This window comes from Peromyscus eremicus, chromosome 13 (assembly GCF_949786415.1).
Source record: "Peromyscus eremicus chromosome 13, PerEre_H2_v1, whole genome shotgun sequence".
Classification (NCBI taxonomy): domain Eukaryota; kingdom Metazoa; phylum Chordata; class Mammalia; order Rodentia; family Cricetidae; genus Peromyscus; species Peromyscus eremicus.
In genome coordinates this window covers 42,309,120-43,462,552 of record NC_081429.1, presented here as the reverse complement: position 1 = coordinate 43,462,552, position 1,153,433 = coordinate 42,309,120, and the positions used below count along the sequence as shown (strand labels likewise).

Sequence of the window (1,153,433 nt, the reverse complement as noted above, 5' to 3'; positions counted from 1 at the left end):
TTATTATTGCTAGTAGTAGTAGTAGTAGTAGTAGTAGTAGTAGTTAGATAGTGGTTTGTTTTCTAAATAGTAAGAGAATGAAAGGATGTGAATTTGAATGGAAAGGGTGATGGGAGAATCTGGGAGGATTCAGGGAAGAAAAATCCCAATCAGAATATATTGTATGAGAAAATACATTTTCAATAAAAAATGAAAAGCAAATTGTAGCTTGAGTTTTCCTGCCTGGCCCACAGTCAGGGCAAATCTCTCTCACCTGCCAGTCCCACAGCCTCTCAGACCCGACCAAGTGAACACACACAGAGACTTATATTGCTTTCATATTGTATGGCTGTGGCAGGCTTCTTGCTAACTGTTCTTATAGCTTAAATTAATCCATTTCCTTTAATCTATACCTTGCCACATGGCTCGTGGCTTACCGGCATCTTCACAAGCTGTTTCTCATCGTGGCGGCTGGCAGTGTCTCTCTGACTCAGCCTTCCACTTCCCAGCTTTATTCTCCTCCTTGCCCCGCCTATACTTCCTGCCTAGCCAACGGCCAATCAGTGTTTTATTGATTAATTAGCAACACATTTGCCATACATCCCACAGCACTTCCCCCTTTTTTTTCCAAAAGGAAGGTTTTAACATTAACAAAGTAAAATTACATATAATTTGGGAATTTGGGCGTAGCTTCTCTTACTACTTCCTGCTGGAAGGGGGCGCTGTATCTTATGGGGAAACAAAGAAAATTTTGGAATTATGGAGTAGTCCGTGAGGCTGTATCATCTGAGCCAGATGCCTTCAAACCATTCTGGATGTTGGATCATCTGGGCCATGGTGTCATCGGAGACCTTTCAGGGGGTCTTGGCTGGTCAAACCTGATGTATCTTAATCTTGAACAAATCCATAGCCTCTGGCTTTCTGTGGGAACAAAAGCAGAGTCTCCTTTCCAAAGTAACATATCCTTACATCCAAATTTTGAAGTCAAGGAACCTTTAAAATATACATTTTGGCATAACTCAACAGCTTTTACAATCAAATGTTTTTCTGCAGTTAAAAATCCCAAAGACAACACAATCCAGATTCTCTGTGTAATATCCATTTTTACGTGGCTTATTTTTTAAACTACCTTTACTGTCTCTTTAAAGACTTTATTTTTAAAAACTATTTATTTCTTTATTTAACTTCATATATCACCTTTTTTGTCTCTTTCAAGCCTATGTATTTTCTACACACATTGTAAACTATTACACCTGAATCTGTTTTATTGTGAATCTATTGCTTTAAACTGCAGCAGCTGTGGCTGCTGGCTCTGTCCACCTCAGCTTCCCAACATGGCTACGTTTACCACCAGCTCTGGAAGCTATCATGGGTCTATGCTTTTATCCAAGCAGCATGTAGCCCAAAAATCTCTTTTTTTGTTTTGTACCTGCAAAGGCTAAATCCACCATGCAGCTTAATGTGCCACTTGCAGAGGCCTCATTCCCGCCATAAGCTCAAACTGGCAGCTGCCGCTCATTTGAGAGAGACAATTAGGAAGCTGGTTTTAGCTCCGTTTTAGAATCTTTTTTCTCAGTTTTTAGGTGGAAACTCTTGCCACCACGTTGGACGCCATTTGTAGCTTGAGTTTTCCTGCCTGGCCCACAGTCAGGGCAAATCTCTCTCACCTGCCAGTCCCACAGCCTCTCAGACCCGACCAAGTGAACACACACAGAGACTTATATTGCTTTCATACTGTATGGCCGTGGCAGGCTTCTTGCTAACTGTTCTTATAGCTTAAATTAATCCATTTCCTTTAATCTATACCTTGCCACATGGCTCGTGGCTTACCGGCATCTTCACAAGCTGTTTCTTATCGTGGCGGCTGGCAGTGTCTCTCTCACTCAGCCTTCCACTTCCCAGCTTTATTCTCCTCCTTGCCCCGCCTATACTTCCTGCCTAGCCAACGGCCAATCAGTGTTTTATTGATTAATTAGCAACACATTTGCCATACATCCCACAGCAAGCAAATATATCTAAAACACACACACACACACACACACACACACACACACACACACCAAAAAAACCTTAGAGCATAAAACTTCTGTAGGCCATAAGGCAGATGAAAACAATACAGAAACTTATATATATTCTTTCCCAAATAACATCTGTTTTCATTCTCATATATTCAAAGGAACCATTTCAGGGTCCTGCACACAGTTTGCAAACGGTTCATATCCCAGTAGGTGGGCCACTCATCTAGAGGATGGTCTTGGTGTATTTATTGATCATTGCTTTGGCCAGCCATGTTTCCTTTCACCTTCAGTTCTGTGTTGAACTCTTCCAAGGTAGGTTCCAATCTGAATGCAAACACTATCCAATGATATAAACACTATCGAGTAATAAACTATTTAAATTATACATAATATCTTTGCTTTTTTGCTATTTTAAATATTGCTGCTGATAATACCAATAACAAGAAGGCAGCATTATCCGTTTTTAATAATAAATTAAGTGGACATGGGGCTGCTAAAATTTTGCTTTAAAAACATTTACAGCAAATAGTAGACATTGAGATTACGGTGTGTCGGTACATGTTCTAAATCCTGACCTCTTTACTACTACAGTCATAAAAACATGAAACTATTACAAAAGTGGTTTCAGGAGCTCACAGCATACAAACCTAGAAATTCTTTAAATGAAAATGCACAATAAGCCTGGAACTCAAGAGAGTTAGCACATTACTTGAACATGTTAGTTCAACAGGTTTTCTCAGTGGAAGGATTCCCATTTAAAATCATTAGCAAGCATCCAGATCTGAAATGCCCAGTTATAATTGAAATCTTTTTCTTGAATCTTCTTGAAGTCACTTGGAATTAATCCCTTTCCCCCACCCTCCATCTCCTCCTTCTATCTACTCTGCGTCTTCCTATTTTTCTATTATTATCTCTACTACGTTATGTTAACATTATGACTATTAAAAGGTACATTGCAAAAACATCAACTAAAAGTAAGGGGAATCTGTTACACAGCAATTTTCTCCGGGATGGAGCTTGGAGGCTCATGGGACTCAGGAAGTAAACAAGGTAACCATTTCTGCGAGAGCTGTAATTGACAAGATTCCAGGGGCCCTTTCCCAAGGTGTTAAAAAGAGTGAGGGAGGAGCCCCTGGGTTGAGCTGCCCTGAAGTCTCTGAGCAATACAGCTCTCTGTAAGTAGCTCAGGTTTAGTGAGTCAGCATTCACCGTGGGTGTGTTTTTCGGTGATGTGGCAATCACCTCCACCAATGCATTCATTTACGCAGTTGGATTTTAGTATAATCTTCACTTTGTTTTGCCTTAGGTTCCCTGCCCAGAGTCAATAAATGTGCTGTGTTTCCCCCAGGGAAAGCCTCTTACAGCAATGTACACCTGCATTAATAAGGTCCTTGCCTTTATTTTGCTTTCATTTGATAAATATTCCCTCAGATCTCTAAGAAATGTAATAAAATTATGTTAAAATGCTTGAGTGTTTGTAAGAAGGTAAGGTTAGAATTCTGCTGCTGTTCAGGCCACAATACCTGCACCAACCTTCCCCTCTCGCACATTCACACTGGCACTGAGACATTGTCTGTGCGTCCCTAGTGAAGGGACTTTCACGTGACAGGATCTCCCACCTGAGGAAGTGAGTTTACATCAAAGGAGGTATTGGAGCCACATGTCCTGCTCCCTTCCAGCTTCCTACATCTTGCCTGGGAGTCAGAGAGCCTGGCTACAGGGTTATGCCTTGAAACTGTCCCTATCTTCATAGAGGAATACGAAGAGACACCCACTTCTACCACATGGGCTCTGATCTCTCTCTTCGGATATCCTGTCATGATGTCTGTGTGTCTTATGCTTGGGTCTGAACCCTCCTCAGAGTACCCACCATGCTATTGTTTGTCTTTCTGTCTACGGTGTTAATAACTCTTCTCATAAACTCCTTACCACCACTGTCTATTTCAACATCCCTCTTGAACCTCGCTGAGACCTTTCACTTCTGAATGAAGAGTTGACCTAAGTGAAAATAATTTAAGTTTCATTTCCAGTGAAAGAGAGTAAACTTATGCAAGAGGAATTCAAGTGTTCAGGTCTTGTGCAATGTTTACAGTGTCAAAATTAAAACAATACCAAAAAGTTCTGAAAAGCACTGACACATTCTCTGAGGACACTTCTGTGGAAATGCGTGGGTGTACTTCCTACTATTTTATTATAAAAGTCACAAAATAATAGAAAACTAGAAAGCAATCCACAGAGATACCACATACACATCACTCAGATTCTATAATCAATGTTTTTCTTCTATTCCTGTCCAGCGGGGTTTCTATTGCTGTGAAGAGAAACTATGACCAGGGAAACACTTACACAGGAAAATATTCAACTGGGACTGTCTTACAGTTCAGAGGTTTAGTCTATTATCATCATGGAGGGAAGTATGGCAATATGCAGGCAGACATGGTGCTGGAGAGGTAGCTGAGAGTTCTACATGTGGATCTGCAAGCATCAGGAAGTGACAGTGAGCCACTGAGCCTGGGCTTGAGCATTTGAGACCTCGAAGCCTACCCTCCCTAGTAATAAACCTCTTTCAACAAAACCACACCTACTCCAACAAGGCCACACCTCCTAAGAGTGCCACTACCTATGGGCCAACCATTCAAACACATGAGTCTATGGTGGCTGTTCCTATTCAAACCACCACAGGAACCAAATAGAGTTTGTCTTAAGGATACAATATTGGGTTCAATTTTTGAAATTCTAGCAATGTAATTCATCACACTAACAAAATAAAAGAAAACACCATACGATCATTTTAATAAATGCAGAAAGGGATTGTACAAGACCTAGGAGTTCATGCTTTCCAAAAAGCAATCCTAGTAATGAGGAACATAAAGGAGGCTTATAAATCTGTTCAAAAACAGATATGGAAAATGTACACCTCACTCATATTTGTGGTAGCATATTAAATGCTCTTTCTAAGCTATAGTATGGATCTGGTACATCTGGAATATCCCCCAAAGCCACAGATACTGTGGTCTGAATCTGATATGTCCCTAAGATAGAGTGTGGTGTTATTGAAAGGTTGTAGAAACTTTAAGAGATGGAAACTGATGGGATATTTTGGGTCATCTGGACTCTGCCTTTGGCGGGTATGTAGGACTGTTACGTCTAGTGATTTTTTTTTCTTTTTCTTTGCTCTTTGGCTGCTCTGAAGTGAGAAACTTCTGTCACATGCTCCCCATGATAGATCATCTCTCTTTCCATAGGCCGCAAAGCAGCAAGTCCATGTAGTTTAACCATGGGATGAAACTTCTAAGACCCTGAGACAAAACAAATCTTCCCTCATTTAAAATTTATTATCTTGGGCATTCTTTACTTATTATTGTTATTATTATTATCATTATTGTAATACAAAGCTAACTAATACAGCTTCTACTATACATTAATAATTTTATGTTATTATGTATAAAGGCATCATGATAGCCTAAATATTTCCTGGGATTTTTTTTTGATATTGTTATTCTCAAAATTACTTATAAGTAAATCAAGAGAAAATCTGTGAGACGACAAAAGAAAACTCAAAGCCATTTTGATTCTAAACTTAATAGTGCAGGGAGTCAGCCCAGGCGAGTGTGGTAGTTGTCATTGTCTACTTGACTGGATTTACAGTCATCTAGCAGAATGAAACACATCAGATATGTTCACTAGAGTGATTCCAGAGAATATTTATTGAAGGGAAAGACCTATTTCCTACATGTGGGGAACATTATCACGTGGGATAAGGTAAAGATGGAATAAAAACAAGGGACGAAGTTTAGCCAACTGTCACCATTCTCATTTCCATTGTTCCCAGATCCACCATCTTGTCAACGCTCTGCTCTACCATAGTCTCCTGCCACAAGTGAGGGATGATCCTGGAAGCATGAGTCAAAATGAGTCCTTCCTCCCTTAAATGGTTATTCTCTCAATTACTTTGATTACGTTGGTAGAAACTAAATGATTCAGGGAGGTAGGGTCTTTGGTGAAGGTCATTTATAAAGGTCACTTTCTAACCCCTCATAATGAATAGTAGAAGAGATTTGACAGTAGGAAACAAAAATGTTTGTAAGTACATAGAAACTTAAATAACACAATTTCCATGTTGCTATTATTGGAAAAACATTCATTTTAAGCATATACAGTATTGTACAACTTAGCAGTATGGATAATATACAAGTTTATAAGTTTAAAAGAATAAGCCCCCTGTAGACCTCATTGCCTGTTAGAACATATTTAATTATAAATGAAAATCAAGTAGTTTAAAAGAACAAATATTTAAGAATTAAACAAATGTAAAGATGTCATTAATCAAAGTATAATTTATATTAAAATTAGAAATACAGAATAATGACAACACTATATTTTACAAGTGTCAAGCAATTATTACATGAGAAAATTTGGAACTTCAAATAAATTTCTGGTAAATAAAAAAATATTGAGTGGTAATGAATTACACTTAAATTTAGAAAAAAAAACTAAGAGTTCTATTAACTTGAAACATTAAAAAAAAAAACTTTAAATATACATCACAAGTAATATAAATTGAGCCTTACAAAGCCAAAACTTGATTGGCTGAAATGACTAAAATGTTTGACAAACCTCTGAAAAGGCTATTCAAAACTTTTTCAAAGTGTAGATAAATTATATTAGAAATGAAAAGAACTGGTAAGTATAGATGTTTAAAAAATCAAGTAAAATGTGTGCCAGTAACACTGAGCGATGTTATATATAATATTCTGAAACCAACATAAGGAAAAAGAAAGAGGAGTTTCAAATATTCTATAATAATTCAGAAACAAAATTAGCGATTAAAATCTGCAATCTCGTCACATCCATCACTAATACAATCACGAAACCCTGTAACCAATTTCCTGAGTATGACTGTATCACACAGCATAAACCTGGTGCTTTCTTTGATATCCTTTGATAACTCTACTCCTAAATATGTACTCTCCCAAATTAAAACAAACCACAAAACGCATGCGAAGTGTTTATAGAGTTTTACTAACAATAGGAAAAATTTCGAAGCAATATAAATATCCATCATCAGATGAAAAGATGTATGCCGACTACATAAAAAAATTTACTTAGCAATAAAAAAGAATAAACTTCAGAAAGCATCTTTGTTGAATCCAAGGACACTAAGCTGAGTTTAAAGACATTTAACACAATAAAGCATGTTCTATAGGAATCCATTCATATGAATTTTCTTTTATTATTATTATTATTATTATTATTATTGAAAATAGATTCTTCTCTCACACAATACCATCAAGCCACAGTTTCCCCTCTCTCCACTCCTCCTAGCTACTCCCATGTCCCCTCTTCCCAGGATCCACTCGCCATCCATCTCCCTTTAGAAAAGAGCAGGCCTCCAAGAAACAACAACCAAATACAGCAAAACAAAATACAATGAAAAGAGGGAAAAGTCCTCACACTGAAGCTGATTAAGGTGACTCTTTTACCTGCTTATGGGACTCTTTTTCTCATGAAGTTTCAAGACAGACAAAATGAATTTATAAATTAAGACATGAAGGTCACATTCCAAATATTAAAGACTTTGGTATGGCAAATGCATCTGATACAGTACTCAAGAGGCAAGGCCAATTATTGTGAGGTCAAGCTTAATCTGTCTTACAGAGTAAGAACATGCAAAGAACTGAGAAAGGAGTGGAAGATGTAGGTCATTGGTGTAGCACATGCTCAGCTGGTCTAGTTCTCAGCATCAAAAAATATCAATTCTCTCCTCCTCTCAGCTTAATTCTTAAAGAAATTTTTAGTAGATTATAACTAAAAGGAACTTCTTTGAACTGATAGGAATTGTAGGAGTACCCTTTAAATTTCACAGAAAAAAAACTAACAATGAATAGTTAGACGTATAATTTTAAAATAAGAGCTAAGACATGAAGGATTATTGCCATTGATTTTTTTAAAACAGTGTAGCCAAAGTCTCAACAATATAGAAAGCAAACAAGTAAAAAGTAAAGAATTAATATTAACATATGCCTGGTAATTCTAAAATACTCTATAGGTAAATTTTTGGAATTCAGCAAGAGTATAGAAATGAGAACATAAATGAATATGTAAAGTACAACTGTATATTTATAAGATAGCAATAAAATTTAAGATAATAATTTCTGAATGCAAGTTAGAAACTAACAAAAATATAACACAATTAGCAAGAAATCCAACAAAACATGTAATTTATTTATGTAAATACACTACTTTATTAAAATACTATTTAAATAATGATTATTGAAACATATTCATAGAAAATGAGATGAAATAAAATAAGATTCAAAATTCACTCAAATGGGATTTGTGGTTTGCATGCACCTCCAATGAAAAACCAGCATGACTTTTTTGTAAGAACCCAGGAAAAAATTTTAAAAATAATAAAATTACTCTTTTTAAAAAAGAAGATTTTTTTTTAAAAAAGATGACATAAAGAAGGCCCATAGTCTTTTTGCTCCAGTGGAGTTTAAGCCTAATCATAAATCTATGATATTTACTAAATATACCCACTGAGCCTCAGAACACATTCATATTGATAGGCTTCCCAAATCACAAGAAAGGGGAGTCATAAAGAGATGGTATAAGATTGGCTATTCACTAAAGATACTGGTTTAGTTGTTTATTTATTAGGGAAAAATAGAAGTTGAAACTGTATTCTACACATACTATAAGCAAAATTAGTTCAAGATAGATTGCACACAAATCTGTAAACAAGGCTTTATTTTTAAAGGAGAAAAAGCTTATCTTTATAAGTTTGGTATAGGAAAAACATTTCTTATATCAAGCAAAAATAAGCATAAAGAAATTGATTTAATTGCATTCAAGTTAATAATTTGAACTAAAGATAAATCGGGTCATCAGATCTTTGCTTAAAAAATATGATGCTGTAAGGTCTCAACCCACTGAAAAGCATTTGTCAAGAGTTCCCTGAAGAGGTAGAAAAGATGGCAAAATTATAAGCACCAGGGATGGGGGGTCTTTCTCTAGAACTGGGAGAGCCAGACTACTTGATGATGTCCTAAGCTAAAACACAACTGATGCTAACAGTTAATTCTTGCAGTAGGTAAGAAAAAAGGCATGGAGTCACTTGCATAAATATTAGGAAGAACCAGCAAGAGAGGTAGGAGTCAGGCTAGGGCTCTCTTCCCAGCAACTGACAGGAAACATCTGATAGTCCCTGCTTGGAGATTGTGGCCTTTGCTGAAATGAAGCATGCTAGTTGGATCTCCGACCCTGGCAATGGTGGACTGGCACTTTGTATATTAGTAGTTTGTACAGCAAGCCAATGAAAGTGGAGAAGACTGAAGATTTTCTTCAACCTTTAAACCAAATATAATTGTTTCTTAAATACTTTCATTTATTTGTTTGTTCTCTATTTTATTTTGTCTGTCTTCTTTATTTTTTCTGTGGGTTAACGTGAGCCACACCAATGTTGCTAATAGGATTGTAGAGATGAATAATGAGAATGCACAAAATGCAGTTAATACATTATTGGGAAATAAAAAAAAGATAATTATTATTAGTGGTGTTTATTATACTCAGGATACTTTCTCAGTTCTTATTTCTGTATCAAGATTGTCTAAAACATACCATGAAACAGATTACTTTAATTTGAATTTGTTTTAAATTTCTATTATGCAATAGATTTAAATATATGTCTCCTAGTTAGCTTTAATTGTGAACCTGACACAGCTTAGAGTCATCTAGAGGAACACCATGCTTGAGGAATTACCTGGATCAGATTGGCCTGTGGGCCTGTGTGTGGAGAATTATCCTGATTATTAATTAATGCAAGAGAGCCAAGCCCGCTGTGGTTATCACAATCTCTTGGCAGATATTCCTAGGCTATATAATGAAGCTGACCGAATATGAGCCTAAGCATAAACTAGAGAGTGAATTAGTAAATAGTATTTCCATAAGGGTCCTGACTCTAGTTTTCTGCTTTGAGAACAGAAATCAGAGAAAAGGTGCTAAATCAACTTAAAAATAAAATCAATAGGACTTTAAAAAAATTGTAGATCATTATTTCCTTTAGACATATTATGTAAATTGTAAGTTCAATTGATATTTTATAGAAAAATCCCATATATTCTAGGCATGTGGGTATACTATGCTACTTTATATTTTTATACCCACAGTCCATGCATTATTTTGTTAATAAAGTGTTACTGTGTTTAACATTTCTTATATATTCAGATAGGATAGCCTAGGAAACATATCCCTGGAGTGGAAAATCATTTCAATAGTACATCCTTATCAATGATGTATTTAGAGTGACTACTGAAGTTACTACATACCACCACCACAATGAGGTAAAAAAAAAAATCCAGTCTGGATATAGACTCTGAACACACCGAGAATTAACTATCATATCAATAATATTTATAAAATAATCAGACACATCTAACATGGAAGGTATTCTATGTTTTCTTCATGATTTATATCCTGGTTGAATTTACGTAAAGCCATTAACTTGGGAGATTAAAAACATCATGGGTAGTGAACTATGAAATGTGATTCTTATGAAGGCAACAGCATCAGAAAACTTTATTGAACTGAAATTGCCTCTCCTTGGAAGTACACCATAAGATTTTCAAATGAATGAGCCATGTTGATAACAAAGTACAATTATCAACTCTGTCTTGAAAGACCTAGTTTAGCACACAAATGAAAACAAACAAGAGGAGGTTATTTGTCTGGTATTGCTGTTGTTATATTCTTAGTAGGTCTCTGGAAACATAGGCACATTATGTAGAAACTGGTCAAACATAGTGTTTCCAAAGACCTTCACCATCTAAACTCTTAATTTCTCACCATTTTATTTGTCTATCTATGTTAAAATTTTCATGTATATTCAGTTTCCTCACCAGCCCTTCTTTCTTGTGGTTTTTTTTTTTTTTTCATTGAAAATGATGACGGAAAATTATTTACATGGCTTAATTCTGGGACAGGCTTGAACTTAAACATATTCAACTATCTTATTTAATTCCCTCCAAAAAGGGTAAAATATAATTTATTAATATCCTATTTTACAGGTAAAGAAGCTTGAGTTTAAAATACATTTATTATGTAATTTGACCAAGATCACATAGTTGGTGTGTGTGTAGATGGCACAAACATAGTTTTTATTTACTTTTACTTAATGTATTTTAACGACAATTTATCTCATCTAACTACCCAGTGCTCATTCTTCAATAGCTCGGGTCCATTTTGTGTCTCATACAACGCTGTTTCTCTTTCCTTTCCAAGACTGCTTAAAACAATTGGCAGCCACCTCATTATTTATTTGCATAGTCTTGAATATACTACTAAAATATAAGGAACTTTCATAAACATAACAACAATGTCATCACCAAAGTCAGGATGTTATAATCATTTCTCAGGATCTCAGCGCTATTTGCATGTCCATGGTTGCCACCCAGAAAAACTGTCCCCAAACTGGGAGTGAAAGCAGAATCCTTTTCAACACAATACTTGAGGCAGCTATTATCGAAAGTAATGGATTTGGCACCTGGGATGATTCCTGAGGCTGAATCTGGACTCAGCAAGAAAGAGTGTCATGATTGATTAACCATGTCTGCCATTAGCTCAAAACTGGGGACAGATCCTGCCAGATACTTGCTGACAACAGCTTAGAAGTTTCTCTTGTCCATGTGAACCTTCTTAAAGGACTGGCTTGTTGATACTCAGATAAGAGTAAGTTTTATTTAAAACTGCTTTATGCCTTAAATCCTAGTTATACTTAGCATGCATGTATTTCTGATGCAAAGGCTATCTTTTATATTTCATTTACATTTTTTTTATATTTCAGCAGCATAATTGTAGGGAGTTTTCATGATTTATTATTGTATTTTAAAATTCTTTAAATCTACATAGTGGTTGAGACATTTGCAAACAATAGTTCTGTTAATGTTAACTTTTTGGTCTTAATTTCTAAATGTTCATCAGTGGCATAAATATATTTCTTCTTGGAAAACAGCTGATTAAATCAATTCATGTTTGCTCCAGTTTTAAAAACATTATTTATTCTTTGAGAATAACACACACACACACACACACACACACACACACACAAACATGTACATATCATATACATATATACAGCCCCAATTCTCCCTCTCCAACTTGTCCCTGGACCTCCCCAGCACACCTCCCTCCTCATTTCATGTTCTCTTTAACATACTTGTGTGTTCCACTGATCCAATTTGTGTTGCCTGTATGTGCATGGGTGTGGGGTCGTCCACTGTAGCATGAGCAACCCATAAGTGGTCATAACCCTCAAGTAAAAATGAGTAGCCTTTCTCTAGTGACCATCAGCTGCCAAAAGTTCCTCAGCTAAGGCTGGAGGACAACATGAGCCCCTCAACCCTCCATGCCAGAATTTTGGTTGACTTAATCTTATATGTCGTGTGCAGATAAACCATAGCTGCTAAAATTTCAGGAGAACAAGAGCCATGTCATTTTCTGAAGATAGCCTTACCCAGCCCTCCTGCCTCCTCCAGCTCTTACATTCTGTCCACTCTGTCTTGTGCAGTGTGTCCTGAGCAATGCAGTGAGAGGACTTGGTACAGATGGCTCACTTAAGGCTGAGCATGCACAGTCACTTATTCTTACCCATTTTTTTTTTCAGTTATGAATCAACCATTTACACACTGCACAAAGAAGCATCTCTAACCAAGACTGAAAGCGGCTCAGATCTATAGGTATAAACAAATGTTTAGGAGGTAGTTTGACAACACATTCATTTATCAAAATGGCAACAATAGACTGCCCCTGAAGCTTGTGACCTCCCCAGCCATAGGTGTTAGATGAAGTTCATAGTACCTGGCATGAATTCTCTTGAGTGGAGCAGGCCTCAATTCCAATCAGAAAACAAGTGGTTACCTCATAACAGTCATGGCATTGTTGCGCCATTTTTTGCCTTACATGTCAGTATTTTGGCATGCATGACACAGAACTGGGTGAGACTATTGATGAGATGACATTTGTCCCCTAGTAGTCTGCGTAGCACATTGCAGAGAGAGTTGCCTGGTCAGTTGTGGATTGATTCCATGTCCTGAAATGAAAGGATGTCGTATCTTCATCAGTAGATACTTGCCAGATAGTTATGGTGGGTCACCCAGAACAATGACAATGGTATGTATTGTTCTGCAGACCTTCCTAAGTGATAACTGGTAGAAAACTACCCCATGTCTGGCTGGCACTGTGGTTTTTGTTGAATAACCCATTTCTTTGGAGAGCATTATTAACCACACATGCAGAGTTCCCAAGCTCCATATATATAATATTATATATATGTATAATATTATATTAACCCACTCCCTTGCCCCTACTCCTAATCCAATCCCTGCTTAAATGCTAGCCCAAATATTACCCTCTTCTTTTTCATTACATCTTTTACTATCCCCTTCAATTATGTTTTCATTGGATTTCAAGGTAATAGGTTTCTGTATGTTTTTTTCCACACCTCCTTACAATTTAGTTAAGATTTGCATGTGAATACACACTTGCCTAAACTAGATGGGAACTACCTCACTGCCAGTGCTGCACAGGGGTCTGAGTGCCTGGGTTTTATTTCTCCATCGGTGAAGAAATGTGGCTGCAAAAGAAAAGCACTAGAAGAATAAGGAAAGCATCAATTTTGAGACAATGCATTCAACTGCAGGGTGAAGTCTGAAAAGACAGGGCAGTAAAGAAGGGAAAGATTTAGGGAGGAATTCCAGGCTATCAATTATTTGGGTTGGAATTTTCCTTTGTCTTGAAATGGCAGACATACCCCAGGGGTCATGTTCAATCACCCCAAGAACACTCCAGCTGGAGTTCATTGGCAAGATGACTAATAGACAATTAGGGCACAATGGAGGCCATTTATTTTCTAAACATGTCTCTAATTTGCCAGTCAGTCGAAGCTTTGGAGCAATAAACTCGCTGTTTAGTGGGTGTTTCTGGTAGCTGGGCTGAGGCATCTGAGGGTGTGCCCTCCATGATAATGCTTCAGACATCAAAAACAGAATATGGGGACAACTAGGTATTTTTAACAGACTTAATTTTAAATGTACTAGAACAAAAATAGCTTCTCAATTAATTCATTTGAATGCTGCTAAGACATTATCATAAATGCTTGTCACTCTTGGTAAGGTTTTGGTTGCCATTCCATTTTCTAAAAGCATATTCTTTTTTGCTTTGGTTGGGAATTTTTTAAATGTGCATTGAATAACATGAAACTATAATTTAAATATGTATATACACTAAATCAAAGTTCCTTGAAAAAAAAAAAAAGGATCATCACATTCATGAAAACACAAAAACCTGAAAAATTTCACTGGAATTTGAAGGAACCAGTCTTTTCAAAAGATATTATTGTCTGAATACAAGCCCAAGTCAACTGATTTTATTCATAGTCTGCCACTGGTATTTTAATTATTGGCTTCAAAGTCACAGTCATGATGATAAACCATACCTTGAGTCCCCTGAGCCGAGCAAAGGAATAGAAACCTATAAAACACGGTGTTCATAATGGCTTCTGTCTGCACATAACTATTGGGTTCGAGATCAATGCACTTTCTTTTACCACATTCGCAAGTCATTTGCCACCACTGGGAAACATTTTACTAAAGATGATCAATATTTCCATGCAAGGTGAGAGACACCCAGGTTAATGCAGGAAAAGGAAATAATGTTGAGATAGCAATGCTCTTAGGAGAAACCCAATGGCCATCTAAATGGATGTGAAGAAATGTATCAAAGCATTATTTTTAAGTCTGGGAAGATAACTGCCCAGTAGAGAATACTACTCAAAAATGTTTTACCAAAGAAGAAATTCTGAGCATGCTCTCCTAAGTGCCTGCATATATCAAGACACTCACTTTTCCTATGAGTAAGAGAATGAACACAATCATCACTGTGAAGAACCTATCATGCAGATATAATTGTTTTGTCAAATAAAAGGAATGTCTCTTAGAACAGTTTAATGTCTTATGTGTATTTTAGTTGTGAAGACAGTCAAATTATCAAATCTCAGAAATACACTATTAATCTTTACATTTGGTATGTTTAATTCCTTTATCTGAAAAAAAATATGTAATTTACATCCTTTTTCATTCAGCATTAAATTGAATTCAGTAGCATATAGAAAGAATGTCTATTCTTGATTCATTAGCAAAAAGAGATGAAAATGAGTTTCTCTGTCTTAAAATCCAGTCCTAGAACAATTATTATATTATATAATATAGCAAGACCACTAACCAAGTGCGACACAGATCAGTCCAGTGATTTCTGTAATTAACACGTTTTATATTCATTCTATCACAACAAAATATCTATAAACAATGATTTTTTTAAACATGAAAACATCCTTCTACATAAAAATGACAGGAATGTCTTTGAATTTTAAAACAAGAAACAATTTTAAATCAAATCAAGAAAAATAAAGAGATGAAATTACAAGTGGTTTTTGACTTTTAAAGTAAGTCAAGTTTGGTTCTGTTTAGTTCAGCAGTAATTATCTATCTCTAGCATTATGGCATCGCTCATGGCACCCCCATGAAAGAAAGTTATCAATGCCATTTTCTTCATAAGATGATTCAGGAAGATGTGAGTGCTGAAATCTGATAATAATGCTATTCTTGAGTTTTCTCCCCTAGGGATTACCTCATGTTAAAAAAAAATACAACAATGCTCAAAGTATAAAAATAACTTCTCAAAATGCATGGAGCCAGAGGTGACCCACTAAATGTAAACCCAAACCATAACACATCAAGGGTCTTTGTTTTATCTCACTCTAAAAAGTCTAGTTGTATTCATGCCCACATGCCCCGAATATGCTGCCTTGCAGTTAATATTTCAGCCCATATGGTGGTAAAGAGGGACAGGCTCAAAATACCCAAAGGAGTTTTAAGAAATCGTGGCAAGAGGGAAAAAATGTGAAGCAAATTCTAGAATAAACAATATGTGAGCTTATGAAATGGAGCTGTCCAATTCTCCCATTGGCTTTAGCTTTGTTTTTAAAATGATTTTTTGAGATTCCTAACTCTGGCTTTCCCCATCCTGGTGCTTCTACATTTCAGTTTTAAAGGAGAAATGACTTTCAGAGAAGCAGTAGGGATAAACTAGATTGAGACTGAGGTAGTGCTACCACCACAAAAGCTCTCAGGTAAGACTTGTTGGTTTTTTTTCCACTCTGTGTCAATAGTGAGTTGTGACAGCGCTCTGCACTGCAACTTAAAGACAACTTCAGGAAGCAGGAGAGCAAGGGAAGTAACAACAAACGAACCAAACTTCGTTTCATTAATCTTGTGTTCGGATGGAAAATGCCATTACTTTTAGTTCTTACAAATTTGTGAATCTTTAAGCTATTTGAAAATTAAATAGAAAAAGAAAGTATATAGTTTCCCTTTAAAAGAAGAAGAAACTAATTTTGTCTTCTATTCTCTTTCCTAACATCCTCATTCTCAAACTGACTCAGGTTTGAATTCGGCATGTCTCTCATCTTCTCTTACTTGATTTCATAAATTTAAAATCTTATTTGTTTTTAAATATGGAATGATTCCTGAGGCAGAATCTGATGTGTTTCAAGCATTTACTAAGTGAAGATTTTGATGGATTACAAGTTATGTCTGTCTTTTCCCCATATAGAGTCAATTTTTGCTTTTGTAAGCTTACAAGTTGGAAGCCAGCATCTAAGAGAATTTCTGAAATGTACTAGCCCCCTAGACATAAGACTGGATAGAGAGGACCTTCTGGCTTAGGAGGGTGACACTCTCCCAAAACTGCGCAGTGGAAAAATCATAGTAAATTGCTCTTTCTTTACTGGGCAGAAGCACATTTCAAGCCTGGCCACTGACAAGGGTCAAACCTGGAGTAGGCTGCTGCTATGTCCATATGAGGGATCAGAAGTCAGCCCACCTGGCTTTGGGTAAGCTTGAGGATGCCTCTGGTTACAAATGAGAACACAGGACAGCAGGGAGCATTGGACTGAGTGCAGCTGGATGCCTGGTACCATGCAGCTGGTTGTTACTCTTTTCCAGGTGAAATATTCTGATCCAGAAACTTTTAAAAATACCTTCCAGGCTCTAAAATTATAACCACATTGCTTAAATGGCATGCTTCGAGACAGGCACACACTAATTATACAACTCTAATATTAGATTCAAAATGAAATAGGTAAAAAAAAAAATGGGAGAAATGAGTGAATTTCGTTTGAATGTTTGAATTCTGATCTTCAAAAATGTAGGAAAGAATAAAACCTCATTCAAAACTTTTAAGAAAAACAGTGGTTGATATTGGATGTTTTCTTTTATCAAGTACATTTTATAAAACATCCTGGAAAAGTGAATTTGAGAAAAAGCTACAAAGTGAGCTCATTCTGGAAATACATACCTGCAAATAGAAAAAGGATATTTATATGAATCAAATTGCTTTTCATTTTGAGACTAAAGTACAAAGCTCATTTTTTCTTATTAGTTGAAAGATAACAGAAGCAAATGTATCAAATCAATTTCATGAAACTCAATAAAATGGCATTTTATGTTTCATGTAGGAATGTTTATGAAACAAGACACTCCATCTCGGAAGAAGAGTTTGTTATGCAAATAAAAAATAAAGATCGTGAAAAAATAAAGATTGTGTTGTGGAGGCTTATGGGTTAATGTAGACATTAGCCTTTTTGGAAAAATAAAATAATATTTAAATTGTAGAATGAAAAGGAAAGACATGGTATTATCATGAAGAAGAAAAGGCATTTAAGAAAATTAGAGGGCTCTAAGGTAGTAATGTAAGTGTAATAGTCTACATTCCACTGATAATAAGCTAATTTACAAATATGCAATTTTATGGAGAATATTTCTCAGGTTAGCATGATATATATATATCTATATATATATAGATAGATATATAGATATATCATATATATATATATATATAAAATCCCTCACTTGTTATGTTGGGCTACAAATCTTGACTAAAAGAGATGTCTAAAAATTTATTTAAGATTTAAAATATTTTTATTTATATGTATGTATACCAGTCTAGAAGTGGGTCTGTACACATGAGTGGAGTGCCCCAGGAGGCCAAAGTAAGGTGTCTCAGAGTGGAGATACTCTTACTGGCATTTGTAAGACATAGGACATGGAGGCTGAGAACCAAACTTGGGTCCTCTTTAATAGTGGTGTAGTCCTGTTAACTGCTGAGCCATCCTTTCAGTCCCCATTAAAACTCCGTACAAAATTATCACTAAAAAATGTAAGAACTGATTTCCAACAACTTTGATGAATTCAGATTCTTATATATTAGAAGGATACTATTCTTAAATCTTATTTTATTCCTATACATACATTTCTAAAATTTTAGTTCCAGACTTTCTGAGGTCATTGACATATTTGCAAACTCTTTTCTCTAGAAGCATGCAGAGAGATTCAGTGAGAGATGTGGGGGCACCAAAGGTTCTTAAACCCTGAAGTTTGGAATCTCTTAGGACCTAATTTAAGAAGGAAAATTTACCAAGTGGGAGGTAGTGTTACTCTTTCTTATGTTGCTGTCTCCTAAGACATTTTGATGACAAGAAAGGACAGCAGTACCTTCTGTTGACCAGCATGATTAATCCATGAGATTATGCAGGTCACACTTCATACAGAGCCATTCAGCAGAGTGTAGAGATCTGGGAAGAAGAAGGAATAAACTACAACCAACCTGCAGAAAGATCCCCCTTTACCATCACTTCTCCAGAAAGGGAACTCAGTAAATATGGTCCAAAAATTAGGCGTTCCTGTAGCTGAAGGTTTTCCTGTGTCCTGCCTGGTCCTCAGCTGCTCAGACCCAAGTAAACACACAGAGGCTTATGTTAAGTAAAACTGCTCAGCCATTAACTCACGCTAACTACTGACTAGCTCTTACACTTAAACTCGGCCCATTTCTGTTAATCTATATGTCACCATGTTTTCTGTGGCTTTACCTGTATGCCATTACATGCTGCTCCCTAGACGGCAGGCTGGTGTCTCCTCACTCAGCCTTCCTCTTCCCAGAATTCTCCCTGTCTGCTTATCCCGTCTATTCTTCCTGCCTGGCTACTAGCCAATCAGCATTTTATTAAACCAGTGTACAAAAGCATTATCCCACAGCACTTTCCAACATGTCTGTTTCTGTACAAAGGGTAAAAAGAGTGAATGTGGCTACACACACACACACACACACACACACACACACACACTAACACATACACACACACACACACACACACACACACACACACACACACAAACATCCAATCAATAGGTTCTGAAAATCCATACTAAATAGTAAAAACCTATTATTACAGAACTAGTTTTCATTCATTTCTTTTAATATTATTTCCATACTTGTGGGTTTTTTTGTTCGTATTTGCTAGCAGTGATCAAAATATGATGAAAAATGTTTACTAAAGAAATTTTCTGCGAGTGTCTTTACTGTGAGTATAGTCTTATAGTGAAAGGACAGTTTCAGTTCACGGGAAAAAATATTTCATCTTCTGTACAGCTCTAGAAACAACTACTATTTAAAACCTGAAAAGGGACTTGAGACCCCCAGAGAAATGAAGAGGAGGTTCATTTTATTCTTTGCCGGTATGGATGGCAGTGGGCCTTCCTTTGAGCCTGGGGAGTTTAGATAATCAGTGTGGCTTTTACTCTTCAGCTTGATTAGCTGTCCTAGATCAGTGCTTGTGGAAATAAGGTCCTACATCAAAGAAGCCAAGTCTTTCCCACATAATACAGGCACATCTGTTCCTCTCACTCCCATGCCTACACTACCAACTATTACTGGAATAAACCTTAGGCTGATGTGATGACACATGCCTGTTATCTCAGAACTAAGGAGATGGATCAGAAGCTCAATGCCTATTTCAGCTACATGGGGAGTTTGAGGCCAGCCTCGACTACACTAGATTCTGTCTTCAAAACAAACAAACAAACAAACAAACAAAAAACAACAAAGATCTTTATGAGGCCAAATACTACCAGTTGGCCGCCTTAGTTAAACAGAACCCATGGTGACCAGCACAACATTGCTTGACTTACATCAGACCCCAAAATCCTCACAGGAAAAAAAATCCTTTCTGGGCATCAATAAGTTTTTCTCTGAAAGCATATAATCCTAGATGCAGACCTGGCTCAAAAGCATTTAATTGTATAAGCAGGAACTTGTTATTTTTAAAAGGAATAATTCTGTCACATGTCTTTAGATGCATTGTCTAAAACAAAAAACATTTTATAAATTTATAAATTTAGTTCAGACTCAATTTTGTTGCCATGGTCTCCCTAAATATGCAATAAATATTTATTGCGGATGACAAGATCGGGAATTAGAATTTGCTGGAGCCCTCTGTGATGGACAGCTGCAGAAGAATTGGATGGAGTTGTTGCCTAGCGCAAGCCCTCCTATGCTGCAAAAGCCCAGAGAGGCTATCAGAAAGTCTAGTGTGTGGCTCTCTGCCCTCCTTGCCAGGTGTCGCGGGTTAAGCCTCCCTTGGTTCCGTCCAGCCCAAACTGTATGAGGTAGAGTTAAAGTTGTCGCAGATGCTCTTGATTCAAATGCATGCTGAGCGCTCCCCGATCGGCTTGTTCCTTTGGGCAATATCACCATTTCATCTTGTTCAAGCTGTCTGCGTTCCTGTTGACTCAGGTTTGCAAACAGAACTTTAGCACCCAAATTAGTCCTGACAGAACAACCTGCAAGGGTTCTAAATCCTCATTTGCCTTCATTCCAGGGGACAGCGCTCTATTTTCAGAGCAATATTGTTTTATATCAAAATTGCTCGCGTGACATGAAAACAAAGCGATGGTGAAAACATGCACAGCATGAAAGCCCTGCGTTCCCAATTTTAAATGTGGTGGTCTGGGTGTGAAAGTCAACCCTCAAGGATACCTCACTCCTCGGCCAACCTTGTTTTTTCTTTTGTGCTGTCTATCTCATGGGACATGGAGGTGTGTGCGAATAAGAGAAAAAAATATTTTTAGGATTGTAATTCAATAGTACATGGAAGTGATGCTTCTTAGGGTCCTTAAGATCTGGACAATTGACTATAAAATCCCCTCCTGTTGGGGTTCTGGTTGACCTTTTTGAGTCTGAGTCATAGTTAGGTGGGAATAAGTCACACTGCCTCGAATAGGCAGGATTGCATGCAGAAGTGTCAGAGAAATGAAAGGGTCAGCTGCTTCCCACGCCTCTATCCTGTTAGATGTCTTAGTTAAGCCCATCTCACTTTCTCAAAAGTGGTCAATACGTTTGATAACAGTAGTCCTTTCCTCTGATTACAACAGAATCTTCTTGGGGTTTTTCACAAAATCTGTGTGCTTGGATGCTATTCAAGCTAAGTGAAATAAGCATTTCTAGGCTCAGGGCCTGGACACTAGTATGATTTCTGTGTGTCCCAGGCTTCTGCAGCAAACTGTCTAAAGACGTGAGAAGACCTTCTCTGTGGAGACAGAAACAACCTCCTTTTTCAAATGCCACACTTCAGAGGGAATGCTGGAGATAAAGAATGTCTCAAGTTCTTGAGGCTTTCTTGAGAGTCACATCATGACTAACTTTGCTTCTCACTGGAGCTCTCCAAATGTTCCCGTGCTGTCCAGTTTTCCTCTCTGCAAATCACTGTCCACTTTCTTGCTGTCCCCTAGTGCCATCTCCTCATTCTGATGGACCACCACCATCTTTCTCCTTTCCTAGCATCCTAATGGGAGTCTGGCAAAAGAAAACAGATCTATGTGTTTTGTCCACAGTATTCACCCACGCATGTCCCTGTTTGAACTTCTCATTATCTCTAGAGTGGCTTGGCAAAGGGTCCCACTTGCCATGCTAGCAAGCACTCTGTGCTGGACTCCAAAGCTCCATTGTCTCCTGTCTCCATGAAGTGTCCCCAGTCAAACCTCATGTCCCTAGGATTTCAGACTCACCTGTTCCACATTCATAGTTTCTTCTGCAGTTGTGGAGAAGAGAAAGTGTAAGCATTATTCCAGACACGTTTGTCTCTCATAGACCTCTGTTCCACCTTCCTAAACCTGTCACCATGCCTGCCTGTGAGTGTTGCCCTTCACAAATTCTACTCTTATTCAAACTACCTGTGCATCACTTAATCTACATCTGATTTACAGGAAAAAAATAATTTAAAAATATTTAGGAAAATGATTAGAATGTTTTAGAGGAAAAGCATCAATTGAAAAGAAATATTTTAAATATTAAAACCAAGAATGACTTGAAAATATTGTTTACTTCTCAAAAACGAAAGTGATGAGACATATAGTCAAAACATTCACCATATAGAGTATGCATAAGTTTGACAGATTTCCATTTCCTTTCATAAACTCCCACCCTGAGGTTAACATCTTTTCACTGAAATGTAGTATTTTGTTCCTTGATATAGTTGTGTATAGAGAAATATGCAGCCCTGTGTGTCTGTGCCACTAGCATATCAAATTGTTCTGCTTAAAAAGAATTGTACTACTCTACTTCAAAGTCTCACTTTTCATTTAACATGGAATTTGGAAATAACTCAAGCCTCCACATTCAACTAAGTGACTTTGCAGATGTCTATAGAAGGCAAGCTTTAGGAGGAAATGTACAATACATAGCCAAGAGTGTTTCCTCTCCAAAAATCCAGAAAGTCACTAAAAGGAAAGTTTTTGAGTAAAATTATAACCTTTTTCTATTTCAAGTTACTTCTTAGTGTTGATGTAATTACAATTTTAATTACTCTTGTCTTACTCTTTCTTCAGTTAGCAGTAATGGGAAATTCCGATGGATTACTGATGCCACCCCTGGAGAGGTCCCTAAATTCTGCTCAACACAAAATCATCATGATCAGTAAACACTTTAATAAGCTCACTGAAGCTTAATGACTTCAATTGTTTCCATCAGCACATATGTCCCTAAAAGCACTCTAATTTCATAACTTTTACAATCGAAACAAAAAATAATTATTGTCAACTTCAAGATTGTGAAGCTCTCCTGGAAGCAAAAAATATGAGTGGACCAAACACATTCTACCTGCCTACCAGTATTTTAAAAGAGTTAAAACTCTTCTCTATAGTTAGAAGCATATTGTTATTGGTGTATGTGTGTGTGTGTGTGTGTGTGTGTGTGTGTGTGTGTGTGCGTGTGTGTGTTCTCCAGATAAACAGAGACAATAAAATTGGGTCATATAAATGATAGTGACTGAGAATTCCCACAGCCTGCTTTGGACAAACAAGAAACCGAAGAGAGCTGATGATATAGGACCATCCTGACGCCAAGGCCCACGATTGAGCATATCTGTCGGTATAAGTATCTGTCAATGTTATAGTCCAGCAATAGGAGAAACTGATGATCAGCTCATAGACACTCAGGCCAAGAATAGAGGATTCTTTTGTTTATTTAAGTTTTTAGCAGATGGGATGATGTCCACCCACATGGGTAAGGGGAATATGTTTCACTCAACTATAGATTCAAATGTTAATCTCACCCATGAACATTTCCAAGATATACTCAGAACAATACTCAACAAGGCATCTCAACATCCTGTGGACACATAAAATCCATCCTCATAATGTTTATGTATAGTTTAATAAAGTTATATATACAAATAGATGTATCATAATATTTTCCATTCTGTATACTCACATACTTTTCATACCTATACTTTTTTTTTCAAGTTGTCTTTAGAGAAATAAAAGTGGAGATCATCAGAAGTATTCTGGATACAATCATGTAATTTTACCTACTGTTTTGAATTTAATTATGATTGTGTAAAGACAGTGAATTAAAGAGCTCTGCATAAACCCAGCATGAATAGATACCTTCCAAACATCTCACAATGGTGGATGTGAGGTTCCTCTCAGATGCTTCTCATGTATGACTACCTCACACGTAAAAATACATTAAGCCTATTTGGCTGCCACATCCAATCAAGTACATAATGAGGCAGCTTTGACAAGATGAGTCTAGCTAAGCCGTTTTCATGTAGGCTTTAATGGAAATTGTGAAAACTGTTAGGCACTGAGGAATACAGAAGGACTTAGTCCTACAAATCAGAACTGGGTTGTAGTAACTCAGAAACAAAAAGATATATTAGTAGTGATTACGTTACAAATGTATCTGTGAGGCTAATTAGCTTGAAAACAGTGAGACAGCTCAGTTTACCCACCTGCTCTTGAACACTCACAGCATGTGTATAACATAGTAGGATAAATGACAGAGATGATTTCCTGTAATCCACAATATGACCTGGTTTCAGAAATTAGATACAAAACATGAATTAACTTACAAAGTAAGAAGCATTTGATTTTGAACAGTAGAACTGCATGATGCTGTGCATCTCATAATTTCACCTTCTCTTCCTGGTTCAGGTTGGAGCCATTTGTTTACTTCTTGTACTCTTTCCGTCTGCCCACAGCATTGCCCCATTTTATGCAGATCCATCCTTTAAAGTCACGAAGGAGACCATCAAACATGCCATCACACAGCTTTATACATGTAGAAGTAGCCTAATATAGAGCGTATTTGTAAGCTACTTTTTCCTTTGTCTTTCCTAAACTCTGTTTCGATGTTGTATGTGTCTATGGTAGAAACACTCCAAGTTCCTCTGAAAACAGATCTATGTTTCCAGATCATGTGTTGCAGGTCATGTGCACGTAGGTAAGAATTTTGAAAAGCAGAGCTGTGGGTTTTTTTTAGCTTCTCAAAGCAAGTCTAAGAAAATAATAAAAATATGTGATGACTTCGGAATTGTTAAATAAATTAATCTGAAAATAAAGAAGCCAATACAATAAATGAGTGTCTAACTGTATTGCAAAACAACATATTAACAGATTAAGGATTAAAGGAGGGGGAAAGCCTCTGCTCCATCACTAAATATGTAGGAGTGATGCGCCTTGATTTCCATTTATGCTGTGGCTGCGTCGTTTTTGGTTGGTGCTGTGCTTGCAACGAAATCAGTTGTGATTAATTAACTCCATTAGGAAACTCAAGTATGAAATATTTCAAATCAACTCAAAGTGCATATTTGAAAGTTATAAATGGTTCTAAACTTTAAAGCCAATCCATCATCCTCCCTCGAACCCTGTTTTCCCCGGTATTAATGCTGCCTCCAATTATGCACATTTTTGCACATGACTATTAACTACAGATTTTACAGGGTAAAGACTCAGGCTCAAGTTTGCAATTTTAAGGTGGGTTATCCATCATTCTTATTCATAGAAAAATTATGAGTATAGTATGTATAACATCCTCTCTATGGCTCTGGTGCCAGCACTCCTTCTGGGAACTCTCATATAAGATGTGCCTTTCAAAGGGTGGCTTCAAAGAGAGACAACTGATAGTTTTACCTGTCATACTATTGCACTGACCACTGCCTGTGGATCAAGTCCTCACTCTGCTCAGCATGCTCTCCAGTTAATGTAGGCTTTGCTCAGGGACTTGCCTAGGCATTTGTGAGAAGCACCCTGCCGTATGAGTATACACCAACCCACCCAGCCCTTCTTCCTTTTCCCTTTCATAGTTTGGGGTTCATATTTTGTACATCTTTCCCCTAGAAATCCTTCTTATTTTCCCTTTTACCCTTTATAAATGTCTGCCTCTCCCACACATGCCAATAAAATGCTCATATGTAATCTATTTTTTTTTCATAGAGGATCTAAAACATTGTCATCTTCATAAAAAGTTCTGAATTATCCTTAAAATGTTCATGTTCTCATATTCCCATCTTCTCTCCTTTTTACTTTATCCCATCATTTGTTTAAGTTACTCACATACATCCAATGCAGCATCCATTTCTTTATGCATCGATCTTAGTTACTTTTCTGTTGCCTTGGCAAAACACCGTGACCAAGGCAGTTTATAAAAGAATAAATTTAATTGGGTCTCAGTGTCCATGACCATCATGGCTGTGAGCATGGCAGCAGGCAGGCAGGTATACTGCTGGAGCAAGAGATGAGGGCTTCCATGTTGAGACAACAATAATGAGGCAGTGAGAGGGGAGAGTAGAATGGCATGGGTTTTTGGAACCTCAAAGCCCACACCTCAGTGACATACCTTTTCCAATAAAGTCACACCTCACAATCCTTATACAGCCCACTTACTGAATACCAAGCATTCAAGTATATGAGCCAATGGATACCATTCTCATTCAAAACACCACGGCGTCCATTTCTAGTATAAATCACTTTCTCAACAACCCAAGAATGACCCACTATTTGACAAATTAACTGATAAAATCTACAAGTACTACAAAGTCAAGAAAGTCCACACTCTACACATCACTGCTTTGAACCCACAAACTCCACTGTCTGTCTAGTATTTCCCAGAACAGTAAATTCCAACACCAAACACTAACTGAAACTCATTTACCCAGGTGAGAAAGCTGGTGTTCACCTCTGATTTCTTTATTTCTACAGCCCATCACCCAGTCATCAAAGTCTGTCTGTTTCCCCTTCTTTATACCTTGTATATTTGTTCTCATGCCATGTCTCAGCTAGCTATGCAGACTGCAGGGAAATTATGAAGACTGCAGGAAAAATATAGATGAATGTTGAATAGCAAAGAGGACTCCAGTAGAGGTGGAGACATTTCAGGATATCTTCAGAGCATCTTCTAAAAATCTCAAATCCAGAAGTACCATTGGCCTCTGATATCCATATAACTCTGAGCAGAGGGGTTGTTTAAATGTCTTTACAAGGATCTTTAGACTCTGCATATCCAGCCAATTCTTAGAGGCTGGAAATTTCTTCTGTGGATGAAATGAAACACGTTTTCAGATATTAGCAGACGTGGTCTGGATAGTTTGTTAAAACACAGTTTTCCAGGCCCATTCTCAGTATGTCTCTGGTAAGACCCTAGAATTGGTGTTTTCAGCACTTGGGTAGGGGATGCTGCTGGTTGGAGTTGGAGCTCACACGCTGGAGGGCACACCACCTGCCGTGCTAGATGGACTGGTCCTTTCCTTATAGCTAGACTTACTTTCGATAGCTCTTCCACAAAGACACTTGGGACATTTCATTTTTAAAAGTGGAGGAATCTCAGTTTTCCCTCTTCCACTCTCCCACCAAAGAGAAGGCTGCATTTACCTTCTCCCTCCCTCGCAATCTCTCCAAAGGAATTCTTGCCTAATGAAGAGTCTCAGTCAATCTACCTTGGAAGAATTAGCCTTGGGTCTACCATAAAAAGAAGTAGCAGATGCTTTAGCCTGCAAGTGCTTGGATACACGAAATGGGAGAAACTAATTCTGCTTTTGGATACAGGATAATAGAACATTGGAAGACGTGTGTAAGAATATCCTCCAAACTCTTAACGTTTTCTTAATGAGTTACAAGTGAGTATATGGGGAAATCCTACTTTCGTGAGTCATCCAACAGATGCCAAGAATAAACAACAAAGAATTCTGAAGTGGTAAAAGAAGCTTTATCCCACTGTACTAGAAGAGAGTTGGAACTATTACCTAGGGGTAAGAAGTCAGAACTGAGTACGGAGGCAAATAAGAAGGACTCTGAGTTAATTCCTCTGTAATTGATCCCTGAGCCGCCAGCAACTGTCTTAGACCACTCAGCCAGATACAAATAGAATTAGTCTATATTAATCTCTGCCCTCCAAAGGGGAAAATATCATTCTTAAGTATCCCAAACTTAAAAACAAAAAGTCACTGAAAAATAAATTTAGGTAATCCTATCAACATGCGGTAATTCCTCAGTATAATACTCCATTCCAAGTCATGCACATCCCAGCAATCCTAGTCAGTGCTTCAGTATGCTGCTACCAGATTCTACACACACACACAAAAGGAACCTTTGAGGAATTGGGCACGGGGCGGGGGTAACGTGGGGAGGAGGTCTTCCCATCATAAGCCTTCACATTTTCTAGTGTTTTATCTACTTCTGCAAAGCACTTTCCCATCTGTTGTTCCTATAATTTTAGTTTTGCAGCTGAAAAGAAATGCCTAGTTTGGGTTTCTTGAGGGAATCCCTGACTTACTATATTTCCTAAAGTAGTACACATTTGTCGAAGGATAAATCTCTAGCCCTTCTTCCCATCTAATTGCTGAAGCACAGACATTAAGGCTAATCTCCTATACTACCTGGTTCTCCCCTACGGCAACTTTGCATGAGTAGGGAGATCAACAGGTCCAAATCTCCTCATTTGCAGAAGTGGAATAATTGGCAGCCTTCTTCCCCCACTTCTGCCTGCTAGAGAAGGGGCTCAGTGCGACCTTTGTGGATGATGATTCAAAACACTGTAGAAACAATTGCCCAGATGCTCATTATGTCTCCAAGGAGCAACTCCTTTTGTAGATACACCTTGAGGAACTACTTCTCTAAGAGTGTAAGCAAATGTCCTAAGCTAGTGGGAAGTGGTAGACTGAACTATCCCATTTCCAAATTTACATTTGTATGCAGTTCTTTTTAAATTTAAATTTTTGAGAGTTCTATATACAAATATTTTATTTTCAATCTGTCCCCCATCTCTCCACCCAAATTCTTCCATGTCCCTTGACTTTTTCTCAATTGTGCGACCTTATCTTTATTATAGTTATATATATATACACTTCACACACACACACACACACACACACACACACACACACACATTTTACTGAGTCGTTTTAGTGTTGCTTTTATGTACAAGTATTTAGGGCTGATTCTTTTGAATTGAATAACCTATCAGGGGGCTCATACCTGGAGAAAAATGATTCTCCCTCTCTCAGCAGCCATTGACTGCCTCTAGTTCTTCATCCAGCCTTGTGAAATTTCTCCCATCCACATTGGCATGTTCATTGGTGATGTCATTAAGTAGGTTTTGATTGGGCAATCATACTGCAGAGATTTCATGGATGCAGCTTCACTGCCGTGTCATGAAGACACTATCAGCATCTGGTCTACTTCTCTGGCTCCTACATTCTTTCTGCCCCACTTCCATTAGGTTTCTTGGGGTTTAGGTGTGGTAACTGTGTTGTGGATCTATCAGTTGGGGTTGGATATGCTATAGTTACTTATTCTCTGACTTTCACCAGTTGCCGATCTCTGTCATCATCTCCATCTATTGCAAACAGAAGCTATTTTGATAAGGGGGTAAGAACTACTTTTATCTGTGGATACACATATAAGTATTTAGGATACAGTTAGGAAATAAAATTGGTTTAGAAAAACGATTGTAGTTTGTTTTCCTCTAGCCTCTAGGATTACTCCAGCTACTTATAGTATGCTAGGTTTTCAGCACCAGGCATGAATTCCCTCCTATTGATCAGGCCTTAATGACAATTAAACAGTTGCTGGTTACCCCCAAGATAAAATTGCCACTATTGCACTACTGGGGATATTTTGATGGTCCAGTCATTCTCGTGGTTCATAGACTTTCCAGCTCAGAGAGACAATTGATTTCTTTTCCCTCTTGGCAGTTTTTGCAGCACCTTCGGATACAGTGAGAGCCATTGCTCAGGGAGGAGGCTTGCAGGTGCTCAGTTTCCAGTTTTTCCAACTATACATATGAAACAATAATGTCTGTCTTACCCTTTTCACAGAATAAGAAAGCTAGATGTGCATCACGTGTTTTCTTTTAAACACTGCAAGAAGAGGAGCACTATACTTACATGTTTCTCTGGAGAAATAATCCTTTTTACATGACCGCATTAGAATAGTCTTGGCAGTATATTCCACCCAGTTGATCCCAGTCCCTTCACCAAGGAGAAGACATACAACACTGTAACACTCCTGTGAATTCTGGAAGTAGTTACACAAGGGCTGCAAATGTGTGTGCTGGGTTCATTCTAAAAACAATGATCCATTTGTAATGACCTCAACATTCTTTTACTTACAGGATTAAAGATAAGAACTGGCAATCAATGGACATTACAGTGAGTTTTTTTTTTATTATTTTAATCTTGGATAATTTCGTAGGTATAGATAGATCTAAAGTCTCCCTGATAGAATGTGTACCTGAGTGGAAGAAGACGCAGAATAGCATCTTCTTTTTTCAACTTGGATGCTAGGACGCCTTGAAAGACGCAGCTTCCCATCAGTACTCATTTGTAGCATCACTGGATGAATCAGAAGAAATGACTGAGGGAGGTAGGGACCAGATTTTATGGTACATTGTAGACCACGAAGAAATAATGAGTTCTATTGCTTCTAAACACTAGGTGGTTTCAGTAGGGGTTGTGGTGATCATCACTGAAAATTACACTGAATGTCTATTTCTCATAATTTTCATGTCCCACATTTGACTTTTATAGAAGCCACAAAATAAAATTAAGTAACTAAAATAACATCTAAAATTAGGTTATGAAGATTGTAGAGAGAGAGGAAAATAGTATGAACTAAAACTTTAAATATAGTACAAATTTCATGTGTTCATGTCAAATATCATATGATTTGCAAAAATGTTATTAATAATGAGTTTTTTATTAAATCACATGAGGAAGATGAGGTATCTCATCTCACAGAATATCAATTACTTATAGTTTATTACCAACATTTCCTGGATTGATCTCATCTTATGGTTTCCTTTCCTGATGAAAGGAAGATACCATTTCCCGAAGTGAATTAACATCACCCATTCCCTCTTCCTGATATCTATGGAGAAATAAAGTTACAAGGTCTCTGAAATTAGAAGTACTCACATCCATCCAGCATCTATAAGAATAAGAGGGCAATATTTGAGAGTTTAAATTCTCCTTCCTCAAATAACCTATCAATGTAATGTAATGATATTAAAAATGACATTTATAGAACTTTTCAAAATAATTTTAATACTCATTTTAAGCAATGTGAATATTGTCTACATATTTTTACAAGTAGCAGTAAGGATGAGGTACTTGCTCACCAAAAATTAAAATAAGGCTATATTTTTTGCTGGTTAACTTAAAATCTTTTTAGAATCACCAGAATTTTCAAGGAGAGTAGGGAATTTAAAGGTATATTAATGTCAGCTAAAGTAGATGGCACAGCAAAGTAAACAACTCAAGACAAATAGATATTATACATTAAAGGACACAACCTACCGAGAAGTCACAGTAAATGGAAATATGCAGGCACCAAAAAGCCTCAAAACCTATAAAGAAAAACTCAGTAGACATAAAAGGTTAACTAAGCAAATGCACAATATAAATATATCTGAGGAAATCATAGAAACTTTAGATATAAAATAGGCAAGCCTTGTCTGAGTAACACAATCAGTTTATAGGATATACTTGGCACATAGACATACTATTCTAGCCAATAGCAACAGAATGCATATTTTGTGTCTATAGAACATTCCCACAAATAGACCCCATGTTACTCAATAAGCACTGATAAATTTGAAATAATTCAAATCATGCACTGTATTATTTAATCACAATGCAATTGAGGTAGGCTTCCTTAACAGAAAGATAGAGGGAAACTTTCTAAATACTAAAGAATTTTTTTAAAAAATGCATTTCCAAGCTACCCTACAGTTAAAGACAATGCCTCAAAACAAATAAAACATTCGCAGAAAAAAAAGGGAAATGAAAATAAAGCCTTGATGTATATGGGATGCAGGTAAAGTTTTTCTGAGATGCTTCCTTTAAATGTCTATGTTTAAAAAAAATAAAAAATCTGTAACATAAGATAAATTATAAAATATTACTTATTAATGTGAATTAGCTTTTTAAAAAACTCCTAACATCCCAGGCCCAGGATTACACCAAGGAAGTTTTCAATTATAGTTTTTAAGTGCATCAAATTTATACCAAATCTCAACAAAATATATAAGAGGAAGAAGTATTTCCTCACTTACATCATAGAACTAGATTTACCCCAAATTAAAAACCCGAAAAAGAGAGGAGGCAGGAGAGCAAATAAAACAAAAGGAAACACTATAGAGAAGTGAAACAACAAAATTAATCTGGCAATGTGTTATCATAAATATACATCTTAATGGGTCAACCTCTTACAGGTATTCAAGGCTAGTTCAATATTCAAAAGTCAAAAATAACAGACAGTGTTAATGGTTTACAAAGGAAATGTCCTGAACTCACCAACCTATGCAGACAAATCATGGGATAAAAATCCACAGCCACACATGAAAGGTGTGGGCATATTACAAATAGAGAATTATATGGGCATGGTTAAAAAAAAAATCTACAAAAGCCGACAGCTCACATTATGCTTCGATGAGAAAGACTGGGTGCTTTCTCCCTAAAATTGATAAGACTAGGGCAGCCACTATCATCACGTCTGTTCAACATGGTGCTGGTGCCCGAACAAGGCAATGCAGAGAACTAAACATACAAAGATAAGAAAAAAAATGAAAAAATAAACTGTCCTAATATGCAGATAACTGTCACCAACAAGGAATTTTTAGCACTCTGTAAAGTTACAAAAGACCAAAATCAACATACAAAAATAAAATTTCCAGTCTGAGAGTGGGAGAGCTAGCCCCACCATCTGTCTGTCACTCATTAGTGTGCGTAAGGGAGAAATGTCCCCCTTGCCCCTCACCACCTACTGCAGGTAGCAAAGCTGGTCTCTGGGGTGCAAGAGTGGGAGAGCTGACCCTGCCTCTCACCAGCTGCAGGACACAGGAGAGTGGCCCTATACTTAGCCTAGAAAGCACAATAGACTTGGCCCCATTGAGAGGATACAGGTGATCTGACCCGGCGAAAGTGTGTGAGGGATCTGGCTCCACCTCTCATTTGTCATATAGTGGACTGGGCAAGGGAGAGATGTCCTCCTCTCCCCTCCACCTGTTGCCACCTGTGGTGGGTGGGAGAGCTGACCCTGCATCTCACGTGGGTAGCACAGTACAGCTGATCCCATTGGCAGGGGTGAAGGTGAGCCAGCCCTGAGGGCATGAGAGCAGGAGAGCTAACCCTGCCTTGTCTGGCCCCCTTGTCTGCCATGTGGTAGCACTGGTGAGGAAAAGATGCCCTCCCTGGTTCCTTGCCCCTTGTTGTCTGTGGTAGGCTAGAGAGCTGGCTTTGCAGACACAAGAGTGGGAGATCTGGCCCTGCATCTCACCAACTGCAGTGCTTGGGAGAGCAGGCCCTGCACCTCACCTGGGCAAAACAGTAAAGTTGGTCCTGGTGGTGGGGTTGTGGGTGAGTTGGCCCCCAAGGGCATGAGAGCAGGAAAATTAGCCCTACTCCTTGCTGGCTGCTGCAGTGGGTGAGCTAGCTGGAGCAATGCTGGAGAGCTCACCCTGGTGGTGTCCATGAGGAAAAACTGGCTGGCTGACCAACCCAACTACCACCCAGGCCCAGAACCAGGACTATGAGTTGGCCCACCCCAACATCCACCTCATCTATGAGATGCTGTAGCATGTGAAGGGCTAGGCCTACAGATACAAAGCTACAGGATCTCCATGAACTAGGGTAACAACAGGATATCCAAGAGGAGTCCTAATGGGAGCCCCATATCAAGGGTGAAGCAGAAGCCAGAGGCCTCTCACCAGACCAATGACTCATTGCAATGAACACTTACAATAAAGATGTATGGACTAAAGGGTACACTGTGTAGCTCACTGTGTCACACTACAGCTTTCACACCAAGACTTTTCTTGTTTGTTTGTTTGTTGTATATTAGTTTGTTTGCTTTGGTTATTTTTGTTTTTCTTTTAAGTTTTATTTTATTTTGAGTGGAGGTGGCAAGGACAGAGGGCGGATATGAAGGGAGGAGAGGATGAATGGGATTGGAATGCATGTTGTGAAATCCACAAAGAATCAATAAAACTCTTAAAAAAATAGAATTTCCACACACTAACAGTGAACACATAAAAAACAAAATTAAAGACTCCATACATAACTAAATTTTTCAGTTACCATTCTTTGTACCCTCTTCCCAACCAGCCATCCACCTTGGCCTATGGTCAGCAAAGGATTTAGCCAATTCTGTTGAACAAACATATTTAATATTTAATCAATCTTCCAATCTGATTAAGTTCCTTACTTTCCATCTTTGATGTGAAAGTCCATAGTCGGCCTTCAGCAGGAGTCACTGCGCATTCAATGCCTTAAGTTTCTAGCTACTGGTCCCCTCACTCTGCTGCTTAGCTATAAATCCCCCCCATTCACTGTATTTGGAGTTGAGCTCAATTGCCCCCTCCCCACCATTGACCCATTTCAAGTCTTTAGAGTCTTCACTGTTTTAACACATATTTGCATAACTTTCCTTAGGACAGGGGAGATGATTCAACGGGTAAAGTACCTGTCACCCCATGTGAGGCCATGAGTTCAGATCCATAGAACCCATGTAAAGCCAGAGGTGGCAACACACATCCATAATCTCAGCTCTTCTATAGCAAGGTGGGAGGCAGAAGGACCCAGAAACTCATGAGCTGTCTAGCCCAGTGTCTTAGTTATGGTTGTTATTGTGGTGAAGAGACACCATAACCATGGCAACTCTTATAAGGAAAACATTTAATTGATGAGACTAGCTTACAAGTTCAGAGTTTCAGTCCATTATCTTCATGGCAAGGAGCATGGAGGCATGCAGGTAGACGTGGTGCTGAAGGAATATCTGTGAGTCCTACATCTTGCAAACAACAGGAAGTCAACTGACAATGACACTGAGAGAAGCTTGAGCAAAAGAGACTTCAAAGCCCACCCCCACAGTGACACACTTCCTCTAACAAGGCCCCACCTCCTCATAGTGCCACTCCCTTTGGGGGCCATTTTCCTCCAAACCACAACACCTAGTTTACATTAGAATAAAAAGACACTGATAGAAACAAGGTGCTTCTGACTTCCACATATTTACCATGGCATGTGTGAATTTGCACTCACACACATGAGTAATTTTGCAGATGCATCTAAAGGTTATTTTAAAGAATAAATTTTCTTTTATGTAATGTGTTCATTACTTTTCTGTTGCTGTAATAAAATATCATGACAAAAAGCAAATTAGGAAACAACATGGTTTATTTCTGTTTACCTTTCCAAAGGGCAATAGCCCATCTTGGTGGATAAGGTATGATAACAGGCAGGGAAAGTATGGCAGTAGGATGATGACTATCACATTTTATCAGCACACAGGAAGCAAAGACAGAGAGCAAGCAAAGTGAGGCCAGGCTATGAAACCTCAACGCCCACCCCTAGGGATGTACTTCCTCTAGCAAGGCTCCACCTCCTGAAGGTTCCTTAACCTTCCCAAGCAGTGCCACCAACTGGAGACCAAGTGTTCAAATGAATCTGAGGGACATCTCTCATTCAAACTACCACACAATGATGTCAAAGTAAATAAAATATTTAAGTATACACCTAATGAAACACAGATCAGATCTGTCTTTTTTTTGTCTTGACTCTAAAGACAAGAATAAAGCTGGCTTTATTATCTGACTTCATTGTTTTGCCAGCTCTCTGTGTATTTCTTGGAGAAGAAATACAGACAGAGTTGTAAAGGGAAGACTTCTAAGTTAACTATAATAATAATGTGCTCTGGAAATATGCTTTACAAACATGGGGAGGGTATCCAATTATTCTGCTATCTTACGTGTCCTCTCACCCAACAGTTGAATTTTTAAGAAGTTGAAAGGCTGGGTGTGGCTCCAGCATTTAGACAAAGCTGTCGTTCTTATGGGTTTGAGACTGAATGGAGTCACTGCCATTATGCACAAAATAAAAACAAACAGCAAAGACAATGAAATTCCACTGACCATGTCATCACAAACCTGCAATTACAGTAAACTCGAACGATTAGCATGCTCCCAAATATGTTCATGTGCAAGACACACTGTGCTGTCTAACTCTACTTGAATGAATCTTTTTCTTTTACTGTTAAACAGAAATCTTTGCCATCTTGAATCGTGAAAAGCATAGAAAGAAAATACAGAAACATAAATTCTAAATTATTTCTTAGTACTGCTACCCAATAAACCTGAACTTTAACGTAGTATTAAGAATATACAATACCATGGAGGGGAAAGGGGTTTTGGATTCCTATTAAGGAGCTGTGGTGAGTTGGCAGCTTCTAGGGGAAAGAGGGTAAGTTTTCCTTAAAGGTGCATTTTCTGACATGTCAACCATGCTCTAGTGGGTGAGCCTACATCTGAGAGTATATGGACAAAACAAAGTTGGGGAGGGTAGATCTGGGAGTAGTTAGGGGAGTAATTAGGGTGTACATGATCAAATTGTGTTGTATAAAATTCTTCAAAGAATAAATTTTTATAAATACATTACCAACAGACTGAGTTCAGTAAAAGAGACATGGAATAATCGATTCTTAGTCCAGCTGTGGTGATGTAGGCCTTTCATCCCAGCACTCAGGAGGCAGAGACAGGAGGATCTCTGTGAGTTTGAGGCCAACCTGGTCTACAGAGAGAGTTCCAGGACAGACTCCAAAGCTAAAGAGAAACTCTGTCTTGAAAAACCAAAATAATAGTGGTGATTATAATAGTTAGCATTGATTATTGCTTTCTTCTAAATATTTTTCTTCTGTGTCTAAATACTTTGCATGCCACAGTGCACATGTGGAAGTCAGAATACAACTTTGTGGAGTTAGCTCAATTTTTCCTTCACGTAGGTCTAAAATTTGAATTCCAGTCAAGAGGCTCGACAACATGTCCCTTAACCCGATGAGCCATCCCACTGGCCTCTCTTGCTTTCTTTATGCAGTTACTTGACAATTTGATATGTCTTACAACAGAAGTTTGGACGTAACCAAGTCTTCTTTAATACTGCATATTAACACTCACAAATTATATAAAAATACAATTTTCAATATTCTGAGAAAATAAAATTCAGGACAGTAGTTTTTCCAAGGCCATACGAATTAAGTAAATTCGGGATTATGTCTTTTATTAATTAATTCTGTATTATTACTGTTTTCAGCTACCAACAAAGTGATGAATTTCACTATAACATTTCATGTGCGTGTTCCATTATGCTCTGTTCCTATTTGTATGCCTCCCTCCCTCACTTCCTCTGCCCAGACCAAGCTGCCCCAATCTCTACCTCCCCTCTGCTAGTCTACTTCCTCTCAACAAAGAATTTTCCCTGTGTCTTTCATATCATGTATCCCATTATCCTCTTCTTCCCTCACTCTCCCTTAAGATCTCTTTCTCCCTCTAATGGAGTGTTCTCTACCACCATGACTTATACACTACACACACACACACACACACACACACACACACACACACACACACAAACACTTAAAGCCACAATTAACATATAAGTGAAAGAAATGAAACATCTTTACACATTTGGCTTATTTCATTTAACATAATGGTCTCTAGTTTATATGGTCATAATTTCTATGAAAATATCATGATTTCATTTTCTTTATGAATAACTGAAATTCAAAGGTGTGCACATACTACATTTTCTTTATCCATTCATTTGTTGGTAGACACATAGGCTGGTTCCATTTCTTACCTATTGTGTGTTACATGGCAATCAACATGGTGTACATATATCACTGTAGAATGGTGACTTACAGTCCTTCAGGTTAATATCCAAAAGTGGTATAACTAGGTCTTTCATAGCGGCCACACTAAATTAGTTACTTCCGATGCTATATTAGGGTGCTACATCCTCACCAACATTTCTTGTCATCTGCTTTGATAATAGCCAATCTGACTGAAATTATATAGATTCTCAAATCACTTTTAACTTGTATTTTACTTATAGCTAAAAATGTTGAACACTTTTCAATCATGTATTGGCTGTTGATATTTCTTCTTTTTGAGAACTGTCTACCTAATTAATCCATTTACTGAATAGATTATTTCTTTTTTAAATTTATTTTATGCATGTGAATGTTGTATGTGTCTGTTTAATTTTTCTATTCTAGATATTATTCCCTTGTAAAAGAAATAATCACCATACTGAAGAGAAGATAGTTTACATATTTTGGGGGGAAAATCTTTGCCAGCTATACATACAGATTTTCTCTTAAGGACTAACTTACGTAAAAATAATTCATAGGGTATGATACTTAAGATTGTCTTGATTGGCATTAAAGTTATGCTGACCATATCAAATGCATTCTCAGTGTCACTGATAATTTTCTTGTCTTGTCTTTCCCACTCAGCCTTCATCCCTCATCCCACACCTCATAAATGAATGTTGACTACTTAGTATGCTGGCTTTCTCCAACATGAATCGTCCCATGATGCACGAGCCATCTCAGAAGAAAGGGAGAGATAGATGTTGAGAGGTTGAAAAGGATGTGGCAAAGCAGTGCCATCTGGGCATGAAAAGAAAATTGCACTTATGAACTCAGAGTGGCTGTGGTCGCCTATGTAAGACCTGCATAAAAAGCCAGCCATTCAGTTTTCCAGCATGAAGGTGAAGGAGGCTCCCAAGCCCCCACCACCTTTAGCTGAGGAGAAAAAGTCAAGTATTTTTTTAAATGATGTAGCCCTTGGTAGGTCACATTTGGCCCACTGAATGGCCAAACACATGTGAAATTATAGGCAGCACAATTCAGATCCTTTGGGTTTTGTAGAAAAAGAAAGAAAGAGGTCATGAAGTAAAGAGTGGGAATAGAGTACAAGTATTGATCTGGGAGTGAGTAGGGTGAAGAATATGCATAAATATTATCAAAATGCAGTGTTTGCATGTAAGAACGTCTCAAAAAACTTACTTAAAAGTTATATTAAATTAAAAGACTATACTGACTCAGTTTAGTGAAATCTAAAGCCCTCACCAGGAGGAAAGGATTTCATATTTTACCTTATGTACCACTCTGTTTGCAAGATTCAGTCAGCATTCACAAAAAGCTCAGCGTGTCCAGTGGACTTACTTTCTCTTTCCTGGGTAGTAAGATGGTTTTTTTTCAATGCTTTATCTGTCTACCCAAACACAAGAATAGAAAAGACCGGGGGAAAAAGTCCTAACAAAAATAAATACAAGGCAACATAGAAGGCCTGGGGTTCATTTTTCTTGTAAATAGAATAGGATCCTGCCAGGAAGATTGTGGTTTCTAGAATTCTCCCAAGAAGTTATTCTCATTTGATGCACTATAATATGATTAAGTGTCTAACAGCTGATAGCATGTTGATAAGCAGGGTAGCTAGCCATCCTTGCAGTTCCTTGGGGGATTTCCCCATCCTTCTTCCCATTATTAGGTCTGTATGGAACAATCAATATTTTTAGTACTTTACAATCTGTGGTTTTCACTTATTGACACTAAAGTTATTTGCAAGAAGCATGTGCTTAAAGCAGTCATATTCCAGAAATCTTTGGAAAGAAGGAATAATTTCATTTAACTTCCTAGTGACACACAAAACTAGCATGAAGATCTGATGTCTATTTGGCTTTAAACAAGTCAGAAGGCATTGCCAGCATTGATTGCTATGATGGCTAGTCTTGGTTGTCAGCTTGAATATATCTGTAATTAAATAAAATTCAAATGTCTAGATACACTTGAGAGGAACTTTTCTTGATTGAATTATTTGGAATGAGAAGACCCTCCCTAAATCATGATCTTTTAAGGTGGAAAGATCCACCTTAAATCTGGGCCATACCTCTGGTAATAGCCTATGTAAAGGACATGCAAGAGGAAAGTCATTGCTCTTTGCCTGCTTGCCTTCACTCTTATTGGCAAGCTCATTCCTTCACTGGTATTAAAGTCTACTTCTTCAGGATTCCAATGAACACTGGAAACTAGTTGCAACATTCAGCCTCCTAAACTGAACAACTACTAGATTCTTAAAAAAAAAATTTAAAAAAACGTATGTATATACATATTCATTCTAATAGTTCTGCTCCTTTAGAAAATACTAATACAATCTCCTTCTCTTGCTCAGAAATATAAGTAGCATATGAGTAGTAAGAGAAATTTAAGTAGAATAAAGTAGAGAAGACCAGTTATTAGATACTGACTTATTGATTTTTTCAAGTGATTTACTTAAAGCACTGCTAGTACTGTCTTTTGCCAAGCATGCCTTGGAACATAATGACCTGTAGGAACAGCTAAAACAGTGGTCCATAGCCCTTAACTACCCACTGGCTACCATGCACCCTCTGAAAATCTTGCTTGCTTGTCCGCTGATCTTGTGTATCAGAGTATAAAATGAAAATACAAACTAGACCTGGCATCAAAGCCTTTCAGGAGCTGTCCTGGTTTCAATCCACTGCTGACATCTCCTCTCTTCCACTCTTATTGCTGGCAAGTGTCCAGAAAGAGTTCTTCAACATTTCCAAAAATCCCAGAGAGATCTCCTTCACTATTGCCCCAGTTTAGCAAAAAAAGGATTCAGGGCCTTTCAGGCCACTCAACATCTCTAGAACTGGGAAACAAGACCTTAGATGGGATTCTGGGATCCCCTTCCAGTTCCCAAAAGGATTGTGAGGCCCTGGACCAGAGAATCTGAGTAGAGTGTGGTGATGCATTGTGTCCCCCCAATATACTGTGTGCCTCAATAAAACTTGCCTGGGGATCAGAGGAAAAAGCCAGCCACTATTTAGAAGTCAGGCAATGATAACACATGCGTTTAATCCTATCACTTGGGAGGCATGGATCTGTCTGGATCTCTGTGAGTTCAAGGCCACACTGGGAACAGAGCCAGGCATGGTAATACATACCTTTAATCCCAGCACTAACCATAGAGGTCTGGAGGTCTGTACAGACAGATGGGAAGTGATAGAGCTGGACAGGAAGAGGAAGTGATGTAGCTGAGCTGGGAGAGCAAATGAGAGAATAGAACAGAAAGGCATATAGGTGTGGGTAGACAGGAAGTAGCTCGCTTTGGAAGCAGTGGAGTTGGTGAGGTGAGGTTAGCTGTGGCTTTTCCTATTCCTCTGATCTCTCTCAGGCTTTAACCTCAATTTCTGGCCCTGAGTTTTTTATTGATAAGACCGTTTAGTAATTCGTCTACATAGAAGAGGAGATTAGGTCTAGGTCGGACATCGAGACTCCTGGAGAGATAGGCAGGAAGAGCTAGCCAGCATGGGCTTGATTACCCTGCAGGAGATTGCTTCAAAAGCCTCAAAAGGATAACCAGGTGGCATAGATCTCCAAGGAAAAGGTAGATTGGTCTCCAGAGAAACGGACAGGCTAGGAATTTTAAGTATTAATGTGTAAGTTATAAATGAATGGTGAATGAATCTGTGAATACTTGTAATGGTCCCACAGCTCTGTGGCTGCAGGATTTGATTGGGCTCCAAACTGTGGCTCCTCTGAGATCCTTTCACCTGAACAGCACTCACCTTCCATAATAAAAGGTGACTGAGCAAGGAGATATAAGTGTGGCCCTAAGATAAGGCCTCTTATGTCACTGTCAGTTGACCGGCCAGGCCAATACCTGCTTGAGGAAGAAGCTGGTCTTTCTTCACCTGCACTCCAGTCCACACCAGGATAGGCTCGTAGAAGCTCCCCCAACTCCTGGTTAGGGAATTCACCTTGTCATGAAGTATGCACAATCCAGTGTGAGACACGCACCATGCACCATCCTACAAACAATAATTGACAACTTTAAAAGAAGATTTACCACTGGCAACAGAATAAAGATGAAGCCCTCAAAACTGAAAACTCTCTGTGAAATTGAAAGTCTTTCTTTGATGTCAGCTGGCCACCAGAAAGAACTCTAGATTTGACTCTAATTAACAGAGTCCGAGAGTTCTGTATGGGACCACCCAGACTGGTTTTCATGTACTGAGTCTTGGTGTCTGTCGCTCCCAGACCCTCTGAACTGACTTTGCTACCAGATAAGGGAATACTCCCAACCCAGATTATACTGGCTGCAAAGACTGTTAAGCCTGAAGACACCAAAGAAGCACCTCCATAGTCTCCCCAGAGGATGAAATTTTGTCCATGATGCAGCCTCCCTTCTGGCTCCAATTGCCAGCACCACACAGCTTGGAGGGAGTAGCAAGACCACCCTATCTTGTCTGTCCAATAACATCAACGTTGACAAAATGCTCACCAACCTTGGCAGGCCAGCCGGCTCAGCCAATCTCAACAGTTACATGGGTGTGGTCACCAGGCTGTGATTTGCCTAGTCCTGGGGAAGAGTCCTTTACAATGTGCCACTGAGAAAAATACCAGGCCTTCCTCTCATCCAAAAAATGACAGCTATATTTTTGGACCCTAAATCCAGCCACATACTCCCCTGAAGAGGAGAGAGAGGCCCTCCATGATTGTGGAGAAATTATGAGATTTTTTTTTCCTTTCCTAAAGGACAAGATGCTCCCCAATTCAGATATGGAACCTTTTACTGATGGGAGGTGAAGCCTGCAGTAAGGGAATAGGCTCTCATATCAAGAGACTCAAACTAACAGTATATAAAGAAATGAGACTGATTATCTCAGGAAGCAAAGACATTAAAAACAGAAACAAGTCCTCCAGATGCTAAGAGCTGTCTGGGCCCCTGTGTGTGGCAGTGGTGTACTGCCATGCTCATACAATGAGTCAAGGTCAAGGGAGTCGTGAAACCAGCTAGCAGACAGGCAGCCAAACAAGCTGCTCACCTTGGAGACACAGCCTTTCAGTCCCCTCCAATGTCCCTTGGAGGGTATGTTTACACTCCTTCTGCTCCCAACACAATCTCATAGAAGCCAGAAGAAAGAAAAGGAGCAACCAATGAAGAGTCTACTGAAAATCAGAAAGGCTGGCTGATATCCACAGACAGGGAAGTAATAATTCCAGATATGACAGCTCCCAGCCTAATTCAGCAAGCTCATGAAGCACCTCACCTGGCAAAATTATCCTATATGAATTGTTGTGAAGATATTTGATGTTTCTGGGGTTGCCAATACTGACCCAGTAAGTTGGCAAAGCCTATCTACAATGTGCTTAAAATGATCTCAAACAGAGACCCAAGCCCCACAATGACACAAAAACACCCCCATTAGGTGTCCAATCATTTGAAAATGAAGATGTGGACTTTACTGATGTGCCATCCAGCAGAGGGTACTGATACTTGCAGGGTATGGTGTGCTGTAGTGGGTAGCCATTCCAGCTTTGATCTGGAAGTTCCAACCTCCATTGAGACTTCAGCAACTGTCACGCCTACAAGGTGGGGCCAAGGGAGGCGCCTGGGGACCTGAGATCTGGATCGGCGGACACTCACTTGGTTCCAGGACCCTGAATGGTGGAGGTGGACAAAGCAGAGCTCCAGAGAACACTGCTGGACTGTGATACACCTTCCCCAGACCCCGAGACCTACCTATCCCTTAATTTGTAAGTTACGTCATTAAATAAATATCCTTTTAACTATGTGGAGTGGCCTTAATAATTTCACCAATATCTGGCGCCCAACGTGGGGCTCGAACCCATGACCCTGGGATTAAGAGTCCCATGCTCTACCGACTGAGCTGACAGTACAAATGCAATGCTATCCTTTCTGGACAAGCGGGACACAAGGAAAGCGACCACTGTACTCTGCCAAGACAGGGTAAGATGGTCTTTCAGAATTCCTGCTTCTGAAAATGGTCTGTCAGATACTTTAGGCCTGTAGCCAATTTGAATGCACCAACAATGCTGAGAAACATTAGGTGACTGTCCAGGCTGCCAGCTGTCTCGGTCTACTCTCGCTAGATTCCCAAAAGCTGCTTACATCCATCTACCATTTCTCAGGTACCATTATATTCCTTCTCACGTCTTTGATGAGATTGAAGACTAGCAGTTATAGTTACAACTTAGTAGATAGAACATATTAAGTATTAGATTCAGGTTCTTTAGGATAGCACACCTTTTGGAATGATCTTTGTAACATGCCATTTACCTATGCTCTATACTTCTCTGGATTTTAGTATGTGTTTCTTGCTTGATATTGTTTGCATTGGTTGTAGTTCCATCTTATCTAGGTCATTACCACTCATTATTCCTGGACAATATTTGATAACCATTCCTTTGTATATAGTCTTGTATTAGGTTAGAACTTTCTTATTTAGACAAAAAGGGGGAGATGTAGTGAGTAGCCATTCCAGCTTTGATCTGGAAGTTCCAACCTCCACTGAGACTTCAGCAACTGTCACGCCTACAAGGCGGGGCCAAGGGAGGTGCCTGGGGACCCAAGATCTGGATCGGCGGACACTCGCTCGGTTCCAGGACCCTGGATGGTGGAGGTGGACAAAGCAGAGCTCCAGAGAACACCGCTGGACTGTGATACACCTTCCCCAGACCCCGCGACCTACCTATCCCTTAATTTGTAAGTTACGCCATTAAATAAATCTCCTTTTAACTATGTGGAGTGGCCTTAATAATTTCACCAATAGTGTGCTCCTTTTCAGATTGAATAGAAGCATTTTCTACCGGCACAGAGAATTAACTTGGAACTTGGACACTTACTTGGTAACACCTTCAATATTCAGGCCAACTTAAAAGAATGGATAGGACTTTTTTAAATGACACTGGCCAAATATTGCCAAGAAACAGATCTCCCTTGGCCAGAAATTCTGCTACTTGTGCTGTTTAAGGTTCATTCCAGGCCTTACAAATGTGTTCACCCACCTCCACTACTCTCAAAGGACTCAGATGACCTTGAAGTGTGTGGACACACTCACCTCCAATGGTTCTTAAAAGTCTTCGGTGGCAGTGCATAATGAATTTACCAAGAAGTCCAAATCCCCACCATTCCCTCTGCTCTTAGAGTTGCAGGTGCCAAGCTGTGGATACACCACACCATACCAAAGTTGCTGTAGACTCTAGTCAGAAATGGACTGTGAGAGCCAACTCAGGCCAACCTCTGAAACTGACCTTCTTCAAACAACCTTGGAACGGAGACAATGGCTCAGCTCCTACTCTGCCTCCTGACGTCCTTCCAGATCCAAGGAGTGTGCATCTGAGCCATCCCTACTCAGTCTCTGATCTTGTCACATAAATTAATCCAGAGGGCAAACTTGTTCCGGGTTAACTCAAATTTCTAGACACTCGTCAATATAACTAAGTGTCACCCCCAGAGGGGTTCTGCCTTATGCCCTTTGGATGATGCTACTTGGAATTGGCCAGCCATCATCCCTCAAACTTCATCATGCTGTGATGGAACTGCCCACACCAGAAAAACAGTGATTTGTTTTGGAGATGTCTCAGCTAGTGGCAGCCTATAGACAAGTGGCCCAAGGACAAAATAATAGTTGTGTGGGGAACCTATTGGTCTTATCTTAAGTACTGGTCCTGCATGGATTTTACCACAAAAGGGGCCTGGAAAAGGAGCTCCCACAGAGGGGGAAAAAGTTAAGGCTACAACGGGCTTTAAAGGGGAAACCTGGGAGGAATAATATTAGAACTGAATATAGAAAGCTCCTCCATGTGAGAAAACCATGATCTCAGGATGGGTTGGTTTGGCACAGGGATGAGATTCCCCCCTACACACACACACACACACACACACACACACACACACACACACAATGATCCTACAGTTGGTTATTATACCCAGGGTCCCCACACCAGCCGCTGAACTGGTCCACAAACAGGACAAAAGAAAATAAGACAATGCTAACCAATTTGATCCTGAAGTTCTTCTCAAAATGCTGGCTTTAAAAAACACCAGCCATGAATTCCTTAACATAAGTTGGGACTGGTGAATATGTTTACATGGAAGCCAGGTTACTTACACTGGTGTAGGAATCAATAGCCAAAATCTGACTATAGGAAGGGGACATGTTTAACTGGGCCATCTGATCAAGTCAGAGGAGAAGCCTGATGTGTGGGAAAAGGAAGGGGCTGCAAAAGACTAGTTGGAAGAATAATACCTCCAAATGCTACATATTGCGCCTGCCCCAAGGGTATTTACACTTGCCACCCAGAAGACAATTGCAGACTGGTAATCTTGGCCTCTGACATAGATGTGCTTCCAGGAAATGAGATCCAGCAACACTACATCCCTTAGATTCAAGAAATACAAGAACTCCTGTACTTTTACCAGCCCTGCTGGAAATGGCCCTAACAGGGTCCGTGACCACCAGTGCCTCTGTAATAGGCACCCAATAAGGTCAATATAACCAACTCTCTATCAGATCAAGAAAGATGTACCTATTGTTCAGGAAAACATAGTCACTCTTCGTAATGAAATAGATTCATTGACAGCAATGGCCCTCCAAAATCCTAGAGGATTAGATTTCATTACTACTGAAAAGAAAGGCATATGCATGGCTTCAAATGAAAAGAGAAATTCTGTTTTATACTAACAAATCAGGAATAATGCAAAAAATGTCAAAAATGTTATTTACAAGGGTTAAGGCTAGAGGTACAAATGAGAGTCAATAAAGCAGTACTAACCCATTTCTCGAAGATAAATTTATAGGGTGTTATGTATGACAGTCAAGAAAAGTAGAATAGGGTAGAAAAGACAAATTATTAGATACTGACTTATGGGTTTGATTAGTGATTTACTGAAAGCATTGCTTATCCTGTCTATTTGCCAAGCATGACTTTCACTTGCTACCTGGAACAGAATAACCTGGAGGAATAGCTGAAACAGTAGATTGCTGCACTTAACAATTTGCTGACTGCTGTGCTGTGTATGTACCCTTCTATAGAATCTTGCTTGCTTGTCCAACGACCTTGGGGTAGTAGAGTATAAAATGAAAACAGAAATTGGACTCAGCATCAAAGCCTTTCAGGAGCTGTCCCAGCTTCGGTCTACCAGTGACATCTCCTCTCTTCTGCTCTCATTGGTGTCTGAATGCTTATTCCAGAAGAATTCTCACAACAGAGCAAGTAACCACTACTTTTCTTTCCAGAGCAGGCAATCCCTTGCCTTATCTGATGTCACTCAGGTGAGTACTCTTTCATCTCAGCTGCACTGGAGCTTCAGCAAGACAGAACTATCAACACGTACATGAGAACATATCATCCCTCTAAATTGTCCTTTTAAGGATTTAAGTTAAGTTGTTATAACTAAAATTGCGATGACACATGACACATATACAAATGCTTTCTTACAAGTGGCTTTGGAACTTAGGCTATATCATTCTGATCTCAGTATTACACAGGGTCATGGTTCTTGGGAGAAAACAATAACATTCATTCAAATAAACCAAAGAGGAAAAAATGGCAGGCTGACTCTCTTTGAAAAAACATGGCTGTTGTAGATGTGTTTACGTTTTTATTTTTCAATTAAATTATAAGTATCCTTCCAGGTTTCTAGCACAATTTTAAAGAGTGAAGATGTTAGACAAAAATTCAAATGTTTTGATCTTCAACTTAATAGTGTATGGCTCTGGAAAATTTTGTTAATCTAACAGAAAATCCATTTCCTCATCAGCAGAATTAGAATAATTACTTTAAAGTGCTTATCACAGCAACTGTACAAATTTAGCAATCAATAGATGGTAGCTATCATTTTTATATGAAATTAACTCAGTGGGATATTGACCTGCTGGTCAATATATAAGTAAATATGCATCTTACTCAAGAGGAAACTGTTGAATTAATTATGAAGTTAATTCAAGATAAAATATACATAGATACTTATCATTGAGATCTTTGGTAATCATTTACAGATTATTCTGGATTTGCTGCTAATGAAAGATTAAATGACAACAATTAATTTTGATCGAATAACAAATTTCCTTTTACATTTTAACACACCATTATGAGATACATAAAGAATGCAAAACGTCACTTCTGCCCTTCAAGAACATATAATTTATTTCAATAATTGCCTTTAAACCTATTTGATTTGTATTTGTAGTTTTAGGGCTTAAACTTGTCAGATGCAATGGGAGTTGAATTACAACTACTCTTTGGCCCAACAACTGAAGTCTGTGAAAGGTTAACTTATTTCATAGAAAAAAAAAACAAATTATTCTCACAGGCTAAAGTTGGACGAAGAGAAATTAAAGAGCCGATTTGACAAAATATGTGGAAAATATAAAGCTGACTGTATCTTTGAAGAATGCTGTTGCCATCCTCTCTTTATGCTGGCTGTTTCAGAAACACAAACTAGAAAGAAAGAGAAAAGGTATATGCCTGCTTATTGTCCACCACGGAATATTAAACAGAGACTGAAATCGTGAGTGCTCCCTGGGACAGAGAATTTCCATCCTTATCCTCAAATCACTCCGAAAACTCAATTTGCTTCCAGCAGTTTAGCTGAATCCAGATTGAGGAAGGAAAATGTATATATTTTATGAGAACATTTCATTTTTTCTGCTTGAAAAAACCCTCAGAATAACCATCCAGAGGAACTGATGGTCTACAGGGCATGTTTTATTTGGAGTGTCTTTACTTTTGAATCAATTTCTGAAACAGTGGTAGGCAGAGAAACATCATCTTTTACTGTGCTTCTGCTTATGAAGTGATGGAACGTGAAATAAGCACATGGATACTACATGTGTGTGGGTATGATCAATAACAATATCAAAACAGAGCTAAAGTCAGGAGTCTCCTGTTATTAGTGTTATTACATAGGTGAAATAATGCAAGAAGACCACACCTGTGCAGATGAAAGGGAGGAGCTAAATTTCTTAACTCTTTTTAGATCTCATACTAATTTTTAAAAAAATTATTAATAACCAGAGAGAATAACATAGTCAAGAAATAGTGAGATTCAAAACTCTGGGGTTGAATTAGTTTTATTTGAGGTATTCCCTAGATGACTTAAGCAGTCAGACATGTGGAGAGAGAGTCTAAACTGGAGATCAGGGAACCCTGAGTAAGAGGGGGAAGAAAGAATATAAGAGTCAGAGCAGATGGAACATGGCCCACAGAATCAACTAATCAGGGATCACATGAGCTCATAGAGACTGAAACAGCAACACTAGGCCACACGGGTCTGTACCAGGTCCTCTGCTTATGTTAAGGTTGTTAGCTTGGTGTTTTTTGTGACACTCCTACCAGTGGAAGCAGGTGTCTCTGACTCTGTTGCCTGCTCTTAGGACTCTTTTCCTCCTATTGAGTTGCCTTGTCCAGCCTGTATATGAGGGCTTTCACTTTGTTTTATTGGATATTGTTTTGTCTTGCTTGGCTGTCATCCCTTGGAGCCCTGCTCTTTTCAGAACAGAAAATGGAAGGGGGTGGATCTGGGGGAGAGAGGAGTTTGTACAGAGAGCTAGGAGGAGTAGAGGGAAGGGAAACTGTGGTTGGGATGTACTTTATGAGAAAAGAATCTGTTTTCAACTTAAAAAAAGAAAAAGAAACACACGATGTTATTTTAATTATTTTTTCTCATTCTTGTGAAAAATCGCATATGATGTCTCTCACTAATTTTCCTTCATAGATGACTCTGGTATTAACAATATTTTGAGACAAGGAAGCTGATCAGTTAGCATAGAGAATGAATTCGAAAGTTTAGCTGAGACACAGCAACATCAAGTTTAAAAGGAACCCATCCTCTCAAACACAAACAATCCCAATCATGTGCTCCCTTGATTTGGACTTCAGCTTTCCATGGCTACATTTCCCAATAACTACCTGCCTCAAATTCAGAGAAAGAATGGCTTGAACTAGAATTCTAGAAACCTGGGAGTCTTTCCTTGTTTACCAACACAGCCCTGGACTTGGTGAAGAGGCATGGCTTCGTCAACCATCACATGATTTTAATATCAGATGTGTGGGCTGTGGCAGGAATTGCAAAGTGGACATTTGAAAACAGTCGATGTCTCAGCCGGGCTCTGTAACAAAAGCTAACTAAGTTCTGTTTTTTCTTTGGATTCCATAGGTTTCATTTCCACTTCCTTTGCACATAAACTTTTCCGTAGCACCCCAAAATGGCTCTAACTTAAAAATATCCAGAGCAGATGGCTTCACAGCTTACATTTTGCTGTGTCAGCCACGCGGCTGCATTATTACAGCTTTCCCCCCCCGCTAAGTAAAGAAAGTCATTCTTAAATTGTAGTTGTGTCATGACTTGATCTCAAGACATCCACGTGCATTGGCAGTGCTTGGACACACAGAGAAAGGTCAATGAATAGCTCTGTGTAGGAGAGTAGCTTCTGTCGTAAGATCAAAAGCAATGGTCACCTCTGTTTATATTAGATCTGCAAAACTATGATATTCTTTCGTGTGTATCCCTTTTCTCATCAGTAAAAGAAGCACCCACCATTATATCTTCTGAGCATTGGCCTGTTGTTAAGTTCTTATTGCTGTCTCTCTCAGTGTTCACTGCTACTGTTTTTTTCATTGAAAGTCTTTTGAACTTCTTATAGCAATGGTCCTTGCCCATGTCCCCCACGCTCAGGTGCTCCCATCATTATCCTGAGAATTCAATGTATCCCAGTCAGCTTTTTCTTAACAATAACTAAGTGTCAGCTTTTCCCTACTTTCCCCTAGACAACAAGACAGTAACAGCTCTGTTAGTATGTTTATTGTTGGTATTATTACTCAGAATGAACTGGGCGAATATTACTAAGTCATTTGTAGAAGACAAATATTTCTGACGATCTGCACAGTATGTACTACCATCTCCATGGCTAAAGAACACTAACCATACTGTCCAGCAAGAACAAAGGCAGATACTGGTCCTTAGGAGAAATGTTGCCCCTCAAGCAGAAGATGTTATGAGAAAAAGGGAGAGAAATCCCAATGTTCAGGGAAACCCAAAGAAGAACCAGAACCCACTTCTTCAAGTACCAGATTAAGTTCATTAGTAAGTAAGAGTCACTTTTATCTATCTCTGTCATGTGAGTTGTCTATCTAACCTTTGTTCGCAGATTCATTTTGAGGAGAGTATCCCAAGGATTTTCATTAATTCTTTGTATGACTTGCTTTGTTTCTCAGCAACCAGCTTATTCTTCTGAGAACATGGACTAATATTTAAACCATATTTTAAAATGTGGTGTTAGGATTTAAAAACAAATTTAAATACAGAGCAGATACTTTCTCAGCATAATTATTTATTTTTCTGCTGCTTTTTTTTTAAATGGTTACATTACAATAGATTTTTACTGCATTCTGGTGTTGCTCAAAAGTGACATATTATCATGATAATGAAAGTGTGTAACTACTAGTGACACAACTTGTAGCATGGACAGGCTGATAGGTACATAGATGTATAGATGATACAAGGAAATATCACAGGAGATTGTTTTAAGTTACAGTGGGCTGGCCAGGTAAGTCTGAAATCCATATGTCAGTTAATGGAGGTGGTCTGATTTTTTTGATTGGCACAGTCCCAATGTGGAATTTCTTTTTAGAAAAATCTGAATTCTGTTCATCATGCCTTCATTGGGTAGATTCAGATCTTCAGATTATCTAAAATAATTTTGTTTACATAAAGTCAATTTAATATAAATACTAATCACATTGTCACAGTACCCTCACAAGAATGCTTAGTGTTACATTGGATAACTTAGTACCTTAGCTGAGCCAGGATCATACGTAAAACTGACCAATGGAGAGATACAGAAATGATTATGTTCAGGGGGATTCTGATGTTGTTTCTATCCTCAGCAATACAAGTGCTTAAAATCATCTATAAAGGATAAAGAGAAGTAGAAGGGCCATAACCAAGTATTTTCTATTCCTAATCTAGCAACAGAAAATGATGAATGTAAATACTAATTATTTATGGCCAGATGCGAATACTACCATAGCAAAGTCTCAAAATATGACACTGTCAAGAAAAATGGAGCAGTATATCCTAATAAAAGCTTAGTGTCTCTAGGATGATATAATAAATGCCTAGAATGTTTTCTAGTAGCTACTTTTTGAAAGTAGAATATATAATTTTGTAAAGTGATAAAATAATATATAAAGATGTCTAAAATATATTTATATTTTCCATCTTAGTACTTTATGCCACTCAAGTGTTTGTAATATGCATCTAGCATATCACAGATAACATAACATGATGAGAGAATGCCTGTTTATTATCAGTGGATAATGTCTGAAGTCAAAGAGAGATTTCACTGTGATACCACTTTATTTAAAGATCTAGGAAAGCATTTGAAATACAATAAACATTTTTATTCTTTACTTTTGAAGTGAATTGCTTTTGATATATTAACTATAATACTTAATCCATGATTCAGCTTCAATTCTCAATTGATTCCAAATCTTTAACTTACCCATATATTTGAAGTCCATATTTTTCTCTTCCAAATATGTGCTGTTTCTCTTCTTCCTTTTTAATGCAATGCAAATGTAACATGTTATTGGAGGTGAAATAATAACTAGTATATTATCATAATTCATGTAGAAGGGCAATGAAACTTTGTAAATCAACCATAGTTGCAAATTTTCAGAATTTTTTTAAAAATACAAAGGCAGATAAAATGTTATTTCTCTATATAAAGAGGGATAGTGAAATATGTAATTATAGGAAGGGTAAACAGTATTGGGATTAGGACTGTTTCATTCTTTATGCTTAACTTGTCCAGAAAACACTTGTGAAGCTCTTTCCAGAACAATATCCTATGAAGAAAAAGTTCAAGAAGGATGCTCTGTGCTATAAACACTGCTCCGTGAGATACCTAGCAAGAGAGATGCCGTTGGCTTGTGCAACATTCTCCCAAATCTGTGTGCACATGCCTGACATTTCACTTTCCCTGACCTGAGGCATCCCAACAATCCTCATCTTCAAGACCTAGTATAGAAACTGCATTGTTTAGCTTCCTTTGTTGCTTTTACCAACATGCCTGAGGGATATAACTTAAGGGAGGAAAGATTTATTTGGGCTCGTTTGGATTTGAGAGGGTACAGTCTATCATAGAGGGGAATACGTGATTGCCATGAACCCATTCATTGAGGCAGGTGTTGCTTGCTGTATAGACCTGACCAAGAAGCGACGATGAAAGCCACCACAGCTGGCTATAACATATCCTAACCACTCCATTCTTTATGGGCCTTCTGACAGCTAGGTCTTACCTCTTATAATACTGATTTTCTATATTATTTTGCTCTCCTCATCACTTCAAACACTAGACAGACAACTTAAGGAAAGAAGGATTTCTTTTGGTCTCTGGTCTGAGAGCATGGGGCTATCACGGCAAGGAAGGCACCGTGACCAACTATCTGATGGGGATCTGATGGAGCCTGGATATCACCCTAGGTATGCTCCCAATGGCTTACTTCCCATAACCAGGCCTCACCTCTTAAAAGTTCTACAACTTCCCCAAACAGTACAAAAGCCTTGGGAAAATTCCATTAGTGGACCACCCCCTTTTTCCCCTCTGCTAAAGTACCAAGCCTCTGTAATAACAGGAACTAGTTCAGTTTATATGGGTATCATTCTAAACTCCACCTATTAGCTCTATTCTGCCTGTTTCAGAATAGAAACCATTGTTATGGTGGTTTATAGCAGTTCCAGTTTTCTTCTATAATTCTCCCAGATCTCTTTATCCTCATATACTAGAAATTTCCAAGCTTGGAAGCTCATTAATTGTTACTTTACCAATTTGTCATATACATTCAATGTCTAGTATGTGTATCTACAGAGAAAATAATAGGAAAATGCTTTGTTTCATATTTTCTGGTCACTAGCATCTTCTCTATTCCATCTCTATTATCCATGAATTCCTCAAAGACCCTATCTTGAATTTACCTTGTGATTTGTAATCTAAAAGGAAAGAAAGGCATTCATATAGTTAACTGCAGTGTAACACAGAAAGAAGTTTAGTTTCCTGAAATGTAGCAAGTATCAGAATTATCAATATGAGGCACAATTAGAACCTGTTCAATTTTATTAATTGAGTAGCCACAAGCTTTACACCAACTTGCTTGAATCCAAGAAAAGCTTGAAAATAAGAGCCAGTGGCTCTCCACATAAGCCACTTAGCTACAAGTAGATGGGTGATGTCTTGACATATATGACATTATCATAACCAAGTGGCCCCCTATTGGGTAGAGGCCAGGGATGCTGTGAAATGTCTTAAAAAACACAGAACAGACTCCAGTAAGTAAAGAAGTGTCCAGTTCCAAAAGCCAAGAGTGGTGAAGTTGAAAATCCCCAAGACAGCCAAAGAATTAAAGCTATGAGGAAGTGACTCAGGGGTGGAACACTTTCATAACATGCAAAAGACCCCAGGATCAATCTGCAGTGCCTCCAAAGGAGAACAAATGTGAGAGGGGGGTATAATAGATAATTAATAAATATGTAAATCTACAGCTGAATTATTAATTTTCAAGTTTCTTCTAAAGAGAAAATAAGTTCAAATTCCTGAGGTAAACCACTAGGCTAAAAATTATTTGATACAAAAGTGTCCCAATAAATATTCAGAGTATGTTGAAATTTTCCCTAAATGTTTTCAGTATATCCCTGCCTAAAGGTAGTACAGAAATGTGAGAATGATTCAGAGTTGCTATAATATCCTTAGAATTCTGAGAACAGATATCAGTTCACCAAATGAATGAACAAAACTATAAATGCATGTTGCTGTCTGGATTTATTCTTGGTTGTCTTTTGTTACTGTGGATTATGACATTATCATCTTCATACATCAATGTAATGGCTCTAGTGCCCTCATAGCAGGTTATGGTATTGGGTATTACCAATGAAATAGCCTAATGATTGACATAAAACCTTGTCTTCTCAAGGTCTACATCTGTGTTACCTCGATGTAAATAGTTGCAATTGCCATACTCTTTGGAGTTCATTTACACTCAACTATTTGGAGCTGATTTGTGCTCTTAAACACGTGGACAATAAATTGTTCTTTCAATTGATAGCTATTTTTAACACAATACAGACAGAACTGTGGTTTCATAATAGTGTGAATGCCTGCAGGCATCTTTCTATTTTTGAAAACTAAGAGCTCATTCTAAGGACTGTGTATTCCCTTCCTGTCCTTGCTTGCTTTGATTGAAAGCAATTAAAACACTTTTAAGTAGAAAGTTCAGGTAATGTATGCATGATGAAAATGAAGAATTTTTTTCACAATTATGAAGTACAACATTTTAAGATATAGAATGTTACTGCATCAAACAGTATATGAGACTCATGGATTATTTGGCACAATCATTATGGGGGATTTTAACAGTTTCTATTTTCCCCTCATATTAGTAGCTTCTGCCTTTACTACTAGCTATATTTCAGGAAATTATGTCTCTTTCTGTCTTATAATAACCTACATACATGTATGCCTTTGCTTTCCCATTGGATAACAAACCATAATGAAGAAATATATCCCCTTCTCAAATTTCTATCTCTTGGTCAAATGTCTATAAATTAGAAGTGCATGTATAAAGTATGAGTCTTCTAAATGCATAATAAAATAAAAAGAATCATGCTCTAATAGAGAAAAATCCGAAGTAAAATCCAGAGTTTTATAGGACTTTGTATTAATGAGCTATATGACCTTAGGCAAGTTGCAAGATCTCTTCAGGCATCTGTGTGTGGTTTTTTTCACAATGCATCTACCACAAAATGAGCAACGATTTCTGTCCTACTTTCTCTCAGAGATGAGTAAAAATGGAGATTCTATATTGAATCAAAACTACCTGCTGCTGTCAGCTTTAATCAGATAGGATTAACATCACAGTCTAGCAGCTTCCAGTGTAAGTAGAAGATCTGACCCAGGACAGCATCCAGCCTTGGAAGCCACCGGCAGTTACAGCTTAACAGGTCTTTTCAGAATTTTCTTCTGTATGTTCAACATAGACTATTGACTGGGGCTCACTACCAGGAAAACACCAGGTGGCCAAGGGAAGTCCAGGCTCTTCGTTTAGAAGAGTCGGCAGCAGAAACTTTCAAAGGGTAAAAACTGGTAGTGGAACTCCTTACCAGTCAGAGTGATTTGTCTTGAAAAGGAGTCCCTCTTTGCTGTTTCTACAGAAACTCTAGAGATGAATCACCAGGTATAAGAATCATAGACTCTGCACCGTAGCTTTCACAGTGAAATCTCAGGATCAGAATCACCAGCATACTGGGAACTGGTAGAAATGTTAAGTATTTTCTTTCTTCCTCTGCCTTTGAGTCAGAAACTCTGGCAATAGGGCTCACTCAGCAGCCTATGCTTTACCATGGCCCCCAGAAGATGCCTTTCCATGTCACAGATTAAGAGCCATTAGCATTGTGTAACCAAGGATCTCTCTCTTCGTTTGGTTCATTGCACCAATTTTCTTTCACTGTGCAGTCATGTTTAAGAGATGTTACTGAGAAACAGAGTTGTGTGTTTTCACCATAGATAGAAACCTGAGACCAGCTTTTTGGATACCATCAAGTGTTGTGGAATATTACTTTAACTAGGCAAAGATATGTTACATTTGTTTATGTTGCATTTGTTTAGTTATATAAAGATGTGTTACATTTTTTTTCACCTTGCCTGCCTAAGGTGCCTGATTGGTCTAATAAAAAATTTAATGTCTAATAGCTAGGCATAGAAAGAACAGATGGGGCTTGCAGGTGCAGGGAATAAATAGGAGAATGAGAGAAGAGAAAAAGAAAAAAGAGAAGGAGGAAAAGAGAACGAAGGAGAAAGAGAGGGACATGCCCTGGGCCAGAAGCCAGGCAGCTGCCAGCTAGCCAGCCAAGCAGTGAAAGTAAGATACACAGAAGGATAAAAAAAAAAACCCAAGGCAAAAGGTAGACAAAGAGAAACCGGTTAAGTTAAAAGAGCTAGCCAGAAACGAGCCTAAGCTAGGTCAAGCATTCATAACTAATAGGTCTCTATCATGATTGGGAGCTGGTTGGTGGCTCAAAAAACAAAAGCCTGCTACAGTCAAGCAACTGAATAGTGTCTGTAGCTCTTCTATGTTCTGTAAGCCATTAGAGTGCAGAAGGCCAATACTTTCATTCATTTCCAATCTATGTTCTGAAACAAATGAGATATGTTCATAAAACAGAAAGATAGGAACAAAAATTCTGTCTTTAGAGGCTAGAGAGATGGTGCTGTAGTTGACATTGAGAGTGAGTGCTGCTCTTTCGGAGAACCAGAGTTCAGTTCCCAGCTCTGACATCAGGTACCTACCAACCACCTGTAACTCTAGCTCCAGGAGATCCAATGTCCTTTTGCTTGATCTGCTGGCAGCTGTACTCACATGTACATAACCTCCATACAAACACACATGCAATCACACATTTAAAATTAAAACTACAATCTCTATAATTAGAAACTCAAACCTGTTTCTAAAAACTAAGGCAATGGAACTTGTCAATTAACAGATTTCCTCTAACTTTCCCTGGTCAAAGAGTTGCTAGACAAGAGTAGGTCTTCCCATAGAGCAGCAGTTCTCAACCTATGGGAAATTTTTAGGGGTTTCATATCAGATATTGTATATATCAGATAGTTACATTACAATTCATAATAGTAGCAAAATTGCAGGTATTTATGAAGTAGTAGTGAAATAATTTAATGATTGGGGTTACAACAACCCAAGGTACTGTATTAAAGGGTTGCAGCATTAGGAAGATTGAAAACCATTTCCCTAGAGGGAAAAGTGGCTGCTGTGGATGGGATATCGACTTCTGACACAAGAACAATCAAAGAGGAGTGGAGGAAGCTGCTGAAAATAATGTTTCCAGCTTCTTCATCTGATATTGTAGAAAGGTAAGTTCTCCCTCGTCTTCTGAGGAAGAAGCCTGAAGAGACAGTCAACAAGAACGGAAGCCTAAGGGACTTTCCCAAAATGCACTATGATCAAATTAGTATCACAAATCTTGAATGTTTTCCACTCTGTTCCAACTTACTGGGCACTTAATAGTTCAAGAATTATGTATGGATGAAAAAGAGCACAAGAAATGGTATTAGAATTGTGATAGCTTTGTGTAAGTTTACTCATGGCCAAGGTCGGTCTTTTGCAACCAAACTGTAGATTTTACTTTCTATTCAAAAGTTCTATTTAGTGTTTTTGTTTGTTTGTTTGTTTGTTTTTTAGTGTTAAGAAGTTAGTGTACTGTGGTTATGTAACTAACACAGACATTTCAGATGCCTTTCTGAATCAAAACATGATAGCAAGTATTCCATTAATACATAGTTAACTCAGGTTTAATCATAATCGTCAACCTCTTATACCTTTCTTTCGTACTCTGCCTTTTAAGTCCAAATACCTCCAAGTAATCTCTAACAGAAAATTCCTGTCAGGATCCTATCAAAGAGCAACTTGTAAATGAAAGGAATTGTTGTTAGAAGTCTGAGGAAGGTAAATCAGAAGAGCAGACTCCATGTGCAAATCCAAACAAGTTCAACATCTTTGCAAATCCTAAAAATATTCATACAGAGGAAAATAAATGTTAATTCAAAAATAAGCTTTGCACACTGACAATAAATCACTTGCTATTTATAGTAAAGGCAGGAGATTTCAAAGCTAAAAAGAAAATTGCTCTTCCAGCACTAAAAGATGTTTATCAGGATGTGACAGGATAGGGGTTAGACATTCAAATGCAACAAGATTAGCCTGTGGATTCTCAAAGTGGAAAGGACGTGTTCAGCAGAAACAGCCTTTGCGTTGGCTGTTTAACGGTTTGAGAATCAATTCTGTGTATCTTTAGCATCAGCTGTGGTTTATGCCACTGATGATTTCCAGTTGGAAAAAAAGAAACTAAATTCTTGTTGGTAAAGTGTGATACAATGGGTTTTTATCACGCTCATGCTTGACCTAATGACTTTCACTACATAATGATATTTGAAATAAAATGTACCATGTGTGTGCTTGCATGTGCATGTGGTGTATGTATGTGTAGGAGTGTGCATGTTTGTGGGTCCTTGCTTCTGCATGAGTAATCGCAGAAGCCGTCGATGGAAGTGTTCCTCTACCGTTCTCCACATTACGTCATGAGTCAGGGTCCCTACCTGAACTTGAAGCTCACCATTATGGTTAGACCGGCTGACCCACACGCAACTGGAATCTGCCTGTCCCCACTCTCCTCCACACCCACACTGGGGTTGCAAGCCATGCCTAACACTTTTATGTAGGTGTTAAGCATTCAAATTCAGGTCTTCATGCTTATAATTTTCCTCAGCAAAAATTTATCAACCAAGCCATCTCCCCAGCTCAAACATGTGATTTTGAAACTTGATTTTTTTTAAATAATTGTTTAAGATTATTTATTTTATGTATGTGGTGCTCTATCTGTATGTATACCTGCATGCCAGAAGATGGCATCAGATGGCATTATACACAACTATGAGTCACCATTTGGTTGCTGGGAGTTGAAGAGGGCATCAGATAGCATTATAGACAATTGTGAGTCACCATGTGGTTACTGGGAGTTGAACTTGGGACCTATGGAATAACAGCCAGTGCTCTGAGCCATCTCTTCAGCCCCCTTAAACTTGATTTTTTATGTTTGTACTAAATGTAAAAACTTCACAAATAATGTGAACATGAATGTAAAAGATGTTTATTATTGAAGGGGTATGTATTTTATTGTCCATTCATATCTTACTATGCAATGTTTAATTATTGTTTAGTGAAAGAAACTTTAGGAAAACTTTAAAATTTGGTTTGTCCCTTTTGTAAATGATTTGCTGTGTAAAATAAAATTTGATGGCATTTTTATTCTGCAATTTTATAATGGAAAGCATGAAGGCACAAAGTGCATATGAGCCAGCACCTTAGGGCCATATGATTTTTAGATGACTTTGACCAGCATTCCAATCACCAAAAATACTCCCTACACTTTGCTTAAAAGTACGTACCATCCCTCCAATCAACATTTCATTAAAGGGTGCTCAGAAAATACTTCTGTCAACAAGCACATTCATGTGTTTTGTTTCTTATTTGTTTGTTGGTTGGTTGTTTCTTTTTTCCAGACAGGGTTTCTCTGTGTAGCTTTGGTGCCTTTCCTGGTACTCACTCTGTAGACCAGGCTGGCCTCAAACTCATAGGGATCCGTCTGACTCTGCCTCCCAAGTGCTGGGATTAAAGGTGTGTGCCACCACCACCTGGCTTTCATGTGTGTTTTAACAGCATTGGGTTGAAATAGATGCTATCAGACAAAACCACAGTAATGAAACAACTTTGTGTGATGGACACGGTATTAAGACCTCTTCATGAACAATCCTAGAAGATTCAAAATATAGCAGCTAACAATGCCAGAACCTCAGTAACAGATTTGGCTGAAAACTGACTGAAACAATGTCAGCAGTGGTGAAGATAAAAATTAGTGTGAAATCACATGGTGTTTGTCTCTTGTGGCTGGCTTCTTTCACTCAGCATGATGCTGTCAGGTTCATCCACATCAATACAGCTATCCAAGCTCTCTTCCTTTTTATGGTTGGATAATACTTTGCAGCATGTATATCTACATTCTGATTGTCCCTTGTCCTGTTGAAGGACATAGGATTTGTTTCTACTTTTTGGCATTTATGAATGATTCTTTGGAGAACACTGATGTACTGTTATCGGTCTGTCTTCCCATTTGGGTGTTATGTTGAATGTGAAATGCCCCCTCCCCCCGAAAGGCTCATGTATTTGAACACTTAATCTTTAGTTGGTGGTACTGTTAGGAAAGGTTGTGGAATCTTTAGGAGGCGGTGCTTTGCTATGGGAAGTACACCACGGCGGGGGGGTGGGGGGGGGCGAGCCTTGAGATTTTAAGGTAGTTTCAGGTCCCGTTCTCTGCTTCTGAACTACCAATGTAATGTGACCAGCTAGTCTCTTGCTCCTACTGGCTTGCCTCCACACTGTAGTGGACTGTATCTCTTCAAGTTGTAATAAAAAATACACTGTTTTCCCCTTAATTTTGTCATGTATTTAAGAAAAATAACTACTATACCAGATTACATGATCATTTCAAACTTGGCATTTATAACTTTGAAACTGTTTCCATGCCGTTTTACACTGCTATTAAGAAAGTACCAAGGCTCCAATTATTCTACATTAATCCTGTTATCTTATTCATTTTCATTCACTATGGCTATATGTTTAGATTTTCTACTTGTATGATTAAAAAAAATCCTAAATCTAGAGAGTGGTGATGGTTGTGCATCACTGTCAATCAAATACTTTAACTCTTATGTCAACATCACCAACTCAATTCTAACTGTATACCTAAAATAACGTATATGTACATACACACACAAACATATTAAAAATCACTGTGAAGGGGTTGGAAAGATGGCTCAGCAGTTAAGAGCACTGTCTTTTCTTCCAGAGGACTGGGGTCTGATTCACAGCATCCACATGATAGCTCACAACCACCTGTAACCAGTCTCACGAGACCTAATACCCTCTTCTGACCTCTGCAGGCACTGCACACATGTGGTGTACAAACATACATACAGGAAAAACACCCATTAAAAAAAATAATTTAAAAAATTTAAATGACTTTGAAAAAAACAGAATAGCATGGGTTATTGGTCAAACTTTTTTTTTATTATACTGAGTGTTACATAAGGCCACTTTCATATAAGTAAACTGTACATTGAGCACACCCCAGACCATGCTACACTCACTTTCCTCTCCCCTCCCATTAATTCCCTTTGTTCCTTTGACAGTTTAGTTTCTATTTTCATACCATCTGTACATATATGATTGTATGTGTATATATTAATCTGGGTTCCACATGTGAGGGAAAAACTCTCTGAGGCTGCCTTAATTTGCCTAATGTCATTATTTCCAGTTGCACTCATTTTGATGGCATTGGAGAAATTAGACTGATGAATTACTGGATGACCTTTTATCCACAATATTTCTAAAGCTAAATAAAACAACTGAAAATTTTATAGTATATTGCTTTTAGGAAATGAAGGATAATACACAAACCAAGACAGGAGTAATTGGCTATTAGCCACATATTCAGTGAATTCCAAAACAGTGAAAAGTTCTAGATGCCAGAAACTGCAACATGATCTCTTGTTGTCTAAACTGTATTCTAAAGTCAAATAAAGATTTCAACATCATAATCTCACAAATGTATCTGAAATGTAATAGTGAAGAATATTCAGTCTAAGTAGGAAAAGACTTTTTACCTCCTTTGTCCAAAAGGGAAAATAATATAATCTATCCCATACAAAACCTTGAAGTACTGAAGCTCAGTAAACACAAAGTCCCTTTGGACAGGACTTTGTTAGAAATTTCTGTGATGTCTCTGTTGTTGTTGGTCCCTTTAATAGTATTACAACTGGGGCCAGAGAGATGGCTCAGCAGTTAAGAGCACTTGTTCTTGCAGAGGACCAGAGTTCAGTTCCCAGCACTCACATGATGGCTCACAACCATCAGTGACTCCAGTTTCAGGTCCTCTCCTGACCTCTGTAGCCACCAGACATGCACACGGTGCCCACATATAAACTACAATAAATCTACACATAATTATTTTTAAAAGAATTTTAAAATCAAGTGACGTCTGTTGACATAGGCCTAGAATTCCAGGCTGAGGTGAGAAGATTTGATGTTCAAAGATGTCTTGGGTACAGGATGAATTTGAGGCCAGCTTTGGCAACTTAGCAATAGTTGCCTCAAGATTAAAGTGAAAGAAGAGGGAGGAGGAGGAGGAGGAAAAGAAGAAGAGGAAGAAGAAGAAGAAGAAGAAGAAGAAGAAGAAGAAGAAGAAGAAGAAGAAGAAGAAGAAGAAGAAGAAGAAGAAGAAGGACATTAGGCTTGGCGACATAGCTCAGTGGGGGGAGGGAGAGAGGGAGAGAGAGAATTAAAAGCATTAGTGTTATGCTAATAAAAACTATTGCTGGGATGACCTTGCCATCCCTCTGCACTCAGTTCTCAATATCAGTGCCTAAATCCCTTCCTCTACTCTGAGCTGTGGTACCATAGTTCTCTGTGATTGAATGAGACATACTTTCTAAGACACCATCACTTTGTTGCCTTTTTCTCTGTAACCCTTCATTCCTAAAATATTATGTGATATTAACAACCTCAGATTCCTTTCCCCCATGTTACTAGGTGTTCTCCTTACACCCTATCATTACATTTAAAGTATTTGCCTCTGTGTAATATTACTGTATTTGTTAAACTTGTTGATCTCCCTGGGCATCAGTTTTTAATAAGTTATAAGACACTATGCATTTCTAGGCATGACTCTTGTGATGTGCTGTGATTAAGTGAGTAATTTCATTTTATCTAAGCTGCCAAGCTATGATTTCAATATGAGTCTGTTTTGTCCAAAAGTCCATTATTTTTTCCCACTCTATTATGCCACCTGGTGAATGAATGGATAAACAATTGACAAAGTACATAAAACAAAATATAACAAAAATGTGCAACATAGATATTATATTTCTATAATATCATAGAACAGAATATTTGAATAACATATTTGTTAGACTAGCCTCCAAATGCATTAAAATTATTATAATATATCCTCACACTTGCAGAATACACATTGCTCTCCAAATGAGTCCCGTTATCAGGCTCTTACTTTTGACAAGTAGAGATAGAGACAGAGTTACTTTTTTCTAGTAAAAGATACCATATTTTTAAGTATGTCAAAAATAAACTTAACATGAAAAAAAGCAAGTATCTCAAAGGCTAACTCAATCACCCTTGCAATAAGGAGACCCAAGAACATGTGGTTTCTAACCTGCCTCTTCCATTGTTTTTCAGTTTGAGAACCTACAATTTGTAGTTCTTAATGTCCATCAATCGTGAAATCAAAGAGATGGGAGACATTAATAGTTCACAGGCAACTTCAGAATCTGATAGTATGGGAAAATGGTATTTACTAAAATTTACTTTTTATTGTCATCATACTTATATAATTATATATATATATATATATATATATATATATATATATATATAATTATATATAATCATATATCAGCTTGACTAGAAACTGCTTGGTATCCTATATTCTTTGAAAATGTCCAGCCCCACAATCAACCTTAGGTTCTGGTTTCAAAGGAAAAGTCTCAAATCGCTTCATCTCCAATTAAAGCTCTCTATATGGGTAATGGCACCTGCTCTGCCACATCACAAGAGTCATAATGAAGATCCCCATGGAGAGGCTGCTGAGGGGATGACACCAATAGGATGGAGCTGCTGTGAGACAGCAGTGGGGGGCAAAGACACAGAAGGGACCAGAAGCAGAATGCTGCTGACTCGTTTCCCAATCTATATTGGATCAGATGATCCCCCCAGGGCAAATCAGCAGAGTGGCTGTCTGTTCATGCTGAATTTAGGAGAGGAGGAGGCCAGGAAATTTCAGTTTTCTAAAGGAGAAATTGATAAAGTGGGAGGATTATTATCTATCTTCTTCCGAAGCAGCACTAGGGGATTGAGGCTTGATTGTGCTAATCATCCTTGATTTTTTTTTCTGGCTTTGAATTGAATTTAGAAATAACGCAGAGTGTGATTTGTGCATTCGTCACTTTGCAGTTCTTACTCAATCCCTCAATAATCTTGTGAAAGTCTATGTTTGGCTTGGATCTCTTACGGCTCCTGGTCCACAGACTTTCCTCTCCAATGCTGGTTTACTTGATGCAACTCAAAGCTGTCTTCTCAGGACGGCACCCAGAATTAACATCTTATTCCAAGCTCATACAAGCCCACCCATCCTTCAGTGTGAAAACAACAGATCATTGCTGTACAGTGTCTGACCCAGAGCAAGGGCCCAATAAATATTTGTTGAATAAATGAATTTTTATGGGCTAGGTCGTTTTTTTGGAGTTAAGTTTTATTAGACTCATTAAGTCTAAAATATGGAGAATAGTCACAGGCATCATAGTCTCAGGAGACCTCTTCACTTTAAGAATCAAGACATAATATTTTATTAAAGGAATTTCATCAAAGCTTCCTCATATACTAATTTCCCACGTAATAATCTTTTTTTCTGAGATAGGGCTTCAGAGATGTAAACAAGTTTATTCCAAGGAAGAAAAAAAAAAGAAAAGCATTACTGATGGGGGAGATTTTCTAACTTGCAAGAAGTCCAAGCCTATTTAATTTAGATTTGATGTTGCAGGGAACTATATGATAGGGACACAAACCTAATATGTGCCACCTCAAAGGTATGTGACACCAGCAACTGACTCAAATGGTTCTGAAATTTCTTTGTCACCTACTAGATTTAGATATTGTGGATCTTATAAAAGATTGTTATTAGTATTCACCAAATTATGTTAGTAAGATTGTGTAGCACATTGACTAACATGTAATATACATTAAGTAAATGTCTGTGGCTTCTATTCTCTGTGGGCATAGAGTAAAATATCTGACGGACACATTATAATATAGTAACATAATAATATATCTTTAATGTTTAAAATACATATTTTCAAAGGATGTGAGGATTATGTAATCTAACAACTTTATTTTATACATTAAAATGACTCAGAGAAGTAGCAAAAGATTAATAATCATCTATTGCAATACTTTATTCCATTTTTATTGTATCTTTCATTGCTTATTCAAAAACCACATACATGGAATTTTTGACTTGGAGTAAGCCTTGCTAAATGTTTAAAGAAATACGGAAATATTAAGTTAAACAGTCTTTAGTGTTTGACTAAAAGCTGAGTAGGTAGTTTCAGATCTTATCAGTACTGAACATGAAATGTAAGTTATGGCTTAACACAGGAACATAGCATAATAGTATCTCTAGCTATCAGTAAATATGGGAAGGAGAGTTTACTGGGAAAAAATAAGGCAAGTATAGTGGATGTTGGCGAATTTGATTGATTACTGTCCAGGGTTTTAAATTTTTTACAGCACAACTCAGGTGTAAATGGAATGGAATTTAAAGGTTTGTCTAGTTAAAACTTCTGATAACAGAACTTTCCTATCACACCTTAAAGGCCAAAGCCATTGGGATTATGGCTAGCCCAGAGAAGATAGATCAATATGCTTTGTGGAATCTTAAGAGATTTATTGATCTCCTATAACCCTAAGCCTTAATGTAACAGGTTTTGGAAATTTTGAATGTAGCTCAGATGGACACATTTGGAACAGAGTTTATGCATGTTAAAGATATGAGTCAATTACAGTAACTGCAATGATTAATGTATGTTTTTTTCCTTGTGACTTCAGTTATTTTATTTAAACCTCACATAGTGGACATTACCATTCCTGTCACAGATAAAGAAACATAGGCTTGGATCTTTAATTGTCCAACTCATATCGTTAATGAGAGGTTGGAACTGGGACCAGACCTGAAGCTCTTGATTCCAGAACTTAGCTAAGCTCAGCAGTTTCACTAGACTGAACCAAGTCATGTGATGCTACCTTCTCAGTTACTATAGCAACTCATGTCACATGATAAACAACTGGGTGCACAAGCAGGGAAGTGCTGAGCTCTGCCTCTGCCTGTGCATTATTTGGTCCATCATAATCTGAAGAAGTATCTCAGAAGTCTCCTTTTATCTTTTTGTGTCATAAGCATCTGCCCATCAGTACTAGGTAGATGTATGAATGCTAGTACCAAGAATATCACTGGTAATTTCCACTCACCTCTACTGCAACAGCTAAGGAAAACACTACCATCATACTGTGATAGAAGAATTGAGAGAAGAGGATTTTGAGGAGAGAAAGGGGCATACAGTAGGGTAAGTGAGTAATAGATTATCAAAAGATGATTCTATATAGCATTTAGGAAATTGCAGATGAGAATCATATAAACTTTGCAAGATGATCTACAAATCTTCTTGGCTAACTTAGCTCTTCTTCCTCTTCCTGCTTATAGCTGTGAGAATAACTTTAGAATGTGCTGGGAATATAACATCCTGAGATGAGAAGGAACTGTCAGGAACAGCTGAGACTCTCTTCTGGTCCCTCTGAGAATAAGATCATCCTATAACATTTTAGCCTAGAGCAGTATGCTGTGCTTGATGGATAAAACTAGATCAACTAGTTCAGGCCCCTCCATGTCACATGGAGCATGGGCAGATGAGAGTCTACCCTCTCTGGGCAGCTTCCCCTGAATCCTAAGTTTCTGTCATTCCTTGCTTCTGATATGCAAGTAAAAAACTTTTCTTGTTGCATGTTATAAGACTTATGCAAGTGTACTGATATTGTTACATATCATCAACTGGCAGTGTTCATTGTCCTCCCTTGAAATTGGCATCAATCCACACTAAACCTTTATACAAGCAAGTAGAACAAATTATCAGAGACCCCTCTTCATGATTGGGAGCTCATGGAAGCAATCCTAATTCCAGCTGAAATCTATCCATAGCATGAGGTCAGTAAAGGTCTATAAACAATAGAATAAAGCACATAGAGTGGGAAAGATAAATCTGGAAAGATAGATTCCCAAAAATGAATAGGAAGTCATCTTCTAATCATGTAAGATAGAAGGGATGCCATATGATGCTGCCAACCTGCTATAGAAAAGGAGAATGGCCTTAAAGTTACTTAGATGATATCCTGTAAGTATTTTCCAAAGGAAGAGATCAGCTTTCAAATTCTTTAAATAGTTCAGTATTAGATTTCCTGGCACCATATACAACTATAAGTGGTAGAGTTGAGGGGAAAAGTAAACACTCACATAGACAGAATTGGTGATGAAATTACTCCATTGTACATAGTAGGTGGTAAGAGTAACTTGGTAGTCCATAATAGACATCCCAACATCCCAATGGTAAAATTTGTTTTTTTGTGGTTCATGAAGACATTATCATGCATACACAGAAGTCTCTATCCAGTGTCTTGTTGAATTATTCTATGTCCCAGGTGACAAGCTGTTAGTCTAATGTGGGATGTGAGTTATGATTATAGATTGTTTTCATTTATATTCAACCTCTAGCCATAACTAAGAAATATGTGGAACAGAAAACAGAAGCCAGGGACTGTATTTACTTACAAGTGAGTTTTTGTAGTTTACAGATATGCCTGTTTTATGGTTTAAAAGATGAGCCATATACATTATAATATAGTGCTTGTGTTCAATATCTAGGATAAGACACCATAGGTTCAAACTCTCATTGCTTCATGGGTCATTGGATTAACCATGGTAGTTATTTTCCTCATTTCCAGAACATAGGTAATTCTGGTGTCTATCACAAGTTATTATGAAAGTTGTGAAAATGATTGCATATAAAGTTATCAAAACTATTTCTTCTATAAAATATATCAACTATCATTATTGTTCTTTCTGGTTTAAGCTAACCTTGTCATATATAGATGGAAGAAAGATTATAACCCTCTGGGAAAATACTCAACAGTTGGAATACTCTTTGATTTCCATGAGTGATGACAGAAATCTGAGTTCCCTTACCACACTGTAGACAAACATGAGATGTCCCTTTCTGCTGCATGACCTTTCAGAAACTGGAGTTAAGTTTTCTACTATCATTTTTACTTCCCAATCTGTTCGCCCCAATTATTGTTACAAGAATCCTTTGCAAAATCATCTGAGTATATTAACCTTTTGGTGGTTTGTTATTTGATTTTTATAATAACGACCAAAGGCACAATATTGTCCATAAGTAGGTATCCTAGTTAGGGTTGCTGTGGCTGTAAAGAGACAGCATGACCACAGCAACTCTTATAAAGGAAAACATTTAATTGGGACTGGCTTACAGTTTCAGAGGTTCAGTCCATTATCATCATGGCATGGAGTCAGACAAGGTACTGGAGAGGTAGCTCAGAGTTCTACATCCAGATCAGCAGGCAGAAGGAAGAGAGACATTGGGCCTGACTTGGACTTATGAAACCCTAAAGCCCTCCCCTTAGTGACACATTTCTGCCGACAAGGCCACCTAATCCAACAAGGTCACACCTACTCCTAAAAAAAAAATCACACCTACTCCACCAAGGCCTCCACTCCCAATAGTACCCCTCCCTATGAGTCTATGGAGGCCCTTTTTACTCAAACCGCCATAGTAGGTGATCATGTAATTGGTCATTCAAAGCAAGGTACTTTACGAATAAAGAGTGCAGTTTTTACTTATTACAGAACAACTGTAAACCAGGACCATGCAAAACAAAGAGGGTCATCTCTTCACTGTGTCACTTGACTCTTGAATTTTTTTGTGTCAATCCCATTTCATGACACTTCCTTTAGTGAGTCTTCAGGCCAGCCGTGAAGTTCATCACTTTTTTTTTCCTTCAGTATATTCTCCCTGACGCAGGGCCTTTGCACATAGTTGTCTATCTAATCCAACTACATCCTTTCTCTTAATTAATTTGTTTCTCCTTTCAAATTTCTGCTCACCTACCTTGGCTAGAGCTTTACAAGATTCTCAGGCTGATCCAATACCCCTGACCAATGCCCCCTTTATTTCCTTTCTTAAGCAGACTTTAAAGGCATGCTTATACTTTAAGTAGTTGTTTCCTAGCTAAGCTTTGAGCTCTATGAGAGTGGGGAACTCTTGTCTGATTTGCTCACTGTGGTGGTTTGAAAGAAAATGGTCCCCAAGAGAGGGGCACTATTAGGAAGTGTGGCCTTGTTGGAGTAGGTATGGCCATGTTGGAGGCAGTGTGTCACTGTGGGGGCAGGCTTTGAGGTCTTCTGCTCAAGCTTCACTCACTGTTACAATCAACTGACTTCCTATTGCCTGCAAGATGTAGCATTCTCAGCTTCAGCACCACATCAGCCTGCATACCACCATGCTCCCCACCATGATGATAATGGAATGTACTTTTGAAACTGTAAGAGAGGCACCCAATTAAATGTTTTTCATTATGAGAGTTGCCATGGTCATAGTGTCTCTTCACAGCAGTGAAAACCCTAACTAAGACACTCCCTCTCCTTTATACCTCAGCCTGGTGTCTAGCACAACATAAGTGACCAGTGGAAGTGTATAATATTTGCCCCTGTAACTGGAGTATTCCAGAACTGGGATATGACTCAATCTTACCTGCTACTTATAGACCAAGAAGAACAGTAACAATCATAATTAAAGTAGTGACTTTGTCAACTGTAAAGTGAGGATAATGTCAATTACTTGTCCTGTTAAAACATGATGGGGGCTGATGGTTATGGAATAAGACTTGATAGGATTAAATAAATACCATATCAATGTTTTTAGAACATTGCCACTACTCAGCATAAGATTTAATTAAGTTATTTAGAAATTTTCAGTCTGTTTTTTCATGTGTAAAGTAATTATGATAATACTTTATAATATTTTTGTGAAGATTATATGGAATTTTCTATGCAATGAGCTTAGCAAAATGGCCTAAGCACTCCAGGAGTCATAATTATTATAACTAATAGTCATAATAATGATAGTGATCATGGTGGTGGTAGGAACAGTGTTTACCTGAATTTAAGGACAATAAGTTTCTCTTCTCATTCTTGACTAAAGTAATATGCTTCAAGGGAGCAAGTAGGCAATCTTCATTCTTCCTCCTCTCCTCCAAATCTAGTCTCCCGGGCTCATCACCAGCTCTGTAGCAGACCACCATCAATGGCCTCTCCTTTTCTCTGTCACATCTCCAGCAGATGATGGAGTTCTTCTACAAACTTCCCTGTGACTCCATCCCTTTGTCTTCATTGCCAAATCTAGCAGGCATTCTCTTGGAACCAGCTGATCATACTGGCCAGGGAAGTGGGTAGCTGATCTTCACTCTCCCTTCTCTACTCCAAATCCAATGTCTCACCTCATCCCCAGCTCTGTAAAAGAATGCCTGCTGTGGCCTCTTCTCCTTCTCTGCCCCCATTCCTGGGGAATAAGCAGATATTGCACACCATGCTTTTGTCCCACTGTGGAGCCCCTCAGTCCCCTTGTCTAGCCCATCCCCATTCCTAGCTGTCAGTACACAATACTCAGAAACACATTCTACCCAGAATCCCCAGTGGCCACAGCTGTCAGGATCTCAGAAGCATTCCTTATCAGACAACCCACAGCCACCACACTCTCCTAAGAACCGGGGAGGGCAAACAAAGAACAAAACACCTACTCAAAAAAGATAAGACCAGATATCAGCACCTAGAATTAGAATCACCCCAAACCCATGTGTCTACCATCATAAAAATAAAATCAAAAACAGCAAGGACAATATGCCTCCACCAGAGCCCAGAAACTACTGCAATAGGCCCTGCAAATTGCAACATAGCTGAATCACAAGAAAAAAAAATTGAAATACCCTTTGTGAATTTCTTAGAGGTACCTAAAAGGATATGAATAAATCCCTTAAGGAACTCTATGAAAACACAAACAAACAGTGGAAGGAAATGAAAAAGACAGTTCAAGACATGAAAGTAGAAGCAGAACCCATAAAGGAAACCCTAGCTGGGGAAATCTGCAAATGAAAAATTTAGGAATTTGAACAGGAAACTCAGAGGCAAGCCATACCAATAGAATAGAGTTGGAAGCAAGAATCTCAGGCATTAAGACATGAGAGAAGATAAATCTGAAATAATACAGCCACATAACATCCAGGAAATCTGACTAAGAAAAGACCAAATCTGTGAATAAAATAAATAGAGCAAGAAGAAACCCAGATCAAAGGACAGAAAATATTTTCAACAGGAACAAAAGAAGGAAATTTCTGTAACCCAAAGAAGGAGATGCCTATCAAGATACAAGAAGCATATAGAGCACCAAATAGACAGGACCAGAAAAGAAAGTCTCCTAAGCACATAAAAATCAAAACACTAAACCTACAGAACAAAGAAAGAATATTAAAATCTGCAAAGGAAAATGACCAAATGACATATTAAGTCATACCTATTAGAATAACACCTGACTTTCCAATGGAGAATCTAAAATCCAGAAGAGCCTGGGAAGGTGCTCTACAAATTCTTAGAAACCACAGATGCTGTTCCAGACTACTATACCCAGCGAAACTTTCAGTCACAGCAGAAGAAAATCAAGCCTTTCATAGCTAATACATTACTTAAGCAATATCTGTTGACAATTCCAGCCCTATAGAAAGCACTAGAAGAAAAACTTCAACCTAAAGAGGTTAGCTGCATTGAAGAAAACACAAGGAATAAATAATCAAAATAGGACACACACAATCACACCACCATCACCGCTGCCGCCACTGCCACCACCACCACCACAACCACCACCGACTCCACCACCACCACCACCAACGCCACCGCCACCACCACCACAACAACAACAGCAGAAAATAACAGGAATCAAACACTGCTCACTGATAACTCTCAACATCAATGGTCTCAATTCCTTGATAAAAAGGCCCAGACTAAGAGAATGGATATAATAATAGGATCCATCCTTCTGCCAGCATAAAATGAACTCAACAGACTCTTTGAATGTTCTTTGTCTCTCTATGTTGTGTAGGGACATTTATATATATAAATAATCTACAGGTTCTTTGCATAGGTATTGAGGCTTCCAGCTTTGTGTTTTTATGGATTCCTGTGTGTGAATATGTGTGTCTCTGTGTCTATATGTATTTCTTGGGTTCTTTTTTTTTCTGTTTGTTGTTTTGTCACATCTCAAAATTTGTATGTTTTGTTTTATCTTATTTTATTTGAATATCATTTAATATCATTTTATTATTCCCTAGATACCTGTTTGTTTTCTAAAGAAACAGAAAGGATGGGGATCTGGATGAGAGAGGAGGTAAGGAGAACTTAGGAGGAGTCAGAGGAGAGTTAATTATAATCAGAACATATTGTATGAAAAAAATCTATTTTCAACAAAACAATATATATGTGTGCGTGTGTGTATATATATATATATATATATATATATATATATATATATGCATATAGTATACACACACACTTATTTGTCTCATCTAGCATTCATTCCAGCTCAAGGGCCTAGAGCTAAACCTTCCTTGTCTCCCATGACTTTCTGAATGAACAGATATTTAGCGCTCACTACAACCATTCTTACTAGAGTAAGATTTTACAATTTTCAGAAATATTAAGCTTTGTAGCATGAATCTTAAAAGTTCTTATTAATAAAATCAAACCCGAGGCCAGTTATTGGGGTCAATGCTGGTAGATCAGAGAGACAGAACAAGTCACAGCTAACCTCACCTGGCCAACTTCTCAGCTGGTCTTGTTTCCTCAGACTGAAAGCTTCTGTGTCCTCACCCCAATGACTCTCAGCTGAACTGCTGCTCCAAAGCCTGAAAGCTTAACCAGCCAAATGCCTAACCAGCCAAATGCTTCTAGTTTCTGGTCCTCACCACTCCCTGGGATTAAAGGCTTGCTTTCTAGGATTAAAGGCGTGATGAGTCACCATGCCTGTCTGTATCCTTGAACACATGGATTTCTGCCTCTGGAATGCTAGGATTAAAGGCGGGTCCTACCACTGCCTATCCTTTATGTTTAATATTGTGGCTGCTCTGTCTCTGACCCCAGATAAGTTTATTAGCATGCCCAATATTTGGGGGAACACAATACCACAGAGCTTCCTTCCTGTTCTTCTTCAAGCACCTACAACTCTATCTACTCTCTTGTATGTTGTTGTTAAATTTTGCAATTTTACTCTTTTGGGGGCCCCACTACCCAACTCCCAAATAAATCACACATGGAGGCTTATTCTTACTTGTAAATGCCCAGCCTTAGCTTGGCTTGTTTCTAGCCAGCTTTTCTTTACTTTAAATTATCATGTCTATCTTTGGTCTCGGGGCTTTTATCTTTCTCTATTCCTGTATATCTTTTCTTTCCTTCTTACTCTGTGTCTGGCTGTTTAGCTGGGTGGCTGGGTGACTGGGTGGCTGGGTGGATATCCCCTGAAGTCCTCTTTCTTTCTCTGTTGTTCCTAGATCTCTTCTCCTAGACTTCTCCTTCTATTTATCCTCCCTGCCTGCCAGTCCCACTTATTTCTCTCTCCTGCCTATTGGCTGTTCAGCTCGTTTTTTAGACTATCAGGTGTCTTAGACAGGCACAGTAACATAGCTTCACAGAGTTAAGAAAATGCAACATAAACAAAAGTAACACACCTTAAAATGATATTCTATAACCTTTGTACCCTTCTTCTTTTCAAAAAATTTGTGTCCTTGCCTACACTGATTTTTTTTTTCTGTCTTCCTCTTAAAGGATCACAGTCCTCTTATCTTTTTAATCTAATGAATATAATGGCTGATATGAATGCTGCCATACTGTGTCTCAGTAGAAAATGTGAACTCATAATACAGGTGCTTCATCTGAGTGGGCAGAGATACATTTCCAGGCAAGATAAGGACAAAACTAATAGATCAACTTCTACTAAGATAATTTAAGTCCTTTTACAGTTCCAGGATTTGGGACAGTTTGTTTCCAATGGAAATGGAAAAAGAAGGAGGAAGTGTCCTTGAGCAGGAGGAATAAGTATGGGAGAGATAATTCTTCTGAATTAACCTGTTAAACTTACAGAGAAAAGCAGGAGTCATATGGCCTGCGCATGTCCTGCCACACAGGCAACCGTCAGTCTCTCCTCAGAAGCCCATGAAGAACAAACATTCTATCTGGGGAAGACTTGAGAACCTTATTTGAAATGTTGATCTCCATGAACCTGAGTTGCATTCAAGCAATCTTAGTATTTAAAACCCCCCACGAACATTTTAACAGTGTTGACTATTCCATAAAAGACAAGTACAAAATAAATAGGTTCAGTTGCAAAGCAAGTAATGTATATTCAGGAAATAGGTGCTATTTAAAAAATATCCATAGTTCATTTTACACAAATGATTAAGATTAAAAGGCTCAGATTGTATGAGGGGGTGTAGTAACATGGTATATGCCATTGTATTACACTTTCCAATACCCACATGAACTGTCTCCTAAGAAACTTGAGTGTATAATAGAAAAAGGTGGCATAGACTGTACATTGTTACCCTTCCCCATCATTAAAATGCCCTTCCTCCTGTGTTGCGGCTTGTCTGTTTTTCTGGTGCAATTCATTGTTGAGAAGCCAGTTGGTGCTGATGAATGCTTCCCCATGGTGAAATTGCAAGTGAAGTCATTACAGGGAAACTTTTGTACACCAACCTAAAATTATTTCATATTTTAAGGAAATTGAGCCCTAAAATTATTAGTGTTTGCTTTGTGATGACTGCAGGAATACTTTTCATTTAATTCCATCTTAAGTGGAAATTTGTTCATTGAACTCTAATATCATTCTTGCAAATGGAAAAAAAAAAACACAATTCCAGCACTGTTTCTTCCCAGAAAGCCTCTATATTTTACTGAGAAATCAAACCAAGATAATTACTTCAAATTTTTTGTTGATAAAAAAAGTACATGCTTTAAAAAAGTGAATGCTGGAATGGGTTATTTCTTCTAAGTCTTCTGAGAGTTATTTGCAAAAGACTTACCTTGATTTCTAGGAGACTAATTCCTCTATTAATTATTCTCGCTTATTACACCACGAGCTTCCTCAGAGAAGAGCAGCTGAATGACAAGTTGCCTTTAAAAGCACTGTGTAAGCAGAATATGTAGATGGAAAAAAAGAAGAGGAGGAGGAGGAAGAACAGGAGGAGGGAAAAATCTACCATTTTGCTAAGGCATCAAGATATTTCAAAGGGTGAAAGAAACCCTATAAAAGTTCAACATTCATTTAATTGATGCCTAGCTATTCCTGGAGGATGAGAGTCATCAGCTGGGCTTCAGGTTCCATGGTGACTCTTCTTCTTTATTACAGATTTGATTGTATCATCTCGGTGTGACTCCACCATTTGCTAGAGCTACCTACCGCTCAGATTACACAAATCTTATTTCAAGTTGTAGCTGCCATTTTATGATGTACTTTTTAAATGCCTGTAAATAATTGGATGTGGATTCATTTTTAAAATACATCTGAATCTTCCAGCATCTTAGAAGCACACAGCTCTACCATAGAGCCTGTACGGGACAGCTATGTTAGTCAACTATTTAAAAAAAATGGTAGATAAAATAAATGTATAAAGTGAAAGAGGTTGATTGTAGCTCATGGTTTTAGAAGTTCTAGTCTATGGCCAGGACACAAATGACTTTGCTATCTGTACTGCAGTGCTGTATAGCAATGGTAAGGAGTGCATGGTGAGAAACTGTTGCTTAAGGGCCAGGAAGCAACAAAAGGGAAGGCAAGGGCTGAGCATCCACAATCCCCATAGGGTTATACCCCAATGAGCTAAGGACCTCCATAAATTCCACCTCCCAACAAACATTCCTACCATCTTCCAGTACAGCATTCATCCACCGTCCTTTCTAGTAAACTCAACAGATCTGAGTTCGTCATTCTAAACTGTTCTTTGGGTTCTGATCCAGTTTGTCCCTTCATCCCTTGATTGTTAGTCAAGGTTCCTTATAGACAACACTGTAAACTGTTATGCCCAAATCATCCCCAGAGAGACCACCAAAGACCAAGGATATCCAGAATGCAACAGCAAGGTTTATTGTAGGCACACAGTACAAGCCGGTCAGGGAACTCCTCCATAAGCACTTGCTGCAGCAAGACAGGGAAGAGTTCCTCTTTCTTTGTGAGGCTAGCTTTTTAAAGGCAAAAACCACAGGCCCTTCAGGGCAGTTGGGGATTGGCACGGGGGCAACTTGGATTGGTTTATTTTTAATTTTGGAGGTCTCTGTTCTTTTTTTCATCCTTATTTGTCTTGCTTTGTTTTGTCTGAAGTTATGTAGTCTACCCTATGAACCAGGTCATGCTGTCCTTGAGTCAGGACATCTCATGATTTATCAATCATCACTAGATGGTCAGTCATTTTGACTTTGTGCTTTGGAATTTTCCCAGAAAGGGAGGGGGGGTTGGACCACCATCAGCTCTGGGAATGTGAAACTGGCCTGAGTTTTACTGTCAAAGAGTCCCCTTAAAAACAAATATGGAGAGGGGTAGTTAGAGTCTCACATAAACCACTCTATCACCTCTGTGATTATAACATCCTTTCTCTTATTTACATAAAGTCCAGACCACTAATAAAAATCCTAATCATTTCTTTTCTATATACTTCTAGAGTCCCCTCCCATTATTATTATTATTATTATTATTTATTATGTCCTCCAAATACAATGTTTGCCACTCTCTTTCTTCATAGAAGTGCTTGTTCCTTGAAATTACATCATTTTAAATAGTGGTAGAGTTGTGTATCTAACTAGACTAGTGGTTCTCAACCTGTGGGTCTTGACCCCCTCAGGGGTTGAACAACCCTTTCACAGAGGTTGCCTAAGACCATCCATCATATCAGGTATTTAGATTATGATTCACAACAACAGCAAAATTATAGTTATGAAGTAGCAATGAAAATAATTTTATGGCTGGGGGTCATGCCAACATGAGGAACTGCATTACAGGGTCATAGCATTAGAAAGTAGAGAAACACTGAACTAGACTAAGTAAAAAAAAGCTAGTATAGAGAGTCTTTTCGAAGTCCTTAAAGAAAAATTCAGTGAAACACCATAGAAATTATAACAACCTCTACGTCATACCACAATTGTTTACAATCTTTAATATTCATAAGCCTCATGTATCATCTTGCTAATAATACAGGCTTCTCGGCTCTAACCCAGACATTCTGATTCACTAGATATGGAAATAAATTCACAAGATGCATATTTTAAGTATCTCCTCAGCTTTCTCCTATTCACACAGCCTTGAATCCTACTTAAAAATTAGCCATGTGCTATTAAACAAATTATTCAATCTATTTGAACTTTGGTGTCACATATGATTGACTTTTAAATGTCAACTCTAGCTCTGTTTTTTGTGATTGTATAAATATCTAATCACTCAACATAAACAGAACACAAAATGAAAGTATTTTACATGAATATAGGAAAATAAAAATGGTATGGGACCAAGGGGAAAATCCTAGAGCAAATAAAGGAAAAGATGATGGAGGGATATAGAATCTCTCTTATTCATTAGCTAAGGTTAAATGTAGTATATTGAAAAACGAATGTGCCGGGCGGTGGTGGCACACGCCTTTAATCCCAGCACTCGGGAGGCAGAGGCAGGCGGATCTCTGTGAGTTCAAGGCCAGCCTGGGCTACCAAGGGAGTTCCAGGAAAGGCGCAAGGCGACACAGAGAAACCCTGTCTCAAAAAACAAAACAAAACAAAACAAAACAAAACAAAACAAAACAAAAAAAAAAAAACAAAAAACGAATGTGTCTGGTTCTTGCAACTCCATCTTATAAAACTGAGTTATCAAATGTTTTTAAGACTTTGGTAGCATTTTACCCAGGTTGCTCCTAAACCTAGGAACCAGCATGGAATGTGAGAATATGTCTTCATCACTGTTCGCTTGCTGTGAAGAGACACCATGACGAAGGCAATTTATAAAGAATCTAACTGGGAACTTGCTTACAGTGTCAGAGGGTGAGATCATGACCATCATGGCACAGCCCGTGGTGGGAGGCATGGCAGTGGACAGGCAGGCAAGGCCCTGGGCATGGAAGCAGTAACTAAGAACTTACATCTTATCCACCAGCAGCAGGCAGAGAATGTGAGACTGGGACTGGTGTGAGCTTCTGAAACCTCAAGGCCCACCTTCAGTGACATGCCTCCTCTGATAAAGCCACACTTCCTTCAACAAGGACACATTTCCTCCAATAAGACCACACCTTCTAATTCTTCCTAAACTATCCACCAAGTGGGAACCAAATATTCAAATATATGAGCCTATGGGGGCCATTCTCATTAAAACTATCTGAATTAGTCAAGGTTCTCTAGAGTCACAGAATTTGTGGAATGAATCTCTCGCTCTCGCTCTCTCTGTATATACATATGTATGTCTAAAGAGAATTTATTGAAATAACTTACAGGCTGTAGTCCAACTAATCCAACAATTGCTAGCTGTGAAAAGCAAGTCCAAGAATGTAGTAGTTGCTCAGTCCCATGAGGTTGGGTGTTTCAGCAGGTCTTCTGTATATGCTGGAATCCTGAAGAAGTAGGCTCCTATGTATGTGCTAGCAAAGTGAGGGCAGGCAGAGAGGAACAAACTCCTCCTTTTTCCATTGTCTTTACATAGGCTTCTAGCATAAGGTGTGGCCCAGATTAAAGGCGTGCCTTCCCACCTCAGAAATCAGAAACAAAAGCCTGTTTCTTCCAGCCTCAAGATCCAGATCAAAGGCACCTTGTCTTCCTGCTTCAAGATCTGGATCAGAGGTGTACCCTCCATTTTGGGATTGTAGTTCATTCCAGAGAGTCAAGTTGACAACCAACAATGGCTATCACAGTATCACAGAAAAACATCCTGAAATGTGGCAGTAGGGTCTGGTCATTCAGAATGGGCTTTAGAAAAAGGCAAAAGTTAGGACTGCTGTTTCAGGATGACAGATTTCTTTGTGAAAATGGGCCACGTTTGCCTGTCTTTTTGAACAAGGACAGAAAAAGAATGCTTTCTTCATTGAGGCTTCTTCCTAGATAACTTTCACAGCGTGTAGACATCTCCTCTGAATTATGATGATGAGTTATGACCTCCCGCCCCGAATCACACACACACAGCTTCTCTTGTGTTCAGTGCAGCTGCTTGCATACAGTGGAAATGAGAAAATTTTATGAAATAATTATCTTCAAAATAACTTTGAAAATTTATGAAATTAAATGCTATTTATTCATTAACATTTGAAAAACCAGAAATATCTTTCCATCTGCCTTTGATGAAATCAGTCTTTATTCAGTTCGGTATTACCACAAATTAGCCTGCTTGCTTTCACAGCTTTTTCATGCTCTCCATTTCCTTTAACTCTTAAAAGTGGTGTGTGTTATAGCTTAAAGACAATGGTCTGTGCTGAAACAACCACAGAATTACAGATAGACAATACTGGATCCTTAATACGCTGAATAGAGGTATTTACAATGCGCATCTATGCATGGCTGTCTGAACACTTTGCTTACATTTCATATTTTCTTTCTATGGATGGTTTGATAGAGGTCTTAAGAGAATAATACCGTTTTGTAGCTCTTCATGATTACTATTGTACTCAGTTATAAATTGCATATTATTCATTTAGATATGCTAAACAGTTGTTTCTCTTTTAATAACGTGGAAAATATCTTTTTATACAATACTCAGAATGAAAATTAATATTAATATTGTTCTCCTCTGGGTTATTAAAATGAATTTCAATAACTTCAACCAACTGTGAAGGAGAAAAGATGTTGGAATAAACGGACAAGACTGGGTTGTAAATTCTGAGAGTGTTTAGCTGATAATGATCTGCAGCAAATGATGTTTTCCTTAATCTGCAAACATAAAGGGCTTTCATAGGAAATCCAAATGTATAAGGTAAGAGAATTCAGATGGTTAGATTCAAATAGGCATCGCTGGCATAATACTGGAGCCCATTTTGAAATAGAAAGGATCTTTAGACAGGCAGTTCTCCATGAGACATAGGGTGATTTCATTTCCTAGGGTTTGTTTCTCTTTTTTAACAAATTAATGTCAAAACTCCTACAGCTACAGATGTGCCTTTCATAGTTTGCTTCTTTCTTTTTCCCTATTTGCTGGCTATCAGATATATATTATAGATATAAATATATATATCTATATATTTGCCACACTCCCATTTAAATGTGAGTCCTTAAGCAATCATAGTGGATGATAGCTCTCTGTCATAACTAAAAGTTAGGAATAAGAAAAGTATTGGTCACACTGCAACTATGCATTCTTTTTCTGTCCAATATTTTGTTTGTTTGTTTGTTTGTTTGTTTGTTTTTTGAGACAGGGTTTCTCTGTGTAGCTTTGCGCCTTTTCTGGAACTCCCTCTGTAGCCCAGGCTGGCCTCAAACTCACAGAGATCCGCCTGGCTCTGCCTCCCGAGTGCTGGGATTAAAGGTGTGCACCACCACCGCCTGGCTCTGTCCAAGACTTTTAACATATATTGTTACAAATGTCATTCTAATTTTGCTGAAAATATCTACTACATTCCTTTATTTTCACAAGCTTTGTCTTATAATATGTACCTGCAACCAGCAATAAAAGTGAATGCCATAGTCATATAATCTCTAAGAATGTGAACCAATAAGCAGGCTGGCAAAAACATTGTGCATTAACAAATGAAGTCCAAAGGAAAAGCAGATCCCATACTTTAATGTAATTTGGCATATTTATTTACTTGTCTTAAAAACTGAGACAATTGTTAGTCTTTCACTGCCTTTAGATAAGAGCTTAATTAAGTACATTATGGAATGGATGTTGATATTCTCAAGATAATATTAATAGAACCTTAATCATTGACCTATTTGTTGGCATAATCTCTGAGTATGAACTAAAATGTATCATATATCCTTTGAAATATTTTGAGTAAAGTTTATATAAACTAACATAGGCTAAACTGCAAAAATATAGGCATCTTATAAAACCACATAAAAAAGTACAAAACTTAGTTGCTTAATTTCAGGTTCTGGGAGATACTATTTTATAGATCTAGAACAGATGGGAAGGATTGCACTCACCTACTAGATGTTAAGAGTAGAATCTCAGAGTAAAACTTTGCTCATAAGCCCATCTATGCCATTGAGAAATGAAGCAGCAGGCCACTCACTTGCAATAAAACAGAAACTCTGGGAACTGTCTACTTTCTTCTGTTTGTAGGGTTGTTACACTTCTCAGGTTCCATTTCTAGTCATCATTTAACCGTTGAGAATCCATCCCCTCATGGTTACAGTTCATCCCGGGGTCAAGATGTAGTACAGTCATGCTGTCAAACTCAGAAAGACCAGAGCAGCAAAAGGGAGGGACCACCATAACATAGGCCAAGGGACTCTCTTCTTCCAAGAAAGCTCCAACTTCTACAGTTCCAGCATTTTCCAATAGTCTTTCCAGAATTTAAATTCATTAATGAAGTGAGCCATTCACCAGATAAGAGCCATCACGATATTATTGTTTCTGAAGGAGCTTTCAAGAGTCACCCAGGTTGTTCTTTACTAATCTACCAGATATATAACAATTCAGTTAACTTGAAAATCAAAAATTACCATCAAAACAAGTAATGTTAGTGCCAGGAAAACCATATTTCAGTTATCTGTGAAACTATATGACACTTAAGTTCTAAAGATTATTTCATGTAAGAAAGATACAACATATACATACATACATACATACATACTATATATATATTAATTTATTTGGTTTGAAATCCCATAGCATTGTTGTGAGAAAAAAGTTAAAGTCCTTTTTAGTATATTAGATAGAATCACATAAGTACACAGCAAGCTTTCTTAACCCTAACATACGACTTTTGACTTGAATGCATTCGAGGGACTATTGTTCCAAACAATGTACTGTACCAAGCTCAAATTAGATGCTTGTACATTTGGAAAGCATGAGAGCTTAAGTTAGGACTTTCTATACCTCACTACCACTGATATTTTAGACCAGGTAACTCTTCATTATGGGAGCTAAGAACTGTAGATTTTTTTTCAAAGCATCTATGACCTCTACTTACTGGCTGCCAGTTACCATACCCCCAAATGTCTAAGTCATTGTCAAACACTGGCATGGGGGAGCATAGCAAACTCTCTCCTATTGACTTCAGAGGATGTTAGTTCATTATTTAGGTGAGAGTTGAAAAAAAAAAAAAAAACCTGAATTATAATGGTCTCTTATAATGAAAGACTGTAAAACTAAGAAACAAAACAAAGCAGTTGGTTCTTCATTCTGCCAAAGCACAAAGAAGTGAAGAGGGGCCTGAGACAATGACTCAGTAGTTAAGAGCCCTGGCTACTCTTCCAGAGGACCCAGGTTCAATTCCCAGCACCCACAGCTCACAACTATCTGAAACTCTAGTTTCAGGCTCTGTAGGCAGCAGACTTAACATGTAAATATAACTCCCATACATATAAAACAAAATTTTAAAAAGTACACCAGAAAAGAATTCAAACAGGACAGGAAATATATATTTTAAAGTATATGTTTCTAAATAGCCATCCATGCAAAGTACAATTCTAAGCAGGTACTATAGCTGGAAAGTTTCTCCAGCCCTGCCAGGCACCTGCGGTCCCATGGCCTGTATATAAAACGATCACTCAGAAGCTTATATTAATTATAACTGCTCGGCCATTAGCTCAGACTTATTACTGACTAGCTCCTACACTTAAATTAACCCATAATTCTTATCTATGTTTAGCCACATGGCTTGGTACCTTTTTTCAGTTCTGCCTTGCCATCTTGCTTCGTCTGTGTCTAGCTGGTAACTCTTGACTCTGTCCTTCCTCTTCCCAGAATTCTCCTCGTCTCTCACCCTGACTATACTTCCTGCTAGGCTACTGGCCAGTCAGCGTTTTATTTATCAACCAATCAGAGCAACACACATATCACAGCATACAAAATGACATCCCTCAGCAAAGTACCAGAATTTGTTTTAAATGTTGACAAGTTTATAATATTTTTGTCATTTGATTCTTATAGAATATGAAATAATACTTCATATATATACTCTAAAATTAGTCAGAAACTATGTACCATACATGTACTACTCACCTAAATTTAAAAATATTTAACCCTATTTGTTTCAATGTTTATTTCTTTTTTGCCCTTCTTTTCTTCTTTACTCCCTCACTTTGTCCCTTCATGCCTTGCTTCCTTCATCCTTTTTTTCCCCTTCATTCTGCCCTCCCTCTCTTTTTAAAATATTGTATTTACCTCTCCGTGTTATGTTGCCCAATTCTTCTATGGGCCCTTTCTATGAAGGGCTAATAAAATTACTTACATTGTTTTTTGTTTTTTGGTTTTTTTTTTTTAGCTCATAGCCCAGGATAGCCTATACTTACTTCATAGCGAAGGTTGACCTAGGACTTGTGAGTCCTTTGCTTTTGCCTCCTGAGTGCTGACATTATAGGCACAGATCACCATATCCAGATCCTATGCCTGCTTTTATTTTACATTTTGACTGTGTACTGTATCCAAGCCATAGGGTTGTGTTCCTGCTGTTATGTGTGTGTTTTTGCATAAATTGCTTCTCTCTGTGAGTATCATTTTATGTTTTCTTTTTCATTTGATTTTAAATTTGCAGGATTTATCCATCTTAGCACATATAGATGTTTGCACAGCAGGTACAATGAAGTACTGTGAAGCAATTAGAATGAATGAACTAGTTTAATCATTGATAAATAGTGCAGCTACGGACAAAGTAAGGGAAGTGTATGGGGCTGTGCAGTGTCTTTATATCCTAAATTTAGCAACTACATGAAGGCATGGGCATTTCAGAGGGGAAAGTATTTGGTTGGTTTGATGGTAACGTGTGGAGAAAGAAGGATTGAAACACAGAAAAAAAAATACCTGCCCTGCTTTTTCATTTGTTATTCCAGGGGAACTCCATTGGCTTTGCAGACCCACAGGACAAACAGGAAACAGTCATAGGGCCTGGATGGATGAGAAAACTTAACTCCTTTGAGGAAATAAGACCCGAGTGCCTATACAATGACCTCACTAGATTTGAAAAAGAAACATATTGGAGGAGCCATTTGGAAAGAACCCCCAAGTCAGTAGCAGCCTAGGAGTATCTGCTCAGTCCTGAACTGGTCTGTCTTCATGGTTCAGAGTGCAAAGCCCTGAGACAGCAAGCATTTCAGGACATCTGAGTGCTAGAGATCTGGAGGTGGAAGAGTCAGTTTCCAGGCCTTGTTCCAGGAGAGACTGAACGTAGCAACAAAAACTTCAGGGACAGGAATACTGCAAGAGACTGAAGTTACCCTAATGAGGAGGAAACAGCCTATGCTATGATTGACAGCAGGAAACAGCATATGGCCATGACTGACAGTTGTACTAACTTAGGTCAGGGATGCAGCCCCAGGAGTTGCTTTGGAATACTCCTCAATGTGAATGATGCCTGAAGGAGGCTAAGGAGCCCCTTCATCCACTAGGGAAAGGCTATACTTTAATTGCCATTATTTTATTCAGTTGTAAACACACGTGTAGGAGGGTGTGTGTGTGTGTGTGTGTGCGTGTGTGTGTTTGTGTGTGTGTGTGTGTGTGTGTGTGTGTTTAATGAATTTTGGAAATTGAATTCAGATCCTTGGACTTATGAGACAGGTGCTAGACTGGATAAACATCTCCCCAGCCTCTGTCCTTCTCTGAATCAACTTTTTAAGTTGACCTATATGTAGTGGGTTTTATTTTGGCGTTTTATGCATATGTGCCATGGTACTTTGTTCTAAGTCTTCCCACACAGCCTGCATTCCCTCCCTCTTCCCTCTTACCTGTCTATTTCTTCTTCCCAAACCGGGCCCTCTTCTCCTTCCATATTCTGTCCCCTTTCCCCTCCCTTGAAATCCCATCCCTTCTCATGAGCATTCACACACACACATACACACACACACACACACACACACACACACGTTCATACACATGCACACACTTAAATATATAGATATATTTATTTATGTCTATATTTATGTTCTGCATATACAATGTTTGATTTTCTGAGACTCTGGAGACTCAGGTTTTATTTGCACCACGTTGGTTCATGCACTAATTTAATGCCTCCTGGTCCACAGGACCCTGGAGAACATATAAGATTCTCTAAAACAAGGAGCATTATTTTCAGACTGGGTGACCATTTTATTTTAAGTTTGGTAACTTAGGAATTCCAACATTCATTAATATTTTTTGAAAATAAACCTTCGATCTTCAGCTCAGTATAACTGATATACCCTAGAATATTCCAACTGTAATTTGTCTGTGTTTATTATATAGCCTTTTTAAAATATTTTAGTAGCAAGAAGGAACGTGATCTCCTATCAAATTTAAGACTTGTATTTTCTTTTCTAAAATGAAATTAGGAAGCTGCATTAGTTTGGGTTCACCCCAGTAGAAGAGTAGGAAACAGTAGCTTTCATTCTGGTGATTTCCTTACAAAGGGTGGCCTGGGAGAGTGGAAAAGGAAAGGCATTTTCAACATGTATGTTATGAAATTGAGCAGGCATCAATGTTGCCTCCTCCTAGGAATGTGTATTATATCACTGCCCTGAAATAGATGAACATTCCCCATGAAAGAAGGGTGTTGAGGTCTGCCTTGCACCCCAGTTGTGTATGCCTAAGCTCTGAGGAAGGTGCCCCAAGAGCTCCAGGCATCAAGGAAGATGCCATTAGGAAGCTAAAGACCTCTGATCCATTGAAGTGAGCTCTCCTATAGCACAGCCAACAAGCATGAAGAAGGCACGGTGAGAACAGAAGGAAATTATTGGTGCAATTATTAAGGCCACTCCACGTAGTTAAAAGGGAGGTTTATTTAGTGGCGTAACTTACAAGTGAAGGGATAAGTAGGTTTGCAGGGTCTGGGAAAGACATATCGCAGTCCGGTGGTGTTCTCTGGAGAATTCTGCTCGGTCTACCTCCAGCATCCAGGGTCCAGGAACGAATAGAGGCGGCACATCTAGATCTCGGGTCTTCAGGGTCCTCTCTTGGCTCCACCTTGTAGGCGTGACAGTTACTGAAGCCTCAATGGGGGTTGGAACTTCCAGATCAAAGCTGGAATGGCTACCCACTACAGGAAATGGTCCAATGATGAGATGAGAGAATGTAAGAGGCATTGAGATACAGATCTGTCATTTTCAAAATCAGGTTTGCAGACCAACTCCAAGTTATTAAAATGTGATCATTTCAGTCAAAGACCAGAAATGAATATGTCTCATCAAGTTTTCAATTGGAAAAGCAATTTATCTTGGAGATAGATAGTCTGTGTTTATCTTATTTAGTCTAAAATACTCAGTGCAAAGAGATTGGCAACAGATAACTCTGGCTGAGACATATTCTTAAGTTGCTGTGATTTAAGTTTTGGCGGAAGCATAGGGTTGCATTAATATTAAGTTAACCAAAGGAACTTACAGAACAGCATTTTATAGGGAAGTTTTGAAAAGGCTTATCAGTAATAATTTTTGCATGCTCGGCAATCAGATTCCAGAAGAAAAGTGAAGATTTTTTATCTTGAACCAAGTGCATTCACAGGCAGAAAGCCACCAAATTGTCATCAGGAGTGCGACACATGGGGTGGAAACCTGCAACTGAGGGAAAAAAAAAATCTTACAATTCTGTTCTGAAAGTTCAGCTTTCAACAAGCAGAGTGACAGAATCACACTAAACGTTTTATCCCACTGTCCATCCACCTACAATTCAAGCGACAGCGCTGAGGATCACAAAATGCAGAAGGAGATCACCCAGTGCCCCACCCAAAGTCCTTACTAATTTAAAAGTGGTCTAGTGGATTTCAGTGAGAAGGGGAAGAGAAAACAAGAAAACAAGTAAGATGAGCTCCATCGGCTCCATGTAAATAATGCTGAATAACGAGCCCGGAGTTTTGTTGCTAACGCAGCAAGTACACTGATCAATATGGCACGAAAAAAAAAAAAAAAAAAAAAAAAGAACCCAGAGGTAGAAAACTGCAAGTCAAATGCTATTTTAGACTATTTCATCATTTTTGCAAACTTTGTGCATTGCTCAAAAACAGAAAAGTTTCGTATGGTCCGAGCTGTAGCAAACTTCTTGAACCTTAAATGTTACTAAGAACTCCAAGACAAATTGTCAAAAAGCCTGGGAAATTCATCCTAAATTTAGCATGATAAAAGACAAAAGGGAGTATTTTGTTTTTCTTGTGTAACTACAGTGTTTCTAGTAAGATAGAAATCAAGCCAATGTTTATATTACTTCTGTGTTTTGGGTTGGTTTTAAAGCAATAGTCACGTATGATTTAGTCACCCATTAAAACTTCAGTTGATGAGTGAGAGAGATGGCCTAGTGATTAAGAGCAATTACTGCTTTTCCAGAATTACTAGGACTCAGAGTGGGCAGCTCACAACTGCCTGTAACTCCACCTCTAGGGAATTCAGTGCCTTATTCTCCCATCACCAGGCACCTGAACACAGACACATAAGCTATTATTAAAAATAAATCTTGAGACTGGAGAAATGTCTCAGTGGTTAAAAGCAATGGCTGTTCTTCCCAGGGACCTGGATTTGATTCCCAGCGCCTACCTGATGAGTTAGAACCATCTGTAACTACAGTTGCAAGGGATCTGGCCTCCACAGGCACCAGGCATACACATAAAGCACAGACATAAATGCACATAGACTCCAATACACATAAAAGTAAGTAAATTAAGAGATAAAGCAAATCTTCAAAACAATTTCAATGGGAAATCTTACTGTAAACTTTAATCAGCTGCTAACATTTAAATGGACTTTTAACTATGCTTGTTAAGTCTTTGGTAGTCAAAATGCCAGTAAATTGGTGAATAGATGATAGAGTTAAACATATACTAATATCTAAATGTTAAGTAATGATAGATTGAAATTAAACCATATAATGATAGCTAATAGATCGCTTTCTATGCTATATCAGTCTGCAGAGAAGTGTTATGAAGCTAATATAATAACAGTGACTATAATCTATAAAAATTCTCCCGTTTCCATTAATGCTTCCCAACTACTGGACTCCAATGGCCCCCAAGATCCAAGATCCAATTCTAAAAGTACATAAAGTGTTATGGGTTGGAGAACATTTTAGATTTCAAGTTTAACTCCTCTGATAATTTCCAAAAATACTCATCACTAATATTTGATGGAATTAAAGGTATATTTTCTTAATATATGATACCTGAGTAGTGCAAAACCAAAATGTCAAACAATTTGAAAGCATGTTCTATGTCAAAAAGGCATGTTCTGGTATATAATCAAAACCTTCTGAAGCATGGAATACAAAGTGATGGAGAAAATACTGATGCATTATAGATACTCCTTTCAAATTATCACTGTAAAATATTTTCAAATTAGTGTCAATTCTACACACAGTTGTAGGACTAGTAAAGCTATCCAATTGGAAATCCATGCCAAGAAGTATCACAAAACAAATGACACATTGCAAAAACACTTGACTTTCTTAGCCAAGAGTGTCATCTCTATGAGAGTAATGAAGCAAAGCCTGTATGTAATATATGTAATAACATGATCAACAATGACACAATGGGTGAATTAGGAGTGTCCACAGAGAGAAAAAAAAATGACCATTGTTATTTTGATTGCTTAGAAACACAGAAGAAGACCTCAAAGCTTAGTGCATTTGCCAAATTCATTGGCTAGATAGGATTTTCCGATGTGTGCCGCCTGTACTAGCTCCCTGGCAGCCCCACTGGCCGAGCGTGTAATGTTCAGTGCTACTGTTAAAAAGCAAGGGAGGAGTCTTGCTCAACTCTCACCTCTTTGAAGCTAATGTAAACCATCTCAAAAATGTAGGTTATCAAACACTCTGATTTTAACAACCTGCTCCACTTTCATGTACGTGCAGAGGACAGGACAAACCTGTAGTCTCGTTCAGACAGAATAACTAGCAAATCATCAAGCGTCCCTCAAGTGCCTGTTTGATTCTAAGAAATTAGTGTGACTAAAGCATTTATTTGATTGTTCTCTATTCTTTTGTCCAACTGAGTGGCAGGCCTTTCACTTTTGTTCATTTGAATAACTTCAACATACACAATGAATATTGTACTCTGAATGTATATTTTTTCTACAACCCTGAGTTTTATATTTAACCATAGCTAATTATTTTGCCTGCAAATGCTTGTAGATGGTGCAATTTGTTCTGAATGTCTTAGCTTTCCTTTTCGTTCACACAGCTGGGTGGAATGTGTAGACTCCATGGAGCACGCCTCTCTGGGTGAACACTTAAAAAAAAATCACAACTAGTAGGCAAAAAGCCATTTCCTCTAGTCAGGCTGTGGTTATCTTGATCTAGCATGACAAATTGGTGTTCCCAGAGTGGCTGCAAAGTAATCAGACTGTGACAAATGGTTTACTTATAGCAATTTGTTTCCATTTTACTGAAAATTTCCACAGTGTTAAAAAAAATAAAAAGATTTTTTTAATGGTATTTGAACATGGGTGAGACTGAACTGCTTGAAAGAGTCAAAGCTGCAATCTAGAGACATTGTGCTCACCTGTGAGATGTGACCAGAAATGTGACCTCCTGGGTCAGGGATTACCAGAAGACAGTCACACATCAGCCCACTGAGGACAAGACTCTGAACAACAATTCCTCCTGGTTTCACTGAGAAAACTTATGGGCACTTCAAGGTTCTGTTTACATTCTGGACTGGAGGGTCAATGGTCTTTTCGTTTGATACAATTTGTCTTCTTTAACATGCCTAAAGCCTTCAGGATCCACCCCTGTTGTACTAAAGGACTGTCCTCGTGAGACTGGATTTCTACCCTTCTTAGGGAATGACCTTCAGGTATCATTGCTGCCCCTTGTTGGTCTTTGAGGGATTCCTTTGCTTCTTCTCCACTGTGACTCACAACTGGTGTTTTCTCTCCTCTGGTACACTGGCTCCTCTGTCTGTTCTGGCTTTTCCCTTTCACTGCATGGACTCTGTGCACCACCTGAAAGTCTTTGGAGAAGAACTTGCCTGTTTTACCCACTTCAATGCCGGAAGGTAGAGGTGGAACATGCAAAGGACGAGGTGCAGTGTGACTACTGTGTCTGTGCTAGGTGGACAAGTAAATTGGTGTGACAAAGTTGGGCAATCTTACCCTGTGAAGTCAATCCCTTCGCCCTGCACTTTATAAAGGAAATGGTCTGGAAATCTGAAACAATGATAGTAGGTGAGATATCTGCAAGGTCTCCTTTCTTCTTTCTCAAAAACACGGCTCATTTTCACCTCTCAGTTCAGAGGTAGAATGTGGCAATTGCCCTTTCCCATTGGTCTGTGTTGTGAGGTTCCACAGCTACCACACTCCGAAAGTGTGAGAATATATCAACGTATTAGTAGAAAAACGTGTAATAACCCAGATATTGAGTAAGGAAGAAAAGAAATGAATCCTTTAAGCAATTACACTGTTCCCTCTCACACACATCGTATGTTAAGCCACTTGTACCCATTCAATACCCACTTGCGACTCTCACATTACATTTTACATTATCTCTTTAGTTTTATGTTCTGAAAAAGGAAAGCCTCTAAATAAGAAATGTAATTTTTATTTTTCATAGTGTCTCTTCATGGGCCTATTTAGAATATTTACATGGTAATTTTCATATGTCAGTAGTTTTTCCTAGTAATTATTTCAAATTCTTTGTATTATCATAGGATTTCTAGTAACTGAAAAAATAACTAAGTCACAATTCATGATTGCCTTTACAAGTTATGCTTCATTTTAGTCTTCTTTTCAAACTATTATTTTTATTGTTCATGATCTGATTATTCTTTAGGCATAATACGTGTGAATCATTTTATATATTATATATATTTGCTTTAAGTTCTAAGAAAGGCCTCTGAAGTACAAAACAATCTGCAACAAAATGCTGTCAGCACCAGCAAGAAATAAGAGTCTTTGGTCTTATTTATGAGAGAAAAGATAGTTTATATTTCTGTTCTTTTGAAATGAAGTATCAGACATAAAAATTTTGTACACATGTGGTTGCAACAACGGTGGTCTGTTCAGCCATAAATTCCATTGCTTACTTGATTAAAATTGTTTTCTTGCTCAGTATAAAGATAGTCTTCCTAATTTAAAATAATGAATATGTATTTTAATTATATCAAGAAATCAGGAAAAGAGCACCAGGGAGGGAGAGGCAGAGGCACAGAGGGAGGGGGATCTATGAGTTCCAAGGCAGCCTGGTCTACATGGTGAATTTCAGGCCAGGTAAGGGCTATAAAGAAAAAAGAAAAACAAACAAAAAAGAAAAAGAGAGAGAAAGAGAAAGAAAGAAAAGAAAGGAAGGAAGAAAGAAGAGAAGAGAACAGAAGAGAAGAGAGGGAGGGAGGGAAGAAGGGAAGGAGGGAGGGGGAAATAGAATAGTCATGGGTGTAATGTACACAATATAAAAAATCTAATGGCTGCTGCAGGTTCAATAATGATTCAGAGTCTGCGGGGACTGACTGCTTCCAAATTTTAATGTCGCTATCAGATGTGGGTCTTGTATTTATCATCAGATGCACATGTACAGTTTGCTCCCACTGTCACTTATTCTTTTCTATCAAATGGCCGTTGTATTATGTTACATGCCTGTATTTTGGAGATTTTTTTTTTTCTGATTGTTCAAAGGTTAGGAAACTTCTGCTTTTATAGATTTCTGTTCTTCACTGATTTGATGTGTGCTGTGACTGACTGTGCTCTCCACAACTCATGTTGAAAATTAATCATCATAGGAAGATACTACAGAGTAGAGCTTCCGAAGCTGGGGCTACAGTGAGAGCAGTTGATCATTACCGTTCAGTCTACTTTTCATGAGATTCTTCACGAAGTGTTCCTTACCCTGCATTGGTCATGTACTAGGTATAATTTTCTGGTTTAAAAAAATAAAGAATTCAGTGTTCCACGCATTTCTTAATTTTGATAATGTGGTCTAAGATCCTGAACACAGTGGTGAGAAATGAAATGCCTCACTTCCCACCTCTTCCTGTAGCATGTCTGTTGAACCAAATTTAGACAAAAAAATAAATATCACAGTTTACAGAGTAACTTGATTTTCCCAACTTTATTCTGTCTTCAAACCTCAGACCAAGTTGTCTTTCTTTGCACTGTTATACTGTAATAGAATACCACAGACTAGGCATTTTTTTTAAAAAAATTATGAATGCTTGGCCAATAGCTTAGCCTTGTTTCTAATTAGCTCTTATAATTTAAATTAACCCATTTCTATTAATTCACTTGCTGCCACAGCTCATGGCTGGTTGCCTCATCTCCTACATGTCATGCTTCCTCCATGTTCAGCTGGCAACACTCCCTTCTTCTTCCCAGGATTTTCTCTGCCCCCCAAATCCTGCCTAGCTATTGGCTCTTTGGCTTTTTATTAAACCAATCACAGTGACATATCTTCACACAGTGTAAAGGAATATTCCACAACAATTCTCCTCTTTCGTTCAAATAAAAAGGAAATGTTTAACTCTAACATAATAAAACTATAAACAATCAGAACAATTATCAGGTAAGAATTACATTTATAATGTCCATTCCATTTGTATTTAACATATTTGGAGAAAATACTCCATTATTTATTCTATCTTCATGAGTCCAAAACAATTTACCTTTTATCATACCTAAGGAAAACTGCAACTATAACTACCTAGTCTTCAACTCCATCAAAGACCCAGAAGGATATAATATTACCTGAGTAAACAGGAAGTACAGTATACACCACTTCCAAACATAGAGAAAAGACAGACACCTGGCTGCCTGGAGAGTCACCCAAGGTTCCTCTGCAATGTTGGGGCATCCATCTTTGGCCTGCAGTTCTAGAGTATCTGGCAGACTCTTTTATGAAGCAGGAGTTTTGACAAACTGCCCACCTAGTCTTAGCAAAGTTCAGTGATTGATTTCTTTTATGTCCTGCAGAATGTCTGGCAGATTTTTTTAAATTTTATTTTGTATTAAATTTTTATTTATTTTATATAACAACCACAGTTTCTCCTCCCTCCTCTCATATTGTTCCCTTCCTCCACCTCCTTTCTACCCCTCCATCCTCATCTCAGAAAGGGTAAGGCCTCCCTTGGGAGTCAAAAAAGCATGGCATACTAAGTTGAGGCACGACTAAGCCCCTGCCCCTCATACCAAGGCTGAAGAAGGCATCCCACCATAGAGAATAGGCTCCAAAAAGCCAGCTCATGTGCCAGGTACAGATTTTGGTCCCACTGCTAGGGGTCACAAACAGACCAAGCTACATAAATGTCATCCACATGCAGAGAGCTTAGGTCAGCCCCATGCAGTCTTCCTAGCTGTCAGTCTAGAGTCTGTGTACTCCCATGAGCTCAGGTCAGCTGTCTCTGTGGGTTTCCTCATCATGATCTTGACCGCCCCCTACCCACCCCCCCACCATCCACCCCCCCACCCCTGACCCCCCACCCCCCACTCATAAGATTCCTTCTCCCTCTCTTCAACTTGATTCCCAGAGCTTGGCCCAGTGCTTAGCTGTGGATCTCTGCATCTGCTTCCATCAGTTACTGGATGAAGGTTCTATGATGACAATCAGGGTAGTCACCAATCTGATTACAGGAGAAGGCCAGTTCAGGAACCCTCTCCACTATTGCAAGGGGTCATTCTTGTGGATTCCTGGGTGTTTCCCTGGCACCAGGCTTCTCCCTAACCCCATAATGGCTCCCTCTATCAAGATATCTCTTTCATTGCTCTCCCTCTCCATCCCTTCTCCAATTGGGTCATCCTGATCCCTCATGTTCCCATCCCCCACCCTCTCTCCTATATGCCCCACTCCCAGTTTACCCAGGAGATCTCATATACCACAAACTAGGCAATTTGTTATGCATAGAAATTCAGGGACTCCTAGTTCAAAAAGTCCGATATCTTTATGATTATAGTAACCATGATGATAATACATTCAAATATGGTTCTTTCCTTCTCATGATTTGCTATGAACCCAATTCAAGGTCCTTTGGTCAATTATCTTCTAGCTTAAAAACACATTATGTAATTATCCTCTCAAGTCCTTTTCTCTCTTTCACAATTGGCTTTGTCCCTTTTTACAACTAGAGAGCACATGCTTTCCCCACACCGCTGCCTATCCTTAGTCATTTCGCTGAACAATCCTTCCCACCCATTTATTTATTTGAAAGCTGGATTTTCTCTGAAAAATACTTCTTTTCATCAACCCCACATGAGGGATGCTTTTTATTCTTCTGGTTCCGGGAAGATGGCTTAGAGAGGGATGCTGGTAATTTTCTGGCTCCTAAATATTTTTTCTATTCTAAAGTGAAGTCCATGCTTTCACTATGTTTCATCAGAACTGGGTAAGCTATCATTTCCTGGTCTTTATGGATGTCCTCCTCTGTAATCTTGACCACCTTTATTCACTAACCACGGACCTGGAGATGTGGCTTTCAGACTTCTTTCTTTACTCTGACGATAAAGTCAGTCATCATCCGCTGGGCAATTTCAACATGTAGATGACCTTTCCCACACACACACAAAAAAAAACCTTAAAACAACTTGATGTTAATGTCACCATCTTCACCACCATTTTCCATTTTCTGAACCACAGCCACAAAAATACTGTGTCTTATACTTGAACTACTTTACATGAAATATTAAAATTAAAAATATAAGTGTCCTGCTGTAATTGCTACTCAGAGATTAGGGGATGCCATGCTGAGACTGAAGAGGAAAATCCCAAAAGCTTTGGCCTCTGGCAATAGGCAAAAGATCTGCCTCCTCGTTCTGGTAACTTGAGCCCTCTGCTATAGTGTGTGCCTATTTCCTATCTTTATTTCATTTTCCCATCAATTATAACACTGCTCTAGGCAAGGTGGAAACAGACAGAGGATTTTCTTCTCCCCACTTCTAACACAAATTGCAATTAAATCTAATTTTCTTCCACCAACATCTGTCTCCACATCTTTCAGTAGATCACGATGCATCATGAACCTTAATTTCAGGGACACCACCAGGTCCCCTGCTCTTTGGGATCTTTTACTCCTGTTCTTCTCATTCATGGAAAATTGTTGATTACTCTTCCCTCCTCTTATTCACAGTCCCAGGTTCAACACCCTCATGGTTTCATTTTATTTCCTCCCTTTGCTTGACACCTTAATATCTCAATTCAACATTTTGGTTAGGGTCCTAAAGCTCTCGTTCCTTCCCCTTACAATCAAAATGCTTTTGGATCATCTGTTCTCTTCACAACCAACCATTTCATCATTAGATGTGTCCAGAATTCTGAATTTAGAGACAATAAAGCAGTTTTATGAATTGGTGCCAATTATTTAGTCTCCAGATGGTGCCCAGCAGAGACCAGCAAATTTTTTTCAAGGCCCTGGTTCTGTTCTCTCCAATTTCCTCTAGTTGTCATTTCTAAATGAACTAATAACTTTGTACTTCCCATAATGCCACCATTTCCCTTGCTATTAGGCAGATAACTTTTTTCTTGTTTGGAAGCATTTGAGCATTATTTGGTATGACATTTTCTTTGCATATCCATAGTCATAAACCTGTGAGATTATCACAGCCTATGGAAAATGGACTTGCACTTTCTTTTATTTTCTAAACATGTTCTATTATGGCAATAATCTCTTTTCAAACTCTCAGCTCAAGAATGATTCTGTTTGGTGGAGTGGGGGAATAAAAGGAGTTGACTTTTTCCTGTTACTGTTTGATTTTTAAAATTAAGATGAACAAAGAGATTGTTGTAAATGTTTTTGAACACAATAACTTTTCTTAGAAAATAAAAGCACATCTATACCTAGAAAGTATCTTTCAAAGTAAAGAGTAAATAAGATGAAGACATTTTTGCCATCAAAAGATTTATCTTTCCATGAATGGTAAAGGATATAAAAAATGAGCACAAGAGAAGCACAAACCTGAAAGATGGAATGAAAAACTTAAGAAATGCCAGACGTGGCCACTAAATAGAACTAATTAGTGACTGTTTAAAATGATGACCATAATACAAATGGCTGGTGGGATTGCTATGTAGTTATAAAAACAAAAACAGTACAGCAGGCAGGCTTAAATCTATTAAAACTACTATAAAATTTTACTGAAATAGACTACTGAATGCTGTAATTTCTGGGGAAAATGTCAAGGAAAGGTAGAAAATTTAGTTCATAACTAAGAAAGGAATGAGAATAATATAAATAATAATAAAAGGAACAAAAGCAAAAAGTGATGAATAAAGAAGACAGAAAATAGTAAATTTTACCTCTATTAATAACATTTCATAGACTAAGTATTCCAATGAAAAGATTAGATACAAAACAAATTAATATAGATTGAAAGATATCAAGATATGTTACCCAAACTTTTCTACTTTGACATGGAACCTTTGGAGCTGACAGCAATTGAGAAGCTGGTACAAGCAAAACTTTTTGCCTTTGAAACATCCAATAAAAAAGTAGACAAATTTACAAAGATGTATCTCAGGCACTCTACAGGAAAGATGAAAGTTAATCAACAGAAATGCTTATCAGCTTAAAGAAGGATAACAAGTTTTATTAACCAGTCCTTATCTATTATTAGTTTCCCATATATTTTCACTTCCACAATTGGCTAACCTCAAAAACTCATTGCTGTGGGATGGCCTTTCTGTATGCTGTGAGTATATGTTGCTATGCTGGGTTAATAAAGAAGCTGCTCTGGCCTATGGGAAGTGAGGTTATAGCCAGGCAGGAAATCCAAGAGAGAGACAGGAAGAAGACAGGCAGAGGTGCGAGAGATGCCAGACTGCCATCCTAGGAGCAACATGTAATGGGATGCAGGTAAAGCCATGGAACACGTGGCAATACATAGATTAATAGTCATGGGTTGAGTTAAACTATAAGAGCTAGATAGCAAGAGGCCTGCCATAGGCCATACAATTGCTAAATAATATAAGCCTCTGAGTGATTATTTTATAAGTGGCTGTAGGACCTCGGGGCCAGGTGGGACACAGGAAAAATTCCAGTTACAACTCATGATCATTTTCTTTTGTACTGTCACTTCTTTAAAATTCTATTGTTCTTTGTTGGAGATGGTATACAATCTAGAGTATTAATCCAATTCTTTATGATTTGCCCATCTCCCAAGAGATATGAGTATGTATACAGAACACTGATTGTTTTTCTTTTATATCTGTGTTGTTGCTGTTCTTAATTGGTTACCCAACTGAGAATGTGGAAGAGTACAGGGAATTTTTTTCTTCCATAGCAACTATGTGGTTTTTACAGCACATAATTTGAAACAAGTAAACATAAAGAAAAGAAAAAAATAGTGTATCTCAAACCACTAACATTTAAGGTAAGAAGCCTATTAAAGACTTATAGGGGGTTCCAAATTATCAAAGAAAATTCACTAGAAGCATACGTTCTAAAATTTTGATATATTATAAATAATGGTTATCAAGATGACTTTAAAATATATGACAATTCCAATGTCTATTTGATAGTAGAATAAGTTTTTAAAAAGTGACGTATTTCTACAATAGAAGAAAATGAACATCAAAGTGAATGACCTACTGTTGGTTACAAAATATAAAGTTCACAGACACAATGTGCCAAACCCAGAGCTCATAGGTACAAAGATGAAAACAAGCAAAATTAATCTGTAATGGTGGAAATCAGAAGCGTCTCTGCCCATGGGGAGGAGTATTGCCTTCCTGGGTCATCAGTGGGGCTTCTGGTTGCTTCTAATATCTGTCTCCTGATGTGGACTGTGCACTCTTATTATAAAGACTTTTTTCAAATATAGAGTTGGAATTAGATTTAAGAAGATAATTCAGAGTACCTGTAGAATCCAGGAAACTAAAAAGGGACCATTGGTAGGGAAGGGGAAGAAACATTTTAAAGGGTAGAAGAACAGATGATATGAAGGAGAAGGGGGAATAATGGGGAGCAGAGTGGGAGAGTGAGGCAGAGGAGAGAGTTGGAAGAAAAAGCCATATAGAAACATACTATTTTATAAGCATTATTTTTATGCATGCATGTGTGTGTGTGTGTCTGTGTGTGTATGTGTTTGTGTGTGTGTGTGTGTCTGTGTCTGTGTCTGTGTCTCTGTGTGTGTATTCATATAAATGAGTTTTTCTGGAGTTATCCACTTTATGGTATTATGTTCATCCCAGGAACCATAGGTCACCAAATAAAAAGCCCAGTATCAGGTATGCAATCTCTCCCCTTGAATTGTTGGTCAGAAGTGTCTCAGGACGCCCCAAACAGTACAGCTTATTGATATTGCTCTTGCTTGCACACTGTAATATGATGGTAAGACACTATTGCTGAACACATCATACACACTGATCATAGCACATGGAAAAATCAAGGTGATATTGACCAGGAAGCTTACCCCCTGATAACTACTTTTCATGTACTGGCAGGTACTATGTATGCAGCTGGCACAAGAAAAGTCACCAATACTCTTACCTAGTCAGTTTTCGTTAAGGGTGTGGCCCCTGGCAGGTCAACCATGCTCCAGTGGATGGTCCCACACCCAGGAGTTTATGAATTAGACTTGAGGAGTTATTTGGTTTAAAAGGGAAAAAGGAAGACACCAGGAAGGGTAAGAAGGTGGGAGTAAATCTGGAGGAGTTGGGGTAAATATGATCAAAGTACATTGCATGAAGTTCTCAAGGAATTGATAAAAATATTATTTTAAGGAAGATAACTGGGAGGATAACAGAGGAGGAAGAGATTGATGCATGCTTTATATGGCAACATAGTTAAATACAATTGAGCTCTTACTGTGTGTGCTGTGTGTGTGTGTGTGTGTGAGAGAGAGAGAGAGAGAGAGAGAGAGAGAGAGAGAGAGAGAGAGAGAGAGAGAGAGAGAGATATTGAGATCTTCATTGTATCACCATTTCAGGTTCAAATCTTTGTGGCTTTCCATTCTAAGAGACTTTAAAAACAATATTCTCTCAGGAATATTTTCTTGTCTCTATTGCAACTGTAGAGAAGCTCAGATACACAAATGTTTTGTAGGAGTTACCCAGGAAGAAAAAAGCAGCTCTCTATTTGACTTCTTCAGCATAATGAATCTAATTCTCTTCTACTGAGCACAATACCTTACTTTTCTATTTTACTATCAACCAAACAGAAACAAGTTTAAAATAGCCTCACAATCCTGGTTAACCACAGCAACAGCAGCAGATGTAAAACCCAATAGATGAAACACCCAGGAGGAATTGAACAGCAGTAGAGATGGCCCTACTGAGGTGGGTACAGCAGTCAATATCTTGATTAGCATAAAAAAGCATTATAAAATTTTACTTTAAGAAAGGTCAAGAATAACCAGCAGGCAATTCTAAGTATTCAGGAATCTTCAAATTACTGTGTGCACTAATTCCCCACACTAACGTTTAATCTTGCCCAGTTCCTAATTCTAGGCCATATTTAGAGTTTCAGGTATTGTAAAGATAGTTCTAACTCCACAAGCATTGGCAGAAAAAAAAAAGATTTAACTAAAAACTGGAAATCAGAAGAAGTTAGCATACGATAATAAACACAGAAAATGACTCAAATTTCCTATAGACATTTCCATTTTCATCAAAAATGTTCCCCTCCCTCTGGTTTTCCCATCTTTCTATTTGTTTTCCTGCCTTCTTTTCTTGCTTGCACAAGTGATAAAATTCCCACCAGCAATTCCATTGTATGTTCAACTCAGCACATCAGGCTCCATAGTCGGCTGAGCAATGTGTTTTAGATGTTCTTGTAATAGCTCTAAGTTCATACAAACTACTTGGTCATTTCCATTACAGTTTATGGTTTGAGTCTTCATGGTTTTAAATAAACAGCTAAGCCATGATGATGTGAAATGACTTTCTCAAATCCTATATTAAATAATTAGGTTTGAAATTAAATCTTTGATCTAGTTCCTCTGAATTTACCATTTTTGTCACTCACTAGGTTCTTTATATAAGGCAGTGTTATCAATGTCAAGATGAAAGCAAAATACTAATCATATGATATCATTTATGTGTTTAGAGAGTATAACAATGGTTATCAGAGAAGAAAGAATGAGAGAATAGGCAGTTACTGGTCAAAAGGAGCAGAATTTCAGACAGAAGGGATGTATTTTCAGATCTTTTGCATAGTATTTTGTATTTACCAAATTATGAATATATTCAACAAAATAACTAAGAGAGTATATTTCAAATAATATCTTATCACAAGAAAGAGATATATAATCAAGATGATATATTAATTAGATTGGTCTACTCATTCTATATTGCTTACACACTTCAAAAAATCACATTACACTCTATAAAAACATAGAATTATGATTTATAATTTAAAATGATTCTAATATAAAATTGAGTTAATAAAATAATAATCTATTTTCAAATGGTTTTTAAATCTCGGGGAAAAGTATGACAAATGTAGAAAGTACTATAATCTAATGAATTATATGGAATATTATATAACAGATATGAGATGTAATTGAATAAGAGAAAAAAGAAATAATAAATCTAGAAGTAAGAAATGGTGGATACGAAGAAGAAGATATTTCATGTGATGAACAGATGGTGTTGTATGACTGTCAACAACTCATATTGCTTTCTAAAATAATGTTTATCACTGTTTAATGATGTATACATTCTGTTCTTATTTTCTTTCTGATAAATAATTAAATCACAGAAAGTTTCCCAAAATTTTTCATTTCATTTAGTATCTAAAAATATCCTGTCACTCTTCAGAGTCACACTGTTTCCAGAGCATGTATTGTCATACAACTTTCTGGAATTTGTGTGAGTGTGTGTGTGTGTGTGTGTGTGTGTGTGTGTGTGTGTATCGTATCCTGAAATTAAACATTTTATTTTAATTTGCTTTATGTGTCATCTGGCTGACTACCACTTATTACTGTCACCAATCCAGTGGAGAAGTATTAATGTTAAATATTCAGAAAAATATATAATATATACATAGGATGTTTTCATTTCTATCTTTGAGGTCTAATAGCCACACTATTATGAGTCAGATATAATTGTCAAATTTATTTTATAGACTCCATTGGTATGCAACTTTTTCTATAAAACACCAGAAAAACATAAACAAATAATCAAAAATAAACCCTTTGTTAACATGTTCCTTCTTGTGAGCTAAAGACTAAGTCCTTTAATTCTTCCTGTTATGGTCATTCAAATGCTACTAGTTTCCACTTGCTATATGTATTATCTTCCAACTATTACTATGGTAACCTACTACATATTTTTAACCCAGAACATATGTAGTCTTTGTAGTTCTAGAGGTCAGAAGTGCAACAAGAATATCACTTAATCACAGCCCAAGTCTTGGCATGGCTGTGTTCTTTCTGGAATTGTTGGAGATGTAACTATTTGCCTTTGCCAGCTTCTAGAAGCTTTCAGCATCCCTTAGCTCATAGCCTGTTTTCTTCATTTTCAAAGCAAACAATACAGCATCTTCAAGTCCAATTCAGATCTCCCCTTCTACTTTTCTCCATTTTAAATAATCCTGTTGATGAAATGGACCCCACCCAGATAATACAGAATAATCTCCTAATTAGGAGCCTTAATTCCATGTACAACTGAAATTTCATTTGCCATATGTCTTAGTTCATTTGTTTATGTTAGTAATACCTCATGTTATAAAACACACACACACACACACACACACACACACACATAAAGTGGGTTTATTTCAACTAAAAGTTCTAGGGCAATGTTGAGAATGGGAGTCTAGTGATAGAAGCCATGCAAGGTATCATACACAGCAAGAATAGTTGGGAAAAAGTTTTTTCTCTCACAATCTCTCTTTCTCCTTTTAAGTCAGCTAGTATTCATTCATTGTGGCCCCATCTGGTGATCATATCTCAATTAACTTACCTTTCAAAGATTCTGGATGGTTAGATTGAATTGCCACAAGAAGTACCAAATTCAACATGAATTTTGAAGGAGAAAACCACATCTCCACCATAGAACAATGTCACATATTTTGTTCATGTGTACATTTTGGGTAGAGAGCATTCCCTGCACATTAACTATCCACCCTCTTTTGGATCTCTAGACAGTTTTTAACTAGTCCCTACACTGGTGTTTCTCCTTTAATCCTTTTAATACACTCCATCTGAACAGTCTTTACATAATACTAATAATCTCCATGCCACTAGACCTGTCATGGTCATCAAGGTCAAGAGAAGAAAGGAACTGAGAAGATTAATACAAAGTAAGATGCAGATGGTGAGGAAATAAGTCTAGAAGAAAATACAATAAACTTATGGACAAGATCTCTCTGTGTAAGCTGTGATGTATAAATAGTGGTCATATAAAAAAAGGGAGTGGCAGAGTCCTCTACTCCAGTCTTCTATTTACTATTTTAATGAACTTTGAGTAAACTAAATTAGATTTATACAGGCCCTGAATTCATTTTCAAAATAGGAATCAAATACCATATTGTGGGATATCATTCTCTTAATGTGCATGTAAAAGATATTGAGTTAGTACTGTAGTCTTCTTATGCAAGTATTGGTATCCATGTGGTCTGAAAGAAAATGACCCCCCAAAGAGAGTGGCTGTACTAGCAGGTGTGTCCTTGTTGGAATAGGTGTGTTCTTTTTGGAGGAAGTGTGTCACTGTGAAGGTGGGCTTTGAGCTCTCCTAAATGCTCAAGCCACACACAGTGAGACAGACTACTTCTTGTTGCTTTCTGATCAAAATGTAGCCAGCACTATGTCTGCCTGTACGCTGCCATTTCCCGCCATGATGATAATGGACTAAACCCCAGAGACTGAAAGCCGCCCCAATTAAATGTTTGTTTGTTTTTTTTATAAGAGTTGCTGTGGTCATGGTGTCTCTTCACAACAATAGAAATCGTAACTAAGACAGTATATTTATTGGTAATTCATGGGAAACAATTGGGTTGTTCGGTGAGGTTTGACAGAAATCACGTCTGAGAGCATTCTGGGAATCATACTTGCACAGGGACTGAGTTGAAAAGTGGGAGCAACTTTTGTCACAGTTCAGACTGAAATACATAAAGCATATTTCCTGTGGATAGCTGGACCAGCAGGACATGAAGTAAACTATATAAATTAATTAGGTAGTCAAAAGACTGGTAGAGAGGACAGACCAGGCGATAGCAGCCTATGCATTAAAGAGAGTAGTGATTCTGTGCACCTGCTGGGATTCTTTCTCTCTGACTCTGTGTCCAGCAGGTCCTCTGCTCTCCTTTGTCCACCCACAAGCTTCTCAGGAAGAAAAGATCTGTCACTTGGAGCCTGGCATTGGAGATAGGGTAGTCATCAAAGGCATTCCCGGCCAGTCAAGCAAGAACTTAACTTCAGAGACTAGAGTCTGGCAGGGTGAGCCCTGACTGCTGACAGACACCCACAGACATCATGAAGGTCAGTGGTCTGAGGATTGACAATGGAGTAGGAGGACAAAACTCAAAAGATGAAAAGAAACGTGACAGATAGGACATTAGGTCAGGATGACCACAACCATCACAGGGCTGTGAATATAGGACTCATAGTAAAGTTCTCCCCTGTCTTCTGATTTTGCCTCCCACATAAAATGCTCAAGGAGCCAGAGACTTCTAAAGGAATACTCAGGAAAGCAACAATAATAATAGAAATAATGACTAAAAACCTCTATCTAGTGTTTAATAATGCTCTCTTGTGAGCACCTTCCAGCAAGCCCATAAGGTTAAAACTAATACTATGGCGCTCATTTTTATGAGGCGAATAATACTTCAATTTGGAAATTGAAGACTAGAAACCACCCCAAAGTAAATAAAGACAGAGAAGTGGGATCCAAGATTTGCTCCAATTCCCTCTTTCATTCACAGATATGCACTAGAAATGTAAAGTGAATAAACGGGGTTTTTCGCCTTCATGTCTCATTAGTGAGTTCACGTACTGTGTTTGTGCGTGGGCAAACATGTAAGTGATCTGAAAAAGATAGAATAGGGGGTGCCCCCATGTTATTATCATTGGAGGAGGTGGGGGCTTGAGAACTGTTTTGGCTTTAGTATTCTAGCAATCCAAAGTACATGGCTAGGAAAAGATACACACACACACACACACACACACACACACACACACACACACACACTGCATTTTCATGCTTGTAGAAATAAAATCTATAGTGAGAAATTCCCTTGGACTCTTGAGTAGTAAGTAGTCTGTGTGTGCACATGGTCCATCAGATTTCGATACCTGTTGTTACAAGAGAACTCCACTGCTCAGGCCCCTCTAATGAGCAGTCGGGGTCTTCTCACCACATGTATATCTGTACTGAGGAGATCAGTACGTACCAGTTCTCCAGCTCAGAGTCCCATGGACTTTGCCTATAAGAAAGGCATTGCCCCTCTCCTGGGGCTCTGAAGTTATTCTCTCAATGTAGAAATGCAACCTTGAGATCTCTAGACTAGCTCATTTCTCATGTGATTTTCACATTTCCAAAGTAGCCACAGGCTGACTGACACACAGCCTGGAAGCTGAATTTCCTTTCTTTGGGCCTGCCTTGCTTTTGCCTTTGAAGTGGAAACCTGGGAGCAGTTATCTGCCAGGCAAGATAAGTCCTCCCAGGGCTTTCACAGGGAGGCCCATCCTAACAAAGGAAGGATCAGACCTCCTGAGTGTGCTTTTCCATCCACCAACTCACAGTGGAGAAGAGAGTAATCAGGCCTCTTTCCGCAGAGTGCTCCAAGAGTGAAGCCAATCAAATTAAGAGAAAGTCAAAGGGGGGAAAAAATGAAATCGCTTCAAAAGAGAACCCACAGCTGTAGACTTGCCTGTCAATCAGCAGGAGCCACAAGCCAATCAGAGGTGAAGCATATAAAAAAAAAATGTTTCAAAGAAAATGCATTTGAATCAGTTGCATTCCCCAGGAGTAGAGCAAAGAAAACGGGCCAATTGGCACAGGGTGCTGAAGGAGGCTGGTCATAAACTGGCACATCTAAGCATGCCATTAAAGATTGCGTATGCCCATCGCAATCACAGGACTTCCAAGCATTTTCACAGTCCATGCTGTCACAGATGTAACTAAGATAATAAGTGTGCAGGCCTATGATAGGCACATTAAGTTTAGTTATTTGTTTGCGTTTTTCCCTTCCGTAGTATAGGAACATATTTGCCCATCTAAAACAGGTAGTTAAATTTCCATATTTCTAAATATAAGGCATGTTTATGTTAGTTTTAAAAAACCAGAACCCCAAATAGTCTTCGCAGACAACACCATTATAGGCTGTATTCAGTAGGGACTGGGCTCACTTAGAGCAAGGGAGGCAGGTAACCTGCAGTCTGGAGGAAACTAGAAGATTTAGAGGAGTCAAGTATGGCCATATTAGACAAATCTGCTGAAATGGGATCATGGTGAAAATTGGGGCATTCGTGTAGTGACCTCCAGGCATGCAGGATCATTTGTGGGAGACGCTAGTGGGAAAGACGCTTAGGAAAAGAGTGGGGGCCTCAACAAGACTTCAAGGAGTTGCTGCTTGACTGCAGTCAGTGAAGTGTACTGCCCAGCAGAGAATCTTGTGTCCTCTTGGAATTGCAGAACCTGCCCTGCAGCACAGTAATAAGGATGATGGCCATCAGGTATCCAAGGCAGGACCATCTTGTTTATTTTCCAGTGTTTCAATAAGGCAGAAACATGTCCTTTGATGGTTACCCACACTCTCATATCAAGGATCTGTGAGTCGTGTGTTTACGTAAAGGTTGCTTTAAAGCACAGATCAAGAGAAGGGTCAAATGGAGCTTCTAGCCTGGATTATGTAAGACGGAGACATGAGTGTCAGAATCAGAAATGGTGATAAAACTGGCAGATCCAAGCAGATAGATAGATAGATAGATAGATAGATAGATAGATAGATAGATAGATAGATAAGTAGGTAGGTAGATAGATAGATAGATAGATAGATAGATAGATAGATAGATAGATAGATAGATAGATAGGCAGATACATACATACATACATACATACATACATACATACATACATACAGTGCCAAAGTTGGTCATTGACAACTTAAAAAATGAACGAAGAAGAAAGCACATGGCAAAAATACAGTTGGCTTCTAAAAACTAAATGTGAAGAGACCAATTCTGCTGGCTTTCTGATTTTGAACTCCAGAAATGTGAAAGAAAATGGGTGCTATAGAAAAGCAAAAGTGTGGCTCTTTGTTACAGCAGCATTAGAAACTAATACAGGCAACTCTAAAAAATTGATTCATGGATAAGTTGAGATCTCATTTATATCATAAGCTCACCTTAGATTAAACATTATTATAGACACATAATGAAAATTATGGTTTGTTTGGGCAATTAGAGAATATTTGCTTTTACAGAGATAGCATACTCCATATGACTAAATAAGAATACATCTAGTGCCAGAGATACCATTATTTAATTCAGGAATAGCATGCAGTTTTATATTGATATGAAAATATGCTCTGTGTTTTCATCAGTAAGAAAACATATACTCACTAAAACAATATTCCAGGAAAGATTCTCAGCAAGGTGTATATACCTGTAGTCACAAGCCTGGAATACATGCAACTTTTTCAATGAGTATTCTTATCTAAAGTATAAGAATATATATGACATTAGAAAACTCTTATTACTTTTAAAAGTAACAAACTGAGCATGCACAGAGAGCCATGACCTTAAACAACCCAGTGCTAGTGGATGCTGTAGCAAGAACAAGCCTGGAGCAGCACATCTATTACAAAACAGGACTATGTGTTCTAAATACATGTAGATCTAAAATGCCAGTGGGCTGACTGTTGGCCTAGGGACACAGAAATGGGAGTAAGGAGGACACTGATTAATCATGAATGCAATTATCTCCACTTTTTTTTTGTCTTGGTTTCAAAATTCTTTAAAAAACAAAGAGAACACTAGCAGGAAAGCATACTATTGGACCACTGTATTTTACGATGGGAATTACAGCTACCATTGCAGCACTGGACAGAGAGACCTTAAGCCAAATGCAAAACTAAGAAGAAACTGTGATTGGCAGTGGTAAGCAGACTACCCAAGGGAAGCTACCACAGATGAGCAATTTGATCCTTTTTTTTTTTTTTTTTTTTTTTTTTTTTGTGAGGCAATTCATCTTTAGTAGAGAACAAAACCAACTTGTGTTGGGAAGCTAATTTGCTTTTCTACAAAGCAATTTGATTCTATGAAGAGCTGAAAAGAATCTCTTACCCTCCACCAAGAATCCAGAGTTATGCAAAGCTAACCAGATATCAGCTTGCCACACGGGGATGTTGCTCATCTTTAGCAGTCATCATTTGGGCCATCACTGTTGGGAAGAATGCCCTGCTCTCCACTGTCTCATAGCCTTCCATTTGCTTTCTAGAAATGAAATTGCAAAAGTAAGTTACTCAGCAAGAGACATCTGGCCTTAGTCTCCATGTGCTCTAGATTCCTAGGAAGGTGGCCAATCTGAAACTTGGGCTCTAACTATTTCTGAATTGCCCAACAGCCTGATAACAATTAGTAGGTATTTTCTGAATATTCTTGCAAGTAGGACCTGCAATGGCCCTAAGACTAGGAGAGAAGAAGAAAAAGAGGAGGGAGGGAGGGAAGAAGGGAGAGAGAAAAGGAATTTTTGCAATGTCAGCAATAATCACAATGATAAATACCTCAAAGATCTTACATATCTTGGAATTGTTAAGTATAAAACCTAAAGAAAGTCTGAATTATTCAGGAAAAAAGAGCATCTCCTAGATTTTGAAAATCTTTTCTTTAAGTAGTAGTTGCAATTTTATAATGAGGTAAACCAGGTGAAATGCTGGATATCTGAATTTGAGAGTAATCAATTTGGTCTTTATCTTTATTTGACTTATATAAAAACATCTATGTTTGTATCTATGTGATCATATCGATTTTTGCTGATTACAAGAGGATCCTTAAAGGAACTATTGTTGGATTTGCAAAGGAAAAGTCCCTTTTATTTAAATGCAGCATGAACATTGTAGATGGCACAAATAAATTTTCATTAATTGTTTATGTAATTTCCCTAGAAAGATATGCTGACTTCAGGTTTCTTGTTGGGCATTAGGACATTTTAAACTTAAATTGGATCTGTATATTGATCTCACTAATCAAAGAGTTAAAGAGGCCATGCTGGTTTTCCATCTCCTGTAGCAGAGATGGTCTCCTCTATCCCAGAGGTATCTAATGGGCAGTTCACCCATGAAAGACTTTGAATATATAAAGACTAGACTTTTTCCAACTGAGGAATGACTCCTTAGGTTGAGTAGAGATTTCTCTGCAGGAAGAATAAATTTTTTATAGCTTATTGTCATTTTAGAACTTCCTAAGCATCTAAAACTTAGTTTTATAATGTTGATTGGCACTGAAAAGAGGTAACTCCAGGGAGAGCAATGGATATATTGTACTCCAGACTGGGCCTTTTGATTCTCTGTAAGGAGCAGTAATTCCTTCCAGCTTTCCATGGGACCTGACTGCTTTCTAGAAAAGCAAATTAACCTCCCAACACAAGTTGGTTTTGTTCTCTGCTGAAGTTGACTCTCCTCACAAAAATGAATCAAATTGCTCAAAACCTTACTAAAACTACCGCCAAGTCCTGTTTGACCTGTGGAATGGTTCTGAAGTGGGGAGTGTGGAATTTAGAAATGATAGCTGTGAATATAAACGTAGATGGAGAAAAAGACAGAAACACAGGAGGGCTCAGGGTCAATACCACAGACGTCTGAGTTTATTACTCACAGCCTTTATATACCCAAAGCGGGGGTCGGGGGGAGACCTCCGCCTTTCAAGGATATCACGGTTCAAGGTATAAAATACAGTCAAGTGCAAGCACCTCCTTAGTAAACAAAACTTCTGGCAACCATGCCTTACAGCAAAGCATCCTGTAATTAGGCCTTGAGATATAAGATATCTGGTAATCACACCACGCTTTTGGCCAAAACATCCTATTATGCAGCCTTACAGGGGAAAACAAGCTCGGACTCTCTGACCTTGAGTCAAGGCGAAAACAAGTCACAAGCTGGGGTCTCTGTGGGTCCCCACAAACTACACACAAAACATCCCCCCCAAAAGACAAATAAGTTACAAATATTACTAGCCCCTCCTTTGTCCAAGGAAATGACCTCAAATATGATTAAGAATGAACTAAAAGAGAAAATCCTTTGAAATGCTTATTATTTAAAAAAAAATAGATAATAGGCTGCTTTCTTTATTGGACTCTCTTCCAAATGAGTGTCCTTTTCTGCTGTACAGAGTCTGTATTTGAAGTCATCCCCCAATGGTGGCCTTCTTCAATAGGGAATCCACACACGATAGTGTGGACACATGCTTGACTTATTTTCCAGAATGTAACCAAATGACACTAATTAATAGTTTGATTGAATGTGGGCTTCTTTGACATTTAAAACTCTTAACTTGTTGACAGTAATAAACTATTGTATTTCAATTGTTTAAATTTTTTCCAATTTTTTCCATTATTTGTGTGTGTGTGTGTGTGTGTGTGTGTGTGTGTGTGTGTGTGTACTCAGGAAAAAGGACAGCTTTCCCAGGTCCATTCTCTTTTTCCACCATGTAGCCTCCAAGGAGGAAACTCAGGTTGTCAGACTTGCCAAGAAGCACCTTCCCTGATGAGGCACCTCACCAGCCCTCATACTTTACCTCTATTGGACATATCTTGAGTAAAGCTTAATAAGTGTTTTTTTTTTTTAATGTCGGAGAATTATACTGTACATTTCACAAAATGATGTGTGTAGTGGTAGCCATTCCAGCTTTGATCTGGAAGTTCCAACCCCCATTGAGACTTCGGCAACAGTCACGCCTATCAAAGCTGGAATGGCTACCACTACAGATGTGAAAAGGAGTTTTAATGATTTTGTTTTCAAATGATTATTTTATCTAGGTCAGACAACAGATTTTAACAATGTGTGTGATTTAAATGATAGGACTGTTTTGCTGGTTGGGAACTTGAATGCCCTATATCTGCTGAGGAATTAAGCCCAGGGAAAGGGGAGAAGGCACCACATCTCTTGTTTGGCCTTTCACTTGGGTTAACTGGTTCAAAAAACAATAAGCAGAGGATAATGATTCATCATCTTACAAATCATAAAATCCTGGGTAATGCTACAGAATGTCAGGAAGCATCAATACTTTCCTCTCTCATTGTCTATTCAAATCTATTGTTTCTGGATGCTTCCGTCTGTGCTTAACTGACCAAGCTGACAGGACTCTCTGCTTTTCAAGTTGTATTTATGTCACAATACAGCCAAGTATCAATGAGTAAACAGTTCTTCAATCTCCAAATGTAATCAAAGTCAAAGCTTCAATTTTATCTTAAAGTTTGGCTTTCTGTCCATTGTCCAGCTCTGCCCTGTGCAGTATAAAATCTTCCTTCTCTGGCCTGCTTCATTGTCTTAAAAACTCTCAAACCTCCAGCTCCACTATTGACTTTTGTATATTCAAAACTGTGACCATTTATTTCTTTACTCATGTTTTCATATGAGAAATATTCTTTTCTATTTCCTTCAAATAGGATTACTAGACTTTACAAAGTTTGAACACTTGGTTTGCTGTTTTATTTTGTTTCTGTTTTCATTTATTTCAGGTGCTATTGATCTTTTAAAGAATGGATTGTTTGGAAGAACACAAGAAAGTTACGACAGAGGATATATCCTCAGCATTTGGTTGAATAGTCTCTCCATTACCTCTTAACTTGGTATTACTGCCCAAGTCTATATACTTTCTCTTTGATTCATTTTAAGCTCTCATGTTGCATTTATTAATTAAGATGAACTTATCAGATCTTTGTTTGACTCTGGTATCTCTCTCTGTCTCTCTCTGTCTCTCTCTGTCTCTCTCTCTGTCTCTCTCTTTCTTTCTCTCTCTCTCTCTCTCTCTCTCTCTCTCTCTCTCTCTCTCTCTCTCTCTCTCACACACACACACACACACACACACACACACACACACACACACACACAAACACACATAGATTTTTTAGATAGGTTCTCCTGGCTGGCCTGGAACTCTGAATAATCCAGACTGGTTTCAAACTCACAGAGATCTCCTGCCTCTCAAGTACAGGAATTAAAGATGTGTGCCACTACAGTTGGTTGATTCTCATTTGTCCATGCTTGATGCTTTTTTTTTGGGGGGGGGGTTTCAAGACAGGGTTTCTCTGTGTAGTTTTGGTGCCTGTCCTGGATCTCGCTCTGTAGACCAGGCTGGCCTTGAACTCACAGAGATTCGCCTGCCTCTGCCTCTCAATTAAAGGTGTGGGATTAAAGGCGTGCACCACCACCACCTGTCCCATGCTTGCATTTTATCAGTTTTATAAATAACACAATCCTCAAGCACAAGAATTTGCCTAACCATAATCTGCCTTTAGATGTATCTATAGGTTCTTAATATGACCAATTTTTCCCATTGTGAATAGAGCAAAGTATAGAAATGAAGGTGAAACTTGAGGACAGAAGCTATTGTTGTTTCTTCCTATGTACTGACAAAACTAGTCTTCTGAACTACCTGCAAGTTCTTCTCAATCACTACCATATATCTCTGCTCATTTCTACCACTCTAGGTTAGCTCTGTTGCCTAATGTCTTCCACCTGCCACCGGCAGCTAAGTTCTGTGATGTTACCTAGAACTTACCTAGAACCACCAGTGTGAGAAATCTAGCACTGGTAAAACTAACAGCTGTCAAACCCTGTGCTCTACTGAACTTCACAGAGAAGTGCTCTTCCAGTCTTTGTGACTGAGACAATCTCTGATACAGCTTCCTTATTTCACTCAAATTCAGTGCTGAGCATGAAGTCCACTTTGGCCTTTGGCCTTCATTTGATAGTGTGTTGGTCATTCTTTCCAGGCCTTATCAAAGTATTCTCTGCTATTGGAAGAGGACCCTAGCCTTGTACCCTTTAAAATTAACTAAAATCTCACTCCTAGCAAGATGGGCTATTATGAGCTGTCAAGAAACTCCTTCCCTAACCAGAGTGATTGGTAATATGTCTGAATAGGGGTTTTACACCAATTGTGTCTTTCAACAATTTAGGTGGGGCTTAGCTAAGCCATTGTTTGGTTCTTTGCTGGTGACTATATATCATCATTCAATTGCAATTCAGGTTCTGGGAAGGGTACATCTATACCAGCAGGTCAACTTGGTTTCATTCTAATGGAAGATGAAAAAAATTCAAGAGAAAGGACAATTCAAAGCCTTTTGAAAGGGAGAATCACTAAAAGCAACAACAACAAACAAACAAAACCAATTTTTACTGTTTAGTCTAAACTGGCCTAAAACTCTCTATGTAGATAAGGTTGGCTTTGAACTTGAGTTTTGAGATGACAGACATGTGTTACCGTGACTGATAAGAATCATTACTGATACATCACAAATTCAGTCACACTGTTTTTGAGAAAATGAAATGACTTGGGATTACTATTGCTGTGATGAAATACTACGATGAAAAGTAACTTGGGGAGAAAAGGTTTTATTTGGCTTCTGTATCCTGAATCAGAGTTCACTGAGGGAAGCCAAGGCAGAAGCTCAAAGCAGGCAAGAATCTGGGGCAGGAGCTGATGCAGAAGCCATGGATGGGTGCTACTCACTGGCTTGCTCCTCATGGCTTGCTCAGCCTGCTTTCTTACAGCACCCAGAACCACCAGTCCAGGAGTGGCACCATTCACAATGGGCTATTCCCTCCCACATCAATCACTCGTTAGATAATACCCTAGAGGATTGCCTACAGTCCAATCTTATGGAGACAATTTCTCAGTTCAGGTTCTCTCTTCTCAGATAATCTTAGTATGTGTCAAATGGACGTAAAACTAGCCAGCACATCAAGTGACAAAGCCCTCCAACTTAAAAAAAAAATAGGGAAATAAATGCTATTTCTTCATGGGAGGAAATACAAGGCCACATTGAAAATTGTATCCAAAGAATTAAGCTGAAGAAAAGTGGACTTTTTAATAATGAATATACTACAGTTTTACTCAGAAATACCACTGAATCTTTACTAATTAAGGACTACTAGAACTGGTGGGATATCACCGCATTTCACAATATACTGACTTGTGGCTTCTAGGGAGAGAGAATGAAAGGCAGCCACATCTCTGATTTATCCATCTACATTCCTAATCTTACTCACTTCTCAACTTGTTATTTTCCCCAATGAATCTTTCCTAGCGTAATGCCTCTAGTTGGCTGTCAAGCAGTAATTAAACATGCTTATATTAATATTTTGGAAGGTTCTCCCACCTCTTTGGATCATCACCCTGGGGAAATAAGATCAGAAGTGCTCATGAAAACCTGAGTCAATCAAGACAGCTATTTGCCACAATTTAAGACCTTAAGTAATTAGAATAATAGTCTTCTAGGCCATCCAAAGCATTCTGGTGTTCTATTCCCTCTGCTCCAGGAACACTTCTGAGATTCTTTTGGCAACTGTCATATCTGTATAGTCAAGATCAAGGTAAGGAGTCAATAATGGGCCTCTATCTTTGAAAAGACACAAAAATAAAACTGTGAACTTTCTATGCACTTGGAACAAAATTCTTAATATGAATAAACAAAATTAAAAGCTATTTTACCATCTCTGATATTATTTGGCATATGATTAATCATCTAATTATATGGCCACAGAATTAAATGAATGATAGAATGTATGAGAACACATCTAAAGCAAGAAAGAATTAATTCAAAATAAGTTAACTGTTTTACTATATTAGCAACTGTCTGTTTGAGCATCAGTTTGAACATTTCTTGTAATTTTTCAAATTTAATCTTTATAATTCACAAGTATCATCATTAACCATTTATAGACAATAAAACGGTGCTTGCAGTAGCTTAAGCAATTGCAGAAAAATTATACAGTTGATTATTTAAACTTAACTTCTCAGATTTGAATTCCAGGCTACTGTCCCCTTAAGCCTGTGTTCCTTATCATTGTGTTATAACAGTTAAGTTATGTGTAGCACTTTTTAAAAAATGAAAGTCGGGGCTGGAGAGATGGCTAAGTGGTTAAGAGTGCCTTCTACTCATTTCAGAGGACCTTAATTCGGTTCCCAGCATCCCTGTCAGGCATATCACAGCCACATATAATCAAGTCCCAGGATCATACACCTTCTTTAGGCTTGCAATGGCACCTGAAAATATGTACTTACATGTATAATACACATATATAAGAAATAAAATAAAGTTGAAACACTAAACACCTTAGACACAAGTAGGCTATTTAGCTTTCAATTTAATTGAAATGGAGACTCCTTGTTCTAAAATCTGTAAACACCCATCTCAATTAACCTAAAACCCTGTATTTCAAAGAAACTCCTGAGGTGATAGCAGACAGGTTCTCAGACATAAATGTGAATGAATTCTCTTACCTAAACTTTTCACTTTCAAAACTTTTGTTTCCAATATTTTGTTCCAATACTAGTTCTAGCCAGTCTTGTTTCAAAGTTTGTATTGAGGTTTCCTGAAGGAGCTTAAAATGTCTGCAAAGCAATCCATGGAAGCAGGTAGGCTAACTACAGATCTTTACCTCTCCCTCCTCTCCTCCAAACTCCCCCAAACTCACTCCCAGCTCAGTAGCAGAACACCTACTAAAGCCTCCTCTTCATTTCTGCCCTACTTTCCAGCAGATCATGCAGCTTTTCTCCTCCAAACTTGCTTATCACTCATCCTGTTAACCCAGCCCCCAACTCCAGCAGGCATTCCCTGGGAACCTGCCAGCCAGATCTGCCAGAGAAGCAAGTAGACCAGAGGAGCATGTAGGCAAGCTTCAGAGCTTGACTCTCGCTCCTCTCATCCAAATCCAATCCCCAGTCTCATCTCCAACTTTGTAGCAGACCACCTGTTGTGTCCTGTCCTCACACTCTACTCTAGTCCATTCTCAGTGGACTAAGCAGATCCTGGTGGAACACTCTGCCTTTCTCTCTCCTGTGGACCTGGTCATCCCCATTCCTAGACCATCCCCATTTCTAAGTGTCAGCTTCCGATACCTAGAACCATATTTTACCCAGAACCCCCAGTGGCCACACCTATCAAGATCTCAGAATAGTTCCCTATCAGGCAATGCACAGCCACTGTATCCTCCTAAGGACAAAAAAAAAAAAAAAAAAAAAAAAAAAAAAAAAAAAAAAAAAAGAAAAAGAAAAGAAAACAAAAACCAAGGAATAAAACACCCACCCAACACAGGAGACCAGATATCAGCACCTAGAATTACAATCTTTCCAAACCCAGAAGCTTGAACAGCAGCACAAAAACACAATCAATAACAACCAGAACAACATGTGTCTACAAGAGCTCAGAAATCCTGTTACAGTACTGTGGTGATTTGAAAGAAAATGGCCCCCAAAGGGAGTGGCACAATTAGGAGGTGTGGCCTTGTTGGAGTAGGTGTGGTCTCATTGGAGGAAGTCTGTTGCTTGTGGGGGAAGACTTTGAGGTTTCTTTTTCTCAAGCTTTCCTTGGTGTGGCTGTCAGTCGACTTCCTGTTACCTGCAAAATGCTTTCAGCTCCAGCCTTATGTCTGCTTTCATGCTGCCTTGCTCCCCTTCATGGTCATGATGGACTGAACCTCTGAGACTGTAAGCGAGCCCCCTTCAATTAAATGTTTACTTTAAAGGAGTTGCTGTGGTCATGGTGTCTCTTCACAACAATAGTAAACACTAACTGAGACAAGTATGCCATAAGCATTGCAAAAAGTAGGAGACAAAGACCTTAATGTAGCCTTTATGAATAGGACAGAGGTCCTTAAAGAGGAAAGGAATACAATGTTTTAAATAAGTCTATGAAAACACAAACAGTTGAAGGAAATGAATAAAAGAGTTCAAGATGTAAAAGTGGAAATAGAATCAATAAAAGAAACAAAAACCAAGAGAAATCTGGAGGTGAAAAATCTAGGAAATTAAATAAAAACCTAGGAGGAAAGTGTCACCAAGAGAATGCAGGAGATGGAAGAAGGAATCTCAGGCATTGAGGACAAGATAGAAGAAATGGACACATTAGTCAAAGAAAATGCTAAATGTAGAAAATTCCAGGCACAAAACAAATAGGAAATATGGGACACTATGAAAATACTAAATCTAAGAATAATAGGAAGAGAAGAAGAAGAAACCCAGGTAAAAGGCACAGAAAATACTTTCAACAAAATCAAAGGAGAAAATTTCCCTAGCCTAACGAAGGAGATGCCTATCGAGGTACAATATGCATACAGAGCACCAAATAGACTGAACCAGAAAAGATATTCCCTTGGTACTTCATAAACAAAACACTAAACATACAGAATAGCAAAAGAATATTAAAATCTGGAAGGAAAAAGAGATCAAGGAACACACAAAGGCAGACTTATTAGACTAATACTTTTCTGGAGACTCTAAAATCCACAAGAACCTGGACAGATGTTCTATAGAACATAAGAGGTCACAGATGTCAAACCAGACTGCTATATATAGAAAAACTTTCAATTACAATAGATGGAGGAAATAGGGCACTCCATGATGAAACCAAATTTAAGCAATACCTATCTATTAATCCAGCCCTATAAAGGTTCTAAAAGGAAAGTCCAGCCTTAAGAGGTAAGCCACATCCAAAAAAAACACAAGGAGTGAGTAATCCCAAACCAGCAAATCAGAAAGAGGGAAAATATGCACATACTACCACCACAACAACAAAATAACAGGAATCATTCAACATCAATGGTGTCAATTTCCTAATAAAAGACACCAACAAAGAGAAGAGGTGTGAAAACAGGATCCATCCTTCTGCTGCATCTACGCAACACACTTTAACGGATAAAAGTATAGAAAAAGACATCCCAAGCAAATAGCTCTAAGAAGTAAGTTGATGTCCTCATTTTAATACCTGACAGAATATACTACAATCAAAACTAATCAGAAGAGATAGGGAAGGACACTACATAGTCATCAATGGAAAAATCCACCAAGAAGACTTTACAGTTCTTAACATCTATGCACCAGACATCAGAACACCCAGCTGTGGGATAGTCTTTCCATATGCTGTGAATATGTGTTGCTACCATTGATTAATAAAGAAGCTGTTGCAACTGTAATTCTTTCTTGATAACTGTTTTGTTATATATAATTTTACTATGTTGAAGTTAAAACCTTCCTTTTTGATTAGACAGAAAAGAGGAAGTGCTGTGGGTTGTTTTTCTGTACGTTGTGAATATGTGTTGCTACCATTGGTTAATAAAGAAGCCGGTATGGCCTATGGCAAAGCAGAATAGGGCTAGATGAGGAATCCAAAAAGAGAGACAAGAAGAAGGCAGAGTCAGAAGAGATGCTGAACTCTGCTGGGGGAGCAAGATGTAATAGAACACAGGAAATGCCACGAAGCCAGGTGGCAAACCATCGATTAATAGAAATGGGTTGAATTAAGTTCTAAGCTATTTAATGATAAGCCTGAGCCATAAGCCAAATTTCTTTAATTATAATAATTACAGTCTGTAATTAATACAAGCCTCTGTGTGTTTACTTGGGACTGAGTGGCTGCAGGACATAGGAAAACTTCCAACTACAGCACCCAGGTTCATAAACCAGTACTACAGCTAAAGTCACACATTGATCCTCACACAATGATAGTGGGAGAATTCAATATGCCACCCTGTCAATAGACAGATCATACAGACAAAACCTAAGCAGAGAAATGCTGGAGCTAAGTGACATGATAAACCAAATAGATCCAACAAATATTTACACTCAAACAGGAAAGAATATATCTTCTTATGAATACTTCATAGAATTTCTGCAAAATTGACCATATACTCCGGCCAAAAGTAAGTCTCAACAGATACAAGAAATTTGAAATAACATCTTATCTGACTACCACAATTAAAGCAAGATATTGTTTGAATCTTAAGTGGTCTTTTAATAAAACCCAGAGCCAGATATCAGGGTGAAAGCTGAAAGATCAGAGAAGCAGAGCAGCCAGCCACTAGTTCTTACCTTGATAAAAACCTAAGCCTAAAGAAAGTGAGTTCCTATTTCCTCACACCTTATATATCATTCTCTGCCCAGACATCACGTCTTAGGATTAAAGGAGTGTGCTTCCCAGTACTTGGATTAAAGGTATGAGCCACCACTGCTTGGCTCTGTTTCCAGAGTGGCCTTGAACTCACAAAGATCCAGATGGGTCTCTGCCTCACAAATGATAGAATTAAGGGTGTGTGCCACCACTGCCTGACCCATGTCTCATCTAGTGGCTAGCTCTGTCCTCTGATCCTCAGGCAAGTTTATTAGGGTACACAATATATCACCACAGCAAGATATCCACACAAAAAGCTTACAATCTAATTACTGAATGAAAAATGGGTGAATACAGGAGTTAGGAAAGAAATGAAAGTCTTTCTAGAATTGGATGAAAATGAATACACAGCATACCCACACTAATAGGGCCCAATGAAGATGGTTCTCAGAAGCAGGTTCAAAGCACTAAGTGCCTATATAAAAAAATTCAATTAAAAAAAAAGGAGAGATATCATACAAGTAACTTAACACCACATTTTAAAGTGACTAATCATACTCAAAAGGAGTAGATGGGAAACCCCAGGCTGAAATCAATAAAATAAAAACAAATAAACAAACAAAAATACAAAGAATCAATGAAACAAATAGTTGGGGGTGTTTTGTTTTGATTTTTTTTTTTTTAGAAAATCAATAAGATTGACAATTGTCATTCAAATCAACTAAAAGGAGGAGAAAGAATATTCAAACTAACAATGTCAGAAGTGCAAAAGAGGACATAACAACAGACATCAAGGAAATCCAGTGAATCCTAAGGACATATTTTGAAAACCTGTACTCCAACAAGTTGAAAAATCTAAAAATCTAATGGATAATTTTCTTGATACGTACAACTTACTAAAGTTAAATCAAGATCAGATAAGCAATTTAAACAGATCTATAACCCTAAGTTTAAAAAAAAAAAACTTCACTAAAGATCTTCAAGCCAAAATAAGCCAGTGATAGATGCTTTAATGGAGAATTATACTAGAATTTCAAAGAAAAGTTAATGTCTATAATCCTCAAATTATTCCACAAAATAGAAACAGAAGGAGCATTGCTCAGTTCATTTTAAGAGTCCACAGTTATCCTGATATGCAAACCACATAATGACCTAATAAAAAAAGATAATTATAAATCAATTTCTCTTCTAAACATGATTGTAAAAATTCTCAATAAAATATTTTCAAATTGAATCCAAGAACACATCTAAAAGATCATCCACCTTAATCAAGTAGGCTTCATTCCAGAGATGCAAAGATGGGTCAACATACGTATATCGATAAATGTAATCCACCCTGTAAACAAACTGAAAGACAAAACCACATGATCATCTCATTAGATGCAGAGAAGGCCTTTGACAAAATCCAATGCCACCCCATGATAAAAGTCCTGAAGTGAATAGGGATACAAGGGGCATATCCCAACATAATAAAGGCAGTTTATAGCAAACCATAGCCAACATTAACTTAAATGGAGAGAAACTCAAAGCAGTTCCACTAGAATCAGAAGCAAGACAAGGCTTTCCACTTTCTCCATACCTATTCAGTATAGTACTTGAAGTCTTAGCTACAGCTATAAGAAAACAGAAGGAGATCCAGGGGATACAAATTGGAAGGGAAGAAGTCAAAGTATCTATTTACAGATGACATAATAATATATATAAGTTACCCTAGAAATTTCACTGCTAATAAACATTTTCAACAAAGTAGCAGGAGAAAAATGTTAACACCCAAAAATCAGTAGGCTTCTTATATGAAAATGACAAATTAATTGAGAAATAAATCAGAGAAACAACAGCTCCCACAATAATCAACCTTCAATGATATAAAATACCTTTGTCTAACTCTAACCAAGCAAGTGAAAGACTTCCTAATGAGAGACAGAAATGGTGTGGATTTGGATGGGAGTCGAATGGAGAGGAACTGGGAGGAGTAGAGGGAATAAAAACTCTAATCAGATTATATTATTGGAGAAAAAAATCTATTTTTAATAAAAGGAAAACAGTTCTGGAAAACAGCATCTTGCATGATGTTCAGCCCTACAACTCACAGAAAGTAATATTCTTACATAGTATATACATTCATGTTAAAATAATTACAGGCATGAATTAAGAATGAAATATTTATGCTTGACTCTCATTTCTTTCTGACATTCTAGAATAACCAAATATTATTTTAATTATGGTAGAAATAGATCAAAGATGTGCTTGTTACCAAGTTGTACAATTATCATTTGGATTTTTTAAAAAATTGGTCTCTCTGTGTGTATGTCATGTGTGTATATCTGTGTATATATTCATGTCTTCTGTGTGTGTGTGTGTGTGTGTGTGTGTGTGTGTGTCTATCTGTCTGTGTAGGCCAGAAGAGGAGCTGGAGTTAGCAGCAGTTTTGAGCTGCCCAATACAAGTGCTGGGAATTGAACTTGGGTCTCCTGGAAGATCAGGAAACTGTTCTTAACCCCTGAGATATCTCTGTAGCTCTTGATCCATTAGAATTAGAAATTAATTTCAGCTTCCTGATAAATCTAGCTATCTAGAGGTCCGTTCTTCCGTGTTTAAAGGCTCCCATTTGTGAAGTGTGGCAAAGAAAATGTATTTGACCTAGAAACAAACTATAACCCAAACCAGAAATGCTCTCTTAATTAACACTGAAACACTATAAACTAGTAGACATAGCACCCAGGTAGTAGCATTTCAGGGGAATCTCCTTTTTTAAGAGGCTAATTTACATTTATTCAAGTGAATTATTATGAAATTTTAATTGAAAATGGACCCACTGGACTCATTTACTCTCTTTAAAAAAATAGAGAGAAAGAACATTTTAATTAACTCCATTGTTTTGGTGCCTTACTCAGCTGCTAGAAAAACACACCAGTACCTCAACATAACAGTGAATTTTAGACTATATTTCTTTTAGGTGTTTTCCATTTCATTAAAAAACAAAATAAACAAAATTCTATTTTATTAAGCATAGATACATATTATTGAAATCCTTTGTCTAGAGACAATTACTATTAACAAATTATTAAGAACTTATTTTAGAAACAATCTATAAATCTCTCATACAAGTATGCTTATTTTTTTAAGCAAATAGGTTTTTTTATTTTTGATATTGTTTTTCATATTCAGTGATTTATGAATAGGTATTCTTTTTTACAACAGAAAATGTTTCTTCATTCATATATTTGGCTCCATAGGATTCCTTTGCATAAATGGATTTATGTATTTTAAACATTGAATGCATTTTTTCTCATTCAGTCTTTATTACCCCACAAATAATGTTATTGATAACAACACATAAAAAGAAACTAGGTTGTAAGAAGTCTAGCAATTTTCACAAAAAATTATACAGCTAACAAGTGGTTGAAATTTGTAGGCAGAATTTTTTGTCAGGACCACTGGTCAGCTCTGTCCCATCAGCTGCTCCAAATAACCACACAGAGACTTAATATTAATTATAAATGGCTGATAGCTTAGGCTTGTTACTAGCTAGCTCTTACACCTTAAATTAACCCATTTTTTTAACCTATGCTCTACAATGTGGCAGTACTGGTATCTTTTTTCAGCATACCATGTTTATCTCCTGCTTCCTCTGTCTGCTAGAAACTTCTCTGACTCCATCCTTCTCAATTTCCTCCTAGTCTGGCTCTCCCACCCAATCTCTTCCTGCCCAGCTATAGACCAGTGAGCTCTTCATTAACCAATGAGAGTAATACATATTTACAGTGTACAAAGATTCTTCCACAGCAGATATTATTTGAATTCAATTCTTTATTTGTAGACTTGTAGCCTGCTTCTGAATTTTCATGTACCTACAACACACAGACACACAGCCTCATAGTGGTCTTTAGTGTATAGTGTACCTCAGCTGTCATTTGTTGACCACTTATTTTTATATTTTTCTTGTATTGTAGTTTATTAGGCCTTTGTAGATTCTTTGGTGGCAGTTCATACAAATAAGGTAAAAATTTCCTATACAATATTTTAAGGAGTAATTAGGAGTTGCTGTTTTGACTAATAATAATTTCCTTTTTAAATGTATTGCTTTCATCTTGACTTTAACTTCGCCACAGATAAATGAAAAAAAAAAAAACCTGTTAATCTAATAATATTGTCTCTACCTTCCTCATTCCTAACCTATAACATAGGCACAGTAATCATCTGAAAATTTCATCTTTTTGTGTTGTCCTTTTTTTCACTTCTTTGTTCTGCTTAGCTCTCCTACTTTCTAGAGCCTGCTTGAGTAAAGCCAGCCCTAAATATTCAGTTCCTTTGTATTCAGGCAAAGCATTGTTTCTTGTGGCAGGACATGTGCTCCAGTTTGGTGAACTGCAGTTTCTATGCTTCTTTTCATGATCTGTACCTGTAACCAATTTCACTCTACACTGTCCAGGTCCCCGCCATACCTCTATATTGTATGGAGGGATATTGCTTTAGTTTTTCCACCTACTATAAGCAATGATGGAATCCACATTTCTTTTCCTTATCCCCGCTGTGCTTGGTTCATTAAAAAGTGCTAACTAAAATAAAATATAAAGAAAGCAAAATAAAAGCATGTTAGAACTTGTCATTTAAATAGCATTTGTCCTTTGATACCGTCTGTTTCTTAAATATTGACATAATATAATAAAGAAAAGAAAGGCAATAATGGTTGATTTTTGTTTTCTCATAACTATTACTGCTGAAACTCACACTAATAGCTCTGTGCCTGTTAGTACAGTTGTCAGGATCCTAAGAGTAAAATATCTTTGGAATTCCTAAGCACTATCACTAATTTGAAAATTCTGTGTAAGCTTCGTGGTGGTTTAAATGAGAATGGTTCCCATAGGTGGGTATATTCGAATGATTCATCCCCACTTGGTGAAACTGTTTAGGAAGGATTAGGAGGTGTGGCTTTGTTGCAGGAGATGTGTGACTGGGAGTGGGCATGGTGTTTTGAGCAAGAATGTCCTCCATAGTTTCATATATTTGAATGCTTGGTCATTAGAGAGCGGTGCCACTTGAGATGAATTAGGAGGTGTGGCCTTGTTGGAGGAGCTATGTCACCGGGAGCAGGCTTTGTGATTTCAAAAGCTCACAAGTCCAATGTCCTTTTCTCTTCCTGATGCCTTTGGATCCAGATGTAGAACTCTCAGCTCCTTCTCCAGCACCATGTCTGCCTGTGTGCCACCATGCTTCCAGCCATGCTGATAATGGACTAAACCTCTGAAACTTTAAGTAAGCCCCGATTAAATTATTTCTTTTATAAGAGTTGACTTTGCCATGGTGTCTCTTCACAGCAATAGAACACTGACTAAGACAGTGGGCTTAAAGGTTTCACGTTAGTTCTCTGTCTAGGCCTTGTGATTGTTACCTAAACATATAAGCTCTTTGCTACTGCCCTAGCACCATGTCTACCTGCCTGCTGCCATGCTCCCTGCCGTGATGGTCATAGACTCACCGCACCCCCAGAAACTGTAAGCTAGAACCCAGTTACATGCTTTCTTTTATAAATTTCCTGTTTATGGTGTCACTTCACAGCAATAAAACAGGAACTAAGACAAGCCCAATAATAAAACAACTATTGAGAAATTATTTGAAAGCAAATAATTATTAAGGCTGTTGGGCTTTTAAATAATCTTGCACAGATTCTTACCATGAAATAAAGAAAGAAGCTATGAAGGAAATGACTGAGAATGGGTTAATAATATACAAAACGAATGTACTCAACAAAATGTAAAGGAAAAGAAAGAGCTATAAATTCTGATTTTTTAATATTTGTGATAAATTAACTGTATATAATTTAATATATAAATGGTTCTAAAAGTCAATATTAGAAAGACCAACTCAATATAAAAATATCAAAGCAATATTTATCAAGCATACTGATCATGACAAATTATGTATTTAGCCCAACTATTTCTTATGGTTCTATAGTGTTTTATCTGACATTGTTGTGTTTTTAGGGAAGCTGTATCAAAATGAGAATATGATGCCATCTTGACAAGAAGAAATTCACTCGGCTATTGCATTAGTTTTTTTGTCTCTGTGACAAGTACCTGAGAAAATCAAGTTAATGCAGAGAAATTAATTTACTAGGCTCCTGACTTCAGAAGTCTCAGTCCCTGGTCATTTTGGTGAGGCTCAAAATCATGGCAGGATGAACTACAGAAAAAAACAAGAAGGAACAAGAGCTGATGTTTGACTTTCAAAAGCACTGTTCAATGACCCTGCCTTTTCCATCCAGGCCCTGCCTTCTAAAGTTTAATCTTTTCTCACAACAACACCCTCCACTGGGGAATCACACCTGGAACCCATGAGCCTGTGGGGACACTTCCTTTTAAACTATAGAGCTAGTAAACACGGGCATATTCGAGTTCATTGTAGCAACAGAAATAAAGAGTAAAGCAATTAACTTATGTTCTTGTATTAAATTGGTAATGTTACAGAGGAAGTCAATGAATGGTCATATCAAAGGAAGGGATTTTCTCATGAGTTGTAAGTCAAAACATTAAGTTGTTTGGCTAGACATTTCCTCTTTAGAGACTATCTGCTCCTGACTACTCTACTAGTTTCTGATACAGTTTCAAGTTTTATGTTAGCCTGAAACAAGCTAGCCTCATTTGATAAGAAACATCACTTGAGAAAATGTCCCACTATCTTGGCCTTGGGCAAGCCTGTAGCACATTTTCTCACATAGTGGTTGATGTGGAAGGGTTCCAACCATTGTAGGAGGTGCCATCTTCAGGCTAGTATTCCCTGAAGCCAAAAGGAAGCTGAGCTAGCCAGTAAGAGATGTTCCTCTGTGGCCTCTGCATCAGTTCCTGCCTCTGGGTTCCTGCCTTCAGTTTCTTCCCTGACTTCCCTCAGTGATGGAGTATGAAGTAGAACTAAACTAAAATAAACTCCTTCTGCCCCAAGTTTTTTTTGGTCACAGTGTTTTATCACAGAAATAAAAAAAACCCCGAGTAAGAAAGGTACCAGATCAGTGACAAGAAAGGACTCAAAATGTAAGTAAACCTCTATTATATTATACATCAACTTAATGGATTTTTTTTGTTTTTGTTTTTGTAATAACCTACTTCTTTCAGGCTATTTCTAGAAGCCTAACATTTTGCAATTAAAACGTTTTTCATAAAACGAGCCATTCTCTCCCTGAAAGAAATTACTACTGAACTCACAGGGCACCAAACACAAAAGACAATATGTTTTCAAAGCAGCTTTTAATCTTCTCTAAGACAAACCAGATAGTCACAGAAATATATAAACACTTCTCTGTGTGTACAAGTGTAGACTGAAAGGATACATTTCAAAATGTTATGAAACGGTTCTCTGGTAGAGGAGTTGGGGGTTTGGGGGAAGTAGTCGTGTGATACTTGGTTTTAAATTTACCTGAATATGTGTTAATAAGCAATAGGCCCTGAATAACTTTTAAGAAGCTTAAGTATGTATAATTCAACATTAAATTTAGTGACACCTCAGATAAACTGAAATGGATTCCACAGACTTTCAAAGAAGCATGTGTCCAGAGGTGAAACAGAATCTCATTCACCATCTCTTGATACTTTGCACTTTGATTCCAGGTGAGGACACAGAAAGAAATTGGTGTCAGTTCTCGAGAGATCTTCCCTGTGTGTGAAGGGAAGATACCAGCTGCCTTCTTCAGTACTACAGTATACACAACTCTTCTCCTTTGGAACATGCTGAGGTGCTGTAGAACCCTAGGGCTGTTCATCGAGTGGAGTCAAAATGTCACCTAGCTATGGAAGGCTTCAAACATGACTATCTCAGATAAGAAGTTGAATACTCTATATCGGTTTATTTTAATGTTTTTCAGTCTTACTTCTAAAACTTGTTTGCAATTTAGTCAATGAAAAATTCTTAAGGGACTTTAGAATACAATGAATGCAATTTTTCAACTTTAAGTTTTGTGAATTCTTCTTTCAGGGAAACCATTTCTTATAAAAGCATAGTCTCCTAATTAATAGGTATTTGTAAATATAAAATACACATGTTTCTAGAATGTGTATAAGACTAGTATAAAACACCTTGTAAATGATTTTGTATTGATTGTACATTCATAATATATTTTGGGTAAACTGAATAAAAGAAAATACATGAATTATATTCATTTCCCTCATTGTGATTTTACTTTATAAAAATAAACATGAGCACTAGAAATCTTAAAATTACATGAGGATTACACCCAAGTTTTATGAACAGTGCTACATTAGAGGGTGAAAAAAAATCATAAACACATTGAAGCCACTGAGTAGTACAAAGTACTTAGCTTGTTGACTCTTGTTTTTCATTTGTGCAAACTTTTATAATTATGTATAATAATTTCAATAATTTACATTGAGAATTGTATATTTAATTTCTGAGAAATCTTAATATCTAGCTTCCCCCAAAACAGTTAAAAAACGGGACAAAACTATAGGTTCTTTGCACGGTGACAATTTGGTGGAATGGGCAGTGTTTGTCCCCACTATGTGGCCCAAAGCTCTTTCTTTTTCACAGTGTACCCTGTCAAGAAAGAAATACACCACTCTGAAAGACCTCTAAAGACACTTGAGTTTGAAAATCCTTGAGGCAAGTGGCAGGGTGATGTAGAAGTAGCCTTTTTACCCACTACATTTTTTTTTTTTTTAAGCAGGAGGTCCCTGTCTTGGGTAGTTTTGCAGATTTTTTTTTTGTTTCCTTCTGTGTTTCAGCCACAAAAATTGATCAGCATTTTACAAGGTGAAAATCCCACTGAGCATTTTCACAGCTGCCGATAAATCAAGTAACAAAATCCCAGCAAAGCAACATCTTGCATTGTGCTGTAGAAAACCTTAGATATAATTAAATCTGAGTCGGTTCCTTTAAATCCTGGGAAGCTCACGGGTCCTTTCTGCACTGTTGGCCTATATGACAGGCTTTAATTAGCACAGATTTTTCACGTTCATGGATAGATTAGAAATTTGGAAGTGCTTAATGAAAAAGGTCTGTTACCTTGACCAGGCTGAATTGTAGTTAGAGGACATTCTCCAGCTCCAGAGGCCGACTGCATACAAATAGATGAATATTTACAATATGCGCACAAAAGTATAGTTTTTAGATTTTTTCACTAAAGCAATATTCCCTCTGATTTACTTTTAATACCCTGAAAATGTGGACTCTATCTTTAATAACTTTGAACTAGATGTACCTAGATTTTCTCTGCCTGTTCAAGCATCTTAACTTTCCCTTTGCCCACTGAATTAAAGTAGACATGAAAATAGTCCTAGTTATGGTTCAGTATTGCTCATTCTCCATATGTGGTTTACTGTCTAATAAGATACTGAATTAATGATAGACAAGTAAATACAGGAAAATTCATGCATCTATACGAAGTTAATATGTGCAATAACAACCACTTATTTTTAAGTTCAATAATGAACTAGGAAGTCAGATAGGGGAATGTGTAGCATTGATGGTCAGTGTCACAAGCACAGGGATCACCTAGGAGATAAGCCAACAGGCACAACATGAGAAATGGTGTATAATGAGGTCATCCTCTGGGCATGCCTGTGTTTGGGAGAATAGATAGAGCCAGACATATCTGAAAGAAGGGTGGCATCCGTCCTAGGCAGAATATAAAGGAGGAAGTTAGCTAAGCATGAGGCACCATCATTCCTTGCTTACCGACTATGAAGGCAAAGTGAGCAGCTACATCAAAACCCTCCTGTGGTGATTTCCCCACCAATGCAGACCTTACTTAGAGCCAACATAAAGCCCTTCTTTCCTTAAGCTGTCTCGTGTGTCAGGATATTTTATCATAGCAACAGGAAAAGTAACTATGGCAGAGATGGTTGGAGAAGATGTCTTTGAAGTTCTGAATCTGAAGTGAAAACCTAGAAGTAAAGAGCTATGGGAAGAACAGAAGAAGGTTCCAGGCAGAGGGAAGGACATGCACAAAGTTTTAAGGGCATGTGCATAACAGAAAGGCAACTGGTATAGCAACTGGTATAAGGAGTTGGGGGCTGTGAAACATGCCTGGCTGGATGCCACCAACTTGACTCTAGCAAGACATCCTTGGAATTGAACATAACCAGATGCCACCTGCTAGATGAGCCCACTCATGGTAAATTATGTCAGGGCCAGAATTCACCTAAGCCCAGGAGGTTAATATTCTGACACGCCCCTTGAAATCCGGCCCCTTGGGGTTGCCCTGTGTGAAAGGATGAACAGCGCTGGTCGGTCGGTAGACGCATGGAACAGTTACGAGCCACGGCTATGATTATCAGAGTTAGAAAGAGATTTATTAGAAAGAAACCAGGCCTGGAGAGACAGAAAGATGGCGGGAAACAAAAGAAGAGCCCAGAAAGAGAGCTTGGGGATCCCTGTGTGTGGCCTTTTAAGGCGGGGTCGCAGTTAATGATGTAAGATGTTAGACCTGGGAGAGTGAGGGCAGGATCCTAACACTGTGTCCTGACATAAAGGAAAAACCCCTCCCCTTCCTCTCTGTCTTCCACTCTCCCTTTTTCTCCATTCCCGTGATGTGTGCAAACTTCCGCTTTCTCTCCCCTCTCTTTCTTCCTTGTCTCGCTCTTTCCTATCTTTCTAGTCTCTATTATAATAATCTCTCCATGTGGATGTAGCGCCTGGATGTGAATGACTTTCCGCTGCATCTGCCCAGCATGATTTCCCTGCATTGGTGGGATACCCTGGCCCAGCCAGCTGGGGGTTCCCCACTCATACAAATTCATAACACAAGAGCTTAGCTTTCACCACGCATTCCAGAGCTGGTTTTTGTTTCGTGTGGGGGACTGTTCGTTTGCCTTTCAGGAAACTCTTCCTACCCTCTTAGCTAATTTTCCCACCTAGAGCCAATGCTCTATGCTACGTTGTGTGTGTGTGTGTGTGTGTGTGTGTTTTGCTGGAAGTGGAAAGTTATGCACACCAGGATCATTCTTTGTTCACCGAGCCCTTATTTTTCTCTTTAATATTTGAATAGAAGAACCTAGGGAGGATGTGCTCTCTCTGTGAATTGTGAAGGCAGTCGCTACAGAACAGGAAAAAGTGTTTTGTTTTGTTTTTTCCCCAACCCGCATAAGTTCTCGGTTGCAATAAAAACTGTTGCAAAAGTCTAATCAATCAACCGTAGGAAAGAAAGTAGACGTTGAGAGCCGGTATATTCCCTGCATGTGTGGGACACAGAGGATAGCCGTGCTCACACAGGTGGCTTTGGATTCCAGCTGGTAGGAGAGCCTCGACAAAGAGTGACAAATGACTGGAGAAGTGACAAGAAGGAATCTGAGTGAGAAAACAGTAAGAGCAGGCTAGAGGCCAGTTAGCGCAGCTTTGTTAATGGAGACTCTGCTGGTTCCATCTTCAGGCCAGGCAGGGCCTAAGATGCCCTTCGGTAGCAACCTTCTTTTTCCCTGGCAGGAGGTAAGATAAGGATGATTGTGTCTTCTAAACCTATGTCCTGATTTTAGGCAAATAGAGGAAGAGCAGAGAGCTCTGTTCATCTACTTCTAAATCCCTTTCATTTCTACAACCATTACAGCAAGGAGGACCATTTGAAGGTAGCCAGCCATTAGGTCCATATACCACCCCCATCCCCCACCCTCCCACCTCCCACCCCACCCCAAAAGGCAGTGCTGGCAACATTATCCTAAACAGGACTTCCTTTGGGTAGACAAAAGGATTGTTATCACAAACCAGCCTAGAGACAAGTTCCTCTTTGCCAGAAACCATCCTTAACTCTTCAGGAACCTCCCTCAACCTTCCCCTAAAGGTCAGCCACCTTGGGCAAAGGTTCTTAGTTCCTAAGCAATCCCCAAGCCTACATCAGCTCAGATCCCCAATCTGCTCAGTGGCATTTAAAATCTGCTTGTTTTCCACTGCCATTTGCTCTTCTTTCTGCCCCTTCCCCCAGGAGGTAGCCTTGGTGGTTTGATTGCCAATAAATCTTTTTTCCTGCCCACAGAGGGGTCTAGTTTGGTCGTTTGTCTGCATCATCACATACAGTGGCACAGTATAGTCTTCCAAAGTCATCAAGACATGTGACTATGAGTGAGCCAGAGAGATTAGCTCTGTGGCTAAGAGTGTTTACTGTTCAACCAGGCCTAGTAGGGTGTGCCTTTAATCCCAGCACTCAGGTAGTTAAGGCAGGCAGATTATTTTAAATTCAAGGCCAGCCTGCCTTGGTCTACAGAATTAGTTCCAGGTCAACCAGAGGTACATACTGAGACCCTACTTGAATAACAAACAAAAACAATGACAAAAAAAAAGAATGCTTGCTGTACAATCATCAGGACCAGAGTTTAGATCCTAGCACCTGTGTTAAGTATCCTGAGCGTGTCTGTAATCTCGTCCTCACAGGACAAAGAAAAGAGTGAGCAGTAGGAGAAAAGCCAGTGCTTTCTGCTGGCCTGTGAACAGTCACAGACACCTGTCCATCGCCCATCCCATCACACATACTTATACACAGCCATGCTCATATACACACACATAACAAATGAATTAATTAATCTAAAAATAGTTTGGCTTTAACTGTCCACTCAGCTTATTGAAGGATAATAAGAAAAAGTATAATCAATTCTGTTTACATTGTTCCCACTGAAATGTAAACAAAATGTTTGAGAATGAAAAGAAGTGGAACGGGCACCAGAGAGGAAGTGGCATGGATCTGGTGCAAGGAGTTAGTTGAATAAGGGAAGATCAACATGTCAAATTAGTGAAATCATGCAAACAATAAATGTTAGCAACTTCAACCATTGATGACAAGGGAAAAAAATCAATATTTATTGAGTGCAAGCTGCTTTATATGTCTCCTACATCGAACCTTATTCAAGTTTATGGGTGTGTTTGATTGAGCTTATTTTTCACAGTTAGGAATATTTGCACTGGAACCCTACCTAAAGTCACACAGCAAGTTGATGAGCTCGAAACCAGACTGCTCCATCACTGAGTTCCCACTCTTACATATAGAAACTTAATTACCAAACATTGTTGAGAATCTACTGTTCACACAGTAATGCACTGTTACTAATGAAGATGAGAAAAGTCCTAACAGGTTTTTGTTTACCATTATTCAATGAAAACATAAATAAGATTTATTTTTTGTGAAAATGAAGGAATATAGACTTATAATTCAAATGCTCCTCTTTTATTTTCTCTTATTATCCATGATACATTGCAACCTTACATCTAAATGATAGCTTTGAAATTCTATGTGAAGGTAATTAAGGAAGCCACATAAATCTAGCATGTGTCACCTTTGAAAATCCCCCACCCATGAGATTTGGGCCTCTCTAAAAGCTAAGGATGGTTAAGAGATAGTGGAGGAAATCAAGGCATGATCTAAATAAAGTGCTATTGATTTGCTAGTATCTCCGCTCAAACTTGTCCTGTTGGGTGACTACACATCCCAGGCACTCGTCAGGAAGACTAATGACCATTTTTGTGGTTACTCAAACAAGTCACCTCTTGGTCCAAATCAGAAATGTGCACTTGTTCCTCAACTCCTCACTTTGTTGTTCAGTGATGTTCACAGTCTGATCTGGTGTGAATGTGGTAGGACTCATTTGATGTTCCAGTCACACTCACAAGTACCTAGTCACATGTTGTTAGCATTCAACTTGGAAGTCATGAAGGATGGACACCGCCTCATAATCAGCTTTGAGCCCCAACCCTATGTCCCTGTCAGAACATTAATTTTAAATAAGAGGAGAGTATCTCAATTACCCCTCTTTAGAATGTGAAATACTGTACAGGCCACGGAATGGAACCTGAGCAAACAAGCTGTGGCTCGTTACCCTAATTAACACATAGCCTTTTAATTTACTTTGAACTATCTGTGCACGCTCCTGCCACACATCCCATATTTTTAAACATAGGTATTCTCTGTCACGCATATGCACATAGTGGTAAATGGAGGTTGTTGTGTTTTTTTCCTCCCACCAGGTCATTTCAATTACCAGTACCCATTGCTAGTCTCAGCCTGCCTTTTAAAACTTTCCTTCTACCAGGATGTGCCTACAAGAGGGGAGGTGATGAAAAGGGCTGAAAAGGCTGGTTTTTCAAAATAAGGGCCAGTATGCGGGTAACTGCGCTGTTCCTGTGCTCATCTGCTGCCCCGGCCAGTGGGGTCTTCAACGGGGACCTAAAGGGATGGCCGGCGAATGAGAGGGACAAGAGACACAAAGAATGAGAGCAATACAGGACGTCTGATCAAGCTCCAAAATTTTATTTTTCTCTCAAGGCATATATAGGTAGGCAAAGGGGGTTGCAAGCAGGAAGGGACTTAATTATGGGGGTTGCAAGCAGGAAGGGACTTAATTATGGGGGTTGCAAGCAGGAAGGGACTTAGTAATGGGAGTTGCAAGCAGGAAGGGACTTAATTATGGGCTGTTCAGCCAGCAGGAAATGTTGCTCCGAAAGTTATCTATCTACTCTTGTCTAACTGCCTAATTGCTTAACTGCAGCTCATTCACCTGATATCTGAGAAGAGGTTCTGGTATCTGTGGGAAGAGGTTATGGTGCTATGGAGACTTAAGCAAGGCCTAGATCTAAGAAAAGAGGAGAGAAGCCCAAATATGGTGGCATGTGTGTCAAGGATCACTTAGGCTTATGGCTCCCATCAATCTGTCTTCCCCTCATTGGAACGTCTTTTATTTCATGCATCCCAATTTGTTTGCCCACTTACCCAACTTTTAATCTCAAGTTACAAGAGTTGATCTGTACCATTTTAGTACATTTACTAAGGCAAATGTTTGTGACCACTGGAACCAAGATGTAAGTGTATTTTGCTTTCTAAGATCTTCTATGGGACACTCATGTCTGGGTTGGCTATCCTATCATCCATGCTTTGGGCTGTTGGCTGTAAGAATGCCACTGTCCCAGATGGTACAGTGCAGAACAAAACTCCCAGCTTATACATACAGTTTTCAGCAACTCTGGAGTTCCTCCTTCCCTTCTGCCCCTGCTTCAAAGCCCATCTTGGAGGACAGGCCCAGTGGAAATGTTTTCTTTCTGCCTCAACCCCACCATCCAGGAAATTAATTAAATGATGTCATGCTTCATTTTATCTGATTTGGAAGCAATTCATCCCCTTTTGCTCGTTGTATTAGTCCAAGCGATCAGCGCATTAATTCATTTGTGAGTGTAAGCTCAAGGGTAATTACAGTGAGGAGGTTTAATGCCTAAATGTGTTAATGTCTGCAATCAGAAGTACTTTCTCAGTGTGAACAATTGTTAGACAATTACTGTTAGATATGATTGCCCCGTAGACAACAGACGTGTGTCAAGAGGGAAATAGAAACAGCTTGCTTTGCAAGTTTTGTATTATCAGCAAGTTCTCACACACACACACACACACACACACACACACACACACACACACACACACGCTACTTTCTAAGATGTTCAGCTCATGTAGATCCATCCTTTTGCTTACTCTTCACATTGTGGATTAAGTAAAAAACAGGTTGTATTTCTTTTGGTTCAGTTTTTTGTTTGTTTGTTTGTTTGTTTGTTTGTTTTTCCAAGACAAGATTTCTCTGTGTAGCCCTGACTGTTCTGGAACTGTCTCTGGCTGGCCTCAAACTCATAGAGATCAGGCTGCCTCTGCCTCTCCAGTGCTGGGATTAAAGGCGTGCACACTATCACTCAGATTAAATTGTATTTCTTATATACAAGGTTTACAAGAGAGAACTTGGCATTTGTGAAAGCCTTAAACTTTTCTTATCCTTTCTTTTCAGCGCATTGTTCTGTTTATCTTCAGAAGTTTCCAACTTAACTGTGTCCCTTTATTTCCCAATATACACCATAATCTCTATTTCCTGATGATTTTTTTTTCTGTAATAAAAAGGTCTTCTCATCACAAAACGCAAAATGCCTTAACAAAGGCCCATCTGAATTAATAAATTGCAGTGAATTGGATAAACGGTGGAAAAGTGACTATTGCTTCTTTCTCTGAAAAGGTGATTTTGAATGTGAATTTAAATTTAATCTCTGCTGTTTTTAGTTTTACCTTTCTCCTCTTCTTTTTTTTTTTTTTTTCTTCTGAGACAGGGTTTTTCTGTGTAGTTTTGGTGCCTGTCCTGGATCTCGCTCTGTATGTAGACCAGCCTGGCCTTGAACTCACAGAGATCCACCTGGCTCTGCCTCCCTAGTGCTTGTGCCACCACCGCCCAGCCTAGTTTTACCTTTCTCAAAGCTCTGTGATAAGTTTCAAATGGGAATGGGATGCAGTTGTAGTTTTCTTTCCACGCAGCATTGGTTTTAATATGTACAGGAATGTACTAGTCAAATGAAAAGAAGAATTGACTCAAATAGTCAATAATCTACGAAAAGGATACATTGCTTTACATAGTTAGTGAGTCTGAGCTAGAGAAGGTTTAAACACATGATAGTTGCAGATTCTTTTTACCTATAATTCTCAACACTTGAACACCATCAATACTTTTTTCAACAAACTGTTTTACCATTTGCTCCCAAATGGCCATAACATCCCTGGCCCTCTGATCTGCATGCTGCCTTTCTGTGTACAATTTCCAAGATCAAGCAGTGCTATCAGCAATTTGGGAGAGTCTTACCTTTCGTACCTACCACACGCTACCAGGGAAACTGGGTTCTCTCTTGGGGGTTCACGGCCTTTTTAATAAAAAGAAAAGTCTCAGAAAGAAACTAAAGGACAATTTTATTAAAATTTGAAAGAAAAACCCCAGGGCAAGCAAGCTACAAATCTCAGCATCTACCTGGGGAGGAGGGTGCAGGAGAGGAAGAAAGCCAGGCCTTTGCATTAGGCCAGCAGGTTCAACAATGGAGGTTAGCAAGCAGCACCATGGCAGGCAAGCCATGCAGGCATGGCCAAAAGGAGGTGCGTGCGGGCACTTTAGAGAAAAAGCTCCAAGTGAGGAAGCCCCAAGTGTTAGAGGAAAGCTGTGTAGAAAAGAGCTAGAAAGAAGAAAAGCAAAAGGTGTGTTTTTCTAAATATTAAAAAAAAAAAAAAAAGAAAAAAGGCAGACAGACTTAAAGCTGTGTGGGCGCAGCTCCTTAAACTATACACAGAAGACGAGAATTAAGAGTAAGGAAAGTACTGTTTCATATTAAAGAGTTCAATTATCGCCAGCCAACGGTGATGCACACCTTTGATCTCAGCACTCAGGAGACAGAGGCAGGTGGATCTCTGAGTTCGAGGCCAGCTTGTTCTACAGAGAGAGTTCCAGGACAGCCAGGGCTACACAGAGAAACCCTGTCTGAAGGTTTTAATTATTCTTCCTCCCATCTCTTTAGGACAGTGATAGGTGAATCTGTCTTCCTGAGGGCTAGGCCCGTCGCCAAGGGATCAGTCACCCCAACTGAACTGAGTCTTACATTTCAGGTAGCTTGCAATGTGAAATTTCCATTGAGGCCAGAGAGATTCCAGTCTCTTGGCAAGACTTCCCTCAGTGGCCTTCCAGTCCTACTCTAACAGTAGTTTAGGTTACTTGGATTAAATATGAATCCATATCTCTCAATACCATTTTACCATTATTCTCTTAAACATGAGTTTAAATAACAATCAAAGTCACTAAAACAAATGATTTTTATTGTTTTCCTTCTGTATTTTGGGTTGTCTAGACACATTATCTGAATGGAACCCTTACAATAATGTGGTCTTCTATGGGTAGGGTCTTCCATTTACCATATGCCCTTTCCGTTTCAATCATGCTGTGGTATGTATCAGTGTCCTGTTTTGTTTTGAACACTATCCCATTTCACCTCTATACCACTTTTTGGTTATTATTTATAGTACGCTTTTTTAAGACAGGGTCTCACTGTGTAGCTCTGACTGTCCTGGGACTCACATTGTAGACCAGGCTGGCCTCTAACTAGCAGAGATCTGCTTGCCTTGCTTCCTAGGATTCTTCCTGATTGCGGCAAGATTGCAAGTTCCTCGACTCTGTTTTACTTAAGTCACTTTTCAGGATTGTTCATGGAGCTGACTTGCTTTCCTATTTGCTATAAAATCAGGGGGTTCCCTCAACTCCTGAGTTATGTCTGCTGCAGCCCAGACTAAGCATCTGCCATGGGGCACTTGGGTAGATGAAGCTGTGTTGATGCACACACTGCTTGTAATGCTGGGAGTAATCAGCCAAGGTGGTCAGCCTCACTGTCTATGGTCAGTGCTTGTGGAAAGTGGCATATTCACTATGTGTCATATTTTATAGGGTTATGGGCATTAATAATGTCATATAAAACTTATTTAAGAGTCTCAAAGTAAGTCTCTAAGACAGAACAGTGTGTGGTAAGGAAGTCAGGTCATTTGCCTTTGGTCACAAAACTAATTAGGTTACAAACTAATTACAAATAATGGTCACCCCTCACCTGTACCCAGTGCTTCTTTCGTGCTTTCCTTAATTAGAAACAGGTAAGAAGCACAAAAAAAAGTAGGTCCCAGGTAACAGAACTGGAGAATAGCTTTTGCCTAAACAGGAGGTAAAGAAGACCCAAGAGGAGAAAAATCCACCTCAAAACTAGAGCATCTTGATGTTATCTTGATGTTTGGTTATGTAGGGGATTCCTGGTTTTCCAAGCTTGGTCTATGTCTTTTCTACTTCTCAGTAGGAAATATTGTCTACTTTTGTGCAGAGTAAATGTATGAGCCCCTGAACTTTGCCTAGATCTTCCAACTTCTAAACTTCATACTTTTAATTGTCCTCAAAACACACCAACCTTTCCTGGCCTGGTAGAATGCTGTCCTGACTCAGATATGATCATCCAACTCATAAAGCACTGATGTTAAGGATGTATCTGTTAGTGTATCAAGGTCTTTTAACTAGACAGAAACTTTTATATGAAAAACACTAATTGAAGAGTCTTCTTTTTTTATGTTGAGTTCGGCAAACCTTCAGGATTTGTGTTGTGCATCATCCACCCCAGTTAGCTGTGTGATAGTGTTCCACACCCCTGCTAATACAATAATTCAGCTTTGATTTAGAATTCTTAATGTGAAAAAATGTTTGCAAAGAAGGACATGGTACATACAAAATGAAAACGAAGAATTAATGGGCTGAGGTTTAAAGCTGGAAGCCTTAAATGGCTTATACTCAGATACCTGGAAAAATAATAAATCTTCCTGGAGTTCTAGGAACGTATACCTGTGTTCCGTGCTACAGTGAGCTTTTTACAAAGGTCCCAGAAGCCCATTGCCTTCTTTTACAACTTCACTGGGCTTGGTGAATCAATCTGATCATCCTATGGGTTCAGTTTTCTATCCACTGACTGGAGGTTTATTACTTCTTTCAGTACATATCTATTCAAATTGGTAGGGGCAGGCTTTGTTGAGTTGATGAAGACCACAGCAGGCAAGGGAAAGTTTGGCGTAAGTCCACTTTCTAATAGGAAGTATTATAAATGAATATTTCAGTACACCCTAATAAGAGGAACTGGTGTATAGAAAATAAAAAACAAAAAACAAAAAACAAAACAAACGAGTAACTGGAATGAAAGTGAGATCAGAAACACTCAAGATGGCACAGAAAGTTTGGTTTCAAATTCAGAGGACGAAAATGGGATCTGCAAAGAGCTATTGAAATGGAAATAGCCCACAAATATGTTAATGTTCTCAGGACTTTAAAATTTAAACAAATTAACGCAAACAAAACACGGTTATCTGTCCATACGGATTAGGCTTGAATGTGATTTGTGCTGGAATGGCTCAGTAAATAAAGCACTTGCTGTGAAAGTCTGAAGACGCAGGAGTTCCAATCCCTTGGATTGTGTAACAGCTGAGCAGGTGTTGGGGGCTCACCTATAACTGCAGTTTCTGAGAGGCAGAGACAGGACTTGTCTAGGGTAAGCTGGCTGACTGGAGTAGCTGGAATTGGTGAGCCTCAGGTTTGTTAGAAGACGCTGCCCCACTATGTAAAGTAGAGAGTGATTGAGGAAGACATACGACATAAACCTCTGGCCTCTACACAAATGTACACACAAGTGCATGTACCACCAGAGTTGTGCATGCCCATGCATGTAAAGATTCATAATACACCACACACACATAGACACACACATGCACACACACCAAAAAAAAATGTATGATTTATAACTTTATCATCATTCTCAACACTGGCTTCTGGAATAAGTCATTTCATACTAAGGAGTTTTTCAATAATTACTCAAATTATTTAAATAAGTAATTAATAAACTTGAATATGATTGAGCTCTTACAGTGTTCCAGAAACATTAAAGGCTGGAGTTTAACTTAATTTTTAAAGGTGTATTTTATTTTTAATCATGTATATACGTATGTGGGTTTATGCACGTAAGTTTAGGTGCCCAAGGAGACCAGAGGCATAAAATCCCTGGAGTTAGATTTACAGGTAGTTGTGAGCTGACGTGGTGCTGGGAACCCAACTTGGGTTATATAAAGTGTCATGTGCTATTAACTACTGAGCCATCTCTCCAGCATGGACATTTTTTTTTTTTGGTTCATACCTATTTGGTAAGGTATATCATATAAATAATAAACACCAAAGTGGTAAGAGCTAAAACGATAATAAATCATGTGAAGTAAATACAATAAGTCATGCAAATAATGAAAGACGAAATCATACTAAGGGGTAGAGTCATCCTCTTATAAAATGATGTTAGAGATTGCAATGAGATGAAGTTATTGACAAGCTCAATGGTTTTGAAAAATACTGGTTCAGCAAATAGTAATTCTTCAGTGTTTGTCAGTATCTGCAATTTCCTGTTTCCCATTACCCCCTAGTTGCCAGGCTCCAGCCTTCAGTTATTCTAGTAACTGGGGCTTATTAGTAGAACAGAGTTCTACTAATAGAATTGGAATCTCTAACTCTTGGCCAGAATTAGAGAATATCTTGCTGCCAAGAGTATGACTCTCCTACCACTACTAGTTCAGTCTTCTTCCGTTCACTTAGAGCCTAGACACAGTGCAGCACCCCTTCTAATGTCCACAGTCAGAGTTCTCCAGCCTTCCATAGCTGCCCCAAGTCTTCCCTACACTGAGCCACTTTGAGATCATTTTCTTCGTCTTCCTTCCTTTCCAAAGTGGGCTAGTCTCTATCGGAGACTATAAGAATATCTAGGTAGTTACTCCTGTATATTACTGTCGAATCCCAATGACATGCTACTGTTTACAGCAGAACTTTCCTAATTACCACCTCTTTATAATAGAAAATACATTTCCAGTCCAATGGGGTGACACTCACCTTGATGCCCAGCAATGAGGAGGCAGAGGCAGCTGGATCTCTGTGAGTTCAAGGCCAGCCTGGCCTACACAGTGATTCCAAGGTCAACCAGCACTACATAGTGAGACTCTGTAACATAACAAAACAATCATCAAAAATGCATTTCTTTTCTAGTGTCAGCTTATTCGTTCATGTTGATTGATCAGGAGGTTCACTCATACCTGCCACTTTCTCCTCTTTATTGGCTTTTCCTATTGACATGTAAACAAGCCTCATACTTTATATGTTATAAACTATTTCCCGTTTGCATTGTATTTTTCTGTCTAGCCTTTTATTCACCATTATTTTAAGTTAATTTAGTAAAATAAATCAGTTTATGTAATTGTACCAGACTCTGGAGAGGCATTAGTAAGAAAATATAAAGTAAAGTAACGACGTGGTATATACTAAACAAATGAAGGCCTTCTAAAGTGGTAACACTCTAAAGTGATGAAGTTAGAGGTACAGGTTTTCAGAAAGATGGGTTAATATGAACAAATCACATTGTCTAGAAAATTCCCCTTACTTTTCAGAAGTCCCCCAGAGTTTTCTAAGTCACAAATGCTATTTGGAAAAGGCAAGTGTGAAAAACATGCATTTAGTTTCTAAGTTATGATTTATATTATAATGTAATATAATATAAATTATTCTTCACTTATGATTGTCAAAAGTGTGTGTGTTTTTAACAATTTTTCAAAAGAAAGTTTTGTCATTTAGGCTTGTTCTTTTGTTTTTCCTGAACAATTATGTTGAGTGTTGATGAGATTAAAAGTTCCCCTTATTTTATTTCCATTTATAACTCCATTTGATGTATTGTGGTTTTTCTTTTCTCATCCCTCATTGCTCACATTTGTGAAAGAAATAATAAAATAACTCCAACAGGCTTCAAACAAATTCTTGTTGAAAAAATGCTTTTAAAAAAAAAAAATAAGGTATTTAATGTCCTACAAAGAAAGAAAAAAAATGTCATCAAGAAGAGAATTCAGAGGTGACTAAGGAATTCTTGTTCCCACTGTGACAACTACATTTTCATTACTTCTTTAAAGAAAGACTTCTTATTTTGATTTACAAAGTTGAAAATATTTCTAGCGTGGTACGTGAAATTACTAAACACCACCCCATTGTTGTCTCCTGCGAGCAATCAAAGGAATGCTAAGCTATCTTTTGTAAGATTCTGACTTGATATGTTTTTATTCAATGTGGCATCATGAAAAGAAAACGTCCTGGAACGTTTTAAGAAACGATAACATTTCCTACAACACAGAAAGTCATTGCTGTGTTTTGATCATTCCTCACACTCAGGTTTCGTTGTCAGTGTAACAGGAGTCGAGGTGGTTGGATACCGGGTAGGTGGGGCCTTTAGGAGGCTTAAGGGGCTGCAGGGATGGTTCAGTGGTTAGGATCACTTGCTGCTCTTGCAGAGGCTCCTGCAGTTTCCAGCACACACCTCATGGCTCAGAAATGTCTGCAACTCCAGTTCCAGGCTATCCCACCCCTCTTATGGCCTCCCTGGTCTTTTGCACAAACAGAGAGCACATACATATACACGCAGGCACACACACATACAATAGTAAAACAAAGCCACCATCATGAATTGATTCATAAAGTAGACCCTTGTCCAACACCAGCATTGAATTTAAATTCGACCTATCTACAATACGCAAGTATAATGTATATAATCATGCAATGGCTAACCTGAACCCGATTGTACTTGCCAGTCTCTTTTACTGCAAGCCTAACAACTTCTGCCTATGATGTCACTCATCCTGTGTTATTGCAACACGAAATGGAAAACAAAATATTCATAAAAAGATAATTGCCTTCGTATATAAACGTTTATTTTAAAATAATTTCCTAAATAATGATATCTTTAAACATGTGATCTAAATTATTTCCCCGAATTTTATTTTTCTCATGACAATACATAATATTATTTAGGTCATACTATGATTTACTAGACAGACTGAGAATGTAGCTTGTGACAGAGTACTTGTCTAGCATGTGAAAGGTTCTGAGTCTAGTCCCAATAATACAAAGAAAAAAAAACCACATTGCTTTTGAATTAAAATGTACAAAAAATAATATTAAAAGAAATGTTTGTGTTAAACAAATCTTAAAAATTGAAACAAAACAAAAACTGAAAAAGTTTAAAAGAAATTAAATATTATTTAATGATAATAAAATAACAAAAATAAGCTTAAGTACCATTATGCTTAGGTAAATTCTTTATTCAAAACCAATCTTTTGAGAATAAATTGTAGTGATAAGAATTCTCAACTATAGAGTCATTTATTCAATAGAGAAATGGTTTATTTTATTGGTATATAAATTATTTCTTAAAAACACAAAAACTATATAACTACATGACCATCACAGTAAAATAAATCTTTCTAATTCATTATTTTAATATAAACAAGCTCCAAGGAAAGAATTCCTGATACACAGTCACATTCCTTAAATAATTTCCAGATCATATCTACTTCTAGTGTTTTGTTTCTATTTTTTATGAAGACCAAACAGCTTTAAGTTATATTTTAATTTTTCATAAAATTGCCTCTTTTCCTGTCCTATTTGATGCACTGAAAAGGTGGACTCCTTGATTCAGTCTTCTTTCTAGGTCATGATGTCTTCAATTAAAAAGACAATCTCTCTATAGTTAAGAGGCAAAGGTAATGGAATTTCTATTTTTTGCCATATTAAAGTGTGTAAATATTTCAACCAAGATGATTTTCACATGTATTGCTTGGCCCCTTGGCACTGTAGTGACCCTTAATGAATATTTACCACACAATACTTGTTGAATAAGTTGAGTCTATTTCTACTGTCTAAAAATGCCTCCAAATTTAGATGGTATGTAGCCATGTGTCCTCAATGTTAGTTGACATAAAATATATCCGGTTAAATACTGTGAAGATATTCCAAAGCCTGGCTTGTCTAATGCATGCCTTCTATAACATTGAGCTCTTGTGATTTTCTACTTTATTTCCCCTTGCTGCTTTCAAAAAATAATATATTAATGAATTTCACTTTAGTAGCTCTCCTCTCATGGGCCAAAGTAGATGACTGTGATGCTACCACTGACCAGCAGGGGAGTAACAATGAGTAGTTCCATCACCATCAGGGCTAGTATAGTGGCTGTAATAAGAAGAGTATGCTTGGCTATGAGCACTTCATTTGATGAAAGGTACCATGACTTGTACAGAAAAAAAAAAAGGTACAAAATGAGTATTCCTAGTTTTTTTCACATTTATTCCCATATTAAGAAGTAACTTCATTGAACAGTAATCTCATATACCACTCAGTGATACCATGAAGGAAACTGGAAACCCAAAGCAGAGGCTGTCATGTATTCTTGGCTTAATATGACTATTGGTAATAACGTAATGTTCTTATAAGTCACAGGTTATATAACACATTGGGATCGAAGGTATTAATGGGCAATGTCCCAACTAAACCAAGCTTTAGAAATATTAATTGATAGCATGTATCTTCTAAACCAAAAGCATCTTTATTTAAATTATCTAGGTTGGAGAGATGGCTCGTTGGATAAGCATTTTTGCTGCACAAGCATGAGATACTTAGATCCTAGACACAGACAGGAGGAGAACAAATCTCTCTGGCCACCAGCCCAGCTCCAGGTTTACTGGGAGACCTTGTCTCAAATGAATAAAGCAAAAAATTCTCCTCTGCCTTTTGCATACATATCAATATTCATGCACACAAGTACACACACCACACAGAAATGTACCAGTCTCTCACATACACTAACACACAGTCACACACTATATGTATATATATATATATATATATATATATATATATGTGTGTGTGTGTGTGTGTGTGTGTGTGTGTGTGTATACATATGTCTTGAATATATGTGTATATACATATATATTGAATAATAAATAGATTTTACTTGCTGCCCTGGACTGAATGTTTGCATTCCCTTAAAAATTCACACCTTGAAAGCCAATCCTGAGTATGATGGTAATTCTGGGTATTTGGATGTGGAGTCTTTGGCAGGTAATTGGGGAGGAGGATGAAACACTTGTGAATGGACCTGTGTACAACACAAAACCATAATCCCAACACTAGGATGCTGAGCTGAGGCAGGAGGATCACAAATTCAAGGCTAGCCTAGACTACATAATAGGACACTGTCATGACAAAGAGTGAGGAGAGAGAGAGAGAGACAGAGAGAGAGAGAGACAGAGAGAGACAGAGAGAGAGAGAGATTGAGAAATGACAACTCTCTGCAGACCAAGAAACCACTGTCAGTCCATGCCATAACTACCCATGCATTGATTTTGGATTTTTTTATCCTTCATAACTAGTGGAAGGAAATTTCTTTTCACACAATTGAGTTAACAAAAAGAAAAATAAATAAATAAAAACTTTCCTGATCTTTCATGTACATATCCACCAGATAGGTGAGGTGTCCTTAAACCCAAATCTGACATGTTAGTGTTTGTGACCAAGACTTCTTACTTTGAAAAGCTGAATTTATGGCTGGGCTTTGAAACCGCTTCCCAGTGGCTCACAGAAGCAATCTCCATTACCACATTATTTCTGAACTTTTCATTTTCTCCCACGGGCTGTTCACATTTTCTCCATCCATTTAATTTCCCCCAGACAGTTTACTTCAGTAAATTGAAGGAATTGTATAAAAAACATTTCTCTAGCCAGAATAACTCACTTTGCTGTTCTCTGAAATTTTCTGGGAAGCTAGGCAAATAAGAAAACAATATAGAGTTTTCTTTAAGAATGACATTGAGGATACAGGCTGCCTTTTCCACACTAGCTAGCCAGTATATTCATGTGTCTGTGGTGGGCTGTCAAATACATTGACCAGAGAGATGCTGGAAACTCAGATACTAGACAAATTGACCTTTAAAATTCTCTACTTTATATGAGGTGTAATGACTCATGCATACAATTTAAGCACTTGTGAGGTAGAGACAAAAGGATCACAAATTTCACACCAACCTGAGTTATATGAACAAAATAAAATAAATATTAAAAAATCAAATCTTCTTCTTTATTCGTTTATTCCCTAGCCATGGTCAGAATCGTAATCCAGTCAAACAATTCAATGCCCTTTGCAAGATGTGTAAAGTACTCTTCCTCTCGAAAGCAACCAGAGAATTATTATGTTTTCAAATGTGTATCTATTTTCCTCTCTGTATTCTCTGCCTTCAAATTTGTCTCTCCTATCTTTGAGTTTATGGTCATCATTTTAGTACATCTTTTGCTAATGTAACCCTCTTCTTACTTCAGGATAGTCTCTAACTTTCATGCAATGAAAGACACCTTTGAACAGATCCAGCAATCCTTCTGGAAACAGGTCAGTACAATCCTGCTATGAATTAGTCATTCCTCCACTGTCCTGAGCCGCATAGATCTCATTCTTGAGCTCTGTACCCCTCTGATTCTTTAACTTCTCACCAGGTAATTCCACGTCTGACATCTATAATAGATTCTCCTTACATTTATCTTTCTTGTTCAGACTTGTCCGTAGAGTCCTGAACAAGCTTGTAGAACTGCTTGAGGTGTCGTCCCAAAAAAGCATCATGTATGCAATTGAACTCAGTGTTATTCCTCCCAATCAATAAAGCCATTGGTTTCTCCTTATTTCAACAAAGAGGACACCACCTGTTCAGTTATAATAATGATCAATTTAGAAGTCTTGATATCTCAGTTGAGAGAGAGATTAACAGAGAGAAGAAACTTAAAGATGTGTGTGTTTCTATATGTAGTGGGCTTCTGTTATGACATCCTCTAAATAGCCTTCCTGAACACAGAATAACAGTTTCCAAACAGAAACCCAACCATTTTATTTTCCTGTAGCAACTCCTTCAGTGACTTGCCATTGCTACAATAGGAAGGTTGGAATCACCGCCTGATCTTGAATACTCTGTGTGGTCTGAGTTTTATTTTTCCAGCATCATTAAGACTGCTTATGACTTCTCATTAGCCCAGACCTACATGTTTGTTAGCACCCTGTTGATCTGACCTTTATGCACTCTGCCCTCTGCTTGGTGCCCCTTTCTCCCCTTCTTTACCTCTTCACACAGATAATTGCAGTGTGTCTCTACTCTAGCTCAACTTATCAGTTCCTGGAGAGATTTTACCCAGCTACCTCAGCTGTCTTTTACTCCATCACAAACTTCTACAGCACCAGACACTTCTCTTTATCACTTTCGTAAATTAATATTTGTCTGCTTCTCCAAATGATGAGCTCCAGAGTATAAGGAAATACAACTGTCTGGATATAGTTACTAATTTATCTGTAGTTGCTAATAAGAAATATTAGTTAAGATATCTGAAAGTCATGAGTGAATGTGGTGTGTGTGTGTGTGTGTGTGTGTGTGTGTGTGTGTGTGTGTCTGTGTGTGTGTCTATCTGTCTGTTCATCTGTGTCTGTGTGACTGTGTGGTAGTAAGGGAAGAAATTGTTAACAGAAGAAATAGAATAAGAACCCATCTAGTCTTTGAAATGATGTTCTAAAATTTGCAGAATGCTTGTCATATATCCAACATTAGCTTCAGGATTTTCTGTGTATTAATTAATCTCTTTTTCATTTGCTCCATTTTTTTTTCTAGGAGAAACTGATTCTTCAGTCAACGTGGGGTAAGCAGTTTAAATTCAACTGTTATACTTAAAATGTGCTGTGTTCACAACAGGATCTTACATTATGAGCCTGATTGTCATCTAATGAACTTTTGAGAAGTGAGTAGCTCTTGAGAGCTTTAGTCCACTAATTGGATGAATGCCTTGATGGATTCCTAATATGGTGTTTTGGGAATGTAACAAAAAGGAGGCAAAGCCTAGTTGGAGGAGGTAAGTCACTGGTGTCATGTCCCCAAAAGTCCAAAAGAAGTATCTTGTCCTCTGGTACCTCCTCTTTTCACCTCTGCTTTCTGCCCACCATGATGTGAGCAACTTTGCCCTTGGCACTCTAGCCTCTATGATGTTCTTTCTTACCTAACATCCTCGGCAACTGAGCAAACCCACCATGGGGCTAAAATTTCCTCAACTGTTAACCCATTTAACCCAAATAAATCATCTTTCCTTGAACAGTTTCCTAGGTATTTGTCAGGAGAATGAAAATCTTACCAGGATATCACTACTGCCTGACTCATGTTGCTGTTCACACTCTCAGGCCTTGCTGAATGTGACTTAAACCAGAAAGCATTTTTTTTTTTAATTTTGCCAATAAGAATAAGTCAACACTGGGCCATTACTCTGATAGCACATGCTATCATTTGGACGGCATTCATTTATTTTTCATTAACTAAGACTCATTGTTTATACTTCCCATCTTCACAAAACAGTTGACAAGGCTTACCCCTCTCTGCATTCCTAAACAATGCCTAGAATAATGGTTTAGTAAACAGGGCAAAAAAAATTGTTATAGAGCAATTTTTATTCAATTGAGGTTAACTATGAAAGAATCATGATAATTAAAGAAATTGGTATTCCTGGGCTCATTAACAAGAGAATTGCTACTCAATTGTAATGAGAAATGATCCCAGTGTTTGTTTTGCAGTGTCTGGGACCAGTCTAAGCATGGTATGTTTCAGGGACTTATTGTAACTTAAGACTAATCCAGTCCTGAGAGTTGGAGTCCAGAGCATGAGGCTACTGAGTCAAAATGTTCTTGGTCACTAGACTAGAGACTAGAATACAGGCAGAGAGGCAGTGAGACAAATCCTCCTGTGGTTGGAGCTTTCTTTCCTGCTATTTAATGTACCAAGTCTGATATAAATTAAGAATTCTTACTTTAATCCAGAAACAGATTGAAAAATAACATGAAAATTTCATTAATATAATCTATTTCCCTAAAGTGGAGCTACCTTAAAAGCAATAACTGTATCTTCATTCTTGTTTTAAAATAATGTCTTTTTGAGCCGGGCAGTGGTGGTAGCACGCCTTTAATTCCAGCACTCGGGAGGCAGAGGCAAGCGGATCTCTGTGAGTTTGAGGCCAGCCTGGGCTAGAGAGTGAGTTCCAGGAAAGGCACCAAAGCTACACAGAGAAACCCTGTCTCGAAAAACCAAAAAAATAAAATGTTTTTTTTAAAATTCAAATGCTAAGTTGCACCAATTAACACTTATTTGGAGTGGGGAGTGGAGGGAGATCCTCATAGAGAACTCATAGAGATCCTCCTGTCTCTACCTCCTGAGTGTTGACAATAAAGGCCTGGCCCAAATTAACACTTATGATTCTGACACTGAGTAATAATTCTGCCCCATCTCATTCAGTTGGAACAGTCACTGTCTCTTTTACCAGAGTCTGTTATTTTTATTAAGATCTGTTCTTCTGCAATGTTCATATTCTGTTAGTATATGAAAATACGAAATTATCCTAAAGTTTACAGTACAACATGAGTAACGTAATACTTTTCTATTACTGTTGTAAAGATCACTACAAACTAGCTTTTAACAAGCACATATTTTCTATCTTCAAATTCTGGAGGCAAGAAGTACAGAAACAAGTCTTATCTTGGATTAAAATGAGGATGCTGGTAGGATTGTTCCTGTGGGAGGATCTAGGGAGAATGTGTCTTGACCTTTCCATTTTCTACAGGCTACCCACCTTCCCTGACTCATGACCCTCTTTCAGAATGGCATCATTCTGACTCTTGATACTGTCATCTTTTTCTCTAATTTTAAGTTCCCCTTTCCATCCTCTTTTAAAAGCCTTTGAAATCCAGGTGTGGTGATGCATACCTTGAGTCCCAGCATTCAGGAGGCAGAAGTACATGGATCTCTGTGAGTTCTGGACCATCCTGGTCTACATGACAAGTTCCAGGACATGCAAGGCTACACAGAGAGATCCTATCTCAAAATACACACAAGCAAACAGGAAGAACCTTTGTGAGCCAGGTATGGTAGAGTCAGGAGGATTAGTTATCCTTAGCTATATTGTGAGTTCAAGGCCAGCCTGAACTAGAGAGAGTCTGTGTGAGAAAGAAGGACCAAACAAGGAGTAACATAGGAATGTTTGGGATTACACTGAAATCTTGTGAAAAACCTTGGGAAAATGGCACCATCTGAAAATCTTGCAACACATCCACAGGTCAGTTTTACCTTTAAGATAACATAGTTACAGATTTCTGGGAATTGGGACAGAGACATCATTGAAGGCCATATTCTTTTTCTTCCCACAAATACTCTCAATTATAGTCTGCTTGATGTCCAAGGCATCAAATGAAACATTGAAAATGGTGGCTTCAGTTCACCTCAGTCAACCATCTTTGTAAGAACATGTATGCTGCATATTGTGCAGGTAGGAAACTGATAGGAAGGAGTGCATGTGCGTGTAAATGCATAAACATTCACACATGAATATACATACACACACAGAATTAACAATATTTTAAAATCCTCTTGAGTATGGAGCTAGACATATCTCAACTGAGATGACCATAAGAAGCAACTGAAACCCAGAAACACAGGGAAAGCTTCTCCTGTAAACGTTGAATTTCCTTTCATAGAACAGGGATTCCAAATTCCATATACTTACAGTTTAATTTCATGAAATTAAGAAAATTACTTCTTTTTACCTTTTTAAAGGAACCTAATGCAGAGTTTTGTTATGCACAGGTGTGGAGGAGCAACACACCTCCTTAATTTCTCAAGCAACTAAAGATCATTCAAAAGAAATCAGGAGTCATTGAGAAAAGGTTGGGTTTTTTTTTTTTCTTTGCCTTCTCCATTGGTCATCATTAAAAGTTTAGAGTTAACTGGGTAAGTTTTGGGAAACTTTTCAATGTCTAAATTCCAATAATTTCTGCAGGTTTTTCTTCTTCCCTAAAGTCTCTGAGTCCAGTGCCAAATGGTTAGCCTGGAAAACATATAGACAACATTATATAGACTGAACAGGTTATAATTAGAAATATATAGGTATATGTGTATGTATACATATATGTATGTAATAACACTCAGTGAAAAAAGAGACCATGAGTTTGAAGGAGAATGGGGAGGGGTATGTGGAAGGGTTTGGATGGAGGAAAAGGAAGGGAGAAATGTTGCAATTAAATTATAACTCAAAAATAAAGTAAAAATAAAGAATTACTTATCTTCCCCTCAGAGTTACCCTCTGCTCCTGAAACTCATCTGAATGGACTTGAGATTTTTCAACAAATCTTTAATGACTTGAAACAGACTTGCCTAATGCTGGAGCGCTCCTGGACCTTGACTTGATTTAACAAAAATAAGAGATTGTATTCACTTGATTACCTACTTAGCTTGTTGTGAGATACTGGGATTGAGGGCTTTTTTTGGTTTTGTTGTTTTGTTTCTGTTTCCTTGTTTGTTCGTTTCCCCCTGCTTTTTCACAGCACAGGAGGAACCTGCCTGCCTCCGTTTTGAAGGCGGGAGCCCTTATGTCGTAATATTAAAAAAAAATAAGTTTTCATTTCCTGTAAGAGCTGAGTTTCTGTTTTTAAGTCTGTTTCCTGGAACCTACCCTGCCCCAATCCATGCCCTTGACTTGTTTTTAAGAGCACCCAAATATTCCCTAACTGGGCTATAGGGCAATTGGCTATTGGGGTTTTGTTGTGGTTATGTTTTTCTGTCTGTTTGTTTTGAGATTTTCTGTACTTTATTGCCCCATTGTCTCTTTTCTGTTAATCGGCTTCGCAACTACTGGTGATTTTACTTCTTAAAAGGGCCCTAAGAAACACGACTGCTTTCTCTCTAACCTGACTAAGGAGGCAGTTGCTGGCCACATCTCCAGTGCATCACAATTAAAAAAAAAAAATCAAACTTGCCTCAAATTTGTCTCAAAAGTTTTGGTAGTGGTCTCATTTTCGCCCAGTGGGATTAACATACGCTGTGAAAATTTACAAAAATGCCCCTGAGGAGCCGAGTATCCATCATTCCGACAAGTTCTAACCCATGTTTGTTTTCTAGGGAACACTTAAAGATCATCCTCCCTGGACTAATTCTAGGTCTCTTGCTAAAAGGTTATACTCATTGGGTTTATAACAAAGAGTAATCAAGTCTTAACCAACTTACTGATTTCCTTTCCAGGCTTTATCAGATACCTGTCCCTCCCCAGCCCCATCGATGGGTCTCTAGCCCCACTAAACAGGGAACCCCACCCGTCCATACTTACAAACCTTGGTCCAGCAAGATTGGTTTTAACTGGTACCTAGATTTTACCCTTTGGGCTACAGAAAATGTAAATTGAACCACATACTTCAACAAACTAATAACTGCATCACATATATGTGTGTGTGCCTGTTGGTATGCATAGGGGTGTGTATGCATTTTTGTGCATGAGAGTATGTGTGTGTGTGTGTGTTTATGTGTGCATACATTTATGTGTGGATGAGTGTGTGTGTGTGTGTGTGTGAGAGAGAGAGAGAGGAGAGAGAGAGAGAGAGAGAGAGAGAGAGAGAGAGAGAGAGAGAGAGAGAGAGACAGTCTACCTTCAGAATCTCCTTTATTGAAAAACTATACATTTGGAGACTGAGGCTTCAAGGATAGAGAACCTTATAATGAATTGCATTAGAGTCATTGCTTCTGTCTGACATTTATCCAGCAAAATTTATAGAAAAAAATCATCTAAAGTGGTTCTCTGCCTGGCGTGTCTTTCTAGCTGATCGGTTAGGAGCTGTTTTTCTTTCAAACCACCACTTTCCTTTTAAAGTGCTACTGTAATATTTTGAAAGAACCAATACATCTTTTCTTCCCCTTGTTAGGACAACAAAAACAAATCTTGTCCAGCCATAATTCCAGAAATTATAAATATATGCTAAAATAAATTCATGGTACGTTACCTTAAAGCATAGTGGCCTTTGGAAAATATCTTTTTCCCCCCTTAGAAGAAATACATTAATAACACACGACTTAAAATTGAACAATGCCAACTTCATAATTTCCATATTTGTATCTATAAATTTCCCTATAAGCCGTGGAAAGACTAACTAGAAAAAGGGCCTGAGGTGTCTGTCAATGAACAGGTCCCTTGACCTCCTAACACCTGCAAAGGAGAGTTACTGCAGAGCTAACGGTGTGGCTGTTGGGACAAGTTCACCAGAACTAAGGAGAAATCAGTTTTCACAGAGAATCACATGCTATTAAAAACTTAGGAATCATATACAATGGGACGATGGGGAAGTATGCCACTGAAGGCAGATAATTTCTTAAGTCCTCATCCCTGGAGGCAAACAAGAACACAGGACGCAAAATGCTTCCTGTCATGTTAAGCTTTGCAGCCTTTGTCATTGGGCAGATTATTGTTACAAGAGATAAAGGTTTTGGGGTTTTTGTTTTGTTTTGTTTTTCAAAATAAGAAATCGGTCCCATTTATTTACAGTGTTGTGTTCTAGGACTTACACTTGGAAAGCCATGCTGTGGGATGTTCTGTATGTTAAATGTGTTGTTCTGATTGGTTAATAAATAAAACACTGATTGACCAGTAGCCAGGCAGGAAGTATAGGCAGAACAAGGAGAGAGGAGAATTCTGGGAAATGGAAGGCTGAGTGAGAGAGGCGCTGCCAGCCGCTGCCACGACAAGCAAGATGTAAGGTACTGGTAAGCCACAAGCCATCTGGCAAGGTATAGATTTATAGAAACGGGTTAATTTAAGATGTAAGAACTAAATAGCTAGAAACCTGATCCATTAGGCCAAACAGTTTAAATAATATAAGCATCTGTGTGTTTATTTTATAAGTGGGCTGTCGGACTGCTGGGGCTTGGTGGGACCCGCTACAAAGCCAGGCATAACTGTGGCTGAATATTAAACAGTCATGAAATATTTTCATGATTTTTCAGTATTTTCCAAAATAACATGCAGCCTCCTATTGTTTCTGCTAAGTTTTAGTAGTTTGTTTTGTTCTAGAGCTTTGAGGTTGCTTTTTCTACAAATATATTAACAAAAATTAATCCTAGGATTATTGGTTAAGTTAGGTTTGTGTAAAGATGGCATTGAAATTTGACAATGATCTATGTGGTATCCAGGACTGTTACAAACAGAACTCGTTCCTCAACACTTTTTTTTCCCAAAATAACTTAACTACTTAACCTATATGTGCATATAGATGTCTCATGCTTGTGTACATATACATAGATACATGTATGCTCTTATGCTCATGTTTGAGGATTTTCTACCTCAGTGAATAAGAATGTAAATGCTAGCCCTCAGCACAAAAACTGTATACATCTTATGGAAGTTTGATAAGAACACATGCCCATATTTTATTTTTATCACTTAATTTTGTGTGTATGGGGAGGATGTTTTCCTGTGTGTACGCCTGTGCACCATGTGCATGTAGTACCCTCAGAGGCCAGATGGGGGTGTCAGATGCCCTGTGACTGGAGACAGTCATGAGATTCCACTTGGATGCTGGGAATTGAACCCAGGTCCTCTGAAAGAGCTGCCAGTGCTTGTAACTTCCATGTTGTTGCTCCAGCTCCAATGTGCTCATATTTTTTAGAAGTAGTATTCTTTAGCTCTGTAAAGAACACTCCCTTAGCTTCCTAAAACTTGGCAGCTATTCAAATATTTCCCCATCTTTATTAAATATGGATTAGTCAGGAGCATCATTCCTAATCATTATTCACAGAGAGTAGTTTTAGCTTAGAGTGTGATTTCCTGAGTATTATAGGAGGAAAATTGGTGATAATGTTACCAAAAGACAGAATCCAATCATGAGTCAATAACAACAAAAACTATTATAATGTGAATTCATACTTTTGACCTTTCAGTTTTATGAAATACCAATGCTTGGCTTCAAATGCTCCACAAAGAGCAAAGACTGAAAGCTCCTCTCCTCCAAACCCAACACCCCAGTCTCATCCCCAACTCCATATCAGACTACATATGGTGGCCTCTCCTTACTGTCTGCCCCCATTCCCAGGGGATCAATCAGATCCTGGTGGAACACTTGGCTTTTCTTCCCACTGTGAACTTCTTCAGTGCCCTTCCCCCATCCCATCCCAACTCTCAAGTGTTGGTTCCCAATGCCTAGGAATATATTTTATCCAGAAACCCTAGTCACCACACCCATCATGACCCTAGAAGAGTTTTCTACTGGGCAACACACAGTTACCAGACTTTCTTAAGAACTGGAGAGGGAAACAGAAATCAGCACCTAAAATTATGCTCTTTCCAAACCCAGAAGCCTAGGCAACCACATAAAAACAATGTATCTCCACTAGAGCACAGAAATCCTACCAGAGTAAGACATGAGCAATACTGTTCAGGCACAAGACAAAGACCTTAAATTAGTCTTTATGAATATGATAGAGGAAATGAATAAGTCCCTTAAAGAAATCTATGAAAACATAAACCATTGAAGGAAATGAATAAAACAGTTCAAGACCTGAAAGAGGATATTAAATAAAGAAGGAAAACACAAAATGAGGGAAATCTGGAAGTGAAAAATTTAGGGGCTCCAACAAGAATCTCAGAGGCAAGCCTCACCAGTAGACTACAAGAGATGAAAGAGGCACCCAAAACACGAAAGAAGCAATGAATACCTCTATCAAAGAAAATGTTAAATATAGAAAACTCCCACCACAAAATATCCAGGAAATTTGGGCCATATGGGTGTGGATGAATGTGGAGGAGTCTGGAATGGGAGGATAAAGCAGGGAGGAAAAGGAAGAAGGGAAAGATGAAAAGAATACAGGGAGAGGTAGGAAAATTTAAGGGACATTTGAGCAGTATTGGAACCTAATACAGTAGAAGCTTCCTAAAATCTACATATACATGAAGGTGAACTAAACGAAATCACCAAATAATGGGGAAGACAGAGCCCCAACTGGACATCTCTTGTCACCAAGTGAAGCTTCTCGTGTCTGGACTGGGTTTTCTATCATTGAGTTGTTGGCAAAAGGGGTTCCATAGGAATACCCAAACAATCCAGGCTGTTGCCAAGTAATACATTGCTCTCCCAGCTGATGGCAAAGCCCCATTATTGAAGACAACACCTACATAAATCATTAAACATGTAGGAGTTGAGCTAGTACCTATACAGAGCCTTCACCCCTATTATATTCTAGCATCTTCAATTTAGGGAGGTACTGTGTAGACAACCAAAGTACAAACCTAAACACCAAAACCAATACAAACCCTTTGATCTACAATGGTGTCCTGCCTACACAAAGTTTTCCAGAGTAACCAACTAATATCTGATTTGACTGAAGGACTTCTCCCCAACTTGCAACCCATTCCCGACACTGCTTAAGTGACCATAAACCTAAGACTAGATAGCCCAGGGACCTAGGGTAAAACCAAATGCTACTGGTCTTAAAAAAATAAATAAATAAAGCAATGTAGCAATAAAGTAACTCCTAATGACATTCTGCTATCTATACTCATAGATCAATGCCTTGCTCAGTCATCATCAGAGAGGCTTCCTCCTGCAGTAGATGGGAGCAAATACCAAGACTCACATCCTGACATTATGCAGAGAGTGAGAGACCATGGAACAATCAGTCCTAAATAGGATGTTTCCATCAAATCTCTTCCCTCAGGGTTCAGGGATCCCTGTGGAAGAGGAGGCAGAAAGAGTGTAAGAGCCATAAGGGATGAAGGACACCAGAGAACAAGCTCCTCTGAATCAACATGACCAAAACTCATATGAACTCACAGAGTCTGAGGCAGCATGCAAAAGGCCTTCGTGGTAATTCAGCAATTGGGGTCTTAGAGCTGAAAGAAGTGGACACATGCTTCTATCCCTAACCCAGAAGCTATCTCCAATTGATAACTACTTGCAAATTAATATTTAGTTTCCTCCAAGAAACTATCAATGGGAAAACATATATCATACTCTTAAGGGTAGGTTGCATGCCCAGCAGTAGATCACCAACAGAACATGAACTCAAAGGCATCTCTGGAGGATCCTTGCCTCATAATGTTGTGTCAGGGTTCTTCTTCTTTTTTTTTTTTTAATTTTTGCTTATTATTTTTATTTATATATTTTTCTTCTCTCTTTTTATCCTCCAATTTCTTTGTGTTTATATTATGGCTTGCAGTTTAGAGTTTTATTGGACTCCTGTGTGTGTGTGAACATGTATCTGTTTCTTGTGTCTTCTCTTGGGCTCTTTTTTTTCCCCTATTGGTTTGTTTTGTCCAACTCTGATTTGTTAGTTTTTGTTTTATCTTATTACATTTTATTTTGTTATATGTTATATTTTATTATTATTCCTCAGAATTCTGTTTGTTTTCTAATGAGAGACAGAAAGGGAGGGGAGGTGGGTGGGGAGCTGGGAGTGGGGAGGGCATCATCAGAGTGTATTATATGAGAAAAAAAATCTGTTTCCAATCAAAGGAAAAGAGGTCCATGGAGTTTACTATTTTCAGGAATTTGAGTTGAGGGTGACCATGACAATCCCTTGGAATTGTTTTTTTTTTTTCTTTTGGCTTTTGAAGACAGGGTTTCTCTGTGTAGCCCTGGCCTTCCTAGAACTCACAACTCACTTTATAAACCAGGCTGGCCTTGAACTCACAGAGATCTGCCTGCCTCTGCCTTCCAGGGTGCTGGGATTAAAGGCATGTGCCACCATGCCTGATAGAATTAGCTTCTTATTCACAAATTAAAGAGTTCATTCTTATCAGTGATGTTTGCTAAAAGAACTACAGCATCCGAGTTTACCTGTGGAAGCTACACCTTTCCTTTCAGTGCCCCAAATACAAAGGTTTTCTATGGGTATGATAGTAATTGCTGCAGAGGTGAAACAGTATCTTTTTCAGTATGTCATCAATTCATATTCTTTCAAATCAAAAAGAGAACCCACCTTTAAAAAGGTTCTCTTGGAAAATGTAATAGCTGCAGGCAGTATTCAATAATAGAACTGAGAGATTGTTCGAGAAATTAGCTCTGTAACTTTCAAATGAAAAACTACATGAACATGGACAAAATTAAAGAAACAGGGAACACTTTATTCTAGGCTCTTAAAATATCATATATATATATATATATATATATATATATATATATATATATATATAGAGAGAGAGAGAGAGAGAGAGAGAATATATATGTAGAGAGATAGATATATGTGATATATATATATACATACATATATATATGAAATTATGACAGTAATATCCCCAAGATCCACAGGATATCTAACAAAACCTCCAGTATTAGACATGAAAAACTATTTTTCCAGTTGTTGGTCAGGGGCATTCAAGAAACTCCCAAGCAATATAGCCTGTCACTATTGTATTTGTTTGCCTCCCAGAAGTTGAAGGTAAGTCCCTATTACTGAACGAACCACTCATCTTTGGACATGGACTCAGAAGATGTGAGCTGACACTGACTCAAAAGCCTTCTTCATGAGGAATAGTATAAAAGCTATAGAAAAGGTATAGGAAGGTTATAAGCAAGCTGCCAAACAAGGGAGGGATTTAATCAATAGTCCTGCCTGGCTGTAATGCTTAGCATCCACAATGACCAGCTTGGCAAAACATCCCTAAAGGTGCAATAGCAGCACTTACATCTTGGCTATGACCAACAGCTGTCTAATTGGCCACAAGGCCCATTAAACAGGAGAGAACTTATGCCTGGTACTGTACACGTAGCCAACTACACACGGCTACTGAGGTCATTAGAGGAGAACCTATCATGGGGTACCTGAATAAAAAAACTCCCGAGAGGCCTGAATAAGTTGAATGGCATCTTTATTAACTGTTGGTGAGTCTGTCCCAAGCAGATTAGTGGGAGGCAGCCCTAACCTCCAGTTGGTTCAGTTTTGTGACATATACAGAAAGACAGCTCTGGACATCTATAACAAGAAAGCATTGCTTACAGAAAAGGAGAGATATCAGTTAAATGGCCAGGCAGTTAACCTTAAGCTCAGGTTCATACTGTATAGGAATTTTGAGCTTGTCCAGAGACCAGTTTACTGTAGGAATTTATGGCTGGTTCAGAGACTAGTTTTACCCAAGATAGTTCTAGCACTTAAAGTATTTTTAGGAGTACTTTCATGGGATGGCATAACTATATATAGTTCAGTAGACTACTACAAGCCAACTATGGGCAATTTCCTAAGCCAGTATAATTCCAAACTGCATTCTTAAGCTTCTACACACAGATAAGTGTAGATTCCAGTCCTAAGAGATGCATATACAACACAAATCCTTCACCGGAGGCTCAGGGAACAGTGTCAAAGGGGGCTGGGAGATTACAGGAGCCAAAGCCCAGGAATACTGCTGTAAAATTGTGCCTTCTGTCTATGACAGAGAAGCCACATGTCCATAAAATTTTAACAATATGGCTGCCTAAACAAGACCCAAACAATTTCAAAAATGGGTGATGCCCAAAGCAGATGGAGGAATTCTTATGGGACAGCATTCTGATAGGAACAGCTACAAGCAATTAGCAATTACAGAAAGAGATGAGATCCCTGACTTGTTATCTTAATGTGGCCACGTGGTCAGCTGTTGAAATATATTCATGGAGGCAACATTGAATGAACTTACCTCATTACATTTATATGCCTATTTCTTTATACGTATATGTAACAAGAGAGGTTAAAGAAAAGGAGGCCTTGATTTTGGAAGGGAGGAGCAGACATTGGAGGAATAGAACAGAGGGGAGAGAGATGGAAAATCATATCTTATTATTTATTATTAATTAATTTATTCATTAGACAGTGCCCCTCTATATAATCCTTGATGTCTTGGATCTTGATATGTAGACCAGGCTGGCCTTGAACTCACAGAGATCCACCTGTCTTTGCCTACCAAGTGCTGGGATTAAAGTTGTGTGCCACTACACCCAGCTAATATTTTAATTAAATTTTAAAATGAATAAAAAAACTAAAGACATAAGGAAGTCAACTGCCTTATCTATTGGTTTTAACTAAAGGAAAGCAAACATACCCCTGTCTTCCTAAGATAATACAAGTTGGAGCAAGCAAAACATCCTTCCTGCCTTCCCACTGAGACTGTAAGGTGAAGTGAGGAGACCAGGTTTGCTGTCTCCCTAGGTGACCACATTCAATGGGCTACTTTCCAGTCTTCCAGGAAGACAGTTTAGTCTTAGGCAGCAAAACCAACAAGAGGCTTTTAAAAAACTTTTTTCATATCAAAGAGGCAGAAAAAAGCATTTGCAAAGGTGAGGTTTCTAAAGAAAACACTCAAGGAAAGGGAAGTCAAGGGCTCAGGTTATAAAGACTGAAGGAAGTCTGCAAACCCTGGCCAAGCTGAGGGACCTAGCTAATGTCACTTTTCACAGAGAGTGCCATTAGTCTGCCCATAGAAAAACAACAAAGGGTTTCATAATTTTAGCTAAAATAAAGCCGAAAGAATCTACCTAACAGAATATGTTATCATCTTACAGTGTTTTGAAAAACATTGATGACTAAATCAATCCCTCCCCAACTTTTGCTTACACTGGCTTGTGCTTTGTGATGATGTATTAACTTGTGTTTCCATGAACTCAGGAACTAGTGTAAAAGACAGCCAGCAGTGGGAATGAAGGTCATTAGATATTCTTTAATCCTATCAATTTAATTAACTGAAGAATAAACTTGTTCCCCACCCTGTGCCCTACAAGAGTAACTGTTAATGATGGCAAGAATTGGAATGATCTATGTTGTTATTTCTACTTTAAAATGACTTACTTGGAGATAGTTTTTGTTTCTTACCTGCTTGATAAAACGTTATAAATAAAATAAGAGTATGTATAATAAAGGAGGAATAGAAAAGAGGGAGACGCAGGGAGCATTGTGAGCCTCGGGCAAATTGAAATAGAATACCACAGTCAAAACATAGACTTGCCTCCGGGTGGGAAGCAAGAATTAGAAGGTCAGAGAGAAACAGTGAGAAGAAAATAGGAAGAGAGAAGGTGTGATTGTGTTTATTCCAGACCTAGCTCTTCTTTTAATCAAATTTACAAAAGATTTACAAGGAAATAATACATCTGTATTCAATGTGATTCTGTATGTGTAAACATGGAGGTTATGTCACTAAAGGTAAAAGAAAATGAATTAATAATTTACTGTAAAACAAAAAGAATCATTGTAAAATTATACTATTTCAATGAGTATAACAAGCAGTTAAAGCAGCTTAAAAATGGAATAATGAAAAACTGGAAAAAAAAAATGGAATACTGTTCTATTTAAATTTAATCAAAAGTATGTTTACCTGTCCCTACGTACTTATTTGATGTTATTTATTTTGAGATAGGGTCTCACTTAGCTGGGGCTGCCCTTGAACTCTCGATCCTTCTGCTTGCACCTCCCAAGTGCAGCTATTACGTTTGGAATTTACAGAACATCATCTTTTAGGAGCATCGAATATGTTTTTCTGCTGAATGTTTTCCTGGTGAGATGTGTGTTTATAGGGATCACATTGGCTTCCAGGTGATAGAAATACAATTTGACCATCATGAAGGACAAGCAAGGAAAACGCATGTACCCGGTGAGCATCGGGAAACACAACGTGATTTGGGTACGGCGATCAAGGTGATATGAAAGTAATTTTTAATTTTCTCAATAATTTTGTAAATGAAATGAAAATAATCTGTGGAGTTGAGTAAATTTTGGAGGGAAGAGCTCGGGGCGGGTGTTGCTAATTTAGTCATTACAGGGCATAGAACTGGTATTAGAATTGAACCATAAGACAGCAGGCTGCTTCTAAACCAGGTTTCCTGGGCCCCGGGAGATGTTATAAACACCCTGGAAAGTGACTGCACCAAAATTAGCCAGCAGCTAGAACTCTGCAAGGGTTCCATTCACGCTTCACAGGGGTAACAGGATCAGCAAGTTCAGGAATAAAAGGTGGTTGTTTGCGCATGTGTGGATTTTTCAGTCTTGTCCTAATGTAAGGAGAGCACAATCTGTTTTTTCTCTTGGCCTCTATAGCACAGAACGTCACATAGCTGACTGAATTGATTTAGCCTTCACATGGCATTTTCTAAACTAGAAGTGAAAAAAAAATCTTAAATTCTTTGGAATGGCTGGCAGACCCTAACTCCTTGCTTATTGATTTTTATGTTATTGCTCCTGGTTATGAATTATGGATTAAAAACCTTTTATGATGGGTAATAAAAGAGAAAGCCAGGAGAAAAAATCCACCCCTCATCATCCCACACCACACCATTAGTTTCTTTTTCTTTTTTATATTAATCTATAAGCAGAATGGGAGAAGGGGGGGAGTCATAACAATCCAATTTGTGTCGCAGAAAGGCATGAAGAGCTTCTAAGTCATAAGGACACTGTATGAAAAAGTAAATGAGAAATGCGCTGTCTCTCCTGTAGTCAGCAGCAGGTGAGCGAAGCCCCTAATCTCTTCCTTCCTGAAACATGTCTGATGGTCAAGAGCAAGGCTCTTTGCATATGCTACTCAGATTTCTTTTATCCGGGAAGGGATACGTGATGTGATGCTTCACATTTAAAATGCACAACTGTAAGGCAGACAATAAAGTTCTTGGATGCCATGCAGCTGCTAAGTGGCAAAACTGCCAAGAAATGAGTTTGTCAGACTCCAGCACCCGTGAGCGCCATTCCTTTCACGAGGTTGCTGCTCAGTTTGTAAGACTACAAAAGAAAGACAGATTAGACAAATGAAATTCGAGCTTTCTTCTTCTTCTTCTTTTTTTTTTAAAGCATTCTTCTGCAGTTTTCACTATCTGGTATAATTCTTTATGTTTCTCTTTTATACACACACACACACACACACACACACACACACACACCCCTACCTTTTGGGGCATAACCTTTTCTTTCCCTTCTCTCATTTTCCTTTCAAATAACTAGTTCCTTGACATATTCCCTCAGGTTCATTTTTCCTCCTGGATGACACAGATAATATAAATTCTTGACCTCTGTGTAATTAAATTTTGTTACAAATTCCTCCCTTCTCATATTCAATAACCTGTGCACTATATCTCCATATCGATTTACCCAGAACATCTTTAATTACTCCTTTATAATCCAGTCAGCTAAATGCTACTGAGACTCACACTCTGCTTTTGCAGACACTACGGTCGGTGTTCATAAAGACAAAGGACTTGAGGCTGATTTTGGAAGGTGAGCAGAATTGTAGGAAGTCCCGAGGCTGGAGGTGGAGTTATTGGTATTTCTACTATGTCTCCATCAGGAAGCGCATCTTCATGCCTGGAAAAAAAGGACAAGTCAAAATCCAACTCCAGCTTCTGCTTATTTTCTATCTTGTGGCTACTGACTTCGGTAAGGGTTTTGACTTATAAATGTGAGATTTGTGTTTATCTCCCTTGTCTCATTCTCTTCCATTCATGTTTTTCTGCTGATTTACTCTTAGACAAGTCTTCTGATCCCCATTTTGTGCTGGAAACAGTTCAAGAACTTGGTTGTCTCTGGTCCAGTCTCCTTCTGGTTTGTAGTCACTCCCCAAGATGTTCCTCTATGATCTCTATTTTCCTGATCACAGCATTGTGTTGCCTTCCTGTATGGTAACAGTGTTGGTGGACACTGGGGTATGCTACCCTTAAAATCTGATTATAAAAAGATGCCATGACTTCTGTTCTGATCACTATCCTTCTCCTTCTAAGTTCATTCATTGTCAAGAAAGCCAATGGTTACACCACAAAGACATCATCATATGGAGAGGCCCATGTATTGAGACCTCTCATCAACACATACTTGAATCCTCCACCCAATCAAACCTTCAGATGGTTGTAGTCACAGTCCATTTCTCAACCGAAACATTGAATTAGCAACATCCACCTTTCTGATTCTAGAACTACATGAGAAAGTTGATATTACTTGTTTTAAATTTCTAAGTTTCAGAATAAATTGTTGCACAGCAATAAATAAATAATCAGCACATTCCAGCTCGTATTCTTCCAAGCTGAGACATGAACTATTTTGTTAAGAACTGTCCCTTATCCAGGATTCTAGAACTTAAAACTTCTTATGTGCTGGGGAGGTTTGTAGAGTGCTTGCCTACTATGCACTAGGCCCAGGTTTGAACCATAGTGTTGCATGAACCCTGTGTATTTGCAAAAATGTAAAAAGGTAGAACCTCACACTTTTTTTTATTGCATTTTGGTGATGTCAGTAATGCATGTATTCATCACATGTGCAGCAAGGCTCAGGCAGAGGGATGTGGTCTATGCTTGTTGTTAATTATCCACATGTACCGTCTTCTAAACTTTCTCTAACCAAATTTGTCTTCAGGATTTTCTTTTTTTCAAAATAAGCCACAAGTCTTAAATGGGGCTATCCTCTTAAACGAATAAAAATCATTCACATGGCTTGAGTAGTAACCAGGTGAAAACTGAACACAAACATGTTATGTAGCACCAGATAAGAGCAGTCTGGTTTTTTTCTTTTCTTGTTCGCTATTTTTAAAGAAAGATGCTTTCCTCCATCCCCAGTGCGCCATCCATCACCTTGGTATGGAGAGGCAAGTATTGTCGTTGACCTCCGAAAAGTATTTTCAGTTCAGAAGCAGTTTTCTGTCTGAGCAGAGCCTGGCCCCTAGCCAGCTTTGACCTTTCCTGTGGTCTAAAAACCTGAGTGTGTGCTTCTTTCTACTCACATCAGTGTTGCTTGAATAATTGGGCTACATCTATTTTCTCCTAGCTATTGTTCACAAAGCTGAGTAATCTACGTTCAGGATAGCATCTCCTTAGGGAGCTTCATCTGTGTAATGATTCTGGATGAAGACAGACTTTTTCTGCTACTGTACAGAGAAATCAGATTCTATTAAGAATGGAGAAATCAGGATTGGAGGACAAGTTGATCTCCATCCTCTTCTCAACCACCATCATCCTAGTTTTTTTGAAGTCTTCTGCCATAGTATAGTCATTTATATTTAATTAATTAATTATTTATTTGTTTGTTTGTTTATTTATTTATTTATTTATTTATTTATTTATTTATTTATTTATTTATTTATTTATTGAAGGAGGGAGGTGGTCTTGAATACAGGCTTTCAACAAAATGGGAAAACCCTGGAGGGCAGAAGTTCGCTACAGATGTTTTACAGTCTTGCATCTAATCTGTTAACGCCCATTATGCAGGATACATAGACAAGGAACTTCCTTTAAGCATTCAGGAGGGTGAAACCCAGGAGGGAATTAGCATAAGGAGGATATCAAGGTCAAGGTCAGCAAGCAAGGCAACAGTTATCCAAAACAGGGGCCAGGGCCCTACAGGTCCCCCTTTTACTAATAAATGAGCTTCTGACTTAGGTTGCATGGGACGTCAGCAGGTCACCTTACCTAGAGATGCCTGCCCAGGTCACACAGGCACTCTGTCTTAGGTTGGTGAGCGTCCCCCAGGAATTACCCGTCTCTGAATACTCATTATCATACAGGCTCAATCCTGTGTAAGCTGCAGAGTTAACTGCTGCCAAAAATCTCAAAGTGGCACTGGGCTTTCAATCTGTGTGTTCAACACAGAAAAGACCAACAAAAGTCCTAACCCACCCATAGCCAGTAGGTTAAAGGCAACTGAGCCATTCCCTTCCTTAACGAGCCTTACTGCAAATTGGAGTCCTTGTAAGATAGTATCCCAAAGGCAAATGGAACTTGAGTTAATAAATTTATAATTTTAAAAGCCAATCAAAATGTATATCACTATTGAATTAAATTTATCATGCCCAATAGAATGAAAAATTAATTAACTGTGGTAGCTACTTTTGCTGCCAGGTTCTTCACTGTGCTAGCTGTAGTAAGCAATTATGAAATGGTAATCCCAGAAACAGTTGCAGTGGTGGCCACCTCTGCTATAACAGCAACAACAATGTCAAATTCTCGTCTGGAGTGTGTGGGCATCCACTGACATGGATACAGCTCCAGAAACACGAACCGCCAAGGTCCAGCTCTGCAAATGAACAACTAAGAACCATAAAGAAAAAACAGGCAGCTCACAAGGGGCATAAATAATTGTCTTATAATGGCTACATTTAAGCTGAAATTTTTTGTTTTTGTTTTTCGAGACAGGGTTTCTCTGTGTAGTTTTGCGCTTTTCCTAAAGCTCACTTGGTAGCCCAGGCTGGCCTCCAACTCACAGAGATCCGCCTGGCTCTGCCTCCCAAGTGCTGGGATTAAAATCATGCACCACCAATGCCCAGCTGGGCTGATAAATTTTAAGGTATCTTCAAAAGGGGCTGTAGAACTAACCAACCGTCTTATTAAATAAGAAACACAGAACCAATGTAAAGATAAAAGCCCAAGAGGTCAGAGCTAAGAGCCTTACCCTTCCTGCTTCAATGATCCTCTTCAGCTAAGACAGGCCTACTTCCTGTGTGTTTGTCTTTATATAGACTTTCTGTTCTGCCTTCTCATTGGTTGTAAACCCAACCACATGACCACCTCATCACTGCCTGTCTGTACAAACTTCCAGGTCTTCTATGGTTGATATTGAGATTAAAGGCATGTGTATCCAATGCTGGCTGTATCCCTGAACACACAGAGACTTACCTAGCTCTGCCTACCAAGTGCTGGGATTAAAGGCATGCGCCACCACCGCCTGGCTTTCCTATGGCTTGCTAATAGCTCTGACACCCGGGCAACTTTATTTATTAACATACAAATAACATTTTAGTACAAATAAAATATCACCATAGGGGGCTAAATGAATTTCAGGAGGCCAATAAATGTTGCACAGAGCCACTCCTGAAAAGTATGTATTACACCAGCTTGAAGAGGATTTTGAAAATGAAAAGGCTTAGCTGGCATGCAACTGTTAACAAATAGAGGTCAGTGACCTTCAGGGTTATCCTTAATCTCCAAGGTGTCTGGGTGACACGTTCTCAAACATACTTGAAAAAGCAGTTACCATACATTACCTTCTGGAGAATCCAACGACATGATTACAGTTTCTAGGCTTACATTAATGCTTGCCAAAGTTGGCCATATTGGGCTCTCAATCCCCATTAGCATCAGAAGGGGAGAGTTTTTCACGAAGGCCCAATAAGTCTCTGCCATGTTGGGCTTCAGCAGTAGCCACAGGGTGCACTCAGCCTTCAGGAATCAAAAGAGGAACCTCATTGTCCTGAGGAAAGACATAAACAGAACCCGGGGCCACACCAATACCAGATCAGGTCTCCTCCAGGTGCCAGTAGAAAGATCCTTCCATCACTCCAGAGGGTGATCTGCAACAGGAGCCCTCCAGTGCTTATCTGCAGTGGATACTCCGGCAGAATCCACTGATAAAAAATTTAAAATATATAAAACAAGGGAAAGAATAGAATGTGGAGAGCAATGATGAGTCCCTAGTTCCCCCTTTTTACTTTAGCAAAATATGTTTGTTTGGTTTTTTTTAATAGTTTAAATTTTTCTTTTTCTTTTTCTTTTTTGTTTTTTTAATTAATTAATTAATTAATTTTTTATTAGCAGCTTGGTATAGTTTAAATTCTTATCTTAATAGTAAAATGTTTCATTGAGGTTTGCTCAGTAATTGAATAAAACCAAAACTTATTATAAACCATAGTCATCCTAGGATCCCCCATGCTATATATATATATATATATATATATATCCTCCATGGTTCTGTGGGTTATAGTTTGATTGTTCTTTACTTTATATCTAGAATCCACTTATGAGTGAGTACACACCATGTTTGTCCTTCTGGGTTTGAGTTACCTCACTCAGGATGATTTTTTTCTAGTTCCATCCATTTGCCTGCATATATTTAATTCTTATTAATGATGGCATTTTTATTTTTATAAGCAAATGTGGAATGTACTACCTTTTACTCAGCTCAGTGTCTTACATGGTGTTTGAAATACAAACAAGCAAAGGTTAGGAATGAACTTAAAAGAAAGTGTGGTGATTGAATGAGAGTGACTCTGATAGGCTTATGTGTTTCAGTTCTTGGCCCCCAGTTAATAGACTGTTTAGGAGGGATTAGAAGGCATGGCCTTGTTGGAGAAGATATGTCACTGGGAGGTGGGCTTTGAGGTTTCAAAAGCCAATAACAGGCCTAGTCTCTTCTCTCTATGCTTCCAACTTGAAGGATCAAGATGTGAGCTCTCAGGTACTGCTCCAGCACCATGCCTGCCTGTCTGCTACCCTCTTCTCCATCATGATGGTTATGAACTCACCCTCTGCAACTGTAACCAAGCCCCCAATTAAAAGCTCTCATTTATAAGTTGCCTTTGTCATTGTGGTGGTTTGAAGGAAAAAGACCCCCAAAGGGAGTAGTGCTATTAGGAGGTATGGTGTTGTTGGAGTAGGTATGGCTCTGTTGGAGGAAGTATGTCACTGTGGAGGTGGACTTTCCAGTCTCATATATGTTCAAGCTACACCCAGTGAGACAGACCACTTCCTGTTGCCTGAGAGTAAAGATGTGGGACTCTGAGCTATTTCTCTAGCACCATGTCTTCCTGCACACCACCATGATGCACCATGATAATAATGGACTAAACTTCTGAAAGTTTAAGCTACCCCAAGTAAATGTTTTTCCTTTATAAAAGTTGCTATGGTCATAGTATCTCTTTACAGCAATAAAATCCCTAAGACAGTCATGGTGGGTTTTTTTTCCTTTTCCTTTTTTTTTTTTAAGCGAGAGGAAAGTAACTGAGTTAATTTCTTATTTGCTAATGTTCTTTATCATTAAGCAAATAGATTTATTCTGCATGTCACCACTGAAGGAAGTAGATAACTTGATGGATGCATACTTTGCAGTAATAAATCAAATGTCTAAATCTGCTCTACAGTTTACTTTTCTTTTAACTAAGCACAAAGTGAATGTGATTATTTTACCTGTATATTTAAATATGGATTTAAGTGTAAACTGGTAGCATTATTGTGATACTAAAACAGGAAAAAATATACCTTGTGTGTTGACTTTTGTTTGTAATTAAGAATAAGTTACTGTTTGTTCTATGTTTTTTGACCCATCAGCACAGGATGTGCTTGAGCACATGTGGGCAGGAAGTATATGACCAGTAAATATATCAGGATATATGCTTACTCCTGATTGGATATAAGCAGGAGGTACACGGCCAGGATTTATGTCAGGATGTATGCTTACCTCTGATTGGATGTAGGCAGAAGGTACACAAGCAGGAAGTATGTCAGGATATATGCTTGCTCCTGATTGGACCAGATGGAAAATGTGGTTGCCCTTTATAAGCCTCTGCAAAATGTGACTCATGGTCATTTCCTGGGAACCTTGAAATGGACCTGGCCATAGTCCATCAACCTGGCTAGTATTTAATTAAAACTTGCTTCAAATTTGGCTCAAAATTGTGGAAGCAGTCTTATTCTCAACCAGTAGGATTAACATTATCAAAAATTAATAGATGGTTATAACTTTAGGCTAATAGGTTGACAAAATGATACCATGATTATATATGTATGGGTATCAACGTGTATATGTTACTGCATACTCACGTATAGATGCACACATATAGACTTTGCCATTCTTATGCATTTACGTCTTCAGTCCTCTGTAATATATTATTAATACATATCTTGCCCTGTATTTTCTTTCTTTCCTTTCTGTCCTCATCATAGCTGATAGCAACTTTATAGCACAAGATCATAATGATGACTACCAAAGCTGCCAATCACCTTCCTTTCTTGAAATAACATTGATAATTTTTTTTGTGCTGGATGGGTGCAAATACTTTTTAGTAATAATTATCATTATATATTTGAAGGAATTATTGAAATCCCTAAAGCACTCATTTGGAGAGAATTTCACAGGTGAAAAATAGAACCACTGAGAGCTCGGTGAAAAACAGGAAAGGAAATGGTGATTAAATCACAATTGAGATATATTGCTTTTTTCTGTATTCCAAAAAGAATTCAACATCCACACAGAGTCAGGGATTTTGTTCAGACTTTTGTCCCACCTTCAAATGGTACACTTTCTGTTATTATGCCTCTTTGAATGCTTGAGGGAAAAAATAAAGATCAATATAAATTAAAATTTCATAAATATTTGCTAAAGTTCACCAGTTTATATATGGCTTAATTTCTCAACTCACTGAAAATTTCATGTAAATGATTAAGTACAAATATCAGCTGATCCATGAGGGTGTCAAAACGAACAACAAAAACAGAAATAGAGAAGAAAGTGGATTTAGACATAAATAGAACTGATGGTAGAGAGTCCATTGCAACATACGTACAAAACTATTGTAATAGGGTATTTCTGACAATGGAGGGGGGGGGCTATCATATAGTGATAGGAGCTACTCCAGTAGAGAGTAGTCATACAAATTGTATGACTGCTATGTATGACTATGTATACCAACAGAGGTCATACCAACTCTATGACTACTATGTATGACTATGTATACCAACAGAAATCATAACAACTGTATGACTGCTATGTATGACTATGTATTGCAACAGAGGCCATACCAACTGTACATCTATAAATGACTCGGGGACATAAAGAGAAAGCATTTCTTTTAAAGTGAAATAAACTATTGGAAAACAACAAACAAACAAAAATAGATATGGGAAATGAATGAACAAGTGTTGAAATCACACAATTGAGAAAATTCTTTCTCTTCAGAAGCGGTGATTAGCAAGAGGACTGTGATATAATACTTAGGTTCAAGAGAGGGCTAGAGTTCAGGGTCTTTGAGAGGGAGACAAATTATATTCGGTAATAGGTTGTTTTGTGAAGATAAATCAGTGCAAACAAATGGGGGAACTAAACATTCATGAGATACAGTAGGAATTTGACTGGTAGGTATCTGGTCTTTTCATAGGCAATAAGAAGGCTCTTCTGTGAGTTTTATCTGTTAGTCCTTTTTTTTCTTTCCAGCAGCCATGACAGAATATTGTAGACTAGGGAATTTATAACAAAGGAATTTTGCTTCAAATCGGTAGAGAAATCCTCTATCTGATCAGGTCATGATTGACAAGGGGATCATCCAGTGAGAGGTGGAAGCAGACTCAGGTTTCTCCTTATCTTCTTATAAAGCCAGTTATCTCATCCTGAGAGCCCTGTCTTCATGATGTAATCAAACGCAAATCACCTTCCCAATCTGGATATCATTGTGGTAGTTTAAATAAGAATGGCCCCCATAGAATTCGTCAATTAACTTTTCAACAAATGGACTTTTAAAGAACACATTCAAAATATAGTTTTAAGTAATGTGGCAAAAAATAGTTCTCAGCAGGAAACCATTTCCCATAATGAAAAAAAAAATAAGTGAGATGTCTATTTTGTTGTTTGTTTGTTTTCTAAAACCAACAGGCTCAGGTAATCTTTAGTATTATTGGGGTCTGCTTGGTTTAAGAAACAGACGTTTTATTTTTTCCATCTAAGAATTGTATTTTATTTGACACATTTTCATAATTGCAAGAAGTAAATGTTGTCAACCAAAGTTCCCAGGATGAAATCTCACACCTGTGATAAACATCCAGCAAGGCTGATTAACTGTTAGAATGTCAATGATGACAGAGAGCTGGAGTGTTACTGATCAGGAGCCAAATTATCTTGGGGTATATCAGCCTCTTAAACAACCACTCGTTGCCCACTTCTGTGTGAAACATAGACCCCAAGCTTCTACCAACCCCAAGGCTCAGAATGCTATGGAATGGCATCTGAAGACTATAGCAGAGGTTTACAGGCTCTGCTGTAATCCAGCTGATGTTTCCAGTGTATTTGAAAGGTGTCTTCATTTATGATTTTCTGTGCTCTGTTATTGTAAAAATTTCATGAAATGATTACCACATTGGGACATGTATTTGAGGCAGTTTAAATCTGTGTTCCTGGGGCAGGGTCACTCACAATCAACTCTAGGGTAAATTATCTCTTTGAGGTGAACTGCTTTTGTTGTTGTTGTTGCCTTGACAATCTCTTGTAATTATAAATCAGACTGTTTAAGTCAGTGGTTCTCAACCTTCCTAATGCTGTGGCTCTTTAATACAGTTCCTCATATTGCAATGACCCCCAAACATAAAATTACTTCATTGTTACTTCATAACTGTACTTTTGCTACTGTTATGAATTGTAATGTAGAGATCTGACATGCAACTCCAAAGGAGTCATGATCCACAGGTTAAGAACTGCTGGTTTAAGTGATGAATTCTTATTTTTCCTTTTCCAATCACTGCAATCTGTAAGAAAAACATTACAGCATTCAATTATGCCTTTGTTCATTTGTTTATCTGTTCAACAAATGAACCAAGGAGACCAAGGAAAAAAAAGAGTATGTGTGGATCACACTGACTGCATTGTGGTATAAACAGGAGATGGGAAGACTTTTCAAAGGCGATCTGAGGTTTCATTAATAAAAGCAGGTGTTGGCTTCCCCACTGTCCTTGAAGTCACTTCTTAAGCCTCAGCTGCTAAGGACCTTGCTTCACTTTCTCCCACCACCCACTGGTGTGAGCTTTGGTCCTGAGGAAGAGAAGAAGATCAAAGAGGAGCCTGCCAAGTTCTCAACAGTCTAGGACAGCACCTGCTGCTCTCTCTTGGGGCACAGATACTTGTCATGAGAAGTAATAATGGAATGCTATGGGCCCAGGTTCACCTTGGGTTTTATCAGCTAATAAGGACATCATCCTTCTTGCTTTTACTTACTGCATGATAATCTAGAGTTTTATCATATAACAGTGTTTCCTTTAAAGTTATTGTGCAATGTAACTGCTTCCTCTACATTAAAGGTATTGTGTGTGTGTGTGTGTTATTGTTGTTTGAAAGAATTCTGCATAGCATTCATTCAGAAACAATTTTACCTTATACAGTTATAATTTTGAATAATTGCAGCCATGCTAGCTGCATTTTTGGAATCGAGGAACACCAATGTGAAGGTTAGCTACAGTGGGAGTTGTCGGCTTGTTCTGTTGCCCACTCTCTAAGTTGTCTACTTGGAGATGAATGACAGAGAGGAAACTATTGAAGTTTTTTTTTTAAATATGTATAAGGACCATGAAATGCAACCACCCCCAGTAGTACTAAGGTTATGCCAGCACTGGCTTCAGGGACTGTATGAGCAAAGCATTTAGATCATATGGTGCCAGTATACACTTTGCAGAAAATGGGAAGTAAGTCCCCTGAAAGCCTTGGGGGTGTTAATATAGGGTAGTAGAGATGAACTTGCATCTATATGTAGAAGCACATGGCACATTTCACATCTGCTTCTTGTTGCTCTGATATTTTCCATCTGTCTTTGAAGATGATCTCAAGTGATAATGATGTTTCTATAGAGCAATTTATTCATAACTCCAGTTATAGCCTACACATACAGATAGCTACTCTGTTATAGTTTATACATAAGGCCTTGTGGGCTCATTACTCAAACCTATATGTGTCTTTAATGTCTAGTATTCAGTGGTTCCCTTAATTCTATACTGTTATTTGATAGTGGGACCTGCCATGGTGTGAGCCAAGGCCCAGCCACTCTGAGACTCATGTGTGTGCACTCTCTCTAGATATCTTGCTATTTCTCTAACTCCTAGTGAGAGCATTCATGGTCTTCAAACACTATTCAATGCTTAGCCTCAAACATGATCCATCTCCCTGCTGTTTTGTTCCACTAAAGGAGAAGGCCTTCTATTTCCCTACCACAAATACAAGTTGAATGCAGACTTTCACAAAACCGAAGAAGAAAGTTGGGTGCAAAAGCCCTTGAGACTACAACGTACAAAAACCCTTCCTGAATGCAGAAGTAAAATCATTGATCACACAAATAGCTCTGAGTCCTTCCACAGCAAAGAAAGCAATACATGAATGACCACACTAATGCATGTCCCCACCACCTTGGAGCTAATCTACTACAAAGGCCTCACTTCAATGAGGTCCCAGCACAAGGAATTTCCAACATGAATCAGGGGGTGGGGGGAGGTGGGAAATCACATAACTAGATTCCTACTTGGGTTACTGATTTAGTGTTTTATTTATAGAAAAGTAGGCTAGAGAGGCAGAAGCTAAGAGTTAGCACAGTCCACACATAAAACAATTTGGCCTAGAATCCAAACACAGTTCAATTCAGATTTGAGCATCTTGCTATATGAAATTAAATGTTTTCTAAATAGCTGGAAATGTACTTTATATTGGGAAGTCTGTGTAATAGTTAGAATCTAACTCTTTTCCTTTTCTGAAGCCAAATGAGAACTCTCCAACAGAAATAAGACAAACACAATATATTTCCTGTGGGAAGCTCCAGGAGCAGTCCGGAGACATTAGTTGTATCCATAACACTTTAACCTGGGGACACAATTGATGGCTTAAGAGTCTGGTCTCTCATGCTATAAACTCTAAGTTAAAGGCCACATTAGTTGTTTATGAGCCTTCCTTATGCTTTTCTCTAAAGTTTGGACCTTCAAGGTGTTAGAAAACAGAAACTACCACCAGCAGAAAAAACTTCTAAGAAGGCAGCCTGCAGGGAGGGTGGAGATGACAGTGATGGATATCCGGAAGAGAAACCTCGCATCCTGGTCGACCAGTCGACTGCCTTTGTTTGGCTCTTCTAGCCTTGGTCTCTCTCAGTGTCTAAGAAATGGTGTTGCCTATTATCTCCAGTCAAGTGAAATTTAGTTGCTCACATTCTGACAGCTTAGCTCATTCTATTTCTCCTGCAAGTGAGCCATAACCCCTTGAGGCAAGATGAATAACAGAAGGACAGGAAGTTGAGCAAGGACCTGAAAAGCCCATCCTGTTTTTGCACAGTGATGATTTTTGAAGTTGTACCGTTACTTAGCATTTCTGTGATCCACTTATCTCCTTGCACGTAGTATTAGTAGGTCTACTGAATGAATAACGTTCATAAAACATTATATTCATTAATTGCTGTATAGCGTGTACTTGATGAAGTAATATATGAACAAAATAACTGTAGTATTAAAACAAGATATATATATATATATATATATATATATATATATATATGTATAGGGGTATATACACTTAGATTTCTGTCCCTTAGCATTTCAAAGTCCCTAGCCAAAGTAACTTTGAAAAGATGAAACCCAGAGAAACAGTTTTGAAGAACACCTTGATCAAATGTTACCAGAGTTAATCTGATAGAGGTGGTGACAGTATTGTTTTCCATGTTTGTTTGGGTTTATCTTCCAGACTTACCTTTTCTTATTTAAGCAGATGGAATGTTCTCTTACCTCAGGACCACCTGCAGAGCAACCTTCAAATGTCATTCATTTTGTATTTCAAAACCTGAATTCACAAAGGGTTTTTTTTTTTTTTTTTTTTTTTTTTTTTCTGGCTTAACATTAAGATTCTCTGAAGAGCTCCTATCTCTGAGGGGATCATTTTAATTCTTCTTAGGGATTCCTGGAAGCCAGGACAATGGTGAAATGGTGGAATGGGAAAGCAGAAGATGGACTTAAGGGTTCCGGTATCTCATTGGGAGTCTTACACGGATAAATGGTTATAACAGGTTTCTAGGTCATTGTGGTTTTAGTCTTCCTTCACCATCAGCAACTTGTAAAAGCAGAAACTAAAGTTGCAGGCTTTTGATTACTGCTCAATAGAATGAGGTGTGAGTCCTGTCTCTGGCTCTAAGAGCCAGGATATCCTCAGCTGCCTAAAGGATTTTCTTCCTTCCTGTGGGAGGCCAGCTGGGAGACCAGCTCCCACATTTTACCTCAGGGTACTCTTGAGGAGAGAGGGATAAGAGATTTAGATAGAAGGAGAGAGGGGAGAGAAACAGATAGAAAACACAGGATAGCCTTGGGAGGGCCTGGATCCTAATCCACTGGCCCCTCCTGTCTCTTTTGAAGAGCTATTTATAGGAATGCCAAGGGGTGGAGCAAAAGACCTCCACGTAGCACAGTCAAGTATAGACCCTTCCAATCATCTAGTAACCATGCACATGGTCAACCAATCCTCTAATGCAGCTCTGCTGGGAAAAGTAAGCTCAGCTCTCACTAGGAAACCTTTGTGGGCCTCCACACCTTCCTTCTTTCCTTCCTTCTTCCTTCCTTCCTTTTTTTTTTCTAGACAAGTTTTCTCTATGTAGCCCTGGCTGACCTGGAACTCACTCTGCAGACCAGGCGGGCCTTGAACTCAGAGATCCATCTGCCTCTGCCTCCTCAGTGCTGTGATTAAAGGTGTGTGCTATCACTGTCCAGCTTGCCTAAAGGGTCTTTAGGTGACTGTCTAGCCAAAGCTTTCTGGTAAACAACGAACTCCTGTCCCTGTCTGCTCCCTTAAGAGTTAATCTGAATGGGTCTGTCAGATCCATCCTCTTTAACCAGGAAAATATTCTTCCAGAAGCTGATGCTATAGAAGCATTAGGAAAATATTTAATGTCTACTTAAACAGGTAGCTTGGCACAATGACCCACCCTCACCCCATGAGAATGTTTTCCTTCACGATGATCCCATATTGTCACTGTCCATTCTCATCTGTGAGAAAACCTTATATTATTCTGTAATAAATTGTTTCCCATAACATATTCTATATATACATATTTATTCAAGTGAAATCATAAGGATGGGGAGTTGGAAGGAAGCCAGAGGGAGATGTGGGTACACGAAATAGCAGAAACCAGATGCTCAGCTTTTCTAAGTCTAAAGAGGCTACTTCCTCTGGTGTGTGCAAAAAATCGAGTCAGGATCCTGAAGGAATCACTTGAACTGGGCCCATCCATGCCTTGGTGATAGGTGTAGACTGTTTAATAGCCCAAAAGTCGTACCTAAGTCTAACACTGAGAACTGTCTACTTTCCTAGGTAGAGACAGCCCCAATTGGATTCATTTGTTCATTTGACAACCATAATCAGCAGTTGCTGTCAACATTAGATTGACTATAAGAAATGTGCTGTTTGTTCTCCACCTGAATTATGAGATCTTCTAAAGAACAAGTTAAGTAATAAGACAGAAGCCAATTCAATTGGCAAATAAAGCTCTTATTCTTGCCAAAACTAAACTGCACCCCGTTCAATTACTATAGAGTATTTCATCGTGATTAATTGGTCAATCAAACCTACTTGAGCCATCTAGCCAGTCATTCACTTAATATTTATTGAACATTCTCCATGAACATAGCACTGAGCATGGGAATAATTTACTTATTACATGGTGACTGAATTAATTTCATAAATAGTTTTTATTCTGCATGCCTCTCCACCATTGTGGTAATTATATGCTTGAATAAAGTAAATCTCTAAACTGCACTTGAATCAATCAAAATTCCCCAAACAACATTTTATTCACAACTGTTAATAATTAACAATGAGAATTACATTGAATCTGTTCTTTTCTTGTAAAATAATAATATTTCAAAGCAGAAAATGACTGCCAAGACCACCTATGTCTAACTATTAACTGATTCTCCTATTTGACAAATATGGGTAAATTAATAATTTAAGACATCTCCAGAATTGCAGAATTGAAGTATTGGCAGAGGATGTTGCTCAGGACTTCTGACTCCTTACTTTTCTTCTTCTTTGAGATCATAAACTTTTCTTTTTTGCTAATACAAGGAGGACTGTATCCAAGATATATATACCTTGGTTAGGTCTATCCTTATCTCATATATTATATAATTAAATATTCCAATAATCAATTTTGTTGTTTTTTTTGTGTGTGTTTGTCCTTTGAGATGGGGTGTTGTGTAGCCCTCACTGGCCTTGAGTTCACTATATAGTCACGGATAGATGACCATCTCTGAGCTTCCCCCGACTATCTCTCTAGGGCTGAGATTACAGGTATGTGACACCATACTACTTTTCTATGGTATAGTGCTGGAGATCAAACCTAGGCTTCATGCATGCTAGAAAAATAGTCTACCTATTAAACTAGCCTACTTGTGGAGTTTTTACTGAATGAAGTTTAGCATCTAATTTTGAAAACACCCTGAGAAATGGGTAGTGTTAATGCTTCTAGACTCTTAAGGAATAAAGTCACATGCATAGTAAGTGGAGGAGCTCTTATTTAGACATGTAGTCAGGTTTCTGGAATCCCGCCTAATAGGATTCAGGTCCCAAATGATGGAAAATTGACCAAATGTATATGTTATTCATCCACCTGAAAAATGGGAAAGTAAAGTGTTCGCTTTTCCAATACTGAAAGAGGTTCTAGTGATAAATTGGTAAATGAGAGAGATTCTAGGGAGCTATAAACTTTATATTCAAATATTTGACAGGTGTTTTGGAGTACAAGGAACAAAGTCATAATGGTGTCCTCAGTTGTTAGGAGATTCATTTAAATGCTGTTGGGAAGAATATAAAACATCAGGAAACAGGTTCCACTGATGCACACTCAGGCATGCTGAGTGTTCTCGCTACAGGAATAGCTTTCAAATCCTCAACACCTCCAGTAACTTCATATGTTTTCCTTAAATTAGTATCTTCTAAGAGATCTTAGGTCAAGAGAGAAATCAGGACCACTGGTCACACCTTCTCACTAGTTATTCCCTTCTTGTTTTGTTCCCTATGAAGTCAACTCTAGTTTCTCTTGTTCAGTCAAAAGGAGAAATAGGGCTGTCATAACTGATGAAATGGTTCATCAGTAAAGGTGCTGGCTACAACACCTGGCAATCTGGCTTGGATTTCTGGAACCCACCTGATAGAAGGAAAAAAGGACCCCCTGCAAACTTGTTCTTTGACTTGTACACATGCAACACAACACCTTCTCTCTTGAGTTTTCTATTGCTGTGAAGAGACCCTATGACCATGGCAACCCTTATCAAGGAAAACATGTAATTGGGGCTGGCTTACAGTTCAGAGGTTTAGTCCATTATTATCATGGTGGAAAGTATGGTGACACACAGGCAGAGATGGTGCTGAAGAGATAGCTGAGAGTTCTACATTTGGATCCACAGGCAGCACGAAAAGATTGCCACAATGGGTGTAGCATGAGCATCTGAGACCTCAAAGCCCACCCTCTAGTGATATACCTCCTCCAACAAAACCATACCTGTTCCAATAAAGCCACATCTCCTAGTAGTGCCACTCCCTATGGGCCTATGAGGGCTATTTTTTATTCAAACCTTCACATTACTTACTGCCTCTCATAGGCTTGTAGCCATAACATAATATAGAATGCATTTGGTCCAATTCAAAAGTCTCCATAGTCTATAATAGTCTCAACCTTGTTTAAAAGGCCAAAGTCTCTTCTGAGACTCGTGAACTCTCTTTACTGTAACGCCTGTAAAATCAAAATGAAAAAGCAGATCACATACTTCTAACAAACAATGGGACAGGATATACATCACCATTCCAAAGGGGAGCATAGTGAAGAAATACTGAGCAAACTGAAAATCAGCTGGGCAAACTCCAAAGTCTGTATCTCCATGTCTGATGTCAGAATGCTCTTGAGATCTCCAACTTCTTTTATCTTTGTTGACAGTAACACACTTCTTTCTCTTGGGCTGGTTCCATTGCCCCTTAGTAGCTTTCCTTGGCAGGTATCCCATGGCTCTGGCATCTCCAACATCTTGGAGTCTCCATGGCAATCCAGGCTTCACCTTCACAGCTTCATACAGTGGCCTCTCTAGGCCTCTATTCAAGGACACCCTTGACATATCCCTGGCCTCAGCAGCTTTCTTTACTCTCAGAGAGAGATTCCATAACCCCTTTCTTCTACCTTTGGCTAAAATTGCCAAATTCCACAGCTTGCTGAGCCTGAAACACGCCCTTCTCACTCAGTTACATCTTCATTAACTTTCTGTTCTCGATAGACAGTTTCCTTTACTGCCTAAGCTTGGCTGTCTTGGAACTCACTCTGTAGATCAAGCTGCCTTGACTTCATAGATACACCTGTCTCTGCCTCTGGAGTGCTGGCATTAAAGATGTGTGCCACCATATCCATCTCCAAGCTTTGCTTTAATTCCTTTTCATAAGTTGGATGCTTAGGTGGCTGGGGTCTTGCCCTGAGGTCACCACTCCCTTCTTTCCATTTAACATTAAGATTTTCTTTAATCTGTTTATTTTCTTGAACACAGAACTGAGGTCCATTCTACTTCCTAGTGCCCCTTTTCTCCTCAAATTGGACGTGTTCCATTTTTCCTTGTTCAGCTTGCTCCTTTTCATTATAGGTCTGCGTAAGAGTAAACATGAATAACCACATGACAGAGTTGATACCAGGCTGTTTTGAGATTTCCTCTGCCAACACAATCTAAAACTCTTCATTTTAGCCTCAGGCAGACTTTTGGGGCAAAGGCAGAAAGCAGCCACATTCTTAGCCAACATATCACAAGAACATGGACAGAAAGGAACCTGTGATTGACCTCCCCTACAGCTTTACTGTGCAGGAGAATCAGTCTAGTCCTTTTTCTGCTCTGAGTCATATTTGTGTTGTTCATAATATTCCCATAAGAGACCATGACCAGATCATCTGTCGCTGTGTGACACACAGTAGGCCTTTCCAGCACAGCTGCTTGTCCTTGTCAGGACAGCAGCCAGCTACTAGATGACTTCATGGTAGAAAAATGTTGATTCTTAAGGAGTCATCTTTTCCAGGGCACAGGACCACAACAGACAGAGCCTATGAGAACCTTGCTCTGCACAATTGCAGTAGTCAAATTATAAACATTACAAAGACTTGATCACAATTACTATAACCATGTAAATCACTCACTCATTATTTAAAATAAACATGTATTGAGGATTAGCTGAGACCATATAGACAGAACTGTTGAACCAACACATTATTTGCACTCAATCTTACTTATCTTGATCCTATTTATTTACTTGTCAGATAAAATACAGTTTAACACAAATGCTTGGTTTTTTATTACTTTAATGGAGTCATATCGGATACCTTTTGTTTCCTATATATAATACATTTTTAAACTTTTTTGAAGATGAGGATTCAAAGATTAAAAGAAGGTCATAGTCCTCATTTCATGAGTTTCCGAGGGTGTCAGGAAAGAAAATAAACAAGAATAATTGAAAAGATAAAGATGCAGTTTAGAAATTGTGGGCTGGGCCAGGGATGGGTAGAGATTATGTGCCAGAGAGAGCAATGTCTGAACTGCATGTAACCAGAGAAAGCAAGGCAGAGGAGCATCCTACACTTTAGAGTAGGTAAACTCAGATGTGGTGCTATGTGCCCACAATAGCTGTCACTCTGATGATTGCCAGCTGAGAAGGTATACACAGCAGCAGCAGGGGAAAAAAAAAAGCATCTATGGGTCAGATGAAGTCATTTGAAATATCAACCATGTTGGGTAGTTTTATGTCAACTTGACACAACTAGAGTCATTGGAGAGGAGGGAGCCTATTAGAAACAATGTCTCCATAAGATCAGGCTGAAGGCAAGCCTATAGGGCATTTTCTTAATTAGTGATTGATATAGGAGGACCCAGCCCACTGTGGGTAGGGATGCCCTTGGGCTGGTGGTCCTGGATTCTATAAGAAAGCAGGCTGAGCAAGCCATGAAGAGCAAGCCAGCAAGCAGCACTTTTCCATGGCTTCTGCATCCGTTTGTGCCTCCAGACTCCTGGCCTGTTTAAGTTCCTATCCTGACTTCTTGGATGATGAACAGTGCCGTGGAAGTGTAAGCCAAATAAAGCCTTTCCTCCCTGTATTACCTCCTGTGTAACTTAACCATGATTCTGGTTGTGTTTTCATCACAGCAATAGTAACCCTGACTAAGACATCTACCATGTTGAGTTTGTAGACAAAGAAGATTCGTAGAGAAAAGAGGGTAGAACCCTGATTCCCACAAATTCTTTTATGTTCTCCTGAGGACTTTGTAAAGATTTTAAAGAATCGATAGAATTCTCAGCAAGGAAATTTTGAACTTTAAAAATTGTTCCAGTAGGGCACGGGAAACAATTCAGGGCTTCGAAACATGTGCTGCTCTTCCAAAGAAACCCAGTTTAGTCACCAGCACCCATGTGTCAGGTCACAAGCATGGAGAACCCCAGCTCCAGGTGAGTCTGTGGCCTCTTTTGGCTTCTGAGGGCACTAGGTATGCATATGGTTCACATATATACATGCAGGTAAAACATTCATACACAAAAGATAAAGATAAATAAATCAACTTAAAATTGTTTTAGTAGGTAGTGTGTAGAGACCAATAGAAGGATTCCAAATGTAAGCTAAGGGTGTCTGTGACAGACATGGAAAGGTTACCACAGGATACTAAATTGCCTTTTTCTCTTTCCATTTTCATCCCTGTAACCAGACCTACTTTTCCCTGTTGTTTTTTTTTTGTTTTGTTTTTTTTTTTTTGAGAGCCCTTTAAGAACTCCCAACACAACTTGCCTTCAATGACTTGTAGTTTCTTAAATTCATAGATTCATGAGGAACATTGCTTAGGGCCTTTGAAATATTTTTAAGAACAATAGAACAAAAGGAAGCATTTCTTGGAGCACTAGAATGGCTTGTCTTTGTGGGCAGGCTGCTGTGTCTCTGATGGACATATAATAAATACACTTGAAAACAGTCTGCTACAGCGAAGATTCACATTTGCTGAAAGGACTGGAATCACACACAACACCCCAAGACCAAGTTCTCGTCACAAAGGAGATTTATTTGTCCCAGAGGGACAAAGGGCAGGGAATAAGAGACAAAGACAGGACATTAGAGGACAAAGAAGAAAGGAAAAGGAACAAGGGAGAGGAGGCAGGGATATTTGCCCAGGATGAGGTGTTTAATTTTAATTGGGCATGTTAGTTAGGTGAGCCAGGGAGAGCTTTTGACTGCTGGACTTCAATACTCTGATAGCTGGACCTTGGTGGCCAGCCTTTAGAGGAGGAAGTGGCCAAATAAGTGATTAGACATTGGTGGTTAGCTTTCGGAATATAATCTAAGAGGTTTTAGCAAGGGAGAAGGAATGGGAGAGAAGGGCAAGGCCTGCCAGAGTCATGTTTGCCATGCTCAGGCCTCCTAGAGCCCTTCACTTGTGCCATGCTGAAAGGTGCCACTGTGCCTTTACCTGGAATATGTCAGAATAATTATATTTGACTGGAATTCAGGGATATTTGTTCCATTTTGGGGTCATATCATAAAATGATTGCATTTGAAATTACTTGTTGCCCTAAAACTAGGATATTTTCTTAGAGTTACAATGTTAATTTACTCTATGATGAAGGACAAATGAAAGCTTGAAATCAGACTTATTTAAAATAATAACCAACAATGATAGTGCCAGCAACTTTATTAATTTGTAGGCTATTATTCTTATTGCCACAAGTGGCTATGAAGTATCTAAAAGATAAACTAATATGGATCCAAACTAACAAAAGAGAGGAGGCAATATAGATAGATTCAAGAGTTATTAGGACAGATACTAAAACTCAGTGATTAGTTGGTCACAGAATTATAGCCACCATAGGCAGCACCTTCTCTTTCTCTTCTGGGTCTATTCTAGAGGTCACCTGTAACAGCGGCATAGGCTCTTGAGCAGGGCAGACCAGAAGAGTCAGAGAGTGAGTGCCCCTTGTACAGTCCATCTAAGGATAAAGGGCATGGATAGGGTACTTATAATATCACGAGCTATGGAATCCATGTTCTTGAAGTACAGGTGTCTTAATGCAGATGCAGGATCAGAATACTTTAGCTGTCTTTTTCTGAGGAAATCAGTCACCTTTGTTGAAAGTGTACAATAAGATTCTGATTCTTGACCATTTTACTAATTTAACCACTCTGGGAGGAATCTTTTAATTAAGCATTGAATTAGGTCCTAAGAACTAAAAGCTGAACAAATCAGTAGCCTGTGGTGTGATGCATGTGATGCTATGCAGAGATAGAACTATAAATACATAATTCCAGAGGCAAGAACTGTAGCTGGAGAGTTTCTCTTTGGGTCCCACAGTCCCACAGTCCCACAGTCCACTTATAAAATAATAACTCAGATGCTTATATTACTTATAAACTGTATGGCCGTGGCAGGCTTCTTGTTATCTAGTTTTCCTATCTTAAATTAACCCATTTCTATTAATCTATATCTTGCCACGTGGCTCGTGGCTTACCGGTGGTACTTTACATCCTGCTGCAGCATCTCTCTGCCTCAGCCTTCCACTTCCCAGACATCTCCTCTCTCTTTGTCCCGCCTATACTTCCTGTCTGGCTAGTGGCCAATCAGCGTTGTGTTTATCAATCAATCATCCAAAGCAAAGAACACTTGTTCCAAGTGCTGAGTAGGAAGCTGGGGACAACAGGCAGAGTCAGATGATCAAACAGACTTAGTATCTACAGAGGAGCTCATACTCTGTCCTGGGCATGTTGGTGAGCACTGACAGAGCAGGAAAATAAAAGCAAAGACAACAGCGTGTCTTCTCCTCCTTCCATAGAATCTCTGTTACCTGCAATGCCATGCATTCCCATGTCTGGTCCCATGGTGCTGCTGCTCATAACTAAGTTCTCCCTGACCCCTCTTTCACATGCACACAAAATATGATGCCCTATGGATGTTTGCGGTTCATATTAAAAAAAATATATTCCATGGCATAAGGGATAAGAATCACTTTGACAGTTATTTATCCGTTGGATTTGGAATGAAATCACTCAGCTGACCCAGGATAAATGTTATGGCTTCCCCTCCTTCAGTTGGGAACTAGTGGACCTCCACTGAACCATGCATGGCAGCCTTCACTGACAGCCTCAGACATGATCATTTTAGCATCCTTAAATTTAGAAAGGCAGTTTCCATGGATAGTTCGGGTTGATTGTGAAAATTACCATCTTCCGAGGACCTAAGAGAAATCAGGCACAGCATTACATAATGAGCAAGACCTTGAAATGATTTTACTCCTTAAAATGCATTTTTAAGGATGTAAGAATGTGTTTTTCCCTTGGATAGTGAAACAATTCATAGACTTCAGAGTCAGAGCTATTTGGGTTAAAATCCTAGCTTTTCCATTTCCTTGGTGGCTATTTTTATAAAATGCATCTTACGGCCTTAAGTCATGTGTCTCCACAGGCAAAGCTGTGGGAATAATAGCCTCATAATAATTTCAATGGCTATTTAATAAGCTAATGTATGTAAATAGCAAATGTTATGATAATCTATAGCAGTGTAATAAACAACCCCACAATTTATTGGCTTAAAGCATTGCTTTATTATGTTTCAGTTTTCTGAGGGTCAGGGATTTAGGCAGTACAGATAATTTGTGTCTCTCCTTCATATCAGAGTCTCAGGTGGGAAAACTTAAAGACTGGGGGTAATGGAGAGCTGAAGGTGAGTTCATCATGTAAAAACATTGCCATGTAGGTCACATGAATCAGCATCTCATGTCTGCTAGGTGATCTGTTGGCAGGGACCTCAGACAGGGCTGCCAGCTGCAAATCTCAAGTGGCCCTCCACATGTTCTTAATATTTTCACAGCAAATTGTCCTCATATTTTTTATGTGGTAGCTTTCCAAAGGTAGGTTTCCAAAGATGAGAACCCCAGTAGGATAACTGTCACTATGTTTGATCTGACCTAGGAAGCTAAATATAGCCTTACTCTGCTCTGGGCACAAGCCCACACAGTTGAACAGGTGGGGAACCTAGGACCCATCTCTCTAAAGGGATAATTGTCAAAGTCCCATCATCTGAAAAGCACACAAACAGCAGACATTGTCAGCACTAATTTAAGGAAACCCAGTCTGCAGAGTGGCCAACATGGGTTACTCTTAGCAGTTTTCACACCTTTTTCTTCTTGGGCTCAAATTTTGGTTCAAAGTCAATATGCATAATTCATTCTTTAATTCATCTAATAATCTATCAGCCTTTAGATATTTCTACTGGGATCTTAGTTTTTTTTTTACTGATTATTCAGCCTACACTTTACTGGCACTGCTCGATTTAGTTTCAAGACACACATACCACGTGAGTTTTCAATGACCCCAACTTAGAAAAGGGCTAACTCAAGTACTAAGAAATTGAATAACTTTTCTTTGCAACGGGGCTAGGTCAGGATTTGAATCTGGTAGCAAGGCCCTGGGGAACATTTGTAACCATTCACTGGACTGTGTCTTGTTTTCACTAATGTCCAAGTTAATATTGTGAAACATGGCTTTATTGATTTGTGACATTACTGTAAAATGTCTAAAAGATGGAAATTATATTGCATAATGAATAGATCGATTTTGTTTAAAACACTAAAACTGCTTTAAATTCAAGCTCTACCAGAAAGTCTCAGGAGTATGGACATCTGATTCATACATTATTATTGTGAAAAGCGGAACTAGTAATTGTTGACCTTTAATGTTCACCAAACTGTGCTCGATCTCTGTGAGAAATAACAATACATATGATGCATACTGCTACTCTCACTTCATTGGTTGTAATTTTTCTCTCTCTCCTTTCCACCTCTTTTCATGCAATCATTGTCCTATTTACTATTTGTCCTCTTCTATATTTAATAAAGATTCCTGGTACCCTTTGCTCAGTGCCTACTCCTGAGTCCTAACATATATATGGACCCTGCCTTCCAGGATCTTACAAAGGAGATAGACAAAGAGGTTATCATAATAAAGCGTGTGAAAATGATACGATGCTCTTTTAGTAAAAACAAATGTGTGAGTTCAAATTAATGTTAGAGTGAAGAGGAGAAGCTGGGCACACTAGGGACGAGAAATAAAAGCATGTGCAGCTCAGGTATGAGATAGTGAAGCTGACTAGATAAAAGGAAGAGTAGGGGTCTAGGGAACATTGGTTTTGAAGGGCTCCAGCTGGCTACCATGAAGCACTATCCCCTAGCCAGGAACACATGCAGGGCACTTTGTCCTCTCGCGTAGTCTGCATCTCTGCATCTAATTACTATAGACTGAATTGTAACCATGGCCTCCAAGAAAGCCTACAGTGGTTAACTTTTTGCTCTAAGAAGTTTCTGTGTTCTCACATGATCAGCATGTGAGATTGGGGCTATTGTGCTAAGAGTCACAGAGATGAAAGACAGAAGACTAGGGCTGATTAATGTGTGTCTGTAATTCCAGTATTTCATATCTAAGCAGGTAAGGGCTGATCTTGCCTACAGTTCTCTGGATGCTCTCACAGTGACCCCAAACATATTCATAAAAATTTCTTTAAAATTTACCCTCTATGCAATTTCCCACCTTGCTGCAGCCACACTGCTCTCTCTTTGGAGCACATGCTTTGCTCAGCTTTGCTTCTCTTGTTTTGCTAAATAAACATCCTCTCGAACTGCTTATGCTTTGACTGAATTCATTTCTTCAAGAAGACAGGAATTGAGAGATCCTTGTGTAAGACAAATTGCTAAACGGTCTTATCAATAATAATAATAATAATAATAATAAAAAAACCCAAAGCCAAATATTGGGGTAAAAACTGAGATCAGAGGAATAGGACCAACCACAGCCAGCCTCACCTTACCAACTCCAACTCCTCAGCCTCCAGAGAGAGCTATTTCCTGTACACTCATGCCTATGTCCTTTCTGTGCCCTGCCATCTCACTTTATCTCTCTGCTCAGCTAGATCACTTCCTTTTTCTGCCCAGCTCTATCACTTCCTGTTTGTCTGTACAGACCTCCAGATCTCTATGGTTAACTAGTGCTGGGAATTAAAGGTGTATGCCACCATGCCTGGCTCTGTTCCCAGTGCGGCCTTGAATTCACAGAGATCTGGATGAATCTCTGCCTCCCGAATACTACGATTAAAGGCGTGGTGTGCTACCTTTGCCTGACTTCTATGTTTAATATAGTGGCTGGCTTTTTCCTCTGATCTCCAAGTGAGCTTTATTTATTAGAGCCCAAATAAAATATCACCACACCCTTGCAATATCTGCAACATCAAGAGAATTGCTGGGAACCAGGGCGCGGAGTGAGAGCTGCTCTTGTTCTAGTTCATCATTAAGGCAGCCTAGTGGACTTGATAGTAAAGCTTCAATCTAAGGAAAGATAGTGAATGAATAGCAAATAAATCATTATATAAACTGTCGTGTGTTTCTTTCCCAATGTCTTTATTTCATCAGTAAAATGGTAGATATGGAAACGAAAAGCAGGTTTTGCACGGTTGTCTTAATATAGTAAGGAAACTCAGATCTCAAACCCAGTTGGCACCAAATGAATCTGAATAAGTATATTAATAGGAAGAAAGAGACTAGGAAAAAATTGTGTGTGTTTATTTCAGTCTTTACTACTTTTTTAATTGCCTGAGAATTTTTTACATTAACATTGTGTAGTTTGATAAAATCCACTGCACACTCCAACCCTTCAAATTCTTCCCCTATCCCCAACTACCACTTTTCCCTCCTGATTTCATGTGCTCTTTTTTTTTTAACCCACTGAGTCCACATAGTTCTGCTATATATGTGCCTGCGTGTAAGGCCATCTAAGGAAGGACTGGTAGCTGTCAGAGGCCACATGCTTGAAGAAAACTTACCCTCCTCAACAACAATTAACTGCCAATAGCTTCTCAGGTAGGGGTGGGACTTCGTGCATCACTTCCTTTCCATGCTGTCATTTTTTTTTTTTTTTGGTTTTTCGAGACAGGGTTTCTCTGTGTAGCTTTGCGCCTTTCCTGGGACTCACTTGGTAGCCCAGGCTGGCCTCGAACTCACAGAGATCCGCCTGGCTCTGCCTCCCGAGTGCTGGGATTAAAGGCGTGCGCCACCACCGCCCGGCCCATGCTGTCATTTTTATCTAGCTTGTTCTTGACATGTAGCCAAAGCTGCTATGATCTCATAAGTGTGATGACCTTGTCATGTCCAAAAAATACTGTTTGGCTGCAAACACCCACTACTTCTATCTTTTGCAATCTTTCCACTCCCTTTAGATTATCAAAATCAAACAAGGCCTCCTCAGGAAGAAGATGGCAATGAATGCTATTTGATGGCTAGAATGGCTCTTGATAGAGCTGAAAGAAGGCTCATCCCCAAGGATATCAAGTGATTTAGAGAAGGGGGTCCCTGAGTTATCTGGGACTAGTGTCTTTAATCAGGAAAAACAAGTCAGGAAGAAGTGGTCTAGCAATGTCACAGATTTTAGAAATATCATTGCTGTGGAAAGGCATTTTAGAGGAACAAATCTGACTTTATCCTACTTTTTAAAATAACAAACATTGAAACTATAAATATAGATGGGATTGGTAAGACGGCTGAGTAGGTAGAGTGTTGTGCAAGGGCAAGCAAGCATCTGAGTTCAGATTCTGAGTGCCCATGTGCAAGCATGGTGGAGTGGTGCTCTCCTGGAACCCCAGTGCTGGGGTAGTGGAGGCAAGTAAACCGGAGACCCCTAGATCTCATTGGCCACTAGCTGAATCCCTCGAGTTTCAGGTTCAATGAGAGACCCCTAAAGTGAGTTAGAGGAAGACACCAAATTTTGACCTCTGGCTTCCAAATGCGTGTCATATACGTCACTGAACACATGAATACATCATACACACACGGCATAGGTACTTTAAGAAGTAAAATCTTGCACTGATTTTTTTTTTCTCATCCTCAAATGCTAAGGTATGGAATTCATGGAGGTTGTTTGGTTTGGTGTGTAAGCTCAGGAGTTCAACATCCAAGGGCAGAAGACAAAGTTTCAAAAAACGGGAATGAAGTACAAATGTGTGCAAGCATGGCTGTAAGCTTCCTCCAACATCATTTCACTCAGAACTGTTCTCCTGTGTGAGCTCCCACCTCTCTCTCTCTCTCTCTCTCTCTCTCTCTCTCTCTCTCTCTCTCTTTCATACATTGTATGAAAGTTAACACATCTTAGATATCAAATAAATGTTGAGAAACATAGACACTTCCAGTTAAGGGAATTAAATTTCTAGGAAATGACCTTTCCAGGCTAGTGAATGTAAAATATCGGGGTTGTTCAAGAAAAAACAAATAGTTGGCACCTCGGGAAATTGGAATATTTAAAAATATGCCTGGAAGAGCTAAATGACCTTTACTTTTTCCTCACTAAATATAAAATGCTCACCTGCGTCCAGATTGCACATTTGTGGAGAGTTTTATTCACGGTGCACAAGCATTTAGACTTAGGGCTTTTGATTTGCCAAAACTCACAGCATTAAAACAAAGGGAAGTTTGCCATGCTCTGATTTTTATCTGTCTACTAATACCTGAAGATGGAAAAAAAAAGTAGAAAAACAAAACCTTGATGTAAGATACAAAGCACAAAGCAGCCATGACTTTTCACGTGCAGTCAGTGGGATACACCTCCTACAGTATCCGGATTTGGCCATGAACTCAGGGATTATGTCAAATTAAAGAGCCATGCGTGTATTTCCATACCATTAGAACAATCATATAATTAGTGGTACTTATTTCCATTCGTGAGCCTTACAGAGTAGGAGAAACGTGTATTTTCTCCCTTCTCTTAAATTCAGTGCCTGAATCCCTTCAATGAAACACACAAAAACCAGATTAACAGGTGAGAGAAGTGCACAGATACTCCGTAACTGAGTAGCATGCTAGTTTAGTGATGTAAGTCACAAACATACATACTTATACATTAAACAGGAGAAACAGAGTTGAGAACGGTTTCTATGGAAGAACAAATAATCTTCTTTAAGAAAGACAAAAGAAGGGCTGGGGAGATGGCTCAGAGGTTGGGAGCACTGGCTGTCCTTCTGGAGGACCTGGGTTCAATTCCCAGCACCCACATGGCAGCTCGTGACTGTCTGTAGCTCCAGTTCCAGGAGATCTGACACCCTCATACAGATACATATACAGGCAAAACATTCATGTATGTACATAAAATGGGTAAATAAATCTTAAGAAAGAAAGAAAGAAAGAAAGAAAGAAAGAAAGAAAGAAAGAAAGAAAGAAAGGAAGGAAGGAAGGAAGGAAAAAAGGAAGGAAGAAAAATGAAGCTAGGTGTGGAGGTTCATGCTTTTTTAAAATAATGTAATTTATTTATTTTACATCTCTATTGAAGTTTCCCCTCCTTCCTCTCATCCCACCCCACATCCCCCATCCACTCCTCTTCTGTTTCTGTTCCAAAAGTGTCAGGCCTCCTGTGGGTGTCAACAAAGCATGGCATATCAAGTTGTGGTAGAACTAAGCACCTCCCTTGTATTAAGGATGGGCAAGGCAACCCAGTATGGGGAATAGGTTCCCAAGAGCCAGTCAAAGTTTTAGGGACTGCTCCTGCTCCCATTGTTAGGAGTCCCACAAGGAGACCAAGCTACACAACTGTCACATATATGTAGAGGACTTAGGCTGGTCTCATGCAGGCTCCCTGGTTATTGGTTCAGACACTGTGAGCTCCTATGAGTCAGGTTAGTTGTTTCTGTGGGGTTTTCTTATGATGTCCTTAATCCCTCTGCCTCCTATAACCCTTCCTCCCTCTCTTCAGCAGGATTTTCCGAGCTTGGCCTAATGTTTGGCTGTGGGTCCTGTATTTGTTTCTATCAGTTACTAGATGAAGCTCTCTGATGACAATTGGGGTTGTCACCAATCAGATTACAGGAGGTGGCCAGTTCAGGCTACCTATCCACTATTGCTAGGAGTCTTAGCTGGGGTCATCCTTGTAGATTTGTGGGGTTTTCCCTTGTATCAGGTTTCTACCTGACTTTGAAATGCCCCACTTTTCCAGTCATCTCTTTCAGTACTTTCCCCCTCTCTCCACCTCCCGCAACCTGATCCCTCATGTTCCCATCCCCACACACCCACAGTTTACCCAGGAGATCTCCTCTATTTCCTCTTTCCAGGGATATCCATGTGACCTGCCCCCCCACCCTTTGGTCCTCCTTGTTACCTAGTCTCTCTGGGTCTGTGGATTATAGCATGGTTATCCTTTACTTTACAGCTAATATCCACTTATGAGTGAGTACATACCATGTTTGTCTTTCTGGGTCTGGGTTTCCTCACTCAGGATGATTTTTTCTAGTTCCATCCATTTGTCTTCAAATTTCCTGATTTCACTGTTTTTTAACAGCTGAGTAATACTCCACTGTGTAAATGTACCACATTTTCTTTATCTATTCTTCGGTTGAGGGGCATCTAGGTTCAAGACTCGGCTATACCACTCTTAGGCATGTACCTTTAATCCCAGTACTTGGGAGGCAAAAGCAGGGAGATCTCTGTGAGTAAGAAGCCAGACTTGTCTACAGAGTGAGTTCCAGGACAGTGATGGCTACATGAAGAAACTCTGTCTCAGAATTAAAAACAAAACAGAAAGACAAATGGAATTGTGGGGAGGTCGTGGGAAGGAAGAAAGTTTGTCATGTTTGAGTGTACTTTGTGAGAATGAGTGATCTCTGCTCTCTCCATTTTCTTTGGGGATGTAAAACCCCCAGAGGAAGATTTGTGTAAGGTCTTTTCCCATTTTCTGTCCTGAGGAGAAGCCTCCCCTAAGAAGGAGTTATGACAGTCCTCCTTTCTTTGTTTAGTCAGAGAAGAGAAGCTATGGAAAGCTATCCTCTCACATCTATTGAATTGCAAACGTCTTTGAGTTTAAAATAATCTCCATGCCGACTCTGAACTCCGTGTGGACTGCAGAATCTCAGGCTGTGTCTCAAGCATTTACTTGCCAATATTATAAAATTAATATTCTTCATTTCTATCCTGAAAATAAATAATACCTATTGAATATCTAGAAAATAATTTGAAAATCATTTCATTCAAATTAGCGTTTCTGCCATACCAGAAGGGCCATACCAGAAGTTAAATAGACCCCAATTTTTCAGGACCTTGCTCTTCCTCATATATCATTTCAAGGCTTTTGGGGGGAGTGGTTATTTGATGATTTCAGAATTTTTCTGCTTTAATATTTTGATATGTCTTCCTTCCTTCCTTCCTTCCTTTCTTTCTTTCTTTTTCTTTCTTTCTTTCTTTCTTTCTTTCTTTCTTTCTTTCTTTCTTTCTTTCTTTCTTTCTTTCTTTCTACTCTTGAGACAGGGTCTCACTATGTAGTCTTGGCTGGTTTAAAACTCACTAAGTAGACCAGACTCCTTTGAACTCATACATATCTGAGTGTTGGGATTAAAGGCCTATACCCTCACCCTGGGACAATTTATGTGTCTTTTATACTATTAAATAATAGATGTCAGTGTGACAAAATAAGTATAAAAATAATGATGTTATTGGAAAAGGGTAGATAAAAGCAGGAAAGCATACTTAATGATCATTTGTGAGGTTGTTAGATTCCATCCTTTAAAGTGAATAGCAAAATCTTATTGGTATTTTAAATATACATGAACATTTATAAATTTTATTTCTGTAAGGTTTCATGTGGATTTCATATGCTGCTGTTAACTAACTATACTGCTTTTCAAAGAATTCTAACCCATTAGGATTATTTCTTAGGGAAAAAAATTAAGATATTTTCATAATCTGTATTGGTTTTTTTTTCCTTCTTTCTGATTCCTTTCTTTCTTTCTTTTCCTTTTGGTTCTGAAAATTGACCCTACTATGGCTTCTGTTGATAAAAATTCCTTCTCACAGGGAGACATAAACAACGTCTGCCCTTCCTTGTGAGGTCCCAGTGACAAACCTGAGCAGGAATCCACAAGTGTTCCATCTGGGATCCAATGACTTTTTTGAGCTGCCTTAGGGAGCACAGACGAGCTGTTACTTACTGGTTTGTGTGGTTTTTCCCAGAAGGAAACACCAGAAAGTCTGTCCAGCAGAGATGATGGAATTCCCATACCTGCATAGATGGAACCTCCCTCCCTTAGTCTTCCTGGATCTATACATTCTAACCTCTCTCCGATGTCACATGCAGTAAGGGCAGCACTACATACAAGAAGAGGAAGGGACACTGGACACTGAGGTGAGGCTCTGTGACCCTTTTCACATCTCGATGAGGGGATATAAACAGCTGGGATGACCTTTTGCTATTAGGCACAGATGAGTGTCCCATGATGGGAGGTGTTTAGTTTGGAGGATAGTTCTGTACAACACCCTCACATCTACTGAATATATTTTCTGCTGGGGATCTAACTCTCCAGCCCTAAGAGTAGAACTTTAAGCCAAGTTCACAACAGTTATCTTTCTCCTCTTAAGCTGTCCTTTGTTTGTTTAATTAAAAGGATTCAGGCACGTGATATATCAATAAAGAAAAAGGAATTAAGAGTCAAATTTGTGCGTGGTGTGTGTGTATGCGTGTGTGTGTATGTGCGTTTATTCTGGAGACTGAATCAAGTGTCTCACACAGGATAAACATTCAATCTACTGTTAAGCTGTACACACCCCACTTCCTTACATAGTTTCATATTTAAACTATGTAAACAAATGTAAGGAAATATTTTTGGTCATCACAGTGTAGTTATTAAATATGCACGTTCTTTAGATTAGGAAAAGGATGGAATCTCTTATTCTTTCTGACATACAGAAGTTGCAATTCTTCATCAGCATAATATTTTCAAAAAGGGGACATTGATTACAAAAAGAACAAATCCTAGAGCACAATAGTACCATCATCCTTCAGCTTCTTAAAGAGACATTGTGTGTGTGTGTGTGTGGGGGGGGGGGGGGCTCAAAACAGCTTGACCACACAGCTGCCATGACAGACTTAGAAGCCCAGGCACAGCTTCTGACAGGCAATACCTGAACCCAGGAAAAGCCATAAGCTGACCTCACCCAGGGAAGCCAGTATCTAAGGGGAAATACCTGACATTTTAAACATTCCCTATATCCCTAGACAAATGTCAACCAAACAGGGTCCTGGAAATCCCCCACCCCAACCTCTGCTATGATAAAAACTCCACCCTCCCTGGGCTCGGGGCTCTTGCTTTCACCGCTGCGTCAGACAAAGAGTCCAAGCTCTGAGAGCCTGAAAATAAAGGCTCTTTGTTTTTACATATGGGATTCAGTCTCCGTGGTGGTCTTTTAGGGGGTCCCCACAATCTGGGCACAACAATATGAAAAGAATTATGGGGGAAGGAAGGCGTTTCAAGTCTTCCAAGGGACAATCACAAGGCCCTAATACAAACCTGGAGTTATCATTTATAGTTGAGGATGAAGTAATTCAAATCAGGACACGATATTTATGCAGTCATTGGGATCTCTATCTGCCCTCTCTTAGTTCTCTAGTCCTTCTAAACTCCATTGAAATAGTTCAATGACAGAGTGCAGACTTTATTACAAAGTAAGATGGGACCTTCTCATGAGGTAGGAGTAGACTAGAGCCAAGAGCCCTTGCCCTAATCTTAATTTGAAATGAGCCATATGTTATTTTTAAGCTCTCTTATATGGAGGCAACTTCCTTTGAAGTCTATTTTTCCTATGCAGAAGACTGACAATCCCATTTGGATTAATACTTACAATAGGGATCAATGGGCTGTCTTTGTTATTTACCAGAAAGCCTCTGGCTAGATTGTAGTTACGATTTCTCCTTCTGACAAAATACTTTACCAAAGCAACCAAGGAAGTGAAAGCTTATCTATCTGGGGTCATAGTACACAGGTACAGTCCATTGCAATGGAGATTGCAGGGCAAGAGTGTGGGGCAACTGGTCACATCACATCTACAGTCAGGAAGCAAAGAGAGATGAACACTGGTGTTTCCACATTCTTACTCCTTGTCATTCAGACTGAGACCCCAGACTATGGAATGGTGCTCACAATCAGAGTGAATCTTCCCTTCTTTATTCAGTGTTCTATGGAAAGGCCCTCACCGACATGCTCCAAAGTTTGTTTCCAATGTTTTTCTAAAGCCAGTCAACAGTGAATATTGACCATCACAGTAATCCTGCACAATGCCAGGTATTTTACAATGACCTGTTCTCCACCCAGGGCCAGAAACAAGACTCAAATCCCATTTTCTTTTTTTAAATCAGTACTCAGTCCTGTAGTTGCAGTTTCTGTTTTTAAAAGCTGCTGAAGGAAGGATTCATCCCAATAAATTTCAATCCTCTACTATGGTCTTAGTTACTTTTCTGTTGCTTTGATAAGATACCATGACTGTGGGAACTTATAAAACAAACCATTTAATGTAGGGTTTACGGTTTCAAAGGGTTAGAATCCATGGTGACTGAGCAAAGGCATGATGGCAGAAACAGCTGAGAACTCACATCTAGTTGCAAGTTGGAGGCATAGAGCACTGGGAATGGTGCTAGTCTTTTGGAACATCAAAGCCTGCCACCCAATGACACACCTCCTCATCCTTCCCAAACAGTTCCACCCACTGGGGACCAAGTATTCAAAAATGAGCCCATGGGGCCATTGTCATCCAAACCACTACAAGTATCTAACTAGCTACCTGATAATGCAGCCCTATCCTATAATACATTAATACATATATTACTCAGTAAGCTTCTGCCTTAAGGACAACTTTACATTCAATAACATCTTAACTTTAGGCCTCATGTTAATTTTATCCTGACTTAAGATTTGATTCTGTTGTGCAAGGAAGGAAAACTGTAAAAAGATTAAAATCAGTGTCAGTAGAGAAAAATGCCGCTAAGTTAGAATGAGAAAGTGGTCATTTACAGGGAAAGTCTCCAAGTTTCACTTGAAATCAAGACAGAATGCATAGAGAGTTCAGATCTATATTCTTCACAACACTTGCACTCTGAGTTCTGAGAACAGGACTGCCAATCTGGCCTCCTGCAGGTTTTTAGTTAGTTAGTTCTAAATGACGCTGTTTTTTTTTTTTTTTTTTTTCCCAAAAGATGTTTCAAGGCAACATGTAAACTAAAGCAAATGAAATATTCTTGTATAGTTCCTTAAACATTTAAACACTGATAGACTCCCAAATTTTATTTCTGAGAATTTATGTTGAGAAGGTATGATTGACATGAAAGGGTTGAGAACCACAGCTGTTCTTGAAACAAAACTTCAGGGCAAAAGCCTTGGCTCCTGCAGACCCAATAAACTAGATTACACCACTAGTCCCAGTTGACAATTAAGAGATGACTAATGGATGATAAAAACATAAAGAAGTGATTCAATACATGTATTCCATGGGGAAAAAGAAAAAAACTGGATCTTGTAACACCAAGTCCATCTTCAAGGTGTTGACAAAAGTGTTTATTTTAAGTCAAGAAAAAATTAGGAGAAAGAATAAGAGGTATGCATACTTAAACAGACTTAGCTGAAAATATGTCAGGTTGAACATGGTCTCTGTTTTTGTTCTTCAAGGTCATCTGAAGTAGTTAACCCTGTTGTTGCTGGAGAGGACCAATCTGACTCCTTCAAAATGGTTTCTTTGATTTACATTTTCACCTTCGTTGATAACTGCCTCCATCTGGGGTTAACAGTGGGGTGGGCTTGTCCTCTTGTGCTTAAAAAACTGAGGAATGTAAAGTGATAGCAAGTTTGAACAATGACTTATCTTTGGACCTACTGCCTTAAAAGAGATGAGAGTGGATATTTAGACAAACATTCTATAGTGTTTGTCATGCTTGTGAAGAGTCAAGGAATCTGAGTGGGAAAAAAAGGGGACAGACAAAGAGAAGACTTGATCCTGATTTTAATCACCTTGTGGGCCCAAGTGAAGGGTCAATGCTTCTTAGCATATTCAAGTGCTTGTTGTATTTCAAGTTTTAAAAAGTGACTAAAAAATATATTTCCACACAATATGAGAATCTTGAACTATTAAAAGTAAACCTTGCTGGGTGGTGGTATATGCCTGTAATCCCAACGCTTGAAAAAAAAAAATCAAGGTAATCCTTAGTGACTCAGTGAATTTGAGGCAAGCCTGGACTACATGAGATACTGTCTCAAATAACAGAAATAAAAATAAATAAATAAATAAATAAATAAATAGATAAATAAATAAATAAATAAAATGTAACAAATAAATAAGAAACTGAAAGTAATGCATATGTATCTGCATCCTTCTTCCACACATTCAGAGCAGGAGTTCAGGAATAAATTAGTGTTGCTGGAGTTTCTAGAGTCTCTGCTTTGGTAGCCTTAATGAGCCAGGCTCAGCCACAAGTCCTCAAGACACAATTAAAAGACAAAATTAAGTTGTATTAGCTTTCTGCTGCTGTTATAAACCACCGTGACGAAGACAACTTTTGAAAGGGAGAGTTTGGGCTTAAGGCTGGAGAGGGATGAGTCTACCCTAATAGAGAAGGGCAGTAGGTAGACACGTGAGCCAGAGCGGGAAGCTGAAAGCTCATCTCCTCAGCTGCAAGCCGGAACCAGAGGGAGCCAACTAGACATGGCTGGAGGCTTTTTCCCTCAGTGCCCTCTCTGGGTGATGTTCTTTCTCTGGCAAGGTGTCAACATATAAATGTCCCCCAAAAGCCCAACTGACAGGGGCCCAAGGTTTGTTTGTTGTTTGTTTGTTTGTTTTGAGTCAGGATTTCTCTGTGTAGCCCTGGCTGTAGCCCAGGCTGGCCTTGAATTCACAGAGATCCACCTGCCTCTGCCTCCTGAGTTCTGGGAATAAAGGCAAGTGCCACATTATCTGGCAGGGACCAAATTTTTAAATGTCAGAGACTGAAAGACAGTTCTTACAAACCACCATAATAGCAAAAGGCAGAAAAGGGAGACTCATTCAATGTGGCTAGTTTGGGAAGAGAGACGATGAGATCTTACAACAGCCAAAGACAGTCTTCAGGATCCTGATATGAAGTTTTGGTTTGAATAGGTGCTGGAGGGATTCATAGCTAAGAAGTCTAGGACAGGTGAACCTTTAATTCCAGTCATCATTGATCCATCACTATGTAGGCTCCGGTCTCTCCTACAAGATAGTCTGTCAATGTGTCAGAACTGAGTGAAATCTCTCTCTAAGAGACAAATTCCTCCTGTAGCTGGCAAAAGACACCATCCTTCTTCTCTCAGCCTGAGAGCCCTAGGATAATCCAACTTCTTGGGGACCATCGTCTCAAAAGTTTGATAGTCAAAAGAAGAGTGAATAAATCTCTCTTTAGAGTATCATAATTCTTGCCAGATGGTTCCATTAGCACACAAGGTTTGGTTGTTCAGTGGTGACATGTCTCCAGGGGAGCAGTTACCCATGGATAACTGCTGGTGATACATCAGAAGGCACTTTGTGATACTCTTATGGACGTTGTTATGTACACCTGAAGCAATTCAGCATATTTTATCAACTTGACAGGACTTGTAAGAATTAATTTACAAAAACATCAAGATTGATGTTCTTGGCTTCATGGGTAAGGTTATGAATTTGTTACTGTGGTTATTTGCATAGCAGGATGTTCCTACATGATCAGTCCTCCATAGAAACTTTGGATCCTGACATTCCAGCAGGCTTCCCTGGGTATAGATTATTTAGATTAGCTCTGATATTCCACACGGAGGGAGAGACAGATCTTAGGAGAGTATAGAAAGGTGAGAACTCAGTAGCTGCCATATGAATTCTCTAGCCTAATTTAGTGCATATCCTCTTCCTGGTCCTCTTACCCTACTACTGTATTAAACCTTAGCATGGAATATAACCTGTTACTGAGTTTTGTGAGTCCTTCCAGTTGATGAAGCAACAAAGATGTTAGGCAGACTTAGTAAAGCATAAACCAACAGTTCCACCCTAACTCCTGGGCCATTTAGTCACTTCACGTTGCCATTTTTATTTTCTACCAAAATGACTGCTGGCCTTTTTCTGTACTCATGTATTTAATAATATTGCTGAATGGTTAAAGCTAAAAGGCTCACTTGAAAGGCCTCATTTCTATCTGGAGCTGTGACTTTGTGCTTCTCCACCTCCAGCCAAAGGACTCACAAAGCAAAAGCTTACCGTTGTGAACCACAGAATGCCACAACCAGTGCTGAGATGTCCGTTCTGAGTTCAAGTGGTAACACCAGAGAAAGCCCCAGGCTAAGAGCGGTGATTATGGGCACCGCCACGAACACGGACAGCCAGAGGACACGAATAGATAGAAGCCACTGTGTGGGTGCTGCTGCTGCTGCTGGTGGTGGCTGTACCGCTTCTTTTGGTCTTTGCTGTCAATTGAGTCGGACAATTATTTAGGAGGCGTGGTCACCAGTGCTCACTCCACTTAACCAATAGCTCCTCTTGCCTGGGAAGTTAATGTTTTCCTCAGCGTTTGCTTCTGACTCTACATCTGGTTCCTTCCTCTTTTCCTCCAAGGAAAGAATTTGCCAACCAGAATCACTCGTTGAGCTTTTCTGAGTTGTTTTGAAATTTCATGCACTACTCTCAGATTGCATTCTCAACCTAGACCCACATCCCTAATTGAGAGAACAATTTCTTAAAGAGGATTTTAGGCAGGATGTATAAACAGTGCACTCTGTTTTGAGGGCACTATGAACTTGGAATCTATGAATCTGACCGTTAAAATCGTAAAGGTGATGGATCATCCCTGTTCTTAAATACATTTAATACTTTAAAAGATATTAAAATATATTAAAGTTAACATGTTCTAGCCTGTGTGGTTTTAAGAACATAAATTAATTTGTAGCTGTTTTAGTAGCCTTTAACATTAGCAGGTAGTCAATCCTCCTCATTTCAAGAAAATTCAAATTTTAGTTCTCTGGTTGAAAGCCAGATTCTTTCATTAAAACTCAACCTGACCATCTTAGTTGTCAGCAAACCATAGAAAACCTGCTTGGTACAAAGCCGTGTGCTCTTTGGTGAGAGGAGCAAACTATTTCTAAACGTAGTGAGAATTCTAGTTCAGTCTACATCAATGTTACATTTTTTTCTGCAATGTTCCTTCTAAGCTTGACAGAAAGATGTCAATATCTTTTTTTATATGTTCTTCAGCTTACACAATTTTGAAGTAGCTAAAGAAATTAGATAATACTTGAAGAAAGTCTGGATTTTTTTGCAGAATATTAAAGTTGACCCAACAGAATGTTGGAGTAAAGAATGCCTTAGGATACTTACTCATTGACCTGTCATTCACTAAGGCTTGGGAGAATTCAGCATGAACTAGGAGTGAGATGAAGCATTTTCTACAGAAAGTTAAGAAGTTAAATTCTCAACACGAGCAGCAAAATACTTAAAATTTGTTCAAGGGCTTATAAGATAGCTCAGGAGATAAAGGCACCTGCTAATAAGCCAAAAAAAAAAAAAAAAAAAAAAAAAAAGAGTTCAAACTGTAGCTGCAACATAGAAGAAGAGAATTGAATCCTAAAAGATTTCCTCTGATATCCACATCACACCATGGCATGGGCCCTCCCTTCATTAATTAATTAATCAATCAATCAACTAATTAAATTAGTTAATTAAAATTTGTTCTATAAGGTTGCACATCACATTTCTTACATTGGGTGTGAAAATTCTTTTACCAGATGTATAACCATATGATGATAGTACCTTTTTAAGATTTGATTTTTATCATTTTTAATTGGGTATATGTGTGTGTGAATATGCACACACACGGGCAGCTGCCCTCAGAGGTCAGCGGCACTAGATTCTCCTTGAGCAGGAGTTACAGGCAGTTTAGGCCACCAAGTACAGGTTCTTGGAAACACACTTGAGTTCTCTTCAAAGACAATATGCATTTTTATTTGCCTGCCATTTCTTTCATCCTGTAATTATATTATTAATATAAGGGTTTAAAAGGTCTGTATCTTCCATTTGTTTTTCTTCTCCTTTTCTTTTTTATTAAGAGACTTTTCTATTCATTCTACATATCAACCACAGATTCCCCTGTCCTCCCTCCTCCCACCCCCCAGCCTTCCACCCCACCCCATCCTCCATCCCCCCTCCTCCAAGGCAAGGTTTTCCATGGGGAATCAGCAGAGCCTGGTACATTCAGTAGAGGCAGGTCCAAGCCCCTCCTCCCTGCACCAAGGCTGCGCAAAGTGTTTCACCATAGGCACTAGGCTCCAAAAAGCCGGCTCATGCACTAGGGACAGGGCCCGCTCCCACTGCCTGGGAGCCCCCTAAACAGTTCAAGCTGTCTCACTTATCCAGAGGGCCTAGTCCAGTACCATGGGGGCTCCCCAGCTATTGGTTCACAGTTCATGTGTTTCCACTAGTTTGGATAGTTGTCTCTGCTTTTTCTAATCATGGTCTTGATATCCCTTGCTCATAGAATCCTTTCTGTCTCTCATCGATTGGACTCCTGGAGCTTGGCCTGCATCTGCTTCCATCAGTCACTGGATGAGGGTTCTATGATGACAGCTAGGGTACTCAGCCATCCAATCACCAGAGGAGGTCAGCTCAGGCACACTCTCGACCATTGCCAGCAGTCCCTGGTGGAGTCACCATTTGTTTCTACATAAGCAGTTATTCTCTTTTCTCTCCTTCCTGTATTTCTTCCTCATTCCCAAGACTCCAGGGAACAAATGGTGGCCAATCACCTAGAGTTTAAAAAGCTGAATGGGCCAAAAAGCCCAAATGAATGCCTGAGAGGGGAGTGCCCAGAAACTCAGCACACACTGACTCCTAGTCAGCGTGCAAACAGCACGGTGAATAAGACGGCAGAAAGCAAAGGTCTCAAGCAAGGAGTGAAAAGAAAACTGACTACAGTACTACAACCAGGAGTATGAGAGAAGAGTCCCATTTCCAGGCTCCGAGCTAGAATCCAGGCAGGTAGGTATTGGTTGAGATCCAACCTCGGTTTACCTTCAGTTGGGATTCCCCCTCCGGGCTGACTACCTATGGTACTTTGGTTAAGTTATTTCATAAATTTGAGCTACTTTATGAAAAAAAAGGAGAAACCACATGAGCTTATAGTATGTCTTGCAAGCATTGTCGTGACACGGACTTGAGGTCATTCCTGGGGCCTCTCAGGGCATCTTCAAAATGTGCTTGCCAAGTCTATATCACAGTCCTTCCTTCAATGGCGTTCATATGCTCCAGGCTTACAGGATATACACCTCAATTGCCAGAGGCCTTAGCTGCCAAATATCCAGGGATAGATGGGCTACTTCGTCAATGAGACACCCGTGAAATGCAACGGTCTCTACCCTGATTGCTATGTAAAAGCTGCCATTGGCCATTCAGGCTTCTCACAAATCTTCTCAAAGCAGCGTAACCTCTTGTCCTGCACAGCATTTTCTTCAGAGTTTTATTATAGAATAACAATAATTCTGCCTTTCGTCCACCCAGGTCAACCTACTGGTTTGTTTTTACAGTGGTCAGAGTGGGATGCATGTTAAATGACAGCTCTTTCCTCACTATTTGTAAAGATTGGATTGGGTAACTAAACCCAGGCCTTATGAATAGCTGTTCTCCCCCTCTCCCAACTTCTCTTCATCTTCCTGTGAAAGAATCTTGCTGATTCTTATTCCCTACCTTCCATTGGAACTTCGAGATATAGCCTCAGGAAGTCCATCTGGTCTTGCACTGGAATGAGGCTGGTAAGGAGTCACCTGATCAAGTTTTCTGAATCCAGAAGCATTACAAGTGGACAATTTTTATCGTGTCCTCTAGAAATGACTAGGATCTGGCAGGATGCCTTGAGTACCACAATCCTATAATGAATATATGAGAGTGGAAGGTACATTAGATCAAATGGCGGGTAGTCAGATGTGGTTTTCAATATCCCAGAGGAATACAGACTAGGGCAGTGATAATCACCAGTGTGCAGGGCTGTTGTGTGGGTTCTAATAGATGGTATCTTTAGCTACCTGCAAAGTCTAGATTTTCCCTTCATTGTCATTTCTGCAACAGCCACATGTCAGGCAAATTCATGTTCACTCAGCATCTAGCTGCTCCCAGGACTTTAAACCTGAACAGTACCAGGTGGTTAGTTTCAACTAAGAGAACGTGAGCAGAGTGAAGTGTCGTTCCTTGACAGTGACAGTGAGAAAACCCACTTGGAGCTCCCAGAATTCTTCTCTTTATTATGGTTATCATTTGGTCCTGTTCAGATGTGTGAGCTGCAAGATGAAGCACCCTGGCTTCCTCAGGTAAGTTTAGAACTGTGAGGCTGTAGAGAAAATAAGCCAATGATGCTTCAACGTTAATTTATCAACACTGCAGAGCCTTTTAAGTCCTTGAAAAAACAGGCCCCAGAATCTACAGTTCTGAGACAGTGAGGAGAAGGATGCCTTAAAGTTGCCTGCATACAACCCAAAAAAAACTTCTATTTTTTCAGCTCATGTTTTCTACTTCTAACTAATCTGGTAATTTACAAAATTTTTTTTTCTTTTTCAGAAACATGTGCACTTATATTTATTGTATACTTGAACTTAAATGTGTGAAGAAAAAGCACATCCTAGCAGCTGTTCAATATTAATATGTAGGATTGCTATATTATTCCATAAGGGATAAAGTACTAGCACTAATAAAATACACAAGAGGGTAAAGTGGATCTTAGCTATGACACTTCTCACGTGTCATAAATACTTTTTTAGCTTCCTTCATTTGTGACAAGGGACAAGCACTAGTACATAACAGGTAGGATTGTAGGACACGTTGAAAAAGACAACACATATGAGGACTTTAACAGACAGCCATCTTACAGGAGCACACAACCCGTTTCTGTTATTTTTATGTTGGCATGGTGGCAGCTCCTGCAAATCCACACGAGCATAATAATTTCACACTAAGTAACGGCAGGGCAATTCTCTAAGTCCTGGAATAAATAGAAGATAACATTAAAATGCCATGTAAGGTGACTAGGATAAAATATGAAGTCTTACTCTTCAGGATATCTTTGATATGTATGTGCCTCTTGTAACAGGACTTGGTGGGCAGCTAATAGAATGTAATTTTCATGCTTGGAAGATTTGGTGTCAAAGAGGCAGGGACCTTTGATCATCTTCTGTTGTAGAACTCTACTTATCTTGGAGTGATAAGGAAGTAGAAAAGGGTCAACCTGTTTTCAAGATGGCTGTTTTTATTTTAAAATCCTACGGGTAACTTGCTAGAGCAGATACAGGCATCATCACACATCCCCTGTGTGCTGTTTGGTTCAGTCTTCTGATTGCTGTCTTGTGGTGAATGGTTCTGTTTATAGCTTTAAAACTGCTATCTGGGTGACAGGCTTCTGTTTCTAATCTTAAGATGGCTGTCTAGTGGCTTTGCTCCCCATGGCTTATCATGCAGCTTGATGGTACTTGGGAGAGAAATACAATTAACTAACTGTTCACCTGCTCGGCGTACAGTTTTATAACTTGAAGTATGATATGTATCTCGAGGCTTGTGGTGAGAGAGCTTGAGAATAAAGATTTTACGTGATGTCTTATACTATAAAAATATACCTTTAAATACTTTATATAGTTTATTATCTCTATATTTTTTTACATATGTGTGTATGCATATTGTGCATGTACCTCACCATAGATCTTTAAAGTTAAACAGGTATAAATCCAAGATTTTTAAGTTTAAAGTGCATAAGAACAATGGGACTTTGAATTTTAACATGAACTATGACCTCTATGACCTCTAACTTCCAGTATATTCCCAATACCTTACAATTTATCTATGGTTTTTCTCCCCTATAACATCACCATAATTCTTTTCTACTGACTGTTTTGAGGCAAAGCCTCAGTTTGGACCCTGAATGGCTTGGGAATTCTTACATAGCCCAGGCTGGTTTTCAAGTCATGATTCTCCTCAAAATTCCCAGTTCTGGGACTATGGTTCTGAACCTCCAACTTCCATTATCATGCTTTTAAATGATCGGCATCTTAGGCTACATTCTAGAAGTTTCCAGTGACCATTTTACAAGTTGTAAACCCTAGAAAATGCATCAATCTCTTTATAAATTAGGGAGTTTTGTGCAGTATATCTCTGTTATTATTGATTTATGTACTAACTCTGCTAGGAAAAAATGTGGTTATTTGCAGTATTCTTTGATACATGAGATGACACAGGTAGTACCTTGACCAGTTAAGTTCGTGCAGATAGTAGGCTCTCCACATGGTGATGTTTTATACACTTTTTACATAGGCCTACATGACATTTGCTTCTTGAGTGAAGAGAATCTAATTTTCTATTATAAATAAGATGATTCGAAATATTTTGAGGAGCTAAAACACTTAGTTGCATTTGAAGAGCAGTTGTTAAGGAACTAAGGAAACCATTGGTAGCTGGAGTCAGTGCATGGTAAAGCAGGGTCCCACTAGAATGAAGTTCTTATTGAGCAGGAGTATAGGGGTGGATGGAGCCTAAGATAAGTGGTTCACCAACAAAGGAAAGATACATAGGACAGAAAATGTGACTTCCAAGGTAGCACCTGTCTATAATAGTTGCATGACTCTAGGTTTTCTTTTTGGTTTTGCTTTTAATTTTATTTTCCTTATATAAATGGCTACGACTGTCTCAGTAATATTTATTTAAAGAGTATGGCAAGCCAAGTGAGTCAATATATGCAGAATAAAGTTATACATCATAAAATGCTTAATAATTTGGTAAAAGGTAGAAGTGAAATAAACTAGCATGATACTACTAGAAATTTCAACTATCCCTTAAAGCATAAGGAAGAAGTTGTTCCCTTCTTTTCTTCAGTCTATCCATGACCGAAATGCATGGTGTCTTGACATATTTCACCCTGAATACAGTTAATTGACAGTGATTGATTCAGATGAAAAGGTCAAAACATCCGAGCGTGGAGAATGAGGGTATATATGTAGGTCCACACAAACAGAAAAAGGCATTACTTAAATAATATCCAAAGAGCCATAACTGAACACGTTCAAGTGAAATTTCTGTAATATATTGTGTTAAAAGGCTTTTTTTTCTGTTGTTGCTCCTGGTTTTAGTTGAGATAATGTATAATCACCTAAGTACAGTAGTTTGAAAGAATAATAGACTTCTAATGAGAAATTATTGGAACTGTGACATTTTTACACTTTGTAGTCAAGAAGTAGTAATATTAAAACTTAAATGGAAAAGAGGTAATAAAGAGTTGTGTCTGATATCACTCTCCCAGAGTTCCAAGGTATTGACTCCATAGTTAGTTCCCAACTGAAGGCCCCATGCCTCCTTCCCTTCTGCAAACACGGTTTTGCCATTTGAAGTCTTTGTTTAAAAAAAAAATATTGCCATGAACTGCATTGAAGGCAGGAAGAAACAAAATGTTACTTGGATTCCACCTACAAAATATTTTATAATTATTTTATTCCCAATGAAACAAACCCACCACAGTTAATTAAGCAAAGCCTGTGCAGACAAGTCAATAGGCATATGCCTGGATGGTGAAAGCATAGGGAAATGGAACCCAATCCAACTGACTGAAGGCTTCTGAAGAATAATCAATGAGAGTTCTAAACATGGACAGACATGAAGCCATTTTCACATCTTCAGGTTATTAAATGCAGAACAAACCTTTCTCTTCCCCAACTGATTTTTTTCTTATTAAAAAGTTCCAGCACAGAAAGAACATTTGTTTCATATTTTATTGAATTTCATTTATATTAAATTAAAAATATATTTCTGACAGATTCATGTAACAAAAAGGCAGAACAGTTTTCAAATTGTTCAGCTGGGATGATCAGTATGGAATGAGGCAAAGCAGTCGCATTCTATACGTGCCTTGGGCAGGCACAATTCTTTCCCAAGAGTCAGAAGAGGATCCTTGAGAACTAACTCAAAAAGCCTAATTACATCAATTTAAAATACAGTTTCTCCCTTGTCCTCAATAACAACAGAAAGTAGGGGCAGGAGGGAGAAGAGGTTGAAGGGTTGGAGGAGAAGAAAGAATAGGAAAATTATACTAAAAATATACCTAACATTAAAAAAGTTAGTATGTGTTAAGTGCACAATCCTTCATAGATAACATAGAAAAAAATGAAAATAACATTTCACCACACACAATCGGCATATCCTATTGTGTAAGCGAGTGCAGAGGTTGGACACATCACAATAGTGCTGAACACAGAATCACAGGTAATGTCAAAATGATAACTTCCAACCAAAAAAGAAACAATCACAAGCCAATTACTTATATACAAATGAACCCTAAAGACAATTATGTTCCAAATAAAGATGTTCACAGAAGAAAATCAAAGCAACATTATCCTTATTTACAAATGCAGCTAGCCATGTCTTTAACAAGCTATAAAAATACTATTCACATTTTCAAACATACAGTAGTATTTTTTGTTTGTTTATTTCAAAAAGGCAGCTAACTTTGAATGCTGGGTTTGAAATGAAATATCGATGGCTACCAGCGAGTTATTTTTTTTTCGGCCCTGTCCTTTGATGATACTTCAGAGGAAAGAGGACTCGTTTTCTGTTTACAAGTCAAAAAATAAGGAAATGAGCGCAACTCTGCCTTTTCTGCAAATTGTCTCCCTTTCTCACCCAAACCCTCTTATTTAACTACTGTGATGCGTGCATGAGATGAATTTTGAGAGATTTAATGTGACCTAGTTTTGTGTGTGTGCCATGAATTGTCTTGCACATGAATCTCATTTATATTTGATCCTATTCTAGTGATACTCAGAAATGAGACTGATCAAGCAGCCAGAGCATGGGAAAATGCACTGTCAGTGTGCGGCCATGCAGGCCTTGATGTTCCCATGCTGAGGTGGATGCAAGCCGGCCAGTAAGGTGAGCATTCAAAGTTAGCTGCCCTTGCACAGCTGCTCAGTTTAAGAGTCGACCCATTTAACAGCAGTACCAGTTTATGCTACATATTTCAAAGTACCTTACTTTAAAAGAACGGCTTACATGTATCTATCTACATTTAGAAAATTACTTTCATAGCTGATTACTGGAATAATTCCAAAAGGGTTCTTGGAGTGTTGTGGGTGTTACTGTCACTCCCCACTCCCAGCCCCTGAGAGATCCAGAACTATACAGGGATATGACTCTCACATTAAGGAAAATGGTACAACCCCTCCATTAACTGAAAAACACAGGAAATGAAACTTGAAAGTCAGGTTTCTGTAAATCGATAGAAGGTAGGGTTTGCTAGTCTTCAACGAGGCAACAGGCCAGGGGAAACATCAACACATTAGGGATAAAAATAGCAAGAAAGTCGAAGTGGTTTGGACAAACTGGACTATTGTCTACAGGTATGAAATCTTGTTTTCCTGTATTTGTATATTTATACAAATATAAACACTTCTCATGACATAGGGGAGAGCACACTAAAGCATTAACAGAAAAATTTCCTTGTAGAGAAAGTAGAATTCTGTCAGTCGACGTGGGCTTTCATTACAGTGACATGGTGCTTGTTATAACTGTGTTAGATGGATGGATGTTCAACCAAACTCAGAGAAGGTTCTTAAAGGTGAATTGCCTCTACTTTTGTGGTAATAACACTCCTCATCTGGGAAAGAAAAATCTAGCAGCTGTAAAATATTTATAATCAGGAATAAAATAAAGTGATCAAAGTAAATAAGTTAGTCGGCTGCAATAACTTAGTTTTATATATATATATATACACATAAAACTATATCTACACATACACAGTTTTCATGGAAAGAGTAAAGGTAAGATCTAGAGGTACATGTACATACAACATGAGTTTCGAGACTCATTACAGAGCTAACTTATCTCAAATTCCTACAGAGAAGTCCACAGTGAGAGAATCAATTGTCATGGAAAAACAATTTTAGCTTCTTAAATAATTTTTTTGTGCTGTCTTTTATTTGAGAAGTAGTTTACTACCATCTAGAGTGGTTGAATATTTTAATGGAAAAAAATCAGGCATTTGAGGGCAAAGGCTAGGTCAGTATTTCACAGAAGAGGATGTGGGTCTTCATAGATCCACTATGGCTTGAGAAAGCGACAGCCTTAGGAGAGCCACTTTGAATTAGTGACAGAAAATCAAACAGAAAAAGGCATTGTGCAAGTGGGGGACGGAAAAGCAAAGGTGCCACTTTCCTCTAAGACTCAGAGGCAAATAAAATTTTCTGTGTCTCTGATAAGGTGATCACTCACTTGCAAAGCTGACTTTCAAGGAATTTCCTTCCAGGGGAGACATGTGAACGCTCCTTGAAATTGGGGCTTATATAGTCTTTTCAGCCTATGACTCTAGAAGCATTTTCTTCTACCTAAACCATCTCTTGGCCAGGAGTGAGGTGAGACAGGGGTCTGCAAGGGAAACATCCTATCTATTGTACATTTAATCATTGGGACTTGATGAGCAAGAATCTGAAATTCTTATTATTTTATGATGCTTTCACTTAAAGAAAGGAACAAAGCAACCCCTGATGTTAGAAGGTTTTATAGATACAAATGCAAGGGCACCTGATCCCATACAATGTCCACAGTGTCTTTGTGTTCATAACAGCGGAGAGAAATCCTTCAAAGGCATCTCTAAGTTTAGAAAAATTGTGTTGATTCTATCCAGACACGTGAATGTTGGCCTCATCTTAGTGTCAACAAAAAAGTCTCAACTGCCTTTTAAAATTATGCCTGATTCACATTCATATTCACATGTCATTTTTTTTCTTGAGCAGATGGTCAGCAGGAGACCACCAAATACCTTGACATGTCTACAGAAGGACAAGACTGTCCTGCAGCCCCAGAGAGGCACAGCCAGACTCTCTGCCCATGTTATATGCAGTAGAAGTTGGTTTGTCTGACTTTTTAACTGTTAGTAGCTGTGTTTTTGGATTTCTCATTTGCCTCGTAATGAACCAACAGTTAAAAAACAAGAGTCCAAAAGAACACCTATTTAATAGTTTAGAATTTTTGCTTCAGCATCTACTTATCAAAAACAAACCAAAAAAAAAACCAAACAAAAAAAAGGTAATGGGTTCCATATTGGTTACGTAGGCAAGAAGGTATGATGAGAAAAGAAAAGACATGTCACAAATTAAATATGTTGTGTTTGCTTTCTAAATGATAACACTCATTTTGTTTTGCATCTATAAAAGGTAATATAGACCCTTTTCATTTCCTTTACTCATTTGGAAGATCTTTTAACCTCACATGTGGTTTATCTGCCTGTTAAAGCACTTCAAATTGATGTCTGCAAAGCAATTCCTTTCTGCATCCTCTTTGTACGTAATACATTTTAAATGTAATGAAAGAATAGGAGAACAAGAGAAAAATCGTCTGTAGTGCTCTAAAGCAAGTTTTCACAATTGAAACCACACTATGTCTACTATCTGCTAAACCCAACCAACAACCAACCATTTTAAATGGCAAACTTATTTTTTATTTTCTATGCAAAACCCACCCTACATTTTCATAGTCTGAATTTTACTGTGTTGTTTATATTTCATGATTAATTTTCTAGTTTGATTTCTTTTTAATATTAAAAGCATTTAACGTTTGATAACCTAACTAATTCTACGTCTTACGGCATTGGCATGATTTGTGTCCAGTTATACACATGCTTTCATGGTCACTTTTTTTCTTTTTTCTTTTTTTTACCTTGTGAACTACATGTACTAGTTAAATAATCAACAATTACAGATGGACAAAGAATTCCAGTTTTTAAATAAAGGTTAGACTGTTCAAAAGAATCTTATATTTACATCCTTCTGTGTCAGGCATAAAAACTTGTTTTTTATTTCTAGTTTGACATCTCAGAAAACACACCGATCATCCACCAACCCCATGTATCAGCCAAGCCTCATCTCTTTCTACTATCCTTTCCCCGCCATTGCCAATATGCGCCATTATCAAAAGGTGTAACACATGAAAATGACATACTTATCAGCTACCCCCCCTCCAATTTCGTCTTTTAAGTTAGAGCTAGTCAGCCATTCTTCCTGACTTACAAAAATCAGACTTTTACTAAGTCTTTGATCTTCCATTTTGTGTTTTTAATAGTTTGAAATGTGCATTGTTTTTCACAGTTTCAAGAATGCTTCTCGAGAGAAAGAACCACATCCTAACCTGTGCTACCAATGTAATTCAGAAAACCAGGACTAGCTTCTTGCTTGAGCTGCAGCGTTTTGGTGACTCTGAACCTCTCCCGACTTAGAGGATATTTTTTTTCTCATCTATTTAAGAATAGCTTCTTTAAATAAGTATTTCACCAAAAAAGAAAAAAAAATTACCCTGCCTGAAAATTAGATTCCCCAAACTTTAGCATGATTGTTACAATTTGACGATTTAAAAAAATATATATAGTAAGCTTAATTTTAACATTAATTTTACTGAGTCTTTCAAATTGATTCTGCATATTCTGATTGGTACTGCTGATGACTAGCACCTGATATTCCACAGCAATCTGTAGGCTTTAACTAGCATCTTACAATTTGAGTTTACCAGGTTAAACAGGTTATTCTCTTAAGTAAATGAAAGTCCTCCTCACAATCCCTGTTTGCTGTCCCTTTAGTCCACTCTTGAATAATTTCCCCCTTAGGTAGTCAAAACTAAAACAAACGCCAAATACCAGAACAACAAGCATATATTAGAAAGTCATAAAAAGGAATGATAAAATGGCATTTAGGGGTCATTCTCAATTTCTCCGGCATCTATCTCCAGGGGGAGATGTGTAGAACTGCAAATCTTGTGCTTCTAAGAAGGAAAGAGACAGCATTCACTGACTATGTTTCCATGGCTTTAACAGTTAAGAGATTATCTTCTTTCTTTTACAAAAAAAAAAAAAAAAAAAAAAAAAGTCTGCTTTCTTATTCCCACTAGAAGCCATATGAACATAGTAAACGAAGAGAAAGGTCGGAATAACTTTCCAAAGGTGCTGCCAGCAATGGGTAGGCATAGATTTATCTAATAGCAAAGGCTTACATTTCAACTCTTCATGCTTAATAGGGACCTATACAAGGTCCCTTTTCTTGTAGATGCCTCTGAATTGGGTTGGGGAGCTTTGGGTTTTAAAGCTGCGGCCCTTGGATCATGCTATGTCTTTATCTCTAGTAAATTTAGGGTTAGACTTCACTAGACAAGATCTCACAAACCCTCCTCCTGTCTCTAGCTCCCATTTTCAATTTGCTTCACTTCTCTTAGCATAAGAAGAGACCAAACCCAACACATTTAAGAGGTTTGGCCAAAGATCACCATTTGCTGCTGCTTTCATAGTAAGACTGTCACTTTGCCAGAGATACCATATTTTTCTGGTCAAGTTTGTGTCTGGATAAGAACATAGAAGTGATTGTATTTGTCATCTTCGGTAGTTTGAAGGATGTTTAACTTACATCCCAATGAGTTTTCAGAACTTTTACTAAAAACCTGTTCTGTGAAGCCTTTCACAAATAGTTAATGTGACCTGGTTCCTTGGACTCATGGAGAAATAAGAATGTCACAGGAAATAAATTTAGATTGTTAACATTTGAAGTCAGAGATGATATCTCATTTATCTGACTGCTCCCCCACATACTTTTAGTAGACTTTAAACAAATATCAATTGAATAAATCTAGATTTGGATGGATGGATTTACTTTTTCAAAATAGGTAGAAACATAAACGTCCTTGAAAAAATTTCTCCCTTAAGCACTCTGTTTTAACAAGAAAATGTTTAATCTAATTGATTTTTTTTTTTTAGGCTAGTGAGTCTAATTGTCTCTTAACAAAATAACAGTAGAAAGAAATGTTTAAAAATCTAAATGACTCAGAGAAGAGTTTTGTAGAAAAGAGCGAAGTACTAGGTTTCCTTATTTCCTAGAGATTCATCTGTCATTGTTCCCATCAGCCATCTTAACCCCATAGGTGTTCTTTTCAAATGAAAGCTACAAGAGATGGTTCTACAACCGGGACATAGTATGGTAGTAGATGAAGAGTCATTACATAAATTATTACAAGATTAATGTATTGGATGATAAAATGATTGCATGAGAAGGGTTTTCATGTTTATTTACAACTTTTAACTTAATCATGGACCTGTTCATATGCTCCAAATGTTTGTGATCTACTTTTAATTATAGCAACTTAGGTATGAAGAGTTAAGCTACCTTCTACTCCATATAAACAGAGTCTCATTCTAGAAATTCCATGGATTTCAAGCCAGTCCTCAACTTGCATTCCTTCACACAGAGAGTACAAACTTAACATACTTCCTTACACAGCAAATGTCACAGAGTATGAAGATAATGTGCTGGCCCTCTCACCGCAATCCCTGGGTACTGTTCCAAAGTCCTAGTTGGCTTGGTTTGGCATTTCCACAGTCTGTATTTATCTTAGATCCTTTAAAAAAATGTACTTAAATCTGCTGGTTGCTTCCATATTGCTTCATTCAAAATCCAAAGTAGAGTTCAGAAAAAGAGCAAATAAAATTAGAGCTTAAGTGCAAACTACATTTCTGAGTACCTTCCATGTAGACGTACCCAATCCAGTGTTTCTTCCACTGCATGGATCCCCCATGGGACCACCCCTGAAAGTATCAGTAGTTTTTTTGAACCACACAGAACTGTTTCTTAGCATCCCTTCTACTCTGAAGATTACCACTGCCCATCAAAGACAGTCATTTATGGCGAAAAATAAAATGCTAAAGAATGAAAATGACTGGGAAGAATAAATTCAGTAGTGCAAAACATGAAATCTGGATTTGATGCTATTTTTACTAGTATCTTGGCTTTCTCTTCTAATTTAAATGACTGCATGATTTAAAATAATGGCCTCTACATCATATAATTTTTTGTGTGTGTGTGTGTGTTTCAACTGTGTCAAGAAGCTTTTATGTAAATATCTTCGTAACTAGAAACTACAGCCCCAAATAGGAGAGGAACTAATATAAAGGAACAGGCCAAAACAAACCAAAATGGGAACACCAGAGAGGCCTTCTATGCATAATTACTAGTTATAACTATAATGGAGATTTAAAAATTATAAAAGCTGGGTTGGCCATTCTTACTTGCCAGGAAAGAAACTATTGGAGAAAGAAATTGGCTTCTCAATATCAGTTACTATCAAATGGGATCCAAATGTTCATCTTTTTGTTCTAATGAAAGCTTTCGTATGATTTTAGGGATGCTGAATATGCACAAGTCTATGGATGCAGATGAGAATGGAGTCTGGGTTTTCAATCACCTGCATTGATAGGAGAAAGGGAAGGAATGAAGGAGGGAGAGAGAATGTAAAAGTTAATGCTGGGACTCTGACAGCAGGCAGTACTACCTTATATGCCCTAGGCCTTCTCTAGCTCTGACACTGTTGACCAACCCATATGAAGAAACGAAGAAACAGCGTGTGTCTTCCTGTCTTTCTCCTTCAGTCTTTCCTTCTAATGTTCAAGTTAGGTAAGCACAGAACTATCATTGCGTCTCTACACCTTCCATTAGGAAGTGTCAAAACTACTGGCCTTGGGAGAAGGAAGGCCACCAGAGAAAGAGCAGGGGTGTGTGGGGGGAGGGAATGGAGTGGGCATGTCTCTTCACCTAACACCCCAGCTGAGCTCACACCACAGTATTCCGGTGTCTGTAGGGCGGAGGGGGCAGCATAGTGCCTGGCTTCAGTGAGAACTCAGAGAGGTACTCAGGATTCTCTGCCACAATAGGGCGGATCCGTCCGTTCTGTTTATAAAAATACTTTGTGCTGTATTCCTGCAGGTAGTCTGGGTGCTGAAGGGTGCTCCGGGGTGGCAGGCTGTGGTTCCAGTAGTCGGGGTTGTCGAATGCTTTCTTGGCTTTCTCGGGCACAGACAGTACGCTGTTCTTCAGGTACTCGGCGTTCCCCAAGGCGTTGGCGAAGGTGTTGAGATAGAGTGGTTCATTCACATACTCATCCTCCGCCTTGGGCGGACCGCTGGAAGCGCTGTGATATTCCGGGTTATCTAAAGCTTGAAGGTCTCCATTTTTTCTCCGTGACACAAAAGGGTTTTCTTCCACAGGATTCAGATATTCTGAAAGAACATATATATTTATATATACAAAAATGACATCTAATAGAGATCTACGTTCAGATATCGTTAATCTGACTAAAGTTAAGAACAACAGTTAGGTTTGTTTAGAACAAGAGAGCCACAAATTCGTTTTCTTTTCTCAAAACAAAACAAAGCCTGCATGTAGATTGGGACAGGAAGGAGAAAAACGAAAACAAAACAAAACGGTAACAAAAAAAATGTTAGCAAAGCAGGGCATGGACAAGGACATGGGTCGGAATCCCAGTCTTCTAGATTTTTTTCTCTTCTAAAGGCACCTACATATGGTGCCAGCTCTGTACAGGCTTCTGTTTATGGGGCTGTCAGGGTTAAACACCCTTTGTGGGGCTGGAGAAATGGTCCAATGGTTAAGCGCTTGCAGATTTTACAAAACGGCCAGAGCTGGCTTCCCAGGATCCATGTTCGGCGCTCACAAGCTCCTCGAACTCCAGCTCCAGGAAATTTAATGCCCTCTTCTGGACTCCATGGGCTCCAGCACACATGTGAACACAGACACACAGACACACACTACACACACACACACACACACACACACACACACACACACAAGCACACACATACATTTAATATCAAATTAAAATTTTTCCAAAAATATATCCTTTGTACAAAATTCTTCACCTCTCTCTCTCTCTCTCTCTCTCTCTCTCTCTCTCTCTCTCTCTCTCTCTCTCTCTCTCGTCTATCCACCATCATTCTATCTACCTTCTCTCTCTCTCTCTCTCTCTCTCTCTCTCTCTCTCTCTCTCTCTATCTATCATCCATCTCTCTTCCTAATTTATTCTGGACTATAGTCATCAAAATTCTCATCATATTATGCTAGGTAATTTACATTATGTATTGAAGGATCAGTAGCCTGTGTTTCACATACAGTGACCAAAGCCATATAAAGATGATATAATGGGATTTCACAGTCTTAACATCTGGCCTGCTGCTGATACTGACAGACATCATCATGATCACTATTTTCAATAACAATTATTCATTATCTCTGTTTTGTGGCACTGCTACCATAGAGAGAAAGAGGTTTTTTTTTTTTTTTTTTTTTTTACTTCAAAACTAAAGTGTTACTTAATGTGGGTGTTTAACCTTTCTATGTTTAACATTTACAAAGCCATTAATTCACAAACTATCTTCAAGACGGTGGTGTATGTAAGTCCATACAGAATCAAATTGCATTTTTGAAGAATCACTCACAAAATTCATAGTTTCCTGTGATAAACTTTGTTATTTTTGGTGATACTGGGGTTGGTCTAAATCTAAGTTCTCATGTGTGATAAGAAAGCACTCTATGATGATTCAAAACCCTAACCCTAAGCTAGGTTAGTGAGATTGTATGTTTTAAATAAATCAGCTCTTTTATTGTTGACATCAGAAGGTCTGATCCTTTGCCAGTAACACCGGTCTTTACAACCTCCATGGTAACTTCAACACAGCAATTGTTCTGAAGTCCTGTAGTATCATACTACTTTGTTCAACTATTGCAATAAAGGTGGGTTTAAGTTGGTGTTTGTCGGGCTTTGTTGTGCTTATACGTCACTTGAGGATTTCATTAAAAATCCAATTTCGTGTTCAGGTGGAGCTTGAAATTCTGACTATTTAAAGAAGTACTTAGGTACATAGATGCCACTGATTCAGAAAACTATTCTCTAATAGTCATAGCCTGGGCCTTTTCTATTATAGATCACAAATGTCAGACCCTCCAGCTGTCTGGAAACTTGGCTTCCATCCCCTGTTTGTTTGATGGAGGGGATCATTGAGCACAATCACTTCTGAATGTTCAGTTTGTACCTTGTTTGGGTTTGTCACGCATGGGAGTCATGTAGCCTTCTTCATCCAGTTCACCTCGTGGGTTCCGTTCTGGGGCAAACACCGTGGGGTCAGCACTATACCTCTGTGTGCTACTGTCTTCTTGGACATGGGGTGCCACTGTCTTGCGTAGGGTGCCATTACAGCAGGAGTCATCAAACATCTCAGCTGTTGCACCCTGAGCGACTGGAGCTTCTGGTATGGTGTTGGTTGTGGCTCTGTAGGGCATGGCTATTCCTTGTTGTGTAGCAAAGCCCCCATCCTGGTACACAAACTGATTCTGTTAAAATAGCAGAAACATATTGGGAGAATCAGCGGTTAGGAAAAATTGTAAAAGGATCCTGAATGTTATTAGCCAAAAAGGTACCAAACACATTGTCTTTCAAGTTTAGTAATTCATGACTTATTTTCCTAGGAGGCTAATGAATTTGAGGTAAAGACTAGACACATTTAAAATTCTACTTTTTTCTGTGTGCATATATATATGTATATATATATATACACACACACATTCATATTCATGTACGTGTGAGTGTAGGTATACATGCATGTGGAGGTCAGAGGTCAATGTTGGGTGTCTTCCTTTATATCCCTGTACCTTAATTCTTGAGACAGAATTTCGCACTTAACCTGGAACTCATCAATTTGCCTATATTGGTTGGTCAGGAAGGCCTAGAGATCGTCTTTCAGCACCTTCCTTGTGCTGGAATTCGAATGTCCAGCTCTTTGTGTAGATGTGGGGATCCAACTCAGACCATTATGCTTGTGGAGCAAGCAATTTTCTGACTGAGCCATCTTCTCAGCCCCTTCCAACCCTGACTTTTTCTTAATAGGTAAAAAAAAAAAAAATCATGTGGAAATAATTTAAATTTTCAATTTTTAAATTTACTAAGTGTGATCTAATAAAAAAGATTTTTGTGTTCTTTTTCTACAATTGCCTAATTTTGTTATGAAACTCAAAGTAAATTTTCATGGCAAATGGTCTTAAGTGCAGAAGTACAGTGAAATATTATGAATGGCAAGGCGCCAATACTACCTCCCATTCTGCGGTTACTATGACGTTGGTGTCCAGTACCTAACAAAAGGACAGTCACTGAGACTCAGACTTTACAGCACATGACCTGCAGTCATGAGACTGAAGATAAAATCTTCACCCAGAAGCATAATTCATGGACTGGTAAATCCTTCCAATAACCATTGAAAGCTCCTATTGGTGTATGATGTCTCAGTTGCAGATTATCACCTGACATACAGACATCTACACAGGCAGCTACAGGATCTATAGCCAATTCTTGACTCACTGTTGGCAAAGGCAAAAATGAGGAAATAATATGGAGACAAGAGAAGAGACGTGGTTAAGAGAAGACCAAAAATCCTAAAAGATGAAGGCTGATCGTGAAATACTTACTCCCGACATGGGGGTGTAGGCAGGAGGAGGGCTGTGTCCAATTTCACTCTAATAGGAAAGAAAAATGGAATGATGGATATAATAAGAGGCAACATGGATGAAAAACTAAAAAAAAAAAAAAGAAAAGATAAAGAAAAGATACGATTTGCATGAGCCAAAGAAGGAAGTGCACAAGAGTGATTTTTCCTAGTCAAATTGTGTTCATTCTCACTACAAACAAGCAAATTTAAACACTAATTCTGCCCCAGACAAAGAAAATCACATTGACAAAGTAAAATTTTTAATGATTTAAAAGAAAATAAGACTGACATAAGAATTATAATTTTTCAGACTAACTGTAGAAGACGGAGGGAGGGTGGGGAGCCAGAAATAATGAAACTGTGTTTTAAAATAAAGGATAGTTGGTTTTTCACATATCAAAAGACCCAAACAGCTTCATGCTATTTAGGATCATTACAAAATACCAGTTTGTTCTCTTACAAGAAAAAAAAAGGGGGGGGGGATGTTCAGAAGGAAAAAGAAAGTGGATTTAAACTCATCTAAAATATTTTCTATTAAGCTACATTTATTTTCACCACTTCAGCAAAGGCCACTCAGTCTTTCCTTATTAATAAAAAGGCCACATACTATTGTATCTTCCATTCTACTTCTTTTTTTTTTCTCTCTCTTTTTTTTTTTTTTTTGGTTTTTTCGAGACAGGGTTTCTCTGTGTAGCTTTGCGCCTTTCCTGGAACTCGCTTTGGAGACCAGGCTGGCCTCGAACTCACAGAGATCCGCCTGGCTCTGCCTCCCAAGTGCTGGGATTAAAGGCGTGAGCCACCACCGCCCGGCCCATTCTACTTCTTAAAAAGGGAAGAAACAGAAGAAAACTTGAAAAATAAATTTGTTACTAGAAACATAATTCCTATTCCTTTTATATAGTTACACAACCAGGTTTTGGCTTCAAAAAGTCTATATTGTTATGGCTTAATATTCTATCCTTTGGGCTATATGAAGGTGAAGGTAAAATATGATAAAATGTTAAGGATACTGTTCCTTCAGAAGAGAGAAGTGGGGCTGTGTGAATCCCAAGTCTGTTCCTTAATATAAAAATACACACATCTATATTCACTCATTATTAAACACACTGACTAAGAACAGCTTTCTCTGTGAGAATTTCTCTGCTTTTCTGGTATTGAGGATAATGAATAAAGCTGGCAGAAGTTGCTGCGTCTATGACGCATCTCTGTACATCTGATCTCAAGTCAACAGAGATGACTAAAGATCCTTCCAGCAACTTATGTCATGTGTATGAAACACCGAAATATCATCTCACATCAGTGTTCCTACAATTTAGAGATTCATTCATAAGGCAATCCCAAAAGATTGTTCTATGAATAGCAACTATTTAATGTAAATCAATCGCCATTGAACAATGCAATTTCACTTAACAAATGCTATTTGCCAGACTGACCAAAGAACAAGTCCTGTAATGAATTTATACTGCATCCCACCCTACAGTTATGACAGATCATTTCCCTCTCTAATTACACAGGGGTGAGTGAGGCTGTGAAGTATTTGTCAAATTATGCCTGCCCATTTCACTTAGAATAACATTTCTATCTGTGTCTTTTCCAATGATAAGCTCTCACCTATTTTTATAGTTAAACAGTATTCAATTTTGTATATGCTTCATATTTCCTGCTCCATTCAGCAGCTTATGGGCATTATTTTTATAGATATATTTAAGATTCAATGCACAGGAGTTGATATTATACTATGCACATTTATTTTGTCCTGTTAGAAATTTTAGACCTTAGGTCTAATCAATCACACATGTTCAATTGTAAAATATATCAGACCCCCCACTTTCATCCTTGGTCTCTATTCTTTGGAATGACAAATTATGCTCTGCACTATAATATAAATGTAGACTATATATAATGTGTAAGTATATGTGTCAGCTAATCAGAGTTCTTAAGTCAAGGAATCATGTCAAAGGTATCCATCAAAGATACATTTTTAATGCTTATCTGTTATCTGATCATCATAAATATAGGCAGATTTTGCTGTCCTTTATAAAAACAGAAAATCAATTCTATTTGTTCATAATATTTGAGAAAGGAATATTTTATATAGTTCAGTGACTTGTAAAATTGAGGAGTGGCACAAATAAAACATGATAACTGCCTGAATTAATGTTATAACATTTCAAACTCCAGACTTATCATCAAGCCCTGATTAATTAGCAAGTATTTAACACATTTTAATTAAATCTTAATGATAAAATCACTGGTCACTGTTATAGATGTTAGAAACACTAAGGCATACTAGAAGAGATATAGACACTGACTGACCTTTGGGGATTTATACTGAACCGTCAGACATTGCCTGAGATTATGGAAGTAGAATCAAACAGACAAACACAACAAGGCACAAAAGAATGATGCTGTTGGAGTGAATTCATTCCACGCCTGCAATTACATATCAGAGGATAAAGTATTCCAAAACAATAGTAATTACCTGTGTTCCTTGACCTCTCACTTGGCAAAAATGTTCATTCTGTATAATGCTCAATTTGAGTCAAAGCTACAGCTAGCATTGATGGTGCATTTTGTATTTTTTTTTTCAATCTTGAAAGATGAGTGATCAAAGGACTAACTCACAAGCCATTCTCAGTGAGGAAACAGTTCGTTATCTATCTTCATTCTCCAGGATAGAATGCCTTCGGTTGTAAAGGTGGTGTACCGTAAATAGCTGGACTTTGCAGTTAGCTTGCTCTGGGACATGAAGCAAGGCTCTCTGTCTGATAGAATGCATCCACTGTCCCTGCTCTGACAAGTCTTTCCATCATCAACCTGCCAGCTCCCTCTCTGGACACACTGCCAAGCAGCATCACAGTAATAGAGTGTCTTCACACACTTTTTTTCCACTTCTTTTCATTTTCACCATTAAAATGAAAACAAATTCTACACAAAACTCTTAGCATTCATTGTTTTTAGGGGTACTGGCTGCTTTTTACATTTCTGTTTCCATTTTTCTTTCAGTTTGCTTTTTTATCTGGTTCCTATGATAAAAAGCACATCATTCATTTCCCCATGGAAGGGTAATGCAGCTCCAAGGGAACATCTGTGAGGCCAATTAGCTGGGCTGGAAATGTGATATAATTGTTGTTTAAATATATTTAAATTACATGTTAATCACTATGTCATAATTTACGGGCTTTGAAAATAACTTTTTGTACTTCCGAGCCAAGCCAGATTTGACTTGCCTTTTCTGTTTTTGGTTTGCAACAAGCACTTTACTTTCCCTTCTTTCTTAATTCCTCACACTCGAGGAGCTGAACTTTTAATACTGGAAAGAATGACAGGTGCAAGTAAATCGGATGAGTGAAAATTAAGATCCCCACCACAGCCAGAATGGGCTGGAGTGACCTTGAAGTCCTTCTCAGGACAAAGCATTGCTCTCAGCTAAAAGGCTTTGTTTTCACGTTGTGCCTCTTTCTGCTGTCCATCAAAGTCTGGCTTTGTGGATCTTTGGGAAGCAGCGCCAGGTGCACTCATTCAATTAGCTGGCGAGAGGATTTACTGCCAGCAGGACAGAGATAGAAAGAGGTGGGTTAGGAACTGGCGAGTGATGAGGAGTGTGTTCCTGGTGGGGCGATTAGTAAGGGTGATGGATAGAGGAAGTTTAATGTTGTGGCCCTATCACTGGGACATTGTATGATTGACTTGAACCCAAATGTCATAGGGTATCGAGAAGGCAAGTCTTAGCAAACGTAAAAAAATGAAAAAAATGTAGTGTTAAATGCACTTTTAAATGCCTTAAAATTAACCTTACAGTTGAATAGTGCATATTTGAACCTCTGTATGATTACATGCACAGTATTGATGTTTATATTATTTAATATTGATCCTGAGAAATTTTAAATAAAAAACCAGTTAAACTGTGATTTGTGGTCCAAAAATTATCATATCAATGTATGTTCTTAGAAAACAAAAATAACACATGTTTAAATGCTTAGTATGTATCTAAACATGTGCTTAATGAGTTTTTAATCTCTAAATAATTATAGTTTTTGATAGCAAATACAACAAAACTACAGCCATTTCAAGCACGAAGAACATAAATTCTGCCATCAGAAACAGAATGTGTCTGTAAGACATGGCTAATCCATCCATCAGCACTAACTTATTACCTAGACACGTCCACATAGTAACTATAATGGATTTTCAACCCTTTGTCCTCCCAGGCATGTATGCTTAACAGTCTGATGGGCATTTTCACTTGGTCACAGGTCAGACATCAACTCAGAGAAGGTGTTTTGGCATGATGTGCAGTTCCCGACAGGCAACTGCAATGTTCCTTCTTCCTCACAAGTTCATATACTACTATCTTGAAAACCTTCATATTTCAGAGGGCAGATGGAAGAAAACTGACAAAATGTGCCCATGTGGGAGAGGCCTATTGAGATTTCAAAATGCTGATGTTAATCCATCCATCTATGATTTTACATGTACTTACATATATAAAATCTATTATCACCTATCAATATATCTATTTATTATTTACTATTCACTTACTTATTATCTATATAGTATCCATGTATCTTATCTATGATCTATAAATCATCTATTTACGATCATCTTTTTATCTATTATCTATATATTACTTGTTTATCATCTGTCTCTTATATATGATATAAATATACATCATGTGTCTTTGTCTATTTATACCACATCTAATAGCTTTCATCTACTTATGTGTTTATTTACTAATGTCCTCACTTGCTTGTCTCATTTGAGTGAGTAGGACTGTTCAAGCACTTTTGCTCCATTCACCACATACAAAGTTAGCAAGTATCCTGTGATCCAGCAAAGGGACCATTTACTTGTGCTCTTGTTCTTTATTAACTTTTCAGTAATCGTAGAACTTTTAATCTTTCACGTGTCTTATCTATCCAACTGGTGGAAAGAGTTTTAACAAAAGGAAACTGTGAGTGATATCAGTAAGTATGAGTGATGTATGCACACAGTGTAGGCAATATGTAGTTTTCATTCTTCACTCAAAGTTCTTTCTTGATGTGAAATCATGTTGCATACAAATGCATTTACCTACCGTTCCCAAAGTCAGTCTTGAAGCAGGCAGAGACCACAAGGTCTTGCCATAACAGCACTTCTGTTTACTGATTTACTGTTCTAGTACAGGCCTTAGTAAGTTCCTCTTGCTGATTGACTTTGGGTAAATAATCCATTGTATCCCACATAGCAATTACTATAGTCTCTCCACATATTGCTCGATTAGAAGATATTTAACCTTAAAATCTTCATCACTAGATGAATCAGTCCAGTGAAGCTGAAAATCTCCCAACACCCTTTTTTGATTTAAGTCATTGCTTCAAAGAGTATTGTATGATGCAATAAAAAAAATGTTATTAGCATAGTCAAAAATGAAAGGGCATAAAGAAACAGTTGTATGATGGTGTTAACATTAAGATAAGGTATTAGTCACCTCTCTTAAGATTACTAACAATAAGATATTAGCCACTTCTCTTAAGATTAGTAACAATAAGATATTAGCTACCTCTCTTAAGATTAGTAATCATTTGAAAAAATGATTGAGGAAAAATTCTTCACACATGAGCACTACATTGGGCAACCTTTGAAGACAAAGGTTACACAGACTCAAAACAGATGGCTGCATAACATCCTTCCAGCTCTGGGATCCCATTCTTAGAGGTTATCATGCAGCATTTAATAAATTCCTTAACCCCTTGGACCTTTGGTTTAATTGACTCTGTGACAAGGGTAAAACTTTATGATAAGTGATGGGAAAACTCACCTTCAGCCTTCAAATTACTGGAATATAAAGTGAATATTCTCTCTTAAACTCAAGGGATTAATAGTTAACTACTACAAAGGTGACTAGCACAAAAGCAAAGTCTCTTGTAAAATTGTCTCATAAATATTTCCCAAGCATGTTTAGCACCTTTCTTTTTGTCTCAATAAAGTATCTACACACATCACTGATCCTCTGTGCAGCACATGATTCTAGGTTCTAGGGAAAAAATACTACATTTGGATGGTGATCAATGAAGACATAATTTTGAAAAAAATTAATTTAAACTTTTCATTTAATAAATGGAGACTTCATTTAATTTTTTAAAATTTATCTTATCTATCTATTTATTTATTATGACAGAAAGGGTGCGTACATGAAGATAAGATAACAACATGCAGGGAGCTTGATCTCTTAGTCCACTCTGTGGGTCCCAGAGCTCGAACTCATGTTATGCTTGGCAGCAAGCTCTTTTACCTGCTGAGCCATCTCAACCACCTGAGACTTGATGATGTTTTAAGATGTTAATTTTGGAAGTCATACAACTAGTTAGCAATAGTTCTAGAAATAAGAGCCCCTGATTCTCATTTACAATACATTATTTCATAACTTATGGTTTCAAATAGGCATTTCACAAATAATTTTAGAAAACAATTTTAGGTATGTATTTTTAAAAGGCTTCTAAAAAGGAACCTAATTTTCTCTATGATATAAGTGAAAGCATTTGCCTTACTGGTAGAAAATGACATTGTATTCGTTCTAACTTGAAATATATTGGAATAGTTGGTTATTTTAATAAAGAGTAAATTTTCAGATAAATATCAGTCTTTCTTATTCAATAGGCTATGGCTTTATAAGATAATAGTAACAATCTTGGAATAGCAAATACTGTAGAAAAAAAGCTGTCTGTAAATATACTAATTAAAAGTATTTATTACAGCCAGATGGTAATGGCTCATGCCTTTAGTCCCAGCACTCAGGAGGCAGAGGCAGGTGGATCTCTGAGTTTGAGTTCAGCCTGGTCTACAGAGCAAGTTCCAGGAAAGCCAGGGTTACACAAAGAAACCCTGTCTCGAAAAACAAAAACAAACAAACAAATAAACAAAAAATATTTCTTAGAATGATGGCTTATTTATAAAACAGCTTGCCTTCCACAAAGAGGGGGTATGCTTTTTGAACATTCTAGCTACATTGTTAGTTATTGATATCAGTACACACATACATGCTTATGATCAGTTAATATACTTTTACTTCAATAATGTTTTAATTCATGTGATACAAATAAACACACTATATAATTTATACAATTATAAAAATGGTTTAAAAATAAATAATCTGTAGAACTGCTGTGAGCTAAGAATGGAAAAAAACTGTCCTATAAATATTCTAAATTTGAATATCATTATTTTAAAAATTAGCTAGTCAGGACATGAGCTAGATATAATAATTTTTTTAGTGTTATTAGTAAAGGCTTATCTAAAACAATTCCTCCCAGTGTGCTCCTGCACACGTGTTCATGTGGCAAGGTACACCAATGATATTGTCAGTTTACATAGTAACAGAGGCTGACGGAACCATTGAACCATATTCGCTTTCTCTTACATGCTGTTAGCTTGGTTCTTTTGCTTTATTTTCACATATATTTATCAGCAAATCTTGTTCTTTAAACCACATATGAGCTCCACTTAAAAATATTTATTTATGGTTTTTAAAGTTATCTTATTTGCTTGCAAACAACAGGGACTCTAAAATGTTCAGCCTTCTCTTTGGCTACAGTTGAAACTCGGAAAGTTTTACTTCTATATAGTCAAAGGGACAACTGAAGTAGTCACATAAATGTATGTTGAAGAATGTAAAAACATATGAAACTAGACTTGGGTTGTCTAGTGAGCAGAATAGGGTAAGTAATATAGTTATTAGAACTGTAAATTCTATACAGCTTATTTTGGCAAGTAGATTTTATTCAGTGTTATAAATAATAGGTGTTGGCAACACATAAACATTCTTTCTTTTTTTTTTAATCAAACATAAGTTTATATAAAATAGTTTTTTTCTTCATAAAGCTTAAAAGTGGATTTTTTTCTTTTCTTTGTATATTTTTTCTCACATATTACACTCTAGTTGTGGTTTCCCCTCCCTTCACTCCTCCCAGTCCCCCCACCCCCACCCCCAGATCCACTTCTCCATTTCCCTTCAGAGAAGAGCAGGCTTAGGGTTTGTGCCCAGTCTTATTGTAACTTGTTATGCTGTGTTCGGTTGATATCCCTGGGAGGCCGTTTCACTCGGCATAGACAATGCCTTCCTTTCTGTGTTCACATCATTTCAACGTGGACCAGATTGGAAATACCTTCTGTTATTCTGGCTTCTGCAAACAGTTTACCAGATAAAAAGTGAAATCGTAACAATGGTTCATTCACGCAACTCCTGCTCTCGAAGCGACCAGGTGGCACAGCTGTCCTGTGAGTGAAATGGTTTCTCTCCATCCACCTGGGACGAGGACAGCTGGATCCTGTGAGCCGATCTGAATAAGGTACAGCGGCTACTCCAGCAGAGCTCCTCACAGAGCAAACAGCACATGGCTGTCCCACCAGCCCAGAGCAAACATCACTTACATTTCACAGAAACAGCCTGGTATTTACAACTGATCTGAGCAAAATGAATATCAGATTGAAGGCAGCATCCCAAGAGAAAAATGTTCTCCCCAAGACCAACATGTTCACTGAAGTCCAAACAGCTCTTACTGTTTTTATTTTTCTCAAAGTCTGATTTTGCTGCATACGAAAAGTGAGAGGGAAAAAAATATTCAAAGCATTCCTGAATCTATTCATATGCCACTCTGGAATTTCCTGGAATTCAGGGGGTTAGGGGAGTAGACTAATACTGCTTAGTTTCCTATTTATACTAGTTGTTGCCAAAGTCAACTAAATTAGTCAGGATCAGGGCTACAACAATTTCCTTTCAAGTTCTAAAGCAGTTAACATTGTACTTCAAGAAGAAACAGAAATAAGCCCCAAATAAAATAGATCTAAAATACACTAGACAGTATAATTTGAATCTGACACACATACCAAGAAGACCTCCTCACAGTATTTTCTGCCAGGGTCATAGAGATAGTGATTTTCCTCGAGATCACATGGCTACAAGCAGATCTCAACAAGCCTGATGAGAAAAACAACTTTTATGACTTAATTTGGGATAACAGACAATCTACTTGGGTTCCTTAGATCATGTCTGAGTCAGGAGTGGCCTAGTTGGGACTCCAAAGATGATGAAGTCCAGTATCTGTTTCCTTGCCAAGGTTGATTTCTGAATTCCGGGCTTATGAAATCCTTATTCTCTGAATGACTTCTAAGCTCATGTTTCTGTTCTGCTTCTGTAGGAGATAGGACTGTATCATCCACCTATTCCAGGTACACCATTATGGGCCTCTCATAGTTGTAAACATTTTGTTTGCACGGTCTGGTGACTTGGCCTCTATGTAGAAAAGAATCTATTTGCTCTCTCAGTGAATTCATGAGTCTCTCTCAAATTGGTGTTCAGAGTTCATGGTGGACCTACTTTCAGGTAACACTGGAATATGGATTGCTAATTCCCACATATTTAACTGCTACTGACTTGCATCTCCATTGAAATGTTACATGACATTTCCAAAATTATAATCCCCAGCAGAAATAACCATACACTTCCCTCATAAATCAAATCTAATTTGTCTCCTCATTTAGTGATCAACATTAATAATAGCTCATCCACTTATGCAAATCAAATATCTCAGTGCTTCCTTAGATGTCTTCTCTACTTTCCTCCTTAGATCTGAGCACCTAAGACCTACTCCTTAAAATGTCTTCTAATCACTAAATCCAAACACTTTCTTCATCCTTCTGTTTGTAGTTAAGAACCATATAATTTACCATCTTAATCCTTACTTTGGGGGTAAAGGAATGCATTATTACTTATGTCAGGGTAACTGGGTAAGCCAGAATTCACTGGAGATGCATGGTGTTTGTGATCATCTTAATTATGATCTCTTTTGCTGACTAGGGCATTGTAGATTCTTGCTGATCTCCTTGATTTTAGGCATTCCTTTCACATCAGTTACTTCCTCTGTTTGCAAAAGTAGAATCACTCCTCTTGACCTCAGATTAAGTGAAATTCCATTGCTTTGGCATAGAATGCTATTGGTAACTACAGTTACCTTGCCAATTTCTGCAGCCTCACCTCCACGCAAGCCTCCTTCTAAATAAATTAGCTTATCAGCAGGTCAATATAGATCATTTCTTCTTTTACCCTCAAGTGTCTGCTATGGTTATTTTCTCTTTATACTTCTTGCTGGCTTCTTTGCCATGATTTCAAATTGAACATGTGGTAAACAATCTTTATCCTGATTACATTAATTTTTTTGATTCATCAAATATTTACCAAGAAGTTATTATTTGTCTCGGATGAATAATTTATTAACTTTATCCCAGTTTATTTCATTACTATTTCTTCTTTTTTAAGGCAATGTGATGGTTGGCTTTAATTGTTGACTCAAGAAAACTCCAGAATCACCCAGGAAGTAAGTCTCAGGGAGGGACTGTCCAGATTAGCTTATCCTATGGAAATGTCTTGGAATTGGGAGAGTCTGCTCCTTATGGGCTGTACCATTCCCTAGACTGGGATTCTAGATTGTATAAAAGCAGGGAAAAAATGAACTGAGAACTATCATGCATATATTAACTCATCACCCTGTGCTCTTGACTGCAGATGTGATAGGATCAGTGGTTTCAAGTCCCTGCCACCTTGGCTTCCACACAATGATCAACTGTAACACAGAACTGTGAGCCAAGAAGGCACTTTCTCCCTTAAGTAGCTTTTGCCAAGGCATTTTATCAACAGCAATTGGAAGGAAACTAAGATAAGCTTTAAGTTCATTGAGAAGTGGACTTGCTCTACCGTCGCATTAGTAACAGTGGTACTCAGCACAGAGCCAGGAGCATGGGTAGAGAAAGATATGCTAGATGTCAAATAACTACATTGTAACAGGTGGATAAAAAGGAAGATACCTAAACTCAAATGCATCCATGGCTCTGGTGGATCAGATTCTCAAGGATGCTGTCATAGTTGAATGAGAATGGATGGACCCCCTAGGCTCATGTTGCTCATATGTTTGAATGTTTGATCCCCCAGTTGGTAGAACTGTTTGGGAAGGATTAGAACAGGTTGGAACAGGTGTGCCACTTAGGCCAGGCTTTGAGGTTTCTAAACCATTCCCAGTTAGTTTTCTTTGTCTTTGTCCGTGTGTCAAATGAAAGCTCTCAGCTACTGCTCCAGCACCTTGGCTGCCTGCTATTGCCGTGCTCCCCACCATGATGGTCATGGACTCTAATTCTCTGGAACCATGGGGCCCCAAATTAAGTGCTGTCTTTTATAAATTGCCTTAGTTACGGTGTTTTGTCACAGCAATAGAAAAAGATAACTAACATAGATACTATTTATTAAGTCAGGTGTGACTGAAAACATTTTTCAAATTAGATGTTGCACAAATGCGATAGTTCATTCTAAATAGCAAATTGAACCCAATGGCAAATCATGGTCATATCTCATTCAGTGCATTCACTGTTCCTAAGATCATTGTTTAAAACCTTCACGCTAATGGCAAAAACAAAATATTCTTGTTACGAGGCAAGTGGTTCCAAATGCAATGACATTTCACATCTAGTAATAAAACCCCAGGATTCTACCACTAGGATAATACTTCCTGAAGCATCTATATATTTCTGAATGATTTGGAGGCAAAGGAAACTTGGGTTTTATTGCTGAAGAATATAAATTGTTAACTAAGAATAACAGGAAAACATGACCATCTTTTTAGATGCTGAAAAAGCTTTTTGACAAAATCCAACACCTGTTTACGATGAAAGTGTTTGAGAGATCATGAATATAAGGAACATACCTAAACATAATAAAAGCATATAAAGGCAACATACAGCAAGCTGATTGCCAACATCAAATTAGATGGAGAGAAACTTAAAGCAATTCCACTAAAATCAGAGACAAAACAAGGATATCCACTCTCTCCATATCTATTCAATATAGTAATTGAAGTTTTAACTAGAGCAAAAAGACAATTAAAGGAGACCAAGAGGATACAAATTGGAAAGGAAGATGTCAAAGAGTTGATATTTGCAGATGATATGATAGTATACATAAGTGACCCCAGAAATTCTACAGGGAACTCCTCCTACAGATGATAAACACCTTCAGTAAAGTGGCAGGATACAAGATTAACCCCCCAAAATCGGTAGCCCTCCTATATACAAATGATAAATGGGTTGAGAAAGAAATCAGGGAATCAACACACTTCACAATAGTCACAAATAATATAAAATATCTTGGTCCAACTCTAACCAAGCGAGTGAAAGGCCTGTATGGCAAGAACTACAAGTTTTTGAAGAAAGAAGTTGAGGAAGATATCAGAAGATGGAAAGATCTCTCATGCTCTTAGACAGGTAGGATTAACACGGTAACAATAGCCATCTTGCCAAAAGCAATCTACAGATTCAACTCAATTCCCATCAAAATTCCAACACAATTCTTTATAGACCTTGAAAGAACAACACTCAACTTCATATGGAAAAAAAATCCCATGACAGCTAAAACAATCCTGTAAAATAAAAGGACTTCCAGAGGTGTCACTGGCCCTGATTTCAAGCTCTACTACAGAGCTATAGTAATAAAAACAGTATGGTATTGTATATGTCCCACTAAAAGAGTATAAAAGAGACAGGTGAATGATCGGAATCAAATTGACCCAGACATAAATCTCCACACCTATGGAACTTATTTTTGACAAAGAAGCCAAAATTACACAATGGAAAAAAAGAAAGCATCTTCAACAAATGGTGCTGACATAACTGGATGTCAGTATATAGAAGAATGCAAACAGATCCATACCTATCACCCTGCACAAAACTGAAATCCAAGTGGATAAAAGTCCTCAACATAAATCCAGTTATATTTGACCTCACAGATGAGAAAATGGGAAATAGCCTTGAACACATTGGCAAAGGAGGCAACTTCTTGAATAGAACACCAGTAGCACAGACAGACACTGAGATGGACAATTAATAAATGGGACCTCATGAAACTGAAAATTCTGTAAAGCAAAGAACACTGTCAATAATACAAAATGACATCCTACAAAGTTGGAAAAGATCTTCACTAACCCCATATCCAACATAGGATTGATTTCCAAAATACATAGAAAAAAAAAAACCTCAAGAAACTAGATATCAAAAAACAAATAATCCAATTACAAATGGGGTACAGACCTAAACAGAGAATTCTCAACAGGAGAATCTCAAATGGCCAAGAAACACTTAAATCAACAAATGTTCAACATCATCAACCATCGGGGAAATGCAAACCAAAATGACTCTGAGATTTCATCTTACACCTGCCAGAGTGGTTAAGACCAAAATCACAAATGACAACTTATGCTGGAGAAGATGTGGAGCAAAGGGAACACTCCTCCATTGCTGATAAGAGTACAAACTTGTACAGCCACTTTGCAAATTAATACGGCAGTTTCTCAGAAAATTGGGAACTAATCTACCTCAAGAACCAGCTATACCACTCCTGGGCATATACTCAAAGGACATTCTACCGTACCACAAGGACATTTGCTAAACCTTGTTCATAGCAGCTTTATTCATAATAGTCATAAACTGCGAATAACCTAAATGTCCATTTATCAAAGAATGGATAAAGAAAACGTGGCACATTTACACAATGGATTTTTATTCAGCTGTTAAAAACAATAGCATTATGAAATTTGCTGGCAAATGGATGGAACTAGAAAAGATTATCCTGAGTGAGGTAACTCAGACCCAGAAAGACAAACATGTTATATACTCACTTATAAATGGATATAAGCTGTAAAGGATAATTCTATAATCTATAGACCCAAAGAAGCTAAGAATGGCTCAAAGGGGGAAACATGAATCTCTCTGTGAAGAGGAAATAGAATAGACATCACGGGTGGATGAGGGAGGGGTCTGGAAGGGGGTGGGCATGAGAACAGGAGGGATCAGGTCGGGGAGGTTGGAGGGAGAACGCACTGGGAGAGACATCTGGAATCAGGGGGCATCTCTGGAATGAGCTAGAAACCTAGTGCATTGAAAACTGCCAGGAATCTATGAGGGTGAGTCTAGCTAAGACTCTTAGCAATGGGGGATACAGAACCTGAACCAACCATCTCCTGTAACCAGGCAAAATTTCCAGCAAAGGAATTGGGACCCCTACCCACCATCAAAACCTTTGACCTATGATTTGCCCTGCCTACAAGATGTGCTGGGGTAAAGGTGGAGCAGAAGTTATGGGAGTGGTCAACCAATGACTGGTCCAGCTTGAGACCCATACCATGAGAGGGAGCCCATCCCTGACACTTCCTGGAGGACCAGAACCCAGGGACTGGATAGCCCAGAGACCTAGAATAGAACCAAACATGACTGGCAATTAAAAAAAAAAAGAGGGTTGGGGATTTAGCTCAGTGGTAGAGTGCTTGCTTAGCAAGCACAAGGCCCTGTGTTCGATCCTCAGCTCAAAAAAAAAAAAAAGTCAATGAAATGATCCCTAATGCTATTCTGCTATACTCATGGATTGTTGCCTAGCCTAATTGCCATCAGAGAGGCTTCCCCCAACAAATGATGCAGAGACTCACAGCCAAACATTAGACAGAGCTCAGGGAATTCTGTGGAAGAGGGGGAAAAAGGATTGTAGGGGCAAGTGGGGTCAAGGAAACCACAAGAAAATCCACAGAATCAACTAACTTGGGCTCATAGGAGCTCACAGAGACTGAACCAGGAGCCTGTATGGGAATGACCTAGGCCCTTTGTATATATGTTACAGTGGTGTATCTTGGTCTTTTTGTGGGACTCCTAACAGTGGGAGCAGAGGCTGTCTCTGATTCTGTTACTTGTTTCTGGGACCCTTCCCTTCTATTGGGTTGCCTCAGCCTTAATAGGAGAGGAGGTGTCTAGACCTACTGCAACTTGATATGCCATGGCTGGCGGATATCAATGGGAGGCTTGCACTTTTCTGAAGAGAAAGGAGGAGTGGATGGGGGAAAGACTGGGAGGAGAGACTGGGAGGAGGGGGGGGAGGGGAAACTGTGATCAGGATAGAAAAAAAATAATTAATTAAGAAAAATAATAACAGGAAAGACAGACTTTGAGGATAAAGAGGTTTACAGTAGATATAAAATTAATCCTTTCTCTGTTAGTTCCACATGTCATCTAGCTTAGATTTCCACACTATGGTGTATATCTTACATTTTAAGTTACACACACACACACACACACAAAACATGGTTGATTAGTGTATATAATAATAGATGCAGGACAATGAAATTCTAAATAGGATTATAGTGTGTGCTTCAAGTAAGGGGCATAAGCAGCTGCCGAAGAGTCCTTAATTATGGAAAGCATTGCTGCTTAACAACCCCACCACCAGCCGGGTGGTGGTGGCTCACGCCTTTAATCCCAGCACTTGGGAGGCAGAGCCAGGTGGATCTCTGTGAGTTGGAGGCCAGCCTGGGCTACCAAGTGAGTTCCAGGAAAGGCGCAAAGCTACACAGAGAAACCCTGTCTCAAAAAACAAAAACAAAAAAAAAAACAAAACAAAAACAAAACAAAACAAACAAACAAACAAAAAAACAAAAAAAACAACCCCACCACCAACCAAGGGCCTTAGGCAAAGCTTAGTGTGCTTATCTGTGCAATGGGCTTAATAATGTCTTTCCTAGTTGGTTAGTTTTCTTTATTCATGTGTGTCTCAAATATCTCTGACCAAGTTAATTGAGAGCATGTAAGAGTGCAAAAAGTGTGCTTTTTTTTTTCTTAAGTAATAGAAAATAGAACTGAGTGCTGGATTTTTTAAGTGTCACTCATACAAAGTCATACTAGGTGATGCAGGCAAGATGAATATACATTTTTGTAGATGAGAATGAAAGTTTATACTGCTACAAGGATATGTGATAGTGGTGGCTATTATTATTGTCATTATTATTATTGTGGTTCTTTTGGGTGGGGGAAACATTTGTATTATATTTCTCAATTCTATTTTTCATTTTTATATTTTTGATAGTTGTTTCATATATAGATATAATGAGCTTCGGTAATGTTCATGCCTTCATAGTTTCATATATTTATAAAATGAATTTTGGTAATATTCACTCCTTCATTCCCCTCTCTCAACCCTCTCCCACTTTCACTGGAACTCTTTTTCTCCACAAGGCCCCCATTGACTCTCATGTCTTTTTGTGTGTGCAGCTGAATGAGTGTAGAGCTTGTCACATAAACATGGATGGTGGGGGGTGATTTACTGGTGTAAAGACAACTATCAGTGGCTGTACCATTGAAGAAAATGACACCCAATAACTCCAATAGCTGTTAACTTCCAATAGTCTATCAGGTAGGGGTGGGGCCTTATGGTTTCCTCTCCCATCTAAGATGAAATGTGAAGGGGCCTGATTTTGTGCACATCTTGTGCAGATGACCACAGCTGCCATATGTTTAGGAGTGGTAAAGATTATTTTCCAAAAAAATTTCAATCACAAATGTCACATGAAACAACTTTCAAAATGGTTGGAATCATTGATGTAAATAAAGTCGTGATAAGTAACTGAAGTTGAATGCATATTGAGTAATCCATCATTTAATGTCATTTCAAAATATTTACTTAAAAACTAATAATGCAGTGCTTCTTATAGTCCAACAGTAGTTGAAAGACATCGCAGAATAGTTTTTGGTTGGTAATACAAGTTAGACTAGAAAGCAAATTAGGTTCATTTTGGACTCACCAAAATAGGATAGATAATGGAGTATTTTCTCTGAATTTGTCAAATGTAAATGGACTAGACATTGCTGATGTATTTATTGCCTGTATATATTGTATATAGTTATTGTACTTATTGTATATAGCTTTTCTTATATTAGCTGTAACTTTTTTATTTTAGATTAAAAAAGAGAAAATGTGGTGATATTTTATTTGTGCTCTAACAAATAAAGCTTGCCTGGGAATCAGAGAACAAAGCCAGCGGTTATATTAAACATAGAGGTAAGGCAGTGTTAGAACTCGCCTTTAATCCTAGCATTTGGGAGGCAGAGATCCATCTGATCTCCGGGAGTTCAAGGTCACACTGGAAACAGAGCCAGGAAGTGGTGGCATACACCTTTAATCCCAGGACTTGAGATCTCGTGTCTTTGCTTGGGAAGGACACATGCCTTTAATTCCAGGAAGTAGTATGGCAAGACACAGAAAGCTATATAAGGCATGAGGAAACAGGAACTCGCTCTCTTTTGGCAGAGGATTTTGTAGGGGTTAGAACTAGGGGCTTGCTCTCTGCCTCTCTGATCTTTCAGCTTTCACTCCAATATTTGGCTCTGTTTTTTTTTTTTATTAATAAGATCATTTAGCAATTCGTATTACAGGAAGGTCTACTAAAATATCTTGGACTTTGGGCTGCAGAGATGTCTCTGCTATTAAAGGCTAGACTCACCATCAAAAATTTCCTTACCATTTGACCACAGAAAAGTGTTTATCAATGCCTGACACTAACATGCTTAACCAACTAAAATAACTTAATTGGAAGACTCAGAGTCAGTAGAACCCAAACAATAGAAATTCCCACTTCTGTAGAGAGCACATTGACTTTGATTTTCTTGACTTACTTCTACTGAACAGCTGAAAGTGTGCAGACAGAATTCTAATGAAATACATCTCAGCATTCACAGTGAAGCATTGCCAACAGGCCAAGGAGAAGTCTGCAGCACTGCCCAGATGTTTAGATCAAATTTTTCTTCCCTGTGAGCACTGATATTTTCATAGAATTACACACACACACACACACAGAGAGAGACAGACAGACAGACAGACGAGAGACAGAGAGAAAGAGAGAGAGACAGAGAGACAGAGAGACACACAGAGAGAGACAGAGACAGAGACAGAGAGACAGAGACAGAGAGAGACAGAAAGAGAGAGACAGAGACAGAGACAGAAAGACAGAGAGAGAAAAAAAAAAACTAGTAGGGATAATTTACACTCCCATACAGAGTCTAGTAGAAAGAGAATTCTTTTTTTTTTTTTTTTTTTTTTTTCTGAGACAGGGTTTCTCTGTGTAGCTTTGCACCTTTCCTGGGACTCACTTGGTAGCCCAGGCTGACCTTGAACTCACAGAGATCCGCCTGGCTCTGCCTCCCGAGTGCTGGGATTAAAGGCGTGTACCACCACCGCCCAGCGGGCTGAAAGAGAATTCTTTTTTTTGTTTTGTTTTGTTTTTTCGAGACAGGGTTTCTCTGTGTAGCTTTGCGCCTTTCCTGGAACTCACTTGGTAGCCCAGGCCGGCCTCGAACTCACAGAGATCCGCCTGGCTCTGCCTCCCGAGTGCTGGGATTAAAGGCGTGCGCCACCACCGCCCGGCCTGAAAGAGAATTCTTAAGGGCTACCTTTATAATAAAATTAAGATTTGAAACATTTAAAAATTACAATTAAGATTTTTAAGAAAGCTAAATCTTAAAAAGAAAGTAGCCAATTTATAGAACAACACTTATACTTGTGACATTAATATAATCTCATAAAAAATTGGAGTTGAGAAAAATAGAAAAGAGATGAGGTATTTTCATACATACATCTGTATTCCATTCTTTCTAGCAATGATTAGGAAAGAAATATCGAAAAGTGCCTGCCAGATAAGGTAAGCTTCTGGAATATTTGCCAGGTCACTTTCTTCTTTAGTAAATAGTTATTGCAAATATTATTTATAATTTGTATTTTCCTGTTACTGTTGTTTTTCAGAGGGGGTCTCTCTCTGTAGCCCAGGTTATCCTGTAAACTGCTTTATAGCCCAGACTGGCCTTGAACTTGTGATTCTCTTGCCTCAGTCTCTTAAGTTCTGGGATTATAGTCATATGCCACCATACTTGGTTTTATTTATCACTATTTTTTTGTTTTTTTGAGACAGGATTTCTCTGTGTAGTTTTGGTGCCTGTCCTGGATCTCACTCTGTAGACCAGGCTGGCCTCAAACTCACAGAGATCCACCTGGCTCTGCCCCCTGAGTGCTGGGATTAAAGGTGTGTGCCACCACCATGCAGCTTTTATGTATCATTTTTAAAGGAAGATTTAAGGCAGGGTAGAGATATTTTTAGAAAAAGGAAATATTAACACTTAGTCATACAAATAAAATCACAAAACAGATTATCACTGTTGTTCTTGCCAAGATATTTAAGACATTTAAATACTGTATCCACCTCATCAGCATTAGATTTGTGGGAAGAGTTCCTTAAATAGATTAACCAACCAGTTTTAACAGTATCTCACCTATCCAATTGCTTCAAATGTTACTTATCTAAACATTAATGATAAATAAAAATACCAAGTTGCTCAGATTGGGGTGGATACATTTAGATGTCCTTACCCAATGTAACAAATGCAAAGAGGGGATTTTGATCATTTCTGTGACTTATCTATGAAATGCCTATTAAATGATGACCTAAGATCAAGTGGAAGCAATTAGAAGTAATCTTAGCAACAGGCCACAGTTCTGGAGTCCCTACTGCCTGTGGTCCTCCAGAAGCATACTAGATGCCAATTACTCAGGAGAAGACCTGTCTGAGAGAGCCTGACACAAACCCAGGCTTTAAATTATTTGCTCCTGCCTGGAAATTCTGACCCAGAGAAGAGCAAAAGCAAGCAGCAAGCTCATCCTAAACACAGAGTCAGGTGAGCACTCATAAAATGTTTATCAGCCCACAAATAAAATTTTAAAATGTGCAGGACCATTCTGTCTCCAGAAGGGAGGAAGGAAATGTTATAAATAAAGGGTTTGTATTATGATATTAAACTTCCAGGGTCCATGCCATTCATCTTGAGCTTCTAAATATCAGAAGTCCCAAAGGAAGCGCTCACTAACATGTGATTTGAAAATAGATGCACATGAATCCTCTCTAGGCCTTTTCTCTTGTTTGTTTTCACATCTTTTTGACCCACAGTGGTTTCCCCTGAAGCAGTGGAACTGAAGCTTTCAGCTCTTCCATGACAGGTTCTTTCCAGGGCTCTGTAGTAACTGTGTCATGGGTTCATATGACTATGATTTCATGCATTTTAGAACAGAAAAAAAATGTTCATTTTGTATTCTTTTGTTTTTTAAATACATTAATTTTTTGTGTGTATATGTCCATGTGTCCTACATTCACAAGCCACATGTATGTGGTAGCCTGAGGAAGCCAAAAGAGGATGTCTGATTCCCGAAGAGAGAGTTACTGGCTGTTGTGAGCTACTCCATGTAGATGCTGTGAACTAAACTCATGTCCTCTGAAAGACTAGCAAGTATTCTTACCCACTGAACTATCTCTCCAGTCCCATCTCCTTTTCCTTAGACTCTACTCCAACACACAATAGAATCCATCTTCACAAAACCTAGATTTGTGTCTTCCCTCTTTATGAAAATATTTCCTGCATTGATGCCTTAGCAACCACACACACCCTCCAGTAGTCCCCTGCACACACAGGGTCTTCCTTAACAGTTCTCTCTAGTGGAACATACTCATTCCACAATTTGTCTGAGCCAGGATCAATATTCTACAATATTCTGGATCACAGCTTTCCAAAATTCAGTCTATTCCTTCCCTTTTTCAGGATGATTTTAATTGCTTCTACCACAGGTCCTTACCCATTTGAGTATTTTCTAGAGTCATTGGAGGCACTGTCCAATACTTAGATTGCTCATGTCTAGTCATGTCACTTGGATTGCACAGTCATTTCTGGATAAGTGCCAGTCAGTGCCCAAGCATTATAGTTTCAGAGTGTCCTTCTTGGCTGTGATCTTACCTCAATTGCTCTTTAAGCATCACATGCTTATACCTGAACACTACAAAAACTGCCATTATGAACTCTAAAAGAATGATTCCTTTCTTTGCCCACAGCCTTTTGTTTCTTCCTTATTCCTTTTTATAAGTCAGCTATTTCTCTTGCCTCCTTTCCATAGATCAATTTTTAGATACTTTCTATTTTTCTAGTATGTACCTTGAAGCAAGCTGAATCTGGATTTCCATCTTGAGTTACTTACTAGATATTACTAGATATGTCACAAGCTATTCAAAACCTGAATCTTAATTTTTTTTAGTCTGTAGAAATGCGTATATACAACCTAGCCCAATATTCTGGCCCTAACAGGAACACAGTGCTCATATTTATGTAATTACATATCATAGGTAGTTAGACTAAATGAAAGAACTTAGCTATAAGCCCTAATTAATTACTGCACTGATCCTCCAGGTAGTGTTTACATCCCACTGCTTCTATACTGGTTTTGGAACGGCTCTACATTCTCACCTCTTCCTATCTCTTGTCTCCTCTCCTTTGTTCACAGTTCGCTTGGTGGGGCAGAAGCATCACACATCCAAGTGGATACTTCTAAAAAGCCATATCTTGCATCTTGAGGAGTCCCTAAATTTACTGGATCTTCATTCATCTTTGACTCTCTCAAAACAGCACTCACTGAAACCTTATTCAGCCTTTCTCCTAGTAACATACCCGTGCCCTTTGTTCCTTTCATAGCCTTGCTCTATGCTATGTGTCTATAGCCTGGCAGTCTCCTAGTGTCTCTCAATTTAATCGGAAAATTATAATAAAACAGAAAACTTGTTATTATCAGTAGAATAAAACCATTCCTGAGAGACAATTAACTTCTTTGTTAAAACATTTTAAATCCTAAGTGTTTGACCAGTTAGTGAAAAATTTAATATATGGGTGCAAGCCCTCAGATGAGAAGGAAAATTGTAATATAGGAGACAAAGGAAAAGTTGAATCTCTAAGGAAATAGAGTTGGCACAGGCAGGCAATGAAGAAAAAGAGTTGAATAGGAGCATGTACTCTCTATAATGTGATCCTTCAACCAAGTCCATCCTTTCTGTTTCCAATCATATCTATCAATTCACAAATTCTTAGTGTGAATTACTTTTGTTATTGGAGAGATGGAAGAGGGATTGAGAGGTAAGTCAAAGAAGAGGTGGGAAAAAATAGAGTGCAGAGGAGCCCCATGTAGGGAAATTGGAGTGTAGGAAGAGAAAGGGCAAACAGTTACTGAGTTGTTAGGTCGAAGTGTTCTGTAAATATAATTGCTCTGAGTCCCCACATATCCCCTGGTACATATGGTCTTATGCACAGTTTGGAGAATAATAAACTGAGTAGTTAAAAGGCCAAGCTTATGCAAGCTAGCCAGTACTGGAGCCATGTTTAAATGCAGACAGTCAGACATCTTATCCCATTGTGTAGTAAAACAAAGTAAGCCTAAATAAAAACACGTCTACTAAATTGCTTTTATAAACATTTTCTCACCAGTATACTCTCTATCCTTACGTCCATTTGTATGAGAGAAAATTTCAAAGAGAATTTCACTTCCTGACCTTGCTCATTATTCAGTTGCTCTCCACTAGCTCTATGCCATGCTGAAACTACTAAAAAGGACTAGGAATGTAAATGCCATGAAACAATGTAAAAATGGCTTCCAAATCATGACAACTTCATTGGCCTTCTAGGCATACATTCTGAAAGTCTAGTGCTGATGTCTACTTAAGTTCCAAAACATCAATTAATTTTCTTATTCTGCTCTTCTTACTTTATACAATAATCCATAAGGCTAACATCTGCTCACTTGCAGTTAGAGAACTTGGCATCTCCTTCTCATTATGTATTATTCAATGGATATCCAGATCCCATTGTTCTATTTCAAAACCATTACCCTTATCAAAGTCCTCATGCTATTCCTCTGATTCCTTCCATCTCTACTTTAGTTAACATATCAAAATGCTGTCAGATTTTTTTTTTATCAGAAGCCAAAGTGACCTTGTTGTGTCCCTTATAATAAAGCTCACCTTACTCAACAGTTCCTTATGTACTCTCCTTGTCCCTATTATAACACTTGCTCATTAAATTTTATTGGCTGCTTTCTTATATGTCAATTGTTTTGAAGGCAAGTTCAGATGCATTTCTAGAAGAACTAGATACATAGCAGATTCCTTAATGATTGTTAGATAAATATATTACCAACAGAAGATGATTTTGTTGTTCTTATTTGCCTGAAATCGTCATAATTTAAGACAGGCAAGGGGATGTTTCTTTCTGTATTGATAGATAAACAGCTCTTACTAAGATAGTCCTTTGAAGACCACACCAACGTGAGGATCTGGTGATTCAAAGGTTCAAGAAGTCAAAATGTTTTGCTGAAGAGTTGAAGAGATGACTCAGTGCTTATTCTCCCAGGGTACCCATTTATGATTCCCAGCACACACATGATAGCTCATGAACATCTATAACTCTAGACCCAGGGGATCTTATGCCCCTTCTGTCCTCCAGGGACCTGCACAAATGTGATGGTAAGACATACATGTAGTCAAAACAGCCATACACATAACAATAAATAAATAATCAAACTCTTCATTTATATATTCATCTTTACTATGCTGAGTACTGTCTGTAGAGGTGGCTCAGTGGTAGATGACTCATTTAGAATGTTCAAGGGCCTGGGATTGATCTCCAGCACCCATAAAGAGGACTAAGAGTTGACTTTGTAGCAGCAATAAAGTAATAATGGAATCTCAGAGGCAGCACGAGAAGTAATGCACCACTGTGGTGAGTCACAGCCCCCTTTGAGGCAGCTGCTAGGTCCTATCATTTTATAGTTTTGCCTCAGTTTGCACACACACAAAATAGATGAGAAAATACAGAATAGTGGATATCTAAGAACAATAAAAATTAGGAAAACAGGCAGGAAAGAAGTGGTAAAAGGATAAAAACTAAGGCAAAGTTTTCGGGAGATTAAATATAGTAAGTACAAGGCATTTATATAGTACTCGAGACAAGTGAATTATAATCAATCTGTATATGTATTATTATTCACTCTTTGCATAATGTCACACTCTTATAAATCTATGCAATTACTAAGAGTAAAAGAATGAATTAGTCATTTCAACTAGGGAATAACCAATAGCCTATCTCTCTAATACAGAACCACAGCACCTGGCTCCAACTGAAAATAGGCTAGAGCAGGCACGCAGTGAATATGAATTATGTACATCTCAATATTTCAATATGTTGAGAATATTAAGTATTTTTTTTCTTCTAGAGAGAGAAACAATTCAGTATGTTATTAAACAATGGCTATGATTATTTTTGGAAAGTGCAAAACAAATCGGTGGTGGGTTGAACTTCCAATTTCTTCCCCTATGTGATTTTCTGTACTTATTTCACACAATCTAGAATATTTTGAAACAAGAACTACGGTCTTTGTGTTTGGAAATTTTCCCACAGTGGTATAGCGGTCTCTTAATTCAGCTTTTGCTTGAGTATAATGAAAGGCTGGTCCACAGCCATTCAGCTACAGTGAAAGCTACAGAGTAAAATTAGTCCCTCTTTAGAACATTCTGGTATGTCAGAATTTTGAACTGAGAAGGGAACTTTCCATTTACACCAGTGAGTAAGGGAAGAGACGCGTGTGATTGGGGGTGCAGTCAAGTGCAGAAAGCTCACAAAGGAAGCCTGATGAGCAAGCCCACCCCCTACTACCCACAGCCATCTTCTCTGTTCCATTTCATGGAGTAATCAAAGAATACTCTGAACCTCTCAAAATGCCATCAATACTTATTGAGAAACGAAATAGAACAACACTTTCTCAAGCCTTTGCAGAAGCAATCAGCATAGCAGGCCAGCCCAGACAGGGAGCTCTGGCAGAAAAAGATAGATTTGTAAAATAAATAAATAAATAAAAATTAAATAACCTTCCAAAAATCTGAATAAGAAGTTGATGATAATGTCCTGATTCCATTATGTAAGAAATGAAGAAATTGATAATGGTGCTCGCTTATGCGCTGTGCCATGAAGAAAAGACTACTTAATGAGATGTGTCCAATAATTTAGCACAGGGCTTTGAATCTGGTGGCAATCACCGAAAACATAACCATCTAAATGGCTTAGAGGAAACATTCATTAATGTCATCAGTCTACATAGCATGTCTGGCTGTCTCTCCGTTCTCTTTGTTTCCCTTTTGGACTCTGATTTTCTTTAGTCCTATTTAACAACGAAGAGAAGAAATCTTTTTGGTTGTTCATGGACTTTTTGTGCCTGTTAACAGTTGCTAAGTGTAAAGCAGCTTCATAAATACCACTGAAATGTGCTTTTAAAGCCAGATTCTCACAGAAAACCAGTGCGTCTACTGCATGTGTGGACTCTGTTGGAGGAGTGTGTTTGGTAGTGCCCCCAGTCCCATTCTGAAAGTTGCTACCAGTGGCTAGTGTCAGGTGCTCATGAGGTGAAACTTGCTATCTCATAGGCAGTTCACATGACACATTGGGTGTCATGGGATGTAACAGTGGTTGGGTTTTTGAATAGCTAAACTCTCAACAAAGTTACCAAGTCATCTAGTTGATTAGGAGTTTCAACTATTGAACGATGAAGGTTCTTTTGAAACAGTAAAATGCCCTGTATGACAACAACCTTTAGAACACTAATCAACCATCACTTACTTGGGCGATTGTGACAAGATGAGCAACTCTATGATTTTATCATTACACTGCCTCTCGCAGTATGGAGAAAAGGAGACAGCATTTTTCAAAATACCACTTTGTAGGCTGTGAAAATGTTTTCATAAAAATTACAACAACTATTTTTAAAAATTGAAGAAACTTATAGTCTGTACTAACTTTCAAATAATTTCATTTGAATAACATTTAGGCTAGTACTTATAATTTACTCATTACCTATTGGTGATGATGATTTGACTTCCCTTTTCTTTTACCAATGAAGAATAAGAATTAAAAACATGAACAAATCAGACAGGTTCAAATCTCACTATTTACCATCGCAGTTGGCAGCTTTTCTGTTGTGTTTTCTACTTTGGCCAAAAAGGGAACAGTATCACTTTCTACTTGTGTTGTGCAGGTAGAGGGTAATCTATGTATATATAGCTTGGAGTAGAGTTTCGAATAGAAATAAGTGATCAACAAGTAGTAGCTATATTTAGGTTTGCACTGGTAAATTTCCATACACCTGCTAAACTTGTAAAGATCACTTTGTTGCCGAGAATGTCATTACTGAGTTCAAATGCAGACACCATTGCCCTGCTTTTGTGCTTCGATTTTGGCTCTATCAATTCCATTTGATCTTCCTAAACCATTAACTCTTGATTACAGGGAGTCTCTCAGAAGCATAAACAAAGGAGGCAAGCAGCAGCAGGGGCTCTGGCTTCTCATTGCACTCCCAGCAGGAGCCTTTTAAGCCAGTTGATAATAAATCTCATTAGACTGGAAGTAAAATCAAGACTTCCATGGCTTTCACCAGCAAAAACAAACCAACAGAACCAATGAAAAGAAAGAAGACTAGATTAAGACCCAAGAGATTGGAGCAAGGGCTCTGCATCCTTCTCTTAGAAGCAAGGACACTGGGGTGTGAATCTTGGCTCTTCCCAGTATTAGTTTCCACACCATAAAGATGAGGAAGTCTTTTAGGTCTCTTAGAGATCTGACCATTCATGAACACACAATTGCTGATGCATATACCTCATAATACGGGTGTGTGATTCCTGTGCTTAGAGTTCTTTATACCAGCATTAAGGGCTAACAACATTGCTTACATTTCTGTTCAAAGGATTTCTAGGTAAACTAACTTTCTAGAGAAAAACATACACTTGAAGATGAAGAGAGGGTGTGGAAGCAGAACACGAGAGGAAAGGAAAGGTTATGGTAAAAGAGCATGCTGGTGTTATGTAATGAGAATATTGCTATGTAAGTGAAAATATGGAATTTTATAGGCAAGAACTAATGTATTTTAACTTATTCTTAAAATATTTTTGATATTAACTAGGAATATCTTTCCGTCCTCAAGTTTGTGAATGAAATGTCTCAGTTCTAATATATAGTTAATATAAAATCAGACAAATCAAGAATTCTTAATCTCTCCATAGTTCCCCCAAGTTTGAAAAGAAAATGAATGCAATTTTATATTACATTATTTTCAAAGAGAAAAATCGATCATCTATAGGAGAGGTGGCATTTCTAAAGAACAAATCATCCAAACTTCCCAACAGAGACAGAAAAATTTCAACAGATAAATACTTTGAGAGACGTGTTAAAATAATGCTTGCAGTTCGGGGCAGTTTTTTTGCATGTGAGATGTAGAGTGGAGAAAAGTAAATTGCAGTGACCATTCAACTGAAACGAGGAAGGTACTTCCTAGGACAAATGTTCAATCATTATTAAACTGATAATGACAATAGGATTATATACCATATAAAGAGAGATCTAATAAAATACACCATTGAAGTTTTTCCCATTCATGAAAAGAATACAAAAGTGTACTGTAAACGTGAAGGAGAAGAAAGAGGAGGAGGAGGAGGAAGAGGATGAGAATGAAAAAGAAAGGAATGAAGGAAGGAAAGAAAAGAAGAGGCAGAAATTGGTGTCTCAGATACTGAGACAAATCATTAATACTGTTGTTTTTGCTACAATGCAAAGGGCCATATTAAATTTTGTTTGTTTGTTTGTTTTTATTTTTCGAGACAGGGTTTCTCTCTATAGCTTTGCGCCTTTCCTGGAACTCACTCTGTAGTCCAGGCTGGCCTTGAACTCACTGAGATCCACCTGCCTCTGCCTCCTGAGTGCTGGGATTAAAGGTGTGTGCCACCACCATCTGGCTCCATATTAAAATTTTTAAGGAAAAAGCTAAGCATAAAAGGATAAGCATAAAAAGATATCATTGGCTGTGGGTGTAGCTCAGTGGTCAAACTGGTCTAAGATGCATGAGGTCCTGAGTTTGATCCCTAGCACTAGATTGAAGGAAGGTACAAAGGAACGAAGGAACAAAGGGAAGAGAAGAAAGAAATATTGAGCTCCCTTGAAATAATTAAAAAACAAAAAACAAATACTAGACATGTGTACTTAGGGAGAGATCGCAATAGGTTCTGTGAAGTGATGACGTAGAGTTGTGCCAAGATGAAGAAAGGAATTCCTAAAGTGTTTTGCAGAGAGGATGAAAAGTTCTTTGCTTGGAATTGGAACATTTAGAAATAGGGAAGGAGCCTTTAAGACCAAGATTAACATTGGCAAGAAAACAAGAAAAAGGGAAGACTTTCTATTTCCTCCTCTGATAATACAGTTCTCAAACTTGCACAATATAAAAATGTTATAAAAACTAAGATGATAAAAATAACTAGTTTGCATATGCCTAATCTGATGTTAGGCTTTGTTTGGTTTGGTTCATTTCCCAACTGACCCTACTCTGAGCCTGAGTCTCTTTCTTCACAAAGACATGGCTAAAATGCCTTCCTCTAGCCTTATATCTTGATTTGGATTGCCTTTCCTTTTCCCTACAATGCCTGATGTTTCTCTCATAATATAATGTTCTCAACTAGAACGAGACTCTCTGAAAACAGAACATCCTTTCCCAACCCTATTCTCACTGTCCAACATAGTGCCAATCCCACAAGAAATATTCAAATGTACTAATTTATTTACTCTGATTCAAATACATCAATTTGTTTACTCTATCTATAATATACTGAGCAAGTCAAAAAGATTAGCTGTTGAGTAAAGACTACTTAAGACAAAAAGGTAGCTAGTAATATGAAATTTAATAAAAACAGAGCTACTACTTCAGGTTTAATAGATTTAAAACAAAAAACCTCAAGTATCTTGTCAAGGATAAACTGCAGGAAACCTTTATAGATCTAGGACAAAATGTAAAACCAATACCCAGACACTACAATCATTTATCATCAAGAAGTAGCTGTTGTTAGAATTAATATTGATCCTTGGTAAATTGCAACAAGAGTAACCTTGCTATATCATTTAGCACCTTCCTCCTACATTACCTACAAGATGCTACGAGATGCTTCCTTAACTTTTGTCTTTAGGATCTTCTCTTCTATATCCAGTCACTTAAGGACAATGGTTGTATACTGAGGTAACTCAAAATGCTTTGGGCCATTCTCTATCTAAATATTCCTAAGGATAAAATACATGCATATGTCTGGAATATAATTTCTCAAAATACCAATTATTATAAAGTAATTTTAATATGAGAAGATTACACATGATCCACCTGAACATCCTTATGACTAAAGAAAATGACAGGAGCCTGATTAAATGACATGCCCTGGATTGGTTCTAGAATGTCATGTCTCATTTCCAATTTACTTTAATTAATGTATTTGTTTTATTATTTTGAATTATGTAGGGATGCGTGTGTGTGTGTGTGTGTGTGTGTGTGTGTGTGTGTGTTGTGCACATGTTTATGTGCACACAAGTGCAAGTTTCTGAGGAAGCCAGAGGCATCAAATCCTTTGGAACTGCAATTCCAGAAGGTTAAAGGGAGACACCTGATGTAGATGTCAGAAACTGAACTCGGGTTCTCCAGTAAAGCAGCAAGTGCTCTTAACTACTGAGCCATCCCTCCAGCCCACAGTCTAGTTTCTTTTGATGGTATTATAGTATATGGTGAGGGAAACAAAGTAGAAGCTCAGCCAGAGGTAAGGAGTGAGTAACTCCACCCTTAGGTCCTCTGCTTTATGTATGTAGAGAACCAAGGTTTGCTACTCAGGTTCTCCTGTTTACATAATGTTAGAGTAGATGCTGTGGGCACATTATTTTGATGAAAATATTTAAGACCATTGTACATCTACGGCTAATAATGATAGCATCAGCTATGGGTTAGATGAGAATATTTTAGTGTTTCTAAAATTTATTTCTACCAGTGTTCTGGAAAAACATCAGCATTGTATTGTTAATTTACTCATTGTCTTAAAGTTACAATTTACGAAAATACATATGGAATTAAAAATTCACATTTCATTTATTTACTCATCTTGTCTATGCTTACATATGTGGGCCACAGTGTATGTGTGGGGGTTAAAGGACAACTTGTGAGAACTGGCTCTCTCTTTCTACCATGTATGCAAGTTCAGGAATCCGACTCAGGTAATCAGGCCTGATGGCAAAGGCCTTACCCTGCCGTAACATCTTGCTGGCCCACTCATGAAATTTAAAACAATTTGACGTGATACAGAAGAGATTGCTTTGGTATTTTGTTTGATGTTAGGAAACATAGACAGAATCAGAGAGTAAACACATGAACATGCTTGTCATGAGTAGCAAACCTGAGAAGAAAGTACGAGTGTTTATGTTATTGACCAATAAAAAAGTAAAAAATAAAAACTGTGTCACTCTAAAAGAGATGTCTACTTTCCTGTTACTAGAGAAAATGTAACTCTTAATTGTCTATCACGCATATAGATGGGTAGGGTTGTGTTAATTTAAAAATGAGAAAATACTTCTGTAGAAAGAACCAAAACATTACTGAATTATCTATATAGAAAACTGTATTTTGCATTTAAAAACTGAGTACTTACTTGGTACTAAAGGTTTATTAAATATATTTATAAACATTCCATCCTTATTTGCTTTAACACAGTCCCTTCTTATATAACTTGACCATAGTATCTAAAATTGAAGTAACTATGAAATAAAGTAACAGCATTATAGACAAGGATGGAAATAATATTTATACATGTTAGAAGTTATAAATAAGAGTTATATAAAGCCAGAGTTTTATAATTATGGCAATATAAACAACCAAGGTTTTTAATGAACTGGAGAAATTGCTCAGTGGGCAAAACACTTACTGTGAAAGCATGGGGGTCTGAGCTGGGTCCCAGAACCAATGTAAAGCCAGGTACACTAGCACATGTTTATAATCCTAGCACTCCTATAGTGAGATGTGAGCTGGAGACAGGAGAATCACAGCCCCATGAGCTTTGCATACACATTAGTGGATGAAAGAGCCTGTCTGAAATAAGGTGGACTGTGAAGATGCCACCTGAGGGCATTCTTGCACTCCCACAGGTACAACACAGAGCACATGTGCACACACCCACACACACCCACACAATTTTTTAAAAATGGTTTTTTTTTCGAATGTTCCAAGGTAAGTGTCATTAAGCACAATTCCTTTTCCAAACACTGAAAAAGGAAATATGAGTTTGCAGGTAGCAAATTAAAATGCAGAAGAGAAAAAGACTAAAGGTCAAGGATTTCCCCATGTGATTTCTCCTTTGTCTAGTTCTGTTTAGTTAGCTTAAGTTGTCATTAAGAATTCCTTGCATTAAGCGTTATAAATTAAAGTGAACAAAAACTTGGAATTTCAGGATTCTTATAAAAAGAAAAGGAATCAAGTCTTAGTCTTGATATCTTGATAGCATTTCACTTTAAGAAATAAAATTCTTTCCTTGAAAATTGATTATTGAAATGAAAAGTGATGAATTTGTCTTTTAGAACAATAAATACAATAGTGAAATTTGGTCATTTTTGCTCTATAGAGAGAGCAGGGAAAGTGCCCCCCTCTTTTACCTAAAGACTTCCCTACCTCCCACAAAGACTGCGAGTCACACTCTCTATATAAGCTAAATTTATATACTTATTTGTTTGTTTGTTTGTTTTTTCAAGACAGGGTTTCTATGTGTAGCCCTGGCTGTCCTGGAATTTGTTCTGTGGACCAGGCTGGCCTGGAACTCAGAACTCCACTTGCCTCTGCCTCCCGAGTGCTGGGATTCTTAGGCATGTGCCACCATGCCCGGCTTATGGACCAAAATTTCAAACTATTAAGTTATCTACTCCTACTGTGACCATGAAAAAATCTTCAGTTTGGGTTGTAATTACATTTTTTTTTTCATAGAAAAGTAAACTGAGGTCTTGATGTTTGCCCCCTCTGTCCATCCCTCCCTCTATCCACCCCTTCCTTCTACCTCCCTCCCTCTGTCCATCCCTCCCTTCTTTTCTTCTTTCCTATGTGTTTTTCCTTTGTTTACTTTTTAAGAAAAGATCTCACTATCCAGGCAGGGACTGAAATCACTACTAATCTTGATTAGCATTGAATTCACAAAATGCCCCTGCCTCAGCCTCCCCAGTGCTGAGATTACAGGTGTGCCTACAAGCCTCACTTCACTTTGCCTTTGTGCATCAAATCTTTCCAATGGAGGAAGAAGTTTAAAAAATGTAAACCAGATGAGTTGAATTTTATGAGAAAATTACTAGGGATATTTACTGACAAGTCCCAGACACTGAGGTTGATGCCAAGAATAACAAACATATCATGAAAATAAATTTGTATATTTAACGATGAGGCATACTGTTGTAGAGACAAAAGGCCTATTTAAGAACTCTGATCTGCTGGCGAGGCATGTGAATTCATTCTAATCACCTCACTTCTGTGTGACAGATTTCTTCTTTGTAAGACATGATAATAATACAATAACATCATTGGGTTGTCATAGGGACTAAAAGTCGTTAACATACATGTCTTGAAGAGTAAAATCTAGGCACTATTTCATTATTGCTATCAGTCTGAAATAGTTACTTTCATCTTAGGGAATGACCAGAAATTTGAAATTTCTCTTAAGCTTGTGTCCAAGAGAGCTAGTACACTCTGTTCTACTACAGTGACAATGTTTTGAGATGGAGACACTAAGGGGGAAAGTTACTTCCCAGAAAACAATCAAGAATCATGTTTATGTCTTGTAAGTGGAAGACACGGTATCTAGACCTAAACTCATTGTATCTCCACACTCACAATGGTCAAGAAATAGTTTATTGTAGCACTCGCCAAGCTGCATGCTGATTCTATGGCTCTGTGGCTCTTCCTTTAATCCAGACACAATAAAAAATTAATCAAATCATACACTTCTAATTTACTCACAAGCAAAACCACCATACAGCTGTTCTAAGGAACCTCCTCACACAGTAGGCCAGTTCCAGACTTCAGACGTCTCCATCAGCTGCTACATAGTTAGAATGGCCATTCTGAAGCATTACTGCTTCATTTAGGGTTTTACACTTTTGTGATCAATTTATTTATTTATTTATCTATCCATTTGTGTATTTATGGTTCTTGTTACTTCAATATCCAGAAAGTTGAATTCACTTATCCACCATAAAAAGAAGAAAACTATGAAGCTAGAAAAAAGAAATAATGTAGCTCGTTAATGGCATATGTCCTTTTATCAATATCCTGTTCTTCCTTGTCACCTAATATTACCCTCTCTTAATTTCTTGTCTAAATTTTATTCTATACTCACACTTACATATTTTTAATACATGCATGTATGCATTATAGGTTAGGATCCACATGTAAGAGAAAGCATGCAGGTTTTTCTTTATTTTTTTTCTCTGAGTTTGGTTACTTCCTTTAATATTAGAATTTTCAAGTGCATCGTTTTCCTGAAAATTTAGTGATTTTATTTTTCATTATAGCTGGTTACTATTCCATTTTTTATAGGTACCACATTTTCATTATCCACTCATCTGTTGATGGGCATTGAGGTTGGTTCATTTCCTTGCTATCAGGGTGCCTGGATATTTTCTGAAATCATGAGTTACACAGCAATTTCTTGACTCTCTAGTGTGTGGTAACATCTCATGTGCAGAGGCACTCATAAGTTGAGTGATTTTTAAAAAAAAAATTTAAATAAGATTTATTTTATATTAAATGAATGTATTTGTGTGTGTTTGCACATAAATGCAGCTCCCCACAGAGACCAGAAGAGGGCACAGGATTCCTGAAAGCTGGACTTTACAACTGCCTGACACAGATTCTGGGATCTGAACTCTTCTGCAAAAGCAGTGCACACTTGTAAGTGCCATTTCTTTAGTCCCAACAAGTGAATCTTTAAAAATAAACAGATAGATTGACAGCATTTAGTGAAAAACTGGTATTCACGGACAGTTTGAAATGTAAATTCTTCTCAGAAGCATCTGCTGAAACTTAGGTCTATGTCTTAGTAAAGGTTCACTTGGATTGTAAATATGATCGATTGTGGTTTAAAAACTCACACACTTTTCAGTGTTTGTATTTCACTTGGCAGAAAAGTGAATGTTTCTTCAATGAGTAAAAGAGTTGTACTTGTTAATTAATTATCATGCTATAATATTTTAAACAAAGAACAGTAAAAGACTAATTGGTAAGAATTTTCATTACTGTATGAAGTTTTATTAGTTTGGTTCTTAGCAATTAAAATTTGTTTAAATTTAGATGACTTCTTTTGAAATGGTGATATCTCAGAGTACGTATTACATTATCCATGCATAATTTTCAGTTAACTATATCTATTTTGAGCTTGGCATATAATTTGTGGGTACAGTGTACTTTTAATGTAGAAATTGCAATAGTTAGATGTATAGTTATTTGGAAATTTTAATGCTTACAATACAAAATTATTTCTCAGAAATAGCATGGTACTTGTGTATAATTACTTCTTACCCTATTGGAGTCAATTCTTGCTCTGGACGTGTAGATTGGAGGAGGGATGTTGAAAGCCTGGGGGACCAAATATTCCTCAGCATCCATCATATCTTCCAAATCCTCTTCATCCAAAAGATTCTGGAAGAATTTGCTGTCATTTGGACTGGGAAGCTTCATACGATCATCACCCTGAAAGATTGCCCATAAGATATGCACAGATCATGATTCTTTCCTTCATAACATGGGGTTTCGATAGTAAGTTTATATAATAGAAAAAGAAACAGCTAGAGAATCCATGTGATCCTTAAAAAAATATCTGTAGCTTAACTACCAGTGAAAAAGAATCCCATACTGTGGTTAGATATTAAAAGGTAAGAATTGGAATACAAGAAGAATGTGATAAATATAACAACTACAATAAAAAAGAATGAGGGCAGGTCATGTGTATGCTTCAAAGGTGGCAAAATCCACTTCAGATTTGAGAATAACAGTTCACTGCTAAGGAGGTGCCTGGTTAAGAATAGACAGTAAGAGGCCATTGACATTAGCTTTTTTAATATGGTTGCACTGATGCTACAGAGTCAGGACATAGACACTCATGGTTTGTCTTACAGTATAACGTCAGTCTAGTCAAAGTGATGGCATTGAAAAATTGTACAATGACATGGAGAACATGTGAGTTTGGAAGAGATATGAAACCTCTGCTAAACTCTGTTCAGCTTATCATTTCTTAAGTACTTTTCGCCTTTCCAAAAGTTTGTCATATTTGGTAAACAATTTCAGTTTGTGAAAGTTAACTTCTGGGGAAAATGACTGAAAATTACTATCTCCTAAAGTCTGGCTTTTGTCTTCATGGTAGTCTACTTGAAGGTAAAGGTTCCTTTCAGTGAAGAAAGATAATCGAGATTATTCAAGGTATAACTGCATAGGCTTTAGGTGAAAATAACAACAGGGAAATTATTATAATAATTAAATGATCCAATCTATTTGATTCCTAGTGTTGATTGGAAGAATGTTCTTTTGGTCTGTTCTTTCATTTAAATAATCATCAATTCATTTGAATTGAGTTATCGCTTGAATACTATATACTCCCCAATAAAAGAATCCATATATAATTCTAAAATGAGCATATAAATTAATAGACTTGTTATGGCATTTGCATTCATACTTTGCTTTTGTGTATAATCCTCTTCACCCCTCTCACCTGGATGCTCATACCCTTCCTTTTCCAAGTAGTCTTTCTACTTCTATGTCATATGTATTCTATTACCTTCCTGTCCCCAATTACCTTTCCCTTAAGACATTTTTTCCTTTCTCCTGGTTCCTTTCTAGTTTTGTGACCTATACCATATATACATACATCCATATATACATATGTTTACATATATATGTATCTACATATATATACACACATATATGTAGGATATGCATATGAGAGAGAACATGTAGTATTTGCCTCTTCCAGACTGCTTTGTCTCAGTGAATAGAACCATGTTCAGATCCACTAGTTCCTAAGTTGTTTCACGTGGTCACGTGATGATTGGATGTTTTCAGCAAAGTCAAAACGACTAACCTGAATGACCAGGTATCTTTGAGGGTCTCTAGCCATCCTTGAAAACTCAGCAGCCAGTTCCTTGAATTTAGGCCTGCTGTCAGCATCGATCATCCAACCTGTCAATTAACACAGAGAAAAATTTTAGTGTACCCATGCTTGGAGAAAGTGACATTGAAATTTTGAAAAAGTACAGGCAAAATGCAAAAGGTATCGTTTTAACAATAATCTGCCAAAAATTCAGTGAAAGAAGCAAGACAATTAGGTAAGGCTCTACCTCAGTAAATTGTCATTCATCACAGAATGCAATATACTATAACAGTAAAGGCAAAATTTTAAAAATTTAGTTCATTTTTAATTATGTGTCTATGTCTAGATATGTGCATATGAGTGCAGGCCTCCATAGAAGCCAGGAAAGGGCATCGGATCAACCTGGATCATTAGCTGCCCGACTTAGGTGCTGACAGTCCAAACTTGAGTCCTGTGCAAGAGCAGCACAAGCTCTTAACTGCTGAACCTTCTCTATGGGATCCCCAATTTTCATTTTATTGATCCGATTCAAACTTAATTCTTGTCCTTGAAAAATAGATCCCAAGCTAACTATGGGAAATGTTAGACCCTCAGATTCTGTTGTTCTTGTTTTGGAATGTAGAGATAATGTTTTTAATACATTCTTTGATGGTTATAGACAAGGTAATTGAGATAGAATGTGAAGGTTTATGTAGAGAATATATGGTAGAGGGGCTGGAAGGATAGCTTAGTGGTTAAGAGCACTGATGGCTCTTCCAGAGGACCCAGGTTCAATTCTCAGCAGCCATATGGCAGCTTACAACTGTCTGTAACTCCAAGATCTGACACCCTCACACAGATATACATGTGGGTAAACACCAATGCAAATAAAAATAAATAGACTGAAAAAAAAAAAAAGAATATATGGTAGAAAATATTTGGCTGTCCTTATAATACTGTGGCACAAAAAGTTGAAAGGGAAATGGAAAGCAACTGCTTTTTGCCAGTTTGCTCCTGGTTAGAAGGAAAATGCAAAATGATTTGTAATGTGTGTTCAGCAACACCCATTAGCTTATCTTAATATTAGCTTTCCCAGAATAAAAATACCAGTTTTCAGGTTGGTAGTATTCTTTAGCGAGGAGTTTAGATAAAGCAGATCTTAACTGTCTATCCTCCGTTTAGCTGATGAGATGACTAGAATAGCAACAGCACCAAGCTTTGTCTAATTTCCTTGCCAAATGATCCCTTTTTAAAGCATAAAATCTCCAGGGGAAAGGGTAAAACTCTCAATATGGTTTGCCTAATAAGGCAAAAACACTTGCCTGTCTTTCCGTCATCACATTGTGGTACTCAAATCACATCTGATGCTGGTTATGGTATCAAATTATCATACAAGACATGAATGTTTTTAAGCTCTCTTCAGGACATTGAGTAAACAAGGCCCGATCCAGTATAGCTAGGGCTCTTTTTTTATTTTGATTTTTTGGCTATTTCTAAAGAGTTAATTCTTGTTCCTGTTCTGGAGATCCTTTGGGTATCATCTTATGCATCTTTTGTGTCACCTCTCCTAAGCTCAGACACTCTGCATCTTATGGGTATTCATAGCCAAAAATGCTTGTTAATGCCAAGATGCTAATGACGAAGCTGCTGGAGCCAAAAAAGGTTAACTTCACAGTGAGATATTTGTTTCTCTCTAACTAAATATTGAGTAAATAGGACTGTGCTTAGAGAAAAGGGCATGCTGACCCGCACTGCAAGGAACATTTTTTATTTCTTCCCTTCCTGTCAGAATGGATCACACATGTCATGAATATAAATATGAGAAGACCTGGGCCCAGAGTCTCCGAGTCTCTTATTAATAAAATGCTTATTCACCTTCACCACATTGCGTCTTTCTTTAACTCTGTGTAAATCAAAACTGGAAAAACCTAAGATTATACAAGAGAGATGGCTGCCTCTTAATCTCACTTAAATTAAGTCAGGAACCCCAGGGACTTATTTAATTCTATTAAAATTAAGGGTCTAGGCTTCCAAAACACATTTATAATACATATGTGTCTGGGGTATAGGAGTGGAAAGAAAAGTAAGAACATTTGATGTAAACAAATGATCAAATTGAAAAAGGTAAACACTATAATCTTTACTCCAATGCAGATTTGTCCCTTCTGATTCCTGACCTGCTTTGGTAATTTATTTTTGATTAAACCTATATCCAATTAATTCAGTTTTAGACTATCAGTGATGTTGAGCTATTTTCCCATAAAGATTAACATTAGTATTATTACTAACATTCTTATGAATAATTATCTCTCTTTATGACAAACTTTGATGGGCATGGAAATTATAAAAATTTTTACTTTGTAGCTTGGAAGCATGCTATTATTTCATAATAATAATAATCACAACAAACAGGTACTTATACTCTGCATTCATAAGTATTCTCGCTGCTGTGTTTTTCAATGTAGAGAAACATTTTGCACCTAAAACAATCTAAACTGTTATTGTATTAAGAATGATGATGCAGGTGGTAAAATTATTTTCCAGCCTTACATTTGACCATGACCATGTAAACGTCAATAGTACAGATGGGAGGTTGAGGCAAACGCTCTCCTTTCTCTAATAAATCCGGGATTTCTCGGGTTGGAATTCCATCGTAGGGTTTTCCTCCAAAGGTCATCAGTTCCCATATTGTGACGCCTAATTGGAAATAAAATTCATATATAAGCAAATCACCATTACAAATTTGAATGAGCACATATAAAACTACTCTTTAAAAAGCAAATAATAGAAACTTAAAGGAAACTCCTTTACAATCTTTCACTAACTTCAAGAATTCCAATGCTAAACCCTCCTGGGGCAATTCACAGTAAGAATTCTCTTACGATTGTCTTGAAGTTTTAATCCATCGCAGGAAAATTTTAGAACAGATACCAGAAATTAAAATAAGCTCCTCCTTTGTACCTACAGGTAATGCTAAATGCTTACTGATGAAAATTGCTTCACCTACATTAAAATCCAAAATGCAATTCCTTTATTGTGTATATGTATTCAATATAAAATAAATATGATCTCAGGAAAAGTCAGACATGGATAAATTTTTAAATTAGCCTTTTGGTGGGAAAAGCCATCAAAGGCTGAGCTGGTAGCTTCAGAATATTGCAAGTGTATGTTGTTACTGCCAAGCCTGTGGCTCACTGTTCAGCTAACACAAAGAAAACAAGGGGAATAAAAATTTACTTAGCACATACAAGAGTCTGCACGAGGATCAATCCATATGGAAGACAGAATAACATAGGAATGGGTAACCATAGAAATGAGAAATGAAGAAAAAATGAACAGCTTATTTCTAAGCTAATGATATATCATTTTTGAACCACTAGAACACTGACAGAGAAAATAAAATCAGAGGCGAAACCAAGGAAAAAAACAGCCATATACTAAAGATTACTTCTTTACTATACTAGGTAAATTCTCTATCATTGAGCCTTATCCTTAGGGCACAACACTTTTAGAATAGAAATAGCTATGTAAGCATGATAGTGTTACAATATGAGTCCTGATTGATGCATATATAGATTTATTTTAGTATAAGATCCATTAATTGGGGCTATGTTTTCTGAATATCTCTGTAATGCTCATTTTTTTTAATCTGTTGTATGTCAGTCATCACTGCCTGAAAAAAAAAACATATATATGTAAACTTCAAACTGCCCTTCAGAATAGAATCACTAACACTTATTGGATTATTTTAATATTTGCATCCTATAATTTTTATTGTCACATGCATGTCCAACTAGTGACACATTTCAGCAGTTTGACATTTCCTAAATCCTTATTTTTTTTATATCAAGAGCTGGTTGCTCAAGAGAGCCATTGTTTACACTTCATTGGAAGGCTAGCAAAAATGGTGATCACTCTTTTTAAGCAAGTCAACCACAGTATTATATACATACATACATTTATATACATACATACATACATTCTCACACACACAGGACATGCACACAAAGGAAACATTTTATTGAACCCATATTTGTTGTTGCTAAAGACAACATAGGTATTTTTAAATTTCTATCAAAGCTTCCAAAATAAGCAAATCTAAAAACCATTACATATTAAAACAATAAAATATTATGAAATGCAATGTTGATAAATACAAAACCAAAGGGTAAAATGCCCAAATTCCTGCTTCTAATAATGTAATTACTCTTTCTGGAATGGTGGCACAGGATAGCTTTAGGTATAAAGAGCAATCTCAGACAGACTATATGAGAAACATAAGAAAACTTACATTGCAATTTCATCATCTTTAAGATATATTAGAACTGATGCATATTCTGTACACATAAAAATGCAGCCAGTGATAATTTTCATCATAAACCTATTATAAGCAAGGATATGTAGCATTTTCTGCCACTCATGCCTCTTGCAATCAACTATGGTATATCATAACAATATCAAGTTGCCTTATGAAAAGATCCTGAGACCAAGGCTGTGCCTCAAAACAGCGTTATGTATCAATTTGTTAATTGCTGTGGATATCACTCTGTATAAATCAAACGCTGATTGGCCAGTAGCCAGACAGGAAATATAGGCAGGACCAGCAGGGAAGAGAATTCTGCAAAGTGGAGGCTGAGGCGGAGAGACACTGCCAGCCACCGTGAGGAGAAGCAACTTGTTAAGATACTGGTAAGCCACAAGCCACGTGGCAACTTATAGATTAATAGAAATGGGTTAATTTAAGATATAAGAACAGTTAGCAAGAAGCCTGCTATGGCCATACAGTTTGTAAGCAATATAAGCATCTGTGTGTTTATTTTATAAGTGGGCTGTCAGAATGCCGGGGCTTGGCGGGACCTGAAGAGAAAACTCTAGCTACAGTTAATGTCTACTGAACAGCCTGTGGAAGTTTCAACTCATCAGTAGCAGGAGCTGGTAGCAGCTGGCTACACCACATCCACAATTTGGCGATAGAGAGGAACGAATGTATATGCGCAGTAATGCTCAGGCTGCTCTCTCCACTTCATACAGTCCAAGAGACCTTGTCTATGGAATAGTCCATCTCTCAGTGGGTCAGTCTTCCCACTTCAAATCATATACTCAAGATAGTTCCCATAGCCATGCCCAGAAGTTCATCTCCCAGGCAATTCTATATTCTGTTAGGTTGACTAGAAACACTAACCATCACAACTCCACCCTTTGTCAATTTGAAACTTGAACACATCAATTTTAAGCCGTAACTTTTCACTCTTTGTCCTTATGTCCTCTTGACGATTTTATAAAGTAAAATGTATTCGGTTCAACCTTAAAGTCCCTATAGTCTTCAACAATTCCAAAACTTTAAAAGTTCAAAAGTTTCTTAACTGTGAAACTGTGAGCTCTTACTAAAAATCAAAAGTTTGTATACTTCCAACATATAATGGCACAGAGTAAATATGCTTAATCCAAAATGGAAGAATTGGAGCACAGCATGAAAAAACAAACAAACAAAAAACTATACCAAAGCAAAACAAGAAACATGAAATCCTGAAGCTCCATATCTGGCATCTAGATCTGATCATGTAATCAACTTGGTTTCAAAAGGCTTGAGTAGCCCCACCCCTCACAACTTCCTTTCTGCAGACTTCAGCATAGATTCTGTCCTGAGCCGGATCCATTCCATGTCTGTACCCCACACTGGTACTTGTCCCATGGTCCTGGCATCTTGGATACACCAGAGTCACCATAGCAATTGAGGTATCACCTTCACAGCTTTGCCTCTCTTGGACTCTAACTCTGCTATACATCTCTGAGCCTTGGCTGTTCTCCATGGCCTCCTCAATTCTGTTGCCATCATGCCTTTAAAACCGTACCATGTAGGTGACACTGCCAAGCTCTGTCATCAGCTTGAGATAGAGCTTGGACTTACAGAAACACAGCTTCATCTACTTCTGTGTGCTGACCCTGGGGGAACTTTCCTAGTCAGACACTTCCAAGAAATAGGGAACCCCTCCAGTTTAGGCTTTTTTCCTTGAAATAAATTTGGATCCTCTCTAGTTGGAATCTCTGATGAGTGGGGTTTCACTCTCAGGACACCCCAACCATTGTTCTAAGTCAACGCAGGTGTCTTCTCTTCAGTGGTACCTGGATGTTTAACAATCACAGTAACATCCTGAATGATCCCCTGTCCTAAAATTTTCTCTGCCAAATAAAGTACTCCATCATCTCTCAAGTCAACGTCACTCAATTTCTCAAAAAACAGGCAGAATAAAGAGAAATTCTTGGTCTAAGCAGCATGTGAATGGCTTCTCTCCCATTCATTGTTCCCTTCTGCAACAGTCTTGATGCAGGCTTCAGCCATCTACGTTCTTGTCATCATTACTGTCTTCCAGGCTCCTACCAGAATGGCCCATCAATCTCTTAGAGCATTCAAGAACTTTTCTAGCCCAAATTTCTAAACTCTTCCACAATCCTCCCCACAAAAAAACAAAACAAAACAAAACAAAATAACAACAACAGAACCAGTTCCAAAGGCCTAAGAACCATGAGGTCAACAAAAGCTCCATTTCTTGGCACCAATTACTGTCTTAGTTTCATTTCCTATTTCTGTGATAAAATACTCTGACTAAAGAAACTTATGGGGAGGAGGGTTATTTTGGCCCACAGTTCAGGCAATAATTTACAGTAGTGAAAAGGTCAGGACAGCAAGAGCTTGAAGCAGTTGATCATGCCACATCCACAATCAGGAAACAAGGAGGTATGAATGCATGAATACTAATTTAGCTCACTTTGTCCACTTTATGTAGTGTAGAATTTTTCACCTGGAGAATGATTCTACCCACATCAGGCAGGGCTTCCTGTCTCAATTTTCATGTTCAAAATGGTATCCCGTAGTGATAGTGATGCCTACAGCAAATCTCCCAGGTGATTCTAGACACTATCAAGTTGAAAATTAACACTAATCATCATATCAGGGATTGCATTGTTTTTCTATTTTCTTCTTTTACATCAATTTATTTATTGTGTGTGTGTGTGTAATGTGGGGATCTGCACAATAGGATATGAGTGGAAAGCTGAGGACGACTTGAAAGACTTGGTGTTCTCCTGCCACCACGTGTGGGTTCTGTGGATGGAACTCACACCATAAGGCTTGGAAGTAAGCTCCTTTACTTTCAGAGCCATCTTACAGACCCAGAGGCATTGTGCTTTTATTAGCGATTAATACTAGTTGTATGTGCTATATTTAAATATAGACACAAAATTGATCCCTTTTAATTAAGTTGTAAGTGGACAAAGTTGTAAGCACAGACAAGTTGCTAACTAGCTCACTTCCACAACTGAGTTCAATGTAATGAAAACAATATTCTAATCACAAATGTTAATCCCTCTCTGTCATTCTAAATGTAGTTTGTAAATGAAAATCAAATCTACATGTAGCTAGAGTTTTCCTGCCTGGCCCACAGTCAGGACAAATCTCTCTCACCCGCCAGTCCCACAGCCGCTCAGACCCGACCAAGTAAGCACAGAGACTTATATTGCTTACAAACTGTATGGCCGTGGCAGGCTCCTTGCTAACTGTTCTTATATCTTAAATTAACCCATTTCTATTAATCTATACCTTGCCACGTGGCTTGTGGCTTACCGGCATCTTCACATGATGCTTGTCATCATGGCTGCTGGCAGTGTCTCTCTGACTCAGCCTTCCACTTCCCAGCTTTATTCTCCTCCTTGTCCCGCCTATACTTCCTACCTGGCCACTGGCCAATCAGTGATTTATTTATTGACCAATCAGCAACATCTACAATTAGCAGTGTTCTCTCATCACCACTTTCACAGTCACTTGACTGTATTTATTAGTTGCTCGTTTTTGCCCCAGTAACCACTGTGTTTTCTACCATAGAACACATATTCTTTTAAGCAAAAAAAAAACCAAACAAACAGACAAACAAAAATATGGTTTTGTTTTGCTTTACCCTTTAACATTTATCACTTTCAAAGTTATATGACCAAAGAGTTGTTGAAAATTAAGGCCATGAGAGTCTAAGAAATTGTTTCTAACATTGGCCAGTTATTGTGTTTATGCTTGAATAAATCAGGAGACAAATTGTGTCAAACCAAAGCTTATAGCAAAAAACCTAGCAGTGATATTATATATTTTACATTTAAAAGAGCAGAAAAAAAAATCACAAGAAGATAGATAAAATTGTGATTTGGGCTATTTAGCTTTTTAAATTAAAGACCAAAGAGTTAAATCCTTTAGGGAGTCAAGCTTATAAGTAAGCACTTCCAATACTGCCAAAATATGACCATATATGAAGCAAACACATTTTTCTTTAAAAGGCCAAATGTATAAAGATTTATTTACCATAGCTCCAAACATCACTTTGATGAGTGAATTTCCTATAATGTATACATTCCAGAGCCATCCATTTAATTGGCATCTATAGAAAAATAAAAAGTGAATTATTAAAAATCATACAAGAAATCATTTTTATATTTTCTAAATGCTAGCCTCTGTACTGACCTCAATTATATTTTTTGATGGTGTGTATATAGCTATAAACCAGTTGTTTTTCAAGATAGGGAACAAATGAAGTAAAATTCATAAAATCTACAAAGTAAATTAACCAAAGAATATATTTTAAAGCTTCATAAACACAAAGAAAATTAAACATCTCAACAGCTTTATACATTTCTTAATGTCTAGCATCTAAATTATGAGCTAGTATTATGACTGACAATATCAAATGTAAAAATGTTTGTATATTATGTTTTCTCAGAGTCCTCCATTCTCAGTGATTTCATTTCTTCCTCAGATATATTTTTGACCACAGAAGTAATGAATTTCTTCTTCAGCTGCCCTCACTTCCTCTTCTGGTCACTAAATTGTCTAAAATCATGAATTCCATAGTTAGATTTGCTTTGTCTCCTAGCTGCAAATGATCTCCCTTGCCTGGGCTAGCCAGAATTGAAAATATGTACCGTTTTCAAAATAGGAGCTAGGACTATAAAAGAATGTGAGAGGATCAGCACAAATCCATCATCACTACAAGAAAAACAACTCAACCCACATAGCCTGTGGATGATGGGTCAGCAGAATGTGTTTCAACTCAAAGGGCAGCATTATGGAGCTTGGGATATAATTAGATTCTATGGAATAAAGATAAACATTTCTACTTTGCAGTTGAAAGCTTAAAACTAAATAGGCATTTGAAATCATGAGGTTGGCTGCTCACCAAGGTGACACCAAGGTAACTCTATGACAGAATCATGGGATTCAGTGAAAAGGAACAGAAGACACATTGAAAGTAATTTCCCTATGGGCAAGGAGTTAGCAGGCTTTATGGACTATGGACACCGTGTTAGAGAAGTGAGTTTAAATCATAGGTGACTTGATAAAGACTTAATGGTGACCAGGCGTTTAAAGCTATAATGAATCTTGCTTTAGACAAACCTTACAGTTGTATGTTCTTAAGACAGGTGAAGTCATGTGATTTATGGACTGCTATTTCTGAGAAATCTTGTTGAGAACTTTAGAGCTGTGACTTTAAACCACTGTAGTTTGGTAGTAAACAGACGAAATAGGCTGGTAAGATCGGGAAAAGATCAGATAATTTCTCAAAACTGAAATTTTTTATTTTATAAAATTATGTTATCTTACTTTGTGGTAGGATTTAAATATAAATATATGTAAAGGTAGATATATTAATATAGAATATGAAAAGGTCTAGGGTGAATCAATGTTAGTGTTTAGAAGCCTATTATTGCAAATATTTACTTGTGATCAAAAAATAAGGTATATAATTAACAGATTCATGTATGTAAACAACCTTTCTTTATCAGAGCTTCATAGGTCACTAGAGGTTAAGATTTCATGGGTTTGCATCATTGACCTGCTCTGACATAGGTTTCTTCAAGTCAAGCAAGATAGATATTCACATACAAATTTCCCTAATTAATTAGTCAAGAATATGGATTAATCAGTAAAAAAAAAGTCTTGTAACTACAATATGGGTGAACCATATAGTGATGGTGACGTGCAGAAACACATTTGTCAGGCAGAACACGAGTTTGGGGGTTAGAAAAAGTAGCTAACTATACTTGGTAATTGCCAGGTATCATTTTTGGTGCTAGGGAGATTAGAAATGAAAATGGTCAGATTTCAAATATATTATGATTGTTGGTAGTACCGAAGCTTCTCAGTACATAAAAAAAAAATCTGTCATTACGTAGTAGTTCTGTAATCTCAGAATCAATGGGACAATTTTTACAGCCCTCTGTTAAAGGCTCATATTCTGAGTCTCTAAGAATCATCACATCGCCAGGTGGCGGTGGCACGCGCCTTTAATCCTAGCACTCAGGAGGCAGAGCCAGACGGATCTCTGTGATTTTTGAGGCCAGCCTGGTCTACAGAGCAAGATCCAGGAAAGGCACCAAAATTTCATGGAGAAACCCTGTCTTGAAAAACAAAACAAAACAAAAACAAAAACAGAAGACGTATCATACCATTGTTAGAGATAAAAAAGTATCACACCATTGTTATTATTAGAGATAAAGAATTATCTTACTACATTTTCAAGAGATATTGCTCTCAGCTCCACCTACCTTACCACCATCAGCACTGTATTCCTTTTCATCTCCTTCCAAGAGTCGGGCTAGTCCAAAATCTGTGATTTTCACATGGTTTGGGGATTTTACTAAGACATTACGGGCTGCCAGATCCCGATGAACAAGTCGTCTTTCTTCCAGGTACATCATTCCCTGAAAAATAAACCAAGTTCCACAAAGGGAGTCACTCGGTGTTGAAGTTCTTCATGTTATAAAAAGGGATACTTCATTTCTCAAAGCGAAGGCAGAATCCTAGAACACGTTTAAAAATATAAAAAATTGTTGTGGGGCGGTGGCAAACCACAGATAAGTTTTGGGCTTTTACTCCTGAGTTCCTCTAAAGAAGAATGAATTACCTGAAAATGGGCTAAATGTTTGCCTGGTTTTGTCGGGGACTTGATATCCTTTTGCAAACATTTTCATTAGTGAGGTGTGCAGGTGTCCTAGAAGATAAGCTAACACATCCTTGGACTGGCCTACATACCCCTCATCATTTTCTTCTCTCTGGTTTTTGCTTAGTGTCATCTTGATCCTACACAGTCACTCCAAACAAACACAGCTCCCCATAACTAAAAAGTCTTTCATTCATGGTTTGACGGCACCAAAGTAATTTGCATAGATTCTCTCAAGGCTGAAGAATTATATTATTTTTACTCATTATGCACAGAATAAAGGATACCCTAGGGGTTCATGAGAGTCTAATTTTAAATAAAGGGCTGCTATGACATTAGTTGTCATTATAGGAACTCACAAGTGAGAGTACATAGTTTATAATGACCCACAAATTAGCCTTTAATATGTTATCTTCATAAAACCACACAGAGAAATTAAAAATAAAATTTATTGCTGATTGCTAATGAGGTGGGGTTTTGGGAGAGAAAGGTTGTTATTTTTCATCATACAAAAAAGGTTAATCTCTATACAAATTTATAAGACTGTTGATCCACAGAAATAATAATTTTTATTGTTAAATTTTAGCAAGGAGGAAGATAAGTGTTGGTATACCTTATATACAAAGTTTACCTAAAGGCAAGGTAAGAAAACTCAGGTAAGAGTGAACATGTTTTTTTACTGAGGAATTCAGGTAAATAGTATATTTGATTTTTTTTCAGCTGTAAAATGTGGTCATTCAAAAGCATATCAGAATTATAATAAAAGGGCTGAAGCACGTTCTCATTCCAATTACAAATCATTGCTCTTGGCAGTTAGCATTACAACTGCACAGTTGTGAAGGATTAATGGCTCCTGATATCAAAACAAAAGCTGTGGAAAACAGACACATAAATCATATAGGTCAAAACATTATGAACTATATACCCGGTGTAGTGTAAAGAGAAGATTGCTTCACTCAGCTTCCGGAGCCAGCCTCCACAGAAATGCCTCCCAAATACAACCGGTGGAGATACCGTCTGATATGGTCCAATCAGTCAACAGCTAGGTGACACCACATTTATTGGTGCTTTCTGAAATCAACTCACAAATGGTATTTATGGGATTTTTGCCCTCTTTTCCAAATAGTGCTGTTTTAGGACATAAGGTATTCCAAAATATATTCCAAAAATAAGGTAAATCTGAGAACATATGATTCTTTCAGGACTTAGAGGATCAGAATTAAATAAGCTTATTGCCTTGGAAATGATGTATTTTCACATCCTTCCAAATAAGTCCAAACTTTTAAGAAATGTTCATAAAAAATCATTTCTTTTATTACTGCCTTCAGATCAGGACATAGCAAACATTTTGTCAATATGCTGATACTTAGAACTACACAAAGCACACATTATGTTCTGTACACTGTGCTAGATGCTGGGGAGGTAAAAAAAAGAAGCAAATTAAGGTCTGCACATTAAAAGAAGACAAGGTGAATTACTAAAGTGGGAATAAATAAATAAAAATAGATGCATATGGCAAAGAGCATGTAGGGCATTTAAGAAAGCTGTATCCTGAGGAACAGTCTGGCAAGTAAGTATACATGAGGGGAGAAAACTGAGAGAGGTACCCAGAGCTGGCTAAGGCTTGGAGAGAAAGACTGTGGGCAAAGACAAGAAGTAATTGAGACTAATTAACATGTGCACTTGGCCAGAGGCAGGCCATTCTGTATCTCTGAAGAGTAACACACGGGGAGGGCCAGTGGTGAGCAGTGAGACTGAAATAGAAAGAAGAGATCCAAGAAGCACATGTATATGTCATGGACTTAATGTGAGTTTTGACTTCTGTATTTTACAGTCTACAAGGCAGTGATTTGGTCAGAGCGTCGTCTTTTAAAAGGGATGGTCGTCCAAATTTTACTGCACTCCTGGAAACACCATTCTGGTGCCAATACAGAAAATGGATTTGGATTGCACACACATGGAGCCGAAGGCAGGAACCATTGGCATGGTATGTAAACAGTGACAAAGCAGGAAACGATGGCTGTGAATTCAGAGTCTGCAAGTTTCACCCGTTTCCATTTGTTTTCTTAGTTCCATGCAAGGCAGGGCTACTCTTCTTCACAGTTACGCCATGCTGAGGACACCTGACCTCCAGTCATTCAAGATTCTACCATCCTCTGCTTTCGCCATTTCTCTGGATCCTACGTAAGTAATGGACTGATTCTACTACTGAATGAGGCCAAAGGATGACTGAGGAGAGGATAATCTCAAGGTACAGTTATGGACTGAAAGATTCATCCGTGGTAGCTGAATAATGGAAAAGGAGAGAGATTTTTGGTTCATGTTTATGCTTGGCAATTCACTCAACTAAAATTAACCTGGAAACAGATTATTTTAAATATATATTTCTTAAAGGACTTTTTATGTTTATTTATTTAATTTATATGTTTGAGAATTTTGCCTTTAACTATGTTTGTGCTCCAAATGCAGTGCTTGCAGAGGCTTGCAGAGGAAAAAGGATATATATATAAAGGAGATATATATATATATATATATATCCAGAGACAATTAGCAATGAGCAACACATTAAAAATCAGCAATTGTGTGAATGTTTTGTCTCTTCCTAATTCATATGTCGAAACTCTAAACTCTGCAGTTATGGTATTAAGGTAAGTTGGCCTCAGTGATGATTAGGTAATAAAGGAGGTGCCTTCAGGAAACTTAGTGCTCCTATAAAAGAGACTCCAGAGAAATCCTGCTCTTCTCTGAGTGCAATCATATGACTATGGTTAGAATAAGGTAGAAGGTCAGCCGGACCAAATTTGCTTGACAGCCTTGAGTACCATTATGCATAAACCACTTGATTTGTAATATATGTGTTATAGCAATCAGATTGACTAAATACCTTTCATTTTATCTTTTTAATTAAGAAAATTTTTATTCATTTTATATGCCAACCACAGATCTCCCTCTCTTGCTTCCTCCCACCCCACCCCCAGCCTTTCCTACCTCAACCCACTCCCCATTCCCTCCTCTGAGGTACAAGGTAAGGCCTCCCATGGGGAGTCAGCAGAGCCTGGTACATTCAGTTGAGGCAGGTCCAAGCCCCTCCCGCTGCATCAAGGCTATGCAAGGTGTCTCACCATGGCTAGTGGGCTCTGAAAAGCCAGATCATACCTTTGATTTTAAAGATTAGTTTCATTTTTAATTATGTGTATGTGCACATGAGTGCAGCTGCTCATGAAGGTCAGAAGAGGGCACCAGATCACATGGAGCTGGAGATATAGTTGGTTGTGAACTGCCCAATGAAGGTGCTGGGAATCAAACTCTAGTCTTCAATAAGAGCAGTGTGGATTCTTAACTGCTGAGCTTTGCTTCTAATCCCTGAGACATTTTTGAAATGACATATTCTACGAGAGAAAAGTTCAAAAGTTCTAAAAGTTCCTTAACTTTCTCTATTAAAAATTCACTACATAACAGAGAGTCTTGAACCTTGTTACCACTTGTCAAGAAAAAACAATGTTTTCATCAAAATATTGAGGACTCAATTCAGAAAACCAACTGACAACTTATATAGTTTCCTCTGCCTCGTCTGCTTGACCAAATTAGTACTACTAATAACAGAAGCATGTGTTATTGCTAAATTATCAAAATGCATTTGTATGGTTCCTTTGTCACTATGAGGCACCACCGTGTAGGGACATAAGTTATTAGGTACAGCTGCCACCTTCATCATGCTTTCACACCCAGAATTAAAGTGTTGAATTGTCTTCGGCTTGCTTATAAAAGGTTTTCCACAATACAGTCATTAAGCAGGATTTTTCTGACTTGAAGAGCTCATTAGAGTCAAAATTTCTGTTAAATTCTTTCAAAATAAAATTATTCTTTGAAATAGTGGGATGCAACTAAGAAGACAGATAATTATTAGAAGTAAGAGTGACAAAAATAAGCTGCATGAAGTCCCTGGAAGTGGAAGATGAATAAAAAGAGTTTGTTCATTGTAAGAGGACATAACAGTGGTTGGAAATGTCCTGTCCTCTGACTTGTGGCTCCTGCCATGATCCAGGCTGAACATCTCTGGACAGAGCCTGATGCAGACATGTATACCACAGCTCCTACTAACTCAGCACACTTTGAACACAGCAGGTGCTAAATGAAATGCTTCTATATCTGTGGGACAACTTAACCCTGCGAACTATGCACTGTTTCTCTTCTACTATAAATATGAGAAAACCAAGGTTACCTGAGGTCATGTTATTAGTTCCAAGTCATCTAACTAATGAGCAACAGATAGAAGAAGGATTTGATCCCTTTTACTAGGATCCTAAAACCTACGGATTTAAATTTGGGCACACAGAAATTAACAAATGTAGGTAAGACAGCTTTATAAAATATTCTTTTGCAGTAAAAAATATTATTAAGGGTTTAATGTGAATTTCTGGGCATAATGGAGTTGATTGGCTTTTTAAGAAAAAGTATATTTAACATTTAACTAAATCATAAAGTTGTTTACAATTTAGCCACTTTCAGGTATATAAATTTGAGTTTCTCAGTTTGCTTAGGCTACATGGTATAGAAAATGGAGGGTTAGGTCTGATTATGAATACTAAAGGCAATTGTCTGGTTCAGATCTCAGCTCTACAAAGTTCTAGACAAGTGATGTGGGCAAGCTGTTTAACCTCTCTATCATCATGTCGCTCCTCTTTAAAGGGCCATAGCAGCACCTATTACCCAGCTTATTGTGGAGATTAAGTACAATAGTACATATAAAGCCCTTGGAAAGTGGCTTGTTATAACTGTAGAATGCACAAACTTCCATCAGTGTTCCACAGAGAAGTATCAACAATGCTCACCTAGACAAACATTGCTCTTAGTAAGTTCCCCTGCCTATTTCATTGAAATATATGAGCACCAGTGGGCATTTGAAAAACATTTGCAGTGATACAAAGCATCCTAAAGCCTACCCGCCATGATTAATGTGTGGGTACAAATTTCAGAACTATTGCTATTCAAAGACTCATTTCAATAATGACTCACCCTCAATGTTGTTACGTAAGGATAAAAAATTATTAGGGAATTTATTAAAGATTTGGCGTTCTTCATAAATAGATCACAGTTTTCAGGAACTTACCGAAGATAAAGGCTACAAATAAGATAGCTATAAAAGTCTTTGATGCTGACAAATGTTCTCCATGAGTTAATAAAGTGATCAAACTGTTCACCCCTTACCACACAGCGTGGAGGAGAATTTTAAGGAACTGTGATTTAGGAATTTGACTTCATGACCTAAATCTTACAAATCTGATTTTAGCCAAACTTTTAGCAGTTGTATCATTTCCCATGTTCCTCTGCTTGCTCCCGTTAGAACACTGACTTATCCCAAGCTTCCTCACACCTCTTAAAATACACATCACAGGAAGCATAAGCTAGCTGGGAAAAACTAAAATTTTCCTTTTGGTTTTCAAAATTACACTTTGATACAAAAATCCAAGGGAAAATTTTCTCACAGTTAATTTAAGTTTTAATGTCTGGTTTGTAATCAATTCACATGAACTGTTCTCTGAAAATAAAATCAATGGAAGACTTAATTTTAGAATTCCTAGCATGGATGAACACCTGGTAGTGACCTTCTTTTCCATCTAACCACATCTGAGTTATAGACTTCTAGCTAAAATGGATGATTATTATGTTTTTATTAGTTGTAAAAATGCATTCTGCCCAGCTGCAGAAAGTGGAAGGAAGTCAGCAGGGACGGGACTATTTGTGACAATAAATATTTGCTTCTCTCATATTTTCCATGCGACAATTTCATCAAACATGTGTGGAGCTAAAAATTACGGGCTGTAGTCAGCTCTTGGGCATTAATCTCTGGAGCGAGCAAAAGCACATTTAAAAACAAACAAACAAACAAAAAACAAAACTCTTTACATTCTAGTTATCCAAAACTTTCTAAATAGCAGGAAACTTAGGGAAATCCAACTTCCAATGAAAATCTCTCTTTTCTAAAAGCAATTCTTAGCAGGAAAACTCCAGATATAATGCCTACTGCTATTAGGGCTAAAGGTATGAGCACGTTTAAGAGAAGAAAGGGAGGTTTTTTTGTGTGTGTAGTCACTTAATTTATCTGAATTGGGCATAAAGGAAAACTATGGAGGCTCTGTGAATGAGCCAAGTAGGGAGTCTTTTATCCACTGGAGTTGGTGGTAGAAAGAATATAGAATGGAAGGTAGTTAGGGAGAATTACTTGGAGTATTGCTAAGCAGCGTATAGTCACAGGTACTCATTTCAGATAAGCTATAAAAGTGACAGAATGTTTTAAATGACCTCTGAGGTTACCTCTAGCTTTTTTTTCATTACACGATAAAAAGAAATATAAAAATATATCTATTCTTCAATACTACCTTTTAGCCCAATATTAGAAAAAGAGAGTAGTGAAGAGATAGAATATATGTTTCTCTTCACTTGGTACTTGAATATGTTTTCATAAAAGTAAGTTGGACTCACCCTAAACTTAAGACACCAGACTACGGAAATAAATGGTGGCTGCTCACCAGATAAATGAATTCAGTCACTTTTCCTTTCTTACCTACACGACATAACAAAAATACCTAGAACATTCAATATACTAAGATGAACCTGTTCAACAAATATATAACTTCAAATTCATTCTTTTTATTGAAAATATAACTAACCCCTATAAAGAAAAGAGCCAATTAAAATCTATCTGTTACTCAGCGTTGTTGGGAGGTGATTTAAGTTTCCCATTCTATTTCTCCCTGTAAATTCTCTCACATGAACCAGGCAGGTCACATGGTTGTCTTGGCCAATGCATAATTAGTTCTCATGGTTAATTCTAATATTTCCTATTGTAGTTATGCTCCTACAGATTGTGTTAGGCTGTGAACTTTAGAACATTTTTACTTATCAAGAACACCAGTTTTCAGCCATTTTAATAAAAAGTAATAAAATACTTTATGATTCAATTTCTTTTTCTATAACTAGTCCAAGTAATGTAGTCTCAGTACTTGTCTGTAGCAGGTCCAACTGTGTGCTTCCTTAAACCAGTTCAGAACCATATACACACTGATTTACCTTCATCTCATGGTGTTGGCTTCATCAGTCCTGGGACACTGATAACCCAGCCTAAGCACCATGGAGCTGTTTGCTTGTGTGCTCTTCCTTTCACAAAAGAAAGAAAACCATACCGATTTGGACCATTTTGAAGAGTTGTTCCAGTTCCAGGGCCTTCCATGGGATTGGAACAAGATACAATTTTATCAGAAGCCCACTGTTTTCTCTGTCCAATGCTGCTTTTCTCACTAAAGCAGATGCTTTTCCTAAGAACCCTTGACAAAAATCCTTCCTGCATACAAACCTGTCTTAGAGATTGCTTTCTATTTTAAAAAAAATGTGTATAATATCCCCATGTCTTTTATCAGGGTCTCTAACAGATGGGATTTTTGCTAAAGCTTACTGTGCTCTATAATTCATGAAACTACCATCATGGTTTCCCTATATTCTCCACTCAGAGTCCATTCCAATACACATTGTAACAATCCATGATATTGTTTTTAATGTGTATCCCTGCAATCTCCCCTTCATATAATCATTTGTTGTTAACTATATTGTCTTAAGTGGAGTTTCGGGGTACTTCTAGTACACAGTGCATGAATAAAGCATCTAGTGTACACTGTCATGCTTTATTCATGCTGCTTTATATTCAAATATATTTTGATAATTGATCTAGCTTATTCCTTTTCAGTGCTGTATTATATGTTCTCATAAGGCCAGATATATAGACAAATATTTGACAAAAATTTGCCAGATATATAGACAAATATAGAAAAATTCATATCCTTAATTTACTTATTGTCCATTTTTTATCAGTCAGCATTAAATTTCTCTCTCTCTCTCTCTCTCTCTCTCTCTCTCTCTCTCTCTCTCTCTCTCTCTCTGAGACAGGGTTTCTCTGTGTAACAGCTCTGGCAGTCTTGGAATTCACTTTGAATACCAGGCTGGCTCGAACTCCCAGAGATCTGCCTGCCTCTGCCTCCTGAGTGCTGGGATTAAAGGCGTGCTCTACCGCCACCTGGCAAATTTCCTGTATCTCTTTAACATTAAGGCATCAATGAACTACTCAACTTGTATAATTACGTAAATTTACTTAACAATACAACCTGTTGGTTCTACTATGAGATGCTTTAAGCAAATTTTAATAGTAGAACAACAATTTAGAGAGGTTTTTAGTTAACATTGGACACTGAGGTCATGTGGAGAAGATAAACGATGATCATGTATGTTTCCATTATGTCAGTTAGAAATATAAAATAGTTAATATATTTCACATGTATTCATGAAGGGTATTCTAAGTGCTCCGTACATATGAAAGCACAAAATCCCAAGGTGATGTGAACATTAGTGTTTTATTACCTTTTTCTGAAGAAGAGACAACTGATGTGTAGAAAGGTAAAAGAACTTGCCCCATGATTGTAATTATGGATTACATAACATAGGTCATAAGACCAAGAGCTGACTATAGACTGTTTGATTCCAAAAACAAAGATCTTAAACCTTTCCAAATATGCTTATATAGAGAAAACTACAGTCAACAGATTATAAAATCATAGAGAACACTAACAAGGCGATGTATTTAGCTAAGTGACTTACTGAGACAAGAAATACTGTAAGAAATAAAAGAGAAAACTTTTGCACAGAGCAAATGCTTGCAGCTTTTATATAAACCTATTCAGTTTTGCTGGGTTCTCTAAAGATGGTGCCTCAGGAACTGCTTTAGAATCCAACTATGCTGGCACATTGTTTAATGACTTGGACACATATATAAATGAGCTCGTCAGGCAATTTAGACAAACATCACAGAGCACACTTTTTCAAACCTAGATGGTGTGATTCAGTTGTGTTACAGAAGGAGAGCTGGCAAATTCAAAATGTACAAGGCTGCTAATCAAAGTAAAATGGCATGGATTTTTCTTTTCCTTTTTTAAATTTATTTTGTTAGATGTGGTGGCTTATGCCTTTAATCTCCGCATTTGGGAAGCAGAGGCAGGCAGATCTCTATGAGTTCAAGGCCAGCCTGGTATACAGAGTGAGTGAGTTTTAGGCCAGTCAGAGTTACACGGTAAGACATTATCTCAAAAAATTAATAAATTATTTTGCAACTGTATATATATGAGAGAGAGAGTATGTGAGAGAGTATGTGTGTGTGTGTGCTTGTGTATGTAGGCATAACTGTGTATGTACAGAGTAACACATGTGTGTGCTTTGTTTGATTATATTCACCAGCCCAAGAAATCTGTTGATAGCATTTCCATTCATTTCCTGTACTTTCTGTAGTAGTTTGATTTAACTACTCTTCCCAAGCTGTTGGAAAGTCACAATTTGAAAACAACCTCCCTGTGACTCTGAAGGAAACAAAAAAAGTGACACCAACAAGGCAAAAGAAAAGTGAGAAAGGTAAATGAAAGAGTACACAGGAGAAGTTTTTGTTTTCTTAATGAATAAATGTCAAGTCAAAAGCTCATCTGCCTGAACCAATAGAATACCCGCCTGGCCACATAAGTTCCCTGCCAGTGACCTCTAGCCAACATGATTACAATGGGAGGAATGAACTGTGGAGCATCCCCACGCAGGCACTCTCGCAGGGAGGTGTGCTTAAAATGGAATGCTTCTGCTCCTTAAGCAGCCGATCAATAAAGATGTGGATTGCAATGAGAAAGGAGATGTTTGTGGGCTGTAGTAGTTATCCTCTGTGTCTCTGCTGAAATTAATTAAAAATCAATGAAGTGTGCAACCTATTAATACAGCAACCTCTAGATTAACCGATAGAGGCTGAACCTCTCTCTGAGCATACATCTTGTGCAAATATACTCAAATACAACCCAGAGAAGGTTGAATGCATGACCCCCTTATAATTGAGCAGAAAGGTTTCATGTGTAATAGTTTGTGGCTTCACAGAATTGGATCCTACTGGTAAAAAAAGATGCAAAACTCAGATTGGAGGCACTGTGGCCAGAACGTTCCTTGTTATGTCAATTATACCAAATTCTACAAGGTATCCTTATTACAAAGCAAAATTCTGACATTGTATAGATCTAAAGAAACTCAAAAATCACTTTCTTAAATGTAAATTATGTATTCATGAATCAGGGAGTTAAGTTTATAACTGACTTTTGAAAAATTTTATTTTTATGTGTATGGATGTTTGGCCTGCATGTATGCCTGTGTACCATGTGCCTGTCTGGTACCTTTAGAGGCTAGAAGAAGATGTTGGATCCCCTGGAACTAGAGTTATGGATCATTGTGAGATATCATGTGGATTCTGGAAATTGAACCTTCATCTTCTGATATAGCAGCCTGTATTCTTAACCACTGAGCCATCTTTCCAGCCTCTGTTGATTATTTCTTAAGTGAGTATGTTCTAATTAAATCCCTTGAATAGTAAAGGCTTTTAGGTGATTTAAGCCAATTTGGTTCCTGCATAAGAAGTTGTAATCTGTGCCAATCAGACTAGTTCTTCCTCTGTCTCCTCTTGGCATCAGTGGATCTACTGCTCATCTGAAAATGCTTACATGGTCATTGTGTGAGAAAGTCCCTCTGGTGATCCTCACATCTTCCCTCTGAAAGTCTCCCAGACATTTCCCAGCTGCCTTCTCTGATCTGTATTCTCCTTGCCCGGGTTCATTCATCCATAAAATATCCTCAGAAAATTCCAAAGCACAGCTTCCATCTCCCATCTTAATCATCCCATCTCATCATTAATGTGGACGTCCATTTTAATGCACATCACTGTTTTAATTTTTGTATATTTGCAGGGACAGAATTCTAGGGCTCTATCACCAATCATGACCTAAAGACTAGGAGAGACTCCTACTTAACACTTTCACTCATTTTTTTCAGCCTAGTATGACCATGGAAGGATCAAATATGACCAACTACTTCCACTAGGGAATAGTCTATTCCATTATTGTAAATATTAAGAAATTGTCATCTGGTGTCCTCACAAGTTTAACTAAGGTCACCTATGGTGTTATAACAATGATACAAATTTATTTGATTTGGGGCTAAATTTACATACAGAGTACCTGTAGGTTCTTATCACTTAAAAGATCTTTGTTTTTTGAAGTCTACTGTTTTCAGACTGCCTCACAGATGTTCATGAAAACTCTAGAGGTTCTCTTCCTGAGGACTGCTGTGGGATGTCTTTCTGTATGCTGTGAATTATGTTGCTCCGATTGGTTGATAAATAAATAAGCTGCTTTGGTCTATGGCAAGACAGCTTAGAGGCGGGTGGGGAATCAAAGGAGAGAGAAAGGAAGGAGAAAGGCAGAGTCTAGAGAGATACCAGTCACCACCAGAAGAAGCAAGATGTGAAAGTACAGTTAAGCCACAGCCACGTAGCAATTTATAGATTAATAGAAATGGGTTAAGTTATAAGAGCTAGCTAGCAAGAAGCTTGAGCCATAGGCCATCCAATTTGTAAATAATATAGGCCTCTATGTGTTTACTTGGGGCCAAGTGGCTGTGGGGCGGGTGGGAGAGATTTGTCCCAACCGCAGAGTCAGACAGGACCGGAGAGACCTTCCAACTACAGAAGACTCTTTGTTAATACCAGCATCTATGAAGCCTGAGTCTGGAGCTAGAAATACTTGTGTCTTTTCCTGGGCTTATTTCTTCATGCTTTACAAGCTGGTGCTTAGAATATTTCACAGTACTGAATGGTGTCCTTCCATCCTACCTCACTGTGCCAGAATGCTGCTGTCTTCCACACAGCCCTGGAGAAGTGCTCCCCTGCTCCTGAACTTTACTCATGTTTTGCCCCTAGTTGCATTAATAGATATTACTCGGGCCCTAAATGACAAGCAGTCCCCTAAAAAGAACTTCTTTGACAACTTTAGCCTCTGACTCTGTTAAGGTTCAGATCTAGTCCAAGAAGTGGGTATGGAAGATTGACACATTCCTCTCTGCTTCTTTTCTCCATTTTGACCCCAAGCACTTGCTGTCATTTCCTAACCCATTTTTCACTCTCCAACACATATGCACATATGCACATACTCTGTGATATGCACATATCAAACCACCTCTCCCTCACAGCCAGAAACATCTTAAAACAACTGAAATAATTATCACTGGAGTTTCACTTGGAATTCTTAACCAGAGCTCAATGGCTAAAGAATACTGAAAAACAAAAACAAAAAAAACCCTCTACTCATTTTGACTTTCTACTTACTGTTTCTTTTATCTGGGATACCTCTCACTATTCATGAAACTGCTACACTCTTCCTGCCAGGATACAGACACTGATTAGACCAAAGCTAAGTCTCTCCTACATGGTAAGTTAGATATCACTTCCTTCACAAAGCCTTCTCTACTCACAAGTAGAATGACTTACTCTAATAATATTTGATGCAAAATATAACTTTGTCATTCTTACCATCTATCATCTGTCTGCCTGTCTGTCTGTCTGTCTGTCTATCATCTATACATCTGTGTTGCTTTGAATGAGAATGGACCCCATAGGCTCATATATTTGAATGCTTAGTCACTAGGGAGTGGCACTATTTAAAAGGATTAGAAGGTGGGGCTTGTTGGAGGAAGTGTGTCACTGGAGGTGGGCTTTGAGCTTTCAAAAGTCTATGCCAAGCCCAGTGTTTCTCTGCCTGGAGGTCAGGATGTAGTTCTCAATTTCTTTCCAACACTGTGCCTGCCATGTCTGCTGTCAATCATGCTCCTCAACCTGATGATGATGATGATGGACTAAACCTCTGAAACTGTAATAAGAGTTTCCTTGGTCACTGGGTCTCTTCACAGCCATAAAACAGTAACTAAGATGCTACCTATCCATCTGCATACCTGGAAAAAAGCTCTGAGATTTTCAAACATCATTAGAAATTCTTTGCATTGTATGGGTAAATAACAGTTATTTTATAAGGCATAAAGGACATATACTTGCATTTTTTTTGTTGGGCTACATCTTCTAAGCATAAACTGCAGAAATGCTATATGGCATATTAATTATTGATATGACTATTGATTCCCTTTCATGGTTTTGCTTTAAAACCTTTTATGCTGTTAACTGCCTGGATCTGTGAATACTTTTCTGTGTAGATGACAGAACTCAGTCTGTCCCTCTTCACACTTAACACATTGATCAAGCCTTGGACAGCCAATAAACAGTAGTCAATTTGATTGGTTTCCCCCTCTCTGTACTCCTTTTATTTCTTCTTCTATTCCCTTTGAGTCATCCAGTTAAGATAGAAGGAATCACAGAAATAATAAGTACTATCAAAGACATATAGTCTAATAACAATTGCAAGTTCAGGAAAAGGAGAGGGGCTGATGTATTTTTGGAATTAAAATTGAAATTAATTTGTATTGCTCATCATATTTTATTTTTCTATTTCCTCTTTAAAAAAAAGCTACTGAACATCTCTTAATTTTCAGGCTCACTTGTATATATATATATATATATATATATATGGTAACTTGTTTTCTGGATATTTTTAATTCCAGAGAACTCAGGGTTTGTTGTTGAGTACTATCTGAATCCCACAAAAGAGGGGGAATGAGAATGTTGTTTATATCCACTGCCAAATGGCATCTGAAAACTGCCCTCTTCCATGGTTTCCTCTCCAGCTTGCTGATTTATGCCATTAATATCTCATATGGAAGAAGGCTGAGAGCACACATTATAACATGATAGACACTGCATGGCAGAGGGTCACTGTCAGACTGTTCTTATTTGTCTCTGTCAGTGAAGAGGGAGGGATCTAATTAAAAGCGCTGGTCAGGGGCAAGACTTCAATATTAGTTCAGCCTCTTGCCATATGCTGCTACGTGGCCTTAGGCATGTTAAGGTTCTCAGCCCAGTATTTCCATCTATTAAATGGTGAAAATAATAATACCCATCTCATGAGGTTATTCTGACAATTAAAAAGCCATTACATGTTAAAAACTCTTAGAATACTGCCTTGTCAAGAGTAAGACTTTGCTGTGGATATCGCTCTGTATAAATAAAATGCTGATTGGCTAGTAGCCAGGCAGGAAGTATAGGCGGAACAAGCAGAGAAGAGAATTCTGGGAACAGGAAGGCTGAATCAGCAGACGCTGCCAGCTACCGCCATGAGTACCAACATGTAAGATACTGGTAAGCCATGAGCCATGTGGCAAGGTATAGATTTATAGAAATGGGTTAATTTAAGATAGAAGAACTAGATAACAAGAAGCCTGCCACAGCCATACAGTTTATAAGAAATATAAGTCTTTGTGTGTTTACTCTGTTGGGTTTGAGCAGCTGCGGGACTGGCAGGTGAGAGAGATTTGTCCCGACTGTGGGCCGGGAAGGACCAGTAAAACTCTAGCTACAAGCCTTCAATACTGCCAATTACTATTGTCACTTCTGTGTCAGAAGACAGTCACTTTTCAGGAATTCAGCTTTCAAATAACTTTCAATTTCCTGAGGCATCAAACACATACTTTTGTACTTAGACTCCCAAAGATCCTGTATGACCTGCTAAGTATGTCTCTCAGTACTGCTCTTTCCTGTGGCACTTAGGTTTCAACAATCTTGCCATCCTTAAACTTTGCTTTTTGCATATACACCTTCATTCCCTGTTCATTCTCTAAGTGACACTTCCTTGGATAGCCCACAAAAAAAAACTAGGTAGAGGATGAGAGTGGGAAGTAAAATGTTCTTGTGAAATGAAGGTGATTAAGACAGAGAAGTCACTGAGAATGCTGAAATCAATCTATCTTTAGCTTCTGTGGTACTCTCATTGAATATGAGCTATGTGGTTACATATTATTAATCTTTAGAGCAAAATTACCTATGTTAAGATCTGTAAATTTATCATTGTGCTTTAGCTTAACAGGAAAAAATGCATAATTGAATCTCATTCATACATGTAGATCTATAGTTCAAATCAAATCAATCATTCATACATGTAGACCTATAGTTCATCTTCTTAAAGATCACATTATATATGAAAATCAAGGACATACAATATTTGTGTGTAGGTATTTGTGTTTTATTAATTTATCAGCTACATGAAGGAACAAGAAGAAAGACTGAGTATCATTTATTTCTTGATAACTTTCTATCTTAGGGTTTATATAATATATAGTATATATATATATATAATGTACTCTTTATATCATCATAAAGAATAAAGAAAAAAATTCTTGTTTCCCTCAGCAATTATTTGCTGAATATCTAATATGTTCTGAGCACTCTAATAATTATTTTAAAGATAAAGATGGCATGATGTTTCTTTAAATTGTTTATATTCTGATGTGTGAGAATACTGTGGTTTGATTGCTCCAATACTCAAGGTGACATCAGGTCTTCAAAGAAACCAATGTTCAAAGATAGTGTGGGACTTTTTAGAAATGACTAGGTTGTCAAAGTGATTTAATGATCCCTTGTTAGGTTAATTATTTCACTTGTTTTTAGACTGAATTGGTTACTACAAGAGCATTGTTACATGATGAAACCATCTCTGACCTTGTCCTTTCCAAATGCCATGTCAATGATGAAGATTGGTTCCCTCACTGGAAGCTGAGCTGACACAGGTGCTATGTTCTACAACTCTCCCAGCCTAATAGGACTTAAATAAACTTCATTCCCTTAAACATTACCCAGCCTATAGTGTTCTATGATAGCACAGGAAAGCAGACTGATACAAAGCCTTACTTAGACACAAGCAGAAGTTGTAAAGGAAGTATTTGAAAAGCACACAAGAGAGAATGGAACGTTTTCTGTGCAGAGAGTCTCCGAAAAGAGGTAGAATTTGAGCTTGATAGTGAATGTATAATCAATATTCAAATTGTGGCTTTTAATACAGTAAGGAAAGTGTGTGTTAGATGTGATTTAAAAAGTGGGGGGACTAGGTGAAAAACATGTAGTCCTAAAAGAACTAGAAAAAAGGTGCAAAACATCTGTTAGAATGGGGCATAAGATGACAAGAGGCAAAAGTTAAAAGTATCACATCAGTGTGACTACTTACGGTGCCATATTAAGTAGGTATTAAATGCAGTGGAAGAACTTCAAGCTGGACATTTAATAGGCACTCTGTCTTGCTATGGAGCTCTGACTGGTCTGCTATCAACTTCAGTCACTGCTGGTGTTAAATAACCCTGGTTTGATCAGCTGGTGGAGGTAGTGTATGTTAGCCTTTTCATCTATAAAGCCTCTGAAGTCTTACTACATGAATAGCAGGGCTGTGTGCACATGTGAATGTATGCGTGCATATGTGCATGTATGCATGTGTGTGTGTGTGTGTGTGTGTGTGTGTGTGTGTGTGTGTGTGCTCAGTAGTTCAAAGGGCCCTGAGCAGACTACAGGCTATGATAAGAGGTGTAGAATTTCTTTGGTACAGACTGTGTTTGGCACATATTTACCAACCAAGAATTCTAAATGAAATGTTCCAGCTTTGACCTGAAGATCATATGCTGGGGGGATAACCACCAGAACCCTCATAAACTGCATACTGTTACCAGAATAATAAGAAGTACCTATACTAGTGTAAAGATCCAATAAAGATGCTTAAGCTACAAAAAGCATATGCTCCTCCAATTCACAAGAATATCCATCATTGAATGCAAAATAAAACGTGTTAAAACTTGAAAAGAATCCAGCCCCTGCAGCTGACACAAGGACTTCCCACAGAAGAGGACATGCCTACCGCGTGCCTCAGGAGCACAGGGGAATTGGTACTTCAGTGACTTCTGAAGCCTGTGGGGCAGGAAGCAACATCTGATGCCACAGCAGCTTCAGATTACAACATGCAAATAATTTTCATTCAAAGGAAGTGTTCTCATTAAAATATGTATTGAGTGCAGTCCAAAAAAAATAAGTAAATAAGGGATGGCAGAACAAACCGACATGATCAAATTTAGCAGCGGCGTGGAGGATAAAGTACTGGCAGAAAGAAGAGAGGCGCTCCATTACTACACTGTGCTATGAGTTCTGACAGCAATGACTACTTAGTATGGCAACAACTTGGAGAATGAAGTTTAGGTAGAGAGCAGCAGACAGAGACGGGGCCTCATCAGTGATTAAAAAGACATGAGAACAAGCAGGATCATGCAGTGTTTTCCAAGTTAAAACTCAAGAAAAACATCACTATCATATAGGTAGGCAATAAAAAAAGAATCTAGTGAAAAATATATGAGTGAAATGGATCCATTTGTAGGATAAGGTGAAGGACAGATTGGTATTGTGGTATTGGAGAAGAAATGAGAAACATTTAAAGCATAAAAATAGTGACTGTGACAAATATTATAGGATCCCAAAGGGAAACTGAAGAGGGAGGACCTTGAATTTGAAATGGTTATGCTGGTGTGGTGTCTAATAGTAGTTGTCAACTTGACACACCACTACTTCCTAAGTGGAAGGAATTGTCTTAATCAGATTGGCCTGTGAGGCAGTTTCTTGTTTACTAATTGATAGAGCAGGGCTCAGCCCGATGTGGCTGGTACTGTCCCTGTGCAGGTAGTCGTGGATTGTCTAAGTATATAGCTGAGTAAGCCAGGTGGAGCAAGTCAGTTAGCAGTGTTCCTTTGCAGAATCTGCTTCAGTTCCTGCCTCCAGTTTCCAGCTGTGAGTTCCTGCCCTGACTTCCCTGGATGGACTATGATGGGGATGTATAAGCCAAATAAAACCTTTCCTCCCTCAAGTTCTTGGCCAGTGTCTTATCACAGCAACAGAAAATCACTAGAACAGCTGGTGACATGGAGAGAATCACTAGATCACAGTGGAATGAGGAGCAAGCAAGGATTTGAAGAGTGGTGGTCCATAAATGTGACTTACTCAAATGAGTAGGCAGCTCAAATGATGAGCAGACTAGTTTGGATTGAACATTTCTTACACCAACAAGCAATTGTTATGTCTATAGGATACAGGAGAATAAGGATGATACAGAGAAGAAACCCTAGGGACAGCTCCAATTAGGAAGTGGTCAGTGTTAGTTTTTATACAGCGCAATGTTATGCAATGTTATTCATTAAGCGGCGCTGTTTACCGTGCAAGAAAAGCCATGAGGTACAATAAAGCCCACTATAAGAGTTTATTAAGAAAAGATGTTCTTAGTCCTATGGAGATTGTGCAAGGAGAGAGAGGAAGAAGAGGAAGGAGCAGGGAGGAGTTTGTCACCTGCTTTTTCCTTTCTTCTTTTGTGTGTGTGTGTGTGTGTGTGTGTGTGTGTGTGTGTGTGTGTGTGCTGTGACCTGCTTTTTATGGATTCCCCTGCACATGGGCGTATGGGCTCTCATAGCTACACCACCCATGCACATAGATTACATGGTCATGCTGTACGCAAATTACGTGATCACACAGCACATGGATTATGCATGACCAAGCCTCTTGCTTAGCTACTGGGCAGTGCATGTGAGGTCATGTCTCAACAGTCAGGATTTCAGGGAAAGTGGCAGGCCTTGTTGAGGAGAAACATTCCTTCCTTCAAGGTGACTAGGGAGGAGAAAATGTTAATTGGAAAAGGACAAAGTCCAGGGAGTTCAGTTCCAATCATCATCATTATTTTCCTCAGTGGATCGGGAGACAGTGATAAGGGGTCCATAACATGTGAGCGGGATAAAGAGAAACAAAAAGGAAAGAGGAGACTTGACATAGTTCAACAGGGGAAACCAGTTCTAATTCCACAGCAAAACAGGCATGGAGTACAGGGGAAGACCACAGATAATGCAGGATGTAGCCCTTCACTGTCACTAGAACTAGAGAAACAGAGAACTTGGGTATTCAGGTGAATTTGCAGAACAGTTGGTGGGACAAGAAGAAAGAGAGGACAACTGGGTAAAAGCAATTGTGTGGAAGCACAATATAATACCAACACTACAAACCGAAACATGCTTCGGACACTGACATGATTTCTGAAGTTTATTCCTTCTTCAGGGGTTTTACTGATGATTACTAACATGGGCCACAAAATACTATTTTCTATTTGAAATAGTTGAAAAATAAAAATCAGTAATTCCAAATCGGTTCTTTAAAAATTGCAAGCCTAAGATGAAGAATTTTTCCTGTATGATTAAGAACCAACAACATTCAGCAGAGGGGTCCTGGATTTAAGAAAATGACAGAGTTTTTAAATGACTAAAAGAGTAGTACAATAAAACAACACATATAAGCCATGGAATTGAATTGATAGATTTAATGAAACCAGCGACTTTGGGTTACAAAAAAAGAAAATCAGGTTTATTTTGCTGTCAGAGTATATTTGAATCATAACATCTATATCCCTTTGCAATTATGATCATGGTTGGCCAAGTTGGACTCCCTTTGTTTGACTGTGCAGTATTCAATTTCATTTTAAAAACATCTAATGCAAATTTAATACTTTTATCTTTTATGACAAGACTTAGCTCACTCTGAAATAATCTCTGTATTAACATTTTTTTTACCCATTCAAATAGTTCAATTCATTATTGCAAAACAGCAAGCATCCCCAGCCTGTCATTAATTCCTACTGTTTTAATTACAAGCAAAAATACTCCACGGAAGACTTTTTGCGGGTAATGGCACCATAAACACAATCTTATGCAAAGATATGAAAATAAAATAGAGAAATTTTTTTGTACATCAGTCTTCTGGTAGAAACACCATATTTTGTGGCAAAAATATGAAGTCTCTCAAAATATGATTCTTTCTTTAAATTAAATAACATACATATAAATAAAACAAAAACAAAAAAAACCCACATTCATTGGAAGTTTCTACTTCCAAGAACATGTTCCTATCTGGAACCAAAAAAAACCCTATTGTCAGAGACAATACTTTCATAAAACAATTTCACTGCTGCTCAGACTACAAAAATTTGTTTCACTTCTCTCTAAACATACTATGTTCTCATTTCTTCACACTATGGTTACATATAAATGAGGGCCACAATGTCAAAAGACTCCCAGCATTTGAATTTGAAAATTAAGTGTTATACAAAAATTTCCCACAAACCAAACCCAATTTCAAGAATGAGTAGAATGTTTACATTATAAGATTTACAATTTGAAGAAGTTACTTAAAATGTATGTTAAGAATGCAGCCTGTAGGTTGGGTTAGTAAGGAAAAGGACATGGCATATTTTTATAGACTCATTATGATTATTACTTTTAATCTAGATAAGAGATTATTGCTAAAGGGAACTCTTAAATTGTTGGAGTTTAAGGGTAGTCAGCATGAGAAAATAATTAGATTAAAGGAAACTACTTGTGCAGATACTTAAAATCTATGACAGACAAGCGATGATATGTTTGTATTTCCACTCACTCTACCCACAGATCATTCACTATGGATGATGAGGAACCATACAGCTGTATAAAGGTGCAAAGGCATGAATTCTGAATGGAGGAATTAGCATTATTTCTTAACAACAGAGGGAGACTCCAATTACATTTTGAAGGATCAATGAAGATTACTTTTACTAGAACTACATAGGTGTGACTAAAAACTATTCATTTTTCCTTTAACATTAACACAAAGGTAGGCACCTTTTTTCTAATAAGGAATTACTTTAACAAAATATCTTAAATATTTATGTCATAGATCTATGATAAACGTCTATTAAGGGTTTTTTTCTGAGTATGAGCACTAAAAGACACAGCACTACAGACTGATTAAATTTGCGAATTGATGGCCCCTTTCCAAATCTTAAAATATTTAAAATATCTTATGAGCAAATGTCATATTCAGTTATAGATAATCAATGAAGCAACATGCTCCCAGGGAAGAGCAATAAATACATTTATTGCTCACTATGTTTTCTACCTTTCAGTACCAACTTTAATCATCTTTACAAACTAAGATTATGTATACATAAAAATGCCCATTATTACCTACTAGTGTAGACCTACATAGACTGTAATGTTCAGAATCTCCAAGGTACTGGTGATATATTTTTTTTGTGTGTGTGTGAATTTCTATCTGATCCATATGGCAGACTTAAGAAATGAATTACATGAAAAATAAGTTGAATTTTCACTTTATTGTTGCTTTATGTTAAAATGTGTTGGTTGGCACAGTATGGATGGTGGAATATTAGAACACCTGTAAAAATAAGATGTTCCCTTGAGGATTTAACTGCTGGACAAAGTGTGATAATTTCTACTTTAGAACTAGTCTAAATTTCAGTTCCTATTTTTACCCATTAACAGTTTTCAATTAAGATATAGACTTTTATTAAATTAGCAGATAGGTATTCATTATAATATTCTTTAATTGATCTTTAATTCATGAATGTGTTAATTGTTTCTGCAGGATAGTAAGTAGCTAATATTCACTATTAAAGCTGAACAGACACCCGTCTCTATACAATTTAGATTAAATCTGTGTATGAAATAGAAAGTGCATATACCATCTGTGGAAAAAATAGCCTCATTCCTAATTAATATGTAACATGTATAACAGCCCACTCCATTACTGAAAACAAGTTATAAAATACAAAGTTAGATTTCATTTAAAAAAGAAAAAGTTAATTTAATGGGAATGAGATGTTTCCTACAGGAATGTATTACAGATATTGGCTACAATATTCTTTGCTAAGGAAAAGATTACATGAATGTAGCAAGGCTCAGAAAGAAATAAGAACAAGTCTCAAAAGATTATTGCTCAGTGAGTATTTAGCATCTACTATATTCTAGGCACATGACATAACAGCAGCATTTACATGGTATAAAAAACTTACATAGTACTTACTTTGTATAAGCATCTTCCTACACACTTTACATAACCCTATAAATTCATTATTATTAGTCCTGTTGTAGCATATTATTTTAAAATGTGTTACATTTGTTCATGCTGTGGGACATTTGTTTCAATGATGCAAAGCTGTTGCATTCTTTCATGTTGCATTTGTTTAACTCTGTGAAGCTGTGTTACTGTGCCTGTCTAAAACACCTGATTGGTCTAATAAAGAGCCAAATGTCCAATAGCAAGGCAAGAGAAATGATAGGTGGGGCTGGCAGGCAGAAAGAATAATTAGAAAAAGAAAAAGAGTATGAAGGAAGAACAAAAGAAGGAGAAGGATTCAAGGGGCCAGACACTCAGCTATACAGCAAACCACAATTAAGAAGTAAAGAAAGATATGCAGAAATAGAGAAAGAGGCAAAAGATAGACGGATAATTTAAGAAAAGCTGGCTAGAAACAAGCCAAACTAAGGCTGGATATTTGTAAGAAATAATAAACCTCAACCCATGCCCCCAACCCCCAGCAATTGCTGCCCCAGTTGCAGGCCAGCAGGGAAGATTTCTGCAGGCAGGCTTCCTCATCAACATTATCCATCGGACACTATAATCTACAAGACCCACTCCCTACCCCAAACCTACATGTCCCCTTGCAACCTCAGTGGCTTCCTGAGACATAGAATCTGCCAGCTCTGATTGGACCAAGAGGTGAGTGACTGTTCTCCCACCCAGAGAGTCCTGCATCTGGGACCTAGGCCCTGAGGCATACCCTGTTCCCGCCAACCCCCACCCATTGCTGCCCCAGTTGCAGGCCAGCAGGGAAGACTCCTGGGAGCAGGCCTCAGCACCAACACCCCCCACTGGACCCTGCAATCTATAAGACCAACTCCCTACCCCAAACCCACCCACCCCCTGGAACCTCAGCAGCCCCCTGAGAAACAGAATCCACTAGCTCTGATTAGAGCAAGAGTTCTGACTGGACCAAGAGTGGCCCCCTGAGACACAGACACAGCAAGCACAGATTGGACCAAGAGTAGCTCCCTCAGACATAGACACCTCTTCCACCTATTGGAGGAAGAAATGGGTAGATGCCAGTGCAAAAATACATACAACAACATAAAGAACAATATGGCACCACTAGAACCTAGCAGTTCTACAACAGCAAGACCTGACCATTACAACATAGAAGAAGCAGAAGAAATTGACATTAAAAATAACTTTATGAAGATGATAGAGGCCTTTAAAGAGGAAATTTCCTTAAAGAAATTGAGGAAAAGACAAAAAAAATTGGAAAAAATCAATAAATACCTTTTTAAAAAAAAACAAGAAAAAGCAATTAAACTGGTGATAGAAACAGTTCAAGACCTGAAATTTGAAATAGAAACAATGAAGAAGATACAAACAGGGAATGCTGGAAATAGAAAATCTGAGTAAAACAGGAACTTCAGATGTAAGCTTAACCAAGAGAATACAAGAGATGGAAGAGAGAATCTCTGGAGTGGAGGATACAAAAGAGGAAATAGATTGGTTCTGTCAAAGAAAACAATAAAGCTAAAAAGTCATAACACAAAATGTCCAGGAAATCTGGAACACCATAAAGAGGCCAAACCTAAGAATAATAGGAATAGAAGAAGGAGGAAAATATCAACTCAAAGGCACAGAAAACCATAGAAGAATACTTTCCAAATGTAAAGAAGGAAATACCTATGAAGATACAAGAAACTTACAGAACACCGAATAGAATAGATCCCCCCCAAAATTCGGGAAGGACAATACATATTTGTCACAGGAAAAATCCATCAACATGAAGTCTCAATTCTGAACATTTATGCCCAAATACAAGGGCACTCACATATGTAAAAGAAAAATTACTAAAGCTTAAATCGCACATCAAACCCCACACACTAGTAGTGGGAGATTTCAACACCCCACTCTCACCAATGGACAGGTCTGCCAGACAGAAACTTAACTGAGAAATAAGGAAGGGATCTAACAGATGTTATGACTCAAATGGAATATATATATATATATATATATATATATATATATATATATATATAACATTTCACCCTAACACAAAAGAATATACCTTCTTCTCAGCACCCCATGGAACCTTCTTTAAAATCTACCATATATTCTGTCACAAAGCTAATCTCAACAGATATAAAAACTGTAAAAACTTTGTGTATTTTACCAGACAACTATGACTTAAAGTTGGATTTCAACAACAACAACAAAAATTTACAGAAAATCTACAGTCTCATGGAAACTGAATAATGCCCAACTGAATCATCAATGGGTCAAGGAAGAAGTAAAGATAAAAAGTAAAGACTTTCTAGAATTCAATGAAAATTAATGTACAATATACCCAAACTTATAGGACACTATGAAAGCAGTGCTAAGAGGAAAATTCATAGCACTAAATGCCCACATAAAGAAGTTAGGAAAGTCTTACCCTAGTGATTTAACAGCACACCTTAAAGCTCTAGAACAAAAAAAAGCAAACTCACCCAGGAGGAATAGACACCAGGTAATAATCAAATTGAGAGCTGAAATCAATAAAAGAAAAACTAGGAGAACAATACAAAGAATCAATAAAACAAAGAGTTGGTTCTTTGAAAAAATCAACAAGATAGACAAGTCCTTATTCAAACTAACCAAAAGGCAGAAAGAGAATATCCAAGTTAACAAAATCAAAAATGAAAAGGAGACATAACAACAGACAACAAGGAAATCCAGAGGATCATCAGGTTGGACTTCAAAAACTTGTACTCCACAGAATTGGAAAATCTAAAAAAAAAAAAAAAAAAAAAAAAAAAGGACAATTTTCTGGATAGGTACCACATAACAAAATTAAATCAAGAGCAGATAAATAATTTAAGTAGACCTATAACCCCTAAGGAAATAGAAACAGTGATTAAAAGTCTCCCAACCAAAAAAAGCCCAGGACCAGATGGTTTCAGTGCAGAATTCTACCAGAATTTCAAAGAAGAACTAATACCAATGCTCTTCATATTGTTCCCCACAATAGAAACAGGACAAACATTCTCAAACTCCTTTTATAAGGCTACACTTACCCTGATACCTAAACCACACAAAGATGCAACAAAGAAAGGAAATTACAGACCAATTTCCCTCATGAATATTGATGCAAAAATCCTCAATAAAATACTAGTAAACTAAATCCAAGAACACATCAAAACAATTATCCACCATGACAAAGTAGGTTTCATCCCAGAGATGCAAAAATGGTTCAACATACAAAAATCTGTCAAAGTAATCCACCATATAAACAAACTGAAAGAAAAAAAAAAAACATATGATCATTTCATTAGATGCTGAGAAAACCTTTGACAAAATCCAACACCCTTTCATGATAAAGGTCTTGGAGATATCACAAATACAAGGAACATACCTAAACAAAATAAAGGCAATGTTTACAGTAAGCCAACAGCCAACATCAAATTAAATGGAGAGAAACTCAAAACAATTCCACTAAAATCAGGAACAAGACTAAGGTTGTCCCATCTCCCCATAGCTATTCAATATAGTCCTCTAATTCTAGCTAGAGCAATAAGATAACAAAAGGAGATCAAGGTGATACAAATTGGAAAGGAAGAAGTCAAACTTTCACTCTTTGCAGATGATATGAGAGTATACATAAGTGACCCCAAAAGTTCTACCAGGGAACTCATACAGCTGACAAACGCCTGCAGAATGTGGCAGGATACAAGATTAACTCAAAAATTCAGTAGCTCTCCTATATACAAATGATAAATGGACCGAGAAAGAAATCAGAGAAACATCACCCTTTACAATAGCCACAAATAATACAAAATACCTTGTGGTAACTCTAACTAAGCAAGTGAAAGACCTGTATGACAAGAACTTTAAGTCTTTGAAGAAAGAAATTGAAGAAGACATCAGAAAACGGAAAGATCTCCCATGCTCATGGATAGGAAGGATTAACCTAGTAAAAATGGCAACCTTACTAAAAGCAATCTACAGATTCAATGCAATACCCTTCAAAATCCCAACACAGTTCTTTATAGACCTGGAAAGAACAATACTCAACTTCATATGGAAAAACAAAAAACCCAGAATAGCTAAAATGATCCCATATAATAAAGCAACCCCTGGAGGCATCACCATCCCTGACCTCAAGCTCTACTATAGAGTTATAGTAATAAAAACACCTTCGTATTGACATAAAAACCAACATGTGGATCAATGAAATCAAATTGAAGACCCTAACATTAATCCACACATCTATTAAAACCCAATTTTTGAAAAAGCAGCCAAAACTGTACAATGGAAAAAAGAAAGCATCTTCAACAAATGGTGCTGACATAACTGGATGTCAACATGTAGAAGATTACAAATAGATCCATATCTACTGCCATGCACAAAACTTAAGTCCCAGTGGATCAAAGACCTCAACATAAATCCAGTCACACTGAACCTAATGGAAGAGAAAGTAGAAAGTAGCCTTGAATGCATAGGCACAGGAGACCACTTCCTAAATATAACACCAGTAGTACAGACTTTGAGAGCAACAATTAATAAATGAGACCTCCTAAAACTGAGAAGCTTTTGTAAGGCAATAAGACAAAATGATAGTCTGCAGAATTGGAAAAGAACCAATCCCACATCCAACAGAAGACTGATCTCCAAAATATATAAAGAATTCAAGAAACTAGATATCAAAGTACCAAACAATCCAATTAAAAAATGAACTACAGTGCTAAACAGAGAATTCTCAACAGAAAACTCTCAAATGATGGAAAGACATTTAAGGAACCATCCAACATCCTTAGCCCCACGTTGGCCACCAGATAATGTGAGAAATTCAGAGTCTGGTCTACAGAGCAAGGTCCAGGACAGGAACCAAAACTACACAGAGAAACCCTGTCTAGAAAAACCAAAAAAAAAAATTCTTAATAAAAAAATGAAAAATAAGCCTCCAGGTGTATTTATTTGGGAACTGGGTGGTGGGCACCTAAAAGAGCGAAGAGTAAAAACAACCAGCAAGTCCCACTGTGCAGATAATGAAACTGGAGCCCAGAGGGAAGAAGTGACCTTTCAACACAACAGCAAACAAAGAATTGGAATTTCTACTGAACTCTTCTGTTCTTGAGGCTAGTGAATATCACATGCAAAACATGCATTAGAGGGCTTATGGAATTAGACAAGTCTACTGGAAAACCCACAGGGATAGACAGGAGAAACACTGGGTGTGAGACCAAGTTAGAGCTGCCTAGGGGTAAACACACAGGATCATGGTGGCCACACTAAGGATTTTGACTTTTAAGGGTAATTAAAGTCATGGAGCTGCAGTACCTGGGCAGTCTGTGAAATACATGACTGGGAGACATGCTGAGAAAATTCCCTTCACCCCAGTATGCCAAACTGATTAGAGATATGAGAAAAGTGAAGATTGGAATATAAGGCTACTTTATAGACCCAGATTCAGCAAAGCTATGGTATGACGGTGAGGATGGAAAGAAGTAGATTGGAAAGAAACTGAAGAGCAAGTATCAGTCATATCTAACACTGGGGAAATAGAAGCCCCAGAATAGAAACAGTGGGAGATATTTTCAGATTTGCAACTGTGTTATTGATGGGAAGATGAACATGCAGGAATTGTTATTATGATCCTTGGGCTTGTGCTTAAATATCATCTACTTAGGCATGCCTTCTTCCAGTACTAAGAACTGAAGTACTATCTTCCCACCTGAATGGTTTTAAATCCTTGTCATGCTTGATTTTCCTCCAGCGTACTGCCTGAACCTACTGTTTACTTGCTTATTGTCTACTGTGCTGACTGCAATGAAAGGCCACCTAGTGTGCACTCATCTGCATGTTGTTTTTTATACACCGTAGTAGAGTCATTTGCAACCAACTTTTATCAGTTAAATACACGAATGGGACTGCCAACAAAATACAGCTGGCCAGTTGGATTAGTAGAGTTGTTCATGGAGCCCAATGTGAGGAGCAAGAGATGTGACTGACAAGCTGGAGACTCAGTTTGGAAAAGACTCAGTTGGGAAAGACAACTGAGGTGAGGAGGTTAAGATTGGCACAAGAGACCTCAGCAAAGAGCAGTGCCGTGTGGATCCAGGAGACACACATTTTGAAGCTGAGATGACGACCAATGTCAAATATTGGAATGCTAATGTAGGGAAAGGACTGAAGAGATATTATTGGTACTGGTCTTTAGAGGGACTGTTGTCAGTGATGGTGACATGAGTTTCGTCTAAGATTTAGGGACATGACAGACTATAGTGGTTTGGGAAGGGAATTAGAGAAGAAAGGGGGTAATAACAGGTATGAGATTTTCTTTTGAGAGCTGTGCATACAGAATTATGAAGGCAAGGCAAATAATTAGGAGGGATGTAACAATAAATATAAGGGTTGATGGAGAACTCAGAACTTTTGATTTTTAATAATTTTTTCTGATGTGTATGTACATATATGTGAGTATGCATGGCCACACACATGTTGACACATAGCTATCTGAGGGTGTGTGTGTGTGTATAGACCCAAGTCTGATGTTGGGACTCTTCCTCAATTGCTTTTGCTGTAGTAACTGAGGTAGTGTCTCTCAGTCAAATGCAGAATTTAGCCAGCTGGCACCAGAGATTACTTACTCCACCTTTCAGATGCTGGATTCCAAGCTGATTGCCAGTCCCAACAAGCATTCTTTGTGAGTTCTGAATCCAATCTCCAATCCCCATGCTTTATTCCATGTGGGGAATGCTTTATTCCCACTGATCCATATCCCTAAATTCTAGAACTGTTCCTGATGGTAGGTCAATATCCTAGTCAAAAAATATCTTTCCCTAAGTATAGAAATAAGTGGAGAGGAAAGTGAAAGGGAAGTACAGGATTCTATTAGTCAGAATTCCATTTATATAACAAGGTACCAAAGGCAGGATAATATATAAACAAAACAGGTTCATTTGTCTCATAGTTTTAGAAGCTAAAAGTCCAAAACCAATGTCCTTATTTCTTTGACCCAAGGTTGGGGGCCAATGGTGGATGGCATCATAACAGGACACATAGGGAAAGGGAGAGATCAGGTAGCCAGACAAGAAGCCTGAGAACAGGAAAGATCAGTCATTGTCTGTTACAAGAGCTCATTCAGGAGAACGAATTAAATCCCATAAGTACTAACTATATCTTCTAATGGTGAGATTTTCATGACCACTCACTAGTCTTCACTTCTGAAGGGTCTCAACATTGCTGCTATGGAGCCAAGCTACTAACACACAAACCTTTGAGTGGCTTATTTAAACTGTAGCCCAACTATAATAGGCAGCTAGGGAGAACCACAGATCCCTACCATGTGATCAAAGTTACATTATATTGGTTTAAACAATAACATCAAAGCAAATGCCAGGTCAGTAAAATTGCATTTTCCTCTTGGTTAACTGAAAGAGTATGTTCTAGACTCAAGTTCTGCTACTGAGTAGTGAGTAAAAGAGACCTTTCTGAAAAGAAGAATTGGGAAGAATTTTCTTAGATTCATGAAGCATGTTCTTACTGTGCAGAATAATGGATAATCAACAGATATCAGATGTTGCAGAATATTAGTTTAAGATGTGTTACATTTGCTTATGGTGTGGAATATTTGTTTAACAATGCAAAGATGTGTTGCATTCTTTTATGTTGTATTTGTTTAACTCTCTAAAGCCTGTCTGAAGCACCTGATTGGTCTAATAAAGAGTTGGACAGCCAATAGCAAGGCAGGAGACATGATTGGTGGGACTGGCAAGCAGAGAAAATAAATGGGAGGAGAAATCTAGACTCAAGGAAGGAGAAGAGGGTGAGCAAGACAAGGGGAAGGAGAAGGAGAGGAGGACACCAGGGACCAGCCACCCAGCCACACAGCCAGCCACACAGTAAGAAAGAAAGAAAGATATATAGAATAAAGAAAGGTAAAAAGCCCAGAATAAAAATGTAGGTAAAGAGAAATGGGATAATTTAAGTTAGAAAAGCTAGCTAGAAACAAGTCAAGCTAAGGCCAGACATTCATAAGTAAAAATAAGTCTTTGTATACTTATTTGGGAGCTGGGTGGTGGGCCCACAAAGAGTAAAAATAATTCAGCTACAATTAGATATTGCAACTATTAAGTTATGAGGGATAAATTTTCATTATCTGTATACGTGTCTTCTTTTGCCTTTACCTGCCTTTACCAGGATATTTGGTTGACATATATGAATCCTATGACATTTCGCTTTCATTTGTACTTACGTAGAAGTAATATTCCTCTCAAGAAACAGCTTAACTTTCATAGAGTTCTCACACATACTCATAACTGATTTAAAGCCAACCAATTATCTCTGTGCCAAAGAGATTTTAATTTGGTGTTGGTGGGTATTGAAATGTGAAGCCTATCCTGGCCTAAATCTCACAGTTCCCCTGCCTCAGCATTCAAACTCCTAGAATTCAAGTCATGTACTCCTATTCCCACATGAAATATTTCAAGTTTTGGTTTATGTCTCATGGAATAAATCTGTAACAAAATATTTAAAGAAGCAAAATTTTATTTATAAATGGAAAAATCATTGTGCTTTCTTCTAATTATGCCCTTTAATGAATCAATGTAATATCTGACCCACACAAAAATGAAATAATACAGTATTCCAGTATTAACATTTCAGCTTTTAGCTGATTATCCATATTAATATTTTTGATACTGGTCCAAGTAAATCATGGTAAGTAGATATCACTAAAACTTCTTTTGAAACTTTCAAGTATCATTATTGCACATCATATAACCTTAAAGACATTTCAAGAATACTGCATTGATAGGGAACGCCAATGGGTTCTACCTGAAATACTATTATGACTAGACGTGTTAAAATAATTCAGCATTGATAATAACAGTTTGTGAATGCCAGATAATGTAAATCAACATAAAATTGCATTGTATAAGAAAATAGATGATGTAATCTCAGGAATAGTGATTAAATATGTCTCCCCATGTTTTAATTTAGTTAGCAGAAGACATTGGAAACCAAATCATTTTCCTCTTTAATATCTTTCCCCTAATACCAGGTTGCAATGAGAAAATTTGTAGTCTAGCTTTGCCATGATTCATTCTTTCTTTATTAATTGTCATATGAGTCTTTTCATTCAAAGTGCTGGCTGATAGTCTCAGCAATGAAATGATAACACTTCCTGAGTTTGATTAAATTAAAAAATTCTTACGGTTCTCACCTAATAAGAATATAATTAAATTCATTCTTTAAAGTTTAAGGGTTTTGCAGCCTTGAACTCAATATCACAAACCACTAGCTGTTACTCAGGACCAGTATATAACATTACTCTTGAGAGCTGTTCACATTACAAATTTTGGATAATTCAGCTTCATGGTGTTTATCACTACTCTTTTAATTTTTCTTGATATTCCAAGTTTTATATGCCAGTGTCATTGAATATCATCACTAAATAATTGCTATTTCAGAGAGAGAGGGGGCAAGAGCAAAAGTGAGTGTGAGAGAGAACATAGCACATGAGAATAAAGTATACATGTTTTTAACGACACAGACTGGATGTATTTCTAAACAAAAAGCACTAACACTTTTCTTAATTTATTTAGTTGCATTAGAGTGCCTTGGCCTTAATTCCATTCACATGTGTGATAAAGCAATTCTATTATCTCATTCACAAGGACACAGTGGAGAAGCAGACACAAATCCCAGGACAATAGGTGTATTTTGTGTTGGATCAGGCTACCATTAAAAATGTGCTATAGCAACCAAGCCATCTGCTCACTTGCTGTTTTGTGGAGCTGTTTATCTGTGTTAATGTACCTCTCCATCTCATTTCACAGTGAACCAGCACTGCTTCGGAAACTGTCTAGGAAAACAGACAAGTCACCAGCATTCTATAGTACTTGTCAGCAGTAGTAAAAACACAGAAACACTATGTATTCTCATAATAGGAAAAGGCCAATAATCAATCAACCTTGTAAATTCTAATTTTCATTAGAGTCCAGAGGTCTACAAATGTCTTTGAGTAAACATCACAAGGGATTCTCTAGACATTCATCTAAAATTGTTGTGTATGGATTCCCAATCTTCTTCAACTGGCAAAATATATCTTATCAGTTTTTATTGATTGGGTTAATACTATGGATTAACATTAGAATACACTGAATATTTTCTCAGTGATACATTTTTTATTGAACACCATATATTAACTACTTTTGTAGAGTATTTGCCTGTAAGGATGGTTGTAATATGAGAATACCTATGTTGAGAATAAGATTAATTTAATGCTTATGAACTTATGGGTAAAAGCTTCAATGGAATAAGCATTAAAGATTTTATATATTTAAATCATTACAAAACTGGAAATGAATTCAGTTCATTCAACATCATCCATTCATCTTCCCTCTTCATATTTAGTAGCATGAACATCAGGTATCCAATCTAGACGTATAATACCGAAAACATTAAGATTTCACAGTGTATGAATTTCTACCTTAACTGGCTTTTTTCTCTTAGTAATTTAAAGAATTTTTAAGGTGGTGTGAATAAATAGAGAAAAGCAGAATTTTAAGGACCTTGTGTGACAAGAGGAAGCCACAGTGGCTGTCAATCAGGGGCTTATTAGTTTAATTTTGAACTTCCCATCTCCTCATCCTGGTTTTAATTGGGATCATTGTAATTGATGTTATTTAGTGTCTAGAAAGAGAGACCCATGAGGGCCCCATTAGCCTTCTTGGGATAACAAGCAAAGGTAATAACTTCTCCTATTAAGCAAACAAAGACCGTGGCCAACTCTCATTTGGCTTGTCAGCACCTTCTCGCTAGGATGGCTCTGCCTCCTTTCTTGTGCATGGGGCTGGCCAGCCAGCACACAGGATGTGCTGTCAATACAGCCTGGCAAGTTGTTAAGCCATTTCCTACATAAAACACTTAAAATTCTAGGAATCATTCTTTCATTGCACATTGTTCCTGAAAGCCAAGAGTGTGCACTGCCCGCCCTCCATGGTGCTTCTCCAAGTTCCTTTTACTTCTGCCTCTAATAAATGCCATTAACACACTGGAACAGAAAGTCACTCTGCTTAACACGATCATTTGTTTTAATAGAGAGTGCTCTGCCACAGACGGCTTACATCTCTCCATAGGACTGGGTTAATCTATCCACGACTGACTAAAAACTGCAGTTCTTTGGTGGACTCAGGGTAATGCTTCCTGATAAGCGATCTGAGATGCTACTTTTGTAGGGAATCTGATGGGCTGGCTATTTGGATATCACCAATACCTCCATATTCATATTCATATTCCATGGTTGTGGGGAGCGCAGATTCCCCACTGTGCTTGGCAGCTCCACAAGCAGTAGGTGGACGCACTGTTCAGCTACCTTCTGCTTTGGTTTTTCTTTTGCCAAGTGCAATCTCTTTATTTACCGTAAGAGCCAGAAAAACACTCATAATAACACAGGAAAAGGCTTGAAATGTTTTCATGCTTACATGTGAAACCCATATGGATTTTTCTTAATTTAGGAATATTAGTTAAAGCCGACTACCTAAGAAACAACTCATAAACAAGTCCACATTAGCATATGTCTTCCTTGACTAGTACTTGTTCACTTCTTAGTCTGACTTGCTTTTAATAATTGAAGTAAAATACAAACAAACATGGGGTATATTCACAAGTGACATTCTCAGTAATTCAGTGCTCATATGTCCTTAAGAGGTGTTTTGTTTTCTAAATATCCTCTCAGAATCTTCGTAATTTACATGTCTTACCAATTCACCTAGTAATAAACTTGCTTTGGTTGGCATTTTTAGAAAATAGCCAGAAGTTTCATTCAGTTCTTAGCATAAAATTTCAACTTCTTGAGAATCCAGGCATTAAGTATATGGAGATTTACACTGGCACACAGCACATATTTTTGTATATGCTTTCAAATGTACGAACTTCTTGCAAATATGTTCATGTATCAGTGTTTGTGAAGCCCTATTCATGATATCTAAGGAATTTGATATAAGATGCATCCATTATTAGATCTAGAAGTTTTTTCATCTGTTAAGAGAGTGACAGGAGCCAGGCAGTGGTGGTGCATGCCTTTAATTCCAGCACTCAGAAGATGGAGGCTAGTGAATCTCTGAGTTCAAGGCTAGCCTGGTCCAGGATGGCCAGCGCTATACAGAGAAATCCTGTCTCAAAAAATAAAAACAAGAACAACAAAAGAGGCAGACACAAAGAGTTACTTCACAGGTTTGATGTGAGGAGTAAATGAGGTAGTAAATAAAGCACTTTGTAGTAGGAATGATTTTACTTCGCTTTCTTTTTTACGCCTGGTTTTTCACTAGGTAATGATCCACCCAACCACTGTAAGACTATTTCATGTTATTTTTGTATTTCTAGGACTTAGCACTGTATCACACAAAGTTTAAGAACTCACTAAACATACTCTTGAAACACTGAACAATGAAAGATTTTGTTTTTTAAAACTTGGATTAAATAAGATGGTTGGTCATAGAAGTATGTACCAATATTCACTCACTCAACAATCAAAGAATTCTTCATAACTTGGAGTTCAAAGTTTTAAATATGCATGTAGTTAAATATATACACAGGACTTATATAAATATATTCCAGTTGTTTACAACCTCAGGTCACCTCACAAAGGAAACTATTTGTGAATGACACTTGGTTATTTAAGAAGATTCTATGAACACATCCATGATATCATTTAGTTCCCAATAACTATTTAATGAAAAACACTTAATACTTAGGAACTAGTGACTTCAGAATTTAAAAAGCTAAATTATCTTTCAACTGGATAAACATGTGAGAAGCACACAGTGACAATTGGCTTCCCTTCAGCTGGCCAGTACATCACTACTACATTAAGCCTACATTTAAGCTATAAACTATTCTAGATTAAATGGTTTGAAATTATTCAGTTAAAGAAAATAGCTTCTCTTTATATCCTATTTTTCAAAGGTATAATTTGTTTGTTGTTGCCTAAAATCCTCTACCTACCTATCTTACAGACTACTTTTAACTAAATGCCATACATGCTAATCATTTTAATAACAGAAAGATGAAATCTTGATGATTCTTATTCCCATTAAGATCTTCATTGAGGAACAACATGGTGGCTTGAACTGTCACTTCTCTTGGATAGGTAGCAATAGATAACATCAATCATGTCAGGTTAGAACTTAGCCTTGAAGATGAGCTAACAGGCCAGGACCATCGTGTGTGTCAAACTACTAATCTTGAAGTTCTCATCGAGAGGTGAAAGTCACAGAGGACTTGGTTTCAGTCAGATGGACTGAACACACAAGATAAAGCTTCATTCACAAGGAAAGTGGTATAGCCTTCTATGGTTGTTGTTCACATCTTCAGTTATGAATATGAGGGAGGGTATTACTGTCAACGTTCTTAAATTGAGACTGTGAGAACAGCCTTAACTCTTCTGCTACAGATCAAAACAATCAGAGGAGATGCTACTCCACTACAGGACTCTTGTCAACGCTCTAAATCTTATACACTTCGGAGACCCAGCCTCATCTCTTCCTGGTCTTTGGTACTTTTTGATTCTAGCCACCAATGACAGTGACCATTCTGCATGGGTTCTAATCAGTTTCTTGAGAAGGGAATCAGACAGTGCCTTCATTCATCCTTCCCCTTCATAACTCTTTTTTTTTTCTTTTTGTGAGATTGTTTACTGTGAGGTTGCATGCTTGCCGACTACCATGCATGTGTAACCCTGCAGAGTAGGGAGTCAACCTTTGATGCACAGGAGACAGGACACTACACAACCTCCTTCATGCTTCTCCTCCAGAGGACCTCTCTGAGCTGCAATGACCCAGATGACATAAAGAGCACACCAAATAGAAGATCAAAGGCTTCTCTGACTACTGCTTTCCTGAAATTGTACTCTCTGAAAAGGAATACGTGAAAGCTTTTGCCTCAAGCTTTGCTTTCTTGGGAACTCAGACTAAAATACACAGTCCTGACAAAAACAAAACAAACAAACAATAACAACAAAAAAACAAAAACAAAAACAGGAAATCCAAACCAAATATACAACAAAATCCCCCAGCCCTCACCAATATTCCTAGAATCTCTTACAAACGTTGAAATGAGCAAAATTATAGTTTTTTGAAACTCAAAGAAAGGTGTAAATAGGTGTGACTGATTTGACCAAATATTGCAGAATACCAGGGCTTCTTTTTTCCTTTCTGTGCAGCATAAAATGGTTAAAATCAAAATATTCTGAAATTGATTATTAATATTCTTTCAACCATAAAAATTAAAAAAATAAAAGCAAATATTACAAAGACATCTAAATTGCATTTCCCAGTGTTCCTGAGTGTTTGTCCTTATTTGAAACTTCAATTCACTTCACAGAAGTGACGGATCAGAGAGCATGCATATCACATGTTAGCACATTTTCATGTTTCAAGAGGGTTGGAAAGAAAGAGATGTTTCTTTTTTAATTTTTAAGTTTGTTTTAATTGACTTGCAGACTAGAAGGTTTTCTGTGGCCCTTATATATACTCCCTGTTCTTTTCTTCACTGTTCCTTCCCCACCTCTGCGCCTCTTTCCCCTCTGTACCCTCTTGCCGCCGCTATTCTCCCATCTACATACTATCCTCATGTGTTCTTTGGTTTTCCCTGATTCCTTCTCTTGACCCATCTTTTCATTACCCGTCTCATGGCCCTTATTTCTTTGTCTAATTTATAATCCGTCTTGTTTCAGGAAAGGATTTAGAATACAGAATTATGAAAAAGGTTTGGTCATTGGACGCCTTCTTGCACAGAGGGCATTTCATTGGAATACCTTCATATTTCATTGGTATTTTTATCTATCAAAAGTGATGAGGATTGGGGCTGGGGAGATTACTCAGTGGTTAATACCATTTTCTACTCTTGCAAAGGATCTTGGTTTGTTTCTAGCACCCACATGGAAACTCTCAACCATCTACAACTCCAGTCCCCAGGGTTCTGACACCTTGTCCAGCCTCTGCAGGTATTGAATGCAGGTGGTATGAAGATGTACATGCAGGCAACAGCACCCATGCACATACACATTGTTTAAAAATCATAATCATGATTTAAAATTAATTAAATTATGATTCTACTACTCTGCATGTAAGAAAGAGTTCAAAATACAATAATCATCTCATCTGACTCTGGGTAGGAAAGTGTAAAATTCTTTTTATATCATTGTTCATATCTACAGAATGGGGCATTGAGCCAAACCACTATGAAAATAATACATGTATATGTGCGTGCAAACCCTTGGTGCACGGTGTCTTGTTAGCATTAGGTAATTAGGTTACAGAGAGGAACAAAAGAAATATAGACTTAATTAGAGCCATTGTAAGAGATTAAAAAAAATGTAAAGATCACTTTTCCCCTAGAAAGCCCCTAGCTCTCAAATCACTACAGTAACAGTCATTTTCACGACGTCCTCACCCATTTACTCCTTAGGCTTTTGGGGATGCTTGAAAATCCCAATACTGCTACTAGAAATCATTTTGCAAACGTTATATTGGTATTCATAATAAAAGTGAGTTGCATATTCTGTATTCACTCCTTTATCTTTTGCTCACAATGATCTTGTTTGACTGAACTGTTACTACCTTGATGTCACTGCCTGACACATTGACCCTTATAACCTCTGCAGGGTCACACATAGCGTTTTGCATATTTGATCAACATTTTGTGGATCATCATTGGATATAAACCAGCTTGTTAATTATAAGAACATTAGTTTCTTAGAATGGATTTATAACCACTTGTGCTGGCTCGTTTTTATGTCAACTTGACACAAGCTAGAGTCCTCTGAGAGGAGGGAACCTCAATTGAGAAAATGCCTCTATAAGATCATTGTATCTCAATGGGCCATATTCACTAGATATCCCTAGGAGGCCTGCTTTTTTTTTTTTTTTTTTTTTAAGGGAAAAAGAGGAATTGATCTGGGAGAGAGGGCAGGTAGGGGGAGGGACTGAGAAGAGTGGAGGGAGGGGTGGGGAAACTGCAGTCAGAATGTAATGTATGAGAGAATAAAAAAAAATCAGGCTGTAGGCCAGCCTGTAGGGCATTTTCTTAATTAGTGATTGATATGGGAGGACCCAGTCCATTGTGGGTGGAGCCACCCATGGATTGGTGGGTCCTGGGTTCTAAAAGAAAGCAGGATAAGCAAGCCAGGGGGAGCAAGACTGTTAAGCAGTTTCTTCATGGCCTCTGCCTTAGCTCCAGCCTCCTTTGCCTTAGCTCCTGCCTCCAGGCTCCTGCTCTGTTTGAGGTTTTTTTTTCCTCAGCTTCCTTCAGTGATGAACAGTACCCTAGGTGCTGTTGGTCATGGTGGTTCATCCAGCAATAGAAACCCTAAGACACAACTTTCAACTCAAAGTTGAACAACTGGGGATAGACCCTGAAAAGCTTAAATGTAATTACTCTCTTAAGGCAGGTTCACTTCCAAATCTCCATAATTTTCAGTAGGTTCATTATCCTGACAAAATCTCACAAAACAAATTCTAATCATGTGCTTGTTTTATGTGTTATAAATAATTTCTTTCCCATTGGGGAACAATATAACCAGAACCTGATCTCCTGGGCAACTGATGAAATCCAGATTCAAAAATATGTTTCTGCCTTGGCTGTTTCCATGTCCTTGCACTCTTCTTTTGTTTCATTGTTGCTAAATCTTTATAAAACTTTAGTAACAAACCAAATTTTATATCAAGAACAGATTTTTTTGATGCTGTCCATTCTAGTTCCAACTTAAAAAAATATGTGAAATTTTCTTGTGAAAACCCAAAAGAAATTAAGTTTCTTATTAATGTATTATGTATGTATTATGTATCTTACTAATGTATTATGTATGTATTGTGTATCTTATTTATGTATGATACAGAGGCTTTCCATTGTCTCCCTTAACCATGGTGTTCCTTTTCTCTTCAGACTGTTCCAGGTTATGGAGTAAGAAGCAAAGAGCCGAAAGTCTCCTTGTGGCAGCATGGCTCACATGAAGGAGCCAGCTCTCATTCTGTGTCCACAGGAGGAGGTCTCTGCTCTTGATAAGAACTCTTTTTGCTTCCTTGTTATCTTAGGTGCTATTTGTCAACTCATGTGCAAGACAGGAAGAGATGGCAACTGTGTTATAGTTTTACAGTTCACTCCAGTAATCATTAGGTTTCCTTAAAGCTCCAAAAAGTAAATATGAAGAAATAGTCACCTTCATGGAGGTATATTTGTATTATTTTCATTACCAAAAAAGATGAAAGAAATGAAAGCCAATATTAGAGTGTAAACAATAATAATATGTCAAAAATAGAAATGTAAGGGAGATTTGATTTATTTACTTTTAAATATGACATTGAATAAAAGAGAAATGAGAGTAACAACTGTCTATTGGAGTAGTTTTCCTTTTTTTAACGTAATATTCCATCTACTAGATATTTAGTCTCTAAGGAATATTTTGGTCTTGTCTTACATTTGAACAATGGTCTTGTGTTGCTTTTGTAAAACAAAACAGATTCAGGTATTAACCAAACAAACCACAATTTTTTTACTAGACCCCTAAAAACATGTTTGTAATTCAGAGTAATGGGAAGGGAGTCAAAAAAACACTATAAACATGAAAGTCTATCTTTATACGAAGAAAGAGAGAGAGAGAGAGAGAGAGAGAGAGAGAGAGAGAGAGAGAGAGAGACTGAAATGTGGGCAGGCATGCAAGACAAAAAAGAAACGAGCTAAGCAGTTACCTAGCAGAAAAGTAGAGACAAAGAAGAAAAATAATAAGCTAAGTGGAAAATTTTGTCAATGAAAAAAATGAAACATGGCAATCTGTAAAACATCCTAGGATGATCGATTTTTGTATTATTTTTAACATACAAATGAAATATAAATAGTATGAGACCAACGATAGTATTGAATGAGTAAAGAGTAAAGGGACCTAACAGAGATCAGCAGCTCACAGGAAGCAAGATTCACATGGTCCAGATGGTGAAGGAGGAGAAGGAGAAGGTTTACTGTTTGCTTGGATTCAGGGAAATGATTGGTGCAGCAAGGCCCCAAGAAGACTCTTCATGCTCTCAAAAATATTGCTCTACCTCTGTGTTTCTGTTTCTTGGTATGAGTGTTTCTATGTGTGTGCTCATGTGTATGCATGAGTGTGCACATGCACATGCCATAGGGCAAAGTGGCAATCAGAGCGCAGTGTCCGATGTGCCTTGTAATTTGTTTGAGACAAGTTTTCCTGATGAGTATACCAGGCTAGCAGGCTTGCTTGTTTCCGGAGATTCCCCTGTCTTCACCTCCCATCTTCTGTTGGAGGGCTAAGATTACTGGCTATATTATTGTTATATACTAATTATATACTATTATATATTATATGCTATTATATATTATATACTAATATATTATTAATATAAATATAATATAATATTACTATAGCATTCAGATTGTATTTGGGTTCTTGGGACTCAAACTCAGGTCTTTATCCTCATACAGCAAGCACTTTTCCCCCTGAGCCATTTCCCCAGACCAGAGGCTTCTCATTTTTAAGCTAGTTTGTTCTAGGTCTTCATTTGTAATGGGATATTTTTTTTCTCAAAATTTCAGAATCCTCAGGGGTGAAAATGATCATTTCTACAGTGTGTATTTGAATTAATATTTTATAAAAGAAAATATTTTGTAACAAATTATTCATATTAAGATGAAAAATCTTATCAAATTTCCCAATGCTTTAATTTAGTCCTTATTTAATTAGCTGGTATTAAATCTGAAGTTCTAACTCCAGAGCTCAAAACCAATATTGGTTTCTCTCTCTCTTCTGTCAGCCTCAAAGTATATTTTGTAGTTCTCTTTTTTTACAAGGAAAAAATTCATTGAAGATTGTACCAAAATTAATTGTTATAAATAACAATTTGATGCTTCTTAGAGATAAACTGACAAAGTATTGTGTAACTTGGAGGGGCCAGCAAGGTTGTAAGAAACGGAGGTGGTCAATAACAATAACATCAAGAAAAGTGTTTTTTAGACATAACAGGGTTGATGCACATATAAAATCCTAACAGTTGGAACAGCATGTACAAGACCTGTGTGAGCGCCACCCAAACAGCATCCTAGCATACGGGGGAAGGTGGACCTGAAATTTCAAAAGGAGCTGAGGAGCTATTAGCATTTGGTAGCAGTTTGGAGAGGGAGAATCAGTTTTCTTTAGCTATGTGATCCTTCTGGTAGGATGGCCACACAGCAAGGCAGGAGGCCTCACACCCAAGAGTGTCTTGGCAACACAAACTGTACTCTATGGGGAAAGAGACAAAAGGAAGATGAAGAAATCTTGTTGGGTGGGAAGGGGTGGGAGAGTGAAGATAGTGGCAAGTGCAGGAGCTAGGGGGCAAGAAATACGTTCAAACATATTGTATGGAATTCTCAAATAACCACTAAAAAATATCACCAAAAATGGGAAAAGTTACCCACCCTAACATTATCATCTGGGAAAGAAACTTCTGCGGGCTTCAGGACTCAGATGGAATAACTCCTCAGCCTCATGCTTTGAAGCCCTGGCTTGGTACTTAACTCCAGTCCTGAAGATTCAGGGTACCTGTGAATATCTGGTTATCTGTATAATTGGTAACTTTCCTTCATCAGCAGAAGCAAAATTAAAAAACCAAGAAACATCACCATGTAGAAACTACAGTCAAATGTCCCTAGCTCAAATTCCAGCAGAAGTTGTCCATATACAGATGATAATGCTACCTATTTGCATGGCAAGGCTAATTTAATGTTACTGTGTACATTCTACACAGCATCTTAGTGATTTTTCAAATATTTTGCCCCTGGAAGACTCTGAAGGTGCTAGATCAGCACTGATTTGCAGAAGTGGACCTGATTTAGCAGTGTCCAGATGGCAAAATTGGGACTGATTATGTCCTCTTTGGGAGCTGAAATGTGCTAATGGGTCAGACAGTAGTTTCCAAAATTATTGGACACAAGAAGCAGCTGGGAGCAATTTAAAATGCAGATTATATGACCCCATTTCCCAAATTCTCACTCTCCAGATTTGAGGAAGCATTAGCATTTTTAAACAAGTATCTTCCTGCCCTGTCCTCTGGTAGACATTTTCAAGAAACTGAAGAGTAGGTTCCACGGTTCTTCTATTAATTGTCATCTCCAGTCTTGATTGAAGCAAAAATTCTCACCCTCTCTGTGGCAGTTAATATTTATTTTTAATTATCAGTGAGGGGGTTTCCAGAGAGGGATGTGAGGTGGGAGGGTTTCAGCTGCACTTTCCCAAGGACTGGGTCTAGTACTGACCAAAAAGGGAAACAGTAGAACTAACTGAGTGCTGAGTTCCTCTCTCTGCTTCCGAATCTGCCCAGATGTGAGTCATTCCTGCCTTCCCTGCCATGATGGACTATAGCCCCCAACTGTGACCTAAAATAAACCCTTCTTGCCTTAACAAGTTTCTTGTCAAGTGTTCTGTCACAGCAGAAGAAAAGTAGCTAATCTTCCCAGTGACATTCAGGACACTAAATAGCCCATCCTCACTGCCTGTCTGTCCTCACTTCTCATGTCTCTCATATCACTCACTTTGCCCCAGCTGCCCTGGCTTCCTTGCCTAGCCCAGAACCCAGAGACTGGCCACTGTAGAGGAGGCATGGTGTTTGCTCCATCTTCTTAATGCTTTTTGTTCAAATATAAGCTCTCATCATCCTTTCACTCTCATTATGTCACTTCCTCAAAACTCTTTTGTCCACACACAGTGGCAAGCCCCCTCCCTACTTTTTCTTCCCTCCTTCTTCTTTTTCTTCTTTTTTTTTTTTTTTTTTTTGCTGGGGGGGGGAGTGTTTTCTAGACAGGGTTTCTCTGTGTTGTTTTGGTGCCTGTCCTGGATCTTGCTCTGTAGACCAGGCTGGCCTCGAACTCACAGAGATCCACCTGGCTCTGCCTCCTGAGTGCTGGGATTAAAGGCGTGCGCCACCACCGACCCATGTCTTCCTACTTCTTCCTAGTTATTTTCCCTTACTGTAGTTCTAGCTGGCCTGAAACTCTCTATGTTGAACAGACTGGCCTTGAATTCACAGAAATCTACCTCTACCACTCAGAGTACTGGGATTAAAGGCATTGGCCACCATGCCCAGCCCCTGGATGCTTCTTAACTCTCTATTGTCTCTGACAGAATATAAGCTAGGCAAAATTAGTTATTTTGATCTTTTTGTTGTTGTTGTTGTTCACCATGTATGCTTGCCATTCAAGATAGCAAGATAGGATTTATCAAAAATATAAGAATTAAAGATTGAATGGAGCTCTGGCTGATGTTCTGCCGTATTAAATCTGTCCAAACATTGAGGGTACAATCTACATAAATTCTTGTATCAGTAGAATACCATTACAACAAATACAATGTGAACACTTCAGTTCCAAACATTGCAGTAGCCCCTTATTAAAGGCTCAAAAAGAATTACAAAAATACCAATGTGATTTCAGAGAACTTTCTAGAAATATGAGACAGATGTTTTGCCAATTTGTGCTGAGGGACTGAATATATTATGTTTAATAAAGAATGATAGAACCAAAAGTGTCTTTCAAGTGTGAAGGACCAGATTCAAACCACAGTCAGCTATTTGTTACCTGTGCTGTGTGGGTTATTCATAGACACAGTTGAAAATGGGAATCACTAATCTCACTGATGCATGTTCTCATCTAGAACACAGACAATAATAGTAGGTACTTCTTCAGTTTATAGTTATCAATCCTCACATTGTCTGTCTTGGCCTAATATGATGGACTCACAGTGATGGCTTCTAATGGGTCATGGTTCACTGTACCTAGAAAGTTCCATGCTGATTTGGAGACTTTTCAAGGTGAGTGCCGTGGTCATATTAGTAAGCATGGTACAAGCAGAGGCTTGACAGGCACATAGATGCTTGCCAAGTTTGGATGAGACTCAAGCCTCACCTCAGTAGGGAGAGACCACGTGGGGGCTTTATGGGTGAATAGGGATCTTGCCTCAGCTAAGATCAGAGTCCAATGTAGGAGCAGCCTCAGTCTCCCTAACTGAAGCAGAAGCAATGCTCAACTAACTCTGAAAGCCACCAAAGAACGAAAAGAAATACATGGTGTCTGTTCATCTAAGTTTTCAGCCAGATTGCCGTGCAACAACAGATAATTAAAATCTCTGCATTTTGAAAAATGATATCACAACCCCACAAAAATACATTCTGTGTTAGGAATTATGTATATATTATGAAATAAGAGGAAAGATTAAAAAAAAGAGAGAGAGAGAATGGCCTTTGAAAACTCTTAGATTAAAATCAGGTGGCACCTACCCCATTTGTATTTGAAGCATAAAGAACAGCTAGTTTAGCTGGGCGGTGGTGGTGCATGCCTTTAATCCCAGCACTTGGGAGGCAGAGGCAGGCGGATCTCTGTGAGTTCGAGGCCAGCCTGGTCTATAAAGCGAGTTCCAGGAAAGGTGCAAAGCTACACAGAGAAACCCTGTCTCGAAAAAAAAAAAAGAACAGCTAGTTCATATGGTACTGTTCATTCCCCTGAGACAAGAGCCCTCGATGGAGCCATTTGTGTAAGTCACTAGATAATTAGAATCTATATTGACCAAGGAGCAGCAGTGATGCAATACTGTACATGTAAACTTTATATGGGTTTCTAAGACTTGCTAGTAGAGAATGGCTCATGTGCAAGCAGAGCAATTCTGCATTTTCATTCTGTAACTTGAGGACTTACCCTTTGGCAGGGGACTATTGTTGGTGATTAGGGCCTCTAAAAGGGAGCAAATCCTCTTGCAACTTCCAGATTTACCAGTGGGGAATCTACCTTGATGAATAAGCTGTATTACCGAAACTGCAGCTGGACTCTTAATCAGTCTCGAAGCTAAGTTCAGAATAATCAAAGGTCAGACTCGCATTGTGCAAGCGTTCAGAAGCATTTTATCTTGCCTTTGGCCAAAGTGGGGAAGTGAGGCAGGGAAGTCCTTGTGAAAGTCCAGTCGCAGGGCATTTTATTACGATTCCGTGGACATGTTCTCAACTCTGAAACAGCCTTGACATTTCTAAAAGAGATGTTGCTAACCTTTTCTATGAAGCCTCTGTGTTCTCTGAGATGGCATTGTTGTTCAACACAATAGCTTTCCCTTCCTAGCAACAAGGTCAGGAAGCTTTTCATTGTAAGGTAAAAGGGATCTTCCGACTACAAGTAAGACAAGGAAGTAATGTGTTTTCATCTTTTTGCAGCTTTACTCTTTTTTTTTTTTTTTAATCAAAAAACATGTTTAAAGGTACGGTGATAGAACAATGAGGTGGTTTTTTTGTTTGTTTATTTGTTTGCTCTTTTGTTTTTCCAAATTTGTGCCTAACATCCTCGTTATTCTTTAGGGATTCAAGACTAAAGATTAATTTTCCTTGAATCTAGGATGGGATGACAAGCTAATTTCTTTAGTAGTTGTTCATAGGCATCCAGAGCCAGGGACGGTGTAGAACCCCAAGGAAACATTGTCTTCCAGACAGGATGGACTGAATACTCACATGAACTCACAGAGATTGTGACAGAATGCTCAGGACCTACATAGGTTCAAACCAGATAAAATTCCAGCACTGAGAAGTGAAAATGGACACAGAGTTCTACCCCTAACCAAGAAACTATTTGTAACTGATACCTTCTGGGAAAGAGAAAATCATTTTTCTCCAATGGAGTGCACTAGGTGTATCAATCACACTTCGGGCAGTCTCCATGCTCAGGAGTGGTTGACTGACACAAAACAGACTCCATTTGTGTGCTTTAGCAAGCACATTTTGTTTTGTTTTGATCTTTTGTTTATTTGTTTTTATTTTCATTTTTTAAGAAAGAGAAAGAACATGAAGTTGGTGGGTGGGTAGAAAGGTAGGAAAGATCTGTGAATAAATTTCAAATGTAGCAGAAATTTTAATGCACTGTTGTTGAAGCATTTTGAAAAAGAAAAAAAAAAGAGAAAGACACAGAGGCAAATGGAGAGAGGGAGAGACAAAGACAGACAGAGAGACAGACAGACAGGATTAGTAAGTTTAGTTGATTCAGCAAATACACAGAAAGTGCTCAATTCACAGAAATAACTTTTAAAAATTATTCAATACTCCCATAAAGCAATCAAATAAGGTTATTCTTAGGATCTGATATCTGTGTGCCTGTACATTATAATGGCCAAATATAAGTACTATATGCACTGAGGGAAATCTCAGATATAGATGTGACAAATGGTTAAATGATTAAATCCTCCCATATTTCTAACTCTCTGTTGGTCTTTCTCTTGCTCTCTCATTCCCCAGTGTTTAATTAAATATTTTCCTCCACAAAGTATTTAATAAATGGCAATAGTATAATTATTTCTAGAATTAAACAAAAATCTGATTCTCAGATACAATGTACGATTTATTATATGTTGCCAGGATCTCCAGCTATGCCATAACCTGGACTCCAACGTCTATGTTGCTTTTAGAAATTGTTCTAAAAGTCATGTCTTTAAATTTACACACACACACACACACACACACACACACACACACACACACACACACCCCAGAAAGTTAAACTTGCTTGTGCTTTTGGAATGGATTCATCAGAAAGTAGCAGAGTTTGTTTTGTAAGACCCACACTTGCTCCAATGAAAGTACAAATCTCTCTGGAAAGAGTGTAAGTTTCTATAGCAGAACAGAGGATAGTTAGTAAAAACTGGAAGTTGGGAGATGCAGACGGAAGCTCACAGTCATGCTTACTATCCTGTTACTTTCTAGTATTGAAGTCAGCAGACACCTGGCTGGGATACATTGGAGGATCAAAGCTACATTCCTATGGGAGTTGTCAACCCCTTCCTGCTTCTGCAATCTACCAAACAGTAAACTATAAATGATACTTTCATCGGAGCAGAAGTCAGTAAGCACAAGGCTTCCCAAAACGCCTGTGGAATTTGGGCTGAAGTAGTTCTTACATTGAGCAGAAAAGCATGCATTTTCTTTGAAGAAGGCTGACAGAGCAATCCCAGGGCTTCTGTGCCCAAATTTGAAGCAGCTGATGAAGACGGCTCAGGAAAAGAGTGTAGAGCCGTCCATCCATTTATGTATTTATGGTTGGCCACTTGCAAATGGGTAACCTATGAGCAGACTTGTCACTGGAGAAAGCTGATTGGCCTTCCCTCTGAAGCCACTGATTCCCTCTAGTTCTTCCTCTGAGGGTGGGACTTGGTAAGATTTCTCCCGTCCTAGTACGGCAGCTGGTATTGCATTATGCAGGTCTTGTTTAGGCAGCCATATTGTTGAGATTTCATGGATGCCACTTCCCTGTCATATCTAGAAGGCACTACATAGTGCCAGACATCCCGGGCCTCTGGCTCTTACAATTTTACAGTCCCATCCTCTATGATATTCCCTGAACCTTGGGGATAGGAGTTGTGCTGTAGATGCATCATCAGTTGGTGTTGGGCATTCTCAAATCATTTATTCTTGCATTTTGACCAGTTTTGGGTCTCTGCAATAGTTTTCATCTATTGTAAAAAGGAAGCTTTTTTTGATGAGGGGCAAAAGCTACAATTATCTGTGGGTATAAGGATAAGTATTTAAAATAGAAATTATTTTGGTTTAGGAAAATGGCAGCAGTATGTTCTCCTCTAAAGTCTATGATCTCTCTACCACAGGTAGTTGGATATACTGGCCGTGACAGGCACAAATTCTCCCTAGGTGAGCAGGACTTAAGTTCAGTTAAATAGCTGTTGGATAACCTCAAGATGAAAGTGCCACCTTTGAATGTATCTTGCCAGGACAGTCATTGTTGTGTTTCACAGGTTTTACAGAATGGGTAACTTGGCAGCTTGCATAGCTTCCAGAGGCTACCAGGTTAGTTCCAGTTCTCTTAATCCAAGTCATATGTACTAAGTATGTGGTGTCTTCAACAATAGGTCTTACCTTTAAGTACTGGGAGGAAGCCAAGGGCATTGGCAATAGCCTGTGTAGTTTGAGAGCTTTATGGAAATGCCCCCATGACTTGAAGGGAGGTTTCCCATGTCCAGTAGGGGGTGTGTGTGTGTGTGTGTGTGTGTGTGTGTGTGTGTGTGTGTGTGTACAATAAATAAAATTGAGGAGACACAGAAAAAGTCAGAGAAGTAGAAACTATATAAATATAGTATTCATGTATGAAATTCTTAAAATAATTTTAAATTAAAAAAATCTAGGAGTGAGTGGTGATGGTACATACCTTTAATCCCAGCACTCAGGGGGCAGAGGCAAGCAGATCTCTATGAGTTCAAGGCCAGCCTGGTCTATAGAGCAAGTTCTGAGACAGCCAAGGCTACACAGAGAAACCATGTCTTGAAAAACAAAAACAAAAACAAAATAATAATAAAATAAAGTCTAGGGGAATGCATGAAACTTTACCTGGATGGATCACATCTACTGAAAAGCGTGTGTTCAGATGGAAATAGATTTTCAGACATACATAAAAATTGTACTATTCTTCTTTCCATATACACTTTTTGGAGGTATTAAGAAAATAAAAATGTAAATGCAAAGAATAAATTTAGATTTTTCCAGTAGAGAAAAACTGCATTCAGGAAAAAAATTAAATAAGATTAAATAATAAAATAAAGGGAAAAAGCAAAGCAGGGTAGGGGGTGGGGACTAAATTATCTGTGAACTTCCATAAACCAGAACTCAGGCAGAGAAAGCCAAGAGAAGAAGAGAACAAGGATGCTTGAGTTGTCCTGCTGAGAGAAGAGAGGATCAAGTGTTGGCCTTTATGAAAGGCCACTGAGGATGGCAGCTCGTGCGAGAGGATGGGCCATGATATATGACATGGGGACTTGTCATGTCACATGAGGAGGTCAGCTGGAAAAAGGCCCGTTGCTTTTAAAGTCTCTATGGAAATTTGTAAGTGGTACATACAGAGAAGACCCCAGGAAGGTCCATATCCTGTGACATATGGAAGTGAAGAAATGTCACTCCAGTCTGTCCATGACTCAGACTGAGTCATTAGTACAAGGGCTAAACAAAAAAGGGCGGTCGACGACATGTGGACCAATGGAATCGAATTGAAGACCCTGATATTAATCCGCACACCTATGAACAAATAATTTTTGACAAAGAAGCCAAAAGTGCACAATGGAAAAAAGAAAGCATCTTCAACAAATGGTGCTGGCAAAACTGGATATCAACATGTAGAAGGCTGCAAATAGATCCATGTCTATCACCGTGCACAAAACTTAAGTCCAAGTGGATCAAGGACCTCAACATAAATCCAGCTACTCTGAACCTGCTAGAAGAGAAAGTAGGAAGTAGTCTTGAACACATTGGCATAGGAGACCACTTTCTAAACAGAACACCAGTAGCACAGACACTGAGAGAAACAATCAATCAATGGGACCTCTTGAAACTGAGAAGCTTTTGTAGGGCAAAGGATACGGTCAACAAAGCAAAGCGACAGCCTACAGAATGGGAAAAGATCTTCACCAATCCCACATCTGACAGAGGACTGATATCCAGAATATATAAGGAACTCAAGAAATTAGACATCAAAATGCCCAACAGTCCAATTAAGAAATGGGCTATAGAACTAAACAGAGAATTCTCAACAGAGGAAACTCAAATGGCTGAAAGACATTTAAGGAATTGCTCAACATCCCTAATCATCAGGGAAATGCAAATCAAAACAACTCTGAGATACCACCTTATGCCTGTCAGAATGGCTAAGATCAAAAACACTGAAGACACCTTATGCTGGAGAGGATGTGGAGCTAGGGGAACTCTCCTCCACTGCTGGTGGGAATGCAAGCTTGTACAACCACTTTGGAAATCAATATGGCGATTTCTTAGAAAATTGGGAATCCATCTCCCCCAAGATCCAGCTATACCACTCTTGGGCATATACCCAAGGAATGCTCAACCACACCACAAGAGCACTTGTTCAGCTATGTTCATATCAGCGTTGTTTGTAATAGCCAGAACATGGAAACAACCTAGATGCCCTTCAACTGAAGAATGGATAAACAAAATGTGGTACATATACACAATGGAATACTACTCAGCAGAGAAAAACAATGACATCATGAGGTTTGCAGACAAATGGATGGATCTAGAAAAAATCATCCTGAGTGAGGTATCCCAGACTCAGAAAGACAAACATGGTATGTTCTCACTCATAACAGGATACTAGATGTGGAACAAGGATGACTGGACTGCTACTCACATCACCAGGCAGGCTACCTGGAAAACAGGACCCCAAGAAAGACACAGGGATTGCCCAACGACAGAGAAATGGAATGAGATCTACATGAACAGCCTGGACATGAGTGGGGGTAGTGAAGGGCGAGGGTCGAGGGAAAGAGAGCTTGGGTGAGTGGGAGATCCCAGCTGGATCAAAAACAGAGAGGGAGAACAAGGAATAGGAGACCATGGTAAATGAAGACCACATGAGAATAGGAAGAAACAAAGTGCTAGAGAGGCCCACAGAAATCCACAAAGATACCCCCACAACAGACTGCTGGCAATGGTCGAGAGACAATCCGAACTGACCTACTCTGGTGATGGGATGGCCAAACACCCTAATTGTCGTGCTAGAAACCTCATCCAACTACTGATGGATCTGGAGGCAGAGATCCATGACTAGGCCCCAGGTGGATCTCTGGGAGTCCAATTAGCGAGAATGAGGAGGGTTTATATGAGAGAGAATTGTTGAGATCAAGGTCGGATAAAGCACAGAGACAAATAGCCAAACAAACGGAAACACATGAAATATGAACCAATGGCTGAGGGGTCACCAACTGGATCAGGCCCTCTGAGTGGGTGAGACAGTTGATTGGCCTGATCTGTTTGGGAGGCATCCAGGCAGTGGGACCGGGTCCTGTGCTCATTGCATGAGTTGGCTGTTTGAAACCTGGGGCCTATGCAGGGTCCCTTGGCTCAGCATGGGAGGAGGGGACTGGACCTACCTGGACTGAGTCCACCAGGTTGATCTCAGTCTGTGGGGAAGGCTTTGCCCTGGAGGAGATTGGAATGGGGGGCGGGCTGGGGGGAAGGTGAGGGGGGCGGGAGGGGGGAGAACAAGGGAATCTGTGGCTGATATGTAGAACTGAATTGTATTGCAAAATAAAAAAATATTAAAAAAAAAAAAAAAAAAAAAAAAAGGGCGGTCGAAGAGAGCAACTACTTCTCACGTTGAAGAGTAAGGACTTATGGAAGGTAAAACGTCAAAGTGGGCTTCGTACTTCACATCCCAGAGTATAAGATAACCACAGAGTAGCACTCTGGCATTTTATTACGAGCCTCAGGAACAGTGTGCCCCTGGGTACTTCAGATTTTGCAGGAAAAAAAAAATAGTATCCAAACAGTCCAAACAGTGGCAATAACTAAAACTCTGTACATACTTCTACAAAATACATATGTATATTTTCTTCTTTTATAAACAAAAACCTTAAAGGTGGAGAGTCTTGTGTTTCATGTACAGCGTTGTCAGCTCGTCTGACAGGGATGAGAAAGCTGACAGCCCTCGAGAGAGAGCTGCAAGCAGAAGTCCGGAACCGCACAGACCTGATCCCGCATGAAATGAGACCAAACAGAGAGGGAGGGAGGCTCCTCTGGCAAAGCCCCTTCAGACAAAGAGTGGAGCGGCAGCTGCCTGCTTGTCATGCTCCAGCCTCCTCACCATGGCTTTCTATCTCAGCAACAGCAGGAGCAACATGAAAAGACTGCCGTGTACTAGAGTAGGTCAGCGGTCATCAGGGCTACTGTGGAAATATATGCATCTATGAAACATTTATCACAAATTGGCCGTATGCCTTTTGGGAGGCAGTGGTAAATAAGACTCACATCCCACCATAGTGTGGAGAGGGAAGCGGAAAAAGGTAAATACATAGCTGTGTGCAAATGATTACCTATGTACATTACAAGCCAGCAAAACTGAATGAATCTTAATACTACAAGTTAAGTTCTTCAACTTTAAAGCTGGAAGAAGCCCTTATAACAGCAGTTCTCAATCTGTGGGTCACGACCCCTCTGGACAGATCGTAGGACTCTTTCACAGGGGTCACATATTAGATGTCTTGCATATCAGATATTTACATTATGACTCTTAACAGTAGCAAAGTTCCATTTATGGAGTAGAAATGAAAATAATTTTATGGTCGGGGGTCCCTATAGCATGATGAACTGTATTAAAGGATCTCAGCATGAGGAAGGTGGAGAACTACTATTTTATAAGGATGCAAAGGTTTTGGCTTTGTGTGCATGGTTGGTTGGGAATCAAATTGTTTCTAAATGAAATAGGGAATAGACAGAGCCTTGACATCAGGGTATGAATTGAAATCTGTCATATCCAGGTCACATCACAGTCATACACGAATCTTTGTTATGAAAGCAGGGATACCCAGCTTTGTGTTCTGAGAGAGGGGAGACTTTTCTTCCTTTCCCCTTCCTGTTTAAGAAGAGGAAAAGGTTTAGTAGAACAAAGACATTGCTCACAGCTTCCCAGTTGGAAGTAGCAGGATGAAATTGTGCTGGAGTGGACCTGGGAAGGAGACTCAACTGTTAAGTTATATAATTTCACTGAGAGCTACACCTGAGAACCTGGGGCATTCTGGTTATAATCATTTGCTTCATAACACGAGAAGGAAAGCATATGTGTTTTCTTTCTTTTTCTTTAAAATATGGAACATTTGTAATTAATAATTAATCCTTCCTTAAGGCACTTAGTAATTACTTAGGAAAAAACAAAACAAAACAAAACCAACTTCACTCATCGAGGTTTGCTGATCAAACATTCATACTAAAAGAGGAAAAAAAAGGCTTATTCCACCAATATGAAAACTGAGCTCTTAATTAGCACTGCTATACTTTAGAGCACCATAGAATTCCTGAAAATGTCCTTGTTAGCGACCCTACCACTTGGGGACTCCGGCCTCTTGGGCTCACTAACATCCCACATACACATTAAGGAATAAAACTAGAAAATATCAGTTTTTCACTTAACATCTGTAAGCAAGCAGTATGCTAAGGAAGAGAAAAACTAACAATTCAGAGCAGTGCAGGGAACAGCAACCACCCAATGAACAGCAGGCTGTATTTCTACTTTCATCTACTGAACTTTGTTTTCCCTATTTTTGAAGTGCTAGGGATTGAACTCAGGGCCTCACACTTATTAGGCAAGCACCCTACCACTGAGCCAACCACTGGTTGTCATTCCAAGCTCTTCCCTCTATTTAAGTAATGGAGTATCAGTGAATTTTACTGAGATGCATGGAGATGACTCTAAGCTTTGGGCAATCTTTGAAGTGCTGGAAAATTTTGAATATAGTTTATTGGGGGAAACCATTATTTTGGTTATTTAATGAAGTTTAATGAGTTTCTACTTTGAACCAAACACTGTAGGACTTCTATCAAATGTATTTCAGATAAATAGATGAAGAGTTCCTGTTTTCATAAAAAAATACCAGATAAAATATATATTTTGATATATGTGATAAAAAATAGTCACCATGTATTGTATCAAATATTCCATAAAATGCTTTACAGTATCTTATTTAGTGCTTAGCTGACTCTAGTGAGATAACTACTGTACTTAGCCATATTTTTCAGATGAAGATCTATTCAGAGGACTTTAGTGTTTGCCAATGACTCTCAGTTTATAAGACATAGAAATAGGATTTGACAAGGAATGTGGCCAGTGCTGGAGAAAGCACAGAGGGCCCTGATGAGACAAGGTTTTAGAAGGTTTTCTGAATGGGGAGATGCTTGAATTGAATCTTGATGGATACTTAGGCATGGGTTCAGTATTTCATCTGCAAGGGCATCTGATGAGAAGGTTGATCAATATACAAGAAAGCCACACTGTGAAAAGCATATTCTCCTGTAAGAAACAATGGTTGCAAAACTATTTTGATAGTAATAGCAAGTGACATCAATAATAATAATAATAATATCAATAATAAACAGAGTTATTATTTTCTACTCTTGGATGTGGTAGTCTAACAGATTCCTATCCCTAAAAGATATGCATGCCTCAATCCCTGAGACCCATGTTGCTACTGAATACTGGAACCCAAAGGGAACTTTGCAAATGCAATTAAGTAAGAAATCAGGACAAAGAAATAATCCTGGATTATTTTAGTTGCCTTTGACTACAACACCTGTTTCCTCCTAAAATGAGACTAAGGAGAAGACAGAGGCAGAGATTGGACTAATAAGGACACAGCCAGAAAGGCTGGCAGCCATCAGAAGCTGGAAGAGAAGCAAGATTGGATTTCCATCCCCAACCACCCACAGCTTCTGGGAGAAGTAAATTCCTGCCAACATTTTTATTTCAACTCAGTGATTCCCATTTTAGATTTCTGGCTTCCAGAACCACGAGAAATTAAATCATTTGTTTTAATCCATCAACTTGTGGCAAATTGTTACAGCCCCCTATAGAAAATTTATACAAGGATAAATTATTATTAAATTTTTCTTGTAAAAGGGCCAGCCTTCTGGTATGTAGACATGTATATGATACAGAGATAGTGCTCGTGTATCTGAATGTCACGTACAACTAATTCTTTTCACATGCTATGAAGATTAGGTCTATCACCATTTACCAGGTTACCTGCTCCATCACAAGGACAATAAGGCTTGGTCTTTCACTCAGTGAAAGCAAAGTATTTATAGCCTGGATTAGGTCTTTGGGTTAATCTCTCCAGAAGTCTGAAGAACTGAAGCTCAATCTCTCTTTATCTTTCAAAGTCAAATGAAGTTTAGGACTTGGCATAGGGAACACCTGATGGATCCTTGAAATAATTCTGAAACGGAACAACCGTGAGGGTGTCAAAGTGTCAAAGGAAAATGAAGGGAGACACCCTAGGTTTTAGCATTCAGAAGTCAAAAGACCATGAGGGTATCTAGATGCTGGAGAAGCTCCTGGATTGGAGTAGGAACCTATGATTCTCTTGACCTTGTCTCGAGAGCACAGCCTTTGTCCTCCTGCTTCAGAAATGGTGATGGGCAGCTGTCTTTCACATATGTGACTAAATGTGCTGTGTCGATTCTACTCTCTTTTATGAAGTATCTGTCAACTGTTGTAAAGGAGTACTTTTATATGGTGTTTAGTATGTTGCCTCAGGGTGAGGATGAAGCAAGAGAGACCAAATTGTTGGTGGTGGTGCATGCCTTTAATCCCAGCACTTGGGAGGAAGAGCCAGGTGGATCTTTATGAGTTTGAGGCCAGCCTGGTCTACAGAGCAAGATCCAGGACAGGTACCAAAATTACACAGAGAAACCCTGTCTCAAAACTCCCCTCTCCCGAGAGAGAGAGAGAGAGAGAGAGAGAGAGAGAGAGAGAGAGAGAGAGAGAGAGAAAGAGAGAGAGAGAGTAACAGTATAACTGTTGTCAGCTTCTGTGCTATAACAAAATACTTGAGATAATCTCCCTTAAAGGTAGAAAGCTTTATTGTGCTTCGTGGTTTCAGTCCATGGTCAAGTGGTCCCATTGACTGTTGAGTGTGTTGTGAGGAAGAACATCATGGCAGTGAACACACAATAAAGCAAAGCTGCTCCCAATACAGTGTCCCAGAAACACAGAAAGAGAGGAGAAATGAATCAGGGTTCCAATACCTCCTCATGGACACACCCTCAATTGCCTAACTTCCACGTACTGACTTCTACTTAAAAATGCCCCTCAATAGCTCAACTCGAGCAGTCTAGGAATATTTAATATCTAAACTGTAGCACTGAAGTTTCTTGTCTAGAATATCATGAATAAAAGTAACAAAGATAAATGCTAAAATTCCAATACCCATGTTCTAAGAATTTTTCAAAACCTATTATCTTTCATATTATACAGATGAGAAAATTGAGCTTTCAAAAATTTAATTAATTTTATCCTAATCACATTAATACTATGTGATGTAGACAGAATTCCTTATAAGATACATTTGACTTCAAATTTTGTGCTGTGAATCCTGATTTTAACGACTGACTTTAGAGGGTGAGGTTGAGCAAGTGTGGTGATGCAGAACCTGTGTCATACAGATGCATAAGGTAGCTCTATTTAACAAGGAATATACAAGAACTCAACACCCTTTGACTAGAAAAAGCCAATACATTCAGTTTCTGTTTTCCATCACCTCGATTTTTTAAATTGTCCAGGTAAAATTTCACATTAACAGACAGGTGAATGGTAAAGGCGCAAACTCCTGAGTCCTTGGCATGTAGGTGACACATGAAGCTTTGATTTAGACAACATTCCAGGGGAATGTGCTGTGAGACGGAAACTGAGAAAGATTATATACATGATGAAAAGAATACTTAGGGAAATGAGTGAGAGAAGTAGGCAAAAAGGCAAGAGACCAAAGCAACATGAACTCCAGGGGAGACAGGTAAGGCAAGGAGAGCTGTAGAGAAACAGAGAAGAGGGCTGTGCTAAGTGAAGTCAGGGTCTGGTGATGAGATGTTGAGAATAGACACAAGACTTGAAAGAATGTATTTTCTGAGGACATTTCCATAGGCTGATGGGTTTGATCAGACAAATACTGAATTTAACTTGGAGGAAAAAGTTCTTATGTAAAATGGTAAATTTCAACTAAGCCTACAGGCATATGTGTTAACCATCAGTAATGCTATCAACATGAGAAAGCCAGTGCTTGTTTCTGGAACTTAATCTCTTTACCAATTTTATGTACATAACACCAACTTTATAATATTTGCATAAAATTTAAATATATATGAATGTGACAATAATTAATGAAAAAGAGGCCAAAAGTTTGAAAGAGAACAAGGAGGGGTGGGTATATGGGAGGGTTTGGAGGGAGGAAAGGGAAGGGAGAAATGATATAATTATATTGTAATCTCAAGAATAAAAGAAAAAAAATAAGTAAATAAAGTACCCAGCAATGACACATATTTATAGGAAATACCTTATCAATGGATCATTTTAATCTTAATCATGATGACATAAAGAAGTGAACTGAATACTACAACAAATTTTACACTAATGTCTATATTGACTCTTTATTAACACCTATTGCTAACATTGTATATCTTATTTGCATTTTTATGGGGCACAAAAGGAGGGAATAATATTATTATCTTCACATATTGGACTAATAATAACAAATGTTAAATTATACTGCTGACAGTTTAAGTTCTATTAAAAAGCAATCATCTGAAAGTAATGAAGATAATAAAATAAAATTATAGTCTTAAATAAAATTTATTCAAATTAAGTTTCAAGACAATAAACAATGAATGAAAATAACAGTTGATGAAAGGAAGACACAGAATAAGAACAAACAGATCCTCCATCCAGAAACTGGGAAGAACTCATCTGATTGACCATTCTAAGGGCTAAGGAGAAAGGAAAGACTATGGATTGTCAGAATTCATAGTATAAAAATACTTGTGGGGGCTGGAGAGATAGCCCAGTGGTTAAGAACACATATTGTTCTTGCAGAGAACTTGAGTTCGATTCCCAGCACCCACATCAGGCAGCTTACAACTGCTTGTAACTCCAGCTCCAGGGGATTGCCCTAACCTCAGGTACATGCACATATACAGATATATACAAATAAATTAATAATAATGAAAATATTGAAAAAAATACTTGTATGAAAAACAATATGATGCATAGATTCAATACAGTCTCCATCAGAATACCAACAATACACTTCACAGAAAGTGGGGAAAATGTTAATTTTCATACAAAAGTACAAAAATCTCCAAGTAGCTCAAGTAGCCTTAAACACAAAGGTGGTTTTATCATCATACCTGATTTCGGGGTGTAATAAAGAGCCAGAGGATGACAGGAAAATGACACTGGCCCAAAAAGGATATGTAAATTGATGTAATGGAATAGAGGATCCATATATGAATCCATGCTGCAAAGCCACTACGTTTTTGACAAATGTTCCAAAAGTACACAATGGAGAAAAGACAGTACCTTCAACATATGGTACCCAGAAAACTGGATCCATATGTAAAAGAAAATCAGCATCTCTCACTGTAAGACAGTCAGCTCCAAATGGACAGAAGATGTTAATAATGAAAGACCTGAAGCTATGAAACTGCTAGAAGAAAAATACTACAGAAGATAGGGACAGCAAGGACATTCTCAGGGGATGCTGGTCACTCAGAAAGTAAGACCCCAGGCTGACCCATGGAATGAGTAAACTTAGCTTCCAAATGGCAAAGGAAATATTGTCAAGAGATAGCCCAAAAAATCAAAGAGAAATCTTTATTAGCTCTATCTTGAGAAGAGGAATAATATCCAGAACATATAAGTAACTAAAAAATAAAACCTAAGAAACAAAACAATTGAATCAATAAATGGGCTAATGAAATGAAAAGGCAGTTATCAAAAGAAGTACAAACGGCCAGTAAACATGAAAGTGTCCAATATCCTTCACCCTCAGAAAAACGAAAATTAAAACTACGCTGAGTTCCTATCTTGTCACAGTCAGAGGAGTTATCAGTAAGAAAACAAGTAGGCTGGGTGGAGGTGGCACACGCCTTTAATCCCAGCACTCAGGGAAGGCAGAGGCAGGAGGATCTCTGAGTTCAAGGCCACCTTGGTCTACAGGATGAGTTCCTGAACAGCCAGGACTACACAGAGAAACCCTGTCTTGAACCCCATTTCCCACCCCTTCAAGAAAAAAAAAAGGGAATGAAAGAAAAAGAAAACAAGTAATAAATTAATAAAATTTTTAAAAAGGATAAGCAGAAGTCTGCTGCAAAATAAAACAACAAAATAAACACGTAATAACAAACACATGCAAAGGTATGGGCAAGGGACTCTTTTATACTGCTGGTAGATATAAATTAGCTATGCAAACAAGTGTAGAGGTCCCTTAAAGACTCAAAATGGAAGTAGCATATGACCTAGCTATAGTATTCCTTGTTATAGACTGATAGAATGCTAAATCAACATGTGAGTCTGTGTGGCTAGACCTAATAAACTAAAACGGACCGTGAATGTGATCACACCTCTATACCCAGCAGTAGAGTGATATGAAAAACTCCCTGATAAACAGGTATCTCTGGGAAATTTCCAAGTGAAATAAAAGCTCTAATTGCTTCAGTCAGGAAATTCCAAGGAAGGGTGACAGAGAGAAGTAAATGTATGTACCTGGAGTTACTAAGTCTATGCCTATTTAGCTAAGATTTTGTGCTCAGGTATTTGGCCATATATCATTGTGAATATTTTCGTCAAGGTGTTGTCAGGATGTGATTTACACAGAAATGAGTAGCCTTCCAGTCAAGTAGAATACCCTCCATGATGGCCCATAGAATGGTTGTATCAACTCAGCCTGTGCTTCAGTAGAATGAAGACTGACTCCTCTCAAACTAGGAGGAATTCTGCCAGCTTTGGGGATTCACCTGCAAATCTACAGAATTTAGACTTAGCATGCCTTCACAATTCCATGAAGTAATCTTTAAAAGGGAAAACAAATCCAAAAACTCTGTTTGGTGGGTGTGATGTCAAACATACCTGTAATCCTAGCATTGGGGGGGCGGGGGGGGGGCGTTGCTGGGCCAGGAGGATTGCTACAATTTTGAAGTCAGCTAGAGCTACATGGCAAGTACCTGGTCAACCAGAGTAAAGATGCTCTCTCAAAATATAAGGAAACAACAAAATTTCACTTCTCTCCCCTTCCTCATTTCTTTTCCTGCCTGTGCTACATATCTCTGGATGTATGTGTATATGTATGTACACACACACACACACACACACACACACACATTCTGATATTTTGTTTCTTTGGAGAATGCTGATTCTGATTAGCAGAAATAGAATATGTCTAAAGGTAATAAAAAAGACAAAAATAAATTACCGTGATTAAAGATTCTTTCATAAAACCCTAAAGAAAAGCAAAATGATTATCATAAAAGTCATATTGGTGGCTACTTATGAGAGCTGGGAAAGAACCACAACCGAGGTAGAGCCATAAGAAGGGACTTTCAGGATATCCTCATTTGAGTGATAGCAACATGGACATTTCCTCTATAAAAATGTATTAAATGGTGCATATGCATTGTGTAGGTTTTTTTTCACACCAGTGCTCAATTTTATAATAAAAAATCAAGGAGGAGGATAATAATAGTCAGTAGCTATTAATAATAGCTACCTCAAAATTCAGAGAATAATTACCTTGGAAACCGTAATTTTGTTCAGGGTTTTTAGCAGTAAAGTTCAAAAGTAACTTTTTATTGCATTTTTCTTCGCCTCCATGGAACAACTGACCTATTATTTATTAAAATAAAATAATGACATGATAACAGCAGAAAGCTGTTCTTCATAATAGTTGTCAGAGAATAAATCCTACAGACAATTCAGGTGGTAGGAGAAGGCAATTCATAGCTGGTAAGATCGAAGCTGTAAATCACTTAGGGAACTATCCCCTGTGCCATGTAAACTAAAATACTTCTGGGCTCATGAATTCTTGGCACCCAAGGCCAACAGGAAGCCATATACTCTGCCAGCCAGTTTCTGCAGTGTGCATTCAGACAAATAAAGAGATGCCAACCATGTGAACAGGATCAGGAGAAACAGTCTATAAAAGCGGTGGGTAAGAGCTGAACAAGGTGCTGTAGAGATGACATTACCTCCTTCACAACCACATTTATAACCAGCATAGACCAGATGCGTGTGGTTCAAAACAAACAGTCAGCTTGTCAAATCGCTAAGGACCACTGATGTCTATGTGAACTGCTGGGAGGTGGTATCCAGCAGAGAGCAATGAGATAATTTAATGTTCCTCTACTGAACATAGACCTGATCTGTAGATATGTGTTGGCTATTCCTGCTTGAATGTGCTGGGACAACGGAAAAGCGTACATGTTTTTTAAAATTTAAGAATTTTTTAAATTTAAAAAAATTTAAAATAATTACATACTCCCCTCACCCCCAACTCTACTCTATCTCTCCTAATGTCCTTAAACATATTTATGGCACATTCTCCAACAGAATTTCCAAAATAAATTTCAAATTTATCATTCATCTTCCTCCTTTATCTCCAGTCAGAGAATTCCAAAATGCCTCTTGAATCTGACCCCTTAAGCAAATAAAACTCGGATGGATTCACTCATTTCCCTCTGTGTCTGCTTTCAACGTCCTAATTTAAGTATTTATAATTGTGTGAGACACTATGAACCCAACTCTTTCATTGTGTTACCTCTATTGCCCATCTTTTTATGAAATATTATTGCACTAACATTTTTCAGACGTACTAATAAAATCACTCCATCTCTCAAACAAAACTGTTATCTTATCGAGGGAAAAAAATTCTCAAATATGTATTATACAGAACACAACATTAAAGGCATTCAAGTTAGCGATTTGAGTTTGCTTTATGCTATCCAAACTACATATTTGGGTTTTTCAGTATAACCTATCATCTTTAATTGTCCTGCAGTCAGTCACAAAAACCCTCTCCTGTATATGGTACATGCCTTATCACCCTGTCCCTTTCTTCTTTACGCTTCCTCTAGCTTAACCTTTTAAGCACGAGTGAGGAACAGAATCACTCCAGAGTTAAAACACAGATTTCTGGGCCTCAGTCTGAGTGCTTCTGATTCATTCAGACACAGTAAAGTTTAAAATTTGTATCTCTAGCATTCTTCCAAGGGGCGATGATGTACTCATTTCATGAGCCTTTAAACTTGAATCTACCCTCCATCTCTTCTGTAATAAAGCCATTACTTGAGGCTTCATGTTGTAGGGTTTTGTTTTGTTTTTCATTTCTGGATAAATCTACCAAGAAAATGTATCTTGTTTGTGGTATCTATGTTGTGAGAGAGCGATCTTTCTTTTAATGTTATAAACAGCCCATTTTTCACATGGACATATGGTAAATTTACAGTTCCCCTATGGTCTCTACAGTCTTTGAGGGTGGCATCCACATTCCAATGCTCTAAGTTATATATCTACAATACAAACTTCTGAATCTACTCTAGGAAACATTAACTATGTGTGCCTACTAAAGAAAGTCGCCAGAAAGAAGATATAAGGAAGGGCTCACTCACAAATAACTACTGTCTCATGTAATCCTGGCGAATGTGAAATAAATTCATCTTTTGGGTAGCATGTTTTGTATGTACTCGGGCTTTGGCAGTGGATCTGGTGCCATGGTTGTGCTTCCATCCACTGCAAAGAGGTGTAAGTTTGGGGCAAAATGTTGCGCTGTTCCATTACTGGATTTCATCAGCTGATGAGGGAAAACAGAACGTGTGGGATGAGCTGTCTAAACCTCCTCTGTAAACTGTTGTCTCCTTTCTTTCAGTGACAGGTGAAACTTAAGAGCAAAATGATGCTCAATAAGAAAGCTTCATGCTCTCCTGGAAAATGCAGAACAAGGCTGCAGGAAATGGCATGGTGAGGCATGGTGAGGCATGGTGAGGCATGATGAGGCATGGTGAGGCATGGTGAGGCATGGTGAGGCATGGTGAGGCGTGGTGAGGCATGGGTTCTTTGCCAAAGTGAACAAACAACTGATCCACACATCAGCATGCTCCATCTCCTGTTTCTCCTTCAGTTTTCTTTCAAGTCACATTACTGTGCAACAACTTGGAAGCATCATTGCTCTGCATACTTCTCTTCCTGTTCCTTTTGGGAAAACAGCATGATTTCCTAAAGAGCTGTCTGGGAAAGGGGAGTCCCATGTTGCAGTTTTTCTGTTCCCTGTATCTAATTAGAACATTTTGCTTTATTATGCTTCAAAGTTGTTTTTCGTCAGATTACAAGGAGGTATGTGTTCTATGTTTCTAATCCTTGATAATTTATTATTTTAGTTTTTTGACAGAATACATAGGATTACAAAAATAACAAACACATCACTGACTTAAAAGAGTTAATGTAATCAGTGAAAGTTACTTTTTACTTGAGTCAGGCCTAGCATGTCCATTACATTCATTATATTGATTTATAGTTAGTTCATAAACTTCCATTTCTCTTTTTCTGTCAGCACAACATCATGACATTACTGCTTAATGCACCTAAGCAGAACTCGCCACTACCAATTGGCTCACCAATTATAATACACTTGTAGCAGTATACATCACTTTTATTTTTAAATAGCATTATTTTCATTCTCGGTGTCCTATTAATAGATCATGGGAACATTAGTGAACAGAGACTGAAAGCTATTTTGAACTTAGAACAAAGCCCAGTAGGAAATTTCAATTGTAACACTAAAGTAATAAGAATAATTGATATAAAGAGATGAAACAAGACAGAGTGAAAAAAAAAACCACATATTCGGAACATACAAATTTGACCCCTAAGACTCCAGTGCTGGTCTATTAGTGTCAGCTTCCAACTGAAACTTTCAAACCTATCCATGTTCTCCTGCCTGAGTTTGTTTCTGAATATTTTGTAGTATCCTGAATAGAGGACAGATTCAATACTGCACGGATGCTTTGAATAATTCTAAATCAAGAAACTGATGTTTTGAAGAAGGGCTTGTTCAAGTCATCCACTCACAGCTGAGAGCTGGAAATGTGCTCATCCCCCAGTACTTCCTCACTAACTGGTATCTAATCTCTAGAAGCATTGATAGGTTTTTAGGCAAAGGTAATGTGTGGTCATGGTTACACATTCCATGAGAAAGGAAGCTGCCCAAGTTTGGAAGGATGGCTCAAAGGTTGAGAATCCTTGCTGCTCCTGCAGAGGACCTGGGTTTCGTTCTCAGCATCCATATGGCTGCTCACAATCATCTACAGCTCCAGTTACCAGGGACCTGACACCTTTTTCTGGCCTCTGAAGACACCAGGAACACACATGGCACATATGCATATGTATGTACATGCAGGCAAAACATTCATACATACAAAATATGAATGAATGAATGAATTAATTAATAAAGCTGCTCATCAAGGGGCCTGAGTCTCTCCTAACTTTCAGCACAGCACTTTTTACAAGATATTTGTGGAAAATTTGTTGGATAAAGGTCACTTTTTTTTCCTTCAGATAAAATTCAGAATTTCATTTTTAGAAATTGAAATCTATATCTCACGTGTGAGTGAAATTTAATTTAGTTTTAGCTTCCTGATCAAGATGGAGGAACAACTTAATTCTCAGGGGGTATAGAAGTTAGGTAGAGTACCTGATTGATAGACTGGGAGCTGGGGGGGGGGGCAACCATGATAATAAAGATGAGGAACATCCAAGATGGTAGGCTTTCTGGCTTTCTTCCCACCATCTCACCTCATCCCTAATAAAAGCCTTCCTTCTCCTGCTGATTTTGTTTTCTGTGTTTGAGATTTTCCCTGCTGCTACCTGTTGCGCTTGAGATGTTTCCTGCCTTATAATTCTTTTACCAGCAGAGCAAACAAATCCAGTCAAGACTCCCAGATGGCAACACAACAGCTAAAAACTCAACAAAAACACACCTAGCACTGCTATTCAAGACACTGACCCTCCATGAGTGATGACGGGAGGTAACCCTCGGGTAATGAACCCTAAATCTGCTCCAGTTCAGTCTTCATAGTAAGTTTCAAGGCTGCCTTGTATGAAGAGAAAACCCAAGTTTTCTATCATCCTATGTCAAGTGGGGTTAGGGGTGAAGGGAGGGTTGTTCAGAGAACTGAGCCTTGGTGTCCCTGCCTCCTTGAGAAGTCATTATCATGCAGATATGTAGATCTCACCCGAGGCCAGGATGTATCCAAATTCCTTAGTGAACAATGCCTGTTTTTACTTGTATTCTGAAGCATTTCTATTCTCAATAGCCGAAGTAGAAAATATCCCAACTAGGACACATCTGTTAAAAACTAAAGAAGGGACTCAATAGGGGGGAAATTAATCCAGATCAAATGCAGTTTAGGTCTGACCTAATGACACTTAAAAGCAAGCCTTGAAATTTATGTTCGAGTAATTTAACAGCATCTTAGAACAATGCTTAAGAATGTTTATGGGAATAAAATTAATCTAGTCCTCAATTATTAACAATTCCCATTTAAACCCCTGACAAAAGATCCAAAGGACGCAAAGAAGTAGAAACATGGAACTAATAGTGAGAAAAAAAAAAAAAGGCCAAAATTGAACCAGAAATGATAAAGTAATGCTATTAGTATATAAAGATATTAAGACATTACGATCAGGCCGGGTGGTGGTGGCGGCGGCGGCGGCGGCGGCGGCGGCGGCGGCGGCGCACGCCTTTAATCCCAGCACTCGGGAGGCAGAGCCAGGTAGATATCTGTGAGTTCGAGGCCAGCCTGGGCTACCAAGTGAGTTCCAGGAAAGGCGCAAAGCTACACAGAGAAACCCTGTCTCAAAAAAAACAAAAAAACAAAACAAAACAAAACAAAAGACATTACGATCATATTCCATACATCAAGAAGCAAAAGGAATAGGAGATGTAAAAAGGCACTAATTTACAAGTGATATGAAAGGAGAAATGGGAAAAATGTGGAGCAGGTGCTGTGCCTGTGTATTGAATCCCCCCAGAGACCACCAAGGAGCATGTTTCCAATGCAAGCACACAAGGGTCTTTTTATTTTCAGGTTTGAAGCCGGACTGCCATGCTATGCTTCGACACAGCAGATGGAGGGAAATGCAGCAGCCCTGGGCTTAGGAGTAATAGAGTTTTTAAAGGGAAAAACCACCAGCCAGGGAATTACATGCCTTGGTGTTTGGGGATTCGGTTAAGATATATGGGGCAGGATGATTTTTTTGAAACTATTAGTCTAGACGTTTGGCACAAAATCACATTTGAAACTAATTGGCTGCTTCTAGGGTATCAATTTGAGTTTGGTTGTCAGGATACATTCCTGAGATTCTTCCTGGATCTGAGTACAGCCTCTGGTCACCAGGTGGTCTAAGATGGTGGCTCTTCCCTGAGATGGAGTCTGTAAAGTTAAGTCTAGGCCTTCATATTGCCTTCACACAGGCTTTTGTTGGAAGGGAGGAGGGATAAATAACACTAAAGATGTTTGGAAAGGTCTTAAGAAAATATTCTTTTATATTTATTTTAAATAAAATATGTATAAATGCCAGGTGGTGGTGGTGCATGCCTTTAATCCCAGCACTCAGGAGGCAGAGCCAGGCGGATCTCTGAGAGTTCAAGGCCAGCCTACTCTACAGAATGAGATCCAGGACAGGCACCAAAACTACACAGAGAAACCCTGTCTCAAAAAAAAAAAAAAAAACCAAAAAACAAATCAAACCAAAACATGTATAAATATATGTCCATATGTACATACATAAACACACACACACACACACACACACACACACACACACACACACACAGGAAGAGAGCTTAAATGAGGTTATGAAGTCATACCCTCTAACAAAATTCCCAGTACCAGGCATGTCTAGCAAGTTCAAGACCTCCTGAAACAATAGAGGCTATAACCATTGCTCTTGGTTTCTTACGTTTTTTGTTTTTGTTTTTTTTTTTTCTCTATAAAAAGAAGGTAAATCCCTATTGTTGAGGACATCATATACTTCGGACAAAAGACTCAGAAGATTAGAGCTAGATCTGACCTGAAAGACTCCTCCCTGAGGACTAGCTTCCAGTGTACCAGGTGGTGCTATGCAAACTCTGAAAGGTAGGAAGAAATCAACAGGCATACCCAGCTGTGATGCCTATGAAACACAACAATGACCCTCATGTCAAGATATCTCTAAAGGTGCAATAGTGGTAATCATATCTTGGTAGTAACCAGTAGCTATCTAATTGGACTTATAGGCTTTTAACAAACATGAGGAAAATCATACCTGGTACTGGAAACCTAGCCAAATACTCATGTCTGGTGAGGCCATGTATCTTAGAGAAGAACTCAACTATTGTCAGTTTACTAGAACAGCTTAATTCCTAAGGACATTCCAAATATTCATCCTTATATCTATTCAGTTGGAAGCTCTACCTCGGCCCCACCCCCACCATTCCAAACCCCGCCCCTCTCAGAAAGCCCACCACGCTGCAGCTCCTCCCCCAGAGCTGTTCAAGACTGTGCCTACAGGGTATTTAAACTGCCTTCTAGAGGGCGGCCACTCGATTTTTTTTTTCCTGTCTCCTCTCCTAGTCTCCTCTCTGGGGGCCCGAAAGGTCACCCAGAAACGTTTTGCCCAATATACCTGGTCTTTTATTTTTAATTCGGCTTGATTTGCCTTAGTGCATCGGGGGAGAGACTTAATATTGGGGTACGGAAACCTTTCAATATCCACAGATCTATTCACCTCTCAACAATGAAGCTCCCCTTTGCAGGAGAAGAAGACAATTGCAGCAAAACACAACTGGTCAAAATGTCTATAAATACTGATTACGGTGTGCCTGACCTGACACATACATCTACAACACAACTTCTAAACCTACGGCTCAGGGAGCATTGTGGACAAGATGACAGAAATTGTTAGAGCCAGGGGACCAGGAACACTGCTGTGGCCTTATGACTCCTAGAAACAATAAAGAAGCTACACTCAATATTCTTCCATATTTGGCTGTCTAAATAAGACCTAAAGAATGATAATGCTAATAATCATTCTACCATGTAAAGGGGGAACCCAAGGGGCTCTATGAGCCATGACAAACAACTGCAGACCAGTCAGGTTAGAGAGAGAGAGAGAGAGAGAGAGAGAGAGAGAGAGAGAGAGAGAGAGAGAGAGAGAGAGAGAGAGAGAACGAACTAGTCTTTTCCAGGGATGAGCTCCAGTTGGTTATCCAATATTAAGTGGTCAGCCCTAAAATCACATCCATACAAGCTACACTACACAAACTCAGTGTGTTGTATTTATATAGTCCTGCATAAATACATACACCAATAATAATCTAAGAAAAAGAGGCTATGAATGTAAAAGAGGAATAGATGAATTTGAGAGGGAGTTACAGAGAGCAGGGGAGACACTGGAGGGAGATGACATGAGTGGGTGTGGGAAGGTGGGAAGGGAGGAAATGATGTAACTATATTTTAACTGCAATGTAAAAAATATCAAGGAGGGGAGGGAAAACAAGAAAGCCAGTTTGGAAAAAATACAAAATTACTGCTAATGAGTCAATATTGGAGAAAAATGAAGTCATGAAAATATTCAGTCAATTTTCAAAAAACAAGAAAAGGGCCCCAAAGAACAAAGAATATAGGATCAGGAGGAGAAAAGGTTTTGATGTTAGAACTCAAATCTGCCATTCCAATGACCACAGTAAATTGCCAACAGAAATTGAAATGAGTGGAACAACTACATTAATAAAAGGCAGAGTAAATTCCAGAGCAAAAATATTATAGTAGGAAAAGAGTATAATTTCATAACAATAAAGGGGTCAGTTTTTAGAGTGAGCATAACAATTCTAATCAGTATTATATCACTATTATTAACATGGTTTCAAAAGTCAAGGCAAAAAACCCACAGCACTACAGGGGTAAAATTGATTTAGTACATAAGGTTAAAGAAATTTAGCATTGTTCATTGATAGAACAACTGCCAAGAAGTCCAATCTAAATACAAAAGACTACTGTTGTTTATCAATTCCATCCAATCCCTAGAAAGATTCCCACTTCTTACCACAAATATCCCCAAGACCTGGGCAAGTTTTCACTTCTGAGGTGGGTACCTCAATTTGCTCAAACTTACATTAAGAATTCTCAGTTTGAATTCTTGACTGAGAAAGAATACAGTCCACAGTTCAAATGCTAAGCGAAGGAAGCTGCTGTCAGCAGCTGTGCTTTGCATTCAGGCTGGAGGACTGTGGGAACCAGAGGAAAGATTTAAAAAGAGGAGAAGAGACCAAAGGAGGTCTTGGGCATGGTGCTTGTTGGCGGTCTTCCTGATGCTGCCCTGGCTCTTTTCTTTTGGATAGCATAGTTTTCAATTTCTAATTGACTTTGTGAAACGGTACAGAACTGCCTCTCCATCCAGCTGCTGGAGCAGCACAGAGTGGTGCAATGAAGTTCAAAACATTGACTCAGTCTCTGATTTCCAGCCTTGTTTGCTGAGTCTTGTTCTTGCTCATTCATGTATTTTTACAACCTGTGGACTAGCAGGAAAGCGTTCTTACTCACATAACTCACCCTATTTAGAATCCACATCTCAGGCTGTCCTCTAGCTTTTCTGGCCCACTTCAACCTCGCTTCTCTTGTAAAACCTCCAAGACTATACCTATTCTCAAGAATTACATTTATTTTTGTCTCGGATATTATAGTTTGTCTTCACTGTTAATTTGATATTCCATCCTATCATACACCTTTAATCTCTTCTTTTCTGCTTGCTTGCTCACTTATTTTTTTCTTTAGTGTCCCATGCTCCCTTTCCCCCTAAGCTGGCCTTGAACTCTCTATTTTGCCAAGGATTCTCACCAATGCCTAACTTTCCCTTCTCTCTCTCTCCAAGTGCTGGGATTACAGGTATGTGCTGCCACAACCAGCTACTGTTACATACCAACTTCTATATGTATATTCCAGTGAAGATTATAAATTCTATGTGGTCACATCATGAGACATACCCTACTCTAAACACAAAGAAATCCTGTAAATACTTGCCATCACATAAATACATATCCATGACACTGGTGATGCATTTGTGGATCTGTTTAGCTAAGCATATATAATTTTATTTATAACCAAGAATGTGTTCTGGTTTGTACCTCATTTATAAATCAAGAATTGAAATTCGCTGGGCGGTGGTGGCGCACGCCTTTAATCCCAGCACTTGGGAGGCAGAGGCAGGCATGCATATCTCTGTGAGTTCGAGGCCAGCCTGGTCTACAGAGCAAGTTCCAGGAAAGGCGCAAAACTACACAGAGAAACCATGTCTCGAAAAACTAAAAAAAAAAAAAAAAAAAAAAGAATTGAAATTCAGAAAGTTCGATTCATGCTTACATTGGAACATTTTGATACCTATATGTAAATGTATTATTTATATGAAGTGTAGAATCTTTATAGTTATATCCATAGCAAGATATCATAATTAGGCACACTGTATGATAATTAAAAGTTTATAGCCATTAGCACACGTTATCTTTCTTAGAACTTTGTATGTGCTGATACCCACAGTTGCAGCAAACAAGAGTACTTTGCCTTTTTCCCTCTCAATTAGTGCTGCTTGATGCCTTTTCATTCCCAGGTGCAAAAAGGATAGTTAATGAATACTATTAATAAATGAGAAATAATATTAAATATTAATGCTTCCTGATTTCTTGGCTCTGGATAGTATAGAAGGGTTTCCCTTAAGCATTCCTTTAAGTGACCTGATTGTTAAGTTCATCTTACTGCATTTAAAATTTTAAAAGACCTTGCAAGTACCTTCAGTTCTACAGTGATGTTGACTCAGAGAAAAGTCTCAACAGGCATGGCAGTAGTAACTTCCATTTCCCTACAGTACGGCACTGTTCAGTTCAAGACAGGAAAATGAGGTTAACCGCTTAACTGCTTCTCTTTTGATAAGCAACAAGCAACTTGGATGTCTGGAACTCAGGCTCAATTTGTGGTCTAATCCCATCTCTGCTATTTACAGTTACTACATATGACTCTGAGGAAGTTACATAATCTCTCATCCATCAGTTTTCCTCCTATAAAAAAAGTGAATGATGACCAGGTGGTGGTTGTGCATGTCTTTAATGCCAGCACGTGGGAGGCAGAGGCAAACAGATCTCTGAGTTTGAGGCCATCCTAGTCTACAGAGCAAGCTGTAGGACAGCCAAGGCTACACAAAGAAACCCTGTCTTGAAAAACCAAAACCAAAACCGAAAAGGGGGGGGGGATGACATTAGCACCCCAGCCACAATAACATTTGTTGAGATTAAATAGATAAAATACCCATTTCATGGTAACTGTTACGTGAAATTTAGAAGGAAATATTTTCAATAATAAAGTTAGTTGATAAGCAGCCTTGGTTCAGATTTTCACTGAAAAACCTAAAAGTTGCATCCATAAACATTCCTAAAGTAATCAATTTATCTTTCTAGAATGTATTTGATGAGGAGTTGAGGATGTAGCTCTGCTGGTAGAGTGCTCACTTCCAAGAACAAAGTCCTGGATTTGATCCCAAATACCCTGTAACTCGCTATTGTAGCGTACACCTGTAACCTGAGCACTTGGGAACTGGAGGCAGGAGGATCCTGAGCTATGTAATATATATGAAATCAGCATGAATGACATGAAACCTTGAATAAATTTGCATGCACATGGACACAAACATGTTTGTTGAATCTTCACCTCTTTTAAGATAGGTGGAATTTTAATACCATCTGTATACATTATGTTAGTCTGATATAAATATATAAATAAATAAAAGCTGGATGTGGTGTCACATGCCTTTAATCCCAGCACTCAGGCGGATCTCTGTAAGTTCCATTCCAGCCTGGTCTACAGAGAGAGATCCAGGACAGTCAGGGCTGTTACACAGAGAAACTCTGTCTCCAAAAGCAAGTAGCAACAACAAAAACCAATAGCCAACCAACCAACTGAACAAACAAACAAACAAAAAACACCCCAAAAACCATTATTGCAGTCCCATGATGCCAAATCATTTTGACCAACTTAAGAAAAAAGATTGGCATTAGTAATCAAATTCTCAAAATATGTACTTTGGCATAGCAACTTGACATTTAAAAATATTCATTCTAAAAGTGAGGATTTCTAGGAAAACAGATGCTCTTTGTTTTCAGAACAAGTGGTACTGTCATGTGTCCCTTAGTCTAGAGCTCAAGCATCAGTCACTCGGTAAGGTGACTCAGAAGCTAAGTACAAGAAAAGGAAGCGGTACCTTTAAATAATTCACAGAGAAGCATGGCTGGGAGACAGTATTATGCTGTTACTGTAAATTTCCCTGACAGTAGAGAGGGCTGCAGGGGTTATGGGAAGGGAGAGGAGCTACACAATAGCCACTGGCCTGAGTAATTAGCTGGGGTAATGAAGAGAGAGGAAAAGTGTGTTGGACACCGGAGCCCTGAACTGTCAGCATTATTGTTCTCCAAGGGTTGGGAAGAACAACGCTCCGTTGAGCCTTTAGTAATCGCTATACATGACTACTCATGAGGAGAGTAATTAAGAAATGTCAGTGCTTCTCTGGAAAAAAAAATTAGCACTCTTACCACACACAGTGTTTGCCTGGAAGAAACACATTTTGTGGTTGCTGCTGCTCTAAAATATTAACAGAACAGCATTTGTGTTTCAAATAGTTCAAAAGACAGAGCTATAAATAACCAAACACAAGACCCAAAGTGCCAAAACACTCCCTCCCCAGCATGCCCCACCTCCGTCCCAAAGAAATGCCTGGTTCATAGTAGAAGCTGTCCTGAGCCCTGTGTTCATTGCAAGTTCCATTCCTCAGACCCTAACAATCCACATTGAATCATCCTGCTTTATATCTACCATATACACTTACTGGAAATTATTTATATAAACATGCATGTGTTTATTAGTTCATTTTATTTCAAGCTTCATGAATGCAAATATACTGTCCTTGCTCATTATTACACAGTGATTGCCTGGAAGACTATTTGGAACTAGTAAATGCTCAATAAATATTTCTTAAAGTCACTCAAGTATAACATTTCATTTAGGAAAAGAATAGTGTGATTCTCATGCGTGCCTTAGGAGGCCAGGTTCTCAGTGAAAAACAACTGATTTTACTTAAAAAGTAAATCTATATAAATGAATCATATTTCTACCCAAAAAGTTTGTTCTCACCTTGAAAATGGAAAGTATCAATACTTTTTTTTTTCCTTGCGGAAATAGAGTGTTAAGGAAATTAAGCTGCAGACATTGCAGAGCAAAGGTGAATGCGCCAATGTTGTACTGATGAGGCTAATCAAATCACTTTCTCCCATTCCATTCCAATGTATTTACTCTGCTCTTTGAATTAAGCAGTTGTGTCTATATGACTAATTGTAGCGTTGATTCTCCAATTTGCTCTCTAATCAGATTCCATTAAAGGTAAATATTTATCTCCCCAAATAGTACTCTATGGCTGGAAAGAAACAAAAGCTAATCTTTAGAATTTCCCAAGTAGAACACAGCTCGATTCAAGACAGAAAGAAGATGATTTCTAAGAACAAACAAGGCGATTTTGCAATTTGAGAGAACTTTATTTGGAAACAGAATTGGTAATGATTTTTGGGCAAGATCCTTTTCAATGTCACTGACTGATTATCATCCATTAATTCTATAATTGGGATAATGACTTTATTTTCCTCATGACAATTTTTTTCATTATGACAATAGCAAAACAGTCTAACACACTGGTAACTGGCTGAATTTGGGGGGGTCAGAGTATTTGAGTTTGAATCTTAGCTCAGTTATTTAATAGCTGGTATATGACATTTGGGCAGGTGATCCCCTATCTCTGTGACTCTGGTTCCTGCACTGCACACTTGAAATTAGAATGATACAAACCCGAAAGCCTTGCTGGGAAAATCATACAGTGCATTCAGGAAGTATGAACAGTGATCAAATATACGAGATCTTGATTTCTAAAGAGGTTAGAGTGAAGGGAAGTTCTGTTCAAGGTATATTTCCTACCTGAACAAGATATGTGCTAGGAGCTGAGTGTGTTCCTTCTAAAATCCTGCTATTGCAAATAAGAAGGTATTACAAGGTGAGAGCTTTAAGAGGTGACCAAGGTCCAGGGCTCCTTCTTAGTGAATGGGATTAAGGCTTTTATAAAAAGAGGTTTTTTAATACTTGGCTCATAGCTAGATTCTTCTCATGCCTGTCTTCATTCTCCTGCTATGTGAGGATATTGTAAGAAGACAATTGCTAAAAGCTGGCATTTCACCTTGGAATTACCAGCCTCCACATCTACGAGAAACTTCTGTTCATCTTAAATTATCCAATCTATAACACTGTGCTATAGCATCACTAAAACACTGACATTAGTCTTCATAATTTTGAAGAAATCAATTCAAACTGGTCTTTCACATCATTTCACTATTAAAATCTAAAACGGTACTTTTTTGTTTTGTTTTGATTTTTTTTTTGCTTTTTGTTTTTCAGGACAGGGTTTCTCTATGTAACAGCTCTGGCTGTCCTGGAACTGATCTTGAACCAGGCTGGCCTTGCACTCACAGAGATCCTCCTACTTCTGCCTTCTGAGTACTGAGATTAAGGGTGTGCTGCACCACTGTCCTGCTTAAAAGGTACCATTTTTGAGAATACTTTCTTTAATATCAAAATTACAGAGTGCTTTCATGTGGGCAGGCTTTGAATCTTTAGAAATCGTCAGCTCTTAGTGAGAACAAATTTGAAGTGGCTTTTGTCTCAGAACAGTGCCAGGCTCAGGGCTGGTAATCAAAATTTAGTAATGGAAACAGGGATCATATGTGTTGAAAATTATTGGTTTATTTACTGCTGTAATTTAAAAGCTAATGTTGGATTTAAAAAAAAAAACTATGAGACTGTTCTGTTTCTCTGTTTCTTGTTTCTAGGATTTCCAACAGGGAAACTTCATTTAAAATATTTTATTTTAAATCCCATACATATCTTTAATAGCGGCATTGCTGTCTACATACAATATCACCTGAAATGTATTGGCACATATCCAAGTAAAAATAACCTTCATTGGCTACCTCTGTGGCGTTTGTCCTTCCTAACACTTCTTAAAGGTGTGTGTGTGTGTGTGTTGAGTATATTGTATATGTATGTATATATGTGAATGGTACACATGTACATGTTTTATGTGTGTATATATAGTGTACATATCATATATATTGTGTATGTCTGTGTATGTGTGTGAGTAGTATGTACATATGTATGTGTGTGTTATATATGAATACGTGTGTGTCATGTAAACTATGTATATGTATGTATGAGAGGTATATAATAGGTTAATAGTGTATGCATGTGTACACATGATTAATAATTAGACTAAGTTTCTCCTTACTATGGAACTACTTCCTCTTCCTTGATTTCCAGTACCATGTAATGTAGTTTCCAGGTCTTCCTTACACTCAGTCTTCTGTCACCTGTTTTTCCTCTGATTTTTTTCTTCCTGTTTCCCTCACAGACTTCTTGTCTTTCCTTGACTTCTCCCTTGCATGTGGTATGTCAGTGCATGGGCACTTGGTACTCTTTCCCTTGTCAATAAATTGCAAATCTGTTTTTACATGTCAGAAACAATGATATATTTTCTGTATCATCAGAAACAAGGTAAGTATCCCTGGTTCATCCTCTTCCTGCAAGCACCTCATCCAATCTGAAGGTTTGTTTTTGAAAACTCAAGTTTCTTGAATCCTTTTCAGTCTCCTTCCCATTGATGAACATACTGAACTTTCCCAGTTCTTGTCTCTTTCATTCTATTCTTCATGGAGTGGTCAAAGTAACAATTTCTATGAAAAGGTGTTGAGTTTAATTATGCCAACTTAATCTTAAAATCCTTCTTAGTAGATTCCCTTCAGGTTGAGTTTTCTTCTCCTCCTCCTTTATACCCGTTCCTCATATTTCAGCTAACTGCTGAAATTTACAGAATTTTCAGGTCCATTTCCCAAACAAGATGATCTTAACTCACTTAACTTCCAATACACTTTACAAATGTATGTTTTTCCTGTCACAACTTCTACCCCAAATCACGATTTGTTTCTCTGTATCATTAAACAGAAACAAGTAAAAGTTCTATATTTATCCATTTGCTCCTCAGTAGTAAGCTTTGCCCCCTGGGCAATTAACTCTATGAAACTGAGTAGTTATCAGTGTCATGGTGAGTGCCAATACCTACTTGGGTAATTCTCTCGGGATCTGAATTATTGAATTAAAAGTAAAACGGTAATTAATTTATTTAGCTCATCTCTTACAAATGGTGGGAAACAAGTGAAAAGCTCATTGCAAGCTGCACTGGGAGGGAGGGGTGAAAGCTGGCTGAAGAATTAACCTGGTTTTAAAATGTAAACCTCAGGCGCCTGAGGTTTGTAGGCAGCAGGTGTATGGCAGAGTCGAAAGTAGACTTGAAAATGTACCTCAGACAATCTTTGCATTTCATTTTCCCTCTCTTACAGTTCTGCACCCTAATTGCCAGTGCAGCTCTGTAAAACACAGGGGAAGAAAAGAGAAATCTTTATGTAAATTGGCTGTTTGTTCTCCGGGAAGCTGTTACATAATCAGCCATGAGAGCTGATTATTTTTGACTACAGTTGTATGTCAATTTCAGAACAAGGAACTGTGTGATGTTTCAGGGGCTGTTCACTTAACATGCCATCTTCTAAAGCTGTGCCTCCTCATTGTAAAACTCCCCACTCCCTGTTGAGATCCTACAGTGCTACTGTCTACTTCAGGATCACCTGAATTTGAGAGGTCCTCTAAACAAATCACCAGGTGATGATGATGATTGCTTTTGTGTCTAGGATACAATGTGTTCACATGAAATCCAAGATCTGTCCAAGACTGATTCTGCAACTAATCTTCATGGCTTAGTAATAACTTGCAGTAGTTCCCCTGTCCCCTTAAAATCATTACGATGAGACCAAGTTATAGAAATAGACCAGCTCTTAAAATATATTTCATGTAGCCTTTTGTCTTATAGATGAAGAAATGAGGTCAAGAGAGATGAAGTGCCTGAACCAGGACTGGAAACTATTTCCTGCCTGAAATTGAGGATTCTTTCATTGAATGTGGATGCAAACAAGAACATCAGAAAACTTGTCAACAAACCCTAATATTCTTTGAAAATGCTCATTAGTAGTTAACATACTTAATAAATCTATAGGTTATTCAATCACTCTCTTTAGAGCACCACTCTGGAAAATTCTGTCATCAAATATTTACTGAATATCTGCTATGAATATCTGCTATGCTAAAGAAACCATTGAATTTGATATTTAAATAAATAATAGACTATGGAGACCTTAAGAAAGTAATCAGAGTATAAATTAAGAATAGAACTAGTCTTTATAAAATAAAGAGGATTTTCATATGTCTTAGAGATTAAAACAATCATAAATGAGATTCATTACCTGCATTATTTTCAAGTCTTTTAGCCATAAATGTACATATAAAGTCCTACTAAATATTTAACAATAATGACATTATAAAACCTTGGGAATCCAGGGAATAGGCTAGTAGAATTGCGGACTATAATACTAATATGTTCATGTGGCCAGTACCAAGGATCTTCTATTCTGTGTTCCACTAAAAAAAATGAACACAAGTATCATACAGTGGTTAATTCAGGATGTAAAAGTCAGCCACATCAAGGATATACAAAGCTATCTTACAAGAAGAAAAGGCTTAAGCAGAACAGAGATTTTTTTTTTTAGTACTTGAGAAGGGAATTTTATAATAGGCAAAGAGGAAAAAGAATCAATAGAGTTGTACTGTTTGGGAATGGAGGGAAAGGGATGTTAGAGAATAGATTCAGTTATTTTGAATCAACTAGGGATATGCAAACATTAAACTGGCACAGAGTACTTTTCAAGTGTTGGTTCCTCTACTTCTAGTAAAACTCTAGATAAAATAGTATATTTATGAGTTTCATTCATTTTGTCTATAAAATTAACTAAGAATCAATAAAGTAATAAGGAATTTGTATGATGAATAAATGAGATAACACAATAATAACCAACCTTCTTTTAAGAAATTTTTCTAAATATGTATATTTATTTGAATTTATGTCTATGTATGTGTGTCTGTGTTGGGGAATATGTTTGTGGGTGCAGTTGCCTGTGAAGGCCAGAGGATGGGAGCACATCCCTGGAGCTGGAATCACAGGGGGTTGTAAGCCACTCTATGTGGAAGCAAACTTGGGTTCTCTGTAAAACAATACAGGCTCTTAACCCCTGAACCATCTCTTTACTTCCCTTTTGAGCATTTGTGTGACTGATAATCTGTCAAGCATTTTGCACAAATGTTTAATTTAGAGCTGCATTTACATCTATACACCTTCTACAACACAGACTTTACCAAGCAGGTTAAATGCAGATACTTAGATCTTTGTAGTCAGTAAAGAACAAACAACTAAAACGATGTAACCAAGAAGGGGGAAATGGTTTAAAATCACACCAGCAGACCTCAAAGTTTAGACTCTTCACTTTTACTCATTCTTCCTAAGAAATTAGGGGTTATTTGCACATAGGTAACTTTTAACACTCAGGAACTATTACTAGTAGCAGAAATATTTGAAAAAAAAGTTCTAATTAGACCAGCTGCTTATTGACAACATCTAGTTGGTTTCTTTGGTTCTGAATCTTGTTCACTAAAGTCACTTTGTGACAGTATTGAATTTCCCAGTAAGTTTACCTTGAGCTGAAGTATTTACTAGTCACACAAACATCTTTGCAATCTAGGCTATGTGAAATTGCAGTTTGTAAGTTAATACGTGGCATTTGGGTATTACACAGGAACAGCTGTTTAGTTTAAGCTGGCCCAGAGATGGGGTCACCTTTGTGAGGATGGAGTCACTGTTGATTACCTATGAGGTCAATAATTTCTTTAGGGTCATGTTGACTCTTCTCATTTCAAAGGTCTACAGACATATAATTTGGATCTCCCCTCAATTATGTGTAACATTTTAAAAGTATCTTTATACTTCTTACTTCTGTACAATGAATACTTGATTTACGTTTCTCTTTTAGATAGGAAGCTAATTGAGGGCAAAAATGTTCAATTTAATATATTGAATAGACAGCATGCTAATATGTATTATTCCTACCATTCCATTCTTTGCTTAACCTTGTAATGTTGCAATTAACATTTAGTCTGTCTAAAATTTACTTTTCACAATATTTGGAGAAAAAGCACACTATTAAATATATTTAAAGAAATAATTGTCTTTCAGCATAAAATGAAAGAGAAAAAGTTTCAGGGATTCTGAGGAACAAAATTATTATAAATGACCAAATTTAAAAATTAAAATATTAACACTGACATGGATGTTTATTATTCTAATATTCTGTTTAATCTGATCTAGATAGTAGTGGAAATTCAGAATTGTATAAATGGTTTGAAATATTTAGTGTGTGTACCATCCACATTGGGGCATAATTATTTTTTATAGAAGCTACACTTTTTGTATGCAAATTATTTATTTTTTTGTTTAATTGAAAATTGATTCTTCTCTCATATTCCAAACACAGTTTCCCCTTCCTCCACTCCTCCTTCATCTGCCCCCCACCTCCCCTCTACTCCAGATCTACTCCCTTTCATTTCCCTTGAAAATGAACAGACTGCCAAAGAACAGCAACCAAACAGGACAAAACAAGATACAATAAGACAAGGCAAAAAAAAAAAAATGCCAAGCTAACAGCTTTAACATATACACAGAGAACCTGATGTAGACCCATACAGATCCTGGGCTTTCTGCTTCAATGTCTGTGAGCCCATAGGAGCCCAGCTTAGTTGATTCAATGGAAAATTTTTCATCTTTATTTATATTTTAGTTTTCACTCTTAAACATTTATCCTATTCTTTTATTGTTTATTCTCTTTTTGAGATTGTAATATAATTACATCCTTTAACCCTTCCTTTCCCTCCCTTCAAATGTCCCATACACCCCACCTTGCTCTCTTTCAAATTTGTGACTTCTTTCTTCATTAATTGTTGTTACATAAATATATGTATGTACATACATACATATTCTTAAATGCATAAATACAACCTGCTCAGTGTCTGTAATGTTACTTGTATGTATATTTTCAGGGCTGGATAATAGGTATTGGATAATCTGAGGAAGACGATTCTCTTGCTTTCAGAATTCTTTAGTTGCCTGTAGTTCTTTGTGTAGGGTTGAGGCCTCCTGGGCTTCTCTCTGTGTCCTCACTGCCCCACCAATCCCACTGTCCACCTTACCATATTATTGTTATCCCTGTTCAGCTCATGTCTAGGCAGTTAAGGTGATAAGATTTTTACGGATGTAGCTTCTGGCATTAGTAGGAGACACAATGTCACTGCTAACTCCCTGATCCTCTAGCTTTTGCAATCTTTCCACTCCGTCTTCAACAATGATATTGGAGCCTTGGGTCCAGAAGTTGCCACTTTTCAAGAGCTTATTAAACTAGGCTTTTAAAAACCTTAATATTGTTAACTAGTTTAAGAAATTAAAGGTGTTTTTGACTGAACAATTTTCATCACGGACTGGTTTTTAGAATGTGGTCTCAACATTAGTAACATCTGAAAACCCACGACAAATGCAAACCTTGCCTATCCTGATCTGTGATATGCTGATAAACCAGGGTTATGAAAATTAAACCAGCATTGGCTGGTTTTCATGCCACAAATAGTCCCAACACAGCCAATTCAAAGCCACTGGCCTCTCTCTCCCTATAGTGTCAGAAGAGGATACTTCATCCATTTCCTTAAGAGATGGCTTTTGCATTTACATCCTGCAATGCTGTATAGTCATAAAGACTGGCATTAGAGTCCATCAACATATTCTTACAAATCCTGCAGCTGAATTTGATACAAGTCAAAGTTGGAGAACCACTGCCCCAGTCTATCTTACTATCTTTTGAACATCCATTTCCCCAGAAGGTCTTATTTATGTGAAACAAAACAAACAAACAAAACCCCCAAAACTATTGTCTACCAATGATCAATAATTCTTACTCTACTCTATGTGCATTAGAGGGAAAAATTTTGATGTTGCTTTTAGTGCCATGGGATTGAGTCATTGCAAAAAATAACTGTAGAATGTAACTGTAGAGGGCGGGGATAGTGCTTAGGACAGTGCAGAGGACAGAATAGAAAGATGTAGGGCTATTTCCAGCAGAAAGGGGCAAAATGATTATAGGAATTTGTAAGATAGGAAAGCTTTCTTTCTTTCTCAGCAAGTGAATGGCAATTCTACCAGGAAGCTCACATTTAGCTGAGGCTGATAGGGTTCATAAGTTCTAGCCTGTAGAAAGCTCTGCTTCTAATAGCACATTTCCAATGGGAATTAATTACTTGGGTAAATACTTAAAATATTACTTACACCATTATCCTAAATTTCTGGATGTCACATTTTCATCTGCACCTATACATGAGACCATTATGTTACAGTGACTCAGAATTTTTTCAAATCATACCTAGCATATCTAGCATCCAGTTGTAAAAAAAATATTACACTGCACATCCTAATATATAACATGCTAAACACAAACTACAATTATTTCATTGTATATTTATAAGGTTTAGCATGTTATAAAGCAATAAGAATAATTCTTGTTTAATTTCAAGGATAAATGTTTTTAAAACTTTTCTTACATTGTATATTTCTTTCCAGAGCATTTAGGAGAGATATTCATTATAATATAATCTTAGAAATACTAACATTTAATTGCTATTAAAATTTATAAATATAAAATATCAATGGACTTAATTTAAGTTCGCTGATGAATTTTAAATTTATTTCACATATACTTATATAAATTAAGCTTTTAAAAGATGCAACTTAACATCAGAAGAAATCCATACAATTCATAGTATTTAATGACGGTGGCCATATGTATTAAGAGTGTAATTTCTGTGTTGGCATTCATGGAACACAGATGCATACATATTATTATTTATAGGTATGTATTGTCATTATAGGTGCATTTGTTATTGCCCTAAATGAGTGTTGGAAATGATGCTAATAAAACCATTAGAAAATAGTTGCTCAGGTTGAAACAAGTCAGATGCAACCTCTAAGACCACAAAGTATCAGAGCCATGAACAAATCTAACAAACAAATTGACTTTTTTTTTTAATCTTTGAAGATCATAGAATGTAGCACTCCCCACTTGGCTCGGCCTGCTTTGATAGTGTACTCTCAGTACATAACACAGAACGAGGCAGCTGCCTTTCTTTGCTCTGTGAAAAGGTGTTTTGAGGAACCTCTGCATTAGGAAGAAAAGTTGGTAGAACTAATTACCTACTTGCCACCTAATGATTCTCTGAATCTGTGACAGCTACCTTCATGACTTCCATTTCAAACACGTTTACTATGACTTTTCAATCACTTGTTTAGATGAGCTGCAATATTTTCGAGTGACAGCTTCAAACTGCTGTGTTATTTAATTGGTTGCATTCAGAGGGCAGCTGTTCATCTGACAGTCCTCTCAGGTACATCAGAATTCACTGTGAATATCCTTGGGAATTGCTTTAGAAAACAAATCATGCCTTCTAATAGGAAACATGCCAACATTTACAGCGTTCTTTTTAAAATCAGAGAACAAACATCTCAAAGCATTGGGATAGAGCTTGTTTTACAGAATTTTAAAATATCATCTTTCTTTAGCACACCTGATGATTATATTCACTGGGGTACATGCTGAGAAAAATGAGCATTTCCTAGTAATTGATATGGAGACTTTAGCCATAGAATATTTTAGCAAAGTAGCAAAAAACAGTGATCAAAGAACACAGCTCAAATATAATTTATTTATAAGAATAACATCCATGGCTTAGTAAGTAATTTGGAATCTGAATTTTTTCTTTGTTTTCTTCTAGGATTACTTGGTAGCCCTGGTCTTGCCTTGAATTGCCTTGAATGTAGCCCAGGCTATCCCCCTTAGCACTGATATTATAGACTTGAGTCATCATGCCTTGTATTAGAACCTGTTTTTATAGATAAAGGGGTGACTAGATAATAACAATAACTCCAGAAATATATCTAATTCAGTAAATTTTTAGATTAAATGCTCAAGCCATTGTTACCTAGAAATGTGCATTAAAATAATTATTAAAGATACATTGAATATGTTGAACATGTTATTCCATACAATGACTGGTGAATGAGAACATAATAATCAATTTTTGTGAGAAAAAGCTACTTCTTCTATGTAAACTGTTAATAACAGATCTGTGTATGTATGTGGAAAAAAAACTATTTCATTTTTCTTTTATTTGTGATGCTAGTGATTCTTCAGATAATTATTATTGTGACAACAGGTTGAATTTGCAATTTACCATCTGCCTAAATAACATTAACCTTCTTGTAACCTCATATTACTACTTCGACTCGCCTGGTATTTGAATCTCTCTAATATAAACCAGCAACAAAAGACATCGGCTGCTCTATTAGGCAAATGTCTGTCCATTGTGGAGTCCAACAAACATAAAGTATCCCATGAAAATGGACACTGAAATCATGACCATTAAAATGAGTTAAACAATCTTAAGTATAATGAAGGGAAAAATAAAAAAAATTGCAAATAATCTTGCAAGAGTAGGTTTTAATTAATACACTATAATACTTATTTTATAGATTTGTGCAGCACCTTACACAGTTTACAAACCCCATATTAACAACCTATTTATAACTTAAAGAGGGACCTATACAATATTTGAAATAAAGACTTTTCTTGTTCAATAGTCCAAAACTCTTTCTATGCAGATACATCTATTGCTTCCTTGGTTAGCTCAGTAAAGCAGGTGTCTTAGCAGTTTTCATCTATATGATCCATTATAAGCAATGAGAGCTAGTTATCTCTCTGTCTTGGTTACTTTTCTATTGTTGTGAAGAGTCACCATGCCCCAAGCAACTTAGAGGAGAAAGGGTTCCAGGGGGTTAGGGTACATGACCATCATGGCAGGGAACAGGGCAGGCAGCAAGGCATAGTTCCGGACCCGTAATTGGGTGCTTCCATCCTTATCAGTGGGTAAGAGGCAGAAAAAGAGCTAACTGGGCCTGGCATGGGCGTTTGAAACCTCATAGCCCACCCCCAGTGTCACACCTCCTCTAACAAGGCCTCTTCTCTTCCTCTCTCCCAAACAGGTTCCCAACCACCAAGCCTTCAAATAGATGAGCCTCTGGGGCCACTCTTTGAAACTACCGCTCTGAATAGTTTGAAAAACTCAGCTAGCTCAGTTTCTCTCCAACCTTCTAGATAACCCTCATTAGTCATTATTTTAGATTTATAAATATGGGATGAATATCTCAGTTGGTAGTTTTTTAGACATTTTCTGGCTCTCTTATTAATTTTGTTATTTGACATTTTCAGACATGTATATATTGTATTCTGGTTTCTTTCTCCCTCCATGCTCTTTCATCTCCCTTGCATCTCTATCGACCCAGCATTACCAATTGTTTTCCCAGACGCATGACTTTTGGTTTTATTTTGTGCCCGGTTTAGTTTAACCAGGGCCATCTGTGTGGTCAGTGGATTGGAACTATTCACTGGGTCCAATCCGCTGGGTCCTGGTGGAGACATCAGTGGGCTCACACATCAGTGAGTTTCCCCTCTGCCTGAACTTGTCAGTAGGGAATCATCTAACAGTGAGGAGTAGGGCTTCCTAAGCACTTCCTCTACCCATGCCTCGCTGTTGAAGGGTCTATTCTTGTGCAGACTCAGTGCAGGCATCCACTGCTGCTAAGAGTTCATGATTTCAATGGCTGTGCCTTGCCCAGGACAGCCATCTTTATCTTCTGGCTCTTACAATCTTTCTATCTCCTCTTTTGCAATGTTTCTTGAGCCTGAGAGGGTAAATGTCTTGTTTAGAGCTGAACATTCATCTGCCAGTGATGGATTAGTATTTAGACTTTCTATCTACCATCACTCCCATATGATTTTACACCAGCTCTTAGTTTTGAATGCCACCCAAATACCTGTCATTCCAGAGCCTATGGTCTCTGTCTGCACCACTCCCAAGAATTCCATAGCTTTATATGCAATTCCCTATCTCTCTCGTGTGACCTCACCACCAAAACCAATATAGAAAACACACACATACAGACACACACACAGGCACACAGGCACACAGACACACATACAACCTAAGGAAAGAAAACTTGATAGGACTTGCTACAAATGATTGAATGATTGACTTTGATATGAGGATTAAAAGAATGAAAAATAGTATATTTCCTACAGGGACCAGGCTCTGATTAAGGAGATTATTTATTTCACACAATGCCTATATATTTGAACAAGTAAATAAAATATACTATCAAATATCACTAAGTAAATCTCTGGGTCTAAAAAGAAGAATAATACCAAGTTGCTTAATTTTTAAAGGACTTTTTTTCCCCCTCAAGGAAAAGTAGGCCAGAACAAACCTCAGAGACAATATGTTCAAGTGATTGGCAACACAGTGAAGCATGTGTGATGAAAGCCATATTATGGGCCTAGTTCTGTTGGTAGCTCACCCATGGGTGGCTGCATTGTGCACCATCAGCAAGAGAGCTGCACTTTAATAGAGACTAGGCTGTTGGGGAATATTATTTTAAGGTGTGTTACTTTTGCTTATGCTTCATTTGTTTAACTCTGTGAAGCTGTGTTACTGTGCCTGTCTAAAACATCTGATGGTCTGATAAAGAACTGAACGGCCAATAGCAAGGCAGGAGAAAGGATAGGTGGGGCTGGCAGGCAGAGAGGATAAACAGAAGGAGAAATCTGGGAGAGGAGAGATCTAGGAGCAGGAGAAGAAGGAAGACATCAGAGGCCAGCCACCCAGCCACATAGCCAGCAATGTAGTAAGAAAGATATAAAAAATAGAGAAAGGTAAAAGCCCAGAGGCAAAAGACAGATAGGATAATTTAGAGTTAAAAAAAGTTGGCAAGAAACAAGCCAAGTTATGGCCTGGAATTCATAATTAAGAATAAGCCTCCATGTGTGATTTATTTGGGAGCTGGGTGGCAGGCCCCCCAAAAGAGCAAAAACAAACAACAATACTGGGCCAGTACTCCATGTTGAAAACCACAAGATACTTCATTCTCCCAGGGAGAGGTGTATATTTCCACTGATTTCCGTAGGTCTGTAAATATACTTAGGTCCTCTCACAATATGCTATGTTGAATTCTGCAATTAGGCTTCTGAGCTCTTTTTAAACTTTTTTTTGATGGGAAAGGCTTCCACACACTCCTTCAGTAGGCAAAATTTGTAACTTATTCTCAGGATCTAAAGAACATGGCATTAAAAATATTATAGTAGAAGAATTTCTTATTTTGTGTCATGAGATTAATTCTTGTTTGTACTTAGTACATTAATATTAATGCATGGGCATAAATATTAATGTATAAATATAATATTACTGAATGTTATTATTAAGATAAGTTTCTCATTATCATTTCTAAATATCATCACCACCAATACATATACTGTTTCACATCTATCAAAATTCAGGCTATCCTTTTAGGACCCATAATGTTACACATACTTTGTACCATTTTTTTTTAACCATCCCAAGCACAAACAGTTGACTCCATTAGGGAAATTCAAAATGCTTCATCACTAAGCTATGCCCTTGGGGCTAAAGAGATTATACAGTGGTTAAGAGCATTGCCTATTCTTCCAAATAACCCAGGTTCAATTCTCAGCACAGATACAGCTGTTTACATTCATCCATAACTCAAGTTATAGGGAATCCGGTGTCCTGGCCTACATAGGTACCAGGAATACAAGTGTTTTACAGACATACATACAAGCAAATGCTCATATGCATAAAAAAATAAAAATCTTAAAAAAAATTCATGCCCATATTTACCAAATTGCTCATTAACAAACTAAAAAAGCTAGTTTTTGCCCCTCAAATCACCCTCAACTTAAGTTATTTTAATGTTACAATTGGATAAGGCACAGCCTTATTAAGATAAGCAAAAAAAAAAATTCACATCCATTAGAAAGGAAATCTGAGAATGATATCAATGATAAAATGCTAATTAAGAAGACATCTGCTGACTAAATGTAAGTGTGGATACTACTAAGGAATACAGATGAGGATAACCCAAGGGATTGACTGACAAAGTCATTTTCATAATTATTTCTAAGTATCACCCCCATACAGGCTTTCTATTTGTAGGCTCTAAGAGGAGAGTGACCTCCCCTGCCATATTTCCACTTGTAAACTCTGGCAATCGTGCAGACCTAGTATGGAGTGGTCATCATTAGCTGACTCAAGGAGTGAACAAGTGGTCACTTCCCTCTTTGTCCCTCCATCAATTCTATTTTTAAAGTTCCTCCTGTGTATTAGTCTCTGCCCCAGTTGCCTCATGTACTTGACCTCCATTTTTAATCGTATGATATTATTTTGGAGATGAAAAAGCTGTGACTCAGAGAGCTTCAGTAATCTGTACACACATCTGAGCAAAAGGATGAGTTGGCTGTTCAACAGATGGACAAGATGTATTTAGAACCTGAGAACTGTAGAATGTGTTGTAAGTTATAAGAAGGCATGCCATTATAAACGTCAGGGCTTCTTCAGTAATTTCAGGGTGACTTCTTTCCCTACTTTTCTTTGACCTCTCTGTTAGTATCAAAACTAAGTTCTATTTCTGAGACGGTGTTGGCCATATCCAAGACAAAAGGTGTTAAATTTGATTTTGAGAAAGATCTTGTTGGCTTTATTTCCAGAATTCCATTGCAGGGAACATTGTAGAAATGTGGGGTATTTTTCAAATGGCCACTATGATGACTCTGCCCACGATAACAAGGGGACAATGAAAAATGCTTAGTGATACATCCCACAGGGAGTGACGTACCTTAAATCTCAAGTCGGAAAGTTGCATTGTCACTACAGGAAAGAACCATGCACATAAACTTCATGCCAGAGAACTGAGTCTTCAGCAACATTTTGGGTTCATTTTCTGCATGTGTTTATGGAATGTCTTTCCTGGCCCTTCAGTTTTAAAATGATGCAATCATAATCTTAATCATACTTTCTTTCTCATGTATAGCCATTTAAAAGGGTATAATTTAGATCACATTACTTATTCAAATATTTGATATGCTATTTCCACTGGTATGTGAATACCAATAAATATATTTTTTTAAATCCACACTGCTTTATGTCTAGAATAGCAATTTTTTTAGAATACTAGATAATAGCCTAAATGTTATTTCCTGGAAAAAAAAAAACTTAAAAATGAACCATTTAATTGAAATTTGTGTTATTTACCATAGCAAGGATGATCTAAATCTTAACTTAATTAACAGGTTTGATTCTATAAAAATATGGGTCCAATGCATTAAAATTATAATTGAAAGCCATTTCTCATTCAATCAAATAAACTATTTCTTCTATTACTAGCTTATTAATGAATTATTGAACATGCAATTTTAGGTCACTTTTAAGACACGGTAACTCAGTAGCCAAATAGTCACAGTTTGTGGAGAATAAGAAGATAAAACAATCTCCATTTCTTTTAGCATTTTAGAAGTATGTTATGGTCATCAGTTCTAAATCAGCTTGTGGATGAATGCTTCTCCTGTTTTTGAATGCTGAATTCTGACAATAGTGTTTGAATACGTCTCCTACTGTGAACACTAGATATGCAGGTCATTCTAATTATTTCATTTTTTTAAAAGAGTGACTAGTTTGGTATAATAGGATTGGCATTAGTGAAATTAAAGGTTAAAACTGAATAACTATAATGGTCCTACGCTTTAAAAATAGATGCTTTTCTTTTGTCTGCAAGTTTATTCCCTCTCATTACTTTAGGAAGATTTGACATATATATTTATTTTCATAGGCCATTATCTGTTTATAATGTGCAATTCCATTAAAGAACATTAGCTAGTTAATTTATAAGAAATAAATGATAAGCACCTTCTAGAAGGTAGGACATAAGGGTGCATTTACATACTTCATTTGAAAGACAATTTATTTAAAAAGTTATCTTCCCATAAAGAAAGAAGATTTATGAACTATGCAGCATAAAAATGAAAATATTTGACTTGTTTATTTTGTGCTTTAAAAAACAATAAGATGCTCTGATCTTTATAGTTCTATTGATCTTTTTGAATGTAATATACATTCACAAGGTTAAGTCAATATATATTATGATGTAATATATTTACCTCATACTATCAAATAATTATTATAATATATAGAGACACATAACTATCATTTCAGTTGATTTTATCTTAATCACACTATTAAAAATGTTGTAAAATGCATTCTACACCTTTATTCATTAAATAAACATACAAATATGACACAATATTTTATGTTATTAACCTACAGTCATCTTTATCAACACCAATTACTTTGCTATAATAAAACAATGCACATAGGGGTTTAAGTAATGTGTGACCACTTTAGATACCTCAGAACATTTATTAACAGCTTGCAACAATTATTACTCTCCCAGGTTCTCCTTTTACTTGAAACATGATGAATGAAACTATTGTTAGTATTGACAACAGCCAGATACCTTACAAGTAAACTTACTTTGCCTTTGCTTAAATTTAATGACATAATCTCCAAATAGCAGAACTCTGGAATATTGTGCAAGCTAATTACAAGACTTTGGAAATAACCATGGCATTACTTTTTCTTCATATCTGTTTTCTTCTCTTCAAATTCTGCCTGTCTATGAAGCATGTACCATCAATAGTCTAGAGGGTTGCTCTACGCTCTAGAGGCTGTATATGCTCACAACATACTGCTATGTGTTATGACAAACACAGTTGTGAAGATGACTTTATCCATAGTTGCAAAGGGAAGCTTGGCTTGACATTTCATGTACTCAAACTAGATAAATGCAACAGAAAGCTCATGATAGATAGGAAATGGGTCCTGTATCGGTCTCAAAGTTATCTGTTATTTAAAAAACAATTCTCTTAATTTTATCAAACTACAACCCCATCAATTAGTCATATGCACACCTAATTAATAAAATTGTAGTACAAAGCATTTTACTCCTTTAAGGATGCATTTCAATGGAACCAATGGAGACCTCCACGAATATGAGTTTTCTATGGAGCTCATATCTTGCCTTATAACATGGACACTTGAAAATTTCCATATGTACAACCCTGTTATACTTTCTGATGTCCTTACACTGGACTTCATAATTAGAGTTTGATGAAGACTTAAAAGCATCAACTATGAGGTGGTAATACAGACTGGAAAAACATATGACGGTTCATCTATGTATATGTCATCTATATTTGAATGCCCCCCCCACAGCTCCAAAACAATGGCACCAGATGACAATGGACTAGAATCTTTGCAGTTGTGAGCCCAAATATACCTCTCTTCCTTCAGAGTTGATTTTATCAACCTTTCTGTAACAGTAACCAAATTGTTGGCTAACACAAAAAAGCATGGTGGTGTTATTTGGTTTTGACTCCACAGATGATTTGCAGTAAAATGTGGAAGAGAAATGAACTCCAGCTCCATGTTTACTTTTCACTCTAACTGTTATAAAACATAACTGGAATTCATGGATATCTGCTGTGGGATGTTCTGTATGGCAAATGTGTTGCTGATTAGTCAATAAATAAAACACTGATTGGCCATTGGTTAGGCAGGAAGTGTAGGCGGGACAAGGAGGAGAATAAAGCTGGGAAGTGGAAGGCTGAGTCAGAGAGACACTGCCAGCCACCACCATGACAAACAGCATGTGAAGATGCTGGTAAGCCACGAGCCATGTGGCAAGGTATAGATTAATGGAAATGGATTAATTTAAGCTGTAAGAACAGTTAGCAAGAAGCCTGCCATGGCCATACAGTTTGTAAGCAATGTAAGTCTCTGTGTTTACTTGGTCAGGTCTGAGTGGCTGGGGGACTGGCAGGTGATAGAGATTTGTCCTGACTGTGGGCCAGGCAGGAAAACTCTAGTTACAAATGGCGTCCAACGTGGTGGCAAGAGTTTCCACCTAAAAACTGAGAAAAAAGATTCTAAAATGGAGCTAAAAACAGCTTCCTAATTGTCTCTCTCAAATGAGCGGCAGCTGCCGGTTTGAGCTACAGGCAGGTTCCTAGTGTGCGAGCTCGACCTGCTGCCGTATGGCGGGAATGAGGCCTCTGCAAGTGGTACATTAAGCTGCATGGTGGATTTAGACTTTGCTAGTACAAAACAAAAAAAAAAAAAAAAAAAGAAGTTTCTGGGCTACATGCTGCTTGGATAAAAGCATAGACCCATGATAGCTCCCAGAGCGGGCAGTAAAGTACCACAGCCATGTTGGGAAGCTGAGGTGGGCGGAGCCAGCAGCCACAGCTGCTGCAGTTTAAAGCAATAGATTCACAATAAGACAGATTCAGATGTAATAGTTTACAATGTGTGTAAAAATGTGCGTAGGCTTGAAAGAGAGAAAAAGGAATATATACAGTTATATAAAGAAATAAATAGTTTTTAAAAATAAAGTCTTTAAAGAGACAGTAAAGGTAGTATAAAAAATAAGCCATGTAAAAATGGATATTACACAGAGAATCTGGATTGTGTTGTGTTTGGGATTTTTAACTGCAGAAAAACATTTGATTGTAAAAGCTGTTGAGTTATGCCAAAATGTATATTTTAAGGGTACGTTGACTTCAAAATTTGGATATAAGGATATGTTGCTTTGGAAAAGAGACTCTGCTTTTGTTCCCACAGAAAGCCAGAGGCTATGGATTTGTTCAAGATTAAGATACATCAGGTTTGACCAGCCAAGACCCCCTGAAAGGTCTCTGATGACACCATGGCCCAGATGATCCAACATCCAGAACCATTTCAAGGCCACTGGCTCAGACGATACTCCCTCACAGACTACTCCATAATCCCAAAATTTTCTTTGTGTCCCCATAAGATACAGCGACCCCCTCCAGCAGGAAGTAGTAAGAGAAGCTACGCCCAAATTCCCAAATTATATGTAATTTTACTTTGTTAAGGTTAAAACCTTCCTTTTGGAAAAAAAAAAGGGGGAAGTGCTGTGGGATGTTCTGTATGGCAAATGTGTTGCTGATTAGTCAATAAATAAAACACTGATTGGCCATTGGCTAGGCAGGAAGTGTAGGCAGGACAAGGAGGAGATTAAAGCTGGGAAGTGGAAGGCTGAGTCAGAGAGACACTGCCAGCCACCACCATGACAAACAGCATGTGAAGATGCCGGTAAGCCACGAGCCATGTGGCAAGGTATAGATTAATAGAAATGGATTAATTTAAGCTGTAAGAACAGTTAGCAAGAAGCCTGCCATGGCCATACAGTTTGTAAGCAATGTAAGTCTCTGTGTTTACTTGGTCGGGTCTGAGTGGCTGGGGGACTGGCAGGTGATAGAGATTTGTCCTGACTGTGGGCCAGGCAGGAAAACTCTAGTTACAGATATCCTTCAAGGGATGCCCTGGAGGTGACAAGGTTCAGTGAGTGTTGTAGAGTGGACAAACATATCAGCAGTCACACATGTTCCAATATAATGTTGAAACTAGAAATATTTTAACTATGTAGCATTTCTGAAAAGCTCTGATTATTTGAAGTCATTTTTGTAGCTATTTAACTTGCTTTATCAGTTCAACTTTGTAGTATTTTTTAATAAGTAGTCTTTGTTTTAGTCATTTGCCATTTTCTATGAGAAATTTCCAAGCTATCCAGGCACCAGGCACCTCTTCTCTCTCTCTCTCTCTCTCTCTCTCTCTCTCTCTCTCTCTCTCTCTCTCTCTCTCTCTCTCCTTTTCTCTCTGACACACACACACACATGCACATACATACATACACACACACACACAATTAAAGTTAATCTTTAAAACCCCCCAGAAAGAAAAAAACAATCTTACTAGACTAGTTATCTACTTGAAAAGCTTCATATCAATTATCTCATCAATGCATTATTAGATTACAACTACTTAATATGAGTCATGCCAAAAGAGAATACATTGTAATTTAAACAAAGCATCAAAAATACCTTAAATGTTGGGAATGGATATAACTCTTTTTGTATTCTCAACACTGTCTAGTATTGTATATTGCGTATAGTAGGAGCTTAAAAAATAATCTAATTAGAGGTGATGTGATCCTAGCGCATTGTGAACATTTTCAATTATTATAATTGCACTACACGACATGATTTTGTACCTGTTTCTTCGATAAACACAGAGAGAAAAGTTATACAAAAGCAGCACTGATACTCTAAGAACTGACACAAAAATGAAAATGGACCGAGTATTACTGAAAAAAGAATAATGTAATGGAAAATTCCTGTGATGTTATACCCCAAGAAAGCCAACCTGGAGTCATATCACTCCTAATAGGAAATGACAAACCTTGAAAAGCTATCTATAAACTTCTTTTAAAGCAGAATGCTTTTCAGATAAGCAAAATTGTTTTACATTGTTACCAACTCCTATAAATGCCAGTTCAATTTCAGAATCCATTGTTTAATTGTGATCATATCAAAGAAGACTTCTTTCTAGAAAGCAAAGGGACTAAAAAAAGGAAAAGATTATGTTAATAAAGCAAATGTATCTTGTTTCCATGGTAACTATGCAACTAAACTATTCAGAAGTCTTTTTCCTGCCTATGCTATTGTTTTGTGAGGGACTGGTTAGTTGATTACTAGCTCATGAAACCATAATCCTTAATACAGTGTCATTTGAAAAGCAGAATGTAAGACATCTGTGGCACCAAAGATCTTAGCCCCAAGCTTTTGAAATAAATTACAGAGACAAAAAATGTCACAGGGCACTCAAAACTATTGGTTAGACATAAGGAACCTACATAAATGCCAGGCTTAGTTTGAAAATCACTACTCAAGTCATTATTTTTAGGATGAAACATATTATGCAAGTCAAATGTAAAATTTGACGATATTCTTTGGAAAAACTGGGAACAATTTTTCTGGAACTTCAACTGGATGTTGTAGTTTCAAATCCAAGAATCAGTGATTTGCCATTTGTCTTATATTCTATGCACAGATTTGAAGAACATTCAAAATATAAACTAAATGTCACAAGTTCCATTCATGTACCATAAGTATGTATTTTTTCTTCTACACCTAATGTCATATTCTATCTTATTCCATCCTTCCTGCAAGTATATCATTGTGACTGTTTACAAGTAAACAATCTAAATTAAAGATTTTGCAACAGTTGCTTTTGAAACTACCCCTGAAGAACTCAAATTCCCTCTAATCAAAATAGTGTGATTTATTTAATAATTAGAAAATATATATTTTCAAAGAGAACCATGCATTTAAAATTTAACAAAAATAATTAACCTCAAAGCATACTTCTTTGAAAAGGCACTTTGTTCCTGGAAAGAACATTCCCAGCAGGTTATGTACTGCCATGTTTGGAGATTTGCATAATAACACAACCAAGCACCTGACCTAGCTCTGCATGTAGAAATTAATAACAAAGATCTTTCTCCCTTCTAGGTGTCCATTGCCATAGTTACCTCACAAGTTTTGAAAATATGCTTAAATAAAGGAAGTCTAGTAGAAATTAATCATTGACTAGAAAATAAGTTTTCATGATGAGGTCAGGCTTTTGTTTCTGGGTCACACTGAAGCATTAGACAGTATTCTGATTCGGGCAGAATGGATCGCTTCTGGTTGGAGATCTGACTCTCACAGACTTTCACAAAACACTGGCTTGCTGACATAAGGAATTATGTTACTTTATTATGCATTTGCTCCTCTAACTGTGAGCCTTGACAGTCTGTGTGTGTGTGTGGTGTGTGTGTATGTGTGTGTGTGCAGAAGGAATAAATAAAGAAGTGGGCTTATGGGAATAAATAACTGCTTGAGTGATTCTCATGAGAGCCCATTCCTTTGCTGGACCATCTGATGAATGAAGAACTTTAGAATGTTTACATGGAAATGAGAGAAGTTCTGCATATGAACCTTTACCTTATGAGGCAAAAACTCAGAAAGAAAAATAGCAAACAGCTCCCAATGAGACAGAGACTCCTGAGCAGAGCTAAGAACAGGATTAGCTTCAGATGTTTTATTACCAAGTGGCTCATGAGTCTGGGGCCTGCCCAGTATTAAAGAGACAGGAGTTCCCACGCCTGTGTGGGAAGAATATAAGCTTACACAAACAAAAAAGGTGATGGTATAAAGAAATTTACAGTATTAAATCTTTTCACTTCGTCACTTCACCCCGAAGAATCTTTACCAAGCAGAAATTTTGTATAAACAAATATTATGCATAGAAATGTCTGGTCCATTTTGACCCACTGGAATTAATCATAACAATGAAAATCATGAGACCTGCCCTCATGTCCTTACATATTTGACCTAGCCACATAATTTGACATTTTCTATTGGGAATCATAATATTACGTGGATAGCAAAAACTTTATTTTCTAATTATGTAACTTCTTTTGTGATATAACTGGATGTATAAGAATATTTATTTATATATTTATTTGTTTGTTAATCTTGAAGGTCTCACAATGTAGCCTCTGCTTGCCTGGAGCTAGCAAACCCCTTGTCTTACCCTCTTGAGGGTTGAAACACCCGGAAAGTCCTACCACATCTATTCCAAAGGAAATTCTTTTTTCTCTTATCAACTCGGGTCTAAAGTCTCTTATGAATTTCCTCACACATATCTTTAAAATTCCCTAGGCATCAATTATGCAACATTTCCTGTTCAGGAAATTAAAGAATATTGTTAGAACATTGTTTCTAGAGGAGATAGGTCAAAGGTTAAAGTCTACCATTTTTATACGAACTAGGTGTGAATTGTAATTGTTTACTTTTATTTAGGCTCTTTCCCTCTCTCTATCAAATCTGTAATTACTTACTTCAGGCTGAACTCCATGCTCAAGGTCTACTAATTCTCCCAAAGGGAACTCTCCTTTGTAAGGTCTCTCAGAGTTAAGCTCAGGGCTCAAGAGCCATGTGAGAAGATACTGCTAATCAAAATTTTCTCTTCAAACCCTAGGGAAGATCTTTACAGAGCCTACAGTTGCTAGAACAGTAGGACTTTGGCAGGTCCCTGGTCCTCATCCATTCTTTGTAGCACACAACAGGAGAGAGCAGCATAGTGCCGAAGGAGGAAATGGGGTTAATAGCCACCCCTGCTTGAGAATGGCATCTTGTGAAACCCATCACAGTTGTTTGGAAAGTGATACTAAGGATGCATTACATTGAAAGGGTTCCAGTTATGGTCAGGAGAATGGGATATTTTGCCTATAATCTGTCTGAGTCCAAATTTATAGTTTAAAATATTATTCATGTTTTAGGCATTTGAAAATTTTCTAATATTCTTTTCTGTTTTTAGTGATAAGCAGCATGACCAAAAGCAATCTAGGGAGGAAAGAGTTTATTTGATCCCACAAGTCCCCACCATGGTCCTTATCACAGTTCATCATCTAGGGTAAGCCAGAACCAGAGCTCAAGTAAAAACAAAATCAGAAATCATGTAGGAACAGTGCCAAATGGTTTGCTCTCAGGTTCACATTCACTCTCCTTTCTTATACATCCCAGGCCCCATGCCGAGGAATGGTGCCACCCACAGTCGACTAGGTCCTCCTACATCAAGTAGCACTCAGGAAAACATCCTGAAGACACACAGGCAAATTTATTAGAGGCAAGTCTTCTGCTGAGGTTCTGTCTCCTCATGCATACCAAGCTGACAACCAAGATTAACCATCACATGAGCATAGGACCAGAAAAACTGTTCTGACTATATTCAGAAGAGTTAAGTTTTCACTGGCTGCCCATTCCCAGGTAAATCAATGACACAGGATAATGCCTAGCAGCACTGACACTGTCTTATTTGCTTTCTATTGCTGTGATAAAACACTGGCTAAAAGCAAAGTGGGGTGGAAAGGTTTTATTTCTTCTCACACTTTCAGGTAACAGTCCATCACTGAGGAAAATCAGGTCAAGAACTCAAGGCAGGAACTGGAGGCAGGAACAGGAGCATAGACCATGGAGGAGGGCTGTGCTTCCTACTGACTTGGTTCCCAAGAGTTGCTCAGCTTGCTTTCTTATACCTACCATGACCACTTGCCCAGGGATGGCATCGATTAGTGGGCAAGATTCTCCAACATCAATCACTAATCAGGAAATGTTCATTAGACTTACCTACCAGAGAATATGATGGAGGAAATCTTCAATTGAGATTCCCTCTTCTTATGTATATTGTTTTGTGTCAAGCTGATGAAACCTCATCACCATACATACTGATTAATATTATCATCAATTCACCCAATGTACAAATATATTACAAATCTCATGTGTTCTAGACTCTGCTCTAAAGATGAAGACACAAAAACATGCCATGCTTATCTCCAATCATCTCACAGTACAGAAAGAAGAGTTCTAAGAAGCAGTACAATAAAGTACGTACAGGGGCTTTGATAGAAATATGTTTAAGTGAGCTAAGGAATGTAGTTAGGGGGTATGTAAAACATAAGAAGCCATGGGTTTGAGCCACAGCAACACACATACACTGAGATGGGGGGGACAGAGGGAGACCATGAGAGAGACAGAGAGACATAGAGACAGAGACACAGAGAGAATATGGGTTACGGCTACTGGTTGCAGACGTGAAGGAAAGGCTCAGTAGAGCAAGACTTAGAGATTTAAATCATAAGTCCCATTTCCATAATAATACAAGTCTAGGGGATTTCAGGCAAATTTGACACAGACAATAAATACGTTCATTGGAGATTAGCAAGAAGTTCCTTAAGACCTAAAATGTGGAGGTTTGGGCAAAGGGTGGATCTCAAGAGCATTGAGAGAATGGAAGATTCCTAAGGATCTTGCCAAGGACTATTGGGAGACCATGCTTCATCATGTAGCCAATTTATTAAGGAGTGTGAGCCTGAAGTTCTGGAAGCAAATCTGGCCACTCTTGACCAAATTCTGGAGCAAGGTTGCAGAATAGAAGTACCATAGTGGAAAGTCTCTAGGTTTTCAGTTTCTCAGCTACAGGATGAGAGAGGAGATTCATGAGTCATTCTATATTTTTTGCTTGCATGTATTGGCGGACAGATGTGTTTGTTGAGTAAGAAAACATGAATCAAATGAGATTGGCTATTAGACTGAAAATTGAAAGAAAAGAAAGAGAGGTCTATGAGTTCAAAGTGGGCATCTTGATTACAAATATCCTAGGGCTATTAGATTTGTAGTTTAACTTGCAGATGATTAGGTCACAAGCTCGTTTCTACACTGTTATGTTAGAATAACACAATAAGGCAGGGCAAAGAACAATTGAAGGCTAGGGCCCTTGCTGCCTGTGCATGTCATATATTTCCTTTTAATTGGTGGATTATGAAATCCCCTGATGGAGGAGGCACTCAGCTAGAGCACAGCAGTGTGAGGATATCTAGGCCTTTTGAGGCAATGACTGCTTACTAACTAGTATGAAAAATATTTTAATATTTCCACAACCATATAGCCGTATCTGTAGAAAACATAATCATTTTCAGGCTTTGCTCTCGGGATCTCTTTTGAGGCACATTATGACTTTATTTGCTCTTAATTAGTTAGCAAAACTGCTAAGAGGAAAAGAAACTTAATAAAAGGAACATAAGGTTTTTCCAAACTCTAGTCAGACTTTATAGAAGGACTATCTTATCCTTCAGGGGACAGATCTTACTGGAGCCTGAAGAACTGGTAGCTCTGTAGCAAACAAAGTAATCCCCACACTGGGCATCACAGAAGAGCCAGCTCTGAACTCTGGTGGCTGGTTGTATAAGCTATGGCCACCCAGGCCAGGCTCATAACAAGTGGATCAGACTCTTCATCATAGGCAATTCTTTGAGGAGAATGACAGCTAGCTGGTAGAAGGTACGCTCTTCCTCCTTGAACTTCTAAGGCAAAGGTTCTTAACCTTTCTAATGCTACAACACTTGAATGTAATTCCTCATGTTATAGTGAGCCCCAATTATGACATTATTTTTGTTGTTTCTTCCTAACTGTAATTTTACTAATGATTGTTATGAATTACAAGGCAAATTTCTGGAATGCAGGATATCTGATATTTGATCCTGTGAAAGGGCCATTCGACCCTCAAAGGGGTTACTACCCACAGCTTGAGAAACACTGTTCTAAGGAAAGTACCTGGGCATAATGCTCCTACTGAAGAAAATGCTATTCCCTTGGAAGAATGAACATGGCAAACTAATTAGGAACTCTCCATTACCACTTAAATTTCCATGGACATTTCTACAAACTTATTGCACAGTTTACTAGAACCCAGACATGTCACACTGGACACCAACAGACCAAATCTACCTTTTGTAATCATAACATTAAGACTGGATGTCTTAGCTTTGATTTCATGTCAACTTTCAGAACGGCACCTTGGGTTGACTGTGTGGAAACAATCTTCCTGCTATTGTGGGTTCCCATTTTCTTATCTGAAATGAGATTTTTTTCCCCTGGAAATTTTCTTGTATCTTTTGAAAATCTAACGTTCTGCAGTGTTACAAGCTGTAAAAGAATATGAGTGGAAATGATGGTTAGAGAGTGGTTTTCACTTTCTGCAGACTCTCTGTGTCTTCAGAAGGGTCTCTGGTCTTTGAAAAGCATAAGGACATTTTCACCTAAGTGAAGAGCACTCGTCTCTGACATGTATAGTATTTCCTGCCTAGCAAACCACTAAGTCTGTATTAATTCTAAGAGTGTAGAGCACTGTGCTTGCACACATGACATAAAGATTCCAAATATGCATCACAGAGACATTTGCAAGCCGTTTGTACTTTTGAAATCCAGAAAATCGTTCACCATTCCCACCAATGCAAACAGTGATACCAAACAGAGGAGGTGGATTATTTTCGATGTCTCCTCTGTTGATAGTCACAGAGAGGGGTGAGATGACAACTTCCTTTCGTATTCAGGCAGTCTTTTCAAATCCTACCTCTTTCAACAGTTTTCCAAGGGATCCCGCACTGTGAGTTTTTTGTTTGTTTTGTTTTCTTGTTTGGGGTGGTAGTGGTGGTTGATTTACACTAATCTCCTTATTTGCCTTCACAAAAGAATGTGTCTGTGAATACAGCTACTGTGAAAGTCAATGCATCTATAACTGTGTGTGCTTTTAGTCTCCACCTTTCCTCCTATTTATCCCTCCCTTACAACCTGTCTGATTCTGTAGTATTGAATCAAGGACTAAGGGCATGAGGTCAGCGGAAAAAATTATGTAACTTCTAGGTGTCTCACTTTTCCAAATCTATAAACTAAGGATGATGGTGTTTCCTAACATGCTGGACCAATACAAAATTAAACAGTCCACATAATGCCTGATACTCAATAATTGCTCAATACATACTAACTACTCTTTATTTTTTAGGGAGGTAACACCAGTTCCTGAGTTTTTCCTTGAATTTGCATCACTCAGTTCAGGCAGCTGAATAAGAAAGAAGGAGGAATGGAGAGAACTACTACTGGGCCTTCATAGAAAGAGGCTTGCTTTACAATTTGACTTGTCTCTCCAGATAATGACATGGAGGTTGATCAACTGTATCCTTTGTTTGAAGTAGCTGATATAATAATATAAACTCTGGTCATAATTACTGAAGGAATTTCAAAATGTTCTCATCATGTTTACATTTTTAAATAGAAACTGGGTGCTATCAATTGTTATTAATTATAGTATATTGTTAAATTACTCATTTTGTAATGAATTTAAATTTGGACAATTCACATTATCATCATCATCATCATCATCATCATCATCAATATCGTTATTATTCTAAGAGTTTAGTCTTTGTTCAACACTCCTCTTGACTTCTTTAAGGGATAATATTGCTTTCCCTTCATCCAAATTCCAGTCTTAGCTGGGTGGTGATAGAACATGCCTTTAATCCCAGCCCTCAGGAGGTAGAGCCAGGCGGATCTCTGTGAGTTCAAGGCCAGCCTGGTCTACAGATTGAGATCCAGGACAGGCACCAAAACTACATGGAGAAACCCTGTCTCGAAAAAAAAAAAAATTCAGTCCTAGTACTATCAGTAGAGATTTGGAAACAGGGAAATATCACTGTTTTCAATTACTATATGGAGTAGAATTCAATTCCTTCCCTTCCTTCCTCTTTTCTCTTCTCTCTCACTCCTTTCTTTGATTTCTTCCTTTTTTGCTTCCTCTTTTCTACTTTTCCTTCCCTCTTTTTAGTCTTCCTCCTCCTTTTCTTTTCTTCATTCCCCACTGCCTCCTAGAGACAGAGTTTTGTTATGTAGTCCAGGGTGGCCTTGTGCTTACCATCTCATAATTTACCAACTCTTGGGATTTCAGGTATGGATCACCGGGTGTGGTTAGAATTAATTAGTTTTAAGGAGCCAAGTTATTTCAATTGGCCTGTGAAAATATCTTGGTGGTAAATGATTCCCTACTCTGTGGAAGAGCACTGTTCACTTAAGACCATCAAATGCAGAAAGAAACACACTATTATATGATTGCACATTGATAACACTTAATGAAATATGTTTCTTTCCTACACAAATACTATATTTGCTTTATGTAATTGAAACCTATTCATTAAAAAATGTTAGCCTTCTTAAAAAAATAATATCACCTTCCTTAATACTTGTATGGCTTAGGTTGTATAACTTACTGTAGTTATTTAATTAAATATTATTAAAATAAATAGGTTTCTAAGACTGCTTTGCAATTTGATTATATTCATTACAATATTCTTCAAAGCAAGGAGGATATCTCACAACAGGAAGCATAAGTAGAAGAAAAGTGTCATATATGACCCTTATGATGAAGAAAAATGAGAAAAATGAATACTTATATATACATACACTTGAAGGGCAGGTTCATTAAGCATTAAAAAAAAGCACACAGAAATTCTAATGTAATTCTGCCTCAAGAACAATACAAAAAAAATTATTTTACCTTACAGATAAAATAATTGTTACAAGAATAAACTGTGGAACGAGGTATTTACTTCTAACATAACAGTCTTGTATTATTTCAATTGAAGAAGAAAAAAAGCAGAGAATGTATTCCTCCTCTCCTAATCTGACCACATAATGTTTTGCTTTTGTGAGTATTCATACATTTAAGATGTGCAGAAGGAACTGATTTCTTGAACCAAGTAAGTGCCAAGTTTGAGTATTTTACCTGAAATTCCCTTCTTTCATATGCTAATTACCAAATGTAGGTAAACTTTTAAAAGTTTTTTTTTCTTTTTAATTTTATTTCTCTGTCTCTCTGTTTCTCTGTCTCCCTCTGTGTGTGTGTATGCACACCAAGTGTGCAAGTGTCTCTAGAGGCCCTCAGAGAGTGTCAGGTCCCTAGAAACTAGAGTTGGAAATGGTTTCAAGCTGCCAAATTTGGGTGCTGGGAACCAGACTCAGCTCTTCTGATAGGACAGGAAACCCTGGTTAACTGCAGAGCCATTTCTTCCCACAACAAATGTTTAAGATGCTTAATGAACGGGAAATTATTGCAAAAATAAATAAGGCCTTGGGGAAAATGGAGTCCAAAGTAGAATCTTAGGCAGTTAGAACCCACTCCATCCCAAATTAATATTAATATGCTCTTAACCGCAGTCCTACTGTCCACACCTGTAATAAAGAGCATCCGATACTTGAGCTAGTTGGTTGAGTGTATCAAGCTAATGCAGGAAATTGGCTGCAGACTTCTCTTTTCTACTTAAAGTTGTGGATCTAATTGACACAGCAGGAGTGACAAGAGCCCTTCCTCAATGGCCTCACCTGTCATGGGTGGCAGAGTATTTCCATCTGGGAGCAGATGGCTCCTGAAGTGATCTCCATTGAGACTAATGTGCAGATCCTGAAGAGCTTCTGGACGACAGTCTAAACCACCTCAGAAATTAACCCCCAAAGTCCTTCAGATTCCCTGGTCTAGGAAAAGATTAACTGTAGGATGTAGAGAGAAAGTTCATTAGTTCTAGAGGGTATAAACTCATGGAACTAAAAAAGCTGAATGTGAATTAAGACGATGTTAAAGAACAGAGGAGAGTAACGGCGTGTGTGTGTGTGTGTGGGTGTGTGTGTGTGTGTGTGTGTGCGCGTGCACGTGTGTGTGTGCGTGTGTGGCACATTTGCATGTATTTGTACCTGAATTTCTGACTGCTCCATGAAGTCAAATAGAATTTCCAGAGAAATATTTTCATATTTATCAATTATTTTTCAAACTCTGACTGGCTTGACTGAACTACAAATATAAAACACTCACGCACAGAACCTCATGATTTCAGTGCAGAACACTTTGCTTACTTAAGGATTCTGTGTGTATCTAGTCTTGTCCCAGTGAGATGCTAGGTATGCTTTTCCAACAACCTCCATGTATCAGTCCCACCTCTCCTGATCAGAAGAGGATGTTCCCCTAATAGTCAGCTGGATTAGCTCACACCTACTCTCCTATTTTCCTACAGAAATGTTTACTCAGACAATCTCTAAAAAAGATAAGAAAAGGACTGAAGGCTGGATTTGCAGTTTTTATTTTGAAGGCATGCAACAATCTTCAAAAATCCATTTTTTTGGATGATAAATATTAAAAAAATGAATCTGTTTTTATTGTATTTTTTGTTTTTCCATATTTTATCAGGTGATATTTTTAATAGTAGGAGATATTTCCAATGAAATTTGCTTTAAAACTGGAAAACATATTTTAAGAATGTTTATAGTCTTTCTATGCTTTCCTAGAGCATATCTGTAATAGAAAGAATGGAAGAGAAGAAGGAACCTCTTCTGTATATTAGATGAAGAGAGTGGCTGTGGGTCAGCAACTTTAGGTTGCAGATGATTTGGTGCCTGCTTTTGTACAGTTTGGAGGCTAGAATTAATTTCACATTTTAAAAGAATAAAGAAGAATAAAAAGAAGGGGGAAGAAGATAATGAGGGAGGAGGAGAACAGAAAAAGTAGGACAAAGAGAAGAAGAAAGAGGAAGAGAAAAAAAAAAAGGAGGAGGAGGCACAATATATGTATGTTACAAATACCATATAACATAGTTGCTATTTAGTCACACCAAAAAGAATGTCTTCTGTAAACATTTCTGTTCCTTTCTTGTTTTCATCCTACATGTTATATGATGGCACATCTTACAGACCTCCTCCGCTTTCGTGTGACGGCATACATTTTAATCACGATTCATACACACTTTTCCTAAGAGCTTTATGTCCTTACAGATTCTAATAATCTGATCTTTATATTGTCTTAAAGTTTAGTTTGGAATTGGAAAACTGGGCAAATAAAATGAGTTAATTGATTAAATACAGGTGTGGGTATTGACAGGAAAGGGACAAACACACAGGCTTCTACCTCATGCTGCTTATCACTGGCAACATTGAAGATGGGTCAGCCTACTTTTTACGCTCATTTCAGAGAACAAAACTCTGAGTGGCTGTTATAATCTAGATAACTTTTAAAATACTTTGAACAAAAAATGTTGCGCTTAATTATTAGCAATGTATAACTTTGCCTTTTCCATGGAATTCGTGTCTATATAACAAAATAACAGTGGCTCGAAAAGTATGGGCTAAAGTCTTTGATAAAATCTATACTTGACAAATGGAGCAAATATGACCAAGTATCTTTATGTTAGTGATTCATAAAGAGCAGGTTCTTTAGTAGATTGCCTTTTCTAGAATTCCATCCAAATTGAATTTAAATATCAATGTTACCTTCCCATAATGATTACTCCAACCTGATTAATTGTTCATTATTTTAGGAAATGTACCTGCAGGAGAGTTTGGTATGGTTTATTACCACTTGCCCCTGCTGTGGGATGGTCTGTATGTCAAGTGTGTTGCTGATTGGTCAGTAAATAAATCACTGATTGGCCATTGGCTAGGCAGGAAGTATAGGCGGGACAAGGAAAAGAATTCTGGGAAGTGGAAGGCTGAGAGAGAGACACTGCCAGCCGCCATGAGGACAAGGAAGATGTAAGGTACCAGTAAGCCATGAGCCATGTGGCAAAGTAAAGATTAATAGAAATGGGCTAAATATAAGAGTAAGAGCTAGACAATAACAGGCCTGAGCTAATGGCCAAGCAGTTTAAATAATGTAAGAGTCTGTGTGTTTATTTTATAAGTGGGCTCTGGGACTGGCGAGACTTGGTGGCGGGAGCTGGAGAGAAATTCTCCAGCAACAAATGGCGTCCAACGTGGTGGCAAGAGTTTCCACCTAAAAACTTAGAAAAAAGATTCTAAAACGGAACTAAAAACAGCTTCCTAATTGTCTCTCTCAAATGAGCGGCAGCTGCCGGTTTGAGCTACTGGCGGGTTCCTAGTGTGCACTCTCGACCTGCAGTATGGTAGGAATGAGGCCTCTGCAAGTAACACATTAAGCTATGTGGTGGATTTAGCCTTTGCTAGTACAAAACAAAGAAAAGAGGTTTCTGGACTACACGCTACTTTGATAGAAGCATAGACCCACTATTTCTGAGAGTTAATGGCTCCCAGAGCTGGCGGAAAATGTACTACCGCCATGTTGGGAAGCTAAAGTGGGCGGAACCAGCAGCCACAGCGCCAGCGCCATTTCAGGCTTAGAAGGCTGCAGTTTAAAGCAATAGGCTCAAGCTAATATAAAAAAATAAGCCACGTAAAGATGGCTACCACACAGAGAATCTGGATTATGTTCTCTTTGATATTTGTAACTAAAGAAAAACATTTGATTACAAAAGCTGTTGAGTTATGCCAAAATGTATATTTTAAAGGTACCTTGACTTCAAAATTTGGATATAAGGATATGTTGCTTTGGAAAAGAGTCTCTGCTTTTGTTTCCACAGAAAGCCAGAGACTATGGATTTGTTCCAGATTAAGATACATCAGGTTTGACCAGCCAAGACCCCCTGAAAGGTCTCCAATGACACCATGGCCCTGATGATCCAACATCCAGAATGGTTTCAAGGCAACTGGCTCAGACGACATACCCTCATGGACTATTCCATAATTCTAAAATTTTCTTTGTATCCCCATAAGATACAGCGCCCCCCTCCAGCAGGAAGTAGTAAGAGAAGCTACGCCCAAATTCCCAAATATACCAAGCTGGCTTTAGAGATGGAATTGGCTCACTCCCCCTCTAAACCCAGACATATTGCTCAAAAAAAAAAAAATGGTTAAGAGATTCTTGTGTCCCAAATCAGAAGAGCCCTCTGGTGTGGGACAGACAAAAACCAATATTTTTATTTAAAGCAGGTTGATTATAAATACAATCTCTTTCTAAAGAAAAAAAGGGGATAGTTTACATATGATAGGAAGAAAGGGTAGATTAATGAACCTACTTTTAAAGAGTAACAACTTGTTTAAAATGTTTTACATCGCTATAGATTTTAGTTTATTGATACAAATTTAAACTTAATTTTGTTATACTGTATATATATTTCTATTCTTGTTTGAGGTATTATGTTTATGTAACTCATTTAAAATTGTAATGGATAATAAAAAAATAGATTAATAGTTAGTCATCTATGATAATATTTGTAGCCATGTTAGTTAAGTCTTCTAGGTATACATAGATATATTTCAGATAGATAGGTAGTCTTCAAACACTTCAAAGACCTACAGAATATGGCATTTAAAATGTTTTAAAAATTTAGACTTTTTGGACAATGAGACATGTCTGCTCCTGACAGCACCGATTTACTTCAGAGAGGAGGATGGGCATCGAAGACACTCCATACGGAGTTTATCTTCACCTTGACAAAAATAGCCATTTGGGCAAGAAACTGTTCTTGCCTGGACTGCCTGATCAACTGGACATGCAGGACCCATACAAAGGTGACCACTGAACTTTGCTTGACAAAATGGTCCTTCAGGTTCCTGCTTTGCAGAGAAAACTGCCAGACATTCTACAGGACACAGAGAAAAGTGAATAAGAGACTCTAGGCCTGTGGGCTGAAGACAGATGCCCCAACTTTACAAGAGAACTTTGAATGACTGTCCAGGCTGCCAGCTGTCTCTGTCTACCCTACAAGACTCCTAAAAGTTGCTTATATCCTTCTCCATTTCTCAGGTAGTAATATATCCTTCTGAGGTCTTTGATGTGGTTAAAGACTAGATACTTACAATTTTCCTTAGTTATAATAAAAGATAAGTTAGATATAAAACCTTAAACTTACAAATAGAAGATAGATAGGATCTCTTCTTTAATATTGTAACTATAATTCTTGCTTGATAATTGTTTTGTTATATGTAATTTTACTATGTTAAAGTTAAAACCTTCCTTTTTAAGAAAAGAAAAGGGGAAGTGCTGTGGGATGGTCTGTATGTCAAGTGTGTTGCTGATTGGTCAGTAAATAAATCACTGATTGGCCATTGGCTAGGCAGGAAGTATAGGCGGGACAAGGAAAAGAATTCTGGGAAGTGGAAGGCTGAGAGAGAGACACTGCCAGCCGTCATGAGGACAAGGAAGATGTAAGGTACCAGTAAGCCATGAGCCATGTGGCAAAGTAAAGATTAATAGAAATGGGCTAAATATAAGAGTAAGAGCTAGACAATAACAGGCCTGAGCTAATGGCCAAGCAGTTTAAATAATGTAAGAGTCTGTGTGTTTATTTTATAAGTGGGCTCTGGGACTGGCGGGACTTGGTGGCGGGAGCTGGAGAGAAATTCTCCAGCCTGAGAGAGAGATTTGCCCTGACCGTGGGCCAGGCAGGAAAACTCCAGCAACATGCCCCTTTGCAAATCATCTTTAAATATTAAATACATCTCAGAATAGGAACTATTTGCTATCAGTGACTTTCATATAAGCAATTATATTTGCTCCTCCCCCATTTTTTGCAATGCAATACTTGTATGGGTTGGGTAATGAATGGTGGGCCTTGTGTTTTTCCTTGTAGCACTGTGACAGATTCACAGATATGTTTGCAATTTGATTTAATTCCAAGAAATAATAGAGATGGGGGCATTCCATATGCTAGTAATTAATTGGACATACACAATAGATTTTTGTCTTTCTCCTCTCCAAAAAGCATCACTATTTTTACACTAGCAACAGCATTTTCTTTAGACATCTCCTTTGACTATTAACTTTGCAGGCAAGCCGCACAAAATTACGTAAGCTTGACATCCTCTTAAAGGGCATCATTACATTTTGGCCTCTGATGATAATCATCATGGTCTGGAATGGCCACTGGCAAGCCATATCTTTGACATTTATTATACAATCCTTAGTGGTCTCTTTACCACAGTCATAAGGGATGCTTTGTAATGGTAGTAATATTAATTGCTGCCATTATCTTGCCTCTCATGTTAAATTTTGGGTCAAATGATTGGTATAAGTCTAAATGAGCAGTCGGGGATGAAAAGGACAAAGGAGTAGGAGGAAAATACATGAGGAGCCCGAGCCCTGCTGCATACTGAGAGGTAATTTACACAAATAGGGCTAGACGAAAACAGATGGGCAGAGGGAGAGTGGGAGAGGGTTGACTAATGACACCTGACTGCCAAATGACCCTGTGGGTTTGAATGCTGGCAGGACACCTCAAACTGTGCCAGCAGCCACTTGGAACTGCCTGGTTTTCACTCACATTGCATTTCACAGACTAACCTTGGTCTTTCTATTGTTACCATCACCAGGGAAATTTACACCATATCTAAGCATGCTCCAGAAAACACACCTTCTCACTGGGCTCTCTTCTTTGAGAGGCCATGTGTTACCGAACAGTTCTCGAGTTTATTGTGCTGGAGCCTTTGCTTCCAGCAAGGAAAATTTGACACATTTGTTCTTTTAAGTGCTTCTTTTGTAAACCTATAGTGTACGGCGCCCTTTGCGGCTTAATAAGAGCAGTGACGGAAAAAAAGAAATTACTTATTCTGAGAATATAACCGTATTATTAAATACTTTGCTCATGGTAAAATATGTTTGATCCTGACAGGTGAGGCATTCTTAGAACTATATAAAGTGGACTCCTACCAGCGTCCCATTCTCCTCCCTCACTCTTAAGCTTTAATCTCTTTACAAATACAAAATTAGTGTCCTCAGCTGCATATTTAAATACACTCTGGGCTTGGAAAAAAAGAAATATAAGCTACTGATTTCATTGCCAAATAACCAATAACAGTAAAAACAAAACAACAAAACAAACAACCTATTCATGCTTTACTTTCCAGTCTGTAAAACGGACTGCTAAAATATAAGGATGTTTTGAGAATTATTCCAGATAAAGTGAAAAAATAAACTAGCAAAGACTGGCATATTTATTCATGAGACCAGGAGACTAAATACTCTTTTTTGGGGCAGCATACATCCATCATGGTAGATCTTGAGGCAGAGAGAGGTTCTTAGATAGGAAAAGAAAACCCTGGTAGTTAAACCCTTGAAGAAGCCTCCCTCTTTGGGCCCAAGGTAGAAGCAATGTGGAAGGTTGTTATGATAACACACGAATTCATGAGCATTTATGGATCTGTGAAGGTCTGCATAAGTTTCTGAAGATGCACATCCCTCATTTTTTTTCTCTTTAAGGAACACCAAGATTATATTGGGACAGTGAGTAGAAAGCACACGCTGCGGTCCAGACTACACTTAATATTTCAGTGGCTTCTTGTCTGGTATTTAGTCAGAGGCAAAAGAAAAGTAACTAATAAAAGCTACATTTCAAATCTCAAAACATTTCCAGTTGCTAGCAAATTCCTAGGAGCCAATCCAGTCAACCTGGTGATAAAATTAGTATTCATCTCCCATTTTAATCATTTCCAGGTCCACATCAAGAAGAAAATCAAGTTTAGTATAATTTTGTCCAAACATGAATGGAGGCCACTGTGCATGGAAACAAACACACTCTAAATTTTGAAAGGTGGTATGGCCTTGCATAGCAGCAGGCATTCCATATTCCAGCTCTTGGGGAAGAGGCAGCTTCCCAGGTTCTCAGAGGACATGCATAACTCCAAGAAGATAAACCCTGGGAGAAGCCCCAGAACTCTCTGCACCCTGGAGTCTAGGGAGGGCTGAGAATATTTCTTGGCCATGGGACATATGGGAAGGAGTAACAAAAGCCATGTGAGACTCCAGAAGGAAAGCAAGAGAAGACAGAACCAATGAAAAGGATTTTACAGTTACTGAAATTAAGAGGGAAGCAGGAGAGAGATAAGGCAAGGAAGAGTCAAACCACCAAACATGGGAGTGAAGGTGCGGAACCAAACAGCCTGGGCTGTAGCTGGAAGTTTTCCTTTGTCCCGCCTGGTCCAGTGGCCACTCAGTCCCAAGTAAACATACAGAGGCTTATATTAATTACAAACTATATGGCCTATGGCTCAGGCTCATTATTAACTAGCTCTTATAACTTAATTCAACCCATTTCTATTAATCTATGTTTCGCCATGTGGTGTCATGGCATTACCTGTTCTCTCACATCTTGGTTCTCCTGGTGGTGGCTCAAAGCTTGTGCCTGACTCCTACCCTTCTTCATCTTCATCTTCAGTTTGAATGTACCACCTAACCTTATTCTGCCTCACCATTGGCAAAATGGCTTTCTTTACTAACCAATGGGAACAACATACATTCACAGCATACAAAAAAATATCCCACAGCCCTGGGCACCTGTCCTCATAGTGTGCCTTGGGTCTGTACCTCTCTATGAGTTCTTGGGGGCTCTCTTGCGTTTCTGACAAGCCTGTGAATGTACTGAGGTTCTCCAGCTTATGTTGTGACATCACATTACTTTCCACTATTCTGCTCACTCAACAAGGGAAAGCAGAGAAAACTCTGTTAAGAATATTCTAAGTTTGGACAAAAGGGTATTAGCCATTACTTGGTGGCAGCAAAAATAATTTTTAACATGAGATACTGTATAACAGTATCATAAAACATCACAAACATTATTATTTATGTGTGTAAGAGGCTGGTGATAGGACCTAGGACCTGTCTATGCTAAGTATGTGCTAGAATTCAAGAGCTCTACTACCATGCTGTATTCTCAGTTCTTGAGTTTGTTGGTTTGAGACAGGACCTCTCTGTATAGCTAAACCTTACCTTGAACTAGTGATTTTCTTGCCTCAGCATCTTCAGCATCAGGATTACAGGTACATACCAAATTTGCTTAGTTTTTTTTTTTTTTAATTTCTCTTGAAATTAGTGTAAGATAAAATAAATGAGCCACTGAATCTTCCAATGGTCTACATCCAACTGTGTAACCTGAGCTAGATATTCTTAAAGATTCAGCATTTTTGGAGTTCCTCAATGGTAAAGGATGTTGTTCAATTTACCACAAGGCTTCTGATGATGTTGTTAAACCACAGAGTAAGATATGCCATATCTCTGAGGTTACTTAGATTAACTTACAAATTTCTTTACTTGCTTGAAATTACCTCTCCCCAAAGTCAAGAAATGAATCTTTTAAAATAGATTTAAGAGGGAACGTGTCTTAGAATCATGTAGTTTGGCAATGAAAGCAATAACACAAAGAACAAGAGAATTTGGAAAGGGTTTATCAGAAGTATGAAATGTTAAATTGTCCACTTTCCTAGAGTAGTCTTCTAAGTTGTAAAAACACTTTCCATCACAAGGAAAGCATTAGAGCCCCGCATGCTTTAACGCTGCTATAATTTCTACCCAGAAGAAAAAGAGAAATTGGCCAAAGAATGTGTGTTGCCCTTAAGTACATTCCTGTGATATTAAGATAAATATAGCTTCCAAATGTAAGATTAAAGTCTAGCTCAACATTAAAAGCACATCAGTGGATTTTAAGTTTCATTCCTCTACCTAGAGAAATAGGGGATGAATTGAGGTGCAGGCCAAAATTAAACTAATGGAAGAAGAAAAGCCAAGACGATTGTCCATTTCCTATTTTATCAACATGTAATGGATTATAATACAAAGACAATTTTTGTGTAAATTTCCCCAATTTTCTTTTTCTATAGTTATTTTAATGACCATTTACATATCAATCTATCTATCTATCTATCTATCTATCTATCTATCTATCTATCTATCTATCTCCCCTGAGTTCCATAAAAATTCAGGCATTATGAATGGAGTTCTGGTGGCACAGCGCATGTTCCTTTTGTGTTGGAATAATAACTGAATAGAGCCTAAGACCAAGTCTTTATGTCCTCACTTGTATGGAGCCTTGGCACCATGTTTAGTGTGCCTCCTTCCACCTTTCATCTGTGCAGATGCCTCTTCTTAAGGGAGATGTGGATGCTGCCATCTATCAACATAAATCTTTGTACCTTTAACTTTAAACTCCATGTGTCAAAGAGAGGAGAAAATTCAGGATACAGATGAAATATCTTAGACAAGATGGGAGGAGAAAGTGAACAGGTGGAATAAAGAAAGGCCACTGCTTTCATGGTATGATTATGACGAGGTGACAGCAAGACCCCAGAGATGAACTGGCCTCGTGGATCATACAGGTGGTGGTTCCGAGAATTAAATCAGTGAACGAAATCCTAGAGAAGAAAATCTCATTCTCTAGAACAGTCACTTGCATGCTATGATTTGAATTTGTCCCCCTAACGCTTATGCGTTCCTGAATCTATGTTGGCATTTGGAGGCAGTGTCTTTGGGAGGAAATGAGGGCTGGATGAGGCTGTGAATATGGCCCTTGGAGGAGACTGGTGGCCTTCGTAAAGGAGATCTGGGTTTGTACAATGCTCCTTCCTCACTGTGCCATGCCCTCTGCTTTGGCATGCTGAAGCAAGGAGGAGCTCAGTGGATCCTCGCCAACAGTGCTGGACTCTCCAGCTTCCACACAAACAAATATATGTACATTGGAAGTGGAAAAGAAAAAAGAGGAAAAACAGGAGAAGATAGATGTGAGGGGTGGTGATCATCCTTACTATAAAAGTGTTGTTAAGTCTTAATGCTCAGAATAGTGGATTTATTCTTCCTTATGCTGAAGATGTTTAAAGTTCCTTGTACAGTTCTTTGGATTTATTACAGCTTCAATTCAGTTCATATTTTATTCTTTGTGATAATTTTACTTTTGATTTTTTTTAGCAGTTTTCACATTTGTCCTTGTTTCTATAGCCTGTTTTTTTTAGTGATCATCTTGATATACCAGCCAGTCATGAAAAGTCCCTATTAAGTTCTTATCTGATACCTATTAGCGATATTTCCCAAATAAAATGTGTTTCCTTTTGTAACAATTCAAGCTCATTTGCTCATCATCAGTTTTTTTCCTTCACTATCATTAGGATGAGTCTATAGGCATAAGTGCTGTCCCATTTACACCACAATACACTCATTATGCACTCATAAGTGGCCTTATATGTGCATTACATAATCACTGTGTACTGATTTCATTCTCTAGTACACATTGTGTTGCCTGATGAAAATGCACACATAACAAATATATGGTGTCTAGCTTTTCAGAGTCATATAGTCACCGGGTGGTAGTGGCGCATGCCTTTAATCCCAGCACTCGGGAGGCAGAAGCAGGTGTATCTCTGTGAGTTCAAGGCCCACCTGGGCTACAGAGTGAGTTCCAGGAAAGGCACAAAGCTACATAGAGAAACCCATCTTGAAAAAACAACAACAAAAAAGTCATATAGTCTACATACAAGTAACATTATACAGAATGAGCAGGTTATATTTATATATTTAGGAATATATATATATATATATATATATATATATATATATATATACATATTTGTATGTAACAACAATCAGTGATGGCAAGAAGCCATGAACTGAAAGAGATCAAGGAGGATTTGGAAGGGGGAAAGGGAGGGGGGAAATGATGTAATTATATTATGATCTTAAAAAAAATCAAAAGAAATATTTTTTTAAAAAGAATCATAGTCTGGTGGAGAAGAGGAACTTATTTAAAGAGGTAGTTTAAATCACATGAAATGTTCCAGGCACAGGCAGATGTCAGATACAGTAGGGGTCTCATAGATGCTGATAGCATTTAAGGTGAATTTAAATCCTGAATACAGTCAATGGAAAAATTAAAAATTGAAAAACTAAGTAACCCATTTATTCTAATTATTCTTTAAATTTATATATAATGAGATAGCTGTATTTTCAGAGGGATATAGAAGTCAATTTTTTCTGTTTTTTTTTTCTTCTGATTATGTGCCAGAGATCATTATCACTTGTCCATGGTAGGGGAGGGATAGTGCACAATGAGGAATTTCTGTTTCTTAAAAACCTCTTGGATAAAGTATGAAAAAATTTCAGGCATATATGTCTCCCACAAGATGTATGCTACCTTCTTACTATGACACTAAAGCTTTGATAGGCCATGGAATAAATATATCAATTGAATTGTTCCTAAGTTTAAAAAATGAATTATTTGCATCTAAATCTTTCTCTCTTTTCAAAATAAGAAGAAATTTCAATATCTTTTTGTCTCCATAGACTATTTACATTTCTTACTCAGAACTTTGAAGATCTGGTCCTAAACATAGTAGCCTAGTATTTTCATAGCATTTGTTTATGATGACCTGTGACTCAATTAGCTTGGTTTAACTGATTTTCTCATTAATCCAACAAATAATCTGTCACTCAATGTTCTAGTCAGTTTTTATAGTGTCTCTCTATCCCTTTGTTTCGGATAAATGGATATCAGAGTCCCTTCTTTGGGAAGAAGTCTCTAACAGGTTGTCTGAATTCTGACTTCATGACAGTACACAGATGCTCTTTGTAAGTTCTTCATGTCAGGGGGGTCACAAGGCAAATGCTTGTAGTTGCTATGGCTTCCTCTCGTGCATGCTCTGTCTTTCTTTCTTTTCTCTGCCAGTTTGTTCATTTTCATCAATGTTCCCATTGTGGTGCTCATGAATTAATTTTTCACTATGTAAAAGAAATCATTAAACACCCACTATGCCTCAGTCAATTACTTTACACTCATTAACTAACACACGTACATTAACATCTACAACTGCACCAGGTAATAGGTAGCATCATCACCATTTTACAAATGAAGAGCCTGGGTTTTACAAAGTGTAATTAGAAAATAACCCCCAAATATATAATGCTTTGTAGAAGAAGCACATTTTTTAAAAACTGGTGATCCTATTACTTCTATACTTTTGATTTTTCTTGGATTCTGCTTAGAATATTGCTTTCATTCCACATAGAATTCTTCGTTCTCTTTAATAAACAGGAGCATAGGAAAGCATCCCTCAAGTCTTTGGCTTTTGCCTATGGAAGGGAGATCTGCGTACATTTATAGCACACATAATTGGCAAATGCCTCAGGCAAAAAGACAAACATAGCTCATGGCCTGCAGGTTTCTGGAACGGCTTCCTCGGTGCTGACTGCTGGAGCATCAGAGCAAGGCACTGCTAGGTGGCTTCTGTGGACAATCTTCCTCTAAAACAGTCCAGAGAAACTCCTGCTCTTTCCCCCTGGCTCTTGATGGTGACTGTAGAGTGTAAGGAAGGGTGCTCTTCTTGGCTTCTGATATAAATGCAAGCAAATTTCAAACCCTCTTTTCTGTGCATCTACTGAGTTCAGTGTAATTGACTAAGATGAATTGTTAGGGTTCTTTTGGTGTCTGTGTCATACTCAGTGCAAATTTAGATCGCTATACTTCTTAATGTTCCAAGGTCAGAAAACCAGCAATGAGGTGTAATGTAGTGCATTGAAATAAGAATGGATGGATAGAGCGAGGAGAAGAGGGAGAGAAAAATGCAGAGGGAGAGGGAGAGGGAGAGGGAGAGGGAGAGGGAGAGGGAGAGGGAGAGGGAGAGGGAGAAAGAGATAGGGAGAGAGAGACTCAGAGAAACACACAGAGACAAAGACAGAGATAGAGAGAAAAGGACAGATGGAGAGAGAGATGAAAAGGGAGATACATATATGTCTTTATATATATATGGAACTTCTAGAGAAAGAGGTGTATTTCATCTTAGAGTTCCACATCACTGTCCATCGGAGGAAATTCAGGGCAGGAACCTGGAGAGAAGAGCTGATGTACAGGCTCTGGAAGGTCATGCTCATAGCTTGCCCCACCTGCTTTCTTATAGCACCCAGGACCACCTGCTTAGGGGGTAGGCATACCCACATTAATCATCAATCAAGAAAATGCATGAGAGTCCTACAGGGCCAACCTTATGCAGACATTTTCTCAATTAAGATTTTTCTCTTCCCAAATATTTCTTTAGCTTCAGTCAAGTTGACATAAAGCTAGCCAACACAACCTGTTTGCTCCTAAGCACAGTGCCCATAGCCAATAATATCATTAATACCACTGTTTATATCTCATAAGAGCTATCAAATAGGCTACTAGGTGTTCTTTCTGCCGTGAAATATTCCATATTATGTGCTCTATGTTCTATATTATGGTTAGAAAAAGAAACAGTAAAAGCATTAAAATTTCCACATCTCATGAACAATTGTCTTCTGAATTTTACTTGTATCCTGGAGCATCATTGATGAGTAATGACTCTAATCTGCTCCCATAATTTCCAATTACAAAGAACCTGAACTTGGCATTAAGACTTGACGATGAAACAGATATCAGTTCACTTCCTTAGGACCTGTATAGAAAACCTTATAGATTTCCTACCCATCTCTCTCTTATATATCTCTCTATTATCTACTTCATTTATACATTGGGAAAGATCGGAATCAAGGCAAAGGATGACCAGATCTTCTGTGTTTTATTCCAGCCACATTGTAGAATTGGGAATATGACGTGACAGTTTCTACCACGTTTGGACAAGGTAGTAACATTTCTTCTGCCAGGTTCCTCCAAATCTCCCGCAATATTTAAAATATATATTCCCTTTTATATATGCAAGAATACATTACTAATGACAAGAACTCCCTCAAGAGTGATCTCCTTTTAGTGCTAAAGTCCAGAGTTTAGTCAAATTTATCCACTGTATCTGACATTGGGTAAATATTTCTAGAATCACATAATCTCAACAGGGAAAAGTATACCCCATGTAGTATTCTCTTGATAAACATCTCTTATTCAGAGTAGTGAGAAAGTAAGCTGGCAGAATAAGGCAATATACATTTCCTGCTCATGTTATACGTGCTTTGAGAATAGGAAAATTTAGAGCTACCAATATAGCAATTTCTGTTGACAAGAAATTCAATTATTACATTGAGGGTTGGTTTACTGATAAAAATCCCTGATAATAATAGTCCAAGTGTTTCCTTGATTTATAAACTGTGTGTCAGGTTCTCCTACTACACTCACCAGCTGGAGAAAACAAATCACCAAAACAAACAAGAAACAAACAAGCAATCCAGGGCTCCATCTTTGATGACAGCAGCATCAGTTGACTGGAGAACATTCTTCACTGAGTTGCATTTTCAGTTGTTGTTATAACTCTCCCTTATCTACAATCCAGCTTCTTTTTAATCTATACGGTGCCAATTTCTCAAAAGCTTATTTTAGGAATATTAAAAATCTCAATCTAAATACCAAATTAGATCCCAAATCATATGGAATAAATCCACATGGATACCCACAATTTCCCCTTCAGGCCTTGATATTCCAGTTATCTCTTTCTTTGTTTCTTGAGAGGAATACATTGTTTTAATATTGCATCTTATAAAGGACATGGAATGCACGGATGTCCCCCAAAGTACTTGCCTTACATGGTATTAAAAAGTAATCTTAAGTTGGAAAAAAATCTCAATATTTGAGCAACAATAATAAAAATTGCTCTGGGCTGAACTTCTGGGTTTTTGTATCATAGTCCACAGCAAAAAATTTACAGCCAAGTAATAAACCTGGGAAATATGGGCTTATAATGGAAATGTTGACAGATTCTAGCAGATGCTACTGTAATATCTTGAATCTTATTTAGAACAAGTTTCCAATAATGTTTTTCTAAGGCGGTCTTCCAGGGAATTTAAGTTAAGAAAAAAAGAGGGGTTTTCTATGACTTCCACCTGAATGATTGATGGAAATGTGAGGTATTTGTGACCAGATGCCTCAGGGCACCTGTAAATAAGATCATGGGTACCTGTAACAGGAGAATAAGTGTGCAGAAACTTCTGTCCTCTAAGAATCCACCCAGATATAAGCCTCATTTCATAGGATGAGAGTTCCCAAGCATTGTGGATTATAATAGTGTATTTTCAAGTTTGGTAGCAAAGTGTCCCCTTACTTAGGAATGTTCTACAGAGGTTTTGCCCAGGAAAACAAAAGCAAAGGCAGGTGCAAGGAAGAAAGTGGTTCTAGAAGTTTCCAAGCCTTTTCATTGATAAGTATAAGCTGTGTTCTTCCTCATTTTCTACATGCCTTTAGTGAAAAATAACTGATGTATGTAGATGCTTATATTTCCAGTTTTACTGATGATGCTAATAAGTAAGTATTATTTCCTGCACCCAAGTCAGATGATGCTGAGAAAGTCTCTGTGGCAAAATCACACAGCCCCATGCTCAATAGTTGTGTGACACTGGACATGGGTTTCTAAAGTCACAGTGTTTTCCTACATAGTGTGAAGAATAACAACAAAGGTAAGAGTGATAGTAACAATAACAAGTGAAATTATTGACTGACAGACTATATGAAGTACTCTGTTAGGCTATATGTCACTTTGTGTTGAGAATTATAAGTGGGTACTCTATGGGTGAAATGTCACACCTAACTTCAAACCAAATATCAGCTAGCTTTATTCAGACATGATTATTCCTGCTTTACAAACCATACTAGGTTACATAGAAATGAGGGTAACTACTTTCTCTTATTGCTAGTGAAAGCCCGTGTTATTGTGGATCTATTAAAACCAGATTACCACAAGACTAACTGCTTCTTAAAAGCCCTGATCAGTATTGGTCAAGGCTGCCTATGCATCAGGGACAAGGAGGACCTCATCCTCGGGACTGGATTGAAATTTTCTCCAAAGAATCTTCAGTTGTCCACTTTTGATTTAGAAATTGTTCACATTCAACATTACCCCTGAATTCTTCTAGTTTATAGAAGAAACAAAGTAGTTGTTCAGGAAAGGTTCTAAATTGACGCACTCATCCTTTAAAGACATGGACATCCAAGTAGAATGTAAGTAGCTAGATTCAGCACATATGTTCAGTATAGGGAAACAGAGGGGATCCCATAACAAGCATACATGTAATTGAAGTGTCATAGAGTATTGCCTTTCCTTTCAGAAGTTCCCAGAGTAAGAAAGTACTGATATCACAGAAGAAGCTCCACACATATGTGTTAGATTTTTAATGGAAATTCTGAGACTTGTGTAGAATAACTGACTTAAAAATATTCTTTCACTTAGCATTTAATGGGTTCTCGGAGAATAAGGTCTAATTCACTTTTAGTAGAAAATGTTGGTAAATGTCAAAACATACCCAATAGGATAAAGAAATATAGGGGAGGGAACATCTTTTTATTTCAAATTCAAAATAATTCTAATTTGAGAACTTAACCCCGTCTGGCATTTAAACTACGGAGGAGTTCGTCAAAAAATCTTTGGCTCCCAAAGACTGCAGTTTTCAACAGAGTGGTCCCATTAGTAAACTGTCCTGTGCTAATGTGCTTGCTTGGGGCAATCATCGTCATAGTTCCCGGATCTAGGCCTTGCCAGTGCATAGGCACCAGGAGTGGGTGATGTAGTATAGTAATTATACAATTAGCCTTGTCAAGGCGTGGAGCATGGGGAATAGCAGGATCTTGAAGCTTGAAATGTGGCGGGCTGATAGATGACTGCCATTAAGCTCATCCTTTTTTTTTCCACTTTGGGATGAGTATACACTGAGCTTAGGCAAAGGTTCCTTAATGAAGGATAAAATCCTTGACCCACAGCAGCACTTCTTCCTGTGCTCATAATCGCTCAGCTCACCCTTCCTTTCTACTACACACATATCCTGCTCATCTCTCACCTTAGCCTGATGAAAAGTAATGAACTGTTGCCAACAAGCTCTTTGTAATCCATCATATTTAGATGATGGAAAAGTGAAATTTTGTACAAACATTGTACAGCCTCTGACTTCCCACCATGATGATAACCACGTTCTTAATATCCTATACTCCTTTTAACATCAAGGAGTTTAATCGGATGTTGTGGAATTTTGAGTGCATATAACTAGCCTATATTCAAAATATAAATTTCTCCGGCATATATTAACATTTAAGCTTTATAATATAGCACACAGGTATGTGTGTGTGTGTGTGTGTGTGTGTGTGTGTGTATGTATTTTCATAGGTATGTATATATGCATGCATGCACATACATATTCTAAAAAATAAACTTGGTCACATGAGATTGAATGGAATTAGTCTAAATTTCTGAGCTTCCACCCAAAAGAAGAAGCCTGGCATTGATACTTAATTGTTCTCACTATCAGACCATCACTGTTATTACTCCAATTTCCTTCCTTGCCCTTTGGGCATCACTGAGCTAGCCTTTTGCAGGCAGGGGTCTGCTAAGCCATATCCTTATGGTCATTAGAGGGTACAGAAAGAATGCAGATGTCCCCGCTACACATATGTAAGAGTCCATTTATTATAACTAGATGGACTGCTGCATTCCTCTTAAGTCACATGATGATACATATCCAGATTCTTCTTCACAGGCACCATTCTGTAACATTTTTGTGTCAATTGATAGAGGATATCTTGTGAAGAAACACAGCCAAATTCCTAATACTACAGTGAAATTTAGAGTCCAGAGTGTCCTATGTCATGTAAATATACAAAGCCCAAGTTCTGAAGATAATTTTTAAAGGTATATTTCTCAAATGTTGATCGTGACAAGACTTGGATGCCATTAAATATAAGGAAGTGGGAGATACATTGAGGCATGCCTGAAATCTAAGCAATGAGAGGGCTGAGGCCAGAGAATTGACATAAGGTCAAAGCCAGCCTGAACTATACAATGAGACCATGTCTCCAAACAAATAAGGAAAGAAAAATTTAAAAGATGCCAGAATGACATGAGGTTACAATATAGCTTTGTTTGCTGAGTAGAGTGATGGTTTTATGAATGTACACATGATCAATCTTCACAAAGCTACATCTGCACCCAACAATTCAAGCAAACTAATGAGATCTGAGTAAGCTCTCATCGGTACACTTTTTCTATTCATAAAAATATTCTATAATTCATCAAGGAACCGACTGAAAAACAAACAGAACTTTATTTTTTGTTACTTCCTGTTAATCTATAATTATTTCAAAATTGAAAAGAAAATATTCACTTAAACTTCACAGAAGAGCTGATTCAGGAGAGACCTAGCCAAGGTCAAGTATGCAAAGAAGAAGAGCTGCGATTCGCCTCTAGTCCCTCTGTAAGTTTTGGTGTCTAGAAAAATCACTGTGTTTTATCCTTTGTCTCTCTTATCTGTGGAAAATGCTAGTCTTGTCTCTCCAAATTACTGTAAGCATCTTGGGAAAGCAGCACTGCATACATACATCTGAATGAACATGAATATATTTCACAACTTACCAAGAGAGCAATGCTGCAACACCCATCTACCTCTTCAACACTGCAAACAAAAACCCCAGGGGGGCAGTAAACTGAATATGCCAGCCCTGCTACTTTGATTCTGCATTTGAGAAAATCACAGTGTTCCTCAAATCTGCCAAGATACGGAGCCTCACATAATCATGACTAATAGATGTAATTGTGAACACTTTACACACATGAAGTGTAATTTAATCCATTTGGATAGGGTAGCTTTCACTTTCTCTCTCTATATATAAACAAAGAAGAAGAAAAAAGAAAGTACATTAAAACTACTAGCTAAAGCATAATAACTTCAGAGAAAGGAAGTTTCTGGATGTGTATAGTGACTAAATGAAAACCTTTGCTGTTTACAGGAAGGAGGAACTTAGAAACTGAATTAGATTCACTCAGCAGGCCCAATAATGCCACAGGCAAAGCAAAGGGGAAGCTTGCCATCCTATAGGCTAGATATGGAAAAGGCCTAAATGACTTCTCTAAGTGAGAGAACTTCATATTTCATGCAAACCTCAGGAAATAATTAAGCCTCCAGTGCAGTTCTGGGACCCGTGCTCCAGAAACTGCCACCATAAACTCTATTTTCATTGGTAGTATTGAGATTCTCTCTCATCCCTTATTGCCCTTCATATATCATCCCCCTTTAAGGCAATGAGAATTCGACACATAAATAAAAAGCAAGCGATTGTTTCAGGGAGGGGATAAACATGATTCAAATCCAGCCAGGAGCTTTATCATCAGCTTGGGAGACTGTAATGTTACTAGACAATCTTATACAAAGACTGAGAGGGGATATTGCTCCTGTGGTGGGGAGGCTTTAAAAAGCATTTGAAAAACAAGAATGAAGCCATCTGCCTCATTTAAAATTCTATAGATGAAAAAGTTCATTTTATATATATATATATATATATATATATATATATATATATATATATATCATACGTATTATCTCAAAAGGCATATGACCTCATACTTTAGACCTCACATTTAATTCTGGTAGTGTAGCAATTATTTCACCTAAGATCCAAGGAGCCCATAGTGTTGCTGAATCTATGCTTGGGTGGGATTGTCTGTCAGATCATCTAAACAAGATGTGTGGGGTGTGGGTAGCAGTGGATTCTCCATCACTAGTTCCATCACCAAGAAGAATGTAGTCTTAAATGGACTCTGTCATCTGCTTGGGCTCCCATCTCCAAAACACGTGAAGCCACAGTTCTTACCATTGGTCTCTGTGAGAAGCCTAGGTAAGGAGACCTCAGCTTCTATGAAGCATCTCAACATCCTCCATGGTGGCAGACAAAATGGACAATTTCTTGAAGCAATATTTCATAGAGAACATACATATCTTAAGAAAATTGCAGATCTCTTCAGTAGATGACCTTCTAAAACTGTTTTCTCTACCAATATTTCGATAGGTTCTGATGTGCCTAGGGCAAAAACTCAAGGGCTCCACTAAGGTCCTTTCTGGACATAATTCTTTGAGTCTTACTTTTCCTTGCATTTCTTTTCTTTACTACACCCAGCAAAATGCTTTAATGACATTTTAGTTAGCACACTGTGTTTTCTGTTGTGGATGGATAGGAAATTTTTCTTGTTTCTAGTCTGAGTTTTACATCTAGAAAGGATTCCTATACTGTTAGTTCCTGGGGGAAGGCACCAAACCCTTCTCCCAGCACTCAGGAGATAAACCTCACTTAAGTTCTGTTGTTTGAAAAACTGAATTTAACTTTAAGCAGCAGTGGTAAAATACTACCCTGGGAAAGGGAGAGTTTGGATTCAACTACGTCAATGAGCTGAAGAGGGTCACTGGTGGCACGTCCCCAAACAGGCTGGAGTGGGGTGAATAGAAAAGACCTTGGCTTCTCACTTCACTCTGAACATCTGTGTCACTGCCCATCGGTGTCATATGTGTGCACACCCAAGCCCAAGTACTCAGTTGCATGCTTCCCATCTCCCAAAAGAGTAAAACAGATCTCACTAATCATGTACTGAGAATGGTAGCCAGGTGAGAGGAAGAACATGCTACTAGACTTAACAGCAATTATTTCACTACATGTTTATCTCTAAGCATCACGCTAAATGGATTAAGTTTTTAATTGTCATTCAGACTTGAATTCAATTGGGACAAATATTCTGGGTGTGTGCATACCTGTGCAAATGGGTCAAAAATTCTGTTTCAATCATTTATTTATTGGGAGGTATTCATGAGGTCTTTCTTTCTTTTACTTTTTTTCTTTTGAGAGAGAGAGACAATGAAGAGTCTGGGTCTATAGAGACGTGGTGAAGAAACGCTCTATTTTTCTGAAGCTTGTAAGAGAAAGGACACAAAGTCAATTGGGAAGTTTCACTCCCCTTCCCCATACACAATGGCCTAAATGAGATGTCCCCAGTAGTCTTGGGCATTTGATTATTTAGTACTTGGTGGAACTGTTTGGGGAGGCTTAGGAGTTGTGGTATTGTTGGAGGAAGTATTTTACCGGAGGTGGGATTTCAGAGTTTTAAGGACTCATGCCAGTCCCTCTGCTTCCTGCTTGCAGTCCAAGATCTGATCTCTCTATTTCTCCTGCTGCCATGTCTGTATCCCACTGCCACTATTCCCTTCCAATAGCAACTCTTCACTCTCTGCAACCGTATGTCCAAATAATCACTTTCTTCTGAAAGTTGCCTTGCTCAATAACTGATACACCCTCCTTCTCTCCCTCCATTCCTCTCCCCTCTCCTCTCCTCCTTCTCCTCTCCCTTTTCCTCCCCTCTCCTCTTCCCTGTTCTCCCTTCCCTTCTGCTCTCCTCTTTTCCTCTCCTTGTCTTCTTTCTCTCCCTCCCTCACGAGTCCCTTAGGTAACTGTGAATTTTCTAGGACCAGGTCACATGTGGGGAGTAATGGCTGTCTGTGAACTGAGCAAGAGTGTCATAACAAGAGTGAAGGGAAAAGGGAGAAATGATTGCTGAAGGATTCATGAATATGACTTTGGATCCATACCCAGATTTTTATTTTATGTGGATAATGTTTCTACTACATTGTGCTGCATTCCTGTAGGGGTCATTATTAAGTTAGTTTTGATGATGTTACATTTTAAATAGCATTGTTTTACTTTATATTATAGTAACATATATTAAGCATGGAAACTCTCTTAGCATGAATATCTGATATATCACATTTTTAGCCATCATAATAGCATTAAAATTTTGTCCATTGAACTATAGAGGAAACAGATTAAAGCCATGTAGAGTTTGTCTAAGTTATTGGAGATGATAGGGGGCAGTAAATTAGAGAGAATAAAAGGTACTTCCTTTTAAAATCTGTCATAACTACTGGGAGGTGTTATCTCTCATTTCTCAATGCTTGAAACAATTTTTTTTTGTTTTCTGTTGTGTCAACCTTCCTTAGTGGAGTAGAAGAAATGTTCCATCATATTTCCGCATGATAGCAAACTGTATATGTCAATATAACTGAGCTAGGAGGTGCTCAGACATTTGGTTAAAAATGATTTCCAATGTGTCTATTAGCAATTCTGGATGAGATTAACATTTGATTGGGTAGACTGAGGAAAGCACTTTGACTGATCTAATTTAAGGGGGAAAACGGTGGGTCTAGTCAGTTACAGATGTGAATAAAATAAAAAGACTGACTTCTGCGAAGGGACAATCTCCTCTTGCATGATTGCCTTTGAGCTAAAGAATTGGTTTTCTCCTGCACCCAGACTTGCATTTAACCCAAAACTTTGACTTTCCTGTGATTTTGATCTTACAGGGTTTGGGTTGGAATGCATGTCCACAATGGGTCTCAGATGTTTGAACTGGGACTAAAGCTGTAGAATTGGATCTCCTGCATTTCCAGAGTTCTCATCATTCCATAATACCACAAATAGATTATTTCTAAAACTTTCAGTATCAATATCTAACCTATTAGTTCTGTTTTTAGGGGAAACCCTGAAAAATATACTTAATGTGTGGTTTTTAATTAATAAAATCATGAATCGTTCCTGACTAGACAAACACTGCAGATAATTACCCACCAAGAGTCAACTCACAAGTCTCTAATTAAGCGATATAAATCTGAGAGATATACAGAGACCAAAAATCACTGCAGTGTAAAAACATATTGAGCAGTGAGTATCTGTGACATAATTGAAGGCATGCATATTTTGAAAATCAGTTTTCACCATCAGTCTAGTTTGTAATGATTCTGAAGCATCCCTGGAGGTATGCACCCTGACCTAAGTTCTCCTGCTGAACGACAATCATACTTTTGATTTTCTTAAAAGATTTGACACTTCACTTGAATATATGTATTCTAATTTAAATAATGTCAGTAAAATAATAAATAATAAGCTGTCATTCTTTTTATGCACAAATGACTATAAAATAAATTTTAATTTCAACTTTTAATAGTGGATTTTCACTATCATGATACAGAGCTTAGTTGTAACACCAATAATATGAATTGTGATTTAACTTTTTGTCTTTTATTCTGCCTTTATGAAATATAAGTTTCTCTGTCACAACACAATGAAAGAACTCACTCAAATTCAAGTGACATTCATAAACTTCTAAATAACCTTAGTTGTCATTTAATATATTAAGTGGATCAGCAAGGCACAATTTTCTGATTTGGTAGTTTATATACAATGAATGTGGTCTTACATGCACATAGTATCTGGTCTTAAATAGAAAGATCTCAGAAATATCAAACACCAGTGTGTGCATTTAACTGGTCTCAGACCTCCAGACTTGAAGTTCACTTTCATTCATATAAAAGCAAATTGTTGGATCAATTAGAAGTTACATTCTCTTGTCACTCTATGTAGTTAGTGTTGGAGAAAAATGGAAAAGAGTAAAGAATTAAAATAAATAAAGTCTTTGCTACTTTATACATTTAATCCTTAGGAAGACAACATCTATGTACAGAGAAGGAATGGATTCTTTCACCCAGAACTCTATTTTCCTTACAATTATTTATTTATTTATTGCTTTTTTTTTTGTTGTTTTTTTGTTTTTGTTTTTTTGAGACAGGGTTTCTCTGTGTAGCTTTGGAGACTTTCCTGGAACTCACTCTGTAGACCAGGCTGGCCTCAAACTCACAGAGTTCCACCTGCCTCTGCCTCTGCCTCCCGAGTGCTGGAATTAAAGGTATGTGCCACCACTGCCCAGCTCCAATCATTTTTTTAAATCAAGAGAGGTATATCTTCTTCCTGTTTTCCCTCTCACCAACTCACTCCACAAACAAAAACAAAGAAAAGCTCAACTACCAGTCTTTATGGAACATAGAAAATCAGATTCCATTAGCTTTAATTAAGAACACGATATGGACATAAAAAGTAATGAGATAAACAAAGAATGGTGAATAAAACAAAAATCAATTGTGTAATTACTAAACTTGTCTAAAAATCATGCAGACTTCTTACGTATGCAAGTTTTCCCGGAAGACATACCTGCTGGAATCAATTATCAGAAAAAATATTATTGAAATCATCTGTCATCAAAAGCAGAATCTAAAGCGCCTGGGTTACATTTTGGCTCGTTTTATGTCAATTTAACACTTGACTAGAGTCATTTGGGAAGAAAGAGGGAATCTCAACGGAGAAAATGTCCTTAGCAGACTGGCTGGTGGAATAGCCTGTGTGATATTTTCTTGATTGATGGTTGATTGGGGAGGGGGGTGCAAAGACCACTGCGGGTGATGTCACCCATGGATAGGTGGTCCTGGGTTGTATAAGAAAGCAAAGTGAACAATCCAGGAGGAGCAACTAAAAAAGTAGACTCATCTATGTCCTCTGCTCCAGTTGCCTGCCTCTAGGTTACCGTCTTTGCATCCCTCAGTGAAGGATGAATAAGCTGTGTTGTGACATAAACCCTTGCTTCCCAAAATTTCTTTTAGTCATAGTGTTTTACACAGCAATGGAAACCATACCTACAACAGTTAAACATATCATGAGTTAATTTAATTATTAAAGGAATCAAATGTCTTTTATTTCTATTGCTCTTCTGAAGAATTTACAATCTAAGAATCACCTTGAAAGATGCTAATTTAGTTTGACTATGAAATGTCCCTTACAGGCTTGTGTGCTGAATACTTGGTCTTCAGCTGGTGGTACTATGTTGAAAGTTGTTGAAACCTAAGGAGGTAAGGTCTACTCAGAGGAAGTAGATCATTCAGTGCAATTTTTTAAAGGTTCTACCTGGTCCCCAGTGCCTTTCTAGCTTTCTGCTTCCTGTCCATCATGAGGCGAACAGCCTCCTCTAACATATGTTCCTACCACCACTCATGTTCTGATTTATAACTGGCACAGAATCAGTGGAGCCAAGGACTGTATAATCTCTGAAACTGTTAATCAAAATATGCTTTTCCTGTTCTCAAGTTGTTTTTTCAAGTATTTTGTTTGCATCTATGCAAAAGTGACTGATAGATACCAGGGACAACTGGCAATATATATGTATACACACATACACACACACACACACACACACACACACACACACACACACACACACACACACACTCTCGTGAGGAGTGGTGGCTCATTTCTTTTTAAATTTTAATCAATTTTTATGTGTCCAAGTATTTTGCCTGCATGTATGTTTGTTCACTATATGCATGCAGTGCTTGCACAGGCCAGAAGAGGGCATTAGATCTCCTAGGACTGGAGTTACAAGCACCAGCAGCCATGTGAATGTTGGGAATGGAACCCAGGTCATTAGAAGAGCCCCCAGGGCTCTTAACTCTTGAGCTGTCTCTCCAGCCCCTCCACTGACAGATACTCTTTGACAATCACCCTTCCACTAACGCCAATGGTTTATAACCTAACATGAAAGAGCAGGGAATTGTCTGCTGATAAAATTACAAACTCATAGAGCACCAGGAAAAAAAACCCCACAATAATGTAGCAGAAGCCCTAGCAGCTCTGAGGACGGTCTCAGGATTATGAAAAATCTTGGCCTATACTCAGTAGTGGGCTTCCCAGATACAGCGACAGCAGCAACAAAGTTTAAAGCTGTGAAGTGGCAGGTGAGACGGCTCGTTTTATGGAGGTACTTACCACTAAACCTATCATAGTTCTATAGACTGTGTTTATAAAACCAAAATAAGACAGAACGATCATGACACTGAATCTCTATTTTCTTGATTTTGTTTGCTAACTTGACTACAGTTTTAAAAAAGTCAAACAAGTCTAGAACAGCAATTACTGCCCTGACTAGTGTGCCATGTGTTTTGGCATCTAGTCCATCTGAGTATGTTGGAAAAAAAATCCACAAGAATATATATATATATATATATATATATATATATATATATATATATATATATATATATGTAGATTATGAGTTCGATCCACAATCTATGTTGAAGTACTTACAATAATATGTCATTTAACATAGCAATAGAATTTACTTATATGAAGAGGTTAAAAGGCACGGCATAATTTCAGTCGTCAGATCTTCCTACATCAGGAGATAACTCCCAAATATCATTTTCATAGCAAATGACAGCACTGACCTTAGCAATCTGGACACACCAGTTCAGCAGCAGCTGTGATCCTATGTTATCCTTGTGTTCATGGACATAGTCCAGCAGGCAGCCATGGGGCATCAGCTGGGTAACCAGCTGGATGGTGGGGCTCAGACACACACCCAGTAAGCGAACTAGGTGTGGGTGATCCATGCTTGCCATGATCAAAGCCTCCTGTAACAACAACAACAAAAACAACAAAACATAATTCAATCATTTCAACTCAGTATTCCTCAGTATTTTAAACACTTACAGTGGATGAAAGGTGTATAATGGATTTTAAAATGGACTCAATGAGCCAGATAGAGTGCTTATGCCTTTCATTCTAGCACTCAGAAAGCAGAGATGGGTGAAGCTCTGTAAGTTTAAGGTCAGCCTATTATACACACTGAGTTCCAGGCCAGCTAGGGCTGTACAGTGAGACCCAGCCTCAAAGAAAGCACTCAGTAGACTCAGTTAACAATGTAAATATATTTATTAAATTATTTCATTCTTAGACTGACATAATTAAATAAAATTAAGCAATAAATGATCTTACCACATGGTGAATGCCACTATAGAATACCTATCTAATAAATCAGAACCTACACTTTATTTTTTATAGCATGAACAATATAATATTTTATTTTCTGCCAATTATGTTAAAAATGAACACTACACCAGATACTTTTAATTTTTAATATTATCTCAAGAAAGTAATAACCATACAAATGTAGTTCTTCCCAAGAACAATTAGGTGACCCTAACTTAATTCATGTAGAATTAGCATATGTAAATGACATATATAAATTCTAAAACTGTAAATAAATAATTACAATCAATATGTCCAATGTTGATTAATAGAGAAGAATGGGGATTTTAAAACACTTTTTGCTCCATCATTTTTATGTTTACTCAAATGTATTTCATTTTTAAAAAAATTAAAGAGATGTCCCACTCATAAACCTATAGAGTTTAAGAGCTAAGTGAAATAACAAAATTTTATCTGGATCAATTTCTTCATTTGATGGAATGAAAACCAAGTCCATGTTTATTTTATATTGATATTCAATTAAAGGAGATGTGAATATAGCCTTATTGTATTATATAGTATATCCTATAATTAGCCTCTAATTTAAAGTTACTATAAATATCAACACTACAATATGAAACATATCACTATACAGAATATTCTTTTGCTTTAATGTTTGATATGTGACTTTATGGAGCAAAGTAAATAAAACAATATTCTACTTCTGTGAAAATTATAATGGACATTTTTTTTTGGTTTTTCGAGACAGGGTTTCTCTGTGTAGCTTTGTGCCTTTCCTGGAACTCACTTGGTAGCCCAGGCTGGCCTCGAACTCACAGAGATCCACCTGGCTCTGCCTCCCGAGTGCTGGGATTAAAGGTGTGCGCCACCACCGCCTGGCTTAATGGACATTTTTTTAAAAAAAGTTTTATGTGGTTTTACAAAGCCACATAATATCAGCAAAAGAATATTCATGCCAGTAATATTTAATAATAAAGAATCCAACAAATTAAGATCTAATACTATCCACATTTTAGGACACAGTGAAACAAAACATGCCTGAAATAATTAAAAACTTCAATATCATGTCAGGTGTGGTGGTGCATGCTTCAACATTTAGGAGGCAGAGACAGGTGGATCCCTGATTTTGAGGCCAGCCTGGTCTACAACTCAAGTTTCAGGACAGCCAGGGCTACACAGGGAAATCCTTTCTCAAACAAACAAACAAACAAATACATAAATACATCAATGTCATGAGAGATATGACAAATTGGTGAGATGGTCAAGCTAAAATTTATTACAGAAATAGATTAAGGCTAGGTCTTTGGTTAATTTTTTATGACAGTTCTTTCACATTAATTATTTGAAGGCACTTTTTGTGCTTTGTGTCATTCTTAGATTAGAAAAAAATGCAATACATAGAATATTATTGAGATAACCAAGTGTTTAAAATATAGGCTATGTATTGCATAATATTATGCTCACCTTAAATATTTCAGAACAGCTTTAGTATACTGTAATGTACAAAAATATTCCTTGATCACTCTTTACAATGTTTTATAGGGGTTGAGAAAGAGGGGGGAGAATATATGTATGCATCTCTTTGTATGCGTGTAATACATACACATACACACATGAAGGAGACATATATGTGACACGTGACCAATTGTCATTAGTTGTTTGGATTCAAATTTACAGAATGTTTATGTTATTATTCTTCAATATTTTCCGTGTCTCTAAAAAACTTCAAACCCCAAAGTTAAAGTGTAAAGTTGTGCTATGTTTTTGTTTATGACGGCATGACAGAACAAGTACGTCAGACCAAATTTCTCAGAAGGAAACGGAGAAACAATGATGTCACCCACCAGCAAATGCCTAGGTAGCAGCCACAAACAGACACTCGTGGAGGGAGGAGTTATTTCAGTGGAACTGTTTCAAGGCTCACTTAGGAACACTGAGGTTACAGATCTTGCTCTACCCTTTGTGGTGGCATCTCAGAAAGGACTGTGGATGTGACTATCAGGACAACAGGCAGAGAAACATTCTAGAAAAGCAGAGGCAGTGATGGAACATGGATCATCCTGTCCCAAACAATTGCTTAGTGTTATACATTTTGTGGCAGCAGCTGAAGTCACTGTTTTACTTCTGTCTTCCAAGAGGAGTAAGCCCTTCAACTAACCCTTCCCTTTTGCCTGCAGGAACCTGGTGAGCCACGGAAAAATTCACGTGGCCCTGTGTGGATCTACAAGGTTGAAACAATTTGGTGCCACTTACTGTGTAGCTCAGCAAATATTTGAAATAAAGCCATGCAGTTATAAATATTTTACAAATATGAAGGTCAGCTGAATTTAAGATTATTATATTAATTTATGTAGTATCAACTGGTTTTATTCATAATATAAACCTGAAGGTTTTTTTCACCAGATTACATACATGTATACATGTCTCAAATATACAACACACCAAAAACTGAGCAAAAATATCTACTCAGATTAAATATAATAATTAATTATACATTAAATTAGATATTTAATTGATATGAAATGCTGGATGGCTAAGTTACATTTATACTGCTTCTTGCTCTCTTGATGGATCCTGTTTTTTCCTATGTGTTAGTATTACTAGGTTTTGTACAGTGTTCCCAGACCCCTAGGTAGGAAATTAAGTCTAGAAGTGTGACTTGTAGGTATGGAAATGTAGCCAGCAGATATATGAAGGTAATGTAGAAAGCAGGAACCTTTGAGATTCCCCCGGCATATTTAAATCAAAGTGAGTCTTTATAATCATTACAAAAGCAACAGTTGCAACCACTGTTTGATCCTAATTTTGACCATGTGATTAGTTAAAAGAAATAGACTTTCTTAGCTAAACAAACAGGAAACTGAGTCTCAACGCTTTATTCTTCCAAGGGATTGGCCTTGTCAGCAGCAGGATCAGTTTTACAACATACTTTGATTACTAGTTCAGTTTTGTTTCAGAGGATGCAAAAATATTGTAAATTTTCCCCTAAAGTTTCATCAGGACTTTACACTGTAGACATTTATCTTGTTAGCAAGACAGCTTCAAACACCTCACATTAGCCATAATGGAATGAATCGAGTCAAATTACACATTAGTTACTGAGGACCAAATAGAATCAAACAATAGATTGGTGCTCATAGGTAAACTACATCCCTGACAATATACTTCAGGGAAGGACAAAGAGAACAAGAGAACGGCTTTCTCTGACTTAGTGCAGCACACATTATAGGCATTTCCTAAGGTGGAAAGATTGCTGATGCCTAAGGAAGAAGAAACAATGTGAGATTATTATTTTCCAAAGGATAAAATATATAAAATGCCTGTTTTTCTTCTATAATTCAAAGAATAATGTTAATGCCATTCTCTATGTACATTTGAAAAGTTTATATTAGATGACTTTTCATGTGAAAATTGAAAGTTCTCTTTAAAAAAAATCTATTAGTAAGTCTTGGCAAAAAAGCTGGGTTTGTATTAAGGAAAATTGCTCATCACACTACAAAGAGTATTTGAAACTAAATTGCAGAGAATTTGCATAATTGTTCTCTCTCTCCTTTTTCATTGCTTTTTGTTTTTTTAGAAAGAAAAGATGAACAAGACACTAATTGTAGGTTTTATTTTTTTCATAAAGGAAATAGCAGATGGCTTTTTGGAGGATAGGGGAATAGATAAAGAAAATGGAATGTGGATTCATTTAAAGCAATAAATAGGCTGGAGAAGCGGGGAGAAATCCCAATATTTTAATCAGGGAGTGTTTGTGTTCAATAGAGTACTCTGTTTTTAAATTAATAATGTCCTCAGTTTCTTATCTCTGCTGGTGACTATAGAAGCAATTTTTGATCTTATCTGATGACACTGGAAAATGCCACCAAAGGGCAGTGGGATAAATATAACTCGACAGGTACATTATCTAGAATTGTTCAAGAAATTAAAAATTATTCTGCCTTTGTTTTTCCTATGGCCTTGTAAATTTTCTTTTTCTTGTGGGTAAAAAGAGTTTTCCCATTGGAAATGAGGGAGACTACCAAAGGTGCATGGTGGGTAATTCTAAAACAGGGATATTTTTCTTGATAACGAGATCTGCTTTGAATAAGAACATTTTTTAAAAACCACCAAGGGACTCTCGGACACACAGAGCTCTGAAGGAAGTGCAGCATTAGTCTGTAGCAATGTTATTTGTATCTCTATTTTTCTCCTGAAGGGAAGATGCTGCTGTTTAACAATAAAGGTGGGCAGTACTGTTTTTCACACTGAGGCACTACTTCCTCAGCCAGCAGATATATGTACTTTGTCACTTGAGCTTGTCTGATTGTATCACACAAACAAAAGAAACACAGAATCACATAGCCAAGTGATACTTCTGGGCTAGTTTGCTCAAAAATGAAACATGTTAACATCAGCCAAACTTTCACCGTTTCATTATGTTTATAGATCATTAATTCAATACCCTCCAGCAGCAAATGGAGAAAAGCGCATTGCCATTAGTGACGAGGAAGATAGAAGGGTACAGAAAAAAAAAAACAGATAGAAAATGTGGATGTGCAATGCGAAGGTCAGCAGGTTTGTGGATGCTGGAGACAGATGATGCCCCGGAAGACCGTAAAAATACCAGGGATGGACAATACTAAGAAATTAAGGTTAGACACAATGAGGAACCTGGAATAAAGTGCCTGATCTACTATAATGTCATACACAGCTATCATGTCACAGATGGTACCCAGGGAATAAAATGTATGAAATCTACACAGGTTCCTTCATGTCTTGAATAAATAAGAATTTATAAGTGTAAGTAAGTGGGCAGCAGTTTGGACAGGCTGAATTAATACATTATCATTTTTAGTTTTCCACATGGCTCACCTTACCTGATGGATCCCATAATCACTTTTGTGAACATAAACAATTAAGTCTAAGGACCTTCCAATCCATGAAGGCAATAGTTTCTGTCTTTGTACTACATCATTCATTCATCCAGAAGCCATTTCTTACATACAGTCAGTATTTACCAATATACCACTTGAAGGTATCAGTGAAGAATTTTACACAATGTAGAATTCTACTTTCTGTTCGTGGTTTCTACATTTTTCTGCCTCACTTGTTACAGTGAATTTCTTCCATCCTTATTTTATCTCTTTAGTCTTTTGGATACACATCACTCAACTAAACATATTTATTGAGGACCCACTATATTTGTATCGTGAGTGACACTGAGTCTACTATGCCATTTACACTTATGAAATTTTTACTCCACTAGAGATACACTCAAAAATCAGGAAAAGAAGAAAATTTGTGGGTCTGGAAAAATGGATCATAGAATAAAAGTACTTGAAGTCTGATGAACCAAGTTCTATCCCTAGAATCCGTATCTGAAAAAAAAAGCAGGAACACAGAACCAGCTCCATAAATTTGTCCTCTGATAGCCTGAAGATTTTGTGACAGGTGTGTGCATGCACATACACTTAATATAAATAACAATTAAAAGTTTCTACTAGATATCCAAATCATTGTAATGTATGACAACGATATAGAGGAAACAGACTACTATACTAGACCAAAAACTGGTGTTTGCTGAGCCCCTTTTAGATGGGGATAGTTAAGGAAATCTGCTCTGAAGACTAAGTCAGATATATTAACACTACAAAAGCAATAATACCAAACAATACCTGAAAGCCTGTCATATTTGGACACTCTGAGGGTCTCACATGCATGGAGTTTGGCAAAGCTCTAAGTAATGGTTTGAGATGAGGGTGAAAATGTAGCTGGGCTTGAGATTGCGTAGGGCTTTGCTATGATGGTAAGACTAGATTTACTCATAAATATGTTTGTGTCCAGCCCCCTTATGCTTCATTTACCTGTATTATATCCTGACTTGACAGCACAATAAATCTTTTGTCTTATCATATCATGTCTCTCTTTGATGTTTTCCTTTGGATATTACTTGGCTGAAGGCCACCCCTTTCTTCTCTGTATGTGAACTTCCAAATATTGCTAGAGAAAAATCAGAGGTTCATGGGGATTTGCCTCAAATCACCTTTAAAAATATTTTGTTTATAATTTATTATTGGTTTGTTGTTTCATTAAATTTAGAATCTACTTCAGTGCAGAAAACAATGTTTTTCTCATCTAAATATTAGAATACAAGCCATATTGAACACCATTATGCTCTGTTCCCTGGAGATATAATTTTATTATTTGTCTGTGGCATGGCTTCATCTTCACTTCTTTTGACCCCTTCACTGTACCTGTAAGCTTGTATAAGTGGCCCGTATTCGAGAATGAAAGCTCCTTCACAGGAGCTTTCTTTGGTTTAGAAGTATTTGATGTTCTCAGTTGTACTACATCACTTTATGTCCCTGCTACTCTGAGAGTACTGGTTTTCATCCTCACATGGTTACCACTAAAATTGCTCTCGGTAAGATCATTAAACATGTCCTTTCACAAAAGTCAAGAGGTCTTTTTTCTTGTTCTTAATTTTTTTTTAACTTGTGTTGCTTTATCTCACTGGTCACTTCTTTCCCTCATTACACCCCTGTAGCTGATCATATCTTTAATTATGTCTTAAGTCTTCACCACAATTATTCTTATTACATATATGGATATCTACTTTTTCCTCTCCTATCTCAAGTTTGGAAATGATACAATGCTTTTTTTCTTTATTATTTTTGGCTTTTATTTTCAATCCTGTGTATTCATAAAGATCTGTACTCCAACCTCTCTGAGACAGAAGTTTAAAAAAGTAAGGACCATCTCAGTTACTTTTTTTTTTAATTGCTGTGAAAAGACACCGTGGCCAAGACAACTTACAAAAGAAATAATTTAATTTGGGGCTTAAAGTTTCATAAAGTTAGAGTCCATGACAGCAGAGTAACGAAATGGTGACAAGATCAGCTGAGAAAGAGAAACACTGGGAATGGAGTGGGTCTTTTGAGACTTAAAAACTTCTCCACCCTCACCCCCATGATATGTCTCCTCCAACAAGACCACACTTCCTTCCCAAACAGTTCCACCAACTAGGGACCAAGTATTCAAACACATGAGCCTACAAGCCATTCTTACCCAGACCACCACAATGACTACGGTGGAATTGTTAAAACACCTGGGACCAATTCAAGTTTCACAAGACTTAATTAATTTGAAGGAATAAAAATCATATCATTTTCTCAAAGAGAGAAAACAAAATGCATCCTCATCATGGTCTAAATATTCACCCTTCTAAATATGAGAATTATGCTGCACCCTTAGCCTGGGTTTTCCCATTCCTATAATTTTAGCTGCCACTCCTGAACAAACACGGACAGGTGTTGATACATGTGCACCTCCATTCAACAAATATCCACTTACTTATAATTATCTGTTAAATGTTTATAATCACCTAGTGTTTCTTGAAAGCAGTAGTATTATCTAATTTTTTTCATTGTTCTATCAAGAAATCCTTTTTTATCATATATGAATTATAATAAAGATATAGTATAATTTGACAAATAAATAAAGAAAATTCTTAGTATTTCCCCTTCCCTACTTACTACATCTCAAAAATCAACCTATATGTCAGATGCCTCTGTCAAATGTAAGGCATAAATAAGTTATTTACAGATAGGGCTTGCTCGATACACTTTACTTCTTTTGTAGATGGCAGAAATATTTTTAAATCTACTTTAATATCTTAGATTCATATTTGGCAATTGGCTTAAAAAATTTGTATTTGGCATTTAAATTTCTATTATTTCCCATTTTACTCTACCTGTACTTTTTTTTTGGGGGGGTAGGGTACAAAAAAAAGTGTAGCTTGTCCCAGTATAGCTTGAATCCACACTCTTCCAATAACTTTTATTTTGACTGGTGCTTGAGTTCAGACTCACATCACTGTTATAAAGATTGTTGTTCAGGTGGAAGGTCCACCTATGCCCCTCCTCCCCCATCTCCCTCTCACCAAACCCTGCTCTGTCTCAGAAAACCACCCAAAAGGAGGCTCCTTCTCCAGAGACGCTCAAGACCACACCCACAGTATGTTTTAACTGTCCCCCAGAGAATGCCCATGTGGTTTTTCAGTTTTTTCTCCCTGTCTTCCCTCTGGGGACCAAAAATTCATCCGGGAGCATTTTACCTGGACTTTTAGTTTTTAATTCAGTTTGATTCAGTTTGATCTGGATTATTGAGTAGGCAGAGAGGCTTAATATTGGGGTATAGAAACCTTTCAATTGTGATTTAATTTCTTTGGTTTTAAAAACCAGTCTATTTTTGTACCCTACCAAAAAAATTCCTTGGCTGTTCTTACAAAGCTACACAGAAAATCTTAATATTCTAGGAACTGAATAACTACTTGTAGAGTTATATTGAACATGGTGAAAGTTGTAATAAACATCAGAATGATGTTGTTTAGGCTGTCCTACCTGCTCTGACACAAATGTTCTGAGAGAATGTCCTCTATATTTCCCTTTGACCATTCAATTCCCTCTCTACCCTTTCCTATTCTTCTATGTGTTCCAAGAGACTGGCCTAATGGATGACAACTGTCTACCATGTTTTCTGCCTTTCATTTTGGTTCAGCCAATGAAAAACAGCAACCCAAGATTGAAGACTTGAGAAGATGTGAGGGGCAATTCTCAAACAAAGGACTCACCTGATGTCATTAGGGCAACCTTCCTCTTGCTCATTCAGGCCTACCTGTGATGTCATAGTCTTGGAGTACTTTAACAAATATTGTTCATGTATCTTAAGCCTTCTCATGCATGTCTCAAAAAATCCCTTGAGTAAATTCTTTTATTTCTCCAATTTACTATGCAAGGTGTGTATGCTGGGATTCTTCTGATAGTCATGTTACACAAATATATTAGAGTAACATTGCTTATTTGTAAAATGAGAAATTAGGGCACTGAGTACAAATATATACCTATATGTGACCAACATCCATCTATTTCCATGGCAGATATTATCATCAAACTTTATAAAAAGGGCTCTCACACTCTAATCCCAGAAATCTGGGAATATTAGTTGATTTGGGAAAAGAGTGAGTAGAAGCGAGACTGTTAGGGTTTTTTTTTTTTAACACTATAGAGATCATCTCATTATAAATGGAGATTCCAAAATCACCACAAATATCCATAGATGAGAGGCAAAGGGATAGGAAAACTCAGAAGCAGAAGACAAATTGAAGAAAAAGAAACAGTTGGAGGGATGTAACCATAAGCTATAGAATACCTTCTGGTGCCCAAAGCCAGAGGAGGCAAGAAGCCGACAGAAGTAAAGTTTTAGGAATGTGGGTAGTCCTAACTACCACCATCATGTGAGGAGTCTAGTCTACAGAACTGTGATAAGCATCAATTTTACTGTTTGAAACCCCTGGGTTTGTGGTCATTTGTAACACAAGACATGAATGCAGTTGCTGCTTTCTTTACTCAGACCTTCAGGAGGAGTAAGAATTGTTCTCCATAGTTCAGATAAAAAACTGAGCTGAGAAGACAAAGTGAGGCTATGTGCTGTTGCCTGGATTTTATACACACTTGTAAAACAGGCATTCCTAATGAATCTTGTTTAACATGGCTGTACTCAGAGTCTAATTTAAATGAGGCAGACACTTTTAATCACTTAGTAATTAACATAGGATATATACTAGCTAAATGATATAGGCAAATAACTTATCACAGTGCACAGTGGACACTTACACTTTTACCTACGATGCAGTATTTTATTAAGCTAACCGCAGCTAAGGGAGTGAAATCGATAAGCAGAAAAGGCCTTGCTGAGCATCTGGCAGAGTCTGAAACCGTTGAGGTGAATGGGCTCTTGATCTTTCAAAGCCTAGCAGGGTAGTTACAAATGCAGACAGAGAAATTCTAAAAACCCTCCACACACAATTTTCTTGTCAGTATGCTAGGCCTATTTAGGCCCAGGGAGAGCTAGTAATATCTCTTTCTATCCCAACCTTAAGCAATCAAGGAAAGTGGGGAGCCAGCCAATGCAGCTCTTGAACTTAAAAGAAAACTTCAAGAACACAGATTTTTCCTTTTCAAAGAACTGTAGTTGTGGCAACAACAGTCAATACCAAGAGAAGTTAAAGAAGAAAATAAAGATCAAGAGATAGTAATACGATCTTGTACTCAGGGCAGAGATATTTCATCGCTTCCTGATTAAACCCAGCCACACTACTGAAGGAACTCACACTCTCACTGGTAACATTTCAAGATGAATGCAGAACCTGGTCAGCAAGCAACAATATGGATCTTATGAAGAGGCTCTGCAGCATGCTGAAAAGAAACAAAATACTTACCTACACTTACTAACCCAGAAACAACTTTGCAGGCTATGGATTCTACTACCAGCGAGGAAGGAATAAAAACTGACATCTAAATAATGCCATTAACATTTAATATTTTTCTTTATACCAAAATGACTTTCTAGTAAGTTATGCAACTCTTTCAATAAACCTGTATTTAGTCCTTTGAAAGCTTTCTCACCCTTAATAAACTTCCATCAGGTGCTAACAGTATCTACTTCTTACTGACTTGTGCCTGGAACAATGCTCTTCAGTGTCCCCAGGAAAACACTGGGTTCCTAGGGTTATTATATTCAACATTAGGGCAATGTAGTAACAGTATGACATGTTTAACAAGGAAAACCATTCACCAGGATTCTGACTCACTGGTAGCCAAGGTAGAATTTGAATTGGCTTCTCACTTCAAGCCCATCCAAAACTTTCTTCCATTATATCTTGGTAGGTATTGCAGTCAGTGAGGGAGGTTGGTAGCCTTAGTGGACCCTGGGTTTATCACTGTGCCCTTTGAGGAATGATCATGAGAAATGAGCTGGTTAATAAAATCCTTAAAAAATGACGTTCTAGATGGCACTGTCCTTTTTTTTGATGAATAAGGTGAGAACAATTTGTATTCAATTACTTGAAATTAGTCCTCCAATAATAAAAATGTAAGAAGTCTTTGTAGGAGGGACTAAGACAATCCATGCTTTCCTCTTCTTATTGTTACAAAGAGAAAATTGATTAGAATGATCAATAATTTTCAAAATCAAATTTGACTTTGACTAGAATATTTAATTTTGGTAATTAATTTTGCCTAATCACTTAGGACTTTGTATGCTATTTTGTAAACTTTGGAGAATTCACATGCTTATATTATTTTCCCCTACAATCTCTCTATCAAAGGAAAATACCTACTATTTTTAATCTGCGGGAATAGTTTCAGTTAATTAGTAACATTTATATTAAAGACATGTAACAATAAGCAAGTGAAAATATTTAAGGAAATCTTGCCTTCACTTTAAATGAGACATCTCAAATATACTTCTGGTAACGAAGTAGGCAGGGCTGGATTATTTATCACTTATCCAAGATAAAAGCATAAATGACTTTAATTAAGTCTTCAACTGTTTATTTACTAGTCTCACATTCATATAGAATAATTCATACATAGAAATATTTTGTCCTACCAGCTGTTTATTTCATCTCTTTTAATTTTGTAGTGAACTTAATTATTAGCATCAGTTGTATTAAATTTGAATCCATGATTTGTATGCATGATCTTAAATATTCATGTCAGTGTTACTTTAATATTTAACACTGATTCTGTTATCAAGGGTATCAGTTAGAGGCAATTATAGTGGACACAAAGCTGTGATTATATGGTTTTCTCTTATGTGTTTAATACAGCACCAGTAAATAATATTACCACCCACACGTACCATAGCAGTCATAATAAACCTAAAAGAAAATATATGGCATAACAAAAGACCCCAATTACTAATGTCTTTCCCTTGTGGGTTCATGAGTCAAAGAGACATGTGTCTCTGTCTGGGTACTAGGTACACACTATGTGTGTAAGAAATGTAGAAGTGGAAGGACTGTGAAAAGAGATTCTTTATTAAATGAAACTCTGCATGAGCTTCCAATTTTGTTTGGATGTTTGAAAACAGCCACTGAAAATTCATCAGTAACTTAGAAACTGCAGATTGTTTACCAATCTTAGAAAATTTTAGCTTCTGCCACACACTTCAGACACAGGACTTGGAGGAAGCCAGCTGGATCTGGCGTGCAAGCCTCTTATCTGAGGACTATCTCTCATAGTCTCTAAAGGTGCTATGCAAGCTTACAAGTGAGAAAAGCAACCAATAGTCCTACCCATCTGTAAAGACTAGGAACAATGGCCAGCACAGCAAGATATACCCAAGGTACAACAGTGGCACTTATATCTTGGGGATAAGCAATCACCATCTATTTGGATTCAAGGACCACTTAATAGGAAGGAATTCATGCCTGGTACTGAAAACCTAGCAAGTTACTCATGGCTGATGAAGTAATGGGCCCTAGAGGAGAATCTATTACTACCATTGACTAATCCAATATACTTCTCAATTGCATTCTAAATCTATTCTTATATTCACAGACAGTATATCTCTCTTCCTTTTGCATCAAAGAGCACTGCAGACATCCACAGCTGGTTAAAATATAGAGACTATCTATTCCAGGGTCCCAAAACTGATACATCTATAACACAACCCAAGGTTCAGGGATCATCACAAAAAGGTTGAAAGTTTGTAAGAGCCAAAAAACCAGGATTCTGCTAAGAGATTGTGTCTTCTTTCTAGAACAAGAAAACTGCCCCCATGAAATCACAATATGGTTGCTTAAACAAGCTCCACATAATGACATCAACAGTTGACACGTTAATGTAGTGGAGAAGAAGTCTCAGCTCTAGATGAAGAGCTACAGACAATTAATGGTTGCTAAGAGAGAAAGAATCAGTCTTCTCCAAGGATGAACTTTCTGATAGATCACCCAAGCACAAGTGGTCAGCCCTAAGCACACATACAGATGATAACACTAAATGAACCCAGCAGCAGCTTGTAGTTGCATATACAATAGGATTCATGTGCATAAGTAACAATCATCATTAAAGAAGAATTAGAAAGAATATGGTGTCTTATATTTCTGTACTCATTGCCCTTGCAAAGATCAAATCATGGCCATTGTATTTATCAGCACCAACTTCAACTAGTTTTCAAATCCCATTAATGTAAGATGTTACCCCATTAGTAAATAGCAGATTTAGTAATAGTTATGGGAAACAGTAATTTTTTCACTCATTTATTAATTTGGTCTTGTTATTGATTGAGAGTTCAATATACTCTACAAAGACATAACCATTAAAAAGACATGTATTTTACCCCTATTTAGGTAATATCCTAGTAGATGTCCTTAAAGTCCACTAAAAGGTCATATGAATTAACAATTATATAACAAATTTTGTTCCAATTTTATATCATTACTTTTGAAGAGACAAACTATATTTTAACTGATAATGAATTCAGGAACAAAAGAAAATCATTGTTGAGAAGAAAATTCTTAATTTATGTATAGGTGGAAGAGCATCATAGGGGAAAAGAATGAGTGAAAACTGCATGGTGGCAGATCGAGGAAGAAGGGATGTAGAAACCGATTCATGAATTATTTCCAGAGCCTGGCCCGTGTTCTTATGTTTTGGTTATAGGAAGCAAGTCATTCTCTTAATTAATACTTAAAACTGTCCAACTGTACAGGTTCTACCAGTCAAGACCATATATGTCAATAATTTGACAAAATATAGGAAAGAAACTAGTATAGAATTGACATGTAACCATCACCTAATAGATAACTTCTAAAATTAAGGAAATGGGAAAGCATGGCATTCCTGGGGAATATAAGTAGATGAGCTCCCATGGGGCACATTGTACCTGAGGGAACATGGTGAGTAGTGAAGGTATATTGGTATCAAGACTTGGTGGAGGTAGGGGTAGGAGGGTAAATCATCCCATGATTTATATGTCTTCTAAGAAATTGGTGATCAATGAAATGTTCTTGATCAAGTAACTAATGTGATCTGGTAAAACAATGCCCAGGATAAATAATAAAGGAAAGGTCTATGTCTTAGTTAGGGTTCCTATTGCTGTGAAAAGACACTATGACCAAGACAACTCTTATAAATGAAAACATTTAATTGGGGCTGGCTTACAGTTTAGAAGTTTAGTCTATTAACATCATGGCAGGAAGCTTGCTGGCATGCAGGCAGACATGGTGCTGGAGAAGTAGCAGAGAATTCTACATCTGGATCAGCAGACAGCAGGAAGAGAAAGTGGCATTGGGCCTGGCTTGAGCATTTGAAACCTCAAAGCCCACCGACAGTGACACACTTCCTCCTACAAGGCCACACTTCCTAATAAGCCTCTCTTATGAGCCTGTGAGGGCCATTTTCATCCAAGCCACCATAGTTCAGGAATCAGAAGTTTGTTTGGGAAGTTGTTGTCCATTAGTGAGAAAATGGGATCTCATCATAGACACTGTATTCGGTGAACTGTCAAAGGATTTTGTATTCTTTTGAAGATCTATGTTTGACACTTCTGGTGGCTGGATGTGTTTTCAACAGAGGACTATGAGTCATATTGTATAAGGATGAAGAAAACTTGATCTTTATGTGAAGATAAAAACTTTTCTACTCTTGGTCAGGCAGTGGTAGTGCATGCCTTTAATCCCAGTACTCAAAAAGCAGAGGCAGACTCTATGATTTCAAGGCCAGCCCGGTCTACATAGTGAGTTCCAGGATTACACACACACACACACACACACACACACACAAAAAAAAAAAAAAAAAAAAAAAAAAAACCAACCAAAAAACCACCCAAAACCCAAAACCCCAAAACCAAAAAAAAAAAAAAAAACCCCAAAACTTTCCTATTCTTTCTGCAAAGTTACCATACAAATCTCCTTTACTGCAGTAAAAAAATGATTTGCGTTTAGTGTGCATAGAGTTTGGATTCTGGGCATCTTTCTTTCCCAACACTTCCCACCACTGTTTTTATTTTTTTCATAGTTTACATCATTTCTGGGACTACATTATTTCCCCCATCAAATCTCATGCTCTCATTGACCAATTGAACCCACTGTTTCGTTCACACATATGCTGTGTTCACTATAGGCATTATATTTGCTTTTAGACCATTATGTTACACAATTCTAAAAAGAATAAGTGAAGTCATGGTATAACCAAAACACTCATCTGCTATTCTCCACAGTTCTGCAAAGACACAATATCATGTTTATTAATGGCCAAGCACCATGTACATGTACAGAGCAAAGCTTTATTTCTTTTAATTAATTTATTTTTATTTTATGTGCATTGACATTTTGCCTGTATGCATGTCTGTGTGAGGCTGTATTATTCTCTGGATTTGGAGTTACAGAGAGTTGTGAGCTGTCCTGTGGGTACTGGGAATTGAACATGAGTCCTTTGGAAGAACAGCCAATGCTCTTAACTGCTGAGTCATATTTCCAGCCCAAGAACAAAGCTTCCTAAGGGAAGAGGCAGTTTCTCTTAGCTGTGGTCTTTCTTGATTGGTGCTGCTTTGATGTCACATCTGCCTCTGTGTGTGTGTGTGTGTGTGTGTGTGTGTGTGTGTGTGTGTGTGTGTGTGTAACAAACTCTGGGGCAATTCTACTTTGCTAGTCCAGGTCCTTTACAGTTATGGCTCCCAGACTTCCAGAAATCCCTGGGAAAATTTTACCAAATTGTAACAATCTCTTAATTAGGATTTGTCTTTCCTTAAAGAAACAGACTGAGCTAAAATAAATGGCTACAAGAAGACAACGATTATTTTAAGACTTAAAATCTTTAAAAATAAGTTATTAGAAAATGTTCATGTTGCTTCTACTTTTAAGAAATCTTTCCTTCAGTTTGTTAGATCAGAGGAAACAGAAAATTATTTATGATAATATACTATCATAAATTATCTAGATGAAAGGTAAAATGATTCATATATTCAGAGTAATCATTCATCAAATCTTCAAGTGGTATGCAAAAACCACTTATAGAAAATAAATTCTTAGTTTTTTGGATTTTTAATTAAAATTTATATGAATTAAAATCCACAGCTGTGTTAAAGTATGTACTGAAACCAGGGAACCTGAAATTTATTTAAAAATTTAAAGAACAGCATAGAGAATGCCAGTATTTGCAAGTTCTTACCAGTTCCAGTGATTTTTAAGTATAAACTAGGCAATTAAATGTGAAGTGTGATTAAAGAAGCAACGTACTTTAGAATATCCATAATATCAGTATGGAATCATGAAGATTTTTAACATTAAGGAGTTTTGCATGATAAATATATTTTCTTTTTGAAAATATGGTGGAAATATTTAAGTACTTCATTTAGCAGGTATTGGCAGATATACATGTCTTTGGAAACAAAACCTTGCATATATTCTGCTTCTGAAATATATCTTTGAAAGTGTTATTTTCAGAGGAATCATGAAATAAAGAACTGCACTGGATCAACGAACATATAGCCATCGGTGGTCTTAATTACTGTTGGACCCTGCATGCTACAACTGACTGACCTGACAGGTATGATGTGCCCATTGGTACAACAGTAGAAGACTGTTAGAACTAAGCAACTGCTTTCTGATTAGGTTCCAGGCCTGCTTCCAAGGATGGAATTCGTGCCTGGTGCTATGAATCTGTCTAGAAGTCTATGGATGGTGGGAGCATAGGGCCTAGGCTACAACCTTCTATTGTTATTTTGTTAAATGATCATGTTGCCATACTGCCTTCTAAGCCTATGGGCCTGTAGTTTTCTCAGCCTTGGTGAGAGAGGCTTCTATTTGCAGTGAGCAGCAGCTAATGTAGAGACTCATTTCAGTCAACGTGCTGAGAAAGTGTAACTATGAATACTCAGTGCTAACTGGGAAATCTTCAGTCATCCCTGTCAAGGTTCAAGAAACTTTGTAAAAGAGGAGAAAGAAAGAATGTAAGGTGCTGGAGTATGGGGAGGAGCAGTGTGAAGTGCTGTCTTTTGGATACGCATGCCTCATGTCCTCACTGTAGCTGTGATTATTTGAACTAACCCTGCACAAAATCAAGCCAGCAAAAATGTCAGGATAGATGGAGGAGGAACTAATGAACAACCTTAGCTGGTAGCTGCTGGGGGAGTATAATCATCTTTCTTCTGGAGTCTGGCCAGAAGGAGGTCGCACATGCCTAGTGAATGTCTCCACACACATGAACACATAGCCAGCACTAAATGGACTTAAGGATTTATTAAGAGAAGGAAGAAGAGGAGGAGGAGGAGGAACAAGAAGGGGAGGAGGAAGAAAGGGACAATGAAGAAGAAGAAGAGCAGAGTAAGGAGGAGGAGGACACAGAGCTGGGAATTGGAAGTTGGGAAGATATTCAGGAGTTGGAGGGGGCAATGTGGGGATGGATACGATCATATTTCACTGTATGCATGTATGACATTCTCAAATAGTTTTTTTTTAAAGTTTTAAAATGAAAAGAATTTAAAATATAAAAAATACAAGTATTTATTTAGCACCGATTATTATCCATCCATATCTTAACCATGGTTAAGTTATATACCACATGACCTCAAAAACATTCAACATAGAACAGAAACATCACTATTCAGTGCTTACTATGAACAAAATATTTTCACAAAGGATCTTCTGGTGGAAGAATGATTGAAAGGAGTGAATTTTGATCATAGATTTCTTAAATCTGAATAAGTTATAGTCAAATATATTAATAAAACCATAAATACTTATGGAAATATAATTTTTAAATTATGTAGATTTTCAAGATTTTGGAAGTTTAGTATAATAAATTGCATCTCCTTTATTACTTTTATATTTTTAATACTGTATTATTATGGTGCATGCACATAATGCATGTGTGTGTGTGTCTGTGTGTGTGTGTGTGTGTGTGTGTGTGTGTGTGTTACCACAAATGTGCAGACAGAAGGTGATGTGGAGTTGGTACTTCTTTTCCAACGTTAAGTGGGCCTTAGGGATTGAACTTAGGAAATCAGCTTGTGTGCCAAGTGCTTTACCCACAGAACCCTCTTGCTAGCCAGCTATTGTATATTTTAGGTAAAGATGTAAAATAGTGTACCTATGAATACATTTATTCTACGCTTTTATAAGCAATCAGAGAATAATCTAGAGTAGTCTTTTCTGTCAATATGACATTAATATAAACCATGTAATTAGTGGACAGAGAGAATATAAAAGTGCCATAGAGGTTAAGTCTTATCAATTATATTAATTATCAATGTTTTCTATTTTTTTGTTAGATTTTAAAAACATGCACCAGAAGAAAGAAATTGGTGCTTTGACTTTGCCTTTTTGGTTTAGTTTTATAGTAGAATTAAAACACTTTAAAAGTCAATTTGAACTTCTACTTTCCATTAATTCTGAGTTTACTAGAAAGAACTGAAAAAAATAGGTATTATGATGTAGGGTGCTAGATATTCTTCTTTCTCCATTAATTTTAACATAATTGCAAAAAGAAAAGTTATGTCCACTGTGCATGTCTGAACTGCCGCAAGGAAGATCCAATTAGAAACTGATATGGTTTAGAAGCACAGCTTGCTATTGAATTTAGGCACACGTCTCAAATAAAATAATGTTTGGTTCCCTTAGCTTCATAATTCACCACCATTGAGCAGTGATTTTCATACACATGGGAATTAATCCCGGGTGCTTCCCTTTTCATTGTTGTGCATATTTCACAAGTGAATAGATAAAATTTGGTATTCCTGATTTCAATACATGGAACAAACATTCAGTCATACATTTAAAATAAGTGTATTTATCAACTCACATGATTTCAGTCTGTGGAATAAAAGAGCACAATTTTAAGAAGATTTTTGGGATCCCTGAGGACATGCGATCTATTGTGACTTAGAACAAGGTCAAAACACAGAATTTGGAGTGTCCAACTCATCTTCTATACTGCTGAATCTTTAATCTGGGGCTTTGGCATACAAGGATCAAAAGTACTTATTAAACTGAAGAAACATAAAAACATAGTTCATGCTTCAGCCTTTCATGTATAAAAAGAAGAAATTGTAACCTGACTTTAAATATGTGTATGTACATAAATATTTTAAATACTGATGTATACATGTATGAATATTTTATGTATCTGTGTATGAATAATACATACTGATATCTACTTATTATAATATACTATGGTTCTTCCTCATTCTAAGATAATATATGCATAGATCCATGTATACTTAATCTCTAAAGGTTTAAAACTGTGTCTTATTTATTTGTTGTCATAAGGCTTATTTTTACTCTATGAAGTAACATTTTTCCATTGCTATATCCCTCATTAAAACAATGCGTCTTTAAAGGATTATAATGATTAGATAGTAAGACAAGCCTGCAAATTTCCATATAATACCTGGACAAAAACAAAACAGCCTTCCACAGGTGTAGAAAGCCAATCAATGATACAAAAATGTGCTATTTAAGGTCACATACATTGACTCTTTAAAATTAAATAAAATTGATTAACAAATCCAATCACTATTAATTTATATATAGTTGATAGTGCAAAGGAAACAGAATTAAATTCTTCCAAAAAATCAGAAATTTAAATGTTACATTTTCTTTACAGGTTAATTATTAACATAAGTGAGACTTTACTATTCACTACTAGAGTTCGAACATAGCATATGTTAGGCATGTGCTGTATGACTGAGTTACATTGCCCAGCCCCCACTCTCTTTCATTTTAAATTATTGCGTACTTTTTTATGAAACAGGTGCAGTTTTAGTAAAGATATTTTAATACAGACTTAAGCAGGAGAGTTAAGAGAAATGCTTGGAAAAAAAATACACCATGGATGTGAGTTTCCAGCAGGAGAGTCACCTATGTCTTAATTCGCCTACAGAGAATAGATTTCATGGTGGCATTTTCACATACACTTAATTTGTTCGATTCTGCCTTGTTTTCTTCATTTCCTCTTCTAATCACCATTCTCTTCTATCTCCAATGGCCCGTTTTTCTCCCAGTCATTTCTCTTCCACATTCATGTTACATATGTTATATTACCCTTTCGAATTTCTCCTTTGAATCTTGAGATTCTACGGCATTTCATCTGCCCTTTTGAGTTTCCTGACCTCTATCGACACCACTCCTACATAAAAAGCATGGGTATAACCATAAAAAGCTCAGATGGACATACAAGAGAGAACTGGCGATTTGTCTGGCTGAGTAGAAGTTACCTTCATTAATACATTTTTTTTTTTACTTCCATCCACTTCCCTGCAAATTCACAGTGTCAATTCTATTTATGGCTGCTTATGATTCCATTGTGAATATGTATCACATTTTAATTATCTAGTTATCTGTTGGTGGACATGCATGCTGATTCTTTTTCATTGCTATTGTGAAAAAAAAAAAGCAGCAAGAGACATGATGAGCAGATAAATATCTGTGGAATCTTTTTGCCAGGAGTGATACAGTTGGGTTAGGCTATACAGAAATGCAATACTATTTTTAGTGTTTTTTTTAAATAAAAATTCCAAGTTATTTTCCTTGATGGCTACACTAGTTTCCACCCCTAACCTCTGTGAATAAAAGTTATTTTTCCCCACGTCCTCTGTACAATTTGTTGTTATTTGTTTCCTTCCCTATAGCCATTCTGACTGGAGTGAGATGGAATCTCAAAGTAGATTTTAATTTTTATTTCTCAGATTCAAAAGTTTTCTTGTAGAGTCTAGATGTCTGCTAAGAAAAGAATCAAATCATTGTGAATACGGATAGCTTAACTTCTTTTCCAGTTTTTATCTCTCATATATTTCTATCTTATTGCTCAAGACTTAGAGACGTTATTAAGCAAGGGTGAAAACAGGAGGCACCTGTGTCTCATTCAGGTTTTACAGGGAATGAATATTTTTTCATCATTTAGTACAACTGAGCCATGTTTGGCATATACAGCCTATTACTTTGACATGCATGCCATTGATTCATGGTTTCTTCAAGGCTCTTATCACAAACATGTGAATTTTAAATCTATCATGATAATCAAGTAATTTAAGTCTATTAAGCTGGTATACTGCATTTATTTAATTTGTGTATTCTCAATGAAGTTGGCATCTTTGGGATGAAACCAATTTGGTTGTGATGAATGAGCTTTTAAATGTGATTTTTGAATTCAGTTTGCAAGAAAGTTGTCAAGAGCTTTTGCTTCTATGTTCTTCAGGGAGAGTGTTCAGTAGCACGGTCTTGTGTGAGCATGCGTGTTCTGTATCTGGTTTGGAGTTATGTTGGCTTCAAAAACTGAATTTAGCCATGTGCCTTCTTTATCTATTTGGTAGAAAAGTTTGAGAAATATTAGTGTTAGATCTTCCTTCAGTGTTCTATAAAATTCAGCAGTAAATCTACCTGGCTCTGGGCCATTCTTTGTGAGAAGACTTAAGTATCATTGTTTAGTAAGAGTCTGTTTCAATACTTATATCTTTGGCCTTTAATTTCTATAAGATTGCATGTATTTATAAAGATATTTTTCTTCTAGATTTTTCTCAACTTGTTGGAATATAAGTTTTTGACATATTTTATAATGATCTTTTGGATTTCAGTGGAGTTAGTTTTAATAGCCCCACTTTCATCTGTGAGAGTCAAAGTTACATTTCAAATTTAATTACTATGCCTAAGAGATTCAGGAAACCAAAATACCTCTCATCTGCAGGGACAGATAATTCCTGAAATGCTGGAGGCTACTGTTTATGGGAATGGAAACATGTGGCTTGTTATCTCCCATAAACAACTATTTGACACATCTGCACCAGATGTGCTTGATCACAAGTGGGCAGGAGGTTCACAGGCAGGAAATACATCAGGATGTAGGCTAGCCCCTGATCGGTTGTAAACTGGAGGTACATCAGGATGTATGGTTGTCCATGACTGGACCTGATGGAAAATACTTAAGCTGCTGCCTGGCCACTTTTTTTTTTTTCTGGGAAACCACAGATGGATCTGGCCATAGCCCATCCACCTGGCAGTATTTAATTAAAGCTTGCTTCAAATTTGACTTTAAACTGTGGTAGTGGGCTTATTCTCAATCTGTTGGATTAACACATCTTTTATTTTTATGAATGTGGGTTTTCTCTTGCTTTTTTAGTTTGTTCAGGGCTTAATCAATCTTGTCCGTGCATATTTCATTAACTTCTGCTCTCATTTCATGAGATCATGTCTCCTGCTGAATTGGGCTTGGCTTCTTATTCTGCTGCTCTTCTTGCTAGCTGCCTGTTTGGTTCTCTTGCACTATCCTAATTTTCTTGCTTATTTTTCCCTCTAGGATTTTAAGTTTTTAAAATCTCTGAGTTACTGATTTTCCCATTCAATTTGTTTTAAATTCTATGTCTTGAACTGATTTGGTAACTTTCTTTCAAATCTTAAATGAACTTCCTTATCTGTTTATGAGTCCCCTATTTGGTTATCATGGATCTTTTTAAGTAGGACTCTGAAATCTTCTTCTTGCATTTAAGCTTATCTTGTCATCTTTGTTTTCCAGGACTAAGAAGCTGTCAGCTTCTGGGGAGTCGTAGTGGAATCTTGTCTCCAGCTATTCTGAGTTTCTTTCTTGTGTACTTTCCGTCTGTAGAAGAGCATGAATCTTCCAGTTTGTAGGGGTGTTTTTTTGTTTGTTTTTCTCCTTTTTTCCACTTTTCTGCTTCTTTGATTTTATATGAGTTCCCCTAGAGGGTTGGACAGAGGTCCTAGTGTTAAATGCAGGAGTTACTGCATGCCTTACCTATGACCTTTTACTCATTTAGACACAGGGTGATAGGGGTTCTAAGCTCTACTCATCAGAACTCTGTACCAAGTTCTATCACAAACTTGCTGTGACCTGTACTGCTTCTGTCTCCTGTGGCTGCATAGAGATCTCACAGCTTCAAACTGTTGCTACACTTCTGCTGCAAAATTCAGTGCAGCTCTGCATCTGTCTCCCCTGTCCAACAAGTTCCATGTTCTTCCATTTTCTTCCAAGGACTTGGCTTGATTTCTTGCTCTATGGGGCTGCAGTGGCATGGGGGAATGATGAGTGTACAAACTAAACAACATTAGGATTCCTCACCCTTTCTCTGGCCCTGTACCTATGGAAGACTGAGCCATTATTCTCTGCTGGTAGATTGAGCTGAATTCAGCTGCTGTGGATCTCTGGGCCTTTCCATCAGACTTCTCGTTCCACAGTTACACTGATTGCTCTTCTAAGTAATGGCAGTGGCAGGGGTGTAGATGAATCTTAAAAGGTCTTATTAATTAAATCAAACCTGAAGACAGGTATTGGGGTGAATGCTGGAAGATCAGAGAAGCAGAACAAGCCACAGCTACCTTGCCTCACCAGTTCCTCAGCTGATCCTAGTTCCTCAGACTAGAAACCTCTGAGTCCTCATCCAGAATGAATCTCAGCTGAACTGCTTCTCGAAAGCCTGAATGCTTAACCAGCCAAAAGCTTCTAGTTTCTAGTCTTCATGTCTTATATATCTTTCTGTTTTTGCCATCACTCCCTGGGATTAAAGGCTCACTTCTTGGGATTAAAGGCGTGTGTCACCATGCCTGGCTGTTTCCAATGTGGCCTTGAACTCACAGAGATCTAGAGGGATTTCTACCTCTGGAATGCTAGGATTAAAGGTGTGAGTGCCACCATTTTCTAGCCTTTGTATCTAGTGGCTGTTCTGTCTCTGAACCCAGATAAGTTTATTAGGGTGCACAATATTTTGGGGAACACAATACCACCACACAGGGGACTGCAAGATTTGAAAATATATTGAGTTTAGATTCCTGTAACCCTCTCCTAGCCCTCACTGAGCTTTGCTGTGATCCAATTTCCTCTTCAGTGGCTAAGTTCAGCTTCCAGTTTGGGTTTCCAGGAGTAACAACTGTTTCTTTGTGGCTTTTACTGCTCTGGGTGCTTGGGTCCTCCAGGCTTCTCCCATTGCAGGTATTCAGTTCCTGGGTCACTGTTGGGTGTAATGATAGCCTTTCTGGCTCCCTTGTGGGAAAATCCCACCTGATCTTATTTCTACTTTCTATCCTGTTGCTTAGTTCGGAAAGGCACTTCCAGATGAAGAGGAGTTACCTGACGTCATACCTTAGCTTCTGTTCCAGTGATGGCACACATTGTTGATAAAAACATGAAATAGGCTGGATTCCTTTGATTGGCAATAGAGTAATATCATCTACAAAAAGTATGGATGTATTTACCCTCTGGCCTAACAATTTGACTCCTGAAAATTTATTGTATAGATTTATCGTCACACACTGAAATGAGGTAGATTCTTCATCCCAGCATTTCTTGCAACAGCAAATAAAGTCTAAAAATCCAAATTTCTTCCTTTTGATAAGTAAGCAGACCATCTCATAATTACACTACAAATGACCACTACAAATTCTTTTCGCACATTCATGTGATTTTCCAAAGAAGTATACAGGGCAAGTGCCCTTATCGCTGTCATTTTAGAGAAAAGAGAACTTAATTCAGAAAGGTTAAATAGCTTAGCCTTTAATTATAGCATTTGATGGACAGAGAAATGTGGATCTATGTATTTGAAGCCAGCCTGGTCTACATATTAAGTTCGCAGCCAGCTAGAGGTATAATAGTGAAACCCTGTTTCAAAGGCAAACAACAAAACCACCACTGCTAACAGGAGCAAAACATTAGCAAAGGCAGAGTAGCTTGGAAGAAGAGAGAACTGAAATTATAATCTTACCTTGTGCCTTTAGGAAGTGGCACCCTAAGAGGTTGGACTACATCCATGGAACCCTGAGGGTAGAACTGAGTTTTGGAAAGATATCTCAGTAAGTAAGTGTTGGTTTTCACAGACCAGGACCTTTGCCTTCACTTACACTTCTGTAAGTGGTGGGGGAAAATTTGAACTGCTTTTATTGTAAAAGGTGTGGGGAAACATATGTGTAACATTTATTATTTAGAGTTGATGTCAAATCTAATTATAAAAAAGGTACATTTGAATCCTGAAGGGCTACAATTGTAATTTCATCTTTGAAATAATCATGGGCAGCTATTGACCTAGGTAAGATCATAAACCAATACAATTTTGACCCAGTCACAAAGGTTTCTGATGTATCAAGTTGTAACATAAACTATTCACAAAATTGTTCATCTTTAAATATTGAAATGTACCAACTCAGAAAAAAATATCTGTGTTCTCTGAACTAACCCAATCAGCTTCCTTTTCTGTTTTTTCCTCCCTTAGGTTTATGTTTTAATTAAAATTCTGTATCCTTATCTAATAAATACACCTATGTAAGGGTGAATTTCTACAGGTATTTTAGAAGAAAAGTTGAAATTACAGTAAGTCTAAAAGCATAACTTTAGCTAACATCCCAAGAACTGAAGTGAATGCCAACATATAATTTTCTCAAATTAGCCCTTGTCCTGCTCAAAGCAAGTTTGTAGCCTTTATGATTTAATACACATCTACCATTTCCTCTTCACAACATCTAGTCTCATACAAAATTAATTTCAGTCACTTCCAAATTCTAATTCCCAAAGGTAGTAATCTGATTATGCATAGATAATTTTGGATGATTTATGATTTAGATTATATATCAAAGTGATCATGTGAATCTTAAATGATAGCATTCAATAATCTGAAAACATCTATTCAGACATATTTGTTCCAGCAGAATTCAAAGTTTATCTTTAAATGGAAACTATCACAAGGTTGATGACTATTTGGGTAGCAACATTTAAACGTTCATTTTAAATTTAATCCTTTTGAAAAAACTTGAGTTCAATTAATGAGAAAGAATACAAGATCAAACTGTAACCATGGTGACTTATAATCATTTTTGAGTTGTAAAAACAAATAACTGGGTCAATAAATAAAAATAAGTATTGATTTATGGCTATGAGATGCTAATGATTCCTTCCTTTCTCCTTTCTCCCTTTATTTTCCTCCTTCCCTGCCTCCCTGCCTTCCTGCTCTCCTGCCTTCTTATCTCCCTGTCTCCTTTTCTTCCTTCCGTCCTTTCTTTTTTCCTTCCCTTCCTGTTTCAGTCTTTTGCTGAGACTTAGGGTTTCATGCATGTTAGGCAAATATGTTTCCACTGAATTATGTCAACAGTTCTGTATGACCCATTTTAATGTATACAAAAAGTCTCTTTCCACAAAAGAAGTGGCTTTTCAAAAGAGGAGATGAATTTATAATTCAAATAGTGTGCAATTAGAATACAGAAATGCTCCCAGGATTATAATAAACACATATTTCAAGTGGTTGGCACCAAAATTACCCTTTGGAAATATTGTTCCTAATAAAGTAAATTTACTGACTAGTTACAGGGCAGGAGGTAAAAGAACCAAGGATGTTTTCAAACTTTTTGTACAGTAATGATAATAATTTTAATATTAGAATTAATTCTCCAAATATGATCACAAATACCTCTGTAATAAAGCTGGTTCCACTTTACTTACAAGGATCACTTCTGAGGTCTGTTATTATGATAGGACAAATCAAAACACTAAAATTCTTTTAGGCTCTTTATCAGATGAGTAAAGACATTGAGCCATCCTATATATAATTGCAGCCCTTCAGGTAATTGGAGCCTCATTATTTATATACTGAAACAAGCTACTTGGTTTTAACCAGAATGATGTGTAAAGTCAGTAGTTTCTGTTTGTGAATTTGACATAAATATTCTCTTATATGTCAAAAGGAAAGAGGGGGTTATGGGATGGAAAACACATAAAAGACCAGAAGAGCTCCATTTTGTTCCCCAACTTATCTCTCCAGCTTTATCTTTTGTCACATTACCTATTAATTATATTTTCAAATTGGCTCTTTGGAACTAGACTGAACCACACCCCTGTTTACATCACCGTGAAGCTGCATATGATTCTCTCCCACCATTACATACTTGATCTCTCAGAAACAAAAACTTATTCATTTGGTGTAGCCTGTGATTTATGAAATGCTTCCGTATCCTCTGGGTAGAATATACCTCTGTTCTTGGGCTCATACAGTAGGTCCTGTGTCAAATAGCATGTCCTATTATTCTATTGCGGCTTTTAACACAGTAGTGTTTCCTGCACATAGCAATGTTTCTCAAAACAAGATCATCTCACAGTTTTGTGAACTTTCATCCAAATGCTGTGACTATCACTTTTGTTAAAAAGTCCAAGGTATTGTGGTTGGATGAGACTCAATGTGAATACTGTCTGAAATGTATAAGCTATGGACCTTTATTTGAGATTATTTAAAACAAACAAAGTGCTTTCATCATTTTTAGGACATAAAGTATAACATCTTTTTTGTTGTGGTTGTACAGAAAGTATGTAAGTTATTAGTATCATGAATCATAATGTCTAGAATATACTGAGCACCAAGGAATAATGTCTGAAGATACACGAATGGAAAAGTTAAAGAGGCAAGGGGGATTGAAGGCTTCTAGAACATTTCAAAGGTTAGAAGTAGTAGCACAGCAGGACTGATGCATACATGAACTCATGGGAATGTGGCAGCGTGAACTATACCAGCACAGGTTCAAGGCAGATGAAGTCCATGAGAGGGAAGGGGGCATAGACACTGATCCCTACTCTTAACCAAGAAGTTATTTGCAATTGATATCTTCTGGGAAAGGAAAAATAATCAGGTTTCCCCAGTGGGTATATCAATCTCATGCCCTGGAATAGTTGGCCAACACAAAATTAAACTACATATTTTTGCTTGTTTAGTTGGTTTTTTGGGGGGTGCTTTTTGTCTCTGTGCAGTTTTTTGTCTTATTGATTTTGCGTTTGTGTTGATTTCCACCGTGTGTGTGTGTGTGTGTGTGTGTGTGTGTGTGTGTGTGTTTGTTTGTTTGTTTTTTGAGAGAGAAAAAACATAAAGTTGGGTGGGTAGGGAGGTGGGGAAGATCTGGGAAGAGTTGAGGGAAGGGACAACATGATGAAAATATATTGTATAAAAATTTTTAGAGAAAAAAATTAAAAGGTTGGATTGCTAACATTAGGGTAGAGAAATGAAAAGATCCCCTGGGATGGTCGTAAGAGATTTGCTGAGCAGTTCAAAGGTCAATAACATTTGTATCTTAATAGCACAATAGAAGTTTTGATACAATGATGGGCTGTGAGGACAGCAACTGGGCCTTGCTTTTTTGGCTTGGATAGCTCCTGGCTAGGGCACTCCTGCAAAAAGTTAACATGACAAATCACAAACCAGGTAATGGGAAAAAAAAAGTATTGACTCTGGCTTAAGAAAGGAAGTCGGGCTGTCACAGCTTACTGACTTGAAAAAAAGACAGGGCTCAGGGGTCCTAAACAAGGGCAACATGACATCTGATGTAGTGTGGAAATAAGATGCACGTAAAAGAGGCAATTATGATTATTAAGAAGAAATACAAAGTGCACTTTCTCAGATGTAAAAAAGAGTTTTAAAAAATCCAAGGCAAACCTACTTTACCTAAGAACATGTGAAGTGTCTAAAAATCTTTCTAAACCTATATATAAAGAATGAGCTCTTAGCCTTTTCTTCTCACATCTCCTGAATTTCCAGTATTTAATAATCATTCTGTTCTCTGAAGCAAAACTACAGCAGTTATATTATTTAATCTTGGATTCTCATAAATTAAAAATAACCTGGCACTTATCTAGCATTATCTGCCTCTATGCAAAGATCTAGTGATGATGCACATAATATATTCTAATTCACTAGTTTTGTCATTTTAAACAATTACAGTAAACAATTTAGTACTCTTAACTTGGCAGAAAGAGACATTTTCAAGTTAAGTCATGGCTTTGAATCCTTTTCTGTCACTTATATGCTGTAGGACCTTGGCCCATTCACAATCTCCCTCCAACCTTCAATCTCTTCATTCTGCAAACCTATTGCACAGATTATTGTGAGCATAAACAAGATAAAATACACAAAGACTCTGGTGGGAGTCCTAAACCACTGTCATTGTTAGAGAACCTAAATGTCTAAGAATAGTCTGAGCGGTCTGGTCTTTTCTGTCTCTGATTCCTTATGAGCTGTGTTAGCAGAGTAACTCTGGTGCTTAGGAAAAGACCAAGTCAGTTTTTCTTAACTGTGTCTACACTTCAGAGGTATTGCATATCTGCCGAGTGATGAAATCATGGTTGAATATTTTTCTGAACAAAGGATCTACAGCTTTCATCGAAAATTTCAAAGGAATCTCTGAACTGAGAAAATGATAAGAAACTTGCCTCGGGCTTTTTTTTTTTATTTGTGCCTACAAAGGAATTAATATTGGCATTAAAACATGACTGGCCATGCTAATTGTGAGTTACCTTCAGCCCAGTATGAGGATCTATTTTTTCCATTACTAAGCTTGCAAAAACCCAAATTCTTTTCCTTTTGTTTTTATTTCAAGTTACATTAGAGCTACCATGTTAACATTTAAATTATTCTGCCAATCAGAAGAGAGATGCTAATTGTCTTCTTCCATTCTTTTGTCTTTATAATCCTATAAAAATGAAAGAAACCAAATAGATTTTGGAATATCTTAATATTAGTGTTGGCCATGCCACTTGCCACACCGAGCAATTTAGATTGGACACACTAATCCCCTTAAATTTTTCTTATATTGAAGTGAAAGAAGATAATTTTTTTTGTTGTTTTTTCGAGACAGGGTTTCTCTGTGTAGCTTTGCGCCTTTCCTGGAACTCACTTGGTAGCCCAGGCTGGCTTCGAACCACAGAGATCCGAGTGGCTCTGCCTCCGGAGTGCTGGGATTAAAGGTGTGCGCTGAAAGAAGATAATTTTGAGATAGCTAGTTTCAGTGTTTTTCTGAGATATTTCTGCTGTTGGTGAACTCCTCACATAGAATGAAAAGCTACTATAGCTCAACATACATTTGATTCGATGAGAGGACATGATTATCAGTGTAAGATCCTTATAGCGTTCAATAAGCAATGAACTTATTGTTTGTCAATTGTCTGATGATATTCTTCCCAAGGGATGCTTTTCCCCAACACTGTGAGAATATTGCATTGTTAAAATTGGAGGACACATCCTTCAATTTGCTTCATAAGTTTTAATAAGAGGAAGACAAAGTATGAAGGAGTTATAGGGTGTTTTTAAATTTTAAGTTTCCTGTAGGCTACACATAAAGATTTTGTCTATTCCTTCCCTAAATCTCAGTAAAATGAGAGTGGAAGTACAAAAAAAGGAAAAAAAAAAGACAAATATGACAGTGATGGAATAGTGAATGACAATATACGGCAGCTAGGCACTGTGGTCTATTCCTGGCATTCCTGTTCCTGGGATGCAGAGGCAGGAGGATGACTCTTATTCAGCCAAAGACTCATAGTAAGATCCTTTCTCTAAAACCAAACCAAAGAATGAACAAATTACAGGACAATGGAAGAAGTAGCCAAAATGAAACCTGAAAGCAAAATGCCAAATGCTGACAAGGAGCTGTCAGAAGTATAAAAAGCTCATTTGATTGAAGAGAAAATATGAAGATAAAACTGAGGACCGTGCTCCCAGTAGTTGAAGTTGAAGATGGAGCCAGGACCAGTAATACTGATTTAAATCCGTCAAGATCCAACTAAGTTGACTTGTTGCCTGCAAGCCCATGGTAGCATGTGATTGGTCCTCTCCATCTTCATAAGAACCTAGTTGAATTTAAATATGGAAACCGAACAAAATAAACACTTTAGTTAGGGATGCCAGGAACGCTGAGATTGAGTGGTATGACATTAACTATAAAAAGATCTTGTTTATTTTTTATTTTTAAAGTAAACAATCATGACCCGAATGACTTGAGGCATTTATAAATGATTTGATAGTTAGGTGTCTAAATTTGCCACCAGACAATAGGTAGATGGTGCTATGAAAAGGTAAGTGACCATGGAAAGTATTTCTCCTTTAACATGAACACTGTGTTCCACTTTTATGTGGAGGGCTCTGCATAGACACCAAAAGAGGAAGGAGTTTCCTACAGGCACTGGGGATGGGAAGGGAGTCTTATCAGTGTGCATGTGTAGACATGTAGAGCAGTCTGCCTAGCACAGGCTCAGGACATGGTTGATTATCCATGATCTTTAAGCCTCAGCATGACAACCTTTATAAATTCCTTTCAAAGAGAAAATTAGAGTCACGCTCGTACATATGCCTGGACTCTCCAAAGCATGCTCAAATACTTGCACTCAATTGCCGACTTAAACTCCACTTAGACCTCTAACATCATTCATATGCTTGGAGTATTCTGGCCATCCAATGCTGGTATCTGCACCCCAGTCAGTAATGAGCTGCTTTTTATGTGCTTAGCCACTCAATACCCTCTGGCTAAACCAACAAACTCTACTCTTACAACTTCCACATCTCAAAGAGAGTCTGAACCTTATTACGTTCATTCTTTTTGATTCATCCTCCCTCGCTTCTTGGTAGAATGTGGAACCCTCATCTATCTTGTAGTTGCTCTAATGCCATATTTAATAATTTTTCAAACTAAACTTCACCTACTTAACCCACAGTGTGGTTCTTTTCTCTTGACTGGACCATTGTAATCACTGGTATACTTCAACTAAAACGAAAGAGTAAACAAGGAATAGGAAAAGAAAAAAAAAAAGGCATCCAGGAAGTAAATGTTTGAATCAGCTGAGAGGCAAATCCCAGTTCTGCATAACAAACAAGGTAGGGTCCTAAAATCATAGGTGGATTTCCAAATTAGGCTCCAATTATAGTGAAAGGGTGGAATTATGAGAGGACAATTCTCCCAGGTAAGAGAACAGAAAAGAGTAACTGATAGATTTCCTGAAGTATCTAATGAAAGAGATTTCCAAAATACAATTTAGAAGAACAAAGATGAAGGGATATAGAACAAATAAACAATTTCTAATGCAACAAATTATCTACAGTGAATAATACTTACATAGCAATATATTGAAAAACAGTTGTCATATAGACTGAAAGTATGATACAAATATTATACATGGAATATAAGTGAAAACTACAGGAAACAAACCAAGAACGCTACATCTTAACTTTGCATAGTTTATTAAAATTAAAATAAATGAATCAGAAATGACAAGGTAAGTATAACTTCAGAAACATAAAGATCATTATCAGAAGTAACAGCTTACAGAGTGATATCTAGGAAGGAAGCCCCAAGAAGAAACTCAGAAGGAAAAGGCTGATTAAAAACAATATTTTGTCTTTTTTTTTTTTTTTCAATTGCGTAGCCTAGGCTGGCCTTGAACTCATGATCCTCCTGCTTCTGCCTTCTTCAGCAAATCCTACCGGTGGGCACCACCACAACCGGCCAATATTATGTCTTATAGTACTATGTATTTTGTATACATTGAGTGAGTCTAAATTTGTATATTTATAAAGTACATCTCTATATTGCTCTGATAAAACAAGGGGAAAAATCTCAATAAAAGTTTCTATTACAAAAGGTGGAAAGTAATCTTTTTTAAAGAATTAGTGGTGACAAACTTGGCTTTTCTTTTTCACACAATGAATTCTATTTTGTTAATTCTGTGCCTCATCTGCACCTAGTCTAATCTCATTGCCACACAGGGGATGTTGTATGGACCAGTCTGTTGCTGTAGTTTGCCACAGCTAGCAATAACTAAATACAAAACAAAACAACAACAATAAAACAAATAAATTAATCAACCAACCTACCAAACAAACCCAAAACACTAGTAATTCTTCAACATATCATTGAAATGTATGGATGTTTATTTATAAATATAAATGGTTTAATTAATACCTTCACATATTAATGTTCACATATTAAACCATGATAATTAAAAAATAAAGGAAAACAAATAAAAGAATGGAAAAGCAAGGGGTTGGGGATTTAGCTCAGTGGTAGAGCACTTGCCTAGCAAGTGCAAGGCCCTGGGTTTGGTCATCAGCTCTGAAAAAAAAAAAAAAAAAGAATGGGAAAGGAGCCATGATAGCAATATCCAGTTTAAGGTGAAATCATAAACATTCTTTGGCCTTTTTTGCCAGATCAGAAATGCTTTTAATAGCCCCTCTTGGGTGCCACTAAACTCTTGATTTGCCCAGTGAATGTCATGATGAAACTGTTGGGCTTTTAGTATCCATTTGTTTAAAAATAGGGCAGTGTCTTTTTATTGGGTGTAGGAATGAGCATAATTGCAATATAGGTCAGAGAATCTTTGCTTCAATCCCTGCTGTGGAGTTACAGGTGAGTGGGGCTCTTTACACAGGCTGGATAGATACTAAAGTGACAGACCTCCACCGAGCTAGAGATTTCCTAGTTCCAGGTCCCACATGAGGCGCAGATATATTCCTGTCATATGAATCCTCTGATTTCTTTAAATTGTTCAACAGAATGTATTTAATGTATTTTTTTTTAAATTCAGCTTTAGAGGGCCTCATATTTTTTAAGTAAATTCTACTCTCTGAAACTATACATCACTTTATGAAATTTCATATTTTCTTTTGACACACTGTAGATCAAGCCTGTGGTCTAATATATAAGGTCAGTTGATGTTGCAATGGCAAATTAAAAATGCCACTTATCAGTGATGGGATGTAAATATATTATTACTTTCTGTAAGGTGTTATCATAGTAATCAACACCCTGAAAGAAATATAATTTGAGAGGCAGCTTATTCAAGCATAGAGGGTCATAGGATTTCTCCCAAGCTTAATTGAGCTTCTAGCTACTTTTTGTTTTGTTTTTGTATTTCTCTTAAAATGATGATACTGATTTTGTTCTTACTTCCAGAAAAACATTACCTTAAAATCATGCTACTGCCCCTTATTAAATAAACATGCATTCTTGAATTTACTTACTTGAGAAGGACAAACCCAAATGATAAATATCTCTCAGTAATCGTTCAATGCTCATCATTTATGAATACTTGATGATCCAATGCTGATTTGTAAGTCAAACAGTTTAGGCATGCCAGTATTTACATTCAGTCTTAACTTCATTACATAAAGCACTTGTAATGTAATATCTCATGACCAGAACAATGGAGAATAACATAGACTCATGGTACATAAAATGTCATAGTTGGCAAATACATATCGTTAAACAGAGTGCTTGGGTGACTTAAATACCAGAACTGTCTTTCATCACATTTTGATTGGCTGACCGTTAACCTTGACCCAACATTGTCTTGTCTGGAATGTATTTCATTTAAGGTGGTGAAAATGTCTTGAGTTGTTAGCAGACATACCTTAAAAGCCTCCCTATTCTATCCATATAATAGCAAATTGGCAAGTGTATTAGCCTTCAAAATGGAAGAACGTCGTATCTATTTGAATTGCTAATTTAAAAAAAGAGACATGCTGAGAAAATTCTGAAATCATAGGAAGTTCCTAAGCAGAGGATTTTATTTTCTTGGCATTAAATATGCAAGTCTCTCTGCTACCTTACACTTTAAAAGCTAGATGGTCTTTGTTGCTTTAGTAACATAATGAATGGAAGTAAACTCATTCAACACACCTGGAGCACAGTGAACAGACATCACAAAACTGTTTCTCTCTTTGTTCCTCTGATTCATTTTAAGAAGTTCAAGTTAATGAAAGTTAAGAAGGGAGATGCAACTTATTGATTAGAAATGAACACTTGTGCATAAGCCTTATAATGAGATATGCATTAAATGGATTAGGGGACTGGTCTGAATATCACATTCACTACTCCTAGGAAATGATGCATTGCCAAGTTATGGGGAGATGATATAGGGATAATGGAGACAAAGGTCTTTTCTAACTGAATGGGGATATTTGAAGGCCCACTTTCATGCAAAATATGCCAAGGTGCAGCCTTTTATTTTCCTTTTCTTTTTCTTTTCTTCAGAGACAGGACTTCTCTGTCTAACCGTCCTGGCTGGCTTGGGACTTGGTTTGCCAACTATGCTGGCCTCGAACTCACAGAGTGCTTGGATTAAAGGTGTGCATCACTATTGCCTGACTATGCAGTCTTAACATCCTGTTCTAATCTTCTTTATGTTGATCTGATAAAATGTTCTGACCAAAAGCAACTTAGGGAAGGGAGAAGTTTATTTGGCTTATACTTCCATGTGAAGTCCCTCAGTGAGGGAAGTAAGGGAAGGAAATGGAGTAGGAGATTGAAGCAGAATCCATGGGGGAACCCTGCTTATTGGCTCTCTCTCCAGCTCCCTCAAGTCCGGTCTCAGCTAGCTTCCTTACACAGCTCAGAACCACCTGCCTAGGTACTGATCATATCCACAATGTACTGGGATACAATTCATCAATTCATAACCCATGCAATCTGCCATAGGACAGTCTGATCTAGGCAATTCCTCTTAGATGTCTTAAGACTAAAGAGGACACCATCTGAAGTCAATCAATCTCATGGGACACATTCTAGAACTAATTTTCTCTTAGGAGCTCTACAGATACTGGAACTGATTTTTATCATACTCAGTTTTATGCCTTGTTTAACAGTGTACCATTTTGAAGGGAACATGATGCAAAATGGAGTTATGAATGGAGAATGAATACATGCTTTTTCCTTGCATTTCAATAGATTGTGGATATATATTTTCAAAGAAATAGTAAATATTATTCAAAATGTTATATAAATAGTATATATACCAGAATATACCAGAATTAGAAAGAAGAGTATTTTATATTCCTGTAACACTTAACATATAAAAACTTACTTTTCATCATAAAAACATTAGCTCAGTGACTTCCTATTATTTTCATTTTTCAAACTGAGATGTGCTGCCAATTGGATTTTTAGAATAAATGTTGCAGAAACAGAGTTTAGATGAAGACATCTAAACATACACTCTCAATTCAGTACCTCTATGCAATGGGTCTTTTATCTGGTACTTACAATACGATCATTGAAAGACTCAAATAGGAAAAAAAAAATGGTTCACTATGAAAAACCCCTACAGATGTCAACAAGATGTTGAATGGAATTAATTAAATTTTAGTCACAGATGGTGGGTGAATATCTCTGGACAATGGATGAAGCATTAAATAATGGAGTGATAATCTATAATAACAATTTTGTTCACTTTAGAAGCAGCACAAAGATGGTATGCCTCATTAGGAAAGTCCGTTACCACATTTCAGTTAGAAAATGCTGCCAGCAGAACTGTATCCAAACTGTTTATAAATATTTCAATTCCCATTTGTAAACAGGAATGCTATTTCCTTAACAGTTGTACATACTCACAAAACACATAAATATAAATGTGCTATGCAGAAAAATTACTAAATATGTAAAGAAGTAACAAGAGACGATAGCTAGCTTGAAAAGAAACAAATTAATGTTTTTGCAAACCACCATTCTTTTCTTATAGGTAGTTATTTTCCATGACAATTAGAAAGCTAAGCGGAGACTCAATTTTTCTCTAATAAACTTGTTGGTAATAGCTACAGGTCTAAAGAATATAGATGAAAGTTATAGTTGTTATTAGAGATAATTATGTATAAAAAAGGAATCAACAGAATCATTAGCATCTTTTCAGTGGTGCTGAGGAGATGACACAGTGCCTAAGGGGCTGGCTGCACAAGTGTAAGGACCAGAGCTTGGATCCCTGAACTCACGTAAGAAGCCAGTAGATGTGGCAGCTACCTAAATTCCTGGCGTTTGAGAGGCAGAGGCAAGGATCTTTAGAGCAAACTGCTTCACCAGACTCACTAGACTTGGCAAGATACGGGTTCAGAGAGAGACCCTGTCTCAATAAACAAAATGGAGAATCATCAAAGAAGACATATGATGTCCATGTTAGCCCTCACCACACACAAGTGCACACACACCGTCAAGTCATGGATACACACAGATGCACCCACATGCATGTAGGCAGGCATAATATTGGTTCCATCCTGATGAATCATGGCTTTGTTATCAGAAATTTACCTTCATTAAAGTTAGAGTTACATCCTACTAACTATCTTCCCAACGCTTTGATTTACATAGACAACAAGGGACTCTGTGTATAGCAGACACTTCATAAAACATGCTGAAAATGAATGAAGTAAAAATATTTTACTTTTCCAAACACAAAACCAATCTTTCCTGAAGATTTACTATGTAGTGTGTGCTATTGTGAAGATTAGAATATATTAAATAGTCAACCCAAAAAGCATTTAACATCTTGCTAAGGATGCAAAAATAACATACCTCCAATTAAAGAATGATAAAATAGTATATTTATACCCTAACAATGCATTATAAATTTAACGGAAAATGAGACAAAAGAGGCACATTGAATGAAATTTACTCTCTTTTTAAGTTAGCATTATGTGAAAATTAGGGAACATAATATTATCCCATTCTAAAGCATCTCAATCCAATAATAAAAAAACCTTTTTCTTTCTTGAGAATATAATGATGTGTTCACTAAATAAATGGATGTTCTACAATTCAAAATGATATTATTTACAGGACCTTGACTCTATTTTAAGTATATGACAATAACAGTTTTCTGATTTTATAAGCAAACTCCTAGTGTCTGCATACCTCCTAATATGCTTGTGTGTTTCCTACAGTTAATTTTCCACATGGTGGCTAGAGCTGACAAAATTTTAACATGCTGCTCTGATTTACTTATTGTTTGTATGGGTTATAGCAAAACTATTCCTGATTCTCTGACATTTTCTTGTAAGGATAAGAGGAAATTACAGTCAACAGAGCTAAGTCAAGTGGACCCTAGATCTTAATTATAAATTGTCAAAAATAATAGAAGAAAAAAAAAAAGGAAAAAGGAAAAAAATATAACTGGCTCCCTTGGCTACTTCCTTACCAGGAAACAAATGCAGAAGGAAAATTCATCTTTGAGATAAATCCCAAATGCTTCATTTTCATTTTCCTGAAGTTAACTTTCTCACCTAGCTAAGCAGCATTTTCAGCTATTATTAGCGATGGGCCAATATCAGCTGACCAATATCCGTCAAACTCTTCCATTCAATGAGCTTAGGGACTCCCAAGGAGCTGCATGTATGCCGACTTCTGCTTATAGCTTCTAATTATCTTCTAGCGGATAATGGAATAGTTAAGTTCAGGGAGGTTAGATTAAACTTGTAAGTGGATCAAAACCCTAGATAAAATTACAGTAGCAAAGCTTGCTACGTGTGCCCTAAGGTTTTTTGTTTTGAGATGAAGGGCCCTCACTGATCACATCTATGAAAAATGGGTTTTCTAATTTTACTGCTTCAGAAATACTTCTTTTTTTTTCTGTTCTTACCATGACTGTTGATATGTGTCAACTCTAGACAGTAGGTGTATGATAGGCTCCTCGGTGATGGTTTCCTGGGGACTGCAATGGCCTTTAGACATATTTTTAAAAATCTTGATGTCTATTCCTTCCTGGACAAGAATATCAAACTATATACTGTATGCAGGCTGAGTTATTGTTTGAACAACTAAAAGAAGTATGGAGTCAATAGTAACTAAGATATGAACAGTGGGTATGATGGAACTGAAATGTCCAGGGAATACTGTGAACCTAATATCATTTTTTAAGGTTATAAGCATTGATTTTTCTCATCTGTGTAGAAGAGTGAGTGACAGAAAATTTCACAAGGAATAATAACTAACAAGAAGGAAGTGACAGACCATCAGCAGGACGTCTAAAGGAAGATTCAGCTCTCCGGCAAAACTTAATTATAAAGATTATATCTTACATTTAAAAATTGGGGAGAAATTAGAATACAAACAGGACTGTATGAAAAATTGTTCTTTTCAGCCTAATATCTAGGTGACAGTCACTTCACATGTGATCCAGGATTACTTACTACTTTTTTTGAAAGTGAAGTTAAGGTCTAACCATTAAGATCCCTGACTACCTGGTCTTCAACTGAATAAATACTTCAGAGACTGTGCCCTATCTTTAAAGATGGCAGCTCTCGAGGAGTCATGAAACCAGAGACTTCTTTGATAAACTCTGTGTAACCAGGTGAAAATCACCCCATTGCCAACTGACTAGGAGTACAACAATCTTTGCTTTGGCAAGAGTGATGTACCTGATAAGACACAGAGATGAAGTGAACTAGAATAGAGAATTATTTTACGAACTTGAGAAAACTATTCCAACAAAAAGTTGAAGACATCCTTGTTAAGTACACACTTTTGTAGTAACAGCAACACCCAAACATGGTCATTCTAGTCAACGAATTCCCCATGATATCTTGATTTGCAAAGGCACATTTACAGAGAATGAGACAGGGTATACAGTTATCACTTATTACATATCACAGTTAAAGTAAACACATATCCACTCCGAGAGGTTGGGTTACATATATATTTACTGTTAATATATGTATGTATATACCATTGCATGTATCACAACATTGTAATTCTTCTTTCTAGGACCAAATTGCTTCCCTATGAACAACTAAGTTAACACTAGGTATGTAACACACACCAAAATATTTGCAAATGGCACTTTCCTCCTGAAATTATTGCATGTTTTTTGAATATATAAACAGATCATCAACAAGGTTTGATATTTCCAAAATTATTTGCTGGAGGTTTTTTTGCCCCATGAGCAAATATTCTCTCTTACTCGCTATCTCTTTTTCTCTCCCTCTCTCCCACCCCTCCCCGTGTGTGTGTGTGTGTGTGTGTGTGTGTGTGTGCATGTGTATGTGCTTGCATGCCTTAATTGAGATGTCAGAGGTTAACCTCAGGGATTTTTCTTCAGGTGTCCTACACCATGCTTTAAGAGGCAGAGTCTTTCATTGGCCTGGAGCAGCTAAGTGGGACCGACTGACTGGCCAGCAAGCCCCAGGCATCTCTCCCCATGTCAGTGCTAGTATTACAAGTATGCCACCAAACTGGCTTGATGTGGGTTCTGTGGACCAAGTTCAAGTCTTCAGAGTTGTTAAGACAAGCCCTTTACTGATGAGCTATTTCCTCAGCCTCTACAGTTGTTATTTATGAGCATAAAGTATTTATTACAAATGGTGTCTCCTGGTGTTACAGTCAAGCTGAATAGCATTCTTTGTTAAGTTATCGTAATTATGAAATACTGTTCAGATTAGACTCAGAAACAGCACATGATCAGTGTAATTCTCTTTCCTCTCTGTATGACAGTAACAATCCTCTTAATCAGATATAAAATTCACCAAGTTATAGAGTTGGGAGAGCTGGAAAATTACACATCCAATAGACTACTGATTTGTAGTTAACAAATTTAAATTCTGATAGAGTAGACTATGAGCTCTTGAGACATTTCCTCTCATTTACACAAATTCAAGAAATGTTTTTGAGAACAAAAAGCTTATGAAGCCACATGTTAAGATTTACAAAGAACAACCTGCTTTGGATTTGGGGAGTCCCTTTCGGGTGATTCAAGAGATAAAATAAGCCAGTTGGAATATAAAACTTGTCAAGTACTTTATCTAGTTTCAAACCCTTGAGTACCCCTTAAGGCAATCTTTAAGGCTCAGGATTTTGGAGCTACTGAATTCAGTTAACTGTTACTGGCAATGATTTATAGTGACTATAATAAATTATATTTTTCCAATTTATTTTTGTCCAAATCTTCAATAATTCATTTTTTTTTCTTTTTTAGCAGGACCCATCCTTGCATGTTTATTGCTGTCAAAATAGAAGGAAACAGACAGGCAAAAAGTAAAATTGTAGTGGGAGAACAAGTATTATGCAAAAATTACTACAGACGACTCTAGTAATTAGGAAGAAGATGTTAAAAAAATGAAACCTATTGAAATAAATGAGGGGAATCTTCATGTAAATCTTTGAGAGGACCCCTAGCCAAGGTCCTCTACTGGAACCATGGTGAGTCGCCAGTGTCCTAGACACATGGGGAAAATTCCATCATTTGTTAGTCCACAAAAAAGCCTTCAGAGAACACATTAGTCCTTTCCACAGGGTCAAGGGTCAAGGGGGAGGGCATTTCTCTGGATCTGTTTTATGCTCTAGATATAAAATTGATTTATAGTAATAGATTAAGGATTAAAATATGAAACTAAGCCGGGTGGCCGTGGCTCACGTCTTTATTCCCAGCATTTGGGAGGCAGAGCCAGGCATATCTCTGTGAGGTCGAGGCCAGCCTGGTGTACAGAGTGAGATCCAGGACAGGCACCAAAACTAACACAAATCAGGAATTATTAAAAATCAATTATGCTTGAACAGAAAGGGCTTATGGGCAGAAAAACATATATTTCTAACATGTAGGAAGAAAACCTTTTGGATAAATCAACTGACAATGATGGCATTTCTTTCTTTCTTTTTTTTTTTTTTTTTCTTTTTTGGTTTTTCGAGACAGGGTTTCTCTGTGTAGCTTTGCACCTTTCCTAGAACTCACTCTGTAGCCTAGGCTGGCCTCGAACTCACAGTTCCACCTGCCCCTGTCTCCCGAGTGCTGGGATTAAAGGCATGTGCCACCACTGCCCGGCATGATGGCATTTCTTAACCATGCTTCTGTTTTGTGCTTTCTGTTCAAAGAATTAGAATCAGCAAACAAAACTCCAGGCTGCTAACACAAAGAGAAATTCTGGGTTGAGAAGTCTTTATAATTTCAAGGGACCCTATTAAAAACATGGATGAGGTCATATTTATAAAGAGGTGAGATAGAGTTTTATCATTTGGGCAGGCAATGTGGAGCAACTATGTATATTGAAAACAGGTCTATATCCAGGCACTGAGAGTTTCTTTTCAGGTTTGCCTATTGCTAAGAAGCAGGGAGGTTGAAGACGGATGTAGGAAGGCCATCAAACTGACAGGTCAGCATGCGTAAGGGTGTAGAGAGAGGTGAGGCTAGGTGGCAGTCATGGCCACTATGATACAGAAAGACACTGCAAAGTAAATGAATGGGCAATAAAATAGACTTCACATGAGGTATTTCTGCTGAACAAACCCAATCAGATAAGCTGTAATGGAACCAGTTTCTTTAGTCACCAGGATGATTCTCTTTTTAACTTTTTTAATAGGGCATCAAAAGATGAAAAATGCTGTTTCAATGGAGTCTTATATTCTCTCTGGAAAGACATCATTTTATTTTTAGAATAAAGAAAATTCCCAGAACTTTAAGAACTATTTATTTTTATTTATTATTTATTACTTATATTTTTTTTCCTAAGGACAATAATAGTTGTTAACTGACTTTGGAAGATCATTCCTGCAATATGGGGCTTTAAAAAATTCTGGAATATTTTCTTCTAAAATTTACAAATTGAATTAATATACAAAAATGACCAAATTTATGTGGACAAATATGTAACAAGATTAAATAATGTGAATTTTTAACATTAAGTTGTTAATATGATGCAGAATCTAAAAGTCATCATTAACAATATGCACTCACACAAAGGAAATTTTGTAATGTGAAAAAACAGAACCAAAATTTTCACATCATTTTGCAAGGTTGCTATAATCAGAATAGATTATATGTTTCTCACCCCACTCACATAATGACATCAATTAGAACTGGAAGAATTGACTCCCACCAAGATCCTGAGGATCACAAATATAATACAGAAAGGATAAACAAAAATCATGTGAATATTACTTCAGTAAAATACCAAGATGGGTAAGATAAATAGAAGTCCTTGTGGTGCAGCAAAAATAAAATGATTTTTCCCTGACAAATGATGCAATTTACACAATAAAGTAAGGTCACATGAAACACCATTTCCAGAATCACCTGACCATGAACTGTATTGTAAATGTAGCATGGGAAAGCTGGACCTGGAGCCAAGCAGATTCACATAAGCTCTGAGCCTGTATTGGAAGACCATCCCTAGAATTTAGCACAATTATACAATTTATTCCATTCCCAGCTTATTTTTTAAGAAAACAAATAACTTTGTTAAAACATTTTAAAGCAATCTCAACAGATAATGAGCTTAGATGTCCTGGAAAAAAACAGAATGCTGGACACTCCAACACAGTAAACCAACAGTCTGACTCATTTTCCAGGACTCTTTTCTTGGGTCTTGAGTGTGTATCTTCTACACAATTTGATGTATTTTTTAAAAATACAAAAAAAAACCAACCCCACAAAAAACAAAATACCAACAACGAAAAACCCCAAAGAAATCTCCTAGTAGCTTGCATTTTCCAAGAGAAATTGCACTACTTGAAACAAAAATTAAGAGTGTCTATAAATGCGGGCATCCTTCTTATGAAGGTAAACCTTTAGAGTCCTTTCCTTAATGTCATTCAATGTGATCTTCCTTTATGGGAATGAAGAATGCACTGGCCATTCAATAGCAGCATGTTATTATTGTCATTATGAATCCATTAGACATGTTCAGGCGAGCTAAGTAGCAGCCCTGTGACCAAATTCTCCTTCCGCTGCTTTTAGTGAAACATTTGATAAAATACTGTCTGCCCCTGATTTACTTTGTGCTTGTGGTAAAAATTTAAAGAGAATAGAAGAGTCTTTTCTTTGTCCTTGGATATCAATAGGGGTGTTAGTTGTTGGTGATGAATTTTGATTATTAAGCTGCAGTGGTTTTTTTTGTAATCTGTTTTAAAAAACAGGAAAACACGTAAATATATATTCATATCATCATTATAAAATGTGTAATATTCTGCTATAGAGGTAAACAGTATTAAATGTAAAGGTGGCTAATGCTTAGTAGGTATTAATAGTTTCCATTTTCTTTGTAAATTTTAGCTTTTTTAAATCCAATGATATATAAAAAATATATACACACATAAAAAGAAATACACGCAGACATTGGTGTGCACAAGATATGCATGGTATGCTTTTGGAGGATCTTATTTTTGTTTAACAGCTCTCCTGGACACTTTATCATGTTGCTACACTAGCTGGTGGCCAGGCACTTCTTGTTGCCAAGTGGTTTTTCTTGCCATTGCAGCCTATTTCTGCCATTCTCAACAGGTCAGTCATGAAGATATTAAGGGTCCCCTTCTCCTTAACCACGAAACAATGGTATAGAGATGGCACAAGGGATCTAATTTTCTCATTCTCCCAGCAACTGTCAAACCAATGCAGTTTAGGAGAATAGCATATGGGCTTAACTCTCCTAACCCTTGAGTAGGATAAGTAGTACTAGACTGTGGAGCTTCTCCAAAAGAGAGAGGCCACAGGCAATACTACGGTAGGTAGTAGTCATCTTGTCTCATTTCCATATTCTGCTAATGATGAGTCAGTCAACTCTAGCATAAATTACTTCTACTCAAATAATTATTTCATGAGTAGCTTGTGCTTCTGGAAGACCCCAGACTAAGACATATACCAAACATACTGCTTTTACTATGACTGGGTGCCTTGTCATTTCTTCTCTGTCCTGTGGCTCAACTTGCATACAGTTTTGCTTACATGGACCTTCCCTTTAGTCTTGAGCTCTTATAAATACTTAAAATGCTCTGCAAACACCGTGGATAATTTACAAATGAAGGTACAAAATGTTTACATGAAAGTTATGCTAACTTACTTAAATACTGCATTCACCATCAATGCTGATGTTAAAATGATTTTATTCAGTGTGATACTATCCTTCCAGTAGTTTAAAACAAGTCACCAAGATAGCAGAAAATATTTCTACCTTGCACTTTTCAAAACAGCCAGCAAGCTGTTAATTCTCTAGCATCTATCCAAAGGTAGGAAAGGCATATCAAAAAAGAAATTCTTATTTTTTATCTTAAAAAGAAAAAACATATATGTATATGTATGTCTGTTAGTTACCAAATCCATCACCCATCTAGGAAAATGACTCCTTTCATGGCTCAATCAGAGTCTCATCTGAAATTCAACAGGAAGCTAAGACTTCAAGCTTCTGCCCTGCTCCTGTTTCCATGGGAATAGGCTTCAGATCAAGAGGGAGGGGAGTGGATGAATGGGGTTAGGAGCTTTCAAATAATCATTCGAAATCATGATGAGGTTTTCAGAGCTTCTTTTTATGTGATTACTTTGTAGCCTCTTAACCCCCTTTGGCCAGACTGTTTCCATGGAAATGTGACTGTCCAAGCCTCCAGCAGAGATTATTAGCACTCTTGTGAATTACAGCTTTGGTTGTAGCTCAAGGTGGCCAAGCTTGATCTTCTATCAGTTTTATATATGAACCTCCACTTTTTATTTACTGTAAGTTTTCTTTGTAATTTCTATTTAATTTGAAAATTTCCTCCCTGAGTTTATAGCTATGATCTGGGTCAACTTGAATGATTAGGGCATCATTGAAAAAGTCATCAATTCTAAATAGTAACATTGGAGGCAGACATTTGGCTGCAGGGAGTGTAATAACCTTTAACTACCTGCAGAAAAAGATTTAGTTATTGTATAAGTAATACTTATTATACAAGTGTTGCTAGTGAGGCCAGAAGGGTGGCATTTTAATTATTTAGCAACTAATACACACAGAGACCATTCTCTTGAGCTGCATGCTTGTATCATTCTCAGTCCTCCTATGTAATAATTAACAAAAAATTAAGCTAAAATAGCATCATAAAAGATGGTTAGAATTATTATCAAGGTTCTCAAGGTCATATACTGAGTTTCTTTAAACCTGCAAAGGACCTTTCCAAAGAGACTGGCTAAGAATATATAGCAATCTGTTTTGAAAAAAATCAAAGTGCATATGCTTCTTACATCCTTTTTCATGTAAAGGTCACTTTAAAATCAAAATCATTCTTATTATTATTGAAGACATTATGCTAAAAGACAGAGAAAGAATGTATATGGATCTATTCCAGAATCCCCAGTAAGATATCTTGTGTTCAATATGAAAAAAATAACAGCAGGCTACACACATAATTTTATTCCACCCTTCTCTCTAAAATTCTAACAGCACAATCTACAACTTTTGCTGAGGGAAATCTTCAAGTTCTGATTGACCTCATCAAGTACTTTCATTCATTCACCTTTTTTTTTTATTCTGTAGTTGAAGCTTTTACCATAGTCCTGTTTGATGAATCTGAATTGAAAAGAGTAAATATCACTTGAGAACTTAAGTTTTAGTTAGGTTCCTGTTGAAATATAGGAAAGACTAACTGGAACACTAACTTGGTTGTTTGTTAGCTCAATAAATTATAAATACAAGAAGTAAAGCATCCTGATTAATTTTTCCAAGCATCCTCAAACTTCCAAAATGCCATTCTTGTGGTTATTGCACTTGTGGTCCTTAGATCTGGGTCTGCTCTTAAAATCAAACACCTTCCCCGTCTTGTTTATTGGATATTTTGTTGGAGTCCCTCAGATTCATTCACAAATTGTTGTGTCTTAATTACCTATGCCTGCTTTCCAACCAGAAAGGGCAAAGCTGAGAAGTTGCCACAGTGAAGACAAGACAGATTAATCTTCATTGTTCTCTGCTTTGTAGGAAAACATTTCTAGTCAGTCTTGGCTGACTGAATTGAAAGTCTCTAGGCATCATCTTTCTACTTTGCAATCTGGGCTAACCTTGGGTTAACTTGGTCTGTTCTGTCATCCAAGTGAGACAAAATATTATTTGTAAGTTATTTAGAACACTGCTGGGAACCTATTGCAGACTTTGTCAATGATATTTAGAACAGTTTTAGTGCTTTATAAGCACTCAATAAGACAGTGCTTATAAAGAATGACTTATAAGAATGACTTACTATTGTCCCCAGCCAGGTGTTTTGATACTGTTGTAACTGCGTTAAATAAATTCATTTCTGTCTGATTATTATCCAAATTATAAATAAAATGAAAATCACATGCTTGATTCACACCAGGAAATTCAGCATGGGAATTATAAATATCTTTGTGTTCCCAAAGCAATCGGAGAGTACAGTTGTAGCAGACAGCTGCAAATTAGGGACGATTTGAAAGGTATAACATAATGTGAAGGGATCTTAAAACTCTAAGTATGAGATTATTACATTTTCAGAGAAGAAGCTTTGAAAGGTGGTTGGTCTTTTTATCACTTTATTTTCAAACCCTCTATTTAATAGTAAACAAAAATACAACTGTGTGTTTGCGTACTTACATCCATGAACTCCACATTGGCTTTGGGGCCAGTTGTCTCATTGAGGATTTTAATAGCCACGGGAATTTTCACTGTTTCACCTTCAGGCACCCAAATACCCTTTAAGGAAAAAATATCAGATTAATTCTATATTGAGATTACATAATATTTTATAGCAGAATGTAATTTGATTTGACCACACAACTTCTAATTTTATATTATTTCATTTTAGAGATTATCATATAATTACAACATTTCTCCCTTCTCTTTCCTCCCATCAAGCCTCCTATATATCCCTCCACACTCTCCTTCAAGTTCATTGGCTACTTTTTCATAACTTGTTATTGCATGCATATATATTTTTTTCTTAAATGTAACCTGTTCAATACAGATAATATTACTTGTATGTACTTTTTCAGACCAGACCATTTGGCACTGGACAACCAATTGGTATGCTCTGAGTTCTAATTTCTTTTAAACAATAAACTTTTCTTCGGCACCTATTATGTGTTGTACGTGTTTGTGATCTAATTTCATAACAGATGAATTATATATGATTTCTATTTTCATAGTGTTCAATGTCTGTTTAAGATTAATTTGTTTGCTTCTTGTAAAAAGCTTTGCACATTGAAGAGAGCATTAACAGAGGATAGAGTATAAGTTATATCTTATTTGGATGACATCACCAACTACAGTTCAAGACAAATTAAGTATTCTTTCACTCTCAAGAGTAGCTATGTTTAGCAACAAAGTATGGAAAACTTCATGTCTAAACAATAACTTATAAAATATGACTAGGTAAAAATGAAATTTCTTTTAAGCTTCAATATTACCTGATTATTCTTTAACTAAAAGAAAAATAACATGTTTCTCAAGTTCAGATGGAATAGGAATTAAATTTCAGAGGTTATTATTTTGAAAATAAGACTCAAGGACAAGTTCTAGGACATATGGAATTCACAGTAATTTATCTATATTATTAAATTCTATATATTAATTATTTTTGTCTCTGGGTGCAACTAAAATACTTATATTGACCATCAACAATTCAGTGGTCTTATCAACTTAATTGCAGAATTTATGGATTAGGACAATATTAAAAATGTAGACTTTCAAGATACAAGATTAAATAAGACTGTTTCTGAGTAAAGTTAAACATCTAAATGAGGACAATAATTTTGATAGGACAGATAAGAATGCTTGGATTAAGGATGACATTTTTTTAAAGCATATAGTCCAAAAAGAATTCAGACGCTCTTATGAACCCATAACAGGGAAGAATCTCAAGACTACTTATGACAGTTTGAACTTTAAGATGAAAGGGGGGAAGCTCTAGGCTGTAGCTCTACCTTCTTTCTCAACATCAGCAGGTGACAGCAATAGGAAGAAAGTTTTCACTTTGGATACATGGCTTAAGTAAATGTGTTTGGATTACCCTAAGGTGGAGTAATAGATGAGACACAAACCCAAGAGCTGTTGAATAGCAATAACAGTGAAGAAAAGTGCTTTAAACCTTGGGATGAGATTTATGGTTATGTTTGACTTAAGCAGGGTCAATAGGGAAATGTATGTGTCAAATGAAAAATAATAACATAAAGTATCTGTGGTATAATTTTGTAAAAGGGTATTGAAGCAGAAGTAGGGGGGTGGGAAACCCAAGAACCCAAAACCCCAGGCTATATTTTATCAGTGATAGTATCTAGGGCAGAGAACATGCTTATCATTATTCAATAAAATAACCACATAGGGAGTTACTTTATAAAGCAACAGCATCAATATTAAAATATTCCTAAAGTGTAGTTTTAAAATAAGAATATAAATTCAGTGTGAATTAATTTGTACCACTTTTGAAAAAAAGTTTAGCCATTACTTTATAGACAAAATACAAGGAATTTAACTATACTTGTGCCCATATTGGTCCTAATATTTTTTGCTGAAATATAGCATAGTTTTAGTTAGGAAGAAATAATGACCAAATAAGTACCCAGGTCATTGGCATTTGTGTGCCCACCAATAGTTTTTTATAGTTTAAGACAATATGTCTTTCAATGAATGATACATTTATTAAAACATAGGGCTGCAACACATATTTCAAGCATACAATTCAAATAAATTTATGAAACGAAGCTGCGGGGGAGCAAGAGGATGGATGAGGGAGGGGTCTTCTGTGCTTGGTATATGGAATGAATAAAAAAAATTCTTAATTAAAAATAAATTTTCTATAAAAACACATTTGTCTACATACCTTCAATTTTGTTAATAAGACATGTAGAAACGATTATCATGAAACATAAGGGAAGGACGTTCTAAGAGCTTTCTTTTGAATTTCCTATAGTTTAGCTAGGAAACCCTCATACATATCTATAGAAATGAAATGTCAAGCAATTATCAGATAGCTTATTGGGCTAGTGGAAGGCAGGGAATCTTTATATAGATGATTGGAAGGCATATATATGGTAATGAAGTGATACCAAGAGATAGGCAGTAGGACAGTAATGATTCAATTAGTTCCTTCCAACATCTTTATTTAAGATAGAATTTAGAATCATGAATGTATTAGTGCAAATAATTTTGTGTATTTTTCATTAAAATATATACAAATTGAAATTATTAAATACTGAGACAAAATTAGATTCAAAATTTAATTATAAAATTACATCATCTGTGCCTTTTTCTCGCATAATTTCAGTATATATAAAGGGTTACTTGTGTTCTTTGAACTTACAAAGAATTTGAAGATCAGAAAGACAAAGTCAGCCTAAAGTAGAATCTGTGCAAATTGGCCCCTCAGTTAATGATTTAACTGGACAAAATATGCACACTAAAATGATAGGGGAACTTTCACAGTTGGATCTTAGAAGGTTTTATAGTGAGGAGAATATTTTCAAACACCTAGGAAAGGAAAATTTAGGTCTGCATTACAGTCATTTATATTGTTCTAATAAATAAATCATTGGTTTTTTTTTTTGTGAGACATTGTTTCACTGATTTGTCACTGTCTCACTAAATGTCTTGAGTGGTCTCAAACTTTTCAACTCAAATAATTTCCCTGGCTTAGACTCCTAAGTTTGGAATTACAGGTATATACCACCACATCAACTTAAATCATCTAACTACAGAAAACACTGAGATCTTGAAATGTAAAATTCTTAAAATCCTATCTACCTTAATCACGTGTTCATAAAAATAAGGATGTGATATATCACTTAGAAATATACAATAAGCTGCAAATGTAAATTTTGTGAATTGACCAATGGCTATTACAAAATAGTCTCACTATTAACCAAGGAGAATTTCTTTATTTCGTTATTTATCATTAAAATAAATTTCACCACAGTTAATGTTGGGCTGGCCTCTGGATTAGACTTGTAATTTAGCTAAGTAAGTAAATATATAGACACCACCAGTTGAATTTTCCCTTTCCAAAAGTAACTCTCATTGAAAATTAATGGTATTATCCTTCTGTCTTCTCTGATCTCAATTTCTCATATAGTTTTTTTTTTTTTTTACAAATATCAAGGTCATCAAAACTACTAACATAAATACTAAATCATATATATATATATATATATATATATATATAATCAGTTAGGCAAAAAATTGTTATAATCGTCTGATCTTACAAATCTGTTAGCACATTCATATGGATTTTAAGTGACCAATTGGTAGGGTACTGACAGAGTTTAGGATAAAAGAGCAGAAAGAACAGCAAAGGATTGTGGGAGGTTGCCCAGAAATTTCTGGAAGATCAGGAACCAATGACTAGGGTGAAGATCAGCAGGTTGTGGCTGAGTATTTGGGAAACAAGTGGAAATTGGCCAAAGAGAAGCCAATATTGAAAGGGTCTCAAAGGGCAATGAGTGAACTCCACTTGAGTAAGTACCTGCAGTTCTTCTCTTTCCTAAACACAGCACTTATCCAAGCTTGTTCAGAAAAATTAATGAATTCATCTGTACAGCAGCTCCTCAATATTACATGATTCTTCTCTTTGAATATTAAAGGGACATGAGGTTGGCTAACCTATTATATTTTAAAAGCTTGAAATAAGACTTAAATAACTGATGGCACGCACTGTGTGTTTACTTACTTTGTAAACGGTTCCAAAAGCTCCCGAGCCAAGGACTTTTACCCTCTTCAGTTCCGTTTCCTTCAAAATGCGTAGTTGAGCTTGATTGGGTGCCGTGCCACTGGGGGTTAAGGGCTCTACCAGCTGCAAAGCAAAGGCGTAGGGTTATGGAGCTTTCATCCATATTCACTTGTGCTTCTTGCCTTCTGTTCTTTTCCAACACTTTTAGGGAAGCACACTAGGATACTTTTCTTAGACAAACTCTACTTCTGTAATATCATCCACAGTGCTATCCTTTCTCTGCACCTGTTCTTTGTCTGGGTGAATTTGAGTTCTGCACATATTCTACTAGAGGCACACTGGTTAGAAGATATGATGTTAATTACAAAGACAAAATAAAAGAAGACAAACTACAACAAAACCAGAAATAGCCCCATATTAGCACTTACAATTATTGAAAAGTTACTATGATCATATCAGAAAGGAATAATAGCTAGCTAGCATGATACTGATTCTACATGCAGTCAGTCATCAGATACCCAAGGTTCTTGTCAAAGCTCAACTCCTGTCTGAAGAGGCCTGAAATTCTGCATAGTTTTTGGACCACCAGGGGGTGTCTATTTATGATGGTGAGTTAGAAAGTCATTTTAAGTAGAAAGATGAGTATACAGTTTGGTTCTAGGCTGTAAATATGTTTTGGAACATAAAGAATGAAATAAAAAGTGGGGATGAAGGCAAAAGAGCTATCTATTAAGGTCAGTCTTGAGGTCATGACACCAGATTGACACTAAGAGGCTGCTTGCAATAGAGTAGAGTTTGGTGTCAGCACCAGGAGAGAAGGATGAAGATATAAAACACACCAGATATAAGATGAATATAAACAGTAAGATTGGAGTAGGAAGCAGCAGGTCAAGAAGAGGGCTGAGTGTGGCCAAAATGCAAAATTAGGCTGAAATTTATAGATGTTGTAGTTAGGATGCCATTCAGCTGAAGAGTTTGAGCGATTGAAGAAAAGATGTGTGAACAAGAGTCATCACTGGGATAGGCGAGGCAGTGTTTACAGTTCTCACCCCTTAACGACAATTGCCCATTTTGAAATCTCAGCTACCTTTGTCCAACTATATTTGGAAAATAATAAATAGAAGTTTTCAGAAAAAAAATTATGTTTGAAATATTTTTATTAAAGTAACTGATTTATTTGATCAATAGTAACTAATTAATTTAATATATTCAATATATTAATCAAACTATCAAAGTTATGTATGTATAGGAATAAACATCGTACATATAAACTTCAGTATTATCCACAGTCTTAGACATCCCTCGGTTTTAGATTGTATCACTAGGATGAAGGGGTCTGCTGTATGGACTTCAGCACCCAAAGCCTACATCCATGGATAACATTTTATGTTATAATTCATGCTCAAATAAGAGAAATAACAAGTTTTTGAAAATACAGTTTTTTAGTTTAAAAGGAACTAAACTTTAAACAACAAACAAACAGCCAGTTTTATTCTCTGCATGAGGAAATCATTGAAGGCTACTACTACTCAAATTGTCTAGACCCACCATGGTATTTCAAAACGTCTGTTTACAAGGTTAACTGTGCTGTGACCCTCCTGCCTGGCCATTATTATCATGTTTCTGTGACTATCATGGCCTGCTAAACTTGTGGAGCAGGCCTGAGTTCAATGGGTACAGACGTAGTAAGGATTTTAGGAAAAAAAACTTAAAAGTTATTAATAAAATTAGTCTGTTTCCTGATAGTTTGATAACAAATCTACTATTCTCTCATTTTCAGATTTTACTTTATAAAAATATAAATTAGGTCATTAAGAATTTCCTTGAAGTCAAGAAAGAGTATCTCAGAAAGAATCACTGAATTTTACATAAAATATATATATATATATATATATATATATATATATATATATATATATATATATATATATATATATATATATATACCCTCTATCAGAGATTTCCTTTCCTTGGAAGGCCACTCTACAGGAGTTTATTGCCAGATTTTTTAGATGCTATGTATGATTTGTAATGTGTGTGTTTGTGTGTGTGTGTGTGTGTGTGTGTGTATGTGTATGTGTGTACATACATATGCATGTATACATGGGGGGTAGTCCAAAGGACAACCTAAGGTTTCATACTTCAGACACTATCCACGTTTTTGGGGGATATTCTATTACAGGCTTGGAATATGTTAAGTAAAAGAAGCTATCTTGCCTGTGATACCACGGGATCCATCTGTACCTGTTTTGGCATTATAAGCACATACCACCACAATTTTAAGTTTTTACATGGGATCTACAGATTGAATTCAAGTCTTCATACTTATAAGGCAAGCACTTTACTGACTGAGCTGTCTTCTGAGCCCTATGATGAATAACTTAAATGAACCTCTACAAACAATTTAATATAAAAATCATTTTAAAACACATGCACAATTGGCGAGGAGGTTTCAGCACTTTGGGCAAGTGATACCTAAGTTTGCATATGAAATATTTGTTGGTATATACCTTGGCATATGCCATGCAACAGTTTTGTGTTTGGAAACTTCTAAAGGAAAAAGAATTAAGATATAACCCATTTCCAATGTGTGTCATTTATGAAAGGATGAGTATCTCCATTCCAGACAGTCTTAAGAGGGAAAGAACAGCCAGATTGCCATTTTGAGAACAAGAAAGAAAATATATTCAGAGTGATACACTGAATTCTTCTGAATTGTTCAGGCAGATTCAGATGTGGGATATAAGGAGAACAAGATAGGATGGAACTCAAAGCTCTGCTTCTGAGAAATCTTCTCTGATAATCCTTCCTTTGTCTCCTATACAATGCAGACTATCAGAGGCATGCTAAAGAACCCAGTGTGACAAAATAATCGAAATGCTGATAATTTATGGATAAATTGTATAACCTCAATATGTAATACAATGCTAAGTTCATCCCACCAACTGTGTCAAAAGTTTCATGTTATTTTAGCTCTAAGCCTCAGCCTTTTACTGCAGGTGTAATTAATAATTGGCCATCAATTTAATAATTATAATTAAAATGCATATATCTTGTACTCTCAATAAAGTAATTTTTATTTATTTGTTTGTGTGTTTGTTTGTTTATTTTGGGTTTTTTGAGACAGAGTTTCTCTGTGTAGCTTTGTGCCTTTCCTGGGACTCACTCTGTAGCCCAGGCTGGCCTCGAACTCACAGAGATCCACCTGGCTCTGCCTCCTTAGTGCTGGGATTAAAGGCATGTACCACCACCGCCTGGCTTGATTTATTTCTAACATATTACTAGTTCTACCACTGAGATGTCTCTCCTCAGGAACATGCTGGCTATGCTGCTAATGAGTTATCTTTTACCCAGAGATGCTCATGGGGTTTCCAAAACCAAAATAAATCTACTTCTAAATTTCAACAGAATAATTTCTTCAGCCCAATGCAATCCATCCTCTTCAAGCTGTAACATTCCTGTCTTAACTATTTTTTATAATGTATTCTATCTTTACTGACTTTGTACAAAAGTGTAACATACAAACTCATCATAAGTTAAGCCGCATTTTCAATGGTCTTAGGAAACAGAGCATCATTCATGTCTGCAAAACTTAAGGAAAATCCCCAAGTTCATGACAAACAGTAGTGGAAATGTTACCTCTGTCTCCAGGAATCTCCTCAAGGCTCGTTTCTTTTTGATGCTCTTCCTCCTGACATAAACTGCAAATGTCAGGGCCATGATGACCAGGATGAAGAGCCCGCCAATAACTCCGGCTGCAATCAGTGGAGTTCTGCCAACCAGAATAAAAAATAAAAATAAAGTATGAAGAGAGAAAGGAAAGAGCAGCTGCGTGAGGCATTTTCCACACTTCATGAATCTAGTCATTTCAAAGAAAAGCAAATAAAAAGCCACCAGGGCTCTAATAAAGCCCTTTCCATTGTAAACTGCAGGTTTGTTTTGTTTTTTGTTTTAATAGTAAACCATGCACATACAATTAATCTTTGCAGAAGAACAACTGTAGCATGCCATTTGGTGAAAACAAATTGGAAAGTTGAATAAGGAATGAGGGACACACACTAAGACAATGGAGTGGGAATATTTAAAATTACTTTTACTAATTTTCACAAGTAAATGAAAAGTGCATTTTAATAAACTACTGTGGAGTATAATTTTATCTCAAGAAGACTAACTTAACAGTGGCACTGTTGACCTTTTGGGCTTTTACGAATGTGTTGTAGAGGTTACTACATTTTCAATATTCAGTAGCATCCCTGGTCTCTGTCCCTAGATAGCAGCAGAATCTCCAGTCTCTGTCCACACAATATCCACAGATGTTGCCAAAGATCTATTGACATCACCTCTGTTTGAGAACCTATTGTCTAAAGTGAAAATGTGTATTCGGGAGAGATACAAACCACCACATCTCCAGAATACAAGGGTATGAGCAATGAGTTGTTTATTACCAAAAGTGCTTTGAAACTTGGTAAGGACAATGTTGGTCAGAGAAAACACTGGGTCAGATGTTGGAGTGATGCTAACAAGGGTATATATGTTATAATTCAAAATATGTCTAAATGCTCCACGCTCATAAATTTTCTATGAAGTAAATATTTCTTAAAACATATAAATGAAGTCAAGAGGAGATTGGAAAGAGTTTCACTAAGTGTTTTTCCAGTGTATTTTAGCAACAACAGAGCTTTGAAGTTGATTATTTCAGACTTTTTCCTAAAATTTCTTTTTCTCTTTGGAAAAATACGTTTCTTACGTAAACCATTATCTATGAACTTTAGGTGGTCATAGTTTTAAAGTGCATTAATTTCATATGGTATAGCAAATAACCCAGACTGAAACAAGATATTGCCTAATAAATATTGGACTATGATGCCATTAGAGGTGGCAAAGAATGATTTCCTTCATGTTCATGTCTTCTATGAAAATCATTTTATATTACATACCCATACCTTCAATATAGCTACATTCCCTAAAAGAATTTTGTATACTTGCAAAATAAACTTTTGCTCAAAGATAGACAAGAAATAATGATAGTGGATGATCATAAATCAGACCTTGAAATTCTAAAGCACTCATGAAAAAAAGCTGTGTAACTACTTCCACAAATGAAATCATGTGTTTTGAAGATTATGACTGCTGTACTGTCATATGAAACTGCAGAAAATCTTAAAAACCTGTCCACTCTAAAGGTTTCTTCCCGCCAGCTCAAACCATACTGAAATGTAGCTATAAAGCTATAATTCAACTAGATTTTCCTAAGTGGGATTTTTCAAAAGATATAAAAGTCTCTGCTGAGAAAATTAAACTATATCAGAGATACAAACTTATCATTGTGATGTGTTTTGTGTGTTTAGTGACATATTTTTAACATGTCAGTTAAATATATATTTTAGGAAATACTTTAGAATTTCAAACCAAAGCATACTTTTCTACTAACTGCTTCACATAGTGGCGAAAAGCCACTCATTATAAAAACTTCTACTTTGTCATTTTTCATTTTAAAAATGCGGAAACCATGGTTTGTTTGTTGACTGTATTTTAAGGATGATATCTTTGCATAGAATAAAAATAGCCCTCTTCTCATCTTATTTTGGTAGAGAGTAACTATAAAGCCGTCTAGTTCAAATGAAACATTCAGACTCAGTGGGATGTATTTTCTGTTTTTCTATGTGATGTTTACTTTTAATATTTTCACACAACAGTTATTTTCCTTGATATGTGTCTCTTTGCTGTTTTCTTCTCTCACCATCTGGCAAGAATGGTACAGAAACAAAAAACCCTGAGAAATGAAGAACTACTTTTTCTACACTAAAAATAACACAGAGAAGTGTGGTTGGCATTGCAGGGGGGCTGTCTCCAGAGAAAAATACCAAACATTAAACACGATCCTATTTACACATGTTTCACCCCTGTCATTCTTGATGACTCCTGGTGATTTGTACAAGAGCAATAGGGGCATTAGTTTAACCAAGAGTTATGCCTTAATAATATTGTTTTTGTTTTTAAGACAAGATCTCACTATGTAGCCTAGGAACTGGTTTGGGACTGATGATTCCCCTGCCCTCGCTTCCTGAGTGCTGAGATCACAGCCGTGCACCACCATCCATGACTGATCTTCACTCTTTATGAGATCCCTTCAAAACAGGAGGGGACTGGCCGAATCACATATTTAAATTACTGTATATTTCTCCCAGATCTATTTCTACTGCAAACCAAGCTGACTCTGAGAGATTTCTTCCTGTGCGTTCCATGAATCTCTAAGTAGCTCACATAAGACGGTTGAGATCAAAAGGGTCAAAAAGTTAGAGCTGCAATTATTCTACAATTCCCTATCCATAACAGTAGTTTTGATGGTTGGTCTATTTTTTTGGGTGCCCACTAGAAACTGTCTAGCATTCTCAAGTGTATAAAAGAGTAATACAGCTGCCAGGAACAAACTTGGAGTATAAGGAAACAATTAATTGATAGCTTCACTTATGCTGTGATTTGGAAATTGTACAATGAAATTGATATTCACCCTACTACTTATGAAACTATCATGAGAATTCTGAACCACAGACCAATTTTGTTAATTTACATAAAAGCTCATAGTTTGATTTTAATAATTTTATTTAAAAGTACAGAAATAATGAAGAGTATTTATTGTTTTAAATGCAATTACCTAATAAGAGGCAGTCTGAAAACTAAGGTACTCCTATTAAAATATACATTATTGTCCAGCTCTATATTTGAATCATAGTATTTCTCTTATTGTATAAGATGTAAGAAGATATATTAAACTCTCTCCTTAAAAATATCCATATGATTTTCTTCATTTATCTATTTCTATAAAGGCATTAAATCATAAAAATACATAGTAATGTCAGTATAACTTATGACTAAAATGCAAGTATTTATGTTTTGTTAAGCTTCTATTTAATATTAATAAATGATTATCCTTCAAAAATGAAAAGTGGTTGTGTTTTGTTTTTTGTTTTCTAATTGGTAAAACTATCAGGGCAAATCATGATTAGATCCATGAGATATTTTTAAGAGCAAAACAAGCTTACTCCTAAATAAAAAGTTAATAAATTTTATAAAATAGGTATATTTTTCTTCATTTTTGAATAAATCATACTCCAAGTTAGGGTAAAACAAATAACCCACAGTCTTATAATATTCATTGATGCTGTAGTTTGCAATTGGTGGCAGGGAGTTCTACTTTTAGAAGCCTAACTAAATAATTTAGAAGTTAAACTAATTAATTGGAAAACAAGTCTTCAGAATGTGTTTTATCAGACTGGAACTGCTTTGCTGTTTATTTATAGTCATTAAAGATTAAAAGAGAAATGATGGGGCCCAGAACATGTTTAAAGAGATAAAAAACACAGGATAGCCTGATAAACTCCACAAGGTGTACTTCTTATATGGGAACATTTTGTTTCACACTTTCAAAGTCTCAAATATAACACAATAGTGTAATTACTGTATGGTGTTAAGCTTTTCATTTTTATGGGATTTTTTTCCTTTTTCTTATCATGATCATGGCAGAAGGTGGGTTTAAAGTTGGGTCAATCCAAGTTCCAGTTAGGTTATCTGCCTCAAACTAGTTGTGTTTAATGTTACAATGAAACACATTAGATTAAATACACAAGCACTTCCATAATTAATAAAAATATTCAGTTGAGAACTACCTTGTCTATTAATTATACAAGGTATACATGCGCAAGATCTGATAAACGTTGTTTATTTAATGTCAAAATAAAATCAATTATATCTAATAAAGTATCTAAAATCAAGGATCTTAGAATATCCTTCTCCATTGTAGTCAGTAGCTTCAAGTTACACAAGTCAAAGTACACATGCATACACCTTCCACTCTCCAAAGTCCCTCTCTGCACACAGTACATGATACATCAAAATATGCAAGTGTGTGCATATATATAATATATATATGCCACTATACATGTATTGTGTGATCAAATATATATATATATATATATATATATATATATATTATATCACACACACACACACACACACACACACACAGCACTAAGGCCAGAGTATCAGTACTATTTCTACAAAGTATTTTTGAGATTTTAGTTTAGTTTTAGCTATACATATGTATGTGTGTATCTATGGGATGTGAACATGTTTTCAGTGCCCACAGAGATCAGAAAAGTGTTCCAAATGCCCTGGTGAAAGAGTGACAGGTGGTTCTGCACTGCCTGATATGGTTTCTGAGAATCAGCGAAGGTCCACTGGAAGAGCAGTGTGCACTCTTAGCCACCAAGCCATGCTATGGGTATCACTCTGTATAAATAAAATGCTGATTGGCCACTAACCAGGCAGGAAGTGTAGGCGGGACAAGCAGAGAAGAGAATTCTGGGAACAGGAAGGCTGAGTCAGGAGATGCTGCCAGCTGCTGCCATGAGTACCAACATGTAAGATACTGGTAAGCCACGAGCCATGTGGCAAAGTATAGATTTATAGAAATGGGCTTATTTAAGATGTAAGAACTAGATAGCTAGAAGTCTGAGCCACAGCCATACAGTTTGTAATCAATATAAGTCTCTGTGTGTTTACTTGGTTGGGTCTGAGTGGCTGAGGGACTGGCGGGTGAGAGAGATTTGTCCTGATCATGGGCCAGGCAGGACTGGAGAAAACTCCAGCTACAAAGCCATATTTCCAGCTCCTCTACCAGGTTATCACCATTATTGTTTCTAGTAAATAAATAAATACAGAAATTAAGTGGATATATCTTACTAATTCAGAAATGTAATCAGTTAGCATTGGAACTCATTGTGGGTCCTTTATGAAAACCTCATAATAATTACAATAATACAGACAATGACATGAAAAGGAGTTTGCAATATTATCATCATGGGTATAGTTTTGTTTCCTAAGTTGACCTTGTTATCAGTAAATGCTTTTGAAAAAAAAAACCTACTTGTTGGCCTCATTAAAACAAAATTCTAAGAATGTATTAAAAATTGCCAACTGAGTCAAAGAGTATAACTTTGGAAATTACAACAGTTTCAACAGTTTGTTATTTAGCTAAGCAGTTTAAATATGGTAAAAATTCTATTCAAATAAGAGAAACACTGGATTTAATAGCCAGTTGATTCTCCTGTGTGCTATAAGGCACACAGTTCATTAACAATTGTTCAATCACAAATAGTCAAATGAAATGAGACTGCAAAAGACTGTCTTCCTGGTATAGAAATAATTTGCTTCCATGAGAATAAGTCAAATGTTAATTTGGTCTTAAGTACAACCTTTAAATTGAAAGAATTTTGATATATTATAAATTTTCCATTTTAAACCCTAAGCTAGAAATATTGTGAAATATTATTTTAACTAGGCAAAGATATGTTAGAGTTGTTTATGCTATGGAATATTATTTTAACTATGTGAAGGTGTGTCAAATGTGTTTCTGCTGCCTTTGTTAAGATGTAAAGCTGCGTTACATTTGTTTATGCTGCATTTGTTTAATTATGTAAAGTTGTGCTGCATTTGTTTCACCTTGCTTGCCTAAGGCACCTGATTGGACTAATGGTATGTTTTCAGATAAAATTTGTACATAGCATTATTTTTTTGTATCTTCATTTTAATTCTTTCAGGATTGATGTTTTTTAAACTTAAGAAAAGGATACTTTTTAAAGAAAGATAAACACATTCAGTGTTATTGTTAATTCCAATTACCAAATTAATTCGATTAGGAAACACCTCAGATATTAGTGACATATACCTTTATGAGTGTCTATAAGGTATTTCCAAAAATGATTAATTGAAGGAGGAAGATTTTCTTTAAATGTAGGCCACACCATCCTGTGGCAGGGATCCTAGATTAAATTAAAAGGAAAAAGGAAGCCAGAAGAACACTGTATCTTCCTTTCTCTGCTCTTTGGTCCATGGAATAGTGAGACATTCTCTTTACAATGCCTTTCTCGTCATATGACCAATACTTTCAAGCTATGAGCTGAAATAAATCCTTCCTTGCTTAAGAGTCCCTTTTGAGGTAACTGGTCACAGCAAAATGAGGAAAGGGGGTAATACAACACAGTGCCTATTGTATCACCACTTCATTCAATCTTTACTACAACAGTTCACATTTGAAACAAGAGACCTTGAAACACTAAAAGGAAACATTCATATCCCCTAGAGACACTTTAAGGGTTACTGCCTAGGGCAAGGAGAGCTACATTAAGACAGCATTTTTTCCTCTCTCTCAAATTATGCTTATTCTGACCTAGAATTCTACCTGCTCTATAAAAATGACATATTTTTTTCTTTTTGAGCAAATGAAAATGATCTGGGTCAAACTGCACAAGGTTGACTTCAGTTGACAGCGACAGTTTGTACTTGATATGATGTAGGTTTTACAGCATGTCTCTGTCCTTTGCTGATCAAGATTTCGTGACTACATTTAAAATATGAAGTAGTACTTAAGCAAAAGCATAATTTCCCTCTTTCTATGCAAGTTTGAATGTTTTTCATCTTGTCTTTACACTGTTGAAATAATTTTCATTTTTCAATATGTAAATGTCATATTTCATTCAGTAGTAGTGTCACAAAAAATGTTTTTGCAATGACTTTTCTATTGAGCCTATATGTAATATAACATGTTCTTACCTTTCTAAGATTCAGTTTCTGAGAAAAATCTCTCATAGTTTCAAAGCAGTTACTTCCTTTTTCTTATAGGCAATATTTATATGTATGTGAGTATGTTTTTCTTTCTCAAACTGAGAAAGAATACATATTCTTGTGTTAGACTCACAAATATAGGATAGATAGGATATCTTCTTTAATTTTGCCAAATACAAATGGACTAGATATTATAAATAGACTAGATATTGTAACTGTAATTCTTGCTTGATAATTGTTTTGTTATATGTAATTTTACTGTTAAAGTTAAAACCTCCCTTTTTGAAAAAAAAAAAAGGAAAGGGGAAGTGCTGTGGATAGCGATTGCTCTGTATGCTGTGACTGTGATGCTCTGATTGGTTAATAAATAAAGTGCTGATTGGCCAGTAGCCAGACAGGAAGTATAGGTAGGACACAGAGAGAGGAGAATTCTGGGAAATGGAAGGCTGAGTCAGGAGACGTTGCCAGCTGCCAATGCCTTGAGACTCAAGATGTGAAAGCAGAACTGGGAAAAGGTACCAACCCACGTGGCTAAACATAAATAAGAACTATGGGTTAATTTAAGTGTAAGTTCTAGCTAGCAAGAAGCCTGAGCCATTAGGCCAAACAGTTTTAGCATATTAGCATCTGTGTGTTTATTTGGGTCTAAGTGGCTGTGAGCCTGGTGGGACCAGGAAAACTCCAGCTACAAAGACCTAACCTTATGTTAATTACATTAGTCATTTCCCCTCCTAAAGAGATTTAAAGATAATCAATCCACATATATATGTTCTGCTGTTCCCCTAAGGATGTCCTTACAAATTTTGAGACAGTAAGGCCATCCATGTTTGGGTGAATTTAGTTTAGTATCAATAATAACTGAGAAAGTACAATATTGAAATTTTGAAAAGGAGATCATTCCAATTTTTATAATAATTTAGCAATTGCTATAGGAACAATATAGGTGCCTGATATAAATGGGCACATATCAATGACTGACTTCCAGTTAATCGCCAGCCCTAGGACCCAATACATTTTTGCCATCATAGTTACAAGAGTGTCCTCCTTAGCACCTATTATATTTTACATACTCCAAGATCAAACTTGTTTTTAAATATTTATAATTCATTATTTAATTTTCTCCTATTTCCATATTATTTTTTAAGTTTCATGAGGGTAGAGACCATCATTTTTCTTTTTTATGAGGAATCTCTATCCTTCTTAGTAACATCACCTTAAGACGGTTGACAGAAATTATTGCTAAATGAATCAAGGGTATAGTTTACCTGATACTGTATTTCTAAAAATTCAATTCTTCCCCTTGGTATAACTGAAGTATTTGGAACAACTGTGAAAACAGGTAACTGAACTCTACATTTTATTTGAATTAATATGACTTAATGTGTTCACTTTACTTCTATCCTGTTGATCCTTGAGCCAATTAGAATCACAATTTTAGGCAATAGTTCCAACAGCTCTGCTCTGATAGAGGCTGTGGGTGCATCTCCCCTGTCAAATTGAGCAGCCCTTATTTAAACAAGTCCTTTCAGTCTTGGAGCAGTTTTTAATGTATGTGGTCACCTCCTCAAAACAGCCTTGAGTTCCACCATATCCCTACTTCCTATGGTCCTCTATTTCCTTAGCTGTTTCCATACATTTTGAAATTTCCCTTTTAATTATTTGATCTCCAGTGTAGAAAGGTGTCAGGACTCAGTCATTACATTTCTTCTCTTGTCTACTGGCACTCCCTAGACAGGATTTGCTTCCCCTATAATGATAAGTATCCATATTCTTAGCTTAAACGAAAATTTTCTGTCTTTTGTAAATTCATCATAAGTGCTGGAATTGTGTCATAGACACCTTTATATTTACCTTAAGGATGGTTTGTTTTTTAATTAAAAAAAATTACTAAATTAGGAACTAGATAGATATCTCAGAGGTTAAGGGCATTTGTTGCTCTTGTGAAGGACTTGAAATTTGGTGCTCAATATCACCATTCCACATGAGCTCACAGCCACCTGTAACTCAGTTCCAGGGCATTTGATGCCCTGTCCAAGCATCCACAGGAACCAGTGGTACACAGACATTCACACAGGCAAACATTCATACACATAAAATAAAAAATAAAAATTTAAGTCCTAAATAGGTAATCATGACATTAATAAAAAACTGAATTAATTCTTTGATAAATATTTAGCAACTTTTTATTCAGATTAATCCACAAATACTCATAGACCTTGCAATATTTTGAGAACTTTCTATATTTTTTTTATTTTAACCAAATATATATAGCATATCACTAATACAAGAAAAGAGTAGAATATTTTAATGGACTGCTTTTCTAAATTGAGATTGATACATTTTTCAATGTTTTCTTATTTCTGATTTACTGGTAATTAAAATATACTTCAAAAAGTTCTGAAATTGTTTACCAGATTATTTTCTTTCTTGTAATGTGGTGTATTCCCCCTTCCTACCCAACCATATAGTGCCAATGCAGCTATTGATCCAACAGTTTTCTTAGTCATCTGTTGGCCAGCACCTTCTATGTGAAATAGATACATTCCTATGTCAGGGCATTTTATTCTGAATATGTATAACAAATTACCAGCCAGTGAAATAAAAGCAAATGTTAGGCATTCAGGAGAAGCGAGGGAGGGCTAATGAAACATTCACTTCTGTCTCGGATGCTGAACATAGAGTGGACTGGCCATCCTACCTCCAGACAGAAAGATCAAGAAAGTATTAGAGGTCATATTCCTGGTTCTACAGAACACAGAACCCTGGCTACAGCTACCTGTGTCTGGGCTTCTCTGTGAGAAAGTAATGCAAAGATACAAACTGAAGCTTAGTGTAGACAAATAAGATCTTAAATAAAGCAGGAATTACATACAGATTTTCAATTTTTCTCTCCTTTTCCTGTATTGAAAATATTACACCTGTCATTCTAAGAGGTTTGGGCCATTGAAAGCAAAACATGAAATCCAGGTCCTTCTCTTTCTAGCTAATGCACGAAAGCCTATGTGCATTTAATTTTATTTTATTTCCAGACTCTCTTGGTCATTGAGCTAGGCATTATCTGTATCTTCCTTTACTCAATGCTTATGGAAAGGAGATAAAAGGGCAACAAATCCTTACACTTTTATAACTAACACTAAACAGAACTTAGCACGACTGTGTGCCGTTCTGAAATGTAGACTCCATCAGGTCACTATCCACTTTAAATGATGATAACATTTAAAAAAAATAGTAAAATGTTTTCTTACCATGCACAACTCAAGAAAAATCTACCCTACGCTTTCAGGACAGAGAGAAGCTGAAGAAAGCAGAGCTATTGGTAAAGTATTCAACTTGGCAAAATATGAATATCCAATTCTTTCTATTGTGTGAGCCCCTAGTGGATTGGAAGTAACTCAAGGGGGAAATGAGAGGGTGTGGATGTCTCTGTCTCATCTATTAAAAAAACTTCCCACAGAGGACTTGGAGCAAAGACAAATAAACCCTCTTTCACAAAAGCTTTTGGTCATTGTACCTCACTTTGAATAATGCTTTCTCTATAAGAATAGATTACTCTTTATATTTTTAGGGGAGGTTTATTATGACTGGCTTCACAAAACACATCTTAAGGCATTTAATAATAATGTTGAGTAATATAACCCACTCTTAAACTTATATAAACATCCACCCACTAATTAGAGCACATTTCTAATTAAGGGGAACTATTTTTTTCAAAAAATGAATGCCTAGAAGATGTTGTTATACCCCAGATGCTCTGAATGCAGATTCACAGCCTCCAGATAATGTAAAAGGAAAAAAATTCTAACCTAAACTAATTTAAACAGCATTGAAATAATATAATATCAAGACAACTTTACACTTTGCCTGAAACCATTTCATTTACATGCAAAAGAAATCATTATTATGAAAGAAAACTCAACATCAACATGAAACATCCTCTTGCTAGCTAGAATATTAATTTTTCAATCTGTTCTTTCTCTATTATTTTTCTATTATTGAAATTATGTGTTCCATTAACATTCAGCTCTGCATAAATGTATGGATGGCTTATGGGCATCCAGAAGAGGATGTTTAAAATCTTTGTTTAGTAAATGGTCATTAAGGAAATAGTCTAAATATAATATGGAGGAAAGTTAGCATTTCCTTTTTAATTTTGTAAGTGATATACATCTCCATGCCGTTTTCGCTGCTTTCTGATTTTTAAAAAGATTGTATGATTTTATGCTTCCATCTGGAACACTATCTGGGCTAGTTGTTCATCTGTACTTATCATGCCATTTGAGACTATGCAGAATTTTAGTCTTTTAAAGAAAATGGGAAAGAGAGTGAGAGAGAAGAGTGGATGGGTTCTAACTTCACTCTCTGTACAAAGTTACTAAGGAACACTAAAAACTCTTCTGGGGTACATTTTAAGATCACTAAGTGTATTCGTACATGAATAGTTGAATATATCCCCAAACAAGCAAATCTAAAGAACACAAGTGTAAATGTCAGATTACCAAAATATGCCATGGGCCTATCTTGAAAAATTTATGCGGTTTTGTTTACTATCAAGTAAGGTTATTGAATGACAATGTCATAATTTACAAGGAGAGAAGAAGAGATCTAAATAGGGAAAGAGAAGGAAGACAGAGAAAGAGAGAGGGAGGTAGGGATGAAAAGGAGAGAGAGAGAGAGAGAGAGAGAGAGAGAGAGAGAGAGAGAGAGAGAGAGAGAGAGAGAGAATGGGATGGAGAGACAAAGAGAGAGATACACACAGAGAGATGGAAATACAGAGAGACAGAAAGACACACACATAGAGAAAGGAGAGAGACAGAGATAGACCAGAGAGAATTTACCCTCCCTAGAAATCTAAATGTTTTATAAAAATCTTAATGTTTTATAAAAAAGGATCAGGTTTTATTATATTATCTATAGATAAACTTGGTTTTTCCTATTATTTCAAAATGCCATAGAAGCAATAGAAATTGCTGTTTCTATTAGATTCTGCAATTAGAAACTGTTGAAATAGAAATGGTAATGATCCTTGTAAGTACATTTCTTCATCCAGGATACCTAAAACCAAATAACAGATCAACAAACTTTGATTTGAGAAGAGAGCAAATCAAAGCTCTTGTCTCCATCAACGCTTCTCTTTATCACATTGAATACCACACACGGAATTATCACTGTTTTAAAATAAATGTCTAAATAATGAAGTCTTGGCAGGATTTTTGGTAAAATTTTGTTTTGTTTTGTTTGCTTTTTGAGACAGCGTTTCTCTATGGAGCTTTTTTGGAGCGTGTCCTGGAACTTGTTCTGTAAAATAGGCTGGCCTCGAACTCACAGAGAGCCACCTGCCTCTACCTCTGGAGTGCTGGGATTAAAGGCATGCGCCACCACCACCCACAGCTTCTGTAAAAAAAAAATTTTGTGTAGCCATTTTTTTTTAATGAGAGGCAAAGAAAATGGTCTACTAAAGAAGCAGAGAATTTACAGTGAGAATGTTTGAAGTCAATGTCATTTCTGCCATTTTTATGCTTTCTATCTGACTTTTTTCACTGATTACTAATTTGAATAATAAAATAGGATGATGCCATGGATCTGATATAGCTAAATATATCTTACATATTTTCATGTGTGTGTGTATATGTATATGTTTGCATGCGCATATTACTTATTTTACCATTTTGGGTAGGATAAAAATAAGAGCAGCTATTCTTCAGTTGTGGATGGGTGATACTAAGAAATGCTCTCCCACAATGCAAGGGGTGGTCACTATTGATCTGCAAGTTTAACAATAATGTACAATTATGTGAGTAAAGAAGCCAAATATGTGAAGTATATCCCTAAATCTGTAAACTATCAAAACATACTACTATACATGCATTTTAGTATATGTTAATGTGTGCAAGGATTTATATCCTAAGTGGATACTGGCATACCCACTTAATGGACTGAGCATGCATTACTCCTAAATTATCACTTACACCAAAGAGTAGAATTACTACTTCAAAACACAAGGCTGAACATGATTAGGGGCCTTTCATCATCATGATAAGGAAGACCCCCTTCATTTGCTTCAATTTTAAAAGAGCAGTCTATAGAAAAGTTGCTCAAACAAGCACTATTGTTAGACTATCAATTTAAATATGCCAGCAAGTCAAAAGCCCAGTAAGTTTTATTTATGAGGGAATTTCTGTTATAATTCGTCATATGTAAGGATTTAAAAAAATAGGAAAAATCCTTTGCAATTTACTGATGTTCTAATACTATTCACTTGCACAATCATACAATTGCTGATTTTCAGGTGGCGGTGCAATTTGGAATAATTGTTATATACCAGCATCTTGCAATTAACGTGACAGGTATTGAAATCTGCTAATTTCTCAGAACACATACAGGGTGCTGCTAGATCCTGATTATATATTTAAGAGCCTTCTAATTTAATGAGTTCAGAGTCAGTGATCATGCAAGCTGTTATTTTCCTTGAGAAAGTAAAATAGATGACCTTCAAGTTGGGTTCGTGATAATTTGTAAATTAATGTCAGAATGATTTAAATACAAAAATAAGCACAGTTTATATTTGAATTTAATTTTCCAGATAATCCCTCCCTCCCTTAGCATGCATGTATGCACCCCCTCAAAAATACCCTCATTCTTTTTTGGTGAGATGGTGGCAGTTATAACATCAGGCAGAATATGGAGCATTAAACTGAAAATCCCAAGGCTTTGTCTACAAATCTCTGTGCTTGCCTGCCCTCTCCCCTCTATTTATCTTCTTCTGAAGAAAGAATGAACGAGAGCATCTTTTCATCTCCAGAGCTAATGCTTTCACATTTGCTTAGCCTCTTAATTCCTGCAGCTTTTTCCATAGATGTTCACGATGCACAACATCCATTGTGTTTTATACTGCAAGACTTTTTGTTTTCAAAAGCACGTTTAAAATTCGAATATATTCAGATGTCTTTTTCCTGGTGATGTTCTTTCTGGAACCACTTCTCTGTCTCTTCCTTCACACTCAAATTTCTCTCAGAAGATAGAGAAAAATTGGTTCTTTTTATTTGTAAGTTTCCTTTTTTATTAAGAATTTTTTAAATTTATTTTACATACCAACCACAGATCCCCCTCTCTTCCCTCTTCCAGCCCCCTGCAGCCTTATCTTCAACCTAGCCCCCATTCCCTCCTCTGAAAAGGTAAGGCCTCTCATGGGGAGTGAGCAGAACCTGGTACATTCAGGTGAGGCAGGTCCAAGCCCCTTCCCCTGCATAAAGGCTGTGCAAGGTGTCCCATCATAGGTAATGGGCTCCAGAAAGCCAGCTCATGCACCAGAGATGGATCCAGATCAAGCTACATAACTGTTTCCATTATGCAGAAGATCTAGTCCAGTCCCATGGAGGCTCCACAGCTGTTGGTCTAAAATTCTTGAGTTCCCACTAGCTTGGTTTGGTTGTCTCTGTAGGTTTTCCCATCATAATCTTGATGTCCCTTGCTCATAGAGTCCCTCTTCCCTCTACTGGGCTGAACTCCAGGAGTCCAGTTGAAGAGAGGGAAGAGAGATTATTTATATATTTCTTATTCACTTGTGTTCCGTGTCTACGTATGGAAAAATGCTCTATCCTTTTCTTATATTTTCTACTTAACATCTCTCGAAGGTGTCAAAGTCACTGAAGATTCAATGTATTTCAAATAAGCTCAGAAACATTAACTTAGCACTCCCAAGTATCCAGCATCTTAGTGAATGCTGCTCCATCCATCAGAAACCCAGAGTTGGTTTGCTGTTGTTGTTCTCTTAATTCTTTCAAATCCCGTGGACTGATAAATCTGGCAATAAGCTTTATGTTGTAAATTCTGGTTGAGTCTCCCCAATTCTCTCCATCCATCACATTCCAGACTTGCCAGGTCCATGCTTCATATGTGCCTATAGACCGATACTGGTAACACTGAAGGAGCACATTGTCCTATCCGTGCTGCTTTTCGAATGCAGGATCCATGGGCTGCACTCTCAGTCCGGCACCTTCTCGACTTGCATGTTTTCCTCTATTAACCCTATCATGCTTTTATTTGTATCTTTCTCCCTTCTTTGCCAACCCCACTCCCATTGTCAACTTCCAGTGATCCTTGCCTCTAATTCATGTCAACACATATCATCTAGTCTATCACATGACCCCTATCTCCCTGCTTACGTTTTCATTTGGCAAACACCAGTCAACCCAAATTTCCAAATGCCCCAGTCTGCATTTAAGCAATCACAATGGGGATGAATGAAACACATTACTTACTGGATCGTTTTCATTTGTGAGTAAACCTCTCAAACAGACTTAGCAATGCACAGTCGTGCAGTTGTAATATTAGTGTAGTGTGTCTTTCTGGATACGTCCAATGGATTTTTTTTTAAATATACACAAGTATTTCTTATATTCTGCTCTAAAGCATTAAACTTAGTTAATACTTCATTCAAGATGAAGTTATGAATTTACCCACTTTCTGTTCACCAAATCCATCATTACTTTTCCTGTACCTTTACCACTTTTATGTGAATTTCTTCAAGTTGAAGTGAATGTATGATCCTTAATCTCTGCCGCCCTACTTTGAAGTGAGCATTGCTCTCCATCAGCTGATTAAGGAAGGTTTTAACAGAAGTTGTTCTTTATCTGTTGAAATAAGTTCCTAATAATTCCTATCAGTCTTCATATGCATTATTATGTTCACCAATTTAACATACACACAGACACACACTGACACACACACACACAGAGACACATACACACATGCACATACACATGCACACACACATACGCACACACACCACACTTTATCTGTTGATTCTCTGTCCTTTGTCACATAGAGCAAACAAGTTGAGTAGTTTTTGCAATACAATCAATCTCAGTTTGTGTCTTCTCTCCTTAATGTGCTTTAATTTTAACTCCATCGCTTTCAAAAGCACCTATTTTTAATTTCTGATCATCTCAAATTTCTCAAATAGGATGCTCAACATCTGTTTCTAAGTCATTAAATTTTGGCTCACTCTCCATCCATAAATATATTCTTTATTCTCTGCTTCCAGGACTTCATCCTTACATGCTTTCTTCTTTGGTTAACCCCATTTTTCTTGTCTCCTTTGCTATACTATATTTTTTTCTTTTCCACGTTAAATGACCCAAAAGCTTAAGGCTAAATTTCTGCATGTGAAATGTCATCTAATGTTATCAATTTAATACAACTAATAACTCATAGCCTCTAATGAGCTCCAGATCATTATAGATAATATTAATACTGAGATTGAGAGACAATAATCAAAACTAGAAGGCTGTAAAAGACCTAGTCACATCCTTCATAAAATAGCCTTTCCATGAGAAGCAGTTCACTAGAGAGGAAGAAGTGGGTGTTTTGAGTCAGACAACTGAACTCTAATCCTTATTCTACTACCTATTAGTCAGGTGAAAATTTGAAAATTGGTTTTCTTATCCTGTTTCCTCATTTATAAAATAGTAGTGGTAGTAGTGATAACTATTATTACATACATCATCTGAAAATTAATGATAATTTATTACACCCAAGACATGTTTTGGCAATGACTTTAGAGTATGAAGGCAAGGTCTGTGTTAAATACCAAGAAGCTTTTGAAACAGAAAGAAGTGGCACCATTCTGAAAGAAAACAATTTTTTTTTTCTCCAATTGGCTCTTTTTTCCCCCGGTGTCTAATTTACTATGGGATTTGAACCTGGGGTTTCAAGTCTAGTATTTTTGTGTCCAGAAGATTAATAAAGATGTAACTTTGAAAAATTTGGTTTGTTCATTAAACTAAAAAGGTTTATTTACCCAAAAGTAAACTTTGTTTGGTAAAAGATCTTTGTTGTTTTATTTCTACTCTGCTGAAAGTATCTATAATTATTCTATAAATGACTCAAGCATATGGAATGCATTATTCTGAGAAGGAAAACAGAATGCCATAAAAATGACAATGACTCCAAGCACTGAGTCTTGAAGAGGTGGGGTTCCCTCTCCTAACACTCATTCTTTAGTGCTGAGATACCGTGAAATTAAACCACTTTGTTCTTGAGTGTGGATAGTAGCTGTGAATAAAATCACTGAGAGGGAATTTCATTGGTAAATCAAACTGCTCCCTGTTAATTAGCTCCTGCTTACATACATAATATGCAAAAATAATTGTATGTTTATAAAAGAATGATTAGTTAGGGAATGTGCTGAGGTAATAAGAAAAAAAGTCATGAGGAGAGCAATTTACTCTAATATCTACACATCATTTTATGTAACCACATCACAGAGGGGGGTCCCAGTTAATTAGATTCCTTTAGTTAAATAGGAAATATGAAAAAAGATATTTTCTTAGGATTTAATACAATGTGTGTCTAAGTTATAAGGGAGAATACTTTGACTCCTTGATTACCATGAAGCAGGCATAAAAACAGAAACTCTGACCTATATGTAAGGAATATTTCTATTTAATTATTGGTTATCTATGGGAATACCAAAATTGAATACTCCATTATCAATATTCTGAATAATGTATAATTTTATAAAGATTCATACAATGTAATTCTAACTAGGGGTAATTTTCTATTTTAAAAGTAGACAAACTGAGACTTATAAATGTGGACCAAAGATATCATACGTTAGTCTTCTTGCAAAATTTTATAAAAGTTTTGTTCACAGACACATATATAGAGATATGTAAGGGGTCCAGAGAAACAGACGTTTTCTCTTGGATCTATTTGATTCATCCCAACTGTAATCTATTGCAGCTGATGAAATAAACAGCCTTTTATGAAAAAGCCTTTCCTCTGCTGTTATTATTTTGAGTATAACTAAGTCTTAAATTCCCACTTCATGATGATTGGTTTAGAGTAGTACACTTATATATATATATATTATATAATTTAAACAAATATTTTTATTGATACAATGTACTGAAAATTAATATTTTAACATGGCTAAATTATTAATGCTGTTTTTACAACCCATTGTTCATAGAATTCTCTTAGAACTAGGGTTCATGGGGATAAGAGAGATTCTCTATTTAATTACTTTCCAAGTACTCACTGAGCACACCTGGCAATGGACTATTCTATGGGACAATGCAGGTTACCAACAATCATAAGGAAGACTTGCAAGTCTGATAACTAAGTAGAAAGATTAGAAACTTGAGCTGAGAGCTCTTTAGTCAGCAGTGTAGACACTGGTCATGGAAGGACTACTCAGTACCTGCAGCCAAGATGGAGATTTTCATCTAACCTATAGAGTATTATTAGACAGAGGTAACCTCAGTTCTAGAAACTATCACAGATTACTCAAGGAAATAAAGTTTAATTTGTGACGGTAGATACAGGACATCAGCAAAGATAGAATATGATGTCCAGGATTAAAGACTCTTTTACAATATATATCATCTGCTATTTGTACAACCAAATACTAATACATGTGTTGATATGAAAGGAACTTACTGATGAAATATCATTTTCACATCCTTCCAGATAGGGAAACAATGTATATGGACTTGACCTAAGTACATGAGTGATGTGAAATAATCCTCTTGTACACTGTAAAATTTTGTCACTCAAATTTGTTTAATAAAATGCTGATTGACCACGAGCCAGGCAGGAAGTATAGGCAGGGCAACCAAACAAAGGATGATGGGAAGGAGAAGGGCAGATTCAGGAGTCATTAGCCAGACACAGAGGGAGCAGGAGATTAATGTGCCATGCTAATAAAAGTACCTCATATGGCAGAGCATGAATAAGGAGTGAATTAACTTAAAATGTAAGAGTTAGCTAGTAATAAGCCTGAGCTATCAGCCAAGCATTTATAATCAATATTCAGCCTCTGTGTGGTAATTTGGGAAGTGGCTTCCAGGTATTTGGAAGTTTCTGGTGGGACAGAAATGTCAACTTACATATGGAAATTGGAATCTGAGTTCCATGAACTGTAATTCCATTCAACCAAGCCTAGCACTGGTTGGGAAAATTAGCTTTCACTCAAGCTGTGAACATTTTTTTGTGAATCTGAAATGGTGATGTCCCATAATCATTCACTTGTGTTTGGAAAAATACATCTCAGAAATATCTTAAGAGTTTTATCTCCAAGAAAATAGACATAATTCCTTTAACTTCAAAGAATTCAGGTCTAAAATAACCTAAGTGGGCTTTAAAGGAAACTGAAAGTTCTATCTGAAAAAAAAAACAAAAAACAAAAACAAAAACAAAAATAAACAAACAAAAAAAACCCCAGATGTTGTCAGCCTGGAGACCACCCAAGTATCAGAACTGTCCAGGACATGCCTGCCATTTTCCCTACAGAATTTTATATTAATCTGCTGAACTGTGGTAATGCATCCAGGAGCAGGAGTCTTACAGTTAATTAGGTACTCCTTTAGTCTACCTGATCACAGTCTTAATTGTCTATCCATTACTACTTTAGTCACTGAATACATAATCCTATTCTGTGGTATTTTAAATAGGCCTAGAAACCACATTATGACAGCAAATATATCAATTCACTAATGTCATTACACTAGCAAAATTTACTTTAGTATGTTTTCTGTTACACAATTATTCTACTTCTTTTCTATACATGTCTCAAGTAATCCTTTACATATAATAAACCTGAATGAAAGTGAGGACATGAAGATGGTAGAAAATCAAAGACATGCATTACATACCTTACAGTCACTTTAGATTATACTTATTTAAAGCCATCCAATTAATTATACTTGGGTAATAATATAAGTAAAAATACCTCAGTACTCAGTAATTTATTAGTAACTGTTTTGTGGCATTTAAATAGGGGCCAGGTAAAGTTTGTTTGATGGTCATTTTTACATATATTTGTGTTTATATATATATATATATATATATATATATTCACTTTTCACATATTTAATTCTTAATCTTCTGAAAAAGTAAGCTCTATTAAGAATTATCTTCATTATTTTGTCATATGTATTATTTTCTACTTTTGTTACATTCTATCAAGGTATTGCTGGCTACCATAGAGTTTCTGTTTCTTGGTGATAATTTTCATTCATCTTACTTGGAATAGTAATTGTTACAAACAAAAAGTCATAGAATATACCAATGTTGATGACACAGTGATTATTCTTGTGTGATTCATGAGAGTATAAACAAAGCAAGTCTTGGAATACCATGGCAATATTATTAATACCATACACAGTCTTCTTTAAGATTCAGGACTTGGGGAACGTTTTCCATTCTTTTGCTTTTGATCTCTGTAATTGAGATCAGGTCATCCATAACAGGTGAAGCTTAAGATATTTGTGGATATGAAGCAGTTCTGGCATCTTTGTGAGTCAGAAATAGATGAGTATAAAACATGACCACTTCTTTACCATAGAAAGACACTCTTAGGAGAGTAAAAGCTGAGTATTCTGGATGCTTCCCTTTACCCATCATAATATTTGATCCTCACTATTTTACTAAATATTTTATCAATTTAATATCTTTAGAGTTTCTACAGTAGTCTCAAAGTCAGTGGCCTAAAGAACCTGTGTTGATTTTTAGTCATGAATACAGATTAACTTAGTCACATTTTTATGCTTGCTAATGTAGAATGCAACAATGTTTTTCTAGTGTCTGGAAACATTTGGTAATGTTATACAAACACTTTGCTATCAATATGAACACCACTTGAGCATTCTGAAGATGTTTGAATTCTCTCTCTTTTTTTTTTAAGTAGCCACTTCAGCTATATGAGCAACAGTTACTAAGTGAGTGTTGAAACTTTGTGAATCCTTGCTAATTCTCAGATCATTTTGACTTTCACAGGTTCTAGGAAGCATAGCATGAATCACCACAAAGGGAGAGCTTCGCACACTCCTCTTCATCTCTTGAACTTGCTTATTTCAAAAGAAAACTTAATGTACAGAATGTGATGGAATGTGGATAGGCTTATAATAAAAAGGCTATGTATTTTTATTTATTGTACTTAGACATCATAATATAACTGCCCTCTTCAAAGGTAACCACTTATGAGTGATTTGGAGTATGTGATCTGGACATAAATTCTGGACTTGCTTCTTTGAGAGGAAAAGAAGAAATTCAATGTGTCATAAGCAAGTGGGGCCCAGACTATCACACCTTATCTTTCTTCTCTATCCCACACAGGTCATTTTGACAAAGGACAAGCTTTATGTGATCTCCTGGGCAAAATCCACTCTACCATGAAATAAAAGTGTGACTATGACCATGGAAACTGGAAATGTTTCAAATAGCTCTACATCAGAGACTTAGAGAAAATAAGTTCAGTTATTGTACTAAGTATTGTGAACTATATAGAATAAATGAATTAGAACAAAGAGCTGGGCCAGAAAATAATACAGGAATAGGTAATATAGTATGTATTTATATATATATTTTGATATTTTTATCCAACAAAGTCAAGTGAATTTTTAGTCAATTTATGTTTGGCTTTGCTAACTAACATGGAGAAATGCCTCAGCAATGGAGTTAATTATTACTGTGATGGAAAAATTCATGCCCTTGTGGTATTTGAGAGTAGGCTCTTTCAGTTTTTCATATATTTGACAAATAATCCAAAAATCGATTAAAATCTAATATTTTTATATCCGGAAAGAATCTATATGAAAGTAGCCTGTGTGCTAGATAAGGCAGATGTCACACACACAAAAATAAGAGTCCTGAAAAATACATTTATCCATGCTGTTCTTGGGAGGAAACCAAAACAATGAATGTGGGAAATTTTGGGAAAACGTTGGTCAAAGTAAATGTAATCTTTGGGTATTAATTAAATTAGAAAATGGGAGAGAGAGAATAAAAACTTACTGTTTTTTTTTTCCTTATAAGTAGGATATTCTACAATACAGAAAGAGAGTCTTAAATTCTTTTCTACCCTATCCCACCAATCTTCCCTGAAGACATTCCAGCAATGGACTGTAGGAAAATGGAGTGTGGATAACCAATTCACAAAATGCAGGTTTGGAAAAAAAATAACACTTCTTTGAACATGAACGTCAATCAGGATCAGAAACATTTTACCTGCTTTCACTTACATCTCCTATCCACTTTTTCCTGCATGTTTAGGGCACAGAACACAGAAACAGAAACAATGGGGCCATGGAGGGAGTACTACCTCTAAATATTTTGAAGGAACCACATTGGCATGCTCAATGTAATTTTCTGTGACTAAAAGAAAACTAGGTATTTGGATAATCTACCAGTTAAAAGGTAGATTATGAAGCTTAAAATATCCATTTCCTATTGTCTTACTTCTGGTCTTCCCACTATGAAATATTTACTTTACTCAATCAAGACAGACATTTATAAAACTATCATGGAATTTAAAAGGTAGAAAAAGTCTTCAAATCTTAATGATAGTTATCCTGCTTCCCAAATGCACATTCATCCCATTATAGAAATATGGGACCAGAACGGGAATCTGCTTAGTCCAAGGTTTCATCCAATGTAAGTCAAAATACTCCAAAGAATTAAATATAAATGTTTATGGACATTCTAAACTATCACATGAGCAGCCCCTGAAAGGTCATGTAATTCTGACAAGTCAACACAATTGAAAAATACTGTCATATTGTTTTAAACTTAAGAATAAACAGCCATTAAGTAGAGACATCTAGAGATTTATATAAGAAATAACTAGCTACCAATTACCAATCACCTATTGAAATCATGGCCCTGAGTAATAGTTTGATGTAAAAAGTAAATGATTAAAATCTGAGAAATTTTAATATGTTGATTCTCTACTCACTAATCTATTGGATTAATGTCCTGCTTATTATGAAATACAAATAGGGAAGCATATGTTAAAATAGTTCCAATGTGGTGTCAATATTTCATTCACAGCCAGTGACTGTTTAGTCCAGGATGGTATCTATGTACTATCTCATTTAATCTTCAAACTACTTTTACACTATCATTCACAATCATGGATAAGAAACATGATATAAGCCATATTCAAACCTATGCTTTCACAATCAAGAAACTCATTCTTTACCTGGGTAGCGGTGCTGCAGGTGACTTAGAAATGATGGACTGCATTTTACTGCTATTTACTATTTCTAGCTTTGCATATTTATTGACAGCATTAAGAATTATTTATGTTGGTCTGAAATCATGGACTATCTCCTGAAAATCCAGGCATGTGATGAGATTGAAATTTTAACTGTTTTTTGTTTAAATTAGTAAAATATTAATTCTATAATTAGACACATTATGATTTTGGGTTGCATGACATCTATTTAAATCATTGACAGGTACAAGTGAACTGTCACTCTGTATCTCAGCCCCAGGACCAAATGTCATCTCTCTGATTCTCAAGGTGCAGTGACAGAAATAACCCCCTTCTCTGAAGAAAGCCATCAGGAAGGCATCAGAACGCATCAATGCTTTCCGGTGTCTTTGAGAGGCTTCTCTCTTTTTCTCCTGAGAGGCATGATTTCACATTCTTGAAGTTGGAAAATCCTGGTTATACAGAAAAATAATGATAATGTTACATAGAAAAAAGGGGGAAAATGGGTGGTTTTTATGTTTGAGGCACTGTCATTAAGTAAACATGCAGTCCCCAGATCAGTTTAGGAAGTACATAAATGCTGTCATTTTGTCACATGAAAGTGTGATCCTTAGATAACTTAAGGACCTTAAAGTCACATATCTAAAAATGGTTAGAGCTTGATTTGAAACTTGAAAATCTGACTTCAAAGACAACATACTTTAACCATCATATGGAACTGTTTCTCACTAAAATATTAAAATACATTATAAGTGAAATCATCAAAATAAATGCAAAGATGTAGTGGGTAGCCACTCCAGTTTTGACCTGGAAGTTCCAACCCCCATTGAGGCTTTGGTAACTGTCACGCCTACAAGGCGGGGCCAAGGGAGGGCCCTGAAGACCCGAGATCTGGATAGGCCAGCTCTCTCTGTTCCTGGACCCTGGATGTTGGAGGGTGACCGAGCAGAGCTCCAGAGAACACTGCTGGACTGCAATACACCTTCCCCAGACCCTGCGACCTACCTATTTCTTCATTTGTAAGTTATGCCACTAATAAACTTTCCTTTTAACTATGTGGAGTGGCCTTAATAATTTCACCAATACAAAATCATTCTTCAAAATGATAGTTCAGTGACCCAATCAATGTCTAAAAGAAGAAAAATTATTTCATGAACATAGCAAGAATCCAAGATGGATCTTGGAGGACAGGGTAGTGCTGTGGATATCTTTCTGTATGCTGTGAATATGTGTTGTTTTGATCAGTTGCTAAATAAAGCTGTTTGGCCTATGGCAAGGCAGCTTAGAGGCAGGCAAGAAATCCAAACAGATAGACAAGAAGAGGAAGGAGAGCAGAGGAGACGCTGCTAGCTGCCGCCAGGAGAAGCAGGATGTAAAAGTACCGGTAAGCCACAAGCCATGTGTCAAAGTATAGATTTATAGAAATGGGTCAGTTTAAGATATAAGAGCTAGCTAGTAAGTAGCCTGAGCCAATAGGCCATATCATTGTAAATAATACAAGCCTCTGTGTGTTTACTTGGGTCTAAGCGGCTGAAGACTAGGTAGGACACAGGAAAACTTTCAGCTACAAGGTAGGATTTAAATTTTGGTCATAACTCTCATGTACTGTTTCTTATTACCTTTTTCTTTCTTTTTTTTTTAATTTTTTCATAGTTTAAAGTTAGCTCAAGATAACTATATAAACCAGTTTTTCAAGCCCACGTATCAATGTGCCACTGCTGTATAAACCAATCTGCTCTAAACACATAATTTACTTTAGAACTTGTCATCACTATTTACTTATTAACAAACAATGTATGAGAATGACATATCAATTATTCAATCACTTTAAAATTTAAAAGCAATTAAATGCAAATGAATGGAAAAGCTGTGAATGGATTCAATGACACAGATGAATCTCATACATGTAATATTTAGTGAAAGTAGCCAGATACATAGAACAAGACTATATTAAGACTGAATTAGATAAGATGGGAACACTAGACTAGACAAACTTAGTTGTTAGAATTTAGGATAATGGCTATTCCTGATAAAGGCAGCCACAGGGATCTATCACTATTGTGATTTTTTTTAATGTGATGGTTATGCCTTATAAATGCTTCATTGTCATATGACAACACAAAAACTTTATTAAAAGCAATACTTAATCTAAAAATGTCATTTTGTTTTTACTTTAACATTACTGTATTTCTTGCAAAAAAGATCAAAGTAATTTGTTTTAGAAAGCTAATGATATTTCTATGTAAAGTTGCAAATTACTACTTTTCTAATTAAAATGTTTCACAAAATATTTTGACAATCATATTTCTTTATGTATAAACAATAAACCACAAATTTATATAATTTGTAATAAAATACATAGCTCAGGGTTTGTATTAAGTATTTTTTATTTGTGCAACTAATACCACAATAAAGGTATAGATTGATCCATTACCTGCAAAATTCCTTCTTACTATTCAGCAGTGAACCTTGCCCCTGAAATTCTAGCTTTTGGCAACTCTGACTGATATTCTGTCCCTGCAGTTTCATCCTTTTCAGAGTTTGATATAAGAAGGAAACCATGCAGTATGTATTTTTAACAGTCTGGCTTCTTTCACTCAGCATAGTGAATTTGGGATCCATCCACGGTATGTGTAGCATCAATTTCTTCCTTTTTATTACTCAGGCATTTTGCAATGCATGGATATATCACAACTGGATAGCTTAAGTTTTTTCCAGGTTTTGTTGACTGTGATTAAAGCTACTGTAAATATTTGTGTCCCGAATTTTGTATAAACATAAATAATATATTCTGTTCTTATAATGCCAATATATGCTTTAACATGCACAAAATACTTTGATTATATGATAATTTTTCCATCTGAAACAGTCAGTTCAAAATAACACAAAAATCAGAGATTAAATTCAAATTAAATAAAGCATTCTATAAGTATCAATCAACATTTTCAAGTTTCTCCTTTATGAACTTTGAGTTTTGAAATTGTGTATAAACTTAAGAATATTCTGTTGAAATTCTAAGATAATTACTAACTTTTTAAGTGTATAAAATTTAAAATCATGGCATTACTAATTAAAACTCTGAAATCATAACAAAGGAAGGTAAAATTAAGAACTGATTTTAAAAGCAAAGTGTTCTCAGTTCTGCTGTAACTCTCATTTAATGTATTAAAACTTCAGTCCAATTGGTTAGTAATTTTGTCTGGTGGTAAGGAAGGAAAGAATTTGAGTGATAAAATGGAAACATGGTTGATGTTACCTAGCATGTTGTGGTAAAGTGGAATGGCCCGTCCATGGGTAGTAAATGCAGTCATGACTAGTGGGACCGTTACACCTGCAAGCAATTACAGAACAGAAACCATCACTCTCCAGTCACAGTGGCATGCACACACATGCACCAGTGCTCACGCATGGAGCCTTGGAGGAAGAAGATGAGAAGTAAGCACACCAAGTACCTATCCATCAGGCCGATGCAATCTTCAATACTTGAGCCTATGCACCTGCAGAGATTCAGATGTCAAAGAGATACAAGGAAAGAGAAATCAGTCATTAAAAAAAAAAAAAAAAAAAAAAAAAACAAGCTAGATAAACACTAAATGTCCCAAATCCTTAATTTTATTATTTGGCAGCATAATTTTAGAGACCGAGAAAAAAATTATTTGTCGGTGGGAACACAGAAGTGAATTGAAATAACCACTCAGGTACAAAGCCAGGAAACATGGAAACAGCAATGGAAATTTTACCTGCTTCTGTGGATAACTTTCATAAAGAGTCATTTCTGAAACCTTCAGTCCTTTTGCATCTTTCATCACTACACACAGCTGGATTACTTACCTGAAAGTTCAGTGACTATGGATTTTTTCAAGTACATCATTTCTCTTAAACCACCGTTAAGTTTAAGCAATATCCAAAAAATCAATAAAAAGGCAATGAACAATTGAATGTAATATAAGAGCCTTATGTTTGATGTTCATTAAATATGGATCTTGGCAGAAAATAAGTTAATATATTTTAATGCAATTCCCATGGATATTTTACATAATCAGATTATTTCAATCCTTGGTTATGAATCTCTTCAATTTTTATCATTAAACATGCATTTATTTAAAAGGCAAATGAACTGATTTGGCCCTCATTGCAGTACATCTTGATGACCACTTTTAAACAGCAAAAACATGACCTGTAAACATAAATATTTAAAATAATATCAAAATATTCAACTCCAACAAAAGCAAGTAGATATTCTGTAGTAAATGAATAAACACACAGAGGTAGCTGAGGAATCTACAAAGATGAAAATTTGATGAATGTATTTAAATGCACAGAATTCTAATATACAGTCCTTAGAATTTCATTTTGGGCCATTATGGAAATGTTTCTTCTATTTTCCAATGTATTTAAGTTGAATTTCTTATTTCTCTTCATCTTCTCCTCAAACATAAACAGCTTCTGGGGGTACGATTTATAGGAGTGCTTAATTTGGGTGGTAATAGAGAGTATACATGTTTTTCTAAACTCTGAGGTTTAAAAACTGGAAAAGGAGCTTTAGATATGTAGAGATGTGGACAGACCATGAGCAGCTTCTGTAACTGACTCCAGTTGCTAGTAAGCTAATAGAACTCATCTGATAACTTAAGTAACCATCTCTCTGCTCATTCATCATCTGCTGTAACATTACTACTATGTAGAAAATCAGTTCACTGTAATTTTTTTTTTGAGGATCAGGTTTGAACAGCAAAAGCAAATTTTAGCCTGAGAAAATGTCATAAAGTTCTATGAAATAAAGAGATAAGATAAGAAACAGCTAAAGCACACATCATTGACTTGGTTCCATACATTAGATCTAATCAGAACAATTTTTAATTGAAAAATTAAAAAATACTAAAAATCCCTACAATAGTCTCATATGATTTTCTTTTATTTTGTTCTAAAGAGCTGTTTTTCATTGTGTTCCTGTGATATCCCCTTCCAAATGCTATATTTATGACAGTACTGCCATTTTGTAAAATTAACAGTCTTACTGTTTACTTTGCCAGAGAGAGTCTGAAAAGCTGTAGTTTGTGTGTAATTGTTATAATGACCCTTGAAAGATAAAAACATTCCATAGTGAAATTCTGTTTGAGGAGAGAGTGTGAATAATGAAATGTCTTCATTCCTTCAATAAGCCCATGTGATGAGTCTACTAAAGTGCTTGTACCCTTCAAGGAGCTGCAGGAGTGAATAAGATGAGTTAGATGCTTTTTTTACTTATTTTCATTGAGCTCACAGTTTGCAGATGAGAAATGTATGAGTACACATGTAGAGTACAGCTCTGTATGTATATTATGGAAGAGGGACACCGGCGCGTCCCGCTTTAAGAGGTAATAATGGTCACCATTCTGGGAGAAAGTCAGCGATCTGTAGTTTGAGATGTTGAGAGCTTTGGCTGGTGCAACAGTGGTTGTTAGGGAGTACAAAATTGTGGCAAAAGCATAGCTCAAAAGCATTACACGCTCTGAACAATATTTCTAAGTCGACAGGGAGAATGATGGCAGGCACAGAGAGGCAAAGAGGATGGAAGAACTTCAGGAGCCAGATGTGGTAGGCTTTAACTTAGTAGATAATGGAAAGCCACTGTGTAGTTTGAAAAAAGCTATGCTTGTCTGAATGAAAAATGTGGTAAATATACACAATGAGAGTGTTTTTCAATCACAGGGAACAAAGTTATATAATTTGCAAGAAAATCTGTGCAACTGGAGATCAATTTATGAAACAATTAAGCCAGCCTCAGAAAAAAACAAATATTGTATTTTTTTCTCATTTGTGTTTCCTAGACCTTAAACAGCAATATAAAATTGTATACATATATACATGACATGGAAGAAGTGAAGCCTAGGGGAACAAAGAGGACTAACAGAATGAGGAGGAGTGAGAAAAAAGAGAATAGAGGAATAAGGACAGATGTGCTCAGTGGACAGTATATACTTGTATGAAAAGCTAAAAACATTAAATTTTGAAGGGCTACCCTGAAAAACCAAGAAAGATTGATAGCAAAAGGAAGCCACTACATTGTTAGATTTGTATCTGAAATCTCTTTGTAATGTGAAGACTAGTTATATGAGAACCAGTTAGGCTATTTAGGCATGGAGAACAGTAAGTCCACATCAGAAACAATGTAATAGTAAAGTTACTAGCTTACAGGCAAATGCAGTCTCAATAAATGCCAGTAAAGTAATGAGTTTGGGAGGAGAGGAGTTGACAGACACAGTCATAATTCTAAGTGAAAAATGATCAAATGATGTAAGTATGTTCTATAATTTATATTTGAGGAGAGTTGTCCCAGCAATGAAAAATCTAAAGGTTGGACATGTTTCCTCATATGTGTACTTTAGGAGGAGGGAGTGATACTTGCATTTTTTGCTTTCTATCTAGAATTTACTGTTTATTGCATGGGTAGTTAGCAATTTTCCTCAACAAGTGCGAAGGAAAGTTTTGAGCCATGGTGGTAGTGAGAAACACTTTTGAAATAGAACACTAGAAAGAGTTGAAATGGTGATAGTGGAAAGATGGCTGACGAACACAAGACATGAAAAAAAAAATCCAATGCCAAAAAGGAAACTCAAGGACCTCTAATGGTAAGGCCATAAGACAGTCTTTTGTATCTAAAGCATGGGAAAGTATAATTGAATAAAATTGGGCTGGACAGATACCTCAACAGGTAAAGGCACATGCTCCACACTCATGAGGACTAGGGGTTGGACTCTAGAACCTCTGGAACTATCTGGGTGTCCTGCAAATGGATGGACACAACTCCAGCTCTAAGGGAATCTGCCAATCTTCTTCTAGCCTCTGGGTGTATATGGGCACTGAAAATCATACAAACTCATATACATACATGTATGTATATAAATAAAACAAATCTTAAAAGTATGCATTGTTACTGTAAAGAATTTAAAAACTAACTAGAAAAATAAATCTAGAGGTTGGCCAACAGACTCAAATTCAGGGAGAACTAGTAAAATTAGAACTTTAAAAATATTGTGTCTACACCAAGGTCTTTATGTTGATATAAGTTGAGAAGCACATTGCAGACAGGACAATGGATTCAAGCAGAAATGATGAGGGATTGATAGAACATGAACATGGGTCAAGAAAAGTTGTTGAGGATATTAAGTAGGGTATTTGAGATTCAAATGTGTTTCTAAAATGAGGGTTATAGAAACAAATGAAGATCAAAAAGGCTGTGGGTCAATGAATGTGGGGATGCTTTTTCAAAGTATAAACCCTCATGATTTAAAGATACAATTGTATTTTAGTTTCTTCATAGATAATACATTATATATATATATATATATAAAATGTATTATATATATATATGTTGCTACTCAAAACACAAAATTTATATTGATTAAGCAAGATCACAGGATAAGAAAAACATCCAATTTTGAAGCATAAAAAATGGCAAGGGGCCAAAAACAGGACCAGGAATAAAACCATTCAAAAATTAGTATTCCAAAGTACAATATTTATAAAATAGCAGAAATTCGCAACATTTTTACACACTCCAAAACCATCTCTAGAACTCTGGATAGTGAGACAAGCTTGACTTACATTGGTTCATGATACATAAATGCCTTGACATACCTACATGACAAGCATAATTCAGATATTTGTGAAAAATCTCCAATTTTTGAAATGAAAATGAAGGTTATTTTTAATTTTATCAATATAAAAGCTACAGACTTAGTTCTACAAGCAGATTTTCTGTCTATCATTGTATCAATGGATATTTTTCAGTATGTAAACTTGAAAATTAGAAAAAAATGAATTCATAAAAGAGACTAAGGTACATGCCAATAAAACTTTAAGTGAGGTTTTTAAAAACAACACTCAATGAAATGAGCATTGCAATCCATGTCTACAATGCAAATTTGGATTAAAATAAAAGGAAATGAAGTAGATGTTAAATTATCACAAATTAAGCAATGCCACTGTAGAGAACAATGTACTCATTGTGCATTATGGAATACATTTAGTTAATAAGTTCTCTTTAAGCCACAGATACTACCAATTATAAATATAAATATTATTATTGCACTTCAAATTCGTTCTTTGTTTTGTTTTGTTGTTCTTTTTATTTGTTGTTTTGTTTTGAGACAGGGTGTTACTGTGGAGCCCTGGCTTGCATAATTACTCATTATGTAGGACAGGCTGGCCTCAAATTTACAGAAATTTTCTTACTTCTACCTCTTAAGCACTGGGATTTAAGGTATGTGTCAACATGACCAAACTTTAATTTTTAAATTTCTTTTATTATTATTTTTTGTTCAAACTCTTAACCATCCTTTCAGCAACATAAATGTGAGTCTTACAGGTCAATGGCTGTGTCTTAATTATAAACATGACTTATGATATAAAGCAGATCTCTTAGGTAGCTTTAATTGTCAACTCGACACAGACTAGAATCATCTGAGAGGAAAGTCTTGATGGAGGATTACCTAGATAGCACTAGCTTGTGGGTATATCAAAGGGGAATTACCTTGATTATTAATGGATGCAAAGGGACTCATCTCCTTGTGGGTGGCACCAACCCTAGGCAGGTGGTCCTGGATTGTATAAGAATGCTAATTAAACAAAGAACTTTTGACCACCCTGTTGGCACTGGTCCTCCATTCTCTTTGTTTTAAACACCAGCTTGAATTTCTGCTCTTATGTCCCTCAATGATGGACTGTGACCTGGAAGTGCAATCTGCAATAGCCTTTTTCCTACTCCTCATTGCTTTTGGTGATGGTATTTGCAACAGAAACTGAAAGAAGACAACTTGATTATCATGCATCCCATAGAAGAGGCTAAAGAATGATTAAGATAAGAACATGTTGATAAAATATGGCCCCTATTCAAGGCAAGAGAAGACAATATATTTTCTTTTTTCTTCCTTTCTTCCTTCCTTCCTTCCTTCCTTCCTTCCTTCCTTCCTTCCTTCCTTCCTTCCTTCCTTTTCTTCTGTCTACTAAGGATACTGGTGAGAGTTTTCTAATCAGGACTAAATGGTTCATCTTTTAAAAAGTTACTTGAATAACTTTTAGAGTCAATTTATTTAATGTACTTTTGGAGTAGTAAGAATACATTTAAGGTATTAGATAATTTTATTTTCAGGAAAATCTTTAAACTTATTCAAACTAAGATCTTATTTCTTAATTGGAAAGAACAGTTCCATTAGCTTGGTTATTGAATGACCTGATAAACATTGACATGCATAAGGGAATCTGCTCCCAGAATTAGAAGTGGCCTGGTGAGAGCTCACACTTACTCATATGGTCAATTAATAGATGAACTGAGGAATAAAAAAAAAGAATCATTCATCCCAGCATTCCCTCTGTTCTGTGATCTGTCACTGGATCATAGCTCTATGTGCTTACACTCAATTTGAAAAGAGGAGATGAGCTGCCCAGGATGTCTCTTTTCTTCAGTACAAGACGCCAAAGCACAGTGGGTATACTGTGATCTAGTTCATACAATGTAAGAATTCCTGAATTCTCCTCAGGAGCTGGAATCAGCAACACTTTCATGAAGTCAGTGAAAGTGAATATGGAGGTTATGAGGAAGGGGAAGCTCAGTGAAAGCAACAATAAGACCTCAGAGCAAAGTCATCCTTGGAGACATATTACCCTGGAAGGTGCTATGAAATACAACATCTTCTGTCTCATTGTTATTCTGTAGCCAGGAGCTGTTGAGAGTATCTTTCTATTTATTTAGAGCTCCCCATTAAACCTCAGCTTTCCTTTTGTAGGAGATCCCAGTTCTGTTGCTATAGTCATTTGAACCCTTTCCATTGGCCTCAACTCCTGCCTCCCTCTACTATATATGCTTTCCTTTATTATACAGCCATGATTTTAAAAGGCTGACGAGGAAGACACTCCAGCCACACATCCAGACTAGGCTCTGTGTCTCACTTTCATTTCCCTAATGGTTTCATTGTAATTAGATTTGCAAAAACAGCAAAAGGTCTCATTTTGAATGGCAACAGCTGTTGACATCGACATTATATTGAATAATTTACTGGTTTAATTTTAGTTGCAAAACAATAAAACCCTCTTGTGGATGATTTTCACAGGCAAAGTTTTTCTCTTACTCTTGCTGACTCTTCTGCTCCAGAAGCACTAGAAGTTTTTTTGTTTTTTAAAATAGTCTCAACTCAAGTGTGCCAACACTCAGAAGGGGAGTTGTTTATTACTTCTGTTTTCCTTGAAGCAAAGTGTGTAGGTGACTGTCTCAGTGCCCTCAACCTGTGTGCTTATGTAGACACCAAGGAGTTGGCAAGCAGCTCTTCTACCTGCATTTGAATCTGTGTGGCAGAATATTGCTTTGCCTTCTAAGGATCTCCCACTTCACAGAGTGACTTAGCTGATTTTGTGACCTGTAGGAATTTATAGCAGCATCCCAAAATTGATGTTTTCTTCACAGAAAATGTTGCTCGCTTCACTTTTTCAGTATCTTCTCACAGCTAGGCCTTAATCTGGCAGGACACTCTTTTCACAGAACCTCTCCTTTCCTCCTGGATATAAAGTGCCCAAGATAACTTCTCAACAAGTGTGTGCACACGTGTGTGCATTCTGTTCCTACACTGAGGGTAAGCACTCACAAGGTAGGTGAGGTTTTATGGTAAGAGGATGGAGTGAGTTAAACTGCTCTCAATTCTAACAATATTGACCTTTTGGAGGAAACAAGGGGAACATTATTACTGAGATAAATTTGTCTTAAGAAATAGATTGGAATTTGTTAGAGGGGACATTATTTCCTTTCATACATAGTGTTATTTCTCTAATGTCTCCATCAATGACAATAACACTGAACAAAACAATCCCCCTGATTTGTGTTTATCCAACTGTTATCAATATCATAGGTTATGCTGCACAACATATCCTCTTGAATGGAAAATATGTATATATCTCTGAATTGTTTCATGACAGTCAGAGAACTCTATGTTATAGGAAAACTACAATAAAACAACTCACACCACTATATTAGTTATGTTGTGAGCACACATATGAGCAGCTTATTTTTTTTTTCTCTGCCATGATTGCCTAGGATCAGATTTCATTGAAGGACTAATCCAAGGCAGGAATTTTTAAAGAGATAGTCTCATTTTAAGTTTTGACAGTAAGAAATAGAAACCATACCTTTAATATAAAAAATTCTCTATAATACAAGTACTGTATTGTCTCTTCTATATACTGAATCTATTATAAGACTGGATGATTTTTAGACTGCATCCAAAGCACACTAGCTTCATGAAGGAGTTAAGAAGGAGGTTATAGGTAAATGATAATTGGAGATATTTCAGTGGTTCACCTAGAAAGAATTTCATTTAAAATCACCGTGAAAATTACAAAGATAAATAGCATTTCCTGAGACTATTTTAATGTAAGTAGACATCATCAGAGATACTGATAACTGTGTTCATCTTTTCAACTGGAAACATGTCCATGGCTTAGTCCTTGACCAGCAAGGATGCTTACCCTTGGGTGCAGTTTGGATGGCATGGGTGGCATTCCCGATCCTGATCTGCATACTTGAAAATGAAACTGTTTGCTCCCTGTAGGCCATCTGGACATTTCTCCACACAGTTTGGACCATCCTTAAAGTGAGAACACTTCGTGCAGTTGTCTGGTCCCTGAAATGTGGAGAAGAAAAACATCTGGAGAAAGAGAAATGCGCTCAATTCCCTCGGAAAGGCATTTATGTGGTTTAGTTCCTTAGAATTTTGTGAATGACAAATAAATCTTCCTGTAGGGAGAGAACATGTCCATCTGTCCATCAATACCAACATGGATGTGGCTATTGAAGCATGAACAGCAATAAGGGAACCTTAAAGGTCTTCTTTGTTATGTTGTATGGTGAGTCATCATACTATCATCATACTAGCAAGTATCTTCTAGAAACACCCTGCTTTTGAAATCAGCTGTTCTCAGTCCATCTCTTCTCCATGTCATTTCTTTAATGAGACTTAATTTGAACTAATATTCCCCAAAGGCTTTTTCAAAAGGGTATCAACATTTTCGTCTTGTGGTTAGTTCCTAATGGTATTATAGTGTAACAGTATGTGTTTATAATAAATTTTCCACAGGTATATTTTATTACCATTACTGGGAATGCATACATCCACAAAATAGTCAATGAGAAATAATGCATGATGGAAATTAGAATACACTGCTCTTCCTGGGTAACAGTCTTTCCTAATGACAATTTGAAAAATAAACTTTAAAATGCACTATGATTGAATTATCAGATATTAGGCATCCTAGACTTATAAAAAAATTCCTTGGTTATTTTTTGCTGATCATCTTATGCTGATACTTAAAAGGAAATGATACACACTTATATGGAGTTTTGCCAACCACAGGACAATCTTTAGAGCCATAAAATGTACATTCTAAAAAGCAAATATTAAAAATTATATAATAAGAATTATAAAATTAAAAAAACTATATGGAGAAATTTATCCAATGATGACAGTAACACAAACATTATTAATTAAAATATAGTGAACCCACTTTACATATTTTCATTTATAATTTACATAATAATTTTAATAAGTATTTAATTTTTTAATGAGTAGATTATACTTATTTAATTTACTAAGTAGATTTAATAAGTAGAAAATTGATATGTAACAATAATATAAAAGCAATAATAAAAGCAATATGTACTTATTTGTATTATTTATTTTTATTTTTAAGACAGTGTTTCCTGGTGAAGCTCATGGTGTTCTCAAACTCATAATTCTTACACATTAGCCTCCAGAATGTTGGCTTATAGCAATGCATCATTATGCCTAGTCTCAAAATTAACATTTTAATATTAGTTTTAACGTCTAAGAATGTTACTATCCTGACAGTAAGCATACAAGAAACAAGTAGTATATTTTGAGATTGAAGAAAGTTGAGAACATTTTGATTAAAAAACTACTTTTCTTAAGAAGGGCCTTAATCTTTGCATATTCTGCTATTTTGATTATGTTTTACTTGATATTATCGTCCCTTCTTCTTAGGCCCTCTCTTTGCTTATAGTTCTATGACAATAATATTCCTTTGACCACTTGTTTGGGAATATGTTTGCTTTCTGATCTATTCTTCCTGTTATCTGAATATGTCTGGAAGCCTCAACAATTATTACAGGACACCTGAAGATAGCTTAGATAAGTAGGATGTAGTAAGTATTCAGAAACACAATTAAACCAAGTTCTTACTTGCAACTGTTGTGAATTTGGAACTAGGTAGGTGCACATTATGTTGAACTGTTACTTAAAGGATGACTGTGTAGTTTTGTTTACTCATGGGGGTGATTTTAACTATATACAAATGACCTCAAACCAGCTAGATATTATAAGTTGGTAATATAAAGTAACACAAAACAAAAGATAAAGATTGAAGCATCTAATGAAAAATAGCAATGTAAAGAAGAAAAAGTAATCATAAAGAAACCAGTGAGCTTAGATCAAGTAGCTATTTATTCCATTATTTGATGTGAAGCTCAGAGCTAAAAATAAAATAAAATAATTTAAATTAACATATGAAACCTAATTCCCATTCTACCTAAAGTATTGCTAATGGTAACTTCTCATTTTCTCTCAAATAAGAATAGTTCACATGCTTCCAATTTTAACACCTGCTCATGGGTACTTAGGCATGTAACACTATCTATTATACGGAATCATTTACTGTGCAAGTATGCTCAGTGGCATGACTTACTCTATAAGACAAGAGACATGCTTATTGTAGAGCACAAAATAAAGCTTACTATAAGTAAATTAAGCAGAATCTGAATTAGGCCTTCTTTTTCTATTAAATTCTTGTAATGTAAAATAATATCCAGGTAAACATCTTAAGATATAAAAGTGTCACAAACTAAAATAAGTTAATAGTTAAGTATATTCTAATACAACCAGTTATATTGTGCTTATTTGTTTCACTGTGATACAACACAAAGTACCCTGAGCTGACATAGTTAAACACATTCTAACAAATCTCTAAGTAGGTGAAGCACTTTCTCCTCTTTCATTTTCATAATGAAAAGAAAAGCATCTAATGCTCACTCTTGTATTGTGCTATCCACTAAGGCTTTTAAAAGTCTCAGTGCAATGAGTGATAAAGTTGTGGAGATGAAGGATGCATTCTTTCTTCTCCTTGGTTCTAAACTGCCTCTGGACCCAATAGTCTAGACAGGCAACAACGTGACGAACTAAATCCTGATGTGCGCATTATGTTATTTTTTCTCAGTGCCAGTTGATTTTCCCAGGTAGCTTCTCCGGAGAACAAAGCTACTATTTACCACGACACAATAATGTTCTTTCATCCCTGTGGGAAGACTGCCATTCACCTGTCAGTGAAGGTAAGATAAAGCTTACTTTGAATAATGAAATGGAAGTAGAAGCCATACATAAGAGAGGGAGGGCTGAACTCTCTAGCCTCCTCTTTCCATGCTTCCACTACCAAATGCTTCATGGAGAAGTGGAGATGCTATGAATTCAGAGCTTATGAGTCATAATAGGGAGATAGCTCCTTTTGAATATTTCCAAGACTTTCAGAGTACCCTATATAAAAGGAATTAAATATTTTTTTCTGAGAGCAAAGAAGGATAAAATTAATATTTAGGCACAACTTTGATGAACCATCCTAACAGCTACTTTATATTTTGTAAAACATGTTTGAAAGCTCATTTTCCTCATCCAATTCCTTTTCTTGTATTGCTGCCTCTTCATCCTCTATGTTGACCTCCTGTAACTGATTCCCATTCCTTCCTTCCCTTTCCACGGTTCTTCCCTTACCTCTCTCATTGGGTCTATTCAGGGAAGTGAAAGTAGGGACAATAATTATAATTACACGTATAATATGTAAATTAAACAAATAAGACCAAGTGAAGGCAGACCAGTACGTGAAAACAAAGGCTTTCCTGCATGTCAAGCCTACTCTGCTGAAGAGACCAAGGATTTCCACTATATTTGCATAGGATAACATCATCCCATTTGCTACACAGCTGCCAGGTTCTTAGCAAGCATTTTACTTGTACAACACTAAAGATACTGCTGTATGGAAGAAAAACTGCAACAACTGGAAGGAAAAATTTGGAATCATAACTTCCACAGTGGAGTTGAAGTTTCACATCTCACTGACTTTTGAAGTAACTCTCTAATCACTATGGGTGAATTTATTTATATTTTAAATGAGGAATGTCATAATGTTCCTCAGATTTAACAGTATTTGATAAACATTAGTAGTTATTGATTTTTACCACTATGTAAACTTTGACAAGCCTATGATGTAAAATACACACAAACACACACACACACACACTCACACACACACACTCACACGCACACACTCACACACAAACAAATAAAAACCAGTTCTCTCTCTCTTTTCTCCCTCCCTCCCTCTTCCACCTTCATTTTTTTTAAATCTTCTTTGCCCCTGTAACTTTCTAGTGTTTTGACTTTGTTCTCTTGACATATCAAGTCTCTATTTTCATGCTGCAGAGTGACCTTAATCATCTGGTCCCATAAGTGCTACAATGATGGAACAAAAATATTTACTATATTTACTTTTCATATCAAATAATTTTGAAGAAAATCAAGACCATTAATTGGTTGGTATTGGGACTCTGATTCTCATACATGTTCAGGAAATGTCATCACAGACTTTTAATTTTTATAAAGATGTCTAAATCTTTTAAAAGTAATTTGTCTCCATTCCTTTGGAGAACATATAAGTCAGGAACTACACAAATATATACATTAAGAGAAATTAATAACCAGGCTACCCATTAATATAAGTTTGTGTATCAGAAGGCAGATAAGCAGAAGCACACGGAGAGATGGTCGTGTGCTCTGAGCTCTAAACATGCAGAGTGGGATTTTAATTCTGCTCATGATAATGAGAAATTCATTAGCACCTTCAGGATTATTTTTTTCATTGGTAGAATGGAGAAAACACCTAGAAGACAAGGAGAGACAATATATAGGGAAAGACAGCACAGAGGTCTCAAAGCATGTTTGATTTCTGTTAAGTCCCACCTAGATATAAAGATGATCTACAGTGAGCTTTGTAATTCTCATTTTTGCTTAGTAAATAACATGATCATTGAAATTTTTTGACATTTGAAAACTAGTTTAATACAATTAGAGGAATGATGGACATATGTTGATATCTTATGCATGAAACATCACTTTTTCTTCTTTTTATGTGCATTTGTGTTTTTTCTGCATGTAAGTCTATATAAGAGCATCAGATCCCCTGGAACTGGAGTTACACAGAGTTGTGAGCTGCTATGTGCATGCTGGGAATTAAACCTGGATCCTCTGGAACAGCAACCAATGATTCTAACCACTGAGCCATCTCTCCAGCCTGTAACATCAAATGTTTTAAAACAAATATCTCCTATGAAATTATTCTAGCAAAATATGGTGCATTGAATAATTACTTAGACTTCACCTAAGCAAATTAATTTCTTACCAGTAGGACTAATTATACTGAAAATATTAATAATCAGTAACATTTGGTTATTTTGAAATATGAAAACTTCGAGAAAGTTTGAAATATTTAAACAAATGAGTTTTAAGATACAAAACACAAAATCATTGAGAGAAGACTAATACGAAATTCATCTCTAATGACTTCTTTGAAAAATATTTTTGAACGAGTGTTAACATACAAAAACCAGCAATGGAGCTTGATACAAAGCAAGGATTAAAACAACGTCAAACACTGAACAAAGTAAGAATGCTTCTTTGAGGTTGTTCAGAATAAGAGCAGGAATGCAAAGGAACAGGAAATTATACATGTTAAGAAAATATTAAGTCACAGAAAGTCGCAGGGAATTCCCAGGAAGCCACGGTGCAGGAGCACCTGCAACAATCAACAAACTAAACAGTGTGCATATGGTCAACCTGGTGAGTCACTTTTTAAGTAGTATTTCCCTAAGCCTATGTTCAGTAGGCATTGACTAGGTCTACAGACATCCGATGCTCCCGGACTTATCAGTTGAAATAGCAAAATATGGTTACTGTAATCATTTATTTTCCAGCTTTTAAACTCCAAAAGTATCCTTGTTTTCATTCAATGACTTATTGCCAAAGAGTCACCTAAATACACAAGCCTTAAGGAACCCATGTAGACACCTCAACTTGCTTTACCAACAGACTAGGGAAACTTCTTCCTTTCCCTTGTGATGGACTATTGGGTTTTTTTTTTTGGAATCTGTAAGTCTCATGTAGGAGGCCAGCTGTGTTTTCATGACTCTTCTCAGTGGAGAAACACAGTGGCTACGGATGCCCATGGACATTCTTTTTTAGAGGCTGAGGAACAGTAATTTGTCCTTTACACTCTCATTCTTTATGTCCCATAACTTCATTTCTGTTTCTTGCAGGCCTGCATTTTCATATGTTTATTGATCTTGTGACAGTCCTTGGAATGCATGAGTTTTCCACATCTTTTAGAGAAGATTCCAGAGTGGCTCACTGAGGCTTGATGGAAGGTTGGAGGACTCAACAATATTTTTTTTTTATAAGTTAGTTAAAGGCTGAGTAAGTGCACGCATAGAAAACGTATGCTCTTTAGATTCTTAAATACATTTTTATGAATCTAGATTTAATTCTTGCTTGTACCCAAATGTTGATCCCCAAGCTAATACTAAGAGATGACTCAGTAATAGAAGAACGAAATATTTGTCTGAAGAAGGATGAATGCATCACTTCTTAATGACAAGCACAGACTGATCTTATTGTTCAGAGAAACTCAAGGGAGAGGGGGTGTTTCCTGAGACTCAGAGCAGTGTTCTCCCTAATAGAACTTTGAATTGTGGAGAAAGCTTCTCAGTCCTTAAGGCTTTCATAATGGACTTCTACTTGTTGGATCCTTCTCTCTAATACAGCATCAAGGCTATTGCTTTAGGTCCTAGTTTAGGGAGCTCAATCAGCTACTCCTCCTTGTATGCTCCATTCTGCCATCAGAGATATTAAATAAGAGTGCTGAACTTTTCACAAGGCAACATAAACTTCCATAATCTTATTTTCTCATTCATCTGTGCTTTTTTAAACTGTCTATACAGATTTTCATTAATTCAGTTATTATCATGTAAGTGGATCACTTGTATATTTCTCTCTCTACAGTATGTCATGTCCCCAAACAACTCTATATCCTTATTCTTCTGTTCTAATACAATATTATGGGAATATATATTTATATAATATTCAATTTCCTAATATTTTATCATTCCTGCTAAACTGTATATTTCTAGATTGAAATATTAAACATGTTTCCCCTCAGTATCCTATAAATACCAATTTAAAAGACAGATAGACCCATAGCAATGACAAAACATTTGTATACATAATACCAAAAAAGCCAACACACCCATTAACACTTTGAGGCTTACCGGTCCATGGCATGTGAGTAGTCCATCTTCCATCTTCTCACATTGGGAGTCACACTCAACACAGACGGAACCATTTTCAAATTCTCGAAATTCCCTGTGAAAATATCAACTGCGTGAGGAGGTGTAAGCAAACAAGCTATCAACCTAACAAATGAGGCAACATCTGCTAAGAGTCCTACTGGCAGTGTAAATTCTTGAGTCTGTTTCGCTAATGTGCCAGGAGCTACAGATGCACTTTCCTATGCATTAAGGAGGACGCTTTCTATGAAAAGAAAAGATATACAGCAGCCATATGGTTCTCCTTGCTCCTGATTGGATTCAACAATTGTCTCATTCTGGAAAGCTCTCTCCTGTCAGAGAGATTCTAGCACTTTCCAAAAATAGAAAATAATCTCTTTTGATGACACAGCAGAATCACTTTTACCTCTTTGAGTAAGACTGTATCTGCTTGTTTCTACATAAATTATTACTCTTGGTTGAAGCTTGCATTTCTAAACCACTATAGTTTTTTAATTGCGGGGCTACATAAATGTTCTCCAACCTTGTCCTTCAAGGTTGCAAGACTATTAAACTTACTTTTGGTTAAACTTCAAAACAGGCTTTGATTTCTTATCTTCTTTTAAAACATCTGCCTTAGAGAATTAGAGAAAAATATCTTTTTATGCTAGATTTTATTTTCTTAGATTATTGATCTAATATCACAAAATTCCTTTTAGTCTAAATTCTTTTTGAAGTAATTCTATAAGGAATAACACAAGAAATAGTTTATTTTAATGTATATGGTGGAAAAACTTTATTATTATAATCTACCATGATTGTGACTGTCTCTTTTTATATCACTACATTTTCTGTCTATTTATGTATTACAGGTTTTAAAGATATAATTATTGCATTCAAAGTCTAATATAAATATTTTACTTTGATAATTGAAAACCAATCATCTATACTATGTTAAAATTACATTGTTTTCACTAAAATAAAAATAAAATATTGGGTAAAATAATTTAGTATCACTTAGAAGTCATTAACAAAGTAGGTCATTAACTAAATTTGTATATCTAATTTATTCATAATTTTTGTCTTTGTTTCCTAACCCATCTTTTTAAACCAATACCAACATGAATAGTGTAATTATAAATCAATTAGATGATAAATTCTGAATTATTTTCTTTCCTTAGGCTATCACTACGTTTTTCTCATTTAAAGACATAAAGTCTTAATAAGCAATGGAATTCCAAAGGGTAAGCTGTATATTCTGTTGGTTAAATTAATTCTAAATCTAGATTTCTATTTTATTAATTTCTAAAATTAGGGTATAATTTATTGGGCTTCCTTAGGAATTTTCACACATATATGCCATTATGCTTTCTTCAAAGGGAAAGGAGTTAAATATGGTTTCAAAAAATAGAGCATTGGTAGATTATCTGTATAAGGCCGACATATTCAGCTGCATTATTTTAGTACTTGTACAGTCAGATATTAATTTGTTTTAGATCAAATCTTTAATGAAATTCTAGTTTGAAACCTTAGTTATAAAAATAAGGCTTCTTTTTATGTTTCATTAACTATGAGAGATAGAAAGTACTTAACTGAGGAAGTCTTTAGAATAAAAAGTGAAAGTGACCCAAAGGGAGGGCACTTAAATCTATGACAAGTTACAAATAATGTATAATGAAATTTTAAGAGAGTTACCAGTTTGAGATAATAGAGTCTTTGGCCATTAAAGGGTTATGGTGGCAAACGAAGGATGTAAGTTGCTTGCTATTAAGGCATAGTCTGTGTTTTTCCCTTTCCTTTACCCAATGTGCACCTCTCCGCATGCCCAGAAAGAGTAAACACAATGCCACAAGAGCAATGGAGAGACCAGCACTTTTCCTTCCTAATTTCATTACATGGCTCCTGACTTCTTGTTGCTTTCATCAGAGCTCCTCCCTGAAGTCTTGGAGAGTTATGAAGCCTTTGATCATTGGTTTTTTTGTTTGTTTGTTTTTGTTTTTTTGCTGATAATTTATTGTCTGGGTGTGTCCAGTTCTAACTGGGGGGTGGAAAGCACCCCTCTGTTATTTATTAAGTGGCACAATGTTATTTTTTATTTATTTTTTTATGCTGAATGCTGTTTATTGAAGGAGGGAAGAGGTCTTAAATACAGGCTTACAGTACAATGGGAGAACCCTGTAGGGCAGAAGTTCCCTATAGATGTTTTACAGTCTTGCCTCTAAGCTGTTAACGCCCATTATGCAGGATACACAGACAAGGAACTTCCCTTAAGCATTCAGGAGGGTGGAACCCAGCAGGGAATTAGCATAGGGAGGATATCAAGATCAAGGTCAGCAAGCAAGACAACAGTTACCCAAAATGGGGGCCAGAGCCCTACAGGTCCCCCTTTTACTAAAAAAATGAACTAAACACAATGCCACAAGAGCAATGGAGAGAGGAGCATCTTTCCTTCCTAATTTCATTACATGGCTCCTGACTTCTTGCTGCTTCATCAGAGCTCCTCCCTGAAGTCCTGGAGAGTTACGAAGCCTTTAACCATTGTTGTAGCCACCATTACTCTTCTTATTTCACATGCCCCAGTGACTCCACCATGGTTTTTGCAGAGTTCCCTTTATGTGGATGAGTCTTAACCAATTACAGTCTATGATACTAATGTGCTAGCATTGTTAGTATTTGGATCCAGAGTGAATGCTATAAAACTGAATCTCTAAAATTGACATCTTACACCAACAGTAGGATTAGAGAATTAAACACTTGACGTTTAGTTTACTAAGTATCTTCTATAAAAGGAAAAACCATGTTTTATTCAGGTATGATTTTTAAATATGTAATTTCTATCAAAGATCATCGACTGGCACACTGATGGTTTTGTGTTAATCTCAAGGACATAGAATGTATGCTCGATAGGAAAAACTTTGGGGTTCCAAGTTTCCATTATAACTACCATCTCTCCAATTTTGATTGTTCACTAATTATTTTCTCACTTGAATTTGGATATAAATTAGACTGAATTATTTGACTTTCTTTTTTGCATATACATGCAAAAATCTTGTATTTATAAATAGACTTGTAATTTTTATACATGTGTATGTATTCGACAGGTTTAATCAGTTTTTAAGATAAAGTATTTTACTCAACCATTTAATAAACTCAGATTAACTGATAAATGGGAAATCATGATAATGATATACACAGCAAGAACTTGAACAAGACTTTATTAACCACCTTTCACATCACATAATCATAAAGTTGGCAACAATATTCCCACTTTTCATGTAAAAATCAGCTTTAGCCAATGAAGTTGCCATGTGTCTCCTAGGCCCAGCCACTGGAGAATTGAGGCAAGAAAATCAGGTGAGACTAGAAGTTTAAACAAGCTTAGGCAACATAACTAGTCCTCAGAGAAGGAAGAAATGGAGGAAGACATGGAGAGAGGGAGGAAGGACGTACAAAAGAATGGATGGCAGGAAGGAAGGAAGGGCAATAAGGATGGAAGAGTAGGTGGGAGACAGAAACAAGAAAAGAAAAAAGGAAAAACTCAGTATAAAGTTAAAAGGCAGATTCATTTTCCTCAAAAACAACCATAACCAGCTACCTAGGTAAGACAAGAGAAATCAGAACACTGGAGATGGGGGAAGGTTTGAGAAATCCTCATGGAGCAGATAAGAACTGAAAACAAACTTTAGTATGCTTTTAAAACAATTATATTTCTTGGGTTTTACTGTAATGAAAAATACTTTAATAATTTAAATTTCTTTGACACATTTTATTTAATGCAGTAAAGCTAGAGGTTGTTAAATCCAAAAATAAAAATAAAAAAAGTCTAGTTGATTGGGCTTCAAGAAGCCACTAGTTTTTGTTGTTGTTGATGTTTGTTTTTGTTTTGCATCCATTAGTCTGTAGAAATGCAACACAGAATTGAACATATAGCTATGTATTTCTATATTTTATATTTCAGACAACAGTAATACTAGAATACTTAAGAAAAAATAACATTCTAGAAAGAATCAGACTGCCTGTACTCTACTCCTCGCTTGATTATCAGTCAATCCATGATTTTAGCTGATACTATATTACATCAGTCCTCATTGTCCATCATGTGCTGCTGATAGAGAAAACGATTTCTCGATACCCATCTCCTAAGAAATACATGCCTGTATGCTAATCTCTTTCTGCAGCTAACTTGAGCTTAGTGAACTAAATTCTGCTAAAATTCACTTTAATAACATCATTTGCTAGACAGGTGTGTATTTTGATTTGAGGTACTTTATTTAGAGGACTATCTTTCCATAGCAATATGAAGAGGCCTGAATACAATCCCATGGGGCAGGATCTATTGATTACAAAGTTCTAAGCTGAACTATTTCCTATTACTAAATTCTTATTTTAAGTTACTTTTAATGTAAAATTTGGTTTTCATCTGTTACCTCATTTCATAGAGAAAATTTTCCTGTGTCATTTTTAAGAATATATGTATATATATTCTTATATACACACATATATACATATATGTGATAAACATATTTTTATAGTACAAACATGAAGTACAACACTAGTGGTATCAGCTATCATGAAATTAGTTGTCAAAATGAGGAAATTCATGAAGAACATAAGAAATGAAACAAAGACCTTCAAAACTGTAGTTTCCAAAGCTGCCAAAAGTACTTTCATTGAGCTATATGAGAAAAAACTGACTTAGGAACACCCTGAGAAATGTATTACCACACTAATGAAGGGCAATTATGATGCATAAAATTGTGCTATGATAGAGTGTTTTTTAGGGGCATGAATGCCACAGGAGAGGATGGATACTAGGTTTTCTTGCAGGCAATGTGATGGTTGAAGAACCAAAGAAAATTAAAAGTACTGATTAAAACACTGCTTTTTAGAAAGTGGCAGAGTACATTTCAAATACTCTTCAATGTAAATCATAGATGTAGTTTTTCTACAACCCTCACCAGTAGGCAAAGACACAGAGACATATGCTGTTTCTGAGGTGGAAATAAGGCCACTCAACCTGGGTGGAGAAAAATCAGGGGCTCTACCATCACTCTAGGTGAAAAGTGGAAGGAAGTTGTAGGAGGAAAAACTGTAGCAGAGTGTCAGGTGTCAGGAAGCAGTTCTCAACCTGTGGGTTGACTCCTTTGACAAACTTTTATCTCCCAAAATATTGACATTATGATTCATAACTAGAAAAATTACAGTTATGAAGTAGCAATGATAGCAATTTTATGGTTAAGGTTGCATGCTGCATATGACAACATGAGGAACTGTATTAAAGGGTTGCAGCTTCAGGAAGGTTGAGAACCACTGGTGTTGGGGGAAAGAAGGTTGTAGCAATCTACCTCATATTGCAAACTAAAAATTGAACAGTTTTGCTAACACGTAAGATGGTAAAAATTCATTGGTATTTATCTGTCTTGGTAAATGTCTTTAAAAATGTGCAAGCTGGTCAGTACCAGACTTCTTATTTCAAGCGAAAATCAGTTTTCCTTGAAACAACTTTGTATCTCTTCTCTTGCATCACAAGTGCTCTTGAAAAATCTTGATAAACTCCTTCTAAATTCTTACCCTTTTTCTAAAGCTCAGATTTTTGCTTTCATCAGTAGCGCATAGCTCATGAGTTTAAGGTGGCATTGTGGTCTCTTACCCATCATATAGGTTACAAGACTCTATGCAGATTTTCCCCCTGCTGAAGCGCCGGCATGATAGGCACTGGTCTGGCCCAGGTCCCCAACAGCCATCATTTGAACACAGGTGATTGCATATCATCCCTTCAGCAGCTGCAAGACACACCAAAATCAACAGGAAATAAGACAAAGGATATGTTAAAACTTATCATCCATTGTAAACAAGCTGAATAGCATTTTTTTATTAAAAAGGATATTTAATTAAAATATAATTACATTTACTTTCCCCTTTCCCTGTCTTCCCTTAAAATCATCCTAAGTTCCTATTTTACCCTCTCAAATTGTGATGGCATTTTTTGATTATTACTGTCACACACACATATATGCATAAAATATGAATACAATGTGCTGAATAGTTTTCAATGAGTTAGTTTAAGAGTTAAGGGTCAAACTATTGTGGGTGCCTGCCCAGTTGCCATCCTCCATTCTTCCTTCAACTTCTTCCACATTGCACAGTTGCTATATAACTACAGCAAAGTAGACTTTTCCACAAGTTTAAACAAAATCCTTTTATCTAGTTAAACACAAAGGGAGAACATGTGGTTGATACAAATTATCCAAAGTAAAGAGCAAATGATGCCTTTTCCAAGCCAAAATTTTGTTTCACTAATACACCAAATACACCTCCTTTCAACTCTATATGAGGGGTTTTAGAAAAAGGTAGAAGAATTATATCATTAGCAAAATAATTTTTTAAAGTAAGGGGCAGTGAGTAAGATATAGAGAATATAGGAAGACATATAGGAAGACATAGAAATTGACCATATGACCTTGCACATACTAAGCAAGCACTCTATTACTGAACTATACCCCCAGTCTTTGACACAGGATGTCAATAAGTTACCTAGGCTGGTCTTGAACTTGCTCTGTAGTTCAAACTGGCCATGATCATGTGATTGCCCTATGTAATACCTGAGAGTTTTATGCCTAGACCATAGTATAGCATTTTTTTTTTGTGGTTTAGATTTTGATTGGAGAAATACCAAAGACTTTGGAGGCCTTGTTTTAGGTTTTGTACTTCAATTTCACCATTGGTGTTCTTATTTAGAATGAACATTTATTCAGTATGGTATTAGTGCATAACAATTTTATTAACAGGATGCAATGTATTGAATAAGAACAAAGACTTCAATTCCTGGTCTACATATCTGAACTTACCTGAGGCACCTGGAGTGCAGCATGACTTTCATGAAAAGTTAAAAATTCTCAAGATAAAAGTGAAAAAAATCTTCCCTATCTTTCCATTAGTCACCAATTTTACCAATATGAAACTGTTGTATGCCAGTTTGTATGTATGTCAAGCTCCAAGGCTACACACAGGGTACATAGAATAAACCACAGCATAGAAAAATCTAATTTAGGACTTTCTTATCTCAGGGGTATTTCTAGAGCATCAAACTTTTTTATCTGTAGGTCTTTATAAATAAGTTTCTATTTATTTGAGGGAAAAAGAGTCATACATGTTCTGTGGGTCAATTTCTTTTACTCTAGTTCTAATTTTTCTCAGCTCTGATTCCCTAGCTCTTCTTTCTACATCGCTATATACACATTTCTAACAGGAGACTCTTGCAATAATGGGAAAAGTTACAAGGCTATCTCTCAAGGTCATTGCACATTTCTTGAAAGATGATAAGGAGCAAAACCATTTACCATGGCAACACGTAGGTGGGAACATGGTGCTTGGCACATTCCCTGGGCAGTGGAATCTTCAGGTAGCTGGACATAAAACTATTTTTCTCTGAACTGGGTTAATTGGTTAGTTATTATTTGGGACCTAAATAATAAACAGTTAGTTAGTTGGAACTTGAGTTTTATATCATCAACTGAGATTAGAAGTTTGTGTAGAGTATTAATTACTATAAGTATACTAGGGAGAGCTGCTGGTCCCATTATCAATTGGACCTGGCAGGGGAAGCTGGCAAGCAATTCAGGTCACTATTGTCTCTGAAGGACTTTGATTCAATAACCCAGAAATTTTGTAATTCCATCCTTGAGTATAATCTGTGAAAGTCCAACTAGCGATCTATCCACAGACACTGTGTCTGGCCAATATGCCCTGTCAGTTTAGCTAATTATAGAGAATAGGCTTCTAAGTCTTACAGTCCAAGAGGAATAATAGATCTAGATATGAAGCATATTCTAGTCTATTTCTATACATCAAAATTATACAGCTTAATGAGAAGTCATCTTCCTGACAATCTATAAGTATATGTGCCCATAAGATTGAGATGCAATCATGAGATTACATATACACTTACATGAAAATACATGGTATCGGGGAGATACCATAGCTGCTTTTGCACAGGTGAAATTACAGAGTGAAGCAACAGTTTTCAGAGTCAGTGGTCCAGAAGCCTTGCTTCACTAGGTTATCCCATTAAAGAATTATTCACCTAGTGGTTTGACATCTGAATTATCAATTGCTGTATGCTGCATTTGCGTCATGGCCTGCAATAGCTCATGACACAAAACATGGGTTTTCAGACAAGAGCATCTGTGATTTGTGTTTGGATAGAGTGAACATGAGCTGCAAGCATACCAGGTATCATGAAAATCAACTCCTCCAGCATATACTTGAGAAAGTAAGCTGCTTATATTTTCTTGTTGAGTGGTTTAAAACCAACAATCTAAACTGTCCAATTCACATCACCTTTGCTCAAAACCTAAGACTAAGGGCTACTTACTTTAATCTATGTAATATATCAAGATTGACAGATTTACCTAGACACATTTATACTTTATACTTGTGTAACAATAATCTTTCCTATAATTGTTAAAGAGAGGAACATTGACCTATATGAACATATGACACTGGTATGGTTCAGATGTAAAGTTTACCTCCCACCAGAGTTGGCCAGCAAAAGCTAGATATCTAGCTGGTGATTTTATTGACAAGTGATTGGATTATAATAGTACAAACTTCATCACTGAGTTAATCCATTGATATCTTTTCCTTTTTTTGTATTCAAGTATTTATGGGAGTATATTCAAAATCGTCAAAACCTGGAATCAACACAAGTATACTACAATGAGTACTCAGATTAACAAATTGTAATATAAAATCTAGAAAAGAAACAAACAAACAAAACCACTCATGAGTAGATTCATAACATGGATATTTCTATAAGCATTATATAATGTGAAAGGACCTTAACATAGAAGATGGCACAATGGAGTGTTCAACTTATAACTTTGACATAATGTCAGCAGATGTCAGTAACTGAGACTGGAAAGGGTAGTGAGTACTGAGGGACAAAAGGAAGTCATCAATGTATTTTTTCACTGGCATTGTATAATTTAACTATACAAATTACAAAATAAAATGCATAGGTATAAAGAAAAAGTCAGAAATTAAAAATTAAAACCATTTTGTGGTGCAAGGATTTAAACTCATGACCTCAGTTAAGTTACACTCTCAGCTGCTTTTAAAACTTGAAAATAAAAAAAAATCTAAAGCAATAACTTTATATCCTTACATATTCTCACAAACACTAATTGTATATTCATTCTTTTTTCAGGCTCTATTTTGTTATTCAATGAGAATGGCCTCTCAAGGCTCATGGCTTGGAATGCTTGGTCACTATAGAGGGGCACTATTTGAAAGGATTAGGAGGTGTGGACTTGTTGGAGGAAGTGTGTGACTGGGGGTGGGCTTTGAGGTTTCAAAAAGCCCATGCCAAGCTCAGTGTCTTTCTCTTCTTTCTGCCTGTGGATCCAGATGTAGAACTCTCAGCTAATTTCCAGCACCATGTCTACCTGCATGCCACCATGTTTCCAACCATGATGACAACGGACTAAACCTCTGACACTGTCAGCAATCCCCAATGAAATGCTTTCCTGCAGGAGAGTTGCCGTGGTCAGCCTGTCTCTTCATAGCAGTAGAAAATTGACTAAGAAAATTGCTGATTAGATTATAAAATTATTTTTAGATCTACCATGAATTTGGTAACAATAGTTAGATAAAATATTTTCTGCCAGTACCTGATTTATTGATTTTATTATTCTTGGGGAGAATCTGTGAACTAAAATTTCCTCAAAGGAAAGATTAAGTGAGTTATACCCACCTGAAGCTATGCACTGGGCCAAAGAAGATGATGTTCCATAAACAGAGAAGGACTGGTTTTCAGTCAAAGGTATACAAGTAGCTGTGCTCCCCTACTAGAACCTCCAAACAAGATCCTATTAATGTCTTAATACTGAATGGGCTAGCTATTAGAAAAGGGGGCTTAGTTGAAGAAAGATGATGTTCACTGATAGTGTACCCTTGGCAGGTATAACTTTTATACAGCCCTTCTCTCTCTCTCTGTCTCTCTGTCTCTCTGTCTCTCTGTCTCTCTCTGTCTCTCTCTCTGTCTCTCTGTCTCTGTCTCTCTCTCTCTCTCTCTCTCTCTCTCTCTCTCTCTCTCTCTCTCTCTCTCTCTTTCTGCTTCCTGGATGCATAGAGGTGAACAGCTTTATTCTGGTACATGCTCCTCTCCCCATGACTTTCTGATCCCCATTGGATCCAATGGTTTATTAAGATTAAGATTTCTGATAGTGTGAGATAAAAATAAATTTTCTCCTTTAATGTGATTTTTCTAGAGTATTTTAACAATGAAAAGGATGACCAGCCCAGATATTATAAAATCTAAAGTTTACAACTTGTTGTGCTACGTATACACAATTACAAACTACTTCCACTGTCCAGAAATAAATGTATTGATCATCTGTAAAAGATTTCATTTCATCTATGGAACCACTCATGCCTGCTCATCTCCTTCAGACAATCCCAGGTTACATCTGTTACTATGGTTATTTGTAGTTCAAAAAATTTTCTATAAATGGAGTTGTATAGTATGCTTGTCTTTTATTACATTTATTTCACTCTATGGAATTACATTCAGAATAGTTCATGATGTTTTATTAATAGTTCACTCATTTTTAGACCTACATGTATTTCATTATGTGTATACATTATATTTTTCCTAATCCACATAGTGGTAGATATTAAGGGAGTTTTTCATTTTTGGCTATTAGATCTTACAATATTATGAATATCTATCCAAGTTATAGACAAAAATTTTGTGTTTCTTGGGTAAATACTTAGATATAAAATGACTGAATATTATGGCAAGCCATCAAAGAAACTGTCAAATTCTCATCCAAAGAAGTTTTTCCATTTATTTTGGTTTATTTATTTAGTATTCATACAATAGCTTGCATATCTATATACTTATTATTTATTTAATATTTAACATATATACATATGTATATATACATACATACACAAACATATATATTTACACACACATAGCTGAAGCCTAATAAAAAATATACCTGTCCATGGTGTATTCTATGCTGGGTTCAAAGACCTTGGATACAAGAAGAACAATGTCAGAGCTGCTTTGTTCAAGTCTAAGCCCAGAGAACAAGCAGTAATGTGGTCCAATTCACATCCCAATGGCAGGAGAAGACCATGTTCTAGTAAAACAGGTAAATACAGAGAAGATCCTTTCCTCCATTTCTTTCTAATCAAATCCTCAAAGGAACAGATATCGCCCCTCCATTGTAAACAGAACAAACTGCTTCTCTCAGTCTACTAGTTCAAACACTAAACTCATCCAAAACCACTCTCACAGACACAGCCAAAATAATGTCTAACAAAATATCTTGCCATTTTAGTGTTAATTAAAGCATACAAGAATTTAACTATTACAGGCTCATGTATAACTAAATGAGTTACAGGACTGTAACAATGAAGTGAGAGCCAGAATAACAACTTGGAGGGAACAGAGTAACAGAAGAAATGGTTTATTTTTGCCCTCGGTTCATTGTTATAGTCTATCACGGTGGGAAAATCACATCAGAGTAAATCTATAGTCAAGAGGCAAAGAAAGATTAAGGGCTGCTGCTACCCAGCATCCTTTCTCCATTTACACAGAAAAGGATCCCAGCCAGAGAATGGTGCTGTTCACAGTGAGTCAGTCAGTCTTTCCATCTCAGTGAAAACAAACAAGAAAATCTCCCAGATCCTTTTTTTCTGAGACTTAATGCAAATGTCTTTCACAGGTGTGCATGGAGGTTTTTCTCCTAGAAGATTCTAGGCTTTCTCAGGTTGATGATGAACACCAACCATCACTGGAGTGTTATAATTACTGATCCTATAAATATTTTGCAGACTTGTTTGTGAGGCTGTACTTTTAACTTTTTTTTAAGGAAAAAAATATTCTTTTCACTTTATTCAGGTCATTTTGGTTATATGGTAGGATCATTTTCAGTAAGATTTTCTTTCTTAAGCTGTCAAAATGTTTTTCTAGAGTTGTTTCATTTTATATTCTCAACAGTAGAGCATTCAATATCCTACTTTTATGAATCTTCCATTCTAATACATATTATGATAGCTCATTGTAATCTAATTTAAATTTCCATGAAAATTTAATAACACTTAACCAGTTAGAAGTACGTGTGTATAATTAATATATATATATATATATACCATCTATCTCTCTGTCCATCTATCTATTATCTATAATCTACTTAAAATCTATCATCTATCTATAATCATCATGTATATACTGTCTAAATTTCCATCCATCCATCCACCTATCTATCTATCTATCTATCTATCTATCTATCTATCTATCTATCTCTTATCTATCATCATCTATGCATCTGATAATCTTTCTTTTCTAATTAGAACTTTTTCTCATAATTTGTAACTTGGACTTTTCTCTTTTTGGTAAGAAAGTTTGTAGAACAACAACAAAAGAAAATTGCCTTCACATTCAGCTCTTTTTCTTTCTATTTTTTCTTTGTTTTCCTTTCCTTAAGGAAAAAAAATCTTTTATTGTTGGTAATCTGGATTGGTGCATTTCACAGTGATTGGTCACTGAACCATATCCCAACTTCTCTTAAGCCATTTACTAGGATGTTGAGGATTCTAGTCATAGATTACTGAGAATGGAAGTAAAACCACTATCTACTACTTTGCCAGTCTGGGTCAGTCAAGTTGGGACTGTGGTTTTTTTGTTTGTTTGTTTGGTTGGTTGGTTGGTTGGATTTTTTTCCCCTGTAGAGTTTAGCCAGAACACAGCCATTATTACCTAAATGGTGTCTATCATGTTAGGTGATTCAGTTTTCTGAGATTTAGAGCAGAAAGAACTGACTTTATGGTAGTATTTTTGGTCTTCAAAAGTTGGAATACTTAAGTTGCCTGTTCCTAGGCATCCATATTTGAGACACATGAAAAAGAAAACTCAGTCAACCCTTAGAATCCAAATTCCCAAATCCATCTGAATCTTCTTTCTGTTTTCAGAGTATTGTGTTGCTTAACATATGGTGCCCATGGTTTGATCATGTATCAAACATGATTGAATGTTTTTGTATGAATCAATGCTCACTATTAATGAGAAGTAATAATATTGTTTTTATGAACATCCATTATATGTGTATTTGTTACTTTCATATTCTAATTTTATCATATATAAAGCTTATAAATACTTTCATGGTATTAACATTTTTATCAGAATTATGAAGAGGAAAATCTCACTTATTAAGAGAACAATTTGTGAAGACAATGGGGAGATTTTAAAAAATAGTGTATAATTGTCATGAATCAGAGTCTTTGTACTCATTCATTATCTTTGGGTATTCCTATTATCACAATCAATATGTCAAATCCATTGTGTATCAAATTCCAAGCCCCTCAGCTGCCTTTTGATTTCCCTCTTTAGGAAGTGGTCAAGCCTGCAGTATCTATTTAACATTGTCTATTTCATGGTGGTTCATCATTTTTTGGTCCATTTTTATCATTCTGCATTTTATTTTTCAGGTTTAATGCTATTTTATCCTTGCACCTAGCTTCCCCTCCTTTCAGAGGTGACAGAACTTTACCATATGTGGAAACATAAAACTGCTGGGATTTTCTGTTGTTCTTTCACATTATTTGACCTGAATGCTTTGGCTTCATCAAGATCCCACATCCTTTCTACTCTCTATTTCTTCTTCGATTATTTATTCTGGTTTCTAATAACATAGAAGCTTTGAATCAAGGCAACAGAACCTCATGAAAGAAAAACAATACTAAACAAACAAACAAAAACCATAATACCTACTTTTGACTCATTCTTTCCAAACAACTAGGTGGGACTGAAGACTGGAAGATTATTTCCTGTAAAGCGAAAGTAAAGTAAGTGCCTCCAAAAGGCATAAAACAAAAGGCCAGGGAAGCTGCTGCTTCTTTGAAATTCTTAAGAGAGAAAAATTTCGATCATCACCAAGAAGTCAACACACATCTGACCGACCTCCCAGAGCAGTCATCATGTGTGGAGCAGAAGACCTGTTCACTGGGTTAGAGTTCATAAGGCCATTGTTAGCCTCTCTAAAGAAACTTTAGCATTGTAGTTAGCAGGAAACCTTTCCCTTTCTCTGTGTTTTCTCTGGAAGCTGTAAAACAGATTTTTCTTGATTTTGTCTGAATTGTACTTGTCTATTAAAAATTTGGAGAGATAATAATGTGCTTAGTATTTCGACCTTTGTAGAGAATATTGAAGCTGCTTCCATTAAAATAGAGATGAGTTTAAAATAATGAATTTTGCTACAGTGCTGCTTGTGTGACAGCAAATGGATTAGCTCAAAAATATTGAAAGTGAGCACCTGTCTACGGGCACAAAGGCAGAAAAGTTTTCTTTCAATGTAGAGCAAATGTAACTACTATGTTGGTATTATTTATCATACACTGAAGCATGGATTTTACTTAGAATGGATTTAGATAGGTAGCATTAATCTTTTTTTTTTAAATGCTGACAACTTTATTTAATATAGAGAAGTTAAGCTTTCCTGATAAGACAGACATAGGTTCAAATCTTTATTGCCTCATGAGCCATGTTGCCACGGGCAATTACTTTCCTGCTACAGCTTTGTAAAATGAATAATATCACCCTTTTAGGATTAAGGTGAATACAATCATAATATTAGTATAGTATTTATTACACAGTTGGGCATTTTAAATAAACAACCAACAAATTAATTGATAAGAAATTTTAAAAAATGAAAATGTATTCACGTACTTACTAGTAAAAGTATTTGTTTAGAAACCCTTTCCATCATGGACACTGTAAATCTGTTACCTCACAGGAGGTATAGCTACTTCTGTGCGTTGATAGTGGATCAATAATCCTGTTTGTATTTGCATAATTTTGATAGGTAACCAACATGACAGTACAGTATAAGGTGGTGATAGATTTTAGCATTATTCTCACTATTGAAGAGATGGCATTTGACAGTGATCAGATTGAGCAACATGTCTGCTGAGATGGTTAAGAAAACTGGAAGAATTCAAGCAGAAGGGTCTGTGGGCAATTATAAATTACAACTTTAGCGAAGAGATTCCAAGGAAGGAACTACAGTAATGTTTTCAGAGACTAGGCCGAACATAGGCAAAGGTTCCTGGGAAGCTCTTGAAGTAGATGGGGCGGGGTTATCAGGTTATCTTGAAAAGCTAAATGAGCTGTGTAAAAGTATTGGCAATTTTTTTTTAAAGCAAGAGACAACAAAAAGAAAACAGAACAAGAATAACAACAAAATCCATCTGATTCACTTAGAAACTCATGCATCCAATCTTATCAATGGGACCAACTTGAGAACATGTTTTGACAGTTGGTGAAATGGACATAATAATGATAATTTAGTTAAGACCTAATCAAAGCATATCAGTTTTATCCATGATACAAAAGCTGGGAGATAGGAGGTGGAACTCTCTTAACTCTAAGGTCTTTTTTAGTAGACCCCCATTAGGATCATCCTTTTAATTTCATAAAGATTGGGAGATGTCTAAGAAAAAAGCAGCCTCGAGCAAATGCAAGTATAAAGTCCCGGTGGGTGATTCTGAACACTTGGTCCAGCAGAACCTAAGAAACTGAGTTGTCTAAAACAACATGAATATAGTCTTGTAGTTCTGGATGTCAAAAATCAGAATGAATCTCATTCAAGGCAACATAAAGACTATTACCTTCTCGAGGCTCCATGAGTTCAGTTTTTCTTTCACTCTTTCCGTTTTTAGAGGCTCTTTTGATATCCCATGGGTTGCAGACACATAATTACATTATCTGCTCCTGTAGTCACAGGATCTTTTTCTTTACTCTAGTCAATTTCACCTCTAACAATGAATGACACATTTGATTGTATTCCTGCCTCATCCTGATAACCTAGGGTAATGGTCATGTCTTTAAATCTACACCATCTGTGGGTCCCCTCTGTCTTTTACGGTAACATGTGGGTTACATGTGTCCATCCTTGGGGGCATTATTTCCTCCAGAGCAGATGCTAAGTTGTACTGCAGTAAGTCTATGATTAAGAAAATTTAAATAGCCGGGCGGTGGTGGCGCACGCCTTTAATCCTAGCATTCGGGAGGCAGAGCCAGGCGGATCTCTGTGAGTTCGAGGCCAGCCTGGACTACCAAGTGAGTTCCAGGAAAGGCGCAAAGCTACACAGAGAAACCCTGTCTCGAAAAACCAAAAAAAAAAAAAAAAAAAAAAAAGAAAGAAAATTTAAATAAATAACAAGGAGGAAGATACTATTGCATTTATACGAATGGAAGTGTCTAAAAATATTAAATGGGTGCTCCATGAACAAACTACGAAAGTAGGATCACCTCAATATGCCACTGGTCAGACTGGGAAGGTGAAACAGATGTTAATCATAGCATGCTCAGCCTCAGGATTCTTAGTAACTCTGGCCTGTCACCTGGCTATGACTTGGGCATGAAACTCTGAAAGTAGGAGTTGAGAGGAATGAAATGTAGCAGAAATTAGACGTTAGAAATTCTTCAAATACTGTTTATATAGTGAATACATTATAAAGTACCACCCAGAAAGAATATTAAACTGTAGAAAGTTAAATAAGTATTTTACTGAAACTCATAAGTGAATAAAAGTTAGTAACACAATACATTCTATATGTGTACTATAAGTACTCAATAAGTAATTATCATTAAATATCCCTTTTACTGAGTGGGAGACTTTTTAGTAATTACAAAATAAAAACACTACTTAAAGGATATTTTTAAAAGTTTGCTGTTTTATGCTGTCTTCTAAATTTGTCCTGAAATGTATTCTAAGTTACTCAACTGCAAATTTTCCTATTCTGAGTCCTTTTTGAGGGAGTGAACCTCCACAATAAGAAATTAATTGTCCAGTCCATATGTTTTTTACGTTTATTTATGTTAACCATCTTAGTGTTTGCGAATTTCATACATGAATATAATATTTACATCATTTTCTTTTCCATTTCATCCACTCCAGTTCCTCCAGGGCTCTCTCGCTGTCTCTTCGTTTGAGACTTCATGTTTAATTATTATTTTTATATGTGTGTACCTGTGTACACACACACACACACACACACACACACACACACACACACATATATATATATATACACACACACACATATATATGTATAAACCTTATGAGTCCATTTAGTTATTACTCCTGTGTATAGGTATAGGTATCTAGAAATGACCGCTTAGAATTTGATAACCTAACTTTGGCTCATACATAGAGATAACTGATTCTTCCCTTTAAAGCAGCCATTTATTACCCATAGCTCTTCATCTCTGGCTTGAGCCCTTGTGAGTTGTCTCCCGTCTACATTGGGATGTCAACTGTCATCATACAGCTCTTGTTTACGTGACCATATTTTTAAGATGTAATGGTCACATCTCATCGTTACATATACTTGTAACTAACACATGATATGGAAAGTAATAGGAGAAGAGACAAAGTAGTGTTTCCCATAGACACCTGTCTCATTATGGTGTGGTACATACAAAGAATGCAGAATTAGGGACCACACAACACAAATGTTTCTGTTAGTTTCCAAGAGTTTTGCTGATAAAACATCACCTGCTGCATGGCTTAACATGACAGAAAAGTGTTGTTTTGTAAACTTCAAAGCCAGAAACATGCAAAAAAAGGTCTTAGGCAGTTATTTCTTTCTTTATTATTATCATTTTTTTTTGAGGCAGATCATGACTCTGACCTAACTTCCTGTGGTGCCAGCCACACTTTGGTTTTATTAGCTTATGACTGTATCACTCCAGTTATGTTCCTCTTCTCTCCAAATTGTCACATGGTGTTTCCTCTAACTGTCATGTTTCTTCTAAGTACACTAGTCACTGATTAATGTCTTAATCGACTTGTGTAACTCCATTTTAACACAATTTGGATCATGTCTACAATTATTTGAAGTCAGATTCCATGATACAGATGGTCAGGATATTCCAAGGTCTTTTGGGGGCGGGCAAGGGGCAACACAAAGCACAGAGCTTCACAGAAGTGTCTCTGGCAATTGAAGCCCAGGCTCCTGTACTTTAATGTTCAACAGCTTCACCTTCAAAGTACTGTGGCCGCTCATCTAGAGGCAGGTCAGGTTACAGCACTGTCCTGTGAAATGGAAACTGAAACCTGCTGCGGGGCTGGCTTTGGTCATTGAGAAGTTCCTGATGCCTTTAGACATTTCAGGTTAAAAATTAGAAGAGATCTCATTTTTTAAACTAATCAGCAACAGTAACTGCTAATTATTTTTGAAAAGAACATAGAGAGCATTTGAGGCATTGTTAGTAATTAGACATTGTGCCGTTTCAAATAAAATAAGGAAAGAATTACAAAAAGCAGTGTACTGATAGTTACTTTGGTAATTTGGGAAGGGAGATCTTAGAAGCATAATTAAGAGTTTCTATCTTCTGATTACTTCAAAGGATATTGTTTACACTGGATCCTGATTTATGCACCTTAAGGTTCACATTGAGCCTGGTTTAATGAAAAGTACAGGAAAGTGCATTAATTTGTACATGAACATAGGTGATCAGATCCCAAGCACAGTTCCTCTACCATCTACTTTGTAAATGCACTGGACTGAGAGGATGTGCCTAGGATAGGATTATGCAAACTAAAGATGGCCATGCAGAACTGTTAGCATGGTAGAGAATCTCCTTTCTTAGCAGGAGTGCCTAAAGGCATAATTTTATATTATGATTAATCATAAATTATACCCAGAGCTTATAATCTGTTGCATACAAAAAATTAGAGCAAGAATGACCTTGATAACAAGTGCATAGGATTTTTATAGGAAACAAATTTCTTATGATATTTTAGAAAGTAAAATATTTATTCTACAGTTGTCATTGTCATGGTTACCAGCACAAATAGGAGAGTGCATGAAGAAAATATTGCTTCCGACCCTGTCTCTGTCATATGCTTTCCTTCCTTATTCACCAACTTCTTCTGAATTACATACAGGAAACAGAGTGACTCACTGAAAAATGGGGTCATTTGGTCATCCAAGGAGTTTAGTGATTAGCAAGTAATTACAGTTTTGCAATTTTTATTTGGTAGATGCATGCTTAGTGAGGTACAGTTCCTATTTCCAAATGTCAGAAACACAAAAACATAGATAAATATAAAATTGCACACAGCCTCTCCTTTGGATCTCTGTATTTGTGGTTTATGTATCTGTAAATGTCATCAACCTCAAATCAAAAGACAAACAGCTGCCTTCATTTTTAACAGGTAAAGATATGTACTCCTTATTATCCCCTATATGCAATACTTTAGCACCTATTTGCACAGTATTTACATTGAATTAATTATAAGCATTCTAGATATAATTTAAAGCATAGTTAAGGATATGACATTTTATAAAAAAGAGAGTGTATGAGTTGTGATGGACTACTGGAGCTGACTTCCATGGACAGCAAGCAATTACTGCATTTCTTTAGTATTTGAAGTAAAAAAAAAAAAAAAAAAACCAAAAATCATTTACTATCACTATACATTTTTCTCCTGATTCATTACCTGAGTTTTATATATTGTGGGTTTTATTTTTTAAGTAGTCTGTCTGTCATCCATCATAATGCCAACCCACTCCATGTCATCTCCAATGGATCACACATATCTTCCCTTCAAACTTTCATCCCCTCACTCCTTACACATCACTTTCCTCCAGCCCCCAACTCCAGCAAGCATTCCCTGTTGGAACTGGAGGCTGGCTGGGAAGGAATGTAGCCTGACTGTAGATTTTCAAATCTTGTTGAGTTTCTTCAAAACCAATCCCCCAGTTCCATCCCCCACTCTGTAGCATACTACCTGTTGTAGACTCTCAACACTCTCTGTCCCCATTCCCAGGGAACTAATTAGATCCTGGTAGAACATCCTGCTCTCCTCCCTCCTGTGGACCCCCTAAGCCCCTCCTAGTCCATCACAATTCCTAAATGTCAGATCCCAATGCCTAGGAACACATTTTACTGGGAATCTCTGTTGACAACAACTATTAGGATCCTAAAAGAATTTCCTACCAGGCAACATACAGCCACCATACTCTCCTAAGAACTAGAAAGGGCAATAGAAGACAAGGAACAAAACACCCACTCAACAAACACAAGAACAAATAACAGCACCTAGAATTAGAAGTTTTCAAAACCCAGATGCCTATATGCCAGCATAAGAAACATAATCAATAATAGTCAGAACAAAATATTTCCATTATAGCTCAGCAACCTTATCATAATAGAACTTGTGTGTTTCAAGATAGCTGAAGTACAAGACATAGACTTCAAAATAGCCTTTATTAATATAATAGAGGTCTTTAAAAGGAAATAAATAAATCCCTTAAAGAAAACACAAAGAGTGAAAGGAAATGAATAAAAGAATTCAAGACCTGAAAATGTAAAGAGAATCAATATAGAAAACCAAACTGAAGGAAATATAAAAATAAAAAAATTAGGAACTTGAACAGGAACTTCAAAGGCAAGCCTCACAAACAGAATACAAGAGATATAAGGTACACTCTCATGCATCAAATATCCAAGAGAAGAAATGGATACCTAAGTCAAGGAAAAAGTAAATCTAAAAAAATTCCTGGAACAAAACAGCCAGGAAATCTGGGATACTAAGAAAAGCTAAGAGTATAATAGGAATAGAGGAAGTAGAAGAAACCCAGGGCTAAGGCACAGAAAATATTTTCAACAAAATAATAGAGTAAAAATTCCCAAACCTAAAAACGAAGATGCCCATCAAAGAACATGAAACATACAGAACATCAAATAGACTAGATGAGAAAATAAACTCCCCTCATCATAATAATCAGAACACTAAACATACGGAACAAAGAAAGAATATTAGAAGCTGCAAGGGAAAAAGATCAAGTAACATCTAATGGGAGACATTATAGAATAACACCTGAGCCGGGTGGTGGTGGTGCACGCCTTTAATCCCAGTACTCTGGAGGCAGAGGTAGGTGGAACTCTGTGAGTTCAAGGCCAGCCTGGTCTCCAAAGCGAGTTCCAGGAAAGGTGCAAAGCTACACAGAGAAACCCTGTCTCGAAAAGCAAAAAAAAAAAAAAAAAAAAAGAATAACACCTGACTTCTCTCAATAGAGACTTTAAAAGACAGAAGAGCCTGGACAGATGTTATGCAGGCTCTAAAGAGACCACAGATGCTAGCACACATAAAACTTTCAATGACAATAGATGGAGAAAATAAGATATTTCATAATAAATCCAATATTAAATAGATCTATTTACTAATCCAGCCATACAGAAGATTTAAGAAAGACAACTCACCTGAAGAGGTTTACCAAAACCATGAAAATACAGAGAATAAATAATCCCAGACAAGCAAATCAAAAGAAGGCAAACACACATACCACCACCACCATACCAACAACAACAACACAACCACCACCACAACAACAACTGAGACAGAGCCCCAATTGGATATCTCATGTCTCAGAGTAAAGCTTTCAGTCTTTTCCAGTACAAGGAAGGAATTACATCTAATTGAGTTGTTGGCCTAAGGGTAATCTGCCAACAACCCTGGTTAGTGCTAAGACATCAAGGCCTTACTGCTGAAGACAACACCTATACACTTCATTGAACATGAAGAACTGGAGCTTATGCCTAAATAGAATCCCCACTCCTGCCCATTCTTTGGTACAGTTAGGTATAGGTATTCCGCATGATATCAAAGAAAAAAAAAATTAAACACCAAACTAGTCATAAATCCTCTAATCTATAATGGTGTTCTGCCTTCAGGGATCAGGAAATCCCTGAAGCTTACAGAGACTGAAGCAGCATGCACAGGGCCTGCAAAGGTCTGCACCAGTTTGAGTCCTAGAACCGAAAGGAGACATGGACACATGTTCCCAGCCCTACTGTGGAATCTGTCTACAATTGATAACCACTTGCAGTTGAAACTTTACTTTCCTTCCAAGGAGTCTCACTGGGGAAACAAACTACTCTCAAGGATCGGCTGCATCCCCAGCAGTAGATGACCAACAGAAAGGAACCCAAAGGCTTATTGGGAGTTTGCTTGACTCATAATGTCATATTAGGGCTCTTTTCCTTCTGTTTGCTTGCTTTTTTTAATCTTCCAATTCTGATGTGCTTTTTTGTTTTTTCCTGTCTTCTCATATTATAATGCCATAGAAGCCTGTTTGTTTTCCAATGACAGACAAAAAGGGGGTAGGTTCAGATGGGAGAAAAGGTGGAGAAGAGATGGGAGAAACAGAGGCAGAAGAAACTGTAATTACAATGTTACTTGAGGAAAAAAAACTATTTTCAATACAAGGGAAAAAATACTTTGTTTAGAAGTGAAAAATTATGTAATGAATACATTTTCAGGATTATACTGTTACTTGATTAGGATCTATGAGGTCACTAAATTCTCTAGTTTCCTATTTATACTTCCATGTCTAGGAATCGTTAATGTGCTCTTTGAAATTTTATTATTTACTATTTTAGTAAAGTAAAACTTATAATGTCAAAAGAAGAAACCTCTAGACATTTTCATCTTCTTTTCTATTCCCCCCAAATAAAAATTTTCATTAAGTCAAAGATTGTGCCACTGTACCATATAGTAACTGCACATAGGAGTATATATAGATATAATTTGTTTTAGTGAGAAATAATTGCATAATAAAAATAATAGCTATAATTACAATATGTATTAATTTCTCTAAGCCAGACTTCTGGAGTATTGCTGTTTTGGGAATGTAGTACAACAACTGGAGTTCATGGCATTAAAGACGAATAGAACTTTAAAGAGATGGAAGGCTGGGACTGGGGATCAGTGATGCTTGTCTAGCATGCAGAAGGCTTGGATCAGCTCATGATTGCCCTCAGGTAATTCCAACACTGTTCTCTAGTAGTTTTGACATTTGACCCAGCAAGGTGTCTTTTCCTATAAGAGGGGGCCTCAATACATGCCCGCCGCCTTTCCTTTCCTGTCTATAACTATGTAAGCTGTGTCTAAGATGCTTTTCATATCTGTTACATATTCCTCATGTCTGGTGCCACTGTCAACACTGTTATGACCCAGCTATAAGGCTTCACTAGAGGATGACCAGAGGACAATACAATGATTGGTTGTTAACCTAACTGTATTTAGAATCAACTAAAACCCAAACACCTGGGCATACCTGTGAGGGCTTCTTTTTTTTTTTTTTTAATATTTTGAGGTGGGAAGACCCAATCTAAATACAGGTCATTTCTGGGCCACACTGGTAGCAGCCAACATAAAGTGATGTAGAAGAAGGAAGCTTTTGCCCTTGGCCAGTTTGTTCTCATCCTCTCTGGCAAGTTCATCTATCCTGCGAGGAAGGCAGGCCTTCCTTCACTGGTGTCAGAACACACTTTCTCAGGATTTTAGTACATCATGAAGATCACAAGAGACATCCAGTCATGAACTGAACAAATAAAGGATTCTTGCCTTTTATAATGGAAGACAGCCATTGTGGGACTAGCTAGACCAGAGTCTGTAAGTCATTATAATAAATCCCCTTCAATATATACAGATTCATTCTATCAGTTCTGTTTCTCTAGAGAACTGTTACTAGTACACCTACCCTATGACTTTAACCTCCATCTGTGAACTAAACAAATCTCTTTACATTATAAAGTATCAATTTTTAATTTTCATATTATTTATTTATTTATTTATTTATTTATTTATTTATTTATGTATGTAGCAACACAGAGCATGGACAAAGACAAATGTGATCTTGAAAGAAGACATATAGACTATATTATAGGAAGCAGGTAGACTTCCTATGATAGTAACCATTATTTTTTGAATGGCTTCATGGTGAAATGAAAATCCACATCTTTGAAATCACGTAGATATTAGTTTAAACACTGGGTATAATTAGTAGCTCAAATGTTGGAGACAGCATTTGTCTTTCTTGATATTGCTATACTGATCTTCTCATGGAGATAGCTACTATTTACAGGGCGGGGGGGGGGGTTGTAGACAAATAAAACCACATAGAAATGGTTAGACATAATCTGACAATTTCTCATCTGATGATTTAGTACAAAATATTGCAACCAACTTCTGTCACTGAAGAGAGACGGATTAGTCAATAAATTATATTGCTTAAAAATTATATGATTGGAGTTTCAAAGGCATTATAAAACCTCCATATTTCTAAAAATTAAAAGTTATTCACGAATCAGAACTTAGAGAAATAAGAACTGTGTAAGACAGAAAAGACGAGAAAAAGCTAACCTTTTAACTTGAAAAAAAATATTTGCTTATTAAATAAGGTAAATTAACATATTCCTTATGTCTGCTGCCATTGTAAACACTATCGTAGCTGAAGGTCTTTTTTTTTTTTTTTTTTTTTTTTGGTTTTGCCCAGCCCCATGTCTTGCTTGATAACTGTTTTGTTATATGTAATTTTACTACGTTAAACTTAAACCCTTCCTTTTTGATTAGACACAAAAGGGGAGGTGTTGTGGCATGCTCTGTATGATGTGAATGTGTTGCTCTGATTAGTTGATAAAGAAAAAGCTGATTGGCCAGTAGCCAGGCAGGAAGTATAAGTAGGATAAACAGACAAGGAGAATTCTGGGAATAAGAAGGCTAAGTCAGGAGAGTCTAGCTCACCATCCAGGAAGCAGCATGTAAGGTCACACAGGTAAAGCCACAGAACACATGGCGACATATAGATTAACAGAAATGGGCTGAGTTTAAATGTACAAGCTAGTCAATGGAAAGCCTGAGCTAATGGCCCAGCAGTTTTATTTAATATAAGCCTCTATGTGTTTATTTAGATCTGAGTGACTGAGGACTGGGTAGGACACAGAAAAACTTCAATTACACACTATGTTACGACAAAGTTATTCACAATACTTATAAGAACAGAAAATCAGTGTATTAAATTTTCAAAGAGCTTTTTCAAATCTAAAAGCAAAAATTACCAACCACCAATATGAATATAGAAAAAAGGCATGAGTTAAATGAAGTACTTTATAAGAGGAAAACATAAGTGATCAATGAGCACTAAATGTGAATCTGTGACCATCCCTGTTACATACATTGAAAAGAATTCATTTTCTTCTTACTGATCAGATATTTAAAGCCATGGATACCCATTACTATAAGGGTGGTGGGAAGTATTCCTGCCACACAGTATTTAGAATAGAGAACTTTTAAGACAATGGAGGAATATATGCCACTATTTTTATACCTTATCTACACAAAAATTATACCTATGTCTGGGTTAAGAAATCATTCCATGATGTAAAGTTCTTGGTGATCTAGAATAAGTATTATGTTAGCAATAGTATTAATACAAAAATGGAAAATAATTTCTTACATTACTGTGGTTTAGCTCTTAAAAAGAGTAAGGCAGACATCCACCCACCAGCAGCTAGCACAGGGGAATCTGATATTATATTAAGTCAAAACACAGGTGATGGAGCAGTATTTAAGTATAGATAGTATGATCCCATTAAATATTAAGATACATTAACAGCTATACATATATTATATTATATATGCACTGAGATGGCTAATTTTATGTCAACTTGACACAAACTACAGTCATTTGAGAGGAAGAAACCTCAATTAAGATATTGCCTTCAGAAGATGGGGCTGTAAGCAACAAGCCTGTGGGACATTTTTTAAAATTAGTCGTTGATGTGGGAGGGGCCAGCCTATTGTAAGTGGTGCCACCCCTGGGTTGGTGGACCTGGGTTCTATAGTAGACTGAGAAAGCTATGAGGAACAGACCAATAAGCCACACTCTTCGGTGCCTTCTGCATCAGCTCTTGACTCCAGATTCCTGCCCTACTTCAGTTCCTGCCTTGGCTTTCCTAAAACAACTGTAATCCAGGATATGTAAGCCAAATAAACACTTTCCTCTCCAAGTTAGTTTTGGCCTTGGTGTTTTATCAAAGAAATAGAAACCCTAATGAAGACAGGCACAAAAATAATACATTCTTTATTGATGTTTCAATGCTTTGCCTATTTAATAATAAAAAAGGTAAAGTTGTAATTTGGAAAGGCTGTTTCCATATTGAAAAATCAATAATGAAATTGTCTAATTATATTTAACTGCATAGTACGATAGTTTCTGAGAAATGAAATGTATGAACTCAGCTATGACCTGGGTTTTTAAGATTTGGTATAATATTTATCTTTGTACTGTTTATATATAATAATGTCTTCTTATCTTTTAAGAAACTTCAAAAGACTTATGAAAAGTCCTCTAGAACTTCTCCCACATGAGACTGTCATCTGGCAAATAGCATCACCATATGGGAGGAAGAGGCAGGAAGTGATACAGTGCTGCAGTTATTTCTCAACCTCATTCTCTTCAAATCATCATGCCTGCTTTGAAATTTTTGACTTAAAAGGGAAGTTTGCTCAAGCCACTGGCACCCTTTTGGGATGAAGTGAAGTCTTTCTTTCTTGTCAGTATTTTTTAAAAATAATTTTGAACTCAAAATCATCTGTTTAAAATGTTGCCTTTTAAATAGACAATCATCCCAGACTTAGATCAGCACATTTACTGTGACTGTGTAGGAGCAGTAGGTATGTATGGATCTAGAAACATGTATGTATTGTATGCTTGTCTCTGAATATGTGTTGAAAGTTCATGCGAATGTACATATACATGCTGTCTCTGTCCATACTTATGTGTTGTAGCAAATATGTGTGCATATACATATATGTATACATATACCCATATATATCTTGTACATGTACAGACACAAAGAATAGATATCTAAAAATACAGTTCCTTTGAAAGTAGAAAAATATTTGGACTCCTCATTTGCAGAGAATACTGTGAGTAATGGGAAGGGTTTAATCACAATGCTTCCCTACGTTAGACTTACTGTGACTATCAATAGAATCAATCCTGAGGTCGTGGTCACAGGACTACAATAATTCAGGAAAAAAATGAATACATGTGATGTTTCTGAAGATTCGATGTGGTTTGTGATTATAGTCCAAATTTTGATAAATAGATTTCATGCAATAAAGAATTTGTTTGAAGCCGTTGGAGATAAAAACTGATATTGTTAATTTGGTACTATAATGCAACAAAACTGTGTCTTCTAACTGCTTCATTTCTTCCCCAAATTAAAAATTAAAAACTAGGTGTTCAGGAAGAAATACATGCATGGTGTAAAAATAGCTGAACTTAGTTAGTCTAATACTGAAATTTGCACAATACTGAAAACTTGAAAATTAGATGTTCAGTGATTTACCGTTATCATTGTAATTTGTAATATGCTTCCCTTTGCATGATACAAAAATTCCTAAGTCTTAGAAGAATAGAAAAACAGTGTACAGTTTACATCAAAACTCTGCTTTATTCCATATTTGTTTTTCCTGTATTTTCCTTCTCATTTGATTTTATATGTCAGGTATGAAAATGATATATAAAACATGAATGTTTTCAGGATTTTGAATTCACCATGTCAAAGAGAACAGATTGTCTCCAATTCTTTCCTATTTTCCTATATGTAGTTACCAAACAATCATAAATGAAAGGTACCAAAATGATTTTATTTTGAATGCATAAAACAAAAAATACAGACTATAACTATAAGTTAGGTAATTATTTATAAATTTGTATTAAAGATTCTATTTTAATGCCATACATCTTCACCTGTGTGGCATGGAGTCACACGCACAGAAGTGTAAAGAAAGAAGATTCTGCTTAGACAGAAAGAAAAAACACAGTCACCTCTCAAGAATCCACAGTGCATAAACAAAGTAAATGTTCCCAGGTGCAGAAAATGAGGATTCATTTAGTATAACCATGCATAGGTTGATACATAAGCAGATCTATTTCTTGATTTTATGTGGCAACACAGAATGTGTAAGGATGGGAGTTCCCCCTAAAGTCAGAGCTTGCTCTTGCTATAGATTGCCCCTCTTTCTATAAAATATATTTTAGGAACAAAAAAATATATTTTAGCACACTTTTAATCCCAGCACTCAGGAGGCAGAGCCAGGTGGATCTCTGTGAGTTCAAGGCCAGCCTGGTCTACAGAGCAAGATCCAGGACAGGCACCAAAACCACACAGAGAACTCTGTCTCAAAAATCAAAACCAACCAACCAACCAAACAAAAACAGCCAAAGTATAAGTGGATTTCTACCAAGTTTCATTTTACAAAAGCTGCTGGCCTAAGATTTTTTAGACTATCGCCAAAACAAGATGGAGTTACCAGCTTAATTTGCCGAGTACTTAATTCAGTAAATGTAAATTCTGTTAGATTCCTAAGACAGTAATTTTAAATCAGCCTTTACTCATCATTTGTTCTCATAAACCAATGAACGTTAGTTTATTTTTATAAATATAGATATTTATAAATATTATTTATATTTGTTTAGTAAATTTGCTAATGACTGGGGCATGTTTGTTTTAGATGGGAATCATGTAGAAGTCTGCCAATGAACACTGTTTACTTCATGTAACAATGAAGTGAAGGAATGGAGCAAAAGTATCAAATGATGTTGAAAGTCAGAAAGTCTATCTGCATATAAGTGCATTTATGAAATTAATTTCCTTCTAAAACAGCCAACTTCTTGACAGCATTTCCCCACATCTCAGAGCACATCCCAGGTTCCTCAGCCCTCCCCAAAATGCCATCACTGGATCCGTGGAATTATCTGACATGTTCACTAAGATTTCCAATGCCCAGATTCTACCAGGATCTATGGAACTTAAATATCCAGACAAGGTTTCCAGATATTGGCCAGGTTGTGAAAACAGACAATATGCTATAAACACCACTGTCTCTCCATTATTGGGTTAAAGGGGAATGAGGTTATTTTCAACTATTTAATGCTGTATAAAACAGAGCAGAAATTCCCGTATCAGTTGTGGATGGTGTACTTACTACAATTTTCAGCTCTTCTGTTATCTCGGATCACTATTCTCTGGTTGATGGTGCTGAAGAGTGTTGTCCAGTTAATGGTGTGATAATAACACAGGTTGCTGTTGTCGGTAATGTAGATGTTGCCTGCACTGATTTCCTTCAGAGACTGGAATTGCAGGGAAGTGATGCCTTGTTGTTTGAGGATAAGCAACGAAAGACCACTAAAGTGGAGAGAGGAGGAATGGAAAATGAATAATTCATGAAATATACTGTAAAGTTCAATAAGGACATAGCATCTCACAACAAAAATAAAAATAATGGAGCATAAACAGTGGATGAACGGACAAACCTGTGCTCAGGTATATACTTGCATAATCATTTAATTTCCTAATTGTCAATGTCCACTTCTTATAATTATGAACACTGACAATATATATTTACCACTGAAATATCAACTTACTGACTTATCTTGTCAGCATAAATTTTGTGTTCCTCAACAATAAAGTTCTATACTAAAAGTAAATATTTATAGAATAAAAAAATATAAATAAGTCTTTATAGTTACCCAGGATAACATGTTAATTCTATCATAACTATGTAAAAATAGACATGCTTTCATAGGGTAAATATTACAGAAAAAGATTGTAGCTTTTTACATGTAGCTTTTTACATTATTGATTCATGTATATCAGAAACAAAAACTGATCAGTTGCAGAATGTACAAAAAAGATTAGAAATACAAAGAGTGAAACAGCTAAAAGTTTAAAATAAAAAACACTGAGGAAGTTTAGATAGTTGGGAAAACCTCTGGAACCCAGTCTACTCAAGACAAAAGAATGATCTTCAGAAAAATTCCTTCTATTGCAACATAGTCAATATTTTGTGATCTCCTTTTTAAAATTCTATTGTTTTTAAATTATAATTTTCACATCCCTGTGTGTCAATCAACTAAATGATATTGATCTTCCTTTGGTAGATACAAGCTCTATTTTTTACTAATAAGTATAAATACCCCTGGCTTTAGTGTCTAGAACTGTTCTCAATAACAAAGAGAGACAATGTTAAATCATGGAGTTGCAATTCTTTTATGTTTTTTTTTCCTTTCCTTCCTAAACAGCTGAATTGTTGACTACTGTGTCCTCATTATTCCTGGAATGATTAATATTTTATCCAATAGATAATAAAACTTGTTTGCACATAGCACTTGAATAAATTTAAGTCCTAATTATCCTTTTTTATTGTTCTTTTCTTTTACTCTTTCTGTGATATGTTTATGGGTTTCATTGTGGCATCGTCATATACATAGAGTGAACTTTTATATTCCCTCAGTTTATTTTCTCCCGTATCCCCTCCACACTCACTGCTCTGTCTCTTCTTCACAAGTAGTCCCTCTTCTTGTCATATTTATCTGTCTGCCTGTCTACCTAACTATCTATCTCTATATCTGTCTCTATCTATCTATCTGTCTGTCTGTCTGTCTGTCTATCTATCTACCTATCTATCTCTGTATCTGTCTCTATCTATCTATCTATCTATCTATCTATCTATCTATCTATCTATCTATCTATCAATCTGTCTGTCTCTGTCTGTGTGTATGTCTGTCTGTCTATATACCATCTATCACTATATCTGCCTCTATCTACCTACCTACCTATCTATCTATCTATCTATCTATCTATCTATCTACCTATCTATCAATCTATCTATTATCTATCTACTATGATTCTATTCTGTATACAGAAAACACATGTTTGCCTTTTGGGGTAGAGTTATTTTCTTTTACATAATCCCCAGTACCATGTATTTCCTGCATATGACAAAATGATTATTTTTTTCATATGGTAGGATTCTGCCCCAGTGTATATGTATGTGTGTGTGTGCCTGAGTGTGTGTGTTTTGTTTTCTGAGAATTTCATACATGAGTATCGTATTTACATAATTTCCACTCTAAACTTCACACTTTTAATTCCTTGATGCCACCCATACTGTATCACCTTATGAATTCTTTTCCTTTAATTATTATTGTTTTATGCATATATAATATACATATTACAAATATTATTGTATGATATTAATATATTATATATAACATACATATATATGTACATATATACACACACATACATATAAAACCTCCCTAGTCTATTTAGTGTTGATCATATGTATACGTGTTTATGGTTGACCACGTTGAATTGGATAACCTATCAAGGTTCATCTCTGCAGAATATTGATTTTCCTTTCTGAGTAGCCATTGTCTAGGGTTGGGCCTAGATTTTCTCTAATCATATTGGAACACTAAACAATGTTGTCTTTAAATTTATCTTATTTAGCCATCCATCTATGACATGCCTGGCTTTTCCCTAACTTGGTTATTGTATATAAATATAGATAAATATAGATGTGGAGGCATCTGTGCCTTCCTTATGCTGACTTTGGGAATATACTTAAGAAGTGTATAACCTAATGATACAGTGGTACTACTGCTGTGGGATGGTCTGTATGTCAAGTGTGTTGCTGATTGGTCAGTAAATAAATCACTGATTGGCCATTGGCTAGGCAGGAAGTATAGGCGGGACAAGGAGAAGAATTCTGGGAAGTGGAAGGCTGAGAGAGAGACACTGCCAGCCACCACCATGACAAGCCGCATGTGAAGATCCCGGTAAGCCACGAGCCATGTGGCAAGGTACAGACTAATAGAAATGGATTAATTTAAGCTGTAAGAACAGTTAGCAAGAAGCCTGCCATGGCCATACAGTTTGTAACCAATATAAGTCTCTGTGCTTACTTGGTTGGGTCTAAGCGGCTGTGGGACTGGCGGGTGAGAGAGATTTGCCCTGACCGTGGGCCAGGCAGGAAAACTCTAGCTACATACTACTTTGATGGTAGAGGAACCCCCACAATGATTTCTGTTGTTGGTAAACTGGCTTACATTTCTACACTTGATGTGTAAGTAAGTTTTCCTCCATCCTTGTTAGCATTGAATATATTTTGTTTTCTCAATAGCATGCATTCTGATGGCACTTACTTCTATCAGATATCTTTTCCATTAGATAAGGATGTTGCACATTTTTTCAAGTATTTATTGTCCATTTTAACTGTTTTTCAGAACTTAGAGCTATATCTGGTTTTGTATAAGTAGTCAACTTTAACTGTTACAATTTAAAACAAACCTTTAAAAAAGGTAGAGACTTAATAGAGGTTCATTTTATCATGTAAATTTAAAATATCAACATTAATATTTGCCAACAATATCATGCTGACCTCTCCATTTATTATTTAACACTAAGGATAGTGGACCTACCCCAATAACATCAACACCAGATGTATAGCACACACAATAGTATCAAAGATACAGCTCTAGCCTCCAAGTACAACAACATTTATTTCCCAAACTCTCAAGTCATTTCTGAGGCATTTAAGTTATCTTTTATTATATTAAAAATTAAAAATAAGGTGCAGTTCTACAGGTCATATCACAGGCTTCATACCTGAAAAATATTATCAGGACAGGCAATAAATCCTTGAAAATCAAACTATGAATTCTATGTGTTTCTCATCACACTGGAAATTACTTCAGGAGTCTAATCTTTGGAATTAATCAATAGATCAGTAAGACTGATTTTTTTAACATTAAAGAACTTGTGATGTCCTTCCCTGTATTTGTGCAGCTTACAGATTGAACATATTTACCAACCTGTAGAGGACTCTCCCTCCAATGGTGACCAGGTTGGAGAAAACACTGAAATCTGTCATATTTGGAGGCCAAGATTGTATGTTCAGAAAACCTATAGGGAGGTAGGAAAGTAAAATAATTGATGATATTATTTTTCAACAACAGTGCTAATTATTGTTCAAACATGAAGGAAAAATTTTGAAAGGTAGGAAGTAAGCAAAAGACAATGAAAACTACTTTTGAAGCAACCATCACATATTTATTCCTTATGATTATGTATAATACTGTTAGCTTCTGGAGTAAACAGTAAATACATAGCTGATATCAAAGTATGGGACGAAGAATCCCTGTTTCTAAGACTCAAGGAATCATAAAGGTGTATGTATCAAATATTGAAAAAATACATTTACTTTATTTTGGTAGATACATATATAGAGAATTGTTGTTCAGTTAAGGGGAAAATATAGTTCCATTTCTGTGAATTTGTTCACCATTTATCTATATAATATCATATCTGTATCGACCTAGAAATCTAAGCTATTTGTGTTTAGCCCTAAACTTTCTCATCAGGTTTTATGTTCAGTGATGTCAAAGTTTGATTCATATTTATAAACCCATAAGGGTTATTATAAAAGATTTTAAAAAGTAAATCTTCAAAAAATACCATGCTAAATGAGTGCAATATATTTCCCATATTGAACTGCAATTCTTACGAGAAAATGAATTGCAAAACCAGTTTCTAAGAATCACAGATCTTTTGGTCTTTGCAAACACAATATTAACAATATTTTAAAGTTTATGTAATTCTATTGGTTTCAAAATACAGAAGTTACTGAATGATCAAAACCATGTGAGTTTTTACAAACTAGAACTCCTCTCAAAAATTGATTTGCTATTATAAATATTGTATAATTATTTCAAGAAAACAGAAGGTCACATAGCTTAGGGCAAAACATACATATACTTTTTAAAGTACCTGTTATTTCTCTGACCGTCCGAAAGACATTCAGTTTCTCTGGGTCTATGGCTTCAATTGCATTGTAAGGGTCCCTAGGAAATCAAGAAGAGACGCAGACAAATTTAAACCGATCATTTTATAACACAGGAAATACTTGCTTCCATCAAAATAATATATATTATTTAAAATATTAACAAATTTCTTAATACAAATCATAAATTTTGAATATTTCTAAAGCACCCTTTCCTTATGAAAAAGGCTTTGAAATTCATGTCTGATAAGTTCTAAAGTTGTTATTTAAAAACAGCTAATAGGTGGTGGCGCACGCCTTTAATCCCAGCACTCTGGAGGCAGAGGCAGGCGGATCTCTATGAGTTCGAGGCCAGCCTGGACTACCAAGTGAGTCCCAGGAAAGGCGCAAAGCTACACAGAGAAACCCTGCCTTGAAAAACAAAAAACAAAAAACAAAAAACAGAAAACAACAACAATAACAAAAAAAAACAGCTAATAAATTATTCTCAGTTTTCTCTTCCAAAAATATTTTAGGTAAATATTGGCCATGCAAAATAATTGCATACTTGAATATTAAGCCCAACGTAACACTGAACAATCTCAGTAAGTAAAGTAATACTTTCAGAAATTTAAGGAACATACAGCATTTTTTTTAATGCTTTATTATTTTAAAAGGCTCTTCAGGATGTATGGAGACTTCATATCTTCAGGGAAATGTTAAATTTTATGCATTGATCACCTTTCAGTGAGATACTGAACTTTCTAAGAAGAATGAACTTAGGCTTTTCTAGAAGTACATAGCAATTAAATGAGTTTTATTCTCCCTATGAACTCTTACCTTTTGTAACAGTTTGTGAGTACTTTCTGGTTTTTTTTTTTTTTTTTTTTTTTTTTTTTTTTTTTTTGGTGGGGAAAAACACAGAATACAGCAATGTTTTTATACAATTTTAATAGGGTTATAAACCGAGATACTTTATAACACCCCAACAAACAGGCAGATATATGGCATAGATGCTGGAAATGAAGTTTGCATCCACAGATAGACGGATTTGAAAGATCATTATTTTCAGCCACTATGAGTTCGAGGTTGATCTCTCAAACCGTCTGACACTGGCTTCCTGAACTCAGTTCATCAGCATATTGCCCCACACTGTGGAACCATCTCAGCTCTTTAAAAAGGGCTTTGCTTGATTAAATCTTTTCAAACTAAGAAATGCAACCAGTGCAAAGTACTACTAGTTTAATGTGCATTGCTGTAGAAAGCTCCGGTGCAAGGTATTGCTGAGACTGAGAAACTACAAACACATTTTTCGATAACTCAAAAAAATACTATTGATTCAGAATATTCTCAGTGTCACATGGATATCTCTTAAAAGTTTAAAGCCTAAATGCAAAGTTCTCAAAAAGTTAAACTCTTGCTCTCTCACAGACTCTCATAAACACGTGATATGTATATATGCACATATATATGTATGTATTTGTGTGTTATATATGAACATTCTTTTAATGTTCACATATACAAAATATATAAAAATGAAGTGTAACATGTGACAAAACTGTTGTATTCATCTTTTAAAATTAATTTGTATTCATTCATTGAAATTTTCATATATATATATACAATGTATCTTCATCATATCCACTCCACTACTTTATTCCACTTTCCTCCCCAACCCATCCAATACATCTCCCTACCAACTTCATGTCTTCTTTTTTTGCTATAAAATATTTGAATATGTCGAATCCAATTAGTGATGCCCATATTCACATGGTTGTGGGATCCTCCACTGCAATATGGGATAAATAACAGTGACCATCCCTCCAAAGAAAAGTAATTCTCCCTGCTCCAGCAACTTTCAATTACCTCCATCATTCCAGCTAAGTCTCCTGTCATACCTCCATGCTAGATTTTTTAACTAGCTTCATATTGTGCAGGTCTTGTGCAGATAATCTCAGCTGTTCATATTAACCTATAGGTTCAGATATGTAACAGTCATGCCATGTCCAGAAAACAACACTTCATATAGCGCCCCTATTTACCCTGCAGTTCTTGAATTATATAGCCATCTTTTAATGTGCAAAACTCTTTTAAACAGAGGAACTATAAGCTCTGAAATCGGGGAATGGACTTTTAACATTGCTCTGCTAGGAAAAACAACATGCAACTCTTCTGGCCATAAATTAAACATCTTGACTTCATAAAAAAATGAATTCAAAATTCAGGGCAAGCACACAATAATGGAGTCAGCCAAAGTCATGACTGAAAACTTCATGGTTTCCAGAAATGGAATTCATTTTGGGCTATTAGCTAGAAGCCCAATAGACCACAGACATTTTATATATTTAATTTTAGAGATTCAAGACTCCTATAAAATAACTTGACAGAATTCCCCTTTTCAATTTCAAAGTACCTATGGGAGTCTCATCCTAAAGCCACTAGAGATCCACACTACCTTAAAAATCTCTTGTCTCCCTAAATACAGAGCCATATAAAAGAACATTATGACTCCCTGTTACTCTGTTTGGTGATCCAAAATAATGTTCAGCATAGAAAGAAAAAAATCAAGGTGTGACTTATATTATCTGCCACTATTGCAACCTGTCATGAAAACCTTTTCTTGTCAGTTCCTTTCTGTGACACAGTTCCAGCACACTTATGAACATCTTGTCACTGTAAGAACATGCACCTGAACAATGTCAAGACAGCAGATGAGAGGAACATTCCTTTGATAACCCTAGACATTTTGCATGCCTGTACTTCTCATTCTAATTAAGGAAATAAGTTGAATTTCCATTCATGGCAAAGACAATTTTATGACATGGTGTGAACATGCCAATTAACTTTCTTTAGCTTTTTTAAAAACAAAAACTAATTGACAAATTGCCAAGACTATATTTTCTGAAAGGAATGTTTCTGAACACAGTATCATTTAATTATGACTTTTGACCTCACCATTAAAGAACTGTGTTATATTGAGAGTAACAGCATTGAAAGTCCATAAAACTTTTTTTTTTTCAAGACAGGGTTTCTTTGTGTAGCTTTGGTGCCTTTCCTGAAACTCGCTTTGTAGACCAGGCTGGCCTCAAACTCACAGAGATCCGCCTGCCTCTGCCTCCCAAGTGCTGGGATTAAAGGTGTGCGCCACCACCGCCCGGCACATAAAACATTTTATTTACTAGAAGTTTATTGTTATAGTATCTATAGTAGTGACTATTAAAATCTACTCTGCCTTCCTTTACTTCTCTCTCTCCCCACAGGTGCACACATGCATGTGCTCACACACACACACACACACACACACACACACACACACACACACACAGACTAAATAAACCACCACCACCACCACAGTCTTAGATCTATTGAATTGGCTTTATAGTTATAGTTTCATGAAATGAATGGGAAGGGCTTCAGAATATATGGACCATTCTAGCATGAGACTGAAAATGAAGGATATATCATACTTCACATTTATTTGTCTTGCAAAAAATGCCCTATTTATTTTCCTCCTGACACAATGGTATCAAACTTTAAATTCAAAGTATTTCAGAGGTCAGTACTATGATTAAGGACAGGTAATCATCTGAAATAAGAAGCATGATGTACCTGAAACAAAATTTTGCCTTGATTTGCTTTCTTTCTAAGACAGTCTATAAAAGACTACAGCTAACCCATAAGGTAAGATTTGTTAACTTTTCTGAGCTATGAATTAGACATAGTCACAGAGGTTTTGTTTTTTTTTTTTTTTTTTTTTACTTCCTTCTTGACCTGTCCTTAGTGCTTTTCCTTTCCTCTGTTGCATTCACCCCTCCACTTTCCTTCCCTTTGTACCGTTCATTAAGATTTCACTGGTATGGGGCTGAACAAATCAAAATACTTTTTGATTTATTCACCAAAACAACCAGAAGAGCTATTTATTATCCATCCATTTCTCAGTTTTTCACTGGAGGAAAGTGAGCATTTGACACGAAAGAGAATCCACCAAGCTCCATTCATGCCATCCATCATGTAGCTGCTATTCAAACTCAATGCTGGTTTGGACCGGGTCACCTACATAAACTGTCCCATTTGTCTTTCGTTGAGTTCATTTTAAAGACAAGGTTTTTCCTTTGGACTTCTAGTCCATGGCGATTTTTCTAGGCAATTCTTTTTCACTTGAATAAATTAGTGATATTATAGTCTGCATAGAATGAGGAATTTAACGTTTCATATTTTGCATGTGGTTCCTAGTTTACAACACATTTGATCCCAGGAGATAGTTGTTTTTATTTGTTTTGTAATTATCTGTTAACTATAACCTCACTCTGAAGGAGATATGAATTTGTAAAATCGTCATAAGTAGCATAACTCCCCCAAAAAGTTCTACAATGAAATAAGACTAAAATACTTATTCTAAGCCTTGCTAAATCATTATTTTTCAAACTTTCACCTCCCAGACATTCTTTCAAAGAATTTTGACCTTATGCATGCCAATTTTTATAATTATTCTGCTACTATAAACCACTTTTGTCCAGTGGTTCTCAATGGGGGTAGTACCACTCCACGAAAGGGAATTTGGGGCATTTACAGGAATATTTTAATTGTAATAGTAATTAGGCTTTTAGTAAGAACCAAAGGGCAATGCTATTAAAATCATATTACAGTAAAGGATTTCCCTGTGTCCCCCAAGATCTTAAAAAAGAACTACCAGAGACAATCTCAGATGTGCTCATTTTACAAAGCCATCGTTAGTGTGTAATTCCCTAGCAATGTTATCCCAACTTCAAAGAAACTTAGTTCCCTCTGAGAGTGAGCGTGTGTGTGTGTGGTGTGTGTGTGTGTGGTGTGTGGTGTGTGTGTGTGTGTGTGTGGTGTGTGTGTGTGTGTGTGTGTGTGTGTGTATGTAATATATATGTTTAGTTATTTTCTATTTCAGGCTCCAGCTATTCATGTGACCTTTATTTTCCTGTATTTTTTTTTTTACAACAGAATGATTTCTAATATCATTTCTCATAAACCTAAGTTTTTAGTTTAGCAGAAGTTGAGGGATTTTCTTGCAACATCAATTTATCACACTAGATATTTTCATATGTTTGTTTTAATTATAACAAGAAATTACAATGATTTTTAAAATGTATGTATTTAACAGGGCACATAATCTGAAAACTTTATTTTGAATTTATTAAGATGTCAAATGCTTTATAAACATATACATATGAATTTATGATGTTAAATCTGACAATGTCAAAAAAGACTTCTCTAAAACAAGTCAATTCATGAGATTATACTTTCAAATTGCCCTGACCACTGAAGGCTTGAAACTGCTACTTTTTATATATCTATGATGGCTAACATCATCAATGTTAGAGGATCTAGTGTCTCATAGGAGGTAAATCTCTAAGTACATCTGTGATTGGTAATCTGGATTAGGTTGCCTTTGGGAATACCTGTGAGTACTTATCTTGACTGAGTCAGTTTAGGTGGAAAGACCAACCTGAAAAGGGCATGGTACTGTGTTAGAGGCTGGAGTTCTGGGTAGAATACCAAGGGGAGAGAGCTATACACACAATGTGTTCTGCTTCCTCCAGGCCCTGGTGCCATGACTTCCTTACCATGTTAGCTGAACTTGGAAACGGTGAACCAATATAAACACGTCCTCTCTTAAATTGCTTTTATCAGGGTATTTTATTATGGTAAGAGGAAAAATAATTAATGTATTTGTCCACGTGGAAAGAAGTAATGAGTGTCAGGTGGCTCCATTTTATTTCTTGGATCCTCAGATAGTATTACTAACAGATGTTCTTTTTGTCAGAGGGATATTTCGTTTTAAAAAGTAATAACTAGTCTATACATAAGTTCTTTTTTGGATACCAAGTACTCATTAAATTATAAAGAAAGGAAGTAAATATTGGTCCAAATCTCCCACCCAATGGGCTAAATATGCTAGGTCAACAATGCAGGTGACATCAGAGGAAATGTGGGGACTTTAGTGAAGTTAATTGAATGGATCCCATCTCAAAACGGTGAGGGTTTCTCATCTATAACACATCACTGTCATATGTCAATGTGGGCTGAGAATTACCAAGTTTTTTTTAAGTGAGAAGTTAGAAATCCTAATTTTAAGAAAAGCTTTGGTTTGTCTAAAAATAACAAACTGGACACAAAATACATGTAAACCTTTACAGAACATGACATGGGGCCATATTAAAAACTACATTTTTAAATCAAGATATTGTATGCAAGAGCATAAATAATAATTTGTTTGAATGAAGATAAATACTTTGTCACATTGCTCATGCTGTTCTTATTTGCGAATACTTATTCATAATGTGTTAAGCTATTTTGCTTCCAGAAATGATGTGATATATGTTCAGTGTAAGAGTTTGAATTAAAATACGTGAGTGATAGTCTTTATTTGTAGCCTGTAGCACTAATATTTAGAGATTAAGTAGTAATATAGACAAATAGATAAAATACAAAGTACAACTATTGACGTTTTTATTACACAAAGAATACAAATTTGGTTATTTCCCCAGTTAAAGCCAGCAGGCGGTTCTGTAATGAAGGACCCCAGATAATGTAAGAATTTTTATTACCAAAATAAAACCCACTTTATAGTTGTGCTAATTTCCTCATATAAGAGAAAGAGAGAGAGAAGAATACATAAGAACAAAGTGAAATTTTTTTTTTTTTGAGACAGGAATTTTTAAAAGCAGCTTAGGAGAATTTCAACTTAATTTTATGTCAGATTCTTTGAGTTGGTTCATGTGTTTTTTTTTTTTTTAAGGGATGTATGTTGTTTTGAACTAATGTGTTGCAAATTCAAAGGGAATTCCTCACTTTATATGTTAGTGGTGTTTCCCTAAAACCTGGGCTTGCTGAGACAGTGGGTTTTCGGAGCTTGCTCTCAATGCACGTTTAAGCTGAATTACAAATTTGCATCGTCATACCTAAATACTGACCAAATTCTGAAGGCAGATGAGTCCCCAGCACTCCTGGAGGGCTATCCACTACTTTGGCTGGAAAGAGTGTTAGGATAAAACTTTTCTAAGTCCAGATGAATCAATGATGCGAGCCTGCAGAGTGAAGGAACACCTTCACTTCCCAAAACAATAGTGTACAAAATTGAATACTCACCCATGAATCCCAGTGACAAGGAAGATGAGATTCCCATTGATCTTTGTGCAGTTTATGAATTTGTCAATGTTACTGGAATCCACAGTCTGAGCTGACATCAATGATCCTGTACCGATGCCATCACACGCTATAGAAGCAAGATTCAGAGTAAACAGCTCAAAAACATATTCTTGGCTAATACATTATTGCGCTTTTCACTATAAAATAATAGCATTTATTTCAAAATTTAAAAATACCTTTCCCTCCTAAAAGATAGTTATTAAATTTTGGTTTTTCAAGACAGGGCTTCTCTATTTTGGCATGGCTGTCCTGGAACTCACTTTGTAGACCAGTCTTCCAGTCTGCCTCCAGAGTGCTAAGATTAAAGGAGTGCTGGGGTTTTAAAGGCATGAAATACCAGGCCCAACTGATTTATTTATTTATCTATATATTCCTTTGGCACTACATATATATATATATATATATATATATATATATATATATATATATATATAAAGCAAATTCACTAGTACTGACCCTACTCCCTTATCAATTTAAAATAATTCTATTTTCTCTCTCAGTTAACCATTCCCCAACAAGCCCCAAACTCAAGAAAATAAAAGTAAAAAGACAAAACCCATTCAAACCTAAAACAAATACCACACACACACACACACACACACACACACACACACACACACACACACATCACACACACATCAAACAAACAACAAAACATGGAGTCTCTTTTGTATTTGCTACCTACTGCTGAGCATGAGGCTGTTTCTAGAGTATGATTGATCTACCCAGTATCACTTTATTGGAGAAAACTGATTTTACCTTTCCCAACAGGTATCAATTACAAATAGCTTCTTGGTTAGAGGAGGGATTGGATTTTGTGCCCACTTCCACTTTTCTGTACTGTATTTTATCTGGCTTGAATTTGTGCATGTCTAGTAAATGTTCACATAGCCTATGTGTGTTCATATTTTCCTCAGCCCATGAAGTTGGGTGTGTAAGGAGGTAGAAAGATATATTGTGCCCCCCAAAAGTACGGTGTCTCCCAATAAAATTTACCTGAGAGATCAGGGAAATAGGGAAAGCCACAGCTAAACTCACCTCACCAACTCCGCACCTTCCAAAGACAAGCTACTTCCTGTCTACCCAAGCCTATATGCCTTGCTGTTCTGCCATGTGATTTGCTCTCTCTGTCCAGCTATACCACTTCCTCTTCTTGCCCAGCTCTGTCACTTCCTGCTGTCTGTACAGACCTCCATACCTCCATGGTTAACTAGTGTTGGAATTTAAGGCATGTGTCACCATGCCTGGCTCTGTTCCCAGTGTGGCCTTGAACTCACATAGATTCAGACAGACCTCTGCCTCCCAAGTGATAGGATTAAAGGCGTGTGCTACCATTATCTGACTTCTATATAGTGGCTGGCTTTTTCCTCTGATCCTCAGGTAAATTTTATTGGGAGACACAGTATATTGGGGGACACAAAACTTTACCACAGCATACTTTCAATCCCAGCACTTGAGAGGCAGGTTCCATTCATTCTTCTAGATATTCTGCTACTAATTCATTATTACATACATTCCACCTTTAAGGTAACTTCCTTCTATTCTCATGACTCTCTTCTCAGTCACATATACACGAACACACACTTTTAAATATGGGTTCCATATGTCAGAGAAAACATATAGCGTTTGTCCTTTCTGAGCCTAGCTTACTCTGCTTAACATAATGATTTTCAGTTGCATCTGTTTTCCAAACATGTCATGATTAATTTTCTTTCTAAAATTTCATAATGCAATATTTTTATTATCTATTCATTTGCTGATAGACAACTAGACTTGTTCTATTTTTTGTTTATTGTAAATAGTACACCTATATACAAGGCAGTGTAAGTGTCTATGGTGTATTGATTTTAGAGCCCTTTGGTTAGAAACAAGAGCTGAATTATATGACAGCTCTACTTCTCAGTCTTTGGAGTAAACTTAAAGCTGTTTTCCAAAGTGGCTGTACCAGTTTACATTCTCAGCAGCAGGGTATGTGTTCCCTTCTCCTGCTAGCATCTGCCATTTAGTTTTGGCAACATTTTGAATGAGACAGGAATTTGAACAGCTTTAATATGCATCTCTCTGATAGTTTAGGGCTCTAAACATTTGACAGCGACTTATTGGCTGTGTGTGTGTATTCCTTCCTTGGAAAACTGTCTACTCCTTTCATTAGCTCATTACTTTTCTTTAAATCTTCATTCGACATTTACTACTGAGACTGAATGGAAATATTTTCTCTGTATCATAATCTAATTATCAAGACTCACTGTAAGAATTTTGTTTAAATTTAAGAGCCAGCACATAGTTACCACCTAGGCCTAACTGAAACAAAACTTTTTTTTTTTAATCCATGAATGCTTTGTATTAACAGATAAAAGTTCTCATTATGAAAATCATTTCAAAACACAACTTTTAATATTTTGAAAATGCTGGTACTTCTGTAAAATAATTCATTGATCTACTAATCATTTACAACCTACAATTTGAATAACACTAGTGTATTAAAATACATATTAAGTAAAGAATATTATGATATGAGTCAGTACTAGTGCCATTCAAATATTTACACTTTTTAAATGTTATCTATGCTTCCTGAAGGCTCTACTTTAAAAAACAATTTGAGTGCATATGCGTTATATATATACATATACAGAGATACAGACAGACATAGAGACAGAGAGGGAGACATTCACACAAAAAAGAGTGTAGTCGGAAAGTATGAGGTTTCCTTTTTCCTAACCTTAGTACTTCAAAAGCTTAACGTTTAAAAGATTTGAACTCTGCTTTCATCCTGTTTAAAGGCTTCCTTCTGATGAAGAATTCGAGCATTCAGGCCTAGATAAGATGTCTTTCTTCACTAAAACTCTACAACACAAATTATTCATTTCATTGATTTAATACTTACAATGCACTTCTTATCACTGCATACATCTGTTAAAATAGAGTTTTAAGACAAGTTAAAGTGAGTGAGTGCTGTGTAGTCCTTCCCTTTGCAGATCTTGTTGTATAGAAATAATTTATGAGATACTAAACACCTAGTGGATCCTTGCTTTGTGCAAAATGTTTAACATTTGCTGCTTCTTGGCAGTGATGTGGTTTGATTGTAGAGTACTTGCCTAGCATGATTAAAGCCATGGGCTCAATTCCTAGCTCTGCCTAAAAGAAAAAAAGGAAATAAATATCCTTTGATTTCTGAGTTCCTGGGTATTTCCTGGGCCAGTCTCTTAGTATAATTCAAAGTCAATCAAAACCACTATTAGCCAGTATTTTTCAGAACAACAACAAAGTGTGTGTGTGTGTGTGTGTGTGTGTGTGTGTGTGTGTGTGTGTGTGTGTTGTCAGTCATTTTTTGTGGGAGGATAACTAGTCCCACTGGCCTACTAAAAGTTATATAAAGCCAGGAGGTGTGTCTTGAACCTTTAATCCCAGCAGCCAGAAGACCGAGGCAGGCAGATCTCTGAGTTCAAAGCCAGCCTGGTCTACAGAGCAAGTTCCAGAACAGCCAGTACTACACAGGGAAACCTTGTCTCAAAAAACAAACAAACAAACAAACAGAACAAAACCAAACTAAACCCACAAAACCAACCAAATAAACAAAAGTACAGGAAGGCCTTTGGTAAGGCTCTGTTATAACCCAATACTCTGAGCATCACTCACCTTTTGGGCAAATATCAGTGCAAGGCTTACACATTTTAATCCCATTTTCCTCTACTTCCATCTTGGAACTTGGACAAGCACGCACACAAGAACTGGAATCTACCACGAAGTTATCTGATTAAAAAAGAAAAAAGTCAAATAAACAATAATGTCAATGTTAAACCATCAAGTATGAAAAAAGATAGTTTACAATTTGAAAATAGTTAGCATCATTGATAATGTATATGTCTCTCTCTCTCTAAAACAAATCCCCTCTAATACCCCAACCCAAAACAGCATCTCCAATGCTCACATTCCATTCCAAGAACAGTGTGTGCTAAGAATGAGTCTCTGCTTGGCTACTGCTCCACATTCCAAATTGCCCCCAAGATAGAGCGATTTCTTTTATAGACTTAGGAAACTACATTACATTTAGTTTGTGTTTCTCAATACTTCCACTTCATTTCATGACATTATGCAAGTTAGAAGTCTAAAATACTTCAAGTTCATGAAGCACAAATGAAGCTTACATTAAACTGCCTTGGATCAAGAGAGTGCACTTCAAATCCAAGAGGAAATGTTAAAAATGTATCCAGTGTTTTATTGGCATGCCACCAAACCTTTCTGATACATAGTGAAAATTTGAAAGATACCACTTTAGCAAAGGTATACATTTAGACAAGGGATAGCTTATTATTTAGACTTGGTGACATTCTTAGGAAACCAGCAATCTGTGAGATGCCAGAACTTTCTCGTCGAAAAACAGAATAAATTACTGCACCCAGAGGTATCAGAGATAGAGGGACAACATGATGTTTGCAAGAACAGTCTGGTTTGGAATGCAGCAACCTCCCCTGAATACTTCTCTGGACCTATATACAATCCTATCAAAGATTCCAAACAGGAAGCCTGTCCAAAGCAGAAGAGACATATTTCATCTATGGTGGGAGCAAATGCTATGGAGAGTTATGAAGTTCTACCTAGAAAAACCTAACAAGACCTCTAAGATAGCCAAGGCATACTGTCTAAGGCACAGGATTGTTTACCAATTAAGAAACAGCTCCTGTGATGGAGTCTGGACCTGAAGGAGACAGAGAACGTAATCATGGGTCAGGGTTGATTTATGCTCAGCATTGCCATAATCAGCAATGCTTGAAGGAGGGCACTCAGACAATGTAGTGGAAGAAATCAAAGCAGATACACAGCAAAGTCTTCTAACGGGACATTTTCTAAGTAGTTACTAACAGCCCAGTCCTTTGTATGGAGAAAAGAGTGACTCAAGAGCACTAGATTGCTCTGTGAGAAGAAAGATTGGAACTTCTGGAAGGCACAGGATGGAAGGTAGAAGAACGGTATGGTTAGTCGTCTGCAATGGTCCCTATAATGTCATATCTTAAACACTAGTCCTCCAGCTTCTGCTTGTGCCTGTGGCCCCTTTCAGAGGCAGGCACTGTGGGTTTGAAGGAGATTATTGTCAGAAGGCTTTGGAAGATCACAAAAGCTCTGGTTCTTACCTGCCTCAGGCCCACTCTCAATGAAAGGGAAGTCTTTGTCACAAGTTACACTACCACGCATTCGATACCTCCCCTGCTTTATGAGGGACTGAAATCTCTGGCGGCATGCCACAAAATTAACCTTTTCCCTCTTATGTTGTTTCTTTTAGGTGTTTTAATCACAGCAACACAAAAGTGACTAACACAAGAGGCATGAGCAATTCACTGGGGTAGACACAGGTAGAAAATGTTTTGGATTGCAAGTTTATATCTGTCACAGAACGCCCACCACAAAGGACTCTGTGTGGGATGCACCAAATCCTGACCCATTTTTCTTTTCTTCAATAGGTTGAGTTTTTAAATTTCAGGATGCTGAACTGGGGAGTGTAGACCTGTGTTTAGAAGCTAAATGACCTTGTTCTCAAAGAGAGTTGTAGTTTGCCAAATTGAGCCCAGTGAGCAGTCCACAGATAGTCTTAGCATTATAACTTAAAAGCAATGAAGTACCTTCAACTGATCAAAAGAAGAATATTCCTGCTGTCATATTTATATTCTATAGATTATAAAGCCTCCACTCAGATGAGTACATAAGTTAATGAAGTTATTAACTTTTAAAAATTTTAAATAAATTACTTAATTAGACTTTTCAATAGGTGAAAATCCCATTGGTCACTAAAAGCAATGAATACCATACGTATATATGATATATATGTGTATATATATGATCACATATAATATTTAATATGTGATCAAAGTAATGGTGGTTTTCTTGAATTGTTAGCATTTGTTATCAGTTTGCTAAATATCACTTAACGATCTTCATACCTGTTCAATTATCCTGGCATATATTCTAGCATAAACAATTACTAATAAATATAGGCATAAACCCAACCATGTCATTATCTGACCTTGTTTATCATACACACTGCTGTCAACAATGATCTCTTCTGAGAAACAGCATCACACATTGAAAACAAAGGTACAGAGAAAATACCAAGTGTTTAAGAATCAGTAAGCCACCACTCTAACCTCAAGCCTGGTATGACCTCATATGACTCCAAAGTAATCACTTAAATATGTTGATCCTTACTTTCCTCTCTTTGTGAAATATAAATGGCAGGACCCACAGACAATGTAAAATAATTTACTACTTTTATTATTCAAGTTTCAAATGAAAATGATCATACATGAAACCTCTCATTTTTTTTTTCAAGTAGAGCTTTGGTTATTTGATGTATCTTAGTGTGTTACTTACGTGGGCATTTTTTAACACAGAATGCTCCATATGTGTACTTTGCATTGAAGTTGTGTTCCAGCTGGAAGGTGGTTGGATTATAGACAAACGTTTGGGGACATTGAGTAACACAGGCTCCACTGTCATTGAAGTTCATGCAAGCCTGCAACACAGCAGATACATTTATAAATAACCTTCCTATAAACTTGTCAATAAAGCACTGCTATCATGGTTTACTGAAAGGTGCTATACTTCATATATTTCAATGTTATGAATTCTGCCAAATTCATAGTTTTGAAGTTGTTCTGTCTTTAAGTTTTCAACCTCTTACCCCCTCTGTGTCAGTAAATTACCATCTCTGATTACTGGTCTTCACATAGAGTAGAACATATCAACACAGTTTTAAAATGAGAATTGGTTAGTAATGTTGAATATAGATGAATTTGATAGATTATTTGAGTTCACACTGATTACACATACTTATGTTTAATCTTTACAGTTGGTTTACGTCTCCAGTTCTATAGATAAAAATTTATTTGGAGAGGGTGACTGGCAAGCTCACGTCTTGTGTGTGTCATGTTAAGTTCAAGTATCTACAGGAGGAACATAATGATGGTCATTTATTTACCAGGACTTAAGGAGAAGCTGGGGCAGGAGACTAACCAAATATCATGGGTATAGGAGTTAAAATATGAAGAGCTGTTGAGCTATTATTAGTCTGTGCTTAAATAAAGTGATATAATTTTTCATAATGGATATGTCATTTACTGTAGCCACCATGTTCAAAAGGCCTTTGATTTTTGTTAACATAAATTTGTTTTCAGATGTGTTTTCATTCATATTTTCAAATTCTCTTGAGAAGAATTGAAAAATGTTTTCCTACCTGAGAATTATGCTTTTGGTATCACAAAAACCACAAATAAACATGTGATAAGCAAACATATGGACAACCTAACTCTTTTAATTAAGAAATGAAGCTTTCCTATGAATAACTGAGGCCTCATAAAAGAGTTCACAAGAATCAAAGCTCTGTTTTACATTTCATTATGAATTGTCATATGGTTATTAATAAGAATTAATTTATTCTGTTTCCTTGCAACATTTGCATCATCAATTGTTGTTTTAGCAAACACTTTATCACAACATGACAATTCTCTGATGATGGTCTACAAGGTACATAATCAGAAAGAGACTCAATGATGGTACATTATTCACTGAGATGACACTTTATCGGAAGACTATTAAAAAGCAATCTAGAAAACTCAGTAAGTTTTAATTTATGACCATGAAACATCGTGTATTCTTATAATTGAATTACTAACACACTTTCTGCACTGATATGCAATGTACATAGGCTGCTTTGGAACGAGGGGATATAAGCCAGAGGAATGGAGCAAATTTACCTTCCAGTTAGCACACAAGCACGATGTAACGTATACCAAAGCCTCAGTCTGGCGTTCGTCAACATTCTGTATTAAACGCCAAAGTAGGATCACTGGAGCATTCCAATATAGTAATGAAATGAGAGCTCTTGAGAGCACCTGGTACTGCTTATCACAATAATACAAGAGAAAAGGCACAGTGCCACATCCTACAGAGAGAGGTTTTCCTACTGTTCCCCACTGTGCTGGCTTTGGAATCATTAATGCAACACCTGCAGAGTGCAGTGTCTTCAAAATCAAGCCTGGTCCTCTCCTGTCTATGCCAATGACAGAAAAGAAAAGGTTCTCAGTTTGGCTGCCAAGGCTCTTCCCTAGATGTGTAACATGTAGAAGCCCCTCTATTCTTTGCTTGGATTCAGTTTCACCAGACTTAGCTTTGTTTCACTGTAGAATCCTAGTAGACACATCAAGCTCCTTAGAATTTTTAAGAGTCAAGCAACAACTAGCTACAGCCTTAGTGCTCTAACTTCTATTTTGTTAATTGGATGAAGATTCAGTTGTTAAAAATTTCCCTTTTAAATATGTGTTTGGTGGAACAAAATACATTTCTAATATGTGTTTGTTGGATTCTTGAGAAGTGGAAAAATAGTTTGTTGTGCTCATTTAAAAAATAAAACAGTGTACTGTTTATTATTTTAGATTAAAATTAGTATTCTGGTTTATGAACTTGAGTAAATTATCATTAAAAAGTTATATATATATATATATATATATATATATATATATATATATATATATATATTCCAAGGAACAAAAATTTACATCAAGAATACAATATCAAATGTAATTTAAAATTTTTCAACAAAGCTATAAATGTTAATTTTATTGAAATAAAAATATCCTCTTCAAAAATACTAGCCATACAGTTTATCATGTAAATAGATTTAGATATGCATTTCTGTATTTTAAATATAGAACAATATTAGTTTGTTAACAGTGCAAACTGGAAAATATTTAAATGCATAAATTTCTCTGACATAACCTTGAAATTGATATTCAGGAAGCAAGCTGTCCTCACTCATGAGACTCAATAATGCAAAAACACAAAGTGGTAAATAAGCACTGAATATGTGCAAATGATTTTCTCAGTTTCTGAAAGATATCCCAGCATGTTCTCATTCATGTTCTTCAATACATTCATGTCACATATAAATTATATAAGAAAGGCAGAATTGATCTAACTGGTACAAATAATTAATTCTGTTTAATCAATAGTCAACTCAATGGTAGAATGCCTTTTACAATAATAATATGATCAAACTTAATCTTAATATAACCCAGTGTTAAATATTCAATGTGACTCTGATTCAGACATAAGGAGAGAGAGAGAGAAAGAGAGAGAGAGGGGAGAGATTCCCAAACATACAAAGCAGTCAGTGTCCTTTGGTCCTGAGCAGCCTCCAGCACATTCTCGATGGCAGCAGTCACTAACGTAGGGTCCATAGCACCTGCCATCACATTGTTCAGCACACACAGTCCTTGTCACTGTAGAAGACAGAGATAGGGCCTCAATTAAAGCCATCCACCCACAGATCTATGTTTGTAACAACAAAGCATGTGTTCTGCAACAACAATTTATTCCATCTAATATTGATTAATTCAGAAAACCTTTAATGAATTAAGTCTGTAATTAGAAGCAAATTACTATACAAAAGCTTCATTTATATGTGTGTATATATACATGTTTATTTATATATAACATTATTTTGTGTCCACCAAATAGGTATAAGGCCTTATAAAAATCATTGCATGTATGTATTAGGTTTGGTAATAATGGAATGAACAATGAAGTTGCTAAACCTGAGTACAGGAAGTCTCTCTGAGAGAAAGTGCCCTCAACACTCCTTTAAGATGTTTAGCACTCAACAGATGGGGAAATAAATTTTTACTTGATTCACATTATATGTTATATGAAAAAAGGCAAGGATGAAAGAAAGGAGGGAAGGAAGAAAGGAGAAAAGGAGGGAGAAAGGGAGGAAGGGAAGGAAGGAAGGAAGGAAAGGAGGGTGAAAACAACCAATCTTTTCACTGGTCTTTTCTTACTTGTCAATCTAATCCACAGCATTGAATCATTGTATAATTTATTCACAGCAATGCACAGATGGGGTATTAAATGTAGTAAAGAGAGACACACTCTGCTTACTTCAATTACTATAGAGACACACTTCCCAAGTACTTTCTCAGTATGCACACTACCAAGTATATGCAGTGTATCACTCCATGGCTCCTTTATTTATAGTTTTGCCTGGTTTCTTGGTTATCATTTCTTGGACTAAGCTGTTTAGACACCACTTCTACCAGAGACTACATTAATTTTCATCACAGTCAATGAAACACTGCTATCTGACCAATAGCTCACCTAGAAAATAAACATGGGTCTCATATTTTTCTTTTCCCTATCCCTTCTGATACCAGTAGAAAATCATCAAGCAATATAAATTCTGTTTCATTAAATTTGTATTACCTTCCTGGATCTATGCTAGTTTATGTATATCTATAAAGTTTTGCATATCCTTCTAAAGAGGGCTTCTTATCGTTCCTTCCAATGAATCCTCAATGTTGCTCTGAAGAAATAGTTTAAAAGGGGAATCTGTAGTTGGTATGTAAAATGAACAGAAAATCCAATAATAATAATAGTAATAATAATAATGTAGAAGCCATTGCTCGGTTCAGTGTTGATTCACAGTATAAAATATTTGCCACCCCTGTACCAGTGGATTAAATCCTTAGCAAAAATGAAGGCTCCTCCATGAATTTATGGAAATTTCTACCTCCTCTGGAGTCACTCACCACTGCCCATCTTTCTCATATGTAGCAGAACAGGCACTCTTTCACACTGCTCCCTGACGATTGATTCTCATTGTGTTTCCCTGTAGCATTTATTTACCTTCCAAGTGCTCCTATCTTCTTTGCTGAGCAATCCTTATTGTGAACCCTTACTAGGCATGTCTCCAAGCTGAACTTCTCTATTACTCTTGTTCCTGAGTAGAAGGTAAAGTTCATATAGAAGTCCAGCCTCGGCTCATTCCAAACTCTACTACACTATATCTCATGTTATCATCCCAACAATAGGACTAGAATGACTACTTGTCCTACAGGATTAGAGACAAACCAGAGACACAAGTGTAAAGTGCTTAGCATGATGAATGTGAGTAATGCTGTGTACGTGCATTACACAGTGTTATTGCCTTCTCTACAACATTTGTGTTGACTGGGTTAGTTTATTCTGCCTGTTCAAATGGGGAGTTTGTTGGCTTTCCTTAAATCACTGAAGTACTTATTTCCAGGCACAAGGACAATATTTAGCCCATGGTACACAATGGTACACAACATCTTTATTGAGTAAGATGCGAGAAATTGCCAATCAAAGAAAGCATCTTCTAGATGCTAGACCACTTCTTGGAAAGATAAAATGATGTAGGAGGCTAACAAAGTATCTCTTGGAGAAAAGTGAGTAAATTACTAAAGAACAAGAATTACCATTAGCACTTATTACTAGATTTTTAAAAGTCTTAAATTCTGTGGCTGATTGTTTTCTGATGCTGTGGTTTTTCTTGGATCTGTTTCCATGTGATATGGTGACTATCCTCAGTAGATTATACATAATGTTGACACATGTAACTTTTCATAGTGAACACAATCATATTACTTACTCTGTAATAAAATAAATACAAGTTCCATGTAATTTAAATTAAAACAGAGCTAGGCCTCATGATCTGTAGTGACTTTAATTTGGAACATATAGTCACAGTTTGTTGTTGTTGTTGTTTGTTTGTTGTTTTGTTTTGTTTTGTTTTTCAAGGCAGGTTTTCTCTGTATAATAGCCCTAGGTGTTCTACAACTTGCTTTGTAGATCAGACTGGGCTTAATCTCACAGAGATCTGCCTGCCTCTGCCTCTGGAGTACTGGGATGAAAGGCATGTGTCACCATGCCTGGCTCCCATAGTATTTTTGCTCATAAATGTGTAGAAGATTTTGTTTTTCTTGGCAGTGGTAGGGACTGTTAGATGCATTCTGGCATAACAACCCAAGGCCTGTATACTTTGAAGTGTTTGATCAGAGCTCATTTCTCAGTGATATCTACTCTTAATTAATACCTGTATTTAATCTTTCTCAAATACCTGATTCCTAAAGATTTCCCTATTCTTTCTCCCCTTCCTTGACCCTCTCTTTGTCTTTTTCAATTTTACTCTTACTTTGTTTAATATTTTCTCCTGCCTTCCATATTTTCTGTGTCATCTAACACCATGTAACATACTTTCCAATCATTTGTTATATTTCTTGGGTTTTGGCTAATCCCATTGTTTTAGAACCGTCATTGATATTCATATACTTTTAAATTTATATAATATATATGTATATATAATATATGTCATAAATATATATCCCTAAATTAGTTGTAACTTCTAGCTCTTAATTATCATATATTACACTTATATTATTCCTTCTAACAATTAACTAAATCCTACATTCACTTATATGTACAAGTTAGTAATTCATACTACATAATGTGAAATCTTTTCATACATAGTTTTATAAAGAATGTATCCAAATATTTGTTTACCATTCTAGATGGAATAAAGTTCTTTCAATGGACTAAAAGTAACTAATTAAAATAGCAGACATATGTTAAATAAACAAAATACTTCATTTCAAATAAGTCATCAAAGAGCATATCATTACTTTGTTTCAAGGTAACAAGCACTGCTCAGCTCCAATTCAGCAGCACAAAGCCAAGAGCAAACATGTCCTATAAGCAACATCGTATTTAATTCTAGACACATATATCCAAAGGTTAATTTTTATTTATAACTGTCTTGATTCATGTAAATAGATAAAATGTTTCAATTTCTCTTTATTTACTTTGGCCTTCCCTAATAAGTGAGGGAATTAATGTAGAAAACATTAAAACGATAAGAATACTAACTCACAATTTTTAAAAATAGTATTAAATAGTTGCATCAAAATCCTTACTCTCCGCCGGGCGGTGGTAGCACATGCCTTTAATCCCAGCACTCGGAAGGCAGAGGCAGGCAGATCTCTGTGAGTTCGAGGCCAGCCTGGTCTACAGAGCGAGATCCAGGACAGGCGCCAAAGCTACACATAGAAAGCCTGTCTCAAAAAAAAAACAAAACCCAAAAAACAAAACAAAACAAAACAAAAAAAAAAACCTTTACTCTCACCGAGAACAGTAATTAAGTAATTACACTTGAAAATAACATGCTAAAATTTGTAAACTTCATAACAGTGATTATTCTATGAAACTATTAAACATGTTTTAAATTATTTCATTATCTATAATAAATAAAGTTTAAAAATTTCAAAGTCACAATAGCTTTCGTATTATCTCATATTTTTTGGATCATTTTTATGTTTTATATTCCATTCAATTTCAGGGAAATATAAAGAAATATCCATTTAAATTTTTATCCAAGTACAAATCCTTAAAAAAAAAAAAAAAAAAAAGGAAGAAAGAAAGAAAAGAAAAAAATCTGCTGTGCTCAAGGAAACCGTCCAGGAACTGCTAGACCTGCACCGGATCTATGGAAAGCAAACCATCAAGATCTTCATTGAGAATTCCTTCAAAGCTATTGATCAAGTGTTCCAACTGGAATTAGGGACTAATTTAAAAACAAAGCAAGAAGAATTCTATCAAAAGCAATCTACAGGCATCCTTAGATCGCTGCTCGGCTCTGCTTCAGGATATTTTCAATCCTCTAGAAGAAGATGTGAAGTTGGGGATTTATTCTAAACTGGGGGTGGGGGTAGTGTGGATAGTCTTCTTTATGCAGGAGATAGATGAGTTGAAGAAAAAGTACTATGATGAACCCGGAGAGGAGGTTCAAGCCGAGGAACTCCACAGAGTTTTGCCGTCTAAAGACGATGTAAGTGATGCAATTCTGCAGACAGAACGGGAAAGGAAAGGGATATTGAAGTGGGACATGTAAAAGCCGAAGCTGCACAGGCTACAGCAGAACGCTGGAGGAAATGTAAATGACACATGGGCGGTTGATGAAAGGGAAAGATAAGAGGTACCAGAGGACTGTGAAATCATCCACTGAGAAGATGGAGAAGGAAAGGTCCAGCTGAGGGAGGAGCAACGAAGGATCACTGAGCAAAAACTTTAGGAACAGGCCCAATCACGAAATGAGGGATTGGAGCAGGAGAACAAAAGACTTCAAGATGAGGCAATGACTCACAACTCACCAGAAACAGAAACAAAGCAGGAATACATCAGCAGAGAAGCTACTACCAGTTGAAAGAAAAGCAGAGTGCTCCGTTAGGTTAGGAGCCAAAGCAGAGGTGAATAGGGTGTAGAATTTGGAACCCATGCATTTCGTGCATCACAGGAGAAAATAAAATCCACAAAGTGTGCAGTGCAAATTGTTGAAATCATGTTTATCTTACTATAATATTGTGTACCAAGAATGTCATTGAGGTCCCCACTATAGGAGATGTCTCAACATTATTGGTCAGAAGACTATTGTTTTCCCAGATGCTCTCCAGGGAACAAGAGGACACTGAGCACCTCTAATTTTGGCGCATGATTAGGAACCAAGTTGTTCATGTGTATGATGGGTCTGAAGGACAGCCTCATTTCTTACTGGAGACAATGTAAAGTTTTCCATTATATCAAATCTGCTCAACCTCTGCAACAGCATGATTTGTGGATCCTGCTGATAAATAATTTTTATCAACAAACTCCAGTATAAACCAAGACACCTGCATGGAGATCCGGAGTCCATATATGTAATATCCAAAGATAGAAGGAGGCATTAGTATGACAAGGAGCTGGGTCACAAACACATGAGCTGAAGAAGGAAGTACTTCAGTTCACGTAGATCGAAACTAATGGAACATTTCCATACTTTAACAGTTGGCATCTGATTATATAGTAACTTGATGGCAACTAAGGATAATGTAGAGCAGGAAGTAACTTTAAAGACAGACTTAAATGATGATGGATAATCTGTTAGAAATCAAAGGTACTTTAGTGATTTATCTGTAACTACCAACTTATGCTACTCTTTCCCTATTATTAACAGCTGTATTTGAAATTCTGTTTGTTTTCCCTAAGCAGAATAAAGGTTATTTTTCCACTCCAAAAATAATAATAATGAGAGAGAAAGGCAAATTTCCATTTTTCAAAAACCTATATCTGATTTTTGTGTAGTCTTCAACATGAAAAAAAAACCAACACTTTTCATTATCTAGAGTTTCACTTTCTTTAATGACCAATGAAAATTTAACAAGAGGAAACCATAATTTCTAAACACTAATCTGGCAGAGACTATGCTTTCCATTGTTTTGTTTTTAGGGCAAAAAATATTCCCTTCAATAAGTCAAAGTTGATACAGGATGCAATGAAGACCAGCATAGAATATGTTTATTTAATAATATTTATTGATTCATAAGCATTATTTACTTAATATTAATAGCATGGCAAACCTTACTCACCATTGTAATGATTTAGACACATAAAATAATCAATGCCTGAAATCAATATCTCAGCCTCACAGGTACATTAACTTATAATCACTTTACCTTCATTAATTTCCACCTTTATGCGTATATTTCATTAGATTTCCCTCCTATATTTAGTATATTCTCTGAATTGCTTCAGTGGATCCTCTTAAATACTTTGCAGGAGATTTAACTACCTTTTGCAGTATTAGCATGCTATTATACAATTAAAGGGTAAAATCTTGGAAGTTAAATTCTTTTTTATATGAAGCATAGTAAAGAGAAACTGGGGATGAGAATTCATTTAACACATTCCACAAGAATCCTATATGCAAATTTAAATGACAAAATGCTTGATGGAGAGGGAAACTGTTCAGAGAAATCCATCTCCAGCAATGAGAATATCTATAAGCAGATTTATTTTTATCAGTATCTTTCTAACAAAACAAAAATTGAATTACTATTCTAAATATATTGATAACCAGTATTATGACCAAATTGTTGCCTTAGAATAAATTTACTTTATTTTACAGTGACAGTTTACTGTTTTTTTCTTTTTCTGAACAGCAAAAGAAAAATAATTACAACAAGAGGAAAAATCTATTTTTAACATGATAATTAAGGTTGAATTTAGATAGCACTTTTGAAGATTTCCCTCTTATACTTCACATGTCCTTCCCTTCTCCTCCTGTTCCCCTTCTCCCTTACTTCTATCTCTCTATCTTCCCTCTCTTCAAAGCTTTCTGACTGTTTTTACTTTCTATACCTAGTCTCTGTGATATCGGTATAGACAGCCTAAGAGGAATTTTAATTCTAACATAGCAATCATTATGTCCATGAAAATTTGGATTCAGTTATTCTCAGTGTGGCTTGATGTTCATTTTTCACAAGCTTGCAACCACTGTCCATAAAACTCATTTTAAGAGCAAGATATATAGCATTTAAAAATAATGTCTGTGAATCATCTAATTCCTATGTGATTAAAATGACTGGCAATGCTCTAGAAATCATAGGAGGTTAAATAGGTCCAATGGGGTCTTCCATTGTGATGCCTGAAATTGAGAGTCATCCTTCTGTCTAGCTAAAAATGGGAAAGATCTGTAAGTCATTTACAAGATTTGATTGATTGACATATTAATTATGCTATTACAGAACCGTAATCCCAATGTCCTTTCATGATAATTTCCTGTTTGCTCTGTTAACGTCTGTATCACTAACTGGGAAATTCAATGAACAAAATCTATGAGCAACCACATAAGAAAATGACGCAGACTGGATATAGAATCATTCCTTGCTCATTCTGAAGATCTCATTTTCAGCAAAGCGGGGAACACCACCAGAGGGTTGTTCCCTTCTCTCATATCAAACTTCCTGTAACTTCAGTTAACACTCAGTGACTCATACCTCTATGACCCTTTTGGCCTTTCTATTTTTAATAATAAATTTTCAACAAATCATGTCCATAAAACACATCATGTCCAGTAGCTGGAGAGATGACTCCATAATTGAGAGCACTAGCTGCTCTTCCAGAGTGTCCTGGTTCTGTTCCCAGCACCCACATGGTGGCTTATAATCATCAGTAACTTCAGTTTCAGGCAATCGAACAGCCTCTGAGGACACTGCTTGCATGTGGTATGCAGACATACATGCAAGCAAAACACCCATACATATAAAACAAAATGCAATAAATCTGAAAAGAAACCCCTAAATACACTATGCCCATTACATTGACTGAAAATCAATGAAAATGCCAATGTTTTCAGTTATATGCTATGAGCTTTACACCACAAGGAAAATAAATGGATTAAACAGAGAAGATCCTAGTTGGATGTGAGGAAGAATTTATCAGAAGAATTTATCAGCTATTACACTAAATTTAAAAAAAAAAATAGAATGAGTTCCTGAGTGGAGATTTTGACGTTTTAAGGAGAATCTCTCTAGGGGCTTGATAGGATATTTTTATACCTTCTCTCTTGCTCTAAGATTCACTATGCACTACTATAAAAGGCAAAATTGTTCAAAAATGAACACTCTGGGTTGTGTAGTATGCTTTCACTTAAAATGCCATCATAAGTCATTTTAAAGTAAAACTAATAACACTCCCAGATCAGCCAACAATTGTATACCTGTTGATTATACTGCAATGTATAGGAAATGGGACTCTGGGAAAGAAACTCGGGGCTACACTGCTGTTTATTTGCCCACTGAGACTGGCTGGAGCCCTCTGAGTACCCTCCATCAGACAGATTTTTAGAATTAATTGGGAAAATGTAAAATTAAGATGCAACTTTTCCCTCTCTGAGAACCCATGTTCTGAAGGAATAATGTAGAGGTTGCCAGAAATTTATATTTTTAAATAAAATTGGAATCACAAGTTTTAAGAAGATTCCATAAGCCAATATTTGAAGTATTTGTTCTGAGGAGAAATTTAATGAGTGGTAAATAATTCATTAGGATGGAAAGGCACACATAGAAGTGAGTCTTAACCTAAAATACTCTTTTATGCATCACACACAAACGAAGCCTCAAATTGTTGCCAACAGGAGGAAATCATGATATGCCTGTATACTGATTTGGACACAGAGAGAATTATGTGCTTTAAGTGTTTTCCAATTATGTTAATAACAACCCAAGTACTAATTTCTTGAAGAAAGCTCCATAAGGTGATTTAAAAATATAAACAAACAACTATGTGTTTCAAAATACAATTATGAAAAGTTGTCTAGGCTTTTCCCAATGGATATGATTGGCCTTCCAGTCAAGTATGACCTGATAATATTGTAAATACTGTAAATATGCTAAACAAGCAAACTGGCCATGTTGTAAGTTATCTATGCCTATAGGTGATGTGACAGTTTAACCCTAAATGAAGTAACTAGTAGAGTTCATCTGGAAAGCACCGTCTTTTGTTGCACGATCTATGCTGAAACTGACATTCTGAGTCAGTTAATAAAAGCATGTCCAGATTTCTGCAGGTATTAATCACATTGGACCCTTGTCCCAGTCTACTTTCTCATGACTCATGAGCTGTGACATGATAATAGTGTTAGGTGTGTCACAGAGGAAAGGGATGTTGTCAAGTCTATTCTTTATCATCACCTGATTTATTCATGTATTAATGAGGTCTATTTAACCTATTTTATAGAGACATACTCAGTGATTCATTGAGAGAATTTAAAGTTGATTTTAAGCTACCCTCTTAGCCACGAGGGAAATTTCCCTCATTAAAAGACTATTAACATCTACACAGTTTGTGAGTCAGGAATCAATAACTATAAGAAATTCCTAGCAATGAATATGAATTATTTTACATACCACTCACAAGTTTGTAGACAGAGATTTCAGAACATAAGAGTGTGAAACTGCATAAAAATGATAATGGATTATTGTGTGTTTGTACATATTCATGTGTTTGTGCTATGTATGTATGAGCTCATATGTGTATACAAGTGTGTGCATGTGTGTGTGTGCATGTGTGTGTGTGTGTGCGCATGGGTCTCTGTCTCTGTCTGTCTGTTTGTCTCTCCCCCCTTCTCTCTCTCTCTCTCTCTCTCCCCCCCCCCCGTTGTGTGTGCGGCTGTGTGCAGGTGCCAGGGCACTAACATGTGCACGAAGGTCAGGGATCAACATCAGGCATCTTCCTCAATTGGTTTCCAATTTGTGTTTGGGGACGGACTCTTTGATTGAATCCAGAATTCAACAACTCAACTAGACTGGAAAGCTAGGAACCCCACACCCGTTGTCAGATTATCCTATCTCCACATACTCAGCATTAGAATGTTAGGGATATGCTGGGTCTTCATGTAGTTTCTGGGGCTCAGACTCAAGTTCTCATGCTTATAAGCATGCCATTTACCAACTAGGCCAGGATGTTTGTTAAAATTATCAATTCACTTTAGACTGAAGGTTGCATCTTCATAAACTTGTCACAAAGCAAGACATGCTGCCAGGCATGGTGCTACATCCCATAAAGGGTAGCTAAAAAGGCAGAGGCAGCACCATCTGGAGTTCATTGCCAGCTCAAGTTACACTCTAATATCCTGTTTAAAAAAAAAAAAAAAAACCAAACAAACTCAAAGGAAAACAACGGTGTACGGGACATTCTTATGTCATTTTTGATTTATGGTATATCACAAACATGTATATCCTGACTTGTTGTAAACACAAACAAACCAAAATAGCATACCCATCACCTTTTCTTATTCTACTTCTGTTTTCAAAATATCAGAAGAGAATGAAGATGATTTGGCTCCCATTGGATACATGTCTAAGTTACCTCTTAAATTGTGATGCAAATTATCAAAGAATTCCTCAGTGTGAAAGACAGGATTTCACATCAGGTAAGGGATGAAGAAACTGATCACAATTGGCCACTTGGTGATGAAAACCGGGAATCAAACAAATGGGTGTGCTCATGAACAAACGCAATGAGAATAGCCAGACATCTCTAGAGGAGTCAGGATCTGCTGATGGTGCACCAGGAAGCCTTCTGTTTTGATACAAGTAAAACCATGAACAATGAAGAAACTATTGGCAAGTTCATAAATTGATACATGGCATTTGAAGAGCAATTTGTCTCCATCCATCAAATTTATGTATTTACAGGTATGTGACTACACAGTTCTGTCTAGAGAAATATGACTTATAGGATGATGTGCATTGTAACTAATTACATGTTTTGAAGTGTTCATGAATTATAATTGTCACTAATGTACTTTCAACATCCACTAAGTCAGAACTGCTAAATAAATTGTAGTATAAACATGACTCACAAAACTATTAGAGCACTTGGAAAGTGAGAGGTTCATCTTTATGTGCCAAAATAAGAGGTGAAACATGAAGTAAAAGTGAAAAAATACTGAATGACAGAAAGTTAGAAATGATATGCTAATTCTTATATATATGTGCAAATACACACACTTATAAACACCACACTGAACTATTAATAACATTTTATAAAAATGCAAGAAGGGGAGTTGTAGTCACAGTGACATTATTACTTTTTACTGTGGGCCTTTGGGTATCATTTAAATAGTTTTAAAGAAATATAAAACCTGTAATGATATAACCTATGTATTTCACAGAGCAAGTTAATTATCCCAGTGTCAGAGATGAAGACATTAACATTTAAGAATATTTAACTAATTTATCTCAGGTCACATAGTGAGTTATTATCAAAGTAGGTCTTTAAATTACTTTCCAAACTCCTGTTCATCTCTATTGGTTTGTTAGCATCAAGTTTGCAGCCACAAACAATAAGAGTTCAAAGGTGAAGACCAACAGGACTTGGAATAATGAGGAAGATGGTTCCGGAAACTATTTTAAATGCAACACTGTGTAGCTAAAATATTCTCGTATATTTCTGTGTTCACTTCTGAACACCAGTTCATTCCAATGAATTATCAATCCACATGAATTAACAACATTGTGAGTGATTATCATGAAAACTAAGGTATCACCCCAATTCTCACAATATCTCCCACTTCACACTTGCTGCTAAAGCTTATACAGAAGATTCCTGCAAATGTGCATACATATACACATATGTAATTTCATGTCATCTTATATATAAGTGATTTCAACTAGAAAATTTTATAGAGAAGGATAGGGGACCTAATGAGGGCTAATATATAAATCTACATTTCAGCAATAAAAACTATGGATTTGTGGTTAAGTGATTGTAAGAGTCACATCACATGTGTGGACTAAGGATATAATAAAGCATGCTTTCAAATGTACCACTTTTTTCCTAATCTAGCCTACTTCGAAAAATTTTAATGTTAGTCAGTGTCCGCTGAGGTGACTTGACAGTCTGCTAACCAGTTGCAAACCAATAGTTAGAAAACAGTGCTCCACTGAGATCACATAGGTCAAATTAGGAAATTGTGAAGAACTACCTGCTTGATCTATGTATACCTACTGTACAGCAAATTATCCTTCTAATTAATTCACTATTGTAAAGCCACTGGAGATGACTTTTCCAAATTAGGATCACAGAGACCATAAAACTCAACAGACCATAGTGTCTGTTACTATTTTTTCTGGTCTGTATAAAAGTTTGGAACTGTTTAAAAATAATAAAATGCCACATTGTAATAAAGGATGTTATTTATTTGCTGTACCATTTTTAAAACTGTGAGTTTATGTATGTAATATGTAGTGTTAGTAAATACATAGATATATAAACCTAAGAGCAAGTCTTTAATTCTCTTACTACAAGAATAATTTTGGTTAAGTATGAATCCTTGAACTCTCTATTTTGCTTCCACAATAGTACAATGATTAGGCAAGCAGAAGATACAAAACCAAAAGTAACTCAAAAGAACTCAAGCTTTGAAGTTCATTTTTCAAATTCCATGATATAATCTCATCTCTCACTTCATGCCAGAGTGTCCACAGAAAAGTCCCAAAGTTATATGTGGTATTATACCTTAGCATGACATTCAGCAAGATCTCCTCAATAACACTGCATCATCATCTATATCCTAGTTCAGATAAAGGTACCTGCTATAGTTAAATAGAAAAAAAGTCTTCCTTCAAATCTATTAGGAATGTTCTGATAATACCATAACTAATATCAACTTGTTCCCGTGTTCTTCAAGTGAATTATTGACTCAGTGCTTAAAATGTTGAATGTGTACAAGTAATTAGTGCCTTGTGATGTTTCCCTTAATTTTACAATGTCTCCAGAAACTATAAATTCAAGAAAGGGAAAATAGAAAATAATTGAAATCAATAAGAAAGCTTATAGACATGCAAAGTTATTAGTAAAATACAAGAGTTTTAATTAAAGATGTTGGCTCCTAACAAAGGTTTGCTGTTCCCCTGATTGATCAGGGGTGCTGGCTCAGCTCTTTCTCCACTCCCCATTAGCTCCCACTTGTTTTGCTATGCTCTAATTGGATATTTACCACATTGGCACCTCCCTTTAAAATAACATTTGTTTCACAAAAGACTGTAAACACAATTTACTATGATAAATTAATAAGTTTATGCATGCACACAAGTATAATTTGTTTATTATCCTCACAATTTATCATTTGAGTTTCACAATTTACAGAGCTTTTCAGATTTTTGCGGTGACAGAAGTACAACTTAATTCTGAGGTGTTACTTTTTCTTGATTATAATTTTGGGAAAAAAACAACCTCCTTTGTGTTTATTAACTATTTAATACCATTAAATATTCCATTTTGATGCTGTTATAGTTATATTTTATAACAAATGTAAGAAGTTGTATTTCTAATATTTTCCTAAGCAAACTAAGACTTGGGTTTTCTTCTTTTCCCTATTTTTAAAAAAGTCTCAATACATTGTCATTGAAGAGTGATTTCCTCATGTCTAAGCATAAGAAAGTATGGAGAACTTGTTAACCTTCCAATTTTCTTAGTATAATCTATAGAGTCTTCACAGAAAAAATAATATAAAATTTTGTTTGGAATAATATTTTATTTTATCAATATATTAAGTACCTCATTCACAATTTTTAATAGCGTATTGACTTCTTTAAAAAATGAAATGTAGGTGGAAACTTCCACAGTTAAAGGTACCCTGTATTAAAATTATCATTAGTTTAATGATAAATAGGGAAAAGTATCATGTCTGTTCAGTCTAGCAGCAGGAACATGAATTTTCTCTTCAATTTTTATAGTATAATACTTCAATTCAGGAGACAAGCACATTTTATTTTTATTGTTAAATACACATATTTTCCAAATTGTTTCTAGGTAAGAAATAACATTTGAAAAACAACTTAGAATTTGGAAAAGTTAGTATCGAAGGCTATCACCTTAGAAAATTCTACTTATAAACTCTGTAAATGAAGACAATTATGACTACTCTCATACAAAGTATATCCAAAGTTTGGGAAAATCAAACTGCAACAGTTTAATGTATGCATCTTTTTCTCTATCCTCACTCAAAATACAGTCACTAGACCAGCTGACATTGGGTCTAGGAGGACAAAAGGGAAGTGTATAATGAAATCGCCAACCCTCCTGATAATAGGCAAGTAGAGAGAGCTGGCCCGATACAGTGACTAGAGAGAAAAAGGGACATGCAGTGTCTAGTTTAAATGTGATAAGCACACTTCATATATCTTTCGGGGACAGAGATAGCTTTGTTCCTTTAATCATTATTATTTATTTCTCAAAGCTTAGTCTCCTTCACACCCACACCTATACAGCTCAGACCTCAGGATTCTGTTCTTGTGAATAGAGAGAGTTGTCATTCTTACCCGTAAGCTTACTAAATAATACTTCCATAAGCTTCAGCGTTCACATAGAAGATAAGTTTGTCTCCCCTGACATGACTACATTAATCCACTGAATCAATTTACTTAAGCTGTGCTGTGGAGCAATGCAGGCATGATTTAACTGAGCTTAAAAGTACTTTCAAGTTGGAGTTGCCTCTCCACATGTAAGGCATCTCTCAGTATCCCAGTCTAAGTTGTGTTTGACCCTTTGCAGTGATGTGAGAAATATTCTTGTTAGGTTTCTAGGGTCAGCATGCTCTAGCATTAAAAAAGGATTTAAGGAGCATGAATTCAAGTTGTTCAGAAAATCAGACTCATGGGTAAATCAGAGCAGAATACTTAGTAAGATTGGACAAGCATCATTTACTTACATTAATATTTATAAAATCTCTTAGCATGGCTATGATTTCTTTAGAAGATTTTATTTAGAAAAAAATCTTCTATGTTGATAGAGGATATTCCAGTTTATAATCAGAACATCAGGAAACGCTACTGAGGATACACTTAAATTATTCAACATGTCTTCAAAGCAACTTGGACACTCAAACCAGTGTACAAAATGACTAGTAGAGCGTTACTAAGTTATAATAAAAACTCATGTAATTCTAAAATTCTGTCCACTGGACAAATAAACCTGTATCTATAATTATTTGCCAATATAGTCTCCCTGGACTTTCATTTCATGGATACTACTTTTTACACAGCACAAAACTTTCCCCCAGTTTTGGAAATCCTGCAGCCTTCTCTTCAAGGAAAACATGATGGACTGACACCTTTGTTTCCCATGCCTCCATTCAGAAACGTTGGCAGCTCTCATCACCCCCTTGCTTCATCTCACCCAGTAACTTGTTCACTACTATGAACTTCTCCCTGAGCTGAGCTGTTTAGCTTTACTGTGACTTCTCTCCATTTAGTTACACAAGTTGATCTCTAACACAACAGCCAGGAGGTACTGGGGTGATATTTTATTTGTGCTGAAATGTGGCAGTATTTTATTTGTGCTTTAATAAAGCTTGCCTGGAGATTGGTATGGGGGGAGGAGCCATTTTAAGTAAACAAAGAAGTCAGACAGCACACGCCCTTAATCCAATCAGATCACTTAGTGGGCAGGGTCTCTGTGTGTTCAAGGCATTCTAGGGAACAGTCAAGCATGGTGACACATGCCTTTAATCCCAGTACCAACCATAGAGACCTGGAGGTCTGTACAGACAAACAGTGAGGTTGCTGGGCTAAGAGCCAATGAGAGAGCAGAAAAGCAAGGCATAAAAAGGCATGGGTAGACAGGAAGTTGATATGGAAATATAGGATGTAGATATGATATGATAAAGTGATGGATTGTTGAACCAACATTTAAAGAGCAACTTGTTTAAAATGTATTACATTGGTATAGATTTTAGTTTACTGATACAAATTTAAGGTTAATTTTGTTATATTGTATGTATATTTCTACTCTTGTTTAAGGTATTATGTTTATGTAACTCATTTGAACTGTAATGGATAGTTAAGAAATACAGATTAATAATTAGTCTTCTATGATAGTCAAATTTGTAGTCATATTAAGTTTTTTAGGTATATATAGATATAATTCAATTAGGTAGATAATCTTTAAACACATCAAAGACCTATAAATATGATATTTAAAATGTTTTAAAAACTTAGACTTTCTGGACAATCAGCCATATCTGTTCTGGCAGCACTGATTTACTTCAAAGAGAAAGATGAGCATCGAAGACACTCCATATAGAGTTTATCTTCTTCTTGGCAAAAATAGCCATTTAGGCAAGAAACTATTCTGCTTGACAAAACGTTGTATCAACTGTGCATGCAGGACCCACAGGAAGGTGACCACTGAACTTTTCAAGGCAAAATGGTCCTTCAGATTCTTGCTTCACAGAAGAAACTGCCAGATATTCCACAGGACACAGAAAAAAAAATAACTGAGAGACTAGTCCTATGGGCTGCTGAAGATGGATGCCCCAATGTTACAGAGGAACCTTGGATGACTGTCTAGGCAGGCAGCTGTCTCTGTCATTCTAGATTTTTGGAAGTTGCTTACAATGCTCTTTGTATTTACTTAGGCAATATTGTATCCTTCTGAGGTCTTTGATGTAGTTGAAGACTAGATAGTTATAATCATGGTTTTCCTTGGTTTTGATAGGACATAGGGTAGATATGAAACCTTGGACTCACGAATATAGGATACATAGGATATCTTCTTTGATTTTGCCAAATACAAATAGACTAGATATTATAACTATAATTCTTGCTTGATAACTGTTTTGTTATATGTAACTTTACTATGTTAAAGTTAAAACCTTCCTTTTTAATTAAACAGAAAAAGGGAAATGCTGTGGAATAATCCTTTTGTACACTGGTTTAATAAAATGCTGATTGGCTAGTAGCCAGGCAGGAAGTATAGGCAGGATAAGCAGACAAGGAGAATTCTGGGAAGAGGAAGGCTGAGTCAGTAGACGCCAGCCCACCATCCAGGGAGCAGCATGTAATGGCACACAGGTAAAACCACACAACACGTGGCAACATATAGATTAACAGAAATGGACTAAATTTAAGTGTAATAGCTAGTCAGTAGTAAGCCTGAGGTAATGGCTGAGCAGTTTTAATTAATAAAAGCCTCTGTGTGTTTACTTGGGGAATGCAAGTGGGAGAGATTCATCCTGACCACAGGGCCTGGGTGGGACACAGAAAAATTTTCAGCTACAGGAAGTAGCTCGCATTTTGAAGTTGCAGAGTTGGTGAGGTAAGGCTGGCTGGTGGCTCTCCCTATTTCCCTGATCTCTCCAAGGCTTTCACCCCTCTATTTGGCTCCATGTTTTTTATTTAATAAGAACATTTAGAAATTTGTCTACAAGGTACATCTATGTAAGTCAATGGAAAGGTGAGGCAGTAAAATATCACCCTAACTTTGGGTTTGCTTAATGGAGATGAAGGAAATTTGAATAGCTGTCCTTCCTTTCTTAATACTTTGTAAGTCTGAAAAAAAAAATCCACTAAAGATATGAAGAAATTTTTGACAAAAGAAAATAACCTACAGAAAAGTTCTCACTAAAAGGAATTTATTTTGGCCAAAGGGAAATAAGTAATTTGTAAATTATTATGAAACCACATCTTGCATATATGAAAATGTATATTTCTTATGGTTAATTAGTTAAGTAGAATATTATTACAAGCTTCAAAGATTATTATATGATACAGTGAACCTTACTGCAAGTCATCTTAGTTCATAGAGGAACTACTGAAAATTTAATGAGAGACTAGAATTCTGGGTTGTGTATAATTCACCCTTGTGAAATCTCTGGGGGTTTCTCATCCCTATAGAATCTTCCATGAAGTCTAATTCTCACAGAAGTGTGAATTTTTTTCATAATTATAAAACTCAGGCGTTACAATACACAAGTGTCATAGTAGTTCCAAAAATGCATTTGTTCTGCTGTTTGAATATGGATAAGCAAATTACCTCTTATGTAACTCAGATGAAGAGGAAGATAGGAATGAAAGTCAAGGACAAACAGTCTCCCCTTTCTCTAGTCCTGTTTCTCAGTCCCACCCAGACACCAGATATCAGTAGACATCTCCAGATTAGACTGAGCTCCATAGTTTATCTCCCACATCATTCTATTCACTTATAGAAAAAATTTTCCAACATACCTCCTTTAATTACTTTGAGACAGATTGATATTTATTGGGGCCTTGGTCTATGCCCAAAAATGCTTAAGTATTTCAACTTTAATATTGCATAGAATTTAATTCTGAAAAGAAACCAATCATCTGGAAGTAAGTATAACCATTTCTATTTTACTGAAGTGGTAACTGATATTTAGAATGAAGTTGTTTACCCATGGCAGAGAGAACAACAACTATCACATGACTGACTCCAAGCTAACATGCCTTTGAGTATCCCTGAAATGTGGCGTACAAGAGACAGAGCAGTCCTCAGACTCAAAATCAGAGCCTGAAACCTGAATATCATCTACATAAATTTGACAACCTCTTTAATTATTTCTCTAGTTTATAGGACAAAGATCATTGTCCTCCTTGCAAGAATTCTATCTTAAAGGACATTTAAAATGAAAATACTTTATAGTCTACAAGATTCTATGCTAATGTATGGTATACTAAATTATATATATATATATTACATATGCATAAGTAGTTATTTAAAATTTATAGAATATGGAGCAGAAATGGTGACTATTAAGAATTCTGTATTATAGTGAGCTTAATTTCTATGCTGAAATAGTAGGTGACTCTAATCACATTGTGTTTTATAATTTTCTATGCAAACAGAATTGTGGGTTTCTTAGTAAGGTCTTTCTCCCCACTCCATTGGAGGAGGCATCACAGTGGGTAAGAATGCTTGCTGTACAAGCATGAGGACCTGAATTTTGAACCTCACCAACCCACATTCAAAAGCAGGGTGTGGCCATCCATGTCTATAGTCCAGAGTTTGGGAAAGGATGCAGGAAGACCTGGGAGCTTTTAGCCACCTAGCCTTGCTTCATTGGGGAGCTTCCAGTTCAGTGAAAGGGCCTACCTCAAAAACCAACAGAGGAAGACACTGAGTACACACCTCTGGCTACTCCATGCACACATGGGGGTTGGCCACCACACTCACATTGGCACACACATACACATTACACACCGCACACACACGGACATGTATTTGCAAACAACATGCTTCGTAAGGACTGAAAATTCATGTACATCATGTTCTCATGCCAGTCAGATAACTAGGAGGTAAAAGTTGTCAAAAATTGTTACATATTATTTTTTGTTCCAGATCTCTGTTTGCTACCTTCATTCTGGCATTCTCTAGTCACTAAGACACATGGGCCAAAGGGGACGGGGCCACAACTATTATCTTATAAAGCCCAAGATTCTAAAATAGTGTAACTAGAATCTTTGGTTTCAAATCCAGAATTTCAAGAGGAGAACCTCATTGGCTCAGCCTTGATTGAGTATCAACACCTGGTGCAAGCTTGCTCAGCCAGAAGCACCAATACTTTGTACTGAAGAATGCTTCTGCCTTGGGAGAGCTAAGAAGGGCTCTCATGTACATTCTATAATGTCTATCACCATCTTGGTTTCTAACTCCTAGTATGAGCTGACATTCCTCCTCTTCCTCCCACTGTGGCCAGTATAAAGGCTTAGACATTATCCAATGTCTTCTGTGGAAGGGAAGGGAATAAAAATCACTTCCTTTAAGAAAAACTGTCTTGTGACCAAGTATACAGTGTTGTTTAGAACAGACAGACAAAGGATTATATGCTTTCTTGCTATGTTGAAAGATGCGATTATAAAAATAAGAGATATTTGGGTGAATAAAGACTATTTTTTTAAAATTTTTTGGTGTCCTAATCACATACAGTCAAAAAATTGAAAGTTTCAGGATTTTTAACATTATAAAACTTTAAGGCTAATTTAATTTACCAAAACTGGGGAGAAGACATCCCTCCTTATTCTAGTGACTTCTAAAGTTTTCCATTGTAAACCACAACCACAGAGAATTCACCATCTATAGATAAATCTATATTATATGTGTTCATAATCTAACTACACTGCTATGTTTTGTATTCTACAAAAACACATATAAAATGAGATAAAAATAAAATTACCAGTTCAAATGACTGAGTTAATTTTATTTGGTAAAGTATTATGAAGAGCCATATACATACATACATATATATATACATATATGTATATATATATGAGTTTTAGTATGGAAATTTGGCATCATCTTGATAAACTGAATAGTAAACTTTGAAAATAATAGCTTGGTGTGGTGGCGCATGACTTTAATCTCAGCAATTAGAAGGCAGAGGCCCACAAATCTCTGAGTTTAATCCCAGCCTGGTCTACAGAGTGAGTTCTGGGACATCCGCGGATACATAGAGGAATGCTGTCTCTAATACAAAAACAAAACAAAAATAATAATGATAATAATGGAAGAGGTAACTGAAGGCAAGTGCCCAGTGGTGGCATAGGAAGAAAATCTGATGTAGAGCATTTTGCAAGTCTCAATGGATAATAAGTATGGGAAGTCCTGCTGGTGGCCTCCAGACACAACCAGCAGCTATGAGGAAGCCTGTCTGAAATTGCCCCTCATGCCTGGAAAGATAAAGAAATAAAGTCACTAGGCAGAGCTCCAGGATTACAGTTCACCTGTAAGTTTGACAACAAAGAAGCTATTGGTTGTGAAAAGGCCATCAGTATCTACCTCTTTTGCTGACTCCCACATCTCCCTTTTGCATCAATATGAAGCGTAGCATTGATTCTTGATTATTTTAGATATCAGGTCAACATCAGCCCAGCATCATGTGATTCAGTTTGAAATTCTTTTATATTGTCTGCAAACACTGTAGTGAATGAATTTCATGTAGTAACCTAGTTTTAGTTTAGGATCTGGTTGAAAATTCTTGTCAAAACCTTCCCGCCATAGAACATTGTTTCTATTAAGTAAGTTAATTTAAATCTACAACCAGATACTGATATATACATATATATGTAGATATGTGATAGATAGAAAGAAAGAAAGAAAGAAAGAAAGAAAGATAGATAGATAGATAGAGCATTTAATAAAGACTAAAATTTGTTGCTAATATGCTGTTTAGTCTAGGAATAAAAAAATGGGCATTAACACCTATTTCCCCTGGCAACAGTAATTGTTTCAGAGAATATAATTTTGTGTTGGTGATCTCTATCAAAGTGTAAGATCACAAGTCTGTGACTCTACAACTGCCACTTCTAAGAAGTAATCCTATGAAAATTCATGCACACATGCATGTATAGAAAAGGTCAGGTCTTCATAGAAAAACGAAAGTATCTTCAACAAATGGTGCCGGATAACTGGATGTCAACATGTTGAAAAATGTAAATAGACCCATATCTATCACCCTGAACTAAACTCAAGGCCAAGTGTATCAAAGACCTTAACATAAATCTGGTTACACTGAACCTGATAGAAAAGTGAGAAATAGTTTTGAACACATTGACACAGGAGACAACTTCATGAATAGAACAATAGCACAGACACTAAGATTGACAATTAACAAATGGGATCTCCTGAAACTGAAAAGCTTCTGTAAGGCAAAGGACACAGTCAATAAGACAAATCAGCAGCCTACAGAATGAGACAATATCTTCACCAACCCTACATCTGATAGAGGGCTGATCTGATCTCCAAAACATATAAAGAGCTCAAGAAACTAGACATAAAAAAATATAATTAAAAATGGGATAGAGACCTAAACAGAGAACTATCAACAGAAGAATCTCAAATGGCAGAGGAATATTTAAAGAAAAATATTGATAGCACCCATTAGCTGGAGAGGTTGCAAAGCAAGGGGAACACTCCACCACTGCTGGTGGGAGTGCAAACTTGTACAGCCATTTCGGATATCAATATGGTGGGTTCTCAGAGAGTTGACAGTCAATCTATCTCAAGACCCAGCTATATAACTCTTGGGCGTATACCCAAAGGATGTTCAATCATACCACAAGGACTCTCGCTCAACTATGTTCATAGCAGCTTTATTTGTAATAGTCAGAATCTGGTACAATACACAATGGAGTATCACTCAGCTGTTAAAAATAATGTCACCAGGAAATTTGAAGGCAAACAGATAGAACTAGAAAAAAGTCATCCGGAGTGAGGTAACCCTGACCGAGAAAGACATACATAGGATGTACTCAATCATTAGTAGATATGAGCTGTACAATAAAGAATAACTATGCTACAATCCACAGACCCAGATAGACTAGGTAACAAGGGGGGTTCATGGGGTGGAGGAGAACATTCAGATCTCCCTGGGAAGAAGAACCAAAAGAAATTTCGTAAGTGATCTGAGAGCAGGTGGGGATGGGAACTTGAGGGACTGGGTTGGGAGATAAGAGTGTTAGGGGGGTACTGAAAGAGATGACTGGAAAGAGGGGCATTTCAGGGTCTGGTAAAAACCTAGTGCAAAAGAATATCTCATGAATCTACAAAGAAGACCCCAGCATAGAGTCCTAGCAATACTAAATATGTAGCCTGAACTGTTATCTCCTGGGACCAGATTGGTGTCTAGCCCAATTGTCATCAGAGAGGCTTTATCCAGCATCTGATGGAAACAAATGAAGACCCACAGCCAAACATTAGGCAGAGTTTGGGGAATCCTGCAGAAGAGGAGGAGAAAGGATTGAAGGCACCAGAGGGGTCAAGGTCACCACAAGAAAACTTACAGAATCAACTAACTTGGGCTCATAGGGGCTAGCAGAAACTGAACTGACAACCAGGGAGCCTGCAGGGAACTGACTTAGGCTCTATGCATAGATGCTGCAGTTATGTAGTTTGGTCCTCTTTTGAGATTCCTAACAGTTGGAGTAGGGTCTGTCTCCGACTCTTACAGGGTTTCAGGACCCTATTCTTCATACTGGCACTCCTTGCCCAGCCTTAATACATGGGGAGGTGCCTAGTATTACTGCAACTTGATATGCCACATTTTGTTGATACTCATGGGAGACCTGCCCTTTCTTAAACAGAAAGAGAAGAGGAGTGGATTGGGGGGAGAACAGAGGAGGGACAGGGGAGAGGGTCTGAGACAAAAGGAGAGAGAGGAAACCGTGGTAGGGATGTAAAATAAATAAATAAATTTATTTTTTTAAAGCTGTAGATTAAAAAAAAAGAAAATCATGCATTAGAATGTTGTAAGTTCATAGAGAATCAGAATATGAAGGAGTTAACAGAGTACCTGTGTGTTGGAAAAATCCACCTCTGAATAATTGTGCAGATTAAACAGATTTTACAAATAAAAAAACTCAAGTAGTATGCTATTGTTTTTATTTGATATGTATCAAAATCTAGTTTATTAATGACACTGTTCCCAGCCCACAGTGCCATCTGAAAATAGTGGACACTATAAGAAGTGATGATTGTTGAGACATTTTACATTATTAGAAGGGATCCTCCTCAATGGGATTATTGCTCCATGATTTCTTTCTCTGTATATCTTCTCCTCTATGTACCACCAGATTTTGTCTGCCATGTCCTCCATTCCATGATAGGTTGCCTGGCAACATGCCCTCAATCAATAGGATCAATCACTCAATGATTGAAATATTCAAAGTTGTGTGCCAAAATAAAACGTTTATCCTTTAACATTTACCATCTTTCAGGTATGTCTTACAGTAACAGAAAGCTAACTAACCCATCAAAACTAACACATAGCATAAGTGTCTTTGAGTGAAGAATGTGCCAGACATATAAACATGCATCTTTTGTCTACAGAAATTATTTTCAGAAGAGCAAAATGTATGCCACCAGTAGATGGCTGAACAAAGTAGGCATGAGTGAGAAGACAATTTTGTGATTCTTTTCATATTTCTTCAATTTTGAATATGAAGATATATGTAACTTTAAAAAAATAATTTAAGAAATTACCTCTGCAGATTATTCTTTCTGTACTCTTTCCACTCTACACTATAATAATTGCTTTTGTTATCTCTTTATTAAAATAATGTCATGAATGGAGGTAAATGGGAAATATCAAAATTTTAATCTAACATTATAACAAATTGCCTAATGGAGCAATATTTGCATGTTTTAAACCTCCAGTGTTTTATGTCATCTATTGATTTTATGCTAGTAAAAGTTTCATTTCGTGTTCTTATCACCCTGTGTTGCTCATAGCTTTGGTCTTAATGTATGGGGAAAAGTTTACTACTTACATAGGTAGCTTTGTTTTCAAACTTAAAAGAAATTATTTATCCATAAGACTGGTGAAATACCAGGTACATTTTAAGTATTGTAGAAATTTAAAGATTCTGAAAATATTATACCCATTTAGGGCTGGGTATCAAACCATGGCCTCATGAATTCACAGCAAATGCTCCAAGGACAGAGCCTATTCCCCAGCCCTAACCTTTATAACTGGCATGCTTTGTTTCCAATATCTTATCAGTGATGACAATTTAATGCTTATATTAGTTAATGTGTCAAGAAACTACGGTCTGCATTAATGTGTACATACCCCCCACATAATTAAAACAAATCTTAAATTGAAGCATAATCCAAGAGTAAGATTTTTGTTAACAGTCATGATTATAAACCCATTATCCATAAAGTTTACACTTATGTGTTGTACTCAGTGCCTAGAAAAAACAGGCACATGATACTTCTCATATTTCTCTTTTTATAATCCATGAATAGCAATATTAGTACTTGGGAAACTTGATGAAATACCAGTTTACTTGAAATTGAATTAATATAATTTTTATGTATTTTGATTTAATTTTACTGATATATATCTTCAAAGTCAGAGATATAGTCATGACAAATGTGCTATAGAGGTCATTGGCCAAGAAACTGCAAAGAAATTTGAGAAGCAATTATGTATTGTTTCATTTGAAAGCAATGACTTGGGTAGCTTATTTGGATGGAAACAAACTCATTTCCCATTGCAGGTGATCAGAATTGTGAGGATACTCCATTCCTAAACCGTCAACCATTTCAAACCTCCTACTTTTCACCACGGAATACTTACAGGTCTGGCAGTGATTTTCTGTGGGTCCCCAGCATCGGCCAGTGCAGGACTTATGGCATCTTCCACCTGCAGGAAAGGAAAAAGAAGGGAAAAGGTCGTGTTCACTATTGCTTTTTATTCTTGTACCTTCTTAATGAAATTCTCTTTTTTCAGTCTGGGGATTTGAAGTCATGCTAGAATTGAGATACAGCCCTCAAAAGTTCACTTATATTTTGGTTGTGAGCCTAGCCTTTAACAACTGAACTAGGACGTTCCTGTGGTTGAGACAGGATGATCCAGACTTGTTTTTCTACATGTGTTGTTGTTCCTATATGACCTTTCATTTTACCTTCTAGTTTTTGTAGAGGAAAGGCAGAGAACACAGGCAATCTTCTTTGTGATTGCTTCTGTGGTTCTGTTATTCTGTTGTGTCTACAGAGTCTATTTTCTCCCTGTGTGCATCATATGGAATGTTTATAAGTGAACTTGTTAAAATATTAAATGATCATTAACCTTAAAAAACGTTCACTTATTTACTAAAATGCAAATGTTCTTTGTATGAATAACTGAAGCACAATGTTTTATATGTGAAATTGTCCCATATTTTATACGAAAAGGAAATAAGTCTATTTGTTAATATTTCTTCACACAGAAGTCAGTAGTTATATTCTTTCATTTTGACTATTGGACATTGATATTTCCTTGATCAATGCTACTTACTAGAATTTTCAAAGCTCACAACTCAATGATAGTAACCAATACTAAGAATTAAGGGGTAATAGGTCAAAGGAAGAAGCTGCAGTATATGACAACAACAATATATTATTCAATCACATTATAATCCCTCAGACTAAGAGGTAAAATCAAGCACTCCCTCAAAAAAAAAAAAAAAAGAAACATTTAAGGAAACTTAATGCTGGTTGTTTAATGTGTAGATCTAAAATTTTGTTATCTAAATTTTAAAGTGGCATCCTTTAAGTCCTAAGATGAAAGTTTCATATCTATGGGTTCCTTCTGTATGGGTTATAGCTGTCCCACAGAGAAACTCCGAGGAAGACCTGGTACCAAGCATATTAACTGGAGGAAACTATGTGAGTGGACTACCCTTGAACCTTGTTTCACTCAAAACAGTGGTCTGCTGGCTTCTCTTTAGAGTTGAGTGCACATGAAAAGCTATTAAAGACTAAAGCCTTTCTACAGAAAGTTTCTTATTATGAACTTTGCAGCTGTGGCGCACACCTTTAATCCCAGCACTAGGGAGGCAGAGCCAGGAGGATCTCTGTGAGTTCCAGGCCAGCCTGGTCTAGAGAGCGAGATCCAGGACAGGCACAAAACTACACAGAGAAAGCCTGTCTCGAAAAACAAAAAACAAACAAACAAACAAAAAAACTTTGTTCATTTTCTACTATTAATTACAAATTCAACATTCTTAACCAAGGAAACTCTTTTGTAAAAATATTCAATCATTATACCAAACATTAATGTCTTCCCTTGAGTCATTTTTTAAATCCTTAACTGAGGACTCTTGCTACTTAGTAGTTTTCTCTCTCTGATGAAATTGCTTGAGAGAACCTACAATAATTGACACTCTCATTGATAAACTAGACTGGACTGACAATCACTGTGGCTGAACCTTAGACCAACCGAGAGTCTATCCTTGGAAGTGAAGGCAACCATGTCCAAGCTCTGTAATGTGTAGGGTCTCAAGCCTATTTTTTTTTAAAACATGGGGATCCTTTTGGAGCACAGTTTATTTAAAGCAAGCATTGGTGAGACACTGCTACTAATATCAGGAGCATGCAATAACCCATCACTCTGCCATCTGCCTGTTTGGATCTAAACATATTATAACCACACAATGCAAGCTCATTCTAGCTGACAGGAAAAGAACTCCATCTGGACCAAACAATATCATTTTAATCAGTGATAATGATAATTATTATTAAAAACTTACTGGAGTTCCTTTGTACCAAATTAATAAATCTAAATAAATCTCATTTAGGCCAGCGGAAATTAGAATGGACTGTGAGTCAGAATGGGAAGCAGTGAAAACTTTTTTGAGGACAAACTTTTTATGAGAAAGCAGATGAAGAGCTTTTGTGGACTGACGAAAAACTTTTAGATCGATCAATTAAGTGGTCTGTTAATTGTAGATATCTGGTCTAGAGAATGATCTGCCATTTAATCTATGACTTCTTTAATTGTGTTTGAGATAATAAAATATTTAACTTTACTCTTTGCAGCTACAATGTTACCTACTTAAAAAATAAAAATCAAAGAAAAATAGAAAAAAAAGAATGCCAAACATAACTAGTATTAATAACAGACATTTTTAATATTCTATTCCCTTTCAGTTGAGTTGAATATTTTTATTTAAGGTTTCAGTTAATAATCTGAGATTTATTCCCAGATTCAGTATATCATACATATAACATGGATATTGTTTATTCATATATTTAAGATACTTTCAAGTCTTAAAAGTGACATGTCACTGAAAATAATGTTTATGGTTCTTGTCATGCAATCAGAACAATGATCAGCTACTTGGAAACATATTATATAGTATATACACACGAACAGACTTAAATAATTTAATCTTGGCTACATCCTTGTCTATGTGAAATGCCATTCGGTCATCTTCATTTTCATCTGAGTTTATCAAAATCCTCTTTGACTACTGAAAGGATGTCTCCACCAGCAGCTTCTCTAGGACTGCCCATCTTTGGCATCCTTGGTGCTTTTTGGAAAATTTGAGCAACTGGTTCCCACACATTTAAGACTACCCGGGCTACACATTTCAGCTTTGTATCATACTGGTGCATTAAAGAAGCTTACTTAAATAGGGTGTTCTTTTGCAGATGGAAGATCAGCCCTGCCTACCATGATTTCCTATCTTTGAGGAGCTTTCAATCTATCTGTTCAGAGAACCTGCCACACTGCGATCTTTTTTTAAATTTTATTTTAATTCATTTTTTATCAAAGAATATTTTATTCATTTTACATATCAACCACTGATGCCCCTCTCATCTCTCCTTCCACTTCCTCCCAGACTCCCTCCTCTGACCTACCCTCCATTGCCTCCTCTAAAAGGCCTTCCATGAGTTGTCAGTGAAGCCTGGTACATTCAGTTGAGGCAGGACCAAGCTCCTCCCCACTGCCTCAAGGATAAGCAAGGCTTCCAACCATAGATAATGGGCTCCAGAAAGCCAGATCATGCACTTGGGATAGATTCTGATCCCACTGCCAGGGGGCTACACCATAAACTTTAAAGGGGGTAATACCAACATTATTTCTATGGAGTTATGGCAATATAGTCAGTGTCACCATATGTAACCAAAGTTGTTACTCAGATTTTTTTTTTTGGAAGTAAACATTTGCTATGTCCTTATCTGCTACCTGATTTAATTCTTGTAAGTAAATGGACTGTATGTTTTGTGGAGTATGGTTAAATGTTTCTAAATATGTTTGAAAGCCAGCTATGGTGGTACACATCTGTAATTCCAGTAGAGGTGTAAGCAGTTGGTTCAAGAGACAAGTCTGTGTGAGCTACATGGAAACCCAACAATAACAACAGCACAAAACGAATACTCCCTACCAAAACAAAACAAGCTAACATCCTTTATTTTCCACCATTTCTATTGCATAAAACTGTCAAAGACATATGAGGCAAAGGGTTTCCATAATAATCACAAGTCAAGCTCGGTGAAAAAGAAATAACCAGCAAAGCTCCTTATCATCTTTCCTCCCATCCATCTTTTCCTACCATTGCATATGAACCTCATTGCTCTGTGTAACAGGCGCTAGGTAGACGATCAGAGAAAAAACATTGAGTAGAAAAATACAGGACTATCAACTTCATGGACTTTAAAATGAACTTAGGCTTATGCTGATATGAAAAGCTTTGATACCTTGGTTTTGGTGCTTACCCTATATGCGGGTCCCAGAAAAACCCAATACGTTTAAATTTTTTCATCAAATATGCTTTTATGATACTTCCTAATAATTGTATCATAAATAGAGGCAGGGCCATTTCAACACAGACTTTTTTCCAATCATGTTCTTTTATTTTTATTTCTATTTTTTTCCTGAAAGTAGATTTTTTTTATCACATAATACATCCTGATAATAGTTTCCCCTCCCTCTACTGTTCCCAGTTCCTCCCACCTCCTCTTCCATCCAGATCTATCTACATTCTGTCTTTTATTATTCAACAAACAGAATTCTGAGGGATAACAATAAAATATAAGACTATAATAATAAAATGTAATACAAATAAAAAGTAATAGATCAGAATGGTACAAAACAATACCAAGAAGATAAAGAGCCCAAGAGAAGACATAAGAAACAGACACAGATGCAGACACTCAATTAATTATTCACACTCTGGAAGCCCTTAAAAACACTAAATTGTAGCACATTATATATTATATGTGATATATACACACATACATATATATCAGTTTACACACACACACACACACACACACACACACACACACAAAGGAACTGTAGGGCAAAAAGAGAGAAAAAATACATCAATAAGATAAAATAAAAAATAAAAATAAAAAAACAACATAAAATTAAAAACAACAGCAAAAACAAAAACCTTCCCACAAAACTGACACAAGAGTATGAGATAAGAACCCTGCAAAGATGCTGTTGAGTTCATTTTCTGTTGGCCATCTACTGCTGAGCATGCAGCCTAACCAGAAGAGTAGTATATTCACCCATTCAGACTCCTTTCAAGACTACATTTTCATTTGCAAGTGGTTATCCATTGTCAATTGCTTCTACAATTAGGGATGGGGACAGGTGTCCACTTTTCCTTTCAGCTCTAGGACCACATCTGATGTAGCCCATTCAGGCCCTGTGCATGTTTCCTTGGTCTCTGAGTTTGTGTGAGCTTTGATCATGTTGATTTAGGGGGTCTTGTTCCCTTGATGTCCTCCATGCTTTTTGGCTCTTACTGCCATCTCTTTCTCAGGGTTTCCTGGGTTCTGATGGAGGGGTTTGATGGAGACAAGCAGTTTAGGGCTAAGTGTCCCACGGTCTCTAACTCTCTACATAATATCTGTCTGTGAGTCTTTGTATTTGTTCTCATCTGCTGCAGGAGGAAGTTTCTCTGATGATGGCTGAACAAGGCACTGATCTATAGATGAGCAAAATGTTTTGAGGTATCATTTTTTTACTATGTTCTTTTAGTGAACAGTAGTATTTAATTTTACCCTAGATCCCTGAGCTGCCTAGTCTCTGGTCACCCAAGCAGTGCCATGTTTGCGTTCTATCTCATGGAGAAGAGGACCTTAATTCAAATCAGTATTGGCTCGTTACTTGCACACACTTTGTTCCACTACTGTTTTGTGCAGAATCTGGAGAAATAATAAAATGCTATGCTCCTGACATTCATGGTGATTTGTCCTTATGTACTGTGTAAGGAGACACAGTACCCAGGAGCCTTTTGGTGAGAAGAGAAGACTTTGTGAAAGGTCCCTGTTGGTCTCCCAAAGAAACAACAGTCCAACATCTTACTAGAAACTCACTTCTTTCTTTCTCTTCTGAGATACAAGTATTTTCAATAGCCCTGATCTTGGATGCAAAAAAAAAAAACCCATATATACTGCTAATACTTTATTGTGATCTGTTTTTATAAGCTCCTCCTAGAAATACGGATTTAAATGAGAACTTTAAAAAGAAAAAAAAAATAGGCCAGCTTCTAGAATTCATAAGCAGGGACAATACTTCATGATTTTGTCACTCTGGTCCAAATTGATCCATATCCGCCTCAAGTAGGTATGTGATTATTTTCAACTGCTTATTTTAATAAATTTTTTTTGCGATGAAACGAAGGATTTTATATTTTGCTTTTACTGCAAATAGGATTTTTTCTCATATATTGAATCTTGATTATTATTTGTCCTCTCTCTGTTCCCCCCAGTTCTTTCCCATCTCCTTGACCATCCTGATCCACTTGCTTTCTATCACTTATCAGAAAACAAACAGGCTCTTAAGAGATATTAAAATTACACACATGTATATACATATATAAGTTATATGTAACTATATATGTAATAATCTACAATAATAAAACTACCATATAAACATATATGTAATATTATACAATACATAAATATATATGTAATATTATACAATACATAAATATATATGTAATATTATACAATATATAATAAAATTATATAGAAAACAAAGACTAACACATCAGAACAGGACAAACCAGAGAAAAGGAGAAGGTCCAAGAGGAGGAACATGAAACAGATGAAACAGAGACCCACTTGTTCACACACTGAGGAATCCTATTAAAACACTAAACTATAAGCCATAATATATACAGGAAGGATCTGTAGGGTAAAAAGAGAGAATATATATATATATATATATATATATATATATATATATATATATATATATATATATATATATATATATATATATAAATTAAAGTTAATGTTAAAGTAAGATTTAAGAAAAGGAAAAGCCCTGACATGACACTATGAGACAAGAAACCTCCAAAGATGCCACTGAGCTCAGTTTCTGTTGGCCATCTACTGATCTACTGCTGGGCGTGGAGCCTACCCTTAAGAGTAGTTTGTTTTCCCAGTGAGACTTCCTTGGAGGAAACTAAATTTTCATTTGCAGGAGGTTATGATGGAGATTGCTCTGGTTTACTGATGGGGGCATGTGTCCACTTCTTTCAGATCTAGGACACCATTAGGTGCATTCTCTGTGCATGCTGCCTCAGTCTCTGTGAATTCATGACTGTATTGATTCTGTTGATTTAGAGGGCCTTGCTTGATTGGTGTCTTCCACACCCCTAACAGGTCTTACACTCTACCCCCTCTTCTTTGGGGTTTCCTGAGCTCTGAGGAAGGGATTTGCTTGAGACATCCCTTTTGAGCCTGTTTCAAGGTCTCTTACTCTCTGCATATTTTCTGGCTATGGGTCTCTGTATTTGTTCCCTACTGCTGCAGGAGGAAGATTCTCTGCTGATGGCTGAGCAAGACATTGATCTATGAGTATAGCAGAATGTAATGATTCTTTTAAAGTTGTACAAAAATATTCCATTCTCTCTCTCTCTCTCTCTCTCTCTCTCTCTCTCTCTCTCTCTCTCTCTCTCTTACACACACACACACACGCAAACACACACACACACACACGTGCGCGCACATGCACACGTACATGCACACACACACACACACACACACACACACACACACACACAGGAGACGGAGAGAGAGAAAGAGACAGAGAGAGAGAGAGAGAGAGAGAGAGAGAGAGAGAGAGAGAGAGGAATCTGATGTTTTCCTAATGGTTTAGTGAAAGCAGTCAATCAAAGACATGACATAAAAAAAGTTCAAAACAAATGCTTCTATATTATTTTATTCACTCTAGAATAATGTCTTATAGTAAGTGCTGATTATCCCACACCAGCATTATTTTAATTCACACAAAATTCTTCAGCTTTGACAATACATGATTTATCATGAAAGTTAGCAAATATGACTAAGGATCTTCGTCTTTTCAACTGGTCCAGAAGATGTTACTAAAAATGCAGTTTCATATGTTCTTTTAGGGAACTAGAGCCCTTGAAAAGCTTTTATATTTTAAGAGTCATAAATTCATGCTATGAGTTTTGCCTGTTGTGCAAATGCCTGGCAGGAGAGATGGGATTCAATCTCTACCCCATAATGTTCTCTGCAAGTAATATGGCTAGACAGCTGAAGAGTCACAAAATATGAAGCCACTGGCAGCCATAAAGGATTATGTCCTCAAAATGCCTCTAGCTAAAGGCAATACAGGAACATCTTTGGATTTTCCTCTTAGTCCTTTAGAAAACTGGAAGTCTTGACCTCTTAAAAAGACTTTTACTGAGGAGGGATATGAAAGAAAGGGATATAATTCAAAGTATGGAAGGAGACCATTCATTGAAATTCTATGTTGAACCATTCTCTGATATTGGTGTGGGTCAGGATGAGTAAGTCAATGCTCTGCCTTCTAAAAGATTTCAATATCCAAGAAACTGACAGAGAAATCAGCACATAACATCAGTATTTGTTATCAATAGAATATATATTATAGAGAGGATGTGAGAACACTTACAGAGAATGGGTGTTTCAGTTAGACTTGTATGCCTCATTTGTCCATTGCAGAAGGGAAAGGAAGGAGATTTTCATACTCGAGAATTGACCTAAGCCATTACTCAGAGTCCCCCATGAACCCAGCTTTCTGGAGCCACAGTGTAGGGTATACTGAGGTTAATTTGCATGAAGAATACAGCTATGGGGTGAGTTTGCATCACTTCCATAGCTGCCTTCAAATCACCTGGACTTGTCTTAGCCTAGATTTTACAGATTATTTCAAGTTTGGGAGACATTGAAATGATATAGTATGCTCACCAGAGTAATAATATTTTTGGTTATGGTTTCATAAAATTAAGGCTTTTCTGAGCAGTTTTGTGTAAGGTGTTTATTTCATTGTGAGGTGAAGCGCTGAAAGCCATGTTTCCACAAAACAGTATTAGAAAGTCATGTACTACTGGTTCCAAAGGGAGAGAGGGTAATATATAAGCTTGTACAGGGCACATATTTCCACACTCTGTTAGCATCTTGGCCACCTTTTTGAGTAACACTCTTGTTTTAAATGTGGCCAGAAGCTGGATTTCTATTTCTTCAGCTTTATGCATTGTAAAAAAGAATGTAGCATTCTGTCTTATGTTCCTATGTTGACTTTCTGATTTATAGGATATTTCTAACATTTCTTTCTTTTCCCTATAGCAGTAAAAATTATATATCTTCTCAAATTTAAATGCGGGAGCTCCTAATGTATAGTAAAATCACAGTGTGATTTCAGTGAATGAAACACTTGTAGGAATTAATTACCTTGCTGTTCTTTGGAATTGCTCCATTTTATGAGATGTATATACTTCCCGTTTTCTCATCTCAGAGCTCTTAGTCATATACTGTTTATTAATGCCAACATTTTTGCTATGAAAATTGACTGCATTTTTTCTTTCAGTTTTTTATTCATTTTATTGTATTTTATTAATTAAGAATTCCATGCATGCATTATATATATTTTGATTATTTTCACCCCCTACTTTTCCTCCTAAAGCCTCCCGATTCTGCACCCATCCCATTCCAACACCTCTATTTTTTCGTTTTTATATAATTTACTGAGTCCAATTTTGCTTCCCATGTACTCACAGGTAAAGGGCTCCACACTGGACATGGTTGTCCTATCAGGGGTCACAACCTTAAAGAAAACTCACTCCCTCTCTCTCTGATAGAAGCTGTCAACTGTCAACAGCTCCTCAGCTAGGGGTGGGGCCTTGTGAGTCACTTGCTCTCCATGCTCGAATGATGACTGAATTGATTTTACACAGGTCTTCTGAAAATAATTACAACTACTTGAGTTCATAAGTGCAGGGTTCTGCCATATTCAGAAGATAAGATGCACCTTGGTCCTCCCTGAGCTGTGGCTCTTTTGGTCCTCCCTGACCAGTGGCTCTTGACCTTTTTCTGATATCTTTGTCATGATACTTCCTGAGCCTTGGCAGGAAGGGGATATTATGCAGATCTTACATATATGGCTGGGCACTCCACAGACACTTAGGCATTTATTCTCTGCTCTTTGATCAGCCATTCAATTTTGAAATTGAATTTCTCCTTTCAGTTCCTATCTTGCCTCTTAATTTGAAAGTTAATTATTAAATAGCAATTTTAACTTTCATACATTCATGTAGTCAAATGAGATAGACAGCTATTTCTACTTGGTAGAAGGGAAAAAAGTAAGATTCAAAGAAATGCATGGCCATCTTCTGTAATCAAGCCAGACTTCAAATTAAGGTACTGGGACACCAACCCAGCCACAAAAATCTTCAACCCACAGTTTGTCATGTCTACAGAGTGTTCTGGAACCATAGCCTAACTAGTAGAATTGTTATCAAAGAAACCAGAGAGAAGTCATCTTGCAACTTATTGGAGCAGATGCAGAGTCTCCCAGGCAAACACTAAGCAAAGCTCTGGGAGTCCTGGGGAGGAAAGAGAGGAAGGATCTGAGGATCCTGAGGGAGGCATCAGGGACACCAGGGAATGGCCCAGATCTCCATGACTCAGGGCAACAGCAAGATTTCTGAGAGGAGAGGAGTTGCAGTGAGAATCCAGTGATGATAGTGAAAGTTCAGTGATTATAGTGAGGGTCTGTCCAGTGATGATGGTGTTCCAGAAGCCTTGAATCAGACCAATGACTCATTGCAATGAACACTGTGTGTGTGGCTGATTGCCTGACACACTGCAGCACCCAATGCCACTAGGATGAATGAAGAGGTGTTGAAAAGATGGAGAAGCAAGGGGTTCTTTATTTGTTCTTGATTTTAAGGGATTTGGGGGGGGTGCTGCAGGGGTGAGGGGAGGATATGGAAGGACTGGGAGGTAAATGGGTTTGGGGCATATGATGCAAAATTCCCCCAAAATCAATAAAGAAGTATGTTATTTAAAAAAAAAAAAAGCACATGGAATCAATTGACCAGGACTCAGGGAGCCTTTAGGGGTCTTACCTATATGTTATGGTTTAGTAGCTTGGTATTCTTGTGGGATACTTAACAGAGGAAGCAGGGGCTGTCTCTGACTCTTTTGCAGTCTAGTGGGACCCTTTTCCTCCTACTCAGTTGCCTCATCCATCCTTGATGTGATTGTATGTGCCTGGTCTTACTGCTATCTTTGTTATGCTGTGTTTGGTTGATGTTCCTGGGATATCTTCTCTTTTCTGATGGGAAATGGAGGAGTATTTAATCTGGGGAAGTGGGGAGGTGGTGGGCACAGACTGATGGAAGTGGATGGAGGGAAAACTGTGGTCAGAACGTAATGTATGAGAAGAGAATTTTTAAAAATGTACAGTCAGAGTTTATTTCATGTCATAATTAATTAAATCATGAGTTAATCAACTAAATTTTAAGTAGTAACTTTACTAAAGTGGAGATACATTATGTCAACCTTGACAAGCTAGACTTTTTACAACCTAGACACATTTATAAAATTTAGTCAGTGATTTAGAATAGCATGTATACTCATATGACAAAGATGAATCTTGAACAGAAGTGTGAAATCCATTAAATTTAGTCGGCAATTCTTCTCTATATTCCTTCTTTGGGGACTCCATTTGCTAATGCTTATCAATGGCTGCCACAGCATATTGTTTCTTTCTAGAATGGACAGCAAGCAGGGTTTCAATTGGAAGAGTTAGTTCTCATGAAGTCAGTGTGGCGCACACTTTGAAGGTACTAAGCTCTTGGCTAGACACCATTTCTCTTGAGTGCCCCTGCAAATAGAAATAAGTCCAAAAGAAAATGATAATGATAGAAATTCAAGGTACATATGGAAGACTGGACAGAGTAAATTAGATAAATCTACCATGATGCTCATTTTCAAAAGTCTTATACTTGAATTAAAATAATAACTTAATTGCTGGTCTAGCTTACACCCTGGCATATTTATGATCTCTATTCAGCATAGACACAGTAATCTCAGACATGTGACATCAGTTTGCCTTTCACCTCTCAAAATAAAAGCAATGGTCTTCTCTAGGGCAGTCAAAATCCTATAGTACTCAGTACTCTCCTCCCTGTCTCCATGGTCCTATCTCCTACTCTCTTCCTCATAGCTTGGTCCTCCCATGTACACCTCCTGCTGTCTTTATTCAAGTCTTTACATTTGGGTGAATAGGTCTTTTACTATATCTAACATAATTCACTTAATGATTTTGCTTTATTAGATTATTTTTCCTTTGATGTAAGAGATCAGTACACATTATTAATTAAAATCAACATTAAGAAAATATTACTAATTTTCAGTCATATTTTTCAGAAGATTTGGAGCTTGTAAAATTATGCTTAGTATGACGGAAAGAACTTGGACAAGTCTTTCAACATCTCCTCCTTGGAAGTCCTAAATGGGACCTGGAATAAATGTATGAATTTCTGATGAGTGACAAATATACCAGAGAATTCTATGAAACGATTGATGTGCTAGCTGGCTTGGACTGATAGGCTGGCACCAGCAATGTGCCAAAGGTCTCTGAACACATCTATCATATTTGACCTTTTAATCACTGAGGTGGATTAAACGTTTGAAATATGCTTTCCATGTTGGCAAGTGGCACAGGCCTAGGAGGGTAACAAATCTCTAATGGAGGTTAACCATTCAGATTTAGGAAGAATTTGGTAGATAAAATGATAAACCCAGAAGAACATTATCACATTAAATGACAGTGGTAGAAATGCCAACATCTGTGGTCGTAAAACAACATTTCGTGTAAATAACTAGAAATATACAATCAAACAAAAAGTCCATATGCAATAAGATGGGCCAGCATTTTTATTCTAACTCTGTACTTGGCTATGTCATTTCATAGACAAACTAATTAACCTCTCCTACTGTGCGTTGCTCTTGTCCTTTGTACTTCACAGTATTTTATAAACACAGATGTTTGCATCAGGCTGCATAATCTATTCTTGATTATATCACTCACCAACCTCACCACTTCTTAAATATTCCCATGTAATAAGTCCCCCCTCTCCATTCTACATTATAGACTGTTTAGCAAATACCTCCTTGAGTTTACTCAAATTACAATATAAATATTACTGCTTGATTTTTAACTTTATAGGTTAGAAAGCAGAAGACAACCTTATAAGAAGCCAGAGATGCATATTTTATTACACATGAGATCTTTATACACACAGCATGTTGTCAAAATTTGAGGGGAAGGTTGCTTAGTTTTTAATTTCTAATTGGCCACTGCTTTGATTCTACCATGTGTTATTCTATTACTTAGTATTTAGGGAAGTTAAAATACTACTGCATACGGAACCAATGTACAGTATCGTCATCTATTCTCTAAGTGTCATCTATTATTCATACATGAAACACTTGAAGAAGTAAGTGTTGGTAAAATATAAAGGAAGAAAAAAGACACAAGCTTTTATTAAGTGGGGTGAAAGTGGAATCAGATTTATGTGCCTCTAACTCTTCACTATTTACAATTGTTGGGCTCTTGACTAAGAAACTATCTAACATCTTATTTTCCTAAAAAAAAAAACAAAAAACAAAAAACAAACAAACAAACAAAAAACAGGCAATAGAGATGGTGATACCTGCTCCATACATATGTCAGACGTGATGACAGGGAACAACGTATTTTAAATGTCTCACATGTAATAAGCATCAGTGTTAGTTCCCTTCTCCAGCCAACACAACACTGTGTATAAAAGTATCACAGCATCATAAAGAAAAGTAAAGAAGAGAGAGTGAAAATAATCTACAAGGAGGCAAAAGCATTTATGGCTGTCTGGAAATGACCAGTTGTGTGACAAAGGTCATGTGGTAGGAGGGGGGTATGACGGGAGCTTTGGCAGAGCTAGAAAGCAAGTACAAACTGTTAACACACTTTGAGAACCATGTGAATATCACAGCCTCAGCAAGACTGTTCCTTATGAGCTAAATCCAGGAAAATCTTTTAGATCCTGGAACCCTATCCTCTTGTGTACCTCAGAATACTTATACTGAAGAATAGAGAGGAACCAGAGGATATTTCAAGGAATAGTTACAAAGAGAGAGACAGAAACCCACAGTTGGAACAAGTATTTACATGAGTGCAAAGGATTGTCTATCAATGATGGTGAGGTCTCATCCCAAAACACATTCTGTCTTTGTTAGGTTGCTGGTTAACATTTAGAGATCCCTAAGCAATGTGTAAGCCCCCACATGTTCAGTACACGCGTCGTGTTGCATTTGACAAACCTGGTATTAAAGCCAATATTCAAGCCAAGCACACCACATGGAATCAAAAGCATTGCCTATGTCCACATTCGTTAAATCTTTCTTAAAAAATCTTTCTGTTACCATACTTCCACCAATAGCTGTCCCTCTTCCTTTTCCTTTACTTCCTATCTTTTACTATGAGAGAGTCATGCTTCCCACTACCGCCCCCACGTTGATTGAGAGAATCAGAAAAAATACCAGTTTGCTTTAACTTCTTTTAGCTCTCTGTTCCAAGAATTATTTCCCCAAAGGTTTTTAAAATTTTCATGAATACGTATTGTGACACCTTAGTAATTGTGTGTGTGTGTGTGTGTGTGTGTGTGTGTGTGTGTGTGTGTGAATGCATGCATGGGAGGACAGTTGGATCCCATGGGATAAAAACATCAGTTAGATACAAAATGTTTGAGGTAAGGAAGGACATTTATGAGTATTTCTATGATTACAAATGATTATCCCAGAGTAGTCAGTTCTTGAGGATCAATATAGTTGGGTTCTCTATTATCATCGACATAGAGAGGTACCCATGAGACATCTGTGAGATATCCATCAGCAGCCTCTGTTTTCATCTGGCTCTAAAAATAGTGCAGATATTAATTCTGTGGATTACTAAGCACTGGGTATTATCATGGGACACTGAGATGTACCAAATTATTGTTAAGTTCCTTAAGGGAAGAAACCATTTCTTCACTACTGTTCCTATCACTGCTAAAACAAAACAAAACAAACAAACAAACAAACAGTGGGATTCTCAGATGGAATAAACCAGCATCTCTTTTACTAAGCGGGTAATATTTTCACACCACAGCATTCACATGACTTCTTCAACCCTGAAAGATTTCAATCCTGAAATACCTTATAAGGCCTGTGGTTTGGGGCTTTATAATTATGATGTGGGTCATTAATCTTGTAGCCTCCCTTTTTTATTATCTCTGAGATTGAGACAGAGTTTCTGTTACTGATTGCTAGCCTGTAGCAGTCATTTGGGGAGATGAGACATCCCTGAGACAGATAACAAAGAAAAATGGGGAGCAAATTGGAACAGATTACATAGCTCCATAGCACTATATTAAACAAGCTCTTCTGTGTACAGCTGTCAGACCTCTTATAGCATTTCCCTCCCATTTTCCCACCAGCCACCAAGACTTAGCTGTCAAGGAACTGTGGTGTGTGTGTGTGTGTGTGTGTGTGTGTGTGTGTGTGTGTGTGTGTGTATGTATATATATCATATGTGTGCATCTGTCTATCTCTGCCTCTTTCTCTTGTTCTCATTCACTATATATCTCCAAGTTCTCACATTTAAGTACAAACAACCCATAGTTAATGAAGACACACCATTTCCAAAAGGCTACGGCAAGTCTGTTGAATGAAAATGTGATTTTAAAATTGATGGAGGTTAAAAGAAAGTGAACCAGGAGCCATTATAATAAGCAACAAGCCTAAAATGTCTCAGCGTGAAATGTTTTTATTAATTCACGTTTTGAAGTTCAAATAAAAAAGTTCATATACATATGAAATTCAAGGATAATGGATTAGTAATATATTAAAAAGTCTGATTTTATCAACAAGCTATTTCAGCTAGGTTTCTTAGTGCTATAATACTAGAAAGACCTGAAAATTGAGTTACTGTTTATAGAAAAAAAAAAAACAAGACAAATGGTTTTTCAAGCCACTGACTATACATTTACAATATTCTATTACAGACTTTTAAAAACAAGCATAAACCAAATTGCCTGTAATTAAGCTGCAGATTTTTATTTTCCAAACAGAAACTTTGGTTTTGTAACTATTTGGAGGATAATATCAAAATCATCATCAGCTAATTCAGCTTAGATTTATTCTAATTTTACCCTGAAAAGAGAAAACGTGGTTCTAGGTATTATATTTCTCATGAAAACATTCAAAGGAACATACTATTGCTGATTGGAATGATGATGCCAGGAAGATTAATAACTTTTATCATACATGAAGTGATATGTTTGGGATTCAACCCAGTAATATATGTCCCAACGTCCAAACACTCAACCAAGATAACCAAGTCTCTAATTAGTGTTACTGTCAAGAAGAGAACCATCATTTACATTAAGGAGGAATGACTATCCTGAAGATATTGAAACATACATATAAAAAACAAGCTTTATTTCACATAATACCTGGTTTATGATGGGGTTAGTATAAATGTTGATATCTAATGGGCTTTAGGAGGCAAAGAAGCCAACTGTCAGGTAAGGCTGTTAAATGAGATAATGAGCAAAGACTAGTATTATTCAAAGCCACTTAAGAGATAGCTTATATGGGCTCAGAAGAAGATGGCTGGGGACCTTTGTGGAAACCTGTGGTGTATGCAATGAAAGATGAAAAGGACAACATGATGTCACATGTCAAGGACATTAGAAATGTGTTCTTGTCCACAGCACTACCTATCTCAATAACTACATGTGTATTTGGTTATACAGCATTGTGGTAGTTAAGTGATTTTCTATTTCATAAAAATGTATAAAATTGAATGACATAAATGAATATTAATATTTCCCACTGAGTGAAAGTATGCAGATCTCTGTTTATTTAGGCATTGTTTATTCTACTAAGAAAATGGCAGTATTTCCAACATGATATGTGAGATTTAATGAAATTGAGAAATGAAGCATTGATTGGTATCAGAGCTGCCTTTCTTTAAAATCATTTACATTTTTTGAAGGGATTTTCCTTGTAAAGTCAATTTTGTTACTCTGGAAAACATACACTGTCATGTAATTTAGACGCCCAGTTTAACGCTGTATTCTACTTCTCATTACTGAAGGAATATATATGCTCCAATTAATTTGAATTAATTCTATAGAAAATATTTCTGAAAAGGGAATCCTAGATTAAAACTGTTGTTTAATAAAGCATGAAGAAGTAGGAAAATAAGAGCGGCAGATCGGAGGACCTAGTTTTAAGATGGCTTTTCTTTTGTGCGCTTTTATCCATGCTTTTTATTTCTTTTATATATTTCTTTTACTTGTATTTTAAATAGAACTTTAAGAGAAATGTCACTGCATAATTTCCTCTCCACTTTTTTCTCCCCTACTTAAAAAGAGCACCTACAATTGGCAAAAGAATCACCCCTAAATAGAACATAATTTGTTCTTGCCAGGCAGGAGAATTAAATAGGAGCTGCATAGAGCTCCTAACAGCAATCTGGGTTCAAAAGCTCTGTTAGCAGGTCAGCAGCTTGATCTTCTTTATTCAGCTTCAGCCTGGTCCCTGCGGAGATAGGACAGCCCTGTCTCTGCTCTGTGAGGCAACCAGCAAGCAGTCTCCTCACCTCTGCTGAAAATATTACGAAGAAAGTGGTTTAGAGAGAGCCAAAATAGGAGAGAGGAGGCCCGCGTATTAACTTTCGAAGTGTCACTAAAAGGGAACTATTTGAACATATCTGCTTAAAGTTTCATGCTGTTTGTAAGCAGCTTTCTTTGCTTCAAGCTTTATTAAAATTGTAAGAAATTAGAAGAAATGGAAAAGGGACGGGAAACCCCGAAAACACTACTCCATTGTGAAACTGAGTTCCTTGAAGTCACCTCACTGGAAAAAGATGGACATGCACCCAGTAATGAAATCTGTGACTGGCGGCTGAAGAGCAGGACAGACACGTTTTTTCTCGCACTCAAAACAAATCAGAAAGGATGCAGCTGGGTGATGCTGACCAGTGTAGGTGTAACTGTCATCCAATTCACACCGTTGCTTGAAAACACCAAATAGGTGTTAAAATAGGTGCTATCTACAATCCGGGCTGCATTTAAAAGAAAATCAACTTTATGGTGCTTGGTAAATCTTCGCAGTTATTAATAACTAGTTTGAATCATAATGTGTTCTTTATCTACTCACATTGAGTCTTTTGCTTTATATAAATCCAACATTTTTCTATGACATTGTAATTTACTTATAGCAGTTTTCCTTTCTTTTTCCTCCCTTCACACCTCACACATACCCTTCCCTGATCGCTTTCAAATTCATGGCCTCTCTTTTCATTCATTGTTATCACATGCATATATGTATTTATATATACATGCACATTTTATAATATAACCCGTTGAGTTCATATAGTTAATTGTATATATGTTTTCATGTTTACTGTTTGGCACTAGAAAATGAATTGGTGGCTCTTCCCTGGGGAGGACTACCTTCCCTAATCTCAGTTTTAATCAGAAATCTGTAATTTATGTAAGAAATTTAAATGTTTTTATTAACCTATCATTTCTGATTATATTCTTAATTTTTCCAGGCTTAGTGTTCTTGAGATATTCACAAATGTAAGAACAAATCAGAGCTTTCTGTGGGGATATAAAATACCAAATAGTGGAATATCATAAAAGATATCTTACTTTAATCAATTCATCTAATATTAGTTTAATATTTTGTTATTATATGATATTTGAAATTTAAAAATTAAAAATCAATGAAGGTTTTCTCCTAGGCCAGAGAATCACAACTTTCAGATTAGCCTGGTCAATGAGATGTTGTTTCAAACAAAACAAACAAGCAAAAATTTAAATTAAAGGAAAACTAATTATACTTTATTTAATATTAAAGGAAAAATAAATACTGAGCTCTAATCATATATATCCTGTAGTGTATGCTCCACAATAGGATTTGCTAATCAAGTTCTAGCATAGGAATCTTATAGTAAGCCAGTGTTGTATAAATCTACCTTCAAATCAAAAAAGGAATTTTGAGAACAGAATACCATCTTTATGTTTGTTATTAAGGGAAAATAAAAATATTGTGTTTGTTTTGAAATGCAAAAAGGACAGGGAAAGTGTTTGTCACTAAGTTCCAAATATCTGTCATTCTCTTTTTTTCTTAAACTCATTACTACAGCTTAAATAATATATTGACTCTCACACAAAGAGATTGGGAGACTTCAATAGCCAACTCTCACCAACGGACAGGTCATCCAGCCAAAAACTAACAGAGAAATGCTGAAGCTAACAGATGTTACAAACCAAATGGACCTAACAGATATTTAGAACATTTGTAGATGGATTCTCATTTCTATAAAAGATTTATTAGGAACCTAATTTGAATGTAGTAGTTTGAATGTCTAATAATGAGCAGATGCTGACTTCAGTAAGTATAAAGAACAAAGTGTGAAATTGACTTAGAGATTCCATCCTCCATTTGAGGACAGCCTCCACATTTCAACAAAACACAAAAGAAATATACCTTCTTCTCAGCATTTCATGGAAATTTCTCCAAACCTCACCACATACTCAGACCCAAAGCAAGTCTCTACACACAATAGATAATTGAAATAACTTCCTACATCCTATCAGATCACTACAGATTAAAGTTGGATATCAACAACAACAGAAAGTTTACAAACTCGTAGAAACTGAACAGGTCTCTACTGAATAAAAAATGGGTCAAGAAATTAAAGACTTTCTAGAAACAAATGAAAATGAATACACAGGATGCCCAAACTTATGGGGCACAGTGAAAGGGCTGTTAAGAGGAAAGTTCAAAGTGCTAAGTGTCTACATTAAAAAAAAAAAAATTGAGCAAATTATATTAGCAAACTAACAGCACACTTTAAAGCACTAGAATAAAAAGAAATACACATACCTAAGGGGAGTAGAAGGCAAGAATAATAATAATCAAACTGAGGCCTAAAATTAATAAAAATAGAAACAATGAGAACAACACAAAGAATCAATGAAATAGTTTGTTCTTTGAGAAAAATCAAGTAGACAGGCAAACCCTGAACTAACTAAAAGACAAGAGACAGAATACACAAATTAACAAGATCAGAAATGAAAAGTGGCACATAAAAACAGACACTGAGGAAATCTAGATAATCATAAGGACATACTTTCTAGCACTTTGCTTCTTCTGATTCTCATGTGGTCTTCATTTATCATGGTCTCTTATTTCTTGTTCACCCTCTCTGTTCTTGATCCAGCTGGGATCTCCTGCTCCCCTAAGTTCTCTTTCCCTCAAACGTTGCCCTCCATTACTGCCACTCACATCCAGGTTGTTCATGTAGATCTCATCCATTTCTTTGTCATTGGGTGATCCCTGTGTCTTTCTTAGGGTCCTGTTTTCTAGGTTGCCTCCCTGGAGTTGTGAGTAGCAGTCTAGCCATCTTTGTTTTACATCTAGTATCCTCCTATGAGTGAGTACATACCATGTTTGTCTTTCTGAGTCTGGGTTATCTCACTCAGGATGATTTTTTCTAGATCCACCCATTTGCCTGCAAACCTCATGATGTCATTGTTTTTCTCTGCTGAGTAGTATTCCATTGTGTATATGTGCTAGAGAGGTCCACAGAAATCCACAAAGATACCTCCACAATAGACTACTGGCAATGGTTGAGAGAAATCCCAGACTGACCTACTCTGGTGATAGGATGGCCAAACACCCTAATTGTCATGCTAGAAATCTCATCCAATGACTGAGGAAACCGGATGCAGAGATCCATGTCCAGGCCCCAGGTGGAGCTCCAGTAGTCCAATTGATGAGAAAAAGGAGGGTTTTTATGAATGAGAATTTTTGAGTCCAAGATTGGAAAAACACAGTGACAAATAGCCAAACAAATGGAAACGCATGAACTATGAACCAATAGCCGAGGAGCCCCCAACTGGATCAGGTCCTCTGGATAAGTGAGACAGTTGATTAGCTTGGACTGTTTGGGAGGCATCCAGGCAATGGGACCAGGACCTGTCCTCAGTGCATGAACTCGCTGTTTGGAACCTGGGGCCTATGCAGGGACACTTAGCTCAGCCTGGGAGGAGGAGACTGGACCTGCCTGAACTGAATCTACCAGGTTGAACTCAATCCCCAGGGGAGTCTTTGCCCTGGAGGAGACGGAATGGGGGGTGGGTTGGGGAAAGGTGGGAGGGGGGCAGGAGAGGGAGGACAAGGGAATCCGTGGCTGATATGTAAAATTAAATTAAATTATATATTAAAAGAAAAAAATGAAAAAATAAGGACATACTTTAAAACCTGTATTCTACAAAATTGGATATCTTAAAGAGATTTAGACATTTTATATTTTATATACTCATGCATATATAACTACTTGTAATAAATAAGATTGAATCTATGAGAGTTTTAGATGAGCTAAGGAAGGTCCCCACTACATTTTGAAGATGAAATTACTCTCTTCTGGCCCCAAGAAGTAAAGTGAAGTACTGCTGAGAAATAAATTACCCCCATTTAGAATTCAGAAATTAATTACAGTTCTTTAATTTTATAGACATTGTTTGAAAAGTTGAATGAGAAGAAGTAATCACATAGGATGAAAACAGGATCCGTTTTGAAGATTTTGTTTCTAGAATCAAACAATACACATTGTTGTCCAGGAAAAAGCAAGAGGACATCAGTGAGAGGTGTACTGAGCTTACTCCTCATCATGTCCTCAAAATTCAGAGAGTGTACTTACTTGGGACCCTCTACTTATGGATGAAGAGATGATTGCCTTAACAGAATTATTATTATTATCATTATTATTATTATTATTATTATTATTATTATTATTATACAATGTGAGTTTTATTACTTTTATCTAACTTTTACATTTCACTAGAATTTATGCAGAGTGGTGCCGTAAGATGTTCTGTATGGCAAATGTTTTGCTCTGATTGTTTAGTAAATAAAACACTGATTGGCCAATAGTCAGGCAGGAGGAAGTATAGGCAGGACAAGGAGGAAAAGAATTCTGGGAAGTAGAAGGTTGAGGAGAGAGACACTGCCAGCCGCCACCATGACAAGCAGCATGTGAAGATGCTGGTAAGCCACGAGCCATGTGGCAAGGCATAGGTTTGTAGAAATGGATTAATTTAAGATATAAGAACAGTTAGCAAGAAGCTAAGTCTCTGTGTTTACTTGGTTGGGTCTGAGCGGCTGTGGGACTGGTGGTAGAAGAGATTTGTCCTAGCTATGGGCCAGGCAGGAAAACTCTAGCTACAAATGGCATCCAACGTGGTGGCAAGAGTTTCCACCTAAAAAATGAGGAAAAAGATTCTAAAACGGAGCTAAAAACAGCTTCCTAATTGTCTCTCTCAAATGAGCGGCAGCTGCCGGTTTGAGCTCCTGGCGGGTTCCTAGTGTGCATGCATGCTCGACCTGCAGTATGGCGGGAATGAGGCCTCTGCAGGTGGCACATTAAGCTGTGTGGTGGATTTAGCATTTGCTAGTACAAACAAAAAAAAAAGGTTTCTGGGCTACACGCTGCTTTGATAGAAGCATAGACCCACTATTTCTGAGAGTTGATGGCTCCAGAACTGGCGGAAAACATACCACCGCCATGTTGGGAAGCTGAAGTGGGCGGAGTCAGCAATGCCAGCACCCTTTCAGGCTTAGAAGGCTGCAGTTTAAAGCAATAGGCTCCAGCTAATATAAAAAAATAAGCCACGTAAAGATGGCTACCACACAGAGAATCTGTTCTCTTTGATATTCATAACTGAAGAAAAACATTTGATTACAAAAGCTGTTGAGTTATGTCAAAATGTATATTTTAAAGGTACCTTGACTTCAAAGTTTGGATATAAGGATATGTTGCTTTGGAAAGGAGGCTGTGCTTTTGTTTACGAGCCATGTGGCAAGGTATAGGTTTATAGAAATGGATTAATTTAAAATATAAGAACAGTTAGCAAGAAGCCTGCCACGGCCATACAGTTTGTAAGCAATATAAGTCTCTGTGTTTACTTGGTTGGGTCTGAGCGGCTGTGGGACTGGTGGTAGACAGAGATTTGTCCTAACTATGGGCCAGGCAGAAAAACTCTAGCTACAGAGTGGATATATACATTGTGAGACTCTGTAGAGTATAAGGGAACTTCTGCTATATATGACAAAATAGGCTTCCAATGGGGTAATGGTGTGTCTCTTTAGGGCAGATTTCCCTATGGCATAGATAAGTACCTCAAACTCTAACAAGAAAATGGACATTTTCTCTAACATTTTTTATCTTTTATACTTTCATCTTACCTTTCACTATTTAAAATTTTTTTAATTACTATTTTTATATATAGTTCCATACCTCTCTCTCTCTCTCTCTCCCCCCTTTTATTGATAATAGATTTATTTTTCACATAATATATCCTGATTACTCCACATTCCTCCCAGTTTCTCCCTACCCTGCCTCCCATCTGAATCGACTCCCTTTCTGACCTCATTAGAAAAGTCAGGCTTCTTTTTCTTCTTCTTTTTCTTCTTCTTCTTCTTCTTCTTCTTCTTCTTCTTCTTCTTCTTCTTCTTCTTCTTCTTCTTCTTTTTAATGAGCTTTTTTTAAATTATTTTTTTTCATTTATTTTAATACTGACCACAGTTTCCCCTCCTTCCTTGCCTCCCATTCCTTCCCCCCACCTCTCTTCTACCCCTTAAGAAATAAGACAGAGCTCTAACTGGCCATCTCTTGTTACCAGACAAAGCTTCCAATACTGGGACTGGGTCACATCTAGTTGTGTGTGGGCCAATGGATTCCATGAGAACCTCCAAACAACAAAGACAAGGGATTGTTTTCCACAAACTCACAACACTCACATAACTCATTGAACATGAAGAAGTTGACTTGATGTCTACATGGAGCCTTCACCTCTACTTGCTAGCATCTTTCATACAGGGGGGGTACTCTGAGTGCTACCAAAAGTAAGTCAGAAACATACACTGAGCTTCAAATCCTTTATCTGCAATGATGTACTGCCTGCAAGATATGCTAGGGCAATGGTGGCACAAAGCTTTGGGAGTAACCAACCTATATCTGATTTGACTTAAGGCCCACTCAACAAAATCTAACTCCTATCTGATACTGCATGGGTGACCAAGAACCACAGACTTGATATCCCAGGAACCTAGGAAAATCTAAATACTACTGGTCTAAAAAATAGTGATAAAATGACATCTAATGATACTCTGCTTTAATCGTCGATAAATGCCTTGTTCAGCCATCATTAGAGAGCTGCATCCTGCAACAGATGGGAATAAATACAGAGATTCACAGCCAGACATTAGAGAGAAAGAGAGAGAGAGAGAGAGAGAGAGAGAGAGAGAGAGAGAGAGAGAGAGAGACCTTTGAACATTCAGTCCCAAAGGGATGTGTCCATGAAATCCCTCCCCTCAGACCTCAGAACTCTGGGAAGCCCATGGAAGAGAAGGCAAAAAAGGTAAGAGCCAGAGCAGATGGAGGTCACAAAGAAAACAAGGCTCTCTAAACCAAGATGATCAAAGATTATATGAATTCACAGAAGCCAAGGCAGCATGCGCAGGACCTGCCAGGGGCTGCTACAGGTTCTCTCTGTATATATTACGGCATCCAGTGTATTTTTTCTTTGATTCCTGAGTGTGTTAAATAGTGAGTCTCTAATTCTTGGGCCTTTTCTTGGGCTCTTTTCCTTCTGTTGGTCTGTCTTGTCCAATTTTGATGTGGGAGGTTTTTTTTTTTTTTTTAATTTGATATTTTGCTTTGCTGTACTTTACTATTATTTCAGGACCTCACTTTCTGATTAAAAACAGATCTGACACATGGAATTAATGTAGTCTATTGTAACACATATTCTTAGATTGTATGCTAGTGCAGTTACTAATATTTTGTTAGGATTGTTGTATGTATTTGAATTAGAAAAACAATATTAAGGGTATTTAAAAAATGTTTTACTATGTGAAATTTGTGAAAAATCTGTTTTACAGTACTTCTCAAAATGTTACCTCTTCGATTTATGTAAATTAACTTACACTTTCCAATATGTATTACATTACCACTAATTTAAGCTCTGACTTTAAAATATTTCTTAAATTCCTGTAATTTGATTGCATGTATGAATTTACATAAATTGAAGTTGTCTATACCTGTCTTGATTGCATTTTAACTGTACACCAAAGTCCAAAATTAAAAGAGCACATCTATTTCATATAAATACTATAATATCAAAGGTGTAACAAGAGTGTTATTGTAATAATTCTAGTTAAATTCTATTTTCAGACTGCTTTTCTTCTAACTCAAGAGAGTTCTTTCATGAACATAGTGTGCAATGTTTGGGTATTGTAATTTTTAAGGCATATAGGATTCAATAAAACAAAAATTATAATGCTCAGGAATTAAAGCTGTCTGAACATCCTGTTAGAGAAAGACTGGTTTATGAAATTCTGCTTGTAAATTCTGTGTGCAAATTTTCAATCTCCCATCCCTATTCTGTAGCAAGCTGATATTTGGTTCTGAAAACCAATTTAGTTATGTGATATATCTGATAGGTTTGTATTGTTATAAGTAGTTTTAATATGGATAATAGCCCTTTTATTTACATTTCAATTACATATCAAATACTTTTCAACAAAGAACATATTTCTCTTTAAATATTTTGCATATTTATATTATGAATAAGTGATACGTAATAATATACATAAGGATATATTTTGTGAAATATTTTTAATAATAGTTTTTGGGAGTGTTCTTTTTTTTGCCTCCAATACAAATTTTGGATTTTTTTTTTCTATTTCTTGTCTTACCAACCTAAGACTTTAAGCACTCTTGTGAATTATTGAATAGGAATGGAAAGTAGACATCCTTGTCCTCTTCCTAATATTAGCAGACATGCTTTCAGTTTTTCTACTTTTAGCATGATGTTGACTATAGTTGTATTGTATATATCCTTTATTATGTTGGGGTATAATCCCTTGATTGCCAGTCCTTCCATGTCTTTTATTGGGAAGGGATGTTGTATTTCACCAAAGACACTTTCTGCATTTAGTTACAAGATCACATAATTCTTGACTTTGAGACTATTTATGAGATGGACAAATTTGTTGATTTAAATATGTTGAACCATCCCTGCATCTCTGGAATGAAACCTCAGGAAGACCAAATTTCTTGGACTAATATCCTGATGAATATCTTAAAGCATGATTAAGATTTTTTAGTCAAGCAGAAGAAGAAAGGAGCTACTTCTAAACTAGAAAACTCAGTTCATAAAGCCAGGAAATATTTGTAAATTTACTGAAAATCCTAAGCCATTTAGTTTTGTTTACTGTTAGTCACAATGGCGGAGTTTCAGGACACAGTTGTGGTCATCCTTCATTGAAAAGACATCTAGCATGCGCATTGTTAACACTGGTAACAAGACAAACAAGCACACATGCCAGATTTGATTCATTAGATTCCTAAAATTATGTGAGAGAGTTTAGAAATGTTTTAACATGAATAGATATGTTCTCTATTCATTAGCTATTAAAGTTATTATTTTCTTTTCTTTAAAATGGTTTTTCAAGACAGGGTTTCTCTGTGTAGCTTTGGAGCCTATCCTGGAACTCACTCTGTAGACCAGGCTGGCCTCAAACTCACAAGAGATTTGGGATTAAAGGTGTGTGCCACCATGCCCAGCTAAAGTTATTATTTTCATCAATTACAAATTTTCAAATAGTAGTGACAACTGTATTGTGGAAAACAGAAACCACAGATTATATCTATATTACATTTCGAGCATTTAGTAGCTTTTGAGTTGGGAAAAGTGGGGAGAGGGGAAATTGTGGTCAGAATGTTTTGTATGAGAGAAGACTCTATTATCAATAAAAATTAAAAATACATTTATTCATTTACTTATTACTAATTATGATGAAAAAAGATATCACAAAATTTGTGATTTTAACTTTTAAATTTTGTATGTCAGTGGTATGGGTAAATTTACACTTCTCTGTGTAATGACTCCTCAGAACTCTTTCATTTAGTGAAATTGCAGTTGCGAGCCAACTAAACAGCAGCCTTGATTTCCTCTTCTCAGACCCTGAATAGCTACACTTTGTATTTTGTTACTCAAATATGATTATTGTAAGTGGACTATATCAATGTATTCAATATTGTAGGGATCATATAGTGTTTGTCTTTTTTTCATTTTTTTCTGTTAGTAAAATAAAACCATAGAAAACTAGTATTTAAACAACAGTTAATTCATTATTGTCAGATACAATATCATATAGTAGATGGAATGATTTACCACCTAGAGCTGGTAATAACATTTTGACAACAATAGATGGCTAATCTGTAAAGGACCATTGACTACGAACCTAGTCTGCATTTTTAATTTTTGCATCTGATATTTTTGCATGCAAAACAAAAAGTGTAGCCACAGTTGCCTAATTATAGTCACAACCATCCAAATTAGCCCTCCAAAAGATCAGCACAAAGGGATACCATCTGTGAAAGTGTACAAACCCCATAGACCTTTCCTGCTTCAAACCCTGTAAGGGGGTTGGGCAAATTTCCCTCTGGCTTCTGGCTCAGACTTTATTCTTACATGATCTCATTTATGCCTTAAAGGCAAGTCTCTCTGAGAAGCAGGGAGTCAGCCGGCCTTTCCCCCATTCAACCAATACAACCTCCACCCCATATGATATTCCTTTATTACAGCCACCTGAAAACAGTAGCCATTTCCAAATCACGTCTTTCCCACTGTTAGCACCAGCAGATTAAAAAAAAATACACAAGAAATTTTACCTGTTAGATAACTTGAAAACTACAAAGACAGAATCTCATACAAATTTCTGTTTAAAGATGACAAGAAAATTATGTTACTCTACTTTCATAAAAAAGGGGTTTTAGCCTTTTATTAAAAACACAGCTGTCAGTTTTGATCAAATACATTCATATTTCCCCATTATGTTATTATGGCCATCATGAAATTTAATAATTGTCCCTTGGAGTTTGATTTCCCATAAAAGAGTCATAACACAATCAGCACTATTGCAAATAATTATGGAACTATGTGGAGAGAGTTATGATTTCAGGTGGGAAATATATAATAATAGATTGAGAAATTTAAAACCCAGGTTAATACTTGATAAAGATTCAGTTCTCATACAAATGTCAGTAATAATAAATGTGTGACAACAAAGCTTTATAAAAATGAAAGAGATTCCAGACAGAATCATTGGCACAGGTTTTGATGATAGTTCAGACACTATTTGCTTATCATTTCATCATATTAAATACTATTAATCTAAAAAATATCCTCTCTGGTAGAAGTAGTACTATACCTTTAAAAAATAGAGAATTTAGTGGTTTATTTCTGATTAAAAATGAAGAAGGTAAAGTGTTTCTTGTATATGAATTCTACAGTGACTCATTTTGCATTGTTGTGAATGGATTTTTTGCTTTTGTTTTTGTTTTTGATACAGAATTTCTGTGTAGCCCTGGCTGTCTTGGAATTCCCTTTGCACCAGGCTGGCCTTGAACGCAGAGATCTGCTTGCCTCAGCCTCCTGAGTGTGGGATTAAAGGCATGCACCACCACAGCCCAATGTTATCCATAGGGCATTAGTGAAAAATCAAGGTTTGAAAATTCTGAAAGAGAGTAATTAGAAGCATGATGCTGGTCAGCGATCTGCTGTATGACACAACTGTAGGAAGAAATAACTGAGCTTTATAATGGATTCAGATATCAAAATATCACCACTGGCATGCTGAACAAGATAAGATGTTCACTATAACACAGGGGAAAAGAATATTAAGACATTAGAGAGGACGATGTGGGCTGATGAGATGAGTCAGCAGATAGAGGTTAGACCTCAAGTTTGATGATATGATTTCAATCCCTATGCCCTATGTGCTGGAAGAAGTGAAACGATTCCCACAGGTTGTCCTCTGACTTCCATGGATGCACTGTGACATAGACAGACAGACAGAAACACACACACACACACACACACGCACGCACGCACGCACGCACGCACGCACGCACGCACGCTCGCACGCACGCACGCAAGCATAAGCACACACAGATAGATAAACAGATGTTAAAACCGGATGATGGGAAAATCTACTCACATCCGAAGCTTCCATTTGTTGACACTAGAGTCATGTTGGAAGGCCACGGGTTCCGAACGATATCTTGCCAGTGTATGGTATCAGCATAACACAGGAATTTGTTCTGGTCTACATAGACGCCACCATTTAGAATTTCTGTATTGGAAACAAAACCAACCATCAATTTATTTTTAAAAAATGTTAGCCATCTGAAGGCATTGTTGAAATTATTTTCAGTGTTAGAGTTATATTATGAGCCAGGATGCTTCTAGAAATATTATCATTGATTCACTTACCTTGATTTCAATACTTCAGAAAGTTGAAAAGTATAGACCAAAAATATAAATAATTCTAATAGACAAACCTTCAATATTTTGATAGAGATATTTTTAGTATCTGTAACTTTACCCTGAATTTATAACAGTATCACTTGTAGTGTTTCATAATCTGCTACTTTGGTTTAATATTACATATTAAGTATGGAATTACAATTACTATTTTATTTAATGATAATATAACATACCAGAATATGAACTAATTAATGTTATTTAATGGAACTCTTGTTATTTCGTTTTTCTTTAATTAATCATTAAAATAAATTTCCAAAAATATCATTCCATGGCCACAGACTGTGAAGTCTCAAGATCCTTGATACACACTTTCAAATGTGCCTTCTTTAGAATTTATTAAATCTGATGTTTACTAAGGCCCATACATTAGTAATAAGCATAAAGTAAAAAAAATAAAAATTAAATGTTCTGTTACAAAATATTCATTCCCACTTGAAATGTTATCAATAGATTGGTCAATTATTAAAAAATAACACAAAGCAAGATGTTATATCATTCCTGTTTGGCACTGGAACCTGGAAAAGTTATAAAAATTCATGAAGGCTACTTTTTACTTGATTTTCTATTAAACAACTAATACTGATTAATTAAACTATTCCCCAGGCACAATGTATGATGACATATAAAGAGCTTCTTTCAGATACCTTTAAGTTATTCAGAAAAATTAAGATAGTTCCTCTGAAAAATGTTAATATAAAGAAATTAGACATACAAATAGTGCTGTCCTGCTTATTATCTACTAGAGTTTCTCTCTGTTGCCCCGTATATAATCTTAGAATCATTATATGATCATTTGGAAACTCCATCTACAAACTAAGAAAAACAAGTAACAGTCATTACAAAAAGTAGGATTAGATGCAGTGTTGGACTAGCTGCTCTACAGAGTCAGTTTATTTCCTAGATTTTCTGAGTGCTTGTATTATTCACTCTAGATACAGAATGCCTATGTTATCTAAGACAATGTTTTGATGAGGAGGAAACAGAAGGCTCTCTCTGGTATACAACAAGCCATAAATGGATACAGAAAAAAAAATGCTGTATATACAAAATGGTACTTTGTTTAGCTATGAAGAAGAATAAAATCATGTCATTTGCTGGAAATACAACTTGAGATAATGATACTAAATGAAATATCTGATGCAAGAAGATAAATATTAAATATTCTCTTTTATTGTAGAGTTTAGATATTTTATAGGAAGATAAGAACATAAATGCGTGTAAATTGGGAATGTAGGTAAAGAAGAGATATGGGGAACAAATGAGATTAATAGGAGGTGCATAGAGACAAAGAGAATAAGAGTTTAGATAATAGAAGTACGTGATGTACTCATATAAGATATCTATGAAATCTATTGTTGTGTATAATGAATATATGAACTTAAAATTCACTAAAAAATAAAATGTAAATAATAACTGCATTTCATTGTTCAAAAAAAATTTCCATTGGTACTTTATGAAAGACAGAGGAAACAGCAGTTTAAGGACATATTGCTAACCAATAAATTCCAACCAGATAGAGTGTAATAGTGTGGAAAGACAGTCATGCTCCTTTATACCTAGAGTGTCATCTTCCTTGTGCAGTTCTTCAAAGTTTGTAATATTGTTATTTTCTCCTTTTTGTGTGCCTGGTGCAAGCTAAACTTTTAAGAGCTCTCTTAAACCAGTGTGAAATGAATGAACAAAGGAATGTGTAGCAGCAGAGTAGCATTTGCTGATGCGAAGTTGGTAGCACATTCAAAGAACCTGGTGGCTCTGCATGTATTAAATCCTCTAGATTAATTTACATTTTTCAAAGAGTTCCACTTCAAACTCAGTCCCATTCTCATCATCAATCTTTTCACTGCCTGTTGGTTCCACTTCTTGAAGAGGAGGAAAAAAAGAAACAAAGGGGAATTAGATAATCTTTCTTCTTCTAAAACCTAGTTCATTATTTTTCATGACCTAACCATCCAACCTTCATCAGAGCAGAAGGGAGATGTAAGCCTGATTGTAAAAAAGAATTTCTGTATTAATGTTTGGCATTAAGTTTCTATGGGAAAATGTGCACAGATTTTATACTAATAGCTTTCTCATGAGGCACTGTGAGATACTCTTCAGGTCTAGGAATAATTCTTCATTAGGTGAAAAGAAAGAGTATCCTGACTGCTATTCAGGAAATGAAGGTTATTTTTCAGTCTACATTTAGAAAACTTCTACTGAAAAAAAAAAATACACAAGGAGTGAGGTAATAGCTTAAAACATTATGAAAACAAACAAAAGAAAACAACCTTAGTTTTCAGGAGTAACATTTTAACTCAAACTGTTCACATGGAAGAAACACACTGTCCATTTGCTACTTCCTATCTGGATATTCTCAAATAGAATCAGATTGTATTATGATGAATAATAATCTTCTCAAATCTCTTTCTTCAGCAGAATTAATCAACTACTATTATTAACATTTGTTTCTTAGAAATATTACATTGGAGAGTTTGGCTTTTTCTTGGAAAAGGGATACAGAAAAGAGACAATAATAATTTAAAAACAAGCTTACAGACTAAAATTTTGAACTAAGGCACAGTCATGGTCAATCTGGATGATGCTTTTTGACATGAAAGAGCTGAAATCCAGATTCCTCAATCAATTCAGTTGGGAGATTTATACATTTTTAGCTTTCAATATGGAATAGTTTCTTTGTTTCAGCTTAAATAGCTGTTTTGCCTTTATGACATATATCTTTCTCCACTTTTGAATGACAAAATCCCACAATTATAACAAAGTAAGTTTTCATCGACATTTACAGAAATATACTAAGGAACATATGATGTCACATTTTAAATCCTTGTCTATAAAAATATTTTCAGGAAATACTCTTACAATTATCTTTAAATATGATTTAAAGTTTTGTCTGATTTTATAACATTATAAATATGTAAAATATTATTTTAGTATTACTTGTGAGAAAATACTTGATTAGGTTATTTTTCAAATATGAAACGTCTAGGGGATGATTCCTACCCATACAAATATACTAACAAAAGAGTAACCTGATATAATTGACTATGAAGGATTTAACTTACTGTCAGACAGGACAAAATTACCAGAAAAACAGACGGATTTGGGGAGATCTTACTCTGATAAAATACCAAAAAAGTCACTCACATTTACATCTATTTTTAGTAACTTATAAAAGCAGCAATGTTTTTATTTGTTTTATTGAAGATTTATTTGAAAAAAAAAACCCACCTGTTTCATAACCACAGTTTCCTTTTCCCTAACATGAAGCTAAAGTAAGTAATAATTAAATTTTAGGATCTAGATAAAAAAAGAGTTCTATATTAAAAAGAGGAGATGAAAAACAATGAATGAATTTTATGGACAGTCAAAGAGGCATAAGTTCAGGTTGAGTAGAGTGACTAACAGTGTCAAATAAGTGAAGAAGTTCAAGGCAATCTTATTGTTAATTGGTCTTTGATCTTTTTTGGGGGGACCCACCACCTAGCTCTTAAATAAGTCACTCACGGAGGCTTATTATTAATTATGAATGTCCAGCCTTAGCTTGGCTTAGTTTCTTGTCAGCTTTTCTTAACTTATTCTGACTACCTTTTACCTCTGGGATTTTCCTGTTCTCTTACTTCTGTAAATCTGAGTCTTACTCTGTGGCTTGCTGTGTAGCTGGGTGGCTGGCCCCTGGAGTCCTCCTCCTCCTCTGGCTGCTAGATCTCCAGTTCCCTTCCCAGATTTCTCATTCTGCCTGTCAGCCCTGCCTATCCTTTCTACTGCCTCGCTATTGGCCAGTTCTTTATTAGACCATCAGGTGTTTTACACAGGCACAGTAGCCCAGCTTCACAGAGTTAAACATATGCAACATAAACAAAAGTAACACACCTTAAAATAATATTCTACTACACAATCTCATCCCACTGTACTCATGGTCTGTTCTAAAAACATATCAGAGTAAATTAGGAAATATACATAGAGATTCAAGGTCATTTAATCAATCAATTGGCGTAGGAGAAGCTTTGAGTTTTCTTACTATATTGTATGAAACTATTTCCAGTAATTTCTCAAAACAGAACTGACTTTTACTAATAAATGTTAAAGTTATATTAGATATGGCATTCTGTAAAAATAAAAGTATCATTCATTACCGAAAAACCCCATTAAACACTTAAATATATTTACATCTCAAGCTTTTCTCACTAAATATATAGAGGTCAAGTAAAAGATGGAATAAATATTTTTATACTTGGAGTAAGGAAATAACAATTCACATTATGCTGTAATGTAACTATGGGATTTAACTTAAAAAACACATATATAACATTATTTTAAACTTAAATATGACTAGACTAAACTTCGTGAAGTTAGTGGACATGGTTCATAACTGTCTTTGCACTACCTATCATTGGGCAGCCTTTGCCCAATGCATACCTTTGCTTATATGAACAAACATAAGCCATGTAATTTCATGCCAACATTCATCAGCTAACTTACGCTGAATCTTCTAGTTTTAATTTGCATTGTGGCTAAGTAAAATTAATGATGAAAGGTAACCTTTTCCATAAACAACTTAAATCATTTTATCTGAATCTGTGTTTAAGTCAGAAACTGGTCCTGTTTGTCAAACTTGTATCCCAGTACTGGGTATTGTAGTATTGAGATAAACAACAGATGTTTACTAAGTTAAAATCTATAGACAGTAGAATTTATTGAATATAAAGTAAATTAAACACATCCATATGTAATTTTATGGATAGACTTCTTATTAACTGAAATAAAATAAATGTTACTATATAAAATGCTCAAAACTTATAAAAGATTACTATAGAGAGCAGGTTTAATACTTATGAGTCATTTTAACACATTTTAGTGGTATAAAAAGTCCATTTTATGCATCAAACTCGGTTATTAGTTACTACATGAATAAAAATGACTTTGAGTTATTATAGTTGGTTCCAATTTTCTTAAGCTTACACAAATTACCTAGTATATACTATGGAAAAGCTAAAATTATACTGTAGTACTCAATTTTTTTAGTCTACGTAATGGAGCTTCTGAAATTATTTTTAGGAAAATACAAACTGCTGATATGACTTTTGAAAAAGAATATGAGCAACTTACATCTTCAAATCCTGAAAAAACACTTACCATTGATTTTTTTCATTTAAATATCCTTTCATGAGTCTGATGAAAATAATGTTTTTGTTATTTAAATAAATTATTTTGTTAGCCACTTTCTCAAAACTGGTTATTATAGTGGGTTGCCAGATAGCTTCTTTTAATAGAATTGTTGACATTATGTAAATATATTCTTTCAAAATAAAATGTGGTCAAATAATTGTATTTTGTTACAGACCTATATGAAATAGTCTAACTGTGGTGTGACATCTTTAGCAAAAATGCACATGAATGTGACCTCCTGGGAGGTTTAGAAAACTGAAAGTATCTCTCTCACCCAATGTACTATTTCTAATTACTACATAAAAGTGACTGAATCTCTCTCTTTTCTCAAAACAGGTATTATAATTGTAAATACAGTTACACATATGACACTTTGGTCTCTTTACGGGTATTGGTAGTAACTATCTCTCAAAGAACTGTTAACCACAATGATATAATAAAAATCTAATAAACAGGAAAGAAATTGTTCACATCAATCCCCGGCTATGTATCTAAATGTCTCACTTTGTAGGAGGGCATCATATAGGTCAACTGTAGAATGAAAATGATAATAATAATACAGGTTAAAAGCATCACACTTGTCTAGTTACAGTGCAGACACCTAAATAATGTATATATTAGACTTATATTACCTATCCAAGACAAAGCACACAACGAAGAAGTCAAAATCCAAAGTCGCACAAAGGCCATTTTCAAAATGAAGCTGCACAGGCATTTATGGATCTTTCTCAGAAACAAAGCAATATATCTTTCTCACTGTCATCACCTTAAGCCACACAAGTCTGTGGGCAGATAATGACACTGAAGTAATATAGATCACATTGTCCACCTGTAATACTTAATACATCATCTCTAGAATGGACTTGGTCTATGGATTCCTGTATCTTTCCCAAACCCAGACCTTTCAGCTGGGAGTACAATGAATTGCTGCCACCCCACTGGGTCAGCCCTCAAGGTTCATTATTAATAAGCTGAGACTCCAAAGGCTAATGAGAAACGGGTGCTTGAGGAGACAATGGCTCATTCATCATCAATCAAGCTTTGAAGTTTTTATACAGATGATTTAAGGAGAGTTGAAGTGTGCAAAATTGAAATGTCACATTTGTATTGGGAGGGGGTAGAGGGTGATAATGTAAATGAGTGATGCAACCCTCTATCTTTCAGCTCGGTGATCAGAGTCAAAAGCTCATGCATGCGAATACCAAATGGGAGGCAGTAACAGTGGACAGTTTTTCAAGCAGAGCAAGGCAATTTAAAGAGGAAATTATTAGACCCATTGGCTGAAAGTCAAGTTATAATAGAAAATATACACAAAACACCTTGATGTAATAGAACCCAGCAATGTTGCCACATTGTTCTAACTTACTAATAATGCTTCAGTGAACAAGACGATTCTGAGTTTTCATTGTTTCAGCTCAAGTCCAAGCACTCTTTGGAGTGCTTTGCTGTGACTAACTATTCATGTGGAGATTCGCCATCCTTACTATCACTATTTTAACGATCATTTGACACAGAGTTCATGCTGTCACACCCTGGATACTTTCCTTATCTTCCCTATATTGGTGCGGTTTTCTCAAGAATTAAAAACCATGAAGTATATCATTCTTTGTTCATAATTCCTAAGAAAATGCCCAGAATGTGAAAGAAACTCTGGGTTAGCAATCCGTCTCAGGGAGAAAAGGTGCTTTCTGTCAAGCCTGGTGAACTGAGTTTATCCCTGGATCCCTAAAGCCTACATTGTGGAAGGAGAAAATTGATTTCTATAAATCATTCTCTGACCTCATACACTCCCCTCTAAACAAATTAAGATCTATCAGTGGTTATTTCATCTCTTCATATTTAATCAATCATAATGTCGTAATGGAAATTCCTTAGAGTTTTTCATTTTATATCCACTAATTCTCCTTAAGTCAGATATCGTCATCTCATAACACCAGGTATATGAATATTTCTTGCACATTAAAATAATGTTATATTGTAGGCTATGAGTAAATAGAAAGGGTGTCTACAGTATGGTTTGGTTTGTCGGTAGATACATAGATGATAAACATATAGGTCATTCTTCTAATATCAAGGTTTGAGGAATATAGGAAGGAAATAATACTGAATCTAGTCAATGAGATAAAACAAATTTCAGTATCTAGTTTTGATTTGCTAGCTATAAGATCTGTCTCACTATTTCAAGGTACAATTCTAACCTCTATAATGAGGTTGCTGAAATCATAGAACCTATCAAACATTGATTCTGTTTTAAACTTAATGATTATTTAAACATTAGTTAACTAATGTTAACTAGTGCTATAAGAGAGGCTTTTGTTTTTCATATGTTTACATTCATGTTCTGTTACTCAATAAGAGATTGCAGAACACCTTAAAGGAGAAAGTTTTGTTTTATTTTATGTATTTTTCTGGCTAGATGGTTCAAGGACATTGTAAAGTGTACAATCATCAGGGTTCTAGATTCCAGTTTATCTTATTTCTTCAATCCCTTTACTATAAAAAAAGAGGGTTGAGTTGATAAAAAGGAATGTTCAAAATCAAAGAAATCATTAAAAGGAATGGATGGGTATATGCGGCCTCTTAGTCATGTAAGGAACCTTCCATAAACAATTATATTCTGTTGATCCGAATTAAGTCACAAAGTCACATCCAGCAATATGGAATCAAATTTCTTCTCTGACTGTCATATGACCAACTACATATTATATTTAAAAGTTCTAAGTAGTGATAGTAATAGGGAAAAAAGAGCTGTCATACAACTAATAACCTACATATCATTTTAACATCTTTTCTATTTTTTGCTCAACATCATGTCTACAAAATTCATCTGCCATGTTTACATTCATTGTTGCATGATATCATGGTGTTTCCAAGTCTGCATTGATGGGCAATACATATTTTTCTCATTTGGGTTACTGTAAGTGGTACTGCTATATCCTAGAATATTCCTTTGATGCAAAGCTATGAGCAAACCTATGCCATGTGAATATTTGGGAATGAAGTTGATGAGACGTAGTGAGTAGGTTTCCAAAGCTACCTTATCAAGTTTTATTCTCATGTATATATAGAAATCTACTTGCTTCAGAGTCATAACTATCTTTATGTTTGGTTTTAGGTAAGTTTTTTCTATTTTTTGATCTTCCACCTGGTTGGTATGCATATTATCATTTTAAATTTTATTTTCCCAAGAAACTAACTAACTTGATCCCCTTAAATACTATATTTGAAATGTAATTTTAAAGGATAAGAGGATCCATTTCTATTGCCCAAAAAGTGTCTGAGTGTGTTCAAAACAGTTATAAAACCTGTGAAAAATTTGACATCTATCTGACATTATTAGCAAACAATTAGTGTATCATATGCCATCCCAACAATTCTTTTGAGAGAGAGGTCTGGCATAACATTCTTAAAACTATTCTGCAAAAGATCTTAAAAGTATATTAAACTATATTGACAATTATAAAAAGAACAAAATATGAGTATTTGATGATGTATACTCAAATTTACAGTAGGTAATCACTGCTCTGATAATAACCATGGGTACAATTCAAGTACATAAACAGAAAACACGAAAGATTTAGTGGCTTCTTTATATTGAAACAGAATACTCCCTTACATAAAGCACAAATGTTTTTATGTTCTATCCAGCAAAAATCCCACATTACAGACAACAATCCTCTTAAATAACTGCTCCAAGTTTCTAGAAAATGTAATTGCTTCAGTAGAAAAAGAAATCAGCAGAGTTCAATGTTTTCATTTCCAATAAAGGGAGGAAGTCATATTAGTACAGAAATGATTTGTCCCTTTTATTTACAAGCTTTAATACAATAAGCCTGGTATATACTGCAAGGTCACTTTCAAATATCTCACCTCCTATATTAGTTTGTATCATTTTAATAACTCCTCTCACAATGTGTGATTTCTTCACTTCATTAGAGTTTTTATAAAGGATGATTTTCCTAGATGACAGTAATAACAACATCAATGTGTATGTTTGTTGCTGGCAAGATAAAACTTGCAAATAGAAGATAAAGCAAGAAAAAGAAGAATTATTAAATCTTGCAAAATGATTATTGGTTTCTCAACTATATCAAGATTTTTAAGCCTATACAAGATCATATTCAGAATATAAGTGTGTAAATTGGGGGCCTGGACGATTCAGAAACAGAAGTTGCAAAACAAACATTGAAAACAAAAAAATTATAAAAATAAGGAATGAAAGAATTCTGACACAATAATACAAAGAACCTGAAATGCTGTAAAAAGTCTAAATGTGTAAAGACATTTAAATATATTTTTATAAGTTTAAACTTTATTATAAATACACAAATAAATAAAATATTATATATCAAGATTAACTAGACTCAAAGTCTATACAATGCAATGAACTTCTATACAGTTAGAAAAGAAGCTATAGCGCTTCACACTGAATTTTAATAGCATATATTTTATGTAATTCTTTGGGGAAAACCAAAAAGGAATGGGTGTCTGAATAAGGGTAGTGATTCTGTGTGCATTAGTGGTTGTCAAAACATGAAATATCAATTACATATATGGCAAAAAGACAGATAAAAATTCAAGATAATACACATTCAGAAACATGTCTTTTAAATATTCACACAATATTTCTTAAACTACAAATTAGGTTTTCTTGTTTGTTAACTTCATATTTATCTATCCAAGTAGTACATATTCCTTTTATTTCCTTCAACTAACTTAAAATGATGCTGAAATGTGTTCAAGTGTTTTTCCTACGTTAGTTTTGTCACGTATGGGGACTCCCTACAGCTCATGCACAGTATCTTCACTACTCCTTCAATTCTAGATTATAGACAAAGTCATTTCAGTTTATTTTCTATTATCTACAAATTGGAAACTTTAGTATTCACCATTGATTTGCAGTGTTAAAGATATTGTGTGCAAAAGACCTGGATGTTTAAAGGCTGTTCAAAACAGATTATCAGCACAATTTCAGAGATTCTTTTATCTAAAGACTAGTTGTCCTGAGGACCAGATGAGAGATTCTGTAACACTTTAGCGCTCTTACACTGTGTAATCCTGGATACCTAGTGGATTAATCTTCTGAGTCATACCCTATCATTTCTGTAGCCACATTCTGTGACCACATTTTAAGCTCCTTCTCTTACTTTGGTTTGGTCCTTGGTTCACAGGTCATAAGGCATCCTCTCACAGTCTCCTTGTGACTTTCACCTTCATGCTTCAATAAAGCCAAGGTCATTTCCACGAGCCCAGGACAAGCAGCCAGAGCTCCTTCATGGCCAGGATCTGGCAAGTCTCCAGCTGGATTCATTGGGAAATGCAGAATACCAATGTATCTGAGCAGCTTAGGGCAGTGAAATGCTGAGACTGCTCCACACACTGCTTGAAGTATTAAGTTTTTTATTATATCAATAAAACAGACAACAAACACTAGATATGTAATAAGCAAGATGAAATAATACTGCCAGCAGATCCAGGGGAATATAGGTCATCACACCTGAATTAACAAGTTCTAACTCAGTACTCCATTCGCTCAGAGAATGGATTCAAAGACTTCAAGTTACATACACATGCTATTTTAAAACAAACTCATTAATACTTTTCAGTAACGATTTAGTAGATCAGCATATTACCACCAGCCCTACAAATCTCATTTTCCACAAGTGAAAAAATTTTTATGCTGTTAATATGTAATGACACAGCAGAATCTGTCCTATCAAGCAATAATATGCCTATATCTTCCAGATTAAGTAAAAAAAAAATAGCTTCAGTTTAGATGGTCCATCTTTCCCAGATTTAATAAATGTGGTTGGATTTCATTTTAGGCAATAGAGATGCTTTTTAAGATTAGACATAAGAAAACACCAAATGTTATAATGCTAACAAGATAAGATGGTTCAGTCATGCAAAAGTCTAATACTAGAGAAGGATAGCTCCTGAGATGTGGTTTTCTTCCTGGGATATGGAGACAGATGTGTAACCATGATTGCGACTTGTAACATATGCTAACATTAACGTATAGCATTATTCATTCTCCCTGAGTGTCATTACACTTATCCATATAATAAAGATACTAATGGAATCACACTCAAAGAACAACTATAAGGCCCAAATGAGTTAACTTGGAAATGCTCACTGACTGTTACTTCTCAGCAAAGGTCCAACTGATGTGCTATTATTACTAAGGGATAGTAGGAAGAGCCCTCCAGTGAGCATATTTTGTTTCTATCCTGCCCAGTAACTTTCCCTTATTCATCTCATGAGTATCCTTTTGAAAGATAACTGACACAATTATTTTAAGTTAGAAAATGAGAGTTTGTAACTTGTTAATTAAGAAAAAATAAAACATTTTTGTGGTGCATATTTTACTTTTTTGTCATTATGAAAACTTATTTCAAGTTTGTGATGGTAAACTCTAAATTAATCAGTTTGTAAGCTGCTTTGTGTTTGTTTACTTTTTTTACACCAAGAATCAAATTACCAATCGAAAAACAACTATAAAGCCCTATGGATTTGAATAGCAAGCCAGTTAAACTTTTTAACCTACTTACCTAACTTTCAAATTTTCTTTTAGGGACATATTATAGGTACTGAGCACTCATAAAATTACTGGAGTCTTTAAATCAGCATTTTTTGGGGGGATGGGATTCTTGTCCTCAAAAGGCATATCAGGCAAGAGATGATCAAACAAGATGCCTAATGCCTCACACACAAGACTCCAATGAGGATTCCAGGGTCTGGCTAACCGGTCATTGTAGATTTCATAGTAATAGCTCTTCATAAATGCTACCTCTACTTGAATATGCATAATACTGTATTTCCCTTAATTAAGAAAATTAGGCAGGGCAATTTTTAATGGTCTCATGGTACAGTTGAGAAAAATAAAATTTGGAACACTAAATAACAGGCCAGAGTGTTCTAGAAAACTGAGAGTCCAAGTCAGTCTAAGTGCTGAACTGGGATTCTAATTTCAAACTTTTATTCCACATTCCCAGCACTACAGGAAGGGATGTCTGAGAAACAGAAAGAAAACACAGCATAAGCAGAGTTGAGGTATACTCTGTCTTATGCAGTCTACTTCCAAGCATAATTAAGAACTCAGCAATTTCCCTGAAGCATTTTCCAAAAATATTTTATTGAGTTGAAAGGTAAAATTATGCTTTTAAGGGATTATTTCTACATGAGAGGCACCACATTTAAAGTCTTGGCTCTGCTAGAGTGTCTGGACCACATCCCAACCTCATCACTGAAGGTGGATTCCTTTTACCTCTGTAAAAGTAGGCACAGAGGAAAAGGCAGTACAATAAAACTTGAAGAATTCAGCCTACTTAAGGAAAAGCCTTCCATTCACTAAAGAGATTGAGGTTTTTAAAGGCAATTTTATTATTTTCAAGTACTGTGGGAACTCTACACTGAGTCCTTAGGGTTCTGCTTCAATGAATAAGGTAAAATGGATTTTAATTACTATACCCAATGTCAGAAAGCCTGAAAGAATCTGTCTCTATGCCCCTTGCAATTTCATTTCTAAGAGTGGGAAAACTGGGTGGCTTAAATATATTGAGGTGTTGGTTCTACTAACAAATCTACAATTTAAGCATGGTGTTTCAACCATTTTTATAGTGGTTGATTAGTTAATAAAAAATGAAAATGAAATAAGCTGTGAACTAATAAATCCAAAACACTGAAATTTGTTTTCTAATTAAGTTTCAAGTCTAATCAGTTAGAAGTTAAAGGAAATAAAACTTAATTGTGGGAAGAAAGGGAAAGTAAAAATTAAAAATAATGAGTTTGAGCCTAATCAAAGAGTCTTCCATGCAGGCAAACATAATGAATTCTATGCATTTAGATATTAAAATATGAAGAGAACAACCTTGTCTTTGGGACATATGAATTAAATGTTATCATTCGATACACAATATATTTAAATGAATTCATCATTGGATATGTTTATTACATGGCTTTTTGTTTATGTGAGTAAAGGGAAGTGATTTTATCTGGAAATTTGAAGTGTTTTCACTGATTTATTTAGATACATTTTAGAAATGTATTGACACAGAAGGCAAAAATGCAGAGACATTTTTATTCTACCACTAGCAAGATTATATGTTCACTTAAAATATATATATGTGTATATATATATATATATATATATATATATATATACACATATATATATTCCTTTAAAATAGAAAGGCTGTACTTTTGTTACAAAGTAACAAAGTATATCAGAAGACGTACTTTAAATTTCTTATGAAACTAAATTATTGTGATTCAATAAGATATAAACTACATATTTTATTATAAACTCATAAAAGTTAATATTGCAAAATTGTCTTACATATACTCATCTTTTATGGTTAATTTGATCTGGTATATATGTAGTTATATATAGGTGATATTTAAAATACTATTACCTTCAATTAAACTTCACTGATCATTTCTCAATGCTGACCATGACTAGGTTAGCTTAACAGCATGGAATACTAGGTACATTATGAAGGAACATATTAGAGTTCCTCCCGTGCTACAGTTCTATTTTCAATATGGCTACATATGTATTCTTACATCAATTTAAACAACATATCAAAAAACAAAATATAGCTTACTGTAAAGCGACAATATTTCGAAAATTTCTAAGAACATATCTAGTCCACTGTTTTTATTTTATCTTAGTGCTAAGAACAATTGCCTGGCAACATCTGGCCAGTACTATTCCAACCTCAATACAAACATAAACAGCCTGAAAATGTGCTTGTACTGAGATCAGGAAAAAAAGGCATATATTTTACACCTGAAAATACTTTAAAAAAAAATTAAAGGTTATAGGATTTTTTTGTAGTCATTTAATATTTCATTTCTCTGGAGCTTCAAGAGTTATAATCTAAATTGCCACTGAAGGAAGCTAGCTGATATGCACCTAGCTATTTCCATGCTTCAAAGCTTTCAGAACCATCTGCTTGTTGGCAGGTGTAATTAATTAGCTAAGTGGAAAAGATGCTTCATTTTAGAGTGAATAGGAGGAGAGGAGGGGCGACTCTGTGAACGCCCCATCCTTGCAGACCCATTGGCTGGGTGCCTCTGGGCAAATTGTCTGTGCTGAAAACTCATTGCATTTAATGGTTCTTAATTTCACAAGACTTCTAATTACAGCTAGGATAATAAGATGTGATCCAAAAGTTGAAAAAAAAAAGTTGGCACATTTTCAAGGAAAATCCTTCTACACAATGTAGACATCCTAAAGTACAGAAGTTCATTTATTGATACGGTTTATCCATGTATTCCTTCAACTTTGCTAATAAGCATTTTTTTTTACTCTATTTGGCTGACAGGTGGCAAATGAACATTAATAATTTTTAAATGTATCATACTAAATTTTGTATTTAGAACATTTCAGATGGGTGAAAAACTCCACTCAAAGCATATCATATTAATTTAATGGCTTTAAAAGAGACTATATCGATGAACATAAATGAAAATGCAAAAAACAGAAGACTTCTGCTAATTTTACCATTGTTTATTGTATTAAGTTATTACTAAAACATCCAGGCAAAAAGGAATTCAACAATACACACTCCAATGATTTCAACTTAAAAAAACAAAGCTCTTTCAAACACTCAAATATTTTCTCATGCTAGGTCTTAAATGGTTGTGGTAATGGGAATGCAAATAATAGAGTTGGTGGATTTTAATAGGGTTGGTGGATTTCTTGCAACCTTGAAAGACTGCCACAACCAACAGTAGTAACTGACTTGCTCTGAGGGAGAGTTAGCAGGGGACAGATTGAGTTCAGTTTTGACTGGAACAACTGGAAGTCTCAGAAATCTACATCTAAATACCCCCAGTCAAAGCAAAACATTCCTGAAGTCCACTGAACATATCTGGTTTATGATATGTTCATATCATATGTGATATGTGATATGTGAATTTCTCAAGAATGGCTATGATATTTATCAGTTAACCACACACAGCCAGGCTCCCATGACCTACTCATCTCAGCTCCTAGACCTGGGGAAAGAGAAAACCAGGAAATTATTTAGTAAGTATGAGACAGAAAAAGTGAACAAATATCCTAGAGTTACATCAACCATAGCAGCAATGGAAACTTCCACACGTACTGTCCATATAATCGTTGTAATAAAGGTGGAATAAGCCTCTGATAATAATGCCTGGACACGTGTGCTACAGATACATCACTGAAAGAAATAAATCACCTTTACACCAGGAAAGTCCCATTGAAATGTCAAATAGATGAAGCCTTACAAGATTCCTGGAAGATGACTGGCTATCACATTTACATGAATTTGTTTATAGCATTAAGTCATTAACTGAACAAAACAGAGAAAACAAAAACAGTTTAAAGGATCTTGAACCTTAAATTATACTTTAGAAAAAAGAGTAGGACAAAAAAAAAAAAAAAGCTGCATTTAAGAGATATTCCAAGGGGCTGGGCAGATGTTTCTGTTAGCCTGTCTCTTACCACTTCAGAATTATTTGCTTATATTGACTATTCCTGAGTCAGTTCTTCATCATAAAAGTGAGTATTATCTTTCCTTCTGGGGACCAATTAAACCATTTAAACCAGCAGTTCTCAACTTGTGGGTCACTACCCTTTGGGGGGGTGATCGAAAGAACCCTTTCACAGGGTACATCAAATATTGTCTGAAAACACAGATATTTATTTCCATTTGGATTCATAGAAGTAGCAAAATTACAGTTATGAAGTAGCAGTGAAATACTTTTAGAGTTGGGGGCTACGACAACATGAGAAACTGTAATAAAGGCTTGCAGCATTAGGAAGGTTGAGAACCACTTTAAATTTTAAAGGATTCTCATTAGCTTCCCTAAGAATTAGATTAGAACTTGGTCTGTGGTCCTTAAATATATATTTGTCTTGATCTATGAAGATCTAGAGAAGAACAAAGATCTAGTTGATATAATACCCAAAAGCACAAAGTTCTTTGTTTGTTTGACTTTAAGTTTTTACTTTGAGAATTATACACACGCACGCACGCACACACACACACACACACACACACACACACACACACACACACACACACACACTGCATTCTGATATATTTTTCCCTCTCCTCTTCCCTTATCTTCATCTCAAACCTATCAACCCCATTCCTTCCTTCCAGTCTCCTTTCTACATTCATGAGTTAGTTTTATTTTCCGACCTATTTGTTTTAACCAGGACCATATGCTTGATATCTAGATTGGAACTATCCACTGCACACTGATCATCACCAATGGGTATACAGGTCAAATGTGTCAGCATGTATGTTAGCAGGGAAGGGCAGGACTCTTTGATCTCCTTATCCACTCATGCCTGATTTTTATATAGACCTTCATGTGTAAGTGCAGTGCCAGCATCAAGAGCTGATGAGAGTTCATGACTATGATAGGCGTGTTTTACTCAGATGGCAACTTACAGCCCTTCTCTCAGTCTTCTGGGTCTTTCATTCCTCTTGCCCTCTCTTCCACAATGTGACCTCAGTGGGGATAATACGCAAGCTGTAATTGGCTTTGGCATTGAGAAAGAAAGAAAATACGTGTAGAAAATATGAAGTTGGTGAAATATGATTGGCAAGGTTAGATTTTATGATTTTAATATTTTTCTTATTATATTATTTAATCAGTTTACTCTAGATCTCCAAGTAATAGGTGGTCTCTTTGCCATAGTATATCACACTTATCTCTAAAACTATAGTGTATCTCCTTGTTTGATCTCTTGTCATTAACTAATACATTTAATACATAAACCACAGTCTCAGGTTATGAGCTCATGACTGAAATATAATTGTTGTAACATAACAGAGCAAAGTTTAGTAAATGGTAAAACTTACAGACAATGTAAATTAGAAAGTTGCAGAAACTATAAAATCAAAAAAATAACTAGGTTTTGTCCTCTGGTAACCTGAAGAGCTTATACATAAGAGAAAAATATCTCATATAGAAAAGCAAGGGAGAAACAAATGTCCTTAAATTCAATAAGTATTGTGGATAAGATAGCTTCAATTAAATGATATTTAATAAAATTGGGGATTTTTGTAGATAATAGATGAAATTGAGAAGTGAAAATGAGGGAGAAAGATGAACAAAAGGAATTTCTAGAAAGCCCAATATTATGAGTTACTGAAAGATAACTCAAAGACAGAATAGGAGAATAAATTATTTTAAAAATTAGTTATCTTTAGCTTAAGGAATAAAGAAAAGGGGGCTCACAAAACAGTATTTTAAAACACAACAACAAAAAGCCCAAAATAATAGATACCTGGAAACATATAGTCAAAATTTCAAGATACCAGGAATCATTCTAGATTTTAATTAAAAATAGATTTACAGACAAAAACTGAGCTTTGTGGTGTAGGCCTACAATCTCCACACTTGGCAGCAAAGGGCAGGGTGAATGCCATAGTTTTGAGATCATCCTGGTTTATGCTGTGAGTTCCATGAGAGCCTTTACCACAGAATGGCACTCTAAAATGAACAAGCAAGCAATAATCAGTCAAACAAAAAATAACCAATGAGATTCAGGTGGCCTTAGTCATAATTCTGTTGCTGTGATAAAATATCTTGACAAAGAGGCAACATAGTCTTAGGAAGGGTTTGTCTGGAGTAGCTCCCAGGTTATTGGCCAACACTGGGAGGAAGTCAAGGCAAACACTCCAAACGCCTGGTTGCTTCATATCCAAAGTCCAGAACAGAGAGAATTAAATTCATCCTTATTTGCTGGCTAGTTCTCAGATCAATTTCTCTACTCCTGTAGAGTCCAGGAGTAGATCCTTTTCTAGAGATTATTGTCACCCATATTAGGCTGGGTCTTCCAACATCATTTCACTTAATTAAAACAGTCCCTATAGTCATGCTCACATGCCAACCCAATGTCAATAATCCTTCTTGGAGATTCTCTTCCCAGGTGTTTCTATTTGGGTTAATTTGACAATCAAAGGCATACCAGGGAAGTAAAGAGGTGACAGAGGGTCTGAGAGAGCCAGACAAGAAACTAAAAGGATCCAAATCTACCAGGTTTCTCACAGGGACTATGTGTTATAAGGTAGACTTCAAATATTGAATAATTCTTTTTGGCACACATTGAAGACACAGCCAAGCCATTCATCAAATTGATAAATATATTGTGAATAGCACAGAAGGAAATAATTTTAGACATAGTAAGTTAACACTTCATGAGTTTTCTTTTACATATTTTGGGGGAAGGGGTAGAGATTCATGAAGATTTCAGTTAAGAAAATGAAAATAGTAAAGCAGTGAAAAGATAGGAGAAGATATGCACTACAGGATGCACCCAGGATGTCAGAGACAACTTACAGAGCTTCATGAAATACAGCTGACGGGTACAACAAAATGGCCTATCTAGTGGCACCCATAAAATTTCTGATTCCAGGAAGAATCTGTTAACAATAGGACTGTGACTAAAACAAATTGTTCATGAAAAAAGTGTCATAAGAATATAAATAAGATTATACTATAGATTTTTGTCTGTCATGAATTTTTTTTTTTGAGACAGGGTTTTTCTGTGTAGTTTTGGTGCCTGTCCTGGATCTCGCTCTGTAGACCAGGCTGGCCTCGAACTCACAGAGATCCCCTTGGCTCTGCCTCTCGAGTGCTGGGATTAAAGGCGTGTGCCACCACCAGCTGGCATGAATTATTTTTAAAACCATATTAACAATAATGAAGATTAACTGATTTACAAAATTCAGACAAAAATTATTAAATCAAAAATAGTTAAAGGATAAAATTTTCTAGAATGTTGATCAAGAATTCAATGCCCTTTCCGTTGTGGGAACTGCTTACATTCACAGTGAGTCTGCATGCCTCCATTGTTATCCCATTTACCTTGGAATTCAGTGAATGATTTAATAAAATCAATATTTAAATAAGTTTTTAATCTGAACATCCAGTCTTTGTGACATTTGTTATTACTATCCCTGTCCAAAAACTGAGAAATCCTGGATTTTCAGATGTGAGTGGAAAACTTCAAGAATGACAAGACAATGAAATAAACCTCCTTAATTCCTTTGAGAAATATTGCCACTTGATTATCTTAACTATTCTGTTCAAAATTATTTAATATAACTAATATTATAACTTTTAAAAGTCTCAAAATTAATTCACCAAAGGTGGAATTAACCTAAAATCAGTAGCTACTATTTTAAACCAGAAAATTAGAAACAAAAGTCACATAAATACATATTCATAGGAGTATTCCATACACATGCAAATTATTGGAAGCTTGAAAAATGTTTAGCCCTAATGGACTAATTATTTAAATGTGGTACATACATATGCTTAGTACTATGTCACAATTATGAATATGTTTTTAAATATTTTTTTAAATATAAGCGAAATTTCATGAATATGTAAGTAGAAAAAGTAGAACACAAAAGTCTAAATACAAATGTGAAAACAATTAAAATAAATAAATCTCAGGAATATATACTTAATACAACAATGGAATGAATACTCAATTTATCACCTGGATGATGTTAGCACTGACCTCATTCATGATAAGAGAAAGTATGTAGTGTGCTATAAGAGAAAAAATATCAGATGACATCCCTGAAAACATCACAATTCTTGGTAAGAATGGACCATGTGTATATTGGCCACAAGGATATGATATAATATTACATGTAACAGAGTTATAGCATCTGTCCGTCATTCAGAATATTGAAGTAAAAGAATAAAAATTAAATCTTCAAACCTACAGGGAAATACATAGAAAATAAGTGAAATAATATAGATATAGCAAGCTGAGAAACGTAAATCAATAATGTTTAACCTGCAAAGACAAGGTGACAGTAGATTCTTGCTAAGGAACTTACTAACTTCACTGACACAGAGCAAGCTGTTCATCATGGTCAAGCAGGTAAGAAACAAACAAATCTGAGAAACACAAAGAAAACATTCCTCCTCTAGAGTCTCTTGAAGAACCTCACTCATTTGGCCAACCATGGAGGGAGCTCCAATCCGAAGAACTCCCTCTCTGAAGGAAGAAATCAAGAAATTGATCTAAACTTTTCTCAGAAAAAGCCCTCACATTATCATGACTGTGTAGGATGAGTCTCTAAGCCCACCTCAGAGTTACTCTGGCACCAGGCTCCCATCAATTACACATCTACACACTTGAATACAATGCGTAGCTCCGTAAGGTGACGAGCACACCACAGGTGGTGTGGAAACACGTCTGATTTCCAGAGCAGACTCAGATATTTGTATCATAGTCATAATACACAATATATACAATGCCATTTTCCCTCCTGACAAGCTTTAAGAAAATTATTTTGAAACTTAACTCATTAGAAATATAGAAAGAATTTGGGTAATCATTATGTGAATGGTTTTTACAAATAGAAATGTCCATGTCAAAGCTGACATGCTTCTTAAATTTCTATACAATGCAAATTGTTTTTTTTTTTTTAAAAGTGAGTTTTAGGAAGTTGCTGTGACAATATGTGAGGAAAGTAGGCGAGTGTCAGTAGGCTTATTTGACTGACACGAAGTTATAAGTGTGAAGTAGTTTAGTTATCTACTATAATATTTTTATAACACATAATATATTTTTCATAAAATAACATTGCCACAGAAAGAAAAAAATATTTGACTTTCCTCAGATGTTATGTTTTATTTGCCAGAAAAGTCAAGTTTGCTTATGCTCAAGAGAGTAAGGTAAAAAGCAATATATCAAATCTAGACATTGTCACAAAATGTGAAGGAATCTTTTGAAGAAAAGGATTTTTTTTCTCCATTAAGAATTTCACAACTTTAGACATTCCATTTTCAAAAGATTCCATTATTGTTTCAAAGTTTACCAAGCAATAGTTAATTCACTACACATAGATAAATTTCTGTATTTCTTTACAGCATAAGATTCTGATAAATTATGTGTAATTTTATTCATTGTCCCTAAGTGCTACTCCACTTTTATATAGAGATGTCTGTACATGTATTACTAACACATAAATATTGACAAACATCTGAACCCCAAAATGTTTAGTCAGTTTTAAAAGATTTTACAATATTTGTGATATTGAATAATATCTCATTTCTCACCCAATTTTGAATAAAATAGTCATACTACACTAGTGAATCAATATGAAACACAATTATCACTCCAGAGAATATGTACATCTCTTCAAAACAAATAAATGAGAAGTAATTATATATACATATATATTACTAAAGCCTTATGACTCAGCATCACTAGCATCTACTTTCCTGGTCTGTATAACTTTTTTCAGTCTCTATCAAGTAACATACTTGCAAATGTCAAGCTCCCAGATACCTTGGTATCCACGATGAGATACTGTTTCCTCGATGAGAGTCAACGTTCCAGGCTTGACCCTAAGTGGCCATTAGAAATCCCAAAGCAGTTTTTAAGAAACTAAAATGTTTGTCTCAAGGTCTTGGCCTTCTTCCAACTAACTAATTACCTTCAGCCTGCCTGCTTAGCTGTGGATTGTTTTAATGTGAGAACGTACTTCTTTGTTTGGTATTGTGTCTGGATCTTGTTTTGTAATGCCCTTTCTCATAGATTTTCACAGGGATTCTCATGACTAGTCATTTCTTTAAAAAAAAAAAATGTAGCTAGAGTTTTCCTGCCAGTCCTACAGCTGCTCAGACTGAACCAAGTAAACACAGAGACTTATATTGCATACAAACTGTATGGCCGTGGCAGGCTTCTTGCTAACTGTTCTTATATCTTAAATTAATCCATTTCTATAAATCTGTACCTTGCCACGTGGCTCGTGGCTTACCAGCATCTTCACATGCTTCTTGTCATGGCAGCGGCTGGCAGTGTCTCCCTCCGCCTTCCTGTTCTCTAAATTCTCCTCTCTGTTAGTCCCGCCTATACTTCCTGTCTGGCTACTGGCCAATCAGTGTTCTATTTATTGACCAGTCAGCAACACATTTGACATACAGAACATCCTACAGCAAAAAAAAAAACATGAGGATGATGGCCAGTGTAGCATCTGCCTAAGATAAATAATGTGTGTCTTGAAATGAAACTCATACTAGGGGTAGAAAAGACCCTGAAAATGCAGTGTGGCTAGCAGAGGCACTTGGAAGATGCAGGAAATCCCTACCAGTTGGGGCCTCACTAGGATGGTGTACTTTCTGATGGTGCCTTGAAGGACATAGGCATTGCAATACCTTTAGTGAACTTCTCTTTGGTGTATTTTAAAACACTGGATTACTCCTTCACTGTGGCAAATGGCAAATATATACATCAAGATCCGAATGTTTTCACCTCCTACTTTCTAGTAAGAAATTAGGATAGATATCAAAGTGGTGCCATGGCTTGATACTGTCTTCAAAGGCTATGGAGCCCATTCTCTATTCCTTCTTCCTCAAGGACCCATGATGGAAAAGCACTTTCAACTGCTCATAATAGAGCAAGATTCAAGAGGATAGGCAGCCACAAGATGGACAAACTTAAGCAGTGAACCCATGGAAGCCATACTAGCTGTGAGTTGTCTGTTGTTTCTGTTGTATATGGTGAGGTCAGAAGTTCAGCTTTGTGGAGTCAGTTTTCTCTTCTACTGTGTTCATTTTTTTTTCTTAAGAATTGTAACTAGCTGCTTTTCTTTGCCAAATCCTTTTTTTTATTTAAAAAATTATTCATTTTACATACCAACCACAGAGCCACCTTTCATATCCCCTCCTGCTCCCTGCCAGCCTCCTCCCTGCGGACCCACCCCCCATCCCCTCCTCCAAAACTGTAAGGCCTCCAGTGGGGAGTCAGGAAAGCCTGGTACATTCAGTTGAGGCAGGACCAAGCCCGTCCTCCCTACCTCAAGAGTGAACAAGGTGTTCCACCATAGCTAATGGGATCCAGAAAGCCAGCTCATGCACCAGGGATAGATCCTGTTCCCACTGCCAGGAACCCCTTAAACAGACCAAGCTATATAACTGTCTCTTGTATGCAGAGGGCCTAGTCTGGTCTCATGCAGGTTCCACAACTGTTAGTCTAAAGTTCGTGAATTCCTATGAGCTTGGTTCAATTGTCTCTGTAGATTTTTCCATCATAAACTTGACCCTCCACCTTGCTCATATAATCCCTCTCTTCCCTCTCTTTGACTGGACTCCTAGAGCTTGGCCTAGTGTTTGGCTGTGGATCTCTGCATCTGCTTCTATCAGTTACTGTATGAAGGCTCTATGATGACAGTTATGGTATTCACCAATCTGTATACCAGGGTAGGCCAGTTCAGACACCCTCTCCACTATTGCTAGTAGTCTAGACTGGGGTGCTCCCTGTGGAATCCTGGGAATTTCCCTAACACTAGGTTTCTCCCTTAACCCATTATGTCTCCCTCTATCAAAATATATTTTTCATTGCTCTCACACTCCATCCCTCCACCAACTCAATCATCCAGTTCCCTCATGTTCTCATCCCCCAGCCCCTTCCCTCTATTGCCCCTCCATTCCCAGTTTACTTATGGAGATCGCCTCTGTTTCCCCTTCCCAACATGAACCATACATCCCTCTGAGGGTTCTCCTGCTTTCCTATATTCTCTGGAGCTATGAGTTGTAGTCTTACTACCCTTTGTTTTACACCTAGTTCTCACTTATGAGTGAGTACATACCATGTTTGTCTTTCTGAGTCTGGGTTACCTCCTCAGGATATTTTCTAATTCCATGCATTAGCTTGCAAATTTCATGATGTCACTACTTTTCATAGCTAAGTAATAATCCATTGTGTATATGTACCACATTTTCTTTATCCATTTTTCAGTTTAGGGGCATATGGGTTGTTTTTGGTTCTGGCTATTATGAATAATGCTGCTATGAACATAGTTTAGCAAGTGTCCTTGTGGAATGATTGAGCGTTCTTTGGTTTATATATACCAAGAGTGGTATAATTGGGTCTTGAGGTAGATTGATTCTCAATTTTCTGAGGAGTTCCATACTGATTTCCAAAGAAGCTGTACAAGTTTGCACTCCCACCAGCAGTGAAGGAATGTTCCCCTTGCTCCATATCCTCTCCAACATAAGCTCTTATCAGTGTTTTTGATCTTAGCCATTCTGACAAGTGTAAGATTAGTTATCTCAGAGTCATTTTGATTTGCATTTCCCTAATAATTAAGGATGTTCAGACTTCCTTAAATGCTTTTTGGCCATTTGAGATTCTTCTGTTGAGAATTCTCTGTTTAGATCTGTAGCCCATTTTTTAATTGGATTGTTTGGTATTTTGATGTCTACTTTCTTGAGTTCTTTATATATTTTGGAAATCAGCCCTCTGTCAGATTTAGGGTTAGTGAAGATCTTATCCCATTTTTTTAGGCTGTCATTTTGTCTTATTTACTATGTCCTTTGCCTTACAGAACCTTCTCAGTTTTAGGAAGTCCCATTTATTAATTGTTTTTCTCAGTGTTTGTGCTACCGGTATTATATTTAGGAAGTGGTCTCCTGTGCCAATGCAATCTAGGCTACTTCCAACTTTCTTATCTATCAGATTCAGTGTAGCTGGATTTATGTTGAGGTCTTTGATCCACTTAGACTTGAGTTCTGTGCATGGTGGTAGATATAGATTAATTTGCAATCATCTACATGTTGACATACAGTTATGACAGCACCATTTGTTAAAGATGCTTTATTTTTTCCATTGTACAGTTTTGGATTCTTTGTTAAAAATCAGGTGTTCATATGTGTGTGGATTAATGTCAGGGTCTGAATTTTATTCCACTGGTTCACATGTCAGTTTTTATGCCAGTACCAAGCTTTTTTTTTTTTTTTTTTACTACAGTAGAGCTTGAAGTCAGAGATGGCAATGCCTCCAGAAATCACTTTATTGTAAAGGATTGTTTTAGCTTTCCTAGGTTTTTTGTTTTTCCATATGTAGTTGAGTATTGTTCTTTCAAAGGTCTATGAAGAACTGTGTTGGGATTTTGAAGGAGATTGCATTGAATCTGTAGATTGCTTTTAGCAAGATTGCCATTTTTATTATGTTGGTTCTATGTATCCATGGATATAGGAGATTTTTCCATTTTCTGATATCTTCTTCAATTTATTTTTAGAGACTTAAAGTTCTTGTCATACAGTTCTTTCCCTTGCTTGGTTAGAGTTATCCCCAAGATATTTTATATTATTTGTGGCTATTGTAATGGGTGGTATTTCTTTGATTTCTTTCCTGGCCCATTTATCATTTGTATATAGGGGTGCTATTGATTTTTTTAGTTAATCTTGTATCCTGTCACATTACTGAAGGTGTTTATCACTTGTAGGAGTTCTCTGGTAGAATTTTGGGGGTGGCTTATTTATGCTAACATACCATCTACAAATAACAAAAGTTGGACTTCTTCCTTTCCTATTTGTATCCCCTTGATCTCCTTTTGTTTTCTTATTGCTCTAGCTGGAACCTTTGAGTACTATATTGAATAGATATGGGGAGAGTGGACAGCCTTGTCTTGTTCCTTTTTTTTAGTGGAATCACTTTTAGTTTCTCTCCATTTAATTTGATTTCAGCTGTCAGTTTCCTGTAAATTGCCTTTATTGTGTTTAGATATGTTCCTTGTATTCCTGATCTAAGACCTTTATCATGAAGGGATGTTGAGTTTTGTCAAAGGCTTTTTCAGCATCGAATGAGATGATCATGTGTTATTTTTTCTTTCAGTTTGTTTATGTGATGGATTACATTGACAGATTTTCATATGTTGAACCACCCTTGTATCTCTGGAATGAAACCTGTTTGCTCACAGTGGATGATTGTTTTTTATGTGTTCTTAGATTTGGTTTGCCAGTATTTTATTGAGTATTATTTGCATCAATGTTCATGAGGGAGATTGGTCTGTAACTCTCTTTCTTTGTTGCATCTTTGTGTGGTTTGGGTATCAGGGTAACTGTAGACTCACAGAAAGAGTTTGTCTTTGCCAAATTCTTAATATTCTATCCTACTGGAAAATGACACCATCATAAGTTTCCACTATGTTTAGAAATGCAAGTGCTGTAGTATAACCCCTCTATTACCTGTGAATATGTTTTATTACCATTGGTTAATAAAGGAGCTGCTTTGGCCTATAGCAAGGCAGGAGAGGGTCAGGTGGGAAATCCAAGCAGAGATACAAGGAGAAGAGCAGAGTAAGGGGCAGATGTCAGCCAGATGCCTGGTGAGCAAGATGTATTAGATCACAGTTAAAACCACAAGACACGTGATAAAACATAGCTTAATAGAAATGGGTTAATTTAAGTTGGAAGAGCTAGCTAGTAATAAGCTTGAGTAATAGGCCAAATAATTTGTAATTAATATCAAGCCTCTGAGTGATTGTTTTACAAGGGGCTGCAGGACTGGGTGGGACAGGAAAAGCCTCTGTTTACATGCAAGTTAATCTGTTTAGTGTTTATGTGCATCTTTCAAAAGTTAATCCATTTGACTATCCCATTAGTAGGAAATTGTTATTATAAACAAATTTGTACATAAAAACTAGGTAGGGGGCTAAGATCTCTTACATTTATACAGTGTCTGTGATACTGACTCAAGAAATTGCCTGTGGTGCATCTAACATTATACAACAGCCATGACTAGGGAGGAAATGCATATCAGAAAAATGTATGCAAGCATCTGTGACTAACTGGAGATCACGTTTCTTATCTCAGCCAAAAGTTGCTTCACATGTCTAGACACCTTTCAGGAAGGTAGACATAAGGTTACTCTTCTATGCTTTTTTCATAGGAGTATCTATAAAACTCTGTAATTATTTAAACAGTATTTTGAAATGTCAGAAGACACTGTACCACATACTTCTGTGGCCTATCAGTGAACTTGTAGTGCATTCCACATGCAATAAACAGGGTCAAACTATCATCTGATGATACAGTGAGATACCCTGTTGTCAGGGGTAAAGTAAGATACCATGAAGACAGAGTCGGAGGCTGTCTTCAGGTTACAGTATTCATGTACCAGCTAATATCTTAGATGGGTTTAGAATTCTTTGAATTTGCTAGTCAGATAAACCTGAGGATGAGTACAGAAGAGCATTCCAGTGAGTGAAAAGAACACTCTTCTATGCGTAATGGAAAGTCTTCTAGTTTCCATATACTTTAAAGTGAATAGATAATAAAGACTATAGTTCATTTAATATAGAATAAGTATAAAGTTAAAAATTTTCAAACTAAGAGTTCAATTGTTAGTTCTTAGAATAAATAGAGACTTGACTAAACCTATCTATCAACCTGAATGTTTAATGTTTAACAATTCAAGAAACAAGAGCAATGAAAGCATTTTAAGAAATTTCCTTTGAAGGACTGTGAGGAAGGCATACTGTGTGAAGTTCTCTTGAAAGTACGTGGGAAAAAAAGGAAAAAAAGAAGAGCCAGAGTAGAGCTCTTTCTTTACCATTTTCACATGTACCATCAAATGTCTACCCCCAAATTAATGTCATAATTCTGAATTGATAAAAGAAATAGTTTAAATGATATTTTCCTCACTGTTGTTGTTTGAAATATGGAAAATATTTATAGAACAACACTCTTAGTTTTCTGATAGCTTAATTTAATTAATATTTCTATCACAAGATAAAATATCACAAGATAAAATTCAAATAACATGATTTTATCTCACCTAAAAACTTTGCTATTATTCATGTGTTACCCTGAATAGATGCATAGTTATTTAGATAAAGTCACTTTTATTATCTATTCATTGTTATTCATCAATTCAGAATTCAGCAACATTTTATGATTATGCACAGTGTGATAGGCCAGGTATTAAAAATATAAAAAATGAAGTGACAAGATTTCCTATCACAAGGAAAATATTTTCCAGATAATTTATCACTAGAAAGACACATTCTTTAATAGCGATATATATAAAGTGCAATGGAAAAAAGGTACTGGGATCTGCCAATGGGATTTAGGAAAAGATTTATTCTCAGACTTAAACAATAAGTGCAGCTCTAGGAGAAAGTATTAGCATCTACAGAAAACAGAGAGGTTAGTGGGGGCTATAGGCGGTGATCATTAAGAGTTCTGTGGCTGTGGAGAGCACAAGGCAGGAATGAAGATAAGACAGGCCGGTAGATTTTCATAATGGTTTCCATTGCTTCCTTGGGTGTCCTATGGGGGTAGGAACCCCTTGAAAGTTGAGTTCAAGGTATCATTTAAAATACATATTTCCTTAATGTCTACATTATCAATAATACACGTAATGCTTCAACTTAGATTCATTTTATTTCTTTTGTAGCTCTTACTAAACATCCCCAAATATAATGTAGGGAAATTCCTAAGAGAATTCTTCACCATCTTCAAATCAGTGTGAAGAAACTGTGGAGTCTTAAATATTTTTCTCTGATTCAAAATATTTCCTCTGTGATATCATTGTGACACCAACGATAATACAAGTCCTTTGAAGGCTTTATCAAAAGCTTATTAAATAAAATTATTTAATAGTTTAAGAATTTCACTGGTCATGTTGGGAATTGACTGGGCAGTTTATAGTTACTCAGCGGTTCCATTCATAGAGAAGTGGAAGATGGAGTTATAATAATGTAAAACTTATATACAACAGAAACTGCAACACAATGGCAACATGAGTGATGATTATTACAGCTAAGGTCACCTTCACACACAATTATAAATTAGTCTCCACTACCTCTTGTTCCAATTCATATCTGGAATACTTTCACCAAGTCTGTGTACTCTACCTCAGTCAGATAGTAGGTTCATAGTGCTCTCTACCTGTCAATATCCCTCCACTGTAGCATTTTACAAGTCCTCGGTTTTGTTTTGTTTTTTTTTTTAAGCGCTCTGATTTATTCATTTGTTTTATCCTCACCTTTAAATTTAAAGCAGTCCTAACTCTCAGTCCTTCTTAGCTATTTGACTTAAAAAAAAAAAAAAAAAAACACCCAGCAACCAAGTCCCCATATGGGAGTATTAATGTGATACCTAGCATACTAATGTGCCTCAATTCTTCACTGCCTTCACTCATGCATACTTAGTACAGTTCCTGCAATTATTTTAAGTGCTATCTGTGGCCAAATGGAAAGCCAGGGTAGGAGATAATTCAGGAAAACAGTATTTTATAACCCTTTCAAATTGTATTATGTAGACCTTTGCCTGCTTCATTTAACCTGATCTTCTGGCGACCAAATTATCTTCCTTTAAATTAAAAATATAATATATGATACTAATTTGGTTTTTTTCTGGAAAAAGTGAAATCATACTTTAAACAACTGTTCTAAGTAATATTTTCACAAAAAAATTAGAGTTGTGATTTTTTAGAATATGTATATATTCCTGATAGAAAAGTGATATTTGACAATGATTATTTGCTGAGTAAAATATCCACTAAGAATGAAAAAAATGGAAGTATACAACACAGTCTCTTTAAGATACAGTTATGCATTATTTCCTTTATCTCCAGCGTTTTCTTTCTTTTGTGTGTGGGTGGTATACAGATGTTTATACATTTATATGTTTGTGTGTACATGATTTTATGTGAATGTGCAGTGCACATATGGATGCATGTGTGCTCATATGCATGTGGAGGTCAGAGGAATCTATCAGGGGCTTCTTCAGCCATTCTATATTTTATATTTTGAGACAGGGTCTTTCATGAATCTTACTGATTCAGCTAACTAGCCTATCCAGCCAGATCCATGAATCCTCCTTCTCATTACCCTTCTAACCCCAGTCCCCTCCTCAACCTCTGCTCTGGAGGTAACTAGCATGACTGGCTCTTAAGTAGATGTTGGATATCTAAACTTGGTTCTTATGTTCGTTCATCAAACAATCACCCTGGCCCTCTTTTTTTTTTTTTAAGTATAATGTTTCCTGATATGGAAAAAGGACGAAATGTCATTTTTAACCAAAAGTTGAAGCAGCATCAAATAATTCAAAATGCTAAATAGTGAACTGCAATAGTGAGTTTCCTTCCTGTCATATTCTTGTGTTTATCTTTTAAATAGCCCTACACCCTACTCTAGGGCACAGTCCCATGTTTTCTGTCTGTCCAGCCATGTGCTAATGCTGTTTACAGAATGATGATAACTACATCATGAATACCCAATTCAAACAGCTGAAAAATCACAGAGACCAAATCATTGCGAGATTCCAAAGCACATGAAATTTTTCCTGTAAGATAGAAAATAGAAAAGCTATTCTTTGATATTATAAATAACCATGTTTTTAAAAAGATAAAGTATGTTTTAAAGTTTTTAATTTACTGAATAATTTAAATACAATTAATATGTCAATCTATTATCCTCATAATAGTACATAGTTAAGTGTAATAAACACACACTTTTTTAAAGCTTTTATGAGACTATACAATTGAGAACAAACACTTAGGAGTCATTATTATTTCCTTAATCAAGCAACTCTGAACAGACTCAATGAAAAAGTAAAAGATGATATTATATAAATAGCAAACTGAATCCAATCTTTCATTATTACCTTTCTGTCTCTTCTGGATTCAGTAACTTAGCAACAAAGAACTGAATTTGGGTGGTTTTTTTTTTTTGTGAAGTGCTGTTACAAATTTTTCTATTTAACGAAACATGTTTTATCCTCAACTGATGATGCCTTGTTTGGAGCATTTAGCTCTTCATTCAATTGTAGTCAATCCCATAGTGTGCTGTGTGCTTTGAAGGGTCTCAAGACAATAGTGGGTCCAGCTCTGTTTGGCAGGAGGTTTAAGTCTAGTGGGCAAAGATAAAAACCAAAGATAAATTATGTATAATATTTACAGAGGATTCAAAATGCCCAGACTGAAAAATTATATATTTGTCATTATATACTCACAGTATTATAGAACTACTTAATTCATATGAAAACATCCTATTTACTTAGTGTTCTGTCTCACAGAATTATCCCTTAAATCTTTTTAGATGAGAACTCCCAAGTCAAATTGAAATTATAGACATTTAAACATCTGCATCTAACTTTTCTACCAGCCTCTCCCAGAATGCACAGAAATCAGTTCGTGGTGACCTTTTCAGCTGACATACAAAACAAGAAAATGCACCAAAATATGATCAACAGAAATGGTACCTGACTTTAACATTTCAATATTTTTCACGGTATTTTAAAATGAAGTGGTGTGATATAGGATAGACACATCAAAATTCACAGTATCCTTCTCCCATGCCTTTGCTCTACTCACATGAATGATTGAAAACCTGGTGTAAAGCAAGCAATGGATGGTGGAATAAGAACATTCCATGAACAAACACCTACATGGTTAGTGCTCTCATAAATCTACTATCTGTAACAGATGTTCAAAAGTCTTCCTGAAAAAGAATTTGGGGACTATAGAAAAGAAATGACTTTCACCACTGAACCTTTGTTCCTTCTTAGGCTTTATCATCTTATATGTGTCTCATCTTCTTACATAGTGTACTTACTGTTTATTGTCTACCTGCCTTTGCTAAAATGTAAACTCAATAGGGGCATAATTTCTGTCTATCTGCCTCCTTAGAACCTCTTAGGTGCTTCAAATATTGTCTGCCATTCAGGAAATATTTGTTGAATAATCAGATAATCATGGCCATAATTAATGCCAATACTATGCAGATGAAGAACTGAACGTTAGAATTTAACAAACTTATCCAGAATTACCCTGAGAGCTACAAAAAGCCAGTAAAGAATAAAGTTGATCAATTTTACCACAAAATACAAATAACATTCATGCTTGTGCTTTACACACCTTGCATCATTCATCAATAACCTAGTGATATATTTTACTTAAGTCAATACAAATGATTTAAGGAATAGATTAGATTTCTTGGCCCAGCTATTCTTTTTAGAGCGATTTTTTTAATGGCTTTTGAAGCCTTTGTGAGTTCATATTGTTAATGCATTAAAGATAGGTATTAACTCAGAGTGTGGTGTACCACACAAACACATGGATCCTAGGGAACAAAACACATAGGAATGTATGATGTAAAATTTCTTATGGGAAGAATTCCAAGGCATTAGTTCATTTTAACATGGTTAGATTTGGGTTATAAAACAATTTCATTTGTTTGAATCCCACATAATCTTCCTTATACAAAATTAAAACAAAATAAACCCACTTGTTCATTTTCAGTGTACCCTGCACCTGCATTCCCCCCCCAGATCTCATTCATTAATTCATTTGTTCATGTGGTAATTCATAATTTATAGCATATTGGTATATGCTCTATAAATTTGAATTTGCTACTTGTTTTAATTACTGTGGGGAAAAGATTACTATGATATGCAAGACACAATGAAGTTCTTTTGTGGTCATTTGCTGTGTTTTATATATGCTACAACTGACATTCACTGTTATTGGCAATCAGCACCCTGATCATGTTTTTATTTAATATTTGACACTGGAAGCTAAATTATCTTTTTTAGTTTATCTTAATTAAAAGTGTAAATGGTATTTTTTTTCTGTTGGACAAAACATTTTTTTCACCCAGATTACATGGATTTTTAAATATTTTTTTAAATTTTTCAATATTTTAATTTAATTACATTATTTCTTCCCTTTCCTTATCTCATTCCAGCTACTCCCATATATATGTCCTCCTTGGTCTCTCTCTCTCTCTCAAATTTATGGCTTCTTTTCCTCTAATTGTTTATTCATATATGTATGCAGTTGTTGTTTCATATATATGTGTGTATATATATGCATGCATATGAAATATATATTCCTAAATATACATATACAACCTTATTAGTCTATATAATATTATTCATATGCATATTCTCAGGGATGACCATTTGGTATTGGGTAACCAATTGGTGAGCTCTTCCCTGAGAAAGACTATTTCTCTTGCTCTCAGAATTCCTCAGTTTTTTATAATCATTTGTCTAGTGTTGGGGCCTTGTGAATTTTTTTCAGCATGGTGTAGATACAATGCTTTTTCATTTTGTGTGTGTGTTTTTTTTTTTTTTTTTAGAGAAAACTTGGCAAGAACCTTATCTAGATGTATCCATTGGAACTGGGCTTTACATCTCTCAATGGATATGTCTACAAAGATTTTAAGAGCCCGAGGATCAGAGAGTTTGCAGTGAGATTGTGTTTCCTAGCAACACCAGAAGCTGTACGAGTGAAGTCTCATCAACATGACTGTACAATTGTAGTTGAAAAAAGATGACACCAATGAATATGCCAAAATGGGTAGGGGAAGCCCACAAAGCCTCAACCCTACACAACAACTACAGGTAACAGTAAAGCTGGGGGCTGGAGAGGTATCTCTCCCCAGAGTAGAGCACACCAATTAGTTGTCCATTGCTAAATGGTCAGACATAATAGCATATATAGAAATAATATTATATGCATTCAACAGGTATTATTTTTGAATGTATATATGTATATACATAAACATATGTATATATAGTGAATGATGAAAAAACAGGCCATGAATTTAAAAGAGAATAGAGTTTAGAGGAAGAAAAGTGAAGGGAGAAATTCAATCAAAATAAATAAATAAATAACCCTCATTTAATAAAATGTCACCATCATGTAGATTGCTCAATGTTGTGAAATTTAAAAAACAAATTAAAAACATCTATACCTACTCAATAAAACTAGGCTTTACAAATGTTTTCCTCTGCATAAAATATTCATAGATTTTAAATCAGATTGTTTTCATTGTATAATTGAAAGAGTGATTGTGTTTGATCTTTGCAAGCTTTATACTGGGCATGGTGGTAGAAACCTGTAACCCCAGCAATCTAGAGGATGAGACAGGAGGATTACAAACTTAGGCACATCTCTATTACATAAAAAGTTATAGACAAACCTGGGCTTATGAAACCTTGTCCTGTCTCAAATAAAACAAAACAAAACAAGAACTAAAAATGACGAAATCTTAGTAGAGAACATTGTAGAGAACCTAAATTTCATGAGTTTTTACATCTCTAGCCCCACAAACACACCAAGAAATGTAAGTAGATGGCTATTAATATAATACTTTTGTGATTAATTTAGACCATTCTCTCATTCTAAAGTAGAGGAAGCAGAACTACAGGAAATAGTAGGCTTTTGCAGAGACATGGGAAGTTCATATTTTTAACATGTGGTACGTACATTAATTTTTTTCAGAATTCCATATCAACTCCACTATGCCAGGAAATAGGTGAATTAGAGACTGGAAAAACTTACATAATATGAACAATACTAACATGACTGGGGTAGAAACTCAGTGGCTCTCTAATAGTGGATGGATGCGTCTGTCCTTTTGGACAGGACATCAGTGTTTGGTAAGTTTCTCTTTTTCATTTAATTTACACTTTGCAATTATGAATTTGATTATTGAGTAGTATCTATACAATTATGTGATCATTACGTTTCACTGGAACAAAAGAAAAGCCGCAGAATTCTCAAATAAGGACAGTAAGGGTTTACGTTTCATAATGAGTGAAAAGACATCTCTTCTACTACTATGAAATATTCTTCCTGCACACCTAGAAGCCTCCATACAGGTTTTGCACCCTCCAGGGATAACAATCCAATCTGTGCCTGTGACCTAACATTCCGGGGTCATCATAATCCTGCCCAGAAGGATGCAACACACAAGAAGAGTAATCAGGGAAGCAAGACATATTACTCACTCAAAAGGTTTCACTTTTTATACATAGAAAAAATGGACTGTTCCAAAAAATAAAACTCACACAGAAACTCACAACTAAATAGTGGATTCCATGAAGTAGTCAAGAGCTGTACAAAAGACTCTGGTTCAATGTTAACATTTAACAATCAGAAGAGGAAGTCAGACATGCTAGTCTAACCTTTCTTTACCTGGAGTCACACCTCCTCTTCGCCAGTCTTATTCATGTTCTTCCCCACCTTCTCAAGTCAATCCTCACCTCTTCCTACCTGCCAGTCACCCTCCACCACCACAAGCTATTCTCTTTTCAGGCAGTTTCCTTGCTAAAGAGTCCTGATAGGATGCACTTCCATTGAAGCTAACTCTATGACATTCAACAATGCTCTTCTCGGTAACTGCTGGCTTTCTCTCTTCACAGTGAGGCACTTAGACACAAATTAGATTAATACTAATTTTGGCTCATGAAACATTCTCACCTGGGGTTGTGCATGTGCTCCATTTTCCTTCAGCTATAGCTGATTTTAAGTAATGAAGTAATTACCAATCAGTACAGAATGTACAAAATGGTAGAGTCTTGGTTAACTAAATATATAACTTCAACTAGCCCAGTTCCTGTTTTCTTCACTTGAATCCTATGGTTGACATTGCTTTATTTTCAAGTGTATGTAATTCCATTATATCTATAAAAATAATATGCACATATACATATCCGTATGCATATAGGCTTGTATATTATTTTACTTTTTAAGTATTATATAAGACTTGGGCTTCATGCAATCTTTTAGCTATCACACTATTTACGATTGGGGGCTCCTTATGGATTATTTCTCCCTTGGTCACTCACTGAAATTACCCGTGAGCATCGTATCCTTTTATATTATATATTTATCTATTAACGACTTGCTGTATTGTATTTTTTCATTTGACATATTGATAGTGGATATCATTTTCTTGCTAGTTGGTTTTGTGTCACTGTTGGAACATTGATTTGGACAGAAACTTGTGAAGCCTAGCATGTTCAGAAACTTGCTCTGCAGCTGAAGAGGACCTTGAACTTCTGATACTCATGCTCTACTTCCCTCATGCTGGCATTGCAGGGATTCACTGCCATGTTCTGTTTTTGTGTTCTGCCATGGATGACACCAGGGTTTTTTTGTATGCTAGGTAAAGTTCTACCAGCTGAACTATGTTTCCAGGACCCAGAACAGTCTTTTATATGGACAAGGATGTTTCATGTCTTACTCATCACAATATCTCAAGACAAATTATACACATTATATATTATATAAACATTATATAAACAAGTGAAGGAATTATTCATTCCAAACGAATAAACTCCTTGTATTTCTCTAATATATCAAATTGGTTCTTATCTCTTTGTTGTATGTTCTTCAACAGCTATGATGCTTTTGCTTTGTGATTTTTTTTAGGCACCCTCAAACATGCATGCTTCTGTTTTTCTGCTGCTACACTTTCACATTCACAATGGAGAAAATATCACTACAATGAATGCACTTTAATGAAAATTTTAAATGAGAAGAAATATATGTAAGACATTCCATGTACTAAGTAATCAGTAAATAGTGACAAGTATTACTACTGTCGTAACAGCTACTAGTTTCACTGGTAGGAATAGAGCCACCATGTATGTGAGTATAATTTTCACCCATGAACCCTCAGCTCAGCTGTTATTTCTTAATAAAACTCACAAAATTTTTTTTTACCATATTGCCTATCAAAAGCCATAACCTAATACTAGTACATAGCTATGAACACGTTAGATGACTCATTCTCATCTTCTCCCTCAGCCCACAACCAGACAATAAGCAGAGAAAGACCTTGCTTGGAACACTCAACTGTAAATGGGATGTCTCCATCAAAACCCTCCCATCAGAGCTCAGGGAACCCTGCAGAAGAGCAGGCAGAAAGACTGTGTAAGAGCCAGTGGAGAATGGAGGACACCTAGAGAACAAGGCCCTCTGAATCAGCTGAGCAGAGCTCATATGACTCACAGAGCCTGAGGCAGCTAGCACAGGGCCTGCCCAGGTCTGCACCAGGTCCTCTGCCAATACACTATGGCTTTCAGGTTAGTGTGTTTGTGAGATGCCTGGGTGTGAATGAGTGGGTCTCTGACTCTTCTGCCTTGGCTTGGATTCCCGTTTCTGTTGGTTTGCCTTGTTCAAAGTTGATGTGATAGATTTTTATTATCTCATTGTATTTTATTTTGTTGTTATTTCTTAGAAACCTGTTTTTTTTTTTTTTTTAATGAGAAACAGAAAGGGAGTAGATCTGGATTGGGGGAGAGATGGGGAGGAACAAGTGGGAGTAGAGGAAGGAAAAATAAAACTATTATCAGGATAGAAAATAATCTGTTTTTCAATAAAAGGGGGGACAATCCCAATATAATGCAAAGATGAAAAGAAGAATATATTTCCAATTCATTGTACAGTTGCTTCTAAATATTAATGTGAATTAACATTGGATATTTGAAAAGTGATAAAGATGAGACCTCACTAAGACTACTTTTCTATGAAAACATGTATTTCATATTCATGTATAAAAATCAATGCAACAAAAATGTTTTAATATTTAAGTGCATTACATGAAAATACAATGAAATTTAGTTACTAGGAATATTCACACATAAAGTTAAATGAGGTTTCTATTACATCATGATCCCTAAAGGACAGTTTATTCATGATTTACTATAAGTTAATAGGGTAGGAAAATGATATTGAACATGGACTGCAAAGTGAGTACTTTGATATAGTCACAAAGGACAGAAGAATCTAAGAAAGCTACTGATGAAACATACATAAAAATAGAATAAAATACATTTTAAAAGAGGTTGGGAAATAAATGTTTTACAAAGAGTCTCAGAATCTCATGCTAAGCAAGATATGAGTTAGGGAGTAGTTTACCAATTAGCAATCAAAATTTAGCAATTATCACTTACTAAAGGCAAAGTATAAGGAAGTGACCCAAAAGTAAAAATAAGGATTCTTTACCTGAACTAATTTTAATGTTTCAATAATTAATATCGCAAAATCCAGTTTAGTTTGAATAGTTTCAATAGTTAGGAATTAAGTGGCAGATAGGAGTATGGTATTTATGATACAGTGACAATAAAAATGATCTGCCAGTTAGGCAACAATATCCCTTGTGTCTACGTCAAAAAGTTCAGTCTAATATCAAAAGAGATTGTTTCACCCCGGGAAGGATCACAGTATGTTTGCTCTTCTCTGGGTTTTCTATATCAGTTGGGAAACGCTAGGTGTTTTCCAGAGCCTTGTTAAAATATTTAGGTATCGGGATGCAGCCTAGTTCTAGTGAGCTTGTCTGGCATGCGTAATGGCATTGGCTTGATTCCTATCACCAGGAAAGAGACACAAACCTTGTTGTTACCCTGTTTTATTAACAGTATTTTCCAAACCACAAATCAGCCATTGCTCCAAGGAGTAGTCACATATCCTAGGAATGGCTCCTTCTTATTGACTCATTAATAGGACTATTATCTGAGAAAGGCTGAGAGAAATCATCGGAATCCTATGCATCCCTGTGTCAGCATTAAAAAAGACTTTGTTACTTTAAATGATAGTAATGTCTTCACTCTGTTTAGCAAAGGGAATAATCCACTTGGGTTTCTTTATAATAAGGAACTAGTTCTGCCACACTGCAGTCACAGGACAAATGTAGTGTCAACACAAGGTGACACATTCATTTTTGTTCTTCCCAAGAACATCTTCAGTTGTCTGTACTTGAAAATGACTAAGAGTAAATAAATAACTATTTGAATACAAATACTCACATTGCTATACAGCTTTTATAACTCTCATGTCACAGCATTCGAATTAGTTTTCAGTAAATATTAACCACTATGTCTCATCTACTGATAGCATCTCCAGAGACTTACATAAAAGTCACAGATCTGAAAGGAGTGTTGATTATTGTAAGTAATGCATGTACCAGAGTAATCTATCATTACTGAGTTTTTTTTATATATTAAAAATTATTATCAAATGTTTAGAGCAAAGCTCCATTTCCCCCCAAACACATTATTAAAACCATAAAAGTTATTCCTTTCCTTTTAAGAAATGTCACAAATAAAATATGATTCTATTTCTAGGGTACTCTTTCTGTCACTGATAATCAGATTTTTCTCACAAACTATTTTATATATAGTGAATTGCAGATAAAAGTCATCTTTATCAAATACTGAAATAAACTCTTTTCTTAAAATAGAGATAATTAAAAAATAGAGAACAGATAGTCTCATGTATCTTGCAGTGATGAAAATTTTAATGTGATACAGGGAGTTGAGGCCAGAATGATAGTTCAGCCATTAAAGGCCAAACTCGGACTTCAAAATGGTGCTGGGCATGTCAAGGAAATAGTGTAAAGCTTTCTAGTAAGATAGGGAGAAATAAGAATGAAGAGAACTGAAAAAACAATCAAAGCCTTTTGATACTCAAGTAGCCGCATGTGTGGAATGGCTAAATAATGACCTCTGAATGATAAATTCCCAGGTTCACATCCATAAAGTCTTTAGAAATACATCATACATTTTTGATGCTGATACTCAACAAAAGAAAGAATAACACTTGAGATGTTGCTGGTATGGTGCCTGAAAAACCATAGGTACACGGCTTTCCATTTACCCCTCATGGTGTTGGCTTATCAGTTAGAATGACCAGTGTAGCAGGAAGCAAGCATGATGTAGCTTTGGAAGGGGAGTATTTTTTTGATGTATAGAAATAAGATGGTTCCTTGGAAGGTTAAACTGTGGCTTAAGATGGTCTCAGTTTCTATGTTCTACAGTTTGGTGCTCTGTCTTTCTCAATGTTCAGCTGAAGAAAGGCTCCTTTACTTGCGAGATTGTTTCTTCTATGTTCTTTCATCAGAACTAATTAAGCAACGCTTAGGCTAGATCATAAAGTAGCCATGAGTTCGAATCTAGGCAGGGTAGGGATTTTAGGTGTGACCACAGGTAGGACCACTTCTACAAAGCCAAGAAAGAAAGGGAAAGAGTACAAGTTGGCAGCCAAATGAATATGCTCATACTGTGCCCTGTAAAGGTATTTTTATTCAGTGATTTTGTGATTATCTGAGCAGAAGAGATGGTCTGGCTAACATGGCTCATGTTTCCATTATGAGTTATTCTAAGTGGATACTGGCTTTGAGCTATACTGTTTTAAACTGTAAGGCTTGAAAGTATATCACTTCTCAAAGCTGTGTGTTCTTAGAGGACTTTCTATTTTAAATGAAAATAGGTCTTCCTGGGTGAACTGAAACAGATCACCTGATCTTGAGTACTGCTAGACACACACTCAAAAAAAATCTGCTCTGAGACTACTAGAGTGAACCTTCACAGGACCTTTCAGCCCTTCAATTTTACATCCATGAAATTATCAGTATCTCACCCTTCATCAATTGTTAGCTCATCGGTTTGCTCTAAGATGCCTTTCATGGGCAACCTATTCCTACATTTCAATATGTCAGAGTGATACCATAATATAAATTATCATATAGCATGGTAAATAGATGGGGGAGAAGCAAATATGAAATCAGCTGAAAGAAAGCAAAATCATCGCAAGTTTAACTTGTAAAAAACAGGGCAGCAGTATAGTGCTATCGTTCTAGCCTTCTGGAAAGGTGCAGGGAAAATGTGCCTTGCATTTTCAGCTTCCAGAGCCACTATAGATTCCCCAATGATGCTGCTGAGCTTGGCTGCAACTGGTCATCACAGAACAATCACTAATCCTACCAATGGCAGCAACCAGATCCACTGCCTTAAAGGCCATTTCCGTGTATATTTTGATTTTACCCACAGGTAGATCATTGAAACAGAGGGAACTGGTTAAATAATGGGAAAATACTTTTGAAAACATATTTGGAAACAGGAAAATTGTATTACGGGGTTCAAAATAAACTAGGAGGGTATATAGGTTTGAACAGCAACAAAACAGACAAAACTTACCTGATGTACCAACGTGGCCAATGCAGTCTCGCACAAATAATCTCAACATGTATGATTATTATTACTAGAGGACCTAAGCCCCAGCTAAATTATACCCTAGACTTAATTGTCCAAAAGCAAAGTGAGATTTAGAGATGGAGTGTTAGCCTTTGCTTCTTAAAAATTACCAGCAGAAGTCATGAAAGATGCAGGCCTGTCTAAAGAATCCCAAGTTTCCTATGGAGCATGGGGAGATATGTCTCAAATTTAAAGTCATAAACCAGTTTTAAATTAATATATTAGAAAATTAATTTTCTCCAAATGAAGGTTGGGAGAGCCTTAGACTCAACAGTAATATGTAAGCATGCAAACTCCAACCCATTGTTGAGAGACCCAGCAATGTGGGATCTGCTCAGTCTTTTCAAAGACAGCCCATTGCTAATGGAACATTAAATTATGAAGGATTTTAGAGGACTTAGTTGTTACTGCATGCTGTACCTTACAAATCTTTTCTACACAACATCTAATGACTCCAGATCTATAAAAGGTTTTGAAATTGAATATACATGTACACGGAGATGGATGATAGATGATATAACTATATATATATATAGACATAGAGAGATAGATAAATAGATAGATAGATGGATAGATAGATAGATAGATAGATAGATAGATAGATAGATAGATAGATAGATAGATAGGAGATAGATACATAGATTAATGATAGATAGATAGATATTATTGATAAATTACTCAGACAAAAAGGCTTGCTGCAATATGATTATGCAGAATTCTATCACAGCATGGACACAATCTTGGTATGGATTTTACACAAAGATTCTACCTAAAATCATTTAAGTCATACTATTCATAAACACATATATGTACATATATACATATATATACATATATATGTATATATATATATATATAATTTAAGTTGATTGAAAAAATACAGCTTATGACACCCTTGACTAATTTTCCAATCTGGAGGTTTAAAGATTTCATATTTAGCAAGTGGACTCATCACTAAATTGAGACAAAATTTAAAACATTTCATTGAAATAATTTCTACTTATTTGTTCACTTTTTAAACTTTCCATGTCTATAAATCTGACCTTATGGCTTTTTCTTTTTCACTTTGACAAAGAGAAGGCAATGCCCATTTGTATCTTGGCTGGCACGGATTTAAGGAAAATTTCAGTAGCATGGAATAACTTGTAATTATATTGTATGAGAATAAAAAAATAGTGATTTCAAATTAAACAATAGCAGTAGCACAAAAACATGAAGATGAGGTAGGAATACATGTGTTATGGGGGCCTCAATGAATTCCTCAGGGCAGCACCAATGGTGCATCAAAAATGAATTGGGAATAATATAAACCATGTATAATATTACATATGTATATTGCTTCATTTTTAAAAGTTTATCTATATATAAGTCTCTATATGTGCATGTACACGTACATGTGTTTGTTCAGAAATACATATGTTGCCTTTGGATTCCAGAAGAGGGTGTGAGAACCCCTGAAGCTAAAGTTATGAGCAGTCGCAACCATCTAATAGGGAGCTAGATGATGATTTCTGGTCCATTGTAAAAACAGCAAGCACTCTTAATCACTAAACCATCTCTCTAGCCCTATACATTGTTTCTACAATAATAAAAATATTAAGTACATATATGATACACCAACATAATCATACCATATCTTTAAATATTTCATTTTTGTTTTAAATTGTATTTATTAATTTTTGTTTTAAATTGTATTTATTATTTTATTTTTGCTCATGTTTTGAAATAGAATCACATTACTTCTTCACCATTTCCTTTATTCCTTCCTTCCCTTCTCCATTACCCTACCTCAGACCCTTCCCATTCTCTCTCTCTCTCTCTCTCTCTCTCTCTCTCTCTCTCAAGTCGATAGTTTCTTTTTATTGATTGTATTTATTGCACATATACACAGAGACGACAGTATGCAAATATATATAGGACCTGCTGAGTCCACTTTTGGAGACCATCTCAGGAAACCACAACTGGACACAAAAGAGATCAGTGGATCACGGGGAGTCCAGCCTCAACTGACACATCTACACCATAGCCTGCATCTATGTCTCAGGAAACATTATGGAGGAGGTGAGAAAATGAACGTAAGAACTAGAAGGTTGCTGTGAAACAGAGTTCCTAGATAACGTTGAAACAAGACTGGAACAACAGCAATAGCAATGGACATGTGAATGTGAAGGAGGAAATTTTTGAGAGGTCTCACCCTTTGACAAACACCTGTAGATAACTATGACTTCTGGGAGAGGGCGAATTAGTCTCCCCAAAGGATGAGGCCCCTTACCGGCTGTGCAGTGCAGATTAGTCTACCTTGAAATACTGAAACAGCAAAATCAATTGATTTTATTATGAATAGACTGTATGCTGCATATTTTGCATTTGTGCTTATGATATTGACAACACAGAATTAATTAATATGAATATTGGATGCATAATGGCTGGCTGTGGTGTTTGGATGAGAAATTCCTACATAGGCTCACATGTTTTAATGCTTGTCCCTGGTTGGGGGTTCTGTTTGAGGAATTTGGAGCCTTCCTGGAGGAAACATCTCACGGGGGTTGGGGGGTGGGCAGAGAGGGGAGGCAAGGATTTGAGAGTTTCTAGCCTCACTTGACTTCCAGTCTATTCTCTGCTTACTGAACGGAGTTGGACATTTGATCTCTCTCCAGCTGCCTGATCTATCTTCCCCACCATTATGAACTCTCCCTTTTTGTGAATGGATACTTCTATAAAACCAAATAATATTATATCCTACATCGTTAAACAGCTGCATTTGCTGAACAGAGCTTCTGCAGATAGCAATCTGTTGAGGCCTGCTTGCAACCATGGCTCTTTCCTGGTGGCTGGAAGTGAGGTGTCAATCACATTCCTTTCTTCAACTGGTAAGCACAGCAGAGTGGAAGCAAAAGACAATGTCTCCGTCCTCTCAAATGGAATGCAGTTTTATACAAAACAAGAAGAATTGAACCAATCCACACTATTTGAAGGCACTTGTCTACACTATCACTTGATGCAATACACGAAGAGTTATTTTAGTTATCAGACCTCATGATTGAAAAATTACAACAACATATATAACAAAATTCTAAATTCTTAGTAGACTCAACCTAATTCTGATATGTTTAGTATTAAAGCTGTTTGGTTCACATCTCAGATAGGTGGAGTAAAACGTGGAGTTTCCACTAGGGTGTTCACAAAGTGCTTCCAAAATTCAGGCAGAGCACAAAGTTAAAAGCACTTGCGTAATTGAAGCGGTTTGTAATCAGGCAGAAGACCCGAGAACTGACTGTTTATACAGAAAGAGTCCCTCTAAAGTCTCAGAAAGACTTAGAAAGACTTGCTGCACCAAGAAAGCACTGGAGGCTTACTATAAAGTGGGGAGGATTTAGGTGATAAAAGGAAGTTTATAGACAGTGATAGATGTTTAACACAGGCACATATCATAGATTCTCCTTAAGACGCATTATGAGCAAAAGGCTTATGCAATGAGGTATTTAAAATTATAGACACCAACTCAAACTGCTTTGATTTGAATGTCCTCTTATGCTCTGTGTAAACATGAGCTAGTTAACCTCCAACTCTCAGTTTCATTTTCTATAAAATAAGGGAGTAATGTGTAATACATATAACCCCACATTAAGCACTGTGATTTCATTAGGCATTGAGGCTATCTCCCATACATCACTGTGGGCCCAGGGGTTACAAGGAAGGGCAATAGATGGAAGAATTTTTGAAATATTAAAGAGATGAATCAAGTGTGGTTAACTTTATGTTATTTTTTAATTAAATTTATTCATTTATTTAACATCCTGCCTGCAGTTTCCCCTCCCTCCTCTCTTCCCATTCCCTCCTCTCACCTTCCCCCCTCTACCCGCCCCCAATCCACTCCTCCTCTGTTTCTGTTCAGAAAGGGGCAGGCCTCCCATGGGTATCAACAAAACATTGCATATCAAGTTGAGGTAGGACTAAGTTCCTTACCTTACATTAAGGCTGGACTAGGCAACCCAGTATGAGAAATAGATTCCCCAAATTCAACCAAAGTGTTGGGAAGGGGCCCTGCTCCCACTGTCAGGAGTCCCACATATAGACCAAGCTACAACTGTCACTCATATGTAGAGGGCCTAGGCTGGTCCCATGAATGCTCCCTGGCTATTGGTCCAGAATCTGTGTGTCCAGGTTAGTTGTGTCTGTGGGTTCCCTTGTAAGGGAGGAGATTTTGGGAGTAGCCAACCCATGACTGTTCTAGCCTCAGACCATTACCAGGAGAGTGAGCCCACCCCTGAGAGTGCCATGACACAGAGGCTGGGTGACCCAGACACTTAGGTTAACATTTATGAAATAAACACAAGTAGGAACAATGACAATATATTTATCTGCAAAATGTATAAGATGGTGGTCTAATGGCCAATGTTGTCAATCTGTTTAATTTCAGAGTGGTCCCATTGTGATGCCATCATTCAGATAGTGAAATGCATGGTTCTGTTTATGTGCAATTTATGAATGAACAGAAAGTTGAAAGGGGGGGATATTGCACACACTACACACACACACACACACACACACACACACACACACACTATTAAGTCCATTTAGTGATGTTTGTGTGTATCTGTTAGGGCTGAATGCTTGTGATTGGATAGCCTATTAGGAGGGCTTTCCCCCTAAGGAAACTGGTCCTCCCTCCCTCAGCAGTCATTGGATACTTATAGCTCTTCATCCAGAGGTGAGGGTTGTGAAATTTCTTTTGTTCATGCTGGCATATGATTGGTGTGGTCATGATGTGGTTATTGTATAGTCAGCTATATTGTAGAGATTTCATGGATGCAGCTTTCATGTGTCTCTAGAAGACTATCTCACAGCAGACGTCCTGGTCCTCTGGCTCTTACAGTCCTGCTCTCTCTTCTGTAATGTTTCCTCACTTTAAGGTTGTTCTGAATATAGTTAGGCACCCTACAATTAATCACTTATTCTCTGCATTTTGACAACTATGTACTTTCGATAATCATCATTGGCCACTACTTTTCAATAGCTCCTGCTTTTTACACTCTTTCATCACCAAAAGACAACTCCAAAAATGTTAAACATAACATATGATATTCACAGGCTCATCTGAGTATATAGTTTTAATGAACTTTTTCAGCTGGGAACATGGAAGTCCCTCCCAGAGCCAAAGACCACCTAAAAAGAGCCCCATTACCAGACCTGTGAAGCTCTCTTTTGAGTCTTGGCCAAGGCTTCCAAAGAGACTCTCAAACCATGTGGTCCATTTTTGTCGACCTGATTACACACCAGAAATGGAATGTAAGCCTCAATTTGAAGACACTTTGCACTTCAGAAATAAGTCCCAGGGACCCCAGAGCTAGAACTGACCTTAATGCCCCTTTCTGGGGACTAGCTTTCATAGTATAAGAAGGTATCATGTAAGCTTCCAAAGGAGAGGAACAACCAATAATCCTGCCGAACTATGATGCCTATGAACTATTTCAACAACCAGCATGGCTGTACAACCCTACAGGTGCAGTTGTGACACGAATTCCTTGGCATTAACCAACCACATTCTATTGTATGTAAGACCCACTCAACAAGAGGGAGACCATGTCTGGTACTGGAAACCTAGCTAACTAATTAATGTTGGTGAAAGCATGTTTATTGAAAGAGAATCTACAACCACTAACTCATTAAACCAGTAGGTACATCTATGATCCATGAAAGAGTTTCCGTAAAAAAACAAAAACAAAAACCCAGACAACTGTCTTCTTAAAATTAAAATGTAGTTTTTGATTGTGATATCATGTATCTGACATGATTATTCAAAGCCCCCCCAAAGGACAACATAATTTTCAATCAGACAACACAACGCCTTATAGAGCAAATTTTTCTCAATAAAGCAGGGAAATGCTCTTGAGAGAACCAGAGGAGAGATATTGAGGACATATACAAAATTTACAAAAGCATACACTGACTGTTGTATGCAGGCTTGAGAAATCATGGCCTGCACCACTGAGATTACTGGGGATAATTTTACATTATAGGTTTATGGTGTGCTGAAAGACACAGGATCAAGGAGGGCTGGTTATCTTCTCTGGTTCCCAGACACACATAGGAAGCTGTGACCTTGTTTCCAACAGCTGAGGATGAGGGAAAGATATATAAGACTTGGTTTTCAGTCACTTTTTAAATGACCAAACAAAGGGAAGGATCTCATTGTGTCATTTTCATGCATGTCTGTCATATGATGTAAATTATTTTTCAATTAGCAGTTTCTCTCCCTCCTCCCTTCTACCCACAAAACCATGGTCAGCTACAATTCAAATACACTGAGGAGAGAAGTCTAGAAGTATTCGTATACTTTAAAATGTGTACCATTCTAGGTAGCTAGAAGTAGAACCACAGCTCCAAGGTTATGAAGCATCCCTTTGTTAGTATACCTCTTCTCCATGAGTCACCTCATGCCCGCAGTGATCAGATGGACCACCACAATTTCTCAGTGTACATGTTCAGGTGGCCCTCATGTGTTTGGCTTACTTCATGTCACAGTCCTTGCCTGGCTTGCCCACTTTACACTACCACTGTAGAGGCACTTTATTATCTCACATCCTCACATGACAAGAGAGTTACCAAATACAATCAGATAAAAGGCTTTTGTTACAGTATATTATTAAACTGTTGTGTCCTTTTTGTTTTTGTTAATCTGTCACTATAGCTAATTGATAAATTAAACTTTCAAAATACAATTCCAAAAAAGAAAATCGACGTGTTTTCTTGCTATTTTATAGAAACATTTAAGTGAATATACCTAAAAATGTATCACTATGCAGTTAGTATTAAATCAGGTATGAAAAAGGTCACTATTTTTGAATTTATCTTACTGATGACCACTTTTTATATTAGAAAATATGCTTGCAAAGAGCAAATGATTTGAGATACATGCCAGTGAATCTGTGGTTGGTACTGGAGCTGCAATGGAGTTCAGCTACTGATTTAAGAGGTGGTACAGACTAGATCACCTTCACACATGTTGGCTAGAACTGAAACTAGTGAACTCTGATTTTTCACCCAAGACAAAACTATTTTCTAGTCATTCTACTGTTAAATTTGCTTACCAAAGGTAAAAGAAAAGCAGAAATGATTTACCAACTGAGTAAGCCAAAGCAATTTTACCATATGTGTATTCTCAATGCTTAGCCCAACAAAGGACCACCGTCTGCTTGGAGTTAAGGATGGCATTTTACATAATGCATCCCCCCCCAAAAGAAACAAAAATACAGAAAGAAACAAAAAACGAAAACATAATCAGGGCTCTTCACACTCATATATCTTTTCTGAGCCTTGAGCTCTAGTTCACTTAAAAAATGGCTTTTAGTGGTGTGCTGATACACAAGGTATAATGGAAACAGAACTTGACATTTCAGGGATACAGAGGGCTTACGTGATGAATACAGAGAAAGCTGTGTTGCACGCATTAGGGTGAAATATATTCAAACTGTATTCTGGTTGGCTCCCAAAACAATCCTTATCAGATTATTCCAGATGTATATAATTTTTTCACACAGTACAGTAGATCCACACTACAAAATACACCCTCTGGTCATTCATCACCATCATCATCATCATCATTATCATCACCATCATCATCATCATATCACAATAAAGATAATGAAATCCTGTTTCTGCATTGAATCACTGATACTAAATGTCTAGCATATGACTATTACTGTAAATATATTGACTCTCTTCAACATATGAGAGAAAAGGAAAAGAAAATGTTTTAAAAATTAATCATTAGTGTTTGCCATTCATATCCTACATAAATTTTTAAAGCAAGGCTTTGGAAAATGGTGGGTACCATGCTGTATAGATGAAAGTAAACATACATATGAGTAATATCAGACAGACAGAGCAGGTTATATTTGGGAATATTTATTAACACACAAAGCATACGTGCACATGCATGTAATAACAATTAGTGAAAGAAAGCCGGCCATGAATATGACAGCACGGAGGGGTATATGAATTGGCTCATAGGGCAGAAAGGGAAGGAAAAAATGATGTATTGTGTTATAATCTCAAAAATAACAGAAAAGAATTTTTAAAGAAAATAAAGTATTCAAGAATTAAGGAAATAAACAGCTAGGGATTTTACTTGTAGTTCTTATTTTTAAGGTTAAAAATCAGGAGAAATCATTGAAGCTTTGCTACAAGGTAACATGTGAATGATGCTGATACCTAACCAGTGTGGGTGTTTCAAGATCCCTTTCATATGCCGTGAAGTGGCCCTGCCCTGCAGTGAGCTTTGATGGAGAGAGGTTCTTATGACAGCAGGGATATCCTCATCCTCATCCTCATCCTCGCTGGGTGTACTTGCTTTCTGGATGTTACATCTTGATGTGGGTTATTACGAATGGACAAGCTTGGTGAGTTTACAGATTATTGTAAGTTTAAACTACATTAGTCTTTACAATAACCACAATGGTTTTAAAAAGTTCTTAAAGATTACTGAGGAAAATACAAATAATTCAAGCATCAGAGGAAAAAAAAACAACAACAACCAGGAAACAGGTGAGCTAACTCTTCCATGAACATTATGCAGTAGATACCAGGCAATCAAATCAATTTCAACAGAAAGTTGACAGAAAATTGACAGTATCAAATAAATGGTGCAATATAGATTTATTCCCAATGTTGTTCCTGTCATTAATTGCCAACTTCGCCTCAGGAAGGTTTTATATTTGAGATATTACCTAGTAATCACAGATATGCATTTATGCAATATATAAATAAATACATTATTATTTTCTAAAACAGGGACTGCAACTTATAAATAGATCACTGAACATAACACTAAAATGATTTGAATTAAATGAAACATTTTAATTGTGAAAAGTTCCAAAGTTTGTTTTCCATGTATTTCCTAAACTCATACCTTGAACTACTATTTGCTTATAGAGGTGAATGTCATTATAGCAAAAAGTGGAATCCAAATGCAATGGGGTTCTTTTTAATTTCTGATAATTCCAAACACATAGATAATGAAATATGATCATATCCACCACCACTCCCTGTCATCCATCTTCTTCAACTCCTCTCAAATCCTTAATCCATGCCTTACAGTGGTGGCACACGTCCTTAATCCCAGCACCCGGGAGGCAGAGCCAGGAGGATCTCTGCGAGTTTGAGGCCAGCTTGCTCTACAGAGCGAGATCCAGGACAGGCACCAAAGCTACACAGAGAAACCCTGTCTCAAAAAAAAAAAAAAAAAAAAAACAAGAGAGAGAGAGAGAGAGAGAGAGAGAGAGATCCTTAATCCATCGGCCTCCCCCAGAACAGTTACTATCAACTACCACTAGCTCTTTGGTTAGGGGTTGGTTGATCCCCCTGGGTTCCTCTCACATGTGTACGAGGATTGTGACTGGCTTAATTTTGTGATGGGCTTTTATGTTAATATGAGCAGCAGTGAGTATGTGTAATAATGAAATATTAACTTGATTTGTGAATGAAAGCACATAATGTTCCTCTAAAAAAAACTACCATGATTCTTGAAAATTTTAAGCTGACAAACAAAAGTTACTTCTCTTTTGACAAGTGAACATGCAAGTCTGCTGCCTCTGAATGGGGCACACTGAGATATTTGGAAACTAAAATGCTCACATTATCAGTTCTTATAATCCAAATTAACTCCAACAACATAACAATACCAAACAAATCTCAGTGATTGTTCTATCAAAGCTCAAAAATATTGTATCTGATCAGATTACTAATTAGCTGTGATAAAATGATTTGAAGAAAGTAAAATGAGTTTCAGACCTATAGAGTCTTTTCATTGGGAGGTCACTTCCTTCAAAATGTATAGATTAGGTTTTTTGGTCTGTTTGTTTGTTTGTTTGTTTGTATTCCTTTATCTTCTGGTCCAGAGGATTGAACTAGAGCTTACAACACAAGTTCTCTACAACTGAGTACATTTTCAGTCCTTGAAGTACTAAGAAATGCACTGAGAAAATGAAACATTATTTTAAAGCAAGGTATACCACAATCTCATATAATTAGACATTTTGAAAATAATTTTATGTATTCTGTAATAATGTTTCACATATCATTTTATTACATTTACATTCCACTTAATTTATATAATGAATTACAGAATTATGTTTAACATTTGGTTATATGAGACTTTCACAAATTCCTTCCTTGAATGAAATACAGTGTCCTTGTAATTCTCAAGTATCAACTGCTGTGGGATGTTCTGTATGTCAAATGTGTTGCTCTGATTGGTTAATAAATAAAACACTGATTGGCCAGTAGCCAGGCAGGAAGTATAGGCTGGACTAACAGAGAGGAGAATTGAGAGAACAGGAAGGCAGAGAGACAGAGACACTGCCAGCCGCCGCCATGACAAGGAAGATGTAAAGTACCGGTAAGCCACGAGCCATGTGGCAAAGTATAGATTAATAGAAATGGGTTAATTTAAGATATAAGAACAGTTAACAAAAGCATGAGCCATTAGGCCAAACAGTTTAAATAATATAAGCGTCTGTGTGTTTATTTTATAAGCGGGCTGTCAGACTGCCGGGGCTTGGGGGGAGCTGGAGAGAAAACTCTCCAGCTACAATCAACCAGTTGCATAATTTTGAAGAAGGCTGACTTGCTCCATTTAACTTTATTAAAATTAAAACTTCTCATCACCCACCAGGTAGTTTATATGGACAAATTTTAAAAAGTCAGTCATGGACTGGAAAAATGACTCAGTAGTTAAGAGCTAGTACTGCTCTAGAAGAACTAAGCTCTGCTCCAGCACAGATGTCAGGCAGCAAACAGCTTTCCATCACTCCCTTCTCAGGACCTAACGTCTGCACCCTCAAGGCACTTTGCTCACATGCACAACACATACACGTGCTCTCATACATATACACGTTTAACTTAAAAGTAAAATATTTAATAAGAAAATTGGACATAACTAATTTGGATTTTTAAATTATGTATGGCTTTTTTTCTCATTTATTTTTATTTTTATAAAAATTCTTATTTTTTTTTTTTTTTTGGTTTTTCAAACAGGGTTTCTCTGTGTAACAGCTTTGGCTGTGCAGGGACTCACTTTGTAGACCAGGCTGGCCTTGAACTCAGAGAGATCCACCTGCCTCTGCCTCCCTAGTGCTGGAATTAAAAGTGTGTGCCACCATCACCCGCCAAAAAGACTAATTTTTAAGTCATCATATAAAGCAATAGGTTTCATTATAAACATGAACATTTTTGCCTGAGAATTTAAATTACAATTAATAAAATACATTTCAGAATTACATTGCTCTAGAAAACATGTACACTCTTTATAAATTCCTAAGGATATCTCTGTCCCTTTAGCCAAAATAGTAGAAAATAGAAATTTAGCAATTTCTGAATAAGTTCCTACTTAACAGAATGATCTTCAAATAAATCATTTGAACCATGCATTTTTCATGATTTATGTTATTGGAGAGAGAGAGAGAGAGAGAGAGAGAGAGAGAGAGAGAGAGAGAGAGAGAGAGAGTTTTGCATGTATGTGTGGATACCTGCAGAGGCCAAAAGAGGGCATCAGATACATGGAGCTGGAGTTACAGGCAGATTTGATCTGCGCAGTGTGGATGCTGAGAACTGAATTCCAGTCCTCTGGAAAAGTAGCAAACAATACTAAACAATGAGCCATCTCTCCAGCTCTAAATCAGGCGTGGATATGTAGAGTATTATTTATTTCTAGAAAGATAAAAATGTGTGTTTTCATGTTTGTGTGTATGTGTATGTGTGTGTGTGTGTGTGTGTGTGTGTGTGTGTGTGTGTGTGTACATAAATGCATATGTATTATATTTGTTTTGTGGCCTGGAAATCCTGATCTTCCTGATTCAACTTCCCCAGAAATGAAATTACAGGACTGAATCTCCCTGCCAAGTTGGACAATATTCATCTTTTTTTTTTCACATCAATGATTAGACAAGATTGCTAATATTTTCTTATAATTTCTGGTAGGAAGTAATAAAGTAATAAAGTAATTAAAGTAATTAATAAACAGTCTTTTCTTATTACTGTGATGGTTTTGGCATGTTTTATAATAAATATCTGTTTTTTCTGACATAAACCTGTAAATACAAAAGGTAGCAAATACTTGAGATATATGCCTTAACTGATATTTTCTGGGTAAATCCTTTCAAAATTATTTTTCTCTATCAAATTACAAGTAATTACAATTAACCGTGTTTTATACTCTCTAAAATACCTGAATTGTGAAGATAATGGTTACAATGTTTTCTAAGTCACATTATGATATTCAGATATTTAAAAGATAAAACTTGCCTAATCATTTTATTTAGTTAAGTTAGTCATGGGTTGTTTCTTAAATTAATAACCCTTGGTAGGTATATTTATATTTTTGAGTCAGTTTCCTATTTTAATGGTATAATTCTAAAAGATTCTTAAACCATAAGAAAAACAAATTTCGATTCCTTTAGAAGACAGAGCTCACATCAATTACATGTTTAATGACAAGAACAGCACTTCTTGGCTACTGGTAGGCATTGATTGACAATTTGTCCTCTAAACAAGGGTCATTCGCATAAAAAAATCTAATAGTTGCATGAAATTGGACAACTTGTATAATATTGGTCAACCTATCTTTGAGGTCCTAACAGAAAAAGCCTTCAATGCATAGTTATCATGAATATTATATAGCTCACGGTACAGACATTATGAAAACTTAAAAGAATATGGATCACATAACATAGTTAATATTCTCTATGATGTTAGTTTGAATATATGTTCATAATCTTTTCTCTTTTGTTTATATTTGCCTTTTTTTTTAACTAGCTTTTTAACCTAGAACTTTTAAATGTAGTCAGAGTCAATTAAAATGACAAGGCTGGATTACAGGACTAAGAAAAATCATGTTAAAGAAAAAAAAATATGTCCATATAATTATATTTGTCTTATGTTATATTTGCTTTCTGAAATCTCCTGGAAGAATTCCTCATTGGAGTGTCAAAACAGAGTGGTTCTGCACACTGGCTCCTGGGGTCACTGTATACCATCACCTGAGAAAGAAAACCCTATTCTGTCAGAATTGTGAAGACAAACATTTTTAAAAATATGGCTATGCTTTTAAATACACTATTGGATGTTTACAAGGGAGATAAAAGAATGTTTTTTTAGATATGGTTACACTTGTTTTATACCTACTCAAAGCTAGTTTTATATTATTCATTTTAGTTTTGTTTTGTGTTCACTTTTAATGATGTGTGGAGTCTTAATTATCATAAAATTATTTTAATGGTTTAAATATTTGATATACATAGAAATGATTAGTTTCTATGCAAATGACCAGGCAATGAATTAGTCTATCATTTAAGAGCATATTTCATTGGAATGTGATGAAGGTAGTATATATAAAATTCTAAACAGGTTTGACAGCATTTCTAAGGAAATATATACATATCTTAGTAATAATGTTTAATTTAATGATGATACCATAAAAAACACAAAAAGATTCATAAGGCTTAAATGAATTACCAATTGTCCACGGGGAGTAAGAAAGTGATGTGGGATTTGATCTCTGTCTGTTACAGAAGTATCTGTTTTGTTCATTTGAAAGAGACTGTCTCACTGTGATATATTTTATTAAAGGTCCTGAACAAATATAACTGGATTTTAAGGCCTATGTTACTTTAGTTCATAAAAAAATACTTATCATATATGTGTGTATATATAAAACATGCAGTAATTGCCAGGCGGTGGTGGCACACGCCTTTAATCCCAGCACTTGGGAGACAGAGCCAGGTGGATCTCTGTGAATTCAAGGACACCCTGGTCTGCAGAGCAAGATCCAGGACAGACACCAAAACTACACATAGAAACTCTGTCTCAAAAAAAAAAAAAAAAACCCAAAATATAAAAAACAAAAAAATGTAGTAATCATCAATTTTTTAACTAAAAATCAGAGTAAAGGCAAAGTTTTAAAAGAAAGTCAAATTTTTTTAAAGGCCAAGCATGGAAATGTAAGCCTTAAATCATAACACTTCAGTGTTAGAAGCAGTCAGATTTCTGTGAGTGAGCCCAGACTGGTCTACATAAGGAATTCCAAGCTAACTAAGGCTATTCAGTAAGACCTACCATAAAAATAAAATTAAAAAGTAAGTTGATTCTACTGGAAAGTGCTTGAATAATTTGATGCCTCAATATGGAGACCAACACATTCCATATGTACAGTCATTAGGAAGCATTGTGTGTAATTTTTTCTGTTCTTCATAAACACTAAATTCAGTCTTCATTTAAAAATAGCAAAAAGTGAGCAAATTTGCTTCAGAGTAATAAAAAATTTTCCAAATATCCCCAAATCCAAACAATATCAGATATGGGTCTTTAGATCAAGTGTTTTACAAAAGCCTTTTGAACTATTCCTAAGCTTGTCAGCTGAGAATCCCTCAGGGTTTATGATGTCTCTATGAATGTTATGTGTGGAAGATTCTTCATATATTTCTATAAAATTACCAACAGATCTTGAAATTTCAAATTCTTAAGAACCACCAATGACATCTCATCAAAATAATTTAATAACCCCTGGTATTTTTGATAAATGTTTGCTTTGTTTGGGCATATTCACAGTAATGATTATCTCAGGTCAACTATACATTTCTTATACAATCTGCAGACGTGTCAAGCCTCACTAGAACCACATAAATCATAAATATCAAATGCTCGAGACTATTTTCATGGCAGAGACACCCCACATATAACATTTAGGCTGATCCATTATTGGGATACGCTAACTAAACTACCTTGGGAATGGTATGGGCAGCGAGAAGTCATTCCTTTGGGAGAAAGCAATATTTCTCAACAGAAACAATGAGGATGTTCTTGACATTTCTCGTGTTGTATCACAGAGTGCTTCTGTCATAACAAAGTGCAGTTCATACACATCCTCCTCACAGAGACAGTTTCCTCTTAAGCGTCAGGTGGAAGCTTTTCTCAATGATGCTATTGCAGGTGGATCTCTAGAACAAGCTACAGCAGTCACCCTCAAAGGGAGCAGTGACCCAAACACACTAAGTCAGTCCACTCCTGATATCACATATCACAAAAGGCCCAAACCTTCTATCAGAATCTGCACAGATGATTCTGATGGGCAGTCATGGGTAGGAATCACTGGTACAGAACTCTGTTTAGTAAAGCTCTAGGGGATGGTGGAGTCTCCTGGGAGGTCATTAACACACAGAAAGAACTAGCCCAGAATACTTCCCAAATGAGAATTTTAAAAAGCCATTGTTTCTCCACCATGGTTTCAGGTGCCAGCAGCCAGCTGACTCTCCAGTGACTTTGGGTCTCCCAGAGGATCTGTAATGCTTTCAGTCTCTCACCAGATTGACTTGATCATAGATGGAACAGCCTGTTGAAGCCACAACTAGGAATTTAAGTTATACATTAGCTCCTTGTAAATGGAAATTTCTATTTGATTTTAACACATTCAACTATTGTAAATAACTTAGGAATATTTTTTTAACACAAGATAGGACTCCTATATTTTATGTTGAGTTGTTTATTCTTAATATTGGATACTCTAGAAAATACACCAATAGGCTACAAACCTCTCCACTTTATCTATTTTACACTTGAGAGAAGCCTCCCCTACAAGGAGAAAAAGCTATGCTAATTCCTTAGCCCTTTCATAGTTTGGTTATCAAAAGCCATGAATGACACTTAGGATTTCAGAGCAAGCAAATTACTTCTTTATCTTTATGTATTCTCTGAATTGTTAATTAGTCTTAAAAAATAAAAAGGAAGGAAATGCATTATTCCCAATGAATGAGTATATTTATTGTTATAAATGCCTATTCAGCTGCAATATTGTTTAGTTGTCTTTTTCTTCCAGTTTTAGTGAATAGTCGCTAATGTTGTCCACTATTGAAAAATTATCCCCAGGGTATTTGCCTCTAACTATTAAGAGTTTTACCCATATCATTCACTGTAACAGATGAGACTAATACAGCTTTCTAGCCATATTTAAGCAAGAATATTCAGATGCCTTAGCAGCTGCCCAGCTTCTTAAGAACTCGCTAATCCTTTAATCTCCAGACACTTTTTTTTTCAAAAAAGATTCACAAGCAAAACAAATGCAATATGGATCAAAAAATTCAATCAGAATGCTTAAAATGCAATTACATTCATCAGGGTGTTCTGTTAGTCTGGGTATTAAATCTGGGCTTTATTCAATATCCTCCTCTTATTATAAAGCAATATTTTTCCACTCTGTAAACCATCTGATCCCTAGGCTAATGTCCTCTATGCCTAAATAGTACAAAAGAAGAGCACCATGAAAAATGAGATTCACTTATTTGAATGGGAGAAGTTGAAGTCAGACTTGCCTGAATTTTTTACTCATAAGTGATCCTATGATTTGACTGCTTCAGAATTTCCAAATTAAGCCTTCAAATAGTAGAACAGGATCATTATGCCAGTCTAAATGTCAAATGTATATCTTCCTACACACCTCCTCAATTGAGTAAAAAATGTCGACAATTTGAACTTAAAAATAACAGGCTATTGTCCTTAATTCGGTATTTTCAAAGTTTAAAGGCAATGCCGGTTTCATCATGCAAGTAGAGTAACCTCACACGTTAGGAACGAAATCCATCTTGGTTATATTTCTTCAACTCTCTGTCTCACATCTAACAGCATTCAACTGTAACAACAGCTTTGAAATAAAGAGCTGTCCAGCACAGCGTGATTTGAAACAGTTGGGTGCTCCTTTTAAGTCTACACTCTAGCTATGGCACAGCAGTTGGAATTTTGTAAGACATATGGAAGTTAAGTGAAGCAGAGGAGGCAGTTCAGGGATTGCCACTGACAAATGCCATGCTCGGAGTAAGGCAGATGTACCGAGAACTTAAGTTTCAGTTAATATTTAATGTAGTGTTTGTAAAATTCATAGATCGCCTAATTATGTAAAAGGCCAATTTGCCTTATTTTTCTCCCCAAATGAAATTCTGTTGATGAAAAAAAATATGTTTTTCAATTCTAGGTTTTTCATAATTCATAAAAGCAGAAGAAGCTGATCCATTCAGCATCCTGGTCATACGGTCGTTCTTCCAGTGAGTATTTTAAAAAATGTTAAAATGCAAAATGCGTAATTCAGCATGCTTCTTGTTATGCTGCCAACTGAACCCACATGAAGTTAGAGTAAGGATGAGCAAGAAGAGTCATGGATCCAAGTGGCCCAGTGCACAGCCATCTGAGCCATCTGTACATTTCCCCACTGTCTACCTGTGGTCTGTGCTACACGTATACCCTAAGATAGCTAGGAACACGGTCCAACACAGGAATCACAAGATTACCTTAAAAATCTATTTTAAAAATATTTTTGTAACTTGATTGTATGTTGAAGATGGCGACATCATATGATAAAGTCAAAAGATTAGACACTCTGAAAGCTAGAAATTGGACACAGACAAAGAAGCATTGGTCTCAGTGAGCCTCTTACTGAGGAAGTCTTACTTGCTGCAAGACCTAATGTACACTAATTTATCAAATTGCATAAAATCTTAGGTGTTCAGTATACAATGTAGGAAGCTCTTATTAGGCCCCTTTTGCCTAATCTTGATATCTGTTAAAAAAAAACACTTATATTACTGATGATAAAAGTAGAACTTAGAAAAAAGATACATTCCTTGATCAAGGCTACATGGCCAAAAAGGTAACAAAACTGAAAATAAAATCTGTACTGATTTAAATTCTCATGTGTTTATGTTCCAGACAGGCTCTGGCATCCAAATCCAGCCTGTATCTTGAATTATTTCTCCATCTAGACTAATGGTATCAAGATATTTTAAAGCTCAGAGACTGAATTAGTATATTTCTCACCTTATGCTCATATAATACAACATCTGAGAAACTTATAAGTGGTTAAACTGGTTCTATTTGGGTGTATGGAAGGCAAACTCCCTCGTGTCATCAGAGAAAAATACTAGTCATGGTACATCCTGAATGACAGAGGAAGATGTGTCGCGTGTGTGTGTGTGTGTGTGTGTGTGTGTGTGTGTGTGTGTGTATCTATTTATCTATATGATTAGCATACATATATGATTAAAACACACACACACACACACACACACACACATATATATATATATATATTTTATATACAAGATTAACTCAAGACAAATAGTAGCCCTCCTATATATACAAATGATAAATGGGACAAGAAAGAAATCAGAGAAATATCACCCTTTACAATATCCACAAATAATATAAAATACCTTGTAGGTAACTCTAAATAAGTAAGGGAATGACCTGTATGACAAGAACTTTAAGTCCTTGAAGAAATAAATTGAAGAAGATATTAGAAAATGAAAAGATCTCCCACGCTCATAGATAGGTAGAACTAACATAATAAAAATGGCAATCTTACCAAAAGCAATCTACAGATTCAATACAATCCCCATCAAAATCCCAACACAATTCTTCACAGACCTCAAAAGAACAATACTGAACTTCATATGGAATAACAAAAAACTTTGGATAGCTAAAACAATCCTTTACAATAAAGCAATTTCTGGAAACATCACCATCCCTGACTTCAAGCTCTACTATAGAGCTATTGTAATAAAACAGCTTGGTATTGGCATAAAAACTGACATGTGGACCAATGGAATTGAATTAAAGACCCTGACATTAATCCACAACCTATGAACACCCAATTCTTGACAAAGAAGCCAAAACTGTACAATGCAAAAAAGAAAGCATCTTCAACAAATGGTGCTGGCATAACTGGATGTTGACATGTAGAAAATTGCAAATAGATCCCTATCTATCACCATGCACAAAATGCAAGTCCAAGTACATCAAAGACCTCAACATAAATTCAGCTACACTGAACCTAATAGAAGAGAAAGTGGGAAGTAGCTGAGAATGCACTGGCATAGGAGACCACTTCCTAATTATAATACCAGTAGCACAGACACTGAGAGAAACAATTAATAAATGGGACTTCCTGAAATTGAGTAGCTTCTGTAAGGCAAAAGATACGGTAAATAAGTTATGTGTCTTTTAATACTCTGAAATTGATTTGGCTTTTATGGTCAATCCCAGTATGTAATGAAAGATTCAGAGTACTATGGATTGGGAACCTGGAAATATCCAAATGAGTAGAGTATTCCCTGAAGACTTTCAAATGATCTTAAATATAAGAGCAGAAGAGGATGAATAAATAACAAAGAGAAACATATATTTACATATAAAAAGTAAAGCAGTTCATCAGCCATCACTCAACACATGAACTTGCCACTTACCACATTTTAGAATTCATTAAGCATGAATTTATATACAAAGATGTGAATATGTCACTAGGCAAACTTCATGGAAAATTGTTTTACTCAGCAGGTAATATTATGCATAGTGTAATGATTCTCATATTCTTCTATTTAAAACTTCTCTGCTAGCTCTTAGTCTATGGAAAACTGATTGGCATACAGGTACTGACTTTTTCTATGCAGGAATATGGAAGACATAAATTTTTGCCTATAGATATCAAAATGACTATTTTTACTTTATCAACAGTATGCACATTTAATACTCAATCTGGGACAACTTCTGTTCTGAAAACAAAACAAAAAATTTTGGAAAAACACATGCAAGTATTCTAAGCAAATGGAGAGATACACGTGTGATAGTTAGCAAATACTACAGAGAAATTTAGGCTATCATTGTTCATGATGTGAAGTTTACTTACAACATGGTATTCAACTTCATATACTGTGAGTAGAGGTTATTTCAATAAAACATTAAAAATATTTCATTGTTACAAAAATGGTAAATAATAATTATTTTTATTCAATGTTTATTTATATACTTGGTACCTGTATTAAGAAATACAAATTTTTGTTTTAAATATAATAAATATCACTTATAGAAAAATCTAAAGCTACTTATAACTTTTTGAATGTTAAATCATCTTACATTAATTTTTTGTTTTAGGTTTAAAAACAATCTTAGTTTACTTTTTGTACATGAAAACATATTAAAGATAGAAACCCAGCATAATTATATGCAAAGAATATTCACTGCCCTGTTTTTAATGACTACTGGGGAAAAAACAAGAAATATTCCAGTGTAGGTTTTCCATAGATTTCAGCTTATTTATTAATTACTCACTAAGTTATTAAATAACATATTCGGAGTTAATAAAATTATCCCCAAGGCCTTCTTATGAAAGTAATACTCATATCACAGACTTTTCTATTATAACTTTTATCAAAACTGCTAATCTTCCATTATATTTATGCAACATCATATATGCTGACCCTGATAACTGTCAACTTTTAATTACTTTTCCTTCCATGTAAACTACTGATATAATCAGTCTCTTGTTAGGTTGTCAATAAACCTGTGAGCATTCACAAAATGCCTTAACTGCACTGAAATTTTGTTCATGTTGGTTTGAGGTATGGAGCGCTATCACTATATGTTCACTTATACTCTAATCAATTATCAAACCATTTATTCACCTGCCATGTACCCAACCTATCCAATACAAGTGATAAATTACACAAAGGATTATAGATAACCCGCACAAACAAGGTTTATTCTTACTCTGAGCAAATGTCCATTGGAACAGGAGATAAGAGTACTTAAGAGATAATCTCAGATATTAAGTATTACAGAAAACACAGTTTTAGTTTTCTATAAGCATTCAGAAGACAAAAGGATTTCTTACAGGAATAATTATAAGAAACCTATCACTCAGAGAACAATTGGAAAAAATGATACAAAGTTTTGCCATGAATGGTGGGGCTGTCATAGAAGAGGGGAAGTGTAAGATAATTGGATAATAGAATTGATTTGGACAGATGGAAGCTATTTTATGTACTAAATAGGAAAATAGAGTACTAAATAAGGCTATTAGGACATATAATAGCTCATTTGTTGATATCCCAATATCATCTAAAGACCACTAAGGCAATACTATCTATAATTATTTTTGTTTGTGATAGATAACTAAAACTAGGTGATATCACAGTTATTTTGGGACATTGGAGAGCTCAGATTCTGATGATACAATTATATCTATTAGACCTAAGGCAGGACATTTGGACCTTGTCAGTAGTCTCAGAGGTTGTGCTGACCTTACTCTGCCTCTTAGTCAATACAATTAAAGAACTGCAGATCATCTTATGTTACCTCGAGAGCTATTGAAAGTAAATTATGACTTTTAAAACTCATCAGTTTGCAACAAAGCAATAATGGATAAATAAGAACACGGCATCTTTTGAATACAAACTTATAGATAGATAAAAATTGACCATATAAAATCAGACTGGTATAATATAAAAGCTGTTAAAAATTACAAATGAAAAGACTTATCAGGCAATATGAAGTAATAATTCAAATCACTATAAGATCTACAAGGGAAGTAGTTTATATAACCAAATTAGATTTCAAAGGATAAAGCCCAAAAGGAAAAAAAAATACATGTTAAAATATGTTAAGAAATTAAATTGTCCTAGCCTTCTTAAGTCAAAAAAAAATTTTTTTAAATTGCTGGATTTGAATAGTGGAAGGAATGGATTGAGAGATAAAAGTAATACTGTTCAATTATTATCCCAGCCTTCATCTACATCATACTAGAAGCTCTTGCTTCTTGCTTATTATTTTACTGTTGAGATATAAGAACAAGCTCTAAAATATGGTGATAAATACGTATGAGTTGAATCATGTAGCTGCCACAAAGACAAATGATCTGGATCATTGGGCATATGCTGAGTTAAACAGTGGTCGGTGTATGCATAAAACTGTCCATATTCCCAAAGTGAATTACGGGTTGATTTTGAAGGATTATCTTTTATCAAAAGAGGAACATCTAATGAGAGGCTGTAGATTTTGTATTTGATTCCTATGAAGTAGATTTGTAGGAATTTTAATCAAGATTGATATGCTCTACCTTGATATTTTATGCCATACTGACATTTTTTAAAGAAATTATATATTCATTTAGTACTAGGAAGTTAATTGTACTCAGACAACATCTTCTATATATGGCCTAATCTGAATTTATGGGAAAGCTCTCTGACTTCAGTTAAAGGATAGACAATGTTAAGTATATTGAATCCTTTCTTTGATTAGAGTCAACATTGTCTGTTTTAATCAAGATGATTGATTTGTGATCTATATTGACAGTGGCCTTATTAGAGAACATGGCCCTACAAAAGGCCTTTGGCATCATTTTATTGGGGGGGCGAGGGATCAGAAGATTTTATGTCATTTTACTATAGGCCATGGCTAACATGTTTCATATCTGCCAGCATTACACAATCAACTTATTCTTAAAGAGGAAAACCTTTTACCGCTTGGCCCACACTTATTTAGTCTGTTTTGAGAAATGGGTAACAGGTATTTTGTTATTTTGTTCTTTCTTTTTGGGCTCTAGTGATTGAGGCAGGAGATTTGGCCTTTCTTCAGTTCAAAGCCATCTAAGGAAATAAGAAATGTCAGGATCTCTTCTCTGATACTCTTATGATAAGAGGGAATTGATTATAAGAACAAAATTAATTAATTAATATATCATTGCTGATTGTTATACCTTGTTAATTGCTCCTTAATCATCATAAAATCTCACTAATATGCCTAGCAATATCAGGGTCTACTAACTTTTTGCTGTCCTCTTTTTCTGTGCTGAGACAAACAAAGGAATCATATTGGAAGGAGGTATCAAAATAGTATTCAACAGCTATTGTCTTAGACTCCAAAGGCTCTTGAATTAATTTGTAGCAGAGATTGATTCACCTACATACCTTGCTCTTTTTCCATCATAACTATAGTTCATCAATGAGTTGATAGTTCAGAATGAACAATTGTTTCTACCTCTGAATTGAGTATCTATGTACACATAAAGGGTCAACATCTTTATTATAAAATAACAATTTCAGTAATGGAAAAAAAAAGGAACAAGAAATAAAGAAACCTTAACTCTACTTGAATATTTTACAATGTCTTTGTAAGGATATAATATTTTGTATGCTGATTGCAGTCAATAGTTTATGTAAATATATTTAACATGATTTTCCTAGATATGGAGAAGAGACAGTAAAAAATTGATAAAAGTTATTCCTCTGTTGGAGCTTGTACCTGCAAAACGGTCCTGTATAGGATACCTACCCCCAAGTGGTTTTCCCTGTACACATGTACATACAAGCAATCATAAGTGGACTGAGTAGGTTATAAGGCTTCATTTAAGGGATATATATATATATATATATATATATATATATATATATATATACACATATATATGTGTGTGTGTGTGTGTGTAACAATAATAATGAAAGAAGAGACAGAGACATAATTTTGGTGGGGGATAATATAGGATGAGTGTGACAGAGGTGAGAAGAGTGAGGTAGATACAGTGTTCATATGTGAAAACCTCAAGAAAATAATAACATTTTTTAAAAAAGGAAATGAATGGAAAGAAAGAAGAAATATAATTGTTATAATTATTGGATATATATATATATATATATGCTAGTATGTGTATATATATACATGTATGTGTATATATAATAGGAAACATATAGTTTAGAAGACTTATAATGGTCATAGGTCAATCTACAGGAGTCAGTTCGCCCATGCTAGCATGTTGTCTTACGATCACATCAAGGTCTCCTGCCTGGGTACCAGATGGTTTTCCCCACTGATGCATTTATACAGCTCCAGAGAGTTTGTTATTATTAACAATGGACCACTTCAGACTTAATATCTAGAAAAAGTGTGGCAGTTCTTATTCAATAAAGAACAATCGATTGTCATTTGAGTTTCAAAGACAAAGAGTCAGTTCTAGGTAGAGTATGGAAGTATCAATTTATTCTCAGCATGAGCCCACAGAGATTATTACCAGAGTATTTCATCATGAAATTAAGGAGTCATGAGTCTTAGGGCAGCAAAAATAGTCACTGTGCTAATTCCATTATCATCTCTGTTTATGTTTACTATGTAGTAGTCACATAAGTCTGTATTAAAATATAGAAGGCAAGGAAGAATGAAAAAAATTCCCAATGCAAAAACTAAAGTATAGTTATTACTCCTTCAAAATCTAAAATATGGTCAGTGGACACATGTTCCCTTTGCAGTGACTGTCTCAGTACTCACCTTTCAAAGTGTGACAGCCTTCTGATGTAAAGACACAAATATAGATAGATTTAACTCTTTACAAGTAAATTTTATAAATAGGATACCAGAGTATGCATGCTTCTGAGTCCTGCCTATCCATTCACCATTATCTGTATTTGATTCAACTCTATTGTGCTAAAACAGTAGTTCATTTTCTTATCACTGCTAAGTAGTAGTCACATTCATGTGTGTGCCAATCCCTAAGGTGTCCTCTCTGACAAACTGTGGTTGAAAGGGACTTATTAACAAATAATTCTGGCCTGAAGTAAAAACACTATCAAACTTGTTATTTGGAATATATGTGTATGATTGTATACATTTTTTTCTTTTAAGTATAAACCTAGGAGTGAATTTCTGGATCTCAAAGTAGGTATATTATTGCATTATTGGCTACTGAAAGTATTATACCAAGAAATCTTGTATCTATGTAAACTCTCACATGTAATGGAAAATAGTCCTTGGTCCACAATGTCCTCACCAGCAGCTGTCACTTTTTTATGATACACTGGTAAGTAGTTCATTATTATTTTAGTTTTCTTTCCTTTCATATTAATTCTGAAAAGAGAGCTTCATATGTATTTCTTATTTCATGTATCCATGGAAAACACCTTTACAGAGAGCTTCTCCAGGAGTTTGTGCTTTGGGGTAGTTTTGTCTATCCTTGGTCTTATTAAAAAGTAGACATTTTCTGTTTTATATATAAATATTTAGCAGTTAAAAATTACAAAAATATTATAATATAAAATAATTGTTCACTGTCACAATAGTGGTCTTTAATGAATATTTGATTTGAATGTATTAATGTATATTTTAATATAAATATTTATTATTTATTTAATTTTTCCTTTATATTTAGTGAAATGCTGTGTACATACTTGCGGAGCATTAGTGGATATATAGTCCTGTTTCTTTTTGAAAGCTTAATCACTCTATGTTTCTTAATAACATCTTTCCTTGGGAAGTAGTTTAAAATTAAACTCCAGTTGCCCATTAAAACACACAAAAATAGGTTTTCTCCATAGAACCTAAATCTCTAAGAAGGGTTACTACACAGAGCTCTCTAATGGTCTCTGAATTTCTACTAAGTCTTCTTAGTGTAAGTCAAGCCTATGGCAGTCTACAGAACAGCTGCAGGATACATATTACACAATACAACTTATTGCTAGAATAATTTAAAATTGATTTCTATATCCTCCAGTTTTCCTTAGGAATTTCTAAATTTTAATCAAAATCGTTTAAAATAAAGATAAAAACAAAGGGAAAAACTAACTTGAAAAAAACAAATGAAAACTGTAAACAAACAAATAGAACATGTAATTAGAAATCTGCTAACATGCCTTTTCAAATAAATTATTTCACTAATCCTAATGTAGTTAATCAACAAAAAAATGATTTTTTTTTTTTAGCTTCTACTGTGGTTTGGGTGAGAATGACCCCATAGGCTTATATATTTGAATGCCCAGTTGTAAGTAGTGGGTCTATTTGAGAAGGGTTAGGAGGTTTGGCCTTCGGGAAGAAGGTATGTCACTGAGATTTCAAATGCCTATGCCGCTCCCTCCCAATCATTATCTTTTTTTCCACCCCCCTCCTCCACTTCTGGAAAGGGATGTAAAGTCTCAGCTGTGGCACTAATGCCATGCCTGCCTACCTGCTGCCATCCTTCCGCTTCCAAAGATAATGGAGGATAAAACTTTGGAAACTTGAGTTCGAATAAATCTTTTCTTTTATAAGTTGCCTTGGTCAAGGTCTCTTCTTACAGCAATAGAAAATTAACTAAAACAGCATCTATTACAAAGCATACATGATATTAAAGGTGCATGTTCTACATTTGATGATAGGACCTCAAGACACAAAATAAATTATCTGAAAATATGTCATTTGAAGCTCTTAAAGTCTCTATTTTGGAGAACACATACATTTCCTGCAATAAGATTAGAATCCATGGCTCAGAATATTACATTATGCTCATTGAATCTGCCTAAGGAAAATGGGAATTACAGATTACCTCTAGGATATAAGATGGTACCATTAGTGGAAGGTATGATGAATATAAGTGTACAGTTATTATTATTAATTTTGGGGTTTTTTTTTTGAGACAGGGTTTCTCTGTGTAGTTTTGGTGTCTGTCCTGGATTTCGCTCTGTAGACCAGGCTGGCCTCGAACTCACAGGCTCTGCCTCCCGAGTGCTGGGTTTAAAGGCATGCACCACCACTGCCCAGCTGTGTGCAGTTATTTTTATAAATTGAAACAATGCATTTTTTACTCAGTGTTACACATATCCACCTGTAGACAAACTGAAATTAACTTTATATACATATTTAGAGTAGTTAAGGAAATATAATTGAAAAAAGAGTGGACAGAAAACGAGATTTTGAATTTTCAGTGATAAAGACTAAGGATTAGAGGAACAGATAATGAAGATGAGTTATTTAAACATACAGGAAAACTAAGGCATCAGAATCCAGGACTAAAGAGAACACTCACTCTTCTCTTCCCATGGTCAGTTTTATAACCAAGTTATCCACATGAAACTGTATTTAGTAAACAAATTTTCCCCTGTGTGATTCAGAACTATCAAACTAAATCTCAGAAGTAAATCTTTAAGAATAACCAAAATAAATGATTTAGTATAATCGGATATTATTTTGTGAATAGTTTACCAAGTTTCTCTCAGGAGTTAATGAGGAACGAGCCCAAACCAAAAGTAGGTAACAAATCAGGACTAAAAACATTTTTTCTTATATAAGAACAAAGAACTTTGGATAGTACTTACTTTGAAGGTTATAATAAAGTTATAATTAAGAACAAAAATTTGGATTTAAAAAATGGAATTTTGATATGAGAAGTTAGCAAAAGTATTGTGACTACAATGTACAGTTTTCTAATCACTTATTGTCTACATCATATGAATTATATAATCATTTCTAACTACAAATATATTTAGATTCCTTTTTAATAGGAACTTTTTGGTAGTTTGAAAAAGAGTGACTTCCATAGGTTCATGTATTTGAATGCTTGGTCATCAGGGAGTGGCACCATTTGAAAGGATTAGGTGTGGCCTTATTGGAGGAAGTATGCCCTTGTGGGTATGTTTTAAGGTTTCAAAGGGCCATGCCAGGCCCTGTGTCTCTCTCTAGACTTGTAGACCAGGATGTAGCTCTCAACTACTTCTCCAGCACCATGCCTGCCAGCCTGCTGCCATGCTCCCACCATGATGATAACAGGCTAACCCTCTGAACCTGTAAACAAGCCCCTAATTAAATGCTTTCTTTCATGAGACTTGCCTTGGTAATGGTGTCCCTCTATAGCAACAGAACAGTAACTGAAGACAAACTCCATGAATTGAAATGTGTGTGTGTGTGTGTGTTTGTGTGTGTGTTTGTGTGTGTGTTTGTGTGTGTGTGTATGTGTTTGTGTGTGTGTGTGTGTGTGTGCTGTTTTTCATTAAATTCAGTAGCTGCCCCTTAAGCAATTGCTGTCCTAATCCGCAATTATAACTCTGCAGCTATTAGTAGCACTTAGGCCTCACTGGCTATAACCAGGTTGGAATTCTAATTCTGTTCCTTCCAGTGCTGACTCTATCATGGGCGCTAAAGGAAACTTTACCTAGACCTCTATCCCTCTATAGAACTCAGGATTCAATGGTTGAGATGAAATTCTGCTCACTCAGAAAGCTGATTAGCAAGTAGCTAACCTCTCCGAGCTCGTGGCTCCCCCACAACAGCTAGAAGGAATCCTGGCTACATGTGGTTCTTCCCTACAACTTTCTGTCAGCTAGTTGCTGCCTCAACCTCCTGACCCCAGGTTAATTTTATTAAGTTAAACAAATATAACAAGTATTTGCATATTAAACATGTATTTCACAGCTTAAATGAATATAACGCATCCTAAATTAATATTGCACAACACATATGTATATGTATGTGTGTATTTATTGTGTGCATATTTGTGTATATGTGCATGTATGTATGTATATTGTGTGTTCACATATGTATGTGTGTGTGTTTAATTTTAGAAGCCTAAATAATAAAACTATTCAGATAAATGATTATTTTATTTAAAAATTCTATGTTAAGTTTAATTTTACAACTCCACAATATGAAATTTAAAATAATCTAAAAGTATACAGTTGTATCATCCTTTGAGACAAAAAAAAAAAAATCACACCATAATCCTGACTTTTAGCCAAAAAAAAAAAAAAAAAAAAGGTTGCCTGACTTTAACACATTACCATTCCTGGGTATGGATTTACTTTGTGCTTTAGAACTGTCTTGCTCGTGATTTCACTGTGAAAGCTGATGGCAAGAATAATCCAAAATGCAACAGCAAGTAATTTACCAAGAATTGATCGTGTCAGTAGGGATCACTTTAGTGGACAATAAGCACAAATGGTTGTCATAATCAATCAGATATGCAAAAACCCAATCCATTAGGGTTTTTTTTTCTTATTTCTGGTGGCTAAATCACAAATTAGTCCTTTATTTCAGGCCTATTATGACAGGAAAACAAAGTTGCTCACACAATCATTCCATCTATCTTATAGATTTCTATGACTGTATTAAAATATAAATGTCCTTAACGTATACTCAAAAGGTTTTATTGAAATCCAACATGAATATTTCTCAAAATCGATTTGATTCTTTATGTCTCTGTGACAGAAGTCACAAACCATTTGTAATTGTAAGTCACAAATTTGTCTAAAGAGCTATTTCATGAATTTTTTTAAAAAAGTGCACATGACTGTATAGTACTGGTCATAGGAAAGATATTTCCTTTCATTATATTGTGACCCATTTGTTATTTTTTTAATTATTCAAATTCTTTTCTAAATAGCTCAACCTAATTCTGATTAACTTCTAGCTCCTGGATCTTCAAAAGATTTTCAGAAGCCTAACTCTTTTAAATCACTCTTCTCTTTGTTTTAGCAACCACCAATAAACTAATAAAACAAGTTTCTTCATGTCAAAATTTAGATTAGAAGCAGATTGCTCCTTTTATGTGATAACAGAGTGAAGTAGGATTCAGTCACCTCAATTATCATTGTCCCTGGGTTTCATTGTGCACAGCCCTCTAGAGGAACAGTCGCGTTAGATGAACATTCCAGCTTGCATGTGCTTCACACATGTAAAAGTCTGTCATCTTCTGAATTTCTGTCTCTTTGTTAGCACAATTAAAGATGTTTGACAGCAAATGTGCTAAATTTTTATTCTATCCAAAGACTTTTCAAGTTATACAAACTAAAGAAATGTGTTATTTACACAAATTTTGTTATTACGAAAACAGTAATACCCATTACCTCATTATCACTAACATATTAAAATACTCATGTTCTAAGATCTATAATATATAACCTGCAATATTAACAGGACAAATGTCATATTATTATTTCATGCTACTTATTTTAACTAAAAGGAAACACAAGTTAAAAATAATTGAAGAAAAATTTTAAAAATTATTTATAGAACACAGGTAATTTCAGTATTGTCGCTGATAATAATATGAAAAGAAACTTTTAGTATTAGCAACTGAAGAGTGTCTTTTTGTAATACTCACCTATCTTTGTGGATATATTTGCAATCATACATGTTTATTTCTATATGTGTATGTGTTTATTGTACACACTTTCATCCTGAAATCTGAGGAAAAAGGTGACATATAATAAAAATGTGTATGTAGAAAGAATTGCCTCTGGAAAAAATCAATCTGTTATTTATTTCCAATATAAACATTTATAGAGCACTTAACTCCTCAGCTTTATGCAGATTCTATAGTAGATATAAATTCTTCATGTATAAGCTGGCACATGTAGGGTCATTCCACCTTACTACAACACTGTGCATGTGTATGGTTACCTAGGATTTGCTGCTCTAATGAGATACACAAATAAAAATGTGACCTGAATTTTAAGAAGAAACTAAAGAAAGTAAAGAAAGTAAGCCAGGCTATCTTTTTAAAGATTTATTTATTTTTATTGGATGTGTATGAGTATTTTGATTGCTTCTCTATATACCATGTTTGTGCCTCGGGCCCACAGAAACAAAGCCAGGATACCTTTAAGAATTAAAGAGTAAAAAAAATATTAAAGGAAATGTGTTACTATAGAAGAGGCTGGGAGAAGTAAGGGAAAGCAACCAAGAAGTAAGTGTATAGGTGGAACGAGATTGTGATCAGTAACACAAAGGATATTAGCAACTTGAACCTAACAAACAGGGCTGTAAAATGAAATTCCACCTTCCAACTACAGCTGGAGCAAACACTGCCTTAAAGCTCAAATGGAGAACTATGTGACATATAGGTGACTCCCTATTTATTACATTAGTACCCATTCCTCCTAAAGCATAGGCATCATCACGGAAGAGGGGACAGAAAAACTGTAATGACCAAAGGCTGTGGATGACTACAAGGGATGTGTCTTCCAGACACACAGGTCAGTTGCATATACTAACTCACAGCATTGGGACAGTATACATAAGACCTGAAGACAAAAATCAGAGTGGAGAGTCTAGATGGCCATGACATGACAACCTCCTCCACCTACACAGCCTCCCAGTACTACCTTGCCAGTGAGGAGCTATTGGCAACTGGTGGCTGCTAGTAGAGGGAAAGTTGGTTTTCTTTAAGGATGTGGCTGCTGCTAGGTCCATCTGGGGGTTAAGGCCAGCCTGGTCTACAAAGCAAATTCCAGGCCAGACAGGGCTAGGTAGAGAGAACATGTCAAAATAAACAAACAAACAAGCAAAAGCCTCCAAACAAACAAACAAAAAAAACAAAACAAAGAAAGAAAAAGGAAAGCACATAGAAAGTAGATCGTACCCAATGGCTTTATAAGCAAAAGACACAAAGTTAGGTAGGTATAGAATGAGAAGAAAGGCCTGAGAGGCTTTGTGAATGTGAGGGATGAATACTATACAAATTAAACATAATAAATTCTCACAGAATTAATGAAATATTTAAAAACAAGATGAACCATTAGATCAAGGAGGAGTTACTTGCAAATTAAACCATCAAATATTCACAAACAATGTGAACTTCTATTGTGCATTATATTTATTTTATATAGGGTTAAGCACAATGAAAATTTCAAGTTCATAATATTCATAAATGATAAATATCACAGACAACAATATTTTAAGGCTAAATTAATCAATTATATTTTGTTTCACTAGACTATAGGAGGGTTTTTTAAGTGTTTCTTTCCTCTTTTTTACATTTATTTGTGTTATATATGAACACACACACACGCCACAGTGTGTGTGTGTGTGTGTGTGTGTGTGTGTGTGTGTGTGTGAAGACCAGAGAAGAACTTGAAAGTGTTGGTTCTTTCCTTCTACCATTTGGGTCACAGGGATTGATCTTGGGTTGTCAGCCTTAGCAAGCATCAGACTCATTAACCTGCTGGGCCATCTTTCATAGTGTGCTATAAACTCAGGTGAAGAAACTTACTTTATTACTATTCTTTTCTTTTGGTTGTGTAGAGCAAAAGCAGCCATCTTGCAGAGATATCTGTTCAAACATAACTTTACAGAAAAATCATCAGGCCCAGAAGACAAATGTCTTTTGTTCTCTCTCATGTGGATGCTAGCTTTGAAGTTTTAGATTTCCGCGTTCAAGTTGGGAGTGCCTGCAGAGGCCAGGAAGCAAGAAGGGAACCAGTGGCGAGCAATGGGATGTAAGACATACTGGTTATATGAGAGTAGAAGGAAGAGAATCTGAGGCATGGAAGGGTTCAAAGAGGGATGAGGGCCAGTGGAGTTGAGAAAAGGTATGGATAGGAATAAGGTCACACCCAAATGAGGATTTATCTAAAAGTCACACCTGTAACTCTAAGATTGACAAAAACATAATTAAAAAGAAGTAGTAGCTTGAATCAAGGTGGTCTACATGGGTGGATAATGCTGCTTCCTGCAGTCATAGATTATTAAATTAATTATTTGTTTTTATTTTATATGTATTTAGCCTGCCTGCATGTCAGTGCACCATGTGTGTGCTGTACTCATGGAGGCCAGATGAGGGTATCAGAATCCTGGAAGCTGGAGTGACAGATAGTTGTGAGCCACCATATGGGTGTAGGGAATCAACCCTGCCTCCAGTGCTCTTAATTGCTAAGTCACCTCTGTAGTCCCTGAAGTCATAGCTTTTAAACCAAATTCCCCCTGCCGGGTACATCACACCTCTCCATAAGTTGTTAGAGAGAGAGAGAGACCCCAGAAGGTCCCAAAATACACAGGCTATCATCCACCATTGCTCTTGGTTGCTCACCAGAACTCAACAGTTATGACATTCGTGCTGAAGACTGGACACACTTTGAATTCAGAACACAGATAAATCAAGCTGGATATAGATACATATATTTATATATGATACATGTATGTAAGTATGTACATATTCTTCCACTCTGGAATTTTGCATCCACTGACAATTTCTTGTTTATTTGCAAACCTTTCTGGGTTATGTGGACTTGTTCACTCTTTCCCACATATCCTCTTTAGATCTGCTGCTGTTCTGGTCTCCTCCATCACTTGGGTATCATCCTCGATTCTCAGACTTCTCCTCCTCCTTGTCATCATGCTCCAGAGGCAGTTAGATACCAGCTATGGACCTTTTGGGGTTTGCACAGATATGAATTTCCTGCTCCAAGGCTCCTTTAATTTTGTCCAGGAATGCTGCTGCCCGGAACACTAACTACAGGCCATATACTTGTTCAGAGTCTTCTGGTTGTGATCCAGGAACTATTTACTTCACTTAAGTTTCTGAATCAAACTGAATGGCAGGGTCCAAAGAACTCAGGGAGTGGAGAGTGGTAGTAACATTCTCCGTACCAAACACTGATTCACAATGTATAGTAGCCACCTATACCTCTAGGCATTTGCAAATAAATCAGATTATACATTTTGATTTAATAACATGTATTTCCCTCTCAACTGCTTGATCCTTCAATATGTAAGTGCAAATCCATTTAGATGAGAGAGATTTTTGTTTAATATTTTTACAAGAGATGATATTAGGTACTTAGTTAGAAATTAGGAGAATTGAAAATTTGGAGGCCTACCTCAAAATCTGTTTCAGATGCCATCTTCTGAGTCCTTGGTAATATAATAATTTAAATGTTATTAATAGAAAGATGATCACAATTGTCCTTCCTTAAAGCTTAAAATAACATATGAAGTTATGGAAGGTAAAGGGAATATGGAATTGTCTTCTTTTATATGGTTAAGCATGGCTTTTATAATAGTTATCTTGTAAAATTTTCTTTCATTATTTTAAAGCTATATTGTTACATGATTTGGGGTCATATGAACTTGATCTGAGTTGCATCTTGGCCTTGGTTCTTCAGTTAAGAACAAATGCACACCACTGTCACCTTCCTAAGGAGTTCATTCAAATTAGCCTATCAATCATTTGGACAAAAACTGTTCCATCCACCAGAAAGCTGTCTCTTCTAGAAACTTTAAGAAAGAATAACAAGTCTACTTCCATATGTAGGGTCAGCACAGAGATGTCTTCTCTATTGCCTCCTCTCCTGCATATTGTTTCCTCTGAACTGGACTCTCTGGCCATTGTACACGCTCATCTCCTTTCACTCTATAATGAAGTCTATCTCCTACATCAAGCTTTATGTCACATCTGAATAAACACAACCAAGAGCACAAGAACTAGGGAGCAGAGGAAGACTATGGAAGAGTCCAGTAAAACTGATAGGACAGTGAGAAAGATCCAAAATAATATCTCAAACACATTTATATTTGGCATGAATTTTATTTTAGCTCTTTATAATGAGAACTTGCTTCATTTTCTAGATAATACATTCATACAAAACTATTCAATAGTTAAAAACCTACCATTTAAGATTGCTAAGAAGAATTATTCAAATATGGTTGCCCCAAGTCAAACCATCAGCATCAAAAATCTGTGCTTTACTTAGTAATTTGTCATTCATCACAATTATATAATTGCATTTATATAATCTTCATCTATTTTAACATTATTTTATTATTTCTGTACCACATAGATTTCTTCTTAAAAATACATTTATTTGGGTCATGTCTAGGCAGTCATGATGGTGTGATTTTTATGAGTGCACATGGAGCTATCTGGAGGAATGAAAGGAAAAGATAAAATAAAGTAATTATAATCTCAGAAAATAAAATAAATAATCTAAATGTAAAGCATTTATTCATCTATTTATTTCAATGTATGTGTGTTTGCTCGGGTGCCATTCTGTGCATATGAAGGGCAGAGAACAACTGCCAGTAGTCAGTTCTTTCTTTCTATTGTGTTGGTTCCAGGAATGGGACTCAGGTCTTCAGACTTAGAATCATGAACCCTTAGTCACTGACACAGTTTTCTGACCTCCAGTTTTCTTGTGTCTATTCTTATATATTCAGTATACTTCCACTTTTTCCATTCCCTCTCAAGTCTGCAACATTCTGTTAGAAATGATTTAGTACTCGTACTCTAAAAGTTAAAAGATACTGCTTGGAAATAGATAATGAAAGAAATGGTGTTGTACACAAAGAGAAATGGAGTCAGCAAAAGTTCTATTTACCTGAATTCCATAAGATAGAAATTTTTGTTTCACTCCCCAAATAACAAAAGTACCTAAAACCTACACTGTTTAGAATATACTTCTTGAAGCCTAAATAAGATAAGCTTTTAGAAAGATCTGCATCTTTTTTTTTTTTTTTACAGCAGGTGTGGAAAAAACTGTCAGACTTAAAGAAACTAGGCAGAAAACTGCACAGTGTTATGTAACTAGTCAGATATTACTAGGGTTGGAGGTCACATAGAAAGACCACACCCCAACCCCACTCCCAACTCATAACCAGTAGCTTGTCAATCAGGAACTGAACCTGCAGGACTTTGATTACTAGTCAAATATTTGGATCTGATTCATAGTTCTGGCCTGAGTGCTAAACAACCCAGAAGAAGATCCTAAGATTCCTATTAAGCAAAGATCTACCACTTCCCCTTCCTTAAGAGTTAATCCAGTGGCCTGAGAGACACCTCAGTTGTAAGAGAGAGGGATCTGTGGTTGGTATGTAAAATGAATAAAAACTTTCTTTAAAAAAAACAAAACAAAACAAAACAAAACAAAAAACCACAAAGGAGTGACTAATGTTGGTCTTCAGGAAGACTGGAGTTTTGTTCCAAAAACATATTTGGGTGGATCAATATCACCTTTAACTCTTTCTCTGGGGGATCTAATGTCTACTTCTAGTATCTTCAGATATCTGGATAAATATAACATTCATTCATACATGCATATAAATAGTAATATAAATGATTTTTTTAAGTGTAAACCTAAATGGACCTCTTAATCTCCTAGCAGGAAAATGGCCTTCAACTGAGGAAGAAACTCTTTTAGGCAAAAGAAGCCTCTGTGTTCCTATATCAATCATTTCATGTCTCTGCTTTCATGTCAAATGACAAAGGTTGCTAAGAAGTTTCACAGTGGCAGCCCATTGTGGAAGGGGCTTGATATTCCCATCGGGTTGTTTCCATTTTGGTAATTACCAAAATGTCTAGAAATATCCAAAGATTTCCAACAACCCCTAAGTATACACATTATAAACATTTTCCATTTTTGCTCTGGAAGTGGTGAACAATTTGTGATTGTTGGAACAATACTTAAAGGCCCTAGATAAGGTATACTACATTTGGTTGTCCTAATTTACTTTGAAATAGTATTTCCTTATGTACCTCCCACCTCCTGTCCTGAAATGTCAAGATATTTAAAAAGTCATTTGATTTAGATTGCTCAAATGATAAGCTCTTGCCACAGGTGAAAGGGGTTGATAAAAATGCTATCTGCTTCATAAGTAAACTTTGCTTTGACAAGTCATCAGAGAAGTATAATACAGCAACCAAGAAGCAATATGGTAAGCTAAATCACAAAACATATTTAGACAGCCATGAGGGTTAATCTTCATTGTCAACATGATGGGATTTTAAATCACATAGAAATAAATCTTTGGATGTGACTCCATGGGTTAATTGAGGTGGAAAAGGCCACTCTAATGTGAGCAGCCCTTCCCATAAGGCAGAGTTCTCCATCAAACAGGAAGAAGAAAGTGAGCAGAGGATGATTGCTCACCTCTCTCAGCTTACTGACCTCTGATGCAGTATACCTAGCTGTATCAAGTTACTTCAACCATGCATTCCCTGTCAGAATGGACTGATTCCTCCAAATGTGAACCCGGACTCATCTTTCCTTAAGTAATTAATGGAACTACCATACAGTTTTATGATTTCATTCAAGAGTAAGTATCTAACCACCAAAAGCTATCTGTTCTTGACTACGGGGAGATCTTAGACAAAAATCACACTACCCAACCACATTTCTCCGATAGCTTTAATGTTCATGAATGGCATTAGCATTCACACGTTTATTCAGAACAAACGTTAAGACGTCACTTTGTTTTCTTACCACAATCTTGGCTGTCTTATCTCCAAAATAGGTTATGAAACAGCCACGGTATTTCAATTTCATTGGTATTATACTTGCTAGGGAAGCATAGCGCACCTCTTAATTCTTTCCAGTGTGTGAAATAAATAACAGTATGCTCTCTTTAAGCTCTGCAATTGCTTCCTCTTCTAATTAGAATTAAATGAAAACTCACATTGTGGTATATAAAAAGCATTCAATGATCTCACCCCAGGGCTCCACTCTGAACTCTTTCCTGCCACTCCTCTTTGTTTATCGTCCTTCAGCTGTTTTCTGTTTCATGAACATGACTAGCTTCATTCCACCTGAGAACATCTGCACTATGGCTGCCTCAATAAATATTTTATAGAATCTTGTATCAGAAAAACAAGAAGTCATGCCTGGAGATTCCCGATTGTTGGATCAGGGTGCAATCATATTATACTTCTGTAGATATAGAAGCACAGGCTTTCCAAGTCGATAGAGGCTGACAACAAAGCAGACTTCATAAGAATACAGTGTTCAGGTGAGCGTCTGAGGCTGGAAGCTAGTATAGAGTTGCTTTCTTAAAATCAAGAACGATTATTTAAGTCAAGAAGCAGACGATGGACTTTTACAGACATTTAAAAGTGGACCAGCAAAGCAGCATTCAGCAGTTCTCTAGTGAATGTTAACCACAGATTACTGAAAAGTATTATTAAAGTTCATCTTACTATAAAAATCATCAATCATTTACTAATAAAAGCAAGCATAATTTTAACCAATGTGTCAATATACTTAAGATTAAAATCACAATAATCTAGTTATCTAGGATTTTCTCTTTTTTTAAATGGAAAAATCGATTCTTCTCTCCTACAATACACCCTGACCACAGTTTCCCCTCCCTCCATTCCTGCTAGCCTCCCCCATACCCTGCCCTCTTCCTCAGATCAATGCCCCTTCTGATTCCCTTCAGAAAAGAGCAGGCCTCCAATTTGGCTTTGTAATTGGTACAAAACTACAGCATGATCAATGAAAACTCAGTACTCTAAATTCTAAAAGATCATAAAACATAAAAACTGGCAAAATATACTACATTTTATATACTTATTAACTTTGCTAATTATTTATGTGTTTGTTAACTTTGTCCCATGTGAATAGAGAACCAGATGGTAGGGCCAGCAAAATGGATACTTTCAGCTAAGCCTGGCAACCCGAGTTCCATCAATGGAACCCAAGATGAGGACCCAACTTCTGAAGTTGTCTTTCTGACATCTACATGTGTGCTCAGGTTTGCCCATACCCACACACATACCCATAAATACTCATAAAATAAATAAATAAATAGATATATGTAAAAAGTAATGAAAAAGAATGGGACAGTAATGCTATTTTATCAGCCAATTAAATTATTCTTAGGTTTTGATTTAGCTACAACCCATACAGAAAATTGAAACCCAGCTTTCAATAATTTGTAATAATGAAACATTTCTACAAATATATAGATGTATACAAGAAAAAAAATCTTAAAAGTATGAACAAATATATCTACCATTTAAGCAAAAAATAAACAGAATAAAACAAGTTCAGAAACTATTAAAAATTTCATCAAAAATTTATAAATAACAACCATGGATATCAAAATTGTCAACTCTCAAATATATGTAAAATCCTCTACTTCAAAGTATACATTTATAAATATCTGTTTCTGTAACACTCACGTTAACAAGTCAACTATTAGCTGAATTTTCATGTAGCAACTGAAATGTATTTATTTTAACATAAAATAATTATAAATGTTCACATTAAAATCCTGTTTTCCCATCTTGGCAGCTTGCATATGCAATCTACCCTGCAGTAATAAGTCTCTGTAACTGAGATTAACTGTTTTTCTCTGAAGATTATTAGCAACCTTCACTTAAAGCATCCTTTATAGCCATTGCACTAATCAGGAAATTGATTTGATGCATAGAATTACTTAAAATTATCAGAAGAAACTCTGATGCCCAGAATTAAGAATTAAGGGGTTATAATGGTATTAGCTTGTCTTAGTTACTTTTTAAAGTTGTTGTGATGAGACACCATGACCAAGGACACTTATAGAAGAAAAAATGTTTATCACAGACTTAGAGTTTCAGAGGTTGAATCCATGGCCATCATGGTCAGGAGCAAGGGAGCAAGCAGGCAGGCAAGGCACTAAAGCAGTTGCTAAGAATTTTCATCTTGAGATAATAACCACAAGGCAAAAAGATAGAGATACCACAAATAATGTTGGCTTTTGAAAACTCAAAGCCCAATTAGTTTCACATCTCTTCTAACATTAATATGTCTAATCCTTCTAAAATAATGTTACCGATAGGGGGCTAAGTATGCAAGTATATGTGCCTTTGGGGGTCATTCTCATTCAAAGCAGCACACAGCTCTCCCTCTGATTAATGTCCATTCCTGGGAATCTTATGTTAAATTTGTTAGCTAAGGAAGAACCCCCTGTGTTTGTGACTTAAGGTACTCAACTGTAAAGTCATAGTCACAAACATCTAACGAGGAAGAGAAAGGATATTTAGGAAGTGAGAAGTCTTAATCTCATATGATATTTATATTTAAATCAATAAGAATGGGGAAATTAATGAAGCTCTATTGGCTTTTTATTCTGCTTCCCTTTCCCTTGGGTTTTACTAATTCAATACTTGTGTTCCCATGAGAGGACTTTTACCCAATGTAGCTTCATAGTTATCTCCCAAGATCTTTCTGATATGTCCAACTTTCTAAAATGAAACAAAAATGGTTCCAGTGTACCTCTTAATCTAGATTGTACAGTGGAACTAAACTGGTTTGAGTGTGTTTAGGGTGAATAAAAAATACAGAATTATCTTTAGAATCTGCTAGATGATGTTTATAACTGGTCACTTTTATATTTTATTACAGCTTCAGCTAAGGTATTATTCTACAATAAAATAAGTCCCAGTATATTCTCTTTTACTCTTATATGATATTAATATTGTAGACTATGGTGCTAGATGTTGTTGACTAATGATATACTAAATGAATAAATGGTGCTCATAAGGATTTTGTGTAATGGTTCATGTCCCTTACATTCTATCTCAATTCTTTTTACTTATATTTTCACTAATATAAAGTTATGCTTCAAATGTCATTTTTGCAATATGATTTTTCTCACAGCTCAACACAACTGTTGCAACATCCATTTATCCTTGAAGCTTATTTTTCTATTTTCCCCTAAAATATAAGCATCATTAATTTGCTTTCTATATAACAATATTTGATAACTTATCACCTTTTGTAATAATATCTTAAATATTCCCAGTACAGAACACAAGCCCCTTTGAATCTCCTATCAACCAAGTTCAATGGTTTTAATCAGTCTTCATGGGAATCCTGTGTTCTGTTCATGTTGATTCCTTAAAAAAATCATTGCATTATCATGAAAGACAATGTAGCATAATGATGAAAACCCCCAATTTGGAGATGAGTTATATAAAGACACACATAAACGTAAGTGCAGTTAGCACAAGTCTGGCTATTTTAATCTGATTGCTAATCCTTTATAAAATAACACTTATCTTCCTGAGTAGGTCTGACCTTTCTGCCTTTTGCCCCACATATTCACTCATCCCTAGAAGATTGATGTTAAATGTAACTCCTCTATTGTGATTAGCTCCACTATTCCCAGTTTTTATTCTTATAACAGTGATTGGATCTTTATTATAGCATTTTATCACCTTGCAGAATTATGGGCTGTTGACATCCTGTCTCTACCATTATAAGAATGAGTTATTAGACTACGCTACAGAAGCCAACCCGGTAGTAACCTTAATATCCAGCATATTGCCTGTTACACATGAATTTTTTCTTATTTTTGCTTTTATTTATTCATTCATTTATTTATTTTTAAGTACAGTCTCTCATAGCCCAGGCTAACTTTGAATTCACTATCAACCAAGAGTGACCCTGACCTTCTGATTCTTCTGCCTTCACCTCCCAAATGCTGAGAATACACACACACACACACACACACACACACACACACACACACACACACACATATATATATATCATATGGAACTGTCCTCTCCGTGTGGTACTGAGACGGAACCTAGGGCTCCATTCATGCTTGGCAAGTACTATCTCAACTGAGCTACATCCACAACTCACCCTTCCTCTTCAGACATGTTTTGAGAAGGTTTGATGACTTTTGGTGTGCTATTCAGGTGTACTAATACAAAAAATTAGACACATTGCTTAAAATACAGCATGAAAAAGTAACTCAGGACTAACAGACAATTAGGGACCATTCTCACAGGTTGTTACATGGCTCTTCTTCTTTTTTTTTTTTTTTTTTTTTTTTTCGAGACAGGGTTTCTTCTGTGCAGCTTTGTGCCTTTCCTGGATCTCGCTCTGTAGACCAGGCTGGCCTCGAACTCACAAAGATCCGCCTGCCTCTGCCTCCCGAGTGCTGGGATTAAAGGCGTGTGCCACCACCGCCCGGCTACATGGCTCTTCTTACATGTGTTACATATTTTTAAAAAGTGTTACATAAATAGACTATATTAATATAATGATTTTTTTCTGTAATTTTAATATTCCCTATAAAATTGCTTCTTTAAAGACATACAGTTAAGGATCTTCAGCATTACATATAACTTTCCAGAAATGAAAATGACTTATGTGGGTGTACTGCTGGTCACAATGCTTCAATAACAGAAATTTCCTAAAAGCACATGGGATGAAAACCCATATCTAGGAATAATTTGCATTCCTTTTTAGGGATCAGGGTTTTTTTTTAATCTAATAAGTATTCATCATAGTTCTTCCTTTTTTTTACTCCAAAAGCTTCCTTTTCATTTCTATAGTTTGTACGTACCTATGAATAATGAATGGGTTTTCTAAAATTTTAAATAAAAGATTATTCTGTTTAACACAGGCTTTTTCATCATTATGTCACGCTGTGTTTCATGATAGTGCAACTTGTTTTGAAAGTTTTAAGTATGAATAGACTAATAAAAAGGGAGAAGGAAGAGGATCTGTGGTTGGTATGTCAAATGAATAGAAAATTTCTTAATAATAATAATATTAAAATATTATTTATAAGATATTTTTCAAAAGGTACTAAACCTGTATGTCTTGACCCCTTTGGGGTACATATCAGGTACTTACATTACAATTCATAACCATAGCAAAATTACAGTAATGAAGTAACAACAACATAGTTTTATGGTTGTGGTCACCACATGAGTACTATTAAAGGGTCCCAGCATTAGGAAGGTTGAGAACCACTGGATTATAATCAACTAAAAATTGTTGATAGGGAATTAAAAAGTGCTTATGTTCTCTGTTGGAAATATTTGAGAATTACCTAAAGAAATGGTAAGTTATAAAATACTGTTATATACAGAACAATATATTGGTGCTTATAGTTTAGTGGGGAAAACTGACAGTATAGGAACCAAGGATAGAGTAGTATTACGATAGTTGTACTGAGCACTGAGAAAACAGGGAATAGTACTTTTGGAATATGCCAGTATCCATGAAGTTCTCTATTCTTGTCAGCCATTTAATATCATTGATGGTAAAATAGCAAATTTTCCTAAGTTTACACTTAATTTATAAAATGTATAGTTATGCCCTGTTATTTAAAACAGAAATATATTCTTTATTAAAATACATACACTGTTTTTGCAAGTTATGAGATGTACAGATCAAATTCAAAACAGACTTCCAAAGACTTATAAAATTAATTATTAAAACATCAATCCTTGGGATGGAGCAATAGCCCAGTCAATGAAGTACCTGCCGTGTAAGCAGAATGATCTGGTTGGGAACCACATGCAGATCCCTGAACATCAATGGCCAGCCAACTAAATGAATTAATGAATTCCAAGTTCTTCAAGACATGTTAAAACAAGGTAGAGAGCAATTGAGAAAGATGCCAGACATTGATCTCTAGCCTCTAAAACATGCACATACACAAATGTGCTCACTCATATGCACCTGTACAAATACACACATGAATATGCACACCCATCATGCTCACAAATTTAAAATAAGTAGAAAAAAACATAGTCAGTTACATGTTCTATACAAAAAATAATTAGACCTCTTATTGTGATGAAATTTACATATAGGCATAAACATTACAAAACATGTGAAGCATATACATTAGGGAACCAAAGAAAGATTGTTCAAATCAGAATACAACTTCCAATTGCAAAGTCATTTTTATGATAAGTAATGTTGTCTTACCCAAACAAAAGAACAGTGGAATAAAATGGAAAGCTTGTATGTTCTCATTTTATACTTCTAAATTGTAAGATTTCAGTTAGAAGCCTAAAGTCTATAAACTTGGGTTTCAAGGGAAAACAATAACTGGTCTAAATTTATTTCTCACTCTTAAGATCGGGAGGTTTCATCACCCAGTGACTTGACAAGCAGATATACAGTTTCTACCAGGAGCAAGCATGAGGTTAAGACCTGACATATATTTCAATAAAAATTTGACTTTTTTTGTAATAATTCACAACTTAGTATGAAAACATAATTCTAAATATCATACCATTATAAAATTAGTACCAAAATTAAGATTGCATAATATCTTAGTCCCTTTATAAGGGAATAACTTCCTAGGAGAAACTGCAGAAATGAAGATTATAAGACAGTCACCTGAGGAACAGGAGAAAATCCCTGCACCTGATTAGCAAACTCTTAAGTCTAGTCTACTCATGTTCTATAGGCAATAATTGGTTTGATGGTGTCAGTGTTTGCACCCATTAGACACCACTTCTTTACTACATACTTCCTTTGGTACATATGTTGACCACAGTCCATCATCAAGGGATGTCTGGGCATGAACCTGAGGCAGGAACCTGGAGGCAGGGTCTGAAAGCAGAGGTCAAGAAGGAATGCTGCTTATCTCCTTAAAGGCCCTTCCAGATAGAGCACATTCACACTGACACAGTGGAAGGATGCTAGCACTAGGGCTACTCTACTAGAAAATGTTAGATCACACTTGCCTCAGTGCACTGCATCTTCATAAAGTAGCGTGCTGTAGGAGGAAGGGCAGGAAGGGCTGAAACACTTCTTCTGATAGTGCACAAAGAAAAACCACACCAAATATTTCCAAGCGTCTTTTGCTTCCTAAAACCAAGGATACAGGTTTCTGTTCTGAATAGCTTTTGAAATTTTTTTATAAAACAGTTGTGTGGTGTTGGACAACTTCAACTGACTGCTGTGACCATTACTTATTATTCATACACACCATGCTAACCCCAGTAAGGAGAGTCTTGAGGCTCTATATATTCACTGTATTAAACACAAACAGACAAATGGGAAAAAGGAGGCAGGGCAGCAGGAGAAGAGCAAGAGAGAGATGAAACATAAGGAAGGTACCAGAAGATACAGAGGGTATGAGCTAAGGTGGTGTAGGTTGGGCATAAGTTAGATCTACTATTGGCTTTTTTCAAATTCTTCAAATGCTTTGCATAGGAGTGGCACCACTTTACAATTCACTGTAAAGTGAAAAAAAAAAAAAGATACAGAAGTTCCACGGATATGCACAACTGAGGAGTTCTGCATATAAAACTCAGCAGATTAAAAAAGGCACACATTTTAGTATTATTCTTTGCAAAGTTAGACATACATTTTAATAATTGCTCTTAGTGATTATTCATGAATGAATTATTAATTACCTTTCTAGACTAAAAATATCATTCCATGCTGACAAAATAATATTCCCTCAAATGAGCATATATATCCTTTCTCATCATTAACAATGTCTGCTATAAAGTCAGTATTTGATCTTGTTGTAATTAATGCTCAGTATCTTAGCACATTTGCACATCACAAATTACAACATTCGAGTTTATGGGTGATTGTGGTATACAAAGAAAACATTGTCAGATAATTATTTTGCAGTGAGCCAGATAATGCAATTATGTATGAACCTATATTTGGCTTTGAATGGAAAACTATGAAATGTCAATGGGGAAAAGGTTTTCTTCTGAATTCCTCTAGAGCTCACTAATCACTAATTGTTCTGAAAATCTGGGCCATTGTTAAGATATTCTGAGTTAGGACAACAAAAGTCCCTTTGCATGTAGAATAAAACATTGTCAAATGATCAGAAAACTTGTTTTTTAATGGTACTATTCAGTAAAATGTACATGCAGAATCCAGGTAGACCACATTCAAGAGCAAGTTAATATGTTTAAAGGTAAGTATACTGTGTCAATTGACTCGTTCGCTTAAAGACATCAAATATTAATCACTTTAAAACAGTAAGAAACAAAATGTTTGTTTTCTATGGTTTTTCTATTTAATTTTTCTTCTAAGTAAAAATAAAAATTATGTGTGTGTGAATTTCCTGGTCTTTATTGCTTTTGTTTTCTGATAACCTTTATAAAATAGAAGGAATGCACTATCTGCCTTATCATGGACTTACAGTCTAGAAAATATTTCTTGGTTTGATAGCAAAACAAGACACAGGAATGGTTTATGAGTGACCCTTTTAGGAATTATATGGTAAAAGATATCTGCTTGCAAGTTAAATCTTAGTGTCTTCTTAATGGTGTTCCATAAATGTAATGGGATAGGAAAGAGTGAGTAATGGGAGAAAGATTGAATTTCCTGTATTACAATCAGAGTGCCATAGGCAAGTCAAGTATTTCAATTTATATTTTGACTTTATGCAGGAGGTTTTATATCTTCTCTCCAGGTCCTAACATCATAGATTCTTAGAACTTGAAGGATGCCAAAGAAAATAATGCACCCTATGCCTGGAGGACCTGGTAGACAAGCGACCATCTGCATTTTCAAGAGATTGTGACCAAATCAATTGACCTTGCAATAGCAAGACATTCTCTTGAAAAAAAATTGAATTAGGTGAGACACCAAGATACACTCTCTTGTATTTTCTTTACATCACAGAAATAAATGCATAAGGGCACAATGTGAAAAATATTGCCATTATTTTACTCCTAAGAGATTTTCAAGTAAATTTTCCCAAAGTAATGTTGTATATCTTCTTCAACTAGCTATTTTTACTTACTGTATATTGAATAAAATTTTTCATTAGTGATGTCACTAGAAAACTTTGCATGTAAACCATGTATTATTAAAATATATGACTATATTTCTAGGTATTCAAATGTTTATATGAATCCATTATTACAATTTAGTCACATGTTTTAACTTTTCTATCTAGATCACTCACTACACTTCTATAATTTTGAAGGTTTCTTAAAATTAAGATTTGATAATTACTTATATACTTTGAAGCTAGGTCACATGATTCCTACAACAAATCAAAATTGCTTCATGATGACTGTGTAATAAGCTAAATAAAAGTTAAGATTTGATTGTATATCAGCTCAGTATATCCATGTACAGTACACGGTTTCTAGAAAATCCTTTCATAGACTTCAGCTTTTTGCCATATTAGGTGGGCAGCTTAAAGTGTAGAAACATTCCTTTTATGAATGCAAACTTGACTTTCTACTGCTCAGAAACAGCATGTCCTGTCATCTAATACCAGAGGAGTCCCTCACCTGCAGATGAGTCATTACCTCGTGACAGGAAGAGGCATTTGTTTATTCCTTGATCAGAGAAGCCATCTTTTCTTGGGGTCCCAGATTTAAGCTTGGATGAAAACATAAATCATCTATCTCCCTATTCAATAATATTTTATTAGTACCTAATTACATCAAATTGATAAAAATAATTTTTTAAGTTTATAAAATGAATACAATGTATATCTTATATGTCTTCCCCAAAGAGTCTTTCTAAACTATGGAATAAATATACTTGTTTAAAATATAATTACAAGTGAAAAATAAATAAAATGCTTTAACTCTGGGTATGATGCAGGTCACGCTTTTTTCTACAGCAGACATATCTGCATTTCTTTGGTTGTTAGTTATTAATATTTCATTAATTTTCAAGCTAGTGCAAATTCCCCTTGAGATATCATTAATAAAATACCATCCAAATCAGAGAGATTACAGTCAAAATAGCCACACCACAGAGCCCATTTAATTACTAAGAAATTGTAAGACTGCTAAGCACTCACTTTAATTTAAAGAACTCAATAACCTGATGCTTTGATGATTATGAAGAGACTCTAGCTTTCTCTATTTTGTTGGTAATTTTAATTATTTCTCATATTTTCCCTACTTAAATGCATTCTTTTATTTGCCCTTTTAGAATAATAATGAGTAGTTCTGCAGGAATAGAAATGAATACACAAATACTTCTGAACTAAATTTAAGAATAGACAAATATATAAGTACTTATCATTTAATATTAGTCTTCTACTCCTCACTCTCCAGAGTGCCATACACAAATTTTGATCAACAAAAGTGATTAACAAATTAGTGGTACTAAATCTTGTCAAAAGTTTCGAGATTCTTGAATTGCTGAAATCCTCTACTCACTCTGAGAATACCACTGTTTCTCACTCCAAGCATTGCCCTGAAACACGAACAGGTGTTTTAGAATTGGATGTCAAAGCAATTCATAATCTTACTGTAATATTCTCACATTTGCAAACTCATATCCTTACACTGCATCCACTTCAAGAAGGCCAAGACAGAAGAAGCATATGACACACTTTCCCCCCATTTCAGATGTGTATTTACATGTTGTTTATTTAGAAATTACACCAGAAAACATATAGAAATTAAATGTTATTGTTCTTAGTTAATTTATTATTTTCTCTTACAAATATGTTGTATTTCTCGGTAAGTCTATGGGGAATTGTGTTCTGTCAAGCCACCAGTCCCCAAAGTGTACATATGGCCAATGGTTTTATATGAGGGTTAAGAGCAGTGTAATGTGTCTATGAAGGACTTCATTAGGGACTGTCTACTAGCTGTTGGCTGAGAAGAAGTATACAGGTCTATTAGTGTGTGGATTACTTTGCCTTTTCTCTTATCCATGCATATACATAAGGTGATTTTTTTAAACATTGAAAGATGAGTTCACTTACTTGTGTTTGGCAGTCTGGCAATAATCTAAATATATTTAAAAACTTAAACACAAGTAAAAAAATGATACAAAATTCCACATAATCTCTTATTTTCCACACGCATGTCTCACTTACATCACATGTATACATGAATCAATGTGCAGTGTAGTGAAGCAAAGACTCACAGTTTATTCTCTGCTGTGTGATCACAAGTGATTATAACTTTGAACAATAGGATGTTGATAGACACACTGTGTATAGCTTTTAGGAAAAGTACAATTGAGGAGGAGTGTATGGCATTTATACTTCTTTCCTTCTTATTTTAATAGAATTACGGCTCTGAGGACCATATAGGACTACAACAGAACGTATGTGCTGAGGATGGAGAAAAACAAAAAAACTAGATAGAACTCTGGGGTTCTCCCATTCACAATGCCAAATCAGTTCGGAAATCATCAATGTCAGGTTTACTATTTTTATTTGAGAGATAAATACATTATTTGATTTAACTTACAAATAATTTAGTAAGTGTTGTCATTGGGATATAAACCTAACACAAATAAATAAAATGAATTATACATTGTGGTTCACCCCACTAAATCTTCATCACTGCTATCACTCAATCTTGCTATTGCAGCTTTTCAAAGAACGGGTCTGATTGTAGCTCATCCTCTATTGAAGTTCATTATATTACATTCCAGAGGCCTTGCTATGTTTCTACACATAAATATCTGGCTTAACAAAAGAAACATATTACAAACCATTGCAAATTTGTACATTTTTAAATAAAAAAGTTCTACATTTTAAGATAAATAGCAGGTTTTATAGGTAATCAATACCTTAAGATATACACTAAAACAAAATTTTAATACTCTAAAATATTGGACAATGTTTATTTGTATTGTATCTTTCAGATTTACCAATCTATGACAGTTATACTATATAACTATATAAATTCATACTAGCAACTTTTTCAAAGGCAAATTAAAGTGTGTATGATCCCATACAATGCAAACAGTTTTTAACTTAAAACCTCAAGACAGTTCATACTCAGAGCTCAGGATGAACTGGGGCTTCCAACTCCCTTTATAACTACTCCTCATTGTTCTGGATGATTCTGTGGCACAATCAGAAAAAGGGAAATGCAGCTATAGCACAAAACTTACGGGGAATGAAATGCTGTTATCATGACTGATGGATGATGAGCCGTTCGCACAGAGCACCTGATGAACTCATTAAATGTAATTAAAAACAGCATGTTCGTGGGGTATGTAACAACATGCAGATATAAAAAGCACTCTGTATCAGACCAAGGATCTGCTTCCTAAAACTTTCATTAATAAAAGATAAGTGTATTGGGGGTTTTCATGAGAAATATTAAATTGATAGAGAAATAATGAATAATTTATTAATGACATACATCTAATCCCTTTTCTACTTGGGAATGCAACCACAACCCTGCCTCATACACAAATAAAAAAGCATGCAAAATTAATTTTAATTTTAACTTTTAAAGTGTTGCTTATGGATGAATAAAGTCATTACTTTTACTTTACATCATAAATTGTTATTCTTCAGAGTATTAACATTTCAAGTTTTAATAATTTAGACACAACAAAATAATTAAAAGTATGCTTAGTATCAACAATATTAAAATATGAACTTAATCTGAGCTCTTTAAAAAAATGTTTTAAATTGGCCTTTTATTTTAAGTAGGCTGTTATTGCTATTTTGCCAGAATGTGGCAACCTACATTCTCTCTTGACCTCCATGAGGAGGTCAGATTACAAAAGATGTCAGAAAGGCAATCCTCAAAATGGACCATGTTTAAAATATGCTTGGCAATTTTATGGTACAACTGTTCCTTCAGAAATGAGCTTAATTAGGAATCTGGTATCATTTGTCACTATTGAAGAGGACCCAGATACAATTTCCAGCTCTCAAATCTAGCCATACAGCTCACAACCATCTATAAATCAGTAAAAGCACTTTCACTAAAAGATAAAATTAATTGAAGTTTCTTGCATTCCCAGTTTATCCTTTCTCTCTTGATCTTCATTAATCGATAGATTAGTCTAATTTTTAGGGGGCTCCTCACCAGAAGGTTCAAAGGTTCAGATAAAGAACTTCATTCATGTTTGACACATTTTCCAAGTGTTGTTATTCTTTCTAATTCTACCTACTAACTATTTTAATTATATTGCACAAAAACAATTTACATATCATCTCTATATCCATCTATTTATCTATCTATCTTTCTTTCTTTCTTTCTTTTTTTCTTTCTTTCTTCTACCTATCTCTCTATCTACCTACCTACCTACCTATCTACATGTCTATTCATCAAAGAATTGCAATAATTCAATACTAAAGCAACAGCATTATCATCTCTTTGAAGTTTTCATTAATAGAGCTGTGGTCACATAAATGAACTTGAGAGTCTTAAGTTCTTAAAACTATTCAAGTTCACTCAGGTACTAATAGAAAAGCCTGGCAGCAAACTCCAAGTTAATCTTTATCAACTTTCCAACACTACCTTCAAGGTCAAAATTATTATCTTCTCCCCTCTAACTGGTTTGGTTTCTAAGAACTGCTGAAATCCCTCCTCCCATTTTCCCTACCAAGAAAAATGCTAAAATTTAGAAGATTTGATTTCTCTTATACACGTATGTATGTGTGTATATATATATATATATATATATATATATATGTATGTATGTATATATATTACACTATATATAGTGTATTATGACATACATACATGTCTGTGTGTGCACCATAATAGTGACAATTCTGATAATTTCTGAAATTCTACCAATGCATTTATTGTGAAGATATTAATTTAAATTCTGTATAATAAAATACAGGGAATAAGTTCTAAACAAGAACTTCTTTCTTTATCCAATCAGGTCTGTTTATTGGCTTTAAACCCCTGCTTCTGAAATAATAAAATGCAATTGCTTTTTGGCATAACAGGTGAGCATATTAATATCCTCTGTTCCTTTCCACACCATTAGCTCTTTTGTGCCAAAGCACCAAAGGATAGACTCCTGCTCTCTGAAAACCGTACTTCCTTCTGCTCTCCCTTTCTTGTAACTCTGAACTCTGATGCATGATATATATAACTATGCTTCCATCAAGTTTTTTCTGAAAATGTGGCTGAGAAGGAGACTCTCACAATCTAATTTTTACTTCTTTTTTTGTTTGTTTGTTTTGTTTTGTTTTGTTTTTTCGAGACAAGGTTTCTCTGTGTAGCTTTGCGCCTTTCCTGGAACTCACTTGGTAGACCAGGCTGGCCTCGAACTCACAGAGATCCTCCTGGCTCTGCCTCCCGAGAGCTGGGATTAAAGGCGTGCGCCACCACCGCCCAGCTTTACTTCTATTTTTGTTGATTATCATTATATTTATATTTCCTAGGTTTGGATTTTTTTTCTGTCCAATCTATGTAATCCTAAATCCATATTATAAACCAGCAGTCTTCTTCCCTATGGACTGAATTCCACAAGAGGAAATCCCACATCCTCAATAATGTCCTATAACTATATTTCTTTAAAGTTTTATTTACAATATGCACATATTTCTAGATTTCTATAATTTGAGATTACTTCTCACTCCTACTTTACAACAGCATGAAGATTTCTAAGTACCATGCCCATGTTCCACCTAAGAAAACAGTATGCATTCTTGATCTGTCCAATATCACTTTTCCCCTCAATCAGCAGCTAATAGCAATAAGTTGAAATTTTCTACTTGGATTAGTTGAAAAAATGAGTCATAACTGTATTGCACATATTTTTTCTGTGATAAAAAACAAAGCCTGAACTATAAAGAAAACGAAAGCAATAATATAATTATGTATTGAAAAATTATTATTATGTACTAAATTATTATGTATTAAAATAAAAACATAATTATGATTTTAGTTCTTTCTGAAGAATAACATTCATTTGGAGAAAGAATCAAAGGGACAGATTAATTCTATTTTATAAATATCTTTTTTACTCACTTTGATATATACAAAGGTACTTTATAAATGTTTAAATTGATGTACTTTACATTTTAATTATCTCTAATTAATCCTTTAATAATGATCACCGCGTTTTGCTTTCTTTTGGAAGAGTTGCTTATAATGCAAACTCCTTCAAAGGTAATGAGATTGTAAAGATCTCTTCAATTTCTATCTGGCTATAATTATCCAAGGAAGCCTTACCCCAATTACTATTTATTATGAGAAGTTAAAGAAAATTAAATTTATGGTTTTACCTAAGAAAGGCCAAAGGTTAACATTGCCTCATCTAGATCTGAAAGAAAGTCAATAAATGAATCTGTGAAGCCCTCCCCAGACAACATGGATCTTCAGTGATAGAGGAGAAAAATCTATTTGGAATTTGTACCTATTAAAGACAACAGAAGGAACATGGAAATTCTGTAAGAAAATAACAAGTTGTAAATGAGCATCTTTTAATTCAAAGTTGAGCCTCCTTGTTTGGATAACTTTTTGTACACTGTGAAGATATGTCTGTTTAAACTCACCTGCCTAAGGCACTTTCTGATTGGTTTATTAAAAAGCTGAATGGCCAATAGCTAGGCAGGAGAGCATAGGCGGGACTTCCAGGGAGAGAGAGGAACTGGAGGAAAAATCTGACAGGTGAGATATTGGTTTGCCAGACAGGGAGGAAGGCAGATGTATAGTACTCAGCAGAGGTAACGAGCCACTTGGCAGAAAGTAGATTAATATAAATTTGTTAATTTAAGTTTTAGGAGACAGTTGGAACAAGTCTAAGCTAAGGCCACACTTTCGTAATTAATAAGAAGTCTCTGTGTCATTATTTGGGAGCTGGTGGTCCCAAGAAAGACCTGTTACAACTCATCATTTCCCTTTCCCCTTTGTGCAAGGAAGCAATAAGAGTTTAAGAAAGCATCCTTAAGAAATGAGTTGTACAGATAGAAAACCCACAGCCAAACATTGGGCCAAGCTTGGAGAATCCTGCTGAAGAGAGGGACGAAGGATTGTAGAAGCCAGAGGGGTCAAGCACATCACAAGAAAACCCACAAAAACAGCTTATTTGGGCTCATAGGTGCTGTGGGATGGTCTGTATGTCAAATGTGTTGCTGATTGGTCAATAAATAAATCACTGTTTGGCCAGTGGCCAGGCAGGAAGTATAGGCGGGACTAACAGAGAGGAGAATGGAGAGAACAGGAAACTGGGTGAGAGAGACACTGCCAGCCGCCATCAGGACAAGGAAGATGTAAAGTACCGGTAAGCCACAAGCCACGTGGCAAGGTATAGATTTATAGAAATGGATTAATTTAAGCTGTAAGAACAGTTAGCAAAAAGTCTGCCACGGCCATACAGTTTGTAACCAATATAAGTCTCTGTGTTTACTTGGTTGGGTCTGAGTGGCTGTGGGACTGGCAGGTGACAAAGATTTGTCCTGACTGTGGGCAAGGCAGGAAAACTCTAGCTACAAATGGCGCCCAACGTGTTGGCAAGAGTTTCCACCTAAAACCTGAGAAAAAAGATTCTAAAATGGAGCTAAAAACAGTTCCTAGTTGTTTCTCTCAAGTTAGTGGCAGCCTGCATGTTTGAGCTACTATGGCAGGTTCCTGGCATGTGCACTCGACCTGCAGTATGGCGGAATGAGGCCTCTGCAAGTGGCACATTAAGCTGTGTGGTGGATTTAGCCTTTGCTAGTACAAAACAAAAACAAACAAACAAAAAAAAAAAGAGGTTTCTGGGCTACACGCTGCTTTGATAGAAGCATAGACCCACTATTTCTGAGAGTTGATGGCTCCCAGAGCTGGTGGAAAACGTATCACTGCCATGTTGGGAAGCTGAAGTGGGCAGAGCCAGCAGCGCTTAGAAGGCTGCAGTTTAAAGCAATAGGCTCAAGCTAATATAAAAAAATAAGCCACGTAAAGATGGCTACCACACAGAGAATCTGGATAATGTTCTCTTTGATATTCGTAACTGAAGGAAAACATTTGATTACAAAAGCTGTTAAGTTATGCCAAAATGTATATTTTAAAGGTACCTTGACTTCAAAATTTGGATGTAAGGATATGTTGCTTTGGAAAGGAGGCTTTGCTTTTGTTTCCACAGAAAGCCAGAGGCTATGGATTTGTTCCAAATTAAGATACATCAGGTTTGACCAGCCAAGACCACCAGAAAGGTCTCCGATGACACCATGGCCCAGATGATCCAACATCCAGAACCCTTTCAAGGCAACTGGCTCAGACGATACACCCTCATGGACTACTCCATAATCCTAAAATATTCTTTGTGTCCCCATAAGATACAGCACCCCCCTCCAGCAGGAAGTAGTAAGAGAAGCTATGCCCAAATTCCCAAATATACCAAGCTGACTTTGGAGATGTGTAAAGGTTAAAACCTTCCTTTTTAAGAAAAAAAAAAAGAAGTGCTGTGGGATGGTCTGTATGTCAAATGTGTTGCTGATTGGTCAATAAATAAATCACTGTTTGGCCAGTGGCCAGGCAGGAAGTATAGGCGGGACTAACAGAGAGGAGAATGGAGAGAACAGGAAACCGGGTGAGAGAGACACTGCCAGCCGCCACCATGACAAGCCGCATGTGAAGATCCCGATAAGCCACGAGCCATGTGGCAAGGTACAGACTAATAGAAATGGATTAATTTAAGCTGTAAGAACAGTTAGCAAGAAGCCTGCCACAGCCATACAGTTTGTAACCAATATAAGTCTCTGTGCTTACTTGGTTGGGTCTGAGCAGCTGTGGGACTGGCGGGTGACAAAGATTTGTCCTGACTGTGGGCAAGGCAGGAAAACTCTAGCTACACATAGGAGCTCACAGAATCTGAACTGATAACCAGGAAACCTGCACTGGACCGATCTAGGCCCTCTAAATATGTGTGACAGTTGTGTAGCTTAATCTACTTGTGGGACTCCTAGCAGTGGGAGCAGGGGCTATGTTTGATGCTTTGGCTGGCTTTCAGGAACCTATTCCTCATACTGGGTTGCCTTGCCCAGCCTTAACACAGTATGAGTAGCTTAGTCCTACCACAACTTTATATACCATTATGTGTTGATATATATATATATATATATATATATATATAGGGCCTTCCCTTTTCTGAAAAGAAACAGAGGAGGAGTGGATGGAGTTGGGGAAGGAGGAATTGAGAGGAGGGAATGGGAGGAGAGGAAGGGGAAACTGCAATTGGGAAGTAAAATAAATTAATTATTTAATTTTAAAAAGAAATGAGTTTTAAACACTCATGTTCTACTTTAATATATGAAACTCATATATCAGCATTTTAGACAAAACTCAAAAGAGATAAGGTATACACCAGTTAGAAGAGTCTAATGATGTTGAGAACTAATTCTTTCAGATAAATTTTATAAAATGCTGACTATTTAAACTAATCCAAATTATTTAAGTGTTATGCTTCAAGTTATAGTTTAATAAAATTTTGGGAAAGGGCAAAGAATTCATTTTGGTGATACTTCCCTGGGCATTTATATAAACTCTTCTCCCTTCTTTGGCATAGTTCTTACTGGTATCTTCTAGTCTCTTCTCGATTTTCTTAGATTTTATTTAAATATTGGCTTTTGATTGACTTCTGTTATCAGTCCTGTAAATAACTGCAGTTCAGATCCAACCACTAACTATGTCTGCACCCTAGCATTTTTTTTTACCTCTCACATCTCTCTTGCTACCAAAATGCTCCCTTAGAACAGGGAGGTTTTTGATAACTCTTTACTACTATGAGCTGACCCCCAGGGAAAACCATGTACACCAGCAAAAGGCACTAAAAATATTTGTTGAAATAAAAATCAACGAGAAAGGGAATTTAGAAAATATTACTTGTGCACTTTATCACTCTAAATAGAAATGAGGAGGTTCAACGTAAAAGTGAAATGTGCCCATTGATTTTGTTTAAAGGCTAACAAGATTAAAAGATGTTGGGGTAAAAATACTATCATAGTAACAGAAGAATAATAAGAGGAATCTTTTAAGTTTATTATGGCATTTCAGAAAAGGTTGTGCTGCAATTAAATTTTATTACAGTGTTAAAGAAACCATCATGGGAAGAGACTTAATAATAATTCTACTAGCTTTAAACTTCATCCACATCATTCTGTCTTCTCTACATCAGTATTCTACCATACTATGGCCTCACATGCTGCCAGTGCCTGCCAAACTATGACACTCCAGGCAGATGAACTTGTAACACACTCAAAAACTAACATTATGAGTTGTCAAGATGCTTCAGTGGGTAAAGAATGCCTGATGATCTAAGTTCAGTCCCTGGGACCTACATGGCAAAGGAAGAACTGTGACCCTCAAGTTGTCCTCTGACTGTCATGTGTTTGCTATGGCAAATAAACAATGGAAATAATAATTGAAATGAAATTTTAAAAGGTGTTATAGATGATTTATCTATTTGACCTTGATGTTTGAAACTGCAAACTTCATTTCTTCCCATTCTATCCTGTCTATGAATACTTTAACTGGGAAACAGTTGGTTTTGAGTCTTTATCTTTTCACTGGACATCATTGTTTGGGGTTTCTGTATTCCTTAGTACATTGTGATGTAGCCTACGCAAACTTGCATCACTTTGTTGTGCCTTGAATAAGACCACTTCCCCAAGCTAAGCTTTCTGTAATAGCTGCAATGGAAATCAAAAGGCAATAAAAAGCATACTGCATTAGCGTTCGTGAACAAACATGATTGAATTAGGAATTTAATAGAATCTCTTCTCTCTCTCTCTCTCTCTCTCTCTCTCTCTCTCTCTCTCTCTCTCTCTCTCTCTCTCACACACACACACACACACACACACACACACACACACACACACATCCCACAACAATCAAGACATGAGAAAAAGAGCAGGAAGTGTTTTGTGAAGACTCGTTTTAACTGTATTGAGTGACTGCTTCCAACAAGTGCTGGGATCATATTTCAATGTCTGTGGTAATCATCACCTAGTTGTATTTCTAAAAATGCTACCTTTGACTGCCTACCTCTGCTTCTCAGAAATTCAATAGAAGACTACATTACTGAAGGCAAAAACGTATTACATTGTTTGACATCATTTCAACTGGCCTCTCAGCTCTTTTTCTAATACTGCTTTTACTACAAATCTATCCCATAATATTTCCTCAAATGTATATGTTTTCTTCCCAAATGCTAGATAGGTTGCCATTCTATGACTTCACAACATACTTCCAGTGATTTTTTTTGTGTGTGTTTATCTATTATTATCTTATGAACTTGCTGATCCGGAAAAGCTGTCTATTCATAGTGCTTATTTTCCAACTCTAGTTTTTTATTGTCTTACAACTCTATTCATTCATGAAAACAATGATTTGTATATGTTTTGTTCCTTTACATGGCCTAAACAACTAAAAAATTATTGCTCAATGGAAATCTTCTACCTCTTTTACTTTCCAAAATGTATTACTATGTCTCTCTTAAAGTACTTCTCGGTATTTTCCCATGATACTACTACAACCTATTAACTATTTTACCCCCAGTGTTCCTCCACACCAAGAGATCTTCTCAGTAATAAAATGTTATGAAATACAAGTATGATCAGGACATTAATATTATAAACCTTAATATTATACCTTTTACAATATCTATTGTCACCTTGAGTAGTATTTCCATGAAAATAATACATACATATATATATATATATATATATATATATATATATATATATATTTTAACTTTTATTTTTGGTTTTTCAAGACAGGGTTTCTCTGTGTAGTTTTGGTGCTTGTCCTGTATCTCGCTCTGTAGACCAGGCTGGCCTCAAACTCACAGAGCTCCACCTGGCTCTGCCTCCTGAGTGCTGCGATTAAAGTATATATGAAATATGTGAATAAAATATATATGCAGAGAGAAACAGAAACTAAAGTTTTATATGAAAAATGTAAAGCTCAAGATGAAATAGAATACAGTCAAAAAACATAGAGTGGCAATGTTCAAACCATTCAGAGAACTACATTGTCTCTTAAGGACAGCTATGTGTTAGCGTACATACGTGTCAATACAAATACGTAATATTTGCATATTTATGCACACATATAAATATGTGCATAGTATCAATCTCAATGAGATAATAGCACATGAAATTAGGCACATATTTTTATTTTACTGTATTTTGTTCCATTTATTCAGGAGTAATTCACTAAGTTTATTTTATCAACCACCAATAGCTGTAATAAAAAGTTTGAAAAACAAAACAAACAAACAAAACACTGCAAAAGGAAATTCAGTTTATTGACATTACTGAGTAGGTCAGAGTACTGATGACATTATTCAATGATATTAAACTTTTGTGAGTGAGTCTATGCAGTAATATAATATAGGAGAAATCCGGTAATATTAAATATAAATTGTACTTCTTTTATTGGGACAAGGTTTCTCTTTAGAGCCGTGGCTGTACTGGAACTCACAGAGATCCACCTCCCTCTGCCTCCCAAGTGCTGGGATTAAAGACGTGTGTCACCATTGCCTGGCAATAAATTGCACTTCTAATTTGAAAAAGGAAGAGGACAAACAATTTCAGATAAATTTGAAGTGTGGTATACTGAATCATGTAAGCAAAGATGCAAAGTGATGATCACTAGTTTATGAAATAATTTCTTTCAAAACCAATCAATTTGTACCAACTTCAATGGACTAATTTCTAAGTTAGATATTAAGAATATGTATTACTATGGTAAATATTTCAAAGAATTTCTTTCAAAAGCATTAAGTAATAAGACTTATTTGTTCTTAGGAGAGAAAAATAACATGGTATGACCGCCAAACTTATTTCCCTTTTCTGCTGAACCCAGATAGATTACATTTCCTAGTGTCTGTAGTGATTCACTGGGCAGAAGTGAGCAGGGTTTGGACACTGCATGTGAAGTAGAAATGACAGACTGTGCCCAGGCTCTTTCCTTATGACAACTCACAGTAATGGTCTTTTCATTCCTGCAGTGCCAGATCTTGCTTTCCTGTGGACATTTACCCATTAAGATATAGATGTCATATATTATCTCCCACATTAATATAGTTATATCTGAAACCCTATATATGCCTCCATATTCTCCATTTCTCTGCTTCTTTTATATGTGGTATGATTCCTTCACATGTTTTCCTACAGTGGCTAATAACTCTTCTGGATCCTTCTATCATGTATTTCTTCTGACTGGCTTTTTATTCTTTCTAAATATAAATGTTTTTCCAGGTCAAATTTGATCTTTAAATTGTTGGATGAGTCTGTTGTGTTTTTCTTTTTCTTTTTTGCTTTTCTGTTTTTTGTTTGTTTGTTGTTCGTTTGCTTCACCTTTGATTTTCCAGGAACAGTTGTTCCGTTTCTTTTGTTTATTCTTCACTTAGTTTTCAAAAACAGCAACAAAATCCAAATAGCACTCTCACTGTTCTCAGACCCACTTCAGGAGTCACTCATTCAACCTGCTCTACTGACCTCCTCTCCCCACTGATGCTGTCCCAAGTTAGCCACTGGATCCTTCCTCTCTTCCTTTTCCTACAGTCACCACCGAGAGCTTTTAGTACCAGGAACACCCCTTGACTGAGTATATACAAAGTTCCATTTGAACGTCAGAACAACTTCCTGAATAACTCTGATCCTATAACCTTCTCAGGCTTATAAAGTCCAACACCGACTCCTCATCGTCTTGTCTACTCTTGAGCTTCCCAACTGTCCCCAAAGCTCGCAATCACAGCTGAGTTCCTCTTTCTTCCTTGCCCCACGTCTGTTTTCTCAGCAAATGCTTTCCACTCAATACATTCTCAAAGCTCAGTTTCAAAGGCATTTTCAGGGCACATGTTCTGGTCTCAAGTGTCCTTGTGTCTTATCACCTGTTTTAAGCTTCACACGGCTTCTTATGTTCTTTCTTTCTTCTCTGGGATTCCATTATCCATATAGCAGCCAATGAAGTCATATTAAGTCTTTTCAGTTTTAGAAGGTTAGTTTTATAATGACATCTCTCAAGTGGTTCTTTAAAAAATGACAAATAATAATCATTTTCTGACATATCTTTAAGTTCATATATATACATATAAATGTGTATATGTGTATATATATATATGTGTGTGTGTGTACATGTGTATATATATGCATAAAAGTCCATGTAACAGCAAGATATTTACACATATGCATATATATATTAATTTAATTTAAAGTATAAAAAACAATGCAGTGCTACTCTCCTTGAAAAGAACTATAGACTTGGATGTTTTTTCAAATTTTTAAGAGCTGTTTTTCAACATCAATAACATGTCAGTGATATCTCTTCTTTGCATTTACAATTTCATTACAGCTCTTATCCTATTGATTTGTCCTTGTTTACAGAACACACATTTGCTGACCTGCTAGAATACTACTTTAGATTGAAGAATATTTTCAATAATCATTCTTCACTAATATATATTTCTTCTACAACAATTATATCAATAATGAAAAACTTAGAGTAAATGATACATAGGCAAAATATATTTTATGTTGTACAAACATTAGCCAAACTTGAAGTTCCTGTATTGTGAAAAAAACATAAATTTGCTCTAACAAAGTGAATGAAAACCTAAATAAACATTTCATTCTCAGTTTTACAGTGTGTTCTGCTTTAGTCTTAAGTATAAATGTATGCAAAAAATGTTTCAATCAAAGTTCATATCTTTTCATAAAAAAGGCCATAATTAATTTATGTTAAAATGTTCTAAAACGCATTATCCATGAATGCTAGGGGGTTACAGGTGTTTAGGTAGGCAGGATTTTAAATAAAATATTTTGTTTTACTTTTAATGGTATGTATAAAGAACTATTCATCTGACTCTAGGTAACAGAACATCATAAATATTTTAAGTCCTAGTTAAAATATCAATTATAATTTGAAAACTGAAAATCATGAACAAAGTGTACTGATAAAATTGTACTTGTTCCTCAAAGATAAACTAGGAGGGGATTCTCTTGTTTACCCTGTGCCCCTATAAAGAGAAATAAGGTAAATGTTCCTTTTCCCTTGTGGGACCCAGCCATGCCCCTTAATATAGCCAGCTTGCTTTCTAATGAGAGACAGAGGGAGGTGGAGAGGAGATGGGAGGAGTAGAAACAGGGTATAAAGTAATAAGTAAATAGATAGATAGATAGATAGATAGATAGATAGATAGATAGATAGATAGATAGATAGATAAATAGATAGATAGATATAGATTATGAGAGGAAAAAAAGTAATTTCAATTAAAGGAAAACTTTTTAAAAATGCATCAACACAATATTCTCTCTATTGAACCACATATGCCTTCACTTTCGGTAACTTTTAAAGTTTGTTTTGTTGATGTAAAATATTTGTATACATTTTGGGTGTCTGGTAATTCAGGATATATAGAAAATGTATAATAATAAACTATGCTATTAAAAACTGTTTTGTTTTTACTTTTCATTCCTCTAATATTTATCAAATTTTACTTCCACATCTTCTTTATTGTGCAATTAGATTTTTAATTCATCTGTGTTTACCACTTCCTAATTTTCCTCATTTCCTTTCCCACCATTCTTTTATTTAACCTTGCTCCATTTTCCCTCTTCCTTTGTTCTCTTCCTCGATCCCATGTATTGACCATTTTTATCTCTACTCTAAATTACCTTTAACTTTATAGCTAACTCTATAGTACTTCTATTATTTTCTTTTTTATTAAGAATTTTTTTAAATTCATTTTACACATCAACCAAAGATCCTCCTCTTCCCTCTTCTCTCCACCCCCAGCCTTCTCCACCCAACCCACCCCCTATTCTCCTCCCACAAGAAGGCAAGGCCTCCCATGGGGAGGCACATCCAGTAGAGGCAAATCCAAGCCTGTCCCCCTGCCTCAAGGCTGCACAAGGTGTCCCATCATAGGTAGTGGGCTCCAAAAAGCCCACTCATGCACCAGGGATGGATTCTGATTCTACTGCCAGGGGGGCCCCCAAGCAGATCAAACTACACAACTGCCTCTGCATTCAGGGGGCCTAGTCCAGTCCTGGGCTCGACTGGTGCTACTGTATTGGCTTAACAAAATTTCAGTGTATTTTCATAAAAATAGCATTGTTTTTTATTTTTTCTAATTATTTAATGCCCTTTTACGTGGAGAAGTCATATAAACACCTTTAAAGTAGCTTGTAAATGTCTGAAAATATTGATGCTACAAATTTTATTTCTATTTTTCTTTAAACCAAATTAAATCATTATCCTTTAAATCAAATTAAATCATTATTCTGTTATATGATATTGTTGGTCATCTCATTTCTGAATTAAAGTTTTATCCACTGTAATATAATCATTTCAATTAACACTACGTAAAGAGAATGCCTAATAACTCAATTAAACATGTTATATCCTCAGTATTTCCTTATGCTCAATATGTATCTACAGCAAAAGAATTATCACATATTGTCTGGAATTTACTGCCAAAAGAGTTAGCACAGAGGAGTGACAGATTTTCCTCAAATATCTATACATTGTAAATGTAAGTTACTATGTTTCTGACAAAAGTAATCTGTACAGGGTATTTATAAAGCAATTTACCTGCCATCTATTTGAAAGGCATTTTCTGTAGTTAATGAAATGACCACATTTTCTAGCTTTCATGGTATCGTGACTATAAATCCATTATTTGCTTTTAAAAAATTGTACCAGTGACTCTTTTGTATTCTAACAACAAACAGCTATCCAACATTCTCAGGATCATTAAATTAAAACAATTAATAAGAAAAGAAAGTCCTTACCTAGTTTATATTTCTTTCTGACGGGTATAGAATAGCTAGTGACTTGCTTTTGAAATACCCTGTAGTCAGTCACTTGTGTCCACATTGCATTCCGATCTTTCAAAGTATGAGACCTACTGACCTTAGATTACAACAGTTCAAAGTTGTATTTATAGACCAGGATTAGCCTGATTTTCTAGTTTGCCTTCCCTATGCTTTAGTTACACTTTCCCTCTTTATAGATTTCAACCATGGTGTGGCCAGCAGTGAGGCCAGTAGTGACATATCATCCAAGTAAACCTTCATTAAGCTGGCAAATGCATTGTTTAAGACTTTTGAAAAGAGATGAGAACTTGCTCAAGGTTCATGACTTTTGTTTAGCAATGATGAGAATCATAAATACAAATAATCTATTCTTTCTCATTTCAATGTCTTTTTGTTGTTGTTGTTGTTGTTCAATAGGACTGTAGAATCCATGGTTTAAATTTTCTGAAGCTACCTTTACTTTTCCTCTTTCCTTGATAGCATTAGAGCCTTGCTAAAGTAGTATTTATTATATTTCAGTTTCAAAATTATCTTTTAAGTTCAGATAATGCATCTATCAGTAATATTTTGTATCACATTTATTATGTCTTTCTAATAATAGTTGATGTAAAGAGCATGTTAACAGACATTACGAAGCTAACCTCTAAGCAATTTTAGAATTTCCAAATTACACTTTCTTGCTCCACAGACCTTTAAAATGACATAGCTTTGTCTTTTTCATTATCTAATTTGGCAAATGATTAATGTTTCTGTTCATGTGAGTTGTTGTAGTTTATACTGGAGTCACCCATCAATATTTTAGGCCCACTCCACAAGATGCAACCCATCCCTGGCATTGCCTGGGTAGCCAAGAATCAGAGACTAGATAGCCAAGAAACCTAGTGTAAAACTAATTGCTACTGTTCAAAAAAAGTGGCAATAAAATGACTCCTAATAACATTCTGCTATACAGTGCCTTGATCAGCCACCATCAGAAAGGCTTCCTCCTGCAACAGATGGGAATCCATACACAGACAGACAAACATGCAGAGAGAGAGAGAGAGAGAGAGAGAGAGAGAGACAGAGAGAGACAGAGAGAGAGAGAGAGAGAGAGAGAGAGAGAGAGACAGAGAGACAGAGACAGAGAGAGAGATCTTAGAACATCCATCTCTAAAGGGTTGTCTCCATCAAAATTCTCCCCCTTAGAACTCAGGAATTCCTGGGGAAGTGGAGGCTGCAAAAGCCAGAGAGGAGAAAAGACGCCAAGGAAACAAGGCTCTCTCAATGGACATGGTCAAAGCTCATATGAACTTGCAAGAGACTAAGGCAACAATCATAGGGCCTACAAGGGTCAGCACCTGGTCCTCTGTGTACATATTATGATTTCCAATTTAGTGTTTTTTATGGGATTCCTGAGTGTGAAAACAAATGAGTCTCTGATTCTTGAGCCTTCTTTTAGAATACATTTTAAGAAGAATCTAAGACTAGATTACTTTAATACTGTAGTTCTCAAATAAACCATAATCAGAGGAAACCAAGTGTTATAAATCTAATACACTTGTCTTTAGTGAAAAGTCAAATTTTATACTATTGGTAAAAGCTTACTAAGTAGTATTGGGGTACACAATAAATAAGCTGAATACAATTAAGAAATTGCACTTTGAATTAAAAGAGTTTATTTGGCTATCCTGTTACAACCAGAATCCACTTTCCATATTACTGCTTCAAGATCACATGAGTTGTTTTACACCTGTTCGCACAGAAAGGACAGCCTTGCACACAGTAAGCTAAAGCCTCAGATATCCATCACATGCAATGTTCCAAATATAAACACCTGTGAGTGTCCTCAACTGTAAAGAGATCCTATTTAAACAGGAGAACTTCAAAAAAACATAAATGGCTCTTGTAGTCTCAGTTAGGAATTCTCCTTGTGTTAGACAGGGTTTCTGGGAACATCAGCACACAGTGCAGTTGTTCTCATGTCCTAAAATAGCACAGATTGGCCATTTAATCTTTATCTTGCCAAGTTAGACTCTAATTACTATTTTTTGTTAATATACACACCCACTCACTCTCTCTCTCTCTCTCTCTCTCTCTCTCTCTCACACACACACACACACACACACACACACACACACACAGAGAGAGAGAGAGAGAGAGAGAGAGAGAGAGAGAGAGAGAGAGAGAGAGAGAGAGAGAGATGGAGGGAGAGAGAGAGATTTTACCCAGTTTGAATTTTTATAATGTAATACAAATCAGACAAAAGCAAAAGAAACTCAATGCTTTGTATAGGGAGAAAACTAGAGGCAATACACAAAAACAGCATCGATAACAAAAAAATCCAACATTTTTGCAGGTATTGAAAAAAAATATCAGATTGGTCAAATTAAAAAAAATGTATTAAAATATGACCCTTCAATGTAACTCTATTTTAAGTAGCTACACTTTAGTAAAGGATTTAGTGTCTATTCATGATGAGGCATAATTATATTTCTAATTCTGATGTTATATTTAGCTCTTTACTAAGGCTCTGTAGAGGACATGAACTCAGAATAACCATGGCTCCCCAAGAGTTGTCACATGGTCACATGCTCACTGTTTATAAGTAACCTACTTTATTTACTAGATACAGGCAGGGCCTTCTCTCGGACATATAAATACTTATCTACCGAATTTAGGTCAGCAGGGTGCTCTACACACAGAGAAAATTCATGAGCCTGTGGTCTTCTCCACTTCATTATATACTAGGAATTAAACTGAGGAATATTTCCAAGCCCTAATCTCAAACCTAAATAGGAATGGCTACATAGTTAACACACTTATACTTAGTAGGTCCCTCAAGTGAAGAAAACTACACGTTAAAATTGATAAGATCAGTTTCATTTTATAGGTTTCTACCGAATAGCATGTTTCATCTTGAAATCTATTTGGATTTGTTTGTCTCTCATCTAGGCAAGCATGTGGATATGAAGACGAACAACAGCGAAGCGTATTCTAACAGAGTAGAAGGGCTGTGCTTCTCCTCTCCTAATCCCAGAGCGCATGCCTTATTTGCCGTCTGCTAGCATTGCAAGATTAGATAAGTCACTTCATTGTTGTGAAACTCAGCTGGCTTTTGTTGACCCTTAATAACAATTAATTCAGTGAGTAGAACTGTGTGTGTGTGTGTGTGTGTGTGTGTGTGTGTGTGTGTGTGATGTAGACAAGATTGATAAATGAATTCATCAGCTCCCTTCTGGCAGGATGACAGGTGTGTGGTGTTTCTCTGAGTGTGCGTGCTGATCCTGGCAGGAACAGTCAGAGACCCGCTGCTTGCACCCTCAGAGGTAACCTGAAGGAGTGCTCCAAATGCTCTTCTGCAAGCAACATTCACAGGGGAACACTGCTCATCTGATGAGGACTGAAGAATCACTCTGCCATGATTGTGCTTATCGCCACCGCCATCTCCTGGCTCCCACATGTTTGTCCCATTTCCAGGTGCCATCTGTAGTATTTTCCAACACTATTAACTTAGACGCTTCGACATCACATAGAAATGAAATATCTACTGCTGTGTACACATCTGGCATTTTTGGAATTGTTGAAAAAAAACTGACAGTCTAATAAGCTTTCCCACCTTTTTTAAATCATTCTTGATATTAAAACTCCAATGGACAACTGCAGTAGCAGTAAGTAGATGTTGAATTCATGGGAGAGAAACCAAGAGACTTTCATTTATATCAATGTTTCAGCCACAGTACTCAATTTACTGTATTTTCCTCTCCTTTTTTTAAAATTTTTTACAGAAGCTCAAATTTTGTGCATGGTTGGATAGGTATTAATTATTGTTTGGCTCTGTTATAAATGATGCAATGTTTTATATTCATTCTTCATGACTTTTTTTACATTTGGGGGGGCTTCACTATAAATTGACGTGTGTGAGATTAATCTTAATTACCAAACTTCACAATCCCCCTAGTTCTAATACATACCAATCCTTCCTCTTTTTCTTGCATTGGTTTGCATGATTTTATGATTAGATTAAATATCTGATGATTTTATTATTTATTTTTATTTATGATTATTTATGATTCTTAAGGATTGTGATAATAACCAGTCAATCTACCGGGCGGTGGTGGTACACGCCTTTAATCCCAGCACTCAGGAGGCAGAGCCAGGTGGATCTCTGTGAGTTCGAGGCCAGCCTGGACTACAGAGTGAGTTCCAGGAAAGGCACAAAGCTACACAGAGAAACCCTGTCTCGAAAACCAAAAAAAAAAAAAAAAAAAAAAAAAAAAAAAAAAAAAAAAAAAAAAAAATCAGTCAATCTGTCTTCACCTAAAATCACAGCGAAGACCAGAGTTAATTTTTTATTAAAATATAAAGTTTCTAATGGAAAACTTGAACAATACTTGAGAACAATTCCTATCTAATAGCAAACTCTAAAATATGTAAAATAATAAGTATATATTTTTTTTACTATAATATGTTATAATAGACAACTTCTCTATTTTATATGATGTAGCATTATAAACTGCATTTATTGGAAACAAAGAACTTAAGGATAGTAAGCTAATAATAAAAATAATTTGAAGATAATATCACATTAAATATCTACTCTGCATATACAGGAGAGAAATTGCTATTGAAAGAATTCATATTTCTGCAAGTGTTTCAATTTCTTCCTTTTGTTATCCAAAGAAACTTTGTTTAGCTATTTTAATCCTGGACTGAAATGAAGACTTACTGGTTAATAAAGTCACAAACAAAGAATTTACTTTTATTTTTAATCATATTGTTTCATATGATAAATGTCATGAATTTACGGTCAGTGATATAGCTAAGCAGGTTAAAGTACTTGCTATCAAGCCTGACCACCTGAGTTTGAGCAAATGAACCCATAAGGTGGAAGAAGAAAATTTACATCACCAATTATTACCTGACTGCCATATGCACACACACACACACACACACACACACACACACACACACACACACACAAACCATACATGCATAGTAAGAATAACAGAGAAAATACTATTGAAAACAATTAAGAATAATATTATTAATTAATTTTTTTAGGAGATAGAAAATATTGAGTCAGTCAGGCTAGTTATCCCTATGTCCTTATTTCCTACACAAAGTTTTACTGGGTATTAAAATGATTCGGTTGAACTTTCTTCCAAGATGTTCACACATAACTCCTATTTCACTATCTTCTGTCTTCTTTGATTGTTCTTTGAAATAATGTAAAAAAAACTCTCTTTCTGTCAGACTTCAAAATGTTTATTCTATTCACTCCATTCAATCAGACTTTTGAGTATTAAAAAAATATTGTCATTCATAACTCCACATGCTACCACTTGAATAGTGACAGATACACATATCCATATTTTGGGCAGTCCATGGGATTGAATCTTGGGCCTCTCATATGTTAAACAAGAGCTCTAACATCAGTTGACATCTACAGCCATCATAATTAGATTTAACCTCAACAGTTAACTACTACGTGATTAATGGAACTGTTCTGGAACTCACTCTGTAGACCAGACTGGCCTTAAACTCAGAGATCCACCTGCAACCACAGCCCAGGATTAAAATAAATTATGCTCCTATTGTTTTAGAATGGGTAATGAACTACCATGTGACTTTAAAATCCTTATGTTCAACATCAGCCAAATTTCATCAGTTTCACATATTCCTAAGGTGCAGAGTAGAAAAGAATAGTATAAAATAAATTAAATGAATGACTTGCCATAGAAATTTCACTGTAAGAAAAAACAGTGGAGAGTCATATACATTAAACTTCAAATTCTATGTCTTCAGTTTGTATGTTGAGATGTAGTTGATTTTCTGAATTATTTTCATGTACTTTTAGTAAATCCTTTGAATCACAGACATGGTTGTTATTGGCATGGCTATTCAGGAAATACATAGTTTATTGACTCTATTTCACAACAAAAGCCGAACGAGTCATCATAATATTTAATCTTTGTTGGTATTAATTTATTTTGTAAACAACATACCAACAATCAGATTCTTGCTAAATTTTTAGTTTGTACTGATTATATAATATTTATAGAAAGAAAATACCACTTTTATTTAAATCATGTTGACCCTTATCATCAACAAAAAGGCTGGAATGTCAGGTCCAAAAAATTCTCAGGACAAACCTGGGCTGTGGTTGCAGGTGGATCTCTGAGTTTAAGGCCAGTCTGGTCTACAGAGTGAGTTCCAGAACAGCCAGGGTTTCACAAAAAAAAAAAAAAACTATGTCTCAGAAAAAAAAATGGAAAGAAGGAAGGAAGGAATAAAGGAAGAGAGAAAAGGAAGAAACTCAGGACAAGTGGCTGCCTGTGGTACCTATTAGCATACCAAAGCACCTGCTGGCCCCCAGGCTCACTTAGTACCTGTGGTTCCTCTCAACCAACCCCCACCACCACCACACACCACCACACACACCCTATACTTCTCCAGAGTTCCTAGTTTCTCATTCCTATATAGCCCTGACATTTAGTTCATGTGCCTCTTTGGTCTGGTTGGTCTCCCCTCTCTTGACCCTCTCTCTCTCAGTCCTCCTCTCTTGCTCTCCCCACTCTCTCTTTTCTCATGGTCCAATTCAGTCTACAGGCCACATTTAGTCTACTACTTTCTCTTCATGCTTTGAACTCTGCCAGATAACTCTGACTATACTCTCCCTCATATCTATAATAAAACCTTCCCCCTGACCCCCCCTAAAAAATAAAACAAAAAAAAAATAAAAAAAAAACAACAACAAAAAAGCCCAGGTTAACAATAAAGTAAAAACAAACAAACAAAAAATCTGCTATTATATCCTAGGGACACATTCCTACAGGTTTTATTTCATTATCTCAAACATATTTCAAATTGCTAAAACTCAATATGAGTTGGAAGAAGAAAGTGACAACCCATCAAATTATTAGCTAAATATAGGACTATGTTTATTATAGTAAATAGGCTGTTCAGAAAGGAAGTGACTGTTTAAAGATAAAGGAACATGGAACATTAGAGCCAGCCAATAGTCAAAGGCAAGCAAATTCTGTTCCAAGTATCTCAGATAATGTTTACTACCAATGGGGTTTATTGGGATCCCGATTGGGGCATGTGCATGCTTTACAGACACAAAGGATACACACAACCTACATGGTCTCAGAGACGCATCCACAGCGCACAATATAAATCAGCTCACTTGAAGAGAATCTATATAGGAACTGTAATAGAAAATTCAGTAATGAATGAATTCATATAAACGCTTAAAGGCTAGCTCTCCATCTCCTTGTTACCGTTGATTCATAACCGTCCAAGTATGAAAAGAATACATGAACATATGCTGAGAGGGAGATTCTAAGAGAAACTGTCTCCAAAATACTTATAATATGTTATTCTTAAACAACTTATATACAATTGCCTTAGTTTTTCATAAAGTGAAATACAAACACCACTTATCACAATGGCTTCCTTCTAATGTTGTGTAGAAACATGACTTAGCATAGTATGTGCTGCATTGCTAGTGTTAAATAACTGCTAATTATTAATTTTACTTTTCTATAGTTCAGTGGTGAAGAAGTGTAAAACACAACTGTGATTTATTTCATCAGAATCCTTAGTTGAATTCCAAACTGCATATTTTCTACTATGTTTCTAGTTACTCACCACATTGGTGAGGAAGTACTTTAAATAACACTTAACAGGGTTGTTACCAGTTTCATTCTAGAATCAGAAAAGTAATTTGCAACACTAGTCTTTCTATGTTAAGATAAAACATTTGCCAATGATCAAAATAATTACATTCCTTCTTAAAAATATAGCTTCCAATTATGGAAAGATGGGTATTACTTTGTGTTAGACAAGATGAAATGAGACAAGTTTTTCATTTTTATTTCAAGAACAAAAAGATCTTTAGACACTGTAGAAATCACATATTCAGGTCAATTCCTTGTCTGACTTCAATAATATCTAAACAACAGTAGAGTGTAAGTCTTGCATTAGTTTGTTACCACTGTTGAACACACAACACAAAACTATCACAAGTAAAAAATGTATTGAGATAACACATACATATAATCTTACAGTTCTGTAGATCACAATCCCTGAATGGGTCTCATAGCACTAAATGAAAATGTCCTCAGGACTCATTACCGCTTGTGCACTCTATGGAGAGCAGTTTGGTGACTTGTCTTTTCAAATTGCCAGTAGTTCTAGGCTCATGGCCACTTCCTCCATCTTCAAAGACAACATCATTAACCAGATCCTCTGTACTCTCAATTCTCTGTTCTTGTCATCAGCATCATTCACCATTATTATGGTCCTATCTTATTACCCTTGGCCCATCCATGTACTCCAGAGTAAGCTTTCTATTTTACAGTCAGCCAGTTGGCCAACATTTATATCTAAAAATTTAACTCCACTTTGTCATGTCATCTATGACACGGTCTAGTGACTGGATGTGAATACCATGAGGAAACATTAATTTGACTATCATAAACCTTTCAAGTAGTCATTTTGGAGCAACATTTATGCATTTTAAAATTTTTTACTTTAAATATACATACTTTAAAAGAGTACATGTTTATTTTGTGAAGAGTAACAAATTAAGGAATATTGTAAAACTATGACGAATATATATATATATATATATACATACATATGTTGTATTTTGTATACTATGTAAAGGTCAGAAAAATACAAACACAATTTAATGATGTTTGGGAAACAATTTGAAAAAAGAAAACAATGGAAACAGAGATGTGAGGGTGTTGAGCGAAGGGAATCAGACACTGCTAGGAGAAAGAAGAAGGGTATTGTGTGAAAAGAATGGTATCATCTTTTGAAAAGTAGCATTGGACTCCTCCTCTGTACAGAACATATCAATGTAGGCAACAACAGAATAGGGTGACAAATTTGAACACTAGTCTCCTAACACAGGTGACAAATAGTAGGAACTAGGGCAAGAGTGGTGGCATGGGTGAAGAGACATGTGGAAATCTAGACACAATTAAAATGAAATGCAGGAAAAACATTTTTATTGAAAATGGAAAAGAATTCTAGAAAACCATAATTTTTTTTCATGAGTAAATGACATTATAGCTCACATTTCCAGAAATGGAGTCAATATAGGCAGAGCATATGGAAGGAAAAGATCAAGATCTCCAGTTTGGGACACATTAGACTTACTAGTTTGTTATGAGACAATATTGACTAGTCTTAAGCATTACTCTGTCTGTTTTCATTTAACCTCTCTTGAAGCTTGGTGGAGCTGTATGACTAGTTATAGCTTCAGGAATACGGGTGACAGAGATGCTCCTGAGCCCAGTGTATGACCACAGGAGAACTGCATGGGGCTCTTCTATGCTACATCTGATCCCTGTGTCCATACATCTAGGATAACAGATGTGGCCAACCTTGATCATACAGAAGCCAGAGATTAACTGACACATGCTAAATCCACTATAGTTTGGAATGCTTTTTAAGCAGCTGAGCTTATGTCTTTGCTAAATATAACTTCTAAGAGAAAGTTATTGGCCATACAGCTGAACCTGATCCGAGTTTTATCCAAAGGATAGCCTGGGGATTCTTGGCATTGAGGTGGTATTTGCTGGTTAATGACAGGAGGGACTACTGATGTCTGTGCATTTTCTTCAGACAGAAGTTAATTTTCTCCACATTTGTTAGCTCATTATAATAGAGTAAAATTGAATATTTTTTTCTAACCTTAATGACTAAAATCATTATTTATTGGTCAGTATTTGTGGGAGCTTGTTTTCTGGTTCCTCATGGCTTTACTCAGCAGATCTGCATAGAGAGGATAATTAGGACCACGGGCCTGAGTGCAGGTGTCTGAGATGCACTTGGCTGTGCTGGGGGAGGTCTTTTGCGCTACCCCTTGGCGTCTCTATAAATACCCTGGGGCAGAAACAGTCAGGGCCTGTTGGAAAAGGTTCCAGGCCCTCTCGAGGTTATCCTTTATTTTCTATCTGTTTATCTCCGCAATGTAAATCCTATTTAATATTTCCTGCTGCTTGAACTCAAGAAAACTCTGGGGAACTGTGGGGTTGGTGGGTAAATGCCCCACAAGTATTTATTGGTCATTATTTATAAAGCCAGTACTTTTTAGGTTAAATACAGGAATGGTGCTGTATCAATGATAACATACTAGAGAACTGGGAAGAGTGTGGTACTGCTTTTGGTCCAACAATATTGATTTTTTTTTAAGTTAAAAATTATTGGTTTATCTTCTTAGAATGCATCGAATCTCACAACTCCCCACGATTTCATAATGCATTCCAATTCAGAAGTGAAATCACCTGTAATGTGATTATCAACATTTGGGCAATTATGTGAAAGTTTTCTTATTCATGAATTAGTACTTGGGGAGGTTTGTTTCATGTCTGTACCTCGTCCCCAGCAACTTTATAAGGGATTCTAAAGGCTCAAGCGTATTCATGTCCACTTCTCTTTAATAGTGGCTTTATATGCATTCCTCAAACATTGATGTCTTACACACAAGGCAGGGATAGTGTTAAATTTTGCCATACTTGCCCCTGGGAATTTAACTCTCATGCCTCAACAGTACAACGCGGTTAACGACAGCTTGGCTATTGACTACAGGAATAAACATTTCAGGAAATCATAATTACAATGACACTTTCCCTTAGAATTTATGTTATGCAATTAGTTAATTTTCTTGATATTAATGTATCTTTCAAAACCCTGTTATCCTGGGACTATAAACAGGACATGCCATTGGTTCATTTTCCTCTTGTGGCAACATGCCCCATAATGAAGAAATATTAAATAGATTTTCTCCTTGTTATTATACTTGGGATTTCAAATCTATTGAGGAACTTTTGCTCACCAAACCTTATTTAATAAAGACCTTCAATAATCCACTGTGGGGGAAATCAATATAATTAAATAAAATCAAAGATGTAGCTTATTGTATATCAACGTGTGTGAACCAAATGTATACGAATATATTTTATTGAGCTATGAATCTGAACATGAACAGAATCAGGTTGTCCCCAGATTCGCCTGGCATTTTATGAAACCTATTATTCTTATCTGGCATTATTGCAGTATAAGAGACCATAGTGACATTTGATTACATTCCGTTTTATTATTGCTTTGTAGCAAATTGTTTGCACCAATATGTGATAAAAATGCAGAGGCAATTGCAGAACCATCACAAAGTCCATTCGTCTTTCCATGAGTTAGGAGTGTCTAGAACTGCACAGAAACCACTAGTCTGATCTCTTTATTCAGATCACAGTGAAATAGTTACATGACAAGCTGATAATGTATCATACAATCCAGGCAAGACTACGCTTCTAACTTAAAAATTCATGTTTTAACATTCATGTTCCTATCTGTAACTTAAAGACTACACAAATGTAAAGTATTCAACAATACATATAAGGTTTGAGAATTCATAAGTTACTCAAAAACAAGTAAGTTTTTTTTATATTAGATACTGATATTTACACTCACTTATTTTTTGATTATACTTCCTTATAATAAATATGTACCAGCTGTTTACAAAGTATATCTTTTCTACCAAATTTTAGTGCAAATATTGTGTAGAATAAGGAAATTCAACAGTATTTTTGTGTTCATATGTATAATTTTTCAACATTTTTATCTTTGCATGATTATCATATATATGTGTGTGGTTTTGTATTTGTGTGTATAGTCCTTATTCCATTTTAATACAATAAAGGAAATGATAAATAAACAGTAGCAAGAAAGTTTAAATTTAATTACTAGTTGATATACTTTCTAGATTCTGGGTGAACACTGTATCAGAATTACTTATATAAATATGAATTGTCCTACTGGCATATGATTATATTGTATTTTGAGATTACTTTTTCATAAATTTACCCTCATGGAATTTATCCTTAATAAAAAGTTATGGCACAATACTATAATTTCTTATACTGTGTTAAATTTTTCCCACTATTTATATATTAAAAATAATAGCACTGACTCTGCATAACCAAAATATGTTTAAAATCATCCCATGAGGGTTAGCCCGTATTATATCATCTCATACCTTCTCTTTCTCAACACAAACTTCTCTACTCAAAGTGATGTTACTGCATCCATTTAGTTTATCCATACTTGGTAAAACAAAATAGTATCCCTAAAATGGGATGATACTATGGTAATAACCATCAACCTTGTTTGGGATCATCATATCATACAATATTAGTGTTTCTGCAACCGAACTACTTAATTGTTGCTATAGCTTTTCAATTATCTGCTTCCAGTAGAAAATAATTCTATATAGTTAAGTCACACTGCTGTCTGTGATTTACATACAATTTAAAACATAAATTTGAAGATCTCAATTTTTGTTCAAAACTAAGTTTAATATCTGTGAGAGGATGGACATATACGGTTGGCCACTGTTCAGAATCTTATCTCTATTTTCTTAAGTGATGCTGAGTATCAGTCTTACTTAAATTACTTATTGGTACCAGGAAAACACAGTTATTTTAGAGAAGAAAATCAGAAGAGATGGTTAAAGACAAAATGAGGCAATAGAAAACATTTTAAAATATTATGTCATTCTTTGACTAACATCCAAAATACTGAGGAAAGTAGGATCTCATGAAGTTGCTGTGAGGAAGAAACATGGGAACATATATAGTATTCAACAAAGAATATGGGCCTTGGGTTGCAATTGATACATACTTCCAGAAAAAAAAAAAATCAGTGAAACATCATGTATTGTTAAAAAAAAAAAGTAGAATGAAATTGAGAACTATGCCTGTGGCAGTCACATATCTTCCACATCAAACACAACAAAACAAAAAACTGTTAAAAAGTCATGCTAAAGAACTCTTCAAAGAGTTGATTGACGAGGTTAGCAGACTCATGAGCCAATTACCACTCAGCTTCTAACCATAATGATGCATTAGCTACTCCAAGCAGCAATTTGGTATGGTGCCCTGACATATGGGCCTTTTCTCTTTTGTGAAAAATGAGAAAATTAAGCACAGTCATGTCTAGTATCACCAAGTGTATCAGTTTGGAAATACAATCAACAGAATTTACTTGGATTTCAAACATTCAGAGTTAGAATACCTTTAAATAGCAGATTAACTCAAATAAAATGAATAGTGAGTGATACATAGTTTAACAATATAACAAAAGTTTAAATCATGCAAATAAATAAAAGATGTAAAACACACAAGACTAAAAAAAATAATCCAATAAGTAAATAGTATAAAAGAACTTACAATAACACCAAGTAAAACAATATATTTTAAGTGGATCCTGATAGGTCATGTTGAAAGATCATGTATGACCAATACATCCAGAAGGCAAGCACAGAAACAAATAATACACCTGACTGTAAATCAAGGTAGAAATAAAAGTAAAGTGTAGAGTTGGGAATTTTGCATGGCATATATTTTATACACAAGAATGACAAATTTGGCGGCAGTGGAGATGCATGAGATTATTTTTTGTGTGCTCATTTTCATTAAAATAAATGAAAAGCTGGACTTGATGTTATCCTCCATAAAAGAGGCATAACTCAAGATAACTATTCATGTTTAACATTAAAAGCTAGCAATTGTCCTAGCTTTTTTCATGTTTACATAACAATAATCACATGAACATAATAATATGAAAATAATTTCCTGAAATATATTTCATTTTTTTAAGTAATCTCTTTTCTGATGTATGATATTGCCGCCTCCATTTTATAAGAAGACAAAACAGGATATTTTGATCCACTTGGGGTTAGTTTTTGTACAAGGTTATAACTACGGGTCTAGTTTCACTTTTCTGTATGTGGACCTCCAGTTTTCCAGGCACCATTTGTTAAAGAGACTCTATTTTCTCCAATGTATGTTTCTGGCTTCTGTGTCATATATCAGATGGCTGTAGTTAAGTGTACTGCTGTCACGGTCTTCAATTTGTTCCTCGCTCTAGAGGTCTGTTTTGTGCAAATATACTGCTTTCACTATTATAGCTTTGTAATAGATTTTGAGATCTGGAATAGTAACCCCTTCAGCATTGTTCTTTTTTCTCAAGATTATTTAGCTATCCTTGGTCTATTGTCCCATATGAGTTTTTGTATCCCCCCCCTTTTTTTTCAGAGAAGAATATTGTGGGGAGTTTGATTGGTATTGCATTGAATCTATTAATTGCTTTTGGTAGAATAGTCATTATTACAATAGTAAGTTTACCAATTCATGAGCATAGCATTTTTTCCCCAATTTCTAGTGTTTTCTTAATCTTTCTTCTGAGATTTTGTTTTTGTTATAAACAATGATACATGTAGCTCTCACTGTTCATCATAGATGCTTCTCTTTGTAGCACACAGGCACCATCACAGAAAACCATAACTGGACAAAACGCAGAAAATAAATGATCAAGAGGTAGCTAGACCCAGTGACTACATGTATAACACTATTCCTTCATCCAAGACTCAGGAGATAACAGGGAAGAAGGGGTGAAGATTATAAGAGCCAGAGGACAAAGAGGTTGGCTTTGAGACTGAGTGTCATAGAAAGGACAGTGAAGCTATGCCCATGATACTGCAACAATATGGCTGCCTTAACAAAACCTCAACAATGAAACCATCCCCTCCACACAAAGAATTTCACTTTTTCTCCATATGTACTTACTGATCCAATATTACTATCAATATCTAAATTCATGATTCTGATATTTGCATGAGAGTAGTCCCTAGGTGGCCAAAAAATAATTGTTTTTCCAATTTAGGTTATATTTATATTTAGGGTAATCATTTAGTACCTTAATATGGTTCTTAAAAATCACATCAACATTTTGTTTTACATTAGATTAATGTTTGTTATCACATAGCATTTGCCAGATAAATCAACAGAAAAAGGTGCTAGAGATTTACATACCATTGTACAATTATTTAAGAACTTTCATCAACGATATAAGTATCTACTAAAATTTACTAATTATTTGTGCATGCCTAAAATTCTATGAAATTTCTAATATATTTTTTACCTACCTAGCTTAATTAATATTCATAAAACATTGAAATTCATTCTGCTATTTTTTGAAAGATATTCTAAATTATAATATTTGTCTAAAGTGTTTTAAAACATTCACTTATTAGCTTGCAGTGCTCAAGGGTTTTTAACCTAAATTGTGAAGAAGTTATAAACAAGGTGTTAGTGGTTAACTAAGTTCTTGACACATTATTTGATTATATAATTCCATTCATTAATTATTCAAATGCAATCAAATTATCATCTTAGAGATTCTTCACTAAATTTAAATGTCTTAGGTTATAAGTTTCTCAACTGGAAAAATAAACATGTTTTATGCCAATAAATGAAAAACATACTGAGACTCATGTCAACACTTCATATTATTCTGTAGATTTTATATAAAAACAAAAGACAAATGAAAAGGCATTTTAAAATATATTATATAAAATTAATGATCAGATACTTAAAAATAAAACCAATATGGTAATTTTTATTCAATAGGGTGTAAATCAAATACTAGCGAAAGTATTCAGGAGGGTAATTTTATTCAGATCTTGGATAAACATGGATTTGTTTAACTATTTTGTAGAGTAATATAGAAGTATCACTGAATATTTCAAACATCTGTGACTCACGAGACTCATAGTATATATGACAGTAAGGATTATTGAAAGTACATATCCTATTGTTAAAAGTACTGATAATAAATTCATACTATGAATCATAAATTTTGTAAAATATGGGCTAGTCAATGGAATTTTAGGATAGGTTATTTTATTTATTTATTTATATTTATTAATTATAATATAAATATTATAAATATTTATTTATTTAACTAGCTAGGATATTTTATTTGTGTTGATATTTAATGGCTGGCAAGAACTATTTGTGAAATAGCATGACACAAATTTAGAAGACTTAGAAGTGTGTTTTCAGTCAGTGCCTCTAAGGAAGAGTAGAGAATTGTGTGAGGTCTGGTTTAGGCTGGCAGGAAAATTGTACAGGCAAGATCTTTTCTAAATCTTCTTTTGTGCAGAGATCAAGGTGCAAGATTAATAAAACTGAGTTAAAGTGTTCTCAGAGGATATGGTACTTAAGGGGGACTTGGCAAAATTAACATATTTTCTATGTATGTTCTCCTTTCAGAAGTTAGAATCACTATTAAATCTAATGTGGCATAGTTTTATAATAATAATAATATCAGAAAAATTATTATTTCATATTATCTGTGAAATGAACACTATTTCTTCCTGAATATATAAATTGATTATTACTCAGAACAAGTGTGGTGCTCTGTGCTACAAGGATCTAGGCTAATTCTTCTTGGCTTTAGAGAATGTATTCAGTAGAGAATGTAATGGAGTGGAACGATATACTGCCTCAGAGTGCTCACACTTAGCAGGTACTGCAAGCACCCGTGGAGATTTTTAGCATAAACCTAGGTAAGCAATGACAACAGCTGAAAAAATGGAGTTTTGATGTCAGTAATTAATTTCCTTCATGTCAACTCCTAACAGAACACGGGTTTGAACTCAAGAAAAGGTATTGCCATAGTCTCTTTCTTGTAAACCACAATCGTCGAAGCATGCCCAAGTTTTTGACACTGTAACAAAACATTGCAACCTGCAAAGTTTACAGCTGAAAATTACCCCATCTTGTTTACAAAACCTCACAACACTTTAAGTAAAGTCACAACGTTGTGTTCAGGCTCCTCTACAGCTATCCCTGGCTGTATAGGGCCCACAGGCAGTTTGTTGGGCATACCTGTAAGCCCTTTTATCATAGCCATATTACTTATAGGCACAGGATGAAAAAGAATGGACTATGGGGTTGGCTCAGTGGATAAGTGTTTACTACCCAATCATGAGGACCTGCATTCGGTTTCCTAGTACTCAGAAAAAGTCCTATGTGGTCCATCTTGGGTCATAGACAAGAAGACCATCAGGCCTTGCTGTTCAGCTAGCCTACATATAAAACAAGGAGCTCCAAGTTTAGTGAGAGACCCTGTCTCAAAGGAATAAGGTGGAAAGCAACACATTTTAAGCTTTAACAGAGGAAGAATATCAATATCCTCTCCTGAACTCATCAGGCATACCCAAGAATACTCAATCTTTCATATGGTGCACAATGCATTATATATGGTCCCAAATACATATACAACTGGAACAAAGAAGTAAATATAAAAAATTATCATAAAGGGAAAGAAATACAAGGTATACTTGAATCAAATTTCAGATAATATGTGATTGTGCAAAGGGTTTATGGATTCAGACTGAAAAACAAAAGTCACTATATATGCAGAACCTGGGTTGTCATTGATGTTATACTATAATGGAATGGCTGAGATGGTGATGATAACATTTGCTAAAGAGATGAGAAATTCAAGCCTTTCCTTCTAGGGACCAATGGGGAAACCATTTAAAAGAAAAAAAAAATGAGGCTCTATGGTCTTGTGAAAATGAAGAAAAAATAGTCAAGAATAAACTAATTTTTAGACTTTAATCTAAAAGATTTAATGGTGAAATCTGGGGATGAATCAAAGTGATTGTCACCTTGCACTTGGAGGAAAACTTCATACTCTAACAGATCACAGCTGGTACACTGACTGCATATGTGGCTTTTCTCATGTGAACTGTAGATTTGACACATTTTTTCTAGATATGGTTAATATCTTTGATATCTTTCTGTGAATGCTTGCCTATATAATGGCCAGTTTCTCCTAGAGATGTCTCCTGTCACCAACCTCAGGATGATCTTTAACTAGCTTATGAAGTATATAATCCAAAAAAATTCTAATATGACCATTTCCAGAAAACAAACACGTTGAATGTTTTGTTGAGAGTGGAGAATAGTGATTCTCCCCTCATGAATTCCAAATTCCCTCTAAATTAAGAAAAGGATTACATTTGGGAGCAAATAGCTGATATAATCACCCATGCTGAAATTTCTGTGGGTCCTATCTACATACACTTCCCTCTGTGAAGAGAAAATGAAAGAAACTCACTCAATTCCACTCTTTCATGTAATCTGTCTTCCATTCTTAATTTGATATTGAATAGCCCTAAGGACAGACAGCAAAGATAAAAACCCAATTTCTTGTAGGCAACTTTATTATTCAAAGAGTTGCAACAACATTCAGATTGAGCATATAGTCACTCAGAATATTACAATGCCTGGGTCTAACGTCTGAACCACCTGGAGTAGTGCTAGGCAATGTTGCTTAAACCTTGCTACAAATCAAGAATCATGTGTAAAATGTAGGTAACCTAAAATGCCATAATATTTTTAATGAGTTCACAGTGAAATATAAATTCTACATACTTGTCAAAATGTCTGAATTTTAATGAGATATTTTAGTTTATTAAATAAATTTTAACTCGACACTAAAAATCATGTACATCATATGAACAAATGTTATTTTTTATAAAGCTTCAAATTTCATTGAAAAGTCAATAAAAATAATCTCCCACAAATCATAGAATTTATATGGTATCTTCAAGGGTAATTCCAAAATCAAGGTAGGGTAATAGAAGAAGAATGGACAGAAGAAATAGAAAATCATTCTGGTAAATACCCATGAACACAGAGTCCTCACCTAATCCCATGGTATTTATCTCTTGAGCTCATGAAATGGAATAGTTTAAAATGGTCACTGACCACAGGAAGATTATCATTTTTCTATTTTTTAATCCCAATATTTAGTTTTAGGTTTAACCAGCATAATATAAAAACAAATTTAGCTCTCTGAAAGTGAGGAGATGTTTGTGGTTCTATTTTCACGCATGATCTCTGGCAAACAGATCCCAGAGAGTACCTGGAGGACTGAGGCAGGCAGCTCAATATGTAGACATATTTTCATGTGCTGTGAAGAAAACTTCCATAAACCTTGTCAAATCCATTGGTCCCAGCCCAGGAAAATTACACCTATTCTGCAAATTCTTCATATAAAGTACATACTATTTTAAATGATTGCTGTGCTTTAAATCTTTTGGAAATGCACACAGAACTGTCTCATTTCTCTTAGAACTTGAAGTGTACATGTGTTTAATAAAGTAAATTTGTTTTAAGCTTAATCCTAAATTAATCCACTATGGTAAACAACAGAAATCTGGCAAAAATTGCTAGTTTTAAAGAATTCCATTGGCATAAGCAGCAACAAAATCATGCCATTTTGTGGAGTTATGTGACTGGCAATTAATTAACAAATAATGTAGTAAAATATATCCAGTAAACCAGTCTTCCTTTTTGTTAACTAGACATCTGAGGGCATAGTGGATTTTTCACCCAACACTACAATGTCCTTTCGGTCAATACCTTTGATAAATATGGTAATCAAAGTTTATTTGCCAAGGGGTTTTTGTGTTTATTCATAAAAATCTATGTGTGTCATCCATCCCGGACACAGGATAAATAGCAGGGATTTAACTTAAGCATCTTGTGCAATGGAACACTGAGAGGAGCACATTTGACTCTGAGCTCTGTATTGCTCAGAGTAAAATATAATCAATTATTTTCATAGCAAATAAATGTAAACTTTCTTTGCCTAATATAAATGCATTCACAATGATACATTTAAACTTTGCAATGTGAAATATTTTGGCTAATATAATATCCAAAGTTGCTCATTTGTACATGGAAGACACTTGGAAGAGACAAAAACTCAACGGCAATAATAGCAAGTTATTACACTTGATCTTAGCCAAAAGGCCGAGAAGCGATAATAGCAAGTTATTGACATTTGGGGGAAAGCTGTAATTCCCTTTATAGTGTTCTGATTATAATTTTGAACTGATTCAAAAGTTTGAGCTTTTATATTATTCAAAATTCTGTATTATTCTATTTCTATTTTGAAGGTAGACTATGAGAAAAGTATTCTTTATCACCTTATTTAAAATCTCTTTCAACATCAACATATAGAACAATAAATTATAAGCTGCTTAAAGTGCATTCTGACACTACACATTTTGAATGATTAAGCATTTAAAGTTAATGTACAAGAACCCTACAATAATAGCAAATCTTTTTACTTATGTACTATAATGTATACCTAAATACGTATTTTAGTTTAAAAGTAATATAAAGACAATTTTAAGATGATCAGTATTTTTCACCTTTACTAGATGTAGGCAAAAAAAAAGATATAAAGCTGTAAGATGTCTGCCTAAATATTTATGATAGTCATCTTCCTGGCCCATGCCACCTTTTTATTATACATAGACAGATTAGTTCCTCCCTTATGTGGTGACAAATCATAAGACTGAGCATTAGTTGTATCAATAATTCTTTTTCTTTATGTCCCTTCTTTTTTATCACTAACCAACCACAATATATCTGGAGAAAATGGTCTTATTGGATATTATGAATCCATTATCCCCCCAAAAGTAGTAGCAGCTTACAGTGTAGACTTGAGCGATCCCAGGCAACCCAAGAACACAAGCTTTGTGTAAGAATAGAATAAATTTGTTAGGATGGGGAATAAGCAGCAATAATAAAAAACAATGACAAAGTCATTGGCTGCCCAACTGTGTGAAAGTTACTAAACAAAATCAAAGCCTTCCATCTCTTCATGCAGCCATCCAGTCAGTATGTTGACATTTTAACAGTAAGTGAGACAATGTCCCTATTCTATTCAAATAAATACCCTAGAGGATTTATAAAGATATTCTAAAAACATTATTCTTAATTAAATCAAAATCCATATAAAAATAGAATACATGACATGAGGTTTAGAATTAAAATGAAACAGGACGCTTATACACAAAGTGAATTTCATAGAGCAGGATGGTGTCACTACTGTGGGGCATACAGTAAGAGAGTTGGCTTTGGGATCATGACTTTTATTTTTACAGATGTCTGATGAAAGAGGTAGCCATAAGTAGCTATAGGACAAATGGGAAAAAGAACGTACAGTCACTGACTAGCTGATCCCTTATTCCACCTATTCTAATTTGAACATTTTTCATAGTTTAATATCATAAATTGGGACACATGGTTTAATTTTTGTTATCTTAATGACAGTCATTAATTAGTAGTAGCTATCTGCATATCTCAGTAGAATTTTTATATTTCTGGTAACATAGGTGACTATATCAACAATATGATTCTTTTAAGAAAAGAAAAATGGAAGGACTATTTGGTGAATAAATTATACTGAGTAGGAGTTTATGACAGGAAGATATTGCATTAATAACACTAGTTAAGATCAATGAGCAACCTCATTAATCTAACATAATGACTATCAACAACATAGAAAACCAGACCAGAAAGCAGAATGCTGTCTTTTTAACAGTCCACTCACCCATGCATTGGTGGCATAGACAAGAAAAACATATAGTGGAATGTGACCTAGGTTTAGATTATCTACAATGCAGGAAGTTTTATGAATGTCTTAAGTAATCTGTTTTGGCCTTTATTTTTTTGTATGTTTTTGTGAGCAAGAATTAAGCCAAAAAAGTTCCCATATAAATAATTCTCGTATTTGCAAGAATCTTGGAGATGCAGGGAAAAGTCTTGAGTGGTCCAAAAAGAATATATTACAGTTATTTGTCAAAATAAAAAAAAACAAAACAGTGTACGTGAAGATAAGGGTCCACTTGAATTTACATTAGGAGATGGTTGTCAACCTCCAGTACTGCGCAACATAACAGTAAATAAGTTGGATGTGGTTCTAACATTTACTGAGCTTTACTCCAGTGGGGAGTAGAAATACTGTAACCAAGGAAATGAAATAAATTGGTAATTACAGGTTATGGGAATTACAAAGAAGACAACACAAAAGCAATTATGCACAGCTTGCTTAAGTACTTATGGGGGGATTGGGTGATGATAAAGCCAATTTAGATTATAGGTCGATACAGACTGTCGGAGAATGCTTGTTAGGGATAAAGCCTTATATTAAGGTTTAAAGGAAGACAAGCCAGTCATAGGATGGGTACTAGTGGGAGAGGAACCAAAAACACACATAAAATAAAATGCTTCCTAAGTTCCTGGACTGGGGATTTTTAAAGAGAGTGAATGGCAAAAGAAGAATGGAGAATACAATGTGAGAGTTCATACGAGGAAGATCATGCATTATAGACTCTACTAAGGAAACTGCTTTTTATTCTATTATAAAAAGAAAGTATGGGGGCTCTGATTGAGGAAAATTAACAAAAATATGTTTTAAAAAGATCAATGGGTTCTTTAAGGAGACTGAACTGTAGATGTACAGTGAATGCAGCAATGCTCTTAGAGGGCACCATCAATATCACATGAAAGCTAATTACAGTTTATACTAGATTAGAGATGGTGGAAATGAGGAGATATGAATGAATCTGATATAAATAGCCAGTAAATTTATAACACTTTTGTGGACGACCAGTCATTGGGAATAAAAGAAGGATAATTTGGGGGTTTCTAATTTAAGCAATCATGTATATGATACAATTCCCAAACTAGCAAGAACAACAGATGTGATTTCCGGTGGGTAAGAATGAGATTCAATAATTTTCCATGAGAAATATTAAGATATCATCTATCAAAAATATATCATCTATCCTATGTAAATGTGTAGAATACATTTAGGTCTATGAACCCAGGGTTCAGAATAGATAGATACATGCTCGTAAGAGTGGCATAGATCTTTCACACATAAATAGATTGCCTCAATATCTGTCACTAAGTAAAAGATGATGAGAATGTATAGAGATTTAAAACATCAGGAGAATGATGAAGAAAATCTAAAGTGCTTAGTGATGAAAAGGCACTGGATTAAACTTTCCAATCAAAGGAAGAATTTTGAGATAGTAAGATATGGCATTATCTATTGGATTCAAAAATATGGCAGTCACTTTTTCTATAAGCTTAGTTGAATGATGTAAGATGAAAATCAAAGAGAATCACAAAAATATTAACAAAATATTTAGATGATGTTTTTTTAAAGAAATTTAGTTGCAAAGAGAGAATAGTGGGGGAATATTCAAATCAACAGGTTATAAACTACTACAGACACAAAGGAGTCATTAGTTGTGTTTCTTTTCTGGGAAAATAAATGGAAAGCAAATCAGAAAAGAAGTTTCTTTTAGCTTCAAGTTACAGGTTACAGGTGAGGATGTCACTTTGAGAAAATGACCTCAACAGGACCTCTAGACAACAAGAGGAGTCACATTCATGGGAAGCCAAAAGGAAGGGATTAATACATTGTTCATCTTGCCTGCTTCATGCTTATATTTAATATTCCCTGCATAGTTGGTGGGTTCTCATGGATTACACCAAGTAGACAAAACCAACAACCAATACTTAGCTCAATGGATTTCATGAGATCAAAGTAAACAATGTGTCTCATTCTGAAATGATAAACAGCCTAAAATGAATTGTTCAAGTGGAGCATACAAACTGGAAGGCATTGAGGTATTTTCTTTTCTGTATTTCTGAAAGTGGATCTGTCTTTCAATGGGTTTTCTGCAACCTATGTTTTGAATGGAATATTTCAAGTTTTTCTCCTGATAGACACATGACACTATGTAGCTAAATGATTTTAGAAAAAAAAAAACTTGCTTTCATCAGTCAAATGGGAACAAAGGCGTCGTTGGTTTGCTGGTGGAGATGTTATAGTGCACATTAAGTTTTTTTAAATTAATTTGTATTTTTTGAGATTATAATAGAATCATAAATTTCTCCCTTTCCTTTTCTCCTGCCAAGCTATCAAATATCCCTCCTTGCTCTTTTTCAAGTCTATGGTCTCTTTTTGTTGTTGCTGTTGTTACATACATATCTGGTCATCTACATATATACAGAGGTATTCTGAAATACAAAATTACAACCTATTCAGTTGGTATAATGTTTATATATATATTTATATCTAAGGCTCAGAGATCATTGTAGAAGACAGGGCAGGAGCAGTGCAAGAGGAAGACTCAGAAAGTTTGCTGTGAGATTGTGTCTCATAAGCGTATCAGGAGCTACATCCCTTAGTGTCACGACCATGCCTGCCTAAACATGAACTGAGAGCACTAAATCTTTAAAGGGGATACTTTCGTAACCTGATCAACTTCTCAGAACTGGTGTGATAATAAAAAGCATCATAAACTTTTAGTAGAAAGAAGGTTATATTTTATCCTGTAACTATCCCGCAAAATTTAGATATAAAGAAAGCAGAAAATCCGATATGTAAATCTGATGAAATAAAATCGATCAGATCATCTGAATATCTTATGAAACACTTATTTTCAAAAGCATATTATATATATATATATATATATATATATATATATATATATATATATTAAATCAATTAAATGAATACAGTATTTAGCAATAGATTATACTGGTAGAGCTAGCACCAAATTCTGAGATCCCATGTAACATGTAGAAAGTAACAGAAGCCAAAGGACCTTTGAACATTAACCTAAGGTTCAGTCACAAAAGAAAGCGGTGAAGTTTTTGAGTCATGGCTGAATAGCTAAGTTACATATTTGTAGTTATAAAAATACAGAAGTAATATTTAGCCATTTATTCTAAAGAAAGTGAAGCAAAGATGAGCAAGGCAGAGAGAGGCCAGGGATTCATGTTTATCCCAACCCATCCATGTCTCTTTCCAAGCTCGGGTACCACTATTCCTAATAATTTTGAAAGTTAATTTTGTTTTACTTCCTTGAAAGCCTGTTGCCTGTCTGAGTTTGAAAGAGTGGCTAAAGATATCTGGCAAATTAAAATGCTTAATTATATAACAATGAATGTCATAAATTATTGGTTTTATATTACAAACTCATTAAGAGTTTCAAAGTTAAATGAAATAAGAGCTTTAGAATTCAGGAGAGGTTGGAGTCATTTTGATGGACACACAGTATGAGATAACAGCTACTCACTTGGTAGAAAAACACCTTGACTTTATAAAAACCTGTTTTGTTCAATTTCATAACTGCTGATGAGACTTTATAAGCAGATAAGCCTTAAGAAGCCTGATCATTTTTGCTAAAGGTGTAAACAAAACCAATGCTACTGCCATTTTCTTTAAAAGAGAGAAATAAAAAACAACCTTGCTTTGTGAAATTCCATAAATGAATGCATACAGATATTTCACAAAATTAGGAGATTAAAGTGTGTTTTGCTTTGAAAATATGTATTAGCATTCAGGATAAACAGAGAAGAGGGAAATGGGAAGGCATGTCCATTTCCTAATTTACTTCTTTTTATTTCCCTCAGTATTCTTTTCAACTTAGAATGTAATACATTTATTTTTAATTGGAAAGACTGATCTTGCTGTATTCTGCATTTAACCTTAAACTCCACTATTTACTCCAATTACGAGGAACCAGATACAACTGACTAGACACACTAAGAAATTCCAAGCTTCACAGACAGCTGAAAAGGCAAAGGACGAAGAAAACGAGATCTATTGTTGAGGTGTCTTAGTTAGTGTTTCTATTGCTGAGAAGAGACACCATGGTCACAGTGACACAAAATAAAACATTTAATTGGGGCTGGCTTATAGTTCAGAGGTTAAGTCCATTATTGTCATGACAAGAAGCATGGTGGCATGCAGGCAGACATGGTGTTGGAGAAGTACTCTGAGTTCTACATCTGGATCCACAGGCAGCAGGAATAGACTGTCAATTGGGTGTGGCTTGAGCATCCTAGACATCAAAGCCTGCCCTCACCAGAAACCACTTCCTCCCACAATGCCACACCTACTCCCAACAAGGCCTACCTCCTAATAGTGCCACTTCCTGTTGACCTATGGGGGCCATTTTCTTTCAAAGCACCACAGGAGGGGGTGGGGGAAAGGAGGTTTTGTGTCAATAGACTTTGCCTGGCAATGTCTCCAGGCTTTAATAAGCACCAGCTTTGGCCGGACTGATGCCTTAATAGTGTGCACAGCAGGACACCCACACATGCTCTGGCACTGACATCACCTCCCTTCTTTCTTTATCTAGATACCTTTTAAATGCTCTGGCAGTGATGGCTATAAGCTTTAGGGTACTACTTAGAATCATACTGTCTGTGTATTCCTAACATTCACCTTTTATACACTGTATACATTTTCATAGGGAAAACATTGTAGCTAGCTTCACTTTAGAATCACTGAAATATAGATTGGGAAATCATTTTTTTCCTCCTGAGCATCAAATTGCTTTTTACACAGTAAGTCCTTGTCATTTTCGCCTTATGATTTCAAACAATCCAATATACATCTTTGAATTAATTCCTGTAATTAAATGCATTGATTGCTGAGCCCTTTGCTGTTGCTATTTGTTTTATTCTCTGAAACAAGTCAGTCCTTGTAGCATGTTTGGGTAAAGCTGCTATTGAGTAAAATAAAATTCACTATAATAGTAACAGAGACTTGAGCTCTTAGACAGAGAACACTTTTTAATTTTGCTAATGCACTAATAAAAACAGCATACCTAGCACTACCTTTAGCAAATGTGCTTTTCCTCTTATATTTCTAACCCTAGAAAGTTAGGAACTTCAAATGTTTCTAGGAAAACAGGCATAAATTGAAAAAATATATATAAATGTTGATGGCATATTAGGCATCGTAAAGGACTGACTCTATGCATTTTCTTCAAAAGAAAATGAACTGTGGGAATATTTTAGCTACTGTGTCCTTATTCTCCTATTACATATCTTTCTAGACAAATAGATAATGTTCAGTTGGCCAGTTTACTTTTTTGAGTCCTGATTTACAAACTAATTTACTTACTTGCTCATCACCATTTCTATCTCAAGTCCAACTGGACCAGAGTAAGTGTGGTGGAGAAGAAAAAAATGTACAAGGTGTGTTACCAATTTGCCACTTGTGAGACATTAATATGATTTATGTAGAGGTAATTTGGGGCCATAGCAGGATGTCTAGACTTACATTTCAATTATGCTGAGAGTAAGCTCATTGGTCAAATACACTTTTAAAAACTTATAAACAGTTAGCACATCTATGAATACAATTTATGAATAAGTAAATGATTTGATACATGCAATGAAATATAAAAAACATCGGCCCTTCCCGTCATTCAGTCTTAAATAAGATATTTAACAATACTAAATTTAAAGCCAAGTTAATTTTTTTCTTTTTTCTTTTTTCTTTTTTTTTTTGAGACAGGGTTTCTCTGTGTAGTTTAGGAGCCTATTCTGGAACTCGCTCTATAGACCAGGCTGGCCTCAAACTCAGAGATCCACCTGCCTCTTCCTCCTGTGTGCTGGGATTAAAGGCGTGCACTACCATGCCAGCAAGCTAAAATTTGAGTTAATGATTTACCCACATATTATATTACCAATTTTATTACTTAAAAGAAAAATAGTAGTTCATTTCCATACAAAAACACCTTTGAATTTATTATCCAAAGTGCTGAAATAGCTACATGGATACTCCTATCTAATCCATTGTATAATTAAATGACATAAACTTCATTAGTTAATCACTTTCAATCAATATTAGGTTCTAAGTATTGTAGCTACTTATTTAGTAGAATATGGGGAATGTACCAAACAGGAAAAGTATTCTTAATTTAAATGACATATGTGATAATTTTGCACATATATTCTCAACATGACGAAATTATTTTCAGTAATATCTATATAGCATGAAATTTAATCAAAATTAAGGATACATTTCAACTTTAAAACGTTATTTAAATGAGTAAATTATTTCAGAGTTAGCCAAATTTTGCATATGGGAATAATAGCATACCCTGTTCATTTTATAAATTTAAATATAATGTAAACACATAGAATAATAAAATTCAAGTAACTTAGGTTCATTTCTCTGTCCTTATACTTCTATAAATTGTTTTTGCTTTCAAATTTCTGAAGTATGCAATACCAATTAGTTCATTAATTAGTGAACAGAGGCATTGTTTTACACCACAGTGCATGATGATGAAGAAGGCTGATGTGGTTTTCACTCTGCACAATGTGCTCCTTGTGTTTATACCTAAGGTCTAAGTCTACCACCCATGAGTTCCCTGTCAGCACACCACTGCCTGAGTTGCAGTACTTTTACTTGGAAAAATCTTTTCATTCAATTATAATTACAGACTAAGTCAGGATAATATTAGATGTTATCATAAAAAAAAACCTTAAAATGTATAATGCCTCCAAAGCACCGAGTTAGATATTTCTTCTTTGTTTGTTTGTTTGTTTTTTGTTTTCCAAGACAGGGTTTTTCTGTTTAGCTTTGCACCTTTCCTGGAACTCACTCTGTAGCTCAGGTTGGCCTCGAGCTCACAGAGATCTGGCTGCCTCTGCCTCCCAAGTGCTGGGATTAATGGCGTGTGCCACCACTGCTTGGCCCTGAGTTAGATATTTCTTACTTGTGTAAACCAATGTGTTTGTGCCTGAACCTTTAGACAAAATGTAGGAGAAGGGTATTGCTGATTGGTGGCAAAGGCTTGTGGCAGAGGACCATATTCCACGTACCCATGAGTGATCATTTAATGTATCATTCTAGCTCTCTTTTTTTCTCTTTTAATTTAATTTTATGTATTCGTCTTTCATATAATACATTCCAACTGCTGCCTCCCTCCTTCCTCTCCTACCAATACTACCCCCCATGCACACCTCCACTCTTCCCAAGATCCTATGGTCCTTTCTTTTCAGAAAAGAGCATGTTTTCCAGTGATACCAACTGATCTCAGAATAACAAGATGCAATAAGTTTAGGCATATACCTTCATATCAAGCCTGGAACAGGCAACACAGCAAGAGAAAAGGGTCCTAAGAAAAGGCAAAAGAGCCAGAGACACCCCCACATTGATTTCAGGAGTCTCACAAAAACCCCAAGCAGCAAAATCTAAACATATATGCAGAGGACCTAGCACAGACTCATGTAGGCACCTTAGTTTTGGTTCAGTCTTTGTTAGCCCCTGTGATCCAGGCTTATTTGAGTCTGTGGGCTGTGTGTTCTTCTGATGTCCACAACCTTTCTTGACTCCTACAATCTTTCCTCCCTCTTCTCTGGGGATTTCCAGGAGTACCACCTAATGTTTGGCTGGTGGTCTCTGTATCTGCTTCCATCAGCTGCTAGAGGAAGGCTCTGATGATGACTGGGCTAGGCTCTGAGTACAGCAGAATATCATTGGGAATCATTTCATTAACTTTTTTAGTTCTTTCTCAGTCATGTTTGGTTCTACCCTATGTCTCTGAGCCCTGAAGCTTTTGGATCTTGGCAGTCTAGGCAGTGTTGGGCCTGGGCTCCCTCTTGTGGTGAGGGTCTCAGGTTAGACCAGTCACTGGCTGGCCATTCCCACAATCACTGAGCCACCATTGCACCAGTGTACCTTGAAGGCAGAGGAGGCTGTGGGTCATAGACTATGGCTGGGTTAGTGTCACAGTTCCACCACTGGGAGCCTAGCCTGGTTACTAAAGATGACTGGTTCAGGCTCCATATCCTCCATTTGTAGGAGTCCTCCTTAGGGTCAGAACAGCTAAGTTTCATAAGACAAAGGAGAATGCATTTGAGGTTTTTAACAGGCTAGGTTTAAAAATAAGACAGTATCAAAACTAATTTTACAGGATAGAATACATAAAACCATAATAAATGACAAAAGGGACTGGGGAACTCCTCACAATCAAAAAGAAGTGAAGAAGTGTTGTTGAACAACTTGTCTTCTCCACCACATCTACTTTAAGCCTTCCTTCTCTAATATTGCAACAGTTTAGCACCATATCTGGTACTTGCTCAAGTCTCAGACTAGTATCCATTATTATTTAGTATAATATTTCTATATTGAATAATATACCTTGTCATTTCCCCTTATCAAATTAAATTGTAATTGAAAAGAACTAGAAGAATCAGTATTTTCTAGGGATGATCCCCCTAAAAAATTATCTAATACCAAGTGGTCAGCCCTAAAAAAAAATACATACTAGAAACTCTAAATGGATTCAGTAAGTTGTATTTATATATTTACTCCACCTGCTCTCTGTCTCTCTCTTTCTCTTACACACACACACACACACACACACACACACACACACACACACAAGTAATTAAAGAAAAAAGTGGCCTTGAATATGAGGAGTAGGAGAAGAGGTAAGGTGTAATTATATATTAATTAATTAAAAAGTATAATTGAGTCATTAAATACAACAAACCACAAATATCCTCATACACATTAACCAATTTTATAACAGCGACTGTTCTCATGCTAATCTGTTTCTTACCTTCCCATGTAGACAGCACTAATCATGCTAGGCAGACAAGCAGGATTGCGCAACTTCTTCTCTAACTTTTTCCGTCATCATCAGCTCACAGAAACAGTAACACCTACGAACCCGGGAACCTTGCCTTTGGTTTTATACAATCCTTATGCATAAATCCCTATGTGAGAGCATTTTCTTCAAACTCAATCCAGTGTCATTGGCAGCAACTTTATTACTTCATATTTATCTAAGAGGCCTTTTTTTATATTTTCCTATACTATCCTCTAACCTGCTTTTCCTTTACTCAGTCAGATTCCTAGATATCTCCTCAATTATTTATTCTGGTCATATTTACTCATTAAGTACTCTTTCCTCAGGACCTGCCCTATCCTAGGTTATACTGAGCTATCATGGTGCTATCATAGGTCATTGTTAACTAATGCATAAATGATATCCAAAGCTGGAAAGACTAACCAAATATAATGAGAAAAATTCCATAAGCCTCATGTGAGAAAACTATGTGTGTTTTTTTTTAAATGTGAACATGGCCTTTAAACTAAATGGGTATAAATTTTTAATAAAGGTGATTTTTGTTCTCTTATACAATTATAAATGAGTACATGACCTACTTAATTAAATGTCATTTTATAAGTACCACAATTACGAATACATTTGGGTTTTAGAAGACAGATGATGCAGGCAAGAAGATAATGATAATAACTAAAAATATTCTAAGTTTAAAAGAAAGTAACTTTACCTGTAGATACAGTATTACTAAAATTTTAAATAATGCACTCTATGTTGGAATTTAAATATAATGTACATATATTCTTTACAATTACCTATGTATGAATAGAAACATATATGAATCCATATATCTGTCTATTCTAATTGCCTTAATTAATAGAAATATGTTTTAGTACATAAAGCAACTTTAACAGAAGCAACAGAAAGGATGTGTGTTCCTCTTGATTCTGAAATAAGGATGTTTCCTTCTCTGGTCTATTTATGTAAATAATGAGATTCTAAAACAAACAGAGAGAAATTTCAGGCTGCACCTCAACAGAATGCCTGCAGGCAAACCGTGACAGCCACATAATCTTTAGACTCCAGTAAATACAAATGTAGAATGTGGAAAATAAAATCAGCAGAAAGAGTCAAGAGAATCAGGTCCTACACAGGACTCTATGTTCTTTTGAAAAGTCATCATGTCCTCTATAACTCAATTTGTTGGCCAACTGGTTGTTTTTATTAGCTAAAATTTAAGTTGTTCCTTTTACATCTAAAATACTACACCTAAAAGGAATAGCTTTCCACTCAGTGTACTGTTAACCAAAATACACTAGTATATAAGGCATGCCTTCCTATATAACTCCCTCTACTTGACATTCTATTAGAAAACAAATGGGGTTTCTTTAGTGCCATGAGTTTTTAGCAAAATTCTAAGGTACTCAATCAGATATGATGGAGAAATTTAAGTTTAGGAATACATATGTATTTGAAATAACACCACTTAACATATGTTGCCCACCCACAACAATCACACAATCCCAGCAGTAGCAACAGCGATTCTCAAAGGACAGACTCCATACAGTGATCTGCTGCAATATCATGAGACCTTTGCACAAGTTAAGAAGTGCCTTGTTAAATTTCATTCCATGAACTTCATCTGTATCTAAGATTACATTTTTTTTTTTAGTTTTCTGAGAAAAATAATTGTGACCTTTTGTCAACAGCTGATTCACTCTCAGTAGAGCCTACTTTTGATTCTCTGAACCCTCACACCATGGGGACTATTTGGGGAGCATGGAGAAGACAGCAATGGCAACACAGGAGGACTGCACCTGTTTGTCACTGTCATGCAGTGCCAGCCTGGAGGGTCCCCTAGTAAGAGAGCTCTGATTTCTAAACCACAGAGCTGCATCAACTCTCCTGAAGAAATCTTTTGTGTTCAAGCAGAGGTTTAACAGCATGCTTTATTTCTAGGAGAAAAATTAGTGTGTTCCTTCCCATTCTAGTTTCAGAATAGATCCATCCTTTTCACGCTTGGCACCATGAATAAAGCTGTACCACCTTCCTGAAGATGTCTAGCTTTAGTTGAAAAAGAAGAAAAAAAAACATATATTACTCATGACAAGGAAGCAATATTAATATCCATCAAAACTGAGTTGTAAAGAAGGGATTAAATGAATCACATGGACCATTCATAGGCTTTATCAAGGTTTTAAAAAATACAAATTAGTTTTACCCAAAACATTATTTTAAAAAGTGTTTTGCAGGATATACTCTCCTAATCTGAAAGTCCTGAAAGAACATCTGAGGGTATGGTGAATGACCCAAAGCTTGCTTCTAGCTTCTGATAATTTCCATAAAGTATATAGGGGAGACAATTTATAAATATCTGTCTTTAGGACAAGAGTAGTGTTAACTGTCCTCATAGTTTAAATTTATTAAAAACTCTTTTATTACAAGTAAGCAAACAAAAGGTAAATATAATAGGTGCCTGCAAAGGGTACACATTCACTCACTTTGGCATTACATTTCTCTATTCTGTATAGTTTGTGGTCTCCAAATTCTTATAAATGACTTAAAGACACTGACTGTTCCTAGGGCAGACATCCCTAAAGACATAAATATAGAAGGTGAATGTTTATGTTGAGAGAGAATGCAATTGCATGGTTCATTTGTAATTTGCTCATTTACTCTGTCTCCTGGCAGGATGATTTAGAAAGAAAAAAAAAAGTCACGTGCTTTAAAACATTAAAAAAATTTTTTTTTGAAAAAGAAAACCAAAAGAATTTCTTGCAAGACAGAGCCTAGAGCGTTTTGACAACATCAAATAAAACCCCTGCAGCATGTTCTCCCCATGCCATGCCTTTGTACACTCATTTCAGCCCGTGGGCACATTTCCCATGGCACACAAAAGGTTTCAGAGCCATATTGATAGACATAAACACATATGGAATGCTCATTTGCCATTCCGTCTAACAAGTCATACAGATTCCCATAAAGTTGATTGTATGGGAAAAGGAATTCTTGAAAGTCAAATATCATTTTGACCATAAGTTGATTTTTTTTTTTTTTTTTTTTTGCTTCTTAGAGACAAGTTAAAGACACAGTGTGCTTGGTTATTCTCTAAGAGTGAAAGATTTGTCATACTCATATATGTGACCATGTAAGCAGCATTCAAATATGCATCATACAAATATACTCACATATATATTTTATAGAGAGGCATATATGTCCAGATCTACTGTGTGTGTGTGTGTGTGTGTGTGTGTGTGTGTGTGTGTGTGTGTGTGCACATGCATATGGATGCCTGAGGTCAGGCATATACTTCAGTCACTCTCTTTTTTATTAGTTTATTTACTTGTTGAGACAGCAGACACTGAACTGGGAACTGACTGATTACTGATTGCTTCAGCTGGACTAGCTAGTAAGTCAACACCAGGGATCCACCTGTCTGTGCTTTCCCGGTCTTAGGACTACAGTGCCTGCCACTGTGCAAGGCATTTTTCATGGAAGCTGGGACCAGAACTTCTTACTTTCATGGCATGGTATTCTGAATGAAATTCGTCCCCCAGAGTCTGAGGCATTTGAGTCCTTGGTCTTCAGTGTCACTGTTTGCAAGGTTCACAGGGAGCAGGTTTTAAGATAAGTAATTATCCTTTGGCCACTTTTAGTTTATTTTTTTTTCTTCTTCCTGCTTGAGGCTCCATATGTAAGCTACCAGCTTCCCATCTCTTTAACATGTTTGCTGCATGCTGCCACACTTCTCTGGCAGCCATAAGGGATCTTATCCCTCTGGAACCCTAAGCCCAAATAATACTTTCTTTTTGAATTCTGCTTTGGTCATGGTATCTTATCACAGCAACAGTAAAGGAACTAATATACATAAAAATCACTACAACCATCTACCCCAGATAGCTATTTTTAGATTATCCTAAACTGTTTATCTTTAGACTTTTTGTCTTCAGCTTAATTTTAGGTGTATGTTTGGGTTTGCTTTCATTTTTAAAATTTGAAGTTGATAAAGCATGTTATTCATACAGATTTCTCTGTATAATTAGCTTACAGAAGCTATTTCCATGCCCTAACATACGATAACCTTTCTCCAAGTGACAGAATTCCTATATTTGAGGCAGGATATGGATATATTTTTTCTAATTTTTGAATTTTTATTCATGAGTGCTACAAGAGTCATAGTCATTATAGCTTCATAGTGGAAAACTAATAAAAACTGTAACACTTAATTGAAAATTTTTATAACGGCTCTATGCAATTGTAGTCTAATTTATCAATGACCTTATTTATGAAATAAAAAATAAAATATAATCATGAAGCAAACCTAAACATACCTGGAGTTGAACCACGAAGATGCTTTACCCAAGCCTGTATCTTTGGAGTAAAAATTCCAATTTTAACAGGTTCCCAAGCTTTGTGTGCTTTTTGAGCGGAAAGCAGGCAGACACTCCACAGGTGTCTCACGTCACCACTGCTTTGACAGCACATATTGTATTTGTTTTTTCCACCCCAATAGCGAGACGCAGCAGTGTGATAGTGATTGAGCTACTAAAAAAACCACTCTCCATACTGGTTTGCCTTTATTTAGAAGTTCAAGTTGCCAAACAAACAATAAATGGATGCTTTGATTATTGTCAGAAGCCCTAGAAAAATGTGTGTGAATAAAAATAAGATCTTGGTCACCGAGAATAAGTTGTCAAATTTTTAATGCAAGTTCATCTAATAAGGAGAAGTAAAATAGGTACTTTGTACTATATCTGCTTATTTAGAAGGAAGTATGAAACTTCTAGGCATTTAAATCCGTTTTTTCTTCTCTAATGATTACTGAAAAGGAAGTAATAATTATGGAGTTTCAAATACAGTATAGAAGTAATCCGTAAGGATACAAATTCTTAGTTTAACTGGGAGCTTTACCTAGCAGGAGCACTTGAATTCTTTGAGGGGAACTTAGAAATCAAGAAATGAACAACAATGAAGGGAATTTTCTTGAACCCAAGGAAGCCTTGACTTAAACTCAGTTTTTGAAATAAACTAAAAAGATTTAGTTGCCCCATTCATGTTATTTATTTTATCTCTAAAATTCATTTAAAGAGCTTCTGAATCTTAGCACCTGGTATTAATTAAAAGATAATAGTTGTATTTTTAATGACATGCTGCTGAATGTAAGCACATGGGGTTATTATTAGCATAGAATATTGTTACCACTATGTGAGGAAATACATACAAAGTGAAAAATTAAACCTTGACAGAGGTCCCTAGATATGCATATGGAGCTAAATGTTTAATTAAGTGCTTGAAGTTCATTTCTCTAGTGCTCAGGAAGCAAAAATACACTAACATTCTCTGTTGAATTGTGAGGAGTAATGTCATGACCCCACTTCTAAGGGGGAAAATGAGCACTAAGAAAATGTGAGTCACATTTTATCTTAAAGTCTCCAGGAAGATAGGTAGATAGTATCTATTATCATATAATCAAAGGAAATGGAAGAACTAAGACTTTATTTTTACTTTGGAAATGAAAACTATGTGTCAGACATCTTCAAGGGACAAATGAAATGAAACTGTGGTTTCTGGAGGAGTTATACTCTACTCAGCTCAGCTGTATCCCCAAGAAGGTACCAATCAAGAGCAAACCTTATACAGATGTAGCAAGGATTAACTACAAATTATCTTGCTTACCATTACTCTAATGAGACCTATAGAAGGCTTGTAGTAACATAACTGGAACTAATATCTAGTTTGTCCTAAGCACTGTGGTAAATAGTTTTTCACTATTTTCATTTATTTCCCATTTTCAGATGGAGAAACTGAGTCATAATACTTAAGTGATTTTAATTTTTCCCTTTCCATTGAAGTAAGAGTGTTAAATTCTAATCACCACTATTTCTACTACTCAGTGCTTGCTTGGTTGGAAAAGGGTATGTTCAAAGTATTTTTCCATCATCTAGAAATGTGTCTTTATCACTATGAACACACAGGCTAGATAGTTATGTTATTTTTTTTTTCAGAAAAGATACTAAAAACATACTTTCCAAAACCTCCAAAGACTGATATATCCCTGTGTGGAAGACTGATATATCCCTGTGTGGAGGGTAACAACTAGATTCCTTCTTCTTTCATTCAGAATGGATCAAAGATTTTAATATAAGACTTGAAACTGAGCATACTGAATGAAATGGTGCAGGAAATATGCAGAGGCAGAAATGTGACTGTCTGAATTAGACTCCTACAGCTCAGGAAACAATAACAAGAATTGACAAATAGTGTTTCATGAAATTCAAAATCTGCACAGCAAAGAAACAATGGCTCCAGTAAAGAGATGGCTGACACAAAAGGAGAGCCATTTGCCACCTATTCATGATATATGGCCAAGACATAATGCCAAGAATATGCAAAGAACTCAAAGCCTGAACAGCAAACACCACAGATAACCTGGTCAATAGAGAGGAAAAAGAGCAGAACCTGCAGGTCCCAAAAGAAATAGAAATGGACAATACATACATGACAAAATGTTCAACACTCTTAGCCATCAGGGAAAAGCAAATCAAAACTCCATTCCGATTCTATCTCATCCCAATCAGAATGGCTATACAGAGAGAAGCAGCAACAAATTCCAACGTGTCAAAGAAACCTTTCTGTACTATTGATAGTAATGGAAGTTAAAGCAGTCATGATAAAAATTAGTTTCCGGTTCCTCAAAAGCTAAACTTCAACTATTCTATGAATCCGCAATGTCAATCATGGGTATGTAGCTTGTCAGTATACAACAGAGATGCTACATATTGATATTTATATTATATTTTTCTTCACAGTGAAGAATAGAATAAGCCTAGTATTCGTATAAACATAAAGAAAATGTATGTATGTACATTTTTCAGCTCCAAAGTATTTCAGTTGCAAAGAAAGAGGATAAAACCATTATTTAAGTGAAATAATATTCAGAAAGGACAATATTGAATGTTCCCTTTTATATGTAAAATATAGATTTTAAAACAACATGAATAACAGGCTTTGGAGAGTAGGAGGATGTATGGGAGATGGAGGGGTAAATGAGTTAGAGTGGGTGATTATGATCAAAGAATATATATGAAATGTATACTTGTGGAAAATTCATAATGAGACATATTTTGTCTGCTCAATTCACATACAATTAGTAAAAATAAAGGCTATGACAATCATTTTATCACCGAACTCTTTTGCTGTAACTCTGCCATCCCATAAGCTTTTATGATTTTGTATCTAGCTCTAGTGCATACCTTGATTTAAGAGCAGACTTGTTGCCTCCTTCCACTTTTGCTCTGCCTGCGAGAAGTCGGAACCAACCACTGATGGCTGGCAGCGTTTAGCTCTGGCTTAGGAAACACTGTAGACATGTACGCCCATTCGGTTGTTTGTCTTTTGTATCTCACAGATGCTATGGATTGATTTGTCCAAAGGACTTGTTACATTCTTACCAACTGCTTAGCTTAAATAGTCATTTGCAATTAAAGCTAGAAATAGTTTTAGACAGAAAGTCATTTGAGGCCACGATCGCATATTTAGGCTTATATATGATATATCCAAGTACACTATGATTTAGAAGCCTCCATTCCATTTCTGTTAATGTAATAATTATATAATATTGCTTATTTTTCCTTTCAGACGCTAAGACTGTGTGATTCACAAAGAACGGTGTTAATATGTAAATGAAATAAAAAGTTCCATTAAATGTCTCCAGTAAATTATATTGGACATTAAATTGATATGAAGCTGGCTCATCACATACTATTACTTTAGTTTGGTTTTGCATATTTTATATTTAATGATCAATGAAATGTAAGATAAGTAACCTTTCCTTCAACAATACTATTAAATACATGGAACGATTGATGACTGTTTAAATTATGCACTGATGATATTCAGTAAAATCACAGAGGAATTGATATCTTATGAACTCAGATGCATTTTTGTACACATGATAATTAGGCTTCCTTAATTTCTAAGAGGCACTTGAGCCAAACAATAATTCTTGTTCCAGCCCCTATCCCTGAGCACCATAAAGCACTATTTGAAATATGATGCAATTTTTAATTAGAAAATTTATCATTATGACATCTAATTTCTAAGAACGTGAAATGACAGTGGAGTGCATAGATAGTTGTTTAGCCACAGATTCTAAAGTGGACAATGAAATCAGGGACAAAGGTCACTGCTCTTCATTGCTTTACTTTTCCACTTATGAATAAACAGTGTAGTGATAGGTATGTGAAATACTACTTCCTTATTATCTGTCCCACCTTTACTTTGAAAGTCAAAAGAAACAGTTCTCTGGGTAAGTTTAACAAGCTACAGCATCAAATTTATTAATATTTCATAAACAGGTGGTGAACTCAGCTTAAAATCCAGTTATACATGAACACACTGATCTACACAGACATTTGTATTGTTTGATTTCTTTCCATTGGTTAATGAGAATGTTCACATACATTGGTATGTTCACTTAAAAGTAGGTGGTTTTTTTTTTTAACTTCTTTCTTTCTAATACCTTGACAAATTACATTTTAGAAAGAGCATTTGAGTAATGGTATGACAAAGTGCAACTCACGTTTTATAAATGATTTAACTTCTCGGGGATTCAATTTCAACAATATAGAGGGCTAGGCAATCTTCCTCAGCATAGCATTCTATAATTTTCTGCAAACTTTCTTTTTTAAATAGATATGTAGAGCTCTCTTTATTGCTATTTAATACCACTTATACACTGCATTTAAAGGAAGTATATTCTTTGATTTGTAGACTTGCAACATAATTGTTTCAATGAATAAGATGTGAACTCAGAATACTGTGGTGTTTATCTTTAAACCATGCAAAGACTGCACCAATTACGTTGTGAACCTAGAAGAAATTGCATGATTTAAAGACAAATTTTATGTGACATGTCTTTTATCAAAAGTGACTCCCTCCAATATCATTCTTTTCCTAAAGTTAATTGATTCCAATGATTATTAAAACTAGAAGTTGTGATGGAGAGATGGCTGAGTGGAGGAACCAATTGCTTGTAAGTTTGAGGACCTTAGTCCAGATACTCAGAAAACATGGTAGCCAACCGCAGTGGGACACATCTGCAGTCCCAGTGAGTCTGTAGCAAAATGGAAAGTGGGAACACACAAATCCTTGGAGGCTGAAGCCCATCAAGCCTGGTGTAAACACCAGCAAATAAGATACATTAGAGCAAGTGAGGTATAAGGCAAGGTCTGACCCTAAGAATGCCCTCAAGGTGTGCGCACACACGTGCGCGCGCGCACACACACGCATGCACTGCACGCACACACAGAGAAAGAGAGACAAAGACATAGAGATTAAAAATAAACAGCTATAAGAGCTCATTCACAAAATTCTTCTAATACATACATAACATCAAATATAGTCATATATTTTAAGGAAGCAAAAACTACTACTCTAGTGACAGAAAAAAAGAACTTCATATTTTATTTAAAATACAGGATATAGACTAAATAGGCATGTCCTCTTAGATATTTAGAAATGGGTCTATTCTTTATCAGAAGAGACTAAGACATGAATTTAAAATAGTAGTACCTATTTAAAAACTAAAATAATGGATTGGATATCTGTTACTAGTATATTAATGAAAGTGATTAAAACTAACAGTTTTCTATATCCTTCTAATAAGACAAAATATGATTTTCAGTATAATCATAATTATGCTATATCTATAATGATAATTATAGATCTTTTCAATTCTGCTACTTTTGTGTCATTTCATCCATGACAAACAAGTTTACAAAAAAATTAAAAGAGATTATATTAGTAAGATTTATATAAGTCACATTTGCTCAGGGAACAAAATCCAACACACTCTAAATGGAAGTATTCGTCTATTTTATACTTTCTAGTGTTAAAATGAAGCAAATTCCCTGTTTGGGAATTTTAATTCCTTTTGAAATTATACTATATAATCTTAGTTCCCAAAGCATAATCATGTTAATAAAATCATAGCAAATACTTATCCACACAATCTTCATCTCCTTTTACTCTTTAAACTTTCCAGCTAAAGAATCAACATTGAGCTATTTCTGATCAAGATAAAGCTAGGAATTCTGTTAGAGAAGGCAACATCTGGCCCATGTGAAGAATACCATGCATCCTTACCTCTCTGAAGTTCACGTCAATTAGAGTTACACTGGTTTAGCAAAGGGGCCACAGTAGGTTCTCCTCTAGGTTCCATGATCTCTTCAGTATGGGAAGCTGAATGGATTCACAGTTCCAGGAAAGAATTACCTCCTATTGAGCAGACCTTCAATCCTTATATATAACTTTTGGTTACCTCTATGTGACCTCCTTATTTTTAGACTTTCTATAGCATAGTAATAAAGGGAAAATCAGGAGTTTTATTATTTGGATTCCCATCTCAAGTCTATAAGTTATTAATTGTCTTGTAGGTATTACTTAATGATTTAAAACTGTAGTTTATGGAGTTGTTAAAATGATATAGAGAGCTCAAATTTATAAACCACTCCTAATAATTAAACGTAATTATTGATGTCATCACTACATTTAACGGTAGGGTCCATGTCTTAGGCTCTATTATGTCACAGTATCTCTTTACTTTATTGATTTATCATAATAAGTTTATAGATAAAAATAAATTAAAATTAAATTAATTTAAAAAATCAATTAAATTTTAGAATTGTTACACTATTTTTCATATCTCAAATAATTAAATTGTTTCAAATAATTGTTTCAAATAGATTGCATTAGATAAAACTGACAGAGTCTAAAGTATTTTGGTTAAAAGAATGATAGAAAAATTCACATTTATAATTAGAATTGCACTAGGTTATCACTAGGTGTATGGTTTTTCTCCTAAAATATTTACACTAAGCATAAAACCATAAAGTCAGGAGAATGAAATTATCATTAAAATTAAAATATATTCTTTTTTTGGTTGATAGTCCCTACAATATCCCGAGACGGATGTTTTAGAATAATCAAATTCAAGTTTCAATTCTTCATTTTCACAGCAGATTGAAAATCAAAATTGTTGGTTTGTGTAGCAATTTTCTTCTGAATTAAAACCAAACATGCTAAACAGTCTTATTAATAAAAAAAAAGGAGCCAGATATTGGGGTGAATGCCTGAGAGATCAGGGAAATAGGGAAAACCACAGCTAACCTCACCTCGCCAACTTCTCAGCCGATCCTGTTTCCTCAAAGTGGAAGCCTCTGTGTCCTAACCTAAATGGCTCTCAGCTGAACTGCTACTAAAAGCCTAAAAGATTAAAAGCCTCTAGTTTCTGGTCCTCACACCTTATATACCTTTCTGCTTCTTGTCATCACTTCCTGGAATTAAAGGTGTATGCCACCATGCCTGGCTGTTTCCAGTGTGGCCTTGAACTCACAGAGATCCGACTGGATCTCTGCCTCCCAAGTGATAGGATTAAAGGTGTGTGTGCCATCATTTTCTGGCCTCTATATCTATCTAGTGACTGTTCTGTTCTTGGACCCCAAATAAGTTTATTAGGGTGCACAATATACTGGGGGACACAATATCACCACAAATAGGAATGTTTTGAGAATGCAGTAAAGGTCACAGGTCATTGTCTATTACTTCTTGAACAAATATGCATCGAGATTCTCATGGTTACTGTAATGTCATATGTCAAGCAAGATGACTCACCTCACAATAAAATTATATAATTCGTGGTATAAAATGCATAGTGCAGTTAGAATATGAAGTATGAGGGAAGAGAGGAGGTATTGGAGAGCTGGTGTAACAGAATCACCAGTGGTTTTACTTCCAGAAATGCTGACTAAAAGACAGATGTTCTGTTTGCTACGGTTGGCATCCTTAAACTTTAAACCTCATGAGTGTGAATAAATAAGAGAGCATATCTTTAAAGGAGAGTCTTAAAGTAAGTAATTATTTACTTTATTTGAAATATCTATTCATTTGTGTTGCTTATAGATAAAATAAATCAGGTAAAGTGCATTAAAAAAAGTGTTAACTAAAGTTTCCTGCTTTATAACGCAGAAAAAGTTGGACCATATAAATTATCATATCTGGTCAAGAGGCCTCTTCTCCCTTCTCATGTTTATGTTTAAGTAAATCAGATGTCAAGGAAGAAACCTCTCAACAGACACTAGGAAAGTTTGTGAACACACTGTGATCTAGTTTCATTTCTTTTGTTATGATAAAATATGCCAACAGAGGCATCTTTAGAAAGAAATGCTTATTTGTCTTATAATTCTAAGTTATTGGTCATCAATTTTGGGAGGTTAAGGAATGAACTCAGATACCTAATCACATCCTTAGCAAGAATAAAAGAGAATAAATCAGTCCTTGCTTGCTGTTTTTTAGATAACTTTTTTTTTCTTGTATACTGATCAGGGCATCCTCCCTTGGGAAGGATACTACAATGGGCTGGGTATTCCTACATCAGTTAAAGTCAAGACAATTCCTCACTGAGAATCCCACAGTCTAATATGATACAAATACATTCCCATTAAGAACTCCTCATCAGTGATTCTAGACTATGTCAAATAGACAGTTAAAACTTACCAGCAGCAGACAGGACAATGTTTGAACAGAAAGAACTCAACAGTTTTCAGTCATAACATGAATTATACTGTTGTAGTACATCCTTGTTTCAGTGAAGCCACACAAGAAACACTAATTTTCATCCAGATGGCTCAATGGATAAAGACACTTATCACCAAGCCTGGCAACCTGAGTTCAACTCCTTGACCCCAGATCTCACATGGTGACAGAAATGAATTGACTCCTACATGTTATCTTTTGATCTCCACACATGTGTCATGACAAATGTTTCCCTCCTCTCCCCTCACTAAATAAAAGTAATAACAAAATAAATCTTAGGACCTGCTTTTCAATAGATATTTATACTGCAGAAACTGAAAATTAAAAGGAAATATACTCTTAAAGATTCTTATTTCTATCAATATCATAACTGTCAAATAGGGAATATTTAGAACCAATGTCTGCCACGTATAACCTTTGAAGTATAAACTATGGTATAGGCCTTATTCAAAAACCCACATTTGGTATTTTATAGCTTGATGAAATAACTTCACAGTGTTTCTATTTTTGTTCTTATCAAAAGCATAATTCTATATTTAATAATAAAAATGGTAATAGTAATAATAATTTACTTCAGGAACCTCATTTAATACTAACAAAAGTTAATGGGGGAAAAGTCCATGAATTTGGAGAAGAGCAAAGAGAGGTATGCTGTGGGATGGTCTGTATGTCAAATTGCTCTGATAGGTCAATAAATAAAACACTGATTGGCTAGTGGCCAGGCAGGAAGTATAGGTGGGACTAACAGAGAGGAGAATTGAGAAAACAGGAAGGCGGAGGGAGTCACTGCCAGCTTCCGCCATGACAAGCAGCATGTGAAGATGCTGGTAAGCCATGAGCCACGTGGCAAGGCATAGATTTATAGAAATGGATTAATTTAAGATATAAGAACTAGATAGCTAGAAGCCTGAGCCATTAGGCCAAACAGTTTAAACAATTTAAGTCTCTGTGTTTACTAGGTTGGATATGAGCAGCTGTGGGACTGGCGGGTGACAGAGATTTGTCCTGACTGTGGGCCAGGCAGGAAAATTCTAGTTAGAAATGGTGCCCAATGTGTTGGCAATTGTTTCCACCTAAAACCTGAGTAAAAAGATACTAAAACAGAGATAAAAACAGTTGCTAGTTGTCTCTTTCAAGTTAGCAGCAGCCTGCATGTTTGAGCTATTATGGCGGGTTCCTGGCATGTGTGCTCAACCTGCAGTATGGTGGGTATGAGGCCTCTAGAAGTGGCACATTAAGCTGCAGGGTGGATTTAGCCTTTGCTAGTACAAAACAAAAAAAGAGGTTTCTGGGCTACACGCTGCTTTGATAGAAGCATAGACCCAGTATTTCTGAGAGTTGATGGCTCCCAGAGCTGGCGGAAAACGTACCACTGCCATGTTGGGAAGCTGAAGTGGGCGGGGCCAGCAGCCACAGGAGGTAGAGGATGATGTCAAACCCTCTAGAATTAGCATTATGGATAGTTGTGAGTCATCATGTGGTTGCTGGGAACTGAATCCAAGGCCTCTGCAGGAACAGTATGCTCTAAACTCCTCAGCCATCTCTCCAACCCCTTCATATATAGTTTTAATTACATCTTTCACTTGACAGCTCAGAGTTGTCACTGTGCTTATGTTAGAGGAAGCCACTCAGTCTTAGGAAGTAAAATAACTCGCCTCTGAACAGGATTTGATGGAAGGAATCAGACCCAGAGACGTTCCCTCATTGTCCAAGTTATTCTATATGTCAATCCTTGCCTACTGTCTTGGGTTAAATAAAGCATGCTACTCCTGTGGTACTACACTGACTGAAACTATTGGCATTTACCACACATGACTAATTAAAGTAACTGTAATTATATAAATTAAAATCAATTTCCTCAGTTGTACTAGTCTTAATTCAGTAGTTACAAATGGAACTGGCTACTTCATTGTACAGGGCAATGTGAATATATCTTCCTCACAGGCATTTCTGTTGAACAGTCATGCTGCAGAGAATAAAGCACATGAAAATGGAGGGTCCTTGTGCTGCAGACATGCTTGACTGCAGAAGTAATATTAATCATGATTTGGAAAAACACTTCCCTTATGCTTACACACTACAGCCAAAGGGTAAATATTTGCTAGTAACAAAATATTTACCAAGAGAAGACAGGTATATTGAGATAATTTAGAATAGCTTGTATTTAGCACAATGTTTTGAATATATAAGTGGAACAAACCAAATTAATGAATATTCGAACTGACATAACTTTTGGAAAGAATCTTGAACCTCTACCAATAATATTGAACCAACTAATAAGTACTTGCAGATGATGGTTCACAATTAATAACCTTGATTTTAAAAAAATCTACCATTGAATTGAAGTGATGTTAGGATGAGTTCACAGTTTTTACACTTGAGTCAAAGAAGTACCTTTATTGCCGACATGTGTGTCTGTATTTTATTGCTAACTTATCATTCATCATATTTTTAAATCATTTCACAAACGTCATAGCAAGAACTGAACCACTACCTTCAAAGTCTGATTATTTGTGCTTACGAACAATTTAATATTTCCTTAACTGTGGTCTTGCTTGGAGCAACTGACTGAAATTATTCTTGGAAATGACAAAACACACAAAGAGACAGAGTTGGAGAGTGCAGAAAAATGGCACCCCATATTCAATTAGAGGACTATAGGGTGGATTTGCACAGATACAACCAGACTACAAAATAAATATTTGTCAGGTCAGCATCAAGGGACAGTGTGTAAAGCAGAATGAAAAAGAAACAATGAGGCATTTTGTACAGTATAAACTTCAATATCAGTATGTATCACACAAATGGTCAGTAAAGGGGGAGAGAACAAGGTTTATAAGTTCTGGTAGTTCATCAAAAGATTTAGGAACTGCCGTGTGTGGGCTGCCTTCTGTCATTACATGTAATGCTTTTTTAACAACAGAGGCATGTCAGTGATGGTATTCACCCTTCATTCTTTCTGATCATATAGACAGGTTATTTCTAAATAGTATCTATACTCTTCTAGAGAATCAGAGGTCCTGGCCCCAGCTCAGCTATTCCTTCCTTGGTAACTAGGACAAGATAAGGTGAATTTGTCACTTCTCTACAGTTCAGGTCTTCAAAGGCCACAAAATGCTACTATTCTGAGGGGAGGGGGGCGCGAGTGTTCTGATATAAACACTGATTTCTTCATTTTGAAATCTTAATGTGTAGTGGGTAGCCATTCCAGCTTTGATCTGGAAGTTCCAACCCCCATTGAGACTTCAGCAACTGTCACGCCTACAAGGCGGGGCCAAGGGAGGCGCCTGGAGACTGGAGAGCTGGATCAGTGGGCTGGTGCTCGGTTCCGGGACCCTGGATGGGAGAGGTGGACCAAGCAGAGCTCCAGAGAACACCGCTGGACTGTGATACACCTTCCCCAGACCCCCCGACCTACCTATCCCTTAATTTGTAAGTTACACCATTAAATAAATCTCCTTTTAACTACGTGGAGTGGCCTTAATAATTTCACCAATATAATGCCTTAGTGAGAAGTAGACATCTCTCCTATTGCTGTAGGATCCTGAGGAACAAACGTTCCCTATTGAAACACCACCCCAAACAAGCATGCTTGCTCAATAAGTGAGTTTTAATAAAGGTCAAACTTGCACATTACCTTTCCTGTTTTATAAGTTATATGGCTTCTCTTAGGAAAAAGGCATGCATATCTTATTTTACCTTAGAAGCAAGAAATAATATTTAAGTACTTCTGTAAAAGTTCTAAGTAGTATATAGTTGTAAACCTTAAAAGTTCTAAGTGGTATACAATTCTAAGAGGCCATCATAATACATGAACAGCCCCAAGTCCTTCTGAAAGATACTACAGTCATTTAATAAGATTCTCTTCAGAGGCTGGGTCTTCCTCAGAACCCCTGAATATGACCTAAGTTAAAAGGGCTGTGATTTACATCTGGTTTTTTTTTTTTAATTTTTGTTTATGGTTGTTATGCTTCCATGTAAGTCTGTACACTGTGTGCACACAAAGTTCACAGAGGTCAGAAAATGGCATCAGATCCCCTAGAACCATGATGACAGACAGTTTTGAGCTTTAATATGGGTACTAATTACCAAACCCAGGCCCTCTGAAAGAATAACAAGTGTACTTAACCACTTAGCTATCTCTGTAGTTCTACACCTGAGCAGACCATTTTACTAGGCATTGCTAAAAATATGTTGGCCAGAGGAGAATTTATGAGTCTATTCCCTGGAAAGCATATCTGGCAGCCCCCAACCCAAGGTTCATTTCACTATGGTCATTACATTTCCTACGGTAGAGGTGAGAAGAGATTCTCATTTCCTTCTCATTCAACTCCTGAAAGTCAGTCATCAGCTGTCTAAACCTTAGAGGTTGAGGGGGGAACTAAAATGACAGTTACAACTCTCTGATTCCATAATTAACTTCCAGTTTTTCAATATATTACTATTTTCTCTCTAGATTTAAATAGAACATTATACTTTCCCTTCTAGTCAATGTGCACCACTGTCTGACATGACAAGCAAACACTATTTTATAAGAGCGTTGATTGAAGTATCGTTTCTACAAATTATAGACTCTTCACAAGAAACTGTCACTCTTTTGACTGATTCTCTGCTTCACAGGATGTTCACTACAAATTAGCTTTGATCTCATCATTTCCTAGCAGTTTGTCCTTAAGCTGGGAGGATTGTTGTGATATTCTTTCTCCAAATACCAGAATATGCTGAGTAGGTCTCCTAATGCAAAGGTGAGTCGTGCCTTTTTCAAGCGTTCTATGCAGTCAGAGTTCCAGAAGTGGCCAGGTTGACCCTACTTAAACAGCACTAAGACCTTTCACGGAGCAGATGAAGGATGCTTGGCAACTCTAGCGTCAGAAAGAGAATTCAGAATGAGTATGTCTCTTATATAGGTCAAGACAAATGTCAGGGTCCATGAAGGGTGAATGTGGTGATGGGCTCTGAAATGAAGGACTGAGGCAGCATGCCTGTGTCTAAGGAATTGTGGGATAGAAAGCAAGTACTGCAAGGTAAAAAAGACAGTGCTTGCTTGCAGAATAAACAAAGACAAACTTGGGCTTTTCCCCGCCAGGCAAACATATCCTAGATACAGAACAGTTGCAAAGAGGTCTCAAAAGTGACAGAAGTAGCATTTTGCCTAAACAGGTCACATCCAAGACTCCAATGATTGAACTGGAATCCATCTGAATATGAAGGAAGAGGCAGAAGAGTTTTGATAATGTCTTGATACACATGAAATCTCAAACTGAAATAGGAAAAGGCCACCCAGGAAACTGTGGTTTCCTGAGTATCGTCTGTGTGAAAAAGGTTGCAGTTGACAGTTCTCTGCTTTATCCCTCGAATGACTACAACAACACTGCGACATAACATATTCTTCACAATTTTCATGATAAAGACTCTGCGTTTCTGAGATGCTTGGCCTGTAAGGAGCAGATAAGCATTACACCTAGAATTCTGATTCTACACCAATGCTCTTTGACATTCATTGAGTCAAGCACAGGTAGTCTGCCCATTATAAAACAGGTTATTTTTGTCAGCACTACTGAATAATATAGGTGGTTTGAGAATTTTTAAGTACTAGAAGATAGATACTATGTTATTTTAATATACTGTTTTAATTGATGACCCATGTACATTTGAAACCTAAGGTAATTCAATGATAATATTCTCAAGTCCTGGCTTAAATTTTACATCATTGAGATGTAAAGTACCGTCCACAACGCAGTTTATTTTTTATGTTACTAGAACACAGCAAACTTAATGGGTCCTTCATATTATTATTGAGCATTTCCAGAAATACCATCCCATAATATCTTCTTTGGTAGAAAATTTTGTTTGTTTACATCCCAACTATTTATCTAATTAAGATAATCCAGTACAAAGCTGGGGAAATGATTATATTATTTATAAAACAGTGATTGTATGAAAATTCTTAAGGATTTTGATCTGAAACATAAATTGTACTTATATATTATCCTCAATTTCACCTATTCATTTCACCAGCTCAAAAACAGATATTCCCACAATTTATAAAATGAAATTATTTAAAATGAAATTTAGTACAATAAACATACCTATACATGTATTGTGTTTGTACCTAGTTAATTGTGCCTAGCAATTATAAAAAGAGAATTTCATAAAGAGAATATATGCAAACTTGGGTATTATTCAATGATTCCTTTTTATAACTTTAACATATATGTTAAATTATATTATCCATTTCCATAAAAGGTAGAGTAAATTTATAATATAAATTGCTATGATTATTATGTCTTATAAGTTTAATCTCTTCTTAGATGTTAGTCAAATTCATAACTATATATTCTGAAGATTAAACACTCAGGGATACAACACTAATGTTAAATTTGACATGAACTTTGAAGAGAAATGGTTGGTTAAGAAGGAGCCTATGGGACATCAGCTCTGGGAGTAAATAACTAGAACAACAGCCATGTTGAATGACATTAATACAAATTTTCTGTACTCCTTGATTACATTCTGTACTTCTCTGATGTAGAAATGACATTCCCAAAGACTTCCAGGGAAGTCAATCCATCCCTGATGATGTGTACCCTGATGTTTTATACCCTGATAATGTGTACCCTGATGATGTGTACCCTGGTCAAAACCTACCTTTCCTCCAGGCAGAAAAGAACAGCTGTGCTAGAAGAACATCTAGCAGATGTTGGGATTTGCCTGGTCTATTCTTTCCCTAGAACACTCCCCCTTTCTCCACCCTAGTTATCTCAATAATAATCAACCACAGAGATGTGATTGGCAACAGCTAAACTCATGTTTCTGTTTAACCCTGGTGGGAGCAACAGTTTAAGTATATTTCATTTTTTTTGACAAAACCAAACTGACCATGTCGAAGTAGGGTAGGTAATAAAGTTTTCAGCCTGCTAGTTTTGTTTTATTTCCTGATGGTGTATTAAATACCCTTATGAAAGCAACTTGGAGTGGGGGAAGGTTTTATTTGAGCTCAAAACTGCAGTCTATAATCCACCATACTAGGGAAATCACAGAAGCAGAGGCTCAAGAGAACTGGCCACACTAAATACAAAGTCAAGTTCAGAGAGCACTGAACTAATGTCCGTGCGTTAGTGTCTGCATGCTATAACAATCTGTATTCAGTCTAGGGCTCATCCTAGGCAATGGTGCCACCCACACCCACCAGTGGGTGGGTCTTCCCATTTAAATTAACACACCTAAGAAAAATTATCACACTCATGCCTACAGGCTAACCAAGTCAGAGAATTCCTCATTGAGATTCTTTTTCTACATATCAACAATATATCATACCCATGGAACAGCTTTTGGTGAACTGAGATTCTTTTTCTACACATCAACAATAGATCATACCCATGGAACAGCTTTTGGTGAACATCAAGTTTAACAAATGTGCTTAAGAGGGCAGTTAATGTAGATACACTCAGACAGCAGCTAATCACTAACTAATATAATGATAATGTCCATATACCTAAACATCCACTTTATACAATAAGAATTTAATGGTAGAAATGTGCTATTCTCAAGGCATTCTCTTCTAATGTCAACAAAGTGAAAACTGTTTGAGACATTTCTAATGTCAACAGAGTGAAAAACTGTTTGATAAGAAATACATACTATAAAAATACATGTGTCCATGTTTCTGGGTATGTATGTACATGGACATGTCAGTATAGTGTATGGAGATTAAGAAGCCAGTCTTGGGGATCATTCCTCAGAAGGTCCCTACCTTTACTTTTGAGACAGTGTCTCTCATAGTTTGGGGGCTATCCAATTCATCTAGACTATCAAGCCAATGAATCCCAGGGATCTACTTGTCTCTCTACCTCCCAACATGGAGATGATAAGCATGTATCACCATTCCTGACTTTCACATAGATTCTGGAGACCAATATCAGGTTTTCATTCAGCAAGCAGTTTACAAACTAAGCCATCTTCCTAATGCCAAGACTTAAAGTCTTTATGGCAAAATTCTTTGTTATGCCAAGCAACTACTTTTCAACCTGCAAACAACTATGTGTTTGTTGTTGTTGTTGTTGTTGTTGTTGTTACAAGTGCTTTAAGAAAGTGGTGGTTAAGAAAATTCAGTATGAATTATTACAATCTTTTTATTATGCAATAAGTTGTTACTAAACAAAGTGACATGGAATATTTATCATAGCATCTTCTTTATCTCTAAAACTAGTTTTTTACAGACATGGACTCTGGTATCCCAGCTTGATACTAACTTGCTATATACTTTAGAATAAAATTGAACTTCTGATATTCTTCGATAGTCTCCTGGGTGTGGCCTTAGGGGAGTATGCCAATAAACCTAGCTTTATAAAGAGCTGGGGACCAAACCCAGGGCTTCTTACACATAAAGGCAGGCATTCTACCAACTGGGATACATCCCCAGCCCTCTCATGAATTTTATCCACATTTCTATCTAGGCTCCCACTGTGCTTTTTACACCCTGAACCCAACCTAGAGTAAAATTGCTGGTGTGCAATGAAAAGAATATCTGTTTCTGTCTCACTTCTTCTCTTCTTTCCATCATGTGACAGATGAATGGAAACTACTTTTGCCAAAGAAGTGTGAAAAGGTTAACTACATATTGTGCTATTGCTCTTTGGTAACATTACTGTAATTCATCTGGATTTGCAGTTAATTCATTGTTAAGAAGTCAAATACACCATGATAGGTTAGCACATCTAGGTTTTTAAAATGACTATACTTATTTTTATTAGACTATATTTAGAACAAAGCTCATAGCCTTGTGTGTAATATAATTTGTAAAATTACCAAATTCTTTTGTAGAACAATAAAATTACAATACAAGAGAAATTAGTTTCCAAAGCATAAACCCAATCTTACCTAGATGGAATTGCAATATTTACTCCTTATTTCATCCAGATCACCTAGACTATTTAGCTCTCCAAAATAGAACACAATTTCCCAAAACTCCTCTTCATAGGCATAAATAGCTGTCTTCAGGTCTTCCTCATACATTGTCACACATAATTGTAATAGTGTTTACTGTGCAATTCATAACTGTCAGGATTGCAGTCATCACATCAACCCTGAAACCTAAGGTTCAGCCATTCTAGAAGCACACAGGAGTATTTTGACATGATTGTCAACCGCTGAATAAATCAAATATCTAAAAAATGTCCATAATGCCCGGAATTTCCATCATACATTTTATTACATGGTTTTTTGAGTCACATGCTAAAAAGAAAGCAGTACTAACTTTTAAATGAATACAGATTTTCTAAGGAACTAACACTTAACCTTAATAAATTATCCATTTCTACAAATGTCCAGAAATATCACAGCACTATCCAGTTTAGAGATTACTTTTGAATGACAGTGTTACATTTTAGTGTAACAAGAAAAAAAATCAATCAACTGCCATAATTGTAATTAATATATGCAACAAATCCAGTGCCTAAATGGTATTTAAATGTGACATTTTTAAAAAAATATTTGGCTATTATTTTAGATGTAGTGATGTTAACAGAAATGAATATGAGAAATAGTTTATGATGTTTTTATATAGAGAAAAATTCAAATAGCTCATTGTATATAATAATAAAAGGATTCTAATATTATAGAAATTCCTTTAAAGGAATTTATTCCTTTTATTCTTTAACATAATCATAGTAAATTCATGAAAGACACACAATGCTTCCTGTGTAAGTTTGGAAGTTTTAGTTGTGTTATCTAATTTTTAGATCTCTAATTCTAGCTATTCAGCTTTTTCCCCCTGACCATCTTATTTTCAAAATTCCTTCTCCAGTCATTACTTGTATGCAATTAGAAATTTTGTCAAAAAAGCCATTCTTCAGTAGGAAAATTTTCCTGGAAATAACTGAAGTAACAATGTTCATATAGGAAACAATACATTTCCAACACTCAGCATTTACTATAATTTCATCAACTCTACAGCAACCATGTCCTAACAACTGACATTATCATTTTTCCTTTTGTGCTTCAAATTTCCCAATTTTATCTTCCATGTCTGGATGATTGTGAAATTAAAATTTCCATCTTTAAGCCTATACTACATCATACACACTGTATATTAAAAAAAAACTATCTCAATAAGTTAACAATGTTAATTATATTTATGGCAAAGCCTCTTAAAGCATTTAATTTTTCAGGGTGCATAAACTTCACTGAGAGAACCCCAAATGAACATAATCATAAACATAAATCACTATATATTTGATATAATACATGTATATATGCTAGTAATTTCAAGTAAATTAATAATGTGAGCTACTGGTAGGTTTGAATATTTTATTGGCACACTTTAACTGTAGATATATTTGGTAAAAAAAAAATCATGATTATATAATAAAGTATTCCATCAGAATTTACATGAACTTTAAGGAACATGAACTAGAAAAAAATCGCTGCAAAATTTCTTATCTAGAAGATAAAACTCGTTTGTTAGTTTCGTGTGTCTGCAATGCTGAGAAACTATCACGGACGGCACCAAAACAGGCTGAGAAATGGTGATCTTGTTCGCTGAGCTACTAAATGGGAGAAATTGAAACCGAATAAATTAGACTGTACCCCCTAAACTCGGGTGATCCTGTAAATATCTAAAGATTAGTCGAACTAGATGTAATCGCTTGGGCATTACTAAGCTCTGGCAGGCATGAACACCATGGTATTATCACAGAGGTTTGATCTGGTCCACCATTCACCTGCGACCACCAAACTGTATTACACCTGCTTCCTATCTCCGTTTGCAGTTACTGAGCATTTCCTAAGAGTGTACTTCTGTTCAGCTGAGATACAATATCTGCTATCTTTCACACGACACTTACAACATCTGTTCATAAAAGTGAGAGCATCGCAGAGGCATAATTTCTCATGAAATGAGTACATAGCACTCACTTAGGTGCCCCAGGCGCTTCCATATCTGAACACCAGAAACCACGCATAAACACATATAGACATTACATCACATTATGCACTAGTTTTCGAATTTTTCTTACCGGTCAGGTTCTTCAATCCAAGTTCCTGAAGTCCAAAGTTGCCATCTTTTCTGTAGTTTAGGAATATCGCTAACGCATAGCGATCTTCGTATAGTTTTGTTCCACGAATAATTCGTAAATTCTCCAGAGGAAGGTAACGAAACTGGTTCAGGGCCACCAGTACATAGCCCGTGACTTCTCGGATAGACTGAAAAAAAGCACAAACAATTGTCTATGTTTAAAAAAATGAAATTAACTTGACATGCTGTGCATATAATCATTTAAATAAAAATGAGTTATTTAAGTCTAATTTTCAGGTCTTAATTTAATATACTAATTTCCACATGATATTGATACTCATTAGCTTAATAATAGAGGATCACAAAGTGTTAGAATTTCATCTGAATACAAGTCTTATTTCTATTTAAAAGTCATGAATGATCTTATAATAAAATAATGGATTTTGTTTTATGAGACATTCCTCATACTTGAGACATGAATATAGTTAAAGGAATACAGGTATCATTGAGAGACTACAATGACATAACATAGAACCTTCAGCCAATCTACAGATGAGAAAGCAAACTGGCAAGCCTACCAAAGTAGAACCAGTCGTTATTCATTGAAGACATTGGTTATACTGATGTTTAGTACCCCATTTATCACATTGGAACTGTAGCTATTCCTGAGATCAAGGTCCTTGGAGTAAGAACATAAGAAGAAAGAAAGAAAGGAGGACTGCCATGGTAAGACCCATGGTTAGCACAACACAACTTGTAGTCATCCCTGATGCACAGAGTCAAGCCCTAGAACTCTATAATCCATCAATCACTCTTGCGTTGATTGAATTGCTATCTTCAAGTTCTTTCAAGACAGGTAAAAGTGTGAGTTAACATCACATGGTCTAAAAAGAAACATTACCTCATTAATTATAAAAAAAAATGTATTTTAACTGATATCTGATAGTTGTTAAGTGGCCTCTATATCATAATGAGAACTAAAGAGAATTTGGAGACCTCCCTTTGTGAAACAATCTTTTATCTAGAATGTATCATTCTGTCATCATTCTTCCTAGCATTCCTCCAATCCCATTTAAGAGGAACTCTTCTCATCAAAAACCTCAAACCCCTTGTTGGTTTCAGCAAAGGGGTGTACATTACTATTGGGGAGACTGGAGATGAAGCAAATGCAGGGTGAATAAGTAATATGACCATGAAGTAATGCTATTAACAATTATGCAGTGCTTTTGGAGGGAGAACGTTTCTAGCTATTAATTGACAAAGGTGTGTAATTTGCTACAGCCTTCGAACCACATATTATTGGGAGTTCCAAATAGTGTATAAATGGTAAGGACTTTTCACTTACCCAGAGAATATGATAAATAACAAGAAACAAATGTTCACAAATTTCTCAAATAAAGATCTCTTAAAATAGTTACCTTTCTTGAGGGCTTAATAAAAACAATTGATCCTTTCAAAATTATGAAATAAATGCTCTAAATCTAAAAGCATGCACAATACCATGATTTAATGCTGCTGTGTTTTCTACTATTTACAACACTTTTTTCCCACACATTTTTAAACTGTTTCTGTGGATAAACAATTTGAAATATCTCAAAAGAAAACTGATTCAGATCACAAGCTAAGATACACATGGTAAGCGCAAACAAAATCTCAGGAAACAGTTCAGGGACAAGAATATTTTCTAATGCTCAAAAGAACTCAATAACACAGTTTAAGCTAATATTGGCCTATCTGGATCATAGAGATGGATATCTAGAGGTGAAAATTACATGTTAACCCATCTCAGAGGGCCATATAATCATGCCATTTCTTCACTGTTTCTGGCTTTAAGTCACTAGAAAGAATCTCAGTAACATAAGACTTTTATTGCTCCAAAACTTTGTTATGAAAATAAATACAACTTTGGGATATATGGGCTATAATATAAATATAAATATATTGTAGTTAATTTAAGTGGCTACAATAGGAAAGTATAATGGCAAGAGATATGGGCTGGCCTAACAGGAAAATTTGGACTTGAACTATAGCCTCTGTCCTTGCTATTTATATAAACTTAATGAAGCTTTTAAGTCTCAAAAGTCTTCTGTCTTTTCATCTTTAGAAAATTCAAAACAATATCTCTATGACAAAGCTGTTGTAAGCATTGTAAGATAAAAAAAATAGCTTATGGCAAATTATATTTAATAGATGCTAGCTATTACAAATATTATTTCAGAAAAATAGCCAGGCAGACAAATTGTCTCAGGACAATTAACTGAAGATAAAATGGTCATAATATCATTGCATACGAACTCTTTTTTTAATCTCTCTGTTATATAATCTTCAGCACACTTACACCATACCTTTAAAATTTGCAACTTATTTCTAAAATTCAGAAATGCCTCTTACTTTTCTGTATGCTTATTTCAGCTCTTAGCACTGACCCTGGTGTTGAATAGACATTCAACAATGGTTGTTTAATAGAGTAGAATTGAAATCTAAAAGCAACGCTTTTTAGTCTTGCAGCTATCACTTTCCAAACAAAATGACTTTGTGAGCTTGCTGCTAATAGAAAACATTGAAAAACAAATTTGTTGTTTGTGCCTATGAACCACTGTATCAGATAGAAATCTCTAGAAAGACTAATAAAAGAGAAAACCATCACCATGGTTTTATTTGAAGAGGTTCAGGGTCAGATCTCTTTGCCTTTTCAAACGCAGACGGTAGAGCCACCTAGAGATGCACCAGACTCCATAGGGGGTTAGCATCTGTTCAACAAGGCAGAGTGCCTTCTGTTGTCTTCATTGGCTCTGCAACAGCTTTGTTCAGGGAGTGAATGAAACTGAAGTTCATTAAGGCCTTGAATGCTTGAGAAGTCAGGGGACCAATAAGAACACGACTTTACTTATTATAACATTTAGGGAAGGAAATGAAGGATAGATATGGAAAATCTTCTGGCTAAATATGCCACCTTTGTGCCTGTAGAGTATTCCAGAGAAAAACCTGTCTTTACTATTTTCAAACTTATAAGTTATTTCACAGTCCTTTAAAAACTATTTTTTTTAGCCGGGCGGTGGTGGCACACGACTTTAATCCCAGCACTGGAGAGGCAGAGCCAGGTGGATCTCTGTGAGTTCGAGGCCAGCCTGGACTACCAAGTGAGTTCCAGGAAAAGGCACAAAACTACACAGAGAAACCCTGTCTCGAAAAACAAAAAAAAAAAACAAAAACAAAAACAAAAAAACTATTTTTTTAATTGACACAACTCTTCATTTGATTTTTTCTTCCTTCCTTTCTTTTCTCCTTTTTTCTGTCCTTCCTCATGTTTCCCTCTTTCTTTTATTTTTTTCTCTCAACATGGCCTTAGAGAAAATAAATAATAGATTCCTGAATGTGTCTTTATCTATCTTAAGATTTATCTGAATCAAATCCATGCTTATTGATTTACTTTCATACAAGCATGGAGATGCCTGCCAGTTCCTATTTATACCTGTTTAAAAGCATCTGTAGTAGTTCAAATAGTTTGGAATTGTTCTCCTGCTGTGCTTTATGTACTCAGACCTAATGAGAAATCACCCCAAACCCTGACACAGTCTGTGAGTGAGGACATCCATAAATATAACAGTGATTAGTTTGGTGAGTGGGCTGGAAGTTAAATGACTGTGATATCCTGAGGAGTAGGAAACAGAAAACTCTAGTGACAGGAAAGAGGATGTCTGAGGGGTAAGGAAGTTCCCTGCATTGGTGGTGAATGCAGAAATTATGCCTACTCTGACAGTGACAAATGTAGGAGCAAATCATAGCTTCTGTATCTGTAAGATATTCTATTAACTTCCCTAAGGCAATTACTTTCTGTCCCTGCCCCTCCTATCATGTCTGGGAATATCTAAAGCAGGCACATTCTTAACTATGACATAATATTAAGAAGTTTACCAGAAAAAATTAATAAGCTCATAACGCACATTGCATATTCCTTCTGCTCACAGAGATACTGTGATTTTGCTTGGGATTCTGCTTTCCATTTCCCACTGTTTGAAACTCTACACTTAGGACACTCTGAGAAGCAGAGACTCAATATCTGATGTAATTAGATTTGGGCAAAAGAGCATGTGAAATGTCATGTACCTAAGGGCAGTAGAGTAGAATTCTTGCTAACTGTACCCAACGTGAATCAACACTGAAGTTAGAAAATCTGAGCCCAGTCACCCCAGCAACACTGAACTCAGCCAGCATGAGTCATATGTGCTAAACCTGCCATGATACTAGGAACCTGCGGGCCATCCATTCAGCACCGACTACTTAGCCAGCACGCAACAAACATGCCTTATTTGCAATGAACACCTTCAACCCATTGTAAACAGAAGTGCTTCTCTCTTTCTCCAGAAATAATCACCTCTCTTTAGCTCTGTTAAATGATATGTGACTCTAAAATACCTCTTCACTTTGAATGCTTTCATAAAAAAAAAAAAAAAACCTGTAAAGAAATGGTACAAAACCGAACTGAAACTAAGAATTTATACTTGTAAAAAGCAGCAGAGTCTCAGCCAATCTCAGAAATTGAGCTCAGCTAATTACAGTATACTAATGGATCAAATAAACCCATAAGACAAACCGTTCCACAAGTAAGGGGAATGTAGAGTAGTAACTAATTAAACTCCTCCTTTACAAAATTTCCACTGCCTATTTGAAAGCATCACCTTCCCCTTTGGCTGGGTAGAGTTCTCTGAGCTGGTTTTCTTTCTGCAGATCCACTCATGAATTACAAATTATTCTTTGCACAAGATCTCAGCTCTATCTAATTTGCTGAAAGACATTCCTAACAGATTACACAAATTGAAATGTGAGCTGTAGATCCCTTTATATAGTCATACAAGCACCCCAATTTTGTGATGTCCTTAGAAAGATTCGTGGCATTACAAATTCCACTATCTATAATTAAATATTTATATGTGAATTCATCTTCTTTGTTATACCACAGGTAAGCTTATATTTTAAAATCTCAATTTAAAATTTGCATTTTAACTTTTTTACAATTATGTGTTTTAGTAAATTAATATTCTCATGTCAGATATATATATATTAGTGTACCAGGCTTTCTTGGACCACCAGCCCCCAAATCAAGACATGGAGAATTGTTATTAGTTATAAATGCTCAGCCTTACATTAGGCTTGTCTTATAACTTATAATTAACTTGTTTCTCTTCATCAAATTTTGCCTCAGAGCTTTTTACCTTTCTTTCATTCTGTATATCCTACTTTCCTGCTTCCTTCATGTCCTCCAGGGAGTTTCCCTCTCTTTCTCCCTCTTTTCTCTCTCCTGAGCCTAGATCCCTCCTACTACTTATTCTATCTGCCTGCCTGCCTGCCCTGCCTATCACTCCACAGCCTAGTTACTGGCTGTTCAGCTTTTTATTAGATCAATCAGGTGCCTTAGTCATGCAAGATGTAACAAGTGCAACACAACTTTACATAGTTAAACAAATACAGCATAAACAAATATAACACATCTTTGTCTAGTTAAACAATTATTCCACAACACATTAGGCTCCAGTAAAGCAGGGAACCAAATAAAATCTGGTTAGAAACATTGTGTATATGGAAAAGTACTAATAGTTGAAAATAAACTTTACACTTAATAAAATTATATAACTTGTTTTAATGAAACTTTGATTACATATACACATGACTTAAAGCAAAGAGAAAATGTTGTCCAAACTTCCAAATAATTGAAGCTCTGTGATTATCACTCATGTTTATAAATTCTAACAGATATTTTCTTCCACTGAGAAATGAGCTAGTTAGAATAATGAACCTTAAACATCACATTTGTCTTCTGTAATCTAACAGATTTTGGTGTGACTTTTATTTCATGAAGACACAAGAAGATCTTTATAAGCCAAGTAGAGAAATATCAGAAGATATTAAATTCTACTGACATTTGATCAAATGCTTTTAAACTTAGCTACTTATATAGTACTTTGTTATGACAGTCCAAGCTGAAAAACACTGTCTGATATCAGAGAATTTAACAGTAAGTTTGGATGTATTGTTCCATCCCTCTGGTTCAGATTCATCATCTATACTATGGCTATATTAAGAATTATTGTGAGTAGTGGGTCCCTATGGGCTTACATTTTGGAATTTTGACACTGAATGAAGCAGTGTCCACTGGCCAGGTCTTTGGGAGGTGATTGGATCATGAGGTTTCTTGTCCCATCAATGGTTTAATTTATTTATAGATAAGGCTACAGAAAGGTGGTTAAAAACCACAGGAGTTGGGGCTTGGCGAGAAATGGTCATGGGGCATTCCATTGAAGAGTATTTCATGCTGTGCTCTTCTCTCCTTCTCTTTACTTCTTGGCCACCCTTAAGTAAGCAGCTTTGCTCCATAATGTTCTTTCTGGTCTAGCCTTCCCAGAGATAATAAACAAGGAGAACAAAAGATGAAGAACTGGAGCCATGAGCCAAAATGAATGACTCCTTCTGAGGGGTTGTAGCCTCGGCTATTTTATCACAGTCACAGTAAGCTGACCAATGTAGTTATTTAACAAAAAGCTTGGTTCAGGGGTTAGGTATCGGAGAGTATTAGTTTAAGATGTGTTACATTCCTTTTTGCTGTGGAATATTTGCTTAATGCTGCAAAGATGTGTTGCATTCTTCTATGTTGCATTTGTTTAACTCTGTGAAGCTGTGTTATTTTGTCTGCCTAAAAAATCTGAATGGTCTAATAAAGAGCTAAACGTCCAATAGCTAGGTAGGAGAGAAAATAGGTGGGGCTAGCAGGCAGAGAGAAAAAATAGGAGGGGAAATCTGAGCTAAAGAAGAAGAAAGGAGGGGATAGCAAGAAAAAGAGAAGGAGAGGAGGTCACCAGGGGCCAGCTGCCCAACCACACAGCCAGCCACAGAGTAAGAAGGCAAAAGATAGCTAAACAGAAACAGAATAAGCTAAGTTAGAAAAACTAGCTAGAATCAAGCCAAGCTAAGGCTAGCCATTCATAAGTAAGAATAAATCTCCATGAATTTATTTGGGAGCTGGGTGGTGACCCCCCCCTCAAAAAAAACCACAACTACAGTTAAGAGATGACTTATATGTTAAGAGCACTGCTGAACCAAGTACCAGAGAACTTGCTTTCATTCCCAAATCCACATGATGGCTCATAACCATCTGCAACATCAATACCAAGAGATCTGACAACCTCTTCTGCCTATATAAATACATAGTATTTTTAAAAGAAAGATGGTCTGTATGTCAAGTGTGTTGCTGATTGGTCAATAAATAAATCACTGATTGGCCAGTGGCCAGGCAGGAAGTATAGGCGGGACAAGGAGGAGAATAAAGCTGGGAAGTGGAAGGCTGAGTCAGAGAGACACTGCCAGCCGCCACGATGAAAAACAGCATGTGAAGATGCCGGTAAGCCACGAGCCACGTGGCAAGGTACAGACTTTTAGAAATGGATTAATTTAAGCTGTAAGAACAGTTAGCAAGAAGCCTGCCACGGCCATACAGTTTGTAACCAATATAAGTCTCTGTGTTTACTTGGTCGGGTCTGAGTGGCTGTGGGACTGGCAGGTGAGAGAGATTTGTCCTGACTGTGGGCCAGGCAGGAAAACTTTAGCTACAAAGAAAAAATGCTTGGCTCATAGCAGATCCTACTTTTGAATTAGTTTCATCATTTTTCTGAATATAAAAGCATAACTTTTCATCAATAAACTGCTCTATTGCTTATTATATTAGCTTTTTCATCATTTGACAGAAAACCTCACAAAAGCAAATTAAGGAAGGAGAGATTTATTTTTGCTCAAGGATTAAGAAAGTACAATCCCTCATTGTAGAGGAGACATCGTGGCCAGGGGTCCACTGATGGGGCAGAAGCTTGCAGGGTCATCTGTTACATGTCTAGGATCAAGAATCAGAGAAAAGGAAGGTCAGACTCTGGCAGACTCTCACCTTCCAAAGATACCCACTTCCTCCAGCTGAGCGCCAACTCCTAAGGCCCTACAACTTTCCAAAGCAGTCCTGCCAGCTGGGAAACTAGTGTTCAAACAGACAAGCCTGTGGGGACACTCCACATGTAAACTATAAAACGTTGCTTGTACAAAACCCTTTTTCTGCTATTTCTAAAGCAATCACTATGCATCTCCAATGTTTAGACAAGAAAACTGCTTGGTACCGTTTTAATGTACAATTGAGAGTGACAGTTTCATGTCTGAGGTCTTTTATAAATGTGATTTTCTCCACTCAAAATTTAAAAGAGGAAAATAGGCTTGCATGAAATGATTTCTGCCAACAGCTGCCTCTGCTGTACAGCATATGGGAAATGGCCGTTGAGGATTCAGCGTTAGAGGTGACTGCTTATGAGACGCGTCTGCTGTTGTTTTTAAATGAAAAGGGTGAGCAACTTCAGAAACAGGATAGCCAAAGTATAAGGCTACGATTTGACAGGATGCCAAGATACACTTTAGTGTCTGTCTAAATATTTGTCTATGCAACACAAAACAAAAGGCTTACTTAATTAACAAGAAACAAATACTGCCTTTAATCTTCAATGAGAATAGGTTCTGATGTTGCTGATGATACTCCTAATTTTTAATCTAAACATAGCAAGTAGGCATCATATGAGGTCTGTGAGAGCAATCACAACTACAGATAGAACATCAATTAGACTAGGGATGTGTAGATCATTAGTCAAAATAGTTTTGATACTTAAGTATTATACAAAAATAAAGAGCTTCTATGCACCTTTTTATTATTCCTAATGATGGTATTAACTTGGTTTTATTATATTTTCTGTATTTAATATAGTTTATGTGATTAGTATCTACCTACTATATTCCCCATATTGTTGCAGCATATTACTTTACCTATGTAAAGATGTGTTGCATTTGTTTATGTTGAATTTGTTTAACTAGGTAAAGATGTGTTACACTTGTTTATGCTGAATTTGTTTAATTACATAAAGATATGTTGCATTTGTTTTACCTTGCCTGCCTAAGGCTTGATTGGTCTAATAAAAAGCTGAACAGCCAATATAGGCAGTAGAGTTATGGGCAGGGCTGATGAATAGAAAAAATAAATAAATAAATAGTAGGAGGAAATTGGCCTCAAGAGAGGAGAGAAAGTGGGAGAAAGAGAGGGAGATGCCTGGAGTAGAACATGCAGAATGAAAGAAAGGTAAAAAGCCATGAGGCAAAACATAGAAGAAGAGAATCAGGTTAATTTCATTTATAAGAGCTAGTGGGACAAGCATAAGATATGACTGAACATTCATAATAATAAGTCTCTAGGACATGATTGGGAGCTGGTTGGTGGCCCAAAAGAAAGTCTTCTACAGAATACAATTTCTATTTTATAGATAAAGAAACTAAGATTAAAAAAAAACTTGCTCAAAGTCATATAGGTGAAAAGTTAATGAGAAAATATTTTTTAAAAAATCAACATTCATAATCCCTCTTAAAATCTGTCTCACTTCTGATATCGAAATAACAATTTCTATCAAATATGGTGATAATCATTCACTTTAAATCCATATTCACTAAAAATGTGATTTAAAAATAAAATACTTTCAATGTTATCCTTATGAAAAATATATCAGCTAAACAAGAGCATTCATCATAGTTATAGCACATGTCATGTTTCTAAACACAGAAATAATGCTAAAAACATGGGAAAGTAAAAGTGATATAATTCTATTTCAATTAAGGTTAAAATTCACAATGTTTAAAAAGTAACAAAAACCAAAATTAAGAACAATAACAAGAAAAAGCAGTCTCCCAATGTCTTCCTGAAATTATATATATTTGATGCTTAGAAAGTAAGAGTCTTTTCAAAGAGATATTTGGAGTCAAATGAGATTCTCTATAGGAGTTAATAATAAAAATGTGACCCAATAATCCTCATATAAAGTTAGATTCTGTTTTACTATCAGGTCCACCAAAACAAATGTAGGAAAGACAATTACTTAAAAGGTTGCATATTAGTTGCATGACAGTGTCATATTATTGGCATAACCTGAGCTCTTCAATTAAAAAAGCTTACGGGTTGATTTTGTTTCTCATTTAGAAAACTATCTAAATGAAACTGGCACATTGTAGGTTTTTGCATACACTTCTCTTCCCTTCCTCCAGAATTCATGTTCATTGCCTCTCTCAGCTTCACTCTTCCATCCAATTATTTACTTCCAAAAAGATCTATTATGTCCTTACTGTGTGAGAATTATTGTTATTGGAAATCGGTTATTGGAAATTACTAAAGAAAATGACAAACAAAAGCAATAGAGAACACTCATTCGCACAGTGGTTACTTCATCATTTCAAATGTCATATATGAAAGGTTAGCAATAAGAAAATAAATCATTCATCTGCGAAAGAGTCATAATAATTTGATGTTAACTCTGTATCTCTGTTTCTTGAAACATAAAGCATTTATTTCCAGGATCTGTGTACAGACCCTACCCTGGTTAAAAAGTTGTACTATATTCTGTCACATCTGAGAGACCAGCTGAAGATTTTGACATAATTTTTTACTGACACACATATGTGTGTGTTGTTCAAAAAAAAGTAAAAACACATAGGGACACTTTCCTCAGATTTTTACTGTACTGGAATATCATGCTGATGTAATAATTTTATTCTCTTCTAAGATAACATGCAAATTACTTATAGGGTACAAGATATATTGATGGTGAACTACCTTTCAAAAAATGACACGTTGGTCTTGTTCTGTTCCACTTTGTGAATGAATGAAATCCTGTAGTTTGAGTGTGTTAGCATCTAAGCTTTAGGAAGATGAAGAGCAATAAAGAATGACCAAGCCCCTTAGTGGGTCACAATCACTGTAGAAGATGTATGGATGACAAGGTCACAGCCACTGTAGAAGAAGTATGGATGAGAATGTCACAATTACTGTAGAAGAGGTATGGATGGCAGAAACATCAGTGAAGAAAAGTGGTGTGGAGGCGACGACAGTTCTTCCATAAAGTTTCTGAATGCTAGATGGTGACGAAAGCCACAATGGGGCATGCACACAGCAGTGTGGGATAGAGGAGCGATGTAGAAGGCTGCCTAACAAACACTGGTGCAGGAGGATGCTGTAGGGAAATGAGTGATTGCCCAAGCCCTGAAAGCTGATTATTTCCCCAGAGTGCAGCATCAGGACTATAGTCTTATCAAATTAAAATAAAGCTGGATTTATGGAAATTTTCCTATTTGGGGATCTGAGGCAGGATGTGTACAGGATAAACCTGAACCATACCAAAAAAATGATGAAGCAATCACAAACTTTTAAGATCATACTAACAGGAATTAAGAGTCAATTAATTTGTCCAACAAATTAAAAGTAAATTTGAATTTAAGAAATGATAATAATTAAAGTGACTATTCCATCAACTATATTTTAAATCTGAGTTAATGTTATTTATTGTAACTAATTTTCATTTTTAGACATAATACATGAACAATTTAAATTCTTGAAAACTTGCATATAAAATACAATATTGCCTTTGAAGTGTTTTACCTATTCTTTTTCCCGTGGGAGCTACAATATGAACTAATGAACTAATAAGTTAAGAAGAATTTCACACTCTGTTAGGGCTATCATAACAGATTATCACAGGCTTCAGGGCATTGAACAAATCTTACTTTTCTTATTTCTGATGTTAGGAAATCTAAGATCAAGGCTACATCAATTATCTCTTGGTTGCTATAATGAAATATTTAGGAAATGAAATACTTAAAGAAGAAAATGTTTGCTTTGTCTCAGGGTTTTGAAACCCATGGCGGGCTGGCTTCATTTCCGTTATCCCAAGACAACAAGGAAATATGGCAGAAGGGTAGGGTCAGGAGGCCTGATGACCTCGTGGTAGTAGGAAGCAGAGAATTCTATTGTCCACTCCCAGTTATCTTTACTTCAAACAAGGTCCTGCCTCCTTTAACTCACCCAGCTATACAGTGATGATAGAGAACCCTCAGGACTCTATCAGCACTTAGTAGTCTTGCTAGTTGGGAGTCAGGTCTTTTGGAGGCATAGAGAGGATGTTTCATAATTAAATCCTAACACAAGCAATGCTAAATTGATCAGCTAATACTCATCTATTTCCTGGATCACAAAAACAAACAAACAATGTCTTCATGTGGTGCAAGGGCTAAGAGATAACTCGAGTTCTCTTTTGTGAAGCCATTAATTTCATTCATAAGTACTGCACATTTGTGAGCTAATCCCTTCCCCAAAGCTTTAGCTCCACATGTCATGTGGGCATTAGGTTTTAACATGGTAATTCCACGGGAACACTAACACACACCCTTTATTAAGCAGCATGCCTCTATTAAGTATTCAGTTAGTAAGTGAAAAACAGATGTTTAAAACTACTAGACAATTGACATCATTTCATTAATTGTGAAAAATGTGCCCCATTAATGGAAAATAATAGTTTGGGAGAAAGTAGGAGGTATAGGGAACTCTATATGTTCTTCACAATTTTCTGATAAAACTAAAATTCAGTTAATATTTATTTTAAAAATTAGAACATTACCATTATAATTTTTATGAATGGATGATCTAGATAATGAGCAGAAATGAACTATATGAACAAACACATCACAACGTACTGCATTGGTTAGCACACTAAAGATAACCTCCAAAGCATCAAAATGCATTGATGTCATATTAAGGGATAAAAAGAAATTACTTCCTCTTGGATTAATTGGACTAAGAGTGAGTCCAAATTTGGATTCTCTACTTCTCTCCCTGTCTTCTACGTGTGTCTGTAATGTATGCTTCATGGCCTAACTGTGTCTCTGTCTGTCCTTGCTGTTATCGTTAATAAAGCGCTTTGCTCAGCCTTCACTGGTCAGTATGAAAGCATTACATGAGAAAAGGATGGGGGATTCTGTTGTTGTTGTTTTTCGAGACAGGGTTTCTCTGTGTAGCTTTGGTGCCTCTCCTCGAACTCACTCTGTAGCCCAGGCTGGCCTGGAACTCACAGAGATCCGCCTTCCTCTGCCTCTTGAGTGCTGGGATTAAAGGTGTACACTACCACCACCCAGCTGAGATGAGGTATTCCTTATAGAAATATTTAACAGAGTTTTATATTTCCTGACCCAGAATAGAAAACACAAATCTCAGGCATATGTTATCAAGCTATATCCATGTTGCTTCCAACACATATGGAGAATATTTGTGGTATAAGCTTGCTGCCAACCTGTTGTGCTTTCAGCAAATGATTACCATAACACACACACACACGCACACGCACATGCACACACACACGATCACTTGGTTACAGCTTGCTCTCTTCACCCTCCATTAATTTATTTAAGTGGGATCTGATACTGCAATCTGATGATGTTTCTACTCACTAGCATACAGGGGGCGGGGGCACGGGAATAGAAAATCATACTTGTAAGGTGTGCTTCACAGTGACCTCAAATCCCTGATGGAAAAAGAAATGAAACAAGATAGGTCATGGGGACTGAGTTTCCACAGAAGAATATTTTTCTAGTGCACAGATCAACATCTACTGCTGTAAATTCAGAGCACTAGAATAACTATTAGCGCTCTTAGCAGCCTACCTACCACTCAGAGCAGAGTGCACTCGCGAGCACCTGCTATAGTGCAAGTGGCAATATGCTTCATGTTTTACACAGCACCTTAAATTTCATTGTCATTACCTCTCCTCCCATTTCCTTTAATCCTCCCTGTTTGAACATGCAGACCAAGTTATTGCTCCTTCATGAGTGGGCACGTTGTTCACTGACTGTTCCAGTGTTGCCGCAAAAGTAATCTATCGATAGGGACAATAATAAATGAAGGGAAAAAACAAAAAATCAGGTAAGCATAGGCAGCTGTTTGTGACCTAATAAATATATTACGAACATTGTTTACTGTTACTATCTCAATGTTCATTTCCTTTTTTGTCCAAAATTAAAACAGTTGCTTCGGGTGTGAGAATATATGGAGGTAAATAACATTTGAAAGATTAAAAAAAATAGTTTTGAACCACTGGTAATATTTTAACAGTCATATGTGTGCGTCCACATGATTTTATTCTTAAATACTAGCATGGAAAAGATATTATCTTTCTTCTGATGACAATGGGTATTTTGTAAAATTAAAGAACATTCCATTTCATATGCTTTTAACTCACTGGACATCTGTTTTCAAGTCAATAGTTTCCAAGTATCATACTAAATTTTTGAAAATGCTATCTGAAAAATTAATATTCTATATTCATTACAATATAGAATTGAAGTACAGGCTTCAAAATACATTTTTCTCAGTTTCATCTGATATAATATTATTATTATTCAAAAGTCATGGCAAAGGAATGTCCCAGACCCAAGGTGAACTGTAGGTTACTTTGTATCCAATTTTACAATAAATTTACAAAAATTTTACAATATATATAATATACTTTGTATACTATTTTATTAGTATCCAAGCTTTGCATACTGTTTACTTCACTGGATAGGTGCCGATCTCTAGGTGGTAGACTAGGTACCTACAGAACGATCTCCTGTATGGTATATCATTTTATGTGAGACTGCATTTATTAAATATCTTTTAAATTGAGTGGAGGGATAAATGTATAGCCACAGATTTCTGATACACAGAGATCTTAGAAGAAAATTACTGGGATATCTTTCTGAATATGTTTGTAACCTATCCTAGAACAACTGTTCAAAGTCTTACTGCTGTTCAATTTGTTTCTAATATGCTATCCTTCCTTCTTCATTTACTAAGTATCTAATTATTGCTTGTTTGGTCCCAAGATGGGCTGGAGTTACAGAATATCTACATGAATATAATAAAATACCTAGGCAAAATCTTACTATATAAGAGGAATTAAATAGAGAGACAATTTGCTTGATGTTAAAAATGTTACTATGAAACAATTTTGAGACAATGTATTTCCATAAATTATTATATAATTGTGAGGAAACATTTCTCCTTTTTCCAGTTTTTTTCCCATGATCATGAATAATCATGACTGGTAAAACAGAGGATTAGCAAAGACACAACAATATCTTGGGTACTTATGAGTTATGGCCCCAAGCTTGATGGTAAAATTTGCTTCGATGAGAAAGTAGCAAGAATATCATCCCAGGATTGTTGTTTTCTGTTGTCTATTATCTACAGTGGCTGCCCTTTTAAGCCATGGCTATCCTAGACAGAGATTTCAACTGCACTGCTACCAGCAGCAGCCTGAGCGGATTATGTTCCCTCAGGCATCAACTCTTTCAAAGCTACTAAGGGAAACTTTATCTAAATCTAAAGAGCTCACAGTTCAAGGATTGAGATGGAATCCTGTTCTCTCAGAGAGGTTGAATAACAAGTAGCTAACATTTTCCCTTGGCAGGTGTTTTCCAAAAAACCAAGCGTCCTTCTCTTAGCCCCCCCACTTTAAAAAAAAAAAATGCTTGTTACATGTGGTTCCTTCCTACCACTTCCTGTCAGCTACTTGCTGACTCAGCCTCCTGCCCTGCATGTTAATTTTATTTCATCACAAACATCTTTGAATCGTTAACAAAAGCAGTAGGAAAAAATGCAACACACTTTAAAACAATATTTCCCAACACAGGGTAGTATCAAAGGTAGAGCTAACGGATAAGGACAGAAGGTATGCATATAAAATATTTTGTTTTGTTTTGTTTTGTTTTGTTTTTCGAGACAGGGTTTCTCTGTGTAGCTTTGCGCCTTTCCTGGAACTCGCTTTGGAGACCAGGCTGGCCTCGAACTCACAGAGATCCACCTGGCTCTGCCTCCCAAGTGCTGGGATTAAAGGCGTGCGCCACCACCGCCCGGCGCATATAAAATATTTTATGATGATAATATACCACGCAAGGTTGCCTATCATTTACACCAAAAGAAACCTAAATTACCATAATCTAGGATTCAGTTTTACTGATATTGCATTGAAATTAGAACCTATTATTTTAGTAATTTATTCAATCGTTAAAAATCTGCAGGCAATTATCACACACTACATATATCACTTTTATCCTTATTTCATTAATATTAAGGTTTATTAATATTAGTCATTTAGAATATGGATACACTCTTCTCTTTAATGATCTTCATTATGTAGAACAAGATAAAGCCTAGGAAAGTATCTAACAAATTTTATTAAAATTCCCTCTTAGATACATGATTCCTTTTAAGCTACACTGACTATGCTTTGAAATTTATAGAAGTATAAGAAACATAGGTTGCTTTATATAACACAAAATATAAAATTCTTAAACTATTTTAAGAGTCATTTTCTTGAGTTTTCTCCTTCAAACTAAAGAGACTTTCACCTTTTTCTTAATGTCATATACTTGTGACTCCAAACTCCTTTGGGCATCACTGGTCTTTCAGATGCACAGCCCAAGCTTCCGTGATGATACGGTCAAGCACTGGCCATGAATGCTTTGGGGACACAGTTCATGATAACTTTTTTTTTTCTAATGCATAGTAGTGAAGCAAGCAGACTTTAAGATTTACTTTGCCAGTTCCCAGCAATTTTACACAAGAAATATTAAGAACACCATCTTTAACACAGATGTTACTCAAGACCGAACAGATGACCGTTAAGATGGATACATTTTTAACATACCTTTTTCATTTAAAAAAAATCTTAACAGAATATAGAGACCATCACAGATGGAGACATTTTTATAAATCAGGGTAGAATCTAAGCTATATGGCTTAGACTGTGCCTCCAGAATCATTCACATCATCAAATTTTAAACCTTGGAGTCACTAATTCTCTAATTAGAATGTCAAAAATATAGCTTAGTTATTGTTCTTCTATACTATATTCTGTCTATATTTCATGAACATTCAAATCATATATTTAACATGACAGATGATATCGGGTAAAGTATGCATCAAAATAACAACCTGAGTAAATAAATAGTCTTTATTTATTAAATTATATAGTCATTTCTTTTTTTATTTCATCAAGATACTTATTAGAAGAGGGCATAAAAAAGTTGTAAGTTATCTGTCACATAATTAGCTGTTTAATGACCCAATCACTATTACCTTTCTATTTTTCAAGCTCACACCCCATTTCCTTACTCTCTCTGATAACATTGCTCCTTCTAGGCAGTGAGGGAATCCGTTCAAGCTAAATCTAAACCCATGTTAGTAATGTGTATTTTCTGGGGTTTGAGCCTTCCCTTTAAAACTAATTTCTGAATTGTGCCACAGTAGAATGTATAATACAAAGGTAGAATTCATATCGAAGCCCACAGGATGCAAAACTTTTATACCAAAACAGACTTGTGTAAAGTTTACAATGATTATTCAGACTGTACATAGGAAGAAAACAGACTTCAAGCATTTCTATCCTCCCTCAGAAGAAAATGACTGGCAAACGAAAAGACAATTGCCAAGGATGCTGTTAACCGAGGAGAGAGTCTTCTGCACGCAGCATTGAATGTGCAGAAGAGACCGGGCAGTATTCTAGAGAAATAGAATCCATTTCATTTCAGCCAATATTTCTTTGCCCAAAAAGTGTTACAAGTTTTTCTTTAATAAGGAGATCCTGATACGACTATGTGTAGCTCATGCTTTATCCCACATAAGAATGGTTGCACTCACTCTATTGGTAGCTACGTATAATTTTCTTCCGCAATAAATTGTATCTTTGTCACTATAGCCCATACTTCACAGTGTTTATAAAGTCAAGACTTGTAGGAAATCTCTGTGTATGGTTGAAGATGAACTATCTGAACCACATGCTAAGGGAATTCTTTTCCTATTTCTCAGTGAGGATGTGATTCCACGATAAGGTAAATATGGGCAGAAGAAAGAGAGATAAATTGAAGAACAAAAGGCTATCAGAACACAAGCTTGAAATGGTACCTCTGGATCCTTAGGATGATCCAAATTGTGCCAGCTAGCTATATAATTCTGGGCAAATTTTATCTAACCCTTTTCAGACTCCTATCACTAAAGGGAAAGAAAGGAATCTTCACGAAGCCTCCCAGCTTCCATTCCACACACACACATTGTCATTACAAAGGCAAATAAAACAATGCCCAGTTTTGTCCCCTAAAATATTTTCATCATGTAGCCTATAAATACCCAGTCACAATGTTTTATATATATACATAAATACTTGATATATATTTTAATGCCTGACTTTTAGAGTGTTAGGAGAGTAAGTGACCTAAAAAAAAATCTCAAAAACCAATTCAGAGAAGGAAAGCTTCTACATTACAAGTTTTTGCTCTACTTTCTTAGTAAATATTGTTTCTAGTCATACTCTGTGAAGAGTCAGTCAGTTAGTTTGCCAGTGAAGAATGTATTGTTTCAGTGTTTATCATAATTAGAATGTATTATGGAATGTAAGTACATTATTTCCAGTACCTATGTGTCTTGTACACAATTTAAAGTATGCTTTAAACAATCAAATTCACAAGAAAAATTTACCTTGTAAATAAATGTCAATGCATTTATTATTGATACTCATGTCAGGCCAGAAAAGAGAAAATCAATATTTAGGATGCATCAATTTTAAAGTACTAAGTTTTCAGTTATAATATTCTATCAAAAATGTTCTCCCACACAGCCCTGTGAGTACCTAGTACAAACAATGAAAAGTGAACAAATGCAGAGACTCAGGGAGTGAAGGATAAGTAATAATTCAGTCCCAACCCTAAAGAGACAATTCCACCACCCTCTCTGTAAGGTTCAGCAAATATCAAAAAAAGAGGGAGCAGAAAGAACAGAAGATCCAGAACATGGTGAACAAGGTTGCAAATGCTATTTCCAGGACATGATATGGCCATTTCACACATAAAAACATAGCCACTGTAATTGCGTACTGGACCTGACTAAGACTGGTAAACCATGGATCCTAAACAGGCTCCTGGGCCCTTCTCCTTCCTACTGAGCTATTGGCTACTGATGAACTCTTGGGAAATCACAATCGTTGTCTTTAGTTGTGTGCTCAATGGTGAGCCCGCACACTCCAGTAGATGCTTCCCAATTCACTACCACATAAAAAGTTAGTGGGCCATAAAACTAAACCAACAGACATGAATATGAGAAAATGAATTTTAGGGAGAAAGGCAGAGCTTCCAGGGTAAGAGGGAGACAAGAGGCAGTGTGGAGTAGGGGGAGGAGAAGGTATTTTATACATGTACAAAATTACCAAGGACCAGCTTTTGTCAACAATAAAAGAAATGTTAACAAGACTTAACTCCTTCCACATATTGAGTTATTCCTTACTAATAATATTTGATTTGATTCAATATTGGAAATATTTTCTGCACCTACTATGATGATCTATGAATACTTTTTAATGATTCCCATGAGAATGGCATTAGAAAATATTCTTGAGTACATGATCAATTACAGGGTTTTTTTGTTTGCTTTTACCATTTTGTTTTCATCATCATAGAACAGTCAGATGAGTTGTGTTTTCTTCTCTTGTTGAAATTAAAGTTAATTGAGAAGTTTACTTATAAGCTTAATATGTCCTTTGTATCAGTGGCTCCATCAGAGTTTTATAATCACACTGAATCAACTAAAACAGATAAATCTCTAATAAAGTTTAATGCTCACCCAGCATTTGAGCACACCTTCCCTTGGGAACGAGCAAAGATACCTGAGCCCACATTTATTTAATTGTCCCAGGATAAAGCTTTGTGTTTAATCACAGATTGGTTCCATAGAAATTCCCGACAGTTTTAATTAATTGGTTTTCATTCTCTGTTCATTCATAGATTTGAAATATTTTACATATATTATCATAGCTAAAAACACAGAATTCACTTCATTTTGTTATTTTTTCACAAGTGGTTGGATGTCAGAGAAAGCAAGTTCTTATCACAAGACTTGAATTGCATCAAGACACAGAGCAGCTATTGCAAATGAGAGAATCATTTTGAGCTCCACTGCAGAAATATAGTCAAAAGGAAATTAACTTTAGATCAATTAAATGTCTTTCAATGATATCTGTGATTCATGGCAGACATTTTCTTTTTTTATAGTTATAAAGTTGTATATTAATCTCTTGGTAGATATCATATATCATTATAAAAATCAGATATGCAAAAACATATAGTCATTTATAGTCAACAAGTCAATGGTAATATCTAAAATGCTAGAGTAAAAAAAATTAAACCTTTATGTAAGTATCTGAAATTTAATTATGTGTCTGTGACTTGTGTGTTAAAAAAAAACAATAATAGAAAATAAAGATATATGTATATTAGCTACATGTTACTATTGTACATTTCTTTTTAACCCAGTTCTCAAGATGTTTATTCAGAACAATTTCAAGTTTAGGGTAATTATAGGATGCATAGTGAGATCCTATGCCAAAGTCTATCTTAAGCATGCATCGATATCTATTGGTATACTTAATATACATTAGGAGAGCACCCAACTAAAAAAATAATGCTACCTATGAGACTTATAAGATATGTCCTTTTCAGTTTGAAAAGGAAATAAGGACAAGAAAAAGAGCCTTGTGACTATGCACATTATAGTTCTGGGTATGTGGAAATTAGGCTTCTGACTTTCAACCAAGCCAGTTGCTCAAATTTATCTTGACTTTTTATCCCAACTTTAGAAAGTGTGTTCTGTCTTTCTTTTTTTAGCTATGACTTTGTTCAGATCTTGCTTTCAAAAAGTGATTTTGAAAAGAAGGTTCAGTTGTCAATTACAAAGGGAGAGAGATGCAGTCAACTATAATTTATACTATTCCCAATATGCCTATACATCTTCCATTCCCACAACACAACTGCTTCTAATATCAAGAAAAAAAACATACTCACATGTTTCCCAGATTATGGTGATATTTTATTTGTGCTGAAATGTGATTTTATTTGTATGTTAATAAATAAAGTTGCCTGGGGATCAGAGCTAAAAGCAAGCCATTTAGCATAAGTCCAGGGGTGGTGGCACACGCCCTTAATCCCGACCACATGGCAGGCAGAGTCTCTCTGTGTGTTCAAGGACACAGCCAAGCGATGACCTGAACCTTTAATCCCAGTACTAACCATAGAGACCTGGAGGTCTGTATAGACAGGCAGTGATGAGGAAATCATGTGGTTGAGTTTAGAACCAATGAGAAGGTAGAACAGAAAGGCAATAAAAAGACAAGTCACACAGGAGAAGGTCTCTCTCTTAGGGGAAGAGACGGCAGTGACTGGTAAGCTAAAGGTAGTCTTGGGCTTCACTAGTGCTCTGGTATCTTAGGCTTTAACTCTGTATTTGGCTCTGTGTTTCTTATTTACTAAGACCGTTTAGAATTTCATCTACACCAGATGATATATTTTTTTATCCGGTTTTTAAAAAATAGTTTAAAGGTAAAAATGTAATTGGTACTTGAAACAATTACCCTTAGTCTCCATAGCACCCAGGCACTAGAATATTTAGTTTCTTCTCTCACAGTAACACAGAATCACTCTGTTCTACCCTGCAGACGGCTCAATGCAAAGCAATTGAATACTGGTTGTGTGTTTTGTGCCAATGTGCTTTTTGTCCTCTTCCTACAGCTTCCCTGGTTTTCAGTCAAACAGCAAAGTCCCTTAAGAAGGCAGAGGCATAAAGAAGTCCAGGTTGCCGGGCAGTTGTGGCACACGCCTTTAATCCCAGCACTCGGGAGGCAGAGCCAGGCAGATCTCTGTGAGTTCAAGCCCAGCCTAGTCTACCAAGTGAGTTCCAGGAAAGGCACCAAAGCTACACAGAAAAAAACCTGTCTTGAAAAAACAAAACGAAGAAGAAGAAGAAGAAGAAGAAGAAGAAGAAGAAGAAGAAGAAGAAGAAGAAGAAGAAGAAGAAGTAGTCCAGGTTGTCAAAAGCCTGTCTTTTGATTGGGGATATCTGTTAGAGAAGCCAAATTGGCAAAAACATTTTGGTAGGGCCCTGAGACTGTAGTGTTGAACTATATTACACTGATTTGCCCCAAAGGCTATATTCTTGAACTGCTACCCTGGTGACTGTAGGGCATGTTAACATCCAGAATTGGTGAGCATCATGGGGTCACTGAACTACAGAGCAGAGCCACCTCCTCACTTGAGTCAGTATCATCTAAAGTATTTATTAAGAAGCTTTAGCCATCTATTCCTCTTTGAGTAGTATGTTTTTCTCTTCAACTCAACTTCTAGCATCAGAAAAACAATTAAATACTCTGGAATTTACTAAGAAAATTTATCAAATTTAAAAACAGTATGTGATTTCTACTTCTTAAAATTAAAGATGAGAGTTTCAGAATTTTATGGATTTTCGTGATGATACTAAAACAGATTTTCATGTCATAAGTTTTGTCTTCCTGAATCACACACACATTGGGGGAAGGGAGGAATTGGAGAGAGAGAGACAGAGAGACAGAGAGAGAGAGAGAGAGAGAGAGAGAGAGAGAGAGAGAGAGAGAGAGAGAGAGAGAGAGAAATCCCACAAACCACTTATCTAGGGAAATGGCTCAGTGGATCAAGTACCTGCTTCACAAGGGTGTGAATCTGAGTTTGGATCCCTAGACCTCATGTAAAGATAGTGTGTGTGTGTGTGTATGTGTGTGTGTGTGCAAGGAGATGTAAGATACAGACAGAAGAACCCCTGGAGTTTCATGGGCTAGCTGGCCTGATGTACAGAGCTACACACTGTTTCAAACATAGTAGAAGGTGAAGACTGACACAGGAAGTTGTCTCCTGGCCTCTAACACACGTACTGTGGCAATCACACACACTTGATCTCACACAGAAAGAGATATTTTTTTTAAAAGAATCACTAGAAAGTCAAGAACGGAAGTAAGTTTCTAACAAAAAGGACATGTGTGACAATTTGAGTATTAACATTCTAGAACATTATTAAGAACTATTGATAGAGCTGAAGAGATGGTTCCGTGGTTATGATCATTTGCTGTTCTTGAAGAGGAGCCAGGTTTGGTTCCCAGTCCACACATGGTGGTAAACAACCAACCACATGCATTCATGTAGTGAACATACATACGTTTAGGAAAAACACCCATACAGTGAGAATAAAAATAGATAAATAATAAATGAAAACTATTGAAAAGGTCTTCAAATCCTTCACAGATGGGCTGGAGAGATGGCTCAGAGGTTAAGAGCACTGGCTGCTCTTCCAAATTTCCTGAGTTCAACTCCCAGCACCCGCATGGTGGCTCACAACCAGCTACAATGAGATCTGATGCCCTCTTCTGGTGTACAGACATCCACGCAGGCAGAACATTACATAATAAATAAACAAATCTTTAAAAAATAAAATCCTTCGTTGATCAGTGCTTCAATATAAAAACTTAAGTAATATATTTTGGTCCTATGATATGGAAAAATTAAGCGCCTCCCTGCAGTCTATCTTGTTTAGTGTCAGAAGGTGAGGGAGAAAAGGCAACTGTCTTATTCAGCTATGAATCCTGAAAACTACAAGAATGGCTTTATAGATAGAACCATTGGTGCAACAGTGGCATGAACGGTCTGGGGGTAACTAAGGGATTTCTAACTGGACACAAAGCCTGCTCCACAGGACGGAACTCACAGCTGCCACTGTAATCCTGGTCAACATCCCCTATCTGGGAGATCATAGAGGCAGACTGTCAAAGGAGGACTGCTGGGAACAATGTCTTCTGGACATGGCAAGTCACTGCATTCCCAAACTCACAGCAGCTGCTACAACTGCACAAGATCAATCCAGTCCACACTCCAGTGTGGAGAGGGAAGGTAATGAGGAGGCCATACCTTGCTGGGTAGTTACTGGTTGATGATGGCTCCTGGGGGGAAAATTGTCAATTTTCTTCAATGGTGTAGGTAGCATATGATATATAGATGGTACCTATAACCATGGGCATCCAGCAGCAATAATTTAACTCAATGAGTTATAAAAGAAATTTGAAGACATAGAAACACAAGAGAAGGGGTGAGTGATGGTGGAGGAGGAAGGGAAGAGTGGTGTAGAAGGAGAACAGGAAGAAGGATGGAGGAGGAAATGCCCAGAAAAAGTTGGAAGTATGGTGCAATGTGTAGACATTATTTCAATACATTGTATTCATGTATGAAACTACCAATCATTGACCAGATGACAGTACAACTAGTTGGATTTATTTTCCTTAAGGTGTAAGCTCTGATGAACGAGTTCTCCTTATATCATAACACTTAATCAAAATCATGCGCATTATCATGTGCATTACCTTTCCAGGCCTACAAAGAGAATAGCTTCTTTTTTTTTGACTCTTTGTTTTAAATAATGTATATATAAAAAGGATTGCTTCCTAGATGAGTACAACAGTGAGAACACCACAAATCTTTCTACTTAATCAACTCATTTACTCAAATGACAAATATTTAAATTGGAACAGCTTGAGAACAGATACTCCACGTTGCTCCTACCAGTGAATTATCATTCTCCTTCTGGATTTTCGTGACAGAGATGGAGTGGATGACAGCACCCCATAACGAAGATGGAATAGTAAATACTGCATTTCCTTAGCAATTCAAAATGAAGCTTCTTGTTTAAATGCTTTTGTTTGTCGATAGTAATAAAATTAAATGGCTGTTCTTTTAAATATTGATAATAAATATGGGAATGGAAATAAATCAAATTATGCCAAGTCATGAATTGTGTTCTTGTAATTAAGTGTTTGAAACGATAAAATATCCCTGAGTTGTAGATAGCAAAGAAGACCTAGTTGTTTTTATATTCTTTTTCTTTTCAATTATTTTACTTGGGAACTTTGTTCACACTTAACACAGACAGCAAACATCAGTCTTTGAAAACATGCAAACTCTTATCCTGTACTGACTTTTCATCTCTGCCTTCTGCTTTGGTTGGTAAAATAGGTGCACTATTGAAAAATGCATATTGTGGAAAAGGTTAGTATTATTTACAGGAAGAAAAAGGAGTCTCAATTTCATTTCTAGTTCTCTTGAACCAAGCTGAATAGAGCCTCCAGTTGCAGAAATATAAATGATACTTTAACTCTTGTAATGGTCTTTATTTGTAATTTCAAATGTTGTTGAGTCAATATGCTAGTAAACAAACAGACCTTTTGATTTAAAGCACATCCATTGAATACATGTGGCATATAATTTTAGCATACTTGGAATAATATACTTATATACTCATAACCTTTACACTTAAGGCATTTATTGCTTATTAACTAATCTCAGGCATGAACATTGTGCTAGGGAAATGGCTCGGCCACACAGGAAGAGGGCTGGAGTTTAGATGCCCAGATCCCAGGTCCATGCATATGTGGTGGCCAGCCTGTAATTTTAGCCTCAGGTGAACACAGGGGACCTGTGGAGCAAATTGAGTTGGAGAAAGCTTTTTTGCTTGACTGAGACTTTACCTTAGGGCTGGTGAGAAAAATCTGCTGCCAAAGGGTAAGACTATTTAGAATCCAAAGGGAAAGTGTTTGGTCTGATTGAGGCTCTGCCTCAAAGAGAATAAGGCAGAGGAGCATAGGGAAAGACACTAGACTCTGTACATCAACTTCAGGCCTCCACACACCATACACATGTGCACTGCCCCTGCATACACAAGCATGCACATGTGAACACACAATATGCATAGATATGAAAAACTATTAACACTGAAAAAAAGCAATAAAGGCAGTGTAGTAAGTTTTGTGGAAAAATAAATGAGTTTATACTAGCTAAACTGGCTGAGAACAGTAAGACTGAAGCTGTCAAGAAAAACCAGTGGTGAAATAGAATGTGTGTGTGTGTGTGTGTGTGTGTGTGTGTGTGTGTGTGTATGCACATGTATATGTATAAAACTTTAGGTTACATACAATATAACCCTACCTAGTACAGAACATGTGTTATTGACAGAATTTGAATAATGACTGTTTTTCAGAATTTACTCAATTCATTCCTTAATTAACAAATGTTAACATAAAATAACACTATCTTTGCTAATGGATACACTTATTCAAATGTTTACATTTATTTGTTGACTTGTTTTTATTTAGCAAGCATATATAATTTCCTATTATATGAATGTATACATAACACATATTACCAAAACAACCACATACAAGTTGTACATACAGTCAACTACTTACTGTATGTGACTATAAGGATCCACCTCACAAATGAAGGCCGGAATATGAACTGAATACATTATGTGTTTGAACTGTTTTACCTGTAAAATTGCTTCTAGTGGAAAAAATTCTTGATTTTATTTCATGAATTTCTGAGTCAACTATATTACTACTTTAATATATCAGAAGATTCAGACATCTATTCAATATTTAATGAAATTAAATGCCTAACCCAACAAATAAAATACCTACCCAACAAAAATACATATGCTAATTATATATTAATCAAAGGGAAAAGCATAAAAAGCATTCCAATATTATTCCTCCTCTTTATAGCTGATCCTTTGAGTGATTCACTAGGCAATGTCCACCTATTTAAAAACCACCCATATCTGAACAGTGAAAATACTTTCGGGCATACTTTTCTAATGTGTGCTTTTGTTGTTGATTTTACATGTTTTATCACTTTGACCTTTTGTGAACATATCAAGCAATCTCAAAAGTAAACTTGCAAATGCTCTCCATTATATCTAAAATAATGTATGAAATGTTTGTGTCCAGTACTGCACAACTTTAAACATTTTCATACACTTGCATTCATTTACCTATATTGTATAGATGCTTTGTGTGCAGATATTAAGCAAATTTTGAGGACCATGTACTTTCCTAACTCATTTCTCAAAATACATTATACAGTGAAGTCAAAGGTCATGATTAAAGCCGGCATATGGGAATCTATATTTCATCAATGTTTTTAATCATTTCAATTTCTCGCTGCTTTCTTGTGAGACTTGAATACATTATCGGTGCCATTTCACCTTGTAGTGTTGCTGAAGAGTAGCCAGGAGTTGAAGCATCCTGTCAGGACTGCTTTCTTCCGCCACTAGTGTGTGTTATTGCTATTCAACTCAGGGCTTTCTGATTTTCTTAAACTTCTTACTTTGTAAAATGTTAGCTTAAATAAAAATTCAATGATATTTTACCTTTGAAACCATTTTATGGAAACAAAGTTACAATATTCAGAAATAAGCAGGCCTGAGCCAAATGTGCCTGCCTAGATGTTCACATCCTGGGCCCCTACTCTTGACTCAAAGCAATAATCTCACACAGAGAAAGGTGCCAGAGCCAACCATGCACTTGGTGGGCTTACTCAGGCTTTATTATTTCAAATTAAAATAGGAATACACAGCAAAATTCAACAGATATTAGAGTAAACTTCCTCCCATTCAATTTTTCTCTTTTTCTGTTTCTTGTTTTGTTTTGTTTGGAAGAGTCCTATATGTCTCTGTCTGGCCTTGGACTCACTGTGTAGCCAGCTGGTCCTATTACTTGCACCTTCTAAGAGTAATGATTACATGCCTGTACCTTCACATCTAGTTGTGGGATGAAAGAGATTGGAACCATGCTTCATGTACGTTGGGCAAACACTCTATCAACTGAGCTCATATGGCGAATCCTGAAATTCAGATTTACTCAAGACTCTTGGCTTTTCTTGCAGGTTTACATCCAAATCGCGCTATAGGACACTCGGGCGAATTCGCCTCAGCTTCTGGCTCACATCTTAATTGTAGGCTGTGCTGAGATGATCTTAACAGTTTCATTTCCCTAAAGCCTGCCATGCCCATGTTTTGGTTTTTCCCTTCCTTTCAGTGTGAAAGCAGCCACATCATCACAGTGTTTCCCTGTGGACATTCTGCACACACCTGCACAGAAGTAATCCAACTTTGCTGTCCCAACACTTTGCCCATGTTTGAAATCCACTATAGAACTCAGAGTTATATTTGCCACCTAGTACACTGCAAAACAGCGATTTGATATTTTTATTCTTGAATTCCTACTTACTAAAGCAGTGTAGCAGGCAGTAGCTACTTGGTAACTGTAATTGAATGGATGAAGTTAGGACAGTAGCTCTTTCACCGCATAGTGAATAAAGTGAAGCATATTTTATAAATGCATCTGATTAGTCTGGTTTATAATATACTTTCAAGTACGTTAATGTATACATCTTAACAAATGCTTATTATTGATGATATAATTAGACAAGACTGTTACTTATTACTACATTTAAAAACATACCCAAACATTCAAAGAACATGGACACACACACACACACACACACACACACACACACACACACACACACAAATCTTTATAAGTGCTGAGAACAGAGAAACAAATTACTTGGAAATACTTGAACATTAACTACATAATGGGTTACAGTACATATTGTCTTTGAAGTACAATTCTGAGAAACTTTGAAGAAAAGGACACCACAAGTCCTTTGAGAACAGTGCGATGTGTTCCTAAGGAGCCCTCCAGGCTTTTTAATTCTGCAGAGCTGGATGCCTTTAGTTTGGCTAGACTGTTTTGCCAATTCTTGATACCCAAGGTAAACTATGGGCTGCTAATAGAGGAGCAAATGAGTCCTGCCCACAGTAACGCAAACCAATTCTTGACAACAATTGCCTTGATTTCTGTCCTGTAAAAAAATGTCACTCTAACCTTACATAGGCATAGGTAATAAAAGTTAACATTTTAGCACATAACATTAACAAAAAAATAATATGTGGCATATAACGTGAAACAAAATCTTTAGCAGGCTTTGATTTTACATTTCAATGTGGCTAGTCATTTTTGGCATACTGTAAATTCTTGCATGATACTAAGGAATCTGTTATTCATTTCAGAAACAAAAAGTAATTGAAGACTCTTAAGGAACGCAATGGTTAGTGGTTCAGGGCGTAGACTGGGGTTGACAATAGAAAAGAATAGAAGAAGATAAGGGTCTCTACTAAGAGTCCAGTGAATAACAGGGGTGTGGATGGAGGCAGACACAGTGGGTACAGGAAGAGTGGGATGATTTAAGTGGTAGTATGGAGGAAGACTTGAAAACTGTGGTGTGATGAAGAGAGAAGACTGAAGTAAGGTTGAGCTAGTACTTCTGGAGAGACAAATCAGGTAGATAACTGTTCTAATTACTCCAATTACTAAAAGGAGAGAAACAAAGCCTTTGTTTGGGGTTGGAGCTTTGCACGGTTATGGAGTTTGTTCAATCAATATCAAAAGGTCATTTCTTTTTTATTTTTTGTCATTTCTTTTCTTTCTTTTTTAAAAATTCATCTATTTATTTTACATCCAGTGCAGCTTCCCCCTCTCAAACTCCCCTCACAGTCTTTCTCCCCTATTCCCTGCCTCCCACCCGTGATCCTTCTCTACTTCTGTCTCCATCCAGGAAAGGGCATGTTTCCTATGAGTATCAATAAAACACCGCGTATCAAGTTGCATTAACACTGTGCACCTCCCCATGTTAAGGCTGAACAAGGCAAATCAGTATGAGGAGCAGGGTCCCAAGAGCCAGTACAAGAGCTAGAGACAGTCCCTGTTCCCACTGATAGGAGTCCCAAAATAGGATCAACTGTATATGCACAACTGTAACATCTATGCAGAGTGCCTAGGTCAGTCTCATGCAGACTCCCTAGTTGTCAGTTCAGTATCTGTGAACTCTTATGAGCCCAGGCTATTTGAATGTGTGAGCCCTCTGTGAATCCTTGACCCCTCAGCTCCGACATTCTCCTCCTCTGCAGGATTTCTAAACTCCACCTATTGTTTAGCAGTGGGTCTCTGCATCTGCCCTTATCAGTTGCTGGATGACATATCTCTGATAACAATTGGGCCAGGCACTAATCTGGTCCCTTGAAATGGCCAGTTCAGTCTACTTATCTGCTGTTGCTAGGAGTCTAAGCTGGGGTCCTCCCCGTAGACTCCTGGGAGATTCTCCTATGTCAGACTTCCTCCCAATCCTGAAATGCTTCCCAGACCCTCCTTTTAGTCCCCCTTAGCACTCTTCCCTCCGTGCCCCGCCCCCAACCTGATTGCTCAAGTTCCCATCCCTATCTGCCCTCAGTCCACTTATGAAATTTCTTCTTTTACCCTTCCCAGGGATATCTGGCTGCCCCCCCCACCACATGAACCCTCCTTGTTACCTTGTCTCTCTGAGACACTTGCTCAACTATGTCCATAGCATATTTATTTGGATATCCAGAACCTGGAAGCAACCTAGATGTCCCTCTACTGAGGAATGGATAAAGAAAATGTGGTACATTTACACAATAGGATATTACTTAGTTGTTAAAAACAAGGGAACTAGGAAATTTGAAGGCAAATGAATGGAGCTAGAAAAAAGTTATCCTGAGTTAAGTAATCCAGACCAATAAAGACAAAGATGGTATGTACTCACTCATAAGTTGATATTAGCTGTAAAATATAGGATAAGCATGCTATAATCCAGACTCAGAAAGGGTCATTTCTTGATGGCTAGTTAATTCTTCTGATAATTTATTGAGAAAATGACACAGAAAAAAAAAACATCTATGAAAGATACATGAGTACTTTTTTCCATACACCAATCTGTGAAGTTACTGAGTCCACAGCATGGATATTTTAGTATCTTGACCGCAAAAAGAAAATATTGACATTTGATTCAAAGTAGTACAGTTTCAAGTTAATTAAAACTGTAAACACAAAGTGCTTAAGTCATTTATAATCAACTGCTTCATGTACTTAGACGTATAAAATAAGCAAGGATAAAATCTGCAGCAGAAATGAAGGTGAGGTCAGTTATCAATACATTTCTGTATATATTAATTATCTGTAAGAGGTTAAAGATTCTAATTACTATTGTGGAAAATATTGATATGCTATAGATTGGTAACACACATTGTTATTATTTTCTTTGCTATAATAAAATACCATATATATATATATATATATATATATATATATATATATATATATACCTTAGATATAATATATAAACTGTAAATATCTGTTGTCCAAGGTTTAGTGTCCAAGAAGTCCTGGAACATGCCATCTGGACATGACGTCTGGCAAGGGATTGTTCCTTTCTTCAAAGACAGAAGTTAAACCCTTCAAACATCTACCGGAAGTCACTAACTATACCGTGCAGAGACAGTAGTCACGACTTAACACTTTTCAATTGCCCCTGCTAGCCTTGCCACATCAGGTTTGGTATTTCAGCACATTAATTAAAGGAAATAACTGCATCCAGATGATAACAGTGGCTGAGATAATTAAAATTTTAAAAGTAACCTTAAAAAAGAATATCATGTTCTCTACATGGCAAAAGCATGTCACATAAAAATCTATTTACATATATTTATTAAAAGTCTAAGAAGCCTTCTTAATCAGCAACAGTGCAATCATTCTTGTGTACTGTGTCTTTGACTAAATTATACATTATTTAAGCACTGGAGGAGGTGAGAATGTGGGGTGGGCTGGGGAGAAGGTGAGGTGGGCGGAAGGGGGGAGAACAAGGGAATCCGTGGCTGATATGTAGAACTGAATTGTATTGCAAAATAAAATAAAAAAATTAAAAAAAAAGATATCCATTTGACCCTGATTGAATATAGTGACCTTAATGACTAACACTTTCATTGAATGGAGAAGGAACTTAATTGATGCCAAAACAAATGAAGAATAATGTAAACAATATAGATTATATGTACATATAAATACTTAATGTGCATAATTATGTATAATTAGACAAAACAACTTTAAGTCATGTTAATGAATTTGTCCTATGAGACTTAGAGTGTCACTGTTTTCACTGCAAATGTAACAAATATATTTTGGGAAAGTTCTAAAACAGTACATAATCATTGCACACTAATATACTCCCTGATAAACAATTAAGTTTTAACTAAGAAGACTCTATTGATATCAGAAAACAATTTATCATGTTAATTCAGAGTATATGTGTATTTTTATTTATACAGGTTTTTGTATTGACAAGACAATCGTATTTGTCTAAAAGTAATAGAGTGAAACATAATAAAATAAAGGAAGGGAGGATGAGGACTTTTGAATTCTTACTATACCCTTAAATGATTGAATTTGTGGACTCTGATATTAGTTTTGGAGAGCACAGTAAGTCCAAGCATAAAAACAGAAAAATGTCTAAAATCCCTTTCCAAACAACTCCTGTAGAACAACTTCAAACATTATGTCATGGATCAAATCAACCAGCCTCAACAGGTATACATATGGTGCTCACAGCAGGGCTGCAAAGAAGAAATCACTCTGATACAACACTGTAAACATTAAGTCAGCAAAGTTAATACCCTGATCCCATGAGGCAAGAGCCTCGTGGTGTCCATGATGAAAGGAAAGTAACTAAATGAAATTATTTTACAATAACTTATTACTCCTCAGGATATCAAAATATAAACAAAAATTACTGCAAGACTCAGTTTCAAATCATAAGGCCACCATAACCAACACTTGCTAGAGAAAATGGTAAAAGCTAACATGATATTCCAATATCACATATTTTGAAATGTTTTAACTGAAAGAGATCTCTGAAATCATTGTGGATGTACTAAACTGAATATCTCTCTCAACGCCCCCCCCCAAAAAAAGTCCATGTTCAAATCCTTGGGACATCACCTTAACATAAAAGAAAGTCTTTAAATCTCAAATTAGTTATGATCAAGCCATCCTGAATCATAGTGAGCCCCAATACAGAGGTTTATAGTCTCATAAAATGGGAACACACTGATACAGGAGCAAACATTTCACTAATTGAAGTAATGGGCAGAGAAAAGAGTGATAAATCCACAAACCAAGGGACAGCAAGGATTTGTAACCTCTGTATGTGCTAGGAGCAAGGCAGAGAGCAAGCAAGCATCCTATGAACATGCAGAGGGGATCAACCCCTCACTGTCTGATTTTAGACTTCCAACCTCTACAGTTATGAGACAAGATATTCCTATTGTTTAAAGCTACACCTTTTGCAGTAATTTCTTGAGGCTTTATGAAATTAATACACCAAACATGTCTTTCCTACAATGTGTAGAAAAAAATTGAGATATGGAGAAAATGATTTATTCAAGATCACATAACTAATTATTGTCAGAATTAATATTAGATGCCATTACCCACCAAGCGGTTCTTTACTAGATTTATGACTGATTAGACTCATAGGCGCTGAGAATATACTGAACATACACAAGAGAAAGCATCGAGTTAGAATTCATTTTTTTTTTACGTTGCATTAAGTAATTTTAAGTGATCGCTTGAGAGGCAGATTCGCTATTGGTCAACTTGAGCCTGGGGCCAGCCTTTCCTGAACTTGTAATCACCTCCGTGTCCCTTTGGGACAAAAACGCCTACACACCACAGGTGGTGTCTGTAAGGCTAAACGAAACACTTGTAAACTTGCAGCATAATTTGTGATGTACATGGGTAAAGGTTATGATTTTTTTTTAATTTTAACTAACTGCTGTTGACCATTTACAATTGATGACACTTGATCAAGGAAGTCTCTAGTCTTTATATAGATAGGTTGTGGTAGAATAAAAAAGAATGATACTTTTTATCAAACTACTGATTCATTAAAGACTCACGACAAGTAAACATTTTATGAAATATTGAAACAAATACAAATAATAAACCATGATAATAGCTATAACTATAGATGTGGAGAAATACATCATTTGTGATTACTTTAACTATCAAAACTTATGTTAATAAGCTTTACTAGATAAGTTGAGACCTTTCAAACACACACAGAAATTATACCCCACTTCAGACCCAATCTAGTTTTTCTAGTTTATTAAAATCCATAAATTCAGTATTCATGTGATGGCTGCCTTCCTAATTTTTTTACCTAGTAGTTCTTACCCACTTTTATCTTCCAAGGTTTTTGAAGATGAGACAGAGGCAGAAAGAAAATTCATAATTCTTGCCAATTTATTTCCTACATTTAATAATTTATACTTACAAGCTATATAGCCAGCTGGATGATCAGTTTAAAGAAACAAATAATTTATAAGAAAATCAATAAAAACTAACTTTTGAAATTTAAGATATATTTTGAAATATGTGGACATTTAGTGACTTTAAATAAAATAGTTCAGAATCTACCACTGAGGTTGAAAATTTCAAGTGTCACATGCCCTCCCATTATCTTTGTATTTCTCAAGTGACATTACAAACTTCCTGAATTTACAACTCTTAATATGTGATTACTATAGAAAAAAATAATGTAACATTTTAATGGTTTTTGGAAACATTTATTTGAGACTTCTTTACCACCAGGCTCAATTAAAGATCAGATCTAATAGAGTTAAGAAAGGGCCTTTTGAAGTACAAATATTTTTACTATTAACTAGTATCTGTTAGGTACAAGCTTAAAACTTGTGTTTTTATTTTGTTTTTTTTTTCTTTTATTCAGCTTATTTCATACAACTTGGTGATTTAACTCCGATGTGTTAAATTATCTCCAAGGCTGGTGCTCATTTTCATTATCTAAAAGGCAGGGAAACAAACCCAGAACACCTCAATGTGTGGCAACAAATGATCCAAGACACGAAAGTGTCAACAAAGGTTGTTATGGAGGACATATATCAATGTATCAGCAATTTCTTTAACTTTTTAATTGAAGTTTTTATCTTGAATCTTGAAGACTTAGACAATCTTTCTCTTTGCCTTCATCAAGGCTGTTTGAGGCACACATTCAATTTTTCAGATTCTTGCTTATAATAGTGGACGCACAGAAAGGTTGCATTTTCGTTTCTCAGTGAATCTAGCTAATGTAATTAATTAAGACTGGTATTTTCTCTTTCAGTTGCATTTCATTCCATTCACCTTTTCCTCATCCCTTTTTTCTAAGTATGAGTTCATTTTATCCATCTTTCAATATGTTCTATTGACATGCTTTTTTGCTTGTTTTAAGTAACTTTTCTATAGTATTCGTTATTTTTAAATAGACACATTTAGGAACATATTACTGCATCAGTTGCTTGAAATAAATCTTTTTCGCAGTACTTTTTAATAATCTGAATTAAATATTTGTAAAAATCATGTATCCAGGTTCAGTGGATAGAAGAAAAAAAGACCATTAAAAAAATCTCCATGTTACTATGATAATGTATAGAAGTGATTTGGTGGACTTCAAACATGCTTTTATAAATTAATACTCATGCATGAACTTGATCAGCCCTTTCTTCCTCTAGCAATGCAAATTCTACAATAAATCATTATTTCCTTTACAAAGTTGTTTGCTTTCTATTCCCATTTCTATCTTTGTTTTTAGCAGAGCTATGTCCACAGCAGAAGTACCTCCAGATTCTTATTCACAGGAAGTTGAGACAGGTATTTAGTAGCTGGTCTACTTTAATTAGAATGGGCTTCTAAAAATTTTTTTTAAATAAAAAAAAAAGATGCCAGAAACAAAAGATGAAACAAAACAAAACAAAACAAAAACAAAAACAAAAAAACAAAAAAACAAAACAAAACAAAACAAAAACAGCCGGGTGTTGGCGGCGCACACCTTTAGTCCCAGGACTCGGGAGGCAGAGCCAGGAAGATCTCTGTGAGTTCAAGGCTAGCCTGGTCTACAGAGCAAGATCCAGGACAGGCATCAAAACTACACAGAGAAACCCTGTCTCAAAAAAGCAACAACAACAACAAAAAAAAATTGTAGGAAAATATTTACATACTGGAGTGTTGGTGGGACCTTACTATGTCTTCACACAAGAAGGAACCAATCTTGCCCCTCATCTAGAAAATGTTAGTAAATATAATGCTTTGGAAGATACTTTGTCTTTCATATTCAGCTCTATTTTCTACCACTTAAAAATCTCAAAAATCTAAAATTCTATTTATTGAATTTTACAGCTACCAAGGTTTTAGACAATGGTTCCTTAACATTGTTAGCCATTGCTATTTTTATAGATTCATTTTATATTTTAATGAATGATTTGTTCTTTGTAAAATCACTAAATATATCATATTTATATAATATTTCTTCTATCTAATCAATTTAGTATAGTAAGCAACTTTTATGATGCCATGTCATTAAATTACTCTATGCACTGAGATTCCTCCACCACCAAAAATTATATTTTATGTATCCACCATCAGGAGGGACCAAATACTGTATCACCCAGTGTGTGATCATCACCCTGAGACATACTAGCTATTAAGGAAGGGGACAATTTAATGGCATTCCATTTTTTACTAATAAAAAATGACTTGCTGTTGCTGGGTGTGGTGGTGTATGCTTGTCATACAGGAAAATCAAAAATTCCAGATCTTCCTTCACTACATAGCAAATCTGAGGTCAGCAAGAGGAAAAAGCAAGATCCTGTCTCAAAAATAAAACTGAATGAATAAGTAAATAAATACAAAAACTGAGCTTCATTGAATGTAATTAATAAAGTGATGTTGAAGGGGTACTGAACTTGCTTTCATAACTCCACCCATGTTATATTTAAATGCCTTATTCACATGAAAATTCCCATTCATTTCACTGATGTGAATTCATTGAATGAAACTAGTTTAAAATAGAATCATTCATCTCTAAGCTTGAATACCCTGCCAAATTCATAAAAACAGTAATCCACAAGTAAATATGATCCTTGAAATTATGACCAAGACTTAATGAAAATATGGAGAAAATACTGGCATGAATGCTCACAAACCCCTTCCCCACTAATTCTTTTACACATAAAATGAATTTATCATATTATTTCCAATCAAGAATCTGTCAGCTACTAAACAATGTGTAGGAATGTGAATAAATGTTTAGTGAGAAATTGTGAAAGTGGATTTTTGCATGGGTGGCAAATTGTATAATGCTTTAAAAATTTATATTGCATTTTATATTAAAAACCCACTTAAAAAATATCCCTGGGACTTACATAGTTCAGGGCTGTAGGAGTTGTCAACAGACTCCATATATTTGGGCATACTGTCAGCATTCTGTTTACTTCTAACAAACAGTAAGAATAACCCCAGGAAGCTGTCTTAACATTCAGACAATCTGAAGTAACTGTGCACCTGTCACTAGTCCAAGAAGAAGATCCTGGGTGCTTGTATGACGACAATAACCATAATTGTAATATAGATTAACAAAAATGAAATTAATACAGAAAGGATGATAGGAATGAAAGAGTGGGGAGAAATAAGTCTTTCTCATGTAACTCTCAAGCTAGAAGAATTTAGCTACCACCAAGTGGTTCAATTTTTCAATATTCACCTTGTGATAGTATTGTTACCCAAAAAGGGACACTGACAAACAGAACAAAAACATCTATCTTTTTCTCTGGGAATTCAAGCACAGTGGAAGTCGAGACATACAAATCATGCCCTAAAGAAGTATCATTGGGAGTACTAGACATTGCTAGTTTAAAATGTAGAAATAAAAGATACAAGAAATGAAGGTAAGAGTCTGACAAAATAAAAGATTCAAGATTTCCTTTGTATTTTAAAGGTCATTTCTAGAAGAAAGGAAGAAGAGAAGGAGGAGAATAATAAGAGAGAGAGACAAGGAAGGAAACTAGGAAGAGAGATAAAAAGGGAGGGATAGAGAGAAGTAGGGAGAGAGGGTAAAAAGTAAGATCCTAGTGAGAAACAGAACTACTCAATTCCAGGGTTATGTCAAAAAATTATATTTGTTATGCTATGTTACAAACTAAGAATGTTGAATTACATTTTTATAACTTTTGAGGCTTATGTATTTTCATCTGTTATTTTTAAGTATTGGTAAGTAATAAGAAAAGCTGGAAAGTCACATATGCGTATTGTCTCAATTTTTACATAGTATTACACCACTGCATTAATATTTTATGTGGTCAAGCAAATACATTTTTTACAGCTTAATATTTTCCATATTTAGAAAGCCTTACTAACTAAAAACAGATACATATATATATATATATATATATATATATATATATATATATATATATATATATATTCTGGAATATATAAGGTTTGATTTGGAATCTAATTCTCTGATGACATAAAACATACATGATATTCTTCCATCCAGACAATCATGTTTGGTTTTTTTTCAGTCAATATTTCTGATCAGGTACACATAACTTGCTATCAATCTAGTAGTACCTACTATTTACTTTCTTCTAGATGTAAAATTTGGAGTGGTAAAGCTTCTATAACTCAAAGCACATTCTAGACAGTAGCTTAGGTATCACGTTCAGAGAGGACTGCAGCTCAGCCAGAGTGAAACAGGAATACAAACATAGACTACATATTAGGAAGCAAAGAAATCTTTTTTTTAATTAAGTTGATTTATTCATTTTAACATATCAATCACAGATCTCCCTCTTCCCTCCTCCTGCCCCTCCAGCCTCATCTCCCCAAACCACCCCCCATTCCCTCCTACAAAAACGTTAGGCCTCCCATGGGAAGTCGGCAGAGCCTGGTACATTCAGTAGAGGCAAGTCCAAGTTCCTCCCCCTGCCTCAAGGATGTGCCAGGTGTCCCACCATAGGTAGTGGGATCCAAAACGCCAGCTCATGCACCAGGGATGCATCCTGATCCTACTGCCAGGAGGCCCCTTAAGCAGATCAAGCTAAACAACTGTCTCGCTTATGCAGATGGCAGACAATACACTCCTTTTTTGTACCTCCTGAGACTGTGTACCAGATTCTGGATATACAAATTCCAGTGCCTAGGGTGAAAGAGGTGCCAGCTTTTCAGGCTAGGCATTCTGAAAATTCACTAACAGGAGTGTTGAAAGCACTTATGGACCACAGCCACCATGCCAGCAGAGTCCAGGGTGCCACCAAGCAATGGAAGCAAATCTGAGAGCAAGTCACATACTTATTTCCCTTGTTCTCACCTATCAAGATCATTCATCATAGTTCTTAGTATTTTCTAGATTCAATGTCAAACCACAACAAAATCTTTTATATCAGCTTATGTAATTTTAAAAATATATTAAGTAAGCCGGGCGGTGGTGGCACACGCCTTTAATCCCAGCACTCAGGAGGCAGAGCCAGGCGGATCTCTGTGAGTTCGAGGCCAGCCTGGGCTACCAAGTGAGTTCCAGGACAGGCACAAAGCTACACAGAGAAACCCTGTCTCGAAAAAACAAAAACAAAATATATATATATATATATATATATATATATATATATATATATATATATAGTATATTTTTATAAGTGGGAGTGTATATATAGTCTAATAATATATTAAACATATAATGTGTGCATATATAATATATAAAACATATAATATGAATATATAAGGTCACAAATTCAACTCAAACTTGTGATCCTCCTGTGTCAGCCGCCTAACTACTGTGACTACACAGGTGTGCCACTATATTTTCCTACAAATTTTTTCATTATAAGTGTATTATCTCTCACTGACCTTTCATTCACTGCCCATAGAATTTAAATTCAAGTTTAACATCAATCATTAGCTAAATTTAGCATATTTTTAAGGTGCTTCCATTTTTTTATCCTCAATTCTAGATTCTGTCTTCTCAAATCAGGCAGAACCATTGAGCTTCTGATAGTTATTAAGTGTACTGTGTTTGTTCATGGCCTTTACAAAAGACTGCCTATATTTCAAATACAGTCCTGAATTTATACCATCTTAAATGTCTCTTTCTAAGACTAAATCGCTCACATCACAGTTGCAATATGACTTCATCCAGCTCCTGAGACCCGACTAAGAGAACTTTCTGGGGACTACACAATACTCATAGCACATGTATGTACACTTGGATAGAAAGAATGCTGTTGAATAAGCCAGGCAAATATTAGTGGGAAAAGGCATTGTATATCCAGTTTGGTAAACATAGGTCAATAAGCCTTAGAAGAATGTTCCTTAAGATCAGCTAGTCAGGTTCTATGATGTGGTAGGTCTCATATACTGATATTTGCCTTGTAATCCTAACAGTTACTGTAAATAAACATGAATAGATCTTAAACATAAATGTCTAGGAAAAGCACACACTTTTACTTTTCGATAATATCAAGTTTGATTCTTCTTATTTTTTATTAATTATTGTTGTTAACATTTTTATTATTTAAATTCAACATTCTAAATATCACCTGAAAATTACCATACCATAGATGTATTTTCCTTTAGCTCTCTCATTTTTGCCATTCAAGACCTCATATCTTTTTATAAACTTAAAAATTGGTTAATTCAATTTCTTCATGTGCCTAAAACCTCAAATTATCTTAATTTGTTTTAATATTCATTTGTATTTAGTAGCTACTAGTATAGAACAGGTTATCATATTACATAATTCTCAAATTTTAACAAGAAAATGGGTATGACTCTCTCATTTAAAACTGGAAGCTCACAAGGCAATTGTCTTATTATTATTTTTTAATTGTATTGGCATCTTGCCTTCGTGGTGCATGTCTGTTCACCAAGTACATGCCTACAGAAGCCAGAAGAAGGTGTTGGATCTACTGGAAGTAGTGGATCTGGAATTATAGATGGCTGTGAGCCACCTTGTGGGTGCTGAGAATCAAATTCTGCTCCTCTGCAAGAACAAGTGCTCTTAAGCTCTGGTCCATCTCTCCAAACTCATCACAGAACATTTGTAACAGCAAAAGAAGTTACCTATTTTTCCTGGTCATGCCTACTGGGGATGTATTACCATAATTTAATTGAGTAGGGAAATCCCATTAGATATGGAAAGCACCCACTGTTAAAGTCTAATTAAGGTTTTCCCTTAGCTATGAGCATATTTTCTCAGTGAAAAAGGCATTACAATATTTGTTTAAGTGTGTCATGTTTTAACAAACACTGTTCAGATATTAGCCTGTTATGTGCAGTTCTAATCCGGGTCTTAGCTTTGCTATCTCTTTTGCGCCTCTTTTGTATAGTCAAAGGTATTTTTTCACATGGTTGTTCCAGTCATCAGAGACTTCTCCTGCAGTGTCTATGTGTGAGACAGGAGTTTCCCAGGGGCCAACATTATGGTCATACTTGCTCAGTTTTAATTAATCACTATGAGAAGCATAAAGACTTCACTGACACTAAGACGGACTTTGCATGCCAAAGAGACAAAAGGAAGTTTCAGCTGCTGGTGTGTCACACGTGGTCACTTTTGATTAAGCAGCAGACATTACTACAAGTGCTAAACATCTCCGCTGTCTCTTTGAATCTGCTGGAACGATGTGAAAGATGACAATGGGAAGAGAAACAGAAGGTCTGAACACACAGCCTCATCAGCCAATGGAGCAAGGGGAGAGCATGCTTATAAACACATCTGATATTTCTGAATCTCTTCTTTGTAGTATTAGCTGAGAGAGTGTAGATGAGTATCTTAGCCCCACCAAGGAGGAAATGTGCTGTGACTCCTTCTAATTGAACACTTGAATTTTCATTGGTCATGTCACTGACTCATTCTGTGTCTAATTTCATTTTCTATTTTGTTTTACCGCTCATACTTCCTTTAAGACCTCTGGTAACTTGCACTCAGGGGTTGGGGGGAGGAATGTGTCTAAAATACTCACTGAAGTGAATAGTCAAACCTTACCCGAATTCTCAAACAAAACCTAAACACTCCAAAACACTAGCATTATTTCAAATAGCCTCCTCAAAGCTGAGGATAAAGAAAAAATATTGTGTCAAACATGATAACATTAGTAAAGTATGAAACAAAAATCAGCTAAATTTCTCATTCTGAGCCATGCTCAAGCAATTTCCAAATAAATAAGCACTACTGGGAATTCTTTCCTCAGGATACAAGAGAATTATTTTTGACCCAAAGAATTCTTTCCTGAAAACTTTGTTAAAAGAAGGAATATGAATTATTATGTGTTGGTATATAACCAAGTATATTCCTTTTTGGAATGACATACTCCACAGGACTGGACATTGTGCCAAAATCCTAGGTCACTATATTCCACTGTATTTATTATTTTTACCTATTACTTTCTATTATTCACAGAAATTTTTCTTTATTATTATTACTTTTTAATTGTTCATGGAATTTTATTGTAACAAAGCATTATTTTTAAGGGAAGTAGATTAGCAATCATCCATATTACCAAAAATTAGGAATCTTTTTTTTGTCCCAATGCAATATTTTTACCGATTATTTAGAAGTTTCACAAAATGTACCCTGATCACATTTACTTCCAAGTCTTCCCAAGTCCACACCCCTCCCTTGTGAACTCTCCCCCCCCAAAAAAAGAAGAATAAGAATAAGAAGAAAATACCATTTTGATTGCATGATTATACTGTGCATGTATACATGCTGGTGGCCATATTATTGCTTTTCTGTCACCTTAAACTACTTTATGCATGAGATATACTATATATATGTATATGTATATTACTAACTAGCTTCATATCATATCATGCATGCTTAGACCACGTAAACAAAATTTTCTCTTATACTTCAAACAAAAAATATCTCCTCTCTATAACCTATTGAAATTGGAGAATGATCCCTTTAACATAGAACATTATATTTAACAGTTAAATAAAATAACAGTTAAATAAAATAAAATTTAACAGTTAAATAAAATAATGTATATTTCATGTTAAATATGTTAAAGTAGAATAACCTATTAAGATACACATATCTAAAGTAATTAATCTTTTATGTATATAAACACCTATAAATAATATTAAGAACTCAAAAAACATCTACCATTGGTACCGTGTGGACAACCTCCCTAATACTTATATGTTGATTTATTGCTTCTCCATCAATGCTTCTCCCAATCTCTGCATATACATGTGAGTTCAATGCTTACAGGTTCCCCCTTCCCCTTTTTCTCTATTACTCCCCTCCCCAATGCTTCTTCTGCTTCTTTATACTTTTAGATTAAATGTAACAGAATGTATTTACTGAGTGCTAGGAAAACATAGTGTTGCATAGCTCTGTTATCTATATTAAGCCTCACCATAATAAAGAGAAGCATAACCCAGTCCAGTACATCTTGCAAAAACATTCTGAATACCAAACTGATTGTTTCACATATTCCACAAACTATGATTTCTGTACACATGTTCACACACAGTCACATACTGCAAAAGCTGATTAGAGGAAGAATGTAGCAGGCAGAGTTTAAAATAATTTAAGTATTGCAAATTTGGTTTCCATTGGAAAACACTCTTAACCTAAAATCAGTATGAAATTTGGTACATAATTATGTATTTGGAATGTAGGAGAGAATTTAGTTTACTTGGTCAAAGCATGGTATGACACTCATTCTTGGAGATCTGGAGCAAACTGTAATGGTCAAGCTCATATCTCTATAACAAATGTGATTAATTTTATTTGGAAAATCTAGTATAATTGTAATGCCTCAAGGGTACTTGTGTTGATTAAATGAAATAAATATATATTGTTTTTTATAGTGTAATATAGTATGTATTTTTATTATAAATTTTAAAAAAGCATTATAAGTCACTGTTGTATTATGTTACTTTATTACTTAAAGGGCAACAAAATTCTAACAATTCTAGATATGGTCAAGATAACATTTGTTCATTTAACAATGCACTAAAAATTAAAAAAAATTTTGTTTATTAAATTTCATTTATCATTCTCTGTGTGTGTGCATGTGTGCAAATCAACATGATATGTGTGTATGGTCACACATGCCTCAGTGCACGTGTGGAAATGAGAGGACAACTTCATGGAATCAGTTCTCCGTGCACCTTTATGTGGGTTCTAGAGATTAGTCTAGGCTCTCCATGCTTTTGCAGTAAATGCCTTTATCCACTGAAGCATCTTCTCAACCCAGCAATGAACTTTTATAGGAAGAACATTCAGTCATCATCCACGAAATGCTTGCCACATTTTATTTCTCTAATTTTTTTAATTGATCTACAATAAATCTTTCAATAAAGGCATAATTAGACTTTTACCAGAATTTAATAACTGAGAGTTTATTCTGTTTTGACCTGTAGTAGATTTTATTAAATAAGAAAATTAGTTTTTCCTATATAACTTCATGCTTCCCATTTATCTGATTTTACCGACTGCCTTAATTAAAGTGACAGAATATGTAAGTAATTGATTTTGTGATAAAATAAGTAATTGTAATTAATTAGTTTTAAAATCATTAGCATAAATCAATTTCCTATGAGCTGTGATTTTTTTTTGCATTTTTAAATTCGTGCTCCTAAGGCATGATATGAAGCACAATAACAAAGCATCCCTTGAGCAGATGGGTACAAGGCCCAGATACTCTTTTCCCAATTTTTCAAGTGTTCTGAATAAGGCCTAGTTTTAATTAGTTGCAGATGCCATGAACAAGAGCAGCTAAGACATTATCATAAAGCACTGAGCAAGAGAAAGAAGAGAGTGGAAACAAATTCCTACAGAATGAGCACAAACCAAGACCTCCAACCCTGTTTACTACCTTTGGAATTAATCGTGTTAATTTATATGATAAATTGCAGCTATGAATGGATTTTGCATTGATATTTTTGTGTGGGGATAGCTGTGCAGGTGTATGTGTTCTAGTGTGAGAGTATATGTGGAAGACTGAGAATAACTTCAGAAATTCAGAATTACAAAAATTAAATATCAAGGAAACAAAACTACCAATCAATAAATAGACTAATGAATTGAATATAGAGTTTTCAAAAATAATAATAACAACCCCACAAATTACCTGTGGGAGCCTGTTTTCAGGTTCCTCATGGCTTTACCCAGCAGGTCTGCATAGAGAGGATGATTAGGACCACAGGCCTGAGTGCAGGTGTCTGAGATGGTCTGCACTTGGCTGTGCTGGGGGGAGATCTTTCGCTCCACCCTGTGGTGTCTCTATAAATACCCTGGGGCAGAGGCAGGGCTCTTTGGAATAGGTTCCAGGCCCTGTCAAGGCTATCCTGTATTTTCTAGCTGTTTATGTCCACAATCTAAATCCTTCTATCTAATATTTCCTGCTCTCGCACTCAAGAAAACTCTGGGGAACTGTGGGGTTGGTGGGTAAACGCCCTGCAATTACCAATAACTCTTTTTAAAAGAGTTCAACTTTTCTAGCCATCATAATAATTAAATAAAACAATTTTGTGATACCACATCATTCCCTGTCAAAATGGTTAATATCATCTAAAAATCTGATAACAAATGTTAGAGAGAATGTGGACAAAGAAAAAGGAGTAAAATTAATGAAGTCATTATGCTAATCCTTAAAAAGTTAAAACTAAAACTACCATATGATCTAGCTATTTTACTCCTAGGCATGTACATATAGAACTCCAGAACCTTCCACTGGTACTGCCATGATTATTGTTGCTTCACTCACTATGGCAGGAAATGGAGTCAACTTAGTTATCAATAACAGACGAGTGGATAATTAAAGTCTGGTACCTATGTAAGATGGAATACTATTCATCTCCAAAAAAAAAAAAAAAATGAGAACACAAATTCTAGGAAAATAATGGATTTAAAATGCATAGTGTTAAGTAATATCAAATCTCAGAAAGAAAGAAAAAATGTTCATCATATGTAGTCCATAGCCTATAATCTATGTATATACATAAACAGTATGTGTGCAGGTATAGCAGAACATGCAGAACAGAGTGCAAGGCAGGGTGGCCATCAGATGAAAAGGAAGACACAGTGCAAGCAAAGGACACAGGAGCAGTGAGAAGATATAAGGCTGATTGTTTCTATGTTTTTAACCCTTTCATGGATTCTTTTTCATTTTTGTGCAGCAGATAAATATATAAAAATGTAATTGATAGTGAAAATGTAAAACCAAATGTGAAGTTCCACAGTATCAAAATGGCGATTCTAATTGAACAGAAGTTCACTGAGAGATACAGACCTTAGTTCAAGCAGTGTGCTTGTTTGAGGGCCAGCCTAAGTTAATCTAGCTATGTGTTGTCTTTTTATAAATAAGTATCATATGAAAAAGTGATTCTTATTATTTATTAACAAACAATTCATAAAACTGTGCTGTGTGGCTAATAAAGTCAGAAAATATTCAAGTTAGAAACATCTACACATAGGAAGATTATAAAACGATATAATTTTATTCTATATAATAAAATACATTTAATTATAAAAAAGGATAACAAGACAAATAAGTTATGAAATGTTAACTCTGGAGACTACAAGGAACAGAAAATTTATTCTTAAGTAGAAGAAAAAAATACTTAAAATCCAACACTGATCACCTATCACGAAGAAAATATAGTATTATATTGCACATTTTATTTGAGAATATTACACATTTAAGCCTTTAAAGTTGTCTTGTTTTAATTACAAAATGTCTGTCAAAAATAAAAATTTTACTTTCTGTACATACTAAATATTATCTTTATTTTGAAAGGTAGGTTTCAGAGCATTCATTTAGATGTTTATTCCAGTAGATTTAAAGAATTTTTACCTTTTTTCTTTTACTGACACTTGATTCAGGCTATGATTTTAAAATCTATGTGCACAATGGTTAAGAAAGAGTTTTTGCTTCATTTTCTACAAATGGAGTACACTCATTAATATTTCAAATTTGGATGGCTTTTTAATATCAAATATGATCTTCTATTGATGTATTTTTCACAAACCCACTACAATATTAGGGTTCTTGCCTTAGATTTTAATGGTTTTCTGGGGGGTTGTGTTTGCTCCCTGAGAGCAGTATTTATTTTCTGTGGTCATTAATCAGTGTCACTTGAGCTCAGGGGCTATGCAAGGATTTCTGTCTAATAGCTAAGGAAACAGGATTTATTGGTAGGGAAATCCTTAGCTACAGCTACTAAACTGCCATTAGCAGGCTCCTTAACAGCTCATTAACACAGGAAGATGTGCTGTGTACAACACAGCCTGAATGAGAACCATGCGTTTAAAAAAGTTATTTGTTTATTCTGCCCTGATAGATCTTAACCTAGCAGAATTGACTTTGAAGTAATGACAAGATGGGGAAAAAATGGGACCAGATCTAATAGAATCTCTTTTCTTGATAGGAAAGAAACTTTACGTGGCATTCAATTAATATCCAGACATTGTTTCCTCCAAGAATTATCAATATCTTATTGAGGCAATAGCCTCTCCATAGTCAGCTTCAGAAACAAAATACCCGAGAACGTACTAATAAAAAAAGTAAATAAGCTACATTTTGCTTCCTATTGAAAGGCTGACCATTAAATAATACAGACTTGGTAGTACTGCATATTTCTAGCTCACAATTTGACTAATATTTATAGATCCATGTAGAGAGCCGTGTATGGCCACGCCGCAAAGATGGTGCCGGCATCCAGCTTCTGCCTTCCCGATGGCAGGTGCTCCTTATTCGGCTAAGGCTAGGATCTGGCTTGCTTCTGCGCACCTGGACCTAATCTGGCTTGTTTGCATATGTCTGACCCTATTGGCATTGCCCACGTGGCACTACGGGGTTGATTGCCCAGTGGTTATAAAAGGCGTGGGCTGGCTTTCCCAAGAAGTGAGAGAGAGAGAGAGAGAGAGAGAGAGAGAGAGAGAGAGAGAGAGAGAGAGAGAGAGAAGGAGGAGGAGGAGGAGGAGGAGGAGGAGGAGGAGGAGGAGGAGGAGAAGAAGAAGAAGAAGAAGAAGAAGAAGAAGAAGAAGAAGAAGAAGAAGAAGAAGAAGAAGAAGAAGAAGATGGCTTTCCCCAGGGTCAGAAGATTGTTCAAGGTTCCTGAATAAACTGCTTGGAGAAGAGCCTGGCGTTGTGTCTTCCTTGCTGGTCGAGGCGGACGCGACAGATCCATTTTTATTTTTTATTTATTTTTATTTTTTTATTTTTTATTTATTTTTATTTATTTATTTTTTTTTTTGGAGACAGAGTTTCTTTGTGTAGATTTGGAGCCTTTTCTGGAACTCATTCTGGTTGAGTAGCCCAGGCTGCCATTGAACTCACAGAAATCTGCCTGCCTCTGCCTCCTGAGCGCTGGGATTAAAGGCGTGTGCCACCACCACCTGGCTTATAGATCCATTTTAAAGAAATGGACATATTTGAGTATCATTAAACAGATACTAGCAAAGTAGAAAAGGGGATTCCAGAATAAACTTTTTGTTTATTCAAAATGACAGCTTGGGTGAGATGTTTTAGGCTTCTGTCTATTGTAAATGATTAAAAAAGAACAGTGATACCCAGAGAAATGAATGAATCTGAGGTTAGTATTTGCAAAGCAAAATATTTATTAGAATCAAGAATGTAGATGGGGTCAAATCAAGCAATAAACATGAGTAAACCAGAAGGTGAAATGCACAGAGAAAAGAGATTTTTAGAGGTAGCCGTGGTTCAAGGGTGCTATGGAAGATGGCATTGATCAGCTGATATGGCAAAGAGTCTGCAGATTTCTCTCCCTGTGCCTCTCAAAGGCTGGGAATAAAAGCTAGACCACCACACCCAACAACAAAATGGATTCTAACTACAAGATGAGTAAGTAACAGGACAAATATTTCAGAAAAAGCAATGATCATAGATTGATAACAAGTAGAATCAAGAAGAGAAACATAGTGACATTAAATAAATATTAGAAAGTTTAAAATGAACAGTGTTAATCATTTTAGAAAGAGCCAGAGGGATGTCTTTCCATGAAGCGATGATAGCACATGGTAAATATTAGAGAGTGTAGAAAATGAAAATAAAAGTGTTTAAAAAACAGAAAGAAAACTCAGTTGGATCCTGAGGTGATAACTCAGCTGGAAAATTGCTTGCCATGTCCATATAACAGAAAAGACCCATCCCAGAACCTACATGCTTAAATGGCAATGTTGAGGACATTGAGGCTGGAAAATCCTTGGAGACTGCTGTCAATCCTGTGTGCTCTAAGGTTAGAGAGAAACAAAAGAAACAGCATTTTTCCATCTTGGGCTTTAAAACCATCTTATAGTAAAGACAAACCAGGTTCATTCCTGTTTATGATTGAACCTCTGTCTCTCAGGGATTGAGCTATACCTCACCTGTAACTTAACTACAAATGATTCTGTATGGCCTGTTCCAGGGAAAGGAAACTATGTCTTTGTTTCAAAATGTAGTAACCATCCAGCAACCCTACCTTTGTTTCAAAAGGGTTGTTATTGTTACCTTGTTGTGACTACCTGTTACAACCACCTTGCAATCATGTCTTTGAGCTATAAAAACCTTGTCTTCCTCACATCCAAGGCTGACCTCTCAAACCCCACCTTAGGGGGAGGCAGCCCATCTACACAAATGAAAAAGCTTGCTTTAATTAACTTGACGATGATTATTTGGGTCAGTGATCTTTCTCCTCCCATTTTTGGGATTAACAGAACCCTGTCTCAAAAATAAGTGGAGAGTGATTGAGGGAAGCCTGAAATCAGTCCTGTCCTTAGCAGGCATGTTCATACATAAAACTCTGCACACACACACAAACAAACAAACACACACACACACACACACACACACACACACACACATATACACACTCACACCCCACATGCACTCACACTCATACATACAGCTACATCTCAGTTAATGAATAAAGAACAGATGTTTTTAACATGTAATTTTAAACAAATAACAATTAAGAAGGCTGATAGAAAAACTCCCTCCAATAATGAAAATGTTGGAATAGTTGAATAAAACATGATGAACAAAAGGGAATATTTTTGAGGAGAGACCCCAAAATGTAGAAATGGAGAATGGAAGAAAAATAAACTTTTCTTTGTTTGTTTGTTTCTTTCTTTCTTTCTTTTTTTAATCTTAGTGTTGAAGGACACATGTTTTATTTGTGTCGTTGGGTCTTATAATCACACCTCACTAACTATAAAAAAAAGACAAAAAACAGGCTCAGTTTTAACCCAGTGAAACACTAGGACCTCAAAGAGAAGGTGATTTCTAAAATCTCATGAAGATCCTCATGACTACTATAGCGTGGCATACTCTATAAGACTCACAGTTTCTATTCCATACAGGGCATTGTGTGTAGCTATAGCCACTTTAACTTATGTAATGATTTCATCATCATTTCTATTTTCTTCTATAATTTCAGAGTTTTCTTCTATAATTTCAGAGTATTCTTCCCATTTGACAGAGAAAGAGACTGGAAACAAACTGATCATTCTGTCAAAGTCAGGCAAAAATGACCAGAACTAGAATTCAATCAAAAGAAGTATAACTCTAGAGACCACATTTTAGCCACTAATTTCCTGGGCACTAATTCAGGACTGTATTATTAACATATTTATATGGATTTATTGTTGTTGCTAAATTCCTTTTCCAGTATATGACATTAAATGATAGAGAAACTAGCAAAGTATTTTTACATTTAAACAATATGCTAAACTAAGAAAAATTTAAAACCAAATTCTTAAGTGGGCAAGGGCCTAATTGAAACTATAAGAAAAGTGAATACTGAAATTTTATTTATGTTCTTGTCTGCTTTATAACCAAAACCTGCTATGATGAATATAAACTTAAAAAAGAAAAGAATGTCTAAATGAGTTAAAAGTTGGTTAGAAATAATAGTATAGTAATGAGAGAGAAAACATAATTAACATTCAATAAATAAAACCCAGTTCTAAATAATAAATTAATGAGTCACATTGCTAAAGTAAGTTTTAATGGAGATAAGGTTAAAATCTCATCACCACGGACCTCAATTTACTTCTACTTAAAATTTTCTTGAGAAAATATTTTTCTTTGAAATAATACTCTAATGAAGGTAAGAAGGGAGTGGAGAGTGAATAAAAATGTTTGGACATGTGTTACATTTCTCATATAACATTGTCTACTGTTTTCATTCTATAGCTATCTATGTATCTATGTATCTATGTATCTATCTATGTATCTATCTATCTATCTATCTACTTACCTACCTCCATCAGGATTTGATAAAGCACCAATAAATACTAAACAAGTCCATAAAAATTTCAAAATAAAAAATATGGAGTAATGAAATACAACTCCCAAGTATCATCAGCACGACTTAAAACTGGAAGAGTGGGTTTGAGGTGGTCTACTGAGGAGATTGGATAGAAGGAAGTTGTGTTTTATCTTTGTTCAGGGCAACAGGGATTGGTGAAGTATGACAGGTTTAGGCTAACAAAATACTTAAACTTGTGATTAGCAGGAGACAAGAGCTCAAAGCTAGAACATAGTTACATAACACAGTGCTTCATTTCAACATTGATAGCTTCTAGAAGGGGTGTGGGTGAGGAATGACTTGCTTTCTTTAAAAGGTTGGCCACTGGGAGTTTGACCATGATACAGTGAGTATATGGGCAACACAAATTGATTTTTTTTCCTTCTTTTGAAAAAGAATTTTTTTTTTGATGGGGAGGTCACAAGGGTGGGGATTGACTCTGGAAGGACTGGTATGAGTTTGATGGGGCACATGATGTGAAATCCCTAAATAATAAATAAAAATCTTATGTTGGAAAATATAATAATGCAGTGTTTTCTGAGCATGCAGGAGGTCCTACGTATACACACACACACACACACACACACACACACACACACACACACCACATACACACACCACACACCACACACACACAAACGCACACATGCATGCGTGCACTCATACACGAAACAAGAACGTAATTTAAAAACATTAGAAGCTATAAGAAGGATGTGGACATGATAACTCAAGCAAAAGGAAACACCAATGAGATCCAGAATGACAGGAAGTATAATTTTGAGAGATGACATGCTTTTAATACAACTAATTTGAATGTAGGAGTAGAGGATTTGTTAAAAAAAAAAAACTGAAAAGAACAACAAAAAAAGGCATTTTTCAAATTTTCTTTAATTTTTCTCTTTAATGTCTTTCTTTTTCTTTTTTTAATTAAGAAATTTTTTATTTGTTTTACATACCAATCACAGATACCCCTCTCTTTCCTTCCCCCCGAAAGTCTTCCTCCCCCAACCCACCCCTTATTCCCTCCTCCAAAAAGGTAAGGTCTGCTATGGGAAGCAAGAAGAGCCTGGTACATGTGCCTCCATGGGACTGGACTAGGCCCTCTGCAAAAAAAGATACTTTCAACACTTCCATATTGACAGAACTGGAATAATAGTCACACAAAATGAAATAATCACAAAAAAAATCACCACAACAATAAACTATCAAAAGCCCAACACGGCTGGTGCAATACAGTATCCAAAAAATTTATCTTTAAGATATAGGTGGAGAAACAAGCCTCATGTTACAAACAATAGTCTTGGTTGAAGTTTCAAAATAACGCAATGACGGAATTTACCCCAAATGGACAGAAAGAGATGAACTTTACTAATTAGAGTCCCAGATTTTCAAGGCAATGAAAAATGTGGCCATGCTATCATAGAAGGAATTGAAATGTCAGGATGTTATACTACACTAAATATAATTTCCAATACAGCTAATTTCCAATACAGCTAATTTTTCAAAGTTCCTCTGACTGAGAGGCAGGGTCACCACCTGGTTAACATGGGAGAGATGGCATGGGCTGACTGGAGAACAGGGAAAGCAACTCCCTTTTAGAATAAACAGACAAGAAGTTCTGTATCAAATCATTGCAAAACACACCGCATAAGCTGTTCAAGGGATCCAATGAAACTTGGGAACTGATTCAGAAAGTTCACCTGGAAGGCATGAGAAGCTCATATTATCAGTGACACTGGGTTGCTTCTTAAACTTTATAATTCAATTCTAGTATGTATCCTTAATTGTCATCATTCTTTGAAAACTTGTAATTACTAAATCCACATCATAATCCTTTCAAAATGCTTAAATCTCAGCAAATAGATACTTCAATCCATGGTTCATCAGTGAACAATGGCTAATACTTCATAATCGTCTTATTTTCAATCCAAGCATACCTGTGATGAATAAGGACATAGAATCAGTGATCCATAATGCTGGACAGATTTATGGGACTTGATTTTCCCTCATTTTATATGTAAGTTTATACCTAGTCAGAGGAGGTTAAGATGAAGACAAGGAGGACAGAAGGGACTTTGTTGTACCAGTGCCAAGTTTTAACAAATCAAATGAATTAGCGTCAATACAACTTAACCCAAACAAGAAAGAAGTAAATTGCAGAGACTGAAATTAAATTTTCTCCTACTCAAAGAATTGAATGTATAAACATTGAAACATTAAATTAATACTGCCTAAAATGTTCACATGATAGAGCTGAGAGGAGTCCATAACAATGAGTCGTATCCATAAAGAACTGGATGATATTATTATTATTATTATTATTATTATTATTATTATTTACATTTTTGAGACAGGATCTCACTCTGTAGACCAGGCTGGCCTGAATTTTTTTAGAATTATGATCAGCTCTTGTGCTGGCCATGAAAAATTGGAAAATTGTAGTTTTACAGATAGGGCTCAATTCTAACAGAGGACAAGATAACAGATATCTCTAATTAATAGTATAATTGAGAATACTAAATTAAACAGTTGAAATTTGCTCAAAGGTGTTGGGTTACTTTGTTCAACTTAGTCACGGACTACAATATTTTTCATCATTTTCTACTATACATCTTTATGTATTCTTTAAATATTGGCTAGTTGTTGTTCTGCAATCAATTCTAATCAATATTAGTTACACAACTGATTAACTGAAGAGCTACACATTAGATTGCTACTAAAGAGTACTTCCCACATGTTCACCAAGAATCTGCTACTGAAGTATGTTCCCAGCCCTCTTTTTATTACTTTTATCTTGAGACAAGTTCTCACGTAGGTGTCCAGTCTGGCCTTGAACTTGCTATTCTCCTGCCTCGGCCTTCCAGAGTATCTTAGTTTATAGGCCTGTGCCATAAGCTTACCCAAGCAAGGAGTTTTGTAATTTCTCTGTTCATTGAAGAATTACAATATTAAAGAATTCCATAACAATAACAGAAGCACATAGGATCTTGACTATAAAAGGTAATCAATAAGCATTATCTACTAGCTACATATTAGCATTATGAATAGTAGCAATTTGAGTTGTATGATACTTCCACAGCTAATTGGAAACCTTACATTTTTTTATTGAATTAATATTTTAGGCAATAAAGAAAAGGGTCTGGCTCAAAGACCTCAATATAAATCCAGATACACTGAACCCAATAGAAGAGAAAGAGGGAAATAATCTGAGTATTGGCACAGGAGCCAACTTCCTGAACAGAACACCAACAGCACAGGCACTAAGATTGACAATTAATAAATAAATCTTGACATTGAAAGGTTTCTGTAAGGCAAAGAATACTGTCAATAGGACAAAACAGCAGCCTACAGAATGGGAGAAGATCTTCAACAACCCCACATCCAACAGAGTGCTGATTTCCAAAAAAAATAAAGAACTCAAGAAACTAGATAACAACAAACCAAATAACCCAATTAAAAAATGGGGTACATATCTAAACAGAATTCTCAAAAGAAAAATCTCAAGTGGCTGAGAAACACTTAAGGAGATGTTCTACATCCTTAATCATCAGGGAAATGCAATTCAAAATGACTGTGAGATTTCATCTTACACCTGAGAGAATGGAGAGTGTGGAGCAAGGGGAACACTCCTCTGTAGCTAGAGTTTTCCTTCCTGGCCCACAGTTAGGACAAATCTCTGACACCCGCCAGTCTCACAGCCTCTCAGACCCAACCAAGTAAACACAGAGACTTATACTGGTTACAAACTGTATGGCTGCGGCAGGCTTCTTGCTAACAGTTCTTACAGCTTAAATTAATCCATTTCCATTAATCTATACCTTGCCACGTGGCTTGTGGCTTACCGGCATCTTCACATGCTGTTTCTCATCGTGGCGGCTGGCAGTGTCTCTCTGACTCAGCCTTCCACTTCCCAGCTTTATTCTCCTCCTTGTCCCGCCTACACTTCCTGCCTAGCCAATGGCCAATCAGTGTTTTATTTATTGACTAATTAGCAACACATTTGTCATAAAGAACATCCCACAGCACTCCTCCATTGCTTGTGGGAGTGCAAACTTGTACAGCCACTTTGGAAATCAATATGACAGTTTCTCAGAAAGTTGGAAATCAATCTATCTCAAGACTCAGCTATACAATTCTTGGGCATATACCCAAAGGATGCTCAATCTTACCACAGGAACACTTGCTCAGCTATGTTCATAGCAGCTTTATTAGTAATTGTTAGAACCTGGAAACAACCTAGATGTCCCTCTACTGAGAAATCAATAAAGAAACTGTGGTATAATACACAATGGAGTATCACTCAGCTCTTAAAAACAAGGACACCAGGAAATTTGAAGGCAAATGGATGGAACAAGAAAAAAATCATCCTGAGTGAGGTAACAGACTGAGAAAGACAAGCATGATATGTATTTACTTATTAGTGGATATTAGCTGTAAAATAAAGGATAAATACACTACAATCCACAGACTCAGAGAGACTAGGTAATAAGAGGGTTCATGGGGGGTGGCACCCAGATCTCCCTGGGAAGTGGAAATGGAAGAAATTTCATGAGTGGACTGAGGGTGGATGGGGATGGGACATGAACTATCGGGTTCTAGGGAGCAGAGAGAGAATACTGAAAGAGACTACTGGAAAGGGAACATTTAGGGATCAGGTAAAAACCTGGAACAAGGGAATCTTCCAGGAATTTACAAGGATAACGCCAGCTAAGACTTCTAGCAACAGCAGATATGTAGCCTGAACTGGCCATCTCCTGTGACCAAAATGTCATCAGAGAGGCTTCATCCAGTAACTGATAGAAACAGATGCTGACCCACAGCCAAACATAAGGCAGAGTTCAGGGAATCTTGCAGACAAGGGGGAGAAAGGATTGCAGGAGCCAGAGGGGTCAAGGTCACAACAAGAAAACTCACAGAATCAACTAGCCTGGGCTCATAGGGGCTCACAGAGAGTGAACCAACAACTAGGGAGCCTGCATGGGACTGACCAAGGCACTCTGCATATATGTTACAGTTGTGCAGCTTGGTTGTCTTGTGGGATGGCTAACAGTGAAGACAGAGGCTGTCTCTGACGTTTTTACTGACTTTTGGGACCCTACTCACTATACTGGGCAGCCTTGCCCAGCCTTAATACATGGGGAGGTGCTTAGTCTTACTGCAACTTGACATGCCATGTTCTGTTGATAATCCTGGGAGACATGCCCTTTCCCAAACAGAAATGAAGGAGAGGATTGGGGGGTGGGAACAATGCATGGGGGGAGGGCGGAAATTGAAGGAGGGACTGGGAGGAGAGGAGGGAAGGGAAACTGTGGCCAAGATATAAATTAAAGACAGAAAGACAGGAAGGAAGGAAGGAAGGAAGGAAGGAAGGAAGGAAGGAAGGAAGGAAGGAAGGAAGGAAGGAAGGAAGGAAGGAAGGAAAAAATGCATTAAAAAAGTGTCAACTAAATAAATCTAGCTACTTTCTTAACATAAACTGTTTATCTTGATCTCAATAAATGTAAAATGTGAAGGATTTACCTTGTAGTATCCATAAATTCATTATCATTCCAATGAACTCTTAAGCAGTCTAGGTAGATAGGGTTGTATGCTCTTACCATATGATAGTCCTTACCAGGCAAATTGAATTTATTCTTTTTTTTTTTTTTTTTTTTTTTTTGGTTTTTCGAGACAGGGTTTCTCTGTGTAGCTTTGCGCCTTTCCTGGGACTCACTTGGTAGCCCAGGCTGGCCTCGAACTCACAGAGATCCACCTGGCTCTGCCTCCCGAGTGCTGGGATTAAAGGCGTGCGCCACCACCGCCCGGCTGAATTTATTCTTGATATGAAACCTGATACATTGATTCTTCAGAGTCAGGAACTACAAACCAAAGGGTAAATGAGTGCTGTGTGGATCACTTTACATTATTTGACTTCCTTTTTGGTTTCAAGATTTTTTTTTTAAATTAATTTTCTCATTCAACTCATTGCCCTTTGGTAGTGTCAGGCTAGTTTTAAATAATGTATGAGACTAGCAAATCTGCTTAATGATTTTTTCACTTGATATATTTAGAATAGAAACCATATTGTTTAGAAGAATTCATCTTCAAATATCATATCACATTTTAGAACAGTATGGTGAAAGTTAGTTTGAGCTTTATTAATGCAGAATACCATTAAACTTAGTGCTGTACCGAGAACATTAATAGATAATTTACTGTTTTAATTGAGATTCATAGAATGGTTCTTATTCTATTTTATACATTTAAAACATGGTAGCATTTTCAAATACACTTCTCTTCAATGTGTTTTAAGTTCACGTAACTAGAGTGAAGAATAACTGGGGAGGCTCTGCTGTCCACCTTAGCAAACGGCTTTGCCACAACATGTTCAGGAAATATTTGCTCAGTGCACTAAATGACTAGTGTTGAGTATCCACCCCCTCAAAAGCAGTTCTATGCTTTCACAGCCTTCAATTGCATTGGCATTTTCCTTTTGCTCTTTCTGTTAAGAGGGTCACAGTTCCAGAGCATTTTTTAACTATCCAAACACTTAACTTTTAGAGTCAATATAAGGAAAATGCATCATACCATAGTCTACCTTAAAATTATCAAATCATGAAATGAGCATTAATCTAGATGTTTCTTTAAATTTTACTCTCTAGTTCATCATGATGATCAAATGATCATATTACATATGTTCTGGTGGTTAACCACTAGAACAATCAAAGATAAAGAGCATTTTATCTGTCTTTTTTAAGTACCTCTCAAGATTAGTATTTTTTTCTTTGAAAAGTATTTACACTATTTACTAAAATGTATCTGTTGCTATAGAAGTAAGAGCAGCGTTAATCACAATTGTACTCTTGCCTCTTTTTAATCTCCACAATCCTGTTCTACTGCTATGCAGAAAGACATTTTAAAGTTAAAGAAATGTAGATTATGACACTATATAATAGAAGTTTTGCTGAAACAAACTTTAAGTTTAACAGACGGTTACTATCTTGGATGCCAGATCACACTGCTGTGAATTATTTGTTCACTGAAGTGTCACTCATTGGCCAAATGTGTTCGCATTAAAAACTACACTGGGCATTAGGGATATAAAGATAAATTAGATTACTTTCTCACTATTGAGATCATAGTAGGTGTTTAGTACACTTTTGCAATTGAATAAATGAAAGGGTAAATATGATCACTTAGCAAGTACTGCATATTCATTCATCATAGTAAAAACATATAAAACTCCACAGCAGACACTGTAGTTACTGTCAGAGTTCATCATGTTGTCGCTTCAGGAGTCACATGTTCTTACTTACTGACAAGCTCATTGACTATTATTAAATAAAGGATGCTGAGATAAGATCGTCCTAGACTAACTAGAGAAAACTTGCATCTCTCAAGAAACGCAAGAGTTTTTGTTGTTGTTGTTGTTGTTGTTGTTTTTTTTTTTTTTTTTGGAGGCACTGAGACTTATTTCAAAGTTGCCATGGGTGTGACTAGAACCATTTCCCCAGGAAAAATTAGAAAACGGACCACAAAGAACTGTATTTGTTCCTAAAATGCATCTCATTCAGGCATTCATTCATCTTTATGTAATTCAATATCTGTTTCTGCATATTCAGAAAACAAACTCCTTACTTAAAACATTGGTAGCCTGGTCACAGTACATATTTATATTGGCATAGCTAGTTCTAGTGTCTGTGAAAAGGAAGTGGAAAATAAGAAAAGATTTACTGAACAGAAATTTTAGTTGTATCTCCATCAATGAAATGATAAGATGGCAAAGTTGTAACACAGCATGAAGCAATAAGACATGCTTTCTTAACAGCTACAAATGTGTTGAAATGGTGTCTCATAGATACCCAAAAGATATTATTTGCCTGAAACATGTGAATACTATCTTATGCTGTGGGATAATGGTTTTATACACTGGTTTAAAAAAATGCTGATTGGCCAGTAACCAGGCAGGAAGTATAGGCGGGATAAGCAGACAAGGATAATTCTGGGAAGAGGAAGGCTGAGTCAGGAGATGCCGACCCACTGTCCAAGGAGCAGCGTGTAATGACACACAGGTAAAGCCACAGAAAACGTAGCGGCATATAGATTAACAGAAATGGGCTGAGTTTAAGTATAAGAGCTGGTCAGTAGTGAGCCTGAACTAATAGCCAAGTAGTTTTAATTAATATAAGCCTCTGTGTGTTTACATGGGTCCAAGCAGCTACAAGACTGGCAGTGAGAGAGATTTGTTCTGACTGCAGGCCAGGTGGGACACAGGAAAACTTTCAGCTACAATCTTATTTAGTAAAAATATGCTATTATTATTAAATAAAGGATGTTGAGATGATCGCCTAGATTAACTATGGAAACCTTAAATTTCCTGAGAAAGTTTGATTACATGAGGAAAGCACATACTATTTTTCAGTGTGTTTTGAAGAAAACTGGGTATAGATAAAGGCAAAATTAGAATTATGTAGCCACAAACCAAGGACAAACACACCATGTTAATGACAAGAACACATTGTCAAAATAGATTAAAAACATTGATATAAGAACTGAAACTTGGAAACTGCCAAAGGAATACAGAGGAAACAGCATGTTGAGAGATAAACAGAAACCCACTGCATAAAATTCCCTGAGTTCAGGAAATAATCCCAAGAAATGATGAATGGGATTGCATCATATAAAAGGCTCTCTGCCCAACAAAAGGAAAAATTATCACAGAATAGACTTCTTAGAGCATAGGGGAAAATCTTTACCAAGTATATAAGTGGACGAATAAATGCAGCAATCACTTTTCAAAGAAAGAAGTACAAGTGGACCATAAATATATAAGGAAATGTTCCATGGGAACGCAAATAAATCTAAATTGAAATTACACCTCACTCCATCCAGAAAGACTGTCTTCTTGGCAAGCATATGAGATGAGACAGGATCCTTACTACAGTGTTGGTGGAAACATAAATTAGGCCAGTTATGGAAATCTACCCCTCAATAAAAACAGCTCTACCATATCAATGGTTCTCAACCTAACTAACATTGCAATCCTTTAATACAGTTCCTGATACTGTAGTGAACCTCAACCACAATATTATTTGTGTTGCTCCTTCAGAACACTAATTTTGCTGTGAATTATAATGTAAATATCTGATATGTAGGATGGTGTACTGTCACCCCTATGAAAGAGTCATTTGATCCCCAAAGAGGTCTCAATTCACAGGTTGAGAAACACTGCTTCCATCCAGCTTTTATCCCTCCTGTGTACCTATCCCCAACAAACCAGTTAACATATTCTAGTGATTCCTGAATGCTTATGTGCATTGTGGTGCTGTTCACAATACTAAAGTTATAGGATCAGCCTTAGGATTCATCATCAGATGACTATATTAAGAGATGTTATATATATATATATATATATATATATATATATATATATATATATATAATCTTTTCCAACATAAAGAAGAAAATTACATTATTTACAAGAAAATTGGTGGAATTAGATATTCCTATGTAAGAGTCAATGTTCTCGCTCATATATGGCACTTAATACAGAAACTTGCACAGAAGTACAAAAGTGGTACAGGAGGAATATGGAAGAGGTTAAGCTGGAGAGTATTAAGATACAGCCATAGAGGCTGTATATCTCAGTGATTAAGCCCCTGCACTCATATGTATATACCTACACAGAGACACATACATATGATTAGAAATAATAAAAAAACTTTAAAAGAGAAGGTCATAGAAGGGTGATTGTGATCAAAGTACATAATATGCATTGTGAGAATGTAATAATAAACTTTAATACTTTGCTTCACTAGCACATGCTACACACACACACACACACACACACACACACACACACACACCTCCCGTAGAAACTTCAGATGGAATAACACCTTGATTTTGACTTTTTGACAATCAGAAACAGGAGAGAAGAAAGTTGTATTGTTCTAAGTGACCAAATTTGTTGTACGTTGTTTTCATAGCCACAATAAATTAATATTACTACCAAACCAAAAACATTTTCCAGGTAGTATTTATTTGGTAGAAGGAGAATGGTACTTGGGAGGGAAGAGTGTTACTATTAATTAGATTGCTAGATGTTATTTAAGATTTGAATTAAATGTGAAGATAAATCAATCAATAATTTCACTGCTGTAAATGTCCTTTATTTCTTATGCCTGTAGGCAGTCTCCTCATATAAATCATAGCCCAAGTTGGAGATCTTGAATCTACTGATATGCTTTTACATTCCCAACTCTAGGATCCTGGTGCTCCTAAGTATCTTTGAAATTTATCTTGCCATTTCCTCAGTCATTGGCCAACTTTCTTAGACATATAACACCTCTTGCTTAATGAAATATTCTCTCCCCTCCTGTGGTCTGTGGTGGTATTGTGTTCCCCAAAATATTGTGTACCCTAATAATCTGGGGTCAGAGAACAGAAAAGCCACTAGATACTTAGGATAGGCAGTGGTAGCACATGCCTTTAATCCTAGCATTCCAGAGGCAGAAATCCATGTGCTCAAGGATACAGCCAAGCATGGTGACTCACATCTTTAATCCTAGAAAGCGAGCATTTAACCCCAGGGAGTGGTGGTAGAAAGAAGAAAGGTATATAAAGCATGAGGACCAGAAACTAGAAGCTTTTTTAGCTGGTTAAGCTTCAGGTTTTCGAGCAGCAGTTCAGCTGAGAACCATTGGGATGAGGACACAGAAGCTTTCAGTCTGGGGAAACAAAACCAGCTGAGAAGTTGGCCAGGTGAGGTTAGCTGTGGCTTGTTCTGCTTCTCTGACCTTCCAGCATTCACCCCAATAACTGGCCACAGGTTTGATTTTATTAATAAGACTCTTTAAGATTCCTGCTACAGTGGTCATAGACACTTTCCACTTAAATTTTTTTTTCATGGGTTCTTTATGTGTTTTAGTGTTTTGCCTTCATCCAGGTCTGTGCAGTTATGGGCGTTCAAGCAGGTATTGGGAATTGAACCTGGGTTCTGTGGAATGGAAGCCCATGCTCTTAACCACCCTCTGAGCCATCCCCACTTTCTATTCTTCTACCTGAACAACCTTTCCATTGCTTTCACTACTTTCTCTTTAATACTGCCCGTCAGTTGTCACTGCCAAGGATACATTTTACCAGCCATGGAGGGTTTTTAAGACTTGGCCACTGCATGTCTCACTGGTTTCTATTTTGACCAGGCCAGCACACACAGCACTGCCCAAGACAGAGTCAAGGCCTCCCTATAATTTCATAGAACATCATGAGACTTCACCATTACAGTGTTTGTTTATCACATTGCTAAGTAACCTTTTCCCTCACCTTACAAATTGTGATCTCACTGAAGATGGAGGTGGAGTAGTATTTACCTTTCAGTCATCACAAACTGGAACTGGAGCTGAGGTTTCACTCTTATTTGGGTTCTAATGGCTCGAGCATAATCAGTAAATGACAAGGTAATGACAATTTCTTATTAGTTAAACCTGTTAGAAGACTATACATCTTGGATGTTGACTAAAGAAGGAATGAATTAGTCTAAGTCAACCCATAGAGTCAGACAACAGTCTGACAGATAAAGCAAAAGAAGCAAATATATGTCCCTCTTTTTTAAGGACTGACCAGTATACTGGGCTGCAATATTGTCTTCCAAAATTTCACACTTGTGGGAAACCCTGATGTTGCTTGTGAAAAAGATTCCTACAGATACAATTGGATTCAGATGAAGGCCTTATATGTTGGAATGGACACTGTTATGGCTTGATTGTGAAACGACACAACAGCTTCATATGTGAGAACTGTGAACTAAAATAATCTCTTTGTCCCTTAACTTGGTTATTGTCATAATTTTTTTTTTTCCTCACAGAAAGAGGAGGAAAATATAAGATACAATCTAGCTTTATTTTCAATTAATTTAAACTCTAACATTAATTGATGATTATTGTAAACTTATAAAATAAACAAATATATTCAGCCAGGAGTGATGGCACATGCCTTTAATCCTAGCGCACAGTAAGTAGAGGCAGGCAGATCTCTGTGAGTTCGAGGCCAGCCTGATTTACATACTGAATTCCAGGACAACAAGTGCTATATAATGAGAGACCTTGTTTCAAAAGATAAATAAATAAATGGAAACATATATATTTATTTTCTAATAATAAATATTGAAAATCAGCAAGTATTTTAAATATAAGCAAAAATTATACTGACACACATTTCTTTCCAAATTCTCTGGATTATTACATTCCCTTTCAAATTATCCCTTGTTTCTTTTTGCCACATACACTTAAACTCACCCAATTATCTTTCTAGATTATATTCAAATTTATTTTGTCCAGTTTAGGTCTAACTTCTCTTATCCAATATGGTGACATTTTTACTTAAAACACATATATATCCACCCACATATTTTAAGTCATCCGTAGACTACCTACAAAATATAGTACAATGTAAGTACTTGGCAATTAGTTATTATATTATATTGTTTGGAGAACAATCACAAGAAAAGAAAACTTAGGTTCATATTTCAGAAACTAACTTTCAGCCATGGCAGTGTGAACACATGGATGTGGCTGCAGTATCTTTCTTCCTTTACATATATTCTTCCCTTTTCAATGTTCTGACAACAAAGTACTTTTCTAAAACGGAAATATGCTTCTATCTAGTCTTCAGACATTTCAGTGACTACCAAATTTTCCGGAGACACAGTTTGAACCCAGACCAGGAAGGTCAGGCAAAACAGAATGATGGACTCCTCCCAGAAAACAACAACAAAAAAAAAACAAAAAACATACAAATAAAGAAACCAACTTTCTACTCAAAACTGTGCTTCCTAACTGTCCCCCTTTCCCATGTCACTGACACTCCTCTTTCAAACTCTCCTCCTCCTCCTCAGCGACCACTTTAGCAATCACAGTAGCCACAGCCTCTAAATGGCTTTATAACTGATGGCTTTGGTTTTTCCTCCCTCTTGTCTCCCTTTTTATCACTCACTCCATGGGGACCGTGCCCCGTATTAATATCACCTCAGCTCTTTGCCTTCCTCGTCACCAGTGTACCACATTTCTACCTCTCCTGGTGACCTCCCAAAGCAAATGCCTCTAAATCTTTGACCTCAAAAATGTCCGGAATGCAAAGTCACAGGGCAGAGACAATGATCCTGAAGTTCCCACTCTAAAGAGAACACACACAACCCATTTTACATGGTTGACTGCTTCCTATGCTTTATACTCAAATAGATGGACTATTCTCTAACAAAAGAGGAATTTCTATGGTTAGATTTTGAAGGCCTAGAACCTCTGACTCCATAGTACAAATGAAGACACGCAAACATATACACATTATTCATAAATAACTTCTGAATGCTGGCGTGATTGTCGGGACGACAGAAAACACAGCACAACAACCCACAGTTGCTGAACAGTAGTTTCCTTTCAACAATAGCTGACATTTTTTTTAAACTTTTATTTTTTTTTTTCAATTTGTATGCCCCCTACTTGGTTTTCATCAAGTTCACATCAGGGGGACCCTAGGATAATCAGATAGAAACGGGTTCAGCGTAGGAAAAGCTCAATAACCAGTGGGAAGCAGACCCAGATCCATAATCACCAATGAAAAGCTGGCTCAAATCAAGGTAAATCAACTATGAAAAAACTACATAAGTAAAAGGGGGAAAAAAAACAGGAAACAATTAGACACAATTACTGCTAATTACAGAGAAATATACTTACATTAAAACTGACTTAGATTCCATTATTCTGTAACATGTTCACATCTTATGGCTTTTATTTTAATTGAATTTATGGAGCACAAGCTAACAACATATCCAGATAGTTAAATACACCTAGCATAAAATTTTACTGAACATTCAGATTTTTGTTTTCTAGACAAGAAGTTTTTTTAAACACTTAGAGTGTAATTACAGTTTTAATGATTGTTGGGGGAGGTGTGGACATGTGTTTTTTCAATATACATAATAAAGTTCTAGAAAGAAAGGGGAATATCGTCACATTTGCTTTAATAACACATTTAGTGTTTTTCAGTGCTTAGGGGTTGAACCCAGATTTAGGGGTCATAATCTGTCCCCAAGTCAGGTCTGGCCACCATGCTTAATAGGCCAATTAAAAGAACCAAACTCATAGCAAAAATCAGAAAAGGATTTTTTTAAAAATATGGCACTTTGGGATGAGATGGAGTCACTTGTGCCAGCTCTTCCACGAGTAACCAAAGTCAAGAGGTTATTGAAAACGGTTCCTGGGCATGGCCACTTGGCATTAACTAATATGTTCTAATCTTGGTCCTTCCTTGCATTCTGTTTGTCTCAAACATAGACATGTTTCGTCTCAACATTGAGACGTTAAAGCAGAAAGTGGGGAAATGTTTCTCTTGACTTGACAATCAGATAGATGAAACAATGGACCTGGAAGACATGGGAATTTCCCCTAGGAATCTCACACAGAGAGAAGAAAAGGACAACAGATGAGGGGGTGGGCAACCTTGACTCCAGGGAAGATTTCACATAGTTTTATCAATGTGTCAGACCACCTTACAGAGTGAGACTGAAGCCTAGATAATGATGGGACCAGGGTGGGCAAGGTCACACATGGACCTGAGGTGAAAGATAAATGGCACAGAAAGGTCATGGTCATAGTCACGACAGAATCCATTATCAGTTTCAGAGCTTTATTAGGAAAGGGGGGGGGGTTGGTAACAAGAAAACCAGGCCTGAGAAGGAGCACATGCAGAGAGCAGAGAGAAAGATGGTGGGGTGGGGGAAGAATGAGCAGAACACAGAGAGAAGGTGGGGTCTGAGTCACAGCTCTTTAATACGCAAGTGGACTTACAGAGTTACACCACGCATGTGCTGACTGCGTGACAACTCCACACGCACATAAGTCACCAACGCACACACTGATGATGTAAGACACAAGATACTTTGCTTAACTTTTGAACTGCATATGTATGGTCATGCAGCTGGAATAAGGGCAGAATTCTAACAGGATCAGGTTTGCTTAGATGTGCATACCTGTGACCCTTTCTTTAAGCTTTTAGCCCACTTCAGGATCCTGAACATGGCCTAAAGCCTTGCAAAATCTGTTTATCACTCAACCCATTGAATAAATCTTCTGCCTTTTGCTATCTCTTTCATTTGTTTGTTTCTAATTTTCTTGTGGACAAATGATGGGGCCTGATTTGGCATAATATTATGACTCTAAAGTTCATTAAAATATTAGAATAGTGTTTTTCATGGCTCAAACCAGCTTGAATAAAATGAACGGTTTCAAGTTTTATAAATAATATTTAAAGGGTTTTACTTGGCTGTATACCATTTATATTTTAAAAATAAAAAAATGAGGAAAAAGATATTCTAAAAAGATACATATTTTTCTGCATATTAGTCAACTTTTAGAATTTAAAAACTCCACAAAAATACACAATATTTCTTACAATAAATAATAAAATACTGTTGTTAACTTTGCATGCTCTCCCTTCTTCAAAGTAAGTCAAATTAAAATACACTGTGTTTAATTATTTTAATAACATTATTGCTGAATTGTAATGAGTATAATCACCTGATGTTTCCAGTGCACCTGGAACTTTCTAATCAGAATGACAATGGCTTTGGTGAGTGACATCTATAAGGCAATACTTCATTTCCATCTGTTTATAAACTTCAAAGACAAACATCAAGCCCATTTTATCAATGAAATAATAAGACAGAGGAAAATTAAATATCTTTTCCACACATATTGCACTAGCTAAGATTTAATTTCAACTCAGTTGAGAGTTTAAAAACCTTTTCCCTTCCAGTAGCAATGTTCATACACACACACAAACACACACACACACACACACACACACACACACACACACACACACACCACACACACACACACACACACACACACATACACACATGAAGCATGCTCACGAAAATTAATATTTACTTCTGATTATGTTGCCTCTGGCATTTGCAGTGAAATAGTCATGAAGTTCTTAGTCAAGATTCTTAGTACCTGCTGGCAGCCACGCATATTAATTATTTCTAAGTAAGCTATGTTCTGGCTCCCCCAGTCAAGATGGAAACCACAACAGCAAATCTATGTCAAGAGAATTGGCTTCAGTAAAAGTTTTCTACCTTGAATTTTAAGAGTATTAATTATTCTGTTCTTTAATAAGTACTTGTGAAAAAGATTTTAAGGAAATATGCATACTATATTTTTAATGCGTCTGTATTGATTGATTACATAACCTGATGAGACCTTTGCAGTGAAGAAAAAGTATTATAGATGTTAAGAAATGGTATTATAGATGTTATCATTCATCAAAGAAAATGACTAAAACCAACATTGTGGATGAATAGCATTATAACTTGATGCATTCCAGTAACTTAAATGGAAAACACAATTTATGGCTAAGAGAAATATGCCCAACTACAATAATTGTTACTGTGTCTGGTAATCATTTTAGGTAAAAGATTTACCAACAACCTAGATCCCACCAGATAGTTCATTAAAACCTTAAGAAAGACGGGAAAAGAACAATTTGAGTATTCGTCCCATGATGATAACATTCATCATTTGATTAATTAAGGTATGTTTTTAAAAGAAAACCCATCATTTTATTTGTTTTTTATTTTTTATATTTTTACTGAAAACAGATATTTCTTTCATACATTACATTCTGATTACAGTTTCCCCTCAACCAGCTCCTCTGTTCTCTATCACTTACCACATCTACACATTTTTATTCTCTTTCTCATATATACTCTACCTCAGTGTCAGCCAATGACTTAATGTCTCTAATGATTTCCTCAGGCATAGGCTGACACTGAGGTAGAGTACATAAATGAGTCTAAACATATACTATCTGTACTATGAGTCACCTGGACTGTTCTATTGTCCATTAGGCCATCTTATTGAAATGTGAAGAGAAAGCATTCTACTACAATGTATCTGGTTGTGACCATATCTACAATCTTTAGATATTCAGGCTGTAATGACTAGTTCAACTTTTTTATTAATGTTTGTTGGTGGTGGCATGGTTTCATTTAAAACACTAATGAAAACTATCTCTTACCTAGTAGTTCTAGAGAAATGGACTTCACTAGGGAAACTTGCATGCAGTGCCAAAGGACTCATTCAGTGCCTCATTTGACAGAAATCTTAGGTGATACTTTATGAAAGTGGTTCTCAACCTGTGGATCGAGACCCTTTGTGGTTGCATATCAGATATCTACATTACAATTTATAAAAGTAGCAAAATTGTAGCCAAAAAGTTATGAAGGAGCAAAGAAATAATTTATGGCTGGGGGATCACCACATCATGAGGTACTGTATTACCGTATAACAGCATTAGGAAGGTTGAGAACCACTGTTTAAGAGTTTGTTATTCTAAATACAACTTTTCTTGCTCTTAAAAACACTTGACTCCATATGTCGGACACTCACAAAACAGAATATGATAGAGGCTTAAATTTTCTTTATTAGCGAATGAGCAAATCTCAGGGATTATTATTAACTTTTCCCCTTGTAGTTCATGTATTCAGTTTCACTGGCTTCTACGTCACTTTACAGTAAAAAAAAAAAAAATCCATTTAGTTTTTCTAAATTTTAGAATTTTTAATCTGCCTTTTAAAATTTAAAATGGCATGATTTATATACCCATATTTTCTCTCTCCTTTACTTATATCAATCAAATTCAGAATTGTATGCCACTCATATTTCTAGACATAATTTCAATATCCCAAAGGTTCTTAGAGGTGTTCCTGTTTTCACAAAATGAAGGCTGACAACAGGTTTTCAAAGTGCTATCTATTTCATTTGGCACAACTGTCCACCATCTTTAGTAGTTACTTCGCTGATCTTTGTCTTCTTTTCTTTAATAAATAATTAAGAGATTAATTCAAAGGGCAGTTGGAGTCACAATATCAGGGTCCTATTTTCCCATTTTTTTATATCATTTTATTGCTGAATTTTCAGTACTCAGTCTATGTGACTTTTGCATGAAACATATTCTTATTTAGTTCATATTTTATATTACTAGCTTTCTGATTCTCTGAAATCATAATGGATTTTTGGGAGAGCATAGATTCTGTATGTTTTGATCCCAAACTGATGAATAAACATTAAAATATGACAAAACAGTCACCATAACTACAAAGCATTTTCATAGATGTTTTAGTAAAAAGGATGACTCTCTTAACATTGATAGATGCTTTCTTTATTCATCTCTTATTTGGTATCTTGACTCAGAAATTCAATAATAAAAGCATCTCTGCATTTGGACTCCCAACAGAATGGGTGTAATAATGACTTGTTCAGAGACTAGATGTAATAGGTAATTCCAGTGGCATTCACAAAGTGGCATTAAGCAAATGTAAGGGAATATTTAGTGGGTTTATTCATATTTGATTTGTATAGATTGTTTTCAAACTTTTGCGCTATGTCTGAAATGATAAGCTAAGAAAAATTTATTTTCACACATTTGGAATATCTTCTTCAGAAGACCAAATGCCCTTGCCTGTAAAGCAATCCACCCTGAGTACATTGATATAGTTATGTGACAACTCTTCCTTGTCACTTACTTGTAGGCATGTTAGGAAGCTCATATTTGGGGAGAGAGGGGCTGCGACATAGAGACATTTGTAGGGATATTTTTATCCACTTTATGTTTTACTCATTATATTTTCTGAGTCATACATATGTTAATATTGAAGGTGTTTCTCTAGGTTGATCTTGGTCAAAAATATACATCAAGGGAGCACAAGTTAAATGTAAAAATTATAGGAGGAACATCTGACCTGGAAATTTCTGGCTGACACAGGAACTATTTCTTGGGACAGCTCAGCTCCAGGTTATGCTCATCCAATGAGTTATGTTTATATCTCAGCCCCTCAACTTTATGATTGTTTTACTACATAAACTTTTACGTCAAGTGTAGCTTGTGCTGGAATTTGGTCACTAATGCCTTTGCCAGTGCTGAAATATGTGATCCATCATTTTCTTGAACTGGTAAGCCTTTGTTTCTCTTACACAGATGCCTATCTTATGATAGTTCCAAACATTTACCTTTTGAAAATACTCTGCCTAAGAAACTTTGAATGCTGGATGGACAGTTCAAGTAAAGGAAATACTTTGTGAATGATCAGGTTACAAGTTAAGGTAAAAATCAAATAATATAAGTAAAATTACTAAAATGATGGTAATTGTTTGTTCATTCAGTCTCAATTAAATTTATGCAGACTTTCACATGCTGCACACAATAATTCACTGATATGCATCTCAATGTAATGTTCCTATTAATTTAATTTCTCTTTTGGAAGATAGAACAAGTCATTACTACTCTGATAAGTCGATTCAATTAAATTAAATATCTCCATGGGTGTCTTTAATGACACTTATACCTAAATAAAAAAAGGAAACACAAAATTCTAAACATATCTAGGGAATGAAAATGTATAAGCAATTATTTTTAGGGAAAAATATAAAATATATAACAAAACCAGACATAGGAAATCACTAAATTTAAAGAAAATAAATTAATTTAATTTCTATACATTAATCAAATAATACTGTTGATTTTCTTGGCAATAAAATTGAGTTTCATTTGCCCTTCTATCTGAAAACTTGTAATCAGGTAATTCATATTCTATATACTCTTTGTCTCTGTCTCTGTCTCTGTCTGTTTCTCTTTTACACACACACATACACACACACACACACACACACACACACATACACAAACTAGAAATCCAGGATTATTCAAGTGTGAGACACTTTAACTCTGTATTCACACCACACAGCCAGCCTACACCGTTAGTGTCTTGTCCTCTTTCTGGTAAACATGTTCCTTTTGCCCAGATGAAATGATTGTAAAAGGCACTTTTTAAAAAGTAACTGTGGGTTTAAAATGGGGTTCTTTTTCTGCACTAAAACAACAGTTTTATTTTCTCTTTAGTATCCCCAGTCTTAACGTGTCCATTATTTTATAAGACCCTCAGAAAATCCATCATTTTAAACAATGAACTCAAAGAAGAGCCTTTATTTGATCACATTCATACACACATTGTAAGTCAGAGACCAGCTCCCAGTGTTCCTTAGATCTCTGTATTTCTTAGATTCACTTGCCAAATTCCTATAAGTCATTTTGACATTTAAAAGGAACTAGTTCAAAAAGGGTTCTGTTTCTGTATCCAAAATCATTTTTTTTCTTTTTCCTCTTGATGACAGTCTAATAACACCTCTGCCTTCCCACTCACCTTTACCTCTCTTCATGAGTTGGCATCCAAACCTAAAGATAAATCAAGTGATGTATTCAACTGCATGAAGAGGAAGACGAGTCAAGGATTCACACAGAGGTTCACTGACCAAGTGTCCTGAAAATCAATCCTGTACTCAGTACTCAGAAGAACAAGGCTCCAGTAAGAGGCCACATTAACATGTACACTAAAATGGAACTCTCAAACTGTCACTGTCGCCATGGAGCTTCATTACATGAACCATTTAGGTCCAGATTTCATGTCACTTTATGATATTTGTGTGATACTAAGAAAATTATTAAGATTCCACAAGAAGTTTACTCATATATTTTTTTTAAAAAATTATTATAGCCAAGGTGATTTTAGTATAGATTTACAGTAGCTATCTACCAAATGATGGTAAGTATCAGAGTCATTATGTATGTATCAGTGTAGAGAACACAGAGGCCATGGTAGGTTTCAGATATACTGGCATGTAGAAATCCCTTGAAGAATGAACAGGATTTGTAGAGGAGAATGGGGAAGGCATTTCTATCAGTCACTACACTGGGGAGTTTCTCGTTCCCTTTTCTATTGCCTTACCAATTATGAAAAGACACTTCAAAGGGGTTATGAGAGTTGCGCAATTATAGACCACTATGCTAGTTTTACCAAAAGACATTTTAATGTATTACTCTTCATTTAAGAGTTGAGAAATGAAATCCACAATGATTTCATTCATTGTAATTTGCATATGTCTGTACTGATGGAGGACTTACAAAGAAGAGAAAGCCCTGTCCAAAGAGATATTGTTTTAGGAAATGCTGAACCTCAAGGGCACTCCTGATAAATGCAGAAAATTTCCTAATCCTTCACACTACTAGAAGAAGTGAATAGTTTATCCCAGTCTGTAAGATTGTTTTCCTTACCCTTTACACAAAATCATTCAATTAAATTCATAAATTGGTTGCATTAATTACATCAGAAGCCTCAGTGCATTAGCTTCTGAGGAACATCTAATTGTAGATAATGAGAGCATCTCTGCCTGAAAGTGGATAGCCAGGCAGTACATTCATTCATATGAGCCTTTCTCTTCATGAGGGTATGTCAATGGACACTCTCAGAAGAGACTTTCTGGCTTAGCAAATGAGTTAAAATTCATATAAATCCCTCCTTAAGTCAAAAATAGCATAAGTGCTATACTCTACCAAAAGGTCATTCTAAAAATTTAGTATTTTCAATTCGATAGGTTTTGTGTGATTTGAACTAATCTCTGAATGTCTTTCACCCTATATCTCTCCTTTGATTTGTAAAATCAGAATAGGAGTAACTTTGTTGCTTACTCAATAAAGTTTAAAGAGGAAGCAAAATGGATAGTCAAATACTCTGAACTCTATATACCACTTTCCAAATGTTAATAAAGAATATATATGACAGAGAAAATAGTCCAAAGGTAAAAATAAATGTTAAATTTTTCAATGCAAGTCTGAAAAATAAAGGAATTTACTTATGATAGCATGTAATAAATACTTACTGAAGAAAAGAATGTGTTATTAAATAGATGGCAGAAAATACATTTACTTGAGAATATCAGAAATATAATGTTTTAGTTGTTATAGAGGTTCCAGAGCAGTTGGACATTGAAAATTGTTTTTATATTTTTATTTTTAAAAGCAGAGTATGCATCTTGAAGCCAGATAGAATAAATGATAGACAAAATAAGTATCCTATCAAAGCCAAACTTGATGAGCCAAAGAGTCAATCAGGGTTACTTACAGAACAAAGATGATGGGTTACTTACAGAAGCACAGCTGACCTTAAAATAAACCACACCACTTAAAATTTTCATCCCAGCATAAATGATGACATCCCCATGCACGCACTGATACAGTCTTTGCTGGAATTTACATTCCACACTATGTGCTGTATCGCTCCCCAAGACCATGAGATCATGTACAGTCTGGGCAGGCTTATATACAGCTGTGAAGGATATTAAAAGGAGCAGATAGACTCTCAAGAAAACATCTTATGACCTTCCATACCCTTCATTTATAAGGGAATGTTGGCAGGACCAATTCCGAGGGTCTCTTGCAAATAGTAATAGCACCAGCAAGATGGCAATGGAAATGGTATTCTACCATAGGTCAACAGCATTGTTACCTGAGCCAGTTAGAATGGATTGTGGACTTGGCTTGCCATTTTCTCCGCTAATCTGTAAAAAGTAGATCGTCATACCACTAAATATAACTAACTTCCTACTACTCAAATTATAAGAAGTTCTATATCACAGTGAGATTTTGTGGAAATAATGTTTAAAGCTGATGCAAGGTTGTATTTGAGGTTTATCTTTCTAAAGCAATCAGTGTGTACAAAAAATTCTGAATATTCATAAGAGCATTTTGTTTTTTAACAATTTACTATATCTAGGTTATAGACTTTTAAAAACCAGAATTTGCAGGTGATTTAGAAGCAGTCCTCTTCTATACATTTTCACATAAGATTGTGTCTACTCTAGTAATGTATATCTACCTTCACATTGGTGAATTTTATTTAAATGCAGGCATCCTTAATGTCAGTCACATACTTAACACACTCAGCATGATAATCATGATATTTAATAGACAGAACAAATACAATGCTGTAACAAAAAATCTTAAGCAACTTCAACAGCTCCTGATTCAACAAGCCGTATTTGTTGTTTATCTTCTCTAAGTCCATCTGTACTTCTTGGCCACACAGGCTTTTTGCTGTGCACTGAAACAAACAAGAGTGTTGTGGTGTGTAGAAGACTACAAAAATTCCATGTAAATTCTCTCACTGGTTTGCACAGAACAAAACATCACAGCTGCAGCTCCCTGGTGGTATCTTCTTAGTCTGCCAGGTTGATGATTTTTATTTATTTAGTATTCCATACATATCACTCCTTCTATCCTCTAGCCGTGTGTCACCAAATGTGTGATTTCATCATGTCTACTCCAAACACAGTCATCTAATTTTCATTTTCCTCTTTCATTACTATTCACCAGTATTTGCTAGTGGGTGTTACAATGGTCTTCCAAGTAACTGGTCTTCTTATCCAGTCTTTTTTTACTATTACTGTTAATTCTCTGCTGCACTATGAAGTTTCTCATTCCCCAGCATAGAATTATCTTGAAGTCCAGTTGATTATTTAGTCCAACAACAAGATAAAATCTAGATTGTTTTCAATAGATGATAACAATTAGTTAATATCCTTTAGAAGCCAGTCTTGAATCAAAGATTGAAGCACAAAACAAGTTTTTGAAGTGAGAATAGAGCATTGTTAAGGTGTAAGAGGGTAAAGAAAATAGTGCATTAACAAAGAGTATATTGATAGTCCAGGTGAAACTTTTCAGAAGCCTTTAGAGAATATGTATCTCAGTCTTGGAGCTGAGAATGAAGCTTAGTTGGTAAAGAACTTGACATGTAAGTATGACCATCTGAGTTCAGATCCCCAGAATCCATATAAAAGCCAAGTGTGTTTATAATCCAAGTGCTAGGATGGCAGAGACAGAGGGATCCCTTGAGCCTGCTGCCTATCAAGAGTAGCCATTCATGAGTAGGAGAGGCAATGAAAGTGGGCTTTAAGGGAGGCAGCAACAAGTAGAAGGCATGTGACATGAAAATGAACAAAAGGAATACTGGAGTAGCAAGGCTGTAACAGGTAGGGCAGCAAATGCAAAAGAAGGGAAGGCTAGCAAAATCTAAGAAGGTGTGAAGATGTTGCATCAAAACCTACTCTTTATAAAACAATTGAAAAGCATAGCTAAAAAACAAAAGCTTTAATGAAGGCACCATGCACAAGTGGATAATTCTGATCCAAGAAATCTAAAAAACTAAATGAAAGTTTCGGGTTTGAGGATAACTCTCTAGGAGTAGTTGACCATTGAGTCCCTAGAGGTTCCTCAGTTATAAAAGTTACAGTCATAGTCCTTGGCTATTGATCAGAACTTGATGGTAAGAACCCACTACTGAAGACACCAAAAACCTGTGTGCAGAACACAGAGAAATCACAGTTGAACTGAGCTGGGGGCTTCTTTCTTGTTGGCTAGCATTCAGAATACTACAAGCAGGTGTACAGTCAACTGGCTGAGAAACACCAGCAAAGTTCTTTCCCACACCTGTGTGCCATACAATACCAACTTGAAAGATGTGCCTACTAGTACAACAATAGCACAAGGTTAACTAGGGTAGTCAACTGAATTCTGATTTGATATGAGACCTACTCCACAGGAGGGATTTCACACCTGGTAAAGTAGGATCAGGTCAAAGGCCCATGGCTAACAATATTGTAGACATGAGGAGTGAACCATTTTTGATTTTCTTACATGGGTGTATTGTAAGACTGTTCCTAAATACTTAATTTATATCTACACATTAGCCTTTAGCTCTACTCCCATCCTTGATCAAAGAAGCTTCTGTCTGCAAAGAACAACCCATAGAGGGTCAAGTTTCCAAGAACAATTGATTAATAGGTGCTTAGCTGTCGATGGGATATCACAATTATATCAACTACTGCATGGCTCTAGAAACATAGCAGAAGACGTGAAAGATTTTAAGATCCAGATGATGAGAAAAAGGACTATGAAATGTTTTGAGGGCATGGCATGGCCATGAATTCATAGCAACTGCAATTGTCTACATTGAGTCTGTAATGTCTGAACTCTAAACATTCAGTCATTGATGTGAGAGGAATCACAGGATGCTTACCTACTCAGGGATCATGTGGGAGAGGTAGTCATTCTCCTCAGTGATGGAGACACTGGTGATTTCCCCATGTTGCCGTGAACAGCTTCTCACCCATGCCCTCACAGGTTGCCCTGTTTACATTCAGTAAGTTACAAAATAAAAGAAAACATAATAAACAGGCAGAAAAGTAGGGTGCAGAGTTGGTGGTGGAAGAGGCAGTCTGGTGGAAATCAGAGGGCAAGAAGAGATGCTTGAAGGATGAGGGTGACACGAATGTTTTACACACCTACAGGAAGTTGCCAAAGAAGAAACTAAGAAGAGTAGAGAATAATTGAGGAATAACCCTGTCATGAATATTTGATCTCTGCTCACATGTTCATGTTCACTCACGCACACTGTATATGTAATCACATACATCATTCATGCGCACATGTACATTTGTTGACACGCACACATAAAAAAAGCTGAAGATAAGAAGGGTCTTTCCACCAGTTTCAAGGTTGATTGTGAGCTATTCCTTAAGAGATAACTATTCTCTTACATTGGGAGTTGCCTGTGTCAATTGTGAGACAGAAAGAGCCAGTTCCAGGAAGCACAACCATCGGCAAGATTTGCAGCAGGGGACAATTGGAAGTTGGCATCTGCTATAAGTTTTTAAGTACTGAGAAGATGGGGAATAAAAATAGGAGGTCACAGCCGACATATTTGGTGACCCTTTATTACTTCCTTGCAGACTGCCAATCCAGCCCTGCAAAATGTCCCAGTTTGAAAACACTTTTTAGACGTCATCCTATATAGGGTTCATACTTTGAGGTCACCGTTGTTTTAAAAGGGTGACAGTTGAATATATGTATCGTGTTTTCAGGGAAACCAAATAGTAAGCCATAGAACAGAAGAGACTAAGGAAAAAAAAAACAGAAGTGATGATAAGGATTTGCTGTTTGCCGGCTTTTTCCTGATCCCCGGTCCCTGGTGGGATAGGGTAGGGATGAAGAGGGAACCAAAGGAAAAGCAGTTTGACAGCCCTCAGTGCCTCTGCAGAGGCTGAGCAAGTATGACTCCAGAGGTATATTAATATTGATAAACGCCATTTCAGAAAACAGACCGTAAATCAAGATTCCGGTCTGTAATGAAAGTGCAGAATCTTCAAACATGCCATTTCATGTGCAGTGTTGATACATGCCTCCATAGATAAAACCCAGAAGATAATGAATCACGGACGGCTTTTCAGTAAGTTACAGCTATTTGCAGGAATGTGGTAATTGGAAGTGACACTGAAGATCTGTGTGTTTATTCTGGGTTGCCATGTTGTGGCTGTACCGCAAACTGAGAAATACTGTAACATCAAATGTCTGTGTCAAGTTAATTTCTCACTCATTTTGCCTCAGGCTGATTAGCACAAATTAAACTCAAAATGTGTGTTAGAAAGCAATATGGAAATGCCATATATGGGATCTGCTTATTACGATTTTTAAAATTTTAAGCACTCTGAATAATTTTTAATGCACAAAAAGTGTCTTATATGCCACACTTACTGGGAGTTTGAAAGGAGATACTGATTATTTCAAAGCAGTAGACTTCTTCCTCAATTTGGCACTGGGAGTGTTTATTTTAATATATTAAAAATGCAAACAAAATATGTACATTTAGTAGTGGCATTACTTTATGACAAAATTTTATCAAGCCCTTTCAAAAAATTATGATAGGAGAAAAATATTTAAAAATAGTATTGGATGCTATAAAATTGTATCATCTCACAGTTTTATACTTAAACAAATGTGAATTAAAAAAGATATAAAGGACATTCACCATATCTTCATAGGTACAAGTTTATGATCAGTGTACTATAGATGGAACATTTTACTTCAAAATCTAAATTCTATTCTCCCACATGAGCTGAAGGGATGCTTCAGTGGGTAAACGTGCCAGTTTCAATGCCTAATGACTTGAGTTTGATTCCTTGGAGCCACATGATGAAAGGAGTTAATCAAACCCACTAGTTATCCTCTGAACTCAACCTGTGTGCTGTGGTATGACCTTCTCATGTAAACAAGCTAACTAAGTTAATTAAAATTCAAAAAATAAACCCAGAAAACATCATTGCCATAAATTAGTCTTGAATTAAAACTACATATTTATTTGCTAAAAATAAAAGATGGGTCAGAAGTGGTGGTATGAACCTTTAATCCTAGCACTAGGGAGGCAGAGACAGGTGGATCTCTATGAGTTCGAGACCAGCCTATTCTTCAAAGCAAGTTCCAGGACAATAAGGGCTACACAGAGAAACTCTGTTTCAAAAAAACCAAAAATAAAAAGACGTCTAGGAAATTCATTCTTTAGTAGTATACCATTGCCTGGAAAAGCTTTCTTTCCCTATCCCTGAATTATTTCTAATAGGGGATGATTATTGAGTTTAGAAATCAGGATACATTGGGTATTCCTGAAGTGAGGAAGAAATGTTACTACGCAATTGAAATTATAGTAAGAGAGTAGGACAGTTTCTCTGTTATCTATCTCAGAAAGGGAGAAAAAGAAGGTGGTATAAATATTAACAACATCAACAGTAAAGAACTCACATGAGAACAGGAAAAAAAGCAATGATTTCAATTACAGTTGACAGGAAGTTAGATGAAATGTGAAGTTAAAAACAAATTTTTCATTTGATCTTCCCATTTACCACAAAATAAAAAGTGAATAAATGGTACAAGAAGATGGTGCTACTAAAAATGGAAAAAACAGTGTTCCATTTTCAATGGCTAAAAATGTACAATAATGTTAAGGGAATTTTATGACCAAGCGATTACCTACTAATTCTATGTATATCTCATGCAGGCAACTTAAGCAGTAAATTATTGATGTCAAGATTACTTCTCTAATGAAGATAGCAGAGGACCCTTGGGATCTGCAAGGCAACAGTATTAGTCAATTAACCTTTGCCTATTAAATCATATTTTATTAAAGTTATTAATCCAGTTGAAGGCAACCAAAGTAATATCCCATCAAAGAACTAAAACTGATGGATAACAATTAAAAACACAACCACAGATATACATGACTTTAAAAAGTCCACATGTCAGCCGGGCGGTGGTGGCGCACGCCTTTAATCCCAGCACTCGGGAGGCAGAGCCAGGCGGATCTCTGTGAGTTCGAGGCCAGCCTGGGCTACCAAGTGAGTTCCAGGAAAGGCGCAAAGCTACACAGAGAAACCCTGTTTCGAAAAACTGAAAAAAAAAAAAAAAGTCCACATGTCAAAGTATTAACAAAAACCTTTTCTAAGAATTATTACAAAGAGATACAAAAATTATGTAACCCTCAAAAAATGGTTCTTAAAATTTATAACCCTCTGTTATTTTCCAAATAAGCTATGGCATTTTCCTTTTTGTTAAGAGACTGGTAAATTTATGTATACCAAAGAGTAATGATTTTTATATTTATTATTAAGATAGATATTTCCAGCAGTAGTAAGACAGTATCAGAGCCTATATTAAGTTTTAGTTTAAGAAGACACAGGATTTGAGGTCATGACAAACTTAGCTTAATTTCATATCAGCCCTGTCACTGTTTAATCTATTGAATTTTGTAAATTATTTAACATTTCCAAGCCTGAGTTTACTAATGTGTAAAAAAGAAATATTTATGCTAAATGAGGATGTGCAATTTCTATAATGAAATAACAGAACGAAAATACTCAATGTCACAAAATTGCAAAAGAATTCTTGATGGATAGTAATTAACAATAAATTGGTGCATTTTCACATTTAACTACAAAAGGAACTAAAATCCTTTAAACAAGTGTAGATTGAATGAAATATGGACACCAAATCTTATTTCTTGACATTAAAACCAGTAGAGGTTATGAACAAACACACCACTGACCTAATCTGCATACAGCATCCACCCCACTGTTCTTACACTTAATAGAGATAATTACCCAAGTACTAAAGCAACCCTTTTGTCAGGTTACTGTTCTCCGCTTAGTGTTTTACACCCTCCTCTGGAGAGACTTCTCTGTGGGAAACATTAATTATGCATTTTCCTTGAATTTTCCAACATCTGTTTTTATTTTCTTTTCTCTTTTATGATGACTCAGAACTAAGGGAGACAGTTAACTTTGCTTAGGGTTATCAAGATCGTCTAATGTATAAAACACACAGAAAAGAAATTAATATTTACAAAGCCAAAATGGTTTTGTAAGCGGGTATATTGCTATTCCTTTATCCACTGTAGAATCAGAAAGGTAAAACAACTGCGATTCTTAGCAAATGACATTGAACAAGTAATATGGAGGTGTAATGACTGAAGAGGAAATTGAATCAAGATGATTGTATAATCTAATTATTTTGAATTCTACTTCAGAAGTAAAGTTTTTAACAAGGAAAAATTTAAGAATTTAAAGGAATAAATAATGCTAGAACATAAATGTAAAAGCTACATTGTCTATAGAAATTAAGTGAAAATGCATGATTTTAACAATAGGTTTATCCATATTACTTTTCATAACCACAATTGAACTCATGTAAACATCTGACTTGGAAATGATCTATTGATTTTTCTTATGTTCGACTTGAAGAAACTGTTATGCTTTTGATGCAAAAATTCTAAACCACAGGGAGAATTTTCTTGGATAAAGTGAATTTTTAGTGTCTTCAAAATTATTCTTGGTGCTGAATATTTTTAAATGAATATCTACATAAAAAGTTCATTTAATGTTTCTTTCTTATTCAATATTTCCTACTGAGAAGCAATTGAAAAATATCTCATATAAAATGCTAGGTAAAACATAATATAAATGTTTACCAAGAGCCAAATAGTTTAATAACAGAGCAGAAGTTACTTCAAGTCTCTGCTTTGAGCAACAATAAAAGAATGTTTCTAAAATTCAAGACAGAATGGGCCAATCTTTCATTTAAAACTATGAATTCTTACAGAATGAAGCGTGTCTTCCTTTGTTCAGTTTCCACTGTGCAGAGGCTCTCATGTCATTCTTCTGAGCTCATTCAATTTCAGAAGCCAGATATGAATATGGGAATAAATTCCTGAGGTTGGTCGCAAGTACACTGATGCCTTATACCCTTTAACTGTGCAGCTGTTAGATTGCCCTAGAATCTTCCTCCATGCACTCCATTCTCATCCAGTCCCATCCACCTGATCAAAACCCATCCATTAAGAGTCAGATCTCAAATGTCAGCACCCTACAAAGCCCTTTCTAGTATGAACAGATGGTATCAATCTCCCTGCACTGCATAATAATGTCAGAACATAAACATTTCATTCATTGGCGTATGTTACTGTGTTGTATGTGTTTTATAGTTGTCCTTTTCCTTGATTAGAATTAAAATCCTTGGGGGGTAGGGAAAAGGTCATTATACTTCTTCTGACACAATTATGATGGTGAAAACATCACTTTGTTTACTACAGGAACTAGGAGCTAGCTGTACCTGACCCACAGTATGTTACTAAAAAACACAAAAATACATCAAAAGTGTATGAATGAATGTATTCATATGATCACTAATTTTTAGTGGAATAACTGTCCCAATAGGAAAAAACTAACTAGTTGCTAAATTGAATTGATGTTAAAAATGAATTTAATTGTTAACACGGTTTTGCTTCTTGTGAAGGGAAAAAATAACATTTATTAATAACTATACCTATTTACCTATGTTAGAGAAGTAAACTAGAAATTTTTAAAAAGACACATGAATTCCTCATTTGCTATTTATTTGAACCTTGTATTCACTATATATTAATAATTAATATTCTACACTGTATGTCAGTCACAAATCTGACAAAATTAATAAGAGAGATGCCCAACATCAATTTCTTCACTATCTCCCTTAAATTCATATTTAAATTTAGTCTATTTCCAACAGTGTCTTCTCTTTTTGAAACAAGGAGATGTGCTTCTACATTCAAAAAGAAAACCTGCTGCACATTATATCCATCTTGTGGGGGGGTTAATGTCATGGTATAAGGGAAACATATATTAGTAATCATAATCACAGCATTATATAAGACCCATCAGTTGCAAGACAGTAGTAAAATTTGTAGATAAAAGTTTTCCATTTTGTTTACGTGCCATACAAATTTATATTCCTTAAAAATAACCGTCTATACCTTAATTACACATTATATTTTCTAAAACTCCATGGATATAGGAGAAATCTATTTCCAGTGCAGAGTCAAATGATCCTGAGCTTTAAAAAATAAATAGTAGAGAAAACAGAGATGCAGCTAGATTTTATCAATGTGGAAAATGATCGTGAACAATCTGGAGGCCATTTCCAGCCAGAAGAATTACAGTTAAACAAAGTCATTAAGTTTTTCCTTTACACTTTCATCAAGAATCAGCTTTTATTTGAAATAACGTAGTTTGCTTGACTTTCCTCCCCGAAAAAGGATCCATTTTTTTTTAACTGGGAAATCCAGCTATGTAAAAAGAGGTTAGCCCCTAGCATGGGCCTTTTCTGTCTTCATGTCTCCACATTCTCAGAACAATGTGCAGCCTGCTCAGGCAAAGGTTGGTTACCTTTGGAAGAGGCATTCGTATATGGAAAGAGACTTTGCCAAAGAAAGGCTGAAAACGTCTGAGCATTAGCAAGAAAAGGCAATCATGGCACCTTGAAATCAGCATTCAAACTATTATTTTAAAGCCATATAAATGAATTACAAATAGTACAACATCTGACGTAACTAACCCTGCCATGTTCTATGACCCAATGTTAATTAATACAACCTACTACAGTTGGTCTTCCATTGCTAACAAATGCAGAGAAATGGTACAACAGTATTACTGGACTAAAACCAGGATTTTCTTTTGGTAATTATGTATTTGCATTTTGGTAACAAAGTCTAACATGAAGAATAATTGTGGTGAAATAGCAAGTTTCTGCAAGTCAGTGAAGAAAAGTGAAAATTGTAAGGAACACGGTAAAGGGCATATGGTTGCCATGAACAGGTGAATTCCAAACTGTATCACGTATTTAGGTCAAACTGCTAAGTTCAAATGGACATGAAGAAGAGGGAACAAATATTTACAAATATTTACTGACTCATGACCATCTCAAAAATGACTCTCAAAATGTAAGAGATGTTAAAACAATAACTTACAGCATTTCTGTAAACTATGCATTTTATGGGACACCATACATCTTTAGTCATGTGCCATTTTTTATGACATTCTGTCCCATATATCATTAAATGGTGATGAATAAACTGTCATGTGGAACGTTTTCTGAACTCTTTCTTCTCTCTTGCCCTTGCTTTCCTGTGGGGACAAGAAGAACAGTGTCTCTAAGGAATGATGCCTATGCACAAACACAGATCATTTACAAGTTGGGTACACAGTTGTATTTGGCAAATACTTGAAGAATATGGAGAACTGTTTATGTGTTTTCCAAGAATACAAAGAGTGCAAGTTATTATATATATATATATGTATATATATACATATATATACATATATTATATTAATTATATTATATTAGTGGTGTTAAAAAATGAACTTTCCTCCTCAAACATATAAAATAGCTACCTAATGATTATTTGAATAAATAATTGGAACCTGACACTTGTATGACTTTAGCCCAATGCGGCTCTGCATTGCTGCTTCTCTGGAGCTGTTTACTACCAGAATATGGTCCACTCGAGCTCTACCATCAACTCGCCCCTTGGTTACCATCAGTGTTTTACTGCAATAAAGAGGATGAAAGTCAAAATTATGGGCCAAAATAATTAGGAGCTGTTCATGCATCTTTTTATTTCTACCCTTATAAGGAGAAGTAAAAGAGGCCTTTCAATTGTTTTTCAATTCAGCAAACATGAAGTGAAACAGGAAGGACAGGGTTGGATGTGTGAGGATAGTGCCCCGCTAAACATTAGAGAGAGACGAAAACAGAAAGCAAAACACGAGGAAAGAACAAGAACCACAGAGGATTGTCTGTGTTTCTATTTTTAAACAAACATTCCCCTTTTAATCTCAGGCCTTATTTCATTGTGCATGAGTGTATCTGTGAAATGATCAGAATAAGGAAAGAAAAAATAAAATTCAATGTAAGGACACAGAGAAAGCTGGATGGAGAAAATAACCATAGGCAAAGTCCCTGGTTCACTCTTCAGCACCATTAGTATCCAGGGGGAGCTCCAGGAGTCCAGGAGAGGAGGGATTATCTGAGCGAGAGATATCGAGACCATGATTGGAAAAAGCACAGGGACAAATAGGCAAACTAGTGGAAACACATGAACTATGAACCAATAGCTGAGGAGTCCCCATGGAACTGGACCAGGACCTCTGGATAAGTGAGACAGTTGATTTGCTTGAACTGTTTAGGAGGCCCCCAGGCAGTGGAACTGGGATCTGTCCTTGGTGCATGAGCTGGCTTTTTGGAAACTAGGGCCTATGCTGAGACACTTTGCTTAGCCTTGGTGTAAGGAGGAAGGGACAGGACCTGCCTCGGCTGAGTCTACCAGGCTGGGCTGATTCCCCAAAGGTGACCTTGCCTTGGAAGAGGTGGGAATGAGGTGTGGATTGGGCAGGACGTCTGGGAGGTGGGAGGAGGGAGGACAGGGGAATCGGTGGATGATATGTAAAGTTAAATTAATTATAAAATAAAAATATTTTTAAAAATATGGGTAGTTGTTTGCTTATTGCAATACACGTTCTGTTCAGGGAAAGAAAACATAAGGTCATAGAAAATTGGTGATTTGTGAATTATAATGAATTTTAATGATCAATAATGTTATTAAACTGGATTCTATCTCAAATGAAAACAAAAGCTTATTTGTTTACTCATTTATTTAGTGAGTACATACTGAGTACTATGCTCTCTTTTAAAGTAATAAATGAAATAATTCTGCTCTGTTGGTTTTTCCAACAGCAGAGGATCAGAAAGGAATGACTCTTCAATCCCAATCACCATCCAAAGGAAATATGTGAGCAACACACAGTAGTTTTTGAAAAGTAATAAAATGATCAAGTATAGTGTGTTTTGTAAGTAGTTTGTGTATGTTTTTTTGTGTGTATGTGTGTGCAAGCAAGCATTTTCTTTCTACTGTAATTTTTCCCAAATAGTGCTGATGGTATTATATTCATTCCCTTTGAATTATGACTTTAGAAAAAAACAGACATAACATTAACTTCCTTCTTACATGGCTGAACTAATTTCAACAACAATAATCCTCCATCCTTCATGAAGGGTCTTGAAGAGAGGTTACTTCATATGCCTGCATTTTGTTTCTTTAATGCTTAGTACCTTTTTCATTACAGATGGGGGACAACTATAATTAATATTTTAAAAGAAAGTCACAACATAATTTCACGGATTTGTTTTAAACTTTTAAGAGCTTCTTATTAAGAAGTGCTTTGCATTGTTCAGTAATGTTCTTCTGCTGAACAGCAGTAATCGCAGCCAACTTAACTGAACAATTACAATGTGCCAGTTCCTGTGATGAGTCTTTTAAATGCATTTTTAATTTCCCAACAACCCTGAAGCTTAGGAATTATTATTACCTCTCTCACAATAAGGAAAAGAAGATTCTGAGAGGTTAATGGAGTCAGCACAGGGGATTATTCAGACTCCAAGCTCCTGCTTCTTTATAGCCAGGCCACATGCAGCTCACCCTCTAGATGAGTCCATACCATTCCAGCGGCCAGCTTCTGATGAGCCTTACCTGATGCTTACCGGCAAAACACGACCCACCATCTCTCTGCTCTTTTAAATATTGTGCTGAAAATTGTGCATTATACTGTACTAAATTTAGTGAAATCAGTTTTCAGTTCAACATGTTCATGTGTGTAGCACGTGTAGAAGTATGGGTGCCACCGTGACACAGCACGTATGTGGAGGGCAGAGGACGAGGTTCAGGAGTTGGTTCCTGCCTTCCACTGAGTTTTGAGATACAGTCTCTTATGCTCTGCAGACTTCCTGGCATTTGTCTCTGATCTCCATCCCCACATTGGAGGACTAGGGTGACAGATGTGAGCTACTGCATCTGGCTTTTTAGCTGAGTTCCCGGAATCTCGTTGCTGGCTTGTGTGGCAAAGCCCCTTGACCCACGGAGGCATTCCCTTATCTCTCATCCTTTAAATACTCATTTATTTTTCTAATCTTGGAAAAAAATTAAATTGACCATAAAATAAAAAAAAAGAAGACTTCCAAGTGCTAACAAGTTAAATACGTATTTGAACTCGACAAAAGAATGTTTAAATCAATCTCTTTGGTATTTTACCACAGCTACCTCAGACATGAGCACTTTTCTCTAATTTCACCTGTTTTAATCTTTTATCAGGATTTATATTAGAGGTTATTGTTTTATGGATGAAAAGTAGCACTTTAAGCAGGACTGGGGAAATTGAAGCATTGTAATAGGGATTATTCCCTCTTCAAACCTGACTAAATTTTTAAAGTAAGTAATTTATATATTTACGTTTACTTATATGTTGTGTCTTACCCCATAACCCAAGGTGATATGAACAGGTATAAAAAGGAAAGTTTAAAAAATGTAGTTCTTTACAAGGAATACAAAACAGAGCATTGATATTGATAGTTTTACAGCTTTCTATCTCAAAATAAAATGTACCACTTAGTAGGTTCATGCTCTCTTTCACTAAAAGGGAAACAATCTGGAATGCTGAGAGGCTTCTCGGATTTTCCCTTAGAGCACTGGTTTCTGTATATTTTGATTCAAGCCTTTAGGGAAGTTCAAATACATTGACTAGTTTTAGCTTATAGTGTCTCAATGAAATTCAAGTTTTGACCTTCATGCTGCTTGTGACCCCTTCTTAACCAAACAAAGCTACAGCTCTCTCTGGAGTGACTCCACGGACCTTTCACTGTAGCCAGGCAGATCTTGTGCCTTTGGCATCTGCAGCTTTCCTACATTTGATTGCCTTCTCCTCTATCAACACAGACCCTGTTTGCCTCCACGTTATCAGTTCATTAAATCTTGCTTCGTTATTCTGTTCCAATCTGAATATAGAAACCTTCCAGATAATCTTCCAACACTCTCCAACACAGGCATCTGGGAGAAGTAAGTAGAATAGGTTAGCGGTGTTAGATGCCAGAACAGCTGGTTCAAATCCTAGCACTTCTAACTAGTAGATAAATGAACAGCACAAGTTACTTCACATCTCTGTCCCAGCAGGCATTCCTACTGTAACTGGATGAGAACAAGGGGAAGAGCATGGAAATCCTACCCTAGCATATGTCAAATGTCCCACCAGGTACACTGCTGTTTGAAAGGTCACTGACAAATGAGTGACAAAATTCTATCAACTGACCTCTTGTTAACCAGTGATTAGTTATATTGCAATGAACATTTTATTGACCTGATTTTTTAATTATAAAGCCAGGTAATCCATTGGTATTAAAAGTCAAAGAAAAGCCGGGCAGTGGTGGCACACGCCTTTAATCCCAGCACTTGGGAGGCAAAGCCAGGCGGATCTCTGTGATTTCCAGAGCAGCCTGGTCTACAGAGCCATCTCCAGGACAGGCACCAAAATTACACAGAGAAACCCTGTCCTGAAAAAAATAAAAAAAGTCAACGAAAAACTATTAACTCCCTCAGAAGGTCCTGTCAGGTATGTTAAAAAATAATTACCTTCATCTTCTACTGAAAGACTAGTTCACATAACATATTTTGTTGTACCATTATTTAATTTTGAAATTTCTAGCTCACTTAAGGAAGACAATATGAGACATAACTGAACAAAGAATTACAGCAACATGAATCATAGAACATAAAAATTTAACCCCCAGTAGGCTTTAATACTCAAATTTCTGTGTTCTCTCACACCATATGTGACTGCAACATAATAAGTCATGAAAAAGGGAACCAGAAAATAATAGTATCGATGTAGAATAGTCTATTCTTTGCAAAAGCTCAGAGACATCTCTGGAGTGTCAAAGGCATGTCCTTCAATATTTAACTTTTTCACTCTTTGTTCCCCATCTCAAGTTGAACAATACGTTAATTACCAGATGAAGCGTATAATTACTCTAACAGCTCCACTCTTACTTATAATTACTGCATCAACACTTTCTTTTTCATATGCTTCAATCTATACCTATTACATTGTCATGATGAAGACACATTAACATTATAATACCGTATAATTAGCTGATGAGCAATTAAATTATTCCACTGCTCTTGTTCCTCTTTGCCAAGAGGTTGCTTTCCAAGCCCTATTATCTCCTCTTTCTCTTCAGTTTGTGTTAGGGGTTCTTTCCCGCCCTAAAACAAAGAGGCTCATAAGCTGAATTCAAAGCATTTTGATTTCAAATTCAGAATGGATAAGTGCTCAAGTTGGTAATGGCTGAAGAAATAAATTGGCATTATGGGGCTTAAATTTATTTTCATTTTTATGCTAAGACACAGAAATAATGGAAATTGCTGTATCGCAATAAGATGTCGCAGGACTCTGAAGTCCCTGAAGGCTTCTGTTGCTTGTGTAGACACTAAGGACTTCCCTGCTTTAAAGTCCAGTTTTTTAAACTACGTAAGGTAACTATACATGGGGACTAGAGCTCCTGCGGATTACTTTAAAGCCATCCAAAGTAAGTTCTCACAGAAGACTGCAGCTTTGGAAGTTGAAAAATAAATTCCCCACAAGGGTGATACACATAACTCTGTGCACTGCCAGTGAAATCAAACAGGTGCTTCGCCATCCCCCTTCATTGTTATAGATCAAAAACTCTGCCTTGATTTCTCACTTCTCTCACTGACTGACATGGGAGCTACTTCTGGATGTTGATGCCTCCTGAAAAAAATGGATCTCTCTCTCTCTCTCTCTCTCTCTCTCTCTCTCTCTCTCTCTCTCTCTCTCTCTCTGTGTGTGTGTGTGTGTGTGTGTGTGTGTCTGTGTCTCTGTCTCTCTTTATCTCGTTCTGTGTATGTCTGTGTGTTTTCTGTCTATCTCTGTCTCTCTGCCTCTGCCCTTGCCCTCCCTATCTTCCTCCCTCCCTTCCCCCTCCTCAATTACTGCTCACTTCAGTTTGTATATACTTTGGAACTAATTGGAATATAATTTTAATGACTCCACAGCACTCAGCATCCACTTAGTTTACCATTGTGATCACAGTCCGCATCTACACTGCCAACTAGTTCAGTGGCCGTTCAGCCCATATTTTATAGGAATCTAAATCTCTCTTAGATAATTACTTTGGAGTAGCATTATGAGCTAGGGAAGAAAAGTAGAATTCATTTTACAAGCAAGGCCTATTTCAATAAAAAGACTTTTGTTGTCTCAGCCGAGTGTCCTCAGCTTCCAGGCAAAGGGAATCTATTGTAAGCAGAGTCTTGTATTCGGAAACTTGCCTCTTCATGAAGAAGCCCAGATGGGCCCCAGCAACTCTGGAAAACCATTTAAGACCAACAGCATCAATATAATTGGAAAGAAATAACAAGCATGTTACCTCTGGTTCAATAGAAGACATTGGCTTAGCCTTGCTTGCTAAAGTGGTGATTACTTCAACTACTAACCTATTACTTTCAAAGTCCCTAACCATAAGTAGATACTTTTTAACTGATGAAGATATAACTCTGGAGTCTACAGGAGGATAGTGTGTATTTTGCCTGTGGTCAGAGATAATCTATTAAGTCTAAAAGTAGTCTCTCAGCACAGCCATTCGGTTTTGAATTGTGCTGAATAAAGGAAGTTTGTCTAACCATGAATGGATGAGAATCTCTATGCATTGCAAGGAAGTAAGCTGCACTTTATATCAGACCTCTGTCTCCTGACAGACATCAAAGTTAAAAGGTATAAAAATGCAAACAAGATTAGCACATCAGGATTTTAGACCAGTCATTAGATGCACTATAGATGAGGACCTTATTAATTATAAGTATTTATATACAGTGAAGATGTCTACTGTTTTCATCTTTGAAAAAACGTTAAAAGCAAATGAATTAAGTGCATACAGTTAGGAAACAGCCTGGCCTTGATTCAGGCTCGCTTCTAATATCTGTTGCTTGTGTGACCTTGAAGAAGTTATTTAATCTTCCTAAAGTTATGTGAAGTTATAAAATAATAGTAGCACCTATATCATAAGGTTATCAGAAGGAGAAAATAAGAACTTTAATGTAAGTCATTTACCACAGTACATGGAATAATGTGGTAACTCAATAAACACTGAATATTATCACTGCCTACTAGTATCGGCTTAAAGACTATTTTGTTCTTTCTGTTCTTTGGAAAACCTAATATACAATATTCAGAAACATTAAGTGCCCCACTTCTCACAAAAAGTTAGTTTAAAAATGTCCTCTAATTAAGTCCAAGGTCTTTATGTACATTGTGAATAATTATAAATTTACTTAATGTCAAATGTGATTTTAAGTTCCTATATTTACAGTTGTCTATTTTTCCAACATAGATTTTTATTTAGAAGTTCTATGAAACTTGTTAATTGGACTCCTATAATGTACAGTACAAGACAGAATTTTAACTTCTTAACCATTTCTCCATATGGACTCTTGTGGTTACCAAATATAAATGGCCTTGTTCCATTTCATGTAAGATGCTGGGGGTAGCTCAGTGTTAGATCTCTCAGCTTGCACATGTGAGGCCCTTGGTCCAGTCCCAAGGCCATAGAACAAATAAATAAATAGAATGGATGAATGAAAGAAAAGAAGCCCAGTTCCCCATTTCAATGTTGATCTTGCCCCTTTCCAGTTGGCTACTGAGCTCTTGGTGACTCTTTAGCCCCCACCCCTTTCTGGACACTACCAGAACTACTGTATTTCTGTCATGTTGAATTATTATACCTAATGTTCTCTCAAAAGTTTTCTTCCAAATCTAGAACTTTTATTCTCATATCACAAAGAATTTTAAAATACACCAGCTCTAGATTGGTTTTCCACATTCTATTGAACATTATATAAATTCTTAATCCATAAGCATAAAATGTTCAATAGCAATATTTGTTATTTCAAAGGAATGTCAAATGCATGATTTGTTGCTACTTTTTAGAAGTTCATAACTTCATAAAATTGATAGTCATATTTAAAGAGAATTATCCTATCCTCAAATTACAAAACTTAGGAAAAAAATGAAGTGAAACAATACAACTATAAATAACCTTGATTGAAACTTGGAAAACAACTCTCACTCCTTTTAAATCCATTACATTGTGAGTTGTTGTTATTGCTATTGTTGCTCTGTTTTCACTCTGTTTTGTGTAGGAAGAGGATACAGGAAATATGAACGTAAATTGCAGAATGGGAGGATTCAGTTATCAGTGAATGGCAGTAGGGTCAGAGATCTCATGAACTCAATACACTTTGTTTCCATAATTCATGAAATTATAGTAGAATAGGAGTTATTAAAAGGCAAAGTGCTCCACTGCCACTATTTGTTCAGGAAAATTAATTACACTCTCTGAACATCACCTAAAAATATTGGTCATAGTGCTCTCTCACTTTGACCTTTGGGATTTAGTCTCTAATTTAATGGTGAGACACACAACACTGAGCCAAAGCTCCATTTTACTTTGGCAATGTATGGTAGTACAACTGTTTCTAAATTCTATTCACTATCCCTAAAGGGATATATCTTCAGAAGATCTAAGATACCTCTGAAATTCTAGCCCCAGTCAGGGTTAGGTCAGAATGGATAATAATGGAAAAGAAATTTGACAGGACTTAAATTAGGGTCATTGAAACTTAAGGCTGACAGAGAGGAACATAAACTCTTCTGTCTTTGTACTTAGTGACTAACATTTACTGTGTCCAAAAATAGATTTCATAATCAAAGCAATCTGTTGAGGGTTTGGGGAATGTAACTTGGTAATGAGTGAAGGCTGAGTATGAACTCAGTCATGGTTTGGATCCCTAGCAACATGGAAAATAAGCAAACAGTAGATAGATAGATAGATAGACAGATAGATAGAAGATAGACAGATAGATGATAGCTAGATGATAGATGGATAGATAGGTAGATAGGTAGATAGGTAGATAGATAGATAGATAGATAGATAGATAGATAGATAGATAGATAGATAATACCTTTATTAGAAGGAAGGGCTGGGGGATCACACAGTAATGCTAAAAAATAGAAAGCGAATTTCAAGTTCAAATCTGGTCTGTGCCACCCTGTCAGATCAGCCTGGGTTATATAGTAAAAGTATATGAAAAGGAAAATTAAAATGATTTTAAAAATTTATTGTGTTGAAATAACCAAAAGTAAAGAAAAAATAATTTTCCTTGATGCTTCAATAGTAAATAATAGGCCATATGTTGCAGTATTGGTTCCCAACAGTGTTATCCCCCAACAGGCAACTGCACCACAGGAGTGCTAAGTCATTGCTGAATGGGCTATGAGGAGGTAGGACCTAGCAAAAGGAGGTAGACCATTGGAGTCTTGAATGGCAGAACTTGTCTTCCAACCCTTCTTCTCTTTTCTGTCTTGTCTTCAGCTTCTTGGTGCCATTGGTGAGTTTTTGTTCTGCCAAACCTATGCCATGATGATTTTTGCCCTGCCTCAGGCCCATAGTGATGGAGCTTGCATACCATGGACATCAAGACACCTAAGTCACCATAAAGAAAGAGTGACTCACAATAAATCTTTCCTTCTTAGCTGTTTCCTCAGATTTTTTTTTTTATCTCAGTCACAGAGCTCTACCACAGTATCTCTGATGAAAACATTATTACAGCTACCTCATTAACAACAGTGACACACATGGCATTCCACTACTTTGTGTCACCAGGATAGTCTATGGAATAAATCATACACTCAGGGGGCCAAGATTTGGACCTGACTGTGACTGTGAGGGAATGAAGAAAGGAGAGACAGGGGGCACCCAGAAACACAGAAAACCAGGGTTCGGTTAACTGGGCACTTGACTGTGAAGTCACAGTAGCCCAGATGTTCAGTTGTTTATTACAGAGTTGAACAGGAATCAAGATTATAACATACAACTGTACAAGGAGGCAAAGTTGTTAAACAGATATGAACAACTAAGGTAGGGTTTATGGTAAACAGCTGGGTCAATGAGACAGGTTTAGTTAATTGTGAGAGGAGCCTTCTCTGCAGGGGGCAGTCTTCAAGCTGTAAATATCAAAGGGGAGAAGCTATTATGGACATTTCTTGCACACAATGTCAACATATACAGACAGAACAGAGGAAGTTTTTTTTTTTTTTTTTTTTTTTGTCCCATTTCCCTCTGAGTCCCAACCTGGGGAGAAGGCTTTGCCGTGCCTTCATGGCTTCCTTGACATGACAGTGCCCATGTCAACAGCACACATTCAATTAAGTGGCTCAGGGATTTTCTTAATGCAGCATTTACAATCTTGTAAACAGTTTGCCTGTGAAGAATTTGAATAAATGAACTAATATAGAATAGGAACTTTTATCAGATTTGTGAAATAGAATAGAGAACCCAAAAAGGGTGTGTCTGCATGGAATGTTGGGAAGTTTAAAAATAGGCAGACCCACTTTTTATGAGGTCTGGTAAAAAAGCAAAAGAAACAGTCACAGCTGACTGGTAGTTCAGGAACCTGAGAGGACAAACTAACCTCTTCACTTTTCAGATGAATGAACTGAAGCCCAGAAAGGTGAAGACCATTAACGTAGGGTGCAGAGTAGTGCGGAGTAGATGAGATCACAGCGGGAATTTGGTTTTCTGACCCTAAACAGGCACCACAAACCTGACCAGGATGTATTCTGCTGTTTATGTGCTGTTTTGAAAATAAAGGGACTTCAGAATGGCCTAAAGCCAATAACAAGCCTACTTTCTCATTTATGTGTTGAATTCCATATTACAGTGGTGTTGGTTTATAAAGCACTTAACTTCACATTCACTAATTAATATGGAATCATACTATACAAAACATAATTTGTATTATGAGCCAGTGATTCTTGTTTTTCACCAGATTCTCCCTTTATCATTAAAAAATAGCAATCTGAACTCAGGGGCCATAGCACACACCTGTCAGACCTAATGGAGAAATTTCTTGCAAGAGTGATAATTTATGTAAAAATTTATGTAAATATTTGTTATTTATTTTCAGTGGAAAAATAATTGCTCCTTCCCCTGAAATGTTCAAGGTAAATCAATGCCTTGAAAAAATACACAAGATTTGCTTTGATCAAACTTCAAAATTATATATATATATTTAGGAGTTTACATGTCTTGGATGTGTTGATTGTAAGTTGTTTCCATTCATTTTGGAAGTCTATTTTGGATGTCTATAATATAAAATAAAAAAGTGCAGAGCACTCTCCAAAACATAATTTATCAAGCTATCACTGACTTCCCTTCATTTTAAGATTAAGAAAAGTAGTTTGAAACAATAACTTGCTTTCTGTCATTTGTACTATATAACATTATTTTTTATTAGAGGACATTATTATTTAATATGATTAATATTTCAAGTGATGGAATATACTATACCTTCATTTTTAATTCTAAATGGGAAAAATGGAAAATTTAGTAAATATATTTATGAAAATAGCTCTTAAATAACAGTGATAAAAACAGAAATCTGAAACCTTTGTTTTTAACTTGTTAAATGTTATGAATGAAAAGTAAACATTATAATACATGCTTCTCAATGGACCTTTATTATTCCAAGTCAGACATTGGCAATATGAATATAAAGGTCTTACAGATGTGTAGAAGAGTATTTGGGGAGTGTCACATGGACTTCCAGTTAGTACATTGTATCTGTAATGTTTCTATTCCCAGTCATGATGAATCTAGAGAATCAATAGGGCAAAAATGGCACCTTCAAGGCCATGTAATTAATAGCCCAATCAATCAATGAAATAAAGTTTCTTCCTATAGAAGTATTGTATGCTTTCTCTCCCATTGCCACTTTCCTATTCCCATTTTTTTTTAAGAAACAGTGAGGGTAAATACTGAAATAAAGTTGCCTTCAAGGAACACTCTTCTGCCTATTCTATTAAGGTTTGATACAATCAATTTGCTCTTAACAATTATGTGAAGTATACCCCACCATGAAGTTTCTCTCTGCCTTTAACTCTATGTGATTAAAGTGTTTGAACAGTTTTCAAAAATATATTACATATTCATTATTTTTATTGAAGTGATAAATGTTGGTGTGTATTTTGAAAAAGAATCTCAAAAACAACAACAACAACAACAAAACAACTAATAGGCTGGGCATGAGGTACGTTTTGGTGACCTCAGATTTTGGGAAGTTATGGCAGAGGAATCTTGAGTTTGAGGTGAGCCTGGTCTGTGTAACAGATCATTCTCAAAAACTCTTAAATTTATAAAAAAAAAGACAAATATATTTTTGACTAAAGAGAAACTCAAAATACAAAGCTTTACACAAAAGATTGAACATAAAATCTTTCACCATGCTTACTACATCCAAGAGACAAAAAAAGTAGTGTTCTAATATATCATATTAACTAAACAAAAATATACATGGAGAAATTAACTAGAAGAATAGAAAATTATGAGATACATAGAAACTAAATGGACTCGATGTAAACATAAAATATATTTTATTACAGAGTGGTTTAGTAGATACATTTTAGAACTTACTAATGGGAACTGGAGGGATGGCTCAGTGGTTAAGAGCACTAGCTGCTCTTCCTGAGGACCTGGGTTCAATTCCCAGCACCCACATGACAGCTCACAGCAGTTTATAACTCCTGTTCCAGGGGATTTTATTACTGCATACAGACATAATTGCAAGCAGAACACCAATGTATATAAAAATAAAAATAAATAATTTTTTAAAAAAGATAAAAAAGTAGAACTTACCAATGGAAAATTTCCTACTGTCTCAGACAATTTCTATTTTAAAAGTTCTATTTTTCTTTTGGGAAATACTTGACTGCATAGTCTTTATGGAAATAGAGATGTCCCCTCATCCATTCTAGACACCATATAGCTGTCAATTTTGACACTATAGACACTTTCAGTCCTAAATATGCTTTCATTTGTACCTACTCAAAAGTAAAGCAACCAGAAGACATAGCTTATTACAATGTCCATTCTTTTAAAACTTCTATATTTTCCCCCATTTTGTATATATGTGTATAATGTATAATACTTCTGAAATTTGCAAATGTCCTTTTGAACTTTAAATAATTCTGGAAATTGCCCTACATAAACCACCTATAGCCAGGTGTGGTGGTGCACACTTTTGATCCCAGCACTGAGCCGGCAGAGGCAGGCAGATCTCTGAGTTCCAGGCCAGCCTGATGTACAGAAAGTTCTAGGACAGCTACGGCAACACAGAGAAACCCCGTCTCAAAACACCAAAACAAATAAAGAACTACATACAGAAGTAAATCTAATTGGCTGTGAGCACATTTGCCCAAAGGGTATATGTAGTAGAATTGGAGCAGAATAAATTTCAGTATTAAACTAAATTGAATACCCACAACTAGCAAGTGAGATCAGGTGCAAATGAGAACAAGATCAAGGCGCATCTCAAAGAGAAAAGTAGTTCACATCCAACTTGCAGATTCGGGAAAACTGGCAGAGGCAGCTTTATCATTAGGCTAAATGAAGTATGTGATGGTTGTCTACAGCAGCAGCATGAGTGGATTTAAAGATACCAATGAGACATATCTCTGGGCACATCTTTTAGGAGGTCTCCAGTGATGGCTAACTGAGGAGGGGAGACTCAGACTAGACATCGGTGATTCCAACTCACCAGCTGGGAGCTGAGTGATGAAGCGTAAGTCCATCATTCAGATGAATACTAGAATCATCTATTCTTTGTATCCTTAGGGGAGGTAAGGAGTCACAATCCTGTGCTGAAGCTGCCCTTGCTGCCACGGAGCCAACATCGGCCACCATGACTGTATGTACTCAAGTCAGAGTCAAAATAATTCCTTCCTCCATTAAGTTGTTTATTGACAATTATTTGGTCACAGAGAGTAGAAAAGTAAGTGATATGCCAGGCATGGTAGCACACACCATTAATCCCAACACTTGTGAGACAGAGGCAGACAGATCTCTCAGTTCGAGGCCAGCCTGGTCTACAGAGCTAGTTCCAGGACAACCAGGAACTAACTACACAGAGAAACCCTGTCTTTGGAAAAAAGAAAAAGAGAAAATTAACGGACACAGTTGCCCAAGCTTCAGGTCCTCTCCCTTGCACAGATCCCAGGTCCCAGGCAAGGTCCCGAACATAATTTTATGTTATAATTTAACAAGTGAATTAGTCAATTAAACGCTTCTCTATCACGTGTTACACACCAATCAAGATTCTTAAAATCTGGATTTATCTCATGAACACAGTGAAGTAGTAAACTGTTGTATCCCTACTTGTTTGCTCCATCCATTCCCTTCTCAGTAGGTGTGAGCATAGTCGGGTGGCAATCCCTGCTGGACAACAGTACCATGGGAGGCATTAGGATATTTTCATAATTTCTTCCCAAACTGTACACTGAAGTTTATTTTCTTTAGTTGAGCATATAAAACCCTCCACAGAGGCTCGGTTTATCTTTCTTTGAAGACGTGTACCTTTTCTATATGAATATGTTTGCCCAGGGACTATCAGTCCCTCTCCTAATGCTAAACATTTAGCAAGATGTTTCTCTCAATCCATTTTTTAATATTGAATCCACTTTCACTCTAAGGACCAAGCAAAGGGATGATAGTCTCTGTAGAGCCTCCCTGATCACTACAGACCATGGGACACATATTTAATGATTTTTATGACATTTTTTCTTTTATGGAAAAAAGAGGGTTTTTTGTACAATATATTCCTCTTACAGTTTCCCCTTTCATTAATCCCCCTGTTTACTCCCTGCCTCACTTCCCATCTGAATCCATACCCTTTCTGTCTCTCACTTAGAAAACAAACAGGCATCTAAGGAGCAATCATAATATAAAATAAGATAAATAAAAACTGAACAAATTAGAATCTGACAACACAACCAAAGAAGAAAAAGCACAAGAAACAAATTCAGATACAGAGACATGTACACTAAAATACCACAAACCGTCAAAACCAGAAGCCATAATATGTGCATAAAGGACATACAGGGTAGCAAAAATAATAATAATAATAATGCTCTGACTCAAAATTATGAGAAAAACAGCTTCCAAGATGTCCTTGAGTTCATCTTGTGTTGACCATCTACTGCTGGGGATTCACACTGTGAAAAAAATCCACTTTTATAATGTTTGTTTATAAAGTGGAGCCCAAAAGACTGTTACAGTATTAAACATAAAATTTTTAGATGTTGAAGGTTATCTTTAGCTGTGATTAAACAAATGTCACGTACACATTTGGAGCATATGTTTATAGTACAAAGTGTATTCATATTGTTGTAAAGCTAAAGACTGTAATTGACAGTAAATGATAATGCCAATCACACACACACACACACACACACACACACACACACACATACACACATGCACACACACACACACACACACACACACACACACACACACACACATGCACGCATACACAAACCCACCACCATGTACTTTTTTGTCTCTATGAATCTAACTAGGTAATTCATGTAAGTGGAATGATAGAATATTTGTAATTTTTGTGGCTGGCTTATGTCATTTAACGTGTACTTTAGGTTGATCTATGCAGTAGTATAGTCAGAATTCCTATCCTTCTGAGGCTGAGTAATTTTCTACACTATATTTATTCCTCTTTTGGTAGGATCATTCGTCTTTGAACAGATGATCTGGTAGATAGCACTAGGGGCTATTGTGAATGGCACTTCCTTGTGAAGGTGGTTGTTTCAAGATTTAAACCTAGAGTAGTGAACAAAATTCTACATTGCCCATGAGATTCCTAACCTTGTATTCGTCCCCTAGACTGCTCCCTTTCCTCACGTATGAGCTCTATTTGAACAGTATGATTTATCCCTGAATGAGGTTATTACTTTTATGTGGCAATGGGATTTTGTAGAACTAATTAAAACTCCTTGTCAATTGGAGTCTATTTCAATGGATACTATGTTGATTGGGTCCGTTGAAATCAGATGGGTCCTTATAAGAGCATGGAGATGTTTGAAGAAAGGGATTTTCCTTTTTCTTTGAAGGAACAAAGGACTGCAATGTGATTTGTCAAAGTATGGGAAAATGAGGAGTTGGGGAGCCCAAAGCAGTCCTGATATACATATGCAAGAGTAATCCCAGCACTCGGGAGGCAGAGCCAGGCAGATCTCTGTGAGTTCGAGGCCAGCCTGGACTACCAAGTGAGTTCCAGGAAAGGCGCAAAGCTACACAGAGAAACCCTGTCTCGAAAAACAAAAAAAACAAAACAAAACAAAACAAAACAAAACAAAAAAAAAAAACATATGCAAAAGTGAGAGAAGTTCAGCCCTCCAGACTCAGAGACAGAATCCTGTTAACGGTGGGCTGAGAAGAGGAACTCAGAGATGGACAGGACAGGCGGATTTAAACAGAAACCTTGATTTCAGCCCACAGCAGCCTCGAGCTGAAGCCTCGGGTACTCCACACATGCAGATCCACGAGTCAGAGAAAACCTCACAGTCTAAAACATAAACCTGTTCCTCAGTTTGATGTTTCTGGTCACTTGGAAGCTAGTAGTAAAATAAGTTAGTACATCTAGCCCCATGTTTTGTTTAAAGAGATTTTTCTTTTTCTGTTCTGTCATAAGAAGAGATAACAAACTATGATTGTAGAATTTCCATCAAGCTGTAATGATTTGACAGAACATGACACATGATATATGCAATATCTTTAAGTGTGATTGGTTACTTTTAGTTTTACTGTTTAAAAATAGTCTTATAAAGAAGTTTTGCATTTTGAATTTAAATTTTATAGCTTAGTTTCCTTTCCTATCAGTTACTATTACTCTTATTTGTGTGTGTTGCTATTTGGATAGCCCAGTGTGTATTTGTCTGTTTGAGTTGTATGCAACAAATTGGAAAATAAAATAATCATGTTTATTTACACTGCGTCTATGGGAATAATAAATATTCTAGATTATTAGATTTTCTGAATTTAAATTATCCTTATTTTTCTGAATATCGTTAAGTCTTGTTAACTGTAATAAAAAATAAAATGTATAAATGAGTAGAAAAGTTGTACCCACATTTGTAAATCAAAAAGGGGGTGCATGTCACACCCCATTCTCCATGTCTCCATGCCATGTTTCCCTTTACCACTCTGTGACTACACTGTGTATAACGGTTTATTTTCCCATTCATAGAAATTTATGTAAAAGTTCAAAAAAGCATAATCAAAAAACAAAAAACTAGGATGAAATGGGGGTAAAAGGCAATGTAGGATAACATTTTATAAAATAGAATCTGAACAAAAAATTTAATGTGAAATATATTTCAAGTATTTAATTCTTTTACTTATTATTTGTGTATTATCCTGTTTTTCTCCCCACTGTCTTGTCTTTTTAATGCCATTCCTAAGAGAACATGTCTACCTACATAACCCTATCCCTCGTGTTTGAAAATTCCTTTATTCAACATTTAAACATGAGGATCAAGAGAAATTTCCCCTTTCCACAAGTAGCATTTGATACATGTCAAAAATATAGGTTATTTTAAAAGATAATAATGATACTGCTATGACAAATGCATCAAAAATATTTTCTTTCTCATTCACAATTTTACATTTCTTTTTTGCAGTTAATTCTTTTTTTCTTTTTTTTTTTGAGATTATAATGGAGTCACAACATTTCTCTTTTCCCTTTCTTCCCCCTGGACCCTCCCCATACTATATTTATTTTGAGTCACTTTAAAAACAAGACCCCTGAACAATGCAGGCAAAAATAACTACTAACACTACCAACAACACATTCAAATGACTGATGTTTCTGTCTTCCTAACAACTAGAGATGGTACATCTGGAAGCTTCTACAATAGACAGCTAGGAAATACAAAAAAGCAGGCATTTATACTAAAAAATGCTCCTGTAACTGGAATAGTGATCTGTCTTCCGAAAACAAAGGCACTGCCATGAGGAGCCCAAGTGTTCGCTCTTTGCCAGCATCCCCCACAATCTACAGTCATGTTTAGAGAGAAGGCCTACACCTCCTATTCAGGAATTCAAAGGAAACTCTTCTAGGCTTTGAAAGGTAATATTTGGCATTTTGTTGGAGTTTTGTGTCTTTTTTCCCCCTTATTCTATTTCTGTTTTCATTTTGACATACAAATCATTTAATTTCTCTAAGTATTTTCAAGTAATTTCTTTAAATTACTCTCAGTAACTTTTCTAAGTACTTTAAGCACTAAACCTATGAAACAGCTTCAGATGCAAAGATCATAGGTAATAAAAGCAATTGTTATCAGCTATTAATTTTTATAAATAACACAACGTCTCTATTCACTGTAACTGAAGTTTTTAAGCGCCCAAGTATATGCATGTACAGAATAATTTTATACTACTTTCACAACATACTAAAAACTTGATCTTACTTCTTCCCCTTATATATGAAACCATTTCTCACTGCATCTAAAATGAGAAAAAGACGTTAGAAAGCAAAAATTGTCTTTAACTACAATTTCTTTTTTCTCCCTTATTTCTTATCTATTTCTTTCCCTGTGGACATTAACTTTCTTTTACTAAGCATTTCCTTCTTGACCATTGGATTATATTTCATACTTGTCAAAGGCTTTTATTAAATATTTAAAATATTACTATCTCTCATGATCACTATAACTGCAGTAATATCCTTGTGTATCATGTAAATACTCAAATACTGTGGTGTGCGCGCAGGTTTAACAACTAGAGTTGGATCAGTAATGATTCTGACCTCAGTTGTATTTCAATAAAACAAAATGGGATTATTACCAAGTAGTTAATATTTAAAATATGTCTTTAAAGCATCCTTTATAGACTTGCTACTTTTCTAATGTTTCTGTTTCAGTGAGTAAGTCATCTCCAGTTTAACTTGTCATTTTCCTCTCACACCAAATATTTCCTCCAAAGCCGTAATAATCTTTATGATTTTTCAAGAGATATAATTATGTCACTTTACTAAACAGGTTTCCCTTGCCTTCAGAACAGAAATATTGTCCTCACAGTGGCTCTAATAACTCCTCTTGATAGATTCCTTTCCATGTCTTCCGAACTCTTGGTCTCAAAGCTATTTCCTCGCACTTCTTGGGCTGTCTCTTGTCTTTTCCTTCACCTAGGAAATTTTTGTCTCTTATGTTTCTGGATGAATTTTTATCATGTTCACTTCATGAATATGAGTTCATGACACCAAGTTGGATCTAATTCATTCTGTGTTCTTTACAAACAGTATTGTAATAACCTATTATTAACTTCTCTTTTCTAGTACAGAATACTTAGAAAGAGGGAAGTGGAATGTATTAGCCAGGATTCTGAGTAAGGGAACTAATAAACTCTGTGTGTGTGTGTGTGTGTGTGTGTGTGTGTGTGTGTGTGTGTGTTTGTGTGTAATTTATTAGCTTGGCTTATAGGGTGGAGCTCATCTAGCAATGACCGTGTTCTGACAGAAAGGCCAAGAACACAGTAATTCTTTAACTCAGAGAGTTGGACATCTCACTTGGCCTTCAGTACACATTGGAGTCCCAAAGAAGAAAGTAATACCAGGAAAGAATGCCCCAGCAGTAGGATGATGAACTTCCCAGAAAGAGTGAAGGAAAGGAGGCAAAACACAAAAGGCATCTCTCTTCCGTAGCTTTGTCTGTGGGTTGCCACAAGAAGGAGTGACCAAGATTTAAGGCAGGTCTTCTCACCCCAAATGTTCTGTTTTAGGACAGATCTTTTCATTTCAAATGATATGGCCAAGAACAGTGGCACTATGTGTACAGTTGTTTGGGTTTTATTTGACTGGAGATGTAGACATGATTAATCATCGCAATGAGAACAGGGAAGGGGAGAAAGTTAAGATTTTCTGCTTATGTTGTCCGTAGTTCAAGATGTGGAGTTAATCCTTTCCCATCTTTCCAAGGCTGGAGTAGAAGTAAGGGGTCATTTGCCCTCATCTTAGACACAGGAAGGGAGTTTTCTATTGTGTTTTTTAGAGAGTTTATTATGTGATTCACAAACTGGAGGGAGATAGAAATGACAGTGTGATTGATTCCCACTAAAGAAATTTGGAGGGCTAAAATGCAATGGATGATATGGTGGGATAGTCGGCCATTTGAGCAAAGGATGGAGGAATATTTTCCGTGGGCCTGAAGGGGCTCATACAAGGTTGAAAGTAAAGGTCTGAAATCATATTCTGTCCTATTCAGCAGGATAATCTGGTAGCAAGGAGTCTTCTGAGCAAGAAAAATGAGAGGTAGGGGGGTGAGATTCTCAGGGAGCTCTATGCCTCCATAACATTAGGAGAGTCTCCACATGGAATAATGTAGTGAAGAGAAATGTTAAGAACTCAGGATATGAGTTGTTTCTACTGGTTTGTCCTGGGTTACTCTCACGCAAGAAATTCCTGCTTTTCCACTTTCTTTCCTAGAAGAGCAAAGAGTAAGCTTGAGCAAGGAAGTGGTGGTAAGGATCCAGAGACCACTACAACACCTCTTGGAAGATATTGGCTGCCAAATAGTAGCCTTATCTGGTAGGAAGAGGAAGATGAAAATTGTTAGAACAGGAACCTTTACCTGTAGGTCAGATCCCACAGCCTGTAAGAATTGGGTCACACCTTTCAACTCTCTCTAGGACAGAGAGTTAAGAAGCAGACGTGATAGTTCTAAATTTATGATACCTAGCTCTTCCTTGTTCTTTGTCACATACATTGTGTTGAACTAAATCACAGGATGTGAACCTTCCCACCAGCCCCCTCCCTCCACACTCATAGATGTCCGATATTTCCTCTGTACTTGGTGTTTGTTCAGGGAAGTACTCTAGAGATTCTCACTGAAGAAGCTTCTTTGGCCACCTCCTTGCCTCACTCCAATTCTCTCATTCTCTCTCTCTCTCTCTCTCTCTCTCTCTCTCTCTCTCTCTCTCTCTCTCTCTCTCTCTCTCCCTCCTCATTATTAATGAAGCTCCTCTCCAGTTTAAAGAAGGAAGCATCTTCTTCCCTTTAATGTCACATCATGTGTTTTGATCTCCATATATTGCATGTTTTTTGTCTCATCCTCTTCCCACTGGGAGCCTCAACTCTGTCTTTGTAGCCCCCATTTCTAATAAACTACTTCTTTTGAAAGCAATTATGTGTCACCTTCCTTTCCAGACTAGACACATTAGACACCACTAATTGTTTTAATTATGTTTAACAAAACTATTGATTAGTATCTTTGAATAGACACAGTGAAACTGTGAGACAGTAACTGAAAGGTCACTGTAAAATTGCTGGGGATGTAGGCACAAAAGCACAACTCAAGGTTACACACACAAGTTTCAATTCAGGGCCAGAAGATAACTATTATAAGCAAGCAAATGTTCAGATGGCATTGGGGTAACTGTGCTTCCATGGGGCATGTTTGTTTTGTGCTTCTCAGGATCCATTACACTACAACACTCATTTCAATATCCATCACAACCATAATTAAAATGAGTCACCATGGACGCTGAGCTCTGAGGACTGGAGTATGAATGGGTAAGAAATATAAGGTAAAGCTAGCAAATATTCCCAGAGCACCACATAAGATTAAGTTTCCTTTATACTGTAAAAATGAATCACATCTGTCAACACTACCAATTAGTATTCTTTGTGGTAGATACAGTCATTATGAGTAGCAATCAGAATCCATTCTGAGCATCTTAACATTACAAATTTTGATTTTTTTTATGTGAATAGTATATATGACATAATTTGCCTGTTATCAAAACTCTGTATGTGAGTTAATTGAATAGGACATATAAATGACTACTTCTCTAAAGATCTATATTTACATGTCAATAAATTTGAAAAGGAGACTAATTATCCTACTTTCAGTGGAATCTTAACTCTGCCAAGACTGTTTCACATTCTTACTCCAGGTCTTCCCATTCCATTGAAATAGGAAACTCAGATTCTTAGACAGAAGCAATGGATCAGCTAGTTAGAGAAATCCTTGTTATAACTGCTAGAAAGGGCACAATAGTAAAGCATTGACAGGGTACTGGGTTTGGAACCAGATATCCTGTGTCAACTGAAAGCACCATCATTTACTAGGTATACAGTTCATGGGAGGTTTTCCACAGTATAGATACAACGTAAAAGATACAGAAATAGGGCATTCAAATAACAACTAGAGAACTAGTTAACCATCTGAAGAAGTCATTGTTTCTACTTTATAAATTAAACAGAAATAAATTCAAAATATTAAAATGTAGTTTATGAAAAGACAAATGGCTTAAATAGTAGGAAAATGCAAATGTGTATTTTTTTAAGTTCTCTGATTTATCATCATTAAAGTCTATTAAACCCAGCAGGCATAGAGAAGAAGATAAACTTGAGAACATAATAATTCACAGGTGCCAAAAAATAAAAATTCACAGATGCCAAAAAATAAATAAAATCAAATAGGTCAAAAATATGTAACAAGTAGACTAAACATGGAAGCCAAAATGAAAAGGCTGTGTGTGTCATTCTTGTACACTAACAGAAGCCAGAAATTTTTATATAGAAGTAGTGGATGTTGAGCTCTGATTACTAATTACCAGAGATTCCTACCAATCTGGGGCCATTGTTTTAAATGGTTGCAAAGCCCCCTTCAAGAGTTGCAGCCATTAAATAACATTAAAACTACAGGTAACATTGGAGATCATTTTGGTCCCTTTCTGCATTTTATAGACATGATAGCTATGACTTGTTTAATTGTTTAATTAATTAAAGTTTAATTGCTATGGATAATAGAGATTCACCAAAATACAGGTCAAATAGAAAATTTTAAATTTTTCTTTCCTAGAAAATAAGAGTAACAAGAATTTTTTTTTTCAAATAAGGGGCATTGCCATTGAATGGGGAAGGATGGGTGACAATGTGAAAAAATATTTCAGGTTAAATACATATGTAGCTCATTGTTAATAGTTCAGAATAATGAAAGTACACAGGGTATTAATGATGTTAAAAATGTTTAAATTATACATCATGTACCAAATATGTGTTGCCATGCTAAAGAGTATCTGCAATATCCTATGCTTTGTGTTGATTTTCAAAAGGAGTAAAAAGTCTGAGAAGATAACACAGCTTATAAAGATGCTTACCATTGAGTCTGAGGATCTCCTGAGTTCATTTTTAGGAACACATATGGTAGAAGGCAAGAATCCACTTCTACAAATTGACTTCTTACATCTAACACATGCTGTGTGGCATGCCATACCTCCACACATTAACACACACTAAATAAGTAAATGTTTTAAAGGAGAATGATAAAGCTCACATTCTACCCCAATTGAACACTTTGTATAAAATTATATTATCTAGAAAAGAGGTTTCTTTTTAGCATAAAACTCTGCATATAGTTACTTATTATGTATGTGTATCTATATTGACAACTATATTTATATCCATCTAAAACCACAGTATAAGACAAAAAGAGGTGTACATAAAAATGAGTAGGCATTCAGTGCTGACATTCACAAACTGGAGAAAAAAGGAATATATGATTTATAATACTCTATTATATATATATATATCATATACTATATTACATATATAATATACTATATCATTATAGGCCTTCACATAGATGGAATTGTTGCATAGTATGATTTGGTAGAACAAGGACTAATAAAGTGCAACATTGAACAAAAATAATTAAATTGACTACTTGATCAGTTTTCAATCTGCAAGTCATGATCCCTTTGGGGGTTAAACAAACATTTCACTGGGGTCACATATCAGAGAGCCTGCCTATCAAATATTTATATTACCTTCATAACAGTAGCAAAAGTACAGTTATGAAGTAGCAATGAAAATAATTTTATGGCTGGGGGTCACCATAACATCAGGAACTGTATTAAAGGGTCAAAGCATTAGGAAGGTTTAGAACCACTGGACTAACTTCTTAATATTAAAAACTCCAGTTCTAGGGGATCTGATGCCCTCTTCTGACCCCCGTGAACATCAGTTAGGTACGTGGTGCATAAATATACCTGCAGGCAAAACACTCAGACACAAAATAAAAAATGAATAAATAAAATATCAAATGATAACATATTAGTGTTTTTTTTCCCGTGGATTGTAAATTTTTCTATTGTTAACAATTTTACCCCTTGAGTTTTGGATCTAAAAAACGCACCTACCATCATGACTAATATGACCTGTTTAAACTGTCCTATTTATATTATGTCCTCCATCTGTGTATTTTGCATATGTGTGTAGGATTGTTTCCCTTTCAGTGATATGATCAGAGATACTTCACTCAAGCATGTAGATGGTTCTACTATTTTCACTCATCTAAAAGAGCATGGGAATGCTGATCCTCACTAACACTTAGACGGAAATACTTATTTGCAAGTTGCATGCAAACAGCCCTCTTTGCAAGTTCCATTGCCGCTAGTGGCTCTTTAATATGTATATAAAATTAAGTAAACTTAGTAAGGTAATATTGTCCTATATGAATCATGGAATTATAGTTTGAGTGTTTAAGTAGTTGACAATATTAGGACAAATCATACAAAATTGTTTTTCAAAGGAAAGTCAGTTTGATTGGTTGAACACCATAAAAATGAAGGCAATGTTTTTACCTCAGATATTTTTATAGTCAACACTACTATTGCTGAATATATATCATATGCTATATGAGTCAACCAAATTTACAAATATCTAATACCCAGATTTACTTTACATTTCAAGAAGAGATTAATCTCTATACAGCTACATAACTCCTTAAATCGGTGTCAAAATTTGTGCTTAAACAGCAATTAGAACTATTTGGCAGGATGTGAGAAAAAGAGGATGTGGAAACTGTGAAAACATCTATAATGACTTAAATAGATTACATATCATTAAGATCCCTCTGGGATGTCAAGGTCAAAATGAACGAAGGGTCTCAACTGCTCATCAGTGAAGTTGCCCTGTAGGCACTCTCTAAGAACTATTACCCAACTTCACAGAGCTAGAATCAATTTACAGAATTTAATGATCAGTTGAAATAAAAATGTGCTTGTTCTCAGTGAAGTGACGGCGAATGTGCCTCTAACAATTGTAGGACTGAACGGGAATTATTTAATAAGTAGTCTGGTTGGAAGCAATTGGTCTCCAAGGAACGTTAGGTAATTTTCCCTCAATTTGAGTTAAACATCATGCCAGAAAAAGAATTCTAATGACTAGTCACAAAGTGACTGCTGAAAAGTCTCCTTTCTACCTTAACAAGAGCCACAAAGGAATATGAGAGTTGGAAATAGCTACAGTTACTCATTTGATTAGGTTTTAAAAGACATTTTGTGTAAAATGTGGCACAACAGAAGCAAATGTGAAGTTCTCTAGTTGGCTCTAAAGAGTGCCCTAAATTCCTGCAAAATAATACAAACAGTAGTTTTTTTAGGAGGGTGAAGTAACTTAATGGCTTTCCACATGCCATTCAGCAGACCACAGCCTCTAAGGCCTTATGTTACAGAAACAGATACATTCTTGGTCTTGGTTTAATACCAAAGACAATTGGCAATAAGGAAAGGATTTGTGTGTCTTGCTCGAGGAGAGCTAGCATGCATGGATTTGGACGGGTTTGATGCTAAATATATTACTATGTTTGCTGTATGCTATACCCTTCCTTAAAGGGTAGTTTGACATCTTAATACATTCCATTATGCCTTTAAGAGTTATCCGGAAAGGAAAGGAACAAGTTCCTTTTCTATTTCTAATTAGGACCACAGCCTACAGTGTAGTTATAATAGACATGGAGTAACAACCTGCACAAGTAGATATGTAGATGCATCATCTTTTATTTTAAATACATTTTAATTAAAATATAATTGTATGTCTTCCCTCCCTCTAGTCTCTTCCATGTCATGCTCTCAAACAGATAGCCTCTTTTTTCTTTGACTGTTATCATTATATATGCACAAAAATATAATACTACTTGATGAGTCTATTTTTGTTGTTTGTGTACATATGGTGTCAGGAATGACCAATTTGGATTAGATACCAAATTGGGGGGTTCATCCTTGGGAGAGGCTAATCCTCTCTATTTCAGAAGGCATAGGTTGCCTGTAGTTCTTTGTATAGAAGTAGTTCCCTGCGAGATGACACCACTTCCCCTATCCCCTTCCACCTTAGCATGTCTACTGTTATTATCATTGTTCAGGTCTTGTTTATGCAGTCATTTCTAGTAAAGACATTCTTACATTTCTGCATTTCTAGTAGAGTGCTTTTGGTATTCTAGTTTTATATTCTTTCTGGATTTAAGAAGCAAATTGGATCTACCCTTGGCAATTACAATCTATATTCTGCGTCTAAGAGGGTACCAGTTTGAAAAACTAATAGTAATGTGTCTTAGACATTTTTTTTCAATAGAAAAATCCTAGGTCTGGGGTTCAGAAACCCATGTCAGGATTTCAATTCTGTGATATTTATCTAGAATTATTGGAAAGTTACTGAAACACTACATGAAACAACTTCAAAAATGGGGGTATTGTCTTGTGGGTTGAAATCATGAAATTTTTATATGTATGGACCAAGAAGAGATTATATTGAATGAGATAACCCAAATCTAGACAGAAAAAAAAATGCTGCATGTCAGCTGCAAATTCTCATAAAGATAAAATAGAAGCTAGAACCATTTATCATAGAAGTATTTTTTTTACAGCAAATAGAGACCATCACAGAAAACCACAACTAGACACAATGCAGAGATCAACAGATTGCAGGGATCCCAGCCACTATAGCTAAATCTACATCAAAGTTCCTGAGTCTATGGTTCAGTGAACATAATGGAAGAGGAGAGGGAAAGATTATAAGAGCCAGGACACCAGAAAGTCAGCTGTAAAAAAAAAAAAGTGTCTCCTAGGAATAATCATGACCAGAACAATGGTAAAACCAATGGACACTTTAAGGTTGATTAGGGGAAATCTTGTGTGTTCCAAGCCCAGACATGGAATTACAAGCAAGTAATAATTGCTGGGAGAAAGTGAATTTTCCAGGGATGAGTCCCTTTATTAGTTATTCAATGAAGGATCCGCCATGAAAACATATATACAAGGGACAAAACAAACTCAGCAGGTAGTATCTATATACAGTTGTGCACACACATGCCTGCATATGTGTGTGTATGTATATATATATATATATATATATATATATATATATATATATATATATATCAAAGACAAGGAGACTATCAACTTGATTTTGGGGGGCATGGGAAATTTGAGTGGGCTGACAGGAGGAAAGGGAAGTGGGAAAGTGATGCAAATCTTTTTCAACTAAAACATTACTAAATAAAATATAGGGCATGATAAAACTGCAAAAAACAAGTCATCCTTGGGAGGTGGAAATGATCTTTATATCCTTATAAAATGTGACTATCTTGAACATCTGAGGAATTACTTAAGGTTAAAAGAAGAATTAGGGTAGATAAACATTGTCCAATGCAACATAAAACACCATGGTAATAAAGCTGACAAAATCTCCACAATGAAAAAAAGAAAGAGGTTGCACTGTAAACTTGCTTTGGAGAGATCAGCAACAAGAAATTAGTGATAACTGGGAATGGAATCCAATTATACTGATTAAAGGATGCAAAGAGTAAAGACATGGAACATGTCAAAGATCTTAAAATCTGTGTAGAACCAAATGAAGCTGAGCTAATAAACTGTATAGTTGGAAAAAAAAAGGAAAAATACAACCAACAAAATTAAACAACTTTTGCAGGATTAAAAAGTATGTGATAGGCAGTCCTGGAATCCACTTGGGTGACCTATTTCCATTTGATGATTCGTGTCACCACACTAAAATGGGTAGTCCGAAAGAAATACACACACACACACACACACACACACACACACACACACACACACACACACACACGAGAGAGAGAGAGAGAGAGAGAGAGAGAGAGAGAGAGAGAGAGAGAGAGAGAGAGAAACAGAGAAACAGAGAAACAGAGACACACAAAGACTCACACAAGGAGAGAAGAGGGAGGAGAAAGAATGTGTACAATTACAGAAGAGCAGGTTAAAGATTCTTTAATTTCAGTATTTATATTATAGCTCTTTATATTCCTGAAATGTCAAACGTATGTACACATAAAGGTCTTATCAGTCTTCTTATGGACTATCTAACAGTTACCCAACTAAAATATTATTAAGGATGTTAAGCTCCACTGAAATCAGTAAATGCTATTGGATTTTTATGTTAAAACAAATCTTATTAATCTAGCATTGGATTTGTTGATCAAGTAAAACAAGGTTTCTTATTAAGAAATGGAATTTTAAAAAATATTCTTTAGTCATCTACAGGACAGAACTTATTAATGAGTCAACATGGAATTTTGTTTTTCTACTGATCTATTTTCTTTCTGTTACCAGGATAAAACACACTAACTAAAAGCAACTTAGGGAGGAGAGGGTTTTGCATGTGTCTGTTCAATCTAGGGTGTTTGGTTTCTGTTTTGTTAGTATGGTCTAAATTCTCTGACTGTTTCCATGTTGATTTCATGCTCATTCTATCTCTGCAAATAAAGAACTTAAAGTACGTAAATTTTAGGAAGAAACAGATATTCAATAGTCTTTGTAATTAAGGATTGCTTTAACTAATTTTTATAATTTCCCACAAAGAAAATTCCAAGAACATTTTTCTTCATTATTAAATTAAACTAATTATTCAGGAAAGAATTGATACCAGTAATTTAGTAATCTTGCCAAAAATGCAGACAGGCAGAGACATTTCCCAATCATTCTTAGAGCAATATTAATACAGTGAAATTATAAGATGAGAAAACTAGTAATACAAGGTTGGTACAACATCCCACAACTAACTTACAGCTTTTTTTATTAAAAGATCAAAGAAAACAACTTAATATAGTCATCTAAATTGATAGAGAAAATACTGACAAAATTCACCACCTTGCTATTGTAAAACTGTTGAACAACATAGGATCAGAATAATTATAACTCAACCTAAAATGGTATCTTGAAAAACCCACAGTGAACATCATATTTAATGATGAACAATTTGAGAATCTCATTTTAACACTATGAGAAAGCAAATAGGAACACTCTTGCTATTTCTACTAAAATTTACACTCAAAGTTCTAGTGAGAACATTAGGAATTAATTGAAGTATTTAGTTTGGGAACACATATTACTAGTTATTTAGTTATTATTATTATTATTATTATTATTATTATTATTATTATTATTTGGAAACTCATATTAATTTGTTGATGACTAAACTCTGTTCCAAGAGAGTACAAAGGAGAACACACACACACACACACTCACATTCACACATACACACACTTGAATTCTTAGATAATTTAATCCACATTTAAGAAAATTTGACATTAAACCAAAAGAAAAATCACAAATTCACAAGCATTGAAGTATTTGACATGACTAGTAAAAGAAATCATTTTGCAATAGCATCATTTTTATGACTTCTACACTAAAATCTAGACCAACATATGTTTTTGGAAAAGTTGAGGATGTAAATAAGTATAAAAATACTTCGTGTTAAAATTGGAAATATTTTTACAATGACAGACATTTATAGAAGACCTATACTCTCAGTGGGATCCCTATCTAAATCTCAAACAGATTTCTTTAGAAATGAGAAACTACTATTAAAATTCAAATAGAAATTCAAAGTATAGTCAAAACAATATTAAATTATTAGATAATTCATACTTCTTGAATTTCCAGATTACTACCAACCCACAAAGTATGGTACTGGTACCAGATAATAGATACAGATCAATAGATTGAATATATATATATATATATATATATATAAACTTAGAAACAAAATTTAAACTTTTAGCCAATAGTTTTCACAAAACATAGGTCATGAAGATCATTGCTAAGTAGTGAGGAAAGAATAGTCTTTCCTGCAAATGATATGGGGACAACTACATGTCTATATATACAAGAATAAAATTAGTCTTCCCTGTTTTCATTTCTCACCCTATATCTCATCATATAGATAAATTAATTCTAAATTCATTCAACACTGACAAAACATATAAATATAATGTTTCAAACTATAAAATTAATGAGTGAGTTTTTATGATTTTGGTTTAGGCTAAAGCTTTTATAAGAACTCTCAATTTAAAATGGAATTTGAATATGCTATTTTTCTTATAAACCTATCAACATTTCTGTATATGTTGTTATTCTGTACCAAAGCATATATTCTTTTTTCAAAACTAAGAATCAGTTTGCCATTCCATACTTCTTTCCATGATATAAGCATATCTAAGACCTTATTTTCCAGCACATAAATTAATTTTGTGAAAGCTATAGCCATTGTTGTTCTCAAATTATATTTATTCCTTGTTTGAGGAACTGAGGAATAGTAGCAATAAGAATTCAGTATGGTGTTTGGGTTCTGACATTTCAAAAAAGTATGCTTTGGGTATGCTACTCATCTCAACTTCTCTGTAAGGAAGAGAAAATAGACAACCACGAAATAGAGTTTCTTTGTGAATCTGTCACTTTTTCTATCACACTGACTATTCCTGGTGCATACAAAGGCAGTCAATATGGAAATATTTGTTTAAGAAAGGTCTCCATGATCGAATCCATATTATATTTCTTTTTTAATGGAATTGAAATCACTTCAATTAAAGTCGACAGAAGAATTGAGGAAAACATTCTGAAACACAGTTTAAATCAATATTCATTGATTTCTGGAGCTCCATATTCAAGAACTGATAAACACAGGCAGTTCCTGAGAGAAGTGGCCATAGACACTCATCAAAGAGATAATGCATTGACAAGGTAATGCAGCCTCATGTGTTCAGAAACATCTACATAATAAGGCTGGAGAAACTTCGTCAGTACAGTGTTTGAGTACAAAAGGCAATAATCTTCCATCAATGCTGACATCACTAAAAGCATGAACTATAGTGTTAAAGTATATAGTTTTGGATAATGTTCAATCAAAATATGTATTCATGAGAAAAAATACTTGAACAATAGAGCCACAAAGTGTATCATTTGTCTTTTTTTCTGTTTGTCAGGAAAGGAGTTTGCTTCTGTTATAAGGCTATTATGATAAAAATATATGGCATGAAAATTAATTGTCTACTTTGGCAAAATATTCATTTCCCAATAGTTTGAGTCATAGTTGGGAATAGTTGAAAATGCAAGTCTACCTTTCTAGTTTGGAAAAGTCATTTTAGTTGCTTGGATTGTGTTAATGAAGACAGTAGATGTCTATTGAAGATTTATGATGGGTTTGACACAATAGGTGCTTTTTATCAGTTGTGTATTGTTAATCCTTCCAACAGTGTCAATAAAGAGATATTGTTACACTGATTTTATAGGTGGGTGGTGAGGTTCAGAAAAATAAACAAAAAGGTCCAGTCAGGCCCTCTAGCAAAACAGAAAGACTGAGTTTCAAATTATTTCTGATTCTATTCTTTTTTTCAGTTTATTTTATCTTTCTACATAGCCACGTTCAGGTGTTTGCATTCAGACCAAGTGCCAATGAGAGTCTAAACATAGAAATTCCATCTGTGGATTGATTCTACTTTATGTAGTGAACAGTATGCTTACCTGGGATTGACAGAATATTATTTTTCTTATGCTTGCCATTGGTGAATCTTGCATTAATTCACTGAAACTATCCAGGCCATGCTGCTCTAGATATCATGGCGAAAGAGTACTGACAGGAACCCTGGTGTGAAAATGCCAATGTCCATACTAAATGTCTCAGCTGAAATCCACAAGTTCTCAAACTGTAGTCTTCCTGAACCTATTCTGCACTCCTTTTCTCCATTATCTGCCTCACACTGTTTATGGGATAGCAAGGGCTCTGAGTATAACAGAAATAGAGAAGACAATTCTGTCGAGCTGAAGTCTCAAGGGAAAGGTGTATGCCTGCCAAAACAGGCAAGAAGAGATGTCTATAAGAATTCACACACTTTGTTGAAATATGGAGGGCTTCTGACGAGCTTTCAATGCTCTCCCATATTATTTTAACCTCTATTCATAGTTTTTGTATCCCTGAATATGTATTCAGTGATCCAAGTTAATGGCTATTTAATAAATGTCTACAATATACACTGCCTACACTAAGTACTATAAATACAAAATGCAGAAGAAACCCTCTGTGTTCATGGAGCTTGAATTATTAGGAGACATGGAGTTATTCCTGCGGTTGTGCAAATTAATATATAAATCAAAAGTTAAGGTTAGTGATAAGAAGTAAATGAATAATCTCAAAGTGGAATTTAGGAAAGTTTGACTTAGGCATGAGAAAAATCTTCCCTGAGAAAATAACAATTGAGTAAAACATAGGGTCCAGTTCAAACTGACTAGACAAAGAGAGTTAGAAATCAAGACATTTTGCAGGCCGACATAAAGTAAGTACAGAGGCGTAAGTGGACAGTATTGTTGAGAATCAGGGACAAGTATTTGTGTAGTTATGGAACAAACTTAGCCAAAATGGGGAAGACTCGCAGATTATGTCCAAATCTTTGAATTAGATTTTCTTCTTTATCTCAAGAAATACTTGAGACTGCACAAGGATTTTAAGATATATTTATATGGAGATTGATAGGTTTATATTTAAAAATCTTTCCAGGTATTCTATAGAGAAGTCTAAAGTGAAGGGTACCCATCTACAACACTAATTAACTCACAGAGGAAATTGTTATGTTAAATTGGGGTCTTTATAGTCATCAGATGTTTATAATACAATATTCACTAGTATAAAATTTTGAGAGACAGTATAGCCAAAATTATAGAACAAAGAAAGTAATAGAAAAGTCAATTTTTGTCACTTTGAAAAGGAGGAAAATGAGTGTAGAAAGGAGATAATATACCACAAACAGCCATCTATATTCAACATAAAACCTGGAGAGCTCTGGAGAATCAGTTCTCAACTAGTGGCTTTTCCCCACCTACGTTAATTGATTGTAAATTAATGTTTTGTTTGATGGAAAATAATGCCCAAAGAGTTGAGCTCAAAATTCAATAGTGAAATCTCACCACTAACTAGCTGATAAGCTATTGGCATTAGATAGCTTCTCAGAGAGGGAGAGCCAGTTTTCTTTTAGACCATGACCACTGGGAAGTCAATCATATTCCAAGGAAGCCGCTATTTCTAGGAGTACTTGGGCAACACAAACTGGACTCTATGAGGAAGATTAAGAATGAGGAGGAGAAGAAAGAAGAGGAAAATAAAGAGAGGGAAGAGGAACTAAGGGATGGGGAAGAGGTATAAGACAAAGAGAAAACTCTCAAAGCAGGAAGATGAAGGTGGAAAGGGTGGATACGGGAGGAGTTGAGGGATGGAGGAGGATATGATCAAAACACACTGCAGGGATGGGGATAAACACAGAAGAAGGAGGGTAAAATTACAGTAAGGATGTCTGAAAAGGTCATCAGGAATCATAATATTAACTATTAACCATTGACTTGTTAGACATATGTTTAAGTATTTTTTATCAAGATGGAAGATGGCCAGAGGCAAATTAAAAACCTGTAAGTTGATGCTGCCTTGGTCTTTGAAAGAGTGTTGAAAGACTATCTCTTATGGTTTGACTCATGAACAAATGGAGTTTTCCTCAGCCTATTGTATTCTCCTGATAATCAAACATAAGTTAACTGCAGTTGGTAAACACTGTGCTAACAATTATGTAGTGGGTTTGTTGACTATAATTTTAAATAGAGTCAATACTGCCTTTGTAAGGGATGCAGACAAACTGCTTGGAAATAAAAAGAAAGGTTTTTGGTGAATGTCAGTTTTATCTAAATAAAATCTAAATGTGTCAAAATGAAACCCTTAAACTGTTGCTTTTAGTACATTCTAAACATTGCACGAAGATACTTATATAAATAATAACCTAAGGAATATGGTTTATAATTTATGTAACAGTAAATCACTTCATTAAAAATGATTCTGCATCAGTAATTCTGTTTATTCAACATATTTAATGGAAGATAAAAGTGAGGCAAAAGAAATTGGTGAGGTTATGGTTGTTAAAATTTCAACATAAAATTTAGAACATTAAAAAATCGAAGTTCTTCATAGCATAGGCTTAAAGATATTCTGAGGATAAAATCATAATGTGTGTGCTCACCATCCTGGGACATAATAATTTCATCTGTGTTATGATCAGTGTTCGGGGGCTTCATGGGCATTGAACAGGAAGAGATTTCTGAGAATCCAAATGATGCTGTTTCTCAGGTTCATGCTGCCCAACAACACTGGTCAGGGTTTCTTTTTGTTGTTGTTTTGTTTTGTTTTTCAAAAGAGGCTTTCTCTGTGTGCCTTTGGGGCACGTTCTGGAACTCCATCTGTAGACCAGGCTGGCCTCAAAATTACAGAGATCTGCCTGCCTTTGCCTCCCAAGTGCTGATATTAAAGGCACGCACCATTGCCACTTGGCTAGGTTTTGTATTTTTTAACTTCTTACAGGAGATTCCAAAAGGTGGCAGGTTTGAGAATTCTAGTTGTCTCCCACCCAACCAGCCGCCATGTTTACCTCTTCTCTAACAAAACAATTTTATAACATTGCCTGATATCTGCTGGTACTGGAAATTTCAAGAAGCAATCCATCAAATCTTAGGGCATCATTAACATGCTCAAGTTCAGAACTGAATAGTACAGGGAAGAATTAATCCAAGCCTTAACTTTGGTTATGGGTCTCTTTTGATCATAACACATCTGTTTTCTCTCCTTGAACATGATGAATATGAACATAACACAAGTTTTAAAAGTTCTTAAAACTCAAACACTTTAGATGCTAAAGTGTTATGCACTAGAAAATTCTTCCTAAGGATTTTTTTAAGTACTAATTAATGGCTTTAGTAAATTCAATTCTCATTCCCAAGACAAGCTATATTTATTTTGTAAGGACATATTAATTGGTATAGGCTATTGAGGATTTCTTCAAGCAGTAAGCTGTCCTGGAAGATTGGAATATAATATTTAATACAATTACTGCAACAGTCAGTAGAATGTGGATGAAAAAATTAAAATTAAATAATCATTGAACTAATTATATGTTAGGCCTTTTTTCTTTCTTAATACTTCAGCATTTTTTAGAACAGCTGGGCCACCTGGAAATAACTACATATTTAACTGCATCTCTGTGGGCCATGTATCTCATTGTGGGTGGTTTACCTTGGAGCCAGGAGGGTAGAAAGAAATGAAAGCCATTAGTTATATAAGATATGAATTTTGAAAGCAAGTAAGTTAATTTCTCTATTTTAAAATAATTATATGTTTACACATTTCTTGGATTTGAAAGTCTATCACGCCATTTATTTTTAATAATGTTCCCAACAGTTAATTGGATTGAAGTGCACAGTATTGATGTAGCTGCCATAGAGCTTTCAAAGATGATATTTATATTAAAGACTTCTAAGGAGATATTTCATATGATCTAATTTTCTTTGGTAATTGTACTGACAAGATTGTGATATATATATATATATATATATATATATATATATATATATATATATTACATATATAACTTTCAACTGGTGTGTGTGAATGTATAATCTTCAACTGAAAATTGGGATGAGCAAAGTAAGTATGTTATGGCTAAAAGTAAGGTTTTAAGACATTTTAATATTTCTATTGCTGCACTGATGGTAATAACTCTTTAAATCGCAACAGTGCAGCTAGGAACACATCATAATTTGTTTATAATCTTAGCCACAGAACTTAAATTTATTCTTCAGCAAGCATGGAATTTAGAATGAAAACCTACACTGCCATACTAAAAGTCACTGTTGAATGATGAAAACTTTCAGAAGATGGAAAATTGAGATCAGCTGGCCTCGAACTTGTAGCCATCCTCATGCTGCTGCCTTCCTTATACTGGAATTGCAAGTGTATGCCATTACATGCAGCAACTGGGTTTTTGTTATTTATTTTAGTGGTGACTCTATTATTTAACTCACTTTAAAATTTTATTTTTGAGGGGAGGTGTATAAATCTAATTCAAATCAAAGTTTAGATTTAGAAACGATACATATAAAATACCATGTATTTCAGATTTTAATTCCTTAGGCTTTTTAGAATACTTTTTAGTTGTTAAGTTTCATTCACACAAATTTTAAGTACTAGTCTATGATAGGTAATGACAAAACGAGTAACACAGATACATTCACTATGTGATTTTTCCCCCAAATGTCAGCCCAACAATAGCCACTAAGTAAGTGCCTTTTCCCATCAATCTTTCTGTTAAACTGCTCTTTAGAAACAGAATAAAACAGTTTCCTTCCAGAAAATTACTTTATTTTTTAATTACAGAGTTAAAAGCTTCAATAAATATTTGAAGTCTAATACAATAAGTGATCTGGTTAAAATATCATTTAAAGGAACACAGAATTACCTTGTTTGGGGGGGAGGGGCAAACGCCTTCATGCACGTATGTGTGCATTCACGTCTGTGGGTGTCAGAGGAATTGGAATTGATTTTCTTCTACTGTGTGAGTTCCAAGGACCCACTGAACTCAGGTTGTCAAGTGTGGCAACAGACATCTTTAGCAACTGAGCCAACCCTCACTCAGACTGAAAACATGTCTTAAAAAGAAGCTAACAGAAAAACTGAAAGAGGTACCGGTGTAGCAGTTGATGGAGAAAAAGAGCAAGGAAAAGTGAGGTCAATAGATGGCTGCTAGGTCAAGGAGAAACTCTATTGAAAGTCACAGCATGGCTTAGGAAAAGTTGTGTGTTTCTACAACAGTAGTGATGATACTGATAATAAAATTAATACCCATGCTTTCAAAATGATCATTCATTAAGCACAGCTTAGTGAGATTGAAAATGAAAGCCAGAGAGGGGGGGACTTATATTTGTACCACATGTAACCGATGAAGAACCGATGGCCAAAATATAAGTCAGTCCCATACCTTAACGGGAAAAGAAAGAATAATAATAAAAAATAGACCATAAATCTGAAATGAACCCATGTAAGGTAGGGTATTCAAATGGCTGATAAATAAGTGAAAAGGTGTGGAACCAAATAAAAACTGCAAAGGCCACAGGGAAAGCCAAACAAACCCCTACAATGTTATCCAATGTCAAAACGCTGTAGAAAACCAACTTAGCAAAGACATGGAGCAATAGAAAAACGAGTGTTGGTCAGTCTGTGGAGGAACTACCATTTAAACAGAAAGAAATGACATTTAATAATATCCGTTACAAGTATGTCCTTTGACAGGGGAGCTAGTTCTTAAATTCATACTTAGCAAGATACATGAACCACTGGACATATACTAAAATAAATCCAGCAGCAGCATTCACTATATAGATACAATCTAGAAGAAACACAGATGTTCATCAATACAACATAATAATATGTCTTCAAGCAATCCATATGTGATGAAATACTCAGAAGGACTAACAATTCATTGTTAATTGAACAAAATTTGCATGCAATTAAATAAATGAAAAAATACAAAAACTTAGAGTACAGGAAAGTACAGAAAAATAAATAGTTTAAGTTTCATTTTCATAAATTTAACAACAGGAAAAATTTTGTTTTTAGTTTTTAGTCAGGATAGTGGTTATTCAGGGTAAGTTGGAGGATAGTTATTGTTATAAAAGAAAATAAGTCTTTCCAAAGGTGACTTCTGTTAAACATCATAACATGGACATTGTGTTCCACTATAAGTTGCCCATTTATATATAGTTCACGTATTTGTGTATTGCTTATATCCCATAAACAATTACGTTTTAAAACATCTATTGCTTCAGATCTGTTTTTTCCATACAAGCCCCAATCCTTCAGTTCGTTTTCTGTAATGTAAAGATGGTAGCTCTTAGAACAGAGCCTATTGGCACTCAGCAATTATTAAATAATAAAATATGATGGCAATAATTCAGGATCCACAGTCTTCGCTGAGGCTAATGTAAGAAAGAGTCTATCAAAAAAAAAACAAAATTCCAAAGCAGGTTAATGATCTTCTTCATAATTGAACTAAACCATATTACGTTCAAATAGCATTATCAGTTTACTAATGTTAATTATTTACAGGCTAATCACAGACACACTATCATGGACAAAGACTTGAGTCACCATAGTTGAGGCATTCAATTTCATTTCTGTGTATCCTAGCAACTTTAACTTTGTTTTCTGCATTCTATTGATTCAGCTTCTTTTTTGTCACAGAAGCTGCCTAAGCACAAAGCTTCTGGAGTACAGAGGGATGGCCCAGTAGTTCAGAACTCCAACTGCTCTTACAGATGACTCTGGTTTTGTTCCTACCACCCATCTGGTGGCTCACAACCATCTATAACTCCAGTTCCTCGGAGTCTGAAATACTCTCGTGGTCTCTGTGGACATTGTACACTCATGGTGCAGAAATACATGTACACTGCACATACCTGGTACAGACAAAATACTCATGCACATAAAATAAAAATAAAGCTTAAAATATTTTCTAAAAAAGAGTAGGAGTTATACTAAAAATTATTTATTTTAAATGCTATTTACTTGAGAACAAAATAAAACACTTAAATATGATTAGTTACAATTGATTGCAAATTTAAACAGTTTCAATTTCATGATTTTTCATATTGCTGTTCATTATAAGGACATTTAAACAAACATGATGTTCCTGAAGATAGACTACACAGGAAGATCAGAATATTTCAAAACTCAAAAGTGGCTTGGTTTATAATTCAGTTTATTCTTTCCAAAGGTTTTGGGGTCCCCAGGCTAACTGTCCTTTGTCATTGTGGTAGTTTGAATGTAACTGGCCTCTATAAGCTCAAAGAGAATGGCACTATTAGGAAGCATGGCTTTGTTGCAAGAGGTATAGCCTTGTAGGAGGAAATGTGTCACTGTGGGGGTGGGCTTTGAGGTCTCATATATGCTTAGACCATGGCCAGTGACTCAGACCACTTCCTGTTGTCTGTCCGTCAAGATGTAGGACTCTCAGCTTCTGACGCACCACGTCTGCCTGCACATCATCATGTTGTCCCATGATGATAATAGACTAAGTCTTTAAAAATGTAAGCCAGCCCAATTAAATGTTTTCCTTTATAAGAGTTGCCATGGTCATGGTGTCTCTTCACAGCACTAGAAACCTTAACTAAGACAGTCTTCTTTTCCAGGCTGCTCCTTCTACCTCTCCTGCTAATTCTTTATTTTCTTTACTGTTTCGTTCTCCTTTCAGGGCACATCAAAACCCTTTACAGATAATTCTCTATCTCTCTCTATATTTGTACTAGTCTTTCTTCTAACCTGCTTTTGCTGCTGTGCTTCCTTTTTGTAAGTATTATATAATGCTTCCCTACATTACGTAATTAGTGATAATTTCACAACAATAAATCATGTTAACCCTGGGGGCAGATAATACATATATACACATATACACTATATGTTGTAATTTATAACCTGTGATACAAATTAGGTATCCTGGAATAGAACCTGGTACACAGAATCACCTGGTAAACAGATCTTTCTCTCTTTTTTTTTTTCTTTTTTTTTTTGGGGGGGGGTTTTTCAAGACAGGGTTTCTCTGTGTAGCTTTGCGCCTTTCCTGGAACTCACTTGGTAGCCCAGGCTGGCCTCGAACTCACAGAGATCCGCCTGGCTCTGCCTCCCGAGTGCTGGGATTAAAGGCGTGCGCCACCACCGCCCAGCCAGATCTTTCTCTTTTATACACATAATTTTTATGAAACTGTGATCATAAATGTCAATGAATGTTTCCTACGGCCAGCAATTATTAGCTATTTTCACATGTATTAAAAACTCACCATGAGGTAAGTACAGATTCCTGCTGTTAGTCCAAGGGAGGAGTACAGGGCCTAGGAAAATTAAATAATCTGTAGCTTCACTCAGTTACTAAGATAAGAAGCATGGCTAAAATCTGGATTGTTTTAAAATTTCAGGTTTGATAATATTTAAACAATAGGGAGACAATGTCTTTGATGAAAATCAAATACCAGAACATGCGTCTGTTTAAACAACCCGCCTGTCCTGGGGATAGCTTCCTTAAACACCTTAACAAACAACCAAAAAACTCATTTCACGGTGAGCGGTAACTGTAACTACTTCCCATTGCCAGGTTTACCGTATTTCTAATTGCAGAAAGCATTTTTCATTTCAACTTGATTCAACTGCCCAAAAATTTATTGATAGTCCTGATCATTTTCTTTAATCCTTCAAAACATAAGTTAAATGAAACAGTACTGAACATTCTTGATGACTGGCCAAAAAAAAAAAAAAGCACATGTTATTACTAGCTTTGTTATATACTAACTGAACCATAAATGTGGTGAAAGAAACAAATTTGGTGACCTAAACTTACTTTAATGTTGAAAGTAAGTAAAATGATCGCAAATGAGCAGAACATGAACATATAATTAATTTTGGATGATTTGTTTATAGTGTTACAATGGGTCTATAATTTCATTGCATACATTTCAATCATAGAAAAATAAAGGACGTGGAATATAAATGTTTTCTATTAAGAAAATTATACCATCTGACTGACGGTACTCACTAATAAGAGGTAAGTAATATCCAAGTAGTGTCTTAACTTGCTTGTAAGTACTAATTTTACAAACACTAATTCTATTAAAATTGGTACATTATTACTCACAATGCTATTGCTAATAGGTTTGATATTAGCAAATATTACTAAAATACTACAAGATTATTGTTAATATACTATTAATAATATTATTGTTAATAAGTTTTTGGATTTCTGTTTTGTTTTGTTTCATAGTTGTTGTTTTTCTGAGACAAGGTTTTTCTGTGTAGCCTTAGAAGTCCTGGAACTTGCTCTGAAGACCAGGCTAGCCTTGAACTCACAGAGATCTGCTTGCCTCTGCCTCGTGTGCTGGAATTAAAGGCATGAGCCACCACTGCCTATCTTATTGTTAATGTTTTATAGATGAAGTAATGATGTGTATGGTCAACATATCTTTAACTTAATATACAATTATTTCCTGTGTCAATATGTCTAGGTCATAATATTCTTTTTCAAAACATCATTTTTCTATTATATATAAAGAAAAATTTTAATTGCTATTGATTGGCTTTTTTCTTTCCTTTTTATATTGTAAATTTTAAGTGAATATTACAACAAACATTTACATATATTATAGATACATTATTTTCCGGATATGCAAATATTAAATCAAAAGTTTAAAAGTATAAGTCTTAGGAGAGATTATCAAATTCCATCACTGAAGTTACATCTATTTTCATCCTGATCCTCACAGCAATAGCCATTATGATTTTCATACCTAAGAGTTCTATTGTCTATAAATGACTACAGCTTCATCAATATATTTAGGAAGCGCAGTGACTTAGCTGGCTGAAACAAAAGAACAAGGATGCAGCCCACCAAATCGTTCAGGGGGATTTCAATGAAAGTGACTGCAGGATTCTTTAACACAAGATGTGTGCTCTGGACAGAATTTGCTGAATGACTAGCTTTTTTGTTTATCTCTCAGGATCTCAGGATAAACCTCTTAAACCTTTTTACATCCCATTCAAAAACTTAATTTTAAGAAGATCATAAAAATCTGGATGATACTATTAAATACAAAGCATCTTTTTCTTAAATAGCATATATGCAGACTTATATTTGCAATGCTGTTCTTACGCTGTTTCTCTTGAAGGGTATACTCTTGTCTGTAATTTACACATTTGCCCTCAAAGCCCTATAGGCTCAGGGTTCCCTTAAATGAAGGTATGCTAGCATACCTTTTTGAAGCACAAGTTAGCAGGTACATCCTCAGTGGGCTCTTGTTTTATCATAAATGATGAAAAGCAAAAGTTAATACTTTACATTTAAAAAGTTATTAGAAAGATTATATAACATGTATTTTAGAAACTGTATCCAATGTTTCTGTCACTTGTGAAACCAGAGAAAGTCTCTCATTGGATCACTCCCCATTATCTCAGAAATGACAAAATTTTGACTTATGCTATATGGAAAAGAATGTCCCATCTGAGATGTTCTGGGACATCCAATAAATTAAATATTATTTCTGGATGTTCTGTGATCACTCAATAGGTCACTTAAAGATGTTTCTAAAATTATTCTTTGAAATATTCTTTATCATCTGCCTTTGCTAGCTTCGAGCATAAACATCAATTCACTCTCTGTCAATGTAAGATGTAATGTGTCCATTTCTACTTCTCAGTTTTTCCTCAATAGGACAGAAGCCTCCACAGGAAGTTATAAAATGTTCCTGACATTCATGGCTCACAGAACAAGGACTTCAAAGAGCTGCAGAAGGTTATGTTGATTAAGTAGAGACATTTTCTCTAAGTCGATTGCTGAAGCAAATAAAAAGAGTAGGGGTGGAGCTAGGAGTGTATTGTCAGGGAGCAAAAAAGCTGTGCTCAGCTTACAGGTTATAAGACACAAATACAATGACACATTTGCACTGTGCGCTTCTCTAATATGGTTCTGGAATTTTCCATAACAATTATACATGGCACAAAATAAAGTCACTGTCTTAACCCACTGAGACATTAAAAAAAAATCAATCAAGGAAGCACACTTCAAAATATATCTCTCTAGAGATAACGCTGCAGGACAATTCATGTAATAAATTGATAATACAAAGTAAGGGCACAAATTCCATTAGCGTATCAACAACGTTCTCGTGTCTTCTAACTGGTATTAATGTTAAGCATGTCAATGATGTCTCTGCCTGATCTTCAATGTAAAACAAATAAAAATACTGATACACAAAGATAAAAATCACTTTGAAGGGGTCTTCAAAAGCCATGGCCTTGAAAATTCAGTTTTCTCCTTCTGACACAACAGACCCCTGCACTTCGGGTCCTGCGTAGATGGACTGTAATGGCTTCTCTAAACATTTACAACCCTTGTATGTACAAAGCCATATAGTACACCATGTTTCCAGAGGAAGCTGAGAAGAACCGCATGCCATTGAGTGGCTCTATAATCCTGGGGTTTTTACATGATGCTGCTACTCACAGGCAGCAACAACCGACAAATATGAAGGATTTCATCTTCCCAGCTGCAGCTGCCCTTTGTCTTGTATGTATATTGAGTCATGTATAATGAAGTGTTGCCTGTACCTAAGGGAGAATCCTGAGAATAATTATAACAGTAAAGGAAGTGTGGCTTAAAGAGGAAAGCAAGGTGATTTTTCATATTTATGAAGTACCTGCAGTCAGTGGCATTTTTCTAGATCGAGCCTCTCCTAAGTCCTTGTTCTCATACCCATGGGGAATGTTTAGCATCTAAGAGACCGTATTATTCCCCATGCAGAAAAACATGCCTCTAAAATTCTATCTTTAAAACTAGATTACACATAAGCCAATGAAGTCGCTTAAGTAAAAACTGATAAATATTTATATACTTGTATTTGTCTAAATCCTCTCCTTAAACTATCTTGTGTGTTTAATTTTTAAGAAACAAGGAGAAAAATTTAAGGAGATTTTTATTTGCTTGTTAAATGTGGCAATATTGTACAAATGATGTTAAAATTAAAGTAATAAATGAAGATTCTGAGCAAAGAAATTGGGAAATAAAGATGACTATAAAATAATATTTTATGAGAGCATTTGCATACTTTGGCATAGTAAAATGGCATATGTGGGTATTAGAATACAGCGTTTTTATTAAAGACTATCATTATGGGAGGAAATAGCTGCGGTTTTTCAAAGTACTTTTGACTTTCTCTAAGAGTAGCAATTTTCTCCAAAATGGGCTCCAATAGCCATGTTAGAAGCCTGAAGATAACAACTTTTCTTGGTCATGATCTTAGGAATTTTACAAAGATTCTTGCATTTCTAAAGGTGAAACAGCAGCCCACGTAAAACTAATTACATGACAAAAAAAATGAAGTTACTGGTAAGTATTAACTGCATGCATGGATGTATGCAAAAAAGGCCACTGTTGCCAAACTGGAGGCACCAGTTTATACACCCTTCCTCTGGTCATAACCAAACAATGCTGACTAACTTGGACTGTGCTCATTTGTTACATGAAGTTTTATATTAGACCAGTATGTGTTCATAGACAATACTTACAAACAAGTGACTCCCTCACTTCTGTAATTAAACATATAAGAAGTAACTTCATATCATTTTTGTTGTCCATAGTAGGAGTCATTAAAATAACACACTGGCACATAAAGGGAATATAAGTGAAGACTTATGAATAATAAATGAGCAAGCAAATATATAAAAATCAAATCAGGCCAAACAAACATGGTCCACTTTTCTCAGAGAATTATAAGACTAATGGTAAAAGGATATAATGTAATGAGCATACTTAGACTTTTATGAAGAATCTAATTCAATGTTTCATGAAATCCACCTTTCAAAAATAGTTCAACTTGGCTCAAAGACAATGGTTTGGAAACCATTTAAAGAGCCATAAAGACAGGTAAGAATAAATGCCCACAGTTAGAGCTGTAGGAATGAGTAGCTGCCAGTAAGGTTTATTTAGATTTTGAATTTCAGTACCTTCATTACTATATGAAAATATGGAACAAATAATATACAAGTAAAAATTTTAAAGGGTACTAACATGGGAGGTGCCACATACTCAGGAACAAAAAAATTGCCAAGAAGATTACATGTGAATTCAAAAGAAACTACCAATATTTAATGGCAGTATGAATTTTTTTTTTCGGTTTTTCAAGACAGGGTTTCTCTGTGTAGGTGGCCTGGAACTCACAGAGATTTGCCTGTCTATGCCTCCCAAGAGCTGCGATTAAAGGCGTGCCCCACCAAAAAAGAAGTTTGATACAACTATCAGGAGTTTGTGATGCCATTAGTCACAAAAGAGAGTCTACTAGGAAGCATGAGTCCTAGCTGAATTCTAAGTTACCTTAGGCCTGTGGATTGTGGGAGCCCATTTTCAGGTTCCTCGTGGCTTTACCCAGCAGGTCTGCATAGAGAGGATTGTTAGGACCATGGGCCTGAGTACAGGTGTCTGAGATGGACTGCACTTGGCTGTGCTGGGGGAGGAGGTCTTTTGCTCCACCCCCTGGCATCTCTATAAATACCCTGGGGCAGAGACAGTCGGGGCTCTCTTTGGAATAGGTTCCAGGCCCTCTCGAGGAGGTTATCCTTTATTTTTTATCTGTTTATCCCCACAATCTAAATCCTTCTATCTAATATTTCCTGCTGCTCGCACTCAAGAAAAATCTGGGGAACTGTAGGGTTGGTGGGTAAATGCCCCACAGTGGATAAGAAGCTTCTCTTACAGAAAGTGGAAACCATTACAGAAAAACCACAACTGGTCATATTGCAGAGATCAATGGGTAATGGGAGCCCCAGGAACAGATACATCTACAACTCAGCTCCTGCACCAAAGGCTCTGGGAACATTGTAGAAGAGGAGAAAGAAAGATTGAAAGAGTCTGAGGACCAGGAAACCTGCTGTGAGGTTGTGTCTCTTAGAAACAACATGGAAGCTACACCATGTCACCTCAACAATATGACTGCCTAAACAAGATCTGGACAATGTCAATCTCAACAGACAAACTATGACAAAAAGGGAAATACCTGTGGGTTCCTACCCCTAGACAATGTGGCACAAGCAAGTAATGACCACTGAGAGAGGGAGAATTCACCTCTTCGGTGATGAGCCCCTTTGCTGGTTACCTAATACCAGTGGTCTGCCCTGAAATCATACATGTGCAAGCAACATGAAATGAACTCTGAAAGTTGTATTTATATGTTTATGAATGTGTGTGTGTGTGTGTGTGTGTGTGTGTGTGTGTGTGTGTGTGTGAAAGAGACCATGAACTTGAGAGGGAATGGGGAGGCATCATGGAAAAGATTATAGGGAGGAAGCATGAGAAGATTTAGAGGGAAGAGACATGAGAGAGATTGTAGGAAGAAAAAAAAGAAGAAAATAAGTGAAATAATTGTATTTAATTTTTATAAATTAATAAAAAAGTTAAAAAATGTTTGGACCTCTTATGAAAATAATGTGCCACAAAACCCTGACAAAATAATATGACCAACTAGGTAAACATTATTCTATAAGTAATGATTTAGAAAACTGCTTTAATATAGTAGGGTACCACTGTTTATTCCTCTCTCAATATCAACAAATCTATAAACAGAAAGGATGCAAAGGATGACAGGTTAACCTACACTCTGATTTTCAAAACTGTATACACCAAATATTAAAATGAACATCTTTATAAAGTGCCTTCAATTCTCCATCTTCTCTATATGGATTGTCTTCAGGAGATATTTCACTATAACTTAGCTATTCTTTGATGATGAACCTTCTTAAAAGGCCCCTCCTGACTCTCGAATACAGTTGAAGTGCATATTTGGAATATCACCTACATAAAAGGCAATCGTGATGGTAAATCTTCTGTAAGTGCCTTTTGGATTATCTGCAGCATGGCCTCCCTCTTCATCACTACAAATAATTGAGAGTCGATTGTACACACATATAAGGAGATAAACAGAAGACAAATGACACCCTTTATAAGATTAGTCCTTAACTCTGCTTTATCCCCATCTATCGGACAACTCGACAAATTAGAGAGACTTCGGAGCACTGAAACCAAAGTGATAAAAGCAATAAAATTATCCACTTATGAGACTGAATTAAATGAGCTAACCCATGGAATACGTATGACAGCCATAGGCAAGCTCAAGCAGCCAACAACAAGCGTAGAGAGAATCTTCCAGGGGAAGGAAGACCTTTCTGTGAGATCAGTGTAATTTCCTTCTAGCTTAGATTCTCACATAAAGAAAAATTACAATTAAAAACTATTGTTTAAATTATCATCAACATTACTGCGAAAATATTACTGAAGGACTAATGACCACTCCTTAATTGTCCATCAGGAAAAGCCAGATTATTAGTGGAAAATACCAAGGATTTTGAAATTAGATCTAGATTTGAATATTGGTTCAGTCACTTATATAAAATATAAAGGTGTGAGCAAATGTCTTCATCTAAGAAAAAATGAAAATGATATATGAAATTAGTTTACAAATATATTAAAATAGAAAATGTGCAACCAGAGAATGTTTTTAAAGACTCAGTAAAAAAAAAAAAGTCCTAGTTCATTCAAAATATATTTTAATGTGTTTATGGTTTGAAATATGTAGACCTAACTTCTTTTAAATTCATCTTCTCTGTTTCAGAGAATAAGTACAGTGACTAGAGAATATATATGCATCTCCCTGGACTGATCACTTACCTTATTACTCATCCAAACTACTGACTTTATTTTGTTAATCCACACGCCCTTTTACTTCATGTGGAGCATGCTCTGTCTCAATGGGCAGACTAGATGTTGCATAGGTGATATTTCTTTCCTACATCATATCTTCTACATTCTAGTATCTCAAAAATGATCGATAAGGTATATTTGAGATATCTTAAAGTACGTTTTGTGCTGTTCATAAAATGTCCTATTGTTATACTAAGTATTTCTATATTTGCATAGCTTTTGTTTCTTGAAATCTCTGTGATGACATTATACACTTATAAAATACACACACATGTAGATAGATACTATATATATATATATATATATATATATATATATATATATATATATATACTGAATACAAATGCATGACAATTAAAATGTGTTTTGTACCAAAGGTCAATCCAGCATCTACCCAGTCATGTTGTGCGAAATCCTGACCCTATCATATAGAACCCTTTCAGTACCTAGAGCCTGAAACCTGATTCTAGTAGAGTTAGATTTTAAATATTATTATTATTAAAAGATATTGGACCTATTAATAGCAAAACTATAAAATAATGTAAATATAAAATTAGTTTTTAAACTTAAAATTTAAGCTTGAAACTAAGAACTGAGGTTTTCTCAGAGGTTTTATTTAATGCTATTGTAAAACAATATTATTTATTAATATTTATTGAACACTTAGTATGTAAGAAATGTTAATTAATACCTTCCTGGTAAAGGTGTTTTGGAATGTAAGTAAGTTTTTCAACAGATAGTATAAGAAATTAATTTAAGATATAGTAAACCCAATGAGAACACAGATGATTAGCATGCATGCACTTCCATCCATACAGTAGAAAATTACTTGGTTCCAAAGATACAACACTATATTACAGGGACTGAAGGTAGCTCTAAGTGAGTGAAGTCCTTAGTGAATGTGTGCTATTTTTATGAACATGGGCACAACCATGCCAAGGACTTCACAGGTCCATCCCATGGAAGAGCAGCAAAGCCTTCGCCTTTGTTGAGGATCACAGAGAAATGGCAAGACCTTCCTCTTGGCGCATGTGTGGACATTGATATTATGTGCATAAATTGTCAACCATAGCGTTCCACCATTGGATCTTTATTGCCTGAAAACAGCTCCCCTCCAGAGACTGTTCCTACCAAGTTTAGCTAAATCTGTCTTGATCCAGCTGTATACCATATACCCTACCTCCTTCTTTATCTGCATGTAATAATGTCAATTCCTTGTTCAGCTCTATGCAATAACATCCACTTCTCTGCTTAATTCTATATAATAAAGATGCTGAGCATCCCAGGTGCTGAAATTTCTCCATAAGAACTCCCAGTCAATCTGAAATCAGTTAACGTTTTTTGTGTATCTATCATTTATCTATCTATCTAGCTAGCTAGCTAGCTAGCTACCTATCTATCTACCTATCTACCTATCTGTTTTTCTGTCTTTTCCTCATTCCTAATGTGGTGGTTTGAATGTAAATAAACTCTAGAGGCTCATACATTTAAATGCTTAGATACCAGTTAGTGGAATTATTTGTGAAGAATTAGGAAGTCTGGTCTTGTTGGAGGAGTTGTGGTCCTGTTAGAGGAAGTGTGGTCTTATTGCAGGGGGTGTGGTCTTGTTGCCGAAGGTGTGGTCTTGTTGGAGGAGGTGTGTCACTGAGAGTGGATTTTAAAGTTTCCTAATCCCATGCCAGATGCAATCTCTTTCTCTGACTGCCTTTCCTGTGGCTTACGATGTAAGCTCTCAGGCCCTTGCCCACCTGCCTGCTGCCATGGTTCCTCCCAGGATGATAGTGGATTAATTAATTAATTAACTGTGAGCAAAACCTCAATTAAGTGTTTTCTTTCATAAAAGTAGCCTTGGACATGCTATCCCTTCTTAGTGATAAGTAAGCACCTCATCATCCCTGTCAGGACCATCTCTGGAGGCCATGCATGTGTACGGCCCAATACAACATTATTTTTCATAAGAGGAAATAAAAAAGATCTGTTATAATCCTACTGAATCTTACCAGAGCTGCACTTAGGGAACTTCCCAATTCCTGTTCTCTCCCCGACATTTGATGCAGTGTATTAAGAAAGTCTATCAATGTCCTTGTGTGACAGGACCCAGGCTCAATCAAATTCATGCACTCAAATTATTTGTGGGACAGAAGCTAAACAAAATGATTCAGTCTTACTTTGAGAATTTTAACAGAAGGTTATGAACATGCAAATGATTGTCATTCATGTTCTCTGTTATTTGGTGGATGACAGTATACTAAGACGCAAATCGAGAAAGATAATAATGCCCGTCTATAGGGAGGAATAGAAGTGATAGGAAACAATATTCACATAGTCTTCATATTTCTGACTTAAGGTTTCATTAAGCGTCTATCACACAGATGCCCATAGAATAGCTTGTCCTTGACTAGAATGAATAACTTTCATGAAACTGCCACGAATTCCCTGTCTGTTCTAGCTAGTTTAATTCTAACTACTTCATTTTATGTATAAAATAACCAAGGGTTGGGATGGCTATATCATTGCCTAGTATCAGATGACACTTAAGTGGGTAGTGAAAAGCCAAAAAATAAGATTTATTTGAGGACATTATCAGGAACTTAATCTTAGAGAACTTCTAATAACAGTACTTCAATTTATATCAAGCCAGGTAGAGGAAGAGAGATAAGGTCAAAACATTCAAAGAATGATACCTTCTCTTCCAAATCTAGAAGTTTTGAGGATAAAAAATCAAATTGTAAGCAGATTCATCTAATGTGATTCTTAAGTTTGGTGCACAGTGTCTATACAATAAAAGACAATGATCCCTATGACAGAACTGCTGTGCTCAAGGAGGCACAAGAGTGTTTAAATTCTACCTATGACACCCTGTGGTGCACTAGTCCCAAACAGAATCAGTTAGAGATACGACTCCCCCTTTAACAACTGTCTCAGGATAGGCATGGTCACATATATTCTTCAGGAAAGGTATGCGCTTCCTTGCAGGCTATAGAGAAATGGTGTCTTAAGATAATCCTTTGTTAAACGTTGGGGCTGCAAACTTCGATATAGAGATTTTTTCCATTAGGCCACTGGTTATGATATTCACACTACACATAAACCTCTATGAGCCATTACCAACATACAGTTCACTAAATCAGTTCACAATATATGCTCTATGTGGCTCACAAATACAACAGGATTTCCTCAAACAACAGCAAATAAACTAGAAACACAAATGCTGCTATAGTAGACCATGTAAATAAATGTATACAAACCAATGAACCCCACTTATGATAATGTGTCTAATGCCACCAATCCGTAATGACATTCTGTAGTTATAATTCTTTCATCAGGGTTTGTTGCCATACCACATCATCACGGTTCCTGGCATGTAGTAAGTGCTTAACAAATGTGTTGTGAATTAATAAAATCTATTAACAGTCCTCACTCTGCTGGGTTTCTCTGTGACTTTTCCTGCAGCTCAGCACTCCATAGAGTCCACACAGCTTGAGAGGTGAAAATTTGCCCTCTCATTTCAAAGAGTTCCAAATGGGGGGCCTGGAGACTAGCTTCTTATTCTTAGATCCAAGTATTTGCATTAGCTTTCCTCCTCTATCCCAATGTTCGCTGCTTCTAAATATGCTTCTGTACATTCTTTAGAACTACATTCTTACACAACTCTATGTTATTAGGGAAAGGAAGCATAGTAAATACATTTTAACAGTCCCAGAGTCATGACCTTGAACAATTTGTTTAATTTCTTTAAATTTCAGTTTTTTCTCGTGTTTAACAGCATCGGGAATACTACTTCATAGAACTACTGTGAGGAACATTTGGAATGATGTGTTTAAAGGACTGAATACACATGCTTGACACTTAGCTGTCAAAATCTCATTTGGAGCAATTGTTTTATTACTTTCATCTCTGAGGCAGGAATGAGTGGAGGTCTCTCCAGCTAAGTAGATTGAAAAATAGCCATCAAGCAGCATAAACTCTGTTATAATATGTGAAGGCAAAATAAGTAACAACATTAAATTGTTATTAAATAATTTAATGGGTAGTAGCTTTCTGTTATAAGCAACTTACAATACGGAATTATTGTCTTTCTAAATCACCTGAAGGGAGGTCTGGATTGACTGTGGCTTATCAAGATTACACAGCATCATGAAAGCAGCAATTTAAAGAAGGAACCATGTGAAGGGTTGCTATCAGCACACATAACTATAACGAGATGGAGAAGAGACTTGCATATACTTCAAACTTGAAAGTGTCAGAGAGTCCAGGAATGTTGGAAATATGATTGAAACCTTGGCTGGGAGTCCTTGGGTGAGAGTTGAGTGTATTAAGTCCAGTGACCTACCTCTCCTTACTTGGTACAGTTTTGTTTTGAGAAAAACTATTTTCTTTAAGGAACAAGAACCTGGTGGTTATGAGGAAGGTTTGAATCAAACAAATAAAAGGTGCATATCTCATGGGAACTTTATAATGCCTATCTTAAACACCTTGAGATATGTCAGTTATCACTAGAATTGTTTCAAAATAGTACATCACAGTTCTTTCTTTTAATTGGGTGTTTATGAGTAAAAGCATGCTGAAGTCTTGATTGTCAACTTCATAAAATGAGAAACATCTAGGTGATTGGCAGTCACATCTTTGGATGTTCTTTTGAGGGCACTTCCAGAGATGGTAACATTCTGAGATCTCGGATACACTGAGAGAATCAAATTTTTGCTATTCTATTGGGATGTGGTACTAGGGTAGGGGACACCTGATTGGAAGAAGTAGATCATACAGGCATGCCCTTGGGTGCTGCATCTTGCTCTAGCTCCTTCCTGTTCCTTTTCTGCTCTGCTTCTTGCCAGCTGTGATGTGAACTTATTTACTCTGTATCTTCCCCGCCATGCTGCAAAGAAACCTTTGAAACTGAGAGTAAAATCAACACTTTCTCATTTAGCTTGCTAACATGTCATCCTGGCAGCAAGAACATTAACGTACTAAAGACACATTCATCCTATGTTCTTTAGCACAAAATGCATAAAATCATATCGGCAACAAATTTTAAGGCGAACATCTTTTCTCACCCCATTCTCATTTTATGCATATCTTCTACCCTCACTGTGCAATCTCTCTCATTCTCTTGTGGAGTAATATTTAAAAATCATTTTCAAATTGGGAGTATTGAAAGCCCTAAGAATAACTTAAAATTAGTTTTTAGTTTAATAGATTAGTATTCTGCATCCTGAATATTACTTAAATGATTCTACAAATGTATAAAACAATACATGAAATTCAATTGTTGCTACTATATACTATATATCCACTAAAGACTAATGAAAAAAATAACTTAGAATTTACAGAGCAAGTGAAAATGTCTACGTGTTAGAAAAATGCATTGTGGTAGAATGAAAAGAAAATTATTCCTGGATTAGTTTAGAGGAAAGCACAATTTGTAACATGAAAAAGAAAAGTTTTTCCACTTCTAAAGCAATTCAGATTACTTCCAATAACACAGCAGAGTCTTGTGAGCTCCACAAGAGAGCTGAGCAATGCTGTCCTTTCCTGTGTCTGCAGGTGGGTAGCTGTGTAACCTTTCTGAGAAGTTCTTCTGGAGCACACTGTTGAGATCAAGCCAGTTTCTTTAGCTGAGAGGTATGCCTAGTGATTGACGTGCCTTTAAATTTTTCTTCTTCCATTACCACCACATATTATTTCGCTTTCAACTGGCATTTTTATTCTCTTAAAATGATTACTGCATTCTTTCTCTACACAAGATAAGTAGCTCAAGTCTAAATAATTAAAAATACCCTGATAAATAAACTGACATTATAGACCATGGAATGAAAAACCAAGCTGTATTTTTACAATGTGTTTTATGAACATCAGATAAATGATGGGTTTGTTTCTTGTATTTTTTGTGAATGAATCTGTGTTGGTCCTTAACATTTTTAAAGTTCAAATTTAGGTTGAGTTTTGCCTTTAATAAGTCTCTCATGCAACTTCAGCTTTTTGCTTTTTCATCTCTGTCAATATTTTTGCCTTTGCACAGTATACAATGCAGAATATAAAGCTGCAAGTTACGCAATAATTCAAGACCCTCTTTTGCATATAAGAAACTGAAACCATTAATTAAAAAAAATCTTGTGGAAAATTCCCTAGGATTTTGTTTGTTTTTCTAACTTACTGTTAATATCCCCTAAAGCAATAGGTATGTAACAAAGAAAACAGCAAATGTAATTGAGACAAATACCATAGAGTATGAGATTTCCTAGACTATTTCTCAAATATGTTTCAGTTTGTATACATGTGTTTGTTTGTTTCATCCTTATGAAAAAGGAGGCACACCTTATACACTAATGCCTGGTGAATATTTTAATTGCTCTGAAATATCTTATTTTGAGAGTAGATTGCTTAGAGCAAATTCATAAAAGATCTGCCTATCAAACTTCTACTAAAACTTCTCTATTAATCGTCTGCTGTCTTTAGAAAAGTATGCTTTCGGCCGGGCGGTGGTGGCTCACGCCTGTAATCCCAGCACTCGGGAGGCGGAGGCAGGTGGATCTCTGTGAGTTCGAGGGCAGCCTGGTCTACAGAGCTAGTCCAGGACAGGCTCCAAAGCTACAGAGAAACCCTGTCTCAAAAAACCAAAAAAAGAAAAGTGTGCTTGTTAGGCTACCAGTCCTGGACCAATGTTTGAGTTCTCTTTGCAGCTGTCAGCATCTTCAGGAAGCTGCACACAAATGAACAAAGCTATTAGATCACCATCAGTCTGGAAAACAGCAGTCAGTCCACAAGTCATGAGCCTTGATTTACTTCTCTACAAATAAACCCAATGAACTCTGCTGTAATGATAAAACCTTCAAGAAACATAAATAAAATGCATTGCAATGTACAAGAAATATTCAATTCATAAGGCTATTATTTGTAATCATGGCTATTATATTAGCTCTTCAATCCTTTATATTATATTTCTTGAAATCTGTTGGATGCATGGTAATTTTAATAATTCTACATATTTCTCAAGACAGAAGCTTCTTCTGAAAAATTCCTCCAGAGGCTTCTAGTTTTAAACAGTCCCAGAACTCTCTGCAACTTCTAGCTGGCCTAGCTGTAGAAGCATGTAATTGTGAAGCTTGCTCAAAACACTTGTAAATTGACTCTCTTCTCTTTGTGGAACAGCAAACTCGGATGCTTGCAGCACAGTACTGCACATGCTTCATAATTATATTTAGTACTTAGCAACAAATAAGACAAAAACTCTGATGCACTGGTCACACCTCCAGAGTTTGTGATTTAATCCTTCTGGTTTGTACCAGCCTCAGATTTTCACATGTGCCCTGTGGAGACAGTGCAATCCACAGCACCTCATGTGACAGAGGAGTGAATAATGGTTTCCTATAAGGAAATAGGATCTTGGGTCCTGTTTCTCTCCTCTATTCTCCCTTTCCATAATTTTTGAGAGATTCCTTTCAGTGATTAAAATTAGCCAATGGGCATCAGATACACTATTTCCTTTCTTAAAATCCTACCTTAAATTAATACCATGTCTATCTTATGATGTTATGATTATCCCCAGACTTTCAGTGTAACTATTTAACTTTATAATCTACTAATCAGGGCTGGAATAATAGGCTGTTCAGTAAAGTGCTTCCTAGGCAAATATGAGGATCTCATTTTAGTTCCCAGCAGCCACATTAAAGAGCCTAGCACAACAACATGTGCCTATAATCCCAGCACTGGGGAGAGGGTCCCAGCACACAGGGGATTCTTGGTGCTTGTGGGCAGCTGGTTTAATCTAATCAGTGAGTGCCAGTCTCAGTGAAAGACCCTGTATCAAAAACTAAGGTAGATATAGTACCTGAGAAGGAACCACATTCTACACATCCTATTTTGTGGGCATACACACACACACACACACACACACACACACACACACACACACCACTCACACACACACATACATGCGCACATATACAATTCACACTACTCTACTTAGCACCCAGTAAGATTTCAGAATGATTATAGTGTTCAAAAAAATTGTTTAGTGTTTGAAACAAAGTAAATCAGAAGTTATGGAGCAATTGTGTTTCCTATGAGATTAAAAAGGAGGAAGCCATAAAGATAAAATAGATGGTAGAGAGTCATGTTAAGGCCAAAGGAAGGACCAAATACAAAGATCTTTATAAAATTCAAGCATATAATCATAACATCACTCCTCTCAGTAATCTTAGGTAATCTTACCATAAACTTAAGAGCCATGCTTCTACCAGGCATGAAAATCAGTAATTTCAAACCATCAGCCAGTTATCCACACCCAGACTCACTGGCTTTCCTTGAGAGGTTCTGTCTTTGTTTGCTTTCTGTTGCTGTGATAAAGCATGGACCCAAACAAACATGGAGAAAAATAAAGTTTTATTTAGCTTACACTTTCCTGACACTGAGGGAAGTTACAGTGGCAATTCCAGTGGGAACTGGAAGCAGAAACTGAAGCAGAGACCATAGAAGAACACTTCTCACTGATGTGCTCTCCAGGCATGCTCGGATATCTTAGACAGCCCAGACCCACCAGATTAGGTGTAGGATCATCCACAGTGGGCTATACATTCGACACCAATCACCAGTCATGATAATGTCCAACAGACACGCACACATGGCAATCCAATGGAGGTAATTCCTCAATTGAGATTCTCTCCTCCTGCAGATGCCTAGATTTGTGTTAAGTTCACAAAAGTTACCTTTAACTAACTACTCAGTAATAATGCCCTTGGAGGGGGACACACTGACTTGAAGTCTTGTACCTCTCCCTTCGCTAAGACCCCTGTCTCTCACTCAATTGTATATGTCTCCTGTAAAGTGAGATAGCATCCCAAGTTCAGAACAATGGGACGAGCTGTAAGAGAACAAAGTTTCAGAAATCTAGTGATTCCAATACTGTTCACAGTTTCAAAAGCAGCGGTTAACATATTTTTAAGAATACAGAGGAAAAGACAGACTAAAACAAACCCATAAAATATATTCACAGTGCTTAAGTTTAACACGGGTAAGAAAGCAATGGAAGATCTGAGAAGAGTTGGGGGAGAGGAACAAATATGATCAAAATTCGTTGTATGAAATTCTCAAAGCCTAGATAAAAACATTGTTTCAAAAATATTTTGTCTTTTTATTTGCCCTCTTTTTTATAGAGAACTTGATTTATTTTTATGATGAGAAAAAACTTCAAAGCATATTTTAAATGTTAATGAGGCAAATCAAAATGTATGAAGTGCCTAACTCAAAATTCCAGACAACGGCCTCATTTTAGATCAGTAAGAGAACACTGGCGATGCCAGGATTCATCACTCGGTGTCTGCTTATTTCTTAATTGTGTGACAGACCCACATGGGATCCTCACTTCAGTTCAACTTCAATTCAGGAACCTCTGTGACCTTGTGACATTGGTCACTACTTGGTGACAGGTGGAGAGTTACTGACTAGTACTTGCAGGTATATTTTTCCCCCCAAACCGTGTGGTTTTGATCATTCCATGTATACAATACACACATATTTGTGAAGAATATGTTAATATGTTTTATTAAACATCGCTATAACTGTAGCACGGGATAGTAAAAGTAGTCACACAAAATCAAAATCCTATTTATATGTCAGATATTACAGTATGGCGTTAAATGCTGGTCCTGTTCATTACTTATAAATGAAAGGTTAGGGGTTTACAAATGAAATATTTTCTGCACATTAGATTTATTCTGATGGTGGTATCCTTACTATGATATCAAATTCACATTCACCAATGCATATAGGACTAAAAGTTGAAGAGACTAGAGATATTCTCTCTCTGTCTCTCTCTCTCTCTCTCTCTCTCTCTCTCTCTCTCTCTCTCTCTCTCTCTCTCTTTCTCTCTCTCTCTCTCTCTTCTGGCATTTCTCTCTTCATAACCCAGAAGACTCACATTGCTTCAGAAAGTCAAACTGTTTCCAGCAGGAAAATTTCAAAATGTATTTCAATATGCAAGCACAGCAATATGATCTTTTTTCCCTAGAGATTTTTCTCACATAATATTTCCTAATTAAGGTTTCAAGTCTCTCTACTTCTCCCAGTTCTTCCTCATTTCTCCTCTCATCTGAACCCACTCCCTTTCTGTCTCTTACTAGAAAACAGACTTATAAGTGATAATAATGAAGTAAAATAAAATATAACTCGTGATCTGCTTTTCATACCAAGGTCTATGCGATGATTCATTAGGCTATCTATGTTGAACAAAGCTCTCTCAAAATGTTAAGGCATTAGTAAACAATAAATTCACATATGGGATAAATAAAGGGAAACTCTAATGAGACAGATTCTAGGGAGTTAGAATATTTTCTCACCTTCAGTTCGCTCAATTAACAAATGTGAATCCAGGGGGCACTTCTCCATAAAAATTCCTACATAGTTCATTCTAGAAAGCAGGAGGCAGAATTTTCAAATAGAATCTCTCACAAGCCAAAACCCAATGAAACAATGTCCTCCAGAAGGACTTATGTAAGGATAAAAGCGTGACAATTTAGAATCTGCTTATCAAGTACTTATCACCACACTATATGCTCTTAAATATATTTGGTCATTTAAACTTAATGAAAGCCCTATGAGGTAGATATTATTACTGTCCTTCTTAATAGATGAGAATTATACAACAATTACTTTTCTCTATGCATGTGGGAAAAAGAAATAAGAATAGAACTAAGAATGCCCACTATGAACCTAACCAAATCAACAGACCATCTATTGCATAACTCACTGGTTTGAAGAAGTGCATCTCGTGTGTGTGTGTGTGTGTGTGTGTGTGTGTGTGTGTGTATCTGTGTGTCTGTGTGTGTCTGTGTCTGTGTGTGTCTGTGTCTATGTGTGTATTTGTGTGTGTGTGTGTGTGTTTGTGTGTGTGTCTGTTAGAATAACACAACAAAAACTAAGAGCAATGCCATGGAGCTACCTTACCTGCTTTGAATCTTGGCTTGATCACCTATGAGTTGAAATGTCAGTCACGGTATGGGACTTGGTTGTACTATGACCCTTTTATATATTAGATGGGGGAGGTGATGGTTACCCCTTTACAGTAAAATGGTATGTAATCATGGAAGCATTTTTTATTATCTTATCATTTGGTTGCTTTTAGATGATAAATGATCTGTTATTAGTAAATATTGTGGGGCACTAATTATCTAACAGACAAGGCAAAAACCACTTATTTCCCCAAAAAATAAATTATGGAAGTTACCACACTGTAACATATCATGGTCCAATTACAAAATGGTAATTGAAAAATGAGAATTGTTAGTCCTTAGATAAAGCTCTCTACAAAGCGAAATATGGCCATGCACAAAGGTCAGTCATTAACTTTAAATTCTTATGAAATAAAGCATTGTTGACTATTTCCATTTCACTGAAACAAACCAGAAAATAAGATCGAAAGCTATATAGAATTCTACAACCCAAGAAGTGCTTCTGCGATTCTCTTATATCTGCTTTCCATAAACATCAGAGGCAATGTTAACAGGAAACAAGGAGTAACTTGCTCCTATAGACTCCATATACCCACTGCTCTACTCACCATGATTTTTGTCTTGCAGGAATCAGCCTGAGAATAAAAATGAGCAGGATTTCCAGAGTTCTAATTTGAGGTATTTTTTAATGTACTGAAAGCAATTGACATTTGGCTTTGTGTTTCTCTATGCACCAGAGACATGCAGCTTTCAAAACAACTCTTACGGGTTATTCCCTGACTCATTGCATTGATTTTATTAAACTTTTTTTCCAGGCAGATTTGATAGATGCCACACTCTCTCCTGGGATCCATTTCTAAGGAATTCATAATGGAGGTGATAATTCCTGATGGGCAAGTTTCAGAAAATTCTAGGATTTGAAAATACTCCCCAAAGATGGCGGAAAGCCCCCGAGGAAGCATACAAGTTGTAGAGTTGACTTGGAATTAAGTATGAGGGATATACAAAGCCAATGGAATATTAATTGTTTTGTGATAGAAATCAAAGAAAGGAGAATAAAGCCCGTGACTCAACTAATGCAGTGGTTTTAATTGGAATCAGTGCAGTTCTCAAAATGTAGAGCATTTCTGAATAAACTTCCCCAAAGTAAGTGAATTTTAGATCTAATGACAGAATCTCATGAAGGGAAACCAAACATATTTCCACACTTCATAATATTTTGACAAAACTTGAAATACGCCAGGAAAAGGAAAGAGAAGAATCAAACAGTAAAGGGTGTCATAGTTTGGGGGGAAAAAAGGTAATTTCCAAAAAGAAACTAGTTATCCTTTACAGAAAGGAGCTTGGGCATGAACATGTACTAAAAATTAAGGGTTCACGACACCAGTCAACAGAATGTTACAAAAGAGAGAGAAATCAGAGAAAGAAATGTTGAGGACACCCCTAGAGTTTATAGACTTGGTAGACCAGAAGCAATGAAGCTTTCATACAAGATAAGTCATATGCTAAAAATTTAAATAGAAAAAAAATACATCACAGCTACAAGATACCCTAAAAGAATTTGGTGAGCATGTTAAGTAACAGGTTTCATATGTCAGTTAATACTGAGCACAGACAGCCTCATCTCTGGGGTGAAAACAAAGTTCAAAGGACCGTTTTGTTCTTCAAAGCCAAGTGAAAGTGGTAGCTTACAAATCTCAGATTTCCTGAAGTTTGCTTAGATGAATGAGTAACACTTTAACTCACATGGTACACACTTCATTCAGTTTCTGTAGTCAATGACCATTTCACATTAAAGAGTTTATTGTTAAGTTGTAGGCTCTACATTTAGCATCTTATAAAGTAAGTCTCTGGATTAAAAATAAACCAAAAAAAAAAAAAACCCACAGTAACATAGGATAAAGTGTCAGACTCTGTTAGCAGAGTGTATCTGGTCAATAAAGAGGTTTGGATGATTGGGGATGCAGACAATGAATATAACTAGGATTCTATCCAGCTGGGATCTTAAATACCATCATCGGACTCCTTTGTCTACCTCCCTTCCACACTGATCAGATTTTCACTTTTCCATGAACAGTGCACTCACTTGCTATATTTGATTCTGAAATGTCCCCCAAATGTGTAGGTGTTAAAGGCTTGCTTCCTGCCATTTTCTGTTAGGAGTGGTGAAATCCTCAGAAGGTACAGTCTGACACAGGAAGTTGTGTCATTAGGGGGGTGCCTATTACTGGTGTACTGTGACCCTTGCTGAGCCCATCTCTCTTCGTCAGTCACTAAAGATGAGTAAGTCTTCCCTACCACACTCCTGTCAGGTTACATAATTTTGATACAGGTCCAAAGCAACAGGCCAAGTGACCATGCATTGCAACTTCTAAAACTAATTGTCAAGATGAGTCTTCCTCCTTTATGTCTCTGTCTGAGGTCTAACAATATCTACTTTTTTCCTCCCCATGCAGTGGCTTCTGCCTTGTGGCCCATACTTCTTTAAGAGGCTTCAGTAGGAAATACAGCATACAGTTCAGGCTGGCTATGCATCTGTGATTATTTTGAAGAAAGTAAAGCTTCGTTTTGACAACAGTGAGTTGTTTTAGAGGTATTTTGAGATGAATGGTTGGCTTTTAGTGACATATCTAACCCTTGGGGTTGATATAAAAAGGGGTTTTATTTTCTTTTCCAATATCTTTGGGATATAATAGGATACTTATATCTGATGTGAAGAGAAAATGCATTTAAAGGTTGTTCAAAGAGAATATCCACAATGTGAATATTTATAGAAGCAAATCTGGCCTTCAATCGGATAACTTTCTCTTTATAGGATTATCCTATAAATGACTGAGTGCATGAGAAATGACTCCTAGGCTCATCCAGCAGTGATGATGAACTAACAATATCTAGAGATAGAGTATAAAACAGCTCTCTGAAACTGCACTGATCATGAATCCATCTATGCAAACTTAAATCAGTGAACTATTTATATTACAATTGTATTATTGAAATCAACTCTTAACCATGAAGGTTCTCTTCACATATACAATACATTTCACAATTGACAGTAGTGAACAGAAACTTACATGTCAATTATTAAGACAATATATAATAATAAACTTAAAAATCATGGCTGAGGAACTAGCTCAGTTAGTAAAGTGCATACCCTACAAGTTGGAGGACATGTACCTACATTATAAAGGCAGATGTATGTGTGTGTACTTTGTAATCCTATTGCTGGAGAATCAGAGAAAGGCAAGTCTGGAGACAGCCAGCCTAGGTTTATGCACAAGGTGCATACACATATATAATTAAGAAAATTGCCGGGCGGTGGTGGCGCACGCCTTTAATCTCAGCACTCCGGAGGCAGAGCCAGGCGGATCTCTGTGAGTTCGAGGCCAGCCTGGGATACCAAGTGAGTCCCAGGAAAGGCGCAAAGCTACACAGAGAAACCCTGTCTCGAAAAACCAAAAAAAAAAAAAAAAAAAAAAAAAAAAGCAAACACAAAAAAATCAATGAAATGATTCCTAATGACATTCTGCCATGCTCATAGATCAGTGACTTGTCCAGCCACCATCAAAGAGGTTTCTTCTTGTGCAAAAAGGAGCAGATGCAGAGACACACCCACAGACAGATATTATGCAAAGAGAGTCTAAACTGGAGGTCTCAAGTGGGTCCCTCCCCTTGGAGATTAGGAACCCCTTAGAGGAGAGGAACAAAAGACTGTAGGAGTCAGAGGCGATGGAGGACACCAGGCGAACATGGAGAGGAAGGAAAGATTGTAGGAGTCAGAGGGGATGGAGGACACCAGGAGAACATAGCCCCACCGAATCAACTAAGCAGGGATCACATGGGCTCACAGAGACTGAAGCAGTAAGCATGGGGGTCTTCATGATCTACACCGGGTTCTCTGCATATATGTTACGGCTATTAGCTTGGTGTTTTTGTGGGACTCCTAACAGTGAGAGTGAGTGTATCTCTGGCCCTTTTACCTGCTCTTGGGACTCTTTTCCTCCTATTGGGTTGCCTTGTTCAACTTAGATATGATGGCTTTAGTCTTAGTATTGTCTGACTGTTGTTTCTTGGAGGCCTACTTTTTTCTGAAGAGGAAAGAGAGGGAGAGTGGAACTGGGGAAGGTGTAGTAGTATTTGCCCCACCCATGACCTTGGACTGGTGGAGGATAGAGATGGTACAAGAGGTCATGTGTAAGGGCAGGAAGCACCACCTCCTTTGAGCCTTATAGCCCAAGGTCATGGGCAGAACAAACATTACTACAAGGAGGGGGAGGTAGGGGAGGGACCAGGGAGGGGAGAAGGAGGAGAAATTGGTCAGGAGGTACTGCATGAGAGAAGAATCTATCTTCAATAAAAAAATTATAAAAACAGAAAATTTCCAATACATCATCTTAAAAAGTAAAAGATGATTTTCCATTTATAATCGCTATGATCCATAGGAATGAATGTCCCATTTGAACTACTTACTGTCATCAATTCCTTGGCACAACCTTCCTTTCCTGCCCTTGGTAGCAAGACTCAAATAATAGCGTATTTCCAATCTGCATGTAACAGGCATAGATAGGAAGTGAAGATTTCTTCAGTGACATAAAAATATGTTCTTCTTGCTTTCTTATAAACTCCCCGTTATCTGGAAACATTAGTTTCAGCTCTAGGGCAAAGCCAATTTAGAATTCCCCTATTTCAGAAGACAGCTCTATATAGTTTGCTTTCTTTCTTTTTTCTGGGGCAAACTAATACATTTTAAAGACCCCTTCCCCCCACCCCATGTGTGTGTGTGTGTGTGTGTGTGTGTGTGTGTGTGTGTGTGTGTGTTTTCTTGCCATAGCTATAAGGCTGGGGAGGGTTAGAAAGGTTAGCTATAGTTATAGTAGTATCTGCACTATGGCAGTTCTGTTTTAAAGATAAGAGTGACCAAACAGATTCTCACCTCCAGAAAATCTGTGTATGTAGGTGATAAGAGAGATACGCTACAGCTTTAAAACAGTTGTTTGATTAAGAATAGATGATTATTTCCATTTTAAAGTGAACTGCTAGCAGCGAATTATGCATCAATAGTTTTCACTGACTTGAAGATGCTATTTTTTTTATTTTGTTTTGGTGTGTGCATGTGCGTGTGTGTGTGTGTGTGTGTGTGTGTGTGTGTGTGTGTGTATGTGTGTGTGTGTGTGTGTGTGTGTGTGTGTGTGTGACCTAACCTAAGATAACTGTTTGCAGTAGGTCTAATTGACAGTGTTGCTGTCTTCACTAAACGGTTTGTTACCTCAAAGGACTCCACTCCAATCATCAGCGTCCAAACATGGAAGGATAATATAACAAAGAGACAATGGAGGCCATAGTCCCAACCCCTTTTTCTATTCCTAGTACTGAACCTGACATGCTGCTGTAATACCTTCAGCCACATTATCCTCTTTACTACTTTTTTGGTATAGAAACAATATACTACTTTTCCTTTGTCTTTAAGTTGATGGTCTTCTTTAGCCTTGATTACTCTCACTGGGAAATTATATCCCTAACGTGTCTTCATATAAATATTCAGAGGAGTGCTCTTTTTCTGCATAGATGCACTACATCTACTTCACAAACCATAAATGTCCACTAATGTATCCGATCTGATGCTCAAGGGAAGGTCAACCAAATGCATGATTGCCTGCCATGCAATAGGTAAATGAAATGTGTGAGGTAAATACCGGAAGTGATGAAGGCCAGAGAAGGCAGAAAGAAGAAATCATTTGGCTTATATAAGTGTAAAGAAAGATTTTTACAGAGAAACATAAGCCTTGAGTAAATGCAAAGAATCTTTTAAGCATTTAGATAACTAGGTCTCTAGTCCTTAAGAGTCATTAGAGCAATTTTGGAGGGCCTTTATTCTCAAGAGATCTGGGGTTTGTTTATTCTGCTTATTGTAAACCACAGGTACAGGAGAGGCATTTGCATTGCTAATCATCTTATTGCAGAATCTGCTGACATTTTAGTGCTGTGTATGAGATGTGTGGGTGAGTCAATTTTTAATCACTATTTGTTTATCTAGATTTGGATACAGGGCCAAGGGACAAGTGCCTGATGGGCTAGTCTATTAGAAAATCAGCACTATGTACGTATGAAAGTTATATACAGGATGTTAATGTATGGCCTTGTATTAATGGCATTAAGGGCCAGAAATAGAATGTATAAAATGAAACTTTAAAAAATAGTAAAGAACATCTCAATGTGTGGTCATGTTACTTAATAAAAATATAATTATCTGATGAAGAAAAATTAAGTTAAGAGCACACAGTAGAGCTTATATACATGAAAGTAAGATTGCATGTATTCAAAACCTATAAGGTTTTAGACATAAAAAATGATAACTTTTAGGAGATAATTATTTTTAATCATAGTTAAATATTGTATAATATTTGATATATAAAAACACATGATATTCCATTAATAAGTATAACTTTACTTTTTTGGTAAATAGTTTAGGATATATTTAATTAAATGAAAATTACAAGAAAGAATAAGATTAGACTTCGCTTCACTGAAATGTATTATGTCTGGTTCAAGGGATAAAACTTTTTTCTTTTTAATTCAAAGTAATTTTAAACACAGAAAAGACAATTATTTTAAATTAAGAGAATATTTCTTTTATTTATGTATCAAAGGCTTCTAAGCTTCTTGATGGAAACTTTGAGACTGCTTCAAATAAATGATGAAACTTGCATACTACAAAAAAAAAATGATCCGTCCATACTAGATAAATCTGGCCCTCGATAGGTCATATTCCTGAGTTCGGCAGTAGGAATACTAAAGTTGAGAAAAAGAATGGTAGTATTTTTATCATTCTGAACTGATTTGAATCGACAATCAGGTGGAGAATGTAAAGATTAGTGAAGTTATTAAGGCCTGTGAAAGCCTCCAAAACCTTACTCATTGGCCGTATTCTCTCTGTCTCCTGAAAGCACAGCCACTCCTAGCTAGTTGGTCTTCCATGGATACTTCTTCCGTAGTTGCTTGAAGGTTTGGAGGCATGCCAAGCTCAGCTCCAAGCTTATCCACTGAAGGGCCTTGCTTCCTTTGTGTGCCCAAAGCACCATACCTGTGACTCCTTTTGCTTACGGCTACTGTGTATCATCAAAAGGCCTGCTTCCCCATAGTGTTCATTCCTGTAGGGTTTTCAGTGGATAATCCCTTTCTTATTAAATTCATGGATAGCCCTTTTTAAAAGACAAAAACTATGACATCCTCAGGATCAGTGACTCCGTCCTTCACATTTTTTCTTTACATTGATTTTTTTTTTTATATATATATTTACTGGTGGGGATACATGAGTATCATTTTGTTATGGCAACAGTGAGTTTGATTTTAAAATATGATTATGTGTGTAGAAAAACATTTCTACGGTAAAAATTAAAATCAATTGTTGCAAGAGGACACGACAGTTATGAAGATGGTTTAATATCATCTGCAGCTGGAAAGCACACAGCTTTCATTCACAGAAGAAAATTAAAGAAGTCCATCTCAGATTACACCACTGGGTAGAGGATATAAAATCTAGGTTTTCTGTTATTACGTTAATTACTAGAATTAAGCACCATGACCTAAGTAAGTTATGAATATATAAGTTGTAGGAAAGAAGGAATACGACACGGCCCAGGCAAGACTTACAGGAGACTTCCATGTAGAGTAAATCCCTCCCAAGCTCGGAGGGCAGATCAAGATGCATCCCCTGACATCATCTAATAAGCAGAACTGTTATTAAGGGGAGACCAGTGGAATGCTAACTCCCCAAGTCAAGATAAAACCTAAATCTGAGACAGTGATTAATAATCTTTAGCACTCCACAGACAGAGCACCCAAGTATCTTAACATTTTGACAGGCACTGCTGTAAGCGCTAAGCCTTCAAGAGCAAAGAAATGAAGCTTTGAAGAAAGAAAAATAAGTAGTGTGTACAGGGGCCATGCTAGATTTTCTATACTACATCTTACTAACAACACTCCAAACCCTTGTTGAATATGACCTAAGTAAGAAATGCCATAAATTGATAAACCCTAAAGGAGTATATGGGCATATATTTGGGGTAAAATGAAGAATCCAGAAGTGTTTTCTACTCCCAAACTTCCTACTTCACCCATCTCTGGAACACCAGAAATCCTGTCTTTTTAGAAGTCATAGAACACAGACCATGTGCTGCAGATGAACACTGACCAAGAGTCAGAATAAATAAAAGGTTTCTACAATTATCTGAACAACTTCTTTTAAAATGCATGAAACCATTTCCCTTCCTGTCTCCCCCTCATCCACTAGGCCGCCTTTTCAGAATTGGAGAACACATTTCTGTGGCAACAGTTAGCAGAACATAGCATCCATAGAGGTCCATTCAGTTCTTAGCTAGACTGTCCTATCATCCTGGGCCTTTCTAAAAACTCAGTCTTCCTCTGCAAAACTTTCATATCAATGATGATGTTAGTTATTATTGGATTGTTATGAATATATATATATATATTCATACACACACATATGAAACACTTAGGGAAAGAATTAGCCAATGTCAAGTTGTTGCCTATAATGTGTTAGACACTTCAATTTCATCTTTTGTTCCAGGTACTTTATAGTACCATTGGCTCAGTGCCTGGAAAATACAAGGTGTTCATTTACAAGTTCCTGTCCATTTTCTTGAACTCACAAGGCACTCCTTGTATTATTAGAATGCCCTAATTGTTAACAAAATCTTATTTAAAGCCAAATTCTGCCTCTTTTAAGCTTCTGCCTAATTATAAACTTCTGGGACAATGTGAAACCATACCACTCCCTTTTCTATGAGAGTCTTTCAAATATGTGCAAATAGTAAGGATGCTTCCTTTCCCCTCTGTCCGGGCCAACACACCCACCCTTTCAACTGTTATTTTGAGGCATGACTTCTGGAAATACAGTGTACCAATTGCTTATTATAGACCCATTCTGGTCAGTCATTCAACCCTTAAATTGCATGTCTTTATCTGAACACAATGGTCTTTTTTTTTTTTTTTCCAGAGCTGAGGACTGAACTCAGGGCCTTGCACTTGCTAGGCAAGTGCTCTACCACTGAACTAAATTCCCAACCCCCACAATGGTCTTAATGTAGTACAAGAAGAACTGTTGAGTCTTGTGCTAAGTTTCTTATTAGCTACAAAGATGGACCATCCCTATTAACATCATTTAACCTGGCACAATATGTGAATTTTTTCATATGCACATTCTGTAGAGTAAGATAGTTTCATGATCAAATAATTAAATATTAGTGAACTAAGGGAAACAGTTCTATTTGGAAGCATATTACAATCACTTAAGATTTCCCTTTTTATAAGCCACAAAGCATGGGTTCTACAAGGATACAGCGGGGAAAAAAATTGAACTTAACTACATGCAATGCTGAACTCTTTTATGGGATCTCCAGTAAGAGTCTTCAGAATGTCCTGATTTTAAGTTCTGCCAGCTGTTGATAAATAACCCCAAGCAAGCCAGTTAACCTTTTCGCATCTCAGTACCCTCATCAGCAAAATGCAATCAGCCCACTGCTTTACTAGGATTCGGAGAATCTCTCAATTAAAAAGACAAATTGTACATAAAAATATAAGTCACTATGGCAAAAGGTGCCTTATAAATCTTGAATGGAGGAGCCAAAGGTTGACAAGGTGAAGCTATCCCACTCAAAAAGATAAAAAGATCTAAGGTATTTGGAAAACTGTGGAACCATTCAGCACATACTTGGGTTATTAGCATTTTGCTGTATCCTTGACTTCCTCTCTGCTCACTATACACACCCTGCCTTCAGTATACTTGCTGCTTACTCTTCTCTTCCAAGCCTAGCCTCTTCTGGAGCACTCAGTTTCTCCTGCTACCACATTCCCTTCCATGGGTACCACATACTTGTGAACGTGTGCCTTCTGCTTCCTCAGGGAAAAAAAAAATGTTGGATAACTGTACAACAACTGGTGACAATTTTTCAATAGCCAACACTGTGGAGCGTAATCAAGCAGTCACTGCTGCACCTGCTGCCTCACTGATACAGAATAAGAATGGAAGTCTGCCTCACAAACACAGAACGAGACCAGAGGACAAACCACCCAACTTATAGCCCCTTGAAGTGCAGGAAGTCCTTTAACCAATAGGCAGGGCATTCAAGTGGGATTTCTTAGGTGGGACTTTACTGTGAATTTTATCACCAGAATGGCTCTCTATCTAAATCCCTGCAAATGAAAATGAGTCTCCTTCTCTTGATTCTAATGTGATGCAATTACATTCTGCAAACAAAAGGTTAAGCCAAGCTCTTTAGGCAACTACAACGTTTGAAAAGACAACTATGTTTTTGACCCCCAAAGGCTTAACTACACCTTTCCATTTGTGAAGCTTAACTTATTGTTTGCTGCATCTAATAAGGAGCTTTAAGGCAATGCAGTGGCCATTTAGTCCTTTCTAATAAAGTTATGCTAAAAATGCCTTACTAATATTTCTGTTCTCTAGCAACCTCTGCCTGATTCGTGATTGCACCAGAAGAATGTATCCTCTGTAGGATACAGAGCACAGTTCCTATGTGGAAGCTTCCTGAAGTTACACACATTCAAGAAGGCTGCCATCACAGATCTTTGACAACCAATTGCTTCCCTACCTTTCTATTACCGTCAGGACAACTGCTCACATTTTATATTTCACAGTCTGTCAAAATGTTGATACTGAATAGTCTACAAAATCAAAATAGGATGCTTGTATTGGAGGCTGGCATAACTTTTAAAGGTGGAACCAATTGGAAGGTCTTTCGGTCATTGGCCAGCCTCTTCTTCTCTCCGCTTAGATAATAGGCAAAAGCCCTGGGGCAAACAAAATTGGTACTAGAACTTTCAAAACTGAAAATAAACTTCCTCTTCAGAAGTATTTTTGTTATGATGAAGCTAACTGACATGGTCCATCCACAGCCTGCGTGTTCAGTTTGAAATTATGACTTTTGAGTCATTTGCAATGGTTAATGAAGGTATCCTTTGATTTTTTTTTTTTTTTTTTTTTTTTTTTTGTAACTTCACTCACTCTGAGACAGGCTAAGTAAGCATAGGAAAAACAACAGGGAAATTGCAAGCTGCTTCATGCTGAATGCAAGACCACAGAAAAATAGCTTAAGTCCAACATGGCTGACCAGTATAACTAAGAATGTCCTTTGTTTCATTATAATGGCAGTCCTACATCATTAATCATGCAAAATCACATTTTCCCATCATGGATCTGCCACCCTCCACATCAGTAAACCCAAGGACATAAGGGTAACTAAGCTCTCTTCTGGGGAAAATTCCAACACATTATTGGATAGCTTGACTCATTTCCACCTTAATTCATGAATAATAATCCCCTTTGTTAAAGTCTTCCCTTATATAAATATATGTATATTTTGTAATAAATAACCCACGATTTTAAGAAGTCTACAGTCAACATGTAACTCTGTTCTATAATGAACTAACTCTTAATTCCTAACTTGTCTCCCTTGTCAGCTTTTCCTTAGATGCAGATAGCAGCTTGGAAGCACTGGGGGGGTTGGGGGGGGGGACTCAGCCTGTACTTTATCTCTTTGAGATATCCCAGCCTTCGTCACTAATAAGAATTGCATGCCCTTATTACAGAATTATTTTGTTCAAAGAATACTTTTCCAACCACGAGGATTTTCTGATTTTAATATACTATGTTTTAAAAACTTGCCAGAGATTAACCATTTTTTTCTACATCAATGCCCCAATACCTCCTCATTTCTGCTACATTTCAGCTGTTTATTTCTTATGTCACAAACCATTTGCTTTTATTTGTTTCTTGCCTCTACATTTCAAAATTGAATTAAAAAAAAGTCTTTTCTAGGTAGAAAAATACTTAGATTAACTTCTTCATGTGTCTGTAAGGAATACTCCCATGATTCTATAATGAACAGTGCCTATTTTCTCAAAATAGAAACCAAGATTTGTTGACAATGTAAACCCCTTTTGTCACCTTCATTCCCTTCACACTAATCAGCCATTCATTATTTATGTCACACTTTGTGGGTGTGTGACAAACAAGATACTTTTGTATTGTGGATGGGTAGACAATGAAGATACCAGCATTGTTCTCTATGGGATTTAAGCTCATCTTAATAATGTGTGCAGAATTTCTTTGCATTTATTCTAATTCTATATAATGTTACACATACAGACATATACTTAGAACTGTGGAGGTATTAGCTTTGCCTGTCTGGTTGGTAAGTGTAGGGATGAGGATAAGATGAAACTGGGGGAGCATGTTGGAGAAACATGTGACCTGCTTAAGGTGAGTCAGAAGAAGGGCTGTGGTTGTCCAGAGAAGTAAAAAAAGGCACTGCATCATGGAAAGAAACACCATACAATTTTAAACCTTATTTATTGAAAGCACAATTGCATGTGGGAGTGTGTTAATGAAAGGTATATTCTAGGTTCATTTCTGTTGTTGTATTAATACCCTGATCAAAATTGACTTAGGAGAAGAAAAGGTTTATTTTAACCTAAAATTCCAGATCATAGTCTGTTACTGAAGAAATTCAAGTCAAGAATGTGAAGGCAAGTCAGCTTACTATTCCACATAGCATTGCCTCTGACCAAGGAATTCACAGCCAAAGAAATACAGATACAGCAGAAACCATGAGGATATTCTGACTGCTCTCTCAAAAGAAGCTTGTGCTTAGCTAGCATGCATGCGTGTGTGTGTGTGTGTGTGTGTGTGTGTGTGTGTGTGTGTGTGCAGCCACGAACTGCCTCTCCATTGAAAAGTATCCCTGCAGTGAATGAGGTCTTCCTATATCCATTAACAGTCAAGACAATCCCCCACATTCATGTCTACAGGCAAATCTGCTCTAAGGAATTATTCCCTTGACACTTTCTTTTCTGATGACTGCAGACTCTGTCAAGTTTACAATCACACCAGCTAGGACAGGGTTGCTGATTAGCATTGGTTGTCAAATTGGTTGTATCTTCAAGTAACTAAAAACTACACAGCTTTTTGAAGGTTGTGACCGTATTTCCTGAAAGAATTGAGTGAAAAGAAATGGCTCTGTCCTATAGTGGGCAACAGCTTCTTATGGGGATCCAGAAATAAAAATACATGGAGGGAAGAACTGCTGCTTTTACTCACTTTTTCTCCCTCTTTGCCTGTAAATTCATCGATCCTGCTGCTGCTGCTGCTGCTATTGCTTCTGTCATGCTTGGCTGGTATCACATTTCAGCTTCAATGATCTTCCAATATTGACTGTAGACCATTCTCCCTTGAGAAATCATCTTGGCTTCCATCATCAAAATGGACCTGCTATGGTATGCAGCCTCATGGAGGACTAAGTGATTCCTAGGTTCCCAGCCTCTCCATCATTGACACCACTATTGGACTACCCAGCCTGTATCAGGTACACCGATATAATAAATCCCTTTGTGCTGTATATTCATTGTACTGGTTCTATTCCTCTTGACAGTCCTGACATAAGAAAGACTTTGACATCCATGGAAAATCTAAGGAGGATTATAGAGGGTCATGAAGGCTAAATAAATATAAGCCATAAATTGTACCACCTACCTATTTATTAAGTCTTTATACATGTGTACATGTATCCATATTATACTTCCCAAAATTTTACTACAAATACTAGTCCATTTCTTACTAACAAAATAATTTCATGACATAGACGATCTATGTATGACAAAGTCAACCAAACATTGTGGAGAAGAACATAAGTAAAAAAGTAAATAATAAAGGAATTGTTGCACATTTTTCTCTGACTAAAATACGTGATTTATATAAGAGAATTCATTCTTTAGTTATAAAGTTTACTTATGTATTCATTTCACAAACACTGGCTGAAGAGCCACTATATGATAGGATATTGGCTAGACTAAATTCTGTCTGGAATAGACGTGGCTATTCCTGATATGAATTATTTAGGAACCTAGACAGATATGAAAAAAATAAATAATTGCTATACTGGAATTTTTAGAAATAAATACGGGCTGATGTGAATATCCTTGACGAGTGGAACTCACTAAGATATGAGAGTTAGGAAGGCTTCCCTAACAAATGATTTATAATGTTCTAAAAATTGACCAGAATTTTAATGTGCGTACACCTATGTGTTATAGAGGAGGCAAGAGAATGAAGGAAAACATAGTAAGGTTAGAGAGCTGATTTCAGAAAGAAAGCTAACTACAATTAGAAGATGGTCAGGACACTGTAATATAACTCATGTCAGGGGGATAATAAGGCTCATGGAGATGAACTGTGGGATTTTTTTTTTAAAGAGTTTTGTACTTAATCCAAGGAACAGTCTTAAGGAGGAAATCATATAAGTGTTGTCTTCAGCAATAGGTCCTTACAATCAGTTTATCAAGAGAGCAACCATTAGCTTTGGTCATAGCCTGAGATAATCAGTGGCTCCCATGGTCCCCTTTGACCCACAGCACAATTAGATGTAATCCATGCCTGGCACTGGAAGTTTTACTTGGTGGCATATTATATCTAGTTGAGGCACTGTCTTTCCCAATATTTGATAACTTCATTTAGATACATATATATGTATATATATATATATATACATATATATATATATGTATCTATCTATCTTAGACATCTTCTACAAATAGCAGATTTCCATATGTCCCCTCAAATGGCCCTCAGTGTTAGCTGTCCCTCCTCATGTCTCTAATCCTCACACCTGTCTCCCCTGTCTCTCCATAACAATATATTCTATTTCCCCTTCCTAGTAGAATCCCCCTCCCCCAGCATCTTACTAGGTGTCTAACCTCTGGTTATATGTTCTATAATACATATTTGCTAGTACATGACATTTGCATCTTTTTATGACCTCTTTCTAATGCCTTGTTGAGGCATCATCATTTTTTTTTTAATGACTGCTTCCCAGTGCTTCCATGAAATGATCTCTTTCAGATTCTTGAACCAACCCTCACACACTCCCTAGGACCCTCGCATGTTTTTACTTATTGACTTTCTGTTAAAAACAACAACCAAGTATTTGACTTGTAATTTCACATCTCTGAAAACACAAAATCAGGACAACCCAGAAGCTGAAATGTATTTTTGTGTCCTCTGTGGTTACCATCATAGCTGCTACTAGAGCATCAAAGGAGAAAAAGAAAAAAGAAAAGTAGCAGCGCAGGAGTACATAAATTATCTTCTGATGAAAGGCTGCCAAATACCAGGAGCTACAACAGGCATGAGCACCGTGTGTGTGTGTGTGTGTGTGTGTGTGTGTGTGTGTGTGTGTTTGTGACTTTCTCCCTCTCCCTTCATTTCTCTCCCTCCCATCATCTCCTTCATCTCCTTTTTTCTAAACAAATAAAACATCAACATGCTTTAAATTACTTCTATCAACATACAACAATGTATTTTGATTTCCAGATAGAATTATATAAAATAGATACCATTCCACGAGGCCTGTATTTACCAAAACAAATACCTTAATTTTTACAGCTTTCATTACATATTTTAATAGACTATTTTATAGTGAATGGGTTCAAATTAGAGATCAAGAGAAATAATTATAGTGTTTCTTAATGCAAGAGTTTTAACATTTTATTTTTACACTTCTGACCTTTAAATTATGCTCTACGTGACCACAGAGAGACCTTTAAAATTGACTTGGTTTCATGCAAAATTATCATTGAATTTAATTCAGCCTTTTTCTTTAAAAGGCAATGAGGTGTTTCACTTTGAATTAAAACTAGCAAAATATACATAGTTCTAAACTTTCCAAAGGGTTTTATGTGATTATATTCTATTGTTTGGTTTTCAGAATCATAGCCCATTGCAAGATCTTTGTTTGCTTCATGTTAAATCCTCACATGAAACAACAGCTAAAGAAAAAGAGGCCATGCACTGAGCAAGTGGGGAAGGGGTACATGAAAGGACAGAGAAGGGAATGGGAAATGTAATTACAAGCTCAAGAAAAAGAAAACAAGCTAATAAAAATCCTTGCAATACACAAATAAAAAGGGAAGAAATAGCTTACTTTCCAGAGCCGAGAACCAAAGATAAAATGGGATTGCTACCTGAATTGTTCATGTTTGAAGGCTAAAATAAGCCTAAATATTCACCATACTCACATTGGAAGACAATTTAAATGATCCAGTCCCCAAAAGTTTAAAGATGTTCCTTGCATGTTCTCAGAATCCTAATAAATTCATTCTATATTTAAATATATTTCAATGCAAGACACTTTTTCTGGAGAGTCCATTATAATTTAGGGAATTAAAGGCATTTTAAATGAACTTCATTCTTGACTATTCTTATTGGTAATAAATAAGTGAGATTTTATTAGGAATGTGTAGAGGAATTACTAGATAGTCTTATTAATAAGAAACCCAGAGCCAGATATTGGGGTTAAAACCAAGAGATCAGAAAAGCAGAAAGAAGCCAGCCACGTTCCAACCACTTGAAGATCCTCAGCCAAAGAGAGCTGCTTCCTGTATACCCACGCCTATATGCCTTTCTATTCTGCCATCTCATTTCCTCTCTTTGACGGCTACATCACTTTCTCTTCCTGCCCAGCTCTGCCACTTCCTCTCTGTCTGTACAGATCTCTAAACCTTTATGGTTGGTCCTGGGATTAAAGGTATGTATCACCACACCTGGCTCTGTTCCCAGTGTGGCCTTGAACCCACAGAGATCCAGACAGATCTCTGCCTTATGATTAAAAGTGTGTGCTTCCATAGCCTGACCTATATGTTTACTATAGTGGCTGGCTTTTTCCTTTGATTCTCAGATAAACTTTATTAGTGTGCACAATATATTGGGGACTCAATACATCACCACAGGAGTAATTATATCTTTAATAATATTATCTTATATACAATCAGTGGGACTATGGGGATGACTCAGTAGGGAAGAGCCATTGCTCTGCAAGCATGGGGACCCAGGTTCAAATCCCCAGCACTAATGTAACTAAAGGCTCAGCATAATACAAATATTTATAATCCCAGAGCTGTGGAGCAGAGCCACATGGATAATTAAAGCATGGTTTGCCAAGCAGCCTAAACAAAAGCAAGATTCCAGTTCAGGTTTTAAGGCAATAAGGCAGAGGATGATGGTAGTTTCCGAATGTCCCAGGATGGCCTCTAATATGCATACGAGTGTACACATCTATAGGACACATGCACTCACATGTAGGCACCACATACACACAACCACAGGAAATATATTAACTAAATATATAGGCATATTGTATAGAGTTAATAATTCATGTTAATCTAGTTCTTAATTATAGAGAGTGGTTGGTCATTCGCATTTATTATATAAACATTAATCCTTGCATTCATAAAGTTGTGCATTTGTAAATACTAGAGTTGAAATTCTTCACCTATTTCTAATTTTCATCTTCTCCAATAATATTTAAAATATTTACTACTGTTAAATATCAATTCTAAACATGGCTATTATTTTATTTATCATTAGTTTGTGTGTGTATGTGTATTGTATATAAATGTTTGCACATGTGTGTAAGAATAGTCACACATATAGAGGCCAAAGGAAACCATGAACTATCCTGATAAATGAATTTCTATCCTATCCCCTTTAGGTATGTGTGGGCTTTTTATTGGGTTATTTTTGTTTTGTTTTGTTTTGTTTTTTATTTTGTTTTGCTTTTTTAATTTCAAAATTTGGAACTCTCTTTTTTAGTTAGGTTGGCTGGCTTACAGGGCCCAGAGAGCCTCCTGTCTCCACCCGTCCAGTAGAGTTCAGGCAGTTTTATTTATATGGGTTCTGTTGATTTGGTCTCATGTCCTCACAGTTATTAATAATTTTGAAGAAGAGAGAAAACTCTTAAATGTATTTTATTGAATATTTCATTAATATGGTTAAGAAGATAGTTTAAAATATTAATATCAACAAATAACAGCTCAATAAAGAATATGGATTTGTTTTTCTCATAAAATTTGTAAAGAATAGTTTTTGAGTCAACGTATGCTTTCAGATTTCATGGTACTTAACCTCTGAGCAAAAAGTATATTTTCCAAAGCCAAGTGTAAATTGTATAGCCTTTTCAAATGTAACACAAGTTCCATGATTAGATTGAGTAGAAAATCAAGTTTCAATTTAAATTCCAGCTGTAAATACATACATACGAAATTGCATATGTATTATGTTCAATGATCTTAGAAAAAGCATGCAGAAGCTCCCAAAGCTATGAAAATTGCATTTGACCCAGAGTGTCAGCTTTAACCCAACTGCCACGTTATAATATTACTCTCTTTACTTGTTCAGGATTCTCATCTCACCCAGCTAAGAGATCACCACCAAAATACAGGAAATATGCTCCATTTCACATCAAAGACATTTTCATGTACAGCCAACAAGAGTACTTAAAGAAAACAGAGGACAATGTCCTATTCTAATTCATGTTTACATTCCTTGAAATACTTTGTAAGTTATCTGTTTATGTTTAAAAATGAATTCTTCAATGTAGGATTTTACTAATTTCTGCTATACATCACAAAACTTCACCTGTACCCCTAGAGTTATATGTGTGAGGAGGATATATGAAATGCAACCAAATGTAAAAACCACCTTCATGATGATGGATTTGATTTCATTCATCTTCTTTGAGTATTCCAAAGGAGATGAAGGGTAGACCAAAAAACTTGACATAAGGTGAAATGTAAATATATTCAGTTCTGCCAAATATATGATAAAAGCAAACAGTGCTTTTAAAAGGTTGATACATGCTCATAAGAGCTTACATTCCCTAATTTATTCATATATATGTATATATATATATGTATCATATCAATATCATAAAACTTATTCTTTCTTACTTTCTCAAACTCATTGTTATCAAATAAAATGTCTATAGTTAAATAATATATAGATAGGTAGATAGATGATAAAGATAGATAGGTAGATGATAAATAGATATATAGATAGACAATAGATAGATGCTGATATTTCAAAATACGTCTTTGTATTAATCTATTAATATTTATTTTCTCATGTATAGTGGTTGTTTGGATATTAGTATGCACAAGTCCAATGTATTAGTGACATTATTACTATTCCAGGTCAATACACCAAGTATTAAATTTATTCCTTTATAATCTTAATGTAGACTGTTTCAAAATCATGTGCACACAGCTAAATGAAGCCATTGATTACAGCAGAGGATGAAGTGTATCATGAGCACAGCACATGCCACAATGTTTTACAAATAGCTGACAATTAACAGTTATTTGGTAACATGGGTATATAAAAAAAGACAAATAAATGTGAGATATAAAAGCTGAGGGGTCAGGCACCTTTCTAGTAGATCTAAACTACTGAATGCCAGCAGTAGCCAGGAAGACCAATGGATGACAAGGGAGGAGAAGCTGCCCAGAATTCTAATGAGGCTAGAGGTCTAATGGTTCATTCCCATTACTGGCTACACGATGGCTTGTTTTAGAGAGTTCACAAAGTGTAAGACAATAACACAAAATCTGTGATTTTTATGCCTTGTTGCTTTCTATTTTATGCCTGATCCTTGGGTGGTGATAAAGTAGAGAGTAAGTAAGTAGTAAGTAAGTTTTAGAGCCTTTTATTTTTTTCTAGCCAACTATGTGCTTGCTTATTGGTCAAATGTTAAAAATAGTCAAGTAGATTATTTTTTTCCTTCCAAAAAGAAATTTAAAAAAAGGAGGTTGCATGAAAAGTATGATGAAGGGAAATCTGTTCTATAATGAGAGCTTCTTCAAAACAATGCACTGAAATGTATTTCATCAAAACTGATGTTGCCTAACAGAGAAAAAGATAAAGTTCTCTAAAGTATCCTAGCGTTTCTAAAAGGACCAAAACACAATTTCTATCCCTCCTCTCCCTCTTCATCATCCATCCTCCTCTTCCTCCTCCATGTTTGTTAGGAAGAAGAATCTCTTGGTTCCCAGGATGGCCTTGACTCTTTGTGCCCAGGAAAGACCCAGAACTCCTGATCTTCTGCCCCTCTTGTCAGTACTTCACTTGTCCCCCCACTGTGGTGATACTTTATTTGTGCTCTGACAAATAAAACTTATCTGGGGATCAGAGGACAGAGCCAGCCACTAAATTAGACATAGAGGCCAGACAGTGGTTGTACACACCTTTAATCCTATCACTCTGGAGCAGAGTTCAAGGCCATACTGGGAACAGAGCAAGGCGTGGTGACACACACCTTTAATCCCAGCATTTGAGATCTCATGTCTTTGCTTGGGAAGGACACACGCCTTTAATCCCAGGAAGCAATGGCAGGAAGCAGAAAGGTATATTAGGCATGAGGACCAGGAACTAGAGAATTTTAAGCAGTTCAACTGAGACCCTCAGGGATAAGGACTCAGGAGCTTTCAGTCTGCTGATTCATGGAAACAGTATCGCTGAGAAGTTGGCAAGGTGAGGTTGGCTGTGGCTTGTTCTGTTTCTCTCATCTTTCAACATTCACCCCAATATCTGGCTTCAGATTTTTTTATTGATAAGACCATTTAACAATTTATACCCTTTTCACAATCCAAAGGATCAAATACAGGACCTTGTGTTTGCTAGGCAAGCTCCCTACCACTGAGTTATGTTCACAACCTATTTTCTTTGTTTGTTTTTTTTTAAAATCATTTTATATACCAACCACAGTTCCTTCTCCTTCTTTCCCCCACCTCCCGTAACCCACCTCCACGCACATCCCAGAAAGGGTAAGGCCTCCTATGGGGAATCAACAGGCACATTCAGTTGAGGCAGGACCAATACCACCCCACCATTAAGGCTGAGCAAGGCATTCTACCCCTTATGGAATGGGCTTCAAAAAGCTAGCTTAAGCACCAGGGATAGATCCTGGTCCCATTGCCAGGGGTCCCACAAACAGACTGTCACCTACATGCAGAGGTCCTAGTTGGGTCTCTCTCATGCAGGCTCCCCAGCTGTTGGTCTAGTGTCCATTTGCTCCCACAAATTCAGATCATCTGTCTCTGTGGGTTTCCCGGTTATGATATTGACACCCCCCTTGCTCCTATAATCCCTCTTCCCTCAATTCTACTGGACTCCTGTAGCTCAGTCTAGTGCTTGGATGTGGGTCTCTGTATCTGAGTCCATCAGTTACTGGATGAAGGAACTATGGTGATAATTAGGGTATTCACCAATCTGATTACAGGGGAAGGCCAGCTCAGGCACCCTCTCCATTATTGCTAGGGCTAATTTCAAAGCTTTATTTATTTATTTATTTATTTATCTATTTATTTATTAAATCTTCGAGGGTAGGGTACTAGATGGAGTACTTCAGTTATACTAAAAGAAATAACTTTTATCCAGTTTAATAGATAAAGGTAGAAATTATAAAAATTACAATCAAGTTCCAGAAGTATCTCACAGACACAAATGAATGAAATGTCTGGGCCCAACCGGTCATCAGAAGCCAACTAGCATGAGTCTCACATTAACAGTTTGGGTAAATGCTCTCTTTTTCTGTTCTTTGTATCTCTTTGAGTGCTGGCTCAAATCTGCTGGTTGTACATTTTTCTCTGACATTCAAACCACGAAACAAGAATGGCTATGTTCTTGTACCAAAGGGGACAAGGAACTAACTGAGGCAAAACCTGAATGTTCTTGGGTATAATACCAAATACTCATGGTGGGATTTCTAAGTGACACACCCTATTTTTTTTTCCTCACATAACTGACATTGTGATTATGTTGGCCCTGAAATAATAAGGCTATGAAGAGAGACCTTCATGTGGTTTAGAGAACATATTACCATAAAAGAAAGCTCTACAACAGATCAATAGTTTTAAAAATGACTCACTGGGGATGAGGAGAGGCTCACTCAGTAATTCAAACATGAGTGCCCAGGTTTGATCCTGAGCACCCACATAAACTGCCGAGCAGAGCGTAACATAACTGTAATCCTCTCAGTGAGGAGGCTGGAACAGAACGATCACTGGCCTTTCATAGGGACACATTGGTGAGTTCCAGGTTCAGTGACAGACACAGTCTCAAGGAAATATCGAGGAGAAGTGATTATGGAAAACATCTGATTTCAGCCTCCTGCCTCTACATGGACATATGTGTATGTGTCCATCTGCACACACAGGCACATGCACAACACACACAAACATGTACACAAAAATTTACCACACAGAAGCATACCCGTTGACTTCTGCAGTGAACAAATTATATATATACATATATATATATATGTATACACACACACACACACACACACACATATATATATATATATATATATATATATATATATATATATCAGATACTTTTCTAAATACTGACTGCTCAGTTACAAAATAAGTTCGGCCAGGCTTGTGGGTAACCTGCTCTCACAAGTCATAGAAAGGAGAGTGCTTTCAGAAAAACCAAAACAAACGTCAGAACCACCATGCTGCTTTGATATGAAAATAAGAATGGGATATTTCTTGAAAGATAAAATAATTTCTGTGACTCCTAAAGACAAGAATGAATTCAGAGAGAAATTGGTACCCATTATGCCTCTCCACATGCACAACAGATTTAAGCTGTTCATCCAGAAGGGAAATTGTGAACATCTATGAGAAGTCGTTCTGTATAACATGGTCACATGAGCACCTCTCAGGGCTCTATGAACCAAGACAGTGGTTGGCATGAGTTTACGGCTTGCCTCACAGTTCAAAACTTATGGGAAAGGGTGGTATGGTGTCAAGCAGCCAGAACTTCATTGGTTGGGTTCCATTTCTAATGTGTCATTACTGGTCAATTACTCACTGAGAAAGAAAGCTACTGTAAGGACAAATCAGCCCAAATGTGATTTACAGAATAAATTAAATTCCAAATGAGAAGGTGCTGTGGGATGGTCTGTATGTCAAATGTGTTGCTCTGATTGGTCAATAAATAAAACACTGAGTGGCCAGTAGCCAGGCAGGAAGTATAGGCGGGACTAACAGAGAGGAGAACTGAGAGAACAGAAAGGCAGAGGGAGACACCGCCATGACAAGCAGCATGTGAAGATGCCTGTAATCCACAAGCCCCATGGCAAGGTATAGATTTATGGAAATGGATTAATTTAAGATGTAAGAACTAGATAGCTAGAAGCCTGAGCCATTAGGCCAAACAGTTTAAATAATATAAGCATCTGTGTGTTTATTTTATAAGTGGGCTGTCGGACTGCTGGGGATTGGCAGGACCCAGAGAGTAAACTCTCCAGCTACAAGAAGGCTTTTAGAATATTCTAGAGTACAATTTAAAATAACATGTCAGCCAGTAGTAGGAAATAGGGCTGCCACTGCCAGAATCCAGGTTCTCTTTCCTCTCTCTCTTCCTCTCTCTCTCTCTCTCTCTCTCTCTCTCTCTCTCTCTCTCTCTCTCTCTCTCTCCCTCTCCCTCTCCCTCTCCCTCTCCCTCTCCCTCTCCCTCTCCCTCTCCCTCTCCCTCTCTTTCTCAAGTAGTCACTACTCTTAGTTCGTCAAGGAACACAAAATGAGATTCTGGAGTGTTCTACCCTTGGCCTACTGTTTGATTTTTCTCTTTTCAATGTCCCTTGACAATTTCATCTAATCCAATGTCACTTGGATGCCGACATAACCTAAATATTTTTGACATTAGACCCACTACTGTTCCAGTGCAATATTTTATATTACTCTCCTTCTTTTTCTTCATCTCCACTGCTCTGTTCACTGTAAGCAGGAGTCATGGGTGATTTATTTAGATGTGTGGGCTCAGTGTCGACAACAGTTGAAGACAAGAAGAAATTACTTGCTATTGTAGATGAGCTGAGATTATTTTTAATAAATAGATATATGTCACATTTAAGAATGATTGTATTATAAAAAAACAAAACATATATGAACAAAATATGTTGATATGTAAAAAGAAAATAATTAAAATTACTTTGAATAAAACATGAAATTATAGGTGTGTACAGGTTAGCATAAAATTTATAAAAATTTACAGAGGCTGTATAAGAGCCGGGAAATACTTATTGGAAGAAAATTCTTCTAGTTCTGCATAGAAATCTTGGCCTTGTTTATTATATTGACTTCAACATGTTGCCTAAGAATTTTAAACTCATTGTTTAAGGGACGTTGCTCAAACATCTATACATAACCTACATATTCTATAGGTTAAAATCTGAAAAAAGCCTATCATTTGTCAATCATTGTATTGTAAGATCATAAGGGTTACACAGTTATAAATATTTTCACATGGTATCATTTAAGGAGCATATATGATATAGATACGTATAGCTACATATAGAAATATAGATCTAGATCTATACACACACACACAAACACACACTTGGGATTTTCAGTGGACTCTAGTGATGTGGCAATTCTAGCGAAGGACACAGGAGACGAAGAACGCAGTTGTCATCAAAGGGCTTTCCTATCTGTCTCGCTGCTTGCATCTAACGGACTGTTTATTTCCAGTGCCTCACTTTTCAGCCTTCTTTCGTTTTTCCTTCGCTCAGCATCATTATTTTTCTCATGTGTGGCCTACAATAGTTTCTGTGCACTGCATTTTAGAAACAAGACCTAAGAACCTAAATATTGAGTTCTTCTAAGGCCATCTCTTTCTAGAATTCAAGTCCTGTTTGCTATGGAATTTTAGTAAGTAATACATGGAATTTTAATAAGTAACGCATGGATGTATGCATCCACTTGTAATTTCTTCTGAGTCTCCTTCAAATTGTTTACAGTTTCAAAAAAAAAGTCATTCACCTGAATTAGGAGAAGTGACAACATTGCGCTCCCCTTTGTCCCCTCCTCCAAGTGACAGAAAGGAGGCAGAAAAGGGATGAAGCTAAAGCCACCCATTCTTATCTGATTGGTCCTCTGACTCTCTTAGTCCTCATCCTGTCAGAGAAAGAGGGACTTGCAGTCCGTCCTGTGCTATCCCCTGACAGAATCTGTGTATCCATCTAATGGTGACAGCAGCTCCTGTAAGCCGGGTCATCAGTCACTTGGGCATTGCCATTCCTAGTCTTTTCCCACAGGTGCCTCTCTGTAGCTTATCTGCTGCCTACAGTCACAGACTCTGCCTGGCGGAAGGGCAGAGCGACCCCGTCTAATCAAGCAGGGCACCCCGTGCACATCGTGACGTCATGCCCACTCACAAAGAAGAGTAGAAAAAGAAATAGCTGTACCCGCAGGAAGGAGAGGTCCCTGTTGTGCTCGATGCTGGTGATCTCCAGGTTGCCCATGACTACCTCGCAGTTTTCATAGTATTTGCGCAAGGCTCGGTACTGCTGGTCCAGGTCAGAGAGAGAGCTCAGTTTATTCTCTGTTCCTGCACACACTGAAAAGACAAAGATGCGCCTTAAGTTATATTACCTATAGATAACATGAACAATGATACCATCACACACAAAAGGAATTACTAGTTTATCCCAACTCATCAAGTTATTTAAAATGTGATCAGGGGTCATAGAGCACCACCCCTTCAGAGAGAAATTAGCTGAAATCGTCAAGCAAGGAGAACAAAAAGTGGCCTCCATGGAATTCCTTCATTTATCTTTTAAAAAAATCCTTGAAATAATCAAATATGCTGTGCTCATACCAAAGCACGTAAGTAGAGACTTAATTTAATCTAAATATGGTTCTTTTAATATTTATAGTTTATCCAAATTTCTGATAAAGTAATTATCTCAATATTAGAAAAACTAAAAGATCAGAGGAACAACATTTAAAAAATTATTTACTGTATACTATACAATAAGCTGTTCTAGTATATTTTCTAAGTGATAGGAGTGTGCACATGCAGACCAACCTCAATAATACCATCTTTAGAATGTGCTAAACAACTTGATTTGAAATGTTTTTTTTCTTAATATGCTACAGATAAGATATGTAACAAAATGCTGACATTAACGGAGTCATTTGAGTATTCAAAAGTATAATGGTCTGCTAGTACGTACATTAGTCATCCATATTTGATTGGTGAGTTCTTGTTTTTTGTTCATATGTAAGCCCATGAATATACTCATATACATGTTTTGTTTTGTGTGTGTGTGCTGTTACGTATTTTATCTTCCATCCTCAGATTTTAAGGTCATTTTTCACAGCACACAAATACATTTGTATACAGTCTTTAACATTTAATATACTAATCAATTTTCCATAGACTAAAACATTGGCTTGTAAATCTTGCACTATTAGTGATTAACTTACAGACTGTATTTTCATTGTATCTTCTTTAAGTAAGTTACATAGTATATAGTATACTTTGAATAAAGTACAAATAACTTCACAGACGCGAGGGGGCAGAGACTGACAGAAAAGTCACATGCACAACTGCACATCATTTATATAGAAATAACAAATAACCATGCCTGGTGGTTTGTTCACAGGGGTGGGATACTGAAGACTGAAGAAAATAATCCTGAGGGGGTCTTTCTTAATATTTAAGACTATCTTTTTTAAAAAAATATTTTTATTTTTTAATTAGCTTAATTGTACATATCAGCCACAGATTCCCCTGTCCTCCCACCCCCCCCAGCCTTCCCCCGCAATCTGCTCCCCATTCCCACCTCCTCCAAGGGAAGGTCTCCCCTGGGGAGTTAGCCCAGCCTGGTAGACCCAGCTGAGGCAAGTCCAGTCCCCTCCTCCCTACACCAAGGCTGAGCAAAGCATCCTAGCATAGGCCCTAGGTTCCAGAAAGCCAGCTCATGCACCAAGGACAGGTAAAGCCTGCATCCCAGTAAGCACATCAAAAATAACAAAATTTTAATGTAAAAGATTTGAAGGTGATTTATAGAACTAATCCACAGCACTACTGGGAGGTTGTGGAAACTCTGAATAGTAGTCAAAGAGAGGGATATTCTGATCCAGTTCAAGAGTGGTCTTGATCTGTCACACATTCCATCCATGTTGCCATGCCTCACCACAGGAACACAAAACTAGGGATTGGAAACTAGGAAATCGTTAACTATTGCAAGACTTTCTCTTCATGAGCTGATAATCTCAGGTATTTGTTAGAATTAGGGTCAAGTTCAGAGGAACCCACAGAGACAGCTGACCTGATCTCCTGGGAGTTCATGGAATCTGGATCAACAGTTAGGGAACCTGCATGGGATCAACCTAGGCCCTCTGCATGCCTGTGACTATAGTGTAGCTTGGTCTATTTGTAAAGCTTTTGGTCCCCCATGCTGGATTACCTCACCCAGCATGTTGTTCAAGTCCATTGGAGGTCTTTCTGAATGCAGGTGGATGGAAGAGGAGTGGATGGGGAGGGAAGTAGATGGGAGCCCAGGGGGTAGGGTGGAGGGAAGAGAAGAGAGGGGAAACTGTGGTTGGTATGTAAAAGAAATGAAAAAAAATTAATAAAATAAAATAAAATTTAAAAAAAAAAGAGAAATGGGGTCAGGTTAAGGTGATGGTGGGTAGTCCTGGTGCATTGTGTTCTATGTTCATTCAGGAGGAAGACATCTGGGCTGTGGAGATGAGTCATTGAGTAGTGTTTGTAAGGATCTGAGTTCACACCCTCAGAATCCATGTAAAAACAAAACAAACAAGCCAACAAATATCAGGGTGTAATTATGCACATCTTATTTATCCTTGGCACTAGGGGTTGAATAGGACAGAGACAAACCCATCCCTGGGTTTACTGACTAATGTCCTAAGTCTCCAGGACTCCACTCTTTTGATCACATTAGCCAAAGTGGCAAGAGATCCCAGTTCAGTGAGAGATTCTGTCTTAGAATAAATAATACATGAATGAATGAATGAATGAATGAATGAATAGTGGGAAAGTGGCTAATGAAGACATTCTGGCCTCCACATTCTGGCTCTTGTACTACTGAGTATACTTTCACACAAATTTGCATATACTACACATGCATACGTTCACACACCCAGAAGAGGAAACACCATATAAGTACAGCTACCAAGTAATACAGACCTGTGACCATAAAGACAAAGCTGGAAAGAAGCCCCTAAAACACAAAGGATGCCTCTGACTGGCAGCCATCATTAGTAGCTACAGAGAGGTAAGGGAGAATGCTAACTGAATCTCAGAGGGGATATGAGAGCCTGTGGATGCCAGTCTTTTAGATTTCTAACCTCCAGTGTGTGAGAGAGTAAATGCTATTAAGTCCCATACTCTGTGATAATTTGTCACAATACAAACTATTTCTCTCTGAAATCACTTCTTTTTAGATAGAGTTCATAGCACGAGCTGGAATGAAACTCCCTGTTATCTAGGTGGGCCTCAAACCTTCAACATATCTGACTTAAGTCTTCCAAACAAGACACTATGCCAGCCTTGAAATTATAGTGTTTACATGTAAAAATTATTTCCTTTCAGTCCAGGGCCCAAGGAGCTTATCCTTCCTGTTCACCTCCCTGTGTCTCCTTCCGGAGTGTCCAGTTCCTCACATGCCATGATGAAATTTCTTTATGCCTGTCAATTCCAACACTCATCTTTCTCTTTCTATACAGTAATAGAGTGGAGAGTTTTCAGATGGACATACACACTAAAAATAAAGATTACATTTCGCTCCTTCCTCTGAAAGTAAGATTAGCCATGGGACTATATCTTGACATGCTATGTGCCACCTTTTGAGACCTTTATTTACAATGTGGGTTGAGCCCACTTTGTCTCCTTACTTCCAAGTTATCTTCAAGTCTGCTTCAAGAAATGCAAGGGTGATGGCTAAATCTAATGATTTTTCCTTTATTACTGAGAGTTCAAGCATGAATACTATGTAATATATGTAATAGCATCACATCCACACCCCAGTTCCCATCGCCAATTCCTAATGTATCTCCCCAAACGAGACCCCATCCCAACTTCATGTCCTATTTTTGTTGCTTTTGGTGGTGGTTGCATGGGTGTTGGGTAATCCACCATAGCCTGGGAAGCCCACAATTGGAAATACACTCAATAAAAGAATGGTCCTTTTTTCCCCTTAATAGTCATCAATTTCCAGTAGTTCCTCAGTAAAGAGTGGTCCTGGATACTATGTCCCCTATCACTTTTGGCTATCTTGATCAAAAGAGTGGTCCTGGAGACTATGTCCCCCCATCACTGTTGGCTCTTCTATTTTTGCTGTCTTGATCTTGTGTGAACAACCCCATTTGGTATGAATTCATGAGTGTGACAGTCACGTCAAGTTCAGAAGTTTGTATTCCATACCATTTGTATTGTAGTTTGTATTTCATCCAGCTCTTATATACTTTTTGTCTCCTCCACTGTGTTCCCTAAAACTTGCTGATAATGGTGGATGGGGTTGATAAAGACATCTCATTTGGAGCTAAGCACTCAGTCAATTGTCCTCAGCACTTTGCTAATTATGCACTGACCATTAGATAGATCTATTTTTATTTAAGAGAGAGGGAGACGTGTGTGTGTGTGTGTGTGAGTGTGTGTGTGTGTGTGTGTGTGTGTGTGTGTGTGTGTGTGTGTGTATACCACTGAGGGAGTCTAGAAAAGTGTTGGATCTCCTGGAAATGGAGTTAAATCAGTATGAGCTGTCCTCAAAAGGTGATGGGAACTGAACTTGGGACCTCTGCAAGAAAAGCAACAGCTGTAATTGCTGAGCCATTTCTCCAACCTAGAAAACTATACAATTAGTCATGATCTGGACCCTTAAGAAGGAAGGACCCATCCCAAAGATGTTTGAGAAAAAGGTGCAGGAGGTAGGATTTCAAACAACTGATTTGCATTGATAGATTTTTCACTAACGTCAATATAATAGTTATACTGATCCCTAGGGCTAAAATATTACTCATAAGGAGGATTAAGATTAAAGTTATATGGTCTACACCATAAATAATTTCAACTACTCTGTCTGGCTTTCAGCCGAGATATGTTCCACAGAAAATGAGTCATTATTTGTCAATTAAACATTTTTTTGGGTCTGTAGAGCATATCCTTTTTGTATAACTACCTACTTCTAGAAAAAAAAATGAATTTCTGTTAATAGGTAATATTCAACACAAGCAGGACAGAGAACACAATTTATTCACACAGAAATCCCTTACTGGTCAAGATCAAAGCTAGGCTTTTACTTTACAATATACATTAGAAGTTCATTAAGAAAACCTTAGTCCATGATCTCTATTTTATTGCTCCAAGCAAATAAAAAAACTCCTATATAAAATAAAGTATCTGTTGAGAACAAGCACCACAAAGTAAGTTTATGAAATGTTGATTTTATTATTTTAAATCCCAATGATGCTAAATTTTTACTTTATATCATCATGTTACTATCTAAATTAAAAGATTTAGTGCATTCTGATCTTTGATCTAAAGACAAGCACATTTGGAGACTCACATTTGATACTCTAATTACAATCTTTAAATATTGTTGCATGATTGCCATTTTCCCATTATGAAAAAAAGAAATACATAGCATGAAGATGGCATTGAATTTAGATATTTTTAAGTTCATGGCTTAGATAGAGTCACTGTTGCTATGATGAAAGACCATGACCAAAAAGAATTTGGGGAGAAAAGGATTTATTTGGCTTACATTTCCACATCATAGTCCATCACTGAAGGAGGTCAGTACAGAAATTTAAACAGGGCAGGAACTTGGAGGCAAGAGCTGATGCAGAGGCCATGAAAGAGTGATGCTTATGGGCTGGCTCTTCATTGCTTGCATAGCCTGATGTTATACAGAACTCAGGACCACAGCGTGGCGGTGGCCCCACCTACAATACCTAATTAACAAAATGCCCTACAGGCCTGCTAACAGCCAAATCTTACAGAGGCATTATCTCAACTGAAGTTCTAGCCTCTCAGATGACTACAGCTTGTGTCAAGTTGATATAAAACTATCCAGCACAAAGTTAAACTCATTGTAGATTACCATTAAAATATCCTCAAGAGTTTAAATATTTCAAATTTTATTGAATCCTTTCATAATGGACATACACTACCCATATAACAGTATAATCTCTGTAAAATATGGGGAATATGCTATCAATTCTTTGAAGATAGATATAAAACATGCTTGTTAATTGTGTATCTGTTCAATACATGAAAGCAAATTTTAGTGAACTATCTTTAGGGCAGTAGAGATGGCTCAGCAGTTAAGAACATTCACTGCTATTGCCGAGGACCCAAGTCCATTCTCAGAACCCACATATTGGCTCACAATTAGCTGTCACTCCAGTTCCAGTACACTCTCTTCTAGCATCCATGGGCACCTTCACAAACATGATGCCCTTTACATAAATGCAGGCAAAACACTGACTCATATAAAATAAAAATAAATGATTATTTCTAAAACAAAGTTATCTTCAAATAATACCCATCCTGCTGATCTTAAAATCACTATAAAAACATCTTAAAGGCACCCTACTTAAATAAGTTTTAACATTTCCATAAAGATCACTTGTGTTGTGTATATACTTTATTCAAATGCAAAATTATAATAAGTATGTTTGAAAATACTTCTCAAAGAAATGATGATATTCCAATAAACAAAAATCATACTTGTTTGGGTGGGAGCTCCACCTCAGCCCCTGGCACCCTGACATCCTAGACTCAAAGAGTCTGGAATGTTCTGGTGGAAGATCTGCCTCAACTCCCATCCCTCATCTCTTTCCCCAAACATAGCCCTTGAAAGCCTACCAAACACAGCTCATCCCCCAGAGAGGCTCAAGACCACTCCCACAGGGTATTTAAGCTGCATCCCAGAAAACAGACACGTGTTTTTCTGGTCTCTCGTCCCTGTCTGGAGAATCACCCGGAACACTTTACCCATTAAACCCGGGGCTTTTTCTAATTCAGTCTGATTTGGTCTTACTTGGATTGCTGCCTTGGCAGAGAGGCTTATTGGAGTGCAAAAAAAACTTTCAATACTCATCACAGTACTTTATTCCAAACACTCTTATACTTGAAGTTTTTTTTTTATAATATACTATTCAATTAAGGAAATATTTTTGTTGCAGTAAGGAGTTTCTTCATACTTAGCTTTCATCTGAACTGAGTAGAATCGATGATATATCAAGCATAGCTTTTATCTTGAAAGGCAGACTTGGTTTTTAAGGAATTAGTTTGGATGGAAGCATAAAAATCATTTGTAGTTCTCTTCATGAAGCTCTCATTGAATGCCTCACAACTTTCATTTGTCAATCGATTTTACAATCAGGCAATGTATACAAGACAATGCTTAAGCCATCAAGTTCCATTGATTTCACAAAGCTGTTTATCAAAGCAGATTGAAAAATCTTCTTCAGCAGCCCAAACAAGTTTAACAACATCCAACCTCTTTGCCAACACCATTAGAAAGTCTTTGAATGATAAATTCACAACAGTTTAAGCTTCAGAAATCCTAAATATACCTGACCTCCCTAGAGTATCACTCCAAATGTAACTGCAGGTGTCAAGATCAATGCGAGGCCCTAATACAATTGCCAATTATTCTATTTAGTTTTGATTCAATTACAAATGTAACTATACCTTTGGAAACAGGGCTCTCTAGACTCACAACTGGCAGCCAACCCAATCACCATTCAGTAAAAAAAGATCAGAAACTAAAAACTTGTAGTAATTTAAAAGTTTGGCTAGCAAAATCATTCTCGTGATTCCTATTATTTCACTACTAAAACAAAACTCTTGGGCTTTGATCACACTTAATATGTAATGAGAGCTTCTCAACATGGTTTTAAAGATTATCAATATTGTCTACGTATGAACATCACCCTTTCAGCAAAAACATTCTCTTTCCACCTTATTGTATTTCACATTGAAAGATTATCATAAAAATTACACACACACACACACACACACACACACACACACACACACACACTTGTTTTTCTTTATTCTCTCTAGAATGAGGGTTTTTTTTTTAAGATTTATGTGTGTGTGTGTGTGTATACTTTTGTGCACTTGTGTATGCATGTATATGCCACATATATGCCAGTATCCTGGGAGGCCACAAGATGATGTATCCCTGAAGCTGGAGCTACATCTGCGCTGCCAGATGTGGGTGCCGGAATCTGGTTTTCTGAATAGTTTCAAGTGTTCTTAATCACTGAGCTATTTCTCCAAACTCTGGATGATGCTTCTCCCCTTACCTAGTTTTCCCAACACAAATGTGGATCTTTTCAATGTGTCTGTTTGCCATTTTATGTTTCAAACACTAGCTTTATAAAGTTTAATAAATTAGGAATAAGTTTAAATACATTATATGAAACATCAACTTTTAGTAGAATGACCTCATATACTTTTATTAATGCTCCTTAGTAGTCTTTCTTTCTTCAAACATAGTTCATTAATTTATGTTTTATAAAATTTCTGTTTTAAAGATAGAAAAACATAATAGCAATGATTCAATTGTTAAAAGTCACATTTGCAAACTGCATTTGTTTTAAATAATATCAACTTGCCACCATCTCCTCAGAATCCACTCTTGATCTTTCTCTTATGGCCTCTCTCCCCTAAGATATAGTCCTAATTAACATTGCAGTGTTTTGTTTTGTTGTGCAAGTGCTGGGCCCTTAACTTTAATGTAGGTACTGGACTTGACAAGCAATTAAAGCAAACACTTTCCACTCATCAAGGCTTGCCAAATTAGTCATCTGCCATCTGCCCCATCATCTGGTGCTCCTTGAAGTCTTGCTGTGAATCTGGATGCACTTTCTCAGAATCAGAGGGACAATGCAAGCCTCCAAGCTGGTGCTGTGCCAGTGGGAGCTAAGTATGTAAACATTAGCAAACATCTTTCTTCCCAAGATTATCGTGCCTTCAACCGTCCCCGTGTGTAATAAAAACTAGCCCGTTTGTGCTCTCTTTTCACTGGGAGACCTTTGCCATCCACTGTAATTAAAGCAGCAGCATGAGAGACCTTTATTTTCTGTTAGAAATAAATGAAAGAACCATAGATTTAATGTTTCTAATATGTTGCTAGGCTCACACACCAAGGCTGCTTTCTTAAGCATCCATAATGACATACATTAAAAATAGACTGGACCATGTTGCTTACACTAGTCTCAGGTAACACTACCTCTTCATTCTTTGCATTAGGAAATGCTTACTTGGATAGCAACTTGAAGGCAGGTTCTAGAATGTTCACTGATGGGAAACTTGAAAGACAACAAGTGGCAAACACGCTACTTAGAAGAATTTCTTTTATGTTTTGAGATTTTTAACATAATTATAACATTTCCCCCTTCACCTTCCTCCCTCAAATGCTCCCACATACGACTCCTTGCTCTCTTTTTCAAATGCATGCCCTCTTTTTACATTTTTGTTGATATATATGTATGTGTGTGTATGTGATATATATATATATATAAACTATATTGTGATGGCTGTATATATGTATATATATTATATACATGTACAGCCTATATACATATATACAACCTGTCCAGACTATATAATTGTGGTAATATTTTATTTGTGTACTCCAATAAAGCTTATCTGGGGATCAGAGGAAAAAGCCAGCCACTATATAAAACATAGAAGTCAGGCAGTGGTAGCACACGCCTTTAATCCTAGCATTTGGGAGGCAGAGATTCATCCAGATCTCTGTGAGTTCAAGGCCACACTGGGAACAGAGTCAGACATGGTGGCATACACCTTTAATTCCCAGCACTAGTTAACCATAGAGGTCTAGAGGTCTGGACAGACAGACAGGAAGTAGCTCTTGCTTTGGGTGAGCTTTTCTAGCGCTAAGAATGTGGCTGTCTTCTTTCTGCTTCTCTGATCTCTCAGATTTCACCCCAATATCTGGCTCTGGGTTTTTTTTATTAATAAGACCATTTAGCAATTCATCTTATATATAATGTTACCTTTATGTATGTTGTTGAATAACCAATTTGTGTTCTACTTAATAACATGCCTACCTAAATACACTACGTTTTAAACTCATGACCCTCTTCCTGTAAGACACTAATACAGGACTTGTATGGGCAATGGGTGGCTTTCTACAAAGTCACTACGATGTCATTTAGCTGAATGAAATAAACCCAACCCAAGGCACATACTCTGGCCGTCACAGCATGGTTGTATTTTATGCCCCTTCTGTGTTGGACACATGTGTTTGCAGAGGATGAAGCTGCATAATTCTAAATACAAATCTTAGTCTTCCCAAAGTCCAGGTCATCCATCCAAGCTTGCTTATTCATGGTGAAGTGGTAGTGAGTAACACCTCTTCAATTCAATAGAAAATCCTGGTAATGAAGTGAATTGGGAAGAAGAGGGGTGAACTAGATGACATTTTGCCTGAGGACTTTTGCCGTATCATTAGAATATCTGCATGTAAAATCTAGTCGGAGACATCTTTCTAACAAATATTTTATTCTGTTTTCAAACAGAGTTCGTAGTCTCATTTCTCAAACAGATGAGAAGCACAAAACACTTACCTGATATTAACATAGACTACATCATGAAATATTATCATATAATTCATTTTAAGTTGTTTTCTGATGACATAATGTCTGCCACTCAAGATGAGACTCTAAACTCTCCATTAGTTCTATAGCTCTGAAACAGATCTAGATGACTAGAGAGTGATTAGTCGTGTCTACAAAATAACTGCATCTAGGTACAGTGACAGTGGGTTTCTAAGGATTAATTGTTAGTGGGTATTTGATAAGGAGGTCTGCACCATAGGTCACTCTCAGCCATTCATTCATTTGTTCTGCCATGCATTGATTTGATAAATGTTAACTAGGCAAACACAATATATGAAGCTTTAGACCAACTATGGAAAGTGTAATAAATATATAACATCTGTTATCAAAAGTAGAACATTTTATATTAGATTAGAAAATCTATATAACATTTTGGTACAATAATTATATTCAAATTTATTTAGCTGTATTAAAGATAAAGTTCCTGGATGTTTATTATTGTCATTAGACTATATACAAGCTCAATACCAAAATTCACCTTAATCATAAAAAATACAGAGAATACTTCCCTGATACAGACACCATATACCACATTTAATAATATAAAAATAGTTATCCCTAAGGAACAATTTTCTACAGCTTTTTTTTTTCAGTATAATTGTGGTAAGTGGTATTACCTATCTATTCATGATGGGACACTCTCACAGGCCTCATCCCTAGATGAAGTGTTACAGGCAACTAATAACTGCAGAGACAAGAAGAATTAGTCTTCTCCAGGGACAGGCCCCCAAGGGGTTATATGATCTCAAGTAGTCATTCCTAAACACACAGTCACATGTATCGACAATAAAGAAGATCATGAACTTGAGAGAGGAAAGGAAGACATAAGAAGAGTTGGTGATGGGGAGAGGTAAGGGTAGAAACGAGGTAACCTATCACTCATGTAATGAAATTCTGAAAAAAAAAACCATATGTACATTGCAATAATTACACACACTTAGCCAAATCCTGTGCATCTACGCTTATTTGTCTTTACTCCCTTGCAAGAAAAGAAAAGGACATATACTGTTTTAGTCATCTATAACACATGCTTATCATGTCTAAGACCCTGAGTTCAATCCCCAGCACTGCAAAAGAAGAAACCAATTATGTATGGATAAAAACATGATGCATTAGATGGGTCCCTCTAAGCCATTACCTTTACCTGTGGCTGTGAACGGAGAGACTGGTTAAATAACTTGGTATGTACAATCGTACATACTTTCATTTTGGTTTAGTTTTAGACTTTTAAATTTTTTTAAATTTCACTTTCCTTTATGTACAGATCTAATCATATGTGTTTATAATGCCATAAATAAACTATATTTATTATAAGGAGATTCTGTACTTGCTTCATAGCTTTAATGGTTAGTGAATCCGGCAGCACATACTATGTGAACACTGGTTTGATTTCTATAGAAAACAGAAGTTTCACTGAAGCCTGAAGTTGAAAATTTGATGTCTTAGATGTTTTTCTTTTTACAATGGAGCAACAAATGGCAAAAACTGTAAGAGATAGAAAAATAGAAGTCCAACTTTTTAAAGAAATTATTCAGTATGACACATGCAAGAAAACAGATGTGAGATGCTTTATATTATTAAACCTGTCTGAATTTAGAAATGTCTTCTAAATTTAAAAGTAAACTACGAACATCATGGGCTGGAGAGGTGATCATCCTGCTCCACAGGCTTGAAGACATGAGTTTGGATGGGTAACAGCCATGCAGAGCTGGTGCAGCAGCACATGCATGTAATGCCAGGACTGAGAAAGTAACAGCCAGGGATCCCTGGAGGACAGTGACTAGCCTGCCCAGATCAATCAATGGCTTTTCAGGCTCAGTAAAGTTCTTCTCTCTAAAATAAAGTGAATAAAGATTAGGGAAGACACCCAATATCAACATCTGGTCTTCATGTGTACCATGCAAAATCACACACACACACACACACACACACACACACACACACACACACAAGCATACATGTACACATGCTCGCACGCACGCATGCAAACACACATGCACAAACACATATACACTGCAGTTTTCAAAAACATTCCACACAACACTGAAAATATCCCATATCCACTGACCTTATTAGGATGCCTCAGCATCTGGTTCAATTTAAAAATAGACTTATAATATATTTTCTCTATGGAACATATGGGAAGTAACAAGAAAAATCTAAAATTGTAAGTTTAAAATAAATCAGTACTTGTATTGTTAGTTCTATTTTAATGTAAACATTTGAAAAATCTGTGACATAAAAATATTTTCCATGTAAAAGCAATTACATATACCATTAATAATGGCAAAAGTTTATATATACAAAATATACTTTTTCAAAGGTAAATAAACATTTTTAAACTAACTCACTTTCTGCTCACCTACACATACAAGTGGGAATGGAAATCAAATACTACTATTTTTAATACTGTCACAGCACAAACATGATCAATATTTAAAAGTAGGCAAACCTTGTCTGAACATGATTCACTGCGTTTCTCACAAATACATATTTCATACTATAAAAATAATATGCACTTTTTGATAAATTATACAAATGTGTACCTTTATCTTATAGAAGTCAGGTTTATGCTGACAGTTTTGACACGGGTTGTATAGAATCAATTTTCTGTTGCATTCTTTTATTTTTATTTTTATTTTTATTTTTTTTATTTTATTTATTTTTTTTTTTTTGGTTTTTCGAGACAGGGTTTCTCTGTGTAGCTTTGCGCCTTTCCTGGGACTCACTTGGTAGCCCAAGCTGGCCTCGAACTCACAGAGATCCGCCTGGCTCTGCCTCCCGAGGCTGGGATTAAAGGCGCGCGCCACCACCGCCCGGCTTGTTGCATTCTTTTAAATGCTCCTTGTTTCAGGTGTGTCCAATCACTTGATTGGAACTTGCATAAAGAAAATACAAATTAAATAAACTTTGCAGAGTCTATTTTTAATGTGTTTATTTATTTATTTATTTTTATTTTTTTATTTTTTTGGTTTTTCAAGACAGGGTTTCTCTGTGTAGCTTTGCGCCTTTCCTGGAACTTGCTTTGGAGACCAGGCTGGACTTGAACTCACAGAGATCCACCTGGCTCTGCCTCCGAGTGCTGGGACTAAAGACGTGCGCCACCACCGCCCGGCTCAATGTGTTTATTTTTAACACACAAGTTTTGCTTGGTTGTATCATTTTATTGCTATCTTGACAATAATAAACCAACCCTTTAATACAACCAATGGTTTTTCAAAGATAGTTTTTTAAGAAATATTCAAGTCCTGTTGATAATAAGCGTCGCGTAGCTAGTCAGGAAAAGAAAAGAAACTTTTTATTATGTCTTTTGCCCTATATTTTAGTGTCATGTTCTTCAGAATGCATTCATGAAATGGTCCAGTTATTTGGAAAGAAATCCCAAGACCAGTGCTCTATAGTCAGTAAGAAGCTAGACCCTTCAATGGCAGGTGTGCTTAAGAACAGTTAGACAATTAGCATCAATCATTTCTGCAATGAGAAAAGGTATCTTCACAAAGACATTCTTTTCTGAGTCTTAGCTGACGGGAGTTAAATATGGCAGGTTAGAAGTCAAGAGTTTTAGTTTGTTACCTGAGGTGTTTTAACAAAAGTGCATATACTAGCTAGAATGACATGCTGAATATACTCCTAAATATTTTTAATTTAATTTTAAGTCATATTTTAATGTCCCCATTTTTCAATGTCCCAGTATAAGCAAGCAGTTTAAAACTTAAGAATTCAGAATTCTAAAATAATCTTCACTTACATATAGTCAAACCTCCACGTAATAATGGCAGGATAGTTTAATATCAAAGGAGTAGGATATGAAACTATTATAAGTATTATATAGATAATAGCATTTTTAAAGTGCATTATTCACAAAGCAGTTTTACTCATATTAACCTCTTTGATTCTGAATTATCTAACAGATGGTTCTAAAAGCCAACATGATTAGATTAGTTGACTGGAATTCAAACTTTGAGTACCTTGCAAAAGAATCTCAAAGAGATGTTTTTAATTTTTTTATGATTTAGAAATGAGGTGTTAAAAATGGCCATAAATTCTAGGTAGCTGTGCCTTTATATCCTTATGCAGGACTTATGGGAAAAGATAGAAGGAATGGGACAGATAAAAACAGACTGGAGACATTTTCCTACATCCATAGACACTAGAAGTGAATCCAAAGCTCTTCACCTGACTACTATTGTCCTTTAAACACCGAATAAATAGATGTTCATTTGATTTATGAATATTAACTAGAAATAAATGAGGAATCAAAAAGGCATTTGAAACAGTTGGCACTGGAGTAGCTGGGGTGATTTTTCAAAGCATTCTGCCAGATGCACGACAGTGATTGTTCAATACTGGGGTTTTGTTTTAAGCTTGAATTCTCAAACAACATACTCCATCCTAATCTGCACACATGTGCCTCTGTTCTCTGGCAATCATGCTAAACATCACCAGTTCTCCATGACTGATGAAAAAAATTCTGTTGGGTCAAATGGCCAATGGCACAGAGTTGAAGATTTTCCATGAGTTGAGATCCTGCTCTAACGTCCACTGAATATAATTTTTTTAAAAAAAAAAACTTTTAAAAAATATATTTCCAAAATACTCAGAAGATGTTTCAATTGCATTCTGTCCTTGTTCTTGGACTCAATCACAGCCACACCCTTTAACTTTGAAAAACATTCATTCCTGGACTTATTTTGAAATTCCATAACAGAATTAGAAGGTTTTAATATTTTCAGTTCTAAAGAATTCATTTCTTCCAGGAAAGGTCTACTCAGTTAATTTTCCCTGAATTTCCTTCTTTTTCCTTTTCCCTTTTTAGCATGTGTACCTGGATTCTTCCCCAAGCTAGAGCTACTCACAGAGACTCACAGTGTCATTTCTGTCACTTCTGGCTTGGTAGATCACATAAAGTTTCTCTCTGTGTATCCATGTTTCACTTTCTCTCATTCTCAGAAAAGCCACACACACACATACACACACACACACACACACACACACACAAACACACACACAGAGAGAGAGAGAGAGAGAGAGAGAGAGAGAGAGAGAGAGAGAGAGAGAGAGAAAGTATGCATGCACATACAACATGCAAAAGAATAGACTTAAAAGCTTAAATTATGGCTAAGTCATAAAATATTTCACTAAAATGCAATGCACTAGGCAGGTACCCCTGAAAATAACTTCAAAGTTTTGTAGAAAAGGAGGTCAGCCTACACTGTGAGTTGTGTGATTTGGGCAAGACAAATAGTCATGATTAAACAAAGCAACAGAAAAACGTATAAAGTAGACAATGGACCTAATCCTGATATATCTGAATACCAGATATGTTTATTTTTAGTTTCAAATGTAATATATATCTTTAATTTTAATGATTTAATAGTTGATAGATACCCCACATTCATAAACCAAGTTGTTCAAACCAAAAAAGACACTTACAATGTTATAGAATAGCCTTTATGTTTGTATAAATGTGAAAGTTTGGTTCTTTTAAAATACATGCCAAAACTTCTGGAAGGTTCCTAAATGAAATACAAGTTCAAACACACATTTATGTTGTCCATGTACATTGAGTCTCAAAAATAAAATGTAGTTAGAATAGAAATATCCACTTGAATTCAGGGAGTATAGGAAATTTTAGAAGCTTTTCTCAAATGATACTTTCCTGATTCATAATCTTTGGGTAGGCATTTTAATTCCCAGACATTGCTTGCCTACTATTCATTCCTCAGCTATCAGAGCCTCAATTTACCTCGTGGTTTTGCAGTAGTATTCCTTAGCAAATAGTATTTTGGTAACAATATTAATTTCAGAGTTGCCTGGTGCAAAATTATTCCTATTCTAGTACCAAAGCCTTTTACAAGCCAGCGTAGAATTGCCCTAGGAAAGCTAAAGGGGAGGGGTGTGTGTTTAAAAATGACTAAATCTTGCTGGCGTGTGGCTATCAAAGTTTCCTTCAATAAATAAATCAGAATAAAATAGATTAATTAAGAAAAAAAAAAGAAATGGTCCACCCCCAATCGCTATAAAGCTACTAGTCACTCAACAGCATGCTGCCATTGTGACGCAAGTCATTAGATTCCGTAAGGAGGGGCCATGGGTAACATTTGCTGTGCTTCATAATTCTAAGATTTCTAATCCATCCCTTTAGGAACCTTAGGTATTTCTTTTTATTCTTCCCACTCATTGTTCAAAACGGGTTCCTCTTCCCACCACAGCTCTGGAAAATCCCAGTTGACTGGATAGTCCCCAACCTATACTCCATTTCACATCTTACCCCCCCCCACACTCCCCACCCCTTTTCCCCCACTATGGCAGGAGGTATGCTGCCCGCACTGGCATGTCCTCCTACAGGGGTTGGTTTTTCTTTCCCTTTTCACATCTGAGGTTTGAAACTCTCGTTTCATATAGTTTCAGATAGCCCTGGCGTCTTGACGATGTTGCTGTGGCCAATATCTTCTGCTTCCAGCCCAAGTATTTAGCTGAGACAAGGAACTCATTATTCAATGTTCCAGTTAGTTAAGATTGTTTAGACAGAGTCCTTAAGAACATTCACGCCCACCATAAATGCTGTCCTGGATGATCACAGACTAAGAACTGCCTGGCTAGTTTTTATTCTGGTCTCTGCCTTCTGTTGATGTCACCCTGCTTTCTACTCCAACATTACATACATAGCCAAATGCGTGAGCGCCAAACACTGTTGAGGATACAAGGCGGGAAGCATATGGTGCTAAGTTAGTAGAAAGGCAATTCTTAGCTAAGTAAGTTTCCCTCATTTGAAAATATGTACCAGTCTTTCTCTTTCTTATTTGAAAAGTCAGCACACTTGATTGCCAAGTGTCGCCTGGGGACCTTAAGTTGCATAAAGCACAGTGTTGGCTCCAAAGCACTAGAATTCCACAGTAACGCCAGCAATGCTTAAACTATCGGAGCCTACACTGTTTATCTCTGAACTGCTAGGGGGCTTTCTGCAGAAAGGCTCCTAACTACCGCAGGCATTTACTCTATTTAATGGTTTTTAATTAACAGTGCACAAATACCACTTCAGTGTGTGCAGCGAAGTCTGTGCATATCCTCCAATTTATTTTCTCAGTCGATTTGGAAATGAAAGAGTCAGACGGGTCATACTTTTCATCTCCGCCTCAGCTGTCCGTCAAAATCCATGCATCTGTCTATTTAAGACAGCATTGATTATAATAGGATAAATCTGTCCCAGAGATAAGAACCAGAGTTTTCTAAAAGGAAGATATTGATACAGAAAAGTCCCATTTATTGTTGTTGATGTACATTCAAAGAAGATAAGAGTATAATTCTCAATACTACAACATGTGGATATTTAACTCAGAGAGACTTAATGGTTAAGTAAGGTCACAGCTAAGGTCACTGTCAATTCTAAGCTACCTTCAGAAACACCTACAGAAACTCTAAGTAGCACACAGTAAGACTGTCAATGGAGATTATACATGCATTTTAAAGCGCATATGATAAAGGCCAAAATTGCAATACCCAGATAAAATAAAGTATCTGAACTACTCTCTACCATGGCAGATAACTATAAAAATCTCTTTGTGAACATTGAGAAAGGAGCAGATTCTCAAGCAGAATTAAATGAATGCAGGGTGGACACACTGAAAATCTCCCTCAGGATATAAGACTTTTCAGAATAAAATCAATTCCACTAAAGTAAAAAAAAAAAAAATCTGTTAGTTTGCAAAGCACTACAGAGGTTTGCTTTGTTACTCTGGTCTTTCTGAGTTCACAGATAACCCTGGAAAGGGGGCGGGGAGCCAGCTTTCTATCTATGGTGACAAAGTTTCTTCATATTTCCAGTTGTAGGGAGGTAAATATCTTAATCTTCCATCCTTTTCGGATGACTTATACCACCCCCCATTTTCACTTCTAATGTATTACAAATAGGCATCAAAATACCAGAAATCTACATCGTTTATGACACACATTCACTGCATTACAGACTGCTTAATTACTTTAGGGACTTGAATTTGAAATGTACATCTTAAATGAGTAGTTCATGCTAGTGAATTTAGGTTTGATTTTTGTACTCTATGGATCACCAGAGGGCAACATGCTTTTCACCTGGGATACTAAAATTAAAGTTGGCATGGTGGTATTGGCTGTAAAGGCTATATGCATATAAGTAGCAATGTGGGCAATAAGACCATGACTTCTGTTTCTTTTACAGTGAGTGCAGACTAAATAATAGCTAGATTCAAGAAATAATATCTACAGAGAAGAGTATACTTACAGAAATATATATAGCACATATTATATAATACATATATTATATATTTATGTTAATTGTATATAACATAATACATATGAGTATATATATTCAGAGAATAATTATGACCTTACTTAACCCTTATGTTTCTCAGAGTCAACACACAGAAAATAATCCACAGGGAAATAAGGCAATTATTATTTTATTTCTTAATGTCTTTACAATTTGAAGCTAAGAAGGACAAGTATGTCAAATAACATTTCCCTCATTATGATTGAAGAAAACCCAAGAGATAAAGTACACTGGTCTCTTTGCAAAGAATTGGAGCTGAAGCATGGGGTAGAATGTGTGGAGGGGCAGATAATACAAAAGTTTGAGAGGAGTAAAACTATTATATTTTATATTTGAATTTGATTTGCTAAACTCAAATGAATGATATATCAGTCATTAGGTATTTTACCATAAATTTTTCACATGCCATATCTGTATATAAGTATCTATTTGCCCCTAGATTATCATCTTTAAATTGTACACGAGTTGACACAGAACTTTTTAGTCATCCTTCTCATTATGTGAGTTCTTTTTACCAAAAATCGTATTGGGTTTTATAGATCCATAAAATAAAATGGTTTATAAAATGTTAAAAGGTGTTATAGGTTTTACATGAAAATAAACAACATATAAAATCCAATAATCTAGCCACAAAGGCTACAATAGCAAAAGAGAGAACTAGTCAGCTTACAAGAAGGTAAAAATGCAAAAAAATCACTCTAGTGCATAAAATTGAGTTTTTCAAACATGCCCTTCTTAGTGTGTAAAGATGCCTAAGATGTTCATGTTTTCAACCAGCAAACAGCAAAGCATTCCATTATCTCTGTTCCACTATTCAATAATACATCCCTCTTCGCTAACCCTCCAGATGACTTTATTAGTCCTTTCTTCTAATTTTCACTTAGTAAACATTGGTTTTATAATATATTATTCTGGGTCATTAAGATTTCACTGTTTTATAGAATAGACAGACATGTAAATAAAAACATTTGAACAATGTGTCATGTGTTCCGTACAACACAAATACCAGAGTGATCAGAAAGACATAAGACAAAGACAATAAACCCCTCCAGGGCAGGGGCTGTGATGGTCAGTGATGCTTAACTTTAGTGGTTAGAGAAATGCTAAACAAGCAGAAGGTAGGCAGCAAACATTTGCTCATGTACAAAGGACTCAAATTGCCCTGGAACCTGAGCTGGAGGCTTAACCTACAAATCAGTGCATTAAGCTCCGAGAGCTACTGTGGTCACGTTGTCAACACTGGGTGTTGAGCAATCTTCCCTTCGCTTGTGTTCTAGGAACTCCTTAGCATATGGTCATCTTGACCACTCTCTTTTCCCTTCCTCACATGCTTCTGTCTCTGTTTCTCTCTTTAGAAGACTGTCTTCCTATAAAACCAGTAGGCTGGATGGGAATGCACCTCCTCCAGTGAGACCCCATCTCAGCTAATTAACATTTACAACCAATTTCAAACTAAGGTCACATTAAGGTCCACATGGGTAGAGGCTTCCAAATACCTTTACAGGGGGACTCGATTCAGCCCACAACAAATACTAACATTAATTTCCTTCCTTTCTTCAATTTAATTTTCTCCTCAATCCTCCACCTGCTCTCCTTTCCTCAAGAGGAATCATTTTTGAAGTCACTCTGTGGAGACGGAGTCATTGGACTGAGGAACACAACCTGCTTCCCAGCCTCTGACCTCTTTACCTTGCTATTATTTTGCCATATCTCTTCTGCTGGTGCTTCATTTGGCTGTGGTGAAATCACACAAATTATCATCACTTACAAGAAGTACTTGCCTAATTATCATGCACTAGAATAACAATTATGCATATCATTAAATTCCTGTGAGATAATCTTCAGTATAAGTTTTATTTGATTAGGCCACTAAAGTCTGTTCATGCATGCTTAGCCTTCATAGTGAGTTGCGCACAATGAATGGTTTTAAAGCATAATGATGCTGATATTGGCTGTAACTCTAGCCCCTTCCCATAGCAATATTTGCTTACCTAGTATCCACCTTGTGAAAGGTTAGAGCAATCAAATGTGGGCTGACTACAATCAACAATTCATATACTAAATATAAATGAAAACGGAATATCTTATTTGGTGTTTTAGGCTTCCTAATTTGCACATGTTCTAAGGAGATATGTGGGATGAGAGTATGGAACACATTTCTGAGCTCTTCATTCACACAACGTAATACCTATTACACATCTTCATACAGAAGTAAAGAAAACAAACAAAAAAATCATCAATTCTGGCCATTTCAAAGTAAAATTCATTCTTATTTCAAAGTGAGCCACCTCTCTTGAGTCCCCTCATTTGGTGGGTGTCCAGCAAGAATGGGTAGCTTCTCCTGGCAGAGGCTGATTTTCAGCTCATAACTTGCTCACCACCCCACCAGCAAACCCTTCAATTTAATGTTATATCATATCCCAAACAGCTTCCATGTCTTTAGTCCTTAGCGACAATCTACACCACCATTATTTTTTCTATATTGCTATAACATCTGTCTAAACAGAATTAAGTTTAACCATCCCACACACTGTCATACAGTTGTCTTTAAAACACAAATTGTCTCTAACACACAATCTGTCAACAGTGTCTCCTAGTTTGTGTGATGAAAGACTATTAGGGCATATGCCACATGGCTTCTCCTCTCCCTGCCCAGTGTTCCACCTCAGCACCCCTGCTCCCAGTTCAACCTTATCTAATTAACACATCTTACTTCAGAAATCCTGAACCTGTGTCAGTTCCTCTCACCTGTGGCCTTGACACAAACTCTTATTACTTCAAGGGCACTATAATTTCTACTGTTTCTACCACAAACTCACTTCTTCCTCACCTCTCACTCACCATTCGGTCCCAGCAGATGCTCAAAATAGTTTTAAAAACAATCTATTGTTAAGAGAATCTGTGTTTCACCCAGCACACTATATTCTATAGTGTGATTAACAACATAGAAATCATTCTTATAATCATAATATTATAAACTCCATAGAAATGAATATTTTCCATTGTCCAAATCATGTAAAAAATATATCTCCAAAATCAGAGTTACTTAGCAAGTTACATTTTGAAAAAGGAATTCCAGGTGTGAAAAAAAACACATATTGGTGTGAAAGAAAGGATCCAAGATGACATGTTTCAACACATTCCGCAATTGTGAAAATACAACAGTCATAAGCTGATAGATGTTTCTAGTCTTCCATATAGTAATAACTATAGAAAACAGGTATTTATGTGATTGGAATTTTATTGGAGTACTCCTATCTTATCATCAGATAAGTTCTTAACTGTCATTTCTTCAAATGAAGATGACATTTGAATTAGTTTTCTAACTCTAGAATATTTTAAAATATAGTACACTTGGAAGTTTCATTTGTACCAGTGATTTTTTTAAAGTATTAATCATAGGAAATTTCTTTTTTTTTTTTTTTTTCAGTTTTCTAGAAAGTCCACTGGCTTAAGAAGGAAAGAAAGAAAGAAAGAAAACGAATGAACATTAAAATATTTGGAGATTACAACATATAAACACTGACATTAAGAACCTTAGATTCTCAAGGATTTTGGACCAAACAAAATCTAGGAGCAAAACAGTTGCTGTGGGTTTTTGTTGTGTTTTGTCCCTAATCTTCCCATATCTGGTCCTAAAAGATTGTTGTAGAATATTATTTGAAGGTGTGTTACTTTTGTTTATGTTTTGGAACGTTTGATGTGTTTGATTAAATAAAATTCACCTGCGGTCAGGAGGCTGCGTCAGCAGCTAGCTGACAGGAAGTGGTAGGGAGGAGCTAGTAAGTGAGAAAGGGTTTATAAGGAGGGGGGCGAGGAGAAGCAGGAGGGCTTATTTGGAGGATGTTAGCCGGGAAAGGAGGTGAGCCAGTTGCTATTCAGCCTCTCTGAAGAGCAGAATTGCACCTTAACCTTTGAATCTGGAGTTCTTTAGAGGGAGAGAGGTTTAGTTAAGTTCCCTTCGCAGCTCTGTGAGAGTTGGAGGCAGCCTAACCAGTTGCAGTTGCTGATTCAGATGCTGTGGCTTAAAAGGCAGCAACCATTTTAAAAAAGGACAAAAAAAGGTTTGTAGTCACATGCTGCTATGTAGGGCAGAGTGAATAAACTATAGTTCAGCTTATTTCTTCCTCTTCTTATCTCTAGATTTCATCCTCGACTAAGCCTTGTACATTACTGGATGCATTAATTATTATTAACTAATTATTAATCGTTATTAATGAAAAGTGTGGATTGCTTTTGTTTCTGATTATTTGTCACCTCCCGACCCAAGGTCCACACCTTTTCCATGTGTCTTTTTGCTTCCTCTAATTAAAGATAGAGTGCTTTTCTCTACATATCTAATAACTACTTTTTCTTGGGATGTTATGATCTTCCCAGGGCGGTGTTCCCAGAAGCAAATCAGCAGCTCTTAGCACAGGCGTTCATAGACATCTCATGTGTGATAGTCCCCATATTTCACTACTACTCTGCAAATGCTACCAAGTCCCAATAAGGATGGAAGACATGAAGTCAGGGGAGCTCTGTTATGTGGAACCATGCCAGATAAAAACCAGCCAATTCACAGTCATAACGTTGACAATAAAATCATTGCTTTAAGCTACTCAATATTGAGAATGCTTGTTTTATGGCATTGCATAGAAAATATTAGCTGACAGGAGCCTTGTGAAAATTCTTAGCTTCATTTAATTGCTTTCTAAAATTCTACCTTGGAAATTTTAAACATAAATTTTGACAAAATTCTACATTTTTCCACATTTTATACCCACACTGGCTTTCATTAGCCAGAAGTCTTCCCAGAAAGTGAAACCAGATGCATCTCATAGTGAGTAGGAACACAAAACTGAAAGCCGTGAACCTGAGAACATGATGAATGGAGATAGAGACAGGAGAGGAAGATACAGTGTCGGGGTGAACAATCAACATGCATGGTACATGTAAAGAAAACCGAAAAATAACAAAATTCATCAGTAATAAAATATACATCAACACAAATAAATGAACACCAGACTGCCAACAAAACAATGGTCTCTACACTAGTAGCTTACCAAAAAAAAAAAAAAAAAAAAAAGTCATCCATTGAAGGGTACGGGATCAATGGTGATGTAAGATACTCAGACATGCTCTGAGAAATCATATAATAACTTCTATAAAAAGGAAAATACAGTGTATAATAATCAATATAGCATATCGCTATTTTTCACTCATTTAAATAATTGCCGTAATTTATGCACACAAATACGAAAAAATGTCACAGATCCCCTATATTTGTTTTTTTACTGTATATTTTGTGGCATAGTTAGGTTCATAAAACAAGGCTTCTCACATTGTTGCATATCAAAATTTAACAAGGCATGAAAAATACTTATTAATGTACACATTTTATTTCTAAAGAAAACAAAAGTCAATATGACTTTGAAAGTATTAACAATAAATAACATTTATTTAGCTCTTATGTTCCCCAGGTCTTCATTGAACACTTTACAGAGTGTCTTTCATTTGGTTGTCACAACTAAAAGTGGGGGTCTTAGAGGAACCCCGGCTTGTATTCTCAGCAGCCACTACAACTACGGGGTGAATCCAGACAAGAGCCTAATGGCTTCTTACAATGATGCAGGGAAATAAGGATAAAGACTACATGATCAGTTCTTCATAAAGTCACACATGTGTTCTCTTCATTTCTATTTGTGCAAAATAAAACACGAGCAATCTTATGTTAGTCAAACAATATTTGGAGAGAGAAACGTTAGTCAAAACACAAAATCCCTACATCTGAATAATTTTGCTTGGGTCTTACTCCACCACAGAGGTCACTGGGCACTGACTCCCAAGAGAGCTGTAAACTACATGTTGGTACTGGGAACTGAACCCTGGTCCTTTGCAAGAGCCTTAGGGGCTCTAAATTGCTGAGCCATGTCTCAAGCACCCAAGGCTTACTTTTAAGATCCCCTTCATTACGGATATGATAATAATGAAAAATCAAATGTTAGATGCATATTCTCTATCCCTTATTTATTCTTCTCATATATAATCTGTTGGTTAAAATCTGGTTATATACTGAAATACACAGAATATCATTATGAAAATTACAAGGGAATAAAAAGATATACTTTATATTCCAAGGTTGAGGTAGTACTGAAGATTGCTTCCTTATATAGGAGAGCATACCAAAGGAATACAAAGTAGGGGAATGGTAGACCAGGACAGGAATTCTAGCCCAGTAAAATAGTGAATATTTCAAAATGGTAACTTTTAACATAAAATTATTTTAAAACATCATTACTTGTTATACAAGAGCAATCTCTTTCTTAGAAAACTTACCACATGTGTTCTCCCCCATTCAACAGCTAGAAGAGGATTGGTACAGGGTGTAATTCTAGAATTCTGATTTTTTTTTAGACCCCAAGACTATTGATGGATGCTATGGTTTGAAAGTATTACCAGAATTTCAGGAGTTGAAAGCTTACCTCTTCTCTCAGCAATGTGGAGAGGAAGAACCTTTAAGAAGGCAACAGATCATGAAGGCTCTGACTTCATAAACGAATTAGCTCTTTAATGTGGAACACGTTAGGGATTCAGAACTTTGTTCCTGACTAAGGATTAGTTCACCATAGGCATTCTCTCTTTCCCATTTGCAGGTAGACTCTCTTGCTCTCCACATTACTATACCAGGGGATGGTGCAGCAAGAGCTTTCATTAGATACAAAACAACATAGCCTTGGACTACTTGGGTACCTCCTAAAAATTAAACTTAAATTCTTTATTTATTGAGGTTTGTGTGTGTGTGTGTGTGTGTGTGTGTGTGTGTGTGTGTGATAATCAGTCATAGCAACCGAAAATTGCTAAGAAATAGGTAAATGAAATTGAATTCTCTCAGCCATAGCAATTCTACCAAGAGTACTCACGTATATAAACACTAAGCTAAAAGGAGAATAACTTGGAAATAGACAGGGAGGAAGATGATTCATAAGGCTTAAATGGGAGATACATTTTTAGAAGCTGAACTGAAATCTGTGACCATGCCAGCTTTCCTTGAGTGTATAAGGAAATCATTACCTTTATAGACAAATTAGGGAAACTTGGAATATTATTCACTAGTTCTTTGTGCACCTCTCTCTCTCTCTCTCTCTCTCTCTCTCTCTCTCTCTCTCTCTCTCTCTCTCTCTCTCTCCCTCTCGTGTGTGTGTGTGTGTGTGTGTGTGTATGTGTGTGTGTGTGTGTGTGTGTGTGTGTGTTTGTTGCTTTATATTTTATGGTATGTTCTCTGGGGTGAAATATATAAATAATAAAAATACATCTATATAGATTTCTAGAAACAGGACTGACTTAAACTTAATGCTTCACAGGGCTGAATATGTTGTGAGTATAAAAGCTGATGTGGTAAAACAGCACAAAGCTATGTGTAGGGTAGATAGTTACCTTTGAGTGGCACTTGGTGTGCATTTACTCATGGCAAACTGTCCTTCCCATGCTATCCGTTTCATCCTGCTGACGGCAGTGAAGGTCAGTGAATCTAATTTGACAATAATGAGTTTGCACTACAACGAGTTATAATATTGAAGGCTCCCTTCTTTTTTAAAAAGGTACCAGCCAAATCAAAAAGGCTGCTCAATGACACCAGGGAATCCCCAGGAGAGCTGGGTAGAGTCAAAGAACGGGATTCTTTCATTTTTCTTTCCTAATCATGGAGACAGCAGAGGTTATGAACATATTCAATATGCATTTAAACAAAACCCAGGCTGATAGGAATGCTTTAATTAATAACAATTATCATCTACAGCATCATGATTCAGGCCAGGTCTGTGAGCATGAAGGAGAAACTTGACACTTGTGTCTCTTTGTGGACAGAAAGATTTTCTGCAAAGTTAATGGAAACTCAGCGGATGAATGGTGCTGCAATTCAAATGTACTGTAAAATTACTGAAATGATTTCAATGTCAGAGGACTACATTGCATTGCATTTATGATTATTACTCCATTCTATGCCTTGGTGATATTGTATCGAGCATCTAAAAATTTCTCTTAAAAAACATTCTACCCTTCAGAGAAGAATGTTGATATAACAAATATTTCATGATTTCTATAATAATTATTCCATATAATAAATTCTAAACACATTTAAAACATCTTATCTATAATACACATATAAGTTGTTTGATAATATAATAGTATTTATTCTAATATTAATAGGAAATGTGCAGAAGTTGGAATGCTCACATGAGGTTAGTGACCCACTAAAAGACAAATCCGCCCCAAATATCTTTACAAATCTTGTTCTATATCTCAGCTTTTATTTCTCAAAAGATAATTCTGAAACATGATTTATAAGAATCACATTGGATTTATGTTTAAAACGTGTGTTCCCGGCCCCCACTTCAGAACTCCTGAGTCAGTCTCTTCTAGGACAGTGCCCATAAATCCGCATTTAATAAGCCCTCTAGATAATTTCTTTTTTCACACTAAAACTTGAGATGCCATGTATCAGTACCTGTGGTTCTTAAGCTGAAAGACAGAGAATTCAATGAAACTATGGATGGGGGTAAAAAAAAAAAAAAGTACCTTTTCTATACTCTAATTAAAATTTACTATCACCTTTAATTATGAATATATTTAAAAGTCACCCTAGGTTTTTTAGCATTTCTATGAGTCAATCACCATTAAAATTAGAGATATTTCCTTATTGCATTACAGTTATAGGTCTCAAAATTTTATTAAAATTGGCCTCTAATTTGAAATGGTTACTTATTAAACATTATGCTACAGCTTTTAATTTAACAAATTAGAAAATGATCATATATAGTAACAACAGAGAAAAATAATATTTTGACAGATCTATTTCAATATAATTGGATTCCTTCCTAATTATATGCATTTTACCAAGTGTATTTTAAAATATGCCTCTGAATGAAGCCCAGAGGCTTCACTAGACTAGCGTAAGAGTTCATTACACAAACACACACACACACACACACACACACACACACAAATACATGTCAAGAACCCTTGTTCTAGGGTCCCTGAGATGGCTCTGTTGATAAAAGCACTTTCCCAGGACCCACAATGGAAGAAGACATGCAACACCAATAGCTTTACTCTGATGGCTACCAATGTGCCATAGTGTGTGTGTTCTTGCAGTCATACACATTATATGATAAAATATTTTTAAAGACACCTCTTGTCCCGTTTCTCCTGGTCCTGTATTTTTAAGCAAAAGGAGAAATAAAAAAATGGAGAGAGCTAAATGCAAGCTGTGTCTAGGAATCAAACAACAACACTTAGTGTTTCCTTTTAATGCACATGGATATGGGAGTTAAAAAGGAAAACGATTTTAAAATGTAGGTATGCTGGCAAGAGGAGGAAAAATATGCAAGAGATGAAGAGAAACACCTGCCAGTCACGAATGGCTTATTGGCCGAGTTCGTCAGCAGGGGAGCTGAATTTGATCAGCTCTGCTCTGATTAGTGTCACCACAGTCAAGTGTAATTTCTGTATAAATAGAAGTGGTGGATAGGAAAATAATTTAGCCCATCCCTCCAAATTGTCTCAGTCAGCACGGACATCAGAATCTGTCAGCCTGAGGCGGATGTACACATAACCAACCAAGCCTATAATTGTATTCAGTATTCAAATATTTCAGACTACAGAATATTACTCTCAACACTGGTCCAAAGGGAAACAAAATCAATGTTGATTGTGTAGCTTATCTAATTGCAAAACCAGAATTTGTATATCTTCAATTGTGTTTTTTGGGTGAAACTGAGCAAGTACAAGTTTTTTGTCAGGAGGGTACTTCCTCACTATACCTTCTTGCCTTCCAATTGGGTACCTTAACTCATCACTGCTCAAGACGGAGACCCAGAGGCTTCTAGCCCCCATGCTCAGATAGATCACTAAGTTTTATGTGTCTCTCCCTAATGCAAGAAATAATCCACTTCCTCTAGGCCCATTACTACTATCACAATATACTGTAGCTAGAATGGCAGGAAGGTACTCCTAACAGGACTCCTGAGCTGTAAACTTACATTTCCCTATCTATTTATTAGAATAAGAATTTTAAGCACAAGTCTGAATGCCATTCCCCAGCCACCATTCACCCCTGAAAATCTCTGGAATTCTAATTCTCTTAGCCTATATGCCATAGCCGTCCATCATGATTTTAATTCCTTAATGCTTAAATGCCTAGCCTTAGTATTTCCACTTTGCACCATAGACTTCATATCTGTTGCAATTTTCCTGGCTTTCTGGGACTTGAACTACACCAGTCTGATTATGTCAACCCGTTGTTTGTATACCCTATCTGTTCCTCTTGTAGGACAGAGGGTTAGTTACTCCATGGAACTGAGTAGCTGTTGTGGCTATGAGAATTAGTAGCTGGTGACACTGAGTGAAGTCACTGTGTTTTACGGTTGTCTCATTAAGTTCTCTTAACATGTGGGCAATCAGACAATACTTCCTCTACCTGAAAGATGAAAAAGCCCAGATTAAGTAAACTCTCCAAGCTGCATGGGTAGCAAATGACAGGGATGAACATGGATGGTGAATGGTCTGATTCCAGAGCATGGAGGCAGAATCTGATTGGTACACGAACCATGAAACATTTAATCAACACAATACCTTTGAGATCTGCATAAAATGTTCATATTATATCCTTTGCCAAACATCACATTCTCTTCTTCCCAGTTCCAAACACCAGCACTGACTCAAGTTCCAGATCTAATATCCATCCTCTGCACAGTTTATACAAATTCACAGAAAAAGCAAACTCTTGGGCTGCCTTATACTTTGTACAGTATTATTCATTACTTCATCAAATAATCCTATCTGTCTCAACCACTGTTTTCGTTAATAAGATACACAATAGGATCTGTGATGGGAGAGGTCATTTATTAGCTAACTCAGATTCACAATTCAGCATTAGCTCAATAAATATTTGTTAATGTTGAATGACGTGGGGTAGAGAACTTAGCTTAGCAATTATATAATAGTAAGAGTAAGAAATGAGTAGCATAAAACTGAGAACTGAAGAAAGGCATAGAGAATATACAATATACTGTGAAGAGGGAGCTGAGGTCAATAACAGGGGTGTAAATTAGGCCAAGACAACAACCCTATTTGATCTAATAATGATATGAACAGTATCCCTAAGACTGATTACATAATGAGTCATTATCTAAATTGTGATGAAGATATAATATTTTAGGAAGCAGGTAAGAAGATTGCAGCTTGGGAAGTTTAAAATCTAATATATTTAGTATCATTTGTTGTTTTTTTCATTTTTTTTTAATTTCACAAAATGAAATATTTAATCTCTGGTGACTATTTAGATAGATGAGATCTCTTTGCAACCTTGTACACAGACACATATTCTACAGGCAAGCAGTCAAGAAGCATTGTTTCTGACTCAAGTGACCATGTTTCTTTGTACAGGTCACCTGTGAGCCCTCGCATTGCTCCTCTGGGAATGAAATGAAGAAATAAATGTCTATCTTGACAATCCCTCACTCAGATGATGGCTTAAAACTTATCTATCCGTGTTCTTACAAACGTCTCCCTCTAGGAGATATAGCTCAATTCTGCTTTTGAATTCTGCTAGACTTAGTGACTATCGTTTAGCCCACAGTGCAGTAGAAGGCATACTTGCTTACTTCTGAGATTATATTATAAAAATAGCCTGAGGAATAAGGCTTTCATTCTGAGTACTCTTGCCTCCCTGCCTTCATTTTATTCTGAATGAAGTTAGCTGCTAGTTCATAAGAATACTCAAGTACCTTTACAGATGTCCAAATAGTGAGAAAATTAGATCAGATCTCTGGCCAAGAACCAACAAGAAGGTGAGGCCTATGAAAATGTTAGTGATTGTGTAAGTGCATCTTCCAGCCCTGGTCAAGACTTGCCATGACGGCGACCCAGGCAATGTGTTTACTGAAGAGATACATGGCATTCTAACATAACTTTGCCAAGCCACTGTCAGACTCTAACCCCCAAATCTGTGGGACAGCGATTGCTTATTTAACACACTGAACCTCGGTAGACTATGCAAAACTAGATAATACAGACCCTCATGCTATATATTTTATAATTCTGTGGCCTCTTAGTTTTTCAGATATCTCCATGTTCTTGATGGTGATACTTTCCTCTGACGCTAAGCTAGAAAAATAATTGCTACTGGAGATTTACTCCTTAAATAAAATTACGAAGGTTAGAAGCGGGTTTTACATTTGTGCAATGTAGATTTACACATGCATTGCTCATACACTTAAATGGACTGGAGTTAATATATTATCAGTGAAAAGGAACTTATCTAAGTGGCAGCCAGAGTTCTACAATGTGGACCCCAGGCTGTGGAATTTGCTGCTTTCCCAAGTTGTGTATGACCAGCTAGCTGCAATTACATAAATGAATTGTTTTTTTTAATCATCCTCACCGGTGCATTAATGAAAGTCTGCACAATTAAAGAAAAGGCCACACTGTGGAAAAGGAAAAGGAAAAGCAACTGTTTAAATAAGGAGTTGAAATTAAAATCATTTTATTAGCAGTAATTTCCAATCTAGTAATTGTGGAAGCTGCTCTCAAATGCTGCGTATGTCCATACGGAAGAATCTACTACATAAATTTACCCCTCAAATGGTAAGGGATCCCCTATGGCTTTGTCAAAATTACTTTATTAAATGAGAAAATGGAAAGTTTACTTAACAGTGAGCAAGTTCCCTGTCTCAGATTCCGCTTTACCCCAGGCTTCTCTAAGACAAGTCCACAGATGATTTCTCCTTTCACCATTAATCATCTTTTTCTCTAGCAAACTCACCCACTCTGCAGCCAGGTGAAAACCTCTAATTCAAATGATACAAGGAACAGTTAAGATCACATCAAACCTAAGGGACCTTGTGTGACCTTTAGGATCCTACCTGTGCTCTAGAGCCATGTGTCACAGTTGTAAATACTGAGAGGTACTCACCAAGAAGGAAGTGTACACACAGACACACATTAAACCCAGACCTATAATCAGCTGGTAGACTACCATACTTCTCTTTTAGTGGCTTATTTCCTAGTAAAGTCAGTACACTCTATCTATTTAGTCCTACATAGACAAGTAACACTTTCTTTAAGAAAAAAAAGAAAATAGAAAAACTAACCAACAAAACAGTATTTATCAACAAAATAAGGTTTTTTAAAATGTGCGAATGTAAATAAAGCATACAATTTGCTTATTCTCTTTGGGTAACTGCACCCACATTTTTATTACCTTTTACCATGTAATGCTTACACTTTGGCATTCTGCATTTTCCTCTGGAGGGAAGAGGTGTATGCAGTGCTGAGTTCTTAATCCAACCTCAAAAGTGTATGAGTGGAGCTTAAGCATCCATGTTTTCTCATATAGCTGGAGACCCTGGTCATAGAGTTTCTAATAAAGTTTCTCACCCTTTTCCTATGGAGGCTTAAGCTTTCCTGATACCCAAAGACCTCTACTTAATTGGACACCCATGAGACACCAGTAAAAGCTGAACCCCAGCTTAAGTAAAGGGGTGGGAGGAGAAATAGCTGATTTTGAAAGTAGCACTACTGTGTGTTTGAATTTAAAAACATAAACTCAAAAGTAGTGCTGCAAATTTTTGAGAGGCACCATAAATGCTAATGAAATGGAGCAAAATAAAATTAAAAAGAGGAAATATATGCATTATGGGAAAAAAGCAGTAATATGTTTAATATCTGATGAATATTTATGATTTCTTATATCCAGAAGCTTGTAATCCCAGAGTTTTAACATTTAAAGATTGAAAGCTGATTAAAACACAAAGGAAAACAACAATAACAACAACTCAAAGCTCTTTAATCTTTATCTGCTATGCAATTAAGATCAGATCAAGACATCGCTGTGTGCCCTTCGCCATTTATCTTCATGTTTCATATTCACTGTGTACAAAGAAAGAGTTTCTTGTCTGGTTTCATTTATGGATACTATTACACATAGAGTTTTAACATTATCATAATTAACTTTACTAGCAATTATTGGCACACCCATCTGCCTAAATTTTCAATTATCTTTGCATTAGACAGAAATGGCCACCTGATGAAATGATATTACCAGGATAATTTATCAATAATCATAATGCCTCCTTTCCCCCTTAAGACTTAATGTTTATAGTAATGACAAAATGTAGAGAGATCAGGTTGAGAAGGAGCTCTCTCAGTAAAACACTAGCTATGCAATCATGAGGATCTAAATTAGAGGCCTAGAACTCATATAAAAAAAATGCTAGGCATACAGACATAAACCACATACCTATGGACACCTGATTTTTTATAGACAGGGCCATAAATATGTATTGGAAAAAAAGACACCAAATCTTGCTGGTGGAACCGTATGGCTGCATATAGAAGAATCCAAAAAGATCCATACTCATCACCCTGCACAAAACTCAACTCCAAGTAGATCAAAGACTTTAAGATAAAATCAGATACACCGAACCTGATAGAAGATAAAGCCGGGAATAGCCTTGAACTCAGAAATAGGAAAAGACTTTCTGAGCAGAACACCATTAACACAGGTACTAAGACCAAGAACCAACAAATGGAACCCCATGAAACTGAGAAGATTCTGTATGGCAAAGGACACTGCTGTTCAGACAAAGCAATAACCTACAGAGTAAGAAAGGATTTTTATCAACTACACATCTGATAGAGGATTAATATCAGAAATACATGAAGAACTCAAAAAAGGTAGACAGAAGTTTAAAAATGGACTATAGATCTAAACACGGAATTCTCAAAAAGAAACTCAAATGGCAGAAAAACACATAAAGAAATGGTCAATATCCTTAGCCATGAGGGAAATGTGAATCAAAACTACTTTGAGATTTTATCTCGTATCCATCAGAATGGCTAAGATCAGCAAACAAGCGATAAGTCATGCTGGGGAGGATGTTAAGGAAACACCGATTCCGAGTGGTGGTACAAATTTGTACAGCCACTATGGAAATCAGTGTGGCAGTTCCTGAGGAAGAAGGGAATCAATTGCCCTCAGGATTCAGCTATACCACTTTGAGTATGTACTCAAAGGACACTCCTTCCTACCACAGGGGCACTTGCTCAACCATGCTCATTGCTACTCTATTCAGAAGTGCCAGAAATTGGGAACAACCTAGATGTTCCTCAACGGAAAAATGGAGAAAATAATGGGGAAGACAGAGCACCAACCAGCTGTTGGTTTTTAGTAGCGCTCTTACCCTGCAAGGAAAAGTGACGAAACACGACAGAATCCACGAACAAGAGTTTTATTAAGATGAAAAGAGAAGGATAGATGTGATCAGGGCTGCTGAAAAGACAGGAGTGTGAAGGGGGGGGGGAACATTGCCCCACTTTGTAAAGGCCAAGCCATGCCTGTGTACACAGACCTATGTGGCTATTCCACGCATGCGCATAGATCACATGGTTGTGCTGCATACTTACACAACCACATAGCCATGGGGTCATGGGTCACACAGGACGTTTATCCAGGAATGACTAGGCAGAAATGACTAAGTGTCCCTCTGGGCATGTGTGACCATGCCCCACCGTGGGTGGGGGCATGTTGGGAATTTCTATCACCAGCCATCTCTTTTCACCAAATGAAGCTTCCAATACGAGATTCTATCTAGTTGAGTGTTTGTCTAAAGGTGTCCCATGAGAACTCCCAAACAACACAGTCTGGTGTTAAGATTATAGATTTCTCTCCACAATCTGGTGTCGAGGCTCTATTGCTGAGGACAATATCTACACAACTCATTTAACATGAGAAGCTGAACTGCTGCCTTCACCCCTACATGCTAGTGTCTTTGGACAGGAAGGTATTTCTGCAGGTGACCAAAGGTGAAAGGTAAACACCAGCCAATTGTTCTATTAATCGAGCCTAGCATTGATAAAAATTGATATACAAACTATGAATTCCTCATAATTCTTATGGCAAGTGTTAAGACACAGGTGAAATTCTTACACATGATAAAAATACAAAAGAGTATCATGTATTTTGAAAACAACCCTAGGTATCTGCCGAAAAGCAAACACTGTATCATGTGCCATAATAGTGTTATTTTAATCTGTTCAAGGCAGGATCTTACTGTATGCCTGAGGCTGGTCAGGAACTCACTACATAACCTGGCTACCACAAAATCATGACAGTCTTCCTTCCTCAGCCTGCCAAGTGGTAGTATTACCCATGTGAGAGACCATACTTGGCTACAGACTCTTTAGAACCAAAACGTAGGCTTTTGCAAATATTTGTGGGGAAATACAATTCTTTTTACAGATAGCTATTAAAAATATAAAAATAAGCATGCTAATTATATAAGCTGATGGCTTGCCTGCCCCATGGTATGGGTAAGGGGATGATTTTTATTGTAGATATGAGAGAGAGAGCAAACAGCCAGAGGAATCCAGTAGCGTGTAGAGAGAGAAAGAAGTATATTGAACACAGGCGGCAAACTGGGTATGGTCAGTGCTATCTGTGAGAGAGAAGAGACAACCAGGGGATAGAGCATAGAGAAAAAACAGTGAGAGAAGCAGCAGCAGAGACACACAGACAGACAGAGACACAGAGACAGAGACAGGAAGAGATCATGGCAAGAATAGCAGGGTTATAAGGATAATGAGTACCTGTGGGGATGGAAGCCCATGAACTGGAGGGAGTTTAGGGTGGGGAAGAGGTAAGAAGAGCTAAACTAAAATGTTAGCATGGACTTTGGAATGTGTAACAAGTACTTGTGATACTGAGGGAGCTTGGAGGCCTGCATGAACTTTGATGTGCTAATATGGCACTACAGGTAGCCATATGTCCCTCCTGCCAGAGGTAAGAGAAACAACTCCTTTTTGGTAGAGGGGAACCATCTTCATAAGTTCCTGAGGAATATTGGCTTTTATCTAACCACAAGAAATCTGCCTACACTCCAGGTTGAGCTCATTTATGGATGCATGGACTGCCTTTGGGAGCTTATGGAACTGAGTTTCCTTTGAACCTAACATTAATATTAAGAGAGTACCCTATGTAATAGAAATATGATAATGCCAGTTTGACAAAACGTTAATGCAAAATGCAGTTGGTAGATACTTATTTTCATTTGTTCCATTTTTAAATTCCACATTTCCATGGCAGAGTAAATAAAACCGCAATTTACTACTGGATTGGGTGAATGGTGCATATAATTACACTGAAATTCAAACACAACAGTTGGATAGTAACAAGAACACAGTCACTCTTTGCTAGGTTTATCAGCCTTCTCAAAAGGTTTCTCTTTTGTTTCTTTGTGGCATGTGAGGGCAGGAATGCCAAACATTCACTTCTGTCAGCATTCCTATACAAACAACGTACCCACGAGGCAATAACTCCCCTTACCTCATTCTGTTGGAATCTCAGAGCTAGAGAACCTCTTATCCATAAAAAAGAACGAAGATCAATTCTCCAGCATGTATTTGTCTCTCTTTCCCCTTTTCCATCATATTTAAGACCAATGTTTTGAGCCAACAACGTAGCTTTAAATACTGTGGATGTGCCCATGATTCACATCAGCGTTCTTTCCCTTTCATTCCCCCACCAATCCCATAACTGTCTTTCACAGTTTCTTTCTCATTATAGAATATTAAAATAAAAAGAATCAGTGACATGACAGGATAACCCATGAAAAGGAGGGAAAGATAAACACCTAGTGTTTTCCTTTTAGCTTGTTCGCTGCTGTGAAGCCTAAAAACCATTGCTGCTATTCTAAAAGTTCAACTGTACTCTCAGACACAGGGATATCATTCTCTTTTGAAAAGTCTTCAGTCCCCAGTAGATGAACCATTAAGTAATGAAGACTTTTAGCTGAACGGTGCGGGATGATATAATGTGAGGAGGCACATGAAAACAGACCTGCATTCAGCGTCCAGCCTGTTTGGTCCTGGGATTCTAGGACAGAAGCTGGTAATTTAAGTCATGTGTTGTTGCTTTTACGTCGTTTGCAGCTCTCCAATCCTGTACAAATGTCATGTTTTTAGTAAAACACCTTTTTTTTTTTACACTGCAAACTGGATATTATTTATAAAATAGCTTAATATCAGATATTTCCCAGGAGTCAAATCTGGACTGATGTAGACTTGTCCTGTTCAATACAGTTAGCCACTAGCCATGTGTGAATTTAGCATATGTTTAGTCTGAGTTGTTATATTCTATTAAATCTAAATTATGCACCAGGTTTATTCTAGTACATAAAGCAGATGAAGTACATAAGAGAATACATGCAAATAATTTTCACTTTTCACATTTTATATACATCAAACTACAGTATATAGCACAATCATTTAATCTGTTTATCACTTTTTTTTCACTGTGATTGCTAGAAAATTTTAAATTGCAGTATGTCTATCATCTGTGTTATTGAAGTACTAATGTAAAGATCTGGCATTTGACAGACATTATTTTACATTTAAATATACTGATTCCTTAGCATTGATACTGTAAAACTAGAAAAGGAGGGAATGAAGTATAATGTATAAAGTGCAACTCACAGAAATGGCAAAAAAAATTGGCTGACATACGCATTTATCAATATTTTATGAAATTTATTTTTTGAGCATTGTTTCCCAACTCATTAGAGAGAGGGGGCTTTTTTGTGTCTTATTTATTTCCCTGCTTTCGAGTTTCTGTCTTTCAAGTAGATGTGGCACAACAGCTCCTTGCTTATTTGACATATGCATAACCACCCCTTCTATCCTGTTGGGCAGTTGGAAAACTGATTACAAAGTGGGTCTCTCCTTGTTAAAAATGTATTGTATTTTCCTTAAGGAATACAATATTTAGTAATATATAGATAAAACTTGATCGTTTAGAATAAATTATATAATCTGCATTCATTTTCTTTGTGAATGAGTATGTATTATTTTTTGTAAATAACCCTTGGATCTACTTTTAAGAAAGTCTTGCCCTTAAGTACAATCCTGAGTGTTTAGAGATTTATGCACCCCCTCCACGTTTTCAGTGGACTCAGAATACAAAGAAAGATCACGACCACACTAGGGTGTTGTTGAGGAGCTATGGCAGGTCAAATAAGTTATGGATTATACCCACTGCTTCCCCATCCATCTCTCCTGTCATTTTCTTTATCCTCCATTCAATTTTTCTTCCTTATGTCACTAATCAATGAACTTTTACTTGATCAGGTGATCAGCTACAAGGAAGAAAAGCTCAATGAATCATGTTAATTGCAGGCAATTTTTTTTATTTAAAATTTCTAATATTTGTCAATCATGGGTCTAAAAATTATTAATGTCATTTTTAAACATTTTGCAATAAACTTTATTTATTTTTATTACTTCATTTTTGGCACCTCCATAAATTCTACCTCAGAGATAAATGTGTCATTCACCTCACCTCATCTCAGGCCTGAAGATAATGAAAAGCACTGTGGTTGGCAGAGAGGCTAAATCTTTTCATGTGCCCCACAGGACAAATAGTGACTGCTCCAACAAATCAGGCCATTGTCACTCCTATGGCCATTAAGATGTTTCATAGCTTCTGAGAAAGCTGCTTTCCCTTCCATTTTCCTGATAAAATGGCAGAGAATTGGCTGTCCTAGCCATCAAATCCTTCCACCCCTCGTGAATCCTCATTCTATCAATGTGAACATGAGATAGAACGCACAGCAAGCCCACTTCCACCATTCAAGGGGCAAGTTGGTGAAGAGAAATAGTAAAAGGAAAGTTCCTAGACCAAAAACAAAAATAAAAAGTAAATCACACCAACCCTGGACTACACATGAGCCCTACTTAAGAACACATACTACTTTGGGTTTCAACCTCTGTCACTGGGACATTCTGTTTCAGGGAACTGAATACAGACAGCTCTGCTGACAGAGACAAACACCATCTCCAATAACTTTAAAACAGGTTATCTAAAGATACTCTAATTTCTCATTTAACAATAAATTATGTTTCTGGGACCTTGAGAGATGGCTAAGGATTTAAGAATGTGCACTGCGCTGACAGAGGACCCAAGCTACATTCCTAGCACACACATCTCGCTGTTTGCAACTGTCTGTATCTCCAGTTCCGCGGGATTTGATGTTCTCATCTGGCCTCTGTAGGGACCCACAAACAAGTAACAAGTGCTATGAATACACAGACATGGACACATACACGTATGGACATAATAAAAATTAATTCTTTAAATTATATTTGTAAAATAGGATCTATTTCATATATAATCTATATTGAATACAAATGATATTCTCTCCATTCTGAGCTATCACTTATTTTTTAAAAGATGAGACACACCAACCCTGTTCTTTGATATCCTGTACCTCAGGTAGGACTACTGTTTGAAAGTAATCTTAAACTATGTTATAATTTATCAGTGAAGAAAATCTTGCTGGCATTCTTCTTATCACTGCAGTATGCAATTATGACATCCAACTTTTCCGGTTAGAAATATGATCTGTGAACTATGCTAACACAAAACATATAATAATGTAGGATTCATTTGGTATTTTATATGTGTAAGCCCTTACACAAAGGCTTTCTTAGTTTTAAGTTCCACTGTTGAAAAATCTTGGTGGAAATCAAGTTGTGAAAATTACTTCTACTTAAGAAGGAGCCACTTAGTCTGTTTATGTTTTTATAAATAAAATCTTTCATTTCTGCATTCTCAAAAATCCAAAGGAATGTAGTGGAATAATTTTAGGGTTGACTTTTCCAAGAGAAAATGGGAAAAATAAACACCCGCAATTTTTCTCTTTAGAGATTGAAATGAGTTTTGTATACAAAATGTTTTAGGAAATGAATGCCAATTTGTTTTCATTAGAATTGTTCTGTTCTGTGGCATCTCTTCTTCCTCTGAGGTACTTGTTGACACACATGGGGTAATGTTAGCCATGCATGAATGCATTAATTCTTTCAACAGCCAATCTTTAATGGAAGACTCCATGCTAAGGACGGTGGGAAAGGGAAGACACACATTTCATACTTCCAGATCCTTGAGAATCTGGTAGGAAAAACATAGGTATGTACACAAATCAGGATGGAAGTGCTCTTGATGGAACAATAAATTCATTTGGATAAAATCAGAAAAAAAAAAAAACCTTCAACATGCTTATCCTAGAACAGCTGAGGTGGCACATGACATGGGAATCAAGATTGAAAGAATGCTGAGATTTCAACAAATGGAGATGAAGAAGGAAAAATATTTTAGTAGGATAATAAAGCCAAAGATATTGAACAGGGTCTGTGTAACAAATAACAAGAGTTGAGGCTAGAATTACTGTAGTGTAACCAAAGTTTTAGAGTAAGTGTGCATGTTAGATAGATAGAATACGTGTTATATGTCTCAACTACAGACATATTTGAAAAAAATAATGCACAGCAAAAGTATACAAGATTAAAATTATGAAATATTAGATGATGGTATATATGTGAAAAACAAATGCAGGCAGTATCTTTACTCCTGACTGTAAAGGAAAGTTGCTAGTATTTGCAAGGTTGTAATTAAAATACATTTCATTAATAAAACATGTTGTTTATCAGTTTCATATAGGTATATAATGTATTTTGAATGCTCTGACCCACCACCCTCTCCCCCAACATCAATTTATCCTCCCACCTAGGAGTCTCAATTACAGGATCATGTTTTGTTCTATGACACACTGAATACATTAATTAGGGCTTTCCCATGATCACTAGTTTGTTCGTTACTACTTATGTGAGCCTATTGAGTTCACTAACACCTATGTACACAACTGAAGACAAAGGTTCCCACTCCCTCAGCATCTATCAATGACCACTTGGAACATTTAGGGCCACAGGAGTTCTTTGTCCATTAATGAATGAATGTTATTAAGCCTGGTCGTGTGCTGGCCCAGTGCAAGCAACTGCAACTCCCATGAGTTAATGATTGTAATAATTATGTCATGCCTTCTAGATAGTGTCTTCATAGCCCTTTCCCATATGATCTTTTACTTTCTGTTGTTCCTTCATTTGAGATTTTCTCTATACCTTAGGGAAGGTGATAGAACTGTTTTATTTATGGCTAATTACTCAACAGTCAATTGTTCTCAATACTCTGAACATTCATGAGTCTTTGAATTCATTGCTGCTCACTAAAAGAGGAACCTCTTTGATCAAGACAGAGAGTAGTATTTATCTATGGCTATAAACACAATTATTGACAAGGTAGTTTGATGCCATGTTAAATTGGCAAAACATTGTCCACCCTAATATCTACTACCTTCCAGACATGTGTTTTGACAAGGTCTACAACACATCAAATGAAGTCTTTCTTGTGGCACAGGCCTAAAATTCAATCAAAGAGTAGTTGTTTACTCCCAGAACATCCATGCCACTAAGACATCAGTGAACACATCTTGCCTGGCATGTTGCTTTGTCACACACAGGAATCCCAGCTGTGTAAGTCTATCAAGGCCTTTTCTCTTCCAGCAACCTGTACCTTTTCTTCCAGCACTATGTACATTAGATCATACACTTTTTGAACCAGCGTTTCTAAATTTTCAAAAAATATACTACAGGCATCTTGGCACTGGAATATAAAAATGTATGTAAGAATATCTTGACAAAGATACATTTCCAAAAGAATGGAATTCTTCTCTACTATTATGTATTATTCAGATTCTTTTAAAAAGTAACTCTAATTTTCAACGTGCAAAAGAAGTCAAGGTTTATGTATGATAAGGTCATATTTGGAATTATATATATAGTATGGTCTTATTATGTACAAATAATTTTGTAAAATTATTTGTTCTCCCTCTATACAAATATACACATGTAATTAACATACATTTCTTTAATAAACACTTATTAAACTCTTAATATATAAGAGCATATATATACTAAGAATATCATTGAAAAGAAAACAAATAAATAATATTATTTGTAAAACTTACATTCAAGACAAGAAAGTAAATTTAAAAAATTACAAATTACCACAGATCACCACCACCCAAGAAGAATGAAGTAAGAAAATGCTGTGTTGGACACTGTGCACTGTAGACTATTCTGGAAAGGTGGTAACACTAGCAGAGGCCAGAATAAATGAACCTGGAACCTGAGTACAGCAAAAATAACTGTTAGCCAAAATCATAATGGACGTTCAAGTGAAAGGACCCAAATGGGCCAGAAGGGTCAAAGATGGAGGGAAGGTGAAATGAATGACCACCAAGAAATACATTTCAATTTTAGTTAAAGCAGGCCCCAATACTAGAAACTCCCTTCTAGAATAACGGCGACCATGTGACAGAAACCTCTTTGTTATATAACACACACACACACACACACACACACACATATGCACACACATGATCATATTTTATTGTTGGGAAATTAATCCATAAACCACTTGACCTATAGTAAAGTGTTGCTTTTATTTTGACCGACACAGGCAAATCTTAAGAGACTGAGAGTTTCTCCAGTGGGATGAAAGGAACGGGCAATGGAAGATGGAGAGAGCAATACTCTGTGCACATGGACTAGCCTACTTGAAATCTCTTCCAGGGAGCCAGGGAGATAAAAGGGAAGGACTACAAAGTACAGAGCCAGTATAGTGAAGGTTAAATACAAGCTCTCACTGCCGTGATTTATCCCCTGAAAGAGCTGGGAAACTTCCAAAGGACTTCATATATCACAGAAGCTGAGGAAGTGAGTCTGCTGTATAAACACACCTCAGGGCTGCTACTGTTCCCATTAACTGTCTGTCTCAGTAAAGGTCTGCTGCTAGACAGATCCATGCTGTAACTGAACTGATAGAAAACCGCAGGGACAGCTAGAAATTAGTGGGAGACGCATGTCAGGAACACTCACCAGAAATTTTTCAGAGAGAGGAAGGAAAAAAAAAAGATTTATAAGATTTGACTATTAAAGTCTGACATCTGTGAATTTTCATACTGTCCACATTTACCATTTTTCTCTGTGTCTTCTGTTAACTTTGGCAGATGTTCACTGTTAATTGTCTGCAGCTGCTAATTTCTATAATGAGACTGTATGACGAATGTTTTGAATATTCTCCTTAAATTTCTCTTGCAAGCAAAAGTCAACCTGTCTGGCATGTGGAAGTTGAAATAAATAGATAAATGAATATTATTTCAGAACAGAATTGGTCTTTCAGAAAGACCTGAATCTATTCTCTGCTAAAAAAAAATTAAAAAATAAAAAGACACATTTGAAACATTATGGTATGTAGGAAACTCATTTATCATGAGTAATTTTTTTTTTTTGAAGAGCCATGCTACAGCTATCATCCTTGGTTCAACTAGGGTCAAAGATTAGATTTGTGAGCATATTTTTGCTTGGCTAATTTACCTTTGTATAAGAACTATTTTACCCTCTATAATCACATTTCCCTGTGATCTCTTCCAAATACTGTCTTTTTATTGTGAGACAGGGTCTCTACGTAGCCTTTGCTGTCCTGGAACTCTTCATGTAGAGTTTAGGTTGGCCATAAACTCTCAGACATTTGCTTGCATCTGCCTCCTGAGTGGAATAAAAGGTTGTGCCAATATGTCTGTCTATCCAAATACTGCCTTGAATGTAGTTCTGATTACAAGACATAGCAGTTACATGAGTGAGGGACAAAGGAATTAGATACCATATTGTAGAGACAAGGGTATGAATAAGTTGTTTCCATTTGACTTATTTCTGTGACTTTCTCAGTACACTACTTTTTTCATGATGTTTGTGCACACACATGCACAAATGTGTGGGCTTGTGCACTGTGGGGCACATGCTCAAATGTGTGGGCTTGTGGACTGTGGGGCACATGCGCAAATGTGTGAGCTTGTGGACTGTAGGGCACATGCGCAAATGTGTGAGCTTGTGAACTGTAGGGCACATGCGCAAATGTGTGAGCTTGTGGACTGTGGGGCACATGCGCAAATGTGTCTGTGGGGCACATGTTCAAATCTGTGGGCTTGTGCACTGTGGGGCGCATGGTCAAATCTGTGGGCTTGTGCACTGTGGGGCACATGCTCAAATGTGTGGGCTTGTGGACTGTGGGGCGCATGCTCAAATGTGTGGGCTTGTGGACTGTGGGGCGCATGCTCAAATGTGTGGGCTTGTGCACTGTGGGGCACATGCTCAAATGTGTGAGCTTGTGGACTGTGGGGCGCATGCTCAAATGTGTGGGCTTGTGCACTGTGGGGCGCATGCTCAAATGTGTGGGCTTGTGCACTGTGGGGCACATGTTCAAATGTGTGGGCTTGTGCACTGTGGGGCACATGCTCAAATGTGTGGGCTTGTGCACTGTGGGGCACATGCACAAATGTGTGGGCTTGTGGACTGTGGGGCACATGCAGTGATCAAGGGACAACTATCAGGATTTTGTTCTGTGCTTTCACCAAAGTATTGACCCCAAGAGGTCATGTTTGAAGGCAAGTGTCTTTACTCACTGAGGCATCATGCCGGCTCTGCTTTTCCAAAATTTTAAATCAAGTTTATTCAGAAAGTCCCTCACATCTTTAAAGTTTTTTTTTTTTTTATTCTGGTTTTTTTTTTTTTGGTTTTTCAAGACAGGGTTTCTCTGTGTAGCTTTGCGCCTCTCCTGGAACTCACTTGGTAGCCCAGGCTGGCCTCGAACTCACAGAGATCCGCCTGGCTCTGCCTCCCAAGTGCTGGGATTAAAGGCGTGTGCCACCAACGCCCGGCTTTTATTCTGGTCTTAATATCTCTTTAGTTATTACTCATTCATTAAAATGGGAACTTTCTAAAGCATTTTGATATGATGAAAAATAATCATGATAAGAATAACATTTTAATATATTCAATAAATATGAAAATACTTATTCCATAAGGACCATAACATATTTTGTGTTCTAAGATCCAAAATCTCATAGACAAAACAACCCAATGAGGACTTAAGGGAGACGGAAGGCATATAAAACCCATACCTACTGCTAGATTGTCTCTCGAATAAATTGGGGGTAGCTGGAGAGAAGCTGATCCATGAAATAAGTGAGAGCATACAAACAGTAATATTCAGAAAGTGGGACAGAATGATAAAGTCCAGATTCCTTGTTGCTTTGCTCCCACTTGAGGAATGCCACCCGAGAGATGGAAACCACAGCTTAAAACAAAAGGAGAGAAAATCAGGAAATGTCCACTCTCCTCTCAGACAGCTTACCAAGGGGAAGGATGGAGAGAGGGGTGGGGTGGTATAAGGAATAAGAGTTTTGCAGACCTCATCAGCCGAGAAGGGTACAGAAACATCACTGAGCTGACCCGAAGCCCAATTACACAGAACTCTTGGGACCTACATGCTATTTAGGTGTCAGAGATAGTCTCTCTTCTTGGCATGTATTACAGCACCAGGAAAATCCACTGTAAAAAGACACATAAATGCAGATTTACAGGCAATCAATACCAGCTGAGAGATGGAGATATAGTTTTCTCCAGGAACAAGCCCCCTAATAGGTTTTCTAGTCCCAAGTGGCCATCCCTAAACACATGTACAAACAAGCAAAATTCAATTGACTCAGTGGGCTGAGAAAAAAATACACTGGCTAAGTAAGTAGATGGCTAGGGATCTCTGGAGGCAAAAATCTTTCCCCAGCAACCTGCTCTTAGTCCTGGGTAGATATCAGAAGACGGCTTTGCGTCTTAGTTTGCACAATACCTATAGCAAGAGGGGAAAACACTGAACCAGAGCTGCACACTACTCCATATTGTAGAAATCTTGTCTGAGACTGGAGTAAGACTGTCTGTCGTCCTGGATCGAAGACAAGCTGGGGCAAGTAATTAAAGTTGCTGGTGTATAAGATATACGGGGGAAGTCGGCTGAGAACCTTCGCATGTTTTAGATACAATAGACATCTGCAGTTATAGCACCAGCTGCCATTCTCACCAACCACGCACCCTCTAATTGTGTAGCAAACCGCACAAAGATCAACACACGATCTGCTCCAATTGGAAGATACAAACCCAAACAGGGAGAGAGAAAAGAGCAAGTTGGTCCAGAGTCCATGCCTGCTGTCAGGGGAGTGATGACAAACACAGTCTGCTCCTGCACTCGGTGAGTGATTAGACAAAGACAGACACTAGCTAATATGTACTTTTTTTTTTTTTTTAGAAGATTTCACTTTTTTATCATCTGTCATTCACACATACCCACACATCCCTTTGCCAGGTACTCTAAAGGGCTTAGTTTTGTCTGGGCTAGGCATTCTGACATTTCTTATGTCATATGATTACAATTATTTACTCTTATCTTCTTTCATTATACCTTTGGAATGTGCTGCCCTGTCTTCTCCATTCTTTATCATCTATCTTCTATTTATTTTCCTCTTTATTTTCTCTGTTGCTTTAATACTAATTTCTAGCCTTACTAAATTCATTTCCTTCTATCCCTACCTTTGCAATTAGCATGTTAATGTACATCATGCTACCATGAAACTTTATCCCCCAAATTTCCTGGAGCTGAAGGAGAACTTGTATGCTGTTTTTTTTTTCTAGATATCATATCTCTCAATTTCTGTTTTTGCTAAAGTTAGGATTCCTCTGGTAGTGTAGTGCCTTTAATTCACTTGGTATACTGATCATGCAGGCTGAGTTTCATTCACAGGGAAGTCAGGAAGAAGGGCAACATAACTATTATAATCTAATTCCATTTGGACATTTCAAATCTTTAAAGTAAAGAATACAGTGATTTCTTTTTTAAAAACTCAACCAATGACAATAACATATGTGACAGTACCACTGCATAAAAAAATCAAGCTAACAAGACTTTTCTAAATATTATCACTTCTATTCTAATGTATTTTGGTGAGAGTAGCTGAGAACAAATCCCTGAAAAAAATATTAAAAGATGTTGAATAAAATCAAACTGGGCATAGATAAACTACTGAATAAAAGAGAATATAAACAAATAGTACAATGAATATTAATGGTCTCAATTCTCCAATCCAAAGACACAGCCTAGAAGAGTGGATTAAAAACCAACTATATCTGTTGCTTGAATAAATGAACCTTACTTATGAAAGCAAACACTGCATTGGGGTGAAGGGATGAAAAGGGGCATACTATATAACTGGAACTAGAGAGCAAACAAGTCTTACCAATGTCTGCCATAGTAGCCTCCAAGATAGAATTAGTCAAAAAAGATTTTAAAAAATGGTGCCTTCAATTTGCTTAGGTGCCAATCCACACAGAGAATACAGCAATGTTAAGTATGTTAAAAATGAATATCAGTGCACTTGATTTCATGGAACAAACACAACTTCATGCAAAGGCCCAGACTGACCCCAATACAACATCAATGGATGACTTCTATAGTACACACCTACCAATAGATAGGTTATCTAGAAAAAAAGAGATAAAAATCAACAAAGCGCCGGGCGGTGGTGGCGCACGCCTTTAATCCCAGCACTCGGGAGGCAGAGCCAGGCGGATCTCTGTGAGTTCGAGGCCAGCCTGGACTACCAAGTGAGTTCCAGGAAAGGCGCAAAGCTACACAGAGAAACCCTGTCTCAAAAAACCAAAAAAAAAAAAAAAAAAAAATCAACAAAGCACAGCAGAAGCAAATGGCATTATACATCAGTTGGATTTAACAGGATGAGCAGAATGTTCCACTCCAACACTACCACATTGCTTTTCTTGGTGCTGGGACAAAATGTCCATCAAAAGCGACTTAAGTCAAGGATAGTTTATTTTGGCTGAGAGCTCATGGGTATAGTTTTATGATGTTTTGTGAATAATCTTCCTTACCCTCTATTCAAAATTCACTTCTGTTTTCCTCCTCCAGGACAGTCTAATCTTATTGTGTTTAACTGTCTATTGCATTAATTCCCAAGTCTACAGTTCTAAACCTGATCTCCATGCACATATTTTCACCGAGTTTCAACTTCTACATTTAGTCTAGTCTGCTCTTTTCTTCTCTCATGTATCTTGATTCACAGCATACTCCAGATGCCTTCAGCTACTGCTCCTGTGAGCCTCTTACCTAGTTCTGTATTAACATTGCTATTTCTCACCCTTTTCTTTTTTTTCAGATCTACGACAAAACGCCCTTTAAGTGATATTGTTTTCTATACTGGCCATTTTCTCCTTAACTTCATGCGTGGTTTCCATTGCTCACCCATTGTTGGGATCATCTATTCCTTCTTTTTATATTTCAGGCTTCTTCCTATAAAATTAATCAGGTCATTGGTTAGGAGAGTGCATCTACTTTCGCTTGCATCATTTTATTATGTGGATACATCTGGACAAAAGTTGAGGCTGTATGTCTTTCCTAGCATGAGTGAAGTGATTGACTGATCAAGAGTTTGAAAGAAAAATGTGAGACAAGACTAGGCTATTCTCTCTCTCCAGTATTCCAAACTTCTGCACCATTTAAAGTTCCCATAACCACTGTTTACTTATATTTAAAAAAAAAAAAACAACAACAAACCAGATCTCCTGCTTGGTATTGAAACAACGTTAATTACGGAATAAAATATTAGAACAATAGCTTGTCCACAACATGAACCTAGTAAAAGTTGAAAACTATACTAAGTATATCACTCAGCTGGTTCTTCACTCAGAAATGGGGAAAGAGTGTAGCAAATGTGATTTCAGCCCAAACATCACTTTACTGTTACAAATCCTTAAATTGGTTTAGCTGATAGAGAATATACTAAAAATTACACAGCAATATTGCTGTCTTTCACAATTTGGTCCAAATCTAATATCTTGTGTTTATTTCTTTCTGAAATTTTCAAGTCACTGCACATTATAGTAGTATCTAATTGGTATTGTGTGAAATCCACAAAAAAAACAAAAACAAAAACAAAAAAAGGAAGAGTCAGCTTGAGGTCAGAGTTATATGGCTGCCTGCCTACATATTTTGCATTTAGTAAGTTTTTGTCATGAATGACAACTATATTTGCTATCTGTAGTGTTCTTACTCTTTCTACAAATTCCAATGAAAATGTCCCATAATGTATTAAAGGATTCCTGATACCACAGACAAAAGTATGCATGTGTTTTCTTTCAACTCTAGGATCAGTGTCCTTTCCCCTTTATGTGGGAATATCGCCAGCAGTTAGGGCAGGGCCTGTCAAGAATGAATGAATGAAGCTGTTACTTCATTCAGCTGTAGAGGAAACTGACACATAGTCTGAACCAATCTAATATCAAGGGGCTTATTAGTCTTTCTCTATCCAAGACTCTTATCTCCATCCCACTCCTCACCCTAGTTCTTACCTTTTCTCTTCCCTTTCTCAACCTCCTCTGGCCCCTCTCTGTATGTGTATATCTCTCTGTGTGTGATTTGAGGGTAGTTATAGTTATAGCAGAGACAGATTTCTTATTTCCACAAGTTAGATCTTCTATCTTATAAAGACAAAACGAGACAACTAAAATAACTTTCAGAATATTTGAGGCCACAAATAGATAACTTCAGCACTGTGTTGAGTATATTGCCTCAATAGCTGGGCCATAACTAAACGGATTATTTGTATAGTTAGTAGGAAGGAGTGAATGAAAAGAAAACGATATCATAGTTTACTTTTATTAATCTTCCAAGATTTATTCATATTTTGCAAGAGCTGTAATAAAAATTTCATAAGATTTGCATGTACTTTACTGGCAAAAATCGCACAGAATTTCAGTTCACAATAAACATGCAGTCATGTCTATTTGTGAAAGTTTTATTTTATTTTATTTTATTTTATTTTTGGCAGTTTCAGGGTACCTAGTGATCATCTAAAACTAAGTCCCCACATTGAAGTTTACTGTCAGAAGCTAAGCAACAGGCAGGTTAAGGCTGCACAGCAGCAAAGACGAATTGCAATCTAGGAGACCAGCCCACCTGTCAGTCTTTTATGATATTACAGCACTAGCTCTGATCAATGAGGCAAATTGCTTTTGTTTTCTTCAGAACATATTATTTCCCTAATTAAATATGTGCTAGTTTCCACTTGTTCTCAGCTTATTAGGACCACAGGGCTATAAACGATATGTTTCTGATCATACCCCTAACCTCCATCTGACTCTTCATCTGAACCCTATGTTTCATAATGCAACTGTCTTCAATGTCTGATATCTAAAGACACATGGTAGAGAATGAATATAGAAACATTGCATTGTGATGGCATCTCAGGACAGGGTCTCAGTGAGAGAAAGGGGTTTAAATAAGGTCATGAAGGTGGAGCCTATATGATAATGTCCTTGTAAGAAAGAAGAGTTCTCATTTACTTTGCACAGTGATGTGGGACTGCAGTGAGCCATGGACAGGACCCTCATTAAGAACATGAGGAGGCTGGTACCTTGACCTTCAACCTCAAGTCTGTAGAAAATAAAAGAAATACCTTTTGGCTCTTTGAGCCACCAGGTCTGTGATATTACAGTACATGCTAACTAACCCAGAAATCCAATACTTAATCACCCTTTGTAAACTTTTTTTTTTTCCAGAGCTGAGGACCGAACCCAGGGCCTTGCGCTCTGCCACTGAGTTAAATCCCCAACCCCCCCCCCCTTTGTAAACTTTCTAAGTCCTACTCATCCTTCAGTTTTCAACTTATTTTTATTTATAATAAAGAAATCTGCAATGTCACCCCAATTGATTACCTATAATCTATAACTAATACTATGTGCTGCATAACCTTGTCACCTCATGAGTAATACACACAACAGTGTGCTGTGATTTCCCATTTAAGCGTATGTATCTTTACAGAAATCACACTCTTGTAAAGGCAATACCTCCATCTATTTGGCTCAGTATTCATGTCTGAGCCTTAGCAGAACTGGATACGGCAGATACTCATGATGAATGAAGACCCAGTAGAAATAGGAGTATTTAAAATTGAAATGCATCCTTCTTATTTACACACCAACAAAATTTTCTAGAGCAGAGAGAAAGAGAGATAGTGGAAGTTTTGAAATTACCCTTCAATGCAACATCTTAAGTTTAGATCTTTCATTTATAAAATTTATAAAAAAGTAAAATTATTCTTATTTTCATTATCAGTTTATTAGACAACACCATTTAGTAAGTAGTTTACGTTTTCTGTGCTGAAAATGTTTAAACAAATAATAGAAATGAAATTTGAATTGTATCAAATACACAAAATTCTTATGATTCATTACAAAGTAATACTTTGTAATATAATTTTTATCCAACAATATCCCTGTTGTCTTACTCACTATAAACTATTAAAAACTTATACCAATAATCCTAAAGGTTATACATTAAAAATGTAATTGAATAAGAAGTTATACTCAGTGTCTACATGGAATCTGTCCTGCTGAATTTAGCAAATTTATTACATTGCTAATAATTTTGAAGTAATCCAAACTTCCATAGTGTAAAACTGCTGTCTATATTTATTTAATGCTTCTTGAGCACCAATTTAGGCTAAAATTCCACTTGAGAGTTGGTAACAGTTTTCTACTCATTTACACCTAGTTTAAGATCATGCTAAAATTTTAATCTCATGTTTTTAATTTTTCAAGAAGTTCTCAATCTTCTGGAGTAGCTAACAACCCAGTACCTCTCCTTAGATTCCTACATTCACAAAAGGCACTGTGTGATCAGCCACCTTACATTCCTCCATTCACAAAAGTGCAAGGCACTATGTGAGCAGCCACCTTACATTCCTGAATTCACAAAAGTGCAAGGTACTGTGAGAGATCGGCAAGGAATACTCATATAAACAAACCAGATGTTCTTCAACTTAGGGTCTAAAGAGATGTTAAACACATGACCTAAAGAAATTTAATTTGCACCTCAGTTACATGCTATGTATGTTGAATAAACTTTTTACCAAAGAACTCAGAAAAAAAGAGAAAGAAAAACAACTCTTTGGCTAGAACTAAAATATGAAGAAAATAAATTTAAATCCACAGACTGTAAGTGTGGTGGTATTGTGTTCCCCAAAATATTGTGCACCCTAATAAACTTATCTGGGGTCAGAGACAGAACAGCCACTAGATACAAAGGCTAGAAAATGGTGGCACTCACACCTTTAATCCTAGCATTCCAGAGGCAGAAATCCATCTGGGATCTCTGTGAGTTCAAGGCCACATTGGAAACAGCCAGGCATGGTGACACATACCTTTAATCCCAGGGAGTGAGCCTTTAATCCCAGGGAATGATGGTAGAAGGCAGAAAGATATATAAGGCGTGAGGACCAGGAACTAGAAGCATTTGGCTGGTTAAGCTTTTAGCTGGTTAAGCTTTAGGCTTTTGAGCAGCAGTTCAGCTGAGAGCCATTGGGATGAGGACACAGAAGATTCCAGTCTGAGGAAAGACCAGCTGAGTAGTTGGCCAGGAGAGGTTAGCTGTGGCTTGTTCTGTCTGTCTGATCTTCCAGTGTTCACCCCAATACTTGGCCTCAGGTTTGATTTTATTAATAAGACCTTCTAACAATTCATGCTACATGTAAGTGTGTCGAAAGAGGGATCATGCAGGAGAAACATTCCTAACAAAAGAGAGGAGTATATTGGAACATCCTGGGAACAAAGAGAATATGTTGATGTCCTGAGAGGTAGAAAATAAGTGGCTACAGTCATGTAGCTTGATCTGCTTAAGTGTTGCCCTACCAGTGGGATCGGAATCCACCCCTGGTGCACGAGCAGGCTTTTGGAGCCCACTGCCTATGGTGGGACACCTCCAATAGCCTTGATGCAGGGGGAAGGGCTTGGACCTGCCCCTACTGAATGTACCAGGCTCTGCTGACTCCCCACTGGAGGACTTACCTTCTTGTGGGAGAGAATGGGGGTGGGTTGGGGAGGGAAGGTTGAAGGGTTGGGAGGAGGGAAGAGGAGAATCTGTGATGGTATGTAAAATGAATAAAAATTTCTTATTAACAAATTAAAAAAAAAAGAAAATGAGTGGCTATAGGTAAGGCTGAGGATACAAGAGAAGGGCTATGCAACATCCAGAAGCAGGTATACTGATTGACGGTTTCAGCTTTCCCATTTAAGAAGTGTGCATTTTAAATTTATAAAGTGTTTATTTCCAGTTTCCTTTTTATTTAATACTTTTGGATTGTGGATAACCATGGGTAATTGAAACTATGAAAAAATAAAACTATCAATAATAAGAGATGGAATATAAAGCCAATCTAGTCATGTTAACTTTCTGTATGAATGTTTCAAACAAACGTTCTCTGTGTGAAAGTGTTCAAAAAAGGAATATAAGCTATTGTTTTTAGGTTAAAGAAAATTACTCTGTAAAATAAAAGGCTCTATTTTTAAAATAGCATAAAGGGAAAGAGTATATAAATTCTAGGAGAAATAAATAATCACAGAATACATTGACATGGAAGTAAAAAAGATTATATGGCTAATGGGACTGGGAATTAGTGATCCAGTTGTTGGCCTCCAGGCTGTATTTGTGCCCAGATTAATTTCGTAAGAGTGAGTAATGACTTATGCTAATTTGTACACTGATGTTTGTCAGAGCAAATATGGATGTAAGTATGAATTATTTTAAGTCATGTTACCATAAATCAAGGATGATAGATATTTGAAGTAGAAAACTTTTCTCCATGGAAAATGCACCCATTGTAAACAAGCATTGTGATAAAATATTTCATAAGATTATCCTGTTTCATTACTGGGATTTATCTCAAAAATCTACATGATTTCTTTCTATGATCTAGAGAAACCTCTGCAAAATGGTGTTTAAATGGCATAATTATGATAAGAAGATAATTAACCCATAGTAAGAAATTATTAGAGTAAAAAAATAGTATGTTCCCATTAAAAATGTAAAACTTAAAATGGTAGTCTATAACCATGCAATGCCCTTTAAAGTAGAAATTCAGTGACAATTGCTGGAGCATGCCCAATATGGTTTTTGTTGATGAAAACTTCCCCATTAGGTACCAAAATGTAACATCTGCTACTGATATAATGGACCAATAATTGAAGCATATAGCATATCCTCACAGGGGCTCCACTGCTGTTTTATTTATCTTGCCCAACTGTGAAGATAAACTTCACTAAATACATGCAATAGCCTGTCAGTTCCAGAGAAGCAGTTTTCCTTGGACAGATGGCTGCAGGGTTGAACACCTGGATCATTCCAAGACCACAGAATTACAGTCAGAATGGATATGTGATCTCAGAAACGAGTCCATATAGACTGAAGGCATCCACCTCTAGAACAGTCAGGTGGCCAAGCCCATCTTCCTATTCAGCACCGCTGAAAACCAATGCTATCTATCTCATTTCTGGCATGGAGGTTTACATCCATCAGTCCTTCTATCAAGATTTCTCACTCTTTCTTAAACCTAATAAAAAAAATCATTATGATATATGTGGGATTTGCAATGGGACATTCATCTTCCTTTTTTGCCCATGTAACTGACTGTGATGTCTTTATGCACAATCCTATATTTGTGGGCACTTCTGTGTGTCTTCATGTGGAGAGGTTAATTTAGAGTGTCTTCTTCCTTTATTGCATTCTACCTTATAGACGGAGGCAAGGTCTCCCACTTGAACCCACTCACTGACTCAGCCAGTTTAGCTTGCTAGCATGCTCCAGGGATTCTCCCCCCTCTCTGCCTCATGAGTGTAGAGACTACAAGAAGGCCCCCACAGTCACTTTATGTTTTCAGGGGCGTTGGTTACCTGAATGTCGGTCTTCAAGATTGCAGGACAAGCATTAACTCACTGAGCCGTGTCCTTAGCCCCAATATTCATTGTTCCATACAGCATGAATTCCTAGCTTCTAAAGACTCACTCCAACAACAACAATTTTTAATCTCACTCAGCATCCCAGTAGTGGTCAATCTTGATTTTCAACTTGACTGGGTTATGAAAGATCCAGATTATTCAGGAACATACTCAGGTATGTCTCTGAGTGTATATATAGAATTGACTGAATATGAGAGATACCAACCCATAGGCTGCAGTCTATATGGAATAAAGTGGGGAAAGAAGATAGCCTAGGCATTGTGCTCTTTCTGTGTCTCTGCTTCTTCTCCTCCATGATACACAGCACTTTTATCTTACACTCCCTCCCTGCTGTAATGCACAGGAACTCCTGAAACTATAAGATAAAATAAATCTTTCCCAAATTAAGATGTTGCATAAGTATTTTGTCATACCAAGTAAGAACTGAAACACTTCGGATTTATTATTTCTTTATAGTGCACTACTCACTTAGAAATATGTATTTGTAAGTGCATTTTCTCCTAAATCATTTACAAATTAAATTGTATGCATTTCCTAAGATTCTTAGCATATACACCTGAGGGTATGTAAAGTTTTATGATCATCTAGTAATCCTATCTTTTGTGGCACATCACAAAATAACACCATTGTGTTAAATCCTAGCATTTATTGGGAGCTTTTGTTGTATGATTTAGGCTCTGTCTTAGGAAGCTTACAAGTAACAAATCATTTCATTTACAAGCAATTGATTATACCAGGCCATTATTAGTTAAGTTCTATTGTGATTTGATTGTGATGCATATTAATTTAATAACTTGCATAGAGCCAGTATCATTAGGTGTTGAAGACAGAGCTTGAACTGAGGACATCTTTCTTTAAATTATCCACCTGATACCACTTCTATACTGCTTTTCTGTAATCTTCTGTATTTTAAAGAAAAGTTGAAATCTTGATTTTATATAGCTATGCACACTTTTTAATATGTAAAAATGCTTACATTGAATAACCATCACATTTTTTTCTGTCAGGCTGATCTTAAATAAGAGATGTGTAAGCTTTACTTATGTACACACTGTCTATCTATGTATGAAAAGCTAGCAAACGACACACAAAATAATATAGCACTTACAGTTCCCTAAAATACAGATCTCTATCTATTACCCCTGCAGATCTGTAAATAATTTAAATTTTAAAATTGTAATAAGAATGCATATTCTATTCCTAATAGTATATGTATGTCTTCTAACCCAGAGTTTCAACTTGAATTACACAGTCCTTCATTGGCTCCGCCAGCGTTTTCTGCTTTTGCTCCAATGTGTGGCAGTAATGTTTCATGACTGACAATTATGCCATAATGAAAAACAAGTCACAATTAATAAAAATCAAAATGAATACCTGCTAGATTCATTTAATGATTTAACAAATTAGAAGAGAGTTTTATGAAAAGACCTATACAAGCAAAGGACTCAATTTCCAATTAGAATCAACATTCATGATTCATCAAACTCCTAAGGGTAAGGAGAAAAACTAATCAGCCATTTTCTTCTTTACATGCTCCTCTACCCATACAGCGGCACTGACTTTCAAAAGAAGATTGTGGTGAACACATCTGTTAACTATGGATTACACAGGCTAGAAATATTTTTGTGAGACAATTGATGAATCATGAAAAATAATCCACAGGTATGATCAAATATTTATCAAGGTATATACTTGCCACATTTGGATGTTTGGTTTATAATTATGGATTCATACATAAAAATTTTACTTAGTAACAATCATACTCATTAGATGGATAGCTGTAAAATTTTAATAGTAATATTAGTTAAACTACACTAAGCACTCACTCCTTACCTGGGACATTCTAAATTTCCTACCAGAACTCAACTCATTCAGTCCTAACAATGACACTATGACAGTACTATCACAAGCACGCCCTGGATTAGCCATTGCTAGCAATGATAGGTGAACCTAAATGGTGACTTTCTGGAGCCCAAATATTAGACTATAAATCTAGACTGTTTTTTAAACCATCATATTTATAAACAATTAGTTTATTATCATTTTTACCCTATTGTGAATAACATTATAAGAAGCACACCAGTACCTACTACTTCTTGAACTTGTCAGATTATTTTGAGGGTAAATTTCTGGAGATGTAAATGCCAGATCAAAGGACCTGTATATTCATCACAGTCAGATATGTAGAAGAAAATTTCTCTGAATTACAGTTTTTTAATTTGCATTTTCTTCTTCTTCTTCTTCTTCTTCTTCTTCTTCTTCTTCTTCTTCTTCTTCTTTTGTATTTTGAGACAGGATTTCTCTATTTCTCTGTGTGTAACAATTCCAGCTTTCCTGAAACTGGCTTTGTAAACCACGCTGGCCTCGAACTCACAGATATCCACCTGCCTATGTCTCCCAAGTACTGGGATTAAAGGCATGTGCCACCAATGCCCTGATAGTTTGCATTTTTTTTAACTTGAGAGAGTGAGCATATTTTGTCACAGGAATTTATGAGAATGAATTCACATATTTTGGGGGTATTCTTCCCAAACTCACCTTCACTGATATGATTAAGTAGCTGGAGACAGAACATAGGTGGTACTAGTTACCTTTGAAATCAGCAAAGGATACAAGTTGTATATTTTCCATTCATTTTGTTTTGAGTGAGAGGATCAGATACACACTGACTTCCATATACTAAGTCCATTTACACTTCTGTCTTTGATATATCCACATTCCTTACCTACGTAAAAATTTTTGCTGTTTTTAGCGTGTTTTTTTCTTATTTTGATTTGTGGGTTGATTGTTTTCATCTAAGAAATAAGTTTTTAATATGAAAAGAGTTTTATTATTAAGACTGTCGATCATAAAATAAATACTGAGCCTAAAACTTGGCCATTTGTTTTTATAAAATGTTTCAATATAAATATAAAGAGGAGAAGATTTCAACTCAATTTAAAATCTATTATAGTTTTCAAATAAATCATTAGATATCCTTTTACAAAATAACAATGTAGGTTTGATTAAGGTTATTTTAAAGAAAGTACATGAACATGTTATATGATTTTAAACTTTATGGTACAGAAAATAATGAAGCAATTAAGAGGTTTTATTATAGCTGTAGTATAGTATAGAACTAGCAATTGTAAAAAATTCATAGAGTGTGTTGGACTTCAATATTATGTTTCTAACAGGTCAAGTTGCGATTGATTTTCTAGTATTTTAATGCTCATGTTGCATTATTAATGTATTGAATTGATCACACTGGGGTTAGTGTTCTGGTAAGGTGGTATCTAACATGATATCTCACTTTTAAATAGCATTTCAAGATAGTTATTCATTTTCCAAAGATGAGCAATAGTTTAAATAGATTAAACAGTATTAAACAAATAGTCAGAACTTTATTTTCAAAGAAACTATATCTGGAGCTTTGAAAAAAAGAATTAAATCACTCTTAAAATTTTCATATACCTTTGTACCTTCCATTCAAATACCTTGAAGAAGAGTATTTTAGAAATGAGTTTTGATGAATTTTTAGTTAATTGATGGAAGTGAACTATGCACGATATTCAAATTGCATCAAGCTGAAGTGAAAGGACATTATTTAAGGACAAAGAAATTAAAATTTCTTCAACAGGAAAAATATTCAGTCAAGTGACCATGACATTCACTTATACATAATTTTCCTACTGCTGGCTATGAACAATTAGAAAATAAGCCACTTTTCTATTTTCCCAAAGATATTTTTATAGATTTATCCATGTATAAAAGGTCTATTCACATTTATATTCTGAATTTATGATTTTGGAACCTGACACTTTTAAAACAGGCCTTATTATTGCTTTCAGTTCATTCTGTTCCCACTCAAGTCTGTTTTCAGAGTCATTAAATCATAGTTATGGACTGACCAAACACATCACCAGCAATTTTGATAACCATGTTTTCTTCTGCCTTAGGTCATTAATGAACTGAACATTTTAAAAATGAAATAAAACGCTTTATGCATCTTAGGGAAAGAGATAGATAGAGCAGATCAAGGGGCCACTGTGCTTAAGGTTCCCTGCTAGAGCCTGGGCATCCTTCTCCTTTCTTATAATCTCCTTAAGTATTGATACATTCCAAAAATGACCTGGACTTCTTTTCCTAATCTAAGCTTAACTGCATCAGTTTCTAACATCCATAAAGAGGTAGGCTTCTGGAATCCAGTGCCTGTGGTGTGACACCTTGCACAGCCTTGGTGCATTGGGAAGGGGCTTGGACCTGCCTAGGCTCAGTGTGCTGTGCTTTGCTGACTCCCCATAGGAGACCTCGATTTGGGGGATCTAGTGATGCGGGGTGGCTTGGGAAAGAGGGCTGGGGGGTGGGAGGAGGGAGGAGGGGGGGTCTGTGGATAGCATGTAGAGTGAGTAGAAAATTTCTTAATAAAGAAAAATGAAAAAAAAGAGTTTATCTTCATGACTCTTTCAATTACTATTAATTATCCAGTTGCCAGCCCAAGCGCCAAACTTAAGAGTTGTTCCACATACTTAATTCATATAACTGTGTGAATTTGTTGAATTGTCTGTGCCCCTTAATTAACATATTGTGAATTGCATGGACAGTGATAAAACTTCTACATCTTTCTAAACTACATTCTTCTAGCCACCTCCTTGGCACCTTCAACCAAGAATATTTGCCTATTATACTTTGGAATCCATATGAAATGCACACTGACACCTTGTTTGGAAGTGTAGAAGAAGGTATAGCATTTTCCTGTTTTGCCGAGCATGCAATCTTGCTGTCATGAACATTCTTCCAGTTTACGAGATGTTCAGATGGATTATTAGTAAAATGTATTGGACTTTAGAAAACCCTAGATATTCAACATCCAAGACATTTCACAAATGCCTTCAAATTAATTATGCCTTAATTCAGTACTAAACCCAAGAAGCCATTTATTTAGCTTTAATAAGTGGAGGTCAAGTTAATTTTGCAAGAAGTCACCCCCACCTCAAGACATCCTTGTCATGTAGTTTCATCAACAGACAAAATGACAAGATTAACCAGGATGTGTATGTTACAGCCTAACATATGGTGCTTTCTTTGTTGAAAAAACATACAGATACACACACACATACACTCACTTTACACATATAAACACACACACTCATTTTACATATATAAACACACATACATACAACTCCTGTCACATCACAGTCATACTTTAAATAACTTGAAAACCATGATTTAATTGAATGTCAGTTTTCTGGATATGTAAAAAGGTTTTGCAATAAAAAGATATGAATATACCTTATAGATACTTTTAAAAATATTCTAACATAGGGATCACAGAACACTGTTCAGCAATGGTCAGCTCAAAGCAACTCAATGACCATGGACAACAGGGTTGACTGTTTAATGAGAAGACTTTAAATGGGACCCAGAATAGTCATGGGGAGAATGAAACTAACCTGGGAGTACTGGGTTCCCATGGGGTGTGGAAAAAAAAACAGGTGATGATAAAATTTGGGAGGAATATGGCTATATAAAGTCAATAAAAGGCAATCAAACATTTTCCTAAGTAAAGACCAGGCATTGGAGACTGGGAGAGGAGGAACATTTAATTTATAAAATATGAACATATTTTGGAAAAAATCTATTGCTTTTCATAAATACAAGTACATTTTAAAATATTTTATAAATTTGTTTTATTGTTCTATACATGCAAATAAATGCATTACACTTTTTAGGCAGCTGTATAATCAATGTTTAAATAGTAAAATTAGTTATCCTAAAACTTAAGTAATTTGTGTTTGATTAAAAAATCTATTTTAATGTTGAATTCAAATATTTGATTCCAAAAAACATATTCCTTTTAATTGTCTGTCACCCAACAAAACCCAAGGCATTCCGAAATAAAATAGGCTCATATCTTTTGTGTAAACTTAAAAGTTACAATTAGGTCAAATGAGGAACATTGGGCTGGAATGTGCCTCCAGAGGTCAGTTCGTTCATTCCTGCTTCCAGCCAACTTCAAAGACTTCATCTAAGGCATCTGTCTAACTACCCCTGTGCTATCTTTGCCAAACAACCCAAGTTCCTGATGTTCTGAATTAATGAAGTGCCCTCCTACAAACTGGTCTAACTGTCCCAGCTGATTGAGCTGGTCAGGACTGCCAGATAATGGGCTCAGTCAGCAAGACAGTTCATATTTAAATCATTCAAGTGAAGTGTCTTCATTGCATTTAGCTTATTTTTTATTTACTTCACTGGTAATTACAATTAATGACTCAGTAGCGTATTTGTATGAAGAGAGAACCAATATATTACACTCTTACTTAATCTTACTAAATTGTTCCTTACCTGATCTTAATGAAATTTTTCCTTAGTATTCCCATCCTAGAGCAAGAGAGTGTATAGCATATTTGTATTCTCAGGGCAAGTAAATTGTTGGTCAAAAAATAAAACAGGTATTATTATCAGATAAAAAAATTATATTGATCTCCAAAATAAGATTTGTTCTACCCTTTTTAAAATCACCTGTCTCAGAAATGATTATTATGGAATCTATCATAAAATATTTCATTATTAACACAAATGACAGCATGTGAAAATGTGTTACTCCAATTAGAGATTAAATAAATGATATTATTATTTCTTTGGTGTATTAATTGTCAATTTAAACTCCAAAATACAGCATCACTGGTAGTAGCTAAGGTTCAAAAATATCAGGGTAAAATTGAAAGTCAGAAAATGTCTTAAATCTGTAAAAATAAGAAAATTCTAAAATACTCCATCTGTTGCTATTTTTTTAAAATTAATGTTAGACAGCACCAGAGGAAAAGACATTTGAGTGTCTTCAGCCTGAGATGAATTTTAAGTTTCTTCACTGGTGGTGGCCAGTGTTACAAAGTAGGGCACATAACAATGCAAGCAGATCCAAATTATTCTCAGAGGCACTGAGTGATCTTCAAGGTGAAATATTAGAAGTGACATTATGAAATATAAATAATGTGACTGAAAGCACCTAATGTTCTGATATGCAGCAATATGTTCCCACTCATTAAAGTCTAATTTTAGTGCATTGACAGTTAACAACCTTGAGAAATAAGACATCGAATTTCAATCTTATAGTCATCTTTGGTGATATATCTTTGCAGTATCTCACAGACACCACCAAGGCAATATTCATTCTCATTTCACCATCTTTCTGCACAAGCCTAGAAGTCCCTATCTTTGTGTAAAGGGTTGTAATCACACCAGTTACTCAACTCAGATAAGTCACAGTTGACATAGACACCCCAGTCAAACCAAGAGAACCCAGTTCAACCTTTTCTTCTTTTTCTTCTGTTTTTTTCTTTTTCTTTCTTTCTTTTTTTTTTTTTTTTTTTTTTTTTTTTTTTTTTTTTTTTTTTTTTTTTTTTTTGGTTTTTGAGACAGGGTTTTTCTATATAGTTTTGGTGCCTGTCCTGGATCTCACTCTGTAGACCAGGCTGGCCTCAAACTCACAGATATCTGCCTGGCTCTGCCTCCTGAGTGCTGGGATTAAAGGCATGTGCCACCACTCCCCCGCTGATCCCCTTCTTAACTGACTCAGCTTCCTTCCCTTCCCTTCCTCTCTATTCTGTATGCATTCCTCCCCCCTCTCCTTTACATGGCCCTTCTCATTCCCTCTAACTATTACCCTACTAAACTCTATTCTGAATGACTATCCTCCCTCGTCCAGGCTATTGTATCCCTTAAAGAGTCAAAATGAATGCCTTGTGCCATATTGTCTCCTCTTCCCACTCTGTTCTCATCAATTCAGTCACAATACTTCTGTAAACAGAAAAGCTAAAGGTGACACTCTCTGAACTAAATGATGGGAAGGCTTTCCACTGCGTTGGTGAACTTGAGTTTTTGCACCACTGTGCCTCTGCCTATGTCTGCTATTCTGTTTCAACTTTCTTTAGTTTGGTAGATGTAAATTGTTATTTCATCTAGCTGTTCTTTCTGACTAAAATCTCTTTTCTATTTCAGCTTAAGTATAAACATTTTAAACAATCTTCCTTCAGAGCTCCTCTGACTAGGTGACAATTGCCGGATACAGTTTCTACTTTACTTGTTCTACTGCTAATGTGTGTTTTCTCATCTTTCCTGTCAGAATATGAGCAACTGAGACTCGTTGCCACCTGCTAGATCTGACATACCCATCCTTAGTAAATACAGTTGACTACTGAAACCTAAAATGATATACATAAGCCGGACTATTGTAGCATGGCAGTTACCGAATTTCTTACTCACAGTTATTGGTCACATTACTCATGGGTCTTTAAACCAGGTGAATAAACAATGCATTATTTCTCTTCTACAGTATCTAGATCTTTACTCCTCATAAGGTCACTGGTTATTCAACCCACCATTGGCAATCTCCTCTGTGGGATGGTCTGTATGTCAAGTGTGTTGCTGATTGGTCAATAAATAAATCACTGATTGGCCAGTGGCCAGGCAGGAAGTATAGGCGGGACAAGGAGGAGAATAAAGCTGGGAAGTGGAAAGCTGAGTCAGAGACACTGCCAGCCGCCACCATGACAAACAGCATGTGAAGATGCCGGTAAGCCACGAGCCATGTGGCAAGGTATAGATTTATGGAAATGGATTAATTTAAGATATAAGAACAGTTAGCAAGAAGCCTGCCACGGCCATACAGTTTGTAAGCAATATAAGTCTCTGTGTTTACTTGGTTGGGTCTGAGCGGCTGTGGGACTGGCGGGTGACAAAGATTTGTCCTGACTGTGGGCCAGGCAGGAAAACTCTAGCTACAAATCTCTAGTGTCATTTTCTTTCAAGATTCTGTCAATACTTTTATTTATGCAAATTAAATTGTAATATTACCAAAACATCATATCTTTATTCTTTTAAATCTATTCCATTCTTGAGAAACTTACAAATTTCTTTTTTGAGATGGATAAATAAAAATATGAATAGTAAGATGCCTCCCTTTCCCAAATTGCAACATTATATTCCACCATATTCCTCTATAGTGCATTAAATATGTAGCAATCAGATAATAAGTACTATAAAAACATTAAGTAGAGCCAATGCTTAAAATTGAAGTATAAATTTTGCATTCTCCCTGTAAGACTTGTATCCCAAATATCCATATATGAGCTCTTAAGGTTTACATCTACAGAGGGGATTAGCAATACAAACCTGTAAAGCTAGCACCTTTAGCTTTACTTATAAGTATCACTAAATGATTATGCCAGATTCAGTTTCAAACTATATAATACTAAAAATCAAACATTGTCTTCTTCATAACAAGGGTCAGAAGATTCAAATAATTATCATCATCTTTTCTGTTAGTTAAACCATTTTAGATACAATGTTAAGCACCACATTAGACTATTCCCTCATAAAGTTAAGTGCAAACTTACAGGGAGCTCTTTTTTGTACTGTTTTTAGCTACTGGTAGCTACTATATACTAGAAAGCCATTTAAAATTTCCTACACACACACACACACACACACACACACACACACACACACACACATTATTTTGTGCTGAATCGTCATTATCAATGAAGACAACTGTAAATGCTATTAGTATTAAATGCTGGATAGTGTCCTCATGTTAAGAACCTGAGAACAAAGGTACTTAAGCATATCCAACTCAAGTCTGACAAAAAGATTATCTGCATAGCCATCCTCGCACTGTAGTGTATGATGCTGCACGTCAAGTCAAGGTCAGCCTGTTAAAATTCAGTTACCTTGACTTGAGAGAAGAAAATAAATCAATACACATGTTAATAATGAAAAACTTTTATACTAAATTGAGACACAATTCACAATTAAATATGGCATATTTTCATGGAAAATGATATGCTTAAATTCAGAGCTGCCTGTCATTTCAGAAATTCAGAAAACAAATTTGTCTTACTCGTTCTGAAACGACTTTCAAATTTGCATTGTTAAAATCTGTACAGATTCAATAACATATAATATCCTAATGCATTCTAATTAGAATTTGTGAACCTATCCGTTTACTGCTTGAGGGGCTTTTTAAATTCCAAATAGGTTCCTATATAACTACCTACTAAGTGTCTTGCTAAATCTGCCACTTCGCTAGTGCACATGGCTCCGTGTGATAAAGGTCTAAGCAACTGACTCTTCAATACTACACGATGCTGTGGTATTTACATGACTTTTCTACCACATATGTCTGTGTCTTACCCTTATTTCTTTATTCCTTATGCTATCCAAAAGCATGTATTTCACATTTCTAGGATGAAGAAGCAGTTGGGGATGGCACTTTGCAGTGACCAGTGTAGGAAGCATCCTACCATGCAATGGCAAGAGTTATAACTTGACTTTTGAAAAACTATTAAGAAACAGAATTTTTTTTTTACTTTACTTTTCTTTTTTTTAAATTTTTATTTTGCAATACAATTCAGTTCTACATATCAACCATGGATTCCCTTGTTCTCCCCCCTCCCGCCCACCTCACCTTCCCCCCAGCCCGCCCCCCATTCCCATCTCCTCCAGGGCAAAGCCTTCCCTGCAGGCTGAGATCAACCTGGTAGACTCAGTCCAGGTAGGTCCAGTCCTCTCCTCCCAGGCCGAGCCAAGCGACCCTGCATAGGCCCCAGGTTTCAAACAGCCGACTCATGCAATGAGCACAGGACCCGGTCCCACTGCCGGGATGCCTCCCAAACAGATCAGGCCAATCAACTGTCTCACCCACTCAGAGGGCCTGATCCAGTTGGTGACCCCTCAGCTATTGGTTCATATTTCATGTGAAGAAACAGAATTTTTAAAAAGTGTGAACAGAAACAGAAAATTTGACAATATTTTGAGAGAGATATTTTTCTTTTATTTATGCTTTGCATTCAGCCTTTGAACTGATGAGGACAGACTTGATTCTTCCCATAAGAATAAAACCACACTTTGCCAATCTTTTCACATTTATTCAAGCTTTGGGGTAGGATCCCATTGATTTTCATATGTATTTTTCTGTTCCTCCCTTAAATTAAAGCAATTATCTTCTCATCCATAAGCACTGAGGTTGTAATATAGTACAGACTATATTTTTTGTGTTTTCTGAATATATATTCTCTCTATAAATTCACTTTGTCATTATCTTTTCTTAGTATATCTGAATTACTAGATTTAAAAATATTAGGTAAGTTATGGGAAACATAGGAAAAGACAAATAGAATTCTATAATAATGATGTCTTTGATCTTAAGCCTTTTTATCTTCAATAGTCTTATCATGGACTGAGGCCATATCTTTGAAGGATTCTCAGTGGGATGCTTAGGAGGTCTCTCAGAAGCTACACACTATACCCACAAGGAGAATGGCTTTATGGGATTCTCAGCTACTTCCCTTGGCATCTGTCAATTTACACAGTTATACTGTGGACCGATCAATAGCATAATTTGTCTCCATAGGAAAGAAGGAGACACCCTCTGATACTTCCTATTTTGAAGCAACTCAAGTTGTTTTGTAGTCCCCAAACCATATTGATCCATGAAGCTAATGATAGTTTTTGCTAAAGCTCCCTTCTATAAACTCTGTCACAGAGGAAACCTTGGAAAATTACAATTAACGGCAGGGAAAGTGTGGGAAATCTATTTCACTGCGTACCTTCTTTGCCAGCTCCTGCTATGTACAAATAAGCAAGACCTACATTTTGTTCCTCCTGGGTTTGGATAAGGCTGAGATGATGTGGTAGCAATGAAGATGCCTTCTACTTATACCTTTAGGGTGCTTTAACTCTCTATTTCTGTCCATGATGTGAGTGAGTTGTAACAGATAAACTGGATTTCCTCCATTTTCCCATTGCAGCAGAATTTAAAGGGATGATTGTCACTCTGTAGGCTCAAGTGATGCCATCTGCTCCTTCTTTTGGGAAAATACATATAAAACTGGTAGGGGGAGATGGTTGTTATCTTATTTGAGGGAAACTGTCTGTTTTCCTGGTTTCTCTAGTTTGATATCTGTTGGGTCACGCAAGAATACAAATAATAAGGCAATAAATAAATAAATACATAAATCTCTGATGGGATAAATACTCAACTGATAGTAGTAATAAAATTTAACAAATGCACATTTTTCTATAACTAATATCATAAGCCAAAAGCAAGTTCCTTTATATGAAAAACACAAAAGTTCTTATAACAGTACAATCCTAGTTCTTTCAGAAATTATCATTATTCACATGTGAAATTAGAGTTCTCTATAAATGATACGAAAACTATATAACACAACTTCATATTTAACATGAAATGCAATAATGACCATCAATAACAAATACTTTACTTTTCTTTTTACCTATCAATGAAATCACCCATCAAGGAAGTCAAGTGTATTAGTACATTTTCATTTGTAATGTTAGAAAACATGCCACCACCATTATGGCTTCAATGGGGCAATAATGTTTATAGTAGACTTTCAAGGCTGCTGAGTGTCTAGTTTATCTAGGTACTAGAGATAATTTCTCCTTACAAGTCTATATCCACACCATTGTTTTGACTATGGCACAAATGTAATGCACAACCCAGTAAAACAGCACAGCTGGGAATTAACAGCCTAATAAAAGGGACTTTAAGGTGCATTAAATTAGGATTTAAGATGTCTTTTACATTTGATGCATAAATGCTAATAAAAATATAAATCTGTTGCTAACTTTTTATAGCCATGGCAAACAATAAAAAGCTAAAAATGTTGATTTATCAGCACATATCTATAAGATGAACAGTGGAAAACAAGGCCAGAGAAACAAAGTGGTAGAAAGAGTAGTATTCAGATAGAGATATGGAGATATATATATATATATATATATATATATATATATATATACACACACACACACTGTGGCCTATGGTTGGTTTTATGAACATAAAGAACAAAAAAATTCTTCTCCATTCACAAGATGACTAGAGCATTCAGCAATACTATTCTCCTCCGGGGATGATCATATATGGCACGGTGCTATTACCTTAACCTACCAATATGCAGTTGATGACAAAGTTGTGCTAACAACCCGGACCTGCTCATTGAGATCATAAACCTGTGAATAGTTGCTAAATAATAATGGAGCCTAACCTATTGAGAAACATGTTCATGTGTAAAACACAATGGCACAGATCTGTTACATGTACACGTGAAATCAATATGAAGATCCTTAGAGACATCATTGTTTGAAAATCAACATAATAATTAACAAGGTAAAATTAATTATTATCTTTCTAGCTAATCTAAAGGGTTTTAACAATAGATCATTCATGTAGCTAAAGAAAAGTCATAGAATTTAAAAAATGATATAATTGTATCTATGAAACTATGGATCAGGAAACTTCTAGGGTTCTAAGCTTATAAGAACTAAATTATTTTCAATAAATAAATAAATAAAGCTCAGACAAAGCATTGTGAGACAAAAATAACTTCAAAAATACCATTGAGTTCATTCTGTGTTGGGCATCGGACCTGCCTTCAAGTGTGGTTTGTATACTGTGAGACTCCACTGAAGACTCTACTAACTTTTCCTTTGCTAGTGGTTTTTACTTGGAGATAGATTTTGGAATAGGAATGGGGTTGTCCACTTCCCTTCTCAGCTCTAGCACCCCATCCATCTACCTTAGACCCATGCAGGCCCCGTGCAGGTTGCCACAGTCTTTGTGAGTTTATAAGCCAGTTTTCATTTCCAAGTCTGGCGCCTGTTTTGTTTTGGATACTGTAAAGACTTTATTACATATTACAGATTGGGCTGGAGAGATGGCTTATGTGTGAAAGTGCTCACCATGTAAGTGTGAAGGCCGGAGTTGAAATCTCAAGACCCACTGAAAAGCCCTATGCATAGTATGACCGTAATCCTACTGCCACTGTGGGAAGATGGGAGATGGTGTTATATGCTAATTTCTTCTCAGATGATGCATTCTATCTTGGACAAAGTGTTTTAAGGCTAGGGATGTAAGGGAAGTGAAATATTCCATCCTGTGGGGAAGATCTTTAAGACTTAGGAGGGTATTTAAAGGGACACTTATTAAAACTTAGGGAGTAAACAACTCAGCAGCTTTAGGAAGTCCCTGAAACTGACCAGATACATGAGACACTCTTCCTTTCTGAGTTTAGATAAATAGTAAAGTCTTCTGGGTGACACTCTCAGATAAGCCGGGCTTCCTAGAAAAAGGCAGACAAGATGAACTGTTTGGAAGAGAGACTTGTCAAGATGCCTTTAAGTTATGGAGTGAGCTCCTGAGCCACAGCTTTTGTGAGCTGCCATTTAATGTGGTGGACTTTTGCTGTTTTTAAGTGATTTCTGTTCCTGAGCAGCCCTTCACCCATATTTCTGAAAACTACCTCAAATAAAAGCCATTAGTTCTCAAAAAAAAGAGAGAACTAAATTATTTTCACCGAGTTTTCTTTATCTGTCTTTCTTACATTTTTTTCATTTTAAGAAACAATTTGATGCATTTTGTTCTTGAGAATTTCATACATATATACCATAAAATATTAACATACCCACTCACTTTCTCCTTTTCCAGCTATCTCGAGATCCATCCTAACACAACTCCTCCTGAACTTCACATCTTCTATTTTTGGCAACCCACTAAGTCCACTTAGTGCTGCCCGTGTGTGAATGGCTGTGGTTCTATCCACTGGAGCATGTGCCTACATCCTCTGTAGCCCAAACTGGCCTTGCACTCACAATCATCATGTCCTGTTTTTCTATTCTGGGATTATGCACATGTCTACCATATCTACCAAGTTTATAAGATCTTAAGATATAAAAACTTACATTTTACACAGATGTTATCTTTAATTGAGATATATAGAAGTAAAAATGTTTTAAATATTAATATTGAAACCTTGGAGATGACACATACACTATTTTGAGAAGGTAACTCTCAATATAATTTATTATAAAATCTATATTAAAATTAAAATGTTACATGACAATAGAAATGTGTGAGTAAATCTAACATTATTGTATTAGTGATTTTTTCTTTTGTACGAGTCAGTAAAATCTTCATTCACCCAGTAAATTATTATATTTATAATAAAATTTCTCTCTCTAAGAAAAATCAATTTGTTAATATTTGGAAGGCATCAGAACAGCAATATTTCTACTGAACTAATGAAAGTTTCTCAGGAAGTTACATTCTTTGAATGGCAAATTAAGAAAATTATCCAGATTTAGAAAAAAAAGTAAAGTGTTTAATTTAGTGTGCTATTCAGCAAAATACTAGAGTCAAAAGACTGTTTTTCCTAATAAACTTTTAATGAAGCTATTTTAAATTAATCAAACAAAATTCAATTTTAAGGAACATAATTGTAGTTCTTATAAATTATGTAAATAAATGTGTACTTCTCACAGTCAAAAATAAACAGAGATGGTTATAACGGGTAATATAATTTTGGTACAATTTAAAGCTAATTCATGAGTTTATTACTGTTTTCATTAAAATTTGTCTTAGTCATGTAGACAGGTGTTAACATATGTCCAAACCTCATCTTTTTTCAAGAACTCAATTAAAAAGCATTTAAAATCTAAAACTACAAGTAACTGAAGAAGCATTAAATTGAGCAGAGCTGAGTTTAAAAGTGTGATTGGCCATCCCTGACCCTGAACTCTCGCTGATGTCTCTTTGTACCACAATGGAAGAGTCAAGGTCAACCAGGGAAATGCAGCTTCAGTCAACTATGGTTCCCAGAAACACTCACTTCATCAGAAACCTATTCTGAAATGGTCATTATACAGTAAGATTGATATAGGTAAGAAGGTTTGATGTAGTTGATAATAGCCCAGAAACCAACAAAGACAGTATGTTACTTCATGTGGTATGGAAGGTTAAGACAGGAATAAAAGTTCCATCATGAGACTTATGGATTAACCACCTGCTTTACTGACCTAGAAAACTCTAAACCAGTTCATTACTCTTTTGACAACATTTTCACTGAACACTGTGGTTCCAACGTCAAACATTGACAAGTACCCTAGTTAATAACCATGATAGAAGAACTGAGTGTGGAATATATATTTTTACTAAGCAGTTTCTATAAGTGGGTACACAATCTCATTCAAAATTCTTGAAGCCAACATGTTTAGAAATTCGCAAGCTTGGATCTGTATTACACCTGGGCTTGGTAGAAGTACCACATGTTTACTCATTTTAGAGATTATAGAGAAAAACTATGAAATCTATTAACAAATGTGAATAAAATTTTATGTCCTCAGAGTCAAACCAGGTCAGGAATTTTGAAGCATATACATATTTTTTTCAGTATGTATATGGGATGTAGAATAGTAGCCAAGCAATTGCAGACTGGGTTTCTCATTTAGTCTTAACCACATACCTATGGAAAAGTAATATTTATACTCTAATGTACAAGAAAGGAGAGGTACAGTAGTAAACATGACATGCCAAGTTCTATATCTAGTAATATAAACTCATAATACATTCCAAGCAAGAATTCTGTCTCTGAGTTTAGGATAAATTTCAGAATTTATTATGACAGGTTTGGCCCTCTCACTGATACCACAGTGTACACACACACACACACACACACACACACACACACACACATATATATATATATATATATATATATATATATATATAGAGAGAGAGAGAGAGAGAGAGAGAGAGAGAGAGAGAGAGAGAGAGAGAGAGAAATAGAGATAGTTGCTCAATATATGTCTCCTCACATCCCTAGCACTACTTTTTTCTGTGTCTATGAATCTGACTACTAAGGCATACCATTTAAGACATACATTATTTTTCCTTTTATGACTGGCTCATATCACTTAGAAGAATATCCCCTAAGTTTATCCATGTTGAAGCATATGTCAGAATTCCAATATTTTTAAGAATGAATAATAATTTTTTGAAAGAACTCCATGGCTCATCTTGCCTCCATGCACAGTGTTGAAGTAGCTGAGAGTACTGTGGAATGAGAATCTTTTGTGTCTACATCTTATATTTTGCATCTCTAGTCATCTGTTGACGTTCATTTAAACCTTCTGGATATTATGGGAAATGGTTGTTGAGGGCACAAATACATGCTTGGGTCATCACTTTCAATTCTTCTGGGCATGTGCCCAGAGAAGAACTGTTGTATAATATTGTAATTTTATTTATTTTTTCTTTCAAAATTTCAAAGCATTAAGATAAAAAACTATCAAGAAAATTGTTGATTATGCTTGCTTTTCTTAAGAATAAGTTTCATTGCTGTTCAATAAGAAATTACAGGTGCCAAAAATCACACTTAGTGTATGCATACATCATTGAGTTATTATAATGTTGAAATGAACTAATATTTAAGAGACTTTGAAACACTGAAAAGTATCTATTTTAAAAGGCAGTGGGAGTGAAAATAAGAGCAAATGTCTAGTGATACTGTAATACTCATTGGTCAACAAAGGTAGGAAAAATTACCGGTTTTAGAACCAGCTAAAATTCATGGGGCTGGGGACACATTTCCATGGGTAAGAATGCTGTGATATAAGCATGAAGACTAGAGTTCAAATGTAGTACCCACATAAAAAACTGACTGTGTGCATACATACCCATGCGTAAACCTCAGTTCAGTGGGAGTTGGGTACAGAAACGTCACTGAGATTTGCAGGCTCCCAGCCTAACTCTAGGTTCAATGAGAGACCCTGTCTTGGGGATATAAGCCAGAGAATGAGACAGTAGAAAACCAAATTCCTCCTGTGAGCCCAATATGCACATAGACGTGCATATCCACACATATATACATCTGGCACATACACATAGGCACACAAATGTACACACAAGCATTTGCACACAGAGTAAGAGAAAAGATACAGAGTCAGACCAGACAAGAAATAGAGACAGAGAGACAGAAGTAGGGAGGGGGACGAAAGGAACAGAGGGAGGGAGAAGAATAATATCTATTATTATTCTTCCATATTTCATATTATGTTCATCCATATTTCAGAAATGATTAGGAGTTATTTCATATTCTCTTCCTAATGTGAATTCAAAAGAGCTTTTTTCTTTAGAAAAAAATAAGAAATACTTTTCTGAAGATAACTGGGTGGGGTATCTTACCTAATTAGCATGAAACAACTAATTAATTAGCATGCAACACACCTATAATTAGAAAGTATTAACTTGGGTCTGTACCAGAGTGATTTTATAAACCTGGCCTGAGGAATCAATTAGTCAATTTGGTAGGACTTGGGTCTGAGTTTAAACACAGCACTTCTAAAACATCTTTCCAAAAAGAATTGTGAAGAATGTGAATGCCTTTAGGTATAAATTGAAAGGAGCTAAAAAACATAACAAATAAATCTTCAGAATGCATTCATTTTACATTTCTCTATTCTCAAAAACAGTTAATTAAGAGACTTTACTTAAAACTCATGGTAAAAGTTTTCAATTCTATAATTTTTCCTGTTTAATTAATATATATTTATTTCATTTACCTTATGAACATATTATTAATGGCCTGCAACCATAACTATGTTAAATGACTTTTAAAACACATTTTTAAAATGTCACTGGAGCATTCTTTACACTACATGAAATCTACTCTACGTTTATTAAAATGTTCTAATAGAATCTGGGACTGTTTATTTTAATCCACATTCAACAAAACAGCCTTTAATTGAACCTGCTAAATAGAGCCCAAGCCACTCAGTATTATATCCCAGATGGTTAAAAGGTACATCCAGGTTAAATGTAATTTTCAGGAATCCCACAAGAACACCAAGCTACTCGGCCATAACATATATGCACAGGATCTAGGTCAGACCCCTACAAGCTCGATGATTTCTGTGAATCCCCAGGAGTCCTGGTCAATTGATTCTGTGGGCCATGTTCTAACTCCTCTGGTTCCTCCAATCCTTCCTCCCCCTCCTCCATAAGACTCTCCAGCTCTACCCAATGTTTGGCTGTGGGGTTCTGTATCTGCTCCAATAAGTTGCCAAAAGTCTCTCTGTTCCCTTTAATGAGAACTCTGCTAGCCTCCGGTCCCAGAGCACTGTGCAGGCAGGGCAAGCTGTAGGTTGAAGGTTTTGGCGTTGGGTTGGTGTCCCAATCGCTCCACTTGAGGCCTTGTCTGGTTACAGAAGATGTTCGGGTAGGGCTCCTCGTCATCCAATAGTAAGAGTTTTGCTAGGGTTGCTCTCGAAGATACCATGGGGCTTCCATTGCACTAGGTTTCCACTTCACCCTCAAATGCCCCCCAAGTCCAGTCGTTTCTCCCAGTATTTTTCTCCCCCACGCCAGTTGATCGTTCCTGTTCCCAACCCTGCTTGATATCTATGGCAATTCTCACTGAAAACTGGTCTCTGGGGCTGGTAAGAGGGCTCAGTGGGTGAAGAGAGCCTGCCAGCTTAAGTCCAAGAGTCTGGCAGAAGTAGAAAGCCAACTAGCTCAAGGTGCCCTCTGACCGGCACACCTGCACTACAGCATACACACCTCCGTCGGATAGATAAGTGTATTTTCAAACATTAAAAAAAAAAAAAAAACTGTATTTTGGTGCAGAGAAATGATACTGTTTTAAAATATTTTACCAAACAGTTATCTTGGTTTTGAATGAAATACGATGTTTTTTCCATTTTTTTTGGTCTTCATATAGAAAAATAATTGTAAGCTTTGACTTGCTTACATATCAATTTGTGCCAAATTTAAAAGATAACATTAATATTTGGGGTTTTCTTCACTTATTAAAAGTCCTTCAGTTTATATGTAATGCTAACATTAATGGAATCAAGGATCTAAATCTTTCTGTTGTTCTCAGAACTTATTTTTGGTAAAATGTCAAACCTTTTTTTTCCCCTGAAAACACAAAATCAGGGTTGAAGAGATGACTCCATAGTTAAGAGCACCAGGTGCTCTGGCAGAGGACCCAGGTTCCATTTCCAGCATCCACATAGCAGCTCACAGCTGTCTGTAACTCTAGTAGCAGGGGCTCTGACACCTTCTTCCGGCCCCCACCAGCAATAGGGACACACATGTTGTGTACAGATAATTGCAGACAAAGTGCTCATACACATAAAATAATACAATAAAAAGTTTTAAAATTTGAATTTGGTTTAAGTCAAGTTATATTTTAGAAAGATAACACTGTATTCTCAGTGAAAACTAACACATGCAAATTCTCAATGCCAAAAAAAATCAGCAAACTTTGAAATTAATACTGATGTCCAGAAATTGACTCTTTTCTCCAGTCCACAATGACATTGCCACATGTCAATCAAATAGACACACTCTCTTCTCTATGGATGCCAGTCTTATAAAGAGAAGCAGTGAATAACACAGGTCATAAAGATCAAATAGAAGAAGTGTTTTTCTTAAACTATTTTGAGACTTATTTAGCTATATAAAATCCTTATCAGATGTCAGACTCTAATGCCTCACGAGTCATCATAAAATTCGTAAAGAAGTTACATTCTTGTTTTCTCAAGTATTTTACCAAAATGGAAGAATTTCCTCTTCTTCATCTTTACTACACAGAAAATGATTTTATTCAGAAACTTTACATGCTGTAGTTCTGATCCCTTACACTTTGTTAGTTAGAGCAATGATCTACCACAGATTGTGCAGTCACCCACTTTCACAAAACCTGACCTTATTGATCTGTTTCATGGGAAAAACCGTCAGCATAGCCATCACCAGGATGTCACAGCTATCCTGGATCCTACACCAACCTCAGTAGCAGAAACAGGCTTTGACAAAAACTGGGGTTAGTGTCAAAGGGAGGGAATCAAATAAATAATGCCTTTAAAAAGGATATGGCTAGAGTCAGCTCACCCAGGATGGTCTGCTATTTTTTTTTATCTCAAGGACATTACTTGCTTGTATTTGTAAGATATTTTAATGCTTATAATGATTGTGTTGTGTTAAATGAATAATGCATGTATTTAACCATGACCACTTTATTTTAAAGATTACCATTATTATCATTATTGTGCTCTACTTTTATATAAATGGGGATATAGGGATGGTTTCGATATGTTGTGACACTGTGTTCACTTGCACAATGTAGATTCCTGTCTGATTTTATCTTACAGACTTTTTCTATCATAAATGACACTGTACATGGAGCACTCTCATCCTTTCTATGGATTATAGTTTATATATTCTTTCCTAAGATGTCTGAAATGTCTCTAAAAGTCTTCTCATAAGTACCACTAAGTAGAGTGCTGTTTACAAAGGGTTACAAGTTGCTAAACTGGAATTGCCATGAACATTCTAGAAAAGTTATCTCCTCATCCTTTAATCTTTTTTTCTTTCTTTGAAAAGTAATAATAAATGACCAGTGATGGTAAATACATCTTGTCAGATATCTCATTAAAATATGATAACAGCAGAATGAGAAAAATGCAGCCAACTGAGTCACATTAAAGCGATTTTCAAAAGTGACGTCAAAGTAAGGCATGAATAGTAGATAAAACTTAAAGTTAAAATGTTTTTTCAACTAATAAAATTATCTGTTTTTCCAGTGAATAACCCAATATATTTTGAAGTAGCAGTATCTGCTCCTAGATAAAAGAAAGTATAATTAATTTGTCTTTGGCCATGTGCTGTGAAACTCATAGAAAAGGGACACTTCATTTTAACTGATGGTGAATCAGTTTGCTAATGGTATTCAATGCTACATTAACTATAATCTATCAAGAGAAAGTGTACAAAATGAATTCCACTGGGGGATTTGATACAGAATTTTAGATACACAATGCTATAAACAAATTACAAACTTATGAAGCAACAAAAGTTTTGCAATGTAACATTCATGCCTGAGTTTTACTCCTTTGCTCATTTTGGGAGTGATACTTGAATGCTTTATCGAATCTTTCTCTCCCTAAAATGCACAGAATTATACCCATTTTAGAGAAGGAGATCAAGTAGATGAAGAGTTTGCCAACTAAGAACTAACATTTTACAAAATAATTGTGTATTTCTTTTCATTCTTTCCTTTAAAAATGTATAAGAATATCTGAATTTATCTCTGTGAAATTTAAATAAATATATGAAAAGCTAAAATTGTGTTATTGAAGAAAATATTTTGTTAGCATTAGCTTTCAGAGGTTATACTGTATCTTTCCAAGTAATATTGTAGATATAACACATACATATAAAGCAGCTACTGTATGGATTTAATTATTTAATTTAAAATTTTCTACGCACTCTATTTTAAGATGTGTATCTCCTTTGTTAAAGGACTATTCATTAAACAGAAAAAGAGCTGATTAAGTTTCAGTGATTTGTGCATAGCAGACACTTTCCTGCTTTGGAGTTTTCACTTCTGTTTGCTTTGCATGGGCTGAAGTTCCTCAAACACTTATAAGGCGACTTTGCTCTGTTACTTCTGAATTGTATTCAGAAGTTACCTCCCATTGGAAGCCTCTTACTTCTACTCTGTCTAAAATTTCAACTCACATCCCTCGCTATTTATTTTCTCTTTAGTTTCTATTCTACAACATATTACCATTGATTGTAGAGGAATATGTCAGAGAAGGAAAGAGTCCTTGATAAGGAAAGAGTAATTCTGAAATGAATAGCAATGGCTCAGACAAGAATTTATGTTGGAATAGGTTACAACCAGAGGAGGAGAATCACAGTGATAAGAGAGAAGCTTTGCTGCTTATGAAATGCAGCACAGGAATGATGGATTTAACATGAGGGTCCAAAGGTTTAAATGGATGGAGACAGTGGGAATTCAAAAGTCTAAGAAGACAAGCTTCACTGCTTCCTCATTTATCAGGGAAAGAGACAGACATCTGCAAATAGAAACTGCCAAAATATGCCAATAACAACCACAGCACATTAAACAATCCTGCAGTACTTCTGGCCTTAAATAGATACCTGTTAATCTTAGGTAAAATTGTACCTAGCCTTGTCTTTCTTTTAAAACTCAATACATAAAAATTATTTTACCTAAATCAATATATAGCAGAAAGACATTTATTTTTTTCTGTAATATTTTTAAACTACACACACAAAAACAAACAAACAAACAAACAACAACAAAAAACACCAAACCTGTGCTAGAGCTTCGTAAATGGCTCAGTGGAATGTGCCTGCACAGAAAGCATGAGGCCTGGAGTTTGACCCTCAGAGCCCAAGAAAAAGAGCCAGAACAGTAGCCAGGAACTTTAATCCCAGTCCTGGAAATTAGAAAATAAAGGGCCACTGAACTTGCTGGACAGCCAGTTTAGTAGACTAGGTAATCTCAAGATTTTGCAAGTGACTCTCTCTCAAAAAATGTATTTGAGAAATGATTGTGGAAGACACTTCACCTTGACCTCAATCTCTAGCCTCCATGTATGCAGATGTGCACACACAAACAATGCAGAGGTTTCACAGAATTTAACCTCAATAGAATTGTTCATTCATTTTATGTCCAGTGTCACTTCATTGGATTTTATTTAAATGTCCATACATCTCAGAACACACAAGCAACGTTGTATGCATTTCACATTTCTCAACTTTGATAACATCTGTGCTATTTGGGAGAACCTGGCTTTATAACTTCTTTAATGTAAAGCTTCATAATCCTCTATATGGAAACAAAATGAGTGTCACAGACACTTGAAATATCTAATTCGGATGAACTCTCTGTAATTGAATTATCTGAATGTGAGATATTTCTTTTATTCAATAGTAACACAGAGTAGTGTGGCATTAATCACTTCCACCTGTAAATGTTTAATACTTTTTCATCTCGGTGCAGATATGCTTTTTCTTTGATATCAAGAGAATTTGAGTTACAAGGCCATTTTGAAAAGACTAATCTAAATATATTTCCAAGTTTTACTATTACCTCTCTTTTTTTCTGCTACCATAGAGAATACTCTAATTCCTGTGATATTTCCCCCAATTACCATAGTGGATAACTTTTGCTCATCTACTTTCAGAGATGTGGTAGACATGAGCAGTTCAGACAGTGCATATGAGTTATCTAACCACTTGGGTTAAAACTCTGCCTTTTTCACTCTTCGTGTGTTTGATTTTATCATTATTCCTTAGAATTTCAAGTGAGGTTTATACACCAAAAGGCCATACTAGTTGGCCATTCAAGTTCAGAAAATTTAGATTTCATTGACATCTGCAGGTTAATTCCTTTTTTGAAGAAAAAAAATGATCAGACTAGAGTTGATTGACATTGAGTTGTGTCCTGAGTCACCAAGTTAAGGTAATCCGAAACAAAAAAAATCTTTGAAAGTGCTAATTCTTAATCTTTACACTTGAGTGCACAGCAAATTTTATCTAATAGATTGCAATCTAATTAGATATTCCATGTAACAGAATACTTATGTTTGTGGGATTCATTTTGTAAAACCGTGCAATGCTGCTATTTAACTAACTTTGTGTGGTAGCTAAAAAGCATGGTCTGTATTTACCAACATAATGGCAGATATTATCTGTGGTTCCTGATCACTCAAGGTCTGTCTAGGGTAATTGTGACAGATTTTCTGCCTTTATCTATTCATAACTAAGATGAAATTAAGTGACCTATGGCTAGTGGCTAATAAACTGGGCAAGACAGATTTAGAATTAGGGATAAAGATGGAAAAAATGTTCCTGAATAGTTGCCAATTTATACCCATCTTTGTAATATTGCTTACTTATTACACATGGCCAACGTTACATAGAAAGTGAATGAATTTCACTATAATTAGGAAAGTACACTGTAATATTTCTAGCAATAGGAAAAACTAGTATAAACTTTCCAGTCTTAGAGGCTTGCAAAAAATGTAGAATAAGAAAAACTGACATTTTCAAACGCTGCTATGAGAATTTTAAATGTGGTCAACCACTTTGGAAAACTCTGGTTTTCCATTTTGGTTACCTCATAAAGCTAACCATCTTCACTCAGTAACTCAATATATAATGTCAACAGATATGTTAATTATGTGCACATAAGATATATTCAAAATCTGTCTTCCATCTGTTATTAGCATTTATAGAACTATGTAATACCTTTTGAATAGGAACCACATCATGTTCACCAACGATAGGAATGAAAAGTGTGTATATTTATAGCCATGGTCTTATACAATAAGGAAATCTATAAATATCAGTATTTAATTGCACAAATATAATAGTGAGTTCAGAAAGACAAAAACAAAGTAATGTATACCTCATGAATCCATTCATATATTCAAATATCATTCAGAATAAATAAAATGAGACCGCAGAAATGAGAAGTCAGATCATAATTACTTTGGGGGAAGACAGGACTAGTGAGGGAGACAATTCAGGTTTGTGTTTGTTTCTTTGTTTCTTTGTTTTCATTTTCCTTTTATTTTTTTTTCCTTGCAAGTTGATCTGAAAGGTGAATTATCCCTGCTGTGGAAATTTAAAGACGCATACACTTAGAATTTGAGTAATCTTCTATGTACAGAAGTCACTTGAAGTAAGTATCATTGAGAGCATGTATAAAAAGTTGAATGTTCTTAGAGAAGAATCAGCAAATAAATATATTCACTGAAAATAATACAGAAAAATGTTAATGGCTCCAGAGCCTAAGAATACTATTATGTCATAAAATGCTCAAATTGCTATTTTCATCACTTTATTCATATAGTAGATGAGGTGTATATTTTAAAGAACATGCCTTACAAAAAAATGTGTTCTTGTTTCCTAATATTTAAACCAGTCTGGGACTTTCTAGACATTTTGTAACAGAAATAAGAACACGAACACTAATAATTTTAGAAATACAGTTCATGAAACATTAGTCATTATGATTTTATAGTTGTTTCCTACCTTGAAGGTTAAAAGGGAAAACAAGCCTCAGAAATATCACCATCATGCTGTGAAGTCACTAACAAGGACAATACTTTGCTACTTAAAAAAATGCTTTGCGGGAAATTCCAGTAACAAGTTGATGTACTTATACTTCGCATATATTGTAATTGCCTAACATTTAAATCTCTAGACTGGATTTTTGCCTTCCCATTGCTAGATTCCGACTTTTCTTAAATTGATTTATTAATGTCCAAGGTTGCTTTACAGTTTTATCCTTTTAGCAATAATAGATGCAATATATCACGAAAACAAATTTTTAAGAGAACATCATTAGAGTGATGTAGCACTGGTAATAAACCCCTTCACACTTGGATGAACTTAAATCAGTTTCTCTTTATTGATTTTTGGTCATAACATAATTTTAAAGTTCAACTCAGTTAATAAAAAAAGATTTGCTCTGGTGTTATGGGCAAAATGCTTGTATGTTTCCACTTCATTTATGGAATAGTATTACAGTGTATTTTATATGGATCTTGGATAGACACAGCCATAAGAATATTATTTTGTGATAATCTTGATGTATAATACCTTATCCTTCTTAATTGATATGAAGCCTTCAACTCATCCTTATCATGATCCAGTGACACCATAATCAGATGTTTATTTCACTCCATTGCCTACTTGTGTTTGTAGAAAATTAAAATATTTCAGCGTTTATCAATTGGATACAGTAAATCTACAAAATGTTTAATTTTATGCATATCATAATGTTTTAACTATTTTTCCTAAAAAATTATACTAATTTTATTTGCTGTGATTTTCTTCCTTTACATAGGAATATCAGTTTTTTGTAAGAAGTGGGCTGCTTTTTGATATTTCATTCAAATAGCCTCAGAAATCAATTAATCTTACCTGTTTCTAAGATTATGAGTCACAGATATATAATGGGCCAGTTAGTACTTCATTTGGAATTAAGTGTGTATTAAAAGGAAGGAATGGGTGGCATGAATATTCAAATGAAGATGTTAGATTTCTCTTTATTGTTCTTCATACAAATTGTCCATTATAAAAGGTATAATTTTCCTCCAATGCAATGGAATGGAATACACATACTATAGGAATTCCAGGACTGACTCAGAACTAGTCCATAGTGTTTACAAAATTCACAGTTCTCTATTATTAGTACTTTTCCTTTTGTACACATGCAATCTATAAGAACGTGAAATAGGACAGTATACATTAATATAACTTTGCATACAATCTAAGGCTGAAAAAGAAACTTATTTACAAATCCACTGCTTATTTTTAAATAGCCCTTGCAATGCTCCTCCCATACATGGTGATCACTGATGAAACATTTAACGCAAGATGCACTGGTTCTTTGCACACACATGCGTAATTCTCAATAAAGAACAAAGTAGAATCAGATCATTGGCACAGAGACAATGGACACTTGTTATACTCTTCAGAAGCTTGAAATAGACCACACAACTTAATTAATTGAAAGATGAGGGGGTCATCTCCGAAGTTCATGAGAGCTAGAACCAAAACCATATTTCTAAATTCTCTTTCCTCCAACGACTCTTGACACCTTTGCAAGCCTCAAACGTGATATAAAACTTAATGACCAGCTTAAGTGTGTTTACTTATACAATTCAAATCCCCCCACTCCCTAACTGCAGAAAGCAATCCAATTTGAAACAGACATCAGATGATAAGTTAGTGTAGGAAACTCTGTCTGTAGAGGTAGTCAATGATAAGACAGAATAGACAGGTTCTGTTTAAATAGTAACTCCCAAAGACAAAGGAGGAATTGATCCCACTTCTCAGAGTGTCAATAATCCTGTCACCCAAAAGAATCAAGGACATTCAAATTAATTTAACAGAACCATAAGTTACTCGATAAAGTTCAGGGAGTTTGCTGCATTCCTATTTTAAGACAAAGCCTTGAGCAAATTATGTGTCCTGACCATCAAAAAGACGACTATGTCCTTGTAAATGACATAAGAAAAAAGATTCCATTTGTGGAATCCTATTACTGTCTACTTGCTTGTGTGACATGAATATGATGAAAATTACCATAGAGGAATGGAGGTATTATTTATTATCTCAATTCTTGCATTGTTAGTGGGAGCTTTGTAAAGGTGCACAAAATTACAAGAACCTTTCCAAGTATCCCTTGTTAAGAATTTCAGTCCAATGTAGCTTTATAGATAATTCAATCCTTCTACAGCATATTAGAAAGAGAATAATTTTTGTAGCTGTTGTTCAAATCCTGACCACTATTCTACAAAAAGTAACATGCTATCCCCACTCAGTATGCATCCTTCTGGTTTGTCTAGTGGCTTGCTTGCTTATTCATTTAAAGGGCAGGTATACTGCAAGCCAAAAAGAAAATAGAGGGCAAAGCCAGGCCGTGTTCTCATGAGATTTGAGTTGGTGAAAGAACATCTAGAATTAATAACGTGTGAACCTGGAGCTACTCAGGCAGCTAATTGCCTTCAACAATGTTCATCATTAATCCAGATACTGCCATTATGCTTTAGTTAAATAAGAAACTTCACATTGGCAAGAGATAGTTTATAGGGTTCACATTGTGCTCAAGGTTGACTGCCCAACTTCATCGTGTGCCAGGAGTTCACACTGGCATATGTCAGTACTGTGGTATTTATCCTCTGAACCCAGGCCTGCATGCCTGCCACAGAAGATGAAAATGATGTGTACAATCTTTTATACTTAGATAGAATCAGGCTGTAAAGTCCCCCCAAATAGTCACATTTAAATTTTTCAACTATTTTTTAAATGTTTATGTTTTCTGAAAAATTTAACCTGTACTTTTCAAACCCATTATAAAACACTCAAATATAATAATTTAAAATAAATGAATTCATTTCTGAAATGCTGTTCCTTTCCCTCCCTGCCTTCAAGATAGATGTGTATACTTCCTGTAGGGCCAAATGCAGAAGAGGAAACCCCTCAGGTATAACACTGAAGCTTGCACACACCCTCTGATTTTGTCCATAAGAATGGGCATTTATTATAATGTGGCAGTTTTATAACTTCAAAAGTAGGTTTTCATTTTTATAAAAGATTTAATGCAGGATGAGCAAATGCATTTTCATCAACTTGCAAATAAATAGGATATGTTTTCATCCATATTGCTAGCGGTGAAAGAAATTTTTACAGTCAAAGTAGAAAACTATTTCAACTACTGCAGTATCTTAAAGACGAAGAAAATAATTTTAATTTGGGAATCAAAAATCATATTTCAGAAATTCAAAGATCAAGAAACTCGCTTATCAAAACAGAAAGTTTACTTATCATATTGCAAAGTCCTCAGGCAATCAGAACTACAGTAGACATCTATTTTCTCCCTTTATAACTGGATCGATCTTTTTGACTACACGTTTTCACTCAGACCTGCTTACCTCCTCTATTTTCTATACATCCCTTGACGTCACAGAAGACTATTTTAAATCTTATCACATAAACACATCATAAAGTGGAATCATACTAAAATTCATAGCTTTGTCTCCACACTTCTGTCTGCTCTACAATTTCCAGTTTTCCAGTTTGAAAACTAGCTTTGTTCCCCAGCTGAAGAGTTAGATCTGAAATATTTTTTTTTGTTTGGAGAATAAATACATGATAGTCCCCTGTACTTCTTGCTCCTGGGATAACACATCCCAAGAAAATTTTTTATTACCCTAGCATGTCCTCTGTTCTCATATTGTTTATTACAATAAAAAAATCACAAAAGCAAATCTTTCCAAACGTTATGTGGTTGAAATGCCCTTCTCTCCCTGGCAAATTCAATTAATGATTTATCTTTTATCTTCTAGTGCAAGAGCCCTTGCTGAGGGAAGCCTTCTTACACCTGGGATCAAGTTTGACTCTTGAACTTCATAGTCCTTTCATTCATACCATACTTACCTTATTGTTATCACTGACTGCTCAGTTCATATCACACATCAACTAGGTGATAAAAAACTACATAAGAATAGAAGTTTTGTTTATTTTTGGTCAATATTTATGTCTCTGCTTTCTAGCAAATGGCATGCTATCTAGAGAGTGTCACCTCTCCTTGCCTTGGAAACTCTTCAAGACACCCTTCCAGATTTCTTTTGTTTGAAACAGTGTTTTGTTTTGTTTTACTACTTTTACTCAGTGCCAAAAGGAATTAAAATTATGTTCATTTTGAAATAAGATGAGGAAAAGGAACTTTTTGGGTACAGAGTACTATTTGTAAATATAAACACCTAAGCATAAAATTTAAATGGCTTGGGTTGATGAGTCAGGATTCATAGATCTCTAGCTAAACCACAGAAGCATTTTCTGGAATCTAGACAACTATGCACAAATCAAGGGATTCTGATTATTATTGCTCAGTATTTAAAGCATGTACATGTTCATTTTGATATACATAGAGCTGGGTAAGTAGCAATTCGGCCTGAGAAGATTGACAACTCCCATCTTCCAGATACATGTTAAAACTTTCCTTCAACAACTTTATTTATGATAAACATACATCCACAAAGATTCTGTCTCATCTCATTTTAAGTTTTGCTGCTAGTTTTCAGGAACAAAGAGGAAAAAAATAATCCATAGATATCCAAAACACAGAGGCAGTAAAAGCATTCTGGGAAATACAAATGACCTATTTAAAATATTTATCCTGCAGGTATTTTGCATGTTTGATTTTTGTCTTCTATCTATTGGAAGTTTTTGCTATGATACTCTGTGATCCTCTCACCAGCATCCATGAAGTAATCATTTTCCAGCTGTTTGACTGAACTATATTCTGCTACAGTCATATTTACTATGTCTCTTAATATCTGTGAAGACTATCATATGGTACACAAATTACTGAAGTAGGACAATAGAACTTTCTCTGTAGAACTAGAGTTTCCACGTCTAGTGTTTGAAGCATAGTATGTCTTAGATAAATGTTTGACTAGTAAGTAGGATAAACAGATAATAAAAAAGAAGCTTTCACAACAGCAATTCCTATGTAAAATATAAATCTCTTAAATGCTTAAGTTAACTGTGCTTTGAATTAAAATGTGAACTTGACTTCATGATCCAAATGTTAGATCTAAATGAAGACATTGGTTGCTAGTAGCATGAATTCCTTAATAGCAGAGAGATTTTATAACCAGAAATAGGGGAGAGGAATCATGATTAGTGAGAAGTTTTCTCCGTTCTGATTTTTACCAAGTGTGGGTTTTGCCTCCAGAAGATGTCATTCATATTTTTTAAAAAAAAACTAGCCAATATATAACTTTATTTTACATAATTCTTATCTAAAAAAATTACAAAATAAGGAGATAATTCATTTTATTTTCTCGTTAAACTATTAGTGTTTGAATAGACTGACTCAAAAGTTGGGAAAATAAACCAAAAATGCTTGCACAAGTGCAGGCATCTTCTCAGGGACCACTCAATAGAAGGCTTCTCGCTACAGGAGAGATCAATAATAAACTACAAAAGCTTCCTGTTCATTTGTCCCACAAGCTTTCACTATGCCTAGCACCATACAGAAGTTAAACTGTTACAAACCATTTCTGTGAACCTAAACATTCCTTGAAATTTATTATATTTTTTCTTTAAAAACTTTTAATGGTACTTTTATTCTCATACATTTAGATGAACTGATGGTAAAAATTAAGTCACTCAATGATAAAGGTACATCTGATTTTTTTAAAAGTTGGATCAATACTCTTTCCATTCCCTTTATGTTTGTCCCCATGAACCCCATCTTATAAGATGCAAACAGTAAAGCTGAGATTAAACGCATACCATTGAGTGAAGCCAGTGAACCATGACTTGGTATTTGCTATTCTGTGTACTCCAGTAAGGTTATTTTCATCTGGACCATGAACTTGACAACCAGAAATAACTTGGGTAAGATGAACAAAGAGTTCTATTTATTTGGGGAGGGAGGTACAGATATTGAAAGCAAGGCTGTTGGCATTAATAAAAATGAAACCAAATTAACTTGGCTTGGCAGCTGAGCAAAAATGGGGAAAGAGAGGAACAAATGTGTTAGACATGTATCCCTCACCAGAAAAAGGAAAGAGGGGGCCTTCAATATATCTGCCCCAGAGACACCTCAGTAACAGCTCCAGTCATCAAAGACACTGCGGAAATAGACAAGAGCATCATGACAAGCAGGCAACCCGCCCCTGAAAATAGTCTGTTATCGAATTTACTAAGACTAGTATTTTCCCATAATGATTTGAGAGCGATGAAATAAATATAAAAGTAAATGAACTGCATGGGTTCAGGAGCTTTTTAAATTTTGAAATGGTATTTCGAATTCACTTTTAAATTTTTAGTAATTTGGGCCACCATTCCTTTGCTGTTTTCAACAGAGAATTCGAAGTCTCACACTAATCTACGTCAATCAAAACTCATTTTTTTCCTGAATCATTTTGATTAAGTTCTAAATTTGTTAAATGCTAATCCATTTAGATATTAGGTGTCTTTTAGAAATCATGTGAAAGCTTTTATGTTTCTTTCTTCTTGTTGGGTTTTAACATATTGTACTGTATAAAAATTATCTTCAGTTTTGTAATTTTCATATTCATAGAAATTGCTATTGTTCTATGACTAATTCTAAATGTCAAACATAACTAATTGAAATAACTTTTATCATCATTTTAAGAATGTGTTAACTGAAAGTGCTACAAAACTAGAGCATATGAAAAATTAAGACAAATTTCAGAATTTTTTTAGCATTTGGATGAATAATTACATTGCTAATATTTACATGGCACTGGAATAAATTACTAGGACATCATATGAAAAGATTCATATTGTCATCACTATGGTTGGTCTGGCAAAGTGTGAGTACTGCATTGTTAGTTAAAAGCAAGTTTCAAAATGGTTTAGTAGCACCTGCCTTCAATCCTAGCATTCAGGAAGGATGAGAAAGGAGGATTATCAGTTTGAGGTTAGCCGTGGCTAGAAAATGATTTCAAGGCTAACCTAAGGTACACATTGAGACCCTACCTCAAAGAAATCAACAAAAGGATGAAGTAGAAGGAAGTGAAAGGAGGGAAGGAGGTGGAAAGGAGGGAGGGACGGAGGGAGGGAGGGAGGGAGGGAGGGAAGGAGAGAAGGATGGAAGGAATGAACAAACGAATGAACGAATGAACCAACGAACCAATGAACGAACCAACGAACAAAGGAAGGAAAGAGAAAGGAAGAAAAAAGAGGAAGGAAAGAGGGATAGAGGAAAAGAATGAAGTAAGAAATGGAGGGAAGGGGGACAGACTGAGGGAAGGAGGGGGGCAGGCAGGCTGACTTTCAGTAATTTCAAAACAGGAAAAGGAACAAAAATTACTGCAGTATTATGTCACAAGATACTGAAATTTCTCATGTATAAGTAAATTGGATTCACATATTGGATTTTAATATCTAACTACAAATTCTGAATATGTTTCTTACATTATTCATATAGTATACTAATATGAATTTAATAATATAGAACATAATATTTTCATTAATTTATATGCAGGTCACAATGCATGGGGACTTCATGATCATTGTTTTTCTATACGCTACTTATCACTGTGCATACTACACCATCCTTCCTGTTTAGTATTAAGCATCTGAAGTTTTATAGTCCTTATACAAGGCAGTGTGGAGCTAGCCTCCAACTCTCCTCCCAGTAATATACAGGTTCAGATGGCAGATAGGTATAATAGAGTTTTCTCTCATGAGTATATTATTTTTGTTGCTTCTATAGTGATTTGACACAGGTAATTAGTATCTCTAAGTAGTTGGCTTCGAGCAGTAAAAAGAGGAGTTGCCCAGGGTAGACTAGACTAATTGGAGAGCCCTTTAGAAGTCAGAATCAGAAACACTGAGATAGCTCAGCAGGTAAAGGTACTTGCTGCCAAGCATGACAGAGTGGCTTCAGTCCCACATGGTGGAAAGGAAGAATGGACGCCCACAATTGTCCTCCGACTTCTGCCAGTGCCATGGCATACCTGTACCCTGTCACAGTGAATAAATAAATCTAATACAAAATTTAAAGTCAAAAATATTCAACGCAACAAAGATACTCTCCTCTCCTAGAAAACACACACACACACACACACACACACACACACACACACACACACACGGCCATATTGTGAACTGCCTGGAGAAGGGCCATAGCTAGGCTGTGAGAGGGAGATGTTTTCCAAGTTCAGCTAGAAAGCGGATCCTTAATTTTATAACTGCAAGGAGCTGAGCTTTTCCAACCAGCCTTAATGAGCTTGGAAGAGGTAAACTACCAAATGAGAACGCAGCACTGGCTCTTATCTTGGTTCCAGCCTTGGGAGACTCTGATCAGAAAGCCCAGCCAGGCTCTTCCTGTGGCTGCAACCCAGGGCAAGTGACATAATAAATGTGGTTTTGCATCATTAAGCTTCGTGATTCATTAGGCAACAACAGAAAACAGACACGTTCTTGGGGGTTTATTTGAGGCCCTGAAATTTTGTGTTCTCGTAAAGGCAGTCATATGATTTCAGAAAAGTCTACTATTTTTCAATCTATTTCTATCTAAGGAAAAGTAATCCCTGATAACCTTGTTTATTGAATGGCAGTTATAGTGTTATACTACTTATTTCAATCTATGTAAATACCTTCCACATTACTTTATTCTCTGAAGAACATAAATTTTATATCTATAAAATACTGTCACTGAAATAATAAAAAAAAAAAATGGTACACCAGAAGACTTTAATTCAGAAAACTCAGGAATATAAAACCAGAGAGATTAAAATTCCTATCAGGACTCAGTGCAATATACTCCCTTTGAGCATCTCTCTGTTAAGTTTCAATATTAAGTATTTTAATTCCCACATGAACAATGGTAATAATTTCTGAGGAATATTTCTATTTCACTAAATACTGGTTATAAGTAGCAATAAAGAGCAATGTGACCTGCAAAACAGATTAAGATGAATAATCTACACACAGACAGAGCTAGTTCAAACCCAGAGAAAGACTGGCTTCTTACTTCTTACTCCTCACTCCCAGAAGGGGATATGTTATAATCCTTTCCATATTCATGAGGGATTAATCCGCTCTGTAGATAGCTTTGTAAGTGCATGTCCATCTCAGTATTTCTTTTAGTTTGTAGATAACCATGAACTGGAATGGGCACCTTACATATTAAAATCCAATTCCTTTAAACTGGTTGTCCTCAGAACCAGTGAACATTATTTCTTGAGCATAGTTCTGCAGCACAGTATAGAAACAGAAATAAAGAAAACTCCGGTAAGCTAAACAATCAAGTTATGGACAGTGTTGTGTCCTGACAACTATGTCCTCCCTTTTAGCTTTAAAAAGCCAAATTGTTACCAGCCAAGACTCCTATAAGAGTAAAGCTGTGGACAAGGTGGAGAGTTTAAATAAAATCCAAGGGATTATTGTCCAGTGGGGGAACAAAAAGAACAAGTCTTGTGGGAGTTAGCCCTGAATGAAAATCAATGTGCACTCACGTAGCATAAATAATAATGAGATTTGCAGTGATGAGACAGGATGCTTTGGCAACTTGCTGTCAGAGACAGAGCAAATTTGTGGCTTTGTGCCAGTCAAGCTGAGCTTAAAGGGCATGTCACAATGTTCAGATCGTGTTACATTAATGAAAAGAGTACACGATAGAGAAACAGAAATCTCTAAGTCGTTTCCATATTCACTCAAACATTGCAAAACACCCCCTCCCACGCATCCAGCTCCTTGAGTTGTGTGGCTTTCTCCCAACATATACTAAGAATCCCATTCAAATGCTTAAATAATTTAATTTGATTGCAGATTCTGTTTAATTGAAGCGCAAGAATACTGGGAAAAGTCTTATTTTAAGAGAAAAAAACAGCTGGGCAGTGGTGGCACATGCCTTTAATCCCAGCACTTAGGAGGCAGAGCCAGGCAGATCCCTGTGAGTTGGAAACCAGCCTGGTCTACAGAGCAAGATTCAGGACAGGCACCAAAACTACACGGAGAAACCCTGTCTCAAAACCAGAGAGAAGAGAGAGAGAGAGAGAGAGAGAGAGAGAGAGAGAGAGAGAGAGAGAGAGAGAGAGAGAGAGAGAGAACACAACATACATTTCTGTGCAGTTTTTCAAGATACTCCCTTCTGAGGTTGAGTTGAGCACTGGAAAGTGGCAAGGGCTCCAGAGAGAACACTCCCCACCGACAAACCCGTTAAGTCATGATGTACGTTAGAGTACAATATATGGCAAGAGAGGAAATAATTCATAATTAAAATCTCATATTTCCAATAGACTAATGAGCCTTCAAGATCTTCAGTGGACACTTTAATTCACACACCCACTCAGCAAGAACACTGGAACGTGATTATTACAGTCATAGGAGTACTGAGAATGGTTATTCTGAACAGAGGAAAAAGCATGTAATACAGTTTTCATTCCTTAGAAGCTACATCCTGGAGTGCATCCTGAGACTCCCATCTCAAAACAAAACAAAAAGAAAGGGAGCAAAGAAAGAAGGAAGGAAAGGAGGGAGGGAGGGAGGAGGAAGGAAGGAAGGAAGGAACGAACGAACGAACGAAGGAAAGAAATGACGCCAAAGGGAAGCTTGACTGTATTTTAAAAGCAGAGAAAGTACCAGGGTGGGTGATGCTGGTTTGATGCAAGGTTGGGAATCACACAATTTTCTTAGACCTCCGGTCCATCTCTCTGACAGCAGTGGCTGGGAAGGTGGAAACAATGAATGATAGCACCAAGATAACTTGATTGACCTAACAACGATCCTTTAACGAAAGGTGATAAATAACGAAGGCCTTCAAGCGGTGTGTGATTCGGAAAGGAAAAGTAAAAAGAGACGTTCTTTGTGTGTAAACCCTTGAGAGGTCGTGTTTGATTTCATACCGCGTCGGCAGTAAATACATTGAAAATGGCTTCCATAGTCCTGACCCAAGCTACTGGTTAGGTGGAATTGCAAAGCTTGCAGAAGACAAAACTACAGAAGAACTTTAGGATAATTGTCTAAATCCCAAGCAAAATGTAATGGACAACAGAAATCAGAATATGGGTCATAAAATAAAAATAACTCTAAGTGTAGAAATGCTATAAAATGTTTATCAAAAATAACATTACTGTTTATAACTCTCTCACTTGGTTTCCAATAGAGTTTCTGTTTTCAAGTCGCAACAATTCTAAATTCATTTGTGGTAGTGTATACTCATCCCAGTCCCCAGGAGGCTGAAGCAGAAAAATCACCGAAAGTTTAATGCAGTGCAAGGAGATGTCTGGGTCAACCATGGCAACATAATGGGAGTCCCTCTTCAAATTCTCTTTATCAATGGATGAGCTTATTTCCGATTACCAATACTTAAGAACTTCACTAAGTAACACTACAAATACCCAAATGTAGGAAAATGGCTTCGGTCTCTTCAACTTATATAGAAATGTTGCTTGGAATATGATTATCTCCCAAACTGAGAAAGTTTACACACATATTGTGTGTTAGTGATTGAATCTTCCAACAGTAACCTCATCCTGCTATTTTAGGAGTTCTTTTTTCATCAAGAGTTAGAGGATTTCAGGAAGAGCTAAATCTTAGATTAAAGATGGGTTTTGAAGCAATGATGTCACACTATGAATCAAGGGTCGGGGGAAGGAGACATCATAAATAGGAGAAATCTTATCATGTCCTAAAGGGGGAAAACAAGTTATAAACCTTTTCACTTTCATCTTGGAGACTTTTAAGTCATTTGTCTGGACTCCTGATGGGCCTCAACCTAGAGCGATCTGGGGACTTTACAAAGATCTCCCCTTTCTGTCTTTCATTATTTCAGACTGGAATGGCACCATGCCTAGATACTAGGAAGATGAGTGCCAAAAGAGGCATTAAAAACTTGGCTCTTCTTAAATGCCTTCGAAGAAACCTCTGTTTTCATCAGGAAATGGGAATTACGTGCGCAATAAGGCCTGCCAAGCTCTAATTTCAAAAAGGGGCGTGGCCAACACCGTGGGTCGTTTCTTCATATTTACTCACAATTCATATGTAGCAGGTTTGGTCAAAGCAGGTGATAATATTTCATGAAAACACTCAGGACTGTTCATACCTCTGTATTTTCTACCTTTAGTGTTTATTCTCCCTTACCCCTACAACTAATCCTAAAGTAATATTTTATTTAGAAAAACAATTCAACAATAAAGGTCTTAAAATAATTTGTTTCATTTTTTTTCTCTTTTACTTTTCTTTTGTGCATAAAATGAACAACCTCACTTTTCAATCTTCTTTGTGAGAGAATTAGGCAAACCACGTAGTCACAAAACTAAGTTCTCCATCCAAGATTTTGGTCCTTGTTTGTGTCACTTGAAATACTTTTGGACATATGTATTTTGCCTCAATTGAAAGGCAGCATCACATCCATAAGATTAATTACACTGTTTTCTGTGTGGCCGTGTACACCAGCTTTCTAGGCTGTGAAATAGGTTTTGTACTAATACTATATTTTTCTTAAGAGTTTATATTGAAATGAAAAGCAACATGGCATATTATAAAGATTATATAAGGGTTTCGTATTATTAATGTTACTATTTAGTGATGACATAATGGGTGTTTGGCCTATTCTAACTCTAGCAGGGAATTCAGTTTCTATCTCTCCATTTCCCTTGTCAAAAGAAATATTCCAAAGAAAACAGTGAATAATTAATGGCATTTCCAGAGACTATATAAAGGGATTTTAAATACAACCACACAGACTCTCTCTTATCTTTGTCTTCTACTTATAATAAATATATATATAAATAAATATATATATATGTAACATAAGAGTCCAAGCTTTTGAGCTGGGCAGTGGTGGCCCACGCCGTTAATCCTAGCACTCAGGAGGCAGAGCCAAGCAGATCTCTGTGAGTTCAAAGCCAGCCTGGTCTATAGAGCAAGATCCAGGATGGGCACCAAAACTACACAGAGATACCCTGTCTCAAAAAGCACCCCCCTGCCCCCGCAAAAAAATCCAAGCTTTTGAAAACAAAAACAAAAGTAGAAAAAAAACCTTAAAATATTTTACATATAGTTATTAAGATAAAATCTATGATAAATTTCCACACAGCTCATAGAATGTAGAGAGGTCGAGTTGGTGCAGGCCTGGAAACTTCACCCCTATGTTGTAGTCTCTTGGTATGAGAAGGTACTCTGCAGGCTATGGAAAGAGGAACATAGACACCAACTCAGACACTAAACCCTGCATCTACAACCTGTCCTGTTTGCAAGATGTGTTGGGGTAGTGGTGGTGCAGAACTTGTGGGAGCAGCCAACCAATGTTTGGTTTAACATGATGCCCATGCCATGAGAGGAAGCCCATGCCCATTTCTGTTTAGATGGATAGAAACCAGAGGCTGGATAGTCCAGAGACCTATGGTGGAATCAAACACAACTGGCAAAAAATAAAATCAATGCAATTATCCCTAATGATAATATTCTGCTGTACTCATAGATCAGCACTTTGTCCAGAGAGAAGCTTCCTCTGACAGTCGATGGGAATATATGCAGAGACCTACAGCCATCCATGCTGTCAGAGAGTCTAAATTGGAGGCCTTCATCAGATCCCTCCCCTCGGAGCTCTGGGAACCCACAGAAGAGATGGAATTAAGATTGTAGGAGTCAGAGGGGATGGAGGACACCAGGAGAACACAGACCACTGACTCAACTAAGCAGGGCTTACTTGGGCACACAGAGGCTGAAGCAGCAAGCATAGGTCCTGCAGGGGTCTGCACCACGCTGCTTACCTTTTAGGGTTCTTAGATTGGTGGTTTTGGGTTTTTTTTTTTTTTTTTTTTTTTTTAATGTGGGACTCCTGACAGTGGGAGCAGGTGTCTCTTTGCCTGCTCTTGGGACTCTTTTCCTCCTCATGCATTGTCTTCCCTTGTCTTACTGTATTTTGTTTTGCCTTGTTTGGCTATTGTCTCTTGGAGGCCTGATCTTTTCTGAAAAGGAAACAGAGGAGGGGTGGATCTGGAGAAGAGGGGAGTAGGAGAAGAAAGCTAGGAAGAGTGGGGGGAGGGGAAACTGTGGTCAAGGTATGCTATATGAAAGAGGAATGTATTCTCAGTAAATTTTTAAAGGAAAAAATAAATAAAAATGTTTAAAAAGCTGAGATGTTTACTGAAAATTCTAGCTTTAAATATAAAATATCTATGTGTTAAATTCTCCCTCCCCAGTATTCCAAAAAATTCTTAATTATTAAAAGTAAACAGAAGAAGCAAAGATGGGGTGGTCCAAAAAGAGGTGGGATATTCAGGACAGGAAACTGAATTTCCATTTTAGAACTGTTTTTTATTATTCACTTTTTTAGTCATAATATTTATGAAAATAATAATTGTTTACATAGATACATCATAATTTCTAACAAAGCATATTTTAGACAAATAGAAGATGAGAGTTCATTCCAGGACAACTGGTCACCCTAGACATCATTCCATTGTCAAGTGACTTAAGTGACTAATGTTTACTCAGTGAAGTAGATGGTGGCAAAATTTAGCAAAAAAAAAAAATACACATCAGAATTTATGTCTTTTTCCAATATTCTGTGTAAATTACTTCTCACATTCTTTGTAATTTTTATTCTGAAACAGTTGCATAGCTTACTTAATTGAAACATATTTACTAAGTATTATGAAAAGGCAGAAAACACAGTTATGTTGATATGAAAAAAATGTAAATATTTAGCTGAGTTCTAAGGTTAAAAACAAAACAAACATGATGAATATCTCAAAATTACAGACCATGTCTACATGTCTCTGTGCTGTGGAATAATCCTTCTATACACTGAAGATGTGCTCTTCTTGTGGTTACTATAAATTTGATTGGTCAACAGCTAGGCAGGAATTTTGGGGAAGAGAGCATGCTGGGAAGAAAGGTGGAATCAGAAGAATCACAAGCCAGACACGGGAGGAAACAGAAGATGCAAGTGGAAAAAGAGAAAATGCCAGGAGGCAGAACGTAGATTAATAGAAATGGGTTAATTAAGTTATAAGAGCTAGCTAAAAATGAGCCTAAGCTATCGGCTGAGCATTTATTATTAATATTAAGTCTCTATGTAGTTATTTGGGTAATAGCTGGTAGGACAGAGCTGATCTTTTATCTAGATGGGAAAGTCTGCCTACATCTTTGTGTCCTTAATGACACATGTACAAAAATACTGTACCTCCAGGACTAATTTTGCATGTTGTTTAAAAGTGATTTTCAGTTAGTATGAGGTTGAGACATGGCATTTTGTTTGCTTGTATATTACCTGGCTGACTTTAGATCTGGTCTGACTGAATTACAAGATAGGCAAACACTTTGGCCCAGGCCATCTTGAGCTGGTAACTAAGACTAGGATGTTGTACATGTCGTACAATGTTATATATATATTCACTCTAAGTTTTATATCTTTCTAAATTTTATTGGATATTTGTTGAGTTAGTAGTTTTGTCCTAGTTTATTTAAGTATTTTTCTTTGAGTAATTTTAAATACTTTTAAAAAATATTTAAAGGCCGGGCGGTGGTGGCGCACGCCTTTAATCCCAGCACTCGGGAGGCAGAGAAAGGCGGTTCTCTGTGAGTTCGAGGCCAGCCTGGGCTACCAAGTGAGTTCCAGGAAAGGCGCAAAGCTACACAGAGAAACCCTGTCTCGAAAAACCAAAAACAAAACAAAAAAACAAAAAATATTTAAAAATAACAACCTAAATTTCAAGTTTAATAGTTTTAAAAGTGAAATATTTATTAGAAAATGAAGACTTAGGACGGTGGGGATATTTGTGTATTTTTATAGTTAGAATTATACTTAGAAGATGGTGACAGAGAAATGTGATAAGACAAAAATATATAAAATAATCAGAGTCAACAGAGAAAAATATGTACAATGAGATAAAGTCTCATTACATAGCCTTGGTTGGCTTTGAACTTGTTATGCAGAGCAAGTTGGCCTTTAACTCACGGAGATCTGCCTGTCTCTGCTACCCAAGTGCTTCCTAAGTGACATGCACTACCAAACCCAGTTTATGATTTTTAAAATCTAAACTAAATTATAACTCAGCTATTACAAAGGAAATATGAAGATTTGCCCAACTTAATCCAATGATTCTCATATGAATACACAATAGCAAATAAACAATTTCATACGTTTTTACAAAGATTTTGATAATTTTGTGGTAATCACACAACTGTGACCATGATTCATACTAAAAGTGTTTTTGTCTTGCTTTCCATGTCTCCTATGAGATATAATGACTTAAGGAATTCAACACGTAATCAGCATTCTATACAGGGCTAAATGCATTCTCCAAAATCTTTATAAGGATTTTCAGAATATAAATCGAATATCCATTGTGAGTACCAAGTCTTGGGGCAGGTCAAGCACTTACTATCTTCAGCAAATCTCTTAACATTGCTGTGTTTTAATTTCTTCATATATAAGTAAGATAATTAATAAAAAAAACCTGACTATTTTATATGCGGATTTCTATCAAAGTATTTTTGTGAATGAATCACTATTCAGCATGTTATCAAAGTAGTAATTTTAACTCAAATCAGGTTCTAAAGATAATTGTGTGTTAACCCCATCATCTTACTCTCCCTCCTCAGACTTTATATTATTGTAATAGAAAATCTGCTCCTTGGTATGTTCATGCTACAGAAGTTGAATTTCAATCCATTCAAAGCATTTCCTTGTGGGGAGGCTGGCTTTTACTGGTAATCTCAGGTTTGTGTTCACTTGAAAGTACAATTGAGCTTTATCAGGAGGTTTTTGTAATGATAATGTGCTACATTCCTTCAGACATGGAGAGGTATGAAATAGAAAATTATGATAATATATGAACACAAAGGCAGTGAAATAAGAAAATGTTTTTAGCTGCCAGGAGTCTAATCCGACGAGATTGAACAGCAAGCTCTTCAGAGGAGGGAAATCTAGTTAAATGGAAAATATTGTTATACATTAAGAGGGAAAGTAATACACAAATACATAAATAGAGAAGCATTGAAAACTCATGACCAGAGAATCTAAATTATATGTAAAAATGCGTTTCTTGTTAGCACTGCAGCCATGGTCAGACACCTGAATTGCTCAAAAGTACTTATTAGGAAGTTTTAAATCGACCTTGAATATCTACATAAATATAATCATTCATAAATATATTGTAAGACAAAGACTGGCATGAATGTTTGCTTTTGATGATGTTGAAATATGGCAACTTGACATTTGGGATAACAGCAGAAGCAGGAAATACTGTCTAACTTTACTCCTCTGGCTCTCCTCTCCTCAAACAGGCCCTGTGATCCTCATTGAAGGCATGTCTCCTCCCCACTGCCCTAAACCTGATGGGGAAAGGAACATCCATATTTCTGTTCTCATGGACACAGACAGCATCTGAATAAACAGAACTTGAATTTTCCCCAGTTAATGCTGATTATTTTATACCCTTTTGTTTTATCATGATTCTCTACCACTATCCTCTTACCATCCAGCCCAAAATAAAGTGTACAAATGTCGCCACTGTCCGCAGTCTTCATTTCTCTTGTCTTCTGTGTCAGATTAAAATTTTATTAAATGTACTTAGTATATTTTTCTTCTGCTAATATCCCCTTCACTACAGGATCTTAAGCCACAAACACAGCAACGGATGTATGAAGAAAAAAAAAACTGCTTCGTCTTCTAAACTTTAAAATTATTAAAATCCATCAAGAAACCTGGCAATGAAAATAGAATGCCTCCAAGGAGTCATGTAGAAAAGTAAAAACCTACTTCCAGAAAAATACTAGATACTACAATTATAGCCAAGTAATTAACAGAATTAAAATATTCATAAAATAGGAGACAGCATCTTTGGGGTTTCATAACCATATGAAATAAAGGGTAATATGTTTAAGGAATATATAAACAGACATTTATATTTATAGTTATAAATGCCTATTTATAAAATCTTATGCCAACTTATGCCATTATAGCACCTTAAAAATATATCTTATATTATTCAATATTTGAGAATTTCATACATTTTGAAGATGTTTAGAAAAAACTCTACGTTTTGCAAGGTACGTTGCATTGATCAACAAGGTGTCTCCATTTATGAAGTTACCTTTAATGAGTTCAACATTTCTCAAGGGAGATCATTTTATTTGAGAAGCCTGTCATTTGGTATTTGTCACTCCACTATTATAACAATTTTTCTATGCAATTTGTACTCTTGGTTCCTCTTAGATTAATTTTCTGTTTCTTTATGCATGTGATGGTCTTTTGAGGTTTTCACTATTTTTTAAATAATGAAAGCTTTGTTGAGATATAATCCACATACCATGCAACTCATCCACTTACAGATTTTACCAGAGAGAAAGTCATGCAGCCAAACAATTTAGAACATTTTCATCCCTCTAAAAAGTACTTGAGTCATGTATGGTAGTGTGAGCAAGAAGATATGGACCATGAGCTGCAAGTCAGCTTGGACTACATAGAGCATCCCTGTATCAAAAATCCATCTCCTTCATAAAATGCAAATAATAATAATAATGATAATAATAATAATAATATCATATACCCATTCACAGTTACTCCCATCCAAGCCTCCTCCTAGATTTGGGGAATTAGTAATCTACTCACAATCTTTAAAGTTTTAAAGGAATTATGTTTGTCCTAGATTTTCTCTCCTTGGTAAGTATGCCACATTTTACACATCACATATTTTATGACTGATAGCAAAGGTCCACGTCCATCTCAAACCATCTTTTTGGGCAAAATCTTGTATGTCACAACATCCTAAGAAAATGAACGTGTAGGAATTGATTGACCAGCCATGGTGCAATGTTCTAAAATCCAGCTCTTTATTACATCCTAAGAAATAAGATAACCAGTTTTATATTTGCATTTATTCATATAATTACGTATAAATGAATATGGTTACTAAAATGGCAGTTAAAATAAATATAATGCCATCAAAACTCCAAGATTTTACTAACTTATCCATGTGATACTAAGATATGCTTAAGACAGGTAGTCTTTACAAAGTATAATTTTATATGACTATTAATATCAATGATTTTCTTAAAAACTGGCACAACCCTTGTTTCTAGCCACAGAAAGCAGCAAGAAATTATGAAGCTTAATGCTACTGTTTTTCCAACCATTGATGCTTTGCATTGCTTTTCTTGGTAGTTATGTTAGTGTAATATTTTTAATTTCCTTACCATAAGCTTCGTTCTTTTATCAGTTGTCTAATATAAATCATAAGTAGGTGAATTATATATTTGAATTCAACTATTATATCTATTTATTTCATTTAAATCTCCACAGACACTAAGTTTATAAGGCCCACAGGAAATCTATTTTATTTAATCAGTTTCCATATAATGTATATGTGCTTTTGCATGCATTTCATGTGAGTAGATAGAACACATTAAAAACATTATATAAGTATACAACTAATAATGGATTCAAATTTATTGGTATCATGAATCTACTAAAAATAAAACCACAATCATATGAATGAATAAAAAAGTTATTTGAATATGATTTTAAAATTTTAAACATTTTATAGCAAATATTATTTGTGTATGAATTAAATTATAAATCATAATTACCCTACTAGTTTTCAGTTTCCAAATAAAAAAAATTTCTAAACTGATTTTAAAAATATCTGAGCAAAACATTAAAATTTCACATTTCTTATTTAAAATAAAGAAAAATTAGCAAACATATCTAGTTATGTCCTTTATGCAGATCTCTGTGAGCTCAAAACCAGCCTGGTCTACAAAGGGTATTCTAGGCCAAGCGGGGTCACACACCCTGTGAGTGCCTGTTTCAAATAAAAATAAATTTATAGTAAAAATGCAAGCCTTATTGACTCGAACAAGTATTTACATGTTCTAGTTGTGAGTTAGAATGTTTTAGTAGGTTTTAATTAAATCACCCTAGCATAAATAGAAATATAATTAATAATGATTCTGATAATCTTAATTGTAATCATAAACATAAAATCCCCTCTCAAAAAGGTTATTTGCCTATAACTTTACTCAAGATTTTTGTATCATAAATTTGTTCTAAGTGGTAGAAATTTCTAGAAAGAGGTTGGGAAACACATTACCATTAGATAAAAATTAAGTAAGAAAAGCATAAGTGGGAATGTATTCATAAGTTGGGTCAACTTAAAATTTAAAATGACTTAATTCTTGTTCAGTTACAAAGGGTTACCGGGATTAATAAAAGTACAAAAACGAGTTATTACACAGGATTCTCAAATTCCTGTTAAAGATGACACAGCAGGTTGTGAATTTTTACACAGGCCAATATTGCTTTTCTTCTTTTCCTACTTGTTCTTTTTTAAAACTCACCATTTAAGTCATGGTGTTACAATCTGGAAGCTGTGTGGCTTTGTTATTTACTCCAAGACAAATCTCCCCTAAGAGGATATGTCAGGCTTCCACACTGTGGTCTGATTGCATTACACCAAGTATGGCTAAAGAAAAAAAAAATATTTTGACAGGGGAGACTGCACTTGAACACATCAATGTGTCAGTTCAGATCTGTGGCATTTGAAACGCGCCCTCCCCTTTTCCCTGTTGCATGAAATCTGCCTCCTCTCATTGTCCCTTCCAGATGGTGTGCCAAGTTCTCTTCAGATTTCTTCCTAGAGAGCGCAGGTCGACATCAATCTGTTATGCCATGTTCTTGTAATACTAATGCAGCTGCTTTATCAATGCCAATTAGTCAACGGCACAGAACGAGTTCTTCCTCAGCAGCTAATATAATTTCTTTTTTTAATATTAAAAAAGAATATTAAAGAGCAGTGGCTAGACTGGCAAGCCATGCATCTGGCAGCCTGTGGCCACTTAGGAAGCATTCAAATGATATTAATGTGGAAGCATTTACTCCAAAACACATTACAAATGATATTTGGAGGTTATGTTTTCTAAAAGAAGAGTGGTGGCATTTCTGTGAGATAAAAGAGAAATTAATGTGTTTTTTCACAACAAACTCCTGTCATAATGTTCTTATTTATAGCATAATGTAAAGAAAACATATCCCAATTATGCGTTTATAAATCTCTTTCAATCCTAATAGCCTCACCATCATTAATAAAGCATATATTGAAGATATGAGGCCTATCACAGATATACCTGATGACTGAATTATTTTTAAAAGTAAATATGTTATAGAGTAGGAATTTCAAGGTAACATGATAAGCACCCTTTTATACTATCAATGAAAATCATAAATCATTATAAAAGTTTCATATTGCAACTTGAAAAACAAAATGAAATAATGATTAAAATGCAAGTTAAAAACTGAAAGTATATTAAATTGCTTCTATGAGAAGCAATTCATAGAATAAAGTCCAGTAACTTCAGATTTCTTCAAACCTAATAAAAGTGAGTATGTTGTGAATATTAATAAATTTCCATTATATTTCCCATAAATTTTAGGCAATTTGAGACAACCATAGCTGACACCAAATTTCATCTTTGTGAGTCATACTCAAATCATTTAACTTCTAGAGTCTGAAATTAGGACAAAGTCCTGTGAGACATCAAATTATACTACTAATTATGGAAGGAAATAGCTATTCAACTAGAAGCTTCACATATTGAATAGCAGAAAGAAGAGGGAGCTAAGGGAAGAAGGAGAGGAGGAGAAAAGGAAGAGAAGGAAGAGAAGGAGGAAGAAAGAAGGAGGAAGTAGGTCACAGTTGATATTTGGGACCTAATTAAAAGCATGACCTTAATCTCTAATTCATTCAATTAGTTTCTTTGATGACATCATCACAACAAAACCCTTTTAAGTAAAAGAAAAGGTATCTTTGAAAAACAGCAGGATGGATTGTGGCAGTCATATTAGTTTTGTATATGCAATATATAATCAATATTTTCGGTTTAGCAATTTTAACATTTTACATATGAGTAATGCAACAGAATTATGGCTTAAGAACATGATAATGAAAATACAAGTGGGAGTGAAAGATGCACTCAATGTGATTCGTGAATGATTAATGAGCACAAAGCACATAACTGCATTATGCACTGTTTTATCCTAGTGCACTTCCTGGTGTATAAGACCAATCCATTCTATTTTTACTAGTTTGTGAAAAGAGAATAATCCAAATAGGTCACAATCAAAAACTCGGGGGGAGGGGGGCATGTTTCACTGCAGTCTGATAGTGAGTAAAATCCCAAGGGTGTGCCTACTACAGAATTCTGATAAGAACACACATATGCTCTTAACTGTTCAAATCCCACAAGACAGAATTTGAAATCATTATTTACTAAAAAGACAGAAAGTAGAGGGAGACCCTGAGTAAATGCTTTGGAAATTATAGCAAATGTGCCTATCCTAAGGTGTTTTCACTGTTGGGCTCTGAAAAGAGGAAAAGAACAACAAGAACAAAATTAAAATCTCTCTCCAGCAACCCCAGATTTTATAGAATGTCTCATTAAAGTCTTGGCAAGCCCAATTTTCAAACTATATTATTTTCATCACCTCATGTTAAAGCCAAAGGAAGCGCCACTTAAATCACATCACCCTTTATACTCTAGTTGAAGCTTTATTCTCCTAATTGGTTTCCTGAGAATCCTAGTGACCTCTCTCCATCTAACTGCCTACATTTATCATGAAATGCTAGGGCCCACCTGACTATCAAACAGTCCTGAAGAAAGGAGTGTGGATTGAGAAATAGATAAAAGAAAAAGAGACATAGAATAGCATCGCAGTACTCTAGGTCAATAACACAATTGCCCCAAGTTTATTCCTCATAGACTTTTTAAACACCAGCAAGGGAGAGGCAAAAGACCTCCCCCTCTTAAGGACACAATGGTTTAAAGTACAAACAAGGGTAAACACCTCCTTAATTATCAAAACATCTAGTAGCCACGCCTTAAGGCAAAACATCCTGTAATTAGGCCTTGAAGTAAACAACTTGCAGTAACCATGCCTTTGGCCAAAACATTCTATTATGCAGCTTTGCTGGGCAAAACAAGCTCAGACTCTCTGAATTTGAGTCAAGATGGAATAAGGCCACACTATGGAGTCTCTGTGGACCCCAAGAATGAAAGTGTTAATCATTTGTAAGCTTATGTTGTTGCTTGAGTGTTTCACTTACTGTGAAAGTTGCTATGTCTCCTCCCTGTATTAAAATTAATATGACCTTGATAACCTCAATTAAGCATCACTTTCAGTCAACCCCTCATTTTAGTACTTTGTATGTATAACCTTATTTAATCCTCATAGTATCTCCATGAAGTTCAGGTACTATTTCCTATTGGTGAAATTATTAAGGCCACTCCACGTAGTTAAAAGGAAGATTTATTTCCAATTCATACATATTAAGGGATGTTCCTAATGTTAGACCAAGTATGAAAGCCCTCTCTCTCTCTCTCTCTCTCTCTCTCTCTCTCTCTCTCTCTCCCCCTCCCTCCCTCCTTCTCTCTCTCTCTCTCTCTCTCTCTCTCTCTCTATATATATATATATATATATATAGATAGATAGATAGATAGATAGATAGATAGATAGATAGACAGATAGACAGAGATAGAGATAGATAGAGACAGACAGTTAGACAGATATATATATATATGTCAGAGTCTAGTTATATAGCCCTAGATAGCTTAGTAATCAGTATGTAGGACAATCATCCTGAGTGCTGGCATTACAGGAATGCACCACTTCATCTGGCTGGAGTTATGATTTGAATTCAGGTTACTTATTGTAGAACCTCCATGTACCTCTTAAGTCTACAAATATTTAAATAAAAAAATGTGCTGTATAAGTATATCCATCTTACTTCCCTTTTAAAATAACATTCTCTGTATTATAGAATAATAAAAACTATCATAGGTATAAGAAAGTGTTTGAAAAAAATTAAAGAATAAAAGTCATTTATACATCCTCCAATCACATCCCTTTGTGATGGATTTGATGTTAATATACACCTTTGAAAAACTGTGATACATATCAAGTTGAATATACAAGTTAGCATTCTGCACTTACGCTTAATTCTGAGTCAGGAATATTTCTCTTATTATTGAAGAGTTTTGAAAATATTGTAATACTGGAATAAATGTTATCTTTCTATAGTTGTGGATGAAGAAATCAAGGAGTCTAAGTAGCCTAACTCTAAGCTGTTCGATATTTTAAATTACAAAAAGACATATCAAATATAAAATTTGTCATTATTGATGTAATCTTTAAAGTCTCCTGAAGTATTTCTCAGGAATAAAACATGAAATCATATTATAGAAACCCGGAGCATCCTGAGAATATGGAAAACCCTGACCTGGACCGCTGTTACCAGGAGTTAAAGGGATAACTTGATCTGTTCAGACCAGACACTGGGCAGCGCTGTCTACCTAGGACCTAGCAGCTAAAGAGAGTGAAGCAATATAGAAAAACCATCTCTCGTGTTTTCTGCATACTGCTTTCCTTTTTTTTAAATGAGACTATACTCTCATCCTTATTTCTATTAACAAAACGGTGTTAATCATAGGTAGAGCAGATATTTTAAATATTTTCCATGGCTGAGCTAAATGTCTAACTGATGTGGAGGTGTGACAATTTTAAGCTTCCAAAGTCAACCATCTCAGTATCTGCCAGAGTTCCTTTGCAAACCTCAGGAGAGCTTTTAACAGCAGACAGATAGGCCTCTATCAGAGCGGGTTTAGATATGCGCTGTCTCTAAGATTTCCATAAAGGCATATTAACTGACCTCTGTGGGCCCTTCCCTGAATACCAAGCTCTGATTGTAGAAATAGTTGCTCACATATTTCTGAAATGCATGGCCCAAGAAGTTTAACACTGAGAGGCCTAATTTATGCTGATCATTCTATTTCAGGAAAGGAGAGAAGTACAAATTGCTATGTTTTAAAAGCTCATAATAATTAGGTTAATATTTCATTTTAAACAGATTGAATGTAGGTAGGTGACTAATAATTGTGCATGAAGTTAAGGATGTTATCAGCATGTTAGTAAAAAGAATTAGCAATTATCAAAATTTTCATGCAGCAAATATGTACTGAACACATGGAAGTGAAAAGTTGTAGCTAGGTTTGCAGGAGGGTGAAAGACAGGTCAGCTAAAGTAACCCCTCAGGAAGCTTCTGAGCTTGCAAGCAAGAACATCAGTGTAAATTAGAAAACGATGCCATTACAGATATCCCTAAAACATTTCTGATGTACAGAATAGGAGAAACAGCTGACAGCTCTGGAATCTGAAGGACTTTTATGAAGAAAGAAGTATTCTTAGAAATGTAAAAGTGAGTGATGGAAATTCAGAAAAAAATATCACACGTGGACAGTCTCAGGAAAGGAAATCCTTGGGGGAAAATGAGACAGTTCAAATGCTATTTCCATCTGATTACATTCCAGGAGGTGTTCAGTAAGGGAAATAGACATAAGAATGGCAGTTCCCAAAATATGCAAAGAAATTCAGAAAGTAATTTAGTTTATTTTTCTTCTAAAGGAAATCTGTGGGATGAGAAGACTTACAAATATCTTCTTGTGTGTAAGTCATTTAAAAGGCACATCAAATTGCTTTGCAAATATTTATGTCGTATTTCTGTCAACAAATTTCTGGTGATTAAATATTTCAGAGTGTGCAAACGTATGAAATAAAGAGACAAGTGATGTCTCCCTGTCATATGTTTCAATTCTGAAGACCTACTATATCAGAACACATGCTCCAGGTCTTCTCTGATATTTGCCAACCCCTAAGATTGGTCTCTAAAAACCTTTGGTTGTAGCAAAGCATTTAGAATCATCCTTTCATGCCTTGCCACTCCTCTGGCAGTACACTACTTGTATTTTTCAGTCAAAGTTAGTATTTTATCATTCAGTGGGATTCTGTTTCCAAAACTAAATAAATGAAACAGAATAACATTCGGTAAAATACATAATTAAACTTTTTAAAAAATCAATTCAATAAAAGGTGCATTGCTTTCCATCAATGACCAAAGTAAATAATTGGTGTAGGTAAATTTTGAACCCATTTTCAATCTTTAAATTTATGTTCACAATGACTTCAAAGTCCTATATAATACAGCTTTGCAAGTAACTAAGCTTTTCTTGTTATGGTTTTCAACTTGGTTTTTACCGAAACCAGCTTTAAGTTCTCAGAAGAATGCCTATTGAATTTGTGGCATAACTATAATGAATGCAATTTTACTCCATGAATTATATAAGTTAGTATTGGCATATTTTCACAATGTCCATGTTCTATATAATTCCTGCTGAGGCACACTGTACTAAAGCAGAAAGCACCCAGCTCCCCCATGGTAAAGGGTGAAGTCTTGGAGTCACTATGCAATTCTTTCATTTCTTTTATTCCACCAGCCACTTAAAGAGAGAAATTTAAATGTAGCAAAAAGAGATAACAGGCACCCAGCACAGTCATTAAACAGTAGATTATCACTAAGTAGTTTCTCAAATTACCCATTTTTTAAAGCTCTATGTTGAAGCTACTTAATGTCCTCAGATAGCTATGTTTCTTCTCCCTGATCACATAGGATGATGTGCTCTCCAGCCATCTAATAAATACTTTTCTACATCAGGGATCTCCTGGTTATAATGACATCTTTCTTCAAAGTGTGAAGTGAAACAGGCCATGTGCATGATTTAAGAATGAGGCTTTCCTTCATTCAGTCAAATATCTGACTTTTTGCAATGTAAATGTGCAAATACTAGCTGCATTATGTGTTATTTCACAGAGATTTAAATTGCATCTACATTTCATTTAACTATAATAATTCATGGACTTTGTTTATTATTTGTGATGAATCTTAATAATTAAGCAAATTAATGTATTATAAAAACTAAGAGTACTTGTAAGTTTTGCTATCCTACAGAAAGTATGCTAGGGTATGCTAGAAAAACACCAAGCTACCATGTATTACCAAGAGTATTTCATAAAATAGGCAATAGAGGCATACATATGTGTGTATGTGCTTACGTAATAATGTGCCTATATAATATAATAATATGTGCTCTTTTATAAAAGAGCTTATCAACATGGTGGGGCTTTATTAAATTTATGCTGTTCAGGACATTGTAACCACCCAAGAGAAAAACACCATGACAATGAGGACAATGACTGAGACAAGCTAGAAGTGAGAGCAACCAATCTCAATCGATTATTTTACTTTCCTTTCATTTTGTCAGCTAAGAGTAAGGCAATGAACTAAACTAAAAAAATTGATTTAAAGAGGATATGAAGCAATAAATTAAAAGTTAATAACAAAAGAAAGGACAATAGAAACAGTACAACCTGAATGTTTTAGTCAGGAAAAAGTTGCCATTGCCAAGTCTTGATTTTCTTTCTTTTCTAACAGTTATAATTATGATTTTTATCTTTTATAAGTTGCTGCCAGCTGCCACTTACCTGAGTGTTCGATGTTTCCACCTATAAAAGATCATTTACCGTGGGCTGGAAAGATGGACTGGTGTTTAAGAGCATCTGTAATTCTTGTACAGGACCCAGGTTTGGTTCCTAGTTCCCACATGTTAGCACACAACTAACTGCAGCCCCGAGTAACTCAACATGCTTTCAAGAATCTTCCTTTTCCTTCTAGCCAAAACACACACAGCCTTTCTTGTATTTTTGATGGAAAGACATTAAGCTTATGATACCGAAACGCAGAAATCAAGTGTAATCATTGAGAAACGTGTAAGGCAAAAGAAGGGAAAGCTGCCTGAGTTCCCTGTGTCTTACTTCTGTCCTTCAACATAAAACACCATTAACATAAACATGTTTGTAAAAGATGCTGGCGAGTAAAGATATGTACGATTTCCATATATTAACCAAGAGATTCTGAAATGAAGAAATGTTTTTAAGATGCCTCATAACTTTGAGATTAGTTTTTCAAACGTTTTCTATGATTGGAAATTAAAGCTCATGTTTGAGTTAGTGGGCACAAAATTCTTCTAGTTTCTCTAAGTCAAAAATTTGTTACTACACTGACAGCAAGAATAGCCCAACATTAAATGCTTTTTATTCTTAATTCTCATAAGGAATTTCTTCTATAAAGGAAGAATTATGGAGTGCTTTTTATTTGATGAATGATTTTCTGTATGATTTCTGTATGGAAACTGGCATACTAGTCCATGACACTAAAAGCACACAGTATGTCTTCACTTATTTGTTTATTACCCATTTATTCCTCTCATAAGAACTCATTGTCTTTCATATGCATCAAGCAGTATTCCAGCCACTTGGAGAACAGTAGAAAATAAACTAAACAAATAGACAAACAAAACACATACCCCTGATGTTAAGTATCTCCTGCCCTAGTAGTTGTGAAAACAGACAAGAGAAATAAACAAAATTCATAGTCTGTTTATTGTATTAAGGAATGAAAAAAACTATAAAGTGCAGAGAACAAGCATGAATAATATCAAAGAAGTCTTATTTTTGACTCTAGATTCAAAATAGATCTGTATTTGGAAGAATTTCATAAAATTCTACAAACAAATAAAAAAAGAGAAGCCACTCTATACAATGGCAAAACCACCCAAGCATATTAACAACAACTACAGACTTCTGAGGAGGGCCAGTGTTTGAAAGAGAAGAAAGCAGGTAGACATGGAAGGAGATGTAGTTCAAAGGAGGACTGGTAAGACTGTGTGCTAGCTCCCTGTCATTTATTTTACTCAAAGAAATAAAGGAATAAATAGGAAGTGTGGGTAGCAGAATGGTGTGACTAATTTTTTTTTTTTTACTTCGGTTGTAGTAATTATAGTGAACAGAAGAGTGGCAGGGCTAGAACCAAGTTGTAGAATATTATTTTAAGGTGTGTTATTTTGGTTTATGTTGCATTTGTTTAACTCTGTGAAGCTGTGTTACTGTGCCTGTCTAAAACACCTGATGGTCTAATAAAGAGCTGAATGGCCAATAGCAAGGCAGGAGAAAGGATAGGTGGGGCTGGCAGGTAGAGAGAATATATAGAAGGAGAAATCTTGGAGGAAAAAGAAATAATGAGAGAAGGAAAGGAGGAATTCAGGCCAGCCGCCCAGCCACCCAGCCACCCAGCTACACAATCAGCAGTGGAGAAACAAAGAAAGGTATACAGGAATAGAGAATAGGGAAAGCCCAGAGGCAAAAGGTAGACAGGATAGTTTTAAGCTAAGTAAAGCTGGTTAGAAACAAGCCAAGCTAAGGCCAGACATTTATAACAAAGAATAAGCCTCTGCATGTGATTTACTTGGGAGATGAGTGGTGGGCCTTCCAAAAGTGCAGAAACAAAAAACAGCACCAAGCAAAGACAAGAGGTTATCGGGGTGGTCCAGTGACAAGGGAAGGCTGGCAATCACTAGGAGAGACACTGGGACTGTGGAGGTGAGGTTACATGCTAGCTAGACACACTAGAGATTCTCCAGAGTACACGACGTCTACATGTAGGCCATAAAACCAAGGAGTGTAAACAGCCTGAAATGTTTGTCTTGGGTTTGCTATGTCTACAACGTGTAAGATACAAATAATCAGGAAGCCATTAGTAGCATACATACATGTATAGTTTATAATTATAAAGTTGCATATGATTAAACATTGAGAGAAAAACTATCATAAAACTAAGGCCCCCACGGTGCATAACAACACTTAGAAGTTGAAAAGGAAAAGACACATGGCAAAGAAGACTGAGGAGAGCAGAAAGGCGGTTGTTTGTATGACATTTTAAGTATCTCTTTATAAAACGATGGGGATTGGTAGTACAGACTTTAGCTTATCCAAGGCCCTGGATCTGATTCTCCAGCACCAATAAGAAAGAAGATTAGAAATTCTACAAGAGAATTATCCTCAATAGAAAGTGCTGCTGACAAATCCAGAAAGATGAAAACCTAAAGAATTAGCATGCAATATATATATATATATATTTATTTATATATAGTTACATATAGTTTTATATAAATATATATTTATATATAGTTCGGTGATCCCCAGGACACACGTCCTCAGGGTAGTTAAGAAAACATTTCCAGAATGAGTTGTTTAATAGAAGGAAAATGATCACTAAGAACAACTGAACACTGCAAAATTTAGGCACATTTATCAGGTTTTTTTTTCTTGATAAAGAAAACCATAGGTGTATCCAATTATAATGATATCATTCAAAAATAGTTTTAGAAAGAGAAATAATAACTTTTAGACCAATAATATGTCATAAAGGAGAGAATTTCAAGGGTAATGTCTATATGACAATGATGGTAGATTGCATGAGACTGTTGCATGGTTTGACCTAGGTAAAAATCATAGAAAAAATGTTGAATTACTGTAGAGAAGATAGATCATCTTGAAACAAACAACAACTTTAGCGCAGGAGTCGTGGTTGGATCCACTCTTCCACTATATATACATATTTGTATGTGTATGTGTGTGTGTGTGTGTGTGTGTGTGTGTGTGTGTGAGCGTGCGCATGGTATAGCGTAGTGTAGTTTAGAAACTGTAAATTTGAAAAGTGCCACATTTCCTTAGGGTTTCAGCTGCAACCAGGAGACAGTCAGACACGTAATCAAAAAACACATTAATACAAGGAAGCATCTGTGAGACAATTTGCATACCCGTGTTTGCATTTTTCCTAATACTCGTGACAGGTTGACATCCACAGTCTATGTTTACACGGGGGAAAGTCTTCAGTTATATATTACATGCTTCATTACTTCACTCCTCTTATAATCAAAACGTCTATGGATTTGTTCTATTTATTGTGAATAAACATGGGACACAAATATAATCTGTCACTGTTTGCGTGGTTTTCTGTTAACAGATTAAAACTTTATACAACCTTTCATTTGTTTTCTTAATTTATATTTGAAATTGAAGTTTCTTAATTTATATTTGAAACTTATATTTCTTAATTTACATTTATTAATTAAATGTTAAAGGTGGGGACTAAAGGTGAATTTTGGATAGGAACTAAATATTTGATAGTGCCAGGGTAAATGAAAATGGAAAGAACACTTCTCAGTCCTTCTCAGGAAATGCTTTCTTGGTATATGACTGTATTCTAGCACATTCTTAGGTTATTCAGTTCTTCCAATTGTTTTAGCACAACAAAACAGAATAATTTCATTTTCTTCTCCATTAACCCAGTTATTCTTTTATTTTCATGTACATGGAAATCCCATTGGATCACATTAAATGCAGATCCTAAAGGCAGGCCTGTTATTCTGCCTTTCCAAAGAAAGTCTTAGGCTTTGCTATGCTGCGTGTTATGATATAGATGCACTTAGAGTAAAAGAAAAAAAAACAACAACAACAAAAACACCTCAACTATCTAATACTTGACACTTGCACAAAAGTTGAGGTAACTAATTATTTTATGTCAGATTTTTGCTTCCTTTTATATAAATGGAGTTATGTAAAATTACAAAGTACTCTATTTGATTTGGAATATGTGTATTTCTTTAAGATACTATAAAAGCAGTACGCACAAGTACACACAATTTCAAAGCATCTGTAAAATGAGTTACTAAAGCCTTAACTAAAGCCAAATAAATAAAATCACTAATAGTTCAGCAATACAAAAGGACCTGCTGCTTATTTACTTGATTATCACTTGTAGCACAAAGCCCAATTTTGTACAAATCTACACCTTAAATATTAGCCACAAAGAAATGGGTATTCAATCAAACAGAAGACATATATGCTTGTGTGGACACCCTGAGCACACCACAGAAGAAACAAAGCAGCCAAATAACATTGTTTAAAATTACCATTCTGGCGGGGCGGTGGTGGTGCACGCCTTTAATCCCAGCACTCGGGAGGCAGAGGTAGGCGAATCTCTGTGAGTTCAAGGCCAGCCTGGCCTACAACGCAAGTTCCAGGAAAGGCGCAAAGCTACACAGAGAAACCCTGTCTCGAAAAACCAAAAAAAAAAAAAAAAAAAATTACATTCTGTGGCCAGTGATAAACGCTAGGCCATGCTTACACTACCCTACAGTTCTCACATCTGCTTTCACCTGCCTGCTTACTTTGTCTGCTCTGCTTGTGGGACCACAGTCATTTAAACCAAGCACCCCAGGGCAGCAATATCCAGAAAGCCGGTGCTGTCTCAGAAGACCTCCTAACAGGACTTCCTGCGAATTCGTAATTTTGTTTATGTAGATTGAAAGTACAGCAGAGGGAGAAGGCAGTTGGCCGCTAAAGGGGGAGATTTCATAAGGCGATACGATGTCGCTGAAATATGGAGAAATATTCACACTCAAATGTTTACATGCTAAAGGAGGATAAATGACATGCCACAAAGGTCTGATGTCACGGGAATTGTAACTTTTACAAGCTACTGATATGAACATTGTTAAACAGCAGATGACACAGTAAACATTTTGTCCCGTTTTATTAGTTACAGAGATGCTGTCTGATAAAGTGTAGCATTATTAGGCACCGAGATATGACATGGCAGGCTAGTAAAGGTGATCCATTTTATTTTAGATCGTTTTCAGCTGAGGGCTACAACCTAGGCTGCTTTTGCACACATAGAGGCATCAACACACATCCACACATATAATTTGTTTGCGCCATTAAACGTTGTGGAATCCATGACACCTCACAGTAATACTTTATGTCAATGGAATCTTCTCAATGTTTAGTATCCCAGTGTACCCATGAAAATATTCACTTCTCTAATTACCATAATTAAGAAACTGTATTTTACTACAATGGCCAAGAGGTTGACTGTGCAGAAGACTGAAATACACCTGAGTAGAGGGTGGAGCACAGGAATCACAGAATGTCTGGCTCCTGGACTAAAAGAAAGACTACACTGCTCCTTGATTAAGGAATGTTGCAGTAAATTTTCATTTTTGATGAATGTAATCCAATTTTTCATCTGTAATATGATACTACAAAAGGCACACTTGGCTTAAATTGCCAGCTATTTCTGATGTGAAAATAAACCCAGGGCAAACATGAATAAAATAATTTTATCACATTAAGAGAGACTAGACTCTCTGCTCTTGCTACGAGAACTATTTAAGAATATGTTAATTCATTCAAATCAGCAGCTATGTACAAGCCAAATGCCATATGTTATTTATGATAAAATGATTTATTTAACAAATGCATCGGTTTAATTTCATGTACTGGAGTCTCAAAACCATCTCCATAAAATAATTAATAAGTTACATTGTTAATATAAATTATCATTTCTATTTTAAAATTATAATAAATTATAAATTCTATTCACAGAATTAATTTTTTCCTGAGTTGTGCAGTCTCTTCTTCCTAATTATTTGCCTCATCTTCTTCCTTTTGTTATTTACAAAACTTCATTTAGTTGCTTTTGTTGGATCAATATGTGTTAGGTAAATAATGAATAAAGTGATCAGAAACCAATGAATGTTAAGTCAAGGGAATGGAAAATTAAATAATCCCCCTCTGTCCTTTGCTAGTCCATTCTAGTGTTTAGCATGATGCTATTCAACCCTTACTAAGGGCCTGAATGTATCCAGAGCTATGTTATATGCTTCATCTTACCTACTCAAAACTGGGAATGTTCTTGCATTTGTCATGTTGGTCTTCCTCAGCGAGGATCAGAACTCTGTGTAGTTCTAACTTAGATCTCTGTTCTTTCAAAACAAACTGGATAAAAGCAGTGAGCTTTCACACTAAATGCTTTTGTCACAGTCTAAAATTATCAAGTTTTCTAATGGCCGAGTATGCACCAAATGGTATTAGCAGGTAAAAGAAAATAACTTCACCTAAAATGTAAGTTCCAGGAAGATAAAAAAAGGAAGAATTTTATTTCCAAAATAAACCAGATCTCTTTTACTTTCCTTAGGATATGAATTCTTACCCAAGTATGGGGTAAATGGCTGTCTTCCTCATGACACATCTTTTTCACTACATATTATTTACTTTTATGATTTTAAAAGCTAACTTTAGTCATTCAACTTCCTGAAAGAACTCTGATAAAGAGCTTCGATTTAAGAAATAAAACCCGTTAAAATCTCAGTAACAAAAGTATTGAGAACTGAAAGTCTAGTCACCTTGCTCAATGTTGCATAAACAATGAAGAATTGTTAGGCATCCACTCTAAATGCGATGGCATGCTTCAAACATAAAATTTAATTCTCTTAATTAAGCAAACAAATAAACTTCTTGCACTTTCTAATAAGAATAATATTGTCTAGTTTGGTAATCTAAGGAGAAATAAATTAAGTTCCCACTGGCAAACAGAATCTCATTAAATGCATGAATATCTAGAAGTCATGTAAAGAAATCACGGTCTACTGACCAAGGAACTGTAATTCACAGTCAATAAAAATGGTTCTCAATCTGTCATTGATTCAAGTATTTGTCCTTGAGAAAATATCCTCATTATTCCACAAGTTCTGTCTAGATTCCTCCTGCTTTAAAAAGATGTACACAGAGATTTAGGGGATTTACAATGATTAATAATATTTCAAAATTCTAATGTATGAATTCTAACAGGTATAGAATTGTTTATTGGAACAACAATATCAGTATTACTAAAATTAAATGTACAGTGATGATTTTATATTCCAGTTGAAAATTACATTTTTCAAAAGCAATTTAAGTTCTTATTTTCATAAGACTTAGAAAAATCCATGAACTTGTTATAAAATAATATTTTATGGTTTCCAGCTTCTAAAATCTTATCATTAATTACTATTCCTAAGCTGCATTAGCAAAATCTAAAGGTAGGAATCCTGCACTTGTACATGGCTACTCAAAGAATGTGCCTTTCTTCACTTAAATAAAACTGAATCATTAAATTTCAGTAATATTTACAGATACCATACACTGTTATTAGAAGAACTGGGCATAAAAATAATAAAATGTTTATAATTTAAAGAGATCAAAACTAAATATTAAATTATAATTTGTTCTCTGCCTATAAATTTCTGTTGTTCCTACTATTCATGATTATAGATGGTTTGTTCATTGACAAATTATAGACCAATTCCTTTTTCTTAACTCATTAAATATACCACTTTTCTAAAACTTTTCAGATAAAATAAATATGTAATTATAGCTCATATAATAAAAACAGTCATATAATTGATATGAAATAGTTGTATGTAAAATATTAGCATTTGAAACTATACTGATACTAATTAGGTAATTGCTATTCACTGTAACTAGCTAGGAAACACATTTATTTTTCTGTTCATAAAAGGATGGAGGTGAATAGAGAACATTGAACCTCCCTAGTTAAGACTGCTGTGTAGTAACACTTACTTCCTAAGACACTCACATGGAAATCACTTAACAGGTAAGCAACCAGTAAAACAATAAAAAATCACATTTACCAATTTTTCTGTAAAAATAAAAGTCATGACATTCCATAGGAATACTACAGATTTGGGTTTTTCAAATTCATGTCTTCCACTTTTCCTTTGCCAAGCTCTAGGCTTCTGGGAAGAATTTTGTAAAGAAAATCACCAAGAAAAAAAATCAGAAAACTAAATGGACACAAAGCAAGTCTGCCAGTGTTTCATCAGCCCGTGGACTGCACTCAAATCAGAGAAAGATGAGCTCAGACATTTATAACAAAATGCAGAATGTAGCCTTAAACGACATTTATGCATGTCTGAAATTTTTCATAATGCAATATTGAAAAGGGAGATTTTAATGTTTTGATCTGATTACTAACCCTCATTTTTAATACAAAAATATAAACAATAAATAGTGCTTATCATTTACTTTTAATCTGTAATATGAAAATAAACTAGCAAGCAGTTTTAAAGAAATCTCTTAAGTGACACTTCTTCACCTCGGAAATCATCCTTTCAAATACATTCTTGGACAACAATTTGCAAATCCAGTAGCACCCCTCCCCCCATCAATACCCAGGAACCCAACACTCACACATACTTAAAGTGGAGAAATACCAGGTAAAGCCCATTATGCACTGTGACCCTAAGCTGAGAAAGTAGCCCTTGTTAAACAATTACTGCTGAAAAGTCCTGAAAATTAATGAGTCAGCCATGTGAAAACATTTACTGGAAAGAAGAAACTAAGACACAAATACAAACAAATTGCCTTTAAAAATATATTGTATGACACAAACCAAAGAAACTCATTTAAATAGTAATCTAAATATGTGAAGAATGTAATGACCTTGTTTTGAATCTTTTTGTAAAGTGTAACAGGAGTGTAGCATGCTGAAAATGCCATAAAATTAGGAGGCCAAAGGAACTTTTGTACAGTAGGAATCAGGGAACAAAGTATTTGACTAGTAAAGTTGTGCACACAAATATTGATTATTATTGTTAGGAATAAACTGAGAAGATCAAAGTTTCTCGTAATGCTTTTTGTTTGTTTGTTTGTTTTGGTTTTCCACATCATTTAGAACAAAGCAATCATCTCACCATGTTTACTTCAGCTCACTCATAATGCCCTGACCCTTTTGATAGCAGTAAGATACTTTGGTGATCAACACACAGGATTTCTCTTTTATAGAGTGACTCTAGGTTACCATTTGAAGAAAAGAGTGGAAGAAAAATATTATTATATAAGGAATTATAGTTGTACCTAAAGGTCTTTACAAGGGTAGGAATAAAGCCTGGCCACGTGGATTGAGAATAAAAATGGATTCAGTTGGACCCACAATGAGGAAAATATATATACAAGTAACGTTACACAGACTGAGAAGGTTGTACTTATGTATTTTGGGATACAGATGTATATATATATTCATACAAGAAGGTAACAACAATTAATGAAAGTGACTATGGATTTGAAAGAGAACAAGGAGGGGTATCTGAGAGGGTGTGGAGAGAATAAAGAGAAGGGAAAATAATGTAATTATATTCTAATCTCAAAGAATTAAAAACAAATAAAGAAAAAAAGCCTGGTTTCTGATACTGACTTTGCCTTCAATAAAGCACATCTCTTCACACTTCTTACTAACCCTATACAATTAGTAGTTTTATCTGAAAATTTTCATAAGGTCTTCTATGTGCAGAGTTGTATATTGTGCTGGTGCCCAAGTATTGAAACATTTAAAATGTTTTACCAAATAACTGTACAACTATGAGCAGAGACAATCAGTGAGATAAAGGTCATTACAGAGGGATAAAAGGAACACATAAGCAAGAAAGCAGCAAGGACAAGTGTGGTATGTGCAACTAGCCATGAGTCAGAAGAAGAAAAGCAATTCCCAGAGATCATTAGAAAGTAGGATTAAATAACAAATGTTTGCAAATACGATAGAAGTGGAAAAAAACCCTCAACAACTATATTAGTTTTTTTTTATACTTGAGATAATTTACAAAATTTTTAAGATTTAGAAAACATATAGATAATGCTTTTGATGAATAAAACAATAAAAAGTTGAATTTGAGTTAACACCTTATTCTCATTTTTGAAATTTTAATGCAATCCCAGGGGGAAAACATGAGGGAGAGTTGACCAAGACAATACACATCCACATTTACAATGAGTAAATTCATGAGGGATTAAAAGCTCTGTAGAAAACTGTGGTCAGGTTGTATTATATGAGAGAATGATAATAATAATTAATAATATTTATTAATATTGATAACAAAAAGTTTATTACCACTGAGATAAAATAAGACTATTAAACATAAAAACTAGTTTTAAAAAGCAGAAATCTTTGAGAGATTTGTTTTTAAGTCTTATTTTACAAGAGACAAGAGTCTCTTATTTAAGTGACATTATTTTGTTTTGCTTTGCCCTAAAGAAAGAAAAAAAATAAAAATAGAAGAGGATTGTATTTATGGAAAATTTAGTTACTATCATATTGATGACCTGTTTAAAAATGTAAGAGAAATATTACAAAATTATGTAAATATTTATTTTAGTGAGAACATAAATCACAGAATACTCTTATCAGTCTAATTTACCAAACTAACACATATTTCACAAAACAATATATTTAACAATTAGCTGACTAATATGCCTTCATAATATGCTTTCTAGGTTTTTTTTTGTATTTTCTACTCAGCTTTTGTGAAAGATTTTTGAAAAAATATTTTCTGTAAAAAGGATGAGGCTATAACTTACTTCCTCTCATATAGTTTTTGTTTTTCCCAGTTTTAAAACCTGTCATTGTCAATAGTAAGCAAATTGTTAGGTTTGTTCTCCAATCCGGGAAAATCACTGTCAAGATTACTTCTCTTTCTATTGCTATTGTTCTGGGTTCTGATATCACACGTTAAATGCTTGTTTGTCCACTGCCAGTCACAAATGTCCACACTCAGCCCGCATTGTGCATGCAAATGCCATCTATCGTCCTTATTCTGGTCTTTGATTTCATGACTGTAATCATTATGGAAGAAAAAATAAAAGAGAAATAGAGAGCAATGATAACTGACTTGTTATTAAAGTAGTATCTTTACATCATAAGTATCATAACCCATTACTCTAGTATGAACCTTTTGCTATAGTGCACCTCAAAGTTTGAAGAAGCCTGTACAAGTTAGTCTCATAGTCATCATGCTTTTTCACACATGCAGGTGTGGGCAGGATGAGAAACAGAAAAATTAAGGAGAAATTTATTTGGCGTCATACAACGAGCATGCAGAGGATTTGAACTGTTGGTTGCTTTGACACATGCATTTTGGTATTCACAATGTTTTGGTCTATAACTCTGAGGAACACACACACACAGCAGCAGCAGAGTTGTTAGTCCTTGCATACATGTAAAACCGTGTCTGTAACTGAGTGTTTACATCAAACAAGCAATAAATTAATATTCAAGAATCTCTTGGCACTTTTATTCTGATTTGGGATTCCTAGTTTTGATGGCTTGAACAGTTTACTACAAACTCTTGTGACTTTGGATGAAATAAAGCTGTTCTCTGATGGGATTAATGGAAAGCACAACATGAGACCAGTGGATTAGAGTGGGCCTTAAATCCAGCATGATCCTTACAAGAGAGATAAAAGAATACATGGAGAAAGTGATTTGAAGACAGAGAGAGTCTACAGTGAAGTTTCTATACACTACAGAGAGCCAATGAGGAAAACAAACCTTAGAATAATGGGAAGCCTGGAACAGTTTTTTTTTTTTTTTTTTTTTTTTTTTGATGTTTTCCAAAAGAAGCAGGCCTATAGATCATCCCTCAAATTGGGATTTCTGGCTTCCATAACTGTGAGAGAATCAATTTATACACTATCTCTACATAGAAACACTTCCAACGTGGTTTGCAAGAGAATGGCTTTGTAAATTGACGTCAATATACATGCCTAGAGAGACATGAAATACCAGAAGTCCTCAAGTGTAAATGAAAACATTTTCATAGAATCTGCCCACATCACTGACACCATCTCTGGAGCATCCTAAAGCTGAGAGGATATTAAATGCTCAAATAGCTGAGATAGCAAAATGAAAAATAATATATGCATTTTTTCTTGGGAAAAATAACAATTCTATAGAGGAAACGAACCTTTCTTTTTATAAGCAATAGTAGAGAATTATCATAATAAAATTTTAGGCTTGGAAATTATATTTTCTCTAGTATTCAAAAATGCATAATCTCCCATAACTCTTTCTAAAAATAATGTTAACTGTCTGTCCTAATGTGAAGAGCCAATCAAAATTAAAATTCATCACCAAAATTAGCTGTCAAATTTAACTTAATTTTTCATATTCATATTTTCTTACATTCTTTATTTTAGCTTGGAATCTCAAAATATTCATTGCAATATTAATTATTACCTAAAAACCTTAACAAAGTTAACAGCTCTATGTCAGGTTACAATATTTTTATGAATTTTGATTGGTTTATGTTTCTAAGTTTTATCGGTCCTCCTAAATGAATAAGGTCCTACACGTTAGTCCATATTCTGAGTCCAAATAATTGGTAGAGTGTGGGGATTGTTTTACATGTTTATAAGATGTTTATTTGTTTCAGTTGAATTTATTACAAGGGCAAAAATGCTGATAGGTCCAAAGAAAGGGACTTCACAATCGCTTCAACTGCAAAGGGACACTTGAGAATAGTTGTATTCTTGTTAGTTCAAAATTAAATCCAATGCAATTGTTCACACAGGGTGTTGGAGCCCTGTCGGTGGCTTCTCTTTCACGGGGGGAAAAATGATCATTGGCCACATTTAACAGTGCTGGTAGAAGGCCAAGGAGAAGCTTTTCATTAACATATACCCAGTAATTACCAAAAGCACATAGACACATCTCATTTCTACCCTGCCATTATGCTCACTGGACTGGAAAATGGGATTGGGCCAAGTGGAACTGTCCCAAGCATACGCACTGTATATTCCTGGAAGGCAAATCCCAGTGTGCGTTATAGACCAGGAGGCTCTGTGTGCTGCAGCAAGCTTCCTTGGGCAGTGTTTACAGTTTCTAGTCAAGACAATCAAGATTTTTTTTTAAACCACTGTGCATTGTCATTCTGTTTTAAAATACTATCATCACATTATTGATGTGTCATTTTAAAAAAAATACATTTTAAATATTAATTCCGTAAAAGTTGAGAAGTAAAAATTAACCTCTCTCATATTATGTTTTATATATAAGTTTGATGTCTTAGGGGAAATAACAGCTATTTGTTCACAAAATCCACTCAGATCTTTTGACTGCTAAATAGAAAGAATATTCAGAGTTAATTACTGTGTGGATGAACAAAAATTGTTTCTATAGGTTCATTATAAACTTCTGGTCTCAAGTGACCCAACTCTGGTTGGCAACAGGATACAGTCTTTTAAACTATGTGCCCACTGAATGAGGAAAATAGAACCAAGATGTGATTAGCTGCCTCCTTCTGATGCTGTGCCTCCCCTGGAAACCCACTGACTTTGGAAGGGTCAGTTTTAAGTGGGTTCTAGCCTGCCTCAGGAGAGGAATAGCATTCCAGGAAACAAAGGCTTGTAGGACCAGGACCCAGGCCTTGAAAATACCACAATCAGTAAAACAAAACCAGACATGCTTTATGCTTCATTTCTATGGGTCTCTGTATCATGCAAAGGAACATATAAGAATGAACAAATAAAGTGATGCAATCACTTTGTGCAGCCTCAGAGATCAGGTAGGCAAATTATTATATTAGTGCACATATAGATACCTCTACTTTATATACACATTTAATTGCTTTATAGCTGAGGCTGTATCTCAGTTGGTAGACTACAGGCCTCTCAGGTATAAAGCTCTCAGTTAAACCTCCAGGACTGTCTAAAATGAGCATTGGGCACAGGACTAGGCTCTCAGTAATCGAAAGCGAGAAACAGGATGATCAGAACTTCAATGTTATCTTTGGCTTTATGATGAGTTTGAGGCCCTTAGAGATGCAGGAGACTGTGGCACCAACCCCTGAAAGAAAGAAAGGAAGGAAAGAGAGGAAAGAAGGTAGGAAGGAACAAAGGAAAGAAAGAAAGAAAGAAAGAAAGAAAGAAAGAAAGAAAGAAAGAAAGAAAGAAAGAAAGAGAAAATGCTGTTTTATACTATAATGATTTGCATATAAACACAAGCCTTTTGTCAACGTCAGCTTAAGTTTACTGGGAAAAATTTAGGATGTTTGAGTGTAACACATTTATAATGTTTTGGTAAGAGTCCAAATGAGGGGGAGTATGGTTTTTTGTTTGTTTGTTTGTTTGTTAGAGTTTAGGTATAAATGAAGTGAAACAGTTTCTTCTTGTCCTATTTTAACCATCAGGAGTTTACAAGATAAAAGACGTTGTCCTCAGCATAATCAAATAGAAAATATATCATATTAGGGATACGGGATTCAGTTTGTATAGAACAAGCCTCAATGGTGAAACAGAGTTGTCTGCTAAAACACATGCCCCACATTAGCCAAAAGAGCTATAAGTTATAAACTCAGCCCAGTGTCCCTGTACAATGAAAATGTATTTTATGTCCCATCTGAAGTGCCTCATCAAAGCAGTAAGCCAATGAAATATGTTTTCACTCTTCAATTGGTTATGTATTCTAAAAGACTATATACTGTCCTACTGTGGTGGTGCATGCCTTTAATCCCAACACTTGGGAGGCAGAGGCTGGGGATAACTAACTGTGAGGTTGAGGCCAGTCTGTTTTAAAAGCAAGCAAGTCCCAGGCCAGCCAGAGCTACACAGAGAGACCATGTCATGAAGCAAAGTAAAACAAAACCGTATGATTCTATCCTATACAACAATTCAACTATCCTTTGACTTATTCTGTCAAAAATGCATTGTAATATTGATGATAGTACAAATTTATAATTGAAGACATGGTTCCAATGAGGAAGAATAGTTTCACCCATCAAATTAACAAAATAATCAATAAAGGTCTATGTAAGGGATTCTAAGGAAAATAATCAGAATTTGTATCCAGATATCCAACTGTCAGATCATTCAGTATTTTTGTGGTGTGTGTGTGAGTGATAGAGAAAGAGAGAGAAGGATGAAGGAGAGACAGAGACAGGAAGTGTGTGTGTGTGTGTGTGTGTGTGTGCGCGCGCGCGCGCACATGTGTGCGCGTGCACACATAGTTTGACGTCAAGTGCCTTTCAATATCACTTTCCGTATCATTTATTGAGGAGTCCTCGTATTTGACTGACCTGGACCTCACTGCATGACTAGACTGTCTGGCCAGCAGGCTCCCAAGTGATTTGCCAGGATGGGGCTACAGACGTGTGCCACCATGCCAGCTTTTGACAGCGATCTGAATTTGTGTCTTCATGTTTACGAGCATGCACCTCACCCATTGAGCCTTCTCCACAGCATCTGCCAGTGGATCTTGTTTTAAACTTAATTTAGTAACAAAACGGAGTACATTTCCTACCAATACATTTACATAGCCTACCTAAGCATGGCCAGAAACAGCAAGAAGAGAATGTGTCTCACTGGGTTTAAAGTCCATACATTTCCTAAAAAGCATTGTGTATTTCAGTTTCTCTTGTCACTGTTCAAAAATGACTCTGAGATCCATCTATATATGAACGGTAATCAACAAATCCCAAAGTGATCAATATGATTGAAAAGACAGAGAATAGTGACTTAACACTGAATTAGTAAAACATAGTCCATGATAGAGGAAAACCCTTCTCGGCTTCAACTATAACACGGCAGACTTCTTGCCCATCAATTAATTTGTCTTTGTTAGTTAGTTTAGACAGTCAATGACCAAGTGCATTTCAAATAGAAAGGCAGCAGAGTCACATGGGCGTCCCTCTATGAATCGAAGTTCTTACTTCACCATGTCCTGTGTGTTACTGTACCCACTGAAGCAGCACAAGTATATAGGACACAGAGAGCCACCGCACTAATCGGTCCCCACAGACCTGATGGCACACTCTGCTGCAAAAGCAATTTTCATTGTGAACTCCAATACCCTTTAAGAGAAGAATAGTTCTTCAAAAAATAATCATATCATGGGTTGAGTGACTTAGAGTCCTTGCTTCAACTGTAAACACCCCTCTCCACCTTTCTCTCTTCCTCTCTCCCTTTGTCCTCAACTTTATATTTACAGATGGAATTCTTTTCAAGTTTTGCTGAAAACTAATACTATAAGAACGGATTGTGCTTCATCAGACATTAAATGATATTTCTTTTTCCTCAGATACCTTTTCTTTCAGAATGAGGCATAGACCTCGAAAAGGAAGGAATTTTAATCAGTGTCTTCTATTCAGAAGAAGGAGCACTTAATTTTGGAATAAAAATCCACCCTAGGAGAACAGACTCCAGCAACAACCAAACAAGGTTGCAACAGATAATCGAGCCTGCAGCTGCAGGGATTCGCACTGGGTAGTTATTGGAACTATCTTAGAGCACTCTAAGGAGGCTTTTGAGGTTTTTAGGTTTTTAGAACCAGGACAGTGACCACAGAAGCACTAGTCTTTCATGTCTGTTGAGGAGAAGAATGAGGCACATGCATCCTCTCTCAGACTTCTGTAGATAAGTATGAGAAGGAGAAGGCTTCAGAGTTTAACTAAAGAGTAAGTTGATCACAGAATTATTGTTATCGGAATAGTCTCAGGAGATGACTTCTGGCTGATGAAAGGTTTAAAAATAAAGAGACTACCTTCAAACTAAACTTGAAATTAATACTGCAGCTAACATTAACCTGAGAAGATATTGGAATGTTTTAAACAGTGCAAACATAAAATAGCTAGAGATATTATCTGCATAAAATTGTTAATTTTGATATATTTCCACACAGCAGAATGAACAAAAGTCCTATATTCGCCCATTGTTTTCTATGCATCATATAACTGAAGTTTAAGATTTGGACTCTGGACTTATCAGATAAACAAATGCCCAAACATTCACTGTAAATGGTTAAATGCTAGTCAGAGTTATTTTAAATGACAGCTGTGCACACAGAGCACAAAAATGCCAAAGTATTACACACCACCAAATTCAGTTGCCTCTTGCTCAACAAGCCTTAATCAAATGGGAAAAGCTAAATTGAAGAGCTGAATTTTGAACATGCATTTCAATAAACCATAATGTTCGTGAAATCAGTACAAGGGGAAATGGGATATCAATCGAAAGAATATAATTCCCCCTGAAAATTACCCATTTACTATTTTGCATGTACAAATTTGTAGACTATTACTGAAGAATGATACACAATAACAGAAGCATGCTCAGAGGTAATAAGATCCAGAATTTACATACAACTTAAAAACAAAAACAAAACCTCAGTGACTCATGTTTGAATAAAGCTAGGTGGCCAATTTATGTTAAATTATTTTGATTTATAACTTTCAGATGTCTACTTTAATGGAGACAAATCAGTATTTAAATCACACCTTTGTTGACTTACTTGAATAAAATAACTCTTTCTCCACAAGAAAACACATAATATTGTCATTTCTTTGAGAACAAGAGCTCAGCTTGTGTATACTTGGCAATATTAGATCTAGCATTAAAGGTGGCAACATAGTCTATTGTTGCCAATTTAATTACAATTTTATATAATTGTTAGATTAAGGGCATTTAATTAATGGCCACAACACATGGAAGGTTATCGCAGTTATAATAGCTATATTAGTATCAACAGAGTTCTGTGTCTGCTATAGTCTGGGTATCAACAGAGTCCTACGTTTACTACAGAAAGAACCTTCCTAACAGGAGGACTAATGCATCACACCTATAGCCACAACATCAATGAAGCTTCTAGCTCACATGCTCAAGAAGGAGGGGATTGCTAGCATTACTACAAAAGCTGAGATGATTTATGCAGGGTACACAGAAGAAATATTATGAGACTATTCCTATAATAAAAATTCCACTATATTAGCACAAACTACTGAAAACAATTCTAGAGAACCGCTCTTCTGCCCTAAATCATACACTAAGAGAGTGACTTGATTTATTTAATTGATACTGACTTTTTTGAGAGTTTTATGTAAATGTTGAAATGTCCATACAACCATTCATTACCAATTTTGCATTTTTTTGCAAAATAAATGAAGTACAAACAAAAAAGAAAAATATATGTGAGTTTACCGTCCTCTGTGATTTATAATGCACATGATAATGAGTGAGAAATCGGCATAAACACGCAAGAGCCAGCAGAAATGGCAGAAAGCACCTGTTACTGTATTACTGCATGGCTTCAACTGTTCAAAAATAACACTGGCCTCTTAATTTGGGGGCAGTGAGATTGAAGGAGAGGTCTTTGGTTGTGGTTTCAATATTTTTCTTTAGCTAGGTCACAGTACAAAGCTCCAGCTGCCTTAACTTGCTATGAGGCTCAAGTCTTAGACTCATGATCTTAGTTGAGCCTACCAACAGCTGGAATAAGACACTCACTGCCAGACTCAGTCCACTGGCCTTTTCAACACTGTTGTAACATGGAAATGACACTCACTACTGAAACAGGTTGATACTGTTTACCTACATCCTTAGAAAACTGGCAGTTTTCTAATAGTTTCTAATGGCTGAATATGCTTTGTGTCCCCTGCTCAAAACTAATTTATATGACCTATATCCACTAATGGTATGTGGAGTGAATATGTGATCAACAGACTCTTATAGTACTTAGAACCTAGATTTGCTGCCTTTTAAAAACTAATGCTCACTCAGTTATATATACTCAATTTATTTCAATGTGACCATGTTAAATATCTGGAGATAGCTATGGCAATACTAATAAACATAATCCCTCAACATGCAAGTTCTCATTGGCTCTTTGTTCACTTAACATCAGTGACCACAGTTAAAATTTCCAGTAGTCAAAGCAAAGGCTAGTTGTTTTTGTTTATCAAAATATAGCAAGGAAAACCCATCTTGTATTTTTTCATCCTATAAAAATGAGGGTCACAGCATATCTGAGTCCATTATAAGGACTAATCCACTAGTTCAGGATTTCTATGTTTGTTTATATTAGATTTGATTAGATTAGAAAAGCTTACTGTTTCAAGTTTGTTTTGTTTGGTTCAGACCTAGTACTCTCCAATAATTTTGGTATGATCCTGTTTACATGCAGGAGTTTACGTCCATCGGTTACATCAAAGCAAACAAACAAGCAGAATTTCAGAAACGAATTATAGTTCAGAACTTGTCATGTATTAGTATTTACAGAACCAACTTGACATTCAGGAAGTGTTTCTCATAATGCCTATAATCAATTAGCTTATATCATTTATCAACAATGTACACACCTTATTTTTCTTGTTTTTTTTTCTTTCTTTCTTTCTCTTTTTTTCTTGGATTTTGAAACAGGGTTCCATAATGGATGCCAGACAGGTCTCAGATTCACCATACTCCTGCCTGAGCATCTCAAGTGCTACAATTACAGACACAAGCTTCAGTGGTTGCCTTGAACCCATTTTCCCAGAGACTGATACATGAGACATTTATATGTCTTTGACTTTGGACTGAGGTTGTATTTGCTATACATAAATGGATACCCATTATTTAGTGGCCATTTCATGTGTGTTATTTAACAGATTGATACATTTTCCTGAGAATGACCCTGTCTCCTCAGAATTTCGATAGAAATTTTACTCCTCTATCACAATTACAGTTATCAAGGCTCTGCGTTTATTATAATTAGTTGAAAATTTCTCTATCTTGCAATTATAAAATCTTTGAATTAATGATGCTAACTTTTATAAAACTGTGCTCTATTTGGTACATTAGAAAAAATCAGTAGAAGCTTGGTATACAAGTAGGTGAATTCTGTAAGAATTTTCTGCATCCAAAGGGCAGTGGGCTTTATATGTTACTTCAGGCAGTGGATGAATTTAAGTACAATCAGTAAAATAAATTGCATTATGGTTTTATTTAAATGACAAAGAAGAACATAGAATAATATAGTACAGATTAGATGGGTTTTCACAAGAACCAGAATGCAGAAAGTAAATAGAAATAATCAAGCTTGTATGCTTTAACTGGATTATAATAGATAATTATATATATTTTTAAACAAAATATGATACAATATAATCTCCAACTTTTGAGAAATGTCTTCAAAGGCAAGTGGGAGAAGCTTCTAAGAATGAATTCTTAAAAATTTTAATGAGAAAACTGATGGTTAACTAAACATTGTGTGTATCTTTGGAGTTCAGACTTCTGAGTAAAATATTTTCAAGTTCAATATTAGAAAGATGTCAACATTCTGCAATGTTCATAAAAACATTCTGATATATTTGTGTATAAACAAATATATGACTATACACACATTTGGGGAATAGGTTGAACTTAATTTTAAAAGATAACTAAACATCTATGTATTTTAATTGTTTTAAAGTATAGAGAAAAGCTAAGAGGATCCTTAAGCACACACACACACACACACACATACAAATTAACCGATCAACATATCCCTCTTTATCTTTTCTCTAAATGGGCAAAAAAAATAACCTTCATATTTTATTATTTCCTACCGTCAGTTGGGGAGAAATGAATTATGAATAGAAGTCAGGTATCCCATTCAGAGAAGTGATCCCTTTCACTCCCACTATATTCTCCTGCAGCGAGTCTCTAGTCATCTACTCCAAATGACACACTGTAAACAGGAAAGGACTCACCTCCACAGAATGATGCCAGAGTGAAATGTAAGCTTAAGCTCCTAGCAGTCATTCTTTGAATGGAGGCTCAGCTTACAACATCACTATGAATGTCACTAGTCATGTACATCTCAAGATTTGATAGCTTGTACAATTACAAAATAATGAAATCTAGTCTGAAACCCACTACATTTGTCTTACTTTACATGGAAAAGTGACCAACATGTTTCTATAACTCAACATACTATTTACTAAAGTATTTATGCTCATTGACAGAATACAGAGGACTATGACCTATTCAGTATTCCCCCTTTCACCATTACTGAAAAATGAAGGGGAAAAAACTCTAGACATACCACTGAATGGTCTATACTATGGAAGCTTTCGTTATTAATATTTGGCTTTTTACTTTAGATTATCATATGAAGGGTTCAGACTACATTCTTATTGCTCTGTTGTGTCTGTTCACAGTCATATTTCATTAATGGCTCACATTCTCTGATTAAGGAGAAATTCTGAAATACTACCTTTGTAATACAAACAGATATTTTTTATTTCTAACTAATATATAGGGTTCAAAACACTCATGAAAACACTTAGCAGCAATGCCTTGTGAAGTCATGAGTGAAAAAGGGTCCGAATGGAAATAAACACATACCATCATACCACTTACCATGGGCCAGGCATTGGTCCATGTATGCCTACTTCAAATTTCATTGCTATCACATTAGCAGGTCAATGACATCATCACTCACATTTAAAGATGATGCATAGCACAATAAAGGTTAACAAACTTGCTAGAGTATTCAGAGTTAATAAGCCACAGAGGCAGGCAAAACTTAAATAGTGTATTTCCTGGGTCTACATAGTTAAAGCATTATTCTCCAAGATTATCTCAGCCTAAGCAAAGGCATAAATAACATACAAAAGATTATCTTTGCATCAAGTGTCTTGATTATGGTTGTGCTTTCTTTTTGCTCTCTTTGGCCACCCATGGCTGGCTAGAGCTTGTAGAACTCAATCATCATTCAAAGAGAGTTTTTGAAATACTAGTATTTTAGAGTTTTTGAGAGCTGCCTGGAGTTACAGCTACTTGGGAAGAAGTGGCCGAAGGAGGGTCTATTTAACCCAAGAGTTCTAGACTAGCCTGGGAAACACAGCTAGACTGCTTCAAAATATTTTCTAAAAATTAACCAATTTGAAATTGAGGGAAAAATAGCACTTTAGCTATCTGTCCCCCAATAGAAAGTATTAATATAAATGGAACAGAATCAACACAAATAGCCACGGACTTCAAAACTTTGTGCTGTGAGCTGTCTATGTAAAAATATTCCCAATTCAAGAAACTACGTGTGCAAGGCTTGTGGAAATAGGTGAGTTTCAAATGCAAAAATAGATAGGTTAATTAAATACCCACAGAGGAATTGGGACTTGACAGTAGCTTCAGTAGCTTCCCCATGGAAACCAACAAAGGAGAGTGATAGTGAGAAAAGGGGACCTGTCAAGGTGCATGTGCGTCATGGTCAGCAGGTAGAAGATATTAGGAAATTCCCTTTCTAAGGGAAAAGACACGCTGTCATTCATATTCGCAGCTGAGTCAACCCAAGCCCAAAGTTGGCCTGTCATTAGATAAGTAACACACTGCTTCCAGGGAAATCACTGGCAACATGGAGTTGCTTCATCCCCTCTGATTACAATTTGATACGTGTGTGTGTGTGTGTGTGTGTGTGTGTGTGTGTGTGTGTGTCTGTGTCTGTGTGTATGTGTGTGTAGCACTTTACCCCTAATTTTTGTTTTCACTATTTGCTTAATTTAATTTGTTAGAAAAGCTATGTCATAAGCCATCTGATGACTTTGTAAATGCAAAGGGCCAATGTTGTGGAACAGACAGTCTAGTGACAGAGTGTTTAGTGTTCCCTAAAGCGGGAGACAGATGAAGAGAAACGGTGAACCGGCAACCTTAGCATAATTAAGACAAGCCTGAGTGCTTACCGTGGTGCCATTACATTAATCACACATCAGTGGCACCTGGCTAAAATTTATGAGATATGTAAAAGGGGCTTTTCTTACTGACCTTGATAAGGCAGAGTTATTTATCACGTGGGAGAATAGTCAGCAAGCTAGGGGAATGAGGTATGTTAGAAATGAGTTGGCAGACAGATTTAAGGGCAGTGGGCTGCAATACACTTTGAAAAGATCAACAGAAGTATTTCCAATACTATGAACCTAAGACATCCTTGATAAGTAATCATAAAAGCATATATCATGTTAATAAGCATTATATATATATATATATATATATATATATATATATATATATATATATATATATGAAGGACAAGAGCAAATGTCAAATGTCAAACTGATTCCAGGCCATTCACTTAATATTTTTAATATGTTTATTGAGCTAGTATAATGGGACTTTATGACTAAAAGAGATACCAAATCATTTGACCCTCAAAGAGATAAGCATCCCATATTGACTCTGAGCTCCTTGATGACACTGTATCATTTTATTTATCACAGGGCCTAGTGCAGATCCTGGAATATGTTGATACCAATACATCAATGGGTTCTTTATTTAATAAAGAATTATTATTGGGTATGACTGGCTAGTTCCTGTTTGTCATAACAAGCTCAGATCCCTGACAGCCCCCTAGCCATATAAAACAGCACAGAGTTCACTTTGATGATCATCCCATCAGAAAGACTTGGCACTATAGAGAAAAATGTTCTGTCATGACAATACATTTGCATTTTGCTCTTCTTCCCCAGACTTGGCCTGCTGTAGTTCTGACTGCTCACCTTTACCTGTGATATAGACTGTACCTGGAACAGGACATGGTGTTTTAGTTACTGTCCTGTGGCTGGGAAAGACAACCATAACCAAGGCAATTTATAAAAGGAAAGCATGTATTGGGGGATGGCAAGTGCTCAATTCATATGGACAAATGAGGGAAAGTGGAGGTATTTGACATATATATATATATATATATATATATATATATATATTCTCATATATATGAAACAACATATATGTGAATATTTATATGAATGATGTTTGTATATATAAACATGTGTGTCTGTGTTAATGAGGTTCAGGGGATGAAATGTAGAGCCTTGTACATTCTAGTCAACTGTTCTAACTCTGAGCTAGATCCCCAGCCCAGTATATGTTACTTTATAGGAATATAGGTATTCTGTGCACTGCATTATCCGTATTTGTAGGGTTTTTTTTTTAATCTGACAAAGGTCAAAAGTCATTAAGGACATTTTTATGCTAAAATTGGCAATATCACAATGAACCATTCTCGATCGATCATTATATAATATTTTAATATATATCATAATATCATAGCATAATATCCTAATAATACCTTAGACCCTTTTGGTAGTTGCCAGCACTGTCATTAAGAATTACTGATATTTCAGAGACATGAACAATTTTGTGTTTCAAATTTTCAACTAATAATAATATGTGGACAAACAAACAGGTGTGTACTCGTAATGGTGCTGTTGCGATAACTGCATATAAATGAACACTATAAAATATTAGTAGCTACTATCTGTAGATATTGCCATAATATAAGTGCCATTTTATTTTTTGTTCACAGGCCAAGTAGTCAGTGTGTGATCCTTTCTTTGATTTTGAGAAAGGAGCAATTTGAACATTTTCTCTTAACTTTGTCAAAGATATTCAATTTATGCTTCTGCTGAAATGGAGGTGAGACACGTTTATGTCTTTATCCATGAAAGCCTACTGGTCTGTTCTGCAAGAAGGAGCAGGAAGCCAGCCCTGGATTTCACAAAGGAAAACATTGGGTTGAATATAAAAGAGTGATTTTAGGCCATGCCACCATGGGAACAGTCTTGCAAAATAAAGTAAATTTAAATTCTATTTCTTTAACAATGAGTACTTGATTTTTCTTCCTTGCAAATATAGTGAGCTGAAATCAGCAAGTCATGAAAACAAAAAGTATTTCTTTTCTTTTTATCTTAAAACCATTCAATTAAAATTAAGGTTTGTTTGGCAGCTACACTTCAAAATAAAAAAGTAGGCCAATAAACTTCAATTTTTTTTAAAAAAAATCCAAATTTGTAAAATGAACATATCAGTATCTGAGAGAATCTGTTGTCTCATTGCTATTCCAAGCATAATTAGACACTTTAAATTCTCAATTAGCATCCATACTCACATAGAAAATTAATTAGTGATAACACTTGGTTAGCTCTACCCAGGATCTACTTCACAGGTAAATTTTATAATAATACTTCAGGAATCATCAAAGTTAAAATGATTTCCTCTCTGTGTATATGGCAGATAGTAAATACCAACACTTTATAAGGACAATTTTTATTTAAAATAAAAGATATCAGAATAATTACATGATGTTCATTCAATGTGTTTTCTGCAAAACGATGCAATACAATAAAATATAACGTATCCTATTTTTTTTAATGTTTTATAAATAACAATGAATAAGATGGTAGAGGAGAACTGGGGAATTGATTAAACTCCTCAACAGTCAACCAATCTATTTTGTTTGTTTAGACCCTCTACAGATATATGAAAAAAATCATAAAGTATCAGATTCTGACCGAGAAGGTGGCTCAGTCAACAAAATGCTCACCACACAAGCCCAAAGACCTGAGTTCAAATTCCAGAGTCCCTTCAAGCCAGATACAGGAATACATGTCTTCCACCCAGTGTTTCTAAGGTAATATGGACAGCAGAGACAGGAAAATATCAGGAAGACTATGGGCCAACTAACTTGCCAAACAGAACAGAAAAACAAAGATACCTCGAATTAAACAAGGTAGATAGTGAGATGTGGATCAACACCTGAGACTGTCCATTGACAAACCAGCCATAGAACATCACACCCAACTCATACATAACAAACATGCACACAATAAACATACAGATACCCATACACATTTCACACAGAAAAATTAGTAAGTCAGACTCAATATTTGTAGTTATTGACTAGTAACTGCCATTAGCAAAGTCATAAGTTTTCAATATGATTCAAAGGCAAATTCTATGATATTCACACTCTATTTCTGTTCCTCTTCATAGTACATATTTTCTCTAACTTTATTTTCAGATTAATATCGTAACTTTTGTTACTCTAATCAAACGGCATATTGCAAGGTCATCCCCCTCTAAAGCAATTCCAATGTTAGAGGCTTCCCTTCCCTACCAATGTTGTGAAACTTGATCATCTTTATTGCTTGTATTGCAATGAAAATTTTTCCCATTAAAATTAAACTAGAAACTTGTGAATGTATAGATCATTAGCTTCTGTGAAAATACTTAAATTAAGGACAATACTTTATTCTAGAAAAAGCTACAAAAAGTCCTTGCATAAATCAACTGAAGTGCCTAATTGTCAAAAAGAAATATGATTACATTCTCAAGTTTTATAAATGAGATTTTTTTTCTCTTCACAGCACTCATCCATTTCAAACAAAGATCAAAAAACATTTAGAACAATTTTGATCTCTCCAATCGAATTACAATATGAAGAAAATTTCTGAAAAAAAAAACCTTGAAACTGTCTCAGAAGATAAATTGTTTGAAAAATGAAATAAGATTCTAACCACAAATAAAGCCAACAAAGACTGAGTAAGCAATGAAAAGAGATATCTCATTATCTATTTGAATAACCAAGGAATTCCTATTTTTTCTCTCATTGGTAGTATGTGGTATATACACAGGCAATTTTTCCAGCTGAACATGTTCATTACTTTTTTCCTTTAGCAACAACATATTTTTAAAGCAAGACATGAAAATCAATTTCTTCATTTATTTGTCAATGCCTTGGGTCAGGGTATCTAGTTGCCCCTTTGAATGGTTAATTCACAATAAATATCTAAAGAAAAGAAACCAAATATCTAATGCATGCTAGAAGGTTAAAAAAAGAATCAAGTAGTTCATAAATAGTTTTCCCCAAAGCCATGTATGCAAAATCAATACTTTATATCATAAAATTTACATAAAATTATACCAAAATTATAAACAAAGATAGCTGCTCTCAACTATGCCATACACATGTGTGTGTGTGTTCTATACACTGTCCTTTTCTTCAGAAAATAAATTTATCTGAGAAATTATAATCAGCTAAACTTATTCATTATGAAGAAAATCTCTGAACATCAGGGTTATTTGATGGAAGAAAACCATGGTGGCAGAGGTGGTGGGACTTGATGTGAATGCACCATAAATGGAAATAAACAGAACTGGAGTCTTCACTGAGAGTCAGACTGTGAGAGCCAGGAGAGGCCCTGGAATGTCCTGGCTCAGAGCTTTAACACCTGTATCAGGTATAGGGGCAGAGACAGGATGTAGCATCTTGTGATGAAAAGAACTAGAATTACGTCAGTGGAGTTTGTACCTCTGGTGCTGTGCCTCCTATACTTTTCATCTTTGGACACAGACCATAATACTGAGGTAAAAATGTTCAGGACAAAAATAAAATCAAAATGACAACCCTCTATGAACTATGACTAAAGTAGTTCTTCCCATCTCCCCTAAGGAGTATAGATAGGCTTCTATATTATTACACTGAAAAGCATATTTATGATTAAAAAAAAACTGTTACAGTCTTCATTGTCAATTTCCTGTCTCCCAATTTCAATTAATTCTTTAAAAAATATTTTTTAGGAATTTATTCTCTATATGTGCATTTGGGAGTCTGTGTGCTCATTAATTCAGGTGCCCATGGAGGTGAGAGCCAACTCATCTTCCATGAGACTGGAGTTACAAGAGGCTGTGAGCCACCAGATGTGGGTGCTAGGAACTGAACTCAGGTCCTTTGCAAAAGCAGTCCATCCTCATAATCACTGAGCCATATCTCCAGTTATTCTAATTAAATGACTATTTTTGTTAATATAATTGAAATTATTTGCTTGTTTAATTTGGAGTGGTAGTCTTTGTTTTTTGTTTGTTTGTTTTGTTTTGTTACATTATGGAGTTAGACTCTTATACACAGTCCACATGGGCCCCTGCTTCTCAGGTGCAAGGATCACAATCAAGGGCTACCAACTCTCCCACCTAAATTATTTTCTATATAGATGTCTTAATGAATTTGTGTCTCTCTTTCCACAATTTTTAAAGGTTTATATGAATTTCCTGGCTTGCAAAATGGAATACTGAGATATGCAGGAATTGGCATAATTTTAAAAGGTGGGAAAAAGATAAAAAGTTTTCTCTGAATATGTTAAAACTTTCCAGACTAAAAATATTTCCATGTAGAACACCATACTAGGTCAAACATTGGTATCTAGGAAGATGAACTCATAGATGATCACTGTTCATCTGTGCATTTATGAAGCATTCTGTTTGTCATAAAGCTACAGCTCTCTATGGGTCAGCCACTGACGTCATTACAGTTTCTTTCCATTCTTGGAATTCTTTCTCTTTGCTCCAAAGTAAGCATACAAATAGCAATAGTTTTTGTTTCCAGAAGTGTCTACATTTACTGCGCTGAAATCTCAATGATTTCTTAAACGGTTCATTACAAACCCTGGAGTTTAAATTAGCATATTGCTTTTCATCATTTACCAAAAGTTATTTCTGGCACTTAAAATAATGTCTGTATGTATGACATAATAAAATTTTAGGTCTGATTACCTTATAAAAACAAAGACCATTAGTGCAATTCCTGTTTAAGCATGATGTAAAGAGCTGTATTATTAAATAATCTGTCTAACCCTTATCAGATCCAAAACAAATCACTAAGCACATGATATATTTATGACACTAAAAGCAAATAATTACTGAGCAAAATAAAATATACATTTTACATCCTGGGTACCAAAACATAAAAGTATTGTTAAAATCATTTGATGTCATGCTCTGTGATGCAAAGAACAACTTGCTGGTCTAGAAGTTATATTTGAAAGAATGCCAAAACACTCAAGTTATCACAAGGTCCTCTGGTGGTCACTAAATAACAATGAAGGGGACAATTCTGCCATCTGGATTTTGTCACACAGCCTAATACTGTCCATAGGGAAAAAAATAACCTGGTATCACTATGTGGATAATTCTTTTTAATTCCCTCATTTTATGTGTTAAGGAAATTAAATCCAATGAATTCAAATGATTGTAAGCTTAGTTACAAAGTGATTTGTCAGTGGATCAAGGAGAAGAAAGCTAGTCTCCCAGTTAATAATGATCAGGCCACTTTAGCTTCTGAACATGTCAAGGCAGTTTCCTTTTCCAATATTTCTCTCTCATCATAATACCTAGGGAACCACAATTTATAATGGGAAAATGCTCTCTTTAGATAGGGGACTAATGCGATGTAATACAATACCCTTGAATTTGTTCACCACATTTACTTAAAAAACATTTCAAAATAAATAACAGTATGTTATATATCTGCTACTGTGATAGGCAAAAATAGTAAGACCTTTTTTATACCTCTCCAGTGGAGTTTTCCCAACTTGGACAACTTCCCTAATCATTAGAGTCACTTGAGTTTTTCTGGCCTTGTCCCAGACCCACTGAATCATGATCTCCAGGGAAAGTGCCTGGGAATTTGTGTTTTTAAGTGGCTCCCCCAGGTGACTTTGGCAATTAGCCAATCTTAGGAAACCCTGACAATACCAGTAGAAGTGGAAGGACGCCACTTTATGTGTTTAGTATGTTTGGAAGCAAACTGCTCCTATTGTAGAATTGACCCAATCCAGTTACTCTCCTTTACAAACAAGAAAGATAGGTTTCACAAGTGGGTAGACAAATTGCCAAATACCACCTATATTTCTGGGTCAGAGACAGATTGGAAATCCACCAAGAGAAACTGGGCATTCACACTCTGTCTATTTCCATGGCAGGGACAAAACAATTCTAATCTTACTGATCTTTTCATTAAAGAATAAAGCAATCTCAGAGCATTAACTGTTGACAGCAATGGCTTCCATGGATTTCATGGATTAACTAAACCACAAACAACCTAGAACATGCCCACAGAACAATTCTTTGTCTGTGTAGCACTGGAGGCAAAAAAAAAAAAAAAAAACATTCTGACTTCAACTGTGGGGTTTAATTACTCAATATAACACTTGCCACTTAAAAATCCACATGCCCCTCAGCATAACAACAGCTTCACAGAAAGATTTGGTGACATCACATAATATGCAAATGACCTGTTAACCTCAAAGTCTTTTACATATATTTTCACTCTTTATCCTCACATGATCCCCATATTGAATCCTTTCAACGAATTGAAAGGATTATTGTTATTTAAGTGTGTTGTTAGAACACAAACACATCCAATTGTCTCTAGTTTACTGTTGGCTATGTAAGACATATGATGTATGTTTCCCCTTATAATCTGTGAAAAAAATTGAATCCTAAAGTAGTCAACACATTCTGTTTTTTAACATAAAACATTTCATGCTATGGTGGTTTAAATTCCGAACTTTTAATTAAAACAAACAACTCAACTAGTCAAACTTCACTGCTCCAGATTCAAACAAACAGTTGCTGATTTACTGCATGTGGATGATGTCTGGGTTATTCCAAAGGCCCTATCATTCTTATACAACAGCTCAGCTAAAAAACAGAGACTATAATGGCATACTCTTGTGAAGACTTGGGAATTCGAAGTTTGTAGAAGTTCATGTCTGCTCACATGTTGAATAAACTCTACAAAAGCAAATGTGCTCTTCCACTTTTTTTGTTAGAATGACTTTAAAGATAAACTTCCATGATTTTTGGTTTGTTGCTATTTTTTTCTTTCTTTCTTTCTTTCTTTCTTTCTTTCTTTCTTTCTTTCTTTCTCTCTTTCTTCCTTTCTTTCCTTACTTACTTATTTATTTATTGATACAGTGACTATAGCTAGGAAGCAACCAGGGAGAAGAGAAGGCTACTTAATCCAGCTACAACAAAGAATCACTGAGATACACAATAATTTATCAAAGGGTTGTTTTGTTGTTTTTTTTTTTTTTACTTTATATTATCCACAGGTTCAGATAAGAATATGCTTTTCTCATGGGAGAGACTCCATCTGAGATTCTAATTAAACTAACTTTTGTATAGTTCCTTTTCTTCCTTACACAAAAGGTCCTTTTTCCTGCCATCCATGGCCTCTTTTTTTTCTTTGTGGGTAGTATTTACTCCCAAGCCTGCTTCTGAGCCCTCTGTCTAATTAGCTCTTGATAGATCTGCTGCCCTGGTTCCACAAACATTTAATTCTGCCGTCAATGCCATTTACATGACAGCACGTTGCATTGTCTTTTACCAGCCTAATTTTGTTTGAGGGAATGTAAATCCCATTAAGCGGTCACCTATTAGACTGTGGCGTATAAACTCCAAAAGCCTCTTTATTACAAGAGTGAACATAAGGCCCAATTGACAAAAGATTTCTGGGGCATTTCAATATGTGGTCTACTTCAAATAGGCTGCCTGTTTCAAGCTCGGCTCATGGTTTCAAAATACATGGTAGAGTATTGGAGTATATTTCAGCCCAATTCCCATGGCTCAACACAACTAAATATCATTTGTATGAAGTAAATATTTTATCCCTGAAACAAATGCTGAATATGTTTTCCCCTTTAGATGTTTCATTTCCCACCTGGAAACATGACCATATTGTTCTGGACAGGTTACATGGAGGTGTTTACATAGAAGGGGAGAGTTCTCAGGAGAGAACTTTTCACGAACACTAAACAACAGAATTCCAAGAAGTCTTCGCATCTCAGGACGAGTTTTCCGAAGAGAAGACAGACATCGTACACTGACCAACAAACCATTAAATTTCAAGCAGAAAATAGCATCAAGTACAAACTGGTTTCCCTCATGACGTCAGTGATTTGATTGCCCCAGAGAAAATGTACGGAACTGATCATTAAACATACCAGGAAAAGGAATTGGCCAATTATTGGGCTTCTGATATTTACAGCCGAGGTATACTCATTCAGGTCAGTGCCCAGTACCACTTCTCAGTAAGGGCTTTGTGTAGACCTTCCCAAGGTTGAGGCAACAGTTCAGTACTATGCTCAAATAAGCCTGTGGTTGGAGGTAAGGGCAAGCATGGCTCTCTTTCTATTTCTCCTCCTAGTAATAAACTCAGAAAGACACCCATGAAGTGCAAACCCTCAAACATAAAATTATTTCTTGCCCCTGCAGGCTTGTCAAAGCCAATATTTCAGGAAAGCACAGGTCGCAGAAGGAGAGTGACTGAGATTCTTCTCCCCCTGCTCTGAGTCCCCAAGGAAAACAAACATCCCCAGAGAGATCATGGGCCAACATTTTTAATACTGCATGTAGCTCTGTTGCCGTAATGACAAAATTCAAGAAAAACTGAATGGAGTAATGGGTTAGATGTTAAGCCACAGCTGTTTGTATAAGGATAAAAGTGTACAGTCTCAATCGTTGGTTATGAAGTAAACCTCAGTGAAGAAACTGAACAGTCATTGACATGATCATGACAATGATTATCACAGAGACATGGACTAGAAACAAGCAAATACTAACAGACATGTAGTTTTTGTAATTAATGCAAAAGAAAGATTGGGTACTATTAAAAACAAGTAGTCTTTGTTGTTTAAAAGAAAGGAAATTTTCAAAGCACAAAACAACAACAACAAAAAAACCAAAATACCCTGATATCAGCAATAGATTTTTAAAATTACTAAAATATCTGCATGGATATAAAATACACAATGATGATTCATTTTCAAAAATCTCTTACGCAACTGCAAATACTTGGATCACCAGACCCCTCTGAATCTAGGAATTTGTGAAAAACACTTTTGTTGGATTGTTGATTTTCTACATATATTTTCATTCAGGTTAATGGTTTGATAGGATCTTACAGGTCTGACTTGGACATGATTGCTTATCTTTCTCTTGATTACAGAATAGTGAGGGCACTTTAATTCAGTGTCAGTGTCAAAAATGTCATAAGGGCCACCATGAGTTACAGTGAGGACCAAACTCACCTAATCTCTTTGAGGTTGAAGTTTCAAAATGAGTAAGATATGACAATTTATGGCTTCCTTATTTAGAAAATAGGCACTTAACTACTATTTTCTAGATTGTTCAGGTATACTAAAGCCCTTCAGAAACGTCCATATTTTATTTTGGAATGTAACCAATTTCAAAAGGAAATTATTTTTGTAAAGCTGTAGAAACATACAAAGGGGATCCAAAAGAAACATAAGTGATTTGTAATAAGGACACTGAAAAAATTTGAAAGTCAATAAACACAGGGAAGTTTCTAGATCAGCTGAAGTCTATGTACCAGTTACACCATTTATAAAACATTGTTCTGTAACTTCCAGAAAATATTTCTTTTTTTTATATCAGACCAAAGGCTAACATCTCTATAGCATCAATTCATTGAATAACCTCTCTAGGCCCCATGTTATCTTGAATATTTGAGAAGATACCTTGCTATATTGCCAATATTATAGGAAGTGATTACGTACCCAAACATTCTCTGACTTCTTAATGTTTATGACAAACTATTATAATTATAAACATTTTTATAATAATGAACTGTCCTTTCCAGGGAGTTACAGGACTATATATTATTCACATTTTACATTTAACTTTGATAGCTGTGGTGGTTTGAATAGAAATGGCTCCCATAGTCTCATGTGTTTGAATGCTTGGCTCCATAGGGAGTGGCACTATTAGGAGATGTGGCCTAGCTGGAATAGGTATGGTCTTGCTGTAGGAAGTGTGTCACTGTGGAGGCTAGCTTTGAGGTCTTACCTGCTCAAGCTACATCTAGTGTGGCAGTCTCCTTCTGCTGCCTATGGATCGCAGATCATGATGTAGAACTCTCAGCTCCTTCTCCAGCACCATATCTGCCTACCACAATGCTTCTCCCCATGATGATAATGAACTAAGCCTCTAAAAATCTAAGCCAGTTCCAATGAAATGTTTTTCTTTATAAGGGTTGCCATGTTCATGGTGTCTCTTTACAGCAATAAATCCCTAACTAAGACAATAAGCTATACATGAACAGTGTTGACCACAGTTCCTACTTTTCAAATTAATGTTTCTCTGCCACCAGCAGAATATATCTTTTGTCCAAGGTAATGAATTCTAAGGGGTATTTACAAAATGGTTCCCCTGTCTCTCTATAATCTGAATAAATAGTTTTTCAACAGTCATGACATGATCTTAACTCCTTATCCACAATAATAAGAGCAAGTTGGCCTCAACCTAGCATGTCCTTTGTAATAGCACAACTGTGAGAATAATATGAATAAATGACTGCTTTGAGTCTTATTTTTTGTCATAGTTTGGGAAACATCTGCTGAAAAATGAAGCCAAAACAGAGAAAATCAGAGCTCACATTTTAAGACACTGAAACAGAGTTCTGTTTCCATGGCTTAGCCCTGAATCTGTGTGTGCTTAAAGACCAATACACCCCTGGACTTTCTGTGAGTCTTTCTTTGGGCCAACAAAAACTCTTTGCTCGTCCTAGTTTAGACTAACCTTCAATCATCCATAATAAAATGGGGTATGATTCAAGCGGTGAAAAAAATATAGATGAAGTAAGGGCCAGATTCAAATATTGCTTTCTATTGTTATTAATTGATAAATAAATGAACTCAAATGGATCAAAGACTTCAATATAAACCAAGAAACTTTGAAACTGCTAGAAGAGAAGTTAGGAAGCACACTAAAACATGCAAGCTTAGATAAGCACTTAGGAAGTAAGACTGGCTACCCAGGAAATAATACCCAACAACCAACAAATGAGACCTCACAAAACTAAAAAGCTTCTGTACATCAAAGGACATCATCAATCCAGAAAAGAAAAAGCATACAAGAAGTGGGAAAATGTAGTCAGAAGTTTTTTTGTGTCCCTCAGAGGCTCAGTCCCAAATAAACACACAGAGGTTTATTACTAATTACAAACTGGTCTATGGCTTGGGCTTATGGCTAGCTATCTCTAACTTCTTAAATTAACCCATTTCTATTAATCTATATTTTGACACAATGGCTGTGGCATTACCTGTCTGCTGGCATCTTATTCCTTGGGTGGCTTAATGGCATCTCCATGACCTCACCATCCTTCTCCCTATATCTTTCTTAGATTTCCCACCTGGCTATAACCTGTCTTGCCATAGGCCAGAGCAACTTCTTTATTAACCAATGGTAGCAACACATAGTCACAGCATACAGAGAGATCATCTCACAGCCAGAAAATTTTTGCCAGAGGATTAATATCTAGACTACACAAAGAACTCAAAACTAAAACATCAAGAAAACAATCTAATTGGGAAAAAAAAAGAAGAAACATGAATTGTAAATAAATACTTTAAGAGATATTCAAAACCTTTTGTTAAAAGGGAAATGCAAATGAAAAACATCGATATTCCATATTTCCCCAGTAAGAATGGGTATCATCAAATGACAAGAAATGTTAGTGAGAATGTGAGGAAAGAGGCATCTTTATCCACTGTTTGTGGGAGCACAAAGTGGCAGTAAACATCAGCGTGGAAATTCCTAAAAATCCAGGAATAGAACTGTGATATGAGCCAGCTATTCCAATCTTGCAACTTTGTATCTTACTCCAGAGATACTTGCTCAACCATGTTTATTGCTATTTTATTAGCAAAAACTAGGAAATGCCCATTGACCAATAAGTGAATAACGAAAATATGGTACATATACATAAAGAAATTGTATTCATCTATAAATAAAAATGAGATTTTTCAGGAACATAGATGAAACTAATTATACTGGGTGAGGTAATCCAAATCCAGAGAAAAAGTGCTTAATGCTCTCTGTCTATGTATCTCTGTGTCTGTGTATCTCTCCCTCTTTCTGTGTGTATGCATGTGTGTGTGTGAGTCTGTGGATCATAACTTCTAATCTCCTAATTTTGAGCTTTCAAATTAGAGTCTATGTATGGCCATAAATCTAGCAAGAGGCCACTCTGAGTTGGACACCTTAAAAGAAGGGAAAATACTAGATTGTAGAGGAAAGAAGTGGAGCATGAAGAGGTAAGGATGCTTAAATAGAAAAGGGAGGGAAGACAGGGTAGATGAGAAAGTGGAAGGGCACTTCTACCAAAATGAAAATGGGTATGAAAAAGTCATATAAAAACGTAAAGTATTCAAGCCAGACTTATAAAAAAGACTTGGTAAAGGGACTATTCATGCTCTAGTTTGCTGTCTGTTACTGTGACAACAATCATGCCCAGAACAGTTTGGTAGGACAGGGTTTAATTTACCTTGTAAGTTACAGTCCACCATGTAGGGATGTGAGAATAGGGGGTCAAGGAACTAATATGAAGACAGGAAAGGAAGCAAAGAATACAGAGGAATGCTGTTTAGTGACTTGCTTACAGGCTCACATCAGCTACTTGTCTAAAGAGCCCAGGCTTGCTAGGCAGTGGGGGCACACGCCTTTAATCCCAGCACTCAGGAGGCAGAGGCAGGCAGATCTCTGTGAGTTCAAGGCCAGCCTGGGCTACAGAGTGAATTCCAGGAAAGGTGCCAAAACTACATAGAGAAACCCTGTCTTAAAAAAATCAAACAAAGCCGGGCGGTGGTGGCGCACGCCTTTAATCCCAGCACTCGGGAGGCAGAGCCAGGCGGATCTCTGTGAGTTCAAGGCCAGCCTGGGCTACCAAGTGAGTTCCAGGAAAGGCGCAAAGCTACACAGAGAAACCCTGTCTCAAAAAAACAAAAAAAAAAAAAAAAATCAAACAAAAAACAAACAACAGAGCCGGGTGGTGGTGGCGCACACCTTTAATCCCAGCACTCGGGAGGCAGAGCCAGGCGTATCTCTGTGAGTTCGAGACCAGCCTGGGCTGCTACCAAGTGAGTTCCAGTTCCAGGAGAGGCACAAAGCTACACAGAGAAACCCTGTCTCAAAAAACCAAAAAAAAAAAAAACACCGGCCCAGGCTCACATGTCCAGAAATGTCACCATCTACAATGGGCTGGCCCCTATCTCAACAGTTAGAAATGAAGAAAATTCTCCACACATGCTCAAAGGCCAATCTGACAAAGGTAATTCATCAATTGATGCTCACTCTTCCAAGGTGTCCCAGTGTCAAGTTGACCAAAAACAACCAGCATATCTTGCATGGCTGGAGAATAAAATACTGCCCCTTGAGTTATGTGTCATTAAACAAAAACCCCTATGCCAGGCGTTGGATAATTCTTTATGAATTATTGTTCAAGGAAACCCTAGAATCTCACAAAACAGTACAGGCTCTTGCTCCTGGTTTCCCTCCAAAATGCAATGACATGACCCTATTTCTGAAGATGCTATACATCTTGGTTGGATGAAGCAGAGAAAAACAGCTGGAACTAAGATGTAAGCCTCCTTCCTGCCAGATATCTGTCATACTGATGATAGGTGCTATGTAGGGTGTTGAGGGGGAAAAGTGATCAATGCTCTCACCTGGATATAAATTCTACAATCTATGAAACTAATCTGCTAAGTAAGTTGAGCCCACGTGTTCAATACTGGGTACAACTGTGGGAGAGGTAAACAATCACTCTCTGATTGGATTTTAGGCTCACTTCGCTCAAGGAAATCCATAACTGGTACTCAAGAAGCTGCTCAAAAGTCCATGGCATGAGAGGGCTTTTTGGAGCCCAGTGCCTAGGGTGTGACACCTTGCACAGCCTTGGTGTAATGGGAAGGGGCTTGGACCTGCCTCAGCTGAGTGTACCAAGCTCTGCTAAAGCCCCATGAGAGACCTTGATTTGCAAAATGTGGGGAGGGAGGTGAGCTGGCGGAAGAAGGCTGGGGGATGAAAAGAGGGAAGAGGGGGGATCTGTGGTTGGTATGCAAAGTGACTAGAAAATTTCTTAATTAAAAAAAAAAAGTCCATGGCAGTGGAAAAACATAAGACCTAGAAGGGAACTTAATTCACTTGTATAACCAAATTGGCATGCTGTCAAACTACATTATAAATACATGTGTTTATTCTCATAGAAAATTACCACTCTCAGGCTTAATAGGAGAAGGCTCTCTTTCTAGTGAACTGCAGCAAAGACTGTAAACATTGATGCTGTGTGATAGTTGAGTGTTCAGTGCTAAGACAATTACAAGGCTCAGAGAACATTACAAAAGAGATACAGGAAAAGACTGTAAAAGCTGAAGGACAGAAAGAAGAGCTGTGAAATGTCATATTCTGGAAAACACACCATCATTGCAATCAAGACCTCTCACCAGCTATAGATGACGGGGCAGGAAGTTATAGATGCCTACACAAGAGTGGGCCCACCAACAAGCAGACAAGAGTGGGGAAGGGACTCAGGAGACCCTATCCCCCAGTGCTGAGCTATTTCCTATGGATAGAGTCATGAAGGGGGAGAGTCGTTCCCTTCAGTTGTGTATGTCACAGTAACCGCACCAATTTCCAATTGAGAGTCCCAATCCAGTTAGTTATACAAATGGTCCTGTTAAAACCAAGTGAGTCCCACAACAAAGCAAAAAAACATGAGCCAGGAAAAGGACACATAAGCAAGGGTTGATTGAAGTGGGGAGGCAGGTAAGAAGAAAGGGAGAGTAACCAGCGTGTGTTATATACGTGGAAACCTCAACAAAACAGTTTAACAAAAAAAAAAAAAAAAAAAAGAATTCACTTTTAAAAGATGAGTTTAGCAACTTTAGCAGTTTATTCTATTTTATGGTTAATAGTCATAGGTAATTTAACAGAATTATTTCTAAATGCAGAATTAATGATTTTTAAAAACAAGATAACTACAGGGTCTTGGGATATTTTGGATTTATCTTCACTAAAAGAAGTTCCAGTCAGCAGAGTAGAAAGTGTTCCTGAGAAACTGTCTGGGTGAGTAAACATCTCATACAGTTTTTTTATAATTGCCCCAATCTCTTTATAGATTACATGTAGCAAAAGCTAAAGACCCTGAGTCAGCAGTCATGCTTACAGGAGCAAATGCCCTTCTTTGTGGATGTTTGGTGCCTATTAATACAGCACCTGAGTGAGACTGTTTAAATTCAAAGGAAGTTTTTGCCGGAAGGAGGACAGCAGAATTGGGCCCAATGGGAGTTTCAGATGAGTATCTGAGGGCAGAACTGTGTCTACTGCAAAGGCAGTTACTAGCTAGGGATTTAACTAGCACAACAAAGTTTTAAGGAAGAAAGGAAGTTACAATATGATAGGCCTTTTTGTGTTTCCTTTCTTTCTCAAGTCGAATTATTTTGAAAATAAAATCATCAAAAAAAAAAAAACTTAGTCACACTGATTATCCTCCAATTATATCATCCTGAAAGTGTGGTTTAAATTCTCATCATGGACATTTTGTACATTTCACTGACTCTTGACAATATAAAAATATAACATTGATATATTCCCCACCATGAGCAAATATTTAAATACTATACTCAAAATATATGTATAAATTTAAGAGCCAGTAATCAACAAAGAAAATTGGACTTTCTTTTTGAAAATAACAAAAATGACTATGGTAATCACTAATTTTTCAATGAACATATTTCATCTTTTCTGTTCTTATATTTTTAAAAACTCAAAAGTCATGCATATAGTTTTATATAATAAAAAGAAAAGCATGGGCCAGAATGATGAAACAAATCCCAATTTCATATCCACACATAGACCTCTTTCTGACTTTTACCACCACTAAAACTGCTACACTTATAGGCACACAAATGTACACAGATGCACAATGGCCCAAAGAATGTTCAGTATGTGTAGAGAAGCCTTCAGTTATGAAAGGACTAGGCAAAAGAAATATAAGTTTGAAATCCAAATATAAATAAAATATCTAGTCTCAGACCTCAGTGGAAAGAATGCCTAGAAACCCCCTCTTTTCTTTCATGACAGAGGATTCTATGCCTCAGGGAAGACTAGCTCCTTAGGGCCCACAGCTAATAACAACATGAGTTTGAGTGACAGAGATCTCACTTTCTAGTGACAAGCTTTTCCTATAATAAGAGGTCTCTGATTGTTGAGAGTCACATATCTTATACTATGCTGTTTCTTTTCTTATATGTATTATGCATGAAGAATGAAATCTTGTAGATGGACTAATAAAGTTGAACAGAAAAAAAAACTATAGACATTGTGTTCAGTGTTACAAAAAAAAATACTGGAAATGTACCATGCAGTAGGCATTATGACAACTTAATGGAACAAGGTTGAAATACATAATCACAAAGATGGAGAGAACAAGTGTGTGTGAGTGTTTTAGTGTGTAAAATAACTTCTTTATGAGAGGCTGCAGAAAAATCTACATTTCCACACCTATCTGTTTTACATGGATATTTCTTTTTTAATAGCATCTCTACCCATCTATATTGTTAATCAAATAGACAATCTACTATGGATGAATATGTGAGTTGTGATAGCCACATCATAAACCACATCTTCAAGCAGCGTGAGCTGAAATAGCTTTTTACACATTGCTAACATTTCCTACAGACAATACTAATTAACAAAGTAGAACATCCAGGTGCAGAAGACTCTAAGGAGTGCTTGGAAGTTGATAGTCCTGAATATGTCTTAAGTTGCTGTAGAAAAACCCTTTCATGTATTCTTTGCTGGGTTTTTGTTATTGGAAAGTGAACAATCTGCTTTAAAATGGATTTTGTCCCATTGTTCAAGGAAAATTAGGGCCATTTGTGCAAGGATAATAAAAAATAGTTTAAACGTATGGTTGCATTACAGGTGCCAATTAGTTGTACTGTTGAACAATACATCAGTGTGTATACAGTTACTACTTCTACATGGAAACCTATTCATTAGTTTTTGTTTGTTTGTTTGTTTGTTTGTTTGTTTGTTTGTTTGTTTTTGTGTGTGTGTACAGCACAGAGCTAGTTACAAAGCAGGTGCTCTGAAAGTCCATGAAATTGATAATACATACTTGTGTCTTTTTTTCTTCAGCTACAAAGTCTAAATATTTAAAACTGTGTCCTAACTTAAACATTATGTTTATGTTACAAATGAGGGAAATGCAGTCAAACTACTAATCCATAACGCTATTGGCTATCAAATACAACCAGGTTTTTTGAAAAAAAATTGTTTTCAGCATAAAAATAAATGAAATGACTTTTAATTCCTAAAGTTTAACTTTTTCAACAACCTGTTTTGTCTCCTCGCCATCTTCAGCACCTGAAACGCATCCAACTTGAGGATTTCTCTACAGAGTTCAACTTGCTATGGTTTCCTTAGGACTCTTTGACCAGGGGAAGAGACAAGTCTAATATTCATTCACTGGAAACTGGCCTGGGGACTTTGAATTGTAAGCTGTTATTGGGCTAGTTCTACACAGTAGGATGTTCTGTCATTCCTAAGCTGTAGCGTGAACAACACTTTTCAGTAATACACTGGGTGCTAAGGTGAAGATTCTACACTTTCTTGAGTTGTCCCACTAAACTATGATGTTTGTTCAGGTACGTATTTATATTCATTTCCAAATTAATACATTTCTAATAATCCATGGATTTGTCATCTGCTGATTATGACAAAAGATAGTGACCAAAAAAAAAAAAACTTTATTACCTGAAAAAAATTCTGTGTTAACTCCTAGACATCAAGTCAAAATTATTTCAATGATGACTTAATTTCAAAATTCACCACTTATCAAAATCGTATTTCATAATAAAAACCCCAGTACTTCACCTTTTAACAGAGGTCTCAACAACAGAATAGCTCTGAATCACTTTCCAAAACCTTATGTAAACTTTTGGAGGCAAATTTTACATTAAAATGTACATTAAATACATTATGTACAATATATTTGCAGCTAATACTCACTAAATCACTTGAGGAAATGTAATATATATATAATATATATATAATATTGTTTACATATAAAATGTTAAGTTTATTAAATGAGGTACATGTGGGAGTATATATGCATACAGAGTGAATCATCAGTTCCAAATACTTATAAATTATTTCTCTTTACTAGTTTCTATATAAAATATGAATTAACAGTATTCTGAACACAGAAAGCTAATTTTCTTCAATAGAAAGAAACAAATTCACAAAGGAGTATGGAGATCACAGCTACAGCCTCTATAATTATGGCACTGCAGAACCAGAATAAGCTAAATAAAAGAAAAGAAAAACCTATGTTTCCAATGGAATCATATGTATTCCACTTCTTACTTTATTGCAAATATGCAAAGATGAAGCTAATCCAAGGATTATTGCCCAATTTATTCCAGTAGAAAAGCTGAGTATCAGATAGACTACACAAAGAATGCTATGGATCATCGATATATTTTACTTAAAATAGATTTTTTGGGGGGGCAGGGAGAGAACCACACGTGTACTAAAAGCGAAGAATCCATGCCTCTGCTCCAGTCTTATGAATCTAACATAAACTCAAAGAATATTTTTGAAATAAATAGTATCTTACTTTGTTTATCCACCCAGTTCCTTTAATAGGGTTCATTATCTTCAGTGAAAAAATTAGAGAAATGTCACTCAAATTAAATATACGAATTCCCTTTAGATCTACAGACTATGACAGTTTCTGTCAATTACTCTAGCAAATGTTGTATGACTCTGAAATTTGTCAGCATTACCTCTTTTCATAACTGCCTGGATTCTATCACAACTACACTTAGGGTATTAAGAATCTTCTATAATATGTTTCAAATTTAAAAAAATATTTAATACTTCCTAGGTTTTTAAATAATCATTGTAAAGTTAATAAAATAATTGAAATATGAGAACTGGAGATGGCGTGTTGCAGCCAAGTTTTAAGACCCCACATAAACAAAGTGCAATTCCCTGCATCTATAAACTGCTTCTAGAGTCATGTGTGGAGAGCAAATGACGGTAGGGGACTGGAGAGTGTCAAATTTTGGATGCATGGGCCTCACTCAGGTTCACTTCCATATGCCCTGAGGGCAGAACCGGGCATGAAGCCTTTGCCATGTTACCTCCTGATCTGGGTCATACGTGGCACTATTAGCTGCCTGCTTCTGTGGTGAGGCAACATGGGGAGAACCAGCTGGCCAAAGCTAATGCACCATCTGGGCTAAAAAAATATTGCCAATTCCATTGGCAGAGCAAAAAGTGGGAGTTTGTAATCGAGCTATAAATCACAAGCACACTTTGCAAGTTGTCAATTAAAACTCTGATATATTGATGTCTTCAATGCATGGGTGACTTTTTGCTTTTTTAAATATCGCTATTTGCATAATAAAACTCTTTAAAGATCAATCTTTACCTAATAAAATGTTACTAAAAACCCCCCATAAGTGCAAGCTAGGGCATTAAGAAATTGACTTAAAATAAAAAAATAACTTTTTGAAGAGAAAATATATTAGTTGATGGCACAGCAGTAGTGGAATCCCTGAAACCAAAATTACATGGATTTTGCCTTTACAACCTGAAATATAAATTGAGAGAATAACTTTGTTCTAAATAAGAAATTACACATATGCATGTACACACACACACTCCACATGTAAATGCTTACTTATTCACACATACACATACACACATACACACATGCATACATACATACATACATACATACACACATACATACCACACCTGAACATGCACACACTCACTCACTCACACACACATACACACAGATTAATATTCACTACAACAACATCATGGTCTAGTAGAAAGAATAAGGGATTAAGATTTAGATTCGTGTGCCCAAGTGCAAATTCTGTTTCTGTCTCTTTATACTCCTAGGTCACTGTATAAGTACTTAGTCAACTTGAATCACATTGATAATGTAATAGTGGCAAGATCACAATAACACAAAATAACGGATATTGGAAGATTTGCAGTCCATGATAAAATTATCATCGTGATATAGACAAGTTTGTATATTTGTTTATTTAAATGACATGTGCAATTTTTAAATCAAATACATAATTCCCTAGTACATACATTTTAGCCTAAAATTTGAGAACATAAACTTTAAACTATCTAGCAAAACATAGTTTTGCAAGTCATTCATCAAGCTGGATTTCAACTGTTTGATTCTTAATACTTTCTTTTTAAAAAATGTTTCTTTTATTTTTGACATAATAATAAAATTGTGTGATTTTCCACCTTCTTTTCTCCCCTCCAAGCCCTTCAGTATACTCCTTGTTCTCATTCACTTCATTGACCCTTTTTCATTGTTACTGCATGTGTTTATGTATAAACATATATATTCCTAAAATAACCTACAAAATCTGTACAATGTTATTTCCTGTGTATGTTTTCATGGCTGACTATCTGGTATTGGATAACTAATGGTATGCTCTTTTCTGGGGAAGACCATTTATCCTGCTCTATTCTCAGCATTCTTTAGTTTCCTGAATTTGTTTGTGTAGTGTTGAGGCCTCAAGTTCTCTATAACCCAACCTATCCACTTAGCATGTTATTGCTGTTGTTCAGCTCATATTTAGGCAGTCATGTTTTTGAGACTTGATGGCAGTAGATTCTGACATTCTAAGGAGATACAGTTTCACAGAAAGCATCATGATCCTCTGGCTCTTACAATCTTGCCACCTCCATCTTCCACAATATTCCCCTAGTCTCAGGTGCAAGACTTGTTTTATGTATGTATCCATTGAGACTGGGCTACACAACACCATTTCTCTTGGTTGTGGTTTTCTGCACTTGTCTCTGTCTGTTGCAAAAAGAAGTTTCCTTGATGAGATGCAAGGACTACACTCATTTGTGGGTATAAGGACAAATATTTAGAGTGTAGTTAGGGATACTGATTTAATATAATGGTAGGTTTGGGATCTTCTTCAAGATCCATGACTTCACTAGCCCCAGGGTAGTTAGCTAGGTTTCTAGCACCAGGCATGATCTCATTGTTAAGTGTGTCTTCAGCTCAATTATAGAACTGTTGATTATGGCCACAGTATGCTTTGCTTTTCAGTTTACATGTTGAGGTTGTCTCTCTCAATTAGATATGCCCAGTATTGATCAAGATATTTTCTAATCTATAAGAAATTATTGGATAACCAAAGACAACATAATTTAATCTGCAAATATTATTCTCTGAATTCCCAATCCAGGAAGAAACTCTGTATTGGGTACTTTATAAATTGTTTCTCAAATTTAAGTTGTTGTAAGATAGTCCCTATTGTGTGTAATATTGTAACTAATACCAGGATAGTAAGTATCCAAAGACTTGATCAAGACTGAGACAACAGAGATGGACAGACAGATATTCCACGGGTCATAAAGTTTTCTACCTATACCTACTCATCAGCGTACATCTTGTGGAAAATGCAGAATTAAAGAACATAAGAAGAAAACTAACAAAGGTATAAGAAAATGACTAATGATTTATAGTGAGAGAATTCCATCTGCTGCCAATACAGAGAAAAAGACAAATATATTTCACTTGAATTATCACATATAACAGTTCTTCAAAAATTGCACTAATATTTCAAAGTCATATTGCAGTATTTGCTGAAACCGATTTCAAAACAGGAATATTGAAATGCTCATAGCTAAATTAGTGTGTCTTACCATTTTCTATCTCTGTACTAAACAATGTGTCGAGAGCCCTTTATTCCTTTGTCAGCCAATCCTCTACTTTGGTCTGTGTGCCAGGAGGCTGACCCTCAGAGTGCATCTTTTTTGTCAACTGTCTTTACTTGAATGTGGATAAAATGAAATATTTTTTAAAAATGTTTGGAGAGCAGAAGGACAAAAATATTAGGATGATCACAAAACCAATGAACAGAGTAAAGTAAGCCACCCAGGGATAAAATTTAACAAAGGAATCTCTCAGAAGTTACACACACACACACACACACACACACACACACACACACACACACAAAACATCTTCAGATTAAATCTTCTTTGCCCTGAAATAACTCCTACGTGCTCCTCAACATCAGCTCTCCTCCATGGCTTCAACACTGCTAGACTACGATAGCATATGACAGCCTTCAGCATGATAATGCCTTAGCAACATGGATAATTCTTGTCTTACCAGGAGTCATTATGCCCTTCCTGATCACATCTTTTTGAAGTTAAACTTTTTCTGAACACCTTATTAGGATGAATCATGATTTAAGAGTCTAAAGTCAACTTGCCAGTGTATTTTAATGCATAACAGACACAAAAGTAGGACCTCTATCATTTAAAAATACAAATATTTGCAAAAACCAATGCTATTATATAAGAAGGGTTCTTCAAATTAATTGGTGGAACTATAACATCCATTTCTGATTATAAAATAAATCTGTTAATATTGTCTTAAGTAAATTAGTGTGCAAGATCCAAAAGATATTTTGTTGAAATGGAAATTGAACTATAATTGGATTTGATTTCTCTTTTTTCTTTATCTTGACCCAAAATGACATTGTTTTTTTAAACATTAGGTAAACTTTGACATTAAAACAGATTAATTCTACAGTGAGTAATCCAGTGTTACATGTTTCTTAAATGGCCAGACAGTGGTGGCATATGCCTTTAATCACAGCACTCAGGAGGCAGAGCCAGGCAGATCTCTGTGAGTTTGAGGCCAGCCTGGTCTACAGATTGGGATCCAGGACAGGCACCAAAACTACACAGAGAAATCCTGTCTTGAAAAACAAAAAACAAAACAACAACAACAGAAAAAAACATGTTTCTTAAACAAACGATTTATAATTCATTTGATCATAAATGTTTAGCAAGTAAAAAACTCGAGTATTTTAGATAGTGATAACAAATGTAAAATGAATATATTCGTTTTGTAAATAATAACATGAACAAAAGTCAAAAATTACTGGAGAGCTCAAACAATTATATGACTTATTAGATATTAAAGCTAATCTAGAATTCATAACATTTTTGATACATAGAATGGTCAATATTTCTAGAACATGATCAAGAGAAGTACACAAGAAGTGCAGGCAGAAGTAATTTCCAATTTAAGTGTGTGTGTGTGTGTGTGTGTCTGTGTGTGTGTGTGTGTGTGTGTGTGTGTCTGTGTGTAATTAAGCAATGACTCCATTGACTATTTTCTAATTATTTCTTTTATTTTTTGACATTATAATTACATTATTTCCCCCTTTCCTTTCCTCTTCCTTAAGCCTCCCATAAACCTCTCCATGTTCTCTTTCAAATTCATGGTGCCTTTTTTTCATCAAGTGTTGTTAATGTATAACATGTTACAATATACATATATATGTATATAATAATACATAAATATATATGTATATAAGTATATATATATATATATATATATATTCTTAAATACAAACTACTTAGTCTGTACAATGTTTTCAGGGCTGACCCTTTGCTATTGGATAATTAATTGGTGTGTTTTTTTGCTAGAAAAGACGATTTCTCCTGTTCTCAGGGTTCCTAGGTTGCTTGTAGTTTTTGTGTATTTTTTCACATGTCTTGAATAGATCATGCATTACAGATAGCATATAAACCAGTAGTGTCATGGGGCTTGAAAGGGGTAGATGGTGCAGGAAAAAGGGAACTGATGGCTATAAGATGAGTTTTATTTTGTTGATGGAGTGTTCTAAACGTAGGTTGTAGCAGCAATCACATAACTCTGCATGTACTTCAAAACAAATAACTTGTACAATGTAATTGTTTGGTATGTAAATTACATCAAAACAAAGTTTACAAAACTGCCTCAAAAAAAAATTAAAAAATATTTAGGTCAGGCTCAGCAGAATAAGATGCCCATTTCCAAGTCTGAGGCTATGAGTTCATCCCCAGGATCTGCATGGTAGATGGAGGGAAGGCACATCTGTAAGCTGTCCTCTGACCTCTACACACACACTATGTCATGCCCATGGCATTTCACGAACACTTGTATTGATGTGCATCCTCTCACAAAATTAATTGTTTATTTAATTAAATAATAATTGTAAATGTTTTACTCAATTCCTTAACATACTGAATAGAATGTTGATAAGTGTACAGACACACAAATTTTAAAATATGGTTGTTTTGACATAGCCGTAAAAAATAAACTAGTCATTAAAATCATACACTTATTTGAAGATAAGTAATCAATTTGATATGAGATGGTTTAATTATATATTTTTTTGAAATGTAAACTGTTGCACAAAGCTCTAACTGTGAAACTGTAATTACTTTCCATATACACTGTTTTGTAAAAGGCCTGTTTGTGGAATTATATGTTTTATAAAGAATTTAATCAAAAGATAATTTGGCCCAGCTTCATAGTAAAGACAGAGATCTAAATTTCTGGATTTTTTTAGGTATTTTATTATTATTATTATTATTATTATTATTATTATTATTATTATTACTTTAAACTTTTGTCACTCAGCCTTCTGTTGCTTGAAGATAAAATATGTTGCATGTCAATTGGTAAGACAGATCAGTGTCTACACAGTATGCGTTTAACGAGCCTCCCTCCAGAGAAGAAAGGCTGAGATAGGCTCCTCTTATTGTGTCTTTGATTTCAGAAGATTAAAAGTGCATATTTGCTGCACTCTACTGTCAAGAACTACAAATCGATATTCTATACATTCAAAATAATCTGGGTAGCAAAATAATTGATACTAACTACCTTCAGGAGCTACAATAATTAGTCCTCACACTGCGGGGAGCACCATGTAACTTCATATTAAGTGTTTTTCATACAGAGTAAAGTAAAAGGATTCTTCCTTGTTTCATGTTCACTGAGAACTCAGTTCTTCCTGTGTCCAGTATAACCATGGCTAATTTATCCTAAAATACTTAATAAAACTTTTCCATTTTCCGTTACAGTAAAACAATATTTTTGGTTAGAAATGAATTTAGCCATATTTTGATGGATATAGAAGATGCCAGAAAAAAAAATCAAAATTTAAGAAAGCCCTATTAATTGGAATGACAATCCCATGTATTAGTTGGTTTTCTATGACTCTGATAGAGACCATGACCATGGGAAGGGAAAGGTTTAATTGGCTTATATATCCTGATCCCAGTTCATCACTGAGGGAAACCAAGGCAGGACCTCAAGTAGTATAAGGAACTTAAGGGTAGGAGCTGATGCAGAAGACACAGAGGAGTGTGGCTTCCGGTTTGTTCCTCATGGTTTGCTCAGATCGTCTTTTGTACATTATTCAGAACCTCCTGCTCAGGAGTGGCACTCCCCTCCATGGGCTGGACCCTCTTACCTCAACCACTAACGAAGAAAATGCCCTACAATCTTAGAGGCATCTAATGGAAGCAACTTCTCAATGAGGTTCCTCTTCTCAGATGACTCTAGCTCATGTCATGTTGACAAAAAATCTAACCAGGACAGTGACTAATTATTGCTTCAAAGAGGTAGATGTCATTTTCTTCAACTTGCAAAGAAAAGTGTTTATATATTCTCTATCAAGTTTCCCTTTGATTGTGAAAACATTTCTTTGCAGATTATGGTAGTAACTACAACAAAAATAGGTGGCATTTTCAATATTTTTCATTATCACCTATTCATTAAAGTAATAGGTTCAATTATGGTATATCCATATACGTGTTTATCTGGTATTTTATAGCATTCAGCCTCCTATCACTTAACACATTTCCTTTTCTCTTAGATCTACTTCTACTCCTAAACAGTAGCCTTTCTACTTTCACAACTTTTAAGTCTGCCTTTAGCATATGAGAGAAAGCATGTGTTACTGTCTTTTTGACTGTGGCTTATTACACTTAACATTATATTCAGTAACATCTATTTTACTGCAAATCACATAACTGCATACATCTTTACTCTGAATAATACTCCACTGGTGTGTGTGTGTGTGTGTGTGTGTGTGTGTGTGTGTGTGTGTGTAAAACACTTTCTTTATCCATTCCAAGAGCTAAAGACTCTACCAGCATTATCTCATTGAATCTTCTTTTACCTTGATGCAGGTTTTATTATTTCTGATCCATATTACAGACCAAGAAACTGAAATAGAAGCATAATTACCTGTCTATTCAAGATCACACACAGTTAATAATATAAGAAATTATGTAATAAATCGGACCATAAGGCTATGTTGTTTTTCTATATTATAAAGATGGTTGAAGTTTATAGATCTTAGTAATGCAAATTACATTTGCTGTAAACTCATGAGTCATCTATGGCCCAGGAAATCCTAACATTGGCATTGGTGTGGGCCTGGATTAATAAATCTTTTCATCACTGTGATGAAATACCTGACAGAGACATCCTGCTGGAAAAGTTTCAGACTATGTTGCATGGCTGAGAATGCAAAGTAGTTCAGACAGCTAGGCCAGGAGCAGAAGATGCCTCCTTGATATTGTTTACATCTTAGCACAACAGAAAACAGGGCATTCATCTAGAAGTGGAGACAGGTTCTCATTCTTGACTGCCCATACCAAGCGACACACCTTCATCATCCAATCCCACCCTTCAAAATGTTCCATACCCTCTGACACCATCACTGTCGGCATTAAACGCATGTACATGTGGAAACCATTTCAGATCCAAACCACACTATGGTCAATCATTTTTGAAGAACTGTCATTCTCATTTTCAAAGTACACAGTTCATTTGATAATTCTAGTTTATAAACATGGAACAATAAAATGACAAATTAATAATCGGTGTTTTCTAAAAGGTACAATAATGCAACAATTCTTACTGGGATACTACCTTCACTATATTTCCTGAGTACTAACCATGTACAATGAACCATCCTGGGTGTTATAAAAGCTTGCCTAACTCGCACTGAGATTTTCTCATGTCATGCTACTGAGTATCCACATATAATGAGGCAGGGCCACAAGTTAATGATTGAGAATATTTAGAAATAATAGCTCAAATAATGACAGCATGCTATCAACTGTCCAAGACATAGAGATAACAGCAGGCCCCCCAAAACAAGACTCTCTGCACTAATGAGCAGCGATGGTCCAACCAAACAGCAGTATATTGTTAGAAAAGATCTTGAATCTTTATCATAGTTTTTCACCAACTTTCTTTCAATTGAGTTTGTTTTATTTTCAGTATTATAGCATAGCACGGCAACAATTTTATTTGTTGCCAGCTTGACATTTTAACTATCATGTCTAACATTGGATCTGTAGAGATACCTTTCAAAGGTGCCAGGGAGAAAATAGCTAGGTTTGTTTTTTTTCACTAAAGTATAAACTCATAGGCCCAGATTTTCCTTTCCTTTCCTTTCTTACCTAAATCATTGGAGCAAAAATGAGAAAAGTCATTACATCAGCGAATTAGTTCACCCAAGCAGTAGCCTCAAACCACAGGTTAATTTGAACTGTTCAAATATAATTACTTTAAAAAAGGAAAGGATTCATTACTTTTGTGATGTTTGCTGGTTCACTGCACCATTGTCGGATTGTCAATAAACAAATTACATCCAACACCATGCCCTTCTGCAGAACAGGGCCCCAGAGACTCTCCACTTGCATGTTGTGCTGGCTTTCATTTTTTCTTTGACCCATATTCACTTGCATTTGGTTTTAACATTTTGAAACACTTTTAATCCAACATAACAATTACATTAAAACAATGTAAGCAATCTAATGTAAATAGAACTATTAATAAGGCATTTGTGTTTTATGGAAGGCTTGTTGGATTGGGTTTTTTTATCTGAATTTTTAAAATTATAATCTGAACAATACATTGAAAATGGTGCACATTACTGGATCACTGTGGGATACTTTAATGTGTACATGAAACCTATAAAGTTTAGGCTACACTGGACATTTCTATCTCTTCAAACATTTACTGTTTCCTTGTGAGGAAATCATTTGAAATTTCCTTATGTAGTTTTCTGAAATGAACAGTCGATAACTACTATCTACAGCTAACTTGCCACACAGTAACATCTCAGAACTTCCACTTCTAACTACAGTTTAGTTTACTTTTTGTTAATAAACTGTTTTCCAACCTTCCCTCCTCTCTCTTCTCCCCCAGCCTGCAATAGTCACCATTCAACATCTAATTTTTGTAGGATCCTCTTTGTTAGAATACGCACACACATGATCATGTGGCATGTACCTGGCTTGTCTTTCTTTGCCTGGCTTGTTTCACTTAGTTTAATGATTTCCCATTCTGTCTATGCTGTCACAAAGGGCAGAATTTAGTTTTCTTTTGACAGTTTCACAGTATTCAATCCATAAATTGGTGAATGGATTCTTAGGTTACCTTCATTGAGGGACTGGTATGAATAAAGCAGCAATAAACATGAGTAAGTAAGTATGACATTGGCACACTGGTTTCCTTTTCTTCAGATCCATGACCAATGGTAGAACTGTTGATCATGTAAGAGTCCCACCCTTAATGTTTGGAGAAGCTTCTATACTATTTTCTATAATGACTGTGGTCATTCTGACCTACAGTGTACAAGGTTCCCTTCTCTCCACATCCTCCCCCTGAATTTATTATTTTGTTGATCATGACAGCCATCTTTACTGGAATGACCAAGAATTTCATTGCACCTGTTTGTTTTCTGTTGAGGATGGCTTGGTTTCTTTTGAGCGGGGGATAGGTTCTAACTGCGTACCATTGACCACACTTAACTCACTCCATGACTCAGTTCATGTTAATTCAAACTAATGGCAAATGATTTTGAAAAAGAGGCTTAAATACTATATCAGCCTCAGCTATCCCATTCATGTTAAGAAGCCTACACTGGTATCATTACTGTAGTAAAGATATGTCATTTGATGCAAAAGAAGAAGAAGAAGAAGAAGAAGAAGAAGAAGAAGAAGAAGAAGAAGAAGAAGAAGAAGAAGAAGAAGAAGAAAAGAAAACATTCAGTCCTGGAGTTGTATGCACTGATAAAATGATAATACATTTACTGAAAATGTTACATGTATTTGTCCTTAAGCATGGAGCTACTTGTGTAAAATGTTTCCATTTCAGAACACATATCTTTGCTCTGTTCAGTGTAAGAGACTCAAGTTTGCAGTATAAAATCTCCTACACCACAGCTTCACATGTTTTAATATATGGCCCATCAAAATAAGGGGTGGATGAGAGTCCATTTTATTACCAAGTATAATTGCAATGCAATAAAAGATTAGCAAAATATAGGTTTCAAAATGTCTAAGTAATCACTTCCTCCCTTTTTATTAAGAAAACAGTATCTCAAATGTCAAATAATTTCTCCAATGGAAGAAAGAAATGAACTACTCTTATAAACTTCCAAGAGGATAAAACATTATGACCTCCTGTAAAACATGAATAAATATTTTCGCTTTGCCTAATTAATTAGCTGAATTTCTTTCTATGATGGCATTTATTGTGACCATTAAGAAAACAGAGGGAATACAGATTTTCTTTTATTTTCATTTAAATGAACTACCTTCTCTTCCCTTCAAGCTATTACTTTTAGATATATACATAAACAATTGTTGGCATTAATGAATAAAAGGAAAGAGAAGACAAGGAGGGTGTGGCCAGAGGAAGGACAGGATTTGAGAAGATTTACATTTCTATTGCATCTGTTAGCAGGCCAGACAGAAGCTGAGAAACACTGAATTTTGGTGTTTTGTTACCATTGACTTGGACAAAGGGAAGGAAGAGCCTGGCCTTTCAATGAGATATCTGCCTGGCATTGTCTGCAATGGTGATGTTGGACATCAGACAGAGATGTTCAGGACTTCTCCAGTTCATATTACCAACTCAACATTGTGATTTTGTGAGTATGTATATTTGATGGCTTCTGTTTTATCAAGTCAACAGATAAATGGCATTTTAGTCAAAGCTATCACATGAACTGCTTTCCCCTACTCTCCAGCCTCCTGATTAGGAGAAGCTCCGATGCACTGATGTCTGATCCTTGTAAGTTCTGAAGACAAGGCCTGTTTATCTAGCACATTCTTTTTTTTTTTTTTTTTTTTGTTTTTTTGTTTTTTTGAGACAGGGTTTCTCTGTGTAGCTTTGCGCCTCTCCTGGAACTCACTTGGTAGCCCAGGCTGGCCTCAAACTCACAGAGATCCGCCTGGCTCTGCCTCCCGAGTGCTGGGATTAAAGGCGTGCGCCACCACCACCCGGCATATCTAGCACATTCTTAATGTTCAAGCTCTGACAGTTGCAAAGAGGGGACGGAGTCTGGCAATACTCTTGAATAAGAAATACATCCAAGAATTACATTTATATTTTTCTAATTAAGCACTTATTCAGGCCACTATATTTTTAATGTTACTCTCTTCCCCAGAAGCATAAATATCTTGATGAACCAAAGTAAAATATCAGTGATAGGTAACTCAAATAAAATTGAATAGCTTTCAAGTAAAGGCAAATAGTTGAAAACTGGAGCTAATTTTTGGACCAGTTATATCTCTGCTTAAGAGACTGTATATTCCCTGGGACAATAGGCTAGTCTTATAGTTACCAATCCAAGGCAGATGAGTAAGAAGGAGGAAACCACTGTGAAACTGCATGCTTCCAAAAGATTAAAACTAGACAAAGAGAAAAAAGAAAAATAGCAGAAAATAATCTTTAAAAATAGACAACATACTGAATTTTCCAGCGTGAAGACAGAATATATACCATTTAACCATTTTTTATTTTCCTGTTTTGATCACTATGGACACTTAAACAGGAATACGAAATTGTAGGCATTTTAATGCAGTGATATCACGGAGAGTGTGATTTGTCTGAAGATGCTTCCAGCAAACTAAAATTTGGAGATAGAAATTCAAGATGCTCCTACCTGATACGAACTCAAAATGTTCAATAAAGCAACTGAAAACTCTCAGAAACCACAAGAAAAAAAATAGATTTTTAAGATGGTAAAATGAAGGTTCCAGAGAAGAAAAGTAAAAATAACTTATCAGAAAGAGGTTACATTAAAAATATTTCTTAAATCAATTAATATTAGTAAGTACCCTGGAAAAAAAACTTTAAAAAAATAAATAAAGATACCAGGAACAGTGGCACACACCCTTAAACCCAGCATTGGGGAGACAGAGTTACATGGATCTCTTTGTGTTCAAGGCCATGCTGGTCTACATCTTGAGTCCTGGCCAGCTAAGGCTACATAGTGAGACTTTGTCTTGAAAAAAACAAAACACAGCAACACAGAAAACAGTGTGTGTGCCTGTACATGAGAAAGAGAGAGAGAGACAGACAGACAGACAGACAGACAGAGGAGGGAATAAGTGGAAGTTTGTGTCAATTAAACATTTATAGGAAGAGATACTCTTTGACTATGGCTTAGCAGATGATATGTATGTAATATAAACCTATTAAAATAAATGAATCCTAGAGACATGAAGGGACAGTTGTTGGATGGACACTGTATAGACACTCCTCTACTCTTTGCTCTTGCACAGTTTTCCTATGCACACAGTCCTCTGCTTCCTCACTCTGATGAGTCTTATCCGCTAAGGACTCCCAAGTGTCCCAAGACTGATGGAGTTTTACTCCTCCAGTCTTCCCGTTCTAAATCTTTCTTCTCTTTTGACCAAAAATTTCTTCTGACCTTCCAAGTCACTCCAAATTGTTCTTTGTTATCTTTTGAGATAGCTTCTCCTTTGCTCATAATTAGGCCCTCAAAGTTCTTTTCTTTTGGTCCAAAGTATAGTTGATGATTTCCGGAATTCCACTTTTCCATCTATCAGCTAACAAAAATCCTGTATTTTCTTTTTCCATGTGTCCAAACTTGAGACCTGATTATAGTTATGCTTCTTTGCTTTGTTTCAGAGGCAACTGATACTCTTCATGTACACAATTAATCATTAATTTTCCATATACCACGCTTCCTGCTATATTACTTAAGTGTACATATGACCTCTACATCACACAGCCTCTCTTTATTGACTGGGCATATCTTTCCCCAGGCTTCCTCCTAAGTGTGGTCTAGGCTAGAGCCTGGATCTCACTACAGTCCAGTGTTGACTTATATCCAGTTCTTTATATTTACCGAGCAGTTTCAAAGTTGCATTACCTTAGCTGTTATAGTAGAAAGTCCCTTTTGCAATGATATATCATAATTTTATATAAATGTAACCACAGAGAAAAACAAGCAGTCTTTCAGTGTGTCCATACTTGGATAGTTAGACATTCCTATCATAGTTTGTATTCTATAATATAACAAGTATTCACTTGCACATCTTTATTCATTGATAATATTTTAACTCTCTTGATGTCAAAGATTCAACATATCCATGATATTTCCATCAATGGAGACAACACTGATGAACAGAACATGCAAAGTAAACATATAAATGAAGAGAAGGATACTAAAGAAGAAATTATTTTAAAATTGTACAGTTCATATTGGTGGTATTGGTGGAAAGGAGATATTTACCAACTTATACTTTACCATTAATTAACCATGTAAACCCAGTGGAACTAATTACTCTAAATTCTCACAGACATTCAGAACTCAACAGGAATTTGGAAATATCATCTGTGTATACTAGTGATAAAAACATTTTGTTGTATATTTTATAAAAGTTTTACACTAAATCAATTTTCATCTAAACAAGTTTGGTCCATGTCAGGACAAGTCAGTACAAATTCTGCTGGCTCTAGTTTTTGTTTGTAGAAATCAAGACACATTTCCACTACCTTATGTGTCCAAATATATTCTAAAGAAGCAATACGAGAGTACATAAAAAGCATCCAGGAAATCTAGGTTATATTCAATATTCTGTATAATTTAGAATTGGACTAGAATGTCTCCTTGAATAAATGATGCTGCAACCTGAAGTACTTGATCAGAAATCACATATTCTTTTCTATATTGTGAAATTATGAATAACGTATTAACATTGCATTATTTTATTATGACTAATCAACTCATTTGAGAGAAATACAAAATTTTGAAAGCTTCTATTCACTTCAATGTATTAAGTAGAATTAAATAATAGTTCCTACTGATTTTAAGAGCCAGCACCTAGATGAAAACCCAACGGCATCCTAAGATCAGTATTAATATATGCCATTTGCCGAGTATTGTATTGTATCTGGTGTTTCTAATTCAGCAAGACTCTTGTTTTCCACTTGTAATATAACATTTGGAGTAGAAAAAAACATTCCAAATAGCACCATCTCACAAATAAACACCATCCTCTACATGGAGACAGCAAATGCACACATGATTGATGATTGCTCCTCAGGAGGAGTCTCTGCAGACACCCCTTTGCCCCTTCACCCCGTTTGTGTAATCTACTTCCATGGTACTGGGAATACACAGCAACAAAATTGCATTTTCATCCACAGCAGATTTCTGTTTCGAGCCTGTCATGTTAATAGTGAAATAAATTGTCCTAATTGCCAGCAAACTTCATCAAAATCACATTTCTTCCCTGTTTTATTCAGTTCTTATTAAGCTCCATGTCCTAACTTGCCAGATTTGTGACAGAAGCTGAGCTTCAGAATAAATTCACATTTTAATATTAAGTAATGACATTTTTAACTCTTTTGTTCTGTAGCCCAGGCTGGCCTCATACTTAGGCTTCTCCAGCCTCCAATTCCCCAGTGCTAAGGTTATAAGCATGTACCAACATATCTAGTCTTCTAAATTAATTCTTGAAGTTCAAATGAATCTATTCACACATCTTAGAAAAATTTTATGATTCCTTGCTCATAATTTTTACTTAATAATTGACACAGAAAATGATACAAGAGTCAAGGAATATTAGTTATAATTTGGACTTCAGTTGTATTAAATAATTAACTAATTCTAATATACATAGAGTGGCATTACTAACTTCCCCAATAATATTTTTGCTTTGATAATTTATTGCTCTTGAAATGCTTCCCAAAATTTTGATGTATCCTCAAATGATTTGACCCTATATTAAAGAATCATCGAAAGAGTAAAACAGGCTTTAAGATTATAATAAAAAGTATCAAACCTAGAACGTCAGTGCCTACACACTGATTCAAGCGCAACCAACTTTACATCAGCTTCCCTAAACACATTCCCTTGTTCTTCCAAAGCCTCAATTTCTGTCTCTGACTAAGGAAGTAAGTGAAACAAATGACCCCGCCCTCCAAGTTCCCAGTAACCTCTGAAGATCTATTGTTTGAAGAAATAGAAGGGAGAAGATGAAGAGGGAAAATGCTTCACTTTGGATGCTGAAAGATCTTAGATTCCTGGATAAAAAGAAGGCACTGTGAATTCCCTTATTCTATTGAATAAAAATAAGCAATGCTGATTACTGGCAGGAACAACATTTGAAAAATGGCTCCAGAATTATTTTCAGTAGCAAATCTGACTTACAAGAATATAGTTAAGCCTACATCAACAAGTCTGGGGGAGGGGAAGGCTAACACTTTCAGTAGCTGAGCTTTTGGAGCACTTCCCTTGGGAAGCTGTCCTAACCCAAGTGGCCCTAGGCTGCAGTCCTCTGATAAATTGGCTTCTTCAGATCCAGATTCCTTACAATGACCCCAGGGCAAAGATCAAGACTCCTTACAGTTTCTAATAGCTCTCTCTCACTCTTCTGAGAAGTGCCATAATGGAAAATGGAGATTGACCATGGATGAGAAACTCCAATAGCATAAGAGACCTGAACAAGAACCCTCCTGCACAGGTCTCCTTTAACAAGGGATTTTACCACCCAATGAACAGCATAAGCAGCTGATAAACAACTAACCTGGGCTCATAGGAGCTCACAGACTCTGGATCAACAGCTAGGGAGCCTGCATGGGAATGACCTTGGCCCTCTACATATGTGTTACAGTTGTGTAGCTTGGTCTATTTGTGGGACTCCTAGCAGTGGGATCAGGACCTGTCCCCAGCACTTGAGCTGGCTTTTGGAAACCTATTCCCCATACCTGGTTGCCTCACCCAGCCTTAATACAGAGGGAGGAGCTTAGTCCTACCTCAACCTGATATACCATGCTTTGTTGACACCCAAGGGAGCCGTGCCCCTTCCTGAACAGACACAGAGGAGGAGTGGATGGGGGCTTGGCAGAGGGGAGGCAGGGGAAGAAAACTGCGATTGAGATGTGAAATAAGTGAAAACAATTAATTAATTAAAAAAAGAAAGAAAAAAGAATCTAATCATCCTGAGTCAACACTCATCCTTCCCTTATATCTAACAAAAACCACAATATCCAATTACTGTTCTGGAAATACATCCCAACAAAGATTTTTTAGATTTCTATTTATTCATGTAAGTGAAAAGCATGGATTATTAGTGGTATATGATAATTAACTTTCACTGTAATTTTGATTGGATTAAGAATCACCATGGGAGGCAGGGTTGAAGAGATGGTCCATTGATTAAGAGCTGACACACTGTTTTATCAGAGGAACCTAGTTAAATTCCCAGCTCCCAAAGCAGGTAGCTCACAACTACTTGTCATCCCAGCTCCAGGATCCTGTTCTGGAATCCTCTGGCACTCACACACATGCAACACTTGTTCACACAGACACATACATACCAAAACAATAATAATAATAATAATAATAATAATAATAATAATAATAATTTGATTTCATTTCAAAAAACCTTCCTTTTAAAAAATGAAGAATAACTGTGAAAAACACACCTCTAGTGTGGATATAGGACCTTCCAAAGAAGGTTTAATTGCGGGGAGAAGGTCTATTCTGAATTGAGTAGCACCACCCCACGATCTGGGTACCAGACAGAATAGAAAGGAGAACAAAGATGAGTACTCCATCACTTATTTCATTCTAGACTACAGATGTGTCCAGGTGACTCACTCAGCTGCTGTCGTGTCTTCTCCACCCATGAACTATACTCTCAGGTCCCCATCCAGATAAACTCTCTCTCTTCAGTTGCTGTTTGTCAGGTTGTTTGTTTGTTAGTTTGTAACTGGTTCATGAAGAATAAATATGCAACATACTATTAGGACGAGTCCTCTTAAATTGTTTTTACTCTCACATACATAATGTGAAATGAGGTCACAAGGTAGCTCAAAAACTGGAACTTCCTGCAGCTGCTTTAAATAGTAATGTCAGACAAAGCTAATACTCCCTTTTTATTATACATGAGCTATGGTTTTACTTTAAAACAGACCACCACATTTTGAATCTGCATGTTTTATGTCAGATTGAGATTTTTCAAATTGCAACACTGCGTCTTTCAGATGTTTCAAAGAGGCAACTGCCAAGATGCCTCGGTGGATAAAAACTGTTTGACACGCAAGCCTAATAACCTGGATTCCACCCACCATCCCCAGTAAAAAAAAGCTGGATGTGTTGATGCACATTTGCGATCCTATTATCCCTACAATAATAGAGGAAGAAGACATGGGAGAATTGATCTGAAGCCCAGGGGCCAGCTAGCCAGGAGTACAGTCTGCTGCAGCAGAAACAAGAAAGACTATCAAATGTTGTCTTTTGACCCACTTATGTATGTTGTGGCACATGCATGCTCACATACATACACACACTCCCTCACTACCAAACCACACAATACAATTAATAGTTAATTCATTAATTAATTAATTAAATCCTCACAGGCACATTGTATTGAATTTCCTTTACATTTGAATTTTTGAACAAGGATATACCACTCTTACTGTCCCTTCATTCTAAAAAAAAAAAAAAAGAAAATCCTTGCAGTTTCTCTAGAAATCTTGACATAGATATGAATGAGATCAAATGAGAGCTACTTACTGCCTGGAAAAGCTTTCCTAGGAATACTTAAGGCATTTAATGATGACTGGGTTTAAATCATATGGACCTCCTAGTCTTGCATATAGTCACTAGATTAAAGTGCAACCACAATTATTTGAAGAAATAGTGAAATTGACCTCCAGTAGTGAGGAAATGTCCCTCACTGCAGAGGAAGCAAGAATCCTGGATATCTACCTACAAGTGAATGAACCTATGGAAGTGGTTTTTGTTTATAACTCCTAGAGGTGGCATTTCTTATGTCAATCATTCCTACCTGAATTTCTTCTTCAATTGGTATTTCTATAAAAGGTTCTGAAGGATGAGCAAAAGACTAAAAGTTATTTGAAGTTATACAGTATAACCTCTAGAAAGTTTCTGTTTAAAGTATCAAAGGATGATCAATATTTACTGAGAAAATATCTTGGCCTTAACTTTATTCTTTCCATTAAAAAGATTTTTAAAAAGGTTAGCAATGATTCCTTGAAGTTAAATTGTGTACCTAAACCCTTTAAATTCTTTATACATGACATGGGGTACAGAAAGAGGATGCATTTCCTTGGGAAAAGTTGGTGAGTGTCATAGCCCTTTATTGTGGCTGAGCTAAGAGCCAGAAACTGTGACTTCTTTGTGTACTAGAAAGGCTGCATAAGCAGAGTTTATTATAGGGAATGCTGTTTTAGGATTTGGATCTATAGGCTGTGTCTATATACAGATGTATGCATGTATGTATGTATGTATGCATGTATGCAGATATACATGTATTTGCAAATCATTATCTATGTCAATCTACTATCAGTCAATGGCATTTTAAACTTTGAGGATATTCTACATGTTCTCAGACATATTTCTCATTTTCTCAGGATAAAATTAAGATAGTTACACTGGTAGGATGATGAACAATGGACAACCTAAAACCAGGAATTGTCACATCTCAGAAGATTGTAGCATCTTTTATAAGAAAAATAACAGCAAACGTACTATTACAATGAGTAGCAACACTTGTAGTGGAGTAGTGAGGATCTAATTTTCCATTTTGAAAGGCATATCAGAGCTAAATCCATAGATAGATTTTCCTATGTCAGCAAAGTGGCTTCTATAATAAACTTTCCCTCAGTTAAAAGTCAGCTAATGGTCTTAAAGTCTTATATAAGGACGAAGTCTTTAATTATTTCATCAAATGCAAAATTAAAAATTCACCGTTCTCTATGCTATAATGACAATTATTAGTACTGCCATTCTTTTAATATCTTTCCATTTGCATTTTAATTTATTCAAATATCACCACATTGCACACTGTTAATTATATTCCATTGTTCAGGACATCTTACTTATGTCAGTTCCCAGCAACACCAGTGGGGATCCTGACACTGGAAATATTCAGGTTGTTTTGGGGAATGGTTTGGTAAATTATCTGAATTAGTCATTTTCTTATCTAAAATCTTCAGAGAATATATCTGTTTTTTCATATAGAGAGAGGATTTGTTGCAATTTTCACCTTATCATATAAGCCATGTTGAAAAGTCCTGTTATTTCAATTCAGATGTTTTTTGCTGGTATTATTTCCCTTAGCTATCTTGAACAAACCATCTAATGTCTATTTCTCAGTACCCAAAACAACAACAAAATAAAATCCAGAAGTTTAAGTCTAAACTAAACTGAAAAGGAAAATTAAATAAAAGTTGTTATTTTGAAAGAGGAAACTAAAAGTAAATCAGCAAATGTTCATTAACGACTCAGATCATGAAACAGCACTGTTCCAGAGAAAAAGAACATAAGCCACTCACGGGATTGCAATTGTTCTACAGATAAAAAAATAAAAACAAAAAACAGATAAAATTTATATTATAGTAGATCTTATTCAATAGTAACCATCCAAAATACTGCATTAAAATATGCATTCAAGGGACTTATGAGACAGCTCCTCTACTAGAGTGTTTGGCGTATGAGCATGAGGAGCTAGGTTTCGTTTCCAACAACCACATTGTCAAAGGCAGAAGAAGAGAAGTTTGCTAGAAACTGTGTCTTCCTAGAAATGTTATAGAAGCTACATCATCCATAAAGTCTCACCAACATGGCTGCCTAAACATGAGCTGAACAAGAACAAGAATAATAAATGTGATCACATGAAAGGGGGAAACTCAAGAGGCCACAACCCTAGACAAAGAACCACAGCAACTAAGGAATGGTGAGAGAAGGAAAAGGAGTCTTTTCTAGGCAAGACTTAGACCACTATCTTGTAATAGCCAATCATCAGCTTTTAGATGACATTTCTCTATCACAATGTTTGAGTCTCCTTCACAACGAATGTTCTTAACTCATTTTATTCACACACTTGAGTAATGTTCATTTCACAGATTAAATAATGCTCCAGAAAGAAAAATAACAATCATTAGTTACAGAAAAATATACAAATGGCTTGTTTTCTTAAGTGTACATAAACACAACTCTTTGCATAAGCTGAAATAAAGATTTTAGAGAAGAGGAAATGTTCAAAATTGCATGCAATAACTCCCCATTCTCAAGTTCTAAAACTTTGTAAAAATACAAATGTAACAGTTTGCAAGATGTAGTCATGAAACGTTTGAAAGTAAAATAGAGTCTGGTCTTTCAGTTGACCAGAAATAGTGAAGAAGTCTACAGTGGCAGAAATTAAAAGAGCTTGAATCAACAAATGCCAAGACAGTCATTCCGAAGTGCTCAACTATAGACAAGAGAAGTATATTAAAACACAGATAAAGAACCATTTTAGTCCGAGTGAGTAAATACAGAGAGGGAGAATTGCCTGCAGGTAACTGTCAAGATACAAATTTAAAGACTTTCAGGAGAAAAGTAATCAATAGTCCTACCCAGATGTAATACCTACAAATCACAACAGTGACCAGCCAGCAAGGTACCCCCAATGGTGCAATAGTGGTACTTGTATCTTGGAGATAAACAGCAGCTATCTAATTGGCTTAAGAGCCACTAAATAGGAGGGAATTGTCTCCTGGTACGATAAATCTAGTCAACTACACATAGTTGGAGAGGTAATAGACTCTAAAGGAGAACCTACTCTTGCTATTTTCCTAAACTAATGTAATTTCTAACTGTATTTTAAATACTTATCCTTGTACCCACAATAACTGTATCTCTCACCCATCATCAATGAAGCTTTGGGAAAACTGAAGCAGCTGTGGAACGAGACCGTAACAAGCAGCTTACAAATAATTCCACATGGCACACATAATATTTGTGGAAACTGGCATACACATCACACTCATGATCATTTATCACTTAAATTAAAAATACTAAAAGTAGCAGCAAAACATAACTGGTTTGACACTGATTCTGTGTTGACAAATATGTACAAGAACTCTGAAGAACTTGATGTTTCCTCTTACAGTTACAGTTTTTAGAACTTTTCTGGTGTTGTCCAAATACCGTCACATGCCTTAATAAAACCTATAGTTGTTTGATTCTCCAAGTAGTCTCTGTTAACTTAGGCGGTTCACACAAAATGTCGTTAACTGGCTTGGTAAAAATACAATGGTCAGATTTTAGCCATTTTATTGCTATATGCACTTCTATTTTGCATTATTATGTTAAAGGATTAGCGTATAATACAGCAAACTTCCAAACATGAGAAAGGGATAATTATATTATTAATGCAATAACTGAATTCACAGGAGGTACTTGCACATTACAATCTAGAGCTATGTATAAAGTTAGAGTCAGTCAGACTTAGCAAAGCATCTGAATTATGAGATTTCTATTAATCTCTTAATACATACATTTCCAAATATTAATTAAATGAAGAAATAAAAAGCAAAATATTGATTCCTGCCAGATAGGTTTATCAAAGAAAGTTATAAGGAACCATGAGAGTGACATGTATAATAAATAATGAACTTGTGGCTTCACATGGGATTTGTGTCCCTTCAGAGAACCATCAGTGCTTCACAGACTTTATTCTGTGCACTGTCTCAGGGTTAATATTGCTGTAATGAAACACTAAGACAAAAAGCAACTTATGGAGAAAAGGATTCATTTCACTCAAGGATTCATATAATAGTTCATCATCAAGAGCTGTAGGGTAGGAATTGAGCAGGGCAGGAACCTTGATGCAGAACCTGGAGCACAGACCATGGAGGGTGCTGCATATTGGTTTGCTCATCATGGCTAGCATAGCCTCCTTAAGATGGGACTACTATTTCAAGGATGGCACCAGTCATACAAGTCTGTTACCTCCTCTGTCAATCTCTAATAAGAAAATGTACTGCAGTTAGATCTTATGGAGGCATTTTTCTCAATTGAGGTATCCTTCTTTCATATATCTCAAGCTTTTGTCAAGTTGACATAAAACTAGTCAACACATGCCCCTTTCATTATTTTTCTCCTAACGCTATCATCATAGGCAAGAACTTTTTTCAAGTATTGTTTCAAATATCTCAATTAAGATGGTGTATCTTTAAGAGTAGCCATGCATATACAACCATAAATACTAAAAGACGACCTCTTGGACACTGCAACAAAGTTATTTCTGAGCTAGAGAGATTGCTCAGGTGGGAAAGCATCTGAATCTTATAAATGAGCATTTGAGTTTGATTTCCAGTACTCACATAAAAAGTCCAGGAATGGTAGTGCATGTGTGTTGGTTAATTCATAATCCCAGTTCTGGGGAAATGAAGACAGGAGTATCTTTGGAGCTTACTAGGCATTCAGTCTAACCTAATTGTTAAGCTCTAAGCCAATGAGAAACCCTGTCTCATAGAGGTAAATAGTTGTCCTGAGGATGGTGCCCGATAGGACATTGTCATCTGGCCTTGACATGGATACAAACACACAAATACACACACACACACACACACACACACACACACACACACACACACACACACACTAAAAAGGAAATGACAACATGTATTTTCTTTTGAGGAGGTAAGAATGACATAGTAATCTGGTGTCCAATATCATCTTCCCCCAAAGCATTCTTTCTTGTTTTCTTTCTCCAATGTCATCTTTATTAGATTTAATGGCTATGCTTTTGCTGCAAGAAGGCCTGGAGTCTCTCCGTTCAGTCTTCTTCAGGCTGGCATCCATTAACTGCATGGCAACTCCCATTCACAATAGATATGCTTTTGAGTGAACTCACATTGGAATCTCAAATGATCCAGTGCAAATATCCAATCACTCTCTCACAGAACTTTTTCTAGATAGCCCTTGGCATTCTGATAAAAGTGAATTATAAGTACAATGCTGAATGAAATTGCTTGTTTGGGAGGCATGGTGTTGAAGTAGAGACTAGTAGCTGAGCAAGCATCTTTCTTCATAGGAAAAGACTTTTATTTGAGTGATTAACATGCTTCTAACAGCTGTATTGATACGCATATACCCTAAAAACTCTGGAATGTAAATTTTACATGAGTGCATTGTGTGATCTGGGAAGTATTTCCCCATAAAGTTGTTTAAAGTTGCTAATTTTGATTTGACTGTAAGAGGAGATTTGACTTCATTGATTTATCTGAGAACTGAGCGATAAGTTACAGGAGTTATTTTCAGACAAATGTATTGAAGACAGCTAGATTAGTAACTGGAGTGTTTTTGGTTCCCTTGCCCATTTGAAATACACACTCACACACAATTATATATAATGTACATATAAATACATACATACATATATAAATACATACATACATACATACATATGAAGGCTCTTACATGATTTAAATGCTGATTTGAGGCATGAGCCACTATGCCCAGCTAAAATATGCTCTTTTTCAATACTTTCAAAATTATAGGGCTTATACACTTTCCATTTTTAAAAGTGAAATTACATGTGAGTACTTGCTGTACATGTCAATTAATATTTTATAATTGTTTTAATGTAGAAATAACCCCATATTTCATTCAGCCTGCTACTTATTTTTGTTTCTATTAATATTATTCTAATAACATACTACAATGCATAGTCAATAATGTAAGTAGGAAGGGGCCATAGGAAACTCCTTGATCTCATTTTCTTAACAGAATCATTTATTTCAAGCAGTAGAGTAAAAGAGATTATGAAAGATTAAAATTTTCTCTCAATATACTACACTAATTAAAGTACTGAATTTAATGAATTTAATGATTAATTACAAACCAAAGTTCTCAAATTTCAACAGTCAGTCAACCAGCAGGATTATTTGGAAACTTGATGACAAAACAGATCCCACACTTCCCCTATTTCACACAAAATACGTATTTGTCTTCACGATAAGAGTTTTTTGAATTGCAGGTGCCTTAAATGAAAATAAATTAAAGACAGGGTATCATCCAAGCTTGTGTTTTCACCTGGAAGTTATTAAGATCTGCAAGGCTAAATGTCCTGCCTCAGAGCATATAGAGATAAGCAGTAAGGCTAAGAACTCACTCACTTCTTATACCCATCTGCCATTGCTAACATGAAAATAAAAACGTGTTGATTTCCTATGTCATCTTGAAGCAATGTCTTTTAAATTACATCCTGTTAAAATAAGGACTTCTGCCAATTCCCTTTTATCTACTTGCTTCCTTGTGTTGAATGTGCTTCCCTGTGTTTATTTCCTTAGATCATTAAGAACCCCATTTAAAGATAAAAGGGTTTATATGAATTAGGATTGATCCATTTCTCAAATCCACGCTTCTTTGTTCTGTATTGTGACCTACTGATTTTAACCAGGATGCTGTGTTTTGCTATGGGGTTGGTACCGTCTACTGGAGCCTGGTAACATCGCCATGGGTACACAACGTGGGAAAGAGACCTACCTGAAGGGACAAAAGTGGCATGATAAGGGTGGGAGGGATAAACAGAAGGCAGGGTTTTGAGGAAACAGAATTCACTATATACATATAAGAAACTGGCAAAGAAAAAGTTAATCTATTACAGAAAGAAAATAGAAAATGAAAACATTGTCAAAATGACATCCTGACTGTATCACAATTTCCAAAAGCTCACGTTGTACTAACGATGCTTCCTCATCAGAATGGTTCTGGCTACCACGAAAGCCAAAGTCCACACATTTATATATGAAATTGTATCTGTCATGTGTTGATTATAGCGCCCATGCCCCACCTTGCCTTACTGTTTCTTAAAACTTGAAGTGAACAGGAATCATGCTTAATTTGCTTGTCCATCTTTTCAAGCAAGGATATTTTTTCTGTTATTGATGCTTAATCTTAGTGTATTCCTTCTATGTGAGGGGAAAAAATCCCTGAATTAAAAAAAAATGTCAAAATTCAAAACATAAAGCATAGAAACCCTTTAAAACAATGTCATTTACTGTTCAGAACTCCACAGAGAGGTGTTAGAAAAACTATACCCTCCTCACGTCAGTTAAAACAATGACAGACTTTCACTGAATACCTACCCTTAGTAAGAGCAGCAAGTGTTTCATTCATATAATCCCATAAAACAGGTATTTCCTTTAACCTTGTTTTACAAATAGAGCAATCTTAGATTCAGAAGTATAAAACAAATCAACTAACATCACAAAGTAAGGGGTGGGAGAAGGTAAACATAACATGAAAGTCTATACGATCAAAAGTCTTTGTCTACCCACATATAAACTTGATTTGGGCTATAGTTTTCAAGTGGGGCATTTAAATTTCTCTAGTATAATTACTATTATAATGAGGCTCTTGTTACATTTCCTTGTTTTGCAAAATTAGGAACAGAAAATAGCATAATGAAGAAAGAACTTCTTCCAAGTCTATTGTTTTGTGCACTTGATTTCTTTCTTCCTCCAAGGGATTGTTCTGAATTAGGTATTGCTTTTTCTCAAAATAAATGTTGTTAGAAATAAATTGGGTTAGTCTCTAGAAAGAGAAAAAGACCAAAAAGAAATCAGAAAGCAAGAAACGGAAATGTAACGAGTTAATCTTCTTGTTGTAAATCTCATTTTACCTAGAACGTTCGACAGCTGGAGACAAGACAATAGATATTGTTTTGGTTAGTGGGAAAACAAATAAAGCCAGCTTACTTGATTAAAGTTAAAGAGTGTTGCCTAAAGCCCAAGTAGATGGTTATTAAGTTCAAATAAATAATCCAGGCAATGAAGTCATGTTTCCTAAGGTTTTTCCTAAGAAACATCTTTTATTTTTGTCCTGTAAGTCCTGCGTGGAGCTGAAACCTCTGGCTCTCTTACCTACCTACACCGAGGGGAGGATGTAGCTGAGGTGAAGGATTCTTGTTGGTCAGTGATATTGTGCCCTACCATGGCTGAAGAGGTCAAAGAAGCCTGAATCCTGTCATTCTTCAATGGCCTTTTATTCTCATGGTCAGAGTACCACAGATATTCAACATATGATCGCTACCTATGACCGAGCCATCTCCAAACCTGAAGACCTTGGGCATTCTATCACTCTCAGCAGCTCCTTTTATAATATTAATTTAGTTCCTTAGAAGTTTAAGAACAAAAATTAGCCGGGTGGTGGTGGCGCACACCTTTTAATCCCAGCACTCGGGAGGCAGAGCCAGGTGGATCTCTGTGAGTGCGAGGCCAGCCTGGTCTACGGATTGAGATTTAGGACAGGCACCAAAACTACACAGAGAAACCCTGTCTTGAAAAATCTAAAGAAAAAAAAGAACAAAAATTAATTTATAAAAATCTCTACCTGTTATTTTTATTTGCTTTGGCCAAACAAGGCATGTCTAATATATTTTTGCATACTTGAGAGCCTTCAGTTGTTTAATATTAATAAACAAAGACTTCTTAGTCATTCAAAAGTCTATGGCTCTTTCATTTGCTATATTGTTTAGTTTGTTTTAGTGTACACTATTTTTTAATCATTATGGTTGTTATATTTCTGGTTTTCTATTTTGCTTTTGTCTTTGTAATTAAATGTGCTTGTTATAAAACAAAAGTTTGGGCAAGATGTGTAGTTTAAGATACAGCTTTTCCTAAGAGAATCTTGTAGTAAGCCAATGCATTTATATCCATCTGAAAAGAGTCTGCCTACAGCGTAGCATATCACGATTAAATGTTGGTGAAACAAGTCTGTATAAATTATGTATCGTTACAGGAAGCTGTGGCTTTTTATATTTGAGGCACATAAGTGTATGCCATCCCACTTTCTCAGTTTATGATTAAGAAGATGGGAGCTCATATGCTGTGTATAAATCAGAACTTAAGGCTTATGCTTCAGGCTTTCTTCCAAAGGCTGAGTTCCAAGGTAAGCAAGCAGTGGGTTAGACTGCCTCTCTCAGGTCCTGACAGCCTTTTCTCAAGGAATGCCATTCCCCACATACCTGTCCTGTAAAGTGCCCATGAGCTGCACTATCAGCATAGACTTGGTTTCAAGGTGAGAAGGAAAAAAATATAGGATGGTCTCACTAATTCCAGATCTAAATAGGAAATCCAGCATCTTCCAGAAGTATTTCACTTCATATAGTGTCCGATAGAGCTGTTTCTACATCCTACAGTTTCAGATGAGCATATATGAGAAATTTAGGGATAGGACTGCACTGTGTGGCGGGGGAACTAGTTATTGGGGTGCTATTAGCACCCCAAGCTTTCCTATTGGGCAAAGCCATGAGGTAAATTTCCCAATTAAAACATTCATCTTCATGGGTACTAAGAATTTGACCATCAATTTCCGTAGCTATTATTTTGGGGTGATGAAATACAGTTCAAATGCCAATCTTATTTCTCTGTTAATTTTAAATATACAAGAACATTTAGGGGAAAATGTTCTGTGATCCCCTGTTTCTCACCAGGGTCCTCATTCCACAGGCAAATAAACAGTTGTGTGTGTGTGTGTGTGTGTGTGTGTGTGTGTGTGTGTGTGTCACAAGGGAGTTCTTATGTTCATAAGACAAGTTTGGAGAATTTATTCTGTCTTTATAACATGTGGGTCCCCGGGATCAATCCCAGGGTTTCAGCCACTACCCACTCAGCCATCTCACAAGACCTCACCAGCCAATAAAGTCACTTTAACTGTAGTATTTTTTTTAATTGAAAAGATTGAAGAAAAATGTACTTGCTTTCTAGAATAAATAATACGTGGGCTATTATACTGAATCCTAGGAACGGGAGAAGCTGTGAGGTTGAAAGTGGTGGTGGAAATGAAGATAAGAGGCAATGCTTATAATGCACTCGTATAAGTGACATGAGCCCAAGGTGCTGAAATCCAGGGCTGAGGACAGGAAAGGAAGCGCCATTGTAGGGCTTCCTCTCATACCTTCTCCAGCATTTGGGCTACATTCCTTTTTAGACACTGATAGATTATTATGGTTGGTCTCATGTAACATCAAACGAAAGAATTAATAATTACTAATAATTAGGGTAAAGTGAGTGCCTTGAAAAACTGTAAACCACAGCATCAGCATATTGTGTTGTTTTTGATGTTATTGTTGTGGTGGTGATGATGAGGAGGAGGAGGATAATGATTAAGAGACAGAAGAGGAAGAGGAGGAAGACAATGTTGTTTCTTAAAACCAGTGTCTTTCTCAGAAGGAAAACAAAATAATACTTGAAAATTTGCCTTCTTTTGAGGTTTTTAAATAAAGATTGAAAAATCAGCAATAGCCTCTGTTACTGGAAATTGCAAACATACTCAGATTGTAGAATATTAATGCTAAGAATCAAATAGCACTACAGACCAATGACGGCCACATATGAACATTTCGGAAAGTCTGTGAACTCTCTTAGTTGCTATGTTATCACAGTGTTCAGCGTTTTGCTCGTGTATAATTATGACAGAGTAAGACCTTCCTATGCTTAAAGTAATTAAAGAACAACTATTCTTATTAACAGATTAATTGAGGGACTATAAATTCCCTAAGGTAATAAAGTCAAACAAAAGCCTGCCAAGTAAATCTCTGCTTCTATAGCAAAGTTGACAAGGCTTAACTTAATCAAAATCTAATGAAATCATAGGTGCTGAACTGCTTATAAGACTGAACTTAAAACGGAACAACAAAATCTGTGCCCTTGCTGATAACTGAACTTAAATTTCAGACTTTCTTGAGAGTAAGAAGGGATTAGAAACACCCCAGAATTGTTCCCAGTGAATTAGGTCTCTTGGCAATATGGTTCAGAGAATACTAACTAATAAGTCTGTCATCACCCTTCTAAGTACAAATAGAGTCAGCTGTGCTTGCTACAGAAATAGCCACAGTGATGGAGTTTTACCTTCTGGTGCTTGTCATTTTCAGAAGAACCATCTAGTAGGAAATAATATTACTTTTAATTGAAAGCAAGTTTATAGATGGTCAAGGAACAGATGCAATATTTATGATCCATCTTATGATAGAAATAGTTATTTAATATGAACTCTGAACTTTGAAATTTGAAGGCTTTCTATACGTCTGTCTATCTGCATGTGTTTGTTTGTATATGTATATGTGTGTGTGTGTGTGCGTGTGTGTGTGTGTGTGTGTGTGTGTGTGTCTGTCTGTCTGTCTGTCTGTCTAGCTAGCTGGCTAACATCCATCTATCTAAACTTCTGGAATATAGCCATGTAAATACACATTAGCTTTCATGATGAATCAAAACCAAACTGGTAAACTGGGTTAAAAGCAGACGAAACTAGTTTGAGGTCCTGGTATATGACTGTAGGACAATCACCTCACATGTCTGCACTCTCTCTTCATTACCATAAAAGGGTAGTGAGAGCTCTCATTCATTGTTGCTAGGAAAACACAGGTGTAGTTGGAACTTTCTTTGAGCCACTGACAGGTTCCCAAATAAAGACACTGAGACTTATTATTAATTATAAATGCTCGGCCTTAGCTTAGGCTTGTCCCACTAGCTCTTTTAACTTAATTTGACCTGTTTCTATTCATCTACATTTGGCCTCGAGGCTTTTTAACATTCTCTCATTTTAGATGTCCTACTTTCCTGCTTCCTCCATGTCTGGCTGGACCCTGGTGTCTCTTTTTCTTTCTTCCTTGAGCCTAAATTCCTCCTCCTACTTTTTCTCCTTACACAGAAGCCCCATCTATCCATCTACTGCCTAGGTACTGGCCATTCAGCTTTTTATTAGACCAGTAGGTGCCTAAGGCAGGCAAGGTAAAACATCAACACATCTTTTCGTAATTAAACAAATGCAACATATGCTTATATAGTTAAAAAAGTGCAATACACCTTTGCATAACACACAGTTATGCAAAGTTCCATATAAATGCACTCATATAAATGACATGAGCCCAAGGTGCTGAAATCCAGGGCTGAGGATAGGAAAGGAAGCATCATTGTAGGGCTTCGTCTCCAACCTTCTCCAGCATTTGGGCTACATTTCTTTTTAGACACTGATAGATTATTATTGTTGGTCTCATGTAACATCAAACAAAAAAGAATTAATAATTATTAATAATTAGAGTAAAGTGAGTGCACGTTTCCAAACATCATCATGAAACTTCAGGTTAAAGTTAAAGTCCAGAATTTCTAATAAGCAGGAAAAGGAGGAGAAAAAAAAAACAAAACAAACAAACAAAACCTCACATAAAACTACCGAATGTGCTTTTTACATCATCCTTATGTGGTTATTAACATCTTAAGTGTTTCAACAGGTGTTTTTACCCATGAACACTTTAGAACTTATATCACATTTGCTGAGTCTCTGGTAACCATAAGGGAAGAGTTTACTAGAGAAGAATAAGATTGTTGTAAAGATCCTCTTGCAATTACTCTGCTATTATACAGGCCACACACTCATGCAGCTTTTCAAATTAATATGCTTAGATTACTGAGCAAGAAATCGTAGCTATGGAATTCTATGAGGAACTAAATTACTAAAGAAAATTATCACTCAAGCATTTGAGAAATTGAGGCTCTATATCTGGTTTTGAATAGAGCATCATTATTGATATCATAGAAGCATTCGGTCTAAACACTTGGACATGTCACAGCAGGATGGTGTTGGAAACGTGTGGTAAACAGAGTTAACTGCTTGCTAATAACTACACGAAGACTTATTCAGCTTATCTGATAAAGGGAATGATATCAATATTGAAATTGGTACTTAAGGAATAGGGAGCTGATTGCTTGATTGAATAAAAATTAGATTGTTAACTGACATTTCAAACAAACAATTCTAATTTTCGTACTTGAGCTAAGGAAATCTTTTTGGAGAGTGGAACCACTTCTCTAATGAAAGCAAATTTAAGAATAGCTTTCATCATATTTCTGTATTAAGAAACTGCTTAAAGACTTTTAACATTGCATTTCAATTATCCCATCACCAAAAGGCCCACTTTGGATAGTGATTATGAAGACATATGTTGTATAGTTTTACTGGTTTAATAATTCCTAACAAGCCCTTTATTTCCTCCCTCTTAGCCATGATCCTAACAGAGCTTGGTTGAATTTGATAATGAAAAATCATCTTTATAATTCTGATTTATATAATCTAAGATTAAAAGTGAAGTTCCTATTTCAAGAGAACTTTAAATTTTAAGAACTTAAGAAGATAACTGTGTTGTGTCTTTTATTTCAAACATTACAATTAGGGAATATATTGAGCTTGTTCTATTAATTGCAGTTTCTTCAGTCTTCATTGAAGCAAGCAGTAAAGAAAAGAATATTCAATATCCAGTAGTAATTTTAGACAAACCCTGCAGTTACCAGTTACACACACTGGGGGAGGTACTTCATCTCTCAAAGTTAAATAATGCTACGTAATGACAACCATGGTGATACTGATTATGGTGTTCACAGAGTTAGCCCCAGCTTCCCAAAAATGTTATAAACACCAAGATAGCATTTAAAATGTTATAAGAAATTATTAAATGTATTCTAATTTCCAATATTTAGAGCTTTGGTAATCTTTTGGAGCAAGGCACCATCGCAAATATGTTCAAAGTCTTGATCCTTTTGCCTACCAAAATGAATATACATAAATATATGTAGTAACTTTTAAGAAAAGATGGTTTCTCTGGGATCTTTTCACTAGCTCTTCAGTCGAAGAATATTATGTTGGAAGAAATGGTTGGCTCTTTGGTCAGAAACCAAATCCCAAACACTTCATACTTAGAGTATTCTACTCCTCAAAATTCTGTTATGTTCCATTACCCAACACCCCTATGAGAATCCACCAAATGACTCAAACAATGAGTACATGACAGTCCTCACTGAAACTGATGACATGTGACTGGAGATCTGTCTGGAAGCATACTTTTTAAAAACAAACAAAACAAAACGTTGATCATGCTTACATTTTCCCAAGTCTTATAAACAAAATTTTAGTACTAATTCTACTTCATTATGAGATAATTAGGCAGGGGTCTTTATAAAAGCATGATGTCCAAAAATGCTGACATCAGGTGACCTAAGGATATATGTGAAGAGTTGTATCTTAGATATGTTTCCATTGCTGTGATAAGTCCATGACTAAGGCAACTTATACAAAGAAGACATTCAAATTGGGTCTCACAGTTCCAGAGAGAAGGACAGTCCATGACCATTATGGCAGGGAGCAAGGCAAGTGGACAGACAGCCATAGTGCCGGAGCAATAGCTGAGACTTTAGATGTTGAGACAATAGCCATGAGGTAGAGAGAAAGGATAATTGGGAATGGCAGGGGATTTTTTTAAATCTCAAAGGCCACTGTCAGTGACACACCTCCTCCAACAGGGTTGCACCACCTAATCTGTCCCAATAGTTCTACCAACTGCAGAATACACATTGAAATATATGAGCCTGTGAGGGCCATGGTCATTCAAATAGTCACAAGTGGTGAATATTGCATTCAATTTTTATGGAGTTTCTGTAAGGTGATCTTTGAAAATTAGGTAAAGTGTTTCTAAATCCTAATATCTGAATGTCCTATAATCTTCCATCTGAGACTCTAGAATAAGGTCCATGCAGAAAATGTCATGATTGTCTATATGGCTTAACCCATTCAAAATGACCGCATCCACATGACTATTTCCCAAGCCAACAAGTAAATACTTACTAGCAGCCAGAAAGAGAATCTTGTTCCCTACCTTCAAAATATATATGCAGTGTTTAAAACAATTTAATTCCAAAATAACTAAAATCAAGAATGAAAGAACAATGCTTATGCATTAATGTTAAAATTGTATTTCTTCCTGGAAGAATAGATATTAATACTATTCAATCTTTTGCAACAATTAAACTTTAGAGGTTCATGAGAGAAGGAATGAATAGAAAGATAGTCCATAGTGACAATTTACAGATTGAAATCTGTACATCAGCCTCCCATACATTATATTTAAATATCATCATTAATCTATTTGGCTTATCACTACAGCTAAGGAATTATTTCTCTGAAAAATAACAAAACAAGACCTCCCACATAGAATGGAAACACATGGGAAAAGAAAAAATAACAATTAAAGAGATTAAATCCCTCAGAAATTGGTTAATTGATTGCCCGACGATCTTAACAGAAATGCTTTACAGCTGAAACTTGTCAGTCTCTGGTTTTGTTTTTCTTTTCTACTTAATTAGAACAAAATAAAGCATGAATGTATTCATGTTTAGCTAGAACTTTGGGGAAATTAAGGAGGAAGTTGTAGGCAGTAAAGCAGCAGCTGTTCCTGTGTTACAAAGTTTGTCAGAGTGTTTAACAGAAAATAGGTTTCTATAATTCATCGTCTGTGGATTTTTACTCTGAGCGGTCGGGTAAGTTATGTAAGCAAAAGCAATATTAACTAAGGATCATTAAAATGGAGCATGACAGAAAGGTACAATACAATGAATCATTGCTAACCAAAGACATGCAACGTTAAGGAAGATAGATACCAACACACACATGAAAAAGGTTTTAACATATTGTTTTAAAATCACATGCTATTGAAATATTTTACATGTCTAATTATATGACAATAGACCATCCCATCACCAAGACATACAAGGTAAAGGGTTCTGCCTGAGCACCTGACACGGGGTGACATAGTCCAAGTAAACCTGTGTGCACAATAGAGCTGGAGGCCCACACAGCCAAGGTCTATGTCATATTGACTGTAATTCATAGAAAAGTTCAGAAACAATGTAATCCAAATTAGGATGTTCTGAGATTCCAAATGATTGTATTTTTGTGCTTAAAAACAGATGCTTAAGAAATGGACCCTTAAAAATACGACAAGTCAAGAAGTGAAAGAATACAAGGTAAAGGTTTTCATAGTGTATTTTTTCTTTTCTATAATATTTATAATCCAATATACATAAGCTATAGAAAGATGTGCAGGCTTTATCTTCAAACATATACCAAAAGTTTTAAGATAAACTTTATGCTAATTGTATATGGTAAATAAAATGGCCAAATATTTGTTGAGTTATTACAGAATTCTTTATGATTATAATCATCAACTTTAAAAGATAACTTTCATACATCATTTCACAAAAAGCTCTTTCAATCCATACTACTTCTCCATCATGTAAAGGAGGACGCCTGATACCATGATCAGAAGAATATTTTGGAATCTTTTCAGAGTGTTGCTTTACACCAAGAGTCCCTAATAAAGATCTTTAAGGTTTTATGCAAATAGGACCATCCACCCTCTCCCCACATTGCAGATGGCCTGATGACACCCGACGTTTTTACTTCTTTTATTTGTTCAGTAGCTTTTATTAAAAAAAAAAACTACTGTATTTAAGATTTCCGTTCTAAATCCAAAGGAGTTCATGCGTGTTTAAATATAGGATAAAATGTATTTTCAAAACACAGTAAAACCTACCAGTTTTCGAATTTTCAAGAATGTGAGAATGCCATAACCATGACTCAAACAATATTCTAGCAAGTCCTGTGCTACACAAAACGGCAGATCATTGCAATAATCGCCTTAGCACATCCTAGCAGAAAACAGACTTTGACTAATTTACCCACAGGTTAGAGAGTTTCTCATTTATAAATACTAACACCACCTGGATCATGGAATATAAGAAGATTTAGAGATATGCATGCCTCAGCCTCCCAAGGGCTGAGATCAGAGGCAAATGCCACCTTGACAAATAAGTATATATAAAAATAGTGATAGCTAAGTCGTAATCACTTACATATTTATCTATTTTCATAGTAATAATTGAGAACCTATGGTTATCTATTATCATAATAATTTTGATGATGATATTATATTTTATATTACCTATACCATAATAGTTAGACATAGTATAATAACATTACCAATTATTTAATAATAAAAATCATAATGATCCTCAGCATCTTTGAAAGTACTAGGTAAATTTGATCTAGACAATAGACTTAAGCAGTAAATAATATCATTCACATTTCAGAGACTACGAGTTAGAAAGTTTAAATAATTTGTTCTGTATAGTTAATATGTGTTGGGAGTGATTTGAGCTAAAGTAATCTGAAAACTTTACTCTGCTTATGTATTTTGTCGGATATCATAGTATTTAATTATGTACATACAAAACTAGAACAAAGTAATAGTATGGATTATATGTAGAACAAAGAATAATGAAACTTAGCCAGGCATGTGGCACATGCTTTAAATCTCAGCACTTAGGAAAGAGACAGGCATAGCTCTATAAGTTCAAAGCCATCCCAGTTTACATAGCAGTTCTAGACAAGCCAAGACTAACTAGACACTGAAGGAGGAGGAGGAGGAGGAGGAGGAGGAGGAGGAGGAGGAGGAGGAGGAGGAGGAGGAGGAGAAGGAGAAGGAGGAGAAGGAGGAGAAGAAGAAGAAGAAGAAGAAGAAGAAGAAGAAGAAGAAGAAGAAGAAGAAGAAGAAGAAGAAGAAGAAGAAGAAGAAGAAGAAGAAGAGAGACAGAGACAGAGGAGACAGAGAGCAAGCAGACTAAAGTTGGTCCTGGGGCAAGAAAGGGTAGTGGCTGAACCATAACAAAAGCAACATCTTGGCAGCAGCACTGAAACCCATCCCTCAGAATTCACTTTTGGTTGGAGAAAAATGTCCTAAAATTGGATTGTGATATAATTTTACAACTCAGCTAATTTATTAGCATATGCACTTAAAATGGACAATTTATGATTTTGCCTCAGAAAAGCTAGTGCTTTGTGTATTTCCTGAAAATCAGCCAAAAGGAAAGCAGAAGTACCGTCTATCTGCTCCTGTGATCCCCACTGTCCTAGCCGAGTCTGAACAATTTGGTGGTTGTCAGTTGAATCCATAATAGTTTTACCAGTTTACTATTAGTGACTGTAGTACGGAAATTACAAGTGACTCAGAAAGCTTATGAATTAAATCAACATTCCGAAAGTAGGAAAATTCATGGGTCAAGAATGAATGTCAGATCCTGGGGGAGGTGGAGGGTGTGTTCGTGCAAGACTTTCATCCCAGTACTTGGGAGGCAGAGACAAGCAGGCAGATCTCTGTGAGTCAAGGGTCATCCTGGCCTGTGACTGTGAGTTTCCAGGACAGCAAGGGCCACAAAGAAAGACCCTATATCAAAAAAAATGTATAAATAAATGAATGAATGAATGATGTATGTTAGGCAAACTGAGCAGTTCTCCACTTTGCCACATCATTGTGGAAACTCAGCACACTATGACAGATGGTTTGCCTTATGGTAACAAAATGGTTTCAACCATGTGCCTGGAACTGGTAACACACTGCTTCAAAGAAAAGGAGGAACAGCCACAAGTATCTCCACGTGTGGCCTTTGTCTCTGGTTTATCATTACCATAAGATGGCAGTCTCAGAGTCACCAGGCTCCTAACATATTAGATCATACTCCAAGTGCAGATGTGTGAGTCAGTCAAGATGTTGCCTCATCTCTTATGGCCCAGTCCTGGAGTTCAGTAACATTTTTGCTGTAATCTAGGAGGATAAGTCACACCTTGCCTACATTCAAGAGAGAAGGAATGAGACTCTGCCTTGTTAAGGGAAAACCAGAACAATCTGTAGGCTCACATGTGGAACAGCAGGAACATTGCTTGAAATAATTTGTAATATTAGTTTTATTTTGCAATAATTGCCAACAATATAGGCTTTATAAAGACCTTCAATTTTTTCGTAACTCAGATGACTTGAATATCAGGTACTTTACATGCCAAATAATGTAGCCTGGGAAGACTTTGGGCAGTTCATAATATTTGCATCCACCATACACCAGAACACGCTCACTCTGGAAACTTCCCTTTCTAGATAAATGTCTACTTCCAGGCTATGTGAATGTTGGGCACCAATCCGGTCATGTTTTGGACGTGTATGTCTGAGACCTAACATAACTTTCACTAAATTCAATTTTGAGGCTATAATTACATCATCTCTCCTTTCTCTTTGCTTCCCCCCCAGATACTCCCATATTCCCCGCCTTACTCTCTTTCAAATCTATGGCATCTTTTTTTATTATTAATTGTAGTTACATACATATATCTGTATGTATAAATTATTTATGTTCCTAAATATAACCTCCTCAGTCTGTATAATGTCAGTTGAATGTATGTTTTCAGAACTGACTATTTGGTATTGGATAGTCAATTGATGTGTTCTTCCCTAGTGAAAACTCTATTTCTCCCAATCTCACCATATCTTAGCTGCTTATGTTTTTTTGTTTTGTTTTGTTTTGTTTTGTTTTGTTTGTTTGTTTGTTTTGTGTGTGTGTACAGTTGAGGATGAGTGGTGTATCCCCATCCATATTGGCAAGTCTGCTATAGTCAACCTTGTTAGGCTTCTGTTTATGCAGAGATGTTGGAGAAGGGTATGAGCCCATGACATTCTTAGGAGACTGTCTCACAGGAAACTCTCTGATACTTTGTCTCTTAGGATCTTTCCACCCACTCTTCCGCAATGGTCCCTGAGTCGTAGGTGTGGAAACTACTTTGTAGATCTGTCCACTGGGGCTTGGGAATCATATCTCTACTTTTTGATTGATGGTGTTGTCTATTGTAAAGAGAAATTTCTTTGATGAGTGGAAAAGGCTATATTTATCTGTGACTATAAGGACAAATGTTTAAAATGTAGTTAGGGATTTTGCTGGTTTAGTAAAGTGTCGATTGTAGGTACTCTTCCAAGACCCATGACTCACTTCACTAGCCCCGGTCAACTAGGTTTCCGGTACCCGACATGATTTCCCTCTCTATCACTAGGTCGTAAGTCTAAATAAAGAGCTGTTGGTTACTCTCAGACTATGCATGCCACTATTGCCACCTTAGGACTATCATGGAATACTTGTCATTATTGTGGTTCATAGGTGTCACATCTGGGTACGGGTATTGGTGGCTTATTCCCACAACAACAAAATTTGATATTGTAACTACCAAAACATGATTATCCTCTTTTAGTAACATTAATTGTCCAGTATATGACAGAAATACTTTGTACTGAATCGGGTTTAATTTAAAGCCACTTCTGGGGATTGTCATTTCACTGTGTTACCTGAAAGGAACCAAACAATGTATTAATGAAGGGTCAATCTGAGGTGTGTGAATACAGAGTTCATTTTGCCATCTGCAATGAATAACAAAGTATTAAAAAGAAAGAATCAAGGAAAAACCAACCTTGTGCCTGAGGGGAAGAGTGATTCATGGGTACTTTGGAAGAAAATATTTATAGAATTTTTCTCACAGCATCTCCAGACTGTATGACTTTTAAAAAGACTCTTACACACAGTTGTTCTGAATTTACAATTCTCCCATGCCAGAATACTATCATGGGAAAGATTGCGATACACTATGAAATTTAACTGATAATTTCATAGTACTTTAGTATAGCTCCAATCACTTTTGTAAAGGAATAGCTCTTATTCTGTTCTCAGTGCATGAAACCATTTTGAATTCTTCACCTGACCAGCAGATCACACTGCACGCTAAATCTTGAAATCAGTTTGACTCTCTAGTAACGTCAGCAACACACATTAGATTCAACTAGTGTGGGTGTAGCTGAGGAAGGATAAATATACAAGTGGTCAGTCAGGTTGTGAGATAGCCAGAGAGCCTGGGAGCACTTCTCTTGACCTACATCCACCTCCTTTTTAGGAGAGCATGCTGTCTAAATCTGTATCCAAGTCACTAACAAAACTAAATTTAACCAAATCCCTAATGGACCCCTGAAATATCTTTAATCTGGTGAGAGTGAGACATTCATTTTTAAATATATTTAGATCAGAAGAATTAATTATCTTAAATGTATTTAATTGTCTCTCATTTTGACATCTTAGGTACTATATTATTGCCGGAGATGTTGTCAAATATTATACTATTTTTTAAGTTGGCTATAAATCAGTACTGGAGGTTCCAGCATATAATCCCTTCAACATAAAGTAAAAGAGAGTAGACAAACCAATGAACACAAAAATAACATTCTAAAATGGACAGAGAAAATACAGCATTATCTTACTCTGATTGAAAAGTGGATGGAGTCATGTGGAGATCCACTCACTCAATGCTCCCTATTCCCTAGCTCCTATATACATATAATTCTCTTTGTCTTATAAAAATAGGCACCCATCCTCAATTCTTATGTTTAGATGATGAATAAAAGAAAATATTAGATCATTGCTGGATGATATGGTCCCTACTAACTCTTGAACCTGCAGATATTATTAGCAATTAGAAGAGAACAGACTAAGCATATTTCTATAGCAGTATGATTACCCTAATTTATCAGATTATGCAATATGTGTATATTCATAAATATATATATATATATATATATATATATACACATAAATCTATGCATTTGATGTTGCATATATGTATGTAATTTAGGCATAACACTTAATGAGAGATCACTTGACTATACACACAGAAACACACACACACACATCTGTGAACAAAAGTCTACATACACACTCAATCTAGCCTCTAAAAGCAATCTGAAAAAAAAAAGATCATTCCATCTCTTTTTCACATCAGGATATAGACTATCTGGCTCAATGAGATTTGGGGATTTTTTCCAGGGGCAACAGACAGCAGCTTTTAGATATTGTGTTTTATCCCAGAATGACCTTAAGTTAGAGTATGTATTTCTCTGTAATAGTAAAAGAAATCTTTTTTTGTATTATGGGTTTACTACTCCCACCAATACAACATACTACAATTTCTCTGAATGTTGGAGATGGTGTCTTGAGACTCTCCTGGAAAAGGTGTCAAACTGGTATCGCCGTGTCACAGTCCCAGACTAGAGTCGTGCAAGGGAAATTCTGAGTGCTTGTGAGAAAACTCCAAGAAAACAAGGCAAGAGTCTTGTAACCTCAGTTTCGTCATAGACACACAATTGTTCTTAGAATGTGTTTTCGTATTTCTCCCAGGTGTAGCAGATAGGAATGAGTAGACCTCAGATTATCCGTTACAACTGGCTGCTGATATTTGTTCATATGCCTCGATGGAAAAACAAGTTTTTTGCCACATGTGGCTTGTCCTTGTGATTGTATACTGTACCCGGGTGACTCTTCTTAATACATAGAGTATGAATTGTCTAATGGTTTGAATAAAATTGGCTACTGTATGAAAGTTTAGACAGCCTCATTTTTAGGCCCAGCTCTTCCAGGTTCACACCACTAACCAGAGCTAGAGCAGTAAAAACTGAGGAAGCAGGGGTCCTTTCAAATTTAAGGATATTGTAATGAACAGTACTTGGAAAAAGTAGGGATGAGAAGCATTTAAATTTGGCCCCAACCACTTTGATCTTTTTCTAGTTTTTTGTTCTGATATGCAAAGAATTCCAAATGAGTCGAAAATATATTTGAGAGCGTATGATACATGTGATTATGACTACTCATTTAAATGACCTTTGGTTATATAACATTTATAGTTCTAATAACTAATGTTGTGTGTGTCTGTGTGTTCACTTAAGGCACATGTAATGATGTTTGTGTATGCATGTGCATGTAAGTATGTCTATACAGATGTGTGGATGTGGCTTGTTTGGATTTGTGTATGTGCATTCATTAATACTTGCATATGAATGCATGTATGATTGTGTGCATGTGTGTGTGCATACTTCTCCGAAGAAGGGTAAAAACTTTTGTACTCATAGTTTTACAGTATCCTGTGTTTGGTGTCAAGTTTTTGCTAAAAGTGTATGCTTGACATTATTTTCATTAGGAAAACTAATATACAGACTGACTTATAATGCTTTCATTGCCTGAGCCACAGTCCTGTAAGGAACATCCTGAACCTAGAGTGTCTCAACACTGGAACTGTGGGAGAGGAAAATCTGGAAACCAAAAATAAAACACACAGAGAGATAATAACCTGCTGAAATACAAATCTCAAAAAAGCAAGTTAGCAGCTATTTCTTTTCCTTTTTAGATTATCAAACAGGAGCTCAAGGAGATAAAATAAGTAATTCAAAAGTAAATAACAGATCTCAATCTAGAACATTGCATTATGCATTCTGGCAAAAGATAATCTTATTAATTTAAATCATACCAGTGTATACAACTGATGGAAGCAACCTCAGAGAAATATAAATGAACTACAACTCACATTGTGGTAAGGAAACACTGTGTAGAGCCAGAGGAAATGCTTTATTAGGGACACCATTTTCTGAGTGTGTTATATGTATTTAGTACTATATGAACAATTGTCTAAAAATGGCATATTCTTACACCAAATGACAGATTACAACTCAATATTTAAGCATAAATCATTTTTCATTCTCATGCAAACAAGTCCAGAATATCCATCCTACCAAATACCCTACTGTGGCTTTAAGCCACCCCTCTATAAATAGAAGCAAATCCATATGGCACTCCCAAGACAGATTAACTAACATAAACAAGCAAAAGAATCTTCAAATTTTTTTCTGAGGGAATATGCACCCATAAGCATATGTGTGTAATGGCTGTAATCATGTTAATAGTCAACTTCCACTTTTTAAAGGAAAGAATGGGTCTTTCAAGTTTATTCTGTTTTTCCTACAATATCATTAGTATTTTTAATGGTTAAGTCTTCATTTCATTATTATTATTTTCAAGACTTCTGGCATCATTTCTCTCATAATCAACAACAACAACAACAACAACAAAAGGACAAAGTTTGATTTTCTCCTAGATTAGAATTTTTAGTTCCTTTGTTTACATAATATGTTGGTCTTCTTTTATTGTTTGGTTCTTTTTGAACTTCTAATAAAATTACAACATTTCTTCCTTTCCTTTCTTTCCTACAAACTTTTCCATATACCCCTCCTCATTCTCTTTCAAAACCATGGTCTCTGTGTTCACTAATCGTTATTATATGCATATATGTATATTATAATCATATATTCCTAAATATAATCTACAGTCTGAATATGTTTATTTTTATCTTGAACTTTAGAGTTAAAAATTTGAAGTGAATAAAAATCCATATAGATTTGTATTTATTTTTATTATGGTCTAAAGTAAATTTAAATATTTTTGGGTTTTTGAGACAGGGTTTCTCGGTGTAGCACTGGCTGTCCTAGAACTTCCTCTCTAGACCAGACTGGCCTAGACCTCAGAGATCTGTCTGTTTCTACCTCCCGAGTGCTGGGATTAAAGGCATGTATCATCATGCCCAGCAGAATTTAAATTCTCTTTGGTAAAACTCACTTGAAGGTACAATATAAACTAGTGCACAGTAATGTTGGCAGTCTGTAAAGAAAGAAATAAAACATGGTCTAACAAAGACCATAGACTGGAATGCAATGATATCAAATGTATATAATGACCCTAGCTTCCTCACATAAGGAAAAGCCAATAATACCGAGAGAAAACCAGAGATAAAAGGTAACATGAAGAATGGATGTAAAACTGTATATACATGAGCACTTACACTCAGTGGACTGGTATAAAGTATCAAGATTCACTCGTTCACTCAAAAAATAATTATCGAGCACCTATCGTGTACAAGGCCAGCCTTTGGGGAAAATACCCTGGTTCCTGTCCAGACTCAGGTTGCTAGTTTTTAAGAAAATTCAGATCTACTCCCTTCCCCACCTTCCGTCTGATTTTATTTAAGAAATTCATATATCTCTTACAATTCTCAAGGAAACTCAGTGGAATAAGGTGTAGTGACACTGTGTTCCCCAAAATATTGTGCACCCTAATAAACTTATCTGGGGTCAGAGAACAGAACAGCCACTAGACAGATATAGAGGCCAGAAAATGGTGGCACTCACACCTTTAATCCTAGCCTTCTGGAGGCAGAGATCCATCTGGATGTCTGCAAGTTCGAAGCCACATTGGAAACAGCCAGGCATGGTGACTCACGTCTTTAATCCCAGGAAGTGATAGCAGAAAGCAGAAAGGTATATAAGGCTTGAAAACCAGGAACTAGAACTAGTTAAGCTTTTAGGCTTTTGAGCAGCACAGTTCAGCTGAGATTCATTCTGGATGAGGACTGAGAGGCTTCCAGTCTGAGGAAACAGGATCAGCTGAGGAATTGGCAAGGTGAGGTGGCTGTGGCTTGTTCTGCTTCTCTGATCTTCCATCATTCACCCCAATACCTGGCTCCAGGTTTGTTTTCATTAATAAGACCTTCTAAGATTCCTGCTACAATAAGGCACAGCTGATATTTGCTCACTGACACATTCCCAGAGCTGTACATCCTTGTACAGCATAATCACTCCTCAATCACTCATTGAGTAACTCAATACCTAAGTGACTCATACATACATAGACAGCATAACTTCCAGTAGGCAGGCATTGTTCTTTTAAAAGGTGCTGGCTGGTTATGTAGCAGTGGCTAGTAGTAGCATGTATTTCAACACTCATCTTATTGCATTGTTATTACATGTTTCTGAGACTGGCTCATAGTGCTATGTGTAGAGAATTCCCCAATTCAACACATGGCCTATGACAATCTTTCATTCAAAGTGACTTTACTAAATGGACAAATAAAAGAAAGTTCCTCTCGAGATCCATTTCAATTTATTACAACATAATACCAATGAATTTAAATTATTTAGACATGATTCAAATACAATAATTTATGTGCTTATTCCAATTCCTGACAACGTTCTCTATTAGTTGGGGAAATATTAATTCCAAGGGGAGAGTGTAAATATACCTAGGAACCACTATTCATTTTGGTGCTCATATTTCATAATCAAGCAAGCAAATGGTTCCTAAATAGAGTACTTCGTCAAGGTTTATATTTAGATAAATTCTTGAACAAAATTCATTAAATATTGTTTTAATTTAAATTATTTATTAGCAGTGGTTACTGCTCTATTTCTGAATTGTGAATGCAAGTTATTAGGTTTAGCTCTAAATCTAAATACCATTTATAGTAACAGTTGTATCTATGAACACTTTTGAGATCTCAGTTATTACCAGTGGAATCAAAGGCTTCAGTTATATAATCTAAATTCTAACACTGTGTAATATAAAGATGTACACATTTGAATATCCTCAAAATGAGCATGGGGTCATTTAAAGAACATGCTACATGATATGTAGGATTGTTTTTTACAATGTAATGTTAATGTTTTATAGACATTTTGGAACAGATTACAAATGTATTTATGCAAGCAGTATGTGAAGAAAGAAAATATAGGAAAAGTATTTTAATAAAACATATACCATCTAATATACAAAAGTTATCTTCAATGGTAATACCTATGAATTTGAATTATTCTGATACTACACTGTACAAATAATTTATAAAATATAAAATATAGTACAGTTACAAATCACTGAAATTTTTATACATTAAAATGCTGATTATATAAATATAAGCAACTATTAGAGATCATAGCTGTTAATTGTTATCTAATAATAGTACTAAAAAGTATAAGGTTGCCAGATTACAAAAATTAGAAGTTTTTTAATGACTGATACAGAAATTTGTTATATGTTTCCCAATACAATTTGAAACGAGAAAACTAGGGTAATTCAGAAAAAAAATGTCTTGTATCCTTTATCAACATTTTTAGGAAGAGTAAAATAGAAATGAATAAAGCATGAAGAGACTTGTTAAATATTTCTACACTGAGATGAATTTTAGTTTGACTCCATAGGTAATCATGCAGATAGTCATACAATATCTTAATATGGATCAAACAAACAAAATTTTGTAGCAATTGTTTAGTAAGTGAAGTAACTCCAGCTGCCAGGTTTCTGGGTGAGCTGGGATCAGTCCCAACACACATGAACAGAAAGTGGAGGTAGAAGAAGAACATGAAACTCACCATGAGAGACATGTGTGGGCAATGTCAGGGGTGAGACACTCCTTGGTCTTCTACAGGTCCCCCTTCCCAAATGCATCTAGGAACTGGTGTTAAAAGAAGTCCCACCATTTTTGAGATCCCAGAAGGAACAAAACTGATTCCTAAATCTCCTTAAGGCCTATGCCGCCTTTCATATGCAATGCCTGGAATAGAATTGGGTCTATCTTACTCAACAAACGTTCATTCAATGTAAAATGAATGCAGTATCTAAATGTTCACAAACTGGAGAAAGGAGCTTTTCTCCACCAAACGCTGACAAGGACAGATGAAATACTGGACATATTTTCTTGGTGGGAGAAAAGGCTTATATTAAACCTGTATCTCTCCATATTTCTATGCCTTAAAAAAACTGTGATTTTTATTTTATCTCTGACCAACTTCTCAAAGAAAAAAATTCACATATTCAAACTTACAACAACGAAATACCCTTTTTTTCTCCCATTCATTGAGGATTCATTCTTTTCTTTTAATCTTTAAAAATATTTATCATTTATTTATTTAGTGTGTGTTTGTTTGTGCATATATTTGTATCCAGAGACAAGGGACAAATTGTCAGGAATAGTTTCTTTCTTTCCACAGTGTGGATTCTGGGGATTGAACACAGGTCTCCAAGGAAAGCAGCAAGCACACTTACCCAGTAAGCCACCTTGCCATCCTGAGAAATCATTCTTATAGACTGACTTGAAATCAATTTCCTTGGTTTAGTGTTTTAACTTTGTTTGTATGTAGTATTTTTTCATCCAAAAGCAAAATTCTATCAATGATATTTTGAAAGTTCACAGACAAAAAAAATTATGTCATATAATTTTGGCTAGCAGAAATTTGAGCTCTATGAAAACACTTTTATTTACTGAAAAACCACCTATGACATAGGAGTGGGTTGCATTTTTACTTCAATAACCCAAATCGTAGACACAATTTTCGTCTATATGAGGGCACCACATTGCTCAGGGCTCCTTGAACTACCAGGGAAATGGTTTTGCTTTTGAAAAGATGTTCTTGTGAGTAGGCAGAGTCACAGCAGGATTGGAATTTAAATAACAACATTTTGGTAGACTCACCCCAGGTCTATACTGCTGCTGAGATCATGCTTCCCAAATAAAAACAACGTTTTCATCAGGTCAGACACATCTACAAACGCAACAGGTTATTTATAAGCAACTATGAATAACCTAAGATTGCATCAAAAGGTGGGTTTTAATTAAGTTAGTCCTCGAAGAATGGAAGACTGTGCATCTGTTATCTGCCTTGGCTCTTGGTCTATGACTTCAGTGTGAGTAGCAATCCGGAGGTACACACAAGGTTAGTGATGACTTGAAAACAAATTTTCCAAATTTCTGTGAAGTTTTATAAGGCATCTCCCACTTAACATAGTAACATCCATGAACACACACACACACACACACACACACACACACACACACACACAAATATTTCTCTTTCTTCTTCCAGTAGAATGGCCAAGATACCCTACTTAAGTCAATCTGGTCCAATGACCTCAGAATAACTACAGACACAGGGTCACTCATCTGGAACGCTACTTCCTACAAGGCATTCTTCCCTTAAGTTATCACTATGAAGCCTTTTCTACAACAGGGTTCAGCACACCCATGAGCCCTGGTCTAAGTTTATAATGGCGTTTCTATTATACTCAAGATATGAAGAACAAATGAACAGAATTGACTGCAAATGTGATTAAAATTACCTTGCTTTCTTTTTAAAAGTACCTAAGACTTGTAAGTTTATATATTTGCCTATAATTTATAAGAAACCACCCCAACTTTGCCCAAATTTAGAAGACACCTATTTTCTTCAAACTGTTGTCCCAATCCTAACCCATCTCTGTTGAAATGACAGTCACAGATTAGTGTTGTAATTCACCAAGGATCTTTTTTTATTCCCAGGAGACTCACTGTGCTGGTCTGGGATGAGGCCTTAGAATCTGCATTTAGTTAGTCTCTTACATCCCTAGACCAATTAGAAAGCCTCAGAAACATTGTCCAAGGAGGAAGCCAGACCTTCAGGAACGATGTCTGACATCAACCCACCCTTTTTCCTGAAGCCTACACTGTTTCAAAGTCTGTGGTTTGAACTTCATTCCTAAAACAGGGTCCCATTGTTTCAGGTACTGTTTTGATGATCTGCTTGGTTCCAACATTTCTTTTTGGTCCGAGGATTTTAAATTGTAAATCCTCTCCAGGGCCTATAGTTGTCTTTCAAATGCCACTTTTGGAAAGTAATAGAAAATGCTACTGATGGTTATGCCAGGATCATCGACACTAACTGGAACTACCCAGAGCAGAATTTGAACCTTAAATCATGAAGAACTTTTACACAGAGGACAGACTGTGGTGTAATTGTGGGTTCATTCTGTTCTCAGAACAAAATAGTATAGAAAACCAGACCTCTTACAGTCACTATTTTCCTTTGTATCTTGATCACAACTGCTATCAGGTGCTGTTTACCATGGAACAGGACACCTTTAGTGTTCAAGTTGTCTGGTTGCTTCCATCCAGAACTCAGAATGGCAGCAACATCACCTACCACTTGTTCCACCTACTAAAGTTAATTGGGACATGAAGGACTGTATATATATATATATATATATATATATATATATATATATATATATATATATATATATATATATATATGGTAACACCAAAATGGAGTGACTGGTTTAATTGAGTCATCTATATTTGAGGGATCCACAATATAAGAATCTTGTTATGATGAAAAATAAGAGCTTAATGAATATTTCATCAAAGGAATATTTTGACCTATTTTTTCCCATCTTTCACTTAATAGGTCCACATGTGAAACAATTGACATAATTCAGGGAAAGAGGAATGGTAGGATATATAGCAGGATTATAGACATGCACAATGCCTGGACAGGTTACACTTGAGCAATAGCTCACCCTCTCCACCCCTACAAGAGGAAATTCATAGAAACAATGTTTTCAATTCTAGTAGGATTAAGGCACCTTTAAGTAGATACTCCAAGCATTCTTATAGAGAAATTAGTGAGAGTTCGTATTGGGTAACCAGAGACTAATAATAAAAAGCAGGATGTTAAGACTTCATCATTCTGTCCATAATATTCAATATTAATAGAATTAATAGAGAAAAGTCACCTTGAAGCAATGTTGTTAGTATATTAGTTTAAAAGAAAGCAATAAACTGGACAGAAAGTTTTAAAACATAGTGTAGTATTAGTCAATCATACACTCCAGGCTAACAGGTATGTGTTGTTTTTACAAATTAACTAGCCCTGGGTTAACCCCGGGGGTCAGGTTCAAGTGCTGTTCATCAACACTCAGATTACAATTTCATGCAAATATGGTCTCATTTAAAAAGTCACACACCAAACAACTTCATTTGCAAAATAATTGTGCACCTGGCCAAGGTCAGAGGATTTTCCTAGTTCCTTAGGCTTTTTCCAGTTGGCTTTTAAATGGAACTCAACTGTGGGAAAGATTCTTATTTATTTTCATTTGTAGAAACAGCAGGAGAGAGCAAACTTATATCTCTTATGGATCTAATGGTAACTCCTGATTTTCATGATTTAAAGAAAAACAGACAAAGAAACAATGTTAAAAACCTGCTTGGTTTTCCTCTATGAACGAGAAAGCACTATAGTACCACCACAGCCCGGAAATTACTCCTCCCACCATTCCAGGGAAACCAAGACATTTCAGCTAAGCTAGCTGTAATTGCCAGGGCTTTGTTGTGATACAAACAAAGTCAAAATCCAAATAAACAAATATAAGAAATACTGTCCTGTTAGTGGAGGAAAGGAAGAGGGGAGCATGTGCTCTTCAGAATGCATTACTGTTTTCTGGTTATTGGCTCCAAACTTTATCCCAGTAACCTTGGGCCTAAGCAATTAATAGTCACTTCTCTCCTGCTCCTAAATCCACAGACCTCTAACTACTTCTTCTTTTATTTGTCTAATATGTATAATCAGAACTTTTGTAGTTGGGCTTCGGTTTTATATTCATTCAGTTAACATTCTGAAATTAAACACATTGATTTGGGGCTGGAGAGATGGCTCAATTGTTAATGTCTACTTAGTAAGTATGAGACTAATCCTCAGCACCCATAGAAAAGCCTGGTGAAGTTTTCTGTCACCCCAACACAGGGGGAACAGAGACAAGTGGATCCCTGGAGCTCTTTGCTTAGTTAGTCTGAATGAATCCCCGTATTCTAGCTTAATTTTGTAACCCTGTCTCAAATAATAATGAAATAGAGAATGTCCTAATAAGATGCCTGATATAGACAATTGTTCCTCATACACATTCCTTGGTAAGCATATAAACACACTCACACATGCAAGCATGCATGAACATGTACTCATACATACATACAAAAAAAATAAACCCCAGAATTTATTTAAGTCATACAGTTTTTAAGATTTTTAAAGTTTTGGAATGGAAGAGAGATGATGGATAGAGAACATGATATAAATTCAGTACTCTATATAAAATTCTCAAAATATAAATAAAATTAAAATTAAAAAATCCCTTGAACTAACTGTGCACATATCATGCCAATGTGATAAAACTTTGCAGCTCAAGCTGCCTCCCTGCCTTTCTTCCCCCTACTATTTAAAACTATTGCATAGATTGCTCATATTCCCAGGGAAAACTCTGTTCCAGTATAATTCTTTGGTGTGTAACAGTTGTTTAAGCATAAATCATCCTTCATATTATGAAAGTACAGATTGTTACTTTCTGACTTATGCCAAATAAGTTCATTCTATGTCTCATAAAATACTGTAAAAAGGCATTTAATAATTCTTTTTGTAGTCACCTCACCTCATGACATAGAAAAGCATGAAAATCAAACAGAAACCCCACTGGTCAGGGTCAAGATTTCTTCTCTCTGTTTACCTAGGTCAATGTCAAAGAGCCAAGAGGGAAACAAAGACACAAGAAGCACTTGGTAGTACTCACTTCTAAGTTTTTCTTGTTTCTTATGAGTGCAATTCTAGCGCTGTTATTAAATAATCAAGAGTATATCTAAAAGGAAGCACCTTAACTAAATATATAGACTACTGAAGGGGTTTCACTGGAATAGTCCTGAGAAAGTTATTCAATAAAATGGTAGGACCCCAGCCTCTAAGGAAGAAGTAAGTAGGAAAAAAATATTTCAAGTGAATGTCCAACCTGGAAGGCATGATTAAAACCTTACAAGGTCAATGATTCAGATCCATTGAAGAATCCCAATCTGAAAGGCCATGATTTGAAATCTTTCCTCTTGTTAAATTTGACAGAATTCATTCTTGGTTCATACACTAATAATAGACAGAGGAGAACTAGGTCTGTATGTAGTGAAAAAGTAAAAATTGTACAGTGCTAGCTTTGAGGGTAAATGATAGGATGTTTTAGAAAGCACCACTTAGTATAAGAAGTACATTTATGGTTAGAATGCTATGTGTTTCTTTAAAGATGGAACAAGAAAAGCTAAGGCTACATGAAGCAAATTCCAATAAAAACTTCAAATTATTAATATAGGAAAATCATAAAGAGATTATGAATCCTCTCAAGATATTAGATGGTAAGGTGGAGGGAAGGGAGAAGCCTTTCCTACATCAAACCGGGATATAGTAATCACAGAACTACCGACGAGAAGCACAAAGAGAAAACCTGGCCAGTGTACAGAGAAAACCTGCAGAAAACACAACAGAATCATTCTCACATTAAACTGAGACAAAAGTGTCTATGTCTTAGTATTGTTTAAGAATGCGGTGATAACAACACCAGGTTGTTGTGATGGGTCCTTTAGAGGACAGACTACTCCAGGCATGTAAGATATGAATTAAGGGAAAGAAAGTATTGCTTACACTGCAACACAGTTCTCAAACTTTTAAGGAAGAAAAGAAAGGAAGATTGGGTGAAAAGCAGTTCTTAAAAGAAAGAGTTCTACAAGACCATTTGTGAGGTCTCAAACTAAAGCCACATGAAATAGGAATGCCAAGTTGTAACAAGAACCTTAAATGGTTTTATTAATTTAAAAAAAAAGAGCCAGATATTGGGGTGAAAGCTGAAAGATCAGAGAAATAGAACAGACTAGTTCTTACCTCTACGAAATCCTCAGTCTAGAGAGAGTGAGTTCCTGTTTCCTCATGCCTTATATACCTTTTTTTACCCTGCCATCTTACTTCCTAAGATTAAAGGCATATATGTGTTTCCCAAGAAAAAGACATGAGATCTCAAGTGTTGGGATTAAAAGTATATGCCACCCACCACATCTGGCTCTGTTCCCAGTGTGGCCCAAGTGATAAGATTAAGGGTGTGTGCCATCACTTTCTGGCCTATGTCTAATCTAATGGCTGGCTCTGTCCTCTGATCCCCAGATAAGTTTTATTGGGGTACACAATATATCACCACACCAAGTCTCTCAAGTATAGTGTTCATTCATATCCACCCCGCATATGGTCATTGGAGGACTAAGCTAGCAATGGAAATACATTCTCAACATTTCAGTGGACAACATGGAAACAGATTTTCATGTCATAAATGAAGAGACATCTTAAGTGGGGGAAATCACAAGTGACTCTACTAATGTGGTGTTTTCTTTATATGAAATTTCAAGAGGGGAATATATGTTTAATAACCATTTGCACCTGATTGCTCCACTTATATTATCTTACCCTTTATATGTTATTAAATTAATTGTTTTATTTAAAAAATAACAGTTATTGAAACTTTTAAATGATAATGCCCATTCTAGCGATAAGAATCATGCAGTTACTAGGTTCAATTCATGCAAGGTAAGGTTCTGGGGTAGATCATTTAGCCTCACATTCATGAAGTACAAAAGAACATCTTTTAGTTCCTATTTAAAACTAAAATATCTAGCATGCATTCTAGTAATTTCCCATAACTTACTGTCTCAAATAATACTATAACACAACGTATCCTGTTTTATATGATTGTTAAACCTCCAATCTCTTTAATAAATTATAAATATAGACTGCATTATACTTGTAAATGATAACTTCCCAATATATAATACTAAAATTCTAAACATTTTTAAAACACTATCCTTTTGTTCATATTTAACTTCTGATCTATGAAAAAGAAGGCCTGGACTTTCACATCTTCCATTTGTGGGTTATCTTTTATGCCTCATCAGCTAAATTATTCCATTAATCTTTAACCAAAGAATTTCCATTCTTTGACTTCTCAAGGTACCCTCAATGCCAATGATCAGCAATAACCCGCACTATATTTACCTATAATTAAAATCTTTCTGAGTAATTTTATACAATTTAAGTTTAATTTCATAGGTCAGGCTCCCAATGACCACAGTTTGTAATTTCATATGGATATAAAACATACCTGAAAACTCCCTACTCTTGAGCTCAAATCCAGCCTGACACAGAATCACTAACAATGGTTTCATGATGAGTTTTTTCTTGATGTGATTTTAACTCTCAAGTGATCTTAATTATATACTTCCAGTAAATATATATCATACAGCAACAAAGTCAATACTGAGAAAGAAATAGGAAGTATCTATGATTTTTCTGTGCTAGCCATCATACAATAATCTAGAGCATTCAGATGTAATTTAATTGTCCTCTGTATTTATTCATTTTGATGTTAAAGTGGCAGGAATAACACATTTTTTTTCTTTTAAGGTAAGAAGTATTCTATGAATCAGTATGTACTATAAAACCTAAATTCACTCAATGAAACAAAAATTAACAGTTGAACATTAGTGAAAAGAGGTCACCAAGAAAGCATAGATTTCTTTTTTTGTTTGTTTGTTTTTTGTTTTTCGAGACAGGGTTTCTCTGTGTAGCTTTGCGCCTTTCCTGGAACTCACTTGGTAGCCCAGGCTGGCCTCGAATTCACAGAGATCCGCCTGGCTCTGCCTCCCAAGTGCTGGGATTAAAGGCGTGCGCCACCACCGCCCGGCGAAAGCATAGATTTCTGATCTTTATAGCTCCAGTATCTAGAAGATGAAACCCTAGTCTTTGTGTTCTAACATATCAGTCCAGAAGACTTAATTGCAGAAACATCTGATAGGATTAGTATTATATGGTAACATACATGATTTTAATAAACTACATATACTGCAGTTAGGGTAAATTGTAGTAAGTAAGTAGCTAAGTCAATTCACCAAAGAGCACATTCATTTCACTGGTCAGATTAGTAATTTAAATTAAATTCTGTATATTAGTTTTTCATGCTTACATTATATTCTATATTACTATCAATATTTACATTTATCAAATATCTAAAATGTTTTGCATACCATATCCAGTTATTTGGGTAGCCTCATTTCTTTTAACAATTATATGTGGAGAATAAATATTATAGTAAAAAACCATTCTCTAATTTAATAGAGTTGTTTCATTTTTTTTTTTTTTTTTTTTTTTTTTTTTTTTTTTGCTTTTTCGAGACAGGGTTTCTCTGTGTAGCTTTGCGCCTTTTCCTGGAACTGACTTGGTAGCCCAGGCTGGCCTCGAACTCACAGAGATCCGCCTGGCTCTGCCTCCCGAGTGCTGGGATTACAGGCGTGCGCCACCACCGCCCGGCTGAGTTGTTTCATTTTAAAATCAATCATAGTGTAGAAAATAATCTTATGCAGAAGAATAATCTTAAAATCCTTTCACATAACATATTCTTTTTTTTTTTTTTTTTTTTTTTTTTTTTTGGTTTTTCGAGACAGGGTTTCTCTGTGTAGCTTTGCGCCTTTTCCTGGAACTCAGTTGGTAGCCCAGGCTGGCCTCGAACTCACAGGGACCCGCCTGGCTCTGCCTCCCGAGTGCTGGGATTAAAGGTGTGCACCACCGCCCAGCCACATAACATATTCTTAATGGGAACACTTTTGGACAGATGACCTGATGGGGATTTTATAGATATTGCCAAAGACATTACTCAACCAATATTTACACAAACAGCTACTAATGAAATAAAAATCAATATATTCAATATTAGTCCTCAATAACAAATACTAAAAGCAGTTTTCCAAGTCTTCTCACTGTGACACTAGGGAATGGACCATTCTCTGAAGTCAGTGAGTTGTTTTAAATCTTGAAGACTATGTTACAGCCTCTGGGGCCTGCCTCTAGCTATCAGGTGCCAGCAGCAGTTCCCTCTATGCTGTCAATGGCAAAAATGTCTCTAGACATTGACAAATGTCTACTGGTGAGGGGAGGGACATAGCTTGTCCAGATTGTGAAGCATAGTCTAAAAGTAACCAAAAAAAAAAAAATGATAAGACGCCACTAGGAATAGCAAAAATAACAAGGGAGTTAAATTTGATGACCTGGTCACATCAGACAACATGTGCACTATTTTCAGAAACATCATTTCACTAAAATGATTGCAATAACTCCACGGAAAAAATGAACTACTATTGCTCCATGTACACATCAGAAGAAAGTTTAGAGTTTAAATAGCTACCACCTGAACTTGCACAATTAAGGTATTGTCAAGATATCAGGTCTAGGTCTTTCTGATTCCGAAGTCAGAGATTTCAAGATATGATAAAAGACGACTTGTCCATGCAATAAGGCCATCTCCATCACCTGTGCTGACACCTGGCAGGAAAAGAGGACTTTAGGAAATAAAAATCTGGTATCTATTACCTCATGTGACAGTAAAAAGGGAAATACAATATGCATTATGAAATCACCAGGACATTTTCTGCCAAAAATATTTCTAGTAGACTTCCTTCACTTGGGTTTTTAGCCACTCCTTATATTTTAATGGCAATAATCTGTCTACTGGAATGATACATAGGCAAAAAACTGTTTTACTGAGTCAAGACCAGGCTAAATTACGAAAATTAAAAACAGTTTTCTTTGGATAGCCTGTAACTTAAAATATCATTTTAAAAGCTATTCACCACTTAAGAATTGTATATCTCTAGTTTTTGGTGCAGTGTTTCTGATTTTCACTCTTGCAAAATAATGGACATTTTATATGAAGAATGTTCTAGAGAATGCCATAAGTTGTTCATTTTGATCACCCAGCTGAGTATGGCCCTCTACAGTTCTGGTTCCCAGAGATGTTAGAGCTTCCTCTAGACTCCAGGGCACTAGGCACTCATATGGTGCACATATAAACATGCAGACAAAGTACTCACACACATAAAACACAAGTAAGCAAAACTGTGAAAAAAGAAATTAGGTAAAGATTTTGATTATTGAAGCTAAATACTAAAATGTTTCACTCAGAATATCATATGTAACTTTAAAATGGAAATCCCAAGTTAATCATTTTGGCCATCAGAATCTATATCATTTAATCCAGCAAATTTATGTTCAAGGATGCTTATTTGATTCTAAAAACAATAGACATACAGATCCAAAGGACGAAAAGTAAAGATAGCTGCAAAAGACACATGTAGCATGATAGGATGCATCACAGGAACGCGCGCACACACACACACACACACACACACACACACACACACACACACACTATGCCTCACTACTTCTCTGTTTAAAAAATTAAAGCATTTGAATTTTAAAATGTCCCTGAACTAAAGTGTCAACATACACTGGTAATCATCAGATTTTCTCTAGTAGTATTTGTCTAGACATTCCAACTTCCATTTTAGAAACACTCCCAGATAGGGATAATCGGTCCTTTGTTACTGTTGATAAAATCAGCTCACAGCCAAGAAAATCTGGGCACTATTTTTGCCAGGTACATATTAATGTTTATGTTCTACACTAGCAGAACATTTTCCTAATTGTCTGCTATCTATTTTGAATTTCCTTAATAACCAGCCTCCAAAATCCAAGCACTAGCATAAAATGCACAGTACAAATATGTGAAATGTAAGAATGTGTTCTTATGTATGAGAATGTGTGTATGTTTGTGTGTGCATGTGTGTGTGTTATTTAATTTGTTCTAAAGTGATTAAAATTTAAACTTCTATTCATTCATATTGGAGATATATATATATATATATATATATGATTAAAATGGCAAAAAATAGCATCAGAAAATCATCAAATAAATTAAATGATCATGTCATGGTTTGACAGTGATTCTTATTTTATAATACAATGTATATATTTCTGTTGCAGTCTATCACATTGTATCTTAACTGCTGCATACTGCACCTATCAGACTAGAGATATCATGAAATTGTATACCCCAAGAAGGGGTATACAGATCACTTATAATCCAAGGTCCAAGGTATTTCAGAAAGAAAAAAAAAATCAGGAACAAAAAGAAAGAAAATATTTACATACCCAAAAATGACTGTTAGGTTTAGGAATAATTTTTTTCATTAAAATTAATATTTTCCAGTTACCTTGTACATGGATATATTGTCAGTAAAAATAAACTCATGAGGTCTCTCTTATAGAAATTAGCTTGGCTTTGGTGCTGGCAGGACATGGCTTGTCTGGCAGGACTCTATCTAAAAGGAGGCTTAGCAGATAAGCTTAAGTGCTCACACTCTACGTGACAGTGTTGGGGAGATGCTTTGGCAAGCCTTCCAAAAGTCTGATGTGCAGATGATAGACAAGCCCCAAAGGAAGAAAAATGTAGACAGCACTTAGCATTTCATTTTGTAAATACTATTTTCCAAAATACATAAATTATGAGGTACACAATATATTATACTTATTTCAGAAGGTCCCATGTCTTCCAAGTCTCATTATTTTACCATGACCCATTTTTGGTAAATATTTACAACTTTGCTACATGTTTTTAAATTAATTCTAATTTTATAATTTGGGATAATTGTTTAACACTCCATCAACCATTACTGCATACAAAAGGAACTCTGAGGAAATAATGGATAAATATGGATACTAGAGAGTTCACAGAATGAAAGTAGCATACATTTATGTGATTGTAAACCTTGATGTTTAAGCCTATTTCTTTCAGCTGTGAAGAACTAGTATTCGAGAGAAGCAAAATATAACTTCAATCCATTCATTTTAAAGTTATGACTCATTTATGATACAAATATAAATCTTTCTGTGGTCTTCTGGAGAGAAAAGAGTTTGAAAATCACTAGTAGTTGATAGTATATTCTTATTTTTTATTAATTTTTATTAATAGCATGTGGGTGTGGAGGTTATGTGAAGTGATTACAGGTGCCTAGGGAGGCCAGAAGCATCATATTCCAGTGTACTTGGAGTTATGGATAGTTGTGAGCCACCCCAACATGGGTGCATAAAACAAATTCCATTCTTCTGCAAGAGCAGTCCTGTTTTAACAGCGGAGGTAGACATGAGGCCCCTTAGAGTGTATTTCTACGTAGAACTCCAGAAGCTCAGTGCATTTGGCCATCTTTAGGCTTTATAGCATCCATTCTCTACTTTGCATTTGTAACTTTTAAATATGTTGGGGAGATATCTTTTCAGTCTCCTTATAAACTGTTTAACCACAATCCATAGTCATAAAAAATATAAAAAACTCACAAAGAATATAAAACCATTTTTTTGATTTAAAAAAAAAGAATTTTTATCCCAAAATGCCTAGAGAAGGAAATAAAACAATATCTTTTCAGTAAATCTGAACTCACTTCTAAAAGTATTTTGTGAATCATCTCCAAATGTCACTGTCTTCCTGAGAGTCACACGAATGCTTCAAAAAGTTCATTCATCCAGGGAAGGCTCCTGAAAGGGCAGCCTGGGAATCCAGTACTACCAGGATGCGTGACCACACATCTCACCACTGACCATAAGGTCAAAAGTTTCTCAAAGATATCTCAAAAAGCCTCAAATATACTTGCTGAAGACGTGTGTGTGTGTGTGTGTGTGTGTGTGTGTGTGTGTGTGTAGAAAAACACAGATCTCAATGAGTGTTACAGCTTACACCTAATACATCATGAAAAAGACTGATTAAGAAGGTGAAGTTTTACTTTCAAATGTTTTGCCTCTTTCCATACTGAAAACTAAGGAACATCTGTTACAGAGTGTGTATAAATAGATTTGAAAAATTAAAGTGTGAAAATAGAGGAAAGTCCACCTTAAGAAGTCTAGTAGTTTGATCAGAACATACTAAGCAACTCCTTAGAGAAACTTTACTACAAAGGTGACTCGAAATCTTTGCCTCATAACATTAATGAATTCCAATGACACATTCAAGATGCTTGCCCAAAACTTAGGCAAGGAAATAAACAAGATAATGAATGTTTAGGGAGCTTCCACAGAATTAAATAACAAACAAAAAACCACAAGTCTTACAGTATGTCCCTACTTGGGCACCTATACTTCAAATAGGAGAGACGCTGGTCAGGTTTTTGTTTTGTTGTTTTGTCTTGGTAAAACAGTCCTGGCTGGATGGGATGTTTTTAAAAGGCAATTGGGTTGTCAGCATTGTCAACTTGACAGAAGCTAGAACTTCCTGGGAAATTTCACTGGCATGAGGGTGAAGTGAAAATTCATGCACACACCAGGTGGCACCATTCCTTAGGCTCAGGGGAGGATCTTACATCATACAAAACACTAGTATTCATTGCTCTCTTCCTAGCTGTGAATGCAATGTGACCAGCTATTTCAAGTTCCTGCTGCCTTGATGTCCACACTGTGATAGACTGCACTTTGAATGGTCAGCCACTCTTGTGTTACTGTTTCAGGTTATTTTTATCATGGCAGTAGACAAGACTAAGACAAGGAAATTATAATTAGTAATTTGAAGACTTCTCACACAAATATAACAGTGTGATATACCACAAGTTGTTTCAAAAGAATGTGACACTAATGAAAATTTGATAAGAAAAAGTTAATCAATTCCTGTAAGATTTCGACTTGCACAATCCAACAGACACCAGCCAAAGATGATACTATTTAAGCTCACATTTAAATTAATTAGAATGATATAAAATGAAGAATCCAGTTTCTTAATCACACACAGAATAATAAAAGTCGTATGTTTTATAACCTCAATATGTCTAACTATTCTCTCTCAGACAGGGCCAATAATGATCATTTCCATAAAGCCCATCCTAGAGTACATACAAAGTTAAAAAGACATTCATGCCAAGTAATGAAAACTCAACAGAGTTGGCAACAGAGGTTAATTTTTCAGTCATAGGAAGGAAGCCTGGGCTAGAACTGCTAATGTTGGTCAGGTAATAGTAACCCTACATTTCTATTATACGTCTCCTCCTTACTGGTGTGGCTTTTGATCTTGTGTTTTTCAACTCCTGGATATGGGATGGTGTAGCTAGAGTTTTCCTGCCTGGCCCACAGTCAGGGCAAATCTCTCTCACCTGCCAGTCCCACAGCCGCTCAAACCCGACCAAGTAAACACAGAGACTTAAATTGTTTACAAACTGTATGGCCGTGGCAGGCTTCTTGCTAACTGTTCCTACAGCTCAAATTAATCCATCTCTATAAATCTATACCTTGTCACATGGCTCGTGGCTTACCGGCATCTTCACATACTGTTTGTCATGGTGGCGGCTGGCAGTGTCTCTGACTCAGCCTTCCACTTCCCAGCTTTATTCTCCTCCCTGTCCCACCTATACTTCCTGCCTAGCCACTGGCCAATCAGTGATTTATTTATTGACCAATCAGCAACACTCTTGACATACAGACCATCCCACAGCAGGATGGCTCCTGCAGATATCAACATTTTAAACAGGAAAGAAGACAGTAAATTACAGGCTACCAGCATTACTCTATCCTCAGTAAAGCAAATGATTTCCTAAAAGTCCCAAATAAACTTTCACTCCTATCTCCTTGCTTAAGTGTGAGTAGGTCTTATGAAGGTTCTCATGAAGGTGGGGACATTCCTGTGAGTACTGAGGAAACTCTCCCAATCAAATCAAGGTGCTGTTAGTAAGAAGGAAGGGGAGTGATTGTGAAACAAGATAGAAGGGTATAGCTTGTGAAAATCAGCCAACCCCACTTATCAAACACATCTGTTTCAAGAAAAACTAATTAAAAGATGAAACAGCAAAGACAGGTAAATGCATTTCCCCTTCTTTGGTGGGAAGTTTTAAAGGAGAACGTCCCATTTTTGAATCTGCTCAAAAATTAACCTCTTGTCTTCCTCTAGTGAGGAACTAGTTTATAAACCCAATTGATTCCAAAGACATTAATGTTAGACATTTCAATAGAGGTGCAGAAATTTAATCAAAGCAGATTAATACATTGAATATGTTCTCAATTTTGAGTTAATCTTTCATTTTCATTCCTGGTGTGGTAGTTTTTAACAATAAAATTAATTTTCTTACCTATCAACACCATCATTTCTTTAAGAATTCAAGATAGAATTTTTGGGAAAAGTATTCTTGTCCAAATGAACAGAGTGGAAACTCTTAATATTTATTAAGGAATAAACTCTGTAGGATATGTATTCTAAGAAAAAATACCTAATGATTTGCTTTTTTAGCCTATAAGAGAGAAAAACATAGCACAGATACTTTTGAAAATTATACACCAAAAATATTTCAAAACACTTGAAGAAAACAATGTGTGTTGTAGCAGGAATCTTAGAAGGTCTTATTAATAAAATCAAACCTGAGGCCAGTTATTGGGGTGAACACTGGAAGATCAGAGAGGCAGAACAAGCCACAGCTTCCTCACCTCGCCAGTTCCTCAGCTGATACTGTTTCCTCAGGCTGGAAGCCTCTGAATTGCTGCTAGAAGCTTGAAAGCTTAACCAGCCAAATGCTTCTAGTTCCTGGTCCTCACGCCTTATATACCTTTCTACTGTCTACCATCACTCCCTGGGATTAAAGGCTCGCTTTCTGGGATTAAAGGCATGAGTCACCATGCTTGGCTGTATCCTTGAACAGATGGATTTCTGCCTCTGGAATGCTAGGATTAAAGGCATGTGCTACCACTGCCTATCCTAAGTATGTAGTGGCTTTTCTGTTTTCTGACCCCAGATAAGTTTTTTAGGGTACACAATATTTTGGGGAACACAATACCACCACAGTATGTATCAAAGACAATGAAACAAAAAAAAATCTTTCTTCATATCAGCAATATTTCCTGGTAAAATGTGAAAATTCTGAAAAGATATAGAATGGTTCTAATTTGTTAAGTGGGTTCTATGATCAGAAAATCCAACAACTAATGATTTCGTAAAATTGCATATTATCCTCACGATATATAGACATTTTGCAAGATAACGCACATTGCTATGAGGTATAGTAGACACACCATAAATGAAATGACAAATGCAAAGTACAAAATAATTACTAAGGAGCCATAGTGATACAACTTGTAACATAACTGATATTTTGTAACAAGTACTGTCACAAATCCAAAAATATGAGTCCTTTGAAATAAAGAAAAATTAAGGCGCAAATAGAAAATATTTGGGATACAGAACTCAGAAGGAGATACCACAGACCCCACGTCAGAAAAGTGGCGTGCCCAGTAGTGTGATCTCTTATTCATGGGACAAGGTGAACTGCGTCCCACTCTAGTACTATGCAACGGGGACTATCTTTAGAGACACCATGATTAAAGCAACTATCAGATTAACATGAGACTCCTCCACCATGACGGCCAGTCACAGAGGAAAGCCCACTGAGAACGTCAGGTGTAGTGAATAGCTGTTATGTTTTCTCGTGATAATCAGGCAAAGGTGAGTGGAGTACCAACAAATGGATAGAGTCTTCAGATAGAATCAAACCTGTCAACTCACTATGATTAGGCTTTAAGATTATAGAATTGTGACAAAAAAATTTTTTTGCCCAGGTTGCTAAGATGGCTCAGTGGTGAAAAGCACATTGGGCACAAACATGAACATGAGTTCAATGCCAAAACCCATGGTAAAAAAAAGATCCAACTCCTTAAATTGACAGCAAACCTCCACATGTGTGCCATGTCGTGTGTGGCCCTCACACTCACACCCACATAATCTCTCTCTCTCTCTCTCTCTCTCTCTCTCTCTCTCTCTCACACACACACACACACACACACACACACACACACCTTGAATACATGTGCATGCACGCGCACACACAATGCACGATAAATTATGTAAATAAATGAAGTTATATTGTTGAAGCAATGCTGTCTTTTGTGTTTTGCCATGGCAGCTGGACATGAGTGTGCAAACTGAGAAAGTGGGAATGAGTCAACACAGTGTCAATGTCTCAGTTGCTTCAAATGATGTGTTTGCAGAGCCTGCTGACATTAATTGAATTTTATATAAAGTGAGGCACAGCTTCACTATTTGCTGCATATATTTAATTGGAGTTAATCTTTCCCTATAAGCTGTACACAGTTATTTAAATGTGCATTAACTAAAATCATCAAATTTGAAATTTTAGTTTCATGGTCATGCTAGCTAAATATTTAATATCCACAATGGTGATTTTCTTAAAAAAAAATCCTCATTTTCCTTTTCTTTTTGCATTTGTTCCAATAATTGTATACATAATCAGAGCACATAGGAGCATCTTGGCTGCTGTGGATCACACCAACTGGGGCAATTATGTGGCTCAGTTCATACTTTAGCAAACAACCCTCACAGAAATATATTATCTCAGCAGCCTTTGAAATAAAAAAAAAATGTTTCACAAAACAATAGCACTGCATTACAAGAGCTGGGAAGAGAGATCAAGGGAAAAAACATTTACCAACAGTTCAAAGGGAAAAGCTAAGACTGCCATGGCAAATATTTGAAAGTCTTTATCAAGCCAAGACAGTTTCTTTGTGGAAATTCTGAATAATAGAAATATCAATCAAAGATTTCACACCTGGATGAGGGAGATAACTAATCAGGTAATGACACTTGCTGTCACACTAGAAACTTCTGCTAACTCCACCTTTAATATTGCTCTTCATCAGATAATTCCCCTAGAATCCTGTCAAAATTATCATTTTATCAGGCTCCAAATCATCGGGCAACAAATTCATGTCCTTTTAACAAATCTGAGACCCACTGAAAAGCAATAAAGTAGTTTCATAAATTTGGAGGATTATTTTTTCTAAATAAACACAATTCATACGAGATATTTGTCAAAATCAGTTTCCAATGTATCTTAGGACGTTTCTGTACTAATAATCTGTACCACACTTCTGAAATTACTCACTAAACCATACCGCAAAATATGACAAAAATGACAGGAATCTATAATGAAGTGTTCACTGAAGTGGTACATGGCAAGTTATGGGGGCCATGAATCATCCAGTTGTAGATTTAAGTAGGAAACAGATCACAAGTGCCTCTGGAATACATTCGGTAAACATTTGCCATTATATTAATACCATGTTACTTTGTCCAGCTAATGAACATAACTATTGTAAGCCCTGAGATAACTCAAAGGAGGTAATGCAACTTCCCTTCTTCTGATTATGTAGTAGGAAATGCTTCAAGGTTGGACACTGAAGCTACAGAGTAGAGAAGGAAATGTGTCCTGTGCTGGCCTGTCTATGATTAAGCAACTCCAAGTATTAAGGGTGTTTCAGAGTACATATAGCATTGTAGGCCTCCTCTATCAACTAGTTCACCATTACCAACAAAGGCTTTGTATTTCTTTCTAGTCTACTGAGAACGCTGTAATTAGTCTCTCTTCACATGCAGTTAATTAACCAGAAGAATATAATTGTTGCATGCATGATGTTTAAAGCCGAGTTCTCTGAGTAGTTTCATACAGGCAAATATATGTGTTAAGAAGTCGTATCAAGACAGAAGGCAGGTCATGTGACATTTCTGTCTAGGTGATGAGCTGGGAAATTCCTGAGTTTCTTTGACGTTATTAATAGATATTTGAAAAAGGAAACCAAAGCCTGAGCATTGGCTTGCTTTAAAGAGCATTAAATGGAAGTTTCAGGATTATATAATGTTATAAATCAACAGGTGCTATGTAGTCTTAGAAATATAGTTATATAAAAGGCAAAGGTTTAACAAATAGTCCATGATGACATTCTGTCTGTCCAATATACGTACAACAGATATATGCACATACTGAAAAATACTTTGTCTATTTTTGGGTATCTCTTTCTTGCATCACCAACTCCAGGATAAATGCTTTTCTAAAAACTTTAGACTTGCATCCCAAAAAGGTTTACAGGCAATAGAAAGGCATTCAAATGATCCTGGAAACCACTATCGCATTATCTGGTGTTTCTGCATACAGACCCTTTGATGGGAACTCTCACATGCAGAAAGCGAAGCAACGGAAAGGAACAGAGAAGAGAAAGTAGAAATGAATCTCTCAGTGCTTGCAAACACCTTTTCCAACATGAACTGGGTTTGTAAGCACTTCTACACGCTGGGTTTTTGCTGTCAATGCTTTCAGGAAGCTTTTATTAACTATATGTTGGATGTGAATATTTATGCTAGGCTTCAAACTACTATCACATTGAACACAAGTCATTGCCCTCGGGACATTCTTAAAAGCACACTGTCAACATTTAAATGGCATTGTGTATCTTAAGAGTATTACCTACTATAATTATCTTCATTTTTCAATAGTGACTTCTCTATTTTAAAAAAAAACCTATTTTATTTTCGGTTTAAATTGTTCATAGCACATATGCTTCAAAGAACGTTATCTCCTCTGCACTTAGCTATTTGTCAAGTACAGCTTAGATATTTTATGTATTTTATTAAGACTACTATGTCTTTGATAAAAATTGTGAGACAGTAACAGCTAATTATCTGATTGCTTAGATTCTGAATGGCACAGCTCTACACAGTCGTCACTAAATAAACTTTTGAAAGTATTCTACATGGCCAGAAGGAAAATGATCTGCACTAAATCATGAAATATGTTTCCTTAGAAGGAAAAAGGGTCAGAATGTTGAGTGGCACTTGGACCAGCTTGAACTTAGCAGCTCTGGAAAAATCTAAGGAAGATAAGAAAACACCATGATAAAACTCAGGGCAGAGTGGATGCAGGCTATTCTGGGCTGTGAACCCACTTTCCCGAGCTTCTCTATAAAAGGCATCTTAAAACCTTCTCTATCTTTTTTTTTTCTTTTACTTCAGAGATTATAATAGTATTATACCAAGTCTCCCTTCCCTTTTCTTTTTCCAAACTCTCCACATACACCCTTCCATGCTTTTTCAAGTTCATGGCCATTTTTTTCACTGTTGTTACATTCGTGTGTGTGTGTGTGTGTGTGTGTGTGTGTGTGTGTGTGTGTGTGTGTCTGTGTGCGTGTGTTATCACCTGATCAGTCTGTATAACGTTGCTTGTACATATGTTATCAGGGCTGACCATTTGGTATTGGATGGTCAGTTGGTGTGCTCTTCTCTGGAGAATACTACTTATTCTCAGCATTCCTTAGTTTCCTTTGTGTGGGGCCCCGTGGGCTTTCCCATGTCGACTTTGGAATGTCTGTTGTTATTGTCCTATTCAGCTCATGCAGGGCAATCAGGTTAAGAAAGCGAATTCACCTTTCTGCATGAGGCTAGTTCTGCTGGCAAGCTCTATCTCCTAACAGCCCATCACTACTGATCCAGTTGCTCTTGGCGACTGCTTCGAGCAGTACTTTGAAGAATTCAACCACATCACAGTCCTAAAACCCATATAACGACACAGATTACATATGTGTCTTCCTGGGGGGGGGGGGGAAGCAGGTGATATGTTTTCTTTCTTTTGTGGATCACAGATTTTATGTAGATACCTATCACATATGTACATATGAAAATGGAAACGAACTTTCCATGGGGTTGAAGAAGACTAATTGGAGTGGATAAATGAAAGGAACTCTTGCTTGTGAGGACATGGACTACATATATGCATATGTGAAAATATCCTCATGAAACTTGGCACTACGTGCAATCAGTATATGCCCATAGCTGTAAAAAAAAATACATGATATTTAATTTCATAATCTTTTTTTTTTTTTTTTTTTTTTTTTGGTTTTTCGAGACAGGGTTTCTCTGTGTAGCTTTGCGCCTTTCCTGGAACTCACTTGGTAGCCCAGGCTGGCCTCGAACTCACAGAGATCCGCCTGCCTCTGCCTCCCGAGTGCTGGGATTAAAGGCGTGCGCCACCACCACCCAATTATTGCACATTTTGTCTTACACCTGCTCTTTTCCTGCTAAGACAAGAATATTGCTTTCAAAATTGAGAATAAATAGAAATAGGAAGTCTCACTAGCATGGCTGTCTAACTCTGACCTGAACAAGATGCTAATAGACATACTAACATTGAGGCAAGAAAGCTCACAGAGATTTCATCACTAGACAAAAAAACTATAGGCAAGTAAGGAATTCAGGGAGCTGGAGAAATGGTCTTCTCCAGGGAAGAGCACACCAATAAATCAATTGGTTATTCAATACCAAATGGTCAGCCCTGAAAACATATACATACAAGTAACATCATATGAACTTATCAGGTTATATTAATGTATTTAGAATACATCATATATTCACTTCTACCAGCCAAGGTCAGTAGGTCGGCCCAAATATATTTAAAGGAAGGAAGGAGAAGTGAGAAATGATGTAATTATATTACAATCTCAAGAAAACATTAAAAGATAATACCCTTTATAATTTATCACATATATATAGGCCACCTAATAAATTTATTACTTTTCATTTTTATGGCTGTCTAATACAAGTCAATCTATTATAGCAACCTGTTTTATCATATATATGATATGTTAAGTGGTATTTTTATGTACGTATATGTGTATATATGTGTATAAATATATACCTTATTTTTAAATCTCAGTACTCCTTCACATGTGGACAGAAGGACTCATTATACTGTTTTTTTTTAATAAAATAAACTTTTCACTTTTGACTTATCAGTTTGAAAGGTCATTGAAATAACTGTCTTAGAGATCATGGTGACACTTTTCTCTGTGATGTTAAAATAAACTTTTTCCTGGAAATAATTTATTGATTAAAATGGGAGCTAAAGAGATGACTCACTGATTACGAGAGTTGCTACTTTTCCAGATGACCCAAGGTCAATTCCCTGTACCCACATCAGGCAGCTCACAACCACCTGTATCTCCTGCTCCGTGGGATTTGATCCTACCCTCTGTCCTCTGAGGGCAGTAGCACATTTTCAGAGACTTATACACATATACTTGAATAAAAAATAAAAATAGTTTTTTAAAAGCTATGTTGTTGAATGATAGGGCCCTTGAATCTAACCCGAGTACATCTTATTCTAATACTATCAGTTCAAAAAGAATTTAGTGGTCTTTTCAAAAACAGTCTTTTGAGCTTTAATATGTGTATATCAAATGTTTCAGAAATATATTTAATATACTATATCACTTACTTTTCTTTTTTATTGAAGAAATCAAGGTAAATTCTTTCTAAAAGTAATTTTAATTTTTTTCTAAAAATTATTTACTCCAGTTTTTTATTTTGTGCTCACAGCACAGATCTTTGTTAAATATTTCACCAAGAATATTAATTTTTCTATTTTTTAAAATTTTTATTGAAAAATTCATATAATACACTCTGATCATGCTTCCTCACCTTACCCAACTCCTCCCAGATCCTCCCCAACTTCCCACTCACCAAACTGAAAGTGCTGTCCTTGTCTCTCTCTTTAAAGAAACAAACAAAAAAAATCAAGAAATTCAAACACACACACACACACACACACACACACACACACACACACACGGAAATGGAAACTAAAACATACAAGCAAAAGACTAATAATTCAGTTAGTACCCAAAACAAAGCAACTTGAGAGAAAATGTCTACCAAAATACGACTGAGTCCATTGTGTCGGTCATCTGCTTCTAAGGATTGGGCTTACCTTATGTATTAGTTAATATACTCAATGAGACTCCATTGGAGAAAACGAATTTTTCCTTTGCAAGTAGGTGTTAATGGCAGACAGCTTCTTGATTACATGTGAAAATCCATGTCACTTCCCCCTCTCAGTGCTGGGACCCTTGAGACTTGTGTTGTTACAGTCTTTGTGAATCCATGTGTGCATCACCCTTGTCATGTCTGGATGACACTGTCTTCTTGGGTTCCGTCAAGAATAGTGTTTTGTTTGTTTGTTTGTTTGTTTGGCTGGTTTTGTTTTGATTTTTTTTGGGGGGAACTCTGTCGCTACCTATTTATGGAATGTCATGGCATTCCTTTTGACAGTCAGTGGCCTCAAACTATTAAACTGATCAGAAGAGCTTGTCAAGCAAAAGAGGGTGTTGTGTCATTTGTCTGCCCATTTGAAGCAGAAACATTGGGAAAACACAACTTCTGTGACAGGAACTACCTCTGAGCGTCCATTCAAAGTAATTAGGACCAATTGAGTTACTATAGATAAGCCACAGAAAATAGACAGTTAACAGCAGAAATTTATAATAAAATAATCTTGAGTCTTCAAACAACCTTTGGGAAATTTTCACACTCTGTTTTTCCCGTCTTCCTCTAATAGAAATGTACATTGCCTACACCGAGGCAGACTAAGAAGGGTTTCATACACATCTGACATTTTCCTTTTCCAGCCTCCTTTCAGTAGCTGAACACTGAACAGTGTGGCAATGGAGCTTTCTATCAACGGTACAGTGTGCTGTCCAGCTCTGTGTGGGAGGCTTAAAATTGTTCAGCCCCACGGTCACTTGGTTACTGCATTACACTGCAGGAATATAGTAGGTAAGACAGGGGAGGACAAAGTATCCTTTCTGAGCTGGGAGAGTTCAGATAATGGACAAACAATGAAGGATTTCATGGTGATGGATTCATTTGATTGCCACGGGCCTCATCCAGAATCTCCACCCGATTACTTTTGAACATGGTGTACTCACTGCTTTCCTGTTTGTCAAAGGACATTTTCGAGGCCAAAAGCTGCTGTGGAGAGAATTTATAAATGGCTTTCTATAGAAATTTTAAGGTTTCTGAAACAAATTTGCTTGACATAAGAATCTATGATTTACATTTGCATTTCTAAAAGAATGAATTCCCTTCTTCCATATCTAGAGACAAATAGATTTTAAGTGCTGGGTTTCTGGGGAGTTTTTTGTTTTTGTTTTTGTTTTTCCTTTTCAAGATAGAAATCATTAAAATCTCAAGTGACCTGCAATGTTCACATGATCACGTTTTTAACTTCCTGTGCTTAAATATGGTAAACTTAAGTGTTCCTTTTCCTACGCATTTTAAATTTGGCAAATAGCAAACAGTACTTGGTGTCAGATAACTCAGTCAACAGCCTAGTTTTCTACATGTGACATAGGATCCTAGATGTCTCAAATACTATGGCTACGGGAAGTACACTTGTATCAGAGGCCAATGACCCGAGAAGTGAGCCAATCAACTATCAAGACGTTTGTGTGCACTTCCTGTGTCAAAAGAGGTGTGCACAAGCAGCAGATTCTCATACTCTGACAATATCGTAGTTTGTCCTTCGCTGGCTAATTTATGACCTAGGTTAGCAATTTAATCTTTTGGTCAGTGAGAAAATACATTTCTTACCATTTAATTATCCTAAAGATCAAATAATTAATTTAGGCTGAAGAAAAAAAAAATAAGGATCAATGGATTATCTAACAATAGTAAAGTAACAATGCTAATACTGATATTTTTCAACAAGTAATTGAGTAAATAAAAGAAAAGTGGTAAATACATATTCACAGGTTAACAATTTCATGTTACTAAATCACCAGCATTAAATATTGGGTTCAAAATTCCAACCTCAATTATACCCTTGAACTAAAAGTTATGTATAATACATAAAAATATGCACTGAATATAAGTTAAAAATACATTACACTAATTTAGACTATAAAAATAGGCATAAATTATTCCATTTTAGTGATATTTTAGCATCCAATTAATCTAAAAATGCCTCTGAGAATATTTCCCCCTGAGACCCCCTACAATGAATGAAAATAAAACAATTCAACACCATATATTTCCAAAGAAGTTCACAATACATAATTCTAAAACTAAAAAAAAAAAAAATCAGCAACAGCAGTCCATTTTAAAGAGTCAACTCTATGTTCCAACTTATTGAATGTTATTGGGAATGATTACAATGGTTCTAGGTTTACGATTGGCAGTTAATCAGAAGTATTACTTTAAGATACAGTTAGGCTTTGTGTATATATTCCATTAGCATCCATCTATCCATCTTTGAAGGAAAATTAGATGATCTGTATTAAGAATAGAATTTTCATTTCTCCAAAAGTGAATGCATAATATAGTTCTACAAACAAAATGGATGGCCAGAGGACGTTCAACCAATGAAATCCATATGAAATCGCTGAACGCGGCTAATGTATCTCTCCTTTTTCCCCAGCTTCTAACCTCACAAAGAAGAAGAGCAGAGGGCCAGCAAACACTGGCTTAATTATTCCCATCAGTCTCAGAGACAAGGCGCTTAAGAGTTTTAGCTGCTGTAAACACTCCCCAGATAGCAGATAAGGGATCTGCTGAAAGGCGCTTTTTGTCTGTGTAAGCCCCAGGGGCACACCAGTTAATCATTGTAGCAATATTGTCTATGCATTACTACATCAAAGGAAACAGAACCCACTCTTCCATTGTGAAGATTTTCTGTGTTTTTATAAAGGTAAGAACTAATGTAAATCATTTTTAAAAGTTTAAAAATCACATTTCTTGCAGAAACGAAGCATGTTTTCGCTTTCACTTATTTTTTTTTCACTTCAAGAGAAAATAAGCCTTTATTGCTTTTTTTTCCCCCTTCTAGAAAATGTGCACAAGAAAACACAAAGTTTCCAGAGAAATCAAAGATGTAACATTTGTTTTAAGGAGAATTTACACCCTTGTATCTAAAAGCATTGATAAGAAGCAGACAGTATCACATGACCTTATTTTATCACAGCACTGGACACAAAACAATGTTATTCTTCCTATCAGTAGTGTGTGCATCTAGGGAACTATTTCTAGAAACTGACGCGTACTGTGCCTAACAAAGAGCCTTTTCACCCCTTCAAATGACGGCATTCACAGTAATCACCTATTTAAAAAAAAAATTAAACTTCACTAAGGCTCATTGCAGGGAAATCTTAGAAATTCCAACCCCCCAGGATTAACTTCACCCACATGACCCTTCTGCCTCTCTAAGTTAAAAAACACAGTAATAAAGCATTTTTCAGGATTAAGAACCCCTCTTCTTCTCACACCTTTGCCTTAACATATAACGTTTCTTTTTATGGGCTGGACGTCCACCCATTCTGCAGCATCTACCTACATCTCACATTCCGTTCTCACCATGTTTGCCCCGCCCCTCCTGTCACCTGATGTGAACCCTCCTTCCTGGAACTGTTGTAGAAACCTTCCCAAGTCCCAATGCCTTGTCTGACATTTGCATGGAATAGGTTTGCAGGAAACTTCCCCAAATTATTGAACTTGAAAAACAGTTTTTATTAGCAAGCGGAATGTACATGCGTAGTAGGCTCTGAAGAAAAGAAAGGTGCTCATTTCTGTAACAGCAAGTATGGTCACTTTCCCTATTTCTTGCTTGTTTAGAATGGAGATCAACTTTGTGGAGTACTCACTATGCAACAGGTAATTTACTAGATACCTTATACCTTAATAATAAATCAAAATAAGATTATAAACCCAACATACTGTTGTTTCCTTTTATCTCTGAAAATTTCTAAGTCATCTACTTTTTATTTCCGATGAAAGACACAAATGGAGACTGAAATAATGACATGCAGGTTGATCAGCTTGTATCGGATGAATCTTGTTTAGGAATTGTTGAACCAGATTTTACCATTGTCCCGTTAGACCCATCCCATTTGTTTAGGAATTGTTAAACCAGATTTTACCATTGTCCTGTTAGACCCATCCCATTTGATATGAAAATTTTTTGCTGTTGTTTTTGGTTGATGTGTCTATGTGTGGTAGTTTGAATGTTATTGTCCCCCATAATTCACAGTGAGTGGTGCTATTAGGAGGTGCGGTCTTGTTGGAGGAGGTTGGATGACACACACCTTTAGTCCAGACCTTGAGGGCACACCTTTAATCTGGGCCACACCTTCTGTTGGAAGTGTGTCACTGTGGGAGTGGGCTTTGAGGTTTCATATACTCAGGATACAACCCAGTGTGTCAGTTCATTTCCGTGTTCATGGAAAGCAGAGGACCTCCAGTGTCATTCCTCAGGTGCCATATAACTTTTTTTTTTTTTTTTTTGGGGTTTTTTGAGACAGGGTTTCTCTGTGTAGCTTTGCGCCTTTTCCTGGACCTTGCTCTGTAGACCAGGCTGGCCTCGAACTCACAAAGATCCACTTGCCTCTACCTCCCGAGTGCTGGGATTACAGGCGTGCGCCACCACCGCCCGGCGCCATATAACTTTTTAAATGACAATGTGTAATAGTTAATTTCAATAATCAGCTTGAGATCTAGAGTGGGTATTTATGGGTTTGTGTGTGTGTAGGGGAGGGAAGCTGTATTGATAATGTTAGTTAAGATATAAAGACCAACCCACTGTGGTTGAGATCATATACTGTATTAAAAATATATAAAATGAATAAGATGACCTGAGCACAAGCATCCATCACTCTGTGCTTCTAACCTGAGAGGCAATCTGATTGGCTGCCTGAAGCTCCCGCTGCCATGACTTCTCTACCCTGATAGACTGCAACCTTGAACTGGGAACGAACATAAATGCTTTCCCGACGAGTTGCTTTTGTCAGAGTATCTTATGAAATCCACAAGAAAGAGAATAAGACACCCTGTCTTACAGATCCTTGAAGTCCCTGTACAACTCCCAACTCCATCCCCAAAGTCTGTCAAGAACTGGAACATGTTTTACTATAAAAGATCCAGTAGACACCCTAATTTATGTACTAAATTCACAGGACCTTCATAAGACATTAATGGAAAAAGTCTTAAATGATTTTATAGTTTTCAGAGGAGTCTAAATTATTTGAATAAAACCTCATGTGTCTCTTCTTTTCTGTGTGGACACCATCTGATACATGGACAACTAAATGTTTCAAGGTGGTACAAGAGTGACATTGCTTTGAGGGCCAACAAGAGAGTGGATGTTTCTGAAAGAGGCAGAGGACAAGTTGTTAGTATGAATGTTATGAAAATGGCATGACTTTGACTTTCCAAGGCATAGCAACGGTTCCTTAACTGTTATTGTGACTTGTTACTAAATAGCAGTTCTTCGGCTCACCTTTCTAAAAGACACAACTTACAATGCCAGAGAGGGAATAATTAGAAAAACCATCTCCTTTACAATGTAGGGTGGTTCGAGAAAGGAGCTTGCTATTTCTGAAACTAATTCTACCAAATGCAAGCTATGCAGGCAGGGTCCTTAACTGATGTGTCCACAATGCGGGGATCCTGCTATCTATCTAGTAGACATTGCCTGCCCTCTTGTTGTGTGACATTCACCTGTCCTTAATATCAGAAACAAGGAAAGAATAAATCTGTCTAAACAACAGTGTACAATCATCAGTTTTCCTAAACCATTTTAATGACAAATTTTGAGGGATGAAACATGTAAAATAAATTATAGGCATTTAAAATACATAATTTATATAGACATAACAAAAATACTTACATGTAGGAAATATACTGCAGGTTATCAAAATTCTTAAGACTCATCACTTAAGGTTATTTTGAATGAGTATCATGTGTCATGCTACAAAGATGTTGTTATTCTAATCTTTTGAATGCAAAAACCATTCTTTTTATTTTCTCTACTGACAGATATGGCAAAATCTTGACTTTGGGGGGCAGTGGGGGCTGGAGAAGAGATTCAGCAGTAAAGAACAGTTGCTATTCTTGCAGAGGACCAGGGTTCAGTTCCTAGCTCACAGCCACCCATGATTCAAGGGGACGTTATGCCATTTCTGGCCTTTGGGTGCACTGCAAACACGTGATACAAAGAAATACAAGCAGGCAAAAACAACAACAACAACAACAAAACCCATACACATAAATTAATAAATACAACATGAAAATTATGCCTTTCAAATATGTAATTTGATATGTAATTGGATTCTCCTACTTGCCAAAATTAGAACTCAATAGTTGAGTTAAAGTAACCTAAATAGAAGGACATATTAGGGAGTAAACTACGCAATGCAGATGATCTATGAGCTTTACTTATAGACATATAACTACATACTGTTTTAGCAATCACATTGGTTTGGTGGTGGTGTCCCTGGTGTGTGTGTGTGTGTGTGTGTGTGTGTGTGTGTGTGTGTGTGTGTTGCACCTGTGTGTATATGTTAGGATAGGCCAGCAGTCAGGACAGGACAGCTTCCTCAGTCATCCTCCGCCTAAGCTAAGCTCTCTCACACAGCCCAGAGTTCACCAGCTCTACCAGACTGGCCCGCCAGTGAGAACAAGGGATCCTCCTGTTTCTGCCCACACCTAAGTGTTGTGATTACAAACACATGCTATTGTCTGCTCACATAGGTGCTGAGGACCTTATGTCCTTATGATTGTAAAGCAATGGCTAAGTGTTTTGATATCCAAAGAAGTTATTCTAATGCTTTAAAAATCAATCTGTTCTCTATTCACATATATAGCTAGGACAGAATCTATACATCTGCACACCCACACCCACATAAAACCGTCATATATACTATTTTAGTATGATATTTTTCCTGACACTGATGCTAAATATGTTCACACATGATGTCCAAGATATGTTATTATTTTGTCCTTAAATTAAAAAGTAGCTCATGCCAGGCGGTGGTGGCGCATGCCTTTAGTCCCAGCACTTGGGAGGCAGAGGCAGGCGGATCTCAGTGAGTTCGAGGCCAGCCTGGTTTCCAAAGTGAGTTCCAGGAAAGGCGCAAAGCTACACAGAGAAACCCTGTCTCGAAACCACCCCCCCCAAAAAAAAGTAGCTCATAAACAATCATCCTTCCTTAATTTAAAATTTCACTCAGCCAAAATAGAGACATGGTCATTGCTACTACAATCTCAAAGAAAAGGAAAATGATTTAGAAATTATACTGAATAAAATATGTTAGTTTTACTTTTTTAAAATAAGTGTAGGCAATATTCTTAAATAAAAAATAAAATCATGTACTTTTGATTTTGCAAGTGTAATTTTATTTACAATTGAAATTTAAGTGTGATGAGATACTATCTGAGGCCCATTATATGTTTTCAAAATTTGGTTGACGAGCCGGGCGGTGGTGGCGCACGCCTTTAATCCCAGCACTCGGGAGGCAGAGCCAAGCGGATCTCTGTGAGTTCGAGGCCAGCCTGGGCTACCAAGTGAGTCCCAGGAAAGGCGCAAAGCTACACAGAGAAACCCTGTCTCGGAAAAAAAAAAAAAAAAAAAAAACAAACTTTGGTTGACAAAATAAAGCTATAATGAAAATGATAAAATTCTGCTTATAATACAAAGTAATTAAAATATTAAATATAAATACTTAAATACTAAAATTTAATTGGCTATTAATACTGTTAGTTTAACCCCTAAACATCTTATTAAAATGTCATACTGCTGCTATCTGTTAAAGAATGTATTATAAACTTTTCAGATAGTGTATCAGAAACAATATTTTTATTTGTACTATAAAGAAACTATATTTAAGCTGTTAACTCTGTACTTTGTAATAGAAAATGTTCATAACTTTGCTTTTAGAATTTCTTTTGAAATCATTTGCAAATTACACTTAATAGAATGCTTTTGCCAAAAAAAAATCTATTTACTAATCTCATTCTATATACTTGTCATAAAATAAGAAAGATCCAGTCTTAAATTTATCATTTTTGGTATACATTCTATTATCTCTAAAATATCAGATTTAAGCCACAGATTATTTACTTTATGAGATATTACATCATTTTTAATTAAAAGCATCAGTATTTTATAATTGTACACTTAAATAGCACAAGTAAAATGTATAACATAGTTTATTTACACATTATTTTCATAAAATATTGTCAACAAAAAGAATGCCATTGTGTCAAGGTAGATTTATAGCTAATAATTATTCTATAGGAAAAATGCATATATATATATATACATATATATATATGGTTCATTGTACAGAGCCCTCAAAATCAGCACTAATTTTATAGACCAATAGGACTTAGTTAGGTACATGCTTTAAGAATGATCATTCCATCTATATTTAGGTCTTACCAAAATATCATACTTCCTAAAGAAATATGAGTCACCTTTGAGATATATATATATATACATATATATATATATGCAAACTAAGTATTTTTCCAACTGATAAATTTCCATGAGTAATAGTCACATCCATTTCAGAGGCATTCCGTGAATATCTTAGACATTGGGATACAAATATAAACTAAAGAAAGTTAACTGTATAAAACCTAAAGGAAAGTAATTTATATTGGTAGAAAATGCTCATAAAGGAACTATGGTTTCTTTCATTAAATATAAGCTGAGGAAACCCATTACATAAAACTTTTGTAATCAAATTCAACTTATAAATTCACATCCACTAAAATTTATAATGGAATATTATTTTTCTATAGCTTAGAGGAACACAAAGAAATATGTAAGCTTTATTTCTTTGGCTAAAGCATATTCAGTGGGACAATAAAACCTATGTAGTTATACAGAATAATTGTTATTTTAATGTTCAAATCACCATACTGGTTTCAAGAAAGCACAGCATAAGTAATCAAATTGTTACAAAATAAATGTTTAATTACTTGGTCACAGTATGCTAAGGAACATGGCTTTCCTCAAAATTTGCATTGTTTTCTTTTTCAATTTATTGTGAAGTACCATCACAGATAAACAAGCCTCCATGTATGCTTATACACAGATTTATAAACTTACAAAAATATTAGTTCATTTTTGTCCGTGGTTTGAACTGACTCACAGTTACCAAACAATGAGAATAACAGAATCAAGGACAGGAGAAATTATACTTGGAGGTGTCAAGTTATTGAATGCTATATTTTCCATGAAAAACAGCTAGTGAGCACATGAATAGTAGAATTCTATACATCTTTGATAAATGGGTAGTTTATTGTGGAATCTATAAATTGTTGGTATTTACTTCTAATGTGAACTCTTGCATATGTCAGTACTGAACTATGACTTCCTTGCTTTCTTTAGTACTTCTAATGCCTTCTGCAATTAGCCATTCTTTTGAATCAACTTAGCATACAGCTAGTTGATTGTCTAGGGAGATGGGGGAATTGGGAGATGGGATAAAACTCGGGAAGTGATTCAGAGCATGTATTGCCAAAATTTTACACTGTGCATGCTATGTTTTTCCAAGTTGTCCTGTGCCCAATTAGAACCTGATTTTTTTTTCTTTAAAAAAAAAATGAATTTCTGTCCAAAGCCCCTTGACTCCTACTACTGCTAATAAAGAATTCTCAGTAAGCAATTTGCCGAGTAGGGAAGCCAGGGATAATGCACTAGGCAGCCTTTACAAGCAAAACAAAACACCAAAGAAAGGGAGTAAAAAGGCTGACAAACAATGTAAGCTCTCCCAGATGACTCACACTTACTTCTCTCTCTCTTTAAAATGTAACATTCAAAGAGCTGAATCAACAGCAAACATAATGATTCAAAGTTCTGAATATTATGGCAAATTATACCTTCACTATTCAGAAGAGGGCAAAAAGTTTTGTGGCTTGTCACAAAGAAGCTGGGAACGAAAGCCAAGGCTACTGACACTGGTGGTGGCAGATTAAGCTGTGAGCAGACTCTAAATAAATTCCATTCTACCCCAAACCCAAAATACACCATTTGAGCTATTAAGACTGGCGCTCATTCTATGCATGCATGCCAGTACACTAGCCATTCACTTATTTCAATGGAAGACAGGGAGGGCTGTCTTCAGGGTTAGAAAGCTGTAACAGATGGGTGTGTGTGTGTGTGTGTGCGTGTGTGTGTGTGTCTGTCTGTCTGTCTGTCTGTCTGTGTTTGTGTCTGTGTTTATCAGATTACTGACAATGAATAAATTACAGTCTCTGCTTCAAGGTTAAATAAATCAAATGTTTTATGAAATGCTGTGACCAAAATATGTTGAAAAGAAAATATTTCTGTCCATTTAATTTTTTTGTAAAATTTTGGTCTTATAATTAGCCAATCTGACATCTGGGTTACATGACTATCAAAATTTAGTTAAGGAACACACACTATAGTTTGCAAAGACATATAATTAAGTCAGTCTCACCAAAATTCTCAAATACATATAATCTATATAAAGAATAAAATGCCCAAATTAACTTGTGAACTCTTTGATTTTCTTGATCAACTGATGCTTTCTTTTGTGCTGATGAGGTTTGAAGCAGTCGATTTGGAAGAGTGTGTTATCATTTAGAAGAAAATGTGTAAAAATATAAGGTTTAAAAATGTGAAGTAAATTAAATGCAATAAAGAAAATCTTGAAAAAAAAGAAAATCTTGAAAATTCTAAAAGTATAAAATTTATTTAAAGACCACAGATAAAATATCAACAATATCTTGCAAATTGAACGTTACTCCTCAAATTAGCAAAAATCCAGAAAGTACCAACCACAAAATTTTGATAATAGTATTCCCTTAAGTCACAAATAACTACTTTTATGAGGTCAAAGGTTAATGTGCTGAAAGTTAATGAATATAATCTTAGGCAAGCCATTTAAAATCTGCTCCATGTTTAATGACATATAATCTGATAACTATAAGCTAATGAGTACACACACACACACACACAAAAGAAAGTCAAGTCCAAATAATTCATAAATAACTATGAGTAAACACAGAAAAATACAAGTTTTTATTTAAAAAAAGCTGCATCAGAATATGTGAGTGTATGTATACACACCCATTTGTACATATTACATATATATGTATGTATGAAGAATTGTCACTTATTGAAGGAATAAAAGGGACCAGCAAAAGAGAAGATGGACAGAACAAGGTAGGTGGTGGGAGTGGTAAATATGATCAATGTACAATGTTCATATGTTTGCAAATGTCTTCTTAAAAACTCTTCGTTTTATACACTAAAAAAATAAATTTTACAATGAAAAAATTATAGGCTTTTCTTTACCTGAAGCACACTGAACACTCCTTTAAGGAGCCATATCTAGAAGACAAAAGACTTTCAAATCTGATGTCAAATCAAGAGTGACAGGTCTTCAGATATCCAGTAGACATCTTCAAACCCAATATAATACACTCAAAAAAAAACATTGGGAGAGAAAGAAAAATATGATCTCAAGGCATTAACCTTCCAAGATATATGTCTGATTGGCAAAACTAAGTGAGATACCATTTATGCACCACTGATTGGATATGCATGAATAAAGAATTAGAACATTTGATGTGGTGCTCATGTCTACTATAAATTCTGAAAAGACATAACTTATAAATGTGTATTTTCCAAAGTCTCTTTCTACTGTTTGTATCAAAACGTCACAGGACAAAATTCAGTTTCTTTACTACCTCAAATACAAACAATGCCTTTTCTTTGCATATTTTCCATTCCTAAGTTTTATCTCATCTTAACAAGCAAGCATTTTTATTATCCACTATATATCATATTTTCATATTCAATACATGCCCTACTATTTTAGAAAGGCTGTGTCTGGTTATCAGAGCACTCAATATTTTTGACCACAATCGTTGGTAATTTCAATGAATTCTTTGAGAACTGTTGTCCAATACCCAGTTAGGTTATTGACATACATAATACCTTTTGTTGTTCTTAAAACTTGTGAGAGGCTTTGCCTTTTCCTTGCTTAAAGGGGAACATGGGGGTGTCAGGATACTTGTTTTGGAGTTAAGAACCTAAATATCGTACTCCTCACATCTCTTGATTCAAAGAAGGGAAGTTATGAAAGAAATAATTATGAGGGAAGCAATTATCTTATTAGAACAGAGAAATGGTTTATATCAAGTTCACTTTAGTGTTAATATTGTGTTTCCTTTGAGGACGGCAATGTCATGCCATGTTTTGTTTAAATTTACATTTAAATACATCACTTGAAAAACATATTGGCATCCCAAGAAGATCTGGCCCTTCATTTTCCATGTTTAAGAGCCTTGATGGCAACCCTCCAAGTTTGAAATGAATCTTCCACTACTCAATCCTAAATCTCATCTCCTTTTCCTACATTGGAGTATAACACAGATATACCATATCATAAAAAAAATAGCTGTACTCTTTTATTTTCTGTCAGCAGTTACTTAAGATCTTTGGATGCAAATCAAGTTTAAATGTATAAGCAGATTCTACCTAAATTACTTGATTAACTTCACCACAAAGTAAAATATGGAAATTCAGTACATTTCAATTGATTAAAAGTACAGGACATCTACTGAGAAAAAGGACAAAGTACTTTCTGCTAACCTTGAATACCACAAGGACTCAGGCTTTCCTGGGCTCCTACACTAAGACACCTGAAACCCATGACAAAATCACCTGGTCCTTATCCTTCTTGTTCTGATACTTTCCACATCTACACCATTGTACAAGTTCATATATGCCTGGGTTAAAGCTTTTCTGACAGTCATCACCTAAGCCAAGAGTTAGACTATCTGAAACCACAGAAGAAAAAATAATTAGAAATAGTAAGTTGACATAAAAAGCAGTGGAAGAAATCTGGAAACTTATCTAGATCATTTTGAAGAGACATCTTAGAACTCCACTGTATTTTCTCCCCTGGCTAACTCCTCGCATGTAGATTCTCTTTTGTTGACATTGTTTCAGTCTCACAGTTCAGGTCTCCAGCAACTTGAGATGATAAAATCATTATGGTGACAGCAGAAGGACTGAAGTTTTGTTAGAATGCAATTGCTCCTGGCTATAAAAGTAGAAATAGTGTGAAGTATGAGAAAAATAGTTAATTTGAATAGGATACAGCAATGCATTTGACAGACCTCCAAACAACTCAAGGCAGTCAATATGCCCTGTCTATGTGAAGAGGAAAATAGCTCTACATCAAATACTGAAACCCTTACAAGTTTATCTTAGGGAAACACTCTGCATTCTCAGAAAGCATTAACATGCTGGAAATATGTGAGAGCGGCTTCTTTATGTCTGACACTGAGTTTCCACTTACCTCTTTCTCTAAGACAGACACTGGGTACTATCTTCTAGGAACGCAGCCTTGAGAGAGCTGCCTCCAGCTACTTGATCGCCCCTATTCCATTAACTCATTTTATCACCTTCCTCGGTCAAATGCATTCATGACCGAACATTTCCTTCTGATCTTTTTTGGCTTTTATAATTTGCCAATTAATTTTTCTCTAAAATTGTAGCAGTATTAACAAAGGAATATTGTTTCACTAGAAATTATGCCAGGCGGTGGTGGCACACGCCTTTAATCCCAGCACTCGGGAGGCAGAGGCAGGCGGATCTCGGTGAGTTTGAGGCCAGCCTGGTCTACAAAGTGAGTTCCAGGAAAGGCACAAAACTTCACAGAGAAACTGTCTCGAAAAACCAAAAAAATTAGAAATTTAGACAAACACATAAGTGATATCAACCTTGTATTATGTCTTAATATCAATGTTCTTCCGAACAGTTTATAAAGTTTTGCACACAGCAGTAATGAACATTGCCATTTATTAAAATTTCTCACAGTAATTAGGTATTTAAAACTTAAGATTTTTATTCATCTTTAAAATGTAGAGTTTTGGAGTCCTAAAATGCTTATGAAAACTTTTTTTTATTTTTTATATAATCAGAAATTAGATTATATTTATATAAGTTATGAAAATACTGCAGTTTCATTTCCCAATCAGTATTAAGAGAATGTATTTTGGCCGGGCGGTGGTGGCGCACGCCTTTAATCCCAGCACTCGGGAGGCAGAGCCAGGCGGATCTCTGTGAGTTCGAGGCCAGCCTGGGCTACTAAGTGAGTTCCAGGAAAAAGGCGCAAAGCTGCACAGAGAAACCCTGTTTCGAAAAACCAAAAAAAAAAAAAAAAAAAAAAAAAGAGAATGTATTTTGTTAATTCACAATTGAAACTTTCAAATATTAGCTGAAGTATTTTGGTAATACGATTTATTTGACTATTAGAAAGACTGGTACATATTCAAACTGTAATAAATTACATGAAAAAAAAGCAAATATAATAAATGACGTTAATACAAGTAATAAGGACAAAGACTATAGGTAGACTGCCAACCAGAAGCATTTTTCAGTCATATTATTTATTTTTAAATTTTGTTGAATGATTTTATACATATAAATAATATGTGTTATAAAAACACACATAATCATATACATATATATCTTTATTTCAGAGGAACATTTTGCAATTTATTTCTTGATTAAAGAAACTGATGTAAAAAATACACCTCACTTACTTTAGAATATTTAGTGAAATTAATTAAACAATTATTAATTTGTTTCATACACATTGAATATATTCACTCATTCAATATATTTCATTAAAATTTACTACACGATTATTCATCATTTTCTTAGTAGGGTACATACTTTGAAAATGCAAAAACCTTTCCAGCTACAATTGCTACCCTGTAAACAGCATATTAATTGTTAAAAACTGAAATACTATAGCAGTTGTTCAATCTTGGTACCAATTAAAGACTGAATTTAATATTGTACATATTTATTTATCTAAAGGATACATGAATAATACTTTTAAAATTAAAAAAAAATCTTGTCTTCATTTCATAAAACAAAAACATATGTGATGTATTCAGAATTACATCAATCTTAATCATTTAAAAATAAAGATTATAGGAAGTGATTAGAAGATAGAATCAATTGTGTCCAATCAATTAATAATCTTAATACTCAATAGTGTTCCCAATATTTAAAAATCATGATAATAAATGTGTTCTCATACAAATTGAAAGTTGGATTAGTAATTAGTCATTTATTGTTTTAAATGCAGAATATTTCAAAGAGTCATTTATATTTACAAGAGAAAGTTTACTACTCTGGATAGTATAACACCAAATCAAAGTCTTTTCAAAATGGTGGATAAACTCAAGTAAAGGAACATCAAGAAAGGCTTCTTCAAAAGCAGTTGTGTAAGCTCTGAGACATTGTGCACATGTGCAACATTGAATAAATATCTGTAAGTATATTTAAAGAGTCCATGAATTTGACAGTCAGTCAGAGGGATTATGAGAGAGGTTGAAGGAAAAGGACTGAGAAGGGTTGGAAGGAGAGGACATGAGAGTCACTTGTGGCTGGCTTAAATAATTTGTTTACCATATTCAGGGAGTTATTCTTCACTCTGCATTGGAAAAACCACAAAATATCACGTAGCTGCCGTCTTTCCCTTTTGTATAAGTGTATAAGCAAGCTATGTTATGTGCTATATTTTGATGTGCTTCTCGCTAATCAGAACAAATAATTGGCATTATGGTGTGTGTGTGTGTGTGTTTGTGTGTGTGTGTGTGTGTGGTGTATGTGTGCGCGCAAGCACTTGCTTTGATGTGAGAAAGACAATGATTTTCCTCTGCATTCTCTCACTACATAAAAGAGAGCATCTCTTAACTCTTCAAGTAATTGTAGCAAATGAATCTGAATCAACCATCTTGAGTTAACTTTGGGCTTGCAGCCAAATAATCAGTCATGTCTCCAATTGCCTCATTAGAATAATTCATGATGGAATCTCATTACAGTCAGAAAAAACACCAGATCCCAATAAAAAGCCAGTTGAACTGTCCAAGAATAGCCTAAATGTGATGTCATAAAAATACACATATCCATGAATGCATTATGTACTCCTGTAGGTAAAATCTTTACAAAATCATTGCTCCGGATGATCTTTTGACATTGTAAAATAAATACATCTTAATACTTGGGAAAATGTGCACTAAATGTGTCTAACACAGGAATGTTTTATATGTCAGCATTCTTTTTTCCCACATAAAATTTAAAGTAAAACCTCCCTTATGAGTACAGTGAACACGCGAAGTCCTATAGACCTATAATCCCTGATTCATGATTCACAGACCAAAAGCAAAAACATCATTTTTTAGATTCTTATAAATAAAAAGAAACTCAGACCTCTTCCCAGGCCTACTAAATCAGAACCCTCACTTAACAAAGCTAAACATCTAGAAGACATATAAGCACATATATTTATATTACATACATATATGTATATATGGTACTACACATACTAAACTGAGAGGTATTTCCAGTAAATACATGTTAAAAACCTATACATATATTTTCTTTGCAGTAGGACAACATGAAATTTGCAAGTATGTATGTAATTATGTTCTTTAAAGTTCAGGACGTTTGTAAATTTTTATACATATATTAATTTAAAGTGATTAACAAGTATGCAATTAATATGCAATCCTTACATTTTGATAACAAATGTATTAATTTATTTTTGCATTTTGCCTCATTTTCTCGGGATTTCCTTGGAATCGTTATTTACAATGAAAATACTACAATAAAGGACTTCTCATTTTGTTGTGATTTTACACTGATACACGATGCTATTGACTTTTGTTTGGTTAAAAATTTGTCACATTTTAATTGTTTCTAAGTGGAAAAAATATTTTCATATCCAGATATTAAAAATAATAAATCAAGTATGTTCTTTTCCTATAGTTTGATATTTACAATAACCAAATTGAGCAGAGAATTTGTGTTATATTCAATGTAATGATGACCTACCACACTTCTTATCTAAATCCCTTACCAATTAACCACTGGCTGATCTAACTCTTTATCCTCTACAACTAGATTATGATAAAATAAAGCATAGTGATTAACTCAATGTGATGATTAACTCTAGGAATCATAGTGATTAGCCCTCTGATGAATATGGGCATGGATTTTTTTTTCTTTTACCATATTTTTAGTAGTTCTACTAATTCAAAGATGTTCATGATAAGGAAGAAAGGGGATTGTAGGCTTTTTGCCTAACTTGTTAAAAAATTAAACATAGTGTTTTTAGTATACAGACTAGATTTTAAAAATTATATATTGTTGGCTAGAAGGCCTCGTGGATAAAAGGCATACAACATTTAAATTTAGAAAGTTAAATTCAGCTGGAAAATCATAACAACAAATTCTTAGATATAAGATTTGCTAGCACTGATATTCAAAGAAAGGTAAAAAATAGAAATGTAGTGTGTTGATATTTTATTTGTATGTTAATAAAGTTTGCCTGAAGATCAGAGGTCATAGCGAGCCATAAAACAGAAGTCAGGAGATGGTAGCACATGCCCTTAATCTGATCACATGGCAGGCAGAGTCTCTGTGTGGTCAAGGACACAGCCAAGCTTGGTGACACACACCTTTAATCCAAGTACCAACCATAGGGACCTGGAGGTCTGTATAGCTGTATAGACAGACAGTGACGAGGAAGTGATGTGGCTGGGCCTAGAGCCAATAAGTAGGCAGAACAGGAAGGCAATAAAAGTGCAGGTTAGACAGGAAGGTTAGACAGGAAGAAGCTCTCTCTCTCTCTCTCTCTCTCTCTCTCTCTCTCTCTCTCTCTCTCTCTCTCTCTCTCTCTCTCTCTCTCTCTTCTCTCTTCTCTCTTCTCTCTTCTCTCTCTCTTCTCTCTCTTCTCTCTCTCTTCTCTCTCTCTTCTCTCTCTCTCTTCTCTCTCTCTCTCTCTCTCTCTCTCTCTCTCTCTCTCTCTCTCTCTCTCTCTCTCTCTCTCTCTGGAAGCAACAGCATGGTGATAAGATAAGGCTAGTCGTGGCTATTCACGATTTGTCTGATCTCTTCAGCTATTACCCCTGTATTTGGCTCTGTGTTTCTTATTTAATAAGACTGTTTAGAAATTCATCTACAATGTGGTGGGGAGGGTAGTCTTGAAGAAAGCCTGTATTAGGGTGTGAGTTTGGAAGTTGAAGTGCTTTTCAGGGTAAGCAAGCGGCAAGGACAGAGGAACACTTTGGACATTTGTCTTAGGGCACGTTTCCACATTTCCTGTGTGCACCGAAGTACCTGCTCTGGCTCCCCAGGTGATCACAGTAGTTGAAGAACCGTAGTTCTATATTTTTGAGTGCCCTGCAGCACTCAGAGCATAGTGCCTTGTCCAATGTCACTGATTACCGGGCACTTGCTCAATTAAGTAGCTTTAGGTTTTATATGGCTGCTTTCTTAAAGCGTTGCTGCCTTTCATTCCCCAACACCGCTGAGGTGTATTTTTTTTTTTTTTTTTTTTTAGCAGTACAATGTCCTCGTGTTTATGAGGGGCCCTACTCTCTAGCCCCAGGGGCTTCGAACTGGTAATGTAGACCGCTTTTGCTTCCTCCAAGGGAAACATCATAAAAAGGAAGTGACAGTAATCACGACTCTATCTGTGAGGGTTTATGGGACCAATTTAAGGACAGACTGAGTTACAGTGTTATTGCAACACCTCATCAAAATTCTTGTCCCGTTTTTTTTAGCAGTGACTTTAGACAAGTAGACCAGCCTGTGACTTCTGGGATCACTTCCAACAACTTACCCAGGGCAGCAAATGACACTTTTCAGTTAACTCCACTTATTCTTCTCTGTTTGTTGTGACTGAGAGTGTATCTAAGAGAAGGAGGTCCTGACTGTTTAGGGCAGAGAGGCAAATGGCTCTGACATCTCCCATCCTCTCCTTCTTACAGGCAAGATTGCTGAAAGGACTGTGATATGACATTAGGAGAGAAACTTACAGAAAGGTCATGTGCACAATTTTCACTTGATTTTTCTTCTATCAGCTAGAAGGCTATTTAACAGCAATATTTTAATTTTATAATCACTTCAATAGAGTAATATATATGCCAGAAAATGAAACATAGTTAAGCACAAAATGGCAATAATTTATACTGCTATAATCATGTAATTGCACCATTTATTTTCCCTTATTCATTTCCACCTTAAGTTGCTTTCCTAACAGAAATAGAAGCCAATATAGATTTTCCAAAGAAAACATCTGGTCGTTAAATTTCAGGAGTGAATTTCAGTAGGGGAGACTGTTGCAAACGCAAAGGATGAATGGAATTGTTCTTAAAATTTCATGTGTGTGGAGCAAACACAGACAGCACTTCATCAGATAGTCTATAATATATTGGTTTTTCAAGGAGAAAAAAAGCAAGAATTGCTTGTATGGCTGCAATTTCCATGTTTATGACAGGCAGGAAAATACAACAACATTTGTAAACTAGCAAGAATACTGCACTTAATGTTAAAAAATATATAGACACCAAATCAATGACAGAGCTACAGGTTGGCAAATTAAAACTGAAGGTACTGGCAATGTAGATACAAGTTTGCAATATTTACTCCAGCATATTGGTAAGTGTGTTACATGTTTGGCTTATTTAGTATTTAAAGTAAGTCCTAGATTTGATGGGAAGTAAAGCAATGGCACTCAAATATGCAATTTTTTTATCAAATTGTCCATGGGAAGAAAGAAACAAGAAGAGATATTCAATAGATGGCTGCCCTGTAGCTCATGGGTAGAGCAATTGTAGACCACGCATAAGGAACTGGATTCCGTCTCCAGCCCTGTAATGAAAGCATTCCTCATGAGAGGACACCCTGTGTTTTTTCTCTCTACATCAACTACTAAATTCCTATTTGTTTACCATCTGTCAGCCAGTGTCATTTCAAAGATTTAAACAAGCCCATACCTGGCCATCATTATCTCTACGAATTATACAGCTCTCTTCTTGCTACAAGCCAAGATGAAAGACCCAGTTTCAGTTTTATAGTCATGACACAATTCTGAAGGTTGGAAATCTGATTATTTTTTGGATGCCACTTATAGTAAAGCTATAAATCGATTAATCATAAGAAAAGTAATTGAATGAGTTTCTTTTTTTTGTGTGTGCCATCCCCCACCCCAGTAATCTACAATATTAGCATAAAGGTATTGTTGTCAAAAGAATGGATAATGAAAAACAGGCATCCTTCATTTGAGGATAAATAATAAGAAAAAATACTCCAAATAGTTTTTTTTTGAAAACTGAAATTATTGATTCTTATGTTACTTTACACACTAAATTTAACAATGTTGTTGATGGGGAGCCCAAATACATAAAATATCTTACTATCCGTACTGCTTTTTGTAAAAAGCGTGCTTTGTCAATCTCTGATGCTTTCCCTGTTTGTCGTGGCACCAAGACAGGCAGATGGTCTCTCTCCATTTTCCCATCCTCCCCCTGGCTTCTTTCTCATTCTCTCAACCACCTCAGATCACACCTTCAACTTATATGTTCCTATCAATCCCAACAGTTCACCTTATGGGTAAAAACTAATAATTAATCCTCAGCATTTAGTCCATTTTTTCCCCTTTAAATTCAAGTGTCATTATCTATTTTTCGTCTGTCTCAATGCCTCCCAGGGACACAAAATACTAGCTGATAATATGTCAGAATCTCTGCTTTCTTCCTTCAGTTTCGGGGTAGGATACCACAATTATTCTTTAATCAGGAATCTCTCCCCCACCCCACTGACTTATTTTGATCAGTTTGATTTTCAGCTGTTGGCACTACTTTGAGAAACTATGGATGGACTCCTTAATGTAAAGGAGACCCTGCTGGATGTTGGTCACTGTGTGTGGGATGGATGCTACAGTTACATCCTCCAGTGCCTGTTACATTCTCTGCTTTTCAAGGTGAGGAGCTTCTACCATATGCTCGCACTGCCATGAGCTTAAGCATGTCTTCCAAATCATGATGGACTGAAAACATGGACCAAAATAAATCATTCTTTTATTTAAACATTTCTACCAGATTTTGTAGTCACAACAATCCAATGGTATTTTAGACAGGTACTTGGAGTCAAAATGACCTGTAGCTTAAAACTCCATGTAGATTTTAGACTCACCTCCTTTTCTATTTATGGATAATTAGTATTCAAACTGTGTTCTCCACACTACTATGAGTATTATCTTATGGTCATATGTGTACCATTTCCTTACTCATAAAGCCGTTGGTAAATTCCATTACCTTGCCCTACCAGACTAATGGAACTCACAGATCCATGCTCAACTACACCGCCCCTTCTCCTGCTCACCCTAATTTGCCTGTTCTTACATAGCACTACCTTCTGTACCTTGAAGAGTTCCCTACGCATCTTGTATATCTAGAATTAAGTTATTGCCCTTCAAAAATTTTCCACATTTTTCCAAAATGCTAGTAACTTCCTTGGCTACAGGGGTTATTGAATGATAGTGAAATAGCATATTCTTCTGTTATCTTAGAGAAAAGATTCTGCCTGTTCATCTCTTACCCCACACCTTGCATGCTACATGGCTACTGCATGTTCTTCATGAAACTTGAAGGATTTCTTTAATTTATGTTCCCATGAAGGAGGCAGATTTTGGCAGAAAGTGAAGAACTCCAAACTTTTGTCATCATCCTTTTACTCCTTCCATGACAAGAAATAAGCAAATGAAAATAACCTGGAGATCAGGCAGAGGGCCCAAACCTGTCATTCCAGCATGTGGAGGCTGAGGCAGGAGGATCATTCCCCGGTGAGTTTGTGGCAAGCCTGGACTATGTACTAAACTATAGGCAAACCTGCACTACAGAGTAAGACCCTTTCTAAAAGAATGAAATCTTTGATTTTATTAAGTTTAACATACTTCAAAAGGTATACACTCTGCGTGTCCATCTATAAAGCAATGTATACTATTTTCATTTTATATATTATTTACATTTAAGAAATTTCATTTGTTTTCATTTTATATATTATTTACAATTATGCTTAAGAAATTTCTTTATTTTGAGAACAGTCCTCATAGGTGACCCAAACTGCTCAACTCTCCCACCCCGCCTCTACATCTGGTATGCAGGGATGATAGCACAGGACCCATACCCAGAAAAGAATAATAACTTCTGTCTGTTTGGCATGAGGAGTGCTAAAACATTGTATCTATTGTTTTGGTCATGAAACTAAATGAAATTAAACCCTCAGGTTTCTGGTAGAACTGAACTGTTATTTGGAATTGTTTTAAAGTGTCGAGGCCAGCACAAATAAATAAAAAAGTGCACAATAGTTTTCAAAAATTTTGGCTGTACGGTCTCTGCCATGCAAAATATGGATGAAACCATGAATATTTTAAATCATTTACATCTTCTCTTCCTTTCCCACGAGGAACTATTTCTGATGCACAAACGCACACTTAGTAACGAATCAGTATGCCCTATGTAGATTTCCCAGTCTACGACATTCAGGTATTAATAAAATTTATAACATGGCCAGATGGACAAAATAAACCTAAATTTATAAACTTATAAAACCAAATAAAAAAAACCAGGGGGAGCTTCTCTATGACTTAGAAAACATATGTATACTAACTACAGCTTTTGTGCTTTCCATAAAAATTGGGAGTTTTAATTTAATAAATTTGCCTCTTGTAGTTGGCAACCATTACAATCTTTAATGTATGGAGTCAACTTTGTCCTGAAATTTCTGTTAGAAAATTAAGTGTAATATCCCTTTGTGCACGCACTGATTTCTCAAGAGTGTACTTGTTTTAGTTGTGAGCACCTCAGCAAGGAACATTCTTTGCAGCAAACATGGGCTGAATACTTAGTACATGCAGAGCACTGTGTAATTAACAAGGCATGTATAGAAAGCCATGCTATAAGATGTACTTCTCTGGTCTCTTAAAGGCTCTCCAGCTAAAATTAATATCAACCTCTGAATATTCTCATGCATTAAAACATATGCAAGCAAAAACTACCTCGGGTATGCCTTAAGAGAGAAGATAATGAGGGTATACAAATGAGTTGATATATTGAGACTGTTAAATATCTAGTTTTGGCACAATTTGTAAGCACGTGACTTATCTGACTGCCCTAGCTAGAGTTTTTAGGGGTTAAAAAAAAAGATGCAGAGGATTTAGTAAATCAGGGGAGAAGTGACTGATTTTATAAGTCAGATGAACCAGTTATAACTCGGAACTGCTAATAGTTAGATTGGCTCTTCAGAAAAGATTAAGCAGCTGTCAGGGAAGTCTTCCTTCTTATAACATTGTATCTGGAGTTGTCAAAATAAGACAAAGCAGATCCTTCAGATATATCTGAAACCTAAGGGTAGTGGATAGGATCATGAAAGTTGGATCAAACACACACAATCTGTGATGCTCTTACAATTCTACTCAGCTCAAAATTCACCCTGATAACATTCCATAACTATGCAGAGAGGCATTGTGAGCTAGAATGTCTTGAAAAGTAAACATAAGCA

The 1,153,433-nt window shown here is 36.3% G+C and overlaps 1 protein-coding gene across 1 annotated transcript; it reads right to left on the bottom strand.

The window, feature by feature from the left end:
- Nucleotides 1-211,196: 211,196 nt before the first annotated feature.
- On the bottom strand, nucleotides 211,197-919,383 carry Erbb4 (erb-b2 receptor tyrosine kinase 4). The gene is made up of 28 exons (XM_059278119.1): nucleotides 919,320-919,383; nucleotides 913,365-913,516; nucleotides 747,641-747,827; nucleotides 590,535-590,669; nucleotides 561,937-562,002; nucleotides 537,048-537,166; nucleotides 534,261-534,402; nucleotides 531,534-531,647; nucleotides 527,838-527,964; nucleotides 520,727-520,800; nucleotides 519,772-519,862; nucleotides 516,099-516,298; nucleotides 492,884-493,016; nucleotides 487,237-487,330; nucleotides 480,324-480,478; nucleotides 472,280-472,324; nucleotides 445,847-445,979; nucleotides 442,208-442,330; nucleotides 438,142-438,240; nucleotides 390,939-391,124; nucleotides 262,672-262,827; nucleotides 260,432-260,507; nucleotides 254,638-254,784; nucleotides 252,100-252,197; nucleotides 250,545-250,715; nucleotides 216,390-216,437; nucleotides 214,964-215,261; nucleotides 211,197-213,136 (listed from the first exon to the last, which is right to left on the bottom strand). Exons 1-28 carry the CDS (start codon nucleotides 919,381-919,383, stop codon nucleotides 212,691-212,693), a joined length of 3,879 nt encoding a protein of 1,292 aa, XP_059134102.1. The 3' UTR covers nucleotides 211,197-212,690.
- Between the last annotated feature and the right edge of the window lie 234,050 nt (nucleotides 919,384-1,153,433).

Bases quoted from the DNA above. Each gene is read 5' to 3' on its own strand.
- Erbb4 (XM_059278119.1), bottom strand. From the start codon at position 919,383: ATGTTTGTGAAGGTGCCCATGGATGCTAGAAGAGAGTGTACTGGAACT. The intron at 562,003-590,534 runs GTGAGTAGATTT...CCTTTCCTGCAG, and splicing joins AACAAATGGAAGCTTCGGAT to GTGGAAGATGCCATAAGTCC. The intron at 445,980-472,279 runs GTACTTGGTGTG...TCTGGTTGGCAG, and splicing joins TGCATCGGCCTGATGGATAG to AACTCCACTGATTGCAGCCG.